We start from the raw sequence: 1,153,433 nt of genomic DNA, 5'->3' as shown, positions 1-1,153,433 counted from the left end.
CTGGCTGAGTCCAGCCAGCCCATTGAAGGTAGAAAATATATTTTATTGTATCTCAAATTGTTACAGAAGCATGAAATATGAGAGAGCTCCTCATACAATACTTGTGTTAGCCTGTCCCACATCATCCCTTATCTTATCTATAATAATGACGATGATGGGACGGTAGGATAATTATTACAATTATAAAAACAGGTTTTTTTATTACCCTAAAGGCTCCAAAAGTACAGTCAACTTCAGGTCATATTGAGTAAAGGTGCATGACAGTTACCACTAGGGCTTTCAAATACCGTATTTTTTTAATTCCGGTATCAATACCGGTATTAGAAATTTCAATACCGTGATCACGTGATCACGTTATTGTCGGTCATGCAAATATTGCAATACTCCAGATATTAAAAGTTGTCGCTCCTTTATGCGTCTTCGAAGTGCTTTTGCAAGATTTTGGCTTAAGTCATTAGTTTGACCATATCTAACTTCGTCAACATAAATTTTAGCGCAATATCCGCTTTTAGTAAATTGGCATCCCGTATAGTACAGTACTAATATAGTTACTTTGACTACAGAAAGGCTGTTGTAAACATTTTTTAATATTGTCAAATCGAATTCGTCTAATTCGAAATCGGAGTTTAATTTTAGATCGATTACAACTTTTAAAACACAATCCTTTAGTTTCAAAAAGCGTCCAATCATAGCCCCGACACTATGACTAAAAATGAGATTGACTTCATCATGACGAACAAGAAGCACATAGTCAGAGACGTCTCCGTGATCAATAGGTTTAACACCGGTAGCGATCACCGACTTGTCCGAGGCTCTCTGAATATCAACTTCAAGGCCGAACGTTTCCGTCTGATGAAGGCCAGGCTCCGACAACACTGCTCCAAACCATGACAGGATCTGAAAAGTTCCAGTCAAATTTGGAGAACCGATTTGCCGCCGTGGAAACCACAACAGACGTTAACCAGAACCACGAATATGTGGTTCGACATGTTCGACGTGGGGTGGACATGTGGTTCGGATCCTCAGGGAGGAAGGTTCGAGATTCTGTAACATGCAGCGTCAGGGATTATGAAGAAACGACGTGAAAACCCGCCTCGTCAGCTAAGCGGGCTCTAAACCAAGAGATCAACAAGCACGTACGATGCGACCTCCGGTGCTCCAATACTCTTGACTTTGAAAGAGCAATTGAGCTGAATCGGGGGTCAAAGGTATTCGTACAATCTCTTGGAAGAAGCCACTTGACGAAGCTGACCACAACAAGTGGAGAAGTCATTTCTTCGGTGCCGGCAGTCTTTTCGGAAGTGGAAAACTTCTATGGCCGGTTATACGCATCGCATGCATCTCGACCTTATCCCGGAAATGAGGATTCTAGAGCCACATTAACACGCCATTTCACCGAAGACCTGCCAGAAGTCAGCAGTGGCGAAATCGAGATCGCTCTGAGACAGCTCAAAAATGGAAAAGCCCCTGGCGAGGATGGCATTACAACAGAGCTATTAAAAACAGGAGGTAAGCCCATACTGGGGGAGCTCCAGAAGCTTTTTAATGCCGTCCTGTTTGAAGGGAGAACTCCAGAGGCGTGGAGTAGGAGTGTTGTCGTCCTGTTCTTCAAAAAGGGAGACAAAACCCTGCTGAAGAACTATCAGCGGGCGGGTATGCTGGGCGGGTTGGCGCTTAATACACAAGTGTGAAGTGTGAGAATAAGATTACGAGTTGGTACATACATCTTACGAGTCGTAGTTATTTATCTTATTTAAAACAACTTCCTGTTACTTATTACAACAAATCACAATAATTAAAATTATAAAAAGATGTAATACCGTAATCACGGTATTGGCTCCTCAATACCGGTATTGAAAAAATGCCAAAATATATCCGTGATCACGGTATTACGGGATCCCGTAATACCGGTATTGAAAGCCCTAGTTACCACTGATGTGCAGTCTACCGTACCAAACCCAGTTGAAAAATTCGTGCACTTGGGCTTTCACACCAACATTGATAAACCGATTGACATGAAAGTATATACACCGCCTGGCCTGGAGAAACTACATTTACATTTTATCCGAGTACAGAAACTAGTACAGCTAGTGATAAATAGGTAATATCTACTACAAGAATAAATGCACTAACTGAATATATTAATTTCAGCGCGCGTTCAGAAGGGTCAGAAGAAAGTGTTCATCCCGTACCGCGACTCGGTGCTGACGTGGCTGCTCAAGGACTCGCTCGGCGGCAACTCCAAGACTATCATGATCGCTGCTGTGAGTATAAGTAATTAATTAAAAAAATAAAATAAATAAAAGTAATTTGACGATATTGTGAATGGAATAAGATGTATGAATTTCTTTTAAAATAAAACATCATTTAAAATTATTGCTCATAATCTAATTGAATTGCTCATTTTATTCACCAGATTTCTTTGCATACTCGATCTACGATAGCCAATCGGTTCCAATCACAAGAATTGTCTATACACAGCATGGTTGCTAATATAAACCGATTCCACGACATTTTGACTTTATTTACATTATATTTCTTTGTTCCGTTGCCTTAAACCATTTTATTGATACCGCATAAAAAGCGTCAAAATACTACTTTAGATTCTTCAGGCTCATTCGTGCAGTCATACACAGGTACTCCAAGGCAATACAAGATACTTTATTTCTATAAATATGAGTGTACTTAAATTATGCAGGTTTATAGAAAACCAACTTTATTCTCACATTATAAAGGTCAATTCCCCACAGATATCGCCAGCAGACTGCAACTACGGTGAGACACTCTCGACGCTGCGGTACGCCAACCGCGCCAAGAACATTATCAACAAGCCTACTATTAACGAGGATCCGAATGTCAAGCTCATCAGAGAGCTTAGAGAGGAGATCGAGAAGCTTAGGGCTCAGATCAACCATAATACTGTGAGTAGATTTACATTTTTGTACAGACAGATTTTCAACCTTATCACAATAGTCGAAGGTTCGATTGTAAAAAAATCACAGATTCGGGTTGACTGGCTGAGGTCTGTAATGTATAGTCACGAATATATGTGGCAGATAATTTTTCACAGAGAACTTCGATAAAACCTACATCATTCGATGTGTAAAAGTAAATCTTCGCTTGCACTTTTTTGTGCGGCCAAAAAAAAAATGTTTCATTGTTGACGCAATTCTTAGTTTCTAGTTATAAATAATTGTTTATTTTGTACTAAGATTCCTGCCACTCTATTGGCAAAGTAATTGGAATTTTTAAAACGGCTGAACCCATTTTGGACATCTCTAAGATCTGCAACACTAACTTTTCTCCACCATACCAAATCTATTCAGCTATTAAAGACCAATGATACCACAGAGGTAGTCCAACTTATAGCACCCTTTTGCAATGGGAAAAAAATAAACTGTTTTTTTTATCATTTCCCCCAGGATCCTATCGAAACAGAACCCGCAGTCCTAGCAACCCTCCAACGCAAAGAAGCACAAGAGAAAGTCCTGACAGAGAAGTGGACGGAGAAGTGGCGGGAGACGCAGCAGATATTACAGGAGCAGAAGGCGCTGGGGCTGCGCAAGAGTGGGCTGGGCGTCGTGCTGGACTCCGACATGCCGCATCTAGTGGGGATTGATGATAATCTGCTGTCTACTGGTGTTACGCTGTATCATTTGAAGGTAGGAAGTAGTTAAACTAACAATAATAATACGTCCAAGGCCGATTTCGGCCACTGCGGCTGTTGTCATATAAGGAGACTAGCTTCTGCCAGCGGTTTCACCCGCATCCCGTGGGAACTACTTCCCGTACCGGGTAAAAAAATATAATAGCCTATAGCCTTCCTCGATAAATGGGCTATCTAACACTGAAAGAAATTTTCAAATCGGAATCGCGCGTTCAAACATACAAACAAACAAACTCTTCAGCTTTATAATATTAGTATAGATATGCCAACTGTGCAGGACGGAATAAATCGTGCACCATAATAATATTATGGTGCAGCAGAGCATTTGAGACACTATTCCTTCACTCTCTGCACCCGATGGGACGGAAATCCGATCCAACCAGAGAGAGATCAGGCGCAGAACCGACATTTACGTGCTCTCCGATGCACGGATGTGCCAAAATTGTTTCAATAATTAGAATCCTGAGCGATAGCGAGGGAATCAAAAGAGCACAAGGTGAAAAATCTTTGCACTCGAGTGTAACACGTAACTTTTCATCCCACCTCATCGAGGAAATTACTAAATGCAAAAAAAAAAACAAAATGGCGCGCATATGAGTATCAAATTAAATAGAAGTACGTATTAAAGTTCATTCATTTGAAAACGCAGTTTAAAAATGAAACGAGGTTAAAAATCTATGTAAAAACAATAATAAAAATTACTTAATTAATTGAATAATTATTTTAAGCAGTATTTTATTTGTTTAATATGTATTTGTTTGAAAAGTCTTATCAAGATTGTCACAAATGGAGTATTGCACACGATGTTCTAAATTCAAATCACTTTGCCGCTCTAGAGGATAAAAACGGCTTTTGCGCTCAGATATCAAAGGGTAAAACTACTCTTTCCGAGATGGTGGGATGAAAAAATTATTTACTACAGTTTGTTTACATTTATTTAACTTTAGGTGTGTGGAGTATGCGCATGAATGTGTGGTGTATGTGTGTATATTGTATGTGTCTGTATGAGTGTGTGTGGGGAATTGTATTGTTGCGTGTTTGTGGGTAATGTGTATGCATGTGTAAGAGATGACTTATTTGACGTATTACAATTGCCATACAATATCATGAAGTACATGTGATAGGATTTTATGTGATTAGGTACGAGTACGACACACCCGATATCAGATTAGAGATAATAAAGTTACAGGCTCTTTGGAGTGAAGTTATTAGCTAAGGATGTTGGACTTAGATATGTAGGTACATAAAGAAATTACTTTGAAAAAATCTTTCAGTGTTACATAGCCCGCTCATCAAGGAAGGCTATAGTATAGAGCCTGTCCAGATAAAGCATTTTACGCGCGAGCTCACTCGCGCGTAGGCACTCGCGCATTCTGGAGTTACTAGAGCTACATACATTCTGTCCAGATGCTCTCGCGCGTTACCTCGCTCGCGCGTAAAACGCTTGCAATGAGCGGGACTCTTGACTCGCTCGTCTTACGTGCGTGCGCCGCGCGAGTCGAGATACTCCGGCGCCATTGCAGCGTCCAAAACTACGCGCGTATTCGGTTAAAAATGGAGTGTGAAAACTTTGACATGGAACTTTTTATTGACGAAATTGAGAAAAGGGTAAGGGGAAAGGGATATGGAATCATCCGATTATTCTAATAGAACCATTAAGCGTAGGTACTGGGAAGAAATGTAGACATTTTTTCTGTCCAATAAAGCGTTTTACGCGCGTTAAACGTAGTATCTGGGTGCAATAGAAATTGATACGCGCGAGTGGGCTCATAGGCTACTTTTATCTGGGTTCGTGCTGAGGTTCCCACGGGATGCGGGTGAAATCGCTAGTCGTGTATGTATCTTAACAATGTGTGTGGGTATGGTAGGAAGGCGAGACGGTGATCGGCAGCGCGGAGTACTCGCCGACGCCGGACATCGTGCTGAGCGGCGCCGGCGTGCTGCCGCTGCACTGCCGCGTCACGCTGCGCGGCGGCACCGCCACCCTCGCGCCCGCGCCGCACGCGCAGTGCTGGCTCAACACCGTGCTCATCGACAAGCCGGCCAAGCTCAGTCAGGGTGAGTACTGACACGTGCTGCCGCTGCACTGCCGCGTCACGCTGCGCGGCGGCACCGCCACCCTCGCGCCCGCGCCGCACGCGCAGTGCTGGCTCAACACCGTGCTCATCGACAAGCCGGCCAAGCTCAGTCAGGGTGAGTACTGACACGTGCTGCCGCTGCACTGCCGCGTCACGCTGCGCGGCGGCACCGCCACCTCGCGCCCGCGCCGCACGCGCAGTGCTGGCTCAACACCGTGCTCATCGACAAGCCGGCCAAGCTCAGTCAGGGTGAGTACTGACACGTGCTGCCGCTGCACTGCCGCGTCACGCTGCGCGGCGGCACCGCCACCCTCGCGCCCGCGCCGCACGCGCAGTGCTGGCTCAACACCGTGCTCATCGACAAGCCGGCCAAGCTCAGTCAGGGTGAGTACTGACACGTGCTGCCGCTGCACTGCCGCGTCACGCTGCGCGGCGGCACCGCCACCCTCGCGCCCGCGCCGCACGCGCAGTGCTGGCTCAACACCGTGCTCATCGACAAGCCGGCCAAGCTCAGTCAGGGTGAGTACTGACGTGCTGCCGCTGCACTGCCGCGTCACGCTGCGCGGCGGCACCGCCACCCTCGCGCCCGCGCCGCACGCGCAGTGCTGGCTCAACACCGTGCTCATCGACAAGCCGGCCAAGCTCAGTCAGGGTGAGTACTGACACGTGCTGCCGCTGCACTGCCGCGTCACGCTGCGCGGCGGCACCGCCACCCTCGCGCCCGCGCCGCACGCGCAGTGCTGGCTCAACACCGTGCTCATCGACAAGCCGGCCAAGCTCAGTCAGGGTGAGTACTGACACGTGCTGCCGCTGCACTGCCGCGTCACGCTGCGCGGCGGCACCGCCACCCTCGCGCCCGCGCCGCACGCGCAGTGCTGGCTCAACACCGTGCTCATCGACAAGCCGGCCAAGCTCAGTCAGGGTGAGTACTGACACGTGCTGCCGCTGCACTGCCGCGTCACGCTGCGCGGCGGCACCGCCACCCGCGCCCGCGCCGCACGCGCAGTGCTGGCTCAACACCGTGCTCATCGACAAGCCGGCCAAGCTCAGTCAGGGTGAGTACTGACACGTGCTGCCGCTGCACTGCCGCGTCACGCTGCGCGGCGGCACCGCCACCTCGCGCCCGCGCCGCACGCGCAGTGCTGGCTCAACACCGTGCTCATCGACAAGCCGGCCAAGCTCAGTCAGGGTGAGTACTGACACGTGCTGCCGCTGCACTGCCGCGTCACGCTGCGCGGCGGCACCGCCACCCTCGCGCCCGCGCCGCACGCGCAGTGCTGGCTCAACACCGTGCTCATCGACAAGCCGGCCAAGCTCAGTCAGGGTGAGTACTGACACGTGCTGCTGCACTGCCGCGTCACGCTGCGCGGCGGCACCGCCACCCTCGCGCCCGCGCCGCACGCGCAGTGCTGGCTCAACACCGTGCTCATCGACAAGCCGGCCAAGCTCAGTCAGGGTGAGTACTGACACGTGCTGCCGCTGCACTGCCGCGTCACGCTGCGCGGCGGCACCGCCACCCTCGCGCCCGCGCCGCACGCGCAGTGCTGGCTCAACACCGTGCTCATCGACAAGCCGGCCAAGCTCAGTCAGGGTGAGTACTGACACGTGCTGCCGCTGCACTGCCGCGTCACGCTGCGCGGCGGCACCACCCTCGCGCCCGCGCCGCACGCGCAGTGCTGGCTCAACACCGTGCTCATCGACAAGCCGGCCAAGCTCAGTCAGGGTGAGTACTGACACGTGCTGCCGCTGCACTGCCGCGTCACGCTGCGCGGCGGCACCGCCACCCTCGCGCCCGCGCCGCACGCGCAGTGCTGGCTCAACACCGTGCTCATCGACAAGCCGGCCAAGCTCAGTCAGGGTGAGTACTGACACGTGCTGCCGCTGCACTGCCGCGTCACGCTGCGCGGCGCCACCCTCGCGCCCGCGCCGCACGCGCAGTGCTGGCTCAACACCGTGCTCATCGACAAGCCGGCCAAGCTCAGTCAGGGTGAGTACTGACACGTGCTGCCGCTGCACTGCCGCGTCACGCTGCGCGGCGGCACCGCCACCCTCGCGCCCGCGCCGCACGCGCAGTGCTGGCTCAACACCGTGCTCATCGACAAGCCGGCCAAGCTCAGTCAGGGTGAGTACTGACACGTGCTGCCGCTGCACTGCCGCGTCACGCTGCGCGGCGGCACCGCCACCTCGCGCCCGCGCCGCACGCGCAGTGCTGGCTCAACACCGTGCTCATCGACAAGCCGGCCAAGCTCAGTCAGGGTGAGTACTGACACGTGCTGCCGCTGCACTGCCGCGTCACGCTGCGCGGCGGCACCGCCACCCTCGCGCCCGCGCCGCACGCGCAGTGCTGGCTCAACACCGTGCTCATCGACAAGCCGGCCAAGCTCAGTCAGGGTGAGTACTGACACGTGCTGCCGCTGCACTGCCGCGTCACGCTGCGCGGCGGCACCGCCACCTCGCGCCCGCGCCGCGCAGTGCTGGCTCAACACCGTGCTCATCGACAAGCCGGCCAAGCTCAGTCAGGGTGAGTACTGACACGTGCTGCCGCTGCACTGCCGCGTCACGCTGCGCGGCGGCACCACCCTCGCGCGCCGCGCCGCACGCGCAGTGCTGGCTCAACACCGTGCTCATCGACAAGCCGGCCAAGCTCAGTCAGGGTGAGTACTGACACGTGCTGCCGCTGCACTGCCGCGTCACGCTGCGCGGCGGCACCGCCACCCTCGCGCCCGCGCCGCACGCGCAGTGCTGGCTCAACACCGTGCTCATCGACAAGCCGGCCAAGCTCAGTCAGGGTGAGTACTGACACGTGCTGCCGCTGCACTGCCGCGTCACGCTGCGCGGCGGCCACCCTCGCGCCCGCGCCGCACGCGCAGTGCTGGCTCAACACCGTGCTCATCGACAAGCCGGCCAAGCTCAGTCAGGGTGAGTACTGACACGTGCTGCCGCTGCACTGCCGCGTCACGCTGCGCGGCGGCACCGCCCTCGCGCCCGCGCCGCACGCGCAGTGCTGGCTCAACACCGTGCTCATCGACAAGCCGGCCAAGCTCAGTCAGGGTGAGTACTGACACGTGCTGCCGCTGCACTGCCGCGTCACGCTGCGCGGCGGCACCGCCACCCCCGCGCCGCACGCGCAGTGCTGGCTCAACACCGTGCTCATCGACAAGCCGGCCAAGCTCAGTCAGGGTGAGTACTGACACGTGCTGCCGCTGCACTGCCGCGTCACGCTGCGCGGCGGCACCGCCACCTCGCGCCCGCGCCGCACGCGCAGTGCTGGCTCAACACCGTGCTCATCGACAAGCCGGCCAAGCTCAGTCAGGGTGAGTACTGACACGTGCTGCCGCTGCACTGCCGCGTCACGCTGCGCGGCGGCACCGCCACCCTCGCGCCCGCGCCGCGCGCAGTGCTGGCTCAACACCGTGCTCATCGACAAGCCGGCCAAGCTCAGTCAGGGTGAGTACTGACACGTGCTGCCGCTGCACTGCCGCGTCACGCTGCGCGGCGGCACCGCCACCCTCGCGCCCGCGCCGCACGCGCAGTGCTGGCTCAACACCGTGCTCATCGACAAGCCGGCCAAGCTCAGTCAGGGTGAGTACTGACACGTGCTGCCGCTGCACTGCCGCGTCACGCTGCGCGGCGGCACCGCCACCCTCGCGCCCGCGCCGCACGCGCAGTGCTGGCTCAACACCGTGCTCATCGACAAGCCGGCCAAGCTCAGTCAGGGTGAGTACTGACACGTGCTGCCGCTGCACTGCCGCGTCACGCTGCGCGGCGGCACCGCCACCCTCGCGCCCGCGCCGCACGCGCAGTGCTGGCTCAACACCGTGCTCATCGACAAGCCGGCCAAGCTCAGTCAGGGTGAGTACTGACACGTGCTGCCGCTGCACTGCCGCGTCACGCTGCGCGGCGGCACCGCCACCCTCGCGCCCGCGCCGCACGCGCAGTGCTGGCTCAACACCGTGCTCATCGACAAGCCGGCCAAGCTCAGTCAGGGTGAGTACTGACACGTGCTGCCGCTGCACTGCCGCGTCACGCTGCGCGGCGGCACCGCCACCCTCGCGCCCGCGCCGCACGCGCAGTGCTGGCTCAACACCGTGCTCATCGACAAGCCGGCCAAGCTCAGTCAGGGTGAGTACTGACACGTGCTGCCGCTGCACGTCATACATTTCATTTGTCACAGAGAATGTTCCCACTTTTGTGACTCTTTAGGTACCTATTAATGATTTTTCCATCAAGCTGCCGATAAAACCGCGGGCGAAAATTAATATAAGATTAAACGCCTTTGTCAGGCTGTATCCTGCTCCTGGGCCGCACGAACATGTTCCGCTACAACGACCCGGCGGAGGCGGCCAAGCTGCGGCAGGAGGGCAGCGCCTCCGCCATGAACCTGTCGCGCCTCTCCCTGCTGTCGTGGTCCACCACCGACCTGGCTGCTAGCACTGAGAACCTTAACACTACGCTATCGTGAGTATATATAAATTAAAAGAAAGAAAAATATTGATTTTCAAGGTCGTAAATAATTTCGTTTCATTTCCCAGGGACCTGGAGAGCGAGATCCGCTGTGAGCGAATAGAAGCGCAGAGAGCGGAACTGGAGCGAGAACGGCAACAGTTCCTCCTTCAGCAGGAGGAGCGGCAACGTCGCTGGCACGCCGAGCGCGAGGAGCTCATACAGGCGCAGAGGAAGCTGGACGAGGTCAGTGCACATAGCATTACATCGCTGGCACTCGTATAGGCGCAGATGAAGCTGGACCTCATCCTCCGAGCCTTTTTCCCAACTATGTTGGGGTCGGCTTCCAGTCTAACCGGATGTAGCTGAGTATCAGTGCTTTACAAGGAGCGACTGCCCTATCTGACCTCCTCAACCCAGTTACCCGGGCAACCCAATACCCCTTGGTTAGACTGGTGTCAGCCTTACTGGCGTCTGACAAGTAACGACTGCCAAGGATGTTCAATGTCAGCCGTGACCTACATTTTAACGTGCCATCCAAAACACAGTCATTGGTGTCTAAGATATACTTAGAAAGTACATACAAACTTAGAAAAGTGGAAAATGCTCGGAAAATGATGATGATTTGTATATGGCCTCTACAGGAGCGTGAAGCCATGGAGCGCGAGTACGCGGCGGCATGCCGCAGGTTGTCGGGCGACTGGCGCGCGTTAGAGCGCGGCTGGGGACAGCGCCGCAGAGCGCTGCGGTGCCGACAGCGCGAGCTCGCCGCACGGTCGTTACGCCTCGCCGCGCTTACTGATACGCATCGGACTGCGGTAAGTGTCCTACTTAACTTATATGGTCTTACCACAAAAACTTTTAAACATCTGTTGAACACTTGTCAACACTTTTGCATCCTTTTTTTTAGACAAGTGTTCAACAGATGCTTAAGTAATATTGCATAAGTTTAGACAGTAATTGTTTTTCTTCGGACTGAGTTTCGGTCATCAAAAAGTAGCATAACACATTTATGTAAGATATACAATGGATTACTTTCCGGCAAAAATATATGTAGAAGCGCTTTTTTCCTTTGTTTTGTCTGTAGATAAGAGTGCAAGAAGCATGTTTACGTAATTTATAATCATTTATGTAGATTTATTTATAAATAACTTAGATTAATTAGTGAATTATTTATATCTTTTGAATCTTTGTCTGTCTTTCAAGGGTCACTTATTCGCAGGTATTACCGGCAAAAAATACAGACTAATAAAACTGTTGTGGTGCTTCCCTGAAAACATGTTTTCAATTATATAAAAATAGCAATAAAATAACTCAGTGAGGACTGGCTTCTCGATCTGCCAAGGTCTGTAAAGGTCCGAGCGTGATATTAGCTGTTGAATAGTATAAAACAATAATTTCAGATAAATGCTCTTTCAAAAATCCAACATTACGAAAAGTGTAGACTCGCGTACATGTTACCGTAGGAACTTCTGCCCGTGACCGGATAAACTATAGCCTGTGTTACTCAGGAAGTAGCTTTCCAACCGTGGAAGAATTTCTCAAATCGGTTCGATAGTTTCAGAGCCAAACAAAGTTTCCTCGTTATGATATTAGTGTAGAAGAAGTACCAAAAATCCACATCTCACGTTCTAGAACAAGGCTAAAAAAGCGAAAGTAATAAACTAGATTAAGACAGTGTAATTACAAGGTTACGTCAACATGTGCAATCAGCGGTGTCATTGTCCTATATGCACATTTAGCGATAACTGCACTACTATCGGAACTCGAACAAACAATCGATATTTACAGAATCGATTACGGGAAGTCCTCAGGAAAAAGTCGAGTGTTTTAGGTCTGCTCTTTTCTCGGAATTTTTGTGACGTTATAATGTTTTAAGTAAAAGTGTGGGTTTATACAATTTTTTTCATTAATATTGTATCTAAATGTGTGAGTTTGGTTGTGGATTACTTTATCGTAAAAACCTCAGGGCAGTCTTAATTCGGGACTTCTCTCTTAGAATCTATTAGTACAGACAGGCAGGTCAACCTACCCGAATGTGTAAAAATTTACCAATCGAACATTGATTGAGATTGAGGTAAACTAATGTAGCGGATAGTCGAGATGGGTGAACGACACGACCTGTCACACCCGCATACAGAATTTTATTATTTTTGAACATAGGGAAATGTAAAAACTGAAAACTCTAACTTGCAAAGTTATAAATAAATAGTGATTGAATACTTACGCTGATTTACCGAATTGAAACTACGAAACCCAAACTCAAACTCACCACAATCTCGCTTCAACATTATCGAGAACAAACAGTAGCCTACTGCTTAGCACAAACAATGAAATTATTGTTTTTATATTTCCCACTTTATGTCATTGTGTGCACTGCCGCGGTGTTGCAAACACGTTTGTCTTAATATTGTATAAGTACCTCTTATATGTGGGTAGGCGTCGCTATTTATATTTATTTTTCTTCATTTTTTTTGGAGCTCTGAATTTTTATGGTATCTATAAACTACCTATTTATAATTTTTGAGGTTCAAAAGTGCTTGTAAAGGCCTAAATTAAATAAATAATAAGACTTTGACGTATTTTTAAATTTGAATGGACACTTTCCTCATAAGCGGAATGTTTGTCTCATTGATCGGCCATTGTTGAGTCAATTGCAACAATTGATAGAAGTATTCGTTAAACGAAACATTATCAATTGTAATTTATTGTATTCAAACCACTATATTGGTGTTAAGTCCTCCTTTCTACATGTTTTAAGTTGCATAAATTGCATATATCACAATTTTTTTGCGTATATTTTTTTAATCCAGAGCTTCTTCTATTATTTTTTTTATATTTTGATTTGCGCCCGGGGTGTAGGCAGAGGGCGAGGAAGGCCGAGTGGCCGCGCTCCGATCGCGAGTCGACTCCAAGAAGGCGACTTTACAAGAATACGTTGCTTCCAGTGTGAAACAGCTCTTGGATAGTGGATGTAAGCTGGACGAGGTAAGTGTTTGTGGGCTTGTGGGCTGATATTCTATAAGTTATCTATCTGTTGATTTTGTTACTGGAGATTGAATTTTGACAAAACAAAGCAACAGATGGATTTGTTTGATTTATTGTTATTATAGATGTCCGTCGTAAGTAGTTTCCTGTTTTAACTCTGATTTATTTATGAAGTGTGTAAATCAATTTCTTTGAACTGCTTAGAATAGGTATAAAATTGCCGTTTCTCTACACAACTGTTTCCTAAAAATGTATAATCATTTGTACATGCTATCAAATATAACATCTCAAACTAAACCTTGATTACCTAAAAACTTAATAATCTGTTTTAATTGCACAGTTTTGGGAACGAGGAGTTAGTAGTAAGGTACATAGCTTTGTTAAGATTTACATAAACATTTGCATTTGTGTCAAATGGGAAAACCTGAAATAAATATGTGCATTCAATTGCAAGTTTATGCTGCAAAACCTGCCACTTGCATTTAGAGAATTGTATTTGTTGCTGCATTTTAAAAATTAAGTCATTTGTGTTAAGTTCAAATTGCAATGTTCAACAATTATATTATAGGTACAAGGAAATCTCATCACATGGAAGAATATATTTTTGTTTCAGAAGTTATTCTAGAAGGCATGTTAGATTTATAATTTAAAATGTTTGCTTATGCCTGGCATGACTTGTAATGCCTGCTTTTTTTTGAAATTTTGTTGCAGTAGATCAAAGTCGAATTTTCAGAAATTAACAGGCAAGAATGTTTAATGCAGTGGGTTGTACCATGGTTACGCAACCAAACCTTAATGTGTTTCTTCAGTTAACCAAACCAATTTTCTATTTATTAAATAATAACGCTGAAATTTATATCCAATGATCAACAATAATAATTTTACAATAATCTACGAAATCATGATACCTAATAATATCTGTTACTGCCTTTTTATCGTCCCACTGTAGGGCACGGGCCTCTTCACACACGTAGAAGGATTGAGCATTAATCACCACGCTTGCTCAATGCGGGTTGGTGATTTCAGACTTAATAGTCCAGGTTTCCTCAAGATGTTTTCCTTCACTTTTTTATCAGCCATTGGTGTCCAAGATATACTTAGTAATAATATCTATAAATTAATAAACCACGTTTTGATATAATATGTCTCGAGTAACAAGTAAAGAGTATGTTCCTCCTATGACCTCAGAGTTCAACCCCAAGTCCGGACAGTCCAGCTTCAGAGACGAGTACTGAAAGTCTGATGCATCTGCTGCAGCAGTGCGAGCCTAAAGTGGCGTCCAGCATCAAGGAGACCGTCGAGAGACATGTGAGTATCAGCCACTATCTTAATATACTCTTAGTTTATAGTTATTGCCAATTAATGCAGTTGAACGAGATACAAAATTGCATTTATGGCAAAAATAAAGGTTTACTATACTCGATTTGACTAGGCACTTAAATAACGATGAACAATCTTGAGAATACTCTTTATTCAAAACCCAGTTAAAAAATAAATGCTGCCTAAAATTAGTCTAAAAAATTATTACTTAATTAATTGGATCATTGTGTTGAGCAGTAGTTTATACATAGGTAATTGAATAAAAAGTCCCATCTAGATTGTTTGCCTTTAGTTACCTAAGTGCTTACTCACTTGGAGTATAAGTCATGTAAGTTAAAGAATATCCCACCCAAAACAAAAATGTGAAAGGCTGCCAAGTTTGATAATTTGGGAATGCTCCGCCTATAAAAGAAGTGAGATCTGAATAAGTACCAAGTTCCATACACATACCTCAGTTAAAAATAGTTACTTTTTAACGATGTTACTCGGTCGAATTTGGCCCGAAATGGTTCCTGTAATATAACCCACGGCCGGTGTGTCGCTTTTTTTTGCTCGAACTTGGCGGACACACTGCCGTGTGTCTAGATGAAGCCTTAACATTTGCCAGCTTAAATATAAATCCTTTTTATTTTTTTATAGAAAAAGGAGCTAGTAGAACTAGAAGAAGAGCTACAAACCCGCGTGGCGTCAGTAGCATCACATCGCGTCAAGATCGAGAGGTTACAAGCGGAACTGGCGCTATTAGGCACGCAAGAGCTCGGGCTCAAACACGCGCTCGCTTCCGACCTGGCTCCCAACGCTGCACGGGGAGGTACTTACATATCCTATCTATATTTTATTCATGTAACTGTGGATTTCTATAACTTATCTATCCTCTGTTTTACGATTCATCATCCTCCGAGCCTTTCTCCCAATATGTTGGGGTCGGCTTCCAGTTTAACCGGATGTAGCTGAGTACCAGTGCTTTACAAGAAGCGACTGCCTATTTGACCTCCTCAACCCAGTTACCCGGGCAACCCAATACCCCTTGGGTTAGACTGGTGTCAGACTTACTGGCTTCTGACTACCCGTAACGACTGCTAAGGATATTCAATGACAGCCGGGATCTACAGTTTAGCGTGCCATCCGAAACACACACAGGCGTTACAAAAATGCAATGCTAAATTGTACAAAGAAGCAAGCCTCTAGTAAACATAACTACAAAGTATAATAAAACAAAGTTGCTTTTTCTGTCCCCGTGCCCCTTTGCACGCTTAAATCTTCAAAACTACGCAACCCATTTTTAAGCCATTGTTTTAAATATGTAGATAGAGTGCTTAAAGAGGAAGGTTTATATGTAAAATAACGTACATTAAATTGTGAGGAAGTACTGTTATCCCGTGCGAAGCCGGAGCTGGTCGCTAGTTTTTGAATACATGAATGTATTTGCAGTGGACGGCGAGAGCGACGCGTCTCCGCTGGAGGGCGTGAAGCGCAGCAAGTCGGAGCTGGTGCTGCGCCGGACTCCGCGCGAGGACGTCATGGAGCCGCTCTCTGCTGACGAGCGCGAGGACTACCGCCTCAAGCGGGTCAAGTGAGCACTGACTATATCCCATTAATACTATAAATCCTACTAATATTATAAATGTGAAAGTTTGTGAGAATGTATGGATGTATGTATGTTTGTTATTCTTTCACGCAAAAAACGGCTCGTCCGATTTGGTTGAAATTTGTTTTGTAGATAGATACCCTGGATCAACACACGGGGAACCTTTTATCAACAAATCACGCGGGCGAACCACATTCGGAAGCTAGTCAAACTAGTGTATAAATATTAGTATGACAGTGTATTATAGGCAATAGATAGCTATGTTGCTGGGAAGTTTGTAATTTTATTTTTACCAGTTTGTTTGAATGCATTTATCTCAGGAAATAATGGTCCGATTTGGAAAATTGTGTCCATGTAGATAATCCATAATTTAAAAAACTATCTCGTATAAAAAAACTGCTCTCAAAGATTCATAATCACAACCCAACATTATTTATGCGTTACATAGACCTAACATTATATCTTCTTCCAGCCTCAGCCTGAGTCTCGACCCTCTCACGTCCCCCAACTCGACTCTAAACACAGAGGAGACATTCCACACGGCCACTTCCTCCCCCAAGAAGTTCCCCGAGTGGGGGGAGGGAGACGCGGCCACGGAGCCCGCTTTCCCGCGCCCCGCCACCAACTTCCGCCTCGGACCCGTGCCTAATGCCGATGATAGTGACGACATGTCCAGCACTGAGGATTATCATAAGGTAACTGATTTACGCTTCTTAAAACTACTAGAACTTAAAATTCATAGGAAATAGTTGTTTTAATAATGCGGACTTTTATGTTGTCGGTCAACTTCAGCATAGATAACTTGTCTCATACTACATGGAACTTGGAAGTCTGCCTAAAAGAGGTTGTCAATTTTGTATATAACATTCATAATTTTTTGGTCCCGGAAAAACACCACACTTGTGTTATGAGTCCGATCGCTGTGTGTGTCTGTCTGTGGCACTGCAATTTTTGAAGTGATGAACTGAGTTTCTCGCAATTTTGCGCGAAAAACTTGTGTTCGTTCCATTGATAAAAATTTGAAAGAAAAAATATTCTTGTGTTCATCCATGACATATAGTCTTTAACTTCATTTGACTCTGGATTTCACATAATTACCTTCCTAAAGTTCGATTACAATAACTTCAGAATATCGATATGAACAGTGATATATGTTACCAGCCCCGGATAGTGGAGGGACAATCATCGAGTTCAGTGGAGCGGTCGCCGGAGGAACGCCACCAGAGAGCCAAGTACAAAAGGAGGATGCCAGGTACGTAATTACTCTATTCGTCAGTGAGTACTGAAAGCTGGCCCCAAACAGGCCCGATCCGGTCGTGTCCGGCCGTGTCTACCAGCGTAAATCGGATGATCTGATTTCTTTGTGGACTAGGACCGATCCGGATTGGACCGGAATGGTAGTCCGGGGCCAGCCTTATTACTTGCTTGCATTCTTGTTTCGTCTAGACTTATTTGATAGTAATCGCTCCTTCTGGATACGACATGAAAGTTAGATAGTACACTGTTGCCCCTACCGACCGTTCTAGACGTTCATTAGACACTGACAACATTAGAAATTATATTTTAGAACAATGTCTGTAGAAATTATGTAATCTTTTCTGACTTATTTGAAATCAAATGTCATAAATGCCTTAAATTATTTTCTTAATTTGTATTAAGTATTTAAAGGTTAAGAACCTAAAAAAGATTTGATTCTCAAACTTGGAACGCATTTTAATATTACTAAACTGTAGATCATAGATACTACGAACATCTTTTCTTTTTTTCTTTTTGTCACAATCCATCCAAAGGTTGTCTGTAAGAGATCGCTTTTAGCGATAAGACCGCCCATTGTGTAAAAATTTTTGCTTGTTTTTGTTGATTTTTAATTGGTGTGCACAATAAAGAATATATCTATCTATCTTTAAAAGTTTGAGAAACATTCTTTGCGCTATGGCTCAAGCCCAGTTGAATGGTACATAATATTAGTGATATCCTCAGGCGAAGGCAAGCCTGGTCGTCGGCAGGTGACGGAGGTGGAGGCCCTGCGCGCGATGCAGCGGCTGTGCTCGCGCATCGCCTCGCAGAAGATGCTCGTCATCTCCTCGCTAGAGAACGACTGCTCCAAGGAGGAACTTAATCGACAGATTGCCGTGAGTTTCTTGTAGCCTATTTGACCTGTGTTTTAGCTGTATGGTTAAGGGCCAATTTTAGTAGAGTTTATAAATAGATACATACGGGTGTGTAAGGCGTAGTACATAAGGAAGTTTATAAGGGGAGAATATAAGGGAGTTTACACGAGGAGTGCTTTGGGCTATTTCATAAGGGAGAATATATAGGAAAATAACAAAACGGTTAAATAAGGGAGTACGTATTTATATGGAGAAATACATAAGGTTTTATATACAGAGAGTACACAAGCGAGTCTATAGGGGTAGGACATATGAGAGTATATGGGATGTTCTTTCTATATGTATAGGGTATATAAAGGTGAAATCGAGGATGGTACATAAGGGGCTTATTTACATTAATCTACAAATCTATCATCCCACAGGTTCTCCAAGAGCTTCAGAAGAAGTACGTGCGCCTCGAGATGGCGCTGCAGTACTCGTTCTTCGACAACCAGTCGCGGCGGCCCATGATGGTCACCCCCATACAGGAGACGCCTTCCCTCACGCTGTCCGAGAGCGACATGCAGGTCGCCACGGATGACGACGTCACGGAGAACGGACATGTCCGAGACCCGCTGCTGCACAGGTACATTGTGTTCTCATAAGTAGGTGTAAAGGCGCTAGGCTCCACAACAAAAATCATCATCATCCCTCGAGCCTTTTCCCAACTATGTTGGGGTCGGCTTCCAGTCTAACCTGGTGAAAGCCGTTTTGGGGGTGCTGTCATTTTGTATTTTTTGACGTGAAAAAGTGCTAGAATCTAGCCTATTTTCAATAAACGATTTTGACTTTGACTTTGAACCAGATACAACCAGGAGCAACTGCCTATCTGACCTCCTCAACACAGTTACCCGGGAAATCTGATACCCCATGGTTAGACTCATACTATACTAGGTCAGAGCCGAACTCGTATATCCATCATCATCAACTCAGACATAGGACGTCCACTGCTGAACATAGGCCTCCCCCTTAAATCTCCACAGATACCTGTTGGAAGCGACCTGAATCCAGCGTCTTCCGGTGACTTTTATAATCCTGTCTCGTATATCCGGTTTAATATATGCACATTTCCAAACAGGTTAAAAGAACAAGAACTAGAAGGTTCAGATAACGTGTCGACGTCCAACGACGAGCTACCCTCAGAGAGCCACGAACCCGCCTGGGAGGACCCGCTGCGCTGTCGCGTGCGGCCCGACCGACTCGAGCGATCCGAGCGATCCGACCGACTCGAGCGATCCGACCGCATCGAGCGACTCGAGCGACGAGAATTGTCCAACCACGATTTATCGTTACCTGTGAGTATTCAGAAAATTGGAGAATTGAGAACCTCCTCTCTGCTTTGGGAGTGTGATAAAAATTAGTGTTTTTTATTTTTGCAATATGACTCATTTTGGATTTTTGTTTTTCAGGACCCCACGATAAGTCCAGGACTGTCGCATCCCATAGACTTCAGTAAGTAATTTTTGTCCATATATTACTGTTGTATAATCTCTATATATATAAAAATGCATTGCTGTTCGTTAGTCTCGCTAAAACTCGAGAACGGCTGGGTCGATTGAGCTGATTTTGGTTTTAAAATGTTTGAAGAGGTCCAGGGAAGGTTTAAACGATACGAAGTTCGCGGGATCAGCTAGTCTTATATATAAAAATGAATTGATGTTCGTTAGTCTCACTAAAACTTGAGAATGGCTGGACCGATTTGGCTTATTTTGGTTTTAAAATGTTCGTAAAGGTCCAGTGAAGGTTTAAACGATACGAAGTTTGTTGGGTCAGCTAGTTAGATATATTTTCTGATGTGTTCCAATATTCTAAGCTATTATATGATGCAAAATTGCATTCTATCGAATTGTTGAGTATGCACATTGGCGTTGCTAAGTGTGTGTGAAAAGGGCGTCGTTATGTTTTCTATGAACTCGAAACGAAATGAGGTTTCACCACAGAGAAAGATGAACGGAAATGCCATAAGGCGGGTAGGGCAGGCGCCTACTTATAGACCGAATACGTACAGTGTGCATGACCAAAAAGATCAGTACACGATTGAAGTAGCCATGTTTGGATTATTTGATACATCTTTCAAAAAATGGGCGGGTGCCATAAAAGGCGTATAAGGGCGGATCCAGTAACGTTCCTTGTCCCCTGAACCACCTGCATTTTGGTGCGCTACTTTGTCAGCAGATTTTCCGTTATGTCATCTCCGCTTGTCATTTTGCTCTCCATGGGTCTCGCTGATTTGATCTCCTCGTATCGTCTACTTAGTCCGCGCGTTACTTACGGATCCATTGAGTTCACGCGCGTGTGTTCTTACCATATACTATCAAAACTCGATATTACGGGCTGCATGTACGAAAAATTTGACGTCATAGTCCCGTTACGCTCGATGTCCTGTTCCGCAAGCGAGAGCGCGGCGCGAACGAGAGAGAGGCATGATCGGCTCGAGTGGTCGGCTCATTATACTACTGTTGTTTGATGTTGTCACTTCAAAGTACCTACCGACTTTAGAGACAGCCAATTTTTTTTGTTGATTTCGTGTTTATAACTTTGCTGTATGGTTCTCTTGTCGTGTATTGACGTCGGTATGGTCATCCTCAGACGAGGTGGTGTACATCCCGGGCTGGGTGACGCGCGGCGCCGGCGCCCGCACGCACCAGGAGTACGAGGTGCGCGTGGTGCTGGGCGCGCACTGCCGCTGGCTGCTGCTGCGCCGCTACCGCCGCTTCCGCGACCTCTGCCTCAGCATGCGCCGCCTCTACGGTCCCAAGGTACAGTGCTGCACTGCAGCTGCAGTCAGGAGTACGAGGTGCGCGTGGTGCTGGGCGCGCACTGCCGCTGGCTGCTGCTGCGCCGCTACCGCCGCTTCCGCGACCTCTGCCTCAGCATGCGCCGCCTCTACGGTCCCAAGGTACAGTGCTGCACTGCAGCTGCAGTCAGGAGTACGAGGTGCGCGTGGTGCTGGGCGCGCACTGCCGCTGGCTGCTGCTGCGCCGCTACCGCCGCTTCCGCGACCTCTGCCTCAGCATGCGCCGCCTCTACGGTCCCAAGGTACAGTGCTGCACTGCAGCTGCAGTCAGGAGTACGAGGTGCGCGTGGTGCTGGGCTGCGCTGGCTGCTGCTGCGCCGCTACCGCCGCTTCCGCGACCTCTGCCTCAGCATGCGCCGCCTCTACGGTCCCAAGGTACAGTGCTGCACTGCAGCTGCAGTCAGGAGTACGAGGTGCGCGTGGTGCTGGCGCGCACTGCCGCTGGCTGCTGCTGCGCCGCTACCGCCGCTTCCGCGACCTCTGCCTCAGCATGCGCCGCCTCTACGGTCCCAAGGTACAGTGCTGCACTGCAGCTGCAGTCAGGAGTACGAGGTGCGCGTGGTGCTGGGCGCACTGCCGCTGGCTGCTGCTGCGCCGCTACCGCCGCTTCCGCGACCTCTGCCTCAGCATGCGCCGCCTCTACGGTCCCAAGGTACAGTGCTGCACTGCAGCTGCAGTCAGGAGTACGAGGTGCGCGTGGTGCTGGCGCGCACTGCCGCTGGCTGCTGCTGCGCCGCTACCGCCGCTTCCGCGACCTCTGCCTCAGCATGCGCCGCCTCTACGGTCCCAAGGTACAGTGCTGCACTGCAGCTGCAGTCAGGAGTACGAGGTGCGCGTGGTGCTGGGCGCGCACTGCCGCTGGCTGCTGCTGCGCCGCTACCGCCGCTTCCGCGACCTCTGCCTCAGCATGCGCCGCCTCTACGGTCCCAAGGTACAGTGCTGCACTGCAGCTGCAGTCAGGAGTACGAGGTGCGCGTGGTGCACTCAGGTGATATGCTAGGGGCTGCGGGATTGAAAGAGTTACCCCGGTTCCTGTACATAAAGAGCTTAAGAAGTAACATGGTGGGTGTTCACAAATCGCGCAGCTGAGCAGCGAAACACCACATAAATGTCAGTCATCATAAACAACGGAAATACTCCCTTGAAAACTGACCGCTGTCAACTGGTCAAAACATTCAATACTCCTAATTTTATCTCTGCTTTACACATAATGTTGTAAATTAAGAAAACTAAAATGACTCTTGTGACCAAATTACTTAATGGATTAGGTTATTTTTTTACCATAAAGTATATGTGATAGGATTTAATGTGATTAGATACGGCACACCCGATATATTGATATGCATATGTGTAGGTTGCGGCAATCCCATTCCCTGGTCGCACGCTGTGGGCGGGCGAGGCGGTGTGCCGCGCGCGGCGGGCGGCGCTGGAGCTGTGGCTGCGGCGCCTGCTGGCCGCCGCCGCCGCCGACCCGCGCTGCCCCTTCCGCCAGCCCGACCGCCCGCTCACGAGAGACGCACTCGTCAGCTTCTCGCCCTTCTTCCGCAAGGTACCACAACAACACATAATGGAAACATCTTACAACTACCACAAAATATAAACTAATATACCTACATAGATTTTGTATCATCTTTGTAATTACACACATTACATATTCAATCTAAAAGAGCTCTAAAGCAAGGTCAAGACATCAATGACTGTGTTTCGGATGTTAAACTGTAGACCTCGGCTGTCATTGAGCATCATTGGCAGTCGTTATGGATTTTCAGAAGCCAGTAAGTCTGACGCCAGTCTAACCAAGAGGTATTGAACCCTCCAGCTTTTGTTCTTTAAAGCTATTTGGAAATGTTAATATTTTAAACCGGATATACGAGACAGGATTATAAAGGTCGCCAGAAGACGCTGGATGTAGGTCCTTTCCAACCGGCATCTATGGAGATTTAAGTGGGAGGCCTATGTTCAGCAGTCAAGTGGACGTCCTATGGCTGAGATGATGATGATAATGATGGATATACGAGCTAGGCATTCTGAGCAAGTAAAGTATGAGTCTCACCATGGGGTATTGGGTTGCCCGGGTAACTGGGTTGAGGAGGTCAGATAGGGCAGTCCCTCCTTGTAAAGCACTGGTATTCAGCTACATCCGGTTAGACTAGAAGCCGACCTCAACATAGTTGGGAAAAGGCTCGGAGGTGGAGGGCTGTTCCCAATAATCCAGCCAGTTTCGGATTAGTAGAAACAGCCGTAAGTCGTTAGTAGAAAGGAAGAAAAAGTAGTATATTATATTTCCTCAGGGCGTGTTCGAAAGCGGCAAGTGCGGCACGGGATGATGGCGGGCGCCGCTCGCCACGTGGGCGGCGCTGGGGACTGCAGTCACCGCGCTGCTGCACGCGCTGCTCGCCGTGGCCGCGCTGCTGCTGCACTGCGCCGCGCTGCTGGCGCTGCTGCTGTACCGCGCTGCTACGCGACGCTGACTGTATGTACACGCTACTGTTCACGACCACGGTGCAAGGTCAACTAGTGATTAGTGACGGCGGAAACATACGTAGGCTGCCTGTCCACCGGAGCGGAGCTAGGCTACGGAGTGGACAAACTGAGAAATATTAACCAATAGGATTGCACAAAATCTTCGCTCCTCAATCCTATTGGTTAATATTACGCGTCAGCGTCATACGTGTTTCGTACATTTAATATGGTTAAAGACATATTTGTCTGTCGTGTTGTGTTGCAACACATGTATTTAAATGTTTGAAACCGACATGACACGCCACGACACGTAAGTGTGTTTCCGCCTTGACAAGAGCACGCAGTTGGGTTTATAAAATGCATGTAACCCGCGCATGTGCCTCAACATGCGCAAACTTGCACCGTGTAGATACACCCTAACTCGAGCCGACTGGTCAGCGTAAGTAGCTGAACAAAATATACATTTTCAAAACTGCCAAACATCATGTCCTCGATAACTTACCAGAGTATTTATCTACTTTTACTACTAAATTTTGTTAAGAAATTATGATCCTTTACGTTGTTAGGCACATTTGAAGATTTTCGCCTTGTTGAGCTACTTATGATGATGACCGTACCAACTTTTACGCGGTGTCCTGCGTGAGCGACGAACGCGACGCGACGCGACGCTGCGAACGCGACGAACGCGATCAACTCAACGGCATTCTCTACATGCGGCCTATGTGAGTGTCTGCGGCGAGACGCGACGTAATGCGTACTTGTTTTGCGGGCGACCAGATGCGACACCACGAACTATTCAGAAGCGTTGATCGCCACAGTGCGTGAATCAAGATTGTTGTGGGACAAAAAACATAAATGTTGCTGTCTGTACTTTAAATATGAACTTTCAAGCAAAATTGTACTGAACTTCTCCATGATTTGAGAAGTAATGACCAAAATCACGTAGGACATTTGTCGCGCATAGCATCGCGTCGCATTACGTCGCGTCGTGTTGCGTCGCGTCGCGTCGCGTTCGTCGCTCATGCAGGACACCGCGTTATACTCCATTTGAGTAAATAAATAGATAGAGTTATACCTACATTATTAGGTATACCAATTTTTATATTTTTGATCTTACAACTAAGTAAAATATGTGACAAAGAACCACTAACGATAAACAGTCTTGCTATTACATTTTATTTAAAATTTTTCTTCAAATATATATTACAGCTAAAAATCAACCTATGTACTTGTAACAATTAATGTTTATATTAATTATTTTATGTATGAACTCTTATCAAAATTGTTTATTTTTAGACAAGTGCTTACTCAAATGGAGTGTCGGCGACAGTACCTACAGAACGCGTAGCTTATATATTCAATATGAGCTAAACTTTCATATGTACAGTAAATGTGACAGTAGCGCGTACCGAGCAGAGAGCAAGCCGTGATGTGGGCAAGTCCTTCTAGACTGTGTAAGCTATAGAGGCCGTCTCGCAGCCGAACCCCCCACACATCGGTCATTTAATTCGTAAATTTAATATTTCTCACTATATGACCATCGTTTCACAGATAGGTCATAGATATTTTTTTGTTGCAATAAAACTGTGTCAGTTATTATAATAATACTAAGAAAGCCTTTTTAAACTATTTTAACGCAATTTTTGCGTTTATGAGCAAGAGTCGTTATAACTCGCAGACGACTACAGCTAATAAGCCAAAATATGCCCGTTCTGATATTGGAATATTCTAATTAAGGTATTAAATTTTAAATGATTTCTAAAAAGGTGACGTCTTCCAATCGCACTTAATTTCGCGCCAATCAAATTGTGTTCATTCTAATAGGCCTATTTGATGTTATTATTTGCCGTGGCCTTAGTAGATTTTACTTAAAAGTATGAGTAATTTTTTGAAACTATTGCTAACTGACTCAAGAAAGAGAGAATATATTGACAATATTAAAAAAAAATACATTTAATATAGCTGAATTGTGTGTGCTATTAAAATACAAATGGCCGATGTATGATATAAGTTAGTGCTGCGAGACACCTCCACACATTATACATTCATTTCTGACTATGTTATAGTTATTCCATTTTTTAAAAGACATTGTTTTTTACGCAATATTTTGTGTGTTCATATATGATGTGTTAATCAAAAATATTTACTTTTTAAATGACGTTATAAGTAACCGTTTGGACTGATGATTGGGAACTATGGCCCAAGTTCGTCGACACCATAAGCTACCATTTTGCTTAAACAATTTTTTTAATGCGAAACTTGTACGTGAAAATTCATAGTAAACAGTTATTAGAAAACTGATGTTATAATATTGTGCTGCTTGTCAATAGGTATATGAAATTCGTGAAAGGTTTTCATTTGATTAGTTTGTAAACGTACTTCAGACATTAATTTGACAGAAAAAGACAAAATGACAAATCAATTTATTAAACCAATGCTTTTTATCTAAAAAAAATACCAAGTAAATATTTTTGAATTAACACATTAAAAAATGTTTTGTAATAGATCCGTAAACATATCGTTTTTTATAATTTTAATGGATTATTATCTGTATATTGTGCAATGATTAGTTCCTAAGATATTAGGTCCGAACATGCTGCTGCGCCCCGCAATACCTACGACGCAGCTGTATGTGTCGCGCCTTCATCACTCCACGAAGGTCGAGGAGATCGTGGAGTATATACGAGTCAAGACGAACTGGACCTTAAGAGTCGAGAGGTTGGAGCCGAGACACAACACAAATTTCAAATCGTTTGTGGTACGTGTGCCGACTCAGCATCTCGACATGTTCCAAGAAGCGTTTTGGCCGAAAGGTGTCGTTTTCCGGCGATTACGCGGGAGGCTACGCGACACCACGCAGTGCAACACGACACCGCCTATTCGTGTCAGCAAATAGATATTGTTTTGACGATTTATTTTTGTATGTATTAGTTTATAATTATTTTAATGTTAATTGTTATTTGTGTATTGTATTTTCTATGGGCCCTAGTTGCCTGAATCAAATAAATAAATAAAAAAAAATAAAAAATAAATTAGTTTCAGTTTCTAGAGGACAAACCCCTTTACATATAGAGACACTTAGTTCAGTAGGAGCCGGGTGCATAAATATGTATGTGAAGGCATCAAATGTCCATATATTTATGCGTTTGGTTATTTTAACTCAGTAAATCAACTTCCAAACTACTAACAAAGCTTACTTTAATTACGAATTACGAAGTTGGTTTACTGATTTCTTTTTACAGTGAACTTCTAATTGCAAGGTGACATTTTTAATTCGTACGATTATATGTATTTAGGGTCGTCTTTGTTTCGATTTTTAGTCTGTAAATAGTAATACAGGGTGTTGATTTTTCATCAGTCTTTTTCTCGGCATAAAATCGAAATTGCTACCTTGTTTTTACAAAGTTCACTGTAGTGTCTCTCTATGTAATAAGCCTGTATAAAGCCAAGCCCAAATTGAGAAGTATATTTTTGTACGTGGCGAGTTTGAAGTGAGATCCCGTGCCTAGCTGAGGCAAACATAGTTAATATAGTAATATATTTAGAGTTATATCAAATTGTACTGACCGTATAATTCGTGTTATTTTTATTTTATTTAGTAAGCTTACTAACATGCACAATTTTTAGTTTAATTATTATTTTTAGTGTTATGTTCTTTTTTTGTAAAAAAAAGTGCTGGGACGCCTAAATTGTAGGTTTTTTTCTGATTGACATACTCACAGTTTTAAATTAATTAATTTTATAAATTATAATATATTCATTAGTGGCGGCCTATTGAGCTCAACGTTTAATTTTATCTCCCAGGTTTTATCAGACGGTGGCAAAGCTCAAACAAATAGCGAAACGTCACAAAGTTCAATATAATAATAGTCTAATGCAAATAAAATCTATCTTAAATTCATTAATTCATGTGACATGTCTAACTCAACAAATGTTTAATTCTAAATGCAATTTTTATTAAAATATGTATACAGTAGGAAGGCCTAAAACTATCAAACACAGTCAAGCAGAACCATTTACTCTTTTAATAGTTATTACCTTATTTAGAGAATATATATACTATGATACCCCTATAAGGGGTTAGTGCTGATAAAAAAGACCTTAAATTATATAAATATGAACGTATATATATTTATATTTTTCTAATAGAATTCTATAACAAATTATCTTCACAAAAAAATGACCATATAACACACTTTAACAGTATACCTGCCTCTATCGGAAACCCAGTAGTAATGTGTGGTGTTGCTACAACAAAATATTAATACAATATGGTAGCAATTGTCCAATAGAAGAATTTATTCTAGGTACTAGTGTACAAGCCCCAAAAAGATAATTTACTAGTTATTTCAGTCGCTACGGTTGTGAATATAATTTTATTATTTTATAATTTCACCATTGCTAACTTCGAGCCAATAAGTTATTTGATCGTTTTAATTTTGACATTTAAACTTTCTTCTAAAACAATTTAATTCTTTTTATCTATTAGCTTGACAAATTACATTATTCTATTTATTACTATACAGCTAACATATAGGTATTTCGCGAATAATATATACTTAATAGTCCGATATCAAATAATTATTTATTATTCTGTAAAGAAAAATAGGATTCCCTATTCTTATACGTGGGCTTTTCAAAGTTTAATGTTAGCAGATTGACACAGACAATAATAAGAAGAATATTGCTTTCTTAATTAGTTTACTGCTATGCACTAAACTCAAATTTATTAAAAAGCGTAAGGGCAATTCTCTTTGCCCAGTCTGAAGTTGCCTGCGCAGTCCCTTGATCTTTCATGAACAAATTCTACTGCGCAGCATACCAACTGACTTCGATTTCTCTAAATTCATCCGGCCGTGGTGTAAAACTTATGTGTAAACTGACAAAGTACGTGAAAATCTACATAGCCAAATGCTTATCTATTATAGTCCACATTAAAATATGACCATACAAGCTACCTATATTCAATAACAATAATGAGGCCCACTTATTGTTTTATCCACTAAATGCAAAATCGTTCTGTTCTCTAGTTCCAATGACTGAGATAGTTGGTATAATGTTTTAAAAAAAATCCGAATTGAGAACCTCCTTGACAAGTCGGTTAGAAAACCAGTGAACGTTGGCATAAGGGGTTTTCAGTTTATATATCTCACGACGGTACCGCTTCTGTGAGCTTTCAAACTTAGCAGAAAGCCATTTCGCATGCGTACTAGTTATCGTGAGTGAATTCTTCTAATCTCGATCCTTTAGCAAGTAAACAGATTTTGTGAAAGGTACAAAAACTATTTCATCTGTGAGAAAAACTAAATTACTTTGATTAAATTCAGTCGTGTCATACGCTGAAGTGAAAATGCTCTTGTAGTAAGTACATGACGGAAAAATGCCTCGAAATTATATTTTCTTTCGACTGTCTATACGAATTATATAGGTGCTAGAATAACCTAAAATATTTCATAACTTCACCATTATTTACCTTAAAATTAAACAAATAGTAACAAATTATTTCTTGTCTTAGTCTTTAACCGGAACACACGAATGTGGATAGTTTAACGTTTTAAAACAAAGACATGCACTATTTCCCAAATACATCCGACTATTTTACATCATAATATTATTTTTCCACTATTTTCTCGACATTATATTTTTTATATTAATATTTGACTAAGTTTTTAACTGATTAGGCGAGCCCATAGACTAGAACATTGTGCCCTTCTAGATAGACCCCATAAATACAAAATAGAAACATTTCAATGGTAACATAATTTATATATATGTGACCTTCATGATGTTCTCACAGGAGTCCAATTGTGAGCGACATAATACAATTTGTTTTGCTAACATAAATGGCTTTTAAATAATATTATCGTTTATTTTAGTACAAATTTCCTTTTTTAATATTAAATATAAGGGAAGGCCTAGTTAAAGTGACTAAGCTAGCAGTTTTCATAAAGGATTTAAGTAAATTGTTAGGTGTATTTTAAATAATGCGACGTTATTAAAGATATGATGTGATCTACAGCATTTCATATTTATTGAACATCTCAATTTTATTTGCATGGATAACTCTGTAAGTTCAAACCTTTTTACCTGGATTTAAAGGTTGATATAATAATAATACCTACCTTATTTTTATTTAATTTGTGAGTTGCAATTGAAAAGTAAAAATAAACATTTATTTATTCGATAGTGATAAGTGAGGAATTTATTAAAAATAATAAATGAGTGTCCATTTAAACGTTGTTAAGTAGATAAATTACATCACCAAGTATGGCCTATAGTTAGAAAAATATAAAAATGTCGATGGACAGCTTTTGTTTACAGCATCACGTTAAACATTACAAATACTTGAAAATTAACAAATTAATTAATAGTTCAATGAAATACCTTTATCGACATAGTACCAACACTATTTGCCTCAATTTTCGAAGTTGTCCATTAACATCGACAATTTCAATGTGTATAATACAAATATTACATTAAGTTATGAAATTCCCATAAAATATATAACTATGTATTGTTAATGTAATGAGTTACATAAGTGCGTCGGCTTACTGTAGTTGCAAACATTTAACAAAATGATGGGTGCTTTACAAAGCGTAGGATATAAAAGTTATGAATGAATTATCAAATTTTAGTATTTTAGAGGGAGTTGGCAGTAGTGGTTTAGTTAGGACCAACTAAATAAGCTCCTTCTGGTTCCAAAAGTATGCACAAACAGTAAGTCGACCCACTTATATTGTGTTTTTGCATATATGCGCGTATTTTAATCTTAGCAAATTAATTGCACATTATCAAATTGAGAGAATTAATGAAACTGAATGTTTACCAGCATAATGTAACAAATAAACTAGTTTTGTTAAGGATGAACAATAAAATGAAAATGTTTTACAGTTTGTTGTTTTAATTTTATACACACATGATAAATTAATAATAATTGTTTTAGCAACATATAAAATCGGCGAAGCTAGCGTCAGTCGATAACGTCTACGGCATGCACCTACCCTTGCTCGTCACTAGCGCTGTACCCGACTGCCTGTGATTTAAATAAAGGAATTGTTTCTTACTTCGAATCAATGAATGGGCGTGACCAGTAACGTTCTTCGTCCCCCGTGAGAGAGTTCATTGCACTTCGTAAATAAGACAACCATTATATTAAACGTTTTATATTTCAAGTCTTTTCGTAACTTATTTAATAAAATCTTACAATACAATATATACATTATGCTCTCTAGCCACATAAATTACATAACAAGTAATATTTATATTAATAAATGCCCAGATGTCTTTTTGCCTCATGCAAAAAAACTACATCTAGTAAGATTGTTACCTACATACTTTCATATAATTTAAATTACATATAAAATTCAAGAATTAATTGAAATGGGATGTAAAACTTAAATTGATTAATTTAGTCATCAAAATAGCGCTCACGATCATCTCAGAATCTCGTCTAAATTAAAATTAGCGTAACACGAAAACTCATTGGCCAAGTTATTTCTATGATGAGGCTGAAACTCGCACAGACTCAAGCCCAAGAGCTGGTGTACCATATCCTTCATGACAGCTCCAGTACACACTACAATTTTATTGTTTGCTAATAGTTTGATGGTCTGCGCAGTCTTGGAGATGCACTCTTCAGATAAGAAGGGAGGGTCTGCCACCACCAGGTCATAGGAGCCGAGGGTTTCGGGAGGCAACTTGTCCGGAGTGTTGTAGTCGTAGAATACGAAGTCGGGAGCGTGCACTTCGAAGCGACGGTCGTACTCCAGCAGAGTAACTGGAAACAGAGGGGATCTGATGTTATTTGAAATAAATAAAATATTTGGTAAACAATTTTTTTTATATTGCCATCTTAGCAGCAGTAATGCAGGCTGGAAATGTTTAATCTGTATTTTTTTTTCCATTAATAATTGAAATATTTATAATACAATGTTCTTCATTTACTAATACATTTTTGGTTTACAATCATGTCTGTATTAAAGTTATTAAATTATAATATTTTTTACCTGTAGCTCTATCTCCAATCTGCCTCTTAACAGGTACAAAAAGGGTGGGGCAGGAGACAAGTGCCACCCTGCCCCCCTCTCCCACAGACCTGTCCACCACCTTCACCAGAGACTGCACCGTCGCCTCATCATACCAGAACTGGCTCAGTTGCTGAAACAGGACAATTATATTTATAGATAGCCAATCAATCCTCCGAGCCTTTTTTCCCAATCTATGTTGGGGTCGGCTTCCAGTCTAACCGGATGTAGCTGAGTACCAGTGCTTTACAAGGAGCGACTGCCCTGCCTGACCTCCTCAACCCAGTTACCCAGGCAACCCAATACCCCTTGGTTAGACTGGTGTCAGACTTACTGGCTTCTGACTACCCGTAACGACTGCCAAGGATGTTCAATGACAGCCGGGACCTACAGTTTAACGTGCCATCCGAAACACAGTCATTGGTGTCTAAGATATACTTAGAAAGTACATACAAACTTAGAAAAGTTGCATTGGTACTTGCCTGACCTGGAATCGAACCCGCGCCCTCATACTCGAGAGGTTGGTTCTTTGCCCACTAGGCCACCACGACTCACTAGGCCACCACGACTCCACGACTCGATATTTATAGATAGCCAGTACCAGTAATTTTTTTTAAAACATCAATAATAAAAACTGTACTATTATTTATAACGGACAAAAAAATCACGTTAGTTGTATGGAAGCCCCCCAAAATATTGATTTAATTCTAGTTTTCAGTATTTTTTGTTATAGCGGCAACAAAATGTCATCATCTGTGAAAATTTTAGCTCTCTAACTATCACGGTTCATAAGATACAGCCTGGTGACAGACGGAAGGACGGGCAGAGGAGCGAAAACAATAGGGTCCCATTTTTCCCTTTGGGTATGGAACCCTAAAAATTAAGACTAATTGATTTTAAACTAACTAAAAGTTAAGGTCCACCTAGGCTGACCAATGCATAGTAGAATAAATACCATTAATTCAACATTTCCTACCCAGTTTTCATCAAATAAAATGTTTTCTTTCAATTTATTATCAGCTTCCAGCTTGTTGAGTATCTCCTGCCGTTTCTGTTGCTCTGCATAGAACTCTTGGAGAGCTGCAAATGTCTCTGCAGACAGTGAGGGTATGTCGTCATCACCATCCATGGTATGTGGGACCTTTGAATTACAAAAAAATACAATTTTTGATTGTGGACTATTAGTAGTTCTACTGCAGGGAAATGTCTTCCAATAAATAGAGAAGACATAACTAAATAAACTCTTTAGGAGTGAAGTTTTATTGACTATTTAAATATTAAATATCATAAAAAAATATTCCTGAAAGTTTAAAACAAGAAAACTCATGGAAAACTGAAGAAAAAGACATGAAAAGAAGGAAATGGTTCTTTTCTTGTTAAAAGTTTAACTTTTATAGTGACAGCATCAGATCCTCAGCTAATTTAATGAGGTTTACATGAGGATCAAAACTACATTTCTTTGTTGATACCTACATCTAGCCAACAGCAACTTGATTGGCATTAAAACACCTGCTTAGATTTATAAAAATAGTGGCTGTCGCTAGGCTACCGTAACTGCTAAAGCGTTTTGATCAGAATATTTTGCGATATACTTGTGGTCTTAGGACCATCTCGCGTTAAATTCGTAGTGTTTGGATAGATGCAATCTTTCAGCTCCAATTCGACATTATCTAATCAAACTACGTAGCTTTAATGTCGTAATAAGTTAGATCATACGAAAACAGAGTCGATCTACATTACAGTCTGCGCTAAACATGTGTGTGACAGCTATAAATAGGTTAGTTTGTGGCCGTGCTGTGCCCGCGGAGCACAAGATGTTCCAAAACTTTGTCAGATAAAAATCACAAATACTGTCCCAGCGTGAGGTTGAGCATCAGAAATGGACATAGTTAATTTGTAAGTATCCTTATTTACTATATATTAATAATACCTGCTCCAATGTTACAAATTTCGCTGAAAAGCTTGAAACTTTGGAAATCCCAAATTCTAACCTTGATCAATAGACAACATAAATTTAACTGTCAAAATTGTCATTGTCATTTTACAAATAATGCTGTCAAATAAAATGTTGCTATCTTTGATGTTTAAATTCTACCACCCCTGTCATTAACTAATATTTCATTATTTTAGTGGATGAAGATGGAAACGCAGAATCTTCAAGTAGTACGCTTACACGAAAACCCCCATTATTTAAAAGCATGCTGTGAATTAATCAACGATGAGTGGCCACGCAGCGAGACCGCCCGGATGATGTCACTTCAAGCCTCCTGCAACCACCTGCCAACAAGCTTAATTCTCATCGATGATATGAAACGCCTTCTTGGGCATTGTAAATTAACTGCTATACCCAGCATACCGGAAAGTTGTTTTATAGAAACTGTAGTTATCAGTAAATTTATGCGAGGAAAAAGGCTAGGTAGCTATTTGATGAGACAAGTTGAAGAATACTGCAAAAATATATTAAAATTAAAGATGCTACATTTATCCACCAAAGGACAGGAAAACTTCTACGCGAAATTAGGGTATGAAAATTGTGCCCCAGTCTCCATTTATGGTGTCCGTAGTTTTAATAGCGTACCTACAATTAGTGATAAGATTCCAAATCAAGTGCCAGTAATTAATAATATTGTAGAAGGAGCACCACCTCCCCCGCCCCCACCGATGCCAAAACCTGAGACTATGGTAAACAACACGTTAAAATCGACTAAGACTTTTATGTTCAAGTATTTGTAAATATAAGTAGTTTTTTAATAATTAAAACATATTTTATTAACCTGCTACTGCGGCAATCCTTTATAATGGCGTCCTGGCCGAGTGTCAGCCACGGCACGAGTTCATATAAGGAGATCAGCCAGCTGCACAAGCATTTGCTTGGACAATAGACCTGGTATTCACTATTGCTTCTCTCTCATGGCCCGACGGGACGGCAAGCTGACACGACCAAACAGTCATCAGGCGCAAGACCACAGGACTGTCATTAACGTAGGAACTCTCCAATTCACGGGTGTACCAATCTCCAACTTGCAGGCTTCGAGCTGCTTTGTGAAAGTTTCTAAAACCGTCAAAGTGATTTCGGCCCCACCCGGGAATCGTACCAAGACATCGTATCAGCCCGAGATACTTGGATGCGACACAGGTACACACGAGGTACATATTATTATTGTGGTACAGTAGTACCTATAGTAGGTGGGTATAATAAGACCAAAATCTAATTTTAAAATCAGGTTTAATACAAAAATATAATACCTACAAAAGAATATTTGGTCAGTATTTTGGTAAAAAAATTATTAGGTAAGTACAACATATTAAAATTAAGATTGAATAAAAAAAAATTAAAATATTAATTTTAAAGGTCTAAAATATGTAGATACGTCTATGAATAAACTGTAGTAAAAAAGAAGGGAGGTACACTGTACAGTAGGTATGTTAGATTTAATTCTGACCAATGATTCTGACTTCTCTAACCAAAAAGATAGAATGCTAGATACATAACCTCCTCCTTTTTGGGAAGTCGGTTAAAAATTGCATATTATTGAATTACAACACATTTAGAAGTATTTTTTTATTTCAACTGACATCCCATCTTATGAACGCATAAAACTACCTACAGTTTGCTAAAATTATACTTAACTTAAAATTAATGCATATATTTTAATGCAACAAAATAATAACACCATATTTCGTAACAATAGAGGTATTTTTTTATGTTTATTCTAAGTTAAAACTTGAGTAAATACTGTCGTATCAACCTATCAGACTACAACTGAAGGAAACAGAATTGCAACATTCTTGCAGTCTTTTTGATTATAAAGACCGTGTTTGCGATCGTCGTGACTTCGCGAGCAAAGTCAAGTGCAAATATAAGCGAATAGACAGCTGGCTTCGGACATAGACTTATGTACCTACAAGCCCAGTGCATACCGCTGGAAGCGCGTCGGAGCGCATTTGAAGACAACAATTTAATATAAACCTTAACTACCTTAACATGCACTTAGACCGTGTTATGGAGGTTATACCCTACAATTATTTTTCCCACATTCTATTTATTTATTGCAAAAATGTATACAGTTACAGAAATGCATCCTTATCCTAGGTATACATTACCCTGTTAGGGCGCAGCAAATTAACTTAAAACTATCTCAACACAACATATATACTTACTGTTTTTTTACATTCTTCTATACCAACACCATATTTCTTGCAAATAAATGATTTTTTATTTTTTATTTGTATGTCTCTACCAGACCGCGGGACTATAGTCCCGGATTTTTGGGAGGAGAACGTGGGGCCGAAGCCAACACGCTGAAGCCCTTTTGAGACAACTTTAATGAAATATATATTAAATTCATTTATTCAAGTGACCATGACCCATTTTGTTAGTAACAATTTTTACTTAATTACTATGTTAGTAAATTACAAAACAAAGCATCCTAACCTAAGATAACTGCCTGTATCAAATCACCACTGCAGGTCTATCACCGAAGTGGAAAGTCTGCAGCAGTGATTCATATACAGGCAGTCGAGTCTACTCGCTATACAGCGCACTAAGGTGTTGGGCGAAATGGTGACACAAAACCGACGATTATCCCTGAATACACTTTAGAAACGTACCCAAGGACAATCCCCGGTTCGGGGCTAAACTATTGCTAACTATGGATGAAAACTACTTGGGCTATTGTCACAGGATGCTAATGGACTAGGAATGGGGACACTACGGGAACTATGGCACCTGCCAATGAAACATGAGCGGCTGAAGGGTGAGGATACCTCGGCGGACTTTAAACGCTTATTATTTATTATTATTGCAGTAGGTTATTATGGAATTTTGCCGCCTCCTAAAACGTGCCGCCTGGGGCATTTGCGCCCCCTGCCCCTGCCACGCTGCGCCACTGCTTCTTGCTTCATAATTGTGTTCTTCGGGATGCCTAGCTCTATTATTTTGTTTGCTATTTAAACATGCTTCTTTCACAGCTAACTCATTCTGCTTGTGTTTTATCTTATTTTCAATATCCACTTTCAATTTAGCTTCTTTGGAATGAATTTGTTTTATTTTATCTTTAATTTCACGAATCTTGTCAGTTTCATTTCTTTGCATAGTTTTAATTTCGGCGTTTGATTTTTCTTCTTTCAAAATTAGCTCATTTTGCATGGCATTGATCCTTTTGTCGGAGTCTCCTTTTAAATCGGCATAATGTTGCTCAATTTTATCTATCTCGGACTGAAGTTTGTCTTTTTCCTTACGTTCATTCTTTAGCATAATATTGATATTATTGTCGAAATCTCTTTTCGCTGTAGTCAACTTTTGTTCTAAGCTGTTGATATCACGTTCTATCTTAATTTTCGTTTGAGCTTCTTCATCTTTCATTTTTCCAATTGCAGCAGATATTTCTGTTTCTTTATTAAGATATTCTTTTTTCATCGCTTCAATACTATTATCAACAGCAACTTTCGTCTCTGACTCAATTCTCAACATCTCATTTATTTTATTACGAAGTTCGATCTCTTTTTGAGATTGTTTTTGTTGCATACTTTGTAAACGGTTTTTCAGAACTTTAAAGTCTTTTAAAGCCGCATCTAACACAGACTTATAACACTCTCCTATTTTTATATCTTTATCGAGAAGGTCTTTCAGTTTCTTGAGGTCTCGGGCCATCAGGAATTTCCGATGAGTTACATCCCAAATTTTACGTTCTATAGTTAATGACAAAGGATCCTTCACCTCATCTTCGTCCATGTCCCCATTCATGTTTTGTTCCTTTTCTGTTTTACCGTCACTGGTCTCACGGTCTCGTTTCATCTGAAATCCAAAAAAAAAATTAGATATACAGTCGTGGTCACATAATTAAAGACACGCCGTGACTCGTAGTGAAATAAATAGTTTTGGTACTGACATGAGCTTAACCACGGTATAAAATGTAATGTAATTATTATTAAAACAAACATTACATTGTGTTCTTTAAATTAAGGATTTAACGCTCTATGGGAACTGAACACTAACTTTTGTAGCGGATACTTGGCTGGTCAGCTAATTAAAGACAGTAAAAGCCGAGATAAGAAAAAAAAACGATAGATAGAAGTAGTCGCCATACTTTTTTTTAAAGTGAGTATAAGATTTACAATATACAATTAAGGTAATAATTTAGGATCCCTTCATTAAAATTTTTCATTTTAGTCCAATCAAAACGACTAAAACAAAAAAAACTGGTAGGTAAGTAAAATGTTTTAGGCTTTTTTAAATAAAGTTTTGTCATGCGGATTCATTCAAACCACTTGAATTGTAATAAGAACATGGTAATAAATTTATTATTAAAGATGCCTTGTTAATGGTATTAAAAAAGTCAAGGTTTGAGAACAGCTGAAAACCGACGCCAAGGAAAACTTGTCCGCAAATAGACTTTACAGTGGTGTTATAAAGAACTAATATATAGAGTCCATTACAAGCAGGAAGAGATACGGGCTGAGGGACCCCTGATGTAAGCCAACACCTACACTGAAGCTGGTGGTAGTGCCCGCTGCGGACCGGACTTCTGTACGGCATCTGCCGTACATCGCTCGGATCAACTGCACATACTTCCCTGGTATACCTTTCTCCTCAAGGGCCCACCACAAAACCTCACGAGGCACCCGGTCATATGCCTTCTCGAGGTCAACGAACACCATATGCAAGTTTTTGTGTGCACTCCTGTACTTTTCGCACAATTGGCGAATACAGAATATAGCGTCCGTTGTACTCCGACCAGGCATAAAACCGAATTGATTTCGTGCGATATCACTCTCTTCTCTCAGCCTCCTTTCAATAACTTTCTCCCACACTTTCATAGTATGTGACATTAGCTTTATTCCTCTATAGTTGTTGCAATTCAACACATCACCCTTGTTCTTAAAAATGGGCACCAGGAAACTATTGCACCACTCGTCTGGTATAGTTTCCTCTTGCAACAACTTATTGAAGAATAAAGCCAGCCATTTCCATCCATCCATCTTTAATAATTTCCACACTTCCACTGGTATTCCATCTGGCCCTATCGCTTTTCCATTTTTCATTCCATTCACTGCTAATCTGACCTCATCCTCACATACATTTCTTACAAGGCCCTCGTTCACCGCTTTATGATGGAGCACACCGCTCCACTCATTTTCTTCATTCATCAGTCTTTCAAAATATTCCTTCCACCTACCTTTAATCTCCACATCATTCGAAAGGACCGTTCCGTCTCCATTCTTTACACACCTTATCTGGCATACATCTCTTGTCATTTTCTCCCTAGATTTAACCAATCGGTAAAAGTCATTTTGACCAGCTGGGCTATCTAGGGAGTCATACATCTTCTCGTGCGCTTTTGCCCTTGAAATAGCCACAATCTTCTTTGCTTTCTTCTTACATCCGTTTTCAAGTCAACGGGCCCTTAAAATTCAATATCAGACGATTCAGATGTTTGATTTTGCTGACCTGATGAAGCTAGTGAACTAATAAAGATTGTGTTAGAATGACATAGTTAATGGTTTAACAATGGTTACTTGTTAACATAATGGTAATGTGGTACATTTGAATAAATTCGAGTCTGACTTACCGGACGCTTTTTTGGGGCTCTGGGTTTCGCCGAACCCTGAAACAATATTAATAAATTGCTTAAATATCAGAACTTACCCAGTGTTCCTATGTTGATAAAAATCTTGTTTTAAAGCTTAACTCACAGAGGAGCCTAATTAGATAAATATTTTTCCCTATTCCCAATCTTATTTGCGGCGCGTTTCACCGATAGCAGCAAATGCAAGCAATGTTTTTTTCTGTAGGTATTATTATATCTAAGTACTTTTGTATTATTAAATCTGCAAATAGATTTGAAGCACTTTTAAGTCTGGTTTTAGAGGTAAGGTTTTGTGACTCTAGATGTGATGACAGGATTAAAAATAGTGATTCTTATTAGGCACGGATATTGAGATCTCAGCGGAAGAGTGGGGGATCGCTTTGCGCACTGTACACACAAGGCAATAAACCTCTAATATAGTAGATAATAAATCGCTTCTGCGCAGGTGAAGGTCAGGGCTCAATATCCGTGCCGATAACAAAATATTTATTAAGATATATCGCAACAAAGATTTAGCGTCCCCACCCTGACATGACTTGGGTCACGTCTATTGTAAAATGTGTACTTTAACGTATAATTTCAGTTTTCATGTTTATCAGTATATAAAATACTGTTTATAACTGATGATAATACGTACGGAACCATCAGTGGGCGTGTCCGACTCGGAGTTGGGCATTTTTTCTTTAATTACTTCTTCTAACAATGTATTTACACGCTGGAACATGGAGAAATATGTCATATTAAACCATTTATAGGGTCAATTCCCACTGAAAGAGCAGCGGCCGGCAGCGGCCGGCAGCGGCCGTAATTGCAAGGGATTGAGCGCGAGCGCGGCGGGCCGCACCGCGCCGCGCTCTTACATTTTCCGTGCTCTTACGGCCGCTGCCGGCCGCTGCTCTTTCAGTGGGAATTGACCCTAACCTCCCCACTCAGAGACATTTAATGATTACTTAAGTCACTCCTTTGTGGCGGAATGCAATACAAATCCTTCACTAAGGAATGGCTTAGGCAAGTAACCATTAAATGTCTCTGAGTGGGGAGGTAAGAAACTAAGCTAGGAGACAATTTATATATTGCAATTTTATTATTTGATTTGATTTCGAGTTCTAATAAATAAAAATAAAATTTTATCATAATGAAATGTGTAACCTACGTAATAAGTATCAGTTTAGTCAATCTATACTTATATTATAAAGCTGAAGAGTTTGTTTGTTTGAACGCGCTAATCTCAGGAACTACTGGTCCGATTTGAAAATTTCTTTCAGTGTTAGATAGCCCATTTATCGAGGAAGGCTATAGGCTACTTTTTATCCCGGTACGGGAAGTAGTTCCCACGGGATGCGGGTGAAACCGCTGGCAGAAGCTAGTTTTTAATATAACTGAGTATTCTATAGAATATAAATAGTAAAATTATGTGTTACACTTATTATCTAACTTATTACCCATTGCGTGTAGCCTCATGTAGGTACACTTACTGTAAATTAATAATAATATTTTAAAAATTGCATAAAAAACTAGAATATATTTTGTGTAGGATGGCTTTGTTCCGGCTTTACATGGCATGGACATTTAACCTGCACCCTTTCAAGTAATCCCTCATGTTTATAAGCACAGCAGGTATTTACTCTAGTGATATAGGTAGATACTTACGTCAAAATCGACCTCGCAGTTTCTGAACAACTCTTCGCCCGAGTCTGACATCTGGAAAATTCAAATAATTTGGTTTAAACATTCAACTTAATTTAGGGTCCAAGGGGTATTGGGTTGCCCGGGTTGAGCAGGTCAGGTATACAATCGCTCCTTATAAAACACTGGTACTTACTCAGCTGCATCAGGGCCCCGATTCTCCTAAGTTAATAATGTCAAAATCGAATAGAAATCGAGTCGCAATACGATCGCAATAGCAGTTTTAACCATATCGGGCATTCTGCTATTAATAAAAGACCAATCGTATTCGATTGACATTTGATTGGTGTGTGTGCGATTGGTCTGCTATTTTGGTGATTTTGGTCTATACGGTAGTTTGCTGTACAATAATTTTGCAATCGTAAATCATTTGCAGACAAAATGATTCATTATTGAATGATAGAAAAGGATAAAAACGTTTATTTCAAAGAAAAAATAGCGGAATGCCACATACGCTTCAATCGTAATCGAGTCGGGATTGGATCTCAGTCGAAGGTAAAAGAAAGTAAAATTAGGAGAATCGGGTTAGACTGGTAGCCGACCCAAAAAAATGCTTGGGAGTCTACCGGCGTTCCTATCCTCGGTCTGCGGCACTAAAGCAAAATTTTAGCCCCTTCACTGATCGATTCTGAGGTGCCGTTTCTGACTGAAGGTATGAACGCCTGGAAAGTGGCTTGCCCAAATACAGCCTTCCCTGATAACCCGGCTTCCCAGAGACAGTGGGACGAGCCGCTCTGCAGATTGACGAGAAATAAACTAATTGAAACATCTGTCAATACTGCTGAGCGTGCCCGCCTACTGACTGTGGGAGAGTGGGAGTCAGGGCTATGGCTTCACGCACTGCCGTCACCCAGCGTTGGGACCATGCTGGGTGACACAACATTCCGGCTTGCTACATGCCTACGCCTCGGCGCTCCCACTCTGGGGCTCCGCATCGCTGTCAGTGCGGCGAATCTGTGGACTGCCTTGGGTACCATGGTCTTTCCTGTAGCAAAAGTGCTGGTCGCATGGCACGACACGCCATCATAAATGACATTATCCGTCGTGCTCTTGTCACCGCCGGAGTGCCAGCCGTTTTAGAACCCACAGGCTTAGCGACGATGGCAAGAGACCAGACGGGATGTCTATAATGCCTTGGAAGATGGGAAGGTCTTTGGCGTGGGACGCAACCTGCGTCGACACCCTTGCACCTTCCCACGTTCCCAGTACGGCGAGCTGTGTCGGTGCAGCTGCTGCAACCGCGGAAATCCTCAAACGGCACAAATATGTAAACCTCACCGGCAATTGCATTTTTGAGCCGTTTGGGGTTGAAACCTTGGGACCATGGGGCCCAAGTGCCCACAGACTCTTTCGAGAAATCAGTAAGCGATTAGTGGACTCCACTCGTGACCAAAGGGTGTCCTATACTTCGGCCAAAGGATATGCATTGCTTTAGGGCACGATCCCCGCTGACGATGCGGATGAATATTTTGATACTTAGTTTTAATATTTCCCTATCATAAATTGTATTCTTATTATTTTAATTAAATAAATAGACTGATCCTTAACTTTATTAAGTAACAGGAAAATAGGTACGAGCTAATTAGGTCCTTTTTGACTAATTGACGAAGAACGGATGTTTGCGAAATCATTCAGCTCATTTTTCCTGTCTTTTATAGGTACTCTAAAACACGCGTTAGTTGCTACCTATAGGTACCGTTGAGGAATTCCCTCGTCTCTTTGTAGTCTCCATCATCTTAACCTGCATAAGTCACACACCTGAATGTCAAGTTTTACTTGAAGTGTGAAGGTAGGTATCTACAATTTCCGAAAGTGGCCCTTGATTTCTCAGGGTTTCTATTATCAGATCCAGACCTGATGACAATGGTACCATTTGGAAAGTATTTTGAAAAAAAAAGTACCTATTCATTTTTCATTGTTTACTCGACAACATAGAATTTATGAACTCACTCAACTAAGTACCAAGCAAAGGATTAGGTGGACGTGTTCTATCAGAATACAGCCCTTTTTAGTTGGCCCACTTTTAAAAGATAAATCCTTTGACAGGTAGCACGGCTGACAATTAACTACAAAAACAGTTTTAAAACAAGGTAAGTAACTGTTAATGAAAAGAATTTTAACATATTTTTTACTTGCAAAGCACATCTATAGCGTAGGTATGAGTATTTGTGTTAGTCAAGACAGAAGACAAGAAGTAAATGGGTTACAAATAAGGTATTATTTTGTTTAAAAAAATCGTACTCGTTCGGGGAAAAAATGCGATTTTCAAAGTCAAAGTCAAAGTCAAATCATTTATTTCATTTAGGCCTTTACAAGCACTTATGAACGTCAAAATTATAACTAAGTTTGATTCTAGTTGCCCATTCCAAAAGTAGCTTCCTATGGAGAAGAACGGGCAAGAAACTCCATGGTTACTCTTTTTAAAAATAATATAGTATTACAATTTGTATGTATTGATACATACAGTAAAAGCATGCGAAGATCATGTAGAATCGCAAAGACAAATGGGGATAAAGTGACAATTAAAATGCTACATGGTGTTCACATTTACAAATTGGTTTATATTTTGGTACAAAGTTACAAACAAATAATCAAAAGATGAATACAATTTTATTTGCTGGTGTAATTTTAATTTGTTAATTAATTCGATATTGTCAGTATGTCCTATGGAGCAGGACCAGCATGTTTCCAAGCATTTTTATCTTGAATGTAATCTTCTAATTTATAATATGCTTGCTTACAAAGTGTGGCTTTTATATGAGTTTTAAACCGCATGTCATTTAGTTCCAGAATGTTGTCTGGTATTTTATTATAACATTTGACACAATATCCCATGAAAGATGTATGTACTTTAGATAATCTAAACTGCGGGATAGCTATCTTATTTTTATTTCTAGTGTTATAATTATGTCTATCACATATTTTTTTACGCCAAATGTCCGGGTTTTTTTAATGTTTGTCCGGGTTTGGCGAAATTCGAGATGGCAGCCCGAGTCAAGACTAAAGACATCGCGGATAATATTACGATTTCTCAGAGACTCGTAACTTGACGAGAGTTATCAAATAATTCACTTGAGTCGTATATTATTGCGCACGACGTGATTGACATTTATTTAGATTGCACGGGTCGATCGAAGTTATGGTAAAGCAATGCTTGGCACGGCCTTGTCCATAGATAAGTGACCATCTTCTCATGACGAGATCATCCGTATTTCGAAACATTTTAAATTTATGGGCCCTGGCTGTCATCTTTGGCAGACGTTACGGGTATTCAGATCCAGAAAGCTTGACTCCAGTCCAAGGGCCCGGGTTCCCCGTGTAGCTGGGTTGAGGAGGTCAAATAAGCAGTAGATACTTAGCATCCGGTAAGACTGGAAGCTGACCCTAACATAGTTGGGAGAAGCTGACGATTTAGAATGTACGTATGCAGAGTTAAGGCCTATATAATTTTATTTCCCATTGAAATTAACTTGTTGCATTGTTATATGTGAATGATAATAAATAATTTAGTCACGTTCTCATGCGCCTGGCAGTGGACTTCCGATTCATCATGTTCGCCGCAGTTTTAATCGCCATTCGACAGCCAGAGGAAACTACTGCGATTAACCAGATAAAAATAATAGGTAGTTCTAAATTCATAAAAAATGTTACCTAAGTTATGAATATGGACAGAAACGCGGAGTTATGCTCGGAATTCAGTTTCGGAACGACAGCGCATTTTACGACAACTGTAGGTGCCTACGTAGGTACCTGCCTACCTACTTTAGTTTATGACTAAAACTGGGACCCGATTCTCCTAATTTTACTTAAGCGACATACGATTCACGTTCGACTCGATTCGACTGAGATCCAATCCCGACTCGATTACGATTGAAGCGTATGTGGCATTCCGCTATTTTTTCTTTGAAATAAACGTTTTTATCCTTTTCTATCATTCAATAATGAATCATTTTGTCTGCAAATGATTAACTATTGCAATACGATTGTAGAGCAAACTACCGTATAGGCCAAAATCACCAAAATAGCAGACCAATCGCAAACCAATCGAATGTCGTTGGAATACGATTGGTCTTATATTAGTAGCAGAATGTCCGATATGGTTAAAACTGCTATTGCGATCATATTGCGATTCGATTTCTATTCGATTTTGACATTATTAACTTAGGAGAATCGGGCCCCTGACAGAAGACAGACAGATCAGCCCTAATCACAGGGTTAATCTCGCATCATAAAATACCTTAGCGAGGTTCATTGTCAGAACATAATTCATGTTCTTTCAGGCCTAAGTTCACCGACAACAGAAACGTTAGTTCTCTGAAAACGACTGTTTACTACGAATACGTCCGATTTGCAAATTAAACAGTTGTTTTAGGAAATACGGACATTTATGTTGTTGGTGAGTGAACTTGGGCCTTAGTGGGACTAGTTTCATGGTTTTTATAGAGCCTTTGTACTCTTGAAAAAAAAAATAGTGGTATATTGACTTCTGACAATATTAGTCATAATAAAACTACTTTTACGGATTTGATCGCGGTTATATTAATATTATTTAATCCCGACGTTTCGCATCCTTTACAGCGTCCATGGTCACGGACAGACAAAGGTGTTGATCGTCTTGCTATTTTAGTTACACCCTACATTTGTTGATTAAATGTAGTGTGAAAGTAAAGTAGTGTGAGTGTAAAGGATCCGAAACGTTGGGATTAAACGATATTAATATAACCGCGATCAAATCCGTAAAAGTAGTTTTATATTAGGTACTGGTGATTTTATTGGAAGCCGACTCCAATATAGTTGGGAAAAAGGCTCGGAGGATGAGGATGGTGATTAGTGGTGTCAAAGTCAAAGTCAAAGTCAAATCATTTATTTCATTTAGGCCTTTACAAGCACTTATGAACGTCAAAATTATAACTAAGTTTGATTCTAGTTGCCCATTGTGATGGTGATTTTAAGTTTTTGTTAAACTTCTAAAAAGGTAGATATGGTCAGCATCAAACGTTGCTGAACCAATCGAAATTTTCAGAATTGCTCAACAACATAAATGGTCACAATACAATTTCTTAAAAACACAAACGGAAAAATGTAGGTAAGTACTTAACCTTTTGAACGTCTTAAGTTACACATAAGAAAAACAATGCTCCAAGCGATTCATGACGGAATGTTACACTTAAGGACTTGGTCAGGATTGGCCGCTTAATATCTGTGGTTGTGTTGCAAGTAACAATAGGTACGTTCTGCATTTATAAGAAAGAAATGGTTCATTCATTCTCCATTTTAATACTTTTCAACAGCAGCAATAACGTTTTGAACAAGCTCCCAACTCGCATAGGTTCTGTGTGTTACTTAATTTAGTTTATGAATGTTTTATGTGTAAAGTCAAGATTTTACTAGCAAATAGAATAGAGCTATTAAAACAAAACCGGCCAAGTGCCCGTAGTTCCGTACCATTATTTAGAAAATGAGCAAAAAATCATATTTGTTGTAAAGGAGCCCCCAAAATATTTATTTTATTCTAGTTTTCGGTATTTGTTGTTATTGCGGCAACAGAAATACATCATCTGTGAAAATTTCAACCCTCTAACTATCACGGTTCATGAGATACAGCCTGGGGCCAAATTCTTCTAATTTTACTTAAGCAACTTACGATTCACATTCGACTGCAATCCAATCCCGACTCGATTAAAGAAATCGAAGAATGAAGCGCATGTGGCATTCCGCTATTTTTTCCCCAGGTGACAGACGGACGGACGAACGGACGGACAGACGGAGAGACAGAGGGAAAAAGAGCGAGCTTTAGTATTTAATTAAACTAATCAAATCATTAAAGCGAAACACCGCATGAAAATCGGTTGAGCTCTGAGATAATCGCGCACAAATACACATATACCAACTTGCTGGTCAAACTGAGAAACTCCTTTCTTTTTGAAGTTTAGCAAAAATAAATATCCGGCATTTTCACTGAAGGCACAAAGCAAAAACATTGAAAATTCACCTGTTGAAGTTTCTAAGTAGTAACTTACCTTGGCAAAGTTTAAATTAATTGTTTATATTAAATCACTTCACGCCACTTTCAAATCAATCAAGCATAGATTTAAGATATAGTTTATAAGAAAACTTGATTCTAATAATAATCAATTAAATACGCATAAAATTAAAATAAGTGTACACAACATACCAGCGAACTTGCTAAGCTGCGTTTGCCGCCAAAACGTGCAATCTCATCCAGTCGGCTTCCCGTGCATGATGCTTACGTCATCACAATCAGCACAGTACACTGATCCCCATTAGACCACGCTACATAACATAATTTATAATACATACGTATTTATACTCAGTTAACATTTATAGCTTATCATATTGTTAAGTGTACGAGTGTATTCATCATTGCGCGTTGATGTTCATTTGTCAGTTTTCAACTCAGGGGCTGGATTCTGCTAACTTTATTTAAGTGACATACGATTGATATCCAACTGAGATCCAATAACGATTGAAGCGTATGTGGCATTCCGCTATTTCTTCTTTTAAATAAAGGTTCTTACGCCACAAATTGAGTTTGAGGCCCACTTTCATCAACAAGATAAACATCATGCAGCTTTTCGTAAAGCAACTGTTTCTATGAAAATTTTGCATGAAAACATTTGTTTATGTTTTGTTATCGTAGGTACTAGAGCCTGAGAGTTTCTTAGTCAGGCATTATTTACTTACAAAGTCACGTAGAATGGAAATAAAGAACATAGGTACAAAGTGCAAAAATAATATTTATTACTGCACTCCCCCTACGCGCAAAGTGCGGTGTAATGTTTTTTCGTTCCAGCCCTAACTTCTTTCAAATAAAAAAGTAATATGTAATTAACAACGGATCACGCAATCCAAACTTACCACCGAAAACGCAAAATACATAAAACCATCTAGTTTTTAGAAATTAGTAACCTAATCTCCCGAGAGATGTCGCTGTACTTTATGCATAGCATTATAGGAGTACCATCTCTGTTCTGACATGATTATAAAAGAATTTCCGTCTCATGCAATAAATTGTAACGGAGATTTTTATCTCAAAGCTTGTTTATGTCATAAAGAATATTAATTAAAGTTACCGACATTAATTGCTATTAGATTAGAGGTCACAGCTTTTAAAACTCGACCTGTCCTAACTTGTTCGCAGTATTTTCACGACCATAGACAAGCATAGAGCTGTTTCGAATGACATTGAAATAATGGTATGTGATAGGAATGTTGATAGCTTTGTGTATTTTAAGCATTGACATATAACTATAATTTTAAGTATCTTGAGCTTGAGAGGAGCTTATGTTATGGTTTCGTAAGATCCGTATCCGGTCAAAGACACTTAACCTTTTCACCGCCACGCCATATCGGTATTCCCTTGCCCTGTACGCCAAGCCCGAAAATCTTAATTTTAAATATCTACTAAAAAATACATAAAAGTAATGATTTAATAGGTTTATTTTGTATTTTTCTGCGACCTGTTTTTTGTCGAGTATAGCCGTCGTTGGCGCACAGGGCACGCTTGCTCATGTCGGCTATAGCCGACATTGGCGTTCAAAAGGTTAAGTAAGTTTTGTACGTACGCGTGCTTTTTTCTAATACCTATGCTATTCAATCTCATCCATACTAATTGACTGAAGTGATAGAGAGGAAACATTTTTTTGTTTGTTTGTTTATAGGTACGCTAAAGGCTCCGAAAGTACTGAACCGATTTGAAAAATTCGTTCACTGTTGGTAAGCTACACTCTCCCCAATTAAAATAGGCATTTTATCGCAGTACGTATAGGCAGTTCTCACCATTCATAAAACATTCTTATTAGCGAATCGATTAAAATGGTCGCAAACAATCTCAAAAGGACTTCATTTTACGCATGTTAGCTTCGGCCCTATGTTCACCTCCCAAAAGGAAATCTATGGCAGAGATCTACTTACCTGCGTACCCTTAATTACTTTTTTTAAAGAGGTCAAATTGGTGAACTTTCATTCGTCGTAAAATCAATGTTAAAAGAGCCAGAGATATAAGCAGACAAGTTGCAGTCATCCACGTAGAAGACAGGACAAGATGGCGAAGTTGACTCTTCAAGGTCACGACCCTTAGCCTTGAGGACAAACGACACACGGAGGAGGATATTATTCCGAGCTTGGAATTGATTAGGTACCCCAGTAGTGTTGGTGAATGGGCGGTAGGCGGATTTGCGGTTGCATTACTAATGATACCTGCCGCGCCCCGTGCATACAACTATAGATAAATTCATGTAACAATCATCCTTATGTAGAACAAATACGGTAGAATATCTGACGCACTTCGAACGTTTTATGTTTGGGGAAGGGATCACATAAACGTCAGTTTTATTTAAAAGAAAAAATAGTGGAATGTCACATACGCTTCAATCATAATTGAGTCGTGATTGGATCTCAGTCGGGTAAATTTAGCAGAATCGAGCCCCAGGCAGTCTCAAGGCGCACAAAAGTATGTTCAGTTCCTAAAAACAATTAGCGTTAGTGTCCATCTAGCCGAGCCCTAAATACCTGCAATATGTGCGTGTTTTCAATTACCTAATTTGTTTGTTTCTTCCACCCACGTCCGACATTACAACAGTTGAAGTGTATGATAGCCCACAAGCTATTTACTTAATAGAATTGTAGTACTTTAATTAGAAGCTAACCAAGGGAACTTACTTAATTGATGCTGTCTTCCACAATATCAACAATGACGCATTTGTTTAGATCTAATTGCCCATTTCAATAACCGATCTACCGTTGTTTTTCGATAAGAGATTGAAATTTTACATCCCTACTAATATTATGAATGCGAAAGTAACTCTGTCTGTCTGTTACGCTTTCACGTCTAAACCACTGAACTGATTTTAATAAAATTTGGTACCTACAAAGATAGAGTTGATCTTGAGAAAGAACATAGGATATTTTTTATCCCGGACTTTTGAAGAGTTCTTCTTTCTCTTGGAAATGCTATATAACCGAACTCGACGCGGGCGAAGCCGCGAAGTAATCTATATGTAGCTAATGTCAAAATTCTATCTCCAATCGAAAACAACAGATTGATCAGTTATTGAAATCCGTAGTGAGGTGTCTCTATGACATGAAGATTGATATTTTCTGACATGTTTGACACATATCGTCGTAATTTTAGGCCAGAATCTGTAAAGATAATCTTAATGCATGTTGTGCTTACCTTTAAGAAATTGTTACACAAGTTATTGTTATGATTATTGTATTTAAAATTTGTATCGTGTAAACAATTGTTGGTGAGCCAAATAAATAAAATAAGTCTTAGGAGTCCGGTTATGGTGTATGTAGGTCGTGACTAGTAAGATCTATGAATACGTAGTAAACTAAATTCAGTCGAATTGGCAAAGTCCATAAAAAGTTGTGAAAAATTAGGTTGCTAAATAGAAATAAAACGATAAGAAAAAATTCGGTATATTTATTACATATTGATTAAGTATAATATCGATTAAAACTTGGCTTTCTCTATGTAATCCATGGCGCGTTGTCGTATCCTGTCCACCTGTTCCTGGTCTCCGATCTTCTCTTCCACTTCGATCCACTTCTTGAACAAAACCTTCATTTTCCTAGCTGGCAACTTCTGTGACGTCATTCGCTCCATTACTTGCCTGCAAAGCAAGAATTCAAGAAATCGTAAGACGAACGAATAAAAGTTAAGCAAAATGAGCAAAAAAATCACGTTTGTTGCATGGGAGCCCCCCAAAATATGTATTTAATTCTAGTTTTCAGTATTTGTTGTTATAGCGGCAATGGAAATACATTATCTGTGAAAATTTCAACTCTCTATCACGGTTCATGAGATACAGCCTGGGGCCCGATTCTCCTAATTTTACTTAAGTGCCATTCGATTGACGTTCGACTCGATTCGACTGAGATCCAATCCCGACTCGATTACGATTGAAGCGTATGTGGCATTCCGCAATGTTTTCTTTGAAATAAACGTTTTTATCCTTTTCTGTCATTCAATAATGAATCATTTTGTCTGCAAATGATTGTCCAGCAAACTACCGTATAGACCAAAATCATCAAAATAGCAGACCAATCGCACACCAATCAAATGTCAATCGAATACGATTGGTCTTTTATTAGTAGCAGAATGCCCGATATGGTTAAAACTGCTATTACGATCATATTGCGATTCGATTTCTATTCGATTTTGACATTATTAACTTAGGAGAATCGGGGCCCTGGTGACAAACGGACGGACGGACAGAGGAGCGAAAACAATAGGGTCCCGTTTTACCCTGTGGGTACGGAACCCTAAAAACCTGCAAACGTATTTACAGGTCAACTGTCGATCCCGGCCGCCATTGAACATCTTTGGCAGTAAGTCACCAGTCTTACCAAGGGTTGCCTGGGTAACTGGGTTGAGGAGGTCAGATAGGCAGTCGCGTTATGTAAAACACCGGTACTCAGCTGCATCCGGTTCAGTAAAAGCTCTTGTTTTGATCGTGGACCCAGCGAAACAGAGCCTATTTTTGACCTTGAAACCTAGCTTCCGGGGCTGCGGGATTGTTCGAAAGAGTTACCGCGGCCCTGGTACATTAAAGGCCTACGACGAAACACGACGGTTTTTAGTCAGTAAGATTCTGACACTCCATCACCGCTGCTAACCCACAGCGGGAGGGGGAAATAATCATTTGATGATTTTTGACGTCGTTAAAGCCCAACATAGTCCAACATAGTTGGGAAATCTCAGGAGATGATGGTGATAACTATTCTATTACTATTTCTGTGTCTAATTTTCAGTTTGTGGTATGCGTCTTTGGTTTACTGGGTAACTGGGTTGAGGGGGTCAGATAGGGCAGTCGCTCCTGGTAAAGCACTGGTACTCAGCTACATCCGGTTAGACTGGGAGCCGACCCCAACACAGTTTGGGAAAAAGGCTCTTAGGAAGGTACCTATGCGTCTTTGGTTGCAATTTCAAAATAAAATGTGTGTAAATGGCAATAAAATTTCAAAATATTTTTTTTTTCGATTAATAATAAAATTCTTTCTTTCTTTTCTTGACTTACCGCACATGTTCCTTGTCGCCGGCTTTGAGGAGCATGTCTACATAGGCGCTGGCCACGTCGACGCGGGCCGGGTACACAGCCAGGACTTGCTCGAACAGCGCCTCGGCTCGCTCGCGGGCACCCGAGTTGCGCTCCAACAACGCGAACTGGACTAGCACTGGCACATCTATGAAATAAACAAATAATTTTTATTTATTTAGGACAACCAACAAATCTTAGACTGAACTTCATCTTCTTGTTACAATGAATGTCATTATGATATCTTAAATATTAATGCTAAGTTGCCACAGCATGCCTACATAATATGTGGTCAGATATTCATTACTAAAAAAAATAAAAACATCAAAGTAGTCCTGTAGCAAAAATAGAAAAATTGAGCCTTTAGGGTAGAAACAAACCAAATATTTCCTCTTTATTGTATGTTTTAGTAGGTGTAAATAAACAGGAAACATTGTTTTCTACCCTAAAGGCTCCGAAACAGCTGAACAGATTTGAAAAATTCTTTCACTGAGTTTACGAGTTTGATTTTTGAATCATGCTTTTACGATTTATCCGATTTGTAATAAATGTGGCATGGCCAAGCCAAATTCAGGAATGACTTGCTCAGCTATAAGTAACTGGATCCGTTATGTACTTTATTATAATAACTAGCTGGTGGCCGCGACTTCGTCTGCGCAGGTTTAGTATTTCGAACAATATGTTTACAAATTGTAGCCTATGTGTTATTCTGATGTATAAGCTATATTATTGTAAAGTTTCATTAAAATCGATTCAGTAGTTTTTGCGTGAAAGAATAACAAACATCCATACATCCATACATACAAACTTTCGCGTTTATAATATTAGTAGGATAGTCTTATGTGTTTCTAAGAAACACTTACGTTACGTTAAGTCACGTTACGTGCTACTAATTAAAGTGCTATCAAATTAAGCTGGGGAGTTCGTTGCGCCATTTCTTCTTCCCAGCAAAAACACATAGGAAGTGGTGAAGGGCGGACGTTTTGGGGCTGTCTTTTGATGTTAGAAAAGTGCTGATTTATCAACCTAATTTGAATAACCGTTTTTGAGTGGGAAAACTAATGGAAATAAGCGCGCGGTTCCCAAGGGCCCGACCTTAGTTAACCTTGTGGTTCTTTATAGCAATGTTTGCGAAATAAATCGAGCCTGGTAACAATATCTGTCCCCGTCTTACAAGTGCTGTTGTGATTGCAATAGAAAGAGACAGCGTCTACTTTTCGTTCCCTGATCAAATGGCCGCTGACTCATACGCCTACACATATGTGCATGGTATGCAAATAAATGCGTTATCTTGTACCTGCAGTTATTGAATACCAGGTACCTAATGCATTAGAAGTGATGCTTAGCTTTGCCCATAGCGGACACAAAATATGTAATTATTAATAATGGCGTCCACGGCCGATTTAGGCGACGGCGGCTGTTGTCTTTTAAGGAGATCAGCCAGCTGTGCAGGACATATTATAGTGCACGAGCAATTGTGGAGACACAGGTGCGCTCCCTATTCCTTCACTCTCATAACCCGATACAAATCCGGACTTGCGCAGGATCCGGACCGGCGCAGGATCGACATTTACGTGTTTTCCGATGCAAGGGTGAATCAATCACCAAACTCCAGACTGCGGTCTGCTTTGTGAAAGTTTAAGAAAACCCACAGAGCGATTTCGGCTTGACCCGGGAATCAAACCCGAGACCTAGAGCACAGCAGCCCCGCTTGCGACCACTAGACCAACGAGGCAGTCATGTAAATATTATTGAAGAGTTATTTTGACCGATTTGAAAAAATCTTTGTGTAAGTGTGTTGCTCATTCATGAAGGGAGAGTTAGGCAGCCCATTAATTTTTGAGATTAAAATAATTTACTTGTTGTACATTGTACATTTTGTGCTTTAACTTCGAACACTAATAAGTGGGTAATTTCTAATTAAACTTATATGTGATGTGTATAACTTACGTTCTTTCTTCTCAAGCACGGAGATGGCTTTCTGCATGACCTGTGAAAAAAAAAAACGAAATTATTCATTAATTCAATCTATAAAAGCGAAATTAAATCAGGAATATATTGGGATTCCCATGAGGAAGTTTACTGATAGCATTTAGGCTATAGGAAAACAACATTATGTAAATAAAAACATCTAAAACGTCCATAACTGATTTCAAGTCAAATCAAATTCGTTTATTGAAATTAGGCTGATTATGTTAACACTTTTTCAAGGCACACTGCCGATCATAACAGGCGTGAAAAATAGTGCTAAAAATAACGCATTTTAGATTAGCAAAAAATTTTGGACACATTTTTTTTAACAGAATATTTACCAGAGTATACTTAACAACCAAAAACTAGAGCTATAGTTAAATATTAAAAGTACTCAAAAGTTACGCAAACAAAATTCAATCGTGGTGTTCGTTGATATTTGTGTGTGACAGAAAAGAAAAAATACGTGTCCATTATTTTAGGGTTATCTGAAAGACGGATTAATTACTTTTTTTAATCGCCATGCCGACTGTAGGCGCGGTTCTATCTAATTTAAACTGTAAATTACATCCAAAGAGGTTTGTTAATTAAATATAATAATGTCGGGATACCTTTTCACACACGGTCGGTTAGCCCCATTCTAAGTTATTAGTTAACTTGTGTTATGGGTGCTAACACCACTGATAAACTACATATAGCTACACATATACATATTTATAACTACATATTGTAACACCCAGAACACGGCCAACAAGTATACTCATCACACAAATGTGGAAAGAACCGGGAATCGAACCCGGGACCTCAGGTTCGGCAGTCCGGCATGGTGACCATTGCGCCATCGAGGTCGTCAATTCCTCTATGTTGTGGACCAATTCCCACTATATAAGTACTAAGGTATGTTTAGATGGCCGGATGTTTGTAAATCCGATTAGTACATTGTATAGGGAGTTATCAAAGACTCCACGTGTAGGCAAAGGGCGCGTGTGGGTGGCTAAACTGGAGGGCGGAAAATTTGCCGTTCACATAGTTAACTAACTTAACTATCATGTCATGAAAGAAAACAGTAAATGTACAAAACATAAATGTACAAATTATATCATCCTTAGCGTTTTTGTTGTCCCAAAGCTGGGCACATGCCTCCTCCCTACTAATATTATAAATGCGAAAGTAACTGTCTGTCTGTTACGCTTTCACTGAACTGATTTTAATAAAATTTGGTACAGAGATAGAGTAGACTTTGAAAACGAACATAGGATAGTTTTTATCCCGGACTTTAGAAGAATTCTCTTGGAAACGCGATATAACCGAAATCTACGCGGACGAAGCCGCGGGCGGAAGCTATTAGTTAACTATAAGTACAAAACATAGATTTTACCAATTATATCATCATTGTGTCGTTACATGCCTCCTATTACACAGTGGCCATGTTCACCGACAACATAAACGTCTGTTTTTCCTAAAATGATTGTGTGCTATGATTTTCGCATAAAATTTTCATAGTAAAAAAGTTTATTTAAGAAAACTGACGTTTATTTTATCGGTGAGCTCGGACGTTTTAATAGTCGAAGTCAAAGTCAACAATTTTTCATTTCAAATAGGCCTCAAACAGCTCTTTCGCAACGTCAAACTAGTTGCACAGTTCCAAAGATTCCAAAGTTTATGGAAAAGAAAGAAAGAAACTCCTAAAAACAATCGTCCATACATAGTATAAAACAAAGTCGCTTTTTCTGTCCCTATATCCCGTTGTCTATTTGCACGCTTAAATCTTCAAAACTACGCAACCGATTTTCATGCTGTTTTTTTTAATAGATAGAGTGATTAAAGAGGAAGGTTTACATGTATAATAACATATATTAAATAGTGGGGAAATACTGTTATACCATGCGAAGTCGGAGCCAGTCGCTAGTTTAAAATAATTTGAATGACATTGTGTACATACCTGTCTGGCCTTATCGACCAGTCCTAGTTTGAAGCAAGCGGCTCCACAGAGTCCATACACGCTGGTCTCCCGCTTGTACTTCCTCAGCATCAGGTCTACCAGAGCCACCAACTCCTGCTGCTTACCAGTCTCCACGTAAATGTCCAGTAGCTTCGAGTGGATCTTGAAGGGGTCGTTCATTTGCAGAGCTTCGTCCAGTATTTTTTGTAAAGACTCCTAGGGAGGGATAAGGGTATCGTTTAGTTTTTGTTTCTGTTATGTTCATATTGTAAGTGTGTTTATGCGTCTTATATTGCGCTATAAAACTCATTTTCTTTCTTTCTTCCTAGTATCGATAATATTGTAACGCAAAAGGTGGTTTGTTTATTATATTATTTGTTAGTTTAAACTGAAATAGTTGGTTACCTAAGTAGCGATTTTTGAGTGTATGAAAGAGTTAATTATTATTTTTTAATTAGGTTTCCGTTTTGGTATTGTAAAGGTGCATGTGAACTGAATGTATAATTCAGTACGTACAAATTTTAATACCCGAACTACTCCATTGGGTACTTAACAGATTTCTCGACCTTCATTTTAATCTTATCAATATCATATCTAAGAATATGAATAAAGATGAGACTCTCGTATACCCAGCTATCTCAACGATATTCGATATTCATAAATTTTTCAATCTCTAATCCATAACATTTATGTTCTTTTTTTCGACAAAAACAACTAGTCAACAAATAAAATCATTGAATAATTTTATTCTGGACTAGCCGTTTTCCCGCGGTTTCACCCGCGTCCCGTGGTAACTACTGCCCGTACCGGGATAAAATATATTACTCGTGGATAATGTAGCTTTCGAATGGTGAAAGAATTTTTAAAAACGGTCCAGTAGTTTTTGAGCCTATTCATTACAATCAAACAAACAAACAAAGTTTTCCTCTTTATAATATTAGTATAGATAATATTAATCCTATTTTTCAAAGAATTACCTGCAAAAAAATCTAATCGACACGGGAAATATAGGAACACGTGCATCCTACTTATATTATCAATGTGTTCAATGACTAGGAATAAGGAAAAACCCAACGGATTTCAAAAAAGCTGATATTGAACCCGTCAAAAGTAATCATCATCAGCTACATCCGGTTAGACTGGAAGCCGACCCCAACATAGTTGGGAAAAAGGCTCGGACGTTGTTTAAAAGTACCTTACCATCATCATCATCTGCCTAGCCATTTCAGCTGAGTATCAGTGTTTTACAAGGAGCGACTGCCTATCTGACCTCCTCAACTCTGTTAGGTACATGTAAGACTGATGTCAGACTTACCGGCTTCTGACCACCTGTTACGATTGCCAAGGATGTTCAATGACGGCCGAGACCTACAGTTTAACGTGCCCTCCGAAACACAGTCATTGGTGTCCAAAATATACTTAGAAAATACATACAAACTGAATAAAGATGCATTGGTACTTGCTTGATCTGGAATCTAACTCACACACTCATACTTGAGAGGTTGGTTCTTTACCCACTACGCCACCACGACTCTCCCGTCAAAAATTTATAGTTTTAAAAAACTAAAAAACAGCAAGCTAGTCATTTATTATCATCAGAACTCGGAGCGAGTGCAAAATTACATCCTAATCGAAGACCGGGAAGTGGGTCAAGATTAAATACATAGGTAGTTACAAATGAAGCTAATACCTACAAGCGTGTTATAAAATAAAAACAACAGTAACATACATGAAGTATTTAGGTCAGAAGTTCTGAGTGAACACCTGCCTTTTTGCACATATTAGTTCATAGAAACAGCAGATGCCAAAGTCCCCCTTAGTTTCCCCCACCCTAGTCTACTGTCACCCCGTCATAGCCTGAGTAGTTTCTACCATAATAAGCAATAACTTTAACGACGTGTCTAGAAAATACAGACAAATAAATAAAGACCTGTTGCTGGGGAATTTGTTCCGCGACTTCTTCCCATAAAAACATATAGTCTACTAGCTTCTGCCAGCATTTTCACCCGCATCCCGTGGGAACTACTTCCCGTACCGGGATAAAAAGTAGCATATAGCCTTCCTCGATAAATGGGCTATCTAACACTGAAATAAATTTTCAAATCGGACCAGTAGTTCCTGAGATTAGCGCGTTCAAACAAACAAGCAAACTCTTCAGCTTTATAATATTAGTATTGTTTAATGATAGCCGGGACCTACAGTTAAACGTGCCCTCCGAAACACAGTCATTTGTGTCCATGATATAATTAGAAAGTACCTTCATACAAACTTAATAAAGTTGCATTGGTACTTCTTGATCTGGAATCGAACTCACACACTCATACTTGAGAGGTTGGTTCTTTACCCACTACGCCACCACGACTCTCCCGTCAAAAATTTATAGTTTTAAAAAACTAAAAAACAAGCTAGTCATGTATTATCATCAGAACTCGGAGCGAGTGCAAAATTACATCCTAATCGAAGACCGGGAAGTGGGTCAAGATTAAATACATAGGTAGTTACAAATGAAGCTAATACCTATAAGCGTGTTATAAAATTAAAACAACAGTAACATACATTAAGTATTTAGGTCAGAAGTTCTGAGTGAACACCTGCCTTTTTGCACATATTAGTTCATAGAAACAGCAGATGCCAAAGTCCCCCTTAGTTTCCCCCACCCTATTCTACTGTCACCCCGTCAAAGCCTGAGTAGTTTCTACCATAATAAGCAATAACTTTAATGACGTGTCTAGAAGATATAGACAAATAAATAAAGACCTGTTGCTGGGGAATTTGTTGCGCCACTTCTTCACATCAAAACATGGGAAGTGGTGAAGGGCGGGCGTTTTGGGGACTGTCTTTTGTTTTTGACGTTCGAAAAAAGCTGATTTCTTGATTTGAAAGCATTGGTGTCCAAGATATACTTGAAAGTACATACAAACTTAATAAAGTTGCATTGGTACTTGCTTGATCTGGAATCTAACTCACACACTCATACTTGAGAGGTTGGTTCTTTACCCTCTAAGCCACCACGACTCTCCCGTCAAAAATTTATAGTTTTAAAAAACTAAAAAACAAGCTAGTCATGTATTATCATCAGAACTCGGAGCGAGTGCAAAATTACATCCTAATCGAAGACCGGGAAGTGGGTCAAGATTTTCTTAAATACATAGTTACAAATGAAGCTAATACCTATAAGCGTGTTATAAAATTAAAACAACAGTAACATACTATAAGTATTTAGGTCACAAGTTCTGCCTCAACACCTGCCTTTTTGTACATATTAGTTCATAGAAACAGCAGGTGCCAAAGTCCCCCTTAGTTTTCCCTACCCTAGTCTACTGTCACCCCGTCATAGCCTGAGTAGTTTCTACCATAATAAGCAATAACTTTAATGACGTGTCTAGAAAATACAGACAAATAAATAAAGACCTGTTGCTGGGGAATTTGTTGCGCCACTTCTTCTTCCCATCAAAACATAAGAAGAGGTGAAGGGTGGGCGTTTTGGGGACTGTCTTTTGTTTTTGACGCTCGAAAAGTGCTGATTTATCATCCTAAATTAAATGACCTTTTTTGAGTTTGAGCTTATAAGTTGCTCAACTGCTTTGTCACATTTTTCTAATAAAAACAATGCAACGAAAATAGGTCGACGATGAAGACACTTAAAATTATATTTACACTGAATCTTTGCAATATTATAAAGGCGAAAGTTACTTTATTTGACTAAAAACCAAGTAAGATCGTAGGCATGGGATACTATAGAAAGCTGCCTACATTATATGCCACTTTTTTACCGCGGGCTAACTTAAAAGGGGGCAAAACCGCGCGACACAACTACTTTAGAACTAGACGCTCATTAAGCTCGCGCAATACTTACGTAAAATTATGTTTAAGGTGCAAACTTATCGCAAATGTTTGCCATTAACCTAGAAAGCATACAACGACAAAAACAAACAAAGTATTCTTGAGCCGGGAATCGAACCTCATACGTAGCACCCAAAGCAAAACAAAAAAAAATAGAACAAAAGATTCTATTTACTTTACTATATGTATAGATAAGTGTGTAATAGGCCTGGCGAGTAAATAATTTGGCCGTCTTTAATGTAACCCTAAAGTAATAGACACGTATTTTTTATTTTCTTCCACAAACAAATAACAACGGACATACAACACCATTGAATTTTGTGTTTCGTTACCTACTTCCAAGTACAAATTCCTACGTTATGTAAAGAGCCCCCAGCCTCAATCATAGTTGCGTTTTATCTTAGTAAATGATATTTTTATTGTTAAAATAGAAAATACGAGCTTAATATTTGCCAATCTAAAATGCGGACTAATTAGAATCATAAATATTTTTAGCCCTGTAGTCGACCTATTGTTTAGCCGACGAATCGAACTCGCGAACTACGCAATTTTTCATTGATAAGCAAGTCGACTTGCATTAAAAAAATATAACATGTATGATAAACGTGACGATAATAGACACGTATTTTTTATTTTCTTCCACAAACAAATAACAACGGACATACAACACCATTGAATTTTGTGTTTCGTTACCTACTTCCAAGTACAAATTCCTACGTTATGTAAAGAGCCCCCAGCCTCAATCATAGTTGCGTTTTATCTTAGTAAATGATATTTTTATTGTTAAAATAGAAAATACGAGCTTAATATTTGCCAATCTAAAATGCGGACTAATTAGAATCATAAATATTTTTAGCCCTGTAGTCGACCTATTGTTTAGCCGACGAATCGAACTCGCGAACTACGCAATTTTTCATTGATAAGCAAGTCGACTTGCATTAAAAAAATATAACATGTATGATAAACGTGACGATACTATGACGCCACGGCTATCCCGAGCTATATTCCCGCACGGGACACATTAAATTCTTTCCAGTCACGGTATATGAATGATTGAAAACAAAAACGCTACAAGAAATACTATCTGCTTTTATTCCGTACGAGTTAGTGTAAAAATATAAATTAATTAAGATACAAATATATTCATGAACGAATCGATCTTTGTTATTATTAATTATGCCTGCGTACAGTATATGATTATAACAATACCTAAATGAGTGACAACATAGTTCATGAAATAAATATAGTCAACATTAGTCATTCAAGATTTCGCGCGCTTTAGCGCAATCACCTCCCAAACCATCGACAACAAAAAATCAATATGGCGGTGGCGCCACAAGTTTACACGCACGCAGGTTCTACGTGGCACGTCGCTCTGCTAATACTCTATGGTCGGGAAAGTCCGAAACAAAAATTAAGTTGCCTACTGAGTAGACGCCCATCCCAGTAATTTTCCATAATCTACATAACATGACATCAGCAGTGACCTATTTTATCTGCACGTTTCGGAAGTTCAAAACATTTTGTTTAATAAATTCGTTTTGAGTCTTGGGTTTTTTCGACATATGTATATCTATTATAATTATGCTGACTAATTCTTCGAATGTTTGTAGTCAATAGGTATTGTAGGCAGAGTGCTACCGTGGTGGATGTGTGGAGGGGAGGGGAACGAGCGAGCAACAGTGGGGCGGTGTTCTATTTTTAAATCGCTTATCTTTCTTTCTGCCCGCCGTTGCTCGCGCTTATTGAAAACATGTATTGTTATTATCAGAGCTTTGTTTAAATCAGGTGATTTCATGATTTGTACCTATGCAATTTGCAGTAGTCAGGTAAAATGAAACGACCCCCTTCGAGTGGGGGCTCATTAAATTCGCCGTGATGAGTACAGTTACAATCCATGACTTAAATATAATATGTACCTATAACCTTTTTTGATCTTTTTTTTTTCATTTTTATTGTTTGATATGTCTTTTTATTCCGTGACGGTCCCGGATCAGAATAGGACGTCCCCATCTCTCTCCCGTGGGTGTCGTAAGAGGCGACTAAAGGGAACCTAAAGGCCAGTGCATAACATCTGTACTATGGGCCACCCGCACGGTGACGGGTAATTCACCACAATAGCATTCCCAAAGAGGGTTGGTGTCAGGCAGGCGGCCGACCATAAAACTTAAGCCAAAACTTCTGCAGTATGAGGAAAGTAAATAAAGTTATGAGCGATAGGGCTAGGGCGTACCCCACAGGCGACGCGCAGGAGCAGCACCCGGCTCCTGTGGGAAATGGACAAGGGTTGTCGCACCAGAACGGGCGGGTGCGACGTAAGATGCGAGCTCGAAGTGTGAGAGAATTGAGATTGAGGTATGCGAGTTGGAATGTAGGAACGATGACTGGAAGAGGAAGAGAGCTAGCAGATGTTTTGAAAAGACGACGAATAAATGTAGCGTGCCTGCAAGAGACAAAATGGAAGGGTGCAAGGGCTAGAGAGATAGGTGAAGGATATAAGTTTTTCTATTGTGGAAGTGACGGCAAGAGAAATGGTGTGGGTATAGTTTTGGACAACAGGCTGAAAGAATGTGTCGTAGATGTTAAAAGAATGAATGATAGACTAATAGCGGTTAAATTAATTGTGGACGGCAAGGCCATAAACGTGATTAGTGTTTATGCGCCGCAGTCAGGCTGTGAGGAGAGTGTAAAGGAGAAGTTTTGGGAGGACTTTGACTGCTTGATGATGAATGTACAGGGTAGTGAGGAAGTCTATGTGGGTGGGGACTTTAATGGACACGTAGGAAGACTGAGCGATGGATATGAGAGAGTGCATGGTGGTAGGGGTTTTGGAACCCGGAATGCAAGCGGCGAGACATTACTTCAAGCTGCCAGTGCCTTCGACCTGGCCATAACAAACACGTGGTTCAATAAACGAGAGGAGCACCTCGTGACATATAAGAGCGGCCACCACGCGACACAGATAGATTACTTCCTAGTGAAGCGGAGTAGTCTATGCTGCGTCAAAAACTGCAAAGTGCTGCCAGGCGAAGCACTAGTCACTCAGCACCGACTTGTGATTCTGGATGTCAAAGTGACTGTCTCGCCCAAAAGCAACAAAGATCGGCCCCCTCCAAGGATTAGGTGGCGTATGCTAGAGAAGGAAGAATGTGCTGATGTATTTAGGAGTCAGGTTGTGGACAAAATTTCAGAAATGAACGAGATGGAAGGTAGATGTGTGAATGAATGTTGGAGTGAAATGGCAAGCCATATAAGGGAAGTCGCAAAAGACGTGTGCGGAGAGTCGAGAGGAAAAGGTCTGATAGATAGAGATACATGGTGGTGGAATGATGAAGTACAAAAGGTTTTGAAAGAAAAGAAAGTAGCATTCAAAGAGTGGCAGAATGTTGAAATAGTGAATGCAAGTCTGAAGGATGACAGAAAGAGAATCTACATGGAATGGAAGAGGAAAGCAAAGAAGGCGGTAGCAGTTGCCAGAGCTAAGGCGCAGGAGAGGTTGTACAACTCCCTGGACAGTCAAGAGGCCAAAAGAGCTCTACCGTATTACGAAAAGAGAGAAAGACGATCGAGGGACATAACCCACATAAAATGCATGAAAGATGAATCTGGCAAGGTTTTATGTAAAGATGAGGAAATAAAAGAGATGGAAGGTTTATTTTGAAAAGCTTATGAATGAAGAGAATGTTTGGAATGGAATACTCCAAGAGGCACAAGTAAATAAGGGATTGGTAAGAGAAATTAGCATGGATGAGGTTGAAAGAGCGCTTGGAAGTATGAAAAATGGAAAGGCCTTGGGCCCTGATGATATTCCAGCTGAAGTATGGAAGGTATTAAAGAGGAACGGATGTATGTGGCTAACTTTATTCTTCAATAAGTTGCTGCATGAAGAAGTCATCCCGCAAGAATGGTGCAGTAGTTCGCTAGTGCCCATCTTCAAGAATAAAGGGGATGTGCAAGATTGCGGCAACTATAGAGGGATAAAGCTCATGTCGCATACTATGAAGGTATGGGAGAAAGTGATAGAGAAAAGAGTGCGAGAAGAGAGTGAAATTACCCAAAACCAATTTGGTTTTATGCCAGGTCGAGGGACAATGGACGCCATCTTCGCACTTCGCCAATTGTGCGAGAAGTACAGACGTGTGCACAGGAATCTGCACATGGTGTTCATTGACCTTGAGAAAGCGTATGATAGGGTGCCTCGGGAAGTGTTGTGGTGGGCCATGAAAGAGAAAGGTGTGCCTGGGAAGTATGTGGAGTTAGTTCGTGCGATGTACAGGCAGTCCTGTACGTATGTCCGATCGTCGGCCGGCAATACTGACGAGTTCAGTGTGGCTGTGGGCCTGCACCAAGGGTCGGCTTTAAGTCCTTACCTCTTCCTGCTTATTATGGACGCCTTGACGGCGGACATACAGGAGGAGGCACCCTGGTGCATGCTGTTTGCCGACGACATCGTCCTGGTTAGTGAAGACGGACCTGAGATCCAGAGCAGATTGGGGAGTTGGCAACAGAGACTGGAGAATGTTGGCTTAAAAATCAGCAGAACCAAGACCGAATACTTGTTCTGCGATTTTGGAGGCCTCTCCAGTCCTGAAGCCATAGCGCTTGATAACGCACTTCTTCCAGTCTGCTCGGATTTCCGGTACCTCGGTTCGCTTATTCAGGGCGATGGCGAAATAGATCGGACAGTTACGCACAGAATTAACGCAGGATGGATGAAATGGCGGCAGGTAACGGGAACAACTTGTGACCCTCGTATTCCCCTTAAACTTAAGGGGAAAATTTACAAGAGTATGGTCAGACCTGCTGTCTTGTATGGATCAGAGTGCTGGCCCACAAAAGCGACGAATGAAAGACAATTGCATGCGGCAGAGATGAGAATGTTAAGAGGTATGTGTGGGGTTACGCGAATGGATAGAGTGAGGAATGAGTATATAAGAGGAAGTTTGAAAGTGGCGCCGGTATCAGAAAAACTGCGTGGAAACCGGCTGTCGTGGTATGGGCATGTGATGCGGAGGAATGAGAGTCATGTTGTGAGGAAGGTGATGAGTATGAACGTGGACGGATATAGTGGAAGAGGAAGACCAAAAAAACGATGGATGGATTGTGTGAAAGTAGATATGGTAAGAAAGAATGTTACTTGTGAGATGACGGCAGATAGAAGAGTATGGAAGAAGAAAACATGCTGCGCCGACCCCAAATGAAATTGGGATAAGGGCAGGAGGATGATGATGATGTTTGATATGTCTTTAACCCTTGGCTTTAACTTCCGTTTTTGAGTTCATCATTCAGAGGGAAAACGAGACCCTATTACTGCTGTTCATAACTATTTTTTATTATTATTGCAAGGGTATTAATATTTAGACCCTCTATTTTGAATAATCGATTTTTGATTCATGACTATGGACTATTTGACCAATGGGTGGGTGCTAGATTAAATTTTCAGCAAACTATATTACAGCCAGTAAAAATAGTGTTTACTTAAATGGTGTAACCCGGGATTTGATCCCGTGACCACGTTCATAACGATTACGGCTGCAATCACTAGACTGTCGCGACCCTCGAACGGATTCGCGGAAAAACAAGTCGCTTCCAAATGAATGAAACGCTTCATTCTTTTGATAATGAGTATGTAAACAGATACGCTTTAATCTTACAATGATTTAAGTACAGTCCTACTATTTGCATCTTTATCGTATTGAGATTTGTTTATTATTGAGATTTTTAATAAACTCATCTTAGGCTGATAAATCAGCACTTTTCGAACGTCAAAAACAAAAGACAGCACACAAAACGCCCGCTCGACGACATAATGTGTTACTGGGAAGTTTGTTGCGCCACTTCTCCTTCCCAGTAATAACACATGGGAAGTGGTGAAGGGTGGGCGCGTTTTTTGGGGCTGTCTCATATAATTTTGACGTACGCAAAGTAACGTTTTTCAGCCTAAACGATTTTTGTAATAAAAACTACCAAGTCTAAGTTCGAAGTTGTATCCAAGGGCGTAACCAGGCAGGGCGGGAGTTAGGTGGGTTGGAGGTAATGAACCCCCCAGGCTAATCCCAGGACCTAGCTCGACTAAAATATAGCCTATGTTACTAGGGAAGAGTGTAGCTTTACAACAGTGAAAGAATTTTTCAAATCGGTTCAGTACTTTCGGAGCCCTTCAAACAAACAAAACATTGTTTCCTCTTTATTTAGTACAGATAAGCAAGATATGGAGCAATAATAATATTTAATCTTATCTGTCTGACCATCTACTAGTTATTTAAACCAATGCAGTCTAGCGACACAATTTTGACAAACCTACATAATATATTTGCAAAATTATCCTTATCAGTTGTCAGGTGAACTACATTAATCTATGCTCCAATTTAAAAGTCCACAAAAAAATGCAGAAAAGTCATATTTTAACTGCATAATTTTTAACCGCAACGTCTAGCGTAGTAACTTTTAAGTAATCTATGGTCTAATGATGTTGCATGGCTTTTATAAGCTCTACTACCTATATTTATAAACTGACCATCATGTAAGAAAATCCATCTTTTTGAATGTCACATTGTCATAATATCTAACTGTGGTAAAATATTACAAGTCTATAAGGAAAACATGAGATAAAATCAATCAATCAATCATTGGGCAAAAATAATAGTCTAAGCCAAAGAAATATGTCTTTATGTGAAAGAATTTCTTCAATCGGCCCATTAGTTCCTGAGATCGCCCATGTATCAAAAAATACTAAGTAAATAATCGAGATAAAGATCCGTTGTTATTAAATCATAGGGCAATCCTCATTAGCAGCGCGCGAGCCAAAATTACGCATTATCTTTTCAGACGTAAATGTGACATAAACAATGCAGAGCGGGGTCAATGTCCCCGCATGAGGCCAAGGACAAATTATTGTGCATAACTGCGAAGTTTTTCTACACTCGCTAAGACGTGACTGCATAAAAATAGCATCTTCAAAAACATTGGGCTTAAAAGAACACTCCCTAAATGATCCCTCAATGATGTAATAAATACTAGCTGTTAATAATTTTATGTGTCATCTGCATTAATTTTAATTATCCTTATACCATTGTTTATTCAGAGAAAAGTTGCTATGCAATGAAAAGTATAAGGTTTAAAGCCTACTTACTTGGTGTAAACAGTTCTAATTGTTACGCAATATTGTTTATTGTTCCTAATATAATGTACCTAAGGTCTCGGGAGGTTCAAAAATCATTTCTCGGAAATCCCGAAATCATCAAAACACGTTCCCACCACTCGCGTGTAGTCGGGTGACGATCGGATTTATAGGAGAGTTATCGCGGCCTAGTGTTTTGTATTACACGAGTACTTAGGTCGAAAGCATGGACGCTCAGAACGCTCCAGTGTAGATTCAGACTTCGTACGATCAACACTACAGCAAGGAAATAAGTGATAACAACAGTAGAACTTGTGTCTACTAGACACACATTAAACAAGGTTAGTGTTATAAATACTTTTTTTAAATTCATAAACCTTTTAGCTGATTGTTTTATCTACAAAACTTTATCGTTCGTTTCTTATTTCAGTCTATACATACTTAGTGTATTTAGTTGATTAAAAACCTGTTGAGTTAAACATAACCTACAAATTGCGAGTTTTTGCAAACAGAATATAGAATTTCTTAATGATATCGTGAAATTAGAGCGGCATACTTATTTTTTATCGTAGTTTTTTAATAACATGTGTCTTTGTATGTGAACTTACATAATATAAACTTTTCATAGACCGGTCTGTTTGGTTATATTGTCAAACAAACTCATCATTTACCGCTCTAATGTTTACCAACAGTTAAGATTTTTATATGAAATTAACTTTTACTTTTTTATATCACATAGTGAATTGAAAATGAAATGCCTATCAATACATAAACTCAAGGCCGCCTTGAGGAAAACACAAAATAAAACTAAGACCTATTTTTTGCGTACGTCTGGAGCCTCATATATTATGCATGCCGCGTTTTTTTAAATTAGATAATAAATAAAATCTCAAATTTTAACAAGTCATCTAAAATCTAGTTTCGAACATATGATTGAGGAAATTGTTATTTTTTTTGCGTTATTTTTAACCAACGTCCCAAAAAGGTTCATTTATTTAGGATTTTTGTTTTTGTGCGAACAGTTTTCCTTTATTTTAAACTTATCGTAATGCAATTCAATTTAGTTTCCGTCTTTATATTATTATAAATAAATATTTATTAATGACTTTAAAGAGGAAAATGGTTATGCAATTAATTAGCCTGGGAATCAATGCACTAAATCTAATAAATTAATACAATGAGAACCTTATTAGTTTTTCCTGTTATTTTTTTTAATGTATTGTTTTGAGTAAATTCTTGTGAAATATTGAACTTGAAAGATTAACATTGAATAGTTGAACTTTTTGTATCATATATATCAATATAATCAAAATTAACAAAGGTTTCATTATTGATATGATTTAATCTAATAGATGAAGTTTTTTTTTTATAAAGACTTAATACAATTTCCTAATTGTATTTTTAGCTATGTTTGGGTATGTAGATACTTGGATAAAACCACTAGATTTCAAACATATTTTTAGCAGCTAAATATATTAATTTAGGAACCCTGAGCACACCGACAGTTTAATAATTTGTTAGTAAAATATTTTTTCATGATAATTTATTTTTGAATCTGTATTTAAAGAAAAAAATAAAAGCAGAACTGTATTGACACAGGCAAAATGTTTTTGCAAAAAAAAAATATTCAAATTTTTTCAGGGGTTTAGACACGTAATATATTTATATTTAGGCCTTATTTTCATATCATTTCTATTCATTGAATCATCAGCAAAATTGTTGTTTTCGGGTAATTTTCCTCCTTGTACGCTAAGGGGGTGTAGTACTCAAGAGAGTTTAAGGTTTATCAGCCCTTGACTAACTGCGTAGTTCGCGCTGAAGAGTAGGAAAGCCACAAGTGGCAGTTTGAAGGTTATGTTAGTGAAGGAGCGCCCCATGAGCGCCCGCCGGCCGGCGACACACAGACGGCTCCCATCGATTCGCTTATTCGCTACATTTCGCCAGTTCAGTCTGAATTCGTCAGTCAAGTCAATCGGACGCCTACCTAAATACTCTCCCTAAATATTTTCTCAAGTGACAACTACAAACAATATTTTTAATTTGTATAGTTTCTGAACAAAGGACCTCAAGTCGTCTTTAAGGTGAATATTGATTAAAATTATTTTTTGTTTAAACATCCAGTCAGTTTGCAGTGTCGGCTATTTTTAGATTTTGCAATTGCGAGTTTTTGTCTGAGTACTAAACATTTTTTCGTCAATAATATTAGAAGCAGTGTATTTTTTTTTATCTTCTTTATATCAATAAATAGATATTATTAATTCGGCCATTATAGGCTCTGATGAGCATGAACTTTTAGTTAAAACTTATTTTTTTGGTAATTTTATTAAATAAAGTGACTTGTGTCTGACTAGCTATTAACACAATTTAGCTAGCTGATTATTTTAAAAAGTTTTGTTCAGTGAGCTTTTAAATGCCTACATTTCTGATACAATACAAGAATATTTTTATACTATTATAGGTTATGAAATAAAAAAATCATAATAAGCAGTAATGGCGGTAATTTGACTTTAGAAAAAAGGGTCAAGCGTGTTTAAAATAAATCCATACATAAACTTAACTGCGCAGAAAAGCGATCCTGGTATAATTTAGCACTCATATTACAATATCACGTGGTTTTTGTCAGTTGTTCCTTGTAAAACACTGGTACTCAGCTGCATTCAGTTAGACTGGAAGCCGACTCCAACATAGTTGTTAAAGGGCTGGGCATGATGATGATTGCTTGATGACGTGGCTTTTGCCAATACTGTAGAAGCTTTCTTTTTCTAAACTTTAGAAGCTATTTATTTTTGTGTTTTGTTTTTGTCGCGTTACGGGGATTTTTATTTTTTAAATATAATTGAATGGGGTGCACTATATTATGATTGGCAAATACTTAAACATATACTCTTTTATTTATATTTTTAAATACTTTGTAATTTTATAGTGATCTATATTAATTTTAGTTTACATTTAGATATTTACAGAACTAGTATTTTACAATTATATTGTATTTTTAAATTGAATTGCATCATCTCTCTTACTACAAATTATGTTTCTATTATGTATATCCCATCTCTTATTGTTCTACTGATAGCTGTACTGCTTTTTAAACGTAGAAGACTAAAATAATGTTTATAAGTAATTTGCTAACCATTTTCCCATTAATTTACCCTGTTTCCCTTTTATGATTCATTAATATTTCATTGTTTTATCTTGATTTTTGTAAGATAGGCATAGTAATGGCAAATCAAACGTAGTTAATAACAATCAAGCTTATTATTTATTTCGTTCAAGAATGAGTCATTAGTTTAGTTTGGTAGTATGTGCTTTTGACCTCATTATATATTGCGCCTTTTTTATAGCACATAACAAAAGGCGGGGGCCATAGATAGTTATATATTATTGAACATTTACTGCCGTTACACATATTCTGTTTCTTTTGACTTGCTTACAAGAGATAGGATAAAGTACAACTTGTATGAAGCTTATGTTAATCCCTACTAAGCTAATCCACAGATACATTATTGGGATAGACGTTACTGAACTCTATTATTTGAGGAGACCTATTGTTTAGTATATAGAATGATTGCTTCTTTATTTTTGTTTAATTGATTTTTTTAAGGGTCTTCTATACATACAATACTCTTTTATTTCTAAAATAATTCTGTTATTGAATGGTTTTTTGAAGGTCAAGTAATGTTAGCCGCTACTCAGCTGAATTATTCAATTGAGATACAATCATGGCGGACCATTTGATTAACAAAATGGCGGACTTTTTGACATTTCCACAATGAATACCAATTATTACCGATTATATTATTACCGATCAATACTCTACTGTTTATATAGATAAAGATTTTTTTTATTTACTTAATGAAAGCTTATTTTAATTATGTTGTTTTATTTGAAATACAGAAAGGAATTCAAAGCGCTAATATTTTTAGATAGGTACTTAGTTAATTACTTTTATCTGTAGTATTATTAAGAATCTGAAGCAAATTAAAACTTTTTAGTTTCAATCCCTTTGTCTTTGGATTCAAAAGCTAGCATTTTTGAAGTACTGTTGAGTTACTGTTCTTGTCTTTAAAATTACATCATCTACCAAATGCATCAATCAATAGCCTTTCCGAAATACGTTGGGTTCGGCTTCCAGTTGAACAGGATGCAACTGATTACCAGTGTTTTACAAGGAGCGACTGCCTATCTGACCTCCTCAACCCAGTTACCCAGGCAACCCCCTTGATGAGACTGATTGTCAGACTTTCTGGCTTCTGATTAAACGTAAGGGCTGTCAAAGATATTCCAAGATGTCGGACCCAACAATTTAACATGCCTTTCGAAACATGGAAGAATTCGTCATGACAATATGGTCACCCATCCACGGACCGACCGCGTCAGGCGTTGTTTAACCTTACTATCAGTCGATTCGAAGCTGAACTTTGGTGTTCTAGTACTTATAAACTAAATATTTTATTGTATTTGTTATAGATGGCTGACCTTGGTCCCGAACCGACACTCAACGCTCATGAGCGCGGCATATGTGTTAAATTTTTCAAGATCCTCGCGAAAAACTATGGTGGCGAGAGCTCTTCTGCCGACATTGCGAGCCTTGTCAATGTCAGTGGCCTGAAAAAGAAGAAAGTAAGTAATTTATTTATGTAATACATCATTAAGCATTATGCACAATTATATATTAATAAATTTAGCTTACTGGGTACACTCTGGTTGGCAGATTACAAGATTTGTGACACTAAATTTTACATTGATTTTATATTTTTCATGTAAATATAGATTAGGTTTATTAATATATAAGAGTACATACATTTTATATTACATCATAATTATCATTATAAAGGTACAAGTTGGAAGCGAACTAGTAACTGCAACTGCCAACAAGTTGCACTACTGGGTAGTTTGAATTTATATGACACGGCTTTAGACGCATTCGGCTGCTCGCTTCGAACTAGCACCTTTATCATCATGGAGTAGGGAGGTGGCCCAAGTTACGGAAGGTATAAAATATAGCATCGCGCCTTTTTTCCGCGTATATGTCGCCTTACAGAGTACATATTTTAGGAATGATAACAATACTAGGTGTTTCAAGCCGTTGAATTCGCGGTTGAATACTAGTGGCCTGTAGTACGTAGCACGTGCTTTGCTACTAAAAATGAGATAAATGAAGAACTGCTCGACCGATTTTGTGCAAACTTCACATAAACCATATAATAAATATTTCGAACAAAGCCTAATCATTTGGTTTGGATAGGTGAGATTAATTTTTATATGTATATTGGGTGTGTCGTACTCCTGTGGCCAAACCACTGAATGGATTGGGTTATTTTTTTACAATTCGCCATAGAATATCATAGAGTATATTAGATAGGATGTGATTAGGTAGGCCACACCCGATATATAGACAGACTAGCTTCCGCCCGCAGCTTCGCCCGCGTAGAGTTCGGTTATATCGCGTTTCCAAGAGAATTCTTCAAAAGTCCGGGATCAAAACTATCCTGTTCTTTCTCAAGGTCAACTCTATTTCTGTACCAAATTTTATTGAAATCAGTTCAGTGGTTTAGACGCGAAAGCGTAACAGACAGACAGAGTTACTTTCGCATTTATAATATTAGTAGGGATAGCAGAGGAATGTACGTACCTGTAGATGGAATGCCATGTATGCGATCCAGAGCTGGCTGGAGTTGGGGCTGGCGAGCAGCGCCCGCTCGAACTGCTCAGCGGAGCGCGGCTGAGTGTCACTCTCTGTGGCTCGTCGCTCCAACTCCCTCACTCTCTCTTCCTCCTCTCTCACTTTAGCCAGCTTTTCGGCAACCGTCAACTTTTTACGCTTTTTCTTTGGCTGCTCTGTCTCCTGAAAATATGGTTGAGTTTTAAGGTTTTTAATACTGAAATACTGTGGCGTCATTTATTTAGAAAATACACACAAATATAACAACATAAATAATATAATAACATAAATATTTTTGTCTGTTTCGAGTATCCAGTTCAAGTTTTTAGTTAGTTTCAGCTAGCAAAAGGACATAGTTCGTTCATAAAAGGTTTTGGGTGGGTGATCTTTTAAATTAATTATTGTCAAAAATTAAAAAAATATAAAAAAAAATAAAAAGTCGTGGTGGCCTAGTGGGCAAAGAACCAACCTCTCGAGTATGAGGGCGCGGGTTCGAATCCAGGTCAGGCAAGTACCAATGCAACTTTTCTAAGTTTGTATGTACTTTCTAAGTATATCTTAGACACCAATGGCTAATAAAAAGGTGAAGGAAAACATCTTGAGGAAACCTGGACTATATAGTCTGAAATCACCAACCCGCATTGAGCAAGCGTGGTGATTAATGCTCAATCCTTCTCCGTGTGAGAGGAGGCCTGTGCCCAGCAGTGGGACGATAAAAAGGCTGTAACTGTAATTGTCAAAAAAGTCATTAGTCGGTCGTTTAGATTAGCAATAAACTTTCATTTTTTGAATCTATATTATGTTGTTATTTTTTTATGATTAGACTGACAATAAACCGACTAATTATTATGAAAAATCTGTAATTGATAAAAACGGGAACTGCGATGCGATTATAAAACCACAAATACAGACTTCTTGCAAATAAACAACAGTAATAAAGACCAGAACTGACCTCATCCTCACTACTGGTATCCTCTTCATCCTGCACATTCTTCACCAGGCTATCCGCCCCTGCAGACCAAAAGTCCTGAACACTCGGAGCCTGCAACGCCGGCTCCAAACTATCCGCAACTTTCACTTCCAACTTCTCCACTACATCTCCCCCTTTCTCTGCCTCTCTCTTCAACTTTTTCTCTTCCTTCTCCTTCTTATAATCTTTCTTAGAAAACTCCCCTCCTAGCTCGTTTAATTTCTCCTGAGCTGCGGCCAAGGCGGCCATTAATTTCTCCAATCGTTCTTGCACTATAAGTTTGTCGTTATGCATAGCTGTGTGATAAACCTTAGTCAGTGGATCTAAGCCTTTCTCTTCGATTCTCTCGATTTTTCTATCGATCCTGCTGATACGTTTCGATCTGTTATTTATCGATTTAAGAAGAGAGACTATGCGTTTTTTATATTGCTTTGCGGTGACGCAACTTGTGAAGTCTATGAGAGCTAAGTCTTGTGGGGTTAGTACTTGCTCATCGTCATTTATGTCAGTCTCTATTGCGTCACTTTCTTCTGATATTTCTTTGTCTTTCTTCTTTTTATTCTTCTTTTTGTCTTTCACTTGAGTTTCATCATCCTCAGTAGTAGCATTGTCATCTGTTGATTCTTTTTTAAGTTTTTTCTTCTTATCCTTTTTGGTAACTGGCTGATCTTCTTCTTCTTCAATGTGTTCGACTTTTGATTTCTTCTTTTTCTTCTTGTTATCTAGTTCACTTGTTTCTTCTGGTTCAGATTCTTGTGTTATGACTTCTGTGTGTTTTTTCTTTTTATCTTTTACCTCTGGTTGTTCGGTTTTAGTTTTTTTATTGGGCACTTCATCGTCTTGCTTCTGTTTGCGTTTTGTTGGCTTTTCGCGTTTTTCCTGTGAAGAAAGAGGTATATTAAATAAGTTTAAAAAAAATCCTAGTTATGTAGAATTTAGTTAAAACATTTCTGAAGTCCATACTATTATTATGAAGGCAAAGTTACTCTGTCTATATGACGCACTTACATGCCTAATATTAGACCGATTTGAATGAAATTTGATACACAGATATTATAGACCCTGCGAAAGGACATAGCCTAGTTTTTATCCGGGAACAAGCACTTCACGATAAGAATCGAAATTTTTAATAAGTACATAGTAAGTTTTTAAAATTACTGTTTTTAAATATGATAGGTACTCACGCTGGGCGTGAACGGTTGTGTAGTGAGACTGCCGGTCATCTTCTTAGCATCCGGGTACACTTTGATTATCGTGCAGTTTACCTGAAAAACAAGGGTAATCCGATTATTTCGTAACCTATTTTAAAACATAGTTTTGTAGTTACAGCCAAGAGGCAGTAGAACAATAATAAATACAAAGTTAAGTAAAAACTTATTTAAGAGCATTTTCTTTGCAGTTTCGTAATTAGACTTTTTCATTTTCTCATTAAGTGTGTGTTTGCTTGCTAAAGCACGCGATCTCAGAAACTTCAATTATAAAAAAAAAATCGGTGCTAAATAGCCTATTAGTCGAGGAATTGCAGGCTATAGACAAAAAAATATAAAAATATGTTTGTTTATGGATACAAAAGACAGTTTTAAAAGTATATAAACGCATAACCTGCTTTTTCGAAGTTGGTTAAAAGATAGGTCGCTTCGTGTGCATTAGTTTTCAGTTATTTATATAAAATATGTATTAGTGTATGATTCAATGTTATAATATTTATGTATTGTATTTTCTATGGGCCTTAGATGACTGGTACAAATAAATAAATAAAATGTTAGTACTCACAATTTGTCCGATATGGAAAGCTTGGGAGATGACGTCTAGGGGTTCCTTAGTCACGTACTGTCGAGGAACGAAAGCCACCACGTTGTTGAAGAACGACACCAGAAGATAATCCTTTATGTGCTGGAAATAAACAAATATGCACCTTAAAATCCAAAAAATACTGACAGAAATATCGACAATATGTATGTTCTACGTAAAACGACTTCGACCAGCGGTTTCGACAGCTTCGAAGAGTTTTTCCCTGTTTCCCACAACCCGATAAAATGTTTCCTATATGTTAAAATCAAATCATTTATTTCATTTAGGCGTTTACAAGCACTTATGTACGTCAAGAATATAACAAAGTTTGATTCTAGTTGTCCATTCCAAAAGTTCTCCTATGGAGAAGAACGGGCAAGAAACTCCATGGTTACTCTTTTTTTTGTTATTCTGTTATATCATTATTATTCTGTTATTTGTCATTCAATTTTTTAAATACAAATTCTCAGTACCTGAGTTAGTTTTATCTCTTTCAACATTTTCAAAAACTGTTTCATATATGATACAATTTCAGAAATAAAATGTACTCTTCTGAAACTCTAAAAATATACATTATATTATAAGCCAGTGATTAGCTTTCCATATTATTTGATTGGCGCCTAATTTTATGTTAAAATAGTGTATTTTGTTGTCAGTTCATCTGAGCTACCTTAACTTATAAAACGAGAATTAAATACGCCTTCCTCACTTATAAACATTTTGCTGTGCCCATCAGGGTCCTTAATTGTGACAATCATTTTATATTTTCCACCTAATAATCATTATGGAATGTAATAAACAATATAAATATCAATATCCATACATCAGAAACAAAAAACAAACAAACTTTCATGTTTATGTGTTGCTATCAATTATTGCTTAACCAGTAAAGATAGCTTAAAAGGGCTCATTGAAAAAAATATATATACCTTAATAACTCCAGTATATGCTCTTCCAACGACAGCTTTTTCGTAACTGTCTAAAACTTGTATGTCAGGTGACAGCAAGCTAGGTTTCAAGGTCAAAAATAGGGTCTGTTTCGTAGGGTCCACGACCAAAACACGAGCTTTTACTGACTGTCCCGGCTGAAAAAGATAAATATATCTTTATATCTACATATTATAAAACAAAGTCGCTGTTTCTGACCCCGTGTCCCTTTGTACGCTTAAAACTTCAAAACTCCGCAAATGATTTTCATGCGGTTTTTTAAATAGATAGAGTGATTAAAGACGAAGGTTTATATGTATAATTTATTATATGTATAGATAACATACATTAAATAGTGGGGAAATACTGTTATCCCGTGCGGAGCCGGAGCTAAGTAGTATGCTATAATGCTTACTTAAAGACCCGCTAAATGCAAGTTGTAACGCACACAGGGCTCCGTGTGAGCAAAAAAAAATCTGTTTGTTGTATGAGAGCCCCAAAAGTATCTATTTTTTCTAGCGGCAACAAAAATACATTGTCTGTACAATTTTGGAATGTCCAACTAGCACGGTTCATATGAAACAGACGAACATGGAAATCTTAGTTTTATTATTAACCCGATTAATGAGACTCGTATTATTCTTTGAAATCAAAATTAAAATCAAAATTCGTTTATTCAAACTTGGCTGCTAAACAGCATTTTTCGAACGTCAGAAAAATAGATAGGAATAAGATTAGGCTATTTACCTTATATTTTTTCTTAGGCAATTTGGAAACTGAAGACTTTTTAGTATCAGTGAGCAACCCAGAGTCAGATAGATGAGCTTGCGAAACGTAGCCTGAAAATATAATATTCAATTAAAATTATGTACGGAATTACACTAAAGTTACTACATTAATATATAAATAAAATAAAAATATTTTAATTCAGGCATTGTGTCCATAATGGATTGAGTAAAAATAACGAATTAACAACAATTAAAATCTAATTACCATCGATATTAAAATTAATATGAATAAAGCCCAAGTTCACCGATGTGAAAAGTCATGGTAAGAAATTGTTTTAAGAAAACTGACGTTTATGTTGTCGTTGAACTTCGGCCTTAGGGTCCGTTCAGACAGACCGGCTCAGAAAGGAGAGCAAATTCTTAACACGTTGAAATCGAGTACTTAGTATTTGCAGTAAGGTTTATTTTTCCATGCGCACTTCTTTTGTCATTAAGAATGCTGGAAGGCGCTCGGTGTGAAATAATAAGAGGAGCCGACCGGCTCCGATCGTGTACTTTTTCTCGGTCTTCCTGACGTTTGGCTCCAATTGCATCTCACGCAGCCGATCGGAGCCGACTCCGGTCTGTGTCAAAAGAAAAATGCGCTCTCCGAGCCGATCTGTGTGAACAGACCCATAATGGGTCAAAAGGCTAAAACTAGCTGGGCACAATTTGAGTAATCGTTACCCCACCAACTGTGAATCCTATTGGTGCAAACCATACGGAAATTCCTTTAATAATTTTTGAGTTAATCACGAAACAAGCAGACCGGGTTATGTTTCATTACCCTTAAAAATTATAAAGAAATACTGAAACCTAACTTTATGGTGTAACTATAACGATAGTCGAACGATTTTGAGTTGTCAAACCGCCGACCAATGAGCGGCAAGTATATGGCTGGCTATGGTTTGGTTATCATTATGGCTAAATTGAAAAATCTAGCTAAAGTCTTTCTAAAATTCATTCTGTCGCAACACTTAAAATTATAAGACGTTTCAGTATTCGGCTGCAAAACTTAACAAAATACCTGAAACTCGTCCAACGTTGAGTAGCACATGATTGTCGGCCACACTCTTGACAGTAGCATCGACAATATCCCCCGGCTTCAGCTGCTCGAAGTTGAAGTACTTCTCCGTCAGAACGTCAGACTGGTCTGACACGGAGTACACGTAGTCTGACAAGTTGTAGCAAAGCACGCGAACTTTGTGACTACTGCCTACAAACAGATAAAAACGAAGTTGTAAGGGTTATAACTTTCGTTTTTTTGTTTTGTTAAACAATATCAAATGCGTAGCAAGGTATTTTTATATATGTCACCGTAAGATTACAAACATCGTTAGATTACAATCTATCTCGAGAGATTGTAAACTGTCGAATTATTGTGAACCGTAACATCTGATTGCAATTTAACGCATTATTTTTCGCTATATTATAATCTATCGATGAGAAATTGTCAAATTGTCAACTGTCCGAAAGCTCTCCCTGATTGGTCAGTCTTTTTGTAAGATCGACCAATCACGACCAGCCGTTCTGTTGCCATGGAGTTCCCGTAGAGTTAGGAATGAATTAGTGTTTGAAGACAACAGATGTTTTGTTTTTTTTTTTATAAAAGTTTCTTATAATTTTCCAATTTCATTTAAATAAAACTACTTTTACGGATTTTATCGCGGTCGGTTTTAAACGTCGGGATTAAATAATATAATATAACCGCGATAAAATCCGTAAAAGTAGTTTTATTTAAATGTCTAATATTCGCGTAAGTGTCAGAAATCAATATGTTTCCAATTTAAATTTGTGTTTGAAGAATAAATATTTCGTTACAATTTGTTCTCTCCATATGTCAGGAATATTAATTACATACTCGTACTAAATAATAAATACTTGAAGAATTTTTGAAGAGCATTTATTTTATTTAACTGACACCTCTATTTCATTCCTAACTCTACGGGAACTCCATGGGAACAGAACGGATTATTGGTCGATCTTACAAAAAGACTGACCAATCAGGGAGAGCTTTCGGACAGTTGACAATTTGACAATTTCTCATCGATAGATTATAATATAGCGAAAAATAATGCGTTAAATTGCAATCAGATGTTACGGTTCACAATAATTCGACAGTTTACAATCTCTCGAGATGGATTGTAATCTAACGATGTTTGTAATCTTACGGTGACATATACATGGAACTGAAATAATTAACGAATCCACAAAGTTATTACGTCTATACAAAATTTATATTAATACCACACCTACACTTTTGCTGAAAACAGGTGCAATGCTATACTATAAATAGGCTTATTCTCAATTACCAAAACTGTGATGGCTTGGGCTCATTTTCACCGACAACATAATCGACAGCTTTTTTAAAAACCACTGTTTACTTTGAAAGAACGTGAAAATTCATAGTAAAAAGTTGACGTTTATGTTGTCGATGAAAATAGGCCTTAATAACCGCCACCACTTACCACTTACCTATAGGATAGGACTTGGCCACCACCTCCTCGTCAGTCAGATCTTCGTCCACCTGGATCCGCTTGAGGCTCATGGTGCCGTAACACCCTCCCCCCAGCCGGAAGTGTATCGACCGGCCTGTTATCTTCAGCACCTGTAGAAACCATATCATTTACACCCTTCACAAACATTCACATAAATATAAAAAACTAATTTGTGACATTTGTTTGTTCGCAGGAGACGAAATCGCCGATAAAAAAAAGGAAATCCGAGAGCAAAGTATCAGACATTAAGAACAAAGTTAAGAAGAATCAACAACAGTTAAAAGAATTACGTGAAGACTTAAAAAGAGAGCGGATAACAGAACAGGTAAACAACTTAACGGAGCAATTAAAGACGAGAAAAGAACGGCTGGACAATACTTTGAATGCGTTAGAGAAGCTTGTCTTTGACGAAAAAACATCTCTTGACTTGGATGGCCACCGTAAGTATCGTTCTACAACCTACGAAAAAATCAAAATAATTGAAGACAAAATTAAAGCGCTGAAAGCCGAGGAGGAAGAACGAATCGCTAAAATAGAAAATGAATACAACAAATTAAAAAAAATAGAAGAAGAATATATCTCTGAAAGGGAGAAAAGAATTCAGGAAAAGATTAAGCACCTGAATGAGCAAAAAGAAAAGGTTGAAAAGAATAAGAAGGCCATGCAACAACGAGAGGATGACGAAAAAAAGAAATTTGAAAAAAAATCAAAGAAACTTAAAGGCGAAGAGGAAAAAATGAAAAAAAAAGTGGATAAGAATATTGAGAAAATGGAGGCAGAGTTCTCTCAGGAGCGAGATCGATTTGAGGCAGATATGCATCAACTGCAAGAAAAAGAACGGGAAAAAAAAGCTAAAATTACCGAGATATCCAACAAATTTAAAATGATTCGTGCAAACATGAATCAAAAGTTAACCGAAACCAAAGAGCAATTGGAAAAAGATATGAAAAAATTGCGAGAAACCAGAAATAAAACACAAGAATCTGTCGAAAAAAAAATCCAGCACATGATGGATATTGACGCTCAAGAGAGAGCAAATATAAATAAAGACATTGAAAACTCGAAAAAGTTATTGGAAACTGCTGAAAATGATTTTGAAAATAAGAAGAGAGCCATGCAATTGTATCAAGCTGAGAAAAAAAGTGCGATAGACAATGAAATCAAAGAGTTGGAAGAAAAAGAAGCTCAGATGGAAATCGATGTAGGTAGGAAAATTGAAAAAATGGAAACGGATTTAGCTTTGAATAAAGAAGAATACAAAAAACACATGCAATATCTGAAACAGCTTGAAGCGAAGAAAAAAAGCGACATTGAATCTGAAATGAAACAAATGACTGCAAATGTCGCTCAAGCCACATTAAATATGAACAAAAATATTGAAGCTTTGGAAAATGAGTTATCAAGCATTAAACAAAAATGTGCTAAGGAAATGGAGGAAATAACACGATATGAAGCTTCGAGAAAAAGTGAAATTGAACGGAATATCCAGAATATCAAAGACACTGCTGAGCAGAGAAAGCAGCGCGTTAGCAAGAACGTTGATGAAATGCAACAAACGTTAGCTACGACTGAAGACCAATTCGAGGAAAGAATAGTTGGTATGGAGCAGTATCGTGAATTGAAGACAAATATCATGCAGCAGAACATTGAGTCTATGAGACAATACGAAGCTGAGAAGAAACGTGAAATTGATGCTAAAATTCAAAGTGTCAAAGACACCGAGACTCAGACAAAAATCGCCATGGAGAACAATATTGAAGCACTCAAGCAAACATTAGCTTCGGTTGAAGTTGAAGTTCAGAAAAATATCGCAGCAATGCTTCAACGTGAATCTGAGGAAAAGGCAGCAATTGAAGCTCAAATGCAAAACGTCAGGGACGAAGAGACCCGGGTTCAGCGTCAGATCTATGAAAACATTAAAGCGCTGCGGGAGTCGCTAGATTCTAGCCAACAACAATTCGCCAAAGATATGGAAAATTTAAAAAAAATAGAAGCTGAGAAAAAGGAACAAATCATGAAAATTACTGATAAATTGAAGAAAGTACAGTCGTCTAAACAAAAACGCTCAGAAAAAAGTATTGTTAAGAAGACAAAGAAATTAATTAAGGTCAGGGACGACGTCAAACAGAACTCGATGCTAATAGAAAAATTGGAAACTCAGAAAAAACAAGAAATCGACGATGAAATTAAAAGATTGAGAGCTGTGGAGGCTGAGAGGAGAAAGGAAATGGAGAACAATATTGAAGATTTGCAATACTCTTTGGCTCTGACCAGAGATGAGATCGAGGAAAACATACGATCACTACAACAAGCTGAGGCTGATAAAAGACGTGAACTAGAAGAACAAACGGAAAACATGAAGCAAATCGAAACTCAAATGCAAGAGGATATTGAGAAGAATATACAAGCTTTGATGCAGACATTAGCAACCAATGAAGACGAATTTGCGAAAAGCATTGAAGCCATACAAAAATGTGGAACCGAGAAAAAGAGGGAAATAGAATCTAAAATTCAAAGAATTCTACACATTGATGCCCAAAGGAAGATCAACTTGGAAAGGAACATTCAAGCCTTGCACAGCGCATTAGCGCAAAATGAGAAACAACTTGAAGGCACCACAGATTCTTTGGCTGTGAACAGAGAACAATTTGAAAGGAATATTGAGATCATGAAGAGTTGTGCTGCCGAAACTAAACGGGAAACCGAAGCCGAAATTCAAAGAATGAAAGCTGTTGAAATCGAAATGAAACAACAGATTGAGAATGAAATTGAATTTCTGCAAGCCACGTTAGCTTCAGCTAAACTCGAATTTGAGAGGATTGTCGACGCTATGCAAAACGAAAAGTCTACTACTGCCAGTCAAATTGAAAATGAAATAAAACAATTGACGGAAACTGAAGCTCAAAGTAAAGAAACTGTTGAGCGAAATGTTGCAGAATTGCAATCGTCATTAGCAAAAAAACAACAAGAACTTGAACAAAATATAAAAACATGGCAAGAACATGAAGCTCGCAGGAAGAGTGAAATTGAAACTGAAACAAAAAACTTGTTAGAAACAGCCGATCAGATAAAAAAAGCATGTGACGGAAAAATTCTGGCATTGGAACTGCAAAAGATCAACGTGAAAAGTGATATTGAGAATAATATAAAGACATGGCAATTGGAGGCAAGTGAGAAGGAATCTGAAATCAACGCAGAAATTCAAAAACTGAAAGATATCGAAGCAGAGAACAAACAAATAATCGTTCAACATATTGCATCGCTGGAAACGGTTTTGAAGAAACACAAAGAAGAATTTGACAATAATAAAAAGGCAATGGAGGAATCTGAAGCTATGAAAAAACGCTCAGTAGACGCTCAAATTCAAAAGATGCGTGATGTTGAAGCACAAAAGCGAAGCCAAATCGATAAGAGCGTTGAAGCTTTACAAATCCGCCTGGCAGCAAGTAATGAAGAATTTAAGCGGAACATTGATGCAATCGAACAGTGCCATGCTGAAAAGAAAAGTGAGATTGAAGCTCAAATTCATCAATTAAATGAAACTCTTGCTGAAAAAAGAAACAACATTGAAATGGATATTCAAGCATTACAAAATACATTGGCCATTAATCAAGCTGAATTTGAGAGGAATATTGAAATAGCGCAACAATCTGAAGCTGAGAGAAAGGTTGAAATCCAAGCCCAAATCCAAAGCTTAAAGGAAATTGAGGCTCAGATTAAGAACAGATGTCAGAAGAATATTGGAGAATCCCTAACCATGTTAGCTAGGACCAGGGAGGAGTTTGAGAGAGACGTCGAGGCGATGCAACTGAACGAAGCACAGAAGAGGAGTGAACTTGAAGCTGAAATTCAAAGGTTGAATGAAATTAAGGCAATGAAAAAAGTGAATACCGATCAGAAAATAGAAACAATGCAAGCTGAGTTGACTGAGAAAGTTAAAGAATTTGAAGCCAGCATCGCATCTTTGCGCGAATACGAAGCGGATCAGTTACGTGAAATAGAAAAGGAAATGAAAAAAATGGAAGAACGCAAGTCCCAAAAGAGAGCCAGTATTGACAAGAATATCGGGGAACTGAAGAAGAAGATGGCAATGATTGAAGAGTGCGTGTCAGTGCAGGAGAATAGTGTGCGCTACACCCGGCCGACCCCGCAGTCCCGGCCGAGCCGCCCGCCCGGCTACCCCGACGACGCCGTGCCGTCCACCAGCCGCGGCCTGCCCGCGCCTGCGGGCGAACCCAACGGAAGCGCCAATGACAAGCCTAAATACCCATGGTCCAAATTCTGGTAGAATGCAGCTGAGACGACTGGCGATGCAAAACCAAAAATAACACAAATCGCCACATTACAGAAACTCGCCGCAGTCGAGTCCCGAGAACCCACCACGACATCCACAAGACTACACACAACAACACTTGATCACGATATCTTCAGGCCCACTGAGATCGCCAATCAACGCAGCGGTACTACATCCTACCTCTTTATTTTATACTATTTTCTATTGTATAAGAATATTATTATCGTTAGTTAAGATTTTAGATTCCATTAATTGTGTTTTTTTTTATCGTTAGCTTGGTAGAGTTTTGTAAAACCATAAATGGTTCCAATTTGATTTACATTAATGCACAATGATCAGATTTAAATAAAATAATAAGTTCCTTAAAGGTGAAAATGTTTTATACCGCATTAAGGCCATAGTCAAACTTTTAGGTGCAACCTAAAAGTATTTTTAACAACACAGAGTCACGGTACATTTTTTTGCATTTTTAATATTTTTTTATAATTAGATATAAGGTCCACAGGACAATTAGAGTAATGTTTTTTGAATGTGTAGTACAAATAAGCCATTTTTCTTAATAGATATAAGCGATGAAATTTTATGATTACCAGTGTACTTATTTTAAGGTATTTTAAGAAGCGGGAATGTGTTTAATCTCGCTGTTTCTTAACACAAGCCTTCTAAACATCTAGGAAGGAACATCCATTTTAGGTGCAAAATGCATTTTATATTAGAATTTTAAGTTTTTATAATCCTCCTTTTCTGTGTTTATTCAAAATAAATAATCTTAAAAAACCACTGGTTTCATTTATAGTTTCCTCTACACAAACCAATAACTAACAAAAACAATACACATATGAAATCTTTCAATAAGGATAAAACTACATATAAAGCAGTCTCACACACAACATTGAATTTTAAATACTTTGACAGAATTGTAATTCTTTAGTGAATCTATTTATTATTGAATTGATCAACACTCTTTCAGTATTACAAACAAGCAACTAATACGAGCCTTTCACCAAAAAATATTCCGAATTGCAAAAAATACGACCCAATAGAAGTAAAAATATATTTATACTTTAACGAATTGAATACCTCCAGTAGATGCCGAGTTTTCACCAAACATACCTTAGCCTCTTCAATGATCTGACCGTCTTGGAGTTGCTGCTCAGCTTCAAGGTCAGGAAAGGTGGATTCGAAGACATTCTTCATCGTGAGGAAGGGCGTATTCCGGGTCGGCATCACGTACAATAGTCGAGCACGAATCTGTAATACACAAAAGGCAAATTAAAACAAACCTCTAAAATACTCACTTATAATATTAACGTGAAAGTTTGTGTGGGTCGTTCCTCTTTCATGCAAAAATTTCATTGACTAGGAATGGATCTTTAAGAAAGGCATCAGAATAACATAAGCTACATTTTATTCGGTAGCGGGAAGTAATTCCCTCAAAAAGCTGACAAAACCATAGGCAAGTTAAGAAAGTAAGCTAATCTATTTGTTATAGAATTTTTAGTCAGTACAAAGCCACTCATATTCGCTATATTCATACGAAGAAGTATTGGAAAATTTGATAATATGGCTTAAATAATGCCAGCGCCTATCGTAGAGTTTGAAAACATCATACTACTCGAAGTTTTGCGCGTTTTTGCGCGCGCCCCGATGTAACTGTTTCCCTTACTTAGATAAAATATAGCATATGACATATAACACACAGAAATAACGGGGCATTGAATTAGCAAAAGGATTTCAAAATCGTATTAGTAGATCCGGAGATTGAGCCTCACAACGCCACAAATATATTTCATATTATACATATTTTACATATATAGGTTCAGAAAGTAGTAGCGCAAAATACCGACATACGTACTTACTTTCGCAATTGAAAACAATATTATTACAAAAATATATTAGTAAGAAATAAGAAAGTTTAGTCTTTCACGGAAAAACTTGTACAGATTATGTACAGATTATGACGGATCTTCATAGTACCTAATTTAGACGGTGTCACATCAGAATCACACATTAGCTAATCATACTTTTACGCCTGTCCCAATATTCGATCCATTTATTGAATTACCTACTAAAGATAGGAATTTGTCATTTTATTTTCATTTATTTATTTATTTATTTTTTATACTTTATGTACACGGCAACGCACAGAATACAGACAAGAAGAAAAATAGAAAAAATAGTACAAAGGCACAGCTTATTTCAAATGAAATCTCTTCCACATTACATTACTTGACAATAATTGTATGGGGCTAATATCAAAATTATCTCTAGAAAGCACATAGAAAGAAAAAATATCGGGAACGGACGCCATTCTTAGTAGGTAACTTTGTTTTCTACTACTATTGTTCTACAGCAAAGAGTCCATTTAGGCAAGAGAGCAAGGCTTTCTATCCGGGGAAGCGGGTGAAAGCTAGTAGATATACCTACATATATAGTTGCCTATACCCTATAGGATATATGCGTCAGGCAGGCTTATTTCCATTGACACAAGTGAATCTGAGGATAAAAACCAGTACACCTAAACTGATCATGCTAAGCGTGAACAAATACACATTTATTATTTAGTACCTACCTATATTAATAACAAACAAAGCTTTACAAATAAGTAAATTAATTACTTTTCCTCGTATTCACAAATAATGGAGGCATAAATATAACATTTTTGCGCGCCATTATGTTACGATAAGCACGGTATAGCCACCCCAGGTCCAAGGAGGTCGGATGTTCAATTCATAGATAAGACGCAGTTGAAACATGCATGAATCATCTATACTCTAAACTTTTAATATAATAACTATATGTATTACAATAACTTCATGGCTTTGTAAACTGTAAGGAAGTGTAGGTAATAAAAACAATGATAATATTTTCATAATTAAGAGTAGACTAACTTGTCATCCATGTATTTTGTGAATGTTGTGTTTGTCAAGTAACATTGTAAACAAAGGCTATTTATTAACATCTAGCTTGTAATGTAAATGTATGTGTAACAACTGTAGACAAACCAAGAAATAGATAAATAAAGAAAAAACATTTTCTTGTCTGTTTGTACCATAAAGGCTTCGAAACTACTGAACCGAATTATTTAACTGTTGGAAAGTTACCCTCTTCCCGAGTAACATAGGCTATATTTAATTCTAGTACGGGCAAGTAGTTCCCAAGAGACACGGGGGCAATCGTGAAAACGGCTACTGGTCCATAAATAAGTTAATTACTTTTCCTCGTATTCATAAACAATGGGAGCATTATTGCGCACAATCTTGTGACCACAAAAAAGGATGTATTCAGCACACTATTGAATTCATACCGTAGAGAGATAATGCGCACTTGAAACTTGCATGAATCATAGTTTTCAACTACTGATATAGGTACCTATTAGGTCATCGGGAGTCGGGTTGTTCCCACATCCTGTTCACCAAGATAACATAGTATAAATAACTTGTTTTTAACTAATGCTTTAACTATTTCGGGCGTTTTTGAAAAGTTGAAGGTTTATATTAAGATTTATATTTAAAACTACCCGATTTTCGGCAGTCTAGCAGCGTATCAAAATCAAAAAGTCATTAATCAAAGGACGCTGAAAATCAGCACTTTTTGAAGGTCAAATTTACAAAAGACAGCCCCCAAAACGCCCGCCCTTCACCACTTCCTATGTGTTTTTGCTGGGAAGAAGAAGTGGTGGAACTACCCAGTAGCCTACCCATTCCACTCGGGAAGCGTGTAGCATTCCAACCTTTTTCAAAATGGTTCAGTAGTTCAGAAGTTGGTTCAGAAACCTTTACAATCAGAAAAAACTAATCTTTATTATATTGGTATGTAGATGTATAAATGAACACAAAGCCTACACCTATAGCAGATTATTTCGGATAATTTCCTGTTAGAGTCTCTACTATCCATATATGATGAAATTAAGTGCTCATTACTTTAATTTCAATGAATAATAGTTTACCAAAATGGGAATGACTAATATCGTATGGCGTGAAGGAAGTGCGTAGTTTACATGAAATTCCGAGAATTCAGCCAGTTTTCATGATATCATTGCGGTTTAAATATAACCTTTTCAACTCTTTTATGATAAGAGTTTATTTACGCGTTAACTTTTTTATAGAAAGGTGTCGTAATTTACAGTTTTATAATGTAATGTAGGGACATCTTTTCACACACGGTCGGTTAGCCCCATGGTAAGTTATTAATTAACTTGTGTAATGGGTGCTAACACAACTGATAAACTACATATAGCTACACATATACTTATTTATAAATACATATTATAATACCCAGACCATGGCCAACAAGCATGCTCATAACAGAAATGTCGACCGACCCGTGAATCGAACCCGGGACCTCAGGTTCGGTAGTCCGGCATGGTGACCATTGCGCCATCGAAGTCGTGAAACACGACCTTACACACACGTCACACGACACGCCGAGGTGGTACCATCATCATCTGCCGTCTAACCGAATGCAGCTGAGTACCAGTGTTTAACAAAGGGGCGACTGCCTATCAGACCTCCTCAACCCAGTTACCCGGGCAAGCCTAGTAAGACTGGTTTTTAGACTTTCTGGTTTCTGACTATCCCACTATTACTGTCAAAGATGTTCAAATGACAACCGACCGCTCCCGGGTTTAAATATTATGCAATATAAGGCCCATATTATTACTTGCTTTATTTATTTTCTATGATAAAGCACCTACATGGTCTTCATCACGTATACCTAACGACTATGATATGAGCATCCTACGTAATTCAAAAGTATAATAATAAATAAGTAAAATGTAAATAAATCTACACAGAAATAATACCTACTCAAATATCTAAATATAATAAGATTTTCTACATTTAATTCAATATAATTATGTTTAAAAAGCGCTCTTCGTCCTCTCCTCTAAAAACTAACTTTGCTGTGCCCGACAGGGTCCATAATTGTTTCTTTTAATTTTACCCACCAGCCTGTACACATTATGGAATGCAATAAAGTTATTGAGTATTGAGTATTGAGTATCGACAAGGTAATTTGAACCTTATCTCAAAGTACCAAGGTCGAGTTTTATATATTAGTTTTTCAAGTATTCTATGAAATTCTACGGCGCATATGTGATGATTGTCACGCACTTTAAAAGCTAAAAATAACATCATCGGGGTTAGAAGTACTACTCCTGTAATAAAGTACTTTTAGATAATTTTTAATACCTATGTCATTTAATGGCGTTGTATCTATTCACTTCACGGTAAAGGGCATTTTCTATACCTTATATATCTGTGGTATTACTTGTATAGGAATACGATTTCACCCGCGGATTTACCCGTGTCTCGACGGAATAATCCCCATACATGAATAGAAAGTAGCCAATTGAAAAGAACGGGCTGTAAAGACGAACATACATACAAACTTTATATACTTATAAAAACTGTATAAATATTATATATTAAACTGGCTTTCGCTCGAGGTTTCACCCTCGTCTAGAGAGAAGTACTTTCCATACACAGATGGGGATAAAAAGTATCCTTTAACCTTCTTCTAAGTCTAAGCTACCTCCTCTCAAATTTTCAGTTTAAACGATTTAGCCAATCTTCAGTTACAGATAGTGTAACTAAAAAGAATTTCAATATATTGATACTAGCGACCCGCCCCGGCTTCGCACGGGATAACAGTATTTCCCCATTATTTAATGGATGTTATTACACATATAAACCTTCCTCTTCCATTGCTCTATCTAATAAAAAAACGCATGTAAATCGGTTGTGTAGTTTTGAAGATTTAAGCGTAGAATGGGACATGTAGACAGACAAAGCGACTTTGTTTTATAGTATGTAGTGACGATTGTTTTTTTTTAAGAGTGTCTATGGAGTTTCTTTCGTTCTTTCCCACTCTTTGGAACCGTGCAACCAGTTTGACGTTTCGAAAGAGCACTTTTAGGCCTATTTGAAATAAAAAAAAATGAAATCAAATTCCGATCTCACCGATTAAATTAACTATGTATGTATGTGCTTACCTTCTGCCCAAGAGTTGGCTTCTTCCCTTTGACGGAGTCAGCATGCTGTCGCTGCACGTACGCCGTGGTGTCTCCGAAGACATGACCCTCGATGCCGTTGTCCAACGGCTGGAATTGCATAGCAACTTCATTTAGCCAATAAATTTAACTAGACGTGAGGACAGGATTTAAAAAATTGATAGTCTTACTAAAAAACTAAAAAGACACTTTTTCTTACGTAGTCTGCATTGTCATCAGAATTAAAATTTCATCTTAATCGGAGACCGGGAAGCGGGTCATATTAAGTATCCAAGATTTTCTTACATAGATATTGAAGTTACAAGTGAAGCTAATATAAGCGTGTTAATAAAAATAGTGATTCTAATTAGTCCGCATTTCAGATTGGCGAAAAATATTGGACACAGTAATTACAGTTAATACAGTATTTTTTATTTGTCATCTTTTCCCAACTACGTTGAAGTACGGTATGAGGGGGCCGCTGGTCTTCTGTCGCATTCAGGAGTTGCATCACCAGCACACTGCACGTCTAGTATACTGTACATGAGCAGATAGCTACCGTGTCCACTATGAAGTCCACGTTGGAGCCCGGTATGAGGGGGCCGCTGGTCTTCTGTCGCAGCCAGGAGTAGCATCACCAGCACACTGCACGTCTAGTATACTGTACATGAGCAGATAGCTACCGTGTCCACTATGAAGTCCACGTTGGAGCCCGGTATGAGGGGGCCGCTGGTCTTCTGTCGCAGCCAGGAGTTCTGCAGCGCTGATAACTCATTGCTTAGCGTCACCACGGTACTGCCTCCGCTGGGTCCCGCCTTTATACTGCACCAGCATACCATGCCTACTTCTGCAATAACGAAGTTTGAAGTTTGTTCATCATCATTTCTACTTATTTATTTAACTTTATTTTAAAACATTACAGAAGCGGATGGGCATTCTTTCCAGTTAACCTAAGGGAAAACAGAGAAAACATGGTAGGTGCATTATAGCCAATGAGACAAAAATAAAAGTAACTGAATAATGAATGAAACACTATTTAAGATGATTAATGTGTCGCCATCTATGTGTTCATAAAGAATTTAATTATTTCTCTTAAAATAGTTTATCGAGAAGTCCACTAAGCTCCAATTCAAATAATGTATTTATTATAGGTATGTGCACAAAAGGGTTTCAGGTATATATTTTTCTTATTGCCTAAATTAAAATCTTCCGCCCACGCCCTAGATTTTGTATAACTAAAACTTTGAGCGCCTATAAAAATAGTCATAGCAAGTGAACGCTAGCATTTGTTTTATTTCAGTTTTCTGTCAGGCGCTTTTCCTTTTCAATAACAACTACATACTTCTGCAGTGTTTCATCGCTTCTCAACGAGACTATTTCCCGCACCCGGACAAAAAGTAGCCTATCCGCTTTTGATGTTTCTAACGTTTGTTTGCGATTCTACATGATCTTCCCATGCTATTATTGTTTGTATCAAATATAAACTGTAATACCACACTATTTAAAAAAGTGTAACCATGGAGTTTCTTGCCTGTTATTTTCCATAGGAAGCTACTTTTGGAATGGGCAACTAGAATCAAGCTTTTAATATAGTTGACGTTCATAAGTGCTTGTAAAGGCGAGAAATAAATGATTTGACTTTGACTTTGTAATATCTATCCCGATTTAAATTTAGATTTATTGTGTTCATTGGGAATGGATGACGTCTAAACCGCGTACATGGTGACACTCACACATAATATTATTTGATTTATAACATGTTTGGACTTTAAAAGAGACTATGACCCTTGAGTTTGTTTCGGCATTTCTTCTTAGGGATCAGCCATTAGGAAATGCCGACCCCAGCGTTCTTTAAAATGACGTGTAAAAGTGATTTTATGTCCAACTTGCAAAATAAACGATTTCATTTCATTTCATTTCATTAAATGTATAAGTGAACCAAGACTGGTATTACGTACCTAATTCCATCTCCGAGTTGGTGTTGGCTTTGGGTAGGAACGCCGTGGTCCCCGGAACGCCGATGTCCATCACATACCCGTGGTCTTCTACTGAAGACACGGCCGCTTGTAATAAATAGCCTGGAACGTATTACAAAGAAGTATTTATAACACTGGTAATAATAATAATGGCGGCCGGTTATCAACCACAGCGGCTTTCGTTAAAAGAGATCAGCCAGTTGCGCAGGACACATCATAGTGCACGAGCATATGCGCAGACACAGGTGCACTCACTACTCCTTCACTTTCATAGCCCGACGGGACAAGAAACCGACACCACCGGAGAGAGATCTAAGCAGTACCAATATTTACGTGCTCTTCAATGCACTATTATAAATGTGAAAATTTATATGAATGTTCTTATTCTTAGACATTAATTTCGAAATGTATTTCGAGGAAACTTTATACTAATATGTCAAAAAAAATTCAAACTCACATTCTCCATATACAGATGCCATAACCTACTTCTTCTTCTTCTACTACTATTTATATTAACAAGCACCATACCTTTCTGCAAATCCTTGTGTGTCATCTGACCGTTCACATGCTGCGGCATGACTGAGAGCATCAGACTGAGTTCTTTCACTTCTAACACTTTCACGGCTATGTACTGTCCCGGTCGGAACATTTCATGCAAGTCTTGTACTTTATCTGTCTGAAAATAATGATGAAAATCTTGAGATGTTAAGTAAGACCAAAAAAAATATGGTCGAATTGAGTACCTCCTTTTTGGGAAGTCGGTTAAAATATAGGAGGTTACAATATTTATACAAATATTTAAAGAAGGGTTTGATTGTTCGTTTGTTTGAATCAAATAGACTTCGGAACTAATGCAATGAATAATAATATTGTTAGGAAGCTACACTGTCTGGGCTGAACATGGGCTATGTTTTATCCAGGTAAGAGAAGAAGTTTTTTAGGGAAGCGAGCGGGCGAAACTGCGTGGAAGAGCTATAATTTATTTTTTAACAGTATATTTTGAAGAGGAAGGACTAATTGGTTTGGTTGAAAGCGCTTCTCTCATAGTTGAGTGATAGAGCCAATTTCAATGCCCAGTTGATATTCCTACAAATTTTCTAAATGTGAACTGTTTGGTACAAGCACATACATATCGCAAGAAATTTGTCAAGAATTAATCATGTAAATCATGATTTTGTGTCCCACTTTTCTGGCTACGATTTTTGAAATTCATCAATCTTTATTTTAGCACTTTATTGTCCATTACATCAGATGTTAATCTATAACACTGGTGGCTTGGTCATGACGAAAAATCAGGCAAATTAATATAGTAGAAGGTTTTTTTAACTGAATAAAACCTACATAATTATCTTATCTCTAAGCACACACAAAAGGTTTAATAAAAATTATTTTTGCTAATGCCTAAATATTTGTTTTGTCATTATTTTGTCCTAGTTAGTGAACTTTGTGACCTCTTGTATCTCTTCAATTCTTTTTTTTTTAATTGGTACCTACAAAAATGATACAATTTTAAAAAGAAAGTAAGGTAATAAAAATAAGGACATGAACACATCAGAAATATATGCATGAAAAAGGAAATTATGTCAAAAAAGAACAATATATTAATAAAATAAATACACAATATTGTGACAAGTTCAGACACGGTTGGTTAGCACAAACAAAGCTTGTTCGGGTCAACACACAAATGTTGACCATACCGGGAATTGAACCTGGGACCATGTTTGACAGACGAATTAAGGAATATCACTTGCAGGTTGCTCATTACGCATAAAACCATGTCAACCATATTATCATCATCCTCCGAGCCTTTTCCCAACTATGTTGGGGTCGGCTTCCAGCCTAACCGGATTCAGCTGAGTACCAGTGCTTTGCAAGAAGCGACTGCCTATCTGACCTCCTCAACCCAGTTACCCGGGCAACCCAATACCCCTTGGGTGTCAACCATATTAAATAGGACTATAAATTAAATTAGTTACCAACCTTATCGTTAACGTAAGCTTCTAACAACTTATTGTAAGGCTCACTGATATGACATGCCATTATTGAGCCGATCATCCTGCACGGCAGACTAACTATTATCTTTGTCTCCAAAACACTCTTCACTCTGCCTAGCACCAGCAAACCTTCTTTTATTGTCTGTGGAAATAAAAAGGAGGTATTATATATTTTTTTAATTTATTTGAAGCATAGAATATGCTAGTTTTTTTTGTTTGTATGTTGGAAAATGAATGAAATGTTACTAAAATTATAAAATGTGATAAACTATAGATATTATTTTGTCCAAGCTTGTGAAGGAAATTGTTCCTGATAATGTTGATAGGTGTCAATAATACCAACTGACTTCTATATTAAACCATAAAATGAAACAAAGTAGGTTCTTATAAAATAACGGAAATGTGTCACATTGCAACGAATTTTGACTGTTATTCTGCCAGTTAAAAGTGTATTTAACACCATTAGCAAGCATTATTCTGGAGTAATTAGGACTTGAACTTACTTTGTAGCTCAACCCAAACGCACAGTTTTTAAACGACTGATCGATCTCTTTCGTACCCTCGTCCGATAAATAACCATCATCTCCTTCAGACTTCTTTTTAGGCTTCTTCCTTTTCTTCTCCCCTTTCTCGGGAGCGCCTAAAAACTATAAAAACAGAACTTAAACAAACCACCCTCCATCAGAACTATAAATTGCAAAATAATTCTACTTACGTTTGCATTTTGTTTGAAATGTGTGGTTGTAGGTTTCTTTCCTCCACGAGGAAAGTATTCTTCATTGTCTGCCATGACTATATTTCTAAATTTTACTGGAAATATCACACCACATACGTCTAGGCATGAGAAATATAGGTTATATACGTTTAGTTATCGAAAGGCGTTTTTGACACATGTTTATTTTAATTATTGTGATTAGTTTCAAAAAACATTGTCAATTTAACAAGTCTCGAGTAATAGGATAAGATGTGATAATTTTAGTGTAGTTGTAATTAAGAGTATAGTGCAATAGAAATGCTAATGAAGCTAATTTACGAGTATAAATCTGTTCCTAAAACGAATATAAAAAGTCCGCTGCGCCTAAAACGTTACAATTAAACGTAGTATCTAATGCTGCCAAAAGTAACCGTTAAAAAACTACTAATTACTACACTGATTTCATATTTGTTTGGTGAAAATAGGAATTCTTTTTGAAATTACAACTACAGTCCACGCCACGAACCTACAACTTAAATTAATTTTTAATCTTGCGTATTTTTAGAATAATTGACGATTTTGTTATAGGACAAATCATTTCATCCATACTTTGATTGCATTCAAAAATAATTTAATTCTTGTAATCTTTGAAATTCGTAGGCTCTCTTTATTTGATTTGGGATCATCTTACTTATAATATTGAAAATTACTTTTTTAGTCAGACTATCATCTTACTGGCAACGGTTTTCACTGATGTCCATGTCATTTCAGCTTTTTGTCATCGCTCATTGATGACATTTTAGACTTCAATCAATCAATTTCATTGAAGTTCTTGGAAGAAAGTTCAGCGACTTGAATTATTTTAACCTTCGTTATCAAAAATATTTCTTGGTAAGTTGAAAAGTAAGCATTTCCTATCAAAAATTATATGACAACTGTCTATTATAATATTTAAATCGGTAACTATTTGCTTAATTTATCTGTCTGTTCAAATTACAATCAAAACTTTGCAAGTAAGCATTTACATCACGCGCCGGCTCTGCTAATTATTTACGTAGGTATCTAATTAACTAATTGTCACACACCAAAATATTAGCAGTCATTATAAACTAAAGCCAATCGCGCCGGCCGTCATTTGAATTGTAAATTCCATTGGAAAATATATTACTCGTAACATTGTGTTCGAAGTTGTCGTGTCGGTAAGTTCATAGTAACTATGATTAAATTGGACATTTTTTGTGAGATAAAAATCATTGAATTGGATAAGATAGCTGCAGGAATCTTCCAAAATGATTGTGATGCAATATTTATCTTACATTGACACTTATTTTTCTTACTCAATTGATTATAGTGTTTTTTTTTTTATATCAACCTGTGTTAGTAAGATACCAATAGGATTTAATTGGAATTATTGTGTGTCTAGGGCTAAGATAAACCTGTTTTACCAGTTCAGTAAGGTTGTTAGTACTTAGTACAGTGCATAATTGATGTTTTCCATTTACAGAAAATGAAAATTGTGATCTTTGGCTCCACTGGCATGACTGGCCTTTGCGCCGTCGAGGCCGCCATCAAAAAAGGTACTATAGTTTTTTTTATTATGCCTAGTCTTACACTTTATATGCTACATGCATATAAAACATTGTCTATGTCTTAAAGGACTGCATTTTTTGTTTTATTTTTGTTGTATATTATTACTAATATTTTATATACAAATCATCAAAAGCTTAAAAAAATTATAATATTAAAATCTTTAGATGATTACAATACCGTTTTTATATATTTTTTCTAATTTAGAACATTTGATATGGTTTTTACGTTATCTAAGATTATTATTAGGTAATTTCTAATCACATTTACTTACGTCATTGTGCAGCATAGACAGAACTATTAGGAAACATTAAAAAGTAAAAAAGTATGCATGTATGTAGTATGCAGTTTCAAAATATTTGGTTGCACCTGTGACCTTAACATTATCAGACACCAAACTTGTGTTTTATTTAAATATTCTATATTCTACTTCATTGTTTTTTATTACATAATTAAGTAAAATATGCAGTGTCATTTAAGATTTTACAATTTGAACACAATACTTATATTGTTTCCTTTACTTATAAAATTCTAGCTGTTTTCGTTCAGGTTTGGTTTCACATGTCCCTTGGGAACTACTGTCCGAAACTGGATAAAATACAGCCTATGTTACTGAGGGATAATCCAGCTTGCTAAAGATTTTTTCAAATTGACTTTTTCTGGACACCTGCTAGTCACGTGATCTTCATGTCAGTACCCTGTGCAGTAGAATATGCCTACTCCATTAAATAATTCGAAATTATAAGTTCATTAGCCTTCAAATTAGTATTCAAATGAATTTGCAATTTTTCTTATGTATTCAGCTAGGCCAACAAATTACTTTTCATTTTCTTTTCATAAAAAGATTGTAAATCAAATTAGTAATTGATTATCCTTCTGAAAATCCGATTGTTTCTTTTATTGGTAATAAGATTTTTTTTATTTATACCTGAAGGGCACCAAAACTACTGAACCAATTTGGACAATTCTGTCACTGTTGGGATGCTAAATGATAATAATCCCAACAGTGCGGATACGCAAGTAACATAGGCCGTATTTTCTCTGAGTTCGGGAAGAAGTGGGTGAAACCACGGGAAATAGCGAGTTTTATATAAATAAAATAATACACCAACTGAAGAATTATTTCTTACTGCTTACAAATAATTGCTCTATATTGGTACCGGATTTTGAATTTTAAAAGTAGGTGTCCCAAATTCATTTCGAAATAATAGGCACACAATGTCGCCTATTTCAATGTAAAAATTCAAATAGACCCCTAAATTATTCCAAATGTATCTACGCAATGACCTTTGTCACGTTTTCGTTAGTTTTAAATTACTATTGTTTAAATTTCGACAATCGATATAAACTTGTGGCCCGCATACCCGATGCTCGAATCCTCAGAGAGTTAGTCATGCAGGAAATGGTCCCGTTGGGGGTCCAATTACTAAAGGGGTCTAAATTCGCGACAATATTGCTTCCTTTAATAACATTTAAATTCTAAAGTAACACGGTCTCTTTTATCCTCGTTTGAACAGGTAATTCAATTTATATTCGCGCACAAAAGTTGCAATTTCGCGGAGTTTTTTTTAAAGATGCATTACAGTGCGTCTCACTGCTGGTATCTAGCCTTTAGAACCTTAGAGTAGCCTACTGATACAGAGTTAGATGTGATGTAGAGGTACCTACGATATGACCTTGTTACATGTTTAGAATGCAGCCACTGACTTCATAAAACCGGTATTCGTAAAGTACACGAAGCTACAAAAACAATAAATAGTTTTTCTTTATTCGTTTTTCTTCTTCCATACTCAATATAATAAAGAGGAAACATTTTTTTAAGGCACCGACTTTGCCGAACCGATTTGAAAGATTCTTTCACTGTTGGGAAGCCGCACTATACCTACTCGAATAATTCGGATTATTATTCACATAGTGGGTAGGGTTCGAGTGAAACCGCGGTCTTCAATAGTCTAATTTTGTGCATCGCCCAACTGGTTGGTTTCAGAGTTTCTTTGCTTACACAAGATAATACGATATTTTGCCCAGTTCACATGACTTGACTTACTCCGTTATCGTTCATAGGGTGCGGCGATAAAGAATCACCATGACTTAACACTTAATACTTTCTTCAAATGTTGAGGAAATACCTTTATATCAGTCGTTAAGTACTGGGGACTATATTGAACTATTTAGAGTTAGTATTTTATCCTAACTAATATTATAAAAGTGAAAGTAACTCTGTCTGTCTGTCTTTTCTTCACGCCTAAACTACTGAACCGATTTGTCTGAAGTTTTCATTACAAAAAATATAAAAATAAAAAATACTATTTATTCCGGACATATAGCGCCATCTATTGGTCAAACCAAAAATCTGCCGGAAGTCACAATTCCACGCGAACGAAGTCGCGGGCAAAAGCTAGTATCAACATAAATAAAGTATTCGCCTAACTTCTTTGCGTGTCGGAATATCGTGCAAGACGGTGCCCAGAAACCATTTTAGGATATTAGCAATATTGGGTATAGTATAGCCCACACGTGCCTACTTGTGCTCGAAAGTTAGTTGCAAGCCGCCCAGATATTGGGCAAAAACTGTAGCATGGCTATAATTGCAACTTGGTCACATTTAGGAACATAGGTAGTATTAATTGCTGTACTTACAAAACTAATTCTTAGAACGAACGAAGCGTTGATCAATCGAACCCAGATTTCCGTAGAAAATCGGCCATTTGTAAATATTAGTCCTCACTTAAAACGTAATCATTGTCTTGTAGCGTTCTTAGAATCTATCCGACACTGTTATTCGAAATTGAATGCATTTGAATGTAGTTTTGTGGCCTCTGCCTATGCCTGTTATACTTTCTCTCTTTCAACATTACTGTCCTGTTTAAATATGATGATAATGATTCCCCTTCTTCCTTGGTCCCAATTTATTCAATTCTCTGAAGTTCATCATATAACTCATCTTTGTAGCTCCCCTCCTCATCACACTGTAAGACAGCCTTAGGTAGCAAGCCTTTCACTTATGTGCCATGTCTTTCAACTCAAGCTAGTATTTCTTTAATTAGCATGAGCATTATATTGCCTTTGATGCACGATCTTGTCCCCTATTTGGCATCTATAAATACTTTTGCACGTAGGTACCTGTCTTTTATCCATCGACTCAGAAACCTTACCTTGACCGCTTGTCTCAATAACTACTAATAACATCATGGTATGTAGGTAAATATAGTCGAAGCCAGTAAGACGAATCAAATTAACATTTAATAATAATTGCACCATACGTATACACTATACACCTATGTAGTATTCAACTATATTCACGTCATACTGGTTTTTAATGCATTTACGTCGCAAGACCTTTAGGTTTGTTTTCTACCTATTTGTGTTTACTAAACTACGTAAAACATTGTTTTGCATTATGCTACTTCAATCAAATATGTATTGCTTTCTAAGGAGGTAAAACACTATCCAAATGTACTCGGCCAAACGAGACAGGTCTTGCAAAAGTCTTATTTCACAAAACCGGGTGAAATAATTGTGTGTGTAAATGAGTATGAGTTTAAATCTGTGTATAATTAGTATTACAAATGCATGAGTTTTACATGTCCACACAAGTATGGCTCACCCGCTTTCGTGAGATAAAACCGATTAGTGCTAAATCTGATGCCAATTTCAACCAGTACTCATAACATGTCTTATTTGCCCAGGCATCTCAGTCCGTGCATTCGTCCGCGATGCGTCGAAGATGCCCGAAGCCTTAAAGGACAAGGTGGAGCTGTTCCCCGGGAACGTTCTAGAACCCGACAGCGTGGCTGATGCCGTCGATGGCACGGACGGTGTGGTCATCGCTTTAGGAACCCGCAACTGTCTCGACGCCACCTCCGACATGTCTGAAGGAACGAAGAACATCATTGATGCGATGAGAGCGAAGAATGTGAAGCCGGTTTCTGCTTGTCTGTCTGCGTTCTTGTTCTATGAGCCCGCGAAGGTGCCACCGAGGTTCGTGGACCTCAATGAGGACCACAAAAGGATGTATGAAGTGTTGAAGGACAGTCCTCTGAATTGGATCGCTGTGTTCCCCCCTCATATTTCTGGTAAGTCCTCTTTTTTGTTTGCCACAATAATTTTTACTAAAGGAAGGCTAGGTTTAAGTGATAGGCTGTATAGTGAATTATATGTTTGTAGTCATCAAAATCCGGCATGAACCCAGTTTTTTTTTTATGGAAGTTGGGTTTGCAAAGTATTTGCCCGTAATTTTCCTGAAAATCGCCCAAGAAACACATTACAATTGTGAGAACACGATGGTAGTGCGTGGAAATAGCTTTTTCACTATTTGCATTGCCAAAATTCATTGGCAATATTCAAAGTAAATTTTAAATGAGCATATAGGTCGTCAACCTTTTTCATAGACTGTCTTTCAATATTTGAATAGGTACACATGTATTTGTAATTATTGTAAATACTTTGTAATATTTCTAGCTCCCATTGTCTACAATAGATCTTTTTTTTTCAATATTACAGACGAGCCCAGCCGCGAGGTGACAGTATTACCAAACGCGACGAGTTCCCCTGGCCGCGCAATCTCCAAGTGGGATCTTGGCACCTTCCTCGTAGAGTCTCTATCTGAGCCCAAGTACTACAAATCCGTCATCGGCATCGCTAATAAGTAGAATCACAATAATTTTGCTATAGATTTTCTATCTCCCGAAAGCGAAACCATACTTGAGTGTGTAAATATACGTACACATTGACTTTGTATGTCTCGGCGTCCTAACGGACTATAAGAGTGAAGGAATAGTGAGTGCGCCTGTGTCTGCGCAAATGCTTGTGCACTATAATATGTCCTGCGCAGTTGACTGATCTCCTTATATAAGAACAGCCGCCGTAGCCGATAATCGGCTAGGAGGAGGACATCATCATCATCACGTCTCGGCGACTCAATCAGTATCTACTGAGTGCTCCCGAGCTTACACATACAAACCCAATGTGCTTGTTAATTCACACACACCAGTATATCTAAGGCGCTTTCGGGAAATAAAATATCTATACCGAAAACTAGGAAACAGTAATTCTACATTACGTCCGAGATATCTTTGCGAGTCTGAAGTTAGCCGTTTAATGCGCAGTAGACAATTTTATTCGTATAAATGCTACTGCGCAGATCATCAGCTAACTTCAGATTTACTGACATACGTCGGACGTACTGTAAGTGCCATTTACAAAGTGAATTTATGTTACAAATTGTTACAGTTTTTAAAGCTATTTTTTAGCATTTTTTGTGAACAGTGAATATTCCTAATTATTATTAAAATGGATGGTCGACAAATTCATTGGAAGTTTTGCAAAAGCGGTGTCGATTCAACAGTGGTTCATGTAACATTTTCATGTGGTACATTTTTTTAAGCCAAGTCTACAGAAAGACCCTAAAACATGGCTATGATCATAATTCTTATACCTGTTATAAAAATAAAATACCAGGTATCGAATTGACGTGGGTATTTTGTAAACTAGCAACTTCCCATGGATATGTCTGCCATTGATCAGTTGCACAAAACTACAGTTTACTGGGCCCAAGGACGTTGATATCAATTACGTAAATGTATGTTAATAAGAACAGATGAAGCGCATTTTTATTATGTAAGTTATAAATGAAGCTATTTTATGAAATAAATATAATTCCGTTACGTTAATTTTGTTTTTTTTTATTTTTAGGTTTGAACTATTAATTTTAAATTCTCATTTCCAAATACTAACAGTTTTAAGGCCCTCTAGTAAAGTTCACGAAAAATAACTCTGATATAGTAAGTAATTTGGCTATCTTCAGAATTGTGAAAAAATATTTTTACGATTTAGTTACTTGAATCTCTTCTTTTGGAAAGTCAAATTAGCTGCACAGTTCCGAGTACTAAAATAGTTACACGTATATACTAAGTAAATGCTGGACCCCAATGCTCAATAACATTACTTAATGATTACATATTAAATAGAAGTTATGTACATCAAATATTTAAACGTGATAGGATAGAATCTCGGTTACCTCGAAGGCGACCACTGGGCGTCATGTCTTACTATGTGCTATGAAATTATTTTGTGATATCACAAACTTCTTTACCATTACATTGTAAGGCATAGGCACCTTCAATATATTCCAATTCATTTCATATTCATTTGAGTAGACGTACGTAGTGGAAGAATGACGTTGTTTTATACGTAGCTTAGTAAATTCATAAATATTTTACTGCTCATTCTATGTTGTACTGTTTTGTCAACCAAGGTTGCAATGAAAACACTCTAATCACTGCTCTTTGTATAAATATCTGTTTTCTAGTCAATATATAGCCGATACCTACCTCATTTTAAGTAGTATGTGAAACAACATTTTGTTGGTAATAAATTTTTAATAACTTTTTCAATTTTTTTTCAACCCTGTCAAATGACCGTGCAGAGCGTTGGGAAGTAATTTTCATTTGCCACGCTTCTCTCTATCTCATGACATTCTACTTTGGAGCTGAAGCTCACGGACATCAGGTCTTTAGCTGACGTCGCTGGCTTCAAGGTGTCCTTGCTGTCCTTCCTCTCCAGTTCCAGGCTGCACGTGTCCAAACTGTTTGGGTAGTAGTCCGTACAACTGTTCTTAGTGGCGGGACTCCAAGGATACTGCACCTTCATCTCGCTGGACCCGCTGGCAACCAGTTGCACGCTACCGACCGACTCCGGCGTCCACGAACTCAGCGTCTCCAAGGACGTCGAGCTCTTCTGACCCGAGGGCAAGTATAACTGGTCACTAATGCAAGGAGTTGTTGCGAAACTGTACAAAGTTAGAGTAGTCCTGCTGTAGGTCCCGACTGTGCGCAGAGGATTGCAACTCGAGTAGGTTGTTGTAAGCGGGTCCAGGGATGTCATTGTATTAGTATAGTAAAAGCATGAAGGGTCCTCTAACAGGTCAGACACCAACAGAGTACTGTTCAAGGAGCACCAGCTCTCCGTACTCCAAGGCGTGCTAATCATGCTGAGCGTGTTGGTGACCGCAGTCGATAAGTTCACGTCGGTGTCAGATCGGTCAGCGTCTACTGAGCCTGATAATGAAGATGAATACCGTTTCTTCAATGCAAGTGACGAATACTTAGAGTCCCTTGAATGTTTTGAAATATTAATATTGCCTGGGTGTACCATTTTTAACGAAATCACTCTTGTAGTCTGTGCCCATATTCTGTTATGCTGTATGAATTTTGGCCATGATTGCGATGGGGTAGCAGTCGTTAGCCATGTCGATAAGCCATCGGTACTCTTGTATGGAACTGACGAAAGTCTGTAGGTAGTGCAGGGGATTCATATTTTTATCATGTGGATGAGACTTGCTCACCCCAATCACACACAGTGGCTTACCATTATTTTCGACGCGATCTCGTATAATTGAGTGCTTGAAGAGATTTTTTTATATATTTTTTTTACATTAACAATTTTACCAGTTCAATTTTAACTTCATTATTTTTATTATCTGTGTCGAATTGACAGTGACGTCACATCTTTGAATTTTAAATTATTATAATGGCAGTCGTTACAGAAGAGGTTGAATGTTAAGGTTAATTACATGCTAATCAGATTAGCTACTTGTGCTACTCTGTTTTATTCAATTCTGCATTGTTAGTAATTTCATCTATCAGCTTCGCACCTACTACCCTCAAATTCCATATAGGACAATGGCTTTCTCTACTTTTTAAAGAAGATCAGGTCATTGGTTTAATTATGTGCTAATTAGATATTCATTAATGTGATTTCTGTCGTTGATACAAATTAATATTAGCATATCAATTTTGTTATTTTTAAAATTCACTTTACCTAAATGTACCTAATCCTAAACCAAAGGTAGGCAGGTAGGTTGGTTGTAAGCATTAGTCTTGTTTTTGTCTTGATTTGACAATCTATAAATAATCTTAGTACTGTACTTGTTAAATGCATACTTTGCATTCAAAATTAATTTCTTAAGCTTCGACGCTAAATGGCTTAACCAATTAAGATGTAATTTGTCATGGATAGATGGATGCTATTAGTGTGCTGGAGATAGAGATAGGCAACTATATGTTCTGCAGACGAATTTAATCAAGACAAAATAAAAGATTTAAAAATAATTATCATTCTTTTATTCCTTGCTTTCTAGCTTACACCTAAAAAATATAACTAACTATACAATTATTTACAATTCAATAACTTACAATTTCACGCTAAAGATCTATCTAGGTCCTTCGGATTTTTCTCGCCGAGTACATCAATATCTAGGAGTATTTTGCCCAGTTCCCCAGTCCTGAATGCTTTGATCATCAGGCGGGAGACTTCGGTCAGATCTGGGACGTCCCGGACGCGACCGTCGAAGTCTCTTGTTCGTCGGATACGATTGTACTTTATTGCGCCACCGATCAGCACCTGTAATGAGAAGTTTGGGATCTTTAGTTATGAGGAAAGTCTAGTCTGGTAGATAGAGAAGTGATTGATATCAATTGAATACCATAAGGTGTTTAAATAAGTTTTTATGCACATCCCCCAAGTACCATGTAGTTCATTATGTGCTACCCTCAAATCGTCCTTATGTACAAACTAAGGACTCCCTACATGTATACTTCTCTGTGTATGTACATACTTATTTATGCACTCGCCCTATCTATCTGAATCCTTATGTACTCCCCCAATATGCTATGTCCTATGTACTACCCCCTATCTACCCTCCCTCCACCTATGTATTTACATCCTTATGTACTTCCCTTTGTACTCTTCCTATGTACTCCTCATATACTCCCTTATGCGCACCCCCTGTGTTAAACATGAACTTTCAGCCATATCAGACAGATGTATGGACTGCCAGATCATCATCATCATCTAACGAGCCTTTTCCCAACTATGTTGGGGTCGGTTTCCAGTCTAACCGGATTCAGCTGAGTACCAGTGCTTTACAAGGAGCTACTGCCTATTTGACCTCCTCAACCCAGTTACCCGGGCAACCCTTGGTTAAACTGGCGTCAGACAGCCAGATATATTGTATAAATATCAAAATTATATCTATCCATATAAACTCACCCTATTAATATCATCACAGGGTTCCTCTAACCCCATGTAGTCTACGTAGTTGAACTGGCCATGCTTGTTTAGCCAATACAGCAGGTAATCAGCAATGATCTCCTCTCCAACGAGGTGGTCTTGCAGAGACGCACAGAGAGCCAGCTTCAGACCCATTTCTATGTCTGTTACTGAGGGCTCCAGAATACCTGGAATATTAAATGTTGTTTTTTAGTGATGATGTTAGTGTAGTGAAATTGTTGGTGGACAAGTAGTTGAGTGCTGTATTTCTTAAGTAAGGTTTAGAAATATGGCAAATAGTAAACTGTATGTAAGGTTGGTATGACTTAAAAATTCTGTCTAACTAAACCTGTTAGACAGAGAAATTTCTATTGCTAATTGAGTTATCAGCTGATTTGGTCTCTACCTGCTGTGAAATTACGTATCAGCCTATCTTCTATCAATATATCTTAACTTCTATATAACAATCTTACCAGGTGTATCCAACATAAATATAACAGGATCATTATTGATTCTGATCTTCATCATGACACTCCTGGTGACTCCTGCCACCGCGCCCACCGGCAGCGCGTGTCTGATGCTCATGTTATTCGACCGGAGCATGTTTATCAGCGAAGACTTCCCCACATTCGGCACTCCCATGATCATTACATTGTAATCTAACTCCTCACTCCTATTGTATCTATTAGATCCTTTAATCAAGTTCACCATCAGAGGCTTCAGCATCTTCAAACCCTTACAGTGCTGGTCCTTGCTGTTTGTAAACACCAAATTCTTTATGTTCTGTTCCGCTTTTAATTTGTCGCGTATCCGCGGTATTAATGACGGCACAGTCAAATCCTTCTTGTTTAACACAAGTATGTGAGGTTTAGTACCTATTAGCGTGTTGGTAAATATAGGATTTCGTCCCGTAAAAGGTATTCGAGCATCGTGGACTTCGATCACACAATCGACACTGTTCAATTTCCGTTGCATTTGTTTTAAGCCTTTGTTCATGTGACCAGGAAACCAGCGCAGCAGGTCCTTGGTTACAAAAGGACATTTTTTCCTGAAATTGTAAGCGGCAGCGTCGAATTTTGCAGCCATTTCGTAATATTGTTTGTTTTGTTTTGGTTGCCTTGAGGTTATGTTATGGTTCTGAAAGTCCTTGCAGTTGAAGTTCTTTTATAGCTAGTTATACGTTGTAAGCCTTATTAATACATAAACTGATAACACAAGTGAGTAAAAAGGGATTTAGTCAAGAAAATAGCTGAATTCATTCCTATAATCGACAGGAAACAACCAAAAATTTCAATTTTGGCACTTTTTTGGCAACTTTGGCAAGTATGACAATAAGTCTGCCACTTGATAGATCGTTCAGAAAAGGTGATTTCAATCTTGGTGAATACTACAGAAGAAAGAGTGAAAGCCAACTTGATATTATTTAAATTACCGTACATGATTTTGTAGTACAGGCCATTTTCAGCCCTTATATGTTTAATTAAAACAATATGATTTAAGGTCAAACGCTGTTACCGAGTGACACGTCACATAGTTTACAAACAACTTCGTTATAAAATAATTTGTATGAAAGGAAGGCCTAAAGATGTCAAACACATTTTTATTGGAGCCAGACATAATAGCAGCAGCAGAAAATGTTATGCCAGATCTTAACAATGATTTGATATTGGCCAAGAATTTCCTAAAGCAGCAGAGTGCAGCCACTGGAGATTCCCTGTGAGATATTGAATTAATATGATGAACTGTCTTTATGTGTAGCATATTATAGCTGAAAAAAGCAGCTTATTTTAACCCACATTGCTTACAGTAACAGAGACTTTGAAGAACGCATAGGTCACCTTTACGCTTTAAACATGCGTCTTGCAATAGCCAAGAACGTGCTGTGCAGCAATGCTTAAATAAATGCATGCACATCCATCACAACCATGTTTTTTTTTTCTAATTTTACAGATATGACCATTTAGTCGATGTGGTCCAAAAGATCCTATCGCAGAAACCGCCCGATGTTGTGGACAACTTTGAGCACTACTCCTGGGAAGTCAAGCAGGAGAAGTTTCGGCCCAACTTCGATTTACTCAACGACATATATTTGTCCCCTCCTCAGCTGGCCACCGTGCGGAGTATGGAAGAAATGTTCAGGGTATCAAATATTATTATTACAGTTACAGTGCTAATCTGCCTGGTTCAAAGTTGCTACACACCTATAAGTGTCGTGTGTTAAATATGTTCCTAATTCTAACACAGTTGATTTTATATGCTCATTTTAGTCGCTTTCACTCAATTTTTTTCTTTTTTGGGGTGGTTTTGTGGGGTGGTTTTTGGGGTGCCGTCCTTTTGTAATTTAATGTCAAACAAAGTTAAAAACTAGCAGAGTTTCATTAAACATTTCTGACTTTACTCATCTTATGTACTCCTCCAGTATTAGTGTATAATCTATGTGTACTCCTCTCATAAACTCTCGTATGTACCTACTCTCTTATGTGTTCCTCTTATGAACTCTTATGTAGTCCCCTTATGTGCTCCTCTTATATACTCCCCGTATGTACATTCTTATGAATTCCTCTTAGAGTATTCTCCCCGTATGTACTGTGTTATGTACTCAACTTATGTACTCCTCTTACGTACTCCACTTATGTAGTCCCCTTATGTACTCTCTTATGTACTCCCCCTATGTATGCCTCTTATGTGCTCCTTTTATCTACTCCCCTTATGTACTCCTCTTACATAATCCTCTTATGTACTCCACTTATGTACTCCTGTTTTGTACTAATCTTAACTAATGTGAGTACGCGATACGCGACTAAACCACTCCGATTATATTATTTGTCGCTTAATATGAAAGACGGCTTATCCAGCTGTATCACTGTCTCCCTTTAGCTGGTCGCCAGCAAAGCTACTAAGCTGGATGACCTTGGGGAAGAGGAACAGGAGTTAGACCTTGAGGAAGACAACTACAAGCCGAAGATACAAGACCTCATTGATCACAACTATTACTTTAGAGAGGTATGTAGAGTAGGTACTCGATGATTATAGTTCAACAAAAGATAAACATTTTTTTCCCAATTCGTAAGATGGGAGAAGATTCGGAAAAATGGCAAGAACTACAAATGACCGCTATTGGTTACCTACCACGTTTAAATGGGATTCTTATCCTTTTACACATATTGAAAACGCTTAGGTGATCATCGCATGTTCTACAATACTGTTACAGCCTTTTTATCGTCCCACTGCTGGGCTGCGGCCTCCTCTCACACGGAGAAGGATCCACATAGCGATCTGTTAAATGATGTCCTGTCATGTCCTTATAGTTTTATGCTTATTCATCTCTAGGCAGGGTATGGTCTGCCAGCGAGCGAATGCTACACAGTCTACATCGCCATGATCATGTTGGGAATCAAAGAACCAGTTTCATCTGTCAGGTCTGTTCAATGCTGTAGTATTTTAAGTTTTGCAATTATCCTTGTAGGTACTTACCTACTTAAGTAATATTGCAAAAGCGAGCTCGTTTGATTGTTATCCTTTCACGATAAACAGCTGAACCACGGGCTGAACCGATTAAGATGAAGGCAAGGATAGTTGGTATAATGAAAAAATACACAGAGGCTATTTTTTATGTGTACGAAGTTCTCTCCTGAGTCTTCTAATCTAGTTCTAGAGTCTTCTAGAAGTAAATACAATCATAGCACTGCTTTTGACAAGGAACTGCTTTTCTACAGATTTTTCGGTAAGATCTTCGGGACCAAAGCGAATTACTACGTCGCAGAAACTGATCTTACTATAGATGAACTGGACAAGCGGATCAGGGTTAGTAAGGAATAACGCATTAAATTACATGGTCATAACATCTGAGTACTAAATTCCTGACAAAGAACCTTTTCCCAAACTACTTAAAAGTTACACCACGAAGGTACACGTAACTACTAAGTTCTTATCCCAACTCAAGGTCCTTAAGTGCAAACACGGCATTAATGAGAAAAAGTATATTCTGTATGGCACCCATTATATACAATAAACTGCCAAAAAGTTGGAAGGAAGAAAATTCTCAAATATTTAAAAAACGACTGCAGAAATTCCTAGAAAAGAAAGCATACTACAATATCTCAGAATTCTTAAATGATAAAGTAATTGCTTGAAACTTAAGACTGTTTTGCTAGTAGATTATTTATTATATTTTTTAACCTAATTTTTAGTAAAATTTCAAGAATGTTCTTTATTTTAAATTTTGCTAGTAGCTTATTTTTTATTATATTTTTAACCTAATTGTAAGTAAAATTTTAAGAATGTTCCTTATTTTAAATTTTATTTTTTTGAATATTTGTACGCCTAAGAGGCCAAACATGAATGGTAACTTTATTTTTTTGTATAACAACCTGCATAACTATATGTACACCCATGTTTTTTACAAATAAAGTATCTTGTATCTTGTATCTTGTATCTTGAACTTCTTAGTGAAAAAAATTTGTTTCCTCAGGAGTTTGAACTGAAAGACATGCCCGGGGAGGGCGAGGGCATGGATGAGGCGGGAAGCCCTCCCGTTGAGGAACAAGCAGAAGTCAGTAAGTTTCTTCTTAATAAATAGGTACCTACCTACAACTTGGCACGGCCGACACTTCGTAGCAACTAGCTGTGTGTGAAACCTATATTGAAGCACCCCTTTTTCGAATTGGCTATCTGTTTTATAGGTATAAACACTTTTGGTGCCATTTTTCGCGATGTGCTGTACCTACGGTTTATTTTGATACTTATTGCTTTCAAAACTTCTTAAGACCGACGTTACGTGGACGTATCTAATGAATAAAACAGTAGGTAAGTATAACGATGTTGTATCAACTCCCGACAGTGCCTGAAGGAGAGGAGAAAGAGGAAGTGCCTAAGGAACCAGTACCTCCGAAGTTGCCTCCGGAGCCACAGAGCACCTGGCAGGCGCCCGCACCCATACCGGTCGAGAGGCCGGGTCAGGGAGTCAATAAGAAGGTAGGCCGGGAAGAATGAGTACCTACTACGTTAAACCATGTTAAACTCACTAGCTTATCAGAACATACGTACCAAATTATGCATTCTTGGTTTTCGTACCAAAACAATTATTCTTGAGTTTGAATTATCTTGTTTGTATAGGAACCTCATATGCTGAATTCTGAACCTTTTCTACCTAGATTAGACGGTTCAAAACTCCTTAATCGATCCTGAAACTGTCTGGTTTTATCATTTGTCTTGAAGTATTTTCCACAAAGCTGAACTTCACAGGTGTACTGGGTCTGCAATCGTCCTGGTGAGCAGTGGATCTGTCTGCCTGACATCAAGCCTGATCACATCCGCGTGGCCAGGCTCTCTGTGCGCTGCATGACTGGAGACCTTGAATCTGAGGTAATCTTCTGGGGCGAATCATTCGATTTTTTAATAGGTATATTGGTTATGATAATTAATCTGTGTTTGTTCATGCAGCCAGCTGCCTCTATGACGTATGTCATTGCCTTATTACGATTTAGGGACCTCCTTCTTTTTGGGAAGTCAGTTAAACAAGTAACAAAATTGTAAATCATCTGTTTTAGTATGTTGCAAATCACTACTCAATTACTGTGCCATGATTCGTAAATCAAGCAAACTGGGAGTCAAAGATCAAATCAAGCCATCAAGTTAATATAAATAATGGCATATTTAGAGAGCGTCTTGAAATTCCATTCACCATACGCATGGTCCATCTTTCCACTCTATAGTTCAACATTTGCAGGTGATAACATTCCCTCCATTCGACGGCGTGGAGAAGCACTATCTTCGCGCTCAGATAGCTCGCATTGCTGCTTCCACTTCTATCTCACCGCAAGGGTTCTTTACCTACGGTTCTGGAGAAGAGGAAGAAGATCTCAACTTGGAAGAGGGAGGAGGTCAGTTTTCACAAAACCCTTTTTTTATTTGGAATCGTCAAATACCCTTCGCCCTACGGCTGAGCAGCGTGAGGGAGTGTCAGACTCTTCCTGACTAAAACCCATCATGTTCCTTGTTAAGCCCTTTATGTACCAGCGCCGCGGTAATTCATTCGAACAATCCCGCAGCCCCGATTTTCACAAAATCTGACAAAGTTACATTCCTACAAATTACTATGATACCTTTATCCTTTGGGTGGTCAAAATGAGTACCCTTGCGAAAACATATCCTCCTTTGCGTCGCGCAGACCATCAAAAATTGTTCCTGACGGATGACCATTTCCAGGTGACATGGAATTTAACCCGAACCCATACTACCAGGGCCACACGCTGAAAGATCTCGTGGACTCCAACTTGACGTACTGGGTGCACCACGGACGACATATCCTCAAGCAGGGTAGGACCTTGTGGTGGAACCCGAACGCTGGGATGGTAAGAACTACAAAGTAAAACGAAATTAAAATTGAGCTTTACCCAAAACCATGAATATTCTGGTTGGTGTTACCGGATACTCTATTAAGTATATCTTTCAGCCTTAACTTCTTTCGACATTTACCTACTCATTAGAACATAGGTAAGAAGTACAAAATTGCAAGCCAGTAGACATTCAGATATTCCGTCGTCCTTTACGAAAATGACCCATGTTAACAGCAAAAAAAAAAGAAAAATTTTATAGACAATATCCGTAAAATGGTGTAGATAAAATGACTAAAATCCGGTAGTAATTTCACTTACTATTTGTACCAGGACGAGGCTATCGAGGAAGAAGAGGACGAAGGCCCTCCCCCCGCAGAGCCAGAAGTAGGCCCGTCTCTCTTCACGGCGCTCGCTGAAGACGACAGGATCGAAGGCCTGAGCGCTTGGAGTACCAGGGTCAGCTCCACCCTGTGCCCTGATAGAGCTCTCGCCGTCATCAGGAGTAATCTGTGGCCGGGAGCTGTGGCTTACGCTTCTACGGGCAAGTTTGTATCTTTGGAACATGTTAAAACTGAATAAGATGTAAGTACAAGTATAGGACGGAATTACAAATGGTTGAGGTCCTGTACTTGAGTGAGGAATGCAATATTTCTTCCAATTCTGAAAGCATTAATATCGAAGTAGATTTCAGAATTTCATAAACATCGAAAATTGATTCAAAGAAAAAACTTCCCTTTTACTCTTCTACTGAACCATATTACTGGGGCCTGAACCTGAACTAAGTGAGCTCGGGTGCGGTTTCAGGCCTGAAGCTTTATCCGCCGATTAAGCCTTATCATAAAAAATTGCTTATCTAAGTCGATGCATAATTAGTTAACCAGGAATATACATTCTACTTAGGAAGTCAGATTGCATGTACGTGGGTTGGGGCCTGAAGTTCCAGCCGCCGAACTTCTCACCGCTGCAGCTGCCGTTGCCTCAGGACGAGTACCCCATCGGCCCTGAAGTCATGGAGATGGCTGATCCCACCTTCGCTGATGAGGAGGTTTGTAGCCGGTATCCAGTAGCCAAAACGTGTGCGAGATGCTCTTCAAAGATATCATTTTCTTCTCTATTCTAAACTGAAGCTTGGCTTTGGCTTTTTCCCCTGTAAAATATAAGGACATGAACCATGTAATATGCCTTCTAAATCGAGTACCAACGATGGAGCTGTTAGTTATAGAAAGTACCTAGTTTTTGATGAAAAAGGAATAAAACTCACGTTCAAAATCGCTATCGTGCATAATATGTACCATATTTTGAGCCCACAGCATTTTTGGTAACATAGGCGACTACGACTATTTACGCTTCTGCTTGGAAATATTTCATTAATGGCCGATTTTTCAATCGCCTATGTTTACGTTGCTTTTGTGTAGAAAATATATCAATCGCTATATTTAATCCCCAGACAGAACTTAACTGATGATTGAAAAATCTTCCAGAAATGGAAATGTCTAGTCAGAAATTACAATATTTTAACATTTTACTCTCGCAGGCATACCGCATCGCTCATTTACCCCCTCCACCGCCGCCGGAGATCATGGGAGAAGGAGAGGGCGGCTTCGGAGAGGAAGTCGAAGAGGAAGACTAAAGTCTACACCTGTATTAGAGACTTCTTATATGTATGCCGTTCGTTTGTTGCTAGTTGAACTTTATTGTCATGGTAATAAAGGTCAATATTGAAGTGTTTTATACCTTTTAAAAGACTACGATGAGATTTAACTGAAATAATTTGTAATACATATTCGATAGTTGGTTGACTGCATTTTATTTTGCAATACTAGGTTTGCTTTTTGTCGATGATTATGGTTATTATATATTTTATGAAATAAAGGATATAAAAAAAACTTGTGTTTTTATAACTAACTTTTTTATTTCGCAACATCAATGTTTTACATTGTTTGTTTTATTTTTATATACAGAAACTTTAGTTGAGAATTTCATAATTATGATTCCATGATTGATGCAAAAATATTTTGATAGCTTATGCATGAATTTTATTTCGATCCGATATTCAAAATAAATTATTTACAGAATTTACTAGGTTAGATAAACGGCTTTTATTATTGTTGGTATCAAATGAATCATCAAAACATTACTTTTGGGATAATTTTTTTTTAAGGCTTAAAAGCCACTTATCCAACCTTCACAAATCCACAAAAAAACAGCTGTAATATCATTGTATTTATTTTAACATAAACAGGACAAAACAACAAAATTAATTTACAAATATTATTTTTTATGCTTATGCAACTGTGGGGCGGACAATTTGACTTTCCCGGGGAAGTTTCTAGCAATATTTTCCTCTTTCACGGCTTTGAGGAGGTCCTTCTCGCGAGGAGTGCCGGCTTTGTCTCGGAGGAACACCTGGACAGCAGTCTTGGCTGCCTTCCCGCGTTTACTGGCTCCGGGAGTCAGCTTTACTTTGTACCTGGGGGTGAAAAATTATTGAAATGTGTGATATAGTCGATTTTACTAAGGCAAAGACTAATAAAGCCACGTATTCACTGGGAAACAATGTTTCAGATACACAGTTTCTGAAACATCACGTAGATGTTTACAGCAACAATGTTTCGGAAATTCTGCCATCCACATCGTCCACAGAAACAAAATTATATGTTTCTGTTACTGTTACAGCCTTTTTATCGTCCCACTGCTGGGCACAGGCCTCCTCTCACACGGAGAAGGATTGAGCATTAATCACCACGCTTGCTCAATGCGGGTTGGTGATTTCAGACTGTAGAGTCCAGGTTTCCTCAAGATGTTTTCCTTCACCTTTTTATCAGCCATTGGTGTCTAAGATATACTTAGAAAGTACATACATCTTAGAAAAGTTGCATTGGTACATGCCTGACCTGGATTCGAACCTGCGCCCTCATACTCGAGAGGTTGGTTCTTTGCCCACTAGGCCACCACGACGTTTTTTTATTATATATATATTATATATGTTTTATATATATTATATATGTTTCTGAAACAAAATTATTTGTTTCAGAAACATATAATTTTGTTCTTCAAATATTATATTTTTATAATTTTTCGAGTATTTTTTTAATCATCGCTCCAACCTACATATTACTCCAATACATACTTATAGTTGTTGAGCGCGGAGTAGGGCGCTACCACTGGCACAGCGAAGAGTAGTTCGTCTTCCGTGTGAGGTATACCGGTGAGCTGGCACAGCATCTCCGTGTCCGCGTCCGGTCCTGGCTGCTCAGCCTAGAGGGGGAAAAGAGGGGTGGATATCATCATCGACAGATGGTGTAGTAACGTTAATTGTTCCTCGCAATAATATCCAAATACCTAAGCATTTTTTGGATTAAATTTATTTTCGGAAAGAAAGAACAAACTTATTTATGGACGATACGGCTCGGTGTTTCTAGACTCAACTTTTAGTCTTATGGTAATAAAGTTGAAATTTCAGTGCACGAAGTTTGAACCACAGTAGTCGTAATTTTGACGTTCAAAAAGTGCTGTATTTCAGCCTATATTGTACAAAAGCTTTTATATTTTGGTAGATTGACATATGATTACTTACATCAGGTTCCGGGTCCACCTCCTCAGGGTCTGACTCGGCCTCGAGTATGAGCGGCGCCGGCTGCGGGATCTTCACTCCTCGAGGGCCTGTCTTCACCTTATTGGCTTTAGCTGCTGCTGCCTTCTTCTGAGCCTTCTTTGATTCTTTCTCGCCTTTTGCAGACTGAAAATCGAAGTGATTATAAAGGCGTAAGTTTCTGATTGTGTATCTCTGTTACCTACTTCTTCACGCGCTAATGGCTGAAATGATTTTGATGTTGCAGCTGTGCAGTATAGCTTATACCACTGGAATAAGATATGGGCAAGTTTTGACCCGGTTGAGGAAAGTAGTTCAATCAGGAAGGAGGTGGAACCGCTAGTGGATGCTAATTTAAGACGGATCGGTTTTCAATTATAAGAAAAATGGATATTAAAAGAAGTTTTTTCTAGATTCCGCCAGCATAATAAAAACCTAAATTGGTTCACCTTGTATATGTTGCATATATCAAAAGAGCATAAACTTAAAACCTATACTTGAAAGATAATTAATATTTTCAGAACAATTTCCAAAACCAACCTGCAACAACTCCATCATAATAGCGCGATCCTCTTCATCCTGGTTCTTATACTTTTCTTTCATCTTCTTGATCTTGCTGCGCTGTCCTCGTTTCACTCCCTTCTCTTCTCTCTTCTCTTCTGCAGTCTTCTGCGCTTTCTGCTGTTTCTGTGGCTTCTTGCCGCCCTTTCGCGGAAGAGCTGGGAATGATGGCATTTTGTCTTCCGCTAAAAATATAATGAAGATTTTAAAAATCTTGCTTTTTTTGTAGAAGTTGGTAATAAAAGGTTAAGTTATGTTAAGTCAAAGAGTTGGCTATTTTTTTATTACTTACTTTTGTCGGATGTCTCGGAAAATGTTCTGGATTTTGACTGGACGAAAACTTCACCAGTTCCATGATCAACCTGAAAAGTTATTTCAAGGTATTAAAAAAATATATAAAAGTAGACTTTCGATAATTCAGAACAGCCTATCAAGGATAATTAGGTAAATAATTCAGAATTTTAAGGCACCTTTGCTTTTATCAACTTTCAAAACATAATTTTCTTTGTATTCAAATACTCTCTACTTTCCTAGATATACTTTTAGAATTCATAAAAACTCCATACCTTGATATGTGTATCAGGGAACTCATCTTCCGAGGACTCACTGTCACTCTCACTCTCATCTTCCTCTTTCTCATCTCCCTCCTTCTCATGTTCATTCTCTTCTCCCTCATTCTCTTGTTCATTCTCTTCTTTTTCGATCTCCTTGGTCTCTGCTGTATCTTGTGCAGTCTGTGCCTCCTTTAAATCTTGTGTCGTCTGTGGCTCCTCTTTAATGGCGTCTAGTTTGTTTGAATCTGGTTTATCTTCCTCTTTGTCTGATGGTTCGTCTGTTAAAAATTATAAATAATGTTGAAGTTTGATGGTTTTGAAAAACTACCCTCAATCCTAAACGGCTTTGGATAACCTGTGCTGGGACACAATTAGCGAAACATTAAAGTTATCGTCATTTTTTTATTCTATATTAAAGATGTTTCCCCCTTTAATCTTCGGGAATTACTGAACTGATTTGAAAAATCTTCCTTAGATTGTTGGAAAGCTATAATATTCCTGGGTGACACAGGCTGTATTTTATCCGTAAATGAACTACAGGAAACTGCTAGCATAGCATTACTATTATTTATTAAAATAAACTTATGAACTAATTACAATGTCCCACAAAACTGTAAAAGCTATTAAAACTATCTCACTTGATAACTATTAACTGCATTATATGCTCACCATCATCAGACACCGGAATCTCCTGGTCTTCCTCCAAGTCCTGTGTTGACGTGACGTCAGAGGCGTCTTCAATGGCTATCGGCTTGCGTTCATCACGGTGCCGCTCTATACAGCTATCTTCTAGCTGATAAACATAATATGCAAATATTATAATTATTATAATGGTAGTTAAGTTATTATTAAATATTTATATAAGAAACCCATATTGTAAAAACGATTCACAACAAATGTTCTTAAATTTACGTGACATAATTTCGTATTACAAAAAATCTGAAGCCCTAAGTCCTGTGGTAATTTCATTTGTTTTTTTTTGTGACGGTATGAAGTTTCCCGGGACGCGGTTGAACCCGGAAATTTTACGTGTACGTTAAACACGTAGAACTTAAAAGTTTTTTGTTCTGTTTAAGTTCTGTAGGCAATATTTTTGAAAACGATTTTTTGAAAAATGTCAGCTTATTGAGAAAGTGTTTAAGTTGATTCTGCTCATTGAACTATTTTAGGACTTTAGGCATTTATCGTTCCACATATATTTTATTATTTTACTTACCCGGAACATAAAACTGAATCCGAACTGCAGCTGATCGGGCAGCAGGTAGTTCTTCTTCCCCCGTATCATGAAGGAGCCGGTGGTGAGGAACTCCCCCGTGGGGGCGGACTTGGATACCTGCGAGGCGTGCACCCACCACGCCCGGGTCACTACTTTAGCTTCCCAGGCTACACTGTACGAAGAAATAAGGTTAATTAGTATAATAGCTTGCGCGGTTTTATCCACGTCCAGCGAGAACTTATTTCTGTTGCAGTAGCATGGTGATAAAAAGCCTCCCTTTAAATTTTAGCCAAATCGGAACAGACGTTTTTGAGTTATGAATAGGGAGTAACTAACACTATTTTGTTTTACATATTTAATAGTATAATGAGACAAACTTAAGTAAGTTTATGAGTTCGTGGGGGGAGGGAGGGAGCTTAATAACGACTGACTCGATTTTGATAATTGCTTCACCAATAGAAAACTATGTTATTTGTGCGAGTCATTTTATTTATCTTCATAAACTATAGCTTATATCGCGTTCAACATACACGAGGTTGTTCTGATTTCTACATTATTCGATTCAGATAGCGATACCCAACAATACCTCAACGGGTCGGACAGGATTTTCTTAAAATATTTTTAATTCATATAGATACCTGTAAGCCACAGCGGCCTGTCCGGCTTCAGCGAGCGTCCGGGGCGGCACCTCCCCCTGTCCGGGGTTCTTCACGATGACGGACGCAGCGCCCGACACCTCCGCGTGCACGTATATGTCTCGAGACCGCATGTAGCGCTTTACTAAGAGTTCGTTCTGTTGCTGGTCGCGCCCTCCTATTACCTGTTACCATGGATACAATAAAAGATTTAAAAAACAACCGAATGAATCGAGCCGGTTTTCTTTGCTAATTTTCTAACTCTCTGTTAATAACCGACTGCTAAAAATGTACGAATAACGAGCTCCTTATTTTATTTTTGCTACCAATCATCTACTTTAAATCACATTCAATATTTTTATTAACAACAATTATTGTTTGTTAACAAAGAGGCTTAGATGCACACCCGAACTTATAAGCTGCGTTGTTTTTAATCAAGTTCTCAAAAGGTTTTTAAAGGGGGTAATTTAATAAACGACCATTCACCTGATTTGGTAAAAAAAAAAACGTTTACATAACCTTAACTATTTGGCTCGATTATAATCATTTTACTTCGCCTAACACAAATCAGTTACAACAGGAATTCTAGGCACACAATCAAAAAATACAAAAAAGAACTCTTACCAGATAATTATCAGAAGATATAAACCAGAAGAACTTCTCGAACCAGTAAGTCTTCCTTGCTTTGATGATGTTGCTGACAGTATGTGCTTCTTTCAGCGTCTGCTTGGTCTTACGTTCAGCGCTTTTAAGCGCTTTCCCCGCTGACTCTAGCGTTTTCTGCTGCTTTTTCGCTGCATTGCGCTTTTGGTCGTAGTACCTGGGATGATAGGTAAACTTGATAATATGAAATAGTTTGATTCTAATATAATTTTTATATATTTATTTTTATAGCAGATTGAGGTTTTAAACAAACCTTTACAAATAAACAAAAAAATATTTGAAAAGAAATATCCGGGATGATATTTCAAATGATGCTAATAATTCCATCGATAATTTAATCGACCCGGGAGTAACCCAGCAAATCATTTTTTGATTAGATGTTTAATCATTACTTTTAAACCAACTTCCAAAAAAAGAGGACGTCAATTAGGATGTCTATTTTTTAAAGAAATAATTTGGTGATTTCTGATACGAAAAACAATATAGCAACATAGATCTTCCATCGTTTTAACTCTTATTAATTCAATTTTACCCCAATAGAATCACCATTTTACATCAAAAACTTACCTTCTAGCATTAGCAAAAGCCGTAAGACTCAGATCAATATCCACCAGCATAGGCTTGATGCTCTCCTCATCACCTTCATAAGGGTCTGACAGTAACAACGTGATGTGATTGGTCTTCAGCTTCAACTGTTTGATGCAGGACGCTATGGGATCGTCGTTGTCCTGAGCCGTCTTTACTAGCGCTTGGATATCGTCCCAGGACATCTGTAAAAGGATAGTTCTAGAGTGTTCTAGAAAGATCGAGAAGGATATGAGAAAGAAAGAGTTCGGCGATTTTTGAGCCACATTTTGATAGTTAAACGAGAAATGTTCGTCAAAGAACCTAGAATGTTGTAGAAAGATCTAGTGTTAATCTTGGGCAAGTGGTCTAGCTGTATGTTTGTGTGTGTCCATGCCCAAGTTCATGGTACCTACCATCACGGCATGACCTAAATGGCTGAAAAAACATCTTTTTTGTTGTTCTTCTACAGTGGTAGCAACTGACCTGGTTAGCTATAGCGGCCTGCACAGCTCTCCGGGCTTGCTCCACGAGCGGCTGGTTGCGGGAGATGAGCTCGGCAGCTCCTACAGTGGTAGCAACTGACCTGGTTAGCTATAGCGGCCTGCACAGCTCTCCGGGCTTGCTCCACGAGCGGCTGGTTGCGGGAGATGAGCTCGGCAGCTCCTACAGTGGTAGCAACTGACCTGGTTAGCTATAGCGGCCTGCACAGCTCTCCGGGCTTGCTCCACGAGCGGCTGGTTGCGGGAGATGAGCTCGGCAGCTCCTACAGTGGTAGCAACTGACCTGGTTAGCTATAGCGGCCTGCACAGCTCTCCGGGCTTGCTCCACGAGCGGCTGGTTGCGGGAGATGAGCTCGGCAGCTCCTACAGTGGTAGCAACTGACCTGGTTAGCTATAGCGGCCTGCACAGCTCTCCGGGCTTGCTCCACGAGCGGCTGGTTGCGGGAGATGAGCTCGGCAGCTCCTACAGTGGTAGCAACTGACCTGGTTAGCTATAGCGGCCTGCACAGCTCTCCGGGCTTGCTCCACGAGCGGCTGGTTGCGGGAGATGAGCTCGGCAGCTCCTACAGTGGTAGCAACTGACCTGGTTAGCTATAGCGGCCTGCACAGCTCTCCGGGCTTGCTCCACGAGCGGCTGGTTGCGGGAGATGAGCTCGGCAGCTCCTACAGTGGTAGCAACTGACCTGGTTAGCTATAGCGGCCTGCACAGCTCTCCGGGCTTGCTCCACGAGCGGCTGGTTGCGGGAGATGAGCTCGGCAGCTCCTACAGTGGTAGCAACTGACCTGGTTAGCTATAGCGGCCTGCACAGCTCTCCGGGCTTGCTCCACGAGCGGCTGGTTGCGGGAGATGAGCTCGGCAGCTCCTACAGTGGTAGCAACTGACCTGGTTAGCTATAGCGGCCTGCACAGCTCTCCGGGCTTGCTCCACGAGCGGCTGGTTGCGGGAGATGAGCTCGGCAGCTCCTACAGTGGTAGCAACTGACCTGGTTAGCTATAGCGGCCTGCACAGCTCTCCGGGCTTGCTCCACGAGCGGCTGGTTGCGGGAGATGAGCTCGGCAGCTCCTACAGTGGTAGCAACTGACCTGGTTAGCTATAGCGGCCTGCACAGCTCTCCGGGCTTGCTCCACGAGCGGCTGGTTGCGGGAGATGAGCTCGGCAGCTCCTACAGTGGTAGCAACTGACCTGGTTAGCTATAGCGGCCTGCACAGCTCTCCGGGCTTGCTCCACGAGCGGCTGGTTGCGGGAGATGAGCTCGGCAGCTCCTACAGTGGTAGCAACTGACCTGGTTAGCTATAGCGGCCTGCACAGCTCTCCGGGCTTGCTCCACGAGCGGCTGGTTGCGGGAGATGAGCTCGGCAGCTCCTACAGTGGTAGCAACTGACCTGGTTAGCTATAGCGGCCTGCACAGCTCTCCGGGCTTGCTCCACGAGCGGCTGGTTGCGGGAGATGAGCTCGGCAGCTCCTACAGTGGTAGCAACTGACCTGGTTAGCTATAGCGGCCTGCACAGCTCTCCGGGCTTGCTCCACGAGCGGCTGGTTGCGGGAGATGAGCTCGGCAGCTCCTACAGTGGTAGCAACTGACCTGGTTAGCTATAGCGGCCTGCACAGCTCTCCGGGCTTGCTCCACGAGCGGCTGGTTGCGGGAGATGAGCTCGGCAGCTCCTACAGTGGTAGCAACTGACCTGGTTAGCTATAGCGGCCTGCACAGCTCTCCGGGCTTGCTCCACGAGCGGCTGGTTGCGGGAGATGAGCTCGGCAGCTCCTACAGTGGTAGCAACTGACCTGGTTAGCTATAGCGGCCTGCACAGCTCTCCGGGCTTGCTCCACGAGCGGCTGGTTGCGGGAGATGAGCTCGGCAGCTCCTACAGTGGTAGCAACTGACCTGGTTAGCTATAGCGGCCTGCACAGCTCTCCGGGCTTGCTCCACGAGCGGCTGGTTGCGGGAGATGAGCTCGGCAGCTCCTACAGTGGTAGCAACTGACCTGGTTAGCTATAGCGGCCTGCACAGCTCTCCGGGCTTGCTCCACGAGCGGCTGGTTGCGGGAGATGAGCTCGGCAGCTCCTACAGTGGTAGCAACTGACCTGGTTAGCTATAGCGGCCTGCACAGCTCTCCGGGCTTGCTCCACGAGCGGCTGGTTGCGGGAGATGAGCTCGGCAGCTCCTACAGTGGTAGCAACTGACCTGGTTAGCTATAGCGGCCTGCACAGCTCTCCGGGCTTGCTCCACGAGCGGCTGGTTGCGGGAGATGAGCTCGGCAGCTCCTACAGTGGTAGCAACTGACCTGGTTAGCTATAGCGGCCTGCACAGCTCTCCGGGCTTGCTCCACGAGCGGCTGGTTGCGGGAGATGAGCTCGGCAGCTCCTACAGTGGTAGCAACTGACCTGGTTAGCTATAGCGGCCTGCACAGCTCTCCGGGCTTGCTCCACGAGCGGCTGGTTGCGGGAGATGAGCTCGGCAGCTCCTACAGTGGTAGCAACTGACCTGGTTAGCTATAGCGGCCTGCACAGCTCTCCGGGCTTGCTCCACGAGCGGCTGGTTGCGGGAGATGAGCTCGGCAGCTCCTACAGTGGTAGCAACTGACCTGGTTAGCTATAGCGGCCTGCACAGCTCTCCGGGCTTGCTCCACGAGCGGCTGGTTGCGGGAGATGAGCTCGGCAGCTCCTACAGTGGTAGCAACTGACCTGGTTAGCTATAGCGGCCTGCACAGCTCTCCGGGCTTGCTCCACGAGCGGCTGGTTGCGGGAGATGAGCTCGGCAGCTCCTACAGTGGTAGCAACTGACCTGGTTAGCTATAGCGGCCTGCACAGCTCTCCGGGCTTGCTCCACGAGCGGCTGGTTGCGGGAGATGAGCTCGGCAGCTCCTACAGTGGTAGCAACTGACCTGGTTAGCTATAGCGGCCTGCACAGCTCTCCGGGCTTGCTCCACGAGCGGCTGGTTGCGGGAGATGAGCTCGGCAGCTCCTACAGTGGTAGCAACTGACCTGGTTAGCTATAGCGGCCTGCACAGCTCTCCGGGCTTGCTCCACGAGCGGCTGGTTGCGGGAGATGAGCTCGGCAGCTCCTACAGTGGTAGCAACTGACCTGGTTAGCTATAGCGGCCTGCACAGCTCTCCGGGCTTGCTCCACGAGCGGCTGGTTGCGGGAGATGAGCTCGGCAGCTCCTACAGTGGTAGCAACTGACCTGGTTAGCTATAGCGGCCTGCACAGCTCTCCGGGCTTGCTCCACGAGCGGCTGGTTGCGGGAGATGAGCTCGGCAGCTCCTACAGTGGTAGCAACTGACCTGGTTAGCTATAGCGGCCTGCACAGCTCTCCGGGCTTGCTCCACGAGCGGCTGGTTGCGGGAGATGAGCTCGGCAGCTCCTACAGTGGTAGCAACTGACCTGGTTAGCTATAGCGGCCTGCACAGCTCTCCGGGCTTGCTCCACGAGCGGCTGGTTGCGGGAGATGAGCTCGGCAGCTCCTACAGTGGTAGCAACTGACCTGGTTAGCTATAGCGGCCTGCACAGCTCTCCGGGCTTGCTCCACGAGCGGCTGGTTGCGGGAGATGAGCTCGGCAGCTCGCTTGTCGCTGTCCTGCACTCGCGTCAGTTCCGTCACTCGCTTCTCGTGGTCTTTGCGGACGTTTTGTAACTTCTTCATCGCTTCTCTTTCTACTTGGACCGTCTGGGAAAGATGGTTGAATAGTTATTCGATAGAGAGTCAGACTGATCAGACTTAATCAATCAGCCTGTAGGTGAGCATGTTAAGTAGTCAGATTTTATCGACTGTTACTCAGAGTTGGCAAAATGGTTGTCAAAATTCGTCAGACAGGTACACTAAGTTAGACCGCTTGGCACACAGAAGATTCGTAAAACTTATTATACCTTAAGGGTTTTAAACATGCCCGGGTAACTGGGTTGAGGAGGTCGGATAGGCAGTCGCTTCTTGTAAAGCACTGGTACTCAGCTGAATCCGGTTAGACTGGAAGCCGACCCCAACATAGTTGGGAAAAAGGCTCGGAGGATGAAGGGTTTTAAACATCCGCGTTTGGTACACAATTGATAAACAATCGGGACTCAAACGTGATATATTACACAAAAGGTTTGATTGTCACACCTACCTTCAAATCAATCTTCTGTCCTTCTAGCGTAGAGAAGAACTCATCGACTGCTCTGTCGAAGGTCTCGTGTTCCACGTGGGGCATCTCGCGGTGCTGAGCGAACAGCATCGGGTGGAACTCCTGGCTGGTGAGGAGGAAACTGGTGCCCTCACCGTCGGGGTTTGGACGGACCTCCTTCTTTTGGGTTATGTAGCCCTGGGAGGAAAGAAGTTGAGAATTTAAGTCTTGTAAAGTTACACCATCTTTGATCAAACTTGACTTACAGATTTTTAAATTTACTGAGATATTTACATCAGACAATATATTTACATTATTTATTAAATCTACGTATTTACAAATAAAAAAGGAAATATTAAAACTATGTATCAAATTATAGATTACATTCTACATATGAAATGACGATTTAAATAAATATTAAGTAGGTATATCGAGGAGTGAAGTTTAGAAAAAGTTATTGTTTGTTAGTATGAGTAGACCAAAAATATTTATATGCGTCACTACGCCGCCGGGGAAAAAGGCTCGGAGGATGATGATGATGTTAAAAAAGTAACTTTATCTTCTACATACCTTAGCCACCTGCTTCCTGGCTATATCCAGTAACTCCTCAGCCTCCTTCAGGGCTTTGACCAGTTTCTCCAAGTCCTGTTCCACGTGGAAGCCCTTCCCTGGCTCCTTCGTCAGTTTCATGGTGCCCGATAGACCGTTTTCTAGTAGAACGTGGTCTATTATTGCAGATCCGAATTCTAGAAAATAAAATAAAATGAATGAGTTGGGATGACAAAGAGGTGGTGAAAGTTATATTTGTTATAAAAAAATATGATCTTCAGAAGTTGGATAAAAAAGATGTTTCACAATTTCAATTTATTATGCGCAACAACGGGAAAAGGCTAGGCAGATGATGATGCGCAACAAAACTGTTTTTACAAGAGGTTTTGTAATGCTTACGCAACTTAAGATTGAGTGGTTTTCTTTAACCTTCTTTTTCTGCAACATTACTTACTTTCATATTTAAAGCAATTTATTTTAGATATTGCAACAATAATTTGCAATTTATACATAACTAGTGACTCGCCCCGGCTTCGCACGGGATAACAGTATTTCCCCACTATTTAATGTATGTTATACATATAAACCTTCCTCTTGAAATATTCTATCTGATAAAAAAAGCCGCATGAAAATCCGTTGCGTAGTTTTGAAGATTTAAGCGTACAAAGGGACATAGATATAGGGACAGAAAAAGCGACTTTGTTTTATACTATGTAGTGATAAATTTTGTACGTCTTACCTAGCTTAGGATTGAGCACTTTCTTGAGATTGTCTCCCGGCTTGCTGGTCGCGAGTATTTCCTGTAACGCGTCGGTAGATGGCGCCGCATAGCTGGTCTTAGCTCTGTCTAGTGGGTACTTCTCTTTTACTGCAAACCTGGTAAAGAAATAGTATTATGTATTATCAATAAAAATGTTGCAGCTTTTTGCTCATTTAGGTGTTAATTCTTATTTTTGGCAACAATTCTTATTTTTGCTTGACTTGGTGCAACCAGTAAGCCTACTTTGGCAGTGTTGCCAACGCTTATTAAAAAGGGCATTCGTTCAAGTTTTATACTTGCACAACGGAACATCTAATCATACATTCATATTCATGCCAGTACATAATGAACATATCAGTCAGTACCTAATTCTCTATCGTCCAATCAAGATTTATATAAATAATCCCAACTTAAAGCAGAAAATTTGTCTTAGCTTGGTGCTGATCACATGAAAATATTATTACTACTACCTCAATAAACACAAACTTACCGTATCTTATCCCCTTCAACATGAGGTCTCAACACATTCAGTATAGTCCACTCATGGTCAGTCAGCACGATGTTGCCTCTATCATACAGCTCCAGTATGACATGGTAGGCTGCCTCCCCGCTGCCGAACTGCAGGTCTACTATACGGTCTATGCCGAGCTGTGAGAGCTTCTCTAGACGTTTGTTCTTTAAGTGCTTGCGGAGCTGGAAGAGAAATTATGTGTGAATGGTTGTTTTTTGGCGAACTTGTGGGAGGAGTTCCATATTGGTGAAGATAGAAGGTGTTGCGTGTCAGAAACATATACCTACTCTGTTTGGCTTATAACACATATAAACAGTAAACAGTTGTTTGAGATAATAATCATTTACTTTGATGTTCAAAGATAAAAAGTTATATCAAGATTGTTTATCTTAATTGCCTACTTAATGTGAAATGAGATTCATATTGGCGGCCTACAATCTGTAAATGACTGTTACAAGATGCCAATATTTTGTTTGTTTAAAATTAGTTTTCTTTCATATCTTAAATGCTATAGTTACATCTCTATCTCCTGATAATAAGAGCATCGAATCATAATTCTATTTTTAAATATGTGTTTCATCAATGTAAATGCTTTAAGTTTTTTTTTATACCTTCATAGTAAACCCCGAGGGAGCAACATTCTTGGGCCACTCAAACTGTGTGGTATGGAACCGGTTGCCCGACTCCAGCAGCAGCACGCTCTTCTCCTCGGAGCGTTGCAGACGGATCACGTATGTCTTGCTGTCTATGTCGTAGACTTGGTTTACTCGCATGCCAATCAGCCTGGTGAAGAAAAAAATAAATTTAGGTGAGTATGAAGAAGGTATGACTAAGTAGGTAAATAATTTTATACTATTGAATTATTTTTGGAGGGTAAAAGAGATGAGGCACTTAAACAAAACTCTTATACATTTTTGACATTAAAATTGTCATTGAAAGTTAGAGAGTTCTCCTTTTCGGATACTTCACAATTATGTTTCTTGCTGTATGTTTTATTTATTATTTATTTATTCTTTGAGTGTATAAATAGATTGATGGCTCTCAAAAGATTTTTTTATTATACAGGTGTATTAAGAATTTGAGTGAGTCATGGGAAATAGATAATATTGAAATTGTGCAATAATTTTATATGAGTAGTTGATTATATTGACACCACATGAGAACACATGTGAATATTCATATGAGATGGTCCTATTTATTGCCTTCATCATCATCATCCTCTGAACCTTTTCCCAGCTATGTTGGAGTTGGATTCCAGTCTAATCGGATTCAGCTGAGTACCAGTGCTTTACAAGAAGCGATTGCCTATCTGACCTCCTCAACCCAGTTACCCGGGTAATCCGATATTCGGTCCTATTTATTGCTTTATTTAGAAAATAACACAAGAACAAATGCAAAAGAAAAACATTGATCAAATTAACCTCTCATTTTCATTTTCTTTCTAATAGTTAATTAACGACATCGCAACAATAATTAGGAAACGACAGTAAACTGATTATATAATTTAATCAATTAATTAAAAATACTAAGATGCGATGTTTTGATTTCGTGGGTAATTAACTTTTTACGCTTATTTTCAATGCACAAAAATATTGTTACCTTTGTAATTCTGTGACCATGCACATAATATCATATGTATTGAATCTGTTCTTCATTTTTGCGGTTTATTTTACACTTTTCACAACATTTAAATGATATTTCACGACAAAATGATATTGATGTGATTGACAAAAATTATTGCCACAGGCACATAATGGGTTACTATTGTATTGAAAATGGCAAGACAATACGATAGATAGCGACTTTATCACACTAGTATTTCACTTCCAATAGTGCTATCTCTGTCAAACTAGTTCATTATGACAAAGGTAAAAAGTGTTCAAGAACTCGATCGAGTGATAAAAACTAGAATGTTTCATGGTAGTGCTTTTGACAGAAACTTGATAGATCACCATCTGACGTTGACACAATTTTTTTTTCTCTATGCGTTTAATTTTTTAGCGTAGTTGACTAGAATTAATTTGATATAATCTATCTATACTAATATTATAAAGAGGAAAACTTTGTTTGTTTGTTTGGTTATAGGCTCAAAAACTACTGGACCGTTTTTAAAAATTCTTTCACCATTCGAAAGCTACATTATCCACGAGTAACATAGGCTATATTTTATCCCGGTACGGGCAGTAGTAACCACGGGACGCTGGTAAACGGCTAGTCTATTATAAAAATGAAACCCGCTTTCCGTTGTTACGACATAACATGAAAACGGCTTGACCGATTTGGCTGAAAATTAGAGGGGAGGTAACTTAGACCCGGGAGAAGGTTTTAAGATAGTTTTTGTCATCATCCGGCTACAGGACGCGGGCGAAACCACGGGCGAAAGCTAGTATAAGATAAATAGACACTGCAATAGCGAGAAAAGTTGTTGTTTGGTTGTTTTTTGTATAGGTATATGTACCAAGGAAACATTATAGTGATTTCAAAATGTTGCAACAACTAAACGCATCATGTTCGTTCAAAAACGATTATTTTCAGGTCATCTCGTGGAAACACATTCAAGTTCAAATTAAATTGATTAAGTTTATTCTTCTTTGTTTTTATACTTCCTATCTCGATCGTTTTTCTCAATCTCATTCTCACCTGTTGTAGGTACTCTTCTCTTTTGTGTTATTAATTACAGTAATCATTTTGTTTTTCTTTAATACCTAGTTTCCGAACAAATAATTTACTGTCATTGTCATTAGACTAGACCTTGCTCTCACGTTGTTTATAAAACAAACTTTAATTTTTAGGTTTAGTTAAATTAATACTGTTATTTAAACACAATGGGAGCAGAAACCACTGATTTAAAAGATTTCAACCTCAGGCCGATGAAATGCGAGTGTAATTTCCTTAGCAAATCGGATGGATCTGCGATTTTGTCTCAAGGTATAGTTTAACAAAGTTATTTTCTAGTTTCAAAGTTTTTGCAAGACTATACAACGAAATAACCACATTTCTGTGTTCAACGAGAACATCACGACAACTTTACATTGTTACCTACATTTATAATCTACCATTTAAGATTGATTTATCATTTGACACAGATAACCCACTAAACTCATTAAAACACCCTTAATATTTTTCCTGTCACATAGTCTTCAGCTTCCACATAACCTCTATCTTCCTTCTCTGAGTACATACTCATTATTCACATAAATATGACCATTTTATCAACATAGAATGCTTATTTTACTTCGCAATACATTACAGGTCCGACAGTAGCCCTAGTGAGTGTGAATGGCCCACTGGACATCAAGATGACAAGCCAGAGCATTGAGAAGGCGACCCTTGAGGTGCTGTTCAGCAGCAAGTCGGGCAAACCTTCAGTTGAAGACAGGTAATGTAAGAATTTGAGTTCCCAGTGGGTTTGATCCATGAAAATCACTACTTAATACACATTATTATAATATTAATGTAGATGCAGCTTATGTACAAAATAAAAAGATTATGAATTCATCTCATTAATCAGTCATGTGAAATTTTATAACTAATGACGTTAACAAAAGTGATGGGAAACCATTTTCACATTTCTTAGAAGATCATAGAAGTTGTAGTAAAGTCATATCATCATTCCAAGATATCATTTATGGTCAGCACAGCATATCTCCTTCCATTCCTTCCTAGCTGACAGCATCTCATAAGTATCACTCTTTACAGTCCTATGTAATAAAATCATGTGTACCAAAATAAATATTGTTTTATAATAATTTCAGATACAAAGAGCATGTGATCAGGCAGACGTGTGAGACAGCTATCCTGGGCAGCCTGTACCCTCGGTCAGGCATCACTGTCACTATACAGGAGTTGGAGGACTATGGAGGAGTAAGTGTCAAGTAAATGAATAGAAAACATGCCACTGACTAGTGATCAGTAGCATGTGCAAATTATGGATTTCATTCTTCATAAAAATTACATGTGATGCTGTAAATATATATGTTATTGCTAGTTACTTTTATCAGCTACTATTATTAGGTTTTGGAATCTAGTAAAACTCTAAGCAGAGAACACATCAACAGTAATTTACAACAGTTCCTATAAAAATAACAACTTGTTTTGCATAGTGAGGCCTTCAGATGGTAGTTTTGATATAAACCTCGTACAATAAACAACAAAAGTTATCATGGGTAAAATAATATTTTCTTGACTCTAATTAATCCTTAATTATAGTAGCTTATAAAACTAACTAGCCATATATCCTACCACTCAAAATGTACCATCTAAAACAATACTTCTCCAGTTCCTAGCCTGCTGCATAAACTGCACATGCCTAGCTCTCCTGAACGCCGGGCTGGCGATGCGGCACACATTCGCAGCGGTGTCCTGCGCTATCGACGAGCACGGCAACATACAGCTCGACCCCGCGCCGGCACAGCTTGACACAGCTCGCGCTAATATGACGTTTGTGTTCGATAGCCGGGAGAAGAGTTTGGTTACTGGTGAGTTACCGGTTTTACTGGAGTATTTTATCTGGCATTCTCAACCCAATTACCTGGGAATGCTGGTTGTCTGCTGACTGCCCTTAATAACTGCCAAACATTTTCAAATGAGATCCACACATTTACCTCGCCTTCCCACATACGGACATCCCCTAAGGTACACGGTCCGACCGCCCCAAGTGTTCTTATAAGTTACGATCTATAGACCCGTGCGGCTGTTACGTTGCCACGGAAAATAAACATTTACCTATAGGTAATTTTGATAGGTCTTTTTAAACAAATATATCGGCTTATAGTAATGATTCAATTAAGTGAGATTAATTTTTGTCATTAAATTGATTTTAAGTCGTATTTAATTTTTAAGCTTAGTTTTAAAATAAAAAGATTGTTTATTTTTTACCTAATCAAAGTACAAAATGTGTTGTGTGTCTCTCAGGTTTCACGGACGGCAGTTTCAGCGAGTCTGCATACAACGAGGCGCTGGAGCGATGCCGCGCCGCCTCGCAGCTCGTGTTCGACTTCTACAAGGACATTGTCAGCAAATACTCCTATGTTATCGGATGATTAATAGTAAATGTTGTTGTAGTTATGTGCCCTGTTTTATTTATTTATCCTAAACATCTCTCTCGTGGATAAAAATAGTTTTAAAAACTAAAAAAACACGGTAGACATGTATTGACATCAGAACTCAGAGCGAGTGCAAAATTTCATACTAGCCGAAGACAGGGAAGTGGTTCAGATTAAGATTCCAAGATTTACTTACATACATAGTTACAAGTGAAGCTAATGTAAGCGTGTTAATAATAAACTTACATCTTTTGAATGTCTCTAAAAGTTTTCGTTTTAAGGCCTACCTACTCGAACTTATCTGGTATGAGCAAGCGCTTAAAAAAATTTAAGCAAAAAATGATAAATCAGGTTTATTGTTTTAAGAAAATGATGAACAGATGGCGTTGCAGTTAGTAACGTATGTATCTTCAAGACTCCCTGAGACACCTGAGGTCCCGAAAAAGTCACTTTCGCATTTAGGACTGGTAGCCGATGAATGATGATGTTTGTTGTAGAGCCAAAGGATTGGTATGAAAGGTCTGAATGTAAAAAAAAAAATAGGGACTAAAAAACCTCTAAATTCCCAATTTTGCTTTTAACAAGCGTGGTTTAGAGATTGCGCGGATTGAAATGTAGCACAATCGTTTACTACGGCAGCACTGAAATTGCTTTCGGTATGTGACATAACAGGCCTCCTTTGAAATATAATTTTACTGCTAGTGCTATTGACTAGCTAAGAATTAAACAACAAGAACAGAAATGTCGGTATCTACCTAGCTATTCTCTTGAGAGCAATCATTATTTTTTTATGTAGGCGTTTCATTAAACACTGTTTTTCTTTGAAGTTTATTGTTAGCTTGTAAAACATTGTTTACCCATTAATTGAGCCGTCTTATCAAACACGAACTGCACCAAAACGCGGCGAACATCTATCCCAGTATATTTGCGCTAGTTTTTACCGACGCGTTTTGTCGAAGCTCCCAATTAGCGAGGAAGATGATAGGCATCACGACAGTCGTACACCAGTTTATAAACAAGAATGATACGAGTAAATAATTGAATGCGTCTCTTTGGTGCGCCGCTACCGAATATAAAGATGGTGCACGAGTAAAACGAAATGTTGCGTGAGCTGAGCTGGGGATACACTGAGCGGGAGTAAGTAGGTAAGTATGAACCTACAGGTGAGTGCAATGTGAGGTGCTCGACTCTCTACTTAATAAAATCTATAAGTACATAGGTGAGTAGAACATCTACATACTTCTTGATAAATACTTATTTTTGCCTGGCCTCCTTCAGAAAAGTCAGATAGGCGGGCTCTCTATGTGAGTATTTAGCTTCATTCTTTTAGCCGCGAAATGCTTGGCAGATGATGAATAGAGCCCGCTAGCGCCCGTGACTGAACGAATGTTTTATAAATCTCATAAAGATGAAGATGTAATTTCGTTTTGTGAATTAAACATAAATTATTCAATTTCACGAATATCACACACTCAGTGTACACCAACCCCAAAGCAACGCGTTGGCGGCAAAAAAAAACAGCGAGGAGATGGCCGATCAACGCGATCTCGGATGCAAATGGCGGGCCCAAAAGCACCGCCACCACATTTAAATGTCGCAAACTGATGCTGATTCCTTCTCGAATGATTTTTGTTCTATTTTAAAAGGCCGACATTGTGCTCCTGTGAATCAAACAATTGTACGCGACGGCGGAATGCCTGAATGGCTGCCTGGATGAGTTGATAACATTACTTGTATAGCGTCTGCGGTTTAATTTGGACTTAATAAGGTCATTGAGGTATCTAATTAAGACTTTGTCGTGTACTCCTTGAGAATTTACTTGAGAAATTCTTTGTATTTCGGTGTGATTTGGAAAATGTCGTTGTTTTGCAAGGTTTCTGTTGTGTACAAGTTGTGTCAGTCCTTTTATGTTATACCTGCAATATATGTAGTAGGTATTTGAGCCGAGAGTAGGTAATAATAGTACCTAATTTATTATTTACCCACCAAGGTAGAATTTTGAATGTGGCAGTATTAAATAGTTTAGTTATGTCGCGTGTTTTGCTCTAGGTCCAGGTTGAAAGTATGCAAGCCTTCAAGACAAGAGATGATATTATGCTTAACATTGTCTCAGAAATAAAATCCGAATTTAAAAGAACAAAGACCGGGCTAAACCGGGCTTGTAGTAGCTAACGTATAAAATATCACAAACGTCAAAAGGCACCTTTTAAACGTCTAATAATATCGCTGAGTAAGTAAATCTTGCGGTCAAAAGGCGTCCGTTTGCAAAACGTACCTTTATCAATAGCTAAACAACCCATTCATCTAATTCAATACGTGAACGCGACATAAATCGCGCGCGCGAAGAACGCGCCCGTTGCGGATAAAATATGGCCGCCAATGTGACATTCATCCTTTCCCGCGCAATTTACATAGTTTAGCATTTTGCGTCTCCGTGCCACATTCCCACGGTAAGACACGTCTTAATTTAATGCTTAATGCCTTTTAATATATGATACATTATTGGAATATTATTTAAGGGTCTTTAAGATGGTAAATATGACTTGAGAAGTTTAAAAGCTGTCGCGTCAGAAATGCGTTTCAGACTTCAGACCATAAAAAGGGTTAATCAAGAACCCTGGTATGACTGTCTAAGCTAGTTGGCGTAGTAGATAGTTAATTAGTCAGTCATACCTGTGTTTCTACAGTCTCTTTGAAATTATTTCATAGGACGATGTCAATCAATCCAAATTAATTTCCTAGGACCTCAATCTAAATCATTTGAACTTCTTGCAGTACTTTGACCTCTCCTGTAGTGGATATTGTCATGTCTAAGTACAATACTTCCGATTTCAGGCTCTTACATCATCTTAACGCATTTGCAACCAAACTATTTAATTTACAACATTACTGAAGAACTAGGCAGAACTTTACTCTGACAAAGTTACAAACTCCTCATTTATGACATGAGAAAGGCGATTGGTAGATCATATACTTTATGCTGTTGTCTGTCAGATCTCAATCAATCAGAAAGTCGTGTCGTTCTGATGTGTCGTGTCTAAGACAGGTGGACACGCTTTATCGACGGTTTCTGTCTTTAGATAAATCGGGGCGTTATTAATGTGAGAAATAGGTAATGTAAAATACACACTTATGAAAACCTCGAAAAGGAATGTTTTACTATTAGGTACTTATTGAACAAAAACAAAAATGATTCTACTGACTATTTCAAAGTTCGTCAAATAACTTTGCCTTTTTAAAATTAGCCTCTTTTGACTCCACCCTCCGTATATTGGATCATGTCATGTTTTGCATCTGCTGAGTCGCCTGCCCAACGACCTTATATTTCTTTCTGTAAGTAACTCAAAAATGTTCGTAGTAACCGTCACTTGCTTCTCGACCTATAATATGGTCTACCTACATTTAAATTGCAAAAAATATTGCAATTCACGAAAGGAATACTACATTGTAGTAATTTTGCAATAACAGAACTTCTGCCATTCGAGGAGCTGTTTTCGCATTTCGAATTAACAAAACCGCGTCCATCAACATGTCATTTTGATAGCTGTCAAATATGTGTCAACATTTGAATTTTATGTGGCACAGAGTATATAAAGTAGGGCTATGGACACGCAACGTACAGCCTAGCGATCAGTTACCCAACAGGTGGGTCGTTCCCGATCAGGTTACTGCGGCCGTCAACTAAATTAAAGAAATTAATGAGTATTGCTATTAATAGCTGCGTACTATCGGATGCCTCGTGCCGAGCTTACAGCTGCGTATGCGTGCACGATCGTTACTAGACATTTACTTGTTTTAGATTTTAATGGAACTTTGGAGAAGGCAGTAAGTTAATGCTCATTAAATTGACTATTGATTAAGTGGAAAGCTTAAGCAGGTTCGTTAACGTAAGTAAGCGTTTCTTATTGTGCTCTCACAAGTAGAAGCACTAGAAATCCGTCAATGTGTGTAAATTATGTGTACGAGCACACTCGACAATTTTATGCTGACGCCCGCGATCTTTACTTACGTTAATACTTTATAACATATGCATTACTGTAATTAATTTTTAGTTCAATAAAGCTGCTTGGTTAATACACATGTCGGTGTTTTCTTCCACATTACACATTAGAATTCCCGACGCACAGCATACCTAAGCGGCTGGACTCTACATCTTTTTGGTCCTTCGAGCGCTAAAGTGAAGTGTGAGAGAAGGTGTCTTCATCAATAGCGAATCGGCTTGGCTGGCCTCCCACAAGCGGGTCTCACCAGTCAAGTTGAGAAGTCGTACATGTTGGTGACGGACATCAGCTCATACGGAACTTACAGAACCAGTGGACATACAAGACCACTGCAAACTCTTCTATCAGTGACAGTGATTGTTGACAAATAGTTTCTTCTACACATCTCTTACAATGGAAGGACTACTACAACGACAACACATCATTGCTGAAGCCATACAGAAGTTATCTACAAACATCAAGAAAGATTCTGCAATTCGGAAAACTGCCGAGTACATAAGAAAACGGCTAGTGAATCTTGAAGAATTGTGGGATGAGTTCGAGAACAATCACAAGAAACTTACAGTGTTTTGTGATAACAAACATGAGTACTTTCAGTCTGGTGTTTACCTCTCCGTGAAGGAGCTCTACGCAGCTACATGTGCTCTGCTGATGGACATAACATCGACCGAAACCGTGGCTAAACAAGGTACAAGTAGTCAAGGTGAAGGTGATGAACTACACAACGTCAGCACGGAAGAAAAAGGTACGCTATCCAAAACTGATGAGCTGATTAGTCAGCAACGAACAAACTTTCGAGCTTTTTCAAGAGTCGTGCGAGGAATCGACATTAACATTATCTCTGAAAAATGGGAACTACAAGACAAACTGCAGATGGTACAGGCGCGCTGGAAAACTATTGATGATCTCCATTGGCAAATTGATAACTTACTTATCGGCACGGAAGTGGATTATGAACAGGAGTACGTGGAACATGAAAATATTTACGAAACTACCAAGAGACAACTCAATCAAAAACTTAGCCATACTTCTCACCAACAACAAACAATGCCGAAAGTAGAGATTCCGGCATTTAATGGTAACTATGCGCAATGGCCAACTTTCATGGACCTCTACTCTGAAGCCATCCACAACAATCCTTTGCTAAGCAAGACTCAAAAACTGCAGTATCTCAAGGGAAAACTGAAAGGTGAGGCAGAGCGTCTAGTGCAGCATCTCAACGTTTTAGCTGAAAACTACGACTCGTGCTGGGATATACTCACCCGAAGGTACAACAACATACAGCTGCTGTTTACAAAACAGATACAAATATTTTTAAGCCAACCTGTAGTACACCACCACTCTGCGCAAGAATTGAAAAATCTCCACGACACGACCTTGGAAACAATTCACGCCATACGCAATCTCGGCGTCGATACCACTACGTGGGATCCACTGTTGGTACACATTCTTACAGAAAAAATGGACACGGAAACCTACAGTGCATACATGGAGTGTCGAAAGGCACCACGGAACCTGCCTTCATTCGTTGAGGCTATGGAATTTCTGGAAAGCAAATTCACAGCTCTCGAGCCAGTCAACAGAAAGAATAACAAGGCTGGTTTTCCGAAACATGAGGCCAAGAACAGGAACAACATTGAGGCCAAGGAATTTTCCTCCAAACAACTTCCTATGAAATTTAACAACAAGACAAGGACTTATCATGTACGATCTGAAAGAAAATGTCCATTATGCAAGTCTGATCACATATTGGTTGCCTGTAAAACATTCCAAGGAATGGCGCCAGAAGATAAAGTAAATACAATTGCACAATTAAAAGTTTGTGAGAATTGTATGTACTGTCATAACGACAAACAATGCAATTCCGCGAAAACGTGTAGGGTGTGCAATAATAAGCATCATACGACGTTACATGATGCTATGCAACAAAAGGTTCCCACCAATAACCTGACACCCAAAGGCGTCCCTACGGTGGCGCAACATAAGTCGCATCACGTGGCTGGGAATGCGAACGAGGTGCTACTTGCTACGATTGAACTATGTGTTCTCGGTGAAAATGGAATGCCTATAAAACTTAGAGCTCTACTTGACCAAGGTTCCCAAATTAACTTGATTACGGAATCAGCTGCGCAACGATTGGGACTTCACAGGCGTAAACAAGACGCAATTGTCTCAGGAGTTGGCATCTCGAACAACAAGAGTCACGGAACCGTATTACTTACCTGCGAGTCCATATACCAAGACTACAATTTTACCGTTGAGGCGCTTGTCATGGCAAACTTGCTGAACAATTTGCCCAATTACACATTTGAGCGGCAACAGTGGCCACATTTAGAAAACATAAGCCTTGCCGATCCTAACTACAACATTTCTAGGCCAGTTGACATTTTACTGGATGCTGGAGTTTACGCTCAAATCATCATGGATGGTATCCTGCGAGGACCCATACATGCGCCAATAGCTCAACAGACTAAGCTTGGATGGGTTCTATTGGGCAACACCACAACGTACCAATGCCACGCAGTGCTTAACAACCTAGAAGATATTTCACGTTTTTGGGAAATAGAAGAAATAACTGAACAATCAACAACGCTGACGTCAGACGAACAATATTGCGAAACATTATATGAAACTACAACTACGAGAAGGTCTGATGGCAGATATGAGGTCAGAATACCCATGAAACCGGCATTTGAGAGACAATTAGGTTCTTCGAAGTCGCAGGCATTAGCACAATTCCGACAATTGGAGAAACGTCTATCAAGAGACCAGTCGCTTTCCGAAAGTTACAAAACATTCATGGCTGACTACATACGTCTCAATCACATGAAGCAAAGTTTAACTTCAGTACAACCGAGTTGTTATCTACCACACCACGGTGTCATGAAATTAGACTCCACTACGACAAAACTCCGAGTTGTGTTTAACGCCTCTAACAAAACAACTTCGGGCTATAGTCTCAACGAGCTAATGGAACGTGGGCCAAACCTTCAACAGGACTTACAAGCATTAATATTGCGGTGGAGGAGGTTTCCCTTTGTTTACACCGCCGACATCGAAAAATTTTATAGAGAGGTCCGAATACAAGAACAAGATCAGCATCTGCAAAGGATTCTGTGGAGAGATTCCGAAGAAGACAAGATCAAAGAATACCAGCTGTGTACCGTAACATACGGTACTAAAGCTATAAAACAATTAATTTACGATGATGGTGCTCAGTACCCGCTTGCTGCTGAAATATTGCAGAGTCAGCTATATGTCGATGATCTCCTAGCCGGGAACTATGACATTCAACAAGCCAAGGCCACTCAACAGCAATTAATCAATCTACTCAAACAAGGTGGTTTCAACCTGCGCAAGTGGGCGAGCAACGACAAACGCTTATTAGAAGATCTTAAACCCGATCAAATTAGTCAAAACATGATTGACTTCAAGCACGCCGAAACAAACAAGACATTGGGAGTTATGTGGAACCCCTCTACGGATCAATTTACATTTCACCATCCAGTGGAAATAACAAACGAGTGCACTACAATTACGAAAAGATCGTTGCTATCTCAACTATCAAAGCTATACGATCCACTCGGCTGGCTTTCACCTGCTACTATAAAGGCCAAACTTATTTTCCAACAACTGTGGACTACAAACCTCAACTGGGATGATCCCGTTCCACAACACGTACAAAAACAGTGGGAAGAGTTCAGGAACGACCTTAAATATTTAGGTCAGATCTCTATACCTCGGTGGATGGGAACTAATAATACCCCAGTGGAACTACATGGGTTCTGTGATGCATCGGAGAAGGCATATGCATGTGTCATCTATTGTCGAAGCATAAAAAACGATGGCCAACACATGATTCGGGTAGTGGCAGCGAAAACGAAACTCGCGCCAGTTAGAAAAGTGATGACACTGCCCAGACTCGAACTATGCGGCGCACACTTATTATCAAGACTAGCAACAAAGGTCATAGAGTCATTAAACGAACAGACCGTAACAATACATGCTTGGACTGACTCTATGGTCGTTCTGGGATGGCTACATGGCGACGTGTCCCGCTGGAAGACATTTGTAGCAAACAGGGTTACGCAAATTTCAAACATATTGCCACCATCGTGTTGGAGACATGTTAAATCCGAGGAAAACCCTGCGGATTGCGCTAGTCGTGGCTTACTTCCGTCACAACTAGTCGAACACAAACTTTGGTGGCAAGGACCCACGTGGCTGATAGAAAACAACATCCCAGATCATTTAACTGAATTCGTAACTCCTACATTAGAACACAAGCATAAGAAGCAAATCTGTGCATCCCAAACATCGGAATCGATTACCGAAGAGCTTCTATGCAAACATAACTCTATAACACGTGTCGTCAGAATTCTAAGTTGGATTTTACGAGTCAAGGCGAACAAAAACAATACGCGATCCCCTTACCTAACAACAGTGGAACTTGAAACCGCATTGAATGTCATTATCAAGAAAGTGCAATATAAACATTTTGGCGAAGATATTGCACATTTACAGAAACATGGAAAGGTGCATTCAAAAAGTTGTTTACTTAATCTAAACCCATTTTTGGACAAACAAGGTCTATTGAGAGTTGGGGGACGTTTAACTGAATCGGCTTTGAAGACCTCTCAAAAACATCCAATTATTTTACCAAACAAAGATCGGCTCACAGAACTCTTAATCGACAAATCACATATTTCGACAATGCATGGAGGTGCAAGACTCACTTTGACCCATTTGCGTGACAAATACTGGATACTTAGAGGTGTGAGGACAGTAAAGGGCCACATTATCAAGTGTGTCAAATGTCATCGCTTCAAGACATCTACTAACAACCAGCTGATGGGAAACTTAACAAAGCCTCGAATTACACCATCACGTCCTTTTACGCACACAGGCGTGGATTTTACGGGACAAGTGGAAGTCAAGGCTAACAAGGGCAGAGGGTGTAAGACATCCAAGGCCTATATCTCAATATTTGTCTGCCTGGCAACGAAGGCTATTCATTTAGAATTGGTCTCCGACTTGAGTACGGCAGCCTTTCTCTGCGCATTCAAACGTTTCTGTGCCCGGAGAGGAACACCAAAATGTATGTACTCTGACAACGGCACCAATTTTGTTGGCGCTGCCAAAACTCTCGTACAGGATCACAAGGAGGCATTAAAGTACTACATCAACGAAGAACTCTTGAGTGAGTTACAGAACCGTGGAGTTGAGTGGCAGTTCAACGCTCCACTTTGGCCATCAGCAGGTGGACTGTGGGAAGCCGCAGTCAAAAGTATGAAATACCACCTAAAACGCGTCATTGGCGAGCAAAAACTGACGTTTGAGGAGTTTTCCACGCTGATAGCCCAGATTGAAGCATGTCTCAACTCTAGACCACTGATTCCGTTAACAGACGACATTGATGATCTGGAATGCTTAACGCCTGCACATTTCTTAGTGGGAGGGCCAATACTGTCAAGCCCACTCTCCCCTGACGAGGATATCAGAAACATTAAAACTAGATGGCAGCTACTGGAAAAAATGCACAAGGATTTCTGGAAGAGATGGTCATCTGAATACCTTCAAACACTGCAAACGCGCAGCAAGTGGCATTTTGCAACCAAAAATCTTGAGATCAATGACATCGTATTGATAAAGGACGATCACTTGCCGCCCTCTAAATGGCTTCTAGGGAAGGTTACGGAAACACACCCTGGTAAGGATGGACATGTTCGAGTGGTGACCTTGAAGACAAAAAATGGCACTCTCAAACGCCCCATCATCAAACTATCACGACTGCCTGTTGAAGGGAGTGATTCAGGGTGCACAGTGAGTGAAGGTGACACAACACCTAACAAACAACAAACAATTACTGAGAGACCGAAGCGGAGGAAGCCTGCTAAAAGATCTCTATACAGTTACATTTGCATGTTTTTAACGTTTGCAATGTGCATAGCTACGTCATTGCAACAGACTACAGTGAACGTCACCAAGTTGTCGTCAGCAAAACTAGTCTACTTCGACAAAATTGCTGATATGCAAATACAACAAGATAACTGGAAAATGGTTGTGTATTATAATATGACAACATATTGGCGAAGTTTAAAAAACGTAGCAGACTACGTCTCACATCTGAACAATTTGACTAAGGAAGAACCCACCTTGATATCCATCGCCGCTCAACTAGAACACGAAATTAATGAAATACGACACTATAACGATGTATTGCGATCGGAACACGGAACGCGCAAGAAAAGGGGGCTGATAAATGGAATTGGTTATGCAGCAAATTATCTATTTGGAGTGCTTGACGAAGACTTTGCCAAAAAATATGACAGGGATATCAACCTTATACAAAGGAACGAAAACCATTTACTCAACCTCTACAAGGAACAAACATCGATTATAGAAGGCGAATACAATATTTTGAAGAGAAACGAGATTATCATGAACAAGCAATTTACGCTTATAGACAAACGCTTCCAAGAAACAAACGAACGGATACACTTGGAACGTGGCAGTATACTCAATGTGATTTCGTCTGCATTTGCTGCCAACTTAATGATCTCCAACATAAGAAGGGTTCAACAATTACTCCTCGACTTAGTGACTGATGTGAAGGGCGGACGCGTCGATGCACATCTATTGAAGCCAGATCAGTTGCAAGAACAACTAAACATAATATCTGGACAATTACCTAGCGAACTATCGCTACCTTGCACAAACAGCCATCAGTGCATTCGTCAGATGTATAAATTGTCACGAGTACACGTCAAACTGACAAGAGACTTCTTCCTGTTTGAAGTCAAGCTGCCCTTGGTGAACAACGAACAGTATGAGATAAGCCGAGTCATACCTATACCTTCCATACAAGGACAGATACAAAAACACATCATTACTACATCTGAATATTTGGCAATAAATCTCAAGAAGGACGTGATGATGCCGCTAACATATGATGACTTAAGAACATGCATACAACTAAGAAAACATCGGTTACTATGTGAACTGAGTTTGCCGGTTTATGACATCAAGCAATCCACGACTACGTGTGAGGCACTGATTATAGTAAACAATAAGGACTTATCAGCGTGCCACACGACTGTATCAAGTTGCAGAGACAAGTGGATACAGTTACACAATGATGGCGCGTGGCTGTACACCTGCTGTAAAAATAGCTTGACTCGCATTTTCTGTCCATCTGGCACGTCATCAAAACAATTAAGTGGTACAGGTATTATCTCACTTGGTCCTGGATGCATGTTGAAAGGAGACAACATTATACTTCGCTCTCATTACAACTTCCACAGTGAGATAACCGTGAAGGAAGACGAGTTTTACTTGAGAGAGTCAACGGTAAATCACTTCATAGCAGACAACAATTACACCTTTCAACCTGAGCATCATGAAGAGATGATGAAGACGTTGGAAGCCAGGATTCAACAAGTGAAGCTGCACCAAGAGACACTTAACGAAGTGACAACTTCCCACGACACACATCGCTATATTTTGTATAGCTTTATGCTCATAGTTGTTGTTGGAGTTGGTCTATGGATTATTTTCAAACTCAAGAAACACTATGGGCCAGTCCTTCGAGTTACGACTGATATCCCGGACCGGGAGCAAGCTACCAACGAACCACGACCGCGGACGAGCCGGGACACTTGTATGGCGAACAAAGTCGACAGCGCTACCTCGCCGACAAGCTGGAGTTAGATATAAGCCTGATTTTATATTCTTTATTTACGTTGTTTATTTACAGTTTACCTTTCTTTTAATGTGTTTAATATTTTACATTTTGTTGTTTTTTTGGTGATTCGGGAGCATGTACGAGCACACTCGACAATTTTATGCTGACGCCCGCGATCTTTACTTACGTTAATACTTTATAACATATGCATTACTGTAATTAATTTTTAGTTCAATAAAGCTGCTTGGTTAATACACATGTCGGTGTTTTCTTCCACATTACACATTAGAATTCCCGACGCACAGCATACCTAAGCGGCTGGACTCTACATTATGGCTATAATTAAGATCTCGAATTACTATAACTATCATTCGTATATCTTGTAACTTAGATGATTATGTAATGAGTTACGCATAAACGTAGCAATGCAGCCAGTGACCTATTTCAATATCCCGGAGATCTCCATACTTAATTTTGAACCATATTTCATAGTTAGGATGCATCGAGATATTAGAAACTTTCGACAAAAGTAACTCTACAAAACAACCAACCAATTTAGACATGAGAATTCATTATCTTTACGACGAGGAACCAAAACGCCCGTGGTCGGCGACCGTCATAAACTGCCTACCACCAGTAGGTAGGTTCAACAGTAGGTAGTATGTACCATGGTGGTACATACAGTACGTACCATGGTGGTACAGAAGTATAGCGGTACGGCGGTATGGTACACGACGCGGTAGCCCGCTATTAGCATGAGAAATTACAAGGTGCATGATACAATAAATGCGCGGGCGACTGTAGTGGTAGCAAATTAAGGAATATATTTCGGTACAAAATGCTTTGAACTTTGAATCATAAAATATGGAAGGACTGTTTGGAAGATTATATGGGCAGAAATTATATTTTGTGAGATGAAATCAGATAGAGACTATACTTGCGAATGGAAGGTCTGTCAACTTCAAATAAATAAGTGCAAAAGGACCTATAAGAATATGGCTAGGTAGCTGATTCTATTATCTACATTGATAACTTCAAGCGTACCTATAAGAGTAATAAAGTTTTTCATTTGTTTTATTATATCTATATCAACCCGAATTAGAGGGTAATTCGTGTAATTGCAAAAGTTAACAAAGGAGATTGCCCAAAAATGTCTAGGCCTTATCTGAATGTCCACCACGAATGAGACCTGTATCATTCTTTGTTTGTCTGTTTTTTGTTGTTAATTTTCGTAAGTAGGTACGACATATTTGCAGTCGCTACAACCCGGAGCAGACAGTAAGTTACGGACTGCACGCATTCGACAATTAAACCAAAGAGCCACCCGCGGACACGGCGGCGGGACAACCCTGATGAATGTCACGGAAGACGCAGACCTGTGTAGCAGTGGGCTTTAACATTTTCAGGGGCTAATCATGGAATGTAAGTACCTAAACTTTATTTAATTGCTGAGACTTTAGAAGAAAACTTGCGCTCCAATGAATTTTGTGGGGATTTCGTTTGCTCAAACGTAGTGCAGGACATTCTGCTGAATGGTGGACTGCCAATTTTAGAAAGTGGCGGGCAATGGACGGATGGCGGCTGTTCAAGGACGCGATGGCTGGCGCTAACTGGGGTTGACCTACGTTTAGCATTGGACGGCAATGGGCTGGGCTGATATAATATGATTGGAGGGAAAACTTATGTTTTAACATAGGTACTCATTTCTGGAATAACTAGCTCGATGTAAAATTCTTACTGCATTGGAAAGTCCAATTATATGAAATAAAATATGATTAACGAGTTTAGTGACGTCATTGAAATTAAAAAGCATTTACTTAAATATATTACAAGTTTTCATGGGCGAGCAGTGTATTACAAATTAGGGGATGAGCCAATTGTGTTCACTGTCGTTAGTTGTAACAAAAAAACATTCTGATTTCCACCTTTTACCACAAAACCTTTTTTGGGTAATTTTACTGCCATAATAAAAATAAAATAAAACAAACCAGTTCGCTGTAATTGGTTGTAATTTACGAAGAAATTCTGAATCAACCAATAAGGGACAAGCGAGTTAGTTTTTGTTTACAGTAATCAAGGGTGCAGGTTTATAGCCGCATTATTATTTTGTGTGCTCATTTCAGTGATTTTAGACTTTATTATCTTACAGTTAAGGTGTTTTATTGTTCTTTTATTTTGGGGTTCTCAAGCAGAGTCGCCATTTTGTAAAAACTTTTTCAAAATAATCGATGTAGCTTGCATGTTCGTTATCGTCGCGTATCTTAGCAAAGCTCGCCATGTTACATTATTTTTAAAGTGCGACCATTTTGCAATATTTTGATAAAAATTAAACACCTGCTTACGACTTGGAGTTATTACGGCGCGTTCTGATTAGGACTCATTCAACAATAAATTACAGAGTGATGAAGTGGCCCGTTTAATTTTTTGTAAACGTTTTGGTCTTATCTTTGCGTATTATTAATTAAAAGTACACACGATATTATATTTTGTCGTTTATTGTAATTACATGACAAAAATAATGTGGACATGAGAATTTTGCGAAGAAGTTGATTAAAAAGATACTTAAGTACCTAAATACAGGAAAAGCTCAGTTGATTTTAATTTCTTTAAAATATTTAGCCAGTCGCCAGGTACCTTCTTATGTTTTGAAGTTTATACTTAAATGCATTTTTTTTATCAAACAACAAGGATGATAGATTTAATTTTATAAACAGACGTAACATTTAAAAAGGTTGATCTATGTTTTATTTGTAAGCATTTACTTCCTTTACCATTAGATCATCAAATAAAGGAAAAACAGTCTACAGAACACCATAAAAACTATTAAGTGCCTACTTAATTACTTTTACATTTACTATTTCTATACTTTATGCAATTAACCTTTTCAACCGATAGATAGGCTGACAATCATTAGTTTTTAATTACCATTAAAACTTAATTAAACCTACTTACGAATTAAATCAAGATAACGTGTTTGTATTAACGTTTGCTTTGTCAATCAATTTTTTTAAGCAAATAAGTATATGTCTATTTTTGCACGTTTTTTTCGATTAACGCCTATTTAATGAATTCTGCTTTGGCATTTGGTGTCAAAACGATAATGATAAGAATTATCTGCTGGCTGATAAAGGTAAGGTTACAGATAAAAATGTAGGACTAACCGTTATTGAAATAGCTCATCAACTCTTTGGTAATCCTCACTGTTATTTATTAATAACGCTACGTTAAAGAGCGTCACTTCGAGCTAAGTTATTTTTTATCAAATACGTCTTCAAATACGGTTTTAAAATGTCATAGGCAGCCCCGGATCTAGGGGGGGGCAAGCCGGGGCCCATGCCCCGGGCGGCAAATTCAGGGGGCGGCAAAATCAGGCGGCTGCCTGATTTTAAATCCTACATCACAGATTACCATAATAGTTACCTACAGGGCCGTCTTAACCTATGGTGCAGTTTGGTGCAGTTATGCGAACAGTAGCGGTTTTAGGGTAGGGCGCGGTTGGGCGACGGCCCAGGGCGCCGGACATAGTCCCAAACTCAAAAATTTTCGCGCTCGCTTCGCTCGCGGCTTCTTTGCACTTACATTTTTTATCACATTCAGCTGCTTTTAATGTCTCAATACTCAAAAAAATTCGCGCTCCCTTCGCTCGCGGCTTCTTCACTTCATAGTCTCCTTTTATTATACATGTTTAAGAATTTTAGTGATCCAAAACTCAAAAATTTTCGGGCTTGCTTCACTTTACAGTTGTTTTTATTTTTCAAAAAGGTAAAAAGGTAGCGTCGTTTTTAAGTTCTTTTATTAATAAGAAAGTAACTTCTAGTTTCCTTATTTACGGTACTACTTTAAGTCCCAAAATTTTAATACATAGGCGCCAACACCAACAAAGAGGTATGTACGTTTGGGCTACATTTTAAGTAATTTTGTTTTGAGTTCTAAAATATAACAAAAAATTTCGCGCCCGCTTCGCTCGCGTAATCAGAAGCCATGTCCCCGTGTTTTTGCATTCACCAACAAGCAATAACTTATGTACGATTGGGTTACATTTTACGTAATTTTTGCTTTGACTTGGTAACAATATAAAAAATTCGCGCTCGCTTCGCTCGCGCAGTCGACAACTACATATATGTCTCGCCCAGGGCACTGGTAGAGTTAAAACCGGCACTGTGTGCGAATAACCCGGGCGCCTCGGTCTCAGGGGCGCCGCGGGACGCCTCATCTCCAGGAAATTTCGATGAAATTACACCCGTTTGATAAGGAAGTTCCATCGTATCACGATACTTTTTAATTGATCCTTTAGATTATTTTTCACTTTTAACATCCTCCAACTAAATGAAAAAATTTTCGCTCGCTACGCTCGCGGCTAAATAACAATGTGTGTGCTATTTTTCTGATGGTTTATTATCTTTATTGACGCCCGAATCAACGAACACAAATGGCATTCGCTCTAATCACGGTTTATTTTTATTTGTACATAATTCCCAGTTTAATTTGTAAGTCTTCAAACAAATATCTTTAAAAAATTCGTTACTTGACAATGTACCTACTTGATCAGGTAATTTTGTGTCATAGGCTCAAAAAATTTCGTGCTCGCTTCGCTCGCGCAATGTTAAATGCGCTTCCGACTGCTTGTTACTTTACAGCGCTTTTTAAAACTTATTAACTTTTTGTGTACATTCATCTGTCTCGACTTTCATACATTGGCCAACAGTTTGAGCCTACAATTATTTGGACACATTTTTTTAAGTCCTTTACCAACAAAAAAGTGACTTTCATTGGTGAAAATAAACATAAGTAGGTATGCGGGGCGGCATTTTCCAGTTTTTGCCCCGCCTAAAAAAAATTGAAGATCCGGGGCTGGTCATAGGTACATCAGTAAGTTCTGCTATGTCGTAAAACGTCGCAAATCTGCTAATATGCACGTTAAAATGTACAAAATAAAGGCTCTATGTAATATTCATCACATATCAACAGATTTATTTCTATTTAATAGCTACCCGTGTTGAAGTTTGGGTAAAAACTTCGCTGGATAATAGCGGGGCGTGGCCAGCCTACTGGCGTGCGCGGCCATAAATCGAACGCGCCCGTTCCAATTTTATAATTATGTTCCGAAACTATATATTATGGCTTACTTTTTAAACTTTATTTAGTAAGATTATTACAAAGATGAGAAGGAATTTAGGTTCCAAAATGACTATTATACCTCCTTACCCATACTTTTCCGGGGCTGAGTGACCAATAACAGCTGTTTTGAATAACTTTAAGTCTTCAAAAAAGGGACCAAAGAGAGTTTTAATAATTTTCAAAATCAAGATTGATTTAAGTCATAGTAGGCAGAAAACACAATCGGTGGGAATCAGTGGCGTGCACTTGGAGAGGCCTATGTCCAGCAGTGGACTGCAATAGGCTGATGATGATGATGATGATGAGGCAGAACACCAAGGACTAGCTACAGAGAGAATATACGTGGACCTACTAATGTATAACACCATGCTCTCCCACACTTAAAGAAAATTTTTAAATGTAGCGAATCATTAGGTACCAAAAACAAAATTCATCAAAAAAACAATACAATATTACCATAATAATTACAGTACAGATTATACGTCGATAAATCCGTACATTTTACAGCAACGATAAAATCCGATATAAGTATGTTGCGCGGTATCACAGCATGGGGCCGGCTTACAACCGATTACCTCGGCCAACAGTCTCATTAATCCTTGCTATTTCTAAAGAATTTAATTGCAACTTTTGACTATTAAAATTAAATCAGTAGCTCTTATTAAGATATCCGAACGTTTTCCTAATCAAACTTTTTGTTGACTATGATTCTATTTTCAAAATTATTGCGTAGTAAAAGGAGGCCATAAAGTATACCTAAGAATCAAGTATTCATAACAACTTTACTGTATTGATACAAAAAAGACGCACGTACCCATAGATTAGTGAGGGCATCTTTTAATAACAGAATAAAACTAGCCATCTCCATTTTCCGTTCGCATGTTGCAGCATTGTAATTATTACAAAACCGACGATTAAACCCTTAACATAATGATAGTGTGCACTTTTTTAATTACGGCAACATTCAGTTCGCTTTTTTGAATTTGAATTCCGAATGGAATAGTGCGAGTTACTCCGTGGTCGTTTTTTTTTTATTTGATAATTACAGTTTTTTGAGAAAAAGGTTTTAATTCGAGAACGATTGATATTATGGCGATGAACAAATTCCTATTATTACGATCAGAGAAGGAACCAGCTGCTCATCGTTTTGAAAAAGTTATCTAACGTCTGTCTTCGATGTTCACAGCAGTTATTATTTATGCACCTGTTTAGGAAATTAGCTATTTGATTGAATAAGTAATTAGTAAGTAGAAGTAGTAATATCTGGTATAGGCTCGACTCTTACAAAGATCTTAAGCCATTGTAGTGACTTATATGGTACCTATCCGCTTTTTTGGTTTCCAGATTAGTTACCTATCGGCAGCCTTTTTAATGTTCCTCTCCTGGGCTGCGGCCTCCTCACACATAGAGAAGGATTGAGCGTTGCTGCGCCCTTGCTCAATGCAGGTTGGTGGTTTACTCGTCACTATGACAATACTAAACCAAAGATCCTTAATCCTGTTTTCTTCCTGATTTCATAAATTACTGGCTTACTGTTGGTGGGTGGTCCTTGTTATACCTGTCTTCACCCTGGTAAACGCTACAAGCTACGCAAGTTAGCTAAGTATTGTGTGGTTAGACCTAAGTGGCAATCTAATAATAAGCTAATATTGATCTGTAATGTGATGTTAATAGTAGCATCGCGTGATATGATAACGACATTGTTTAGAACTAGCTGCTGCCCGTGACTTAGTCTCAGTACCAAAGATATTAGAAAGAATTTCATTTGGTTCTCAGCCAGAGGCATATTCCACTAATGTAAAATCTAGGTACTCATCTGTGTGTGTCTTTTGATACCGGGATGGAAAGTACAAGTGATTGACGCTCTTGTCAGTTGTGTTTGATTCTTGGGTGGGTTCGATTCTATCGTATACTTAACGATATTTCATTGAATATCTTTGACAGTTGTTACGGGTAGACAGAAGCCAGTAAATCTGCCCGGTTGAATGGGTAAACCACCCCAACATAGTTGGGATAAGGCTAGGCAGTTGATGAACGTGCACAGAAATACAGACATACTGACATACTTTCAAAACATCTTTGTTTGTATAATCCACGACATTTATAATTTACGACGTGGCGAGTCGATCATAATTGTGAATGTCGTTACATTTTAATTGCAGGCCAAAGAGGTAATAATTGTCAGTTCGCCACCATGAATTAAATAAGCATTTATTATTGAAATGTATCCGAACTGCTCGACCTTTGCAGATGTTAGTAACTTATTACACTGCGATTATCGCATCGTAAAATTAGGAGTACCTAGGTATTGAGTTAATTCATTTTTTTGATGAAATATGAGGGTAACTGAGGATTTTGGAAGGCCATAGATTAAAAATGCGAAAATCTAGTTCAACTTGTCCATTATAGAACTTCTGGAATGGCTAGGTATACTTATAAAGTCCCAGAAAAATACCCAGTAATTAGGTACCTATGTACGTAGGTACTGTAACTGTAGAGTAGTGTAGAGAAACTTAGCATATACCTGCTACTTAGTTATTATGAGTCACAATTAAAGCAATGCGTGTATGGCGCAATTAGCTGGGTTTCTCAGGATGTGTAATTTAATGATATGCATTGATGTCAAATGATTTCGTAAAAGGTGCATTGGTTGCATTATGCATACTTGTAACAATGTACCAACACGAATCACAAATTATACTATTATTCTCATATCCTACCTCCATAATTGTGATTTATTTTAACGAGCGCAAGGAAATCACTGGCCGTTAACTTTGGAACGTCAATTTAAAAAGTGCGTTCGTTTTTCGAAATGTCAGCGGAAGTGACATGCGACCCCGATAATGGGCGATGCGTGCGCGGGAAACGATCCCCGCGTTCGGATACATGCTGAAATGATTCGCACTAATCGTTGACTTGACATTTCGAAATGCGAGGGAAATATTTTTTTTTTATATTATTATTTGTTGTTGATTTAAAACGTCTTCATATAGGGACAGCATCTTAATTTGGCTTAAACTTATTCAACCGCAGTTTTTAGGTAAAGAAACATATAACAATTAGCACAAAAAACGCTCAACGAAGTCAACGGTAACATTTATCCCCGATTTAAATGGCGTTATATTTTTGCGGAACGTCGTATAAAAGTCCTTATAGTCCCGGAGTTGGCATCTCGAAGGTATAAGTTTAATCAGGAGCGCAGCGGGGTGCTGCCGTATGACCGTGTCGTACGACTCGGACGATCGTTACAAGTGATGTACACCTAATGTGCGCGTGCAATATCCTTGTTTTATGTAATTAAATATCACAGTCTCACACTCTTTGCCTATGCGTGACGTGTGCTGTATTTCTATGAGAGATTTTCTAAGGACTTTTAGTAGATGTTTTGTAGTATTTTATTACCGCAAGAGAGTACAGAATGCCTTTAGGAACTCGAAGAAAATTTTTCCTGCTTAACTTTAGTTTGGTATCCGTTTTTCGATTAGAGATCGAGACATAATTTACCAATATGAAGCTGATATCAAAATTGAATATCCAATCGCAAAACAGGATAGATTGGTTATTAAAATCCGCAGTGGAATTGCTAACATACGCAACACCAATCCTATTTATTTACAACAAACCTTTTTCCAGAATCCTGACATTTTTAACCGACTTCATACCTATTCCTTTTCCAACTTACATGTCTTTCAACATTGACAGTTAATTTTATACGCGTGTTAGGGTGTATATTGGATAATGTTTTCATCAAAATTATTAAATGTCGCTAAACCATGTTACAATGTCGCAGAAACTTGTTCGTGTCGATTGTCGCAAGTTTGCTTGCAAAGGAAAATTGAATCGCAGCAAATATCCAAGTTTGAGAGTAAGAGACAACATTGTCAATATTTTCGGAAGAAGTCTAGAAATGTTTCATCTGGGTTTTGTATAAGGTTTGTATGCTTTATCTATGAACTAGAAGTCCGCCATCGGTTTCACCCAGGTGCTTCGTGCACCCGGATTAAAGTGGCTACAACCTTTCTCAATATTGGCTTGAAATATTTTTTTAAATCGGCCAAATATTTCCAAAGCCAGATTATTTTTTAGAGACTATCTTTTTTAATTCTCTTTTACATTAAATACCTTGATAGCGATTGGAATGAATTTTCCAATGTAAAACGATATATGATCCATTTATCTGATGCATCGAGCTTAACAGATTAATTAATTCCATCATAAATATATCTTATACATAAATCTTATATAAAAAAGTATATCTTAGACACCAATGGCTGATAAAAAGGTGAAGGAAAACATCTTGAGGAAACCTGGACTATATAGTCTGAAATCACCAACCCGCATTGAGCAAGCGTGGTGATTAATGCTCAATCCTTCTCCGTGTGAGAGGAGGCCGCAGCCCAGCAGTGGGACGATAAATAGGCTGTAACTATCATAAACATTTCCTCATATCCCTCTTATTCGCTAGGCCACATCGCGCGTACTGCAGTGGCCTAGGCCTAGGCCCGCAGCCGCAGATAGACTGGCGAGACATCATCACCGAGGCGGAGCAGATCGTGGGCTATCCGACCTCCTTTCTCAACCTTCGCTGGCTCTTTAATGATGAGATCGCTAGCACGGCCATACATCTCAGGAAGTTGGTTAGTTACACTGCATAGTAAACTTGCTTAGAGAAACTTTTTCAGTAAGCAGGTAATTTCAGAAATTTTATCTACTCAGTTAGGTAATTACCTATTACAGGAAATGATATATAATTTTCTTAAATAAAATCTTATAGATAGGTATTAGACCGTGTGATTTTCATTTTGAGATTGCCCATCAGGCCATATTGCCTTGATATCCAAAAAATTACAGCGAATTCCACTGATCTTTTGGCACATCATGTAGGTAACTCCAACAAAATATCAATTTTCTAATCTTCCCAGGTCGGCACCAACCATCCAGTCCTAAAATCTGCAAAGAATCTCCTAGTAGGATCGAAGAGCAACCTTCAGTCCGTTGGCTTGATCATCTTACTAGTCTCCAAGGCTGCTGGTTTCGACACCCGACAGTTCACCAGAGACCACTATGACTCCGGAGTCTTGCATGCTCAGAGGGGCTTAGCAGAGATCGTGGAAATGAAGAGGACTGGTCATATGATACATAAGGCGATGGTTAATCTTCAGAAGAAGAATGAACATGGAGACAAGTTCAAGGATTTGCTGTATGGGAATAAGATTGTGTTGTTGACAGGTTATTCAGTTTTATCATATTTTTAACAAGCAAATTACCTACACAAGTTTGAAAACAAGCGTGTTCTGATGCGTGTATCAAAATTAACTCTCAGTTATCTGGGGCCCTGAGGCACCATTAGAAATCATAGATTTTACAGCCATATCTTGTGCTAAGAAAAAATAAGCACGGATGCTCTTTTAGGTATACAGTGCACTATGATCTGAACAGATGACGACAACACTGTAACATATTAAGTTAAGGCATGTTCCTTGTTCAGGCGACTTTCTCCTGGCGACGTGTCTACAGCACCTGGGTGGTCTCCGCAACAACGAGGTGACGGAGCTGATCTCCACCGGTCTTCGGGACCTGGTGGAGGGAGACGCTTTCGGACTGTTCGACGCGGACAATAACCCATTGCCGACGAAGCCGAGAGGTAGGAACATTCTTTATTTCTCGTTTAAAATAATTATTTTTAAAATCTGATTCGCGCGTAACAATATTTGACGGTAGTATTGGATAGCTACGGAAAATGCAGTTATTGCACGTACCGAGTAATCTGAATAAGATGACAGCAGGTTACTTGCAAGGTGGGAACAGTGGAAAAATCTAGCTCATTTCAGGTGAGAGCCTACAAGTGCACTACGACTGGGAAAATGAAGATAATCTGCAGAAATTAGGTTCCAACGAGTTCCTCGGTCAAGGCATCAACGAGTGGAAGTTACGCACGATGCTGAACTCTGGCAGTATGCTCGGCAAGGGCTGCCAAGGTGCCATGAAGCTAGCCCACCGTGGCCCAGAGATGGAGAAGAACGCCTACATTCTGGGAGGCCACTTGGCACTATTATGGCAACTCTATTTGGACGTCAAAGACTTTTTCACTCACCCCTATTCTTACTCCTTGGTCGGTGCCCCAACTACTATAGCGTTATGGGAGTACCCACAGATATACGGCCTCATTTGGGAGTCCAAAATGGAGAAGACTCCGATAGAATTCAAACAGTTGTATTATGCTGTGAGGAGCACGAGGTCCATGGATTATCTACTGAAGCTCTTGGATGATGAGCTGGAAGCCGTGTTGACTTACAGCAGCAAGTTCCCCGAGGGGGACGCGATATCGGCGCTGCAGAAGATGGCCCTCTCCGTGCATGGGGAAACTCTTCAGTACATCGAAAATTAAATAAAAGGTATTTATGAACTCATTTGTTATTTCATTTCTTAGCTATGAAGTATATAGTTACTTACCCTTTATTCTTTAGACAAATGTAAATATCTGGTGAAGCTATTTGCAAACGCAGCGACTTTTCCGTGAGTTCATACTCGAATCATATCAATTCAAATAATATTCCACGCCGATCAAACGATATCTCGTCAGATCAGCTCCGAAATATAGAAATAATGATTTTAATAACCACTTTTGCGCACGTCATTCAAGTGTCGAACGTAGTTTCCCGATCGCACGATACTGCAGATTTAAATGAATATTTTCGCATAAACTCGCAGAATTAACCTCCATCATGGCGCCGGATATTTTGGCGGGAACTTAATGCTGTCGCCATGTCAATCAGCGATGAGATTTAAATATTTTTTTCATCCCACCATCTCGGAAAGAGTAGTTTTACCCTTTGATATCTGAGCGCAAAAGCCGTTTTTATCCTCTAGAGTGGCAAAGTGATTTGAATTTAGAACATCAGAATATAGACATGGACATAGAATTTAGACATGATAAGACTTTTCAAACAAATACATATTAAACAAGTAAAATACTGCTTAAAATAATTATTCAATTAATTAAGTAATTTTTATTATTGTTTTTACATAGATTTTTAACCTCGTTTCATTTTTAAACTGAGATTTCAAATAAATGAACTTTAATAGGCACTTCTTTTTAATTTGATACTCATATGTGCGCGCCATTTTGTTTTTTTGCATTTAGTAATTTCCTCGATGAGGTGGGATGAAAAGTTACGTGTTGCACTCGAGTGAAAAGATTTTTCACCTTGTGCTCTTTTGATTCCCTCGCTATCGCTCAGGATTCTAATTATTGAAACACTGGCTACGCTCGTGTTTCAATTTTAGAATCCCTCGCTTGCTCGGTCATCAAAATTGAGCCCGCGGTTAAAAAGCAACTTTGCACTCTTGTATTACAAATAACTATTTTTGCTGTGATTTAGAGATTATTTTTCTGTAGATTAATCAATCATACTAATTACGTGGATATTGAATATTTATTAGTGCTAATGTACTCCTATATTCCCTTCAAGGAAAAGCATAGGTAAGTAAAACCAAAGTTTAAAAAAGTTAAAATTCATGTACTTCACAAAACTTAACGACTATAGGTAACACTTATAATAATTAATTTATCTTAAATACTAATAAAACAATCATGGTGCAAAATTATCTATTTCACTTAAATATAAATGCTTGGACACAGATTTTAATTATTACTAAATTACTGTTTGGGACAAATCACATTAACATTAGGTTTATTTAAAATGTCTTTTGCAACAAAGTTACTATTTGAAAAAAAAAAAACGGTTTCAGCCTCCTTTATATTTTGGTAATGGATAAAAAGTAAAATAACATTTTAGTTCAACATAAACAGTAAAATTTTTGTCTAAAATCCTGCAAGACTCAATACCCATTTTTTTTTTAAAATTTCAAATTAAATCAAGCAATGTATGGAAGATGGGAAATTGATTTATTGTCATTTGTGTGATCAGGTACTAGAATGAAATACTAACCGTCGTACCACAAAATCTTTTAAACGTATGTTGAACACTTGTCTAAAAAATGACAGATTATGTTGAAATAAGGTCCGTTTTGCAGCCACACTTTTTTTAGACAAGTGTTCAACAGATGTTTATGTTTTTGTAGTAAGCTGTATATGTTGCAATGTTTTTTTGTTTTAAGTTTAGTGCTCTCGCCCTTTTCATAGTGTGTATTTTTTTAACAAAGCACCTTCTTACTGTGCAACCTAATTAACAAATTTAATATTTTACATGATTTTGGTTTACAAACAAAACAAATATCAAAAATACTATCAAAAAACAAAAAATCCAGCACCTAAAACCCCCAAAAGTACAAAAACGTAATGTTTTAAATAATTTAACAAACAAAGCAGGTAACCTTCATAATTTGTAGGCCGCTTTCATAATTCTAACTACTGACTGAATTTCTCTAATGTCAGTTAAAAATAACATTTAACCTACTTTTGACTAAATAAATCAAAATTATTTGTATAACTACAAACAAGTTACTACAATGTATAAATCATCTGTTTTATAGTATCTATTGACTCACATTCACCGAATGTTTCCGCGTAAGACTTGGCTTTATCTGCATGTTCGGTATACAATAACCTTGACCGCTCAACCGCATCGGTCTTCAAAACTTCCTCTTTTAAAGTCTCTAAATCTACATCAGTAATATTCTGAACATTAGCAACTAATTCGTGTAAATGTGGCTTTTCGTTTAGTGCGAACAACACAGGTGCACTGACTAAGGAAAATGACTCTTTGTCAGATGTGATTTTTTGTACTTCCGTAGCAGCTTGCCATGCTAAACATAGATGGCAGCCGAATTTGTATGCAATTTCTTGCTTCTCGTTGTCATGGGAGCCTAGTAACAACGCTCCCTGACAGCCTCGACCGAACAAAGTCCCTCCGTTATACATAGACCGTAATGTCCACTCTCTTACCGGTGACCCTAACACATCTTTCACTTCTAACGGTAGTGTATCACTGTTGATATCGTAAACGTCTCTGTTGTTTTCTATTGGTTTACCCGGTATAGGCATGTTTTGTGCGTCTCTATGTCCGTAGAACTCCCCTTCGCTGATATCTCGAAGTGCAGTTGATATTAAGTATGAAAGGTCTTGGTTCTTTAATCTAGCGAGCATACCGTTTGCAGTTACTAGTAAATAATCTCCAATTAAGATGGCTATTTTGTTTGCAAACATTGCTGTGTCTGAGTTCTTGTTTCGGTCACTCGGTGATATGTTTAACAGTCCTCGATGTACGTAATGTCCTGTTCGGATCATTTCGGTTAATTCGGCAAGTATTCTCTGGTTTTGGGTGACGGTGCTGGTGAGGAGTGACGTTGGTGGGTTGACCGCTTTAGACAGGAGTAGGATGACGAGGCCCCAGGGTTGCAGGTTGTTGTGTTCGTTGTGTAGGAGCATTTTCGCTGTCTTTACTATCGGATGGTTCATGCCAACCTGGTGGAGAAATATTATTGTTAAGTATTTTCCTTTCTTGTGTTTCCGAGAAATACTAACTTCTTAGACCTTAATATATTTTTTATAGCTTGCAGGCTTCTAAGGCCAATTTTTTAAATTCAAATATTTTTTATTCTAAGGTCATTCTATGTTGCAACATAGGCTCCAAGTATAATTTGAATCTCAAGATCATGCCTTATTCTGTTATTGTATTTAATGACCAGTTTAACAGGAAATAACCTTGACTGTCACATGGTCAAATTCTAAACACCAACATTATTACATAATATTTGATATTATGACATAAACTTCATTTTTTTGGAATTCTACTACTGTAATATTATGTTTACACATCTCATATAGGTTTGTAAATATAGGAAAGACTAATTTGATTTGTTTTTTTAAGGAAAACAGTAGATAACAGGTACTTACAACTGTCCGCAAATGCATGGCCAAATTGGCGAATTCGTCGCTCAGTAACCATCTCAGGTTCATGAAAGAGGTTGGATACCCAACTATCTTCTCTGCCTCTCTGATAACTTTGCCCCATTGCGCGAGAGGAGGCCGAAATACGATGTCTTCCGGAGTCAAGCTCGTCATAGTGGATTCAACACGGATTTGCTGCGTTAATAACGCCGTACGGCGCAAATGGCGAATTAAAGCGTACGACATGATCACTGAATTGATTGTAAATTGTCTCAAAATTAATGCCACATTTAGATATTAAAAGTATTTTTTAATTTAAAAACACCCCGCCTCGCGCACTGCACAGTGGTTATGTCATTCTGTATTTTGACTGTTTTGACTTTATCTCGAAGCGTTCGGAAACTACAGAGTTGTTGAACGTACACTACTTGAATCGCGATATAGTTAAATTAATAAAAAAAGGTTATTACTGAAATCAATTACGCGCAAAACAACTATTTGAGTGTTTAAGGTACAAAATTACATTCAAAATAATTCAGATAAAAAAAATCCTTCTTATATTAAAGCTTGTTTCAGAACGAATTAGATTGTCTTTTGTCCGCATAAAATCTTTAGCCGACCGGAAAAAGTTAGGTAATGTATTATTGTTTTTCTTTCTGAGTTGTTATTATTATGATATTACGTAATTGGTTACAATTTAGGCTCATTTTTTTGTGAACTCAAGCGTGATGACTATAATTAGGCTTTCTAGTCGAGGGGATAAAGATTTATGTAGAGAGAACTGTGCTTATTTATGACAGAACAGTTACAGAAGCAGGTAGCGGCTACCTATATAATGAAACCTATACCAATTTACCCATATTATGTACTAGCCGTTTTCCCGCGGTTTCACCCGCGTCCCGTGGGAGCTACTGCCCGCACCAGGATAAAATATAGCCTATGTTACTCGTAGATAATATAGCTTTCTAATGGTGAAAGAATATTTAAAATCGGTCCAGTAGTTTTTGTGTTTATCCATTACAACCAAACAAACAAACAGACAAAGTTTTCCTCTTTATAATATTAGTATAGATTACTGGGCTAATATTATGAAGCTTAAGTTTTGGTTGGTTGAATAGGCTTTTGATTTCTCTACTAAATTAGATAACGAGTTAGTAGGTATCTGCCTAAATAAGGCCGAAGCTTTTTATTAATCGAGTACGTGAAGCAGGTAGTTCCCTCTCGTCTTACAGACGGAAGTTAAAAGAACGTTTCGATAGATTTTCAGTTTCAGCGTTAACTGTCTACGTAATTGATTTCCTATTCTTAAGGTTTCGCACTTGGATAGGTAAATAAGATACTCAAGTATTTTTGGTGCTCCGCGAAAGATTGAGTTGAAGGATTTTTTTCCTAAAAACCTTTTAAACTGTAATTAAATCAACGTGTAATTTATAAACAAAAAAGCAAACAAAGAAACCTTAAAACAAAAACCTGCATCATAATCAGTAAAATCGGCCAGTATCCACAATAATGACGGCCACTGAATGATGCCATAATAAATACCGGCCAGCCAACTTTGAATGCAATTAGGTATTTCATTTTAGATTTTATCTCCACCCCCATATGAACGCATCGCTAATAAATACCAAGTACTGAACGAACGCTTCTGCGCCGACCAATCACGTGTCGGCGCGCCATAATTCAAAAATAGAAGGGTCAGGCCGCTGGCGAAGACGGTGGCTCGTCCGTAGCAATTAAAAATAAAAGCAATGTATAATTTGTTGGCAGTTTATGGTGGACCGTACCTGAGGCCGCAAAACGACCAAAGCGTCCGCCATTTGCATTTTGATCGGTGCATTTGTGATTGAGTGAGGGCCGCACACTGGCTGTGTCGTGTGGACTGCAGGTGGTAGATTCACGTTTTTAGAATGACCTATGTGTTTTTCGTTTTTCGTTAATGTTGTTTTGCTAGCTTGTCAGTAATGGATACTGGTGTAATACGCTCGTAGCAATCGATGTAAACTACTTCATAAAGTTCGAAATGAAAAAAGCAATTATTCAAAAAAGGCTGAAACTGAACTTATTGGTTGGCAAACAAGACTTCTGCTTTCTCTAGGTTGTTCTCAACGGGACTTCATAAGGTGATGTCCTTGTCTATACCTAGTTCTGACCATAATGTTAGATACTAAGGGTACGTAATAAAAAATACTTATACCTTTAATACTAAGGGTAGGTATTAAAATCTCCATACACAAACTCCCTTTATAAATATGCATAGAGTGATTTTTGTTTCGACCCACTTAATTGCTTCTTACCAACATCGCCAATCCTATGCATTGAAAACCAATTAAGTTTTATTACAGCTAAAAAGAGATAAAAGTGTTAATTTTTAGGCGCTAGAAAAGGGCAGACATTTTAGGCTGTAATTTGGGGTTACAACTTGTAAAAATATGGGTCGGAAAATTTCATCAAAAAAGTTCGGGGTTCAAAGTAAAAATGCAATGTAGTAATCTTCTATATTTGTGTAAGTTAGCTTACGCATTAAACACATTTTTAAGGTATTAACTACTGCACTTATATTTTACTGTTACCTTCCTAATATTTTTTATCGCTAAAAAGTATTAAAAACATTGCACCACAGGAAAGTCGCGCTTTTTTTTCTTTTTAAATGCACCTTCGGTCATGGTCGCAAACTCTTGATGCCTGGTTCTGAATGGAGGTCTTAATGGACTTCAAAAATATAAAAATTAAACCTAAGTTAATAAGTTACATAGCATACGAACGAAGGATCGATGGACGAAGGCTTTTGTTGTTCAGTTCAACGAACTCAGTTTGTTTTTAGTAATTAATATTGCATTTTTGTATTTTTTACATTCACGCGAGATTTAGCTTAATGGACGGAGCAATATTGCTTTTGAAAACTTTTTGTTGCTTATCGATGTTTTGTAAGTAAGTGAAAATACAGCACTTCTCTTTTGACCCGACTGGTACGAAGAGTACCTATCTATTTACTTAGTAATTAAGCTTTTTATTTATTGCATCACAGCTCAAATCATCCAATCATCCAATTTCTACCTACAGACTGGCAGATCGTCATTCCACCATGTTTTGTCTAGCCTAGTCCATATGGCCCACTCAGGGCGACCACGACAGTGGCCATTTCTTCTTAAACAGACGTTACTTTTGTTTGCCAAATATAATAGGCATGTGCAAGTACAGATCTTTTAGACTTTATTGGGTACCTACACTGCTCTATATAGAAAGATAGAATCGAAAGAGCACGTCAAAGTTTCGAAAGAGCACGTTTCCGGGCTATGAGAATGAAGGTATAGAGAGTGCACTTGTGTCTGCGCAAATGCTTGTGCTCTATAATATGTCCTCTGCAGCTGATCTTCTTATATGAGGACAGCCGCCGTGGCCGAAATCGGCCCTGGATATCATTCATTATTGATAGAATTTGTGCTAAGCCTCAATTTTCAAAACTGAGAGTCTGAAAATTGACAAGTCCTGGGCAAGAGTGGATGAACAATATACTTAGTTATTAACATTGACTTGACACATGAATTAAAAATCTTTTCTAAGCCGAATAAACCCGTGGCCAATGGCTTGTTCAAAATAAATATTAATTTGGTTTAAAATTTACATATTAATAGATATTTTTTGTTGACACCGTTCAGAAATGGCGGCCGATAATTATTGAATGCCCTCCGGCCATCTTATAATCAGTTTAGATGAGCGCTCTGAGCTATACGAACTATTTAAATTAAAATAATTATTGTTAGTGGGCCTTTTGTTTTGTCTTAAGTAATAATTAGATATGTATTGTGTTTTATATAACAGCTGTAGGTATAAGGATGTATTAGACTAGGTGCTATTAGTAGATTTTTTTTACCGGTTGGACTGAAAGAATCACTTGTAGATAGATGTTTTCAATAATAAGGTTTCAGTTTAATTGAAAAGGTTGCAAGTAGATAAATTTTATTTCCATAACACTTTGTAGAGACTATTGGATACCTAACTATTCTTACTTTATCATCAGCTTTTTCATCGTCCCACTGCAGTAATCTTCTTCTCATACAGAGAAGGAATGAGCTTTAATCACCATATTCACCACGTTTGCTTAAGGTGGATTGGCAAATTCAGACATTAAATCTAGGTTCCTCATGATGTTTCTTGTTCTTCATCTTTACTCTTTTGGTCCAAGATGCATTTAAAATTTTATAAAAGTTACATTGGTTACATGCCTATACGGGAATCAAACCCTTTCTTGAGTAGCAGGCTTTAACCTCTAGGCCACTATACTCTATCAAAATAGCAAAACCTTCACCCTTTTGGGGTACTTCACCAAAGAATCGAACAATGAAATTTACTACGTACCTAAGCTGACCCATCCGTGCGACGGACCTCAAGCTTCAGTATCCATCGTCAATGCGCGCATTAGCGTACAATGTGCGGTGCGCGTGCGCAAGCGGCGACTCTTTGATCGTGCCGCCATTAAAAATACATGCATACTTTTTAGTTCTTGTTTTTTTTATAGAGATGATAGTGTGTACACTTTGTTGTTCACGTGAGAGGTATTTTTTGTTGTTGTAGGTTTTCTGTATTGATTGAAATTTGTAGAAAAAATGTGCGTTGTTTTTATGGCTAGCGTGGTGAAGTGCGTTTTGCATAATAATGCTGAGTTATGAATGAATGTGTAACTAAGTTGTGTTTGTCTATCAGGTTTTCATGATAAAACAATGAACCCATTTATGGCCATATATATTAGCTTAATTTGTATTCCGGGTCTGGAAGTAGGTGCATACCTTCCTAGTTCATTAGGAAGCAGGTGAAACCGCTATCGGAAGCTATATGTAATATCATAAAAAGGTATTTTATTATATGTATACGATACACCATGCCGCATCACGCATGCATTAGGTAAAACTAAACTTCGTGTTTCCTTGTGTTGTTACGTTTTCTCCAATCTTTTACAATCATACAACAAAAGATATTAAGAAATTTGAATTAATTATTCGTGACTTTACTCCATAAAGCCTACATAAGTATGCCTATTTATGTATATCTGTGAAGTTAGTTGCCTACTCGCAATTTCACGCCATGACAATAAAATGCCCGAAATAGTCGTATCTTCAGACGTCACAATTTATTTATATGTTTACATTTCATTTAGATGATAACATAATATGTTTCAAACAAAGATATAGTTAAAATACCTGCAATAACATAAAAAAAACTGAAAATTACTCCGAACGGAAAGCTTAGTTCATATAAAGTACCGCTATCGCATACTAGATGTCGCTACTCGTAGCGTTTTGAGCAAAGTTTCGAATTTAATGCTTTCAACTTTTCAATTTTATTTTGTTTGCTACGTACATTTTTATGTTTTTACGTTGGGAAATCACACAGTTATTTAATAGAGTATCAAATAAATAAAACGTTAGTAACATAAAATTATGTTTAGCACCTAGGTAACTTTTTTGCTAGATAAATAGGTAGGTATGTTATGTTTTTAATAAGCGCTGATAAGTATGTAGGTAATTACAAATTCTGCTATTAAAAAGCCTGGTAGTAAGTAATACATAATTAAGCAAGTAATTAAATAATAATAGATATGTTGACAACTTTATCCCAATTAATTTAGGACCTAATAATTTAAAAAGTTTATGAATACGTAGGTTAAGTATTGAGGTAATGATATCGAGCCGACAGTTTCACTAAAGCTTAAAACACGTCAAAAAAAAGTAGTACCTATAGCGCATATTTGAAAGACAAATCGTTGATGAAACTTTGACTTAAATTACTAAAAAGTACCAACTAAAGCACTAGGTCTAAACATCAAAAAAGGTAATGGTCTAAGCCTAGCACCATAGCTTACTTTTTAACACCACATTTTATAATAAGGTGGAAAACGCTAATCACCAACCTGCTTTTAGCAAGCCTGGTGATCAAAACTCAGTCGTCAAACCTGTTCCTTGCAGTGGGACACTCAAAACACTGATGAGGATGAAGAATATTGGAACCAAGATATTGTGATCTGCTGAAAACCTAAAGACTTATAGGTAATAACACATAAGAATTAGGCCTTTGAAAAAAATCTTGCAGTTATTTGATACGACATGCGTTGTTACGGAAGGCACGCTATAGGTATTGGTAGGTCTTCAGCATTCGTTCCGTTACGGGTAGAAGTCAGAAAATCAGAGAACCAGTCTTACCAAGGGTTGTCCGGGTAACTGGGTTGAGGAGGTCAGTTAGACAGTGCTCCATGTAAAACACTGGTACTCAGCTCTTTAGACTTGAAGCCGACTTCACCATAGTTAGGCAAAGGCTATGGAATGCTGATTAGTTTTAATCTAAATGTGAGTTTGATCTAAACCTTGTAAGTGTGTAACGTGTAAAAGGTAAACCAACATTCAAATCAGGCCAGTAGTTATATTCCTGAGACTAAATCATTTAACACAACAAACAAACTGATCAGCTTTAAAATACTTCCACAGATATATACCTAACCCTTTTTCTCCACCGTCGGCTAACAGTTCCTTATTCCTCCCAACTTTATTCCTTCAGATCTCAGGGCCTTATAGTAAACTGTGTTGCCAGTTTAACGACGCACTAAAACTACTACTGCTTACATAAAATGCATCTGTTGATCGCAACACCTGTTTGTCCGTCCGTCACACGTAAAAATACTTTGTTTACTAGATGTTTTGGGTTCTAAGTATTGTGCTTTTATGTTGGTTGTAGAAGGAAATTATTTTGGTTAGAGGCTATGGTTTTTGTGGGAAAAGAAAATTTGACTCATAGGGAACTTTCTGATATACCATGAGTTGCGTATTATTCAAAGTCTTTTATTTGCCAGAATGAAGGTGAACAGAGTAGGTATTTACTTAAATCTAAACTGGCCCATTTACATTCTACCGTTACATACGGTATGCAAAGATTTGTTCTAATTGGTATTCAAAATCTATTATTTTAAAACACTAATTAGGTACAACTATTGATTACGTAACACCAATACAGACAAATATACAGTAAAACATTCAATTATTCACACCTAACCGATAATGAGTTAGTGCGTCGATCATTTTTGAAACGCTCGACGCATTTTCCTTTTCTTAAAAAAATTACCTAACTTCACGGAAAACTGTTTGAGACTTCTGCACTTCTGTCACCCGATGATGCCTAAGCACTGCTTCTGCGTGTACGCAGCGACCATCGGAATGTTTCGTGACGACAAAAAGTTTGGCGAGACCTATAGGTACCTGCCTAAAAAATTTAGTGTCCTCCTGATTAAATCAGTTCTCTTGATTTCTTTTATTTAATATTTTCTGAGAATGACGGGTTGCTTTAACCACTACACCACGACGACTTCCGGCCGTTCCCAATTTTGACATTAGCCTCATTCAAGTAATGTCAAATTCTTATTTCTTGTAAGCAAAACAATAGATACTTAAATATTTCGGATGGCTGTTAGTAAATAACAACGAGGCCTGAAACTATGTAACTCGATAGCCACGCGTCACTACAGTGTACAAAGGATCTAAAACCCAGATTTTAAAGTCACAGAACATCTTATATTATTAACAGAAATTTTGTACGGTTGCCCGTATATTCGCAAGGGACACGGGTTCCGTATAATTTAAATATTCAAACTTTTAAAAATTGTATTGAACAACGGAACGCGAGTGAAGTTGGATAAAGTTTCCAAAATGGCCGTGGTTTGCAGAAAACGTTCTAATATTAATAGTAATTGTAAGTTATGGCTTTTAGTTTGCGGTTATTAGAAGTGTATTTTGAGGTTTTAAGAAGAATATAGGTCCAGTTTTCTTTGTAAATTAGCCTATAACTATTGCCTCACTGCTGAGCAAAGGCCTTTAATTACTCAAAGTTTTCCATCTTTCCTTCTGTCTCACACCAACATAATTTTATTAATCAAGAGAAGAGACTGACAAAATCGCAAAATGCGGAAGCAAGTTTGAAAATATCGTATGGCTCTTTTCTGGGATGAACAAATCTTACAAAGTTCTATTTAAAATAATTGTTTTGCTGAAAAAATATTCAATAAGTATTTCAATAGTCTCATTCACCGCGAGACGCGAAATCTTTGCAGACAAACATTTTCGTAATTTTTTGCATATTACAACATGTACGTGCGAATGCATTATTAATAGAATTTTAAGTACATATGCACATTGCATTGCACAACGAGGTACTAGGCTAGCATAAACCGTAATGTGTTTCTGATTGCACTCGCCGATGATTTTGACAAAACTGCGCCGCAATGAGGTCGCAATGTCGTAGGTCTAATATTGTCACAGATAGCTTAGGTTTCGTAATGTTGGCAGATGATGGTGCCCTAGTACTTTGAAGTAAATTATGTATTTGTCGTTGTGTAGTTTATTTATTGTTGTTGAATTTGAAAATTTTCTGTCTTTTGTAAAAAGTGGTAAATGGTTGTTTAAATTTATTTTTTTGGTCTTAAAGTTCATTGGTCTTTGTCGTTTTCTTCCAAGGGCTTGAAGAATAAAACAATTGCATGGAAATTCTACCTAATTCTACCATTTTTAAAAAGAAATTACGATTCTGTTATATTTGGATTTGAATGAGATTATTGCAGTACCTTACGCTTAAGACCCGAAAAAATTATTACAATCTTTAATCTTCCCTTCTTTTGCTTGCAATATTAACTAAAATTAATTTATAAACTTTTACCCACAAAACGCCATCTCAAAAATGATAATCCACTCCCAAAACATAGTCGAGATTTACCCTTGCATCTCGGGAGACATACTTAGTACGAACATGAATACGTATAACGGTACGGAATCCGCATAGCAGCGTTCTGAAACTAAAGTTAAATTTGCAAGTGATAGATATGCGAGGCGCTCCTGGAATGTAATTTTCACACGCTCAAGCGACGTCACTGGGGCCCCCGCCCTGTGGAGCCTCCCCGAGCCTCCTCACGCCCCCTTTCTAGCCTGAGAGACTGGGAAACGTTTTGCTACCATTTTTGAGTAGTTTTTTTTTTTAAGGGAAACAGGCAGGAAGTTGTATGTTTTGTAGTAATCGAGAGTATTTAGTAAGTGTTGTATATGGTGTGTCTGTAAAAAATTACCTACGTGTTCTGTTGAGTATTAAAAAAATAAGAAATCATTAAATGATGTTTGAAATTATGAGAAAAGGCGACGATGGGGATGTGGGCTTTTAAAATCGACGCGTGGAGTTTTGTCTTATTTCAACATCAAATAATAGCCTTGTTGATAAAAGTAGGTAATAACCTTTTTTAATGGCAGCAAATATGTATGTACCTATCTATGTGGTTTAAACTATCACAGGTTTCTTATATTGAGTAAAATCTGCACTTTTATTTCGTTTTGTTACATTCCCAACACGAGTAAAAAAAATACTTTTGGTGAGATTTTCTTCACTTTAATTGTGGACTCTTCTTCACATTAGCCACAATACTTTAACTATCCTCCTAGAAAATATACTCTACTTATGTTAAAAATCGAGCATAAAACAATATTTCTTATTTAAAAAGGCACCAACGTCGCGGGCTCTCAGACTGTCGCCCCCGCGGCCTCGCACGACGGATGCTCCGGAAAATTGCTACAATCATTGTGAGAGGGAATTCCGAAATGAAGGAAATGTACTTAAGGACTCCAGCGGTATCGTGTTCACTACTCATAAATGCTCCACTGCTGTGCTGGACTGGTAATTATATGCAGTGGACAGTAGCTGCAGGTTTTATAGTGACCTTAGAATAGAGAGTGGGTCTAGTTCTTTTAAGTGCTGCAGTCTTTCTATGAGATGATCATTCAAAATCGGATGGTTAGAAGCTCTGGAATAGACAGTGGTAGGTCTGAAAGTTCCTTTAAGTAACGCTGAGTATTTTTCGTTTCCCAACTTCTTTTGAAAGTTGAGAATCAAGTAGTTCTGATGAGATGATGGTTTTTGTTAGGAATTGAAGAAGATGTATTAAATCTAAGTCTGTGGATGTCGGCATATCTGTGGTCCATGCTGCTGGTGGTAGAAAATATTTTCTGTTTTTGTTTCAGACTTATTTTCTTGATCGTACTATATGCTACTGCGCGGAGTTTTCTATTCAAGATCTACTGGCGTACTCCTGAGAGAGAAGTAGCAAGTAATTATATTAAGGCCAGTTGTCAAAATTCCTTGTTTTTAATTTTTCATTATTTACACAATATGATGATCATGATGATGACATTCTTATGCTCATGTTAAGTCGGATTTTTATATTTAAACATCTACGATTGTACTACTGAAAGAAGAATTGAAAACGGGTTTATTACTCTGAGTTCAAACGTTTGTCTTTATTTCAAAGTCGCTATTTGCAAAATATGGCTATCTAGTGTCTGTAGAAGCAGTGCCAGTAATTTAGCCATATGCACGGAGTAATGAATATTGCACATGCATACAATCATTTGCAATGGTTGCAAATTAAACCTGCTCATGAGATTCAGTGTGCCAACACCTAGTGTTGTGAATGTAAGTACATCATTTCTAGTATTCAAAGACATTTTTGAAGACTTTTTTCTGTATGTCATAGTTGTCGCTTTATACAGAGTGAAGAGTGAGGCTAAGATTTATTTTTATTTGTCTATCTATGTATCAGTATCTGTCGAGTAGGTACTTACCTTAACTTTGCTTGTTAGGACTTCTTGCTAAGAACAGCAGTATCAACGCTCACAGACTATCATAATGAAGGCAGTTAGGCTTTTGCACTTTGTCTTCGAGTATCTTTTGATTTTCAACGAATAGAATGGGATAAGGAAAGGTTTCTATAAGTTTGCTACATTCCAAGGAATTAACAGTATCTGAAGTTGTTTTATTTTAGGTACAGTAATATGATTTAAGATTCATATGGAAGATATGGGCGATAATTTATTTACCACACCATATAATTGCGCATGTTCCAACCAGCTATACATTCGATGTACCAGGACATCATAAATCACAGGCACGTCGATATCTTTCAATAATCCAATCAAAGCGGCTCGTATCCGAACTAATGTTATTGTCAAACCTACCGGCCATTATCTGGGCACAAGCGAACATCTGAATGTTCGGTCACGTATCCGAACGAACGAACCGACATATACGATTAACGGTGAGAGCGAAAGGGACAGATGATCGATGTAAACAATCGGATTCGTTCCAGTGCAGAAATGGTGTATTACTATCGTTGTTTCGAGACATTTTGGGTTTTATTGCTGTGGTTTTAAGTGTCATATTTTATTGCCGTTTTCAATTTTTAAATTTCGACTATGTTGCTTACACTTCTTGTCTTTCATCGCAAACGACTCTGAGTCTTAGCTTAGTTGTTTTAAGTTCAAAGTTGTCTGCAATTTTAATGGCATTTACGATATAAGTAGAGAATTCGTTAGTGTACAGTGGTGAAGTGGCATCTATCTTATGTTTCTTATATTGACAACGCCATCACCAGAATCGGAATGAGGTAATAAAGAAATTGCCATCCTTTTATGTAGCTTTTTAACATTGCTGATGTGCACTATAATGAATGCGACATAATTGAATAATCCTCTTGAAAGCGAACCGCCCCATTTGTGAGTCGAATCAGGATGAAGTAATATCGTCAATGTATAAGTTTTTTCGTATTAGTATGGAGCCGGGAGTTATTTCTGAAGGGTTATGTAAGACCTAATTGAATTAAATTGGTTCTGTTTTGGTTTGTTGTTGACTGACAGTGAAGAGGAAGGTTATGGTTTACTTCTTGAGTTTCTTTTTGTTTTTCTGAGATCTATGAATATTTTGTTAGTAGTTATGTTGACTTTACGATGGCTCAAATAGAGATGTTTTGGTTGGGATACGTTCTAAAGGAATTCATCATCATAATTTGTTCATTTATTTGAAAGTAAATCCTAGCCCAGCCTTCTCCAATTTTTTTTGGGGGTCAACTCCTTAAAGATAAGCAGCACTGCCAGTCTGTACTTTATATAAAAAATTACGAAGAAATGAGGAACAATTAAATTGATTTATGATCCTTTACAATTGCAGTATGTATTTTTTAACAGTCGTAATTTGCACATCAATGCAATTTATTGTCATCATCTAAATTACACACAGGCGATAAATCTCTTCGATCGTCTGTGCGCCTGGTAGAATCATTCATTGCTATAACCGCCCACACATATTACTCGGGAGCTCTAAACGGCATATCTCAGCATTCCTGCGCTCCTAGTACAATTGATGCAATATACTAGGCTGGTCCGGTGGCATCTTCGTTAGTAATCTCGTCTTGTTAAGAATGTTTATGCATTTTATGCACTCCTAGTAGTTGCTTTCCGTTGTACCAAGTTATCAGTACTTTTTTGGTAGGCATGATACCAGCGTGGGCTTGAATTTTTGAAGAAATGTTTATGTATTTTATGTACTCCTATTAGATGTTTTCCGTTGTACTAAGTTATCAGTACTTTTTTTGGTAGCCATGATACCAGCGTGGGCATGGATTTACGTGGGAAGGTTAAATCTTAGAATGACATCTAGTAGGTAACAATAACTTTTCTAGAATTTTCCACTCTCAAAAAGATGTTGGACATCCCACTAGCTAGAATACCCTTTACTTAACGAGATACCCCCCTACTTATGTATTTTCTGATGGACCTTAGAAACTTTTTAGTCACCTGTAAGGTGATCAAGTATGTAAAGTGTATTCTAGAAAAGCGGTGGTCAATCATCATATTCTCATGAGCCATCTTAGGAAGTTGGAAGTTTTCTTTAAATGACTCTAAATATCTTCTAATGATGGACTTTGGTTTTGTCGGCACCCTGTTGACTAGAACGTTTCGATTTCAGTATAGTATCGGCACGGATATTGAGCTCTCGTACACATAAGGCAATAAACCAATAGATCGCTTGTGCGCAGGTGAAGGTCAGGGCTCAATATCCGTGCCGATAACTATACAGTTATGGTTCAAATAACAACTTTCCACATTTCTTTCTCTTGAAATAGTAAAAAAAAAAGTGAAAATCTTAATGTTCCATTATTACATTACATTAATGCTGGTATCCTAGTAGCATGGGCTATGGTGTGACTGCACAAGATATATGAACGCGCCGCGAATTCGCTTGTTGGACAAATTTTTCAGTACCCTGTGTGGAAAGCGATCATTGTAGTTGCGTTACTACTGCTGTAGTGTCCGCAGAAAAAATAGTAGATATATATGTTTGGTTTTTATTTATCGGACTTGGATCTATCCTGTAGCAAAAATGCAGATTAGAAAAAAACTGCCCTGCAAAGTGGGATTGTTTTTTTCCAAATTAAAGGTAACTTGACGGGAAATCCGCCTCTGGTACGAAAACGTTCTGATGAATTAAGAATTTCTTAAATACTTTTTGAGAAGTTTTTTTGGTCATGGTGACTTCTTCGGTACCCTAAAGTTACTTTAAGTTCTGTACAGTTATCGGCACGGATATTGGGCCCTGACCTTCACCTGCGCAGAAGCGATTTACTGCCTTATTGCCTTATGCGTACGGGTGCGCAAAGCGATCCCCACTCTTCCGCCGAGAGCCCAATATCCGTGCCGGTAACTGTACTACACAGTTCTTTCGTACCTAAAGAGTTACCTTCTGTAGTGTACTGAAGAAGTCCCTGTATTTATCCTTCCCAAAAAGTACCATGGATTGTACCTCTATACTTAAATCTATCCCACACGTTGTTTTTGCCCTCCGTCCACTGTCACGAAGCGACGCACGAGCGTCAAAGCGACACGGCCGTTAGTTGTCGCGGCGCCGCGTCGCGCGACCAAACGTTTTTCATTGCTGCACCAGTGATGAATTCGATGCGGCCTGCCTAACCTAGCGAGCAATGTACACCGCGATTTAGAAGCGGTCACCCGGTAATAGATGCGTGCACGTTTTTAAATTGTTGCTTAATTTCCGTGTATTTGTTTTGTAGAACAATTTTGGGTGTGTTTTTGGTTGGGAATTGTTGGATTTCTATTGAAATGTAGTATGATAGTTAATTTTGTTTCTTTTTTTCTTACTTTGTACATATAAGGTTGATTCATCGTTAAAAATACTGGAGTATCTCGTAGCGTCATTTAATTTTGGCCTCTTCTCTTTAGTGTCGTCTATTGGGACATTGTTATATCTATTGTTCTGCTTTAAATTAGTCTGATTTGTGGTCATCCTGATGTCCTGGAAATCATCCAAAAACATTCAGTTTTTAATTAAAATTATTCCACAACAAAAAGTTATTTACGGACACGCCACGTAAATCCAGAAACTAATTAGGAAGAAACAACTGACACACAACATTTAACAAGCCTACGCAAGCCAACTACCAGGGCGACATAGTCTTAATAAAGCATAGTCCAACAAAACAATAACAATAATTTAGGCTAAAAACGGAAATATCCCCGCGAAAAATGTTCAAAACGCCGGACGTAGTCCACTGCTGGCCATCACGCCAGTTATTTGGTCCATTAAACGTGAATAGTTGGAGCCGACGAGTACTAGGAGCGCAGAGCCAGCGGGGAGGTTTTAAAATACGATTTATTGCCTATATAGCTGTGTTTAAGTTAGGGCTAATGTGATTAGGTTATGTTTATAGATTTATGTGGCTCGTGATCTCGTCGCGTTTGGCTGAGTTGCTTTGTTACGCTTCTCATATTAGGCATATGCCAATATTATGACTAACTGGTCCATCGAGCTTCACCTCATAATTAAGGCATCGTTCAGACCAAACGTATTGTCGGCCGCTGACTGTGAGCGCGCGTTACGCAGTTTATTGCTTTTCCATATAAATTGAAATTGTCGTTCACACCGAACCGACTATACGCTGTTACGTCGTCTGTTGTAGCTGACTCTCAGTGGCCGATTATTTTACTACGCGACTATGTACGGCGGACGCGGATTGGCTACGCGGACGCAGTTGCCGAATAGAATAGCGCCGCTCCGCCGCGTACGCACCGCCGCGCCTCGGTACAGCACGTCGATAATTAGTGTCCCTTTTATATAAACTTAAACGTATTAAAGATAGTAACTCATCGAATGTTTTACTGTCATACGAAAATATTTCTTGAACTTATTTACTTTTTCTTGAAATTGACCAAGAAAACATCTCTTCAAATTTAAGGGATGTACCCACAATCTCTTCTTATTATTATTTTCGTCTTCCTCTAGAGCTTCGCAAATGGCAACTATCTGAATGCGCATCATTTAAATGAAATATCAGTAAAACGTCTGATTTGAAAAAAATAAATTACGCTAGTTTTATCGTTTATAAAATACTACGAGCAACTTCAATTACTGAGCCCTTTTATGTGTAGAATAGTCAGCCGCTCAGCGTACGCATCTAGTGTGAACCTACAAGAGCCTATTCTTTTGTTCACACATGTAGCGCATCGTACGCTATAGCCTATTGTCGGCTTGGTGAGTACGCGTTCTGCAGATTGAGTCGACGTTCACACTGGGGCAGACAGTGAGTATACTCACAGTCAGCGGCGGACAATACGTTTGGTGTGAACAATCCCTAAATAGCTTCTAGCGTAGAGTACTGAAAAATGTGAAACCTTTATTAGAAGTTGCAAGCTTTTCAAACGAATTTTGGTCACTATGGAGAAATACAAAACAATTTACAATATCTGATCTAAATGTAGTTCTATATTAATCGATGTTGAGCGAAACAGTTAATTAATTTTCATGCCTAAAGATGATTTTTCCCAGCAGTGAGACAATATTCTTAGATTCAAAAACTCCATGATGTATCGTAACTTTTCATCGAAGACAAACGTTTTTATTACTATTTCACATAGTGTTGATATTACTTTATTGATCACGTCACGCTAGCTCACGTTTCAGCCATTTTTAGGCTATTGTTTTGTTCTACAAATCCAGATTTCCTATTTTTTTTTGTATTTATTAACCCAATAATAGCATTCAAAACAAATTCAACTGAAAATATCACCTTGTTACCGAAAAAGTTCACTATGCGTTGGCAGTAGCTGTCAACGATGTCTAATGACAAGATCAGCAAATCTTTCTCCATTTTACCAGCCACCACTGATTGTCTTACTGACGCCATTGGTTTATTTATTATCACGTCATCATCTCAGCCATAGGGACGTCCACTGCTGGGGTGCGATTCACTAAGAAAAAACATCTTTACAACCAAGAAATCATCGTTGTAACATCAGATGTAAACTCGGCGGTATTCATTAGTTAAAATTGCGCGATCGTAGCGCCTCAACGATGTTGACGGCGTGACATAGAACTAACATTTGGAGCCAAATGTATGAAAATCGGTATTCAGCAACACGAAACATCCTCGCCTGCAACGACAACCTCGCCTTCGCCTTCGATTTTATCTGTCAAACCGAAAAGCTTGTAAATTGTGGATGTTTTCTTGGATGAAGGCGATTAAAATGTAAGTAAAGCAAGTTATTTAATAAATTGCAATGTGAAAATATGTTTTTATGATGTTTTGTTTATCGTACTTTAATTCCTGAAACGTTTACGCCTATTTTTAATGTTTTAGATGGCAGTTCGTCTTTCCTGTACTTATGATTTTTTTGTTGGAAGAAACTAAACATCAAGAGTATTAAATAAATAAAAGTCACGCCTCCGTGATACGTAATATGGATTTACTAACTACTGATAAAAACTATATTAAGGTTGACTGAAGAACAGATTAGACAGTTGAAAGAAGATTTCTCCTTTCCTAACAAAGGCGAATCGTTAAGGAGGAATTAGCAACCACACCAATATATTACACTTAAACAATATAATATAAATCATCATACAGTACAGTGGATAGGTGCCTAAAACTTACTGGCCATCAACCTTTTGTATGTAGGTACTGTTAATTTTTTGGTTAGTGGGATTTATGTACCAAATAATGCTATGTGACATTGCAAGAACAATATCTCACGGGCATCTGCCTCAAGGACTCAACAATATACAGTAGATGCCATCAACCATCCAGATATTATTGATAAGTACGAGATAAGAAGCGACTGTGACCCGGTTAACAAGCAAGCCGGACTCTAGCAATGACTTGGACAGTGGACATCATGCTAGAAGTTATTTAATAAACAATAATATGTGTGACACCTTCTAACAATACATATGTATTTTTATTTATTACCTGTTACTGTTACAGCCTCTTTTTTATCGTCCCACTGCTGGGCACAGGCCTCCTCTCACATGGTTTGAGCATTGAGCACCACACTTGCTCAATGCGGGTTGGTGATTTCAGACTATATAGTCCAGGTTTCCTCAAGATGTTTTCCTTCACCTTTTTATCAGCCAGTGGCGTCCAAGATATACTTGTACATAAAAACTTAGAAAAGTTGCATTATTTTACCGTATTTTACCTGTGTATGTTAAATAGTATTTTAACATTACACAATAGTGTGCAAGTATCAAAGTAATTTTTATAAAAATACTTTACTTTTCTGTAATCATTAATTAATAAAACAATATTTTAATTCAACATGTCTTTTTATTATTTTGTATTTTATAATGAACATGGATTTATTTATCTAAATTCAGGTTCCAAAACATTCTCCTCACATAATGAAATGTATTTTTAACTCAATTACACCGAGTTCTGGCAAATTCTTCATGTTGCCTCGCAGCTGCAATTGAACTGGACTTCCTCTGCACTGCTCCTTTTTGTCCTTCCAGTACTGCAACACAAGCAAAAATTATGTGGTGTAATATATAAAATAAATAAAACAACTATTTGCTTGGTGTGGTTTAACTTTCAGTTGCAATTTCAAATGCCTTTATGATTGAATTTGAAGGATAGAGTAAAATCATTGTATGTATATGCCTGCTGTCAACACTTATTTAGTACCTAATACATACAAAACAATGTAAAGAGTACCTACTATACTTACCATGATTTAATGCAACAGTAAACACACACAGGTTCATAAATTATTATTGATTACTAACCTTACACCACTGCTCCAATATTTTCATACACCCACTACGTCACTGTTTGGGGCTGTTGTTTTCGGATCGTGCCTGATGACTGCTCGCATTTGCAGTACGATCATGGGCCCATCATAATCAAACATGGTTTGTTTTCCAAAAAGCTTACTAGCTCTTCCAGCTGACTCAACGAAGGCAGTGCGTTGCGAAACACTAAAAGATAAATATTTTAGTTAATACACGTAGTTCACAAAGACTGTATTGTATATTAAAATGTAAATGTTACGTACTGTGTACTTACTTTCGATAGTTTTGGAACCAAACTAAAACACAGGACAAGTAGAATGCCGTTGGTTGGTTGGTACAACTTTTTTTAAAGTCCACTTGACCGCTTAAAGCCATTTGGAGCTTTGAAATCTCGTATTTAGATAAATAAAAGATATAATCAAGTTATGAGCAAAATGTTTGTTTTGGTTTTGAAAAGTTTTGAAATGACACAGACTATATATTATACTACATAACCTAGATTATAACAAATGTCAAAGATTTGAGTCATTATTTTCTATGTCGAAAATGATATGATTAATTAAATATTCGTTGCTTATCGAATAGAATGTGTTTTATACATACATGTTATGCATTTACATTGATTAGAAATGTCGAAATAATGCCAAAAAACGTTAGTCGAGATTTTCTCGATTATACTTTAAATTGCTTTAGAAGAAATTTGGCAACACTGTAAACATCCTACCCGTCATCGTTGTTCGGCAGATCGTCGACGAGCTTTTGAGCTAAGCGAATACGGTTTTCAGCAACGTTGTTTTTAAAAGCGATGTCTACGATGCGACATCTGTGAACTCGTCGTTGTTAGCATCGATGATGTGTTTGTTACAGAATCGCATGGCTGAACATAGGCCCCCCCCTTAGATCTCCACCGATACCTGTTGGAGGCGACCTGCATCCAGCGTCTTCCGGCCACCTTTATAAGGTCGTCTGTCCACCTTGTTGGTGGACGTCCTAAGCTGCGCTCGCTAGTCCGTGGTTTCCACTCTAGCACTTATTTATTATACCTATGACGTGTTTAAAATATTTTCTAAATTAAATGTGTGGTTAGTTTATAAATCTATTTTCAGACCTTTCAAAAATTTTTGTTTTATTCATATACTTATGGAAAAAAAACTCATGACTTTTCAAGGTGTGTACCAGGGCATCAGACAACAAAAGCGGTCACATCTCAGCCTTAATTTACGCATCGAGTCTTATCAGTGTTCGGATCAACACGTTTCACCGTACTTTTCCAATTTTCCTAAGTACTAATTACCTGGTATGTTTACATTAACAGAATCAATTTATTTATGTGATCCTAGTGAAACTCATTACTGTTTAGTTGTCCTTTTCGTTAATTACGGGCTCGGCGAGTGGGCCGAGGTTGTTTAGAGCATGAATATGGCTATAGAGCGCTTCTTTGACTTAGAACATCTCTATTGTACTGTATTTGGCTTGAATTCCTTGTGACATATCATAACCTAAGCTACCACTGCTGAAAAATGCTTGAAAATCGTTGACTTAACACCTGTATACATTGTAAAAAGCTGAAAATATTCCTTGAATATGTTTTTTTTCACTTTATTTCACCTGTAATTCATATTCGTCTTGAAAACTTGTAGCTGATCTTAGGACGTAGAAGTCTCACCCGATGCCTCGTTTGATTCGTACTCTATCGCAGTAGAGTTACTTGGCCCAGTAGGTAGGCGCAAGTAATCGGGATCGCGCGGATAAATTGTAAACTTGGATTATTGTTTTGCCAACCGTGGCCTGTTCAGGTGTTTTTGATATTGTACTGTTTGCAGAACAAGCTAAGATAAAAAAGATCAAATAGGAAAATTTTCACAGTGCCGTAGTACACCGGAAGTGATGCTAACACATGTGGCCGTGAACTAATTATGTGACCACTACTGGTTTTAATTTTCTATATACTAACAAGTTTTGTATTTTTAATTATGTGTGCGTGTATTTATGGTACATGACATATATATGGGTCAATGTAGCATGAAGATATAGTGATTTTGAGTTTGAAAAGCTTTGCTTTACTTGACCGTCCACTAATATAGAATTCGAGTCTCACATGGTGTCTTTTTTCTATTTTTATGATTGTCAAAGAACTATTTATCTTCTCAGATTTATTTTCTTCTGGAATATCGTATGCATCATTACTGGGTTCCAATCTTCTAAAAATGATCCCGAAAGTACATATTTTATAATTACAGCTGCAAAGTCTCCTAATCCCCGCTTCTGCTATCCCTCCACTCCTCTGCGTCCCTGGTACTGTTTGTTTCTGAGTAAAACTTTAATTAACCAATAAACATGTCGGTCGTGGTCCCGTCTTAAATTAGCCCTGAGTGGAAATTGCTCGATGCCTCCGCAGCAGTCATGACGCCCTGGTACCTTCGCCTGGACGTAATGAAACTTAGTTTATAATTGCCTATAAGCTACGTTACTGTCGTATGAATTTAAGGGCTAAAGCAGGTGGGGTCGGAATGAGCAAGAATTTATAATTATTAAAGATTAAAAACAATTGGGTAGGCTTTAGATAAGTTGGCTATTTTCTGAATTAATTAAAAGGTAACATAACTTACTGTGGAATACGCGAAGAAAGTATAGTTTAGGTAATTTTCATTGAGCCCTGAAACTTCACTTGACTTTTGTTTAAGTTGAACTACACACGTGATCCTTATGAATTAGTGACCAGTTTTCCCATAATCTGCCTACCTATTTCGTAGCAACGCTATTTCCCAGCGATGGTTTCCAGCTTTACTCATCTAGCTTCTAACCTACAAATGACATTATGATACTTTCTGGAGGCCTAACTCGTCTAAAAATTTTCCTCAAAAATTGACGAAGCTTTCTCAATTCAAGAAATTGAAATATTTCTTTTGCCTGTAATTTACCCAGCTCAATCAATTCAGGTCGTTTTTTCGGGTAAAATAAGAAGTAAGGTATTTCCATTTTCGGAACGATTGCTCTTCATATTCTGCTATTGCTATATAGTTGATCTCAACCTACTAAGGATTGTTCTAGGCTTTGCAAATAAACTTGACCCACAAAATACCGATTATTGTATGAAAAAACTTCAGTTATCTTAAAGGAACACTGGTACTTAGAAAGGGCGCATTCCTGCACATTTGGTACTAGGCATACATAAATTGATATAGTTTCCAGTGTTCATCTGAAGCTTTTCTTTTGTCGCCGGGGGCCGGGGTGCGCGGGTGATGGGAGGGGCTAAGGTTGACAAATGGGCCGCTCGGAGCATCCGCGAGCGATACAATCGGTGCGTTGCTTACTGTGCTCCGTTCGAGGAAAAAACGTAGGGTTGCCGAGTATGTTTAACTGGGAAATTGAGATTATTTTCCAATTTTTTTGGCGTTGAAGAAAAAATATGTGACATGTGGTGTCACTATGTTGTTCTGTATGTATCTGTGACTGCTGATCATAAATCGTAGAAAGTAATAACGTCTTTCCACGTTTGATATCACAAGCTCAAGAATAGATTAGAAAGTATTTTAGAAGAGTAATGCAGTAGTTCGAGAATTATTATTTTATTCAATAAGCAGCTCATTTACATAAATTAAGAAAAAATAACCTGAATAGAACTGACTTCCTTGTCACGTCATATATAAGAAATCAACTTTGAGACTTACTAAAATTACAAGTTGCAAAAATAAACTACCAAAACGTAGCAGAATATGTAATCGAAAACTTAAAAACAAACTATCATTTTAACGTATCATTTAATTTAGTTTTCAATAATAATATAAATTTTCATCAGCTTGCCAACCCTGCAGCACGCGTCACTGGACTCGTCCCAGTGTGCCATTACTCACTGTCGTCCGCCATTTTCGAGCCGCCACGCCCGCTACGACGCTACGAAATGCTACGCCGCGTAGCGTTGCCGTTTCGTAGCAACCGCTCGAGATTCTGTAGTCTTAGTACTTTTTTTTTCGCTTGTTAGTTGTAATTTAATTCGGATTTGTTGTTATGAAGTAGTTGTTATTATTATTTTAGTATTTTTTTTGTAAGCGTGTTTGTATCTTGTATCTAGAAAATTTATATAATTCCATCGATGGGTTACTTAGATATTTTAACAATATTTCTCTAACAGTTGTTTTTACTGATCTATCATATCATTTTTCAACTTGTTCCACTATGTGTTACTGTAGTATCCATGTAATGACTTTTTAATGAAACAAGTAGTTTTACTTAGTAAAAATAGCAAAAACTTTAATAATTATCATATACAATACACCGGCTAGTAATGTTCACGGAGCAGAGAGAGACCATAGATTAAAAATACAAAACTATAACTATGCTGAATGGAACAAGGGAAATTGAGTACAAGGCGCAAAATCAAAATATTACAACACTCTCCCTGAATTTAAGCCTTCATAAAAATATTAATTTTAAATATTGACAAAAGACATCAACACTGATACAATAACTAACTGCTAATGACTACATCATTAGACTTAAGTCCAATTTTATCTCTTAAATAACAAAACTTAACTTTACTTAAAGGTTTGGTAAAAATGTCAGCATATTGCTCATCACTACACACATAGTTTAATTCAATAACCTTATCATAGTATTTTTCTTTAATGAAGTGAAACTTAATGTCTATATGTTTGCACCGTTTGTGAAAGTTAGTATTTTTGATTACACTGATAGCACTTTGATTGTCTAAATTTAAACATACAGACTTTTGATTAAATTCACCAATATCAGATAGTAACTGTTTAATCCACATGACTTCCTTTGTAGCAGCACAGGCTGCCATAAATTCTGCTTCAGTGGTCGATAGTGCCACTGTTTGTTGTTTTTGACAGGCCCATGTCACTGCTCCTCCATTTTTAATAAATACATATCCAGTAACCGAACGTCTTGTATTAGGGTCATTAGCAAAGTCTGCATCACTATACCCCATGACAATATTGGGATCAGATGACTGTATGTAATAGATACCATACTCTTTAGTTTCTTTTAGATACTTGAAAATTTTCTTCACAGCATTCCAATGAGTTTCATTATAAGAGTTTAAAAATCGACTCACCAGGCTTACAGCAAAGGAAATGTCAGGTCGGCTTACTGTAGCAAGGTGCATCAATGATCCAACAGCCACCATAAAGGAAAGCTGTTTTTATGTCCAATTGTATTATTTGAAGGTTATGTTGGGCAGCTTCAGACAGTAATAGACGAATTGAATCATACCTCACAGTAGGTGCGAATGTTTCTTGATAGTCAATACCTTTGGTTTGTGAGTAACCTTTCGCACAAAGCCGAGACTTGTATCTTGGTCCAGAACATTCTTCCTTGATGCGAAATACCCATTTACATCCAATTACTCGCATATCAGGAGTTTTATCAACTAATGTCCAAGTTTTATTTTGTTGATGAGCATCAAGCTCTTCTTTTATTGACATTATCCATTTTGAAGCATCAACAGACTTCATTGCTTGTTCATAGTTATCAGGAACCTCATAATTTAATAATTGTTCATCAAAACACAGGTAAGAGCTTTCTTCTTGTTTCTTTGACTTTAAAACTTGACTTCTTGTTCTGATTATAGTTTGTCTTTCTGGTGAAGATTCTATGCTTTCATCTGGGAAGTACTCACTGTCAGATTTGCTCTCATTAACAGTGTTAAATGAGTCATCATCACTTAAAATTTGTTCACTATGTGTACTGCTCTCATTAGTATTCAACTCAATGGGCACATAGTCTCTTTTGACTGTTGACTCCAGAAATACAGCATCTCTGCTTTTAATAGCAATTTTTGAGTTAGGCAATAAAAAGCGATACCCTTTTGTGTTCTCACAATATCCAATGAAAGTCATTTTTTGTGATTTTGAATCCAACTTCTTCCTTTTCTCTTTTGGCAAGTGAACCATTGCCTCACATCCAAATGTCCTCATGTGGCTAACGTTGGGCTTTTGTCCAGTCCACATTTCTTCAGGAGTCTTATAGCACAGAGATTTAGTTGGAGAACGGTTTATGATATAAGCAGCGGTGTGAATTGCTTCAGCCCAATAAACTTTAGGTAAGTTGGCATTTAACATCATACACTTTGCTCTCTCTATTAATGTTCTATTCATCCTTTCAGCTGTGCCATTTTGTTGTGGAGTGTAAGGTGTGGTTGTCTGATGCCTTATTCCACATTCTTTAAGAAATTTTGAAAAATTCTTGTTTACATATTCTAGTCCGTTATCGGATCTGAGAATTTTAATTGTACGGTTTAACTGATTCTCAACTAACTTTTTGAATTCAGTGAATTTTTCCAGCACTTCAGATTTGTTATGCATGACATATACAAATATTTTCTTTGAGTAGTCATCAAGAAATGTCACAAAATATCTGGCCTTGCCAAATGACTGCGTTTCCATTGGTCCACAAACATCGGAGTGAATTAGTTCAAGCAAGTCTTTACTCTGAGACCCTTGAGTTTTAAACGGTAAACGTGTTTGTTTTCCTTCCTGACACGTTATACATTTCACATTGTTTGCAGGTACACCAAGCTTTAAGTCGGCAGCATTCTCACTCAATTTATTCAAGCTTTGAAAGTTTAGGTGCCCCATTCTTTGATGCCACAGGTACACATCTTGCTCAATAACATCTGATGTGCATGCATGTGCTGCAGACACGTTTAAGCGATACATATTGTTTATCAAGCTTGCTGTTGCGACTACAACATTATCTTGGTTAAGTATAATACAGCCATTTTTATTAAACTCCACTTGGCAGCCATTCTTAATTATTTGACTTACTGACAGCAAGTTTGTAGCTAGTTCAGGTACATAGAGCACATTTTTAATCAATATTTCATTTTGTTGACCTCTCTCATTATGAACACATAAGCTTATTTTTCCAGAGCTGTGAACAGATAATGACTTGTTATTAGCAACTTTAATAGTTTTTATATCTGGATTTGTTTCTTCTATGAACAAATTTTTGTGTTTGGTCATGTGTACTGAGGCGCCAGAATCAATATACCAGTCATCAGAGTAACCAGAAGATGCAATAAATACAGCCGCATAGGATGATTGGTTGTTTTTACCTTCTTGGTTCTTATTAGGTTTTGATTTACAGTCAGGACTTTTATGACCATATTTGTTGCATGTATAACAGCGAGGGCCTTTTGAAAATCGTTTATTTTTGTTCTGAAACTTATTAAACTTCGAAGCAAAAGCAGTTGAATCAGTTACAGTTTCTTTAACATCTTGTAGAAGTTTAGATTTTATTGAATCAGAGCTAATCTTCATACCTGAACTTTCGATTGCTATTATCATTGGCTTGTAACTTTCAGGAAGGCCGGACAATAAGAGTGTACCAAGCCATTCGTCGTCTACATGAAAGCCAATGTTCCTTAATTTATGTGCTGTGGTTATTATTTTGCTGACATACTCCTCTACATTTGAACATCCTGCTAGTGTAGTATTGCACAAGTCTCGCAGTAGGCCAACCCGGCGTGTAAGTCCTGAATCGTCAAAAGCACGGGATAAGTTGTCCCAAACCTCCTTAGCAGTAGTGGATTCTTGAATATGAATATAATTCACGGGATCCACCAGAAGAATTATCTTTGACCTGGCCTTGGTGTCACGCTTTTTGTCGAGTTCTTTGGGTGGATTTTCGATGCAATCCCATAGTTCCTCGTGTTCCAAGTAAGTTTTGACTGCAAATCGCCATGTCGCGTAATTCTCACGGCCGGTTAATTTCTCTATTAATGCCAATGAGTTATTTGACGACGACATGTTGTTGTCGGAAAAGTCTTTTAACCGAGCACGTTGCGTTTGCGGCTTTGTGAATTTCGAACTTTTAGAATACTGAGTTTACTAACTTTTATTCACTGATTTTAACTAATCGGACACTCTGGGCCCATAACCTAATGACTTTTTAATGAAACAAGTAGTTTTACTTAGTAAAAATAGCAAAAACTTTAATAATTATCATATACAATACACCGGCTAGTAATGTTCACGGAGCAGAGAGAGACCATAGATTAAAAATACAAAACTATAACTATGCTGAATGGAACAAGGGAAATTGAGTACAAGGCGCAAAATCAAAATATTACAACACCATGTAAGGATATCCATATTTTAGTAGTTAGTGGCTGAACTTCTTGTTTGTCGTTACCGAGGTATAGTTGCTTTTTAAGATACTTTTTTTTTGCGGCAAGGAACCCAAGTCCAAAGCCATGAGAATAGGCAAAAGTTTGTGATTTCTATATTTTTTGGTAAGGTATGATCTTAGTTACTAGTCTTCTCTTTTCCTCTCACTTCAAGAAATTTGTTTAATGTACCTAATCAAACAATAGCTGTAATTACAATCGTCATCATTTCAAAACTATTTTCCATGACAGCTTTACCCCAATTCACAACACACCTACAAACACTCAAAGCCAATGGTGTCCCGTTCTCACACGACAAACGGAACGTTTTTCTCGGCAATACTTGGCATACATTACAAAAGTTTGCAAACTATAGTCACTTGACACCGCTGTCGTCGACTGTACCTCGGTATATAGAGGTATATTGACAGGTTCGCCGATTCATGCGAGGTGACAAACTTTTGTATGTGTATGTATTTTTTTCTTTGTAACAGTTTGGTACTTGTATTTGAATTATGATAGTTAAAAATAGTGTTCTGACTGGTTTGTTAGTACAAAACTTAACCTACTGGTTTGAATTCTAAAGTTATTAAAATGTAATACTTGTATAAGTAGAAAGAGTATTAAATAAAATGTGTGTACCAGTGTTCATTAATAGCAAAGATCGATTCAAGAGTTGCTCAAAGCAATCAGTAATTAGTAGAATAGATAAAGGGTATCCTAGTTTAGGTCAGACCGCACAGAGGTCATGAAAAAATGAAACAAGATATTTTTTTTAGGTTTTAATATTTTTTACACAATTCGTAGCATTCATAATGCCGACACAGTTTCGTCAGATATCCTCCACATCGCCGTCAGCGTGGCTGTTACTCCATTTATATAAACCTGTTACTATTCATTGTTTACTTTCCATTTATTATATGTACTTCGCCGAAATTATACAATACAAATATATAATTAACTTTTTCCATCGAATTGAAATCGTAACGCTGACAGACGTGCATTTTCACCATTTTTAGTAGCTATATTTACAATAACTTGATGACTTTCAAATCATTATATATAATGTACATATACATATATAATAAAGAGAAAAATCAAAATAAAATTCTTCAATTAATACATTAATACCTAACAACTACTATTTAAGATTTTCCTCTTAATAAAAATATATTACACGCAATGCAAATAACAATAATATTTGTGTATCAACAAAGTCCGGTGTTGCAAGAGAAAAAAATCTTTTTCTTTCCAATTTATTTAATACTGAGACTTCATTGGGGAAAAACTGTATTTATACAAAGTAAAAATGACGTATGTATAATATTTAATGATTAATATTTACAAAAGTTAACAAACTTCTTTCTAAAATGAGACGCTAAGTTGCGACACGACTGGAGCGACGTTCGGAAACCCTTACTATTCCATTGTTAAAATTCGTATTTCTAAACGAATGAATAAAATCTTATTATTTCGCTAACAGGTAAGAGAAAGAATATGAGGAAAGAAAACATAGTGTGCTTTATTACATTATATTTATATATACGTCATATACAGTCGTGTTGCAAGTTAAAAGACAATATGGTGGTCTTAATTAGGCTAGAATAAAGCTTGTTCTCGGATAACTTAGTCTGCTATCAAAGTTTATCGCAGCTAGGACCATGATGACATTTTATATCTCCCGTTCGTATACATGACATAAGGCCGTAATGCGACGCATTACTATAAAATGGTTCACGTGAAATATTTTTGGAAAACATTGTAAACTAGTACTGTACTGTGAGCGGTAATATTCCATCGTATACATTGTTTGATATTTATTTTTAGTTTTTTTTTACAGTTGCTAATTGTTTGATGTTTATCATCTACTGAGGTGATCGTCATCACCGTTCATGACAAACATCGTTTATTCTATAAATTAACACTCACAGTAAAGCCGTCCCGTGGTGACTCCAATCACTATACTTTAGAATTCCATTACATTTACGCAAAAAGTTAATTTTAACACCACGGAGTAAATTGTAATCTAGGAGAAGCTCACAGATTCTCATCAGTCATGAAAATCACACAATTATAAATATTATATGTGTGAAAGATCCGCAGATTAAAGTATAAATAAGCGAGCGTCCCTCGCGCCGAACACGGCCTCTATACTTTTTCAACTTATTCTTTTAATCTGCATATCTTTAAGTGTATGGTCTCCTGGTAACATAGAAGGCAATCAATATCAGGTATCATCCACAAGACAAAAAATAGACCTAAAAATCTCATTTTTTTAACATTGTAAAATATCATTTTGTGATTCGTATACATCGGTTACAAATTGTGCTACATTATCGAACACCAAGGCAAGGTGAGAAACGATATTCGATATACAATATCATTACAATAAATATATAATTCAAAGATATGTATTCAAAATGTTTTCTGTAAATTAAACGCGGACAATTAATTTTCAAGAAATTGACATTCGTTATAGATGTACAATTTGAGCTTGATAATTACATTTAATAAATTAGTTGGTAGGTAACAGACGCAACACGTAAACGCAATTTACAGTTATACATTTGAAAATAATAAGGAGCGGCGCACAGGGCGCGGCCGCCGACGTCAGTGGCCCGCACGCGTCGCCCGCACGCGCGTCCGCGCGGCCTGTCCGCGCCGCTCCTCAGTAACAAACAAACGTTGCTTCGAAAAACCTAAAACCTATTAATACAACTCCTTTACAAAAAGAAAGTCCCATATCTATTACCACTCTGTCGACAGCGACCCAAGTACTGTGATAGTTACAACTTACACAACTATTCAATTATTTATTTATATTTACGTAATAACAATACACAATTAGCTATAAATATTTATACGATAACTATGAAACCACATTATTGTTACATTCATCAACTTTGCTCCTATTGTTCCGAGTGATAAAACCGTTATTTATAATAGGTGATTGCACCGTTATGTTTCAGCGTCCATGTCACTTCGCGTTTAACATTTACATTTTTACTTTAACCATTAAAGTTGACTTCAAAACTTAATTTTAGGAGATCGTATACTGTTTCAAATATTACAAAAATGTCGCGTTTTTTATTTTAGAGTTTTATGTACATGTAGCATCGTTCTCCTGTATATATCACGTGCCGGAGTCAGGTGAGGCGTCGAGGCCCGCGCGGCGGTGCCGAGCGCGGCGCGAGCGGGCACGGGGCGCGGGCGGCGCTAGGCCCGGCCGATGTCAACGTTATTCATATCTGGAAATAAAAACACAAATATATTGACGTTTCCTTACCTTATTTACAACTGAATATATTACACATTAATTATGCATTTTATTCGAAAGCCGTAACAGCGTAATTATGATTCTGTCAGGTATCAACGACTTTCTTTGAAATATTTGAGCTGAGTTGGAATTACGAATGGGTCAATTACAATTTAAAATGCATAAAAATATTTGACACTATTCATATAAAGGTCAGATGAACTTTAATACCGAAATACTTAAATGACATTTACAATTATCGTAATCATAAACTGTGTGTGCAACAAGATGAATGCATTTTGCATTCATTGTGCATTTGTAGGTAATCTAGGAAATTCGTGGGAATCGGTCGAGTTGTCTCATTCAAATTAGGATCTTTGGCAATCTTTAAGTTTCTAGTATATTATAGCACCATTAGACATTTAGATAATGCTAACATAATTCTACTGCTTTTGACCAACACATTGATTATGATGCAAGTAAGTGGTCTCAACAAAGTCTAAAATGTTGCGACAAGATTTGTTTTGTTTTGCAATATATCTGTATTTACCTAATCACTAATCACTTATTTTATATGTTTTAAAAAACTTACATATATTTTTATTAATGACTTTTCCTCATTAGTCTTCTTCAACTACTAGGGTAGCATAAATCAAAAGAGATACTCACATGTACAAGAATGCAGGTTGCATTAGAGATGGTGGCCGTAATATTCGGCTGGGTAGTGCGCGTACCCCTGGTGGAAGGCCGGGTCCGTGGGCGGCCTATGCATCATCTGCTGCCCGTCCATCATGTAGCCCATGGTCGCCTCCGGACTGTAGGCCCCGCTCGGCCCCGCATGCGGGAATACTGAAGGATAGAACACTGCCCGGTTAATTAGGCTGGCTGGTTCAGCTTTAGCTGGTTATTGTTGAAAATTATGACAAAGTACAAATAGAAAAAAATACAGTTTTCGCTTAGCACATTTTTTTATAAATATAAGATTTTCTTTGCAAGATTTAGAAGTAAACTAGCTTCCGGTCGCGGCTTCGCCCGCATGGTGTGTTGATAAAAAGTATCCTTTGATCATTCTAGTACCACCACAAATATGTGTACAAAGTTTCATGAAGATCGATTAAGTAGTTTTTGCGTGAAAGCGGAGCAAAAAAACGGATTTTCGCATATAATATCAGACACAAAAATCATTAAAATCAGAAAGAATATTTCCTCCATTTTTGCATTGTGAAGTAGAAATAAGCGAAAAACTATAGGCGTAGTTTTATACATTAGCGGTGTAGTTGTCCCTTGCTCTCAAGGTGCAATGGTGCGTACCATCATAAAGACCCCATGAGGATGTCGGAAATCGACGTCTATAATGGACGAACACCATTACAACGCGATTGATAATCCCATGGATATATCGCGAGCGGAAGCCATAACAGTTTTGTGGTAAAATTGAACGGATTTCTTGAGTTTTGCTGTTGCGTTTCTTACAATGGCTGGGTGGAGTAGTTTTGAATGTGAGGGCAATGTAGAAATGAAGACATTTTCGTTTGCATGTATTTTTCTTGTTTTAATATTTTTCCAACAATTTTATGATTTTAACAAGAAGAATATTTTAATTTATTATAAGTTGGCAAATAATTGATTCTACTGTTATTTTTTGGGAAATTAAGTTTTAATCTTCATCTGCAACAAAGCCTTATTGCATTAGCTGGTAGAGCAAAAACACTACAATAAATGACATTTCTTAGTCAAAAACAATAACGACTTTCCTCCTATTTTATTTTGATCGCGAAACGTTATTCGGGATGATTTTTATTGCTTTTTTCGCAAACAATGCAAAAGTGGGTGATTGAGTCGGTCCAGTGACGCGTGTCTCCTACCAGGGCCGCAGGAAGCAATAACGGGCGCACAGGGGCACAACTACCAGGATACTATGATTTAGTAGGAAGTCATCTTGGCGACGTCAGTCTAAGACTGCTTCAATTTGCTGTATAGAGACGAATTTTATTTAAATGTTCAGTCATACTATATTCGGGTACACCGTTTATTGGTTTTGTATTCAAAATTAATTTTGTTAATCAGTACCTACATTACATTTTTTAAATTATTTCCAGGTACGTTGTGAACGCAATCATTGTTCGGCCACTGACAAGGTCTAATTACCGCTTCAACTGTTAATCATTCCCATGATCGGCGAGCTAACAAAGCGAGCCGCTAGTTTTCAAAAATATGAATATTAATTTCGCTTTTAATAAATGCATCGGTGACGAGAGAACGGATTTTAATCCTCGGCGAATGCCCAATAAACGATCGTTCGGTGCTCCAACGAATTGTAATTTACAGTCAGGCGCCGTAATGGGTCGCATCAGAGGGCAATTTATGCGCTTATAATAAATTCATTAGCGCAGCGACATGGCGTGTATACACGTGAACTACTGAGATAGACCGGCAGCGGCTGTGTTCCCGCCCTAATGGACGACACCTTGCGTCACTCCAATATCATTACTGATTTGTATGGACATCATTGGAAATCCGTACTGATATTATAAGATTATTTACGCGCTGAAAACACTATTTTTGGACAGCAAAAACTTAATAGCTGAAAATAACCCGAGCGAATCGCTGCAAATACCTCTAGGAGGTTGGCAAACGAAACACGGGGAACATATCGCACGCACTAGGAATACATAAACGCAGGGAGGCCGCACGACAAATAATATAGTGATTGGAAAAGCGCCTTTTGGCTTGACCGCAGGAAATGCGGTGGCCATTTTCTTTAGTCCATTGCCAAAACAATTTTCCATCTATCCTTCCACCCCTCCGGTTTTTCCATTTTCCGTCGTCGGCAAACTTGGCCGGGCGGCCACATCCGCCCGTTTGGCTCGCGAGATGTGCCCGGTTTATGTACTCCCGGTGTTTGGTGTTGCGATATTTGAGTGCTGACAGCCTGCTAACTTTAATGCGATACCATTTTGTAAAACGAATGCATTCTCACAATAGGATAGACAGATATAGCGATTTGTTAGAAAATTCAAGGGAAATTGACACTTATCTTTTGAGTCGGTCATCTTTTTATAAGTTTTCATTGTTACGCATACGTAGTTCCGAAAACAATGTAATTGTTAATGTAAAAATGTAAGTTACTAATTACCAAACTTTTCCGGAACAAAATTAACAAGAAATGAAGAAAATGCCTGTTTCTTTCTAATCTTGAAATAGAAAAAGGGGGGCAACATCCACACATCTAGATAAAGGTACCAGGGTAGCATACATCGCCGATAGTCGACGGAGGGGCGAGTGATGGATAGCTCGGGACGGGTCAACGAATTCGGACATTATTCTTTTTTACCCTTCTTGCGTTCGCAGGAGTAAGCCCTTTTTCTGCGACGTCCTTTTTTTCCCCCGAACGGAATTTTTGTTGGCTACGTACGGGGGACCCGGGAACGTTTTATGGACTGTGCTACAATTACAAAGTAAAAATAGAATTGGTCGTTTGTAATTCTATTCCATATTGTCGACGGGATGGCAAAAAAAGGTTTTATCGACGGATATTTTGGTTTGTGATTCGCAAGCGTTTTAATATTCTTTTTCTTGAAACTAAAGTGTCTACTTTAATTTTATAGCTTGGTCAAATCATTTGAAATTAGGTTTACCAATAATGCTCGAGACAAAACAAAGCAGTTAAACAGATGGTGACATAGATTTTCTCAAAAAGGCATCTGCTCACATTACGGTACACTCTCAAACTATCGGTATCAAAAACAATACACTCTATTTTACTCAGAGTAAAGTAATTCTATCTCTAATCTACTTTCTAAACGCAGCTGGGACGGTACCAGGCAGTCATAATTCCACGGGCGGTCAGCGCTAAAAGCTAGAACATCCTCATGGGACGGCGGCGTTACTGGCCGCATGCGACGGCCTGCATACTGTATGAACCACTCCGTACTTTGTGGTCAGCAAACTCGATTTTAGACTTCAAAGTCGTTTCGGGGCGTGCTAGGAGAATTTGAAACGTCCGAGCCGATACGTGATGCGGTCACAACGCGTTAATGTCCCGGTAATGGCGTCTTGAATTTTGGATATCGAATGGTATTGCCGTTTGAAGTTGTTCCCTTTTTTAAACTAGTTATTAGAAAGAAAAGGGTGCTGTATTGAGTAGATGATCTATCTAACTAGGGCGTCATTACTTGAAGAAACTTATACCATCGCTTTTAAAAATACTTATACTCATTTTACTTTAAGGATTTTTATGTTTGTTTACTTGAGATTAAGTTATTTTTTCTCGTAAATGGATTGTTATTCTTGCAAAGAAAATCTTCACGAAACAAATATTCAAATAAAAATCACAGCTGTATAAGAAAAATGTTACCTGCTCTATTTGACTGGTCTATCATTGGCTGCACTATCCTACGTCTCGCGTTGATAAACCTGAAACAAAACACATACAAATTATTTCATATAGTTTGAGAATCTTATAAATACTGAAAATAATACAGGAAGATTTATAATTCTGTTAATAAATTACACTGTTCAATATTATCAGCATAATCTTAGTTTTCCGTTTGTACAAAAGTTCTTGCACAAACAGGCGGGAAAAACAAGTGAGCAATAATGAATTATGTCAGATTCTGCCGATCCTGTGTTTTGCAAGTCGAGCATATATTAGTACCAGGGTAGCATGGCTTGTGAAGATGTAAACATATTGACCATCTGTTATCACAGTTCGTCATTTAATTTATGCCGTCAACAAGGAGAAAATTGGAGTGAATAGGTTACAAGTTTTTCTTTACGAAAATAAGGGTTGTTCCATGGAATTGTACGAAAATTTGGGATAAATTCCAAATAGATAAGATATACGAGTTTTATCTGGAAACTGTACCCACTACTGAAATAACTTTAGATTCGCTTATCAAAAGGTTTCAAATATCATTGGATAATATATCAAGCTAGGTAGTAGGAGAGCATCCCTCAGAAGGGAGTGACCGGGGGCTATCTCGGCCGGCTTTATGAAAACTAATGCCTTCATTTGGCGTCGGCTCCGGCCACCGGCGATAAGCTATGTCGCCCTAGTACCTCGGGATTACGATTTTGGGATTTACCCTGGACAAGGGGGGGTGACCGATAAAACTTTTGTGGAAATTTCAGTTCGTGTTTGTAATTTAAATGTTTGCAAACTAGCTTATGTTATTATGAATTTTGTAGCTTCATTATAACTACTGAAACCGCAGACCTACACATAATTATTTAATTTTATTGCATGTTTGTGTTCCAATTTTATCATACATTATTTTTTAAATAGTTCGGAGTATCTGGCTATTTAAATGCATAAATCTCTAGGAGAACCAATTTCCGAGACGATTAAAGGAATAAATGTAACAGGCGAGAAAATAAAGTTTTTCCTGTGTTTAGTTACATAAACAGCAGGTGGCAGAGTGAGCTATTACCTGGGGGTAATAAATACCGTTTTTCCCTAATTAACGCTTAATTCGGGGTGGGGTCGTGCGCACCCCCACGGCTTAAGACCCACAATACCGATTTTTACGTCGCCAGTGACAAAATGAAAGTAGCCTAATGTTTTATGTGACTTCTTAGCTTAGAAACTGAAAGATAGTACCAGTATTATGTTTGTAATTCATGCTCGAAAATATATATTTTGATTTTGCCACCTCTTTTGAGAAATACCTCGTCCAATACTTCGTACCAGCAAAAGATCTTTTGTTGAACTAAAAATTTATTAGCAACAGAATTGTTCTCCGCCAAATAACTTTCCCAAAGTCCTGGTAAATGTAATCTTACGTGATATTGTAATTCCAAATCAAGTAAGGATAAATTTTTAAATAATGAAATCTGGCCCGACGGTGTCATCTGTCGGCGATTCAGACCTTATAGACCTATCGTGCAGAACGGAGAACAGATTTAATATTTGATTATGGATATACACGACACGAATTTCATATCGTTCAATTGCAAAAATGTAAAACGATCAGTTGATGGAATCAAGGAACTGTGCGACTTCGCTGATATCATAGCCCTACAAGAAACGTGGCTTATGCCACATGATCTACCTTTTCTTGATACTATTCACGTGGACTTTGGCAGTACCGGTACATCGGCGGTAGACACAACAGCTGGCATCGTGAGAGGCAGGCCGTACGGCGGGGTGGCGTTGTTGTGGCGCAAGTCAGTGTTTCAGAATGTGTCAGTGATACCCTGTGTAAATCCGCGAATCGCAGCAATCCGTATTTCGTTAAATGATCGATCTGTGTTAGTGTTAAGTGTATATATGCCCGTCGACTGCAGTGAGAACTTACCCGAGTTTACGGACTGTTTAGGCGCAATTAGTGCAATCATACAGGACAGCAATGTAGAGTCAGTATTTGTATTGGGGGATTTTAACGCACATCCCGGTGAACGTTTTTGTGATGAGCTCCTAAGCTTTTCACGCGAGCAAAGGTGGATTTGTGCGGATCTAAATCATCACAATTTGCAAGGTACTTTTACTTTCATTAGTGAAGCACATAATAGTAAAAGGTGGTTAGACCACTGTATTGTTACTCAGGCAGCTGCTATCTGTATTACAGATATATATGTGAAACATGACATATATTGGTCTGATCACTACCCACTAGTTATTAAGTGTAATTTAAATATAGTATTGCATAAAACTCAATTAAAAACATCACCATGTAATAAAGTACACTGGGGTAATAGAAATGGATCTCAAATTAATAAATTTAAAAATATATGTAATGCTAAGTTAAAATATGTAGATTTCCCGATAGAGTTTCAATCTTGTAGTGGTAAACATTGTAATTTATATAGTCATAAGCAAATTATAGATAGAATGTATATAAATGTAGTAAATATTTTATGTGACGCTGCACGTTTCTCTTACGTAACAAATAAGGGTAGACGTAAAAAGCTGCTGGCTGGTTGGAATAAACATGTGAGCGAGGCTTACAGGAATGCTAGGCTAAAGTTCAACATATGGGCATCTAGTGGTAAAGCAAGTAACTCGGATACGTTTACTGAAATGACACAGGCACGTAAAGAATTTAAAAGTAAATTAAAGTGGTGTCAGAACCACCAGGAACAAATCAAGATGGATATTTTAGCTAAGCACCATTCAAAGTCCGATTTTAAAAATTTTTGGAAATGTACGAATAATAGCAACACTAAGCCTAGTATTCCTGTAAGTATCGATGGAGTCTCTAGTCCCAAAGAAATAGCCAATTTATTTAAAGACTATTATTCCATTAAGTCTCCGCTGGGTCCGCCATGTCGGGATAGTGTCGTCTGTCATACTGATATTACAACAATGGTGCTTGCAAAAGATGTCAAAATTGCTATAAAGAAGATGACAGGAGGTAAATCCCCCGGTCATGATGGACTCAGTGTCGAACACTTGAGACACGCTGGCGACCATCTACCTCGAGTGCTTGCCATGTTGTTTAACATGTGCATAAGTCACGGATACCTTCCCCACGGATTGATGCAAACGCTGGTGGTACCAATAGCTAAGAACAGGACAGGAGACATGGCAGATAAGACCAATTACAGGCCAATTTCTTTAGCGACTATCGTTGCCAAGGTACTTGACAGTGTGCTTAACTCTTATTTTTCTAAGTACATACAACTGCACGACGCTCAGTTCGGGTTTCGAGCTGGGTTGTCCACAGAGACAGCGATATTTAGCTTGAAACACACTGTCAAGTATTATACGGATAGACGAACTCCCGTCTATGCCTGTTTCCTGGACCTGAGTAAAGCATTTGACTTAGTGTCATACGATGTTTTGTGGCAGAAGTTAGCAAGTTCTGGAGTGCCACCAGAGTTGGCATCAATCCTGAGGTACTGGTATCTCAATCAAGAGAATCGTGTGAAGTGGGCGGGTGAACTTTCGGATGCGAGCAGGTTGGAGTGTGGGGTGCGGCAGGGGGGTTTGAGCTCACCCCTACTCTTCAACCTGTACGTAAACGCCCTGGTTGAGGAGCTCAGCGGCATGCATGTCGGCTGCTATGTTGATGGTGTTTGTTGTAACAACTTCAGCTATGCGGACGACATGGTGCTGCTGGCCCCCTCAATCGGAGCTCTCCGGAAGTTGCTCGCAGCTTGTGAGTCTTTTGTGGCTTCACACGGACTTATATATAATGTGAAAAAGACTGTTTACATGGTTTTTAAATCGGGTCCCAAAAGTCCACCAGTACAGCCACTTCACCTGAACGGTGAAGCGTTATCTAGAGTGTACCAATTTAAATACCTTGGACATTGGGTCACCGATGACTTGAAAGATGATGTCGATATGGAGAGGGAACGCAGATCATTGTCAGTTCGGGCGAATATGTTGGCACGCAGATTCTCCCGTTGTACAGACGCAGTTAAAATTACATTATTTAAAGCGTATTGTACATCACTGTACACGGGAGCTCTGTGGGCTAACTATACTCAGAGAACATACAATGCTCTGCGGGTCCAATTTAATAACGCGTTCAGGGCGCTGTTGCGGCTTCCACGTTTCTGTAGCGCATCAGCAATGTTTGCTGTTGCGCACACAGATGGCTTTGCAGCTATATGGCGTAAAAAGACCGCATCATTCATCAGTCGGTTGCGTGGAAGTCGCCACAGCATCTTGAGTGCTATAGCTAATAGACACGACTGCCCACTAATGTGGAAATTAGTGCAGAGGACTAAGTCCCTGCTTACTATTATATATTAATTGTATTATGTACCTAATGTATGGATCTCAGTTATCTGAATAAAGAAGTTTATTATTATTATTATAAATTACACCACCCCCCCGAGTTCTCGCGAAATGCGAATTCTCAGCGCTCACTGAAGGAATTCCACTCAACCCCGCATACTCATTATTTAATTCGCTTTCAGGTAATTAAAATCCAAAAACTTGGAAGTCGAAATTAAATTTTATACTCTGTAGGTACGCTGTAAGACTTCCATCCCTATTTTCTACCCTCGTGGCGTCGGACGTGCTTGCCGGATCAAATCACCTTTTTAACTTTCCCTATTTAGGGAAAAGCCGGGGAAATCTAGCAATTGCAATAATAAGTTGCTACCAGGACATCATGAGATCGAGTGGTCCGCCCCTATTATCGTTACGTAATGTTATTCTCTCGACCGAATGTGTTTTTCTACTAATTATAATTATGTATTATGTATGTGCTGTTTGTTATTTTTGTGTGATGTTAGGGGTATCAAGATAAGTATGAAAAGCTATTAGGTTTTTGTACACCATATTTGTCATGGTTTCCCAAAATTATCACAATATGAAAATATTTGTGAAAGATGCAAATTGCAGTCACAAAACACCACAAGCAGACAATTTTAACACCAACAGAATCACCATAAAAGCATCACCTAATAAAATAAAAACAGTGCTCCCCTCCCGAGTATCAGATGACGCGGTAATGTACCAAATCTTATTACAATTAGTCGCATTTGCATACCAAACAGATATATCAAGCGCATGTGCAATAATGTGCATCAAACAATTGTATCGCCAACCCTTCCGAACAAATCCAGATCGCTTATGATTTATGCGCCCCTGGTATCGGGCCGACCGTTGTCACAAATAAAATAAACACACATACAAATGCAAATTTGGTAATGTCAAATGTGTGTTGGTCTATTGTTGAACTATGTTCCGTATATCATGAATTTTGTGATTTATCGCTTTTATGATGTCGAAAACAATGTATTTTGAACGTGTTTTTTTAGTATAGCCCAGAATCATAATGATTTTTTGGATTTAATGGCTCTTGTATAACGTGTACTATTATTTATTTTTAGATGACCATCTTCTTTTTAAATAATAATCCAACGTATTACGACTTAAATGCGTTAGGTTTGCTAATCAAACTTGAAAATCTGTAATTTCTGCTACTCACAATTACAATATTACAAAAGGAAACAAAGGTTGGGCAATGTAATCTTAAAACCTCATAGTTAATTGCAGCTAAAACATCAAAATAACAGTAACAGCCGCCGTCAAAATTAATACAAAGCGCGATTTAACAGATACCCTCTTAAGAGTCGTAAAATTTGCCGTTTTTGCGCCGGGGCCCCTCTCCCGACGGACAGGGGGTGCTATGGACCCCGGGTCGGCGGATGAAGAGTTAATGAACTAATCTTGATATTAACAACACATTAGACGCATCGGACGCGCGGCCATGCTTCGCTCAAGTAATTACTGGGACCCTTGCAAGGGATAGTGCCACCCCCGCGCTCATGTTCTACGTCAATTTCGTATGTTTTCGTTTAAGGGTTAATTTATTATTATTTTAATGTTTCATGAAATACATGGAATATGCCAAACGCATAATGTGATGTAACAATTCTCTTCTCTTACACAACTGCGCGGATTGACATGGCTGTTAATTAAAATTCGAGTAACAATCGATACAGTGCACACAATACATATATTTTGGAACTGGCTCACTATCACTGGTGTATTAAACCATTATGGGTGCGTGCCGAAACGGTAATTACACAACAATTATCGCAAAAACTAATCGAATCACAAAGCAATCGGAAGAATATCCGAACGTTCGTACAAAATTCATAGTGACAGTTAATTTGGGAATGCAGTGCGCGCATCGGGTCCCACTCGCGATCAGATTACTTATTCAGCAGACGTATAACATATTGCCCAAGTAATTGGTTCAAAATACAAACTTGCGCGGTACGCACGAGCCCCGGCTAATTATTTATTTACTTGCCAAATTGCTTTTTCATTATTTGCCAGTCGGGAATTTAAAACAACTTTGCAAAAATACGTTTGGCTGAAACGATCAAATATTAACCCTAAACTGGGAAGTTTGTTTAGATGTTTGCACTACAAAGAGGATCCGTGTAAGCTTAACTAAACATTTGGAGACGATAGGTACACTCAAAAGGGTGAATAATACTTGGATTCCGCAACAAATGCTGACGGAATCCGACAAATCCAGTGCGGATACCGGCCGACGGACGGATCGCGTTTTGATGTCTGAGATATCCGGAGCGGCTATGCTACCCTGGTGATTGATTGATCATACGTAGGTGAAAGATATTGCTTTAAGTTTGATTTTTACTTCTTTCTCCATATTCTTTCTTTCTTTACCGAAGCGAAATATTTTATTTTAATTAGAGCGGTGAACAACATGACATTTTGCAGCCTCCACTTACAAGTTTCAGGAGTTAACTAAAACTGAAATATAACACGAAAATAAGCGAGAAAATACCAGTGGTCGAAAACAAAAGGTCCAAGCGTCACGTACAAATACGTCTAATCCACGGAGTCCGGGAGGACAATAAATATTTTTCATGAAATCCACCGGCATCGGCGGCGCATACAAACTGCCTTAAATCAGGCAATTATAGGTGTGACCAGTAAATATTATAACCAGGGGATCAGGAGCCGTGTAGAGATTGTTAAGGATATTGGCTATGTTGTTTTCGTAATGGACTCTTCGCTCCAAGAATGTGCGGTATCAGACGTGAATTAGCGTTATTGTCATGACTGAAAGAAATATGGCTGTTCCGTATAGGTTCGTTCAATACGAGGAAGGTGAATGTGTTCTTATAAAATGTGATTCATTTTATTTTGAAATGGTTCACGTATCAAAATGTAATAAACAGTTTTCAGATTTTTTATTATGAAAAGTTTCAGTTGTCGCGGAAAAGCCTTGAAGTATAACTTTCTCCGCTGTCCATTTCAAAACCATTTTCCGAATAAAAATAAAAGTCAACAACAACAAGAGTAAAAACAATAAATCGCACTAGTACTAATTTAGCAGGGCTACATAAAGTGGAGAAGCAAAAATCGCCTCTAATAAATTACGTTAGCGGAAAATGCTTCATTTTAAGGCGTATAGCTCCTTAATCCTATGGCAGCCTGGTAGCCGCTGGGCGTAATTACCGGGCGCAATATATCGCCAGTTCGACCTCCCGACCCCCCGAGTTTCTGGGTCCTCATCACGCGGAATGAGTAACACATGGTACTGCGTTAATTGTCGGGGCACACGGATTTGTTTTTATTCTGCGATTGCGAGGGGGACTCGACTGTGTCGCGCCATCGATTTATTTTGTTTTGACTTTCTACTGACTTTCTGCTTTTATGATTTTGTGCAACAACGTGAATAATGGCTATATTCTCCGTCTGCACTCACGTACCTATTGGTTCTGTTTTGCTTCGATACATTTACACATCTATGTGCTTAACACTGGACATCTAACTATAGTCATTCAATTAATATACGCGTTTCCAAATTTAATAGTCAGTAGGTACAATTAACAGGCGACTAATTAGACACCAAGGCATAAATCGGCAGTAAATATCTCAAAGTGTCGCAGATGGTGTCAAAACGCTTGCTCTGCGTGGCCAAGAGGTTAGCGATGAGCGGGGGATGATCAAACATTATTGGACATGGTTTTAAATCGACATTGAAAGAGAAGACTTATATAATTTGTAAGTGAAGTAGGGAACTTTGTCAGTATGTCGTATACTATTGTCAAGCGCTGATATAGTCTCAGAAGAGGCGTAAGAAATGTATTTTTAAGCCAAAACCGTTTCTTTTAATAAACGCTTTCTCCTGCCACCCAAACACAGTCGCAAATCTCAAGTCTAACCCTCGGGTTTCGCAGCCGCACCCAAGACAGGGTCGCGGATAACATGCAATTGCGATAATAGGCCGACCCGGTGCCATATTGCGCTGATTGGTGACGTGTGCGCAGAATTTATTTTGTATTACAGAACGCGAAGGGTTGAGGTGCGAACAGTTATTTATGGAGTACATCTGGCGCCGAATTTGAATTTGGTACAGGTGAAGTTGGGTGAAAAGATTTACTTGAAAGCCAAATTAGTGTGGAACGAAGTTTGGTTTTGGGTCAAGTAAAAAGTCTCTAGTTTATTATCCTTAGGGGTTAAGAATGCACTAATTTGGCAGTGTTTCAGGAAGGTTTCATTTCTGTTTGTAATTTACACAGGTATTAAGATTTGAGTGCTAATGAAAGTTTGCAATTTGGTGTGGGGGTTGTATGTTAGTTAACGTCCATCTTAAAACTGACCTCATTATGTTGCTGGCCAAAAATGTGCCCTACTCCGCGGTTTCATCCTGGTTTGTTTTCCCATGAATTTTCATAGATTACCGATTAATCCAACGTGACGATAAAACTAAAATAATGTCAATATTTTAATGATGATAACAATTAAACACCAGGAGCGCATGGTTCGCAGGCGACCGCTAATGAGTGCGGCAGTAGCGCCGGTGCGGCCGCTGCGGCCGGCGCGCGAACTAATTTGGTGCAGTGATGGATTGCGTGTGGCCGATGCGGGTCGCACCAAATACTCCCGTCTTGTATGCTGCCCTGGTACTTGCTCTAATTACGGATCATTCTCATTTATCTTCAAGTCCTACGGTAATGTCTGGGTGATATTTTGGTGGAATTACTTCTCTATTTTGTAGAAGAACTGAGGACCTGCCGTCTAGTTCCATGTTTCAGCCAGCCGAATATCAAAAGCGTAGGCAACGGATATGTATGTATGTCCAATGGAAGACACCTCCAAATGATTGATGGCCAATGCCACATAGATCGAACAACTTGTTCCGACGACGAGAAAAACAAAACTTTGTTTTAACCGAAATTGTAACAGAATGATTGAAAAATACATTTATTAAAAAACGATCGGTAAACATTCGATATTTTCGTTCTACTACCCACATGAAAGTCAGAAAACTGATTCAAAATAAACAAATCGCCCATCATGCATTTCATGGCTCGTTTAGATAAATAAAATACAAATTTACAACACGGAAATCACAATAAATATAACAAAAAGCTTTATAATTCTGTTTACAGACGCGTCATGTTCCGTTTCCATAAGCGAACATGAAATAATGCGGATTGAGCAATGAAATTATTATTTAAATCTATTTACGAAACCCTTTTGTTAATAGACGTGAGCCATTTGCAGAAATGTACTTAAGGGTTGGTTCGACCAACGTAAAGGAGCATAGACAAAAACTGGAAACGAAGGAGGTCTTTCAACACTTCGTATTAAAAACCTAATTGGAAGTTAGGCGGGTAATGGTAAAAACAGAATGCTAAATTCAAATAAATTGAAGGAACGCGATGGGGCGCTCTGGCCGCCATCACCTCGCGCGCCCATTTGTCAAATTAATGATGGACGGATCAGAATTCTAAGCGGCCACCTGACGCGCGGTGACGTCACGTAAAAATGTCTTTATTTCCACGGACATGTGGCTCAGGTCACGGTTTTCGAAAAGGTCTAGAAATACTTGTAGTTTTGCAAATGATTTCTTGGAAAGTGTAGACAGGGATAGGTCTTAGGGGTGTACGTAATAAACCGATCTTTGGTTAACTATTTTTGTTTACTAACAACCTAATATGAGAGAGCAAAAGATAAACAATTTCCTAAGCAAATAAATGATCATCTAACTAATTCAAAACATCTCTATTCCGTTTACATTCGGTTTATTGCTCACTATGATGGTGCGTTCGCGTGTTAACCTCGTCGAATTAGCTGAGCACGTTGCTTAATCGCGTTGTCGCAATCGTACGCTAACAATGGTCGGACCGACGGCCTTTTTGCCTTTTTTACCGACAGATAAGGCCTTTGATTGTCCCCCACAGTTTCTAGCGTGCATCAGTCTATACTTTATGCTCAGGTTAACGATTAAACGCAAATAGCTCGCCAATTTGACGGAGTTTTGTAAAGATGCGACTTTTAGGCGCAATTAAAATTCGCACTTATGTGTGCTTATAGCAAATATAGATTTTATAGAAAATTTAGTTTTATTTTGGCAGTGTGGGCTTTTGTGTATGTTTTTTTCAGAACTGCACCTTTGAAATGAGACCCAATTCATCAATCTCCCGTATCTAAAAGGTTGCCAATTAAAAATAATTAAAATTCCAATGAGGCAATTACAAAAAAGTCCTTCTTCCGCGGTAATGTCACTGTCAATTGGCAACCCTGTGCATATAGGACGTAAATATATTACTTGGGAGTGGGAATGTTCTAGATAAAGAGTTTGATCGAGAAGGCTCTCAGTTGGTATCGTTTCCGATGTTTTTAAACTGGACGTTTTGTTTGATACATTATATTAATGGACGGTGCGCTGCTACCATAAGTCTCAGACATTTGAGTGTACGGTTTTATTTATTGGGTCCGAGACCGTAATGGGTCAACTTGGATGAGATATGAGAAGCGTGATGTATTGTTTCCTAATACACACTTTTAGAGCTCTGATTAGGAGATAAACAATTCATTCCTGTTCCATTGAGAAATAATTCGTTTGAGAAGTCTTAGAAATCCAGTTTTGAAAAAATAAATTCTTGTATAGAAACTCTTTTTGGAAGACTTCTTGGTGAAGCAAATGTTTTCTGGCCTCGTTCACATTAAAACTTATCTTCCTAATAACTTAAAATAGCAAGTGCAACAGCAGTTATACTGAGTACGCACCTGTATGGAGACAGTACCGTTGTGTGCAAGTTTATGCGCTTAAATGCATTGTACCGGTGCAGCGCACTGAACCTATAGTTCCTTGTTAGTGTTTGTTTGTTAATTCTTACAGATCTGTGCTGCACATTAACTTTATCTTGGATAAGTAGGTCCTACACCTCTTCTTTGCATTTGGTATGTAATTGTGACATTACTCTTTTTCGCACCTAAAAACTGTTTGGTCAGCAATTTGAACTCCATCGGCTCGTCTGCATTTAAAAGCTAAATTCTTCATTTAAATTTCTACATACTTAAGTTCTCACGTTTTACCAGTGACTGTAGATCGTAACTATTTACCTAAGCTACCTCAAGACCATATATAGCGCGATCTACTCCAGCCTAATATCCAGTACCAGGCGATCCGATGTAATTACAGCAATACAAATTGATGAAATACCAGCGCTCCTAACGACTGTGTCTGATCAAACGATAAGACACGGCGACAAACATAAATCAGACTGCAATTAACCGTTTTAAATGGCCGCCGATTTATGATGGGTTTCAAGCGTGGGCGGCTGTTTGGGACCTTTTTCTAATTGTAGGATGCTGACATAGGCTAAAAGTTTAAGAGTCTTTCAATCGAAATTTACAGTTTTGTCTCCGCTCCCCAAAAAGGTGTCAATATTTCCCCGAACACAAAAATCGAATAAGAAAGTGAAAAATAGAATCATAACGAATAGATCCGACGGCTCGATATCGGTCGAGCCTCTATAAATAAAAGGACGTTTAAAATTTTAAGGGCCTCCAGTTCAGCGGAGGCCATTAGAGGCCCTTAACTGGTAACGAACGACTCTCGCCCAGATGCCTGCGGATACCGAACAATTGTTACTCGCGTGAAATTCGTAGCCGATTATAAAAATCGATTTCTTTTTTCGAATAATCGCCATTGACAATGTTGCCTTCGCCTGCACTATGTTGGATTGTTTATGGATGGTTAAAGGTTGTTCCCACTAACGACAATTTACATACGCCTATTTTATTGGCACATTAACCACTTACGTCGTTTCAATTTTGTACAGTTTCTAACATGTGGAATACAATGTGCTTTTATGTCAACAGTTCGAGGGTCGTAAACTATTTTATTTCGCTGTTAACTTTGTGAGAGAAATCCCATCTATCATTGTTTAGTGTAGTTTCCCTCCGTATGGCGGTAAAAGTTTATATTAACTACCTGCAGTGGGACCAGACCCTTTGGAACAACTTTTTGAACTGTAAGTAGGTAGCATTTGATTATAATAAGTTGAACGTTTGTCGATGACGCAATAACGCATCGGGGATTACTTCGAACACATTCCATTTTTGAAAACTTTCAAAACATTCGCGCGTCTTATGTAAATGCGCCGCCATTACTATGGATTATGATGATTTTATCGATTTATATTTAATTAAATGTTAAAATTTGACACTTATTAATTGTCACCGAGTTTATAAGGTTTTATAACGATGGAAATAATCAGTCAGGTCACGATTACATCGACGAGCGACCGGTTTTGTGACATGTCATAGCATTTTAAGTAATCGTTATCGATAAATCATGTTAACTCGGAATTCGATGTTTTCGAACGTCTAGCTTTTGGAAACGCCCACGGTTATTCTTGGGACGAATGATCGCTTGTGATTTATAAGTGTTAATTACAGAAACATTTTGACTTAGAAAAATGTTGAAGCCAAAATAAAATACTTTTTGTACGGCATTTAAATAAATACAAAGTTAATTTAAATGAATTAAATCAGCGTCGCGTTCCATACGACCTGTGGACTACGATGACAGGTCTGAATATTTTTATTGTACGGGACACACTGGCCGATAATTCAATGCGTATAACGGAACGCGGCCGGATGTGACCGCCGCGTCTTCCTGTCACAATTAATTTCCGGGCGCGTTGAAATTGGCGCGAAAACTGTCGCGAGGGGTGGGGGGGAGGGTCGGGGCGCGCCACCGCCGCGGGAATTTTAATTACGCACTCGTATACCGAATACCAATGTCGTCTTGTTTAAATTAAATATAAATTATTCGCCTCCTAGGCCCTGCTCGCCTGGTATTGCGAACTGCGAAACGCTGAATAAACAACTGTTGGCTTTTAATTAGTAAAGATTTTGTTGGTATTTTGTCTAATGTTTTAGTTGTTTCGGAGTTGCGTTAGTTGTGTTATTAGTTGATTCTACAACATGAGGGTGACGTTGAGTAAAACGAATTGCTCTGACTGTCGCCTCGCCTGTCTCAGCTAGAGTGATGGAAATCTTCATGTCACAAAGTCCACTACTTCCCAGTACTAGTTCATTTCCAAAAATCTCAAGTAGGTATATCTCCTAGTTAATGAGTTTCTCAACCCTTTAATTCTCATCATTCGCAACTAACTTAGTAGCTCTTAAAACTACTTCGCGAAACAAAGTAAAGCCGTCCAAATCTCGAAGTATTTAATCATCTTTATTATAGCCAGCTATACACAGAACTAAAAGCAGCATCAAAACTAGTTTAATTTCATAATAAAAGTTTGCAAACAAACTCCAAACGCAATTAGAGGGCAGATGAGGAGCTCACGGCAGACGGGTGCACTTCTTATGGCATTTAACTAACTTTGATAAAAAGATTAAGTATGACAGTTTGAAATATAGCCACCGCAGTCGGTGGAGAAAAAAATAACAGCGCAAAACTTGGTCGAGCGGGCCCCAGCTCCATTGTTGCGAGCGCAGAGTTAATTTTGTAGGAAAGAAACAAGCGAGGCGCAGGTGTACGGCGGCCCGTTGTATTAATTTGAGTCCCGTCTAATACCTACGTATGACTGCGTTCAAAACAGACGCGCCTGAATTTATACGCGAAGTTGAGCGCGTCCAGGCGCCGGCGCCGGGGATTTGTGCACGAATATGAACGCGCCCAGATTATGACGTCCCGTGCTCTGACAATCCGAACGCGCCCATTACGCTCCGTTTCACTGGCACGGGCTTTTAATTGTGAATTATTGCGCGGTGGACGCTCGTTACATATTAACATAATTGTTTTGAAAGAAACGCGTGTAAGCGATCTAGCTGCGATCCTGCTTGAGATAATGTTTTCGTGTGTAATTATGAGCCGTTTGCATAGCGATGTGCGGGTGACATTTGTTGGCCCACGTCGCCATTTTGGTAGGTTTTTATCTCGCTTATCATTTTCTTAGAAAACTGAGGGTGTCCATTAGCTAAGACGTAATGGTTGCTTATGTTTAGTTTATAGCCTTTCTCGTTATACCGGTTTTGATGAGTATACTTTATTAAGGCTTCAAATGTGCATTTTGATGCGTCCCAACGATGTTAATTATCATTTTAGATGCAGTAATTTTTCGTTTATGACTTGTCGTACACAGTGCTCGACGCACGACGTAATAAAAGTCCATTTTAATTGGAGCGTTTTCGTTTTAACGTCTAATTAATACGTTAACTATAATTTTATCAGTCACTGAATTATATTTAACAGCTTGTTACAACATTTTTGAACAAATACTAATTTGTGAGGACGTGCCTCATATTTTTTATATTTCAATTAACAATATAATAATACCAACATGCGTGGAAGTAAGAAACAGACGTATAAATGTCTGTGAGCATTCAAAACATAATTATTTAAATGAAAACAGCCTTTTAATATTTATAACTTCCTCCCATCACAAAATGGCGTAATTAATTCTATTGTCAAAGCTTCGCGCCAAAACGGCCATAGACAAGTAAAGTTTTCCGATGAGACGCCATAGACAATAGTGATTACACACGGTTGGTTTGGCGAGGGCCACTCGTCAGTCGCCTGACAGCGGCGACGAGTGATGAACCTCTCTCGTGTTTATTGCACCTGCTGCCAATTGCAATTTACATTTGTTTAATTTGAATAGTTCGCTGTGGGTGTTGGAGATTTACTATTCAAATGGTTTGGGATTAAGAATTCATTGGGGTTATTGTAAACCCTCAAAATGAGCAACTAAAGTAACTAACTATGCAAGTCCGGGGATGATTTTTAGTACCTAATTAGAAAAATATAGTCTTTACAGCCACCAACACAATCTAATACATTACAATTTAAATATTTTTACCTAACACAACTTTCATATAATCCACCTAATCATAATTATAAATACATAACATAATTAAGCCGAGTTATCAGGAGCACAGAAACCCGAGGGATTGTAAACAAACGACCATAACTCACAAACGCGCCTTACTGATAAGAAACTTTCATTATGGACCCGAAAATGTTGAATTTAAAACGGGGCTTAATCAAGTAGGACCCAGTACCTGTGTGTTTAGGTTCGGATTACTTTGCGAAAATTACCTTACTATCGGTTGCTTTAGATTAATTCTGTTCCCTCTTCCGAATTATGGGTCCTTGCTTTTCACATTTGCGGACTCACACTTGTGTCAGCAAAGGAAGTTTTTAAATTAAACTGGTCTGGAAAATAGGGCCTTTTAGTTCGCTTGATCCTAAGCTGAATTAAGAAGTCCCCAGAGCTTTAAAATCAACCAAAATTGCCGTTCCTCTCGTACAATGCAAACACAATTAAATACTAATTTTTAATACATAAAATCTGTATGTTTGTTTGTCATTTAAGCAGTTTGTACCGCGCCGCTCCCGGCGTACCAGGGCGGCAGAGCCGGGCAGGAGCATTCCCTAACCCCTTCGCAGTTTGATAAATGGCCAATTACTGTGCCCGCCCCGTCCCTTCTGTTAGCTTGTTGCCTATTTTGAATTGCTTTTGCTTTTTCGTTTAGATTAATATCTAAATAGGATAGATACGGATCCCGCTTTAGGTATTTTACGTTGTTTTTAAACGTAAATTTCGGGTTGGGAGCGCTCCACGTTCCTTTGTTCGCCCGTTTTTCGCTGCCCCGCTATTGTTTTCGTCTCTAATACCAACGAATCTTTGTTCTGTCTTGTTGTGTAATACGTTCTTTTGTTTTAATGGGATTTCCCGTTCGATATACGTGTTTTGATTTTGATCTTAGGAAATTGGCTGATGGGTTTTATGGTAAAAAAGGGATTTTCTTTCTGAATGAAATTGCTTCGTTTTTCTGTCGAAGAATTTTGGGCAGATACTTAACTCCAAATTTGAAATTATTCAATGGTCCTTTAACCTCAACCGATAGCTTCTTGGTGTAGAACAAAACCTTCATGAGTTCTAAAAAACCAGTCACAAAAGAATCTCCCAGCAGGCATACAATACAAACAGTGTGACAGCCAGGGGCTCAGGTGTAGGTGTACTCTCAAACACCCGTCATTACTTGATAAGGGCAGCAGGGGTATTACCAACCCCTGTTTATTTTTCCCGAATTCAAAGTGCCCATAATTGCCTACAGACTTAAGCTCATTTAAAATTTTAACTCTGAAAACAAATGGGATTTTTTGGGGACGAATGTAAGTGTTGGGCACTTCTGCTGTGTATGGGATGTGTCATGTAGTAAGTAGTATGTTAGGAAAATTAATTGTTATTTTAACGTTTGTTTAAATTGCAATTAATAATTTATTGTATTTTTTATTGATTTTGCTTTAGTTTCTTAATATCTTATCTGCATCTTTTCTAAATGTACTAGGGGCTCATGACAAGCAAAGAGATTGCAAAACAGAGTATTCCAAAAATGAGTTTCTTCGAAAGAGGCCGTAGTAGGTACCTCTTTTGTAGATACATTATTATCCATGTAGTACATGAAAACAAAATCATATACAACTCATAATACATAGATAATTGGTGTAGTCTTTTCACTGATTGGACGAGACCATGATGACATCAAATTACATAGGCCCGGTCACGCAACGACACGCATTTGATACAAAATTACTGACAAGGCTACGCTTTACACTGTAATACCGTTTTTAGTGTATGTAATAACTATCATTACAGCTTATTACGGTAATTGTGGCTCCGTAACGGCGTACTATAATGATCATAATATCTATTTCAATTGGGTATGCGGAACCAATCGGTGACCAAGTTTGAGTGTTGTCTGTGGTACTGTCGTCTATGCGATGGTTTAAATTACAGTAAATGATGATTTGAGTGATGTAGCTCGTGTATTTTTTCCACTAGGTTACTGTTTAAGTTAAAGTTGATTTTCTTGTACGAAATAGTTTTGTGTACAAAATACATAGGAAGTTGTGTAGGGTTAGCGTTTTGTGGGCTGCCTTTTGTAAATTATTGACGTTCGAAAAGTGCTATTTTTATAGCCAAGTTGAGACAAATAACTCTTTAGAATAATCACAAAGCTTTTTATTATTTAATCGAAAGCGTCAGCGATACGTCTTCCAATCTCCTCACCACTGCTCGAGCCTTCCAAAGACAATACACAAAATGACGAAAGCCGTCAAAACACAATATGTTTACAAACATATCTAGACGCATGACATGTCCGTCTGTCAGGCCATCACGCCGCCATGATGGATGCGAGCGCGATTAGAAAAATGTTAATTATACGTCATTGTAGGCTTGTAATGATAGGACCATTATTTTTTTGTGTATTGGGAAATTCCTTTAGCTTTGGAAATAGAGGGCAATATGAAAGGGGATCGGTGACAGTTAAAATTGCAGTCTCTCTATTTGACATGCCAGAATCATGTTTTTTTTTGTATTGCAGTATCCTGCCCTTATCCCTATTTTATTTGGAGTTGTGTGTTTTCCTCTTTCATACTCGAAACCCGTTATAAAAATAACATTATAAGAGGTGTTTTTAAAGAAACATGACCATTTAAAACTGCTAAGCAAATTGACTGGCCAACCGATAACATAATTGTAAATGAAGTGTAAAAAACGTAGTAGGTTCCCACAGACCTCCGAAACCGCGTGGGCTTCAAGATCAATGACCAGTCAGTGCGGATACACGCCGAATTGATGGCACAAACCAATGATAACAACTCAAATACCGTTACAACACAATTTTTCACATTCAAAAACACCTAAGAAGAAATACAATATTCAATAAACTTCACACAAAAAAATGTTGAGCACAGATAACGTCAAAGGAGAAACGAAACGTCACTTTTATTTTTTTTGTAATTTAATTGGAGTATTAACGGACCATAGATAAAGTCACTCTGCCTCCTAACTTTTTTCGTTCTTTTTTCAAGTTTATCAGATGGCTTACCGTTTGAATTTAAAGGTGTGTCAAGTTTGTACGAAGTTTTAATAGACTGCCTGATCAGATCTTGAGAAAATACATTAAAATAAATTGTTCTATTTGCCTACCGGAATGAGCGACGGTACTTATGTATTTTCAATTCCTATGTCTATGGATGTGTATTTAAAATGTGCGTTCGATTATACGCCATTTTGTAGCCGTGAATATGTTATTTCTGCCCTTTTACAAATGTTCACTTAACGATGTGTGATAGAATAAAAATTAATGTTAGCATATTTTTATTCAAACGGGCGCTAATTCAAGGGCCAATTACAAATAATAGATATTTATTTCGCACTATCGTCGAGTATTTCTCGAAAACTTGAAGACTTAGTTGTTTTTTGTAATGCAGGATAATTGTTGCGTGCTGCAGCTGTATTGATGTCGGACAAACATTTACAATCAGTCGGAATGTCTGTTTGTCAAGCGTATTGACAGTAATGCCGCGTTATAATAAAATAGCGTGAAATAACAGCGACAGCGGTAACCACGATTCCTAACGTAATTTAATGAATTAGCATTCATTGGATATTTTGGCGAGGGTGGAGGGTAGCCGGTAAACATCCGCACGTTACGTCGCGCGCACCACAAACCTGCATATTTCTAAGACTTTATTACATAATGTGACTCAAACCTTCCTCGTGCCCATAACTACGGAATAACATTAGAACGTTTTCCCGTCTTTCCGGGCAAAATACACGAGTTGGGGAAAAAAAGGAAAATTTGGTCACTGCGACCGTCCATAAATTCGCGTAGAGTTGCGGGTACTGCTCTAATTCCTTTGTTTGCTAAAACCGAAAACTGCCGTGGACATCCCGCGATGCCAATACGATATTTCACTCGCTCCCACTTGACTGATTCCTCTGCGTTAGAGTGTGACAGATGTATTTGACGCATTGCGTTCCGAGAACTTATTGGCGAGTCTCAAAGGCGGTAATCGTTTGTCTCATGTGCCAATCTAGTAATATACATGTAGTAGATTTATTAGACGTAGGTTAGCTTGTTCCAATCTAATATTTGGTGTTTTTTCTTGGTGCCGGGGGCGGCATCTAGCGGCGGGTTGCGACATGTCAATTTCCCTGGCGCGGCGCCAGGCGCTTTGTTAAAAGCTTTGGCGTCGTGAGAGGCAGCCGTAGTTATATGAACCTAGCTTTAATGCTACCAGATAATATACTATTTGACGGTAGAATGTGTAATTTTAAATTTGCACTCTGTTGCTAGTGATATATTTTGCAGTTTTTTCGCTGCACTTTAATTTACGGTCACTTGTTTAGGATTAAAGTTTCGCTGTAAGTATTAAACGTCACGTGATACGCATTGCACTCGCTTTGTATGCTTTACTAGCACACGCGAGCGTTTTATAAGTGAAATTCTTTATCTAGATTAATTGTCTGCTTCTATCATTTGTCTTTATTCATTTAAACGAGAATTACTCCAAGTTTTAAACTGAAAACATTTACACTGTACAATTTCCCAACCATCTGACAGATTACCCAAATTCGAACTCTAACCGCAACATCCAAAAAAGTTACATGTCAATTCATGCCGTTATGTACGCGGACTCGACAATACATTATAATATCGCGGTGGTACGTTGCAAGATGGCGTAATAATACCTCGTGTACATTAGCAAGCCATCGAGGCTGCGACAATAGACCCGGCTGATTTATCGCGCAGCGGATAAGGCGTTCCGCCAATGGAAAAAGGATTTTCCCGGGGAAAACTTCAATGAGAATAAATTTAAGGGGCATTGATGGATTTTAAAAGATTTCAATCGTGTAATTGTGATTCTGTTGTCAGTGGAGTTTGTTTTGTTTTTACTATTATTTTTAAGAAGTAAAAGAAGTTAGAATAAAAAGTTGATTGCGCTAAATATAGGCTTTTAATTTCCCGTGGAATTAAGTGTCACTTTTCAACATTCATTGCCAAGATACCTATTAAAAAAAGTAAAGTTAATTTCTCAATGGCTGGTAGTTTACACCGAGTGGTCTCTTGACGCTTCAACGCGATGATTACGCCCGTTTTGATAACGAAATGTAATCTTAATGTTAATTCGAAAATTATTCAAATCAGCCTCCATGATCACCCAGATAAGCCGCAAGAAAAACGAGTCGAGTATTTTTATTACGACATGTGTTCTATATTTATCTGATAAGCTCAGAATTGTGTTCCTCGATCAATTTGCAAAGAATACGTCTCTCAAGTTTTATCTACGCGAAAACTTTTCACGAAAAACTCGCTTAATGAAGTTTCCCGATTTGGCCGGCGATCAGCAATAAAGTCCTGTGAATAATCTGTGCGATCACTGAAGTAATCTGCAATAAAACGCGAAGGAAGCCAGTTATTATTGAAGTGTAAAGTAATATCCTCATTATGCGATGAGCTGAATAACAATTATTACAGGCGGTATTCAAGCGCAGTGCAGTAAAAACGGTTGATTGCCCACGCCTCCGACGCTGCAGACATTTTCATATGCGCAGATCTCTTGCCAAATTTTTAATTATTCAAATGAGAGCACCAAAACACCAGCATGAATAACAGCCGGGCCAGCTCATAGCTCGCAATAAAAATATAACGATGAAAGCGCCGCGAAACTAAACATCCCGCGTCACCGTTTGACAGTTCAGAATGTAGTCTATTAAATTATAAACGTCCCTTCTCACCTTCGCAGTTTTTTTATTCAATGTAACTCCTAAACAGAAAGGATACATTATAGATACGCGGCGGAGCAGACACGTACAAAATGAAAATAGGGGAAAGGGAGCGAGGGTGGGGGCGGTATGGAAATGTTGGTCAAATATATCATCCGGCGTCTGACAGGCCAATTCTCTTATCTCACGCGCGCGGCACCAGCGCGATCTAAGCTAGCTTAGCTAATATAAAATGGTTTTAAATTCAAGTTTAATTCGGGCTATCTGCAGCTCTCCGCCGCGTCGTAAATACGAACCCCAACCCACATACAAAAGGCGGGTGCGATTTACGGTTTTGACGGATTTCGAATATTTTAGCAGCAGGTCTCGGGATTAGGCCGAGTTACGCGGCGTGCGGACCTCGTACATCGTCGCCCGGGTGGGCTTACATTTTAATAAGACGATGATAATTTAGACTCGGGTGAAACTAGTCTTGGGATATGGTGAGCAGCTGCGCCGCCCGTTACATACCCGCCGATTTAATATTAGTTTTCAGTCGAGGCGCGATGTACGGCAGGATAAACTTTTCGCCTCGATATCATTACACCCTCTCTTATCTCATATTCCGAGGAAATTATTCTTTGTTTGCGCGGCGGGCGGGCGAATCTGCACCGCATCAGTTTACAACACGAGGACATCATAAAGTGTAAACAATGACGGCGTTTTCCATTACAATATGTTTACCGATCCGTGGAGCGGCGCATTATGTATGTTATCCTGGTAGGACGCGCGGGGCGCCGCTGAATTTATGAGACTCCGGCAAATATTTGGCGCTCCGAGTTCGGACGCTCACTGTCGGCTGACAACGGGAAGATTGTCGGCAACTGTTTACACAACGGGATATGGTAATTTTTCAGTCGCCTCGTTTCTCGCTGTAAGCGTATTCCGTTCACGGCGCGGCTCCGTTCTGTTCTCTTTACATTTAGTTTATTTCAAACATCGGAAGCGTATCCGGACGAGTCCGGGTGACGGACGACGTAAACAGAGTGGGCTGACGTTTAGTGTCATTAAATCTCGTAATAGGATATCATAAATCGCAGGAGGTCGGCGGTACCAGGCTGCCCGGGCGGCTGTCATCGTTTGTCAGAGCATTTCACGCATTGTTGGACAATAACGCAGGCAGGGGCGGGCTAGCATTGTGCGCGGCCGGCCGCCTGGATGCGGACGTGACGCGTGCACGATATGCTGACCGCTGCTAACACAACACCGTCTATGCGTCCACTCCACGCGTCAAATATACATCTCTTTTGTCACAAGAGATACGTTGCGCACGTAACTCGGCATTATCCAAGAGATTCCTCCCCCATTCGGCTAATGTAAAGATGCGCTCAGGTTGTAATTCTCACTTGAGCTGTCTCGAAGTGATTCACTCAAAAAGTTTCTTAAACCGGCACCCGTATACGTACGTACCACAATCAAATTTATATCGTCGGTCGAAGGTAAAAAAGTGAAAAAATAAAATAACATCAAATATGTTTGGTATGCATCGTCTCAGAGATTCACATCAGAAATTTAAGCTTTAAAGAACCGGGCGGGATAAAAAACATCGTGGAGTCGAAAAAAAAGAGTAAAAACTTGACCCCTGAGAGCCGGCCGCGTAAATTCGAATCAAAAAGAATCAAATGTCATTTTACGAATGTATTCCCTTAACGATTATCAATTTATAATGTCATTGAAGCGGTGCTTTCTCATAAAATTGGTTTACGTTACATTAAAATAGGTTTAACAGTGGATTTATGGTAATAATTTAACTTGAAGCTTCGTGGATAGTGGCTGGGCAAAGTTCACTTGATTTGAATGTATTCAAACGATGCTTAAAATACTTTGATTACACTGATATAACATAACATTATACATATGGTTTAGAAATTATCCCAAAAGTCCGATTTTCGCAACTTACTGCAACATCCCAAACATATTAAAGGTTTTTAAGATTCTTATTTAAATGCTAAAAATAATTAGTTAATATAATTTATGTTATTTAAATGTTTTAGTTGAATATCCTTTGTGAGGCAGTATCAGCGTGGGGTCTAAGGCCCGTTGGCGTTCTTTAATGCAAAACTCGAAATAACTTGGCTTGTCTTTTTATGCATATAATTAAGATAAATTAGAAATACAGCTGATTGTTATTGGCAGAGTTTTCATTGACAGAGAGAAATCAAGAAAGTAGAATGGCACATTTTTTTTTTCTAGATATTTGAATTTCGAATTTATCACAAAAAAATGACACGCATATTCCTAATTCAAAACAAAAATTACAGTTGACACTCAAAACAAGATGGCCATGAAAACCATAGACAGAAAAACAAAAACAGAAAACTTTTTATTGAACTTCAAGGTAAAAACAAAGTACTGGAATAATTTTCTCAAAACGGTGGGTATCGTGGTACCAATTACTTTGGCCGAGGCACTCAGAGACAAATGCCTTCTCATATATCGAGATGTTATCGCGATGTACTGGTATCGAGACGATGCCTCGCAACGGTTAATCAGACCACAATGGGATAAATAAAAACGTATAAAAACGTACTATTATTTTGTGTAGTGTGATCTTAAAGTTCGAATGGGTTGTCTATGATCATTGCTTTTGGAGGTTTGACTGTTTATGGATTGAGAATATTCTAATTCTGGATGTTAACTACGCAATAATTTTTACTTTATTTTCGTTAAACTACCAAAAAAATTTCAATGTCAAAATAAAAGATGGTCTGAAAAAGTCCAAAATCTAACGTTCTTATAAATGATCAAAACTTACTTAGAAAAAACCATTTAAAAAAGAAGGTTCTCAAATCTTTGCCATTTTTCGAAAACTTTTTTCAAACGCATTTTTTTCCTAAATCTCTTAAACGCTATGCCAGCCTAGTACTTATTACAACCGGTACGATTCCGTGGTGTTTGACTGACGTGCAACCATGATGTATCTGCTCCGCGGGTCAAGGGTCAGCCAATGATGGATGGTCAGAACTTCCCTGATGAGGCTGGACTTGAGGTTCCGTCAGATTACTTATACATACGAGGAATAGAGTATGTAAGGAGCTTTAATTTTTACAATGTATTTTATAGTTTACCTGTCCGAGGATTATATATTTTCATACATGTGAGTGGTGAACTTACCTGTAACAAAAAATACAATTCATAAATAAATTGAACAGATTCAAATAAATGATGTAACGTTTTTTAAAATAAGAATAAAACAATGTCCCCGGATCCAACCCTTCCCCATCATTAAACAACCAAAATCATCTCACACTTTGATTTAAAAATGGAAGGATGGAATCCTGATATTTTTAAATCAAACACCCGAATCGTTCCGAGAACTGACGGTCTTTCACGAACCTCGCGTTATTCTACGAATGGCGGGGTGACTAACCTCGAAATTAGCCTAGCGATTTGAAAATTATAGACTCGAAGTTTATTTCAAAGTCTAACAAAAGACAATGCGTGATAATTGAACAGAAACATTTAATGGTAAGTGGTGACATGCGAGCAAAACAGTAATTTGATAGCAATTTCAACTTGATACGACAATTACGCCGTGATTAGGCTATAAGAATGGCGATTGCGATTCGCACGTGATATTTCCCGCCATTATGGCGGAAGCGATTTTTTTAAATTGGCTGTTATTATTTTATCTGGTACCTACGTGTAATAAAAAATATAAATCACGAAGCGTCGTAATAGTTGCTGTGAAGGGAAAAAACGTAATTGATCTTGAATCACGTGGAGACTTGACAATTGTAGGCATGTGTTAAGTCCCTCCCTCAAGTTCTCAGAATACCTACACTTTAGTCTAACTCTCTAGTAGGTATTTAGACTCCACAAGTTACCTAACGATCATTCAAACAACCTTAGTGAAAGATACGGCTTATTATTTCAATCTCTAAACGACATTTATAATTACTTAAAAATATGACATCCGTGACGGAAGCATAGAGCATTCTAAACAGATGGGCTGTTAACTGTAAATCCCACATGCATCTGTCCCAGACCATAAACAAAGTCACCAAAAAGGTTGAAGTTTATAATAAAACTAAGAACAATGTTCAGAGTATCTTGCTCATTCGAGGTTGCGTGCGTACGTCACTCAAATCGGATCACCTGATACGTAAATTACTCAGAACCGTTTTATTAACCAATTTGTTCCGTTTCGAGTGAATACAATTCGTATTATATGTGACCCGCCATTGTTGTTGCTTATTTGTGTAATTTCTAAATTATACGTGTATTATATTGTGCTGGGTGCAATCATGTTACGTGTAATTTTGTTGAAATCTAGTGATATGGTAGTGTTGGTAATCGGGTCGGGGTCCCAACATGACGTTTATTTCCTTTTTTAAATTTATCTAAAGGAATGTTTCTTGTGTCATGTGTATTGTTTATGGTACATACTGTTCGTGTTAGTGTATGAATTGTCAAAACAGCAGCCAATATAACAAATATATTTGACGATTACACAGTCGTAACCGTAACATGAAATGACGGACTTTTATCGTTTATAGACTGGAGCAATAATGGTTCAATCATAAACAAGATTTTCGACATAACTCGACCACACTCGACTTTATATATTTTATTATATTTCGAATGTTGAACTCTTTATGAACATACTAATATTTGTTAATATGTCGTGTTCGAATTTATTATATCAAAATAACGTTTATAAATTAAGTTTAACAGTTAGTAGAGCATTAACATAAAGCCAGCGCCCTAATTGCGACGGTACATAAATAATATCGGTACAAGTACTCCACCTAATTAGTCGACTATGAAGCGAACGCGCTCGCTATAGCGCCTTTTTCTTCAGATTTTCCGACCGCCTTAGTGTTTCCCATTAAAAAAACTCTACCAATCCATCGTACTCTCTCCGCTTGCACCTTGCACCGACCTATTATTTCCTTTTCACTCTTTTGTTTCTGCGATGTGGATGTCTCGCTCCGCGCTCCGCCCATTTATAAAATCGACTGGCCGCCGCGCCGTCCGTTCACCTGTCCCTTTCCCGTCCGACTGATTTATGTGAGAGTGAGCGGGTTTGATCGATGCTTTGTTTTCCCGCTTCAACTGTCACACCGCATTCGTTTTTCAAAAAAAGGCGCGCACTGACCCTCGGATTAGGTTATACGTTATTACCTGGTGTAAATTCTGATAATGCGCACAGATTGCGGCCGCGAATTCCTAAGGCTCGAGTGTCGCCTTGTAGGAAACGCAATGGTGGTTTTTTTGCTCGGTAGGTACCGGCGTTTTGTAAAACTATATTTACGATAATGTTATCTCGCGCGGCGGTGTTACGTTACCTACCTACGCCGCGGGTACGCGTGATTAATGATTAACTCAGTCGACGCGGAACCTCTTCGCTCCGACGAGTCCGTACAGAAAAAAAAATCAATTCTAAGAAACTATAATGCTTATTGTTCGATTGCTCCGCGGACATAATGAAGGTGTTTCTTATCGAACAAATAAGTAATCGCCTATAGTGTTAGAACGATCAATCGATTGTTGCATGTTTCCAAAAAGTCGCGAATTAAGATTTCAAGGCGGGCGCGCGATTGCTCTGCAAAAAGGGCGCGCCCGTTGACAAGTTGAGAAATGTCATGGCGGTAGTTTTTTGAGATTATTTTTGGCGGGAATGCCATTCTAATCAAAATAGTTTACGCGTCGGCCGTACCGCAGATTAGATTCGTTTGTTTTGGTCGATCGTGGGAACGATCCGAGTTTTTTCAATAATGGGTCTCGAAATCGTTTTGGAATCCTTCATTCCGGATTGAAGTAAAAAGATTTAATTTGTCCAAACATTTCGGTTCTAAATGGTGGCAGGTAAAAACAAATGGCACCTTCATTACGATTCATACATTCATTGTTTGAAACAGAGGAAAAAATAATCGTTACACGTTGGAAGCTTCCACGTTCCGCGAAACTCCGATATCATGTGTCGGGAGCCCGACAAACTGTTATAAATCAAAATGCGAACAAATAAAAACGGCGCGCGGAGGTGAAAACGTTATTATCTTTATAATTGCACGTCAAGGCGGGAAAACTGGGGGGCATTCGGCGCTTTCCTTGTCTCTGGCCGTTTTTTTAACGCGGCGACGCTATGATATATCGGCCCATGAATACGGGATGTATCGCGACACCTGCTCGCTTCCTTATGAATTCGAAATTGCGACTTTCTTGATGTCATTATATCCTGGTACCTAGCCGGAGTTTGTTTGCTGCGTATATTTTATGTATGGCTGATATATTGCGTTGTGTTTTCGCTTTAGATCCCCCCCAGAAGTCATAAATAAAGCGTAGCTCGCATGGATTATATTGTCCGAGACGCTGAAGAAAGTTTGATGTGTTTGACAGTTTCTTAAGAGTTCTAAACAATGTCTGTTATTCCAAATAATTGTTAATGGATATTTGCGCTCACTTATTGATCTAAGACATCTTCTTAAGTCCACTTAGCATCAAATGAACCAATTCACGTCACGTCGATCGAACATGAAGATTGAATACTTACTACTAAAGCTCTCAAAAGCGGACATTATCAAATTATCACAAAAAGAAATGAATCGCTGCATAACAATGAAGCTAAAAGAACATAAACCCACAGTGTTAGCGATAAGAGATGGCTCGCGCTCCGCCCCGCTTGTAACGAACCGCACTATCGATGTCTCAGTCAAAAACTGTCAAAAACGTGACAGGCGCCGCGTCAGCCTAACGAGGCGAGCGAGCGCCGCGTCAGCGTGACTCGCGCCTTGCGCCACCGCCAGCGCCATCTCGCGCGCAGTAGGCGAACTAGCCGCGCGGTCACCGAACAAAAAAATGTTATAATCTCGTCTGGACAGAAATACATAAAGATGCAAATGAGCCGCGCCCCCGGGCGGCGAACGGGCAAACCAATTTATTGGTGCGCGCGCACCTCATTATCGCTAACAAGCATTGGAACCCTTTCTTTACCCCATAAATATTATATTTTACACCTGCACTAAAAGGGGTACCGGTACCGAGATGGCGTGTCATTGCCAATGTTGCGAACACCTTTTGGCGAACATCGGGTTTATCGATTCAGTTAATAGATGTCTCTTATCGATTTATAACGATTACGCCTCACTCATTAGGCTTCCCTATAAACTGAGTGCTAATGAATAATAAAATACGTGTGTGGCCTTTAGCTTTCCGCGTTTCGTGTACACAATACAGTATTTAGTAATTTCTGTTCTTATCTGACCTTTTTAGCAACAATTCCTGTAGATATAGCGTTCTTTTAGGGTTTAATTTCATTAAGAGAGCAATTCCTATGTTGGGTAGCAAGTTTTTTGTTCTGTTTGCCTTAAAAATATTGCAATATTATTATCTGTATTGTTAGTGGTGTGAGACACGCGAATTTCTTTGGACAAAGGGACCACCAGCATGCAGGTAACTGATACTTTTGTAATCATCGATGGTATTTTATGTTAAAGAGAATAGTGAAAGTGGGAACGGAGATTCTCATGTTCAAAACTATTTAAATTAAAATCTTTGTAAATTAACTTCTATCTTAAAATCAGAAGAATATATTTTGAAAGTTGCTCTCGAGTTTATCAGATAATAACTTTATATTTGTACTAAATCAATCGATATAAAAACGCAAAATGCTAACCAATATCCAAAACAAACATAAACAAATAATAAAATCACTTTTCGTATAAACTTCCAATGTACCAGGAGTACCAGGAGTGAGCGAGTACTAGGGCGGCAGAAACGCGAGGAGGTGACCACATCGCGTGCCGAGCGGCGGGTGCAATTTGTGAATAATTCCAAACGCAAGCGCAATTATATGACATTCACAAGTTTCTTGATATGCAGCCATGGTTAGCATTAGCACGTTCACGTGGGTGGGTAACTACGTGCTAAAGTAATTTTTAATCGCAATTAGTGCCTGATGTTCCTAGCTTTATAAATCGAACACATTAATATTGGTTATCAGCTGCTAAGGGTCTTAGTTAAAGGTTAAGTGGACATTAATATGTCGGAATAACGATTCTAAATAGTTGTGCCGTAGAAAGAAATCTTACACTACAAAAATGTCCAAAACACAATTACTTAAGCCAACCGCCAATACCATCCTGTTGACTGTTAAAATTACGAGTAAAAACCGCAAGGAGAGTGCACGAAACCGCACCGGAGTTGCCAGATATAAAAACGCAGTGAGTCACCGGAACGCACCAATTACAACACATTGTCAGCGAAATCACGGCCGACCACAACTTGTGCGTTTAAAAACTGATACAACTTGACATTTGGCATCAAATAGGCTGTAATAGTCGTTGTGGTCGGCACAAACGTGCCGTGGCCCAATTTTGTGGCGTTAGGCACTTGAAAACGCACTGACATTAGCAGACCTGCCCGTTTGCGCCCAAATTATTTTACACTACGTAGGTACGGGTCAACTCAACCTTATCATATTCTGTTGTCCTAATAAAATGAAGTTATACAATTATTCATCCAAGTTTTTTTGCTGAATTAAAGCCCCTATTACCATAATAATTTACAGTTTAACTTAATATTCGATCAATTGAATTTTTAGTCACATAAATCAGCCAAAGAAACAGTGTACATTTCAATTGTGACTTTATTAACACAAAAAAATATGATTGCGCACAATTTAGCACGGTTAAGCTAACAATAGAGTTCTTTGTGATTATTACAATGGACTTTATTACCAATTGACGTAAAAGTATCAATTATTATTAATAATTATTGTGTTAACACAAGTGGCTCGTGATTCATTAACATTGTTTGTCTGTGAGCATGTGCCTTTTGTTACATTTTAGCAAAACGTTGAAGGATATTGGTGTCGTCATCATTATTATGGGAGATGACACCGTGGCTTAAAACAACTGTAAGAAGTTACACTTTTAGATTTTGACCCAAAGTCTGGCTCCAAACGTAACAAACAAACCGATATGGATATAAAAGTAATTTGTAGTGTAACAATAACTTGTGTACGAGCGATAGGCCCTGAATATTTATAAATGCTCGTCCTATTATAGTGTCGACATTTTGAATAATTAAAGAGAGCGCTATTACGTACGGCAGACGTGGCTACCCTTGCTTCATGAATAATTTCAATATCAATCGATAGCAACACTAATGGCTTTTGAGACAGAATAATGAGAAAATCAAAAATTCTCCCGGCAGCCATGGAAAACGTTACCAACTGATCGTATGGTATTTGTTGTAGGAATTTTATATATACATATTATAATTCTATTAGATATGAGTAATATTCTACTCATATAAGTTAAGTTCATGCAAATTCATGACTTTTGTTATCGCTGCAGTAAATACTTAATTCAATGCTCAACAAAATAAAACAAATAAGTAGGTAAACAACGGTAATCTCTATGAAAAAGGTAAGTCTTTCCCCCCGCAAAAAGCAATATCAACAAAATATATCACGTACTAGGTTCGCATAAGCAAGAAGCAGGTGTGTTACGCCACATGAGCCGGAATGTGCGGTAAATTTTCCGGATGCCTTCCCAATGATTTCCTCGGAGACCACCGGCCCAGATACGGTGGATTTCGATACGATAACGCTTCTCAATTTCTGTTCGCCTAGTACACGAGATATTGTGACCACGCCCCGCGCCATTAAATATGTATACCTAAGGGTGGGTCGGTTATTTTTTCTATATATGAGGTCCCGAGGGATCTCATCTTGGGATATCAATCGGCGATATTCGGTGCGGTATCTTGACAATCATCTCGAGGCCTCGTTATTGTGGTAACAACGCTGTATTGTTTTGTAATAAATAAAAAAGGCCCTTCTTTGATATGGACACAAAATATAGCAGATTAAACAAGTAGGTACCTACCTACATTAAAATGTTTGTAAGACTTGATTAAAATCACAGACGTGTATTATAAACCGAGAAACATACTCGCAAGTTAACATTCTGTAATTAACTAGTATTCTAATGAGATCGCGTCCATTAAACACAAGGTAATTAATATTAGAATCACATAGAAACACATCATACGAGACATCTTATCATTTACATTCGAGACTCGTATTAAACTTATCGTCTCACCTACTAGATATATTGAGACTGCATATTCACACTATAAGTGATTAATTTAATTAGTTATCAACTTATATTAGATTTATTGTTTGTTGCAGTTCTCAATTTATTCACCAAGAGTAAAACTGTTCCACAAATATTCAAGAGATATTAGTGATGGGAAAGACGATACTATAAAATCGCTTTCAGATAATGTAACAGTTCCGAAATATCGGTACCAATGTATAATAACGCATCTGATTCTCTAGCGGCAATAATCGCAATCGGCGATTTGGCGTAATCGCCGTAATCTGCGTAATTCCTGTAATCGGGGCGGGGCGATTCGTGGCGTTCCGTATCGCCATGACGTGGTAATGGTTAGGTTAACGCCGATCCAAGGGCGGGACCCGGGAATTAAACTAACTTGCGAAAAGAACACTGAAATGACGAAAAATTGTGCGGTGCACGTTATCAGAACTATAGCTTTTTATTAGAAATGCAGGCAGCATTATTTTCCAATGTTGCAATAACGATTAGGAAAAAATGACCCAAAATATAATAAAGAGGAAGAAGAAAAGAGCTTTTGAAACACAAAACTCTCCTAAAAGCAAGGCGAATAAAAACCTAATCCTTTCCAGTGCAGGCAAGCAAATAGTTCATAGGGACACTGGATACCACATACAGGCGCTGTCACCCGGCTCCATACATGGCGGGGCCCGGTCCGCTTGCAAATTGCAACAAGACATTGTTCCTAACTGGTATCCGGTACCGGATACCGATACCGTGAAAGGGCAAGATTACGATCGGTACACCACTAGTAGTATCTAGATCGAATGAAATTAGAATTTCGTACCTGTTCGAATTTGGAATTAATTTTTTGAATTTTGAAAATCGAAGCGGAGATTCTGCTTATACCTACATCTATGTTTTTTTTTTTGTTTGGATTTCATGCTTTGAAAAAGTATTCTCTAAAATAGTTTTTATTATGACCTAACAATGATCAGTAAGAATTAGAACTGTATATTTTTAATGGCGTTAATGTCTAAAAGCACATAAAAAACCATTAAAAATACAACAGTCCCAGTATACCATATCAAAAGCATTCCACCGTAAGATTTATAAACAAAATGATATAAATCGACTTTAAATATTGAGAAAAACTTTAATAAAGCTATTTAAATAAAACTATCGCATATCAAAAGGCAGATAAAGCTATATATCACTTACAACGGTAGTTAATATTTTCACAAGTTGATTTCTGTCAAACGGGCAACGTCAACTTAGGAGTTAGAAAAAAACGTATTTTTAAAGTCGTAATAAATCAGTTGTGTTTGTGAAAACAATGATTCTTTTGTAATAGTATAGGCTATTAAATTTAGGGATATAAAAGTGTCAAGTTTTAAACTATACGTCTGTGTTCGTGACGCTTGCGCCGGCGCCGCATTTGGTCATAATTTTGGAATGATTTACAACATAGAACTGATGTCTAAGACGTTTATTTGCGAGTATATTTTTATACGACTTATCTAAATACAATAGTTTTGGTGTTCTCGATTTGTTAAGTAGTTGATTTTTGTTTAATGTTTGACTTTGTGAATGATGTTTCCGTTGCTAAGTTTCGAATGATTTACGATGGAGCCAATTGAAAAGTTGGGAGTTAGTTGTCACGTTTTTGACTCATTTTTGAAATAAGCTGTTGTCTCAAAAACGACGTATCAAAAGCAATATTTTATTGATAAGTTCGCCTAAACACGAGTATGCACTCAGTAATTACCCGATCCCGTTATAAGACAAATGGTTTTGCTAGCAACCGTGCGCAACGGTACCTCTTGTAACTTATGCTCGCCTGGTGTCTTAATAGCTAATATCGCCGCCTAATGACCGAGCTCGTCTTGCTCCTAATGTGCCACATGGGAGTTCAACTGGAGAACGCCTCGCGATCCTGCGCTCCTGGTATGTGTGATCACTGCTTTGATTGTGTTTGATGGCACATGGGGAGTGTCACCATGAAAAGAAATGGGTAAAGTGCAATCACTCATTCTTGACAACAAGAAAAACAGTAACAAAAGATCTGAAATCTACAACTTTCATAGATAAAAATCCAACAGGTTACAAATAAAGTAAAAGTACACAGTCATAATGTTTACGGTTATTAACCGAATAAAGACTAGCCATAAAGCAACATCTAAAGGACACCATAACATCTCGTCAAGGGATGTGACAGTCCTCAATTCCTTTTATGATGTATTAGTGAGATGTCACTGAAGACTTTTACGAGCTCGTAAAACGAACCTATGTTCACTTGTTGAGTGTATCCTACCACAACTTTATATCTGCGGTCACGACCACCTTAACACCTTGTAATAAAGCCTATAGTTGTATTTTACTAAGTGTGAATTTGAATACAAATGTTAGATAGCTGGTTTATTGAGGAATTTGATGATTAAGGATTTGGCAGATCGTTGGTACATTGATAATAAAATGGTTTATACGGTACGAAAGTTATTTCAAGATCAAGCAATTGTTTGGAGTTGATCTTTCAGCTGGCGTGATGCCACAGGTTTTATTGTGGAACTAAATCGAAAATATCCTTGGTTTTATAAGTTTCAGTAAGTAGGGATAGTCTTTCCAAACTTGCTTTTGTTTCTATGTAACTAGGAAGCTATTATACAAAAGCTGAGGTAAAGTGTCCAATTCCTAACGGGATTTCTAATGAAAAAAGTCTTGTAATTTTTACCATATTTGAACATTTCCTCCAGCCTATGCTATCCTAGTACTTCACAATTTCAAAAGCCACACAATCTGATCGTATCTGGTTCAAAACAGTACTTCTCCGGCATCCTGTGACAATGCCGCGACAGGGGATGCCGGGGGGAGGGGGGATGATTAATTGTCTGGCGGGGAGGGGTGTGCGCGATAGAGAGACTCTTTGCTACCCACCACTGATGGTATTTTTGTCATTAGCAGTTTCCATTTGTGCGAGATTTATTTGTGTTTGAATTTCGAAGATATCTTGGATTTCGTTGTAATGACTTTTATATTAAGAGTATTCGAATACCTTTTAAAACACCAGATAAGTTAATTTAAAATTCTTATCACAATATAAAAAATACGGCTGCAGCAAACTTTTAATTGCCAAAGTTATTTCGAAATTCGAATCTCCATCATTCAAAACAAAACACGTTATAACAAACCTTCGAAATTCAAATAAACATTCAAAATTGGAAGCTCCGACGAGCGACTCCGGAAACGCGACGAGTGCGCCCGAGCGGGCCCGAAAGCTTCCGAAAATTGGCGAGAGGGCGACACAGGAAGATGTAATGATGTTTGTCAAATGGAAAATAAGATAGGGAAATGTTAAAGGAGCTGAATTGGGACCTTCTCGCTGACGCAGCGACCCCCGGGATCGGCTGCGGGTGCTTTATTACTGTTGCCATAAAAACCATTTTAAATAAGTCTTAGATTAGTTTTATTTCGGGTGAAACGTTTCAAATTATATTGCTGACAATTTGTTACTTTTTCGCATGTTATAAGTACCTAGTTTAATTTACTGACTTACTATTTTCTAAAGCAATATAAATGAGGTTCCATTACAATTTAAACAAAGAATCCAATATCAATTCCAAAGACAAAGAACTAAACGTTTTTAAATTCCTAAAAGCCTCGGCTTTATTCTCAAAAATGATATATATTCTCGTTTAAAATAGTGATTAAAGTGTCCATTTGTGTAGAAATAATTAAACAGTCTAATAAAGGCTGCCCTTTTGCTGGAATGCTGACATTTAATTAAAACGAGCCAGCGCTTCACTTGAACACAAACTAAACGGGCCCATTACGTGTATGATAATAATGTGTATATTATGTATGTGTGTTATTTGTATTTTTATGTATTTTTTTTATAATGTTGTCGCGAGTTTTGTTTTGTTGAACAGATTTAGTGCAAAATGACGGCAAAAAATATAAAGCATTAACTATTTTTGTAAATTTTTGCTGTTGCATAAAAAAATGTAGAAGGAAAATCCTATAAAATCATATTGTCGTCCAATATTCAAGCATTGCCAACATAACTCATCGTACTTTTAACGAGTCTCGCATTTCTCCCTCGTTTTTCGAACTAATCGTTCTAAATCCGAAAAAAGTCACCGAAAACTCATTGGGCATTTTGAATTGGAGCGAGCGTTCGAAATACGAACGTTAGCAGAAAACAGTAAATTCTTCAAGCGAAGAAAAAAATACGTTCGAAATTCAAACATTCGGGGATTCTAGCTGAATGGGTGCGTTCATAAATCTCTTCGTCTCAGCAAGTGATGTTCGAAATACGAAACAGCGCTATCGGGCCCGTTGGGCAGAGCGTGTGGTGCACAGATAAAATAAATGGCGGGAGCTGTGAAAAATGATGACGCGGCCGCGCGGAAAGACGCCCCTAAAGGGGTTGCTCAACACTGGGTCAGGGTTTGTTTGCTATTGTTCGTTTCATGGATTTTATTGTCGGATTTATTAACTTTACGCTTTTCAATATCGAATCTAAAAACAATATTGGCTAAGTCAACCACATCTAACTTTTATACAAGCTTGTTGTAAAAACTGTAAGACTAAGCAGCCCCCGATTCATGGAGACATCAGTGTTTCGTCTGTTTACGACTTACCCAGGCGGCGCCACGCGATAAACACTAGTTTGTTTTATGGAGGCCACGTCACTGCTCGCTTTGATGTCCATTTTTATAGTTCGCACAAACACACACTTTTATTATTAACTAGATTTATAGATAAATGACGCATAAGTACGGTTTTTCGTTATTTTTGTTTTAATCCGTAAACAATTTGTTGAAAATTGTTATAATTAAAACGTTTATTACGCTTTGAGGTGATAATGCGGTATTTTTATCGGTTTTGCAGCGAGATATTATTGCTGGTTTTTGTTGGTTATTTTAAAATTAATTTTATGAGGTTTTCAGTTAAAAATGTGGTTTGGTTCATCTTGAAACTCATGAAACTTATTTTTATGTCAGTTTTAGATAATTTCTTTCAGTTTAGATAGATAATTTTTCCCTGTCCCATATGAGTAGATAATATACATATATGTGATACACACCGAATATTTAACTATTGTGTCTACATCCGTGAAGTGGTTAAAAACGAAAACAAAAAAAAGCAATAACAAAATATAAAAATTACAATTAGCAAATTTTTTTTCAAGTGTCAATATACCAAAAATGGCGGCTTTATGAATTCCCGCCAAACAGCGAAAGGCACTCGCATTTAACAAAAAGGAAGGAGAAATTTAATTAGCATTAGGCACAAAGAAGTGCTCCGCCATTATTTATTTACACAAAAGCGTTTTTTTTAATTATAATTAATATTTGCAGGGAGAGAATAGCCCGTCTCGTAACCTGCCTTGAGATCTGTATAGACCTCGTACTAAGATCCTGAGGGATTTTTGAACGAAATTTTTTTGACATAATCTTTTTTTATTTTTTCACATTTTTGCGTGTTATATTTTGTGAATTATTTGTGTAAATATTGAGCAAGCGTAGTGATTAACGATCAATCCTTCTCCATGTGAGAGGAGGCCTGTGCTCAGCAATGGGACGATAAAAAGGCTGTGTAAATAATGTTTTTAATTATTTTCGACACTTTGATTCTACATATTTGGGTTGCTAGTTTTTGGCTAAGGAAATAGAACTAACTTATAGTCACTAATTTTCCTTACAAATGCAGTCGCATAAAAAATGCATCATCATCATCAGCCTATCGCAGTCCACTGCTGGAAATAGGCCTCTCCAAGTGCACAAAAAATGCATCAAACACACTCAACTACATAAAAAACCCTGTAATTCTTACTTAACCACCAAAACTGAATCTCAGGTACGACTTAACCCTCCCAGGGTACGAAGAACCGTAACCCTCATCCTGCTATCTAAGGTCATAAAATAAAGGTTTACTCTACCATAAAGAAAATGAAAATGAATTATTTTGACGAGTGAGCGACCCTAGCGCAGTATAAAGAGACCCCTAGTGCAGGGTGAAATGATATTACGAAGAAATTGTTTTTACTTGTTGTAATTTCTGTAATTTTGAGCTGTTTTTCGGGTTAATTATTTGATGAAGAGTTGCAGTTGTTTTTGGCGGTTGAATTGTGTAGAAAAGAAGTTAAGGTTAGGTTATGTGCATGTATTTATGTGTGAGTGGCTTACATACTGTAAAAGAGTAGATATACAGTTGAAGTTTTGTAAACTTCTCTCTGTTGGCTTACCTACTGTAAAGAATATGTTTGATCCTGAATACGTGTATCCCGTTAACGAGCATTTTAAAGAGGTTTTTGTGACTTTGGCAGCCGATGTCTTTTGAAAAAAGTTTACTTTAAGTAAGTTTATAATCATGAAAGTCCTTGTTAAACACTAAAACATAAGATAAACCCACCAAATAAATTCTTCAAAAACAACAAAATTACACGTAACAACCAATAAAGTATCCAACCCTTTAGATCTACATCTACCATCAGCTAAACAGCACCATTCTTTCATTCACGAGAACATGAGCATAACCCTAAAATGACACTCGTAAAAGTCGTAAGAATCAACTAGACCCCTTAGAGAACACACGGGCGGGGAGCCTGCACCGCGCCGCAGCGATACGCATCGACAGTAAAAATCCTGACTGCGATTACAGCTGGGAAATGGCTGTTTTATCACGGAACGACTGTGGGAGTTTACGGGGCGCGAATATGAGCGGTTTTTTGTGTTCTTTTACTTTGCTTTTACTTTAAGAAATGAACGAAAGAATTAACTGAGGTAATTGTCACTGATGCGAATACCATTTTATGTGATAACATAATTATATTTGTGCTTATTATATAGATTCCAGAAATTCCTATACCCTTTGCAATCTGCAAATAACATGCATAAAAGCTAGTCGCTTGCCTGATTACTTTTGCGGCGATAACTCATAAAGACATTTACAAGTGATTGTAATGAGCCACGTAACTTGCATAACTCTCGACAAATACGTACTTTATTGATACTGTAATCAGTGAATCATGTTACGGGCACAAGGCCTGCAAGCGAGACTTTGCGATTAAATTATAATTTGATTTGCATAATCCGATCTTATGTTATAAATATTTGTCTGGAATTTTCGTTGGGGTTAGGTTCTTAGGTACTTGATAATAAATTTTAATAACAGTGTTTCATTTTATGCATTCAAATTCATATTTAATTGCTATCAAATCTTTTTTTATATATATATTGCTTTTTTTTTATCGTGACGTTCTCGCCCCAAATATAGTCCCGTATATTTTACTCTCAGGGTAACAACTCGTACTGTCGGTGCCCATAAGTGCACTAAACGGGCGAAAACAAATACACAGCGTGTCTTCACGCTATGTTCCTCTGCAGTACAGGGGAAGCAGAGGTCTGATTGTTAAGAGATTGCTTCCCAGTCGCGGTGTCGATGGTGAAATGCTTTTGAATTGTTAAGGCGTGATTTTATGGGGAAAATGGACGGTTTTGCATTTAAAGTGCTTGTTTTATTTTTGGAGGATTTTATTTTTAGAGAAATAGGTAACACAATGTTTCAGAGAAAAGTAGCTAAAAATAAAAATGAACACATAAAATTATCTAGAAGTACAAGGCGCTAAAAAAGGAAGGAAAAAAAATTAAACCACCTTACCAGCTACCAGGGCATCATAAGTTTATAACAAGTCAAATTACCCCAACACCAAAGTTCCTCATTTAAAAATAATTCCACAAAATCCGGCTCATTTTTTAAGAAACAACACGAAACCGTGGCGCTAAAGAAAAATCCTGGGGTATTAAACCTAAGTGTCGTTCACAAGCTGTTTTATGCGGCCTTTCAGGAGTCGTAAACCGTTGGCGCGGTCCGTCAGTGATTCCTGATGGACAATTTGAGAGTTTGTACCACTTCGAAGGGCTGTAAGACGGCCAAAAGCCCCAGGGACCGTTATCAAGGTCGGCTGCTACCGCCGCGGATTTGTTTTACAGTTTTGAGTCGGGAAGACCTCATAAAGGGGATGAAACGACGGTGAATTTGTAAGGACGGTTTGATAAGGAATCTTTGTTAAATATCTTTACGGGCTGTCTTTAGAGGATTACTTTAAGAATGGGTTGTTTTTCCCCCCTTATAGCATGTAACGCTATTTCTACTTTATTTTCTCGTGTTTTGTGCGTTATCGGGAACCAGAATCGGTTAAATTGATATTTGAGACGGAAAATGTCACATTAATTTCCATTGTGGTATAACGTTGTAATTAGGTTGTTGGTAAAATTATTTACGACTTGTTAAATTATTTAGAACACGCAGAATTTTGAACGTAAACATTATTGGCCTTTTGGCTCAAGTAATTTAGATGAAAAGTATTTTTTTTCTTTTTTTATGATCATTTTCCAGCTGTCATGAAAATGCATCTACCAGGAGCGCAGAAGCTTGGCAGAGGTAGCAGGCTTGCAGTACCTACACGTTCCTATGACGCCCTGGTATTTTCATTTCGCGTCACAGGTGAGAGTAGGCGTAATTGCCGGAATAACGGCGGGTTATTGCGTGCCTCTCTGACGGGGATGCTAGTGTTGCGACCCGCCGGGATAGGCCCGGGATGAAAGGGATAGTTCCCGGATAGTTTATTGAAGTGTACGACGAATAGTTTAGGAGGGAGCGAAATTTGAATATTATTAACGTGCCGTGAAAGTTTCTGACGTACTCGTGTAAAAAAATATCGTAGCATAGTTATATCAATTCCCGTGTCCCGGACTTTTGTGTGTGTACAACACTAGAGGAGGTCAAGGGCTGTCCACTTAGTATTTCGAGACCTGTTGGTCCTTTCTCGTAAATATACACATAGTTATGAAGGTACATATTGTCCGGTGTAATTTTGGCTAAAATATTGTATGATGATGAAAAATATTTTCATTTTGGTGTAACTTGTTGACCACTAAACAAATTCTTTTGTAACTAGTAACCTGCCTTAGCTTCATACGAGCCTAAATTGTATACTTAAAACCTTTCTCATAAGGTACTCTATTTAGTGATGAAACTCGCATAGTGAACCGTTCAGTAGTTTTGAGTTTATCGGGAACAAACATACAGACAGAAAATTTTATTTTATCATAACTTACAGAAGAAAATCTTAAATACAAGTTACTTGCATTAAAATCTAATATAACCCCAGACACGACATAGGTTCTAGCAATAACTGTGTAATTTCACTGCACGGCACACAACCCACGTCCCTCGATGAGTAGTTAACGCACTTCATTGTTACGTTATGACCTATGAAGCACCTTGGAGTAAGGCGAGGTCGCTTTGATAGCGGATAGTGAGTTTAAAACTGCTATTTAGATTGAAGAGTGATTTAAATGATTTCATTTAGGAATACTAAGTAAAATATTGAGCAAGGACAGTTTTTTCATGTACTATGGTTCTAAGCGAGCTAAAAACTGCAATTTAGTTTATACAGCGTATTTTATGGCATTTGTAATACTTTTTATGACGAAAGCATTGAGAAAGAACAGTTTATAGTAACATACTACTGTTGTGTGTTGAACAATACCTGATTCGATCGTTTGTCACTTCGATTAAGTTATTTCGACTTTAAGGATAAAAAAATCAAATTAAAACTATAAGGTTTGCTCACTTTAATGTTAATTTATTTCTTTAACATTCAACAAAGTTTATGTCATCCTAGTCCAATTCGTCACGAAATCCTTCTATTCTAAAATCGCTCTTCGCTCACACTATAACCACATACGGTAGCAAATTGTTATTTTCTACCGTGCAGATCCCTCGATGTGTGATGGGTGTTCAACATGCCTTCTTAAGTGTTATGTCGTTTGTGCTGCTATGTAGCTTTATTTGTACATTTCGTACCATACGGGTACTCAAGTTGTACCAAGTTCCTACTGTAGTGGTACTGTAAGAGATTGTTTGATTTTTTGAGGTACTGAGTGTAAAAAGGGGTATGTTGTGGTCAGTAGAAGTATTTTTCTAAGAGGTTGATTAGTCTGCCTCATAGACAGACTTAAGTAAATAGTCTATTCTTAGCCCCAATTCCAAGCAATGCAACTTCAATGTCATGACCAACCAGAAATAGAATACCTTGAACACTGACTCATTAGCCTCCCATATTCATGAACCATTGTTTTTCTAATTAGTATGAGACTGAGCCCTTTTAGTTCTGAAAACCCATACATACATTCACTTTCTAGACCATAATTAGACTCACGCCAGACACCGGAGGTACGTAGCCGTGCTTAGTAATAATTATCGGTCCAATCGACGTAAGCTCGTCTATGGACTACTAATCAAGTGTAATCCGGTTCGAGCCGGCTAATCTACAGTGTCGCAACGTCGGTGCACTGTCTCTTGTACTGTACCATAGGGGTGGTACGGTAGACGCACCGTATGTCGTCATAATACCTGTAAGTTGCTGGGATGTGGGATTATGGGTAAGATGGTGATAGGAAATTGAATCTATGCAGGTGTGGTTTAGTAAAGAGCTTTGGAAATGTATAGAAATAACATTTCAACGAGTGTGGCATATGTATTTATATTTCTAAGTACCTATTTCATAATCTCCCGAGCCTTTCCACAACTATGTTGGGGTCGGCTTCCAGTCTAACCGGATGCAGCAGAGTACCAGTGTTTTACAAGGAGAGAACTATCTGACCACCTCAACCCAGTTGCCCGGGCAATCAATACCTTTTGGTAAGACTGGTTGCAAGTACTTATGTATATCGAACTTTTCCAGTAATTAAGACCACCTATCACCTAAAATACTTCACAGAAAATTGTTGCTTTACCTAAAATTAAAATATGAAGCAAGGTGCCAGCCCTAATAGTAAGGGAGCCCGTCCATTGTGCCGATACAGTATCCAATTTCAAGTGGCGACTAGCCTTTTGTTGGCACGTCGTGTACCGTGGATGTATTGACGGCCTTACCCGTGCACCAGCCTTTATGGGAAGGGTACTTGTTATGGGGTCAGCACAGACGTAGTGTTAGGACAGACATGGGAGTAGAGACTGGATATTTGAGATCGTAGGAAGATGGTGGGTTAAAAGTTGGTCGGGAAGCACGGAAATGTATGCTTTCCCTTAATCCCAAAACAATTTTCTTTTACAATATTCTTCATGTAAATATTATAAGCCACAAAGAGAAACAAAACATTGTAAATTCATAGCAATTTAGGTGACAGACAAACAAAAATAAAAATACATCTGTAATCCCGCAGCCACCAGGGACGCAACACGAGGTAGGAGGTTTCACAACACGGAACAAATATTAAGATGTAATAACAAATTCAGTGTGCTAGTCTAACGGTGGCGTGGTTGAGGAATAATACATGAACTGAGCTGGAAGACGAACCAAACTGGAGGAATTTCTTTATAAATGTATGCAGTATCATCACGTAGTTTTACCTCGGAGGATAAGCAAAACTCCGAGCAATAACCGGCGTGTGACTTACAAAGATAGAGAGAGATATGTTATGTGAATTTTGAGTTGAAATTTTTGAAGAACTTTTGCACGTTCTATAGATAATTTTCTATGAAGTCCAAAACACTCTATGGATTCTACATAGAACTAATAGGTATTCATTAATTTATTTCCTTCTGAAGGTACCACCCACCATACATAAAACGAAATGGCAACATTAGGCGAAGGCTAACTTACAGAAGTAATTAATATGGTGCCAGTTTCTCACTATCCAAGTAAATTACCAAGAAACAAGCATGATGTGAAGCTTAATGATAACAGAACTCGCTTTTATCACCTAATGAGCGAATTACGATAAACACCAGCTGAATTTATTCCAATAGTATATTGAAAGTAACGGCTCGCCCACCAGGCGCACATAACACTGATGCAAATGTCCCATAATTACATTAGCTTAGCATTACAAGGTTGTATCCAGCTCCATCAAATTGAAACGGCGGGTACCGCTGAGCCGCTGGGAGTTCCCGAATTAATACGAGCGCCCCTAATTGCGATTGTATGAAGATGCAAATTCGCCTAAGAACGGAATTGTCGCCGTCCGCTATTGTTGCTATCGTGGACTTGTAATTGATAAGGCGTGCGACTATTTGAATTTTAAATTTCCTTTACGTATCTCCCGGGAGACGGATGGGATTCCCTTTCTGTTTACCATTTCATTATCGGATTTGCGCTTTTTAAAATGTTTGGTTTAATTCTATAAAGAAATGGCACCAACTAACAACATCTACATATGTCTTTCTTTACTTCCTTTTAGCAAACATTACTTAAATGTGATCGGCCATACACGGCTGCCAACATTAATGGATAATCATGCAAATAGTTCATTTGGAGGTACTAGGGTGACATAAATCGTAGAAGTGAACGAGCTAATGTAATATTTACACAGTATCGCTCTCGAGAGGTCGCTGGGGTGACCACGGGAGATGGAAATGTGGGACAGAGAGGAAATTGTGCCGTGTCACCGTTTTGAAGAGACGTTTTGCAAGTCACCGTGAAGGAACGTGAAACTTGGGTGACATGTAAAAATATTTTCGAGCTTTTTGGCAATCAATATGAAGTGAGAAGTATTTTTATGTTTTGGTTCTTCGTGAAATTAAGGCTGATTGATTATGTGTTAATATTCTCGAAAGATCTAACATTTTGTGAAAGTAACCTAACTGTAACCTGAAATTGGTGTAAACAATTAAGTGGTCTTTATCCACCGTTAGCAGTAAAATATCTAAGCTCGTAAAAATGCATAACCCTTTTAGCGGATCGGTAACATAAGTATCCATATAGTTTGCGACATCGCTTACGGCGTGGTCCCCCTACATGAGCAATAAAGGCGGTTGCACACCTGTTCACACAGCTCGCTTACAGAACCCTTCCTAATGGGTTTACTGCCTAAAATGACTCTCCCGTACCACTGTTTTTTTACTAACGATTAGTGTAATTGGGGCCTTAACTTTATAAGCGATTTACAAGTTTATTTTATATTTTACACTTGTGAATGGAACAGATAAGTGGTTGAATATTTATGGCGTGAAATTAATTTTATTGGGGCTATATTTCTTTACTGACAGGGAAAAATCTGTAGGCTTCAAATCTGGAATCGAACTTACTACAAAGCCGTTGTGTCGATTTTACTCAGTATCTATTCGTGTAAATTTTTATGACCACGTCAAATGTACCAGGCTGTCATAACTCAATAACAGGTTAACACTCATTATTTGACAGTGTAATAAACCCCTTAATTGCATAGTTTAATTGTATAGCGGTACCAGGAACGCATAACGGGATAGGCTCAATGATAGACAAAGGCGCTTCAAGTCGACCTGTGACCTCGTCAATCAGCGTCTACATGTACTAGGAGGTCAGGAGTTAATTACACGTTTCGGATGAGGCATTCGAACGTGTGGGTTTGCTAAAAAATGATGCCTGTCTTTAAGTATTAGTCACTTTAATTGTGTAATTAATAGTTGAGGGTTTTTAATTACTGAGATGGACGACAAAAAATCGTTTTAAACATTATTTTTTCTCGACACTTAACACACTCTAGCCAAAACAATGAACAAGTAAGATCATCCTCATCCTCCGAGCCTTTTTCGCAACTATGTTGGGGTCGGCTTCCGCAGTCTAACCGCATGTAGCTGAGTACCAGTGCTTTACAAGGAGCGACTGCTTATCTGACCTCCTCAACCCAGTTACCCGGGCAATCCCTTGGTTAGACTGGTGTCAGACTACCCGTAACGACTGCCAAGGATGTTCAATGACTGCAGTAATGAATTAATTAATTACTGATATGCAAAACATAAAAATATCTTAGCATCAAACATTTTTTTCTCGACACTTAACTCTCTAGCCAACACAATGAATAAATGATTAAAAAAAACTAAAAAATAAAAGTGCCGTGTCCACATTTTCTTCACCACTGCGAGCCGAGACAAGAATGCACTTCGTTCGATACAAGCGCGCCTCCAGGCGTCGTCCGGCTCATTACAATAGATTTACGCTATTGCCTTTGAATACTAATCAATATTAAAGAGGTTATTGTTGGAATTTTAGCGAGAAAGGTCCCAGTGACAGCGATTAGCGGTTTTGGTGAATACTGTTATGTTTGTGTTTTTAAGTTATGAAATATGTATCAAAACTTGAATATACTGTATTATCATAGAACGCGGTAGTTAAAGCACAGAAAATTGTGTATGTGAACGTTTTAATTTACCTAATATAATAAAAAGTAAATATATGTTTTTGTCTAGTAAAGGCTCTGAAACTACTGAACCAATTTGAAAAATTATTTCACTGTTGGAAAGCTACACTATTCGAGAGTAGAATAGGGTTATATTTTATTTTGAACATACGTAATTATTTTCTGCAGTTCCACAACACAAGATAGGTACCTTTAAAAAAATCTACCAATAATATACATCTACCCACAATAATTTTACACCAATATTAAAAATACAACTTTTCCAAATCAACTATTAATTTTTCCGCCCCACTTCCTTCTCGCTTTCAAATCCGCTGTCTATCTGACCTCAGCTTTCGCGTCCATCAAGCCGTATTAAATAGAAATCATCCATTAACAATAAGTTGTTCTCCAATCGCTGGAAACTCGACAGTCATGGTCTTCACCATAGAGGAAACTAAATTCAATAATACACTGTTAAAGTATGGGAAATCTTGCTAAAGAACCAACCACTCAAGTATGAATGTGCGATTGATTCCAGGTCAGGCAAGTACCAATGCAACTATTCTAAGTTTGTATGAACTTTCTAAGTATTTCTTGGACACCAATGACTGTGTTTCGGATGGCACGATAAATTGTAGGTCCCGGCTGTCATTTGAACATCTTTGGCAGTCGTTACGGATAGTCAGAAGCCCCTAAGACTGAGAACCAGTGCTGCCAAGGGGTATTGGGTTGCCCGGGTAACTGGGTTGAGAGAGGTCAGATAGGCAGTCGCTCCTTGTAAAATACTGGTACTCAGCTGCATCAGGTTAGACTGGAAGCCGACCCCAACATAGGTGGGAAATGCCATACCTAATAATCGAATGTTTTAACAAAATTAAATTGGAATATTATTCTCAAAAAAACAAAAGGTAATCTAAAATATTTTGCTTTCGTTGAAATCTTACAGCCAACGCATTGAACAGACCAGTTGTCTTAGACCCCTCAACCCTCGAGATTTCAAAGAAAAAAACATATAACTGGCTTCAGAATCGATTTGTTGGGAGTTCTAGCATTGTGGCGGAGTTTCTTGATTATTTTAAGCGCATACGAAGTAAAATACTATATTTTACGAGCCGAGATCTGGTCCTAGCATAAAACGGAATTAATAATGTTCGCTTGGCTAACATAAATACGCATACTAGTCGATTCACGTGGTTTTGTTTGCATTTTTGATCGCTAAGATAGTGGAGTAGTGAATGCGAGCTGTCATAAAGATTGGTGGGGAGATGACCACATTCTTTTTGAATATGGTGTTACTGTTAATTTATACAGAAGGTAGTAGCTAGATTTTTATAAAATCTGAAGAATTATAAGGGAACTAGAATTGATTTCTTCCATTTTGATTCAATTTCGGAAACCATTCTTGAAGTGGTATATTTAGAAGGAACATGAATTGCAAAAAATCTATGCATTCAAACGTACGGTCAGACAAAACAGTGCGTAATAACTGTGAGCAGTTTATGTGGGTTTGTCTGCCAACGCTACACGTTTCCTTGGTGCAATAATAAAACGTTGGATAAATAGCCCATGTTTCCAATCTTAAAGCCGAAATGACTTCGATTGTTCATTTTATGAGACAAGAACTATCTCTTTGGATGTGCGCAGAAATCATTAGTAATTTTAATGATTTATTTTACTGTTTTACTATGATTTGTATTGCAAAAGCTTTAAAATTTTATGTGTCGAGGCTATATTTTATTCTTTGTCAAAGCCATTTAATTTTTACGGCACCGTTAAAAACGACATTCAATCTAAATGTACTAGGCGATCATAGATGACTAGGAGTGCATAGGTTTAACTCCGCGTTGAGATTTCCTTGTTTTTATTAGCAGAGATTGTTTGTGTTATATAAACTATGAAATAAAACTTACCAATTATTAACTTGTAGTATCGTTAACCCTGTATCTTGTGCTAATTGTTTCTTTTGGTCTTCCGATGGGTACGGATGCTGCAACAAAGAAAAATACACACTTAAACAAAATGAATCGGATACAAATAGAATTTGTGAACATCCAATTACGGGCGAACAAATCTAAATTGATTCTAATTAAATCGGCCTCTGTTCCCGGGCCGATTGTGGGCACAATTAGATTTTGAGACATTTTAAGGATTATTTTCCGTAGGTTTTTCCGTAAAGGAATTGTTACTCAATTTGATGGAAACCTTGTCAATAGAAGAACGCGTTTGTTTTTTTATACGTTGCGGGATAATGTAGTCGATTGTATTGATAAATAAAATTCGAAGATTTTTCTAGTTCTAGAACAAAGCATTATTAATACCTAGGCTTTTCCTTCGATCCTTCTTTTGCCAAGATGTGCAAATTACATTATTTATTCATCCTGGTTTACTAGTGTTCGCACAAAAAGCTACCAGGGCGACAGGAACACGCAACACGTACCATCCTAATGTTATTGGTTTTTGGCGTGCAAGTAGAGAGGTTCGCGCCCCGCGAGACCTCCAACGTTTTATCCCACCCTGGTACTGTGAGGTAAATTATTAAGATATTGTCGGTTCAATTCCCTGGCCGAGTAAAATATACCAGGTAAGAAAGGTAAAAAAAACTTTACTCAAAGAGGCGCTACAGAAGTAACATTTAATTTTGAAAATAAATCGTTCCAAATAAATTAATTGATATTTGCATCACTTGTTTGAAGGGTTAAATTAAAAAAATATTTACGTGTTAATTTTCCCAAGTGTTGTAAGAATGCATCAGTTAACGTAAACTAACTGTCTCGAGCTGCGTCTGCGCAAGTTAAGATGGTAACACATCGCCGGGTGAAGTTCTTAAAATATAGGTAACTTTGGAGAGAGCTTTTTCAAATTAAGTTCACTAATTGATATGAACGAAAGAATTCGTCACGAGTTGCTTAAATTTTATTCAAAAGAACGTTTTTGCAGTATACATGTAGTTGATTTGCAATCTTGGAATTAACTTAAATATGATAATTCTCGCAGTCAGTGTGCAACTTACTTTATGAGAGTGACGAAAAGCATTATTAATAATCTTTCAGTAAAACAACTAAGCTTAGAGCTCAACGAACCGCGTACCTGCACCCCATTGTTCATTCAGTGTAGCCCAGCTTAACATGCGCGGTAGGTCGACTCCTGCGCACCTAAGTTTATTATTACAATAACGGGTGTTTGGCTATTGTCGAATTGCACTAATGCATTCCTAATGCACGCCAGGATGTTAGGTTTGTGTTCGTACGCTCGTTTGTTTGAACACATTGTTTATTTCAAAGATGGCGGCCGATTAATCGATATTTCGAATAATTCCGATGTTTAAGATGAAATTATTGTTATTTCCGCAGCTACGTAGGGATCGGCTGTTGATTGGTTATGATGAAAATCGTGATTGTAGCAATGAGAATTGTTGCGGAGTTTAAATTGATATTGCGATTAATCGAGTATTTGTATCTATGGCAATAAGTACCGGTAATAATAACACATTCCTTTTTAGATTTTCTTCATCCAACTCTTACGGTACCGCGCCAAAAAGTAGCCAGTTCCAACACCAAAAACAGCTTAGTATTTTTTTTCCAAAAACGACAATCGGGCTTTTTCGATTCCATTGCAAAAAGTGGATATCAAAAATTTATGTGAACCATTAAGGTGGTGCAAAAACAGAAATATGATAAGCAGAGGTAACGGGACTCAAGATTCTGTTACATCAGCCCTCGTCCAAGTTTGGAGGATAAGAAAGAAAGTAATTGATTTTCAATCGGAAAGATTAAGAATAAGAAACTGTTTTTTTTTTGGGTCGCTCTTATGAATTATTGAGACACCGGCAACGAGAGGCATTTGCAGTTCTTTTTAATATAGTTTTCTGTAATTTTAACCAATTTTCAAAACACAAAAATATTTATATACTTTTTGGATTGTAAAAGGATACGAATATTGGCAGTCACCAAAAACAAGCGAAAAAAACTGCAATCTGAATATATTGTTTTCAAGCGTATGCACTAGGGCGTCATAAACCGTATAGAGATATCAAATTTCGCGAAAGCAATCCCGTTTGCTTCTCATCCGCTGTCGGCCGCTGTAAATCACGTGTGGCCATTAAAATCGCGATTATACCCGCCGTAAGTTGTCGATAAATCGAACACGAAAGAAAAGCTGTAGGGATGCGATTTTACGATAGAATGTTGCATACAATATCGAACTGACACTTTGTGATAATCGGTAAAAACAAAAGTACCTAAAATTAAACTGAAGATTTAAATATGTACTTCGAGCTTATTAGGACTTGGAGATGATTTTTACCGATGTTTAAAGATAGAAAATAAAAACCTACAGTAAGTACATTTATAAACCAGCTATTTCAATAGAAATATGGAAATAATTAAGTACAAGAAATAGGCATATTTATAAAACAACTAATTCAAGAATAAATTCGATATAAAAAAACTCCCAGAATACGCAGAAATGAAATAAATAAAATTACGTCGACATGTCGATGTCGCCAGCCCTGCCTGCGATGGAAAAAAGGGCTGCTTGCGAAAAATCCTCAGTTACTACTATAAATTTTGTTTCGCTATGTGAAGGAGAAACAATCCATTTGTTGGCACCTAAATCTATGGGGTGAACGAGAATATGTAAATACGCGTAGAGGGACCGCGATCGTAGAAATACGACGAAAAAACGAGTTTCGACAAATGAAATTTGAATTATGTCTTGATTTTCGAATGGTAGGTGATTTTTTGGTAGTAAAACGTGAAGTAAAAATAGTCTTCAATGTTAGGATTGAATTTTAATTTTCAAAAAGGCCTGTTTTTCTATAATAGTGCCATAAATATAAGGTCTATTAAGCCTTTATCATTTTTTTTATTTATAATAATATATTTGGTTCAATGTTTTTGCAATGTTCAATTAAAAGAGCATAACTTTACAAAATAATATCTTGTATATCTTGTACAAGTAGTTCTTATTCATAAAAGCTAACTTCAGCTTACTCTACCTATTATCTATCTCAAGTCAACAAAAAATACTAAACTACAAGAAAAACCAAGCACCTCACTAAAATATTTACACGAAGTTGGCTTCGGAAAACCGAAATTCCCTAATGATATGCGTCTCAAAACATAATTCTTGTGCAAAGGAAAAAGTGTATGGCGTATTTTACAATATTCCCAGACTCCTGGCAGTAACAATAATAATATATTCACGGGCCCCGGTGATTTCCGGAAATGTCGTAAAAATAAAAATCATAGCTCGGTACCCTGGGTTATCTTGAGGGGATGTCGAGCGTTTCAGCAAGGCTTCATAGACACGTAAAAAGTTTGACAGCTTTTAGTATTGTTTATGGATAGAGCATTTACGTTTAGTGATGTAACTGCGCTTTATTGTCGATTATTCGAATGATCGTATTTTTTTTGTGTAAAATTGAATTAAATAAAAAAATGAACTAATTAAATAGAAAAATCTTTTTTTATGATCAGTGACTTTTCAAAATGTGCTTTGACGATCTATAGAGTTGAAGTACCGCACGTCCATGTTACCGAACAGAGACGGTTTCGCGGCAAAGAGTGAATGTGAAACATGTGATGGATTAAATTTTTCGGCAGAACGACGTGACATCCACGGATTGAGCTTTAAATTATGCATGCTCCGCTTCCGCGCGTCAAAAAGAGCACGAATAAGTTTTTTTTTCGGTACATTTAGGTTATGTAAAGTAGCTGGTGAAATGAGTTTGACAACACTTCGCGGTAAAAAGAAACATTGATATCTTTTTACAACAACCATTTATTTTACTGTTTAATTCAAGGCACATCTGTCAAAACCCCATTTCAATTACATTTTAAAACCATCTGATGCTCCGCAAAACAAAATCCCTGACATTTTAATACAACGCGATGGCACAAAGCTATTTTGAGCATAGTTTACAAGCAAAAGTCGTTAGAGGGCAGGAACCGACCACAAATAGACGTCAAAAAACTATGGACCCCTAGTTCGGGGCCTTTATGTCTCACCAGGGACGCATAAAGGTACGGAGGTGGCCCTAACCCTATCGAAGAGATGTGACCGGGTGATGGATAGCACTATCACAACCCTCCCGGTCCTTCTGTTTTCTGCTCGACGTGTCTCCTTGTTTATTTATTTTATGTTTTGTTTATGTGCGAACACGAGGACCGGCGATACATTGTCGTTTTAAATGTGAAATATTTTCTGTACTCGACTTTTTTTCTCTTTTTTCCGAGAAGAAAGATTGATGGCGATTCGTGTTTAGTTGCGTCAGTTATGTTATAAAAGTGTGATGTTATGCCGCTTCTAAACGATTAAAATACTCGATAAAGTTATTCGTTTTTAGAACCAATAACCGTCAAATTCGAACAGTCATGCAAAATAATTCACGTTTCATCGAAACTGATATTGCTAAAAAAACACGAAATAAACTGATTGATTCTAACACATGTCTCGCCGAAATGAAACGTACTAAATTCTAAAAAAACTATCGACTAAAATAATCGACTAATTCTGTTTTATTGCACTAAAAACGGAACGAGGCTCGCTAATTGAAAGACAGCTGTCAATTTTCGAAGTGGCGTACAACATTTTTACGAAGCGAGCGATTCGATGGCATAAAGAATTCAAGTGCCCTATCCGGAGTTACCGCTACAGGATCCACCTAAATTATGCAGATCTATAATGGACAGCCACCGGCCGATGTACGACCAAAAATAGTTTTTGGGCACAATTCGAAATGTTTGCGCTTAATGTGCCCGATGTTTCTCTATATTTGGTGTTATGAGCGATAAATTGAATGCGTTATTGCTGTGAGTACCTCTCTTATAATTTAAAACGTATAAAAACTTTATCCTTATTGAAGAACTGGAAGTTTATTCGTACATTCAGTAACTAAAGGTAGTGGAAAAAGCTCTGTTACCGACAAAAAATGTTGCGCAAAGTAAACAAATAAACAACCCTTTCTTTGTAAAGCCGATTCCAGCCCCACACTAGATTAAACAATGTTCCCCGAAAACCGAAAATTGAAAATCGGATTTTCGCTAACACGCCGCCTATTATTCCCGTGAATCGCAATAGCAACAATGGCGCTAGTGAGACGGTAAATGGCGTCGATACTAATCTGTGGAGCCGGAAGAGTCCGCGCTGACGGCCATTCGGAAGCCGCAACTGGGCTAGGAAATGAGATAGGTGCGTTCTAACTCCTAGCGTGCTATGTTAGCCTAGTACCTGTCGCACAATGATGGAATTGGGACAATACGTGACATGTGTTAGATTGTGGGCCACAGTGTTATTGTTTCACTGTGCCTTTGTTTTGTGACTAATTTAGTTAGACAAGACTGTCACGGACGGTCTTAGGTAGTCAAGTTTGGACCTGCCGCAGAGTCGCCCAGTGTTTCAGTTTGTCAATGTACAAATCGGAGGTCTGTTATGGCGTTAGAATGCGGTCTGCCTCCATTGACTATTGAGTCGATTTGAAGTCTACTGAAGTAAATAATATCAAAGGATCACCCATAAATACATAGCCATTTAAAAGCAACCATTAATTCTATACAATAAGACAGTTCTGTTCCCCACACTATGTTTGGGCACACTCTTACTACAAAAGTAAAACAATAAAGAGTTTTGCATATCAATCGGGACATCAAAAGAGGCCGTATCATTAAAAATTAAGAAAAAGAAGTATGTAGTCCAGGCTGCTAGGTTAGGATGGACGATTTAGAGCTTTGAGTTGATGGGGTAAGGTTGAAAGTTGTCTGTGATAGAGTTCATGATGTGACTGTAGGAAATAATAGCGCATGTGCGCCTGGGCAGGCGGTGAGCTCAAACGGTTGCCAATAAATGTGAGGTAAATGTAAAAAGAAGTAATATTCATGAGGTGCTCGGAGGATGCTCTCGGATCCTAGGGCTGACACGACCACTCACACTACATCCTTTGACATTTCAAGGACTAACGTACTCACAAAAGAAAAAGGGATAGAAGAAATATGGTACTGGAATTACTTTCCGACGTTAATTGCACATCGTTTCTCTATCAGCTACTTTACATAGATTTTACTTCCGTGTAGGAACATCTATGAACTATGCTAGGAAGTCGATGATAACTGACTGCATTGATGGCAATTCACTTAGTTGCAATAATACTTACTTACATTTCCTGAACACTTGTAATATTATTTTAAATGGCATTAGAACTATCATTGATCTTAGGTTCCTCTTATAGAATCATCGACGTAAGTAAACTAAACTATTTCAAAATACATATTTATTCTATCCAAAGAAACATCTGTATGAACTATTATAGAATCAGATAGTCATCTAACATGATATTCTTAGCCATGTTAAGCACAGCATCCAATCTTACATGATGCAACTTAGTATCAATGTTTCTACTGATAGACATCTCAATTGAAATGTTAATAAATTGAGAATTTATATCTGATTTTACCAGTACATTTGAAACGTGTCTTAAGTTGTGTGTTGTGATGCAAGTTAAAAATTGTTGGTAAGGGATGTCCGCTAAAAGTTTGGTAGAAAATTATTCCCAAAACTGTGGCAGCCCTATCGTGCGTCAATTCAGTCTGTTTTGCATGCGACTCGAAGCAATAAATAACAGTAGGGTTGGCAAAAAGTGGCGCTCAAACCGGGCCATTGTGCCTCCGTCACAGCCGATACAACGCTTAGATTGTGGACCGACAAAACTCCAGATTGACATTAATTTAGTACTTTCAAATTTTGTTTAATTACTGCAAGAAACTCTTAAAAACATTTCCCATTTAAAAAAGTTACTAAAAAGCCTACACTTGTAAATTAATCGGAATTTCAAACTAAATTAAAATCGACTAAAACAACATTTAAAATTAAAGTCGTCTAAATAAAACGCAGTTAAAACGAATTGATCCGCAACGAATCGGTTGCATAAATTAAGCGCGTGTCGCGCATTGATTAGTGCCGCGAGCGAATAAATAATAATCGAGTCCATTCGATTCTGATTCGAATGAATCGAATCGAAAATATACCGGTCGTTGCGTTTACACAGTCGATAGCGCGTTATGTCAGATAAAACATGCATTATAGGGCTGTGGTGTGAGCCAATCTATGTGTCTATGGCTTAGTATCAGTTACATGAGGTTTTTATAGACGCTAGCCATAATTTGTGCTTGATGCGTCCAATAGATATTGAAATACAATGCTTGGATTAAGTGTTTTTCAAAACAGAAGCCCGTACTGAAATACATTGTTATTATTTTCTTTAGATTTGCAGTTTCCCACAAATCTATACCGGAATGGATAACGTAGAAAGCAAATGCGTAATGATTTGAGCAGTACATTTTAATGTCTTACTTAAGCTACAAAGTAAGAGCAATCGCAAGTAACTGAGCGAACAGTAAGATGGCCTCGATCGGCCGTAATCATGTTATATCCAGCTCGCTATCATTATAAGTTACTTCTAGATAAACTTAATCACACGTTCGTTTCTAAATCTGTCCCGTACATCAGGCGTAAAGGGGGTACCAGACTGCACGCAGCGTATCCGCGGCGCACCGGCTCGCATAAACAGGCGATATCGCGAACGCCGCTTGACAAATTTCATATCTAACAGATATCGATGCGGTGTAAATCATCGCGCGGTCTCGCCCGCCTGCATGTCGCCCGCTCGGCGTGAGTTATACGTGTGGATGCAGCTTTATTTTACGAGCATGACGTGTGATGCGAGTGTGCGTAAGCGCATAGTTCACGCGCGATTGTCCAACTGTTTGAACGTCATTTGTGGTGGCTGAGTTATGGCCCTGTCATTATTTCGGGCGGTTTAAATATGTTTCGGAATGTTTGTGAAAGGGCTTTTTAGTTTTCTACATTCCAAATCTTCAAAAGAATTCCTTGGCTTCCAGAGAAACAACTGGATTAAACTTTTAACTTATCAATTCTCTATTCGAAACGAGCTGATAAAATTATTGGAGCCATAGCAAAATATGAATTTCATCTTAAGTATTTGGCTTACCCCTAAGTGCTTAAGTTATTACAAAAAAATACCAGGAGAGCATAAGACGTGCACAACATCATGCCTACCAGGATTACATAAGATATAGCAAGTAGAACACAGCACTATCTCGAAGAGGCGGGGAGCCGCGCCCCGCGGCGCCTCAAATATTTGCACGCCGCCAACGCCCTATGTTTGCCTAGTACATAGCTGTTGTGCGCACAACTCCTGGCGTTGTTGATGCCCTGGTAACTTGCAGTTATAGCGGATGTTTTGTTTACTCAAATACTTTCTTCAACTTTTCTTGTAATTCAGCAACGATGCAGAATAACAGAAAAGTTTGAAGTTTGAAACGAGTTAGGTCGAAGAAAATTCTAAACTGAGTTTCTATTACAAATATAATTTGAAGGCAAATCTAGTGAGAAGCTGATGGAATTCCAGAAGAAAACTAATTCCGTAACCTAGTAAAGTAATTTGGAAGGCGAACCCCACAAATTCCGAAACACGGGTCACTGGGGTCGAACTACCGAACAATTTCGGCCATGTTCCGTACCGAGGTGTCGAGGAACAAGTCTGGAGCCGCGCCGACAAATCGCCGAGCCACGCCAATGCTGTGTCGTCAGCGGAGCCCGAGGCAGGGGCGGAGCGCCCGCCCTTGCACACGACCTCCACTCGTGTCGCCAAATTGGACAGAAGACGTAATGGGAGGCCAGGGGTCCCCAAAGGTCCTGTTTTGTTAGTTTGCTGTAAAAACTACGTAATTGGTAGGCAGAGGTTTGGGGGTGGCTGTTTTCCAGGGATAATTACATGTTATCGTTTCGAGTCACAGTTACTTATAGAGATGATTGTATCGTTGTTTGTTTGCTTGAATTGAACTTAGATAACGTCCAACATTTTTGAATCAACTCAAGTTACTTATAAACTTCTTATTTATAATCCCCAAATTATGAAAGTAACTCGACAAGACATAAACCCAAACATTTTAACCCTTAAGCCTTGTGTAACACCCGTAACGGCCGAAATGACTCGTATCAACGCGACTACGACAAATCAAACACAGTAATCTCCTGTTCTAAGACGCCGGAGCCGTCCCGAGTCGCTACATGTCCAGTGTGCGGTGAGCCTTGCCTGACACCCGATAAATCAACCGGATCGACCCGATCGCCTGCATCCACCGACCGGCTTCGAATAAGTAATGACTAGAGACAAACCAACTTGTGTCCCGACGTAATTATTTAATTAATAGAAGGGCACGATCAATCCAAGATATATTTTGACCCGTCCAAAGCGTTAGATCCAGTTGACAACAACAGAAAAACAAAGGAGGTTACATAATGTTGCCACAATAAAAAATATCCAATCATAACTACAACTGCTAATAACTTTAGGCTGTGTACGAGATTAGCATCGCGATTCAATTAAAATAATCATAGCTCTATCTACCAACAAACTGCCGACGCTATTATGAACAAAACAAAAGCACAAATTAGAAAACAATCTCTTACAAAGTCGCTCACATGAATGGCCGAACAATTACAGAGCACGAGTCAAAAATGACTCGAAACATATTTTTTCTAATCCCTTCCCACGCATAAAGCTCGCTAGTAATTACAGGTTTGGCTCGGTAATAACATATCGCATCAATAAAATTGTATATCATTCAGTTGTGTTTCCCGCGAACGCGTCGGGTGATTAGCGCAGCCATCTTGTGGGCGGGCACACCCGAAGGCGACACGATCTCCGATTCCATTCTCAAAAATAACACTAATCGGCGAATCGAGCACGCGCCCGAACACCCGAACGTGTGTTTTTCAAATTTGGAATGTACCAAACGTCCTACGACGTTATTACCGCGCAGGGATTTGACTACTGTCACTTTTGACAGATGTGATTGACGTTTATAAATACCGCAAGTCAAGTGCGAGCTTGTTATATTCCGTTTGGGAATTCACATTTTTTTATGATGATGAAGGGCTTTCAAATGTCATTTCCAAAAATTTAATTTAAGATGTCTCCCCATTGATGCAAACTATCATCGTTTTTCGTACATTTTCAGCTGCATCCTTGCGGTGTAATGTTAATTACCCAGCTTGGTCGGTCGACGCAGATGAGTGCATATTGAAACGTCAAAAAGTGTATGTTTTCTTTTGCTTCTCATTTTCGGTAGCTCCCCAATATCGTCGCGTCATGAGCGAGACAGGCATCGGCCGACGGACGCTGGCTTTTGAGAGATGGAATAGAGAACCGCCTGTTTTACCAGGAAATAGACGGGGAATTGGAAATTTCAATTTCGTTTTCAGTTGGTTACTTTGTGTTACGAATGGAGGAACGTTGTTAGCGGTTCGAGGTACGAAACATAAGTAAAAAAATCCCGTCGGTGATACTCGGTTTGACAAGTAACGATGGCGATGCATTTTTAAAACTCATTTGTCATTCGCTCACACTTCTGTTTGAACTGATTGAAGCTTATATCGGAACAAGCAAGGCCGCCAATGCAGCAATTACTTAATGAAATAATAACAATCTTAGCTAATGTTATAACCGAAATGAATAATCAAAGTAAGACGTCGTCCAAAAAGTTTAATCCAAGAAGCGAACAGAAAATCATTCATTCATATTCATAGTGGAAACAGGGAGCGAGGCTTTCACGAAAATGGCTCCCTGTTCCTAGGAAGAGTCGGGATGAGATGCATGAATATTAACACGCCACCGGTACCAGGGAGCTATAACTATATTAGAGCAAGCGCTCGCACTGCATGCCAACGGTAGGGGCACGTTTGAAGTTGCGCCCGGCTACGTTCTGAAATTTGACATTTTGACAGCTCTCCGACGTTGGCTGCCTTGTCTCCCGCCCCCCTCGTGCACCTACCGCCCGCCTCTCACCATCCCTCTCGCACAATAATAACATTACGTGCACGAGATTCCTGTTTCTGCTACGTCTGACTTCTGATATGAATTGTTAATGCATCGGTAATTGATATTATAATTTTGATAGACCATTTTGTTCTAATGGTTGTGGCTTTTAGTGTGAGAGCTTGCTATCTTTGTTGTAAACGTTAAATATGTCATGTGATACAGCTTTTATGTGGCGTTGGGGTCTGGCTGCCTTTGTTTGGGCTCGTCTTTGTGTGAACGACGGAATGGATTTTGGTTACACTGTTTCAATCAGCTTATTTGTGATCTTCGATTTATTGCTACTTACCTATTCACGTTTTGAGGTCACAGTTGATTCTATTGTGTTGTTATGTAAATGAAAAACTTTACACATCAGTACACGTCATCCACAAAACGCTTAGAGCAATGTCATAAGATTTCACAGCGTTCCCAATTAGAGATCTCTAGATGTCACGGAGCAAGAAAAGAAATTTCACAATACCCTCGGCAGATCTCAATGTCACCGGTAAAAGTCATCCATTGAGTCTCCACTTGAATGACGCACAATTGCTCCAAATAGCGAGACGAGACAACAGACAAGTCTCTTCACAACCAGAAAGCCCATTGACACCAATTTCACACATCAAAGTCATGGTTTTAAACACAGCATTAGCCATTTCAGTGAGTCCTTCAAAATCTGGACGACAGCTACTGAACAGACGATAGACACGTTACTACAAAAGAAAACGAACAATACTACTTTGAAAAAGACGTTCTAATTCGCAGACACTCTGAACATGTGCTAATCGAAGTCTGGACGAAAAAATGTCCGACAGAAACTTAGGACAAGGCTGTCAATCGACTGTCGATGGTCCCCAAAAAAGGTATATTTAAGGCTCAAAATAGCCCGTCAGTCAACCTTTTCAGGAGAGTAAGCTGGCTAAATTCGCACTATTCCGGGGGGAAATTCGGTGACGCCTGGAAATAGGAAAAAATAAGGATAGTGGACGGCGGCCAGTCATTGTTGCCTCGGATCGACCGGGTTTTTAAATAAACGATGCGGTGTAACTAAATGTGGAAGCCTTTAAATATCTGAATAGCGCTGAATTGAAACGTAGGGGATGTTAATGTTTTAATGTTTTGCTGAATTCTGAGAGAATAGGGGAGGAAAAAATAATTGTTGTGTTCTTATTAAGTCAGTCATGTTAAGTAAAATAACAACATAAAATAATAGCGTAAGATTAACAAATCAAATCAATTTTAGCTGTTTCCACGAATCCGTTACAAAACGTTTGCAAAACCAAAAATAGTCGTTTGAAAAATACAATTTACATTTAGTTTGACGCAAAGAAACAGGCCCGACCTACCAGGGCATCATATCAACGTGGAAACATGAAAGAAACTAAGAACAAAGTGAAAACAGAACTTGGCTCGTTTGATTAGGCGCGTTCTTAACATACGACCGCTTCGGGCGAACGCTTTGTAACATCCATCCTTTGTGTAGTTACGTTGAAACAATCAAAGCTTACTTCTTGTCGATTGTTGGGCTCCTGGTACCTCTGACTGAAAGGCGCCTGACGGCAAAGAAACGGTCAAATTGTGACCGTCAATTTTGATCAAGGAGTAAGTAGCAAAGAATTGGGTTATGGGTTCAAAAGATGCTTTGTACCAGCGAGTTGGAAGTTGACACCGTGTGTTCACATGTCACGATAATGTTTGGAAAACAATCTTTGAGAAATGAAATGATTTTCAAAAGATTTCATATTGACAATGTCTTCAAGTCAAATATCTTAAACCAAATCCTTGCTATTTCCCAAAAACATTGAGTTACGATTGAGTGTGAGGAATAAGACTCTCAGTACATAATATACATGAATGATCTCGCATGAAACGCAGCCAAAATACACTGGCAGGCCGAATTATCGGCCACACCTCACACGTAAATAAAACGGGAGTGATACGTACGTAAATGTACGGAAAAAACAATACTGCAAATATAAAGAGGTTATCCGAAAATATCCTCGACGTACAATGCAGTGCAAAAAAATTGTCACACGCGGCGCGAATGTCAATAAAATTTGATGTTTACGCGCCGGGCGATATCTCGCGGCAAATAAAACCGCGCGCCACTTTAAACTGTTTGCGTTCGTTGGAAAAATGATTTTTTTTTATTCCGTTTTAGTTTTGTGAGCATATTTTTCGGCCGGCAATTGTACGGAAGGTGTTATTTAGGAGTTCCATTGAATTAGCGGATGTTTTTAGTTGTTTGTGCTTTTTTTTTAATTGACAGCTATTGAAAATGTTTGGCTATTATTTTTGTTGGAGTTTGGCGCTTTAGTTATGGTAATAGTTGTCTGTTTTAGTGGTTTTAACTTCGCTACATAAAAAAAAATGGATTTTGAATCGAAATAAATCTCTACATATCTCAGTTTCTCTAACAAAGAAGATAAGGGTGTGTTCACAAAAACTGTGTTCTAACAAGCAAGGGTCCGATCGATATTAGGCGGGCGACACACGATAAACCCAATCAGAACACAAAACATAAAGAGGCGTGCACATGAGACAGAATTCACGAGCACATTAACAATACACCGAATAGCCATTTGTGTGGCGCAAGTCATGAGTAAAAAGGGAAATATCGACCTTTCTTTATAAATAAACTTGATCGGGAACTGAAAATATCTCAATTTTCAGCTGTTTCTAATTTGGTTGTCTATAGAAATGACTAAAATACTATATTCAGGAGTTTGATTTAATATTTTTAGTGGCACAGTTTTCATTTAGTCGACATCGCCAATTAGTCGCCAAAAATAATAAATTACTGACCATATTTATTTTTAAACAAATATTATCTAAAACCCAAAAAACTTTAAAAAAATATCTGAGAGATTCTCACTAAACAATCCAAAAATTACTCTCTAAAATAGTTCACTACACCATTAAAAAAAATACGTCATAAAAAGGTCACACACACAAACAAACTTCATACTTCGTAGCTGACAATTCAACCCTCCAACGCCCATGATACGCGCCCCGGTCGCATTGTACCGGCGTCCGATAACCCTGTCAGCGGCGTGACGGAGTGGCGTAGTTATCGCGCGTATTGTACGCTTCCATTGTGTGGCGACGTCTTCATACGCCGTGGAGTGTGGAGGCTTTAGTTTTAACGTCTATTTTGATATGTTAGGTGAGACTGAGGTTTGAGAGGCCATTTTATTTTGTGCTAGTAGATTCGTTTGTAACTGGAAATGCTAAATTTTTAAGTCACACACATCATCTAAAAAAACTCTCTTTTTCCCAACTATGTTGGGGTCGGCTTCCAGTCTAACCGGATGCAGCTGAGTATGCTAAATTTTTAAGTACTCTTAGAGTTAATTGTTAGCCTAGTTGAACTCATAAAATCTGCAAACTAAAAGACTTAAATTCTGCAAGATTTCCACTACCAACACTTTCTAATTCCACAAGTTCATATCACATCTCGTATTAGGTGATAGGAATCAATAAAATAAGTTGATAAGCCTAAATAATGACACTTACAACTTTTAATTACGGAAAATAATACGTATATTGCCATACCAATCATAAAAACTCTTCCTATAATATCTTGATACTCAACAGGTGCAAAATGAACGTCATAATTTCATCACTCAACTTAAAGTCACCATCAGAGCATTACGTAAGACTTTCCTAGAAGTCAGCCTGTGTTCCTATTGGTCGAGCGAAGTAAATGTCTTGGGTTTGATTGGCCCGTTCGTTACGGGGCGTACTGTGAACATCGTAGGGTTAACTTGAGTAGGTAGTTTGGTAATGTGGGAAGTGAGTTTCTGGTAGTTAAATGAACATTATTGGGTTGGATAATTTTGATATTTTGGTGATGTTAGACGCTATTCAGCATAAAAATCTAACAACTCTTATTGTTAGATTTTTATGCTGAATAGCGTCTGATCGGAGTCTGGATAGCTCAAGATTGGATGCTCTTTCAAAGAGGAGATATTTTTTTGTTTGTACCTCTTAAGGCTCCGAATTGTATCCCGGTACAGGCAGTAGATCCTACAGGATGCGGGTGGAACCGCAGAAAAACGACTAGTAAGTTAATGAAATAATAAGAAAAAGAAAAGAAATAAAAATAATTATCTTTTATAATGTTGTAGCCTAAGTACTTATACTGTACTTATAAGTGCTCATACTGACATATTATACTTGTTATAGAAATATGCATGTTCTACCACACATATGAGACCGTAAATCTAATTTACAACCATTTTTATAGAATGCAATTTTAGTATCATCTCCTATACGACACCATTGATTAGATTCTCAATAGTTTTTCAGTTTATTACCCACAATATCTGTGAGAACCCATTAATCTGTCAGTTTTACATGTCAATTATAACTTTCCCATAGTTTTTCTTACATGTGTATCAATGGAGAATTTTCCATATTTTTTTTTCAAGAGGTATCATGCACTCTTTACTACTTAGAATTTATATTACGATGGCAAACGCTTAGACTGTATGATCATCTGCCTAGCCTTTTCCCAACTATGTTGGGGTCGGCTTCCAGTCTAACCGGATGCAGCTGAGTACCAGTGCTTTATAAGAATGCTTAGGCTGTATCTCACTATAAACTGTAAGTTTGGATGTATGTGTGTTTGATAATAAACTTTCACGTTAAAATGTCTTACCCGATTTTGATGAAACTTTACAGTAATAATATGAGACATTAGCATAGTAGGTACGTAGGTATTTTATATATTTAGTTACGGGACCTAATTTAATCGTGATGCGAGGGAAACCGCGGGCTAAAACTAGTAGTGTTACAATCCTAGATTTTCCTATGCTAGACTAAACGCTAAATTCTACACAGCTTTACCTCAAAAGTTCAAAAGATCACTCTATCAACATAAATACATTCCTATATAATATAACTACGTAATAATATTACCAAATTAACATATTTTCATGATAATCAGTAAATAATTAAGTATTTTACTGTTGAAGTAGTGTCATAGGCCATAAGTCGGGTCTTACAATAGCTTATTTAATATGGTCATAGAACATGTACTAAAGCTTGGTAACATATAATATTATACGCAAGACTTTATGTTAAAATATATACGTTTTAGATAGGAACTATTTACTTTGGTATTTAGAAATCTACGTTTATACGTATACACCTAAGAAATTTCTCAATCTATTGGTGACAAGTAAAAACCGAGTGTAAATGTACGCAGTAGTTCATGAGTTTATCGCTAACAGACAGACAGAGAACGCAGGAGTTATTTATTATTATTATAAAAAATGGCAATGTTATCCTAAAGCATTATTTTCTATATATTTTGTGTGTATTCGAAACAAAAAACTAGATTATATACCTACTAGATGTGTGTAGCAAAAATGCTCCTCTAAAAAGTATCTACTCAATTTCAATCCATCCAAAAACCAATAACTTTAACTTCGAACTGAACCACTAGTAACAATAATTAAAATCACTTAAAAAAACGCGGAAACCATTACTTCAACCCCCACACACAAAAAACGACTCTAAAACAATAAGAATAAAGTTCAAAATCCCGTAGCTAAATAATTTATCATTTACAGCCTAAAAAGTGTTTAATTTCGTAAAGGCGGGTTCACACTGGCGCAGTGGAAGCGTGGATGGTTGGGCGTAGTATCGTGACGACTCAATCGCGATGGTATCGGGTGAGCGACGAGGCCACTTGCAAATGCATTTGTATGTAACTACAGGCTGTTTAATGTAAGTTGTTGTTGGTTTTTGGGAATGGTTGTTTTGAAATTGCTGGAGATTTAGTTATAATTTTAGTAGAGAGAAAAAACTGCTACATCTAATCCTCAGTTTTTAAATTTAAAAGAGGGTTAAAAGCACCAGTAAATTTTAAGAGAGATCTCGAAGGAAATGTTATGTTTGCTTCTAATAAATATCCTCTATAATTAAATATTTTGTTTCGTCTATAAAACAACTGATTTGCCTAATGGGGTTCTCGCAAATCAGCTTCCAAATTGATTATAACATTGACAACTTATTACAGAAAAAGAAACTAGTAAAGTAAACTTGTCTAAAGTAGAGGTAAACTAGTCTAAAGTTTAGTATGTAATATACTGATCTTGTACTGTATATTTGAAAATCTCTGACTACGAACAGGTACAATATTCTTAAATTCGGCAGCACTCTGTATTCCTACGTAATCCAGCAAGCGGGACAGTGAAGTGACAACTTACTCGCACTCGACGCGTCTGAACACGCGCTTATGTTGCTTGAGTATTTATTGTTTATAGAGAATTGAAAGATGCATGGGACGATAACAATAGATGTATCTATTTATTTTGTGAAGACTTCCTTTTACTGAAATCACTGAAATAGCAGTTATTCCTGTCATCTACACTAATATTATAAAGCTGAAGAGTTTGTTTGTTTGAACGCGCTAATCTCAGGAACTACTGGTCCGATTTGAAAATGTCTTTCAGTGTTAGATAGCCCTTTTATCGAGGAAGGCTATAAACTACTTTTTATTCCGGTACGGGAAGTAGTTCCCACGGGATGCGGGTGAAACCGCTGGCAGAAGCTAGTAGTCTCAAAAATTATTGACTACGTTTCATTATAATCAATTTAAAGTAATTTTGAAAAGAATTTCGGTTACAGCAAGTAAAAATCTGTTGCATTCCATTTACTTAAGAAATCATGAAATTTTCAGATCCTTTTTATCAGTAACAATTAGCTTACAAGCTACAACTATAAAACAAAATATAACCTAACACGAAACGACGTCTTTTTACTCGATCAAACTGAAAGAAGGTGCAGGAGTCCGCTAGACTCCATGAAACAATTACTTAGACTGAAAGAGGGGGCCTGGGAGACCCCCCTCCCACTAGGAGGTACCTGAAGCCATTTTCATAATGCACCACCGGTTCACTTCTTAAACTTAACACTTTAAATAATTGCCTGATGGTGCTGGCGGGTCCATAGTACCCAGGTGTTATTTTGTTCAACATTAGTCCGGCAGTGAAAGGGTTGGGCTTTTATTGTAACGACCAATTACTGTGATTGCAGTTTTGTGGTTTTTTTTTGTTTTATGATTAGTTAGTGATTTATGGGCGGATGAAATTCAGTTTTTATGACAGACTGTTGCATGGTGACAATACAAACTTATATGGCCTTACTACAAAAACTTAAACACCTGTTTTACACTTGTCTAAAATAAATGTGGCTGCAAAATGAACCATATGTCAACGTCATAATTTGACATTTTTTTAGACAAGTCTTAAACTGACGTTTAAAAGTTTTTGTGGTAAGACGGATATTGTTAATTTCAGTGGGTAAATAGTGTAAGTACCTATGTCAAGTCGAGACCTTAAAATGCAACAAATTCTACGAAAAAAATGTGTAAGGTTAAACAATCAAATCAACAATTTAATAACTTCAAAAAACCTACGATAAAAAACTACACACACCCAACAAAACAGTGTGTGTTTAAAATCTGAATTTTTAATATGACTAAGTGAAGTTCTTAGGTGTAATTTAACACTTTTCAGGCAAAGTCTAGACTGAAAAGTGCAGCGAAAATTTTAAGACTAGCTCTGAAATATGGCGGAAGTGTGCGGGGGATAATGCCGTCATAATGTATGGGGTTTAATGCGTCCAAGGATTATTGTCATGTGCATTTAAATATGCAGCTTTGCGGAACTGGTTAAGCAGTTTTAGATGTGGTTCAAGCGGTTTTAGGTTAGAAAAGTTTAACTTTTTCTTAAATGAAAGGTTTAAAACATGTGAAGATTGTTAATATATGAATAACTGATGTGTGTTTTCCCTTTTGAGACAATGAACTACATATTTTTTATTTTTTTACTGTTTTTCTTGAGTAGAATTCTATGGAATTTTGAAGTAAAAAAAAGCCGTCATTGGGTCGAGGAGGTCAGATAGGCAGTCGCTCCTTGTAAAACATTGGTAGGTACTCAGCTGCATTCGGATAGTCTTAATATAGAAAATATAATCTTAATACATAAAAAAATAGCATTGTCGTTATTAAATGTCAAGATATATCAAAATGAATCCTGCACATTATTAACAAAACTGCACTAACATACAAAGTAACATATTATTCGTCAAAATAATCTTATATTCACATAATTGGTATCCAATCAAAGCCTTTACACTATAAGTAGTTCTGAATAATTGCTGTACCCATTTGTGCGACTGATCATTCATCATCAGAGCTAATATGATGATGATGATTGCTGATGACTTAGTTAGAGTATGTCACGCACTGAATTACACTTGATTACTTTTGCACCCGTAATGGCATAGTTTTAATTTGGTTACTGTAGTTTATTTATCGGTATATTGGTAGTTAGAAGACTTGTTATATGATCTAATTCTTAAGTAATTGGTACACCTGTTATTTTACATAATTTCATAATTACTTCTGTATTAACGTGTGTATTCGTTTTGTGTTGTAATTTGATCGTAGTTATTTAGATGGAATTAGCATTAGAAGTTGATCTAAAGGCGGGGTAAGATGAAGGTTTTTTTTATCTGCGTGAGTGACAGATATCCTCTAAAATGTGAACTCACGAACAAGAGCTAAGCTTGATATTGAAAATAGTGACGCATTATTTTAAGAATTAAAAAAGCTTTTTTTCACATTACATTTTCATTCTCATCGCCATATTTCGCGAGTATTCTCACAAATATCTCGACAATATATCCTTCAGTTCGGATCGGGGTGGCCAGCGCAAATCCGTTGTGACGTCACGAACCGTCCAATTTCGCTAATGGTGCTTAAACTTTACTTATTCTGCGAGTTATGAAGCGAACGCTCGCTTTTTAAAAAATATTGAAATTCTGACTTTTCGCGTGTTTTTTTTGTGTGTGTTATATTATTGAAATTTATTGTTGTTGTTTTAGTGATATTTAAGGAGTATTTTATGATGTTATTTACATATTATAATCTTGAGAGTAGTATCAGATGGTAAAATGTACCTAAATCTTAGAATAGTTTCGTGTGAACTGGGTCGGCTTATGTCCACTTGTGTTATATACCTAAGTTACATACTTACCTCGACGTCAGAAGGAATTAGTATTGGAACTTACCTGAAATAAAAAAATTGAAAATTCAATTAATGTTTATTTTAGCAACTTTCACAAAATCAGAAAAACTTAATATTATAATTACAAATACATATAGCTGTATGGTTAAATCTTCGAATTTAATCAATATCTCATTAATTAGCTCAAACATACAAAGTCCATTGACACCATTAAAACAGCATTTCGTGATAACTTTAAAAATGGACAAATAACTGTAGTTAACCCTGAATCGCGGCGGTCTGCCGTACCCCCTGCGCTCATTACCGCGTCGATGCGATACATTCATATATCAACCTGCAGGTAATTGAAACGCTCGGGTCCTTTCGACCTTTACAATCGTCATAAACTTGATATACGCGCGTGCAGGGTTAAGTTTTATTAGTTATGCAGCGGCTGATTGGCAATTTAGCTTGGAAGGGTTAAGGTAAAAGTGCTTTCTTAGATCAGTTGAGAAATTCAAAAGTTTATGTCATAGAACAGAAGTGAAAATATTTTTCTTTGTGATACTTGATATCATAAAGCTAATGGGAACGTTTTCATAAAGCGCCCATCGAAAATGAAGTCACTTGGAAATCATAACAACTGCCTCCACGACCCTAAACTAAAACTAATTTCCCTACACACAATTAGCAACAATAGTCGATTATTAAATGGACCAAAGGAAATCCAATGGTATTATCGGAAAATCTCAAGGGTGGACCAGGCTCCCAGAAGTCCGAAGCGGTCAGCGTGGCTAATCGCGCGAGAGGCATTATCTCGCGGCCAGCCTCGAGTTAATCGCCCGACGGCCTCTGATTAGCTAAGCTCCCAGCCTATCTGCCCCCCTGGTGTTCAGAATTATGCAGGCACGAGTTGCTGGCTGACCCCGACGGGAGATAGCGAGATAAAAACCCTGCGTTGAACTTTGATGGTGTTTCTACGGGGTTTCGATGATTTATTATAGTTTTTTTTTTATCTTTGTGTAGGGGAATTAGATGTTTAAATTAATGTTTAAATATTTAAATCACGACAAAAGACAAGGCTAGTTGTTACAGTTTAAATCGGAACAAAAATTTTACAAAATATTTTTTTCCCTAACATAGTAGTTTAATCAGTGGAAAATGTAGCTAAAAATATGAGCGCTCATTAAGCTAGTTAATAAATAATGTGGCTAAAACATGAACGTCACACAACCTGGTGGGATGATGTACAAAACTTTATAGGGTTGTGCCAACCCGGAAAATTGTGGGAAAATATTGCTGTAAATTTTCTTTGCGGGTTGTTGTGATTTATAAATTTTCAACATCAGTTTAAAATTGTATGTTATTTAGCCTTCTGTAATACTAGAATAGTACTTTATGGAAAAAGTTACTACAATTCTAATTTTTTATTTTCGTTCTATTATAAACAGCTTGCAAAATCAAAAAAATATATATCCCAATCAAAAAACCCTTATTCACACTTAACAGTAGGTAAACTTAAATATCACCAACAAACAAACGAATCAATTAATAATTTATTAACCCTAAAATACAGCTAGGTAGGTGCAACATTAATGCGTGCCCCTGTACCCCGCGGCACCTGTAGATAAGTCACAGGCGCGTCCGATGCAAATGTCCACATTATCGGGCCGGCCAGCGAGCAAAGCTCTGTTTATTAAAATTAAATAAATATGCCTGAAAGGTGACAAGGAGGGAGTGTGTGTGTTTGGGGGATATTTTGGTGCAGTCGAGGGTTAAGTATGTGTTTTATTACAGAAATGGTTAAATAATGAGATGAATTGATGTTGAGAAAAGTAATTTACTAAAAAAACAATATTGTAAATTGTTTGGTTTTAATGGTATAACGGTGTGAAGTAACAGATCTAAACGAGAACTAACGTTCACAGGCACGCCAGCCATGAGTCGCAGCTACAGCTATCAGGCTTACCCGCTAGGCCGGCTAATCCGAACAGCTCTTTGTTTAATTAAATCGATACTATCGAAAATTGCCAACTTGCAGCAATCATTTAGATTCTATTCTCATTGGATTACATCCTCCTTTCCACACTTGCAATTTTGCTTCGAAAAAAGCGGAGTAAGGAAACACTTTCCGAGTTCCCGCGCGCCCGGGACCGAAGTTCGCTCACAATCTAGATATATGGGCGAGTTAAGATGTGCATCTAAATAGCCTCTGCCGCCCTGGTACCTAACTTTAGATTACTTGCACCAAGTTTTACCGACTTTTCCCCTGGAAATGGTAAGTTTTCTCCGGCTCGGGGAAAAATTTCCCGCATGTAACCCATTCAGTTTGACTCAAATTTACTGCTCAACTTGAACCCAGTGTGTGTTGGTTAATCATACGCTTTTGTAGAACAAACTAGGAAGTGCGGTAAAAAATAAATTTGTTTGTACAAAAGATCTGTGTTCGCGTTTAGAGGGTTATATTCTGAGAGCAATTTACATGGTGTTCGCAAAACGGTGAGTTCGTAAAAAACTAAAGGGTAATTCGCATAAAAGTCGACACCATGAAACGACCCCATGCGGCCACCATAACTTGAAGGGTTCCAAGGGTTGATGGTTCATTAACAATTCATAAGTGAAAACACTTTGACCGTGTGTCTATTACGGGCCCCCGCAGGAGCCGGCAGATCCGATGCATTTTTAAAACGGGTCACTTTTCGATTGTAACCTCGACAAATTATGGGAAACATGTGTTTGGAAATTTCTCTACAGTTTTAGAATTGTTTTCGTGCCCTCTCTATGTAATTGGTGGTGTATTTTCTATAAGGTTGAGGAGGGTTATATTGTCGAATCATCCGGATAAAATGTAGACCTTGTAATTTCTAAGGTTCTATCTAGACTACTATACTAGAAGAGTAGTTTTGGCGAAAGCTTGACAAACAGAGTTAGTTTCAAGTTATAATATTAGTGAGGATTTATGAATGTTCATATAAAGTTAATTTACTTAAAGGCTTGCCAGATAATGATGATTTCTGCCTAACCGAAGTATTGTCAATACCGATTCCAATTAATTTCTGAAATAAATTACTGCACAAATGACCAATGAAACCACTTGTACTTTAGAGCGAGATAGTGGAATTAATTCAATTATTCGATCTTAACAGTCGGGCCTTTTACCAAACCTATCTTTATCAATGAACTTTGCAATTAAAATAGCAAATAAATAGTAGTGCATCAGGATTACACCTCTTTTGAATGCAGGTGCCCTGGTATTTTAAATATCAGAATATTTCTTACTACATGAATAGAGACATGATATTTAAAAGAACTATCATTGATGGGGTTACAAAAAAGAAAATGTCAAAGTTTTTCTTTGTTTGTGTATATAGGGTTTTAATGTTATTTATAGACCGTCGTTAGTATTAATTTATTTTAATTGAATTTTTTTTTCATACATAAATATATTTTTTAAACAAAACGTTCCGTGATGGGTACTAGGAATGCATGACAACTGAAGAGGTAGATAAAGACATCAATGTCAGTGTTAAAAGACAAATGCGTTTTTTGCATATAAAGAAATGGGAATATATTAGAATTGCGTGCATTTAGACGTAATGAAGCGTCGGTAGTTAATTATTTTTTCATTTAGACATTGACAATGAATTCCTGCTATTTATACTGATTAATCGATTTTATTTCTGTCATTATTTGACACTTAGATTGATTTAGCGTAAAATCAACTTGTCAGGAGACTTTATTTTAAAATAGCACGTAAATGTTTTATCAAGACTAATGAGTAAAGGCTCAAATGCAATATAAATAATTACAATTAATAAATATTGTTTTGTGTTGCAAGAGTTCATCTGAGAAATTTATAAGACGTTACTTCTCGTCGCAAAAAAACCTACTTACATACAAAATTTTAATAACAAAAAAAGAGCCTTTATTTCAAGAAAACACAAAATACAAGAAACATTATAAAGCTCAAAATAAGGCGAAAACAATATATCTTCGGTAACCCCACAGTCATCTACATGGAAGCCTCGGGACAACGCAGGTGCGACTCTGTCACATAAATAGGACTACCTTCCACCCTTTTTAATATACCCTAGATTTGGTATAACACCCTGATATAGGGACTCAAAGAATATAAGGGGTTTTTCGCGCAATATAACTGTGACATACGAATACATTAATCAAAGTGCGAGGCTTCGCGAGGATTTTTCGCTTGATATTGTGTCCGTAACTTATGGTCTCCTGGTAGCTAATATCTTTGAGCGTACTAGTTTTTGGAGGCTGTCTCTGTTATTGATATGGTTGGAGATTATTTTTTTACTTTCGCATATTGAATTTTCACATAAAATATAACCTACGTTGCTCTTTTCTTATTTAAAAGATCTCTATTTAAGCTTCTCAGTAATTTTACGTTATTACGAGACAGACACAACAGTTCATTAGGTAGTACCTTAGTACAACAATGTTCGTCAAAAGCTTTCACATACTAACCATGACATCGTCCACGTAAGCCACGTAGACTTGTTATTAGCAATTCTGTGGTCCCAGTCGTGTCCACCCAAACCCATGTGCCTTGTGTCCTGCGCACCTTCTCATGTCCGTAAGTCAGTCCTAATAGATGATACGTGAGAAACCCTGTTTGTGCATAGTGATGTTACTGGCTACTGGGATTTGCCGGAAAGAGAGGAGTGTGTCGATGCGTATATTATGTGAAGGTTTTTTTTTAAATTTGATTTTGAGTTGAAGCTGTGGATTCTTTTAAGTACTTTGAAGTTTGAGTTTAGTTACGTTTGTGCTCATTGATTCTGTAGTTTTGAGGAGTATTCAAAATACGTCTCTAAGTAAATCTTGATCTTTACGACGAAAATTTTTGACTTGCCAAAATATTATTCAAATGCAAACATCAAAAAGTACACGAGCGCCCGTATTAAGTAACCTGAGTCCCGTGTCCAGCGAGATACACGTTATCTTAACGACCCCTCCCCCGGGGTTGGATACACCCCCGATACACCGGCCAGATATGGAACGGCCAATTTTGGTCAACTGTGTCTCCGTTACGACTCTTCTTGTTTTGATCTGTTGATAAGTCTCCAGTTTGTCTATGATTAGTTGTTCGAGATGAGATCGTTGGTAGTTTATGGTCATTAATTGCGATAACTGGTCGTGATATCTTAGTACCTGAGCCACTTCTCTAACAAACTCATTTGTGTGGCAAATTATTAAACTAAACTTTCTACTTTCTTTGTTTCAAACAATGGTCCCTCAGAGTTCCTGATTCTCCATTGGATTCAATTAAAAAAAATACTAACCTATTTGATCATTACATTTTTCTGATATCTCACTGTAGAACTACAATCATCACTTGATCTACCTTTTAGTTACTTAAACCCTTTAGTTACACTATGCTAAGCAAACCATTAGAACTATATCTTAAGTACAGACAACAAAAGCAGCAGTCGTATTATAAGTTAATTAATACTTTTAGTAACACGATATAGTAAGTGACGAGAGGGTGGCTGTTTGCAAGGGTAACGGGTTCGGTTCCCCGAATAGATTATCCGAGTTATAAGTGTACAGAGTTTGCTTAGGATACTTGACGTTTACGGGGTTTCGGATATTCAAGCCTTGCCTTTGGAGGGTAGGCAAACAAGTTTATGGATAAAGATAAGAAACGATAATTTGTATTTCGTTAGCTTATGTTTAGATATTATAAAATATAAACTTATGTACGGGTTGAAATGCATACAAAGGTTTATGTATGGATTCGATTCTTTCGAACTTCCCATTTTTACAAAGTGTCATCGCATTACATTAAATGTAAGTATTCAACATATCATCCATAAGCGAACACGCTTGACCATTTTTATTAACCCCATCAATCGCACAAATTCCATTTCGCAAAATTCAAATTTCTACAAAACGGATTTCGAAGACGCATTCCGTACATACATCTGTCCCTTTTCAACGTTTGATATAGAAGTATGTTTCTGTCCTCGTCGCTCACTCTATTTCCGGTAGTTCCTGCAACGTCCGCATTTAACGTCGCGGACTTAAAAAGTGGGTAGTTTTCGGAAATCTGCTCCGCGGATGGCCGGAAATGATTTCTGTCCGTTGGGGAGCGGGATGGATTTAGGTGGACAGACGTGACAATCGTGGGTAGATTAAAAAAATGCTTTACCCGTGGGGGATAGTCATAGGGTGTATCACTAGCTAGTATGACAATTTCTATCATGTCTTTTGAAACTGAATTTATGTCGATATATTTTTAACTTTATAGGCTGTGGCTGTATCTTGCCCATCACATTTCAAAATTCAAATTGTATCAACTAGCAAAACGTTTCAATATTCGCAAGCACTTGTTTCACCCAAATTCTCACTGGCCTTTAACCTTACAATACACAAACACAACCCCAGTCCAAAGAAATAAACATTTTTATAACTTAATTTGCTGTCCACCCGCGTCTGTCGCCTTAATATTAATAAATTCTCATTGGCTGGATTCGCTTGCAATTTGCCCTTGCCGTCCAAAAGTAAAACTTACGACGCACCCTTAGTCCTAAATAAGTGAGGGTGGGGCGAAAAAAAGGAAAATTCCGTAATATTTCCTTGGTCATTCGTTGCGACATATCGAAATTAGAGTTATAACTTTACGTACGGAGAATCTACATACAACATACTCATACGGAAACGATGTCATCAATATAAAAATAAGTAAAATGATTTGATAGTAACCATTTCAATGATCGACTTAAGAGAACCTGCTTGCAACATTCTAATTACACTTCCATATCGGTAGAATCTTATCTAGCATCAGATAAACATAGGAAGAGAATTCCTCTGCATGTCATAGCATCCTCAGAGATAAAATAAATATCAACAAACCACTCGATCCTTCAAAATCAGGCAAGCAACTTACGTCTAGGTAGGTCGTATCATGCAAGCATTTATCTTATAAATTTATCTAGGTTCATTCCGCCGCGGTGGTTCGCAAAGGCAACCCGAGCCTTCGGTAATACTACACCGCTAGACGCCTGGCTATACCCTGCGTTTTATGTGGCCTTAGTACATTATTATAATTGCTGTTATGTGGTTATTGAAAATTTCTATCATAAGCATCGCCTTGAGCTGCTTGCGTGATTTTTATGTGGCTTTCTTGTTAATTTCTTGCTGTGGTTAATTTGTATTTGTGTTGTGTTATCTTTCTATCTTCTTATAATATTGTGTCTGTCTACAATTCCTTAGTTTGTAGTGATTCTTGTCTTCCCTCATCAAATTAAACCATGTCTCTACAAGTAGCAATGCTTTGGCTTTTGGTTCTAAAAGATAACTACAGTATGTCAGCAAAATAACGGGTTACCAGATTACAGTGCGCTAGTGTATAGTTTATTCAGTTCCTTGTTTAATTTAATTTAAATTATCTCCATGTCTGGGAATTTCAAAGTTTCTGGGTTAACAATCAAGTGTCGTGTTTGAATAGTTCGCAATTGCATCTCACGAGCTCGCGGCCTCACCGCGTCGTGCAGAGAAACTGTTCATGTAAATTGTTCATACAACTGTTGTAACTTGTATTCAAATAATTTATAACAACAAGTACTCTCTGATCTTTGACTTATTGTTTTACTACATAGTTCTGAAGCTCTGTCATATGAATAAATTCAGAAGTCGTAAACATAATTTAGACTCAACAAACCATTAAAAGATACAAACAATCAAAATAACAATGTCATTACCCGATACGAAACGTAATAAATTACCAGGAGATCATAAGTACAAGCAACTGAGCGCACCCAAAAACAATATGGAGTGTTGTCGCGCGACGGGCGCCCTGTACCGGGATTATTACAGACTTATAATTATTTTTAGCCCCCCGAAAGGGCTTAAGGCAGCTGCGTAGGATTTGTACTAAGACTGGCGTTATTCAATATTATTTTCTTTCGGGAATTTCGTGGGGAAGCGTTCCAGGTGAGGCATTATGTGAGATTTGCAGCGTCTGCGAGGATTTGACGATTAGCGGATGATGTAAGCCCAAAGTTTGCGTTAACCTTACTGATTTTGATTAGAAACCCGACGGATTTGCTGATATTTATGCGGGATTCTACAGTTTTCATGTTCTGCAAGGAAATAAAAAGCTATCGCTGGAATAGCTATTATTTTTTACAAAAGCTAGCAATCTCTCGCAACAAACTAAACGCTATCCGACCAGAATCTATGAAATTCAAACGCGACCGTTATTACACGTACCGCGGGCAATTTTAAAATTCAAAACGCTCCCAGTCACGGACATTCGGATTGTTACCAATATCGCATGCACCGCACTGAATTTAAATTCACATACAATACTCACGACTCCGCGTTAGCCACCAGATCATTTCACTTCCCTTTTTGGTCGCGGAGCGCTCGCTACCGAATTAATTCAAACGCTTCATTCGATTCCATCGAGCCACTGTAACTGTGTAATCGCATATCAATCGTTCCATATTCGAACACTCGACCTTTGTGGTCAAGGATTCGAACGTGGGACAACCATTCATTTGTTTCCCGCCGGCGGCCGACCAATCAGCGGCGCGCGCTGCGCAGGTGGCGCGCTGTCACCGCGCGGCGTTCCATTTCCCGCAGCGCGTAATCGAATGAATATTACAAACGTCAAACTGACAGCTATGCAGTTTCACGCCCGATATATGGGTCGAATGCTCTTTTTACGCCGATTTCAAGTATTGTCTATGTGCGGTGGCGTTTCATCGCGCCCGTCACACGCGAATAGAAATTCGCGAACTTTAAAATGTGATCGCGCGAGTCGCGCCGCTGTTGACGCGTCCCGACCTACACCGGAACTGTTTTACAGGGAGCCCGTAATGAAAGCACTTAGCGCTAAGCGAAGCAATTATAAGTAATTTGGAGAGCGGTAATGGGCACGGACAAGCGATGCGCAAAAACGCGCCAAACGTTACGCGCTAAAAGCTCCCTAATTCGATTGTCGTACACTTTTTAAAGTTTGAGCTGACCGACGAAATGGCTCGAATTATTGAATATTCAAAAAGGATTTTCTTTTAGAAGCAGCGAGACACGGATATTTTAGGGAGCAGGCTAATTGTGAAGGCTCACCGAAGATTGTAATTAAAACTCGCTCTTGTAACTCAGCGGGAGCGTACGGAAAATTCGCGGAATTCATAGTCATAAAGAAAGTGGGATTGGAGTGGGCTCGCTCCGAATGAAACAGAAATACCGGGGCTCAGGCGACTTTGTGAGCGTCACCTGAACAGCGCTGAGCGTACCGAGCGCCTTCTTCGGCCCTGGTGATTTATGGCCGCGGATCCGGACCGGTAATGAAATTGCACCCTCTCTCCACCCCGCCCCCCGGCTACCCCCGCGCCGGTATCCATTCTAGAAATTACTACGCAACACTGAGTCGTGCACTTACGATTGTCTCGCCTCCCTGATATCCTGCTAGTCTTATGCTAATGTTTACTTTTTGTTCAAATTTCATCAATCAATTTAAGTCGGGGGCTGCAATCGGATGGCGACACTGATCTATGTAATTTGGAATGTCAGGAGAAGGATGAAATGAACTCAGATTTGGTTTTCTCAAGTCCTCTTAGACGATTTGATGTTAAAGCAGATAGAGAGTTGGTAGGCCATAATATGCTTAATGATTGCTTTCGTTAAAAATATCAATATCTAAACGATCCAAAAATCCTATTTCCTACAGCTAAAAAACCCGATGCACAAAAAGAGGAAAAAAGAGGCGAAAAAAAATACAAAAATACAACATAATTCCGGGCGCGGGAAATTGCGATTTACGCGGGAAAATGCCATAAAACACATACATAGAGGCATTGTTGGGTAACTTTTAAAAACGGATCACAATGGTGCATTGAGCGTGACGTAGCCACCGCGGCGCACCGCCGACGCTTTTCAATTAAAAATTCCCACCACCAATAAAATTTTCATTGGGCTACAAAGATTTCGTTAGTTACTGTTAGCAGGGAAATTGGGAAATGTGGCTAACTTTTCGGCTGGATCACCTGCCGTAGAGGAAAAAATTCCGAAGTCTTTGGTGATTTGAATGACTGTAGACTGTCAATGACTGTGAATGACTGAATACCACAGATCCTATGGACTTTACACTATATAGTAACTTAAAGAGGGACGGAAAAAGTGTAAAGAAAAACTATGGAAAACTTTAAAGCCTTCCTACTTTCTTACCCTATTTTAAATACAACTTCAATAGATACCTAAGTGTTCGTATATCTGAACTTATTTGGGAAGATCGAATCTAAAGGGTTGTCATCAAAAATTCTAAAGACGAAATAAGTGTTTTCAATACTGACCGTTAAGTGCTGAAACAGCCACGCCCTGAGGATGTTGGTGGCCACCTTGGGGAAGATGCCTCTTTTCTTCTGGTTCTTCTTGCCGTTGGTGTCATCATCTTCCTCTCCCGTGCCTTCCCCGGAGCCGATACTCGCGTTGCTCGCGTCTCCTGAAACGGTTACATAAGGTTAAATACTTGAAGTGCTATACTTAAATAATTGAAACTATGCTATATCCTTCCTTACGTTTTCGTCTATCTCCATACCAAATTCCATCTCAATAAGTCCAGTGGTTTAGCCGTGAGAGCGTAAAAGATAAACAGACACTCTCGCATTAGTAATGAGGTTGTCTTTGGCTCTACATTATCGTCCTTAATCCTAAGCATTAATTGTTTTAACTGTAGGCATATTATGCGAGCCAGAAATTACGCCAACAGCGACAGCCAATTTGATGGCATTTTCGATTGGATTACGAAACTAGGCTGCGCCGGTCAAATTGGCTAATGCATCTGGCACCAGTAGCGAGGGCTGTGCGTTATCTACCTGTGCAGTGGCGTGCTACGGTCAAAGGTCACGCCTAACTAATGGCTCTACCGTTTCCCTTACTTTAATTAATATATTCATTGATTTTCCAACTATCTTGCTCAACAACCGTATCTGAGTGTCGGAATTGTCATTTATAATTATTACTTCATTTAAATGCATGTAATGTTCTTATTTTATTTACAAGACGCAGTGCATAACAAATGACACGATAAAATAAATACTTGATGTAAATTAAAAACTTCATTATAACACTTCCTTTTATAGTGTTTTTTTATTCTCTAGTAATGAACGTTGCTTACGAATAACAGGAACACGTACAAACAAGACAAATTTCACATAATTATAACAACGTGTTAATCGGGTACCAGGCAGTTAGCGAGCGCAGGAGATGTCCCGTTCGTACACGAGAGCGTCTTATCAAACTGCGCCTGGCATATTAATTAGAAACGCCAACTTGTATTTATTTAATCACCTGACATACCGCCGATTCCTATCTCCCTAGTACCTACAGTTAATTAATTCTTACTGTGTTTCTTATATGCATTTTACGTCATGATCATTGATGATGATAACCGATGTTCTAGATGGGAATACTTAAATGAGATGTCTTGGTATAAGTCATATTCTTTATTAACTTGCAGAACAAGTTAAAATTACATTTTTGTATTAAAATTTGATCGGTAAAGATAGAATTCTTGAACAAATACATCAAACTTTTATAAAGAGTTGCGCTTCAAAAGAAAAGTGGCGCTTGCACTTTTCTTTCAGCTGCATAATACATGTGGATAATTTTGGATTCTGTAGAACAGGTACCAGGGAAGCAGCAGGCAACAGGATAAACAAATTAGCGTGCACTGAGCCGTATCAAATATTCATCGTAGCAGGAACAAATCGAATCAGTAGGTAGCGGGGTGTGAGCGTCTTATTTCCGTGCTCTTGTTGCTTTGTACACCGTTAATAATAAAAAGGCGAATTCGCTGTTCGCACAAATTTCCATTCTTCGCTTCACACCTTCCTTCAATGTAAGCGTTTTTAAACAATGTTACAACACCTCTATATCATTCGTTGAAATAGTGTTGCGCGCTGCCGCCGTAGGTTTTATCGATAAAAATGGATGTCGTCGGAACGCAGCGCGACGGCAACTGTATCGAGTGTGCGTATCTCATTCGACCGGTGGCATGCACATTGTGATGGTAATAGGGGCAAAGTAATAAAATTACTCTTAGGCCATTACCCGTCGCCCCTCGATGTTGCGTGGCCACCCCAGCGCGATATAGGGTGTAGAAGACACAATAAAACGCTTCCAGTTTGACAAAAACAACGGGATTATTGTCTGTGTAATTGTTTTATACGTGTACCGAGATTTATTTTGTTAAAATTACGTTTTAAAAGTTAGCCTGTCCGTGGTCATTTATTGGGAAAACTTTTTTTAACCACTGATATATATTTTTTTGGTTTTGTTGATTCATGTGTATTACCTGTCGAAATTGACATGTCAGTTGTGTGAAATTGAATTTCAGTTACGTCACAGAAATAGTTGGTTAAAAATATTCTCGTAATTACTCATCCTGTATAAGTTTGAGCGTGCCAAATCAGAGTGCAGTTGCATGATGCAGTATTGTAATCCCCTAATTCATCTTAGCGACGCACACAAACGCGCGTACCCTAATGTTTCTAATACACCCCCAAATGGACGAGCGCAAACATAAACAGATATGCGTGCGAAAAGTCAAGAGAGCAGCTTTTATTGAGTTCCATTTTATCGAATTAAAAATTGCTTTTAAATATTAGTAGTTGTATAGAACATTTTCACAAGTGTTTTGTGTGTATAAATAGATGATCGGACTATAGTCACAATTTGTTAGGTTTCTATTGTTATAAGTAGCAAATATTTCCCAAACATTACTGTGCGTAATAAGTGAACCAATCGTCTCATCTCATAAATCGCGGTAAATGGTATTGCCAATCCCGCGTCCTAAGTAGCAACGTTAAAATTCATAGATCTCATACTAATCAAGCCATATCGACTCCAATCCAATCAATAAAAACGGATTCCCCCATCACTTTATGCTTCCCTAGTATTTGAGATAGACACATAAAATATCATCCTCGTATATTTTAACTAATTTTCAAAGAAATCGTAAAATAAAAGATCTGTTACCAAGATTCCTTATTATCCGTTTTATAGTCCACACTTCATATTGGTTATGGATAGATTTTTATAGGTTTTTTACTTTCCATAGCTAAAAGTTATCGTGGTCACTCTAATTTTTATGTGATGATACACCTTAACTGCATTTGGAGGTAATTTTAGTACTTCATAAAACGGTTTTTAGGATAAAATTTTACGGTTGCATCAATAATGTATAATCTTTTTATTTGATTGAAAAATTTTGATGGACAAAGGTAGATTTTATTTTTATTGTTATCACTTTATACGACAAATATTTCAGTGAAATATCAGGTACAACTACCAAATATTTTCGGGTTTTCACAAAGCTTTCAACCAACATGTCCTGAAAAACTTTAGCTGCAATTCCATAGTAAAAACCATTTGGTCCGCTCCCATCGGGCGTAACAAGTGAAACTGCTCATTAGTACTAATCCTCCCATGGTGTGGTGTTTGCTCCCATGGTGTTTGTAAGCCGATTGGCGCAACCCGACACCGAATCCGCGACCCTACGGCTAGGGCACGCGCCTCTGTGGTTGGGCTTGCATTTGTGTTATGAAAAATAGTGAGAAGTGTTTTTCTGGTGTGTCTATGGGAGTGGTGAGACCACAGGCTTGTGTTAATTGCTGTGGTTTTTCTAGATGGAATAGATGAGGCTGAAATAATGAGTGACAGAGATGCTGTGTTTAGATAAGCTATAATAGATGATAATAATGCATAGAATTCAGGGAGAAGTGAAAATCTCTCAAATTCTTCAAATTAGAGTTTAATAAACAGCAAAATGTAAGGTATTGCTTATTGCAAACTGCTGGGTTTTCAAAAGGTTTACCTAAACAGAAGCTGTTTTTACGGTTAACTTCGCAAGTGCGTTTTTCTGAAGTGGTAAAACTTTGGAAGGTAAATAACAATTTTGATGATCTCTAACTTCATTGCATCGATTCCTTTTGCCACTATATTTCTAAGTTACAATACCTAGCTATAACGTGTAAGATTTTTAACGCAGAAACTTGATACCCTGATAATAATCTTGGGATAAATAGAGACATGTTTTTCGCCTACGACTCTTAAGTAACGGGTTTTTAACTTAACGTGACCTAGAAGATGCGTGGGAGGACAGATTATATTTCAAAGTTTTTTTTGGTCTTTTCCGGTACCGATTGGAAGTACTTAGACGACATGGTTTGATAGAAAATATTTATTTGAAAATAAGTGTACCTACTACCTACTTATTTGTAGCTGTTTAACTGCCAGATTTTTGGTTAGGGATGAGGATCAACTTTTTGATGCGTTTAACTGTTTCAAACATTTATTTACACTTTTAGCACAATGTACAATGGCGGTCTTAACGTCTTAGCCGTTATCTACTAGTCTACCTTTGGGACGTGGTGAAATAAGATCTGTGTTCTATAATCGTATATTTTTTCTAAGAGAGGTATATTTTTTTATTTCTGGTCACCTAAAATGTTGAACGAATTTCCAAAAAAAATATGGGTAGGAACATGAAAACCTGACCATAACGATTCAGTCTGTCTGCTCATCATTAGACGAGCACAAAGCGACGTCGAGTCCTGTCGCTGACACTCCTAGGAGATTTATCGAGTTACCGACATTAGTGCAGGGCGCAAATGAGTGCAGGGACTATCGAGTTGCGCCAATCAAATGAAAGCACGCGCTTGGTAGGGATGGGGCGCGTGGGAAATGTCGATATGAGAATATAAATTTTTGATGAATGAAATAATGTGTAAGTTCTGAAAATTAAACAGATTTTTAAACGGATTCAACCGTAGCTGACTATAGGAACCTAAGTTTTGTTAAATTACTTATACAGATGAACCTTTAATTTTTTGATAATGTGCTTGACATATGGCCCATGAAAGAATATAAATTAAGCACAATCAGCAGAAAAAGGTTGAAAGGTAAATTATAGCAAGCATTTGCTTGGCATTTACTCGACAATTCTCCACTCAGCTCTAAAAACATCGACACCAAAATTCATCGACTACGCCACCACTAGAGGGCGACAACCGCGGTGTCGTAATACGTTCACCGATTTGATGGATTGGCTTCTTTGCAGTCCCTCCTATTTGCAAACACCCTTATCTGAGCCATACGGGGGCTGGGGGTGGACTGAGACCCGGGGGCTAATTAAAATTGGCACTCTCTTACCCATGCACTTAACCACACCCTTATAGCTTAGAACATAAGGTTCAAATTTGCGTGTGATGACTGTTAAGTGTAAGTTGGTCGTCATTGCATCAGGATCAGATGGATGTGGGAATGCAATATTTGAAATTGGAATTTATTTTAATAAGATTGATTGGAGATTTTGCGTGACATCACTAATGTGTTGATTGTGTGTTTGGGAATGTTTTGAGAAAGGGTAGATTGTAATTAGTTGAATTTTAGGTAAAAATAAATGAACTGCCACCTACTAAATTGCCACACTTTTATATTATGTTTATCACCTACCAACTTATTTTAATAATTTCTTAGTACATATAATATTTCAGTACATTTTAACAATGCTGCAATGTTAAAAATAACTTCTTAACTTTCTTAGTTTTACTTGAAATAAATGTTTATGTTTTAATTCTCTCACATTATATTTTATTTAGTTCATAAAAAATTATAAATAAGAAAAAAAAACAAAACAAAATCAAAACACAAATTGACGACACAACTAAAAACGCGACGATCAACCCTCGAACGCCCGCGTTTGAAAACGCAGCGTACGCTTAATTACCGCGAAACGAAACGCACCGAGTCAGCTCTGCTCTGATGACTGCGCTGTCTTATTGTACTATAATCAGCTTCGTTATTCTGCGCTGATGGCTTTGCGTGACTATTATGAAGATAGCTACGCAAATTTTTGTCGTACTGACTGAAAATTTTGAGGTATGTCGTGAAATTTTGTATCTAAAGAGTGTGTGTATAATTTATGTAATGAGAGTACGAGGCAGGCGTTTTATGAAAGGTTTAATTATAAAAGGTGTAAAAATCGAGTTTTAAACATTATTGCGTATTTCATTTTATTTTACTACGTTAAAACGTGTTGAAACCAATAACAATATACTTTCTCTCTGAAAGTTGAGTAAAGTGCAAACGATTATCAAAATATATTTAAACTTTTAAAGGAATATTAAAAAGTGAGTGTTGCGGTACATCGTTGCGTAGGTATTATTTTAATGGAATTTCGTAAATAAATATCGCATTTACAAGAATACCAATAATCGTAAAAGGCTTTAAAACGTCAAATTGTTACGCATAAAAGCTCTCATAACGATATCAGGCGGACAAAAAAATGTTTTTACGATTCAAAGTTAACCCTTACAATGGCGCGGATCACGTCTCCGCGATTACGCAGCATTGAAAATTAGTTTAATATCTCAAATTGACGATTCCGCCCGGAACGGCCAATTAAGAGGGAATAACACTTGGAATTATCCTCCTGATAGCCAAGTTATGGGGTGCCTTTATGGACCATTAAGTGCGCCGTAACTCGGGAGACGATTCACGAATATTTTGTACACACTAAATGTTTGAATTTACAACGATTCGCGTCTAGCGTTTACGATATTACCGCCGCTTGTCTAGTTGTAAAACTCCGCTCGCCGCTTGTGGGTTACAAGTTGTTCAAGCTTAATGGCGCGGTTTATGTTACAGTTATTATATTACATTTAAACGAACGAGTTTTACTGTCACATCCAGCATAGATTAGCTCAATTAACTGCGATAACTTAATAAAAACTTGTGAAGAACAAATGAAGCGGCCAGTTGATGAGTTCAAGTTAATATTCTTGGTGTTACCCTAAGTTATAACCGCACGTATTAAAGGATTAATACAGTAAACAGCAGCGCGTCGGGTGCGGGGGACTGACGCCGCGGCGCCCCAAAACGCGTAACGGCCGTTCATTCGCGCATTGATTTCAATTTGAATTTTAATTGCGGAATATTATACAAAATTACATTGCTTAATATTCACCCCGGGGCGGCGATTTTTGCATATTTTTAACCCTGTGTAGAGTCGTTTTGGTGCGGGTGGGTGCTGATAAAAATCGCATATATTAACTAAGAGAGGGCCGGATTTTGAGCGCAGATAGTCGGGCGGTTTTCATTAAAGCCGATACGAGCGAGATAGGTGTCGTATTTTATTGCTTATCCTCGGCTCGGACCGTTCTGTAACGTCTTAAAATTCTACTTAAAAGATTGTGCTTTTGAGATTTTCGAGACATGTTTATGTTACTTCCGACGGTTCTCTTGATTTGGTAATGTATTTTTGCAGAGGATTATCTTTATCTGGTGTCTGTCAAATTTATTTGTGACCTTTAAAGAAATTCGAACCAATCAGAACATTGAAATTCTCCATCCATTCTCTTAATACAAACCAAGACTCCCATATTTTATGCTCACATTCCACAAAGTTTAGCTAACTAATCACTCATTGCTATTCACCATAACAAAACCATAAACTCCAATTTTCCAGTCGCGCGACTTTTAATCGAGTCGCAACATTTGACGACAAAATATGCATTGGGTTTTTAAGTCAGATCAGTGCATACTTAAACAGGGTTAAACGCATAAGGGTTGATCGCATTTGACGTGCTAATGCGATTTAGATGCACAACTTTATTAATATGGTAATAAATTGAGTTCATATTTCGTGAAACAGATGCGCTTCTTCAACACGGATTTTGAGTGATTTTATTTGAATATGAATTTAGTGATGTCGTGTTTAATATTCAGAGATTTAAAGACTCCACATGATTCAACTTTATTTTGAGGCTTACAAAGTCAGTCCCGTGCTTACAGAGGACTGGACTTACGAACACCATAAATAAAATACATTGCACATTCAAACAAGAAATACCATACCTTATAATCCACAAGCACATTAATACGCAAAACATTTAAGAGCCACACAACACGACTAAACGGAACGCACAACAGACATTTGCAAATTGCAACGCAAAAAAGCGCAAAAACCAAAATGATGGTTATCTAAAAACCTTACGAATACTTCAACGGGAGGCTAATTGCGAGACTCATCCCGCAATTGATATTTTTTAACAAAAAAGTAACTAATAAACGTAGGTACGTATCTTCGTTTCATCGCAAGAACTCAGGCCCGTGGGATTGACTATCAGGCCAGTGGACTGAGGAGTTAAGCACGTCAGAAATGTGTATCAACTATCGGCCAATCAGATAGTTGAAAAGAGAATATTTTCTGGAATGTCGTGTCGTGTTCTGTGAGACTGTAGATGTTATTTCTGTTTGTGATTTCATGCGTCACACGTGTTAAATGCTTTGTGTTCAGTTTTGATCGAACAATGAGAGATAAGCGTCAATTATATTTAAACAAATGAGTCATTTTACAAATATGTTCCACGCTTAACATCATCAATATACAAGAAAGCATAAAATTAAAGTTATTTGAATATGAACCATCAGCTAATAAGAAAGTTCGATAGGAAACGACGAACCACAACTCGATTATGCTAATCCAACAAATATCGATAACGCATTACACGAAAACACATAATTTTATAACATTTAAAACGTCTTTATTTACGCAGCACATTAACTAAAGCTATTTCCAATCAAATCAAGGGGGCATAAATCTGTTGAGTACCGGTGGACTGACGATAAAAACTGACACGGCTGCGGGGGGTTAAACGCTCTCAGTAGGTATCCACTGATTGGCGATTCCAGGGCTGGTGGAGTTAACTTGAATTTCCTTTTTATTGTGTTTTTATTGAGCACCTATCTGTTTTATGTGCCCCGGGAAGAGGTCTAAGCGAATTTTGATAGAAGATGTATCATTAACTGCTTTTGTACCTTTTATGAGGCCGTTTTATGGTATTTGAGGCGTGGATCTCGGATTTAATATTTGTTTTGAGAGATAGATGGGGAAACAAAAGTTTAGAGAAAGAGCATTAAGCATTATTAAAATATTTAGAAAAGAATACTTCTATCAAAGTCACAGTGGACACTGTTCTTTTTTTTTCACATTCCACAGAGCCTCTGAGAAAAAAATACAACTAGCTTTGAACTCTAGCCCTAGTTATTATAGGTTATATTGCATTTGTTTATAAACCCTAGCTTAGACTATGTTGTAGGCGGGCCTACTAAGTTACTCGAACTAAGACAATCTACTTTCTTGAACGCCCTGCTTGAAGCTTTACTTTACTTATCTATTGTAAATATTAATAGACACGTAACATAAACTGAATATACAGCATAAAACTTGTTATTTTAAACGCAACAAAAGGCAAAAGTCGCCTACACGACCGGTCGGTACTAGGATAGCATACACTCGCAGCATTTATCCAAGGAGCGCCGTGTGAGGCCGGTCATACGCCGTATTTATGAACACCGTCCGTTCATGATCCCCTGGTAACGTTACACCGCCGTGTTGGTGATTAATATAAGGTTTTTTTGGTTAACAATGGTTACCGAAGGAAGATCGGTGTTTCTTGGGCTCAGGATTTAAATGGTTTAATGTTGTGGTTAGAATGGCATGTATTTCTAATTAAAAAGATGCTATCAATGTGAAAGAAATGAGCTCATTAATTTTACTTAGTAAGTTTACTTTGTAGTAATGCTTAATTAACTTTGTGCTTAGTCAAGTGAAGACAGTAGACCGGCTGTACAATCGATCATAGGTGCTTACTTTAAGTAAGACGCCACGACAGTACGTACACTGTATAAGAAATAGAACTTAGGAGTATATGAAGATAGTCTCAAAAAAAGTACTTAAACCCTTTAAAGTAATTCAACTTCAAAAATAATCCAGTACCCACGGTTTCATTGAAACCTGTCACCAGATCTCCGACTAACCTTCATACCCTTCGAGATCACAACACGTAAAATAATACCTAAAAGAACAAAAAACGTGTATTTATCAAAAAGCTTGCGGTGTCATCGTCCGGTCTTGATCACTCGATACTTGCGCCGGCGCAAGAATTGATACCATCGCGTACACCGCAAAATAAAATGCATCCAATCACAGGTGATCTTTAAAAACGTCAAATTGAATGTTTTGGTGCCATTAATATTTTTTTATGGTGATGATTCTTGGTATGGGGGTAATTAAAGAAATTCAAATGGTTAATGAGATAAATATGCACATATTATGTAGGTATAACTAATGATGTATAGCTAATGAATTTGTTTCTTTATTTGAACGCGCTAATCTTAAAAATTATGGTTTTGATTTGAAAAAATCTTTCGGTGTTAGATAGCCCACTTATCGAGGAAGACTTTAGGTTACTTTTTATCCAAATACGTGAAGTAGTTTCCACGGGATACGACTGAAACCGCTGGCGAAACCCAGTGAGCTCATAGAATAGATGAATGTTACGCGTATCTTCGATTTATTTATTCCAACTTAAAGAAATGAGAGCAAGTCACTTCCCACGGTGCATGTCACCGAATTTCAATAGTATCCAAACACCCAAAAAACCTATTAATATTCTACCAACACGTTCTAAACAATTCAATTACTGTTGCTTACCCCCATTCGGCGTAAGATCTAGACTGCCTAGCTTTCAGTCTGAGTTCCGTCTGACGGTGTAGAATGCTAAATACTGAACTAATTGTTATTTGAATCTAAACGTGAACTGAATAGCAGTGCTGGCCATCTGAATACATACGAGGTCTGAAAGACCCCATACGTCTTATTTATAAGGCCTCGTGATTGTATTTGAAATTAGTCTTGTATATATTTATAGTAATGTAGTGGTATTATTTATAGAAGATTTTTTAAGAAGTACAGGAGATGTAAATTGTTCAAATGTACTTGCAGGAAGACTTAGTAAAGAGTATTAATATTGGTGGTGGACTTTAGAGGCAACATAGAGAGTAGTCTTAAGGCAACCCGCATGTGCTGAGGAAATAAATATGGTCTTAATCCTTCGCCAAATGATACTGTAATACTAGAAGTTAAGAAGGAAACTATTTACGAGGACTAATGTGGAAACGGGCATAATCGAAGATGATACGGAAATAAATGGTATTGAAGATACGCAGGCAGAAGTGTGACTGAAACATTCAAATCGAAACAACAGGTATAAAGACACAAAATCGCAACTATTTGGCCGGCACCGAGTAGTGACGGGTGCAACTGTCACCACGCATCACGCATCAAATTGTAATCTACGCGCATTGCACCGTCTAATTGAGGGACGCACCGGCCCCGTAAACCCGTACTCTTTACGACGTGTCGGCTAGCCGCGATACGCACCGAATAAATCAGACGCCGCGCAAATATTACTGTCAGTCGTCCTCGCGTCATAAACCGAGCCATACGAGTCTAAAATAAACCCAGTCGCTTGCAGTTTTCGCAAATAATCCAACGGATTAAACTGCGATTGATGTGCGTTTTTGGTCGCGCGTCTTGCGTATATAAATAAACTTATATGGACGTCGTAATAAGACGTTGACGTTCGCCAAATAGTAATTGGTCTCGGCTCAAGGGAACATGTTTACTAAGCTAGTTAATTAAGATGCTTCTATTATTTAGCTTCGTACGAAAGCATTTGTAATGCATTTTACGGCCCTATTTTTTATGCGACTAAGCTTTGCGTACACTTTTTTAAAAGACGATCTCCTTTTGTTTTATTGTGCCCTGGTACTGACATGTCGTTATAGGTTAAATATATTGTTTCTAATAAGGATAATCGCATGAATTTTATTTATGATGACGTTTAATTAACTTGTTAATGGAGTGGCAGTAAATCATTATTTTAATTGTTGAAGTTTTATTCGTGTTCTCATGCGAGCTAGATCTGTATTTTAGTCAGTCTTCTTAACACCTTGGCTAACCAAAAACAAAAGAACCAGAAATAGTTCTGACGGAAGTGTTAAAATATCCAAAGAAATAATCAACACCCATTTTTAATTAAATAAAAAAGCGAAATGTGGCATCCGCCGCGTCCATCTCAGTCACACAGGCATTCCTTTTTCAAAATCTATTCTAAAAAGAATTCAATTTACGAATACCATATTCGAAAAATGTGCACTCATTAAATGAAATGTCATTTTGAAACCGAAAACTAAATCAGTATTTATTTTTAAATCGCTATAAAATGTTCAGTTGGCATTCTCGATAGTAAAACTGAACTAAAATTTTAAGTGCAGATCACTCAGGTGAATATTATTATTTTAAGCTCGTTAATGAACACTATAATCTTAATTGTTATTGTCCAATAAGTTATGCCAATCGTTACTAAAAAATCTAAGGTGTAAAACCTTCATAGTGATTCAAATAAAATGGTCTGCAATCAATTAATGCCAACTGTTAGATGGATCGTAAACAAATATTTAATCGTTGTTTCAATCAAACTAAATATAGCTGATTTATATCGAAGACAAACTTGCTGTAGCTGGTTAAACTGGCTAAAATTTAGACTATCTGTGGACCTCATTAGTCATCTATATCTGTTAAAACATTTAGACATTATTAAAATTTTATTTAAAGCTTAATATTTGAATATTTCCTAAATAAATCGTTGGTATTTCCAACAGAAAACAACAATAACGGTAAACATTAAATATGTGAGAATAGTCGAAACATTTATTTAGTATCGACAAACAGTCGTACAGATGTACCGAGTGTTGCCACTCGACTTGAATTTATTTTGTTCCATCAGTGTGGACGCTGGCCGTCATTAATACGGCGCAGTGATCGGCCCGCCTTTTGTTCTAATTTTATTGAGTGCTAAACGACGCCGTGCAAATGTCGCGACGCCTCCTTAAAATGTAAATTTATGCGGAATCCCAGTGATTTATGCGACCCCTCTAATGATCTACAAACTTCTTTGAAATCTCAAACTGACAATGTTCACACACCTATCTCTTTATAATCTTGACGCACTTAAAATGTTATTTATTTAACGTTAGCTAGAAACGGCGTTCGCGGAAACTTGTACTTGTTTTTAGGTTAGAAAGTTAATTTTGTTACTGAAAGCGGCTATCTGTTACCATGTTAGGTCTCAAGTTGACACCCGTAATTTCGGCGTATCTCTCTTTCGTGGGAATTATTCCTGTATAAGTACGAATTTCTAGAAAACGTTGCATCATGCAAACGAAATTAGACGCTGATGGAAATACTGTACAGTTTTATTTTAAGCTTAATTACACATACACGTCTTCATAAAACACGTTTAATTAATCTTGTTGTTTTTCATAGGTTTCCTAAAATTCGAAAGAGTGAAAAGTAATGTATTCATATTTAGCTAGTTTCCTCCTAGCATAAGTACCAGGGCGGCATAAACAGTAACAATATGTAAACAATAACATAAACAGGGCGAGTCCACCTGCCTCATACGAAAGTACTAGGTGTGCATACATATTGAAGAGATGGCGGGCGCGCGTTTACATACGATGTTCAATTACGAACCCGGAATATGGCATGCATTATAACCGCTATATTGTTATGCTCTCTGGGTGAACCGTCTGATTGTTTCCGTGGTCGAGATGAGGCCGAGGAAGATTTCTTTGCATGTGGGAGTGACACACACATGCCGCTTCTTATTAAAAAAGCTTATGTAAGTAGGAATAAATATAATTTGATTTTCATATTCGGAATCTATAATGTAAGTAAAATAATTGAAATACAGGCTTTTCTTAAATGAAAATCGCTCTATTTATTATAATAACCCCACTAAATATACTAGGCAATCATAAATCGTAAAGAGATAGTGAATAGTCCCTGAAATTACTTAATGTTGCCAAGTAATAAGCAATAATTTCCTCTCGGGGTAATAGTTTAGCGACAGCGCCATCTCTCGGCGAGTAGCGGTAAGCGTCGATAAATCGATGGTAAAATAATTATTCCTTCCATAGCTGCAATGCTGGTTGGAAATACACCACCTAAGGCTATGTAATTTTGAATACGAGTAATATGTTTGGTAATTATTTATTTCTATGTGTGTGTAGAAACTTGCGTGTAGTGGTGTAAATAATGTTTTTGATAATAACGTTGTAGTCAGCCGTTTATTCAGAACTTGGCAGTTTTCGAGTGTTTATGTATTACAGGTGTACAATTTGCAGTAAATGCTACAAGAATAGATAGCCCATTTTCTGTTTATCTATGGAATTTGAGGTCATGTGGATGTCATGAAAATCAGGAATGTTGTATCCAAACTAATATTACCTTCATTTACGAGGTACTAAAATGTCTGACAGCATACGGTACCCATAGAGTAAACGGTAAAAATTCAGAACCGATTTGGATAAAATTTTGTAAGTATATTTTTTGAAGGGCTATCTTTTATCCTGATATTTTTCTCAGGTTTACAATAGGACTGTTCGTTCATGTTTAATAACTAAGTACTATATAAAGATATTTTTGCCAAATACTTACCTACTCTCTACTTTCTTTCACCTAAGCTAAAAATTGAAATGAAAAACAGCTATTTTCTTAGCGACAACGGGTTGCGGTTTGGTTCCCGACCGCGGACATTACGGCTAGTACTTGTTACCTCTCTTTTTATTGTGCGTTTGTCACTTTTCAAAGTTTTTTTGTTTGTTTTTGATGTTAACTAGTTGCGTGCTGCGGCTGTGGTTTAGCATAATGTTCAGGTTTGAACTAAAAAGTGATAAATGTGGACCTTGGTTAGAAGGTTTAATTCTTTGTTTGAAGGTAACTGGGTGTTTGTTTAACTTTTTTTGATGATATTATAGCTTATAGAGCAAAATCAGATTCATCTGTTTTAGAGCTATGTTGTCACAGAAACACATATCGGTCAAACTTATGTAGGTTCTATGGGGAGTAAAAAATATATATCTACTCACTAACTATTAATTAAATGTTTCTTTTTAAAGCCTTTTATATCTAGAGTTTTTAACATATGAACTTGTACCTATTCACTATAACCTAATAAAGTACACATAATTACAGCTAGGACGTGGCAAATCCATAAATACCCACGTTAGGTATTGATTAAATAGTTACAGCGACCACGTACAGGTAATCTGCGTGATTATTTCAAATCACCGACACATTACATTAAGCGTAATCTCCAGTAATGGCGGCCGGTGTTGCCAGCCGCCGGCACTCCCGCCCAATTGTGGGAAAATAACAAGCCTAAGACACCAACCCGAAATCAGACAACATTTTAATATTCATGGATTTATCTACCGTTTGAATTATAAATATACCTACGTGACATTTAAAAATGACAGCCGCATGAATCGGATAAACATCGATTTCCCATGAGAAGATGACATTATTCACACATTTATACAATTATTTACTTAAAACCCTTTAGTATTTTTATCGGAGTCGCGAGCTCCGCGGACAGAATGGATATTGACAGCGAGGCGGGAAAGCGCGAAGGCGGCCATGACACTTTTTTCTTTTTAATTCGAAGTGTCACAGAGTGCGCTTTATGACAGTGTCAATATTTTATTATTTATTTTTTTAATCCGTATACTCGAATTACTCAGGAAAGATGAGCATAGCAAGCAATTATAAAATCTTTATTTTTATTAAGTATCTGCTTTCACAATCGCATTCTTGATTACCTACCCGTATGGCATGATCCTTAAATTATATTATTCATATTATTTTATTTATCAGAGTCTTTATACGGATTACGTCTCGATCCAAGTTACGCGTTCCGACTTTTACAAAAAAATAATATAATAAACATGACCGTAGCGAAAAAGCAATAAGACGCACGTCAGAAATAACTTGAATTACAATTTTAATCTTGTCAAATCCGAGTTTTTATTGTGATCGGGCGGTCCGCGTACGGTGGACATAATTTTCGTTTTCAAAGTTTATTTAATAAGGAGTTCTCGCTATAAGAAATCATATTAAAGTCGCCCGCGCCCCGGTGAGGGTTGGGGACCTCGTATAAATTCGCGATTTTTATATCCAACTCATTATTATTTTTGAACGTTCGAAACGGCCGCTTATGAATAAAAAGTAGACTTTATTTGATGCAAAAATATTGTGAACCAACAAAAAGTAATCGTTGAGTGAGTTCGGCGCGTGTCGGCCGCTGGCTGGCCTTTATCGATATACTATCATATAATAAGCAAACACGCCGCAGCAGCGTCCGTCACTCGACAAAACTGCAATAAAAACAATCACATTATCTCTGTACCGTCTCGGTCGGAATTAAAGATCAGTTAACTCGCTAGACGAGATAAAAATGGCTACTGGAGATTTCAAAAAATCATCTCAATCATTCGAGAATATGAACAGCATTCCTGGCATAGTGTATCTATTATAAAACGCCTGTTTTCCATCATAAACTTTTTTGACGGAACGTTTATTTTAAGTAGATGGGTATTTTTATCAAATTACTATAATTTTGGTCAAACAAAACTACGAGCTGTCAGAATTGACGTCGGTAAATCATCGACTTGACCCTTTTTTGTTACCTACTTTAATAATTTCGTTAAGGGCTTTTTAAACGAGCCGCATATTTGGAATAGCTGCCGGTACTTTATGGTCGGGATCATTTGTATAGGAATTTAAATGGGATCGCTTTAAAATTGGATTACAATAAAAATCAAGAAATGCCCTGAGAATTATTTGAACTATTCGAACATCTGGACAATGCGTACGGAATTAAAGAGGACGGTAAAAACTTTACTAAAATAAACTCTATTGTGTTTGAGTCACAATGCGAGCTAATGAGTGAGCATCAATCGTCCGAACTTGAAGGAAAACAAACATAATTAAATCAAGATAGTAGATATAAAGCGGAAACTATTAGATACAGCCCCGGCGGAGTCGCCGATAGCGCTCACCAGATTCATACAATATATCTCATTATTCATATCTCAACAAAGAGGGGCATAAATTACGCGGCCCGAAAATATCTAAATCCTAATCCATTCGCCTCGCTTGTCCCCGACTGAATCCGATTTTAAAATATTTATGAAAAGGCTACAAAAAAGTAGAAAAAAACACGAGTCCAGAGACAGAATTAAAAATAATAAAAAAAATACATAAGCCCCGAGAGCGAACGTCGGAAAAAAGTTAAAATGATTGTAGGGCATCTCGATGTGGCGTTGTTTTTTTCTGGACGTATCCCCGTTTCATTAGATTCGTTTCAATTCTGTTGGGATTAGTCGGAGAAAGGTCTCTTAAGGATAAAATGCGATGTCCGTTGATTTATAAAGATCCTCTCTTTCGGGCGATGGGACATAATTAATTGTTGTTCGTGATCTATCGCCGTGTTTTTGTGGAGCAGGTGATCCTAGTGGAACCGAACGGAGAGGAGTGCTGTGAGAGCGCCTGAGCGGGTCGGCCGGGAGGCTGCGAGGGCGCGCCGTCCACGTGCTCGCAGCTCTGCTAGTGACAGCTCCCGAAATTAGTCACGTGGCCGCTAATAGCCCCACGGCCGGGGGTGGCGTGCACTCGCCGTTTTTTTCCGGCTCTCGTACGGTTGTTTACAACAGTTGGTGGCTATCGATCCGCCCGCCCGGATATAGACGTAAATACGGCGTTATTCATCGAATGAAGGCCCGTTTTGTTTGCACACCGCCCCCGGTTTTGTCGTCTCGGCTGTTTTTCATCGATTTTCCACCGGACCTACGTGGCCGGTAACGTACACCGGGCCGTCCGTGTGTGTGGCAGCATGGCTCCGCTCGGAGCGAGGGTATTATGTATTATCTCCGAAAAGGTTCTCGATGCGCTTTTACGTGTAATCGGTGGTGGTATCGGCGGGGCCTCATCTCGGTGCGCCCGCAGGCCGGGGCGCGTGTGTGCGAGGCGCGCGCCTGTGTGCGTCCGGCTCTCGGGGCACACTGCTCGATTAGCGCGGCCGGCACCGCCACGCCGCCTGATTGGGCCATCCATCACCGCCGCCGCCCGCGCGCGCGCCCTCCACCCTGCGGCCCTCCGCGGCGCGAAGCCGGCCTCGCCCGCCTCGCGACTCTCGACCCTCGACCCCCATGCCGAGGGTCCGGTTTGCGGCGGCAGGTCGGGCCGGCTCCACCGACGCGTTAATGCCGCGACGCGCGCAACAGAGATCGAGGCGTATTTTTAAGACGGATACTTAGTGCGTTACATTATTATACTTTTGTTTTTTTTTGGTCGCGGGCGTGTAACCCACACGGTCCGTGTTTTCATATGGCGGCCGGGTCGACGCACCGCTCCGGTTATGATACCGAATGCCTTTAGATTTTTGATTGAGGTTTTATTTTATTTGGCGCGACGTTCGCCCCGATTACGTTTCTCGTATTCGTTTACCGCTCGGCCAGTTTTTGTTTCGACGAGTTTCATTGTTCGTAACGAGATCGATTTTAACGATAAGCCATCGCTTTTAATGAAGACGTGGGTGTGCTTGGTTTTACTGAATCGCACTTTTAAGATCAAGGCTACCTATCGGCAATCATTGACACTTCCTCACTTGGGTTTGTCGAACTCAAGCTTTCTATAGTTCAGAACGTCATGCGTCAGTCAGCGAATAGACACGGCACAATGTAAACATGGAGACAGAGGAATATTTTAAAAAGGTGATGCCTACTTTAAATGATAAAATAGCAAAGAAGCAGAGAGTCGCGGGCATGGTCGCAGGTCGCCCACTCAAACGTACAAATTGCAGTGTCACGCGTGAGACCACCGGACCGCGACACACGACAACTCTCAAAAGAATTAAGATAAACTCACAAATTCGTACGCAGCGATTAATAGTCGCGGCGACGAGACACCGCAATCGTCACTTTACAAACTAAAGGCAATTTTTCAATGCTACACAACGAGATATCAGCTAAATGGATAGTCATTATTAATATTACCCATTTTACGATGCTTTTACGATGCCACGATGTTCCCGCTCGCTTTACTTCCGTAAACTTAGCGTTTATTGAGTTAACATGTTATGGCGACATCGCTTTATGACGATAGACATGAATAGTTTAATAAAAATCCTCGAATTTGGGAGTGCCAATAAAATGGGACTGGAAATGCCTATATCGGTAGTGGCAGGGCTCATGGACGGAAACCCAACCCTCGCGATCATAAAGAAAAACAAGTGGGATGTATTAAAAACACAATAACAGTAAATAACACGGTAGTTGAATAGAATCGATGCCGTCCGTATCGGTTCTCGATCGATACTCATTACAATGTAACGTTTTAACGCTCGTTTAGACGCCACAACGAATCACGGGCTGTTATTTAAATTGCTCAAGAACCGAGAGTAATTTAACTCGAGAAAAACTGGTTTCGAGTGAAATTCGCGCGCTATCTCATCTCTCCTATCTCTTACGATCGCCATGTTGGCCGGAGAATAGATATACTTGACTTAATAGCGCCATTTGCGAACATAATAAAGTACATAACCGCTTGGTCATTGTACTGGACGTAATGAAGCCACGAGTGCAATTTTCGCGCGAGCATGACCTCGGCGAGCGATCGCAGCGTCGACAACGGCGCGGGACGAACTTTAGCGTCGAGCTTTAAAAGGTTCAAGCGAAATGAGCGCCCCGAGACCACTAGTAATACTAAAATGCATTTCTGCGCACTCGGGCGGCGAGCTTTGAGCTCCTCGAAACGTAGATTGAGATTAAACGACGCACGAGGATATGACGCGAGGGCGGAGGCACCAGGACCTGTTTTCCCGGCGTCGTCTTGAGGCACTTGCGCCTCTTCGCCTCGGAGAGCTCGCTAACGAACAACGATTCCCGCTCTAATTTGCGGACATGGCGAGCGATCGATCTCATTGGATTTTTGAAAAAGGAACATCGAAGGCACCTTATGAGCCGAGGCACAAATTGAGCAATTTAGTGCTCGCCTGCTCGCGCGCGGCTATCGGCCCGCACCCATCTCGCTCGGCTCCTTTTTTCATTTTCATATTATATCCAACGTGAATCCTAAATGAGAATATTAAAAATTAGTTGGTTCATGTTTAGGAGCGCGGCCCAGCTTGTAATTATGTGAGCTCTCTCACTTGACAAATGAGCTCGAACACCGCCGGAGACAAATCAATACTTTGGACCCACAAAAAATTATGTTCGTCTAATAAGAAATTATAAAGAACCAGAAAGGATCCGATAAGAACTTTGTTAATGAACTTACAAAAAAATATGGGTGGTGCTTAACTTTGGATATTTTAAAATTTTATTTGAATAAAAAACGTTGATTGCCAATGTTTCCTTTACATTAAATCAGAATCTACGATTTTATCAGTAAGTGGCTGCCTACGTATCTACCTACTGGCTACATAGTCAGCTGATAGTATAACATGATACAAAGTGATCTAACTAGTTGACAATGGCTGTCCGGGGGCCATTACTTGAAATAAAACAAACAACAGTTGACGGTATCGCGGCACATCCATGCGTCATTATCAGCGCATTGTTTTTGTTACTAATTTAGGTAAAAACACCGTTGGAGCGGGGAACCCTGGCGCGGGCATTCCAACGCGCCCGTCGCCATGGTAACCGACGCCGCGCGCGCTCCTGCCAACTACCGCCCACCAGACAAACAACTAACAACCTTATTTTTTACTGCACAGAGCTCTAATCGCCAACACCGCTAAATGAAGTTATAACGTTCTTTTACGACGCTTCACAATCGTCGATACTCAATCATAACAATGAAATTGCGACCTTAATGTCTCCCGGTAAAGTGCCATTTGGAACGCGCGAACGACTTAAGAATAGCGACATAAGGAATTGTTTTATCTCTTTCGCACGTCGTAAAGACGCGGTCGCTCTGTCTCGCTCGCGTGCCGAATCCTTTCTTGCTAAAGACGGAATCGATACACTTGATATTTCTCTTTCTGGCGCACTTTTTGTTCGAATCGTTGCCACTGTTAATCCGTCTTCGACAGCGTTCGTTAGATAAAAATCGTAAAGTGTAACTCACGAATAAATTGACTGCGATTCTTCGTGCGCCGTTTATTCCGTGTTCATTTTCAGAACATTTCCCTTCGACGAAAATTCTTTTGTGTTTTAAACTGAATGACGAGCGAACGCGCGAAGTACGGTAATTGATATAGTGTAATGGAAACGGGCAATGACGGTGACGTGTAAAACAAGAGAGAGATAGACGGACGTCATTCTGTACGAGCAAGCGAGATGGTTATCCGAGTACGCGGCTGTTATAACGATGCATGTGCATTATATTGTTACGGTAATTGTAACTTTACACCCACATAATAAAGTTTAATTTAGAACATGACAAGAGAAAGGTCCTCGTATTAGATACTATTCGATAGATGGCGTTGATGTATCGAAGTTCAAGTTGGAATTCCAGTTACACTAACAACTTCGTCAGCTTGTTTCTTTTAAAAGTAATATTCAAACATGAAAATAATCTATGATAACGGTAAAAAGCAATCAAACTTGTTAAATATGTAAAATTGGTAATATCATAAATATTGATAGATTGCAGTTTTCTGCTAAGTTCGACTTGTTCGCTGTTAGCGGCACAAAAACTTGTACAACTTATAAATCTAGACATTTGTAACTGAACTGTCAAATTATAATCACAATTAGGCGCACAGCGGTGTGCCGGCGAGTTCTTTGCCGGCGGTAAAATAAAAAATAATTGTCATTTATTTTTCTTTAAAAATCCTTTGCGATATTTCCCCGGCGACCTTGCATCGGTGAGATGACACCGAGATCGTACGCACGATAACACATGATCGATGGCCTGTCACTAGTGCGTGCGCGCCGCAAACATTCGATATTCATCCGAGTACTCGATACAATCGGACACGAGTTTTGTTACTTAAAAAACACTATTCGTGAAGCCTTAGAGTCGACATTAGTGTGATATTGACAGATGTAAATGTCATTCGATTTTTCGTCGGCTCATTACGGAGAATCGATTTGAACTGTCATCGGGATGTTTGTTCGTTTTTCAAATTATAGAAACGGTGTTTGGATAAATAGTTGGTGATATAAAATGCCTTCGTAATGTGCTCAGGAATGTTTAGAAACGGTTTGTATGTGTTTTGAAATTACCCAATCGATAATTCGGAACGACATTGTTTACTACAATTTTCAACTTTGTATCTTTTAACTTTCGTAGGTAGGTACTTACATAAAAAGTGCGGTAGGTACGTATAAGTCAGCCAACCTAAAATAGGTTTATATAACGAAACAACCATTAGCGCTAACCTGAATAATTTCAAGTGCCATGTATGGTTTTTTATCTCCAACCAGCAATAGGTAAACGCTAGTTCTAAAAACCAGATAACTTTAACAAGATAAGTTTTTGTTCATCTTTTATGATGTGTTACACAGATTAACATTTTGCAATTCAAATATGAAATAAAATAATAAAAAGTTTTTTCTGAGTAATAAGAGATATGGATCAAATAGATTCAACTGTTAAAAAAATATAGGAACATTGAGTTATTTTTATATATCTATTAACTTAAGGTACTAGGCGCGCATAAGTCAGGAGTAGGTACCCGTGACCTTGGGCCGGCTGTTCCGGACGCTGGTGATTGACGCCTCGACGGTATCACCGCCCGCATGCTATGATCCTCTAGTACTTGAGCTATATATCAGCGTGTACTCTCGTGTTCTGATAGCCTAGTAGTTTGTCTTGTTTGAACTGTGCCTGGTACTTTTTTGATGAATTTGGTATGGAGATATTAGCAAGAAAATTTTGCTGTTATGAAACTTTTGGTCTATCATACTATGCTTTAACTTAAATCTACAATAATAAAAATTTCGGTGAGTGGATTCAGATCTTTGTCAAATTGGTGATGATGATACCCAGAACTTTGCACTTTAAAAAACATTAATTTACACAAATTTTGCAAGACTTAAATTAAAAGTGATATGACATGTTCCAATTCCAACACATTTTCTCTTAAGCTCCAAGCTTTGGATCATCATCACCAATTCCGTCCAGATGTCTCCAATCCCGGTTGTGTCCATACCTGGGTACTCACCGGGACTGCCCAGGAAGACTGAGGAGTAGACCCGCCGCGCCACGTCGGGAGGAGACGACCATTCACGACGAGATGGGCACCATTTGCCTGCGAAAGAAGAAATACCTAGGATTAATAGTTAGTACGAGATTAGGGGAAATATAATAGTAATGGGTAGTCAGAAGCCAGTAAGTCTGACACCAGTCTAACTAAAGGGTATCGGGTTGCCCGGGTAGCTGGGTTGAGGAGGTAAGATAGGCAGTCGCTCCTTGTAAAGCACTGGTACTCAGCTGCAAACGGTTAGACTGGAAGCCGACCCCAACATAGTTGGGAAAAGGCTCGGGAGATGATGAGATGATAATGGGCGATTAAAGTTAAAAGAATGAATATTATATATTTAGAGTTATAAACAGCAGCTTATGTATTGATGTACAGTAAAAGAAAAATCTTTTATTAGGTATACTCAGATGACTTGTTCATATATTTAACGTTTTTAAAGTGAAAATCAATGTTTTTTATTATCGTCATAATAAAATAAAAATCTTGCCACTCTGGTAGGTATTTTTATTTTAAATCAATTAGTGGTTATTTTAATACTTAGGTAAGTATATCTTTTGGACTTTTTAGTTTGAAGTTTAACGCGTTATCCTTTATTTAGGTACATCAGCACTCATAGTCACAAATGCCGTCGGAAGGATTAAGTATTTTTAATTATTATTATCCATATTTTAGTTGTAGTTCCAGCCCAATTGTTTTTCTTAATATTTTGTCACATTTCATTTTACACATATGTACATAATGTATAATACATAGATCGTATTCAATTGTATATACTTATTGCAGTACCTAGAGGTATAGTATCTACACATTCTACACAATTATAACACTTTTTCTTTCAAAAACGCGAAAACATTCAAAAAAACTCAGAACCACTCTAAAACGCCGCTGAATAAAAGGTAAATAAAAAATGTGTACCTCTGCTACGAATGTAAGTAAATTAGCTTTGTTTTTCCAAAAAAGCGAAAAGACACGAAGCAACCAATTTGCCGTGAATGGGTAGATTAATGAAAAGGAATGGTTTTCCACTCGAAAAAGGTGTTTTGGATAGAGGAATAGAAACAGATGTATATGCTGATGCTGTTTTTTTGGAAAAGTAAGTAAAGTCTGAAAGAATATTTAGTGGGATAAGGAAAGTTTCATGTCATCAGGCACTATTGGAATAGGTCTAGCCTGTTATAATAGTATATTTTGGTATTAAAGATATAGGTAAATCATACATAACGTGTCTTCTATATTGATGTTTTTACAGAAATGGTATGTAGGTACATACTAAGTTAATGTTTTAAATGTGTTTGCAGACTTTAGCTTTGAATAACAATACTTTTTATGTGATTTTCAATCATCAGCATTATTGACAACACCATCTTATTCTTCATCAGTTTCATCACTATCAGTCCAGTTATTTCTTGTTCAGATTTCTTTCATCATTTGGCATGTTTTACAAAGTTCTTATCTGCTTTAATTCATCCCGTTTGGCTTGAATGTATAATTTATGCATTTTTATTTATAAGTTTAAATCTGTGTATCTAATGCAAAGGCTAAGTTGTTATAAGCTTCACACAGACAAAGTCGCAGACGAAAGCTAGTTTTTCTTACAACAGAACTTGACACCACGACCTCCTGTCTATTTCCATACAACTGGTTTATGACTCTCAAGCTAGTTAGTTGCTATTTTAATACGCACAATAAAATTCTCATAATACTTCATTATAATACTTCCATTACTATAAGCACATGGCCATTAAAACATTTTTTAACTGGCAACACAATTAAAAGCACTTTGTATGTACTTAGTTTAACTTCACACTGTATAAAAAAAAACTATTGTACATTAATATTTTCTAAGATGACGCAAATCGTTTAGTTATAAATATGTATGTATGCTAATGTAATTTAACGCGTCATTTGTAAGATTTTCTTTATTGTTAATAACTGGATTGAGTCCGACATCGGCCGTCGGAGTAACTCCATTACAATTCGTACTAATGTCCTCACATACGACATCGCTTTTTTGAACGATTTCGATTCGAAAAAACCTACATTAAGCTCTTCCCGCCTATCTAATGGATTCCTCCAACTCTCCCAGGACCCCGATGTCATTACGCAAAAAACATATAGAAAAAAAACGAAAAAATACTCAACTCAAAAAAACACCTCCTGGGAGAACGAAGGTGTTGCCGCCCCTAGTCTTTTCTTACCCCAAAAATAAGGGGAGGCAATATCATACACCATTAGCAATTTCGCTACTTTTTTAACGGTGTCACACTGTATATTATTGTGTTCGGTAATGCAGCGGGACGCGCCCTCTGCCGTGTAATCAGCAGACGAGCTGCCGTGCTATGCTTTACTAAACAATGCTATTGCATACGTTGCTCATTTTGCTGTTTAATTGAAATATAATAAGTAATGTCGCGCGCCGGTGCAGCTCCGGGGGGCGACCGATATTTAAAAAGAACGCAACCGCCATAATTTTCTCTCGCTTTATGTTCCTTTTTCGAAATTCGTAATTCGAACAAAAGCGCGCGCGGCGCAATGGTGCATGCATGATTGATAGCGGCCCGGTGACGTCACACACACACAACGCTACACTTTTCGAAAAATAAAAAGCCTTGACCTCCGATTCTAAACTCCTACACTCTTGCTATCCTGGTGCCTTTACAGGCAATTTGCGTTTCCACAACCCCACGCAAACTGCAAATTTAAACTCGAAAACATAAAGTAGAATTACATCGTTGAAAAAAGCGAAAATTACCCCATCGCAGCTCACGGTACAAGTTAACGCCATAAACAAATACTAAAAAATCTTGTAACCGAAATAAGGCGGCACTCTAAATAAGAATTAAAGTAAAATTGCTGAGGTGTGAGTCCCCCGACGAGGGGGCATTAGCGGGGGATTCGCGACGATATTCATAACGCGAAAAATTGTAATAACCTGGCGAATATCAGCTAGGGCAGAGGCTATAGGTGTACCGGGGGCGAGACCGGGGGATCTGTTCACCAAATTGTATAAATATGCCCGTTGCGCTGACGCGACTCGCGTGTGACGACTATGCCGATCATAAAAAAACATAACATCAGTTCAGACCGGATATTCAGCTAAGGAAAGCGTAAATTTAACGACAGAGGAATTAAAAGTGTATTCAACGACGACTTTACGCCTCGTTTTATAGTGTAAAATTGTTTTAAACGCGTACATAGTATGAATAAAAATGACAGTAATGACGTTTATGATAAGTTATTGTTTATTACTGCGGTTACACTAGCAATTTCAATTTGTAATTAAGTACTTTAAATTTGTGTTTTGATGAGTGCCGTTTTTTTAGTGATCGGACATAATTCGATAACACCATTTATATGAGCAGTTTTGAATCCACTTTTTGCTTATCATAGATCTGCATACAGAATAGAACGGGCAAATTCTTAAAGACATAGTCCCAACAAGAAATAATGAGTGATTCCACAGTCAAGATGAACAAAAAAATTAAACTTCAAATGTCATAAAAATATTGTTCAACACCTCACAACAGTTTGATTCAAAAATATCAATTAACATTTACATACCCCAAATTACGTCTACATAAACCAAAACATGGTAACTGATTATTAAAATCCAATTAAAATAAAATATAAGAGAGTAAATAACAATGGTGTGTTTCGAGTTAAAAACACGGTAATTACCATTCATATTTCTTTTCTTTTTTTCATCGAATTAAAACAATCGTTGCTTCGAAACTTTTGATTCTATCATTCTTGAACTGAGGTTCTCAAATTAATGGGGGGCGGTGAGATGTACGCGATAGCTCAGTTGGGCGTAACAAGGGGTTTTGAGTTTTAAGAGAAGCCAATTAGATGTATGATTTTTACCAATTTTTGAAGCTGGATTTACACCAAAAATTTGAAACTCTGTATTGTTTTATCACTTAAAGAAAAGTAGTTTAAATTGGCTTAATAAGAAAACAGCTGAATATTTTGAATCCGAGCGCCAAAAGTTTGAGATCCGCAGCACTCGTGCATTTAATAACAGTGATTGTACGAATCAAACGTTAAAATCTTCACAAAGGGGCATAATTTATATAGGCTACAATTAATATCGCCCAATAACAACTATTCATTAATGTTTTAACTACACACCTCGGCTTCTTGCCGTTTTCCGAAAAATAAAAGGGGTTCTTATTATTGTTTCTTTTGTTAAAATGTTGAGATACTCTGTTATTTTTGATGGTAGATTGTTCAAATTGGGCCGAATTTAAATACGGCTAGCTCGAACATTTATTTGTTGCGGTTTTACTTGTGAATTCGAGTTATTTATCGTTTTCCTTTCTCGACATTGCAAATTAGATTTTTTGTTACAAGACTATTTAATAGTAAAGACTTATAGAGATATTTTTTTTATTCATAATGTTTCTTAGTTATGGTAAAAAGAATAACAAAAACTTGTCCGGGCAATACATCTGCCTACCCCAACCGGTCTATGAGCATGGTACCTGTACCAGGGACACAAAGGCGAAAGAAGATGTCCCTTCTCACGATAAATCACTCGGTTTTTCTGTTCGCTGGCTCTGCGTGTTTTATGCTTGCCTGGTATATAGCTTCGGGTGTTGGGGAGATCTAAGAAGCTTTTATGTAGTTTAAAAACAGATTCTGAATTTTACTAAATCCATTTTCAATGCAGAAAAAAACACTAGAAATTTTAGTTCTTCGGTACATATAAAAGAATTGCAAATCCCAGCTATTCCATTTCTTAAACCAAACCGATCTAATATATCTAAAGCCTAGTGTATCCTCAAGGATACCTAACAATGCGCTTCGTATCCTCACATAAACCAATTTCCTTAATGGACCACCGATAGTATCGGAGTAACTGCCTTTCAGCTCGACTGATCGCCCCTGTATGTAGGAAGTGTTCGTTTGTGTGTTACGACTCAACTTGGAAATTGGGCGACACCGCTTGATGTATGTGTGGATCTGCAAATCTGTATAGCAAGGGTTCCTAGTCTTGGCTGGGTCTTATAAGTTATTCTCAATATTGGTAAAACGACTTAAATGGGATGGAGATTAATCTAATGAGAATGACAATCTTATATATTAGACAAATTAGATACACTATACTCAATGGCATTGACATGTCAAGCCAGTGTCTAATAAGATTAGACAATATCCAACTTAGCCTTACCAAGACGTAGGTACAAATGATATCCAATATCTAAACAAATTCCTACCCTTTTAGATCGAAAACAAAAACAACATAACTCACATTCTCAAACACAGCAGCTAATAATCCAAAAATAAGAAGAAAAAAATATCATTTTTAGCTCAAAAGCATTTCTAATTGCACCCGCCCAGGTTTGGGCGGGCCGCCCAACCGCCCAGCACTTATATCTAAGACAATAAGGCTCATTATCGCTTGAAAACAAGTCTCTTTACTGTCTTACTAAACTTGATACGTCAATACGCAGACTTTGCAACGTCGTAAGAAAGCTTAGAATGATCATTTCAAAATGTACCCTATTGCTTGAATGAGAGGGTTGTAAATCACTTGTGTGGGTTAAGGGTCGTTGCCTTGCCGAGGGATGGTCCGGAGATCTGCCTTATAACTCATCTGTAGGTACAGACGAACTGGCAGATCGATAGAGTACCTACTCTCTGGCTGTTTGTTTGCTTTGCCCACTTTTTCATGTAATTTCGGTGTCAGTGTTGTTTTGAAAGGGTAGTTTATGGCAATATGTCTAAATATGAGAAAGTTCTGCAGTTTTGCTTGTGCTTTTGGACTGAAAAGCGTTCGTTTTTCTTCACAACGCATACTTCTCTATTACAGCTATATCATAAGAGTTGTCAGAAACGGTTAATGATTTTGACATGATCTACGCCTATTTAATCATGACAATTGAAAGACAATTTCTCTAATGATGGATGTGATCCTTTATAAGATCAAAGTCTGAAGTTATTCCTTCCGTATAGAGAAACTCATGTCGGCAGCCGCACTCTGGTGACGACATACCCACTTTACAATACTCACTAAAGAGTTCAGTTTCACCTAATTAAACAACAACACTTGCAAATAAAAAGGTTTCCACGCCACAAAAAGACATAACCTACTTACATTTCAAAACAACGAGTCGTAAAAAAATATCGAGCGTAGTGCGTCGACCCCGAATCGTCCAGGAAGCCTATCCATTACTCTTGACAGCGTTTTTCAGACTGCCGCTGACAGGTGTCAAACTTGGCCTTGACACATCCATCATGGCGTCTTGTGACGTCATCTGATAGGTCATCGGGCTAACGTACTTGCATTGCACGGTAGGTACTGTTTTGTGGTGACAGGTCTATGCGTTTGTAATGCTATGCTGGTTGGAGCTTTTAATGGAATATTATAATGGTGATAAAAGTTTTTTTTTTTTCAATGTTATGTGGATCTTTATTTAAAATGTTATATCCTACAATTTACATACAGGATGTCAGAAATAGTTATGTCGATTAAAGAAGATACAACCCTAAGATCGTCAAGTTAGATTTTGGAATCGTTGCAATACTCCCACAAAGTTGGCTCTTAAAGGCTTTTTCTGGCCCTTAAAGCACTTTCTTTGGACAAAGATAATTACTAGAAAAAACAGTTGCTACCCACCCATCCATTTTAGAGCCTGGGCGTGAATGACCTCATGAATGTAACAAGGCACCCTGATCCAAATGAATATAATACAAAAAAACTAAAGAGGGTGTACCACTAATGGTACTTTGATAGTGCCACGTAGTGCAGCGCGTACCGTCAGCTACACATGTAACGCGATGCGATGAACTAGCAAAAATTTTTGCTGACGTTAATAGGGGTGGGCCATTTTCATCGACATCTTTGCAAGAAAAAATATCGACTTTATAAAAAAAATTGCCGATTACAAAATTATGTAATATCGCAATAAAATTAAGTTTATGGACACGCGAAGTGTGCGTAAGTTATACGCCAATATTTTTTGTTAAATTGTATTTTATGCGGTCTTTAAAACTTGACGTTACGGTTATTTGAGGACTACCTACAATTACTGTTTATGGGCTATGTAAATCGTGGTTTGGGACCGACAAGTTCTACAAACCTAAAATGGCATGTTTATTTACATTCGCTCTTTCATGATGTTATGAATCAAGTACCAATTCTGTTTCATCACTTTCTTTTGATCGATTACAAAAGAAACAGCAAAACTTCGTCCGGAAATTGTATGAAAGCCCAATCAAGCAAATGCGAAGTGCCAATGAACTATGTAAACTCACCGACGTACTTGACCTCGTACAAACGCAATTACCCAACAAAACCCAACTTAAAGAGACAATACCGACGTTACAAGTATTTTTTGTTCAACTCATTCAAGTATTTGGCCATAACACAATATTAAAAATCGAGTAATACCACCAGAATGTAATAAAAAAAAGTAAAAATACACTCCGGCACAGAATTCTGCCAGTCACGAGGGTCGAACAGGCCGCCCGTCATTTTCATAAATTTCACAACCCTAGCGCCACGGCCACTTAAATGCCAACTTTATGAGCGACATATTAAGGTTTGATTTGGTATATTTACATTTGTATTTTACGACATTCCTCTTTTGGGTCGTGGTGGTATAAACGGTATGTATAGAAAAATTTGATTATTCATGGCGAGTTTGAGAAAAATTACACACGAGCTTTCGTGCGGTAACGTACCGTACGTTGCTTTCTGCTGATTAGCTGTCTTTGATGCTTTTAACTTGTTGGGTATTGTACCTTTGGTAACTCATGTGTTTTTTGAACATAGATGTTGGAGAGTACGTGTCCTGAAACTAGCAGATCGACTGCCTCTGTGATGTAAGGGGCCAAGTGATGGTAACTCGATTCGTGTTATCAAGCCAAAAAGAGGACTAAATAAATTTCCTGCCAAACGGACAAAGCAGTTCCCTCAACCTTCAAAATAGCATCACGCTATCCACAGAAGTACATAGCCGCGCCTCAATATCGATCCCAATTTACCAGGGTAGCAGGACAAGCGCAGAGTTTCCACAATGTATCGTACACGGAAGCGAAGACGCCCCGCAGCGCCTGCCAGTAACAGGCGGGCCTGTGAAAAGCGCTGTGTAGACTACGCTAATTAGTTTCAAGTGAAACTCTGTACGTTCATGCGAGCCTAGTAATTTCGATTGAGAGTTTAATGATCTTACTGATAGTTAAGTTATTGTTATACGGTTTGCTCGTAAGGTTATGGCTTCGGATCACGGCAGAGGGTGTAAGTAAATATTCATGAATAACTTATACAGTTATTGGTATGACTTACATTTATTGCAACCTGTTAGTTTATTGTTATTGGTTGCTAAATTAGGTTGGTAACGCATTTGTTACTTCGTATTATGCGTAGTGTGACAAAAGGACATTGGAGTTGAAGATGCTAGGTTAAGTTGCATTATTTTTAGACTGCGGAACATCGTGAGAATGAGATAGTTCATCCATCTGTAAGCTTTATTTATGAACTAGGTGCTTCTACACCTGTAAACACTTCTACACTACATACAAATGGTCTTAAACCTCACATGAACCTCCAATTCACTTCAAAGGTACTGCCAACACCCAAACAAATATCATTAGGGCACCACAGCAAGAGGTTCTTGCAAACGATAGTTAAGCATGTAGACAGTTAGGCATCCCTCAAAAACTTGCGTGGAGAGGGGAGGGGAAGCGGGGTGAGGAGGGGGAAGGTGCGGGAACCCTCTGTAACTAAATTTTGAACTGTCACGTAGATTAATGATACCAGGCGGCGCGATACGCGGTAATGTCGACCGATTTGGATGGATACGACTGCGAGGATTTTTGGTTTGAGCTTTTGAAGGGGAATTGCAAGGGTTTTGGATGAAAAATATATGAAATAGTTCAAGTAACATGTCCTCAGTGGTACTAGTTAGTTAAAAAGCCAGGCATTGTCAATATGTTTGTATATACTGGACATGAATCTAAACTTGTCTATACATCTAATAACCACCAACTGAGTTATAAGATCTTGGATTGAACCTTAGAATTGTGCCCAAAACACTAGAGTCTCTCATCCTTTCGCTTTTACGTATCATTGATACTTTGAATACGAAACTCCAAAACAATTCCATTACTCGTACAAACAGCGTAATATTAAGGTATGTCCACACAAATCCATGTCGAAAGCGACGGCGCGGCGCGGGGTACCGAATGGATTTCGGAAATCGATGGCGTCCAAAAATATTTACAAGGACCACGTGCGCTTTCACGCACGTTGTGTTATGTGTGTACACCTTTATATAACACGTCGTGTGTAATGGTAGAACCCTATGTGTGTTATTTTGAAAGTTCTAAATAGAGATTAGGGAACGAGACAGATGCTGGATCAGGAAAAATGATGTTGGCTGATGAAGACTGCATGGTTTTGCGGTTATAGATCTTAGGATGACTGAAGTGATAATTAAATATATACTTAATTAGATTTTTGTACTGGATAACGTTGACGTTGACTTTTATTTTATTTAACGTTGACTGGAAACTAAACTTAGAGGATTTCAAAAATAAAATGACACAATATGTGTGGACGTACAAGACATTTTTGATGAAGCTTTTCTCAATAGTGTGTAGAGAGGAGATAAACTATTAGAGACAGGTTATAAAACTTAAAATAAATAGCATTTTATTAAAACCCAATAAATAAAGCTTAACTATAACTAAACCCCAAAAACTGATAAACTAGCAAAAAAACCATTATCACCGCCAAACAGAACGGCCCAACCGATAAATTTAAAATATACACGCCAAATGATTTAATAACAAAATAAACAATAAATAAACGTGAAAATTCACCAAAAACCGACCGCCCATTAAATTTATAGGCCAACAGTAGTCGATACACAATATTTAGATGAATATTCAATATATAAATAAAACCACGACCTACAGCAAGCGAGAGTAAAAAATACCTACTACAATATAAATTATGAAAAACACTACACTGACACACGGCCAGTAAACGTCACTGCGATCAGCTGATCAAATATATTGCTACTATAAAAAGTGAAAACGCAAACTACTCTGCCCCTACGGCCATCCCTCTCCGACTTACAGCGCGTTCCCATGTCGGAACGAGACAGCGAACCGGGTCGACGTCGCGTAAAATGATATATTAATGTCAGCTGTGTTTAGGACCTTGCGAGTCTACAAAATAATAGATGGTAACAAATAAATTACTCGTTGAGTGCATTTCTGAACGAAATTCGGGCGGTCGTCGACCGGCCGTGGCTGCGGTGCGTAAATCACGATTGATATACGACTCGCGAAGGTCGCCATCTTGAATGTTGCGTTCGAATTTTGAATGTGTACGCGCCATTGGCTCGCTTGTGCACTTGTCAAACTGATTTTGGCGGGATTTCGGTTTGTAGGTTATGTTTACGATTTGATGGTGGGAACGTTTTGAGATTTCTGCTTTGCAATTCAGATAGGTAATAGAACCTACTGTTTCATAGACTCTTAATATGGTGATGTTAGCATTATACGTTGATGTCCACATAAAATATGGTTATAACTTTCAATGAATGAGTTGACGTTGCGGTTTTGATGAATCTGTCTGAACATTAACTGTAGCAAAAACGTTAGAATTGATACTGCTTCAATTTTACATTAGATTGACAAATGATAGCGCCACGGGCTCATTTACAACGCATAATGAGCACTCTTTTTAGTCCTGACGATGGTATCGAAACAGAACAAACATGCGCTTATCAGCCGTCAATCTGACAGCTTACAATCACCAGCATCTTTAATTGTGATTTGTTACAAATTACGCGGATCATTCTTTGCTAAACGGACAATTATCATCGGTCATAATTCCGTAATTAATGGCTGCAATGACTCAGGTCCACGGAGTAAGGAAGGATGAGTGGAGATGACATAATGCTTGTAGGACAGGCGCCTTCTTCTAGTACCTTCTAGGTCTAATAGGCACGGTAGGCATGACCAAAACGATCAGTTACAAGTGAACTAACAAGGCGTTCATGTTCTTTGAGACATCTGTCCTCAATTATTGGTATTACAAAAATGGTCAGGGTAAAAGAAGGCGTGTAAGAGCGAAAACAGTAACATTCCTCCTCTCCGACACACCCCTATTTTGACGCGCTTCTTTCAAAGTCAAAGTCATTCATCATTAATTAAAGTAGGCTAATTAGGTTAGCACTTTTTTACGTCAAGATTACAAAAATGACAGCAGCCCCAAAACGAACCTCTTTCACCACTTCCTAGTGTTCCTAGTATATGTATATGTAGTGTTATGGCTTTCTTAGGAGATTATCCGTTATAGCATCTCCGCTAGTTATTTTGTTCTCTATGGTCAAATCCTTGATTGGGGGTTACGTCTCAGTCAGATCGGGTGTTGCAGGCTAGCAGGCTAGATGAAAGGAAATATAGTGAACATGTAGACGGATTTAGACCAGTTTATATTGGTTGAGATTTATGCTTTGAGATCGGATCAGTATTATGATGAGGTAGAACAAGTGAGCTTTCAGCTCTATGTTTTCATCATGCAATTGTTCTTTGGCGTTTGTCTTCTCGTGTATGACGTGACTTATGGTACTTTTGTATATGTCGTTTGCTTGTTATTATAAGAGATCTGAAAAGAGTCTGGGAAACTTTTTGAAGTTTTTTGCCTTCTCTTCAGGAGATAGAAATATATTGCTTGCAGCTGGCGAATTTTTAGCTTTCTATTTTAAGTAGGTACATCCAGATTCTCCTCAGAAGTTTTGCAACACTTTTGAGGTCTTAGAGACACTCTTAAACAGCACAGCTACCAAAAAATCTCCATTAAAAAGTAGGTGCCAACCTTAAAAACAAAAACTCAACTTTACCACTTACCCCAGTTGCCTCCAGGCGTACCAACACTACAAACGTAATAACAATAGGTAGATACCTATCCTATTTGTAATTAACAAGTAGTATTAACAACTGATACGAATCAATGCTATTGCGTTCGTGTTATACTGCTGCGGAACCATTAATCAAATTTAGGGGCCCGCGAGTGGTCTTCGAATGGAGAAACGATTAGAAGTGGGCTTAGATTTTATATACTATTGATTTTATTTTGTATTTTTTTTTTGGTTTTGTACTTATCCAGGTTTTTCTTTTAAATTCAACTAGCGGTTTTCCCGATATTTTACTCGCGTCCCTTGCGAACTACTACTCCTACCCGGATAAAATATAGCCTATGTTACTTAGGGGTAGAGTGAGTGTTTGTTTTCAAATCTACAAACAAACAAAATGTTTTCTCTTTTTTTGTATCAGTATAAATACCAATCGTTATATTCTACACGATCATTTTACTCTTATGAGACCTTATACCAAACTTCAGAGCTACTTTACTTATTCATTGTACTATCAAAAAATCGAACCATACGGAACCAACAGCACAGAAATATGCAGATCCTAATCAACTCAAAGAAACAAAGCTTATTCTACCATTAATTAATATTGTGAGTCGATACCAGCGAGCAAATCAACGAACAGACAGACAACTCGATAGCACGGCTTTCAAACAAAGAAAAAACCTCCGAGCTCGGACCTCTCTGTCACTCTTCACGTGAAAAAGAGAGACTGATATCCAATTTCAGTGCACCGTTCGTATTTTATGATAAATAGGTGTACCAACGGCCGAGTGTGTTCCCGTGTCCGATTGATATTGTTTGCATTTAATTTATTTTATGCATCAACAGAATTTTGCACTAAATGAATACCACGTTTCCGGACTGACGGAATTATGGGATTTTACAGAAATACGGAGCGCGTATCCGAACGTTGTGTGCGCTCGAAATTCGAACGGGATTGAAATGAATACGTCACTTTATATACTATTTTTTTAAATATTTTAATATTGGAATTGGATTTTTTTGCAAATGACGTGCGATACGGCGTTCTTTTTTTGAATTTTGAAATGGCCGTGTATTGTCGTGTGATTGCGTTTTGCAGCGGACTTTATGGATAGCGTTTGTTCTGTTGATCAAATAAAAACTATTTTTAAATTTTGCTACGAGATTTAAAGATGCCAGACAATAGCGTCGTTACAAGCAATGCTCACAATGCTGACCAGACAAGCTAGCCGATCGTTTACATATGCATAATTTGCCTCATTAGCTATTATTTTTTGCATGACAGCATTAAAAAGCCAAAGATCACTCAATGATTGGTCCATACATATCTAATGACGTCATCACCGTGACTTGCGATTCTAATAAAAACCACATTCCAAATTTGAATTTCTCTAAACAGTTTTGTACCGTGCAATTAATTACTACAAAGGTTATTTTAGATTACACGCGCGGCCGCAGTTTTCAGAAGGTCATAAACGGCGTTTACGCAAATTGAGAATAAAAAGCATTATGGCGACGTTTTATGGTTGGTTTTTGTGTGTTTATGGCAAATGAGAGTTGTTCGAACGCCTATAAATTAACTGGTTTTAATGACCTAATCAAATTTTACGACGCGAGGCGAATCTCGCGCGGACTCCTAGTGTTGGCCGATTGACTTATTGTGCTGAAAAAAAAACGTTCGCGACCCGTAATTATTTTCGGATTTTTATGAAGATTGGAATTTCTGTTTTTTTACGTAGCTGCTGTATGATTTATGATGCCTTCCTGAAGCTTACCCATCGCATCTGAAACAAGGAGAAAAAATATATTTAAAAACACATTACGTTAGCAAGTTCATTATGTGGGATTATTTGAGTTATTTTAAGAGTGCGGGGGAGCAGAGAAAGTTTTTACTCGAAGTTTTTTAACAACGGTTTTGGAGTGTGGATGTAAAAATGAAGTATTTTGGGGACCAGTTTTTGTTGGGAGCATCTGATGTGGTTATGGGTACTTTTGTGGGGTATCGATGTACTTATATGTCTGATCATGTAAATAATGGTGGCTGGTTTGATTTTGAAGTGAGGGTGCGTTTAGACCTAGGGAACGTAGAATTAGAGCTAGAAAAAGAGGATTATTTTGAGAGGATTGCAGCATTTAATGGTTCACTATCTTTTTCGTTGTTCTCTCTGAAATATATTCTCTTTAAATAAATGGGCTATCTAAAATTGGAGTTTTTCAAATTGGACTAACAGTTCCTGAGATAACCACTTTCAAAGTAACAATTCTTCAGCTTTATAATATAAGCACAGGTACAAACTGACTAGGCCAAAGATAAGCTAATCAATGAGTAACATATAATTTTAACAAACAAGATGATCTACGCATATTCGCAGCAGGCCTTCAAAAAAATATTCCGTCCAAATATTTACGGATTTCCCAACGGCCCTAAATCTAGCCTAATCTACAAGATACACCGTGTATCTACAAGATACAGATACAGTGTATCTAACCCCGAATCTTACTGATACACTATCATAGAGGTCTGTTATCATTATCGCCTTATCAGTCTATCTTTGACAGCCACTTGACGTTTGACAGGTTGACAGACCATCACTCAAGAAGTTACAAAGTTATGAATTACTTAGATGTTTTTAAAGAATTATGTCGTAGTTAGGTAGAGTTATACAACTGTATTTTCATATTTTGACAATGAATCCTATGTTACTTTTTGAGAGACTATTGGGCATGCAGCTGTGACTTTTAACTGTAATTGTGTGTGTGTGTAATTTTTACCTACTTTGTCTTTCTTCAAATTTATTGTCGTCTGCCTAGCCTTTTCTTAGCGATGTTGGGGTCGGCTTCCAGTCTGACAGGATGCAGCTGAGTACCAGTGTCTTACAATGAGCGACTGCCTATCTGACCTGCTCAACCCAGTTACCCGGGCAACTCAGTACTTCTAGGTAAGGTTTGTCTAGCTTCAAATTATCAAAACTACTCAGTTTAGAAAGTTAACTGAACGTTCAGGTAAACTTGATATGTAGTTTTATATTCTTGATTATGATAACCACTCATATCATAGCCCAGGCACTATTTCATAAGTTGTTAAGAAAAGAGCTACCTCCTCAAAATACAAGTCACCCCGAAGTTGTCTATTAGTCACTCTATATATTGTCTATACTGCGCTAACGCAAAGCATCAAATAGCTTCAGAGAGACATTGCTATATGAAGAGAACTCTCATACGGATCAGACAGACATTGCTATGTGAAAAGAACTCTCACACGGATCAAAAATAACCTATCTCCCTATCCCTAACTGATGATCCTATCTCCCAAGGTTCACCAGGATAAGAATTCTTGCCTGGAAAGATGCTGGCTAATTAGAGAAGGGGTTTTTCTCAGCAAACGTGCTCCGGTGTAGTCGGCTTAATACGTGTTTACATTCCGTGGCTGCGCCGGTTACGGCCGAGTTTTACCACGGTTAACTACAGTTTAGCTAGTTAACTTACCGTTAGATTTCTTTGAGTTAATCTTGATCTGATGTTTGGGTATTGATCTCTGTGTGTAGATGACAGTTTTGAAGACTTAAGTGTCATTTATAGGATAAAATAAAGAAATTTTACAGGTGTCTTGAACAGATTCTGAAAACTCTTTTACCTGTAGAAAGCCATTCCTTGGAAAACCCCCTAAACGACATATTTAAGTTTTGTAGAGCATTTAGACTCCCGGAAAACGGCATAGTACCACATATTACCCATAAATTCTTCCTAAGTACCAATAATCATCACAAAAACAGCTTAAAACTCTCCCAAATTCCTTAAAAAATATCCTACACTCGTTTAAGCAATCCCAGTTAAACTTAGATCATGTAAAACACTGGATGGTCGAGCGCGGTGCAACCGGCCGTGTTGTGAGTCGGCCCTACTTGGAAATGTACGTATGATTCCACTTACTGGATAGCGTGCGGCTTACATGACGAGGTGACGGGGTACTTTCTAGAAGATTTTTTTTTTATTTTTAATTTTTAATTTTAATTCAGGAATCGAGGTCAATGTCAGTATAAAGAATATTTTATTTTTGGATAGAGTAATATTGTTGTAGATTACTTTTTAACCGGCTTAAAAAAAGGGGTTTTTAATTCGTAGTTTTTTTTTAAATATACTGGATGGAGAGGCCATTAAAATTACTATAGTATGTAACGGCAAAAAATAAAAGTGTGTAAAAAATTCAAAATAAATAAGAGTTATTAGAAAGTGCATTCGAAAGTTATAAAAAATCTATGTTAAGTAATAATACCTATATTGATAAAAGTGAAATGAGTTATTGGCATCATGTGTTTAGAAACGGGAAGCCGATCTGTCAAGATCCGTAATCTCCGTGAAAATATTATATTGCTCATCTATAATCCTGATACGTTATCATCGAGATAAATGATAAAACTATGTTATTAAACTACCTACGTAGCAACAAAAATTTGCAAAAAAAACACGAGATTTTGAATACACTGCAAACTTTTAGTCGGCCGATAGTTTGTTTGGACTCATAAATCAGTATGAAGATGAATGGTAGTGTAGAAGTAGAAGTACATTAGAAAGATCAGGTATTTAGCCGGTATAAGACCAACTGAAAACTTTGATTGGAATCAGGATTTTTTTTTTTTAAATTGACAACCGTCGGGTCAACTGTCGGCCAACTGTTTGCAGTGTGCAACCATTGTTATCAAAAGACCGTGAAATTGAAAATATCTAATACAAATATATTTCTAGATATAATAACAGATTACTTTTCCTCACATTTAAGATAAAAAACAAACAAATATAAATTTGCATTGACGTCAAAACCCAGACATGACATCAATTATTGTCAATAGATATGTGAAATATAACATTAAATTAGAAAGCCGTTAGAAATGTAGATAGATAAAGATACAGTAAAAGTATTCTTATTGGACTGATGAGGAAGTTTATAAAAAAAACTAGCCGTTTTCCCGCGGTTGCACTCGCGTCCCGTGGAAACTACTGCCCGTAGCCAGATAAAATATAGATAAAATATGTTTAGCTTTCCAACAGTGAAAGATTTTTTCTAAAGCCTTTTGGATACAAAAAAGAAACAAAAAAATCCTCTATGTATATTATATCACTATAGATAGATTCTATGCTGTACATTTTATTGTTTGATTGTATAGATATGTATATGTGATAATCTAAAGATATAGGTAGTTGTTTGTTTTTAATAGTGACAAAAAAGTATATTTATATTTTGAAAAAGAAAGCGTACTTGTATGGTCAGCATGTAAGCCGCTCGCTAGCGGGTTGCGTGCTTCACCGCGAGTGGGAGTCGGTCTTAATAAGCGCGGCTTATGTACTATAATAGCGCACTGACGCACTCTCGCTATTTATACGCCTGACCTGTAACTTTGACATTAGACTCTAAACGAACCAATGTTTTCATTGTCAAGTGGGTGGGTAGAAAGTTTGAGGAATTTTGGTATACTGTAGCATGTAGGCGCTGATTGATAATGGGAGAAAGAGACCTTCTGTTGGATCGACCAATCATTTGCGTTACCTAATTGATCAGACTCGCATGAATTCTTATATCTTCAAGTCTCGCTGTTCGGAAGACTTGAGAATTATAAGTGTACGTGAAGTCTATGTGTGCGGAATAAGATCTTGAATTCCTGCCAACCCTCAAGTTATCCTTAAGCTCAGCTGCTGAACTATATTTAGACGAGTGACAAACAGACAAACACGCATTTAAATATGCTCCGGCATTAATGCGAGTGACCAGGGCGGCAGCTCCGCGCGGAGGTGTCCTCTATAATTTATTGATGCGGCGACGCGGCTAATGCAGCGGGCGACGCTGACTGATAGCGCTGCAGCGCGATATGATACCAGTGACGCGGTTAAGTGCGATCGCTTGTAACGCTGATACCGCATGGGATTCGCCCGGCCTACACTCCTCGCAGCTCGTGCGACCCTGGTACACGTGCCGTACACCGCACGGACTGTTCGATACTTTTTGGTCTTGTCATCCACGTCTAAGGAGATAGATGTCTCTTGGTAGTTTTGTTGATTCTACTAGGGCGGCAGTAGTGCGTAGGATAGTGCGCTTGGCGTTGTCATTGCGTTGTTTCAAATGTGACTGCAAGTGTTGCTTCAGAGATAGAGCGTAATTACACCCTTTCAATGTATGCAGACAGCGGTGGCGGAAGCAATCTTTCTCGCCCGCTTTATCTACCCTCATAACTCTCTCACACATGACGCGTACCTATGTTTCGTTTCTTTTGAAACTTTCGCTTCCATTATTTTTCGAACGCCAATAAACATACAAAAATCCCCGTATCCACACGTATCTTTTATCATTTCCAGTGTTACGCGATCCGTGAGCAAATCCCCGTATCCGGGGATCGCGCCGGGGATCCGGTAATCCCGGTTAATAACGCCTAGCGAGGTCCCGATGCGTCCCCCGCCCCGCGCCCGAGCCTCGCGCCCCGTAATCGAGAATTAGTTGGGAGTTATAATTGCCCGGTTATTATCAACATTGATTACGTTAGGATATTGTTGGAGCCATTCCACGTTCTTTTATTCTGTAATTGGACGTCTTCTCGTTGGATGCTTAATGAACACTCCTTAATGTAGAGGGGAAAGCTTTTTGTTAAATACTTTTTAAGTAACACAGCGTTTTAGTAGCGAGTTCAAATGATCTTAACAAAATGCAAAAGAAATGTATGCTTCATTTTGCCTCAAGTTGATTGTTTGTTTTCCCTTAAGGAAACAACCAAAATAGGGGGATAAAAATAAGAAGAAAATCCCGGAAAATTCACGAATAGTTCCCCAAACGTTACTACATAGGGCCCTATACAGTCGTGGAGGATTGCGGGGCTAATGATTGTGCCGGCGGCGGGGGCTGCTACAAATCCCACCAATATGGAGTGCGGAAAATACCTGGAAAATGGGAATGTTATTTCCCTTCACATGTTACATTAGGGAGAATGTGTGTAACGACAAAGAAAATACTCCAAAACCGTCAGTACCGGCACTAAGTTGTTACTTTTAATTCACATCAACGTTTTTTATCACCGCAGTGTCTTTTGATCTCGGTCCATCTGTTCAGATTTCGTCGTAAGGGCTGGCCACACACGAACGTTTACGATTCCTAACAGTTTTACAGCCCGACAAACAAACAATCGGTTCCGAGCAACGCTGTAACCTGCTAAACGCTGGTATCAAAGTCAAAGCCGAATTTCTCGATTCCTAGTAACATAGCCAGGGATTATGTAAATAGAATTAAAATGATTGTTCTTTTCTGTTTAAAGCTGGTCAGTCAAACGTCGTTTCCGCGACACGGGAACCAAGGAGTTTCTATGAATAGGTGAGCGGAATGCGTTCTAAATCTTTACTTGTGACGTTGGCCCGATAAAGGTAGTGGTGATTTACATTAAAAGTCTGGTAATGAAGAGAATGCCGCCATTGCGAGCTCGGTGGAACATGAAATTTTCTATTGGGCCGGACAAAGGGCACGAATTAACGCGCCATTGTTCGCAGGACGGCCGCTGCGAGACCGCGATTAGTTCATTATTATTTAATGGGTATGATTTAAGCTGTCACCAATTTAATTCATTTTGTGTTTCTTAAATAATAGGGTTTGCCCTCAAAATAGTAGATTTGTCACCAAAATGTATCACCAAACAATATTAAATCAATTCCACAATAAATTACCGAAAATCATGGAGATATGGGGTCAAGTACCAAATAAATGGTTTTGTATGTATTATAATAGGTTTGTCCTAATAGTATTTAGGCAAACTAATTTAAAAAGATCACCAATAAATCATATATTATATCACTAGAAAATTTCATGAATTGTATTAAAATGTAGGGTGGTCGTCATCATCCTTTCAACCAAAAGAGTCTACTACTTCACTGGCCATGTGCCTCCCCCAAGGGTCTTAATTTCCACAGGTAGTATAAATATATTTAAATTAAATTTCTAGCTGAATAGTAAATAAAACACTTAATTAAAGTCAAAATAAGCATCGTATGATCGTACCTACAACCAACCTACAACCCATTCGTTGAGGCCCGAAAGCGCGCCAATTTGTCTCCCTTCCCTTCCTCTTCCCTTTGAACATATTTTCATTAAAAATAAACTGATGTATTAAATTGGTAACGAATACATTATTTTTATAACTAAACATAATAAAATGTAACTACTGTATTGGTGACAAAATAACAAATAAAAAGCAGTCGCAGTCAGGGATCGATTAATCGATTTATTTGGTGACAGATCTACCATTTTGAGCACCAAGCTATTATTTAAGTAATAAAACTATTATTATAAGAACAAAGTTTATATTCATGTAATGCACTACAATTTTATTGGTGATCCATCTCATATTTTATACATTATATTGACAATAATTTGGTAATTCATACATGGGAACACTCTTTGTTTATCTGAGAACGAAAATATTTCGTGGCGATAAATCTATTTATTAGGTGATACAACTTGATGACAAAAATAAATTTTGGTGACAAAAAATATAGTTCCCTTATTTAATTTTATGTGAAACACTGAACATTGCTCGTCTACTTGCCTCTGGACAGATAATAATTGAGTTTTCAGGTGAATCATTTTACTCTATATTCGCTTGTCCTATTTTTGAGGTGTAGCAAAAAATCTACTAGTTTCACAATTAAGATCAAACATTTTTCTGAATGTAATTGTTCAGAAGCAAGTACCAGGGCGGAAGCATCAGACGGAGCTGTATTTGTTGTTGCAGCTATATCAAAGGACGAGGAGCGCAGCGTTCCCACTGTTCCGAGAATCAGTTCCGTTACAACCTGCTTTGTTACAGCTATACATTAGCCCTTTCTATTTATGTTTTCCTAGTCCATTGTTGGGAAATCTACCGATATTTTTTTCGGTGCTCACCGGAAAAATCGTCTTGTATTCGAAGAAACTTTGCTTTGAATAGTTAACTGTGAGTTCCAAACTTAAAAAGAACATAACTATCAATAGAGGTGGCTACTGAAAAGTATTCTGTAATACATGTTTGGTTTATTTAGTCACGTAGGCAATAGAAGTATTATCTAAGCATTAAAATGCGCATGTTTCTTCGAATACTGATCGCTTACTAACAAAATCTTATATGATAGTACAATAAAATAAGGTTGATCCAGCCATTGCTTAATTACCTCAAAGGAATACAATTGTTTGTCTAGCATTATCACAAGATTAGCCGGGAGGCGAGCCTTGTAAAGATAACGCAACTTCACGTCGACTACTTGTTTTAATTTCGTAAATGTTTAAAGAATTTAGATAACTACGGCCTGAAGATTGCGGCCGACTTCACTTATCTGTGAATATCTTAATTTTAATAGACGCGTATGTTTACTTAGTACATAAGCCACTGGTCTCCCTTTTAGAGTTAGTACATGTTTGTCCATCGAGAGGTTCCAAACTTGATAGTAGCTTCCTAACTTCTTTTTATTCTGTCATCGTCCTAAATGCCCATTTCCCATCATCAACGAGAAAACATATGGTTTTTATACACCTGCATGTTCCTCCCATTACGCAAGCCCCGTAAATATGCGCTAGTTTATCACCTAAACAGATTGGCATCTATTTTCGATCACAGGAGCGGCAGAAAGCCATCAAACGGGCGACCTGTCCTCACAATTACCAGGCAACCATGGCTGACGAAGATCCCATTTGTTGCTCTTTGATCTGCTGTCCAATTAATATATCTGCTACGCTCTCATTACGCCCTGGTATTTCTGTTTCGTGTCGCCTGGTGAAGCACTTCATTTTACCGACTGTTTGTTATGTGGGGGTAATGTGTTTAATTATTGTAGTGCTAAGTTTTAGTTTAGATTGACAGGCGAGCAACAATGTTTTCGAGATCATAAATAGACTGTCAATGCTTGAGACAAAGTTAATCTTTCAATAGTTCAGTTTGCATAAGAGTATCCACAAGTCTGACCGACAGAAGGAAGGTATTTCTGGATTCCCCTTAATAAAGCAATGGACGTAGTTTCGCGTGCATCAATGTAATTGCTTTTAACACCACCACGCGCCGCCCCTGTTTTGCCAAAATAACTAATTAATCAGAGTTACGTAACTTTCCTTCTGGGGTGGCCATCCCCAAAAATATTTGAAATATTACTGGAACCTCGTCAAATTACTGGGCTTTAAGATAAACCACGATATCCACATTCCATTTCAATTTTAAATAAAACAAGTTATTTGATTACATGCACTTGAAATGCAGCCAATTCATACGAGATGCTCGTTGTATGAATAATTTGATTTGCACTTTAATAATATAACTTCAGTCTGTCTAACCCTTTAAGATAATCGCGAAGATAGCACTGACTTATGGTATAAACAACAGAAGTACCAGGAGTCCATATCTAGCGAGTAGGTGCACTGTTAATAAAGACGCTAAGCATCGCATGTCCGCGCGGCTAAAACGCTGGGCGTCGCCACCACGCCCCGCAGGCTTTTAGACCGCGCCAGCTCGAGACTTTACTGCTTTCGCGTTTTACGACCCGTCTCCGCATTTTGTTGCCACCAAAATTAGTTTCCACCGGCCATATTGCTAAACAGTGTGTTAAAAACCGTACAAATGCATCCCATCCCTCCCAAAAACACGTAATCCGCAAAGATAAATTGCCGCACCAGTGGAGTTAATAGAAGAATAATGAAACAATTATCTATATTGACGGGGTTTGCGTGTCCGTACGTAGGTGCGAGAGGATCCCACGACACCCCACGCGCGTTACCAGGGGTGCATAAGAAAAAAAAATGCCCCATACGAAAATAATTTTGATAGACACTTCGCGTGCGACCAGCAATTATGTTATGCGCGCTTGGTCGGCGGTAATTCGAATTTAGCACATTATCGAAGCGTTACCGATTATTTTCGAATAATAAATACCGAATCGATGCGTTCGCACCTTTTTTCTGTTACTTATGTCATTATTATAAAATAGTTTACTTGGAACATATGTCGCTCATTAGTGATGGGGGAAGTTTGAAATTCGAGTTCGAATTTCAAAATTTCGGATTAGATATGGAAAGATCCAGTGTTACTATCAGGTAGCACTGTGTAAATGTTGTCTATAGCCGTGCGCAGACGTTTCTGATCTCAGAAGCAACATCCGGCGTTATCTAATCTACGGTCAGTGTTTGTGAAGGCACAGATGATATTCACCGAGATACGCCGCGGTTTATGTATCGAATATGTCCTCGCTGTACGTCACACGGAGCCGTCTTTTTGGTACACATTTCACAATGAGATAACGCGGCCGGGGCGCCACGCATGTCACCGTGGCTTATGGTGTTTTTGTTATAAGAAAAACAAAAACATTCTATAATGTATGTAATAGATAAAAACGTGACGCCCACGGAACATTTCCGATACGTAACGACGTAAAGTCGCATTATTTACACTGTGGAGTATTGTTACAACAGATTACTGCAGTTACGTATTTGTCGAGCCCATTCACTTCATAAGTGGTTTTAAACAAACACCATTGAGTCGAGAACAGGGACCTCTTGTGCTGCCAAGCTGCCTCGGTAAATAACACTCGAGCTTGATATTTATTTAGAAAAATCTAATCTTGACGTGGAGTGTTTTATCTCCGTATCCGGTAAGATCTCGAAAGGTCCCAAAGTACTAAACACTCGAATGTTTATAAAAATTAAACATTCATGTGACAAACTTTGTGTGTTAGTCTTTCTCACGGAGCTGCTCATGCGCAGGAGTTGATGTTAGAAATAGCTCCGTAGACATCTTTTGAAAACGTATTAATGTCAAATAACAAGATAGTCATTGGTTTCTAAACTAACAGATATCATTAATAAAATGTAGCTTTTAAAAATCCGGACGTCAAAGCATTTTCACGTTGATCTGAGACAGCAGAAATAATGAAGTACAAATGTCTACTTGTGTCTATTCTATTAGGGAACATAACAAGAGCTCCAGCCGAGGAGGTTGCGTCCAAACACCAACAACATTAATTAAAACAAGTGACAGTTTCACACGACATTCATTAGGTATATCACGTCATTACTCATCCGATTCTATTTCCGATACTTATGAGTTTTTCGGTGCGGAGACGATGCCAAAACTCGTGTCCCACGTTCAACTTGACTGTTAATTAATTTTAACTGACGCACACAGCGAAACTTGGAATAGAATTCTCATACATAATAACATGTATGAATGGACTGTACCAACTTAAATGAGGTGCGTCTACCTTCTAACAAATATTGTCATTTATCAAGCCGAAAATTTCGAAGTCGAAAGTCGGCTCTCACGTATCGGCTCATAGTGTCGCATCACTAGTCATTCAAAAGTGAGAATGCACGAAATCCAGACTGGGATCGTTAGCGACTCGACACAAATTAAATTTACAATTGTATGTATCATAAATAAAACATAAAACACGCGCTATAAGATACAATTTGCTAAACTGTCGTCTATATTAGTATTCGACGGTCACGTCAAAATATTCAAATTGAATTGTGTCTCGTCATTGGAATACGAATGAATCGAGTCAGATTGTGACGTGGTTGCACCGAGTTAGAAGCTCTAGTGTTGTATCGATTTTGGAATCGATTATTCGCTATTGTTTGTGACGCTTTGGGATTATGTGTTGTTTTTTCAAGCGTAGTTGCGTATCGTGAATTATGATGTGAATATTAATCGAGTAGGATGTTTTTTTAATGACATTGTAGATTGCGAGCTGTTTTTTAATTCGTTTTGTATGTTTGCATGTCCAAACGTTTCGTAATTGGTTTTCTATTTGGCACAAGTTAAAGCATTGTTTTAACAACTTCTAAATCTTTTTGCTGTTTAAAAAGAATAGGCAGCCAGCATGCAATTTTCGAGATTGTTATACAGGGTGAAAATGTCGTCTCAGAGTATCAAGATTATCATGTTTTGTATTAAAAAATGTAAGAAAATAAGGTATAAAAAATTTTGAGTTACCATAAAGCTGTCTGCGAGAAGATTCGTATGGGGTACTTTTGCATAATCGCGTTGTACCCCGGGGGCGGCCGGGGAACGCAAAAATCGGCTAACAAAGTAACACTCCGCTCAAGTGTCGCCAAGTGGCGGTCTTCAATTCGATTACCGACTAGTGCCGGGGGGACTCGACTCTAAATAACTTAACTTGGTTTGCTCGAGTGCTCGATTATTCGATTTAGCCGCGATTACAATGCGTAAGTGTCGTTGAGAGTTTAGAAATGTGGTTTTGAAGTTTTTGTGGCCACATTTTATAGTATTCGGCTTTTTGGGTGATTGACACGATCGTGTGAAGGACAAAGTTCTTTATTTGTAGCCATTTATATTTGCAGGTGTAACGCAGTGATTATATTTGTATCGTTGATAAAGATTTGTATTCATGTTGTTTAGCATTTTATTGCTGTTTATACGGCATGTTTGCTAACTGATATTTGGTAGTATAAAGTGGGATTTTACATAGATTTTGGAAAAACTGAATTTAAAACGGGATTGACAGACGGTCTATTGCTTATTAATGTTTTTTGAAGATGTCATGTATAACAGTTGTTTTTTGCTCAGACAAATAAAACCACATACAGCCACTTCAAAATTAACATATGCAAAATTGTTCAAGGTTATAAAATGTCCCAATCAGGCCTCAAAATTTCATAGCCATAAGCCTTATCAAAGCTGAAGTTCAAGCAAACAAATGTTTACATTCACCTGTATTCACCCCATGGATAATTACAGTCTGTCTGGCAAGACGGTGCCACGCCATAGGAACAACATAGCAATATACACATGCCATGGCTAGGGCTGACGGGGTGAAACCTTTCAGTTGTTTTCAGGAGAAATATTATTGAAGTTGTAATTGTTTTGTAGATATTGAAGAATGAAGATAATGTTATCAATTGAGGGCCATCGAAGGAATAGTCAGCATTTTTATAATTTCATAAAAAATATGGTCCTTAAAGGTAACTGTCATTAGAATTGGAGATATTTACCAAACGAGGCCTCTCTGCGTAAACTGTCAAGGAGACCTCTCTGCGTGTTCTCTGCCCTGTTTTCCTCGTCAAGGCTCTTACCCTGAAATATTCGCAGCAGCCCTACAGTCCCCCATCTGATACGAGGCATAGAGAACCTTAAGAGCCCATGATGCCCCGTCAGACGTCGAGACGCCGATGTATAAAATCTGTATGAGAGAGCGTTAAATAAAGCCCAAATGGGCCATAAAACACTCTGGCTTCCTTTACGGGTCTCTCATCTTTGTTTAGGGCCAACTAGCGAGCTATCTCGATTAAGGACCTATCTTTGTATTTTTGTTGCGTATTGTTCGCAGTATCGTAGTTTTGTAATTTTTTGATGCAGTTTTTTTTTAAATTGATGTGCCGTTTCTAAAAGTATCAAGACTGTATGAAAAAGTAGATTGTAAAGATACAACAAAGCAATAGATAATGATTCAACTAAAGAAAATCGACCATTTTCTATGATTACCGGTGCTTTATGTAGCATGGCGTGATGCAATTATGCACGTATTCCTGTACACATGAAACGTGCAGTCCATAAAACATAACGAGTTTTACCAATTATGCTATCGAAATAACACAGCGGAATGAATTTTCCTAATAAACATTAAATTCATCGTCCAAGAGAAATTAGGGCTAAGGAACAATAGGGAAAACTTGATGACAATAGACCAACAAGAGATCTCTTGTCTTTATTTAATCATCGTACAATTGAATCGTCCCGTTCTATGGCTTGACAAATTCGCACGCCCCCGACATTGCCTTAAACGCGCACTTAACTCGTACCCTTTCCGTCTTTCACCCTCGGACGCCTCCATTCTTTTTATATCGCAACTTTATTAACGCATAAAGGTCTGCTGATGGGCCCTTTAAGAATTAGGATGCGTCCCGTGGCCGGGCGTTAGGCTCACTCGAGCCGAACAAATGGAGTGTCGGAACTTAGGCCGACTGCGAATACGTCGCGCGGGATTGCACTGTCCCATCCCTATTCGCAATTAAACCGGCCGTTATCACGTTGTTCCAAATTTGAATTTGCGTGTACTGATTTGGTGGTTTCGTTATAATCGGCCATTCGCTGCGATTTTAGATGCAAAACTTTTTAGTTACTCGCCTTTTGCACGCGATCAAATTCACAAGTTTTTTTTCTGTTAAAAGTTACAGGAACGGAAAACGAGGTATTTTTTTCTATTACGAATGTAATACACCAAATAATGGGGGAAAAACGTATCTCAATACGAGTATCGACGTTGTGAAAGCAATCGGATTTACATGTCTACCGACGCCGTACTAAAACGAAATCATGAATGAAGCGCAGTATAGGAAACCCAAAACATTATCCTTATGCTCCCATTTTACGACCTTTACCCCCATCGAGTCGAAAGGGTCACATCGGTACGACACGCTGTAAAACAGTCCCCGTCTCGCTCCCGCACGTTACTTACTCGTAAAACCGAAAGAGATAATCACGAAGATGAGTCGAAAATTATTTTTTTTATTATCACCATCGGCGGTGCTCTTTTATTTCCTTTTTACGGTCCGAGTACCTCATAAAAAGACAATAAACTTACTATTTACAGACCATCAGGAAATTGTTAGCCGAAGAGGTCTCTTTACGACACATGTTAGCCTGGTGCGGCCCAGTCCCACTGATGCACTCTTTACGATTGGCGCGCACTAAAATGTTACGCGAATGATACATTTTTATCTCCCATAAGTGTATATCACGCCATGAAATAAACCGCGGAATGTTTACTGAACCATGAATACTAAAACGCTACACTATTAAAGAAATGTCCTCAAGCCGCTATTAGAAACGTCTCCGTCCCGCAAGACGCGGTTACGGGTTAACTCGCTAACCAGGAGCAAATTACCAGGAGTAAATATCTCCACACATTACCAGAACATCATAAAATCATAGACGTGTTAAAAACCATAAAGTAAAGGAGCTATCGGAAGCTCTCGAGCGCTCTTCAGCTTTATTATTGGGGAATTTCGTCAAGAGTTTTAATAATAGTTATTAAAACGGCTGCCCGTGTTACCTAATACATCAGTAAAGTGCTCTTTTTATGATTTAACACTGATTCTCCCCGATATTACCGGCTATAAATTATAGCCGGGATTACCGGCTAAATTGTTTTATGATATGTTTTCATAGTTTACGACTGCAATGTTTTTTGTAATGCCTGATCGGTGACGTCACGAGGAAAAGTATGTCGAGCGATGATCGTCATTGTAGGAAGGATACAGTGCGCGCTCGCCGGCGATTATGTAAAGTGAGCGATTTACTTATTCGTGTTAGTTTGCAATAATAGCGCCGTTTACATTGGGGTTTTGTAATATCTGCGCGGAGGGGCGGCGCGGGGCGCGGAGGGGGCTCCACGATTTCAATATTGTGAATTCCGGCGATGTTCTCGCAGTGCGTGTAATGAATTTCGGGATTGTCTTGTGGTTTTTCGGTTTCAACCCTCGGCCCGTCGACTATTTACTTTCACTCTATTGGATGAGCTTACATTATGTAAAAGACGGCTCGTATCGAACTTTTAATAACGATCGACAAATTCTTCGGTTGGTTTTTTCGTGAGCGGAACACATCGAGCGAGGTACGCGTCGCCGCATGGCACCGGAACGTAGTTATACCAAAATATATGATAATAAGGGGTGGTATTATTTAGGTCCGGCCATTCCTATGATAAAATTGAACCAGTGATATTTGCCCGCAAACAATTCCCATGGAGATTTCGGTCTTGTTTCTGGGGTTAAATCTGTGCACGGGGATGATATACGGATGGGCTGCGGCCCCGCTGGATTTTCCTTTTGCGAAAAATATCGTACAAACGGAAAGAAATACGCGTCCGGATCATAATACGGTCAAATATTGTCGTTCGTATGCGGATATCCGGGACAAAACCGCATATTATACTGTTTTTTGCGTCAGCATTTCTTATGTACGGATCGTATAATTTGGTGGAATTTACCGTGGTCGTTACGTCCTTTTTATTTGACAAAAAAGTCTATGTCAAAGCCGTGATTACGCAGTAAATAAGTTTGATATGACAGCCATATTCTCTTCATGTGGTTGCTGCTTCTAATACGATAGTGAATAGACAGTTTTTTCCATAAGTATGACAGATATTGAAGAAACTCAAGTAAGGAAGGAATTGGATGGTAATAAGCAGAATATTTGCATATCATAATAACGCTTGCGAATGAGTTACGAAATCGAACACAAGAATAACTAAGACAGAACTACATTAATCGTGTTCTGCCTCCTTAACCTTCAAAGGCGTTAAGAGCGAGCCTCTCTTAATTACCAGGGCAGCATAGACGGACGGATATTTAAAATTGTCAGCATTAAAGATGAAATTCAAAAATAGAAGTTAATTTTTTAACGTTCGCCGCTCGGTAGTTCGGTTTACGGGCTGCGGTCGCGCCCGAGGCGCGGACCGTTCTAATTAAAATCGCTACGTTTTCTGTGGTATTCATTTTCATCCTTTAAAGCTCTTTTTGTTGCTCCCACCCTGGTTAGGTTACGTTATTGTTGTGGGTTGTAACTAATTTACATGTTAATGAGATGTTTGTTGTGTTTATGCCGATAGTTGGCTTAATAATTTTATACGTTCGCATTATTAGTTTCCTGAATGGGTTCTGTTAGCTGTTTCTCTTTTTTTCGCAACGGAATCAACGATTTTATTAAAATAGCTTTTTTTTTTTTTATCATTTATTTATTTTCTAACATAAGATTTACATTTTTAAATATTAAATATAAAAATAAAAAACATTTAAAAATATAAAAAATAGGTTGCCACCGATATCGGGCACAGGGTCCAAGGTACCGGTGGTTAGGGTCCCAGAGACAGAAACCTCCTCACAATACGTGCCGTATCAAGGAGTACTGCCTTCTGAATCAGTCCCTTGATCCAGCCGCCCAACGAGAGCCTCCTGAGGTGTTCGTCGAGGCTCTTGGCTATTAAACCATTGGCCGTAACGACAATCGGCACAACAACAGCCGTGTCGACACTCCACATGGCGACAACCTCGTGCGCTAAGTCGAGATACTTTATTTGTTTCTCTTTCTCAGCTTTCACAAGGTTCTCGTCATGCGGAACGGCGACATCGACTATCATCGCGCGGCGCGCTAATCGATCTATCACCACAATATCAGGCTTATTGGCTACAATAGTCCTGTCAGTGATGATAGATCGATCCCAGTACAACGTGATATGGTCCTTTTCGAGAACTGGGTCGGGCGCATACCTGTAGTACGGTACCTCAAGGTCTACAAGGTTGTATTGCAGAGCAAGCTGCTGGTGGATAATCTTGGCCACTTGGTTATGTCTGTGCAAATATTCACCATTAGCCAAACGAGAACAACCAGATATAATATGTCTGATAGACTCACCCGGATGGTGACATGCCCGACATATGTCAACCGTCCCGTCTTTCACGATATATCTCCGGTAGTTATTCGTAAGGATAACTTCGTCCATAATTGCACATACAAACCCTTCGGTTTCTCCAAACAAGTCACCGAAGCGTAGCCAAGATACGGACGCATTGAAGTCTACATCGGGGCCATGAAGAGCCCCGAAGAAGCGTCCGTGTAGCTGTTTGCTCTGCCATACTTCCTTGCGATCATGGGTAGTTAGTACCACAGGTCTGCGCCAGTTCTCATTTGCCAACGATAGCGGGTGAGTCCTTTGTCCACTGCTACCATATCACGATGCATACCCACGTCGCTTTTGAGAAGATATTCTCTGAGACTGCACACCTCGCGGTTGTGGAGCGTCTTTGCATTTAAAAGCCTCGGCCTCCACATTTCCGTGGGATGTACAGTCTCATCACCGACGATCGTGGGTGATGCATTCGTTCTGCGGTCAGCAGTGTGCGGACTCTCCTATCCAAGGCATCCAATTCAGTTTGAGTCCATTTGAGTATGCCGAAGGAGTACATCAGGACTGGCATGACCCAACCATTATAGGCGCGAACCTTGTTGCCGCCTGATAAGGAACTTTTTAGGACCTTATTCAGGCGGCCAAAGAAACGCTCCCGCAATGACTGTTTCATGACAGCCACATTGATGCCTAACCCCTCCGCCATACCCAAGTATTTATATGTATCGTTTGCGGAGAGTGATCTCAGATTTATGGAATCTGAGAGTTGTACTCCCTCAGATTCCACAATTCCCCCTCGCTTTACATGCATGACTGCACATTTGTCCACACCGAACTCCATCCTGATGCAACTACTGAAATTTTCAGTGATCTTCAGTAGCTTCATCAGCTGCAGTTCTGTAGTGGCAAACAGTTTCAGATCATCCATATAAAGCAAATGGGATATAACCTGACCCCCTCTCCGCAAAGGATAGCCCAGCCCCGAACCCTCTAGCAATGTGCTCAAAGGGTTCAAGGCCAGGCAAAACCAAAGTGGACTCAAACTGTCACCCTGGAATATTCCCCGCTCGATCTTAATAGGATCGCCGGTCCCTTCAATTTGTCTACATCCTGGATAGTGAAGAACCGTTCTCCATTGCTCCATACATGACGCAAGAAAGGCGCGTAGAGTTGTATTTATTTTATACAACTCCAGTACCCTCCTAAGCCATGTATGGGGGACCGAGTCGTAGGCCTTCTTATAGTCTATCCAACATGTCGACAAATTCTTTCGGGATCGTCGAACCTGTTGGCTGATGACCATATCAGTGAGGAGTAGCTCCTTAGTAGCACGGGACCCCTTCTTACATCCATTTTGAGAAACTGACATAATTGAATAAAATAGCTTATTGTTAGTGCTTTTGTTTCAATAAGACAGTTGTTTAGACGAAATACTGCAGTTTAACCTGAGTAGAATGCGAGTCAAACAGCCGGCGCTCATAACTTTAAGGAGTAGTATTATTTTTTCGAGTTATTTGTTTTAACATTCCTAATGTTCATTAGCATTTATTACAATGCTAACCGGGGTAGCTTGAGCGCGCACGGCCGGCCGAGGCAGAGCCTTTGTTTCGTCCATTACGTATGCAAATGATGTTCAAGTACCACCTGTACGCTTATGTTAGCCTGGTAAACAATCGCTAGGTGGAAATGGGAAGACATTTTTTTTGTCTTCGAGCTACCGGAGTTACCTTTGTGGACATCCATTGTTGGTGTTGTTAACGGAATTTAGAAGATCAGGAGGAAAATGGAACGTAATTTGTAAGAGATAATGTTACAGCTACCTTTAAAGTCATTGACGAAATAACGTAAACCCGACCCGACGAGAAATGGTAAAGGCTTGTCATAAGTAGGTAGGTACCTACAGCAGTGAATGCTTGAGCACACATTAGGAGCAAGTAATTGAAATAGAAAAAAAAGGTAGTATCATCAAAATTGAAATGAAAAATTCATCAATACATTTTTTATAACCTAGTACTAATCACCTAAGTAGCTACAGCAGTGTTTTCCACCTCATAAATTTCTCTAGGCGATCGAAACTCTGTTTTAGCAAAAACTAGCCATTCTTGTCAAATGGACTGATATCACGCCAGAACTTTCTCGGTTTCGTGTTGTGTGTTTTTATGCTTTCCTGGTAATCTGCGCCAGATTTAGTGTTTGCTGTCAAGTAAATAAATATTTATCCATCATAATTGCTCTGAAAGAAATGTTTGTTTGTGTATTTGTAGGTTCTATGAAATTGCTGAACTTGTTTTAATAATACATTGACTTTGCCAAACTAACATTATTCCTCTCATCTCCCTAGACTTTTTCCCAACTATGTTGGGGTCGGCTTCCAGTCTAACCGGATGCAGCTGAGTACCAGTGTTTACAAGGAGCGACTGCCTATCTGACCTCCTCAACCCAGTTACCCGGGCAACCCTATACCCCTAGGCAAGACTGATTGTCAGAACACTATATCTCTACGACTTACTAAATAAATAAGTTTCGAACAAATATTGTAAGTATGCGTCTTTTAAACACATAGAAAGACAAAATACACCATACTTGTAACCCCATGGTTTATAAACGGCAGTCATTTCCCTTGAATCTGCTTCACGCATCATCGCTAAGTAATGCCGACGGCCAAAGCAAGCGAATTTTAAGCTCTGCAAGAAAAGCGGCTTACTTTAAAAGCAATGCGAAAGTTAACTTAAACTTTGAGATATGCTAGCTTGAGTTTTAAGTAATTAAAATGTATTTTTGGAGTGGTACATCTCATAAGATCAACGTATGTATGTCTCAAATAAGTTTTCAAAACATTTTGAAAGGAATCATTTAAGATCTAATTGTTTCTTGACTTAAAAATGCTTGAAAAATAATGTCATCACCATTCATCACCATCTATCATCATCACCTTTCTTCAGGATATTATGATGATATCAATTCAAAAAGTACTAGGGTGGCATAACACAAGAGAAGACCACGTTATCCTTATTGTTTCTTGACAGTTCTTCAAAAATCATTTCATCACCATCTATCATCACCTTTCCTCAGTACATGATGATATCAATTCAAAAAGTACTAGGGCGGCATAACACGAAAGGAGACCACCAACGTTATGAATTTGGGAGGCGATTGAAACCAGCTAATGGGCCACAATGGTTGATTTGCAAACAGTTGACTGGTGACAGGTCATTGTATGCTGATCACAGCCCACGTGGCAAGATGTTCGTATAAGCGGTTATGGCGTTTGATTCGCGGGATCTTAATGTTATTGTCGTATGAGATCAAGTCAGGAGCCTTTGCAATACATGGTTGGATAGATCATTTTACTGTACCTTGTCTCATACAAATTAAATGGAAATCGAACCCAAAACAAACTTTGAAAGTGTGTACCTTCATCTTCATTGATATTTGCTTATTCTATGTGAAAAGACCTTTGATCCCGCTCTATTCATCAGAAAAACGCATACAAAAACCAAAATAATATAAAAAATACCAAATTGCCGAATTTAAACCGATCACCCGCAAAGGCATTCCGTATTCAAAAATATTATTCTTATTTCGAAAACATAAGTTGCGTTCTATATTTGAATTCGTCGCGGGAATGGTCCCCCTCGCCGCGCGGAAAAAATACCAGTACGAGTTCTTTTTATTGATAATGGGTTCCGTAATAATTTTTTACAAATGTTTTCTTTTTTACCTTTTTTTTTATAAAACCTAACTGCTGATATCCTGAATACATCTAATTTATCCGTATCATTTTATACTGTGTAGCATTGCAATTGCTTCTGCAACTGTATCCTAAGCTCGTATAAATATCGATCGGGCACACTCCTCGCGCCAAAACAGTCGTGACGTGATAAATTACCTTCGGGAAATTAAAACTGTCTTTAAAACAATACCTGCTTTTTTCTTCGTCGCTTTCACCCCTGTTTTCTATCCACATCTCTCTCTAACATTCGTAATTCTATATTTTCTTTCTCCCTCTAATTAGAAGAAAGAGGGTCGAAATTGACATTTCTTTTTGATAATTTTTCTTTTTATTACTCTAATGTCGATGGCATTACTTTAATTATTACGTTTCACGTTATGCTTAATGTAATGTAATTAAAAATAAAAGCAAAATGTATCGTTAGGTGTTACTTTACTAGTTGATATCGCAGTTGTAATTATAGAGCAGTAGTTCATAAATAATATTGCATTGTGAGGCACTTAGCATGTGCCTCAGTCTGCACTGCTCCTATCTTTATAGGTTTTAATGATAGCTTTCTTACCGTCGCGATCTAGATTACACATAACTACATACTTTATGTACTAGATCCTCATAAACACAGACTTAATGAACAAAACATTTTTTTCTATTAAATTTTACGCAAAAGGGAATTAAAAAGAACTGTATAAATGTTTTGTGTTCACAATCACTGAAGCGACGCTATCAATATCTCACGGGACGCGGCGCCAATAAACAATGAATGAATTATGTTTTAACGATTAAACATAAAAATAAAACTAAACATTCGCCGAGGATGCACAATCTCCTAATTAAAAACATCACAAATACATTAACTCAGCCGAGGCCCGTTTCAAATCTAATTTCTTTTTTGACAAAACAAAAAAAGACTTAATTACTTTTTCTGGCTATCACAAAAAGCGGGAGATAAGAGCCCTATTTGAATCCTCGTTATCAACACTTCCCTGGCACTTTCACCCTTCAATCTTTACCTTTTTTTCCTTGCCACCCCCCAGAAGAGTACCTATCGTAATTTAAAGATAACTAATGCTCCGAGTCATTAAGGGACCGTACCGAAGAAAAAGGCAAAGAAAGAAGCAAAAGGAAATGCAGCCAAATGCATTTTTAATATTTAAGTTTTCCAAATGATAAGTTTATTTGAGTTTCAAACTTTTTGGGGAACTCTTTGATAGCATCAACAATTTATGTAGACTCAAGAGCACTTAAATGTTTAATGTCTATGCTTATTGAGTGATAGTTATGGAAATTAATTTGTTTTAAATAATATTTATGTGATTACACATAATAATTACCATTTTCATTAATTTGGACCCGTGGCTATGAGCAAGTTTATTTCCTGCCATATTTTACGATGCCTCGAAGTGAAGACGTTAAAGTGTTTAAAAAATATTCATTACAATTAGAGATTTTATAGACCAATAAAAATTGTTAATGAAAAACCTTATGGGCTTTGTTGAAATAGTCTAATTGACCCCAAGAATTTAAGCTCTGAATTTAACGATCGAAAAAGTTACAAAAAAAAAATGAAATTAAAAACGCCCCGAGTCGTGACAAGCTGTTTTTACTTTTTTACTTAAAAAATGTAATAATCCAACGGCAGTAAAATACTATCGGACATTTACGACAAATTCACACAAGACCTACTTAATAAATCTGACAAAATCTTAAATTTATGCTCGCGAACGCAGGACACACGAGTAAAAAAAGATTATTTTACGACGCCGTAAACCTGGTTAGAATGCGGCCCTGGACGCTGGATAATTCGGGAAAAATCCATTTTAATTAACATATTTTTACGGCGATCGCGATGGAAATTATAAATAATGGTTTCATTAATATTTTTCTAGTAATCATCGTTTAAGATGCTGTTCCTCGTAAGTCATCAGAGTTTTATGATATTTAGAACGTTTAAAAGTTGTAAATTATAAAATAACGCTTTTCTAACGAGAAAAGTGTGTATACAGCAAAAATATATGTTTTAATTTGTTCGTTCTAAGTGGACGCCCTTCGCCCCGTTTTTAATGAAAGCATGAAGTGTCGTCAGTTATTTTTGTATATTTTTTTTCATGTTCACGTTTAGAAAATATTGTGAGTGCGTCCAAAGAATGTTAAAAAGTGTTCTTGATTAAATAAAATGTCGCTAGGCCTCCGAGGGGACCGGCAGACGGAGAGCACGTGATGAGAATTAAGTATAGCCGACATTAAACTTAGAACAGTAAGTAATGTTTAGATTTAACGGATGAATTAATATAATCGTTTTAAATCTGATTCTCAACTTTCTCTGCTTACCGTAAGCGGGACTTTCGATTTTGTATGAATATGTTAAATTGTTTGAGGAAAATTGTTTAATAACTTCGATTTTTTACACAAAACTAATTTATATATTTCCTTATTTGCTAAACTTACCACTACATCCACACGTCTCATTCAATAATGACTTGCTTACCTGCAAAAAGAAGAAAACACATTTTAAGCAAAAAACTAGCAACATAACACAAACTACTAGGACAACATAACATGCAAACATGTGAACGGGAAACCCGAAATTGCTGTAACCATATATCGTGGCAAAGCGGCGTACAAGAAAATTCGTAAATATTTTTTCAAATAAATTACACGGGGGCTAATGAAAGGGCCGATGTTTGGACGGACGGACACAATAGCGGAGGGAACTATTGCTCTATATATTTTACGTAGAATGACCGCGAATTCCTAAATAAATATCAAGTTTTTTTTTTCGTCGGTCAGCAGAACTTTTATTGGAGTTAAAAAAACCCTCCATATTTGTTATTCGGTATTCAGGTGCCTGTAATTTATCCAATGTTCCTTTACCAAGAATATTTTCTTCCAGGATAATACTTATTTGTGGCTGTAACTAGGTATTTGCTCCTTATTTATGAAGCTTTCGCTCGCAAGTAACAAGCTTGGATAATTCTAGTATCTTTTTCTTGTATCGTAAACAACGGGGTCGGGAAATGAGAAAATTATTTTCTACTTAGATAAAATGAAAATAGGATTTGACCAATTAGAAAGACGTATTTTGTACAATTTATTCTTATTGGTGGTACGAGTTTTACATAGTTTTTTTTGTGAACGGTACAATATAGAGGTATCGGAGACTATTCCTAATAAGAGGTTTGGTTGCGAGGCGAGGGCCGGAGGGCCGCATCTCGTGGAATTCCACTCATAGCCCTCCCAAAGGGACCATGTACCAAATCATATACACTATAATTTTAGAGGAAAATATCACGGTAAAGGTTCTTATGTATTTTATGTGCGGTACCCCAAAACTAGAGGTCGTTTTTATTCCGTTCTTTAGGTTTTTGAATATAGAATTTTATTATGAATGAATGAAATAGGTTTTATTTAAAAAAACGAGACCTACTTACGAAAGGTAACCGCCATTTTTTTGCAAATGGAATTTATCCATATTTAAATACATTTCCGTATTTTTATAAAAACCATAAATAAAATGGAAAAAATGCGTTATCAAAAACTGCGAACTTACCCTCTGGCTAGTAACATTAACAGACGGACAGACATTAATATTTATGTACGTGTCTCATACAATTACTGTGACGCGGCAATGCCCGGTCAGTGTGGGCAATGACCAGGGACCGTTTTATTTTATCAGGTTATGTTATAAGCACAATGCAAGTACTAGGGTGGCATATTCGAAAAGAAGTTTAGTATAAAGAAAAGTTCTATTAATGAACTTGTTCAAAATTGGAACGCGAATCCGAACCTATGACGTAGAATTTTGTTGTTTACTTTGTTGTACCTCTTTTATTTTCTGATAACCTAGTACTAAAGACAGTTATATAATTATGTAATACTGATAAAACATCTTTATATTGCAAAAATAATAAAAAAATCTATTGCTGAAGTGACAAAATTAAACAAACAAATCAGATTTTCCAACAAATTTAATCTAAACAAATTACATCGGCTTAGAATCGAACCGCAGTCAAACGCTTAACGTCCACATTCCCCAACATTATCACCATTACCCTTGGCCAAAAAAACAACCATCCCTTCACAGATTGACATCTGTCAGGCCGGGGGTTCGATGCCGGATGGTGTAAAAATCTACCCCACATTTGGCTGGTGGAATAAATTTTTAATCAAAATATTTTCGCGTCCCCTTACAAAGGTATGATAATTTCTGCATTGTTGGTGATTGACAGAAGTTAAGCAAGGATGGGTGGGACTTGTTCACATGAATAAATTATTTGTTTGTCTATGTACTGGATGGGTGACGGATGTCATAGTGACAATTTGTGAGTATTGTTTTTTTTTCGGAATGTAGGAAAAATTGTTTTTATTACAACGTCCCCTCTATGTCACACTACATATAAAAGATAGGAGAAATGCTGTTTTTTGTTCTACTATTTTCTTTTTTGCAATTAATGTTGCCATATAAAAACAGCTGCCGTTAGAATCGTTGCAATAAATATCTAACAAAGATACATAACTTGGACACAAAGTGAAAGTGCGGTGTTGCTATTTTCTCACTTTTTATGCAGTCCTAGTACAAGTTAATGTTGATAATAGGCGTCGTTTATATTAATGTTCTTTTTTATAAGTTTAACAAAGTTGCAGGTTTTTTAATGACAAGAAATTGTTGTCAATTATGATAAAAAATAATAGTTTGTTACTACATATCTATTAAAGTTAAGTACATAATCATATTTTTTGCGAAATTACTAGCAAGCAATGACAAGATTACTGTTAGAAAACGCCTCTGATAACATTCCAATATCTGGTACTACCAAAACATGCTAATAACATTCCCTATACATATTAAATCACCATCCTTTCGACCTCAAAAGTTGAGCTTAACAAAAAAAACAATAGACAGACTCTCACACCTTCCGAACCAAAAAACACAAGTACAAAATAATAAATAATTCACAGGCCATTTCACACACGACCCAAAACCGAACAAAGCGAAAAAATACGTAAAAACAATGAAGAAACAAGACGACAATGCAGAACGATTAATTCTAAATTTTAACAATGTAAGAATCCTAAGCAATATGTGACAAAAGTCGCGCAATTTTAGTACAAAAGCCGTGAAAATACATACATAAAAATAGCTTCGAAATCTTTAAAACGGTCAAGTATAAGTGATCTGCGCCGATTCGACACGGCTGTCCGTTTTTCAGAATCCTCTACTTACATTTTAATGAAGGATTGTCTGAAATTTTGAGCTACTGTTGCTATCCTGGTTTTGTCTCAAAATTATTCTGTGTTTGTCTATGCAGGCAGACGTGTTGAAATTATGTATTTTTGTGTCAAATGCCGGATAAGAGGGAATATGTAATGGTATTGGATTTGCTTATATTAAGTGTCCACCTGAGCAGGTTTGTATTTCGTTCAATACATTATATTGATTGAAATAGCGTGCCTCAGAAACTCTTCTATAAGAGTAATGGCGTCTAAGTGATGTCAACCCGACTCGAGAATAGAAACTGAGACCTCGTACACAGCAGTCGCGCTTGCAACTACTAGACCAACGAGGCAGTATCGTTTAGTAGCTCTATAAGAGTACGGATTAAACGAAAAGCTTGCCACACCACAGGCATTCCATCAAGTACCCCTAACCTAACGTCAACATACCAATTCCTATCCAAAGAGTTCTTATTCCCAGCTTATTCCAAACGTTCTTCCGACACGCGAGCCAAAACTTTGGAACGGAATCAAAATAACTTCCATCTGGAATTCCAGTTGCAGAATACACAGGTTACACTTTATTTCGCCTGAAATCTAATTTTCGCAAACATTGTAGGCATTTAAGACATTCAGAACAGTTCCTAGCTGCATTCCTATGTCACCTGGACTCGGGACGACGCTGCATCCGAAATTAAGGCGGAATTGCATAACATTCTTCATTTGAATTGTGAATTTGAAATAGGAACAGCTGACCTGGCAGCCAGCAAAATGGAAGTTGAGATGTTTTGAATTTGGAATTTGCAAGCAAAGAGTTTGTAGATCAGTATGATACCTTTTTAGTGGTCGATGAACTTATAGTGACTTTTTCTACCCCTAATTAGTATGCAAAAAATACTCATCCACATAAATATGCGAGCTACTGTAAGAAAATGTAAAACCAAACTATTACTATCACAAAGAAATTTCTCCGATGACATATTGCTACCATTTCGTGCCCTTTCGAGTGGCAGACAAACACACAAATAGGCTACTTAAATAAATATTTCAATGTTAAAAAATGTTAATGTTTCGTCCAACTATACGTGACCTGCTTAACATTTTGGGAAAGGTAAAAGAGTAGAACCTTTTCTGGAGTCATACATACGATGGATCAGCTTAAACTGGTCAGTTTAGGAATGTCTTTTATAAAAGAGTGAACAGTAGCCTTCTTTAATGAGTGCTGTACTTAGTTTACAAGATGCGTACGAACAAACGCACTCGCATTGTGGATTTTTGAATAAATTTGACAATAGTAATGTAACTTTACGCTAGAAAACTATATCTGTATGTATTATTATTAGAAATATGAGCTACTACAAATAAGACACTTGTAGTTTTTACAAGATAATCAATACTTGGTGGTACTGTTAATGCCTAATGTAAGTACAATAGACAGAAAAAATCTCTATCTTTAGAGTAGATAGATCGCTTAATCATTTATTTTAGTTTTCTAACTATGTACAGAATAACAAAAGATCAATAACTCATAAATAAATATCTAGGTATCATAGAGGTTAGGTTGTAAACAATACTAATAAAGATTTATGAAACAAAAGCCAAATCAACGGGAAAAACCAATTCGACGATGACGAATCTCACTCTCATGACACCAAACAAGATAATATTAGTAAAACTATTAATATAACTGCAAATGACATCACCTGCTCACATTGCATTCAGAGAAATGCATTGACATACACAACTAGACTAACAATGTACCCATACAAGCGAACTATTCAAAAAAATCAGGTCAAAAATTAACAAAAATCCAAACATGACAAAAATGCGAGCACGCATATCGGTCTAATTGTCGATTTGTTTGTTCCATCCCTTTCTCTCTTGTTCGTTCGTTGTATTCCTGTCTCATGCGTGCGCGCAGCTGTCATGTGTGACGAATCACTTTGTCATTGTGTCAGTTTGGACGCTTCTCACCCTTTTGATGCGAGTTCTGATGATAATGTGCTCTCTAGGGTCCCGTGGGGATGGTGTTAATTTTATTAAAATTGTATGGAATGAACAAGATAAGAGGGAATTTAATGGTGCATATTTTTGTAACTAAGTTAGCGTTACAGCAGTGAATTTGATAGTCTTTAAGTAATAAGTGAGTATACATATAGAAGTACTGAAATTATTGAAATTCAGAGTACATAAAGCTTGGGATTAAGAAAACTCTCAAATTGCACACTCAAAAAAGCAGCATTCAATCCATAAATAGCATACGCAAATTAATGATGATGATGATGAAGGTAATAGCAAAACTTAACCTTTCTTAGCAGTCAAGTAAAAATAGAAACAGAAAAAACAAAACTAGATACAATTGTATCAAAAACCATGGTCCCATGATCCGAAATACAACGCCAATACAACATACAGACAGACATACAATGGAGTTATATTCTGTGTGATTGCATTGTACGCAACCCTTTGGTTTGGCTTAGCCCTTGTAATGTAAGGATTACAATACATGGGACATTTGACAATCATGGCCGACATGTTTGATATTTTTTTGACAATTACTATTGTCATAAATTTTAGAAGAAAGATCGGTGATGAAACAATATAAAAACTATGTGTGACGCTGAGTATTGAGAAAGGGATGAAAAATAATAATGATGACTGTTTAGTAGCTCTAAAACAAAAGTTACTAATGAAAGATACTTTTAGACCAAGCTTATTTAAAGAAGAGAGAACAAACGAAAATAATAATTAATATAAGCAATTAATTAAATATCTTGCTCATTTACTCATTTAAATAAAAAGACAGCAGTTACGAAACACCCAAACAGACCAAATAAAGATAGATACCCGACAGCAAAAAAAAAAACAAACATGACCAACACAAAAATATTTCAGATGAGACAAAGTAATTGAAACCAGGTTATTGCGTTTCGTTTTGTAAGACACATGACTCCTGAGGTCCAAAACCACAGATGCAGCACGGGAAATGAGGAAGCCTTGCTGAGGGTCAAATTACCAGAATTTTGGAAGTCACTAATGCTCAGTGAACTGGTTGCGTTGTGATTTGATATGTTTTAAATCAAAGAGGTACATGAAAAAAGTCTTGTTTTAGATGACCGCAATGTACAAGAGTGTGTAGGTACAATGAGGTTAATAATCTGGACAAGGTAAAAATAAGAAATGAAAAGTAAGATTTAATCAGTCTAATGATATATCAAGTGAAGAACCAGAATAAGGTATCCTAGATAATATGCATTACAATAATATGTTCCACAATATCATAATGCAGTCGATCCCCATCACCTATCGAAATGGCCCTAATTATTAACGATTCTGACGCGTAGGTAACATTCAAAGGGCGAATTTTCCATTTCCAAATGAAGAGAAACCATCAACCAATCATAATTCGGGGAAAACGTAACTTAACGCGAATCTATCACGAGGCACCACGCCCCGGGGAAGTCGGGCAACATCGACCCTCCGCTAATCTAATATTAAACACATTCGGATATTAGATACAAAGTGAGCATTCACAGAATTTAATAATCCCGCTCCCACACCTATATACACGTCCCTTTCACTCGTATCCCTCTGTCTCCTTCCAACATGAATTATTAACAACAATTTTATGATTACATTTAGCATTGAGTGTAAGTGCGGCTGGGACGTGATACGAAAGTCGAATGGCCGGTGAAAAATGGCGGGAAAACGTTGCCAGTTAATATTTTATTGGTTTCGATAGGTTTGAGTTATGTAAGTCAGCCGGGAGTTCCGGTAATTTTCAATTTTGTGCCTGAAATATTGATAAGCTAAAGTCCCTCGAGTTCGGTTTATTGGATCACTTGAAGCTGACTTGCAGTTTTGATGGCAGAACATTGTGATAGTAACTTGCCATTCTTTAGTTCCTTTTCAATCCAAACTAATATTATAAATGCGAAAGTAACTCTGTCTGTCTGTCTGTCTGTCTTTCTGTCTGTCTGTCTGTCTTTTCTTCACGCCTAAACTACTGAACCGATTTGTGTGAAATTTGGTACAGACATAGTTTGAAACTTGAGAAAGGACATAGGATAGTTTTTATTACAAAAAAAAATAAAAATAAAATTATTCCGGACATATAGCGCCATCTATTGGTCAAATCAAAAATCTGCTGGAAGTCACTATTCCACGCGAACGAAGTTGCGGGCAAAAGCTAGTTTATTATATTTGAGGAAGGTGCCTTCGAAAACATTGACGCTATCTTTAGGTCGCACTATTCAATTTACTGGCGTCATTTTACTATATCCGTTTAAGCTGTTCAAATTAGAATGAATTCTGCATACAAAACAGCAATAACTTAAAACAATTAAAACGCAAGCACATACGTCAAACGTCAAAAAAAACGCCATCAAAAACTACGCAAGCCTGTTTTGCATACGACATCTCGTAAAACTGTTATTAGCAAGCAAAAAACATGTAGGCAACGCGACTAGACTATACCGACGACACCCGGATGGGGATTCTAGAAAATTCTGAGCACACTAGCATCTACTCAGCGGTCATTCAGCCTGTGACTGGAATATATATTGCCTGAATTCTGACGAAAATGGAACCCGAAGGCAGGGCCGAGTAATTGTGTTTGGTGTTCATATTTACCCCAACCTCCTCTGGGGTGGCGTAACGCAATAATCGTCATATTTTGTACGAGTTACACTTGACGCCTCTTTTGGTTAAGAATTGCTTTCTAATTTACTGTGTGGAGTAATGTTTGAAGCTAGTGCTTTTTAGGAGATACATTTTTATCACCTTGTCCTATCAGTTCTCTATTTGTTGATTGTTTTATATAAATAATCATGATAGGTTGTAGCACCTTCACTAGATACAGACTTATTCCTAAACTCCAAATGCTTATCTCCAAAATGAACTAATGATTCTAAACCTAAAGGATACGCAGAAAAGATCAAGAAACCCATTAAAGGTCCACCTGGCAAACAATATGTTTTATTTAAATAAGTAATCAGCATAAAACTGTGGCTCACACGCCTCCATTAGTATTGCCTACACTGGATTTAATTTAAATGTGTGAAAACCCTGGCTTCTTAAAATGCTGCAGTTTTTCTGGAATCTTGCCAGGAAGAAGGTTTTACTGAGGACTTTCTAGAAGTTTGTTGATGTCCCAATTGCTTGGGAATAGGAGATTAGGACCTTTAAGGACCAATTACTTAACCGGTTAGAATATTTTTGAAGAGTAGAGAGGTTTCCAAAGAACAAATGAAGTTCGCTTATTTAAATCGCATACTATAAATATTGTCCGCCAACAAATATGGCGGCTCGGTAAAAAAATCATCGGCACAAGTGTCAACGATTGACAATTAGCAGCATCGCTGTCTGATCCAAAATTTTCGCATAATTGTCACTCGGTAATTGAAAAACGCAATTATGGACGGCGAGAGCGTCAGTTAATTAATATTAAATTCTGAAATAATCGCCCCGCTTCCCCCGCACCCCCGCTCCCCCGGGAGACAGGGGACATGGACTGATTGAATTATAGGCAAATTTTGAATTTTGAATAATTCACGGAGTGAGTTAGCCCTTTATGGCACGCGGCCCGAGGACGAGTGAATTTTTGGTTTAATTAGTCTGCTTATTGTTTTGGGGAAACGGGTTCTGTGGTCCTAATTGTTTTTGGCATCTTTTTGTTTTATAGTGCCCCAACCATAAAGATTTAATTGCATTGCCTCATATAATAAAGATATTTCAACTGACATAATAATCGTATTTATTATACCTACGCTTAGATAATATTGATATTAAATTAATTGCATCTTTTTCTGACAAGTAATAACTGTGACCTAATAACTAATGATTTATTATATCAATATGTTAAAAGCACAATAACTGTTAACTTCTTAACCTTAGATAGGCGCAACTGAATCATATAATTTTTTTCCACTCGTGAGAGACGTCGCTAGCTGACACGAAACGATTCACAATCCGCAGTGCTCTGATATATTACGCAATTACTTATTCTCGATGGATAGATCAGAAAAAAGTGAAAAACAAAATGGTTCCTAGTTACAGATCAGTACGGACACCGCGGCTTCGCAAAATTCAATTTGGCGAGCATTTCGCCGCTCCCGCCGTGCGACAAACCAAACAATTACACATACGTGTGTCGAAAGCATAATTTTTCCACAAAATCTACGTGGAAATGCGAAAAAAACACACTCGCTGACGCTTTGTTAGTTTTTCGCGCCAACGCGTCGGCCATTTTTGACAGCTGTCAAACGCTGCGCTAGTGATTGCGTCTTTTGTAGTCGCACCTTTTTCGAGACACGGATTTTTTACATGGAAAAATCAAAACGTCACACACGTGAATATTTCGAATAGTAATATATGAATAGCACAATGTAATCCCACACAAATTACCAGGCGCAGAATATGAAAGCGATAAACCGAGATGCATCGGCGATACGTGCACACAATCCTGTCTCATTTCAATACCTATTGTGAGGTCGGCGCTAGTGTCGGAACGTCGTAACGTCCCGTTCTACGGACCCATCAGTCATTTACGAATGAATACATGACAATCGATCGAGATCCGTAAGGTAACATGTCGCGGCTGAGTGACGAGTGATTCTCGCGTTCGTGACGGATATCGGAACGTTGACAAACGCGCGGCCTGCCCGGCTGGTCGCTTCTTTTACAAATTTCAAGCAGAAGAAGTTTGACGTGCGATAGTGACGTGACGATGTGGAGCTGTCAGGTTTCAATTGGCTCTCAGAGAGTGTTGACGTGTCATGTCGGATCTAGATCCCAAGTGCGGACATGTTAATTGTTACGGCAGAAGCGTAGGAGTCGCATAAACACCCTCGACATTTATTAGCCGCTTTCTATACCTATTTGCTTGAAATTCGATATTATTTTTAACGTATACGGAACCTAAGACTGAAATCTGATATCGGTTGGTTAGTCGATTAATATAATCGTATATTCCGATGAGAATCGATTACTAAAGCGGATACAAGTAGTTACTTGGTTGCCATAGTAAACATCATTAGGTATGTGAAGCGCACTCGAGCGATGCGATACGTCGTAGAAGCTAGTTTTTGTTTGGCAGCAAGAAAACAGTGTTATGATCGTTAAAATTTACATAGTATGATGAGATACAGACTAATCTCACGGTTGAAAATATTTTAATGCGTCTGTGATGGATTTCTATCTCAAACTGCCGCAGTTATGGCAATGATTAATCTAAAACTGTTAAAATTATTCTTTATGTATCCTAATCTGCTGAAAATGGTAAATATACACACTTGCATATTTTCCAAGATGCTTATTTCAAATGTAAATACACAAAGAATATAACGTGCTCATTATATTCGTTTTTATCGCAACGCATATCATCGCCTGTCTACCACTGTGCAACAACCCCAAAACATTATAACTTAACTATGTAGTTGCATTTAAAAACGGCAAAAAACAGTAATTTATTCCAAAATAATGAGCATTTAACTAAATGGGCATAATAACCTGGTTTAAAAATCGTATCCACCGCCGGATACCGATGATTATTTTCATCCTTCCAATATGTAATTATGGAATTTCCTCTAAATAACGTAATTAAAATACAAGTTATTTATTGATTTTAACTGTATTTTTAACGCGACCTCCATTAACCTATCAGAATGTATGGATGAATCCTAGTCTGTCGTAACTATGTATAAATTATAAACCTCCTGAACCATTCAGCTGAATTTTAATGCCGATGTTGCAAACAGTATTTAATTAAGTAAGAACTTTATTAATCTTTAAGTATCATATTACAGTTCTCACCAAATAACTTTGCTGCTGTCAACATAGCTACTAGCTATAACGATGCTCAAAAAGTACGGATATACACACCTTACGCGAGGCGTAAAACTTCTGAAACGCAAACTTATTTGACAAGAACATCATGTCGAAGCTAAACGACATGATCACCAGGCTAACAGAACAACATAAGAGGTTGACACTTTAAAACATATGTACTAACTACTAAGGCCCGGTTGTTCGAAGCTCGGTTACGTCAAGTTTAGGGTTAAATTCTAGTTACAGTAAAATTAACCGGGGTTAAATTCAAAAAGCGTTGTTGAACGTCAAAATTTCATAATAAAAATGTCAAATTAACCGTGGTCAGAATTGACAACAGTAAAACATTAACTTTAACTTTACCGTAACGTACGAACAACCGGGCCTAAGAACAGCTAAAATCAACTTCATCATCATACCTTCACCTACCCTAATGTACTAGAGTGACATATTACAAAGACAGTTTCATCTACCTTCATCATTATACCTTCACCTGCTAGTCAAAGTACTAGGGCGACATTTCATCATCCTCCGAGCCTTTTTCCCAAACTACGTTGGGGTCGGCTTCCAGTCTAACCGGATGTAGCTGAGTACCAGTGCTTTACAAGGAGCGACTGCCCTATCTGACCCCCTCAACCCAGTTACCCGGGCAACCCAATACCCCTTGGTTAGACTGGTGTCAGACTTACTGGCTTCTGACTACCCGTAACGACCGCCAAGGATGTTCAATGACAGCCGGGACCTACAGTTTAACGTGCCATCCGAAACACAGTCATTGGCGTCTAAGATATACTTAGAAAGTACATACAAACTTAGAAAAGTTGCATTGGTACTTGCCTGACCTGGAATCGAACCCGCGCCCTCATACTCGAGAGGTTGGTTCTTTGCCCACTAGGCCACCACGACTTTGACGACTTTGACGACTTTGACGACTAGGGTAACATTTAACAAAGATAGTACCCTCATCATCATACATACACCTTCCAGTCGAAGTACTAGGGCGACATAAAACAAAGGAAGCTTACCTGGATCTGTCGCGTCGAGGGTCTGCGGCGGGGGCTGACTGAGGGGTCCAGGGGTGCCTCCGGAGCCCGGAGAACGAACGTCGTCATTCACCGCGCCACCGTAAGACAGTGATGATGATGGCGGTCTCTGTAGGCAAAAAGAGAAGAGTATATTAGTTAGCAGTTAGAATAAGGTCAGAACTGTAATGAAGACTCCTGAACATGGAGGTAGTTCTATGGAACTGGTTATGAAACGCTTGAAAAGTTCTTCTGGCATTTTTCTCTCTTATTTTTATTTGGTTTTTAGCATGTACGATATTCGTGGATTCCACACCTAATACTGAAGATTCTAATACATAGGTATTGGATAAATCTGGTGTCATAATTTCTCATCATACAGGCTTTAGGTTACCCATTGGCATTGACATTCGCAGTTAAGTGCGTTTCACCTAAAATACTAACAAGTTTTGATTGAAGATATGGAGATGAATAGTAACATCTAAAGATCACCTTTTTCAGTGGTTTTTCTAATCTGATCATCTATTAATTTTAATGGGAAAAATATATTATAAACAAGGATTTTCAGAATATATTTCTCCACATACAAACTCTTCAAAATTCGACGGTCCATCAAAAAAAAAAAATGATTTTACCAATTACACAGAATCATTAAGTTAAAACATAACAATACATCAGCTGTATAATCTACGTACAAATGATCGTTAGTTACTAATCATGGTTGCTGCAATTAAACGCAAGTTTTTTTCGGTAATGACTCCAGCTGAATGGCTGGTTATCAATCATTGGTAAGGTAATCAGAATAGGTTCAGCTTACACGGGTCTTAGAATGTATGTACTAGCTATTTCGGTCAATTTCACTCGCACTATTAAGGTACCCTGACGATGATTACCTATGTATATAGTCATATCCTATTACCGAAAACATAAGTGCAACTTTGGGTTCACATTATAGATAATGTAATTTGGCAGAGGTACAGTATTCTCAAAGTAGTCTTCTGATGAATCCATGTGCAAAAGTTTCTTCCATGTTCAATGCTGCTTGCACTCCAGTATATAATGCAGTTCTGTCTCACACCTATGAGTTCTGTTTCTTTACCATTTCTTGCTCTGTTTAAAATATCAATATACGTCAGCCATGTTAATGTACTTCGCGAAATATTATGTGCCTTTCATCCCTTTACCTATGTTACTCTCAACTTCTGATTAACTTCTGATTAATTCACGTTAAGCTGTTGAAGAACTGCAAGATTCATTTATATCTTCTCCATTAGCTTACCACATCAATACTCCCACAAAATACATTAGCAAATGTCCTAACTATCACAAATTCAGTTCTCAATATTATCTTTACTTCCTTATTTCATAACCTGACCATTACGGACGGCAAGGCAGGTGCCTCCCGCGCACGCCTAATGGCCGAGTGGCGTGCGAGTCGGCTCATTACCCGACCGCTTCCGAAGTATTACGACAACACCCGAAGTGTTACGACAATAGCCGAACGCTTTAATTTTAACGGGCCTAGGAAGTTAGGGTAGGAAATAGTTAGCGTAAAGGTGCTAATATGTATGTAGAAATTTTATTGTTTTCTGTCTTATCTATTTTGTTGTGTTCCTGTGTTTAAATTGTAGGTATGCGTTTGCGTTTGCGCTGATTATTATCGAGTTTTGCAAGTTATTGATTGATTGGTGATTGATGAAGCTTCAATATGGCTAAGTCATGTGTTTGCACAACATTTTAATGACATACACAGTCATATACAATAGCATAATGCTGCCTATTTCTATAGTCAATCACGAGTCTCAAACTATCCTCATTTGAAATTGGGAGTTGCACTCAGTACCTACCTAATTTTCAATGACCAATAAAAAAGTTAACATTTTTCAAACTTACGTGACTTGTACATATTATACACAATCAGCACTTAATCCTGATATCTTACTGTAAAGGTACGACATCTTTTTTCTTTACCCAACGGGTCGGCCGAATTACACCGACCGTGGTCACTCGTGGACTGATGGCAGCTAGCGGGCGGCGTCTCCGTGTAGTAAAGTTTTATAACTACCCTCATTTGATCGTCACAATTTTCACATTTTGGATTCGCACTATTATTTACCCTACACACTAAAAACATCTTTTGCCAGTGCTTTTATATATCAAAAAAAGTATGTATCGTAATTTTATGGAAATATGATTGCATATAAATAGATACTACTAAAGAGTTTATAGTAGAAAATTTCATACACTTTAACTACTATTTATAAAATACTTATCACTATTTACAGTATTTACAACCACTATTATTTCTTATGGATATACTTTCTACATTAACTTTAGCCTTATGTACTTTCTACATTAACTTTTGTTCTGTGAAATTTCCCATACTTTTATTATCAAAACTCCTTCCTAAATACTTAACAAAAACAAAATAAACATGTCTATGTTTTAACGTTTAAGCTAACCATTTAGTGACGCCTGAGTGGTCACAGTTGGTCGTCTCGCGCCATTGACCAATCTAAATCGATTGTATAGCCCAAATTATGTTTAATGCTATAATTGATATAAAAAGACTGTGGTGACTTGTTAGGGTGTGTTGTCGTTTTTTTTTTAATTTAGTTAAAAAGCCAAGTACCTAGGGCAATAGGATATACCTACTTAGTATTCCCGTTGCCCAGAAATAGGACCTGGATAGAGACACATTTCTAACAAAAGAGCATCTACTAGGCATTAACAGCGTTGTCATACTAGCGGACTTTCCGCTTGGTTTTTCCGAGCGACAATACTCGATTCGTACAGTTTTGCAACCGCGAGAAAAATCCACCAGTGTGAAAGAAAAGTGTGCGCTTTTATTTTTAATTTAAATGCACCTATATGGACCTAAATTTTCCGTTAAAAATACCTTTTAGATCTGCATAATCATCATCATCATCATCATCTCAGCCATAGGACGTCCACTGCTGAACATAGGCCTCCCCCTTAGATCTCCACCATCATCCATCTCGCATCCTAATTTTGTAAATCTGAGTTTTATCGTTAAACAGTGTTTATCTCAAAAATCCACATTTTTCAGCCCACTATCCAAAGCACAAATCCTGAAAATTGATCTAAACGTCAAGATACTTTAGAATATAAATAAGTTTGTATAGACAGTCCGTTCTAACATGATCGTTTAGAATTCCTATACAAAAATAGACCGACCAACTGGCCATTTCAATAATCATTAGGTAGATACGTACTTACGTTCCGGTGTACGAGAAGAGCTTGTGTTTAGAAATACACCTACTTACCTACGTGAAACGTAACTATTTGTAAAAGTTGTAGTTCTGTTTTTTGCTTGTTTTTTTAGGGAAATTACAATTTTGCCCGGGAAACTGGGTTGAGGAGGTCAGATAGGCAGTCGCTCCTTGTAAAGCATTGGTACTCAGCTGCATCTTGTTAGACTGGAAGCCGACCCCAACATGGTTGGGAAAAGGCTAAGCAGATGATAACAATGAAGTGTGCCTTTATTGTTCAGGTAGACATTTAAAAGGCTAAAACAGTTAAAATAAAATTACTGGCATCAAATATTTAAATATAGATCTAATATTGCCTTAACCATTTCTAGAACTGTCAAGAAAACTATTCAAACATCTGTTCCAAAGGACAATGGGCGATTCCGGTCCAAATGTCCACCACGAACGAGACCTATGTGGCTAGATAGCCCGTTAAATGTAGAACATTTTTTGTTATGAAAGTAAAAAAAAATATAATGCCAGAAAAAAGTTATAGCAAAATCAAATACAACATTTTACAGATATTTTCAATTTCATTTTTTCAATTACTTTTCGTGATGTTCGATTTTTGTACTTTCTGTAACTTCTGACAAAATAGAATTGTTCATTATTCGAGAGAAGACACCATCAGTTACCGCTGGAACCAGGAACCGCTGAGTATATTCAAGCACTTCTGGCGCCACAATTGGTTAGTGATTCGTACATCCATCGGTCAAAAATATGGGCTGTTTATATGCAAATGTGTCTTACTCATCTTAGTTTTAGATAAAGTGCGGAAATGGAAGTGGAATAAAATAAAAAATTATAATGACAACATACAAAACCTACCGAAAATTAGAATACATTTTTGGCTATAACTTTTTTTTGGCATTGTTTTTTTTTTACTTTCTTAGTAAAAGTTACTCTAAATTAAGTGGACTATTTAATTATATAGGTCTCGTTCGTGGTGGACATTTGGACCAGACTTCATACATTCTTGCCCAATCTCCTTTAAATCTAACAACCCTTTAGAATCTAACAACCGAACTCTTTACAAATATAATTGAACACCATTTGGCTTTAGATGATTAAACTCGTTCGAATTTCAAATTACGAATAGTCAGCCATTATTCGATTAGAGTAATCGAGTATTCAGAATCGTTTGACATCTGAATTAACTTCATAATCGAATGATGTTACTTAGTAATAATTAGATTGTATTATTGCTATTGTCGATATGTTATTAGGGGATATTGATTGCTTGATATTCGATATGACGTATTAGGTAGGTACCTATAGTTATATCAGCATTGTATATGATTGCCAGTGATGTTTACCTATAACTTTACATATATACAGAACTTACTGAATGGTAGAACATAGCAAATTGCTTGGATTAACTTGGTTTCGAAAAGGTCCCTAATTACGAGAAATTTCCAAATATTTTTTTCTAATGTCTACTTCCCTCAAAGAAAAACACATTTCTACCGAAATCCAATTACTATTTCCAAAGCCCACTAATTGATGACAACACCTTTTTTTTCGACAGGAAATTCGGAGCCGTTTCACACCATATGGGACAAATGCATCATTATTTTAATATTATTGTTATAATTCTGTTTGCCGGCGGCCATTTTGTATCGTTAGCGAATTCGTAACAACTCGAGTAAGTAACGATTGTGACGGAAATCGATTATTGTAATCGAATGTGTAGTTTGTTGTTTTAGTTGTTATTCGATTGTCACCTGTTGTGTTTTGGGTTGGGGTATTGAATATTTTTTTAATGATGATAGGTTGGTTAACGTTTGAAAATTATTATTTTTCATAGACTTTTCGTATTTCGTCGTTACTAAGATGTATCTAAGTACCAATGCTTTACAAGGACCTACTACCTATCGGACCTCCTCAACCCAGTTGGTAAGAATGGTTATCAGACTTACTGGCTTCTACACATAACGACTGCCAAAGATGTTCAAATGACAGCCGGGACCTTCAGCTTATCCTGCCGTCCGAAACTAATATAATATATTGTCCGATTTTTAGAGCAATCTGCTATGTAGTACTTTTACATCATCATCATCAGCCTATAGCAGTCCACTGCTGGACATAGGCCTCTCCAAGTGCACGCCACTGAGATCGATTTTCGGCTGCTCGCATGTGCAGAATTTTTACATATTATCATCAAATTAATTAACAATTTTATTCAACCTCCAGCCACTTAGAACCCTACGAACCAACAATTACATGCCCCATTACGTACATTCGTCAACAAACAAAAATATAACACTTCGGTCGCTGAAGCAGCAATTATTTTTAAACAAACAAATCAATAAACACGGGCTTGTACTAGCAGCAGGGTTAGCTTTGGTTAAGAAAACAATACGGGGAGGGGGATCAGGGTTGTACGTGCGTTATAGAGTGTGCTATTGAAATTCGCGTATACAGATAGGAGTAATCTAGTATGTATTTAATTAGGTATTCTTGTAGATATAGCAGTTTTTAAGTGTAGTGACTTTGTTTGGGATTATTCAAGAGATGGTGCAATGCATTTTTGAGGGCATACGTTGATAGAAAGAATGACAATTTTGGCATATCTATGCTGCTTTGCTTCTGAGTGATTCATTCGTTTTACAGAGTAACTTTCACATTAATTACATTGGTGTCTTTTCAGTTATACAATAAGTTAGCCTACACATTTTGAGTACCTTTATTTCCTTCATTAAACAACCCATATTTTTTCAATTTTTTTCTACCATACTCCACTAAAATCACGCATGATTTTCCCCAAAAAATTACTCCACAATACTCAAGTACCAATAGGGCCAGCCCTAAACGGACCCCCGTACCAACCCGTCAAACGCACGCGGCCGATGAATTAAATCGAAAACAATTCGTAAAAAGAACAATAGAAGGGTAGGAACAAAACTTCCAGTTTGAATTTGGAATTGAGCTCTGCGCACGCGCAAGCCAGGTGGGGGTGTGTGTCAATGAAGTCGGTTAAAAAGAGGTAATGCGATATTTGTTGTTCTTGTGGGTATTTAAATGTGATTTGTTTGATTGTTCGTTTGTGTTTTGTGGTCGCGTTAATTGTTCTTTTTTTCTGGTCTTTTGTTTAATTTTGTATGAATGGTAATCGGTTATTCTTTGGTTTTACGTTCGTTTTAATTTTTACTAAGCTTTTCTTATAAGTAAAATCTGTTCTGTTACAGCCTTTTTATCGTCCCACTGCTGTGCACAGGCCTCCTCTCACACGGAGAAGGATTGAACATTTATCGACACGCTTGCTCAATGCGGGTTGGTGATTTCAGACTTTATAGACCAGGTTTCCTCAAGATAAGTAAAATAATGATAAAAAACTTTCTTACTCATGTTAATTTCTCTTAGACACCATAACTATAGCCATCAAAATAGCAAAAATTCAGCAACATTTCACCCTACCACTTTACCCACCCCTCAAATTACCCAAAAACAAAAAAAAAAGAAAGACAAACAGCATTAAGACGTATAGAGGTTCCAGATGACACTAAAGTAAACTTTCATTTACCCAGATTAATGGTAATGGAAAAGTCGGGTTCCATGGTATCTACCCCATAGGGTAGGCATGTCCTCACTCCGTCTTTATCAAGAACGAGTATTAAAGAACTGGTTCTTTTTGGAACTGATACGGAACGGAATAGGTATCGTGAGTATGTACATGTGTGTGTTGTTATGATATTGCTGATTCGTTTGTGGTAGAATTTGATGATATTGTAATGTTTTGTAATGTGTGGATGGATATATAAAAAAATATAGGTGCATTAAGATTGAATTTCACCAACGACACAACTACCTATTAATCTTTTTTTTATTTTTCTTTTTTTTAAGGAAAATATATGTAGTACAAAAGCCCTTCTTATTAAAAAAAAATAGGTACTTATTTAATATGAATTGTTAAGTTCAATTGCCAAAGTAAACAGCTATTTTATGACAAATTTACGTTATTATTGACGGTGAAAATGAGCCTCAAATACGTAAAATATCTTTGAAATCAATTTTCTTTTTGTTTTATTAACAACTTGGATCATAATTTTCCACAATTAAACTTTGCATCATCACCAACTGCGACCCAAAGCGAATACTTATCACTACCCCATAATACCATTACCAACCCTACACTATAGTTTCGCTTAACGTCACTTGCAAACAGATCTGCGTGTGCGCAGGTCACGTGGCGGGTGTCGGATGACACGTGGGAACTGAAATCGTTCGCCAATTTGGTCTCTTTTGGGGACAATCCAGGCTCTAGAGATTGGTCATGTAATTTTTGCTAAGTTTTTTTGTATACTAGCTGTCTCCTGTGTTCTTCTGTGTCCTGTAGGAACTATTGCCCGTACCGGGCCCGGGGATAAAATATAGCCTATGTTACTCAGGAAGAGTGTAGGTCCTTAACAGTGAAAGAGTTCAAATCAAGTTCAAATGGATTCAGTAGTTGGGAAGCCTTTTTTTAGGCAGCAAACGAACAAAATATGTTTCCTCTTTCTTTATTATGTTAGTGTAGATATGTATCTGAATAATTCGGTGTAATAGACAGCTGTGTTGCTGGAAAGTTTGTTCATCACCGTTTCTTCTTCCCCGCTATAACACTAAGAAGACTGACTATAATTTTGTATTTTCCACTTAACGTAGATACATACAATAAACGATATGATATGATAAAAAACGGTGAAAGGGACGTTTTTGGGGGTCCTGTCCTCCTGTTTAATTGACGAGAAAAAAAGGTAATTTTATTGGCTTAATTTCAATAGAAGTATTTGACTGCACCCATTTCTTTTTCAGATTTCAAGTTGCAAGTCTGAAAGTCACAGATTAAGTATTTTTGGGCTACCACAAAAACTCTATTAACCATTTCTCTAAATACAAGGGGCGTCTGTTCAATCCCAGGTTCGATTCCTGGAAGTGAAAGTTTTTTGCGTTACCGACAAAATGAGGAGGAACAAAAACATTTATGTAATATGTTTAACAGATGTTGGCGGCCATCTTGGAATGCTGACTTGATTGACATTTTCGAGTAGCTTCGGTTTATCTGGATAAGTAAGTCATTTTGAAAGTCTCCTTCATTTTATGCATTCCTGGTAGATTAGTTCATTTGCGAGAAGGGAGATTTTTTGTATGTATTAATTAAACTTAGATCTAATTCAAATCCATTTAGGACCTTCTAATTCCATTTTATTTTGCAAAGTAAGTTTTCTTTAAACAATATTCATATTTAATCCATCTCCCTAGCCTTTTCTCAACTATGTTATGTACAGTAGACCGAACATCAGTGGTAACTGTCATGCACCTTAACTCAATAGTAATATAAGTACGATTTTCCTAAAAGACTGTTACCACGGACCTGAAGTTGACTGTACCCCTAGGTAAGACTGGTTGTCAGATTTACTGGCTACTCGCAACGACTGTCAAAGATGTTCATTAACAGCAAAATCCATATTTTATTATAAGCAAAAGAGATCATTGAATCTATCTAGCCTTTTAAAAAGATCCAAAATCTAGAATGTTCCACCAAAATCTAGACACGAATACTAATAATCTTAACCTCTTGTATATTCATGATCGCTTAGTATTCCTCACATTAAAACTGACCAAAACGGTTCCTTACTAAATTATATTTATAATTACAATGTCCAAGGGCGAATTTTATGTCTATTTAATCTATGCTATTTATGTCACAACTTTATGGGAATCGTGAGAGGCATAATAAGTGGCGCCCGGCGCAAGCGCATTGTATTTTGGTAACTTTCCATATATGGTGTTGTTAATTTATTTGTATGTCTGTTTGTTTTTATGTTTGTCGTTAATTATTTGAGGCTTTTTTGGCTGATAAACTATAGGATTATGTAATTAATAAATGTGGTTACTTACGCAATTTTTTGGGTATGAGTTTAGCAAAATATTTTCCTGTATGTAATCGGAAAAGAATTGATCATGTCAATAATAAAATCATCCAATATATATCCAATTAAGATCATTCATCAAAAACAGGCAAATCTATTGATATAAGACCATACCATATAGGTACTACTGAAATTATACAAAAAATCCATCTTACTTATCTAGTTAAAACCAAAAGATTTTTCAAGAAGCAAAAAATTACCTCACATTAATAAAAATCAACAAAAAAAAAGCAACAAAATTAATCTCTCTTACCAAAACAAAAAAAAAGTCGAAATTATCAAGTAAATCCGGGCACCAAGCTAGTTAATAATAGAAATGATTTAATAAGTTACCAGGAGTCCATAAGTTAGTAGGAGCTCATAAGTCAGTGACCGGCATGGGAACCTGACACTATGACTTGTGACAACACTTGATTTAAATGATTATCATATTTTTTTATTATTAGTATTAGGAGCCGTGACTTTGCTTTGGATTTTTATGAGTGATGATTTAAATATTTGTATGGTTTATAGAGAGAAATGGGACCTAGGTTTGATTCCTGGGTTGAGTATAGGTAGATGCAAAAGTAATTTTGAAAATGCAAGGATTTTTCTAAGTATATCTTGGACACCAATGACCGTGTTTCGGAGGGCACGATAAACTGTATGTCACGGTTGGGTTACCTAAAAGTACGTTAAGTACCGTTTTTCAGGAAATAATGTGTTGGTATTTTTGGTAATATAGAAAATATGGTCTTCGCAACCACCTTTGGCTTTCCATATTGGATAAGTAAAAGTCAAGTCCTTCACTGTCTTCTACAAAATCATTATTAACTCAAATACTATAAAAAAACTCGACCAGATTCAAACCTACGATAGTTTCAACAAAAGCTATCTATAAAGTTATACATACATTTAATTATGTATGATATTCCCCGTCTATGTATGTACATGATTATAAAAAAATATTGCAAATTTTTATTGTATGCAAATTAGCTTTTTACGATCAACCGTGACATGATATAGGGCTGCCAGTTGTTTTTTGCGTTTATTTAGTTCAAAATGTATTTTGATGACCAAAAAAATCATAATTGGTTGGCCATAACTCTAATATTGTAGAAAAATAGATAGTCACCCAATTATCAGGAAAAGGAAAAAAATACTAATTCGTGTTTTATCCTATAATCTATAGAATTATAATCTCCACTAATGATTTTGTTAACACAGCCCATAACTAAGTGTTATAAGACCTCTATATTTAAAAACGTAAATATAAAAGGTAAATCAACCGTCCCGAACCTCCATAGACTCTGAACATAAAAACCCCATTACGGATATACTAGGCCCTCTTAATTAAACCTAATAAATGCTATATAAACGCTTCTCTTTGCAAAATAAACACTGCATGTACCAGGAGTGCAGAAAATAAAAGGAGCCTCGTTAATGACTATAGATTATAAGAGCTATGCATTTTTAATTAATAGTCTGTGCTCTGGGCGTGAAAAAGCGTGTTGCTTTGCCGTTGTTTAGAAAAAATAAATTGAAACTTTCAATTAAGAGAAATTATGCCGAGGTTTTTTCCTATTTCTGCACAGAATGGTGCTGCAATAAAATACTCTGAAAAATGATGATGTTTTGATTAGTAAGCGTCGAAGTAATGGTTGGCGAAATGAGTAGAAATTCATTACACAATACAAAAAATCTACAAGTCGCTTGATTGCCGGGTATTTTAATAGGCCCTGTGCGAAGTATTAAGTACTGCATCTTTACCTTTCTCCCAACAAAGCTAGACCAGTCCCGGTAAAATTAATATCGACTCATTTAATATGCAAATAGTGTAGCCGGCTCTTATCTGCGTTGTCCGCTCCGTTCAATCAATGTGTCCTTTAGGCGCGCTATCTCCGTGCGATCTTACTCCTGCCCTCTTATACCCGCCTGGTACATAGATTTATTGCACAGCGATATCATTAACAGTATTTGTTTATCTATTTTTGTGAGTAATTGAGTGAAAAAGTTTAGTTAGAAAATGTTTTATGGTATGTAAAATGTTGCCTGTAACGGCAGTAATCATTCTTCACAATCACATTTTACAACTTGTGTGGCGATAACGTTTTTATGTTTTTATTTTACATCTAAATCAGGGTATTGCTTTAATATTTTTTCATACTTTTTGTATTACGTTTAAGCAATGAAGAATAGCTGTTTTCCATCGAATGATTATACGGCCTCTTGATTCTAACCCTTCATGGACGCGTCCCAAACAAAATTAGTTCGTTTGAAAATAAACGAAAATTGTATTGAAAGTATACATTTGAAAATGGGTCAATAGCTAATCAAGAGTGATTGTGTTGTAATAATGGTTCTAGGAGGGTCATGTGCCATTGTTTAGGATGTAACCGGAGCCGGCGCGCGCGCCGAGTCCCCTAACAACGGCTTGTGGGAAGCATGAGAAAGCAAACGTGTTGACTTTGGTCTAGTTTGTGTTAAAATGGGGGCTTGTTTTGGCAATGTATTTGTGGAATAATTCTTTGTTTTCGCCAGTACTGTACTGGCGAAAACAAGTACAGTAGGTTCATTTATACTCAAACTTAGTGCTCATGAATCTTGTTAGTAGTAATTGTAGACGAGATGAAGTGAGCCGTTTAGTTTAACTTTCGTTGGCGATTATTATAATGCGATTTAAATGTACCTTTCAACACCAACAGACGTACAACGAAAATCGAATCCCATTATTTCGAACACATAAACATACCTTCTTAACTTCAAAACAAACGTCAAGCAAGCAAACAGACAGTCAAAGAAACATCTAGACATCACTACAACAAATGCTTTACAGAATCCAGATTATAAATAAAAACCTGAAGATATATTGATGGAATTCATCACTAGGTTCAGACGCATCGCAGACTGGTATCGGCAGTCAGACCACGGAATACAGGCATTAATATTAAATTCAAAGTAAATATTCCTAGGCACAGCTCATTAGATATGCAATGTAACGGAACGGGGGGCATAAATAATTCAGGCATCGTTCTATGGTCAACTATCTGTGTATGCTTCTTCCTATTTCACTTCCGGTCCTGACTAATTGATTTCACAATTGTTTCTACTTAAATAGCTTATTTTAATAGTTTTATAGTACTAACGTTAATTTGTTTAGGAAGTGTGTTAAATTAATTTGAAGACGGTTTTTTTGTTGTGTGCATTGCTTGATTAATTATTATTTATTTATGTGTTTTAATGTTAATGTTATTCTTGTAGTTGTTTTTTATGTATTTAATATACATATCAGCTAATTCATTGAATAATATTTTTTTCTAGTTGCATAAAACACCTATTTTAAATTACAACTTTAAAACTGTCCAATAAGAATTTTATAGAAACTAAGTAATCGGATAACATGCAAGGCAATTTAATCTAAACCAATTTACATACACCACAAACCTAAACCAAATCCGGATATTCAATAATCCATTCCAAAGAGCTCATTCAACTGAATGTCTATATTAAAGCATTCAATACTGTCCGTCAATAGAAACTGCGAGGTTTTAAATAGGCTTTTTTCTCTGTTCGTTCATATTGTGAGCTCAAAGGGTTCTAGCGACAATACTCACTCGGTTAAATTAACCGGAGCTTAATGCTTAATTGTTAGTGCAGCTAAGCCTTCGCAACACGTGTCGGAGTTCCGCAGGGCGCTACACTGGGCCCGCTTCACAATTGATATTGAAATTTCTCCTCGCAATGTTTTTTAGGATTGCGGTGGCTTTTTAATGGGATTTGCGTCTGGTTATTAGCTTTTTCATTTAGTTTGATTAGTTTTTGTGTGTGATAGTTTGGTGTGGTGATATTTTATTTTTGTTGTCTATTGAACTTGCTTTTGTAATGCTCTTCTGCAACTTATGTATTCGATTTTTTGGTGTTAAATTACAAGCTTATTTAAATAAAATGAATGTAGATTTTCATTTGATTTCCAACCAACCCATATCAAATCTAAATAAAATTACGCAACAAAAGTTTTCTCCACGAAAACCGCGTCGAACTAAGCTAAACCATGTTTACGACTGCATATTTACAACCGCAAGCAATTCACAGGAAAACCAAACAGTAATTACAGAACAAAAACAAATAACAGAGAAAAATCATTAGGGGTGAGCGTTGGGGGATGATTACAAAGGAAAACACGGGAGCCTGAGTGGTGGAGTATTGTCGACTGATTGTGCAGTAGTTGGCTGGCGGCCGGAGGGTAGCGGCTTCGACAATGGAGCCGAGATTACTGCTGTCGCCTGTCAGGAGCTTGATGTGGGGTTCATGTTTGTTTGATTTACACTTTCAATAAATGTTTAGTGGCTTCGAGAGTTGTGGCTAATGTAGGCCGCAGGCTAGTGGCTAGCTTGAGGCTCTATTGGTCGGAAAGATTGTGTTTCTGGTTGTTTGTATGCTAATTTAACTGCTCACGTGTTTTCCTATACTTACTAAAGCAAGTATTCTTTATTTTATATGTAGCGATTAGCTAAGATTTTATTATGTACATAGGGTAAGGTACATATTACATTACTTGTAATGAGTTAAGGTCATAAACAAAATGTGACGCAGTCCTAAGATAATTTTCAATCAGCATATCCAAAACTTCAACTTTTAATTTGTCTGCCATATCCAATATTTCCCACATCGAGTGTTTAGTATTCAATATCATATGTGTATGTTTTGGCATGTAACTCTAAACCGCGATAGATTTGAGGGTCTTTGTCTTGCCTCCTCCCTCGCTGCGCTCTCTGAATAACTATGCTTTGTTCATTCTTATTTATAGTGTTTGCTTGAGAATTATTATTTCAATTTTGAGTTGGAATTTAATATTTTTTTACAATCCCTACATGCGTACATACTACAATGTCTTCTTCACTACCTACTTTTGTTTTTATTAAAAACTGGACTGTGACTGCCCAAAACAATTTGGTTGAAATTATGTATTTTTCTGGCAAATACTAAACAACTGTGACTGGAGAGCCAGAATTGAACTGGCCACAAGTTTTGTACCTACAAGTTAAAATCAGCTAGTAACTAATAGGTATACATCTCGATACAATATCTGCACAGCCTTTATCTCATCTTATCTTAACCACTTATGACGTCCTAGTACCCGCCACTAACACCTGATTCAAAAATAAACTCTTCTAAGAAATTATCTGTCGTCATATTTCTTATGAAAACGAACGTCAAAGACTTTATAACAAGATAAACAACTAAAAATACAAACACACCATATTTGCAGAGATTCTAGCTGGTAATGATTTTCAGAAATACTATTATGAGTCATATGCGTACAGAGAGAAAGATTATAACGTTGACGTCGAAAATGGTTAAACAGTTAATTAAGAGAATTTGGACTTTCCACGAAACTGGAGACATGCTGGTTTTATCTAAAAAAATATCTTATAAAATTCTAGCAACTCAGAAAGGAAAATACGTCAATACATACGCAATAGAATTTTGAGAATTGATCATCTAAGTCTGCAAATAGCAAATATGGCAAAGTACACAAAACCCTAAAAGTCACCACTAAGTAAAATATAACACCATATCAGAAACACGTACTGAAAGAAAAAGAGCATATCAAGAAAAAACTTTCCTCTTTAAAACAGAAATACCTTCAGAACACATTTGCAACGTTTCAGGAATCCAAACGAAGAACTGTCTAAAAGCATAGTGTACTTTTCGATAATAAAAAGAGAAAAAAAACTTCTAAACTTGAGGGAAAAAGATGATTGAAACAAACACGAGAAAGTTGTCCCCTCTAAGTGTATTAAACCTGCTGAAAAAGTTTTTAAAAGTAAAAGGGGACAAACTGAAATAATATAAATACTTACTTTCAATAATAAAAAGTTGATATTGATTCAAGTTTTTGGCGTATGGTGCAAGTTAAGGGAGAAAGCAAAGTTTTTTAAGTAATAAGAAGTTATTGGAAGAAAGGTTTTTTGCTAAAATAAAAGTTTCAGGAATTTGAGTAGGTAAAATGTATGAAAACAGCATTATTTTTGTTGAAAAGTCACGTACCTACAGAAAAATAGGAGATACACGAGTATTTGTGTACAAAAATAATAATTTATTATTTCCCATTGCTGTTCTAACTTCAATTAAATGTTAACTGTACTTTCTAAAGATAATTTTGATTAAATTAGTACACTTAACTGATTTTATGTCGCTAATTGTAAAGCTGTAGAAAATCAATTGTGTCTCGCGTATATCTCTTTACTCAAAATCAAAACCAAAGTCATTTATTCAAAGTAGGCTGAAAATCAGCACTTTTCGAACGTCAAAACAAAAGACAGCCCCCAAAACGCCCGCCCTTCACCACTTCCTATGTGTTTAGGTACTATCCGACATACAACAGGTTAATAATGTACCACCGAAATAATACATTATTAGTCTCATTCTTTCTAAAATTGTTATCCATTTTCATTTATATCTTTTCAACAAACGCTAAATCCCATATCTTACACCACACCATAAGTTGAAGTTGGGCAAATCTTCGCGAGTGGAGTCGGAAAATGTTTCAGGATGCGTTATGATAAGCGAGCGGCGTCGGGGGACTACACACTGCTAAGTTTTGTACCACTGACAGTATCGTCACTTTCAAATGTGCTTGTTTTATGTTGAATTTGCCGTATTCTTTGGATAGACAGTATGATATTTTAAGGTTATTTTATTAGGTAATTGGTGTGGATAAAACCTAGGTATGCAACTAATCTTTACGTGAGGATCACTGGAATGGAGAGACTATATAATATAACATTTGGAATATACGTTACAGCTACTTTTAGCTAGCAGCAGGATTGCTCAAAAGAGTTACTACTAGCCTATCACACAAAAAACCTCCAGAAGTAATACTTTAATGAACCAAAGCCTTCTTCTGCATCTACGGTGAAAAAGAAGCAAGTATATATCATAGACCAGAAGCAGAACACCTAAGCTAAAACTGCAAAGAGTATTCAATTGACAAATAAGCCTCTTGGACAACACAGCAAATCAAAAACCTATCAAAACTCAAAAGAACCCAGCACTCACCAATTCACTTACTCAAGAAGATGTCGTGTCTCAACAAGTTATTGAAAAATAACAAGTGAACGGATCCGGCGATAAGTTCGCAACTTTTATCGAAAAGACACCGGATGAATAATAAAAACATCGTTCGAAAGCAAATAAACAGGTGAACGATGTATTGTGGGGACCAGCTTTCGAGAGCGAAGTATTGCGCGAAATTATTTTATTTGTTGAGAGTATTTTTGAGTTTGGGGAAGGTAATGTTGGTAATGATAAAGCTGGGAATGAGTGTAATGATTTCTAATAAGTATTGGTGTTTGTTTGTTATTTTAACGGCAAAATGGCTAAACCGATTGAGATGATATTTAGTATGGAGATAGGCTAACACCGAACGATTCATATTGTAGCAACAATAGTAACGACCTTTTATATAATACCTTCTAAATATTGTACAAAAATCCTATAACATTTAAATTCACCTTTTTCCATATTGATGACGTTAACAAAGATATAGGTGAAGCTAGATAAGCTACATTAAATCCCACTTAAAATGATCTAAGTTTTTTTGATCAAGTCCTTATCGGTCACCCAAATTCTTATTATCGGTTGATACGATAATGGTTCCCATGTACAGGAATGTGGCCAACAGCAAATATTTAGAGAGACGAATGATTTACAACTGTACTGATTTTATTTAATTTTCAAGTGTCGTGTGAAATTGTTGGCGATTATTTCGTCATCATGTCACGTAGGACTTAATTTCTCATCTGATTTGAATAGTGTGTAATAGCTTAAAAATATGTATAGATTATATAGAAACGTATTCCCAAGAAAGTCTTCACTCTTTCTGGCTTGAGAAGCCATATCCCATGGCCAAGTTCTGCGTCATTGTGTAATAATTCAGCATAACCAACCTAATAAACAGTTGCGGTGTTACTATTATTAGTACAAATAAGCACACACCTTATCTCTTTCCCCTTTATATCCCAAACAGGTCTCAACAACTGGTAACACGGTGACGTCATAAAACATAACACTATCAACCCTTCTTCGTCTCCAAGAAAGCTCAATTGTCGACCAACAAAAGCTCTCAAAAGATTTATAGCAAATCTGTTTACATGACAACTGTAATGCCCCTCTGAAATCGTCCACGGAATTAATGAGTCCACGGTATCACTTGCTAAGCTAACATTGGTCGCCGTTAATAATAACAGCCACCCCATAACCACCCTTTAAGAATTCCCGACTAATAGAAAGTGGATAGACAGACACGATCCATCACGGCCTCCCCCAGCCGATGTATTATTTATGGGACATCCAAAACGCAACCCACTGCTAATCTTTCAATATCTTGAGAATTTCGGTACAGAACTTGGGGATCAGATTCTACCAGATGCCGATACAACTGCTATCGACCTTAATGTAAGTGATATAGATGCTATTTTTGAAAAAATCGTAGAGAATACTCTTAGTGATATAACGACAGAGGAATTCACAGATGGTAAAGAGGATGCGGTTAATGTGGACCATATTTCTAAAGTCACAGAGGTTAGAATAGCTTGGCTCGGTTTCCCCGATGACTTTGTAGAGTTAGAATAATTGTAGGATTTGTTTGTTTTGGTAAGGAATGAGAGTAATAGCATTGCATCGGATGCGGAATGAAATTAATGGTCGGTACCTTAATGAATTTTCGTTATTATAATGTGCGGTGGTAATGGGATTGTTTTTATTGCAAATGGACGATGCGCTGTAAATCTTATTTATGATTTTTAGTGTTGAATTAAAAGCTTTTACGGCGTATTACGTAATTTCATTCATTATCTCGAATGTACGTTATTTACCGTTATTGAAAAACTTTATTTTTTGTGTATTGTGATGTAAAATATATTTATTTGTTGATATTCTTGAAACGATGATTGATGGATCTAATGAAATGATCAATTACCAAACAATTATTTAATCAGTCTAGACATGATTGGCAAATCCAAAATATTTATCAATCCTATTAATTTACTCAAAATAGATTGTCTAAATATAAATTTTAAGATAATGGAATTGACAAGCAAACAGAAGTTTAACTTGCACATGTACTAGAACTAGACTATTTGGCTTTGGAAGTTCTACCACAATCCGTGATTCATTTCTCAAAATTCCAAAACCATTTTAAAAATATCTCTCAAGATCAGATTTAGACACATTAGCATAATCTAAAGTAACATCATTCAAATCCGAATTTCTACTAAAAAACCCGACATATTTATACTAAACTCAAACTAAATCAAGCAGAGTGAGTATTTCTATAAATACCACACTTAGAGAGATGGTGGAAAAAAATATTTTCGAGATTCAAGGAAGGGGGCCAAGAATAGCTCCCTGTGGGACTCCGACGGTGTAGTGACTTCTCCTATTTCTTATTTTATATCGATATTATTTTGAAGGGAGTGCGGGTAAGTAGGTATGTCTGTTACAGTTTGATTTTTGAGAATTTTGTGACGATTTTGGGTAGAGATTTTGGTTTTGTTCTTAGTGTCTGGATTAGAATAATTTGGAATGAATTAGCTGATACTTAATTACCAATTCAGATGAACATTAAAACGTTAAATTGTTGAATAAAAATTATGGACTTGCGTTTGCGATTAATCTGGCCATTAGTTTTGATGTACTTTTGGAAACTGACTGAACTTTCTGTGATGTTTTGTGATTACGTATTTCATGTACACAATAACCTTACTTAACAAAACTTTTTAGTACATAGGACGAAAAAATCCCTTATGTCTATACCTACTCATCACTACGTATGTTGAGGGAACCTCATTTGATTAAATTATTCTCCTCTAACCATAAATACTCATGATTTACAATAATCCATTGTTTTGACAGCAACTTTAACTGTTCTTATAACTATTTAAACTAAAATTTACTGCTATTTCTCCGTTAAAGATTAGAGATTTCAAAAAAATGTTTCTCTGTGTCAAATGTGTATCCTACTTTGTTTTATAGTGACATAAATACCTGTGATATAATAAATATGTTACGTAGCTTGGAACATCGTAAATTAAATTTTGAAGCAATCTTTATTGCACACTAGTGTTTCTCCGTGGTTTCACTCAGAGGGATCCACAAAATATTCGTCTTTTTTGATCCCAGTTTTCTTTTTCTTGTAGCTTTGGTAACCATTAATCTTTGTGTTTTCAAGGTAAACAAAGTGTTCTATTAGACTATTATTTACCTTTATAGTAGGTACCTAAAATTTTAAAAACACTGAAACCTCCCTAGAAACTTTGAACAGGTCCGCAATTTTGTCCTAAAGACTATCTTCTCATTATGGTGTTGCCAAGGAAACAGGCTTGTAACCATTTTCTATAATTTAACTGTTTTCCAAGTTTTAAAGTTATATCATTCAATCTTGAATCATCACGAGAGAAGCCAGAAGAACTATCATGCAATACAATACCTCCATATTACCTCACCAACGCCATCTCCTGTATTTTAAAAACATTAAATACACTTACCTGAAACAAAATTTTAAAATAATGTGAAAAAAGAAAATGAAAACTAAAAGCCAATTACAGACCATTCTCAATCATAATTATTAACATTATTATTGTTAACAAAAATGGCTGACACTAGTGATGTGCTTAAGATATCCGAATAGTGTTGTATGCTCCACGATTGTCGGATATTTTATCGATAAAATTTTATAGTGAAGGGGTGAAATGTTTTCTTCTTGAGAGCCTTAGGTGCGATGAAATAAACGCCAAATTGTTCATTAATATATTTATTGCTAATTATCATAGTGGAACAATCAAAGCAATTTGTTATTGCATTTCTTATTTACCAAAATTACATGACCTTACAAAATAAAGTGTTAACATTTTTTATATCTAAGATTACTATATATGCGTTAAAATTAGGTATTATTCTGAACGTGTTCTTAAAAATGTTAACGGTGTTTGTTATAATATCCGAAACAAAATATCCGCATCTAGTCATCACTATTTATAATCGAAGAGATGTAAAACTAAGCAGCGCCGGCGCAGCTCATTACAGCGCTCGTAACGACCGAGCGTAAATCATACGGACACCCAGAGGCCATTGTCTCTCTCGAACGCTGAATCGATTCTAAACCGATTGTAATGACCGATCCGCGAACATCGATCTCATTAACGTACTTATGATAAATGGTCATACGAATTCGTTATTAGTATTCTATTCGGTTGTATTTTAATCGATATAAATAGCTATCAATTTCTTTTTTCAAATCTTAATTGTTGTTTTTTATCGATTGTGTTCAGGATGTTGTCTAGTTTTTATTCGAAAGTTTTGAACTGCTGTTTACAAGGCAAAGGAGAGCTTCTGAAGTATCAATTAATATCCGCCAACGAACATTTTAATCTACATATTCATTTAAGAAAGCATTAATTTTGAAACGAGTTGAAAAACGAACAAGTTTTCATTCAAGACTTTGGTGTAGGTCGCTGAAATTTCAGCCCTAAATTCGTGGGGGTAGGGTCAAAAATGCGTTGTTCGTGATATTGGTGACAAAAGAGTGGTCTTGGTCGTCATGGCCCAGAATGCGCGTCGACTCTGCCAAATAATTGACACACCCGATGTCAACGCGGCCAGAGTGTTGCCAGATACAATATTTCGCAATTTATATCTAATTTGAGATGCGAACGTTTTCGCTCTTTCTTGTGGTCGATGGGTACTGTTGCAGATAGGGCAGTAGACATAGGCTTTGCAATCAAATGTTATTCTTAGTTTAAGTGCGTTTGGCTCCGTCAGTTTATATGTAGACAATAAGAAGGATGTCTCTGCTCAAGCCATCAAGGCGTCGTCACCCGAAGTTGATTGAAGACAGCGTTCATAAAATGCACACATCATTGCTAAGAATTGTCATCAATTTTCAGTGTTCATCGCTTCGTCCCAATGAAGTGACATTGTTACTGCTAAGGACTGTTGCCAACTCGTTCATATTGTGTTTATTAATCACGCAAAACCTAACCTAGTTAACAGCGATTTTCCTAATTACCCTCACTAGTAAATCGACTATTATCTCCAAAACAGTTAACCTTAAATAGAATGTGCGACATTCGAAATTCAAACCCGCATGTTCAAATTAATGTTCGTCCGTTTAAGAAAAACAATTGACACAATCGCGTTCGGGTGCGTTCGTTCAACCCGTTCGTGAATCATCGGGCGTGTTCGGGTTGGCATGGGGCCTAATCGTCGGACGTCGGGGCTCCAATATATCTCGTGCGCCGTCATCGGTGCCCATTCTTCGGGTGGTTGGGAGAGCTCGAAACTGTCTGGGTGTTGGTGGCCTGACAAATTGACGGTTCGTCAACACCGCGTCAGAGGCAACTTCTATTCAGTCGTCGCTTTGTTGACGCGTGCAGGGGACTGTTTTGAGTGTACACTGTGTTTGTTTTTGTTTGGGAGTGTGGGTAGATTATGCGGGGATCTATTGCTGTCGGTTAGAATTAAATCTAACGTCAATCAAGGATGGCTGAACGATTTCTGCTATGTCATTGCACTAGTGGACATGGCATCTGTTTGTAACCGTTCAGTCAAGTATGTGCTGTACAATCTTGGTGTCACTTCTGCCAAATACCCAGAGAGTAAAAGATGTGAGGTGAAAAAAGCACCTGTTCTTTACCTATACGAAAAGTATCAAAAGTGCAGGTTATCTGAACCACTAAAACAAAACATCAGCGCCAGTACCAGGAGACAATGAACGGGTAGCAGCCACGACGTCACCCACTAACGAGTGTAACTCGACTCCGTAACCGATACGTTCATTAAACCTCCTCGGCGGTTCTGCCCGCCTAGTACCGCACTCTTAATAAAATGTTATAAATTTTGATACGAAACTTTTGTTGTTTATACTACAAGCTTTAAGTCTGACTTCGGTCGTGTTTGGTTGAGATTTATTATGCTTATCGACAGTTAAACTTAGCTAAGCCCATGTTCATATAAATTATTCAACCTTGTCTAATAGGTATTTAATAAAAGGTTGGTCAGTTCACAAGTACCTGTCAACTTCTCAAGTATGAGAATACCCTTCAAAAGTATCGTGCGTTCTAGCAATAAAACTTGATCTAGAAACAATAGCTACATTGCCACTCACTCAGTTGTTCACGACACCTAAAACTAAAGAATGTTAAAGTCTCGTCTTAATGTTAAAATTTGAGTTTTTACATCCATTTGATGCTTGGAACAAGCCATAAAATGTCACCTAACTCCTTGCTGATGTTTTTAGTTAAAAAATAATTTGACAAGCGTGTTTCATTACGTGGGAAATGGGTTCTGTAGGATTCACCTTTTATGAAGTTCTAAAACGTTCTTGAAAGGAAGGCATCATAAGAAATCGTGTAACAGACATATAGGTACAAAGCCCCAAAAGAAAGGCTAAATAGTCAACTTTAGATCTAAAGAAAGTAAGAAAAAATTTGACATAAATAAAAACTAACCAACAAACCTTAAAATCATCATTGACATTTCTCAAACACACCGTTATTCAACATCAATTTCTTTTTTCTCTTGTGACCATCAGTTCAAACCGAGAGCCAACAGGTTTCAACCAGATACGATTTTCGATATCTCTGCGGTACCCTACGAGTTAATTAGCGCCAAAAATAATTAAACACACGATATTATTCGGGCGGCGACGGCAAAAACTATCTGGCATTCGAATTTCACTCGCCGTATTTTGAAAATCTCTGCTTATCTTTATACAGATTCCTCACTTTTGGATGGACGAAATGTCTTAATAAACATCTGCTAACAACAAGAATTCGACCTTAATATTTATAGGGTATAGTCCAAAATCGAATGCTGAAGGATCGTTATAAGATGTTCAGTAAAACTGACGCTGGAGTGTTTCAAGATGAATCCAAAGATTGTTTTCGTAAATGTGATTTGAAACCCATTAAGAAACAAATGAAATTTTATCGTTAAGATTTGAATGTGTATTTAAAAAAATATAATTCAGTTCTGAGAAAAATATATTATATCAGTTTTTTAACTCTGGAGTATTGATTGTTTTTGAGAATCACAAAAAGGAGGCAGAAGATTTTCAAATTATCAGAATGTATAACATTATTGACGCTATCTGCTTCGTTTTGTCAAAGTTGAACCCAACGATGCTTCAGCAAAAATACTTTGACCAGCTTCTATACCAATAATATCTTTATCATCGCTAGTTTATGCTACCTTAGATCCACCATCCAATCTAAGCAGATGCATTTCAATACCATTTCTCTATGCGCCACAATAACACAGCCGTCACTGCAAGCAATTCAATGTACAGTCGTGCTCAACAGTATCCCGAATAGAAAGTAGCCAGTTACGTCAAACTAAAACCAAAAGTGGTAGCACAGGTTAAGGTACAGTCGTTGTCAAATCCACTGGCTCGTTCTGGGATTAATTCGAGTCCGCTAAGTTGGAATTTGTTCATGTTTTATAGATATCGAGAAGGCATCTTGACCCTTCATATAAATGTTCTTCAATATAGGTGAGTATCGTAATATCATCTATGTGCACCTTTGTTTGTTTATCTTTTACAGGTTTGACTGTCTTTCAGGCGGCATGACTTCTAGACCCCTTTGTCTAAAGAACCTTAATCAAAGTCGTAATCATTCATTTTGATTATAACCCTCCAAACATCATCATTTTTGACGAAACAGAAAAAATAAGATATATCAATTGACACTTCAGTGCATAACATTACCAATACAATTTGAATAAGTTTATAAAAGTGAAAGATATGACAGAGCTCACGGCTTGTTTATGTAAAGCAAAGACGGTAGTTCTTGAAGTTATCAATACTACGCTATTTACTGAACTACTGAATGATCAAGATGGGAATATAACCATAGCATTGAATGCTAAAGATGATTTTGCAAATAATGCAAACATATATTCAGATACATTTGAATGTCTCAAAGTCAACACACTATTTGGAGCAGCTGTAGACTAAGCAACTGATCTCTTTGTGTCCAGTATTCTAATAGAAACTTTAACCGTTAATCGGGTCGAAGAATCTTTTAATGCTAAATAAATGCATCACTTGGCTTTAAAGACAGTGGCATTTGAAGTTCAAAGACATCATTCGCATAAACAATGACCAGAGCATCTCATGCCTGTATAGAGATGACCCCGACACACAACTATGTCGCGGCAAGTCCAAAACATTTAAAATTGTAATATGAACCGGTAAATATTTGAAATTTAATAAAGTCGACTCGATCGCTTATACTTTTTAATTTTATATCTGTGCTGGCCTTCGGTCCGGTGTCCGAATGGATTCATCGATTGTTTTTATCGATGCACCTTTTTTGGTGAAATTTTATCTTTTTGTTATAACGGCACTTTCGTACTGTGGTGGTCTGGTACTTGTTGTGGTTTGAAGTAGCTTGTTTTGGGTCTCATGGGCTTAGTTATGTTTATTTAAGTAGTGCTAAAATGTTGCTGTAAAACATCGCTGTAGATTGAATCAGTACAGACCTATCTATGCTATTAATTGGTGTTGGAATTAATTTTAGATATGAAAGCTCTTACATCAAGCTTACAGACGGTATAGAAAAATCTATTTCAGGATAACAGAAACAAGACACGGAAGACCACTGAAGCATATCTCCAAAACTCCTCAATTATCTCCAAACTATTTCCAAATTAAAACCAAAATCTCGTCTTACAAAAAAACCGACTCTTAAAGGAAACTTATTCAAGTTGCCGAGTGCTAAGTGCACACGTGCTGGATCGTCTTCGGGTTAAAATTAGACGAACGGCAGCGAGGGGTTAGGAGGGAGAGGGGGGGCGAAGCACCTTTTTATAGAAGCTCCTACAGAACCACTGTCTGGTATACACACGGGAGCGTCACAGATTATGTCTGCAGAAGACCCACTTTTTACAACGATGTTAGACTTTAAATCGCAACAAAGCAGTCTCTCTACTTGATTGTCGATTGGATCATCATCTGTAGGTGTTTGACCAGAGAGTCCACCTTCTGCATGTTCTTGCTCTGTGGTGCAGTCAAATGACGTATCAGCCGCTAACGAGGTAGTTAGATTTTTTTTAACCGCAAGATGTTTGGTTTCGCGCTTCGCCGGGCCAGTGTTGTGATCAATTATCGTTGCTAAATTAAAAATAGCTGATGTTTTCGTCAAATGTTTGGCTGGATCTGTTGCAGATTTGGGCGCTTCGAATATATTTTATTCATATTGCTTCTGAATTCGAGTGTTGTAGATCTGCGTATCCAAATATTTATAAAGGAAGACCGGCGCATAATCACATCCGTAACCATTCAGGGATTTACGCGCATTCAGTCAAAGTACAGCATCATTCTCGATGCAGGCCACACAACCTGCACGCTTGCCAATATACAGGAAAACAATAAATCGATTTAAATATCGATCCCTACTGGGGTGCTATTCTCGTCGCGCGCAAATACCTCACGACCATAGACAAATATTGCTTTTTAAGAAATCCGTGAAAATTAACCTCATGGGAACCGCCAATCAGGTGTGCGCGAACGGAATAAAAATGGCTGATTTTTACATGATTCTCCAGTAAAACTGACGAGAGACGTGGTCGGTCTGCTGCATCGTTGCCGCTTGAATACAAAATACATTATAAGTGCACAATATTTGCATTTTGAATTACGCGCTTGAGGCTTGGCGCCTTAAAACTGTAGGTTGCGTGGACTCGCTGCCGATTGGCTGGCTTCGAATATAATTTCTTTTGCAATAAGCTTGGGAAAAGGTGCACTTTGAAATTGCAAACGGCTGAGTCTCCTCATTTGAATATGAACTTATAACAAAATTGCCATTAAGATACACTCTACAGCCAGTAAGAGAAAACGAGTGATCTCCCTTATGTAGATATTGACAGTTTTCTATCAACATTTACCAGGCATCTCTCAACACAACTTAACTTCAAGCAAAAATCCGGAATAATTTCCAATTTAACATTCAAAGGCTGAGACCTCATTTGTATCTATGTAACAATAAAGCTGTCGATGTCAATGTCAATAGCATTGAATATATTTGAATTGGCAACACCGAGTTATCACATTCCATCGGTTTAGTAGAATAAGTAGGCAAATTAAAAAAAATCACGCGCAAAGCTATCATGAGATCAGGCTTGTATTGGGTAGGCGTGACGGGCTCTGGTGGTCTGGCTACTTGACGTTTTAATAGATGTTTTATCTGTGGTATTATGACGTCATTTGACAGTTAGTGGTTTACTAGCGGTTTTGGTAGCAAGGATGGCAACATTAAGATATCTTCGTATTTTGCTATTGGAGTATTCTTACTTAAATTCATCATCAAGTTTACCTATGTCAAGAAAATTTGTAGTTCTACCAAAGACCCTACTTATAAGGTCGTCTGAATGGATAACAATATCTGTTACTACACCAACATCATGGAAATATATTTTCATTAATGTAACTTTCACTACAACATCTGGACCTAAATATTTAGGTCTCAGAACATAGTTATTGCCTTATTCGGAATTATCATACTAAAGATAATATCTTATAGCTGAGATAATTCTGCTAGATATACAAAACGATTTAGGCTTGTTTTGAATAAGACCTCTCTGTACTACTGATCTACTGAGAGTTTCTAGACTAGAACTGTTATTTGCTACAGATCTTCATTTTGTTAGATGGTTCATCCTTGGTAAAATGAAAGCCTTAGGCTGACTGAAGAGTGGTATATGGCATGGTATATGATTAAGTTTTCTAGTATTAATTGCTTTCTATGTAAAGAGCTAACCTCATAGATGTAACATTTTTTAGTATTTGTCATTTGTTAATTTTGATGAGTCATCTAAGTATCCTCTGACCTCGAAAGCAATTTGACAAAAACTACACACCAAATCGGCATAGAAAAAATTTCTTCGAAAAAATTCCACTGCACCTTTCCGAGGAACCAAAATTGGTCCTCTGCATTTCTCACGGAGGCACCCTAAAAATTCACACGAGCGGTTCCGTACGGATTAAGTTTATTTACCACGTGCAGCTTAGTTAAGCAGATAGGTTGAGCATGCGCGCCGCGTCTGTTCCGCGCAAGATTTCGATCGAATCGTGCGCAGCATTCGGCCAGGCAGGGTTGACACTCGATTTAGCTGGATTGATTTGGATTTTTGGGTCATTGGCTTAAGTGGCTTCTTGAGTGTTGTTTGCGCAAATAAGCGATGGTTTTTAATGGAATTTTGTTTAAAAGAGCTAGTTCTCAATTTTAAGTCTTCTCCAAACATACATTATAGGTCAAATTCGTAATTTACAATGTCCTTACTTCAACGTGTCAAGTTATATTTTTCTATAAATGCCAGCCCTAGCTGTAACATGCTGCGTGCGCGCACCTCGCCTATACTAAATACATAATGGATAAATTTTACTTTGAATCGCATTCGCTTCCATTCTCATGTCGTTTCTTGAATATTTCACTAATGAAAGTGTCAAAGAGCTATTTTTATTTGCATATTTTCACGTGTCTATGGTGAAGCATTAATTTTTTTTATCACTTCGGCTTCGTGAGTTCTTATAATTGGTTTCATGTGTGAATTACACCCACATTTAATTAAATTCAATATCTGCGCCCAAAACGATTATTTAATTGAAAATCCATTCAAAACAATTTTTTACCAATAACATACTAATCTAACGTTATTTATTATGCGCATAAATTATCAAAACAACATAAAGGAAATAATAGACAATCGAAACAAGTCCGGGACTTGCAAAAAATCTTAATTACTGTCATAGAAAAAGTTGGTCCGAAGATTCTTACTAATCGTGTTACTGACTTATTTGGGGACATACGGACAAACAATGGCCACTAAACAGGTTTAAATCGCAGCTTCGCGTACGAGACAAGCATATAATTAAAAGGCAACTTTACAATTTGCGGCTACTGAACTCCAAAACTTAGGAGACGACTCCTATTATCTGGGGCATAAGACATAATTTTGACAGCTACGGTCTTTATTGATGTTGATATTAATTTTGGCAATAAAGATATCGCTATATCGCATCGTGCAGTGAATCTTAGTTTTTAATTGTTTTTCTAAAGGAGATCACATTTTATGACACTCACATGTGTCAGTTAATTGTGGAGTTTTTTCAGCGATCGTTGGCGAGAATTGACCGGCCGTTATTTTTATGGCTTCATCTCTTTCGTCGTCAACCACAATGATAAACAAATTAAATGTATGCAAAATACATTAAACAGCTTCTAGGTAATGGTTTTGATTACCTTTTGTATTTTTTTTTTTTGGAATTTTGACTAAGTTTATTTTGTAGGTATCATGTTCAACTAGTCATATAACTCTGATCATTGCTGCTGGGTTTGTAGTTTTAACTTTATAAGTACTGATCTCTTAAGTACCAGGTAATTCTTCCATCATGTCAAAAAACGGTACACTAACAAGCCCTCCTCATGATAGATCCTTGTGATATAAATTTCGTTTCTAATTAACTCCAAGTTTCCTCAAGCATCCCGGTTCAAAGAAGCGCTGTGTGTGCGCCAGCGCTGTGTCGCCATCTGTCACACGTCACGGCTACACCTACCGACTGCGCGCGCGCCGCTAATTATAGCCACCATGCTAATTAATTGGGAGATGGCTGCTTCTGGACAATTTTTTTTTTGAAAAAAATATTGGCTCCAATCCCGATTTTGGATGATCTTCCAAAATTGTAAGACCAAAAATCCCAAAAAAATAATTATTGACTTAATGTATGTGATTCTTGTATGTCTATATCAAGGGTTAAATGAATGCAGTATTTAGAATAAATAACGAGCTTTCTCTTAACAAGACAGTTGATTCAACAGGTGTCTGTCGAACAGGTTGCTTGTTGAGAACCTACGTTACGTTACTCGGAATGTTAACACTATCTCTAAAAGGTTAGAGAATGTTCCTACAATTACCGTGAGCTAGTAGGAAGCCGTTTAGAAAGGAAACAATATTTAAACCGCTAGCCGAGACCACCCCGATCATATTTAATTAGCAACACACTCATTTAAACTTGACGGCCCACATCTCCGCTGAAATATACAAACATTTTTGAGACATTCTCTCTCACATCTTGTGTAACTTTCAGATTGATCGTCCAAACTGAATAACTTTTTGTAATAATCCAAACATATTACTTCCTTTACTGATATTTCATATTTTTATCGTCCGTTCTCAACTCCGGACGACATTCTAAAAGAATTATGACAATTTAATTTTGTTATTTTTTCCTCCATGATGTGTTGACGATAATTAATAATTAAACATAACAATAAAAAGTGCCTTCAACTGTCATACTTCAAATTGCAATTTGCGTGAAATGTTCTAAATCCTAACAGATAAATAGACACGTCATCATTAGACGACGGTCGATGATATACTGCGGTACTGGCGGTGACAACCTGCGAGCGAAAGGGATAAAACATACAATAAATCAACTAGCGAGAAAGGGATAGATCATAACACGTGAGATATAAAAACCGCGGCCGTTGATTTCATAATTTATTTGTTACACATTTGTCGTTCCGTGAAGATCGAGAGAGATACATGAGCTTTTTGTGGGCGACAGGGAAATGCGCATCAGATTTGATTTGAGTAATAATTTATAGTGTTTGTACAGCGGACGTCACTTACGACTTTAACAAGACACTTCATACTTAGATAACGAGCCGAAATAAAGAATCTGAAACGCGCTCACGAACTCTGTGTACCTTCATATTTAACTCAATTTAAATTTGGGTTGGGCGTTCTAATTTCGAAACGGAATTTATACAAACTGCGTGTTCTTTTTTCATAATTAGAATAGTCAGTCATTTGCCTGCAGGGCTGCGTAGCGACAGGACGGGTCCTTACTAGTTATTTTGAAAATCAATCATGCGCATATTAGCGAGAGTTTTGGAACGCGCCAACTGGCTGTCGAGCGCGACGTGGCCGCCATATTTCAAGCACGTTTGAGATATATACAGGCGTTTTATCAATGCATCGTCGCACTGATTCCGATGATATATATCTAATTATTAGTGTTGTTAATGACATTTTCACGGCACATTCCCCCGTGTCTTTGAGACCATTTGTTTCATTAAATTATCGTATTGTTTTTGCTATTGTTCAAGGGATACAGATGGTTAGTCTTGATGTATTAATGTTCCTTGTCCACTTTGTCTTGATAACCATCGAAGAAAGATCTTTATATTATTTTCAAGACGTATGAGATTTTTCTACGTGTGTTTTGGACTTTGTGCCTCGTAAATTTTGGCAGATGCCAAGGGGCGGATTATGATTAATTTGGTACATGTTGTTTAGACCAATCAACGTATATGTAGTTGTTGTCAAGGTATATAATACGTATACGTACGTTCCTACACAGAGGAGCTTGTAAACGTTTGCCACAATAGCCTGGACAAGATTTACATTGATGCCCAAATTATACATTTTAACAAAGATGTAGACTATAGAAAGATATTGTAAATAAGTAATCCTTCTTTCATATTACAACATACCCCTGCAGTCCAAAATCAAAACCCAAAGACAGACAACCAGACAGATTCCAAGCTCTTAAAATTTCAAACTAAAAGTTGAACGTCCTGCAGATTCATCGGAATGATTCTGACAGTTTACGTTGCGGCCCAAGCCGGGGATAAAATATAGCTCATGTACAGACGGCACCGTAGCGAGGGGACGGCTCCGGGGGCGCGGGGCGAGGGGGGAAGACGTCCGCAAATAGCGACCATCTCTGCCGAGCAAAACAATACCGGTATGATATTATGCTACAGTACGCACGGCGAGATTTGTGCGGTTTTAAGAATCTCGAGTGGCATGCGGATAATTACAACACTGTGACGTCATTCGACATTAGAACATACTCATACTGCTATTGACAGATTCGACGACGATGATGACGACGCAACTCACACGAATGATGCTAAACATAAAGCATATTGAACTGAGACCAAAACTGCAGATGAGCATGACTAAAATGAGTATTCATTCGAACTAAAGTCGAGACAAAGAAACGCTAGTCTCCGCTCGCTCAGCCAACACTTTATATATAATAACATAAGCGTACAAGCAGGACAGACGGACGAGCGACAGCCGCGAGACGGACTATAAATAAATAATGCGCCAACATTTTATTATTATCATAGCATGGGCACGTGCGGGGACATTCTTGAGACGAAACTGGCAGCTTATAACGATCTGAAATAAACAGGAACGTCTGCTAGAACAACTAATACGTACAGACCAGATAATACTGCGTCAGAACACACGTAAAAACATCAAAATGACGACTCAAACACGCCTGTGACGTGGTCAGACGTCTCATGTGATTATTTAACAGAAAATAACGGTATTTTCAATTAGAGAAAAGTAGTAACTCTTGCCAAAATTACAAGTATGAAATGCTTCTCGAGTCTCATCCAATTTCACGCTAAAATGTGGGAAAAATACGCCTGAATGCATATTTCTAATTTACTAGCTGTTGCTTTGATTAGTTTGGATATCAATCACATCTCAAACCAGTTTTGGAATGAAAGTATTTTATTGATATACGACTTTTTCGTTTCTATGTGCGCTACCGACCTCATTCTGAAGATGATACCCGAGCACAGCTTTTTCATTCAAATGAAGATTTTTAGTTGGTTCCTCAAAAAGCGCTCATCATTTAACAATTGATATGCCGTTGGCATCTGCTTCATTGTCTTGTGCCAAGTTACCTGTTGTCATATGTTCTGGTCTCTCACCAAGAATTCTACTTATTTTGAATTCTAAACCTTTTCAAAGTCCTTTATAACGACTTAATTGCTCATCATTGGTATTTTAAGTGCAATTAAAAGGCCAAAAAAAAGTGTTATACGTCGTTTGGCTTAATGCCGTGATGCTGTAAGATGCGTGGTAAAACACATCAATCATAAAATGTTATTGCTTCGAACAATTCTCAATTAGAAATGGGAACTGGGAGAGCTACTGCGGGCATATGTGGGTAGTCAGTTTGACTTTTGAAATATTTGGTAAAAATTGTGATTTGTATAGAGGTAGTTTTAAGATACTGGAAAAGCTTTTTATCAGGTAAATATTGATGATTGGTGGCAATATTTAACCCAGACTCCTATATAATTTATGGGTACTTTTAACTTGTTCTACAAAATGTCTGACCATCCTCAGAATTTCAAATAAATCATTACCTTTGCAATCGTAGTAAATTCATATTCACTATTTGTATATTGATGATGTTACAGATTAATTCAAGGAAAGCAAGTTTATTTCTAATGCTTCTGCTATTCTAAAATCTGCACTTTCACTGAATCCTGAACAAAGTTACAGAGAAACCCCTACCGTTAAAATACACAGATATGCTCGCGTTATTAGTTCTATTTGCGAGTGGTAGTCGCCTCATTGATTATTATTTTAACGGACAATTAAAATTTGATGGCTTCCACTTCGTTCATCTTCGACTAGCTTCGTATTAACTGCCTCCGCGTCCCCGAATGTACAATTCCACTAAATTAACTCAAGACCTTATTCAACACTTTATAGAGTTCAATTTTGATTGACACATCCCACTCGTGTGATGTTCTTCGTTTAAAATCGCTACATATGAGTGTCGAGACTAACCGTCAATAAAAATAGTCGTAAAAATTTTAAGACTTTCTTCAATTACATGTCTTGTGTAGACTACATAAGGTCGGTTATTGTTTGTTGTGACAACAAATTCAATACCGCACTAAGAAACGTGTGAATAAAAATCGTACGAACGCGCATTCGTTAAGAATTGACACTTATTAAGGGGGTATAATTATTTTAATTGATATGACGACATCACTGTATTTAGTGTTGTTGACCATTTAAGTGCAGGACAGCGTTTGATTTAGAATTCCTTTCTCGACATCTTGATTGACTTTGTTTATGTTTTTTTTGCTCATTATCATTGATAGAGACTTTGATGTAATGATACCTTTTTGTGGAACGGCTCAGCTGGCCTTTCAGGTTTTATGAGTATGTAAAGTTTGACTGAATATATTTCTTCATACTGACTAGTTACCTTTATATGTCATGTTTATCAAAGTTTTTCTAAGAAAGTAGCTGGTAATGGAAAGGTTTGAAATACCATCATAATCGGTCATGAACCTAAACCAGCCGCCATTTAATGACGCAACGATCATTCACAATTAACTCTAACGATACATTTTAATGAAAACTAATCCAGTTGTCCACGTTATAACAGTTTTTTTAGTATATCACATTGTATGCAACCGTTCCAAATTCAAATTGCCCGATTCGATGCCGAACGGGCCCGAAGAGGCCGCCGAGCGCGTGACCAATCGCTAATTAGGAAATGTGCTCGGATGTGTTCGGAAGCCGATCGGCGTTCTATAATTGAACTTTTAAATTTCGAAATTTTTGATTACTCGAATGCTATTTCCACTTCTGGTGTTACTGTGTCGGCTTTTATGGCTCTAAGATTTTTTGTGAGATTTTGAAACTAGTAAATGTCCGCGGATTCACTCGCGATCAAAAAACTGTATACTTCACTTTGATAAGGAGTTACTTGATAAACAGCTGACTATCCCAAACATAGAGCGTTGAGATACATAAGTCGAATGCAAAAATTAAATGTTCTAAAAGTCCCCGAAAATTATTTTAAAATTATGTTTTCTTATTTCAGGTTTTATTTATTGACCTAATTTAAAATAATTTATCTAAAATGCTTTCCAACTAGACAACGGCAATCGAAGCACAGACAAACAAATTACCAATTTATTCATACATACATATTAATTCCTATGAGAATTAACAGACACATAACGGGCCATATTGAGTTCAAAACAAAATTGCTTTTTTACATTCTTGTGATATTCTCACACATATCTTTTCTAAGTAATTAATAACACATCTGTGTCATTCTTAATCTATCAAGTTATAAATAATATGTTTTGGTTGAAAAAGTTTTAATCTTCCTAAAACTAGTTTTTTTTTCTGTTGAGAATATGTTATCTGTGCTGCTTTGTGAAGGTTTTATTATGACCTGTTCAATTGTGTAGGTATTAGGTACTAGGAAGTTTGTCTTATCCTTCGTGATATGTACTAATTTTTGGCTCTAGCAGAACCTGTTACCTTAGTACAACCAAATGTTACTGTTTATCCTTCTGTCTTTGTTAAAGCCTCATAAAATTTGGGACTAATATTTCAGACATCAATAACATATACATAAGCTGCATTTATTGAATTCCACGAAAAAGCCTATAAAAATAATTTGCCGCAATTGGGAATCGAACCCAGAACCTCATAACAGTCATAACCAACTGCCTAATATCTTCACAAATACTCCATCAGTCAATTTTTCTTTATAGCCCAATAAAATAACAGTAAACGACAAATATCTATCTGTCAGACAAATTCATAAACAAAATCTAGATTCCAAGATTGTCAGTTCAGGCTTATTAACGACATTTATATCTAGACTATAAAATATACTGATAGTATCGCTAATAAGTTATAAGAAAATAATGAAGTAGTTTCATACTGGCTAAGAGTAGCAAGTGAGACTTATGTTGTAGGAAAAATTGGTTGTAACATTTTCAATAGAGAACTCTTGCAGATTGCTGCGCTCCTGGTACTTGACTCAACCGATGAAGATGAAATTTTGTACATAGGAACCTTGGAAAAGTTGCTTAAGGTATCAAATGAATGAATTTAGAAGGGCAAAGTTATTTGATGAAAACTGCAGTATGATGATTGATTTTCCTTTCAAATATGCAAGAAAACCTCCCAAACAATATCTACAAGTACACTCATTATTCGTTTTCCTTACTTGCTACACCAAAGCCCTCAGACTTGTAAGATTGGGGGCGGAAATCTAAGCGGTTTGCAACAAATAGCTCAGCGGGGGCTCCGCCGGCCCCCTATCGTCACGGCGTGATGGCCAGCCTTGGGGGAGTCCAGGGGATGTTTAGGTACAATTTCCGGCATGTTTCATGTGTTTAGATATCGGTACACTTGAGTTTTACGCCGTGTTGCACCAGATTTTTCTGGTTGTGACGGCGTGTTTCGCTCGACGGCGTTTGGATTTCAAATAGGTATGGTTGAGGGTGAATTTTAAATTAATATTTGGAGAGAATATTGTTATACCATTGAACTAGAACTAAACCTAGTTTTCTGCAATGTGCAAATGGACTAAATGAATACAGTATTTGTCACAAAAAGGTTCGTTAGCAGTTACTATAGGTAGGTAGGTTACTATCGGAAGCCTATTTGAGTCATGCTGTACAGAACCTTAATAGAAGATCTGACATCAGTTCTCAACTCATTCCGAAGGGTTCCTATCTTAAATGGGTTATCATATATATAAAATTGTTATTATCTTCCTCATATTTGGCCAATATTTTACGGAATGCCATAAAATAATATAATGTCCATTGTAAGGTTGTAAAAGCTTTAGTTTGCCCTACAGGGGCGGCGTGGGCTGAGCTGCGCAGTGACATCATCCTGACCTTTTTGGAGCAATTGATGAGTCCTACATGCACTCAGTGAGACTACACCGTGTACATACATATTAAGATGATTGTGCGTGAATTTATTGCTATTTATATTTGGCCTCACTGTAAAGTTTCTTTTGTTGTGAAATAACAGCGTTTATGCTCGTTAATGTGATGAAAAACAGACCAAATAAGGTGGTCGTGATTAATTTTGGAATTGTTGTAAATTCTTTTTAAATCTCAGTTTATTTTGCTAACTAATTATTCAACAACAACCTTGTCTTTGTCAACTTTTGCATGATTCACATCAATAGCTCCACCATCTGCTTTTATTTCATCATCATCATTCAACCCGACTTGTATACCATCAAATTGTTCTACACCTTTTCGAAAAACAACATGAATCCATTCATTTGAGACCCTACTTCATATAAAACAGTTCCATCAACTTCGAGAACATATTTCACGTGCAGATGAAGACGTCGACGCCCCGTGGCCATCAAATGTACCGAGGCACATCAAGGCACAGCGGGGACACTTATTATTGCGAAAAAAATACCTAAAACGATCCCTTTGTAATCTATATTTTTGATTATATTGAAATAATTGAGCATACGGAACGAATTGATGGAAAAAAACGAAATAAAATTGTGATTAATTTTGTAGAGGAAAATGTTTTGGGGTTCGATAGGGTCTCGGTTTTGAAAGAAAACTAATCGTTCTTTGTAGCAATCATAACAGATCTAGATCATAACACACTTAAGATAATGTTCGAAGTAATAAGAGAAGCTAATAATTTATGTAAGCTATTCAAAGTACTTAAGTGATTTACTTTAAAAGCTGCTGACTTGAACATCAATCCCAAATGAGTCGGTAATGGACATTAACGACAATTTTGGTGTCCCAAAAATGAGCCTGACTCCAAAATGTCCTGAAGGAAATTAAACACAATTCATCACCTTGCAGTTCAAACGATTTCCAAATTTAATTCTGCGACAGGAAAATTATGAAAAAAAAATGTTCCGACCTCTTTCCTTGCACACAAGAAATAATGTTATTCTTATAAAGGAAATAATTACGTTGAAACGCAATGATAATAAATTTCAAACAGTTTACGACTAATTTATTAATAGAAATTTTGCGAGCGATCCTTAGGACAGTCGTAAATAAGAAAATGCCGGACGACCAATGGGCAGCCGTAAAATTTGCTCACACGACACGATTGGTCAGCTCTTAGCCAATAAAAGCGCGTTCCAGATTTGAAAGCGACGGTTTACGACCGGCAGGCGGCGTCTTTTTGCTGTTTTGGCGCCAAAATTGACAGCTCAGTCTTTAAATTCAAGTTATAGGTCAGTTTCGCTGGGATGCACTTTACTCTTAATTAGCTAACCTGGTTTGTGGATGGTCCGGCTCAGATTCAGGATCATTTAAGTACTAATTTAACGCTATTTTATATAGCGTATGCCATCGTCGTTTCTGCCACGATACATCAAAATAGTATCTCATCTTCTGTCTATGAAAATGTCTTCTGAAAATAACTCTAGCTTGACGACATCCTTTGCAACTACCAGTAACTCTTCAGTTGGATTTCCATACAAGATCATCTACAACTTATCCTTACCCTCTCATCCCTATTTTAACCCCCATAAAACGCAAATCCCTAATACCATACCTACTTAAGACAGTTCACAGAATAACAAACTTCATTGGTCAAACCAAAACAGACGCCATTAATTAAAAAGTCTGACTTTATTTACGCCTGATCCATGTCATGCAAAGTATGCTGATATATAATGTTGTAAAGCAGTCAGACTAATGAGAATGCGTGCGCGCAACCGAGGTGCATCACAAACGGGGCGCTGGTATTAATTATTAATAGATCCCATTTTATGTCTGTTTGTTGGAATATCTTTATATTTGTGTCCGGGATGTCTAGACCCTATATTATCTGTGAAATATAATTTACATCTTTACAATTACAATCTCAACACAAAAATAGCAACAGAAGAAATTTAGCTGCTTTCTTCAGCCATATAAATTACAAAAGATCAAAACAGTCCCAATAATTAATGTCATATCGTCATCAAATATTTCATGAATCAATTCAGGTGATTTATCTATCCCAATGAGAAATCATGATGATACATTATCCAATGAAGCTACAATTTTTGATACCTACATTTATTCCTACAATCCCTTTCACAAGTTCCCAAAACTTGACTGATCCCAAAATAATAATCTCACTAAAAAGCATAGCAAGTGCTACCCGTGACGGATTGTCTCCAGCCATTCCTGTTGTCCCCAAGCCCCCAATTTTATTTCATATATCCCCCATACATTATTCATGGGGTATCCCCATATTGTGCCGTGTCGAATTATTGTTATTTTTGGGCGACTGCCATGAATAGTAAGTTGTGCTAATTCTTGTTATTCTTAATTGTGATTGGCTGGTATCTTTGATGGTGCTCCTGGTTTATTATTATGTGGTGACAAGGAATCTGCTTTAGTTATGTTGTTACTGTTATTTGTTGTATTTGCATGGTTGTTATTGTCATTATGACTCTTCGACTGAAGTAATATGTGCTTGGATGCTACAGGTATATAGCTGTTTGGTATATTATGATGCTGCAGAGGTTCTGTTCTGAATTCAATGCATAGGTTGGCTAAAAGCTATGTTTTTGATGTATCCAATTGCTTTCTAGATTCTCCAGTTCCTAAAGTTACTAGGTTCAGCCTTTCTATCTTTTCACGTAGAGTCCTAGCAAAGCTCGATTCACATCACTTTTGACGTATATCTCTACGTATTTCTTATATTCGTTGCTATACCCTTGTTCAGAAACTCACAAATCAAACTCTCCTTTTATCAACTTGGGCAACACATTTCTTTTTTATTTTCATTTTTATCTTCATTTACGAAAAACTTCTTATTGCAAACCACTTACTTCAAAGATCTTTAATTGCAACCCACCCATTAACTGTAAACCAAAATTTTCCCTTTAATCTCTAACACCCCAAGCCATCAAACCACCAAAAAATAAATAATAAAACATCAAGTTGTCAATACTTTGGGTATTTTTTTAATGGCCGCTTCCCCCTACTGAAGATTAGAGGCGGGAGTGTCGTAAAGAAACAATTTTCCGGCTTTTCCCACGCGCCAGGGGATCCCTAAATGGTTAAAGAAATACGGTACATGATAAAACTGCGATATTGTTCGCGAAAATTCGCTTTGAAAATATTTCCTCTAAGATTTTCGTGGGTAGAGTGGTGATTTTTACAGCTCTCTCGGTGAGTGTTGAAAACTGATGCTTTTTGAGATTTTTTTTCGGCAGATTTCCTTGACTTTTTTTTGGAGGATTAACTGTATATTCATTTGCTAAGGATGACTTCAGTTTCCTACATGCAGACCTATCGTTTTATGACTTTGTGTTGCATTTCTGATACTATTGCTCGTTATTCCTTAGCTCGGAGCAATAAATGTCTCCACTTTATCCAAATGTGTCATTATGGTGATAACTTCGAAAATAAACTCGCATTAATTTCAAACAGAACATTTTATTGTTTAATCCGTTCAGAAAATAAAACTATAAAATTATAATCACATTGACATACAAGATGTACGTACACCAATTAGCATTATTATACATTAAGAGTTAGATTTTTAAGAAAAAAATATAGCTTCCGAAGCACGGAATACTATCGCATTATATTCTAAAAACCTAACTTAGACAAACAACTACAGAAAAATTTTAATGTTAAAAAAGAACTCATATACAGACAAAAAATAACTAATATTGTTTTAGATAGAATTAATCGTCCCCATGTTAACATGTGCGGGCGACGCCGCGCGCTTACATTAGTTAAGTATGGCTTCCAATGTTAACAATTGTGGAAAATAATAATTATATAACACAAACAAAACAATTCAGTCTCAACGCCCAAAATATTCCTTAAAATATTAAACAAATTGTCGCCGTCGACGAACTGTCGGCGCCGACGCAAAAACCAAAGCATACATCCGAAATATTGACAAAAAAAAAACTGCAAGAATTTCCACGCGATGTATAAAAATACAGCGAAACTTATTTATTTTTAGTTTTATATTAAAATCGAGAGGAGAATGGGGATAAATGTACACAATAACTTTAATATCAGCAACACAATGAACGCCACGATTAAATTTAATTTATTCTGTATAAGCATCTAGTTCTCTATTCATTAACGCACATACATATATTATCCGTTTATGATAATTGCTCTTATCTGTACAATTGTAATAAAGCAGAAGCTTATTACAATAAATGTACAAAGTCGAACAAATCACACGAATTCTTTACAACTAGCGTATACTGTGTACGTATTTTTTTCCTTTTTTTTCACTAACTAAGATGTAGTTAATCGTGCTATCCCATAGTAAACGTAAAATATTAACTATTTACGTATCATGTTTGTATTTACTAGCCAAAAACAATAACACTCTAGCAACTACCACCGTTAAATCAATTACAATAATTTAAAACTCTTAATTAATCCTTATTATCTCACTTAGGCAAGTTAAAGTTGTATTTTTACGTATACTTCGTTTTCCAATAGGTTTTTTAATATATCTAATTACGTTTTAAAATCTAAGCTCCGAAACGCGATGCTAATATTTCGTATGGCATTGTATTAACTGCCCCAAGACAAGAACAACGGCTCTCAACTCATACCTTCAATGTATTATTTACTTAAAAGTATTATTAGTATACACATATTACAATCAACGTTATACGTATGTTTTTTTCAATCGTATACATAAATTCCAGTGCAAAATAATAGTAAGTTGAACACAGGCGCGTATGTCCAATCAGCGTAACACTAAAGTAGAAACAAATCGAAACATGTGCTGTGCGGGACTCCGCATCAATAACATATACAAAACGGCGTTTTATCGTTTGTCATAGTTCAATCGCACCCGATTTCACCCCTTCACTGTAACGTTGATATGAAAAATAATTTGGAAATTTTCATTGATTTCTATGTTTGCTTTATTACTTTAATTGGATCGTACAGTGTTAAGAGGTTGGCCAATTGCAAAAACGAAGATTTGTTCTAAAGGAACTTAAACTAGCGGTTCGTCGACCGTCAGGCGAGCCTGAGGGTGTCGGAGACCGTAAGCGTGCGCGCGCGTCGATACCGCGGCCGGCCTGAGACCACAAGCTGACGAGCTGGCCCAGGCCGCGGTATCCACGCGCGCAGCATTACAACGAGGGAGGCGGGAATTTAAAACTATTTTGCGAGCACCCCCTTTTTATACTTCGTTTTTGCAATGGCCAAACTAAGAGCAGGGGTGCACGAGATAGCTCGTGGTAGAGTTGGGTGCAAGCTGGGGATCACGCCTCTGAATCAGATGGGACTTGGTATAGGGGGTACTCACGACATCGGGAGTGCTGGCGCCGTCATGGCTGCTGTCGGGAGCAGAGCGAGGCTCGCCGTTGGTGTCGGGCGGACGAGCTGACTCCCGCTCGTCGATCACCAGGTCTATCGGCATCTTGCCCTTGAGGCAGCTGATGTAGCGGTGGCAGAAGTTGTCACACAGCTCGTGTACCTGTGAACACGGGCGCCATTACAAGCTGCTCGGGAGACTGCAGGTGATGCTGAGGGCTCAGTTGCTGTACCTATTGCTAAAAATGCTACGGTCTAGTGAGGGTCGAGGGTTTCATCTGTAAAACTATTGCACTAACTTCAAAATCTTTGCTTATTAATCATGAAAAAAATATATATACTACCACTATTAGACACAAAAAAATAATACAAGAACCGTTAGAACTGACTAATTTATTACTTTCTACGGCACTAAACCCTCTCCGTTCCGCTCACTAAACGTAACCTTTAAACCAATATCAGCATACAAAGCTAAAAACACAACACAAAGCAAAAAGGAATACATTTGGAATCGACCAACTGTCACACGCGTGTTCAAAACTCAAAAATGAATCGTAAAAACGTAAAAAAACATGATTTTTTCTACCATTCCTGCTTCTAAAGGCACCCCGTGGGGCTGATATTAATTTTGTGCGTCGGCCTTATAAATTTTCATAGGCATAATTAACTTAGAAATTAACATAGAGCTATAAAATGGGTAACGAAACTTTTAGACGGCGTTTACACGGTCGGTAATAAAATATCGGCAGGTGGAAACGGCTTTTTGAATTCTAATATTGGATTATTGAGCAAAAAAATATTGTATAACTCCATATGTAACTATAGATCATTGTCTAGCTAAAAAAAACTTTTCGGGTAAGAAACCTACCAATAAAAATATTTTTGAAACTTTAAGATCCAGTAATCTTATCATTCCAAGACAGATTCCATTGGATCAAACCTAACTTTGCAAGATTTTGATAACCCTACCAGAAAAAGATTGTCTAAATAGACAAGAAGATTTTAGCTACTCCCCACAATAAATACCCGCAACAATCCCCTATCTGACGCTCCTACTGACCCCCATAAAAGTGTGACCACACATATGTAAATACGAGCTGTCATACATGAAATATTCATCATGACAATAATTATGTTGTTATTAGTATGTCATCGGCTCTGATGTATGGGTGTGCGGGGGATGGCATGCTGGTGACAGAATTAGAGGTCTGGACTGAATTAGAAGTATTTTGTAATTGGTTGCATGGAAGATAATTAATAGGGGATCTAAATGTTGCGTAACAACTTTATAAACAGGATTTAAAGTAGGTACAGGCAAAACTGGTATGAAAATCCATACTCATATGATAAAGAGGATTTTTTTTTGTTTCTTTGTTTGTACACTAAAGGCTCCGAAACTACGGAACCGATTTGAAAAACTCTTTCACTGTTGGAAAGCTACACTCTTCTCTTAATATAGGCCATATTTTATCGGGGACGCAAGTAAAACCGCAAGAAAAAGCTAGTAGGATATAAAATAGACAGGCAAAAACTGTTTATTTAATAATAAAATCAAAAATGTTGACATAACTTTCATCACAAATCATAATCACGATACTTTATATCGAAAACAGCGGAGAAACGTCAAAAAATTTGAAAATAGAACGCTAAAACGGAAAAGGAAACGGAGCTCCCCGTTGACAGTTAATTATGTTTCGGGGATACTTACTAATTTCCTAATCGACAAGGTTTTTTCTAAATTACATGACAACTGATGAGAATTGGGTAAGAATTTGAAAAAGGAATTCTAAAATTATTTTTGGCCAGTGATGTTTTTTTTTTAATGAAATTGATACTGGTTGGTAATAAAGTGACATAAGCTAAGGAGCATAGGTTTAAAAAGTATGTATAGTTTTTTAATAATATTATGGTACCATTGTCCTACTTTACTGACCCAATGCTTAGCTTCCTACGCAGAAAAGGCACCGTATGTTCAAGGCGGATGTTCCAAAGTTTATTTATATTCTCCTTTATTTGTACGTTCGAAACATCTTTTTATCATGGCAAAGTTTCACGAAAAATGATTTACGCAATATGTCTCGTACCAAACGAGATGTTTTCGTTTCTTTGTTCCACAACCTTGAATCAGAATATAGAAATAAGATTTCAATATCAAACATCTGGTATACGTGAGTTATATTATTGTAGATACATGTATAATGTTAGGAACACGTTGACCCCTCTTAATGAGATGCATTCCATGAGCCGAACTACGGCAGACATCTTTAAATTACGTTATAACATCTGCTGTATCAGTTTTATCGCAGTTTCTTACGTTTTGATCAATATCGTGAGTCATACTTAACATTTTTTCTTGGTTTTAACCTCTTTAATCGTCATTAAAGCTTTCTTCGTTGACATTACATTTGTCTAACTAATGACTGCGTATCAGCTAATGTTACTTCAAAAATTTGAATTAAGTGTGACATAACGTAAGCTTAAGCCGTCGTTCCTAAAACTCTTTTCAGAAATTTTAAATTTGGAACTCGGGATTAAGATACGTCTCACCGATACTTTTTAAATGTGGAATGAAAGGTGATACATAACGGCTCGTGACATTTGAAATAAGAAGGGATTTTGAATGTAGAATTTAAGAACGTCGTTTTTAAAATACACTTTAGATTTTTGTGTTAAGGATAAAGGTGTTACCGGTTGGCAGTCTCGCAGTGTTGCCTTATTTTTGTCTTTTCCCAGTATTAGTGGGAATGATTTAGTGTTTGAATATCTCAGGTTGTTAGGCAGGTGTCATGCAAAGTGTTGAAATGTGCCGGCGACTGCCAGAAGTGTGGGCTGGAGTAAGAAGTGGGCCACGGCCACGCGAGTGGGCCAGCCGCCTCGCCGAGGGTGGGGTTATGATTTTGAAACGGGATAAGACTATCGATAGATAATAACTGGTTGTATCTGTTCTTGAGTGCTCAATTATTATTGATCGTTGAAGAATTTATAAAAAAAAATCTTTAATGTTTGTTTACAGTTTTATAAAGTCGTAATTTAAAGTCACACATCACAAAACTAGATAATAAAAACTCATTGATTTGCCAAGTCGGTCAAAATAGTTAAAAAAACAGCCCATTTCACCAAGACACGTGGGCGCAATAAAAATATAAAACCAAAACATTTTTACAATCTGTGACTTTTATATTTAATCTGTGCGTTTGACAGGCTGAATGCGCACTTCCATTGCTCTTCAAATGTCACACTATCGAATATATTTTTAATAATGTCGTTTTTATTTTTATTATTTTGTTTTTATGTGTATTTTTCTTGTAATTGGACGTTACTTTAGAAATGAGAAGTTTTGACTACAATTTCCTTTGTTTTATTGACTTTTATTTGAATTATTGCGTAGTTAGTTTTATTGTTAAATTACTGACATTTGTTTTTATTGTCGGCTAGATAGGTATTGGTGTGTGTGTGTGTTTTTTTTTTTATATAAGCGAAGTGTATTATTACGAGGAAAAATTTGATAGAATTTTTTCTTAACATTATTTCAACGTATAAGTTTGTGCCCATTCTCCTCCATCGGAATTTACACTCTTGACCTAATTTTTGTGTTACTATTATCATTTTTTTATATTATTTTCTCCATCTGAAGATGAGACAATAGTAGAGAAGTTTTTTTAAACATCTAAGTATTTTAATAAGATGACTTATTCTTTATAGACAAAATTAATACACTAAAAACACACTCGAATCAAAACCCACAAATTAATTCTCCAATTAAAAGTGTGAAAAACTAACAGTACAAAACCGGGTCCCCACAGTATCATATAGCAATCGAGTCAGCTGTAAAACTCGGGTCGGCAGTAAAGCCCCAGGTTCGAGTCCTGTAAACCAACAAATCTGACCCCTCGTAAATCAGTTAAGCGCGTTACAGATAGCAGTTTACGATGGTAAGGAAATATTATTAAAAATGTGTGTTTTTGTTTTTGTTTTGTGGTCAGTTTTTGATGATGTTTGATTTGGTAATCAAGTAATATATGGCTATCTTGTCTTTATATGATTCATGTTTCGTTTTTTTTTTTTTGTTTTGAGATCATAGACATTAACTACAGATGACTAACCTCACATTCTCTATGACGAAGGAATTCAAATAAAACGAAGACCACTAAAAAAATAAATCGTTCCAATTTTAAAATTACACTCTCAATCCGGATTCGGACGAATGAACATCGAACGGACTCCGTAATCGGCCGTTTTCGATATTCGAAATTTTGAAAAAAGAACGACTCTAATAAAAGGCTGACATTACCGAGCTACATCACATAACGTAATTAGGGCACAGTCAGACGGGGCGACTAAAAAAACGCACGTAACGACGACCAATCGCAGCGCCGATCGACCGAAAAGGACTCAACATCGAGCGATGTCGCCGGCAGCCATATTTAAAATATTAAAAACATAAATCAAAAACGTTATACGATATTTTCAATGTAAATATAATTTCGGGGAGTTCGTTAAAGAGGGGTCCAAGAATGTTTAAACTGACTTTTTTGTCTAACGCAATAACATTATACCTCATTACCGACTATAGATGTTCTGTCAAAAAATACCCGACTGCATTGAAAAGATCTTTATTACAAGCTTGTTCTTTTTACGAAAAAAAGCTGAAAAAACGAGCAATTATATTAAAAAGGGAGTAAAAAACAGTGCACTTAACGAGATCTCATTGTGCGCGAGTTGGGCCGCTGGACGTTTTTTATTTTTAATTATTATAAAAGCTCAAAAAAGCACATCACCTGTGAACGGTGTGTAGTGAAGCGGAAACGGATCGAGCTAACGGCATCTTTTTTTAAATTTTATTCGACAAAAACCGTGGACGAGATAGGAACCGACGTGTATGGGATATGAACAGAGGGAAAAAATAGCTTTTTAGATCACAGAGACAGGTAAACGTGTCTCTAGCTTCCGCCTAAGTTATGTTCTCGGCTTACATTGCTTCGGCTAAAGCACACTTTCTATGCGAGCTGGCAAACGGGTCAGACTTGCTAACTAGTCCCAAGAGACGCGAACTCTTCACCTTCACAGATATTCTGTTTCTCAAGTCTCTGTTTATTTGACTCATGTGATTGTGCCCTCAAAAAACAATTTGAGCACTTGTCCCAAAAAAATAAACCTCCCAAATCCGAATTTAAAAATCGATCATCCGTCTCGTTGAATTGAACGATTTTCTTCAATCTGCGCGCGGCCCTCGCTATTTTGAATTTCGAACAAGGCATTATTTTTTTATTTTGTTTTTTCGAAAACGGCCTTTATCTGTGGGTCCGGAGTTCCGTACAGCGGTATCGCATTACACGTTATCTCGTTACAGCGGGACGTATTAGTGCGTACGTATCCCCAAACACACGGCGGCTTAGACGAGCGGCGCCCGATATTTTATGGAATCTGCTGTGAGAGCGACCGCTCGACGTATCTCGTTTCTCGAGATCGTTCGTCTTGATATAGACGTTAGTCAAACTAGTTTCGTTGAAACGTGACCATAATATTGACAAGCTAAATTAATTCCTCGCCGGGCGACACCGCGTCGTAAAAACATACCGGAGATTTGAATTTTATGCTCCTAATTAATGCGACCGAGCGCAAATTGTTCGATCTGATTGCGAATAGCAAAAAGCTCGCGTCCCGTCGCGTTACCGTTACGTCGCTGAGTATAATGGCGAGAATTGGCGATGCGACACACGCAAGAAGCGAACCGGTCCGAACGGAACGCGCCCAAATGGGAGATAAGGGAAAAACAAACAACACTCGAAATGCGAATGCCGATCCCATTCAGCCGCGCGCCGACACCTCGCGCACTACGACACATTTAGTTTCGCTAACACCAAATTAGGCTGCACCCGGCCTTATATCTTAAATAACGACTCGCTTTACTAAGTGTACCTCGCCAACCAATGTGCTATTTTTAGGTCGAGAACAATTCGTTATTTAACGAGAAGCCAGTGTGAACTATGCCCTTAGCGTATTCTTGAAGGCGCGTATCAAATGTCAAGGATCCCTATGTTTCAATGTGACTTCAAATGCTAAACTATCAAACAATTATGTGAGCAACGTACAATGTATACGTTTAAAATCTATTTTCCGTCATACCCTTGCGTGAATTCTTAATTAAACACACATTTTAAACTACTCGAAACGTGAATTTGATTAATATTAACATCGACCGGACAGTGCGTGCAGTCGTTGCGTGCTCCGAGATCGATACCATATCTCGATTTAAAATCGTGCCTAAAGATAATCGAAAGGTGTTATTTTTTTTCAAAACCGGTTCGAGTTTCGATTCCAAAAGTATTCCAATAAGATAGTAGATATAATACTTACTTTTTCTAATTCTAATAGATGAAACCGTAGAACTTGTATCGCTTGCACCATCTGTGAAGAAAAACATTATATTTATCACATGGTATTAATATTGTGGGTTGTTCTATTTTGTGTTGTCGTGGGAGTGTCTATCTTAATAATAATAATTAAATGAGCATCTTCTACACTGAATGTCACATGTTTCGATATTTTTTGTTCTAATTAGTGATGTCACCAATTTTAAAATGGCGGGTTAGTCCTTCGATTGTCCTTTGTGATAATTAGAATACTAATCTTTAAAAATTTGAGCAATCCTTGAATATTTAATTTATTTAGTGTTATAGTTTTAGTTTAATGTTTTGGCTGAACAGTTTAGACAGAATATTTAAACATGATACACATAGTTGGTGGATATCTGACAATGCAACTGAGCAACAATGGACGGACAATGTTTGAATCCCCGCGGTGACTAGAGTGGTGATATTGCAATCTTGTTACTTATATCGATAGATTTTGTGTTGTTTACATAAGAAATACTGACAGCTAAAATTGAGCTGAGCTTATTAAATGTCGTTTTGACTAATATACAGCTCTATAATATGTAAAACTAATACAACTTATTTTTTCTACATAACCAAATCTTAATCTCTTTCAAAACATCATAAGTTCGAAGGCTTGGTTTCCTATGAATTAACATACACACACACACAAGAACATGAGCACGCAGCGCAATACAAATGCCTTGGTACTTAGATCCTATCGACTATTGTTTGATAGTGTTTGAAGATCTAATCGGTGACTTTTTCAAATCGATATCTATCTAAAAAAGGCAGTTAATGCCGTTTTAATAGCGTCTTGATTTGTTTCTGATTGCCACTTGAGGACGCGAGCTGAATTCTAAAAGCGATCTTTGCTTATTTCGCTTTTGATTGATGATTTTTCGTCGCGCATTTTAAATTTTGTACGTTTTCTTGTTTTGAAGTTTTGGATTTTTGATTTTGTTTATTAGATGGAGTTCTTTGTGTCTGTGTGTAATTGTAGGAAACGTTTTTGTGCATAGTTCTTAAACTCTACTGAGATTATTAATGTTGCATTATGCACTTTATAACTACTAGTATTAAGGTTGAAAACAATTTCTTCTTCCCAAATCCGAATACGCAGTGAAATGGTGGTACAAGTAGTGGTAGTACCAACATCTGTAGCCCTGCAATATCAATTAAACAGACGAAAGCGCCACCCCTGTCTGTTTGTACAGTCGTTCCGTTGACACAGGCGACACCAGCAGATAAAAATGTGTTTGACTTGTTTCTTGCCACCGAGACGGGTTTGTTTGTCAAGGGGAGCCTATGAGTGTCCCAATGTAATCCCTTGCTTCAAAACCAACTTTTCGGTTCAGAAAATTACATCTTTAATTTTATTTTCTTTTTTTACGATGTGTTATTTTTATCGATAACATTTTTAAGTAGTTACGTGTACACAACACTATAGTTTTAGTACCGCATAATTTGACCAACATGCCAACTTTTTATTTGACTTTAAGTGTCAAAATATTAACAGCTTAACTAGCCCATAATAACGCTATACCGTCACAGTTTCTAGAACGAAAACACTATTAATTACAACTCAATTAATTAGAAGAAATAACGCTCATTAACCTCGTTTTATCCGTTTCTTATTAATAAACAATAATAATAAAAAATAAGGCCAGTTTTTCTATAAAGTAAATTTCAAGGGATTAAAAATACCGTCATTCGAGTACGTGTTAACTCTGTATCGCTTACTAATGACTCGTAAAACAGAAAACTATTCGGTTTTATTTACTGACGCTACTGCAGTTCAACTATGTTTGAGGAAGCTTAAAGCCTCAAAAGGCTGTGACAGACCAAACACAGATGTGACGTGGGCAAACAACCTCCACACGGGTCGTAACCAATCGCCTCTCCAACCAAATGGGTCAATAAAACAGTCGATTCTCTGTTGGTTTTAGTCAACTTTAGTTTTTAGTCGATTCTACTCTTGTTTCGATAGTGTAGTGTACATCACTAGACTAACAAACGAATGGCCCACGTGTTCTTTTGTTGACTTTTTTCAAATTTCGAACTTGTACCAGCCAGTATTTTTGGCAGATCTAAAAAGAGTTTTTATGCTGCGCTTAAAAGTGTTTCTATTTGCCCGCGAAAAGCAAAGATTTGACGTTTAAGGCCCTTCATAACCCAAATTTGAGTAAAATAACTTGTTGATAATACTTGAAATTCGCGACATAACGCGGATAGCAGACTGCAAGATCCCAATTATACACAATAGCGCACTTGGCTTGGTATAACGACAGTTGTTGATAAAGAGAACCACCTGAGGCTGTTTATGAATGCGTAGCGATACAAGCTTTGATATTTGGGTTTGCTTGCTTTTATAGGTACTTTTTGAAGTGTTTTTTAAGTTTTCTTTAGAAATAGTGAAAGGGGTTCATGACGTGATTTTTTTTCCAGCGACATCTGTTGGTATTGTCTAATTATTTTTTCGTGGTTAATTGTTACTATTACCTGACACAAAACCAAGATAATACGGAATATTCTAACAATTAAAGAAAAAAAACTACACATTGGTTTAATGCAATCGCATGACAGACAAGCCATCCATTTTACACATGAATATAACCTTTAGAAAAACCTTTAGCAGCACTCAGACGTGTCATGTGTTTCTCAAGAACGCCCAACAAAGCTGCCATTTTAATTATCATCCACAATAAATAAAAATAACTCCAATTCAATTACTTCAAAAGTCAATAATAGCGTATTGAAATAATTCTGTTAAGTACGCTTTGTTGGTTTGCACAGAGGGCCGACCGCAAGACGTCGGGGAAAAAATATATTATGCGATACTTAAACTGTTCGTACTTGTACTAATTATGTAGTAACTACTCAACAGCTTTTGAGCTGTATAGACCACTGTGCATTTGTGGTGAGTGGTAACCAAGTGGTTTCGACTAAAGATGTATTTTAACAACGTAATTTCGTTCAATGAGATATTTATTTTGAGTGCTGGTTATCGACCCACAACTTACTACTAGCATACTAAACACTGCTTGTAAAGAAATCAGTCGTCTAATGTTAAAGCTATGCCCTCAAAACTAAACGGAGCAACTTGACAAACACATGCGTCAGCCAGTGGCACCACATGTCAGGCTCAGCACAAAAACACAACACGATAATTCACCTATTCGTCGAGTAAAGTTTGCTCTGCGCCCGGATGTCGCCAGTGTTTGGCTGTCTTATCTCCGAGCCGGTTAAAACCGTGGATGAATGACGCTTATCAACTAACTCAGGTAAAACTGACAACTTACTTTACAACTTTATAACCCCAAGCTACTGTTTCTTCCCACCCATTTTTAATTTCCCAAATTTATGAGTCACGACCCGCAAACAAATCAATCTATTAGCAGAGATGGGTACGTGCGTGACGGTGACAGTTGATAAAACGAATTTTCAGTAACAAAGTCAAATAACATGAACGTCGCCTCCGACCGGCGCGATTCGTAATGCCTTAGATTTTATTTGTTAAAAATCGGTTAAGTACCCGTGTCGAACCGCGGCCGTGGGTGGCCGCCATCTTACTTTTATTATTTCACTTTTTGTCCCAGCTAGCCGCGGGAGGCACACGGTGCGATTCAGCTTTTTATGAGTGACAATATAATATCTTTTTTTTTAATCTTATTTCCTTATTTTGTTGTTCCGAGAAATATTTCTCGTTTACCTGTGTTTAATTTCGGACAGCTCTTTAGCTAATCAAATCGTAAATTATGCTCAAATGTTCCCTATTTTATGGGATATTAAAGTGAACCCACGTTGTATTTGTCTTGTGGTTGGTATGAGCTATAAATGTGGACAATACTTACTAATGAGTCGACCTCTGGGTCCGCTATGTAGTAAGGTTTCTCCTGGCGTATCTGTGGAACAAACAAACATACATATTATTAGATATTTTTCAAAATCATTACGAATGTAAAGTGAGCATGTCGGGTAGTGGATTAATGGCGGGCGCAGTCGGGTCATAACGCTTGTACGTGGCTAATAAAATGCTCGCTCGCTTGGCTGCGCGCGCGCACGCATCCTAGATTAAAAATATAGACTCGACAATTTACCGACTATAAATTATAATAACTGGATAGGTTTAGACTTTGTAGGAGATTGTACGAGGACTCTGAATGTAGATAAAGTTAGGAGTGTGCTTCAAAGTTGATAACTTCTTAGAAGATCTATTTACGTGTATTTCCTAACAAAACGTCATTGTTCTTCTAAGCCTGAGATCCTAATTCCTATTCTAAATTAATTTGCATAAAAACTCCATAGGTTCTGATCCCACAATTCTTTCAAACGAATACTCTTATCAGTGGTGGTCGCAGGCGCATTATCTGTCCTATCTCAATAATAATCTTTGGCCCATACTTAAGAAACGCTTTTTTTCGACATTTAAGCCCCGCGTTGCCCGGAAATGCGATACTATCATGCACACCGAAGCGGCCCGATTTTTTACATCTAGCAACACAGTATATATTATATGTTAGTTGCCAGTAAAAATAATTATACTATGAGTATGTACTAATTAAACGAACATGACATAACATTTGAAAACCATAGCAATTTGCTTCCGAGTTATATTCATAATTAAGGTAATTTTTCTCATAATTCTTGGCTCCATGTTTATTTTGAAACCATTTGGTAGGGTCATAAAGATTTATATTTTAGAGCTAAATATTGGTAATAGTTTTCACCGTTAGATTTTGCTTTGTAATAACAATGAAGTAGTGTGAAAGGAACATAAAGACGAGATAGGTTAAATATTAAGCTGAAATAAAACGCAGTTTGTCTTGCAATCCAAAGTTAAATCATAAAGTTATATGTATTCAAATACAGCCTTATGACCAATTCGCCAACACAGAAACTATTACAAGATTAAAACAATGTAGCGATTTAATTTATTGACAAATAAAATTTTGCAACAAAACTACAACTGTAGAATATTGCAAAATATGACAGACTAGCTTTCACCCGCGGTTTCATCCGCATCTTGAAAGAACTACTTCCTGGACTAGGGTAAAAAGTAGCCTATATATTACTGTTATATATCACCTACATTACTGACAAGATTCATCAAAATCTATGCAATCGTTTTTGCGTGAAAGAGGAATTAACATCCCTGCATAGGCACATACAAACTTCCTCATTTATGATATTAGTAAGAAAACACAGTTACGAAGAAACTTTATCTACCATTAATAACTTAATAAGATGCCAAAGATAAACCGTACCACAGTTTTTATGCAAATCATTTTTACTTCTATCTAATTGGTCAAGCATTTGATAGTCAATTACTGGAGCCCATCAATTTATTTTGAATCTCTCTATAATCATAAAATCGACCATCGGAAATAAAGAACAAATTGAATTAGAACATTTCATGTTAATTACTATATAAATTAATTTATATTTAGTGTTGTGTGTTATTTTTCTTATATTGTTTTAAATACGACTTTATTGATTATTTATATCAAACTAGATACATTAATTTTATTTTATTATGTAAAATATTACTAATTTTGAATTAAAAATGTACTTTAAAAATTAAAAATTTCTGTTACAACATGACACTAATTGATTTTACATTTTCATGCTCATGTTGCGTTTTTGTCATAATCAATTTAATAAAATTAAGTTTGACATAATTATTATTATATAAATATTTATAATTTGCTTTCTTTACGACAATGTTTGTGCAAAAGTGGCAGGTGAATGAATTTGTATTGGCAATAAAGATGACAGATACCCAGTGTTTTATACTGATTATGTATTGGACAAAACAAAAATGGTAAAATTATATTATTTTCTTTCACTCAATCATCTTTCTAGCCTTTTCCCAACTATGTTGGCGTCGGATTCCAGTCTAACAGAATGCAGCTGAGTACCAGTGTTTTACAAGGAGCGACAGCCTATCTGACCTCCTCAACCCAGTTACCCGGGCAACCCGATACCCCTAGGTAAGACTGGTTGTTATTTTCTGTTAATTAATAAACCAGATTTTCTCTACGCAACATTGTTTTTGATTACACCATTTATAATATTAATTAGTGAGACTATAGTACTTCTGCTGACCCCAGAAAAATAAGTGTGAAAAATAATAAACGATTATAAATATCGATACAAAATATCGATCCGAAAGACGATTTGCAAAAATTATAAATATGACAGTTAATTTCGCATAACTGTCAACTCAAAATAGACTTTATATCATTACACTTAAGGTGCATTTCTTATTTGTAAGAGATGGTATCTTAAACGTCTGGTGATTAAAATGTATGGGATCAATTTACTATGGGAGTTAAATGTCATATAAAAATTATACATTTTTAGCTTCACAGATGATGGATAAGGCTACCTTGTAATATTGATTGGGTTTTAATTACTAGCACTTTTTTTTTCTTAATTAAAAACTTTTTAGTTCGACTTTTATTCTTGGTTAGTGAGTTTTTTTGATGATAACAACATAATGATGAAGGTATTATTTTATTTATTTCCTTAGCATCTATCATTGTTCGTTTGGTAATCCATATCGTTAAGAAAAAAAACAATAAAAAATCTGAGATAAAAAAATATATTGGTAATTTTTGACATTTTTCCCTAATGTTAACTAAAGTAGCCATATTGTCCATAGAGAACAAACTACTCCTAACACTCTTCACAAACATCTAAAAAGAGGTCAAATACCAAAAACAAGGCTAATACCCAATCACACTTCTAAACCATAAAGAAGAACACATAAAAAAGTTTCTAATACATCTAATACTGGCCACCTTGAGCCGTACATAGCAACAAATCATAGTGCAGTAATGACTAGCACCGGGTAGCGGGTTTGATCCCGCCCACGGCATAATGGTTATCATTCCGCCTTGTGTCATTATTGGTTACAACAAATTGTTATTTGCCTTCAGTTCAACTGCGGATGTTAGCACTGTGGGTGCAGTTTATTCTTGTACGGACAAAAATATTTTTTTCGTTTTTTTTCAATCGTCTTTTTTATTTTAGGCTCCATTTTAGGTGCACACAGGTATGACCATTACTACCAAAAAATTAAAAAATATTCTAGAAATTGTAACAGCAACAGGTGATTTAAAACTAACATACTACCATTTACTAATCTTTTGCCGATTTATATTGAAAATAATCAAAAACACTTTTTCAATGACACATCTTTCAAATTGCATCATCTCACTTCAATTCCATGATGATTTATCACTTGCTATAATATCTCTTGCTCAAAATTCCTCTTATACTTAAGTTTGACAGATACGGATTTCCATGAGCACCAATTGTCTTGACCTCTGGTTAGCAAAAAATAGACAGAAACTGTAGAAGCGTGGGTTTGTATTATCTTAAATCCTTGGGTCACTGATCTAGTGATTCATGCCAAGTTATATTCACACCTTTTAATAGTTGGAGAGTAACGTTGTATCATTTTAATGGACTGCCCATTAATTTGAGAGGGTGTACTATGCCCAATCGAATGACAAATAATCGAATGCCAATTGATCGACCACTATAAATCGAAATTCTAAATACACGAACATTCATAATATCGAATGGTTATTAAATCGAACATTCAATACATCGCGCAGTCAATACATCGAGTGTTCAAAATATCGAATGTTCGTTTGAGCGAGCGTTAAATGCATCGCAAATTCATCCTATCGAAAAATTTATATTTTTATGAATACAAGAAAAACTCAAAATTTATGGATAATTTATAAATTTTAATATAGATTTTATTATTTAACATTTTTTCAATCGCAATATCATACCTTTTGCCTCTTTTTTGTAAAGTAGGTCTTCCAAATCCCGCGTTTGCCTTTTCAATTCACACAAAATTTTAAAATTTACCTTTAAAAGATAAGAATTAAAGATTAAAATGTGATTTATTAGTAAATTTTGAGTTTTTCTTGTATTCATAAAAATATAAATTTTTCGATAGGATAAATATGCGATGCATTTAACGCTCGCTCAAACGAACATTCGATATTTTGAACACTCGATGTATTGACTGCGCGATGTATTGAATGTTCGATTTAATAACCATTCGATATTATGAATGTTCGAGTATTTAGAATTTCGATTTATAGTGGTCGATCAATTGGCATTCGATTATTTGGCATTCGATTGGGCGTAGTACACCCAATTTGAGATTAGATTTTTTTGTCGAATAGAGTGTACTAAGAATTCAAATAGGTATGTTTATTTTACTAACTGTTATTTTGATCTCCATTTAAGTTATTTAGGTACATAAAACAATCACATTTATTCATAATCTGTGTCCAGTCATAACACCAAAAGCGGCCAGTGGGCACCAACACATGCAAAGCTACACACACATTACACAACTAATCGCGTCGATGCATATCACTATAATGATAGACCAATGTTACCAAAATCCGACCAATGGCGAATGTACGATCGAAAATATAACAAACGTAAACAGGCCCTCCCCCTCCCTGAGGCAAGGAAGTGTCTCATTTAGGGGGGCAGCGACCCATGAAGCAAGACTATAGCCCCTTTGGACACAAATTAAATGCTAATAAGACGATCGACTGATACCAAAGTCTTGGAACAATTTTTGGTGTATACTTAGATTTTATGGGTGTTTTGAGGAGGGCCTCGGTAGTGTTTTGAGCGATTTTTTAGCTCTTTTTAATTCTTAAGATACAATGATCGCAAGACTGCCCTGCCCTTCTTTATATGGTTTTTAAACAAGACCCAGAAAGTTGTTTAAGCTTAAGCCATTAACACACAAATAGGGATACTTAATTTGGACAGTATGCAGAGCACTGCTGATATTCAAAGCTTAAACAACGTGAATGCAACAGCTATGTAAGTGGTTCACATCGGCACGCTTAATGCCTCCATTACAACTGACATCGGGACAAAAAACACCACGAATTGTTAGGTGTCGATACGAAGCAAAAATTCCCTTTCGAATCGAGTTATTGCATCCATATTTTTTATTTTAATCGATGCATCGAACTGTATTCTATCGATTTAACTCGCAAAAAATGTGGGACAAAAGCGTTTTATATCTGTTTGTCCCGTAAAAATAAACAGGCCGTGAACAAAATAACTTTTGACTCGTCCCAAATATCTTTGTGATACGACAATTGTCGTTTTCTCTATTCATAGCGTTTACCTGAGGCTCATTGTTACCCCCCTTTGTGCACTTTCAGTCGAAATAGTATTGTTTGTTTAATTGAATAAGTACCTTCGTAGAGGCTCTCATTGTACTCCAAGGGACCAGTCTCATGTCCATGTAACCACCTCGGAACAACACTCAAGTTAATCGATTAAAGACTTTTTTCCACTGAAAACTGGAATCGACCTGTGTCCGAGTAACACTGATTTTAAGCACCGATTGCCCGCTACCTGGGCTCTCTCGAAAAAACTACGGAACTCATCATTAAATTCGTAAAGTCCCAAACCAGACGTCCACATGTCTCATTGAATATTAAACTCTATTTGACACAAATTAAAGTTCATTATGAGTTGATGGACAACGGGCACTTAGTGCGATAAGTAACGGAATAACTGCGGCACCAAAATCGCTACCAAACGTGGTACCCTGTAATTTGTAATAAAAAATCTATTTATAAGATAAAATAAAGCACCGAGAAGCTACCTAAGATGCCCGGCGATCGATCTCGATGGGCTTTTTAATAAATCAAGAGGTTTCGAGCCATTTTGACGCTTGTCAAAGTTAAACGTACGATATAGAATCGCGCGTACCTTCCGCTGGCTTTAATGTTAAGTTATTCTATAATGCTCAGAGGTCGAGTTTTGTAATTTAGTTAAGTCGCCTCCTATTTAATAACATTCTTGTACGTCCGCCGGTCGGCAGGTGATTTTTTTTCTCGAATTTTTTGACTTTAAAAAACGTTCGTTCGGCCGACCTCGCTACTGAAGTAGTTCGAATTTTTAAATTATAGTGTATTAATACGCGTTCCTGTTATGAAATTTTTATTTATAGTGCGCGCGTCTCGGCTTGGTTACGTCGCACGTCGCACGAGCGCGCGTCACGCCGCGATTGTTTTGGTGACCGCGACCGCTCCGCATTTAATCACCTGTTTTGACACAACGACGTGCGAATATATTTATTTGGTCCGCTTTACTGCCGCCCATAAACGGACGTAATGAACAAATGTCTTTATGGTATACTTGTAAACGTCAAATATCAGTCATTTCTCCCTGGCGAGCACAAAAAACGCCATAAATATTCTTAACAAAATGGCTCCTACTGAATATTGTGGCCATAAACGTAGCTCTATAAAATGAGGTTTGGTTGTTTAACTTTTGTTCGGGCTCTGTGTTGGAATTAAAAGAACTTAGACGAGAGTCCGACCTTTTGTTTGCGTAGTGTTTCTTTCCATAAAATATATGTAAATCATCTAGAAATTATTCATAACTAACTGGAATTTATAAATGTTTTACGGTTTGTTTTTGTGTTGTCAAAAACTTTGTGTGCCAGTGGCCTTAGAGCGCTGGTTGTGTGGAAAGGTCACCGCAGCCGGTCGCGGAGTATTTCGCACGGCGACGATGCTCACAAATAAAACTGTTGCTCTAAAATTTCTAAATGACGCTTCTCGTTGCCTGTGGAGCGTCATCCCCATTAGACAGGGACAAAGCCCAAAGTGAAACAAGGACGGGGAGACAGTTGAGCGTTTTTCGTGCGTTTTTTGTCCCGAAATCCGTGCGTTCAAAAATTTTATTTTAATACAAGAAAAGTATTCAAAAGATACGGGGCAGGTAGACGCGCCCGAACCGGGGTATTTGCTTAGTTTCTTTTTTTCTCGCACAAAGAATTCAACTTGATTTATGGTCGTGGTGTGTGACGATTTGTGACCTGTAATTTCTGATGTGAGTTTTGTCACTACGGATCTGAGAGCTTGATTTATTAATTCACGGATCGTTCGTCAGAGGGCGTGTTCCGGTTTTGACAGTTGTCAGTAACATATAATTTTTGACGAAAATGATATTTATTGTTTGATCTCGGTTTTGTTTTGGTCCAATTGAGACATTACGCTAAACACTGTGAAATTTTATTGCGGTGATATGTGCAATTTATTTTTTTGTCTGCCAAGAAATATGATTTGACACAGTGTGTAATCGGCGACAGTCTTTTGTTAATTTTGTTTGTAATGATGGTTGCTTGTAATTTTTTCCACATTGTAAAGATTTGGCTCAGTGTGCGAATCACGTGTTCATAGAGGGGTATCATACACTACAGTTAGTTACTTAACAGGTCCCAAGAGGGTCGTTTAAGCCCGGAAGGTCAGTTTTTCGACCATTAACGCGATCAGAGGGTTGGCGTGGAATTAGTGGGTAGTAATAAAGGTGGTAGGTAATTACCCACTTCGGAGCAGTCGGTTAAATAGCGTCTCACTCGTTCAGACTATTACACTAGTCGTAAATTTGTGTTAATCGCTTTATTTTTTGTTTGTCTTAGTTCTTATTGGTTTTGTTAAGGTACGGAAGAGATTAAGTTTGCTTTTAATATTGGAATTTTATTTATTTGGGTCGATTGATAAAATGTTGTGTTTTTTATTTGTCATTATTTCTATCCTAATCCTATGCAAGTGATTGATATCCGATTTAATGTTGTTGCTACATCACCATATGAAAAAAACTTAGATCCACAATCATTAACTTAAATAACACTAGATTCTTATATTAAAGCTATGATTAAGTAATCTGAACCTTACTCACATATAATTAGAGTATAATTCACTATAATATGCAGTACCTAAGTGCAATTTTCAACCTTAAGCACTATGAGTTAAGGTATAATCTGCATTAACACTAACAAGACAGACATCTTAGCTCTGATAGAGACGTTAGATAAATACCTGGAAGATTAATTTATAATAAATTGTTTTTTCTAAGAACATAGTTATTTTTATAATAACAGTATTTATAAAGAACACTGTTTAAATAATACCTACTCATTACCTATTACAATGTGAATTGTATTAAGTACATTTTTACGCCAACTTAAATACTGCATTTAAGTGTTTTTTTTAATACATAACACATAATTATTAAACTTGGTTTAGCAGATCAAGAGTTAATATTATTTTTAATATTCCTTAAAAGCATGAACGGTATTATTTATATGAATTTATGAATAGTTAGTCTAAGTACATCAAAGAAAACTCAGAATAATAAAGGCTCAAGTGTATCCACAAACAAAAGCCAAAATTATTTCACTAAACTACTTTTACTGGTTATTTTATCTCATCACACAATTAACTCTAAGTTTCCTCTTTCATCTTAAAGAAACACCACAATAAAGCTTCACCCAATTGACTCATCAAAACACGTTTAGCCGTTTCCGAGATAGCCACTCACTAACTTACGTATGACTAACGCCATTATTTACGTGCTCCAACGCTTAAGACAACAATAACAAAAAAAATACATTGAATTTATAACCCTTCAGATTTCTCATGACCTCGGTTTAAACAAACAAACAAACCAACAGACCATATTTCGCTGAAGTGCACTCGAAAACGTTATAAAAATAAACACGAAAACTCAAAAAAGGCATCAATTTTTAAACAATACGTATTGTATATAAAATTTCGAATATAAATGAAATAATAGGCTAACCCTCAAACGCGATCGGTACGCGTGTTTGTACAAAAATAAAACGCGTTTAGTACGCACGCCATTATATTATGAATACGTAACGAAACACACCCTTGGCTCGCTTTTTTAATCAACCCTCTTAAATCCCAGCAGGCTAAAAATTAAAGTGTAATGGTGCAATGTTTAATAACTTATCTGCGGGTACGTTGTGTGTTTTGCCTTTTGTTAATGTAATTTTTTAAAGTTTAACTTTTAGGGCGCAGAAATCGATGCAAATAGACTTATCTTCGGGTATTATTATTACTACGCGTTTACTCATTCATAATGATAGGAGAAACATGCGTTTATTAATAAGTTCTCTCTTATTGTTTAATAGATTATTTCTGTCTGCTGTATTGTATCTAGTTAGCAACATAATTAAGCATGTATTTATTGCGTCTTACCCGTTTATGTTGAAATAAATGTTTCTACTATAAAACGTTAATTATAGCAACACTGAGAAGTTTACGCTAATAACAGTTATTCCGACGACATCTTTAACCGTTTATTTGTCATAAAACTTAAGAAGTTAGTCAACTGTGAGTTTATTATCAAACTGTACTTTAGTATAACCCTTATTCGCGAACAAATTAGAAAGGAAGAAACTAATATTGAGAGCATTACCGCGTTAACCCCTAATCATCGACACATTGATGAAACAATCACGTGGCCCCCGGGGTCTAGCCGACCGAAGGGTTAGACGCATTACTGGACATAATCTTGATTGATCAGCTACAAATAATGTTGGTTTCGCGCCGCGTGACGTACCAACCCTTTGTTTTCTTTGTTTCGCGTACCGTGCGCAGCGAGAGGGTTAGATGCGCTTTTCTTGTCGTGTATTAGAAAATTACTTGAAATATTATGAGCAAGTTCGACAGCAAATTGAGTTAGACTGGTTTGTAAAATTGAAGCCGGCATCCAGCTGCGAATCACAATAAAAACGTTCGTAAGATAATATTCTTTGAATATTTCGTATTATTCTTCTGATTGCATATCATTAAGCGAGTTGTGCAATGTAATGATAAATGCGCATCATTACGCAGCCATTATGTTTTTAAAACATTAAGTGCAAAGCGTAAAAAGATTATTAAAACGACTACGTACATATATAGCTTCAATAATTTCCGAACGAACCAAAATGGCGGTTGTAATTTCGCGCCAAAGTTAGCGTACAATATGGCCGTCAAAATAGAATTTTCCGCTACCACAGACTGCAATTACATTGGAATAGATTAAAAATAATAACAAGTTCGCTTACGAGGTGTATCATTTGTAGGGCGAATTCAGCGGCAAATTGTCGACTAAGAAATTACAGGGTTATAAATGTACTACTTGATCGTACGTACTTGAAAATTGAAGCATTCAGAGGGTTAAACCGTGCATTGATGATTGATACTATTTAGTTATTTACTGATGCATTATTGAGTTGTAAAGTATAGGGAAAATGGTTTTCCGAGGACATTCGGAATTTCCCTTTATGATAATAATTACTTAATTAGAGAAGTTAGCCTAACTTTGTCATCATGGTGGATTCTATAAAACATCAGACGTTCAACACATCTGCTATATAAAATTGAATGCATAGAGACAAAATAGAATGAAACAATATAACTTTTTTAGCACACAAAGACGCTTAAAGGAGAATTGAATAAAAAGACACCGAAAAAAATATATTAATAACCTTTTTTTTGCACGTTTAGTCAAAATGTGTGTTTTTTATTTCAACCAGATGCATCGGACTTAATCTTCCTTTGTTATTCACACAAATTTCAACCTATATAGTGTAGATATAGAGTGCATTTTTGTTTATTGTTTTTCTTGTTTTTTTTTTAGCTTCAGATCTGCTTGTTGGTTCACATAAGAGATTATAAATATTATTGTAATAAGACATTATGATTCATGGAGGGATTAAGCATCATTTTGAGCCCCTATAGTCAATGCAAGGGAGTATTTTGTACTGTTTACTTTCGTAACGTTAAGTGAGATTTTTTTACTTGGATGCATTTTTCTATTATGTATGACATTTGGTGAATTATCTGGATACTTCTTCTTCTACTTATTATTCTCGTAAATACTTTAAAACCTACTTAGCTTATTATTGCATTGAGCAAGCGTGGTGATTAACGCTCAATCCTTCTCCGTGTGAGAGGAGGCCTGTACCCAGCAGTGGGACGATAAAAAGGCTTATGATAATAGTTTATTCTTAAGTAAACAATTGTTATAGTTTAACAACAAGTTGTACCCAAATAATGTACTTATACATAGTTTATTTTCTTTCACTTTTCATACAAAATACTACGTTAGTAAAAGAAAATAACATAATAATGTATGATAAAGCTATTTTTTCGCATTTTTCTTTGAGACTATATCCACGTTTTAGTTTGTACTAGGGGTGAAAAGCGACTAATCATCGCTGCAACATTAATTTCAATAAAAGAGGGTGGGACTGTTGTCTATGGCGTACCATCGACTACAGAAGTAGTTTTATCATATTTTTGTCTTCAATATGTAGAGCAGTATTTTCGCTTTCTAACCAACTTATCGAAAAGGAGGTTCTCAATTCGTCGTTACTTTTATAATTTGACAGAAATTTGTGACCGCAAAATGGCTTGTTTTTAACATATCTTTTCTGAATTAATACTGGTTCTACAATAAATAAATAATACAATAAATAGGAATTTGCTGAATTGATCAATGAATAAATCAACACACCTTTTTAACCTTTCCAAAAAGATCAAAGTTTTTCAATTCATCGGGATTTTATTTTAAAGTAAAACGATTCAATACACAGTGCCAATACTCCCAAAAATAAGTCTCAACACAAACAAATTTTTAAGCAAACATATGAATGTATTAAACTCACTGATGATATTAAACATAGGTCTACCCTACGTAGGTAAAAACTCCCTTTAATCCATGTCAGCTGCTCCTGACTGGTCCGTTTTCCCCATTCTACCCTCCAACTACCCTTATTTACAACCAGTATAAACCTAAGACCCACCTTCACATACAATATCTTAACACTCAGAGCTCAAGACATATTGGTCACTGTCGCCCAGTATAAGGTGGACGGTTTGATAGAACATTTGAAATTATGTGAGAGGTCTAGCTAAAGTGGTATGGCTAGCTAAGCTATGAAGTACATAATGGGTGATATTTTTTGGTTCATTTTTGTGATAATGTTAGACCAATTGATGTTGCGGATTTTTGGTTGCTTTGGAAATGAAATTAGTTAAGTTATTCTTTTTTCTTAAGTTGTAACTTAGGTACCTACACCTTTCCCCATATGTATATTAATGATGATATATAATTTTAAGGAGAGTAAAAGATGGGTACCCGTCTTTCTGGGTAACATTGACAAGCTTTAAGGCGTGTTTCGGAAGGTATGATAAACTGCAGGTCCAGGCTGTCATTTGAACATCGGTTCCAGTAGTTATCGGTAGTCAGAAGCCTTTAAGTCTGACAACTAGTTTACAAAGGGATATTGGGTTGCCCAGGTTACTGGGTTTAGTAGGTCAGATAGTTGGAAAAAGGCTAGGCAAATGATTGACAAGCCTTGAGGTACAGACCGCAAAAATGCCTCGTTTCATTGAATAAACACCTATATTTCGAGCACTAATTACAGCATATTTATCAAAACACACAGGTTAATGACACCATTGAAAAAAAAAACCTCTTTTTTCCAAAACCAGTATGAGTACGGTACTTTAAAATCAAAACGTTCGGGAACTGTCGGCGAATGTCGGCAAATGTCGGCGTTGGCGACGAAATCAGCCGACGTGTCGCGAAGAATGCGCCTGCGACTTTGTAATTGCACACCACTTGTTATATAGGGTGTTTTGTTTCGGAAAAGCTGTTTGTTTACTGAAAATGGTGCAAGAATCGAGAGTTGTGGAGACTTTATTCAAGCATTGTATGGATGGATAATTATAATATCTAGTAACTTAGAAAAATCTACCAACCAACCAGAGAAGTATTTTGGCTACGTAGAATATTTTATTAATACACTTAACTTCAAGATGCTACTATGTTTATCTCAAATCTCCATGATACCAATCAGTAAATCTATTTTGACAGGACCCTTCCCCATCAAGAACAGATCATTATCTACCAACCAGCAGAGATTACCAAAGATTTCTCATTCTCAACACCCTGTACACAAAAGCTTGCACCTAGTGTATTTATGTCATTATTAACCGGTGCGAATTAATACTCATTTAGCATCCATTTTTATCGCGAACGCTGTGCTCGTCGCAAAAAGCCCCATACCTCTAGACTCGACGCTGCACCGGTTTTGCGCAGACGCATCTCAGCCCAAAATGGCCCGCTAATCATTGTTGCTGTAATATAATTTATTGTAAAAGGTAGATTTGTTGCGGTTAGGAAGATAGATGGAGGGTACGTTGTGTGATTTATTGTTTTAATTATGTTTTTGGTTTGGCTATTATATTAGACGTTTGGATCTGTGATTTTTGTGAGAAGATAGATTTGAAACAGTGAACTTTTCATCTGTTTGGGATAGTCTCTCTAGAACCGCAAGAAGTATTCACGGTACCTGTATCCTTTTTGACCTTCAGTTCTATTTATATTTTATAGGTACTACATAAAACGTTTAGGTAAAATTAAAACACCCTTGAGACAGCCGAAATCCTGCTGACCAATCACGTCAGCGCGCGTTACGATTGGCGTATTCAAATTCAGAACCCTTGGACGAATTTAAATTTCGAACGCGTCCCTTCTGCGGCCGCGATTCGTGTTCTATTTTCCATAATCTGCCAACCGCTGTGACCTCTGGACGACGTCATATCTTTTAATTTATTTCTCGTATTTTTATTTATGTTTTCTAGTTGACGTCACATTGAGTGATGAAAGAGCATAATGTTTAGTTCATCGGCATATTAATGCCGCTTTAAACGGACAAAAAGTCGACGCGAGTCGGTGAACGCGGCGTGTCAGCCACTAATTGAGAAGCGCACGCTATCGCATGGTGCAACCAGGCCTCAATCAGTAAGCAAAGGTTAGAGAAAATTCTCTTAATAACATACTTTTATTTAGTTCTGTCGGTGACCAGCCTTTTATAAAATTGCATAGATTATCGGTGTTTGTTATCACAATAAATGAATGACTGACCTTTACGCGAAGAACTTTTTGCATCGAGATAGAGAATTCCCTTTTGTAATTCGAAAACATTTTACATTCTTGAAATGTGGAGCGAGTGAAGTAATTTAGACTCTAGTAGAAACTATTTTGACTCAAATTGCATTGGAGGCTTTATCGGCTGTTTCAACTCCATAAACAATATAAACTTGAACTACCGAAACAAACAATACAGTAACAGGTATTTTGTTGTGCCAAGCGATAGTTATGAATCTAATAAATATTGTAACAGCGCTGGTTATCATGACAAGAATTCATTAGCCTCAATAATTGTGAATGCAGCGCGAAACGCATCTAATAGCATTTATAATTATTTTTGCAAGAATTACATTTATTTTATAAATGGCCACTTTCACGGAGATGCCATAACAATAAAAGAGAAAATTCCGAGCGCCATAACCTTGTAGCGGCGGGGTGCTGTAAATATTATTGACATTTTAAAAGTATGCTACTCGCATTTTCGCGTGTGACTTAAGAAACGTTCGTTACATAAGGTTTTTTGTGTTTATCACGTCGTACGTGGCCCCACTCTGTAATTAAATGGTCGCATCAATGTTACGCGGGCAGCGTCGCGAGTAATGCGTATTAAATAGGTGATATCCTTTACGGCTTACGCTCACGCTGGTGATTGCGCAAAAAATACAATGAACTGTAATCGACCATTTGTGATTGCCGTTGTTTTCTCCGAGGTCAAGCGATGAACGAAAACAGAGAAATCTCAGAGGTTTCCCACGAATCCGGGATCGAGGGTATCTTAAACCCAACAATTTTTATCAACAAACGAACCCGAAACAAGATGCGTAAGGAATTCCAAACGGCAAAAACCACTCGATGGGGACGATAAAACGAAATCGCCGATGCGTTGTCGAAAAAAAAATGCAAGTGCTGCGTGTGAGCGAGATAACAAAAAACGTATCGTATCGCGGTTCCACTCTAGCGCGCGCAGCTAATGAATACTGCGTGGCGCGCTGCGCGGGCGCAGCTGCGCGAGCGGACCGATCCGCCATTTCCATTATTTATTTTATTTCGGCGCGAAACGTTGAATTGGATCAGTACGACAAAGAGGTTAAATTGCGCGTCCAAATCCCATGACAATTGTCAATTATAGCGTTAAACGGAACACGGACAGATGTAAACAAATACACAATGTAGTGTCTTTTGACGCTGCGCCGGCGCAGTATCTGTGGCGGCGACAGTGTCGCTCACGGGTCGGTGGGCCCGCAATTGATCTCGAGTGCTCAAGACTCCGAACATAATCCTTTTTATTATGGAACACAGAATATCGTGTAATCATTATGGGATTGTGAAATTATTACATGGCAATCGCCTTTCATCAACTTTCGACATTCCACGCATTGAATTAAAGACTGAAACGTTCGTGTCGGCTTTAATAATAAGTTTTGCACCATCTGATACTGGATCCAAGCCATAAATCCGTACAGTGCTGTAGTAAAATTTCTTTACTAATCTTCGCAATCTGAAACCCACGATTGCGATAAAAAAAAACACAATCCGTGAATGCAAAAAATTCAATGACGCATAAATCTGTCTAAACCTCATATCTGTAGATAGATCATCTAGTCTGTGCGTGCGTGTGCCCATTACTAGGTTTTTTCCTGCGGCGCTACTCGCCTCGTAATTACTAAGTCTAGTTATTAGACGTTAGCACAACTGTATATTCTTTTATCGTTTAATCCGACATTATAAGATCGATTACTAGTCTATTAATATTCAGTAAACTCGCTATAATGGCAGAAATACTTAGAAAATGCCCGTTGAAAGTGATTGACGGTGATCAGTCTGCCAAACGGTCTTTGTAATGGAATGAAGTCATACTAATAGCTGGTGCATCAGTACTTAATGAAATTGATGATGTTGTGAATTTGTAATTATTTTTCATCATCCCTCGATTAATCCAATGAATAATTGAATGGCAGACACGAAATTGAAATAGCTCACACCTTGCATGATAGCATGCAAAATTTCCCTGAAGAAAACGTTGGAAGTTTCTATATTCGCTCTGTATATTAATACAAAGCAAGCATGTATAATCCTCACAGCCACACACGAAGATAGAAAGACTAAAGCACTTCACAACGGTACAGCTAAGTACTACTGAACTCGCAATACCAACCCACCGTGACGGCATACAATAACCAATAAAAATATACAATTAAATTGGAATGAACTAATATGAACTCAATACGCTGGAGTTTTGTGTGAACTGTACTAAAAAGCGTAGTAATGAGAACAGCATCGTAACGACATCGATGCACGCCATTCAAACATCGAACAAGAACAATGAACATATTGAAACGTGAAAGAAAACTGGTTAATTGACAAAAAATATGTCTCGTAATGGCTGGATTTGAATGAAATCGAATGATTATAAAACGCAAGAAGATACTTTAGACACAACGTTTGATGAATTACTTAAGACTTGCAATTTTAGTGACATAATCGATAATGAAGGTCTCAATCGATTGGTATTGAAAAGTAGCGACATTCTTGAAGTACTTAGATAATTATGAGAATTAAGTTGGAAGTACGCTAAGCAATTTACATAAACTGGCAGTTAACAGGTTTCCTTTATCTCAGCTAAAATCTATTCCAGATATTTCCAATCTAACATTGACTAATGAACTAATCAGACGCAGACACCTAGACACTGTCTGTCTGTCAGTTCAATGGAGCGTATTATGACGTAACAATGCATAACTGGAATAAAAAAGGAGGAGAAAAAACTTAACATATCGACATACCAGTTTCCACCCCATCATTAGTGTTGTGAAACAAAAAAACATTTCGGAATCGATTCCCACATCGATAGATCGTCTCCCCGACAATTGTCAATTAAAATTCCCGCAATTAAGTTTTAATTATCTCTCATTATACTTTCCGTTTCTTTAAAAATATCTTGATTTATCCAGTTATTTAGCGGAGGCGTTGGTGGTATTTTTGTTTTAATGTTTGATTACACGAATGGCTTAATAAGCTGTCGCGAAAACGGAATGTTTGTTGAATGCTCTCTGTTTAAACGACTGCCAGATTTAGCTGTAAGAGTATAGAGCTTATGGAACAATTTGTTTCAATTTGAAATGTGTGGGCTGTCAAAATATGACGTCACTAAAGAAATATTGAAGTACACTTAATCGTCGTCTCGATTGCCTCATTAATCCATCGGTGCTTTACTACCGATAGCACGTCACACTCCACAGACGTTAGAAAACATCTCTATCTGCAATAAACAAACGCTACAAACGAACCATTGAAACTATAAAAATTGACTCACTGTCACTTGGAGAACGATTAATGACAACAAAAAGAGCTAAACTCATCGTGCGTACTCGAGTATGAAGCGTACTCCGTCAGCATCAGGGGCCTGACGCGGAGTACCGGGATGACACTATCACAACTATACCGATCGGCCGGGGAGGGCACTATATCAATCATTTGGCCCACAATCGCACCGCACGCCACTTAAATAAATTTATAACATATTAAGTACGTTGAAAATAAACACTTTACGGTTTATGATTTATTTCGTGGTATGAATTATGGACGTCACTTATTTAGCGTTAGACAGAGAAGGCGAGTTTTATCTGTGTGTATTGCGATTTCACGTGCCACGGCTACCGATAAACGTTTTATTATAGTAATTAAAGCGACCGATTAGATTTCGTACGTGTTACGCGTCCAAACATTTGATAAATGTGTCATTTTACACTGTTAATCTGTTTGTGATAGTATATTTTTTATGTTTACTGTCAAACCGTCAAGCGATAGTGATTTCGTTATTTTAACTGCAATTTATTGGCTACTTTACTTGTATTGGAAAGTTTGTTACAATAAGGAAGTTGAACTAGTATTAATCTTGCCGGAAAATAATACTTTTTACATTAGAAAACACACATTTTAACTATCATTAATCACAAACAAATTTAACAGAGCTGAAACTAATCAGTTACTACAATGTTTTCCGTGTAATATTTTAGCAGTGAACCATTAAAAACAATAATATATTATCGTGGAACCTATGTCAATAAATACATAAACAGTGGTCAGTTCCATGACACTGAGTGACTGGGCCGTATCATTTATCTCAGCGGGGTCCCGGGGGTCGCAGCCATTTCCACTTATAAATACAATTTAATTTCAATAATTATAATACAATAAAGTCTTTGACTGATAAACTATCGATGTATTTACTTACTCTATGATATGAAGTGTTCATAGAAAATTTATTTCAGTTTTATCGTTGAATAAAAGATATTTCTATTTGAAATGAACAGCTGTGATTGAATTATTACCACAATATACCTACAATGAAAAAAATATTAGAATAAAAATACTAAACAAAATAACCTGTTGCAAGGATATGAGCAGTATAATATTATAATCGAATTTAAAAAGTGAAATTCAAATTGCACGTCGTTACAAAGTCGCATCCGGCGGCCCGTCAATGTGAAGACATCAAAGTTATTTTTTAAATTACATATCAGCGCAACATGTCAACAACTATTGTTGCCATTGTTAAAAAAAAATGTTAAACCCACAAAGATATCGCGGTAACATAATTTTGTTACAAATTACACGGTATTTGATTGTCGGTTTACAGATTACCAGTTTTACGAAGGCCCGAATTGTTACAAAATGACTCCATTTTCCCTTTTTTTAGTTCAATAATACGTATTAAGCGATCTGCCTCGTCATGTTATTATGGGCTCCGTAATGAAATATCATTTTTATAAATGTTGCAACACTTTCTTTTATAATGTTGCCATTTTAAACAAATGTCCTTCCTGGAAGATTGTTGGGAATTTGAGTACAAACAACTGTTTTTTTTTGTGTTGGCAAGGGATTATGTTTGAAGGGATCGTTTTTTTGTTTCTCGGGCGAAGTCGTAAATCACGCTTGTCTTTTGAATGTTACTTTATCAGGTTTTCTCGGTCTTATTACGAGGTGCTTTGTTAGTTTTATGGCCGTAGTGTCTAGTTCGGAATGAAGAGGGGATGCTTTTCTATCACTAGTGTTCGGTTTCAAAATGGTGGCGTGACGTTTGCAGTAAAAGTAATTTTGAAAAGACTACTTTTATTCTTCTTCATCTTATTTACTTAGTTCTTGGTAGTATTCATTGTAGCGTTTTGGAAATGAACTCACAATTAGTAGCTAAGAAGTCGGTTAAACAACTACACAATGCTCATACATGTGCAAATCATATACGCACATCACATAAATATACATATATACGATTTAGACATATACATGAAAGAAAGAAACACTTAATATTCATTGCATAATCTAAAGAAAACCTCAGAAACTCATTGTACCATAACTAAGCATTCTTATCAGCAAGTAAATGAAAATTGAAAGAAATACACGCATCGAATCGATTACAATCAATCGAGAATTAATTCGAGTGCTCACAAACTCGATTTAGCTGAATCGATAACAAACCGAATAGCGAGACGCGAGTGCGTAAACAATTGGTAATCGGTATAACTCGATTTACCATTACTAATTAGTAGTTTATAGTTATTATAGCATTATGTAGAAGAAATTGCCGCTACTGATTTACAGGACGCCATTTTGTTTGACGTTTTAAAATTCGAATGAATATGCAAAGTTGCCAGTTTTCTTGTGCGATGTACATTTATTTTTAAACTGGTTTAGGGCGCTGTTTATCGGGCACTGAAAACAACAGTTATATAACATAAATGCATTCTATAACAAAGTGAAGTATATTTTAATCTACCAAAAGCTTTAATAACAAAATTATTTCATAATCTAATATTTTAAAAATTTTCCATCGGGTAGCCCAGTCAGTTTTTTTTTTCTTTTAAGGCAAAGGCAGCAGGTGTGTTATGCCAAGTTATTCAACCTCCCTTCGCTGAGTAATTCTAGTTCGGTCTTTTCAATAGTTTTTATGTTCTCAAATGGTTTAGGGAAATGCGAATTCACCCTCTTTTAGTCTAGACTTTTGTATTGTCAGTAAAAATAAGTAAGGTATTTTATTTATTACTTGAGTTAAATATGAATATTTTTACTTAAAGTGAAAATATACTGGGATGTACAGTCAGCGCCGCAAATTGGTTAACACTTTTGAATTAACCCAGTGTGTAACACAAAAAAAATCTTTTGTTAAAAATAAAATGAGTATTAGGTACATCATCTTCAATATAATTTTCTCATTAGCAACTAAAGTCGATGTATTACTAATCCCTTCTAAAAATTTGTTCCTATACAAAAGTTATATTGTCTACAATGAAAATAACTTAAACCCTACTCTACATATTTAATGTATTGAAACTTGAAGTTCCTTTTCCAATTTCGCATGATGCATTAATCACAATATTCTCTTACCTGTTTGCTGAAGACAGCAATGTCTTCATTGAAGGACTCTGATGAGCAGACATCGCCCCCCGCCACGCCGGGGTCCCGGGGGGTGCAGGTCGCCAGCTCACATTTCTCGAAGATGAGGGCCAGTAGGGGGAACAGGGGGTGCCTGGAAATTGGGGGTCGTTTAGTGAGGAAGAAGAGATGAAGATGAACTTGGTGGTATGATTTGGTGGTAGAAAGATATTATCTTAACAATAAGGCATCAAGGTCGATATAATAAATAGTTCATATAGAAATCTAAGTATGTATAAAAATAGTTGTTTAGTTGACTGTACTAATAGTTACATATTTCCTTTGCCATATGACACATATTAATTCGATTAAAAAGACATAATCTACTACACATTTTTAACCAACCCTCTTTGGCGTCTACACCTTATGCTCTCCATCTCACTATTGTCGAAAAAACAGACAAAATTATGAATGAAACAATTTAACCCCACAAATCACCAAAATAACCGCTTAAAACAGATGACTCCTTCAAAAAAAGGCGCCAAAACATGATAAAAAGGTAAAGATATGGTCCAATTGCGGGCGGATGACCTCTCACGCGACTGATCACAGATTATATCATATGTACGTGATCTCGATATCATCTTTATAGTTTATGCCACCGTGTGGGGTATGGTGCCAGTGTTAGCGGACATTTTTGGAAAGATATTCAAACTTTTTTGAGTAATATCTGAACATTTTTTGGGCAGTGAGATTCACATCCTTTGGCAGTCGTTACGGGTATTTAGTAGCCAGTAAGTGTGACACCAGTCTAACCAAGGGGATTTGGGTTGCCCGGGTAACTAGGTTGAGAAGGTCAGATAGACAGTCGCTTCTTGTAAAACACTGGTATTCAGCTGCAACTAGTTAGACTGGAAGCCAACCCCAATGTAGTTGAGAAAAAGCTAGGCAAATGATGATGAGATCGATTTTAGATACTGTTTGATATATTGTTTTTTTTTTTTATTAAAGAAATATGTGTAGTGACGTAATGAAGCTTAAATAAAACGAAGTTTTTCTTGACATGTAAAAGGGGTAATAAATAAGTATAATTTGCATATAGTCAATCCCTATATTTAAATTCCTCCCTAACTAATCATTCACAATTACACAACTTAAACAGCCATAAAAAACGACTATAATTTCCTTTATTTTACAAGCATTGAACAAGAAATTCAATAAAAACCATCTTCATCATAAAATGGTTTGCTTGGTAAAGTAATAACTGAGTCAAAACATGTATATTATCTTTATATTTTTCAAAATTATACATCTAAGTTGTGTCCAGTGGGGTATGACCATAGATATGTAGTTTCCTTAATGATACTAGCTTGAAAAAGGCAAATGCTTCACGGTGGTATTTTATCGGGTTCCGTAGCAATAAAATAAATTAATAATGCCTACATTTACTGATTAATATTTCATTTTACGCGTTAACCTAAAAAAATATTCAGATAAAACTTTACAATAAAAATATGTAAGTTTAATTTAATAACCTCCGTTTTTCGCAATAGGTATTCTATGTCAAAATTACAATTTTCAAATGTAAAGTCAGTTATTTTAATAGTTATGCAAATAATCTGCAATCATAGACAATTATTGCAGTTTATGATCCAAACTTTATGTTTCGCTGTTTGTTTACGCAACCAACTGAAGTATATTTTATTGTTTTCAATAAAAATTTAAGATAATAAAATACGTATTATTTTGTACTTATTTAATTTAATAACTTGACTGTAGAAGATATTAATATAAGACTGACATTTCGGATTGACATTAGATTTTGTATACAACTTACAAAAATATATGCCATCATTACATAGCCCTTTTCTTAAGACATTTAAAAACAAAACTAATACGACCACAAATTAAAGAAAAACAATTAAAACCCAAAGAACCCTAACGGCTAAATAACTAATAAATACATATAAATTACATTTTAATTGCAATAAATTTTGCAACGCTACACGCAAAAAATATAATCAATGCGTAAATACTGCATGCTCTGACCTTTCTTACGAACACAACTTATTACTAGGAAGTTTAAAAAGAAAACTTATTGTCTATTACTCTATGAAATTACTTTTTTATGCAAATAGAATGCACTGCGAATCTATGGTGGAGTAACCATTTTTCTAAGACCTTTCTTGTGTATGAAAGTTGTACTGTAAGACAGTTTTGGTTACAATAGTTTTTGACCTGACTATACTTAATAACTGTGTCAGGAGTAAAAATAAATCCATACTGATACTTATAATAAAGAGGATATTTTTTTGTTCTTTTTTTATAATTCTTTCACTGTTGGAAAGCTACACTCTTCACGAGTAACATAAACTATATTTTATTCCGGTAAGGGCAGTAATTCCTACGAGAAGCGGGAAAACGGCTAATTCATAATAAAATAGCTAAATCTGTTTACTAAAATTAAACTTATTTTGTAAACATTATGAGACAATTTAATAAAATCCCTTTGATTGTATTACTATCATCAAATGACAGCTTAATGACAATACAACGATGTAATCCGTCTCGTACAAGATAAATTATTTCTACGTACATAGATAGTTTTGCTTCATTGCCATTTCTCTAGATACGACATATCAATATTATCAGCAACATCTATGTTTTTTGGGACATCTTAATTGCATTTTTCGAATAGTTACTAGATAATTTTAGTATTAAAAAAAAACAATACATTCTATCTTTATAGTAAGGCACACTACAAACTGTTAGTCGGCCAATAGTATGTTTGGGCTTATAAATCAGTCTGAAGATTAATGGTGAGCACACATTGCTAAGATCAGGTATTTAGCTAGTATCAGACCAATTGAAAACTTTGATTGGAATCTAGATTTTCTTAAAAAGTAATGTTTTTTCAGCCATTGGGTCAACTGTCCGTGGACTATAGTGTGTAAAATTTGCTTATCCTTATAGGTTAAGACAAAGCAGAAATTCTCAATTAATAATGAAACAGCAAAGCTAAAACATAAAGGTGATTTATTACATTAAAGTAAATTGTATAGTACAAAGGAAAGATATAAAAATAACTACTGAACACCGGTAATAACACATAACCGATTAGATCGGTTATTGATCATCATTATAACTTCCTTTCGTTAACATTTAAAAACTTGTTTCTTTAGTTTTAGTTTGTTGAACAATCCAATGATTTTTAGATAATAGGTATGTTAATAACTCAATTTAGTTTATTTGCTATTGATTACAGGTATATTAATTTTTATTCGTATTGCTTATGTATTGCATAAAGAGTACAGATATTAAAATTCTAGTATCTAAAACTACTTTTTACTTTTATAGCTGTAATTTTTTTAATTTTCTTTTAAAGAAAATAACCATCATCGCCATTGTACATAAACTGTCTTTATTATTTTTATTATGTATTGTTAAGTGTGCAATAAAGAATAAGAATTAAGAATTAAAGAATAAGAAAATAACCATTAATGCTTCACGGAAAAACATTACACAATTTTCACCAAATCTTTTTCTCAATTTATTTTATTTTTAACCGACTTCCCAGAAAGGAATTCCTTCTCAATTCAAGTGTTCCTTTTCTATACCTTTCATCCGCTAACACAAGGACCATACCTCAACCAATGGCGCCTAACCTCAAGTTTCTTGACAACTTTTGATCAGATAACATGGAGATGCCTCAAACGGATGGTTAAGCGTCAAATGTAGCACCTTTGTGCACTTATCTTGCATCTCTAGGGGAGACTGATAGGCGAAGTTTGGCCCAAAGATTGGCCGAAGTTGGGACAAAGATTGGCCCAAGTTTGGTGTTGTTTTAAATCAACAGAAGGGTTGCTGTTGTCTTTTGTGACATAACAACATGATGAGAACCGATTTTGATGAGTACCTATTCAAAAGTTAGTTGTAGCAAATGTAACTGTGTTCTTATGTCATTGACGTATTTCTCAATATATTTGGATGAACTTCTTAATGTTTTATACATTTTTGTATTATTTTCTAACGCTATAACATTAAGTGCTTTGTGCTGTTAGACATCCCCAATTCCTCTAAGGTCCAATACGAATCATCAAACACTAGAGTAGTTTTTCTGACATGCGACAAATGATTATTACAATTCCCAACTATATTAGCCTAGCTGAGGACCAGAGTTTTACATGGGCTAGCTACCTATCTGTCTTCTTCAGTCACCTTCAAAAATATATCATCAAAATACCAAACACATTACCACTCACCCGTAAATAGCGTCTTTGTCTCTCTTATGGACGAGGGGCTCTCCAGGCAGGGCGTGCGCGGGCGCCGCGGGCGGAGGATAGTGCACTGGCGGCAGGTGAGGATGGGACAGTCTGTGCTCGTGGTACATCGCGCCTCCCTCCATGTAGCCTCCGCCGTGGAGGCTTTCGTCGTACTGTTGGGGAGAAGACCATTAGACTGGCAGAAATCCTACCACCTTCTTAAAACGTGGTATTAAGAAGTACCCGCTTTAGTAATAGCTTTAGTCCACTGATTTTGTGCGGGACTGTGGTTTAAAGGTGGTACAAAAGCTGGTACTTCTTTAAAACAACGTTTTATAATGAGGTGGCTTAGGTTTGGTGACACAGACCAGTAGATCGATGTCTGATCGATGAGTATTCGAAGGAAAATTGTACCGGTCCTCTGCAATGATCGCGTCAACGAATCTATTCGACAGTCGATCCATTGGTCTGCTAACCACCTTATATGGTTCTTTGTGGAAGAGGAAACACAGGGAAAATTAGAATAAAATTATGTGTGTAAGTGTATTGATGATGCCATCATAGTACAGACCAAATTGCCTTATAAACGAACAGTCAAACAAACCTTCTTTTATCTTAAAAATCAGTTAAAAGCAGGCCCGAGTATACTTCCTATACACCATCCTCTTAAAGCAACAATTAAACGTACGTACAAAGGAGTTAAAAAACAAAAAAAGGTCCGACTTGAGACGTTGAATATTCATTTAAAAATGTTTAAGTCATCGTGATGGCTATCTTACATCAATGGCGAACCTCAATTAAACACCATGGGCTTTTAAAATGCGTGCCTTCGCTTTTAAGCAGATTAGAGCGTTCAAAAAATTGACAGGCCCTCTTGTGGATCTTTTGTGTACTATTCCTTAATGACAGATTATACTTTATATCTCTTGGCTGTATAGACATTGTTTCTTTGCCTATCTTTATAAATTCTAACCTCTATATTTACCTTTTCCTTGATTGACGTAATATTAATAAAAATCAATGAAATTCTATCCATTGTTGTGCAATGCTAATCGATTTTTATCTCAATTAGACAGGTTTATCATAATTTTTGTGTGACGTAATTAAAATGGAATTAATATGTAAAACATGACACGAATATTTTGTTTTTAAATTAACAATTCAAACGGTCAATGAACTTTGACATCAAAATGGATACTTTTATCTGTTAAGATTTATAATAAGTATTAATTATATTCAGACTATTAAGTTAGGAATTTTAATGTTTGTTATACTATTATTATATTACAATGATGTTACCTATTACAAATATCAATGATATGTCCATTAAACTTAGGTACAAAATGGCGGTGTACCCCAACATTTAAATGTCACTGAAGAACTCAGTTTTCTTAATACTACGGATTATACTATACGGATTTCTTTAAAAGTCAAGTCTGAATATTATAGAGTTTCTAAGACACCTGTTGAAAAGTACATTAAATACCTTGAATATTATGTATTTATTTTTATTATTTACATTACCTTATTTCAATTTATTTTTTATCGATGACATTACAAGATAAGCAGTCGAACTTTTTCACAAAACTCCGTACCTACAAACTTTAATAGCAACTGCTTACTCAATGCTTATTTTTCATACATATTTATGTACATTTTAAACGCATTAAAACCTCTATAGACCATATCGATATCGGCCATTTTGTAGAATCAGTCCATCAAATGAAGTGACTATGCGTTTTGCGTCGATCGATACTCTAGGTCGGTCATTACCGCGCCTTTGCTTTGGGGTTTTTTTTTTTATTTTATACTGGCAACACTGAGGTTCGTCTGCTTTGTAAATTGTGATATGGATGGTTTAATTTTTAATGTACATACATACCTATTTAGTTTTTGATACAATTCTAAGGTGTGTTGTTGTAACTACAGAAAGAGTCCTCCTAAGTAGATATATGCATGCATACAAGGTTGGTTTGTTTGTAAGTTTCTGTTGAATAGTTCTTCTAGACATTGATATACAGGTGATATTTGGAATGCAGTTAATACCAGCTACACTTAGTACCTTACAATTAGAAGAAAATTAGGCACCTGACAGTGACATATAATCGTTAGAGTATCCCAGAAATCTTGAGAGCATGTATTTCTTACATGCCTACATATTTTTGTAGAAAAAAACGCTAGGTACTCCAAAATGTTCGCATCAAAAAATGCGTAAACCAACCACTTTTCACTCAGAAAAAACCCGTCAATTTCATAGTTTATTTTCCAACAAAAACTGTTGGCAATGCGTCCTGTTTACTCTAACTGAAAGTATGTGTATATAATGTATATGTATACAATGTATACGTGTATATAGTAAATACGTTTGTACGATATACTAGTGGTCGTTACCCGCTTCTCTCACCACTTAATGCCAAGTAAACAATACGTTTGTAGCGATGGCAAAATTGTTTGGTATTTTTTAGTAGTGAAAAAGTGTTTTGTAGAATATTTTACTGCCTATGGGGTATAATTTTCGTAGGTATGGTGATGTAATTTTTTTAAATAATGGCTGATAAATAAATTCATCGTCTATGCATTCTTCAAAAGCTAGCAGCCTACCTATAGATAGGTACTTTTTGCTAAATTTTAAACACACGAATTGTAGTTAACTTCATGCTCTCCAAAACTACTCTCCAATACAGTAAACTAGTAGTAGTAGTAGTAATAGTCGAACTCTATAAAGAAAAAGTACACCAGCATTTATTATCGATGGCATTGCCAACGCTACACAATAAAGGAAATGGCTTACTTCCATACAAAAGACGACATGCTAACATTAAAACTGAAACATAATTTACAATCATGATAACCGACATTATAGTAAGCGACTTTATTTCTGATAACCCACCATTGTTTGGCCGACTGTACGCTATTCGATACGTCACTTCATTAGTACATTACTCGTTGTTCTATAGGCGCCCGCGCATGTGCACGAGGTCTCGGGTTTGAGTCCCGAGGATCGCTTTTAGAAAGTTTTATAAAGCACCTGTAGTGTGGATGGTTTTCTAAGTTTGTTTGTACTTTCTAAGTATTTTTTATATAGTATTGTGTTATAAAATACGGTCCAATGACCCTATTCTTTAAATGCCACCCTGAAACTCAAATTCACGATAACTGACCTACTTATATAAAAACGTCTCCTAGTGCACAGTCACTACTTAGTCAGCTACAAATTATCAAAAAAAATAATCTTTAACCCTTATCACCATACATTCGTCAAGGACCATTAAAAATAAGCCCAACAATAAAATTAAGAACAATTTATCTGAACCACTTCCAGGTACTTTTAATTTATTATCTTAATTCCGAATTTGGTAAAAACCAAGTCAAATCCAAAATGGCTGAACAAAAAACAATGGTGGAAAGATTAGAACAGATATTGGCAAAGCCAGTATAATCGCGACTTAATCTAAATAAGGTTTTATACATTAAACATAACCCGTATGTATATACTTAGTATGAAATCTCAAATATTCTTACATACATGCAATATGCGTAAGTCCTAGACTTACACATACCTATATTTTCTCTCATACCTATAGCAAAAACTGTTTAACAAGATGTCATATTAGTTCTAGAATTTAATAAATAAAGTTAAGTAACATTGTAGTATTTTAATATTTAGTTATAGTGGGAAAAACTGTTAAAATCTGATGAACAGCAAAGTCAAAAATTATGCTTACTTATACCCTTATACGTAAACAAAAAGACGAATGACAATGTATGTATATTATATGTAGGTAAGTACTGAAAATGTTAATAAATGCAATGGGCCCATTTCTTTATTGTTTTTCTTTAGAAAAATTATTAGAGAATATTTTTTCATACAAACCACAAGTTTATTTCAAAAGAGTTTTTAATAGTAAGGAAATTGGTTGCAATCTTTGGTCAAATATCTTTGCTACTGGCTTCTAGTGACCAGTGAACTGTATTAAAATATACTAGGTATATTAAAATGTCTCGTTACTCAAAGTAATATCTAAATTAGAGATATATCGGTAGCTAAACCCATTCATTTCGCATAATTCTGTCGTTTGAGTGCGAAAATTTAAATATTGTATGATAAGCATTGATTGGGCTGTATGTTGGTCAATGTTGTTTACTTAATATTATTTTATTGGTTTTAAGAAAAATAGATAAATATAGGAATTGCAATTAATTCTTCCTTTTCATCAATAATTGTCACTTTTCCATCAAAACGATAAATTAAACTAGTATAATTTTCAGACCATCATCAGCCTAACCTTTTGCCAAATATGTTGGGGTCGGCTCCCAGTCTAACAGGATGCAGCTGAGTACCAGTTTTACAAGGAGCGACTGCCTATCTGACCTCCTCAACCCAGTTTCCCGGGCAACCCTTGGCAAGACTGGTTGCTTGTACATACCAAATAGTATAATAAATATACTTTATTTTTGACCTTATCAACAACCCAGTTTGTATATACTTTTGGGACCTCTAAATAGTGTTTTACAGCACCATAAACTGTTCTAAGATTTAGTATTAACAATTTAAATACACCTTGCCTACAAGGGGAATATGCAACTGAACATAAAATAGTAAAGGGTTGGCCGGAGAGTCATTACAAGCGGTAATTAGACGAAAGGGTTAATTTCGTAATTCGTAATTTCGTCATTAAATATGAATCTGTAGTTGCTATTAGGTTATGTCTAGACTTTTGTTAGATGGTGTTTTAGACGCCATAACCTTTTTTAAGGGTTATATTGGAAGAATAATTAAAGGATTTCCCTTTAATAATAAGGTTATCTTAGGCAAATTTTTGATAATATTATTGCCTGGAAAACTTTGAAAGATGAAGTAGATATTTTAGTTAGGCTAACTAATAAAACATATCGTTAGATGGATAGTCCTTCCATATATTTATATTGATTTTAGTCAGTGCTACTCAGTCCAAAAACTGTTTACATGGTTAAAGAAAAAAATGAGACGTGAGATGACAGAAGATAGAAGAGTATGGAAGAAGAAGACATGCTGCGCTGACCCCAAATAAAATTGGGATAAGGGCAGAAGGATGATGATTTTACTCAGTCAAAAACTTCCTTGAATATCTAATACTTCCTTGAAGGTGAAGATATAAATGACATTAATGGTTATTATACCTATAGATACCTATGTATTTATACAGAAACATACATATACTAACTTCTAGGTACACATTATTATAGACCTTCGCTATTAATGAAGCATACGTAAGCAAAGCAGTGATAGAATAAATTAATTCTAAGAAACAACAATATTATTGGTTAAATTTTCCTATTGTTTTATGTTTCTTTAAGTTATCCATCATCACGTGTAGAAAATTCTAGTTCTTTATAAAAAAAAACTTATAGATCTATCTTTCTTATTTTTGGTAGGAAATCAACAGATGACCACTCCCGCTGTGTGTGCAGCGTGAGGGAGTGTCAGACTCTTACTGTCTAAAACCCACCATGTTCCTTCTTAAGCCTTTTATGTACCAGGGCCGCGGTAGGTAACTCTTTCGAGCAATCTTACAGCCTTTCTTATACAGGTCTTGGTGGACAAATTAAGGCAAATCTCTTTTCCTCCAGGTTCTTTAGTTTTTGGGCAAAGTAAAGGAGAAACTCCTTTTTCAATCTTATATAATTTTTAATGTTTTTAGAAATTTCATCGTAATTTGAAGAGAATTTATGTCGTACTTATTCATAAACAGTACACGTGTGTTTTTCTCTAGGTTTTGAAGATATTATCTATTAGGTATGAATCTTATCATTAGGTCCTTATGGGGAACTTATGTAATGCGATTTGCGGGGTTTACCCAATCCGTCATTTGAAAAGTTATGTAAAGATTACAATGATTAGCAGTTGTCAATTATTTATTTATTTATTTGTTGTGCACGTTTTAACAAGTTCAAAATTAAATCCGTTTATGCCATGTGTAAGATAATAAATAAACATTTTAAAGAAAGCTTGTCATTCTTAATGAAAATAACAATAATAATTATAATCAGCGTGACATAAATTTTTCGATCTTTTATCTTACCTATAACAAATTGCAAAATAAGGTAGCGTCATACGATTAATGAAAGAAAAACCCGAGATACCGATACTTATCAATACTAATACAACACAGAAGAAACAAATTTTTGTTTGTATGATTGTTTGTTTGTGCCCTAAAGGCTTCGAAACTACTGAACCGAATTGAAAAATTCTTTCACTGTTGGAAACTTACGACTCTTCCAGGGTAACATAGGCTATATTTTATCCCTTTACGGGCAGAGTTCCTACGGAAAGCGGGTGAAACCGCGGGAAAACGGCTTGTTAATTATATTATCAAAAATATGTTATGTATGTAGATAATATTTTAGTGTTCAATGAGTTTTATCTAAGGCCGGTGTTAATATCTTTGATTATTTTCTAATCTTTAACTATAATCTGCACAGTAAGGGTTTTACGTGACACCTGTCAATTATAAAGTCAATTCGTTTGTTTATTGAAATAATTGATAATATTGTAGAAACATTTTGCCGCTTTTAAAGAAGTTTTGATTCAAATAATAAATATGGATGGATGGCGTCTAATGCCGATTGTCGGTCACAGCGGCCGTTCTCGTGTAAGGAGATCAACCAGCTGCGCAGGACATATTATAGTGCACGAGCATTTGCGCAGACACAGGTGCACTCACTATTCCTTCACTCTCATAACCCGATGGGACGGCAATCCGACACAACCAGAGAGAGATCAAGGTAATAAGTAAAATAGGCTAAGAAATACAGTGTCTAAGATTGAATGAAATAGGCCGATTCAATGTGTAAAAGAGACACAAACAAATACGAAGGCGTCGTACGAGTATTTAACAGAACCATGACGCGTTTTCGCTGAATTGACAATCAACATAATTTAAATGGTTATAATTAAGCAACCGAGCTTAACCGAACGTATATAACCGTACAAAATCGCAGCACTAACTATTTACAACCGCTCAACAATAATCGGCGTCGTAAAAGTCGCTTTAAATCATAATTACTTATAAACTGAATCGTACATTTATATCTCACGCATTTTGAACTCTATTACCACGTGATAAGGATTATAAAAATGTCCTTTATTAAACAAATCGTTATAAAAAATCGTGTCATGCGATTTCAGACTCTATTTCGTTGTAGAAGAGGTTATGTTTCAGTTTTGAGGTTATGTTTGTGTTGGCGCGTTATGAAAATGGCCGCGAAGTTAGGTATTTTTATTGGAGCATGTTTGAAACAATGGATGTTTGTGAACGCCTAAAATTATTTTGTGTACGTCGAAGCTCATTTCGTACTTTTGTGAGTTTGATAAACGTGTCGTGAAACTTTAAGATTGTGCTTACAGATTGGTAACAAATCTGTGTAATTTTATGTTCAACAATTGAAAGAGAAATACTACTACTTCTGTACTTTTACAAGTTCCATTTTTATACTTAACAAAACAACTATTATCCTTGAAACTAATTTCACAGATTACTCAAAAAAAACTACTTTAATTTACAAAACCCTGTCATGGCGCCGAGAAAATTTAGCCGCCCATTTTTCCAAAATGGCTACCGTGGAAAGGCGCGTTCCATTCATAATAATTCGACAACACGCACTGATGTTAGTACGATAACAGAACTACGCCTGCGTTTTGGGGTGATAGGGGGTAAAATTAGCGTTTGTTTAATCGACATAATAACGTTTGGTAGCCATGAAACAAATTGGCCGTAGGGCAAAGACGCCATGTTATGTTTTTAATTCTGTAGTTAGATTTTGAGGTTATGTTCAAAGTTTTGTCGTTAAGCAGTTTATTGTTTGTAGTTTTCCTTACTTTTTAATGTATGTAAACGTTAACGGTTATTTGATTACTACTAACTAGAAAAGAGATACTAAACTAAATGATCTTTCTAAGAAATGTCATCTGTTTTTCCCCTTAGTCATCATTTTGCGAAAACCCACCTACTTCTCTCTCAAACTAAATTCATTTTGACATAAATGTAATTCAAAAAGCAACTTTTTTATTTCCATGCCCATCATTCTTTCTGCTTCATACAGCCAAATACTTTTTTTATAAAGATGCCTGTTCACAAAGTCCCGTTAGCTGTCAAAGAGGTGTTAGTACATGTCCCTGTTCACGGATAAGCGAGCAAATTAAATCATTGTAGTCCAAGACAACGGTACATAATAGGGAAATACATTCTCTATCCGGTAGAACTGGTCTCTAGAATTGGACCATTTGATTTTGTCTTTTGAGGGCCTACCAAGCCTTAGTGTCAATATATATATAACTCTATATTTTGAAAAAAAATACATCTTTATCTTTCCTTAACCTGAAAAAGACTTAGCCTGGAAAGAAAACTTCATACAGGGCTACTTAGGCAGGTACTTTTTTTCATCATTTGTTTATTTACTAAGTTTTCTGACTCTCAAAAACCCTTGTTATTTTCCTACAACGATCAATCTACTCAATGATGGACGGTGACGTAATTCGTGGGCGCTTTGACATTACACATGGCGGACATTCTCATCCTCGCACTCACACATTTTAACGTCAAACAAGATCCATAAATTATCTTCCCATAACGTTTTAGGTCACATAACTCCACGTAGGATGGTAATTAAAATTCTATCCCGATCATATTCACACCTCGCCACAATTACAACGCTGGCAATTAATAAATGAAATAACTCTGGAATTGCCAGCAGCAAAAAATCGAAGGGATGTCCGTTTGGCGCGGTGGCTGCGATGCGTTTTTGTGTCTGTGGACTGTGAACACACCTGATGTGGATTTCCGTGTGAATCTTCAACGTTTGAACCGTTTAAGCCATCAAAATTTCTTGCACTTCCAAATTCCAACACAACGACCTGTAATTAAGGCTTGGTTACTCCCAATTGTTTTATTTAAGGCAAGTTTAACTACCAACTAATTCTCAGTACTCTGATTGCACTATCAACAGTTGCTTAGAAATTGTCTTAATAACAACGGTCTCATTCAGACGTGTCAGTCACTCGACAATCTCAAACGAGCAGCAAAACAATCAATCACCAGGCCTGGCCCAATTGCTTGACTCGGGCTTCGTCGCTCTCAGTCCATAAACAACATTTTTGTCAATAAAGCCCATAATTCATAAATAGTTGTGTAATCTGCGGGCGCTAAGAATCGTCCGCCACAAAACGTGTAATGACTACCTTTTGACGGCTCGAGAGCCGGTTCCAAAATTAAATGATACGTTTTAAAAATGGAATCGCTCTGTCCCGCCTTTTTTCCATCGAGATAACCTTTAGTCCATTTGGGTTGCCATAAAGAAAAAATAAGCATCTTAGCGTTTTAATTTTTTTAAATGACATTCTTGTGGTTTTTTCTCGCTGGGAATCTTACAGTGTAATAAGTTTACGGACGGGCCGGTTTTTGCGCGCCATACTGTTTCTTCGATTTGCTCCTTTAGCACTATCAAGTTATGATTAAAATTTTGGACGGTCGCGCATTGTCGTGGGCCCGGCGCATACGTCAAGCCGTCAAACGCTGATGAGTTCAGAACCCTGTTGCGCTAATTAAGCTCCACGTTATTAATCGCTTCAGTTATTTAAATTTTGCTTGAAATGCCCGTGGGGTTATCGTTTTTTACGACTTGCGGTTACGAGATTAGCGTGAGTCGATTCCGAGAAGTAAAAAATTAACTCTTTTGCGGCAACAGATATGAGTGATACGTTCAAACGTTGCGGTGAGCTGGGCGTCTTGCGTTACCTCTGCGGAAAGCGCTTATATATAAAAAGTAGATAAAATTAGACGAGGTTTCAAACGCAGGCGGTTGGGGAAGACAGGACCGTCACTTGTGCGGGACACGGGGTGGGACATGATGAACCACCCTTAGCGTCGCCGTCCCGCTCGCGCGCGCGCCCGCCGCCTCGCGCCGTCGCTGGTCTGTCATCTGGCAACCTATTCACACGGCTGAGGGGCACCAGAACCGATTCGTAACAGTGCATAATGCATATGAATACCATATATACACTATCTAATAATAATAATTGACAATTGCCATCAAAGAATAAAGTTCAATCCTCGTGCAATACTTGTTAAAGACATAAATTTGGCGCAATAAAAATGATACATTAAAGAGAAGTAGGTAGCAATCATTCAGGTGTGTTTTTATGTATATTTTAAATTGATAGTGGTAAGTCAAGCGTCGTTAGACGCTGCGAGATGCTCGTATCGAATTTTACTGCGTCCCGTTCGACTCGAACGTAATACGACCGTAAAACTTAGAAAAATCTTTGTATATTAAAGTATTAACCGGCCGAATTGAGACGTTCTGGCCGCAGTGGGCATTAAGCGGCGCTGGCGACCTCTTCCGTTTAACAGCTACACAACATTATAGCGGGCGCTAGTCATAAATTCCGCTTCATTCATGATACACACAGCGTAAGAGACCAAAGAATGCTTCATGCGTTTGTTTCACGACCATAAATACTAATAAAACGGCCTCGTTACGGGGACAGTTCGAAAATCGGGCACACGACTTCTTAACGACACCTATTAGGGATCTTCTGTCTGGTCGATTTAATTGAAAAATTGTATCCAGAGCGTTGCAAGAGTTGTATCCGACTCCCGCGCCGGATGCGGGCCCAGACGTCCATTATTCCATTTGCCCATCCGCATGGGGACACGGCGACGCGACAGCGCTAACACGTGTCAATAAACCAATCGCGCGCCGTATCCGAACTGCGCACCTACCTTAATTACTGGCAACACTTCACTGTTCTATATTTGAATTCGAATCTCGTAGGGCCTGTTCTAAATTCGAGTAAGGTTGCGCCGCTCTCGACCAGAATCGCTTCGATAGCCATTCTGCGCCTAGAATGTTTTACTTCTTAGTTTTTTTAATAATAGAACTGTGAGCGATGCCGGGCGGTCGAATTCGGTCGATTCGCGAGCAGATTTATCGTTCAGAAAGTACCGCGGGGGGAACGTTAACACTTGTTTTAAGGCCGCAGATGAAAGTTTTACTTGCCATTCCATTTTTAATTTGAACTCTTTAAAAAAACAGCCGCTGTAACGTGGGTCTTGCGCGCGATAAATCCTATCAGCTGACTTCTTGAAATACTTTTACGGCTTATCAGGGACGCGCAATCAAGTTTTTTTATTATATTAAAATTAATTTTAAGCGACCATTAACCCCTTAGACCCGCGATTAAGTTTACAAATTGAAACTAATATGGGTTGGTTATCGTAATTCTGCGTAATATGAATATCTTAGACTGCAATGTAAACAGTGGGGTCAATAGCTGGCACATGAACCGGCCGATAGCCGGCCTTATCGTCTGCTGCACTCCGGGACAGTTCGAGACTCTCTCCAGTCAGATTTCACGTAAATACGCGCTCGTTAAGATAACGATTTCCTTTCGACGCGACGCCGCACTATCTTTTTGCTTTTATTCAAAGTATTAAAATAAGGACATACTTAACTACTTAAAGGATTTCCATGTTAATAATAAAATGAGCGGGCTTGCTACGCCTCGTTAAAATGCTCACTTATTCTAAGAAAATTCCAATTTTGAGTGCCCGATGGGAGTCCGTCGGGCAAAAAGTCCGAAAAAATGTGTATCATCATAAATAAGGTTGACATAAAGCGGCCCACGCGCGTCTCATTACCGCGTCTGTCCGTTTGTCCGTTCGTTACCTCTATTGTGGCTCTGAATGCGAGATTAGCCACACCGACACTCGTGATTGACTATTTAAACTTCGAATTCTGTGAGTGACGCATTTCTGAACGAGCGAGTAGTTCTTGTCTTTTGTACGATCGCGGCTCGGACGCTCGCTTTAGGTATTTTAGTTTTGTATAATCTGTGTAAGTGTTGCGCCCGCATTCAGATTTATGTTAAGTGTATTACGTCTGTCTTATAAATAAAATTGTTTCGTCAGATTAGATTCGTAAGTGAAAAACTGTTTTTATTTTTAATCACCCGCGATAGTCTAAGAGCGACATGTCAACGTCGTTAACGTCGACAAATAGTTGTGTCGAGAGAATGTTTAATTTCGTCTAAAATGTTTTTATCAAGATTTACAGAGGACGCGGGATGATGTGAATTGGGCGCGCGTCGGTGACCAGCCACCGGCGGGACTCGTTCTCGGCAATAATTTGGTCATCGCCCCGGCCGATGTGACCGAACACGGCCGCCGACGAAAACAACCGACACACGGCTAACTAAATAAATCAATAGATACAATACGCCGTGCCGAGCAACACTAATCTAAAAGATAAGCCTCACTAATTACCAGTAACGGCCGACTATTCATCTCGCGGCGGCCATATTTCTAAAAAGTGTCAACGAAGAAAAGCGCGCGCTAAATAGCCTAGTAACGGACCGTCGTGATTCCAATTTCAAACCTCGTTATCGCTGCCCGAAAAAAGACGAGGCTGAACGAGATATCAAAAAAGGATTCGGAAAAAATTCGAACAAGTTTTTAAAAATGGAACGTTCGATTCGTACACATGGAGCGCTCGGGCTGCGCCGGTCAGCACTCGACGGCATTGTTCCAGCCCTTCGCACCGAACCGCCGAGTCATGTTACTTCAATTAATATTATTTAATCTGTATCTAGATCCCGTCGGCGTGTTAGAGGAATTATATCGTTTCGGGAGTCACCGCGGTAGGATTTGTCGATCGCGCGATAAACTAGTAGTGTTTGATCAGCACAAGAAATAGCGTGACGTGAATACGCGAGTAGGAAACATATATTTCGATATGAGCGTCCAAATAACTGTCGTCAGACGGATCGCACTGATTTACGACATGGCGTTTGATGGCGTATAGTATTTTGACTAGAACGCGCGCGTATCAATCAGTAATTCACAGGGTGTGCGCGTAAAAAGGATGTCAGTCGTTCGGCCAACAATAAACCCTCAAATTAGCGATCGCGCGAATTACCGTTGAATCTAAAGTGCGCAATTAACGCGCGTCTACAAAGAGCCAATTCGAAAATGAACAGCGATATTCAAATTGAAAATGGAACGCGCAGCGAATAAAACAATGAGAAGCGGGTACCTGCCCTCGGGTGCTCGGTATGCGAGCCGAGCATCTAGAGCGCTCGGCCGCGCTCGGCCCGCCGCGAATCCCAATTCAAAAATGGAATCGAACAGCGAAATTTAAATAACAAATTAGTGGGTGCGTTTATAAAGCGCGTTGAGTTTCAGACTGATTCCAATTGATTTTGATGTCGGAATTATGTTAAGAGAGAAGAGTCTGATAGTGCTGGAATAGAACATTATAAATAACAGCTGCGCTCTTAAAAGCATATAAAATTATATCACGTTCGTTACTGTTTGTATATGCAACCAATTTATTGCATACCTACCTACATTTGCGGATGCAATCATAAATCTAACTATTATAAAATATCAAGTGTGGGTCGCCGTTCATTAAACTGGCAAGAGTACGTCTCGAGAGAAAATCGTCTGCGCCATCAATATTGTTCAGTGTATTAAAAGCTGGGAGTGATTCAAAACAGGGACAATCGCATTTTTATCTTAGGAGCGGAATAATAGGCATTACATCACATTAGTGTAATCTCCTGTATGTTCGAAATTCTTCCATTAAAACAATACTGATATATATGTGTATTATCACCGCCCACGGTCCGTCTGACTTGGCCCTACGGCGCACCGACCCCGGACAGAATGGCTATATTTTTGACCATTAAAAAGTAAAGTCCAAGAAACAGGTCCCGCCGGTTTTTTTCCATTTTATTATATTAATATATCATATTGTCGTATACCAAGTTATATAATTCATCAAACATTATTTATATGGTCAACTTAGTTGTCGTTTTATATTCAAATTTTAAAATGGCGGGTTCTGATTGTTTGATTGAAGAATTACGGCGTTCTGATCATGTTTCTCTAATATTTTTCCGGAATTCATAAATTTTAGTTTGTAGTTTGAGATTGTAAATAAGTTTTTGGACATATTTTAGTATGTTAATGGCTGTGTGCGGATTTTAGTTTCTGTATTTGATTTGAAAAATTAAGCGACGGCATTCTGTTTTGAGTTCCTTTTGATTTTTGTGTTTCTTGGCCTCTTAAGAAACATGCGCTTAATTCTAAACGACGTATTTTGTTGATACGTAAATAAAATTAATAAATGTTTCCTATTCCAAACTGTCTTAAGATATGTTCTATCAAAATCAGCAATCAGAAAACTTAAGTACCTACATGGTTTTTCTTTTGGACAGATAGATAGTATTATTCAATGAATCAGCCATCACAAATTATAGAAAACGGCTCTTGTATGGCACATATCATATCTCTACATGTATTTGTATACAAAACTCCTAATTAAAGTGCCCATTACAGTTTTTACAACCGACAATTACAAAAAGCCACTAAGCGGTAATGAAAAAATAATTTTCTACACAAAAAACTAGATAATCACTGCACTTCATTAATGAAATACTAGCATTTAAGCCGATAAAAATAATCATAAGTGGCAACACTCAATTATATTTTATTATCTATGTCACTTCCTATACAACCTCGTAACTTAGCGCTTGTTTCGCAATGTTACCAGTGTTAAAAAAGTCGGAAAAAATACAACAGTAATGTTGCCACGTTATCTTCTACCTAAGCAATGGCGGGACATTTTTCAACGGTTAAAACATAAAATTGAGGGTTTTTTTATCAAGTAATGTGAACAAAACTGCCTATACAATACTGTGTTATCTTTACTGGTGGAATAAGTGCCAATAAGAAGTTTTAATGTCTTAGGAATGGCCGAAACGCCCGCAGATTGACGTAGAAAAAAAAAACGAATTTGAAAATGGCGGCCGGGTAACATATGATTGGGTGTTTTTTTTATTTTATTGTTCAACCCGTTTTAATTGACTGTATTTGCTTAGGTAATTTTTATTATAGCACTGTTTATTTTATTGAATTATTTTTTACCGAACTATACCTACAAGCTAGAGTTATTTATTTAATGAACTTGTACAACTTCTGAAAAAAATTTATAAGTAAAAGTTGCCGTAGGGAAGCAAAATGGCTGATGTAAAAACCGACGGTTTGTTAGTTACCGAGTTTTTTAAAAACATCATTATGTCGATTTCTGACACTAACGCGAATATTAGACTTTAAATAAAACTACTTTTACTTGGTTATATTAATATTATTTAATCCCGACGTTTCGGATCCTTTACAGCATCCATGGTCAGTCTGCCCTATGAACATCATTATGATTTGAACTTAGTATAAATATATGCCAGTTCAGTTTTATATAAATTCTTTAAGATTTTAACTTTTGTTAGTGTCCTTTTAATCAAGATTGAAAAAGAATCATACAGCTTATATCTATGGGTATAACTAGATATTCCTACTTTTACATATAGGCTAAAACATTCAATCTGTATTAAGTAGTGTTTTGCTGTTTTAAATATCTACATACATATATTCTGTAAACCTACGTTAATATTATAAATTCGAAAGTAACTTTGTCTATTTAGCTTTCATTCACGTCAAAATCATTAAACAGATTTAAATGAAATTTGGTACACAGCATGAGAAAGGATAGATATAGGCTACTTTTTATCCGCATACGGGAAAAAGTTCATAATGGAACAGTTAGTTTTTAACATAATTTGAATAGGTTCTTAATAGGAGAAAAAATGGCGTAAGTAGTAATTTATTTTTTTATTCCATTTTATTTTGGTTTTCAAATTTAATTTTCTCAGGTTTATTGAAACCTGGTATTTGTAGTACCTTACGGGCCTAAGCTAAAGTGGGATACTTAATTATTGTCGGGATAATTTTATTATTATTTTTCACAGATATATGTACGTAGTAAAGTATTTGATTCAAATCTGTATCGTTATTTTTATTTTTACCGTGCATAACATAAATACGTACTTAAGATGTTTAATTGGAAAACTTTAATGATTTTGGCCGACATTTTATGGGTCGTTAATAGTTTTTACATCCCCATACGTTGGCGGGATTGGTCCACAGATAACATAAAATATTTTTATTCTACCACATTTACTGCACTTGGAATGGCCGCAGAATTGTTTTTGCATTTTAAGAAAAAAAAGGTATCTAAAGTATTTTTATTTATACATATAGATATTTGATATAAAAAAGACAGTTTGCTTTTGCTCTCTCTCCGAGGTAAATATCTTAGGAAATACAGAAATAAAAGATCCCGGTGAATTGAGAATCTCCTCCTTTCTGGGAAGTCGGTTAAAAAGGATGGTTGTGTATTAAAAATATTTGAGAACCAAACGTTTTTAGCGTCGGTAGAAAACAGCTGATTATATTTTTTTATATATATATTTGAGTTATAGTGCCTTTAAGTTTTGTTTTTTTTTTTTTAAATCTTTATAATAATGTAACATAAATGTATTTAAGTAGATAATATAATTTGCAATCCTTTCATTACAATAATATTTAAACGTTTTAGATTTTTGTGTGCGTCACGCCAGCGGGACCCATCGACATTTTTATAAGATGCGTGTAAAAACGGAAAATATTATTAATAATATAGATATAAAAGATACGTATTTATAACAGGAACAAGTAAACACCGTATCCAGTACACATGTTATCTAGTTATTTAGTGGGCCACCGCCGAAAACCAACACTATCACCGATTATGACAAACTATTACAGCCGATTCCTATAATCTATCCAAGCGTCGAATTGCTTACCAAAGATAGAATTAGGTATAACATAAGCTTCATACTACCAAATTCCTATCTCTAGTTAGCAAAGAATAGATGGATAGTTTATTGGAAAGGGCCGTTAGTAGACAAATTGATATCCTTATCTGGTTATATCGTGAAATTTACGATTATACCACCGTTTACAATAACCGGACAAGTATTGTGCAAATATAATTTAGTCCAGTTACGTATGAATTAATTTTTGTTAACTTTATTGGGTAAGTGAGCGATAAATTGTGAGAAATGACGACTTTCCGTTATCTTGCGTTGTTTACTAATTTTTTGGTGGACCGTTTAATGCTGAGATTATTTCAAGATAATTTGCGACGGTGAAATGTAGTATTTTTAGTACAATTTTAGATTGATTGAATTTTGTTTTTAAAGTAAAAACTTTTATTGTATTAAATAGAATGGAAACTTCGTAAATAATGACCTATGTATTGTTGCTATAAGTGTTGTAAAAGTTTATATTATTATACGAAATTCTATTTAAATAAAAAAGCATTATGCATTTAATGCACTATAATATTTTTATTCTTAAGTAAAGTCAAGGAAATTGAAATCTTACCACATTTTGAATAAAGTTTATTTTTACTAAAAACTACATTTTAGAAGTTTTAGTGTCAATGACCAATTTACTAAACACAATAGACAAGTTATCATCACTAAAATTGTTATAATAAATTATAATGACCAACTCCAACTAGCTTACCGTCGGTGGTCCATTTTTTACATATTTTTAAGAAAAACAGAAATTAATCATTGAAAAATAAATACAAGAATTAAAAATATTAACTGTATTGTATGATTAAAAGTTTAAAAACATTCTGATTAAACTTTTTTATCTTTTTCGTGGGGTTTTTTGCGAAATGGTTTCCAAGATCCGAAGCTATTGGTCTTTACAAACATGTTATTATTTTCCTCAGCTATTATGCCTTATCTTGTTTGCTACTTCGACCATTTCAATTATAATTTATGTAAATTTGTATCATCTTTATTTATCTTAAGAGGTTATGCAATTAATATTTAAGTTTTATTTTATGTGAGAATGCACATATGATTCAAGCATTTCGTTTAAACTTTACTGGTTGTACAATAACTTTTCTTATTGTATTTTAAAAGTGATATTTATCAAAAAAGGTATTTTTTAGAAAATCATCATATCATCGACATAGAAATTATGTTGAGGAAAATACATGTTATAACTATTAAAAGTGAGAATATCGGATTCAAAAATAACTTTATTCATGTTATTTTTATACTAAAACTTCTAAAAGCACATTTAAATGTAAAATGGACACAATATTTAACTATCTCGACCTCAAAATGAATGGTAATCGCATACCAACATATGTAGGCTAATGTTAAACGTTATACCATTATATGATATAATTATTATATGAATTATACGAGTATACCAATATGGCGCCGATTGCACCTAAAACATGTCCAATTAAAAGTTATTTTACTCAAAAAAAATACCTAATCTTTGAACATGTGTTAAGACATTACATTAAAATTATATGATAAATGACTTTTGTGAGCTTTTCTATGGTATAAAAAAGATTTTTATTATTTTAATGTTTGACTGCAACATTGTATACGTTTTTCTAAATAATTGCCAAACACTAGTTCTTGAACGATAAGGTTTGTGACGTATTTTTATGTTTTAAAGTCTCAAAGAATTATTGAGAATTCCATTCAGTACAGAAGTAGATATGTATGTAAACAATAATGAATCCGTCGTTTAGAAATTACGGTAAGAAAATACCTACTCCTACTATTGTATTTATAATACTTTTTAAGTTTGTTTTCCCACTAATTTATATTTTGAGCCAAGAGTAATATTATTTTAGAGAGTGCAGAATTAGGCTTTTTTACGTTTATCTGGTGTGCGTCGAAACATAAGGTCCACTTGTACATTATTACTATAAAATTATACAGGACGTCTTACTATTTTTTTATGACTTACTACATTTATAAGATTAATTTGAAAATAAATAGTAATCGCCGTCGGAATTATCAATAAAACTTATTCAATTCATTGTATGTGCTCTTTTTAATTTATGAACGAAAATTAGCTTCCTCCTGAGTATCATTCATTTGACAGATTTTATTAATTGGTGTAGTTTCTTAATAAGGTATTTAATTTATACTTTATTGCCAATTTGGATATCTAATTTGCTATTTTTGTGATTTAAATTTCTTATGAACTCGTTCCAATTATTTCTGCTATTGTCACTTCACGTTGTATTTAGGAAATAACGATACATATTTTCGATAACTGTTTTTTTTTAAGACTGAAATATATGACTGGGCTTTTCGAACACCAATTTAGATTATTACCTATCACTGATCATTCTTCTATCTATGCATAAAATCAGAATATGCTTAATGGCCATCCGTTTTGTAAGACATTACATCTCCAAGATCAACAAAAAACATTTTTATTTGACACTTTAATGGCTTGCAAGTTATTTATTTGTACCATTTAATAATACTACTTGTAAACAGAGAAGGATTAAAACTTTTATGTTTCTACGCCAAAAACAATACAACCCTAAATCTTTAGAAAGTTGTCCCCTAGAGTTCCGTTAGGGGTACATCTTTGTGGCGCGCACCAAAAAAACTTTTTCTTTTCATTGTCAATTGAATTTTATTGTCGGTTTCTGAGATACTCTTTTGTGTCAAACTGTGCGTTTAAAGCCGCTTGTAACTCCATAGATTTCACCGTGTCCCGTCCCCAACGCCCGTAAGAGAGCATTCAACAATAGACTCCCCGCTGCACGCCATTCTATACCATTTATTGTCCCGATTCACAAACCCGAGTTGCTATTCCGTCAGGTGTCCAAAATATGGAAACTTATTCATTTATGCATCAATCGGATTTATTCCCGTGACCGCTTGTCTCGCAAGACGTCAGTGGCCACGAATGCTCAACTGAACCGGAATGGAATCGCTCATTCATATCACAGTTGAAAGTTTTTATTGAGTGTGAGATACCGTCGTGATTACATTATCACAAAGTGTTTTACGTTCATAATGCATTCATTTCGTTTTCATTATCACCGGTAATGCGTCGGTGGTGTTAGAGCGCGCTCTCAGCTCGCATTATGTATGCAGAACGCGTTTTACTTGTTATAACAACTTCCCTGCTGTTGAACACGCCTAATGTGTCGTTACCAACGTCTGACCATTTTTGAAACATGTCTCAATTCTGATTTGCTTCAGTTTTTATCATTCATTTACTTCACGCTTCCTTAGTACGCGACCAACAAGTGATTACCCAAGTTTATTTTGTTTTGAACACTTGCCACTGCTATTATTATCATTATCAATTATCTGTTTATCATTATCAACTAATTTCAGACTCATCACTACTAGGCTATCATCTGTACTATAACAGCAGTTATCATACTAGCTATGTGGGTGTGTGGTGTTGTTTGTGTACTGGTCGTCAGTGTACGTACCCTAGGCTGAGCCATGAAAGCTCGGCCCGAGCCCGGGTGCAAGGCTCCGCTGGCCACCACGAACGTTTTTCGTCACGGGCCCAACCTAACACAACACACTAGCACGTGAACACATACACATCAATTATTTGACACCGTCACAGCGGCCCGCTAGCTCACTAGTGTCATAATGCACTCGCGACGGATGTTAACTAGAGGTTTTGTATGGTTCGATCACGGGACGCGGCGTGGCCGAGCGAGGCGCGGGGAAGCGGGAGGCCCGGCGCGCTCGGCAGTCTGGCGGACACTGCCGCGGGACGAGCGAGCAGGGCCGACGCCGGGGCGTGGCGTACTGCCCACTTCGCGCCGCGCCAATGGGCGGCGGGCGCCGGGCGCGCTAGGCGCGGGCCGCCCGGCTGCGCGTGTGTGCCGCTCCCCGCCCGCCACTCCGCGCGCGCGCCTCGACACAGACGGTCGTGCGCGTTTTTTCAACGGTTTTTGCGGCAATTACATGAGAGTTTTCCTCTGTTCGGATTTTCTGTTCTGTACCTAATCAAAATTGCTGAGTTCCTCTCGCACGGAACGCGTTGTGAGTTAGGTATCGGCGTTCGACGGTTTATGCTAGCTTGTGTATGTTTGGAGCGCACCAATGGGATGACTTTGGATCTTTATTTATTTAAAACATCTTAAAGATGTTTAATCTTATTGAAGCTTTTTTCTGGAATCAGCTGAACTTACAGAATCCTTGCTAATAATAACAAGTGTGTCGTTGGTCGGCTAGCGCGCATGCGCCGTCACCTCGACGTAGGACGGCCGTAGGTAAAAGTGTTTAATGTGAAAACTTTGTGATGGCGACACTCACCCGCGCCCATTCATCGTTTAGATTCAATCTTTGTATTTGAAACTTCTTAAAACTAAACTGCAACGGGAGAGAATGGAACTTCAGAATTGAACCTAATGAAATCATTTAGGTTAAGGTTTCTATTTCCATTAGTTCTTATGAATCTACAGTACCAGTTTTATTTATTGAGCCGCAAATTGAATACAAGAAAACAAATTCACAAAGGGTCACGCTACTCTAACGCACACTATTACAAAACACAAAATTTTCATCGGGCATTTTTTCTTAATTCTCTTAATCGTTTAATGTCTATGATTAACCTTTATTTTTCTTTTATTAGAATTGCAGATACTGTTATTTAAAGCATTCGTCCAGTATTATATCATTAGCTATTAGCAATGACAATTTTGATTTATTACCTACCAAAGAGAAAAACATTGAATCAATTTTAATCTGTATTTAAAAGAAGTATCTAATCTCCAGTAAATTATTTTAAAAAGTTAATATCCAATTCTACATTTTTGATGCATTAGTCTATGACAACATTTGAAACCATCCTGATATTTTTTGGCGAAACAAAATTAATAGGTATATAAAGGTGCTATATTTAACTGTAATCTGTATAATAAACTGCAAGGTAATATATGTTTCAAAGATATATTTGAACATCTTTGGCAGTCCTTACGGGTAGTCAGAAGCCAGTAAGTCTGAAAACCAGTCGTACCTAGGGGTTGCCCGGGTAACTGGGTTGAGGAGGTCAGATAGGGCAGTCGCTCCTTGTTAAGCACTGGTACTCAGCTGCATCAAGTTAGACTGGAAGCCGACCATAACATAGTTAGGAAAAGGCTAGGCAGATGATGATTAATATTTTTATGACCTGAAAATACTTTTTTGATTAGACACTTTCGAGAATTTTCGACAAATCAAGATTGTTGCATTTTTTAGACTATGCACAATATTTTTTTAGACTATGAGCTTCAAACTGTAACCTGTTGACATTAATTGATACATATTATTATTTTAAACTAAAAATAGTGGTATACTACTTTTTCTTACAATATACCTACCTAAGTATTATGAAAAAGGAAATAAAAAAATATTTATTTTATAATTAGTTTATATTGATGACATCATTACCTGTAAAAAAGACGAATCGAAGATTTTATAAAATCGATTTTACTCTTACCTGAGAATCTAAACACTTACCTTATTACAAGTTTTACACCTCTACAGATAAAACAAATATCTTTTTAATGCAATAAAAATTAATATTTTAATTAAATTTTCTACCTAGATGATGTTGTCTCAAATGAAATAACTGTATAGTCTGTATAAATTGCAAGACATGTTAACTCAGAAACTGCTCGGCCATTTCCAATGCTATTCACATACCTTACGGGACTTCTAACTAGGTACGCAGTTAACGCCTCTAAGATAATATAAGTAAAGAAGATGCTGCGAATTCTATTAATAACTTGAAAACTAACTTGGTTAAGACTTAGAAATTATTTTACACTTATCTGATTGCGATAGAACTTATCAATTATGAGAACTAATAAATTTTACGGGAATTTTATCAAGCTTGTTATTGGAGAAAGTTTTTAAGTAAGTATTAGTATTAAGTTGATGGTAAGACAGACGAATACCTATTCATGGTAAGTATAGGAATTAAAAAGAAAATATCGATTGAGAATTTTACATGATATCATTGATGAGTAGCACCTGAATTCCTAATAATTCAGAATTGATAATCTCTCTCTTTTTGGAAAGTCGGGTAATGAGGTAGGTAAATACAATATTGAATTTAAGAAACCTTTAGGATACCTTACATGCAGTCTTTTAGGACACCTTACAACATTATTATGAAAACTGAATTATCGAGGAATTCATATTTCCTATATGCTATGACCAAGATTAAGATGCCTACTCATATACTTGGTTGTCTAGTGATCGCAAGTACGACCGCTGTGCACGAGATTCTGGGTTAGATTCCTGGATGGAACCGGCTAAGCAGCTCACTCGAAAATAAGACTCAGAAGGCTTCAGAATAATTTTACGTTGGTTTATATTATCCACTCAATTATTGCCACTAAGCTAAAATTCTTCAATCACCCTTTTTAATGTTTTTACGAAAATAATTACTTATTCTTTAGCATTAAATGAAACCTGAATTTGCTACGATACCTACTTACTTGACATTACCGGATTAAGATTTGCTTTAGAAATCAGTAGGTAGGTATAGATCTACTTTTTTGTGGGTTTTTAAAGTGATTATATCCGTTATAAGGTAAACTGGCTAAGTAGTTAATTGTTTTATGACAAAAAGAGTATGGGTATGATATTTCCTATTTAGGTACCTCGAGAAAAAATACCACAAGAAACGAAGAAATGCCTAATGAAAACTGGGAGATCTAGCTATTCTGAACGACAAAAAATAATGGGTTATTATTTGTTAAATATTGTTCAGGATATCAAGCTTATTAAACCAAAAGCTACACACCCACTGACCCCTATTTTGGCTAAACTAGATATCTATCTATGTACCTAATAAGAAATGTACCGTATTTGACAATTTTAGAATCTCCATTTAATTTCAAAAACTTATTTGTCACGATAGTAGAAAAAAGATGTAGGTAACTGAATCTGTGATTAATTTGCCGTCGCAAAAATAAATATAAAATGAAACTAACAACTTGCAATCGGATCAAAAACCTCTATTTATTTAAAAATAGGAAAAAACTTCAAAAACGCAATTTTCGAATCAATTTTGCAACAGACTAGATTAACTAACTGAAAATTTTAGAAAAGGCTCTAAAATTAATCAGGTACCTCATTCGAAAACTTTATTTTTTCAAATTCATGAAAATACATTTAAAGTTGCTAAAAGCCTATTTGACTCTAATTTACAAAAAAAAATCCCAACAAAATAGTCATTCCTACAAAATTTCTGCTCAAAAAGTAAATTGCGACAGTTTTTTCCTCTCAAAAAGTTTAATGAAACAGAGATTTTTTATCAAAACCGATTGAAATTGTACTACAAAGGAATACCGAAGAGTTGTTATTGGTTGTAACCGTATCGTTAAAGTTAACTGTTGGTTACAATGATGGTTATTGTCACGGGTTTAAGTATCAAAGGGTTTTTAAACCATTGACGGTAAAAACGACGGTAGAACCTACTTTCCCTTGTCGCAAGTTTTGAGACCAAAGAGATGTAGTTATAATTACATTATGAAAATAGTAAGCGTATGATTTTATGGTAAGCTAAGGTATTGACTTAAAATCCTACATTAAACATACCTACTTATAAATGAGAAAAGAAAGCGAATGACTGTGCTGTAGTAAAAGCTGGTCAATGATAATATCTGGTACTGAAAATGCCTGTGGAAAAAGCGAAATAAGGTACTAACTCTTTGGTCACTTTGTCAAAGTATACCTATAGAATTTTGTTAAAAAAATCGTTTTTACATCTTGTTCAACTTAAAATATGTAATTTTTTGAAAATGATAATTATTACAATACTAATGTACTCGATATTTGGTGCTTTACTACATGAAATAATAAAATTTACTTTATCCAAGCAAACATAGATAGAATTTTACATTACCTTACGAGTTACCTAGGTACCGACCGTTTTACACTTCGTTACTTAAAAGTCAATTACACAACTAACACAAACACAAAATGTATAGAAAAAATAAATAGTTAGTTAACAAAATCAACATTAATTTTTTTGGAATTTTTAATACATGTTTTAGAGCTTTTAATAGTCATTTTAAATAGTCGATAGTCGCCGTTAATTATTGCTCAGTTGCATGTTTCAGCGCGCCCCGCCTCAAGGCAAGGAGTGTAGACTTTTATAGGGTGTAGACTACCAAGAAATAGGGGGTTTTAAACCCTATTGGCTAAACCATGGGGTTTATTTAAAATTACAGACTTTAAACTATGACTTCTTGACGTCGCATGCGGTTTTTTCGCGTTATTTTAATGTTAATTTTTAGTTTAGGTACGAAAGGTTAGTTGGGTTAGTTTATGTAATGTGTGGCTTGTTAAATTATGAAATAAGGCGGTTTTATAGTAATTTTTTAATTTTAGAGTTACTTTTTTATTTTTAGTTATAATATTGTGTTAATAATTATCTATTTAATGGTGAATAGGTTGTACCTTTTCTAATTTATGGCTGAAAAAGGATGTAAATGTCACTTGGTAAATACCAAAATAAATATAGGTCCCTATTACGTATGGTAAAAAAACTTATGTATAGAATATGGCCAAGAAATCCGTATAAAAAAATTACAAACTGAAAAAATAGTTTTCATGTTTTTAACGCATTGGTAGACAAAAAAACTTCATAGAATGAATATATTTAATGCCACTACTTAAGTTGAAAATGCATACTTATTAGGTATGCAAAGAATAAACTATTCAAAATAAATAATAATTCAATAAAAGATTTAAATCAAAAGAAATCAATCTTCAATGTAGCCATTAATCAGAAATCATTAATTTGTATATTAAAATATTTAAACTGCAATAAAACGATGCATTTAATTGCCATTAACATACAGTTTATATTTTTTGTACCAATTTTAATGATAGGTATAAACATATGATTATAGAATTGTACTTATTTCTATTCAAAATGCAGAAACCCAAATGGACGTGTATTTTTTTTTTTTTAAATATGACAGATTTCTATCAGTAAAATAGTTGCTTAGTTTAAACCTTTTAGTAGGTACTTTATACAATTTTTGTATTCAGTTTCACATAGTATCTTTAGTTTATAAATGTTTTTAAATTATGCTTAACATCACAGATCAAAGGAGAAGGGGACTTCTGGGCCCAGCAGTTAACTACCTGAAATATGTATTAAAAAAACCGTTACATTTTTTTAAATAAAATCACAAAATATGGTACCAGGATTCTACCCAGGAAGAGAGAAAACTTAAATTAAGATAATAAGACTAAATAATCGATTAAATAATGCCTGAAATGCCTGAATTACTAGTAATCTACTGTATTTTTATTCCGGCAACACTTGTTGGTGGCATGCGTCTGTCACTGACTGACAGATGCACTCGTTTGTTTTCTTTCATTCTGAGTGCGCACATATTTTCCTGGTTTTACTATTTAAACCCACGACCTTGGCTTTTCGACGGATCTTGCTACTCTGAATTACCTGGCTCTCGATTTTGGACAACTGTTACGCCTATCGATTGGATATCGACGACATGGATCGCTGTATGAATTGTACGATTGCGCTTGGTCGCAGTAATTCTATTGGAAGAAAAGTCTTGGAGGATGAGGCGATTTTAACAGTTATTCGTCAGTGGCGTGCATCTCAGCCTGTAAGTTTTTACCCATTTTTTACATATTCAAATCGTGCTTTTAGCAAGCCATTTTAACTTCATATCTATCGGTTTATTGGACAGTATTATATTAGATCAATAGTCAATTAGTTAGCTTAAGGTCTCTGCACACAGCGGAGCGGCGCGGCGGGACGGGACGGCGACGCGACGCTGAGCAGTTGTAATGGTCTACAGCGGGCGGGCGGCGGACGGGACGGCGACGCGACGCTGAGCAGTTGTAATGTACTAGAGCGACAGTTACCGTCGCGTCGAGCGGGGCGGCTCTGTGTGAAGTCGTCCATAGTATCTAGACGACTACGACTTCACACAGAGCCGTCCCGCTCGTCGCGACGGTAACTATCGCTCTGTGTGAAGTCGTCCATAGTATCTAGTACATTACAACTGCTCAGCGTCGCGTCGCCGTCCGTCCCGCCGCGCCGCGCCCGCTGTGCCTTTAAATAGACATATATTTTAATCTGTGGAATGTGGAGTTTGATCATTTCTCTTATAAAAAAAGTGAAGGTCACCCTCGAGTCCCGATAAATCAATTTCGGTCTCGGTTGTGACATCGACATTATTGAACATGCACTAGGGGTTGAACAAGATTTAAATGGTTATGTTATTTCAGGTAACCAGTGAGAACGTTGTATGCCAAGCATGTTGGGACTTGGCCCAAGATGTGGTTCTTGGAAGACGTGCGATTGATGCACCAACCCAAGTTGGCCATTCAAGCGTATGTCTCCGCTGTGGTCGTTCACTCTTAGCCCGGCGGTTCAACCACCTTCTTCGTAATGATTCTGCTCGTGAATCTGCGATATATAATGTGATTAGAGAGTGGATTCTACCACAAACGGTAAGATAGTTTAGTATTATATTTTAAATTATTTAAACTATATCTATACTAATATTATAAAGTGAAAGAGTTTGTTTGGTGCGTTCAACGCACTAATCTCAGAATCTACTAGTCCGACTTTAAAAATCTTGTCTGTTAGATAGCCTATTTATTGAGAATGGTTACATAACATTACGCTACATCCAATAGCAGCGGAGCAGTAAACAAAGATGCTAGTGAAACCGTGAGGTTCAGCTAGTTAAAATAATAAAACATTTATTTGTAAAGCTAACATGATTTAAAACTAGCACTAAATCATAAAAATAAAACACTTAACTGAAAGACAAGGGCACCCGACACAGGTTAGGTTAGGGTTATTTTTTTTTATTACTATCTGGACTACTGTATTATAGTATAATAGTGAATTTTTATTTTTTTGAAGGTGGACGAGGCAAGTCGTATATGCCATTCCTGTTGGATATTAGCAGACAGAGCTGCTGTTCATATGAGTACAGGTCCTTCGACTTCCTCACAAAGTAACCCACCGCCAGCCCAATCATCAGTTGGTGTTTCTGTTGGACAATTGGATGAAAATCATGACAACATTCTACACGAACCTGAGAATGTTTCCATTCAACCAGAACAAAACCAAGGTAATGATGATGTGCATGAACCCTCAGTGGAACTACATTCACCAAGTGCCCCAATTGTGGAACCAGTACAACAGCACCCTGAACCAACAATTGTATTGCCAGATTATATGCGGGCAGTTGAAACAGAGCGACGGTGCTTCATAGAAGGTTGCCAGAGAACTGAACGATATAGAGTTCCTCTAGCAACGAGAAAAATGTTGCTTAATGAGCATAAATATTATGTACCACAAAATAATCGACTTTGTGATATACATTTAGTAATTGAGGCATGGGACTTCCTTGATAGTTTAAGGAGTAATTATTTACAAACATTTACTGCAAGACATATCCAAGATATGTTTACACTAAAAGAAACCCCAAAAGAAAGGTTTTTGAATTTTGAAAATATTGATAATATGGACGACCATGTTGTGCATACCTGGATCGGGTTTACTAAAGTTCAGTTCCGTCAATTATTTGATGAGGTTCCACAATTGATAGAAATTCGTAATAGTTCTTCAGTTTTAGCAGCCTATCTTATCAAATTAAGAAGTGGGGACTCAAATGAAAGATTAGCAACATTATTTAAAACATCTAAGAAAACTTTAGCCAAGTGGCTGTGTCAAGCCCGTGACATATTAACTGAACATTTTGTGCCTCGGCACTTAGGTTTAGAACACATCACTAGAGAACAAATAAAAGAAAGGAACTTAGCCATTCCTAGTGCTTTATTTGAAGGAGATTCTAGGCCCATCGCTATATTTGATGGAACTTACTGTTATATTGAAAAAGCTCTAATTATTTATATCAAAAAACATACAGTTTGCATAAATATAGGAACTTAACCAAACCTTTTTTAATGGTGTGCACAGATGGTTACATCATTGATGTTTTGGGCCCCTATCCAGCTACCACGTCAGACTCAGATATAATGAGACATGAATTTTTAAGTGGAAACCCACTCCAGGATTTTTTCCAAAATGGTGATGTATTTATACTGGATAGGGTTTCGAGATTCATTACCTTTGTTAAACCAATGTGGATATAGGACATACGTGCCTGCTACTTTGGCGCAGGGTGAAACACAGCTGTCAACACTTGACGCAAACAAATCGAGGGCAGTCACCATTTGCCGTTGGGTCGTTGAGATTGTGAACGGTAGGTTTAAAAGAGATTTCAAATTATTCAGGCAATGTTATTTTAATACAGCCTCAAGAAGTTTAATAAGAGATTTTAAGGTGGCTGCTGCTCTCATAAATAGGTTTCACCCTCCCATAACCGATAGAATAGACTGTGGGGCTATCATTAATCAGATTAATTTAAATATGAATAGACATAACATATTAGGTGATTTTATTGTTAACAACCAATATAATAGACGTAGGGCTGATTTTGAAACAATAACTATTCATAATGATAATTTAAATGATTTTCCCAGTTGTCATATGATGAATTAATTCTTGTATGCTTAGGTACATATCAATTAAAGCAGGCACGGTCCTATTTTGGTGAACATTTGCGGGGAAATGATGGGTTTATAATAGAAGTGTGCAGGAGGTAAGCAGCAGCCTTCTTCGACAGCTGTCAGCTTCAAATACTTCTTGGTTATTGCGAGGCCGAATACAATCCCGCCATATAAGTCGCAAAACATATTTTGTTTATATTTTAGTTGATAGCTGTCGAAGAGGACGAGATTCAATATTATCATATTATTGTAATTGTATTGTAGGTAGAAGAACTGTAGGCTGCTGTGCCCATGTAATGTGCATTATATGGTATCTCAGTTGGGCAAGATTCCAAGAAAATATCGTACCCCCTGCACAATTTTTAGATGACATTCTAATAATAATTGAAGATGAATGATAATACATGTTTAATTATTAAGTATATTGGTGTTTTATTTTACTTCCTTCTCCCTTTTTAGTTTTAAAAGGTTGGTTCCTGCTGCTTATAGGTTACAGGAAATTGCAAGTAGAAACTTGTCTTCGACTATAGCGAAAGGCCGCGTTTCCACTGACGCGGAGCTGGGCGGAGAGGAGCTTAGCGGTGCACAAATTGACCAATGATTATGCTTGAAATCTCCGCTCCGCTTCAATGGAAACAGTACGAGCGGGGTGGAGCAGAGCTGAGCGAATATTCATACATCGAGGCGGTGCAGAGCGGAGGACAGCGAGCATTGGGGTGCAGAGCGGAGGACAGCGGGGCGGTACGGAGCGGTGCGGAGCGGGGTGCGTGACTCGCGTGCAGTGTGTCTGTAAAAATGCGCGATTCCAAAAGCATGCTCCACTCCGCTCTGCTCCGCTCACTGACCACTCACCGCTCTTCATCGCTCCTCTCCGCTCAGCTGCGCTCCTCTCCGCCCAGCTCCGCTTCAGTGGAAACACTGACCACTTTTCACCGCTCTTCTCCGCTCCTCTCCGCCCAGCTCCGCGTCAGTGGAAACGCGGCCAAAGTCCAGGGCACGCGCCGGTTGCCGCTGCGTAGGGTGATGTCTCGAAGATCTAACAGGTTAGGCTTTCACATGCTTCATGCATAAAACCATTACACAACCGAAGTGATTCAGAAGTATTTCGCAAATTACATAAAAAATACAATGTTATAATATAACCTAACTTTTACTATAATTCAGATAACTTGGTTTCTGGGTAGCCAAAATTCACCAAATTTTTAGTGAAGCCTTGTTATTATATCCTCTTACAAATAAGGCTACTTTGATTCAGTTAACACCTGGGCCCAGGAACCTATGGAGCCATTCCCTTCTCCTTTGTACACAATAGTATTGGAACTGATTGCAATAGAAAGCAGAAAAAATATATATATGCTCAGGTAAAAGACACACCTAATTATATATCGCTCTTTTGTTTAAAACTGAGACTAATTGCTCGTGTTTTATATTAAGCATCATGTGTTAAGTTCAAAATGTTAGATTTTTCTATGTTTCTATCGGCAAAATAATGTCAGCCATTTACTACCGCCGTACCTATGTACGAAACTTTAACTCGTTAAAGTGTTCATAGGCATTATGAGGTATTTTGCCTGTAGCTACGATAATGTTAAAGTCATATAAGGATTATTATTGATATTACATTTAATTATAGGTATTTATGTTTAGGTATGTGACTTGGACAATGAGTATAAAATTAACAATAAATCTACTCGGCATTGATAAATCGACCTTCCTTTTACTATTAACAATTCACATATTAATAATAATGGAATTTATAAGAATTTATACTTTCTGCAAGCAACAAATATGAAATAAAATATTATTCATTCTAAATCGAAAGCCTACGAACTCGCCGCACAGAAATTTCAAGTGTTACTCAAACGTACAACCAACGCCATCTAGTATCGAGTAGCGGAACTAAACGAAACTTTTCGTCGGCAGTTTTAACTTTTCACGTCATTAATTTTAATTACACTTATTGTACTTAAATAGATGTTAAAGTTAAATGTATTTTTTTGACACTACTAATAAAGCTGTAAAACTAATTCTATTTCGAAGATAGGTAAAGATTTTATTACTCGCATTATAAGCTAGCTACATTATAGTGGTAGGTACTAATTAAAAATCATAATTAAATCCCACACATTTAAGTGTTAAGTCTGCATATTATAATTTAATTATTCGTCTTGTAAGTGTCCATTAAAAACACCTTATACACTTTTATATATACCTACATAAACACAATTTTTCTGGTTTACCACATAATGATGTTAAATTGTACATGTATTTTTAAAATACGGTGAGTATGTTGACTATAAATATATACTATTATTCGCGAGGCTAAACCTAAGGTTATTTCTAGTTAGTTGCATTGTATTTATAATACCTTCTTCCATCTAACTTTAGGACACTGAAAACATAATTATTGTATTTTTAATAAATATATGTGTATTCATAAAATGTTATATTTTGAGTATAGTCTCTGAAGATGTCCTGACTGAAGTTTGAAAAAAGAAATTATCTGAGTAGGATCCTACCTGCCTGTAATTTTAATTTAATTTACTTATATTTCTCACTTGTTAAAATAGCTTTAACGTCTTCCCCATTAACATTAATGGAAATTATAAAACATACTTAGATGTCCGATTTTTCACTTTCATGAAAAAAGATCGGGACAGTAAGTTATAATAAAAATAGTTTGCTGTCTATGTGTGATCCAATATCGCTAGGCTTGTTTAGTGAGGTTAGAAATAATTTTGAAAGGTTTTAGCGAGAACAGTGAGAAAGCTTTATTTACATAGTTATTTACCTACATAAGTAGATTTTACAATACATATTTTAAAAAGGTTCGAAACCGCGATGCAGGCCGCAATGAAATATGAAAGAGTTGGACCACATTTTTCCGTACAAACCATTCTTAGACTATATATCTACCTATGTACTGGATTTACCAAACTACCAGCATAGCCACTACAAATACAAAGTATATACCTCTATATGTAATAGTGCCCATGTAAAATTATATTTCAGACTACCAGTACGTTCAATAGCAAGCAGATATTTAGCTCAAAACTCAACGCCATGGTTTTCCTCACAACCGAATCGCAGGCGCACAAAACACACGATATTTGAAATACCATCGACTACAATGTATTTATGGTTTATTATTTTTATTTAACATCAAGCTTATAGTGTTTATTAGTGAATTCTAAGTCGGCAGACGTTTTGACCGGTTTATTGGATCGCAAATTAACTAGTATTCGCACCCGGTTTGTTTTACATGTACGGACGTAGAAAAATAGTCTTATGTAGTGTAATGTATTTATATTTCCTTTATTTGAAATAGGTACTTAGTTATTTTGATTCGATAGTGATTTATGTATGAAAGGATGTTATGTAGGATTGTGGGAAATATTTTTGTGTAATATTTGGGTCAAGTTTTCTTGTGTTTTTCGACTTGTAATAAGTACCTAATCTAGATTCCGATGTTGATCAAATTAAATAAATATTATATATGTTTAAATAATAGTTGTAGTAGTGTGTAGTCGCTTATAGGGTGGTAAGCTACGAATCTAGTTAAGTTTGTATGTGTTGATTTGTTATGTATGTGTTTTTAGTTTAGTCTAGAATAAATTAATAAGAAACCATCTGCCGCATTAGGCAAGTCCTGTAAGGGTAGATGTAAGGTTGTGTGTAAATAAATAAATAAATACCTACATAGGTACGAAGGATACCTACATTGAATGTTAGGTACGTGTGTGATAAAGGATTTGGAAGAAGACATGTTGCAAAAACCCTTTATAAAAGGGATGGAGGCAAGACTAATAAGAAAAACTAAGAGCATGCACTAACTGTTGTTTTTCATATTTTTAAGATTGTCCGTATGTATCTCGTTTGATAAGCCATTATAAATAAATAATGGAGATCTATACCTATCTTTTTAACAAACTTTCTCATTTATAGGTAATCTTAATAGATTAACCTTTTGTTAGCCGTCTAACCCCAAACATTGTATTTTCTAAGTAACATATCCTACGAAGGATAACCGGCAGGAAAATCCTAAATATCTTATACAGTTTTACATTATTTTTTTAGAAACCATTCAAAATAAGTCTCATTATCATAAACGACCGAAATTCAGTTCGTTTTTAATTAAAAACTCGTCGCTTGACCTCTTTGATTCGTAGTGCGTAACAAATGATTCTTCCAGAGTTATGATAACAATATTGGTCTGAGGATCATATTGTATTACGATAATGACTTGTAAGAAGAAAGGTACATAAGTTACTGTTTAAATTGGTTTTGTTCGGGATTTCTTTTTCCTTGTAATCAATTCAATCATCGCTTAATTTTTGTACATTGATAAAATTTGCAATTTTTCAGTCCTACACTGAATTTGCACTGGCTTAGTTCAGGTTTCCTTCAATTATGTCATGTTTAAGGTATACTTAAAAAGTAGGTCTTGTCCTGGAATCGAATCAGCAAATTTACATTTAAGAGTCGAGTTTTAGCCGAATTAAATTATAGTGGTTACTGAATTTTACTCCTATGTAGGTTCTTATGTACCTACCTATGTATTTAATTTTGATTTGAATCTAGATTTCAGTGGCGGTGTTTCGGAAAGCATCTTTGGCAGTCATTATGAGTAGTCAGAACCCAGAAAGGCTGACAACCAGCCTTACAAAGGAACATCGGGTTGCGTAAGATTGGGTTCAAGAGACAGGCAGTCGCTCCATGTAAAACACTGGTACTCAGCTGCATCCTGTTACACTAGAAGCCGACCCCAACATAGCTGGGAAAAGACTAGGCAGACTGTGTAAGTAGCATCTAGGTTAAGCCATAGATAACGTAACTATCTATTCCCGCATGATACAAATATTTCGCGATGACCTACAGAGATGTGCGGGTGTCAGTATGTGCGTCATAACTCACTCAAATTATTCACTGAACATCAAGGACTGATTTCAATTCTTAGAAAAACAGAGACTGACAGAATTGCTCACACACTATGAAACTAATAATTAGATATAAAAATCTGATTTGTTTGTGTAGGTATAAAATGTTAATCCTTCACGTAAAAAATACTGATTTGAATCTATAACTTACCTACACATATTTTTTATTTTAATAGAGGTCAGATAGGCAGTCGATCCTTGTAAAACACTGGTACTCAGCTGCATCGGGTTAGACTGGAAGCCGACCCCAATATAGTTGGGAAAACGCTAGGCTATATGGATAATAATCGTATTATTATGAAACCCCTCGTTTTAACCGTATTTAATCAATAATAAAATAGTATAAACTCGATCGATAAGCATCTAGCGCCATTTTATTTCTCTACGGACACTTAAACGCGTCATAAAATTTTTGTGACTCTTTCAAACTCATAAATAAACGATTATTTACGTCATAAAAATCATAATTATTATAATAATGTCGTTATTTCACGTTCACATCGTAAAATAGTTATGATTTTTTGGAAAAATAATTGCTCCACGTTGTTTTGTTGTAATTAGGAGGCGGGTTAATTTTTTGAAATTATTTTTTTATAATTTGGCTATAAAATTGTGCTTTTATAGAATATAATATAAGAGTAGTTCGTATTAGGAAATAGTTTTTTTCTAAATGTATCTTTTTGACAGCTATCGTAAAAGTCAACTTAGAATTTTACTACTGACCACCTCTTTTGTGTCGGCGGTGAGGCCACTTGTCATTTTTGTAATAAAACCTTTTTTTAGTTGGTATTCATAGACAAAATTATATTATTTTCCTCCCTAATAAAATTAAGCAACCATCTCGTATTTCTAGTTGACTCATAATTCCCTGAAAGATGGATTTTTTATGTTATTTTAATAGCTCATTTGTGCGGTCGGTTTTCTTACAGGAAAAATAAAAAAAACATTTGGTTGTGTCACACCTAGAACTACAAAACTAGACAGTTTTAAGACTTCGAGCAGTTTAACAGAGCCCAAAAGGGCCAATAAATCCGGCAAATAAAAAAAGAGCATATCTACAATACAAAACTAACGGTGAAAAAAAATTCGTGCCCAAGAAGGCTCGATACCCGCATGAAAAACTTAGCCTTACTTACATCCCACAATAAAAATAAAGTAACAAAAATAACACTAATCCTATTACTTACTTTTAACACCATAATCTTCTCAAAATAACATCACTAAAGCAATAAAAAAATAACTAAACGGATTATAAAAATTGTTGCAAAGACGACGGCCATATTGGACGCGCTAATAAACCATTAATTCTATTTATTTAATCTTTTAAAATGACACGCCACTTAATTTTAGTATGAAAAGGTGAAAATTAATATTATAAAGTACACTTAAGTTTTCGAAACACACTATTAATTGAAAATTACATTGTTTTGACACTTTATTTGCGCAGTTAATGTTTGGTAAGTAGATAAACTGACTTCTTTTTCATAGCACTAATTTTTATAGATATAAAATTGTTTTTATCACTTAAATTACACTTCATATTTTTATAAAACTTGTAGTTTGTTTTTTAAATACATTTTAAGTATATATGCTGTAGAATTGTATAGAAATGTTGTTTATTTTGCTTGAATATTTCGTTCGCTACTGAGCGATTGGTAAAACCGTTCTAAGCCAACAGCTTTGAAGGGCTTTGGACCAAAACATTGTAAGAACTCTTCATTTCAAGATGAAACCACTTGAAAACCATGAAAATGCAGATGTTTTCAAAGTTTTTGAAGTCCGTTTCAGAAAATAGTTTCAGGACAAGCGTATAGATATGACATATTTTTAATCTAAGTGATAAGAATTAAAAGGAGGATTGAAAAGTTATTTTAACATTATAGCAATAACAACGGAAAGCGGGCGAAACCAATCGCGGAAGGAAGTTATAAGTAAAATAGTTGCTATGTACATTTTCGGGCGTTTTGGTTCCAGGCTGTCTTTTGAAAATTTTTGGTCGTATCGAGTGGTCAGAAGCCAGGAAGCCGACCCCTATAGGTATATTTAGAAAAAGGCTAGCGTTTGGTGTTTTTTTAACGTTCAAAAAGTGCCAATTTTCTTTCAGCTAGTTTGATTAAATGATTTCGATTTTAATCATGCAATGAAAATCTGTGTCCATTTCATCATACAAACAAAACACATGTTTGCATCAATATCCTATCAGTCCAAGATCACAAAACCGCGTTACGAATTCACCAGCTTCTAGGTAAAACTATGACGTTTACCACACAATCACAATGGCTGACAAAAACGTCTATAATTATTTATAATTGTAATAAATCTTCTAAGGTTGTACGTCTAACCTTCGGCTCAAGGCACGAGCCATTTCGCAATTATTTATTTATTTATTGTAATCTTAAGAAATCCATGTATTTATTGGATTGTTGACCATCAAGAATAAGTAGGTAAGTATAAACTTGCGCAGATTGTAGACTAAATAGTCGGCCAACTATCGGTTAACAATTGAGCTGGGGAGTTTGTTGCGCCACTACTTCTTCCCAGCAATAACACATAGGAAGTGGTGAAGAGTGGGCGTTTTGGGGACTGCTTCTGTAAATTTTGACATTCAAAATGTGCTGTTGTGAAGTCATGTTTGAATAAATCATTTTGAGTTTCAGCTTGAAGGTACCTAACCTAATCAAATGTCGCAAGTCAAAAGGCTTTTATTTTACGTAGCAAAATAACTAGGCGTATTTCAGAAGGCTCATACCAAACTTTTTATTCGATCGATACCTGATTGTCATAGGTAATGTGCGTTGCCATACATCTTCTTATTGATTAAGTACTGGAGTCAAACTATCAGCCGACTAAAAGTTTGTAGTCTACGGCAACCATAGAAGTAATTATGTCTTGAAGTTGATATTTCTATGTATAATCGTTTGTAAGCACCTATAAGTATGTATTTGTAAGGGCATATGGAATCAGGACTTGATGATTCAGCATTAAGTGACTCAATGATTTTTGCACAAAAGACGGTCTATCCAGTTGACCTTATAGAGACAAAAGATACCTAATTGGTACATGTGTGGTGTAGCCAAGGCGATGTATTGACTAGAAATACGTAAATACATGAGTAGATTTTGTAGATAGGTACATATAATGATACCATTCCTACAAACAGAAGTAGGTAATATAGATTTTCAATGGAAGATAGGCTGAAAAGCAAAGGTGCGACTGGTATTTAGAGATTTTAGTATTTTGGGCTTCTTAAAATTACTCTAAATCTAAGCCGGTCTAAATATATCAGCTAGCTAACACAAAAATCTCAAATCGGCCCTGTGATTCCTTAAATAACAAACTTCTTAACTTTATAATATTAGTATCTATATCTACCTACATAAAATTATATTCTTCTTAAAACTTTGACAATCCCAATCCAGCCAAACGCATAGCTCTTGAAAAAGTCTAGACTTTTTTGTGCATACTTTTTGCTGTTTCGCCCTCCGACCCTTGGTGTCTATGCCAATATTTTGAAAGAACAACATTTATGAACTGCGAAAGTCGTCGCCGACGATTGACGGCGACTTTTTGCTCACTTGAAGCCATATGGCTTCTTTTGCGACTTCCAAATATCATGGATTTAAATTAGGAATTCGTTTTTTTGGTAGACCTTTCCTTGGCATTTGAGGCAGTCGTGTTTCGTTCTAAAGATTTTAGGTGGTGTAAGAATGTATTAATAAAATAACGTTTTAAATTAAGTCGGATTTTAATAAAATGTGACTTAATTTTAATCTGCATTTAATTATTTTTATTAACGCTATCATTTCAAAATAAGAATTCGTAATACTATTTTTGAAATCATGATTTCTTTATAAAATAATTATATTATTTTCATAAACGCATTACCATACTAAAACCAATACCAATTTTATTGCGTAGCGTAACATTTCAAAATCCGAATATCTTAATTCTATTTTTGTAACCATTCTATCTTTAAAAAAAAAATAGGCTACAAATTAATTTTAACACAGTTTGGTGTTCTTTTTTTTAAATGTAAATATGCATGGCCTCTGTTTCCCGCGAGTAAGAAGCTCCGCCCCCTTCAACTTACAAGCCTCGCCTTTCGGCCGTTCTTGCTTTTTCTACTAATTATGCTAAATATATGGTGCCGTTGTGTGCGTGGCTACAATTTAAATATAATCTAATTGTTTTATGTATAATATTTCGTGTTTATCGTACATTTGGGTGTACAATGTAAAGTAAGATGGCGGTTAAGGTTGTAATAAAAAAGAAGTTGGAAATAAAATTATGTCAATGTTACATACTTCTTTATATACTAACAGTCTTAGTCAGAAGCCAGTAAGTCTGAAAACCAGTCTAACCAAAGAGTATTGGGTTGCCCAGGTATCTGGGTTGAGGAGGTCAGATAGGCAGTATTCCTTGTAAAGCACTGGTACTCAGCGGCATGCGATTAGACTGGAAGCCGACCCCAATATAGTTGGGAAAAGGCTAGGCATATGATGAATAATATACCTACTAACATTACAATAATATACCCAGGTTGTGAAAGTAAGTCAAAATTGTATTTCTATGTGACTTTGAGTACATTCTAATGTCTCAAAAGGCCGTGTAACAAACACGGGTCGTTGAACATTAGCTGTATCTACATAATCATACCATTTATGTACGCTTTGTTGGTCTCACAACGATTTTAAGAGAGAATAGCCAGCAATCTTAGAGCATTTCAACAGCTGGAAATGCCGTTAAAGGCCTTCTCTCGTGTATTGTTTATCAACGTCAAGTTCAGGCTTGTGTTTGTCAATCTCTATACTTATATTATAAAGCTGAAGAGTTTGTATGTTTGTTTGTTTGCTTGAATGCGCTAATCTCAAGAACTACTGGTCCGATTTGAAAAATTCTTTCAGTCTTAGATATCCCATTTATCGAGGAAGGCTATAGGCTACTTTTTATCTGGGTTCGTGCAGAGGTACCCACGGGATGCGGGTGAAACCGCTGGCAGAAGCTAGTGTAGATAAAAAATGCATGTGAGCTACTACTCATGGAATTTCTTGCCCATTCTTCTCCATAAGAAGCTACTTTTGGCATGGACAATTAGAATCAACTTTATTTATATTTTTGGCTATAGCTATTAATTGAATTGACTCGCCTTCTGCGCCTAAACTGACAGACTTTTACGCTCTAGCTTTCTGCCCAAGGCGGTTCCGGCGTCTGGATGCTCTAAGCTTACAGTAGATAGTATTAAGGTGGTGGTAGGTAAGTAGCATGTAGTATTTTGGTAGATTCTCATTGTAACTGTCAGAATCACCGAGTTCTTTACACTTCAAATGATAAAAGACTCTTTGAAATTGGAGTAGGTATGATTTCCCAACGTATTTTGAGTCTTTTATTTCCGTATGTTTACGTAGACACTTAATTTGTGCAATTTTGATATCAACTATCCTATCTTAATTTTTTTAAATAAAATATGATCTATTTGGGACTCTAGAGAGACTATATCATGCATAGCCACAGAATTACAAGGCCTGCCTCTTGACATCTGGATCAAGAGAATCAGATCAACCTAGATACTGCTACAACCCTTCAAAGGTCAGCATTTTGAAAACCAACACTGCAAGCTTTTTGTCGGCCAAAAGTTTGTTTGAGCTCATAAATCAGTATGAAGATGAATAGTGGCACGCACATAACAAACACCAGGTATTCGGCCAGTACTAGGCCGACTATTGGACTTGGCCGAAAGATTGGAATCAAAATTCTTTGAAAATAAGCTTGGCTATACCATAACAGTGACAATATGTACCGTAATTCAGACATATTAATATCTCAAACATAATGGCTAAGTAAGTTCTTAACCCCAAACCACAAACAAAACCGCATATCATGTACAGACACAATTTTCCCCTCCAAAATATTAAACAATCATTAAGTATTACCGCTGTCTTTAAACTTAATAATAGATAGTATAATTGACACGTCAGCCTAAATCTTTTGGACAACCGCCATTGTAACCAGCTTAGTCAAATAATAGCATTACAAAATTAATATAATCGTCCAAAGGTGATTGATTGCGATGACGCAGCCATTTTGGATTTTTTTGTCTATGGAACGATGTAATGGCGGGCTGTTTGATGCCGAACTGTCAGATTCGTTTAGTTTTCACACTTGGCTTTTTTGTTTGTTCAAGTTTTTGCTTTGTTGGAATTTGATTCTTGAAAGTTTAGTGATACTTTGTGGTAAGTTTTAGAGTTAAATGCAACAAAAAGATAGGCGTACTTTCATCAAAAGCCTTTTAAGTGAGTAGAAAACTTCAGACATCCAATTCATAAATAACTGCGTTCTTTTCAGCTCCATGATTGCTGATTATGCTGATAAAAATCTGTGTAACTTCAAGTTACACATACACTAAAACTTATATTTTCTTTTATCTCATAACAGTTTTTTATACCCTTTTTTATTAATTACGTATCGTATACTCTTTATAACCGTTCCTAGACCCACTGTTGGGCATAGTTCAGAGGTCATCAGAATCTGATGAACGATAGTGCGTGCGCGCCGCCCGCCGGCCGCAAAATGCGTTCCATCTTCGAATTTAAACTTCGAATGGAACGTGTTCTTTTTTCAAATGTGACTTAGAGGTCAATCTTTTTGATTGAAGACTTTGGATTACTGGTGATAGATAAGTTCTTAATGTGAAAAGGTTTCGGTTAGTAGGTACTAGATACTTATAGGTAAAACTGTTTGTTTTAGTGATTTTAAAGTCGATTAGAGCTATATTAATACCTACCCGGTAAGAAAAAGTAGGCATTTTAAGACTTTTAGGACAGATTTACATACAACGTTCTAATATTCTATTGTCAGTAAGCCTCTAGCTGGTTTTTATATAAAATACATATATGAGTGACTGAACTTTGATTCTTATTACCCGGCTAAGGTTAATAAGAAGCTAAGGTTTAAGTTTTATTGAAATCTTCCATTTACATCCTTACTAAGATATGCTTTCTAAACCTTCTTCAAATGAAGCGAAACACTTTAGGTAACATTAAATCGTCAAGCGATTCAGCATAACAGATATATTACAAGTTATTCTAGACGCTCCTATGTTAACTATATTGAGTCTTGTCTAGATTGCAGATAACTAGCCTACAGCGTAACCTGAGAAGCTTAGGTACTAGTACCTACTCGTATACAAACATATACTATAAATATTATTTTTATCCATATGCAGTTGTAAAAGAAAAAGGAAAAGATTGATCGATCAACTTACCTAAAACCGCTACGATATTCTGAAAAAACCGTAACTGAATTTAGCATATCTATCATTTGAAAACTTTACATAATAAAGTAACTCAATACACAAAAACAGGCGTAAATAAATAAATAAATAATAATAAGGCCCTTTCTCAACGAGCAAAACTCAAACTAAAATTAGAAGCTCCATTCAAATACTGACATTCAAAAATCGATTTCAATTTTCAACATCACGACAATAATTGTCAACAGTTCAAATAGAAACTAATAAACATTATTTTCGAAAATCGAACACCTATTTTTATGACGCGTATGTCAACGTATCGTTAAAATAGTAATGGCGATCGACATTTAAAAAGGCAGATATTAAATTAAAATACAGAATCAAACTTTTAATTAGCTCTACAGGTGTAGTAGAATAGATTACTAGACATTTGAAGTCTTATTAAGCAGTTATGGCCACGTTAATATAGCCTATTAGCCATAAAAACGTAATAAAATATTAGCTATTAAAAGTAATGGCCAATCAAAGGAGTTTCTTCACAAATTTTACGATCGATTCGTATTAACAACATGTTTTAAATAATCTAGCAAGACTAATCGAGTCGCTATTGGACTACGGATCGAGTCGGGTGGGGGACCCATAATCCTCCTTGTTATTATACTTTTTTGTCAGTTTAGTCTATAGGTATTCGATTTTTGAAATCGGTTATTATTTTTTTATTTATGTAATGTTTGATTTTAGAATCCGTACCAAAGACATCAACGCTTATTTTTTTTTTCTAAAATTAAAAAAAAATCTTCTTACAGATAAGCTATTAACAACGTAATTAGTCAACCCCATTATTCGTTTCCTAGACATAATTTTCCCAATTTTAATAAGAAATAAAATATTAAATATGAAATGTAGGCTCAAACAGGGCTACCGCCTCAATAAGGTGAATGATATAAAAGTCGTAACCTCTATCAAAATGACGATAAACTTTGACAAAAATTCCACGTTAAGCCGTCTTATAATTATCCATATATTACCAAATCCTCGGTTCGAACTACCTGGCGGTGGGGACTCCATGCTTTTTGAAAATACAGGACAGAAATTGTTGTTGTTATTCGTATTCTGATTTTTTAAAGTTATTTTGGATATCATTTTTAATGATTTGATAGTTGGTATTCGAAGTACGTAATTGAATGTTGCTTTGTATTTTGGCCAAATTAGTGTGCTAAAGGCATTCAAGTCTGACCAGAAAACTGGTTCCTTATGTGCCTCATTTTCCTTAAAATATTATTTCAATTACGGATTCTTCCAGCTGTACAGCCATTTTCAAGCATTTTTGTAAGATTGAATTTAAGTTTTATTTTCTAAGTCCTAAAGCTTTAAGTTAAATTAATCTCATCCTCAAAATCTGGGACATATCCACAAAATTACGAAAAGATGCATCCCAATCTGTGCAGCAATTATAACCGCGCTCACCCACGTCAAATCCGACCGGCACACTGACGTTTATGAAAGAAAAAAAAACCATAAACCTTTTAACAGAACTGGCCGGCGATAACTCAAGCGAAATGTCCAAACTGTATTGTAAAAAAAAAAGATTTTCGAATTTCAAATTTCGAACATAGAAAGTGTTAGCGACAATGGGATGTTCAAAATCTTGTTAATAAAGAGTCTAGTGGTACGCAGGTGTAAAAAGAGGTATTGTGTGTTTTTGCCCAAGTTTTAAAGTCCACAATAGGAAAGGTATGAGCATCACAAAATGGCTCAAGTGAACAACTTTTGAGTAACACCATGTTATTTTCACATGCCCTAATTTATTCAGTTTTATTCATTAGTTAGCGCTGATAATTTTAATGTTATCTCAATGGATTAACAGCTTATCATTTGCCTTTCGAACCTAATTGATTAAAAGCTCCGATGATTCATTAAACCCACTTCCGCCAGTTAAAAACCTCTCGCATTACTCACGCATAACCAGTCATATTTCTGACAATCTTTTCCTACCTAAATTCGCAAATTGATTCACATAACATTCAAATAAATACTCCTTCGAGCAGAGCCTCTAACCATCCAACCGTGACAATGGTTAGAAAAAAAAATGTGTATTCGAAAAAAGAACGAAGCAGAGAGAATATTTTTTTTTCTCCTCACAGCGTGAGATCGGTTTTGGAGGGAATTTCGGATTTAGAAGGCGTCATATGCGGATCGGTTTTTTTTTATTTCATTTGAAAATTTGAAATAGTTGGACATATGGACCAGCGGGCGGTACCTCGTCAAGTGTCAAGGAATTATTGTTATTTAGATCAGGATTGTATGTAATTATGTTTTTGTTGGCAATTATTATTGATACCCTTAGGATTAGGATAAGTGTTGTAAGTTTAACCTTAACATTAGAGAGTTGACACGAGTTAGAAAGTTGACCAACAATTTTGTGGTTTAGACCTTTTAGACAACTTAATGCAATTTAGGTACGTAACAAAATTCGGTGTTTATCAATCAACAATTTGAATCATTAATTTTAAACGATTAAATAGTCAAAGAATTCTAGACAAAGAAATAGTTACTGGGCATATATGATAACGATTTCAAACACGTCCTAATATACGACAGCTGCCGTATACAAAACGTAGGTACGCCTACCATAATAGTATCGTCCCATGAACTGTGAAAACAAAAGACAATGAAACAAAAACTACATAAAACGTTGAGCCTATCTGCTGAAGAAAGATAATTAGTGCACCTAATTACTGTTGTTGGAAAACAAAGGGAAAATGACGTCTTCATTAATCTGGCACTTTCCAGTCGCGTGGCTTTTGAAATGACATTGTTGAGGTGGATGTGTCGACAATCTTAGACAGGGCTTTCACTGAATTATGCTATCATGAAACTCTAAAAGATGTAGTGTGGTGTTTATCATCATCATCTGCCGAGCCTTTTCACAACTATGTTGGGGTTGGCTTCCAGTCTATTGGCCTATCTTACTTTCTCAACCCAGTTACCTGGGTAACCTAATCCCCCTCGGTAAGAGTGGTTAGTAAGACTTACTGGCTTCTGACTACCCGTAACGACTGCCAAAGATGTTCAATGACAGCCGGGACCTCAAGTTTGGGCCTGAAACGCAGTCATGGGTGTCCGATATATACTTAGAAAGTACATACAAACTTAGAAAAGTTGCATGGGTGCTTGACTGACGAAGTGACGAACCTACACTCATACTTGAGAGGTTGGTTATTTACCTACTAGGTGCTAATGCGCTTGTTTTCACAATTTCATGAATGAGTATTTTAGATACTTGAATTAAAACCGGAATTATTATGAATTTTACCTTTAAACTATTCTTACCGATATTAAGCAGATGAAAACATTCAAGGAAAGCTAACTAAACTAATTAAATATAGGTTAAAGTAAATAACAGAACGAAATTGACGTTAAAATAAGCATTTAGATATACATGGACTGTGAACTGTAGTGATTTCTTTATTATAGGGCAAGTATTGGATAACTATGTTTCGGTATATCTCAGAAACTAGTGGATAGAAAAATTATTTCAGTACATATACCTAAGACATCCCATTTATCTGCCGGAGCTGTGGGATTGTTCGCGCGAGTTACCACGTCCATGGTACATAAAGGGCTTAAGAAGGAACATGGTGGGTTTCAGTTAGTAAGAGTCCGACATTCCTTCATGTTGCACTTACAGTAAGTGGGAGTCATTTGATGATTTCCCATAAAAAAAGATAAAAGAAAGACCATTTGCGAAAGACCTCCATAGTTCAAATAGGAACACATAGTTAGATGCCCTAAAAAGTCAATTGGTTAACGTAACTTGGCGGGGCGGTCAATTAATTAATAAAAAAAATATTTATTTTCATATTCTTTATTCTAAGGTTCTATGCTTCGGAAAGCACGTAGAATTTCGGTCAGTATTTGTCAATTTCAGAAAGCATGTTAAATTGGTGTACCCTGTCTGTTATTTCAACATCTGCAGCATTCATTATTAAAAGGGTAACTGGGTTGAAGAGGTCCGATAGACAGTCGCTCCATGTAAAACACTGGTACTTTACTGCATACAGTTAGACTGAAAGCTGACCCCAATGTACTTGGGCAGAGGCTAGACTGATATTGAGCTTAAATTCATGTCTTGTATAAGACGTTAGGCTGTGTGTGAATTTAACGCCTCTAAATATGTAGGTTTTGTATGAGTACAGTTAGAATTCTTGTCTAACTATAGATAAAACTAAAAATATCGTTTCCTTCACATCCAATTTAATAATGAAGTGTACACGTTCGAAGACAATCGCCCATACATCTTAACTCTATGTATAGACAATTCAACTTAATTACTCTTCTTCAAGTTGTCGTAATTAGCTAAACAGGATACAAGCCATAGACTACGTGATAAGCTCGTGTCCGCTCTTCACGATCCATAAACGAAACAAACGCGTATTAGAAACTTCTTAAAACGAAAACTGTTATACAACCTCCTTCAATAAACTGGAAAGCTTTGAAAGACAGAAAATAAATCAAAAGAAAATCTCTAAATTCAGACATAATATTAAGTTTACGGTTCGAAGACAAAGCAAGCAATCTACCTTGGTTAATACAACAATAACGCAATAAAAACTCCGTGCTAATTAACTAAACCGTCGGCCATTTTAGCCTGCCGCCATTTTGTTAAAATATTACCGAGTAAATTAATATTTAAATTGCTCTTTCAGACGTCGAAATCTAATCGAAAGACACTAACGGCCTTTTGTTTGCTGTACAAATAAAAATTAAACATCATTAAAGTTTTCTTTTTTAGAAAAAAGATTTGCATTTTGTCGGGTCTTTAATGAAGTTATATCGGCTGGTTTATTTCTTAGAGTTTTCGAACTTCTGTGATTAAAGATAACAATGAAATTAAATCAACGGGAGCTACCGATTTTTGTAACGATCCCATAAATGCTGCACGAGCATACCAATGTCAAATTTGAAATTCAAAAATGGCGGATCGATGGTATTTTTTCATTTGGCGTGCGTCAATTTGACGAAATGTTCACGTCAAAATAACGAATTCCCATTAATTTTGTTGTCGTTTATCTATCCGATCGGGTTTTGGACATATTGCGGTCGTAACAAACACCTTTTTGATGGAATTAGCATTTTGTTTTGTCAACGAACCTATTTTAACATAATTGTACAGTTTTTTCTTGTTTCACCGTGAAGTTTTTAATGTAGTTAATTAATTATCTGTGTAGTTGATATTTGTTGATTAAAAGAGAACATACGGAACATGTTTTAATTTAAGTTGGTTTGTCACAACTGCTACTTATTTATTCACAACTATTAATTAAATAGGAACTATCTAACTATTAACTCCTACTCCCCATCAAAATACCTTCAGTACTTTCAAGTTATCCACCAAAATACATACACATTAACAAAAAAAAGACATTTTTTTTTCACCGTGGAACCATAGCGGATCAGAGATAGCCTTTACAAACTCTTTTATGGGTCATAAAATAATACAGGTGGCTACCACTTCACCTGTGCGAGTTATGTCTAATATAACACCTTTTACCGACCGTGGGTAACTAATGCTTCTTATGTATGTATGTATGTATGTAATGTGAGAAAGTTTATATGAATACTTTTATGGTAGATGCTTCTGTTTTTGTTATTTTATTTAAACATTTTCAAAAAAATTGAGCTAGAAGAAACGATAGGAGAGAAATAATATGACACTTGAAGGCCATTTACAAATTCTCCCAAATAGCTTTTACATAGTAGATAATAAAAAGGAAATGTCGATTGGTATCTGGAAAAATAGCAACAAGTCGTATTGCATGTGTGTGCGTGACAAAAAAAGTTAAATAAAATCTAACTAGACAACGCTTAAGACGAGCAATACTGGTAGGTTTTATGATAGTTTATGTGATGGTTTTGGATAGCTATTTTGCTTGTGTCAATCGATTAGGTATTAGCTATCGCCAGAGGTTTCAGCAGTGGCCTGTGTGGTGTATGAACTATTTATTATAGGTACTACACTACATATACAGGAATTAAACGTAATGTATAGCTTTCTTCAATAAATACGCTAAGTTTGTAACATTGAAATATTTTTTCAAATTAGACTAGTACCTAGTTCCTAAGTTAAGCTTATTCAAGGAAATAACGAGACTGCTTAGCTTTGCCTAGAATATGGAGGAATTGTAATGTTGTTGTTGATGGTTTTTTTAAAGAAATATGTTCTTGCTACAGATTAGTTTTTGCATAAATGAGGAAAAAATCATCGTCAAGCCAAACTTTGATGTTTACAATATTAGCGTGATTTTAGAGAACAGAAACAAGAGCTTAGAACTTTCAATAGAATCTATCAAACTTCCTACATCATAAGCAAAGACTATTAAAATTACGTAACACAATATCCGCTAATTTCCCGCCAAGCTTAACTTTCAAGATGGCGGACTGCACCTTACTGTCACATCGCAATGGCGACTTTTACTGTCAAACTATCGTTATTACTCATTGTGATTCTATAAGTTTATTATAATATTTGTTTGAAAGTGCATTTCTTGGTCATCCGTCATGCGTTGTACAATGAAATGAGTATCATTTAAATATTTAACGATATTCAGGATAGAAAGTTATAGATGTCATTGTCCGATGGTTATAGGTGCTGGGTGCATCTTGAACAATGGATGCATTTTACAGTTTGACATTGTGAAAACTTTCCGATGAACTTAGCGGTAATGGGTGAATTGACATCGGTTCACCTTTTGAGGAGATCGTTGCTAAGCAACAGCCGTATCGGTCGATGAATTAGGTTAAGCAACGGGCCTTTCATGGATGGGTGACCGTCAAATCATGACGAGTAGGTACTTCCGTGTCTCGTATAGCACGTTAAAATGTTAGGTCTCGGCTGTCATAAACGCACCTTTGGCTATCGCTACGGGTAGTCAAAAGCCAGAATGTAGCCAGAAGGCTGGCTCTAACTCATTCTACTTCATTAGACAGAAGACAAAACAATCTATCCACGCGTGAATGAACTAATTAACCCGCAAAAAAATAATTCATTCACATAACAAACCTTTTTAGTACCCGTCTCTTTGGTGTGAAGATACTTAGCTATAAAAAGGTCGAATATAAAAAAGGTAAAATATAATTTATATCCGCAAAACATGTATAACTTAGTATCGATACACGACAGGATATGTCGTACGGTGAATATATTAATACCACATCTTCATTACTATTGAAATTAGGTTTCATTCGTTCGAATCATTCCTTTTTAGAATGACAAGAATGAAAAAAATATATAATTATGTTGTAGGAAGGGAAAAACAGTTGACTGCTAGCTTCCGCGATTATTATGGCATTCCGAAGATGCTTGGCAATTTTGCAATAATAATTATCATATTTTTTTAAGAAACAGTGTTTTAGGAACCCTCCTATAAAGTTTTTAGTAACCTGTTTTAAAGTAGAAAATTAGTGATTATCAAAATAATTCTCGCGACGTAAGAGGAATTTGCGAGCGTGTAAGCGAGGTGCTACTTTTGCAAAAATAATCACTACCAACCTGATCTCCAAGTATTTTGCAATCCGTTTACTTCTGATAACTAAAATAAAGCTTTTTTTAATTACATAGCCAAAACGTGTTTTATCTTTATAAAGTAAAAATATGACAAAGTTTCATGATAACATGTGACCAAACATTGCATGCAATATGGGCGAATCGCAAACATTGACCCGACTGGCTTCGTTCCAATAAATAATTACTTTTTTACCTTTTTGTTGATACGTACTACCTTTTGGTAGATAGATAACTTTGTTATAATGTAGTATTACGTATATTTTTGTATGTAAATAATGTGATTGGAATTTGAAGTGAGATAGAACCAAAATCAAAATGTTTTAAAGCTACAAGTTGATTCCAATATGTGTTTGTTTGTGTTTGTGTAGTGTGCGCGCGCGCCGCACGCTGCGCCGGCGCGAGATAATGTCTCCCGACCAGCCGACGCTTGCTAAGCCCGCTATCTCAAATCTCCTCAGGCCTGTTGTTTCACGTCTTTATCTAAAGAGTTTTCATTTTAATAACAACATTCACTTTGTTTGCCATTTAATCCCCACATCCTCTGTTTGTTGGCTGATGCCAAACGGTAGCTGTTACATGACATACGGTACGGCTCTATCTTATCATACCCACTCTACAACATATGTTCACTAAACGCCTAATGGAGTTATTATAATTCAAACATTTTCCTAAAATCCGAATCGTTTATGCAAACGCTAAAGCGCAAACACAGCGTGTGCTTTTTTTGTTGCGAAAATAATATTAATCTGTATCAATGAACCGTGAATGTAATGAACGAACAATGGGAGCGTCTTAAGGAATCATTCGGTCGCCGTCCGGCCGGCTAATTTCGCGCCCTTTCACCTGTCAATCACACGTCACAGCGCGCGTAAACGACAGCGAGAAACTGGTATTAGCCTTAAACGAAAACGTACGTACAGCTATGTAAATTACGTTTTATTACACGAAATAAGAAACGAAGCCTGTGATTTAGTTAGCGGGTGATAGGGAAATGAGTAAAATTATCTGTGAAAGTACGCGGCCATTAAAGTTTTCGCGCGTTAATATGTCAATGTGACGTTTAGTTTCGCGCGCAAACTTGCCGCCGCGTTCGGCTCCGTCGCCCAGGCATTTCTGCGCGTCCGATTAAATTTTAAGCGAGATTAATAACGAGAATGAAACAATTATGTTGACAATATAGCTTAATGTGGGACGTTTTGACAGACGAATGGCGTTCCCGGACGTCCAAAACACTTATAATCGTGCGGTTTACAAAACCATAAATAAGTATCGTTTTTTTTCTTAATGGCATCATTGCGTGTTGGCATGCAATACGTTTCTAGTTAAAATGCAAGGTTTTTGCAAGATTTACGTAATTTTTTTAACATTTTTAGTTGGTATTTTCCATTTAACGCATTAGAAATGTTTTAAATTAGCGTTATAATTTATTTGCTGTAAACTGGTCGGTTATTAATACTAGGCATTACTGGTTGAATATTTTTTCTGCGGACGCGTTAAAGTAATTTATCGTGTAGGTTTAGAGTTGCGTATTGTTTTCCTTGAAAAATGAAAATGTTATTCGCTTAGAAAACTTGAGGAAGCAAGTAATAAAATTCCTCTCTGAGATAGCTACGTGATTAATTAAATAGGGGAACAGAGAAAGCCACACCTAAGTAAATACTCTTTCAGATACGGTGAATTACCTACATACGTAAAAGCTGCAATATATATTATAAATAATTACTTGATTAATTTCTAATCGACTTCCTTGAAACCTTTTATATTATTTGTGCTCAAGATTATTTTCCCCGTTTAAAAACAAGGGAATAATAATGATAATTAACTAAGACCAAGAACAATAATCCAGCTTCAAGGGCATTAAAACCTCCTTATTACATAACAACTTTTTAATATCAACGTCCTAATATTCAAATATAGAACGACTTTTTTTTTAAACAGCCCGCTGTGTACATACCTCGCGTCTGCCGTCACTTTGCTCAGTTCGAGTGCGCCACTGGTCAGCGTAACATGTGTCAAACATCACTTACAGATGTCAACACATCGCTAAAAGCTCTGATAATATGATAAAATAACATGGTGGTCTGTTTGTAGAGTTGACCTATGAAAGATGGCTCTATTTAGGTTAGCTTCTGTTTTATGGTGGGTAATAAATAAATAAAGTAGTGGGATTTAGAGATAAGTACCTAAGCTTTCCATTGGAGAAATAATGTTAGGTTTCGTTTTGGTAGCTCTAGCTTCCTGAATTTAAGTAACTGAATAAAATACATACGTAGGTAACTAATTATAGTTTCAAAACTAAAGAGTTTGATAAACACCCTTTACAATTATTAAAATAATTTCATCTTTATCGACATAAGACTTTTTATTCTGCCACTGCATGCAGACATGCCTCTCTATTTGCGATACGAAATGAGCGTTAATCACTACACTTCTTCATGGCGGATTGGCGATTTCAGAGTTTTAAGCCCAGGTTTCCTTGCGATGTTTGTTGTCTATGTTTTCTTACGCCTTTATTCAGTCGTTAGTGACCAAGATATAAATATAGTGGCTAAGAAAGTAGATAAGTATAAAAGAAGTTAGAAATAGTAACATTGGCAGGCACTTGAGGGGCTGGAGCCCCACTAAGCGATTTTAATTTCGTTTTAGGTCCTTCATCTTATCAGTTCAGTACTGATCAGTGGCAGTATCAAACTGCAAATTGACACGAGTCAATATTGTAAAAATAAATTATGATTACATTCTTTGCATGTAAATAATAATATGGAAGCAGGTACATCCATCCTCAAAGACACACGCACGACTTATAAAAGACATATGATGCGATAACGTGGCCAGTATTTTTTATTGTTTCTATTCTATGAATCTAGATAGTCGTAGTATTAAGGCCTGTGGAACACTTAAATTGAAGAAAATATATTTCTATAAGTTAAATTGAAGAAAGTATAACCTATTAGGTTTTTTTGTAAATAAATACAAAAGGAAAGGTTTGTTTGTTTTACTAGGATAGTTTTTCATATGTATTGTAAATATGTTAATATCTATGTAAAAATAAAACCGGCCAAGTGCGAGTCGGACTCGTGCACGAAGGGTTCCGTAAATTACAGTTAAATCAACCTATCTCAAAAACTATAAGAGATACTTTGATCAAACCAAAAATCGTTGAAAGAGTTAATTAGTATGCATCACCTCTATTTTTTTTAGAATTTTATACCCCGTAGTTATAAAAATAGAGGGGGGGGGGACATACTTTTTACGACTTTGAGAGCTGATATCTCAAAAACCGTTTACTTTAAGAAAAATGTTTTTTAGAAAACTTTATATCATTTTAAAAGACCTTTCCATTGATACCCCACACGGGTAGGTACATCGAAAAAAAAAATTTCATCCCTCAGTTACATGTATGGGGGGCCCCACCCCCAATTCTTTTTTTTACTATTTAGTGTCATATTTTTGTAGCGGTTCATACAACACATATTCCCATCAAATTTCATCACTGTACTACTTATAGTTTCCGAGTAAATCGGCTGTGACAGACGGACAGACGGACAGACGGACAGACGGACATGACGAAACTATAAGGGTTCCGTTTTTGCCATTTTGGCTACGGAACCCTAAAAAGGGTCGCTAATATTGTGAAGGCCTAAGCTACGTTGAAATAAGTGGGCGGATGCATGGATATATGGATTTTCGTAATAATTACTAAATGGATGATGAATCTTGATAGTGATATAGATCATACACCAGAATCTTTACATCTAAATAACAAAGTAATTACTGCAAGACGCGGTTTAAGCACGGGGTACTACCATAAAATAGGTATGTTTAGTCCAGAGTCACGGGATCTTCTTTAAATAAAGATCCCATTCAACTCAACTAACGTCACTTACAGAGATAATTTCAGATTGCTTGGGCCAAGATAACTTAGTTTCCTCATGTTCCAGTCAGCTACAATTTCCCCAAAAATGTATGCCAGTCTGTATTTCAGAGCTTAGTTGAAAATGTTAGTTACAGTAGTATTTAGTGTTAAAAGTCCATAATAAGATTACTGTTAAATCAGTATAATTCGACATACACACATAATTATGCACACTTTTCCTTTACCTACTCTCATAGCCCGATGGGACGGCAATCCGACACCACCGGAGAGAGATCAGGCGCAGAACCGACGAGCTTAACGAGCTCTCCAAATCACGAGAGTGCACAGTCAACTTCAGGTCAATGGTAACAGTTTTTAACCCCCGACGCAAAAACGACGGGGTGTTATAAGTTTGACGTGTCTGTGTGTGTGTGTGTGTGTGTGTGTGTGTGTGTGTGTGTGTGTGTGTGTGTGTGTATGTGGCATAGTAGCTCCCAAACGGATGATCCGATTGTAATGCGGTTTTTTTTGTTTAAAAGGTATGACAGTCGGGAGTGTTCTTAGCTATGTTTGGTGGAAATCGGTTCAGGTCTTCAAGGTCATCAGCTCGTTTGCTAGATGTGATAGAGGAATGTTACACGCTCAGTTTACTTGCAAGTATATGTAGGATCTGAAATTTGAAACACCAATGTCTTTTGGAACCACTGAGCTGGTCTGCTGTTAGGGCACGAAGGTAGGAGACGTAACCCTGAACTGCCTTTTAGTAAACCCATCGATTTTGGGCTCGTAGAATTTGTCTTGACGAGTTCTCTTCATGTTTCTGATTGACGAGAACCTGATGCTGGAAATGGGATGTGGCGGATGTGGAAACCCTGAAATGCCGGAATGAAACGGATAAACCGATTTATATTTTTGCTGAAAATCTAGAATGTCCAAATGTTTCTCAATCTGTGCGATTCTCCCAGAGCCAGTTTGTCATGAGGATTGTTAAACAGCTTCCTTTGGCCGAGATCGCATATAGCGACCCCATCTTAAGATAAAATAAATTAAATGAAAGAAGGAAAAATTAAGGAGCTCCTTTAAAAAGCATGAAATAAAATAAAATTATAAATTTAAAAAAACCCCCGACCCAAAAAAGTACGCAATCATTATGACAAAAGGTTAAAAACGCTAAACCCTATAAAAAGCAAAAAATAACTTTTAACACTACGTAAACTAAATTTTGACGTGTCGGGGGACCGCTTTTTACCTTCATAAATACTTACATAAATCAAATGATACCTACCTAATTACAACATTCGTTAAAAAAAAAAAACACGTATCTAAAGTAATGAATTAGAGCGGTCCCCCGACACGAAAAAATTTAGTTTACGTAGTGTTAAAAGTTATTTTTTGCTTTTTATAGGGTTTAGCGTTTTTAACCTTTTGTCATAATGATTGCGTACTTTTTTGGGTCGGGGGTTTTTTTAAATTTATAATTTTATATTAGGAAAATCGTACTTATTACTATTGATTTAAGGTGCATGACAGTTACCACTGATGTGCAGTCTACCGTACCAACATCTAGATCCATGAAGGAATTTCAGCCCAAGGAATGAAACCCAAGAAAATATCCTAAATAATGAATTGTACAAGTACATAAAATAGTATAAAACACAGAATACAATCGGACATGAAAGAAAATGTTGCATTGTCTTCGTGCTGTAACGCAATAACGGGTTTTCATGATTTTTGCTTACAGCCGGTTTTGAAGTGAATAAATTCTTATCTAATAATAGGTAGGTTTTACAAATGTAAAAGTATTGAACCGACTTAAACAAAATTGGTAGGTACCAAAATCCTGGGACCTACGAAAAGATAGGCTTTTACCCGGTTGCGAAAAGTGGTTCTCCCGGGGACGCAGGTGAAATCGCGGGGATCAGCTTGTATGTATGGGTACCTAATTCATGCAAGATGGACGAAAATAGTTTTTAAACTTTGCGGTGTCGTAGATGACTAGATTCTCGAAGCTTAGAGTAAGAGTAAAAATCGAGACAGTAACATTGGTTGACATCCAAAGAAAAAGCGTAAGTTGCCTACAAATGCCTAACTTGAATAACTTTTCGAGCATAGGTTCCTCTGCCTATACGAGAAAACTATGGTGATGAAGTTTTCTTAAGCAAAAATGGAAGTACCTATCTACTTAATCTACGTTTACAGATGCTACAGAAAACGTTATTTATTTCCCTCAAGAGATTGGGAATTCAAATAATCAATACAAGCTTTCTAACATGGAGGACTGGCAACTGGCATTATTATTGAGTTCAATATCATTAAATGCAGTAACGCAACGTTACACAACGCACTGAAACGTTATCATGCCTTAGATAACTATCAAACCATCATCGTATGAACATGTTTAACATAAACCAGGGGTAGCAACCGCCCACCTCGAGACCAACAGATTTATCGATCAATTTGTAACAAAACATCTAATAAATCAATCGGCACACACATCTTCACGTGTTCATAAATCTTTGAAGATTTACTTTATGTAACACGACCAAGTTTTGATGGCCCTATGATTGACTACGAACCTTCGCGGACAGGTGTCATTACAACTGGCGACCTAACTGCCGCTGAAAAAACATTTACTTCAAAAATAGAATTCGGATTCCCGCGCTTAATTGCGGGCCCGCCAATGAGCGTGAGTTGCGTGCGAGTGGGAAAACTTGAATGTAGAACGAGATGGACGGTTGTTCGTGGCAGTCTCCGCCCAGTTAACAACATGGCGGCGGTGTTGATTGGCGGAGCGCGCGCCTCCTCCGGGAAAGCCGCGAGGGGAAATATGGGCGGCGAGAAAAGTCGCCACCACAGAAATGCCATGTTTAATTAGTATAAGTAAGTTAAACGCGCATTCAATGTGCTGAGTTATGACTGATTTACCTTAATAGGTCAATTAAGGATTCGTCTGAGATTAGGCTTTGCACGTCTTTGTAAACTCGTACTTACACGGGTTTCTACCAAGGTTGCGGTCGTGGTTTTAAAATTTTAATGTACACACGCGAGTCATGTTTAAATAGTTTGATTTATTAATGTCGTAATTAAGTAGCAGCTTTATTTTAAATTTCGTGGAGTGGAATACTCGTGGGACCTTACCTAAGTACAATTTACCTACATTTTAGGATAGGTTTGAATGTAGGTACATAGACACTGTTTTGCGACTTCAACTGTGTAGAGTTAGGTTTCTAATAGTAGGTACCTATACCGACGATGCAAAAAAAGGGGTGTTATGGGTTTGACTTTGTAGCACCGTAGCTCTTAAACGGATGAACCTATTTGAATGCATTATTTAGATGAAAGCTGGTAGGTACACTAACAGTCTAATATGCTAACTACATTTTGAAAAAACTCAAACACTAGGACATGTCTGGCTAATAAAACTTGTAACATAAAAGGCAGAAAGACGTCAAAAATCAATCATTTTAAATGGTACACATGAATCATTCTTCTAACTGACTGCCCCCTATACCTACAAAGATAAATAATGGTATGTTACGAAATAAGGGTATGTACCCACCAATTTATTCGTAATTAGTTCGCACTAATTACTGTACGTAAGTAGAAGTAAGTACCTAACATTAGTGCAGCCAGGTTTAACTATGGTCGCGATCTCATCTATTGGAAAAGAGTATGCGGGTCGACACATTAAGTAGCTAGGTACAGAAAAATTGACATAGAATATTTTCCTCGATATCATCATCTGCCTAAACTTTAACTATGTTGGAGTCGACTTCCAGTCTAATCTGGATGCAACTGAGTAGGTACCAATGTTTTACATAGAGCAATTGTCTATCTGACCTCCTCACCTGAGCAATGCGGTACTCTTTGGTAAGTGGTTGTAAGGTTTTCTGGCTTTTGATTACCTGTAACTGCTGACTGCCAAAGATGTTAAAATGACAGCCGAGACCCATCAATTACACGTGCCTTCCGAAACACGGAGGAACCAATCACGTCGAGATATTTTCTTCACGATACCTATAGGTACTTAAGTACGTAAATCAGATAGTTCTAAAGTTAGTTAAAAAGCTATACCTACCTAGTTAACTTCAAATAAACAGATAAGGATTGACTACATCAACCGTTGTTTAACACTTTGATTAATCAACCCTTGCGGCTATTCTTATGCAGCCAGGAGTTCCGTAATAGTTATTAGATAAGTAGGTAAGTATGTAAGTGCAAAAATTCACTAACTGCAGCCAATTTTATACTGTAACACCCGTTAAAATATTGGGGAAAGAAAATAAAATTATATGAACGTGAAACATACCTGTGTTTGCTTTCAGGGAAATCACTCTTGCATAGGCCGGATGCAGTGCCATTGAAGAGTGGGTATACAAACCCACTCTTTAATTTAGCGTGATTTCTATGTGTTTTTGCAGGGAAAAAGAAATGGCGAAACAAACTCACACTCACAAATTAGGAAATAAAGTTTTTCAGGAGTATTTTCAGAGTATATAATAGTTATTTGTTATACAAGAGTGCAAAGTTAGAATCCTGAGCGATAGCGAGGGAACAAAAAAACACAACGTGAAAAATCTTTGCACTCGAATGCAACACGTAACTTGTCATCCCACCATCGAGGAAATTACTAAATGTCAAAAAAGAAAATGGCGCGCACGAAAAATTACAAAGATGTACCTATTAAAGTTTTTTTTATTTAAAAACTAGTTTAAAAATAAAATAAGGTTAAAAATCGATCTAAAAACAATAATAAAAATTACTTAATTCGTTAAATCATTATTTTAAGCAGTGGTTTATTTGTTTACTATGTATTTCTTTAAAAAAGTCTTATCAAAGATTGTTACAAATGGAGTATTGCACACGATGTTCTAAATTCAAATCACTTTGCCGCTCTAGAGGATAAAAACAGCTTTTGCACTGTTTTGCACTCAGATATCGAACAGCAAAACTATTCTTTCCGAGATCGTGGGATGAAAATATAGTTTCTTAACTCTTTACTCCCGTTTTCTTGACGAATTTCTTAAAATATCAATACCAGACATCAAATCTTAGCTACGTCCGATGTCCCTACATACCCATACCTATTGAACAAGCATCCATTATATCTATGCCCTTATGTCGACGGCTCCTAAGTATACTGAGTCAACTAACAAATTTTGCGAATTGCTTTTTTGTTGTGTATTTACAATATTCTTATTGTTATTTGTGTTAATACACAAAAATGTGCAATTCGCAAAATTTGTTAGTTGACTCAGTATACTTAGGAGCCGTCGATGTAGAACCCTTAGTGTTCAAGGTTTAGGTACTCAAAACTCATCTATTTTAAACAATTCCGCTGCAATACCATCATAGACCATAGGCTAATCAATAGCACTTTTTCACGTCCATAAATATTTAGAATGAAATGCACCTCCAAAAACGCCCTCCTTTTACCACCCCCTAGTGTTATGACTGGAAAGAAGAAGCGATGATGAAGAAACTTCCCAGCAGCTGTCTATGAAAATTTATTATTTAATTACAAAAAAATAGTAATTTGGTTTTACAAAACATACTTAATTAACATCCTTGGCAGTCGTTACGGGTAGCCAGAAGCCAGTAAGTCTGACGCCAGTCTTACCAAGGAGTATCGGGTTGCCCGGGTAACTGGATTGAGGGGGTCAGATAGGCAGTCGCCTTGTAAAGCACTGGTACTCAGCTGCATCCGGCTAGACTAGAAATCGACCTCAACATATACTTAGTTGGGAAAAACCTCGGGAGATGATGATGAACATATAATTAACATAATTACAGCAAATTAAAAAATTCTTTAACAGATTACGAACATAAGCTAAGAATATTTTCTTTTCAACACAACCAAATCGCCTGAAGACTAAATTAGGATATTGTGCAATACAGTCGACATGATTAATTCTTTTTAAACCAGTTTTGCGGACCGGTTGCAGACCACGGGCCGATCATTGATCCTAAGATATCTGCCTCTAATATTATAAATACTATACGTGTAAAGGAACGTGTATTCATTAACTGTGTTAATCTTTATCGTATAGATAACAGAAGTGATTTATTGGTGCCAAACGCTAGTAGTTTTGTTATTTTTGGACGATGTTGTGTTGATTTCAAAAGTGCAGAAAGTAGGTTACAGTCCTAACTTTGGTATAAGATCTTCTTGCCCTGTCCCTAATTGCCGTTACACTAGAATAAGAATAATTTATTATTTATAAATTACATGCCATTGTTTTGATTACTGAAGCTCATTCGTTGTCAATTTTACAATTCATGTACAGATTTTGAGGTAATAAAGAGGAGACATGATTTCAAACTATACATTAATACACAAATCATATGCTCATCCGTTACCATAAATCACATACCTATAAAAAAAACAGAAACAAAAACAGTAAGGCTTGCAGTTGGGTCTCAAAAGAATGTTGCTAACATTGTAGGTTAAGTAGTACTTTAATAAATAAATACATGTAGTGTAAAAATCAAAATACCTTTTATCGTTATTACTAACGCCATTACCTTGATGTTACAAACGCCTGATGAAAGTGACAGAGCAATAATTGCATTCGCTACTGCAATTTCTACTTGCTACCATTCACATACTTGTTACTTGCTTTGCAATATTCTACAGTATCGAAGACATAAATATAATATTTGCTTTCTCCTGTAGAGGGATGAAAAGGGATAAGAATGAAAACATCTTAACTACTATACCTAGGTACTACTAACTAAACTAGGTAATATTGTAAGCCGACGAATTTGTTGGTTTGCTTGAGCACGCTAATGTCAAGAACTCAGGTCCTATGTGAATAATTGTTTCAGTCTTACACAGCTTAGTTCTCGAAGGCTGTAGGATAGCTACAGGCTTTTATCCGGGTGCAGGATGTAGTTCGCACAAGACGCGATCAAAACCTTGGACGAAAGATAGTGTCTAAATAAGTTGCATATAGTTCTAAATTGAGAAAGTTAAACATAAAATAAACTAGGATTTTACTAGCATCGTTCATTTGTTTTAGCATTATTTCTAACTGAGACGCCATTGTAGACATAAACCTTTTTAAACTTAACATACCAGTTGCGCAATTTTTGCCTTTTTTCTATGTGACAGCTAACATTAACTATAATAACAGTACCTACATATGTCCTAGCAATTTATTTTTATCTTCACCTAGTTTATTGGAAAACTCATTAGCATGACACGAAAGCCTACTAACGATATGTCGCAGTCACTTCGCCCTTTCAGTCCAATGACCATTTGTCTAAGCGACGGCCGATAACATCGAACATTAGATTAATTCACATTGTCACACGTTTGTGTGCTGTTTTGTATTGTGACCGAATAGCCAGATGGTGTAGAATTTATGCATAGGTTTGATGTTAAAAGGAGAATGATGATTGTGGTCTACTTTTTAACGAGGGAACTGCAGGTGGGCCCCCACTTGACAGGTTCCTAGTGTCAAAGTTTTCTCTCATTGGCTTGACGGCCTTTGAAATGGAATTTTATCAATGGTCTACTAATTGTCGGAAGCTTTACGTAGTGTACCGAGCACGGAGGTTTAACACCACCAACTATCTCACTGTGAGCTGCTGTGTGATTTTTTCTAAAGACCTAAAAGCAATTTCGGCCTGACACATGAATCGGCTAGTCTAGTGGGGCTTCTTTCTCTACTTACCTTCCTAATTTACACGTGAACTATATACCAGAGTCTAAGTGCGTTTATTTTGTAGGGTTTAAGGAATAGATAGATTAAAAGTTTTACTGCTATCCCATATAATATTTAGTTTCATAATCTTGGTAATACTGCAAAGATTGATATTGTAGAAATGCAATTTGCAGTGTCATTCTTAAAGTATTTTTTACCAACAACAACGATCAACGTTCATTTACTCTATCTAAAACCAACCTTATGTTATTTTAAATTAAACAAAATCACAGCCAATCTTCACAAATGATTCTATTGGCTACAAAAAAGCGTATTGGCGAAATGCTAAGCTGTATAGAATAAACAAACTATTATAAACAGCACATGTTACCACCTACAGCGACTGAAAATAGAAGGTGATTCATAAATCAATCTGTTTTACCCAATTTTGACAGTTCTCGACGCCATCTTGAATCGGTGGCGTCCTATTCACTTGTGTGGTCTCGCACTAGCAATGACAAAAATACTCGAAAGCCAAAATATATAAAAAAGATTTAAAGAAAAGATAGTTTTATTCAAAGATTTTTTGTTATAATACAATCATGAATAGTCTTAAAAAGGACTGCCCGTATGATGTAGGCACCTATAACGGTAGAAAAGTTATCAATTTGCTGGATAGTCATCGACAACCTTTTGTCCTATTGTTTTCAGCACTGGAATCTTTCAGTTTTATGAGAATTTCATAGCCTCCTCATACCACAATCCTCCTGACTAAAAGTACTGAATGTTTTATTATGAAACCGTGAACTAAGAATGTTGTAAAGATCAAAACAGTTTAAGCAATCAATGAGGACAGTTAACACACACCTTCAATGATAAATGGGTTATCTAACACAATGTAAGTATTCTTCAAATTGATCCAACTGGTTCGTAGGTTACGACATACAAATAGCAAACAAACTCCTCTGCTCTGCGAAACTTGGAATTCAGTGGCCTCTAAAACCTAGTAACATACAAAAATAAACTTTCAACCTATAATCCGAAAAATGTTAACAGCCAACAAACGTCACATAGCCATTAATGCACTATGCTTTAACCGTATCAGTAGAATCAAACGGTTGCATTCTCACATTCTCACCAGAGCTATGCAACTATGCAGGTGCACTAGGCTTCAGGTGTTGCAATGTAGTACGTAATTGCATTTTGTAAATTCCTTGATCAAATGCTGATAGAGTGGGCTTTGGAAGAGTGGACGTAAAGTTGACAGTTGTTATGCTTTTATGTTTTATAATTCAGTTTTCATTACACACGGACATGTTTTTGGGTAGCTACGTCGCCCATGTTATAAGTATTTATTCATTTACTAGCCGTTTTCCCGCGGTTTCACCCGCGTCCCGTGGTAACTACTGCCCCGTACCGGGAGAAAATATAGCCTATGTTACTCGTGGATAATGTAGCTTTCGAATGGTGAAAGAATTTTTAAAAACTGTCCAGTAGTTTTTGAGCCTATTCATTACAACCAAACAAACAAACAAAGTTTTCCTCTTTATACCTAATATTAGTATAGATTTAGGTATGTAACATGGAAAACTTACAGCTAAAATGACATATAAGTAGGTTAATCTTCATCAATTCTTCCTTGCTGAGCCACAACCTTTAAACTGTAAAGCTGCGTCTAGAGAGCACGAGCGGAGCATGAGCCGAACACAATTCGTCTTGTGTGGACCAACTTTCAAGCCTCTAACGAGCACGCTGCGAGCATTTCGTTCGTGCTCGGCTGCGTTCCGCCTGCTGTCGGTTTTTCACGAACACAAAGGGATTGTACGTCCACACTTGACGCCGCGAACGACAAGCCGAGTACGGCTCCGCTTGTGCTTCGCTCGTGCTCGGTTCGTCTAGCGTAGACCCGCCTTAAGAAAACTATGTAAATACAATTAAATCAATTTTATCCAAAAGCACTGTTGACAACGCCTACTTATTGTTTTTTTATCATTTATCCAATTGAGTACTTTTCCAAAACCAACCGTAGCAAAAATAGGACATCATAATCTCGTAACAATGAACGCGGACCCAATAATTTCTAACATAAACAAAGTACCTTTAAGATGGCTTTAAAAACACCTTCAAGCTATCCAGTAGTAGTAGTTACATACGTAAGAATAATAAAAAGCAGATAAGTGAACTACGAGTAAGTATGTATGCGGATACGAGTCTCCGGAAGATGGCGTGCTAAGCTACGGCTGTCGCCAGGGTGGGGTGCGAATTTGCGCGGGAAAGTCACTTGCCAAACTGCATTTTTTAAACAGTTTGAATAATTGAAAAAATAATATTAAAAAAAATCTAAAACCTATTATGATTTTTTTAAGTTACTAGATTAGGTAAATGCAAAAATAAATAACTACTAGATTATGTAATATAAAAATCATACAGTGTGATATTTATCAGCCTTTTGATTATTTGTGGTGTTGTTTATTGTGGTGGCAATACAATTATATTAAATTAAATTAATGACTCCATTTATATATCTAATCACTAGCTAGCTTTTCGAGGGATTTCCCTTGAATACTACTGAAATAATTGTTTCAAGTTCCTGAATAATGACTTTCCGAGTGAAAACACATAGGTATAGGTGGTATCTTCAAAATTGGTTGGGCCGTTTTTACAATGAAAGATAACTGACGGGAGTTACTTTCGAATAATTTTAATAACTTTTCAATGTTTTAACGACGGTTATAAAGGGTACTGTCTCGCCAAACAATGTTTTGAAATCCTTTCTCTTATTGTTTTTACCTTTTTTCTTTATACAACCAACAAGTTTTTTGCTTGATGACTGATTTGAAAGCTTATTTATCATATTAGACAACTTGTGAAAGTAATTTTGCATGCTGAATTTTCATAGTAAATTATTGAATTATGTACGAAGAAACATTGACTTGAAACATGCTTAATAAAATACAGCTATGTATAAATTCGACATATCGAATTTTGTTTTCAATATAAACTTCTTCATAAAAAAAAATATGCGGGTGTCCTGTGGGTGCAGCGTGAGGGAGTATCAGACTCTGATGACTAAAACCCACCATGTTCCTTCTTAAGCCCTTCATGTACCAGGGCCACGGCAACTCTTGCGAACAATCCCGCTGCCCCGGCAGCTACACACATAACTTTAAAAGTAGTACCAAATTAGAACTAACAAAAAGAAGAAAAAAAAAGAAAATAAATACAGAACTACTTTCTATTAACTTGGACCGCGCGACGAACAAACGGACACATGTTTTTGTTCGAGTAGAAATTACGTCAGCTTTAATGGCAGTACACAGTAAATAAGCAAAAGGTCCGTTGCAATTGAAAACATAGTAAATTGTGAAATAATAATCGGCATAGAAAATCGCAGTGGCGTGCACTTGGAAAGGCCTATGTCCAGCAGTGGACTGCGAATGGCTGATAATGATGATAGAAAATCTCGCAAAAGTATTGTGGATTTAGAGAAGTCATGCCATCCTTGTAATAATGGCGTCCAGACCAATTATCGGCCACGGAGTCTGTTCTCCTAAAGAAGATCTGCTTAGGAGTTAGTGCACAAGCATTTGCACGATGGGACGGCAATCCTACACGACTAGAAAGAGGTTGAACGCAAGACCAACATATGCGTGTTGTCCTAGGGACAGGTGTGTCAGTAACCTACTTCCAGACTTCGAGCTGCTGTAGGTACTAACAAACCGTGACTGGCAATCGATCTAGAAGGAAATCTTATTGCTCTTTTCTTTTCAAATAATATAATTTAATTTCACTCCAATCCTCTTTCACCCTCTTCCTAATTATTGTTTTTTTAGGAAAAGGGGGTTGTTTGTGCAGTTTATAACGTACTAAACGTACTTGTCCTTCTGCCATGCCTGTGTTGTGGTGACCACATAACTGTAGATCTACATTCGCGGATCAATTATTTAACGACTGAATTATTTGCATATTTCTGCGATCGCTGTGCATTTTGGTGTGAATCGAGATTATTATCAGAGCGTTAGATGAGATAATTTGGAACTTGAAAAGAATGTTAATTTCCTGATATTGTGTAATTCTGATGTTATGCAGGTCAGTGAGACAGGAAGAATTTTATAGGAGAGTCAATTTGAAGAGGATTGTAGGGTGTTCAGGAAGAATTATGTAAGAAACAAAAACCACATATTGATGCAGTTGGCCAAAAATGATGTCCGAAGATATTTGGTTTCATTCCGCATATTCGCCAGTACTTACAGTTCTTTACCAATTAGTAGTTAAAATAATAAGCCTTAGAAGTTATTTTGAAGATAGGTCTGCTTCTCACTCATCATCATAGTCATAGTTAGTTCAATATTTTTGGTACCTAAGTCCATAATTTGCGCAAATCATGCGATAATTAAAAAAAAATGGCTTGTACTAAAAAGATGCAACGAAAGCAGGTCACATGCACAACATAAATTCCAAGATGCTTCGAAAAACGAAAGGTTCTCAATAGGCATCTTTGCCCAGCAGTGGGGCAGACAGGTCCAACCAGAATACCTTAAGGTCTTAATTAAAAACATTTGTAAGTAAAAGTAACTTCTTTTTGTCTTCCAGTTAGCGACTACATTCACATTTTGGAAACCGCAACGATTTTATGTAACTTTTGTGCCAATTATTGGTGACCATAAGCAGATCGTTATGGTGGGTCTGCTTGTTAAAAAAACATGAGAGGTTTATCAAGATATTGAGAATTATGTAAGGGAACTTAAAGAGATTCACACACTGCAGACTAAAGTATCGGCCCAGAGATGACCCAACGGTTGATTGACCGATTATTTTGGAGGTAAGGTCATCCATGTAAAACCCTGGTGCACTGGTAGCCGACTCTAAACCAGAATAGGGCTGGGTAGATGATCCAAATAGAAGTAGAATAACGTAGAGAACAAGATGTAATAGATTGAAGTATAGAGGTGTAGTCAAACTTATGGAGTTAGAAGACAGATCAACTGAAAATATGAACTGTATTGAGCATTACAGAAGAACAAGCTTATATGACTGAATAATTGTCCCGATAGTCGTATATTTAGCCCAAGTTACAGTTTATAGTAATTAGAATGAGCTAATTAATATTTAAATAAGTAAACTAAAATGTACGCAATTAACCTATCTTCAGTTCTTATTGATAGCCAATTTGTAAGAAACTAATTTACCCCAGTAATCTTAGTGACACAAATAAGTAATTAAAAACCAAACCATAAAATAAAACAAACTGTCTCATAAACTCTTTTGATTCTTAATTCAACTGCCATACTTTCTATCGCCCATATAATAACTTAAAAAAAAGAATCGAGCACATATAGAAAAAAAAACACAAAATCTCTGGTATAACTTCTCCTTACCCGAATACTACAATCACACTACACTATGTTTAAATATACTATTGTATAAAAACCAAATGTTACGCTTACATTGCTGGCTCACTTCTTACTGTACCTACTTGTAATCAGTCGTTCTAAAACTGCAATGGATACAAAACAAGTCAGCATCATCGCATAAGATCTCAAATTCGATACCTTCGTGGTGCGAAGATCCTATCACTGAATGGAAAGGCAGTTTGTTCATTTCACCCAGTATAAAATGCTCGTGGGGATCACAGATTGCACCAGTCAATACTTAGAAGTCGACAACAGCATCTAAACTATTCAACATGATCGCTTTTGTAAGTGTTTTTATTATTATTTAATAAGCAGTGACGTAATAATATAAATCGGAACTTTTTTGAGCTTCCTGGCTGTATAATATGATTGCCTTGACGTGCAAGTTGCATCTCTTAAAATTGTGTTAAAATATGGCGGCTGGTTTTGAATCTGAAAATGTTTTTGCCGTTAAATATAATGTTTATTGCTTTCTCACGCTCCAAATGAGTGTTAACGCAGTATATTTAAATGGGTGACTTGCGACATGATTTTATTTTGTTATATAACTCTTTTGTTACTGTCTGGTTCATGGTGAATGGTCTGTTACGTTACATAGTTACTTACCTAGTCATGTTTTAGCATAAACCTGAAAAGAAGGAATCTTGTCAACATGAATAAACATACAAATAGAACACATGTTGATTGAGATCCTCACACAATTAAAGCAACTATTCAGTTTGAGATTTCATGTTCTTCAAGGGTTGTATTCCAAAGATTCAAACCCCAATGCGGGATTTACAATATTCGGACTTCAAAACATCACTTGTCTTTACGAGGCTTTTTAAGACTCAATCTTTTTCTACTTATCGCATACATTATTCAAGCCTAGAACTTCAAAAAAAAAACAAATATTGGCATTAAGTGCATATTTCTTAACTACTTCACATACCTCAAAATTACCAACATACCCTTATCTTCCAGAGAACAGCAGCCATCCTCCTCCTGGCAGCGTACGCTGCTGCCCGTCCATCCGAAGACTGGGAGCCCGAAGGTCATTCCCACTCGGAGCACACAAAACCCTACCACGTCACGGTGGTGAAGAAGATCGGAGTCCCGGTCCCGCATCCCGTGGCCGTGTCAGTCCCGCAGTACGTGAAGGTCCCGATACCCCAGCCCTACCCCGTCCACGTTACGGTGGAACAGCCTATCCATGTGCCAGTTTACAAGGTAAGATTTGGCTCCTAATGTTAATAAATAGATGGATATAACTTTTAGATGTCCTTCTATGAGAGATCTTAGACTTTTATGAGATTTTGAGACTTCTAAGACATGTAGAGGAGATGATAGTCCCTCTAAGATCATCAAAATCTTGGCAGATTCAAGTGTGTTACTGGTAAAGACAATCTTAAGTGGCTAGTTTCCGCCGTTCGTGTCGCAGTAAAAAAAGTTTGTGATAAACCTGTCAAAATTCGCGATTTAAGAGACATGAATCCAAAATTATTGACAGCTGGCTAATAAGCAAATTCTGAAATGTCGTATCCACGTCTTATATTCAAGAAATCAGTTGGATATCGCATTAAAATGTACGTTACATAAACAGTCTGAAAAAGAAACATAATAATTATTCAAAGAGACCGGTTATCAAAAAAAACTGTCAAAGATAATAATATCATAAATGTAAAAAATTACAAGACATAATTATGCCCTAAAGGTTTGCACTCGCCTTATGCATGAAGAAAGTAGAACACTAACTTAGCCTCACTTTTAGTTTACACCTTAAAACTTCAAGGAAGTGTTGATTTGTTCCTATCACAAAACGCTCTTGCTATTATCTAACATCTTCTACATAAGGCCTTTGTAGTAATTGACTGCATTCTATCAAGAAATTGGCGCCAAAAAGCATCTGACAGTTATGACAGCATTCAACTGTCATAACTGTTAATTCCTGCGAGCTTTCGATGTCTTCACGTTTATTGATTGCGGTTCTAAAACAATATTGAAATCTCCAATCAAACAATATTACTGTGTAGAATCCATAATTTCTTCAGACAATGTCACCTAAGCGTTCATTGTTTTGCTAGAATGGAATTTATAAACACACGTCCCATTCGTCATTTCACCCTGTCAGATGACTACCAAATACTTTCAGTCCCGTGCCAAAACGAAATAAAACAAAAGCCAAACATTCCATTTGCATTCATTTAAAACAAGTTTACAATCGCAAATAAACAAACACATGATAACATTTAGTACGCAAATAAAACGATGACTGAATTTTACGACTTTCACGATTGGTTTCATAAAAAATACATATGGTAGCATACAACTTTCTTTGTCTACAATGAAAACAAATGATCGTTATTATAAGGCCACCTTTCACATCGACCACGCCATAAAGATAGAACCAATTAGGTTTATACTCCCAACGGATAAAATGCCATTCTCCTAACATCAATTCAATTACTCAAACCGCAAAGTTAAAGAGGCGCGCTAAAGAGAAACTATACAATTATCTTACACAAATAAAGTAGTACAACGTGATGTTATATCACAGTTATTGTGTCTAGATGCGTTTTTGCAATTATCTCATAACGTTACCCATTCATTGCTGCATCGGTTACGTAACTCAGTCGGCCATGACAGAAAGTAAGAGCGCGGGCAGTCAGCCGTGCATTTGAAAAAAGAACAGTGCGTTTGTGACAGTTCGCGCCCATTTACGTTCGGATACATTCTCCCATCCCAGATAATGTAACTTATACAAATAATTAAACTAGTCTTCATTTTATTGGCAGCTCTCTTAAATGCACTTTCTTTCTCCTAACCGGTCTCAACACATATGCCAATGACTCCGTCTACACTCACAAGACCCGTGTCTAGACAAAGTCAAAAAAAGTTGTCAAAGTTTTTTAGAAAGTAGAAATGTATCATATTTTAAAAGCTGTATAATGTCTAGCTAGTTAAAAGAACTGGGCTGAATTTGATTACCATCTATCTAAAAACAATGCAAAAAGACTTATGTGAAATTCTTTTGCAGGTCGTGCCCCAGATTGTAGAGAAGCCAGTACCTTACACCGTTGAGAAGCCCGTCCCTTATGAGGTCGAGAAGCCATACCCCGTCGAGGTCGAGAAGAAGGTTGAGGTCCCAATCCCCAAGCCTTACCCCGTCCACGTACCTGTCTACAAACACGTTTACCACCACAAAGGAGGCCACAAGCACTAAATAATAAAAAAAAAATGGGGAATGAGGTTCTATAGCTTATTTTTATAAGCGGGGTTGCCAGTTGTAAATACAAATTTCGTAGATCTGATGGAGATGTAATTCCATTAGTGTTGACTTATGTACTAATGTTGTGATATTTATTGTTGTGTGCATACAATTTTATGTTGTTGTTTGTGCTGTTGATCGCGTTTTTGTTGACTATTGTGTAATTGTTGTTGATTATTTTTAATTTTAAGTGTTGTACATTAAAAAATGATTTTTAACTATTTATTTTGTAATTATTCGACACCCTGTCTAATAAGATCTTCCAATTATTTCCGGAATCCTCTCAAGATAAAATTACAACTTCCTACACACCAGCCATTTTGAATAGAACATCAGATTCCCCTTTACTTTCAAGAACATCAAAACAATCCAATCGATTTCCGCAATCGAAAGGGACATTCTCATATCTATTAAACTGTAAATCGATATCTTAGTGCGATTCTTGTTTAGCATCACTGCAGTCCAACTTTCACTGAACAGCGGTCAAGGCTCCGGTCATTGACTTTAGAACACTCGCCGATGATCTTTCTTAAATCACTATACATTGCTGGATTTGTATGATATGTAAATAAATTTAGTCTTTGGTAGTAAGTAATGGATGTTGCGTGTGGGTGGTCGGCGAAGGAGTCGGTATATCAATTGATTGCTCGCTAATAAATTGATCACTTCTTTATTTTGTTTACATGTGAGTCACGAGATGGGTTTCATCTGCTGTGCGTGAATAAAGATTTGTAAAATTGTTTAAATGAACATCATGTAGATGTACATTGTTGTAGAATTGAATGCTAAAAATGCACACAGTTATTAGAAAGAAGCGTTTGTTACACACAAAGTTCCCACGACTTCTAAATAAACCTAATTTTTGAATAATGACAGTCCCTAAGTTTATAAAATCCACAGTTCCTAACTTCTAAAACTAAGTAGGTCAAGTTTTTTAATATGATCGTAAACGGTCTGCAGATGGGTGGTCACCCATCTTGTCACAAGTGACCACTTAGGTATCTTAAGCTGTGTCATGAATATTATTAGCACATCGTAAACACTCTTTAGATTTCGCAAAATCATTAGCTTAGCCAACTAAATTGGTGCTGGCTTTCAGTCTGACCAGGTCATACCTTCAACATTGAACTACCAACCTAGTCATTTATTTACTAGCTGTTTCCTACCGGATCTACTGCCCAGGGATGAAAAATTGCATATGTTACTCGGGAAGAGTGTAGCTTTCCAACAGTGAAATAATTTTTCAAATTGGTTCAGTTTCAGAAACTTTAGCTTACAAACAAAAAAATGTTTCCTCTTTATTATATTATTAGTATGGATTCAGTTCCCGATTACAGATGTTCATTGGTAAGTTAATCTACCTGTATCAATTATGAGACCGATTTCGCTTAGTAGTAGTAGTAACCAAAAAGCTACGTGTAAATCAGCCATCACGGTCGGGTGTGATCGCTCTGAGGTTTGCTGTCAGAGAACCCAATTCTGGGTTAACACATTCACTGCGGCAGCGTTAAATCTAAACTTTCTTTTAGTGCGATACGAGACAAATGCTGCCCGTATCTATATTTCCTGATATGCGTTACGGCTTCTATTTTGCCGTACCAGAACCTGACTTTCAAAGCCTATACAGACGTGGAAACCACCTATATCAATGGTTTTTATCAACAAATCGATAGACTATATCCTTGTTTACACCTAGCTGCAGTCGCCCCGGGTTCTCTGTTATACTTTGAAAGATACAGAGATTTTTCAAAATCTTTCATTCGCGGCAATATATATGCCGTACAGCGTAGAAGTGAAAAAATGCTAGGGATGGGGTTTACTTCTGGAATGATAGTCGATAGTTTAAAAATATTTTTTATTGTAGATAAAATATTCATATTTATCAGTGTTATATTATTATATAAATCAACATAATTATGTAACCTAATTATATAATATGTATAAATATGTATTTATATTCTACCACAATCACACTATAGCGCCACCTAGTCCCAAATACATATAATGCATAGTATAGTTAGAAAATATATCCAGACCACAATATACACAGACAACTAGACAAAGAATGTTTGATTTGTGTGGGAATCTAACCCACAACCACTACGCCAACAGACCAATTTTAAAAAAACTAAAAACTATTAAAGGACGTGTATGAAACTTAGTAAGTAGGTAGTTATTCCACTGAATTATTTTCACACTTGACATCTTTGGCATCAAGATGATGATTTCCCCTCTCTCTCTCTACTCAAATCCAGTTTTTTTTATGTGAACGTCTCATTGTAGCAGAACCGCGTAATATTTTTCACAAAAAATATTGTTACGTCTTGCTTACGGCCAGCACTAGCGCACACTGAACCGCCGCGCGGACGCATGCAGTGTGGGGTTAGGGTACGGCAAGATATTCGCCGTACCGCACTGAATGAAAATAATTATTTTACTGTGCGTTACGGCAACTATTTTGCCGTATATTGTTAGTGTACAATATTATTATATTAAAAGCAACAATATTGAAAATATCACTATCTCATTCCTACGCGCAAGGGAACTTAGATAAATCGCCCCCGCACAGTACGCAAAACAAGGACAACGAGCTACCGCACTGGCTGAGAGTCGAATACGGCCAAATACTTGCCGTAACGCAGTGAATGTGTTAAGCTCGCCTTTGTACATAACTTTTCTCTATTGTGTGTGTATTAAAATATGTATTGTGTACAATAAAGAATAATGAAATGATCAGGCAGAGAAATATAAAAGAAGAAAGAAATGCTATTAATCAAGGATTTTATTTTAACCCCCAATGCAAAAAAGGAGTGACATAAGTTTGACCGCTATGTCTGTACCACCGTGGCTCTACAGATGAACCGATAGGGATAGATTTTTTTAAGGTGAAAGTTAATGACCGAAAATTCTGTTCTCCATGAGGTGACTAAAATGTAGTATGAAGTTAAAGAGGCTTCCTGAAAACGAAATGTAAGTGCACTCATTATATTGTAATCTAGCATGGACGCAGTGATTGTAATAAATCCTGATGCATACTAAAAGCAGAGACGAAGCGAAGCTATTTTGCTAATATCAACCTCACAAACTGTTCTTCGGATTCACTAACAATATTTTCAAAATTCTTTAATCAATATACATGCATACATTTGCAGACATTTGTGCAGACATTTGTGGGTGTTGTTAGCTACCTATATGCTACATTTGATAAGAACAAAACAGCTAAAGTAGTTTATCTATAAACTTGCGTTTCTAGTTTTATTGTTCATCCAGAATAGGGTTATGTTTGAGTACATTAAAGTGATTGTTGTTTAAAGAAAATCTTGATTCCATTCAAAGTTTTCAGTTGTTGCGATACTGACCAAATTTTTGTGACGTTCGTACTGCGTACAAAGCAGGTCATGTCCAAATTGTTAACTAACCCCTTTCCTTCACAATTTCGCGCATCTACATAAAATTAGCGTCGCTTTTTCTGCAACACAGCCTTAAATTGACCACAACATGCATAGATTATGCAACCTAAATTATCCTAGATGGCAAGATTGCAGAGAAAGTCAAATTGCGCGATAGCAACACTGGTTTCCTGTTGCGCGGGAAATAATTATGCTATGGACATTATGCTCTATGGTTATGTCATAGACATCGAGTATCGAGTGACAAAGATTGCAAGTTTGATTCCTCTCTTGATTCCGTCTGATCACAGAATACCTGGAAACAAGATACAGTTAAAAGTCTTACCCGCTCCAAGGCAACTACTTCCTGAAGCCGGATATCACAAAATAAATAGATACTTACGCTACATCCTCAATTGAAAGAGAGGATTTTTACAGGCTCTAATCTACCCTGCTTTTTTTACTTTGAACAATATAGTTCAAAGTAAAAAAAGCAGGGCAAACCAAGCTACCCATATCCATCGATATTCTGCTTTCAACTCTAGCATCAAAGTTTTGAAAATGCAATTTTGATCAGTATATTACATAATCTGTATAGCTACTTAGCTCATTGTTTATTCCTAAACTTAACCACCCCGATACCAAATTCATGCCTTTTAGCCAACTAGGCAACCATCATCTTGTTTAGCACATAAGCGAAATCCTATAAAATAAAAATATCGTCAATCAATCGATACATAATCACGACATAGGTACAACACTATCGATTAGTGTTCCCGCTGCGTGAGTCACATTTATATGTTCCCTCCATGTAGTTTTATTTCAGTTGCAGCAGAAATGCTCTTACGCACATAAAATAGACATAAAATAGATGGTATATGAGGAATTGCGAATGTTTTTATAATAAAATGGCTATTTCCCGCTGTTTCAGTCAGACCTTGAGGGATGTACGTCCTGGCTTATTAATACTAACCTTTTTTGTGGAAAATTATCAACTTACCCTTCCCGATGTAGTAGGAGAAGGGAGTGTCACTTTTCATGATTAAAACCTACCTTTGTTACTTACTTCTAGAGTCCTTTTGTAACAGGTTCACGCTAACTCTTTCGAACACCTTGGACACTGAAAGTTGGTGGTGATACGCTCCTGTATCTGAAGATCACGTTAAGCTGTTAATCCTACACCTGATCTCTCTCCAATAGTATCAGATTGCCGTCCCTGAGGATAATAAGAGAAAATGAGAGAGAGGGGAATAGACAGTGTTTGTATTTGTCCTCTTGTTTCTGATCTCCTTCGTGAATATGGTGGCTAAGAACGCTGTGCTTCTGAAAAATTTGCTCACAATAATGGTCAGACTGGCGTTCTCTAAAAATCTTGCAAGATTGCTCATAAGTTATTGAACTGTAAACAAATCCAAGTTTTAATCCTATCCAAAAATAACATGATCCTTAATGTGCGTGTTAACAATTATGACGAGAGCCTGTGTGATCCCGTCCAGCAAGCGTCCAGCACATGAAATAATATCACCCCGGAGCGAAGCGATTGGTTCCGCCTGCTCGCCGCAAGGGGCGCTGCGAGCGATACGTCTTTTTTTGTATTTTTTTTACAAATTTTTAGAGATCCTTAGTCAAAGATACGAAGCTTAAATATATTATAGTTACTATGTTACTTGAAATAAAAGTCTTTATGTCTTATTAATTGAAGAAAAATTCGGCTGTTTGAAGATTAAAGTAATGTTAGGAATATAGGTGTGAAATATAATCAAAAACTGGTTGTTTATAACACAATGGCGGGTCACACTTGTCCCCACATTTCCCCGGTCGCCTACGCTGCGCACACGCACCTGCCATCCCCCACCGGGGGGCCGCCCGGCCTCCTTTCAAGCCAACGGATTAATGCCACGATTCCTTTGCCCTTTTTTTATTAAAAAAAAAATAGAAATAACTCATATCTCTCGCGATCGGAGATGTTAAAGCTGGTTAGGTTTTTTTTCAGTTTAGAGATATGGTTCTACGTAATTAAATGGCCTAAAGATCTTCAGAAGATGTTAGCTACTTGTTATAATAATCTTAATAAACTTAAAACAATTTTAAAGATAAAAAATATTGGTGCATTATATTGAGCTGAGTACCTAACTACTTAATCAGAGACATACGCCCTAGACAGCCAGTAGCCATACGGGTGGTAACCGATTGACCAATCGGATTATTGGAAAGATGGGCTAAAAATTATAAATTAACCTCTCATAACACAATATTTTTCTGAAACACCTGAATCTCCAATAAAGCTTTCATAGCACAAATTACGAAAACTGATCATAATGGCCCATGAAATCATGGAATATATCATACTTAACGTTCGCCCATAGATCTCAAGGCAGCCCACTTCAGCACTCACAAAGCATAAACACATTAATATAACCATAACTGCGGTAATCCTTAATTTAATGGCAAAACAAACGAACACACACGCGGAACATTTGCAAACAAATCACTTCAAATAACGGCCATTGAAAAATACATCATATCATTTACTTACTAGCTGTTTTCCCGCGGTTTCACCCGCGTCTAGTGAGAACTACCGGGATGAAATGTAGCCTATGTTACTCGGGAAGAGTGTAGCTTTCTAACAGTGAAAGAATTTTTCAAATCGGTTCTGTAGCTTCGGAGCCCTTGGGGCACAAACAAAGAAACAAAAAAAAATGCTCTTTACTATATTAGTGTAGATTCAACGTCCGTAAAACAAAATCATACAGTTCAAAATTATATAAAGTTATCATTTCAGTAACAGTATTTATGCTTTTGTCAGGTCATAAACAAAAGGGAGATTTGCCCGCGAAATCTGGATAATTTCCCGCGCTTCAGAACAAACATGGCGGTGGTGCCAACAGCTGAAACCTACGTGTCGAAATATCGATGTCATTACGTCATTTCTACGTTAGATTAAGATATAACGCGAATCTTCGAAGTTTACAAGTTTTCATAATTGTTTATCTTTTTGCTTCACCTAATGTTATTGCTAATGTCTGCATTATTTTGAATTGTTTCGAAGGAGTTTCTTCAAGACACTTTTCATGTGTTTCAAGGCGTTCAGAAATTAAACGTAGTTTTTCGGTACGATTGCCGCCTAATCTACTTACTATGGAGTCTTATACATTACAAGATTGAACAAACATTGCTATCTCACGGGCTATAGAAAAAACATTGCTGAATTTAATAAAAGTCGAGTTGCAATGCTAATTCAAGACCTAATGTTCTACACTTATTAAATAACCCGTAGGTAAAAGATAACAGCATAAATTTAAATACCTAACCTTAATGCAGCATTATTATAACTAAAATTCCTAGCTTCTAGAACTAGCGGCAGTCCATTACTGAAACTAATTAATCAACCCTCGCGATGCGATTGCATGTGTTAACGTGGTATTAACTCGGTATTAACAGTGGTTTGCGTGCGGTCAAGTAGCCGTGGCCAGCCGATGCAAATTGCCCGCGATAGCCGCGCCCGCAGCCCCGCCCAGTCGCAGGGTTGGCCCACCGACGATTAATAAGCCCTTAACAAAAGCCCTTCGCACTTCAAACCCGTTCCTAAGGTGCAAGTACCAAAGCGTCGCTTAAATTATTTCAGGACGATGATAAGGGTTAAAAATTGTTTGTAATCATAGGTTCGGTTGATAATTGCGTTTATGCATGCCGTGTATTTGTTCATTAGTTCTGTGTTACAACTTATTTGAGCAGGTGTGTGTAATGGCGTCTATTTTGAGCATAGGCTAAAGAGACATCGGTGCTTACTTGTCTGTTTTTCTTCATTCAAGTCACATAGGTATACGTCATCTACTTTTATTGCAAACAGAAGTGTCAAATAAAATGGCTATGATGCATCAACTAAAGTGCCTACATAATAAAGATTAATACACGAAGTACGGAAAGATAGATTAATATTAACGATTATCTTTTAGTGTCTTCATAAACTTCAAATACCTACTAGTAGTTAACAAAAAGCAAAAGTACGTTATCGACCGTTGTGGTTACAGGCAACTGGCTCACAATCAAAGGCTTTTTATGGATTATCATGCTACGATAACATTTATTAGAGTTACCTAGTACCTACTTGTTAAGCTTAGGATCATCCAAAAGTGGCACCGGTATCCAAGAAACTATGTGGAAACCGGCTGTTTTATGTTTTGTATGTGAAGCGGAGGAATGAGGATCATGGTTTAAGGAAGGTCTAAGGCACGAATGTGGATGGACACAGAGAAAGACTAAAGATACGATAGGTCGATTTAGGTATGAAAGACGATATGGTTAGAAAGAAGATTACTTGTGAAATGATGTTATTTCATTACTTGTAACTTTGTATTATTTAAGTAATTTTCCTTATTCTAATCTTAAGAAAAAAGAACAATTCATACGCATACATTTGATAGGTACATAAACAAACTCCCGACAGCACACCGGTTGACATTCCAACCTCGGAACAGTCACTCTGATAACCCATCTTTTGTCTAATCAAACCAACCGATCGACGGCCAATAACCGCATTATATTTACTGACAAAAAACAACAAAACATCGAATTCTCAACCTTATTCTTAAAAAGTTAGAGGTTGTAAGGTACAAAGGAGGGTGTAACAGATCTTGGTAGATTTAAAAACGCTCGGCATACCTCTTTGTCGATGGTACGTCTCAATTCTTGGGAATACATCTCTCATAAGTTAAAATACTCGATGTGTTTGATGAGAACATGACTGAGTTGTCTTTGTGTTGCAGTTGTAGGTAGGTTTAAGTTAGGCTCTTGTATTTTTCTTAAGAAATCGGCTGTGGCAAAATTAAGCGTAGGACCTAGCCTTTGCCCAACTATGTTGGGATCAGCTTACTAGTTCGTTACATGGAGCGACTGCTTATCTGACCTCCTCAATCCAGTTACCCGGACAACCTCTTTGGTAAGACTGATGGTCAGACTTTCTAGCTTCTGACTACCCCGCTACCAAGACAAGCTGCTTTTCAGTGCTCTTGAATAATGAAACAAGCCTGGCGTCTCTACTAAGATAATTTTGTAAATATCACCGTCGCGTCCGGCCTGAGAAGGCCCTTTTCTCTCTCAATAAAGCCATATTTGCAACTCTATTCTTTAATCGACAGTCACCTACCGCAAAATCGATTTATATCCCTGGGACAGAGACCACTTATTTTACTATAACTCTCCCATCATCCCGAACCACAATAACAGACAATAACTTATCCGACATATTGCCTCCAAAAGATCTATTTGACGTCATCACGAGCCATTCCCGTTAATAACACAGATGTCGACACTACCATTCTACGTCTTAATTCACCTGTCAAACTTGAGCATCGACTATAGAGCAACATTAGTCAAACTGTCAAAGTACCACGGGCAACTGTCAATTAGTTATGCGCGAACACGCAAGATCGCCGGTAGCAAGGATTCAAAAATGCAGGTAGAATATTGTGGGATGTCTTAGGTTCCGTTGTAATCTAGTTGCTTTAAACGTATTAAAAATTAGTGTTAACTCTTTCAGGGACTTTCAACGTTAAACACTACGTTAACTACTTATGTAGGAAGTTAATAAAAAATACTTTGAATGTGCAAGAGTGGAAACGACTATCCTGTTAGCTCATATCATATACCTAAAAAACATTACATAAGCACGAGACTACAGCGATAAAAATGTGCCAGAAGAACCCTAATAACACCCAAATCCTTAAAGAATTATTAGGTTACCTCGTAGCCCTATCAAAACCAACATTAATCTTCAACTCTATAATTTGACCCACCTCAAAAACTCCAAACATTGTGACATCGCTCCGAATGATTTTGACAAACTACATCTCTAGTGACGAGCCGTCAAAATCGATAATAGACTCGCCGATTTAAAACATAATTAATCGATGTCCGCTAAACGAATTACCGGCAGCGAATCGTTTATCAAGTTAAAAAGAAAAAAAAAACAAATGATACTGGCAGACAACAATGGCGGCATTTGAATTGAATCCTCTAAAGTTTTGTTTGGACATCTAAGGTTTTTCAATGAATGTAGATACATTAAGTCAATTTGCATATGCTTTTGTGCCTTTAGTTTTTTAACGACCGCGATAGCGAGCTGAAGTTGTTAAATGGCTGCGGAGGCACTGAAATGTGGGCTGTTAACTGTGTTTGAAACATTACGTCACTTCAGGACGGAATATCTTGTTGTTGCATCAGTTTCAAGACGGTTTATTTTGGATTTGAACTGTTGTTATGTTTTAGCATATTCTTTAGAAAATTTACTACTAATATTGTAATCCTTAAGTGTCTACCTTATTGCTACTTCGCTAATTGGTAGGTATAGGAACCTCCGATTTGTTTTACTAATACGATCGTATTAAATTGAATTCGGTAGTCGATTTTTTTTAAAACAAACATATGTCTAAAATTATAATAAGTCCATCTGAACGCTTGCTAATAAGACCGATATTGTGACAAGACACTGGTCTTAAAATTATAATAAGTCCATCTGAACGCTTGCTAATAAGACCGATATTGTGACAAGACACTGGTCTTAATCCCGTTCAATCTCTCTCCGTCAGAAACGGGAACGAACCCCATATCATCCACATAGATTTTATTAATACCTCCTGAACTCCAATAATGAGACGTTAATAGTCTGTTACAAAATTATTTTATAAGACAAGTAACCAATTAAAAAGAGTAATGGCGCTGTGGCTTCGCAGGTGAGCATTTGCAAGCTGCGTGTGTGCAGTAAAATTACGCTCAATGCGAATTAACGGCAGTATGCGCCGAAGTCATCTGTCATAATCGCGAACCCAGCTTCGGAATACTTCGGAACACTTCGGATTACTTCGGATATTAAATACGAGTTTCCTTCTCCATAATGAAGATGGACCATGGGTCTTGGATGGGTGGGCCGCAGTTTTAATTGCATAACCTTAATTATAAGTTTTTTTTACGTAATTTTGTGTGCTATACTGGTTCGCATGAATTATGGCGTCGTAATTTGATTTGTCGAAACTAATGGAGGATGAGATTAAGTCAAAATTGGCAACATGCAATGAGCCTGAATGGTTTCCAGTCTTTCTTCTCTATGTGACAAAAGTCAATCAATAAGTAAGAAAGCTGAATAGTATAACTGAAAAACATTCAGGCATACTTTGTGTTGAATTTAAGGCTGTTACTAAATACCATAAGCTACTTCGTGCCATTGAAATAAACTACGCATGTTTTATTTTATATTAAGTTTTATTAGTTTCTTTAACTATCCCCTAACAACATCTACCTCTAAAACATCGCACCAACAATCCTAAATTTTCACAAAATAGTTCAGTAGAAGTAGTAGTCGGCCATTTTAAAAACCCGAAAGGGCGCGGTCCCGTTCAGAAATGCACATCAATTTGTCAACGGTAGGCGTTCCTACAACACTTAATTGGTAACGAACAGCTGATTGTAAAAAACTTCTTTGTTTATTTAAAATTTATACAACACGCCCCGTGTTATTTTTTAAAAGTGTTACCAAAATAAAAATGTTGCCATATCGAAATAAATTATCGTTACGATAATGTTTTTATCGGACTATTGATCTTATTGGCAGTTTAATTAAATGTCTTTTGGAGAATTCACTTAAAACATTGTATGGGCAGTAGATATCGTGGAAATAAATGTCAATACTTTGTTTCTGTAAGGTTACTACCGGACTTACTCAAAAATGAGAAAAATGCAATAATTATTTTTTGCTAATCGATCGGCACGCGCTAAGTTATCGATTAATTAATTTGCTTTAATTAATTTATTGTGAGAATTACGCATTAATTTTATTTTGGCAATTTACGGCCATATGTTTTTATGCACTGTTTTTTTTTTTCATTTAGGACAAATTAATCTTCCTAAAAGGGTCCCACTAATTAAGAATTAGGTATTTTTGTGTTTGTTAGGAGTTGCATTTCATCTATCGTGCGCTCGGATCCTGTTTTCAGAACCAAACTTTAGCAAATAAGTGGCTAAAATTGATATAAATTATGATATAAATAGGTGTTAAAAAGAGTGTGCTCCTTGAACACTGAACTGAGTTTGTACGAAGTCCATTCAAAGCTAGCAAGCAATCTAATTATTTAACTCTTCGCCTTAAAAATACCGCAAACAGTTCGGCAGTTTCGTTTCAGATTTAAATGAGGTAGCAGCTATCTCCCGGCGACATCTAAGCAGTGGGATCAACAGTAAATTACGCCTGAACTGGAGCGATGCACCAAATGCATTGTATGCAGATGTGCGTCCACCGCGTCTACCAACATTTGCATCAACTTTCTGAACGAATTTGTAAATAAACCCCACCTAATTATAACCTGCATATGGCAACAAAAATATATCCGCAGATATTATCAACGAAAAGAAAGTAACGCTAGAAGTATTTTTATCTGACAATTTATCGCCCGCAGGTGCCGCATCTAAACACAAAAGTAAGTACACGGACCGTCGTTATCGAATATCATTTTCAATTATATAAACAATAGCGATTGCCAGCCATTGTTCAAATCACAATAGCATCGCTCATTACTCAGACGCTCGTTAACTCACCGGCCGCCGCGAAACACTAACTTTATCAGCGGCCCACGTCAAAATATCTACAGATCTCAAACTATATCTCCGTCCGACACAATCGAAATCAAATAAAAGCAAAAACTGAACATGACGCCTGAACGCAGCCCAGAAGCCAGATGCGTATCGACGCGCCAAAAAGCAAAATTCGAGTTTCGAACCCCGCCGGTGATATGACGTTTCCCGCGTTCCTTTTTCGAAAGTGCCCGCGAATTGTCAACCGTCGCATAGACAACGAGCACATTTGAATACCGCCGATTTGAATATAAAGGTCGGCATTCACGTGTCGCCGCCATACATCAACCGGGAAGGCTTTAAGTCTTTCGAGCGCTTTTCGGACACAAATAAGCGTCTGATGTTCGACAGGACGCGCATAATACGGTCAGATTTAGTTCGGCCCCGACGCGAGCTGCACCGCGCCACTATTTATGAGACGTACGTGATGAAAGCGCGTTTACTTTGGCGGCTATTTCGCGAACGGGGTGTGAATGTTTTAACTGCACCGGGCTCGTCTCAACCTCATTCCATCGGCGCTTATGTAAATGACGACTTCAAATGCATTAAGATAATCATTTAAAATATTTATAGCGTGTAAACGTCGATATTAAGGCGGGTAGACACCCACGACAGAGAGTCCGTATCGTCTTCGGCCATATTTCATTTGGCCACAATTACAACCATTAAACGGGGCGCAACTCTTTGATATTTCTTATTTTATTTATTGTAGAGAACTTATTAGGATACCGTGGCATTAATGATGACAGATGAGGCGGGGTATCTCGGCTTAATGCGCTCCGTGGCGAGCGGAGCCCTGCGCTCACTTGTTGATAGTTCACAAATATATTTAGGTAAATTATTTATTCCAAGCCGATACCTGGCAATAGCCGCTCGAGTATGCGTGTACAGACGTTCAGGCACGTCTGTTTCAGTATTTTATCGACCCACACAGTCGGCCATAGAACTACTGGCTTGTAAGTAATTACTTAACGGCCAGTTTAAAACGCAAATGGCAAAGATATCATGTTATTTAAAATGCGTAATTGAAAACAATATTTAATAGTATTTTATCGCGACAGTACATTCCGTTTTATTAATGTCTGGCCGTCGTAATCTGCATAACAAAACTATTATGCGCTTCGAGAAACGCACCGTGGAGCCCTTTTGTTTGAAAGACAAATGTCTATCATTAACTGACCAATTATCAAGTCGGGTTCCAAGAAGCTCACCACATTCCGCTAACGAAGCAATTTATTGAGGAATTAGGGAAAATCCACCCTGGTGAAGTAAATAAGTGCCTAAAAAGAGTTTATTACCTACCACAATTTATTTGAACTATCCGTAACATTTGCTGAAAGAAGATAAGACTTCTTGCCCAGAGACTCCATGGACATGAAAAAAAAGATCTCAATTTATGCAAAGTTCCAAAAACTGATAAACCCTTATTTTTCTGTGTGCAAAATATGTACCTACCACCACAAGAGTTTCCTGCTTCCTTCTCAAAGTAATTTTAGGAGTTTGCCCTAGTATATCCCGGCATAGTCTGGCGTACCCCCATATAAAATAGCAAGATCACTATGCTCAAGAATTGTTTCACTTTACAGAGACAGTCCACCAGTCTGGACCCCAAATTAGTAGCAAAATTTTGCGAAAGCGCTGATTGCTACTTTGAAAAGGGTGCCTGGTTGCATCTCCTTGGGCGGTCTCAAAGAAAGCTGGCTCATTATACTTTTTATCTGGCATTTCTTATACTGCCAAATGTTAAAACATCTGTTATGTACGAGTTGGGATGAGGGCGAATTTCTGGGAAATTGTAACATTAGTGTATACTTTGAAAAATGTCAAGATAACACTTGACCTGCATAATTTCCTCTCCCTTTGACTTTTAACCATATTCAATGCAATACTTTTCTCATTTGCAATACCTGGGTAATCATGGATTGTACTTACATCAGTGACAGACAAAGAGACAAAATAGGTGCAGTAGCACCATAAAGCGGCCTACCTATCTGTATTATTTTGTTTCGGAACCCTAAAATGAAAATGCTCCCACTGCTGTGATTGTATTGTGAAAATAAAATACCTACTATCTTAGTTACCCAACACTCGTTCCAAAGAGTCATAGACAAATTAGCACAGATCGAATCTTCTCCGAATTTGAATATCGAACGCACCAAACGGAAACACGTTGTTTTTACCGCGCTTTAATTTAATTTGAATTGGGAATGTCGTTGCGCGGCCAGCACCCCGCTGCGTTTACAAATGGCGGCCATACATCACGTCGATGATATCTCTTTCAACTTTTGAAAGGAACCCGGCGTGGCCAGCAAATTAATAAACTGTATACTTATAATATGTATGTAGGTAAAAAATAACCCCACAATGTGAAATATAAGGAGTCGAATATGTAAAAAAAATACTAATTTAGATAGCAACTACATTGGGTATTGGGTTAAAGAATAGCCCGAGTCTGTGTGAATGTGCTTATGATTAACTTAATTAAGTCATATATCACTTACATGGTAGCCAACATCACTTTCGAAATAGGCACGGTAACTTAATGTATTACATTTACAATAATACAATTAAAAGAACCGCCAGATACGTAAGGGACGTTTGATTGAAAAAAAAACAACTATATTGTCTTTTTTGCGTTAACAGACAGGCCTAGCTTGCCTAGCCTACGACTAATATATCGTGCCCTTAGGCTAAAGTGTTTGTTATTGTACTTTGAAATACAGAAAAAAACATTTATTTAGGTACAAAATGTTTATAAGTAATGATCTCATAATCTAAGAAACTTTGTAAAGAATAATCCCGCTAGCTACAAGCCTTACAAATGACAAAGGGTAAACCAGTAATTTATAAAATAAAAATTATCATAGGTGACTAATAAAAAAGCTAATTGGGGACGCAAGACGTCATTCGTACTGGAATAAATTGTAACACATAATTAAGATTAGTCACAACAGATACGTTACAAAAAGGGTCGAGAACTATTAATTAAAATGTCCAGTTGTAGCTTTTTAGTCCTAGGTGAGTAACACCTACGATATTAATGATTTAATTAAGTTATGAAAAATATATATTTTGCGTTACAACTGTGTCCCCTGAAGGATTACTTATATACTTGACGAAAGTATATAATTATTAAATTAAACATAATATTAATTAGCGTTAATAAGACTTATGTTAAACCTGATTTCACCTGTCCAAGTAGCGTCCAAATGTAACCTGAATAGATAGATAAAGCTTATGTTGAGAAGTTTTAGTTATTTCGATATCGTAGCACCGTGTTCATTTGTACGGTAGACCGCACATCAGTGGTAACTGTCATGCACCTTAACTCAATAGTAATAAGTACGGTTTTCCTATAAAACTGTTACCACTGACCTGAAGTTGACTGTACGTTTAATAAGATAATCACTAAAATATATTTTCTTCTATGTAATTAAACAAAAGTTACTGCCCCTACGTTATTAACAATAGCAATGCTACAGCTGAGATATGTATTTCTGTTGCTATGTTTAATATCAAAGGAGTCATGTTTATTCACAGATTGTGCAACTTAACGATCATTTAAATAAATCACTATTTGTGTATAATTAGCGCTACAAAAAAAACATTTAATTAAAAAAGAAAAGACATTTGAAAGGAAAATACATTTACGTACGGTGTAAAAACTATTTATTTTGAATTGCAACACTCAACATATGTCAATGTCATTTGGCTATCAAGAACCTGTGTCATTAGTGTCAACGTCATTGTCAATCACGCAAGTCGAGGAGGAGGACCCAAACAGAAATTAAAATTCAATCCCCACCACGGAATTCAGCTTTCACCATGGTACCGAAGTTCCAGCAGAGTAACTGCACTGCCTCGCAGCGCGATATACTAACCGCCGGCCGACTTCTGACGTTGAATCTAACTGTAACTGTTTATTTACCAGGCCACTGCAATGTTCGCGCGGGTGACGTTCTATCCCACCTTATTATACAATGTGGTCATGGAAAAGGTGACCAGCAGACGCTGGTACGACCGAATGGATGACACCGTAATCCTAGGAGCATTACCTTTCCAAAATATGACTAAACAGGTATGAATTTCTAGGTTACTTGGTTGACACATATTTTTTCTTAAATTGATTTTTTTATGACTTAACCATGCTTTATGGTGGGTGGCAAAGGTAAATGTCAACAGCCTTGATGAGGTTGGCATAGTAAATAGTTTGGCCAATGTGTACTTTGTGGATATTTGCCTAATATTCATGGTTTCTTACATCATTTCGAACGAAAGCAATCATAATTAAGGTCCCCGGTCAATAGTGTTTTATTTCATCATGACTATGTTCTTAGAATTACAAGTATCAAATCTCAAAACAATATTACTGGGTCATTTTAGAGATTACCAAAGTATCAACTATGACCGCATAATTGTGTTTATTTCTACTCCTTTTATATATTGATCATTATTTTAACACTGCACACAAATAATATTAAATTGTCACTCAACCAAAATTCACAGAAAAACTGTTGAAATTGTAAATTTCATTAGTCATTATAAAACCTGACCATGAGACTAGTTTGATTAATAGCTTTTTAATTTTGCTATTACATTTTATTTCATATTTTGTCTATTACTCAGTACAATGCGTAACGGAAACGTAACCATGAGACGGTGTTATCATATTTTTCGAACAGTTTTCTTTTATATTTGACCTTGATTCTAAAAAAACAACTTTATTTTGAATAGCTATATCCCCAAAAATGGGATAGCAAATAATGAATCATATTGGGTTTGAAGACATTATTTTTTAAAGTTAAACATTAAATTCCCGTGGTTTTCCATGAAGCTCCAAAATCATCAAAATTAGAGCATAGCATTTCTTGACAAGTGGGCTATAGAGCACTGAAACAATTCTTCAAATCTGTCCAGTAGTTTCTGCAATCAACTACTTCATATAAGCAAACAAATAAACTCTTCAGCTTTATAATATGACTATAGGTTTCACATACATGGAATTGTTAGAATAACCATGCTAATTAGGAAACATAATGTAACATATTACCTGTGTAAACACAGTTGCATACATACTAACATACTTGTCAATAAATAAGTTGAAAGTCATTCACTATTACAAGACTAGGTTTTATAATCTTTTCCTGCAAGGGAGAAGGTAAGGGGTTGTTTGCCATTCCCATTTATTCCTATTGCATCTTCTTCCCAGCAATAACACATAGGAAGTGGAGAAGGGTGGGTGTGTTTGGGGGCTGTCTCATGTAATTGTAACATTTGAAAACTGCTGATTTTCAGACTACTTTGAATAAATGTTTTTTTTTTTTTTTAATTTTGTTTATCGATTATGATTCAAATTAATAAATAGTCAATATAAAAACTGCCTGAGTCTGTGGGTAGCTCTATTTTAAATATGTATCTTGTGAATAAATCATGATTTATTTGAAATGTATTTTCTATCGACTTTTCAGTTAAAGGATGAGGAAAACATGAAAGGTGTAGTTTCAATGAATGAGACATATGAGTTGAAAATATTCTCCAACGATGCAGAGGTAAGTAGTACATCCTACACTACTTAAAAAGTATTTGTATTAGGAAGAGTCTTATTGAAAAGATGTTTGCACCTTTTTTATTTTTTACCTTAACAAGCAAATATATATTTTGAGTTTGATAGGTAAAATGGTAGGTAATCAAAATACCTACCTTAGCTTTTCTAGAATGCGCTCAAGAGTACTTACATCTGATTATTGATCCCTTATCTCATGTTTAGAAATAGATGCATTGAACAGCGTTTCTTTGTGCGCCTATCTCAGGTACAAGAGGTCATCAGAATATGTTCAGCATGTGGAATTTATTTATTGAAATACTTTTTTGTTATGATAATTTTCTTTATTGTCTGATAAGTTTTTTAAAGACTACGTCTGAAGATTGAAAATATTGTTTTTCGAGTTTTCCTTCCTGTTTTTTTTTTTCAAAATTATTTTTGGATTAGTGTTCAACAAGCCCTGTATTTTATAAGTTTGTTGCTGATTTAAAAATTGTGTATGAAAACTGGTAAAATAAAAAATAATAACCAAATATAAAATACTCATATTTTGTTAAACATTTAAGTCGGCCCAATGTTTCCTGACATTATTGCGTTTATTTATTCTTTCAGAAATGGCGGGAGCAAGGCGTGGAATTTCTTCAGCTAGCCACAACAGACATATTTGAAGCGCCCGACCAGGACAAACTGTATGAGGGCGTCACTTTTATAAATAGGTCAGTAACCATAACAACAACTTGCTTCGTCCAACTTTCCTATGTACTATCAACTAACCACATATTTTGTAAAAATCGTTTGAAACTGTTCTTGGGATGAAGAGGTCAGGCAGACAGTCGCTCCTTTTAAAACACTGGTACTCAGCTGCACCCGGTTAGTCTGAAAGCCTAGACAAAGGCCTAAAAAGGCAAAGCCTAGGAAAGGGCTAGGCGAACAAATTATGACGTTTGAAACTGTTCATACTCAAGCCCTTTGTGTACAATGTCCGCGGTCACTTTTTCGGACAATCTTGTAGCCTCGACACTCGACAGGCGCAGGCCTAAGCGGCCCCACCTTAATTAAACTATAGGATGATGATGATGACCATCTCCATCTATCTCCAGGTTTCTTCCAGCAGACCGCAAGCTGTCAGGAGTGCCGACAGACAACGAGCAGATCAACAGCGGCTCCGTGTACGTGCACTGCAAGGCGGGGAGAACACGCAGCGCCACGCTTGTAGGCTGCTATCTTATGATGGTAAGTAGTAATTAGGATCATCAATATCATCTTCCACTTAGGATTACCAATTACAAAGTTGGTTCTACTAACGATTACCAACTTCTTCCTGTTACGATTACCAACTTCTTCGTCTTACTAATTCCAACGTTTTTCTGTTACGATTACCAACTTCATCCTAATACGATTACCAACTTCATCCTATTAGGATTACTAACTTCTTCCTATGACGATTACCAGCTTCTTTCACTTACGATTACCAACTTTAGTCTATTTAATTCGATTAACAACTTCTTCCACTTTCGATTACAAACGTCTCCCACTTACGATTACCACATTCTTCCTATTACGACTACCAAGTTTTACCACTTACGATTACCAACTCCCACTGACAATTACGGTAATCCTCCAGAAAAATGGCTGGTCTCCCGAAGAAGCCGTGAAGTACATGCGGTCCCGGCGGCCCCACATCCTTCTGCACACGAAGCAGTGGGAGGCGCTAGACATATTCCATAGACAACACGTCACCAGGACATGAGGTGACGTAACACCATAAATTAATATAACCTGCCTGTTATATATTAGGTAGATTAAAGGTCGTAGCATCCGTATTAATTTGGAAAGGGATCGTGGCAGTATGAAACTCGAATAGCTTCATCCTGCGGTTTAACCCGCGTCGCGAAGTAACTTTTTCTTTTACATGGGTAAAAGTAGGCTGTAGGTATATTATTCTGACACAAGCTATGTTTAGTGTAACTTTCCTTATTGATATGTATGCTACGACCCTAATATAGATAATATTGACATTATACTGCCCTATGATATAAACTTCCAGAATTGTATTTGGATGTAGCTTGAATATTTAATCTGTGTTTCACAGTATATTTGTATAATATGGGCCGCCTCAGTAATACCTCACAACTGTAATTCGCATAATAATAACGTTACGTTATCGTTAATATTACCTCTATAAATTATAAGCAATATGAATGACATTTACAATCCAACTTTTGTGGTATTTTTTAAATATTTATTTGTACTTACGGAAGTGGGTACAAACTTGTAGCCGGACGACATTCACCGATACCAAAATGGTTACCTCCAATGTTAAATAAATATAGATTTATTTTAAACGACAAACTATACAGTTCATTTATAAAATATATGTACGACAGCACATCAACTTACCTAAAATTTCTTCAATCGATTTTGAACCTTATCACAATAAAGGAAGGTTGATGTTCGATTGGTAAAATTTGACAGATATGGGTAAGTGGATCTGCTGGCGTTGTACTTTCTAAAATATGGCGCTCAAAAAAGTACATTATAAGACAAATACAGTTTTCATATTGAAACCTGTATATTCAACAGGCACGCTTATTTTTTCATACAGAAGTACAAATTGTTGGTGCAGCACGACTTTTTTTAGAGGAGTCATGTCATCCATGTTACCCCTTGTCTATGCTCCTTTAAAAGAAATCTTGCGAGTGCTGTAAAATCCATTAAGTACATTCTATTTTTACCATGAATACGTGTATCTTAAAATATACTTTTAAAACAAAATTATGTTATTTCGTTACCACACCTAACTAGGTCTCGAGTTCATGAGGGTATAATTTAACTACAGTTTTCGCCAACTAACTTTGCGTTTCTGTTGTTAGTCATTTCATGCTTTATGCATGCGTAGTAGTAATCTGTTAATAGATCTTTTGAACTGTGAAATCAATAGTAGCCATGTTCGGACCAGATCTGCTCGAACAATTGAGCAAGCTATTCATTGGCTAACTTCACAAATGAAAAGATAATTGGCGCGAACCGAGTTCTGAGTGTTCAAACGTAACTTAATTTTCAATATTGTTATTTAAAATGTTAAATGAAGAGGCTTTTGATCAGACAAAAGTTGTTTTAGTTAGACAATTTTATTGTATAGTAATAAATAACAAAATATTAGCGCAAATTAATGATAATCTACAATGTAGTTTATTTATTTTTGTATAAAATAATAATGTATATTTGGACGATTAAAATATATTATTGTTTTAAGTAAACTTTTGTTTTATTGAGCACCAATATATGTTCACCAATCCAAAACATAATAATTTAACACACGGCATGAAAATCGCTATAAAATATTTTTATAATATAATGAAATTTCGATTTACAATTTGTTTGCAACAGTTTGAGATAAACTTCTCCTCAATATGATTGGTTGTGATTATTTCAGGAAATGCAGTCATGATAGAATATTTTTCAGTAAGTGGATTGTTCTTATATTGTAACGTGAAGGCATAGGAAAATTATAAAGCAATTTACATAAATAAAATTAAATTATATTGGTCATCCATTTTGTAGGTAAAAAAATATGTAGTGATATTATTTACGTTGGCGGTTTTGATAAAACTAACGCGTTGTATGAAGGTGTATGATGAGATCGACTTAAATAAATATTGCTCGGATGATAAATTATGCTCTCAGACTGAAAGCGGAGGCCCACATATCATTTGTCATTACTTGGTAAGTGTTAAAAACTATATTATCATAGTCAACTACATATTTTTTATTCTGAGTGTACCTACTAACCTTTTTTTCTAAATTATACTTCAAAATAAACATGCTGAGCTTACCCCTTACTGTGACCTAACTTTAGTTTTCATAAGTATTTTTAACTTTTAAGGATATAGAACCTAAGGCATGCATGAACTTCAGAGCGTATGACTTGACGAAAAAGCATGTTACAAACATCTTGAATCGTTTCAATGTGTAAGTATAGTTTAACCTTAATGTTTAGCTAACGTATAAACCACAAATAAAGTTAATTATCTAATTAGAATGATATTAGGTTAAGGGCGAAAGCAGCAAATGGCGAGGCATTGGGAAAGGATGGAGTATTTCTACCGAGAGCTTATGGCCTCATGCGAGTGGTAAGTTGTCTGCCAAGCAGACAATATTGCCTATTTGCTTCTAACTGCACAGTCAGCTTCAAAAGTAGCTGAAGCAATCAAAATCTTCTTAAGTGTCTAGCAAAGTACCTAAAGAGTTACAATTTCTCAACAGTACCTACAAACGCTATTTTAACTTCAAAAAAGTAGATGAATTCGGTTAAGTTATTATCGACGACCCGTGTTTCGCAGTTGTGAAAATTTGATGTTCAGCTACTTTGATGCTGACTATACTACTGACTTCTTACTAATAACTGAAACTGATATTTCAGTTCTGGGACAGTGAATTGGCAGGGATAGCGAAACTAATAACTTCCACGTGTATTAAAGCTCATCAATACGATTGTGTTGCTACTAGTAAGTTCTTCTTTGTTTCAATCATGTTAATGTTGAGCTTAAGACCTAAATAGGAGGAAACTACTCATCTCCCGAGCCTTTTCCCAAGTATGTTGAGGTCGGCTTCCAGTCTAGTCGGAACGGAAGGAGCGACTGCCTATTTGACCCGGACAACCCAATACCCCTTGGTAAAACCGATGCCTAAGACTTACATAGGATTACTGCAGGCCTGACAATCTGGCCGTTAGGTGACTACCAGAGAAGCTAATGTTGGCAGATTGGACAACGACTAGCGGCGAAATAAAGTCGCGATAATGACCAACTAACCTATCTAAATATTGTCTTTTAGCGAAGTTTCCGAATCCTGTAATGGCATATTTACATCAGAATATTACGAGCCAGCCCTCAGACCCTGAACAACTGATTGAGTCTCTAATGCAAGTCTGGCTTGACGCAAAAGATGAAGTTTCACCGGCCATGTTAGAAAAATGTCCAAGTTTTAAAAGGTACAAGGCACTTTTAAACATTTAAACAAAAAGCAGCATTTACACTACACAAAAAAGTGGATGCTGCCAGGTTAAGCAAACCTCGCGCTAATTTATCTACGGTCCCTAAAACACAAAAACAGTGAAAAAGGAATGTTAGTTCGGTTGGCATAAAACTTTTAGAAACCCTTTAGAAATAAACTACATAGTAGATGCTGAAGATAGTGTAAGCTATTAGCTAACCTACTAAGTAGGTAAGTACTGACCTTTAATATCCGTGATTTTTAAAACCGAATTAAACATAGTGACATATACTGTTCATAGCGGAATCGCCAGACGTCATATCAAGATGCTGATGAACAACTTGACGCACGTTGGCTGCGCATTCGGTGTCTACTATGCCGTAAAACATACCAAGGTTTGTTTTTTTTTTTAAACTAAGTGTGTATCAGCTATGTAGGTGCTTAGTTTGGAACTATTAGTGAATTCGATAAGCAAGAAGCTTTCAAGAGACCCCTAAACTGCTAAAGAAAATGGTGATGGGTCCACTTATAGATAGTGCAATATTCCTCCTCAATAACTCAATATAATGTAGGTAATGTAGTAAAGGACAAAAAACGGATCTCTCTGTTTTTCTATGTGTCTCTGGTATTCTGGTATTTTTTTGTTACATAAGGTGCTCAAATAAGATGAGAAATGAGATTACATTTGGCAACAAGACACTCTTTGAAGTTCCTAACCATTTTTCAGGCAGCCCACTTGACTTGCTACCTGTCCTACTGGACGCCTGAAGGAGAACCAGTGTACGCGACCGAGGCCCCGGACCCCGGCAGTGGCTACAGCGAAGAGTGTGGCTGTCCTCCTAATTACAAGGAGTCTGAAGACTGCCTTTGTGTGCCTGGATCAAGAACTCCTGATAGTAAGACTAGGGGTCCGTTCAGACAGACCGGCTCGGAGAGGAGAGCAAATTCTTAACAAGTTTAAAATCAAGTACTTAGTATTTGTAGTAAGGTGTATTTTTGCATGTGCACTGCTTTTGTCATTAAGAATGCTCAAGGCTCTTGGTGTGAAATAATAAGAGGAGCCGACCGGTTCCGATCGCGTAGTTTGTCTCGGTCTTACAGACGTTTGGCTCCGATTGCATCTCACGCAGCCGATCGGAGCCGATTCCGGTCTGTGTGTAAAGCAAAATGCGCGCCGATGCTCTCCGAGTCGGTCTGTGTGAACGGACCCTTGTTGTTATTTCACTTTAGCAGATCCTCTTGGTGTCACCCACGTCTCGGCAGAGCCAGTTTTTGAAACAGGTTAAAACCTTGTCTACCGGATACCACGCTTCAGTTATGTTAGTTCCTCAAAAACTTTGTTCGAAAGCTAATAATTTTTAAACACTTTAGCGTTTTCCCATCCGTTTTCGCCAGCTTTCAGTCTAATCGGATGAAGTTGAATACCAGTAATTTACCTACAAGGAGCTAGTTCCTCAAAGAGCAAGAAAAGATGTGTCATTGTCATATTTATTCTCCATGGACCTCCTCAACCCAGTTTTTAAGGTTTTAAATTCTGCATTTACATAATTTTGTAGGAAACGCAAAAGAGTCCATTAGTTCTGAATTTAATAGAATCTGGAGTGCCCCCAGAGAGGCGATCAACTCATTGCTGGCAGAGGTTTCACAATCAATTGAGGAGGCAACAGGTAATATTACTAACAGAATGATTTTTCTAACAATAACCATACCTACGCTAGATTTTGACTAAACGCTAAATGATAGAGGGCGGAAGGTAGGTATTTCTTTTATTAAAAAAAAAGCTCTATTATCAAATTATTCAGCCATTTGCCGCCTCGCGCATGAGCTGTGGAATTTCTTACGAGTACGTTTCGCCTATCGTGAAATTACTTGCAACTTCTGAGAAACAACAACATACAATTTATTTGTGATTACAGAAATTGCAGAAACGCAAAAGCGTACAGAAGGAACTGCAACAACCAGATCCCGAACGAGAAAACTACCCTCCTTTACTATCGAGCCTAAATGCGGCAAAACTGCAATAAACTCCACAGTTATTGTGTTGCCACTATTTAAATTAGTGGATGTAGATCTACATGGGAAAACAGTAGATTTTAATGGCAAAATAGAAAATTTACAGGGGAAAACCAAAGATGACAAAGATAGCACTCGCAGGTAATTTTCTTTAACATTTCTTTTGATCAACTAAAGGGCCAAGGATATCCGATGTACTTATTGGCAGTCTTTAGTAAATTATCCATTTCATAGAATCCTACTTTTCTTCTTTGACTGCTACAGTTTTTTTTCGGCTTGTGTTTAAACACCACCCAAAAAAGTACCTATTTTACAACCAAAAAAATTCTAAACAGTTACCAAAATGGATAAATGAGCACCAAATAACGTTTCCAAAAATATTATTAAATAAAACCATTTTTTCGTATTATTGACTACTAAAAAAATATATGGACGCCTTTAAAATACACTTTAGACCAAATATTATACATTGTCACTACTTAGATGTTACCAATTATGTCATACCATGACTCCTAATTTGGTAATTTTTGTTAGACTAAAAAAGCTAACGATCGCTAGAATATTTCCCAAATACCAATTAATATACTGGGGTTCCCAAACGTACGTCGCTTATTTATTGTTACATGAATTTGTGTGTAACTCAGTACGTTTAAAGAGTAAGCACGCAACATGCAGCAAGCATGGCTTCTGTCACGGCTCCGGCGCTGCGGGGCTCCGGCGGTCCCATGCGAGCTTATCGTCGCAGATGGTTTTCACGCTCACCACCGCAGCTTCGGCTTGCTGGCCGGCTCCGCCGGCTAGCCTCAGCCGCAGCGGCGAGCCTTAAAACTACCTGCGCCTCAGCTCGCAGGCCGCCTCGCCCCTCCGCGCCTACGCGGTTTTGAATTGCACTCTAGGGGTAGGGCAGACAAGACTACGTGGAGTCGGTTTTGCAGCGATTCGTTTTCGTCACTAACTTTGATTTTTGGTAGTAATATTAATCTTTTAGTGGGACAGAATTTGGTGACCATTAATCCATTTTGGGAACCAAAAATAATATTTGTGCGAGATTTGCGATTTTTCTGATGTTATTTAATTTTTTTTGGATCATAATATTATATTCTTTAGTGCCCTTTTAATAAAGTCAATTTATTTTTTTTGGAGTTGTTTATTTTATTTGGTGCCTCAGCCTAGAGTCTTAAAAATATTTTTGGTGACCGTCTAAATTATACCCTTTTTTTTTCAGCTTAACTTCTGACAACAACGATGTTTATGTTGAACGAAATGCAGAAAACATGAACGATTTATTCAATTCTCTAAATAATAATGAGGTAAGTAATTGAAATAATTAATGAGTGCGACAAACTTATATTTATAATATTACTAATTGCTACGTAATCTTGAGACACGTTTCATAATTATCTAAAACATTTGTGTGCAATTTCAGGATGCAGTTGCACCTCATATCATAGGATCTGAATTATATCCCAATGTCATTAAATTCAAAAAACAAGAAGAATTTGTTCCTACGACAAAATATTCCTATAACATTCCTACGACAAGATATTCCTATGACATTCCTATGACAAAATATTCCTATAACACTGCCACGGAAAAATATTCCTACAACATTCCTACGACAAGATATTTCTACAACACTCCAACGAAAAAATATTCCTATACCACTGCTACGACAAGATATTCCTATGACATTCCTACGACAAAACATTCCTATCACATTCCTACGACAAGATATTCCTATCACGTTCCTACGGCCATCATTAACAAAAAACCATTGGTTAAAAAAAGTCCGATTCCAACAAATGGAAAATCGTGTCCTATAAGGCAAAATGATCCTAAAAAACAAAAAAAACAAGAGCTTATGAACCTGCTGGATGTTTTGATAGAGAAAGGAAAGAATGTCACACTCGGCAAAGATGAAATTGGCAAGTTTGAGAAACAAATGAGAAGGATTTATGAGATTGGGTTACGCAAAAAATCGCCGTCGAGTAACAACCACAACAATTAAAAATCGATTTGAAGTTATCGATTTCCGATAGACTAATCGACTAAGTATCATATTGTCTTCTTTCTCAGAAAACTAAAGCCTGTGTAACCAGTGATTATATTTTAATGGTGTAGGTGTAAGCTATAATTTTGCAAATGACAATAAAACAATAACAATTCCAACTATCATTTATTCTAACAATAAATTAATCCCACCCGAGGGTGCGTAAAAATACAAATTTATCAGAACAAATGATTTGACGGTAACAATAAAAAATACATTGTTAAATACAACAAAATTTCGAAATCTTGTGCATTAAGTACCAATGTGTACATTTTCGCAAACTAGCCTACAATTAGGAATTATGCAAATTCAAAATTAGTTCCAGCCATTCATTTGTCTACTTTCAAAAACGCATTTTATAATCAAATGAATGATCAGTAATATCAGTTTGCAGATTTATGCTGATTCCTAACTGCAGACTAGCTGACAGCTCTTTAATAACATTGCCGAGAAAATAAATAAAAGCGCGGGATTTCTCCGAGTTATAGTGGTACAAAGAATGCAAAAACGGAGATCCCCGCAAAAATAATACTCAGGTCTATTACTAAAACTAATTCTAGCGTAGTAATTTATCGATAAATGTCTCCCTAGGCGAATTTACTTTTGGCGGTCAGATTTGATAGCCCAGATTTGCTTGATCATGTTGGCAATGCCGACGTCGTGGCTGATGATGTAGAACAGTCCACCGAGGGTAGCAATGGAGATGAGGTACACGAGCCCGAGGGCAATTTTGGGAAGGATTGGGCCTACAACACTAGCTCGGACGTAATCTATTGCGATCGCTTCCAAACCCCTGCAACAGAAAATTGTATATTGGTATTTTATTTATTTGGGAGACTGAAGTCGATAAATACGAACTAGAAAAACAGGAGTAGAATTGTACTCCACTGATAGAATCCAAAAATATAAAAATTAAGTAAAACACGAGCACCATTCGATATGTGACACTGATCAAACGTAATATTTTCTTTACAATATGTAATATTTCTGGGAGTATAATTCCAGTCTGCCTGTTATGATGGCCAATTGCTCGGCGGTTGTTATAACCCTAGGGATCGTCCACATACTATGTAATACATTATTATGAGTGCTAAAAACGAGTTTCTGGGCCTGGAAGTGCTGCTTATAGACGACCCCTAAGGTAATTTTAATGAAAAAAAATTTCGCTCTACCGCCAAAAAATGAGACCTGGCAACTACACCTACAAAAAAAACGCACAAAACCAGCACCTAGCAAACTTTCTTCGATTTCTTAGCGTGCTTCGGCTTCCTCATGTTCCTCCAGATCCTCCAGAAGCCGCGGCACAGGCCGATATCATTGAAGATGAGGAAGAACAGCCCGCCGAGCATGGACACCGAGAGGAAGTACACCACTCCCATGGCTACCTTGGGAATGAACGGCCCGAATAGGAGCACGCGCACATACTCCACCATCATGGCTTCTAGACCCCTGGGGAGTGGTAAAATTATGGGGTAGGAGGGATGGGAATTTGTGGCTAGAGGTTCTGGGTTGTCGCATCTTCAGGTGGTATTATAAAGGCTGTGGAAATGGTATGCGCCTTGGCCTTTCCTATGTTTGACTTATGCATGGTTCTTATAGACGAGAAAAAAATTATTCTGCTTGCTTATTGACGTATATTCTAAAGGCCAATATCAAAAATATTGTTTATTGTAATAGGAACCGGCCAACAGGCTCCAAATAGGAAAGGAGGACTCATGTCTCCCTGAGTGGAAAAATTCTATTAAGTAGTTGTTTTAAGACTTCACTACAAACTCTCTGCTTTTTTGGAGTCTTGCACCATTAGCTGATAAAGATGCTGGTAACTCATGGAATCTAATGGACCATCATTTAATGATAATGTGTTTAACTACTTTGGGAACAACTAAGGAAATAAGGAAGGAATTGTAGATAGGAAGAGGTCTTAAAAGCTCATGTAAATTCTAAAAACTTCTGATACGACAATAAAAATACTTACCAAAACGAATGAGCGCAGATCAGGATAGCGATCACAGAGTCCAGAATCCGGTTGGGTACAAGCAGGCCCATGGGTAGCAAAGGAATCATAAGGGCGGCGACGGCCTTTTCAATCACCCACAGTTTCGAGTGATCGTGAGGCTTCTCGTCGGAAAGGCGTACGGGCGACGTACGGAAGGAACGCACCTGGAAACATCGTAACACAGATTTAGACTGATGTTATATCTATTTTCGTAGTGGTTCTGTTTATGCAATAATTGGAATACATAGCTGTGTTGCTGGTAAGTATAGTTAGGTGAAAAGGATGTCCTCACATTGCAGTTCAATTTAATTGACGTGGGAAAGAGATATTTAATTTGCAAATTATTCAATAAACTGTCTGTAGTTGACTTTAGCCTACTGTTAGTACTATTACTGATTAAATGTATACCAGTTCAGGTCCAGGCTTTCAAAAATTGCGACTTCTTGTCTAAGGTAAGTATGGGCTACATTGGCTGTTTTTGTAAAGGCTTAATAACTTACAGAATTGATGATAGGCGTGCTGTTAATCTCCTTGAGAGCCAGCGTGCTGGCAGGCAGCATGCTGACCACAGGTCGTTTCATGTTCGGCTGTGTTGCCAGCTTCATTATTTGCTGTGTGAATATGGTGCTTCTGATGGCTGCAAAGCAGAGAATTCAATAATTTTAATGTGTGTGTAACCTCCTTGTTTGATGTGTTGAGCGTATCAACGCTTTTTACACACAAACACCCCACAGTATACTTCATGCTTTAATTAGTTTGTATATGATACACTTTTTTCAACCATGTGTACATTGTGTTCAAATAATTGAAAAGCCAAAATGACTGTATATTGTTATTGTTGTGTTATTTTATATCCAGTACAAAATTGTATTGATTATAATATTATGCAATAATTTAATGAGTGACAAAGCACCTAAGATAAGACTGCTTATTTAATTAAAACAACAATTTAAAAAATGCTATTAAAATGCCCAGTAATAGTTAACCTAGCAAGTGTAGTAAGTTTTTTTCTGGTATGAACTGAATTCATAGATTCATTGAAAATAAAAAATAAGAGCCTTCTAGTTGAGTATATAAATCGCACTACATAATATTAAAATATGAAAGTTTCAATGTGTTTTTAACCTATTATCAGAAAAAAATGAGAATGAATTCAATAAAACTAAGCAGTTATTATGCCTATAATCCCAATATCATCCTAACAGTCTTTTAGTCCAGGTGCTAGAAGTATTTCACCAGGATGCAGCTGAAACCGCAGGCGGAAACTCCTAAAAGCAGTTTTGAAATGCAAGAATAAACCATAACAATGCTAAAACAATGGAACCATTGTGGTGGTATGTTGATAGTTACTTATGACAGTTACATCAAACACTAAAGAGTTGGTTTATCAATTCTAAAAATATGGAATTATTACTTGTTGCTTCTACACTCTTAGATGAGTAGGTTCAAGGCCAGTTAGTAGCCAATATAGTACATAATCTACCCCAGACAGTAGAAAATTCCTTAACATGATCTCTGACCAATAACTCTGTTCACGGAGATAAGCGTACTAAGTCACGTTAATTACTGCATCCAGTGAAATGCTTAGAGAAATATTTTTTGATAGCTAGGTTAAAAAACTGACAAAATATTTAAATATCAAAACGAAGTTTGACAAGTAGTTATAAGTTTTTATTACATTTTCAACGCATAAAAAAATATTTTCCATTTACAGTAAAAGCACATATAACCGTGAAAAGCAAGACATACGGAACCTCACAATCGTAAAACAACTACTATTATGTAATATCATAACAATCACGATAACTGCTTAGTTACCTGGCGCACGAAGTAATGTTGATAAGGCCATGTTTGAAGCTGTTTCTGCGTATTAAACAACAATAAATAAAATTCTAAATGTAATAACACAGCATCAAATTCTAAAATTTCCTTCCTGCAACACGTCAAAATACATCGATTCAAAAATCGAATGACCGTCACTTGTCATGTCACATTACAAACGTCAACAAAGAAAAGTATTTTTCCACAGACCAAAGAAAAAGGAGAATGGATGCGTTCTACTTGGACCACTATGGTCTACTTTGCAAAGAATATTATGGGTCAAGCAGGATAAAATCGTTTATAAAAAATCCGAGGTCTGAAGAGAGATTGCGGCAATCACAATAATAGTCTTCAAATCAAATAACTTAAACCACAAGTTTCAAGAACTTGGAAGAAATGTCCCACTTGAAATAACCTGTAACCTGTGCCGCAATTTATAAAATACTTAAAAATACCGTGAAGTACTCATTTTATATAAGGTATTAAATAGTTTTCTCATTTGCTTAGATTATTTAGATTTTTATTTACATTAAAGACTTTTTTGTAGATTTATTTATTAATTTTTACTCCTGCTAACCCCAAAGTCGGAATGACAATTCATTTTGGTGACTCCAAGATTTTGTAGAATTTTGTTTTGCATCGTTTCGGTATCAATACTGAGTCTCCCGCAACAGATTTTAAATAAACCTTATAATGGCTACTACATTAGAAGATAAATCTATCTGGGAAGATGGCGAGGAGGCGCTCAGTGAGGAAGTTCTCCGCATGCCAACAGACGAAATCATCAGCCGCACAAGACTCCTAGACAATGAGATTAAAATCATGAAGAGTGAAGTTATGAGGATCTCACACGAGCTGCAGGCACAGAACGACAAAATCAAGGAGAATACTGAGAAAATTAAAGTGAACAAGACACTACCTTACCTAGTATCCAATGTCATAGAACTTCTGGACGTGGACCCTCAAGAAGAGGAGGAAGATGGTGCTGTGGTGGACCTGGACTCGCAGCGTAAAGGAAAGTGCGCGGTCATCAAGACCTCCACCCGTCAAACTTACTTCTTACCAGTCATTGGGCTTGTTGACGCTGAAAAGTTGAAACCAGGAGATCTAGTTGGTGTGAACAAGGACTCGTACTTGATATTGGAGACGTTGCCCGCTGAGTATGATGCGAGGGTCAAGGCCATGGAGGTTGATGAGAGACCAACAGAACAGTACTCCGATATTGGTGGTTTAGATAAACAGATTCAGGTCAGTTTAGTTTCTAACCAAACTTTGTTACCATATCTTTATTATTTAGTCATGATTAATAAGAAATAAAGTCTTAACTATTTATCTAAATTATATGCTATGTATTAGAAACCATACAAGGGGTTTACGTTTGTTTTTAAATGTAAACAAAGGATAAATACTTCACCATAACAAACCTACATGGAACATCAACTAATCTTTACTCTATGATCAAGCGAAGGCAATCAATATATTACAGAACTAAAGCAACATTTAAATTCTCTTTTCCAGGAACTCATTGAAGCAGTAGTCCTCCCAATGACCCACAAGGAGAAGTTTGTAAACCTCGGTATCCATCCACCTAAGGGTGTGCTGCTGTATGGTCCTCCTGGTACCGGCAAGACCTTGCTGGCAAGAGCTTGTGCTGCACAGACCAAGTCTACCTTCTTGAAACTGGCTGGACCTCAACTAGTGCAGATGTTTATTGGTAAGGTTTAGTGCTACTGTACAGTTTGCACAATGAATCAAATAGCTTTCTTCTGAACTGCAAAGTTATTTGGTGTGAACTGTAGTTAACAATACACATGATGTTAATATTTCAGTAATTTGGTATGCCCCTACAAATCTAAATTCTTCTTTCATATGTGTAGATGTCTGAAATTTTGTGTTATAGTAGCATCCCATGTCAATCAATGTAAGGCTCACCTTAATATTAATCAGACACATGTCTTTGGTGAAATCTCAAATCAAAGTCTGTCTATGTAGTAGCAATATAATTCTATATTAGTAAATATTATTAACATTTTTTTTATTTTACTTTCTAACTTACAGGTGACGGTGCCAAACTCGTCCGTGACGCCTTCGCTCTAGCTAAAGAGAAGGCCCCAGCAATCATCTTCATTGATGAGTTAGATGCCATCGGTACCAAGCGTTTTGACTCTGAGAAGGCTGGAGACAGGGAGGTACAGCGTACCATGTTGGAGCTGCTTAACCAGCTTGATGGATTCAGTTCTACTGCTGATATTAAGGTAAATAAAATTTGACTTATACATGACTAAACATACCCTGATAACTCGTTATACAAGAAATTGTAAATTATAACATTGTCATAATCCAACCTAATAACTTGGAATAAAAAATAATAAATTATTAAACTTTTTGGTCTTTTATGATGTCCATTACACTAACTTTTCACATCTTTCAATATACTTCTGTCCACTCGGGTATGTATGTCCCTTACACTGTACATGTTAATTACAGGTAATTGCTGCTACAAACAGAGTAGACATCCTGGATCCTGCCCTGCTCCGTTCTGGACGTCTGGACAGGAAGATTGAGTTCCCTCATCCCAATGAGGAGGCGAGGGCGCGTATTATGCAGATCCATTCCAGGTAACTTCTTTCATAAAAAATAAATACATCAACCTATTCATATTTTGACCTTTTTTGCAAAATTAATAAAAAAAATAGGTTGTCTTTGTTATGGTCTCCCTAATGTAAAAATTAAGTGAACAAAATGAAGCCATCATATATGCCTCTTCCATTCCACAGGAAAATGAATGTCTGTCCCGACGTGAACTTCGAGGAGCTGTCCCGCTCCACTGACGATTTCAACGGAGCCCAATGCAAAGCCGTGTGCGTAGAAGCCGGTATGATCGCCCTCCGTCGCTCCGCCACCGCGGTCACGCATGAAGACTTCATGGACGCTATCCTCGAAGTACAGGCCAAGAAGAAGGCCAACCTCAGCTACTATGCTTAAAAAGAACGTATATTGTGTATTTTTACGAGTTTCATGCTTAATTATAAGTTTATTGTATAATAAAATTTAGAAAATTATTATGCGAGTGTTTTATTTACCTCGACGACAATATAATTGAAATCTTATGCCAAAAAAATAAATTATAGAAATGGTCGATTCCATACATCTGAAAACTATTTGCTCTTCATTCTGACTGAAGTGGATTATTTCCATTTACGACTTCGCCTCGTTCGATTAAATACCAAAATTGACTAAGACGAAATATACTGGGCGGTCGGTATTGTTTCATATAATTTAATTCTAAGTACCTGCAACTACACTAGAATATGTGAAAATGTATGAATATATTAAATTAGAAGGTATTAATAAGTTCTAATTATATATTTCATTACTTTTTGCAATAATTCGCAAAACAATATTTACGAACGCATCGATAACAAAAATTGGCAACGCGCGTGCGTGTGCTGAATTTGAAACATAAAAATAAAGTCTATCAAAATTTTAGTAGGTTTTTCGTTTAATTGTAATTTATTTTAAAAACATCAAAAAAATACTAAAACTTAGAAATGTGAAATTATTAGTGTTGACAATTTACACTTCGTTAGTAAATTCCATCGGCGAAGAGATTCTGACCTAAGTCGTGAGTATATAAATATAACCTATGCTTGGAAAATTGCAATTTTTATTAGATTTACTGAAGGTAAAATTGTATTAACTTAATTTGTGTATTGATGCGGTGGTTATCGATTTGTGAATGTTTTTCCGGTTTGCGGTGTGTGCTTGGAGCTTCGTAATTAGTTTGTAATTCCCTTTTGCTGCATTCTGTCGAAAAGCCTGATACTGCAGTAAACTATGAGAATGACCTCAAAAAATTGTATAAACCTCTTTTTAAGTTTCTAAATAAACTTCTTAATTTTATTAAGTAACACCTAAAGGTATTTCAATTACTTAAATTGTAAAATAATACTTTAATAACTCAAAAAGCAGCAATATTTTCTTTTAATTATTTAATTTCCTAATTTTCTTTGAAAAATTAGAACAATAATATCTAAACAGCTTATACTTTTCCAGAACAGGCTATAAATTCTTACAAATAACTTGAAAGTAGATTTCAGCCTAAAATAATTTTACTAACAAAACTAAAATAAAAATTATATATTATTTATTTTATTTCTGTAAGGTGCATAATTAAGTAAGTATTATATTTGTTTTTCTGCCACAAAAGAGCCATGGAGCCAGAAGACGAGTGTGGGGTTTCCCAAAAACTGCCTCCCGATGATATTCCAAAAGTACACATTCACCGTCCACACACCAGGTTCCTTTTGTATACTTATGTAAACATATTTCATTATATTTATTATAACAAACCTTAGAGGAAAAGTATAGCAAACCTTTTTAGCTTATACTTTTTTATTGTTTTTTTTTCTCTCTCTAAAAAGTTCTAACACCTTCATGTTTCATGTTTAGTCTGCATTGACTTTGAATTCACCTCTACACTTTATTCCTTGCATTTTTTATTCATCAACTTTCATTGAAATCAACTCTTTCACTTACACCCCATTTTAGTTATAACTGCACATATATTTATAACTATTACACATATTTTTCACACAAATACCTGCAGCTTTAAGTTTAATTTCTTATATCTTAATTAAATTAATAATTTTAATGAAATAAGTCTATAAATTGTCTATTTATGTATGTTAGGTAATTAATTAATATTTATAATAATTTAAGAAATTAATAATATTATAAATTTAATTTTTAAAAATGTAAGAGAATAGGCCAGTATAAATTATGTCTATTATTGCTAAAACAACTGAATAAAACCTGTTTTAACAAAGTAATAAAACATGCAACACATGCAGTTTTTATTGGCCATAAAAAATAATTATAAATAGTGTTAATAATTGTGGTGTCAAGTTATCTCGCGTGCATTTACGTCGTTTGTAGAACAAAGTTATGGCAAAAAACGTATAACCAGTTAGGTACATACTTTAACTTCTACAGAAATAATTGTAATAATACATCTAACTTTGTACTAATATAATAAAGGAAAGGTTTTTTGTTTGTTTGTACCCTATATTCTTCGAAACTACTGAACCGATTTGAAAAATTATTTTACTGTTGGATTGGGCACCTACACTCTTCCCCAGTAACATAGGCTATATTTTATCCTGAGCAGTAGTTCCCACGAGACGCGGGTGAAACCGCAGACAAAAGGCTATAAAATACAAATACTGCGGCCCCTACTAAATAAACCATTTTTCAACTTTCTTGTAAAACCAATTGAAACTTTTTTAATAGCGCCCCTTTTAACGCAATTTCGACTTAACTAACTCCAAGTACCCCTTAAGTGGTTTGTTTCTTCACGCTAACCCTGTGCCTGGTACAAATAGACGGCTTTCTTACCCCATCATGGTGTAACAAAGAACAAACCACTGGTTGTCACGGCAATGTCTATTATACAGCCTAAAGGCTGCTACCAAAGAGTTACCGTAATTTTTGCTGTTAGATTTCATGCTCGATAAACAATACGGTACATCGGTCGTTTGGTTTTTAAGCGCTTTATTAACACTCGGATATATTCGTGGATTTGAAGCGTAGCTGATTGAAACTGAGTTAGGTTACGGTCAAGAAAATCGCGACTTTTTGCAGTCGATCCGCTTATTTAAGTATTCCCAAAATGGTGGCGATTTCTGCCTGTAGAAAGAGAATCCCTCGGAAATAAGAAAAGATGGTCTTTTCCATCTGTTTCTTTGAGGAGTTTCTAGTTCAATTTTACACAAACACGTTTTAGGTACTACTTAAAACTTGTTCGCTTTCGAGTTAAAAAACTTGGGCAAATATTGATCGTCGGTCATCGGTGTCACATACTTTACCTAACTGCGTTAACTGCCTTGCATTTCTTAGAAACAACACATGAGTATATTTCAACAGAAATTATAACAGTAACAATTATTATAGTATTGATTAGAAACCACGAAGTCCAGTTAAAAGCGATATGCTTTATGTTATTCTGTAACCTAGATTTTTGTTTGTTCTAACTAATGAGGACACACGACACAATGTGTACTTCGCTAATACTAATTCATACAAAATGCTCGTCCCACGGCTTGTACGTGTCAAGGTTTGGGCGGTTTCTGCCTTAAATCATGGTCAGAACCAGCTAATTTGTACTACACCACTTTCAGATCATTTTCCGATTCGGAATTGTTTTTGGTAATTGCCTGTAGTGTCACACTGTTGGGCAAAGGCCTCCCCTATAATCTAGTATTGGAAATGGAATATATTGTATTGTCTGACATATGTTTTGGAGTTACCAAAACTGTCCAATCACGTTTTTATAATCACACATAAAGAAAATCCTTCCCCCTGATAGGTACCTGTATAAATGACCCAAAACAAAAATAATTTATCGATCACGAACCCCCAAAAATGGTAAAAATCTGTCTTGCGTGACGTTGAGTGCGATACCTGGTTTGTTTTCAATAAATTCCCATTTTTTTTTTTCATTTACATTTTTAGGGGATGCGTTCCCCAAAGAGACATGAAACAAAAATTTCAACAAAATGTCCTATTTGTTCCCTGATACTAAAGCATTATAACTTGTAAGAATTTAGTCAGCGAAGACGGTTTTTGTGACCGTAATTTGCAGCATTGCTTTTTGGCAACTCACTCCATCCGCTTGCGGTTTTGAATTGTGCTTAATAACAATTTAGCTACTTCAGTTCAAATGCTTACTGAGTACCAGCAGAACTGTCCAAATTGCTGTGGGCTTATTGAATGAATTGGGGGAGGTAGGTAACCAATAGATCAAAAGGCGTACATACAAAATACACGCGAAAAATATAACCCATCTTTGGATACGGATAGAAACTGGGTCATTTCCTCATCAGCCAAAATCAATAAGTAATTCAGTAAAATTATTCTGAAATTAATTATGATGCAAAAATGTATTCTGCGACCCAATTTTTATAATGATCCCTCGTTCTAAAGGATTGGCCGTATTTGATGTAATATTTTTATGGGATGTGCACACGGAAGTTAGAATCAAAATATTTTCGTAAATGTATGGGACTTTGGAAAATGAAGCGGTTTTTGTAAGACATTATTGTAATGGAATGGTTTTTATAAATTGTGGATCTGCGTGATCTAAAAGCATTTTGTGTATGGCTTCGTGGTTTCCAATCTTCAAACTAGGTCTTTCAGGTAACAGCCAAACCAAACCTCTTTGAGTATATCGCTAAAATACTTTTGCAATACCTATGTGGAATCGCCTGTTTCATTCAATTTTTAAAGGCAGAAAGGTTTTTATAATAAGGCCCTGAAATCATTCGATCCACTTTTTATTTTGATGTTTGGAAACAAACAATAAGGCGTCCTTCAAGTTTCCTACAAAAGTTTATAAAGCAAATTGGTAAGTACCTATTGCTTGGAAATTGTCAGCTAGCCAGTTATGATTGTCAATACCACATGAGTTAGTCAATACTGCGAATGGACTTTTAACTGGTATTGACAACTCGATTTGTATACTATGCTATAAACGCTTCCCATTCAAGTGAGTAGGTATCTTGGAACATCGAAACTATAGAAAAAATGTTTTTTTGAGAAAGGTTGTAACAAAATAAGAAAATCTTACGAAAAACAGCATAAATAACCATGGCCAATTGGCCATCAATCAATCTTCTGAGCATATGGTTGTTGTAATGGCCTTTTTACATTTCTTTTATTTATTACTTTATCAGGCATTCTTACTTACACAGACGTACCAAATTCATAAAATCTAAACTTATTCCAAAAAAAGTTTATTTTACCGAATAAGTTTTCTCAATTTTGGCACTTGTCCAAATGCTCGTAATTTTGCGGACAGCCTGAATGGGTATCAAGCGGAAATTAAAATAACATACAAAAGTGGTTCGCCCTTTTTATCCATTTTTACCAGCCTTCAATATACACAACAATAAAGTCGTATTTATGTTTACAAGGTCAAAACATAATGCCTATTTTCCCCAAGGACTAGGTACCTTCCATTAGCACTTCCACATTTTACCCTCTGTGTAACCATATTCTCTCAACCGGGAACAAAACCAGACTCCACGATGTTTCTGAAAATTAATCAAAAAAATTGCAATCAGGGTCTTTTTCTCCGCGAATCTTAAGATCATTAGACTAAAGATGCCATAAAGTGTTAGATAATGATCGAAATTACAGCTATGAAGCTGTACAAGCTAGAATACCTGAAACCAAGTTAACAAAAAAGGCAAAACCGCAAAAAGTACGCCAATTTAGCGTTTATTTCTAAGAAGTTAATTTTACTTACTAACTTCGGCTATTGCATCTAAACCTGTAGTTAACTATACTAGTATGTACTAGCTTCCGACAGCCGATCCACCCGCATAAATCCCTTGAGAATTACTTCTCTTCGCACCCGGATAAAAAGAAATGTAGCCTCCATTGATAAGATTCCTCACTAACACTCAAAATATTTCTTCAATAGGTCCTTTAGTTCCTTTTATCAGCGCGTTTAAGAAAACAAATTCTTCAGCATTATAATCTATACAAATATTATAAAGCTGAAAAGTTTGTTTGTTTGTTTGCATGAACGCGCTAATCTTAGGAATCACTATAGATAGACCGAGTGTATTATTAGACAGACGCAGTCGCGTTGCTAGGGCGCTGCGCATATCTTCCAGCTCAGACGGAAGGAAGTTGTGAAGGACACGTTAGGGTAGGTTGATGGATGCATTTTCACTTATAATACCACAAGAGCTTCAAAATTATCGGGTATTTTCCGATAGGTTCGTTGCAAACAAATGAAGGAGTCAAGTTTTTCAGGTTAAAAAATAACGAGCGCGAAGCGCGAGTGATTTTTCCTGGAAAACTTGACGACTTTATTTGTTTGCAGGGAACCTTGAGGAAATGCCAGAGAATTTGAAGCTCGTGGTATTCGAGATTATTTTTCCGTCCCAAATGTCGGCCACAACCTGTCAGTTTGACATAGCAACGACCAGAGAAAATATTCAAAAAAATATCAGTATAATACCATGTAGGTTGTACCACGTGACGTCGAATGGTGCAATTCTATTGGTCGATATTTGGGTCGGAAAAATAATCAGCTGTATTGTACGTTTTATTTTCTTTCTTTCTGTGTAGTACAGCAGTTTTGTAGCTTTCAGTAATAGTTCTGTGAGGTTACAAGGTCCCATATTGCATCTTATCACGTCAATCAATCTATGCTATTAATTAAAAGTTATGTGTGACTGTCTTACGTGTTCACACTCTATTAATCCAATTTTGTAGAATTTGAAAATATTTTCAAAATACACCCCCTAAAAATTGTGGCATTCCAAAAGCATCATTTCAGGATCACGGCTACATCCTATAAATTACTATAGCAATCATAGCTTAGCCACAGATTACCTTAATAAATGACATACCTATATCTTTCCGAAATCCTCACAATCACCTAACTTTGCAGAATTTGCAACCTTATCAAAAAAGTTAATCCGCAAAGCGCTCTTGTCTCTGTCAAGTGATTTTCGTTCACCGATCACCAGTCAACGTGCGCCGTTCGCCCGTGACGGACGTAACGCGTGTCCTCCGCGGTCATTGTTTATTTACTTCGCGTATATTTAGGACGCTGACTCAATATTAGCCATGGTTTTTGTGTGAGTATTTGTATCGGTTTTATTGTGTTTACAGATTGGCTCAATTATTTTTTTATGGGAGAAATACGTAAGGGTTTTGTCGCGTACTTTTTTGCGGTGTGAATTGTGTAGTGTACAAAAAACTATTAAGTAACCAAGATTATTTGAAAAGTTTATAACGATAATTAAAACACAAAATAAGTAAAATCTAAAAAACTGATTTTGCAAAGTTGATTGTTTAGAGATAACTGAAACAATAGGTATTCTTCTAGTTTATTCACATTGGTCTAAATTTTTTATCATGTTCTTAATTCACAGACTTAGTTGTCATACAGTTGTTAATGAAATATATTTTTGCAATAACATTACAAAATATTGCTTTGCCATTTTGGACCGTGGCCAAGAATTTCGTCTTCAATTTGTAACAACTTGACAAAATAATTGGGCTCCATCTGCGAAATACTGAGCCTGCAATTTCTTTGATTAACTTTGTTTACAGAATGTATTTATCCTTAACTGTGATTATCTTTTGACAAAAACAATTGAAGTAGCTTAAAGTTTTTCTAAGTAAAAATAAATAATGTACGACTTCGCAAAATCAATTGTACGCCAAGAAGTTTTTCATCTTTCTCCTCAAGATATTCTGTTACTTGAAATACACCGGTCCTTTTACACGAAAATCCCTAAAAATCTCATGACCCAATTAATGAATACAAAGTACAGACCAGCAGTACAAGAAACATGCACGTTTAATCAGACATCGGTGCACTATCCAAGTCTGCATCAGACTTACCACGATATATTAGGCCGGTGATTCATTCATGAGCGGAGCGGGTACCTCACTTCATTGTATGACTCGTTAAACCGTTTTGGGTCTTATGCGCTTTGGTATTTCCGTTACGATTCGAATTGTAATTTTAGTTTATGTTGTGGTGTATTAATTCATTTTGTTTGTTTCTGTGTTAGTGGATGTTTCTTTGATGGATTAATCATACAATATATGTATATCACATCGGTAACACCTCATCGACGGTCTATTCAAAGTCTTGAATGGCATCAGTTCCCGTCACAATAGAAAAACTATTGTTTGTCGGAAAATTGACATTCAATGAGTTAACTGTTTAGACCTCATCCACTTTCTGAGAGAACTTCTAAACGCATTCAGACACCCTTCAGACGGGTTATTCCCGCTCGGTAACACCCTTTCATCAACACTGTTGACGATCGGGAAAAAAAAGTTTCGTTCGTTCACAGTGTTGACGAACGCTACTTATTATTTTAGTGTAAAATGGTTATTATGCACATGATAAGGCCACTTTTATTTTCTAGTCAATTGTGTTTCAAAAGATCTAACATAATCTGTTAAAATATTTTAAAAATCCATGACAAGTCTTTCCATATTTTAAAAATAAAAACCAGCGTTCGTCAACACTGTGAACGAACGAAACTTTTTTTTCCCGATCGTCAACAGTGTTGATGAAAGGGTGTTACCGAGCGGGAATAACCCATTCAGACAATATTATTCACTCGTTGTTTATTTTCTCATATGAATCACCTTACCTCTATAGATATAGTAGCTTATCAGACAAAAAACTGGCAATAAGGAGTCATAAAAATATGTGTTGTGTACGCTTTTAAAATTGCTTACATAATTATGTGTATGCTAAAACTGGTGTGCAATTATTTCTAGTAACTAATTATGCCTATCACGTAATCCGCACCCTAAAGCAAGGGTGTCTCCCTCGACATGTGGCCATAAAACCGGCGATCGATACGCGAACTCGTTGCTACGGAAACTCTCGTTTGGGCTCAACCCTTAGGTGTCTGCCGTCACGGTATGGACACGATTTTATTGATTATAGGGCCATTTTCCGGGTTATAGTGCACTTTTTTTATTGTGGGACTGATAATAATTATATGCACTATTGAACTTTAGCTAGAAGGTATTTAGAAAGTTTGCTACTTAAAAGTAAACAGCTGATTTAAAAATATGGGGAGATCTCTTTTGAGCAAGTTGGAATTTAGAGAGAGTTTTCGATACAAGCGTATGTAGTTATAAAAGTTCCGACTCAAATTGCATTTTTGCAATATCTTACATGAGCCATATTATTGCAATATACGTGTGCAATATCTATGTAAATAAAACAGCTGCTCCGAAGAGTTGTTTTGTTTGTGTATTGCACAAAAAATTACACCCGCGTGGAATTTTGACATTACCCCCCAAAAAATTATGCTTACACGCAAGAAACATTGCTAAATTTTCGTATATTCAAATGTATGCAAAATATTTCGGTGACATCTTGTACCATTCGTACAGAAATTGAAACGGGAACAGATTCACGGTTTTATGAAGTTTGACAGTTTCCTTATAAGTTTGCGTGTTGCAATCCAGATTTATTTTGTTTACTTTTCGCGACAACCCTGGTCATAGGCATATCTACTGTAGAGGTACCTGGTATCATGAAACTGAAGAGTTTGTCTATTTATTTAGTTGAACTCTGAAACTCAAGTATGGCCCATTTCTCAAGAAAGGCTGCTCTTTATCCAGGTGGGCGAAGTAGTTTCCCCAGGGTCGTGGGCAAAACCGTGGGTCAGCTAGTCAGCTACCATCGCCATCATTTTCGACAATAATGATGTGAATTATGACGAGTTTGAAAACAATGTCGTAACTAAACAGTTGGCGCCCAAATGGGACAGACAAATGTTATGCATAGAAATGTACTAATTATGTAGGTAAATTAATTTTATTGTGGTTAGCCTGTCACTGATGATTATGGAGTTGAGGAAAAGTGAGTTTATTTACTTTTGACACCTTAACGACAGTGAAACTTAAAAACTTCATTTCTGTATCTTTTTTTTTAACGACGTCAAAAATCATCAAATGACCCCTCCCGCTGTGGGTTAGCAGCGGTGAGGGAGTGTCAGACTCTTACTGACTAAAAACCGTCGTGTTCCGTCGTAGGCCTTTTATGTACCAGGGCCGCGGTAACTCTTTCAAACAAACCCGCAGCTTCATTTCTGTATCTTCATTTCTATTTGTCAATCGTATACCTACTTAGAGGGCCGTAGTCAAATAAAAAAAACTTATTGAGTGACAGTAGGTACCTATTACCTGTCTCCTAAAGGTTAACGTACTCGGTATCTTTTTTATTACTCTTTCCTCTCGTGTTACGAAAAAGGAGCCTAACGCGTCTCTAGAATTCGTAATTAGATTTTCTTATTATTTATCGGCAAGTCTGAAGTTTCTGCGCGAAGTTTCGTTCAACGTGAGCTAATTTAAGTGATTATTTGGTTTTCGTCCTGGTAACATCTTATTAATAAATAATTATTTAAGTCGACAGTTAATTTATTATTGACTCGTAATGCAGTCGTACCTACATAATTTGTTATCTAGATAGATTTAAACTTGTAACGATTATAGAATTTATCCGGATACTACAGCGTAAAGCAACATCAGAATGGCCTTGAAAACCATATACAAAAATCAATGAATTCGTAATAAATGACACGTATGCGATGTTCATAAATAATTAACATAACTATTTTCTATAAAAATCGATCAACAACCACTTTACTAAGACTGAAATCTATTTTTAGATATCTTCCAACTAGCACGTGTATGCTCGTGACCTTACTACGAACGATAACACCTTTTTTATTATTCATAAAAAAAGGTTCGCAAAAAAAGGAAACGTGTGGGTAATTTTTCCTTCGTGTTTTCTCGTCTGGAATGTAATTTTTTTTTTTTTGTATTTTATATAGGTTACCTTTTTTTTAGGGCTGTAGAAATAACTTGGCGTATTTAGTCCATTTAGGTACTTTATAAAGGTATACTAAATAGTTAAACAGATGACAAACTAAACTATTTACAAGCAGTCGGGACGTAAACGTGATTTATTGTAGAGGTGCGATAACTGAAATATTGCTTTTCATGCCTTCTAAATAAAATAATCAAAAAATAGAAAACAAAACATCTAACAAATCTTACACTGTAAAAATGAAAAAAAAAAAAACAATCTTTAACATATATCCAAGTACAAAGTATTTTGTACAAGTAGGTATAGAATAACTACGTAATAGTCAGCAACAAACTAATTCAATAGGTACAACAAACCGACCGACCGGCCTTCACCATATAAGGTGACACAATCGTCTCATTGATCAACCATACTGACCACATGTTGGCATGGTGTAGCTTATTGTAACGCTCGTAGAATACAATTTTCCAGATGTTTATTTATCATTAGGACTAGTTTTTCCGAAACTGGTCCTTCAGTCCGCTTTGGTTTAGTAATAAAGCATAATGGTCAATATTTTTGATAGCCAAAACCTAGCTTACTTTGTCGTCGAAAATCTCCACATGCTATTGATAAAGGTTCCATATGGTCTTGTTTTTGTAGCTGTAAGGCAATTTTGGAAATTGGGTTCAATGTGATGCATGTATGTTAGTCTGATCAAGCGCACCCGATTTTTTTGCTTCAAATAAAGTTGTAGTTAGTATCATGCTGTGATGCCGAAGCTGTTAAATCATGACATAAGAATAGAGCCTTTAAAATTGCATGGCAAACCTGACTGGCTTAGATTTTACGACTATGACTTTTTTTCCGCTTAAACGTATACATAGAACATGAAACACCTAAACCATTACTTATAGATCACGTCAATAATATTTTCTTTACACTTTATTTCCCCTTACAGTCCACATGTATCGTCAGACACGTCGAATCCGTCTACATCAGGCCTTAACACAACAGACAAGCACAACGAAGACATAATGCGAAAAAATGAAGATGAAGCCCCAGTCAAAGAAAACGAGGGCTCCGTATCAGACTGGATATCGGGAGGACCTCTCGGCTCTAAAGGAGCCGTACTGGTGTTCAGATCATGCGTCCTAGCATCCAGGACGCCCTCCATGGAGTCCGAAACAAAAACAATAGGGAACAACACTGGGACTACCATACTACTGAACAAAGCGAAGAACATGGCAAAAAGATTGGTCGCTGAGCCGCACTCCTTCTCAATGAGACCGAAGACCATAATGCATGACGTGATGGAGACGTTTGGGAGTAGCACCAAGTACACTGGCCAAGCGTACGTGGTCCGGCACGTGAGTGATCAGAATTTACCCGAGACGGTGTGTATGGACGAACAGGGCCATGAGGAACGGGATCCGATGGCACACAAGCGCGACATAGAGGACGTGCTCAATGATCTGAGCAAGATCACCCTGAAGAAACACTTGAATATAGAGAATACGACTGCTAATATCAAGCCTCCTGAGGAACCACCTCCTCATGCTCACGCTGGCAAAGGTAAGGAACCTTTGTATAATTTTGTAATAAATTATGATTATGATGATTGCGCAATTATTCTGCCAAGATTTGTTCGTCTTCACTAATTTTCTTAAGATCGTTTTATACAGCTGATTCAAATAAATTCGAACCCCATTACAATGTCAGAAGGGTCGTTCTGGGTTGAGTGTTTTGACTCATGGAAACATTTTCCCCTCAGATGGGAAGGACGACAAAAAAGGGAAGAAAAACAAGGGTAAGCACAAGCGCAAGGCACCAGTGTCGCAGCGTGCGAACTCCCCTTCCCTGGATAGCGACGACTCTGAACACTTGCTTATCAAGGAGGTCGAGAGCATCAAGGTAATAAACCCTTTGCCTAAGAGTTTGTCTGCGTATATAATGCATGTAAATTAGTTTATGGTCCTCTGAGCTATAATATGAAACTACGAGGTATTCAATAGTCAATTACCATCACTGCCTAGATTACTCCCCCTTTATGAGCATACCCTAAATCCTACGTATAGAGAGCTTGAGACCTTATTTGGAACCTTAGGGATTTTATTATATTCATGAGCTTACACATAACCCTTTTGTGCGTCAAGCAGTCGAATAAAAAGTATTATATTTTCGATAACCAGGTCCTGGAGAGCAGCCACATGCCAGCGCGTCTCCTAAAAATAACCTACAAGCTAGTGAACACGGAGACCAAACTCCTCCACCGGTTGCTCCAAGCCCACGGGCTCCAGGAATCAGCTCCAGAATCCAAGGACTGCAACCTCTTGTGGTCAGGACTCCACCCCAAGCCTGATGTTCTGAGGTCCCTGTCCCCGTACCAGCGAGTGAATCACTTCCCAAGGTAAGGATTTGGGTATGATGAGGTGAATTACTGTCAGTATTGTTGAATTTGGAATTGTTTATGTATTGCTGCAGTTTTTGGAACGTGTTGAAACGATCCATTTTTTCGTTAGTTTGATGTTTTGAAGTCAGAATAAGTATGTGACAAAGTGCCTTACTAGATTAGGGTAAATTCAAGAAATCATTTGGACAAGGACCCTAGGATTACAGCAAGTACTGTCTGTTCGTTGTAGAAATCGACACAGGAGGTCCCAATGATAAAATATTTTTTGGCAAGGTCTCTATAGAACGACTAATTTTCCTAGTGACATCAAAAAGTCAGTTTCTCGATTACATTATTAGTAGAAGTCATACTTTCTTGGGGTCGTATGGTCCATAATTCAAGAATATTGACAGTAGTTCACCGGATCTGGTCCGAGTGCTGCTGAACGCCCACGGCCTCACCGAAGTGGACTGCGAGTCCCCCACGTGGGCGCTCACGTGGTCAGCGCCCATGATCCCCTTCGACGTCCTACAGTCCCTCAGTCAATACCAGAAAGTCAATCATTTCCCAAGGTAAACTCCTCAATATCCCTTTTCCAAATGGCATTCCCAAAACTAGGACAAAGGATTAGTTTGTAAAAATTAACAAATACTCCAAATAATCTGCATCGCTACAATTCACATCGCTTTGCCAAAGGTACAGGAATCTGGATTGCAAAGTTTTCACAAGGGGTACGCTCTGGCTATCTGGCGTTTATTTATTTGACCATTTTGCCTTGAATAACCAATAGAAATTTTCTGCTTGCGGATACGATATTCTAATGGTTGTTTACGATTTTTTCCGCTGCGCTTTGGTGGTAAGAGCCTTACAATAGATTTGCTGATCTTTCATTACTCATTCTTTTTCCAGATCCTACGAGCTAACCCGCAAAGACAAACTCTTCAAGAACATAGAGAAGATGCAGTACTTCCGAGGGTTGAAGCAGTTCGACTTCATCCCCACCACATTCCTCATGCCGGCTGAGTATAAGGAGTTGTGCTCCACGCATTACAGGACTAAGGGCCCTTGGATTGTCAAGCCAGCGGCTTCGAGTCGCGGTCGCGGGATTTATATTGTTAATTCTGTGAGTAATTTAATGTTAATTCTTTGTTGTTATATGGGAAGGTTAAGCTATAAAATTGTTGAATGGTTTTTAATAAATAAAACACATTTAGAAGTACTTAGCTATATTTTATATGTATGATGGTACATTCTTGAAATTAATTGCTATTAGCCGCAATTTGGATCAAAAATGTCAGATTCAATGCATTTGATTACTCCACAGTACAACAAAATATATAATGTGTATAAATCAACTTCAATTGTAGGGAAAAAGACGATTAGAAAGAAGACGACATGTTCTTATCTTAATTTTCTCTTACAGCCCGAACAAATCCCCAAAGGCGAGAACGTAGTAGTAGCAAAGTACATAGACAAGCCCCTCCTAATAGGGGGTCATAAATGCGACCTCCGACTCTATGTGTGCATGACATCAATAGACCCCCTACTCATATACTTGTATGAGGAAGGCCTCGTACGCTTCGCTACCGTCAAATATGATAAGACAAACAAGAATCTGTGGAATCCATGCATGCATCTTTGTAATTACAGCATCAATAAGTACCATACGGATTATATCAAGTGAGTACCACTGTACTTTTGTGCTACTGATATAGTTCTCTACACTTATGTAATGTTTACCTGTCTGATTCTCATATTTTAATTCGATAATGCATATTTATTTTGCACGTGTTTCGAAAAGCACGATAAGCTATAGGTCCCGGTTGTCATTTGAACATCTTTAGAAGTCATTATGGGTATATATGTGTGATCAAGGGGTATTATGTTGCCCGGGTAACTGGGTTCAGGAGGTCAGACAGACAACGAAATTGTGAATAATTGTCTTTCAGATGTGACGATCCAAACGCCGGTAACATAGGCCACAAATGGACATTATCTGCGCTACTCCGTCACTTGCGCAAACAGGGACGTAACACCACTGCGCTAATGGCGGCCATTGAAGACCTCGTGGTTAAGTCCATACTGTCTTCTGCGCAAACCATCACGGCGGCTGCTAGGGTTTTTGTGCCCAACTTCTTTAATTGTTTTGGTGAGTTTTTATTAAATTAAATAAGAACGGTTTCACTCTAAATATGTTGTATATGAGGCATTAGAGGCCTCGTGGTTAAGTCCATACTGTCCTCTGCGCAAACCATCACAGCGGCTGCTAGAGTCTTTGTGCCCAACTTCTTTAATTGTTTTGGTGAGTTCCATTCTAATTTTTTTATTAGCACATCGTCACTATTATTACAGGACTACTATTTCCAACGACGACACTATTATTTCCCAATGCAATAGGTAGTGTGGCCATAACTGCAGTTTTTAATTACCATAACATACGATTTTTGTTAACTCACTCAGGTAACAAGTAAATAAGTATTGCCTGCTATGTTATTAAGTAAGCGTTAAAGTGAATATGTATAGTTACCTACTTAAGTCGTATGTGACGCCTCATACCGGCTACCGAGGCCTCGTACCCAAATAGTGTCTTCCTGTTATAAAATCTTTTTGGTTGGTATTTTTATTTGCTGTTCTTGTTCCAGAATTGTTCGGCTATGATATCCTGATCGACGATATGCTGAAGCCGTGGCTGCTTGAAATCAATCTGTCTCCGAGGTAAGATACAAACAAAGTCAGATCTACTGTAGCCGTAGTGTGCACTGTGGGCCACAACCCTAATTTACTTGTGATACTTCACACTTCTTTTACGTTCTACTGAGAATTTGAGATTGACAAATTGAAGACCAAATGAGGAGTTTATGCCCCCTTGTGTCTCTTTTGAGCTCTCTCAGCTAACTTCATGTACTCAGTTATTTTCTTCTTTGTATACAACCTTCAGTTTTTGACTGCCTCCATATACCTACTCTTTAAATAAGGGGAGTCATAAGGAAGTACATAAGGGGATTACATATGGAAGTTCGTAAGGAGAGTACATAAGGAAGTTCATAAGGGGAGGTTGGTCATCTCACTTAAAAAATGCGATTGTTGGCCCGACAACACAGTTTCGGGATTGTCCGCCATAGCGGATGGCTTTGCCCAAGGACGAAGGAAATACCTTTTTTTTTAAGGGAAACAAAAAAAAATATTATATTATTTTACAACAACTGCAATATTTTTCCTCCTTTCCTAGCTTAGCATGCGAGAGTCCGCTGGACGCTCGCGTCAAGTCAGCACTACTGGCGGACACGCTGACGCTGGTGGGGCTGCCGGCCGTGCCCATGTGCAAGCCCGACATCTCCGCGCAGACCAACTCGCTCAAGATGCGGATAGGCGCGGTGAGATTCCGTACATCATAACTCAAAATGGCTTATGTTTAACTGATCACCAGATATAGTAACAAATAGCAGACAAAAATAGTAAATGATCACCAAAATGAAACTCGCATTTTAATGTAAAACTATCACCAAAGTTTTAACACTTTGCTATCCTATTTAAGTGAAATTACTCCAAAATAAATCATGCGTAAGCCAAAAATAGTAAACGATCACCAAAATTAAACCACCATTTTAAAGTAAGATTACAACCAAAGTTTTTAAATTCTGCTATCCTATTTAAGCAAAATGAGTCCAAATAAATCATTGTTATCCCAAAAGTAGTAAATGATCACCAAAAGTAGTACCTAAATGATCATCAAAATTATACCAGCGTTTTAATATAAAATGATAATCAAAGTTTTTACATCTTGCTATCCTGTTTAAGTAAACTGACTCCAAAAAAATAAGTTCGGCCTGATACAATAAATGTAATAACATTATGGGGACCCTTTTCCTGCACTAGGATGGAAAATTGTCTATTGCATGCCTCTAAACAGTGCGATAAGAGTGTGTTTTCGGGGGAGTGTATTGAGAAACACATTCTTCTTCTTCTTTCTCCTGCCCTGTTCTCAATTTTACTTGGGGTCGGCGCAATATGTCCTTTTCTTCCATTTTCCCCTGTCACTCGTCATGCTGACACTCACGCATGCATTGCAAGCCGGACACATAACTTTTAAGCCTACATTTTATGGCAATCACAGTGACTTATTTAGGCAAAAATAATACATTAATTTGGTCGTCAAGAGTTGGTGATCATTTACTAAATTTGGTGGTCGAATACAATTTAAAGTGAAGTCGTGACTAAAATAGCTGGTACTATTACATTTTTAGACTTTATTTTTCTGGTGTTCAGTAGATATTTCTGGTTACAAAACTTAGGGTATCAAAGCATTTTATGGTGGTCATTATATTTGTTCCCACTCAAAATCAACTGTCTAAAACTACATCCACCATATAAAATCTTCATATTATTATGAACCTTCTTCTTCCTCCTCCCTGTTTCCAATTTTATTTGGGGTCATCATTTTCCCCTGTCACTCGTCATACTGACACTCACTCCTTTCCTATTCATGTCATCTTTCAGGCAATCCATCATTCTTTTCTTAGGTCTTCCTCTTCCTCTCCATCCATCTACATTCATACTTAGCACACACGTTGCATGCGTATTATCCCTCCTCATTACATGCCCATACCATGACAATCTTCTAATTCTCATCTTTTCTATAACTGGCGCTACTTCACTACATAGTATAAAACAAAGTCGCTTTTTCTGTCCCTATGTCCCTTTGCACGCTTAAATCTTTAAAACTACGCAACCAATTTTCATGTGTTTTTTTTTAAATAGATAGAGTGATTTAAGAGGAAGGTTTATATGCATAATATCATACACAAAATAGGGTATTACATGCATTTTTGAAATATATCTTAAATAAATTCTTTAGTCTTAATATATCTCTAAAAAATTAAAAATATTTTTTTTTCTCACGTTATGTACGAATATAAATTAATTGTTTTATCATAATTTCAAATTTCGCGCGTATTTCGCGAAAACGCGGCACACAACGGACGCCATGATTGTTTTTTGGTCATGACGTCATTACGTTAGTAAACAAACTACAGCTGTCAGTAATACATATTTTGATATGTATTGAAAATTTTAATAATGAGTAATTATGCTCCGTATCGTTGGTGTGTTGTTTCTGAATGTGAGAACACTAGTGTAAAAACACCAGACAAATAGGCTAGTTTCCTAAAAAATAATAATTAGTCCGTCTTGTAGATTGTCCAAAATTAAGCGATACGTATTTTTTCTTTTTTAAATTGGATCAGAACTTGTTAAGATATAGCGTGTTAAAGTTGAGTGTGACGTCACAAGTTGCTACAATTTTCAGGACACTGTGACGTAAAAGGCCCCCACTCCTAATTTTTGAAGTGTATTATCTTTGTCATTTTATGTTTAATTAAAAAAAGAAAAAATACGTATCCAATATTTTTTGATTATCTAAAAAGCGGACTAAATATTATTTCATTATTTCGACCATGGACACTACCCTATTATGGATTCAAGTACCAGTGGATATAAATATGAGAAACACTTGGTTAAAAGTTGCGAGACGAGATCCCGGACTGTTATCAGATAAATCTCGTTTATACTTTTGTGAAGATCACTTTGATGTAAGTAACTGTATTAACATTACCTATCTAATGAAATATACTCTTTAATGATAGGGTAACTACTTCAAGAATCAATACTTTGGGAAATGTGGATAATATTTAGAGGTTATACACTTTTGTTTACTACCGTAATGACGTCATTAGCATGGCGGCGACATTTCGTAGTGTTCAAAGACAGATAAAAAAACCTAAAAACTTTAAACTGCAATAAAAAATATATTTATGTACCTTACGAAGTGAAACTACCATTTCCCGATTGCTTTTCCTCTAAACAATCATTGTAATACACTTTTAATTTTTTTCTCATCTAGACTAAAATACCCTATTGTGGGCAATAGTATCCCGTGCTAAGCCGGAGCGGGTCACTAGTTTATTATACATATATTATTATGAACCTCTCACTGGTGAAAATCCTATCTGGGCAGTTCAATATCTTCATCACTCCATCCCACAGTGTCGTCGAGTCCACTCGGCAGAAAACGTCTGCGTCCGCGGCAAGCGAGCGGCCGCCGACACGAGCGCGGGCACCGCGGGGACCACGGGCTCGGGAGCCCTGGCCGCGCTGACGGGCGAAGAGCTGCGCCTCGTGCGGGCTGTGCGGGCGCAGTACGCGAGGAGGGGGGGCTTCGTCAGGATATTCCCCTCGCAGAACTCTTGGCAGAAGTACTCGCAGTATTTAGGTAAGTGGGTGGTTACTGTAGTGGGTGTTTGGGTGCCAATTTAGGTAGTTCTTTTTATGTAAGTCGCTGTATGAACTCCCTCATGTACTTACTCATTTATGTAATCCCTCTATATACTCTCTTATGTACTATATGCTAACTCTTTGTACTCTCTCATTTAATTATGTTCTACCCTTTCGTACTCCCTCAAGTACTGCTCTTTTCTACTCCTTTATATACTACTTCTCTTATTATTTGTTCAACTTCCATCTAACCCTCCCCCATAAAACTCTTGAAGTTCTATCGTCACATAGAACAGTTTTTGAAAACAAACAAAAATATATTGACGCATGTTTGTATGAAAACTTAATTTTCTGTTTGAATCCACAGACCCGGTAACAGGTATCCCAGTATGTTCGACATCGCTGAACAACAACATCCCGTACCAAGTGGTACAACACAACTACAACCTGCTGGTACACTCGCATGTACTGCCGCACTTCCAGCACGCTACTGTTGCCACCAGTCTTACTGATACGCCGCAGAGGTAAGTTTATACCTTTATTAATTATGACATTACAACAACATCCCGTACCAAGTGGTACAACACAACTACAACCTGCTGGTACACTCGCATGTACTGCCGCACTTCCAGCACGCTACTGTTGCCACCAGTCTTACTGATACCCCGCAGAGGTAAGTTTATATCTTTACTCTAGTAATTATGACATAACAACAACATCCCGTACCAAGTGGTACAACACAACTACAATCTGCTGGTACACTCGCATGTACTGCCGCACTTCCAGCACGCTACTGTTGCCACCAGTCTGACTGATACACCGCAGAGGTAAGTTCATACCTTTAGTAATTATGACATAACAACAACATTCTGTACCAAGTGGTACAACACAACTACAATCTGCTGGTACACTCGCATGTACTGCCGCACTTCCAGCACGCTACTGTTGCCACCAGTCTTACTGATACACCGCAGAGGTAAGTTTTAACCTTTAGTAATAATGATATAACAACAACATCCCGTACCAAGTGGTACAACACAACTACAATCTGCTGGTACACTCGCATGTACTGCCGCACTTCCAGCACGCTACTGTTGCCACCAGTCTTACTGATACACCGCAGAGGTAAGTTTATACACATAAATACACACACGCGCATACACGTAAATACACACACATTGAGATATCCACACACATACAGCATGCCACCTTCCCTACTCATACGCTGCAGAGGCAACGTAGAGAGGAATCTGTATCTTATTTATTACACCATTAAAAAATCAGGGTGAAGGTGCAGAGTTTACCTACTTTTTTCACTGACTTGTCTTGAAATACCTAGGAAGGTAGTTCGAATTCATCGCAGAAAAAATAATACAGTGCCCCTTGGAAAGGACCATACCTAGACACATAGGCCTACAAAAATGGACCCTGGCTTTGTCAATATTTTTCCATGGCACAAATTGTTTCTCCACCCTACATTAATATCTTGCACTGTTTGAATTTTATAATATACTTTCAAAACCTCGTAAAAATATCTTAAAATAGTAAATTATTTTAATACCATTCTTCTTGTAATTCCTCAGGTTGAAACGCTACGAGGCAGTGAGCATCACGTGCCAGGCGCCGGCGGTGTGGCTCGGGGAGAGCACCCCGCAGCATCACGACACGCGACGCGCCAAGGAGCTCGTCAAGCGGCAGCTCATGGAGGGCATGAAGCTCACGTGAGTATATACTGTAGCATCACGTGCCAGGCGCCGGCGGTGTGGCTCGGGGAGAGCACCCCGCAGCATCACGACACGCGACGCGCCAAGGAGCTCGTCAAGCGGCAGCTCATGGAGGGCATGAAGCTCACGTGAGTATATACTGTAGCATCACGTGCCAGGCGCCGGCGGTGTGGCTCGGGGAGAGCACCCCGCAGCATCACGACACGCGACGCGCCAAGGAGCTCGTCAAGCGGCAGCTCATGGAGGGCATGAAGCTCACGTGAGTATATACTGTAGCATCACGTGCCAGGCGCCGGCGGTGTGGCTCGGGAGAGCACCCGCAGCATCACGACACGCGACGCGCCAAGGAGCTCGTCAAGCGGCAGCTCATGGAGGGCATGAAGCTCACGTGAGTATATACTGTAGCATCACGTGCCAGGCGCCGGCGGTGTGGCTCGGGAGAGCACCCGCAGCATCACGACACGCGACGCGCCAAGGAGCTCGTCAAGCGGCAGCTCATGGAGGGCATGAAGCTCACGTGAGTATATACTGTAGCATCACGTGCCAGGCGCCGGCGGTGTGGCTCGGGAGAGCACCCGCAGCATCACGACACGCGACGCGCCAAGGAGCTCGTCAAGCGGCAGCTCATGGAGGGCATGAAGCTCACGTGAGTATATACTGTAGCATCACGTGCCAGGCGCCGGCGGTGTGGCTCGGGAGAGCACCCGCAGCATCACGACACGCGACGCGCCAAGGAGCTCGTCAAGCGGCAGCTCATGGAGGGCATGAAGCTCACGTGAGTATATACTGTAGCATCACGTGCCAGGCGCCGGCGGTGTGGCTCGGGAGAGCACCCGCAGCATCACGACACGCGACGCGCCAAGGAGCTCGTCAAGCGGCAGCTCATGGAGGGCATGAAGCTCACGTGAGTATATACTGTAGCATCACGTGCCAGGCGCCGGCGGTGTGGCTCGGGGAGAGCACCCCGCAGCATCACGACACGCGACGCGCCAAGGAGCTCGTCAAGCGGCAGCTCATGGAGGGCATGAAGCTCACGTGAGTATATACTGTAGCATCACGTGCCAGGCGCCGGCGGTGTGGCTCGGGGAGAGCACCCCGCAGCATCACGACACGCGACGCGCCAAGGAGCTCGTCAAGCGGCAGCTCATGGAGGGCATGAAGCTCACGTGAGTATATACTGTAGCATCACGTGCCAGGCGCCGGCGGTGTGGCTCGGGAGAGCACCCGCAGCATCACGACACGCGACGCGCCAAGGAGCTCGTCAAGCGGCAGCTCATGGAGGGCATGAAGCTCACGTGAGTATATACTGTAGCATCACGTGCCAGGCGCCGGCGGTGTGGCTCGGGAGAGCACCCGCAGCATCACGACACGCGACGCGCCAAGGAGCTCGTCAAGCGGCAGCTCATGGAGGGCATGAAGCTCACGTGAGTATATACTGTAGCATCACGTGCCAGGCGCCGGCGGTGTGGCTCGGGAGAGCACCCGCAGCATCACGACACGCGACGCGCCAAGGAGCTCGTCAAGCGGCAGCTCATGGAGGGCATGAAGCTCACGTGAGTATATACTGTAGCATCACGTGCCAGGCGCCGGCGGTGTGGCTCGGGAGAGCACCCGCAGCATCACGACACGCGACGCGCCAAGGAGCTCGTCAAGCGGCAGCTCATGGAGGGCATGAAGCTCACGTGAGTATATACTGTAGCATCACGTGCCAGGCGCCGGCGGTGTGGCTCGGGAGAGCACCCGCAGCATCACGACACGCGACGCGCCAAGGAGCTCGTCAAGCGGCAGCTCATGGAGGGCATGAAGCTCACGTGAGTATATACTGTAGCATCACGTGCCAGGCGCCGGCGGTGTGGCTCGGGGAGAGCACCCCGCAGCATCACGACACGCGACGCGCCAAGGAGCTCGTCAAGCGGCAGCTCATGGAGGGCATGAAGCTCACGTGAGTATATACTGTAGCATCACGTGCCAGGCGCCGGCGGTGTGGCTCGGGGAGAGCACCCCGCAGCATCACGACACGCGACGCGCCAAGGAGCTCGTCAAGCGGCAGCTCATGGAGGGCATGAAGCTCACGTGAGTATATACTGTAGCATCACGTGCCAGGCGCCGGCGGTGTGGCTCGGGGAGAGCACCCCGCAGCATCACGACACGCGACGCGCCAAGGAGCTCGTCAAGCGGCAGCTCATGGAGGGCATGAAGCTCACGTGAGTATATACTGTAGCATCACGTGACATATTTTAAGACGGTGTGACATATTTTAAGATTAGGAAAAAACAGACGTGGTAAAATGGTTCAGTATTAAATACTCAGCCCTAAGTAAACAGCGACAATTTTCGTCGTGTTAATAACCGTAAATACCACAAAAATGTAGTTTTAGCTCCACTTTTTCTTAAACTTAATTTTTTAACGACTTCCCAAAAAAAAATGAGGTAATCAATTCTTATGTTATAATTTTTCCATTTCTACAGTATGGGAGAAGCTCGTCGCGCCTTCGGCCTATTCCTTACCCACGTGCTGAAGAGAGTATCCTCCCCCTGCAACGAGCTGGCGGTCCAGCATGCGGCCCTCGTGCTCCGGTTCCTCAAGCGAGCGTCCGCGTCGCTACGAATGCCGTACAATGTAAAGGTGACCAGTTATAAGCATGCTGCACCACGCACACTCATTATTCACTCACAATACATAACTTACAGTATATAGCTCACACGCAATACATATATAACAGTACATAACTCACTCACAATACGTAACTCACTCACAATACATAACTCACTCACAATACATAACTCACTCACAATATATAACTCACTCACAATACATAACTCACTCACAATACATAACTCACTCACAATACATAACTCACTCACAATACATAACTCACTCACAATACATAACTCACTCACAATACATGACTCACTCACAATACATAACTCAGTCACAGTACATAACTCACTCATACATTAGCATCGCTCATAATGTATCCGCTCACTCGCTCGTAATCTGCACGCTCATTTATCACTACATTTATTTGTCTTGCACTAATCATAGCTTGTATATCGAGTACCAGATTATTCATTTTGAAATTGCTTTGCAAAGTTTCAAACTGAATACTTATTTATTTATAAAACGCTTTACTTGTGTTTTTTGAGTAGTAGTGCCTTGAAAATTAGTAGCAAGTCAGTTCAATAGGCTCCATCAATAGTTGGGGATTAAACCAATTTTGTATATGTCACCGGAAAATAACAAAACTCGTAAGTTGATCAATTTTCTGGTCAACTCTCGGAAAATAATAAAGGGCAGTTGAAATGTACTTGTGCTGCTGATAAATAAATAAAGCATGTACACCATGTTTCCCACATTTTTTTCTCAACAATGAACTTCTTTCTAACAATACCCTAATTCTACAAATGCTCCATTCCCATCAACCAATCTTCTTCCTCGGAGCCTTTTTCCCAACTATGTTGGGGTCGGCTTCCAGTCAGCTGAGTACCAGTGCTTTACAAGAAGCGACTGCCTAGCTGACCTCCTCAACCCAGTTACCCGGGCAACCCGATACTCCTTGGTAAGACTGGCGTCAGACTTACTGGCTTCTGACTACCCGTGACGATTGCCAAGGCCCCCATCAACCAATCACTGACCAACATTACACCACTTCAGGGTCCGCCAGTGAAGATGTGCGACAAGGACCGTTGCGCCGTCATCGCTAAGCAGCTGAACGATTTCCTGTACATGTACTACAGGGAAACCGATCTGTATACCGACAGCGAAGACAAAGAGGGATGCGTCTCGAATATACATTTTGCGCAGTTCCTGTATTCTGCGAGGTGAGTTGACACTACTTATAAGGATGTTTTATTGGAATTGTAAAATATATTTTATCAAAATTTAAATATTCTAATCGATAATAACTATATAATTTTTAAAAAGGATTTTTATTTATATAAGAGTCTTTTCACATTGATGGATTATCCATTTGGTTCGACAAGCATGATCTTAAACATCTGACAATTCAATCTATTGAAACCGAATGAAATAGCGGATTTTGTCGCGTATATAGTACTGTCGAGATTACTAAATACGCTAGTGGGAAAGCGCTGTACCTAATAACCGTAACATTTACATGACTCTTGGAATACGCCAGAAACCCGCGGCATAATCTCTCAATCTGAAAGCGCCCTCATTCTTTACACACTTCTTCATACCACATACAAAAATTTCGACATAGCAATCCACATATTGAATTTAAATTCACCACCATCCCTAATTCTTCTTCAGCGAGGCCGACCTAGAAGACGTGCTCCTCCTCCAACTGAAGATGGAGAACTATCAGACGACCTTCCTGGGCGAACCTCGCAACCTGTTCTGCGTGGACCTGCCGCCCAGCAAGCTCTGCGCCGAGCCGCCCGCCCGACACACGCTGCTCAGGCACCTCGCCTGTCTCTCGCCTAACAATACTAGGAAGTATAGGTAGGTTTTGTAGTCTGAACGAGGATTTTAGGTTTCTAGATGAATGCAGCCTGCACGATCCCAGGTTTTATTCAATTGCAAAAATCTAAACTCGCCGAAGTCCTGCATTAGTGATCTTAGAAGTCTGTCAAACTTCAAAAATGTAAGTAATAACTTGTCTGTCTTGGAGAAAGTCAGATTAATTTCAAACTTTACAAAAATGACTAAAGTTGGCGAAGCTAATCGGCTCTTTAATTAAAGTCTAACTAAAATATCAAACTTTTCATTAATGTAAAGTCACCCTAACCCTACAATATGGTGTTAGCAAGTGTTTCTCTTAGCTCTTATAATCTGGAATATTTTACCACTCCTAAAAAAGTACATAGTATTTAAGTGGTACAAAATTAAGGAGTATAGTTTTGTGAGTGAATTTCAAAACATTACATATTTTTTAAACTTACTCGAATGACATAGTAAACTACCTCTAAATAAGCGTTATAAGATATTCTTTCTACCAAAACTGCTATTTTGACTACATATTTGGATACAGGCGTCTTTTTCACGTGGTCCCTTTCATCCTCAGATCTGAATGGGCGACATGGATCAACACGGCCGCTAAATTGGGGTATAATAAATCATTTCAGCTTTGCGATGCTTTCAATTTAAAACTCTTTATATTTTCTTCATGACAAAAATCACATAAACATTTCTTAACCTCATCAATAATTTTTTTCTAACTACTTTGGTGTCTGTCTGCTGCATCTTGCAATTGCAACTTATATCATCAATGCATGACTTAACTAAAAATATTTTTTAAATATCCAAAATTATATTAACTCGGTTGTTCCTTACGCTAATTGAGACAAGAAAAAAATATTTTTGTTAAGTCGTGCTGTCTTGAATCTCTGGACTTCCATTTTGGCTTACCTTTGCTTTAAGTGTTTTTCTCCATCTATACTTGAATCAAGAACGGTATAGGTTTCCGTAATCATAAATTTTAAAAAAGTGTGTTGTACTATAGATAAAAAATAAAAATCCTGAATAGAAGATTTTTTGATATACCTACGGCAACCTATAACTTGCTTTTCCTGATTACTTCAAACAACGAAAACTATACATTTGACCATATAGCAATCGTTGTTACCAGGACATTTTAACCTAAATCATAATCAAAGCATGCCCATAGCTATCCAGTTGTGAACGACGGAGCTCTTAATATGGGTATCAACAAAACTGTGAGACGCGGAAAGAAAATTACAGCTTAAAAATATATATAAAGAAAAGTATCAAGATTGTGTAAGTCGCGGTGTATTATGTTTGGTGTGGGCTTCTAAATTATCGTAAATAAAAGGTAGATTTTAAGGATCAAAATACGAAATTGCGAGGCAAATGAATAATTTCATGGATCAATTGTATGTCTATAGTAAGTAAATTTATGTCGTGCAATTTGGTTTTGACCCTTGTGGTATTGGTGCATGTTTACCATTTTATGGCTGCACATATTTTTTTACACACACATATTATTTAAAACTCATTGACTACAGGATCTGAGAGAATTGCCTTTAGAATAAAATAAGAGGGAAAATAATAGCACAAATCATGCATGCTGAATTTTTTGGCTAGGGTAGGTACTGCAACACTTTCGGAGCTTTTGTATATCCTTAGTATTTCTATCTAAGTGCATGCAATATATATGTATTTTACAACTACAACGCGTATCTGCCTATTACTAATACTACTAACAATAATAAGCCAATTTTATATCGAACACTGTTAGAAAATCCTCTCATATTTCTAAAATCATATCACCATCTACTTCCAGATCGGCGGAATCGCAGGGTCGTCTAGAATCCGAGACGGATAGCGAGCACGTGCCGGCCGCTCCCTTCGCCAGCTCCGACCTCGTGCTCAAGGAGTCGCTCAAGGAGGAGAAGCCTCTCACGCAAGCCTTGAAGTATGCCAGGTCATAACCTAGATAAGTTGTTAACTCTTGCTGACTTCAGGTGTAGGGGGTATTAACAAGGTAGAAAATGAAATTCGACCGATATGCTGCAAGTTCTTAGTATTCGATTATAAAATTCTCAACTGCACCGAAAGCGATCTTACCGTGTGCCTCGGGCATGAGAAAACACGATTTTGTGTACCGATTTAAGCTTCAAATAATTTTCTGACTCAAACGTGACAATGTAATTTATACAAGTAAAGTATCTAATAGTAAAAAAAACATTTGTCAAGCAGTCAGCAAACTTTTTGCGAAGCACTTTGGCGGCTAAAGAGGTATTCTCCTACTCATCTGATACAGAAGTTTGAGAATCCTTTATCAGGAGGATAAGGGCGATTACAAAAATTAAGACAGTCTATTCAACCAAAAATCGACCTTAAAAACATCACCATAAGAACGTTTTCCCCCTACATCTCAAATCAGTAAGATAACTTAATTCCCACTAGAAATCCTTGCTAGATACCCGCATTCGTGTTTCCTCGTCTTTGCTTCTACATACCCACTTGCTTGAATACCAATTGCCCATACAACGTACAAATTATACCAAAACTAGATGTTAATAGTAATAAACAAATGTAAAGCTTATACATGAAAACGTGACGTCAGATTTATATATTAACTTTGAAGATTTCCCATAGAAAAAAGATCTGTATTGATGACAGGAAATTAGCGTGCATTCTTTTCTTATTTATGATTTATTTTTTAGAAGAACACAATTAGGTGCATATACTTAATAATTGTGTTCGGAAATACTTTATGTATAGATACTGTAAATTGCAATCATTTATGTGATTAAATTATTAATTAAATATCTTATTTCTGCACGCAATTATAAAAGCTTACTCAACCCCATATATATGGGCTTTCGCCAACATTTCGCCAACACTTCACTCCAGCGAATATAAAGCTAACCAGCTAAAAGTAAATAAATTCTTCAGCTTTACATGTAATATTAGAATAAAATATGATCTGACGCTATTGTCATGTTTTAATAAGCTACCATCCAACCAAAAAAGCTTAACATAGAATTACCAACTAAGTAAAAACTCAAACAAAATAAATATCAATTCAGTAGTTTAAAATAAATGTCGCCACCACCCACGACTGCCTTCTTATAGTACAATCAGCACGGTTTGCCTTCGAAACTTAGCAATAATTACTATAACAATTAAGACATGATCTATTTACCCGGCACTAGATTATAATATGAAGGTGCTATAAGCTATTAACTGCGGAATTCTATAACTTATCTATCCTTTTGATTTGACATAATTTAAATGGAGTTATCAAAGGATAGATATTTTATAGAAATCCACCATAAATGATTCAGTTGTAGATAACTGGCTATTGTAGGCGATATGACGGGACGATCGTTTACGATCGATGATACATTAAAATTGTATAGAAGGGTAAAGCTTATTACTTTTAAATGTCGTAGTACTTACAAACATGGCCCTTAAGAACTCTTAAGGAATTTTATCCTACTTTACGGCTTTCATAAGGCGAAAAAAGTGAAGATTCTTCTTCTTTTTTCATTAAAAGAATAAATAATGTTCTACTAAATGAAAAAGTTGTGGGCCATCTTGCAAATCCTTGTGTCTGGCACGTCGTATCGTCTATGGTTGCTATCCAGATTGCTATAGACTGAAGAAGTATCGAAATGTACTTAAATACAAAACAAGGGGTCTGGTACGAAATTACTATTGTAATTGTAACGTTAGAGTAAACGATTTTGTATCGTTGAAGCTATAACTTTAGCTGTCCCCAAGAAATTTTTGAGTACCCAGAAAATCGTTACTTTTAGGTACTTCCCAGTTTACCTCGTAATCTTCCGCATTATTGCAATAGTAAGTTCGTGCTTGACCAACAGCTCTCGACACGTTGTGAATTTAAATTAATATTATGAATAACAGATAGCTTGCTCTATGATCACATGTTAATCTATGATTTTAATGTTTTTAGTATTGTAAATTGAGACCTATTTTATAAATATTACAAATAGGAAACTTGACAAATCTATTATAAAATATTAATTATTTTATATGCTTTCATTCGTAATATTTATTCAATAGGTCTCAATGTAGGTACAATAAGGCATGCAGAAGTCTAGACTTTAGCGAGTAATCTCTACAGCCTTAAAATTAAAAAAAAATGTCAGACGGATAAACGCGGGCGAAAGATTTTTATATCGGCATTTAAGATACTATTGAAACTTCTAAATATGTACTTAAAAGGGATAGGAAATGCATCATTTTGAACATGTCATTAGATAATATGTAAAAATGATTTTAAATATTATACTTTTTTTTGTTAAATTCGCGTGAAGCTGAGCCTTATCCTTTATAATATAGTATTGTACCCCGTTGTGATTTAACAACTTATGCTAGTCGACGTGGTCACCAGTGCGCAACGCCAAAGTCTCGAATTATTTATTTTATTTTTAGATGAATTTGTTTTATTTTTCTTTATATAAAGATTTTATTTGGAATTATCACGAGTTCAGTGACTAAACAATAGTCGTAGTTATAAAATAGTCACTTTATTCTTCGACAGAATTACGAAATCTTTGCAATAATTAATCACTTAACGACTTACCGTCCACCGCGTGATTGCATTTTTTATGAATCTCATAAAATTTTAATTTGTAATGATATTTTTAAAAGTATTACTAGGTTTAAGTGAGAAGTGTTTAGTTTAGTTGTGTTCGTTTGTGATATTCCTAAACTGCCCAATTCCAAATTGTTAAATTATTTAGCACAAAATCTGCAATGATTGGAGACCTGCTAGCTACGATGATAAAGCATTTCCGGGCAGTTTATACTACGATATTGAAATAGTGACAAACGTTCCAAGATAGTAAGCAAGAACGTAGGTCCTAAAGCTGTACGTATTCATCAGTTACAGCCACTTATTAACCGATCTCTCATATAATTTTTAAATTGATTATACCTAATATATTATTTCAAAATATTTTTTGCAGCTGAGCTGTTTTAGTTACGATCTTATTTAATGTGTAGTGAAATTCTTAAACTTTTTTTTAGCTAACATCAATGATTTTTCTTTTTTCAATTTTATATATGCTTATTTGTAGAACTAGTGCCATATCCCAAAGATGTAAGTCGCAGTGTAATGTCTAATATCGCTGTCACTGACCAGTGAATTTATTAGCTTGAGTACAAAGTGTGGAATAGTGAGATACATCGGCAAAGTTTTAATCTCGTATATACTATGTGAAAATATATTTTGAATATGCTAAATAAAAGTTGAAAGCGATTTTGGTTGTTTTTTTTTTTCTGTAACTGTACCTCCTGTTGCACAAGCCATAGGTATATCTTATTATCACAAGTGGAATATCAAAGTGAGCTAAGTGTCATGCTCAATGAAACAGCGACAGCGTAGTTCCCAAAAAGCTGGCCCTGTGATACGGCGTAATTGCTCTTTATCTCTAGTATGATTATGTGTGAATGTATGTTACAAAAATTTCGAGGAAATTAAACAAAGTTTTAGAAAAAAAAAACGTTTATTAACTTTCATCATAAAACCACCGGACGTTCGACTGATCCCTACAGGAAAGCTGGGACACAAGGACATTCTTCAAGTTTGATCACCATGTGCTTTATCTTGATGTCTTCATCCGGGCGCCCATCTCCTGTGGAACACAGAAACAGTATGAGCATGATATAGTACAGCTAAATGGTAGATGTGACGTTACTTTTTTACGACTGAAGTTAATTGAAGATTTAAATCATTACAACGCCGACTATCGTGGTCTGGCTATTATCATTGCCTCGCCAGCCGAATTGATGCGAACACATTCGTGCGCAATGATTCCGTAACAAAAAATACTCGAAATTTAGAAGTGATGTGTAACGTTGATTACAAGAATAACGCTCTGTTTACAAATAGGTATCGGTAGATCGACTTGCGAGCTCGGGGGCTCTTGAACGCACGCCGTCAACGTCTGCTTGTCTCAGCCGTACTTACGATTTGTAATTTTTCGCATTCCTGAGTCTTCTGTCGTTGTCGCCTAACGTATACAGCGTAACGCCGTCGCTTTAGCATCGACTACGCATCGCCGCCGTAAGCTCGTCATCGTCATGCCGCATCTAACTATCTGAAAGGACTCGCACGCACTTTGTGGTATGTCGCCGTTCGACAGCGTTATGTAATGTTAGCAGAGCCGGTATGTCGCCCTAAGCGGCACTCGCTCCGGACTCAGGCGCCGGCAGTCAGCTCGGGGTGCGTTCGCATCGAATTATGTGGACGTTATGTTACAGTAGTACTCTATTTGTTATTTGGATTGCAGGTTTAGAGACGGGGTTTTGACCAGCCTAAACGAATCGTTCGTTTTCCAAGTTTAAGACAGATGTTTTATATTTTTAAGAGACAAAGTTTAAGGAGATCGCTAGATGACAATGAACGCACCCCACTACGGATCACTCGCTACAAATAGTCATACATTTGGAACGACCAATGTAAGATATGTTTGAGCCGAGCCGACCGCTCGACATAAAGGCATCCTGCAATAAAACCACAATTTAAACAGAAGTACCGCAACCAAGGAGAAGCAGTATTCGAAGCCAAAGATCTCAAGGGTATCATGCATGAAGAGTTTAGTGCCGGTTGGAGTAATTAAAGTAAAAGTTTACTTCTAAGGAATTTAATCTAAAATGAAAATATACAACTTAATCAGAATGTACCTTAACATTTAGACTTATCATTAGCGAAATAAATCCAATCAATTATATAAAACTAATTCGTTCATACATGTAACATGGAGCATGTCATCAAACAGCGGGTGAAATGAAAACGTTCCGTTAATATAACCCTCATTTATTACATTATATAAAGTGATTCACATAATTTTTCACTCGTACTGGACTTACAAGCTACGTGTCCGGGACGCTCGCGCGTATAGCGGCTAGTTCGACCGTCGCCCGGCACTAGGTACTGATTTGTTCGTGTCGCGTGGAACTACTACTCGCTAAGCTAGCGCCGCTAGTACCGGCGCGGGCCCATGCCGCTCAGCTCTCTACCGCGCGCCGCGCCGCCCCCGCTACAACAACAACCAGTCACTCGCCGCCGACACCACACCGCTTAGCTCATAGTGAACCGACTCCGCGCACTACGACTACGATCCGTGTCGCTCGTCCAGCTCTTACGCACTTCACTACAACCTAAGTGGCGTCCTCAGTTGTCTGGGAGCGAGTGTCGATCGACACACATGCCAGGTTTATACGAACAGACTTGTACTAAGTCCGACAATACTTTAGCAGATTTTAAATATTTTTTAGTTGACTTTAGTAATATTTGGGAAGACGCGAACGTGGCGTGGTCCATATAGCCGTGACTCTTTGGTGTGACGGTAGGAAGTAGACAGATGATTTCTTTGTTAATCTGAATGATACTTCACACTTGTTTCAAAGAAATATCTAGCACAAGGATGGTGAACTTTAAAGTTGGTGCATGACAACACCAAGAAGTGAGCATCAATTATAAAATATTTATATGTTGATTTCTGACACTTACGCGAATGTTAGACATTTAGATAAAACTACTTTTACGGATTTTATCGTGCAATATTTATACTTAGCACTTGCATGTTAATACAACCATTTAAAATAGTCTTGTTTCTTTTCCTCAAGCTAGCTTCATGGCCTTATTAATTAGTTAATAACCATACAGACAGGTACAAAGTTCACCATCCTAATTCTAGATAAGTTATGTAGTACAAACATTCTTGTTTCTGGAAATGGTTACTCAGTTTTCCTGTTTACTTAAATAATCTTGACCAAAATGTATGTGTTGTATATTTAACTGTCAAAAGTATGTACATATCAGTCATATTCTCTGTGTAAGTTCTTTATTATGATTTTGTTGTATATGCTTGTGAAATACAAAGGGTGTCAGCAAGATTGGAATTAGCATTTTACTACAAATCAAATCCCCTTAAGGATTTATAATAAGGCCTTATTGGTGTAACTCAACAAGATGTAATAAATTGAATGAGTAGTGACCGACAAGTAAATAATATCAGATAATAGATTTTAATACTTTCAATGACAATGTAATCTAAGCATAACACAATCTATAGATTGCATCATTATCTCACCACAGGTAAACAAACCTGAGCAACCTTCAAGCACAAGAATGTCTGCATACTGTATTGTGTCTGTTACATAGGTGTTGGATATAGAGAGCAAGATCTTACCGTCCCATGGGCGGGTACTGCTGCGCGTAGGGATCTCTGTCGTATCCACCGGGGCCTGCTGCACCTCGCCTGCAATAGTACAAGAAAATATAATTAATTCATACAACACATAACATTCCCCATCTTTAATTTGAAATCAAAGTAGTGTAACATAAACAAGGAAAATGCTTTAGTATGTATCATAATAAAATGGATAAAAATAATATGAATTTTAAATTTTACAAATATGTTAGGTATACAACGGTGACTGGAGATAAATGAGGTCAGAGAGTCACAGAAATGATCAGACCTCAGCGTTTGTAATTCAAGAAGAATTTAAAAGTGTTTAGTTTTCAAATAGCAACCAATTGAAAGCTAGCTATTTATAGAGACAGACAGGCATTAATTCTGAGAATGCCATTGAATGAACTCTAACAAACAAACTGCATGAGTCATCAACTGCAACTTGTGGGGCGACAATGATAAATGATGATTTAGAATTATTTTAGTCTACCAATGTTGTTTTACACGTAGATAAGACTGTGGCATATTTTGCACAAAATATGTAATTTTTCATTTCATGGCAACCAGAGTATGAATGATGTGTGCTGACTGTCAGCTAAACCTCTTCATCATAAGTACTACAAAATAGTTTGAACAAGTCGATCATAGACATTATTGCAAGACTGAAACATTTAGAGAGTGTACTGACATGGGGGAGCGCCTGCTGAACATGTCTCCGTTGGGCATGGGCTGCGGGCGCGGCGGCAGCGGGCGCTCGTAGGGCATGGCGGGCGCGGGCCGCATGCGCCGCTCCAGCAGCTCGCGCTCGTCGTACGCGCGCCGCTCGTCCGCGTACAGCGGCGCCAGCTCCTCGTAGCGCCGCTCCTCCGCGTACATGGGCGCCGGCGCCGCGTACGGGTCCCGCGCGCCACGCTCCATCAGCGCGAACCCGCGCCGGTCCTCCCCGCCGTACCCGTTGTAGCGGTCGTCGTACGCCGGCGGCGGCGGCCGCTCCGCGCGCTCGTACGGCATCGGCCGCGGCTGCATCTGTGGCGGCCCGCCGGGCGGCGGTCCGCGCGGGTGCGATGGCCGCTCGCGAGCGTAGGGCGAGTCGCGGGGCGGAGGCCCACCGCGCATGGGTCCACCGCCGCGCCGGTCCATCCCTCCTCGCATACCGCCCCGCATGCCGCCGCCGCGGCCGCCGCCCCCTGGGCCTCCTCGCTGGCCTCGCTCTTTGATGCGCCCGCGTTCTACTGAGATGACGCCGCCGTTGAATGACGTATTATTGAGCGCGCGAATTGCCGCCGAAGCCTGCTCTTCAGTTTGCATGTGCACGAATCCACATCTATTCATTATGTCGCATTCTGTTACGACGCCGAAGCGCTCAAACAGCTTCCGAAGCTCCTCGGGCTTCGAGCCCTGCGGCAGGCTACCGACGAACACCTTCGTTTGCTGTAACGAGACAGAATTTCATAAAGACACTTAACTTATAGACCAAACCTTTGCAGAATATTCACAAAAACTATCACTCACCGGCACCATTGTCTAACTTAATTTAATGTCACTAATGTTTGCAAAATTCACCGCCGCTATTTTAGCGCACTCCAACGACTTGACCCCAATCTATTTACTATACTCTATGGACTTGACTATCCGACCAAAATGGCGGACCGGAACTTACAGCATGACGCCTAACCAGTGTTGCCAACAGTTGTAGAAGCTTACCACCAGAGTCAACTTTTAAAACCACCAGAAAACCACTAACAAAAATTTATCCCACACTTAAAATCACCAAATTCACCACAAAAAAATATTGTTTATATTTTATTGTAACCTAAAACAATTTCATCATCCAAAGATGTAACTCGGCAACGATAGAAAATTAAAACAGACAAAGCATTACATCTGTTTAGCAATTCATCCGACCCGATCCGAATTCTTCACAAATTATAATCGGCGTAGTAGTTTCACAAATTGTTTAGTTACGCATTTGACCAATGAATGAGTACTTAATATAATTATATAGTAGTCGTTCACCTTTTTGTTTTGTAGATGCTTTTTTGACATTCCGTGAGACTTCAAATCTCCATAGTAACTCCTTAAAGTTGTACCACAAAACTTACATTTCGCTACTTGACCCGCAGTACTTTCAACATTTCGCCACTAAATAGGGGACTTAAACCACCAGTATTAGTGGAAAATCCACTAAGTTGGCAACACTGCGCCTAACCTCACCCAACGCAATGTCTCAAAAAGTAGAGAGTCATATCATTGGTTGATACTGATAGCATACCTCTTTATGATTCGTTGTTTGTTTACGTCAAAAATTATTTGGCCAATCAGGCACAAGACCCACAGACAATACATAACATAAACTTGTGATAAAACATTTATCGTGGTTACTGTTTTTTGCTTGAAAGTTAAAATAATTTAAAAGTAGCTCGTCATGTTTATGTTCAATTAAATCAAAAACTGTAAACATAAATATTTCTATTCATCGTATTATCACGCCCAGCTAGCGCCCCCGGAGCGTTCCTTATTCACACAATGCGCGCGAATTTTTAAATGTATGAAGGAAAAACAAGTTCAAAGTCAAATATTTTAGATTATAATTTTATTCCCTGAACATACATTACATTTATAAATGTTTATTATAATGAAGGAATCATAGCATGATCATCTCGAGTTGACGATTATAATTATTATTCTCATATTCGTCTTTCTTCATAGAATGTAAACTATGTATTGCCAGAAAATAAAAGAGACCAATATAAAGGGTAAATTAACTCAATCAGAAAAAAAACCCATTTAGAGATGTGTAGTAATATTTATTCACAGCTTGTGTTATTTATGTAAGGTTAGTCGGGCAAGCAGTGCTCAGTAACAATAACATGTATCAGAAATAATAGAATTAAATATATTTTTTTACAAAAAAAATGCGCGGTATGTAGGTACCTAATATGAACAAGTTTAAGAAAGCATAAAATAATTGTTAAGCCAATAAAATAAAATACTTCGGATACTCAACTTCTGTTGAATTAGCAATAAAGTACGGGTTTTATTAATTATTATTAGCACATTCCGCATCTTCCTTTTCATTTGAACACTAAGGAGACACGCAATAATTCAATGCAATGCGATGACGTAAAAAAATCAACACAAAATAAAAAAACCCAGCCAGCCGCCAGCGGCTCTTAATAAGTTACTTAATATCCAATAATATTGTAACAAGATAAGTAGTAGGTATTACACCAGTTACAAAATAGTTTGACGATCAACATCACAAAACTGGCATAAATCAAAGAACTTAATTTATGAGCTAACTAAAAACAGTCCAAACATAATATTTTAAATTTGGTCACATTTATTGCTGAGGCCTAACCACGATCTGTTTTTGGTATTATTATGATTTTGAAATTAAAGAAATACCTGCATAGAGCGGTATCAATAAAAATTGCTTTGTTAAATCATGGTTACACCCCATCATGGATAGATTTAACGTAATCTAATATTATACATAAAATTGAAACACGGTTTTTACTTCGTTAAAAATATAACATTCCAAATTAGTAATAAATCTAAACCTTTATTAACCAATGTCAGCTAAGACTGTCCAAATAAACGGAAGCATTATTAACAGATTTCATCAATTTCGTCACTTGATAATTTATAGAATTCTTGACGAACTCTGCCAAATTATATTTGTTCGGAAACCTCTAGAACATAGGAACGACGTCGATGGAGGCGCCACCGGCGATGGCATCGGAGGGGGGACAGCGCGGCGCGGGGGGCAGCCACGTACGAGGATCGCGGGCCGCACACACACCTTACCGATCAGCTGTGAAAATTGTACGCGTCGCGCGCCGTTTAATTATATAATTTGTTACAAATCATCCGTTGGAATAAACCAGTACCTATATTTCGGAAACAGCCTCAGTCATTTCTACAGCCCAAGAATTCTCCCTAACAAAGTGGTCCTTCGCAAGAAAGAAAAAACAACGGAGGCAGGCGTGCAGTGACGCGTGCGTGGCGATTTTGCAGCGCAGGAAAAAACCAACGTGGCGCACACGTCTCCAAGAAATATATCGACGAGAACGGATAACTGTGGCTACGGATCGGTAAATAGTGTGTCGTTCCAATTAATCATTGCCCTTTATCACTTCTTAAATTCTTCCCGCTTTGTTGGCCATTTAAATCTGTTCCATTTTTTTTCCCCATATTTATTAGTCATCGCATTCATTTCGTTGCACATATTTCAAGCCTGGTTATCGCTCAAGCCTATTATTGTAGGTGCATCGCTGCATAATTAGTAGCAGGCAAAATAAGAAACCTGTTTACACGGATACGTGTTAGCTTGACCGCTAATTCACTCAAGGTCAACATCTGTCGCTTTGCAATTTATTCAACGCAGTGCTTGCTCATTAGTTACGAATTAACGTAATTATTATTTATTTGAATAATGGACTCTAAACTTAAAGAATTAGTTAAGAAACGTGCAAGCTGTAAAGCTAAACTTACGCTTTTCAGCAATTATTTAAATGTAGTCCTTTCTTGTTCACGATTAAGTGATTTACAAGTAACAGAACTGGAAACCCGACTTGATAAAATGGATTTATTATACAATGACTATGATAAAATACAGGGGGATATCGAGCTGCTGATGGAGGACTCCGCCGAGGCATTGGCTGATCGCGAAGCCTTTCAAAACCAATACTTCTCCTTGGTGTCATCGGCGCGCGAGGTGCGACGTCAGCATAGCGAGCGAAGAGCCAGCGTGTTGGTGAGTTCCGTACAAGCTTCAGATAATAATGACGCCACACAGTCGAAACATAGTGTTGTGAAATTACCACAGATTAGTTTACCACATTTTGATGGAAGCTATCAGCATTGGCTCGAGTTTAGAGACACGTTTGATTCTCTTATACACAAGAACACATTGTTGGATGACATAAGTAAATTTCATTATCTGAGGTCCTCGTTAAAGGGTGCTGCTGCCTTAATTATTAGAAGCTTGGATTTTAATTCTGGTAACTACAGCATCGCCTGGGATTTATTGACGAAACGTTACAATAATAATCGTCTTTTGGTAAATAATCATGTTCAATCGTTATTTAATGTCGATCAAATAGAAAAGGAGTCCAGTAAAGCAGTACGTCATTTAGTCGATAGTACTACAAAAAATCTCAGAGCTTTAACAATTTTAGGACAACCGACGCAGCACTGGGACACCTTAATTATTTATATAATGGCTCACAAATTAGATACTAAAACTTACGTTCATTGGGAAGAATTTAGAAATACGTTATCCGAGGCACCTACATTGTCTAAATTTTTAACTTTTTTAAATAACAGGGCAGACTTGTTGGAATCAGTTGAGGACTCTGAAGCTATTAAAAACAAGACCTCAAACAATAAATCAAATAAGCAAAAAAGTTTTGCCATAACATCAACTGATAATAATAATATTTCAAATAAGGTTTCGAGCTCAAATTGTCCAATGTGCAAACAAAGTCATGTTTTATTTAAGTGTGATAGTTTTCGAAAACTGACGTCAGATGTTCGTAATCAGAAGGCTAAAGAATACAAGGTTTGTCTTAACTGTTTAAACCCGGGCCATTCCGAACAAAAATGCAAATTGTGGGCTCGGTGCAAGTATTGTAAGGCAAAACATAATACACTGTTACACGTAGACAAAGACAGCGAGCCGACTACCAGTAGTCAAATAACAGATAATGTTACTTTAACTGCCAAAGCTATACAGAATACTACTTCGTCCACCGTATTGCTTTCCACAGCGAGGGTGAAGGTGCGCGACAGCAGCGGCCGCAGCCACGTAGCGAGGGTGCTGCTGGACAACGGCAGTACCGCAAACTTTATAACTAAGGAGCTGTGTGGTAAGCTGGGTTCACTTAAACGTAACGTAAACTCCAGAATAACGGGTATTAACCAGCAAACTTGTAAAAGCACACAGTCTTGTTCCTTAACCTTAGAATCTTACTCGGGTAAATTTAAAACAACAATTGATTGTTTAGTATTACCAGAGATAACCAAATCATTACCATCGACATTAATTGATATAAGTACTATTCCACTTCCATCAGGCATCTGTCTAGCTGACCCTCACTATTATAAACCGTCAAGCGTAGACATTTTACTAGGTGCTGAACAGTTCTGGAATATTTTAGGTACTAACACAATAAATCTAGGCAAATGTCAACCTAGGTTATACGAATCTAAATTAGGATGGCTTATTTCTGGGTTTATTGCGCAACCTAGTCCATCCCGTGACCAACCAGTGTGTAATTTTGTGCAGGAAATAAAACCTGAACTCACTCGGTTTTGGGAACTAGATTCAATATCAGAAAAACATTCGTTGTCAGCCGAGGAACGTGCATGTGAGGAACATTTTTTACGCACTACTACTCGTGGCGAAGACGGGCGTTTTATTGTTAAAATGCCATTTAAACAGTCACCAGATGTTTTAGGTGACTCATACCAAATGGCGAAAGTTCGATTTCTTTCGCTCGAACGTAGGTTTGAACGTGATCCCTTATTCAAAGGTAGGTATATCGATTTTATGCACGAGTACTTGCAATTAGGGCATATGTCTGAAGTTAGTAACTCAAATGATAACATAAGTTACTATTTACCACATCACGGTGTTACGCGCGAGCAAAGTACTACAACTAAATTAAGAGTTGTCTTTGACGCGTCAGCTGTGACGACTTCAGGTATTTCTTTAAATCACCTACAAATGATCGGTCCGACTGTACAGGACGATCTTTATTCTATTTTACTTCGTTTTCGAAAACATAGATACGTTGTATCAGGAGATGTAGAGAAAATGTATAGAGCTATAGATTTAAATAAATCTCAACGCTCTTTACAAAAAATCCTATTTAGATTTAATCAACATGAACCGCTTAAAACCTTTGTTCTTAATACAGTTACTTATGGCACCGCTTCGGCACCATACTTAGCGACAAAGGCACTCGTAAGTCTCGCTTCACAGGCGTCTAATGATGACGTAAAGCAAGCTATACAACGGGACATGTACGTTGATGATTATTTGGGAGGCAGTGACACTGAGTCAGCAACCATACTGTTATGCAAGGAGGTGAGTTCGATTTTAGCATCAGCTCAATTCAAATTAAGAAAATGGCAATCTAATAGCCCACAAGTGATGAAGGCTATGTTGTCATCCCTTGATCAGAATGATAATAACATTCTGGATTTAAATCGTAATCAATCTCATAACACTGCTAAAGTATTGGGCTTAAACTGGGTTCGCGATTTAGATCAGTTAACTTTTCTATAAATCTACCTCCAACTAATAAAATAACTAAACGTTACATTTTATCTTGCATTAGTCAAATCTTTGACCCATTAGGGCTAGTAGGGCCGTGTGTCGTATTGGCAAAGATAACAATGCAAAATTATGGTTAGAAAAATGTTCGTGGGACGAACCGGTTTCTCGTGACACTCAAGAATGTTGGTCGTCATTCGTCACTACGTTATCGTGTTTGAATAATTTAAACATACCACGGCATGCATTTAGTGTTAATCATAAAATAATTGAGTTGCACATTTTTACAGATGCATCCGAGTGTGCCTATGGGGCATGTGTGTACGTTCGTTGCCTAAATAATGATGATACTATAACCGTTCACCTTTTAACTTCGAAAAATAAGGTAGCTCCCATTAAACATACAACCATACCCCGTCTTGAACTGTGCGGGGCCTTGTTGGGAGCAAGACTGAGTGCAAAGGTAGTAGACTCACTAACTATTAAAATAAATAAGTGTTATTATTGGTGTGATTCGACGATAGTTCTCTGTTGGTTATCTGCATCGCCGAATAAATTAAAGCCTTTTGTTCGTAACCGTGTCAGTGAGATACAAGAAAGTACCGGGGAAAATTCTTGGAGATACGTGTCGTCGAAAGAGAACCCGGCCGACTTCATATCTCGCGGGCTGAGGGCCGATCAAATCGGCACCTGTAAATTGTGGTGGTCGGGCCCAGAGTTTTTAAAATTAGGCGAAGATCGTTGGCCTAAAATGCCAAATACGGGTTCTAATTCCGACATACCTGAATTTAAAGTTCATTTAGTAGATAACTGTCAATCAACTCAATCAGTTATCAGTCGTTTGATTAGTAATAAATCTAACATAAACAAATTAAAACGTATTTTCGCTTATGTACTTAGGTTCATTTTTAATTTAAAAAATCCTAACAGCAGGTTGTGTGGTCATTTATCCTGTGATGAATTAAATGAAGCATTTACTGTTATGTTACGTTTTAGTCAAATGGAAATGTTTTCTGACGAATACAAAACACTTAGTTTAAAAAGGCCACTATCCAGCAAAAATAGGCTTGCTTCACTGTCTCCATTTATGGATGATCGAGGTGTAATTCGCGTAGGTGGCAGGTTAGATAACGCTAACTACAGTTACGACACAAAACATCCAATATTGCTAGATAGTAAACATCACATTACGAAAATATTATTTCGTTGTGAACATCTTAAGCTTATGCATGCAGGGCCACAACTTCTTTTATCACACATTCGTCAAACTTACTGGCCTTTAGGAGGTAGAAATTTATCTAAAGGTACATTCAGAGAATGTGTCAAATGTTTCAGATTTAGGTGTCAAGCGGTGCAACCAGTCATGGGTCAGCTACCACGCACGAGGACACAGCTTGAATTTCCGTTTTATAATTGTAGTGTCGACTACGCCGGACCAATGCTGATAGCTGACCGTAAAGGCAGAGGTGCCAGACTCATTAAATCCTATATCTGTGTGTTCGTCTGTTTGGCAGTAAAGGCTGTTCATCTGGAGCTTGTGACGGATCTCACCAAAGACGCCTATCTTGCCGCGTTAAAGAGATTCGTTGCTCGTCGGGGTAAACCACACAGTATCCTCTCTGATAACGGCACAGCTTTTGTGGGCGTATTTAATGAGCTTGCACAATTCTTGGCTAATTCAAATTTAGAAACCTATTTTGCACAAGAAGCGATAAAGTTTAGCTTTACTCCTCCTTATAGTCCACATTTTAATGGTATAACAGAGGCCGCCGTTAAGTCTACAAAAAGACACTTAAAAACCATTGTTCATTCTTCTCATCTAACATATGAGGAGATGAACACATACCTAGTCCAAATTGAGGCTATATTAAATTCCCGTCCCCTTGTTGCTCTTTCTTCGTCTCCTGACGACCTTACCGCTCTCACTCCTTCGCACTTTTAATTGGACGACCGCTAATATCCGTTTCTCAGCCGCAGGTACACTCCGTCAACATCACTCGATTGGACCGCTACAAAAGAATTGAGCATCTACGGCAACACTTTTGGAACCGATTCAGTCATGAATATGTTGTCATGTTGCAGCAGAGAACCAGATGGCATGCGTCCACAGGCGAAATTAAGCTGAATCAGTTAGTTCTGATCAGAGAGAAAACGCAACCACCACTACATTGGCTATTAGGCCGTATCGTCAAGGTGTTTCCTGGTGCTGACGGCATCACGAGGGTGGCGGAAATCAAAACCAAGAAGGGCAACATCACAAGGGCCTTCAACAACATATGTCCTTTACCTATTGAAGACGATGTTTCAACCCGGGCAGGATGTTCGGAAACCTCTAGAACATAGGAACGACGTCGATGGAGGCGCCACCGGCGATGGCATCGGAGGGGGGACAGCGCGGCGCGGGGGGCAGCCACGTACGAGGATCGCGGGCCGCACACACACCTTACCGATCAGCTGTGAAAATTGTACGCGTCGCGCGCCGTTTAATTATATAATTTGTTACAAATCATCCGTTGGAATAAACCAGTACCTATATTTCGGAAACAGCCTCAGTCATTTCTACAGCCCAAGAATTCTCCCTAACAATATTTATTCAGCGACACGGGAATATGAGTGCAGTTGAATATTTCTAACAATTTAATCTGAATTTTATCTGGATCGTTCTGGTGTATTAGTTTAGGCGGTATCCGTTTGGCCTTTTTGTAGATGGTATCTGCTAGGACCGTCAAATTGTATGTCAGGATCTCGTTGCTTTTCCTTGGTTCTATGCGAGCCATTCGACCCAGTAAGTAGCCTGTAAGAAAAGTCTGTCATCAGAATCTTGTCGTGTGAGGAGAAGTAATGTTTGGATTTGTGAAATGGGAACTTTGGAAACGGTATAAGGGATAAAACATTGTGGAAACAACTATATTGGATGGATGCAAATATTATTAAAATAAACAAAAAAGGTTCTGGGTATCAAGAGTATTTATGCTAAGCAATTAACGAAAGTATCCTATTTATAGCTAGCCATAAAACTGGCACATCACCAATTGGACGAGTTCGTCTCTATTAATTAAGAAGCACATTTATTAAAACACAACCTGTCTGCCTTTCAAATGATTTGACCCGCGTGCCGAATAAATGCCTTCGAACATCCAATTAAAAATCCGGTACAGCTATTTTACCAAGAAAGTGAAAAAAGCTTACATTTGCTTGGAAAATAATACAGTCAGACTAGATTATGATTTCATACCTAGCCGCAATTTAGACTTGAAACATTTAATAAAAAAGAAAGGGAATTTTGGAAAACCTGCGGGCAACACTATTTACAACGCACAATTTTAAAACCTTGAAGTAATGAAGATAATTTCTATTTTCCCCTTTTAACGAAAATAATGTTATTTTTATCTATCGTTCTCAGCCAAACGGCTAGGCATTTGCAATAAACTCTGAACTTTCAGTTTCAGAGCACCTAAGCGGTACAGTCGTGTTCAGTTTTTTTTGTTTCCCATCCTTTCGTAATTGGAGAGACAAAACTGTACCCTACGATGCCGGGAAAGGTAAGATAATAAATACTAATTTCCTTCTTAATTTACTTTCCCAGGTAAACTAAGCTTGGGGAAGGACGACTATTCGTCCTTCCCCAAGCTTAGTTGACGACAACGGCAATATTGCCGTTGTCGTCTTTTGCCTTCGTTACCTGCGCAAAAGAAGCGCGAAAAAAAAACAACACGAGTTTCAAAGTCAAATCAAGTCAAATCTATTCTATTGTAAGTTTGTACAACAGCGTAACAGACAGAATCAATATTCTTATTAATCCGATTTATAACACTAGAGCATATAAAAATACCATGAAAAATATCGCAAGATGAAAATTGAAGATTACCATAATGACCATGTCCAATTGAGTATTTTTGCCGCATTTTAAATTCCATTTTCACTTTAGCAACTTTTATCAACAAGTACCTACCTATTCTACTAGGTACTTATAATACCTAACAAGAAAGAATTTAGTGTTGAGCAAAGATATAAAGTAACGCATGTTTTTAGATACGGAGGCCTACCTACTCAAAATGCAACGTGTCTGACGTTGCATGTTGATATACCTATCTGTATTACAAGCATAGAATCTGCATAGTTTCAGTAACCTAAAACCTTTTGAACTTGCCCCGGAAACAACTACCAACCGAACTGCCGGTCGTAAACAACTTCACACAACGGTCACATTATTTAATCATCCGCACATTGGCCAGCATTTGTGTTATTGCCATTACATTATAATTTATGTGTCTTACCTCCGAACATGCACAGCAGGCCCGTCAGAAGCACGATGATTGCCAGCAGGCGCTTGGTCACGTGCGGAGCCTGGCTCACACACGATCGCCGCTCGATACTCATAATTTTAAAAATCACAAGTTTTATGAAGAAAATATTCGCGGCAGTCGAGTCGTTTGCCGCGCGAAATGGTAATAATTCGTGAGTCGCTGTGGACGGCCGTGATTCCTATTTTATTTTTAGACAAGTCTGCATGTTGTGTCTGTGCCGGTGAATGATCTGTTCGTCATGAGATTTTTTGAAGAATTCCTGTATTGTCGGTTTCCTTTTCTGTTGTGACGTTACGTTTATTTTTGTTATGGATTAGGCGGTGTTTTGTTGTGCGTCAATCATTGCTCGAGCGATTAGTTCCCAATGTTTTGTCCGTTCTTAGACGATTTATTAGTGTTGACCATCTATCTATATTTCGTAGACTCGGAGCTGTCATCGAAACACATAAATCGCCGCCATATTTATTTAGAAATTAAATAGTTTATAAACTTCAAAGGAAATTGATCAAGGTCGTGGACTGAAGAAGGAGGAATCATGACCTTGCTACTAAATCTATTATGAAATCGTGTGCTGGAACTGGAACTAATCATTTCGTATAAAGTTAATTGAAAATAAATATATAGCTTTTTCTAGAGTTAGTTTGAAAGTTAAGTAAAAAGTAAAATAAGATTACATAATTATTTATTGTATAACAATTATTAAAATAATCACTATCAAAAATAATCCTTTACATCTACTTAGTTAAATCTATATTGTACAGTATTAAAATCATAATTAAATGTATCGATAAATGCATGTCAGTGGAAAAGAAATATGGTGTCTTTTGAAAACTAAGGAATAAAAATTTAATAATAGAGGCCTTTACGTCTGTTTGAATGTCCATTGAAATATAAAATAACGAATGTCCTAAAACCTAAGTCATAACTAGAACTATTGTTTATTGTGAAGTTATTTAAATCACAGTTAATTATTTAACTAGAATTACTTCCTGAAAAAATATTAAAGTTTGTTTTGGTTGAAGAGTTAACTTATATTTAACGTGTACAATTATAATGGCACGATTCTTAAACAATTCTAAAGGTACTAATCGTTTAAAGGAACTCCTGGAGTTATTGAGGACATTCAGGATCCTACTTACATTAAATTAAAAACATAAGGCCCTTAATTCCAAAGGTAAAACATATGGGGGCCGAACACTGAAACGCCTCTTTTCACGCTTACGTAAAGGCCCAGTTGCACCTTTTAACTATAATGATAACCAAACCATAACCAGCTGTGTACTTGCTTTACTGGACAAATCGGCGACTTGATAAATAAAATGTTTTTTTTTTCTTAAAGTTTAAATATTTTTATTGTCATAACGAATGTACTTACTAATATTTATTAGTGATATCTATTTTTATTTATTTATTATTAGTGATATCTTGCCGAAAGGGACTCTGCTTTACCCAACAATTTTGCTGTAGTAGCTTTTAGTTGCTAATTTGTATGAAATATTAGCTCTAACAAATACGGTTTGACAAACAAGATTCGGCTATCGTTATAGTTAAATGACGCAACTTATCGTAAAACTCAAAGTTAAATAATATCAGTATTTCGAGGTCTATTGGGCCACCTAAAGTTAACAAATCTTTGAGTATTTGGGGTCTATTGGCCCATATTAAACAGTATTTTGAGATCTTCAATAGAAAGTTTGGATTTATCGGAGTTCTTAGCGCCGGTGAGCACGTTCTCTGCTAACTCCAGTTTAGCTTGCTGAAGCTTTCTGATGGACTGTTCTACTGTGTCCACGCACATAAACCTGTGGAGAAGAAAGAGGAATTATTATATCTTGCATGTCTTAAGTGTGGGTTAAAACTTTTTGTCGTCGCTGCGTATTCAAATTCATTCTGCTTCATAAAAGCTTCTTAACCCTTGACGTAGCGAAGAGGCTTAAACCAACTAACGATGAAAGAGTAGCAGCAATAGGCAGAAAGATAAGACTGATCATGTTATTTTTGTACCTAGACTAGTAATAAAAAGTTCAACATTATTTGTTTGTCTTTTTGTTCCAATGAATGGCAAGCTCGAAAGAATTTTTCAGTGTTAGATTGTCCACTTCCACACATCGAGGGACGCTACTTTAGATACGGGAGCACAAAGTAGATCTCGGGGGGCTTGGGTAGTTGAAACCGCAGAAACCTCGGGCTGTTTAAAAATATTAGAAGATTGATTTTTTAACCGCCTACTAAAAAGTTTCTAGAGAATGTGTTCTATTAAAATAAATACTTTGAATTTCTCCATAACATAATTGCCCCAAATTACATGACGACGTCACCTTTCTCGGTGGTACAAGTATGTGGTATGCGGCTAATGCGAGGAGTTGGCACGAAACGCAACCAATTACAACAATGACTTTCAAACGCGCTGAGATTCATTGAGATGCTATGTGCATGTGCCACATTTTTTGAGGACAAAAAGCTCTGTTTCTTGGTTAAGATATTGTGTATTTTATTTTATTTAATAAAAAATTTAAATACGGCATAATACAATAAAAGTATAGTGTTTTTTTACGACATTGACACATCAGAACATTAATTATGTTGTGCTTTTGTTATCTATTTTAACCGATTTCCAAAAAGGAGGTGCCCAATTCCATTGTGTATATTTTTTTCCCGATTTTAATTATTCATAATTTATTCTGCAACCGTAACTTTAACATTATTGTATTTAAAAATCGTGAAACATACAAAATGTTTTGATTGCTCATTTTTCTTGTGAAATTACGTATACCGACCGACATTCCTTATGTGACTCTTACAAGAAAAATGAATCTCATTTGTTAATTCAGTTGAATCGTTTTCACAGTAGAGCGTGCCAAAGAGTACATAAATGCTATATGCTTAAACATTTTACTTACGTTCATCACATCACGGTAGGTATCATATTGTTACAGGACACTTGAAATGCAATCAAAGTTTTTACAGTTTTGAGACCTGGCATACGGTTTCATGTAATTTTGAACTGGAGCACTTTTTATCCGAAAAAAATACCGCATCCTAATCAATTCATTTGTTTAAGATCTGCAGTGCTACAGACAGGCAGACACATAGCAGTCAAACTTGTAAGTAGCTGAGATAAGCGGGTTCAAGCAAACAAACAAAGTCTTCAGATTTATGATATTAGAATAGATTATTATCGACATCTGGATACTGGCCAGATATAAGATAGGCTAACTGCTTGAATGCTGCTAATTAGAGATCATCCTCCGAGCCTTTTCCCAATCATGTTGGGGTCGGCTTCCAGTCTAACCGGATTCAGCTGAGTACCAGTGCTTTACAAGAAGCGACTACGTAATTAAATCTAATTAGAGATCAATAGAAAATAAATTGTGTCTGCGTGGATCCGCGCACCGCGCAAAAATTCATTCACATACTTCAGCGTAACCAAAAGTTCAACTTACCGGTATATATTGACATCCTTAGTCTGTCCGACGCGATATATCCTGTCCTGCGCCTGCTCCTCAAGCTGAGGGTTCCAGTGAGGGTCGAGCAGGAGGAGGTGGTTCGCGCCACATAAGTTCAGGCCCACGCCACCAGCGCAGAGGGAGAGGAGCATCACCTGCGGAACCCCAAAAGTTGGTTAGCACATCAAGAATACAAAACATACCGGCCGAATGAGAACCTCCTCCTTTTTGGGAAGTCGGTAAAAAAATTGACAACATATACGCCAGACATTCGAATTCTAAAACTTCTTGTTATAATATATACTTAGCTACTTTTGAACTGTAATACAATTTAATATGTTCATGTAGTCGTTTTGGAAATCGTGATGCTTTCAGCAACTTTTTCACTATGCCTCCGGAAATACAGCCCAGTATACTGCCCTGTATGCATAGCGTCTTGAATCCGACAACATGTTCTAGTGAAGACAAGTCAAATGTCGAGATCAAAATGTGTGTCTGAAATCGCCAATCCTCCTTGAGCAGACGTGGTGATTAACAATAATTTCTTACTTGAATGATAAAAGGCCTGTTCCCTGCAGTGAGACAACAAAAAAAGCTGATGATGATGATATTACCTTAACATCGCTATTGGGATCGTTAAGCTTGGCGAGTAGCGGCGGCCGCGAGGCGACGGGCACGTTGCCGTCTAGCGTCACGCACTTCACGCGAGCTGCACGGAGCTGCCCTTCCACCAGGCGTAGCACTGATGTCCATTGGGATACTATTACTGCTTTGTCACCTGAAAAAAATATGCTGTTACAGAGACAAATACTTCGTGTATTGGAAAATATTAAAGTTAGGTGTTAAGCAATTGATAGTTTTATTTTACGACGCTCGCATCGTTCTATCATCGCTGCGTTAAATGAATGAAAACTAAATAAAAATTAGGCTATTTTGAAAATTATTACACTAAAAAACCATACCAAAACTATAAAAAATTCAAACTAAAGAGACACACTGAATCGTTCTGTCATGATTTCATTATCCTCTACGACAGTATCAGTAAGGTGGCTTTATTGTTAGCATGGCGGCCACAGCCAATCAAACCCGTCCCTTTTGGACAAACATTTCTCAATATAAATCTTATAATTTAATAAAATATATAAAGGCCTATGTGAAATAAAAAGATTTTGATTTTTGATTTTGATATACCTTTATTAGCAAAAACCTCCTTATTCAGACACTCCATGACGGCAGATATCTTGGAGGAAGGTCGGGACAGCTCGAAGACAGGGTTGTTGGGCGACAGCACTGAGCGGATAGCCTCGGCTGCTGTCGTACCTTCTTGAGGACCTGGCTCCTCTTCATCATCTTCCAGATCTTCGCCATTTTTGCCCTGTGACACGGAGAGTTACATTTTGTGGTAATGGTATAAGATGTTTGTTTGACAAAAGCGGGTGAGCCTTAGGTACTGTAGTATGTAAATGTTCTATCAGCCAATGACATTTAAGATCCACCTTTAGTATATCACATGGAAGTATATAGGGGAAGTAAATAAGGGATTATAATGTAGGTAAGTAAATAAGGAAGTACGTAGGGGTGGTCCATTAGGAAGTACATAAGGTAGTAAATGGAGGGATTGCATAAGGGAGTACATTAAGGGAATAAATAGGGGGTTACACAGAGAAAGTACATAAAAGAATACATTGGGGAGTAAACCCTCATTTACCCCTTGTCGACCTATGTACTCGACTACATAGGATAAGTAGATAAAGGAGACGTAGAGGGGGTACATAAGAGAGTATATATGGGGTACAACCACTGACCTTCCTCTTGGAGTCTTCCAGCGACAGCTTGTTGAGGTCTGCCAGCAGGTCCTGTCCGGCAGGGTCCTCGGGCATGTCGGCGCTGTCCTCGTCCAGCATGGCGGCGATGAGGCCGCAGTGGCAGCACACTTGCCGCAGTCGCAGCAGCAGCACCAAGATCTCGTGGGACTTTACTGGTTTTGCTCCTGAATTATATAAATGAATAAAATGATAATTTTTTGCAAGTAAGCAAACTCTTCATACATTATATAATTATGATTATATAGATCTATATGATTGTAATTTGCGACAGTAAACTGACATTATGTCAGAATAGTATAGCTTTGGTTGTATTATACACGTGTTATTTTTTGTTAAAGGTGTTACCAGACTTGCATGAAACAAGCCGTTATTTAGTGGAACATTGAGTTAAATAACAGTAAGTAGTAATTAATAATTAGGGTCAGCCTTGAGCCTATACATCACCAAATCCTAATAATTTGTGACTTTATAAACATGGGTTATGTTATAAAAATAACAACAGGTTTATGTTTAGCTCGTACCTTGTAAAGCGATCATTTTCTTATGCATCTTGGCGTAGGCGCTGTCTTTCCCGGCGGTGGAGAAGCCTTCCGCGTCGGCATTCTTCTCCGCGCGCTGGTGGAGAAACTGAGCGAACAGCGTCTTGGAGAATACCAGCACCTGGTAATTAAATATAATAATAAAATACGTAAGTGAAGATCACCTAAGTCATCTATTGGGCCCATTCGTAAATATATTGGCGTCGGCAATCACCAGATGATGCTGCTAACCAGTATTGTTATGGACATGGACCTCTTTAATCCAGTAATCTGGACATAAAAATACTTCTGGGTTACTGACTAGATTTCTGATCAGACAGGCAGGACACCGACATTTACGTGCTCTCCGATGCACGGGTGTATCAATCACTAACTTCCAGCCTACGGGTTACTTGATAAAAAAATCTAAAACCTACAAAGAGATTTTGGCCCAATCTGGTAATCGGACCTGGACCTGAGATGTTGTGCACAGCAACCGCGCTATGCGACAGCTACACCAACAAGACAGTCAAACTTCCCCTGTGTACTCCTCCTACGTACCTGACTCTTATGTACTTTCCTTATATATTCCTTATATTTTCCCTATATCTTCACTTATATTCTTCCTAACTCTAGTAAGTATATTATGTCATTAGATGCTGACCTTCTGATAGACGTTCATCTCAGCTGACGTCAACGTGACCTGCTTGAGATGAGCAGCCCGCTTCGGCAGGCAGGCGAGCTGTCCTTTCTGTTGCAACTGCACTTTAGTGCGCCGTAGTAGTAAGCACTGCATTATAGTGTTCAGACGCTCTTGACCGCCTAGGGATTTGTTGTCGATCCATTTCTTCCACATCTGTGGGTGAAGAAAAATCAATTTAGTTTTTTTTTAGGGTAATAACTTAATTAGTTTTGGCTTAAAAACTCCATGGTTTGATATCTCCATCAAGGTAAACAACACATCACATTCTGTGCATCGAGCTGAGTGTACAGGAATGTTAGATACTTCGATAACTATACATATTATGTATATACCGGAGCCATAATATGTATAGTTATCGCTACCATATTATGGTAGCGACTGTAGCGAGTGGCTCCGGTATATAAAATCTTTATTTCCATTAAATATTGTATTTCTACAAAGGCTAAATATGGATGAGAAAATTGTGTAACATTTACGTCTATCATCTGATCATAACATAAAATAAGACCGTTTTATAAAATGTCCAGAGAATTTACAATATGGTTACAGAAGCTTACAGTAAGATCATCAAAGGGGGAACATCTGAGGAACTTGAGCAGCGCAAACAGGTCCAAGTCCTTGTTCTGTACCGGTGTGCCAGTGAGGCACCAGCGCCGGCTCGCGTGGAGGGACGTCACCGCGTTACAAGTTGCAGACTTGTGGTTGCGGACCACGTGGGCTTCGTCCAGGATTACTCGGCGCCAGGCTATGCGCATTAAGACTCCGTTCTGTGAGAAATAACACATAAATAATTTATTTGTTTAGTAGAGGAATTATCCACATTAATGTTTGTTTGTTTGAAAGGAATAGGCTCTGGAACTACTGAAAAGATTTGAACAATTCTTTCACCATTGGAAAGCTACACTATCCCCGATTCACATAGGTTATATTTGGGGAACTACTACTGCTCGAACCCAAATAAATAGTCCGGATAGTAGTTCCCCAAACGAGACAAGAATGAAACCGCGGGTAAACAACTAGTAATATGTTATATAAAAGTAGTTAAGAGTTGATAGAAAGACATTACATTAGTATTAATTAAATTATTTACTACCTAATGGACAGAAGTTAAAAAAAAAACTTATTTTACATTTTATTTTCAATCATTTACATGTTTTTCTTTTCAGTCATTTACATGTTTTATTTTCTAAACAGTCTTTACCTTCTCATGGTCCCTCTGCATGATATGGTAGGTAGTGACCACGAGGTCGTACGTGGCGAGTCGGTGCGGCAGCTGCGCCCGCGCGGCGCCGTGGTGCAGGCACACCGACAGTGCATGAGAGGTGCAGTGCTTCGTTACTTCCGCGGCCCATTGCTGCATGAGGGATGCTGGGCAGACGACTAGGGTGCCGCCGCGGGTTACTGGGCAGAAGAGGGGGTATTTTTGAGTAGCTATGTGGGAGGTTTTGGGTAGGCAATAAGTATGGTTGTCGTTATATGACTTTACTTCTCTGAAGTTAGTAACTAGCAACCGGGCAATAGTCAAAATGTGCTGAGTATCCGTGAAACATCAAGGCAGTGGTCCGAGTTACGGCAAGAAAATTACTGTCAACGATTTACTGCACTACCCTACCTTATCTACACCCCTTTATGCTACCCCTTTGTACTCCCTTATACAGACTCCCTATGTACTGAATAAATGACTAATTTTGTTCCCTACTCCCCTAAATATTCTATATACTCTTATACAGATTTGTACTTTTCAACCATATCGGATATGTTCTTCGGCTCAATCAACTAACTTCAGGCAGTGGTCAGAACAAAGAAAGACAAGAAACGAGTGCAACTCCTATAAATCGGCGACTTTGGACCGCTCAGCCAAACACATATTATAATAATTTTTTAATAACATATTTTGCGGACCACAAAATATTTAATGAAAAAATAATATGAAACATGTAAAAAACAACACAACTAAATAAGTAAGTAAAACTCACGTTTCTTCGGCCGTTCATCGTCGTCGTCTTCATCGTCATCGATCTTGTCTTCCTTGTCGCTCACGATCAGAGCTATCATGGTGATCGTCTTGCCCAGACCCATGTCATCCGCTGCAGAGGAGTAGGTACAGATTATGTAAGTGGATAATATGGTGTTGTATTGATAAACTAGCTTTCAACAGCAGTTTTATGCGTGTTCCGAGAAAGCTACTTCTCACATCCGAAGAATCAATTGGGTTTCTCGATAAACGGACTTTCTTACACTGATTTTTTTTTAAATCAGTAATTTCGTGATTAGCTGTTTCAAACAAAAAAAAAACACTTCCATTTATAGTACAGTAGTAAAGTAGTATAGACATGATGAAGTCAACATTTTTAATGACGTCTGAAAGTAACGTAGCTATTTACTGTTCCTGAAATAAATTGGACAGAATTATGAGGTGAGATGAAGATTGAAAAATACTGTAAGGCTTTGTAGATGCTGTTTGAGGCTGGTGCGGCATCAGCTTGGACCTCATGGCCCTGGGGCTGGTGGCTGCAACTCCTCACACGGGTACTACATACCCAGTATACCGGCGCGAGGTCTCTGCGTCTCCCGCCAGCGCAGCCAGGCGAGCGCGTGCAGCTGGTGCGGCATCAGCTTGGACCTCATGGCCCTGGGGGGTTTTGCCTCCTGGCTCTCGGCTGGACGGGATCCCATGGACTCGTACAGGTCTCGGAGACGGTCCAGGATTAGGTTGCGTTCCGCCATGTGAGTGGCCATTGCTAACGGAGAATAAATAAAATAAAAATAATTTTCGGGAGATGATAGAATTTATTCTAGGGAAAGAGCTCCATATAATAGTCTTCACATTTCATATAGCCAAACAAAATTAATTTCTAAAAAAGTACTTGGATTATCAGGATTTACAGGTCACATGATACATGGCCGGTTAAACCTAGTTGTATTCGGCTAAACCTATTCAAGAAATTGAGAGAGAAGTTACAACTGTACATACAATATGTAAAAACGTTTGAAATGAAAATAAAAATCTAGCCAATATTTGTTTTATCGTCACATCCATCGCGTGATTTCGGATACCGCAACCAAAAATCGACATTCTAAACATCTCCCGTATGGTCTAGTGGCTAGGATACCTGGCTTTCACCCAGGAGGCTCGGGTTCGATTCCCGGTACGGGAAAATTATTTTTGAACTTCAAACATCACTTTTTTTCTAATAACAGTTACATAAATGATTAATGCATTAGTTAATTTCTTTTACTATTACATAATTAAATAGGTACTATTATATTTATTTTGATAATGTGTAAGTTTGGCTAGAATCTTGTTGCTTGTAAGATGGCAGCATATAGTTTTGGATTGGAGTATTTGGTGGGGTAAAGGCAAGAAGATGATAAATACAAATTTTTGTGTGCAAATGAAAGATTAAAAGTCGATTTTGTTTTAGACAGATGTAAGCAGCAAAACCTACACATTTGAGTTATTTGCGTAAAAATAACTATTACTATATTACTCACCCTGCTTGCCAAACATCCGAGGCTGTACAGCATTGCTGGCCTTCTGCAGCTCTTCCCAGCTGGGGCCCTTCTCCTTGCCATTGAACCCGTCTCTAGCGATATCTGCTGCCGTGGGATTTTCTGAGAAAATTAATAAAAAGTTAGCAATAAATAACATGACAGTGTTTTTCTATAGAAGCTGGATTCTTTACTACAATTTTTATATTTGAGCCATTTAACGCCTCACGCATGCTTAGTAAGTAGTATTTTGTTATCACATTTTTTTACTATTTTCCAACTTCCGACAAGCAAAGCTCCTCGACAAGAGGTGTACGTATAAATGCACAAGGAGTCAAATGTCTTACTTTAGGAATGCAAAGTTAACTGGTGGTTAATGTAGTACCAGATACTGTAGTGCAAAAAATATACAAAAAAACGAGGCGAAGACCTCAACCATTGCGGTCTCACCAGGCGTCCGGCAAGGACTTCATGTCCATCTCTTCAGGAGATACTGGATATTTCCAGTAAGAGGCAGTTACCTGGTTCCACCACCATGCTGGCGACCTTGTCTCCCTGGCGCCGCACCTGCTCCTCCAGCTGCGACAGTCTGTCTATCAGCTTACTGCCGCCGTCCGGCAAGGACTTCATGTCCATCTCTTCAGGAGATACTGGATATTTCCAGTAAGAGGCAGTTACCTGGTTCCACCACCATGCTGGCGACCTTGTCTCCCTGGCGCCGCACCTGCTCCTCCAGCTGCGACAGTCTGTCTATCAGCTTACTGCCGCCGTCCGGCAAGGACTTCATGTCCATCTCTTCAGGAGATACTGGATATTTCCAGTAAGAAGCAGTTACCTGGTTCCACCACCATGCTGGCGACCTTGTCTCCCTGGCGCCGCACCTGCTCCTCCAGCTGCGACAGTCTGTCTATCAGCTTACTGCCGCCGTCCGGCAAGGACTTCATGTCCATCTCTTCTAAGAGGTACTGGAAAAAATATAGTTTTTAAGATGCGAGTCCACAGAATGAGATGAATAAAATTGTGACTGGCTCTTAGAAATGTTTTATCGAAATCGGCTCAGCCGTTTTTAAGTAGCTTTTTTATCAACAGCTGCACGTATGTCAGGCACAAAACTTACATTTACCTACAAATCATTACATTAACTACGAGGGTCACACTGAAAGTTTTTAGAACTGGCCACTTATAAACAATATAATAAAAAAATAATTCTAAAATTCGAAAATATAACTCTTTATAGTAAGTTCAATTCAGTCGTGCGCGCGGCCTTATGTGTGGGTAACCCTTGTACATATACAGTGACTTTGTGTACGTGACAAGAGGTACAGTCGGGTACAATACAGTTATTTAGGGGTTGTATACGGGTGTTTAAAGAAAAACAGTTATTGCGTAATTTAATGTTTATTTATTTATAATGATTATGAATCGCTACTTGAAAATTCAAATGATTAATTTTCGGATTCCCTACTCTTTAAGGTGAATTATAAATTCTGACTCCATGTCAAAATGTGTATAGTATTCTTCTTTTTTCTTTTGTAAGTACATGTCGACAAGTATTACCCCACATCCCTTCATCAATTTGACTTAAACGTTCATTTATGAGTTTCATTATTTCCGTCTTATTTTGGTCGACATTATGCGAAGCAATTTAATTTTTTAAAATTCCCCACACATTTTGTTTACATTATTATACTAGATTATACCTCTTTTTACATTCTTAGTCCACACTTTTATTTATTGTCCGCGTACCCCGAGCTAGAAAATATGTAAGGAGTATTTAATTCATCTTAGATATTACACCTCATTTATTTCTTAGATGCTGTCAATTTCAATTTGAAAAGACGTATGAGAAAATAAAGAAAAACCATATTTAATAATAATAAAAAGCTTTGAATGTTGTTTCATTTTTTGAAACGCTTTACTTGACTCCTTAATAATTTCTCCGTGAAGAACTAGACATTTTCGTAAACGACTGTACCCATAGCAAAAAGCGTTAAGAACACGTCATGATCGGACGACGTCACTGTCACACGAATGAAAGTTGTATATTTACAAGCCGACGCACACATAGGGCCGCGCGCAAATCTGAGTTGAACTATATATACCAATATAATTGAGTATATATTTAATTCATTTGTCATTTGTTTTACGATTTGGTGGCAAATTGAAAATTGTCTGTGTCACGTCAACATGAATTTAACACGAGAAAATTTTCGTGCAATGATTTTTTATGACTTTCGATGTCATTTAAGTCAACAAGAAAGTTATGATAGACTACGATTGGCCTTTCACGAGGAAGCCCCATCTCGTGCGACTGTTTACAACTGGTTTAATGAGTTTAAACGTGGTCGCACTAATCTCACTGATGATTTACCTGAGGGACGGCCTTCTACGGCGACGACTGAAGATAACATCTGTGTTGTGCGGCGTATGATAGAGACTGATCGAAGAGTGACCTATCAGCAGATTCGGACAAGCTTAGGCATCGTTATGAGTCAAGTGCACAAAATCCTCCACGAACATTAAGCGGTCAGGAAGCTTTGCGCCTGGTGGATACCTCATAATTTGACTGAGGCTCAAAAACTCCATAGTGTGGATTGGTGCCGTAAAATGATTAAAAGATTTAACGGAGGTGACTCAAATGCTGTGTTCGACGTACTAACACTACAATAAAACATATAATAAAACGAATAACTGGCTAATGTAACCAGTTTCTGATTTTCTAAGAACTTTCAGTTTGACCCTCGTATAATGAACATAAATAGTAAAAAAACTCCACCAACATATTTTCTTCTGTCATGGAAGACCAAATAACAAAAAATATTTAACTAATACAACCCTGTATAAAATATAAAGTCACAACTTACCCTAATATTCTTCAAATCCTCTTTCAAAGCATCTAACTTCATCAGCTCTGCCTCTCTAACCTGTTTCTTGACATACACCACCTGTTGGTTAGGATAGCTCGGTGGTGCCAGGTACTTGGTGATCGTTTTAGATGGTGGCTCCGGGTCCTCATGTTTGGACTTCCGGGATGAGGGTTTGGGGTTGGGAGACTTCTTCTCTTGCTTGGGCTGGAAGATAGTTATGTGAGGGTCATTTGCACAAAGAACTGTGGAGGTTATATCAGTTCACATTAATGCTGGTGCTAAAGGCGGACTTTCTTTTAAAAATAAAAAAGATAGGTTTTGTCAATTTGTCCTAACAGAATAAACACAAGTTTAACCTATAGAAGTTTTTTATTTCAGTAGAATCCGAGATACCGGCACCCTATGGTATGCGCTATCGGTCCCCTAGCGAGTTACGCGTTGTAACAGTACAAATCTTTTATTCGAAATAGTAAATTTTTGGCAATCTCAAGAAAAGCAGTTATTTTAAAACATGTATGTACTATCAAAAATGTTCGCGTATTGTTAGCCAACTTTATTATTATTCCTATTCAGGAAATTATCGACTGAACTTACATTTACTGGCCAATAAACATGACTAAAAACGTATACTTACGAGTTTGAGTTTCGGACTTTTAATCATTATGTCGTAATTTTGTATTCACTTCACAAAAATATAATCTTTCTTGGCAGTAGGATAATAACACATTAGCAAACAATTTGCAAGTCCTAATATAATATTTACACAATAACATAGAACACGATATAAATAATTCACGTACAAAACAATTATAAATTAAATTCAATACGACCGGCGCATGAGTTGGCGTGACAAAAACCGTTGAAATACGACTGGGTTAAATTCTTTGCGCATCTACCCTCTTATGTTGATATTTTATTACTAACGAGTTAGTAAAACTTGTGCTAATTTTCGTCGTACCTGCCTACTAAATATAATAAATAAATATGTTTTTTTACTATTAAAAAGTTAGTTTCTTCGATTTAGTTTTGTGAAGTAATAATTTTGCATATGATATAAGAATTATCGAAATTATTGATTGTTTCTATGCTATAAACTTCGCTAGTGAACTTTTAATACTTCGTAGACTTTCATTTTTCCGCGGTTCCATTCGCATACTGTGACTCTGTGAGAACTACTCCGCGCACCTTTTAAAAGGTAGCCTACAGCCTTCCTCAAAAAATGGGCAAGCTAACACTAAAATGAGATTAACATGTACAAACAAAAAAACTTTAGCTTTAGTATAGTTTATAAAAATCACTTACCACATAATCATCATCATCATCACTACTCAGCGCAATGATCTCCGGCTTCGAATCAATAATTGTCACATCATCATCGTACCGAATAAAATTCTCCTTCACCTTATTTGTCAACAACTTATTTAAGACCTTATTCTTAAGACTAGTAGACGCATTCTTCTCTGTATCATTTATTATGATACACTCATCTTTATTTCCTATAGACTTTCTAATGGTCGGTTCATTGGTAATATCTTGTAGTGGACTTGAAAATGGTGAACATGAGATCTTTGAAGAGTCTGAGTCTTCTACGGTCTTTTCAGGAGTTTTGGGAGGGAGGAAGGTTTCGGGAAGATCTGTGAGACTGGCTGTTCCGTGGTCTGATCCGTGGTGGGAGTTTCGGTGGCTCTGAAATAAATGGTATATATTATGGAATAGTAGAAAAGTGTACAAAAATTAATTAATTAAAATAATAAGTATGTTGTCAGGTCTTTACTGAAAAATTGTATGAAACCATAACCCCTGATTTTTTAAATTAATCCTTCTGAAACACAGGGGATATTGTCATGATATATTGGTTAACCCATCAACCGACAGACCGCGATAAGCGTTTCTTAACGTTATGATTAATCATTCTGTGCTACTGCAGCTTAGCCACAAGTTGAGCAGTATTAAGTAAATCTACTAGGTACTTACATCATCAGACTGAATAAAGTCCGACTCATCACTGTCATTATCCTTCGGTATCACACCCATGATACTCATACGCGTCGCTCTGGACATCACCATTGCATCCTCATCTATTCCATATTCTTCTGTATTGTCACCATCTTCCACAGCCTCACTGCCATCCGTGTCATCATATCTTAATGAACCGGTTCTATCTGCCTTCGTTTTCTCATCATCAGTGTCCGCTTGTGCACTAGTATCAGACTTAGCTTTCTCATCACTGTCTTCTCGTACACTATCATCCGTCTTTGCTTCATCATCATCACTGTCCGTTTCACCAACAGACTTGTCAGCCTCCGGTTCATCAACCATACTGCAATCCTTAACATTCTGGTTATTTCCCGTATCGATCTTCAACGGCGTATCCTTCATACATAATAACTTCTTATGCTTATCGTGCTCTATGATTATAGAGTTTTCAGTGTCTGAGTCAATGAGTACCATACGTTTCTTTGTTTTACGTCCAATGATGGATTCATTGCCGTCGTTCGATTTCTTTCTCATCGGTCTGCGTTTTGGTACTATTTCCGGTGATACTGCTTCTGTGAGAAATAAGATTCAAGTTATAATTTAGTTGTTACAAGGTACTGTAAAAATATTCCATACTAGAAGTTCCTCATGATTCCACCCTAGTCACAAGAAAACTGGGTAGCCAGTAGTACCCAATAAAAATATCTTGCTCAAGCTCTAGACATTGCTTCATGAGATTTAATGCTAAACCTGACAGAAAGAGCTACTTTTGCATTTACAAAATGAGTAAGGATTACACCAATGCAACTGAAAGTTAAGAAAACTTTCAGTGAAAAAAATTTCTTTCATACCTTCTTCAGAAGAGCTCAACACTACTTTATTAAAAGACTCTGATTGTCTTCTAATGCTGCCTCTATTACTTGCATCTGTATGAAAAAAAGTAAAAGGTTTTTATTACAAGAAGATATTTTTATACAACTTTTAAGCTAGGTGCATGGTCCAAGGAGTGGATCTTAAAGAGAAAGAGAAAGAAACTTCCATTCTTTTCAATGTTTATTAAAATTTATCAATAGACTAACTGATCCCTATTGGCCCACCCAGTTACTGGGAAAAAAACCTATACTAACTACAAATTTTCACACTTAAGACTATCTCTGTAACTAATTTCATCAAAATCGGTCCAGTAGTTTTGGCATGAAGTCTGAACAGTCACACAGAGATACTTTTGCATTTATAGCATTAATTACGATAAATAAGTAGTCTTACCATCCTCACTGCTGGATATAACATGGCTGTCTGCAACACTGCTGCGCCCAACCACTGATCTAGACAGATTCTGTGGTTTACTCTGCTCTGCTTCATTCTCATCTACAAAATGTATACAACAGACTTTACATTGTCTTTATGAAGATCTAAGTTTCGAATGTAAATATTTTTGAGTTATTGATTTGGGTTATTTACTTTTATTGCTTATCTAAGTTTTGTTGTCAAAGTCTTAAGTAAGAGGCATAACTTAGCTAGAGCTAGGGCTAAGGAACATTACAATCTCCGACTAAATAAACGAAATAGTTTTAGGCAGGATAAATAAGTGTAAAATACCAAAATGTGTAAATATACCAAAATACATCCCATGTAACTTACAGGAAACGAGTTATGATTATTTTTGTTCATGAAAATGTTAAATCATTAGTAGTTTGTATCATTCTAATTTAATAAATGAATGAATTAGATTACCTTCTGTTGTAGATTCGTCAGATTCTGGTACGAAAATAGTATGATTCTTCTTCTTCAAACCAAGGGATTCGTCAGCTAAACTATTGTCAATAAATTCCGATCCGGAATCGCTGCTATCAGCAGCCGTCTCATTACGATATTCAAAGAATGAATTCTCCATTGTACGCACTAAATAGCAAAACTATTATTTCAAAATAATGACCATACTCAGGCATAACCATTCAAAACAATTTTTGAAACTTGATTGTCGTTTTACACGTTTTGTTTGCTCTTGCGTAGAAACTTTGAAAAGTTTTGATTGACAGTTGTGTAGGTTGTAAAGTAGTTAATAAATTAACAACATTACAATAAAATAACAAAACTGAGGCAAAACATAGTCATCAAATAATACACAAGTCATTTAAATTATTTCAAAGCCATTCATTTTTTAACTACTTTTAGTTTTTTTATGACTTTTGTGTTCGACTGCAGGCTGTTTAATCTGTGTAAAGTTGTCAAAATCAAACGCCATCTCGCTCGCGTACAGCGTTCCAGTTCCATTAATGAATGATTTCTAGATTTCTAGCTTGTTTTTAGTTAATTATATACATTGTGTCTCAATTTATGCTTAAAAACTAGTTATTTATTTTCAGTACTTGTACTACATCGTGTATTTGTTTGAATTTGTTCTACGAGTCTGCACAGCAAACAGTAGGATAAAATTTCAACTTTATTCCTGTTTACCTGAATAACTCTTGGGTAATCCTTACTGAAATAAGACCCAGAGGTACCTAACGCAAGAAAAATGACTGAAGTCCAGCTGCAGGAGTTTAAATTGGACCCCGATTCTGAGCTGCGATTTGAAGTTGAATCCAAGAACGAAAAAGTTGTTTTAGAGGTAATTTTTGTATCATTACAACTTCTATATTAACTCTAAAAAGATTTTCAGAAATTTAGTTAACCGTACAGTACTTATAGGTTAGTGCATAATATGTAAATTGTTGTTGTAGATCAAGAGTGGTTACGCAGAACTGTTTGGTACGGAACTCGTGAAAGGAAACCAGTATGAGTTCCATACGGGAGCGAAGGTAGCGGTGTTCACGTGGCATGGCTGCACGGTGGAGCTGAGGGGCAGGACTGAAGTCAGCTATGTGGCTAAAGAGACTCCTATGGTGAGTTGGTGTACAAGTTTGGGTTAGTGAGCTAGCAATAGATGCGATAAACGGGTAGCTAATATTCTGTTTTCATGGCAATTATGTTAAAAAAATAAACAAATAAGTTTTGTGAACTCAAATCTTTGGAACAGTTGTATCAGCATGCATTTGTGATTTATCTGTACCTTATTGCACCATTTGTTGAAATTTAAATGTTATTTAGCAGCCCATGTAGTATTAGTCATTAAAATAAGTCCCCTTAACTTTCCCATAGAATAAACTCTTCATATTCCTGATGTTTATATCTAACCATACCCAAGTTGAACATTGTGTAAATAAAATAATGATAAAACTCATTATTCAAGCAATTCTTACAGCAATCAAATTAAACGGAAAACCACTTCCTCATTTGAAGACATCAAACCTTCTTCCAGGTTGTATACCTCAACGTCCACGCAGCCCTTGAACAACAAAGAGTATCAGCAGAACAGGAGTCCACCCGAGGTCCCGTCACCATGGTGGTAGGCCCTGGTGATGTGGGGAAGAGCACTCTCACGAGGATCCTGCTAAACTACGCTGTGAGGATGGGACGGAGGCCTATTTATGTGGATCTGGATGTTGGACAGGGACATATTAGTGTACCTGGGACTATTGGTGAGATTCATGCATGTTATAGTATTTTTTGTATGTGAGAAACTTAAGTATGTATTTTGCAGAAGGTGACAGGGAAAGCTTTGTAAATTTCAAGATACAAAATTGTTGTCATCCAGATTATTAAATGTGAAGTCAACTGTACAAAACATACAAATATCTAAATTGAGATCCTCGTTTTTGGGGTGCTGGTTAACATACTGCAAAAGTAGCAGCAGTAGAGAAGCAGATTTAACCATTAGGGTCAATTCCCACTGAAAGAGCAGCGGCCGGCAGCGGCCGTAAGAGCACGGAAAATGTAAGAGCGCGGTGCGGCGCCGCGCGGCCCGCCGCGCTCGCGCTCAATCCCTTGCAATTACGGCCGCTGCCGGCCGCTGCCGGCCGCTGCCGGCCGCTGCTCTTTCAGTGGGAATTGACCCTTAATACTGGAAGAATGGCAGATCGGATTGGAATTTAATCTTTATTGTCCTTAAAAACTTTATTAGTTAAAAAAGGGATTCACAGTTGAACTGGAATATATGCTGCTATTTAGGCTTTTTCATTGAGTGTATCAGAACTCAACAAAACTTCTAACATACATTCCCATCAACAGGAGCCCTCCTGGTAGAAAGGCCAGCGTCAATCGAAGAAGGCTTCAGCCAGCAAGCACCGCTGGTGTACCACTTCGGTCACAACTCCCCCGGGGAGAACCTGGAGCTGTACAACACTATTGTGTCCCGGCTGGCCGAGGTTATTGCGGAGAGGTGCGAGAATAATAAGAAAGGTAACTAAAGAATAAATAGAGGAAGGTCTCACTTGAGTCACAACTCATTCATTAGATTATCATTACATTATCAGTATTTATTTTGGAGAACCTTATAAGTACGTCTTGAATGCCGATTGCACATGCCACGCGCGACTACATGAAATCGGCCGCGACTACGCTATTGGTTTGTATTTATTTACATGAAACCATTATGGCACACAGCTATAGACCGATTTCATGCAGTCGCTGCAAGTGCGGTCGCCAGCTCGCTTTCAAAACGCACCTTAAACACTTTTTCAATAAACTTTTTTAAGAAACAATAGAGAAAGAATCTAGATCGGTTATAACTGTACCCTTGTTACAGCTTCCACATCAGGTGTAATCATCAATACCTGCGGGTGGATCAAGGGCGCGGGGTATAAGGTGCTCACACACGCTGCACAGGCTTTTGAGGTAACAAATCAGCCTTGGCAAGTTGGCTTACATTTAATGACATCTCAGGCTCTAGCTAGACAATCTGTGTATCACATGGTAAAATTGGTTTAGTAGCTTATTGGTTCATGTGAAAGATTCACAGACAGCAGACCCTTTTGCATTTATAATTTTAATAAGGATTGAAATAATTTTATCTAGGTTGATGTAATTTTGGTGCTGGACAACGAGAGGTTATACAATGAACTGAAGAGGGATATGCCTAAGTTCGTGAAAGTTGTCTACTTACCGAAGAGCGGAGGCGTAAGTATTTAAATTATATGATTATGAACCTTTCTTTATACTATAAGGAATTCCCGAATCCGAACCGACAACCGATTACATAATCAGTTTTTGTGGAACCTTACTTCTAGAATCAACCGTTTTCGGTTTAAATATACATGTCTTTCATTTATGATAAACAGCCCTTTAATCGGACGTTTGTCTTTTTGTTGAAAATGGGCTTAGAATAATATTTCTTCACTATTTATTTGCAGGCATCTCTTATTACTTTTCTTAAAGGCCGAATAGATTAATTTAACCATAATTATTAATGTCTTTATTCCATCTAGGTGGTAGAGAGATCATCGACACAGCGAGCGGAGTCGCGTGACGCGCGTATCCGCGAGTACTTCTACGGCAAGCGAACACCATATTACCCGCACTCGTTTGACGTCAAGTTCTCCGACTTGAAGATATACAAGGTAACAACTATGTACTTACATAAAGTAGGATATAGTTTTATTTCTTGAGTTTTTAAACTCATGCAACTTGTGGATTTGTAAAACAGTCTATTAAAATGAAAAATGTGAACGTCAAATTCAAAACTTTCTTCGTAAAGACGTCGGGAAGTCGGTTATTTACAACTATCGCTCTGTTCATCCATTTAATTTTTCGCAATAGTACCATGTCTCATAAACCGTCATGAAGATTCTAAATCTTTAAATTGAAAAATGACTACAAGTTGGAAAAAACATTTTCAATTCCAAAATTCTCTTTTGAGATTCAAGAGGTCCAATTGAGGGTCATATTTTACTATTATTACTTATTATAAAAAAAAATCAAGGAAGTAGAATGGGAGCCCAGTATGACAATTTTTAAAAACAGAACGCGATCTCTCAGTTCAATGACTTTTAAACTCCGAACACTATTCTGGCTAGGTCTTCTAGAAACATCTATTTCCCCCAGGTGGGCGCCCCATCCCTCCCCGACTCGTGCATGCCCCTCGGCATGCGAGCGGAGGACGCGCTCACCAAGCTGGTGAGCGTGTGGCCGTCGCCCGCGCTGCACCACCGCCTGCTCGCCGTGTCCTTCGCTGCGGGGCCTGACGATGACGTGCTGCACTCTAATCTAGCTGGATTTGTGTGTGTGTGAGTATTGAGTGAACAAATGTGTCTGGGACGTGAGTGTGGTGTCTCGTGCATGCCTCTCGGGATGCGAGCGGAGGACGCTCTCACCAAGCTGGTGAGCGTGTGGCCGTCGCCCGCGCTGCACCACCGCCTGCTCGCCGTGTCCTTCGCTGCCGGCCCGGACGATGACGTGCTGCACTCTAATCTAGCTGGATTTGTGTGTGTGTGAGTATCATCATCATCATCATCATAGCCGTCCACTGCTGAATAAAGGCCTCCCCCTTAGATCTCCACAGATACTGGTTGGAAGTAACCTGCATTCAGCGTGCATCCGGCGATAGAAACTGTGTCTGGGACGTGGAGGTGGTGTTTAGTGGCGAAGTCTGATTGTGTTTGTGTGAAAATAAATGAAATTTTTATGAATTAAATATCTCTAAAAATTAAATAACTTGGAACATGTTGAACTACCGATGTTGGGAAATCAGCTGACTCAAAAACTTTCGATATTTTTATGTAATTCAAAAATTCATTTGTTAACTACAAACGTTACCACCTAACAAGGCATGTACCTAATTACAACACGTTTCTAAGGCGCACGTGGGTAGACTTACAGAAAAGTGCTGTTGCAAGAGTTTTGCAAGAAAAGTTAAAATGCAGAAAATGCAATGCTCTTTATCTTATTTTCATACAAAACTATTTTTTACAAGCATGTTAAATTCCCCAAGACCACGACTGACTATTGTCAATTTTAAAACAACCATCTAACTTACCAATTTCTTCCACAGGACTGCAGTAGACATGGAACGCCAGATGCTGACGATCCTATCTCCCCAGCCCCGTCCCCTCCCCAACACCGTACTGCTACTCTCCGAGCTACAGTACATGGACAATCACTAGTCCGTGCTCTTTGGCCCTCGGCTGCGTCACGCATTTAGTAACATCTCGCTGTCTCATTAAGCGAGATATTGTAATGTGCTCGTTTTCAGTTGTTTTACGATGAGGAAAAGTCGATGAAAATGTATCGATGTTTCCGTGGGACGTCACTGTGGGGATAAAAATATCGATAATGTTGTTGTACATCACTATGGATTTTTAGTGTCGATTATTTGGCATATTCCATATTATTTTTGTAAAATGGTATTCATCTTGTGGTATTTTGATTATTCTCCAATTCAATTTGTTGATTTCCGAAACTAACGCGAATTAATAGACATTTAAATAAAACTGCTTTTACTGATCTTATCGCGGTTATAGTATGACATGAATGGTTTATTTATAGAAAAACGCCAAAAGATTTTGTTTCTCCAGTTTTTTGATGATTTTGTTAACTTGAAAGTCTTCATCGTAAAATAATAAAGAGCACATGATCAATACTGTTACGATTCGTTACGCAGCTGGGAGTCAAACCCGTGTCGTGAAGTGTGATATCGAACCAACGCGTTGCAACGATCCGTTTGGATCTCAAAAATGACTGTACATATATTTAATTAGACTTAAAAATAAATAGTTTAAGATGTCATTACAATAAAAAATGTGTATGGAAATCTTTGTAGTTTATTTGTTTAAAAAAATGCTGTGAATATGTTCTATATCCTTTTGTCTATAGCTACCTATAGTACATATTTATTCGTAAATAAGGTTAGGTTAGAAGTTGACTAATCACAGTATAGGCATGATGAATGAAAGAAAGACATTATGAAATGCGCATTCAATATGTTTTGGTACACTAAAAGAAGGACTATTTTTTAATCCTGTCGTCATACCTATTTCAGAAATAAGGTTAGTTTGTCTGGGAGTTACCCAAAATATTCACAGTATTATAACCGCAAAATGATCCAAATAAAAACACTTAACTTTGTAACGTGTTTTATTTACAAAAAATAGAGGTAGACACTAATTTATTTACAGGAAGACTTGCTACTATACATTTCGAATTTCATTCAAATTCTAATATTAATAAGGCAGTTCAATATATGTAGTTAAAAATACAATAATTATGTCTTTATGTAGTACCAACAGTACAGTCATGTGTAAACAGGATATTCGAAAACTATAAGTCGGCTTGCAACTGCAAAATATTATATTAGGTAAAGTTCATTTAAAATAATATTGTTAACGCGAAAATATTTTTTTCTGAAATCCGAACAACTTTTTGCACTGACTGTACGTGTTTCTTGGCTGTATAATCTAACTGATCGGTGCCACAGATAAAATAAACCAAGTAAACGACTCGAAACAAATTCCAAAATACATTTCCCTAGTCTCATAAATATTGTAAAAATAAAACATTGAATTATTAAAATTATTGTATAACTTTTTAGGATAAATAGACATAATAAATAAAAATGATACTAAACAATTTTCAATAAATCCAGATTTTATCATATCCTAGCAGTGTTTCTGACGCACACATTTTATCGATTCTATTAATGCGCGAGATTTTTACAGAATAACGCAATATTTTTTTACCTTGTACAGACGCCAGCAGTTCAACCTGAATCTGTACAATTTTGCCATTCGAACATAAACTTTTAACTATTGCGATAAGGTTGAAAATCTATTGAAGTAATTTAACATCGGCCAAAGCCAGCCAAGCTGCCGAACCGACTGTCTTTTATTGACTTTATAAATGTTTTAAGGCGGCATATATTGAGATAAAAAGATAGAATTTAATCAATAGGACAGACAACTTTTATTTTGTTCACCAAACTCGGGTTGAGTTAAATATTTCCCAAGTTTGTATAATATTATGCTAAGACGTTGAATAAATTCGAATAGTTGAAACTATTCATTTTAACTCATATTCATATTTTTGTATCTTACCTTTTTTGGAGTAGTTGACAATTCTGTCTGTCAGTACAAAAAATGCTATTTTTCTTTGAAAATTGTTAGCTTCATCAGCTAAATGTCAACTGCACAAAAAAATCGGTACCCCTAAAAGATCTTAGTTGAACAAACTCACAGTCTCAAAATAAAAAGTATTATTCATAATTTATGCTTTCAGTTCTGTTGTCTAGTCTGCGTCGTTCTAGAATCTTCCGTGTTCTCCTTAATGTGGGATTTAGCGAACTTGATGGCGACGCGCATTGCGTCTTGGACTAGTTGCTCGCAGTTTATTAGGCTCACCTGTAATAGAGATTTGTATTTAAATGTCTAACGGCCAGTTTCTTCATCAAAAGTTAAAGTTAAAGTAATGTCTAAAGTAAAAGTAACGGTAAACGGATTCGTCATCTTGGATATGTCACCCTGTTGGATTTAGAATACACAAGTCACAATTTCAGATCTAAAAATATCTAACTGTAAGATCATCCAAACATATTACATACATCAATAGCATACTAGAAAAATGCACATTATATACTTTGAATTATAAAATATTTTTGAAACAAAATTAGATAGATCATATACATATTCGGTGCTGTTATAATATTGTGTTACTCTCGGTCCAATATGAAGAAAATTGCTGATACATGGAGTGTTTTACTTCATTCGTAAGTAGTTCACGATACAAAGTATTGTCAGCATTTGCACAGTGGAATCTATGTATCTGTTTTGTCCCACTGGCACAAAACAGATACATTAAAATATTTATACAGATCGGATTAAAATATTTACTGTGACCATGTTGAGAGGTACATCTAAAAACGTCTTAAATTAAAATAAATCACAGTCTTTCAATCACAAATTGTTATTTTTTTTGTCTCCATTATTGTACCCAATCACAGTACCTTGGTAGGCGTCATCTCGGCGAGTGTGGTGGCTGACGCCCCTCCCTGCGGTCGCGCCCCTAGTGCCCGCGCCGCGCACGCCAGCCAGCTGTGCGCTGAGAACGACGACGTCACCAGCTCCTGCAGGGGACGGGGGCTATTAGTATCATGTACCGGTTGGTTGTCTCTAGAAGTTCGATATGTGAAGAATGGGAACTATACTAATAGTTCTTGGTTATATTCATATACTACTTGGTTGTCTAGAAATTCCCTATTGCTAAGTTTGTTTTGGTATCGATAAATAGTAGATTTGCTTGCGGCTATTAGAAGAAGTGGGATTCTATGAGACACGTGTTTGCTGGGGAGGTTGTTGCGCTACTTCTTCTTTCCAGTAATAAAGCATAGGAAGTGGTGAAGGGTGGGCGTTTTGGGAGCTATCTTTTGAAAACTTCTGACGTTCAAAAAGTGCTGTTTTTCAACCTACTTTGAATAAACTATGTTTGCATTTGAATGTCTTGCTGTTGGTTATATTACCTGCGGCACAGTACACGCGGCGACCAGCACTCCCCCCGCACAGCCCAGCACCATGGTGGGCATGCTGTGCCTCTCCGCCAGCACGGCTCTGACACCCTCGCTCTGCATCAGGTACGAACAGCGGAGGAAGTGCACCACGAAGCGGCGACCCTCTTGAGCTGCTTGCGAGACCACTTCCTGGACTTCGGCCTCGGCTATAGCACTAGAATACAAGATGCAAAACCACTTTAAAATCAAAAGTATTGTTAATTTTAATTAACTTAATTCACCTCAAAAAATAAGAAATTCACACACAAAAATTGAAATTTAAGAAATGTCTAAATGTGCGTTGTGACTTTAAAACAATTCCGGTTTAAAACCAGTAGGCAAAGTTAAAATGCTATAACACAAAAACTTTAGTAGCCCAAAATTCATCATCAAAATCTGCCTAAAAACAACACCCTTCATAAAAAAACACAAGTTCAACATTAAAAGTCATCATATAAAATGAATTTATCATAAATTCACACTAATTATGAGTAACACTATAAATTCAACTCACTGCAGCGCCTGATCGTTCTTATTGACCGCTCTATTGGCGAAGCTGTCTAGAAGCGCCAAACACTTGGCGTATTCCCCGTAAGGCGCTCCATTACCACCACATAACTCTGCCAGCTGTTGCTTGATAAGAGAAACCTCTTCCTTTTTGCGTTCTGGCTCTATCAGGTCTATTACTTGGTCCAGTTTCTCTGCTCGGCAGAATAGTTCGCGGGCCTGAGGGGCAAAAGATATTATAATAAAAACGTATATTATGTTGGGAAAAGAAAGTGTTGAGTAGATTGTGGATGGATAGAGAGTAAAGAGGAAGAGGATGACCAAATAAACGATGGATGGATTGTGTGAAAGAACATATGACTGCTAGGTAGGACCAGGTATATAAGACGTCAGATAGCAAGGTGTAGCAGAAGAGATTTTGTGCTGATCCCAAATTATAAATTGGGATAAGATCAGAGACATGGTGATACGATTTACGTAATCGAATGAGGAGTACTACACCAGACAAAAGTGCTATATTTAATTTGTAATTTAGCATATAATTGTAGATGCTGTGTTCAAGTTAGAAGGATTGATACCTGTTTAGCCCGCTCCCCGGTGAGCGCGTGCAGCGTAGGGCTCTGCCCCCCGGCACCCTTCACCAGCGTGATGCAGAACTCTTCCAGCACGCCTGTCGACGGCACGTGGGTGCCGCAGCATAGTTCCCTGGTAATAACATCATTATGAAGAAGACATATGAATACTACAAGGCAAGCAGCATTTTGATTGGGCTTTGGAAAGACTGAATGTAATCCTTTGTGTCTTTTTTCCCAACCATGTTTGGGTCGGTTTCCAGTCTAACCGGATTCAGCGGAGTACCAGTGCTTTACAAGAAGCGACTGTCTATCTGACCTCCTCAACCCAGTTGCCCAGGCCTTGGATAGACTGGTGTCAGACTTACTGTCTTCAACGACTGTCAAGGATGTTCAATGACAGCCGGGACTTACAGTTTAACGTGCCATCCGAAACATAGTCAATGGTGTCAAAGATTTACTTAGAAAGTACATACAAACTTAGAAATCTAGATAGGGATCGAACCTGCGCCCTCATACTTGAGAGGTTGGTCCTTTACTCACTAGGCCACCAGACTGAATGTAATAAAATAATTTATTATTTTTAGGTTGTAAATGAGTGCAGACCCAGCTCAGACTTACTTGGAGAGTAGCGGGGGCTCCGCGCACACGAGGCGCAGGCCCAGCTCGGGGTAGGTCTCGCCGGGGATGCTCAACACTCCGCTTTCTCGGGTCAGCTGGACGCTGTCTACGATGCGGGTCTCTACTGGCGCGTTGCAGCTTATTGATTCCCTGGGACATAAAATTAAAGTATTTGTTGCATTGATATACAAAAAACCCAAGATGCAAATTCAACGTCTCAAAAAATGAGCGTAACATTCAAAATTGTGCGCTCATTTCAAATAGTCTCGCGGCGCTCGCGTACGTAAGCAGTCGTCAAAAATTGTAACAATATCACGTCGCGTCGACAAGATTATAAAAGGGTGGGATATCGTATTTTCGTTAAGGTAAATAATTCATTTATTAGTTTTTGACGTTTTTATGACTGTTATAGCAAGCAATCAATGGCCGCTTGTTCAGTGTTCCAACGACACTAATTCGCATAAAGTTGAACTTGCAATAACTTATTTATGCTTGATCCTTAAAGAAAGAGACAGAATTAGTGTTTAGGGACACTTTCGAGCGTTTCTTTTTTTCAAGACTGTGCTTCTTGGGTCCTGTACATCAATGGCTAACTGTAAACTAACTACAAGTTAAGCAATCTGCAATTATAAAATTGTCATCTAATCATCTAGTAATATTACTCACCTAATAAGGTTCTGCACATCCAAAATGACATTCTGCGACAATTTATCTCCATAGACCGACAAGTGCAGAGTAAGGCCCTTATCCGTCACACTAGACCCCGTGGGACACACCGCACTCCTGGGCAGCACCTGTCTAACCGCCGCATTCAACAGATGCACTCCTGTATGATTCTGCATCAGTTTCAAACGTCTATCTTCATCAATTTCTAGTGTCACTTCCATATCACAGTTCACACACTTCCTACTACCGCCCCCAACCGCAAAGTACCCCTTGTGAAACACAAACCCTTGGAGCTTAAACACACTGTCCACTTGCATAGCCACATTGTCATTCACGTATATAATGCCTTCATCAGCCGCTTGACCACCTTCCTCGCAGTAGAAATTTGTGTCTTTAGTCACTATGTAATAAGGTGCATCTTCGCATGCTTCCAAAAAGTCTAGAAAGACGCATTCTTCGTTTAAAATGCCTATAACTTTGGTTTTGAGCGGTTTGAACTGGATATTCTTTCCGTTGGCTGCGTAGTCGTATTTGAAGGTGTCGTTTGTGTAGCTGTAGCCATTTTTGTTCATGGTTTTTATAGCTTCGTTAAACAGCTGGTCTTTGTTATTCGCTTGTTCTTTGAAGGCGGTCTTATGCCTCGTTCTGTGCTTGGAGAGAAGCTTCCAGAAGCCTCGCTTGTCGATGGTGAGGCCGTTGAGGTCAGCGATGCGTCTGATCACGTCTTCTTGGAAGCCGTGCGTATCGTAAAGTTTGAACACCAGATCGCCTGGAATTTCTTTCGAATCTATTTTCGACATCGTCTGTAAAAGTTAGATATGTTAGCTGACATTTGAAGTTACAGGGAATCAAAAACATAAGCCTACGAAACCTGAAAATTGCGCGAATAACCAGTACAGCAAACCATTTACGGCAGATATCAATGACTTATTTATCTGTTGATTTTGCCTACTGATATTAAGAATTCAAGATAAACTTACTTTATGGGGCAAAAATTCTATACTTAAGCAAATCGAAAAAAAAAAACACAGGCAAGGTGTAAGATTAATCTTAAATTGTAGTAGAAGAACACTATATCAAACCTCTTTCAACTCCTTATATCCCAAATGGAACCCTGCTAACTCCACATCACTCAAAGCTTCCACCTCAGGATACTGCTTCACCAGGTCTTTCCACTTCTTCATCAGGCCAGAGCGCATCCTGGCGTAAGCCTGCTCCTCATGGTCAATGATGAGCTTAGCGTCTTCTTCCTTGGCCAGGAGTTCAGGGTAGGTGGACCCCAGGCTTTCGGCCACCTCGTCGTATAGGATACGAAGAAGTTTCGGGTTTTGGAACACGTCGGTAGATATTTTGAATGATTTTCGCATTATTTGTTTGAGGTTTAGACTGGAATGAGGAGGATAATTTAATCTTGACATTATCATATAAATAGGCAAACACACACAAAATCACGAAGAAGTATCATTTAATACAGATAAACAAAATCGGAAAATTATTTCCTCAAAACACTGCACCAATTAATTTATTAATCAACTCTTCATCAATTCTCTTTTCAGACTCCCAAGTCACCTTAAAAATAGATTTTATTTAACAAAAAATTAAGTCAGTAACATTGGTAATTTTTTTCTTTTTAAGTGAACATACAGAAACCCCCTATTTCATTAACGGAACTTACCTAGAAGCTGGAAACACGCCATCAGCCAAACAAATGCTGATCATTCGTATATGGTCCGCTAGACGTCGGTACGCGGCGTCCAGTGTTGCGTCCTCTCGGTAGCTACCGCCGTAAGGGTTCACGCCTTTACTGTTCTGTGTGATGAACAAACAAATCAGGCTTTTACATGTGATAGGAGAGTGATTCTCACAAGTAAAGTAGGCTGAACTAAATAAACGCAAATATGACTATTGTGCACAATCTATTTAAATTAATAGAGAAAAAATTAACGATTTTAGAACTTCAAGTCCAGATTTCGTCAAGCTGCGAATTAAATATAAGTCACAGTGGTTAGTTTCTACTTTCTCAATCGCGTCGTAGTAACAAGGCATACTCCAAAGTATGGCAGCCATGCCCTGCAGTCTCATGCCAGAGTCTACATCCTGCTGTTGAGTACTAAGGAGTTGGGGATTACCTTCTCTATTTCTCTAATGGTGGCAGGAACAGAAAGGTGTCGTAGTTTTAAGGCACGCACTTCATTACGGTGGCCTAGCACTCCAGCCTCATACCAGTTTCTATAAGGTGCTATTTAGTAATGAGGAGTTGGGGGTTACCTTCTCTATCGCTCTGATGATGGGTAGGAACAGGTCCGTATCGTAGTTAGAAGGCACGCCCTGCAGTATGGCGGCCATGCGTTCTAAGCCCATGCCAGTGTCCACATGATGTTTGGACAGAGGCTTCACTTTACCGTCTTCTCCTCTAGAAGAAAACTCAATAAGGTAAAATTATGAATGTATAATCTGCAACAAAAGTCACTGAACATTCTTTGGAGTTAAGATTTTCGTGTTCAGCTATTTTGTTTGGATTATTAATGAATTTTTGTTGCTAACTGTTCAATCATCAATGGAGTTTGTTCCACCATTACTTCTTCTAAGCAAAAACACATAGGAAATAGTGAAGCATGGACTTTCTTTTATAAAATTTACCTTCAAAGTGTGCTGATTTTCAGCTCACTTTGAATAAATTACCTTTATATTTACAGTTTAAAGTTTGAAAACTTACCTATTACACTGTATAAACACAAGGTTCCATATTTCCGTCAGGGAGCCATCAGGGTTGACATAATGTATTTCAGTGCACGGGCCGCATGGCCCGGTCGCGCCCATTTCCCAGAAGTTATCTTTAGACCCTTTCTCTAGTAACCTGCTGTCTGCAACACTGAAAGGTAGATAATTTATTTTGTTATACATAGGGTTATTTGTAGTAGTTCTTATTTGAACTTGGGATGACAAACCTTTCTATCTTGAAATGTAATGACACACAGCTCATATGATAATAATTATGATAAAAAAAAAATTTTTGCTCTTGATATATTTAGACTATTAATAGCCTATTTAAAATTAAAAGATGCATTTTTATGCCTTTCCATAAAGTTTAAGACTTTCACAATTTGTCTTTTCTATTTATTTGTTGTACTCTGTCAGCAGTTTATTCTCTTCTGTAATCTGTCAGTATTTTACCTTTATCAAATCTATTAATATTACTATTGTCCATAAAAAATAAGCATGTCATTACCCAATAGCCCTCCAGATATCCCTGCACTCCGTATCAGTCTTCAGTCCCATAGCAGCATCCCCCATGAAGTATGTCACCACCAACTTGTCCGGCTTCAGTCGGTATGGACCTAGGAGGAGGTCCCAGGCCATTTTACATGCTTCTTTCTGAAAATAAATAATGTTTAGTATTGATTTATTATATTAGATGACTGCAATGTTTTTGAGTTCAGGTTCAAACAATGGTTTTTGTAAAGTTATATCTATACATAATGAAATAGGTGCTATTTTTTAAGAATAATCCTGTATCTAACGGTGGGATGATTTGTAAAATAATTATGATGCCTTGAAACAAAGGGATGAACAAAACATAAATAAATTATGAGAACAATCTTGTTATGACTTTTTATTGTAAACTTCAATGTAAATACAATAATAAAAACAATTTAATCAATTGAACTATTTGTTTGTTTAACATGTATTAATATGTATTTGTGCAATGTCAAGATTGTTTACCTCTCATTAAATAGCTATTCAAACAGAGTACAAGTCTTAAACTATTACCTTATAATAATCACCAAAAGACCAGTTGCCGAGCATTTCGAAGAAGGTGTGATGATGTCCATCAGTGCCCACTACGTCCAGATCATTGTGCTTACCGCCAACCCTCACACACTTCTGTGAGTTCACCGCTCTGAGGCATGGCGCTGCTATTTTACCAAGGAATACTCCTTTGAACTGTAGAAGATAAGAAGAATATGTACATATGTATAGTGATAAAACAAATGTACGTGAACTTATTAGGTACATACAAGTGATTTTTTAATTTTCAATGACATTTTAGTTACAATCCATAGAACCAATCTATGGAATCTCATATAAGAGCTATTATTAAACCTTATTGGATAGTATAATTTTGATTATAACGGTTTAATACAGAGATAGAAATAAAATTTGAGTTTGGGTTTCCTAAATTAATATATTCAATAAGACAATTGCTTGCTTTAGTTAACATTCTGCCACTAAACGTAACATCTTAACGGAATTGAAGTATTGTCTTAAGACAAAAACGACCTATTTCTACCTTGTTTAGACCAAAAATAGCGCGTAAATAGGTCTTACCTGGTTCATGCCAGCATTAACGAAAGGAACACTGGCATCGTACAGAGGGACCACGGAGCTAGACTTGACGTACTTGTGGCCATGTTTACTCTGGAAATAGTCTATAAAACTACTCCGTATGAAGCTGCTGGACGATTGAAAGCGAACCCCGGGCTGGTGGTGAACGAAACCCCTTCTAACCGGTACCCGAAGCATTTTAGGTTATATGCAGTTACGAGGCACTAGAAATCAGAGATCTTATGCCTTTCACCTCGATTGTAAGTTACTTTCGCAACCAAATATTCTGTTAACACAACATTTCACGGTTTTGTAAGAAAATTCGTAAATTTCGGCAAACTTCGACAGCTTTTGCTGTCATTTGTCTGTCAATCAAACAAAATGCAAAAAAAATGTCAAGTTGTCTCATTGTCAACGTCAGTTCGCGAAAAACAAAAACATTTGCATATCAGCCAGATTTAATTAATCTCAAATGAATTTTGTATATAAAAATTAAACTTAAAACCTGTGAATGAAAGCTGAGACAGAGAACCTTTTATATGGTGATATAAAATAAAACAAAAAATAACTGAAAAAAATCGCGACTGAAAAGTACTGGGAAATCGGGAAACTCTTCCCTCTTTTGACAACTGTTTGATAGATTTTTGACAGCTTGCTTGACACTGACAGCAGTATTTTGACAGCCACTGCTAATGGGGCATTTTTCGAGAAAATTACAGCGATTCCTCCACAAAATTCCAACAATTACAAGAGTTATGAGTCGCAAATGAATTAATTAGTATTGTAGTAAAATATTTAACTTAAAGCGTTCTTGAACACGTGTACGTTCGCTAGCGGTGTTTAATTGTTCGCTCTCTTTCATAACATAAACATCAGTGCAATTACAAAAATAGTGTTCGGTAGGGACACGTAAGTGTTTAGGTCCGATGCGTGAGATAAATTAAGAAAATGAAGCGTTTAGAACTGTACTTCTTGTGTCTATGCTTTGTGTTATCGGCCAGTGAGTTGTTAGGGCCCGACGACAGTAAAAAGAAGGAAAATGATGAAGAAGAGGACAGTGGTGATAGCTTGGACTCAAAATACCAAACAGTTGATGCCGATTACTTTAAAGAGCTGAAGGATGCTATGAATAAGGAGATCGTGACTCTTCAGGAGTATGCTGATGCTCTGAGGAATACCAAAGATGTGCCTAAAGATGAAGAAACTAATAAAGGTATGTTTAACTTGGTTTCTTTAGCTAAGTTTTGGTATTCTTCTAGACAACTATGTTTTAAAGACTGTGTTATTGTTAGATAAATATGTTTTGCTTCACTGCTTACAGCCCACAGTGTAGTGTTTAACATAACCTAGTGTAATTATTGTAAATAAGAATAGTATTTTCCTGGGTATTTCCAATGGCCACAATGTTATGAAATTTCAACTGTTCAATAAAATTACAATGTAGGCTAAATATAATAAAATTCTCATTTACAGAATAGATTTATACAACAGATAGTTACACTGTTGTTATATTCTGCTATAATTTTCCTGAACATTATTACCTTCATATTCATACAAATATTCAAACCAAGATTAGGAAAAACCATATGAATCTTAATTCTTCATCTTAGAGTTTAAAATGGCAAATCATGCTATTAAAAGTCTATAACTCCAACCTGTGAACCTTATAGTTAGGAAGTAAAAATTGCGTGTCATTTCATCCATAGTAAAAAACTCCAATCTTGAATGTTTCATATACAAAATGCTCAAAATTACATGTTATTTACATTCTGTCTATGGTATAAAAATTCAACGACTCTTATTTCAAATAAGGTTTAGAATTGCATGTCATTTTAATTCCATATAAGGCATTATAAAGTATAACAATCCAGGGAAAACCTTAACTCTTAGCTTTAAGGTTCAAAACAGCACAGCATTCTATCCACACTCTAAAACCAAGCTTCTGCATTGTACTTACAGATAACCATTTAGATCAGATGGAGTATACTCTGAAGCTCTTAAAGAAGAGCCTGCTGAGGCACACGGAGACAGCCTGGATACATGACCCAAAGGCTTCTGATAATTCTGAAAGTGAAATTGAGGTAAGCAGTAGAATAAATATGATGATATTGATAGATCATATTATCATTGCTTGTATGTTTAAAAAAAATATTTATAAACTAAGCAATTGGAACTTAATTTTCCAGAGCAGTAGACAAGATAAAGTGAAGCAGAAAAATATTTTTTACAATAATCATAAATAAAACTTGTTCTTCAGTAATTATTTAATCAGCTGTTATGTTTTGTATCCTCAAAATAAAAATTGTATATATGTATGTATCCATGTACTACCTAAGTTAAAGCTGCTTTATATCTTTTCATAGAAATTGGAGGAGAATCCACAAGATATTTTAGACACACTGCCACCATTACCTGTTGAGGAAGAGCCTGAATTATCACCAGAATTGAAAGAAGGTAAGTTTCATATCTTACTAAAAAGTTGATTATTACTTGCAAGTATAAGAAACCAGATTCTATATGAAACCAGGATTATACATAATCTCACTGACAACTCGTTAAAAGAGCAATTTAAAAACCTAGCCCTTTGATGGAACAATGCAATTTAATCAGAGCCCTTTAAATGAATAGCTATACATATTAACCAGTTGGTTGCAGCACATAGTTTTACCAGTATATGCGAAACAAAAATAAGGGCCACCAAGTCACAATATATGTTCAATGTTGCCAGGTCTACACACAGAAACCTCGAAACAAACCATTTCACATACAATAACACCATTTACACTCATTTTGATATCAAAAATCTAAATAAAATTTCCTCTACAGCCAAAGAACTCTACGACATTGCAATGGCCAAGCTAAACCGACGTTCCCCCGACCTTCGCGGCGCCATCTTACAAATAAAGCAAGCAGCCGACATTGGCTTCGTTCCCGCTAAGATCAAGCTGGCCTGGTCTTATATCTTCGGGGAAGGAGTGGAACTAGATCTCGATAAGGCCAAGAAGATATTTGAGGAGTTAGCTGAGGAAGGAAATGCTGATGCTCATGCTGTGAGTAGCTTGAATATTGACTTACATTCTAGAAGAGTACTAGTTTCTTCCTTATGTGCCACCCCTATTTACGCCCCTATATATTTCCTGTAGATACGACCCTTATGTACTTCTTCAATGTACCCATATGTACTCCCTTGTGAAAATTTCACTTAAAAATTATTGTTTGTCATCATTCTATATCATATCACAGAGAATCAGTCAGGAAAGATGATATATAAGGTATTTCAAAACAAAGCCAAAATGCTTAACTGAATCGAAACTGGTTTTAAATAGTATACTGTGTTGCAAATTGATATTCAGCCGGTTTTCAATTAATAAATACATAGTTCATTTTGTAACTGCCTTGTATTAAAAAAAACCTTTCATTTTAGCGATCACCTTTCATTTTTCTCCATACTAATCTAACCTATTTTCTCCCAGGGCATGGGCTTCCTGTACGCGACCGGCATAGCGGTCCCCGTCTCCCAAGCCAAAGCCCTAGTCCACTACACGATGGGAGCTCTCGGGGACAGCGACTTCGCACAGATGGCGCTCGCGTACCGGTTCTGGAGTGGCAACACCGTGCCTAGTTCCTGTCCTAAAGCCATGGATCTGTATATGAAGGTCGCTTCTAAAGGTATGTGGAGTTATCCTTGCTAATTTTATAAAGAAGTAAAGTTTGTGTTGTCATGCAGGTAAAATCTTTCCCCAGTAAGTCAATAAGTCCTATAGAAAAAGCTACATGATTTGTAAAATACGATCTGTTTTTTATCCGTGTACAGGAAGTAGTTTTCACGGGATGTGTTCCGTAGGGTGAAATTGCGAGAAACAGCTCGCGATAAATAAAGTGGATAATGTTCTCGAAAATGTTTACACATTTTTCGTGCACATTTAGGTATTTCAATGGCAATTTACATATCTCATTTTTTTTAATGTTTTATCAAGTGGTATTTGAATGCTTCAGTTAACTTGCAACATATATATTTTATGACCGTTATTCTGAATACGATTTTAGCTTTCAATTTTCAAGGGAAAAATATTTTCTGTACTGACGGACAGAATTGTCAACTGCATCAAAAAACTTTACCACGGTAATACGTTTCATTTTTGAAACAGATATTGAAAATGACAGTAGGTAAATGAAAACTTCTTCAACTTGATCTAAAGGTTTCAATTTTCTTATGATTTATGCCAAAACCAAGTGCAGTGTTTCTCATAATTTGTATTATCAACGTTTACAATTTGTTCTAGTGGCCAGTCAAGTAACATTCAGCGGTGGTCCCGCAATACAACGCACGCGGCTCATAGACGAAGCTGAGGGCGGCGGACCCGGCACGCTCGACACCGACCTCATCGAGTACTACCAGCTGCTGGCCGAGAAGGGAGACGTGCAGGCGCAGGTGAATATATCCACTGCCTCAGTGACAGCCCAGTGACCTCCAGCGACACAACGCACACCCTCGACACCGACCTCATCGAGTACTACCAGCTGCTGGCCGAGAAGGGAGACGTGCAGGCACAGGTGAATATACCCACTGCCTCAGTGACAGCCCAGTGACCTCCAGCGACACAACGCATGCGGCTCATAGATGAAATTTGCTACCAATTTAATCGGATTCAGCTGAGTATCGTAGTTTTGCAAGGTGCGACTGCCTATCTGACTTTTTTCAGCCATTTAGCTCGATTCATTGGTTAGACTGATTGAAGATTTTCAGATTTCTGCTTACCTGTAACAATTGCCAAAGATATCCATGTATATCATTACCAAAGATATGATGATACATGAGAGCTGGGACCCACCAATTTAACATGTCTTCCAAATCACGGAGGAACTCGTCATGACAAGATGGTCACCCATCCACGGACCGCCCGCTCCTAGTGTTGCTTTACCTTATATCGAATGAACCTACCCTAATAAACCATACATATACCCATGTATTTCACCTTATATCTTTTCCTGCAGGTGGGCCTAGGTCAGCTTCACTTCCAAGGCGGTCGCGGCGTGACGCTGGACATCAACAAGGCGCTCCACTACTTCCAGCAAGCTGCTAAGACTGGCAATGCGGTGGCCAATGCGTTCTTAGGCAAGGTATGTTTTGTTACCATTTATTGTTACTAGAAAATAAGCATATATTTTTCTACTGCCTTATGTGCTAACCGTATAAAATCCCTTGTGTTTTTAATGAACTACCCTTATGTACCCTTTTTGTTTACATCTCTTTTTAAGCCGATGCTAGTCTGGTAGAGCATATCTTAAATGCAGTCTCAGTACATATGAAGGTAAAATTGTTAAATAATTTTTGATACATCTTTTAACCTCTTCAATGCCGCTAATTAGAGAACAATAGAAAATTAATTGTGTCTCGCATGGATCCACGTCTAAAACACACGAAAGGTTAAAATAATATCTTCTTTTGCAGATATACTTAGAAGGTGGTGACGGCATTAAGGCTGACAACGAGACAGCTTTGCGTTACTTCAGGAAAGCTGCTGAGCTGAACAACCCTGTTGGACAGAGCGGATTGGGCATCATGTATTTACAGGTATGTATATTATGATTTAAGATCTACATGAAAAGTATGTTCTTTGATGAAGGTCGGAAATAGGTAGTTAGATTTATATACGTACCTACTACAACAAGTCAAGCTACTATCTACATTCTACAACATGTGTTTTTATGAACATAATTTAAGACCTTATAGTTCTAGAGATAAAGTTGAATTGAAAGTTTAACATAATTGAAATAACTGCCCGCGTGACTTGCCGAACTTAACGTCACGAACCAATGGACATTGGACAATAATATTCTTCATGTCAAGCATACAAACTATTTTTGTTAGGGTCGTGGAGTACCGAAAGATACAGCAGCGGCGTTCAAATACTTCACGATGGCCGCCAACCAGGGCTGGGTGGAAGGACAGCTGCATCTAGGATTTATGTACTTCGGTGAGTGTATCATCTGCCCTGCCTTTTCCAACTTTATATGTTTAATATATTTTTCGTTTGCGAAAATAAATAAACTATGTAAAATTCTTCCTGTCTAACCGAATGCAGCTAAGTGCCTATTTTTTAGATGGAGCGACTGCCTATCTGACCTAATTAACGCAGTTGCTCGGGCAATCCTGGTACCCCTTGGTAAAAGTGGTTGTCAGACTTTCTAGCTTCTGTCTGCCCTGCCAATTTAACGTGTCTTCTGAAACACGTAAGGACTTGCAATGACAAGATGGACCTATTCACCGACCGGATGATTGATCGATCTAGCTCGTGGCTGTTAATTAGCCCCGAGTACTTCGTTGTGGGCAATTTTTACCATGTTTTGTACATGTTGAACTTGATTTTTCTGTCAGGTGGTATCGGCGTCCGTCGCGACTTCAAGCAGGCTAACAAGTACTTCTCGCTGGCGTCGCAGACGGGCCACGTGCTGGCTCTGTACCACCTGGGACAGATGCACGCGCAGGGGCTCGGCGTGCTGCGCTCCTGCACCACGGCTGTCGAGGTGAGGGCAGAATCATCATCCTCCGAGCCTTTTCCCAACTATGTTGGGGTCGGCTTCCAGTCTAATCGGATTCAGCTGAGTACCAGTGCTTTACAAGGAGCGACTGCCTATCTGACCTACTCAACCCAGTTGCAGCAGAAAGACAGGCTGAAAGCTTCAATCTCATAATAGTGAAATTATAGTTTGTCCAAATTCGCGTCGCGATCGCTAGAGGAGAATGATTGGCAACTACGAGTGACCAGTCTCTGTGAGTGGCGTAGCAAGTTCGTAGCAACCGCTTCGCTAAAGTTCGTAGCCAGTTTGCTATGCCGGTTAAATATTTACGACTCATTGTAGGCCAAAACTACATCTAGGTGGAGCAGTATTTAAACATCCAATACAACTTCTGACCATAGGGATTCTCCTGAATGGGCCAAGACAAGATGTTTGAATAATGAAAGTATATTTTTGAGACACGAAGTGTGATTTTCTAGCATAGCTGACCAATGTATATAATTTTCAAGTCACAGTTTTTTAACAGTCTTTTTTTTCCAGCTATTCAAGAACGTGTGCGAGCGTGGCCCCTGGGGTTCCCGGCTGATGCTAGGTCACGCGGCGTGGCGAGCTAGAGACTCGGACTCGGCGCTGCTGCAGTACCTAGCGCTAGCCGAGCGAGGCCTGGAGCTGGCGCAGACCAACGCTGCCTTCTTGCTGGACAATGGTGAGTGTGATGAAGAGGTTCTAGTAACCAGCTATTCAAGACCCGGACCATGGCCTGAATCAGGGCCCGACGCGACAGGTCGCCAATTGCCTCGACGAGGACCCGGCGGTGCCCTTCCCACGCAGGGTACTCCTGGACTGTGTGGTCCACCGTGTTCTCGGGGCTATCCGCACAGTGGTGACACCCGGGCGCCTCCTCACGACCGATTCGATGCAGGTACCTCCCGAAACAACCGTGTCCGGTGAGGACCTGCGTCATGCGGTACGTGAGGGCGCCATGACTCCCTGAGCCACTCCTCAAGGAGGGGACTTACCGCCACTATGGTGGCGTGTTCTTTACCGTATCTCTACTTGACTTTGGAACTAACTCTGTCTCTTAGAAATAGACCTTAAAATCTATATGCATTTATGTTATAGGCGAGGTGCACATAATCCCAGCCTCGGAGCGATGGGCCAGGGCTCTGCAGCTGTGGTCTCGCGGCGCTGCGCAGGGCTGCGGCGCCGCTCGCGTCAAGCTCGGCGACTACCACTACTACGGGCTCGGCACTCCGCAGGACCTGGAGGCGGCGGCATACCACTACAGGTGGGTCTCATACACCCAGGCACAGAGCGGTGTCTAGGGCTCTGCAGCTGTGGTGGCGTCAAGCTCGGCGACTACCACTACTACGGGCTCGGCACTCCGCAGGACTTGGAGGCGGCTGCCTACCACTACTGGTGGGTAACAGGAAAATTGGGGGTGAAATATTGTTCTAGGGATATGAAGCCAGCCAGTAATGAAGTCTTGATGTGATTCAATTTTTTACACACTTAGAGTTGAATACCTAATCGTGAAAGTTCCAACACTTGTGTACTTTAATTTCAGCTGCAGACACCAAATATGCATTATCTAATTAATAATTAAATCTCATATTTTTTACTTCGCTCTACCCTTTTCCAAAGTTATTTGGAGTCGACGCAATTTTTATTTCGCCAACATCATTCTTAAAAAAACCCTCACACTCGAGTTCTTAATTCTTTATTTATACCCTTTTTCATATACAGGATAGCATCAGAACAGCTCCACAATGCTCAAGCGACCTTCAACCTGGGCTACATGCACGAGCGGGGCCTAGGCCTGGCCCAGGACGCCCACCTCGCCAAGCGCTGCTACGACCTCGCCGCCGACACGTCGCCCGACGCCCGCCTGCCTGCAGCCCTGGCGCTGGCCCGGCTCAACGCCGCCTCGGCTTTACATCAGATACTCGATGTAAGTGTGCCAAGTGTTACACCCGGGCTACAGCAACTCGCCGCCGACACCTCGCCCGACGCCAGGCGACGAGCACACAGCGCTAACAGGGACATTACATACCTTGCTTGGAAACTTTAAAACTATTCGACACTGCGCTTACGAACACGTATGCCCATGTTATATTACAAATATGGGCGAATCGCCATAGATTTGAGAGGAGGCCTTTATCCAAATTATTTTAAATTGTATTCTACTTCAGCTAAAAGTATGAGTCTAAGTTTCTCGAGAAATAACCAAGTATAATTGTTCAGGTGATAAGGTCGACGTTTCTTTGGCTCGTTTTTGAATGAGACAACGTGTGGCTTGCTCAATTATCTATTGGACACCAACGATGGACGACAAATGAGGGCCTACGACAGATGTGTATAAATGCATAGCTATATGCGACAATTTTAAACCAAACAATAATGATTTTAAGTAAATGCGTGTCAACTGATTAGGTATTTTTTAACCAAATAAGTTTTCGAACAATTTCTTCCAAATTCTTAAATTTCTACCACAAACTCACTAAAGGAAATAATCATCAGTCATTCTTACAGAGTCCACTGGCTGTCATATTCCTGACGGACTCAGCACTCCTGTCCAACTGGGACCTGTACCTCATCACAGCACTCCTGGGAGCCCTAGGAGTCGTGGTCTACCTCCGAAGACCAGCCCAGCAGCCAGCCAACTAGGCTGGAAGTAACTTAAGTGATTCGTGACGTGAACTGTACATACAAAGTGATTAATGTAAATAAAATGTGAATGATTTAAATTTTTATTTTGAATTGTTTTATTCAGTATTTTTGGGATGGACTTTAGTAGTTCCTGATTTTTTTAACACGGCAATACTAAAATTATTTAATAACGCATGGGGCAACACCTACTGAACATTAAAAAAGCGGATGAATTTTAAGTTACTTGACAAGTTAAAAGCGAAAAAACCCACAAACAATAGTTTGATTTCTTAATTTCATTTATTAATTATGAGTGTGTGGATGAGGTAATTAAAGAACAATGTTATTTCTTATTATTTTATTTAAAATAAGTAATAAGTATAAATGTGATTATACCATAAGTAGATCAATTCCTACAATAAAGTGTTAAGTTCATTTTAAAAGCATTTTTATTTCTCATTGTGTCTTTTACTTTTTAATACATGCAGTAAAAAACTAACCAACTTCAAGTATCACTAATAAAATAACAAAGTTAAAATCTCAATCGATACAGTTTATTGTATGTACGGCAATCACCAGAGACCGTTTCAAGCCTGATTTCATTTACGGCCAGTTTCTTCATCAAAAGTTAAAGTCAAAGTAATGTCTAAAGTAAAAGTAACGGTCAAATTCGTTTTTTCAAGGCTAAAGTGACAGCAAAACTAATAGAAAAAACTAATTTGACCGTAACTTTTGCTTTGGACATTACTTTAACTTTTACTTTGGCTTTTACTTTTGATGAAGAAACTGGCTGTTAATTGAAATTAATTAAAGTATTAAAATATCACATTATTCCCTTTTCTAACTGTTCAATTTTCTTAGCGATATCTTCCGCAGAGAACGTGTAGTCTACCATCGCCTCTTGCTTCACGTCCGCGTCTCTTGAAGTTTTCTGTGGACAAATATATCATAGTTTACTAAGCAGTAATTTGCCTGGATTTATTTTAGTTTGACGATAGATAAAGTGTAGTTCTCTAGAATAAATGCGGGCCCGAAGTTAGCTAGTGGCAACTCCACGATAGTCAAGGTTTACGACTGCTCTCGTCAAATAACTTTGCCGCTCAGAAGTCAGGCATTTTTCGCTTTGCGCATGCACAGTAGTGTTTGCAGTGCAGTCACTTGGCCGAAATCGTAGATGCTTGTTGAAGAAAAACTTAAGTTCATAGATTGAATGTACCGGAAACCTATCTCACATTTAAGAATTAAATTATCATTTTTTTTTCGAAATAAAAAACGTATCTTCCAGATTTAATTACATAAGTTACTGATTTCATAGGACACTCAAAAATACTAAAGCACATTATAGGCTATGAAATACATACCCAAAACTGCGCATATTCAGGCGACACGGCCTGCAAATACGCAATCTTATCTTCCATGACCTTCAGCCGTTTATAAACGTCCTTAGAAACAGGTCCTATGTTCAGGAACTTCTCTATGGCCATCACTCGCTCCGCTATGGAGGAGGGAAGCCCCGTGCTGTCAGGCTGTTCGGGGAACATGTCCGCTGCAGCCACTGTTTGGGGACCCCATTCGTTGTGGACTTTGCGGACTGGGGGAGAAAAATAGGGGTGTTGTGATTATGATACATAGATGTAAATTTTATGTGGTAGAAACAGGTGTGTTAGGTTGTGTGGTAGAATAGTAAATTATTGTAAGGTTTACAGTTTCTGAGACACGTGGACAAACATGTGTATGCTAATGTTTGGTACACCTGTTAAGAAGTACTTTTGTATATGTTTGTATGTATAAATTAATATAATTACAGAATGAATTCTCTTTTATAATATAAATAAATGCGTCAGTTGTTCATGGAGTGTTCGTGTTAGTCCCTAGTTGTCACGCCCACATAAGGCCGCAGGCTTAGTCATACCTTTAGAGACAATGCATTGAGAACATTTAGCAAGAAACTGCTCAGTAAAAACTTCATTAATTAGGTAATATTTGAAGCGATTTTTTTATCCTCACCTTTCAAATGTCCTTTAGAATCGCTTCTCCTTACAAACTGCGCTCTCACTCTCGCACAGGTATCAGTCTCTTGTGACTCCACTTCGTTGTTCGGTATAAAATCATGTATATTACTGATATTCACTTGTTCCCTCTTGCGTTCCATGAAGTTCTGTATCCTTTGCTGCAACTCCTCGCAGGAGACGTTGATTTGCACCAGCGTCTTGTCTACGGGTGGGGCTGGGAGCGGCGCGGGAGTTGGGATCGGTTTTGAATCTGGTACTGTGCCTGCAAGATTTTTGGAGGTTAGTTTGCAGTAGTCTGAAAGAGTTTACTGCAATAAAAACTCAACATACCCATGTTGAGTTTTTATTTGTTATCAAGATTCCTAGATAGACTAGCTACGAATAATTTACTAAATACCTAAAATCTTTATGTAAGGATATTCTTATCATTATATCTTTATCTCTTCTAAACTATCTATTTTATGATCTAACAAATGTAGATTGATTTTTAGATACTGCTAAGCTAATGATGAATTGAAAAAGTCTATGAAAAGCAATAGACTGATCTTTAGGTCACCGTCAATCGTCGAAGTATTAACAAGATTGTTTTATATTATTTCATTAATGTTATCAACAAAAACTGACAACCAGTTATACATAGGGGTATTGGGTTGCCCGGGTAACTGGGTTGAGGAGGTCAGATAGGCAAGCCCTATAAAACACTAGTATTCAGATGCATCCAGTTAGACTGGAAGCCGACCCCAACTTAGTAGGAAAAGGCTAAGCAGATGTTATGGGCAAAAATTAGTTGTAACTTGTCTAATTAATAATAATATTTAACTAAACTTCCTAAGGTGACCTACTGACCCTCACATCTTTAGAATTTGCCTTATCAGACCTTTACCAGAGGAACAGATAGCTCGGTTATCAATGAAAACTACTTCAAACAATTTTAAACTTTATTTCAAATTACTGCATTGTTCACTTAAAACTAATTTATTGCCAGTAAAACAACAGTAGAAGAAAAAATAACAAAAAAAAACTTTCCAAACTTTTGCTAAATATAATATGATTTTTAAATAAAAAGCTTTAGGAAAAAAATAAGAACATGTTACATAGGATTACATATACAGGGTTACTTGTAAGTAGATATAAAACATGCATTACATGCAGATTGCATTTTTATAAAATATTTCAACTACCTATATTAATACACTAAAACATTTCTGAACTTCAAGTTCATTTTCATCTTTGTTTTTATATATTTTTGGAAGCTCAAATACATGCTCAGCATAATATACATATATTATATTATATTGATATAACTTTTTAACCATGGCAACATTAATTAAGGCCCAAAATATTGCACATTATACGTATAATAATCTTTCATATAATCAATAAATATCATATTGTCTCATTTTATAGTTTGAAGTTGACAGTGACAAAACTAGATAAAATTGATTAAAATATATTTAGCCTTAAATGTTTTATGTGAGAATTTGTGCAACACGATTTACCAATAAAAGCTTTATGTGTATACAAATACCTATGTACATATAAAATATTATCATAAAGTTTTATAACAACAGCAAAATTGAAAAAAAAAAAGAAATGATCAAAAACAAAAATGAGTGTTTGAATAGCTCCTCATTTAAACTACTTTTTATTTATTTTTGCATTGTATGCATTTACTTATTTTATATATTTAACTAATATACGTTTCTACTTATCTACGAACTATATTTTTTGCCTATCTTTTGCAACCATATTAACCTCACAGCCTTTCTTTTTCGACATTCAATTTTTATTTAGAATATGGCCCTTATCTAGAGCACTAGTATTTTCATAAGGTATCTAGTAACACAATCTTCCGCCTAGCCTTTTCCCTACCTCCTCCCGTCTTAATCGGATGTAGCTGAGTACCAATGCTTTACATGGAGCAACTGCCTATCTGACCTCCTGTACCTAGTCAACCGACCAACCCGGTACACCTTGGTAAGACTGGTTGTCAGACTTTCTGGCTTCTGACTACTAAAACAAGAATAGCCTAAAATAACCCTAAACCACTATGTTATAAGGTATACACTGGCAAAGAAATAACGATAAGAAACTTATAAAACAACCAACTTAACAACCTTACAAAATATACTATTAACAAAAAAAAAACATATAATCAGACCGATTAGAGAAGTAGTAATTTTCACCGCAATACTATTTTCAAACAGTATGCAATGTAACTTTCCATAATTTAAAAAAAGTATATTTCACATTACAGACCTCCAAAATTTTATGATGAAATAACAAGGCCCAACTCGATTTTAATTCAAGACCCTAGAATCCGATAGCTTTTTTCAAACTTGAGCAACATAAGATCACATAGATAAACAAGTTATCTGATTCAAGAAAAAACTAACCATAAAAAATGTACTTATTTGTAACTGATAAGCATAACTCGTATAAGATTCGAATAATAATTCACTTAGTTGCAGGCCCCGAATGATCGATAAAGTTCTACTTCTCATTCTTGGGACGTTGAGGAGTTGCAACAAAAACTAAAAAGAGCTAAAAGAGCTGAAGTAGCTATTCTCTAACTCAATGGGGCCTATAAGGAGCCAAGCGTGAGAGCTCCATATACTAAATTAGACCTCCTTGGACTTAGGGCACAAATAAAGTGGAGGCGGGAGCACCCTCCCGCGAAACCGCTACGAAGTTCCACGGAGGAAGAAAAGATGAGCGGAGATGCCATAAGGCAGGTAGGTCAGACGCCTTCTTTTAGGTCAAGTAACGTACGGTAGGTTTGACCAAAAAGATCAGTTTCTATTAAACGAACAAGGCGTTCGGGTTCCTTTACACATCCGTCGAAGATTGGTCTTGATTAAAAAAAACAAATGTGTGGGTGGAGCCAGCTCCGTTCTTCGTCCCCCGGACACCCGCATTTTGGTGACGCTACTTTCTTAACAGATTTTGCATTATGACATCTGCACTAGTCATTTTGTTCTCCATGATTTGTACCCTAGAAAGGAGCTACTCAAACAGTTTCAACCAACTATCTGCCCATTACAAGGCCTACGTTTAGACGACCACGCACATTCAATGTTCTCCTTCCATACGGGCGCGTCGCCTTCATAAACCTCCTTCTTCCATATCGGCACGCTGGCTTTCAGAGTCTCTATGCAGTGGGAGACGGCGTCCAGAGAGTCTCTGCGGTGCGGGCTGCTGACCGCGATGACTACTGATGACTCTCTGCAGGGGACGATGCCGAGCCTGGTGAAGAAATTGTTTGGTTATTTTGATAGATTTATTTATAACAGACGGGAGTTTCTTTGATAAAGTTTTCTCGGGATTTCATCCGCGTCCCGGGGAAACTTTTTCCCGTGTGCATATAAATAATAGCTAATATTACCGGGGAACAGTGTGGCTTCCCCACAGTGAATGTTTCAAATCCGTTCAGTAGTTTCGGAGAATTGAGCAACAAAAAATCCTCTTATAAAATTAATTTAAATACGCCTTTTTCTCTAAAGGATAATTAAGACTTGGATGTAAACCTATGTACACTACCACATCATTAAAATAACAATTTAGGGTTTTTCTAGTAGATGCGACTTAATCCATACCACTAAAGAAGCCAGCTATAATAAATACACTATCCGTACTTTGCATGATTTTCATTTTACGCTCAATTGATGTAGGTACTAGTTACATAAATATACCTTTTCATTAAATAACAATAAAAACCGAGGACATGCGATACAGTATTCACACAACCATCATTATAGTACTACCAAGGGAATACACACCTTATTTCCTTAGAATAAAGTTCAAAATAATAACTCAGTAATATGAAGAGGATACAAGTAATTTTCTATTGATGAAGTAGGAGTATTATAATGCCGTTTCTCTGACCCTGGCGTCATGTGATGGATTCATATCATTATGTACTTATTAGCTGTTTCCCGCGGTTTCACTCGTATGACGGTGGAACTAAATCCCGTGAGAGGACCAAAATATAGCCTTTTTTACTCGGAGATAGTATAGTTGCCGCTCTAGCTTAGCAGTGAAAGACATTTTTAAATCGGTTCAGTAGCTACGGTACCTTTAGGGTACAAACAAACAAAAAAATGTTTCCTCTTTATTATATTAATTAATCTTGCTCGATTACTAAATATACACCTTCTTACAATAAATTAAGGCAATCCTTACTAATATTATAAATGAGTTAGTTCTGTCTGTATGTCCGGCTTTCATACCAAAACCACTGAATTGATTTAAATGCTGTTTTAATTAGCAACCACAAAAAAAGGATTTTGGTAAACACCTGCTACTGCCATCACATGGCCCCAGGTGATTGAGGTTCAAAGGTTATCAACACACATTTTCAGCTTGACGATTGCACAATCAAATGTAATCTAACCTTCGGCAATTGTTAACGCAAAAAACTTAGCTAGTCACGATTTTACTGCCATATATTTAATCAAACTGATATCTATTCACGCAGCCCTTATTCATCATCATCAGCCTATCGCAGTCCACTGCTGGACATAGGCCTCTCCAAGTGCACGCCACTGAGATCTATTTTCGGCTTCTCGCATCCAGCTCCTGCCAGCCGTCTTGCGCAAGTCATCACTCCACCGTGCCTGAGGACGTCCTACACTACGTTTGCCGAGGCGTGGTCTAAACTCTAGAACTCGTTTACCCCAACGGTTATCGGTTCTTCGGCTAATATGGCCAGCCCACTGCCACTTCAGCTTGCTGATTCGGTGGGCTATGTCGATGACCTTGGTTCTCTGACGGATTACCTCATTTCTGATGCGATCCCTCAGAGAAACGCCGAGCATAGCTCTTTCCATAGCCCGCTGAGCGACTTTAAACTTGTGGACCAGCCGTACCGTCAGTGTCCACGTTTCGGCTCCGTAGGTCATGACAGGTAGGACGCACTGATTGAAGACTTTTGTCTTTAGGCACTGTGGGATCGACGATGTTAGGACTCGACGTAGCTTCCCAAATGCAGCCCAACCCAACTGAATTCTCCTATTCACCTCGTCCTCAAAGTTGTTTCTACCTAACTGCAATGTCTGCCCGAGGTATACATATTTCCGAACAACTTCGAGAACGGCGCCGTGTATCGCAATCGGTTCCGGTAGAACATGTTCATTGAACATGACCTTGGTTTTGTCCAAGTTCATCCGTAGGCCGATGCGTAGAGAAGATTCAGCCAAGTCGTTCAGCATCTGTTGTAGGTCCTGCAGCGTTTCCGCCATGATGACGATATCGTCAGCAAATCTCAAGTGAGAGATGTGTTCGCCATTGATGTTGATGCCGCGTCCTTTCAGTTCAGCGTCTTGAACATATCCTCCATTGCATTAGTGAACAGTTTCGGGGAAATAACATCCCCTTGTCTCACTCCTCGATGCAACGGTATGGGCCTTGTTTGCTGATTCTGTACTTGGACGGACATTGTAGCGGCTTCGTAGAGACATCTCATCACTTGGATGTATCGCCAAGCAGCCCTTATTACTGGATTTTTAAAGGATATGTGCTTAATTATTAGGTATAAATGCAAAGTCATATATTTTTGTACCTATTATGCAAGGTTCAATAGCCTGCTTATTAGAAGCATTATCATGTAGGTAGGTACATCGTTTTGCTAAACATTTTGACACTGTGACGTAAACATATAAAGCAAATATTGTATAGGTAGGTATGTCTCTAGACATTATTCGGTAGTTCAGTGACTAGCAAAAGCGTAATTCAAGCACAATTAAGCTAAATTGGACAAGCAGTGCTTGCAACACCAACGTTTCAAATGGTCAAAAATATCATTCACACTCGTATGTACTATTTGAATGAATAACTTGGACAGAATGGAATGAATCCTCAATAATATTGAAAATTAAATGCGAAAGTTATTCTTTCTGTGTGTTACTTATGTATTCGCGCTAAAACTGCTGAAACGATTGAGAAAAATTCGGTGTATTGGCATAGGTAGGTTGGAGACAGAGGCAAAGGCTGCTTTGTACCACGCTTATATTATCTTCACTTGTAACTAACTGTATGTAAGAAAATCTTGGAATCTTAATTGGAACCACTTCAAGGTCTTCGATTAGGATGAAATTTTGCACACGCTCAGAGTTCTGATGACAAATACATGAATAGCGTGTTTTTAGTTTTTTTTTTTATAAGTGTAATGCAAGCAACCTCGCTTCCAACAGGTTTCTGTGGAGATCAAAGGAGGAGGCCTATGTTCAGCAGTGGACGTCCTATGGCTGAGGTGATGATGATGATGATGAATGCAAGCAATTCATCTAAAACGCAAGAAAACCGCGATAATTGTATTATGTATACGTATCTACCGAATATTTTTATTTTCCAAAAATAGTTGTTTATCTAGCATCGTAACTTTTAAAATACATGTCATCATGATAATACTGTGATATTGACCAACATTATTGTTATTGAGTAATTTCACTTGATAGACTGGCGCGTCGAGATAACGGCGCATAAAAATAACTCTACATTGAGAGGTCTTTAGTGCAGTGGCGATAGATAACTGATGATTTATTCTGTTTTAAAATGACTAGTTGTTTTCATCGGTTTCACCCGCGTTCCATGGAAACTATAGCCTATGTTACTCGGGAAGAGTACAACAAGAGTACAAGGAAGCTTTCCAACAGTGAAAGATTTTTTTAAAGTGATTCAGTAGTTTTGGAGCCTTTAGGATTCAAACAGACAAATGTTTATTCTTAATTATATTTGTACAGATGTCATGTTAAAGTTGGACCCTAAAATGGTCACAGGCTTTTCGTGTACTTAGGTACTTTAATTATACCCCTTAAGGTGTAGGAAGTCGTCTAAAACGTGCTGGTCTTATACGAGACAATTAATTTCAAGTTGTCACGACACATAGAATTCCATATTTACCTATACATATTTATTAGTCGTATTGTGCCAACAGTAATATTAATTAGTTCTATAATAAAGATATAATACTGTATTCATGTGAACTTGGAACACATCTGCTGCTATTTTGCATAAGAACAAAACATGATATTTTCCTGTCACTTAAATAAATATTGTATATCAAACATTTCTTAAATATTCAAGTTTAATCAGGTGTCTGAAATGGCCTCTACAATATTTGAAACAATTCATGACTTAAAAACATTTAAAAGTAGGTACTAGCTACAAAAAAATGTCACGCAGGAAAAGTGTCGGTTCGGTTTTCACTTTTTTGTACTAATTATACCGTTTACCCTTCTATTGCTGTTTTATCTAAAAAGGCATAGAAAGACGTTCAAACGTAAGAATCGTATTCTAATTCCTAAACAGGTTTATCGACCCTATTTCACTTGTTAATTTTGATTACGGTTTTAATGCGAAAGTAAGTCTCGCTGTCTGTCACCCTACCACGCCAAGTCAACTGAACCAATTTAAATAAAATTATGTAATAATATTGATACACAGGTAGTCCAAAACCTGAAAAGGGACCTTGGCCTTTTTACCCGGCTGTAGGAAGTGGTTCTCCCAGGGTGAAACCGCGGGGAATAGCCAGTACGTTTTCTAGAAATATTTTTTTCTTTTTCCTCTTAAATATACTCATAGTAACCAAAGCATGTAGCAATAGTAGACAAACCTGTGGTATATAGCTATGCTGTGTACTGCAGGCCACTTGTCTCGAACCTCCTCACAGATGGACTTCAGAGCTTTCAAGGCCATCGGCTCGTATGCTTCATACTCCAGCCTTACTACCTGTAGAAGTAACATTACGATTAGTCTTTGTGAAAACTTGGTAACTAGTTTTAAAGGTACAAGGCTCATTTTATGAAACTCGTATTTTCTAATTAAAATATTCTGAAGACAGCAGAACATAATAATATTAGAATTTTTGTCGTGTTAAAAATATAGTGGAAAACCTTTCAAACTCCTTGCTTTTTCTTCTTTCGGAAGTTTATGTTGGATGCGGCCCCCTTTCGAAATTATTGTAGACATACCTAAATGATTTTATTTTCAGGCATAAAAAACTATATTACAAAAATTTGATTGAAGCATCAGAAATTGTTTGATTTGGAACAAAATAAATTCTTCTGACGCAATGTTTGTGCAAATGATAACGCTTGTTAGCTGTTTATACTTTTTTACACGCGTTTTTAGTTATTTATTATGTATAGCGCCTCACAGCGGTTTCACCCACGTCCCGTGGAAATTACTTCAGGCACATGGACAAAAACTAGCCTAAAGAGCCTTCTCCAATGCATGGACTATCTAACACTGAAATCATTTTTCGACTGTGGTTCTTGAGATTGGCGCGTCCAAAAAACAAACTCTCAAAGCTTAATAATATTAGTAGGTATATATAGGTATATTTCTAGCCAAGATAGCAAGCTGTTTTTACATACTTTTATCTAATCTAGCCAGCCATCAATACTAAACCTAACCCACATATAAAATAGTTATCTAAGTTACACAATATGTTGTTGTTTATTAATATCACATCACCCCTTTATCAGACTGTTATCACCCAAATTGTCTGACTTGTAATTACTAACAATGTAAAGGATTTGTTATGCTATACAATTTGAAACCTTAGTACTGTGAGGATAAGATCTTATTTTTAATCTGTTGTAGAGTCTAGAAAAGTCTAGTCTAGTTCTTAATATTTTTAGTGTTTGCCTTGCTCAGCCTGTACCCACTTTGTTCAGCCATTTTGATCACGAAATTCAAGAATATATGATGCTATGAGATTATTTATTTACCATCCCAACATAGTTGGAATGACTAGGCTGATGAGATGCTATGGTTAAACATGAAATTAATAAAAAATAAATTACCTTTTTGCCTTCAAAGTTATCTCTTGTAGTTCCAATGAAAAGAGACACAGCTCCGCATTTGTCATCAGTGACCAACTCTGCAATCTCATCTACTGACAGTTTATCAAATGTCAACTTTAAGTGATCCATCTTTGCAATATTTTTCTTAATTTCTATAGGTGCTTATATCAGTCTAATATCTATTGCGTTTTGTAGGAAAAAATACTGCAGTTTCTATATTCTATTTTCTAGGCACATAAGTGTTAACCGCCGCTAATCGGAGGTATTACTGCAATACTATCTTTCTCTTTAATATCAATATCAATGTCTTCGTCACAAACTTCTTCGTTTTTAGCCAACAATATATTGTCTTTGATAGTTTGCAAGTTGTAGTTATCACAGATTATGTTCAAAAGTTTACTGTAGCTGATCTTGGATGGGAGACGTATTGTGGACTCCTTGGTTCCCGCCAACTCTTTGGATCGTGCGAAAAACAAAAGTTTCACAGTTACGTCATTCTCAATTTCCATATTTTAATCTGTAATAAAAAATTGGTCATTAGTATTAAAACAAATAAACTTCATCAGAAAATTATATTTGATTTTCGAATCTAGAAGTAGCAGTTATGATTGATATTATATAAATTATCTCTGTAAAATTATTTAATTAAGAAAGCATTGGATTTAAAAAGAGGCTTGAATCCTAGTCCAAATATTTTTTTAAGAATATATAAAGACAGGTATTTCGAAAAGATAGTACAAAAATAAATTGGACAAGTGGGTAACAGTAATTTTAATTGGCCCAAAGCAAAAAACAGAACCTTTCAGAAACCCTTTTTTGCTCACATGTCACATAACTTATAAACCGGTTATGGTTATGAAACTTAAATTATGCAAAAGGCAACTAGAAAAAATAAACTAAATTACCCGCGCTTAATCAGCTTTCGCACTATTTAAATTTAGAAGCAGATGCATAGAAAAACTTAACTACATAAGCACTTGAGGCGCCAACCAAATATAGCGTTATAAATATATTCACACAAAATACGTGTGTACTATGACACACTCGCACATGCACTAAAAGAACATTTGAGAATGTAAAACAAGTTTTTTTCTTTTAGCTACGTAACTGAACCATGACGAACATAATTGCACACAGATAAAGCAAACTACGCGATGATAAACAAAATTATAACTAAAAAGTCGTTGTTTGTTGCAAATGGATTAATTTGCATGAATTACGCAATATATTGTCATATTGTATCTTCGTAAATTACGGAGATAATGAGCTTCAATATCGTTGAGGTTATAAAGTTAACCTTGACATTCCAACGCAGTAAAATTTATTCAAAATGTGTTGGACATACTTACTAAGTTCATTGTAATTTATATCTAATACGTGCAGCACTAATTTTAATTCAATTAACTACATAAATTAGCTTCTTTATTTTTTATTTGTTTTCCTTCAGAACACCTGATTGACAGTAACGATTCGTTTGCGGAGTTCGTGATTCACATACACTATTAATTGACTGCTTGCCTTTTGCCATTCTATTTAGTTTTTTTTTTAAATGGATACTATTAATATAACAATAACAAATCAAGTTCCTTATTTTCCTGAATGTTACTACGTGTAAATAAAATATTTTCAATGCGTTTATGTCTCGTTCATCTTGTTTCATAACTTACTTTGATAACGTAAAATTCAATGACCGAGACGTTACAATGTAAAGGTGCTTACACGCTATTTGGAGATTCTAGGTAATATAAATAGTGATAAAGTGACTGTTATTTTTGGGTTAGTCAATCACCACTGCGTAGTTTGGCGGAGTTGCAGATTTATTGATGGCAGTTAATTATAATACCGATAAAATCCAATTATTTCGATTGACAAGCTATGTGCCAATACAAATAAACAACAGAGTTATAATCACGGACTGTCTGCCAACAACGCAGATTGTTTTACTAACTAAGATTAATATATTAATTGCCCTAGAGTAGTGTAGAAAACTCTCACAATTTAAAACAATATTTCGTTTCATGGGGGTTAATTACCAGGCTAAATCGCAAAATACCACTGAAATTATTTAGGTAGCGGTTACATTGCCTTGTATTCTCATAATATCAAGTCACGTATTTTTAAATTATAGTTATTTCCACAGTGACACAATATGTTATTCCTATGATGTACATTGGGGATAAGATCAAGATATATTTCAATTTCATTAGCTGTTTCTTGCGGTTTCATCACAATTCTTTTTGATATTCTTGCGAATTGTCATGTAATTGTATCCAGTCACTAAACTATACCGATTCAGATGAAATTAGACTTAGAAATAGATGGTTATTTAGAAACGCCTTTGGGCTACTTTTTAACTTGGGTATGGGAGTAAGTACCAACAATACAAATGAAAACATTAAAATAAGTAAGTTACTACGTCAACACAAAAAATATTAGGTTTTTTTTTATGGTGATACCAGTTATTTGTAACGGTTACAAAAAGTAACTGAACGGTTATGTGCTAATGTACACGCACCTTTAGGTAAACTGACATTTTAAATTATAAAAAAGTTACCGGATTTCAAACGGTCTCGGAGCGGGCGGTGTATTTGTGTTTGGGTTCAACAGCTCTGCATCGCATTTTGGCAAGATTCCCTCGGGTGCGCGCGTTACATAAAATGAACGTCGCGTTTCGTGCCACACAAAAAGGATAAAAATAGATTTTCAGAGTGAGTTGCGTGTTCACATCACCGACATTTTTGTTTTTAAATGACATACATACGCGCGTCGCTCTTGTACTACTACGTATTAGAAATCTAAGTGAAACTATCTGAAATCGGTTAACTGTAAACATTGGACTGATTTTTTCTTTGTTCTCTACTCCAGATAAACGCGTGGAAGAGAGAATATCAAGTGCGGGTCGTCCGTAGTGGCTGGGAGTTCGTGTGGTGTTGACGAGTGACATTCCGAGTGTTTGGCTAGTGGACTTGCGAGATGGCTCACCACGCTGAGCCCATGGACATTGACAGTGATTTCGACAACAAAGAGAACAGTTTACATCATAACAATGTGCTGCCGTTCACGGAGAAAGGCTACGAAGAGTTGGACGTCTCCGAACTTAACATGAAACTCAGGTATTCCATTACTCCGGCTTCCTCACCTATGTCTAAAAGCTACACAGCTAATTGTCTTGATAATAGAAACCTAGACGCGGGTGATGACACTTTAAATGGCACTGTTAATGAGAATAATCTAACCCGCTCACTAAATTCAACAATGACAAAATGTGACAGTTCAGTAAAATCTCACAAAGCTTTACCACTGCAAGCCATCTCCACAGAACAATTTGCTGATAGTAATAGGAACACATCGGTACTTAGGCCACTTGATTCTACAATAACTCAAGATAATGCAAATATAACTGTCACTGTTTGTGGTCCGCCTGACAATGATGAGAACTTGTCTATGCTAAGTGTGTCATCATCTGCAGCTCAAACCCCTGAGGCAACAACACCAACCAAAGAACACAAGAATGAGAGTGCTTCTCCAATCATGCGAGGACTCAAAAGTGTTCTCAACATGTTCAGATCATCACAGAGTCCCATTCCTCCTGAGAGTGAAGATACATTAAAACCCGACATACTCAGCCCAGCTGAGCCACCAACATCAGTAGATCAGTCCATGTTGGCTTCCACGCCAATTGCCGCTCATCGAAAAAAAGAAGCGAGTCCAACAAAACGAAACAGCCCTAACAAGGAACCTATAGTTTTTAATGATGATCTGGAAAAGGAACTGCAGTGGAAGGATGAGACCACTATCATATTCAGTCAGGAGCGGATTCCAATCCATAAGCTATTCTTTCAACCACCAACTGAAACCAAAGCTACCACCGGTCACAATGTAGAATTACCTTCCGAAGTGCAAGATGATATGAACTCCACTGTGGAGTATATGGATATTTCCTACAATGACTCAATAAGGGACAGAACTATGACTGATACACAAGTACTCGGTAACAAGACTGATGGCACTATAGCTGGTGAATCTGACAGTGAGTTTGTTGACTGTGAAACTACATTCACTAAGAGTGAATCTCTACTGGAAGATAAGGACAAAACTCCAGTAGTTAACCAAACTCAGGACCTGGATTTGTCGAAAGAAACAGAAAGTGCTAAAGAGAATACTAGCACTAGTAGTGCCTCTAGATTGAAACAAATAATTTTGAATACTACACAAGATATATTGGATGCTACTTTGTCAATAACTCCTGAGGATTTGATTTCTGAAACCTTGGTGAAATCTGTACAAGACCCAGCAACTCAACCTGAAACTATGAAAGAAGCTACACCGAGCGAGATTAAACTAGAATCCCAAGAACCAAATGAAATCACAATACTTGGTGAATCTCAAGAAACATCATTGTCAACACAAGAAAATATTCCTGCCTTAAATCAAACTATGGATGTTTGTAATATTACAACAGATGTTCAGTCGGAAGATGCAAATGTAACAAAAACTTTAGAAAATGACATTCAGTCATTTTTAGAACCGGCCGCAGAAATAACAACAAATGAAGAATTAAAAGATGTAAACACTACAGTTGAAAATATACCCATTGAGGTATCAGAAAAATCAATTGCCGAGACAAGTTTGTCACGTGGTAACGAAACTATTGTAATGGAAGATAAAGTCATTGAAACTCAATTGGAGATAGAATCTGCAAATATCAAGAACACTACTTTAACTCTTGACACTACAAAGGATATTGATTCTGACAAAACTGTTGGCAATACTACTCATATTATTGAAAAAGACCAATCAATCACAATAGACAATGAAGTAACAACCCTACCTAGTCCTGTAACACAAGAAGAAACAAAAGACAAGCCAACACCTGTTCCTAATGATGAAATCATATCTAGTCCTGTTAAAGAATCATCAATGACTGAGCTCGCTGCTGAAATACCTTTACCTGATGAAGATGACACTGAGAAAGAATTGAATGTACCTATTGAGGTAACAACTGAGACTTCTACCACACCTAACAATCTGGAACCAGGAACTGAGACAATACCCAATGTATTACAGGAGGAACCAATATTGAAAGAAAGCATTGATGATAAAGCTACATTACCACAAGAACCTACAAATGTTGATGGAGAAAATACAAATCAAAATGAAGCGCCGGTGTTAGATAGTGATGTATTAAAACCAGTACCAGATATTGCTGATGTAGATGTTAAGAATAAAACTCTATCAGTAGCTGAGCAATTACAAGTATCACTGAACAAGTTAGATGTTCAAATTGATGAAATGGATCGTGTTGAAGAAGCTGTTAATGTGATGAATAAGACTGAAACTGTAACTGAGTGCCTTAATCAAACAGTGACTTGTAACACTGAAGATAATAAAAGTGAAGGCAATATGTCAATGGATATCAATGAAAGTGTATTAGGTATTAAACCCTTACCTGATATTATTAACCAGACTAATATTTTACCTAATATAGAAAATATTGAATCTGTTGCCAACACTTCCGAGATTGTAGCTGACCAACCTACGGTTTTGACAGAGAGTTCTGGAAACGTGACAAATGAAGTTGTTCCTGATATGATGGTCAAATCTATTAGCAAAGATATGCCTGAACTTTTATCAAATGCACACATTTCTGAGGAAGATAAACCTATCAATGAAATAATGAATGTTGTTGGTGAAGAACCACTTGCGCCACCTGCTGATGAACAAATAAATGCGATTCCAGTAACTGATATTGTTGAAACATGTGAAAATACCTCCGTTGTTCCAGAACTAACTAACGTTGATGTTATTCCTACAGAGCCTCTAAAACAAGAAAACGAAGTACAACTTCTTAAACCAGATGATATCCCAGTCAATGAAACTACTGAATTTAAAACTGCGGATGATGAGATCGTAGTTTCTGAAAACAACAGTCCATTCGTATCGGTAATTGTTGAAAATATCTCAGATATGAAAACAGATTCAAATTCTGAAACCGAGTTAACGACTCGTGGCAGAGTAGTGTGTACCCCACCGGCTTCTCCCCCTATTGCTTCTAAAGGATACAACTTTAACTTTGATGAGATAGATGATCCATTCGCCACGAAAACTAAAATTAGGATGTCGCCTTCACTAGAGTCTCCTAATAAAGCTGTTGAGCCAAAAGCAAGCTCTAGAAGCATCGAAAAGCCTATGCCCAAGAAGGATAATAATAGGCGAAAATCACAGCCCGAAAGGAAGAAGCCTGTTGCTCCTAAGAGAAAATTCAACTCGACGTTCAGCGGAGCAGTTGAGGACAAACCAGCTGAAAAACCTGTCGAGACTTTTGCTGGTGGAGACATAAACTTGCCATCTGAAGTGGCTTTGGGTCCTAGCAGTGTATCTATAGAAGAAGACAAATTAATCCAAGAAGTGAAAGTTGAACATGAGGAAACAGTAAATATAACGAATGAAGTACAGCAATTAGAACAAATTAAATCAGAAGATAAAATCGAACAACCTATTACTCTATCCTCTACTGAATTACTTGAATCTGATGAATCTACCACAGCTCTGACGAAGGAATTGAAAACCAATTCGTCATCAGAACAATCTGCATACTTTTCTGCAGGAACATCATCAAGCGAAAGTTTCCAATCAAGAAATGTCTTCAACTTGCCTGAAATTGATGACATGAACTTTAATCCATTTGCAACAAAATCTAAAATGCGACAATCTCCACCCCCGAGCGTCAACATGGAAGATCCTTTTGCTACCAAAAGTAAGATAAGAAATTCTCCTGATAGCTCCATGTTTACTTCAAAGTTAGAACATGTTGAATCACAAGTTGCACCAAAAACAACTGATGACAAAATAGAGACTGAATTAATGGAAAAAGATACTTCAGGAAATCTTAGTAACAATACTACAACTTCATCTAGAGCTACTGATGACAAAAATGCTACAATTAAAGAAGTTAATACTGAAGATGAGGACACCGTTGAGGGACCGTTCTTGGAAGCCGAAGATTTGAATACAGACGATAAAATGTCTGATTTCGATGGAGAAAATGTTGACATGATGCAATTCAATGAATTGCCACCACAAGGAAATGAAGAAAACCTAGATAACGGTGAATTGTTCATAGATGCTGAAGCTTTTGAGTTCCTTTTAAATCAGAATAAGAGTAACACAGTGGTCGACAGTGGTAAAGAGAGTTTGTTCCTTAAATTTGATCCTCTTTTCGCAAAGAGGATGTCGTCTATTTCGTCTGACAGCTTGGTTGCATCTTTGAACAAGGTTCAGAAAAGGCAGAGTACTCCTACAAAAGCGGCGATGTCACAGCCGGAAATTAAATCTCCCATTGCGGGCCCTTCTAACTTGAACGTTACCCAAAACATGGATGTGAGCGAGGAATTCAACGATGACCTTAACATTACAGTATCAAAGCCTATGATGGCCGTGCCGCCTGCTGTTAACACTGTCACGCCTAGAAATAAGTCATTGACACCAAACAGATCAAACAGGCGTTCTTTTACATTCACGTCTCCTGCCATGGCCGTTATTGACAGACTACTGTCTCTGAGTGGCAATACTTCTCTCCCGCATGACACTACGGTCACACAAGCCACGAGAGAACAGAACGAAGCCGACTCAGCTCTTTCACAACTTCGAGAGCTATTAGCCGAGAAGGAAGTTCACGTATACAGTCTTAGATCTGAAAGTCAAGAATTAAAAGATAGATTATTTAGTTTAGAATCTCACCTCAAAGGCTTAGAAGAAGAAAGTCGGGATCGATTAAAGAAGATCAACGAATTGAACGACCGGCTAGCAGAGAAGACTAAGATCAATAGGAGCATGGCGGCTGTAGTCGAGGAATATGAGAGGACGATAGCTAGTTTGATCTCGGAAACAGCTCAAGATAAGAAGAGGCACGCGGAGGAGAGAATAAAGCTAATCAACGAAAGAGACGAACAGACTGCCCACCTGGCTAGCATGGAGGTGTCCTTCAGCGACCTCCACAGTAAGTACGAGAAGAGTAAACAAGTGATACTCAACTGCAAGGCAAATGAAGACAAGTATAAGAAATCCATAAAAGATTTCGAAGAAAACTTAGCGAAGATGCAAAATAATTACGAACTACTGAAGCAGCACGCGACGTCCAAACTCAACCACGCCAACCAGGAGTTGGAAAAGATGAACAAGACGCACGAGGCGGAGGTGTTGAAGCTGAATGCCATGATTAAGAGGAAAGAGCTCCACATCACGTCGCTTGAGGAGTCCCTTGCGCAGAAGACCAAGGCAAACGAGGAGCTGACGGCCATATGCGATGAACTCATCAATAAGGTTGGCTGAACTAATTTTAGGCTTTCTACATTTGTTGTGTCTGTGATCTAGGCGGATACTCCGAGACTCACTTTTGTGCTTATCTTAAGATAAGTAGCATTAAGTTGTAACCTAGTCTCTACGATATTGTGCCAAATCATTTTAGTGTAACGACGTTTTATTCCTGTTGTTTAATATGTACTCAAAGACTGCAAATTGTGATAAAATTCGAGGTCTATAATCATGTTACAGTGTATACTTATATGTAATTCAATTGTGATCACTTAATATTTCAATGAGCACATCACAAATGCACTATTACATTATGCCGGCCATAATCTAAATGTGTGCAAGGACAGACACAGATCTTGTAATACTTCATAGAATTGTATATTTTTTGCATGTATAACTGTTGTATTTAAATTGCCCAGATATTTATTTTGTATGTTAAAAAAATCGTAAATATTTTTGGGAAAATATTGAAGTACACCTAATGATATTTTTGTAGATATGTATTCGTGGGAAACTACGATCGATTTGGTATTTAGATGTAATAATGTTTAACCATGTCCTGTTTTATAAAATTACTTGACTGTTTTAAGATTGGCGTTATAAAAGAAAGTTCCCTTGTTACTTTTAACCCGCCTTCGCGTGATTTCGTTAGGCTACTGCAGTCTTATATCTGACCAGCTTTTATTCCAAATCATTATGACACTGCATCTCATTTTGTTCCGTTAAATTAACCGATCTCTGACATTCTTATACTCAGTTAGTTTGTAATTCCAGTCATGATAATAAATTGTTAACATTGAAATTATAATAGCTCGACTTTCCATTCACGGGTTGTTTTGTCAGTTATTTTTGTATGATATATGTAGAATTTAGTAATTATTTTAGTTAATAAAGTTGACATTTTTCTTAATGCCATTCGTTTTATTGTTTGTATAACTGTGATAAGGTAATGAAAAATATTTTTAGAATAGTTTTATAGAATAAGCCTCCTGGTAGACTTTTTTCTTTGCGTGCACATGACATCTATAAAGTTTGGAGCACGACAGTTCACTGTAGCTGTGCACCATTATTTGGTCTGCGGCGTGCTCCAAACACATCTATTTTAAACGAATACTTTATGAGACTTTTTGTAGACAGCGCATTTTATATTCCAATAGTTTATTTATGAACAATGCCATCGGAATTCTTATTGAAATGGGCTTGCAATAATTTAGAGAAATTGAATTTGTAAGTAATTGGAGTCGTTCCATCGTTGTCTCCAAGTCTCTACATTTTTTTTATGCGATAGTTACTTTAAGTGGTTTGTTTATTGATTGATTGATGATGATAATGAAAATTTGATATGTGCCTAAATTGCGCTACTAACTATAACTTGATTGCCTGATCAAGGATAGCTTCTTGAATATTTGCTTCGAAAAAGAAAATTGTTAATTAAGTTTTAACGACGCGTTAGATATTCCTTCAATGAAAAGTTTCCTGCGGTTAAATTTAATTTGCTCGTTAAACTCCTACATTCTCGGTCGTGCTCTTACATATACCTTTATAAGGCTAGTTCATTAATCATGCTCGTATGTATCATCATACTATGTTTCTTTGGGACTGATCAGGAGAATAAAATTACAATTCAATAGCACGCAAGCGTAGTGTTTGGCAAACCTAGCAAAATATATTTCGTGATTTATTCCTTGTCAGTCTGCGGTCCCGTGCATACGTTCACAAATGTGTGAAATATGTGCTTTATGCCGAGCTCATCAGTACCAGGCCGTGCCATGACTATAATTTAACAAAAAAATACCATCTATGAAACTCCCGCCTTTCCTCGTTGGGATTCCAAGCAAGGAGGTTCTGTCACGTTGCTATGGCAACGTGCGACAAACACTGTCAAACATTTTCATTGAATAGCGATCAAAACGGGTCGGCTAACGATTATGCGTGTGTGATGTATGACGAGACGGTGAACGTGGTCAACGCAAGAGAGATCGACAGCCCGTCGAGTGAAGAGGAAGTAGTTAAAGCGACGATGTCCAAGTTTAACCCCCCAGTGAGGCACACAGCGAGGCATGACTTCGACTCGGACAGCGAAACCGAGTCGGATGTCGACGACAAGTTTTTGGGCCATCTCTCCGGAGAAGATCAGGTTGGTATTTTGAAGTTTCTTGTAATTTAAGACATCATTAGTGTTAGCGCACACATATTCGTATGCTTAAGGCTCAATAAGTAGTTTCAAAGACAATTTCTTCGCTATTTTCTAGATTCTAGGTTACCTTCATTCATACGTTGGGCATACAACAAAAGATAGTTAATTGGTAAAAACTAAATTAACCAAAATGTATTGTAATACTTGTCCCGTATTCTCTGATTAACGAAACGATCGAGTGGCCATAAATCCTGATTAAAATACAGCAAGCTATTATACATTATACGCTCCAATTACTGTTCATAGTCAGTTTCACTGCTATGGAGCTATTTTTGCAGTAGACAACAGTAGACAAACATCAATTGCATTTATTTGCGTTACGGCATGCAAGGAATTTAGATAAACGGGTGCTAGACCGGCAGCCATGTTGTGAAGATTTTATTTCCCGCCATAGTTTGCAGGGCGCCATACTTCAGAGGGCGTTGTTTACCCCCGTCGTAAACATAGACAATTTTGGAATGGGTTCAATGATCAAGCGTACGGTTGTTCCGGGTATGGTTGTAAATGACTGAAAATAAAAATATTGTGCTGTAAAACGCGTGCACGGGGATATTTTAAGAAAAGCATGGTTCCTGCTGTGCGCGTAGAATTTATTAGCCGACACATTATACTAATAAGCGATAGTAATGTACGATCGTGCGTGTGCTCACGATCATGTTCATTAGTTATTCATGGTATGAAAATGTGTTGATTTAACGATAGCATCGCCATAAATGTTCGTCGTTATAGGATAGAAAACTAGGTCTTGGATGAGTGGCCAGCATAACATAATTTAGTAAATCGAATTTATAAATGGGGTTTCGTAATCAATAAATATCTAGGCAGGTACAACAAATAACAATACTTAATTAAAGTTAAGAGTTTTTATTTATTAACGGCTTACTTCAGAGTCATCATCATCATTTCAGCTATAGGACGCCCACTGTTGAACATTATTATTCTGATGATTTCCAAAAGGACTGATCTTTAGCGGGCTGCATCCAGAGTCTAGTTTTATTTATTTATTAGTTCTATTTTATTCAGTCTCTACCTTTTAATTTCTACCGTAGTCTCCAGATGGGAAGTCCCAACCTTCGGATAAGTCCGTGGAAATCCCGAAGGCGAGTCGAGTGGATCTGACCAAGGAGTCGAGTGGCAGAGCCAGACCTATCGTGAAACGTGAAGACACATCCAACTCAGGTCTGTTTAATTCGAATTGTTATACTTTTTACCCTAGACTTTTGCTCCAAGTCGGTGCAGTATGTCTTTGCAAGAGAATATTTTCAGCCTCCTTTTACCCGACTTCACACATGTGTCCAAGAAAATTTCTAATCTGTCTAAAGGGTGTTATTGTTGCATTTTTTTATTTTCTTTCTCTCATATTCGACTCTTCAGTACATCTTGTCGTCAGCCATACATAAGCCTATCATCATAACTTTAAAATTTTCTCTAATGTAATTACTGGTTTTGAAATCTTGAAAATGAAAATCTTGATTAAAATTCATTCAGTTCTTGTGCAACTTCTGGACCACTTTAACTTGTCCCATTTAGTTTAACGTTTCTTCTTAGAAACTGCATAATTTTCTTAAAGTAATTCACGCAAGAAGCCCTTTTCCATGAAGCTAATGCATTTCCGTACTGATGAAATAACGAAATTTTCTCAAACAATAGCGTAATGCTCTCCGTTCAAGCTATTTTGGTCTCCTGCAAACGATTTGTGTTTACACAAGGCGATACGTGTACTTATTTACCGATGCTATCTGAAAAATGTTGGAAACGTAACCTCCTTTGTTGGAGTCGGTTAAATAATATGCAATTAGACACGTAAGATAGCATTAACTGTTTTTGCGTGGTATAACAGCTGTAGGTAGGTACCGTTAATCAGGCCTGCAAGAATTAATCTCTTATTGATACAAATAAACTATAGATTAGCGGCGAAAATATATAAAATCTTGTGAATAGGCTAACGATTAGCCTATTCAGTAATAATTCTTAGGTGTAAATACATACATTAACCATTGCTACTGTTTAATTAAAATATTACAAACGTGTAGGCAATGACAATGCGGTCTGTGGTCGCGCAAGCAGTAAGTGAGACGAATCCGACAATACTAGTGTACGCTCTAGTTAACTAAATCTGGCAGGCCCTTGACTTACGCTGTGTAAATTAACTGAATGTGCGTGTTTGAGGAAGGTTAAATATTGTATGTTACGTATGTAGATTCTTAATATTGCCAGAAAAGTTGTTAGAAGAACTGTTTCACGCGGTATCGTCGTCGTCCCAGTCCAGACTAGTCTTTACAATGGGCCACCATTGACGAACTAACACTTCTTGCTTAAGATTCTTGGAGATCCTTATCTACTCGTTCTTAGTGGAGAAGGCCCCTTAAACATTTTCGCTCAAGAACCTGAATGAATACACCCAAATCCTTTGTCCTTTATAAAACCTTCTCGCCACCTAGGGACACTTCTTCCCTTATCTCTATACCTTACATACCTCTATGTATTAAGTATTTCCAAAGGACAGTGGTAGCTTCTCTTCTCTGTTCAGGAACAGTGAAAGATTTTTTTTTCAAATCGGTTATTTAGTTTCGGAGCCATTCAAAAAATCCTCTAAATACCTTACAAATTACACCTATCTAACTACACCTATCTAACTACTTTTTACTATCCACTACTGTCTAAAATTGATTTCAGATACAGACACGGGTGATATAGAACCGGAACGAGTGGTAGACCCTGCTCTGGGCAGCGGTCGCAAGCGTGGCGGAGGCGTGGTCATACCGGCTGAGGGTGCTTACGACCCCAAGAACTTTCTAGACTTGAAGGTGCCTCCTGATATGGAGAATATATTCCAGTATATTATGAAGTAAGTGGATCGACTCATTACAAATTCTTGTATTGGTTATGTCTATGTTTGTTTTCATGGTAGGTATTTAATTAAGGCATTATTGCTTCTTAAATTAGAATTGCTCTTATTTTCAATTTCTTTCAACATTAATGCCACATGTTAGAAAATCCTGCTAGGCTATCAAATTAATTGATTTGGTGAGTAACCTGAAAGAATGTGAATTAGTATATTTAAGCTAGGTGCGAGTATCTTACATAATAGTTGGCCAGTTGAAAAGTGTTTAAAAGGCGGTTGCAGTGCTGAGTGCTTGTTAAAAAATAAGTGCCTGCATCCACATCTACTAGAATCTGACCCCAACCTACTAGAACTCGATATCTTTGAGCTAAAAAACTAATAATTTTAATCAGAAGACCGTGAATCCCATCTGCAAATCAGGTCGCCTGATCCTATTTCATAGAAGTTAAGTGGGCGTTCTACCCACCATCCAACCTTGCACTTAGCCTATTAATTTTAAATGATAGGCAAGCTAATATCAACCCTATATTGGACCACTAAAGTTTATTTTTCAACTACAGTGAAAAATTATGATAACTAGCAAAGATCTCTCGTATCAATGAGGCCGAATGGCGAATCTAATTTTGTGCACGTAATATAAATGAATGGACTTTCCAATGTAATACATGAAATATGATATAATTTGTATCTGTAAGCGAGATATCGAGTTACTCGGAAGTTCGATTGTGGACATTTGAGACCTTGGGAAAGATATCGATTTAAAAAGTTCAATCGATTTGTTCTTATTTCCTTGTAGCGACCTAGTTTTAAACATGTTTGCTAAATCAAAATGTGAGTTCCTACATATCATATTTGTATGGTACTGATTTCTTTTAATAATTTTACCAAAAGCCACTGGTTTCCCCGGTCTTAAAAACGGTACCAGACCCATATAAAAATCTATGAACCTGTTATGCATATAATTTTCTTTGTTTAATTAATTCGTTCTACACAAATATTCATATCTACTGGTAGGTAGATATAATAACCAGTGTTTGCTCAAGATTACCCAGCGTAACAAACACACACCATCTGGTATCGAGATCTTCAATAATTCTCGTTAGAGCGCGAAATTGTTCATAGCTCATTAATTGCGACCCTTTGAATATAATATTATTATGCAGTTAGTGAAAATTTTATAGCATTCCATAACGCACTTGTTCCAGAAATTGGTATCGTGAATATAAATATAATATCTTCAGACAGCAGCGGTTTTACCCGCTTCGCGTATAACCATGCACCCGAGAAAAAGTAGCCTATTACGTTCCTAGATAGGTAAATGGACTATCAAACACTGAAAAAAGAATCGAATCATACCAGTAGTTTCCGATATTAGCGCGTTCAAGCAAACTTCAGTTTTATAATATTCTATTCTTATAACAATACTAAACTAAGAAGATAGTCTACCTATGCAGTATGCTGTTATAATTTTATGATAATTAAGTAGTAGGTTTATCTGCTACCATGTTTGCAAAATCTGTCTCACAAAAAGTGCAATAGGTTACACAAACTGGTTTTCGGTACTCTTTTTCGTTCCAAAGTTGCAATAACAAAGATGAATTTGCAAATATACATTATAGCATGTTCATATGTCTGATTAAAAATAGACAAGTAAATGGCTAAAAGTGTTTCCCAGACGGGCTGTGAGATAATTTCATCAACATACCTCTACAATTAGGCAGATATCATCGAGCCATTGTTTCCACGTTATCGCAATCCAGTGAGCTTTCAAATTGTAGCCTATTATACTATCTTCGTTATTTGTCGTATGTATGGGTGAAATTTCCGCTTTTGGATTTTGTAATAATCATGTATTATGGATTATAACGTTGAAATGTTCTTCTAATTGGCCATTTGATAATCCCCTCTGAATTTTAGGGAGATGTGCCTCTGGATCCAGGATCCATAATTTTATCGTCTAATAATTGGATCCAGGATCCATAATTTTATCGTCTAATAATTGGATCCAGGATCCATAATTTTATCGTCTAATAATTGGATCCAGGATCCATAATTTTATCGTCTAATAATTGGATCCAGGATCCATAATTTTATCGTCTTCAACGTGTTTTAATCCTGAAGACATGCAAGTTAGTTTTAAATCTTGCTTTATGTAACATCTTTCGACTTTACATGCGATATCAATGGCATTCCAAAGGACGCATTTTATGTATCCGCTGCTTCTGATTTCACTTTTAATCTCGTAATACACGTCCTACTTACTTAGGATGTTTCATCTGTCTTATTAAGCCGAAAACTGTGTAGGACTAAAGGGTATATATACATTTTATATTGACATTTTTATTTTTGAATGTTTAAAAAATAAGGACCCTTATAGCTATGTGGTGAGGGATTTAAAAGCTTATAGATATTCCCAGATTAATAAGAACGTTATAAACTCCAGGTACACTCCTCAAAAGATCGACATAGACCTGAAGCTACAGCCGTTCGTGCCGGAGTTCGTGCCGGCTGTGGGCGACATCGATGCCTTCATCAAGGTCACCACCCCGGCCTGTAATGTGCGAGCTGCTACACTTGCTGATAATGTGTTGGAGCATATTGATAACTTGGGTAAGGAAACCTCGTGAAATCGGTAGCATTTCTGACTTCCCAAAACAGATAATCTTCCCAGAAGAGATAATGCAATGTTCATCTTTCCATCCCTGTCTCTCTAATATATTTTCCTTAATGATTCGAAATTTTTGACAAAACACATAAAATTAAACAACATTTTGAAATAAAACAAGTTTCAAATACTGCCACCACAATCTTGACTTATTTGCTTGAATGAAAAAGTGATTGCACAAAAAATCGCTGGGTTCTAGAGGTATAAAAAATACAACTTTTAGATACGCTTGAACCGTTCATAAAAGTAAACTTCCACCACTCTGGTTCCAGGTCTAACGGTTCTGGATGAGCCGGCGGCGGAGCAGAGTGACTCGGCTCTACTGCATCTGCAGCTGCGAGCCATCTCCAAGACAAGCAGCGCCAAGTCCACTGTGGTATGTATCAACCAATCAATTATTATTTACTAGCGGCTCGTCCCGGCTTCGCACGGATGCAATGCAATTTAATTTGTGTTATTATACATTCCTCTTTAAACACTTTTTATATTTAAAAAAACGCATCAAAATCCGTTGCGTATTTTTAAAGATTTAAGCATACATAGGGATATAGGGACAGGAAAAGCGAATTTGTTTTATACCATGTAGTGATAGTTTGACAGTAAAATTGCTTTACCTTTATACTACCGTATGTTTTCCCTTAATGTGGTTTGGTTTGTATAGGGGAAACAGTGTGGTTAAGCTAGGAAAAGGTATAGGTGCCAGCTGTTTTTACACAGATGCACTCGCTTTTTAACTTCTCCCCGTAACTGGATAAAACTACTAAGTTTTTATAATATTATCTGACTAATACATTTGGTATAATGAATGTATTATTGATTAATCAAAATGAAAGTGATTATCGCAGTTACAGAATTAGCGAAAGAGAGTCTGTCTAGCTTACATGCAAATGAACTGGAATTACTGCTTTATAATGAGGATTATTAGTTACAAACATTATCAGCAAGGAAAATGTATTAACAATATATTCTAATTCAATATATTTTCCTGTTTGGTTTGGTGTTTATTATACAACTAAAAGGTGATAAATAGGTAGGTAATTATTATTCAACATTGTGTGACTTTCTCTATTATTTCCATATTTTGTTAATTAATTATACAAAATTAATTTGGTATAACAAGTATATTAGCCATATGGTATTAAATCCTGTCTAGCCATATGGCTATCCAGTCTTATCTATATAGTCAGAATAGATGCCACGAGACGCGGGTGAAACCGCAGGCGTAATCTAAGATTAAGTACATGCCAGGTTCCTCGTATTTATTTTTTAACTTATGGAAAATGATAACCAACGATAAAGTAAGTAACTGACAAATATTATTAACTGCTTCCAGTTGACAAAGAAAATAGAGAATGCGGAGAAGAACTCGAAAGCCATCGAGCGTTGGATCAAGGATGTCAGTGAACTGCACCTGTCTAAACCAGCTCCCACTGTGGCTTACACTAGGTAATACTGAATAACATAATATATAGAGATAATCATTCATTCATCCTATCTGTCCAGCTATCTGTCGCATTAGGCACGTCCTGTAATGGTAGATTTAAGGTTTTTTTGTGTGTAAATAATTAAATACATGTTATGGTCGGCTTCCAGTCTTAACAGGATGCAGCTGAGTACCAGTATTTACGTGGAGCTACTGCCCTATCTGACCTCCTCAACCGAGTTACCTGGGCAATCAAACCGATGCTGCCTGGTTAAATGGCAGCCTGACGAATTAAACACTAAGGAACATGTCATGTAAAGATATTCACACATCCTCGGATCGTTTAAAATCAAGAAATATCTTTACTTATTCTATATTCAAGCTTACACTTAATTAACATAACTTTTCAAATCTCTTCCAGCAAAATGCCCGACATTGACAATCTAATGGAAGAATGGCCAGAATCTATGGAAGAAACTCTGAACGAGGTCGGTTTCCCACCCGGCACCATAGACTGCACTCTCTCTCAATACGTGGACTTAGTCTGTGGTCTCTTCGACGTGCCCATTGCTGGAGACACGCTAAATGATAGGATACAAGCCTTGCATTTATTATTTAGTCTATATTCAGCTGTAAAAACTTCTCAGTTGTACGCGGAACGACAGAAGGAAAGAAGTGATAGTAACGCCTAGTTTTGTAAGAATAAATGTGTTGTTTGATTTGTAAATGTATTGTTTTATTGTTTTAACTGTCCCCCATGTAAACTTGACATTTTCATGGAAGCTACTTGAGAGCTTTGTGCAAATCTTATATATAAAAAAGCATGCTTTTTGTTAGTTTATTTACGAGGTATTTATTGCTACGAATAGTTGAAGTAGGTATTGGTGTCTCACGGAATATCATCAATCAACAGGGATTTAATTAATATAAGATTTGTGTTCACCGCCATATTGATTACCCCGCATTCTATTTAAAGTTTTTCAAATCCCCGCTCCCACATTTCTTCATTTTTTTTTCTCTCTCTGTGTAATGTCGGGTGTAAGTTTACTACGTACGAAAAAAAAACCTTTATTTCGGTAATAAAGCATAGTTTAACAAAGTTTAAAGACATTTTTCGAATTTCTTTTTAAAATAGAGCGCGAAAAAAGCTCCTACGTTTTCACTCGCCATGACACTGTCATGGCGCCGAGTTTAACGTCACAATTAGGTAAACAAACGTCAAAAGTGTCAACTCCCGACCAGAGAAGAAAGTTTATTGCATATTTCGTGTGATAATAATGAATTCAAGATGAATTCCAAGGTTTATAAGTGGTGTGCAGTACCTCAGTGTAAAAACACATCAATATCAACACCGAAAAAAGTGTTTGTACATGTCCCCTACAAGAAAACAATAAGACATAAATGGTTAAAACTCGCTCGGCGAAACCCTTACGATCTTGTCACTAATTCGCCGCTATATTTCTGTGAAGACCACTTTGATGTAAGTATATTGTCATGTATTAATAGGTTTTAAAAATAAAATGTTTGTTAAGTGTACTTTTGTTTATAGATTGTAGAATAACAATTTTATTGAGGGTTTGTCTCTGTTTTGGTCTTGGTTATCATTCTTATTACATATCACTTTCATTTTTTCAGTTGCCAAATGATATGATAAATTATATGGAATATCATGTAATGGGGTCCGTGTCACAAGTTCGTATGAAACCGGGATGTATGCCCAAAACGTTTACTTGCCAACCAGACTGGAAGCCAGGGATATCGGACACAACGGAGCGACCTTATATAGCTAAGAAACGAAAAATTATGATCCTTGAAGAGGCTGAAAAGAAACTCGAAGAAAAAAGTATAGTTATAGAGGAATCAAGTCTTGAAGAAAGTGTTAATAGTAAGCCATCGAGTCCAAATGCTAACGTATTATGTAAAATAGCCAAAATAGAACAATTAGACAGTGAAACTTTTTCTACTCCCTCTGAAAGTTTTACAGAAACATCAGTAACAGTTAAAATAGAGAGAGTAAATGATCCGTTTGAAATGGAGCCTACACCTGACTGTAGCAATAGATGCAAGGATGATAGCAATATAGAAGATTTAAATTCTTTAGAGTGCACTTTGAAGACAATTAAAAACAGTCCTTGTTACTATATTGGCATACCCTCAAATTGTTATAATTTAGTTAGTTTGATTCAAGAACGGACAAACATACCTTTTAACCATATCTTACTATGTCTAAAAAAGATTAGGTTAAATAATTCATTCCATGAACTAGCTGATTACTTTGGCATTGATAGAACTGATGCTAGCAAAATATTTTTGAAAAATGTACCTATTATAGCCACTGTAATGCGTCCTTTCATTGCAACATTAAGTAAGGAAATTATTGAAAATCAATTACCTATTGCTTTTAGACATAGATTCAATAAGGTGACTTGTATAATAGACTGTTTGGAGATTGAAGTAGAAATACCCTCAAAGACCCTAAATAAAGCATTTTGCTGGTGTGAAAATAAGAAAGCCCACACTATTAAATACCTCATATCTTATACCCCTAATGGCTTGATACATTATGTTTCAAGTGGTTATGGTGGCCGAACAACAGATATAAGCATTGTTGAAAGTTCAGAATTTTCAAAATGTTTGCAACCCAATATGTGGGTAATGGCAGATAGAGGGTTTAAGCATATAGATGTTTATTTACAAAAAATGGGTGTGCTATTAGTACGGCCTCCAAATATTGAATTTGGAGCTGAGTTAAGTAAATCTGTAGCCAAAGAAAATAAACAAATAGCAAGCATAAGAATTTATGTTGAGCGGGTGATAGGACGATTACGTGAATTCAACATGTTAAAACCACATGCCTGTCTTGATTCAAGTTTGGTTAAAGTTCTTGATGATGTTGTAACTATAGCTTGTGCTTTGATTAATATACAAGATTCACTTATTCAATAAAACACACATAAAATTTCTGCATGTTTTTATTCTATACTGTTAATAAGTGACCGATACTTGAACACGATTCGTGTTGAAGTCGAATGGAGTCTTAAACTACCATAAAAATCGATCCAAATGCGTACTACACTGAGTAAAGTATTTACCTAATTGTGACGTCATGCGCTATGATTGGTGTTTCAGCCAAAATGGGCGATTGCAATATTTTAGTTGATTAAGAATCTTATTAAGTGAACCCAAATCAGTGTTTTAAATCCTATTAATATGTAGTTTTCCCTAAATATTATTAAATCTTCGGTTATTGTCTACTGTCGTTACGTCTGTTGGAAAGTCGGTAAAAATTACTGGGGAAAGTTTCTTTTTTATTTGTTTTACCAGGACATTTTCCAGGCTTGAAATTATGTATCAATATTTATCGATGCGCTCAAGTATCAAAATCAAACACAAATATCATGTAAATTATATTTATTGTAACTCAAATGAGATCTACATTAGGGTATCTGGAAGACTACATAGGACTAAAATATTAAATCTACACTACACATGTACCATAGAAAAATATTTTAGATACTTATCATTTTTATTCACAATTTATGTTACATTTTCTAGTACATGTATGATAATCTAAGTTCCAGTGAATTCTGAATCTTCATAAATAAGTAATTATGATAGAAAAGCTAGTTTAACTAATAAAGACTCGATAGCGGAGGTCTGACTTCTCTATGCTCATAATTGATCCATAGTCTATAGTTATAGCTAGGCGCAATATTTAGTTAACTCATTTAGTAAACTTTCTGGGCACAATTATGTTCATAAGAGCGAGCCTCCTCGATAGTTACATTTATTTCAACCCTTTGAAAGTCGACAGGCTTTCAATAATTGAAATAATTTTGACTACAAAATTGAACTTAAACAAATAAGGTATATTTTTTTCACAATATATAACAGCCATCTTATATCTTACAAATTTTAAATAATTTATGTGCATATACATATATTTGTCTGTAATATTTATAATTTAGGCTAAAAGTCGACATCCAAAGGGTTACCGTCGACACAACAAATTATAAAGTAAATCCTAAAGTATATGTACATATTACAGCAAATTTACAAAGCATCTTTATCACAGTTTTCCATAATTCTCATCCACTCTTACATACAAACATACATACATAGTCGCCTGAACATTGACTCGATGACTTGGGAGTTTTACCCACTTCATAGCGAAGAATAGACTGTCAGGTCAGTCAATTCTTCTAATATCTTCAGAGCTGAAAAGCCTCATAAGACATAGAATTTCGCCTCAAAACAGTCACTTGTAGTGCGAAACATATTTATCACTTGTTCTATAAGTTCAGTTATTCTCCTGTACTCTTACCTTTTTTAATTTGACATTTCTTAAGTCTAACCAAAACATATGACAATTTTTATCCCGCTTGTAATACAATGATACAAAACATGGATTAGATATACAGCGACTAAGAGACGATATAAGTTTACATAAAACAGAACGTATTTTCGGACATTAAACAATAAAACAAAGTGGTAACACTTAATTTAATCACCTTAATGAGTAAAAATTTTCTGTTAAAAATGAAAAGTATAACCCTATGTAGCTTCATTTCTCTTCATCTCATTTTGTAATTAACAGTCATTTTAAAAATGGCAACATTTTTGACATTAATTTAAGTGTTACCACTTTATTAATTCACAATTTCCATATCACACATGAAAATTCACATTAAAATTAAATTAAAAGTTCACAATGTCACATTCACTTTGAAAATATGTGTTTTTACGTATTTTCTTTAGTTTGTTTTACTTATATTTTTGTCGTCAGTCGGTAGTTCTAATATCACACTGTCGTTTAGTGGCAAGTCTGATATTGTTACTGTTCTTGCACGTCCTAATGTCATTGTTGCAACCTGTGAAAGGGAATATACATTATTGTAAGGAAAAAACTATTTCGTATAGATGGACCAGGAAAGTTATGCAGTTGTGGTTTTTCCTCTCAATGAGAGAGCTGTACATAGATTTAATTTCCTAACAAGACCGAATGTCAAAGTTTGCTCAATTGTGGAATTCTAATGAGGGCTGATACAAGGTAACAGCCCGTGACGCTGGCTTTACGTGGGGTGCAACACCACCCAGCCTTTTCTCAACAATGTTGGGGTCGGCTTCCAGTCTAACCGCATACAGCTGAGTACCGGTGCTATTACCCCACATACGGTACTCAGCTCAGTATATCTTAGAGACACCAATTACTGTGTTTCGGATGGCACGTTAAACTGTAGGCCCCGGCTGTCATTGAACATCCTTGGCAGTCGTTACGGGTAGTCAGAAGCCAGTAAATACCTAACCTAACCAAGGGTATAATGAGGTATTGGTTTGCACGGGTAACTGGGTTGAGAAGGTCAGATAGGCAGTCGCTTCTTGTAAAGCACTGGTGCTCAGCTACATCCGGTTAGACTGGAAGCCGACCCCAACATAGCTCATACTCAGCTCAGAATAGGTCTTAGACATTTTTATAGGTCTACATATAACATGGCAACACTTGACCTGGCTAGTGGTAGTGGAACAGGTTGAAGAGGCGCCGGTTGAAGAAGCGCTGCTGCTTCAGCTCGGACAGGTCGCGCTCGTCATCGTTGCGGATGCAGAAGTAGCTGGTGATCACGCTGCGGCAGATCGGACACTTGTCTAGTTTCGCTGGAAATAGAGAAAAAGTAAGTTAGTTTCATGTTTGTGGAGGGACAAGATGAAAACATCACGCCCTGGTATTTTCATATCACAAATTACAAAAAAACTCCATATCACAACAGAACGAAAATCTCTATTGCGAGGACGTCCATAACTATCCCTTCAACATTGTTCTATTTATTTGACGAAATATGAACACCTATCAAGTCTTTGGACTTTGAACGTCGGTCGTCGGTCTAAGTTCAAACTCCAACCCCAAAAACATCTACAAAGTCAGAATATTTTCCTCTACGATCACGGTGATATAATCGAAAACGATGATATAATCCTGACACACGTAGATCCACCAAAAGGCTGACCTTAAGGAGCCCGAGCTCCTCAAGGCGCCGATAACATTGAGCCGCATTCGTTCGTATTGACGGCAGAAACACTCCGAATAGATATTAGTAAGCCATCGGAATTGTAAGTGCTAGGATTGTGCTGTAGTGGGCGATGCAAGCTGTGCTATAGCTATGGTAAGATATTTTTTAGATTTGTGGTATTAAGCAAAAGTTGTTCCGATATTTTCAGTCCTGAATTTAATTTTCTGCTACGCTCTGAACTCGAGCGAGATGTTACCGAATTAGAATACAAGGTACCTAATCTTTATTCTCTGTAATCGGTATGTAATTAAAAATAATAACTAGTCACCAGATTTGTCAGCAATTAATTTTCCGATTAAACACTAACATTTCCCTATACAAGTCCTATTAAAGCGACAATTAGATTTATTAACACTGTAACCTTAATTAATGACTATCATAAAATACAAACAATAAGCTATAAAATATATCTCTACCATAAGTAGGTGTGTGTCGAAGCTAATGCTTACTCACTAGAGCGTAAATCACTGCCCCGTGACTGGGGTCGACAATAACCTTTATACATATAAACAAATGACTGATTGACAAGAACTTATGTTAAGGGTGCATCTACACAGTGCAAGTAGCTTGCGCTTGTTGAGGCACATGCGCAGGTTACATGCATTTTAAAATCGTGCGGGTCCAGCGACTCGCGCATGTATCAAAAGACAATACCCACCCGCGTGCTCTTGTCACTTGCGCATGTTAACATGCTCCAGCAACATGCACCGTGTAGACGCACCCTTACCTTTATAAAAACAAATGACTGATTGACAATAACCAAGATATTTACATTTACTCGTATGTTTATTATTCCTGGCTTTTGTTATTGCGAGTGTGAAGAGCTAGTCGTGAAAATGGCATTAGAAAAGACGCTAAAGGAATCCTATAATAAACTAAGAAAATCTCACCTAAAAAAATAACTGCAAATCGAGTGGATAATTAACATAGGGAAATAAAAAATATATTAGCTGAATCATTCGGTATACTTACTTCTTAAATCGAAAAAATCATTCGGTATAGTTATTATTCTTAATGGATTCATCGAAACACTAAAATTAATAGCTTTCCGTAATGAAGAAACAAATCAACCATTACTACTCTTAAGTGCATCGCGTGACCCTCAAGCGGGTGTTAAAAATATCATTATGTCTTAATCATTAATTCTATCACACAGCAAATTGATATTTATAACTACCTATTTTCCTACTAGCTCAAACTATTAATGAATAACTAGCTTCTGCCTGCGGTTTCTCTCGTACCCGAGCGAGAAAAAAAAATCGTGTGTCCTTATTATGTTTTTCTTAGGGTGTGTCCATATTTGGCGAATGCGCAGTTCGCGAACATTACTGTTTAAGCCCTGCATGAGTTTGAGCTAAAAAGAAGCACCAAATCATTGCCTTGAATGCACGCGCGCAGTGAGCAAGCGGCTCGCGGCCTGCGCGTGCACCAGGACGCATTCTTATATGTCAACGACTATTGTGTAATTTTTGTTGGCGGGATAACATAAGATGCGCTCTGCCGCTGTGGGTGCAGCGTGAGGGAGTGTCAGACTCTTACTGACTAAAACCCACCATGTTCCTTCTTAGCCTATTTATATACCAGGGCCGCGGTAACTGTTTGGAACAATACGCCAGGTATAGTATGTGTGTACTCACGCAGACAGTCGGCACAAAGACACGCGTGCCGGCAGGGCAGCAGCGCTCGCGACAGCGGGTGCGCGGCGCACACGCAGCACAGCGCGTCGGCCGCGTGCGCCGCGCCGTACTCCGCCGCGCCGCCGCACTCGCCGCTCACGTATAGTTGCTGGAACAATAACGCAGAATATTGTACTACATGATCCAATTAGTACTTTACAAGGTAGGAAGGAAGGCCCTTTGCTGATCACTACTTCCAGCTATGACCCAAGTGCACACGGCCTAGCTCTGGCTACTTCTGACAACCCCGAAATCAAACCGCAGTAGCTCGTGCCAACGTCTCGCCAAGTGAGTTAGGTACCAAGCATTTCTTGACTACTTGGATGCATAGCAAGCGGCATTGCCATGGAGTCCGAATGAGGAAGAATACTTCCGCAGACTTCCACATAATACACATCACACATGAGATTTGAAGCCTTTTCCCAGCGGTAGAATAATAATTGGGGCTCCTGATGATGAAGATTTGCAAATGCCGCGAATATTAAGATGTATTGTTAACTATTTTTTGTAAATTAATTAATCATCAAAGAGAACAATTACAAATTACGTAACATAGCAGTCTTATCTAAAGATCATCAACCCTATCGCAAGGACATTTAAAAAAATAGCAAACAAAGAAGCAAAACGAACACTTTAAAGAAAAGTTCACACCGACCAAGGCAAGATAGTCATACAACCAACATATAAACAAACAAATGTATTCTCAGTAAACAATAATATTTGCATATAAGACTTGTCGCTTAATGTTTCACAACACGTAGTAGGTACTCCAACACGTTTGAGTATTAATCACTGTATCAATATCTGAGGGTTTTGTAAATAAACTTATTCGCAGCATACACGTGTTAATTAATTGTTTTATTGATGTCAAATCAATGACAGAAAGTTTATTAACCGATTAAGGAAGAGTCCAAAAGTTAATGTTGGTTGAGGGCCTGTGTATACCACGTTTTTTATACGGGCCGTCGCCGTTGACGTCTGGTCATAGGGACTCGCGCACAAGTGGGAGTGCAGTATCCTGTGCATAGGCCCTAAAACCGAATATTGATATAGGTTTGGGGACTGATTCTGCTAATGTAGCAATAGCAGCTTTTAACCCTATCGGGCATTCTGCTATTAATATAAGACCGATCGTATGCTAATGACATTTCATTGGTTTGGTATTAGTCTGCCATTTGGTCTATAGGGTAGTCTGCTCTAGGCACAATCTTCAAACTTCAAACTTCAAATATTTATTGCAATCATGAGTGTTACAAGGTGTTATAAAATGTAGAGGTACATACATGATACCCTGTTAGGGCGCAGCAATTTTAATATACAATTACTTACAAACTATTTAGTTAATCTTATATATTTAGGCACAACTTATATATTTACTTATATATATTATTATATTCATATATACCTTTATTATTATACTATCATTATATTTATACTACCTCTATTTACTCTAACATATTATATTTAAATTGTTTTATATTGCACACTATCTTACTGTTTAGTTCTGTCCTCGAAAAACTCTTTTAAACTGTAATAACATTTTCGGATTAAGTATTTTTTTAATTTATTCTTAAATATATTAAAACTGGAGGTTTCTTTTAATTGTTTTGGTATTTTGTTATAAATCTTAATACACATTACATAGGGCCCAGAATGAAATATAGATAGATTTGATGTCGGTAGAGCAAGTGAATTTTTACACGCTTTTTTTATTTCTTAGGTTACGAGGTTGTGAGTAATGGTCTTTCTTTGAGGAGAATAAATGAATGTGTTTTTTGACAAATATACAGATTTCAAAAATATACATAGATGTTAATGTAAGTATGCCAAGTTTAATGAAGTGTGGCCTGCAGCTATCCATTCCGTCGATGTTTGCGAGGATTCTAATGCATTTCTTCTGCAGTTTGAATAGGACATCTGCGTTCGTGCTATTACCCCATAGTATTATTCCATACACAAGCCAGGAGTGTGCATATGCATAGTAGGCGACAATTGCTGATTTTAGGTCTGTCGACTTTTTTAATTGGAGTAGAGCATATGTGAACCTAGATAGTCTCCCGCTTATGTTATGGATGTGACATTTCCAATTTAAGTTAGTGTCTATGTGTAAGCCTAATAGTTTAAAAGAGTCAACGCATTCTATTGTTGTGTTATGGTGGGTGTAGTTGATTATTACTGGACGTTTCTGATATGGTTTGAACTGCATAATTTTGGTTTTAGTGAAGTTAACTTCAAGGTTATGGTCTTCAAGCCACGCTACAATTTCAGAAAGGGTTTTATTAATTTTAGGGTTTAATTCTAATTTGTTTTTACACGGAAATATCACTGATATGTCATCAGCAAATAGGATACTTACTGAATCTATGATTTTTGGGAGGTCGTTTATGTATAATAAGAACAGTATACAACCTAGTACACTGCCTTGTGGGATAGAGTTCTTTATATAATTCTTTTTTGATCGGACGTGTGATATTTCACCGGTTTGTGAATTATGGTGTTCAATTTCAACAAATTGTGAGCGAGAGTTGAGATAAGAGGAGAACCAATCATAGGCTACACCTCGGACTCCAATACCTTCCAGTTTATTAAGCAATCAGATTGCAATCGTAAATCATTTGCAGACAATATGATTCATTGTTGAATCACAGATAAGAATAAAAACGTTTATTTAAAAGAAAACATAGCGGAATGTCACATACGCTTCAATCGTAATTGAGTCGTGATTGGATCTCAGTTGGATATAAATCGTATGTCGCTTAAGTAAAATTAGCAGAATCGAGCCCTTGGACTAGCATTTTCCTTACCACCCAATATGCTGCTGGAGACATCCTACTTCTATTTGTTTTTATAAGCTGATCCTCCTCTTCGCTACTTATAAATTACAAATGGGAAATCCAATGACACTTTGTCTTATACTTCCTTAAGATCCCAGTGTCAAAAGTTTAGGCTGTTTGGTGATTACTGGTTTTACCAATGGGGAAAGCCTGTCCTTCAATTGAACTAGACTGTTGTCCAACCTGTATAACATATGGAATGCTAATAAAGAATTTAGTACCTATTGAGTTAAGAGAATGGACGTTAATGTTGTCGGTGTAAAAGCCTTAGTAATTTTACCAATGAGGTAATCCCCCTTTAACTAAACAGTTGCGGTTTTACTCAGTTTCCCCATAGTTTTTTTGCACTTACGACTGAGGTGGAAAAGATCTCTTAGCGATAAGACCGTCCATTATGTCACCTGCTTTAATTAGATCAAAATTGAAAAAGTTGGTGCACCTAATAAAGTATATAATATATCTATCTTACCTTCAAACAGGAGAGGTGTCCATTCGCCTGCTTCAAGTACTGCGCAATGACACCACTGGGCAGCGGACACTGGTCATCCCTTATGTGCACCACACTTATTAACGCCACCTGGACAAAACATTGCAATTTTAAATCAGACTCCTTGTAGGACAAATAATAAATCGGACCGACTTTTTGTAAGACGCTCTGACTAGGATTTTCCGATCAACAGGAGGTGCAGGTGTGCGTTGCACTATATCTATCAGTGGGTCCGAATTTTCTTCTACAAAAAATCGGACACCGATTTTTGAAGTGGGCGGGCAACATAAACTTAGCTACTTTAACTAAAATGTACGAGGAAAATGAACAGTGTTGCCGATTGATACTGTTGCTACATCTATTTTATCTGCTTTTATCAATATCATGAACAGGAAGGAAAAAGATCGAGAAAATTGCCGGTTATTGCCAGTACCTACAGTACTTGTTTGTTTGTACAGAGTATTTCATTTAACTAAATTATAAACATTTACAGCATTTTAGAATTTACATTAATATGTTTACGAGAGGCTCGTGTAAAGAGATGAAAGATGGTATATCCCTCTCAAATCTGGAAAGGAAAGCCAGCAGACGTACTCATCGAAAATAGCCAAAACAGATATAAATTAAATCTTCCCACTAAGCTCTTGGTTAGGAAACAACCCTTCGCGAATATAATTTTGAAGGGAAGGTCCCTTCATAAATTAAGGGCTAAAATCGCCAGACCCTGTTCCTATCATATCTTCACCAACAGACTTCGTCACCCACCGTATCATCAGGTCTCAACTCCCCCGTATCCCGTAGATCTCGTGCCAGGATCACGACGAGAGGGTAGCAGGACCGAGGAGGTGGCCCCAGGTGAAGAGGCTCCTCAGTCGACAGCTTGAGCGCCTTCTCGTCATGTGGGCTGCTTCTGAAATCAAGATTATAAAGGTTAGGTGGCTTTCTTGGTTATTATCACGAACCTACAAACCCACCAGCTCATCTCTTTATAGCCACATTGATAGATTGATAAGTAATAGAGTTGAGCAATGCTTGCCGCGGTAGGTTCGTGGATGGGTTCACCTTGTCACGACGAGTTCCATCGTGCTCGGAAGGTACGTAAGTAAATAGGTGGGTCCCGGCCGTCATTTGAACATCTTTGGCAATATTTCGCATCTATTGGCAATTTACTTTTTGTGCCCATAAAGTTAGTATTTAAAGATGAGGTCTTACGAAACTTAGGTGGTATAATAAGAATTTCTCAATATATTCTGGACATGTTTCATAAAAGCTAGTATTTAAAATAAACGAGAATACAATTGTCATTGGATGGTACTTAGTCTGCAGATGCAGGACACTTAGTAGACATTAACGATAAATAATAATATACCAGCTCAACTCAAACAAAGTCGCTTTAAATGGTAATTTACATAATCTTCGATTCCCTCTATTATCTCGAAGTTCGTCAAACAGTCATTACTATAAGAAAATAATAGCATGTTTTGGTTTTGCAAATGCTGAGCTCACGGCCGTGTCACCAACATTAAAATATTAATAGGTACGACAAAAATATGTTTTTTGCTAAATAAAATTAATGACTTCTCAAGTATGAGAACGAAATAACATGGAGTTTGTGATGTCAAAGGCCAGCTTAATTATCATAACACACCTCATAAGCCTCTACAATGTATTGTCGACAAAAAGGTTGAGTAAGAAACGATTATTATTGTAGTACATATGCAGTATTGATTGTTATTACCTGTGATTGCGTTTTAATAATAGGGAGTAGAAATCACACGTGTCTTATGATACCATCATAAGCTGAATTGGACTTTGTTGAGAACTTTAAGAAACTACATGAGCTGTCAATTAAGTCTTGAAATAATTTAAAAGGCAACACTATCAAACTTTATAGCCAGATAAAGAAGTATGGAAGAAGAAGACATACTGGGTCGACCCAAAACAAATTTGGGATAATTTGCAGGAGGATGATTATGATGAAACGCTTTAAGACCCGCGAGACTCAAGACTTGTATATGAGTATGCTACTATAGTAGTTGTAGGTATTTTTTTACTATTTCCCAGCTAAATGATGCTGAACCGATAAAAAAAATATCCACAAGAAAACCATCACTATTGATCGATAATAAACTAGCTTTAAGACAATAAGATCCAAAAGAAATAAGGAAACTACTTCACAAAGTTGAGAATCGCTTCGAAATCACACAGGAAGTTTATAAGCGATTTCATGGAACCGCATCAAGGATAAGAAAGTCGTTATAGCTCCTAAAGAGCAAGGTCCCAGGATATCAGGGTCTTCCAGGTTAAAAGTTTTATCCTTTAATACACGAAACTTGGAAGTGATATTATTCTTGTGGACGATGAGTCACGTGTAGCGATCGATCAAAATAATGAAACTGGAATTATTTAGATAACTATCTACACTTCTACAGGTGCGTGTCCAAAAACATCAGTCATCATGAAAATATTGGGATTAATTTAATGACAAAGAAGTTATCAAGATATAAAAGAAATACATATCGAGTACAGTCCAGAGGGGTTTACTATTGAATAGGCTTTTGCTGATTAGCTGTCCAATGCAACTCTATCTACAGTTTCTTCAAGCAGTTAAAATTCACATCGAACTTTGAAGTTCAAATTCGCAGAAGTCTAGTACAAGTGTTTTCTATGCTTAAAATAAACTGTTTTCTTTTCGTATTGCCATTTGTTCAATACCCTTCAACGAAAATTAAGCTAGCAAAAATTTGCGACAGAACCAAACATTATAGAAGACTATTTTATCTACACCCAGTATAAATTAATTCCTTTTTCGATTAAACGGTCTGCCGGCAAAAGGTGTTACCTACAGTGGGAACAAAACAGGTGATAGTCTGAACAAATCGCTCAATCAATCCGGTTCATTTGTATTGTCTATTAATTGAGGTCACCTCAGTGATTCTATTCACAGTGGAAAAGTTCTAGTTCTATAAATTGGTATTTTTTGCTCTAATGACGCTCGACTTTTTATCGAAGAGGTAAAAATCTTAGAACTAGGTATCAGTCAAGGTGAGAAAAATATTGATGTTATGATTTAATTTTATATCGAAGTGAACATCTTTAACAATAGTTTCTCCTCAGGTTTTATCCACAGGCTATGTTTTTCTTCTAAGTTTTAAACATCAAATAATTTTAAATGGATTTATAGAAACGTAATACCATTCTATAATTGAGTGAAAACATGGCATAGGATCGCATTTTGAAACGTTACAACTTTCCTTTGAACAATTAGGATATGGTATGGCACTGAATTCTCCAAACAAGGGAGACTTTGTTTTGAAGAATTTCTATTACTTCAAATGATTGCCGATCTCTGAAGTATCAAACGCTGTCATCAGTTTAATATATTCAAGTTAAGCAGTAAGTCATGGCCGCCGGTACAATGACAGATTGACATTCACTCGGACCACGTTACCTGCATAATAAATGTGAATTCTTGTAGTTACATCTGCATGGAATAAAGTCTCTGGAAACAGATTATTGGATCCATGAAACTTTGGACGAGTTTTGTGCCTTTTGAAATGAGAAGATATCAGCTTTAAGCTAATGGTTCATGAAGATTTCCAAACATCACTGTTTATCAGGCCCATGTTACGATTGCAATTTTTGTTTGAGTTGGCTACATTTTCTTCTAAAAACCATTGAATGAATTTGAAAATACTGGCTATTTAGCACCAGTGCAGCACTGACATAATGGTGGCAAGATACTGCAGAAAGAGCTAACGAAAGAGCTTCCTTCAAGAAGAATTATGCCGTAGCCGAGCTTTGATAAGCTTTTCTTAAGAAAGCTGCATCGGCTTTCTTAAGGATTTGGATTTGATCATCAATGTTCATGGTCTATCCTTATAAGCTGTGTATCATGTTGTGCGAGGTCATGGCTGCCGGTACAATGACAATAAACACGTATACGATTAGCATAGCGTACGTGACGAGACACGTCTAATATTCCTGTAGACCCAAAGCCATTGTGGCTTGTGATCCTCGAGTATTTACTGCAAAATTGGGTAGCAATAAGAGAGTTGTTTTTTGGGATAACTGTTGTAAAATTGCAAAATTTGAACCATTACCTATACATTATTTTGGATTTACATATAATTACTTGAAACTGATTTGGTTATCAGGATAATTTGCTCTGATTTCGAAAGATATCCAAAATACTACCACACACAGCCAATTGCATTAAGTATTGCCAAAGTGACCTGCCCAATGCGACCCTACCTATTGGGCACTCTAAAGAAACACACCAACTCTAAAAATAGACCAATTTCTAACCTTCGATTTCAAACAGATCACAGGTGTATTATGAGGAAAGGTTACGGTATTCCCTAACCTTTAGTGTTGACCTTTGATTGATAGGTCGTGGCGAAAGGGTTGAATAACGTCTGGAATATTCCGATCCCTCTGCCCTTTTGAAAGTTAGCATTAAATAACTGAGGCTAGTGACGTCATCATACTAGTGTTACTTGTGCTAAGTTTAGCGATGTTAGATGAACGAAGAATTCTAAGCGATTGTGTGGCGTAGTAAATGTATGTAGGTAGGCCCTCCTTCCTTGGTTCTTATCATAATGGAATAAATACTTCATCCATGAATGAAGAAATTCCAAAAAGTTTACATAGCAGAAATACCAATTAAAATAATAGACTCTCTCTCTCTCTCTCTTCCAATATTTATCAAGCTACACAGGTAAATCTTATACAAACCGAGAACTCTAAACTATCCCTATAACACAAAAGGTATGAAGATATAAAACAATAGACCGTAAGGTCACAAGGTGGGAATGTTGACACAGTGAGCGTTGCAACACCAGTTGAAACAAAAGACGGTGATGATAAACTACGTACATCTGCAGTCATAAACATTTGATGCTATCGGAGACTATTAATTCCTTATGCATAAGCTTTGAAGACACACTGTTATTCTACTATTATTTTTGCAATAGACGCAGGTTTTGAGCAAGAAATGAATGTGGGTGAATATGGAGGGCACGAGCAAAGAATGTAAATAGATAGATATAGAGAATAGTCGATAAAGCTAGAAAGAATGTAAATGGTGAGAAGGAAATACACTGCGGCGACTCCGAATAAAATTGGGATAAAGGCAAGACTATGATGATGACAGGCCGCTCTCAACCTGTATATTCAGCAATAGTAGGTACTGTACTGGAGTTAATCTGTTCATATTATCATTATGTTGATTCGATCATACTGATTCCATCTTGAAAGGCTTTGACTTAAAAACAGCTTGTAAACTTAATTACCACTATATTTGAGGGAGGCTACAAATGGCAAGCAATGACAATGCTTCTCACGATGGATGAGAAGAATAAAGAATGACGTCAATATAGAAAAGTCTAGGATAACTTTTTTCCTATATTGACGTCAATACATGCTAGGAACAATGCTAGTCGTGATTTAATGAGCAGTTTGTTAAAAATATATCCAGGTTTAGGTTTAAGACAGATTAGTTTACAAAACCCAGTGGCATAGATATAGATAGAACAATAGAACTTAGATATAAACACTAAGTATGTCGCAAAGGCTACTGTTAAACAATGACAGTGTTTAAAATCCAGACGGCTGGTAGTCGAAATCTTTGACTGTTGAAGATTTGGTTCAGATTTCTACTTCGCGGGTAGTGTTAGCTAGACTCATGAGTTGCCTGAGATTTATTTTACTGTCAAAATTAAATATTTATACATTTTTTGTTTCAGTTCTATCGTATTTATTTAAAGCCCAACATTTTGCGGTTTGTCTTCAAATAAATAACGTGTATGCAGTTTCCTGGTGTATCGCAAAATCGTTATTAAGTTTGTATAATTTATCAATTAGATTGCAGTCGCGAACTAACTAAGCTATGCCATTAACGGGTGTTTAATCAAAGCTTAGCCCAAAAGGAAGTTCAACTAATCTTTATTTATATAAAGTAAATACGCGATAATCTAGGTTTACTTTTCAATTATCACACGAATAGTAGAAGTAAATATGGGAAAACCCAATGTCTAAGATGTTTTGGCAAACGCATAAAAATCTGTGGTAGAATTTGTCCATATTGATATAATGGGTCATGACAATAAAGTCATTTTTTTTACCATCCCTCCTGAATATATGAGGCACCCAAGTTCATCGAAAAACACACCTTATGAAATAATCTACAAACGTCTACAATGTCAATGTTGAATCCATTTATTGAATTGCAACATGCACTTGAACTTCTTATCATATAACAACTTCAAATATATTACGGTTTTATCGTGATATTAAAAACAATAATAAAAATGAAATACATTTATATATGGCATGTTAGTTTTATGGTTGACTTTTATTTTTTCTTTAAATTGCATTAGAATTTTGCAACGCTAGAAAAACCTACAAGATTTGTTCACGTCACTCAAAACTCAACCCATTTCTTCTAATTTTAAACAGTACATCATTGTGCAAAATTTCTTCCTCCATACATTAAGTCTCCCCGGACGCCACCCACAGCAATTCAGTCAATTTAAAAAGTAAATAGCGCCTACACAGCGAGTTAATAAAACTGTGCCAAAAATAGACATCATCCAATTATTTGTTGACCTCCAGTAAGAACAGAACTTGATATAACTCCCATACCCTCAGTTGTATGAGTTCATTGGCTCCATCCCAAGGAGTAAGGAAGGCGGAGATGCCATAATGAAGGTAGGTTAGGCGCCTTCTTCTATGTTAAATACATACGGTAGGCATGATCAAAACGATCAGTTACGAGTGAGCTAACGAGGCTTTCGGGTTCTTCGGGTTCAAAGATTTTTGGTATTACAAAAAATGATCGGGTCCAGTGAAGTCGTATAAGGGCAAAACAGTAACGTTCCTCGCTCCCACAACACACCCACATTTTGACGCGCTAATTTCATAGGAGATACATTTTCCGTTATGGCACCTCCGCTAGTCATTTTGTTTTCCATGCTCCATCGAAACAATGGCTATCTTAATATAGAATGCTTTGATGTTTTTCTACCACATTTTTAGGTACTCATGTTATTTCCGGCAACAAACCCACTCGTCAATTAACTGTCGAGTTAAATGGTGGATGGGAATTGGGAAAATACGTGTATGACTCAGGATCTAGATAACTATGTTTTGAGGAGCGATATGAGTTAAACACAAAATATGGTCAACGTGGTCGCCAGTAGAAGGCATTATACATAATATTCAAGAGGTAATTGAGTTACGTTGAGTTTACTCTATGTTAGCCTACCTATAATCTTTGCAGATCGGGAATCATGGCATTTTGCAAAAATACAAGACCCGTCACTCTCAAAAACACTGTCACTACCGGGGTCCAAAAATTCTGATGACATCACAAAGTCTAGTGTCCGTGAACCTGTGCCTATCAAATAATCTAGACAATTCCATAAGTGTGACTATATGTTTAGCATTCTTGCCAATTTCGGCGCGGAACACCACAAAACCAATATGCTAATTTGCTCATTTTGCATATTTCGCCTGACCGTGATTTATGAGAAAAGACGGTTACATACATTTTTTTTAGTTTTTAGGTGGCGAAACAGTAGCAGCGAGCAACAACGTGTTAATTAATCTAAAATGGGTTTTTGTTTTATTATTTTCCGCAATGAAGTCAAAAATGTCATAATGATGAAGTGGTCTACATACTAGACTCTTTTGGAACGTTGATTTATATTACCGAAGGAAGCCGACCCCAACATAGTTGGGAAAAGGCTCGGAGGATGATGATGATGATGATGATTTATATTACCAACTATTAATCTATACATATAATAAAATGATAGGAAAGTCAAAACTGTACATTGAATATTTTTTGTAAAGAATACTTGGGGGGTGATCCATAATCGATTCTGAACCCATATATGTAGTTTTTTGAATTTTTGTCTGTATGTCTGTTTATCTGTTTGTCTGTATGTTTGTCCCGGATAAACTCAAAAAGTACTGCATGGATTTAAATCAAATTTTGCAAGACTATTACCTGGGGGCCGGTTCAACACATAGGCTATATATTATCACGCTATCACCTACGGGGGTTGAGCAATGAATGATTAAATAAACGAAATTGGAAATTCTATATTGCTCACGCAGACGAAGTCGCGGGCAACAGCTAGTTAAAGAACTAAGATTTCTGAAAGACTAAATTAACATTTTAGATTAGTGACTTGACATTTGTAACAGAAACACCTTTTGAACGTCCTGAATAAAATATTTGTCTAGTAAAAGTTATTTACCGTAATGATAACAGTTGTGCTTCCATCTTTATCGTAGATGGGTACATCAAAAGGACATTAACTGACGATTGGGTACATAGTGTAAGTGCGAATTGACGCAGAAATTGAAGTGTGTCTGTGTGTCATAGTAACGGTTTTCTATGCAAACAATGTTTTATTTGTCGATGTAGTGAATCATAGTTAAGTATACTACTTGAGATTGGCAAGTTTTGGGAAAGTTTCAGAATTTTAGGATGTTCAACATCTAGGTTCGTAGCCGTTTCCCAACGTTTCGATCGGCTTAAAATAAATTGACTTTTACAGTCACAAATAACTTCTTCAAATATTTATTGTGATCATGAGTGATATATCCTAGGTGTCATAAAATCACATCAGAAATAATATATGTCCAGAAGAAATAAAATGAGGACTGCTTTTTCTGAGGCTTAAAATTTAGCCTGCGGTATAACTTAAAATCTGACAAACATATCAAGCCAAGACAAAATCACTTACGTCTTGGATTAAAAGGCAAAAAGGGCAAATAGGTAAGATATATGTATTTGTATAAATATAGGAGTTTAGGTATTGCGTTAACTCAGGACGTGGTTCCGACAGCTATTGAAGCATATACGATATGGCAAGGACGTAGAGAGGAAGGCGAATTGCAGCAACATGTGGCATTCTAGTAAAAGTGGATATGTAAATGTAAACAAGTACATATGTACAGTCACGAGCAATAACATGGAAACGCCCTTAAAATTTAAATTCATGTAGTGACATAAAATCGCAAAAATAAGTATGCTAACTGTGTCCAAAAAATATGTAAACGTTAAATTGTATCAAAATTAACTACACATTTTTATAAAATTTACGTTAACAACAGATTTCTAAAAAAAATATTAAGTTTTAGTTACAAAATAATGAACCCAAGGAAATTTCAATAATATGTTTACAGTAAACCAGTTTGCCAGTGACTTCGATGTTGAAGGAGTTCTAATATCTAATTGTACTGGCTGTTACAGTATTTATTTTTATATTTCAAATATTTTCATATGTCACTTGACTTGTCAAATTTCTCTCAATAAAATTTTCCCTTTACATAATAACTCTTGAAAGAGTTCCGTGTGAAAGAGGCTGAGCTAGATATATTAATTGTAATATATAAATTTAAAATGAACAACGTGCCTTATCGTATTTCTACATATGACAAACACAAAATTATTGTTCTTAAAGAACAGGGACTTTCCGTAACAGACATTGCAAATGAATTGGGAATTACGGTGAGTTTGCATTTATTGTTGTTGTGTTTTAAACATCTATGTATAGGGTGCCACGCGTTGCGCAGTCATTAGAACAATTTACTTAGATGCCTTTTTTTTCAGCGAAAAACCGTGTATTTGTGGCTCAAGCGGTGGGAAGATAACGGCGACGTTGTTAGTTTTAAAAGTAGTGGTCGTCCACGAAAAACTTCCGCGGCGCAGGACAGGCAGATCGTCAACAGTGTGGTCAGTAACGGATTTGTGAGAATTCAGGACATTTCATCTTCGCATTGCGTATCAACTTCGACAATTCGACGTCGCCTACGCACAGCTGGCCTACGTCACAGAGTTCCGGCGCGAAAACCACTATTATCTGCACGACACAAGGAACAGAGACTACAATTTGCTCGAGAATACCTAAACTACGACTTCAGCAGAGCCATTTTTTCTGATGAAAAAGTGTTTGTTTCATCTGCTGATGGACGTTTATCTTTATGGCGGCCTAATAACACTCGTTATTTAGAAAGGAACATATTGCCATCTAGAAGAAGTGGCCGGATAAGCTTCGGCGTTTGGGGCTGGATGTCAGCCAGTGGACCTGGTGAATTGGCAGAGATTAGTGGACGAATGAATAGCGAGCAATATACCAGTATTTTAGACGAAGTTTTACTTCCTAGTCTGAACGTTTACTTTCCTGAACTGATGCCTATTGATTTTGTGCAGGATAATTCAGGTGTCCATAATTCCCGATTCACTCAAGCCTGGTTCAGTCGCAACCGGAATTTCGTGAATTCGTTGCCGTGGCCACCTAAAAGCCCTGACCTCAACCCTATAGAGAATTTGTGGGGGCTGATGGTCCAAGAGTGGGACAGCAACCAAGCGAGAACCAGAGAAGCTTTGGTCAGACACGTCCATGAGATATGGGATAGTTTTAGAGGCAATAATGTATGTTACAATATGGTTTCGTCAATGCAGGAAAGGCTGCAAGATGTTATAAACGCTGAAGGGGGCTACACAAGATTTTAGTTAATTTAAGGCCCATTTTCACCGACACGATGATACTACGACGATACGACGATATTATTATATTTGATTGGCTTAATTAATAATAATCATTCCGTTTGGTAACGAATTACAAGACTGATTTTGTATACCTTTGTTTTATTGTAGTAACCAACCCTTATTTATTTATAAAACTGTAATTATTACAGAAAAAAGTAGGTATACACTTTCAATATCATTTTAATGTATCCATAACAATTCCTATAATATGTATACAACTGGCATTTCATGTGTATATGTTATAGAAATTGTCATGGATAATTCAAAATTACATTTTAAGTGTAAACTTTTTAGTGATTTTGTATCGTTTATATTACTATGAAACCAATGTATACCCAGTTTTGATACAGTATTACATGTAGATAATTTAGAAAAAAATATAGAACACATACTTTTTGAATGGTGGAATTTGAGATATTTTAGAAAATGTGACAATGTATATATATTATTGCTCGTGACTGTACATGTTTCTAAATAACAAGGACTATGGTGTTGAAACTGGATTTTAATTATTAGTCGTTGTCACAATCTAAAAACGTCCACTGCTGGACAAAGGCCTCCTCCAAGTCGGGGAGATGTGCCCATAATCACGGCGCTGGGCAAGCGTGTGGCGTGTTGGTAAGCGCGTGTGATATTTTTTAGCTTCGGAGATTCTGTTCTATTAGAGAACCATATACAAGTTTATGGTACATATAAAGAAACAGTGTTTGTTTGGGAAAACACAGGATTTATATTTAGCACAAATATTGATCATCCTTTATCAATACTGAACGCAAAACTAGTTCAGTCCTTTGTGCCGTTACCATAGCAACCGTTTACACTTCGCGCCATGATAAAGTAAACAGTCTGAGTTGTGTACATAAGTGTCTTAGTGTACAGTTGTGTACGCGACACGGTCAATGGGTCTGTGTGACTATAATGTGGGTAAATGACACATTGTTAGTTGTTACCGACCATTTCTAGCTACCGTAAATAAAGGGAGTGCTACTTTTACTTGATTGTGTAGTTTTTTCAACCGGATGTATTATTTTCAATGGCAAGTGGGGCAGAGGTGTATTTTGCAATATATTACAATTTCACTGAGAAAACGAAGACTCAGAAAATTCGAAATTTCAAAAGATTCATTCATTCAAGCTTCTGCTTTTTAAATTTAGCCCTCTTTTCACATAAAAAAAACCATAAAAGCTGCACTATTAGGAAACAGCCTCAATTGGTCTTGACTGGAAGCTAGACATCCAATTTTCTGATCACGATTAAAACTCCTTCGAGCCCTATGTTCCCCATGACTCATGAGTCATGACACAACAGCACGATATCATCATCAAAGATCTGAATTTGCAGCAGTGTCTACTTATTAACTTTCCCTTCATACCTTTCACATAAAACGCTATTAAACATGCACAGCAATGTTTTCTTAGCATGAATGACGTCACAGGAAGTAAAGTAGACAAATGCCATTTAGAGCTTATGAAATTGTATCCCTAAGCGACTGCGTTCACTGCGTACAATGCACGGAGTAAGGAAAGATGAGCAGAGATGCCATACTGCAGGTAGGTCAGGCACCTTCTTGTAGGTCAAATTCATACGGTGGGCATGACCAAAACGATCAGTTACGAGTGAACTAACGAGGAGTCGACTATTCTGTCAACGATTTTTGGTATAACAAAAGATTGGGGGTCCAAAGAAGGCATGTAAGGGTGAAATCAGTAACGCTCCTTGTCTCCGCCATTTTGGCGCGCTACTTTCTTCGAAGACTTTCCGTTATGGCACCTCCGGTAGTCATATTATTCTCCATGTTAGAACGAGACAATGTTTAAAATGATTCACCTTTCAAATACGTTCCATTACACAGCTATTAGTAAACCTTTTATAAAAACAAACAAGCTTAGGTTCGGTCAATGTTTTGTTACGGTAATTATTAAATTGCTTTCAATAGTAAAGTTGTTATTATGGCGTTTTATTGGGTAGAACTAATTGTATTGCTTAACTCTCTTCAGAATCGTGATTTATTATATGTTCAATTTATTGTTTTAATACGTCATTAATTTGTTCCTTTGCTTACGTTTTCAGTTGTGGTATTTAATCTAAATGGTAGATTGTAGGCATCATCACATTTTGTTAATCTATACTAATATTATAAAGCTGAAGAGTTTGTTTGTTTGAACGCGCTAATCTCAGGAAGTACTGGTCCGATTTGAACAATTATTTCGGTGTTAGATAGCCCATTTATCGAGGAAGGTTATAGGCTACTTTTTATCCGGGTTCGTGCAGAGGTTCCCACGGGATGCGGGTGAAACCACTGGCAGTTAAAAACATTCTATCAGCAAGATACCGTGAAGAACAAAAGAGTGCAGTCATGTGCAAATAGTTAAGTTCAAACAAATACAGTTTGGTTTTTATTTACCAAAATAAGCGGTCAACATGTCAATAAGTAGCTACTTGGTAAACAACGTGTGTAATAAATCAAATACAGAAAGTAGTTTCATTCATTGACTCATATTAGTCATAGATCAAATAAAACGTAAAGAACTAACGGTTATAGAAAAGAGTCAATTCCACGAGGTAGGAAAATATATTGAAGTATGTAGGTATAGCTTGCTCTGAATAAGAGGTGTTGTTGGTCTTAAGTTACTCCAATGCCGGGGCTGGCTGCGGGATTGTTCGAAAGAGTTACCGCGGCCCTGGTACATAAAGGGCTTCAGAAGGAACATCATAGGTTTTAGTCAGTAAGATTCTGACACTCCGTTACGGTGCTGATTTCCCATATAGCCTCTCAAGTTGTAATTACAGTCCAAACTCCAGTATCATGTTGCAGAACCTAAGCTTTTGAAGTTAGTACTTACTTTGTAAAATTAAAGTTATTAGATGCGAGGATCTCCGCCAGCGACCCCCACAGGGTCCTGTGCAGCTCCCGCACCGGAGCCCCCCACCAGCTCGCGTGCCAGTACCTCACTGTTGAGGACACGCAGCAGTTCACACCTGGAACAATGGAGAACGTCGTTGAGGGCAAAGAACATTGATTTATGAAGAAGAAGGGAAGAAAGCCAGTATGACGTGCGCCAGAAATGAATGAAAGCATTAAACATATTGCATCGACCTCAAAAAACAATCGGGAACAGGACATGAAGAAGATCATATTGACAAGAAGGAGATTAGACCTGCAGGACATTTACAAGATTTATTTTTCTGGCAATCAAGCACTCATCCGTATTTAGAAAACTATTACACATCTACTTTAGGTTAGTTAAACCTAGTACTTCGCGTTTTTAGGATTGATTAGAACCAATTCGTTACAGCATTTACTCTAACGATTTTGTGTTGTGTGAAGACAAGATGACTCGCCAAAATTAATAACAGCTATTAGCAAGATTGATTAAATTTTGAAATCAAAAGATAAAGGTTAAAATTCTGTCTCGGACCATAAATTTCAAAAGCAACAATACGTTAATAAATTAATTCACTATCTGATTATACTCTGCATTGTCTAGTAATCAATCATGGAAACATAGTAATAAATAACTATGCGAATAAACTCCTGTATATTATTGGCTACGTATTAAAAAGTCGCGTGTTTGACCTATCAGACAGACAGAAGCTAAGCGCAGGCGCACCTGACATTGAATGCGTCTTTCGTCACTCATCGTCGCCTACGCAACCCACTTGTTTTGTTATGTAAATAAAAATTCTTTTATTTTAGCTGGTTTTATAGTTACGAAGACCTCATCATTATCACATCAGCCTATTGCAGTCCCCCAATCTACTGACCGCAGACCACCCGCAGGAAAAATTTGCAAAGCACAAATTGGAGCATTGCTCCAAACATTACATACTATATGAACACCGGGATTGGCATGTCAGGACCAATTTCGAGTACGTGCTGAGAATTATCATAAGCTTGATTTTCATTTGTTTGACATATACCAATTTACAAACCAAAAAAATAACACAAGACCGATCAAAGAGCTCTAAAGGGTCATGGTGGAAGAAAACCGTCAATCATTATAATTTTCATATTAACCTATTGCCTTTAGCTACATAACAAGGCCTTGCATTGGATCAATAAATAACGCATTATCAAGAATGGCGTCTTCTACGAAATAATCAATATCCACATTCACGTCTGCTATTGCAAGTAACCAGAACGAAAATTCTTTCTTCATTAAAACGTCCAGGTAAAAATATTCGGGCTATATTTGACTCTGGCCAAATAAAATAACACGTTAGTTTATCGTCCGTCCGTCTGTGTTGGCAGCTCTTCAAAACAGCAACACCGATTTGTACGGTGGCGGCGTACGAATAAAACGATAACATTTGGACGGAATTAAACGATCACCTGGGTCACGGCAGGAGGTTTTGGGTCCTTCGGATCTGATTAAAAATGCAATAAGAAATATCAGGATTTATTTTATTGACGCCAATCAACGATAACCCTTAAATACCTCTAATATCTGTGATTTACAATACTACGAATAAATATGTAACTGGTCAAACTAAATCTGTGTCCTACTCGAAGCAAGGATGCTCTAGCAAAAGTGAGTGCTCAAATTACATTCAATGCAATAACCAGTATTTAAAATATAAAGTAAATATTTCGATACACTTTTCAAGGCTGCTACACTTATATTTGAGTCCAATTTTGGATGAAAAACTGGATTCGAGCTACTTTCAAAAGTATTTTTTTCACAAGTACAGTCATATACGCAATTTTATCATGTGTCATCAATATAATGGGGTAATTGAAGCTGTCGTCGACTGTACAATGAACGGTTAGGTACGTTGACTTGCGACAATTGATTAGTATTGTCTGGCTGGCCTAAAAATAGGCCTATGTCGTGGGCGTTGTAAGAGGCGACCTAGGGATTGTGACAGACTGTTGCAATACCTTCTAAGATATTTATTTTGTTTTTAAGTATGATGTCCCTCCTAGCCGATTATCGGCTACGGCGGCTGTTCTCATGTAAGGAGATTAGCCAACTACGCAGGACATATTATAGTGCACGAGCATTTGCGCAGACACAAGTGCACTCCCTATTCCTTCACTCTCATAGTCCGATGGGACGGTAATCCGACACGACCGGAGAGAGATCAGGCGCAGGACCGACATTTACGTGCTCTCCGATGCACGGGTGAATCAATCACCAGCTTCCAGGCTCCGGGCTGCTTAGTGAAAGTCTTCTAAAACCCACAAAGCGATTTCGGCCCGACTCGGGAATCGAACCCGAGACCTCGTGCTCAGCAGCCGCACTTGCGACCACTAGACCAACGAGGCAGTTTAAAAAATTGTTTGCCCTAAAAGCTTTTTTACAAAATTTTCCCATCCGTGGAAATAGTGAAACCTAACCTAATGTTTAATCATTAATGTTTAATTTCAATGAGTTCGATAAAGATGATGAAAAAAATTTTAAGCAGAAATTGTGGCAAATATTTGGCTCTTTATGGCTCCAAACACTGACAATCTGCTTTGAAATTTGACGAGACTATACTCCGATTCACGACTCCTCAGAAGCTCCACTTCATATTTCTAGTCCAAGGTCGAAAAAACAGTGTCAAACACGAAATTTCGATAGCAAAGACATTAGGAGTGTTGATTTTAACGGGTGAACGCGAATACTTTCGCACTTTACTACAATTTGCATAGCTTACATAGCTGTTCACGGTCACTGGTTTACTAACTGGAGAGTGCAAGCGAAGTCAGTGGGTGACCTAGTCGTTGAAATTGGAGATCATCGAGGTAATTCTTCAAACTCTTACATACTTTATTTAAAAGGTTTTGAGACAAAAAAAATAGAACAGTTAAGGATATTTATTGGCTCTGCTTATTTCTTCAGCAATCTCTTCTATCAGGCCCGTTAGGGGAGAGTCAGAAATCTTTGAAAAGACTTGATATTTAGACTTCCAGTCTCCAGTGTTGCGAAAGCAATTAAGACAAGAAAGGAACGGTTGTTTGATTCCATGATGAATAAATGAAATAGGTAGGTAGGACAACTGTCCTGTCTTCAGCAAAACCTTTCCTTTGTCGAGTAATTGCACGATAGTGACCTTTCTATATTTGATTTGGAAATTGAACTCGACATACCCATTTATGGTCATCATTCCGGTAAAAGTACCACTCATTAACAGAAAAGTCGGGAAGTGACGAAATCTATACAAACAACAATTAAAAGTTCAGGAGCAAATAAATAAGGGCTTATATATCTTAAGATATTTATCAATATCCAGGAAAAGATATAAGCGATTTAACAGCAAACAGTAAATAAAAGACGAGGTGAATGCACTGACACGGCCACCGCTCAAAGGCGCGACTTAAGAGTGGGCGCACACTGCGACAAATGTGCGATTTTTGCATATTTTTTTGCGACATTTTTATGACTACCGTGTGGCTAAAAAGGAATGGCATTTATTTTTGTTTTTCGACTTCCGACAACGCCTACAATACTCATCTTATTATGACTCATGGTCCGTTAAGACCGCTACATCTAAGCATTTTTTACCTGCCTTTTTTTGTGTAAAATATTCAAATTCCTATTGTGTTGAAACTTTTTTAAGCATGACATACTTCGCAAAAAAGATAATTGTTTAACAGTAAATAGTGATGTGTAACTGTGAATAGTGTACAATAGTCAACTTTACTATGAACTGACGATAAAACGACAAATTCGAGTAAAACAGGTACTGTGTACTTAATGCACGCATAAAACACAAACTTTTCTTTAAGGCAAGACTCATTTAACAATGTAAGAGACCTAGGTATAATACCGTTGTACAAAAGGGGTAACCATTATGGCAAAGATTGTAAAAACTACTCGTATAGATCCACCACTTATCGATGACTTTGAAACCTTTAAAATGCCTTAATACGAGAGCCAAAAATTACGATGAGTTTGTAGCAGATTCAACTTCACGGCAACCCTTATTTTGTAACCAAGGTCTCGGCCCTTTCGAAGGAACTATCACACGTGTTTTTAAATATAAATCTTGAGTAAATCGATAAACAAATAAAGTACCAACAACCAGTCCTTAAACCTTCAACTTTTACTTAAAAATTGCAAAGGATACGAAATAATCTTGATGACTTGCGCAAGACGGCTGGCAGGAGCTGGATGCGAGAAGCCGAAAATCGATCTCAGTGGCGTGCACTTGGAGAGGCCTATGTCCAGCAGTGGACTGCGATAGGCTGATGATGATGATGATGATGACGAAATCTTTCGACGTAGCTATAATAAGTCATAATGAAGTTAATTAATTCAGTCACGTTTGAGCAGTAAAAGCGATTAAAGCGTTGCGACAGTCATATCACGTGTATGCAACTTACTAAAGTATAAATACAGGTCAGCTGTAGCAACTGAATAATTAAGATACAGCGCATAGTAGAGACTTTTGTATGCGTTTATGCATTTGCTTGCGAAAAGCAGACTGACCGAAGTTGGGATTCGAAACAGTCACCTCTGCCCTTGAACTCGGAAGGTATGGATCATGGATAGGTTGGAGTCAATAGTCATAGAGATGTGTCATGGAAGAGATAATGTCCAAAGTGTTAAAGGGATGTGATGGGCTAGGATAGCTGATAGGGTCATATTTTTGTGTGTTGATCGCCGTCACATCGGGCTATGCGAGTGATGGAATAGGGAGTGCACCTGTGTCTGCGCAAAAGCTTGTGCACTTTAAAATGTCCTGCGTGGCTAATCTCCTTATGAGTTCTGCCGCTGTAGCTGACTATTGGCTAAAACGCTATAATTCTTTTTTAGTTTAGGCAAAGTCCCATCTAAAATATAGTCTGCTTCGACGCACGACTAAATTAAACTAAAAACAAGCAGAACACGAATAGGTTAAATAAATAGGCTATTTTTCAGTCTGGAAACAGCAGGTGAGATTGAGGTTAAGCACTAGCCCAGATTAAATACTAGAAATTAATTCACCTGACGTGAACGGATTTAAATGTTACGCATGCTAACCGAAGAAAAAATATATCTAATCCATACTTCTATAGCAGTATAAAAGAGAGGAAACATTTGTTTAGTCTCTTGTTTTGTACCCTAAAGGCTCCGAAACTAATGAAGCGATTTGATAAAAGTAGTAAGGGTAGCTACAGTATTCCCGAGTAACATATGTTTTCATCCCGGTACGGGAATAATTTATCCCAAAAAGCGAGTGATACCGCGGGAAAACCGCTAGTCATTCATAACTCGATATATTTAATGAGGACATGCAATTAAATAACTAGATTTGCTAATTTGATAGTTCAATAGTAATGATTTACGACTTCTATGACACTGAGGTTTGACAAACTTATAATTAATTACATAACGGAATTGGCCTCCTGACAAAATTGGCCAAAACTACGCACTTTTCACAACCACTGTCCAGGAGTTTTCGTGCCAAGAAAAATGCTGTATTTATTTCAACCAAAACAAAACGCGATCAGGTGATAGAGGTGAGCAACACGCAATTTATTATAATTAGGTAAGTATGTTAATTACTAAACTAATTCAGTGACCCGTTAATATACCTACTTGTATAATTCAATAGGCTATTTATAACCCTTGGAATAAAAGAATAATATTATCATAAAAATGTTAAACAAATTGTATGTTGTGGTTATCTTGGCGGTTGATGTCATGGTTGGTCGTGCGATCTCAAAACATGAGCATGCGTTTGTGTATACTTACCAAGGAATATTATAATGAGGCCTTTAGCCTGTCACGTGCAGAGACTTATTTTTTTACTTGGGTACATGGTCCTTAATAATGTCAATATTGGCTTTCACGGTAAAACCCTCGCAAAAGACAAAATACAGATGCCATAAAGTCGGCCTAATTCAATCTGCCAAAATTCTTCAATCGATCAATATCAATTTTTCAATATCATCACAATACTGGAAGATGTAATAATATGTTCGATTGGTAAGAAATTACAAATTCGCGTAGGTTGACCTGCTAGCGTCTGTACTTATGTATTTCTGTTTACCGGAGTGTTAAGCAGTTCCCTTAGAAGCCGCGGAAAACTGGTAAATAATATTTTACCCTACTGTTCTAGGAGGCATATGCACAATAATAACAAACTATTTCTGAGAAGTCAAAGTGCCTATTAAAACTATATTAAGCGCCAATTAGCGTTTATTTAAAGCACTTACGAGTATTTATATTATGTTATTTAATGACAGACAGGTCACACCTGATGTAATGGAGTCGGTTGCCATCTTGGAGACAAGGCTGAATATGTCTCACTCACGTGACTGTAATTAGTTTTAGTAATTACTCAACAAGTGAAGAAAAACATAGTTTTTTTGTAGAAGCACATTCATCACACTCTTTCCCGAGGTGTCACTCGCGTTTCGAGAGAGCTCGCGTATTACGATAAGATATAGCCCATGACATTCACAAATAAAGTGGCTTTCTACTGGCAAAATAAAATTGGTTCAGTAGATCCAGAGATTACTTAAAACTTCAAAAAACTTTAAAATATAAGTCATCATCTCAGTCATAGGACGTCCACTGCTGAACTTAGGCCTCCCCCTTAGATCTCCACAGATACCTGTTGGAGGCGACCTGCGTCCAGCGTCTTCCGGCGACCTTTATAAGATCGTCTGTCCACCTTGTTGGTGGACAATATAAGTAAAGATTTATTATTATCTTCGAAAAGGAACATCAAGCCATATGTTTGCTTATGAATACCCATACATTATATGAGTTCTTCAGTATGATTCATAGGTTATTTGCGTACGAGAAATAAAAGGAATTGCAAAACAAAGGCCTGTTTTGTTTGTATCAAACAAAGCCTGAAGACATTTGGACATTACTGTCCGCCATATTGGTTTTTCAATATTTGTTATTTAGGAGTCATTTGTCCCTGAATTTGCGAAACAGCATTTACTTTGTTTTGGATTCAAACAAGATAATTGAAAGTTGTATTTTAAATATATCTGTGGCTATGTTTAGTTTTTAAGTGTCCTGCAAGAGCCATTTCCGTGTTTCAGTTACTTCACAAATAGTGGATACTACATAATATTTAAAACAAAGTCCTTTATTCGTGTCAGCCTGTACCTACGATCTGGATTTTCATACAGTTTTTCCTAATATTGCCAGGCCAGCCACCAGGCATAGCCTAGAGTTAGTTTTTATAAATAGATTCTGAAAAAATATTGCCCCTAGCTATGTCTAAGTAACCGGTCCGTCTTACCAGCTGACTCAGCAGTAACCTGAACTGGGTCATCGATACACCTTGTGGGATCTACACACCTGCCCCTACTGTTGTACACGACCTTTTGCTTACCCGAACTTAAATAAAAATACAAACAGTATAGGTACAGATGTTCTTGAATATTTCAACGTAAACGATACCTTTATTTATCCAGAAGAATACAAGTCCAGAAACACCAGGGGTAGAAAATATTGCACAAAAAATGTTTTTGTAAATAACGAACTTTCCTATCACAACACAGACATTCCAAAATCATTCCTAGTCTCAAGGAAACTTCATCTACCTTCTGTGAAAGTCTATTAACCGACCCATTTAGTCGTAAGGTTGCAAATGAACCTTATAAAACTGTTGTAATAAGTAAATTTATTATCTATGGCTTAAAAGACTTAATACTGTTTTTGATTGTCTGTGGTTCTCTTGTCCTTGCCCCGTGTGAAAAAAATGGTGTGCTCCAAATGTGTTCTTTTCATTATAATAAATTAAAATACAATATCAAATCTTTTAATTCGATCCATCTACCTCAACATGGTAGCAGAGCGTGGTTCGAAAGAAAACTAAAGTGTGAGAGAAGAATAAAGTTCAATGACGATAAAAAATACGACTAAGACTTTGAGGTTATGGTGACAGAAAGCATTGAAAAAGGTGAAGAAGAAATTGTTGTGAAAATACGTAAATCTACAAAAATACATCGTCATTGTCGGCAAAATGGCTAAACAAGCAAAGGTGGAAGATATTATGATACCTATTTTTGATGGTGCAAACTATTCAAGTTGGAAATTAAGATTGTTAACATTGTTGGAATACAAAGAATGCCACGAGGCCGCCATTGTTAAGACGGAAAATCCCGACGCCGCAGGGAAAAAGAAGGATCTAAAAGCAAGAACTATAATAATGAGCACAATCTCGGATAAACAATTGGAGTATATTACTGAATGCAAAACGGCATATGAAATGGTACAAAAGTTTGACAAAATGTATTTAACGCAGTCAACAGCAATGCAAATAATATGTAGAGGAAAAATTGAAGAGATAAAATTAAACAATTACAACACAGTTGAAGAATTTTTTGTTGATTTTGAGAAAACAATAAACGAGTTCAAAAATGCCGGAGGAAAATTAGATGAATCTGAAAAGTTAAGATATCTACTACGAGCGCTTCCACCAAGCTACAGTTATATTGGAGATTTTCTTGACGTGATTCCAGAACCACAAAGAACAGTTGATTATGTATGTTCTAAAATAAAAGAGAAAAATATGGCTGCTAGTGACTCGGAGAAGAAAAACAATGTGAGTACATTCGCTACCAAATCTGTAACTCAGTGCTTTATCTGTGGAAAAACTGGTCATTTCAAGAAAGACTGCTGGCATGGCCAGAAATATAATAAAGGACATCCGACATTTCGAGGTCATCAAAGAAGTTACAACAGAGGAGGAGCATACAGGGGTCATAGCCGAGGAAGAGGTCAATACAATTTTAGAGGTCATAGCCGTGGTGCAGGTCAAAATCATCTTGGTGGTCAAGGTCAGTCCAGTGGTGAATCAACAAACAACTGCTCATCGGAGTCGTGGATGGCTACAATATGTGATCCGGAAAGTCAGGTATGGGGGTGTATTGAAACAGATGAATGTAATAACAATAACAGTGAAATTAATTGGCTTTTAGATAGTGGGTGTACTGACCATATAATAAATAATGATACATATTTTTATAATTCAGTCGATTTGAAAAGTCCTGTCAATGTAAAACTGCCAGATGGTAAAATGTTAAAAGCTACCAAAGTCGGTACTGTTAAAATTTATTTTAAGAACTATTACAACCAAAAGAATGTAGATTTGAGAAATGTTTATTATGTTGAAGGTATTAAACAAAATTTGTTAAGTCTTTCAAAGATAACTAAAAGTTGCACAATAGTAGCTAAAAATGATTATGCAAAGATTTATAATGGTGTAAGAGAATTAATTGCAGTGGCTAATAAAATAAACAACTTGTATTGCTTAAAAAGTTTTGTCTGTAAAAATGAGATATATACACATTCAGTTAAATTGACTCAAAAAGAGAAATGGCATAGAGCACTCGGTCATGTAAACTTTCAGTATTTAAATAAATTGATAAATAATAAATTAGTACACGGTTTGCCTGATAGGATTGAAGGTATAGACATGAAATGTTCCAATTGTATTCAAAGTAAAATGAGTAATGTCCCTTTGAAAATAATAGAACAAAACTACTGAAATTTTAGAATTAATTCATACTGATTTGAACGGTCCACATAACACATCTGGATATGGAGGAGAAAAGTATTTCCTCACGTTTATTGATGACTATAGTAAATGCACAAGGATATTTTGTATTAAAAGTAAGTCTGAAGTTGCTAGTTGTTTGATAGAATTTGTAAATTTAGTAGAAAATAAATTTGACAAAAAAGTTAAGAAAATTCAATGCGATAATGGTAAAGAATATTTAAATAAGGAAATTTATAACTTTATTAGGCAGAAGGGTATAGAGTTATTACCATGTCCACCCTATGTCCATGAATTAAATGGGGTAGCGGAAAGATATAATAGATCTGCTATGGATATAGCTAGGTGTTTAATGAGAGAAGCTAAAATTCACAGAAGATATTGGCCTGAAGCAATAAAGACAGCAGCATATTTAAAAAATCGAACTATTGCAAATACAGTAGAAAATAAAACTCCATATGAGATCTTTTTTAGAATAAAACCAAATGTTGAGCACCTAAAAATTTATGGAAGTAGAGTTTTTGTCAGGGTTCCTGAAGCTTTAAGAAAAACTAAATGGGATGATAAAGCACAAGTAGGAGTTTTAGTGGGTTATAATGAAAATAGTTATCGAGTTCTATTAAATAATAGAATAATTAATGCTAGACATGTTCAGGTAGTTGAAGAAAATACAGAACTGATTTGCTTAGAAAAATTAGATGATGAGAAAGATAAATGTTTAGAAACTCAGAAAACTTCAGACGATACAGCTAAAACTGATGAGGATAGCGATGAAAATTTTGTAGATGTAGACGAGACTTATTCTAATGACGATAGTTCAAATGATAATATGGAAAAGGATAAAGTAGAATCACATAAAAGAATTAGAAATCCAGTTTTAAGATATGGTAATCCAGTTTCACATTTTATATATGTTAACTACATTGATGCAAGTGTTCCAGACACTTTTGAGGAGGCGATGACCTCAAATGAGTCCAAACAATGGCAAACGGCAATGAACTCGGAAATTAATAGTTTAAATAAAAATAATACTTGGCAACTTGTTGAAAGACCAAAAGATAGAAAGGTTATAGATATTAAGTGGGTTTTTAGAAGGAAAGGCAATAATGTTTATAAAGCTAGATTAGTTGTGAAGGGATTCCAACAAAATGAATGCATTGATAATGCCTATTCACCAGTAGGAAAAATGCAAACTTTGAAAATTCTATTGTCATACAGTTGTAAAAATAATTTATTTGTTGAACAGATGGATGTAGAGACAGCCTTTTTAAATGCAGATGTAAAGTCAGAAGTGTATGTTAATCAACCTGAAGGTTATGAAACTGGTGACAGTAGAGTTTACAAACTTCAAAAGGCACTCTACGGTCTCAAAGAGAGTCCTAGAGTATGGTATGATTGTTTTGATAAATTTATTAGTACACTAAATTTTGTTAGAAGTAACTATGATTACTGTCTTTATGTTAACAGAGCAAGCAAAGATCCAATATACATTTTAATATTTGTCGATGATTTTTTAATTTGTTGTAAAGACAGAGATAAAATAAAAGAAGTAAAAACCAATCTGATGAAAAGATTTGCAATGAAAGACTTAGGGAAAATTAAAACCTATATTGGGATTGATATTGATTATAGCAATGATAAAAGTACTATGACTTTAAACCAAACAAAATATATTGAATCTTTGGCTGCAAAGTATGGTCTGAATAATACTAAGTTATATGATACTCCAATGGAAACAAATTTAAAACTAGAACAAGCTAAAGAAGTAGATGAAAGTATTAAGTACAGAAATATAATAGGTGAATTATTGTATATTAGTACAGGCACAAGGCCAGATGTTGCATACAGTGTAAATTATCTAAGCCGATATCAAAGTTGTTATAACCAAACACATTATAAATATGCAATGAGAATATTAAAGTATTTGTATAAAACTAAAAGTCTAAAGTTAACATACTCTGATAATGTAAACACTGACATTTTAGATTGTATGGTAGATTCTGATTATGCAGGAGATAATGTGGATAGAAAATCTACAACTGGTTTTGTTATTAGATTATATGGAAACTTAATTTTTTGGAAAACTCGTAAACAAAATACAGTAACTAAATGTTCTACTTTTGCAGAGTATACTGCTATGTCAGAGGCAGTGTCAGAAGTGCTTTTTATTAGAAATATGCTAAGTGAATCATTTGATGTAAAACTAGATCCAACAAAATTGTATGTAGATAATTCAGGTGCAATTGCAATTGCTAAATATGGTAACTTTACAAAAAACTCAAAGCACATTGAAGTGCAGTATCATTACATAAATGAGAATTATGAAAACAAAATAATTGATATTGTAAAAATTGATTCTAAATTTAATTTGGCAGATATGTTAACTAAAAGTTTGAATAAGACAGCTTTCTTAAGAAATAGATTGGAGTTGAGATTAATTTAGTTGTTGTATGTTAAGATTTAGTTTTGTTAAGATTCTAGTTTTGTTAAATGATATAAGATAATAAATTTAAGGAGGCGTGTTGTAATAAGTAAATTTATTATCTATGGCTTAAAAGACTTAATACTGTTTTTGATTGTCTGTGGTTCTCTTGTCCTTGCCCCGTGTGAAAAAAATGGTGTGCTCCAAATGTGTTCTTTTCATTATAATAAATTAAAATACAATATCAAATCTTTTAATTCGATCCATCTACCTCAACAAAAACCTCTAAGCCTGTTCAACCATTCGCGTAATACTAGCGTAAACACCAGCAGTACAGGTTTGTATGCACTTGGTTAGTTACGTAGTATTCGGATAACTATTTTATCGGTACCATCGCAATGAATATGGTTCTAACTGGTTTGCTTTGGTCTAGTGATCGCAAGAAGTAGTGGTGGAAATATGGATTTAATTTAATTTTTTTTATTTTTTTATTTGATTTAATTAGGGAACCTAAGTCTGCTATTGCAATTTTGACAAAATGGTCTGTCACTGATATCATAATTGTTGATTTTCTATGTTTGAATTAGCTTAATCCAAAAACTATGAAAATTATCATGAGGGTCAGTTATGGGGCACCGACTTGAATATTGAACTTTTTCATCAAATTTATAACGCAAGAGCCTAGTCTGGATTTATCTCCTATTACAGCAATAAGTTCTCCCCACAAGGGTGAAGGGGGAATACACATAATGTACCTAACCTACCTTAATCTCGAATGCTATCGAGACTTATGTAACTTTCTAATTTTCTATACTGTTTTACCCTTAGGGAAGAGAAACGTGGTAACTCAACTGTTCCTTCGCTCTTTATGACAAAAGGTACTAGGCTCAAGTACCAACCAAGTGAAACCGTGTATAGTACTTAGTTAAGCTATGATTTAATTTCTTTGATATGCCCCATGAGTATCTACAATGTCGTTGACCTTACACATTTAACAAGCGTTACGTCACTTAACATAGGTCGTTTACGTCATTATACATATAAATTCAACGGTAACGTAACTAGGTGTTAATCCATCTGATTATATTGTAGCTTGTATTATCCATATAAAGTTGTTGTGTTTAGCAAATTGTCGTGATTCTGCATTTGTGTTCCTTATTTAGTGCAAACTAGCAGTATTTTATCTTCAGCCTTATAAGATATCTTTTCTTCTCTCCGTAGACGCCCATTAGTGCAAAAGAAGAAGTTCTTCATTCCTTTTCGATCACCTGGCGAATTTTGACGTCAAAATTTTTTGAAATATCTTGTCTAACCTAACCTAACATCTCTCAAAAAACCCAGTTCCTCAACACAGCATACATAAATATTAACATATTTCCCAACCACATTCAAACTAATACAAAAACGTGCACGGTTGAAGAAATGTAACATCAACCGTGACCGTACTCAGTGTCATGGACCACAGACAATGTAGAAAGCGAGTTATGAAGACAATGATGTACCAGCGGTTTTACACGCTTTTGTACCGGTTATGAGTGACGTAAGCAGTGTACACGTGATCCAAGTTTAGACAGCTGTTTTAAGAAAAATGTTGTGTATTGAGGTTTGTGTTTGTGGTTTGGTAGCTACCGAATGAAGTAAGGTATTTTACCCACAATTGCTTGCTAAAAGGTTCTAGATCCTTTTCTGTTATATTGGTCTTCTTGTGTCGATAATTTGCACCAAATATTTTCTAGTTTAGTTTTGTCGTCACATCAGGCATCCATTCGATCTACGTTAACGAAAACTTTACAAGTCAGCGGGATTTTTATTCTTATTAGAATATTTACCCAATGGCAGCAGAAGGAAAAAAAATAAAAACTTTTTTTAACTTGTGCTAGGGCAGATTTATTTTTAGATAATTAGTGTTGTACATAAGACCAATCTTAATGATAGACGAAAATAATCACAACAGATCCTGAGTCCCGATCTTGAATTCCCCTTTCACATAATTCAAAGACAAACAAAAGTAATCAACAGGGGAATTGGTGAATCACAAGGTCAATTATTACTGTCTGGGTTGTTATAACCAGAGCGCATGACGACACTGTGAATAAGGAGCCCTCTGTCTGTCTGCAATTTCAGACTTAATTATTGGGTACTGGCTCTGGTGAATTAGTAGCAGCTGTGGCTTGTGAGAAGTCTGGGGTTCAATTAGTAGGTCCCGTTTTATCATTAGGACTTTCTTAGAAGCAATGGTGCAAGTACGTACTTATTTGCAGTAGTGGTTGACAAAATGATAGCTACCAAACAGATATGAAATGCCAATGGTATTTGATCTGTCAGACATTACTACTCTAAAAGGTTTCCTTGACCTTTCGTGAGCAACTCAATTTTCTTTCTTAGGTGGACTTATTTTGGTACTGTATTACAAATCCCTTCGTTATTGATCGGCTCTCATTTCGCAGCATCGCGGTACGACCTTCACACAGATTGCACTTGCAAAATTATCATTTGCTCAAAATAATGTAAACACATTGCGCGAGTTCTTTTTGCAAGCCAAAAGTGGTTGTAGTACTCGTTCGCATGGTAATGGAATTTAAAAAATTAGTCAAGTAAGTAACGAAAATCTATAGTAACAACCTACCTCTCTAATGAAAAGTAATGGTAACGGTACCATTTTCCCAAGGGAATAAAAGTCCTATGACGTATGTTCCCATCATAATTGCAATTTATATCATAAAAGTAGTCGGATATGTCGTAAGGAGCTTGTTGTCTGAGAGATGCGTGTCGCACGACATTTGTAACCCTAGTTAGTTCCCTAGACGAAATTCGCGAATTCCATTAGCAGATACTGGACGAAAAGAGAAAGAAACGTAATAGAGTACTGGCACGACAACATAAATTAGTCTGCAGTAGTTACCAAATAAGTAAAAACCACTGATAGTTTAATGTACAAGTATATAGATAGTTTAAAGTACAACACCGAACGGTGACCGTATGATAAATGATCTAAATTCCAATTTGAGAAGTGGCAAATCCTACCGCACGTACCTGAGCTGAAATCTAGATTTCTCTAACTTGTTACAAGACCCCAAAGGGATATAAAAACTCTAAGAAATCAAAGAAAAGTGCCACATTTATGATTATTGAGTAATGACTTAGAACAAAACATGTTTATCAAGTCATAATAGACCCCCAGACCTAGATACCCAAGTAACAGCAAGAACATTATACATTACATCACACACATTAGATACATTAGCATCACAGTTAAACACCTCAGACTAAAACACACCCTACCTTCAAGATTTAAAGTTGTTTTCACATTGTCCATGTCTCGATTAGGATATTACCCGTAATGACCGGGGAACTTGCATCATACACTGCATCTCGTGACCTAATTGGCAATGCGTTGTGTCACCTTGCCAAACGATGCATCATTATTTCGTTTTTCATGTCTCTCTGTTCGGGATACCCGATTTGAAATTCATTCTGTTCAACGATTTATCACTTTCCTTGGATAATGCTGTTCTAACTAAATTCTCGTTAATTTAAACTTTTTCGTTTGTTAGAAATTTCTTCTGTAATACATCGTGGGTGCGTTTACAGACATAAATCTCAGTTGTACAAACAGAATCAGAGCAACTCTATGTAGACGATGCAAATATTTGCGCGAGAGAATCAAATCTGGGGGATGTAGCGCGAAATTCTGTATCAAAAATGCATGCAATTCCACATTTATTGCTTGGGGATTAAATTCAAAACGTTATCACGAAGATTAGTCAAGTTAAGCCTTTATTGTCAGCCATCTTCATTTTAAATACGCTAAAGAATTTTCTGTGCATGATCGTTGCGTGAGATATTCAGATATGGATGGCAAAAATATTTTGGTGCTTCTTTTTACAAACTATGTTGTTATAGGTTATTTTAAAGGCACTTACCATTATAACCTAAAGGAGCGTTTTCCTGTATCTTAAAAGTAAAAGGTATGTGGACCCTCTGCATGAGGAGTCTTGGGGGCTGCATTGTGCGGGCCCATGCGTCTTCCCGACCTTCACCCATTATGCCTATCACCTCCATGTTCCTGTGGACAAAGGGAATTATATAATTAGAGTATTTATTAGAATGGTTCTTAATCCTATGATGCTTAACCCCTTGTATGCCGGTGTGTAGACCTACGCGAGACACAATGGATTTTATATTGTTCTCTAATTAGCGGCTTCAAGAGGTTAATGCTTAATCTTAATGATAGGATGGATCTGCGTGATAGAAAGTTATTGACTGCAGCCCTAAATTAATGCAGTGGTTTTCTAAATAGTCATGAGCTTCTTTCAAAAATAAATTAGGACTTGAGGTTTATTTATTCTCAGTTCTCGCAGTAAGTTACAAAATGCAACACTGTTCAGCTACGTCACTTATTAGCGACTAACTGAAAATATGCGTAAAGTAGGAGTATGCAAATTTTTAGCTAAACTGCGAACGAGTTAGCCAACTGCATTGCACCACATGTGGGCAGGTCAGTTAACCAGTTTAAATGTCAACCCGTTGACTTGGTTGGCCGTCACGGTTGCCAGGTTGCAAGATTTGCATTCCAAAATGGGTCAGGAAAGAATGAAACTGGACATAGGTAAAAATTTATAAAAGTTTTTATAATGATTTGCTATAGAATTAATTCCGTTTGGAACGAAACCTTTTTCGGCTCTATGCAAGACCAAGACCAAGTCTCATACTTGGTAAAAATAGTCGAGAAAGAATAATGAAAACAATTATTTGGAAGCTCAAATGATGCAAATGAATTTCTTAAAAATAGGTCTTTCTCGAAATTACTATGTTTTTGCCAGAAAAACACTACCTTTTAATTAAAGTATCACCTCAATTATAAATCTAATCGCCTAATAAAATATTATCTACTAGGTATTATGAGCCAAGTATAAATAACGTCTTTATCAAGCAGTTATGCGTAATATCATAATATTATTGCCAAGCTTTATCATGTTTACATCTTTTTAGTCAGCTGTACATTTTGATTATCTACTTATTGCGTCTTAACTAATTTCATTCATCAATTATTTTGCCAATATAAATGATTCAAGTTAGCTAAGATATAGAAAAAAAACTAATCTTTTCCAGCGCTTTCACCAGCGTCCCGTGAGAAATAGCTGGATAAAATATAACCTACTAGCTTCTGCCAGCGGTTTCACCCGCATCCCGTAGGAACCACGGCACGAACCCGGATAAAAAGTAGCCTATAGCCTTCCTCGATAAATGGGCTATCTAACACTGAAAGAATTTTTCAAATCGGTCCAGTAGTTCTTGAGATAAGCGCGTTCAAACAAACAAAATCTTCAGCTTTATAATATTAGTATAGATTGAAGTTAGGCATGAATCATGATACAAAAAAATAATAATTAGTCCGTCTTGTAGATTGTCCAAAATTAAGCGATACGTATTTTTTCTTTTTTAAATTGGATCAGAACTTGTTAAGATATAGCGTGTTAAAGTTGAGTGTGACGTCACAAGTTGCTACAATTTTCAGGACACAGTGACGTAAAAGGCCCCTACTCCTAATTTTTGAAGTGTATTATCTTTGTCATTTTAAGTTTAATTAAAAAAAGAAAAAATACGTATCCAATATTTTTTGATTATCTAAAAAGCGGACTAAATATTATTTCATTATTTCGACCCTGGAAACTACCCTATTACTACCAGAAACAATTCTTAAATTCGGTTCAGTGGTTTGGATCCATCGAAGTAAAAGAAACAAAAAAATCCTCTTTATTATATAAAAAGCATTTAAAAATATAAAAAATAGGTTGCCACCGATATCGGGCACAGGGTCCAAGGTACCGGTGGTTAGGGTCCCAGAGACAGAAACCTCCTCACAAGGCAGTACCCCAACTGCCTTCTGAATCAGTTTATTATATTATTATTAGTATAGAAATATAGATGTAAGCGCCACTATTGACGTAAACCATTAAGAGGTAAACAAAAAATATGCGACATACTAATAAAAGTTTCGTAACTCAAATGTCAAGGGCATACTACGGAATTAAATACAGCATTAAATTAGTATTAAGTATAAATGAATTATGGCACCAGTATCTTAATGATCTGGCTTAAGTTAAAACGTTTGACTTACGTCAGACTTTTCTGTTTAGATCCCGTACGTTATTGACTTAAATCATTTATTTGTAAATATTGTATGTAAAAATTAATGCTCAATCCTTCTCCGCGTGAGAGGAGGCCCGTGCCTAGCAGTGGGATGACACAAAGGCTGCTTAACAGGAGCAACAGGATTTATTTGTACATTTTACGTTACCAAATTTTCAAGAAGTCGGTTTGTCTGGATCCTTGAATGGTCTTAATTGAGATTACTATGACAAATATTCCGAATCACTATAACAAATATTTCGAACTCCAAACTACTTTTACCTGCCGCTTTCATTGTATTACTGCCGGAAAGGAGATGAGGCTCAATAAAAACTCTTTACAAGTAAAAATCTATACTTACAAGCTACAATACAATACATACAGAAAAAATCTACTGAACTGAAGGTTGATGATCTCAGGTTCAAGAGTATGTAAGCAGGATGTTTCATTACATCTCATTCATATACTTTAAGTAAGTAGTATTACCTACAATAGATTTCAATAGAGTATAATATGGGATAGTTTCTCAATGGGCAATGAATGATATTGAATGAATTGATATTTTTGGCAAAGAACGAATAACGATAATCAATTTCATTGATAGGCAGTGTATTAGGTATTTTTTTCAAATGTTAATCGGTAATCTTTGGACGACAGATTTTAGTAGGATAAGATAAGATTATATTCTTGTTAAAAATAATATATAAATAAATTGCCACATTGCCACAGAAAGGAGCCAAAGCCTACTCATATATTTTCAAAAATAATGGTACCTACCTATTGCCTAATGTAATTTACCTTGCAAGATTAGAACCGTGAAGAATACGAAAGTACCAAAGGAAATTATTTCTAAATTGTTTAACCTTGCAATTAATTGTAATTACTAAGGTCACACAACTTTTTAAAATTAATACTTTATTATTAAATTAATAAACTACCTGAGTACATCAGTTTTAGGTGATTTTTATCCATCAAAAAGACGTAATTTCTATGCGACTCAAGTAAAACTAGTGTAAGCGACATCGACAGTCTGCGGAACCCATAAAGATAGACCATTCATGTTTCTCATAAATACTGCAGTTCTGAGTATTTATTATTGTCATGAGAATTTAAACGAAGATTAAGTCTATAACAAGCAAGATTAAAATAACAGGAAGTTATCTATAGGCAATATTTTATAATCCGGAAGTACCCACTTCTTCGGTTCCGCTCTTAGCTATTTTTTATCACATCTAAGAAGGGTTAGGAAGTGATTTTACATCCGAATAATAAAAGTCATATTTAATGACTATATTAACTTGCTTAATAGGCTTAGCTATTTCGTTATGTAAATAATTTATTTTTACAAGAGGAAACCTTATTTTGTTCGTACTCTAAAGGCTTTGTCCGAAACCAAGGCACTCTTCCCGAGTAAAATACGCTATAATATTTACGGGAAACGAATGAAACCGCGGGAAAACGGATAGTAATAAACTAAACACAGTTACAGGAAAATTGTATTGACTATCGAATATAAATAATATGTTCACAGCGTAAGATAATTATAAGGCTCAAAGTTTGAATAACAGGATCCTTTGATACGTGATTAAACAACAATGTTACTTGCAAATATAAACTAATAAATTAACATAATTATGAATATTTTAAAGGACATTTGTAATGTTTACTTATACTTGAGAATAAAACAACTCATAGGTAATACAATTATGAAATATGAAGTAGGTAGTAAGTACGCGCAATTATTTTCCCAACTATCGGTTTGCGAAAAAATGAATAGACCTATAGAAGTTTGAATTAGGTATATATGTTAAGCAAAACACTACACAAAAAGTCAGAAACAGTAAAATTTCGGAAATCGGTAGATAAAGGACCTGAATTTATTTTGTTAAAAAGATTGTTTGTCCATGGAGTTCCTTGCCAGTTTTTCTAAATGAAACCAACTTTCGGATCGGTGCAACTAGCGTGGCGTTCCATAAGAGCCTGCAAAGGGTTATTTGAAATAAAAACATTCTCCTTAACTTCGAAAAACGTTCTGTTAAGACTGTTTGTAAACAATGACTTTAATCTTGAATCTTGAAAAGCCGAATAGCTGCCATAATAAATTAGCAATTAAAATAAAATCATTTGCCTCACTTAACGTAATTGTCTATGTGAGTCATCAAGGGAATTACGAATTCAATTTCAATCAAATTAAATAATAATTAGGTAAACACGCTCATTGCTTCGCAAAGGGATTCTTTACCTTGGAGGTATAAGGAACGCGATGGATTTTTAGTCAGTAAAAGTCTGACTCTCCCTCACCGCTGCTAACCCACAGAAGGAGGTATTATCGTTTCCCCGCGGTTTCATCCGCGTCCCGTGGGAATCACTCGTATCGGGATAAAAATGGCCAACATTACTCTGGAAGAGTGTAGCTTTCCAACAGTGAAATAACTTTTTAGATCGGTTGAGTAGTTTCGGAGCCTTTACAGTACAAAACAAATGTTTCCTCTTTATTGTATTAGTATAGATTATGTATTTAGTTTATAGTGCAAACAGAGTACATACTAAGTAATTTTATAGTCCGTGCGATGTACAATTCTAATAATTCAATGGCGGTTAAAAACACTTTCCTAAGGGAAAATGGAGGTGTATGTACCTATGATGTGTAATCGTGAATACAGCATGAAAATCCGATCAGTTCTTTTTGAGCTTCTCCCTAAGAGACAGTATAGCAAATAGGCGATATGATAACTATAAATAAATAAATAAATGGTCCAGTTAACATTATAGTTAAATGGTGCAACTCACCATAAGTGTTTTAAGGGAGTACTTAAGTAAATACTGTATTTATAGTAGGTCATAATCGCAACAATCAGTATAATCTAGTAAATCTTTTCTTATGTTATTATAATAAATATATGAACAAACTTGACCTCTGGCCTTAAACTAACAATATTATAATAGATTCTAATAACAATAATTATGACTTTGATAAGGAAAATGAAACAAGATGAAATATAAATTGTTAGCTTAAAAGCTATTATTACACTTAAATATTTAGAAATACTGGTTTTGCATGTTTCTATTAAGTATTTTCTTAAATATGGATTCACAAAAATACTTTTTCTAAATTGTATGTTCAGACTCAGATATTTTTGCTATTTTTACTTTATGTCACTGATCTACTACTTAACATTATGAAATATTTTTATTAGACAGTGCAATAAAATAATGAGAATTTTAATGCATAATAGACAACAGCCTTTAATATCTAAAGGGAACACTGCCCACAAGATATGTTATCTGTTTTGAATATACCCTATTGTTCTAATTGTTAGTTGTGACAAAGTGCAACACTGTTTTAGTTGCAACTGTGTACAAATAACATTATTGTTAGAAGGAAAGAATTTGAGTTTTGGTGAAAGATAAATGTGCAGATGGGAGTTTGAGATAAAGGGTGGAATATAATTGTGTACCTATCCATCATCACTGAAAGCTTTATCCCAACTATGTTGAGGTCGGCTTCCAGTCTAACTAAATGTAGCTGAGTGCCAGTGGTTTAAATCAAAACATAAATAACTCTATTATGCCACAGTAGGTACTAATCTTCAATTTCCTCTACAATTACCTGATACGCACTAAGCACACAGTCATGATCACGGAGGAAGGAAAGGTGAGCGGAGATGCCATAAGGCTGGTAGGTCCGGCACCTACTTCCACTTCTAGGTCAAATATGTACGGTGCGTAGGTATGACCAGAACGATTAATTTCGAGGTGTTTGGGTTATTTGAAAACTTCTGTCGATGATTTTCAGTTTTAGAAAAAATGGGTGGATTCCAAAAGCGAGGGCGGAGCCAGAAACTTTCCTCGTTCCCAGAACACCCTCATTTTGGCGATGCTACTTTCTTAGATTTTTTGTTGTGACATCTCCGCTCATCATTTTGTTCTCCATAGTCACGTATGTATTGCTATTTCACAGTACATTCAGTACATGTGCACTTGATCTTATCAGTTCATAACTTCATAATAACACATTTCCCGTGTATGACTGTTATCACCGTACAGAACTGAGAATGTGCTATATCACTAGTCCACCGTAATCTATTGCAAATATACTTTCTTATGCTTCTTGTATAGTCTGCTAAAAAAGGTGTTCAAGCAGTTTTTGGATCAAATATACATAATAAAAAATGGGAATGAAAAAAACAAAGCGATTATAGCTGAGACGATTGATCGCAAATATAAGAAGAAAAAACATACTTGTAATCCACCTTACTACTGTTACATATGGGGAAATTGACCGTTTCAAATAATTCACGCCGGTAGACCATAAATGGATCTGGTCAAACAATGATATTTTTAGCCTTTTATATACCATATAATTAACATTGAAAGAAGATTTATTTATTTAATACTTCTTGCACAAACAGTACAACAGCGGACTTGGTGTTAGGTGTTCTCTTGAACACTTGAAGTTCAAGACTAGAAGACTAGTCAACCGTTAGTGAAAACTTGTGCATTAATTCACGTAAAATAATAACAAGTTTTAATGATAAAATTAGATTTGATTTTACCACAGACAAATAAGGAAAATTGATAAAAATAGTCTGCTTTGGTGTTGACCTTCCATAAATAGCAATAAATAACTAAAAACTTGTGGTGATGATGGTCAGCCGCATTATTGTTGTTCTAAATTATTAGAACCAATTAAAAAAATAACTTGTTGTCTATAGGAAGAGTTAATTAATAGCAGGAAGAGTTTAAAATTAGAATGTTGGTATAAATAAATAAAAATGGAGTAAATTAGTCATGTAGGTACCCATTATTGCAGTTTATAATATTGAATCAGAATATTTAATTTGGGTAATGATAATTTATTTAAATGCATTAAAAATATTAATCAGACTTCATTAAAATATTTATAAGGTCCATTAACAGTATACATAAATAAATTGTATTAAATTAAATATTTAAAATTACAAATGAGAATGTTTTACTTGCTTACAAACACAAAAAATAAAAAAAGTATTTATTGGGTGTTGATAAATTAATAATATCTTGTCTTTTTTATCAATGTGAATGCTTGTGCATACCTGTACATAGTGTTCATGCTTATCTTATGTACTTCCAAACATATAAGCAGATTATCTATTTTGTTTTTCAACATTCCAATAAGATTGTCAGCAAACATGATAAGTTCAAAGAGAAAGTTGGTGGTACCTTCAATATGAGTAGCTTTCTTTATCATAGACAAGGTACAGCAGTTTTGTTTTTATTTTCAGAGCACAAACAAGGCTATTAGGTTACATATTTTAAATGTCATAAGCACCATCAGAGGCTTCAACAGAAGACATTTTTATATTCAACAAATTAATTTATGGAGACAAAACAAGCACTCATTACTTGTCCAGCCACAGACACTATAGTAATTAGAATAAATTGTAACATACGAATTTGCAACCTAAATTAATCATGCTCGAATTTAATGGCTAACACGAAAACAGTCTAGCACATTCTGCAGGATAACAATGATCATAAACACATTACTATTAGGTGTATTCCTTATCTGAAACGGTGACCTTACCTGAGCAGAATAACTAACATCACGAACAGCGCCACAAGAGCGCCGATCATAATAAAAATATTTGGCAAATCTGCCAGAGTGAGGCCTGTGGAGCCCATTGTTCAGTCTGCCTCTCACTGTCACAACACTAATAAACACACCGAAACAATGCGAAAGACGGGAGCACGCATCAGTTCAATAAGCAGGCTAGATTTTTATCTCAAAAAGTCACGACCTTGCTGCAAGATACGAATTGCAAACCCCTAGAATCCTACTGTTTCACTTATTTCATAACGACTGCAAAATGCATACCGGGAGTGTTGCACAATAATATTTTCGTAAGAATATAAAAATATTGGCGGCGTTGGCGGACGCGACGACTATACGTTTTATCATTACATTATACCGTTCACAAACAATAACAATGATCATTGATCGAAAAATCAGGCAAATAACGTGTTCTCGTACGCGAGTTTTTGACAGGAATGAATGTTCGCAGGCAAGTTTAGCGACGACGACGACAAACGCAAGTCGCTATCTAGCGCATGACACGATTGAACGAATGATTCAACCCTGAAAGAAAGAAATAAAAAACCCGTTATAGCGGTAGCGAGAAAGAGATAGACGAAACAGCTGGCTCTTTTCCACGAAGAATGTTTATGAATACGCGGTTCAGGTTTAGTAAGTTGGATCTCAAGCATTTGTTGTAACTTTTACGGCTCCTTTTTCCAGTTTTTCCTTATTTTCCTAATGAATGACTGAGACCCAGTGGGGCCCGAGCCACTAGGCAGCTATGTTTGTTCAAGTATAGAACCCCTTGCAGATAGTGTTCTTCTTCTTACTACGGGGAAATGGTTGGCGGCAAATACTTATTTCAAATCTTCCATCTACAGTGGTATTAGTACTTTACGCAGAACAGTGATAAAATTGCATTAACAGTCATTTCTAACCACCTACAATTTACGCCTAATTATTTTCCCCGTAGCCATTAAAATGAACTTGCAAATTCCTTGGTGCGAATTGTTCTCGAAAACGCCTCGTTCCTCGACTGGAAATTATGTAAATTGCACCGTCTACCATTATGCACTAAACATAAGCACCCTTCATCACAAGAGGGTGTGTAAACGTTGTAACCTATCGTAAAATAAGGGTGAAGGTTAATATTTTATGTAGTTCAAACTTAATAACAGTGTGTGAACTGTAGTCATGAAAATTACTATTATTTTGATAGGGATATAACGTGAAAAGATTAGAAATCTAGGTTAGTGGTTGATTGTTCGGGTTTAGTAATGGAAATACGTATTCATTAAAATTAAGCAGGGTAAGTTAGGACCGAGTAGGTAGGTAATATTTTCTATCGTACATACCTAGGTAACATTTCTAGATATGTAGTTGTCTATCCTCAATAACGGCTAGTAGCGGGACCTATGGACTATTAGATTCACGTTCTATGGCAATCAATAATAGTTCGCATCGTTGCACCCTTAAATAAAAAAGCGATCGAAGTCACAGGTTAAATAAATAATGATTGCATTTGCATCTTAGATAACCGATCAACCAAAAAAAAAAAATGGAAATGTATATAGTTATCAGTAAAACATCAATAGCCTTTAAAAAATACCCCTTGAAGTCTCATAAAATCTAATTGGGGTAATTATTTGCTAAACTGAATGAACGGCAATCGTATGCGATCGACTTTTTGTCTTACCCGGGATTGAATCGAACGCCGTGCTCTGAAAAACGTCGCGTGTACCAATGTTTTAAATTACGGGAAAATATTCAAATTACAGCCACATATACTACATTGTGGTTATATAAATGGGCAAGGGTTTACTTTCTTATGTTCAAAAAATGATTTTTATTGGGCTTGACATACGGTAATTTATTATTTAAGGAAAGTTAAAACGTACGCTATCTATTAGGTACCGTTCGGAGATGTGTGGGTGGATAAACCCAGTTTAATTTAGCTCGATTTAATGAATAGATTGAAATAATTAGTTAGACAATCTTTACCTACAATAACGTTACCTATAACCTACTTACTTATTAATGAGATTTAGTTGAGTTGAGAACATAACGTGAGTGTGATGTCCACTTTCATGCAGACATAAGTTAAGTATATTCCTAAAGCATGCTGGTACCAGCAAAGAGGACCATCAGAGGTTGGTTACACTATCAAGATCGACCTAAATGATAATACATAGTTAAGTTTTTTTTCGTGGCCGACAATCAGCTCCTGAAGCTAAGAATATGCCTATCAAAATCCTCTAAACGATTATGTATTTATTTATATTACATGTTTATTTGAAAGAACTCCGTATTTGCGTTATGTCTGTGTTGATACCGTTATAACATTATGGCCCCATGTCGTAGCCCCTATGACATGTATTTAACATCCATTACCCGCAACGGGCACTGACATCATGTATGAAATCTTTATGAAAGTGTAGTCCGGGAGACCGACATGGGTATCAGCTTTTTTTCTACTTATATGGTTAACTACCTAGTATTAAATATTTTCCTTAAAAATCAACCGAAGAAGTAATGAAAAAGGGCCTTGTGGTCGTGGGGCTAATTGTTCCGCTCTTGAGGAAATTAAGTCTATTAAAACAATTTCTTATCCTTGTAGTATTTTCGAATAAGATTATTCTCCATAGAATAAAGAAAAAAAAGTCTGTCGATCCTCTAGCCTACATTCCGCCCTACCACCGCGGTTGTCATGTACACAGGCCCACACAAACTGTAAACAAAACATCGATCGATATTTCCTTCAAGCACAACTAAAAGCTTGGCAGCCTTTGCAACGACAACTCGTGCACAAATTAAAAAAATAAAATCGTCATTAACGTCATTCAAACCGGCGGGATTTTTGACATAGATTTTGGCGGGATATGCTCGCGAGTTTTCACGTTCGGATACGCGAATGAAGGATTTTATTGTGTGGGACTGTTCGCGTATCAAGCTGTGGAACAACGTGGCATCCTGTATGGAGAAATGGTTCGGTGATAAACGGTTGTGGTTATTTGGCAACAACCTGCCGCTGCTACCAAGGAGGTGAGATGATATAGAATTAGCCAATGTGAAAATTGACGTAGGTACTTATTTTCTTTTCCTATAAGCTCCCTCTTCTTTTGCAAATAAAGGTTAAAATCGCAAGAATGATCGATAGGTAGATACTTAGTGATTTTTAAAATTTTTATGCGTGGGACACTAGCAAAGCTGTCGAAATTCGTAACTTCTTCAATTTCAGTTTGAAAATGTTGTTTAGTAAAATAAAATACTTAAATGACTGGAATTTTTTTGATACCGTACCTAAAATTTAGGTCTATCCGAAAAAATGCTGAGGTCCTATCTTAACTTAAAAAAAATACTTTGGATAAGCAGGGGTGACAATGTTTACCCTAGTTTAGGTAAATTAGTAACGAACTTGAACTTGAAACATCCCCTAACTTAGACAATGAGTTCCCTTGACACAGAATAATAAGCTGCGAACTTTATAAACTAATCTAATTAAAGTCGAATTTAGGATCTTCTTCTTTCCAATCGATCTATGGACGTACATTTCAAATTTCGATGTGACCACTTGATTCATTGATTTTAAAATCTATGCCCGACTTGTAAGAAGAGCTATGTTTTATTTTCTAGCGCAAAAATTGGATATACATATGTATCTTTTTAAGTGATAATCATCATATGAAGGGATCATTTGCTGTGGGTACAGCGTGTCAGACTTTTACCGAACTTTTAAAATCCACCATGTTCTTTCTGGAGCCCTTCATGTACTAGGGCACGGTAGCTTGCAAAGAACCCTGTAGCGATTGGCTATACTGACTGTTACAGCCTTTTTATCGTCACAGGGCTCCTCGCACAAGGAGAAGGATTGGCGATTGGCTATAGGTACCATAAAATAATTAAACGAGACACACAAGGGACGTTCCCGGCTATTTCTTTTATTAACGATATGAGTATCATGGCACTCGGCGATAAACGCCGTCATGTTAGATAATAACTTAATTACTCAATGCAATTAACCTTTCGTATATTATGTAATTAAGATGATTGAAACGTGAGCGATAGCCGATGGCTTATCGGTTACAATTATTCGTTGTAATATGAAGTAGACAGGTTGACGACAGTTATTGAAATTTCTGTTTACCTAACACAGCGTCACAGTTATCGATCTATATAGTGTTAGGCTTTGGTCAACTTTTCCTCCTCTATGGACGTACTCTTCATAGCTAAAGGTCGTCTCCTTGAAAAGAGTCCTTCAAAGTTCTTACACAATCTGTCTCCAAGTATGCCGATGGAGGACCAATGAGGACCATTACCTTCTTCAGTCGTTAGCAAAACTTGCCTAAATGGCAGAGTTATTGGGTGGTGATCCTTAGCCTTAGTATGAAATTATAATATTCAGCGTGAGAATCGCCAGCTGAACGTAAATAATAGATTTTTAATGACTCATTTGCCAATGTATTTAAAGGAAAATATAATAAAATCATAGCAGTCGAACGAGCCCTTTCGTTTTATTTCTACTACTAATTTGCAAGAAGGTTCTATCTTTCCCTATTCTTTCCAAAGAAAGAGGCCATACGGAACTCTAATCTTCTTTATGATGGCACTAAAAATCTTTCACGTCAAAATGGCTGTCAGTTATTCTCCATGATATTGCCATGATACCTTTAGACCTCTAGGTTATGTTTAGTTAAATACTTTGGAATAAATCCTACCACAATATCTGCTTTCTTCAAATTATGTTGGAGAGCAGAAACAAATTATGCAGAACACTTTTCGACTATAGGGGTTAAAATTACAGTGCCACGATGAGAGGGGAGGAAATAAATAGAGCTATCGTATCGCCTGAAGTGATCACTTTCAGGTACTTTACTTGCCATTTGCATATACGGTTATACGGTAATGCAATAGAATTTTATAGTAGCAAGTCTCTTTGGCTTAAGTTTCTACCATGTATACCTAGCTTTTAGGTACTTTCTATTGAGACCGCCTACCATGGACCCACCCTAGAGGTGTATTAATCCTATTACACAGTAACTTCTCCTCTTCATTCGATTGTTGTGAAATTCAGGTTCATACCCAACCGTCTTCCACTACACTCATGACAAAATAGTCCTTGTCTCATTTCCTTACATGAGAACTGAGAACAGCCGCCTTGGTCCACTAACACCAACCTCCCGGTATTTAGCACCTTGCACTTGCTCCCTTAAATTCGCCGAGAACATACCAACCGTATTCCGCAACCCAATCAAATATTCACGTCGCTGTCTTTCCCGCAGGTCACGCGCGAGCAGTCGCGCGATGGAGCGTTACGAGAAGCTGGCGAAGCTCGGCGAGGGCTCCTACGGGCTCGTGTACAAGTGCCGCAACCGCGACACCGGCGAGATAGTCGCCGTCAAGAAGTTCGTCGAGAACGAAGACGATCCCCTCATTAGGAAAATTGCGCTTCGGGAGATTAGGATGCTTAAAGTAAGTTTTTTATTCACTCTTTTTTGAGACTAACGTGGTCTTAGTCTACAGAGGGAAATACATATTAGGACATGGGGTACCTACTTGTAGGAAGAGACCGTCCCACGGTATATCTTTTTAAAAGATAAATGGACACACTCAGAGACATTTAATGGTTACTTAAGCCGTTCCTTAGTGCAGATTTTCTATGAGAATCTGTAACTAAGGAGTGACTTAAGTAATCATTAAATGTCTTTGAATGTGGGAGAAAGTGTTACACAATCTGTTTTCCCGAATGTCGGAAAATGAAAGGAATATGACAGTCTATGCTGACATATTATATGCAAAGGAATATGACAGCTACACGACGACTGATGCATGCGTGCCGTCTGTTGGGACTGGTCACCTCCAGCCTGATGTGGCTCTTTCCTCAAAAGGCCATTCCAGACCGCGTACATGGTGACACTCACACATGATATTACTTGATTTATAACATGTTTGGACTTTAAAAGAGACTATGACCCTTGAGTTTGTTTCGGCGTTTCTTCTCAGGGATCAGTCAGTTAGGAAATGCCGACCTCAGCGTTCTTAAAATGACGTGTAAAAGTGATGTAATGTCCAACTTGCAAAATAAACGATTTCATTTCATTTCATATGAAGATAATATGCTTGAAATACGTAGACATATAGGTAGGCTTAAGATATTTCCTCCTAAATTAAACGGCCCATCTTCTTCTACCGTCTTTAGGACCACCCTGCCATATTCAAGTAACTTAAAAGCTCCCTTTTATTAACCTTCAGTTTCATGGTTAAAATATCCAATCCTAATAAGTGAAGTTATCGATAGATAATATCGATGACGTGGTTCCGTCAATTTGGACAATACGGAACTAATAACACGAAAACTTCACTTAATTGATTAATGTTATGTTGTGTTGTCCAAACGATCGTTATCTCAATTGATAAAATAAAAGGTCCTGTTATTAATAACTGTTCTGTCGCGTTGATAACATGTCCCTCCTGTCCCAAAAGTGAGCACATGGGAAGTATTGCTAAAGTAAATGATCTATCCACAATCCACATCCATTAATTCTATTTCCTCATTTTTTATCTGCTCATGTACTTTATTTACTAATCATCATTAATTTAAGAGCCCAGCTCTTGTCGGTGCAGCTCCTTCCATTTACACCTATCTAGCGCCAACTCCTGAACTTCCTTATACGTCACAACCTTCACCTTTTCTTTACTTTGCTTGATGTAGCTATATCTTGGACGACCCCTTCCTCTCTTTCCTTCGACCTTCCCTTCCACGATGTTTTTGATAAAATCGTCGTGACGTATAAGGTGTCCTATCATTTTTCCTCTCCTATTCTCTATATTTTGCAATAGTTGCCTCTTAATTCCTACTCTGTTTAGTACTTCCTCGTTAGTAACTCTTTCCGTCCAGCTAATTCTCTCCATCCTCCTCCAGCACCACATCTCAAAAGCCTCTAGTCTGATACTTATATTTACTAATACTTCGACTGAAACTCTCTATTCTTATCAGGTCCTTATTTGTTATCTTCAAATGTCTTATGGGCACTAATGACTTGTAACTGCACCACCCAGCCGTCTTCTAAAGCTCTGTCGGTTTCAATGCTAAAACAGACAATGAAATAAATCGCACTAACCTTAGACCGACGACTGACTTAGGAATACTAGTTAATCAAGCACCTATCATTTTATCTATGTTAATTCCTTCACCTGCATTATGAAGTGACCTTTAAGTAATAACGTTTGCAACCCTCCAAGGCCAAGAGTACTAATAAAGAGAAAATTGGCCACAGATATCGATTTGTGCATTCACAATGATTATGGGAATTTAAAGATGGTGGTCATATATCAATTCCTAGACGTGAATCATGTTATCATGAAATACGTCGCATGTTTCAACGTATTGTGTCATTAAATTAAATTATACACGATTATTTATGCTGTACCTGTTATTATTTTAATGTATAGGTATCCTATCTTTTATGTTCTAACATGAACTACATGGAAGAACATTTTTTTTCCTAGTTTTGACTTTCCCACCGCTGGACAAAAGCATCCGTATTTGTTCTTCATGTCTCCCGATCCGTCAAGTTTTCCCACCAATCAAGAACATGCTTTGACAAAAATATGAGGCAGTCAACAACTTTGTCGACAAAGTTATGTTTTCTCCTTTATTAACCCTATTCTACCAGTATCTTCACTAAAGCCAGCTTTTCTTCTCATTATCTGCCATGTCTTTGTCTGTTAGCCTTAATAACTTCCCTGTCCCGTGAGTCATATGTGATACACACCGATTGTCTTACCGATTGTCTCCTTCGTGGACAGTGAAGTGGTTAAATATCTTGATAGACGCGTCCACAAAAATCGGCGGATATTTTGTCTTATTACTTTTCTAAGACAAGTCTGATCCTAGGTAAGACTCACTGTTAGACTTACTAGCTTCTGAATACCTATAACGACTACCAAAGATGTTCAATGACATGACAGCCATATATAAGAATAAGCTAGGCATAAGAAGTATATTTGTCATTATTAAGGTAGATTGATTGGGTCGACGGACTCGCCCCTATCACATATGAAACTTGATTACAGTTGGAAAACTAAGTACATTGACCTTTGCTTTTACCCCCTTTAAAACCATGTATGCGTGACTGTAATTACAATTATTATACCAAAGTTTTTTATTTTGTGGAAACCCCCTTTTTCGTAAGCAACTAAGTTATAATTTTTTTGCCTTTTCTGTTTTGTTTGTTTGTCTACTTTTAAATGGAAAAGGTAAAAGGTCAAGAAACTGACCGGACGATTAGAAAGAGGTAGGAAAGTGCATCGTCTGATTTATTTTTAGCTTAGTCGTTTATTTTTCTTTTTATGTGTGTGAGTATGCTTTAGGTACTCTGATTAAGTTTTAGACTACTTCAAGATTACTTTGGGAACGGTTCGACTTTGGACGTATTTTTTTTTCTTTCAACCACTTATTGTATTTATAGATTGATTCATTCTTCTTCTTCTTCTTCTTCTTAGCGTCTATCCCGTCTTGTGACGGGGTCCGCTTTCCGTATCTTCTTCTTCCACTTCGCTCTATCCTGGACATTATTTATTTAAATTATTTATTATGTAACGTAACCTATTTGCTGATTGGGTTTCCCCGAAAAACAACTCGATATTTATTATGCATTAGCAAACATGTTTTCCCAAAATTATTGAATAATACTATGTAGAATAATTTGGAGTTGTTATAATTAGAAAATTACTAATAGGTAATATTTTCCGAAATATACATTTATTTGAATAATAAACCGATATAAGTAACATTTTTGGTTAAAACAAAAATATATTAGGTATTATTCTATTTGTCCTCATCCTCCGAGCCTTTTCCCAATCATGTTGGGGTCGGCTTCCAGTCTAACCGGATTCAGCTGAGTACCAGTGCTTTACAAGAAGCGACTGCCTATCTGACCTCCTCAACCCAGTTACCCGGGTAACCCGATACCCCTTGGTTAGACTGGTGTCAGACTTACTGGCTTCTGACTACCCGTGACGACTGCCAAGGATGTTCAATGACAGCCGGGACCTACAGTTTAACGTGCCATCCGAAACACAGTCCATGGTGTCTAAGATATACTTAGAAAATACATACAAACTTAGAAAAGTTGCATTGGTACTTGCCTGACCTGGGAGCGAACCCGCGCCCTCATACTTGAGAGGTTGGTCCTTTACCCACTAGGCCACCACGACTTTTTTTCTTACACCTTACACCACGACTTTTATTCTATTTGTCCTGTATATCCTTTAATAGCAAATGTCATTATAACTGGTTAATTAAAGCCGTAGGCGAGTTGTTTTATAATAAAGTTGATTTTTTATGCAATTTTTATTATACTGGTTTCACTTTTTGCATATCTGTGAACTTATAACTTGTTGGTATTGGTACGATATCAAAGCAAAACGGCTGAACGAACAGATAGTTGGTATCCCGAAAACTGCAGTAGGCTTTATCTGGATAGGCAAATTCATTTTGTAGTGACGTTCATAATATTAGTTAAGAATACAATACTATTTAATCCTATTCTTCTTCTGCTTCTTTCGTGTCGATGACATGTCTTATAGTTAACTACAGTTTGTCAGCCCAATATGCCGCCACAGCGAGAGCACGGACGGATGCGCCCATTAGGTCCGCCCGCGAGCAAGTTTCAGGGCATAGTGGACATGCGATGAGGTAGGACATGGTCTGCACAGCAGCCCCGCACTCGCACCCAAAGTCTTTGCTCTTTGCTCTCTCCGGACGACCTGTGTTCCTATAACTAACTAGTAATCCAAGTTTCTTGTTCGCAGAACTTGAAGCACCCTAATCTAGTGAACCTGATCGAAGTGTTTCGCCGCAAGCGCAAGCTGCACCTCGTGTTCGAGTACTGTGACCACACGGTGCTGCATGAGCTGGAGAAGTATCCTGCTGTGAGTATACCTCATCATCATCATCTATCATCACCTAGTGATCGAAGTGTTTCGCCGCAAGCGCAAGCTGCACCTCGTGTTCGAGTACTGTGACCACACGGTGCTGCATGAGCTGGAGAAGTATCCTGCTGTGAGTATACCTCATCATCATCATCTATCATCACCTAGTGATCGAAGTGTTTCGCCGCAAGCGCAAGCTGCACCTCGTGTTCGAGTACTGTGACCACACGGTGCTGCATGAGCTGGAGAAGTATCCTGCTGTGAGTATACCTCATCATCATCATCTATCATCACCTAGTGATCGAAGTGTTTCGCCGCAAGCGCAAGCTGCACCTCGTGTTCGAGTACTGTGACCACACGGTGCTGCAGGAGCTGGAGAAGTATCCTGCTGTGAGTATACCTCATCATCATCATCTATCATCACCTAGTGATCGAAGTGTTTCGCCGCAAGCGCAAGCTGCACCTCGTGTTCGAGTACTGTGACCACACGGTGCTGCATGAGCTGGAGAAGTAACCTGCTGTGAGTATACCTCATCATCATCATCTATCATCACCTAGGGATCGAAGTTACTTCTCGAACAAAGCGAGATTGAACGTAATTATTTTGTTTTGTTAAAATGTCTCTATTATTAGAATTTTATGGTCATCGTAGTAGCTTACATAACTAAAGAAACTAGACATGTTTTTTTACGTATAATAACTCATAATACTTATAATCACTCTTGTATCCTTGTGGACCTAATAATAGAAACAGTTTTCCGAAAAAACATGCCTATCAAGTTTCCAACTTCTTAATGTCGTGTTTTGCTATTCATAAAATATTATACATTGATTGACACAAATATAATACTCAGTACAAAGAAATACATGAAGCATTGTAACTGAAAGAAAGTAATACTTAAAGAAAATCAATACATACGACGTTAACAACCCGTAAAAATGTCAAATGACCTTGCTACAGTTTTTACCTTTCTCCTTATTGTGTACCTATAACAATTACCAAAACTTTTACTCTTTATGCCTCAAGGGAAAAGTACGACATTTTATATTGTTAGTACTAGCTTTTGCCCGCGGCTTCATGTAAATGCTGGTAAGTCTGACAACCAGGGGGTATCATGTTGCCCGGGTAACTGGGTTGAAGAGGTCAGATAGGCAATCGGTCCATTCAAGTTACTGGTACTCAGCTGCATCTGGTTAGACTGGAAGCCGACCCCAACAAAGTTGGAAAATGTAATAATAAACGTTCTTCCATGACTCCTTTTTAGAAGAATATTTTATAGAAAAAATAACACAAAATAACGTGCTCAGCTGTTTAATAAATTAAACAAACCTGTTATTATGCAATCATTTGACTTTGAAAAAACTTACGAAGTTCAATCAAAGTGAATATTAATTTAGTTCGCGTGATCATATCTATTTTAGTTTTTACAAACCGCTTGGTTAAATTACTATTAAAAATCTTTGTTTTTGTCTCAATTTATATTGCAAAGTTTTTAGTAACCTTTATTTTGTCGCTGTTATGTAAATCAATCGTCGTAATACGTATCGTCTTTTTCTGGTATAATTATTATGTTATATAATAGCCGCTTAATAGACGCTAGGGTAGTATGTAATATTCTATTTAAAATTTCGAAAAAAGTTTAAAATCTTACTACAAAAGGAAAAATGAAATACATGGAGGAACAAAAATAGATTAGAGTTTAGAGCAATTAATAACATCTTGATGAAATGTTTTAGTTTTTATTCAATTTTCAAACGTTCGAAGAACGCATTTCAAAATACAAGCATGCGTTTTTACGAATCTCTACAATAAAATACTCCTTTCTCTAAAATACTCCTTTAAAAATATATTATGTACATACATACTCTTATTTTGGAGAGAAATCTAGAAAAATCTCTCTAGAACAATACTACGTCGTGCATTGAAAGGGCTACTGTCACAACCCCGTCACGAACCCCATAAAAATGGCAAGGGTTAACGAAAGCATTTTTCCTCGGCAAAACAAATAAAAAATCGATTCGCCATTCTAATTCGGTTGAACGGTTTCCAATCGATACTATCGTGAGTTTCGATGTATTTTTATCTTTGAATTTGTTAAACGGTGAGTATGCAGGTGGATTTTGTTTTACGCGAAAATCTGAGCCAAGGACATGCGGTTTTGCTGGTTTGTTGACGGTAATCTATCTATTATTGTATTGTATCTATCTATGAGTCTAATCCTTACTAATCCTTACTTCCTTACTAATATTATAAATCGGAAAGTGAGTTTGTTTGTTTGTTTGTTTGTTTGTTTGTTTGTTCCGCTTTCACGCCGTAACTACTGAACCGATTGCTTTGAAATTTTGCAGACGTAAAGTTAGAAGTCCGGATTAAATAATAGGGTACTTTTTATCCCGAAAAAAATAGATATTCCCGAGGGAAAACAAAAATATTGTTTGCTTGATGGATGGATTGTAGATGGCGCTGTGTGTCGTTTAAAAAATGATACGATAATGAATCCTCGAAAATGAGGAATTCCCGAGGGATGATGTACAATTTGTTTAATCGTCTAATAAACTGTTTTTTTTTTTACATCTACTTATATATTGCAAACGAATATGAACATATAAATTTAGAAGCTAAATGATACGATAATGAATCTTCGAAAATGAGGAATTCCCGAGGGATGACGTACAATTTGTTTTATCGTCTTAACTGTTTTTTTTACATCTACTTATCCTGAAATAACTATAATTCAACGAATTACTAATTGGTATATGTATTAGTTAAGTTATTTAGTTCTTGAGGTATGCCATAGATGGCGCTGGGTGTTTTTAAAACGTGGTAACGATGTGTTTTTAAAATACGTAAGAATGAGGGTTTTCTAAAATGGCAATCCACGAGGTGGCAGCACCGAGTCGTCAGGTCCAATAACTGTCAAAGTGCTTATCTTTACTATGAATAGTGAACGATTTTAGTGTTTTTTTTATTTTATAATTAAAGCACTGCATTATTGTTTTACTATTGCGGTTGAGTAAATAAAAAAAACTAAATCATATTGTGTTAACAAATTTTTCAACAAGCTTTTCCTTAGTACCAGTGGCTTTTGCACCTTCTCTCTTAGCTCAATTTTTAGTTCGGAAACCTTATTCTGACCGTAGTCCATAATAAAATCAATAACACTTCCAATATAACAGAATTTCAATAAACAATAAGTTCGGCACCTACAATTCCATACTATTTGACAGCTGTTTGGACCAGACGCATACGTGGCGCCACCCGGTGGCAGAAAAAATTTCAAAAACCCTCATAGCTTTTTAAAACGTGGTGACGTTGTTTTTTTTAAGATACGTAAGAAGTGCAATGATATCTCGCGCTTTAACCTGTAGCTCATTGTTCAATCGCGAGCTTCCCGATAGCTCGATAGATGGCGTTGTGCTTTTCTGTATCGCGGTGTTAAGGTTCGCCGCGAATTAGTCTTAAGGTGTTTTGAAATAAATATTTCTTTTTTGTACTCGCTCTAGAAGCAGTGTCTAACACTCATACACTTATTCGGTGCACTTTTCGACTCATTTACTTGCTGTTTTATTTTCGCTTTTTTTGGTTCCTACCATTTTACACTGAATTGTGTATTTTATAGATTTTAGGTTTTAAGCAGTAGCTGTATAATAGTTAGGTTTAGTTAGTTTAGTGGTTTTTTTCTAGGTAGTTATCTAAAGTAGTTATTGTTTTTTCGATAGGTTAGGTTAGGTTAGTTTAGTTTTTTTCGTGGTTTAGATTCTTATAGTTTAGTTTGGGATTTTAGTTTAGGTTTATAGTTTATACTCATATTTTCACAATGCCTCGCAAACGCAAATCTAATTTGTCGAGCACCTCATCTAAAGCTCGGGCAATGAAAATTGCCCGATCTCAAGAATCGTCTCTCCATGCTGAATTAAGAAGGCGCGAACAAGCAGAGCGTCAGGCTGCTTCGAGAGCTGCTGAGCTACCATCTCAGCGCCAGCAAAGACTTGAGGAGCAAGCCGCTCGCCAAGCTTCTTTGAGGGCTTCTGAGAATGATATTCGTACTCAAGTCCGTTTATCGCAACAGGCTCAACGTCAGACAGCACTAAGGGCGTTAGAGTCACCTCTTCAAACGCAGCTACGTTTGGAAGAGCAAGTAGAAAGACAAGCTGTTTTGAGAGCTAACGAGACGCCCCTTGAAACACAGCTTCGTTTAGAGGAGCAAGCAGAAAGACAAGCCGTTTTGAGAGCTAACGAGACGCCCCATGAAACACAGCTTCGTTTAGAGGAGCAAGCAGAAAGACAAGCCGTTTTGAGAGCTAACGAGACGCCCCATGAAACACAGCTTCGTTTAGAGGAGCAAGCAGAAAGACAAGCCGTTTTGAGAGCTAACGAGACGCCCCATGAAACACAGCTTCGTTTAGAGGAGCAAGCAGAAAGACAAGCCGTTTTGAGAGCTAACGAGACGCCCATGAAACACAGCTTCGTTTAGAGGAGCAAGCAGAAAGACAAGCCGTTTTGAGAGCTAACGAGACGCCCCATGAAACACAGCTTCGTTTAGAGGAGCAAGCAGAAAGACAAGCCGTTTTGAGAGCTAACGAGACGCCCATGAAACACAGCTTCGTTTAGAGGAGCAAGCAGAAAGACAAGCCGTTTTGAGAGCTAACGAGACGCCCCATGAAACACAGCTTCGTTTAGAGGAGCAAGCAGAAAGACAAGCCGTTTTGAGAGCTAACGAGACGCCCCATGAAACACAGCTTCGTTTAGAGGAGCAAGCAGAAAGACAAGCCGTTTTGAGAGCTAACGAGACGCCCCATGAAACACAGCTTCGTTTAGAGGAGCAAGCAGAAAGACAAGCCGTTTTGAGAGCTAACAAGACTCCCCTTGAAACACAGCTTCGTTTAGAGGAGCAAACAGAAAGACAAGCTATTTTGAGAGCTAATGAGACGCCTCTTCAAACGCAACAACGTTTAGAGGAGCAAGCTGGGCGACAGGCAGCTTCTAGAATGGCGGAGACTCCAGAAGAGTCTCTGGCGAGAAGAACCGCGCATGCAGAAATGCAAGCAGAACGGCGTCGAGCTTTTATGAAAAATACTTGGTCTGTGTTTAATAATACTGCATTTGAATACGATCCTTTGATCGATTACAAAAACCATTCCTTGGTCGTCATCGGGTTAATGAATAAAAAATGTAGGTTTTGTGATGCCCTTAAATGGAAGGACGAAACGGCAGGTCTCTGTTGTGTCAATGGGAAAGTACGTATTCCTACATTGGATGCACCAGAAGAACCCCTCAAAACTCTTCTTTTATATGACTCCGATGAGTCACGGCGCTTTTTAAATAGGATTCGAAAATATAATTCCTGTTTCCAGATGACATCTTTCGGGGTAGACCGGGAAATAATCATGCCCGGATTTTCACCAACTTTTACTATCCAGGGCCAAGTTTACCACAGGATCGGTTCTATGCTTCCCGCGGCCAATGAACAACATAAATTTCTTCAGATATATTTCATGGGAGATGAAGATAATGAAGCAGATCGGCGATGTCAGTACATTCAAATAACTGCCTCGTTGGTCTAGTGGGCGCAAGTGCGGCTGCTGAGCACGAGGTCTCGGGTTCGATTCCCGAGTCGGGCCGAAATCGCTTTGTGGGTTTTAGAAGACTTTCACAAAGCAGCCCGGAGCCTGGAAGCTGGTGATTGATTCACCCGTGCATCGGAGAGCACGTAAATGTCGGTCCTGCGCCTGATCTCTCTCCGGTCGTGTCGGATTACCGTCCCATCGGACTATGAGAGTGAAGGAATAGGGAGTGCACTTGTGTCTGCGCAAATGCTCGTGCACTATAATATGTCCTGCGTAGTTGGCTAATCTCCTTACATGAGAACAGCCGCCGTAGCCGATAATCGGCTAGGAGGACATCATCATCACATTCAAGGAGTTGAGAGGGAAATCGTACTAAAAATCCAAAGAATGTTGCATGAGCACAATCGACTTATTAATACTTTTAAAACGGCGTTAGACCGCATGCCTCACGAACAATACAAATTGGTTATTCACGCAGATCGCACTCCGCATGGAGAACACGAGAGACGATTCAATGCGCCTCTCATCAATGATGTTGCTGCAGTGGTTTGTGGTGACTTTTCTTCATCACGCGACATCGTTCTCCGAGCGCATGATAATACTTTGACACGCGTACCCGATACTCACAAGTTCTATGACGCCCTTCAGTATCCCTTGATTTTCAGCAAAGGCCAAGAAGGTTATCATTTTGAGCTGCCATTAATCAACCCAACTACAGGTCAACCCATGCCTAATAAAAAAGTAACCTGTATGAACTTTTATGCTTATCACATGATGTTACGTGAGAATGATTTTAACTTGCTTCCCCGTTTCAGGCAAATTTTCCATCAGTTTTTAGTGGACATGTGGGTTAAAACAGAGAGCGAGCGCCTCCGTTATATAACTCTTAACCAAAAAAAATTACGAGCTGAACAATACATTCACCTGCAAGATGCAGTAAGTAACGATGCCAATGTAAATCCCAGTGATTTAGGAAAGATGGTTATTCTCCCACCAACTTTTATCAATAGCCCGCGCTACTTACACGAATATACGCAAGATGCTTTTGCATACGTACGCGCTCACGGCCGTCCCGATCTCTTTGTTACATTCACCTGTAACCCATCTTGGAAGGAGATAACCGATGAGTTAATGCCAGGTCAGAAACCAATTGACAGACACGACTTGATAGCGAGAGTATTCAGATTAAAAGTACAGAAACTTATGGGTGTCATTACCAAAGGTAAAGTATTTGGCGACGTGCAATGTTGTATGTACTCCATCGAATGGCAGAAAAGGGGGCTGCCACATGTTCATATTTTGATTTGGCTCAAGGAGAAATTGCGACCTACCCACATTGACAATCTGATTAGCGCTGAAATTCCTGATCCTACAGAAGATAAGGAGTTGCACGACACTGTGGTTAAAAACATGATGCATGGTCCCTGTGGCATTCGTAACTCTACGTCACCGTGTATGAAGGAGGGGAAATGCACAAAAAAGTACCCGCGATCACTTATAAAAGACACTATCCACAATGAACAGGGCTATCCGTTATACAGAAGAAGATCACCTGAAGACGGGGGCCGAACGGTTACTATCAAAACCCGCAGCGGAGCTTTTGAAACTATGGACAATAGTTGGATTGTACCGTACTCGCCAATTTTATGTAAAATATTTAATGCCCATATAAATGTGGAGGCCTGCGGTTCCGTGCGCGCTATCAAATATATTTGTAAATATATTAACAAAGGAACCGATCAAGCCGTGTTCAATTTTATACAGGAAGCTGGATCGTCTGTCTTAAACGAAGTGCAAGCTTTCCAACAGGGGCGTTATGTGAGCAGCAATGAGGCAGCATGGCGACTTTTAGGATTCCCATTACATGAAAGGCACCCCACTGTCACTCACTTGGCCGTGCATTTAGAAAACGGAGAGCGTGTGTATTTTAATGAAAGCAATTTTCATGATAGAATGGCGTCTCCGCCAAAGACAACACTGACCGCATTTTTCCATCTTTGCCAAATCGACCCATTTGCAAAAACTCTTTTGTATTCAGAGGTTCCCCGATACTATACATGGAATGCCTCTAGAAAAGAGTGGAAACGTCGCATTCAAGGCACCCCAGTAGAAAACTGGCCCGGGGTAAAATCAGGGGATGCTCTTGGTCGTGTATATACTGTTCACGTGTGCAATTTTGAGTGTTTTTGTTTAAGAATGCTTCTGCACCATGTTCGTGGACCAACTAGCCACAGGGACCTTAAAATTGTGAACGGTCAAGAGTGCGCAACATACAGAGAGGCATGTGAAGTTCTTGGTCTGTTGGAGAATGATAATCATTGGGAGGAAACCATGATAGAAGCAGTTCAATGCAGATCACCTACAAAAATAAGAGAGTTGTTTGCAACCTTGATCTCAACCTGCGGTGTTGCTAATCCTCAACAGCTATGGGAAAAATATAAAAATGATATGGCAGAAGATATTTTAAAAAGATTGCAGATGACACATCCGGACATCACGTACAATGATTTTATTTACAACGAGGCTCTCACTAAAATAGAAAATAAAACTATGGAAATAATCGGTAAAAAATTGAGTGAATTTGGAATGACTAGCCCACAACGATCAGAAGAAAGCGTAAATGACATCGCCAGAGAGCTAGATTATAATGCTACTATACTGCAACAACAAGTAAATGACATGGTCCCACAATTGTTACCCGAGCAAAAAACTGTATTCGACGAAGTAACACGCTACGTAGAGTCAGGGAATGGCGCACTTTTCTTTCTTGATGCTCCGGGGGGCACTGGAAAAACTTTTTTACTGAATCTTCTTCTGGCTCATGTCAGAAAGGATAAAAGCATTGCAGTAGCCGTTGCTTCCTCTGGAATTGCTGCCACGCTGCTCACAGGAGGACGAACTGCGCACTCCGTTTTGAAACTGCCTCTAAATCTTGCTCAAGAGGAATCCCCAATCTGTAATTTTAGTAAAAATAGTGGTCGGGCCGCGATGCTGCGCCAGTGTAAGCTGTTAGTTTGGGATGAGTGTACCATGTCGCACAAAGGAGCTATTGAAGCTCTCAATAGGACTTTGCAGGATATAAGGGACTGCAAGAGCATAATGGGAGGATTGGTAGTTTTATTAGCAGGTGACTTCCGGCAAACACTGCCAGTCATACAAAGGGGGACTCCAGCAGATGAAATAAAAGCTTGCCTAAAATCTTCCAAGTTGTGGGACCATGTCATAAAGTTTAAATTAACCACAAACATGCGAGTGCGATTATTCAATGACATTCAATCGGGTAATTACGCGGAAACATTGTTAAAAATCGGTGATGGGAAAATGAAAGTAGATGCAGAGGGAATGATAACTTTAACGGAAGAGTTTTGTAATGTTGTGGGCAGCGAATCGGAGTTGGTAGCAAAAGTTTATACTGACTTACACGCTCATATAAATGATGATCAATGGCTCTGCGAACGCGCAATATTAGCACCAAAAAATGAAACGGTCACTAAAATAAATGAAAATATTTTGAATGAAGTTATGGGAGAAAATACTGAATATTTATCTGTAGACACAGTGATAGAAACAGAACATAGTGCCTCATATCCTGTGGAGTTTTTAAATTCTTTGGAATTATCTGGGGTGCCTTCTCATAAATTAAAACTAAAAGTAGGTGTTCCGGTGATGCTCATGCGTAATCTCGATGCCCCTAGACTGTGTAATGGTACCAGGCTGCGTGTCACTCAGCTTGGGCGGAACATTATTACAGCCACTATTTTAACTGGCGCAGCAAAGGGTGAAAGTGTACTCATTCCTCGGATTCCGATTATTCCAACAGACCTCCCATTTCAATTTAAAAGACTTCAATTTCCTATAAGGGTTTCATTTGCAATGACCATTAATAAAGCACAAGGCCAAACTCTAAGGGTTGCTGGAGTACACTTAGAAAAACATTGTTTTTCCCATGGTCAACTCTATGTAGCGTGTTCCCGGGTTTCCAGTGCCCAAAATCTGCATGTTTTTGCTCCACAAGGGAAAACGTATAATATAGTGTACCATTCAGTTTTGGTTTAATAACTAATCTTATCCAGCGTTACATCGCGCTTCTTAGATTTTTCCGTGGGAATGAGAAGTTTTCTTATAGTTGTGATTTATACCGCAATATAACCGAATTCCACGCGGGCGAAGCCGCGGGCGGAAAGCTAGTAATGTATATAATGAGATAGAACCTATATAAATAACTAATACATGTTGTATAATCTACAATACTAACGCCAAAAACGCTGCCATATATTGCAATCCGAGACCTGCGAAACCAAAAGTCATAGTTTTTTTGACAGATAAGCTCTTAATAGACTAACCGAGGCTTTATCAGTAGCCTGTGAAACTGGCCATAAAATATAACACCTTCAGGCTATACGTACGTAACTTTCCGTTCAAAAGTGCCCTCAGCTACTTCTCACATTTTCCTAAAATTAAAACATAACCACAAACTTAAAAACACCGTTAATTTTATAGGTAACAACAGCATAAAACAAAAATGGTCGAAGTAATCGGTTACAATCAACTTCGGAAGTCTATTAAGTAGATTGGGGTGCACTCCCACCGCAGTGGAAGCCGCAGTGCCATGCAACGACCGCTGCTAATAGCTGATGTGAACGAACCTTTACTTTTGTTATGCATTTTGGTCGGAACTCTTATTACTGGGTAGAGTGGGTAGACTATGCAATTATGCAAATAGATGGTATTTCTCTTGAGTTTTTGTACGCCTTGACTTATGTTACCTCCTACAAAACATTATGTAATGAAAATACATGTGTATTAAAAAAAAGATTTCTAAACTAATAAGGTGAACGTATTTTTTGCAATATTAAAAAACCATCGTTATGTCTGAAGCTGCCAAGTCTATGACGCGCAGACCTTCACGGCGTAGCAGAGTCGCGTAGCACATTGATGCGTAGCACAGACTGCGTAGCATTCGTAGACTACCTGCGTAGGCTTGAGTCACGGGAGACGTAGTACCACAGATTACCTTAATAGTTCGTAGTACCCAATTTATTTTAATTTCAACTGTGCGCTGAAATTACCTTCATCGGTTTCTGTTCAATATAACTGAATTGATTCTTATTTTTTTAAATTCCTTCTATGTCAATGCCGTTAGTCCTACTGATGATGTAGAAACGCAAATACACGTAAAACCGTGCCGCAGGTTTTTTATCGCTTCCAAATAAAATGACAAAATAGCCATCAAACCAAAAATTCCCTTACACTTAGCACCCAAAACTTCAAAACATTCCTCAAACCACTAACTCCACCTTTCTTCCGCCAGGGTTGTCCGGAGCTCCTCTCCAAGCAGATAATCTGGCAGACCCTGCAAGGAGTCGCATACTGCCACCGACACAACTGCATCCACAGGGACGTGAAGCCGGAGAACATACTGCTGACGTCAGAGGGCGTCGTCAAGCTGTGCGACTTCGGCTTCGCTAGGATGATCAGTGCGTGTGACTTTGTGACTTTTGTAGATTTTCTTAGTTCCGCGTGCCGTTCTAGATGTCCTCACAGTTTCACCGGACTTTCGAGGGAACTTCGTTGTGCAACTGGGTAAAAAGGTAGGCTATGTCCTGTGCAGATTTGCTAGGCTATTTTTGTACCAAATTTTATTTAATCGGTTCGGAAGTTTTTACCTTGTAAGTGCGACGGATAGACAGAGCTACTTTTGATTATATTTGTAAGTAAGGATTATGCTGATTCTTAAGTATGATATAAACATATCTATAAGTGGTATGTTAATCTCAGATTTATTTTATTCAGATGAGGGTTTTAAATCAAGCAGTTTTAGCATTGTTTACATTTGAATATCTCCCACAGTGAGGCCACAACATGACGACAATTTTCACACCTTTTTAACAAAAGCGAAGCGAATAAACTTATTGTAGTAATTTATGAATGTCGTAAAATCATTTTATGTTCTAGCTTGTTAGGAGTCAAACTTAATAAGTGTGAAAAGCCTGGTATTTGTGACATAAAATTGTTTATTTGATATGTTTATGGTTTTTCGGGAAAATTTAATTTTATTCGTCTGCATTAGTTGAACAAATAATGAAGGGTTATTTACCCCGAAATACTGAAATTTTACTTAACTTTTAAAAGTTAACTCTTTCTGTCGTAATTAAAACAAATTGCTGCGACAGACACCAATTAAATTAACAGTAATTAATGAAGTTTGAGTGACGTTTTAGTATTCGGCTGTTAATCAATCAATTAAAAATATAAGGGTACCTAATCCCCTTCGTAATCGTCTTGAGTCGTGGTGGCCTAGTGGGTAAAGAACCAACCTTTCGAGTATGAGGGTGTGGGTTCGATTCCAGGGTCAGGCAAGTACCAATGCAACTTTTCTAAGTTTGTATGTACTTTCTAAGTATACTTAGACACCAATGGCTGATAAAAAGGTGAAGGAAAACATCTTGAGGAAACCTGGACTATAAAGTCTGAAATCACCAACCCGCATTGAGCAAGCGTGGTGATTAATGCTCAATCCTTCTCCATGTGAGAGGAGGCCTGTGCCCAGCAGTGGGACGATAAAAAGGCTGTAACAGTAACCTAATCCCCTTCGTATCAACTTTAGATGCTACCAATTTTAGAACACTCTTATTGCCTACTACCTACTTACCACTATCACAAATCACCATCATCATAAACAACGGAGCGATCTCCTCACCAATTTCTATAAACTATCCCAACCTATCCTATCTATCCTCTCTCCCCAGATAAATCACCATAATCCCCCGCAACAGATCTATCTACCCACCGATTCCTATAATCTATCCCAACCTATCCTATCTATCCTCTCTCCCCAGGTGGCAGTTGTTCCTCGGAGTACTCAGTGCACACCATGATACCCTTCGGCGTGGACGTTCGCAGGAGAGCTAGTAACTATATCATTTTGAAGGTTTTATGTAGCTAGAGTAATGATTTACGGTAGTTTGATATAGGTATATTAGGTATGTAGGTAGCTAGTAATGTTAACGAAGTCTAAAACGTCGTAAACGGCTGAGCTAAAAAAGGGTCAAGCGACAACATAAACGTCAGTTTTCTTAAAACAACTTGTTACTACGAATTTTCAAAGTAAGCAGTAAGAAAAACAGATGTTCAAAAATGTTGTCAGAGAAAATGGGCCTTTTGATAGTCCATCCTTACTAATATTATAAATCGGAAAGTGAGTTTGTTTGTTTGTTTGTTTGTTTGTTTGTTTGTTTGTTCCGCTTTCACGCCGTAACTACTGAACCGATTGCTTTGAAATTTTGCAGACGTAAAGTTAGAAGTCCGGATTAAATAATAGGGTACTTTTTATCCCGAAAAAAATAGATATTCCCGAGGGAAAAAAAAATATTGTTTGCTTGATGGATTGTAGATGGCGCTGTGTGTCGTTTAAAACAAGGTAATATATTGCAAACGAATATAAACATGTAAATTTAGAAGCTAAATGATACGATAATGAATCCCCGAAAATGAGGAATTCCCGAGGGATGATGTACAATTTGTTTAATCGTCTAAACTGTTTTTTTTACATCTACTTATATATTGCAAACGAATATGAACATATTTTAGAAGCTAAATGATACGATAATGAATCCTCGAAAATGAGGAATTCCCGAGGGATGACGTACAATTTGTTTTATCGTCTTAACTGTCTTTTTACATCTACTTATCCTGAAATAACTATAATTCAACGAATTACTAATTGGTATAAGTATTAGTCAAGTTATTTAGTTCTTGAGGTATGCGATAGATGGCGCTGGGTGTTTTTAAAACGTGGTCCACGCGAGCGAAGCCGCGGGCGGAAAGCTAGTCCTTACTAATATTATAAATCGGAAAGTGAGTTTGTTTGTTTGTTTGTTTGTTTGTTTGTTTGTTTGTTCCGCTTTCACGCCGTAACTACTGAACCGATTGCTTTGAAATTTTGCAGACGTAAAGTTAGAAGTCCGGATTAAATAATAGGGTACTTTTTATCCCGAAAAAAATAGATATTCCCGAGGGAAAAAAAAATATTGTTTGCTTGATGGATTGTAGATGGCGCTGTGTGTCGTTTAAAACAAGGTAATATATTGCAAACGAATATAAACATGTAAATTTAGAAGCTAAATGATACGATAATGAATCCCCGAAAATGAGGAATTCCCGAGGGATGATGTACAATTTGTTTAATCGTCTAAACTGTTTTTTTTACATCTACTTATATATTGCAAACGAATATGAACATATTTTAGAAGCTAAATGATACGATAATGAATCCTCGAAAATGAGGAATTCCCGAGGGATGACGTACAATTTGTTTTATCGTCTTAACTGTCTTTTTACATCTACTTATCCTGAAATAACTATAATTCAACGAATTACTAATTGGTATAAGTATTAGTCAAGTTATTTAGTTCTTGAGGTATGCGATAGATGGCGCTGGGTGTTTTTAAAACGTGGTCCACGCGAGCGAAGCCGCGGGCGGAAAGCTAGTTCAAAATAAACCAAGTCCAACATAATTTCCAAAAGCTAAAAACTGGTTTGAATATAGTCATCATAACAAAAAAAATACAAACATCCGAATTGAGAACCTCCTTTTTGGTAAGTCGCTGAAAAGTCCTCGTATATCGTGTCAGCATGCGGTATTTCAAATATAAATAAACATTTCATTCAAAATACGGTAAAGTGCATCATAAACAATAGGAATTATGTAACCCGTTACATACCTAGTGACCAATAAACATATTAATGTATTTTGCCATTGTTTTCACTCGATTATCTAGACGGGTTAAGCAGTAATACCCTATTTAAAATTAATATAAAGTGTGCCAAACCTATTTAAAAGTAAAATCTATTGAAATTATTAAGCACGCTCCTCATTTAACTAACTTTAATTGGGTCTCGGTTTGAATCGGTTCATTCAATAAGGCAAATGAGTAACGACCCTGATTTACGGGTTAAGGGGTCAAAATGTATCAGACATGACTGGTTATTTTATTAATATGCAATTTTTGCCTGTCACTGACTTTAAAACCTTGAAAATAATAATTATAACAGGACCAAAGTGGTGCTAAGCAGTGAAGGATATCTATCGTTTTACTTACTCGTGGTTAAATATGTCATAATTTAGACATCTAAGATGTATTAAATATATGTAAAATCAAATATTTTGTCCTAATTTAGTTATTTCATAGGTAAAAACATTACCCTCCTTCTGTACAGTCGGACAAAAATAAAGTCAACCGTTAACCTATAAAGCTTTTTTAAAACTAATACAAAAATGGTGTTAAAAAATCCAATATCATCGATAAAAACTTTCATTAATCATCATTTTATCGACAAAAACACTTCATTTTAATCCCTTTTATACAGAACCTGTCCACATTTCTCCTCGATCTAGGTGAACGATAAGCCTTAGACTGTTTTCCAGGTTGAGCTTATCGGCAATCGGCCTCTTGGCTGATCTAAACGGCTGATAAACGTATATCGACGATGTTGTGTATGGGGGAACGGAATAAATCGTTGTATGCATAATTTTCTTTCAAGTGCAGTTTTCATGCAACCCCTATGGAGTTTAAATTAGGGTTATGATTTTTTTGGAAAATGATGGGAGTTTTTTGGTGGTTGCGTTTTAATGGGTTGCCACATTTTTTTTCCATTTTGATAGCAATTATTATAATGATGTATGCGGTTTTTAAATACGTCTATCTAATACCTAACGAAAATTCCGTATCTAAGTGTATTTATAGAGAAGAAGTATGTATAGAGAGTGTTTAAATAGATTATATCAGTCACATTAAAAAAATTTATAAAAACATAAACGGTAAAGATTACCAATAAACGGTAAAGATTACCAATAAACGGTATCATTAGTAGCTTCTTGTTGACTTTAAAACAAACCTCTTTATAATTTAAAGTCTTGTAAACCACTTCTAACTGCCTGCATTTACCTTGAAATAGCTCCAGACACGTAATGAGGCTTTATTTAAACATACGCTACGGTATTTACGTACGGTACCCGTATATAAGTCACATACGTTGCATGCTTCACGTTATTTTCTCCGCACGTGAACCGTTTTTTATCGATCCAGGCTTTTAATGGTCGGTAATTCGATGATTTATTTGATTTGTGAGCCATTTAGCATGGTTTTTTAAACAAGCTATTATCTACCTTCTGCAGCGTATAATGACTTGCTTTTATATTTAATCGGTTATACTGAAAACTTGGAGGCAGCATAGGTAATAACTAATACTAATATTCTTTTTTTGTCCACACGGAAAGTTGCACGAGTCGTTATATCATTTATTTGGTTCTTTATTTCAGGCAACTAGGGCCCATAGAATACAGGCATACCTAAAGGCTATGCAGAAACCTTTCATATATGGGTGACTGCCATTGTGTTTTGCGAGAACTAAAGAGGGAATACAAGCAATGCTTTACATGGAACCTATCTGAATTTCTCAACCCAGTTATCTGGGCAACACTGTTAGACTAAGTAGTTTTCAGAATTTCTGCCTGCTGGACTACCCATAACGACAAATAATGACAGATTTGTTTAATCTGAATACGTAATATGAAACTCATGTAAGGTTGATTTTCAGCGAGTTATGAGATCAATATCAAAGTTGATGATCCAAACGACATGATGGCGTGTTACGATTTGTGTGTTTGTATGTATGTGTGTTGACATTGTTACTGTATAGACTCAGACGTCTGTTTAATTAGTAGGTGTCTGTAAAGTTCTCAAGTTCAGTGACCAGTGATAATAATCGTTTAATTTAAACTTTAAGTACTGTATTAATTTAAACTTTAAGTGGTCTCCTTGCGATTAAATATCGAATTGGTAACAGAAAGAGGTTTACATTTAACATTTTAACCCTGGTGTAAGCGTTATCTCAAAAACATTGGTATGTCGTCTCCGCAGACGATGACGTTGTTTCCTCAATAGTCCATGAAAGGTATTGGACTAACTTTATACCTTTCGATAAATCGAGCAAAAATATAGACTGAATGGTAAAAACTACTTATTGCCGAAAGAACGTAAAAAACACGAACCGTTGTTGTCACCCTGATAAATGTCAGGCTTGCGTATACGAACAGAACATAAATAAAAACCTTTTGGCTGTTAAATAAATGTTATTAGACAAGAAACACCATAGAACTCCCTAAGTAAACCTCGGTTACCGCACTGAAACTCATGAAAAAACCGCAGCGACCTCCAACCGTATGGCAATGCTAAGGCCAAGGTTTTTTACTTAATAAATATTAGGTAATGTTCTACAATACTGTTCCCGCTTTAATTTATAGTATAATGACCGGGTGTACGAATTTATTATACGTACTTACGTAATCGTTGGTTGGAAGGATAGACTGTAGAAATAAAAACGGTTTGGCTACATATTTTAAAATCGCTATTTCACGAATAAAGTTCCGGTCGTCACGGAACAGGTTATAGAAGTTTTCCTATCCATATTAACTTTCACTCAATCCATCTACTGACTCTTCGCTCGTCCCTCTTAATTTATCCTCAATCTGGTTTAAAACCTTCTTCCCAATATGACCATCGTAACTCGGCATCAAATAGCCATACCGATACATCTGGGTTCCATATAGTTCTTCCCTATACCGGAGCCACTTTCATTTGTTTTCTTTCACATAGGTATTTATAAATTTCGGTCTACTATAATAACCTTGGAGACATTTGAGACCCCAGACACCTTTAAGTTTCCAAGACAGAAACATGAGTATAATGTGCTCTTTGAGACAAAAACAGATGAATAAAAGATAGGCTTACGTTACGAACCTATTTATGCATTCGATCTTAGACACGCAGCAAATCACGGAAGGCTATAAATAGCCAAGGTCTTACCACCTACAGCCATAGGTTCTATTACATCTTACCAGGGGTTCTTAAGCCATTAATCAAACTATCCACAATAGGCAATCTATTTGCGGATCGCCTAACCTTTACCTCTGGTATTTAAAGAATACTCCTTTGTGATGGAAACGGCGTAGTTGGTAGCTGTTATGCTAATCGAAATACCTATATTTGCTGTGCCAAAATGTGCCTAACTTTGATTACTTAGTATTTTGGTGTAGGCGTCATCGATTTGAACAAAGCCAAATCAAAAACTTATTTAGGTAGTAAGTTATTCAAATTAGATTGCAAATTACTGAACTTTGAAACTAGAACCGTAGGTTTGTTGTATTTTGTTTTAGTTCGAGACCAATTTTACATAGTTTCCTTGAACTTTTACTCCTATAATACTGTTATTAATAGACTTTTAGATAGCATGACATCCATACTAACCTATCCGATCCTATCACCCTACCTACACCTTGATTATGGAGCTTGATTTCCTCTATCCAGAAACAACAGACAATCACTGAGCACTAGTGGATATGCAACATGGAAACTATTTAAAGCTATCCTAACTACTCCATGTACATACATGTATGGAGATAAGTTAGTAGGGAGAACATAGACTCATCAATTCATATCATTTATTGCATTCCATAATGTACATTTGGTGGAAAATATAAAATAATAGAGGTAGTCACAATTATGGACCCTGATGGGCACAGCAAAATATGTAGTTAGAAGAGAGGAAGGCGTTTAATGTAATATAGTAGTAGTCATCATCATGCATCATCAGCAACAACTGTTAATGCAGCGTTCAGACCAGAAGTTACTGCCCATTACAGTATATTCCCGGTACCCATACCGTACAGACGTATCCATCCATGGTTTTCACCAGTAACTAACAGTGTGTTTCCGCCAACATGTCCAGGCCCCGGGGAGAGCTACACAGACTACGTGGCGACGAGGTGGTACCGCGCGCCGGAACTGCTGGTCGGCGATACTATGTACAGTACACCTGTTGATGTTTGGGCTATAGGTATGTTTAACAACATCATCTTCACGTCATATCATCATCATCGCCCTTATTTTAGTCCCACTGCTGGGCTCAAGCTCAGGCCTCCTCTCACACAAGAACATTGAGCGTTAATTCGCTTCTTTCAGGCTTTTACATAGTGATTCTTCTATTAGCCACCCAAGGCCACAATTATATGTGGCCCATGTGGTGTTTATATATAAGTAAATAGTAATAAAAGGCCCCAAAGATATGAACGGCATCTTGCTGGATTCAGAGAATGTGGTGAATTAGTGACTGTTGTCAAGTTTTGTGCAATAGTTAGTAAATATGAGATAAACACTTTTTGTCCTATAAGTATTAACCTTATGCGATTTTCCATTGCATTTTTTTGCTCCATTACTAAATTCTAGCGCCTACCATTATATTCACGCCCACAAACACTAACATCATAATTTCATCAGGCGCCTCTCGTTCCAGGTTGCGTATTTGCAGAGCTCCTCTCAGGTGAAGCGCTATGGCCCGGCAAGAGCGACCTTGACCAGTTGTACCTAATACGGAAGACGTTAGGAGATCTGCTGCCTAGGCATATGACTATATTCTCACAAAATACCTTCTTTCAGGTTAGTGGATATTCTTCTTTACATACCTAGTTAATTTCAAAATAGAGGTATTTCTCTCCGGGGTGAATCCAGCCCTTAAAATTAGGTTGTAGGCCATAGAATATGGCTGAAAATTTACATAAATGTACTATATTGAAATATATATATGTATATACAGGAGTACCTACATAGGGGAAGGTATATAAGCGAGTTTAAAGGGGGAGTATCTATACATAACCCTATACATAAGAAAATTCATACATGATTTTATAAGGTAGCATAGGGTAGTGAATTAGGAAGTACATAAATCAAAAGAATAATAAAAACGGTAAATCAACCTTACCCAAACAGTAACGTTGAAAAATTTATCTTTACACTTGAAATAAGTGTAAAGATAAGTTATTCACCAATACTTGCAGGGCATGGCGTTACCCGAGCCGAGCACAGTGGAGCCGCTCGAGAAGAAGATCCCGCAGCGGTACTCCTGCAACGAGCTCGTCTTAGACTTTATGAATGTAAGTACTTACGGGACATTGGCAAGAGAGTTGTAGATATGTAGCGGCGATAGCCTATAAGGGAAACAAAAAAGGTATCGAGAAAATAGAAGACAGCTGAAACCCTGAGCTTGAGCTGATTTTTAAGCTCATTGGATTTTTTTATATCAGCACACCTTTTCCCTGCGAAGTTAGAAGTGGCTTTTTGTTGGGGAAAGAACCTCCTGTCTCTTCATGAACAGAGAATACACATAATTCAAACCCAGAATGGCAGCATGGAATCTTTATCCTTACTTAATCTTACTTTCTCCACTTTCAGAAATGCCTAGACAAAGACCCCATGGTGAGGTGGACGTGCGAGCAACTGCTGAGGCACCCCATCTTCGAGAACTTCCTCTTCACAGTACCACATTCAGACCACGAGGAGTACGAGAGATCTAGAAGAGCTCAGGTGAGGTCCATCGAAGTCACGTCCTTTAAAAATGTTGAAGTCCCCAAAATCTTCTTGTATTCTTCCCTTTCACATTTTTTGTTCGAAAAGACGAGTTGCAAGAGGGTGTAAGATTGCAAGCCCTTCCATCATTGTTAAAAGGCTACATTGTATATTATGAAATGCCGAAAGGTGCTTGAGTGGAGACCATGGACTGGCAAACATAGCATAGGTTACCAACGAGATGGTTAGACGAGCTAACAAATAAACAACAAAGATAACAATAAAGATAATAAACTAAAACTACTGTCATATACCTAAGTAGATGTAAGCTTAACTAATAATTATTTCTAGATATTGTTAACTTCTTATAAATTAATGTAATATATATATATATATTTATAGTTTAAGTCATTATTATAATACTTTAGTTTTAAGTTAATTTGCTGCGCCCTAACAGGGTAATGTGTACCTAGCATAAGATGCATCTGTATACATTTTGCAATAAATAAATAAATAAATAAACAAATATAGGGATTGGACGCAGGCAGCTTCCAACCGATCCTTTTGGAAATCAATTGGGGCCTGTCTTTAGCAGTGGGGATCCTATGGCTGAAATGATGATGACGATAGGTACAATATTACACACAGGCATTTTATATACCTTGATAGTTCTTTCATCATCTCCCGAGCTTTTTCCCACCTATGTTGGGGTCAGCTTCCCCATATCTCCTTATACCTACATAGTTCTCCTAAAAAATACCTAAAGGGGCTTTGCAAGCCTTTTCACAAATAATTCTAATCCTACAGCGTGAATTTATGAACCGCTTGAACGCTGCCGATGTCGTGCCGGAAGAGTCGCCCGTAGAAATGAGTGTCGTTACCTCTACGTCTAAGAAAAAGTCTAATAAAAAGAAGAAATAGATTGCCATAGCAGACTTTAGTGTACTCGTGCATTGAAGCAGAAGTGATATGAAGTGAAAAGTACGACTTATGTTGTTGAGATCGTTCCATTCCATAGCCCTTGTTTGCCTAGATATTTTCCATTAGAACTTAAGTAAAGTCATATCTTATAAATTAAATCATCAAAATGACCCATAATCTCGCTCGCTGTGGGTACAGCGTTAAGGCGTGTTGTCAGACTTCCTTCCTTCCGGAGCCCACAGTGTACCCAGGGCCGCGGTAACTCCTTCGAACAACGCTGCCACCCTGACAGGCTTTGGCCCTTAGGGGCTCGCAGCGTTCCCCCTGAGTAATGGGTTATTTTTTTGTAGTATTTGGATATCAATTTCATTTACCTATGTAGTTATAACAGCAGTAGGTTTTCTAAAAAAAAAAATATTACCGCACTTAGTAATTGTAGTGGGTAAGTTACATTTAATCGATAGCATTGCGTGTAGGAATGAGTTTCGCGTACTTATGCCATTTTTTAAGTAGTTAGCAATTACCGAAATATGATTTAGAAATAGTGAGAAATAACTTCCAGCCGATTCTGACTGTTACAGAAAATACTGCGGCAAGAATATGATCAAAAGAAGAAGTGTATTTTGGATACAATTACCCAGTTCTACAATATTATAATTGTATGAAATAATAAACCACATCCCTAGAGGGCTTTTTTTGAACATATCATATTTGAAGACGGACAAAAAAGTCTGGTTAATAAATTCTAAAATCCTGATGTTCTCCCACAGGTACAATCATCACCTCTGCTGCCCCAACTGATAGTGACCGACCGGAGTCAGCCGGCCAAGAACAAGAAGTCTGAGCTGGACTCCCGGAGTCACCTGCCGACCATCTGACTACCGCCCCGCGTGCGGCCCTTGCCTTTGTGATTAAATGGAAATACTAATTCATTGTGGAGTTTTATTTGGGACATCAAATTATTCATTATCATCATGTTTAAAAATGGGCTATGAGTGTGAAGGAATAGTGAGTACATCTGTGTCTTCACACTGGGCTGATCTTATAAGAAGAACAGCCGCCGATGGCCAACAATCGGCTAAGACAACATCATCATCATCAATCAAAAATTTTAATTAACTCCTGTGTGCTGTGAAAGAAATGTTGAATGATTGTCTCTGATCGGACCAGCTATTGAGATTAGTGTTTTCAGGCAAAAAAACTCTTCAGCTTTATAATATTAGCTAAACATAAAAGTACAAGAGTGTGAAAACTGCTAACTTGTTGAATATATGAACATTATTCGAATTTTTCAAGTCTTTCAATAAGTTTTGATCTGTAAATAGATTTATAGTAATATGCTGCAAGATTTTACTTTTTTCTTTTTGAATTTATGTAGTTTTATGGCAGAGATGAATACTGCATGTTACAGTGTGAAATTAGTCAAATGTTTTAACCGGATATCTGCAAATAAAACTATAAAAATCAATTTACCTGTTTTTATTCTAAAATTATTATTTTAAACTAGTTACGTTAGGTACATTACAAGACGCCTTCAATATGCTTACACGTTACAGTTCATATTTACAAGTTAAGGTGAATGGTGCCATCACTCGGAGAGGTTGAAGCCTTTCAATGCCTGAAACAAAAGAAAATCATATTTAGACTTACTAAAACAGATGTTTGTCACATGACTAGGATTTTTTTTCTTCCATGTGGCATCTCCGCTATTTTTCTCCTCTCCGTGAGTAAGCTTTAACTTTAGCATCCGCCTATAAAAACATGGGCACTTGCTTGTTCCAAATCAAAAAAAAGTCCGAAAAACTATTAAAAATGTTAGGAACAACATGTAGGTGTTGTTACAAAACCTAGTTGTGCAGGACCTTACTCTTCAGTATAAAATATGCTGTGGTCAAATGTCAACAAAAACCAAATATTATTGTAGGTGACTGATAATAAAGTAACTATTAAGGTAATCTGTGGTATTAGGTTATCACAACCCGAACTGGCTTATGGTATGTAAAACAACACAGGTTGATAACAGCCGTTTACTAGGAATGTTGATGTTATATAACAGAAATTCTATAGACATCCAACAATCACACTTTATCGGCATCCCAAAGACAACGCACTGACCAAAATATTATGATGTAAATTCTATAGACCGCTAAAATGCAAGTTTAAGTCTTGCCTTTTTGCTCTAGCAATACTCGCAGTTTCTCATTCTTTTTAATTTCTACGAAATTAGTGAAATAATTAGGTAATTACCTTAGTGATCGGCAATTTATTCCTCTCCTCCTGCGACACCAGTGCATCAACTTGCTGTAGTTTGTACCACCCGTAGTGGGCTCCCACAATCATAGGCACCATTATTAGAACTACCAAGTTCTTCTTCATGAACTGTCCCACATTCATTTTGTAAGATTTTGACTTCAATATTTACCGTTTTGGTTATGTATGAATGAAAAAATTTGGATTTGAATCAGAATAATATAGGAATTTGACAAGATCTTGTCTTTTTCTAGATTTATATAATGCGACCAATTTAAAAGTAACTTTCAGTAGCAGATAACCTTTCGTGTAAGGAGATATTTATTTTTGCCGTTTAATGTAAATAAAAACAGCTGTCAATAGTTCAGAAATACGTCCTAAAAGTTCAGTTTTACATGCTTTTGAATAAACTTAAATAAGTGTATAAACATGAAATGAAATGAAATGAAATGAAATGAAATGAAATGAAATCGTTTATTTTGCAAGTTGGACATTACATCACTTTTACACGTCATTTTAAGAATGCTGAGGTCGGCATTTCCTAACTGACTGATCCCTGAGAAGAAACGCCGAAACAAACTCAAGGGTCATAGTCTCTTTTAAAGTCCAAACATGTTATAAATCAAGTAATATCATGTGTGAGTGTCACCATGTACGCGGTCTGGAATGGCCTTTTGAGGAAAGAGCCACATCAGGCTGGAGCTGACCAGTCCCAACAGACGGCACGCATGCATCAGTCGTCGTGTAGCTCAAACCATATCTTAGGGAGCTCAACGACCTGTCACACGACGATACCAGATCTGCAGAACATTTGCGTAGGCCATTCAAAAATACTCAAACCCGCCAGACAGTATTTATGTTATAAGAATATATAATGTTGCTCGCATACACGATACTCACATTCACAATAATAATAATAAAAAAAAATACAATTATAATATATAAATGTCAATAAACAATGTCATTAATAAAATGTTATCTGATGATAATATATATTTAAATGTCAAAAGTAACAATACACAGGCATTTGAAAAGATATCATTCACTAAGCGAGCAGCTCATTCCCAAGCTTTTTTATCATTTAAATAATCAGATATTTTGTAATATCCTTTTTTCAAAAGTTTGGATTTTATATGATTTTTAAATTTCTTGATAGGCAAATCACGAACCGCTTTGGGAAGTTTATTGTAAAAGCGTATACATTGACCCATGAACGAGTTGCTTACTCTGTGGAGGCGAGTAGCATGTACAGCAAGATTATGTTTATTCCTAGTATTTATGCTATGAACATCAGACATTTGAACAAAGTCTGATATGTTTTTATGAACGTACATTAAATTTTCAAAAATGTATTGAGAGGCAACAGTCAGAATATTTATTTCTTTGAATTTCTCTCTGAGAGAAACTTTTGGACCCAGATTATAAATGGCTCGAACAGCTCTTTTCTGTAAAATAAATATAGTTTCAACATCCGCACAGTTTCCCCAAAGGAGGATCCCATACGTCATTGAACTATGAAAGTAGCTAAAGGCCCCAGTACACGTTGGCCTGTGTTGGGCCAAGCTGTGCAATGCACAAATGTAGGCCACGATCAAATGGTGTTTACACATTGGCGCATGGCTCATTCCTGCCTTGCAAACCACGTGCGATGGACGTCGAATTATTAAGGCTTCGGCTATTTATTTGTACACTACTATAAATATTTATATTACACTACACTACTATATATATTTATATTATACTACACTACTATATTTACTACTATATTTATTTTTACACGCAACACAAAAGTGTACTTTATCCTCAGCGGTCGGTGACGAACTAAACATTGGCCGAATGTGTAAACACCACACGCCAAGCTGGGCCAAAATTCCTTTGATGTGTGCCCAAAAAACCGACAACTCGCCGAATGCGCGCCAACCTTGACAAATGTCCGCCAACCTGCACCAATACCCCGTGTACACATTGGTGATGGCGTGTATTGGCCGCACTTGGGCCAACGTGTACTGGGGCCTTAAAATAAACTATTCTGGCTGTGTCCACATCTGTGATTAGACGGATCTTTTTAATAGCATAGGCGGCGGAACTAAGTTTTCCTGACAGTTTAACAATATGTGGGCCCCATTGGAGTTTGGAATCAACGGTCAAACCAAGAAATACCGTTGACTCAACAGGCTTCAACTCTACCCCATTTAGTTGTACATTAGTTTGTAACTGCCTTACGTTGGGCGTTGAGAATTTAATTAACTTCGTTTTAGACTCATTTAAAAGAAGATTATTGACATTAAACCAATGAACAACCTTTGAGAGTGCATTGTTAACTTCGTCAAAATTGTCGAGTTGGCGCTTGATTTTAAAAACGAGTGAAGTATCATCAGCAAACAACACAATCTTGTGATTGTCCCTTATGTGATAAGGAAGGTCATTAATATAAATAAGGAACAAAAAAGGGCCTAGAATTGAACCCTGCGGAACCCCCATGGTGACCGTAGATCCAGAAGACCTCTTACCGTTGACATCTACCTTCTGAATTCTATTATGCAAATAAGAAGTCAGAAGGTCAAGAGAACAATTAAGCGACTCACATATTAATTTCAATGGTTAGTTATTTCAGTAAGATTTATGTAAATAACATTATTTATCTATATTCTGAGTGGAAAGAAATCAAATAATCCAATTCTTTTATGTCACATATTTCCAAACGTTATTTTACGTTTTGTTACAACACCTGACAATAACTAAAATATGTCTGAAGTAACAATATCGTTTTGTGGCGTAAGTACGCAAACAAATTCATAGGAAGTACGACAGAATATTTGACTCCACATGACCGTGCTTATACCTTTTTTTGCAATCAACCAATCATTTTATTGTTGTCATTTACAGCATTACTCTGTAGTTCCAAAAAAATAAAACGCAAATTGCGTTCGTTTCCCTCACTTTTTTATCTTATTTGATGGCCAATCAAAAGACTGAACAGACTTACCTAGCCAATCACAACACAACTCAGTGACAGTAATTGTCACTTAAATATTTGACAACTTGCACGTAAAAAGAAAAACGTGCCTCAAAAACATGGTGGCAGCTCAGTGAAAAGGGTGAACCGTTCGACTAGTCATTAAATTAACAGAAGCTTATTTAGCAGGAGTGTTTGAAACAATTTGTAAGTACACCTCCGGCGTCCGCGTAACATATTTCTTGCGAAGAAGTTCTGATATCATCGTAAATTTTTAGGTAAACACCGTTTAGTAAGCTTCACACAAAACCAAGGATGACGTCCGAAGAAACCCAAATATCTGAAGAACTTAAGGGATGTTACGAGAATCTTATTGTAATCGACATTGGCGCGAACTTGACGAACAAGAAATACGGCCGTGATCTCGATTCGGTGGTACAAAGGGCAAAAGATGCAGGTGAGTTAAAAAAATAAAGAAAAAAACCGTATGTGATTGCGTGTATACAATGATTCGGTGTTACAATGCCGACACTCGTGTTAAATGTAATTTATTCATTTAGAATGATTGCACATTGAATACCTCGCGAGTTACTGGGTTATTGTCATGCTACATATTTTTTTAAGACTGGAATGTTATGCATTTTTATGTGTGCAGTGAAATATGATCTAGCACTTTATTTTCAGTGAAGAAAGTAGTAATTACTATGTAAGAGTTTCTAGTAATAACGACTTTTCAGTATTTCTATGTAACATGTGGTCTGTTTGACTGTTTCATAGGAAATTTTGTTGTTTTTAAAAATAAATGGTGACTAATGCGTGGCCAGCATGCTGTTGCCCTCTATGAAGTTTGGCCAAGAATAGTTTTATTGTACAATGAAATATTATTAGTAGTAGAAACTCCTTTTAAATAAGCTTTTATTCACCACATTATTTAATACATTGTTTTTATAAGATTCTTATTAGAATATATTTAATCCCATGTATACTCTAAAAATCAAAACATTGTGTTTGATAGTTTTGAATCCTATTTATTTACAAGCTATTTATAGTTTTAGAACTTTTAGCTCTTAAGGGTGATATAAATGTACATAGCTATATATTGCTAGTAAGCATAAACAGATGGAATATTGGGAATGGCCATTAATGCACTAATTTGTTTGTGTTATTCTGATGAGGTGTCTGTCTTTCGTAGTAATTTGTGTTTGCTAATTATCCTGTGTGTGTATCCTGTAGTAAAAAAGTCGTGGTGGCCTAGTGGGCAAAGAACCAACCTCTCGAGTATGAGGGCGCGGGTTCGAATCCAGGTCAGGCAAGTACCAATGCAACTTTTCTAAGTTTGTATGTACTTTCTAAGTATATCTTAGACACCAATGGCTGATAAAAAGGTGAAGGAAAACATCTTGAGGAAACCTGGACTATATAGTCTGAAATCACCAACCCGCATTGAGCAAGCGTGGTGATTAATGCTCAATCCTTCTCCGTGTGAGAGGAGGCCTGTGCCCAGCAGTGGGACGATAAATAGGCTGTAACTAACTAACTAACTAATTATCCTGTTTACTGTGTTCATGTTTCTTCTGAATCAGTCTTGAAACTTTATTAGCAAAACATGCATTCTTGGTTGATGTTTTTGATAGCCGCTTTTTTATCATCATCCTCCGAGCCTTTTCCCAATCACGTTGGGGTCGGCTTCCAGTCTAACCGGATTCAGCTGAGTACCAGTGCTTTACAAGAAGCGACTGCCTAATATATATATAATGATGCATTAATATGATTAAACTACATTGATATGATAGATAAACTCAATGATAAAAATATTTGATACTGTATATTGGGAATCAACTGTTTACAAAAGAATTTTTAATCCTGCATGAAATATTTGTTTTAGTTAGATGTTTTATTTCTTTCTTGTGTCTTATTGAACTTGTATTTAATATGAGTTATTGATGCAGGTGTCCAGAAGATCATGGTGACAGGCACATCAGTACGGAACAGTAAGGAAGCCCTAAGACTGACTCGCCTCTATCCCAGCACCATTTATTCCACAGCTGGTGAGTTTTTTTACTTGATATCTAACCAGTGCCTGCGGTTTTACCTGCTTTCTGATGAATTACTCACCTGGTTATAAATTAGCCTGTATATTACTCTGATGTATGATACTAGCTTTCTGCCGGTGGTTTCACTCACTTCCTGAAGAAAGTACTCCCCTACCCCGGTAAGTAGTCTATATGTTATGTTGATATGTAAGCTGCATCAAAATAAATCCAGTCGTTTTTGCGTGAAACGTTTTGGGATCAATTATCCATCGATACAAACTGTTACGTTTACAATATTAATAATAGGATATTTCAGCCAAGTTTCATCAAAATTCTAGTTCCGTGATCTTCAAAAATGTCACGAAAATAAATCAGCATATTTATGTTTAAGTATCAAGTTCCTACAATATGTCTTATCTGTCATTACATGTCGTGATAATGAGATAATGATCATTGACACCTAATTACCTCTAGCAATTAATTATTTATTTATGGAGTGTTCATTCATTAATTGTTGCTTCAGATATGTAATTATGGTCCAATGTCTGTTGATCTTGTAGTTGTAAATGTGTTTTCCAAGTAGGTATGATTAATGATGAGTTTGTCTAAGAAATAGTTGTTCTTCGTAAATTTTATCATAGCACCAGGTATAAGATTCCTGATTTTGCCAGTTCTTCTTAGTGTGTCGATGGCAAACAAATAAAGCTTATGGAGGCCCAATATTTCGCCATGCACACGGCGTTGTCAGTGGCAGTATGTGGGTCTTTCGCAGTGTAGGTGTTGGGGCCCAATGGCCAGCACAGAGAAGCCCCATTTGTCCATTATATATGTAGGTAGATGGGCGATTCTCTGTAAGCTCGTTCAGCTCCATACAATTTCTGTCCAGGCAATTTTTTTTTAAATTTGACAAAAAACCTAGTCCTATGCCAAAGAAAATTAACTATTTATTTAGTTAGACAAGGAGGCCCACTGAATTTGTACCTATTTTCCGAGTTATTAGCGATTTTCCAAAAAATCATGACAGGGGACTGTTTGAGGCATCAGGGGACTGTTTTGAATGTGAACAGAAACCCACATTTTATGACTTTTCTATGATCAAAAGCCATATATTTCGGGTTTTTATTACCGCAAGCATGACACGACATAGATCTAGATACGTCGCAACATAGGTCTTCCAGCAACTCCTGGTGATTGTTGTAAGTTAATATGTTAGCAGTATGAAGAGCGCTGAGCTTCATGTCTATGTGGCTGTGAACTATACAAAGACGTGTTTCGCCATTTTGAGCGTTTGGTTTGATAACCCATTTCTTTCAACTGCTTACCAATGACGTCGCCGGCGAAAAAGTCGTGGTGGACCTCGTGGGTAAAGAACCAACTTGTCAATTATGAGGGCGCGGCTTCGAGGTCAGGCAAGTACCAATGCAACTTTTCTGTATGTACTTTCACCAGAGACTGTGTTTCGGATGGCACGTTAGACTGTAGGTCTCGGCTGTTATTGAACATCCTTGGCAGTCGTTACGGGTAGTCAGAAGCCAGTAAGTCTAACACCATTTGAACTAAGGGATACAGGGTTAGGGCACGCCACCATAGTGGGGACCTCTTTGAGGAGTGGCTCGGGAGGAGTCACGGCGCCCTCATTTACCGCATGACGCAGGTCCTCACCGGACTAGGTTGTTTTAGGAAGTATCGAATCGGTCGTGAGGTGGCGCCCGGGTGTCACCACTGTGCGGACAGTTTCGAGGACACGGTGGACCTCACAGTCCAGGAGTTCCCTGCATGGGAAGGACACCGCCGGATCCTCGTCGAGGGCGTCCGGCCCTGGTACATGCCATGGTCCGGGGCGAGAGGAATGGGATGCCGTCGCCTCCTTCTGCGAAGCAGTCATGCTCGAGAAGTAGGCGGCGGAACGACAGCGAGTTCGCATCTCTCATCCCGGCTGGACCAGGTAGTCACCACGGGCGCCGGGTTGCGTGAGACGACTCCCGGCCACCGTAGGCGTGGGTCTGTGGGCGATGAGTTCAGATGGTTCATCGTTCCTGCGTCTTTTTAGACAACAGACCCGTGTCGGTGGCGTGCGTAGTTCCACGCGCTCCTCAAGTTGATGTCAGCAACCCTAGGGAGGCCCAGCAGGGCATAGGGCCGCTGGGGCTGCGGGACTGTACGAAAGAGTTACCACGGCCCTGGTACATTAAAGGCCTACGACGGAACACGACGGATTTTTAGTCAGTAAAAGTCTGACACTCCCTCACCGTTTCTGACCCGCAGTGGGAGGAGTCATTTGATGATTTTTAGCGTCGTTAAAAAAAGTCGGTTGCACGAAACTGAGTTGTGGAGGTCAGATAGGGCAGTCGCTCTTGCCGCTCTGCTTCTCTCTGTTTTTGTAGTAATTCCTCTCGGGATAGCTTCTTCTTTTTAGGAGCCATATCACGTGCGTTCGATCAGCCTGTGTAATATAATTCAAGTTCATAAAGGAAAAAACTAATGCGATGCAATGATAGTTTGATTCTTAAATTAATAAGAGACTAGCGAATAAATTTACACAAACAATTCATGAAAACTATTAAACCAATACGCAGAATACACAGTCCCCTGTTTTGTTAAACAGTCCCCTGTTGCGTTTTTTGGCAAAGGACTGTTGCCAGAGGACTGTGTATTTCAGTTAGATTTCACAATATTTATGAAACCGATGTCTTATAGTTTTTTAAGAACCTACCTATCAATTAAGGCACAAATAATGTAACAATTAACTATAAATAGAGACAATTTAAGTAATTAAATTACATACAATTATTTACCAGGGGCCTGTGTGTGGTAGCGGCCCAAACGCTTGTTCACCTCACAAATGACGCTCTAACACTAAACAGAATGGCGTATCGTTACCGCATTTGATAAGTTTGCCAACTTCACAACAATTGCATTTCGTTGCACTAATAAAACGATTGTAAAATATTATAGTTTTTTTTAAATATTGATTTAAATTTTTGGCAGGGGCCTGTATTAAAATTCTCAGGACAAAGTTTACAGGAGTTTATTAAAATGAATAAAGTTGTAATGAGTGCTTGTTTTACGAAAATAATATAATTTCATTATTTTTGTTTGTGATATTAACTGCCAAGTGAATGTAGTTTCATCAAGTTTTTCGGAAATCGCATTTCTAGGTGTGAATGCAGTGAAAGGGACAGCCAGGGGACTGTATTTTTCGAGCTTCTAAAACGTATAGAAAAAAAATTAAAGTAATTATGGTTATGAAAACAAAGGGCCCGTGAAGCTTCAGGGTTAAAGTTTCATAAAATGTGATTTTTTAAATAAGAATAAAACTATTTATTGAAAAAATCGGTCCGGACAGCCGATTACGAGCTTACAGAGAATCGCCCAGATAGAGCATAAAAAAAAACCTGTGGTTAAAATCTGCACGTTCAAATCTACTCTTCTTCTTCCTTATACAATTTATTAATTGAATTACAGTTACCCTTCAATATGACCAACTGATTTACATGTACTATGAAAGAATGGCTTCCTCCGTTAAAAGCTTCTTGATTTATAATATGAGTGCTACAAATTCTAAAGTTATCTTTCTTTATTTTCGAAATCGTTCACGTTACATTCATGTTTATGCTATTTGCCCCATCTGACTCAACTTCTTCTTGTACATGGATAAAATAGCCAATGTAACTTGGAGATGGTGTAGGGACGGTCCAGTAGTTTCGGGGCCTTTAGAAATTAACATGCCTGTAATGAGATCATAGAAAAAACAAGTTAATTGACAAGACCAGTTAAAATTCACTTAAACTAACTAACTAGTTTAAAAACGGAAACATCACTTGATCTTAATCCGAATTAACTTATGCAAGACCTTTAACTATTTCCTTATTTTACGTATTTAATATTCAAACGATTAATTAAATGTACCGAGCTGTTAATTGCCCTAGTTTTTATATGTATGAAGTGTAATTATAATTTCATAACTTTCTTTCTGTGTTTTTATTTATAAATTCATGTGCAGAATTACGGTACGATATGGGTGGTTGATTTAGGATAACTATCTAATTGAAATTAATTTAAATTTTACTTCTCTCTCTCTTGGATTTTTGATGAAGTTATTTCTGCGATTTTGAGATGCATAGTTATTGTTTGTTTTGGTTTTAAACTACAGTTTAAATGGTGAATTTAAGGCAAGTGCCTAGGAATGCAAGAATAGTTTACCGGGACGGGCTGAATTAGCTTTTTGGGTTTTAGAAACTTTCACAAAAGTTGCCAGAAGTGTAGAAGTTAGCGGTAATAAACCCCCGTGCCCGGGATGGCACATAAAATCAGCGTCGGCTGAAGTAGTCGTTCTTAAAATTGTACGCCATAAAACGTCAGGCCTATTTGAGAAATCTCTGACACCGGGGCGTTTTAGGTGATAAAATCTGAAGCTCACTGCATAAGAAGATCATGGCATTTGACGTTTGACTCTTGGTGCAGGTGTTCACCCCCACGATGCGAAGTCCATGATAGAGGAAGACATGTGGGCGGAGCTCCAGGAGACGGCAGCGGCGCCCGAGTGCGTGGCGGTCGGCGAGTGCGGCCTTAACTACAGCAAGGATTTCTCCGAGCCACATGTGCAGAGAGAGGTGTTTAAACGTCAGGTTAGTACGCCAAAGATCATTTTCATCAACTAGATGAACGCCTGATCTATATCATTTTCTATCGTGATCTATTTTCCTATGAAAACGGCTGTTTATAATTGTGTCCAATAATTGAAGATAATTTCATTTGAGACTATAATTCCTAAAGTACGTATGTTTGGACAAGAAGTGGGTTTGACGATGATATTCCAGGATTCAAAGTATTTCCATACTAAGCTGTACCTTATTTAGTTTAATACTTTAGACCTTAGACCCGAGCGGAATAGACGGCCACGGTTTATGAATGAAAATATTGCTGTCTGCTAAGCTAATGTATGAAAAGCTAGTCTTTAGCATTGTGTTGTAAAGAAGAATGATAGTAAGCTAAGCCCAAACTTATGTACCTGTACTTATAGGATTCAAAAGACTTTCAAATCTGATCAAAGTGAATTCTATGTTTTGAATTACCTTTACCACAATACAGCGACCTTTCTCTTACCATTAAACATAGCATATAAAATAACCACCATTTGAGAGCAGTGCGTTACGGTAATATAAATCTTTTCACCGTCGAATGTTACGCAACTCGTGCGCATTCGCAATAACTTGAATAATAACATTTCAACGAGCATTGCTGTAGCTTACTCTATGAGTTATTTGTTCAAATTGTATGAGAGGAATATCTTTTCTAAAATCTTGAAGTTATTATAAGTATAAAGAAGGTAAATAATTCTGATCTTCCAGTACAAAGTCGCTTTTATATTGCAGTTGCTGTTTCCTGCGGTTTTGTCCAGGTCTAATGAATTTTCAAATCGGTCCAATACCTACTTCCAGAGATTAGCGCGTTCACACAAGCTTCAGATTTATAGTATCAGTATAGGTAGTTATAGTCTCGTAGGCAGTCAGGATGAATTATCACATTATAACTATAAAATTTAATGCCAATAGCTAACCATTAGAGATAAATTTGCATAAAATGTATGCCAAATGTTGAAGTTGAAAGTCCATATCTAGAATTTATAAACAAAGAAGTATATTTATATACACAGGCAGTGTATATTAATGTTGCCTATAACGGTACAGTTTTTTTTTTACAACTAGCAGGCTTATCGCGCATATTTTTGAAGTAAAACCATTGGCGGAAGCTAGTATTGTAGATAAAAGCGATCACAATAAAGTCATCCTTATTTATCCAATAATTTATGCTCTCCGTCAACCCGCATGTGTCCATAGTCCATACAGTTGTTGATCTTTTTAATAGGAACACTCCAGACATTCAATAGGAGTGAATCAGCTGCCCAAGAGATGTGATCAAACGATCCTTCACAATAAACAAATGTATTCATATAGGCGTGCTTTATATTGGAACACGTAATATATGTTTTGATATACAAGAGGACAAAGCTACTGTTATGCTTTACGAAAGCGGGTGTGTCGTATTTGTGTTTGTAAGTGTAGGAATATGTACATTTTCTTTGACTCGGCGACTTCGTCACTTTTGAGCGCTCTTGGGCTTACACATACAATAACAATATGCGTGTAGGTACACAGTATAGTACGGTATAATGGATATTATTTTCAATGTGAAAAGAATGTTGGCTAGTATCTCACGTGAAAATTGCAAAAAATAGAGTGAAACTTGAAAAACTGGTCATATCCTGTTTTGGATTAACAATGGTAATTTTATACCCCAAAATTCTTAATTATCCTTGAAATTGAAATTCAAAACTATTCTAACTCTATTTATAGAAGACAAATTGTAAATGAGATCGTGACCCATTTTTATGCCCTTGACTTGGAACGCGACATTAATGTAGGGTCCGGCCCTTCGATACCTAAAATTAAATGTCTACCTTGAAAAAGGGTCTATGATGGTCCTTTATGTTCAACGTCCTATCTATCCTATCTATCTAGCATACAGAAGAATTAATCTAGTACTGTTTCCTCGCTTTTTCCAGGGCTTATTTCCACAGCCGAATATAAAGTAGCCTGTATTTTATTCTGATGTAGACTATATGTATAACTTGCAAATTATCAAAACTCGTCCAGTCTTTTTGCGTGAGAGAGTGAGAAACATTTCCATACATCCTTATAGTGTGTGTTATTGAACCCCCAAAAAAGGATGTATAACCTTTTTAAATCATCTTCAGCCCATTATTTTCTTTAAATATTACTGTTTCCGCTTCACGGAACTACGGATATATTTTGTAAGCAGTTCTGGCAAAGAGCCAGCCGTTGTATTTCAGTACGACAATGTAAAATCCTTTCTATTTACATTTTATACTGTGTTTGGTCACGTTTCTCTTTGTGTACTGATTTAATTTTGTGCTAGTAGCAGCTAGTGGTTATATTTCATATGGTCTTAATAGATGCTAGGTTCAGACGTAATTCTACTGAACATTTCATGTAGAATAACTAATTAAAAAACGTTGAAAATTAGGTCGAATGATATAATTTGCCTTGCTTTCTCAAATCTCATGAAGTCTGGTTCGGTCTGTATTTAATATAACTGAAAACCTTTTACAGCTAGTGAATGTGTACCTAACTCTTTTTATTTTACTCTTTATTAACCGACTTCTCAAAAAAGAGGATTTTCTCAATTCGTCGTAATCATTTATTTATCCTATGATATTGATCTTTGATATCGATCGATACACACCTATCTTCATTTTGGTAGCTTATTGCTTACTTCGCAAAAGCAATTCGTAAATGATATTTCGTTACCATATTGGTCTAAAGATATTTAAAGTATGTTGACCTCAACTAAGTAAGAACGTAACTTATTGTTAGGCTAATAATGAAAGTTAGCCAAACGCTTTATGTAACGCCTAAATAATACCAAACTCGCTGCAACGTTCATATTATTTTATGTGCGGTATTGAATTTTATGATCTCTTTGAAATACTATTTCTAACTCAGTCAAATTGCCTAGTGTTGTCGGTTTTTGAGTAAAGTTCAGGATTCTACAGGCTGTTCAGTTTGAGTGCGTGATCTTAGCTGAATTTCTCTGTCCTTAACTTGGTTTTCTAATAAGATTATGCGACTCAAACATCGGTTTCTTGAAAGTCGGGCCACTTCTTCTAACCAACATTACATTTATTTATTTATATCAAAACACAGCTAATTTAATATTTACAGGCACTTAGCCTAATACGATAAAATTAGTTACATTATACAAAATTCAAAAAATTAAAATTACATTATACATAGCAGAGTATGGTAAAAAACTTGGAATAGATGGTATGGTACAAGATATGCTGCTCCGATGCCCAATAAAATGGGGATAAGGGGATGGCGATGGGATAAGGGCAGAAGGATGATAATAACGATACTAGCCAAGTTCGGTTTTATTATTTCCCCTTATTATAAGAATGCTAGCGAGATATCCTAATGATCTTCGTTGCTCCTGCTAATACATCAACACAACAAACTATGTAATACTAATTGCACCCATTAAAACATAATTGAGAGCACCCATCAACTCGTGTTGAACACTGGTGTTGAAAACCCACAGTATAGCATTACACACACGATAATATTCACCGTGACGATTACATGAAGCTATGAGCGTTTAATCAACGGGAACCGCTTCTTGAGCAGAAAGCTCTAAGCGAATTAGTTTGCCAATTTGCGCGTGGGGGAGGCAATACAAGAAATAGTGGTAGCTCGTTTCTGCATGTTTGATCATATTGTTACACCATACATACGACAGAGCTGAAAAACACAAGCTTAAACTTAACACATACCTCAACGTGCGCTTTATACTGTATGAAAACGAATGTAAGCGTATCATAATGCTAAAAACTGGGTCTATGTTAATTAATTTCCAGAAGACACGTCCTTTAGGGGTAATCAACTATCTTGACGTTTCGGAATGCCTCTAATAGATATCTATTTGAAAAACTTACTCTAGAGTTTTACTGCATACCTTTGACAGGCAGAGTAAAAGCCATGACAATGTCGTATCCAGTTGCTAACACTCTTAGTCGCGAACACTTGAAGCGTATCATCGTCGGCATTGATCCGCTCGAGTTAAATTTGTTCAGTGCATGCGCCTACGCACCGCTTTGTTACAGCAGAGGGGACTTTCAGTAGTGTTGTTTGTTTTGGAAATGGTCATTGTATCGCTAGTTTTGATTTTGTAAGAGTTCCATTCATATTTAACGTTTTGAGACGATAATACGGATTGCTGATCTGTTAGAGCTTTCTTACCCCTGTTCTTACCTGCTTGTTTTGTAACGTAAAGATGATTTTGCTGTAATCGCAGGTACGCTGGAAATTCTTAGTTACATAACTACTGATAAGAAAAACACCGAGAGTTAGTCGTTTCGTAACTTTCAAACTATCCTGCTGCAATTCTGACAGTTTTTAATCTGTCATTTAAATTTGTATTGATCTTTGTCCAAATCTGTGGTAACTCTTATACTGATAGTGAGAAATCATCACATGAACCCTGTTAGACTTTCAGTGGCCCGTCTTTGTTCTTTCTAGAGCCCTTTGTACCATAGCCGCGGTAGCTTACAAACAATCCCTCAATCCACTTACAGTTTATTTTAAACTTCCTCAATATCCGACCTTGTTATTGACCTCTAACACAAAACTCGAGCACTCGTATTCGCCTGTACATTGACATGATCTAATTTGAGTGTTGGTCCCGTTTTGCAACGCGCTACAGCTGACTCAGGTATGCAGTCATGACCTGTTTTAGATCGCTAATAAGGATCGCAGACGCAAGAATAAAAATGTTTTTTGAAACCTATATAATGTAACTTGGTAGTATATTGTTTTTAATGTAACATAGTAGGATAAAATATAGCGTACCTTCCCAACAGTAAATTTTTCAAATCGATTCAGTAGTGTTGGAGCTTCTGTATTCAGCAAACAGACAAATAAACAAAAAATATTTTAGCAGGTGTTGCATAATTATTTCCTAAAAGATAATAAAGGTTAAATAATTTATTTATTAATATCTTACAATTTACAACATTATCAGATCTTTATCTTTTGTAAATAAATAAAAATAGCAAAGTTGAAATCAATACATACTTACATGTATTAATCTTATAATATAAAAATGAATCGCAAAATGTGTTGGTAAGCGCATAACTCAACAACGCCTGGACCAATTTGGCTAATTCTTTTTTTGTTGTGTTTGTTATTGTCAGGAGAAGGTTCTTATGAAACTATAAAAAGCAAAAAATAACTTTTAACACTACGTAAACTAAATTTTGTCGTGTAGGGGGACCGCTCTAATTCATTACTTTAGATACGTGTTTTTTTTAAACGAATGTTGTAATTAGGTAGGTATCATTTGATTTATGTAAGTATTTATGAAGGTAAAAAGCGGTCCCCCGACACGTCAAAATTTAGTTTACGTAGTGTTAAAAGTTATTTTTTGCTTTTTATAGAGTTTAGCGTTTTTAACCTTTTGTCATAATTATTGCGTACTTTTTTTGGGTCGGGGGTTTTTTTAAATTTATAATTTAATTTTATTTCATGCTTTTTAAAGGAGCTCCTTAATTTTTCCTTCTTTCATTTAATTTATTTTATCTTAAGATGGGGTCGCTATATGCGATCTCGGCCAAAGGAAGCTGTTTAACAATCCTCATGACAAACTGGCTCTGAGAGAATTGCACAGATTGAGAAACAATAAAGATTAACCTTTGGACATTCTAGATTTTCAGCAAAAATATAAATCGGTTTATCCGTTTCATTCCGGCATTCCAGGGTTTCATCCATCACATCCCATTTCCAGCATCAGGTTGTCGTCAATCAGAAACATGAAGAGAACTTGTCAAGACAAATTCAACGAGCCCAAACTCGATGGGTTTACTAAAAGGCAGTTCAGGGTTACGTCTCCTACCTTCGTGCTCTAACAGCAGACCAGCTCAGTGGTTCCAAAAGACATTAGTGTTTCAAATTTCAGATCCCACATATACACATACTTGCAAGTAAACTGAGCGTGTAACATTCCTATCACATCTAGCAAACGAGCTGATGACCTTGAAGACCTGAACCGATTTCCACCAAACATAGCTAAGAACACTCCCGACTGACATACCTTTTAAACAAAAAAAACCGCATTACAATCGGATCATCCGTTTGGGAGCTACGATGCCACATACACACACACACACACACACACACACACACAGACACGTCAAACTTATAACACCCCGTCGTTTTTGCGTCGGGGGTTAAAAAAATAGGGTAAAGTAGAGAAGTCAGTTGACGGGAGCGAAGCCGCGGGCAAAAGCTAGTTTTTAATATTTATTAATTTATTGACATAATGTACATATTCATGTATATGCAACATCCCAGGTGCAAGAATCCTTAAATAAACAAGTGTTTAGTAAATGAATAAATTCCTTATAATTATATACCTAGTATTTCGACATCCGATGACCTCATCTTGTACTTCTGTTAATTTTCTTTAAAGTGTAATTAAGTGATGATATGCAGGCCTTGGACGGAATTTCAGTCAGATAGTTAAATGAAGTCACCTTGAATAATTTTAGAGGTCCTTATTGATTTTCCTTATCGATTCACTATGTGTCATACTTGAGATAGTTATGATATACTGGCTTCTGCCAGCGGTTTCACCCGCATCTCGTGGGAACCTCTGCACGAACCCGGATAAAAATATTACGGATCGATAAATGGGCTATCTAACACCGAAAGAATTGTTCAAATCGGACCAGTAGTTACTGAGCTTTGCGCGTTCAAACAAACAAACTCTTCAGCTTTATAATATTTAGTATAGATGTATTGGGATACTTGTTTATTCAGTGAAGTTTTTGAGGAAAAATTACATCATAATTTCACTTTAATTTGCCCATTTACTTGAACTGCTAGAACATTCATTGATAAAAATTAGTCATACTGATAATTGTTTTAATGTCAGCTAATCAGCATTGTCAATTGCACCATTTAGTAATTCTCTTGCATGCGGATAAAATACCTATTGTACTGTTTCTTTCTCTATGCTTAACATATCCTTTGCATGGTTTTGTTGATAAAAACCATCAAAGTGACCATTGCCCTATGCCCTATACTCTATACAAAGCCTAAGATGAAAGAATTTTGTCATTATTCCAAAATTTTAACTTCCATTACCACTACCAATAGCAATTTTGTTTACTGAAAATTTAACTGTATTGTTCAGTACAATTCGAAGATATCTTTACGACATTTCACCTCACCAAGCAAGCTACAATAACACCTGAATTAATATTTTATTAACACAGTTTATTGACCCAATACTCGGACGTTTATTGATCGCTTGGCAAACGATACAAGTCATTCATACACTCACTAGAGTCATGTACGATAATAGTTCTGAGAAAATTGAAAGTGTTTATATTGAATTATATTCTGTACCTACACGTGTCGTCATAACAATGTTTTGTAATGATAACATAGATAGCATTATTTACAAGTTGTTCAGATATGTACGTATGTTAATATGTAGGTGCTTTAAAGACGGGTAGCGTGTACATAAAGTAATGCTAAACGGGCCTACGTAGACCTAGATACCTGTATTTGTCATCACAAATGTAGTAGGACTAGCTTTTGCCCGCGGCTTCGCTCGCGTTAAGAAGTATTATTATTAATTAGGTATGGTTTTTGCGGCTTTACTTTTGTTTAGCGTGTGTAAAAAATTAGGGCCTACAAAACTTCTTTGCAGCAACCAAACAAATAGATTACCTACAGTTCAGTTCGAAGGTAATTAACTGGCGGAGAATCTTAACACCGCGATTCAGAAATGAGACGAAAATGCACAGCGCCATCTAATAGCGGTAGGCAGAACTTCTCAACATTTAGAACTAAACATTATTTTGTTCGTTCCATTACGTACTGATAGGTTCAAACTAATACATTTTACATCCTTCATCATCCCTTATTTTATCACCCGTGGGGGTTGAATGGGGGTTGAATTAATCAAAATCGTATTTAAGCGAACGTCATCATAAAATTCTGATTCGTCATCAGGACTTCTTCATAAAATCTAAGAAGATGTATACAAACTTTCATCCCCTATTTTATCCCCTTTTAGATTAGATTAGATTACTCGGGCTGGTTTCCGCAACTCCACGACAAAGCGCGTATTTTGCGTGTGAGGGTGATAATGGGTGTTTATTCACTCGATCCACCCCAACTCCTCGAGAAAAGCCAGCAGAGGTTTAATTTTGCTGACTATCTCTTGGATAGTACCTGGGTTACCGAAGTACTTAGCCCTGTATATGGCGGTTTCAGGGCAGTCTAGTAGCACGTGTGCCGCTGTTTCTTCTTCCCCCATGCAGGCTCTGCATAAGGGACTGTCTGTAACTCCTATAACATAGAGGTGTTTATTGAAGGAGCCGTGTCCAGTTAGAACTGCCGTAAACTTACGTAAATTCTGCTTTGATAGGCCCATCAGCTGTTTAGTGAGGCGATCGTTGATGGTCGGGAGGGCCATCTTCGCCTGCCTGCACGCGCTGTGGTTAGTCCAGAGGTGGTTGTGTTTGTGCCTAGTACGCTGTCTTACCAGTGTTCGTAGGTGGCCGAAGGGAGTGGCAGTATGGGTTCTGGTCCTACTGCTGTTTGGTCTGATCCCCTTCTCGCCAGCTCATCCGCTGCATCGTTGCCTCGGGAGCCACTGTGTCCTTTTATCCATTGAATGGTTATGTTATTTAAACTGCCTACCTTGTTTAACCGTTGGTGGCACTCGTGTATAAGGCCGGAGTTTGCGCAGTGTTTGCTTAGGGCCTGTATTACTGCCATGCTATCTGAGAGTATTCGGATAGAGTGACCGGTTACTTCCCGCTTTATGACTGCTTCGGCCGCTAGGGAGATGCCTATACATTCAGCTTGGAATACTGTATTATGTACTCCTAGGGGTGTGAATATGTGTATGTTTAGGTCTTCTGAGAAGAGGCCTGAACCTGTGCCGGTGCTTGTTTTGGATCCGTCGGTGAAAATTCTTAGTTCTTTGGGATTATGTCCCTCGTAACGATGATCCTCAAAAGTTGGATCCTGTATTTCTTATCGAATATAAAGACTTTGGGTATGCGGTCGTTTATAGCCTGCATAATGGGAAAGTCTGCATAAAGATTGTTTAGTATAGTTGTGTGTTTTGTAGGCAACTTGCTCCAGAGATTAAGGGTTTTGAGTCTTAGAGCCGTCATTGCTGCTTCTTGCTGTGCAAAGAGGTTCAGCGGCGGCAGACCTAGCATGGCTTCCAACGCTGCCGTTGGTGTTGTCCTCATGCCACCTGTGGCTGCCATGCAGGCTTGTCTTTGGACTCGCGCCAGTTTATTTGCGACTGTAGTTTGGTCGGTTTTGGGCCACCAGACTAAGGCGCCGTAAGTGATCATGGGGCGGATCACTGTTTTGTATAGCCATAGTATTATCTTAGGGATAAGCCCCATTTCTTCCCTATCATTTTCTTACATTGCCAAAAGGTAATGCTGGCTCTGTTTACTTTATTGTCTATATGATTACTCCATTTCAGCTTACTGTCCAGAGTGACGCCAAGGTATTTGACTTCGTTGGATAGTTTGAGTTCTGTATTGAAGAGTTTAGGTAGTTTGTACGGTCCCAACGTTCGTTTGTTTGTGAACATGACTAACTCAGTCTTGGTGGGGTTTACTGAAAGGTCAAATTCCCTGCACCACTGTTCTACGATTCGTAGGGCCTGTTGAGTAAGGTTGCAGATAGTGTCAGTTACCTTGCCTGAGATGAGGATGGCAAGGTCATCCGCATAACCTATTGTGTAGTCGTGGTTTGCGTTTAGTTTTGTGATGAGATCATTAATCACTAGATTCCACAGGAGCGGGGACAGTACCCCTCCCTGTGGACATCCTCTGGCTATTAGTGCTGATTTGTCATCATCTTCAAAGCGTACCACGCGTTTGCTGAGCATGTTTGTGATCCAATCAGTTAGCATCGGGTTAGCTCTGTGTCTGAGTAAACTCGTTGTTATGCTAACGAAGTTTGTTTTATCAAAGGCTCCCTCAATGTCTATAAAGGTGCCAAGGCAGATGCCTTTTTGTTCTATTGCCTCCTCTATCCGGCTTACTACCAGATGAAGCGCTGATTCTGTTGATTTCCCCGAGCTATATGCGTGCTGATTCGGATGCAGGGGGTTGTTTCTTAGCGCACCGTCCCTCAGCTCTCGCTCACATAACCTTTCCAGGGTTTTTAGAGCAAAGGATGTCAGGCTGATTGGTCTGTAAGATTTTGCGCTTGTGTAGTCTCCTTTACCTGGCTTTGGGATAAAGACTACTTTGACCTCCCTCCATTTTTTGGGGACATATCGAAAAGCCAGGCATGCTCTCATTAGTCTTAATAGTCTATATGAGATGTATGGTCCTCCCCATTGCAGGAGCGCTGGGAAGATTCCGTCCGGACCTGCTGCTTTGTATGGGTGGAAGCTTTGAATTGCCCAATGGAGTTTTTCCATTGTGACGATTTTTTGTGCGTATGACCAATCTTCTTCAGTTGGTGTTTGTGTTACCTCATGCCATTCTACATTTTGCGTGAAAACGCATCCTGGGAAGTGGGTCTCAATTAGGACGCGCTTCGTTTCTTCCGGCGATGTGGTATGTGTGTTGTCTGGTTTTCGGAGAGTGCCCAGACCAGGTGTGTTTTGTTGTGCTAGGATTTTCCTTACCCTGTTTGCTTGTTGACAGGACTCGATGTTACCACAGAACTTGCGCCATCCCCTGGTACTTCGGAATCTGATGCATTTCTTGTACCTTGATTTGGCCGCCTTATAGTCGTCCCAATCCTCGTCGGCACATGTATTCATTGCTCTGTTTAGAATTTAATTTTATCCCCTTAGGGATGGAATTTATCAAAATCCTTTCTTAAGGGTTGCCTTCGCCATAGTAGCTTTATGCATGCAAAGTCTCAGTCCGATCTGTTTAAAATTGACAAAGTTTCATACAAACTTTCATCCCCTATTTTATCCCCTTGGGGGTAGAATTTATCAAAATCCTTTCTTAGCGGATGCCTACGTCATAACATCTACCTGCATGCCAAATTTCAGCCCGATCCGTCCAGTGGTTTCAGCTGTGCGTTGATAGATCACTATGTCAGTCAGTCAGTCAGTCACCTTTGAGTTTTATATATTTAGACTATGTGTTTATCTATACTAGACAATTATGCTTCGTACTAATATTATGCAGGATTATTTTCTATGTTTATTTGTGCTCTGTCTGAGGCTACTAAACCGATTTGAAAATGACTATCTTCAGGTGACATATGGAGGCTATATTTTATCCTGCTACTTGAACTAGTTTTCACGGGATTTTACTAAAACAACGGGATGAATCTTTGATTAGGACATTATGTTCTCAGTTAAAACATAATAAATTCAAAACAACGAATCCCTACTAATTGTAAATGCGAAAGTACCTCTGTCTGTCTGTCTGTTACGCTTTCACGTCTAAACCACTGAACTGATTGTATTAAAATTTGGTACAGAGATAGAGTTGACCTTGAGAAAGAACATAGAATATTTATCCCGGACTTTTGAAGAATTCTCTTGGAAACGCGATATAACCGAACTCGCGAGCGAAATAGTTCATAATAAAACCAATCCTTAGAATAATCAATTAAAAATTAAACTTCTTCCCAAAACACTAGTAAAATATATTACCCACGACGGAAGCTTCGTTAGATCAAAGAACTGGACAAGTTATGTCTAACTATTAATAGCTACGACCAGACGCTGTCGACGCGTCCGTGTAAATTTAGCGCGATCGACGATAGCAATTAATGGCTTTCGATCTATATTAGCTTGTGTCATTGCTTTGCAGAAAGTGAGTGCAATTTTTACTTGGTAGGATCTTCTTCTTCATGACGGGGTCTGCTTTCCATATCCTCTTCTTCCACTTCGCTCTGTCCTGGACATATTCGTCTTCGAGCTAGTAGTAGAATAATTTGTTAAGTTCCTAGTTTGGCCCTAAATTCTTCGGTGCGTTAGAGAGTACGTAAATGTCAGCCCTGTCCTTTCGAATTGCTGTCCCGTCGGGTTATGAGAGTGAAGAAAATAAGGAATATAATGAGTGCATTTGTGTCTCCGCAAATGCTTGGGCACTATTTTGTCCTGCGCAGCTGGCTGATATCCTTAGAGATCCTTCTCCTTTTACTACAAGTAAATTTTCTAGTATTGTAAGCTCTCCCCTATAAAACTAATAAGACTAGCTGAGTCGTTCCATCTGTAGGTTCTGCGGTTGATAACAAGTTGAATCATCTGTAACACTGACGTTATTGTTTATATGTTGTCATTGAATACCAGATTTATGAATAACATGTATTTGTTATTTGTTTCCTTATTGACGCTGAAGATCCGTGGAGTTTCTTTATGAAGACGTTTACAATAAAAACATTTGGACTTTAAAGGCGATGGTTTTTAGATCCGATACCCATTCCAGGTCTAGTGAAACAACGATTAATTATCTCTTATTATGTTGTTACAGGTCGAAATGGCATGCGAACTACGAAAGCCCCTATTCGTACACGAAAAAGAAGCTCAGGACGACTTAATAAAAATTCTAGACGAATTTGGTAGTCGTCTGCCGGCTGTTGTCATTCACTCGTTCACTGGGTCCGTGGAACAAGGGCTAAAGTATATCGAGAAGGGGTTCTATCTGGGTATAACGGGTTATATTTGTAAGGACAAGTCTGATGGGGGAATCAGAAGGCTGTTGTCTGAGAGGTTGCTGCCTTTAGATAAGTTGCTGGTGGAGACAGACTCGCCGTTCATGTATCCCAATATGAGGGCTTCGAAGCTGCCGCTGCATGTTAAAGATTCTTTGACTGAGAGGTGAGTTTTGTTAATGTGTTATTTATAGACGGTATTATCTGGCAAAGTAACTAACTAGCTCTGGTCTCTCTTCTTTTTATGTCTTTATGGTAGAAAAGGGGTGGTATACGTCTCAGCGGACCGTCTCGTACCGGATGCACCGGTTAGACTGGAATCCGATCCCCAACGAAACTGGGAAAAGGCTCGGGAGATGATGACATGATGATGGCTGGTATAAGTTTAGTGGGTGCCTAAAGTCCAGTCAAGAGTAACGTCCCATCCTTGAAAATCTTTTATGTATCTACCTCTAAATATCCATACCACACCTCCTTCATATTTCTGACATGAGATTATTTTTATGTACAGAACTTTACTTCAATACCTGTAGTAGGAAAACAAATATCGATAACCTTTTTAAAACCGGACAGATAAACGTTATCTAGATAAAACTACCGAATGATAACGAAGCTAGACATTAGATTATTGGGACATATGATGCTGATAAGATATACTCTACTTTGGTACAGATAACATAATGTTAATAACATGTTATTTATCTAAATAATCGTGCAACGTGCTATTTTCGTGACTCGCGAGATCATACCTATCGTGTTTGGAATGCACACATTACAACAAAAAAAAAAATCGATTAAATCTATAGTGTTGACTTGGTTTCTTATATCGATTAATTAAAACTCTTTCATGCATCGTCGTTAATTTGAAGTAGTAAAACCGAAACTCCAATAAAACCGTCAACGTGTAAAAAGTTATTGAGTTTTCCAATTAAAATTGACTCAGTCAGTTAAGTAGTGAACAAGATTCGTGCTTGAAGATTTTAACGACAAATAAATTTTAATCTTTTGTAGAGCGGAGTCTTACATTATCCGAGCCTTTTTTCCAACTATGTTGGGGTCGGCTTCCAGTCTAACCGGATTCATCTGAGTACCAGTGCTTTTACAAGAAGCGACTGCCTATCTGACCTCATCAACCCAGTTACCCCAATACCGCCTTGGTTAGACTGGTGTCAGACTTCTGACTCCCCGTATCGAACCCTCGCCCTCATACTTATGAGGTTGGTTCCTTGCCCACTAGGCCACCACGACTTTTTTCTAATGACTTTTTGTAATGATTAAAGAGACTATAATTAAATATTCGAAATATTATTTCCAGATCGATGAACTTCGTGAATCGTTACTGCACGTTCCAACGCAATGAGCCTTGTGCCCTCCCAGCTATTGTGGAACTGATCGCCGGTTTCCTCGGCCAGAAACCTGAGGATGTCGCCCTAGCCACTGCTTTTAATGCCTTGAAGATCTTCGGACTGAGCCAATGAGTGGAATGGTAAGTTATACAATATGTAATGAAAACCCTGTCCGATACTTAAAGGTATTGGTGTGTTTAGGCTATAGAGACGTGTGAGAATGTCTCGACGAGAAATCTTACCGAGATATGCGAGAAAGAGAACAACGAGAACTCTGATATTCACACTTATTTCTCTCGTGTTTGTGGTTTCTAAATATCAATTTGTATGTAGGGGTTTTCCGTACATATTGTATGTATTAATGTGGGTTTTCAAAATGATGTTAAGGGAGTATTTTGTGCATTAAAAAATAGGGGGTAAATAATAATGAAAGAATCGAAAATGAGTGCCTTAGCGCCAATAGTGCCTTGATTACAATGAGTCAATTATGTTCCCAGATAAATCAGTTATTGTATTTACGAGATCCCAGTTGTGATTTATTCTAATTTAGATTCGATTTGTGGTTTCCTTCGACCGTCATCCGAATAGTTCATGATTTTCCAACGAAATTGTGAATTATGTAACCAGTAACTAACCTCGAAAATTGAATACTCATGTTCATTGTTAAACGTGCATTTCGATAATGACAACGATGATGTGGATTGTAAAAAAAAACGATTTATTTAAGTGGCACAATGAGGCTATTTGACCGTTTTTACGAGTCGTTCTGATATCGATTTTTTATCGATACTCAGTTTCGCAATACGTCCTAATTCGATATTGTAAACATTCGGTAAAATCTTGCCATTGAATTAGATAACTAACATTAAATGTTGCCTCTCTAAATCGTAAGTTTTGACGATAAGTGTTGCCAGATTTTGGTAGAATCGATACATTAGGATATACTTGACTGGTTTTAACTAAATTGTTGAATGGATTTATCGATGTTATAAATAATAACTGAAGCAGCTAATTCGATTGTGATTTAATAAATTATTTTAGTTAAATAAACTTTACAGATTATTCAGCGTTTATATTTATTTAGAGTTTATTGTCTGTGGAGTTGGTTTGACTAACTGTCAGTATTGTTATAATGTAGTTTTGTTTATGACTCGAAAATAGTGTTGTGAACCGGTCGAGTAGATTCTTTTATATCGATAAATGAATAATAATTATCATAATAATGAAAAAAAACTCTACGCAAGTTACAAAAGCGTACCTGAGACGCGCCAAGTCTAAATTATTGCCATTGAAGAAAAAGTACTTGGTATTTTGCATAATATACGAACATCTTTTTTTATGATTAAGTTTTTTTGACTATGATTTGTGGCTTATGTATGCACACGCCTTTAAATTCGGTGGCAACGAGGTCTTAGTCAGACTGATCTCAAAGATACCGTGTTTGAATATAACTTAATTTGAATTATATTATTTTCACTAACAGAATTAAATATTTAGAAAAACGCCTGAATTAAATTCATAGCGTTTTTCGTATATCCCCTTAGTGTTGCAGAACATTTTATCGATATAATTATTTGTAATTAATGTCTTAAGTTTAAGTAAATGTAAACCATGTTTGATACTAACCTTTGTATGTAAATGTAGTTAAGGCGACTTATTTTAAGATAGATATTTTGTCGCCAAATATTTAGAGACGTTAATGTTTTGTACGTTTTTATATAAATAAGTACGATGTCATGGGGAGCGGAGAAACAGACTGTATGAGTCTTCTATAAATATTATTTTTTTACACGCCAAGTTATAATAAGGAGTTTGTACGTCTGTTTGTGCGCTTTAGATGATAAATTCGTCTTGCCTTCGTTGTCGGTAAAGTGAACTGCAACGCTAAGCTACTATCAACGGCCAGTTGCCATCTATTAATCTATGTGCACGGTGTTAGGTATCTCTAGTTATTCTCGCTCTGTAGAGCATTCCTAATCGAATTACAATATTTATATTTTTCATCGAATATTTGTAAATAGTTTGAGCAAAATGTGTAATAATTAAAATAAATATAAATAATTATTTAATTAATGTTAATTTAATGCTGGTAGTCACAACGAAATCAAAGACTGCAAGTATTAAAAAATGTGAAACTTGACATGTTAATTGTTTACGTTTTTGTATCGATATTTTTTACGTATTTAATCGTTTATTTGTAAGAAGTACTGTTATTCCTTTATTTTTTGACAATTTGTTGTAGTGTGTAAGTATGGGCTGGCGGGCAGACTATGTATGATTGCAATGTATAGATATTGTGTGTTACCCCACCCGGGTGTTGGGGCATAGTGTTACCCTACCCGGGTGTGTTGGGGTCAACGTCCGCCGGCCCGGGCCGCGATTTAGTGCCTTCGATGAAACGTCCTTTTGTGATAAAATATTTTCATAGAATGTACAGATTATTTCTTTCAATATACAATTAAAGAGATAATTTGTTGTTTCATTTTTGATCTTATCCTGCATGCTGTCTTAAGTCTATCTTTTGAAGAAGAATGACATTTTTAATAAACTAAACTAAGAATTAATTTAACTATCTCCCAAGGATCATATAAAATTGCCAACAGTATGTAGTTCTGATGACAAATAGAATAAAATAAAATGTCTCTTCTAATCCAATGGAATATTATTTATTTTCTACTTATGTACAGATTTTGGCAGTCAACATAATATTACACGTAATGATAAAAATAATACAGGAAGCATTGCGTATTGATATGGAACAGAAATCTTCAAAATAGTACATTATATAATACTGGAATTTGTATAAATGTCATGACTAAAATGTCTAAGTTTGGTAAAATTGAAGTAGTTTTACCCTTTGAATACATTTAAATTGTCCAACATATTGAAATTGAAACGCAACTCCTAACAAAATAACAATGAAAACAAAATAACGATAACAATTAGACGCCTTGACAAACGTCAGTTTACTTTCAACAACTGTTTACTAAGATTTTTCATGTTCAATAAAAAAAAAAACAGTTTTTGATGTCGTTAACCTGAGCTATAAAGATGCAACCATAAGCAAGTCATGGGTTACTCAATGACCGAGACTAGATGGCAACTATCAAAATTTTAGGACATAGAACATTACATTACTTACTAAAAGTATCAAGTATTGCCTCCTGCTAAAACGTGCGCTGCTCCAAACAATATAAGCAGATTTCCGGCCACTTTGATTCCTAAAAGTTCTTATACAGTTTGCATGAATCCTAGCCTCCGCGTATGACCAAAAGTCACAAGTCACAATACATTTTCAAGCGAATACACATTATAAAGAACTGTATTAAAACTACACTGACACGTAATTTATTCTCATTATCATTCACAACACAACACAGCACTGTCAATTTTAATCCACAATTTGTTTTTCCCTATAATATCACAGTCACAATTAACTCTTGTCAAGTTTCTTCACAATGCCGGGCGGTGGTGATGTGAGGACCTTTCTGGAGAGCCTCACATGACCGGAGACAGGGTCCCGGCCGAAGTACTTGACTTGTATCTCTGAGCCCACGTCCAGGCCTAGAACTGATGGGTGCTGGATCTGTGGGAGATAAATTGAAGGATTATTTGCAGACTTAGGTTGAACAGGAACATTACTGATCCGGAATCGGATCAGTTGCATTGCTAGTAGGTAAGCAAAAATCTTTTATGTAAGTTAACTTTAATATAATTTACAGCAACGACAGATCTACTGTCTTTTTATATTTTACCTAAGTTAATAACAGATAGGAGTGCATTTTCGATGTCTTTATTTAACTCCGAAAGTTCTTATAATTCAAATGTGACTTAACAAACTTTTAAATTATACATAATAATATTCCCATCGAGAGTAAAAAAAAATAAATTTCCCAACGCAAAAATAACATAAAATCCTCACCTTTCTATGATCCAGTTGCATATTATGCACCAAAGCCGGCGTCATGCCGGTGAACAAGGTCACTAAGACCCCAATATCCTTTACTTCCACGACTCTAGCCTTATATATCGCTCCGAACTCCAATTCTGGTGTTTTTTCAGTGTTGAGCCAGGAAGCGATGCGGCTGCGAGCCTCGTCCATGGCCGCTTGAGATGGCGCGAACACGCTGTATTTTATGTCGTCTATTGGTGTTACCTGGGGGGGTTTAATATAATAATTAATGATGTTGACGGTCAGAAGTTGGCTATTCACGATACTTACAATGTACCATCAACTAAATGCCCCATTGTCTAAAAATCGTTTTGAAACTGCCAAAACAGATTCTTTTACAGGGTGTGCCGAATTTCAACCTTATTGTATTTTTGTATACGAACACTTGTTTACGGAGAGTCGTACATTTTATTGATTATAAGCTTTTTAAAAACCAGTCCTTTTCAAATATCTTTACTGCTATGTAGTTAGTCATTTGCCACACACAATAGAACACTACAGCGTGTATAAAGAAAATACTGTTCATACATTTTGGCTGTTTCAGAATATCTAGTAGCCAACTTTAGGGTTAAGCTATTTAATGTGAGCAATAAGTTTTGCGATAGATGAGTGAAATATTACCTGTACACCAGTTTCCACATATAACTTCTTGAGGTTGGCGCCTCCCATTCCGAGGAGTTTGGGTCTCTTGTGCACTTCCACCTCCATTTCTTCGATAACTGGCATGTTCTCTTTGTGCCCTTCTCTGTAATATGAAAATTTTATTTATTAGGTTTTGACAAATAGTTATATTAGGTGAAAAAGAGTTTCTAAAACATTTCGTCCTTTTGCAAAACACATAATTAGGTGCAAAGTTCTTATTAAGGTCAAACACGAGGTACTTACATAGTTACATATGCGCATGTTGAGAAATTTCCTAGCAAGAAAACTTTTTTATGTGGTAGTCGGTAGAAAACTGTAGAAAAGGGCGCCACAAAAACACCGGGGCACCAAGATTTTACAGAACCCGAACAAAGTTAAGGGTCTAAACCTAGCACTTAATCTGGTACTTTTTAAGACCACATTTCATAACAGAGTGGTCATAAACTAACCTCGGTTTATCGATACACTTATTCATAATATCGATAATCTTGCTCTTAGCGTCGCATGCCTTCTGCACGGACTCCATGACTATCTTGAGCGGCAGGCCGGACACTTTGATATCGGCTTGTAGCGCGGTGATGCCTTTCTTGGTACCGGCTATTTTGAAATCCATGTCGCCCATGTAGTCTTCTATACCCTGTGATGTGGAAAATTTAGTTTACTCAAGCGAACACAAAATATGAATGAGAAGAAATAGTCGGTAAGTGTTGGGTCGAGGTCAGGGGCTCAAGATAAAACACACTTTCTATAGAAAAAGAAACCGCAAAGTTACTACTAGTTTTTTACTGCAAAGTTTCATCAGAATAATTTCAGTACCTTCCACAAATAACCTTCACGTTTATAAGTAGGATTGACAGTTAAAAAGTAAATTTTCAGCTTCATTTAAGTTTTTTTTCTATTTCTTCACCAGTACTCTCTATATTTCTATTCAAGCCGAAAGGCGATATTGTTAGAAATAATTTGACTTGCAAGATGACGGACCATGTTCCGATGAGAGACCATGTTCCGCCGACCACAAATAAAATTGAAGTAAGGGCCGGAGGATGATGATGCATCTCTACAAAAATAAAAAGTCAGACTCACTAACAAATCAGTGAGTATCCTGTAGTCAGCTATCTGTCCTGTCTGGTCGGGGCGGGACACCAGGCCTATCGCCACGCCGGCCGCCGGCGCCGTCAGGGGGACTCCCGCGTCCATCAGGGCGAGGGAACCGCCGCATACTGATGCCATTGAACTTGAACCTGGAAGGAATTGTGGAGTTGTAAATATGGCATTTAATGCAGGCTATAATTAAAGAGTTCTCATCCTCCGAGCCTTTTTCCCAAACTATGTTGGGGTCGGCTTCCAGTCTAACCGGATGTAGCTGAGTACCAGTGTTTTACAAGGAGTGACTGCCCTATCTGACCCCCTCAACCCAGTTACCCGGGCAACCCCTTGGTTAGACTGGTGTCAGACTTACTGGCTTCTGACTACCCGTAACGACTGCCAAGGATGTTCAATGACAGCCGGGACCTACAGTTTAACGTGCCATCCGAAACACAGTCATTAAAGAGTTATAAGGTGTGAATTTTTTTGTCACATATTCATAAACTGAATTCCATATAAGAAGTGATATTTACAAATAATACAGTGTGGCAAGACGTTAATCTCAGTATATTTTGTAGTTTTCAGTATGTTTTCAGACGGCGACGATAATATATGTTCATGTGACAGACAGGATTCTCTTGGTTTTAGCTCCAGACTTTTGAACTAGATTCCTCACCGTTAGACTCCAGCACCTCAGCAGTGAGCCTGACGGTATACGGCAGCTGCGGCACCACAGGCAGCAGCCCCCGCTCGGCCAGGGCTCCGTGCCCCGCCTCGCGCCGCCCCGCCGGCCCGCTCCGCCCCACCTCGCCGGTCGCGTAGGAGGGGAACTCGTAGTGGAGGAAGAAACTCTTTTCTTTTATGCCGCTGAAATTTGAAAGACGAAGTTAAAATATGCTAAGTAAATGACATACCTACATCGAATCGGTGACTATCAAATTAAAAAATAACAGAAGCAGGTTTATTTAACAAGAAATAGTTTAAATATTAACTAAAATTAGTCAAAAGCGCGGCAAAATCGTATTCCCGCCAAACTAAAATATATCTTGTCACAATGACGTTCGAAAAAAGAATCCTCCAAGCAGAGATGCGCGGTTGTTATAACGAGTTCTTCTGTTCGATAAACTGTAGGTTCCGGCTGTCATTTGAACATCCTTGGCAGTCGTAAGGTACGGGTAGTCAGAAGCCAGAAAGTCTGAAAGCTGACTGAACTGACTTACTGAGCCGTGCAGCGGCTCGTATAGAGATACCTGGGTATAATATACCCGCACTCACCTAGTAAGCATGGTGAGCGTGTCCATCTTGAGCGCACTGTCGGCCGAGTCGAAGGCGACAGTGCACAGCACCTGCGTCTGACCGCGCTGGAATACTGCGCTGCCGTGCAGAGGCTCATATAAGGAAACCTGAACGAAGCAAACAAAAACACATTAACACAAGACAACACACAATTACGGGAAAAAGTACATAAAAAATGCGTGTCAATAATCTGTATACATCTTTCGAGTCTTTTCTCAATTATGTTGGGGTCGGCTTCCAGTCGTAACTGGATGAAGCTGAGCATCAGTGTTTTACAAGGAGCAACTGCACTATCTGACCTCCTCTACCCAGATACTCGGGCAACCGCCCGGGAAGTCATATTTACATAATTGAGTAGTTGACTAGGTCAAAAATAAATTGTGTTGTCATATTCATTTGGTAAAGCATCTCAAAATAACTTCATTTTCTTTTATCGTTTTGATAATAATTGTTTTCATTATTTTATTTCGCGTTTTCACACATATTGCATTGAGAGTATTCAATATTTTTTCCAATCTTACCTGACAACCAATCTGCCTCAACTCATCTAAATGCCTCCCATCACAGCGTATTTCCTTCTCAAATATCATATCTCTGAATATACTCTTCAGGTTAGCGTTGAAGCAGTCCTGTAGTTGTGCTACATCGGCCTCTGTTTCGCGCATCTGGTTAAGCACTGTTTGACGGAGGTCCGATATCGCGTTGTCTCTGGACATCTTGTCGTGGGAGTAGTCACTGGGGATTGAATAAATATGGTTTAACGGCCAATCAATGAAGTAATACTTTATATATAAAGTAATAATGTATGTGGGGCTTTCATGCCAAAACTACTGAAGCAATTAATGCATTTCGTACACGGATAGTCCTGAGAAATACATAGGTATGCTACTTTTCATCCGTGCGGGGTGCGGGATGTAATTTCCTCGGGTGGCGAGAAGAACCGCAGGGAACAGCTAGTTGGTATGCTTCGATAATTTTTGATACTTATGTATTGTGTGCAATAGATATTTTTAGTTTAATGCTCTTTTAATTTGAGTTATAAATATAAAACAATTTTATTGTTTCCTCAAGAAGTGAACAAGTAGAACAGTGGAGTAAAAAAGTGCAGTCAAATGTATTTTTTACCTCAATATTTCTCTAATCTTCATAGAAGACAGTGTGTTGATACAGTCGACGATTTCCTGAGGTAACCCGGGAGGGGTTTCATATACCCGCTTGGTCTTACCATGGAGTTTCTGTAACTTCTCTATGCCTTTCACTATGTGTTGGGCCTCTTTGGTACCTGAAACATTATTGGTTATGGTTAGAAAAATAAATATTAGGGATTATATAATACTAGTTCCCGCCAACAGTTTCACTCGCTCCCAATGGAACTACTCCGCACCCCCGGATTTAAAATAGCATTTGGCGTTCCTTGATAAATGGGTATGTATCCCTGAAAGATGGAAACTGCCTCCCGTACCTGGATAAAATGTCACCAATTTTTCAATTTGGTTTAGTAGTTTCGGAGACTTTAGAGTATAGATGGTGTAGATAAGCAAACTGTTTACAATAATAAAAAGAGTAAAAAAAAACATATTCATATGCAGGGAAGTCACACATAAAAACAAAATTACTGAACTTACTTGCATACCTAATTTGATGGCTTTGAGCAGGTCTTGCTGGAGTATATCCTGGGCGCTGCCCTCCATCATCACAACTAAGTTGCGGTTGGTAGCAGCCACCACCAGGTTGAGCACTGAGTTTTGTAAGTCCTTGCGAGTTGGGTTTATTATCACTTCATTGTCTATTTGGCCTACCCTGTTGAAGGAGTTTTTGTTATTAAGTTAAATAACTGTTGTGACTAACTTTCGCTCACGGTTTCAGCCACCAGAGGAAGTTACTTTTGATACCTTGATGGGGATAAAAGTATCCTATAACCATTTTCTAAGCTACCTCTCCATCAAATTTCAGCCCAATCAGTTACGTAATTTCTGAGTTGTTAATAAACTAAAATGACTTTTTCTTATACTATGTATTAAGTTGACCTTCATGTGGTGGTGAACATAGGTGAACTCTCTAATCTCTTACTCTCACAGCCCAACTGGTCAGCAATCTGACACAACTTGAGAGAGATCAGGTACAAGAACAACATTGTACATACATGCTCTCCATTACGTGGTAAGACATATCAAGAGGATATAAACAACTTTTGTAAAAGTAAAAATAAGTAATTAGTCATACCTCACAGCCCCAACAGGCCCATTCCACGGCACATCAGATAAAGCCAAAGCAGCACTAGCTGCATTAATTGCAACTGTCTCCGGCGGATTGGTTGCGTCTACCGCAAGCATGTTGCATACTATCTGAGTGTCATAGAAGTAGTTGCTGGGAAATAGAGGCCGGAGGGAGCGGTCTATTAAACGTGATGTTAGGATCTCACGTTCTGTTGGGCCTGGAAAAGATTTTGTTATTTAGGTAATATGTACTTCAACTTTACTGTCTCTAACGAAGCATATTAATCCTTGAATGTTATGTACAGGAATAATTGGACTTCAGATTTATGTACTGTATGCTAACTGTTGTTTTTCTTGATTGTCTTAACCTGTAGTCTGTCACTGTACTTATTAAATAAATAAATAAGTTTTGTTTGGTTTTTACAGAGCTGACCAAAATATTGAGCTGTCTTAAGCTAGTTCAGTGACAAAATAAACATTACTATTCTTCAAATATTTACTTACAATAAAATACGACATTTAATTTTAAAAGTAAGCAGTTGTTTGAAGGAATATAATTTTTTATTTTGTCAGTGAAAACATTCCTAAGTGGAAATATGGACCATAGTTATGTATATTATACTGGGGATTATTTTGCTTGAATTACAGCATGGTTAATGCTTATTAACATTTTTGGTTTTGTTACTTGTAGGAGGAATTATACAACAGAAAGAGTGTATTGTTTATTTTTTGAAAGAGCGTTACATATATTTCTTGTCACCATGGATAGGACTAGAACCCTTTTACTTCATTACAAGAATATTGTGAATTAAATCTCACCCAATTCTCTCCTCAAAAAATTGGTAGGTATTCGTCCAGCAGCCGCAGCCTTTTGTCTATAATCTACCACAAGAGGTAGGAACGACGCTGTGCTCTGTTTAGCCTTAGAGACGACTGTTGATAGGATTGCTGTGTTTCCAAGATTAGCAACGCACGCTGCATCTGCAAATCTTGCATATTTGCCCGTTTCAAACTTAATTGTGGTTCTGGAAAGATGAAAATAAGAATGTAAATTAGTAAGTGTAAGTTACATAGTAGTTAGTAATGGTATATGGTAATACAAGTTATTGGTACAGAAAGGGCTGTCTGTGTTTGTTACGCTGGGCCATAGCAGCAGTTTGGACTACAACAATTATGAGAAATAACATAAGCACCCATAAATTCAGATATTTTTTTGTTATTGGACACTTATAAGATAAAAGTTGTTGCTTTTATTTGGGATTGTGGCCTGCAGGAATGGAAGGGCTGCATTGAAGAATAACGAGTATTTTAAGACTACCCTTTACTGGTTATAACTTCTTTATTGTTAAAAGTGTAACTTATCTCCATAACCTTATAAAACATAACCTCAAACTTACCCATTTGAAAATGGAATTTCTATTTCACCAACGTCTGATTTTGTAGCGAAACATCGAAAACATCTTCCTTTATTCACTATTCGTGAAACAATTAAGCGCTTTTTAGACAACATTGTATAATAGCGTTAATTTTACCAAGGGTCAAAAAAGGGCATATAGAAAATTACGAAAGACTGGAAATGTTTCAAGTGCACTCAAACTGAATATATCAACAATTAAGTAGCACGATAGACAGTAACTACACAGAGAATAAGGTCAAAAAAATCAAAAGATAAAGATTTCTAAAATTAATTTGAAATTCGGGATTTCACCAGGACAGAAGGAAATCAACAGTCGCGGTCAAGAGTATCATACTGCGTAACATGAATCATGAAAAATAAGCTATCTCGTTTTTGCTTCACAGAGAAAAATAGTTGTCTCTTTCCAAAAGTTTTCAAAAACCTGGAACGCATATTATCGTTCAGAAATAAGATAATAAAATATTTTAATAAAAGGCTTGAAAAAAAATGAAACGTTAATTTTAAAGAAAGGTGCACTAAAATTTTGATTTCAGGAACACTAAGCATATCTAAAAAGTGATAATCACAAGTAAATGAAGACCACAATCTTTTGAGTTCTGAGGATCAGTTGCAATCAGCTGTTTTGTCGTTAGTGTCATGCACATGTCATGTCAGTTTCAGTTTTCAGTTCTCTCAACTTGTTTTTGATTCTGGAGTTTTTAAAATATAATAAACAGAGAAGACTTAAATAATTAAATAAAATGAAGAAGGTTCATGGAAACGATTCCTTTCAGCGAATGAATTATTTATACCAAGTAAGTTATCTGTTTAATTACATTCTCTTACTGAGAGTTAAAGTTAATCATAGTTTCTAACTACAAACTAAAGTTTGAAACTTAATATTTTTATAATAACTTTTTCAGATTAGTAAACTTATAGCAGAGAAAAATCCAATGCTGTCTTCCTACTATGGAAATCTGATAGTCAACGTTGCCAAGAAAAATGTTTTAAAGATGTGAGTAGTAGTATTAAGGATAGTCATATTATAAGCACGTTGTTTTTAATGTCTCAATGTTCGTAAAAAATATATATATATTTTATTTACTATTGCAGACACCCAGACATAAAAAGGCAAATATGTAAAAAATGCAGATGCATACTAATTCACAAGGAGACAGCCACAATGAAAATTAAAAGAAAAAACAAATCTAAGATAATAGAGTGGACATGTAAAACCTGTAATGCTATACGCAACTTTCCCACCAATAAGGATAGTGACCATAGAGTATGGTTAGAAAAACCTGAGGCTGTAGTTGAAGTTATAAATTGATCTAAGATTTGTTTTGAATGCTAACTGTGGCCTGTTACTGCCAACCGCACATGCAGCGACTGCTTGAAATCGGCTGTGGCTGCTTTACTGGTTTGTATATCATCATCATCCTCCTGCCCTTATCCCAATTTCATTTGGGGTCGGCGCAGCATGTTTTCTTCTTCCATACTCTTCTATCTGCCGTCATCTCACAAGTAACATTCTTTCTTACATCGTTTTTTTGGTCTTCCTCTTCCACTATATCCGTCCACGTTCATACTCATCACCTTCCTCACAACATGACTCTCATTCCTCCGCATCACATGCCCATACCACGACAGCCGGTTTCCACGCAGTTTTTCTGATACCGGCGCCACTTTCAAACTTCCTCTTATATACTCATTCCTCACTCTATCCATTCGCGTAACCCCACACATACCTCTTAACATTCTCATCTCTGCCGCATGCAATTGTCTTTCATTCGTCGCTTTTGTGGGCCAGCACTCTGATCCATACAAGACAGCAGGTCTGACCATACTCTAATATCTACATAAAACAGTGTTGGGTTGAAGCAGCAAGAGCACATTCAGTCAACCTCAGATATCAACTCATTTCATGCAGTCACTGCACGTACGGTTGGCAGTTGCAGTCAGCAGCTCACTTCAAAACACACCTTTAATTTAATAACTAAGAATTTTGTTTTGTAAGTAAATAAAATACTTCTTTGGTTAATGATTTGTTTTGCTTCAGAACTCCAATTGGATTTAATTAATATTTTCTTAGGTTTGTTTGTTCCAGAATGTTGTAGGTATAGTGAGTTCACTTCAAATATTGCTATACCATTTGTTCTGTAAAAGATACTAATAGTTGTAGATTTTCATACCATACCAGAGACTCATACAATAGCAGTTTAAACTATATTTTTATGTCCCAGCCAGAATTTATCAGAATATTTATGTGAAATAAATCACACCATAAACATTTTATCGTTTTTTCTATTTTAAATATATCTTGATAAGAATTTTAAATTTTACGATTCTTAAAGAAAAAATCTCAAGAAAAGCAGACTGACCATGAAATAAAACATGAGATATTTGTATATATTTTTATTGATTTTATCATTAAGTGCCATCAAAGGATCAGTATATACAAATCTTAAGGATAATGTTCTACGAAATGCGGCAATGTTGGACGAATCTAAAAAAGACACTGGAGCTTCCAAAAGCCCCACTGGTTCAATGAGATATTACCAAAACAAAAAGCAACAAGATGAGAAGGATAAGAAATCTGCACAAAATAAGGCCACCGTTTTGAAAAAAGTAAGAACTCACGAGGACACCCTTAATTTAGGAAAAGATATAGCCTCTAAAATGACTGAGAACATCGATAAAAGAATAGCTAAGGAATACTTCCTCATGGACCCAGTGCTGAACGAACTAAGGCACAGACGATATAGAGGCTTAGCAAAAAGCAAAGACTTTCGAAGACATAAAAAACAAGTAGAAGAAGAAGAACCTCAAACCAGCTCTGACCTGGAGATGAAGTTCTGGTTAGATGAGTGGGACGAACATTGGATGCAGAAGAAGTTTGAGGCTCTTAACTCGTCACAACCCCGTGGTGACGTCGTCAACATGGCGGCAGCTAGTAAGTATATTTATTATAGTAAGAATTGTGTGTATTTCTAAAACTAATTTTACTCATGTCGAGGCACAGCGCCCTGTTAATTTAAACGGGATTGTAATAATTGTTAAGATTAAATATTCAATTAACTAAGTAATGAAGGGAAACTCAGTTGTTTTTTCTTTGAATATGCATTGCCGGTCTGCGCTGCGACCGTTGAAAGGGTTTACTAAGTATTCTTTTTGATATCATTATCAACTGAAAATTTCAGGACCATGGGCGGTTCCTTGCGGAGATCCAAACCAACACGACATGCCATGGGGTAACTGCATGCTACCACCAGAATGTGACGCAGAATACCGTATTTACCGAGGCGATTCTTTTTGCGGTAGAACTGCATACGTCTGCTGCGGACTTCAAGTGACCAACTACGACATGTATCAGGGCTTAGACATTTCATTTGAAGGCAGCAGCTTCTCCACAGACTCAAATGAGAAAAATGCTCAGACCGGTTCCAAAGAAGAGGACAACAAGAAAAAAGAGGCTGAAAGGAATAAACGAAAACGTGATAGAGATAGGAGGAAGAGGAAAATCAGAGAAAGCATCAGAAGGATAGTATCAGAAATCCAAAAAATATTAGACAGGGCTTACAGAAATGGAACTACTCAGCGAAAGAGAAAGACAAAGGAGTTGAAAAAATTCATCGAGCTGTTGAAGAAACAGTTCAGGAAGGATCGTAAATCCATTGTTAATGTTCATCAAGTGGAAATGGTGAAAATAGATGACGGCCTGCAAGCCAGGTTGGATCAAATCGGAGATATGAATGAAAATTTCATGAGTAACGATACGTTTAGAGATATAGTTGTTAACGGTACGGTGAACAAGGATAAGCTGGCTCAATACATACGGGTGCACCCAGAATTGGCTAAAATTTTCAAGAATAGGCGTATGGGTAGTATAGAGGTTAATCCGGAAAAGATTGAAGAGCCGCATGATCCAGGACCTCTTGGAGAACAGTTAACGCGGGAAAATAAAGAGCCTGTCATCGACTATGATGTTGAGTACGGCATGCTCTATTATTGACCAATACAATTATTGATGATATTGTTAGTTTTATTGTACCTACACCATTACTATCTATCACATCTTATTTTTTTTTCTGATGAGAAATCATCAAATGACTCCTCCTGCTGTGGGTTAGCAGTGGTGAGGGAGTGTCAGACTCTACTGACTAAAACCCATTATGTTCCTTCGTAGGCCTTATAGACCGTAGACCTAGCAGGTACCGCGGTAACTCTTTCAAAGAATCCCGCAGCCCCGGCAGGCCTTGGCCCTACTGGGCTCCACTGGGGATTACTATCACATCTCACATAGACCGTTGTTAATGGTAGCTAATTTTTTAATCACTAACACATAATTTCAGTGAAATTCAGATGAATTGTTGTTTCACAGTCGGTCCAAAGATGATACCTTGGGGAACACCTGTCATTCTAGACTCAAGTATATTTTTAATTCGAATAATTGATGCTAATCTTAGAGCTATGCTGATTAGGCGCATATAGCCTGTGTAAACATTTTATTTCTCTTGTTTTTCCTTTCTTCCTTAAACAGATATAATAAAACAAGGACAGTAAATGAATCGATTAATATTCCATATAAAGCTACATTATGTGACTGCTTTATCTTACTGGCAGTAACATACTGCCTCTATTTTTTACTGTTAGCAGGATTTATCAGAACACAATATGTAAAATGAATCTATCCATAAACATTTTATGGTTTTAATATTTACTTTAATATTGGTCGATAAAAATGTTGAATTCAACAGTTTTATAGGAAATTTTGTGGGAGAAAACATAAAAAAGATGTTGAGTAGGTATGTCGATATAATATGAAGTATTTTTACATATCACTGATTTTATATCTAGCATTTGTAGAGACGAAATCAAAAAATGATCATTCTTTAGTGGATTTGACCAAAAACAATGAAAAAGAAGGCAACACAATTTCTAAAGGCCGTGATGTGTTGAGGCACGTTAAGCATAACCATCATGATGCTAAAGATAGAAAATTGGCTAAAAGAAAAATGAATATTGTAAAAAATATTAGAAAACACGAAGATAATTTGAATATTGGGCTTGATCTGGCCCCTTCAAAATTGACTGAAACCGTCGACAAGAGGATAGGGAGAGGATATTTCCATATGGATCCAGTGTTTAACGCGTTAAAGCGTAGGAGATCTGAAAATTTTAGAAGACGAGCAAGCGAATCCGAAGAGGTAGACGATGATAGCTCTGAAATGGAAAGGTATTGGATGGATGAGTGGGACGAGAATTGGATGCAAAAGAAGTTTGAGGCGTTGAACTCCACGCTACCTCGTGGTGACGTCATTAACATGGTGGCAGCTCGTAAGTATACACCATTCTTTTTAAAGTTTCATTCTCACCATTGTTCTTCAAAGAGTACAATCATTCGGCACGTATATTTACGTATTTTTCATTTTTTTTTAATGTATGTTTAATTGCTTTATTCAAGGGCCTTGGGGAGTTCCTTGCGGAGACCCGAACCAACATGACATGCCATGGGGATCCTGTATGCTTCCCATGGAATGCGACGCAGAATATCGTGTTTATCGAGGTGACTACTTTTGTGGTAGAACTGCATACGTTTGCTGCGCTCTCCAAGTGACCAACTACGACATGTACCAAGGTAATGATATATCTTTCGAAGGCAGCAGCTTTTCTACAGACTCCAATGAGAAAAATGCAAAAGCTGGGTCTAAAGAAGAAGCACGTAAAGAACGCGAACGCGAAAGGAGTGAACGAAAAAAAGAGAGAGAAAGACGAAAAAGAAAAATCAGAAAAAGTATTCAAAGGATAGTTGCGGAAATAAGAAAAATTTTGAACAGAGCTTACAGAAATGGTACAACGCAACGAAAAAGGAAGACGAGAGAGTTAAAGAAATTCATAGAGATGATGAAGAAACAGTATAGGAAAGATCGTAAATCGGTCGTGAACGTTCACGAATATGAAATGGTGAAGATAGATGAGAAACTGCAAGCACAGCTCGATAAAATCGGATCAATGAACGAGGCTTTCATGAACAACGATACGTTCAGAGAAATTGTTGTAAATGGTACAATTAATAAGCATAAATTGGCTGCATTGTTAAGGAGTAATCCCAAATATGCAAAACTTTTTAAGGGTAGGCGTTCGCGTGTTCAGTTACAGCCTGTACGAATAGATCCGTTAACGGAGAAGCCATTTGATGAAGAGTCATCATCAGATATAGAAGCGGCAATCCTAGCGAAGGGACCTCCACAACATAACTACGATGTTGAGCTCGGTGTACTTTATTACTGAATATTATAAAGTCTGCTTCTAAGTTGATGATTTCATTATAAATTCGTCATGAATCCAAACCAATTCTTATATTAGTAAGTAAATATAAAACGTTAATTTCGACTTCTCAAAACACAACAACGTAAACTTTACTTTGAAATGTTTCTGTAAGTCGCAGTCGGTGTATTTGGGTTACCTACAGGAGTGTGTTCGGCGATTTGACAACTGAGAATGGAATGGTTCGTTTATATTTAAGTAATATAAAAAAATACATCAAGGCAATGTAATATTAAACTATATATGAGATAAGTATCGTGATCCCAAGTTCAGAGTTAACAAAACATCGTGTGAACGAAGTTTGCGAGATGTGATCAGACACCAGCCTTGTACGACATGGCTGGAGGCGTGCCAGCCGGGGCTGGAGTTAAGACTTCGTATCTGTGTTATCTGCATTTAATTTCTGAGTTTTTGCAACTTTGCTTGCTACTATTATTGTTAGTTGCATCGTATTTTCAAGCCCGACTTCTAGCCATAGATTTGAATGGCAAATTATACTTTACTAGCTTCCGCCAGCGGCTTCGCTCGCGTGGTGTGTTGATAAAAAGTAGCCTATGTGTTAATCCAGGGTATCACCTATCTACATACCAAATTTCAATCAAATAGGTCCATCCGTTTTTGCGTGATTGAATAACAAACATACATCCAAACATTCTCACAAACTTTCACATTTATAATATTAGTAGGATGTATTCGATTGTCCAGATTATATACTTTATCGATAATCTCGCCTATATCGATACTACATCTTAATCGATTTCCAGGCCGGTTTCTAAGCAACTCTGATTCTGTTCATAGAATTCCATTAAAAACGAACCGACACCGGTACCTACATTTTGAAAAACATGCTTTGCGCATAGACTTTATCATATTTGCAAAAGAAGCATCGTTTAAAAGTAAGTACATTATAATATAACTGTAATACAGTCCTGATGACCTTAGCACACATTGCATCCGTATTCAGCACGACCCGACTACCCTGAATATCCCCTAAGCTTTGCAACGTGACAGGAAATCTAATATGGCGTCGATAGACATCAACAGAGGCATTGGGTGAACACGACAATAGTCGAGTATTATGGGTCATAAAATAACTTAGTAATATTGTAAATGTAAAAGTTAATTTGGTTTGTTTGTTAGGCAGCAAACCGATGCGTCAATTGAGATGAAATTTGAAATGAATATAGGTATTTAGACAGGGCCGAGTTGAGGGCTGTGTGCGAAACCTATGTAGTGTCTCCTTTTTACCCGATTATGCAATGCAAAAGAGGATAGGATTTATCACCCCATGTATGTATGTATGTATGTCGACTTATTAAGTTACAGAGGTACAATCAAATAGGTCCATCCGTTTTTGCGTGATTGAATAACAAACATACATCCAAACATTCTCACAAACTTTCACATTTATAATATTAGTAGGATGTATTCGATTGTCCAGATTATATACTTTATCGATAATCTCGCCTATATCGATACTACATCTTAATCGATTTCCAGGCCGGTTTCTAAGCAACTCTGATTCTGTTCATAGAATTCCATTAAAAACGAACCGACACCGGTACCTACATTTTGAAAAACATGCTTTGCGCATAGACTTTATCATATTTGCAAAAGAAGCATCGTTTAAAAGTAAGTACATTATAATATAACTGTAATACAGTCCTGATGACCTTAGCACACATTGCATCCGTATTCAGCACGACCCGACTACCCTGAATATCCCCTAAGCTTTGCAACGTGACAGGAAATCTAATATGGCGTCGATAGACATCAACAGAGGCATTGGGTGAACACGACAATAGTCGAGTATTATGGGTCATAAAATAACTTAGTAATATTGTAAATGTAAAAGTTAATTTGGTTTGTTTGTTAGGCAGCAAACCGATGCGTCAATTGAGATGAAATTTGAAATGAATATAGGTATTTAGACAGGGCCGAGTTGAGGGCTGTGTGCGAAACCTATGTAGTGTCTCCTTTTTACCCGATTATGCAATGCAAAAGAGGATAGGATTTATCACCCCATGTATGTATGTATGTATGTCGACTTATTAAGTTACAGAGGTACAATTTGGCCCAAACGAGTCCAAGAGCTCGTTTCGTCGTCTCGTCTTACGACGCGGACGAAAACGCGGACATAATCAATTTAAAACAATCTCTTCAAAGAACATTTAAAATCTCTCGATTAATTTGAATAAGCTTAATCTCAGCTATTATCAAGAAAATCCATATTACAAGCTTTCCAATCCATTAGCCGAATAAAAGGCTTTAGAATGGACTGAGGAAGCCTAAAATGTTTTCTCTCAAGGGACTGAGAGCCGTCTAATGTTTTCGTAGATAAAACGCCAAGATGTCGACGATATCGGTGTTATATTTTGCGGTACAATCTCTTTTTAACCCCCGACGCAAAAACGACGGGGTGTTATAAGTTTGACGTGTCTGTGTGTGTGTGTGTGTGTGTGTGTGTGTATGTGGCATCGTAGCTCGTAAACGGATGATCCGATTGTAATGCGGTTTTTTTTGTTTAAAAGGTATGTCAGTCGGGAGTGTTCTTAGCTATGTTTGGTGGAAATCGGTTCAGGTCTTCAAGGTCATCAGCTCGTTTGCTAGATGTGATAGGAATGTTACACGCTCAGTTTACTTGCAAGTATATGTGGGATCTGAAATTTGAAACACTAATGTCTTTTGGAACCACTGAGCTGGTCTGCTGTTAGGGCACGAAGGTAGGACACGTAACCCTGAACTGCCTTTTAGTAAACCCATCGAGTTTGGGCTCGTTGAATTTGTCTTGACGAGTTCTCTTCATGTTTCTGATTGACGAGAACCTGATGCTGGAAATGGGATGTGGCGGATGAAACCTTGGAATGCCGGAATGAAACGGATAAACCGATTTATATTTTTGCTGAAAATCTAGAATGTCCAAAGGTTAATCTTTATTGTTTCTCAATCTGTGCAATTCTCCCAGAGCCAGTTTGTCATGAGGATTGTTAAACAGCTTCCTTTGGCCGAGATTGCATATAGCGACCCCATCTTAAGATAAAATAAATTAAATGAAAGAAGGAAAAATTAAGGAGCTCCTTTAAAAAGCATGAAATAAATTAAATTATAAATTTAAAAAAAACCCCCGACCCAAAAAAAGTACGCAATAATTATGACAAAAGGTTAAAAACGCTAAACCCTATAAAAAGCAAAAAATAACTTTTAACACTACGTAAACGAAATTTTGACGTGTCGGGGGACCGCTTTTTACCTTCATAAATACTTACATAAATCAAATGACACCTACCTAATTACAACATTCGTTTAAAAAAAACACGTATCTAAAGTAATGAATTAGAGCGGTCCCCCGACACGACAAAATTTCGTTTACGTAGTGTTAAAAGTTATTTTTTGCTTTTTATAGGGTTTAGCGTTTTTAACCTTTTGTCATAATTATGTATTCTGTTCATGCAGCCCCTGGTGTCGAAGGTGAGGCTATAAAGTAAGCGGAGGTCAGATAACTTTGTTGTCATATACCGTATGGTAGATATATTTTAGAAACTTTTAAGGAACGTATATATTATATACCTACTCCTTTATTTTCGAGAGTATCCAGGTGCGATGCATTATCGATATTACTGTTATAAAGCTGAGGAGTTTGTAATATTGCCTGGTCTCATTTGAAATATTATTTCTGTGTTAGAAATTCTATTTATCGCGATAGACTATAATCGTCGTATATCTATACTAATATTATAAAGAGGAAAACTTTGTTTGTTTGTTCGTTTGGTTGTAATGAATAGGCTCAAAAACTACTGGACCGATTTTAAAAATTCTTTCACCATTCGAAAGCTATATTATCCACGAGTAACATTGGCTATATTTTATCCCGGTACGGGCAGTAGTTACCACGGGACGCGGGTGAAACCGCGGGAAAACGGCTAGTGTATAATATAATACCATGGGGTGCGTCCCAACTAGTACCTACCCATACATAGACCCAGCAGCACAGATTAGGCACATCATAGGATATCAAGAAATCACGCGGCCAACCCGCGGGTTTTGAGGCCCACTACTGTTTACAGGGCCAGATAAGGTAATTGGCAGTCCTAATCAAAATGGCGTCTAGGGAATTGCTGGCTCCGAGCTTCACACTTTTATTTGGATTAGTTGCACTTATTTACAAAAAGGTGAAAATTATTTTCCACTTTTTTTTGGAGGTTGAGATTAAAAAGGTGTTCGGTAAGATTTTAAGAAAATGAAGCGGTTCTGTAGGGTTTGATTTTCATGAAAAGGATAATCACCACACTGGCTTAGTAGGAAAAAACTTTTGACTTTAAATTGGGAAACTTTCCTTATAAGCATGTAGGTATGTCCATTTATGATCAGATTATTAAATATCCATGTATTTAATTGCGATGGGCCCAAAGAAAAGGTTTCTTTTGAATTTTATCTTGAATGCAGGTTTCAAGATGTAGTACCTAAGTACCTATATAAGTAATAAGTTTTATATACCTCTAAAATATCTAAATTAATCCAAATATGTCATTAAACCTCAAAACCGAATTAAAACACAATTTTAATAAACGTAAATCTGTGAACATTTCTTCCATACAACGGCTCATCGACTTCAAAATACAGCACGTCCGTACATTGCCATTGCAAACTTACTTTTACCTTTAAACCAAAGGAAAATAGACCTTAAAGCTTCGCAATAAGGATGATGGTGAGTGTATATGATGTTGGTGTTTAGCCAAAGACATGTTAGGACATGGTTTTGGAAGCCAGCCAGATTGTCCACCGTTGTTTGCGCCACTAACTCATAGAGGTATTTCAGTTTTGTAAAATCTGGAGTTTATGAACAATATTCTGTTGCGGAATATTGGCCATTGCGGTTAGGTGGACTCGTGTTAAGGTTTTACGTTGGCTGGAAAATGTGGAGCGACTCTGACTTGACAGTTTATCGTTGACATGAAATGAAAATTGTTCTCAGTTTGAAAATTTGAATTGAAATAATTTCGAATTGCGAATTTGCTGACGTAGTACTGTCCGGTTTTTGAATTTGAAGGCTTGAGTTTAGAAAAAAAATATGTTCATACCTATATCTATAGAATTTAGAGTCTGCATTGCTTTGCCAACAGTCAATTGTTCGAATACACTTGATTGTTAGATTCAATACATTATTATCATCCAGTAAATTACGTGATTATTTTCTTACACCCAAAAATAGGCCTTAAAACTAACAAAAATAAAGATTAAAAATGATTCGTGTCACTAAACTTGTACCGGAATTTCCCAGTCCAATATTGGGCCTATTCCGTAGCCTGGTTTCTGGTTTTAATATAGAATATAATACGCCTGTGCTGTGTGTTTAGGCCAGTCCTTATTGAGCCAGGCCTCATGAGGCCTTGCTGAATAAACTATGAAATTCGTTTACTTTTATTCCGGCCCAATTTGGATAGTTGCGTGGTTGTTCTTCTGTGATTTCGATGGTTATTTTGGAACTATTTTTGTAGATGGAGTAAGTATTAGATATTTAGTCGGCACTGAGACCGGTTGCAAAGCTATAAAATCATTAAGTTAAAGCTATATAAAAAACAGATATGTTTAACCGGTGAAAAAGGCAGAGGCAGGCCAAAACTGCGGTGGTTGAGTGTAGTAAAGAAAGACATGAAAATCTGCGAACTCTAAGAGGAAGATGTCCTGGATAGAGCGAAGTGGAAGAAGATACAGAAAGCGGACCCCGTCACAAGACGGGATCAACGTTAAGAAGAAGAAGAAGAATGTTATAAAATTATTAAGTAGGTAAAGCTATATAAAAAAATAACTTTACTATCTGTTTAACTACAATATCTTTCATCACCAAAGAACACCAATTTATCCAAACTTCAAATTAAAAACATCCCACTCTTTTGTCCCTCCCTTTTTCAAACGAAATCCCCAACAAAACACAAAGCTACAGGCACGCCCGCACACAGACAAACAAACAGACAGACAGACAGACATGTCAATTATTATTCATGTATGCTGTCTACCTGTGAACGAAGTCGCGTGCACGCACATGTTTAACTACGTTACGTCGAATACGTTTGCCGAATAAACGTGGTGCTTTTGTTTTCTTTGGCGAATGAGTTTTGTTAAAGAAAAACATGGGTTTGATGTGTTTCCCTATATTAAGAGATCCATATACAACAAAGCTGATTCTTTGATTGAGACATGTCTTGCTCAGCAGTTAATTTAGCGACCCTAAACTCAAAATACTTACCATCTCCCGAGCCTTTTCCCAACTATGTTGGGGTCGGCTTCCAGTCTAACCGGGTGCGGCTGAGTATACCAGTGCTTTAGAAGGAGCGACTGCCTATCTGACCACCTCAACCCAGTTACCCGGTCAACCCAATAATACCCCTTGGTAAGACAGATCCTAAACTCAAAATACTAAAGTTCATAATTAAGGTCTACCTAGACATACCTACTTCTGCACTGCACTAATAAAACAAAGACAGTGTTTGCTGGCCTTTTAAAAGCGCTCGAAGGCACGTCACTATTGTGGTCACAGTTTATGCTTTTAGGCTACGGTCTCGATGGTCGCAGAAGCGTAAGCGATAGCGGGGTTATGAGATCTTCAAAGTTATTTTTGCTTTGGAAAGTAGGTTTAAAAACAAATATTTAACAAATATTTGGTCTGCGTTACATAAAGTCATTTGATCATCCGACAGGGATAGACATACGCAAACAGACAGACAAGTCATCGCTTACTATGTTTCAAGATAGCGGAAAACACAAAGTAAATCCCTTGGGCACGTGTGAAACAGCGTGGAACAGCTAGTAAGAAGCAAACAGATTCTCAGCTTTTCCGGGATTAGCTAAAATCATTATTTTGGGACTGAACTTAGTCTTAGCACGATAGATGCTGAAAACAGATGCAGACACTACATATATTAGGTACACCAATTTTAACAATTGTGACCTTAAAAAACTCATTAAAGTGGGTGACATAATTGCGGGTTTATCAAGGAAATCTTGTTGAAGGTGCTTGCGTTTTCTTCCATTCCCGCTTCCCGCCGTATTTGAAACCTCAGCCTTACGTTCTCAAACCTAATTGCAACTCAACGGAGTGTCAGCTAGCTGCAGTGTCAACAGGTTCATTAGCGAAGAAATGCATGGTTATTGGCGAAATTGTGGCGACTTCTGCAACGACTCATTAATAACGTTTTGAAGTCGAAGCCTGAAGTTTTTGAAGTCGTATGAACTGAAGCGCTTAGTTGCAGTTTTATGGATTGATTGGCTTTCATTTTGGTACCTAATGAGCGTTTTGGTTTGGCTTAATTGGCTCTTTGGTTCTCTTAGAATAGAATGGAGTAATTTATTTGCCAAAACTTCTCTTAGTTTTTGAATAGGTTTTTGCTAAGGTACATAAAACCCTGTGTAGGTATGTAGGTATAATATCTGATCTGAAAGCAGTGCTATATCGTGTGTGAATTAGAATAGCTGCCACTTCTATTTTCCCCCAGAATATCTGTGAGTTAGTTTTCGAAACCAGGGGGTTTGCAATTGGTAGAAACTAATAACAACTGGTAGCAATTAGGTAGCATCTCTCTGTTTGTATTTCGAGGGAATAAACTGACAGCTTTTTTGAAGCATATAATATACCTACTACCACTAGAAAGTCGAATTTTACATTTACAGTAGTTTGTTGTTCTAGGAAATACACTTCTCAGAACATTGAAACACTACAGTAGCTCAACTAGACTAATAAGTAGTCACTATGTTATGTTCTAAACACACTCAGTAAAGCAAACAAATAAATTACACTAGAATATATTGGGACAGAACGACAGTTGTTACTTCAGTTCCTATAACTAAAGTCGTATGTTCAAGAAGTCACAGTTAACATATTGTTTTGAACGCGATAGATTGTTGCTTGTATAACAAGGATCCCGTTCAAGCTTGCAAGAGTTCAGGATTTTGGTTCAATCCTTACTATATTATATAATATCTTTATAATGTTATAATATCACGCTAAAAAATTAGGACCGATTTGGAAACGTGTTAATATTGGTTAAGTAGCTTACTTATCGAGGATGGTTATAGACTACTTTTCATGGGAAGTATTTTCCACGGTTCGTGGAAACCCTGATTATGTGTTATATAATCGTGACCATGATAGTGTAGCCACTAGCCACACCCAGACATTAATTTCCCTGAAACAAGCTCCAAGCCTAAACACAACAAATGTTTAGTTATTTTATATTAGACAGTGTTGCCATTAAGAAAATGTTCCCGCGCATTAGAGGCTAATGGCGGCCATGACAAACAGTCACCGGGCCGCCATCTTGAAATTTTGCCGCCAAAAGTTATTCGGAGTATGGCTATTAAATTGCCAGATAAAGCTATAGATTTAATGTAAAATGATATTTCAATTGCTTGTTTGAATTTATTTTAATATAGGTATTATACCTTAAAATGATGAAGGAATTTGTAGAACATTGAAAAAAAAAATCCTTGTCAACGCGAAAGTAATCTATCAGCCGCGCTTTCCCATCAATACGACTGAACCTATTTAAATGAAATTAGGCAATCGGACATTATAGCTAGTCTGAGAAAAGATCTAGAGTACTTTTATCTGGGTGCGATACTTAAGTAGTTCCCTAGGGACGTGAGCGAAACCGCGAAGAATAGCTACTATGGAATAAAAAGAACTTGAAGAAACTCGTATTTTTAAAACAAAAACAAGTTCAAGCTCGGCGAGTTTACTATATGTATATTTTAATCAAAGATTAGAAAGGAGAATTTCTCTTTATGAGATTCTACGCACTAGCTTACAGATTTCTCTTTGTAGAACAAAAGATGATTACTTTTGTACAGACTTAAGGGTTGCTACTGCTCTGAAATTGTATTTCTAAGTAATATTAAAGTTTTTCAAAATAATAAGTGTTGTAGCTACCGTTATTATGTAGCTCCGTGTAAATCACTGGTACTCAGTTGCAACTGATTAGACTGGAAGCCTTAAGATCCCAACATAGTTGGGAAAAGGCGAATGATGATGAATGTGCTATTTGTTTTTAAAATAAATATTTCTATATTTTCTGCTCCAGCTTTTAGTCTACGTCCATCATCATCCTCCTGCCCTTAACCTATTTTATTTGGGGTCGGTGCAACATGTTTTCTTCTTCCATACCCTTTTGTCTGCCGTCATCTCACAAGTAACCTTCTTTCTAGCCATGTCAACGTTCACACAATCCATCCATCGTTTCTTTGGTCGTTTCCCTTCCACTATATCCATCCACACCTTTAGTTTACCTACGTCCATAAAAAACAAACAATTCAGTTGTTTAACTGAGGAAATATTACAGCCAGAGTTAGGTACTATACAGATATGGGTAGTTTCAGTAGTATAACGTATCAATAGGTATTAGTATGTATAGATATGTAGTTATGTTATGATAGCATCGCTGCTCAACTTTGAGTCTCGTTAAATTCTCTGTCACTATCACTTAGTGCTGCGATCTAAGCCTTGTATATCATAGGGTTGTACCCAATTTAATGTTTTAATGTATTTAATGTTTTAATGTTTAAAGTATTTACTTATATTGTGGCTAAGTAATAGCCGCACGGGGCCATCATAAATCATAAAGCTTTAAGCAACGCTTGGACCGGTAGTTCTCGGTGCGATGGTGCTATGGATTTAAGCCTATGTATTTTATAAGGTTTTAGAAGTTATAAAGGTACTTATTAAGTATTAGTGGGTGACGGTTGTTCGGCCGTGCTCTCGCATCTAGTGAGACTGTAAGCTCGGACATAGTTGAGGAATGGCTAAACAGATGATAAACTTAATCTTAAAATTCTCATCAATAATTTAGCCAGCCCTATACAGAATCGATCGCTGTCTCCACATTCGCTTGAAATCACCCGCTCGCTGCAGTTGTAAGCAAAGCAGCATGATGTTGCTATGTATGTATGCCTACTGAACTGTACTTGTATGTGCATGAAGCTTAAGGAATTAATACGTATATTTGCTGACGTATGAGTTTGTTTGGCTTATGAAAACTAAGGGCTTATAGAGAAACTGATATACGGCTAAGTACGATACCAAAACTGGGTACAAAAGTAAAATAGTTTTATAAATCAGTAATTTCAGTAAAAAAAATGATATTAGCACCAGTAGAGTAGCAGTAAGAGAGAGGTACTAAAGTGTTGGATACCAGTAAATATCAATAAGATTTACTAGATTTCTTTTTTCAGACAATTAATGTAGGTATGCTATGACTAGTTTGGGGCCAATTGTTAAGCTTTTTGAATTTATTCTGGATAAGATTTTGATATTTATGTTAAGATCTAAATTATACCAACACCTAGGGCAAATAAATTGATGTAATTTTGTAATTTTGACAAGACTCCAACCCTTTCGAGCTTAATTTCAACCTTCAGCCGAACAATAAAAGTATCCTTTTTTTATATGACATTTTATATTACAAAAACCCAATTAATCTACATTATCTTGAACAGTACATCAATTAAAAACAACAAACAAGCTCTCAAAGATTTATTTGTTTTTAATCCGTCTGGTTGTGGTCAACAAAAGCCCGTGATAAAAAAGGGCGTTTCGTTTCACGTATGGTTCGAGGTGAACCACATTTTACACGCACGTTTCACACCGCAACTCGATTTCAACACACTTAATGGGTAACAATTTTATGTGAATTATTATGTGGATGTTTTGGGTATTTAGTGAGTTATTTAGAGGTGTTTTGTTGTTAATACTGGTAGAGTATTGTTAGCAATCGTGTTAGTATTGTTAGCTTGAGAGTTTTTGCGTGAATGCGTAAGAAACATACACATCATCATCATCCTCCGAGCCTTTTTCCCAACTATGTTGGGGTCGGCTTCCAGTCTAACCGGATGTAGCTGAGTATCAGTGCTATTAAAGGAGCGACTGCCCTATCTGACCTCCTCAACCCAGTTACCCGGGCAACCCAATACCCCTTGGTTAGACTGGTTGACTATTGGCTACTTGGCTAGGTTGTAAGAAACATACACATTTATGTATGAAATCGATCTAGGTAGAAACTATCACAACTATAACATCAAGGCCGTTTGTCTGTCGGTTCCTAAAACTTGAAAACGTAGTACTTGAGGTATTTCCACTAACAGACAGAGGGCTTACTAAGTTATATACCTAAGTATAAAATGCACACAGAGGCGTAGCCTGTGAAAATTGCTGGAATTACTTATTAGGACTTATCAAAGAAAGTCACGCACAAAAGCTAGCTAGACTGCTCTCAAAAACATATTCTACCTTAATAAACTCACACATTAATATATGCGTGTTTCTGGTAAAAGCTCTAAACTACTTTGTAGCCACCATTATAATACTACAAATGCTTTTACTACGTTCCTTATTGCCTAAACACACGCATTTTAATATGTTCCAATTTAGAAATATCTAGGTATTAAAATGAGGTAGTACTTATATTTTATCAAATGTAGCTACGGCATATAGCTACCTACCTAGTTTTGGTGAACACTTAGACGAACTGCTGACAAAAGTGCTCAGAAGACAGACATATTCAAGCTTCTTCTTCTTTCTGCCTTGTTCCCAATGTAATGTAGTCAGTGCAATTTGTTTTTCGCTTCCATTCTTCTCTATCAGCTGTCAAACCAATATTTACTCTCTATTTATTCAAGTCCTCTTTCAGGCAGTGTATTAATTTATCCTTCGGTCTTTTTTAGAACAATAACGTTAAAAATAATTCGTAAGACAGAACGTTATTAAAAATGTGTGGTAGCAAATTATCCCAAAGCCAGCAGCAACATATCTTCAAAAAAATACGAGTTGAACTGGCAAGGGTTCAAAAAGGAAACATTACGCTGGTTTCTTATCACGACAGTATAGCAGAGGCCTCTCAAATTAGCACAATTCCTATGTTAAGTGAGAGCTTATCGTAAACATTTGATGTACCACTCAAACCTTCGGAAATAAGGCCGGCTGTATACTAGACTTTGGAGATTTGGTAATGCTAGAGTTCGATCTAAATAAGCGTGTTAAAATCGAGGATGAGAACATTCTTCTTGTAATTGCTAAAATATAAAATTGAATTGACTTTTCCTTTGTGCAAAGACTGTCGTTTTGTGAACTCTGGATAGTCATTAAACTTTTTAATTTTGTTCATATTTAGTATGTACCTAGTTCATGTTATGAGCTTCTTAAGTAAAAAATATTCGTAGATTTTTGGACTGGATGAAATTTGGTTCTAATGGTTAATAAACATTTGATCTGCGTTCAGTTTGAAAGTATATGACGCGAGCATATGTACCTGCGGCAAATCACTATTAAGTACTTAGAACTGGTATTCAAATTCAGTGTAGATTGCACATCGCGTAACCTGCCTTATGTACTGTCATTAACACATAACGACTGTCGAAACAGTTCAACAAGGATGACATGGTCCACCGGTTTAGTATTCACGATTATGTCATGAAGAGATCAGGTCAGGTCATGAAGCTAAAGTCTATTTACTTAGTATATTCAGTACCTAAATAATATAGAAATCTTAATTTACTGTGGCCACGAAATAAATAAGTACAGCCAATAACAAAAAATCATGAACACTCAATAATGGTCTAGCCGTTTTTTGGTGCAATTAACAGTTAAAAAAAGGCTATTTTCCCTTGAAAATTGACCGCTGTCAACTGCATAAAACATTGGATACTCCTTAAGTGGCAATAACATTTCATTATTTTGATTACGTTCATGGATTTATATCGCCGATATACCTCAGATCATTTACCATAGAATAGAAATACCTTGTATCATTTGCCGACAGAATTATTTCAATAAAAAATAAAATAAAATAATCTTTATTTCGGACAAGTCACGAAAACTATTTGCCGAAAACTTTGTTTCTATAATACTTTGGAATATTTTTTCTCGAAAACACTACTATCTAGACATAAAAACACTAACGAACCTTCAATACACAGACACACGCATAAATAAAATCCGCCATTGATTGTATTACCGTAATGGATGACAGGCTACAGAATGCTACACCGCTGTGCACTGAATAGTTCATAAAAACTATGGCTAGTATACGTTTCGGGGGATTCACGTAAGGTCCCACTAAAAGCGGGGAAAATAAAGTGTTATTTTTTCAGCAAATTATACTTATAAAGAGGAATTATGGTGTTTGTTTGTTGGTTTATATGTTAAAGGCTACTACATTGATGAATTGATTTGGAAAATTCTTTCACAATTGGAGAGCTTGATTATCCCCGATTAACATACGCTTTATTTATTCTATCCGCATACGGTAGTACTTAGTTTACACAGGAGGTGGATGAAACAGTGGGAAAACAGCTAGTAACTCATGTATAAAATATGACCGATTTCTATAAATAAGAAAGGACTTGTTTTGCTTCTGGTTATAAATTCTATAGGGTGCTTAAAAATTTCCCCTCTCCATTGAGCCATAACATAACGTACCTAAAGAGCAATTATGGTAGAACTTTGTTTTATATTGAAACAGACAATTACCTGATAACAAGTCTCATTGCTAGCAGTCTTAATTTAGCAGATTATTATAGCAAAGACCGTGTACTTATTAGTGAAACATAACTAGACTGTAACATGATCCAAATGTCTAGACATTTTTCTATAAGCCAATTTGTTACAATAAAGGAGAATTAGCGTTTTGGGCTACCTCTCCTTTAGCATTAAGTGATACATAAGAAGCATATTTTCCGATTCTATTATTATTTCTGTTCGTTTAGTCGTATAATGCCTAATTCGCAAAATGGCAAACAGTCGCAAAAAGGCCAATTCGTGAATGGACTAATTCTCGAAAGGACTAATTCGCGAAATGGCCAATTCTCAAAAGGACTAAGTAGTAAAATGCCTAATTCGTAAATGGACTCATTCGTAAAAGGACTAATTCGTAAAATGGCTAATTCTTCAAATGGCCAACTTTTACCAACTCATTCCATGAGTTAAATGACATGAAAAAACTAATTTAATTTTCTAGGTTATGTTCTATTTTATAACAAATGCAAACAAAACAATTACTTAGCAAAAAATAATTTATTATTAAAATAAAGCAATCATAGATTATATGTATGAGCAAGGCTTTCAGGCACAGACACATCTTTGAGTGTATGAAAAGTCCGTTTCTCGACATTTAAAAATGTTTTCCTTGCTTTATATAAAGTGTCATTTTTTTCATGAAAAGTTGGTAATGATTTGCTAGACATATTCATTGTGTCAAATGCTTTTTCAAATAGCCCCTTTATAGGCTTCAAATTCTTGCACACTTGTTTTTTCAATTTATTCATCTTTAGCAGTATATCGTTTTTTTCCAGATGAGGTAAACATTTATGCTGAGATTTCCTCAATATATTCTTCAACTGTTTGTCCACCATAACCCAGCCACTACACTCGTTTTTGTTGACACATCGCCAGAACGAACTTCCGTTTCTGTTTAATCGCTTAGTTTTGTTAAAATTATGCCCATCGTACAATAAAGTATCATTATCTCTTTGATTCTTAGTAATTATAATGTGTTCTTCCATTTTTCTCATAAAATAACCTACTTCTTCTATGAACAGAAACTTATGAACGAAGATATAAATGACGGTGAATTTACCAAATAGATTATTATCCACTCACAACTACCCGCACTTATAAAAAATATTACTCGGCGTTGGTTCCGTTTTATGCTTTAGTTGCATAAATTATTGTTATCATCACGATGATTGAAAACTATTTTTAAAATAATAATAGGTAAGGTTATTTCATGAGAAAAATGGAAGAACGCATTATAATAACTAAGAATAATTTCGTTTTGGCGATGTGTCAATAAAAACGAGTGTATGGAGTCGGTTACTGTGGATAAACAGTTGAAGAAACTATTGAGGAAATCTCAGCATAAATGTTTAAACTGTATGTATGCATGTAATTTAACTCATGGCAGGAATTGGTAAAAGTTGGCCATTTGAAGAATTAGCCATTTTACGAATTAGTCCTTTTACGAATGAGTCCATTTACGAATTAGGCATTTTACTACTTAGTCTTTTTGAGAATTAGCCATTTCGCGAATTAGTCCTTTTGAGAACTAGTCCATTCACGAATTGGCCCTTTTAAGAATCGGGTGCCATTTTGCGAATTAGGCATTATACGACTAAACGTTTATTTATGTCTAATTTGAAGTGTGTGTATGAATCTTTTAATGCGCAATCAAATTAATTTTCTTTATTTTCTTTCGTTCATCAATAGAAAGCTAATTTTATGTTGAGTAATTTCTTGTATGGCGGCTACTGTCATTTGTTAGTATTAAGGCTATTAGAACGTGTTTAATGTAATAATAACTACGTCTCAAATCTTCTCTAAGTTATAATGTATTGAAAATCAGTGGATTATTTATAAGAAAAGTAGTATTTGGACAAGTGAAATGGGGTTATAGAAGACAACAAGTAAAGCAAAAGTACTTTTATATACTTATCTTATATATTCCTCTCATAAACTCCTCTTATATATTCCTCTTATGAACTCCCCTTATGTACTCTCTTATGTATTCTCTCACGTACTCTCTTATGTACTCCTCTTATATAATTGTCTTATGAACTCTCTTATGTACTCCTCATATATAATTGTCTTATGAACTCTCTTATGTACTCCTCTTATATAATTGTCTTATGAACTCTCTTATGTACTCCTCTTATATAATTGTCTTATGAACTCCCTTATGTACTCCTCTTATATACTCCTTTTATATACTTTCTGGTACAGTCAGGTAAAAAAGAAAACGCCCAGAAATTCCATTCCCTCGTTCACTGAAACCGCGGCCTGTAATAAAACGTATAGATTCGGGCGGTGCCTGCGATCACCATAAAACGGCTTCCACGACCACGCCACTCCATGATAGATAGCATCTAGTTTGTGCCACTTTCCACAGCTTTCCATCAGCATACGTCTTGCTTGATCGATGTGTGTATCTGTATGTATGTTGAACTGTGTGAGTGGTTTGTAGGTGTGTGTGTATGTGAGTTGCAATGTATTTCCTTCATGGAGAAAAAAATACTATCGGAGATGTCATAACGCAAATTCTTCTAAGAAAATAGATCGCCAAAGTACGGTGTTTGGGGTACGAGGAACGTAATAAAATCACCAATCAATCAAGATCAATCTTTGACCGATTGGTTTTGATGTGACAAGGAACCCGAACGTCTAGTTAGTTCTAGTAACTGATCATGCCTACCTCACGATACTTGACCTACAAGAAGGCGCCTGACCTACGTTATGGCTTCTTCTATATCTTTCCGTCCTCCTTGGTTGCACTTATTTCCTTTCAGGATGCGAATTTGGTTTTGTTTCCCTACTGACCATTGGTGTCAATAAGGTAATATGTATGTATTAAGACAACGCACTTGTGACTTCTTTTGCATTGCGAGTGTCCATGGGTGCGATAGTCGGTTTCCACCAGGCAATCCGCCAGCTCGTTAGGCCCTGGTCTTTTAACCGTCTTCCCAAAAAAGGGAACGTTCTCATTTCGGATGTTTGTTTTTTTTTAAACCTGGTAATTACTGTTCATTCTTTTTACATTTTTGTTGTGAGAGAAAACCTCTGCTTAACTGCAATGGGACAGTAAAAAGGTGATGATGATTTACATAACCAGAATTGACCCCGATATTGTCAAGAGATTATGAGCGAATGAAATGAATGAATGAACGGGAACACGAAGTAACTCACTCAGCTTCCTGTAAATTATAACGCTAGGAAATCATAGACAATTAGCTCAAGGAAGAATACCGGAACGACGGGCCAGCGGCGACCGGAAACGGATGCGAGATAGCAACATGGCCGCCGCTAGCTTTGTTAGTCTTTGGAAAATATGGAAGTAACGATCTGAATGAAATTAATGAATGAATTGTTAGTAGGTTATTCATATTTTGTTCATTTATCTGAAAAATATTTTTCAATGGCTGTCACGGGCTGTTAAGGGGACAAAAACGAAAAGGAAGAAAAACATATTTATTTATCATTCTGAGCTTCTGAAGCAAGTGTCAGTATGACGAGTGACAGGGGAAAATGGAAGAAAATGACATATTGCGCCGACCCCAAGTAAAATTTGGGAACAGGGCAGGAGAAAGAAGAAGAAGCTTCTGAAGCAAAAGGTTCTTGAGAAGAATGGTACAATATCAACTCCTAGCCGATTTTCCATGGTTTCACCTGCGTCTCATGGGAACTACTGGCCGTACCAGGATTAAATAAAGACTAGTTACTTGAGAAGAGTGTAGCTTTCTAACAGTGACAGAGATTTTCAGTATTTTTGGAGCCTTTAGGGTTCAAACAAACAAAAAATCTGAATGGGTCTCAGGCCTTAGTTGTCCTGTGATGGTAACATGTTATTTTGTCGGCTAAGCCAACTGTATTATATATACCTACCTGAGTAAATATAGCAGTAGAAACCCCTAGTAAAACCATGAACCCCGCAATAATTCGGTAATTCGGCAGAACTATGCGAAACCATAACAATAACGATTAGCATTCCTGCCTGTGGTGACAATATGGCGTCCCTTTCCATAGACATTTGCGCGGGAAAGTTCAGCGACGCTCTTTTATTTTGCTGTTAAAGGTGTGGTTTGAAGGAAATAAGTATGGTGTCGGTGTTCTATAACATTTTTACCCATAGAGAAATGCTCATGCTTTCACACTAACAATTTGTTTGACTGAACTTTAAATAGGTACATGGTTCAGTTGAGGTCCATTTTACTAGTGTAGCCTCAAAGCAACGCCTGAAAAGGTTGTTCAGATGTACCATAACATTATTACCAACACCTCGTATTATAAATACCTCGACGAGCAAATAAGTCATATTATGAGTTTTTAACTGATAAATAACAAGTTAGCTTTCTATTTAAGCTATACACATATATGACGACAGCAGTATCATCTTCCACTTACTTAGTCCTCGAAATTAAAAAAGCTTTATTTTAATTTGTACTAAAAAAACCCTTATCATTCTAAACGTGTTTACACAAAACTCGTGTAAAAAAACAAAATACATGCCATTTTCCCACTTTTACACAATCATCACACCCATAAAATTCTCTCATTCCCGGCCTTTCGGCCACAAGATAGCACTCGCTCTAGATAAACGCAGCGCATCCCGGAATATAGGTCAATACGAGCCATGGAATAAGGAAAGATAAGGAGATGCCATAATGCTGGTAGGTCAGGTGCCTTCTGCTAGGTCAAATTCGTACTGTGGGCATGACCAAAATGTTCAGTTACGAGTGAATTAAAGAAACGTTCGGGTTCTTTGAGACATCTCTCAACGGTTGTTGGTACTTATTACAAAAAATTTACGGGTCCAAAAAAGGCATATACTGTTACTGTTACAGCCTTTTTATCGTCCCACGGTTGAGCACAGGCCTCCTCTCACAACGAGAAGGATTGAGCACTTATCACCACGCTTGCTCAATGCGGGTTGGTGATTTCAGACTATAGTAGTAAGAAGGCATATAAGGGCAAAGAAAGTAACGTTCCTCGTCGCCCATACTCCCGTATTTTGGCGAGCTACTTTATAAGGAGATTTTCCGTTATGGTACCTCTGCTAGTCATTTTGTTCTCCATGATACGAGCCGTTTTAAATTCCCGGATGCCGGATACGGCAAGGATCCTTATCGCACAGCCAAGTTGGAATGCGGTACGAATCGATTTTATAAGTTCAGATAAAAAATAATTGGCTTGCGGGCAGCTTGCGGGTTTGCGCATGAAGTTTAGTTTAGGTTAACGTGGGTTTTAGAATATGTAGTTTTGAGAACTGAATGATAAATTGGTACGGTATTCTTGCTTAAAGTAAACTTAAGCTCTATTTATGTGGTTCATTCGAGTCAAAAGTTATATTATATTTCTTGTCTATGTAGCAATAGGTTAAAAACTCAAGTTATATTCGATGTTCTAAACCAAGTAAACCAATACGTTAAAATTAAGTACATGCGGAGATGTTAATTTTTTTACTAAAAAAGATCTGATAAATACTTCAGCGACCTCTCTGAATAACAGTTTCCTCTGAGCGCAGGTCAAACTGCGGGATACTGCTAGTATTTATTATATTTCTGATCAACTTCACTGGAACTTTATAGTCGAAAATACGTCAAACGATGGAACATCCCAATGGCCCTAACCAGTCTAGATTCTGATTGCTTTGGGACAGAGCAGATAAAATTATGTTTATTTGCTTAGGTACTTTATTTAGCTGTTTTCTCCAATTTCGTTTCGTCTCCTGACAGAAATACTACTAGGTACATCCAAATAAGATCAATTTTGTAACCTTTTTCGAGTTAAAGTTGTATCTTTATCCATCCAGCCGTGAACGTGTAATTGACACATAAATAGAAACAGAAATAGTGATAATAGTGGTTCAAATCTCATAAGAAAATGGACGAACCAGGCAGTAAGAGCATAGAGATTTGCTACTGAAGTGTGATTTAACATTTTGAGAGCATCTTGGGTAACCCCTCGTCTTGACCTCCAAGAGCATTTCATTGTCATAACCGAAATACGTCCACTGGATGAAAACCTCCTCCTTGCTAGGGGTATTGTCCATACTGTGCCCATAGTGAGCGCAGTGCGGGATACTTTTAGCTTAGGGGATGTTGCTATCAATCTCCAAGCGAGGCATTTTATACTTGGTGCTTTGTGGTATTTATATTGCCACAAGTCAACATCTTATTCGCCATGTTACATTAAAGAAACCAAGTCATGTTCCAGCCATATTTCGTTCATTTTCCCGTTTCCAATCCCGGTTTCCGACGGCAAATATAAAGCGACACCCAATTGTGCTTTTAGACAGGCATTATTGAAGGCATTCTCTTTCTCTCAATACGATTCTCTTCAGCACAATTGATGGCTACTTCACAATTCAGCGTCTTCGAATTGAAGATTGAATTCAATTCAATTCAACGTTGACAAATGAATTCGACAAAATGGTGGCGAAGATTTATAGTTTTGAACAATGTGTGGGTGGTTATGTGGCAAAAAATGGTCATTTAAAGTACCTTTTGGACCTTTCAACGCTTAGTAGGGCCGGTAGTAGCTGAATGTATGACTGTTATGAGGGTAAGACATGGTCGGTTCGAGATCTACAGTAAAAACGGTTTAAGGCGTAGTGCTCTATAAAACTAATTCCTATGATGGGATGAAGGAGTCTAGAGCTGTCAAAATAATAACAACCCAAAATTAATTTGAAAATAGGGAGTCTCAAAGAAACGAAATCATGGCATGATAATATACTATGTATTTTGGTACCGGTGCTATTCCTACTCAGACTTCGTTCTAAGACCATAAGCAGATTAGGTAAGCTGTCATAATGAATCATTTTAGGCACCAGTTCTGAGCTAATTAGTTTGTCGATACTTAACGTAAATCGACTCCGAACTGAATGCACATACATTTACTGAACTAAAATGCCTTCTACGCTATAAGCTATTCTTGTTCTATTTCTTGTTTAAGCAGATATATAGTGTCATTTTAATCTTAAAATACTAACTGTCCCCCAAAAAATTTAAATTTTTAAATATTTTTTGCTATGAGAGAGGGTAATATAATCGTTTTTGTGTGAGAAAGTATAACAAACATCCAAAATACCATAACCTAAATATGAAATATCATTTAAAATAACCTTGTAAAACCATCATCCTTCTCCGTGTGAGAGGAGGCCTGCGCCCAGCAGTGGGACGATATAAAGGCTGTAACAGTTGTAAAACCAAACTAGTACAAGTTAATATATCTCCTCAGTAATAAAGTAATATAAAATGGACAATAACTGTTGGACAAATGATACAACGTTTACCTAGTTAACAGTGATTCGTGTGGGATGTCAAACAGCTGAGTGCAACGCGCTTACTCACTTATGTTAACGTCTATTGCAGTTAGAGTTGACTGTAGTATTCTTTGAATGAACTTGGTAAATATTTTGTTCATGAGTCAGTTTTGATTTGTAGGTAGGTACAGTAAGGTTAGAATCAAGTCTTTTCTTTAATTTAAGAGTCTAGCTGTTGTTGGTGCAGCTCCTTCTGGTTTAATCTATCGAAATCCTGAATTTCCTAAGTCACATCACAACCTTCTTAAAGCTGAAGAATTGGTTTATTTGCTTTAATGCGCTAATTTCAGAAAGTACTGGTCTGATTAAATGAAATGTACGTGCAATAGAGAATTAAGTGCCTGTTTTTTTTTAAATGTGTCTCAGTGATACAGGCCATTTATGGAGTAAGGGTAGGTACATAGGTTTTTGTTTATCCAGGTGAACGAAGTATTTTCCAAGGGATGGAAACCTTTTGGGATAATACAAGGGGAGACTGTTGGATATGATGTTCGTTATTGCGCAGGCATTATATTATTACAGGGGATAAAATCCTAATACCAATATTAACCTTAATTTCCCATTTCTAATACCATCAACAAAATAGTACAAACCACTTCAACATAATTCACCCTCCCATTCCAAGCGCTCTTATAAAAAAATATTCCGGAATCATTATAAAACCGTACTTAGGTCCACAAATGGCGCTTATTTTCCTGTAGGAAAGAAAGAAATGTTTGCTATCCATTACCGGTTCACTTAGTCGACAATGTCTTGTTTTAGAAGGCGGGGGGGACAGTGGAAATTAATCACTGGATACCGTTTCAAAGTATTCGTGTCTAATGGATTTTTTTTTGCGGTTGTTTCAAGAGGATTGAATGAAAATATGGATAAGTTCGATTAGGATAAAAATACTCTGGTTTCATTGAAGTTTTGAGGCAAGTAATTCAATCTATATTGGGTGTATTCGAGCTGGACACTGCAAATTTTGAGTTGACTGAGAGTTTGATCGGGCTGGGCTAAGTAAGTATGGAGGTGAATGATAGTGGGTACATAACAACGATCACCGGTATCAGACTTAGGTACTTATCTGCCCACTAAAAAAGGTGATGGTAGTGGTAACCTTTCCGAGGTTTCGAACTGCATATTTTTGACCTACATCGTCGTAAATTACATTTAAAATATTTTCGAGGATTAACGGCCCTACTAATTATCAGCTTATTCTAAGCCGATATCAAGTTTCATATTAGTATTTAATAGTAAAATACTTATGAACGTCAATCGCGACTCTTGTAAGGCTTCATATTTACTCAGCGTTTTCCAAACTGTTGTGAAGTGTGAACTCGTTAAATAAACTTATGTGCTTGGAGTAACTTCGTTCATGATTTTCAGCATGTTTTGAACTAATAGGTACCGAAGAGATTGTGCCAATATTATTATTGCCACATTTTTGACATATTTTTAAAAAATACACTAGACACTAGATTCCGTCAGCGGTTTCAACTGCACCTCATAGGTGTGGAGTAGATAGAACGCAAACATAGTAGTAGTCTTTCTCGATAAATTGGGTAATTAGCACTGAGAGAATATTTCAAACCCATCTAGTAGTCTCTAAGATTAGTGCGTTCAAGCCAACTCCTCAGCTTACCGACAAGTAAATAATATAGAATTGAATTGATTGCAATGTGGCTTAATAAAAATACATTTCTTGCTTTACCTCTCAATCAAAACAATTTTGACACTTACACAATTAAATGGCTGATCATTTAATATCAGCAAACATTTCATAATATTAATTTAACGCTTAATTACCAGGATTAATGCTCACTCAAGCAGACTGCGGTTGACTTACTAGTTATGATTTATTTGTTACTGTCGCTCTCAGGAATCCAATTAAGTGGTTTCATGAGAAATTGATGTCGGTAGTCAATTCGGCTGTGGAGCAAAAATGGTGGACAGTGTAGGCGTTTAAAGATATATAACTGTTTTTAAAAGTTAGACTATCAATCAATTTGTTCTTGTGACACAATCGTAAGAAATCATAATATTAAAGGTTGCAGTTAAATTAAGATAAAACATATTTAAAGGCCAATATGGTAAAACAGAAGAGTTTGTTAGTTTGCTTCTAATTCTTCTTTCGGTATCAGTTTTATCCAGCTGCGAAAAGTAGTTACTACGGGAGGTGGGTGAAACCGCTGGCTGAAGCTTGATGAGTGAATTAGTATCTTTAGTAGGATAGAGGAAGGAAACCAGGCTATACTGCAATAATATAAAATCATAATCATAACCTTACCTACTTTAGTTTTTTACCAAAAACATCTTATAACGCCAATAAAGGCACCGGCTGCCACGAAAATCCCTAATAGCCGCCATTGTGGTTCACGATAAACCTGTGTGTGGCCACTAGAGTAGCGATTAAATACATTGTGTGGACACGCGACGCGCGGCACGCGACTCGCCTTAAGTTTTAATGACATAACCACTAGTTAATGGCTTGGTCGTCGGTAATTAATAGGTAGGTATATAAAGTTAGATGTTTCATAGGAACTGTAAGAGATGCGATGATTTTTTTCAGTACGCATAGGTTTTGATGACTTTATTTCATTAATTTATTAATTTAACTGAGCAGGTCGTCGGGGTGGCCTAGTGCGTAAAGAACCAACCTCTCACGTATGAGGGCGCGGGTTCGATTCCAGGTCAGGCAAGTACCAGTGAAAGTTTGTATGTACTTTCTAAGTATATCTTAGACACCAATGACTGTGTTTCGGATGGCACGTTAAACTGTAGGTCCCGGCTGTCATTGGACATCCTTGGCAGTCAGTCATTACGGGTAGTCAGAAGCCAGTAAGTCTGACACCAGTCTAACCAAGGGGTATCGGGTTGCCCGGGTAACTGGGTTGAGGAGGTCAGATAGGCAGTCGCTTCTTGTAAAGCACTGGTACTCAGCGAAATCCGATAAGACTGGAAGCCGACCCCAACATGATTGGGAAAAGGCTCGGAGGATGATGATGTGATGGGAACTGATTAGGAGATGCGATGATTTTGTGTTTAATTAATTTTAAAATTTGGTCGTGAGTACTTGGAAATCGGATAAAAAGTAGCTTATCACCGTTTCAAAGTTTATAACCCACAATAACTACTGTTACGATTTGTTTAAATCAGTCGTTTCAGTATGATCGCGTAAAGAGTAAAGTAGTTTCGCATTTAGCATATAGGTTTTGTTATTTTATCAATATTTTGTATTAATTAACGAGTATATTTTAATTATTATATAAATAGCAGGAGGACCTTTGCTTTATTGGATAGCCGTTATCATCAGCAGTGGACCATTATTAAAATGCTGATAAAAATTGTGATGGTCAGAATGAACTATTTATAAATTGAAAATGTCTATTTATAGGATAAGTAGATATAGTAACTTAAACTTTTAGTTGTAAATAACTCTCATTACATAAGGTCTTTAACACCTGAATAAATTAATAAGGGTAAAAGCGACAGGTTACAATGGGAAAAATTAAACGAAAAAAGTTCGTTCAAAAGTTTTGGAGCAATTTGAAAAGTTTCTGATTTGCTGTTACTTAAGGAAGGCCGAAAATACGAGAATTATTAATTAGGACCGACTTCTTACAAATATATTTTTCAATCTATAATACATAGTTGCATTGCATGTGCATGAATAAATATATCCCAAATGCATGACACCTACCTTACATGTTACTAAATATGCTTTTTAAGTTCAAATTAAACTTAAATCATAATATACCTATAGCAATTCCAGTTGCGTACCAAGGGAACTACTTCCAGCAACCGAGTAAAAAGTGTAGCCTATATCCTTTTTTAGGCTCTGGACTACTGAAATCGCTTAAATAGTGTTAGCTTGGAAGCGAAAACCTATACACAAACAAAGTACTTTTCGCATTTAGATCATTACTACCTAAGGCTTAAATTAGAAACTTAATAATTCCAGATTTCATGTAGTCTGAAGGAGACATTACACTATTTTATAAATTTTTTGGTCCTAACTAATTACCTATGTTCCTAATGTAATGCTCGTTACCCTTGAACTACCCAATAGTCAGGTTGTTGACTTCCAATCGAAGGATCGCGTGTTCGAATCCGACCCATTCACGATAATCTTGAATTAAATACAATTACAGCCTTATTTCTAGTTTTAATACAGTACAATATTGTTAGGTGTGGCCTTTTATTATTTTAGGAATGTTAGTCTTTACTGTATGTGTTAGATTAAGACTTGCTAACGTTTCTATGTGAACAGCTTTTGGGCATGATAGTTCTTTAATGTTTATGTAATCTTTACCATTGCATAGACATCTTTAGAAATAAGATTCCACATGAAGAAAAGTCATAAATCAGGTTTAGGTTTAGTATCACTCGTTATACTCAGAGAGCACTACTTTCCTTCTAACGAACTACAATAAAGTCATCTAAAACGTACGCACCTCCAAAACTAAGTTTTAATAAGGCCCCGTTGGCTCGTCTAATAAGCTTTTTTCCACGGCAAGTTTACGGCCCGCAACGCCTATAAAACTCCATCAACTAAGGTGAAGGAACGTGCTCGTACAGGAACAGCTCTGCGGCTTAAGAGCCACTCCTACAAACTAGCCAAATCAGTATTTCAAACAAAATCGTACTCAGCACCAACCGAAATTAACATCAAAACTTCCCTTGACTGATGACCCAAGTATTGGATTACAGGGCGTCAATCTACAACATTCATAGACTTTGGCAGTTTCGGCTCGATTGTTGACATAAACTTGAGCTACCGAATCACATTCCGGTTTGTTTGAAGTTGGGCTACTGTGTATTCGGACGCTGTATTACGCGGAAACAGCGGGCGAGGGTGAGGGGCGGGGCGTCGTTTGGTCGCGACGTTCAGTCGGGCGCCGGCCTCGTGCAGCGCCGGTCGCCGCCACTTACGCGGCATGCGGCCCGCGCTCGCCGCGATCGCGGCTTGCTGCGTGGTGACACGCGCCGAGCCGTCTGCGCGCCTCGCTCCGCGCAACACTACCCCCCACCATGTCCTCTCGTGCTCGGATGGGCTGGTCCTGCCTGCGTGGCAGCCTCTCGAGGATGTGCCCACCTACGAGATCGCCTTCCGAGGCGTCGTCTACTTCCTCTGCCTCATGTATCTCTTCATCGGAGTGTCCATCGTCTCCGACAGATTTATGGCCGCCATAGAAGTTATCACGTCAAGAGAGAAGGAGGTGCGCGTGCGACGGAACGGCAGCGAACAGATTGTAGTCGTTAGAGTATGGAATGAGACCGTCGCTAATTTAACTTTGATGGCATTAGGCTCTAGCGCACCTGAGATCTTATTATCAGTCATTGAAATAGCGGGGAAGAACTTCGAAGCTGGTGATTTAGGACCCGGTACTATCGTGGGATCTGCAGCTTATAACTTATTTGTGATCATAGCCATCTGTGTCGTAGTGATACCAGATGGCGAAGTTAGGAAGATTAAACATCTGAGAGTGTTCCTTGTGACAGCTACGTGGTCCATCTTCGCGTATGTGTGGCTCTATCTCATATTAGCTGTCATCTCGCCAAATGAAGTAGAAGTTTGGGAAGGGCTGGTCACTTTTCTCTTCTTCCCCGCAACTGTATTAACTGCTTACATTGCCGATCGCCGTTTGCTCATGTATAAATATCTAAAGAAGGGCTATAGAGTAAACGAAAGAGGAGTTATTGTAGAAGCCGAAGGTGATGGCTCAGTTGAAATGGCTCTTAAGCCCGGAGGAGATGATTTCATGTCAGATGACGAAGAAGGAAGAGAACAAGAAAAATCTAGAAAAGAATATGTAACAGTACTTAGGGAATTAAGAAGACAACACCCCGAAGAAGATTTGGATACCGTAGAAAGGATGGCATTAGAGACGTTAATGTCGCGAGGCCCGAAGTCAAGGGCGTTCTACAGAGTTGCTGCCACTCGCAAAATGACAGGCGGAGGTGATTTCTCTAGAAAAATATCTGAACGTGCTCAAAGCGACTTAAGTGAAGTTAAAGCAGAGTTACAACGGCGAGAGTCAGGATCCTTGTCACTTGAGCCACGGGGACCGAATGTCCGATTTGATCCGGACCACTACACCGTGATGGAAAACTGCGGATCCTTCGAAGTGAGGGTCGTCAGAGCTGGTGACTTAAACGGTGAAATATCAGTGCAATATACCACTGAAGATGGAACAGCTGAGGCTGGCTCTGACTACGTCGCCGCCCAAGGATCCCTAGTGTTCAAACAAGGGGAGACAGAAAAGACCTTCAGCGTCCAAGTAATAGACGACGACGTTTTCGAAGAAGATGAGCATTTTTATGTGCGTCTGTCATCTCCAAGAGGAGCCTGTTTAGCATCTCCCTCATCAGCTACGGTAGTGATATTGGACGATGATCATTCTGGTGTGTTTTCGTTCCCTCAACGGGACTTTGAGCTGACGGAGTCCGTGGGTACTTACGACTTGAAGGTCGTGAGGACAGCGGGCGCCCGCGGGAAGGTGAGGGTGCCATACTGGACCGAAGATGGCACCGCGAAAAATGGTGTTCAGTACGAGTCGGCTCAAGGCAACGTGATATTCGAAAACAACGAAACTGAGTGAGTACTTAGTATAATTATTATTTGGAATACTTTTTATAGCTTTGAAGGTTAAGTTCAAATAACAAAGCCTCTGTTTGATACATGTTTGTTCTTATAACATATTTATGAGTACCGTAAAACTGCTCAATATCTAACCAAATATTCATGAATCATATGAAGTTTATATAAAGACGTATCTTACTTGTATTTGAGGTAAATTAGAAAATTATAGACGGTACGTGTTTACGGAGAATTAGCAAGTTCCACACCCCTGTGGGTGTCGGAATGTAAAGTCTTCTACTACTTAAAGTTTTACTTATAATTTAATCAGTAGTGTTTCCAGCCGTGCTTGAATAGTTAATAGCAGTTTTGTACATTGATATTGATACTTATTTTAAATCGCCTGAGGTGCGATAACGATTTTAGGAAAACGTTTTTATGTTACCAATTTATTGATTTACCCTTATTGGAATGATTTAGGTACTACAAGTATATTTTTTGAAGGGGCACCTAATATGACCGTTAAACAGTTTCCTCATTAACCTAATTGACAAACGACTTCAAAAACTCAATTTTGGCAATCAGCCTAATCTTTCCATCGACAAATTCCTGAAAGAAATATGAAGGCGAACATTCCTCATAATTACAGCGGTACGGAAGTCTTGCTAAGCCATTGGTAGTGTGGAATACCAAAAAAGTGGCGTCATAAGGCTTCCCTGAAGCCATGTTAGTGGCAAATGAGGTATACGTAGATTGGTACCACGATTAGTGCCGGGTCGTTGCGTGATCCGACCGGCCCCTACCGTCAATGTTATACAGGAATAATCCCTTTTAGATAATCCCCCGGTCTTGTCACCTTTGCTATCTAGTAGGGCAAAGGTTTTTAAGAACCTTGTCCCGAAAAATGGTTTGCGTAAGGTGTTCGAAATTGGCTGTGTCATGGGCCTTTAATTAAGTTAGGTGTTTGATATCTTTGATGTATGATTTATGAAGGTTAGCCTTAATTTCTAAGTCGATGATTAGGTTTTAGCGTATCGAATAGTGTCGATAATTTAGTTAGGCGATGTGTTAATCTATTGATGATTTTGTTGCAATGGAATATAAGTTTGAAAAATCCTGTTACGAAAGGCCTTGCGGCGAATGCTTATTTGGCAATATACTAATTTTCCTTATACTCATATTGTTATAGAAAAGTTAGAAAGACTTCGTATATGTTATGTATTTGTTTAAAAAATGATATTGTGATTCAGTTGTTATTTAGATTATTTTATTGTATTTGGGAACAAAAATAAATATCTTATAGTGAAAATTTAACTTAATTTTTATCCTATACTGACACTGAAGAAAAGCTTTCACAACCATTTATTATTTTTTAATGACCGAGGTAAAAAAAAATAAGCTTACTTTTTTGCGAACATTGGAAAGTATGTTTAAAAAACTACTCTCATTCTTCCTTATCATTGTATTATTCAACATATTCCAGACATATGGTTCCTAGTACGTAGTATTTGCGAATACAATGCACAATAGCCCACAATATCTATTGATTGATTAGTATTCCGATGTGGTCATAAATATGATCACAATGATAGCAAGATGGATGACCAGAGGATTAATGGCAGAAGTACATAACGTTTTTTACATTTACACATATCATAACGCTGGTTTTTGAATAAGGGATAAGTAGAGATATATGATTTTAGTAAGTATATCTAATCAGATGGGTAATTAGTGATTATATGATAGCGCTCGTCATCCTGGCTTGACAGTGTAATTAACCCGAAAGGATAAAGCGATTTCAATTTAGTTTTATGTGTCAAAGGTGACTTATGTGCGAGTGTTAGACAATATGTTTGATGAAAATTGGTAAAGCCATTTATAAGTTATGGGTGTAAATATATGGTATGACTGTATTTTAATAAAATTATTTCAGTGTAGATAAACCTTTCTCGAGGAAATGTATAAGCTACATCTTATTTGGAGGCTAGAGAGCAGAGTAGTACACTTCCTCTACTAGTTAGTGATTTTCAGCTTTTCCTTGGGGACGATAAATCATTTGAAATTTTTTTAAGTGGATGGTCATTTGAATCGCTTTTTACCTTACTACACATATAAAAATCCTATCGACTGTCCTACTAATGTTTTCGTCATCGTAAAACTGTTGAAACCCCTTTTTATTCACCTGAATACCTGAATAAACTTGTGAAAGTCATCGCTAGGTAACTGAATTTGAATCAAATGGCTGTAAAAATAAAGTGTTTTTTGGCGTGGAAGGAATTTTCGCTGATTCATCTTTGTCAGTGGTTCTTAATGTTTCGATCGTTTATGCTATCGGGTATTACGTGGGTGTAAAAATGTTCAAGTTATGGTGATTTATGTAATGTAACGAATTGCGTTTTAATTTTTTCGTTCAAGGTAATGTGAGGGATTGATTTTTCTGTAGCGATTGTGGAAAGGAAGTTTATTTATGGAGTTTTTTGTGTTTTTGTTCGAACTTGTGCTTGCTGGGTTGTGTTGGATAGGGATTTACTTTGTCCTTTTTGAGTTACGACTAAAATGTATTGAATCGTATCATTTAGTTGGCATGGATTTGATGATGTGATTTCAATCGCCATGATGGAAAAAACAGACGACCTACAAAGTGATGCGTTGTTTCAAATTCGAAATAAAATTTTCTTTTATTTTGGAAGGGTTTTTAATGGCAGTATTTGTCTCTTGAACAAAGCTTTACCAAGCGGTTTTGTGTAATAACAACTAGCAACCTTCTCAAGGAGACCCAAGATCTATCAGTCTGCAAAGAAAAGTACAAACAACTTTATTTCCCATTCAACCTTGCGATGACCTGAATAAAATACCGCCATTTCACCTCTACCGACTTTATCAAATTATTGACGTAAATTCAATCTGAATAACCGGCGAATGGACGTTGATTTGAAACAAACTCAATTTGAATCAATGTCCAGATTACAGACATAATCGGGAGATAGCGTGAATTATGATGGACGAATTTTGGACACCCTAATCTGTTTATGAAGTGCTAGAGTACACTGTAAACTTTTAGTCGGCCGATAGTTTGTTTGGGCTTATAAATCAGTATGAAGATGAATGTTGCTGGGGAGTTTGTTCCAACATTTCTTCTTCGAAAAATTACAATATATTAGAAGTGGTAGAGTGCGTTTTCCCATCAAAAACACAAAAGTGGTGAAAGGCGGGCGTTTTTAGGGACTGTCTTGTGTAAACTTAACCTTCACAAAGAGCTGACTTTCAGTGTACTTCGAATAAATGAATTTTTATGTTATTACGCAAATAACTACCATCAGGTATTGAGCCGGTATCAGATCGACTGAAAACTTTGATTGAATTCACGATTTTCTTTAAAATTGGTCAAACATCGTGTCAAAAGTCGGCCGATTGTTTAGTCTGCAGTGTGTTACTCTTAGGATGAAAAAATAAAGGTCAGCGTTTGTAGGGTTAGGACGGATTTTAACACCCGTTTTTTTGTTGAATTTGTTTTTACATTTGAATTTTTTGTATAAAGTTAGCTTATTTTTGATATAGGTTTTAAAGAGAGTTTAAAAATGATGCTAGTAACTAATTAAGAGACGAGAACCGTCATTGCCAAATGAGGTCGTGTGGATTGCAAATTATGCCATAACGTGTTGATTGAAATTAAATGTATTAAATGTATAAGGAAGGGAAGGCTCAACTAAAGAGATTGATTTAAAAATGAGAATAGGTAATTGTATTCTACAAAGGAAATTCAAACAGACACACTTTCGTAATAATTTGATCTTATTTTTATTTTAAATATTGTCTCACATTTAATTGGACCTTGTTAGTTGTTAACTCCGATATTTCTCATTTATTTTATAGGTACGTAGGTAATAATAGAATTCTTGGAAAAAAATCTACAATAATTAAGAACAGAAAAATAAATGAAGACAGCCGGCAGAGACGCGTGGCTTTTCATTAATTGTGTCACTCACGTTTATCGGAAACTTTTCAAGATTTTAATTATAACAAAGGAACAAACAAGCGTATTACTTTACGCTTGTATTTTTGCTCCGATGATGATAATTGAAGGCACTTTTTTAGCGTGTTGCTAGGAGCTTCAGAGGCAAAATATCTTAATTTCTGCGTTTACAGGTTTATTTTCAACCACGAATTATTTTATTATTTTTAGTAGCTAAGACTGGCAAAAGTATAAAATACTTAATAACCAATTTTAAGCAACACATTTATTATATTAATCTGTAGACAATGGGTGGGTTGCATAATTGATAAGGTTTATAGTGTTAAGCCTAAAAATAGTACCCATCGTCGAGACATACGACCCAAAACCATTTTAATCATTACCTACTTGGAAATAGAACCCGTGACGAGAACCCAGCAACCAATTGCTAAGCCACTACGCAAAAATAACAAGTTAATAACCATTAACAACCTATATTTACGGTTAACAGCCCAACTTCAACTTGGGAATAAGTATAGTCCATGGAGAACAAAATGACTAGCGGAGGTGCCATAACGGAAAAGTTCCTAAGAAAGTAGCACGCCAAAATGCGGGTGTGCGGGGGACGAGGAATGTTGCTGTCTTCGCCCTAATACGCGTTTTTGGACCCGAACATTTATTTATAATACTTAAGTAGGTACCTAAAATCATTGTCAGAAGTCTCAAAGATCCTGAACGCCTCGTTAATTCACTCGTTTGCTGGGGAGTTTATTCCACCACTTCTTCTTCCCAGCAAAAACACATACGAAGTGGTGAAGGGCAGGCGTTTTGGGGGCTGTCTTTTGTGACCTTCAAAAAGTGCTGATTTTCAGCATACTTTGAATAAATGACTTTTTATCTTATATGTAACTGATCGTCTTGGCCATGCCCACCCATTTGACCTAAAAGAAGGCGTGACTTACCTGTATTATGGTATCTCCGTTCACCTTTCCTTACTCCATGGTATAGACCCTGTATCAAAAACTGTAACTTTGGGTTTTGATTACGGCTAACGCGAATTACAAACTTCTTACTTTAGGGACGGCGTTTTATTCCTCCCTTTTCGACGCAGGATTAACAAAATGTTTTAGGCTCACTCCGTTGGTTATGTTAATTTTTGGCCTTTGCTTTTTTATTTGTGTTTGAGAACAAATATGTACGCTACGTATATTTATCTTCGAGAGTAAAATGCGATTTAATTTATAATGTTATATTTTTAAACTGAAAATATTGATTGCTTGTTTGAACGTGCTAATCTCTAGAACTACTGATTCAATTTGAAAAAATATTTCAGTGTTACATAGCCCATTTAAGTAAGTAAGCCTTCTGCGTTTAATTAAATAAGTAAGACTGAATTATTTTATTTATAGAACTAAAGAAACATACTCTTTTAAATATAAGTAATAGATAACTTAGATTCTAATCTAATATATTGAATAATAATTCACAAAGCTTCACTGAACGTGACTAGGCCGCTAAATTAACTACGGTATAAATTACCGAGCAAAATGTTGTTATTTATTTAATGTAGTGTAGTGGACTACGGTAATTATATTACGGTAATACTGACCTGGTAATTAAATGTGATGTAGTATTTTAGTTGTCAGTATCTATGGCTTACTCACGTATGATACCTTTATTTCAGTTAATTTATATGAATGTTGTAAGTTTCGTATTTCATCATCATCCTCCGAGCCTTTTTCCCTATTAACTATGTTGGGGTCGACTTCCAGTCTAAACGGATGCAGCTTAGTATCAATGCAAGTAGCGACTATCTGACCTCCTCAACCCAGTTACCCGGGCACCCCTTGGTTAGACTGGTGTCAGACTCACTGGCTTCTGACTATCCGTAACGACTGCCAAGGATGTTCAATGGATGAAGTTTCGTATTTATGATGGTTATATAAGTAATAGCGCTCAAAATACTTATCGAGATAGAAAGTACCTACTAGCTGCCGTCGGCACTTTTGCCCGCGTCTTATGGAAACTACTTTGTGGACTTAGATAAAGTGTAGCATAGCAGCAGCTTTCCTCGATAAATGAGCTGTCTAATGTTGAAAGACTTTTCCAAATCGGACCAGTAGTTCCTGAGCTTAGAGCATTCAAACAAACCAAGTCTTCAACCTTATAGTGTGCTTAAAATTTTATATTAATACTCAGATTCTTTTAACATATGTATGTATTGGTACTTTACAAAGTTACACTTACGTAAATAATTTTACACCATTTTGTACATAGTTTGTTGTAAAAAATATCGGCAAAACACCTTGAATTTTGATGTAAGTTACTATTAAAATATTAAGTGGCCCGTTTATCACTGCGGTAACACGTTACATAAGTTACTGCATGCTCCACCTGCACGCTTACTAACTTAAGTAACTTATATTGTACTTAAGTTTACACGTAAATCTTGATTGGGCCCCTTGGAGGTTCCTTAATCTAAGTTTACAGCTTAAAGTTAATTGAAAGAATTTTTATGTTGTAGGTTTGTTGGTCTATTTATTTCTGTATCCTTACTAATATTTTATATGTGAAAATAACTCTGTCAGTCTGGCTTACAAGACAAAACAGCAGAGTTTGAGAGAAGACATAGAGTTTAGTTATTCTTATCCTCTCACAGGAGATACTTCTACCGGGATGTTGTTGAAATCGTGTGAAATATGAAGTATTACCTACATATTTTACATAAATGAAATGTTTAATGGCTGAAATATCTATTTTGTATATAATCATCTATTAATCATAGCACAATAATCGTAGCAACTTCTTATGTTAAAAAAATAAAAGTTTGCAACAAATTGCGAACCCCCTTTTTGGGAAGTCGGTTAAAAATCACATTACTTTTTGGCGTCCAGACAATTTATACTTGAAGTTTTTTGGCCAAAGTGCTTGTTACTTGCTGAAGTTGGTAACTCCTACCGTAAATAGATTCGCTATTACACCATAAAGTTTGACCATAAAACTGCCTTTATCTGTAGTAAAATGGTTTAAAACGTTTTTAGAGCGAGGAATTTTAAACGCTATTGTCCTTATGGTTGCTAGCAATTTTGTATAACATTTTTCATGATATTACTAACTGACTTTTGACGGGGTTTCCAATTAGTGACTTTTTTTTTGGTATACTACCTACTTAGGTTGGTACACACATGGTTTACAAGAACTATGTACTTTCCATATCAGAATGAAATTCTGAAATAACGTGTTAATAGTAGGTAAAATAATTGTCAAAATCAGTTCAGAGTACGTATCCAACTATATTTACCTCTTTTTAACATAAGTGACTGTATTAATATTATATTTATAGACGATATGATGTTATAAACTTCAAACACGGTCTCTACGACCATGAAGGCAGAGATAACGTTACCAAAACCCAAATATAGTATAAGGCGTTAACTAGGTTGTGGCAATAATGTGGTTTAACTGGTAACTAACAGGTACCTAGTACCTACATTTGGCAAAAGATTCGGTAAATGCTATGTATTTAATTAATCACATTATAAGTATAGGGTAGTTTTAGATCGCATGAAATTAAGAAACGATAAAAGACTTTTTTAAATCATTTGGCCACTTGAACTTTAAAAAATCGACGCTATCATTTATCATTGAAATATTTATTGAAAACCCCATAAAATCCTGTGCAGTAGTTTTGGCTAAATCGCGAAGAAACATACACAGACCGACTGACATTGCGAAGGTTTTGCTTTATGTAGCTGACAAATAAAATGCCCAACATGATAGCTACAAATTAATTTACTAACTTACTACTTATGTTACTAACTAAGATTTATAACTAGCTAGCACCTAAATAGCATCAATTACCGCGCCTAATTCTATGAGCGAAGGTCACAGCTAATTAGATTGGGGGATTATAATTATACCACTTTGTGTGCACGTGACTCGGTATTTTGTATAAGTCACTATAGTAATATGAATATTATTTAAGACAATTAAGTGTTTCTTCTGTGTTTGTGCACGTTAAACTGAAGGTCCTGGCTGTCATTGAACGTCCTTGGCAGTCGTTACGGGTAGTCAGAAGCCAGCATGTCTGAGACCAGTCTAACCAGGGGGTATTGGGTTGAGTCATCAACTCCCGAGCCTTTCCCCAACTATGTTGGGGTCGGCTTCCATTCTAACCAGATGCGACTGAGTACCCTTAAATTACAGTGACCCATCCAAAGACCAACCGCGGTAAGCATATAAGCCACTGAATTATTTTCTAGACAGATAATAGGTGAACTGATCTGAACCAAGCTTTAGTTTTTAACTAAACTAATTAAAATGAACTTCGGGCTTGTTTTTGTGTATCCAATAAAAGTTTCCTGCTTAACTCCGGTCGTAAGCGGTTTTAACCAGATATTTCTGAACTATAAACTTCATGTAAACATGTATGCGAGTCCTTATTCATATAATGCGAAAGAGGCTCTGTTTGAAAGTTACATAATAAAGCTCAGAGATAGGTGGTACCCTGAAGTAAGTATGCATTTATGGGATAAATATATGTGTGAATACTTGTTACTCTTTTACCAAAAACCACTTACATACATATACTTCATACAACAGTAATTCACATAGACTACTTTCTATCCAGGAGCGGTAAGAAGTTCCCTTGAGGGGCGGGAGAAGCTGCAAGAAGCAGCTAGTTTTTATATTATACATTTGCTACGAATGATATAAGCCTACGGATTCGTAGTACGATACGTGCTACGCCGTAGTAATATCGTAGCAAGATGATTAGCAAAAGAATAGGTATCAATAACTTGCCTTCATTTTATTTAGTTTATTTTTATTGAACGCGAGTAGCATAATTTTTATTTGCAGTATGGCTGGAATTATGTAGTTAAAATACATCCATTAATGCATTTCCTTACCAATTAAAATTAATGGATCTTACACAGATTAGATTGCCAACCACGTATTGACAACTAAATTGCATCTTACTAAGCGATTGTCATATCTAACCACAACCCAATATGGCGGAACTCAAATTACCATGGAGAACAAAATGATGAGTAGAGATGTCAAAACGGAAAATTTCCTAAGAAAGCGGCTTCGCCAAATGCGGGTGTTCGGGGGATGAGGAACGTTACTGGCTACGCCTTCCTACACCTTCTTTGAAACCCATCCATTTTTTGTAAAGACCGAAAATCGTTGACAGAAGCCTCAAGGATGGATTGTTCGAAAGAGTTACCGCAGCAGTCATTTGATGATTTTCCATGAATAAAATGCCATAAGGGATCCGATTATCTCGTTGGTTCTTCTTGGTCAAGCCCACTATATGTTTTTGACCTACAAGAAGGCGCCTGACCTACCTTATGGCATCTCCATCTATCCTTCCTCCGTGCAAATTACTCAAGTGTAATACAGTTATAACATTTCAGCAGATTAGGGTTGATGCTATCGGGAGTAAGGGGTTCAAAAGACTAATTTAGATTCTGAAGGACTGAGTCCGTTTAGCGGAGTAAGGGATTTTGCTTTGGTCCTATTTTACGGACCTATGTATGTAGTATGAAGTTGCAGAATTTGTTTGTCTGAGAGTAAATATGTGTAGAGTTTGGTTGTCTTTGTTACATTATGTGAATGAAACTTGCTACATGTTATTTGTTATTTTGTAATAAAGATGCGTTATGTAGTATGTAGGGATCCGTCAAATGTATTACAACCTGTACCATTTAACTTGTGGGATGTACTTGCTTTGCAGAGGTAAGAGAATTTTCAGAAGTGATTCTGTAAGATCAAAGATGATCCCCTAAAACCTAACACACTTTATCTGATCAAATTCATTATTAAGTGAGAGAATTTTACGGTAAGGAGATACAAGCTTAATACCAGACGGACAACAAAGGGTCCCGTTTTACCCTCTGGTTATGGAAATCAAAAAACGAAAAAAAGTGTAATTTTTAACACCAGAATTTTTAACTCATTACCAAAAACAATTGCGGTACGCAACCACATGTGTTGCATACCTAAACATTAAATGGGGTTTTGGTCCTAGCGACCCTAAGGACCTTACATTAGCAAGTTTATAATGGACCTACTGTAGTCTAACCTTGTGAAGCCATTTGTGGGTTAACGTTAACATTGAGCTGGTCTTAGCTTTTATATTCTTTCGGGTTATCTTAAAAGGTTAGGTGGTAGGGAACTATAGTGTTTAAGTATTATAAAGCTTGGTTAAAAAAGGATAAACGGGTAGGGTTTTTTTGAAAAAGAGGAGCTTAGATATTTTTTTTGAGACATTTATTTTCAGTATACATGGAAGCAATGAAAACATAATTCATGTTCGCGTCAAGCTCAAAAATTACGGATGCTCAGATTTTTCGGATTTAATGTGCTCTAGGTCCCACGTTTAATTCCCGGTGCGGTCAACTTTTGTATGATGAGCACGTTTAAGTATCAATAACACAAGCTAATAAATAGCTTATTTTGGGCCAACCAATGATGTGTGACGATGTTCCAATATTAATTTACTATTATTAGATAAATATGCATCCTCCAGCGCAGACGGGGCCCGCCGCTAGTTATCCTCAAACCTAAAACAGGTTAAAACTACACCACAAACTCAAACAGACTTACAATACTACCACTGAAATACTCCTACAATTATGTCGGCAAAGCAGTTCCCTTCAAGCATCAAACTGCTTAATTTGAATGAAATTATTCAAGGCGCCCCGAGTCGGCTCAACTATCAAAATTGTAAGTGCTGTACTGAAATTGCACTACTTAATAATGATTTCAGACTTGTCAGGCTGTATTCTCAGTTTTGAGGCTATGTTAAATTGAGTAATATTGTGCATGATTTCCGTCACGAGGTTGTTAGTATTTATTTATTTAATTAATTTTTCTTGCACATAATATACATTGGCGGACTTAACGCCTTAGACGTTCTCTACCAGTGTATCTTAAGGTGGTGGGGAGAAAGCATTGGTCGGTGCAAAAAAAATCAAAAAGCAATAAAGATTACTTTATTAAAAGTATGAGAGGCCTTGCCTGGCATTGCTCAATTACCCAATAAAAAAAAGGTTTCCATTTAATTTCAAAATATCAGTAACTTACATTTCAAATGTCTAGAAAATCCAGGCCATGTAAATTCTTGGCCCAATACTGGCATCGAATCTACGTCCATTAGCATAGAAGGCGGACATTCCGTCTCTGCGCCGTAAGGCTGTCGAATTCATTTCATAAAAGAAAAATAAGCATTTTTCACATCAAAAAATACAATAGCCACTTCAGAAGTGTGTCACCGCGAAATTGAGACATTATTGAACAATAGCAATCGTTTGTAAGGCAAAAAGGACCCTTGGAACGACCCTATCGATTTGCCATACCATACAAGCTAAAGGTTGTTTTTTGACATGAAAATCTGCCATCGGAGGCTTCTAACATTTATTTAAATAAGCCAAAAATATGTCTAGTACCCCCATAAGGGGTAGCACGCATGCAATCTCGAATATTTCAATGGGAGTCGACACATTTGTTCCCAAATGTCTCCAGACCTTTGCATAAGAAATGCAATATACGTGGGTACTGTCGACCCTTAACACGGAGGAAAAAAAGATAGCGGAGATGCCATAAGGAACGTAGGTCAGGCCTTCTTGTAGGTCAAGGAACGTACGGTAGGCGTGATTAGTTTCTAGAACAAGACGCTCGTGTTCCTTGTCAAATAAAAACCAACATGTCAAAGATTGGTCTTGATTGATTAGTGATTTTATTTTGAAAATGATTTAAGGTTTCCATAGAAGGCGTGTAATTGCGAACCTAGTAACGTGTCACATCCCCCGAACACCCGCATTTTAGCGCACTACTTTCTTAGAAGGTTTTGCGTTATGACATCTCCGCTAGTCATTTTGTTCTCCATGACCGGTACCCAGAACGTGTTGTTCATTTATTTTATTCAGAAATTCGCGAGATTTTTCGCGGCTTTTTGTCAGCTTTTTTGGGAAGAGGTCACAAATGTTGTTGAGAGTAATTTATTGTGATTATGTCGTCGCTTTTCTCTCTTTAGATAAAAATAATAAGTGTGCACTTAATTTTTGGAGAATGGAGAACAAAAGGATACATTCAAGTTGTATTCCTGGTCTTTTTAGACGATGCCTGAAAGTTAATACTTTCGAGGTATCTGCTTTTCTAATCTAAATTAATTAGTTTTGTATAACAGTTGCTTTTCTAATCATGTTGATTTTTTTAAATCACATTGCAGTCATATTATAAACGTGTGTTTTGGTATGTTCATGTTTTTTACTCTTTCACGCAAAAACTACAGGACGAATTTTGGAATAATTGAGCAGAAAGGTTGCATATACATGAATTTTGCGATCATAATAGATGCGGATGAATAGTATCTTTGAGCATAAAGTAAAGTATTTATTGTAGTGGGGAGTATTTATTAATGTCTACACTAAACCCCATGATTGATTTGGCCCAAATTAAAACATCGCGTGCCTGTCTAAAATAAATAATTCAATTATCTTTCACACGTTTCTCGTTTACTGCGAAAAGTGAACTTTATTTTGGGTTATTTTAGGGAAAAGAAAAATGGAAGTGTAAACGTGATTGATGGCGGTCAAGACTATGTATGGGGACAGGTTTAACATTCTCAGGGTTCTTTTTAATTTTATAATTTACCAGAGGTCTACTACGGCTGCTCTCAGGGTATGTGTATATATCTAAATTACCCTCCAGAATCAATTTATTTTCGAAAACAGCATGACAAATCGATCATCACTTTTTGTGGTTATTGCGAACGGACAAATAGACACAGCCGACTTCGTTTTATAATGTATAGGGTTTATTGTAGTCTAGAAGATTTTTTTCCATTTATATTCAATTTGTTTATTGAATTTATTTTATTCGCAGCAAGATCTCCTGAATTTGATTTCAAGATTAATCGCAAAATTGGTTTGCCCTGACTTCTATTCGAGCTTCACAAAAGTAATTGATTTGTACCGTCCCATTGAGCGCTGATAAAATTCTCCGATATTGGAAAGCATTGAAATATTTCATAGAAACTATCCCGAAAATTCTTATTACTTATTTCTAAAGCTCGGTTTTCATAGAAATTTCTGGCGGACCGATGCCAATGAGGATTCTACTCTTTATGTATAGATTTCCTTGCTTCCTTTAGAGTACCCGGACTACAAACTTTTAGTGGGCCGATAGTTCGTTTGGGCTCATAAATCAGTATGAAGATGAATAATGGTAGAACGCAGTACAAATATCAGGTATTTAGCCGGTGTCAGACCGACTGAAAACTTTCACAGGAATCAAGATATTCTTAAAAAAATAATTGCCTTCTTTCGAGGCAACTGTCGCCCGACTGTTTAATCTCCAGTGTGCGGGTACCGTTATTTTTATAGGTTTTCTGCATCACGTACCGGTGGAAATATTCCTGGTTCCACATTTTCTAAGATCACGTTCGAATCTGTGTGTCCTAGATTTCTTTCATTTCCTCTTATTTCTGACCGGATTTAGAGATTAAATAAATATAGAACAGCGTTTATTTGAAAGCATCAAATAACTTTTTGTTTATGTCGTTAGAAATCTTCTCTAAAACTTCTACTGAATTGTTTCGAGGCGTAAAATCCTATCAAGGTTGCACGGGGTTGAGGAGGTCAGACAGACAGTGGTTCCTTGTAAAAGCACTAGTACTTGGTTATAACCGGTGAGACAGGGAGCCGAACCCTATATAGTTAGAAAAAGGCTAGCAGATGATGATGAAAGTAATCTAGCATGATACTGATATATGTATATAGATGGTAGTCCAATATCTAGCAGCGCCAATATTTAGGAATATTCCTTCCCTCACGTTTGTGTATCTCAAGTTTGTATGTATTTCCCTAACAACATTTTGTATATTAGAAGTTCCCGGCTCGTGCCATCTGTGGACAGAAGTTGAGATTGTAATTTGCGTTACGAAGCAGTGGCTAACATTGTTTTATGTAATTCGTGGTTAATAAGCAAATATTGTTCGTGATGGAAATCTTCATCTGCCCTTTTTCCCAACTATGTATATTTCGAAATTCAAGTTCACTTTTCGAAAGTCGAAATGTACGCACAAAAACCGGACTTCAGGGAGACATGAGGAATATCATTTGACGACAACATATGTAACTTTTGGTAAAGACCTACTCTATTTTATTCAATTTATTAATTACAATCCATTTTAAGCTGTTTAATCGCTTTAAACAATTTTTTCGCACTATTTTAACCCTCCATACAGAATATTTTTATCCTCCATTAGTTTGTCAAGCTAAATAGAGCTTTATATTCTTCACAATAAAGTCGCAATTTACAATGAATGAAGGTAATTAACGAGCCTAAGGAAGTCCATCATTATGATGTGAATTTAATGAGCTAATTAAAATTGCATTATTTGCTGTTGTTAGCCCGCAAAGTTATTTCCTACGGTTATTAATGACTATGAAAAACGTTTTCTTGTACATTATAGTTATACTAGTTTCCGCTCGCGTTTTCTCCCGCGTCCTGAGTTCCTACTAAAAGGCACATGCATAAAAAAATATTTATGTAATTATGATGTAAAAGCTATATAACTGTCAGGTTTTATGAAAATCCACCCCAATAATTTTGCGCTAAAGAGTAATAAACATACGTGAACACATGCGTACATATTAACAAACTGTCGCACTTACTTATAATATGTAAGGATTTTCTTTAAAAATTATGAAAATTCATTTAGTTTTTTGCCTGCTGACCAATTATGGTATTGGGCTCTACTTTAAAGGTCATTATTTTTAATAACACAATAGGTACATTCATCATCATCCTCCGAGCCTTTTTCCAAAATATGTTGGGGTCGGCTTCCAGTCTAGCCGGATTCAGCTGAGTAGGTACCAGTGCTTTACAAGAAGCGACTGCCTATCTGACCACCTCAACCCAGTTACCCGGGCAACCCAATACCCAATACAATATGATTAGATTGGTACTTTTTAACTGCTTTTTTATCTCTATAAAGAAAATTATAATTGGAGTCGTATTCCCCCAATAAAGCCTTACCCCATTCAAACCAATTCCCCCATAACATTAATTCGACAGACCATGCAAGTCCTATTATGTTCGTGCATGTTTTCAGTAATTTCACGAACCATTTGAGTCGGACTATAAATTGCGACGTTTCACATTTTCGCTGTCATGACGTGATTTAATTAAATTATAAAGGAACGTGCTATATTTTTGGGAACCTGTGTTGTTAAAATTAAGGGTGTTTATGTTAATTTTGTGTTCTTTATTTAGGTTGTCGCAAGTTTTGTCCATTTCTCTTCTATCTGTCGTCATCTCACAAGTAAGTCTTTCTAACCATATAGACGAGTATGGACACGACAGATAGAAGAGTATAGAAGGAGACATGCCGCGCGGACCCCAAATAAAATTGAGATAAGGGCAGAAGAAGTCTTTCTGTCAGGTATTTTATCTAACACTACTGAACTACTTATATTTAATTTACACAGATAGTTTAAAACCTGCGAAAGAAAGTAAGCTATTTCTACACGGTAGCGTTTCTCTCCAGACGTGGGTAAAATAGTACGTGTAAGTAAGTTATTGCATAAAGCCTTAAAACAAAATCTCCTCTAAGATTATAATTAAAAATATATAAATTCTCGTTCTACATTTTTGCCTGCAGTGTTTGCTTAGCTTAATCAAGGAAAATTCGACTTTCCCAAAAAAGTTTAAGTCAACTGCAGATTTTAACATTGGGTAACACGTTGATTATTTCAATTTGTACGAACGAAGCCAGATACGGTTTTTCTTTTGTTTTCCGAACTATAGTTTGTGTGTCTGAGTTAGTATCACGGAGAAAGGAAAGATAGCGGAGATGCGATGAGGAAGGTAGGTCAGGCGCCTTCTTGTAGGTCAAGTGACGTACGGTAGGCGTGATCAGTTTGTAGAACTAACGAGGCGTTCGGATTTCTTGTCAAACCAAAACCAATCTGTCAATGGTTGGTGATTTAATTTTGCGGCTGTTTTCCATAGAAGGCGTGGACGGAGCGAGTAACATTCCTCGTCTCCCGAACACCCGCATTTTGGTGCGTTACTTTCTTAGGAGATTTTGCGTTATGACATCTCTGCTAGTCTCTTTGTTCTCCATGTTTGTGTGTCTGAGTTAGTATGTCGGGCATGTGTTGCACAAAACTCGGGGCATTAGGTATACTGCTAAACTTTTAGCTCGCTGGACAGGATGGACGAAAAAAAAGGAACAAAATTCTAGAAACGTCGACGCAGCGACAATGTGTATAAATGTAGGTACACTGTTGTGTGTCGTGTCGTGTGTAAATAAATGTAATTATACTCTTTTTAAACTGAAGCGTAATGGTATTTTATAAACATTACATTGTAAGCTTAATGGTTTAATACGAGTTCATACTCGAAAACTCGTAAAACCTCTCAAAACATACACGTTCAAATCAAATGACGATGAAAAATTAAAATTGTATCAGTTCTCAACGAAAATCACACTAGGTCAGAAAAAATCAACAATACAATTCCTAAATAATCCCAAACAAATACTCCTGAAACCAAGCTTCAAAGCGAAAACAGGAGAGCATACTTATATTCATTGTTACACCCTTAAAACCAACGGAGTAATATTTTTATCCATTCTAAACTCAATTCAATTACCAACAACATTTTTCAGATCTTGTTTTCGCTAAAATATCTTGCAATTGGCGTTCAGCTAACTAATCATTCCTGTCTTCTGATAGCCACATGCTGGCAAGCTTCCACGGTGGAAGGTAGTCTGGTCTGTTGGCAAAGTCTAGCCATTCTTGTTAGAGACCTAGATAGCGAGGGTAGTTCTGTGGTAATCAGTTTTGATTGTAAGAATGAAAAATATAGACGGTGAAAATAAATGTTCAATGGTTGATCTTGTAAAACTTTGAAAATACATAAGCTGGTTTTTTGAATCAGAAAAGTAATGAAAAGAAAATATTTTTTATATAAATTAAACTAAAGTGTGATAATGAATTATGAAAATAATTGGTTGTAGTTAACTGGGTGACTCTTTGAATTTAAATACGATTTTTGAATATAGGTACTTTTGTAACTTAAATATATGGTTTCAAACAAAATAATAAATTAAACAGAATTTGTCATATTGTTTACAGAAGTTGTCAACTTTTTGGTCACGTACTGGATAAAAGAAAAACCTGTCAAAACAATTGTTACAGAAAAACAAAAGCGTGGAGACTGTAATTGACGTATTTTAATAATAATAAAAAAACGCCACTTTTAGTTCTGTACAAAAATCATCATTATTTTTATCGTCATGAAAATTTTAATGCAGCCTCCCTTTTTCCACTTCACTACAAATTCCAACGTCATTACTTCAAACAATTAAGGTAAAATTAAGAACAGATCATTTCTATGCGTGCACATTATACTGTACTGTAGATATCATCATAAATTTTAAAATTGATCCAAATTCACATAACATACCATCTTTCAAAACGGCAAAGCACACTCATTTTAACCCAACCACTTGATACCAACACGGCATACACAAACAAAACACCGTCTAAACACACGGTCATAAAAACCTTTATAACTCAATTTGCATGTTCCACCAGACTATGTCCTAATAAAACCGTTTCGATACAGAACATTTTCAATAACGACTGGTCCTTTGTGTCTGGTTTTTTTACCGGGGTATGTTGGTCCTAATCGCGGAGGAAGGAAAGGGCGGAGGTGTCATAAGGAAGGTCAGGTGCCACTTTGTAGGACAAGTGACGTACGATAACCATAACGATGAATGTGTCCGTTTCTTGAGACATCTCTCAACGATTTTTGGTTTTGACAAAAAAATGGTGTTTAAAAGAAGGAAGAAGACAGTAACGTTCCTCATTTTCCGAACACCCACATTTTGGCGACGCTATTTTCTTAGTCAAAGTCAGAGGTTTTTATTTCATATAGACCTTAAGATTGAATACAGGTGATTAAGAAACGTCAGGAGTGGGTCCTATGGAAAAGCACCGACAAGAAACTCCATGGACACTCTTTTCAAAGCAGGAGTGTTAACAAACCGAGTTATATAATGGAAGGAGATTTTCCCTTATGACACCTCCGCTCATCATTTGACTCTCCACGGTGCTAATGCATAATCAATGCAGTGAGCATTAAGCGCAGGCTGTCGCCAACTTTGCCCCCTGGAATTGTTTTCAAGCGAGACTCTTACTAACTGTTCTAGAATAGGGCTTGAATTTTTTAGTTTTAGTGTTATTAGTAAGTTGCAAAGAAGTTGGGTAAAAGGGGTCTTTAAAGAGTTTGTTTTAAAAGTAAATTTTAAAATCTGAACTTAGTATAAGCCGAAGAGATTGTTCGAACGCGCTAATCCCAAGGAAGTAATAGATTGATTTAAAAAAATCTTTGAGTGTTAGATAGCCCATTCTATTGAGGAATGCTAATGGCTTTGTGTAATCCACGTATGCGCAGTAGTTTCCACTTCTTTCGGAAGCAAGTTGGTTATAAGTAGAGTTATCTCGATCGTATGTTTTTAGTAGTGGAAGCAGCTCTGATTGAATATAATTAAGTTCTGCCTAAACCGCATTTGAATTAGACACATCTAATACTAATAATACTTTCCATATTTTTTTTAATTTGTATAATTTATTTCCCATCTCGATAGAACCTCACCTCATACGACATATCTCTTACCTATACTTAAGTTTAGTCTCCAATATCGCCACTTCGTAGGCATATGTTGGCACAGCGTCCTAAGGCTCGGCGCCATTGTAATATAGTGCGGTAACTGCACTTACTGCTTTTTGTTCTACGACAGTAAGTCCTACTGTCTATAGAGGTATTAGTTGAGCTCTGTGTACGAGGTTGTTTGTAATGAGGATTCCATTGAAATTTAAGGTCTTTTTAACCGACATCAGAGGAATTGGTGTTTTTAAGTTATGTGTACTCGATAGACTGTTACGGTATGACTATGTACCAAATTGAGCTAATTATTGGCCAATGTAGGTACTAAAAATAATCAATATTTTTTTTTTAAAAAGATAAGCGTAAGAGCGCTAGAACTTGATGGCAAAATAATAGTTAACCTAAACACACTTTCAGTAATTTTTTTTCCACTTTTTGTATATCAGGTAGTTAGTTTTTACGACAAAACGGTCAAACCAATTTAAACAACCCTTAGAAGAATTTTATGTGGAGAATAAATAAACTTCTTAACCTTTTTGCAACATATGCCTCCGATCAGACCTCCCGACTTATCAATCACTCCATTGTAACCACATGAGTGATAAAGTCAATATTTGGATCCACCATTTATACCCTCCCCCCCAAACAGTATTTCCTTTTATCCCCCCCTCGTGACCAATAAAAATGGCGTCGAAGGGAAACGCCTCTGTTTTTCTCACATTCGTATATTTTCTTTTATGAAGTGCCGAAATTGGGTTTCTATTGGTATTGTAATAAAATGGATTAGTCTTTTTGTTTCGGTCTGTGTGTATGGTTTGACGAATTTTGGATAGGTGGTTGTAAATGATTTGAGTAATGTTTTAGTGTGTGATTGTGTAATTTTATGTTTAGGAATGTAATTTAGTCTGCAGCAGTTATGCTTAAAAGGCTCGGAACTGATTTGAAAAATTCTTTTGAAGTTGGAAAGCTGCACTCTTCCTAACATAGGCTATATTTTTTCCCGGTAAGGCCCGTAGTTCCCACGAAACGCGGGTGAAACCATAGGAAAACGGCTAGTCCATAGATATTAACATGCTAAAGGTGAAGACTATATATATTTGGTTGGTTGCCTCCTCAACTAAACTATCTCTACATAATACTATATTCATGATCCAAAAAAACATAAAAAAACTACACAGCATCCCACACAAACTAAAAAACTACACTATTTACATCATACCTAACTGCAACTAACTTCTGCAGTTCAATTCTTATTTTCTGTAAGTGCGACTCGCTACGGCTGTCAAAGTTTGACAGTTGGCCCGTAGCGTTCGCAGCGAAGTTTTGAAGTCATTCGGAGCTAGGAATCCAGCGGAATACTAGTTTCTTGACTGCAATGCTTTATAGGATTATTGGAGTTAAAAATCAGAGTTAAGTTAGTAGATAAGAAGTATTATTTAACTGATTACTCTTACAATAGTCGATGAAGGTTTTTAAACTTTCGCGATTTGTACAGATATTTCTGTACAATCGGGATTTAAACGCGATAATTATATTATTATAAAGCTTATAGGCAAACGTATGTATACTTTTGAGGTAAATAATCACTCGGAAAAAGTAGCTTTTATTTTTGAGATTTTAAAGGATTTTTGATTAGTCAATTGCCAAATCGCGATTAGTGATTTTCTTATTATTATTTTGCCGAGACTCGTCAACGTTAAATAAACTACCTCGATATGATTGTACAGTAAATACTAAGAAGGTATGTCTGTACTTCTCGCATGCGAAGTCGGTTAATATTCAATTTAGTACCCTGTCTAGCGACGTCAAGTTTGGCTTAAGTGAGTAACGAGGCGCAGTATATCATTGTGGTCAATGATTGTCATGTTAAGTGAAATACGCCAGACAGACAATCTCGGTCTAATGCTATGTAAAGTATTGTGGAGCTGATGTTCTCTAATATTGGTATGTATACTAGAATTATAAAACTAAGTAGTTAAGAAGTTTGTGTGTCAGCTTGCTTGAACAGGTTAATCTATAACCTGTGTATCCTGGTGCGTAAAGCAGTTCCGACGAGAAGCAGGGGAAACCGCTGGCAGAAGCCAGTATTTGATATGATTGGGACATATGATCATCTTCTGTCCTATAAAATAGCTAAATAATTCTTATAAGTCTGGGAACTGAATGCACCGTTTCAAGTAAATGTTTGAATACTTAATTTCTTAAGAGACTTGGCAGTTACCAGGGCTTAACTTCGAATTCTTCGTTCTCAAACAATCATTAACAAACACCTTACCTTCTCACGCCTAACACCACTTAAAATTCCTTACCATAACTCGAACAAAAACAAAAGGCACTCGAAAAGTAAACAAAAACGAGGATTTTGCCACGCGACACGAAACTTTGTTAATAAGTAAAGTTACCAAGTATTCGCAGCTTTGCCCAAGTGACGCTAAATCACAGAGCAGGGAAAGATAGCGGAGATGACATAAGGAAGGTAGGTCACGCGCCTTCTTGTAGGTCAAGCGACGTACGGTACGCATCATCAGTTACTAGTACTCAAGAGACTTGTCAAATGAAAAACAATCTGTCACAAATTGGTCTTGATTGATTGGTGGATATATTTGAAAATAATGGGCAGGTTTCATAGATGGCATGTAAGGGCGGAGCTAGTTACGTTCCTGTCCTTCGAACACCCGCATTTTGGTGTGACTTTCTTAGGAGCTTTTGCGTCATGACATCTCCGCTAGTCATTTTGTTCTCCATGGGCTGACTGTACTCGAATTAATTCTCGGCTGTACCGATAGCTTCGCGTGCCTGTCGCGTTAATGAGACTTGAGAAAGTTCTAGAACCACATCATCATATGAAGCTGAAAGTCTATGAGTAGAGAACTAATATTTATTTGCATGTTACATGATGTTGGAGGCATGGATAACTTTGGGTTCCGAGTTTAATTTATGGATAGTCAGAAGCCAGAAAGTGTGACAACCAGACTCACCAAGACCTATGACACTTTCTTATAAAACGTGGTTTTAAGAAGACCCGCTTTAATAATAGCTTTAGTTCACTGATTTTGTTCGGGGCTAAACTTTATTTCACTGATTTTGTGTGGTACAAGAGCTGGTACTTTTTAATAACCACGTTTTATAATAATGTGGATTGAGTTGGCAGTAGCTTCATGTAAAACACTGGTACTCAGTTTCATCTGGCTAGACTGGAACACGACTAGATATACTTGGGAAAAGGCTAGGCAAATTTTTATGACCAAACAGATTCCGTGCCTACAAGAAACCCATTATATGTATAATCATCGGCAAGGATATTGAGCTCTGACCTTCACCTGCGCAGAAGTGGTTTTTTGGGTGCCTTTGCCTTTTTTTGATTGCGCCCACGGGGGCGGCGGTAAAGCGGTGATTGGCCTGCAGAGCGCATCGCGTTTGATCCCCACTCTTCCGCCGAGCGCTCAATATCCGTGCCGATAACTATAACACTTTTAAAAAATGTACCCTCCGTAAGATCAAGTCTCACCCTTAAAATGCACAGTAATACCAAATGCACTATTGTCTCCGTACAAAATTCACAAAGCAGTTACACTAGTTTGCATATTCTATCATTTTCGCGTCCATAAAAACTAACAAAAGTGATAGGTTCACCAGAAAGCGGTTACGTGGACATATTTTATTCAGTGACCATTATTTGGGATAAAAGTCCATGTATAGTGGGCAGGTGTAGTGTAACCAAGCTGTCTGTTTTATGAGGATCTAGTAGGACAAGGTTTATGAGGTCTCTTGTTAGTGTAACAGTTTTGTTAATTATTTTTATCATGTGTAGGTTTTTTTTATTAAGAATTTAGTTATGCGATGCTGATTTTGCAACTATTCTAAATTTGTAGTTATGTACTTTTTAAATACATATATCTTTGGGCACCAATGACTGATTCAAGGTGAAGGAAAACATCCCGAGGAAATCTAAACTGTGACATTTGACATCACCAACCCGCATTGAGCAAGCGTGGTGATTAACGCTCAATACTTTTCCCTGTGAGGCCTGTACCCAGCAGTGGGACGATAAAAAGGCTAATGATGATGACTGTTTTTGTCTTTTTTCTATCTACAAATGCACGCATTTTGACACAGGACAGAGTGTATCATGATAAAGGTTTAGGTATTTATGGTAAATCCGTGTAAATCCCACAGGCGTGCGTATAGTTAGATAAGGTCGATGCCGATGTTAATGTGTCCTGCTAATAGTACGGGCCGTATCGATGTGTCTGTGGCCTAAAATGCTTTGGAGCTATTAACTGGTATTCATACTGAGATTCATACATAATGAGAAGATTTATTTTTGGTTTGTTTGTTTTTAACCCAAAGAAGGTTCACTCTGACCTGTATGTACGCGATCTCACGTTTGGCTAAGCCGATTTTGATCTGTTTTTCAGCATTCTATTTGTCAGTCTTAGGAGAAGTTTTTACCGTTAAGAATCCAAAACGATTGAATCGATTTGAAAAACTCTTGAACTATTGTCTATTTAAGGGTATGTCTTTTTAAGGGTTCACTATAATTCATATTTTTTTTGATAATATGAATTGAAAAGTGAATTCGTTAGTTTGTTACGCTTTCATGAAAAAAATACTGGACCATTTCGAAAAAGATGAGGCAACTTTTCAGGCTAGATCTTACATATTTCCTTGATTATCTTGGAATGAAGTTATATCTGGGAACAAGAAGGACCTAGTTTCATCAGAATGTAGGTAAAACCATATTGAACAGTTAGTTCAAAATAAACAAAACCTAATTTCATGTAATCAAATAATAAAACTATTGAATTGCCAATAAAATACCACCTGGAGTCGTCAATAAAATATTTTCTAGAAGTTAATTACTATAGTTTACGACCTGGCTTCGCTCGTTATAATAAATCTTAGCCTGTTTAGGATAAGCAGGGTAGCACGCGAAGGCACTTTCGATGTCTGGCATTGATTACTAAGAATTTGGCCTTTATGATTTAAATATTAAGGTTTTTCTTCGAATGCTATTATTACTGAAATTAGTCATAATTTTTTACCCATTTCACTAACATTCTCATCCTCCTTTTTCTTAACTATGTTGGGGTCGGCTTCCAGTCTAACCGGATGTAGCTGTGTATTAGTGCTTTACGAAAAAATTAAATACCCTGTTAACCATATAGAATACTAACTCTATTTCTACGCATTTTTTCAATTTAGGACATTATTTCTAACGCATGTCTGTATTATTTACAAAACTGTGTATACTGTGTAGTAAATGAAAATCGATTTGTTTTGTAATGTTATGAATGTTCTAACAAAATTATTATTTCCTAATATATTTTTACAGTCTAAAAACCTGTACAAATGGTTGCGCTCCAAAACAAAATTCACCATTTAATATCAACATACAAACATAGCTCATTTCTCACAGACTGCCGTTATTTGATTCCAACCTCACTCCGAGGAAGCCATATGATGTACAATTTAATCTGTGGCATGACTCAGATTCCGCTAGAACCGCGACTCCGACTTATTACTATATAATCTGTATAAATTACATTCGTGTGTTCTCTATGGTTTCTGCGAGGTACGTTTAAAAGGAGATTTGAGTATGAGACTGCCAGTAACAGAGATGAATGTTTCTGACAGTAAGAGTAAAAATCTGAGTGGCTTTTTTCTAATAATGTACGCTTCGACTTCGGTCTATACGAATGCATCTGAACACCAGTATTTATTTAGGAAAAACATATTAAATGTCTGACTTCTTCAATCCAGTTACCTGGGCACACTGATACACCCTTCCCTAAGAAAAGTTGTCGAACTTTCATCACGACAAAATCGTCACCTATCTGCGGACCGACCACGCCAAGCGTTGACTTATGATCGATCGACTGTGATCGACAGCAATCAAAACAAAATCGAAATCGAATAGAGGCAAGGACAAGGTCATTTTCAGTTAGATCGTCAGACCTGTGGCGGAACGTCACTTAGACCACCAACACTAAAACCTGTATAGTCGGAGCTTGTTGTGTTGGTGTTTTGTTTTATATTTTATTAATTTTTCTCTTTCAAAAATAAGCTGACAGAATACAACATTTATATAATTTTCATGAAGCATTTTTATTAATACACAGTCCTATTCAGGCCTTGCTTATTATATGCTGTCCTATACGGGTTAGAAACCTGTGTAGTATGCTTGTGAGCATCTCGCTTAAATGCTACAGACCCATACTTCAAGGGTCACCTTGTCTACATTATTTTCTACATGTCTCTATCAGTAGGTACCTACTTTGTTCCACGTTCCTATGTGCGTTAGTAAGAGCACTTTATACCAGACTCACAATAAAAATACATAATAATGGATTACAATTACGGATAAGGAAAACAGAATAAGGAAACCATCCTAATGGTCTAATAAAATTATATAAGATAATACAAACCAGTAGGAATATACCCTTTGTATTATAATGCTTTATTATTGTTCTCAGTGATTCAGTTTTCTGTTGAACACAAATTATTGGTAACGAGTTGTGAAACCGCAGTGTTTCACTTTCGTCTTGCGGGAACTACTTTCCATATAACAAAATATATTAAATGTAATTTATGAGACTCACATAATAATGAGGCTTTTTGTCACAAAACATCACATTCTAGAATTACTACAGAAAACACTATTTTCTTACAAAAACCACACTGGCGAATTTCTGAGCGGCAAAACCGACCGAAAACACAACAACAAAACGGCATAAACGAACCACGGACCAGGCCCGTGGATTCGCAGGGCCCGTTAAAAACCGCACGACATTGCCCGTAAAATCACGGGCTCGGCTCGTCTTGATACCCGTAACAGTAGCCCCTTACTCCAACAGTTTTGTTTACTTTCAAATCATTGTTACTGAGGTATCTAGGAGCACAGTGTAAACTTTTAGTCGGCCAATAGTTTGTTTGGGCTCATAAATCAGTATAAAGATGAATGGTAGTACGCACACTACAAAGATCAGGCATTTAGCTGGTATCAGACCGACTGAAAGCTTCGATTGGACTCAAAATTTTCTTAAAAAAATAATTGAACCAACCATTGGTTCGATTGTCGGCTGACTGTTTGAGTCTAAAGTGTGCGGCTACTCTAAACTGCTGCTTCAAGCTGTTTTGTTTACTTTCAAATCATTGTTAATAAGGCTTTCTAAGAGTTTTGAAGTACTCTTGTTTAATGTATGTAGTTTTAATAACGCTTAGTATTCGTGGTAAACTTTTGTTTGTTAAACAAAGTTGCATCAACACGTTGCTTTAAACAGGGTGTTTAAGAGTGGTTGATAAAAGGGAAAGTTGATGTTCCAGCAACAATCTTATTGCTCATCAACAATGTTGGTTAACAAAATGTTTAATATAAATACGTGGAATGAGCGTCTATTATGAAGACACCATCAGCATAAGAAAGGTACCTATACTTGTTATTACTGAACAATAAATCTGTCTCTATAAAGTATGAGGGAAGGATCTACCCTGCGGAGAAAACGGCATGTAGAACAGTGTAGAAGAAGAAGACATCCTGCTAAATAAAATTGAGTTAAGGTCATGATGATAAAAAGTGAGCCATTTTGTGCGTGACACAGAAGGAGTGACAAGTAAGAACGACTTTTGCATAAGCATTTCACAGTATAGGAAGTGCGTCATGGCTCTGTCTAATCCGGGAAAAAAACCTACGACCATAATCCAAGCAGTCTTATAATTAAAAGATTTTAAATATTCTCGTTATAATCAAAACAAAAGGAGATGTTTATTTAAACTTTAAGCATTATTTGTGTAACATTATAAACTTGCTTAGTCAAAATGTTGACTTTGAATTGTAGCGAACAATCCTAAAACAATATAATGAGGAGCTATTTTGGTCTTATTCTAGGCTTTGTTAGGACCTCTAACTAAATGTTGATTGTCATGAATATATTCACGCGGTAATACAGAGTATAAATATTGCTTAAAACCTTGCAAATATTATAAATGCAAAAGTGAGTCTGTCAGTGCTTTTACGTCAAAATTGTACACTGATAAAGATTAGACCCTTAGAAAGGAAATAGTCTACTTTTAACCACCTGCTGGAAGTACCTACTTAGTTCCCTTGGGTCTAACTGCAGTATCAGCTAGTTCTTAATACTTACGAAGTCGAAACGGCTAAAGATGTACAATAAATAACAGCCGGGACCCACAATTCTACCATGCCATCCGAAACACACTATCATGACATCAAAGGTCACTCATCCACCGAAAGACCACGCCAAGTGTTGCTTAACCTGTGATCTTCCACCTGTGCGGCTGTTAACTTAGCCACGAAAAGGTGCTCGTGGCTAACTTCACAAGTTCCCACATAAAATAAGTAACTTTAAACACGTAAAGTCAAGTTAATAAATTTATCTTTGTTCAAAGCGTGTTTGTAACATTTTACTTACTTGTGGAATAATGTTCAATTGTGTTCAACAATGTTTTGTTTCAATATTATCTTATCTCGAGTAATGTTCTGCTGTTATTTTTAATTACTTCAGTGAACATTTACTTCGGTTGTTTGTTTGAGATATCATTTTAGAAATAAAATGTAATTGTATTTATGGCTGTTACTCCCGTGCTAACTCGCGCAGCCGGTAAAAGTAGCCTTTTGGTTTATCTGATGTTACTGCTATGTGTTATGAAAAGAAGTTCAGTAGTTTTTACGAAAGACTTACAAATCATCCACACATTCATGTAATCCTTTAAATGGTTTTTGTTGTACAAGAGTAACTTTTAGTCGGCCGATAGTTTCTTTGGGCTCATAAATCAGTATGAAGATGATTGGTAATAAGCACATTATAAAGATTAGCTATCAACCCGACCGGTATCAGACCGACTGAAATCTAAAAAAATTGCCAACTATTGGGTCAACTGTAAGCCGACTATTTACTCTTACAAATAACTTAAGAAAAAAAGAAATAAAATAACCTTTAAGCATCCAGGTGATCTAAACCAATATATCTACGTTATGTTTGTCTTTACGTGTGTAACAACCCTCTAGGGAGTCGTATCGGCGACTAATTCTTACCGCGGGACCGATAGCCTGGTATTAACGTCAAGCAACCACCTATTACTGGCCTGTTTTATACGAATTTCATATTTAATTGAATGTTTTCTTCTGTTGTTTAGCTGCAACAAAAAAAATAATAAAAAAATAGGAAAACAGTATTTTTTCTGTTGTGTGTTTTAAAAGAAACATATGGAACACTTGTGTGATTGAGTGATCCTATGATAACCAGGTCTTGGAGTCAACCGAAAGTTCAATATTTTTATTTGAAATAGACTTCTACAGGATCTTATGAAACGTCACACTAGTTGCACGGTTCAAAAAGTTGATCTCATTAAAATCTTCCACTGTACCTATGGCAGGACACTCCCGGCCACATCTACGCTTCAAGGTACCTAATGCTTGTATTCGACAGTTTTTTATATGCCGGCGTTACAATATGATGAAAAATGCCTGACCGAGCTATCACTTTTTATTACATTGCCCCCATGCATAAATTGACAGACTTTTTCACATAGAGCATATAGCAATTTTGCCATAACAAACTCGATTTTTCACCCCAAAAAAGGACATCAAAAAAGTACACTAGCGGCCAATTTTACCGTACCAGCAAACCACTTACTACAATATCTATTACACTACCTTGCAACACATCGGGCCACCGTATCTGCTATATTTACCGACAGTGCCAGCATTAATTATGGACCTTACACCCAAAGTCATTTGTTATGCTAAACTTGAGTGGAGTGCCATCGTAAGCTATAGTAAGTGGCTGGTACATGCTACCACGGAGTAAGGAATGCCAAGGATGAGCAGAGGTGCCATAATGCAGGTAGGTCAGGCACCTTCTGGGTCAAATGCCTACGTACCAAAACGTGGGCATGACCAAAACGTACGATCAGTAACGAGTGGACTAACGAGGTGTTCGGATTTTTTATGCATTTTTCAACGATTTTTGGTCATCATCCTCCGAGCCTTTTTCCCAACTATGTTGGGGTCGGCTTCCAGTCCAACCGGATTTAGCTGAGTACCAGTGCTTTACAAGGAGCGACTGCCTATCTGACCTCCTCATAACAAAAAAATTGAAAATGTATAAGGGTGAAACAGTAACGTCCCTCGTACCCCTCACACCCGCATTTTGGCGCTCTACTTTCTTAGGAGATTTTCCGTTATGGCACCTCCGCTAGTCATTTTGTTCTCTATGTTTGCTACCCATTATTGTAGGTATAATTCAGGATATAGGTAAGAGTGTAGTGTATGTTTATTGAATAGTGTTTTGCGATAGGCTGTGTTGCCATATTCTGTGGTATACTGTTGCAACGCAGTGTCTTCAATATTGGGGATGGATGAAATTATGTTTTCTTATAGTAATATTTATTGATTTAATTTTCTTCTCTGTATGAAAAGATATTATAAAATCCTGATAGGTATCCTGAAATGGAATAGCAATGTGGCTGTCATAATGAATGGTTAACCATATAATATGTAAATACAAAAAAGTTAAGAAAAACTAAAATAAAACAGTAAAAACTGACTTCCAAAAACTCAGTGGAAAAGTAGAGCACCGATTATTGAAAAGGTATTCTAGAACTATTTTCTATACATATTTTTTGTTTTCATTCTCATTCCTATTTTCCCTTCTATTTCTAAATCACCCCCCAAAGGCCAGCAAAGAAACACATGAACACACATAAATTCGACCTTGAATACGAAAAATTCCTTCCTCACGCCTACCGAAATCAGATAGCAAAAGTGTAAGACTCAGGCCATTTTCAAAGGATTTTATTTCCCTACCCCGGGTTATACATTTCCGTAGGGAAATGCGAAATTTTCATACATTTGATATTTTGTTTACGGACTGTGAACGTTCGAGCACTTAAGATATACGAGGTTTTGATGCTCGTTTTCATAGCTTTTGGATGGCAACTTATGCTGTGTTTTGAAGGTTTTTAGCTGAGTACTTGAATATGGTTGTTAGTGTGTCAGTGTGTTAGGATGTCAGAGTGTTAGGTAGTTAGATTGTCAAGGTGTCAGGTAAGAATAGGAAAGCTCAAGGAATTTGCACAGTGCGTGCCCATTTCTTTTTACTTTAGATTGCTGAAATAGGTAATAACACGTGCGAATTTATGGAGAAAATCAATGCAAGTATATTAAGATTTTTTCTTAGGAGATGACAAAACGTATAATAGAGGTTGATGATGTTCTATTGAGAGTAACAGCAATGTTGTCTTTACAAGAGCTAAAAAATATTTTACAATCTTTCAAAAACACGTTCAAAAAAAAAAACAAGGCCATGTTCTTTCCACTCGAACGCTCACCATAATGTGCGCTCACCTTTACAAAATAAGTATGACGTTACAAACCTAGACGTTCTGTCGCTACCGTGAAGAGTACCTGCAAACTGCAGACTAAACAGTCGGCCGATAGTTGCCTAAAAATATTTTAAAAGTAAATCTTGATTCCAGTAGAATATGACGACTTTGTTGGCGCAATGGTCACCATGCCGGAATGACGAACTGATGGTCCCGGGTTCGATTCCTAGAACAAACATTTGTGTGTAAAGTATATCTGGTTTATCTGTTGTATTAGCAGACATAAAGTAACGTAATAAATAGCTTACCAAAAGGTCAAAGGTGTCGCGATACATATAGGTAATAGAAATTTTTTGTTGATCTGATACCGGCTAAATACCCAATCTTGCTGATGTGCATACTAACATTCATCTTCATACTGATTTACGGGACCAAACAAACAATCGGCCGACTAAAAGTTTGCCGTATACAGGTGCTCTAATATTTTCTGTTCCGCCTTAAAACCAGTTCGTGAGAGATGGCACTTAGATAGTCCACAACAAAGTTTAATGTTCCTCTAAGAGCTGATAATCAGCACGCGATTGTTTTTTTTTGTTGGTAATAGAAACGTGTGGTTAGGTCTTAATATTTGTGTTGATTAGTCTTTGGATTTTATCTTCAATGAGCTCATGGCTTAATAACAGCAGGTTTGATGGATCATAAGTTACGCGGTAAGACAAATTAATGGGTCCTGGCTGTCATTTGAACAACTTTGGCAGCCGTTACCGGTAGCCAGAAGCCAGAAAGTCTGACAATCAGTCAGTCTTACCAAGGGATATTACCGGGTACCTGGTTTTGAAGTGGGTCTACAGATGTCAACCAATCTGATTAAATAACACAAGAAGGAAAAAATACACACATTCTCAAAGTAAAATAAAAAATACACACATTTCCAAGGTAAACATAAAAAAAAATAATTTTAAAATTATAAAACGGTAACATCCAGATATTGTTCTTAATTTAAAAGTCAGATTTAAATAAAGAATGTTATTTCAATTTCATTTTAATATTCCGTTCCGTTCTACGTGCCTACTTGAATATTGTACACAAATGATACCATTATCCGTATCAGATATACAGACGCAATTACGGAATGCGATGCCCTAGGCAAAATCTAGTAAATAAACCGATCTAGCTATACCATAGCGATAACAGAACGGATATTCCCGATATCATCTAAATGGCGACGACGAAACAAACTTTGTAAATGCGAGCGTCAAACTGAAAACTGCACACTAATTGTACGAAACCATCAGTGAATTAAACGCAAATGTAAAGTTGTAAACTCAAGCATCCAGACAAAGTTATCACGATGAAGGGACGTTGAAAAATCAGCTTTATTTGTTTTAGAATAAGGGTTAATGTGACGGTAATTTGAGTTTGTAAATTCGTTGGTAAGCTATCTAATGGGCACGGAATGTCCTCAAATGGCTTAGTTCCTATTTACTGGCTCCTAATTCTCTTAGTAGTTACGAACTGCAACCCAATGTTGGTGGCTGTACTAATGTTATAAAGCTGTACAGTTTCTTTGTAGTCGTGAATCTTAAGAAATAGTAGCCAAATTTGAAAAGTAGTTTGGGGGTGTAAAGTAGTTCATTCAGGCCACGAGAAACACAACTAGGTATTGATCATTTAGTATCTACAGGTGTATATTTTATAAAATGTGCATAATTTTTATAAAATTACATCGAAAACTTTACAAAACGTCGACGAACATTCTGAAAGGAATTAGTTTAGTACTAGGTTTAACCACTTTTCAAATTTAAAATACCCTCTTACGCTTTCGTGGCTTACTCTTTTGAGTCGTTAAAATCATTTGAAATACAGATACATAAAATCTTTAAAACCATAATTCTCATACGTTTTACAAAATAGTTTATTGTTTGTAAGTGTCTTAAGCTTAATTCATACTGATATAATTTTAATTTCTCAAAGCGAGTAAAAATCAGGGAAACAACTAGTATTACCGAGTCCCCGGTCGTTCGAAATAGTCAATGATTACGTGACTGACGCGCCAGGGAACAATCACCGTCATTTGACGTGCATTGATTGAAATGTCATGTCTCGTAGCTCATCGGTGATGCTGTCACAGGGGTGTATGTGTATAGAAGCAATATACTCAGTTAAAAGATTTTTTTTGGATAGATTATTGTGGGTTTAGAAGTCGTAAACATTGGATAAATAAAAGTCCAAAAAAGGATAAATTTTCTCCAATTCTGCATTTTTGCTATTTTGTAATATCTGGTCCTCCATGTTCAGAAAGCATGTTAATTGAGTTGGTCCTGGCAGTCATTTTAACACTTTTTGCAATCCTTACGGGCATTCAGAAGCCAGAAAGTCTAACAACTATTGTGACCAAGGGTTGGTCGGGGTTGAAGATGTAATGTAAAATTCTGGTACTTAGCTGTAGTTGTTTCCACTGGAAGTCCCCCAACATAGTTGGCAGAAGGCTAGGCAAATGTGAACGATAATCCAAGTAGGTATTTACTTGGTCTTTTTTAGTGTCTCCAAATAATTAGTCCTATATTTCTTTACAATCTCCACGGGGAAAAACAAAAGGCAACAATTTATCCTGTCCAGACACCAGACAGGCGTTCTAAGAATATGTCATGCGTGATGACATCACATCCTAACTACAAGTGCTCTCTAATAATAGATGTGGGTCTGCCTGTCTGTCTGAGACATGGAGAACAGAATGACTATTGGAGATGTCAGTGCTTTTATGTGTTTATCAGCAGCCTAAAAAGTCGTCTGTGGAGGTTTTCTCCGGCTCTTCTCCCTGAGACCAAGTTTTAGAAACCATGTAACTAGTGTGACATTTCATAGAAGCCTGCAAAGGCCTATTTGAAATAAAAACATTTGACTTTCACTTTGTCATAACGCAAAATGTTCTAAGGAAGCAGCGCGAAAATGCTTGTGTTCACGGGACGAGGAACGTTACCAGCTCTGCTCTCATATGCTTTCTTTGGGAACTGTGTTTTTTTATAAACCGAATCACCAATCATCTTTGACAGATTGGTCTTGATTTGACAAGGAAGCCAAACGCCTCGTTAGTTCTCGTACGTTACTTGCAAGCTTTCTATGGAACCCATTCTTTTCAAAATAAAATCACCAATCAACCAAGACTAATCTTTGACAGATTGGTCTTGTTGGAAATTGACTTTGTTAGTTTCAGTCAGTTACTGAAACTAACGCTTTGACCTACAAGAAGGCGCCTGACCTACCTGCGTTCTAGCATCTCTGGTCATCTTTCCTTCTTCCGTGATCTGGTTTGTCTGAGATACCTCTGTGATTCATCGTTATAATACCCACGTGTGAGCAATAGCCGTAACTGTGAACTATGTATGACTATGGAATTGGGTGAAGGTATGTTAGTGGGTGACTTTGGTTAGTCAAGAGTTTCTGGTGACTGGTCACCTATACTCATTCCTTTTTTCGCAGGATAATCTTGACAATATTAAGTTGACTGCCTACTTAAAGTTAAACAATTTGTAAATGGACCTTTTAGATAAAAAATTTCATACACCCTTTTTTAAAGGTTCAGTTTTTAGATTTATTATATGAAATATAAAGGTGTTGATACGATGTTATTAAATTCTATACATTAGCGGTCGAATGAGTGACTTTTAACTGGCAATGAATTTTCCATTGAAAACATTTAACACATGCAACTCATCTCCCTAAAGGGTCATAAACAGGTTCCTCTACCATTGCATACTAGTACAGTAAAGTAATTCTTAAAATAAATTAAAAAACTTGTACTAAAAGTATATTGATAACTTGATAATTCCTTTGGGTGCAAAGGGTAACTTTTTTATTTTAAAAGTGAACTTAGAAGCTCAAATTAATTTAAGTCAAAGGACAAATTAACAACAAAAGCCAGAGTATTTTAACAAGAAATAGTTCATACGACGAAACGAACCCTGTTATATGCATATTTTAACCAAATCTCTTAAAACATTTCTCTTTGCTGAATTCAGTTACACGAGTCGCGGGTTTCGGTAGATAACATTTGAGCAGGGTAGCTGTCATTGCCAGTATTTAGGAGTAAGAACTTTCATAGTTATTCGTAATAGAGTTTAAATAGAGCTCTGTATTTCGGTTGTTTTTACTCTACTTGAAGAACATTTCTTGGAAGGGCTCGAGTGATAACCCACCATCACATGTCCAGATATTAATTGAGTTGAACTGTAGTATATATTCTTTACTAAGATACTGTATTTTCATTTTGTACATATTACATAATGAATACCTATTAAATACATTAGGTATATTTTAGTACAAAATTATTGAGTTGCAGAGTTTAGACATTTACCCAGTAATCAGCTATATTCAATTAAATTGGAATTCGTAAACAAAATAATTCAGAAAGCCCATTCAAATGAGTTCCCAAATAACACACATATTTACTCATTTCGCACTACACTCAATAAATACACTATCAACACCACGGAGGAAGGAAAGACAGTGGAGATGCCATTAGGAAGGTAGGTCAGGTGCTTTCTTGTAGGTCACGGTAACGTACGGTAGACGTGATCAAAACGACCAGTTATTAGAACTAACGAGGCGTTTGGATTCCTTGTCAAATCACGACTAATCTGTCAAAGATTGATCTTGATTGATTGGTAATTTTATTTTGAAAAAACTTGGTGTGTTCAAATGAAGGCTTGTGAGGGAGCTAGTAATGCTCCTCGTCCTCCGAACACATGCATTATTTCGCGCTACTTTCTTAGAAGATATTGCGTTGTGGCATATCCGCTGGTCATTTCGTTCTCCATGATCAATACATACCCATTTCACACACCCAATAAACACACTATTACTCAATGTATTTCACTACACTCGATGGAAAAATAAAACCCGTATAATAGGATTGTTCGCGGGAAAACAGTGAGAGAAAAAACAATGATTTGCACATTTTATCGTGTTTTTACGAGGATATGTGTAGTTAAGTAAATTGCGTGGATTTGATGAGCTTGCTACGTGTGTCAGTGACGGCGGTATGTGCGTTTTGGGGTGTGGCACAAGTCATAAACGTAGACGGTTTTTGTTTAAATATGGTGAAGGTTTTTTTTTGCTCCGTTTATAAAATAATATAGGTATATAAAAAAAAATGTTTCTATTCACTGAAAATGATGCTGTGAGGCTGTGATATATTGTATGCAGTGGGAAATAAAAATATATTTTTCGGCATATTTAAATGACAAATTACAGCATTGTTAAGGCAATTTTTAATAAAAAAGTTAAATCGTAGGTAGCAGTTTGATTATTCAAAATATTTGTATTTATGATTGACATTCATGCAAATACTTTAGAACATTAAACGTTCCATGAAATAGAAAATATATCACCATTCTAAAAGAAAATATTTTCACCTTTGTACCATTTTCCAAGTTTCAAAGAGTTTTATCGAGCTCACGCGATCCTATCTGACGTGCGATGGAAAAATTCACATCTTTTCTATTTGGATTCGATACAAATATTATTTGTGATACGAAAAGGGATTTTCTTGCTTTGAAGTTGACTTCCTAGGCACGGTTCACGAGAGATCAAAAGATTTTGTTTTGTTACAAGAGCTTACTGTGTATGCGATGTCAATATTTTTTTTTCGTATATTTTATCTACTGTTACTAATACACAGTAGTGGATTGATGATTTTTGAGTTTATTTTTTCGTGTATTATAAAAAAATAAAAGAAATAAATACACGTCTACTATGTTGTAGAAAAAAATCGCAATTCACTTCTTTCATTAAGTTTTAAAAATGGCAAACGTCCTAAAAAGGACGAGGTTCTCTATTCGGATGTTTGTATTTTTTTATAACGACAATAAAAGTAAAGAATTACTCATTTTTTGTGGTACTAATTTATGAACTTAACATAACACTAATTTCAAATCGCTTAAAACTAATTACTTGTACCAAAACGAAAGGTGTTTCTCTGAATTTAAAGGCATCCCCGCGATTCGGGGCAACGACCTACCGCCAACTGTGTTTTGTTTCAATTTAGAGTACACGTCACACTGCAAACTTTTAGTCGGCCGATAGTTTGTTTGGGTTCATAAATCTGTATGAACATGAATGAAAGTACGTATGTAACAAAGATCAGGTATTTAGCTATATCAGAGCGATTGAAAACTTTAATTGCAATCAATATTTTCTGCCAAGAAAAAAAATTGGTAACCATCGGATCAAATGTTTGCCCAGGTTGCGGAGGTCAGATAGGCAGTCGCTCCTTGTAAAACTCTAGTACTCAGCTACATCAGGTTAGACTGGAAGCCAACCCCAATATAGTCGGGAAAGGCTCGGGAGCTGATGATGGTGATGCCGTTTCTTGTTGTACTTTTAATTTGTTTGTGTACTGAGCCAACTTTCTCAACTGTCGGCCGACTGTTAAGTCTGTCGTGTGCTACTCTTAGGTTCAGCATCGTTTTAGCAAATAGACCCGTGTGTTATTTGTGCGGACGATTTGAGGGATACAATTTGGCTCGGAATGCTCGTGGTTTCTAAGGTAAAGTTACAAAATGTAATTATGTTATTTCTTTTTGTTAATATGTGGATTTTGTGGTGAAACTGTTTTGTTTAGATCGGGGTTAAATTGTGGCAGATTTTCAGTAAAATACTATTGAGAGTCAGAGAAATGTTGCAATGCCTCTGTTATAATTATAGACTAGGGGATTCCCGCGATTGCGCCTACATTAATGTTATGACCCAAATAATTGTAATAATTTACATTTTTTATTTCCTCTTGTCTTTCGTTTTATAAGTTTTTGATTTTTACTGTAAAAGCGTTAAGCACAAGCCGTATTTATACTAATTAAGGTGGCAGTACAAATAAATCATTTCTAATCTAAACACAAGAAATTTCTTCCCGGATCCTTTTTAAATCAGATTCAGACGCAAGCCAATAAAAAACAACTGAACGTAGCATAAACTAAGTCTTAAAAAATGCCCTCTCATGTATCCGACTGTGCCCGTCGTACATTTTGAGATTGCTGGGAAAACACTAGAATTTTAAATGAGACCCACTGTGCAGGGTCGAAGGTCCACTAGTAAATTGAACATTTGTGAGCCCTGTTTTAATAATGTATTTTGTGTTTGAATTGTAAGATGGGATTAGAAAAAATGTTGTTTGTTTTACCTTCATAATTTTAAGTACATGTTTATCTCCTGAGTTTAAACATATTGCTATCAAATATAAATTTTATGTAACATTATTTATAATATATAAACTTCAACTATCTTTAAAAACGAAAACAGTACTATATACTAACTAGTATATAAATAAAAAAATATGACCATAAATTCTCATAAATACGAACTATATTATTATTAGTTGTTAACTTCGTTCGGCATCTAATTAAGAAACTTTCTCCTGAAGTATTATCATATTTAACGGCCTAGAAGGGTTTTGTTTTTTTAAATTTATACGCCCTTCTTTTTCATCGCTCGCATGTAAGAACATTTTAACAAATCTACATATTATTTTCTCAACCCGTACCATTTTTGCTTCCACAAGAACACGTTTCATCACCCATAATTTTCTCAAAACAGCGTTGATAACCACAGACTAGAATAAACTTCTAACCCCCTAAAATATATCTAGCTAGATCTAACTTAGCAAGTTTATCCTAAACTTTAAGCATTTGTACAACTTTAGGACCAAAATCTTTTCGACTTTTTGACCTAAATCTGTCACAACCGATTCATGTTGTTGGTAACTAGAATTCTTATCGTGCTCGCTTCAGTGAATTCTATTCATATTTCACTTCCTCTGTTTCGGGGAATTTTGCCAAAATTACCCCGATAAGTGGAGTGTACATGGAGAACAAAACGACTAGCGGAGATGTCATAATGTAAAATCTCCTATGAAAGTTACTAACTCCGCCCTTACTTGCTTTCTACGGAACCTGCCCATTATTTTCAAAACAAAATTACCAGTCAATCAAAACCAATCTTTGTCAATTTTTTTTTGATTTGACAAGAAACCCAAAGGTGTCGTTAGTTTTAGTAACTGAACACCATACGTTGCTTGACCTACAAGGAGGCGCCTGACCTATATACCTTCCTTATGGAATCTCCATTATCTTTCCTTCCTCCTTGTCATTTCCCCGAAAATTTCGTTTCAAATGAGTACCTAATATTGTTTGCGGGTTTTGTTTGAATGATTGGGCCTTCAATTTTCGATTTGTGTAATTGAATTTCGGGGAAGTAGCTGTCTGTAGTACGGGCTCGCTAATGAGTCAGATTTGGCAGTCCACTTTGCTGGCTTTTGTAACTTTTAATGAATTCTAAACATGAAAACTTGAAACCAGGTATTGGCTGGTTTTGACCGATGAATACATTGTAAAGAACTGGCTATTCCCTGCGGTTTTGCCTACGTAAACTGCGAACTACTTCCCGCACCCGTGTATGATATGTAGTTTATGTAATATGTTCGACTCTAGGCAATCTGTGTAACATTTAAATCAAGTCACACAGACCGATACAGATAGATAAGTATAAGAGTTACTTTATCAAGTGAGAATTGATTAAATTGATTTTTCACCATTCTGCATCGACTTACTTTACAATCGTAAAACATATTGAATAATAGTACTAAACCAGCAAAACAGAAGTCATGGTCAGTCTCGTCGGTCGTATCTTATAGTTATCAAAATAATCTACTTGTATGTCCCCAGCGTGTACTTTATGACTTCCAGCTTTCTACTTAAACTTGAAGTTACGACTTGAAATTCTAGATCTAGAATAATATTTTTCTATCAGTTTTATGGGATTTATGGAATCAGGAGTTACGAAAACCCATGATATAAAGTTTTATTGAAAATATGTTGCGTTAATTCCGCAATTGTTCAATTTATTAAAAAACATTGTAATTTAAAGGGTAATAATTTTGACATTTTTTAAATATTGTCAGAAACTAAAGCGGAAAGTTAGAGTTATGTAAATGCAATTAAAAAATTTAAACAATCATATTGTATTTTTAATTATATCTGTCTACACATTTGAGCTGACTTCAACACAAAAACCAATTTTCTGTACCAATGACAAAAAAGTGAAATTGAATACAGACACATTTGAATAAAATAAACAGAGTTTTTCGAAAAAAACTCGGGACCGAACAGTTTCCAAATAAACAAAACTTGTTTGATGAAATACAAAGTTAATTTATATTGAAAAAGTTAGTCTCTCTACCTTGTTTTTTAACCAAATGGACAATGCATTTTTGTTTGTAGTACTATTCTTTACTACCCCATCAACAAATGGAGCAAGCAAGTCACACTCTGGCAGCCAAGAGACGGCAAAAGAAGTAGGGGTCGTCAAGTCAGGAGATAGGAAGATAACTTGAAACAGACAGCGGGACCTTTCTGGCTGAGGGAAGCAAGGGATAGGACACACTGGAAGAAATTGGAGGAGGCCTATGCCAAAAGGCACACCGAACTTCGGGACCTCTCGTAACCCTATGTTAAGGAATAAAAGGCTATTAAATTAAATTAAACTATTCTTTTATTATCTGCCATCAATCCTTACTAATATTATAAATGAGAAAAGTAGGTCTGTCTGACATTCTTATTTCATTATCATCATCATCATCTCAGCCATAGGACGTCCATAGTTGAACATAGGCCTATTTATTTCTAATAATTTATTTAATAAATCATAAATAAATATCTTATGTCTAGCCTAAACCCTTCCTGTCAATGAAGGTTTTTTTTAAATCGGTCTAGTAATTTTTGGGGTTAACTTCTCAACTGTAAAATAATGCAGCAAGTGTAGGTTTTATATGTTATTATTTATCCACAAATAAGTAGCTACAGAAGAAAACATTTTTTGAAGAAGAAAAAAACATTTTTATATCTCAAGTTATTCCGATGCGAAGACATTTTAATTATTTTCCTCGTATTAAAGGAAGAATTTTTCATTATTAATCAAACCTTACAAAGCTGAAAAGATTTTTCGAAATTAATCAGTGTACAGCTTTGACCACAGATTATACAGCCTTACAAATTCATATGAATTAAAAAAATATCTTTACAAACATTCTTCTTTGATCGTCCGAACGTAAGAAAAATCCGGGAAGGGTCATTTTGGGTATAATAAAAGAAACACAAATATTATTGCTTCTTTTCAAAGATATGTGCTTTATTTTGATGACCGGGTCTTCCCAAGTTTTGTTAGATTGGTATGTGACATATTAAGGTAGGTATTTTGTCCTGACGTTTAAAATAAGCGGTTGTAATTTAAAAAGCTGTAGCATAGCTTAAACAACCTTGTAAAATAGGCACATTATAGAATCAATTTTGGAAAATTTATCACAATACATTTTATTTATAGATCTAAACAAGGACCTTGTAGGGATAAGTTTAGATTAGAATTGTTTACTATCGATTTAAGTATTCTCATATAATAAAAAAGTGTAGAATATTTGAAGAAAATTCAACTAAAACTTTAATAAAAATTCTAAGAGCTTAATTAACTTAACCCTTAAGCGCTAACTGGACCCAACTTAAAACTTGAACCTTCATTGTCTCAAACATAAATAAAATAGAGTAATAAAGTATAAAGTACATAAAGCGGGTAGAAATCGCTTGAATTTAATTAAGCGAGCTAGGAAATCGTGTTGCTTGAAGACTTTGTAAGAATCCATTTTGTTTAAAGAATAAAACGGTTAAGATAGCCTTTTTTCAGTTGAATAGTGGCTTGGTTGGTGCTCCTTTTTCAGTCTTGCAGTATACAGTGAGCAATTATATAGAAAAACTTTTAAAATTTTAAATTCAGGTTGCAACGACCAATAATTGTTTGGTGGTAAGTTAATTAAAAAACCTTTTGTTGTGTTTTATTATTATATATATTTATCTTTTATGTATATGCATCAATATCATCTATTTAAAAATATTTTTTTGTGTCTATTTATTCACAAAATATTTACATTAATTGAAAATAAAATAAACTTATATATATATATACAACTTAAAACTAATACAGGGCATCAAAAAATTGCTCCTCATCGCTGTCACTGGGTAATGTACCCAAAAGACTGGCAGCATTGCCACGTTGGATGGCAATGCTCAACCTCTGTGCGAAATAAAAGCCAGCCTTTGGGTCCCGGGAAGTGTCAACCAGGCGCTGGGAAATATCCCTGGCAAGAAGGTGGGCGCTCGGACCCCACGGCCCTAGAGTTTCAACCCCAAACGGCTCAAACATGTAATTGCCTATAAGGTTACTATATTTGCGCCGCTTGAGGTTCTCTGCTTGTGCAGCGGCGGAGCCAGCACGACATGCAGTTCCGGGAAGGTGAGATGGCGCAAGAGTGTCGACGCATGTCGCGTCCCACACTAAAGTCCTACCCACCTTCCACGGAAATAGCGACATGCCGTCTGGTCTCTTGCCATCGTCGCGTGCCAAGCCATTTGGTTCGAGTACGGCTGGCACGCCGACGGCAACAAGAGCGCGACGGATCACGTCGTTTATGTTGGCATGTCGTGGTATGCGGCCGGCACTCCGGCTGCACGACAGGCCGTGGTGACCGAGGCTGTTGACAGCTTCCCCGCAGTGGCAGCGATGAGGAGAGCAGCATGGAGCAGCAAAATATTAATTCATAAGGTTATGCCATCTTTAAACTACTATGATTAATTTTATAAAGCCCGAATGCCTATCGTTAAGTGCTATGGCGTAGCATAGCCTACACGCCTACGCTTGCTACGCCTTCGTAGCAGATGCTACATCCGCTCCGCGTCATAGCTTGGTAGATGTACGTCATATAAAGAATGAAAAATTTAACATCTTTAGAAAAGAGCTCGTGGCTAAGTCAAAGCCGCGTGAATGAATTGATCATAAAGTTAAGCAACGCTTGGCGCGGTCGGGCCGAGGATGGGGAGACTATCTTTTCTTAACGACTTTTTGTGTTTCGGAAAGCAACATAAACTGTAGGTCCCAGCTGTCATTTGAACACCTTTGGCAGTTGTTACGGGTAGTCAGAAGCCAGAAAGTCTGATAACCAGTCTACCCAAGAGATATTGGGTTGCCCGGGTAACTGGGTTGAAGAAGTCGGAGAGGTGGTACCTCCTTGTAAAACATTGGTACTCAGCTGCATTCAGTTAGACTGGATGCCGACCTCAACATGTTTGGGAAAAGGCTAGGCAGATGAAGATTTAGAAGGATGGCTAAGAAAAAATTTGTATACACCTAAAGTGAATTTCCCTCATTTTCGTCCAAAAGGGAATTTATTTTTCCCGTACATTGAACATAATTTAGCAAAATACACGAATTTAAATGTAACTTGGTATAATCTAATTTGAGCTCGACTCCGTTGATTAGCGAATTCTTGTCGGTGGCTCTGCCTTTCTGATTGTTACAATCTTGGTACAGTCGGCACCAGAAGCCAGAGAGATTGTACTTGTAGTAATATTATAAAGCTAAAAAGTTTGCTTGTTTACTTGAACTCATTATTTTCATAAACTACTGACTGGTCCGATTTGAAAATTATTTCTTAGTTAGTCCATTTGTTGAAGAAAGCTATAATCTACTTTTTATCCGGGTTTGTTGAGAACTTCCCACAGGACGCGGGTCAAGCCGCTGGCAGAAGCTAGTTAATAATAATGTTATAACTGAAGTTCCGGTTTGAAAACTTATTTCAGTAATAGATAGCCCATTTATCAAAAAAGACTACAGGCTACTTTTTACCCGGTGAATTTTTGACTAAGATGTTATTTTCGTCTCAATAGAGAATAATGCGCGTTACTGACTCAGCAAGCTGTACAAAAATAATGTACTTTTTGAGTACTGAGCAAATGACTTCTGACATTTTGAATTATAAGAGAGACAATTGTAATATAAAACTTTTGTTGTCGACTGTACTTATTTGTGGCTTCAATTATTTATGCTATTTTAATGTAACAGCTATTTGGTAATGAGAAAACTTCCGAACTCCTATATTGTAGCATTTGTGTGTAAGCGGCGAGGGTTTTTGATATTAATATTTTATATTTATCATTAGCTGTTTCCCTCCGGTTTCACCCGCACGCCGTGAGAACTACTGCCCGCACCGGGATAAAATATAATTTATGTTATTTGGGTAGAGTGTGGTTTCCCAAAAGTGAAAGAATTTTTCAAATCGGTTTTAACCTATTAAAGGCTACTTATAGTCTTTAGATGATGATGATGAATTTAGATGTACAAACTCCTGTCCTGTGGTCCTGAAAAGCACCAACACTTCTTTAATTTTCTATATATTTTCTTACAAGTAGTTACACCTATTAAGAATACTCCTCGAAGACAAGGGTCTTATCTCGACTCTCAATACCTGATCCTCTCAAAAGGATCAACTCGTTTATTTTCTGGTTGTGTCTAAATCTGAAAAGCTTGGTTCAGGTTGTCTTCCATTGTATTTTATGTACCTACCTAGCTTAAATATTATAAAAATATTTCCATTTAATTTCGTAGAATCTTCATTTGTTTATACTCTAAGTTTTATCGAATTCACATTAGCAATTTACGGCAGTTATGCGGCTGGTTATCGTAAGGTATAGAACTCACTTCTCACAATATATTAGTTTATTGCAAAAGAATGACAATTATAAGATGAAGTCAGTGATAATACGAGGAGTATGGAAAAATAAGTCATGCAGCGCCGACCAAAAATAAAATCACTTCTATCATCTTATCTTCTTCAAAGCTCCCTTAATATAATTACTCAAACCAAACTCACAAGATACACTCTATATTAAGAACCCCAAACAACTCCCAATTCTATTCGTCCTAAGAAAACACTTGACCAAAAAGGTTTCGCCGTTTATTTTCCCACATTTTCTCACACAAACATTGTCATGTACACCCGGCATAATCCCTGATCACTTAATAGGCATTCTCCTTACTCCAGGGATTATGGGAACACGGGAATGTGAATGTATACCGTTTATGTTAGAAATAAACGGGGATTTTTGTCCGGGTTTGTAAGGGAATAAGGAAACGAGCGGAGGTGCCATAATGCAGGTAGGTAAGCGCCTTCTTTTAGGTCAAGCACGTATGACCAAAATGATCAGATACGAGTGAACTAATGAGGTTTCGGGTTCTCTCAGACATCTGTCATCATGCATCAATGATTTGGGTATTACAATAAATGATCAGGCCCAAAGAAGGCGTATAATGGCTACTTAAGTCCTCAAAGAAATCCTTTAATTAATGACTTAAGTAATCATTAAATGCTTCTGAGTGTGGGGGTAAGACAGTAACGTTCCTCGTCCCGAAAACGCCTGCGTTTTGCGCGCAACTTTGTTAAGAGATTTTCCGTTATGGCACCTCCGCTAGTCATTTTGTTCTCAATGGCAAGGTGTTAGATCAGATAACAAGATGGCAGATTAAAGAGCTTTTCTTTTTGAGTTTTCATTTTGTAGAATTAAGGTGTAAGCCGCTTTAAATGCTGGTTAAGGTGTTCGATAAGTGATACAGTCTCATTTTTACTTGTTAAGTACAAGTGACTTGGAAAGGAGGTGTTATTGTATCTTTATAAAAAGTATGTATAAATAGAGACACTTTACTATAAAACCTACGATAAATTTATATAAAACTCCCAAGTAAAAACAAAATAAATCCGCATAGTCATTTGAGTTTATCATGATCACACACACAGACGCGGCGCAAGACTTTGTTTTATAATATGCAATAATATTGTACAGGATTCAAATACAGCATAAAAGTTAATCACCCTAATATCTAAATAACCATACACCCCTTTCTATTCATAACATCTTCAACACAATCTATATATAAAATTGATGGAATTTCTAACAAATTCATGTTCTTCCTCTTCCATAATTTCTCAGTCGTTTACTTACATGTCACGTGTTAAGAATTCTGCGTAAAACAGCTGTCTTCCCGAACGCAGGTGCGCGGTGTTGCCTGTTAATCTTTAATAATAAAAGCGTGTCTAACGTTGGTAACCCCAAAATGATTACGGAGGGAAAAGGCGTCACAATGTTTTGTAAAATATATTACGTATTTGAAAGTTGTACAAATATTAGTAGGGATTTTTGGGTGTCTATTAGTATATATGTCTATATCTATACTTCTATTATAAATCTGAAGAGTTTGTTTGTTTGTTGAACGCTCAAATCTCAGAAAATACTGCTCCGATTCCAATAATTATTTCAGTGTTGGATAGCCCATTTTTCGAGGAAGGCTACAGGCCTTTTTATCCGGGTTCGCAGAGGTTCCCACGGGATGCGAGTGACACTGCTGGCAGAAGCTAGTGTTATTATAGACGATCACGAGTTTAGCTAATATTGAAAGTAAACGAGCATCCATTAACGTCCTTCATTAATTATTCTGTTTTTTAGTGAAAACCGCATGAAACTACGTGGTTTAGTTTCAGTTTATTGCAATCAGTCAGACATATTTGGCGGAGAGTAAAAGAGCATTTTAATACCTGAATTTACCTAGGACCTATCTATCTGCATATCAGAAAAAATATTTCTGTCTCATATCAAAATCTATGTGACATTAAAAATCTAAGTACAGCAGAAAGACAGACCAATTTGGTTTGTCAGGCAGGAAATCGCTAGTACATGATTATATTGAGCAAAAAAGCTTAAATATGATTTGATATGCGTATCACGAACGAAATTATTTTTTACGAGCCCACATTTAAGATTATCCCAAAAAGATGTTCGGATATATTTTTCCGGGGTCGACAAAATTTGGTAGAAATACATATTATACGAGTTAGAGTACACACTGCAAACTTTTAGTCGGCCGATAGTTTGTTCGGGCTCATAAATCAGTATGAAGATGAATGGTAGTACGCACATTGCAAAGATCACGCATTTAGCCAGCTTCACGGCCCTTTCACACGGCAGTCCAGTTTTTTGCAGGATCCCGTTTCATCGCAAAAGATATTATATGCTAGTGTTCACACGAGCAAACCGCATGCAGGATCCTGCAAAATGCTGTTTCCGTCTTAATATCTTTTGCGATCAAACGGGATCCTGCAAAAAACGGTATCCTGCAAAAAACTGGACTGCCGTGTGAAAGGGCCGTCAGACGGACTGAAAACTTTGTTTGGAATTTCAGGCAAGATTTTCTATAAAAACAATTGCCAATCGTCGGGTTAACTGTGGACCAACTGTTTAGTCTGCAGTATACTCTAAGTATACGACAAATGTGGTTGGAAGGTGAATTATATACTTTCGAAATAGACATTTTTTCTGCCCGTTTTATATAGGGTAACGGGTTTAATTTACTTTTTGTCGTGTAAGGGATTTTTATGGTGAAAAAAGGTGTGAATATAATCACCTCTCTTATTTATGGACTTTGTTCTTGTAAATACAGGTTAATTAGTTTAGGTTTGTTGATATTGAAATGGAATTAAATTTAGAGTAGTTTTTCTGACTGCAAATGTAACATTCAATGTATAGACGTGAATAAGAGGTAAATAACTCACATACTAACATTCTGCCTATTTGACCTCCTCAACCCAGTTATCCGGGCAACCTGACACTCTTCTCAAGTATAATTATTCCAACTATAATATATTCCTAGGTCGGGTCAAGACTATAGTTATGTCTGACTGCTTCAAAATAATCTAAAGTCATGCTAACTTAAGTTCTGGCAACCTCACGTTCACTACAAATGAGATACATTTCGACTTCTCTCTTGAATTTACGACCACATACAACGGAGAACAACTTATACATCTGCTTACAGAACTTATGTAAAGTGGCAACATTATAATATCTCAAGCGTTCAGCTTTAAATAAAGCAATGATACTAAAAGGAAGACGCTCTAGTACCGCACTATATTCGTTTCGCTTCCCATCATGTTTGAGCGGTTGTCACACTGCGAGCGGAAAGTTAACCACCGTAGCCTTGCTCATATTATAATGAGAAAGTAATTCTGTATTTCTTTCAAGTCAAAACTATTGAATTTTTTAAATGAATGGAAGAAGGTGCAGCCAGTATATATATCTTCAATATCATTGAGAAAAGGTTCTTAGTGTGTTATCTGAAGCATTGAAAGTTTAATATTTAAAAACTAGCTTTCGCCAGGGGTTCCTCCAGCATCCCGCAGAAACTCTTCCGAGCACCCGGTTAAAACTAGTCTACCTCTATATGATAGTGAAAGATGTTCGGTTCCTGATAATAGCGCATAGAGTTAGAAAACAAAAACTTTTCATATTAATAATTTTAAACATAATTTTCTTGTACAGGAAAAAATACATTTACCCTCTACTCAGTTACCTTCTTAAACCGCTCTTCCAACCGCTCGCTAGCATTACAACCTTACCCCAACCCAAGAGACGGGATGTACCTTACAATTAGGATAATGAGCCCCTTCCCTGTTTCCCCACAAAACTGGGTTAAATATTCCGAGGTGGAACTTTTATTGAGTACCCCTTATTGTGTAAATTTATCAGGCCGGGGAATAAAGGAACCGAGAAAGAATTATAGTCATGGTTTTATTATGTAGCTGTTTAGGATACAAGATTTTATAGTACATAAGTTTTTTAATAGACTCAGTTGTTGAGGAGACCGTAGCTTAGTAACAGCCACGCGAGTCTATTGATCACATAAGCTTAAGCAATACTTAGCGCGGTCACTCTTTGGATGGGTGACCATCTATTCATGACGAGTTTCTCTGTGTTTAGGAAATACACGTCATCGATTCCTGCTATCATTTGAAGATCGTTACGGGTATTCAGAAATCAGGAAATCTGACAACCAGTCTTACCAAGGGTTTAATGATGATGATGATGTTTGGGTCTTCCTAATAAACCTTTTGGGGACACAGCTGGTGTACCTAATGATTTATGAAAACCAAGATAGACCTTTAAGGTCGTTTGTGACAGCAGACCCTATCTTTAATAAGATTTTTAACCCAAAAAATCCGTTAAATATATTATAGCAGTCTATTACATCTCCCGAATTATTAATTCTACAAAATGAGGAAAGAAACCGACAACATAGCTGGCACTTAATAACCATTACGCGAGAAAGAGACATAACGATGAGAGAAGGGTTCGGAGCATGTTGTGGAACAAAATTATGACGTCATCACCCTTTAGACATGTTTATTTAGGACGAGAAGTAAAGTTATGACTTAACTAGAAGTGATTGTTGTAAGCCGAAAATAAGGAATATACGGACAACGTTTTTTTTAAAAAACCGGTTTAAATAATATACCTAAAACCTTCTCCTAAAGACAATTATTATGCTTTAAATATAAAATAAAACTACTTTTACGGATTTTGCGGTAATATTAGTATCATTTAATCATGACGTTTCGGATCCTTTACAGCCTCCCTGGTCACGGGCTGTAAAGGACTATAATACATATCACTTACTATATTACATCATATATTTACTAATTATTATGCTGACAAGCGTGGACACCTCCTGTTTTTGAAGTCGGTTAAAAATAAGGGTCATACTCAAAGTATAGATGAAATAAAATCGGGACATAGATAGTTTTTTTTTCTTTTTCAAAACCAAGCTTCTTTTTCGGCTTTGTAATACTAGTAAAAATAGTCGTATATTGCAAAATGTTATCCTATAAACTCGAAATATTAAATCCAATGTTTTTGCTCGTAAATTGTCTGCAGATTATCTTTATAGCTCAGACGACTTTGTTAACAAAATATGAACAATATTTGGATACATTTTCGGGTAGTATATTTTGGTAGGTAATTTAACAAGCCATTAAAATAATAATAAATTATTTTTCAGTTACATACAGTTTATATGATATTCATATTTTTTAACACCCAAAGCACAAAAAGGAGCCGTTTATTTGTGTTTATAGTTTTATACCCCGGAGCATAAAATGAGGGGTATTTTAAGTTTAACTGCTTTGTGTGTCTGTCTGTGGCACTATTGCTATGAAATAGACAAACGGATTGTGTTTTTTTTTTGTACATACATAACAAATCTGAATTATAATTAATTGACCACGTATATGACTTAAAAATTAGAAAAGCAAATATCTTAAAAAATACTTAATTTTCCACACCTACAAAATAAGACCACGAATAAGAACGCTAGAAAAAAGTCCCATTCCAGCTAAAACACTACATCTATGATCATAACTATTGACATGACAAGGAAAAGACAGGGATATTATCTCTTAACCCGCCGATATGTCGACATCGACATATCGATATGTCGATACGTAGTGACGTTCTATCGAATATCGTGACGTCATAGATTGCTTCGCTGAGTTTTATCTTGATTGAGTTACGTGAGAAATGAAAAAGTTATCCTTAGAAGATAAATGTGAATATTGGGTAGGAATTTTGAAATAATCTTCATCCTCATCTTCCGAGCCTTTTTCCCAACTATGTTGGGGTCGGCTTCCAGACCCTATCAGGCCCTATCTGACCGCCTCAACCTGGTCAATTTTGAAATAATATAGAGCAGATAAGACTATAATAACTTAGGAAACATGAAAGGTTTTAAGTTTGCACGATTAGTACAAATATTTGTTTATTTATTAAAGAATCATTTCTGTGTTTTCTGAATGAGAAATAACCTTTTTTAGAATCTTTGTACATTGATGTTTCAACTCGGTGACGCTCTGGTTTTGTACAAAATGGCCTAGCTTTCCTTAGAGACCAAAACTTTCGTTTGTTTCAAACAAGTTGGAATCAGTTGGATAGTTTTGCAAAATGTCATCTCGTAACGGAAAACTACAATCTGCCTTTTTTAACCATCACTTTTAAAGCCAGATGCACAAAGGTCCATTAAAGTTAAAGCTTCTTTAAATCTATTGCTGTCTCGTTCTTTGTCAACAAGATAATAAGGGATAGCAATAGATTTAATGAAACTTAAATTTTAATAGATCTTGGTGCAACTGGCAGAGAACAACATAAATTACATGGATATTTCATCATCATCATCATCATCAGCCTATCGCAGTCCACTGCTGGACATAGGCCTCTCCAAGTGCACGCCACTGAGATCGATTTTCGGCTTCTCGCATCCAGCTCCTGCCAGCCGTCTTGCGCAAGTCATCACTCCACCGTGCCTGAGGACGTCCTACACTACGTTTGCCGAGGCGCGGTCTCCACTCTAGAACTCGTTTACCCCAACGGTTATCGGTTCTTCGGCTAATATGGCCAGCCCACTGCCACTTCAGCTTGCTGATTCGGTAGGCTATGTCGATGACCTTGGTTCTCTGACGGATTACCTCATTTCTGATGCGATCCCTCAGAGAAACGCCGAGCATAGCTCTTTCCATAGCCCGCTGAGCGACTTTAAACTTGTGGACCAGCCGTACCGTCAGTGTCCACGTTTCGGCTCCGTAAGTCATGACAGGTAGGACGCACTGATTGAAGACTTTGTCTTTAGGCACTGTGGAATCGACGATGTTAGGACTCGACGTAGCTTCCCAAATGCAGCCCAACCCAACTGAATTCTCCTATTCACCTCGTCCTCAAAGTTGTTTCTACCTAACTGCAATGTCTGCCCGAGGTATACATATTTCCGAACAACTTCGAGAACGGCGCCGTGTATCGCAATCGGTTCCGGTAGAACATGTTCATTGAACATGACCTTGGTTTTGTCCAAGTTCATCCGTAGGCCGATGCGTAGAGAAGATTCAGCCAGGTCGTTAAGCATCTGTTGTAGGTCCTGCAGCGTTTCCGCCATGATGACGATATCGTCAGCAAATCTCAAGTGAGAGATGTGTTCGCCATTGATGTTGATGCCGCGTCCTTTCCAGTTCAGCGTCTTGAACATATCCTCCATTGCATTAGTGAACAGTTTCGGGGAAATAACATCCCTTGTCTCACTCCTCGATGCAACGGTATGGGCCTTGTTTGCTGATTCTGTACTTGGACGGACATTGTAGCGGCTTTGTAGAGACATCTCATCACTTGGATGTATCGCCAATCTACTTGACAACGCTGCAGGGACTCCAGAACAGACCAGATTTCAACCGAGTCAAAGGCCTTCTCATAGTCCACAAATGCTAGACACAGGGGCTGATTATACTCCTCGGTCTTCTGTATAATCTGCCGCACTGTGTGGATGTGGTCTATGGTGCCGTATCCGCTCCGAAACCCAGCCTGCTCCGGTGGTTGGAATTCGTCGAGTCTTCGCGCAAGTCGGTTCGTGATCACTCTTGAGAACAGCTTATAGACGTGGCTTAGGAGGGAAATGGGTCGATAGTTCTTCAACTGGGTTTTGTCTCCCTTTTTGAAGAACAGGACGACAACACTCCTACTCCACGCCTCTGGAGTTCTCCCTTCAAACAGGACGGCATTAAAAAGCTTCTGGAGCTCCCCCAGTACGGGCTTACCTCCTGCTTTTAAAAGCTCTGTTGTAATGCCATCCTCGCCAGGGCTTTTCCATTTTGAGCTGTCTCAGAGCGATCTCGATTTCGCCACTGCTGACTTCTGGCAGGTCTTCGGTGAAATGGCGTGTTAATGTGGCTCTAGAATCCTCATTTCCGGGATCAGGTCGAGATGCATGCGATGCGTATAACCGGCCATAGAAATTTTCCACTTCCGAAAGGACTGCCGGCACCGAAGAAACGACTTCTCCACTTGTTGTGGTCAGCTTCGTCAAGTGGCTTCTTCCAAGAGATTGTACGAACACCTTTGACCCCGATTCAGCTCAATTGCTCTTTCAATGGCAAGAGTATTGGAGCACCGGAGGTCGCGTCGTACGTGCTTGTTGATCTCTTGGTTTAGAGCCCGCTTAGCTGACGAAGTGACAGGCGGGTTTTCACGTCGTTTCTTCATAAGCCCTAATGTCTCTTCCGAAAGCTTTGATTTCTTGCCCTTACGCTGTATGTTACAGAATCTCGAACCTTCCTCCCTGAGGATCCGAACCACATATTCGTGGTTCTGGTTAACGTCTGTTGTGGTTTCCACGGCGGCAAATCGGTTCTCCAAATTTGACTGGAACGTTTCGGATCCTGTCATGGTTTGGAGCAGTGTTAGTCGGAGCCTGGCCTTCATCAGACGGAAACGTTCGGCCTTGAAGTTGATATTCAGAGAGCCTCGGACAAGTCGGTGATCGCTACCGGTATTAAACCTATTGATCACGGAGACGTCTCTGAATATGTGCTTCTTGTTCGTCATGATGAAGTCAATCTCATTTTTAGTCATAGTGTCGGGGCTTTGCCACGTCCACTTCCTTTGGGGCTGCTTTTGAAAAGGAGTTCATCAAAAGAGCCCCTCGCGTTCGAGGAAGTTGACGAGCATTTGCCCCCTATGATTCCTGCTTCCAAATCCATGGGATCCTACTGCCGATTCGCCGCAAATCTGTACTCCCACTTTAGCGTTAAAGTCCCCCATGACAACGGTGTAATGGGTCTTTGTAGTGAAGTGGAGGGCCCTTGATATATCATCAAACATATCCTCCACTTCATCGTCTGAATGTGTCGAGGTCGGTGCGTACACTTGCACTACCTTGAGGCTATACCTGTCGGTGAGCTTTATGATAAGGTACGCTACCCTGTTCGACACACTAGACACCTCCACAACGTTATCAGCTAGGGACTTATTAACCAGAAACCCAACGCCACCTTGGGATTGTTGGTCCCCCTCTCGGAAGTACATTAGGTGACCTGATTCGAGGGTTATGGTGTCCTCCCCCTCTCTTCGAACTTCACATAACCCTAATATGTGCCACCTAATCTTCCCAAGTTCCACCTCGAGTTGCGCCAGATGCGAGTCAAGCCGTAGCGTGCGGCCGTTGTACGTCGCCAGAGTCAGTTTTGTTTGGTGGCCTCCCGTAACCCGGAGATTCTTCGCACCCCCTGCCCCGCCGTAACCACGGTCGCCACCGTGACCGGGAATAGCGGGACTGCCAGGAACTAGGGGCCGTGGCTTTTTTGTGCTGCTCATGGAGGTATTTAGCCTACTGCTATCACGCTGGCCAGACGGGTTGATAGAGGGTTTTTTTTCGAGTTTTCCTTCTCTCGCACTGGTGTTCGGTGCAATTGTCTCCATTAGTCGACTTCTACGACACCCACTGGAAGAAGGGGTAGCGACATATGTATTCTTAAGCCGTCGCTACACGGCATGGATATTTACAACCTTGTTATAACAACAAAAGATAGGTATAATATTATTTTCTTCTGTCGCAATGCAAATTAATTAATTCTAAAAACTCCACCACACATGATACTACCACTAAGACAAATAATAAAGCCTAGAACACACGATATAAAACGCACGGTCGCGTGCTTCTGACGGCTAATTATCTCGTTAGTTAGAAGCACGCGACTTGTACACTAACCTTTAGCTGAGAAACTTAATTATTGTGTCTATTGCTGATTATATTTGTAGTTTACGGACTGTATGGTGGTGGAAAATTTTTCGTGGTACAATATTTAAGTTATCATCAATATTGAAGACTAGCTTCTGTCAGCGGTTTCATCCACTTCCCGAGGTAATACTTATCCCGCAATGTAGCTTAGGTGTATGCTATTTTGATATAGCTTATCACTGCAAGTTTCGGCAAAATCCATTCGTTAGTTTTGGCATTAAAGAGGATTTATTTTTCTTCCAAAATATATACAACCTTTTTGATCCTCTCATTTACCTACAGATCTTTGTTAGTCGTTTTGGATTGCAATATTCGGAATCATCCTGTTTCGCTTATTTTTTCTGGTTGGCGTCCAAAAAATTCATATATCCTTGAAAGAAGAAAGAAAACACTACTAAAACAAAAACTTAATTGCTTAATTTCACGTTTATAACTCCGAAATAAACTAAGTACACACCACACTCACGTGACTGTATGAATGAAGACATCAACTTATACTAATCGCCATACACAAATACATCGATATATACAACATGATATCTTCATGTCTGTATGTCCATCGTTAGTGCAGTGCGTCGCCATTCGATTCGCATTAGCCGACAAACGTCCTTGATGTTACGTGTTATTGCTATCGATGTATAAACCGCAGGGTTTGTTGTAAAATGTTTATGTTAAAACGTAAAGGTTTATAACAGATTTGAGATAAAAATAAATGGCCAAAACATATGCTCAAATTAAGCAATTTTTATCTGAATTAATAAATATTCATAGCTGCGTATGTATAAATAAAACGACCATTCATTCATTCCATTTCAGGACCATTTCAGTACTTTGATTGGTTGCACGTGGTAGGTAACACTTAAGTTAAAGCTAGTGCAATTCTACGAATACACTACGCTGCTACGAACATATTACTACTTTGCTACGAATATACTACGACGTTGCTAAGGACATACTACTACGCTGCTACGAACACCCTACGGTTACAACGTAGGCCTACGCTGTAGCCACGCTGCAAAGTTAAACTTTTTGTAACAACATCTGATGTTTGATCTAGGTATTATAATGTGATAATTTACTCCTGTACAGTTAGCAACAAAAGTCCATAAATTCAGTCAAAATTACTTAATAGCTGAATAATATTTCACAGGTAAATAAATGTGTTTAGTGTCTTTTAAAATTCTTTGGTATCCTAGTAACAGTTACTTACGGAAGATATCAGTATGCAACGATTCAATAACATAAGGGTAACATAAAACGATTATTTCATCCAAGCGAACCATAAAAATATGACCCATATTATTGCCACTATTCTTCATTTACGACCTTAAAGGCCATATCAGAAATCTGATGACGTCATAAACGGACTACTACATAGACTACATAAACTACATAGACTACACACACATAAGGCTTTGATTATATTCTTATCTTTACGGTTCATTTCCGGTTCGGAATGAAGGCTTTCGAGGTGGGAGGTGTCGTCATTATTTCGCACTGAGATAGATTAGATAGTTCAGTTTTTGAAGTGATTCATCTATTAGTGGCGTTTGAGGTAAGATTACGGAGGAAGAAAAGATGAGCGGAGATGTCATAAAGCAGGTAGGTCAGGCGCCTTCTTCTAGGTTCTCATCTATGTTCGGTGGCCGTGACCCAACCGATCAGATAGTATAGTAAACTAACGAGGCGTTCGGGTTTCTTGAGACATCTGTCAAAGATAGTTTTTGATTGATTGGTGATTAGGTTTAAAAAAAATTGGTCGGTTTTCCAAAGAAGGTATATAAAGCGTAACAAACAAGCTTTCGAATTTATTAGCAAGGATAGGATCCGAACATGGTTGCCATTCTCAAATGACAATTACCCTTACTACCTGAAACAGCACAATTTAATTTCAATTTAAACTCTTACATCGAATCAAAATTCTTACTGTATTCTACAAAAACTCAAAATAAACTCCAAAATATTCACGTCCACTTTTCACCGTCCACCTAAAAATAGCACTCACTCAAAATCCCCAACCACAAAATTTCCTGAAAATAATCACTGAAGTACAATCAACGCTGAAATTATGGCATAAACAATACGCGCTAATTCCCTCCAGGAAGGCGCGGCGTGAAGGTCAATGACCTCATTACTGTGACGTCACGGACACGTCATCGTGACCAAATTGGACCGATGAGAGTGTCATTTGAATTTGAGTTGACGTTTATAGTTTGACTTGTTGTTGGCTGCGGGTCCACTCGTATTTTGAGGGAAATACCTCTAGTAGTCGGATAAAATAGAAAAATATTTTCAACGACTAAAAAGGGTAACGTAAACGTAGAAGGTTCCATACAAAAATCACTTTTGTTGTTTAAGAGCTCCTTAAAATATTTATCCTATGCTAGATTTTGGTATTTGTATAGCAGCAACAAAACTGCAGCAGTTGATGATGGACATTTTAGTAATAAAAAGTAGTTTTGTCCATTCTTAGGTTTTAGATTATCTACGTACCAAATTTCTTGAAAAACGGTAACAGTACAAAAATGCAGAATAACTTTGTAAGGATAAATATTAATATAAATACATATCTTAGCAGTCGGGTAAAAATAACAAAAGAAGATACAAAAATATAGAACGTTGCGAAAATACGGTGATATCTATCAATCACTTAGTATTACGGATGATTGATTGATTGATTGATGCGCATCTAAAGCATATCACATACGCACAACGTCAAAATAAATTGATTGACGAGTCTCCTAAAAAGGTGTTGATTTTATTGTTAAAAAGATAAAAGCCTGTTGCTTCTTATATCAGTCAAAAAAGTAATTTTTGTTTCCCAGAATTACACAATTTTTATAATGGTGGTATCTTTTTACGCGCAAATGTCTGAACGGATTTTGATTAAACTTGACAGACATAGGTATAGATTGTATCTGAAAGATATATAGGATACTTTTCACAATCATTATTTCTCTACTGTTTACTCGGTTTCGGGAAGCACGCAAGTGAAACCACGGGTATAGAAAGAATTATTTTCTACCCTCAGGTCTAAGTAAAGAAACAAAAAATTTTAATTTTTGGGAATTCGCATAAAATGAAAAATGAATACCCCTATATTTTATAAAGACCTCAAATTATCAAAGTTTGTTTCGTATCCAAAATTAACATATTACACCCGAGGGTCAGTTTCACTGTCCCTTTAATAAACTATTTCGCCGACCTTATTAACAGGAGGCTGATAGTCTATAGAATTAATGAACGGGGTTTAATCTCATACGGCTTCTTGGTGATCCGTCAAATATCATAATAGTGTTAATGAATGGGTTATTTTATGAGAAATTAGGTTTTATTTGAGGTTTTACAAGTGTGCTGAAAGAACTATTTCGTGACAGGGATAAAAAGTAGGCTATATTTGTCGGTAAATGGGCTATCTGGGACTGTTATTATTTTATTATGATACAGAAGTTAACTATTTTATTTTGACGATATTTTGTTAATTGATGTTTTCATTAAAAATAAAAGAATAAATGGAGATTTTGAATCACACCGTGATTGTATTTTATGATGATATATTTTCTTTCAAACTTTATTTCAGATAAGTACCTGCATTCTTCATTAAAATACCAGCTTATGTACTTTCAAAATTATTTTGAATGTACATAATAGCTGAATTATTTAATTAAAAACACTAGCTTATGAAGTGTCAAAGATATTTTTAGTTGTTGTTACTAGATGACCCTTTAGTTTGCGAATTACTTTTATTCTGTACCTAATCTGCAGTGAACTGTTAATTTCTATTACTGCGCATTGCGTACTATTCCGGTAATACAGACATTATGGCGGCCATTTTGTTAACAGCCTCTAGCATTCACATTAAACGAAATGTAGCTTATTTTAATAAAATGTTGGAGGGTCCATTAAATTCAATGTTACGGTTAAATGTGTTTTCCTCTCCTTTAGTGAGTGTTACGTTGTTTTCGAGTTTTAGTTTGTGATAATTATACTTAGGTACCATTTTTATTTTCTTGTTGCTAAGAAAAAAAGTCTGTAGAAGCAAGTGATCTGGTTATTTTTTGTGAATTTTTAACTTCTTCAGATATGATTATAAAATATTAACACAATAGAGAATAGGTGGTTACATCCATCGACATATTAGATACATACTCATAATAATGAGTTCAGATTCTTATATTATGAATATTCATTCAGTAAATACGTAGGTATTTCTATGAAAGATTTTATTTCTTCTTTACCTTTTGTTTTTAGGATAAGATTAGAAAGTTCTCATTAGCACTTGATTCTAAAGCGTAACTAATTACCTTCTAAGCAGTAAAACAAGATTTTACTCAACAGAAAATATTTCGTGGAAATATTTCATCAAAATCTCTTCTGGTAATTACTTTCAAGTTTCAAAATTAAGTAAATTACTTCAACATTCAATACAAAATAGTCTGAAAATTGTACGGTGAATAATTTGTGCCTTATTTCAGAATACCTTTGCTTTTTGCTTGAACAATTTGATTTCACGAATCACGAACGATACCTGCCGTACCTACTTTGGTTTTAAAATGAAATACGTATTTTAATTTGAATTTTGTGTTTCGGTATTGGAACACCTATTATTTAATGTTTTATTTATAAAATTGTTGCTATAGGCGAATAATTGTCCGTGAAGTTTGTTACTTTTTCTTCAATAAGTTGCAGTAACCGAGTCTCGCTGAAGCAAGGAAAATTGTATACTAATTAGTTATACTAATATGATAAAGAGGAAATATATTTTCGTTTGTTTCTTTGTAAAAGGCCCTAAAGGTTCCTGTTCCGTGTTTTAAGAGATATTCACTATTGGAAAGCTAAACTCTTCCCGAATAACACAGGCTATATTTTACCCCGGTACGGGCACTAGTTCCCACTGGGACGCGGGTAAAACTGCGGGAAAATGGCTAGCATTATAAAAAAAGAACAATCCTTACTTAAAAATAATCACAGCCGCATAATATAATAAAATATTATTTTTCCTAATTGCTACGATTTCAGATATAATCTACAAAAAATACTCGGTTATATCCACCAGCGTCGAATACATATAACCCTAATATAAAACTGATTAACTCGTTACAAGGCTGACCCTCGTAAATAATAATAATATTTGAGTGTTATTTATAACCTTGTTATAAACGTGCGCATAAGGCTTCAGTGAATGACGATGTGGGGAAAGTAATTTTGGAAGGTTTAGGGGACCTAATTTGGAATACATTATTTTTGGCAGGTATATCGTTAGTGATATATGATTATAAAATATGGCATTTAGGAAAGACTAGATTTATGTTAGAATGTTTTTGATTTAGATTAACTTTATTGTAAAGTATTTTACCATGTACATTTTCCATCATTATATTGTTCCTGAAATACATCTTTACTTTAAGTTATAAGTGGTTGAAGCACTATCTTCTCAAGTACTAGAGTGCGGATTCGATTTCAGTCAGAGGAGCACCAATATATTTTTCAAACATCAATGATTAAATAAAGGTGGAAATCATTTAAAGTAAATCTTGGACATTAAAGTCTGAAATAGTCAATCTGAAATGGGTAACGCTTATTCCTTCTCTGTATGAAAAGAAGCCTGTGCACTTCAGTGGGACGATATTAGGCTGATAACTGTTAATTATGTAGGTATCTATCTATCTTATGCAAGTGTTTAGAGAATACATATACATAACGGACAACAGTTATTAATAAAGACAACACAATAGTCAATTGCAATCATGTAATTGCTAATTAGTTGACTCAAACCCAGTCAGTGTTGATAATGCCCGGCCATTATTCACAATAACCGCATAATTGCAGGTGTGACGTAATTATTGTTTTACCGTATTAATGAATTTAATTGGCCTGTTTTCGTGCTTCATTAATTGCTTATTGAATGGTTAATTAGATCTGTGGTGTTGTAGTGTCATAGATATCACGGTAGTGGATAGGTAGGTGTAGATAGTGATGTTCCATTCATGAATATATCGGATAATATGATCCTAATATAATTTAATTTAAATTAGCGATATCTATTTGTGTCAAAGGGAATGAATTATGGAATATCCTGTAGAAGAGATAAATTATAAATTAACATAGATGAGTATGAATCGAATTAAACCTAATAACTTATTGAAAGAAACTGTTATTGTCATTTTTATAGTCCGAACTCTTACATATCCACGAGGTATGGGTATAAAACATACATTTTATATTTGAAAAATATTCATAAAATTATTTCCTAACTTAAAAGCCAACAGCAGCTATAAAGAGTTACAAGATGTATTTAACATTGACATTTGCCGCCACAGTCTAAAATTAACCCCCAGCCCTAAGTACATAAAAACACAAAAAACAACGTTATTTTTAAGTTTGTTTTGTCTAAAAGCTTAGTTCGACCAACTGTCTCCATCACCTTTTATTTCGTCGCAAACTTTTCACCCCTCTTGCAAACTTTCGGCCTGCCAAATAACCAGCGAAACCTTTTGCGAAATTATTCTTGTTTTCTTCAATAAATTGGAACGAATGTATTATTATATTTCTTGTACCATTAAATTGCTTTTAGGATAATCGGGATTTTCTGAAGATTACATACTGGTGGTTGCGTTGCTGCGATTTTGTATGATGGGTTTAAGTCCTTTTTTTAACGACGTCAAAAATCATCAAATGACCCCTCCCGTTGTAGGTTAGCAGCGGTGAGGGAGTGTCAGACTCTCACTGACTCAAAACCGTCGTGTTCCGTCGTAGGTCTTTTATGTACCAGGGCGGCGGTAACTCTTTCGAACAACCCGCAGCATGGGTTTAAGTACTTCAGTTTACATAGGCTCGGATCATACGTGAGCAATTGACAACTACCAGTACGAATATGCTTACTGAAACCTTACACAGATATTTTCTTGGAATATGTTGAGCGATTAGTTACACGCGACAAAAACTAGCTACTAGTAGAATATGAATAAGTTAGAAATGAGATTTTAGACTTGTGGAACTTGTGAGTAAACATACAGAGAAGTATGAACAAAATAAAATTAGTAACTATTAAGGCTTCAAAATTATATGTTTTTGGACTAATATCCGTGAGTAACTGTTAAATATTCATTGTAGATATACGATTATATTGATTATCCAAAAAACAAGAAGCTCTCGCGACTTGCCTTAAAATACCTAATGTCGAAACACACCCTTGACGAACTTCAAATACATTGAACCAAAAATAGAATTGAAAAACCATTACGCCAAGTTTAAATAACTTCACCTTTACAAAAACACACAATAGATCTAAAAATAGTAACTCGTATATTACCAAGAAGCCTTTGACAATAGCACCTGCATTACTATAATTATAGCCACGTAAGGTCGTACCATCGGAACGTATTACTTAATTGAGTTATACGTTACAAAGGATAGGTCAGTTCCCTATCAGTATTAGTTGCGCGGAACTGGTTCGTGATACAAAGTGGTATTAGATACTAATGAGTATGGATAGTTAATTAACTAAGTTCTTTCGATGAATATGGTAGCAAAGTTAGGTTTTAAGATGAATTTGAGTAGACGATAGGGCATTTAAATAGCAATTTAAATCGAAGGCAACAAATATTTCCTTTCGTTTACATTACTTATTAATTCTCGGTTAAAATGCTTTTGAAATTCGGTTAAAATCATTTTGTCGTATCAGCCGTGGGACTGCCACTACTGAACATAGACCTACCCTATTGATTTCTAAAAGCAAAACCTAAAGTTAATTTGAGATAAATCCGCAAACAAAAGATGTCATTTTGTGCGAATAGTTCTCACTCCGAAAAAAATATTCTTCAGAACAAATACTCGGTTCCCCAAAAATAACTGTTCCGTGGAACCGTTACAAAATTCCCAACACTAAATATTCGCTTCGTAACATCATTTCTTCAGACACAGATTAATGCTGCTGGCTGCCTGTGAAACAGATATGGATGGGAGGTGTGAGGGGAGGGGAGGGGATGATTCTAATTACTTAATAAGACAGGCGGTGAGACCTTGATAGTAATATTGTTTATTGTTTAGTGTGTTGAAATGTTTAGGGGTTTTGTAGGTGAGAAGTGGGGGAGTGACGGATTTATTTTTTGGGAAACTGAGAAAATAAGCATTAGTAATTCGATGAGTTATTATGACTATAGCCTTTTCCTCATCCCAATGTATTATTTGTGGTCGATGCAACATGTCTTCTCGTCTTTGCAGACCACTCTTTGCAGCCATATCATCTTTCACACGATCTATCCATAGATGCTCTTGTTTGGTATTGATTTTTTTACCGATTACCAAAAAAGAGGAGGTTCTATGTTCGACGCATTTTTTATATTATGTGTCCATAGATTTATCCGCCATTTGCTAACAGATTTTAAATATATTTTTTCATAAAAAAAGGTGAATTTCCGAGGTGATTCTGGCCTTTTGTGAGATAAATGAGAGGGGATGAAGCATCGAATAAATTACTAATTCTAATTACTTAATAAGATGGACGGTGAGGTGTCTTGCAAGTAATACTGGTGATTTTGTTAAAATGTTTTCGGGGTTCTCTAGATGAGAAGTTGTTTTTCTATAGGAATTTATTTACTTGCTGGTGAAAGATTTGGCATTCGATGGAATACTATCAATCTCGTTTTTATAAGTCTATGGCCTTTATTCGTCCTTTACCTATTACTAGTTATTTACTGTAGTGTGGAAATAGGTATGTGCTTCGCGCACTTGCTGAAAAAATGCCTTTTATCTTCCTTGATAAATGGTCTACTTAACACTGAAGTCTTGTTTCAAATCGGACTACTATTTTCCTGAGATTACCGCCATCAAATAAACTATCTCTTCAGTTTTATAAAATTAGTATCTTTACCTAGAAAAAATGATAATGTTACACGAACAACATTCACAAGTTTTATTATTAGTTCATTCATTGTAGTGGCAGAGAAAAATGTATTACTTGAATGTGCAGTTGCATACAAATTGCAGTTAACTCTACATAACTACCTGTCAGAATGATTACTTTGTTTCATAAACGTTTTAACTGTTGAAGAATACCTATATCGTTAAATAAAATTGTTTCATTTTCATTAAAAGTATTATAAAGGTAGGAAGTTTGTTTCTTTGCTTAAACGAGCCAATCTTAGGAACCAACCAATTGGATCTGAATCATGAAGGAAAACATATCGAGGAAACCTAGACTATAAAGTCTGAAATCACCACCGTGCATTGAGCAAGCGTGGTGATTAACGCTCAATCCTTCTCCGTGTGAGAGGAGGCCGCAGCCCAGCAGTGGGACGATAAAAAGGCTGTGGTGACGAACTGATTGGATTTGGAAAAATATTTCAGATCTACCTATTTATCGACGAACACTATAGGCTACTTTTTATCCGAATGCGTGAAGTAGTTACTTTCAATTTAATTAATAACTATTTTGCAAACTTTCTCTCGAATCTTGTATAATCTCATATCTTTACTAAAATACCCTCACCAAATATGACCCCATAAGAAATAATGAGCGTCCACCACAAGAAAAGACATTATTAAGGCGCTGACAACCATACCCTATTAATACCACGACGTGTCATCATAAATAACTTTCATTCACCATTGGAATTTCAACTCTAACGCCTGAAACAAAAGGTTGAGATTCCACCGTAGTTCATCATCACATTCATTCATGATAGCTGGACTGCTTTAGAAAAATACGCGCTTTATGTTTATTTGAAGGGTAGTGAGGAAAGCGCTTTCCGCTTTGTTTACAGCCACCGTGATCTTGGTTTGAAAGGGATATAATCATAGAGAACTAAATGACTAGCGGAGATGTCATGACGCAAAATCTGCTTAGAACGTAGCACGCCATAATGCGTGTGTTCGGGGGACGAGGAACGTTATTGGCTTCGCTCTTACACGCATTATTTTCAAAATAAAATCACCAATAAATAAAGACCAATCTTTGACAGATTGATTTTGATTTGACAAGGAATTCGAACATCTGGTTAGTTCTAGTAACTGATCAAGCCTACCATACATTGCTTGACCTACAAAAAGGCGCTTGACCTACCTTTCTTATGGCAACTCCGCTATCTTTCCGTCCGCCGTGGCTGGACCGCTTCAGAAAAAACATCGCTTGTATGTTTATTTAAAGAGTAGTGAAAGAAAGCGCTTTTGGCTTTATTTACAATCACCGTGATCTTGGTTTAAAAGGGATAAAATGGACGTTTTGTTATTGATAGCTTTATAGATCGTCTTTTGTTTGAAGATTGAACAATCTGGGTTGGTAGTTATTGAAGATTATTGTTAAAAAAAAGTCGGCCGAGTGTGACTCGGACTCGAGTAGGAATGGATTCCGTATCATTATTAAAGTGTATGGGCACGTTAGATATTTATTACGTTTTTATTATTTGTTGTTACATGCAGAAATGCGTCTGTGAAAATTACAAGTCCTAAGATATCACAATTCATAAGATACACCTTGATAAAATAATGGACATCGGAGTCTACTTAGTAATGGGATCCTATTTTTACCTTTGGGTCCGGAAACTCAAAATATAACATACTATTCTTCATTAATAGCGACTGTTTTTTTATCTTTTTTTTTTGGCTTTCCCTGTAACCTTTAGTTATAAGAACTTTAAATTCCCTAACGAGAGTCTGCCTACACCCTATTTCATTTAAAAATTGAACCCAAAACATAGCGACAATATTTCAAAATAATAATTTCCATTATATTATCGTTGAAGCCAGATACCCCATACCACAGACAAGACAACAGGGGGTGGTCACAAATCATTTGAAGTCCCCATTTTCCCCCATTTCCCCCCATTTTCACTTTATATTATTCCTTGCGACACCGTCTCGCTTGGGGACTGTATTTCATATTAACAGTATAGCGGTATAATACTATCATTTGCATTTATTTTGTAAGTCCAACGAAATAGATGATGTCAGTTTTGCGAACTAATGTAGTACCTACGAAAATGAAGTTTTTCTGATCTCTAGAGAATTCAAGGTGTACCTTTAATACGCTGAAAAAATGCTAACGGTATGTTTTCATAATTTAAAATCAAATTGTAAATAAACTTCTGCACATAAATAGCATACATAACTAGCTGTACGCCACGGTTTTACCTGTTACCTGAGAAAAAAAATCTGAGTAAGTCATCAAAATTCGGTAAAAAAGTAGTCTTAATCCTTTCACAGGTTAATAACGATCTGTGCACTAAAGTTAATATAAATCAGCTCAATAGAAATACGCGCAAGAAAATCCGCTAGTCTGAAACACTCTACCTACTACGACATGACACCAATAATTCCTACAAATCGAACACTCAAAACTACCCACAAATTATAATATCTGGTATCTCCAACCAGAAACCATCTTCCCAACAGCTGTACGGAACAAAACTTCAATTGTACATGAAACGCAAAAGTTTCTACATTCCCAGCCTTGTTATACAACATAGCTAGGTCTTGTCTTGAATTTAATGTTTCGCTGTACCTAAAGTTTTTATTTTAGACTAGCTGTTTTTAGGGTTCCGTACCCAAAGGGTAAAACGGGACCCTATTGTTTTCACTCCTCTGTCCGTCCGTCTGTCACCAGGCTGTATCTCATGAACCGTGATAGTAAGAGAGCTGAAATTTTCACAGATGATGTATTTTTGTTACCGCTATAACAACTAATACTGAAAACTAGAATCAAATAAATATTTTGGGGAGCTCCCATACAACAAACGTGATTTTTTTTCCGTTTTATAAATGATGGCATTGAAGCAAGCGCGAGTCCGACTCGCACTTGGCCGGTTTTTTGTAGTTTTGCTCATGTTATGGGAGAAAGATATAAGCCCATGTCAGTCAGTGATAGTGTGGTTTTCCAATAGTGAAATGGATAACATTAGTATTTAGCTTTCTTTCTCGATAAAAAGGCTATTTAAAACTTAATATTTTGTCAATCGGCTTTCATCCGGGTACGCGGAGTAGTTCCCACGGGATGTGGGTGAACTTACGAACCTTTAAATGTAAACAAACGCCTACAAAAAAATATTCATTTTAAGTGTTTCGTAACCGAATACTCGTCAAGACATTGTCACTAAATATTTCTAAGAATAAAAGTTTTAATGTCAGTTCCGTGATATTAAAACTTTGACCTTTAAAGTGTCCAAAAGTATCTTTTTACTTTTAAAAAGTTAACCCTTTTTTTCATCCTTTTTGAAAGGCTTCAAAACTTTACATTTTACTTTTTTCTTAAAAAGTATCAATGTATCCAATATTGATTATTTTATAGGCTTTGATCTTAAAAGTTCACTAGATTTTCAGTAGATTGATAAGATAAAAAATTATCACAAAATGGTCAGCAGTTTTTTTGAAAGTAAGTATTAAACTTTACAAATTACACAAAGTTAAGGTAAAGATTTAAATCAAAGGAAAATTTATAACTTATAGTTTAAATACAGGTTACTAGTTAAATGAACCATTCATTTTTAATATGTTATATGGGCATGTAACTTTTAATTATTGCAAAGTGAAAGTTCAGCTCGTCAAGTCAAATGTACAAGGTACCACAAAACCAATTAGGTACTACACAAGATGATAAGTCTTACAAACAATGGGCCAACTTTTAGAAATCAGAATAATCCATTAGTTCCTTGAAAAGGCCTTGGCGATAATATAGTCGATAAAAATACAGACATACTCCGACCTTGCTTGAAGGTCATGGCATTTAATATAAACATTCGTCGTACTATGAAAAGGTATGGAAAAATTGTGGTTACGACTGACGAAATGCTCAATGGGGTTTGCGGATTATGGTGCTTTGGTTAAGGAATGTTTTGAAGTAACTTGGATATATGAAAAGTGTAGTTAAGAAAGTGTAATTTACATAAAAAAGTGCAAAAGTGGATCACACCATAATAGTAAGACGAATCACATATTCTTTTCAATAGATGTCAAAAGTGCTTGGTGAGTTTTTAAGATTTTCACAAGTCTTAGTTTACTTAGACATTTTACGTGTAACATTAATAAAGCTTTTGCGATAATAAGACTTCTATATCTTTGCAAACTAAAGTTTGGAAGATTCGCTTTGCAAACAAATATTACCTCCTACGAAATCTACTAACAAATATTAGATTTTGTATGTTTCTCGTTCACACAATTTCTGTACCTATAGTTTTTGATGAAACTTAGTAGTATTTCAACCTCTAGCAAAAACTAGGTAAATATAAATATAATCCAATAAACTTAATGCTATGCATTACAAGACCAGCTAAGCTATACAGTGGCACGTCTGTCGGACTCGGGAGCGAGGCGGCGTGAAATTGCTCCAGCCTAGCACGATATCGGTGGCCAGCACGCCATGAGGTTCTTAAGAGATTGCTGTTTTAAACTATTGTTTTTCATACCACCATTATAGAAGATAATGTATTGTAGTTTGGAGATTAGTTAGGGAGACCAAAGAGATCACACACAAACCGCTCCCTAACTTATTCTCATAACATTCATCATCAACTTTTATTATAGAAAACTAACCGTTTCCCGTTTTGGGTACTACTGCCCGTACCGGGATAAAATATAGCCTATGGCACTCAGGAACATTATAGCAATCTGTCAGTGAAAAAATAATTTTTGAAAACATCCGACCAGCGGTTCCAAAGATTACCTACCCCTAAATACAAACTTAAAAATTCTACCTCTTTATTATATTAGTATAGATACCGTATTATAGTTTGTTAAAAAATAGGTGCACGTTAGATGTCGGTGTCTAGTAGGTAGAGCTATAAATTATTTTGAACATACATAAAAAGATTCCGACGGATGACTCCCTCAATTTTTTGAAGTCGGTTAGAAATAGAGAGTTATCAGGTATTTTTAGAGTTGTCGTAACATGACAATTAGTTGGTTCAAATTTTTTATACGATGGTATGATGGATGGATGATAATTTAGGAGAATAATTTGGAAATATTGTCACGTATTTAGTGTCTATTCCAAATAAAGTTCCTAACAAAACTTACGGCCCTGTTCCTTGATAAGTAATCATGATGAAGGTAGAAGGAAAATTGCCATTGAAACATAAGTACCATGATATAAATTATTAGTAGTAATGTTTTAGCCACGTGTAAGTTACATCTACTAATAATCGTAATTACAGTTGTGTTTTTCCATTTTGCGTGCGTGCCCTAGTAGTTTAATCATATCACGCATGTTTTTCCGGAAGTATTATTTCGAGGCGGAACTCTTGTTCACGCCCAAGGCTTCAAGAGTTTTGTTAACTATAGTACCTATTAAAAATATTTAAACAATTCAATTTAAAAAATATAATATAACTTTATATAAAACGCTGCAAAGTGACCATACTGAGTGATCAATAAAAAAATAATAAGTAAGTACATACAGACTCTCACGCACACACACATACACAACAAACACACACACACACACACACACACACACAAGATAAGAATATAACATGTAAATATATTTCAGTTTTATTTTTATTTAGTAATAAGTATAGATTTAATAAAACTAAACTAGGTAATAATTATAAGTACTGCAAACCTCTCCTACCTCTTTATGCTGTGCCCTACCGGGTCCATATTGTTTCAAATATATTGTTTAAACTTTATAAAAATACCACCTGTATTACATATGGAATGCAAATAAAGATTTGAATTTGAATTTGATCACATGTCGATACTTTGACAGACTTTATTATTGTAACGAAACTCAGATGTTCATTTCTAATTCAAATGTTTTTATTTCTAATAGGCCTTTGCAACGTCACACTAGTTGCATATGCCTAAGTTTAAAAGCCTATTTTACTGTTCCAATCAAACTCTTCTTTCTCTCTTCTTTTTGACGAGTCTACGGCAGACAATTTTGAAGTTTGGGTGCCCATCATTTTGCTAAGCATACGCAAAGCATAGAGCATTGGCAAAGTGGTGTCATGTAGGTCTTGGACCTTGGATAATGCAGGTGTTGGAGCAGTTTATTATTACAGTTTCTTATTTATTATATAACTTAAACTGAACTTAAGCGTCTGATGATCTCTAAATTGACATACCTCGTTACGTAATTCCTCAGCAGTAGGTTTAGTCGTGCCGTCACGCACACGTCAGCACAGATTTCTGAAGGTTAGACATTAATTGAATCGTAAAACGTCCTATTCAATGAACCGAAAAACTAGTTCAAAGGGACGCGTCGAAGTCGTAAAAATGGTCGCCGATAACTATATAGTGCTGATCCAGTTATTTTGTATAACGCTCCATTGAAATGGACAGAAAAAAGTATTTCTATTTCGTCGGAAAAGGTGACTCGATTTGTACGTGTAGTGATCATTTTGGTATTCGAACGATATAAAGGTGAGTTGCACCATTTAAGTATAACGATAACCAGCGGTCAAAACGGCGATTTGACAACTGAAAATGGTTCGGTTGTCGTTATAGTTAAATGGTGCAACCCACTGTATTTGTATTATCTTTACTAATATGCACACTACACCTGCTTATTGTGGTAATATTTAGTACGAAAATAGATTTGTGACATTGACAGGCTTTTTATCCCGATGCAAAAAGTAGTTCCTTCAAGTCTCGGATGACGTTGCGGGAGAGACCTTGTAATGAATAAAAAGTCAAGTGATAATATTTCATATTCATTAAGCAGTAACAAAACAGTTTAAACTACTTAAAAACCTTTAAAGACCATATACCTACATTTTCTATAGCACAGTTTAGCATTCAAAAAAACTTCTAGTCTGCCTTCGAAAGCCATCCGGGATGGCAGCTCGTTTGAAAAGGGCGCAAGTGGTTCGCAAACACTCGTAAAAGAGACGTAGATTGAGAGTCACGAGTTTAAGGTGCAGTTCTACACTTTTAGAGATAAATCTTTATGTTTGAAGGAACGTTTAAAATAATGTGTTCTTGTTGAATAGCACTAAACTGACCTGATTTAGAGCACACTGACGCAGACTAAACGTAAGCTCTCGGTTGACCCGATTGGTTGGCAATTGTTTTTTTTTAAGATAATTTGGTCTCATTTGTCCCAAAGTTGTCAGTTGGTCTGATACCGGACAAATACCTAATCCTCTACGAAATTCTAAATACCGGACAAATACCTAATTAATCTACCAAATTGTATGTACAAGCTTGCCTATACACTCTCGAGAAGTTCCAGTGTAAGCTGTTTTTTCTAAGTAGATACTAAATAGTTTATTCATACCATTAATTACTTCAAATTAATAACCAGGACCAAATTAACAAACATGGGTAACCGCATAAACATCCACTTTTCAAACACCCAATTAGAAAACCGTTTAAAAAACGATTACTCCCTAAAATAAGTTACCAAATAAAATAAGTAAATAAACTGCCGATGCTTCTCAAGATCCGGTATATTTTCCGAGGCTCTTGGCTCCAAATCCTCGAAGGACTCAAGGGCTCTCAGCTCGGAGGCCCTTGAAAATTTTCTTACAATATTAGACCTCTTAGTCCTGTCAATATTTGGATTTTAAGCCTCCATTCCTCTAAGCTTCCGTATAATTATGTGCTTAATATAATTTGATGTAACTTAATGGTGGGTTCAGTATTAAGATTATTTTTTTCACTTTTGCTAAGCTTATGAAATGTTTTTGGAAATTAGATTTTTATGTGGGAGTAATATTGAAGATGAATTTTCGTGGTGACGACATAAGACAGTGACGCGGCTTGATTGATGATTCAATAAATTCGCAATTCGATACTTCAAGATTAAAACTTGAAGTTATTTTCAATCTATGAAAAAAAAAGATTTATTCTTGCAAAAATCATATGTATCTCTCATAGCTGTTTACTCACGGACGAGAAAAGACTTTTCTCCTCCGTGTGTTTACTACAATGATAAAGCTATTATAATAGCTATAATTATAGCCCACCTGAATACTTATTCTTCTTTCTTTCTCCTGCCCTGTTCCCAAATATTACTTAGGGTCGGCGCAATATGTCATTTTCTTCCATTTTCCCCTGTCACTCGTCATACTGACACTCACTCCCTTCCTATTCATATCATCTTTCAGGCAATCCATCCATCTTTTCTTAGGTCTTCCTCTTCCTCTCCATCCATCTACATTCATACTTAGCACACACTTTGTTGCATGCGTATCATCCCTCCTCATTACATGTCCATACCACGACAATCTTGAATACTTATTCTAAAACGCTATATTTTGTACTAAATTCAATAAAAAATATTATTAGGTTTAAAATACTCAAGGTTTTTTACTTTCATACCGACTACCCCTTAACAGGCCGTTTAGTCGCTTTTATTTGTACATCGCGCGGTGAGATACCTGTGTGTCTCTACAAAACACGAATATTTAGCGAAGCTCAGCATTTATTTTGAGTAAGTACTTGGCATTTAGGTTTTATCCGCGTAACGAGGGACCTACTTCTCGAACCTGGATGAAGATAGATCCTCTGTCCTTTCTCAAGGTCTAAGCTAGCTTCCTACAAATTCGTGCATTCAGCAGTTCTCGAGTTATTCTAAGTCGTGTACTAACATTACTTTCTTTTGTATAGATTTTTACTAGCCGTTTCTCGCGGTTCCACTTGCTTCCAGGGAGAAATTCTCCCAATACCTAGACAAAAACAGCCTATGCTACTCGGAGATACTCTAGCTTTCTAACAGTGAAATAATTCAAATCGATTAAGTAGTTTCCAAGCCTTTAGGGTACAAAACAAAAAAAAATCCTGTGTGCATTAAAAAATAAAGTATAGATAGATACATATAGGCATACCTTTCTATTTCCACTTTAATGCCTCTATCGTTTATGAGCCTTTATACGTACCGCAGAAGTTTATGACCACAATCTACAGGTTAATACCGCACTTTATGGGCCTAATAACGCGTAAGTATTTTCGTAAATAAAATCATTTACTGAAAGACACCTGGTGCCGGTAATATTTCGGTATTTAATGCGGTATTACCTTTACCTAATTAGTATTGTCTTTTTGGTAAGTTATTGTATCTTTGAAGTAAGTTATTATTTCGGTTTAGTAGGTAGCGCTGATCTTGTATCAATTTGGTTTGGAATTGGCGCAGCATGTTTTCTTTTTCTGTAGTTCTGTGTTTGACGACATCCTAACGATGAAAATGAACTATTTTTACAACTATAATAAACTTACTAAGTAGGTAAACAACAGAATTATTTATGAAGCTGTTGAATTCATTCATTTTCACTATTAATGTAAAGCTTTTCTTACATGCAATTTGCATAGGTAGACAGAAATGAAGTTAAATTTAACTTTCTACAATAAGACCTTTATAGGAATAATTATAATTTACGTAACACCCACATAATCACGCGTAATATTAAATAACACCAAAGTGAATAACTGCCATTGAACCGTGAATCCACGGTAACTGCACCCCATAACTTGCACGCCTATCTTAACTTGATAACACCATTAAATTCCCATAAGAATAATACCTTGATGATTTATACTCCTATTTTAGTGAAAGCGATGATAAGCTTTATAGCGTTAGAAGATTATTTAAGTTTCTTTCATAAGCCATGTATCTATAAAAGTAATATACTGTGATTTATTTAATTTGTCTTTTGACATCGTGTAAACCAAGTAAATAAATATGCAAATTTCAATTTTAGAGCGATATAATGCTGTGTTTTATACCGGAGTCTCTTATTGCCTTACTACTTACTACAAGAAAGAGGGTTATGTGTTCTACAGTAGTTTCAAGATCTCTTTGGAGCTTTAAAACCCAAATTTGCTACTGAAAACCATAGTGTTTTCTTTATTTACATGCAACAGGGTTGCATCGGATTGTATACAAGCCCACAAGTCATAAATGTCATCACGATCTCCCGAGCCTTTTCCCAACTATGTTGGTGTCGGCTTCCAGTCTAACCGGATTCAGCTGAGTACCAGCGCTTAACAAGGAGTAACTGCCTATCTGACCTCCTCAACCCAGTTACCCCGGCGATCCTTAGTTAGACTGGCTTCCAACTTAAAATGAAAGTACACCAAACCTTTTCTATGTAACCACAAAACACAGAAATTACAATAAAACACAGAAAATCTCTCACAACCTTAAAAGAAACGTATAAAAAACGTGAAAGATACGCAGATTATGTCCCGGGACCGAGTTTCCCACACGTAATAATGTCACGAACAAATCAGATTGCATCGCCTTAGAGCTTATTACTTCAGAGCATTCAGGCAATGTTTAATATCCTGGGGAATGACAGGCCCGGATTAGGTTGGTAACGGGGTGCCAGCGATCTTTGTAAAGAAAAAGATTAGGTATGTAAAAAAAGCGTGTAAAAATACGTATACTAGGAGGATTCTCAGATGATTATTTGTACTTTTAAAAACACAAAATGTTCTTAAGTGAGTAAAAATATGTGTGAAAATATAACTAAAGCCGTGCCAGCCGTTTGAAAAAAATGGTATGATATTGATAAATTGAAAATCATTACGAATAAGAATGTGAATCAGCTTTCAAGTAATAAGTAGACGTTAACAGGGATAGTTACGACGTGTCAAATACTGAATTTCAGCTTTAATCTGAAAGTGAACTGCCCTGTATTCCGGTACCGAAGTCATTTTTACATTCCTTCAGGTATCTTTCTTAATAAGATCCTATTGTATTCTCTTTAGTATTCCAACGATTTTCAATACCCTAGAAGAGGTCAGGACCGCATCAGTTCGGTCAAGGGTGCATAAAATCTAGCATTGTGCTGTGATTTAGGATGCAATAAATAATTTTATTTTACTGTATTTCGTGTGTGCATTTTATGGTCTCTCAGTGTCTGAGATGATATAAAATATTTTATGAGGCTTGAGACTGTTATTGCTGTTTCATTGTTGCAATTATATGCTTGGGTTGTAAAAGTGGAAATGATTCCGTAATATGACTGTAGATCGGGAAACTATTAGTGTTTTTCATATTTTAGGTTTTGTGTGTGTTGGACCTGACAAATAAAAAGTAAGTTGCAATGATTTAGTATTTGTGTGTATGTTGTCGTCTGTAATTGGATAGGAATTTTAATTTTGTCTTAATAGGTAAATCAAAGCGAAAGAAAAACTGTCTTTCTTTTAATTGTTTGCTACTGAACTATAAAAAATAAAATATATCTCTTTAGCTTCAGCTCTTTCTAAAATTCGTCTGATAGTTTCAATACAAACAAACAGTAAATCTTCAGTGTCACCATAATATATTACTTTTTTCCCCTGACGTACTAAATCCGGCCCTGTCGCATGCTAAGCGATGAGATAGTCCACTTTTTGCACCCAATTCTTAAAGTGACATTTGATAAATGGTACGTGAAGTACCCGCTGAGTTGTGCATCTTTTAAATTCTTTTTTACTAAGCGTAGGTGCACACTGTAGACTAAACAGTCGGCCGAGAGTTGACTCGATATTTGACAACTATATCTCATTTTATAACTAAGTTTTTTTAAAGAAAATCGAGCATTTAATCTTTTCAGTCTGTTTGATACTATTTTAATTCTGCCATTATATTCTTTAATCTCATACTTTTTTTGGTATGCCATTCTACGTACTCTTCGCATGCTAAGAAAATACAAACTGTAATACCATACTATTGTTAAAAAGAGTAACTACGTAGTTTCTCCATAGGAAGCTACTTTTGGAATGGGCATCTAGAATCAAACTTAGTTATATTTTTTGACAGTCATATGTGCTTGTAAAGGCCTAAATGAAATAAATGATTTGACTTTGACCGGCCAAATACTTGATCCTGGTCTTATTGTTATGGGTCTGTGGGCGGTGAGTTCGGGTGGCTCATCGTCCCTCTGTCTACTTAGACGACAGACCCGTGTCGACGGCGCACGTTGTTCCACGCGCTCCTCAAAGAGATGTCAGCAACCCCACCGGGGCCCAGCAGGGCCAAGGCCTGCCGGGGCTGCGGGTTGTTCGAAAGAGATACCGCGGCCCTGGTACATAAAAGGCCCATGACGGAACACGACGGTTTTTAGTCAGTAAGAGTCTGACACTCCCTCTCCGCTGCTAACCCACAGCGGAAGGGGTCATTTGATGATTTTTGACGTCGTTAAAAAAAAAAAAAAATGGTCTTATTGTTATGTACTTACTAACATTACAATTCAAATCAAACTGTCGGCCGACTAAAAAGTCTGCAGCATGTCTCTCATGGTACTATGATTTATAGCAGGCAAGATTTATGGGATATTCCTAGAGAGGGATTTGAATATTTTTCTTTTGTTTTGGCCAGTTAGAAAGTTTTAATAAAAAGTGAGAAATGGGATCGCGTCGTTTATTGGAGAGATTTGAAAGTGTTTGTTCTCCACTACGAGATACATGTTTTTAAAATTGAAATTGTTTGAACTTGGAGATATCCGCACTATAATAAGTTCTGTAAGTTTTTAATATAATTTTGTAGAACATAACAAATGACTTAACTTTATCTGGAAATTACTCCTGCTACACAGATAAAATTAATTTTCCTCTTATTTTCTATTCTATATTCCTATTATCATTATTTCCGTTAGATATAAAGGAACGCTCATAATTATTTCGCTTTTAATTATCACAACAATGTCTATTGACAATTTAATTATTTTATTAATTGATTTTTAATAAGAGTTTAATGAAAACAGCTTCATTGTTCAAAATCGTTTTAGTGTTTCAAACGAATGCATTTTATTACGATTCATGATAAATGCACTCAAAACTTTTACTATAACGTCATGCATGCATCGGAGTTAAAATATTACTGAAAGTAATTTAATTTTATAGCTGCAGGCTTTCAGGTGCATTACACGAAATTATACTAGCGTGTTTCGCGGAGTCACTTGTGTTGTTCAGTTCAGGATTCGTTTTTTGGAGCAAATAGTAGGTATTTGCGCAGTTACGGCCAGTTTCTTCATCAAAAGTTAAAGTAATGTCTAAAGTAAAAGTAACGGTCAAATTCGTTTTTTCAAGGCTAAAGTGACAGCAAAACTAATAGAAAATTTGAATTTGACCGTTACTTTTACTTTAGACATTACTTTGACTTTTACTTTGGCTTTAACTTTTGATGAAGAAACTGGCTGTTAGTCCGACTGCAACGGCATCTATGCTTAATAAAAATCCGTGTAGCAGTTTTAGAGTTAGTTTATCGTGATCAGGCAGACAAACCGACTTGGCACTGAACTCTGTTTTCAAAATATGCTTCGATAATTAGCCTTTAAATGAAAATAGAGAACAAAACATACATACAGGCAAAAATAATTTCATTTTGGTACGATTCGACGCATACCTTATGTTTTGGTGTAATTTCGTTTAAAACAGACAGTGTCACCTTTGTGTATATAAATAGATATGAAAATATGAAGTATAAAGGGTTTACTGACAGCAGCCTCAAGGGAAGGCTAATTTAATGGGGCACCGTTTATATGGGTAATTTCAATTTTTCATGTAATTTTGTAACTATACTTAGTATTGAATTAAGTGTTAATTTAATAAGAAATCCTTGATGAAAAGTTCTATTTAACAAAAAATCATTGATTAAAAAATAACAATAAAACATTTCATTTTTAGTTCGTTCCAATTAATTTAAGGTACCACGAACAGTGATAGATTTACTGCTTCAGAACCGTGTTCAGGACTCAAAATTTGTAAGTTTCTAATTTTTATCGTAAAACATTTCTTTTACAAAACATTACTTGACTACTGCTAAATAACCACAATACAAAATTACACCAAAATCCATCACACAATTTCACACACCAAACTCACACATATGTGTACCTACGTCACGTTTTTAATCACATTACATCGCTAAACTAATAGGACAAACGCCTATATAAGTGAATTATAGGATTATCCGAAGCTACGGAAAGAATACTTGATCCTACTGAATCCGGGTGTACGAAAGAAAATCTTAGAACAAAGGAGTTTTGGATAATGGAAACGGCTTCTTTCAAAAGATTATTTAGCGGATTAAGATTGTCTGTTGGTTAGCTGTCTCTATACTTTTTCCTGGTTGTTATTTTTTTTTTGGTTGGTGGTTTTTGTCTGCCTGAATTTTTCTTTCAGTTGCACTCAGTTCAATTATTAAATGTAACTATCTACCTTTATATCTACATGTTCAAAGGAGTTGACATACATGTCTATCTTTATTTTACATATAAGTTTGTATAAATTTTTCAAAAATTTGGTTACTCGACAGAGAAAAAGTCAACACAGTTTATTTAGCCAAAAACAAATTTTTGAGAAATTTCTAAAGATCGCTTATTCGAAAAATTTTTCTCGAAAACTTTTTCTTTCATTTTTATTTCTTTCCGTCAACATTGATTCAATAAATTATACCTAATCAAGCACGTGTTTCCTTACAAAATATATCTAGGAAAAATCATCCATACCTATAATTTCCTATCGTTATCGCCTAACTAAAAGAGGGTAGTTCTAACCGCCTCTACCGTAACTCGGCACGTAATGGCTAGACCCAGTAATTGGGTTACTAGGCGTCAGTAGTAAATAAAGCCTAAATATATTTTATCGATCGCATAATCACATTTACTAGAACCTGTTATGTGTTGCTAGGAATTTTGTAGTCTTCTTGTGGATGGTTTCTGAGTAGTATTGTGCACGATTCATTTGTTTTGAAATGGCCAATCCGCCTTCGACAATGGTGATGTTTAAAGTTCATTCTTTCTCTGTATGAAATGAGGCCTGTGCTCTGTAGTGGGACAGTAAAAAGGCTGATTATAATCATTAACCTTGCATATATACCTAGCGTATTTGTTGACCGAGTTAAGATAAGATAAAACATCTTTGTTTAAGATTCGCTAACACTTCTAAGTACACAAGCTTATTGCATTATTTGAGACAAACATAGTTTTTTTGTAGAATCCGTAATTTAATTTTAGAGACTACTAGATCAATTTGAACACTGTTTTCAGTGTGCGATAGCGCATTTATCGAGCAGGGCTTTAGGTTACTATTTTCCAAGTTGGCGAAAGCTAGTATTATCGATATAGGTTTTATTGAAACTTCAATATCGATACAGGTGTATTGAATCTCTCTTCTGAACAAAACATTTCTAAATTATCACAACCACCTACCTTTCCCTTCACGTGAACAATTTTACCATTTCAATTGCTTTGTATGGTCCAAGTTGTCAGATCAAGCGGTTTTTAACTGTTCTGTTTTTAGACTTTACAAAGACTTTATAAAGAATGCGTAACGCGCTTTAACGTTAACACACATTTATTGATACTTTTCCTTTTCGCACCAATGAATTATTACCACTCGTTTTTTTACAAGCGACACTTTCCGAGCGACAAAAAACCAGTCTTGTAGTTGCACGTGCCATCGTTTTAACTGGTTTTGTCAATTGTATGATGTACGATCGGTTTGTCGCGAGCGGAAATCCGCCAATGTTTAGTAAACATCCAATAAAGTTTTGAAATTAACCATTTTTAACTTCTAAGTGTTTGAAAACTTAATAATTGTTCATGGCTATACAATTGTCAGTAACTTAATAACAACGATTGCCCAGCAGACGTTTCTTTAGATTTCATTATTGAAGGTTTTATATTTTTAAATTTAATTAAGCTTTTCCAGTTGTAAATGTGTTTTTCGGCCTAGTTTCCAATGCTTACTAATGAGGCCGCTGAATTAGGGTATAATTTTGCCTTTTAAATGGCCCGTAAAACTTGAGTGACGTTAACGACCGAATTGGATTACGTCGACTCCGCTTTTTAGCATTTCACAGCGATAAAGATTTTAATGTTTTTTACAAATCCAGGATTTTGTCTTCGGTGTTAAAAAATAATTAAATTTGATGTAACAAAAGTCGCTGAATTTAACTTCGGTTAGTTCTATAAAATTATTTTGAAGCTGTCTTAAAGGCTCCGAAGTGACAGAACTAAGTTGAAAAAATCTTTAACTATTATGAAGCTACACTATCCCCGAGTAACATAGGCTATATTTTATAACTGGAGTAGTTCACTCAGGAGGTAAGTGAATCCGTGGAAAACAGCTAGTCTGTACTAATATAGTGAACACTAAACATTTTTTTGTTTGCTTTATGTACACTAAAGGCTGCGAATCTACGGAACCGATTAGAACAGTTTTTTCACTGTTGGAAAGCTACACTAATTTCGAGTGACACAGGCTATATTTTAAATTATTTATTTATTGTTTATTACAAGGTACATTATATATTCACCTACATTATATATATTTTATCCGGGTACGGCTAGCAGTTTTTAGTAGATGTGATGGAAAGCTTATGAAATGGCTATTATTAAATTTCTTTCAACTTGCACCATACAAAAGTTCAAGCTCCCCATATGTTAGGACATTATTGAAGGTACGTACAGTCGGTAACAAATGTTCTTAACATGCTAACGTTCCACCCGTGATGTTTACGAGTGTTATTGTTTTCGCTTACGTACATTTGTCATTGAAATATATTTTCATATGTTGGGACAAATGGAGATGGTTTTAATATTGGAGAGAGTAACTGCGGATTGCTATAACCTACATAGGTACTTTATATGCATTGATGTATGATTAGAAATGAAAATATAGAGCTGTGTCAAAATGTAATCTGTTACAATGTATAAGATCATATCGCTAGAAAATAGAAACACTTTCGCGTTACTATTTGCTTTACTATTATTACAAAAAATATGGTAACCTTAAAAAATGGAACTAGTTTTGTTTTTTGTACATAACAGTATCAGTATCATAACATTATACGCATCTTTTCGATAGACAGACAAACTTCTCTAAAACATACTACTTATATTTCAAACTAGCGGATTCACCCGCGGTTTCACCCGCGTCCCATGGGAACTACTGTCCGTACCGTAGTAAAATACAGCCTATGTTATTCGCAGATAATGTAGCTTAAATTTTTTAAACCCGTCCATTACTTTTTTAGTTTATCCATTACAAACAAAGTTTTCCTCTATAGTATAGATAGATGATCTGTCGGGCTATTTATGAAGTTAAGTATATGAATAGTTTAAATCCTTACAAATCCAGAAAAATCGCAGTAAAAGCTATATATTTTTGCTAGCACTGTATAACACACAGCAATAACATTTCTACTTCAACTGCTGCCATCTACTCCAAGATGTTGTCATGGCAACCGCTCATTATGACATCAACCAGACCCATAACATCTAATATCATTTATGACAAGCTTTACTCGTAAATATCGCAGTTAATACTAAATTGAGTTTATATACTTGTATTTTATGGTGTAGCCTTAATCAGGGAAGATTAGAGGGATTCTCATTAGTGGGGTGTTGATTAAATATCTCGTTTAGTGGTGTTAGTTTACCATAGTTTTGTGAAGGTTCGGGTTGTCCGGGTTACGATAGGGTGTCAGAGATACCGCGGTAGTTCGTAGGTTAACGAAATAGGGTAGGTATTTACTTTGCTGTGTTTGATTTTGTATAATTTTTATCAAAATACTAACACAAAAGCCCTGCAATCTGCGAGTACAAATTATAGTTAATGCGCTATTAATGTCATTATTTAACCAACACATATCCATAATAACATGATTTCGAACTTATTTGTCAAATATTTACATCCCACCTTATCAGTTATAACATTATTTCCAAATGATCTGGCAATCATTTTCGCATATGACATTATTTCCAAATTATCTAGCGAACATTTTCGTACCTTTTAGTAAACAGGGCCATCAGTCAAGCAGTAATTCATGTATCATTTAGATTTATTTGCTCAGGCTAGGTGTTGCCTTGCGATTGTCAGATGACTTACAAGTGAGGTAAAGTCGACTGAGTGAAATAGGTTAGCCATTTGTAAGGTAGCTACGTAATAGGTATAATGATTTGTTACTTTGTGTCTCTATTGTATCTGATGGTACATTTCTTTTTAGTCTAATTTTCAGGCCATTTAGTTACGAAACTTTTGGAAAAAATTTAGTACGATATCTTTTGTAAAAATGTATGTATGGAAAAACATGAATGGAATACAGCCAGGCTTTTGGGTATGATCCTCGTTGACGTTACGGATGAGTTTTTAATGCACATTTTCTTTTTCATGTTTTTTTTTATAGTATTTATTGTCCTTTGCCCACCAATTCTGCAAGTACACGCTAACAATGGAGAAATTGATCTAGGATTATTTGGAATATTGTCTTTGGGCCTGAACTTTTGAACAGTGCTGGAGAAAAAGTGGTTTGTGAATTACAGCCTTGACCCATTCATAATCAACGCTCAAACCCCTCGTTTACTAACAGACCTTAGATCTTACACCCTGATACCCACTAGTTACCACTGTTACCACCCACAACTTATGTGCACAAACTGGAATTTTCCACCGACCTTGAAGCAAATTATTTCCAGCAAAACTTAAAGACTTGACTTTGACCCACTGAGGAAGAAAAGATGAGCGGAGATGTTATAATGCACTTGCATTATGTCACCTACCTATATAGGTCCGCCTGACCTACCTTCTTCTAGGTACTCAAATACGTACGGTGGCATTAAAATGATCAGTTACGAGTGAACTAACCAGGCGTTCGGGTTCTTTGAGTGTCAACAATTTTTGGTATCACAAAAAATTATCGGGTCCAATGAAGTCGTATAAGGGCCAAGACAGTAACGTTCCTCGTTCTCTACACTTGCAATTGACGCGCTAATTTCTTAGGAGATTTTCCGTTATGGCACCTCCGCTAGTCATTTTGTTCTCCATGCTTGCACCTATGACGTAGCTTCGGCCGATTACCAGCGAACCGCACATACATACATATATTTACATATGTATAGTACCTGTTAAATTGAAGGACAGTTCTAAACTTGGAACATAGGCGATGGGCCGACAGCAAAATCGATAAGGCTATGCAGACAGCCGTAAATTCATAGGAAATTTAATATATTAGGTAATTTAGATGTTGATAATCGATAATTTATTGTTTGTAAGCTTTAACGATGATTGATTGGTTAATATGGGACGGTCATTAATAAATGGGGAGTCTTGATTAAGAAAATTGCCTTTTGAGTCTTAATTAAGTAAAAAACGTTGAAAGTGTAACTTAAAGAGATGACCGAGTGATAAGGAAGTGTGAATAGTTTTTTGTAAAAAAAGTTGAAGATTTTTATATATTTTAGATTTTTTTCATATTATATATTTCTCGTATCTTAATCATAAAGATTGGTCTTAAGTAAAAAAAAAAATAATAATGTTATTGTGTGTAAGGCACTCCTTATTAAGAACTCTTCAGCAGGACAGGTAAATAAGTAATTGTATAGAATAACTATAACAAATTCTTTACACGCACCATTACTTTAATATCCTATAATGAAAATGATTCTTAAAACAATAGCAATAAGGCTCAAGATCCCCCAATACCAAGGATGTTACTGTTAAATAAGCTTGTAGCAATCAGGCACGTTCGTTATTTGAAGATCACGTGCAATACTAAATTGCGAGTATTTGGGCTCATCGCGGGAATAAAAACAGTGGGATCTTGTTTATTATAGATTTTTGACACGAAATTGTGTACCTTCTTACTTTCTATTTCGTGGCCACGTTTATTGGGTAACTAGAAGTAGAACAAGTGTGAAAGAGAGAAAGTAACTGGTCCGTCTTTAGGATAACCTCAAAATGATAGACACGTATTTTCTTACCTACCTATATATTTCTCCCACAAATAAATAACAACGAAAATACAACACGTTTTGTGTTAAAGGTAATGTCACTCCCGGATACTTTTAAGTAGGTGAGACGTCGCAAGACCCCACTTCAGATTTTTTTTTAAAGCTCCTATTTCTAATATTTGCTCATCTGCGGGACTAATCAGAATAACAATTTTTTAACTTAGGCAAAGCTAGCATAATAAATAAAAGCCGTTTCAGTTTACTATCAAATGTTTTTGACGTGTTTTCTTTTGTTTTATTATAATGAAAAACCATATTCCTATACCTATCTTTGAACACAGGAATGATTAATTACTGTGTTTTTGGTTTATTTTTACTCGGAATATTTTAAGTCTTTTTCAAAAGATCTTGTAATGAAAAGACTCGGGTACCTATTTATGGAAATTCTAATTAAAGATTTTCTATGAGATAAAGGCAATTTTTGCTATAATTGCTTAACATTCGTTGATGTATCTTGAATGTATGAATAAAATAGTTAACATAAATGCAATTATTTGTTCAAGTTTTTACAATTTTTTTTACAAGTTTGACTTATCTATTTGTTTATTGATTTTAACCAAATGTTTTTTGCTTGTTACAGAAAATTCATACCTCTGCATATAATAGAAGAAGACAGCTACGAGAAAGACGTTCTGTTTTACGTTAACCTCGGCGACCCGGAGTTACTTGGGGGTAAGTAGTATTTTTCTTACACATTAGTTTATTATATTCGACGTTGAGTGTACCTACATGATGGTGTCAGAGATTTTATAGGTATCTTCTATGTACATAATACCTTATCAAGAAGTTTAAAATCGAAATATAAAACCAATAATACGTTAACCAACGCATGATTTTAGTTCGATTTGAACTTATGTTCAAAGCTTTTAGGTATTTACTACTATTCTATTTCTTTTAGAAATTACATGTAAAGTAACAGTAGGTAAAATTACTATGTAGATATCATATTTATATATTTTACAAAATTTCTGTATTCAATTAAAAATAAGATGCTTGTTATATCATAGATGCATAGGTATTTTTCAAAATTTTATCGTTTTAACATATGCATATTCAATTCAAAAATTTCAATTGCAAAATTGAAACCGCGGTTTTGGCCTGTCATTTTGGTATGCGATAAAACAATAGAAGTTCATTATTTAGAGAACCAATGAAAATATTGAAATATTGGAACGGTGACAATTTTAATGCCTTTGCATTGTCATAAAAACAGACGGGGATTTTGATTGTCAAATATGATTTCATTTTATGAAAACTGGATGTGTAAATAATCTGAGGCTATGTTATGAAATGCTGAATATAAAAAAAAAATATACTGAAAAATCGGTGTTGAATTTTTGAGTTTTATTTGGCTGTTCTTGCAATTTTTTATTTAGTTTTGTTTTGGTATCAAAACTTTAGCGGATTTCAAAATATCAAACTACACAAAGCCAGCAATTCTGACAACCAGTCTTATCTAGGGGTATTCGATTGCCTGGGTAACTGGATAGAGGAAGTCAGATTGGCAGTCGCTTCTTGTAAAGCACTGGTACTCAGCTGCATTCGGTAAGGCTGGAAGCCGAGTCCAAATAGTTGGGAAAAGGCTAGGTTGATAATTATGTAAATTATTTACATGAAATGAAACAATTCATAACAAAATGTACGTGATAATTTATTTTGCATGAAAATTAAATTGTTAAGCATAATCCAATTTTACAGGCCAAATCGCAAACATTCGATTATTTAATGCATAAATTATTGGCGCACGACTAAATTATCTATAAATTAGTACTTTTATTAGATCAGCATGAAATTCAGTATCAATTGGTAGCATGCCTAAACCTAGTTTAGCTTTTGATTAAATTAATTTAATTTTGTATAATATTTCCACTACTGGATATAGTAGAATTAGTTGGAGTATAATAGGCATTTTAAATAATAATTACTCGTTAGTTGATTCTGTATACCTAGTATTGTATTTAGGGCTGAATTTTCAAGTACCAGATAATTTTTATTTGAGGAATATATTTGACTTATGTATAGAAAATATGTCAAACAGACGTATTTATTCCTCAGATAGAAGTTAACTGATGATAAAAAAATCAGCCCTTTGTATTTTTTTAATACATTTGGTCATATTTCAACGTTTTTGACAATAAAGCAAAACCAGTTTGAAATATGACTAAAAAAACACACAGTAAACGGCAATTTGGAAGTAAAATGTCAATACACTTGAAGCCATTGAATTTGGGTCAGTAAAACATTGAAATGCTTTTACAATTATAACGTTTCATTGTAAATACTGAGTCAGTTTTTGCTTTGAGCTGTATTTACTTGAGTAAACAAAACTTATGGAAATAAATGTTTCTATTGGTAACATTAATTTAACAACATTTAAAACCGCTAACAAAAAAAAAATGAGGAAAATTCGCATCGGCTAAATCCTGGCAATGGCGAGGTCATGACTTCGATCCCTTTCCATTGCACTATTAAAATGAACCTACTTCAGATAAAAGCATGAGAGCTTTGTTGGAGGTTGATAATTATGGAAAAGTGTTATTAAAAGAAGTTAAATTTATTTATTCAGAAGATATTAATAATTTTTGTGTCTGGAAATAAACGATTTTTATTTAATTACTGGCTCAAATTAATGCCCCCAACTTACCTTTGCTGTGTGTTTACAAAAAAACCTTAGACACCATTACCCAAGGCTTGTGATTTGTGCATGACGTTATCCTAAATCTGCAGAGGTGTTCGAAACATTCCTACCAGACGCCTCGGGCTCCGTCTCTGTACAGTTTTCTCCCGGTAAGTGATAGCGAAGCAATTTGTGTAATGGACGCAATGTATGCTGTTTTCTAAGCAATTTTTTTGTTGAACGATATGTGGGAGGACGAAGGGAGTCATTGATTTTAAGGCTTAGAAAGAAGACTGAATCAATTTTTATTCGTTTTACAAATGTGATATTTTCATTAAGTATGCTCAAAATTAAGTCTTGATAAAAAAGGATGTTTTTGATTTTGATGAGATTCTTTGAGTTCGGAAAGTAATCAATCTTTTTCATTAAGCAATATTTGCACGTTATATTATAATTCGGTTTTCGGCCAGGACAGCTTTTTTCGAATTACTATTTTACAAATATTTATCAAATTATATAATGGTTCTACATCTCTGCATAAGACTCTAAGGCTTATTATTTTAGTAAAACCAGAAAAATAAAACATTTAATAAGAAAACAAGAAAAATAAAACTAAATAGGTCGTTCCTAATAAACAGCAACGTTGCGTCCATTACAGCAGTTTGCCACCCAGAATGGATTGACGTGATAGCCACTTAGCCACTTAGCCGCTAACATTATTAGCTTGCTGTACTCGTCCGACCTACATTATAGCGAACACCTTCCAATCTTATAAGATATCGATTACACGAAGAAGCAATAAATTGGGGCAGATAATAATATAGGTATAATCTACAATAAATAATCTATACCATAAAGTTGAAGAGTTTGTTTGTTTGAACGCACAAATCACAGGAAATACTAGTCCTATAAGAAAAATATATTTCAGTGTTAGATAGATCATTAATAGAGAAAAGCTATGGGCTACTTTTTATGTGGGTGCGTTCAGAAGGTCTCACGGGATGCGGGTGAAACCATTGGCAGAAGCTGGTATAGAAGTAAAGTAGTATATTATGGTAATTGATGGAAATAATTATTTTCAACAATACAGTTGAGGTTATTTTATCTTTATTAAAGGTACTTAATAAAGGCAATTATTTTTAATTTGGTGATACACCCATTATATCCATGACACGGGTGCTTTATCTACGTTATTTTGTTGATAAAATGAATCGTTTCTCAAAATAATGAGATTTTTGTATTTAGCTACTGAGGAAGAAAAGATGAGCGGAGGTGCTATAAGGAAGGTAGGTCAGGTGCCTTTATGTAGGTCAAGCAACGTGCGGTAGGCGGGATCAGTTAATCGAAATAACGTAGCATTCGGGTTTCTTGTCAAACAAAACCAAATTGTCAAAGATTGGTCTTAATTTATTTTTGATTTGTTTTGAAAATTAATGCGTTCGAGAGAAAGCGTATGTGGGCAGGGCTATTTTCTTAGAAGAGTTTGCGTTATGACATCTCCGCTAGTCATTTTGTTCTCCATGTATGTGACCCAAAAATACTGCTCGCAAGTGTACAGAGCTTAATGATCCGAAATATCAATTTGTGATCTTTCCAAGTCGACTCTTTTAGATATGGAATTCAGAAAATGTGTTTCTGAATACGCAGAAATATGGTTGGAAAGACGCAATGTTATAATATATAAATGTCAGTTTTATGAGAAGAAGATATAATATTTGGAACTGAAATGACGTCATAGTATGACGTAGTAAGACTAACTTCTGTCGGGGGTCCGGAAGAATGCTTTGGCGATACCCGTACCATGATATTAATTAGGATAATCATGACCATTCCTGATAATGTAAAATAATTGTGTTATTATGTACCTAGATAATGACGAGGATGTGTGATACCTACCGAATTGTTAATCTTATAAGCGTTTTGGATGTGTCATCTGTTAGCTTGTAAAAGGAAATGAAATAAAAAAATAAAAACACTGGGTAGGTTTTTAGCCAGCAGAGTCCGGCACACCCCCTCCACTGACCCAAGGTAGAGGGCCATGAGGATTTTCCCCATGACAAAAAAAGAGACTTTAACTTCGATGTTCAATTATTTATTTCTTTAGTAGATTGGAAGGTGTTTAAAGTAAGTTTGTTCGTTTGCTTGTGAATATTTTTCAGATGCGTTTTCCAATAATCACTTTTATGTTTGCAACTCACGCTGCATGTAGCTTACAGCCAGCTTCTTCATCAAGAGTAAAAGCCAAAGTATTGTCATAAAGTAAAAGTTACGGTCGAATTTGTTTTTTCACGATTTTAACTAGTAGTTTTGCTATTACTTTAGCCTGGAAAAAACGGATTTGACCGTTACTTTTACTTTATGAAATTACTTAGGCTTTTACTTTTGATGAAGAAACTGGCTGTTAGACTTTTTGTTGTTTATGCATTTAGTTCTGTGTGTATTAAAAGTACGTGCGTGTGTGTGGTTATTAAGTATTCCGATATCGGCACCAATAAAAATCTTTTGCTCCATTTTCAGCACTTAAATAACGAGAAATGTTTGTGCCGAAATCGAAATACTTCATTTCGGTTTATTTATATTTGCTAGCAATTTACTCAGAATTTACTACAGGTTAAAAAACAAAATGCGTAATTTAAAAATTGAAAAGACTTATTTTATTTTTAATAAACTTCATATTGATGTTGCCAGCAAATGTAAATTGCCTTTTTTATATGCTTGTTTGTTTCTTATGCTCTTTTTGAAGGTACTCAAATGACTTCCTATTTTTGTGAACTTGTGTTCTAAGCGAATATTTATTTGTCACCTATTAAAAAGCTATAAAGGGAGGGTTAACGTAACCAGTTGGATTTTTGATTTAAAATAATTCCTGTTACATAAAAATATTTTATATATTTTATTTTTTAAGGCAATACAAACGGCTATGAGAGTGAACTAATAGTGCGTGCACTTATCTTACATATAGTGTCTGCGCAAATGCTTGTGCACTATAATATGTCCTACTGCTGGCTGATCTCCTTATATGAAAACAGCCGACAATCGGCTAGGACACCACTATTTATTGCATATCCCATGTACCGCAGAACAATAATGCCAGAACTATAAAACAAAACAAAATACGCAATTCATCACGACTGCGATCAGCCAATAATATTTCACGACCAGTATCGACACGGATGTCGCTTACAAAGTGTTAATCCAGCCATTATGAACAATGCCTAGGTATTGGATGAAACCACAGATTAATGAAATTGGTCCTTTTCAAATTGAGTGTAGTAGTTTGTCAAAGGATTTAATTACGTCAGTACGTGAATTTTAGGTGAAGAGTGATCATAGTATGCTAGGTATACCTATGTAGAGGGATGATAATATGCTGTTTGGTTTGAAGCTGTTCATTTTGTACGGGATTTTGGTGGATAGATTATAACATTAATTTGTAAAGTTGGTGATTGGTCACTTGATTGTACGCTAATTGAAAAGAAGTTGCTTTAACTTCTTTGCGGTGCATATTAGAGGTATGTGCGTTTAAAAGCTTACTTATTATTAAATACAAGAATTCCAAAAATGTTAGAAGTGGGTTCTGTTGGTTATTCTTTAACACGATGACATTTTATTTTATATCCCAAAGCCTGCTCAGTAAAACAAAGATAAAAATTAACAGAACCATGGTCTAACTAAAGAACTATTACTTAATGAAAAAGCAATCAACACACTTACTCACCATTCTTCTTCTTGCTTTTATTTACCCAAAAAAAAAGCTAACAAAGTCTGATTGATCTCTATTATGTGAAGCTCACTATATACCTCTTATATGCAACCTTCTTTCTTCACTATAATAGTGACAGGTCCTTCACAAAACACAAGGAAATCACGCCTCACTGACCAAAAGATTTTTCTAAAGAAAATCAAACAAAGCCTCGAGTTAACTTGATTTATTTGATCTTTGGAGACCTTTCATGTAGGTGACAAATACGAGGTTATGTGAGATAGAAAAGTTAAGGATCGCTGTTCAAACGAGAAAAGATGGGTCGCTGTAGGTGTATTATGTAGGTGGGTGATGTTATAAGGATTTCATTTTAAAAAGTTACACAGGCGTTCGATACGTGTTGAAGGAAAAATAAAACATTTTCTAAAACACGTGACGAACGTGAAATACCATGTTTGTTTAAATAGACCGTGTGGCTGACTAGGATCTTCAGATACAATTCTGTAGCTATACATATGTTTCTCTTCTCTATTTACCTCTATATGTAATTTCTTTCTGATCACGCTTATACTTTCTACAAGATATTTGGATTTAGAGAGAGACAAACGACCAGAGTTCCCTCCAGCAATTATTTTATTTTTGATTTGACAGGCAGGTATTGATAATGGTTTTTTTATTTTATTTTCTAAATACGCACACACAATATTTGCATTTAACGAAATACTCGAAAAACTATTATACCATGTAGTGATCTAAAAACCAACTAGCAAAAATATATACCATATTTTTTGTATTTCTCAGCTCATTCCTACGGGAAAACTTTCGCGGTGTACGTTGTCTCACAAAACTGTGTGTAAATCGTTTATTATTTTCTTGACCAAAACGAGGAAAAATCGCGTGGAAAAGGTTAAGGTTTCCGCATTCGCTGCACGGAGCAATCCCATCAATCTATCAAAAGTTAGTGGATTGGTTTTTCTATCTCGTTCGTTTAATTTACATCGGTATCGTGGCAATGTATTATGGGTTTACTGGTCTAGTAGTCTCTAGAGCGTGGTTAGTATTTGTTGTGGTATGATCATTGGGAAAAAGTCGTGGTGGGAAAAGAACCAACCTCACAAGTATCAGTGTATCAATTTCAGGCAAGTACCAATGCAACTTTTCTAATTTTGTATGTACGTTCTAAGTGTATCTTGGACGCCAATGACTGTGTTTTGGATAGCACGTTTTAAAACTGTAGGTCCCTGTCATTTGAACATCTGGCAGTCGTTACGGTGGTCAGAAGCCAGTTAGTCCATCAGTCTAACCAAAGGTTGCTCATTATATTCCCAAACTTATATAGATACATTATTTTGACATGTATATTTCAGAGGCATATTTTTAACATATTAAAAGTCCAATTTTAAATCTTTTTCGCCAAATCCCAAAAAGCTTGTCCATATTTCGTCCTACGGTACGGGAGCTCATAAAAACTTAAACTTCAAGGTCCCCCCATTAAAGTAGAAGGTTGGATCCCAATAACCCAGAAATCTGAGGGTCGAAACATTATGCTGATCTTGTAAGGAACCCACGTAGTCGCCCCCTCTACTGAATATTTTATAACGGAACCCTAAATTGTGACGTGAGGTTTTTTTTAAATGTATTTTTGGTACCTAACATTTTTTGGAGTTTGTATGCTGTTAAAGATTTTCATTTTACGTATGTATTTTAAAATCATGTTTTTATTTAAAAAATCCGTACCTATGTATTTAAATTAATGTTTTATATCCTTAGAAAGAATGTTCAAAATAATAATAAAGCGATCTCATTATGATAGACAATAATATAAAATAAAATATCGTTAAGCAGGATAGTTAATGAACAATTTACTTAGGATTACAGATCATCAAGATAATAATAATGTTTATTATGAAGAACAAAGCATTTCTAGAATTTATAAAACAGAAAGAAAGAAAAATAAAAAAGAAAGTAAGCAGCGTACATTATTATATTCCACAAAATTAAAGCTAAATCTTCCACCAACTGCTACATTAGACATGAAATAAGTACAAAAGTACTAACTTAATAGTACCCAACTTTGCTCAAAGGCACTTCTAGTACTAAGTACTGTTAAACCAGAGCTTTGAAACTTACCCTAGAATTAGTTTAATAGCTGAACTTGCTACTTTTCAAATAAAACATGTTATTATTTCAACACTTCGTGGAATTAACACTTTTCTGTTGAACTGTAGTTTTGAAACTTGTAAAATATGGTGGTATTATTTTTGCTTATTTTTTTAGGTTTGTTTTTGTGAAACGGTGTTTTTGTCCGATTGCTGAAAAAGAGTAATTATATTTTTTTAGCAAATTAACCACTATTTTTGTAATATAAAAGTAAAGGAAATAATTTATTCCAAAATATATGCAGCCGTGTACTGGTCTGTAATGTACAAATTTAATAACAGGTCTGTCGTCTAGAAAGACAGAGGGACGATGAGCCACCCGAACTCACCGCCCACAGACCCACGCCTACGGTGGCCGGGAGTCATCTCGCGACACCCGGCGCCCATGGTGTCTACCTGGTCCAGCGCGGCGGCCGGGATGAGAGGTGCGAACTCTCCGGCGTTCCGCCTCCTCCTTCTCGAGCATGACCGCTTCGCAGAAGGAGGCGACGGCATCCCATTCCCTCTCGCCCCGGACCATGGCCTGAACCAGGGCCGGACGCGAGAGGTCGCCGCCGCCCAAAGCCTCGACGAGGACCCGGCGGTGCCCTTCCCATGCGGGGCACACCTGGACTGTGTGGTCCACCGTGTCCTCGGGGCTGTCCGCACAATGGTGACACCCGGGCGCCTCCTCACGACCGATGCGGTGCAGGTACCTCCCGAAACAACCGTGTCCGGTGAGGACCTGCGTCATGCGGTACGTGAGGTCGCCGTGACTCCTCCTGAGCCACTCCTCAAAGAGGGGACTTACCGCGAACTACTCCACGCACTCGGAAAAAAATTGCCTCCATATAATTCAGATAAACAAACTATATTACTGTCAAGTTTTATTAAAATGCATTCAGTAGTTTTGTCTGACGCGCTTTCATTTACTCACTCAACCGTATCGGTTAACCACTTGACTCTCAAGTCAAAATAAATGGTATACTCTCCTAAGTTAAACCGCAACAAAAATACAAGATTCAAAACACGTGTAATCCGTACTTTAGTCGACATTAAAACACATTTATTCAGCACATTTGGCGTCCGCAAGAAAATAAAGAACGCTACGTATTTGTTATGCAAACCGTCACCTTTGAATTATTTAGCGAAACATTTTATTTGAGACTCCCAAGAAATTATTACAGTTCTGTATCTTTGAGTTTATTTACTTTACTTTTATTTGTTTGTTTAGGTAGTATTTTTCATGATAATTATCGAGGAAATGGCGGAACTCAAACGAGTGAAATAAGCTAAGGCAAATAATTATGTCTTTCATCTTTTTTGTTGTTTCAGTATCTTTTTATAAGCTTTAATTTAAACATATTTTTATAATATCAGTACATACTAGATTTAATCAATTGATTGGTTTTCGACTTTATAATCTTATTTTTTTCTATCAGTTTGTGGTTAAAAACAAACACAATTTGGAGTTTGCCAGTTGAAGTCATTTTGGTCCTTATAATGGAAAATTTAGTTTTAGCCCTTTAGTTTATCTAGAAGAAGTAGCCTATAGGTACCTACTATTAGAACATGTATAGTTAGTATAATGGTCGTTTAGTAATTAGTTTATCTCATAAATTATATACAGTAGTGGATATAAACAATCAGATTTATTTATATTTTAATCCCAAGGGTTAAATGATAAAAAAGACTCTGAATGAAAGGCCAAACAAAAATCTAAAGCTGCTTTCGCGCTACTTTGCATAGTGAATGCAATTTAGAAGGACCAAGAAATATATGTATATATTTTCTTTAAGTTTATATTTAAAACAGTTAAAGAATGGATAGATAAATATTATGTAGCCTAGAGTATATAACTTAACCACTTCACTGTCCATGAAGCAGACACAATAGTTAAACAATCGGTGTGTATCACAAATGACTCATGGAACAGGGAAGTTATTAAAATACATGCCTATTGTTATGTCTCAAACCTAGCAGCATGCTATTTAGACTGAAATAAATAACCTTCTTGGTAGTCGAGTATAAAGAAGGTAAATTTTTTTGGTATATATTGGTTCTGTTAACATACTTTATTAAAATAATGTGAGTCTTTATTTACCATTGAAACTAAACAGCCTGTTACTATTATTTTCTAATACCATAATGAGTATCTTGTACCCATATAAAATATAGGTACCTAGTCTATATTGCACAAAACCTTGCTAAACAGCACGTAACTCTTATTTACACTAGTGGTAGCAAAATATTTTAGAAAAAATAGAGGAAAAAGAATCTTGATTGCCAACAACAGCTCTTTTCATAGATATAACTGTACTGGTCTGAAGTTGGCTTCTAATGACGTCACATAAGTCAACACTGCATATGCGAGTCTTTTGGCTAATTTTGCAGTGGTAAAAATAGTTGACACAAACTTTTATTTTATGTTAAAAGGGCACATATGCACCTTAATATATAGATTATCACTTATACCTATCCTTTTTATATGACAATAAACTAATCTTCTACACACTTCTACCACTAACCACTTCTTCTACTTCTTGATATTTATTTTATATTCTTCTTTCTTCTTCTCCTTTCTGCTTTCTGTCGTCGGAACTGTATCTATGTGTGCACAAGTAAGATTTGTTGGTTTGTTACCTTTTTTATGCAACCGATTCTCTTCTGTAGAAGACAGATACATAATTCTTGCGGCCATATTTTTTCTAAAGGTCTGTTAAGAGAATCTATTTTTATATTAGGGATGGATTATGGAATTTTTGGAAATATCAAAACCAACTTGCAGGGTATACCATTAATGAAATACAAAAACCAACTAGGTATAGGCAAAAATACTGGCCAGTATTGTGTTCTGTCTTCTATGGGTTATTATTGAATGGGTCACATTAGAGCTTATAATAATATATTAGATTGGCTTTCAGCTTGTAGTACTTAGGTATATCTTTTTACCTATAATGATTAAAAAGATAATAATGTACATATTTATTAACTTCACCTAGTCTTATGTCTTCAACGATTATTCTACCACAAAATTAGACCGTAGAATTCATTCGATCTTAACTATCTTTAAATGGCGAGTTTCTGGTTTTAGAAAAAAATATAAAACAAAAAGACACATTTACGCATAAAAATGTTGTTCCAAAATTATAGGTATAGTTGCTTATTATTTATTTTTTATATTGAGGTATTTCACTTTTCATGTACCTAACTAATTTCAGCAGTTTTCAATAAAAAGAAAGCAGAAAAAAAACATTCGTCACACAAGAAAGTACCAATATTTTTAATCTGTCAGTCCAGTTACTAAATTGAACGTTAAAAGTATTAAAAAACAGTCCCAACCTACAAAAACGAGCACTTTACACCATCGAAATAATTCACGATCGATTCCCGAATCGGTAATCGGTATCAAAAAGTCCCGATCGTACAAACCACGTTAGTCGTTGGATCCGCGCAAATACGTCGCGCCACGGACCGTGAAATTGGTGAATCGGTAAAACGGGATACGTGTTAATCTAACTTGTAACCTAGATTATTATGTTCTGGGTATTGATAGGTATATTTGATAGGTGTTATTAATAAAAATGGAGTTCGTATTTTTTTTTTTTGGGTTCGTCTCTAAGACTTTACCGAGCGATTTTAAACCCAATTCTTTGAGGGAGAACAAAGTGACACACTGCATCATCATTTTTCACCATGCTTTTAGTCCAAGCTTTCCCGAGATGTTTTCCTCCACCAGGCATTCCCTGACCCGAAATTTAAGAGGTATAGTTATCGGCACGAATCCTGAGCGCTGACCTTCACCTGCGCAGAAGTATTTTATTGGGTCCCTTTTGAGGTATGAAGTGAGGCGTGGGGGCGGGATAAAGCGGTGATTTGCCCGCAGTGCATCGCGTCATAGCCGTCACTCGGGATTGGTTCTTTGCTAATAAATCACTTCTGCACAGATGTAGGTCAGAGCTCAAGATTCGTGCCGATAACTAAGTATACCTATGTTCTAGCTCTTTCCTTTGACCCTAAATTAGACTGTATTACACCTACATTATACGATTTTTTGGACTCTGCAAAATTCATCTAGTAATTCATACAGTGAATTACTTTAGCTACACCCAAAATTTTCGCAAATTGAACAAGTAATCTCAAACGAACTTCCCCAATTCGTTACAAGCGACACAAACCTTCTGTCAAAATTTCCCAGACGAAGCAACGTGTGCAATTAAAATAATTTAATTGCTGAATTCCGTAATCAAAATAAATTACATTTCCATTGGATCATCAAAGAGTTTGATTACATAAAATTAAAATTTAATTGCATTCGTTTACATTTTATCTGAGGAGGGTACATAAAGTGTTACGACTGGCAGACGTGACTGAGTTTTTAACTTTATTATGTTGTACTTGCTTGTTATCCTTCAAGGTTTTGTGAATTCTTTGAGCAATTTTGGGGAACATTTTACTTTATAGCTGGTTAAAAATGGTCCTAGATAATTATGTAGGTATTTGTTTAAAGATATGCCTGTATTTTTTAATATAAGTTTGATGAGTTGATTCATCATAATATCAGCCTATGATTTTGAAAACGACAATTTGGTCTGCGTCCAGCATCTACCTGCGATCCCTTTCAGATTGTCCACCTCGTGGGATGGTTGCCCAAAGCTGCCTTTACCTGTATGCGGTCTCATTTTGATAATATTTCTGTCCTTTTTACTAATGATTGATGAATAGAATTATGTCTAATTTATTTGTACGTTGACAGTCAGCCCCTTTAAAATTTCATTATTTATGTCAGTTACTGAACTACTCTCCGTTGATGCTTAGCCATAATTGAGGCTTGTTATAGGTTAAAAAAATCCAAAAACACACTTCAATTATTTTAGTGATCCTAAAAATGTAAGGTAAGAAAAAACACATATTTACAGACATTTTATACCAAACTTTAATGACACAATCTCCTCCCTACAAATAAAACACGACATGGTTTACGCCAAAAACATTTTTCAGGCTGAAAATGAAAAAAGGGTACGAGTATAGCCTACCGTTGAGATTTATCTACGCATAGTCAGCACAATTCATGCTCGTTTACTTTTTGTTCAAAACAGGGTATGTTCTAACGGGCATTCCCATCCTATATTCTACCTAGCCCTACTTCCCTAATAATATTATAAATGCGAAAGTTTGTCTGTTACGCTTTCACGTCTAAACCACTGAACTGATTTTAATAAAATTTGGTACAGAGATAGAGTTGACCTTGAGAAAGGACATAGGATAGTTTTTATCCCGGACTTTTGAAGAATTCTCTTGGAAACGCGATATAACCGAACGGGCGAAAGCTAGTATTTTATAAGTATTCAAATTGCAATGTCTCAGGCAACTAAGTTCTAAAAACGTGAAAGATACTCAACAATTTATATCTACACTTAATTCGGTGAGAATAAAAAAGGACAACCAGGTTACACTTGAAAAGCAATACATTTTATTCAATGTAATTTTCTGTAAAACATATAGAACGGTTGTAGGTTTCATGATCCATTTTAAATGAGACCGAAGTATATTTTTTCCACACAAAGCATTCTTTCATTTTATGAAAAAAAAAATAGAAATGTGAATAACACCCATTAAAATCACAATAAATCCTCAAAATGTAACGATTTCAGAAACACGTTGGAAAACAAGAGATGGTCGTAAATAAGTGCTACACTTAATTTTAATTTGTCAAATTGAGCGCGGCAGGCACTTGTTTTAATGAGCTCCAAATAATATATTTTGGAAGTACTGACATTATCATAATGAAAATTCATAGTGTAAGTAGAAACGGTTTAATAATTTATTAATACTAAGTACTACATACATATATTAATGAAGCTTATGTTACTGGAAATGCTTTTTTTGCAATAATGGCGTCCACGGCCGATTTCTGCCACGGTGGCTGCTCTCACTTAAGGAGATCAGCCAGCTGCGCAGGACATATTATAGTGCACGAGCATTTGCGCAGACACAGGTGCACTCCCTATTCCTTCACTCTCATAACCCGATGGGACGGCAATCCGACACGACCGGAAAGAGATCAGGCGCAGGACCGACATTTACGTGCTCTCCGATGTGCTGCTTTGTGAAAGCTCAAGAAAACCCACAAAGCGATTTCGGCCCGAACCCGGGAATCGAACCCAAGACCCCGAGCACAGCAGCCGCGCTTGCGACTACTAGACCAACGAGGCAGTCAATGTTTTTGCAATAAAAACTACTATCAAGAGACAGTTTTTCTCATTTGAAAGACAATTATAATAATTAAAGTCTAGAAAAAAGCACATTAGTTAGAGTACAATATACTTTGTAAACCTACAACATGAATATGTGAAAAAAAATGTAGACAAAGGAAAAAACATAATGATATATAAAATGCAGAGAAAAGAGAGAGAGAAACAGATACATATTAATATCGATTTACCTATCCGGAAAACTGAAGTTAATAAAAGCACATTTAGCTCAAAATAATCTGCTTACTCAGGCCAGTGGGAACTAAACTCTTAAATTTCCCTCTATTTACAATAAATAGCCCCTAAATAAAATACACTAGTATTCCAAACTGATATAAGTACTCATCTACTCACTATTCTCAACGTTACTCTGTGAAGCACTGGAATACGAAATCAGGTATCAGTCCTCCTACTTAGATAACTAAACTAGCTGGATACGTCAATGTCGTGCTTTCCCTCTGCCAAAAGCAAAGTGAGTGTGTCCCCTCATATTCCCTACTAGACGCATAAAAACCCATTTAAGATTGAATCTTTTGCTTTAAAATCTATAAGAGTGTGTGCTGGATTTTGTAGGTACATGTGTATATCAATTTAATGAATGTGCATGCGTGTGTAACATGCAGAAAAAAAAATACTGGAGGCCAAAATGCAAAATCTCCTAAGTTAGCAGCAGACGTCTTTCCGCTGACATAGCGATGAAGACGACGACGTTTTCGCATAAAGGTTTTTTGAGGTCATAGCGGCTCCAGTCTGGTAAATGCTCTTAGTCTTTCCAACTATGTTTGACATATTAAATTCAACCCCCGTAGGTTATATTTTCGGGGAAAAATAGGTTTTTTATTTCGATTTCGCGTTTCTGATGTGAATTGATTATTCTGTGTATTGGTTTCGTAGAAAGAATAAATAAAACATTGGATTTGGTCAAGAAAGTGGGAAGTAGGTCACGGTTTTTATTTCGCTTTGTAACATTGTAACCTTATTATGTAGGTGTTTAGATGTTATAGCACTGTTATAAACGCGAAATTATGGATGTATGGATGATTTAAAAAAATTGTGTGTACGGATGTTTTTTGTAACTTCATCCAAAATCTCTGCATGGATTTTAATCGGATTTAGCAGGGACATTGCTTTATATCAGAATAACATATAGGCTACTTTTTATTCGGGTGCCGAAAGAAGTCTTCTTATGCCGCGAGTGGAAGCCAGTTTTTTGTTATGTTGTTTAGTTCTCAAGACGATGCTAGTCTGATCATTAAGCTGTGTGTTATTATTTCATTCTAAATCTTTTTCCAATTAACTAATGAGTACAGTATTTCAGTAGTTTATAAATAAGCAAGTGAACTCACGTTTATGTAAAAACCAAAAACATAACACTATTTGTATACACCGTAGCACAAAAAATATTATAAGTTTTTCTCCCACCAAAAGTTCAAGAAAAGTTTTTTGCCTTTTTTAATTTAACTTAGATTTTTATAGGTAAACTGAACTCGTTGTGGGGGAAAGTTTCAAGGCTTTTACTTTACAGGTCTTTAACTATATTAAAAGGTCAAAACGTGACTCGTTTAAAATATCCCGAAGGAGAGGAAATAATAGTTTACTTTCATCGCATTTTATCAACCGAAAAACAACTCATTGGACCTAGTTTACAGGTCTCGCCAAATAGCTTTGAAGTTGCCTAAAACCCCAAATACACAAGGAACAAGGGAAGACAGAGGAGATGCCATTAGGAAAGAAGGCTAAACGCCTTCCTATAGGTACATCATGCAACGTACGATATGCGTAATCAGTTACTAAAACTAAAAAGACATACGGGTTCCTTGTCATATCATAACCAATCTGTCAAAGATTGGTCTTATTTAGAAAGTTATTTGCGTAACGTTCCTCGTCCCCCAAACACTCGCATTTTGGCACTATACTTTATTAGGAGATTTTGAAATGACATCTCCGCACGTCATTTTGTTCTCCTTAGACTGACCAAACCAACTTATCTTACATGCTCAGTCAGTTGCATTTGTAACCAAACACACTGACTGTATACCAAAATATAATGTATCCGTTTTATCTCGGGTATCCTCATGAAAACTGTCCAGAATATGAAATCCAGTCATGTATTGCTTGCACGGTTTGTTTAGGTATGCGGAAGACATGGCTGAAGCTGGTAACTTACTTATACTGGCTTGTGAAGGCAACAGAACTTGGAACAAATGTTTCAAAAATACATAGGTAGTAAGTAGGTAGATAAAGTTTAAAGGATAAAGGTTTAAACAGTTTAGAACTCCAGTGTGTACCATACCTGAACCTAAGCTATAAATATAGCTACACTATTATCTACATAAATATAAGCTTTCGGACTGTCTTTTGAACTTTCTAATGTAAAATAAAGATTCTGGAGATTAAACAAACTTATCTTTTTAGTCAAATGACAATTTTTATACATATTTAGGTAAAAAATTAAAGAAATATAGAGTGCCCGAGAATAGATACTCGTTACTTATTCTGTTACAACTAAAATTATTACATTTGACGTCATTATTAACACGTTCAAACAAAAACATATTTAATGAAATTAAACACCAATATGGTCGATCAAGGTCACTAAAAACCATTCGTTTGATGAAAAATAATATCTATAGTTTCTAGATTTAGGTAGTATTTATAGTTTCTAGCGTTCCGTTAGTTTTTTCTTTAATAAAAACTAAGTAAACCTTTAACGATAACAAAATAGTCAGAGTCAAAATATGCTTATATTAAATAACTGCTTTGTATAAATATGTTGGCAATACAGGGATATGTTTAGCCCGAAAAAAACTCCAAAGATCCAATTGGTTACAAGAAAACCAGAAACTTGCAAAACCTATGCTAGACTTATCCAAAACTACACCATTACACTGTGTTATACGATTTTATTAGATTGTGCATTCCAGGATGCAGGTAAGATTATAGTAAAATATAACGCTCAAAATTAGGCTAGAGATAAATTACAACAAACCCATCTTCATTCGCAAACCATTTGATAAAATTTTAAAATAATCCAAGACCCATTTTTTCCAATTTCTTCAGACCCCTAATTTTCTGATTTGATCCCAGATGATGACAACCCCGTGGCTACTGTGAATGAAGCTAATCATCTGGCAACACTGCCGGAGGAAGAGGCAGTAGTCGCCATGATGGGGTTGCCAAGAGCTGGGGAGATCACCAGAGCTCAACTCAGGATTAAGGAAAGCAAGGAGTTTAAAGTAAGTAATCTTAAAGATTCAGATATATTATAAATCGTATTAAGGATCATAGAAGTCAACAAATCCAATAGAAAAATCCATGTCTATATTTATGAAACTACTCTCAATGATAATAGGTAATGCAGATTTTTTGAAAACTTTGTCGTCAAATACTTAAGTGCTCACTGTTGTGTTTTTAACTTAATAAACTCTATTGATAGCCAATTGTTCAAACTTGATGGGACCCAGAAAAAAAAATTGGATAATAGTTTATTACACTTTATAAATTATCTGTATAAAAATAATACTTGTGATTTCTTTAAAACTGGGTCTCACGATACACTTCAATTTATTTTCAACAATTTTGCTACCAAGTAACTCGTCGCTATCTGGTTTTCAATGACTATAACAATTGTCTATTTTGTTTCAGAATACAGTAGACAAACTAGTACAAAGAGCAAACGCATCAATTATAATAGGCACGTCCTCGTGGAAGGAACAGTTTTCGGAAGCGTTGACTGCTAGCTCAGGTATGTTTAGATACAGTTTAAGCAAAAATAAAAGGCAAGACCACAGGTTCATCTTTCTTTCTCTATGCGGGATTGCTGTCCTATCAGACTACTAGAATGAGGGATTGATAGACACAGAGATTGTGAGATACACTTAATGTACTACAAGCAACAAAAGTCGAATATCGGGGAAAATTTTCATTATCATTGAACTCATGCCTGTTACCTATATGATTGTATGTATAGCTGGTAATGTAATTGCTAAGAGTATCACTACTTACAACGCTTTATAGTATCAAAGAAGACGTCATAATAATTGAATTTATGCTTATAGATGACGTACTGGCAAAGTTTATGTTTGATTTAAACTTAACATACGTGAATACATAAATTACATTAGACTGAAGTCTTTGAGTCAAGAGTAAGATATTAAATATGTATATAGTTTTAATTCAGTTATAAAGTAAAATAAAAAGTACCTACATATGTCTCTTAGTTATCTGTAGTTTTAATATGAATAAATCAGAACCGAATTGCTCAAATTGCGAAAGAACCCAATTGCTCAAATATTTATTTGGTTGCAATGGCATATAGGTTAGAGCTTCAATAATTACCTAAGTATAACTTCACAAGTATATTATCTTGGATACTAATGGCTAAGTAAAGATAAAAGATCTCGAGGAAACCTGGACTATTAAGTCTCTCTGAGAACCTGAACTCTGCAGTGGGACAACATAAAGGCAAAAATGTTGACAATGACTTTTTCTTTGTGTTTCTTCGTGTCATTAAGGTATCAGTAACCTAAAGATGGGTAATATTTGTAGGTTCTGATGACCCTGACGAGCCACCCTCCTGCTTCGACTACGTGCTACACGTCGTCACGTTATTCTGGAAGATTGTGTTCGCCTTGATTCCTCCTACGGGTAAGTTAAACTTTACTTTTTCAAGTTCTGCTAGAAAGTATTACTAGAAGTTCAACAGCAATCTAAAAACCTTCCAAAATATCATTCAAAAGAACAAAAACAGTATTTTTTCTTTGGCCAAAACTATGATCCAAAATCGACGCAAAAACTAACACTCCAGTACAGACCAGTTGTAAATACGTCTAACAAATGTGTATACCAAAGTATACTTTTCTATAAACTTCTAATATTTTGTTTTTAAAATTAGAAAATAGCAGTCAAACAAACTAAATCTCCCCAACAGACATAGGCGGTGGCTACGTCTGCTTCGTAGTATCAATCGTCTGCATCGGCTTGGTGACAGCCGTCATAGGCGACGTGGCTTCTCACTTCGGCTGTACTCTTGGCATCAAGGACTCGGTCACAGCCATCGTGTTCGTCGCGTTGGGGACCAGCATACCTGGTGAGTTCAACCTTATGTTGAAGGATATAAGGTTTATTTTCGTGCAGCGGTAGCTGAGGCGCTTGTGACGGTTTTAAATTTCCAGCATACCTGGTGAGTTCTACCTTATGTTTAAGATCATAAGGCCTTTTTTTGAAAAACCTTGTGGGAGGTGGTTGTGACGTTTTGAAATTTTGACAGGATCTTTTAAAAGTCCTTTGTCAAAGGAGGGTTTTGTCATAGAAGGAGAACTAACTCATCATCATCTCCCTAGCCTTTTCCCAACTATGTCGGGGTCGGCTTCCAGTCAAACCGGATGCAGCTGAGTACCAGTTTATAAGTAGCTATGCTTATCTGACCTCCTCAACCCAGTTGCCCGAGCAACCAAACACCCCTTGGTAAGACTGGCTGTCAGAGTTATTGGCTTCTAGTACCCGTAATGACTGCAAAAATGTTCAATGATACAAATACGTGGTGAATTCTACCGTATGTCAAAAAGACTTCATGTTCTTCTACATAAGGTTTTTTTTTGTGTGAGGTGCTTATGACGTTCTTAAATTTTGCCTGAGTTTTTTAAGTCCTGTGTCAAAGGAGAGTGTTGTCATTAAAGGTGCACTAACTAATTAGAAAATAAAACTTGTATATAAAATGAGGGAGAGAAAAATATAATTTTACGGTGGTGAGAAAGTTTCCACTCGCTTCACAGTTTTTAATGAAGTTTTAAACAAAAAAGTCTTTCCAGTTTTAACTTACTTGATAGCCTTATAAACTCTTTTTTATTACACATTTTATAATATTTTAAGAATAATAAATATCACTTTATAAACTAAAAAGTACTACATGGAAATGCTCCATACAACATTGTCCAATATTTAAAGCAAACATAATTTGCTAGATCCGCTTCCATACAATGTTTTCATGTTATCTACGAAAGGTAGCTTGGAGCCATACTTGTGTTCTTAGCTAACAAACCGCTTACGATGGCTCCACAAGTCTTGACTCCAATATTGGATCCAACAATGTCCCAAACTATTGGGTCACAACTGAGCATTGGGACTTTCGCCAACATTGGCCGTTCTATGACAAATCTCGTGAAGAAGCTTAAGGCGAGATTTCACCATTCGCTAAAGCTAAATAGTAATAAATTACATAAAAACAGTACTCCTCGCTAAAGCAAATAGTAATAAATTACATAAAAACAGTTCTCCTCCTCCTTGTGTCGTAATTCCTCAATGCTGAGGGTACCTTCTGTTTCAGTTAAAAACAGTTTTAAAAGTTCGCTAAATTGCAACCTTTGCGTATCAATACATCATAGTAGTGAACTCACAACCACGAGTATGACGACGAGTATGGGTACATTTTATTCGCGTATGAATGTGCCCAAACTATTTTGGTGGTCTCGCCTAGAAGCTTGCGTTTGCTCCACGCGTTGGTACCAATGTTGGCACCAACAGTCTTTGGACGAAACTGCTTTGAAAAGAGTTTGTCGGAAAATCTTTGAGATTTTTATAAGCTGCTCTTTGAAGATTTCTACGTGTTTTCGCTTTGTTTGGTTTGAATGTTTCTTTTCTACAGAGACTGACGTTTCACGTGGTCTAATGGAAAGTTAATTTATTTAAAACCGTATTTCGATAAGTACTTACGATTGCTTTCTTAAGAAATATTCTTTGGAATAAAATGGAGTTATATCCAGTGATAGAATTAATAAGAAATATCGCTTTATCTAGAAGCCAATTATACTGAAAAGGTTTTGATTATGAAACAAAGGGCTTGTTTATTGGGGAGTGATAAATATTTATGAAATAGGAGAATAATTGGCTCTCAAAATATACTTACAGATAAACAAAATATATTTTATTATAAGCTTTACGATTTGTTTATTTAATATCGAGATTGAATGACCATTAGAAAATATAATAAGACCATTTTTGCATTATAATAATATTTTCTTCGGAATAGAATTGAAACCGTTGACAATTGCAAGTATGTTAATAGAAGACAAACAGACCTTCCGCACCTATTAGGGTCGGCTTCCAGTTTAACTAGATGGAACTGTGTTAAAAGTGTCTATAGAGAACGTAGCATCATAGAATCAAAAACTCAAACATTTCCATACAACAGTAATCAATCTTGCATAAAGAGAGATAAAATATAATCCTGACTATGACATAATAATATGAGTAGGTACTCTGCAAGAATTTTGGCATCGTTGCCAGGATTCTCTAGAACAATCCTAGCGACATTATGAAGTACTAACATTATTTATCTATACATATAATAAAATGATAGGAAAGTCAAAACTGTACATTGAATATTTTTTTAAAAGAATACTTGGGGGGTGATCTATTATCGATTCTGAACCCAAATATATAGTTTTTAGAATTTTTGTCTGTTTGTCTGTTTGTCTGTTTGTCTGTATGTTTGGTCTCACTGAACTCGAAAAGTACTGCATAGATTTAAATCAAATTTTGCATGAATATTACCTGGGGGCCGGTTCAACATATAGGATATATATTATCACGCTATCACCTACGGGGGATGAGCAATGAACGATAATTTCTGTTAACGTTTCTGCAACAGCGGGTGCAATAATGACACATATTTGAATATTGAACTTTGTAAGTTTATCGGCCTATTATCATTCTTTACATAGAAAATAACGCTTTTATAGGTAACTTGAGCAAAAAACTGAATTTAAAGAAATGATATCCTAAAATTATAGATGAAGAAAATCATGCAGAAACAGATGTGCCATAAAACTGGTAGTAGGTAAAATATCAATGAAAACAGACTTCACTTTGTCATGGTATGTTCTTACTTTCAAGAAAAAATTATATGACAACGTGTGTATTTCGCTACTATAAAAACACTACAAGAAATATCAGCGCATCATTAGGGACATTTTTATAATTCTTTCACCATTAGAAAGCTAAATTATCTGCGAGTAACATAGGGTATATTTTATCCCGGTGCGGGCAGTAGTTCCCATGGGAAGCGGCACCCACGTCCCGAAGAAATTATGAACTTCCCCACATTCTTAAAAAGTCTACATATGTTGTCCTGACATAATATAAGCTATACCTCTCATAAACATGAATATCCATTCATTTCATCCAATAACAAACATGCATCACACTGAAAGTGCGAGTCTAAGATTTTATTATTATAAAAAAAAAACATTGTATTTAATATTCAAACATCCTTAAAAATAAGTTCCTGGTTTTAATATATTACATTATTTTGAATTCACTTACATATAAATAGAAGGTCCTTATTAATATACTTTTTGAGTAATGAAGAATGTAGGCAAAATACGACCGAAAACATTGTGTCACTTCTAAAATTAACATCAATGGGAATAACTACCTGTCACAATACGTCAACAAGATGTCAACAGAAGACAAGAGTTCGTTCGTTCTGAAAACGTACAAATTACGCGTCGCAGGCTAGAGACATACTTGCTTTCAACTTCTGATCACAAATCAGCGAGCTAAGAATTATATCACAAATACACCGTTTACAATGACGAACAGTCACAGTCAGACCCACGGACTGAGTCTAAAAAAACATCTTTTATATAGCTACGTTTATATCATTTATATTATTCAGTTACAAAGACAGAATTACTATCAAACGTGTTTTCGCTAAATGTTCTATTAGTTTTTGCAAACATACATTCCCAACTCTGATCTCATGGAGGTGGCGCCCGGGTGTCACCACTGTGCGGACTGTGCGACCTATCGCACCCGGTCCCGGTTTAAACCATGATCTGGAGCAAGAAGAAATGGGATGACAAAGAATGAGGCGCCGGAGCGACTGAAAATTCCCAACTCTCATCCCAGCCACTGCGGTAAGACACCACGAAAGCCGGATGTCGAGAGACGACTCCCGGCCACTGTAGGCGTGAGCGATTAGTTTTGAGTGGGTCATCGACCTTCCGGCTTCTGGGAGACCCGTTATTTCGCGCGCCCCTCAAGGAGATTCAGCAAACCCCTGTGAGGCCCACTAGGCCAAAGCCTGACCCTTCCTCACGCTGCTCAATCTGATGGCTGAGAATTACGTAACTTTCCAGGATGCCATGCAACGTGTTGCAAATGCCCAGGCCTTTGGGAGCTTGGTAATCCTTTTCTCCACCTTAACTTGAGTTTTGTGGTACATGAACAAATTAGAATAGTAATGAATTAGGTCATCTTCATCACGTATTTACCAACTCTTAATGTTCATCATGCACACCCGCTTCTCTAACTTTATTGAAGGATCACTAAAATTGTTTCAGTTAGTTTAACTACGCTACTATAGCCCGTTGTCAAACCTTTTAATATCAATTCTGTAGACGTGTGAATATCGAATGTGTAATATATCGAATTTCCGTTTGTGCATTGCACAAAAACCAACGTTATGATTTTCAAGAAGTCAAAAGAGTCGGCCGGCTAAGAATTATATTCATCATTGGTTAATTGAATACATTTTCAGAAACCACAATAACAGTAGGAACCAAAGCGAATGGTCGCTTCATAGAGCTCTGATTTTCTCGAGGCGATCAAGTCAGTTCTGGTCTGTTCGCTCATCATATCTTTGAAAGCGGTTCGATGATAATATACTTTTGTCCTGTTTTCTTACGTGTGACACATAATATGGTATTTAAACGTCCTCCGCAAAAGAGCGAACGTTTGTGCTATTTATAAAGACGAAATTTTACCGTTGTGCAGTAGTGACGCACAGTATACACAGCACTTATGTTTTTTCTGATCTGCTGGCTCCACCAAGAAATGACAAATTGCGAGCGTACATTTTGAAAATCTTGGAAGAACTGCAGGCTTCAAGTGCCGACACACGAATTGGACTTACTCTCTCGGACGTATACTTTACCTGATCGTGAACTAAACTAATGCAAACATTTCGGTGGAATTCCAACATAACATAGTGAGTGAGTGCACAGAAAATCCCCGAAATACAAGTAGTGAAACTATGCGCTTACCTGATGACTCAGTCATCATCCACCCAGCTATTCCTCAATTGTGTGGGTGTTGGCTTCCAGTCAAACCGAATTTTTTTGAGTACCAATGTTTACTTGGAGTGCCTATCTGATCTCTTCAACCCAGTGAACTAGACACCACGTTATCCATGGTAAGTAAAACTTTTTGACAGACTTTCTGGCTCCTGATTTGTCGCAGCTGCTGCAGAAAATGTACAAATGACAACTTTGTCAGACCTTTGTTTTATGTGAGAATTACGTGATAATTTTCCAAATCGGTTGACTAGATCCAGAGATTTCCTCAACGTCACAAACTTTACTTCTTTTGTTTAGATAAATAGTCACACACCGTCGACACCACCTTGATTGATCAACCCGTGCTGCTGCTAAGTGGTAATCCTAATTATATTGTTATGTAAAAGAATACACCTACGCTACGGCATAAGTAGTATTTTGACAATTCCAAAATGCCCACGCAGACGAAGTCGCGGGCAACAGCTAGTGAGGTAATATAATTAATTATGGTTTCATCTTGTGGTAGTCCTTGGTAGTCCATTTCCATTAATTTTTGGATATATGCCCATTATTCGAAGAAATTTGTCAGTAAGTGATACGATAATGGAGAAATAAAATCTATACAAAAATGAAGTAAAGAGGTGTTGTGTGTTGATGTGGTTTTACCAATACAAAAACTACGTTTATTGTGGTCACTATGGGTATATCATATCCAGAAAGTAGTTCCCTTGGGATGTGGATCAAGTAAAACTAGTCTCAGTACGGAGGCATATAGTGAATGACAGTATCACGGAAAAAGGATTTAGCTGAAACTCGAACACTCGTAAATAGAACACGTGAACACACATGAACTATGAATACATGATATTTCTGATCTACATAATATTACGTTATAGAGCTTCAACCGCAACAAAAGGCCATTTTCTGGGAAAGTATGCGGACCAAATTATCAAACTGGCCGAAGATATCGGCTGCTACTAAGTTATTCGAAGATAAAATACAACTTTTACGTTACAGATTGCTTGCACAGAATAAAGCTGCATCCCCTACAATTATTATTGTTCTTCTAATATCTCTTTTCTTCTTCCTAGATACTTTCGCGAGTAAAGTAGCGGCCTGTCAAGATAAGTACGCAGATGCTTCAGTGGGCAATGTCACGGGGTCCAACGCTGTGAATGTGTTCCTAGGCATCGGGGTCGCTTGGACCCTGGCTGCTATCGTACACTGGAGTAAAGGCGAGAGGTTCTATATCGATCCTGGGAAGTAAGTATATGTAGATTTAAAAGAACCATTGATTAAGTCATAATAAATATAACCCTTCTTTCTGGCGCTGTCGATTGAAAATTATCTCGTAAAACTTTTAGCTCATAATTATCATATTACCTGGCTTTTCAGAACCAACAGGGGATATATGATGAATTATTCGCTTTATTGTCTAAAAGAGGATAAAAGCTTATTATTTCCATTGGAGCCTTTGGGAATAGTTAATGAAAATTACAAGTGTTTTTTTAGTCCAATTTGAAAATTAAGAGGTTATGAGCTTATCGATAACACACAATGCTAAACTATCAAAGGATCATCATCTTTTCTTTCTACATTTTCACGAATTTAATTCTCATCTTCTCCAACAGCCTCGCCTTCAGCGTGACGATGTACTGCTCCGAAGCCTGCCTAGCCGTCTTAGTCCTCGTCCTCCGAAGACGGAAAAGCATCGGAGGGGAGCTCGGAGGCCCCAAGACTATCAAGATCCTCACCTCTATGTTCTTCTTCTCACTCTGGCTGATTTACCTCACCATGTCCAGCTTGGAAGCCTATGACGTCATCCAGGGCTTTTAAATGTCCAAATTCTGGTAAAGTTCTTGGAACTACTGAAACTTTGGCCTGTTTCTTACGACCAGTTTGAGTTGGGGCATAAAAATTTGTTGTAGGAAGGTCGTAAGCGACACGGTAAGGTTTGCAATAGTCTAAATATGTACCCTTGTTAGCGTTTTCAGATGGTTATTTTAGCAGCTGATAAATGGGTTTGTTACAATACAACGAAACCTTTTTTAGAACAAAAATACAGATTTTATTAGTAAGAAATTATTCAAGAAATAAGTATCACTTATCAATTTCTATTTAAATATTGTTTTATTTTCTATTGTTTTATTTTCTATTTTTTGATTTTCTGGTCTTAAAAACCTCGCAATCAGCTGCATCTGAATTCGCTCTATAATCTTTGTGCTCAAATGACTTTAGACGTCTCTCTTCCTTCTAGAACGTTCTATTTCGATAATCTTGTAAAACACAGATAATAAACATTATAAAGTAGCCTTTGAGGCTGTGGTATATAGTAAATATATGGATAGATTTATCAGAGGAACGATTCTATGCGTCATTATAGAGGTAATTTTGCTAGAACTTTGGATATTATGTGAGTGTACGCTTGCATTGACCAGGCTTGCGTTTTAGAGTTAGACTATGAAATATGATTTTATTATGCAAATATGGGTAAAACATATTTGTTTTTTATTTATTCATCTTCTTAGTACAGATTTTAATAGGTATTCATTACATGGTATTCGTAATGTACGGCGTACGTATAAATAATAATTAGTTTTCATATTTATAGATCTGAAACTTTATTCAAATACAACGAATTTCCACACTTTTACAGAAATAATACCAACATATTTGTAAAAAAAATATATAAAAAGAGTATTTTACATACAAAACGCTTTCTTTGTCAATGCATGCGTTAAAATGTTCACGTCAGGAGATTTTCCACGTAATTAAAACGTCAGACATCACCCGATTCTAATTAACGTAGTTAATTTGAAAGGTGATGACGTTTTAATAAAGTGAGCCAAGATTTTGTATACACGGGTTTATTTAGACATGCGATTAACGATATGAGACATTTGACGTTAGAGGTGTTACCTATTCGAATAAAATCATCGATAAAGATTAATATATCGAGTATTCGATTATTCGAACATAACTTTTATTTGTGTCGTAAAAAAAATCGTTTTGCTAACGAATGAAAGCCAATTTTTATTATGTAAATATTATATGTTAGTCATAGAGTTACTTTTGTGTGTATTTAGTGTGTTGCCGCTAGAAATCGTTTCGTTACTGTAAATATTTGCAAATACCCAAATTATAGTGATGTTCAGTTTAATCGCCGTGTGTTTGACTTTGCTGTGATTAAAATAGTGTTGTGCCTATTAAAAATTATCGATAAAAGTGTGCGGTTTTGCTGCATCGCAACCACAGAACTAATATCGATAATGGTTGCCTTTTCAACATTCATTTGAACTATTCACTTTATTTAGTAACTTTAATAAAGAACTACAGTTAAAGTTAAAGGTGTAATAATGGTAATAAGTAGTTTAATTTATCTTTCTATATACCTACATCAACTATGAAATGGAAATTATAATTTGAATAACTACTTACATCCGCGGCTTCACCCGTTTGGCTAGTCATTTCGAAATGGTTATCATGATCAGCCTTTTTTATCGTCCCACTGCTGGGCACAGGCCTCCTCTCACACAGAGAAGGATTGAGCGTTAATCACCATGCTTGAACAATGCGGATTAGTGAATATCTTAAATTGTTATAATCAAAATCCTTTATTAAAATATAGCAAGAAACGTAATTATAACTTTTAAAAGACAAAAGAAAGATAATAATTAGGTGCTCCAAGCTTAATATTGTCGATAAAGCGCCCGAGTCATTTTGAAGATCGCTTTAAAAAGAGATTTAAAACTCCCATCTAAGTTCACGTTCCATAAAAGTTAGCTCGCTAGTTTTCTTACGTGACTCCATTCGGGTATAACACAAAGAAACCAGGTACTCTTTTCTTATTACGAAGGTAGGTATATCCTTTCGAACAGGTTATAAAATTTTAACATCTACATGTTAATTGAACTTGTTAAATATATATTTTTCAATATAAAATTAGCAGTATATTTTTATAAATAAAGAAAAGATGGGACATAGTAACTATTTATATATCAAAAACTCATCCTTATCGCTCTCAGCGAGGAACGAGCCCAAAAGGCTGGTAAAGTTCTAAATACCCAATATAATAATATGTATTGAAATTACTATTGATACTAAATATAGAATCAAAACAACCCCAGCCTTGGTTTCATTAAATTAATATTATTCGACCCAATTACCAATTAGTCGATAAAACAATTCCATTTTCAAACATAAACTTATCGATAAAGCAAACCGCAGAGTTTTGTCCAATAAATTCAACGAATCATATTTATGCTAAATGCTTTTATCAATATTAAATAAATAATAATAAAATAATAATGTCTGGACACATTTTCACACACGGTCGGTTAGCCCCATGGTAAGTTATTAATTAACTTGTGTTATGGGTGCTAACACAACTGATAAACTACATATAGTTACACATATACATATTTATAAATACATATTGTAACACCCAGACCACGGCCAACAAGCATGCTCATCACACAAATGTCGACCGAACCGGGAATCGAACCCGGGACCTCAGATTCGGCAGTCCGGCTTGGTGACCATTGCGCCACAGAGGTCGTCAAATATTGTAAAATATTGATTGTTTCCATGGAGAAAATAATGACTAGCGGAGGTGCCATAACGGAAAATCTAAGAAAGTAGCACGCTGAAGGCGGGTGTGCGGGGGACGAGGAACGTTACTGTCTTCGCCCTTATATGCCTTCTTTCAATCCCGACCATTTTTGTAACACCAAAACTCGTCACAATAAATGTCTTAATGAACTCGAAGGGCTCGTTAGTTCACTTGTTACTGGACGTTTTGGTCATGCCCACCGTACTGGGCCTAGAAGAAGGCGCCTGACCTACCTGCATTATGGCATCTCCACTCTCTCCTTACTCCGTGATTGTTTCGAGTATTCTAGTCGAATAATGGAGCATTGCAGTGTCGGTCGAATCAATCAGATAACTTTGTGGGTGTGCAGTGAATTCAACTGCTAATGGACCGAGTTTTGTTTCGTACTTTGTTGGACAAAAATGGGAGCGGTTTTAATCGGTTAAAATCTATTCGATAATCGAATAAACAAAATCGAAAAGTTTTATCGTCACTATTATGATTTTTATTTCACTGTTGGAAATCTATACTCTTCTCAACTTACATAGGCTATATTTTATCAGGGTGTAGGCAAAACTTCTCTCGGGATGAGGGTGAAACCGTGGGAATATAGTAGTCATAATAAAAATTGAATTATTTAATCACAGCAAAGTCAAAATATAAAATAACATAACGTAGTATTTTAGAAGATATTATGTAAATAATGTTATAATAAACTCAGATTTATTTAGCATTAGATAAAGCTTAGAGAAATATATTTATTAGAAGGACCTTGAGACAAACGTGAATAATGGATTTTCTAGCACTAGACAATTTTTCAAGTTTTGTCTCAACGTTTTTTGAAAAACGTAAGTAAAGTCAGTTGGCATGGCTAGCAAGCTACATCAGTTAAATAAATGCTTAAAGCGAAAACAAATATAAATAAACTGAAATAATATCGAATTAAAATACTAACCGATAATGATAATAATCGCTTTGAAAGCAATCGAATAGTAAAAACAAAAGAACAATTCGAATCAAGAATCGATTCAAATATTTGTCGACGCCGCAAATAAAATTCTAACAAAAATATTATTTATAAAGGTGTGTGCAAAATTAAACCTTAAAAACATCAGAATAAGGAACACCATAATTTAAATAGGTGCAAATAAATATATTATTTTAGAGGGCACCATTTACGAAATGAATCATAATTATATTTAAGTACTGCCATAATGATAAGCATTGATATTTATTTTTAGAGGGCTTGTGTTGAAAAAATATTATCGCTGTATTTAGAAAATGTATTTAGATTATAATATTTTTAATTTCTATCTAAAATTTCCTTGAAATTATTTTGCTTCTCTCGCTTCAAATCTTTCACTCTCTATGCTAAGTATAAAAAAAAATCTTATATCGATTTGATACTCAAAAATATTTCGAATTTTTAACAACCAATTTTTAACACCTATTTAAAAATTCTTACTATCTACAAACTATTCACAGTCATGTAGGAAAGAAAAAATCTAGATAGAACTAGTAAATTCTAGTTTAACAATCTTCATTAGCATCAAAAATTATACACTACATGTATCTATCGATATAAGAAAAACGAATCTAGTCGATGAATCGTACGCTTTAATACTTATCTATTACTATCTCTATCAACTTTGTTCAACCTCTAACTGCCGTCCCCATATTATATCTATCTCTGGTTTTGGTTACTGGAGATAGGAAATTCACATTGGTTGTACGGTCTATCTCTAGTCAAATGAATAGATAGATGGAATATGGGAATGGCCGTAAATATTTCTGCCTGACTTCGGACCAATATTTATTGTTTTCGATTTTTTTAACGTAGACCTTTTTCTACGCTTTTAGTAGATTTTCTAAAAATGTTCTCGAAATCTCTTTTAGAACCTCGCCTTGTTTATCGCTTATAGCTTCATAATATTTCCTACTATCCGAAAGTTTTAACCAAACATTTTGCTTTTAGCTCCACATTTCTTGGACGTACATTTTTACAATATTAGATTCTATAACTATTAGTATACCTACCAAAATTTTACCCAAACTATACCTACTATTTAAACTAATCCTCACCTTTTTCTGAAGCATCCAATTTTAACTAAAATGAATAAACTATCGCGTGAGGTAATGTCTTAAGCTGTATTTAAAAATCGATAGACTTTCTACATGAATATTCAATAATAAGGTTCTAATATTAGATTGTCGATGGTACTGTTCCCATTGACAGTGGCATGCTCGTGTCTATGGCATTTTAATATTGAAAAGGTTACTCGTAAAAAGGCTACAATCAGTTTGATTCATCACTAAAAAGGTTCAATTTCACCTTTTATTACAAAATGAATTTCCAAGTTGGATTGAATTTTGTTATCGTTTAGAGAGGAATGGTAAATTGATTAAGATATTTTTTTTCAAGGCCGTATCAAAAGCAACTCTTTATATTCTTTTTGGAAAAAATATGGCTATTATCTTGGAGGAGCAGAAATTAGCAGACCACATTATTTTTTATGAATTTAATTAAAATGAATTTGCAGTACCAGTAAATAAAAGTTTCTTATCGCATCGATTTCCTTTCTAAATTGGCTTCGAAGTTTTCAGTTCCGTGCCGCGGGTACTTATTGAAGAAGAAGTTTGATTTTAATCACATCCCATAGACTACGCTTCGTTTGAGAACGCCATTTGAATATTCATTAGGACTTGCTCTTTATGGAGTATAGAAAATTTACTGACGGAATATTTAATTATGTAGCTTTTTAACCGATTTAAAAAAAGAGGCTACCAGTTTGGCCTGTATGTATGTTTGTGCGTGATTATTTCATATTCGATAGATTCGATTCTCATCATAGTATTAGTCAGAATGAGGAGAAAGTTATAGGTTTTATTTTTGTGTAAAAAGTTTTTTTTAAATAAATTTTTGTACCGGCTCGTGATGCGGAGGAATGAGTATCATGTTGTAAGGTGTAAGGTTTTGGGCGTGAACGTGAATTTATTTCGAGAAAGGGAAAACAGAGAAAGTCTCAGTAACAGTCAAGAATGTCAAAAAATTTTGGAATATTGAAACAGTCAAGTATAACGAATTTTCTTTGCAATGTTTTGAGCCATTTCGATACAGTTTGGCAAATAATTTTCTATAAAGAATGAACTTGAAATAAACTGATACGACTGTGAAAACCAATACGACAAAAATATAGACAGTAATATAATTTGTCACTTCAAATTATTCTGCTATATGTTGTTAAAGTCTATACGACGTGAATTTCACCGTTCTGACTTAAAATAAATTGAAATGTGTGAACATATAAATACTGTTGACTTTGACTTTGATTCAATGTGACTTCATGTGTGTATGGAATTGTGGGTAAATGAAGTAGAAGGTGTCGTGTGGGAGTTCTATTCAAAACTGATCGTTGGAAAAATTTACGAGGTTTTTATTTACATGGAATGAAGACGTATTTTGTGAAATGTCAACGTGTTACAAATGGGAGTTTGAAATTATTTTTTTTAATATAAAAATGTTTTTTTTTTTTCAAGTAAGTACATCTTACCTCAATCTGTCAAACTTCTTCAATAGATTTTCAACCTTTTCACAATATTGGAAGGTTAATATTCGATTGGTAAAATTGTATAGATTCGTTTGTACCTTAATTCTTTACATACATTCTTTTACAGATATTTTTATATAAAGAAAATTTTAGAGCAACTGTGAATTAATAGGTATATAAAAATATTTTGGTTGTTGAGTATCAAAACCTGGTTTTTGTTTTTCACTATAAAATCGAAGTAACACAAGTTTATATGAGCAGTCATGTTTTTAAAATTTCATATATGGGACAGTACTATCGACATGAAATTTCGTATTTCTATCTAAATGTCGTTCGTGTTAGATTCCTTAAATTCTTGTATCGTAAAATAAGCTGTTTTGTTTTGTAGTTATATCGAACTGATAGTGTATATAATATATGATAATAGTTCATTATTAGAAGCGAATGTTTTATTTATTTTATTAGATTACGGGTAGCTAATGAGAGCGATATAATATTTGAAGGAAAGGGAAATAAATGTATTTTAAATTTCTGTTTGGTTACCTGGTTTTATCGGAGAAGAATTGCTTGAAAATACAGTTTTTAACTTCTGAGAGAAACTTGGCTTGTTTTAAATGTATCTAATTTTTAAATATTGATAAAACCGAGTTGATTTTCAAAAATATTGTAAAAAACTTTTCCTTTTTGACATTGGTTTAATTGATAACTTTGACAACTTTTTATTCAATTTCATTGATAATGGTTTCCGATGAGTATTCAGAACACCAATATTATTTACTTTATTTACGCCGTCCGTGCAATAAAACAAATATGTTTAATTATTTTTAGCAATCCTCAGTTTTTTTTTTAGTTTTAAGAGAAATGCTAAAGTACATTGTATGCATGCATAATGTACTTTACATGCATAATACAAAATTTCATTATTATTTTGAAATGGTATTCATCATTGTAATGAATAACTGAGCTAAGAAATCACTTTTACTATCTTTTACTTGTTTTGAGTATAATTATTTCATCTCTTTTATTTTGAAGAATATTTATTAATAATTTCAAAATATAATTTATCGAAATATACTCAACGAAAAATCGTTTGACGACTATAATTATTTATGAATGGCAGCCGAGGGTGCAAAATTGATTTCACATTTAAAATCAAATTCTATCGAGAAATTATTTACAGCGACGACTAATTTGTTTTTGAATATTATTCATATACAGGATGTCATGGTAAAATAAAATGATTTATTTACATTGTTCGGTATATTTGGAAGAAAGGTATATAATTATATGAATGGAATAAAACCCGAAGAAAGATGTATAAATAATAATTATAATATAGCATTGTAAAGTATGCCACAGTTTATGACAAAGTTCAAGTAGAGTTAATATCTATTTACCCGTACATTTACTAATGTATTCTTTCAATCTGTGAATTTACTTTAATTTTTGTGATCCATTGCACCAGATTTTTCAGAAGAGGCAAAAATGTATTCAAGTATAGTTTGCGATATGCAAAAAAAAATACATAGAAGGCAAAATAAAAAACGAAAAAGTGTGATTCCTAGTTTTTTTATCTGCTTCATGTCATACAGACCAGGTGTCAAAATTGGTTACCAGATAAAAAATCAGTGACATTTTTAACGTATTTACTCGCAACATTTTTTTTTTGTGGTGCAACTGGATTTTCTCTAAAGCTCGTAAATATTTGCATAAGTTTGATTATATTTTGTCTTTGTAATCCTAAATAATGTATTATTTGTAATTTATGGTTCCTAAATAATAGTTACTGGCCTATTATGCTTTACCGGACCCGATGCGCTTTCGATCAAGTTTAATACAAGTTTTCAATACTCTTAGGATTTCTTTTGAAAAAACTTTCAAAATATGCAATGAAAAATTGAATATTTTGGCTATTTATTAACATACATACATACAGGTCCACTACCGAAAACATGTTATTTGTTTTACAAAAAAATGGGTTTTTCTTTTTATATTTTTTTATTAAAATGCCTTTTTGATCAACCTGTATAAAACTTGTTCGACTGCGCATAAGAACTTCGTACTCGTGTATGCGATTATTTTCTGACATGTTTATCTCTAGACTAAATTCAATCTCTCTAGCTACTTATAAATAGAATACTAAATGTGGATGTATTTTATTTCGTAGATGTCATATGAATGTCATAACTTTTGTAAACAATGGTGAAACAACCTGTATGTCTTTAACGTAAAATTATAGAAAACAAGTGATTAACGAACTATAAGATTATGCCAACTGTTGACCAAACTGGAAATGATAAAAAATAACAAAATAGTAAGAATACCCAACATCGTTCGCGTTCTAGTAATTCAATCACTCTACTACCGGTCAGCTACTGAAATAAGGAAGTAGTATGAAAATCTACGGTTATGTTGTTTGAGGTACAGCCGAAGTAATGGTCACGAAACTTAAGCGTAGATATTGAAAAACATTAAAAATATACTAGAGTAAATTTTTTGAAGAAGACCAGCTTATATAGGTACTTCTAATATATAACGATAAAAATCATAAAGATTATTCCAATAAGAGTATATTGATGGCAAATTGTTTTACAAAAAGTATGACATTCATAGTTAAATGTTAGACGTAACAGAGACAGCACGCCGACAGTCGTTACAGTTAATTATGTTATTTTGATAATAATTATTGTTAAATAAAGTGTTTGTTAAGTACTATGTGTGGGTTTTATTTATTTTCTTCATCAGACTTTTAATAAGAATTAATTAACCCAGTGAGACCTAAGATGAAGACGGAAAATAACCATTGCAGATATACGACGGATTTCAATAACTTATCTTTCCGATGATTTGAAGGGTCTACTATCAAAATTCTATCTCCAGTGAGCAAAACATCAGTGACATAAGTTATTGAAATCCGCAGTTATAGAAAATAGCTCGAGAACAAGCTTATTAAACAGTGTTAAAAAAGCAATGGACTTATACACTACTAACACATTTGAGTAACATTTTAAAACCGTGACTCTTCATGTTACGTTTCCAAATCTTCTTACTATCGACTGAGTTGCAGGCGCCAAACAGGGCCTCTGAAATTGAATTGTCAAACAACGACTGTTAGGGTGCACCATTTAACTATAGCAATAACCAAACTATAACCAACCGTGATATTGCCGGCCATTGCTCAAATCGGCAATCTGACGTACACTGTTCATACATTGGTCCAAAGCAAACGAAAGCACCACAAAAAACGAATCGATATAAAAAGGCAAAAACCGAAAATCGATTTTTCGCCTGCCGACTGTCCGTTGTGGAATAAAATTGGAATCGAATAAAAAGTGCAAACAGACAATCGGAACCTAGGTATCGATATACTAATGTAGGTATTGTAGATGAGATTGCATCGTAAACTAAGGAGTATGAATTTTTCACATTTCAATCTTTATCAAATGCCTGAATAAACCGGAGGATATAGGTATTTAGACACATGACTGTCTCAACAACAAACACGTCTTTAAAATCCTATCATCATTGTTAACTGACCATAATGAGAATCAAAAGCGGGAATGGCTGATCATCTTTATCAAAACTATTTGTAAACACGATATCAGTGACGCGTCGATGGTGTAAAAGACACATGGTGAGTAAGTAAAAAAAATAGTAGGTAGCTTTATCAACTCGAGTAGAAACAAAGTCGGAGGAAATAATTATCATCATCCTTATCTCAGTTTTATTTAGAGGTCTCAGAGGTCAGGGCAGCAGATCTTTTTCCATCCTCTGTTTGAAGTTATCTCATAAGGAATATTCTTTCCAATCATATCGTCTTTCATACTACCCATCCTTTGTTTCTCTAGCCTTTACACAAATAAATAACAACCAAACCAACCTATCTACTCGTCTAAACACAATCCTATCTAAAATAACCACTAGAAACTGCATTATTCAACGTGTAATCTTATCAAGAGCTATGGCTGGATAGCCATTAATTCCTGATCAAAGTTGACAGATAACCAATATGGCGGCGGGATTGCAGACTTCCGAACCGCAGCGTCTCCGGTTAGGCAGATGTTAAACAAGATTGTTGGTGCTATTGTAGGTCAATTGCCTGTCAGGTTAAAAAGCTGGTTAAATATAGGTATTGTTAGGAGAAATCAGATATATGTATCCCAATATAACGAAGAGTTTATTTTGTAAGTATGATTTTTAAATCTAATCATGAAAAATTAAATGAAATAAGTAAGTATGCATGAGTAAACTTTTATTAAACTATTTGCTTTGCGCGGTTTCATCCGTGTTTTGAGGGTAGTGACCAGGTACTTCTTTCGCCAAGATTATGCCTATGACACGCTCAAATAAAATGGCTTTCTATTGGTAAAGAATTATCAAAATTGGTTCAGTAGATGCAGATTACCCCTACAACTTTACAAGTACTTTAACTCTTTCTTATATTAATATAGGTTGTGAACAATAAACTTCATTACATTACATTACATACATTAAGTCTACCTACATAACCCCGTCCTACAAAACCGTATGAACAAAAACATCCCCATAGAGAACCTCCTCCCTTTTGGGAAGTCGGTTAAAAATCACATGGAGAACTTGAAGAAATATCTGTAAGTTATATTACATTAACACCCAAGTTTATAGTTGTCGTTCCCAAATGATGGCGGGAATTATTTCGTCTCGTGCAGAGATGTAATTGATAGCACAACTTAATTTTACGCTCTGTTTTCTTCTCGTCCGGTACAAAAACATACGGAATTGTGCTCGTATTTTTTCGACGTTTATTAAGACATTTTTTGGTTTCGCAAAGTAATTACTTAATCTCTCTTTTCTTATTAAAGGTGGCTTTAGGTGAATAGAGTTTTATCTTCTTATAGAAGAAGTATATAAATAGAAAAAATAATAGGTAGGTAATAAGTGTTCGGTAGATGTACCTTTTAAGTAACTACAGTTTTTAGCCAATTCACAGAATATATTATTTTTACATCATTATTAATTTTTAAATGTGTCTTTTTAGCTGTCACCCAAACTCATCTTTTTTTATTACATTATTTATTAATTGCCTCTGAACTTCTGAGGCACAAAAACGTAAATAACCAAATAACACAACAGAAAAAACTTAAAATTAAATTAGAAGTTTCAAAACGCTAACTATGTTTCCAAATGCACTGGAGGTAAACGGCTCAAATGCATTTTTAATTCGCTCAGCGCGCTTTGGGAAAAGTAAGCATTTCTTGGAAATAAATGTCGGCTCGTAAAAAATCGTGAAGAATCGCTCCAAGCTGTTCTTTAACAAAGACCAAATTATTTCATGATTTTAAAACAACGTTTGTGAAATATGTAAGATTTAATCTTAAGTCTAAGTAGATTTCTTATGCATCTGTGGGATATTTTAAGGCTTTTCGGTCCACCTCTTTTTATCGAGTTTTCATAGCTTTCAGTCTCCTTGAAAAGTCTAGGGTCCGAGTTATGTCAACTCCGCCTGACGGCCTCTGACGTGGAATTGTAACAACAACTGCTACTGAGTAGCTCTTGCACTACACGGATGTAACTCAGCCAAATTGCCAGACTACAAGCTGTGACCTTCGTTATGAATAAATCTATTAATCCGTTCAGTATCTAGTTTTTAGTGAAGTCAGTATTTATAGAAGCTACACTTTCACAGGATGACATAAGCTATACTTCATCCAGGTATTAGAAATAATTTCACCAGGTTGCAGATAAAATCCTGTAAAATCACTGACTTATTGTATTGTGAGCGACTCTTAGAAGCAAACATTATTATATTTAAAGATAGTACTAAATTCTCAATTTTCCTTGAGAAATGATTGCAACTGTTTCTCGTTATTGTAGTTTTATTCGCGGTTTGTTCGGCTAACCGGCGGAATGCATCTTCTTGCGGTGTAGCTTGGCGAAGCTGGTGTAATGTACAAGAGAAAGCGACTTTATTTATTTCTAAATTATTCGTTAACCAAAGTTTAGTCGAATCATCTGTCTAGCCTTTTTCCAACTTTCTTGGGGGCAGCTTGGATGCAGCTGAGTACCAGTGTTTTACGAGGAGCGACGACTTATAGGTATGACCTCCTCAACCCATTTACCCGGGCAACCCAGTTATTAAATAGTCAAAAATTTTGTGTTTTCGTTGCTGGGAAGAGATTTGAAAAAAGTGATGAGCAGTGCATAGATGCCCAAAACCGTATGGTTGGCGCTCACTGAGGGAAACTACAATCCTCAACTGATTGTAGGCCGTTTCAAATGTAATTAGTCTGATATAATGATGACACATGTTGACCTAAGATTTGTTGAAAAATTGAATAATTGAGTGTAGCACCGTGTCTGTATGAGCATTTTAAATCGCTTTTTGTTGTAGTTTACACCATATAACGCCATTCCTCAGTAGAAGTCACAACTCAAGTGTATACAAGCCACAACTTAGGTCTGGAAGCTACTGATTTGTTGCTCTCAGCGATAATCAACTCGACTCACACAGCGCTCAGTATGTTTGAGCATGTTTGAGCTTTGTTCTGTGTGTGCACATGTTTGAGTGTAAGTTTGCTAAATTAAGTTAGCTCGATTTGAATGTGTTGATGTTTTGCTGGGTGGTGGGTTGCCGATTTTGTTAGTAAAAGGTATTTAATTAGAGATTATTGTCGATTTTTTGAATTTTAAGAAGTATTTTTAGATAATTGCGAGTTGTTGAGCCCAGTGTTTAAGTTTATTAAACGGATTTCGATGAAATAAAAATTTCTTGTAAAGATTTCGGTGAAACAAAAAATGTTGTTTTTTACCGATTTTGATGTAAAGACAGATATTCTGATTTCTATTAGATATTTTTATGCTCTATATAAAAAAAAAAATATTTATTTTTATAGATTTAGTTTTTTTTTTATAATGTACAGGTTTAACATTTTAAATTAAGAATTCAAAAAAAACTATTTATAGACTACTTTTTCACAGGATAACTGAAATTTGAAAACAGATACAAGCCAATTTTTACTTAGGTACTTTTAAATACATAAAGTGACTTTCCCAAGGTATAAAATCAAACACGAGTATCATTGACTTACATTATAGATTACGTGAACATCAGTACGTTCGTGATAGGTCTAAAGATAGTTCCATTTTCTGAGAAATTTCTTATTGAGGTCGAATAGAATTGGTCAACAGTCGTCGTCCATACTTGCAATAATTCAAACAATATCGATTTTTAAGTATTTGCCTAGTTATTTATTTAGATACCCCTGGCTTTTGAAGTTGGGTTGATATGCACCGGCAGTATAAATAGCATGCACTTTGGAAGAGTTTTATTGAAAAAAAAACTTACTATTAAGTAAAGTTGGCAATAAAATTTACCCACTTAGGGAAAAGTAGTGGGAATAAGCTCAAGTATTACGTGCACTGATTGCAGTTTGTCAATTCGGTAAGTGAGTATATGATTACTTATTGCATTTTATAGAAATAAAAAAGCTAGAACGTTATTTTTACAGTAATGTTAATACAAATCTTGCTAGAGTCAAATTAATCCTGTAGAAATAAAGTTTTTCTTATTAAATATTAGGAATTGAAGTCATTAGGAAAGTTGTGTGTCTGGCAGAACCAAGAACTTAGTAATCAGAACAGACAACACTTCAGCAGTTTTCACGTAGTTACTGAAATCATTAGTACATCTAGCTTACTCAATCTTTCCTATTTAATAATATTATGTATACGTTTTGCATGTATGGATGTTTATATTCCTCTTTCACACTTAAACTATTGAATAAATTTGATGAAAATTGGCAGTATTATAATTCCAATGCCAAGTAGTACTATTGGAATTTATTTCATAAATTTAAATATTAAAAAAACCAAAATTCCATAAAATTAAAAAAAAATAACAAAAAGGAATATAATTTGCCACTTTTTATCTGGCTGTGGGAAGTAGGTAATTTCTTCTGTAAGCGGGTAAAACCACTGGTGAAATCGTTGGCAGAAGCTAGAAAACAAATAATTGCGAACTAAATATTTTTTATACTAACAAGAATTTGGTACAAATATTATTGTGATAAAATTGCCATGAAAGCGTACAAATCTAATCGGATATGTTCACAATACAAAGATATTTTGTAGGATATTTTCTGTGTCAAGTGACAATCGGGTAAAGCGTTGTCAGTGTTTCGTAGGTAAGCCTACTAGTGAGGTACTAGCCCGGGAATATAGGTCGGGATTTATGCGTAGCATGAGAGAAATATGAGAGACTTTGACTGATAAATGGTGAGAGTGACGAATGTTGGTCATTTTGTGGGATTTTGTTGCCTGCATAGTCAGTGGCTAGAATTGATATAATTTTAGAAAAATCGATAAGTGACCAGCGTTTATATATATAGCGATATAGAGTTCACTTCTTATACTAAAAACGTTGTTATTAATTTCAAATTACTTTCAAACATGGTAAGTGTATGACTGTAGAGATAAAGCACATTTATTAAATAACAATTATAAGAACGGGAGTTATTTAGTTTGGTATTATCTCTAAATGCCTCTCGAAATTTCTATCAGAAACATTAAAACTTGCCCAGCTAAGTGTCACACATAGGATATACGGGACATAAAACAGTTAAGGAATGGGGCATCCCGGGAATCCGGGACTCGCTAACCGCCGCGAGGGTCACGTTACACTTCGAGGTCCGTAACAAGCGAAGCCCATAAATTGGAATTTAGTGCGGGACCAATTCCGTGGCGTCTTTTTATTTGGGATTTTTTTTCAACCCTTTTGATAATAACGCCGGGATTTTTCTGCGTATCTGTTACTAGATTGTTGTTTATTTTGATGGGATTTTTACTAGGGCTGTTTAAAATTATTTTAAAATGGTGCGTAATTCAGTAGATAATTATAATTTTCTAACGGTCCTTTTAACTTTCATAACACTGTTAACGCCATAGCCTAATGATGAAAAAAATTACATATTGATACCGTTTTATTAAGACCGAATGCGATGTCGGAGCAATGTGGATGCCCTCTGCCCCATCTAGGGGACACAGGGCTGTAAGTCAAGAATGACTTTCTTTAAGATACCGTTTTAAGTCTTTTTTTTTCAAATGTTTAGTCCTTTATTTAACCTTCATCGGCTCTTGGGACAGTATTGACCCATTTTGATATAAACAGGTAATTTTCAAACAAACAAAATCAAGAACTTGTTTGCCGTCGATTCAATTTTTTATCAATATTTCTTTTCGACCGGCTACATGCTGCTAAATGAACTGGCCGAAAACTGGTGGAATATTTCAAAAAAAGAATTGTACGTTTTTGGTCGAATCACGGAGGAAGAAATGACAGCGGAGATGCTATATGAAAGGTAGGTCAGGCGCCTTTTTGTAAGTTAAGTAATGTAGCGTTCAGGTTCCTTGTCAGATCAAAACCAATCTGTCCAAGGTCGGTCTTGATTGATTGGTAATTTTATTTGGAAAATAATGAGCGGTTTCGGTAGAAGGCATGTAAGATCAGAGCTCGTAATGTTCCTTGTCCGCCGAACACCCGTATTTTGTCACGCTACTTTCTTAGAAGATTTTGCGTTATGGCATCTCCGCTAGTCATTTTGTTCTCCATGGGTGGAATCGTAACGTTTTTACTCAAAGTTCTCGATTGGAAACTCGTATTTGAAGAGTATTCGGCGCACCCAATCTCAGCCTTTGGTGTTTATGTGAGACAAAATACGTTTTGCACTTTTTTTAATTACTGAAAAGGCTAGCAGTGTGCTGAATCTGTCGCTGGCAAATAGCCTTTTTCCTCAGTTTTTCTGCAAAAATAATGACAAAATTACATAAAAAATCATAGACGCGTGAGTAAGTCCACAGATAATATAATTAATGCTCGTAGATCGACGCGGCGCGCAGATCTGTCAAAAATTCAAAATGGCTGTCATCCGTGGTCTCGACAAAAATATTGTATAAATGTGGTTAAGACTTTAAAATATCTATGAATAATTGTCTCAGTACATTAGTAGGGGTAAATAATTTAGAGCATTTCCCTATCTTTCCGCATCGCTGCGTTCAGCAGAACAGTTAATGTTAACATTTATTTTGCCGTCAAATTCCTTATCAACTTGTTTAAGTTAATAATCCTCTAAATCTCCGAGACTTTCCCTATTAACTGAATAATGATTTGTTGTTTATTTTTCTTTGAGAAACTTTGGGAAGGATAATTTATTTATAATCTTGTTGTTTAAATAATGAAAAACACGGATAGCTTCTGTTCTTGAAATTTTGAAGTTTTTAGATAAATAAATTGCGTAATAGCTAAGATTGATGAGTGTTTTTGTATAGCTTCTTATCAATTTTTAGTTTCTAATTTGTTGAGCTTAGCCCTAATTTGTGGTGTTGATTGTCTATAAAAGTCCATCTGAATTCTCAAGTGTTTTAAAAGGATTGCCTGACCTCGAGCACTCAGTTACATGCTACTATAGTCTGATTTTTAATTCGAGTCAGTAAAATGACATTTCCAGTGTTGCACAGTTTTAAAAAAATAGGGTCCCAAATAAATAGTCATGTGGAAAATCGAGATTTTTAAATCGAGAATTAAAAGTTAGTCTAGATTACATTCATTTATTTATTTGTACATACATGAATTTTTTTTATTAATATCCAATTGGCTTTATATTAACATAAATATGTAATTTACGGAAATTAAACTGAAAACATGTAATTAAATATTACATAAAATACTGTTGTTATATTTTTTTTTTTGTTATTGGCAGGACTAAAATCATGACTAAACTTCTAAGTCGATCGATTGTGGAACATCACTATTGTAGTGGGTCACCCTTTTTTGTGAAAGTGACAGTTGCCCCTGTCATTTTACTGACTCGAATTAAAAATCAGACTATACAACAGTCTTGACGAAGCTTCTAAACTAAGCAACGTGCATTCCGAATTATTTATAGAGAAGTAACCGCATCAATTTTCATTTTTTTTATATTCGACCATGGTTGCTTTTCTCGAAGGAGTTTAGCTAGCTGCTCAAGAAATATTACAGTAAAGTACTTTGTAGTAAATAAGTCGGTTTGTCATGTAATTAAACCGTCTGTAACTGAACCGCTCTCACGCGCTGATCTGATCAACTTCTGACCTATCAACTCAAAACATTTATTATTAAGCCCACAAGAAACCTAATTACCAAACTTCACCCACATTATTCTAACTAAATTAATTCATAATAAAAAACAAAAAAAACGCTCGGCCATGACCGTCAGCAGCCACAGCGATGATTAACGAGCACCCACGGAAGAAGGAAAGACAGCGGAGATGCTATTAGAAACGTAGGTGCCTTCTTGCTGGTCAAGTGGCCATATAAGTAACTAGAACTGACGAAGTATTCGGGTTCCTTGGCTAGACCAAAATCTAGACCAATCTTTGACAGATTGGTTTAGATTTGACATAGATTGGCGATTTTATTTTGAAAATATGGCGAGTTCCACTGATAGTATGTAAACGCAGAGCTAATATCGTTCCTCGTCCCCTGAACACCTGCTTTTTGACGCGCTACTTCTTAGGAGATTTTGCGTTATGACATCTCCGCTAGTCATTTTGTTCTACGTGCAAACTCCGATGTTTGTTTTTAACAAAACTTCCGATAGATGGCGCTGGCAGGTCAGACAGACAATGATGTATTGATGTAGTCTGTGTTGGCCTTGATTAAGTTTTCAATGGACTTTAGAAATAAGTGTTTTTATCGGTGATCGACACTCGTAATAGTGACAGTGATTCTTTGAAATTTTGTTAAGATTATGTTACCACTTTTATAAAATATAGTCTTTTTAGAGTATACTAGCCATTTTTCCGCGGTTTTACCCGCCTCCAGTGGTAACTACTGCCCGTATCGGGATAAAATATAGCCTACGTTACTCGTGGACAATGTAGCTTCCGAATGGTGAAATAATTTAAAAAACGGTCCAGTAGTTTTTGAGCCTATTCATTACAACCAAATAAACAAAGTTTTTCTCTTTATAATATTAGTATAGATGATCTATGTAAAATACATATACTGCAAGCATTTTAATACGGTTTAACCAACAGATACAGTGATTCATGTGAAAAGTTTTGATATCATTGTATACCTAACATACTCCTGGTACGGCCAAAGTGTTAGTCGTGTACGAATTGCAAAAAGCAGTAGTAGAAAAACAAAAACTTAAAATAAAAAACACTAGTCCTGAATATAAACGCGCCCTTAAAAAGTTCCAAACTTTTGGAGAACGACTGTCGTGTCCAATTTCACATTTAGAATCATTTTGCAGCTTTTCAATGTGGATCATTTAAATAGCCCTTTCATGTCAAGCTATTTAAATTAGCAGAATAATCACCCAAGGGTTTGCTGAAAAAGACATTTCAGAAATAAGACTGGTTCATACATAATTCAATTATAGTCTGTCTGGACTTTGCAAATGACCTTGACCTATTATTTTATTTCGATGTCTTTTTCAAGGTTACCCTCAAAAATATTCTTTCCAATATCATAATAACGCTGTCACGCGAAGCTGGCTGCACCAATAATGATTAATATTTTCGTCAGGATGGGTTACACAAATCAATGCTATGCTACAAATATAATGGAGCTTTTCTTGATTATTTTTGCCCTAAAGGCTCTGAAATTGTTGAACCGATTTAAAAAATTCTTTCACTGTTAAAAAGCTGCACTCTTCTTGAGTAACATAGGCTATATTTTATTCGGTTACGGGAACAGGTTCCCCCCAGGATGTAGGTGAAACCATGGAAAAAGCTTGTCTTAGATATGCGTCGATTTAGGACTCTACGCGACTACTGCTTCACAAAACAGAATGACTAGGGAGCCGTCTAAAATAATAAACTCTTTTTTTAGAGATTTTTTCAACCTACTTCCCAAAAATGAGGAGTGTATTTATTATTTTCAGTTATATTTTAGGTGTCAAAGTTACACATAATGGCTATTGTGATTTGTTTGTCACATTTTCCAACTTAATTTTAACTAGGTCCCCTCGGGGCATAAAACCTAATTATTTTCCACAAAAATGTGACTCACACTGCCGGAGAACCAAAATTACTCTCACAATGAAGTGCTTACTGCGAAAAACTTAATTTGCATTTTATACAAAATGGTTCATCCCCGGTTTTGTGTGATTATCCCATTAGTGAAGGGGTGGTTACCCCCACACTTTCATTCGACAACGATTTATGGGCATTCAGTTGACAAAATCTGTAATATTATTTTTTTGAAGAGATTTTTTGTAGTACTGATTTTTGCTGGCTTTGATTTCACCCGTGTCCCGAAATAACAACTTTCCGTAGTCAGATACAGACAAAAACATCCTACGTCCTTCTCACAAGTCTAAGCTACCTCCCCTTGAATTTTCAGCTTAAACGGTTTAGCCATTCTTGAGTTATAAGTAGTGTAATTAACATGACTTTTTTTATTTATATAGGGGCCTTGCCAACATGAATAAGAATACATCTTACCTACTTAAACATAAATAAAAACACTTTATGTATATCTTACTTAAATATACAACACACCATAACTTTACATCTTTTGAATTAATTTAAATTTTGTACCAATACTTTAGTATTGCTCTCTTGACGGCTCCAGTTTTATGAGCTACGCCGTAGCGCTACGAGAGTGCTACGCCGGCTACGATGCTACGAATGTGTAAGGTTTATTAAATTTTGTGAAGCTCAAAGCTTTACTGAACTTTTTTTTTAACTTGTTTGCCTTTTGGGATTTTGGTAAAAAGTTTACTAAAATAAGGACATAAAGCTTTTCGTTTTCGCAGTGAACCCAGTTTCATGGAGTATTTTCCTATACTCAAATAATTTTCATTATTTTCAGTAGTCAAAACTACCATTATTATTTTTTTATAAATTTCTCTGAGACAATCAAGTACATTATCAGTCAAATCCCTTTAATTCAATATCTTTTTATATTTATTTCAGACTTATTTAAGGTCCATATAGAGTTAGTAATACATGAAAGATAAATCAATCACTTAATTTTATGAACAGTTCTATTTCTCAAGCCAAAAATTGCTTCCTAAGGAAATAACTACAGATAATACAAGTAGATATTATGACACAACCACTAATTACAACACATTAATTAACCAGCCTCATAACTTCAATTCACCTCAAAAACGCTCAAATAATCTTCCGCGGATCACGAGCAGACTTCAAAAGTCCATTGTTCGGAAGTCGATCTCTCAATAAGCCACTAATTTACGGACTTCACGCAAAGAACAAAGACTTTCAATTCAATTAAATTATTCGATTAATGGGCAAAGTTTGCTATCGACCGAGATTATCGCAGAGAAGACAAAAGGAATGTTCGCAATTCTACCTACCGTTTTATTTTTGGAGTTTTGAAATTTAATTTTGGTGTTGGGGTGTTATTTTAATAGATTACCAAAAAACTCCTTTGACAATAGAAATATGTATTCGAAGGGACCGATATTAAAAATACGAATCACAATGTCTTAAATTTTATCTTTTGTAAATAATAAATTAATGTAAATTTATACAGAAATAAATAGAATTGCGAAAGAGAAAAACGTTAATGGTTAATCATTCAAAATTCAAACGTCTTCAATTGTTATTTTTTTTATTGTATATGTTTGGACATCATTAACCTATTTGTCTATTGTTTTTTTTTCTAGAAATAGGAATTTGCTATTAGTCGTATGGGCATCTCTAGTATGAAAATCCACTGATAAACAAATAATGAATTCCGCACTGTGTTATGTTTTTTACGACGAAGCAACTTCTCATCAATAACATATATTACAAAATTTTCCTATCATGAGACACATTTACTAAAAACGTGTTATTTATCATTTACAAATCTTCCGTAATTTCCAAGTGATTAATATTTCCATAAGATAAGCTATTCCTAGTCCTAACTGAAATAAGATCTACCATAGATAGTGATGACGTATTTACCTGATAACAAAGGGACTTTATTTTATCTATTAGATATATAGTATCTCATCATATACCATCTTTATATTTTTATCTATTATAGATGTATCCATCAGTATCTGATCATCTAACATCTATTCGAGATTAGGATTTATCTGTTTCAATACAGTCACAAAATAAAACACCATCGGTTTGTCTGTTAAGTAGCATAGTAGTTAAGTAGCTTGTAGAGATTAGTTTAAAACAAGAATAAGATTCTTCTATACTGTCAAATTCTGTACAGCCGTTTTCGCGTCAAGAAGTACATAACATATCTACTTATACTCACAATTTTATGTCATTATTATATTACAGTGATTTACCTAAATAAATAATAATGGCATCTTTGCCGATTATCGGCTACGGTGGCTGTTCTCATATAAGGCGATCAGCCATCTACGCAGGACATATTTTAGTGCACAAGCATTTACGCACATACAGGTGCACTCCCTATTCCTTCACTCTCATATTCACCAATACTATCACGAGCAAAGCTGAGGGTAAAAACTAGTATACGCTTATTTAAAAACTAAAAGATTTTTTCAACTTAGTCAGTGTCAACATGTCTCAATGTTTGGATATGTTGTCTGTTCTAACACTAGTGTTATTATGTGGTTTTGCGCATGGTCTGTTCAGGGTAGACCCCCTAGTGAACACTAAGGGAGGCCTCATACGAGGTTTGAGGTCTGAAAATGGGTACGCCATGTTTTTGGGGATCCCTTATGCTGTGGTGAATAAGGATAATCCTTTTGGGGTAAGAGATTTTTGAAATTTTTCTTTAAGACCTATTTTTGCTTTAAAATATATATTTTCAAAAAATATTATTATACATTTCACAATCGGTAACTGTCTTTATTTATAGAAATATTATTATACCCATCTAAAAATTAAAATTTTATCTTGGAACGCAAAACAGTAATCACATTAGAAATATAATCACATTTTCGGCTTGGAGATTGGCGTCAGAAAGTCCCAAGCGACCAAAAGTTGAACGTAAAAAGAAGAAAACCTTTTTTTATGCACAAGTAAATTTACAAATTAGATTTCGGACAAAAAAGCATTATAACAGAAAATCAACATAATTCTTCTCATTCTTCTCACTTCCATATTTCTTTATCAGACGTCATACCATTTGCAAGATTCTATCCAGTTTATCCAGTCACATCGTCTTTCCACCTATCTATTGTATCTTTGGGCATTCCCTTCCTTAATTCACCAGCATGATCAATAACAATTCGATCATTTACGCACATTGATAGTGAAGTCCAGTGATAAAAATCTTCGGATCAGATTAGGTTTTTCCTCCTAATTGTTTACCCAAAAATATTACACCATATTTTTATTTTCAGCCTTCAGCACCTCATCAAGGTTTTGACGATGTCTTTGACGCGTACGAGTCAAATATCTGTCCTCAACTTAGAAATGGTGTCCCAGCCGGTACCTTAGATTGCCTCACCTTAAATGTCTACGTGCCAAGTGCAGCTACCACCAAAACCCCTTTCCCAGTCATGGTATGGATCCACGGAGGTGGTTTCATCGGAGGAAGCTCAAGCCGAGATAGCGGACCAGATTTCTTACTCCGAAATGACGTCATCGTTGTAGCAATCAACTACAGAGTTGGAGCTTATGGCTTCTTGTGTTTAGATATGCCAGAAGTATCTGGAAACCAGGGTCTCAAAGATCAAGTATTAGGTCTAAGATGGATCAAAGAGAATATCGAAGCTTTTGGAGGTGATGCTAATCAGATTACGGTGTTTGGTGAAAGCGCTGGTGGGATGTCTATCAATCTTCATCTGCTGTCCAATTATGAAAGTTTGTTCCATCGAGCGATTATTCAGAGTGGACCGGCTGTCAGTCCTTGGGTTTCAAGGGATGTGAATAATACAATACCATTGAGTTTGGCTGAAGCATTGGAGTATAATGCTGAAAGTGTAGCTGATGCTATAAATTACCTTTCAACAATTGATCCTTACACACTTGTAAAGACAGCTGCTGAACTAAAATTAACTGAAACCGATGAAGCCGATAATCCTCTAACTTTACCTTGCATTGAAACATATACTGAAGGTGTTGAACATTTTATGACACAGCACCCTAAGAACATCAAATCAGCTAAAGTTGCAAACACTCCTATAATCATTGGTAACAACAATAATGAAATGCCATTTGAATATGCTCTTCAAAAAGACGAGTTTTTCGACAACTATGACTTTACTTATTTACTGAACCAAGAATTTGAGTTCGGTGAGGATTTAGAAGATGCTCTTAAGGATATTAGACATTTTTATATTGGAGATGAGAAGGCTAGCGTATATTTGAAAGACCTGATCACAGATTTTGCATCAGACTTCGTTTTTAACCACCCAACGCAGCGAATGGCAGAAAGGTTTTTGGAACTTGGTGCTAAAACTGTTTATAGATACATTTTCTCATATAGTGGTGGAAGAAACTTACTGAAATGGGCTTATAACTTGGACGTACAAGGGGCTATCCATGCTGATGAACTTGGCTATTTGTTCGATATGGTAATGTTAAAAGGAGATATTACACCTGAGGATCAATTGATGATTGACAGATTAACTACTCTTTGGACGAACTTCGCTAAATATGGGTAAGAATCAGTACTTTTAATTAATATGTAGGTAATAGTTTTATTATGATAGATTATCATTCCAATAAAACATTGCTTAATGTTACTCATATATTATGAAATATGTGTAGGTAATTAAGAGAAAATTATTGAAGAATTAATGTTTCCTACTTTTAATTCAGTGCATTTTTTAAAGTTGTCACAAACTAAAAAAATATCTAATTCTGAATAGTTGTTCAGATCTTGATTTTGATTTATGATAATTTTATTTGTAGTCTTATTTTACTATCCGTGCACGTATTCAAGATTAGGTTAGGCTAGTACGTAAACTCTTTAAATAGAGGATTACTCTTATTTATCTAGATAATGATCATCAGCTGACTGATAACAAGACCACATCGCCTCTTGCATTGTTGATAAGCCTTTATCGATATCCGATAAGATTATATGACTCAATGAATTACATATTTTAAACATCATTTTTGACTATGAAATATGAAACATCAATGGTATGAGTGTTCTTTAAAATAAAGACTTTTATGCTGTAAAATAGGGATAGTACCTAAAAGTCTTTCTTGTATGTCTTTTAAGGTCATAATGATTAGCAAAATCTTTGTACGATGTTGAATAAATCAAATTAATAATAAAAGGTATATTTTAAGTGTCACCAGCCTTTCCAGCCACTTGTCTACCAAATAAAAATGTTAAATAACAGAATTCCAAGAAACTGTGTATGTATTAGAAGCGTATGTGTATGTAATATAAATTATGATGCCAAAAAATGACACTATGAAAACGGAATTCAAAAATTAGTTTTGTCTTCTCTAACTTTTGACCTCTTCCGAAAATCGTTTTTATTCAGATTCCAATAGCTATATTGTATATCATATTATTTCTAATCATACTATTTCAGAAACCCAACACCAGAAACATCAGACCTTCTCCCAGAGAAATGGCTGCCCATCACGAAGACCACTCAACCGTTCCTTGACATGGACGCTCATGTCACCATGGGAGCCAGACCTTTCCGTGAAGCCATGGCTTTTTGGGATGTCTTCTATAAGCTGCATAGAAAGCAACATAAGTATTATCAGGATCCTGAAGAATAACATTGAAATACTAGATAACAATAATTGTAATTAATGATTTGTAATACATCTTCATTGGTAGGTAAAGCGGAGTCAAGAAGAATTCCGTTTTTAAGAATATTTGTTAATGTTAATAAAGTATTTCAGTGTTTTTAAATTGAATCTTTTATATGAAATACTGTTTGCCAATAAATAAAATAATACAAAAATGTGTTGTTTACAGTGAAATTCCATACTTAAATAATCATACCTCAAAAAATTTCGAAAACATAATAAAATAAGAAAAAGAACCACGAGTGGAAATAGCAGTAAAAGCCTAATTCCCTTTAACATATGTTCTAATTAATCATTTTATCAACTAAAATGCAATGAAACCACGTTTGTAAATCTATTTTGCAAGTTTAGTCTCATTTTAACCAAACAAATCCAGCCATTCTTGACGTTGCTGCTTTGCTTTTCACATTGAATTTTTATTCATAAAAGTACACTGATAAGAAAATAATCAAAGGACAGAAAATAATAGCTAATGTGACCACAAATAGCACAATGCCGTATTCGTGCTATTTGCTTTGCGTGACCAGAATTTGGTTTATTTACGACACAAAATAATGTTCCGGGTTTGTGATTTTCTTAGATTGCGTCAATCTATAAAAGCAAATATGAGGAAAAATACGAAAATAACTAATAAAAATTAGGTAGTAAGGTAAAACGTCAAAATTTCAAAAAAAAATACGGTCAAGTGCAAGGCCAACATGGTTTCAATATTTCATTCTGTTTGACCCTTTGACCACAGATTACAACATATACATAATTATTTACATAAGTAGCATTAGCATTCAAACAGACACACAAAACTGACAAAAAGGTATTCTACAGAGGTGGCTTTATTTCTCAGAGACATGACACCCTCAAAAATATGTAGGTATATAAACAAAATAAAAACTACCGAGGTATAAATCGACCTTGCATACAATGAAAAAAGGCCTTTGTCCAAAACTAGACCAATCATTGCAATAAGAAACACAGAACTTATCTACAATACTAAAAAATATTATTTCATAAGCTTTTATTACGTAGATACGAAGTACCTACGTAATTTAAAGTTTAAACGGCGATTTTCTCAAACTATAATGACCCTTTCAAACTGTTAGTCTATTCGGCATCTGATGTATGCGCTTACATGTAAAAGGGCGTAAGTGCTTGTGTTCACGTAAATCTTAGCGGTGTCACTCGGCGCCTTGAATGCCCTGTGGTAAGCTGTTGTTATATTAATATTATAATTTGAGAAATAATTCCCAAAAGGTGTCTAGGTGCTTATTGTGTACGGGCTGTTTTCCCACGGTTCCACCATTGTTATAGAGGAACTTCTACCTGTATGCAGGCAAAATAAAGCTTAACATAGGTAAGAATGAATTTTTGAGCTCGGTTCAGGAGTTTTGGAGATTTTTGGGATATAAAACAAAAAAAATATGTTTAGATACTCTTTGTTTCAAGGTAAGAACTTAAAGACTCCGGCTGCTTTGTGAAAGTTTCCTATTACAAAGAGATTTCGGCCCGACCCGGAAATCAAGCTCAATACCCCTTCGTAAGGTGGGCCACTATGCGACTACTACAACAATGAGACAGCACTAAAAAAGATGCCTACACTTTTATCAAACCTTCCTAATCCACTTACCCAGTACAACCACATTTCACCTCAACATTTCCACACAAAATCTAATTATACAAAGCTAGAAAAACACACTGTAGGCAGTAACGTACTTACGCCCGGCCGTATGCTCCGAGCTCCGGAAATGATGCCACTGGCGCCCCCACCCATCTGCCATGAACGTTTTCCACTAGGCACCAGGGTGGAACTTGGAGATTAGGGTTTATGAAATGGGAGATTATTTTGTTATTTGCAACTTTACTTAAATCAGTTAACCGGTTTATACAGTTTTAACCAGATGCAACTGAGTACGAGTGTTTTATATGGAGAGATAGCCTATTTGATCTCCTCAACCCAGTTACCCGGGCAACTCGCTACACGTTGGTAAGAGTGGTTTTCAGACTTTTTGGCTTCTGACCAACCATAACGACTGCCAAAGAAGTTCAAATAACAGCTGGGGCCCACCGATTTAACTTGCTTTTCGAAACACGGTGAGGCTTTTCATGTTAATATAGTTTCCCAATCAATTGACTCACGACTGTTATTTAGCCACGAGATAGTCCATACCAAGTCCCCAACTGGCAGCTGACCCCAACATAGTCGGGAAGAGGCTCCATCCAAGTTTAACCATGAAATAAACAACAAAACAAGCCTAACATTCTCACCTTCATATTAAATTAGGATCAAAGAATATCATGTAACCCGTATCGAATAATAAGGATGGTTTTAGGTGGTAATTCGATACATCGATAACTCGCATTACGCACCCTGATCCGTATCTGCTACATATCTATTTATCGATTCCCGGCTAGCAATCTGATATATTAGCGCTTACATTCTCTCGCAGAATTATCGCCATTCAGCTGCCATTGTATCGATTTAATCGATTTCGAAACATCGCTTTAAACAAACTGTGTTGTCACTTTATTGAAAATGTAATGAAGGTTTTTTTTTGGAAAGTTCACTACGGCTGTTATTGGTGTTTTGTAGTAGTGTTGGGCTTAAGCGAAAGTTACGGTTACATGGTGGAAATAAACAGACTGAGATCACAATGCTGATAAATATGTCTTATTTTGTCAGAAATAAAACATATATGGTCATGGGGGTATAATAGAGTTCGTTCGGACGATGAATATGTGCTTACATGCTGATTTTGTACTGACAGCAATGGTTGCAACGGCCAGATGGTTGAAATGTCTGGTTTCTGACTATCCACAGCGAATCCCAAAGATATACTACATTTTACACAATTACTGTCGGGACCTACAATTTACCGAGCTCTCCGAAATACTAAGGAAGTCGTTTACATAACGTTTACGAAACGATTTTTACCCATCCCCGAAAAAACCGCGTCAACCGTTGCTTTACCTTCGATCAGCAGTTTTTACCCAGCCGGAGTTCCTTTACTATATCCCTAGAGATATGAAATACTGCAGTCGAAGAACCCTCAACTCGTTAGTTATAAATTGTACTTTTTTCTTTTTTTACAAAAATAAAGTAAGAGTTTACGCCAGAAACAGTTGCTAAGGTTTCTGGAAAGTTTCAAGTGGTGTTAAAAACTGCGTTGGATGTTTGTTTTAAGTTTTTTTTTGCGTTTTTATTTTTAGATCGATGGTTAGAATTATTTTTATACATAGTTCCAATAGTTTTATATTTTAATCGGTGGATACTTATTTATCAATCTGAGCTATTGAAGGGAATTCACAAGTGTGTAGATCATGGGTTTTTTTTTTTCTTTTCACACACGGTCGGTTAGCCCCATGGTAAGTTATTAATGAACGTGTGTTATGGGTGCTAACACAACTGATAAACTACATATAGCTACATATATACATATTTATAAATACATATCATAACACCCAGACCACGGCCAACAAGCATGCTCATCACACAAATGCCGACCGAACCGGGAATCGAACCCGGGACCTCAGGGCCGGCAGTCCGGCATGGTGACCATTGCCCATCGAGGTCGTCAGAGATTATTGTATTGGTGTTTTGGCTAAATACATTTGTGAATATAAACTTTTCTTACATAAGTAATCTTTAGAATCAGAACAATAATACAATACTTACGTAACTTAGGAGGGAATCAGATTTATTTAGAATTTACTTTTTATCGAAAACTGCGAAAGTGGGTGCTTGTATTTTTTTTTTTGTAAACCTATTAATACATTGGCTCAGCTGCATATTCCAATTATCCAAGTACTAGTAGTTTTAATTGGTCTGTTTTAGGCAATTAATTTGAAATGTTTTGCGAAACTTCTGCGGAGTTTCACAGGGTAATCTAATAAGTGTCGGCACCATCCCCTTGAGTTATAGTTTTAATCCAATCGTTGTAACCGCTACAGCGGTTTTGGTTTCACGTATCTATTTATATTTGCAGATAAGTCACAAAGTATATGACCCATATTGAGGTCCTGAAAAATTGATTTAGAAAAATAAAAGGGTGAGTTAACGTCATTTCTGTCAAAAGTACGAACTAACTGAAAATAATATAGTATTGGTAGGCTCATTGACTCATCATCATCATCATCATCTCAGCCATAGGACGTCCACTGCTGAACATAGGCCTCCCCCTTAGATCTCCACAGAGACCTGTTGGAAGCGACCGGCTCATTGACTATGTTTTGAAAATGCGAAAGTTCTTTGTCTATCGATATGTTTTTCTTCAATCTTTGGTACTGCTGTTTACGATATATGATAGACTATCTTTTGCTAACGTTTTCACCCGCGACCCATTGGAATTACTAACTTAACGTGGTTGTTTTTTTTTTTCAAAAATCGGTCCAGTAGTTTCCGAGATTAGCGCGTTCACAAATAACAAATTTTAGTTCTTGTGATTGATCATTGCTAAGATAGGTAGATATGTGCACACACAAAGGTACCGAATATGATAATTTCATATATTTCTTACTGAAGAATTGTAAATATCAATATTTTCGGTACCCACGAAAAGCATCCCTGCGCTTGAAAAGAGGGTTCGAGCCACAATGAAGGAAGTTTGCTTAACTTTCCAAAACCCAGATAAACTTTTGCTTTTTATGAGCATTAAATTTTAATTTTCATTCGCTTTTCATATTCTATAAACTTATTAAGTTATTATTCGGTTTATTTTTATTATCATGGAAATAAACAAATTTTTAAGAAGATTTAGACATTCTACTGTTTTCCTAAAATCACATTTAGTAACTTAAGGCTAAGGAATGTAGCATCAAGACTTGGCGCGGTTAGTCCGTAAATCGGTGACCATCTTGTCATGACGAGTTGCCCCGTGTTTCAGAAGTCACCAGTTTATTTGAACATCTTTGGTAGTCGTTGAGTAGTCAGAATCCAGAATATCAGACAACCAGTCTTAGAAAGAGGTGTCGGGTTGTCCGGGTAACTGGGTTGACGAGGTGAGACCGGCATTCGCTGCATGTAAAACACTTAAACTCAGCTGCTTCTGGTTAGACTGGAATCTGACCACAACATAGTTAGGCAAAGGCTAGCTAGAAGATTTGCAGAGGCTCTTATATGCCTACATTACTCTCGTAATATACGCCAATAATAAAGAAAAAAAACTAAAAACAGATAATTTAATTTGGTAAATATAAGAGCTGTTCACAACAGGAGTTTGGTTCGCAGCGTTAATTTATAGGCTGAAGTGGCTCTCAAACTGCAGCGCTCAACAACATGGAATATTCTAGAGAGCTTTTTGTTATTACTTACTAGTTTTTCGCAAATCTAAAAAATGTTGTTTCGAAATCTGACCACAATTAGTGAATTAAATTCCTATAGTAATTTTCGTCTTCTATCTATAGTAGTTATGGCCAGTTTTACCGGGTATTGATAAAGTATCTGATACTTTATCATGAACTGAAAGATAGAAAAATTTGGAAGAAGTTATAAGCAGCCTTTATCTGGCAGATACCATTAACTAACTGACACGTTATCGGTCAGCAGTGAAACTGGGCCTTAATGCTACACACGGTGAATTGTTTATTTTATTAGAACGCAGTAGTCTAAGGAACAACCGAACTCTAGTTAATTAGTTTACACCAGTAGTTTTCCAATAGTGATGAAAATACCTATAATTATTTTCGTTTTCTTTGAATGCATGTTTTACGTGCTATAAAACAGAATAATATATGTATATTAAATAAAGATACCTATTCCTTGCAAACATCACATCACACATCATCAGCCTATCGCAGTCCACTGCTGGACATAGGCCTCTCCAAGTGCACGCCACTGAGATCGATTTTCGGCAAACATAGGCCACATTTATTTAACGCCCACCAATGAAACTTTGTCTCCGCACAAACAGGAGAGTTTCCTCAAATTACTTGTATAACAAAATATATCGTGTGGCACGCGCTACCAAGACAAATCGACACCTCATTTGTCAATATCTGTCCAGCAATTCCAACATAGTTGAGGTCATACATACATACATAGAACGTACAGAATATCTATTTTATGTGTTGGCTTTTGATATTTATTTTTCTTTTACGTGCAATGCGCATGTTTTGTATAAAGATAGTCGTTGCAAATTTTGTAAGATGTACCTAATTATTTTTGAATTACGATAGAAAGATTGAAGGTAAAAAAATTAAATTATAAATTTAAAAAAACCCCCGACCCAAAAAGGTACGCAATAATTATGACAAAAGGTTAAAAACGCTAAACCCTATAAAAAGCAAAAAATAACTTTTAACACTACGTAAACTATATTTTTTCGTGTCGAGGGACCGCTCTAATTCATTACTTTAGATACGCGTTTTTTTTTTAACGAATGTTGTAATTAGGTAGGTATCATTTGATTTATGTAAGTATTTATGAAGGTAAAAAGCGGTCCCCCGACACGTCAAAATTTAGTTTACGTAGTGTTAAAAGTTATTTTTTGCTTTTTATAGGGTTTAGCGTTTTTAACCTTTTGTCATAATTATTGCGTACCTTTTTGGGTCGGGGGTTTTTTTAAATTTATAATTTAATTTTATTTCATGCTTTTTAAAGGAGCTCCTTAATTTTTCCTTCTTTCATTTAATTTATTTTATCTTAAGATGGGGTCGCTATATGCGATCTCGGCCAAAGGAAGCTATTTAACAATCCTCATGACAAACTGGCTCTGGGAGAATTGCACAGATTGAGAAACATTTGGACATTCTAGATTTTCAGCAAAAATATAAATCGGTTTATCCGTTTCATTCCGGCATTTCAGGGTTTCATCCGCCACATCCCATTTCCAGCATCAGGTTCTCGTCAATCAGAAACATGAAGAGAACTTGTCAAGACAAATTCAACGAGCCCAAACTCGATGGGTTTACTAAAAGGCAGTTCAGGGTTACGTCTCCTACCTTCGTGCCCTAACAGCAGACCAGCTCAGTGGTTCCAAAAGACATTAGTGTTTCAAATTTCAGATCCCACATATACTTGCAAGTAAACTGAGCATGTAACATTCCTCTATCATATCTAGCAAACGAGCTAATGACCTTGAAGACCTGAACCGATTTCCACCAAACATAGCTAAGAACACTCCCGACTGACATACCTTTTAAACAAAAAAAACCGCATTACAATCGGATCATCCGTTTGGGAGCTACGATGCCACATACACACACACACACACACATACACACACACACACACACACAGACACGTCAAACTTATAACACCCCGTCGTTTTTGCGTCGGGGGTTAAAAACTCGATGGGTTTACTAAAAGGCAGTTCAGGGTTACGTCTCCTACCTTCGTGCCCTAACAGCAGACCAGCTCAGTGGTTCCAAAAGACATTAGTGTTTCAAATTTCAGATCCCACATATACTTGCAAGTAAACTGAGCATGTAACATTCCTCTATCATATCTAGCAAACGAGCTAATGACCTTGAAGACCTGAACCGATTTCCACCAAACATAGCTAAGAACACTCCCGACTGACATACCTTTTAAACAAAAAAAACCGCATTACAATCGGATCATCCGTTTGGGAGCTACGATGCCACATACACACACACACACACACATACACACACACACACACACACAGACACGTCAAACTTATAACACCCCGTCGTTTTTGCGTCGGGGGTTAAAAATAACGATAAACAGAGAACTTTCGCATTTTCAAAACATAGTCAATGAGTACCTCGTACTAGAAATATTTTTATTTCTACATTTAAAACCTTCTAGTTACATTGTCATGCAGGTTATCATACATTAGCCGAAAATCGGTTGAGTAGTTTTGAAGATTTAAGCGTACAAAGACACATAGGGATATAGGGACAAAAAAAGCGACTTTGTGGTATACTTACTATGTAGTGAAGAAACCCAGTGCATTCATTGTTGACCTATCCGTGGCAATAGGCAGGCAATATGGCACAAACAGCGGCTAATTGCATTTGCTCAGCCTTTTTTGTAAATAAAAACAGTAAACTTGGACCGCGAGGGTGTTGTGGAAGTTTGTTTATTGTCATACGTTTTATTGATCATTTCCTTGGTGGAAGAGCTGTGCTTTGGATGAAATAATTTATAAATCCTGTAATATAGGTACATCTTTTTGCCACTCCGTAGTTACCATAATCCATTGTCTTAATAATCCTACCAGCTGTTTTCTCGTGATTTCACCCGCGTCTCGTGGGAATTATAATAGCCTATGTTACTCAGGGATAGTCTAGCTTCCCACGGTGAAAGGATTTTTCAAATCTGTCTATTAGTTTCGGAGCCGGGGCCGAACATATAAAAAAATGTTTAAAGATAACATATTACAAACATTTTTGTTTGATATTTATTATACATACATGTAATTAAGATAGATGCATATGCATCTAATATTAATGATTTATAATACAAAGTTGGGTGGGCTGTTTGTAATTTTGTATTAGAATAAATAACAGCAACAAAAACTAACAGATATTTTTCAAAATGCAATACTGCATCAAACGTATGAACACATTGGTATCGAAAAAACATTGACAAAACGCAGCGATGCATTTTTATGTTTTGTAAACAAAAACGAACTAACCGTCAAATCGAGACCGCATAGAAATGGATAGGGTGACCATAATTTAGCTCAAAAACTAGAGACCGGATGTTCATGCAGTTTTCACCAGTAAACAGAGTGAGTGATTCATGAGAAATGTTTAAATATACAATTTATGCCTGTTTGAAGTCTGTCTGGTTTTCTATAAACCGTAATATGTACTGAATTCCTATAATTCATACTACAGCGTGCGTTGTTTAACTTAAATGCCAAATCATTAGTAAAAACCTAACCCACTCTATAGTTACTAATATTCTATAGTTTGTTCGCTTGAACGCGCTCAACTCGGGAACTACTGGTTCGATCGGATTTCTTTTTCAGTGGCCCATTTATTGCAGTTTTGTTTTTTATGTGCCCAGTAGTTCCCACGAGACACGAGTGAAAACGATGACAGAATGTAGTAAAACTCATAAGTATTGAAGAAAGGTAACTCTCACAATAAGACATTGAAATCGCAAGGAAAGCGTTACCGTGTCATTTTAAAGCGAACCGCCATTGCTTTCCATTCAGCTATTGTTGCGAATACAAGACGATCGCTTAAGCTTTGCGTTATAGTTTATATCTAGATGTAGATGAATAGAATATTATAGACTGGTTTTTCTTGTGAATTGTCATTTGTAAAAAAAAAAATAACTTAAAGGTTTTGTCTGTTGTTCTGGTGAATTTGGGGGATCCGGTTATAATTAATACAAATTGATTTGGAAAGAAACAAAACACCTTAGCTTAAAATGGAGTCCAATCCAAAGTCTGTTTGATGAATACTTACACATAATACATATTAATTAAACAGATTTTAACTGACTTCAGAAAATAAGGTTTTCAGTTAGACCTGCATGTGTGTAAGTAGGTATTCCATGTTATTTCGCGATTATCGCGCTTTTGCCTGAAACGATTTTGATGAGGTATTTTCAACTATGATTTTTCGGGCTCATCCTTTAGTTTACCAAAATAACTGCCACCCTACACTCACAGAATAAAAAAACTCGCTGAATACAGATACTGCAACAGCTTTCAGGTCAGTGAAAGGGGATGAAAAAAGTCGTTTTGAGTCGACCACTAGTGCGAATACATTATGTTAACGGGTCACGGGTGGGTTGGGGAGCGCTTGTTTTGTGGGTGAATTTAAAAAAGGTGATACATAAAATAAAAACGTTTAATAATAACTGACTTTATAGTTAAAGTTCTTGATGTGAAATAAACTAAGTTCACTGTTTTGGATAGGATTGCAAGCCTTTTTAGACCAAGACACTCTTTTTAGCCCGGGACAGTCAGGCAGGGCAGTCGCATCTTGTGAAGCACTGATACTCAGCTACATCTTTTTAGACTGGAAGCCGACCCCAACATAGTTGGGAAAAAGGCTCGGAGGATGATGACACTGTCATGCTAAAACTATTAAATCGATTAAAATGAAGGTACACACTGATAGTCTAGAACATAAAAATTGACATACGAATAGGCTACGTTTTACCCGGTTGAGGGAAGGAGTTACCTCGTAACGTTACCCACAGTTAGAATTAATAATAAACTATAACCCAATCTATGCGTCATCACCTTCCGAGCCTTTATGATGGGGTCGGCTTCCAGTCTAACCCTATCAGTGTATATTAACAGCAAAAGGATAACAGATGTCCCTCCAATATCCGTCCAAAAATAATATACAGTATGCTCCAAAAATATTATTAAGCTGTACAAAAAGTGATAAATCTTTCGAATAAAGTCCCGGGCCGTTGTTTCTGGCCGATTTTCGTAAGGATTATCCATAATCCTATGAACGAACACCTGGTACCTATCGTGGTTTGCTGAAAAATATGGTCAAGCGCGAGTGGGATCCGCAAAGGTTCTGAACTTTAAAAGTAAACGCTAAAATATTAAAAGTGAAGTTGCTCCTTGTTCAAAAAGCATGCAGGTACGCAATAACAGTGCATGTTATAAACAATTTACCTAGTAAATAATATTAGGATTCAAACGTCAAACTCAATCTAAAACGATGAGACAGCATACAATTTTAAATGACCCACGTACCTAACAGCCTTTTGCACTAATGCGCGTACTTTGAATCTACCATTGATTAAGACCCTGATTAACCTATCGACTATTATATCGACCCACTAAAGATGAGGAGTTTGTGAAGGGTCTAAGCGAAAAGGGAATTTTGGCTTTAGGATCGTACCTAATTTTATTTTTAAACAGTAAACCCTTCACGAGGTTTTTTTATCAGTGCGGTTCGGAACCCTAAAAAAAGACACCCTTAAAAGATAACGTCCCTGTTTGAGGATCCCGGGAAACGTTTGGGATTGTAAGCACGCTTACTTTGTTTGATGTGCATTTTTTTAACCCACTTTATTATTATTTTTTTGTGTAACAATGCCGCTGTTAGCAAGAATTATGGTGGAATAGGAATATTTTATTTTTCAGCTACATAATAGCTTATTAAAATAACTCCAAACCACTTTAAACTATTTATTTCGCACTTTACGTAAGTGTGCTAAAGATAGAACAATGTTTAAGCAGTGCTCAACATTGAGTGGAGCTTCAGTAAGTATCGTATTTTGAATACGTACGTAAAGTTCAAATAATCGAAGTTGTAGCTCGTACATATATACGATAGGCAGTGTCTTGTGAGGAGCCAAAAAAAGGCAGTAAAGTTATTTGAAGAGAACTTTATGGATATTCTTTTAATTAACAACGTAATAGTGACTTCTGGAGTACCCATGACAGAAAATTTAAAATTATTAGTCGTGTATAAGTTTGATATTTCTAAGCCAAGAAAATATGATCTAACTTCTAAACTACTTAAGAGAAAATCCAGGTGAAATCCACCTCAGTAATCTTAATTAATTGATTGTTATTCTGCCCCTTTCCTTCAAACTTTGAACCCGAAACCCCTTCACTGCTAACTAGCTTCTGCCCACGATTTGACCCTATGCTGTATCTATTTATGTATATATGTTTTGTTATCATAAAAAAATATATATATCTACAGTAAGTTTTAGCAGTCTCAGAATTTTTGGTATACCTATCAGCTATAACCCCCAACACATATAAAGTCTTGAACCATTTACGAAATTGGGATACATTTCCAACGATTTTGTTCGTACAATAAAAAAATCTTTAAGTAAATTAAGACGGACTCCATTCATGATGGAAACCTATTCATTGAAAATAAAGACATTCTATAAATATCTAAAAAGGCAGATCTGAAAAAGCACAAAGCGTATAGGCCTCCACTAATGGAAACGAAATTGCGAACAAACTGTTTGCAGAAACTTTGCCTGAAAGCCTGAAACGGCCTTTTTCAGTTATAAATAAAGATAGAATAGCTTGTAGTTTATTTTGCCTAAGTGTCTTTGAGTTGATGTTGAAATTTGGGCCAGAAATTGAGTGTTTGAAATTATGATTGCGGGTTGTTTTTCCTTTTTATTAAAATTTATAAAATTATCATACTAAAAAGACTATACTTCAAAGGCATATAGTCAAATTGGCTAGTTTTATAACTAAATAACGACGTTACATGTAATAAATAAATTGCTAAATGCTATTTTGGAATAATATTCATCGCTGCGGAAACAGCTTAACCGTCGCAACCAGTTGGCTAAACGTCATCTCAAGCAATGTTGAATGTTGAAGTCAACATGGCCACTAAGTCACTTACAGCTTCATAATTAAACGGCTAGCCGCATCATAAAACGGCTGTTTTAACCAGTCAGCTATATCATACATACATACATGAAATATCAAGCTAGCATATGATGCAATGACATATCAGTTCTTAGACGCGTCTCGTAAATATGGCGTTATCTGTCTTCAAGGATGGCAGCACTCGGATCGATAAGCCTGAGTCATAGCCGATCAATCATTGTCGCCTTGAACACTGCTCCAAATTATTGACACCTTGTAAAGTCATTTCTCGAATATTAATAACTGTGATTTTTAGGCTGAATTTATGAAAAATATTTTTAGGTCGTGCCTGGTTTTGAAAGTAAAAAATGTTTTGAAGCGTTTCTTCAGTATTTTGGAAGGCAGGCACGTAATAAAAAGCATACTATGGCCTGCCATATTGTGACCATATTATGATATGGTAGGTTTGGTTTGGCTGATGATGGGTTCCGTAGATTTTGTTGCATTCTGATGACTCAAACAAAGAAAATTAAAAAACATCACAACTTATAAAACTCATAAGGTTTCCTAGGTTTCTCCATATTTTCATTTAAATTGATTTTGCATTGGAAAAGCAACAGGCAGACTAGAAAAATATCATTTAAGGGTTAGGCAGATAAGAGCAGGAGTATTATAATGAAGCAATGAAACCCACTTTTAAATGCCAATTCATGTTATTTGTTGCATTTTGATACAATACACATTATTAATTTTACATCTTTTTTGCATTCTGCTTTTCTTTCGCAATCTTTATTTTTAGCCTTACAACTTATCTACAAGAAACATTTTCTTCATCTTCATGAGTATACCTTGAGATCAGACTTGGTACTTTCCATACAATTTGTAGAATAGGTCCCAGAAAGCCATCCTCTCATGGTACGGCCTGGCTCCCAGAGACAAGTCTTGGTTTATGTCTAGATAAGGCTGGTTTCTCTTTGTCACTGGTTCCCATTTGACTGGTAGAAGTTCTGATGTCTCTGGTGTTGGGTTTCTGTGAATTAATATAAGAATACATTAATTTGAGGTTATTGGGCAAGTTGACGGATTTTTCAAGAAATATATAAGTAAGTCCTCCATATAAAATATAGACTATGTTACTGGGAAAGTATGTACTGTGTAGCTTTCCAGCAGTGAAAGAATTTTTCAAATCGGTTCAGTATTTTCGGGACCTTTAGGATATAAATAAACAAAAAAATGTTTCCTCATTATTATTTTAGTATAGACGGAATCACTTTTTTCATTGCACATAGCAATATAGATACAGTATACCTCCAAACAGAGAGGTCATTGCGCCTTATCGATTGCGAGCTCTTGATTTTGACATTATCTCAAAACCATCGACAAAGAGATCGGTTGCAAGGCTAAATATTTCATTGATAATCATGTTTGTCTGCATTATTCCAATATATTGAATTCCTTTTTAAACTGAATAACTTTTTTATTCTTAGACAAAAAATCTTTACATAAAAGTATCTTTATCTAAGTACATAAAGTATTCAACTCACCCAAACTTAGCAAAGTACGTCCAAATAGCAGTCATCCTATCAATGACGATCTGATCTTCAGGAGTCACTTCTCCAAAGTATTCGTAATCAAACAAGTAACCAAGTTCATCAGCATGAGCAGCTCCCGTCGAAGTCAAGTTAAGTGCCAACTTCATGATATTTCTGCCTCCACTGTATGAGAATACGTAACGGTACACATTGGTAGCACCATTTTGTAAGAGCTGGTCTACTACTCTTTGAGTTGGATACCCGAAATGAAAATCTGCTGCAAAGTCTGCAAGGTCTAACTTTACATCTTCAGAAATCGGTTCTCCTCCAATATAAAAGTGCTTGACCACATCATTAGCTTCATCGGCCTCATCACCAAAATTAAATTCTAAACTTAGATGGTCTCCAAAATCAAAAGTCTTGTAATAATCGTCAGTTGATAATTCTGCTGCAGGGGCAGCTTCATTGTCGTTGTAACCTATAATGACTGGTGTATTCTTCAACTTTGGTGACACAATGTTCCTTGGGTGTTCCGTTATGAAATGATCAACGCCCTCAAACTCAGTTTCAATGCAAGGCACCGTTAGAATATTGTTGCCTTGGAAAGAGAAGCCTTTGTTCAAATCATTGGCAGCTTTAATCAACGTGTGTGCATCAATAGTTGCAAGATATTCAAGAGCTTCATTAACATCTGTCGTATTGAAATCTAACTCTTCAGCTAGTTTAATAGGCAATTGGTTCTGATGCTCTCCCGCCCAAATATGAGTATAAGCCGGTCCACTCTGTATGATGGCTCTTTGGAACAGCTTTTCGTAAGACGATAGCAGATGAAGGTTGACGGACATACCTCCAGCACTTTCACCGAATATGGTAATTTCTTTAGGATTTCCACCGAAAGCTTCAATGTTTTCATTGATCCACCTCAAAGCCAAGACCTGGTCTTTGAGTCCTTGGTTTCCAGGAACATCTGGGTGATCCAAGCACATAAAGCCGTAAGCTCCAAGTCTGTAGTTGATTCCTACAACGATGACGTCATTTCTCACTAAGAACTTTGGAGAACTGCCGCTATTATCAGCGCTGCCTTTAGAGAATTGACCTCCATGAATCCAAACCATGACTGGTAAGAGGTTTTTGGTGGTGGCAACACTTGGCACGTAGATGTTCAAGGTGAGGCAGTCGAGAGTACCGACGGCGACATTGTTGTTAACTTGAGGGCAAACGTTTGACTCATACGCTTCGAAGACACTGTCAAAGCCAGGATGTGGTATTGAAGCCTGAAATTATAATTTAAAATAGTGATTTAAATCAAGATGACATAGATCTTTTAAACTTAGATATTCGGAAATGATATAACAATATTATTAATACATCACTTAAAAGACACTCATTATTTTCCAAGGCTTGGTCACAGGTCAGACAAACATACTATGAATAAAATTAAACTTAAATAAAAACTTACCCCAAAAGGATTATTTTCATCAACAACAGCATATGGCACTCCCAAAAATTGCGCATACCCCTCACTAGACAGGAGACCTCTAATCAGACCCCCTTTGATGGAAACCAGGGGGTCTACTCGATAAAGTCCATGCGCTAGACCACATAATGACACTAGAAGTACCACAGCCTTCATGTCGAAGCCCTGTGACATAACTATGCAGAATAAGGTTTTTTGAGACAAAAACCCAAGATATTGCAAGAGTTAAGATAAGAGATAAAACAGCATCTTGAAGATCAATACAATACTGATAAGTAATGTTGTAATCATGTTTGTTGTTGCTACTGAGAACATGGATGTATCTGTGGACGAAAATTCTAGAGTTTTAAAGATGTCTTCGGCTAGATACATCATCATCATCATCAGCCTATCGCAGTCCACTGCTGGACATAGGCCTCTCCAAGTGCACGCCACTGAGATCGATTTTCGGCTGCGCTCATCCAGCTCCTGCCAGCCGCCTTGCGCAAGTCATCACTCCACCGTGCCTGAGGACGTCCTACACTACGTTTGCCGAGGCTTCCACTCTAGAACTCGTTTACCCCAACTAGCTACTAGATACATAATTTGTTTTATTTAGATGAGAAACTTATTGCACATGCAATAAAACCAATTTATTGTTTTAAGTAACTTTATGGTTTAATTTTACATTTTCTTTCGTTTCTTAATGAGGATGTTGATATGGTGTTATATACCAGTCTACCATTTTTGATGTTTTCCATAAAGTTTATAGAACAAGTCCCAAAATGCCATTCTGCTGTGGTCAGGTCTGCTGCTGACAGTGAACTCGGAATCCATGTTTAAATACGGCTGAGTAGTCTTCGTTATAGGAGTCCATGTAAATGGAATTAGTTCTGAAGGCGCCGGGGTAGGATTTCTGAAATCCGAAAAATATTTGGTTATATATTTATGAAACCACAAGCATGCAGAATAATGAATCGATTTGTAAAAAAGTAATCCTTCTAAATAATTCAAGATAGTTCTTTGCAAATTGGGTCAAAAGCATAATAATTATAGTGTTACGTCATGAGTTGTAATAGTTTTAGATCCGAAATTGATGTTTCTACAAGTATGTACTCACCCATATTTCGCAAAGTTAGTCCAAAGCAAGGTTAATTTGGCTTTCATTGGAGACTGGTTGACTGCAAGTTGTTCTTCCTCAGTCATATCAACCCACCAGTTTGCATCAAATAAATATGATAGCTCATCTCCATGGCTAGCATTCTCATAAGAATAAACGTATCTGTATACTTTTTCAGCATCGCTTTCTAGTAGTTGTTCAGCCATTCTCTTCGTTGAGTGACCAAATATGAGGTCAGTTCCTAAATCTATAAGTTCATTGGAAACATTCTTACTAATTTTCTCGTCACCAATATAGAACTGCTTGACTTCATTTATAGCTGTTTCCATTTCATCTCCGATATAGAATCCTAATTTAAATAAAGTTTTTAGGTCGTAAGATTCGAAAAACGCTGCATCTTGATAACCATATTGGAAGTGAAATTCTCTTCTGGTATGTCCAATTATGATTGGCGTTTTACGAGCTTTGCTGGCTTTCACGTTCATTGGATGCTCGGTTATAAAATGTTCGACTCCTTCAAAGACTTTCTCAACACAAGGTTTTGTTAACGGTTGATCAGTGCCTGATCCACTAGTGATTTTCAAACCATCAGCTCTTATAACTAAAAGGTGTGGATCTACAGTAGAAAGGTAACGTAGAGCGTCATCTACATCCAAGGTAAAATAACCAAGTTCTTCCGCAAGTATCGAAGGTATTGTATCATTAGATTTCACCATCATCCAATAACTCAACGCAGGGCCACTTTGTATAATTGCTTGATTAAAAAGCTTTTCATTCAGCGAAAATAGATGTAGGTTTACTGACATGCCACCGGCGCTCTCACCAAAAATTGTGATCTTTTGATCATTACCTCCAAAAGCAGCAATGTTATCTCTGATCCATCTTAGGGCTAACGTTTGATCTTTAAGTCCTTGGTTGCCAGGAACTTCAGGTGTATCTAGACACAGGAAGCCATAAACACCTACTCTGTAGTTTATAGCTACTACAATGACGTCATGCTTGAGAAGAGAGACTGGATCACTAGCTTCTGCTGTGTTACTGCCACTAACCCAAGCTCCACCATATATCCATACCATTACTGGCAGAGGGTTTCGTGAGTCCGCAGTGTTTGGCACATAGATGTCCAAAGTTAGACAGTCGAGGGTACCAATAGGCACCCCTTGTCGTACTTGGGGACATATTTTTGATTCAGTAGCTTCAAATATATTTTCAAAGACTGGATATGGCAGTGATTTCTAGAAAAAAAATATATATTGGTGATGAACGACGGGATATGGTCACTTAGATAAAATATATACAATGTATATAGTGATATGAAACTAGGAGTAACTAAAACACTTACCCCAAAAGGATTGTTTGCATCAACCAAACCATAAGGCACGCCTAAAAATTTGGCGTAACCATTGCCTGACAGTCCTCTTATAAGACCCGTTCTTGTAGAAACCAGGGGGTCAATTCTATACACTCCTTGAACTAAACCACACAGTGAAAAAAATAATAGCACAGCCCACATGTCAAAACAATATGAATTTTCAATTCTAAGTGGAAATGAAACACTTAAACCCGATACTATATAAACAATATCAATTGTAGATAAAGCATCTCAAGAAGTATTATCGAACAATTTGAGTTTTATCAATGTATTTCCATCGAATGATTTCGGTATCGGATGTGGGATCCACAGCAGAGAAACCAGTGACGTCTATATTGTAAACAAGTTTAAGATTAAAATGCCCATCCCTATTATTTTATTTTAAGTTTTAAAGTTATCACTTTTTAACATTTATTGCATGCTTTCCATTATTTTATAGACCTGTCTTTTCAAAATTAAGCATACTTTCACAAATAAAATCAAGACACTTTATTGCAAAACATAAATTGTATTTAATTGTATACCATGTATTTATTTGATTACGGCTCAAAACATGTCTGTCCTTGGTTGTATTTTCTATCAGTACCACATCTGGTACTTTCCATAGAGTTTATAGAACAAGTCCCAGAAAGCCATTCTGCTGTGGTCAGGTCTGCTGCTGAGAGTGAACTCGGAATCCATGTCTAAGTACGGCTGAGTAGTCTTCGTTATTGGTGGCCATATGAATGGAACGAGCTCTGTAGGTTCAGGAGTTGGGTTTCTGTAAATAGAAATTATATTTTACATGTGTTTCAATATTTTACATAACATCATCATATTTTACATGTCATCGGGACAAGGAATGAAATCAAGCGTGAAGCACATTTCTACTTTAATTGTAGTTGTTTTTTATGGATACTCACCCGTATTTAGCAAAGTTGGTCCAAAGCAGAGTTAGCCGGGCTCTCATTGGAGATTGCATGAGCACGATTTTTTCTTCCTCTGACGCTTGATTGAACCGGAGACCTTGATCAAATAAAAACGCCAGCTCATCTGCATGACTAGCATTCTCATACGAGTAAACATATCTGAATACATTTTTGGCTCCACTTTCAAGCAGTTGGTTAGCCATCCTCTGGGTTGAGTGACCAAATATGAGATCGGTTCCCAACTGTATTAGCTCTTCCTTACTGAATTTCTCGTCACCAAAATAGAAATGTTTTACTGTATTCAGGGCCTCATCCATCTCATTTTCTACATAGAATCCCATTTCAAAAAGTGTTTTCAAATCGAAAGAATCAAAAAAATCCTGATCTCGTGAAGCATATTGGAAATGAAATTCTCGTCTGGTATGTCCTATTATTATAGGCATTTGGTGTGCTTTACTAGATTTTAAATTCATTGGATGTTCAGTAATAAAATGATCGACTCCGTCGAACGGTTTCTCAACACAAGGCTTAGTCAGTGGTTGGTCATTGCCTGCAGAACTAGTAATTCCCAATTCAAAAGCTCTTAAAACCAACAAATGTGGGTCAATAGTAGAAATGAATCGCAGAGCGTCTTTTATATTTGCAGTTCTGAACCCAAATTCTTCCGCGAGTATCAAAGGTATCGTATCATTAGATTTCACCATCATCCAATAACTTAAAGCTGGACCGCTTTGTATAATTGCTTTATCAAAAAGCTTTTCATTTAGTGAATATAGATGCATATTTACAGACATACCACCAGCGCTTTCTCCGAAAAGTGTGATATTGCTGTCATCGCCACCAAAGGCAGCAATGTTGTTCTTAATCCACCTTAGAGCTAGTGTTTGATCTTTTAGTCCTTGGTTACCGGGCAGTTCAGGAATGTCTAAGCATAGGAAACCATATAGACCTACTCTGTAGTTTATAGCTACTATAATAACATCATGATTTAGCAGGGTTACAGGGTCGGTTGCTTGTGTGGTGCTTGTACCACCAACCCAGGCCCCACCATGAATCCAAACCATTACAGGTAAAGGTCTACTTGAGTTTGCAGTATTTGGTACGTAAATGTCCAAGTTAAGGCAATCAATGCTGCCTGTTGGGATGCCTTGTCTCATCTGGGGACATTGTCTGGTTGTAGTTGCATGGAAGACCTGTTCAAACCCTGGATGTGGCACTGATGGCTGGAATTAAGAAAACCATATTGTAACTTTAGATAGGGAAGCCAACCTAACAGATAAAGCGTTAACTCATCAGGGAATATACCAAAATCACGACTATACTGAAATTGATAGAAAAAGATATGAATTCAAAAATGCAAATGCTCACCCCAAAAGGATTCTTTTCATCGACCACAGCATAAGGTATGCCTAAGAATCTGGTGAACCCATCACCAGAGGTTCCTTTAATAGTCCCCAACTTGGTAGACACAAGTGTATCTGCTTTGCACAATCCTTGCACTATGCCACATATCGTGATCAATAGTAACACCGACCTCATGTCAAAACTATATGACATTTCGATGTCAAGTGTAAATGGATTCGTCAAAATCAGCGCTATTTAAAGAATCAGGATAATTGATAAATGCTGACGGTGAAACTGTACTTTTAATCAATTCATTGCAATCAATAACATTATCTGATGACTTATGTGTACATAGTATACTGTTTATTTTTATTTCGAATCTGTTTTTCCGGACAGTTCTAGACTTTGATAAAGTATAAGTTATACATGTTAGTTTTATTCCAAGATCATTATGATCTTGCACTCACTATCATCATGTACCAGCTCATTCTCAACCATGAAGGAAACATAAAATCTCCTAAAAAAGGATCGTCGCCAAACTGCGGGTGTGTTCGGGGGACGAGAAATTTTACTGGATCCACCCTCATATGCTCCTTCTTTGGAACCTTCGCTCATCTTTCAAAATTCGCAACTGTTATTCTAATACCACCTACATCGACAAGTGTTTGAATCTCAACAACACTCATTTCGAAGTACCTACGTAAGTAAGTTTCGAGTGGATCTTAAGTATCCATCGTGATAGAAAGGGAATAACCCCAACTTATTTTTTTCATTGCCGAGTATTTTTTTTTTCTATTATTGATCTAGGCTTTATAATAAATGAGTATTTCAACAGGTAAATAAAAATGTGGATCAGATGTTGGCTGTAAGTGCAAGATTCAAGATTTATCTGGGGTTCAAAACTCAACTCTCATCGTGGAACCGGAAAATATCAATCAAAATAAATACTAATTAACAATCATTAAGATTAATTTACAAGATAATCCGTATACTTGCGTATTCTTTTAACATAATATTATTATCAGGGCAATTATACTTAATAATATATCGATTCGATCTTGATTGATTAACGAATCGTGCTAGAAAGTCGCTTGTCATTATTTACAATACGTTTCATAAAGATGAATTACAGCCATGTAACGGTGTGCATTGCCCCACGTGTTGCAATCATATACTGGTAATGATATTACTATAATCTTTATGTTGCTTCATTAGAGTGGGTTGAATGAATGGTGAATGAATAAAAATATTGTATACTGTTATACTTTTACAGCCTTTTTATCGTCCCACTGCTGGGCACAGGCCTCCTCCCACATGGAAAAGGATTGAGCATTAATCACCACGCTTGCTCAATGCGGGTTGGTGATTTCAGACTTTATAGTCCAGGTTTCCTCAAGATGTTTTCCTTCACCATTTTATCAGCCATTGGTGTCTAAGTATACTTAGAAAGTACATACAAACTTAGAAAAGTTGCATTGGTACTTGCCTGGACCCTGGAATCGAACCCACACCCTCATACTCGAAAGGTTGGTTCTTTACCCACTAGGCCATCACGACTATAATACGAATAAAAATAGTATCTACAATGAACTCAGTGTTGAGCCTTGCGGAACACCTTATTGTATAGTCCTTTATGGCATTAAGATTGCGCAAAAAATGTATCAAAGTCATGATGAATCAAATCAAAAGCTCAGGACAAAACATAAAATATGCCGATTTCATTTAATTTTGTTTTTTATTACAAAGCTATCAGTACCACATCTGGTATTTTCCATAAAGTTTATAGAACAGGTCCCAGAATGCCATTCTGCTGTGGTCAGGTCTGCTGCTGAGAGTGAACTCGGAATCCATGTTTAAGTACGGCTGAGTAGTCTTCGTTATAGGAGTCCATATAAACGGAACTAATTCTGTAGGTTTCGGAGTTGGGTTACTGAAAAACAAAAATTAAAATCAGCTTAGAAAATAAATCGTTGCTGGTAAAATACTTGCATTCTGTCGCGCCTTTCAAAAACCTTAATATGGTCCAGAACGGAGAATCATTCTTTCATAAGTTAAAGGTCTTAAAACAAAAGGAGCTAAGCTTTTCATCAAGTACTCACCCGTACTTAGCAAAATTTGTCCAAAGTAAAGTTAGCCGAGCTCTCATTGGAGATTGCATGAGTGCAAGTTTTTCTTCATCTGATGATTCGAAGAAACGTCTTGTTTGATCAAATATATACGGTAGCTCATCTGCATGGCTGGCATTCTCATACGTGTAAACAAATCTGAATATATTTTCGGCTCCACTTTCAAGCAGTTGGTTAGCCATCCTTTGAGTCGAGTGACCAAAAACCAGGTCAGTGCCTAATTTTATAAGCTCTTCCTTACTTATTTTCTCGTCACCAAAATAGAAATGTTTAACTGTATTCAAAGCATCTTCCATGTCATTTTCGACATAAAATCCCAGTTTGAAAAGAGTTTTCAAATCGAAAGCATCAAAGAATTCTTCATCTCGAGTATCATATTGGAAGTGAAATTCTCGTCTGGTATGTCCAATTATTATGGGCATTTCGCGAGCTTTACTAGATTTTAAATTCATCGGATGTTCAGTAATAAAATGATCAACGCCTTCAAATTCCTTCTCAACACACGGCTTGGTCAAAGGTTGGTTATTGTCTGTTGAACTAGTTATCTTCAGTTCGAAAGCTTTTGCAACTAATTGATGTGGATCAACAGTAGAAATAAAACGCAGAGCTTCCTTCAAATTCGTAGTTTTTAGCCCAAATTCTGCCGCAAGTATTAACGGTATCGTATCATTAGATTTCACCATCATCCAATAACTTAAAGCTGGACCACTTTGTATGATTGCTTTATCGAAAAGTTTTTCATTTAGTGAATATAAATGCATGTTGACTGACATGCCTCCAGCGCTATCCCCGAAAAGTGTTATATTTTCGTCATCACCACCAAAGGCAGCAATATTATTCTTAATCCATCTCAGAGCTAGTGTTTGGTCCTTCAGCCCTTGGTTACCAGGAACTTCAGGTATGTCCAAGCATAGAAAACCATATAGACCAACTCTGTAGTTTATAGAGACTATAATGACATCGTGTTTGAGCAAAGAAACTGGGTCTCTTGCTTGTGTTGAGCTGCTGAGTGATATCCAAGCTCCACCGTGTATCCATACCATTACAGGCAGTTTTCGGGAATTAGCTGTGTTTGGTACATAGACGTCTAATGTAAGACAGTCGAAGTTACCCGTTGGGACTCCTTGAAACAACTGCGGGCATTCTTTTGTTTCTTTTGCTTGGAAGATCTCCTTGAATCCTGGATGTGGTACTGATGGCTGAAATCAACAATGCATTTTTTGGAAAAATGGAAATGAAACTTTAGAGTCTAAGTTTTGACATTTTAAGTGAGGTCCATTCTTTATAAGCACATTCATATTTTTCAAATCCCGTTTTATATGGATCCATGCTGACAAAAACGAAGAAACTATCACTTTACTATATTACTTTGCCCGAACAACGTAGGTAAAATGGTAATACTCAAAAACTTACCCCAAAAGGATTACTTTCATCCACCAAACCGTAAGGTATGCCCAAGAATCTGGTGAACCCATCACCAGAGGTTCCTTTAATAGTCCCCAACTTAGTAGACACAAGTGTATCTGCTCTGCATAATCCTTGCACTATGCCACATATTGCGATCAAAAGTAACACCGACCTCATGTCGAAACTTATTGAAATTACAGATCCAAATGTGAATGACTTAACAAAAACCTTTATATATATATCAGGTAAATAAGGAATCAGGATATGTAACTGATAGCAATCTTATGGTGTAATACTTCACTGTATTTTTACAATCAAGTTTATAATCGGTAGATATCGAATCAAAAGTGTTATCTGATTTGTGATTAATTTCAAGATTCTTGTGACGTTTATTATGAACGAATTCATCTAAAACATTTGTTTACATTTGACTATGCATATACTAGCTTCTGCCAGCGGTTTCACCTGCAGTCTATGTTTAATTTCTGCACGGACCCCGTCTATAGTCTTCCTCGTTAAATAGGCTATCTAACACTGAAATAATTTTTCAAATCGAACTAGTAGGACCCGTTCAGGCAAATAAACAAACTCTTCAGCTTTATAATATTAGTATAGATTTGTGCCGCATATACGCGCAACCAAATTCGCTAGTTTGAAAGCCCAAATCCGGGACATTTCTAAACTACCTCAAACGTTTCATAAATCATATTTAACTAATGAAATACAATAACCGACGCTCGGACATTTGTTAGGCACTTCGAGAATCTAACCAACTGGAGACGCTATTTGCCTTGCCCTCTGCCAAAGGTACAAGAAATCCCGCTGATACACCCATCAAAGTCAAATCAAAGAGAAACTTTCTTTTTTCGTACAGACGTAGAGGGAAACGGCTAGGCAGATGATAATAGACCTATCACAAGTTTGTGGTTTTATTTCGTCAATTTTCAGCTATTACTGTTTACTGCATTATATCGCCATTCACGCGTTAATGGCAGACTTATTCGCATCTGTGCTCATGGCGGTTCCTGTTCGTTAAGTGATCTAAGGTTATGTATGATTAATGTACGTAATAACGTGCGAATGCGCATGCAATGTCGCTATTAAGTGCACGCGTACTTAATACTGTAAATATGGTTTGCGTTGATTAAATTTCTTTATCTGTTTGTTTTAATACGATTTGTGGACTTAGGGGGGGCGGAATATATTTATATTAGGAGTAAAAGTAATTATCTTGCTTGTGTATATTGTCATAAAAAGTTAGACAGATTTATGGCCAGTTTTATAGGTTACTGATTAATTCTCTGAACTTCAAGAACTATTTGACAGATAAACGGCTAATTTTGATTCCACAGGTCTCGGTTAGCAATATATCTCGGGACCGGGCTCTCGATGTATTTAAATGAAAAATCATTAAATAACTAAATAATTGGACTACTTGTAAGAAGTGACAAGTCCAGTATCAAAACCTAATCCTACACTTATTACATCAAATACATTTTCATCCCACCATCTCGGAAAGAGTAGTTTTACCATTTGATATCTGAGCGCAAAAGCCGTTTTTATCCTCTAGAGCGGCAAAGTGATTTGAATTTAGAACATCGTGTGCAATACTCCATTTGTGACAATCTTGATAAGACTTTTCAAACAAATACATATTAAGTAAATAAAATACTGCTTAAAATAATTATTCAATTAATTAAGTAATTTTTATTATTGTTTTTACATAGATTTTTAACCTCGTTTCATTTTTAAACTGCGTTTTCAAATAAATGAACTTTAATACGTACTTCTATTTAATTTGATACTCATATGTGCGCGCCATTTTGTTTTTTTGCATTTCCTCGATGAGGTGGGATGAAAAGTTACGTGTTGCACTCGAGTGCAAAGATTTTTCACCTTGTGCTCTTTTGATTCCCTCGCTATCGCTCAGGATTCTAATTATTGAAACACTCGCTACGCTCGTGTTTCAATTTTAGAATCCTTCGCTTGCTCGGTCATCAAAATTGAGCACGCGGTTAAAAAGCAACTTTGCACTCTTGTATAACAAATAACTATTAAATAGTTGTCCAGCCAGGATTAAAATATTGTGAATAAAACCTATGAACTAAGAAGTTTGTAACTGTTCCACCTATAGATACTAAAATTAAATACCTAATAAAATAAATAAATTAGGTAAAACAGATATGCATGCATTTGAAAAACCAATTTTATTAAATAACCCATCCCGCAGTAACTTACCTCTGTGTTGTGTAAGGATGTGCTTTCATTAAAACCGGACATTATATTTTACGGTGTTGGAAAACCGGAAAACCGGGTTTTGTATTGTTGTGTATAGGCCGCAAATTGTGTGTACCAATTTAATTTGAGTAATTATTTTTACAAAAGGGTCGAAGGATCGTGTTACACGCAGCTTAATGTAAGAATAGAGAAAATTAGATTTTCCAAAATGTACCTACCATAAAATATATTGTTATAACAAAGATTTTTTTAATTAATATTTTTGGGTACCTATTATCTAACAAACAAAACGTCATCATCATCATCCTCCGAGCCTTTTCCCAATCATGTTGGGGTCGGCTTCCAGTCTAACCGGATTCAGCTGAGTACCAGTGCTTTACAAGAAGCGACTGCCTATCTGACCTCCTCAACCCAGTTACCCGGGCAACCCGATACCCCTTGGTTAGACTGGTGTCAGACTTACTGGCTTCTGACTGCCCGTAACGACTGCCAAGGATGTTCAATGACAGCCGGGACCTACAGTTTAACGTGCCATCCGAAACACAGTCAATGGTGTCTAAGGTATACTTAGAAAGTACATACAAACTTAGAAAAGTTGCATTGGTACTTGCCTGACCTGGGATCGAACCCGCGCCCTCATACTTGAGAGGTTGGTCCTTTACCCACTAGGTAACAAACAAAACGTCATGTTTACCGATATTTGATGCAAAAGTTTATGACTTTGTTCCATTGGAAAGTTATTTTACTAAAACAATTTGAATTTTTAAAAGACCCGCCAAACTTTCGTCGTCACTGTGACTGGGCTCCCATACAACAAACGATTTTTGGCTCTTTGGATATCGATAATGGTACGAAAGCTTTCATGCGCAAATTAATCTAGCACTTTGTCGATTTTACAACACTACAGCTCTAAAAAATACACAATTACCTACAATTTACCATTTAAAACTGAAATCTCTTACAATCTTGCAATTTGACTTTTGTTTCTAACGAGCTATATTACACAGCGATATGGCGTGGACGCCTGCGGTGACAATGGATGCCTCATTACCGCTAAGACAGACGACACTAATGATCTGCGTTACACTAGCTATTTACTGTGGTTTTGCTCCCATACGTAAGTAATTAATTTGAGCTGAGAGAAAATTAAGTTCTGTCGAAATAAGTTAGTTGGCTGTTTTTTCATTTTGAATCAAACACCGTTTTTTTTCCCCTTAATTTGATAAGAGATGAAGAAAACACAGACGTAGATAATATTATGAAGCTTTGTTTAAATGTGCTAATCATCATCCTCCGAGCCTTTTCCCTGCTAGTATCAGGACTTATTAACAGCTAATGTGAAAAATATTGAGATATCTACCAAATATTTACCTACAGGTAATTTCAAAAAAGCTTTGGCATTACAGAGCTCACTAGTATTCAAAATGTGTATCAAATTAATTAAACAAAGCACCAACTATTAAATTGTGCTAAATTCAAAGGGGCGAGTTAGTTTTCTGTGAGTTCTTGAATAAAACGTGTAAACTTTCTAGAAATGTGACAATATTAAGTATGCCTAAAAACTAAATATTACAAGACAAGAAAATATCAGTGCTTTTGTCGTTAAAGAACTTAACAGAACTACTGGAAACTGCATCTGTTGTGCGCAGAAACAATGGAATTCTCGTCAAGATGCGCTTAGCAATGCGCTCGCAAACTGCATTATGTAGTACTTATACAACTTTTAGTGGTTGCAGAATTAAATGTAGGTAAATAACTGTAGTGTTTTTGTTTGCTATGGATTTGTCATAGTTGTTTGGTTTGATACTACGAAGCACTATAATATGTCCTGCGCAGTTGGCTAATCTCCTTATGCGAACGGCCACCGTAGCCGATAATCGGCTAGGAGGACATCATCATCATCACTATGACGTAGTTTTTCTAGGTTAAATTTTAGGGTATTTTACTTTAAAAGATCTCGCTAAGAACAAAGAACCTCGCACAAAAACGTATCGTGTTGCGTAAATCATGTCGCATTGGCGTAGTAAACACCTTATTTTATACTCAAAAAAGTGAATAAAATCTCGATATAAAACAGACCTTACACTTATAACATTTAAAAGAATTGGGGGTCAATTACCAAAACCAATAGTCTTGTTCAACAAAGCGTTAGAACAAAGAATCCCGCACAAAGGAGTATCGTGTCGCGTAAATCATGTCGGACCATTGATGTCGCATTGGCGTCGTAATTTATCGCTCGCTTACGGAATATACCTCGTTAGTAATGGAAGGTACTACATGCTGCGAATTAATTAATTTATTAAGGAAAGTATGTATGGTAGATAGTTTTGGAGTACTCAAAACCAGTCTTACTAAGGGCTTGTCCGGGTAACTGGGTTGAGGAGGTCAGATAGGCAGTCGCTTGTTGTAAAACACTGGTACAGCTGAATCTGGATATACCTACTTGAAGCCGACCCCAATATGCATGCATGATAAATACTACATCAAAGTAGCTTTTTTGTAGTAGAAATTGCATTTAGAGGATATTACTTACTCACGTAGCTACGTAGGTTTCTCTATCGCTACATTATATTCTCAGAGTTAAGAGTTGAAGAAATTAAAATACACTAGGCCGGTAGATGATAAAAAACACATTACAATATAATAGTTTTACCTTAATTGAAGTCCGTTATTTAGTAATTCGATTCATTCATTTGATAGTGCTATTCAAATCTGTCGACGCGGCGCCATCATGGTTCATTGTCGACTTTTATTGAATTACGTGGATTGATTTCTATCCTGATTGCAAACCTAGTTTTCAAGCTAAATAAAAAAGTAGAAGAATAGGATTAGGTACGATTGTAGCTATAATTTGTGTAAGTAAAATAAGTGTGTGTATAAGTGTTAAATAAGTTAAATTAGGAACTGTTCCATTATGGTAGACATCTGTATTATAATTAAATCTTTTTGAGCTGTTTCCACATCCCCAGAGAACCATTTTCCGCAGCCAGATAAAAAGCCTATGTCCTATCTCAAATCTGTAAACTATCTGTGTAAAAAAATCATTCATATCGGCACAGTAGTTTTGCCGTCAAAGCGCGACAGACAGACAGAAGGAGTTTATTTTTTTTCTATTTATATATCTACCTAGTCCACCTTGTAGTAGGAATTTGTAATTACCTATTATTTCGATTTTTAACCAGTAATCGATTAGTAAACTGTTAAGATTAAAAAGCACTCAAATATTGCACAATGTTGCCTAATTACTATTTTTTAAGTTGATCGCAATTTAATTTCCCTATTATGTAGTGTGTTTGATTAGTTTATAGGTACTGGATTTTGAAAACTGTAGAATACAGGTAATATATGAATCTGTAAGTCAGTATAAATGAAAAAAAAAAATTTAATTTTCAAAATACAATCCCTATCTATGTGTATCAGATTGTAAGAACCATACAAATCACAAAATGATTTTCTAAGAACGATTAAGGTCATCGACAGATCATTAGTATAAAATACTAAAGATAAAAATTAGTTAAGTATAATAAGAAGGATTTACTAATTGTCCCTTTGAATAGAAGTTACAAATCTAATCGAGCGAATAATTGACTTAAACTGATAGGCCACTAAGGGTGAGGTATTTAACGCAGAACTTTGCCTATTAACATTGTTTCCTAACTACCTACTGTGAAATCGTACTGACGCGTCGAACTCATTATTCAATTTTGAATCTTAATATGCTTAATTTATATACTTAATTGTTATGAAGGAATTAAATATATAATATGCTTAATTGTTTATTGATGTACCTTTTTTGTTACGACGTCAATGACCCCTCCCGCTGTGGGTTAGCAGCGGTGAGGGAGTGTCAGACTCTTACTAACTAAAAACCGTCGTGTTCCGTCGTGGGCCTTTTTATGTGCCAGGGCCGCGGTATCTCTTTCGAACAACCCGCAGTCCCGGCAGACTGCAGACCCGATTGGTGTACCTATGTAATTAATCCTCCTCAATTCAGCTACCTAGGGAACCAGACATTCTTGGCAAAGACTGGTTGTCAGACTTTCTGGCTTCTAGTCACGAGTCTAGACACGACGGGTAGTCACCCGTAACGAGTGCCAAAGATATTCAAATGACAGCCGGGACCCACCAATTTAACGTGCCTTCCGAAACTCGTCACCCATCCACGAGCCGAGCGCGCCAAGCTTTCGCTTAACTTTATGATCGATCTACCCGTGCGGCTATTAGGCACGAGTTAGGTAATCGCATTAGTCCTAACTACTAAGTATCTTCCAACAATTATAATACCTACAAAGTACCTACACGAAGACACCAAAACTTTTGGCTAATACCTCAAAGTTCAAACTACTTCAAGTACCAGCCCAATAAATCGAGGTTTTGATCAAATATTGGACCAGCAGAGGTCAAGGGAAGACCCTAAACTTTAGATTGGTTATCAAACTGAGTCCGCGTGTGTAATCCTCTTATGAATTCGAGTTAGGCCAATTTTGACTGCGAAGTAGTTACCTACGTAGATTGGCTAAGGTGACTTTTGATTGGCAGACGTCGTTTTAAGACTTCTGTGCCGAAAAACGTGTGGGGTTTTATTTTTTGTCAGTTGCCTATTGCATACGCTGTCGTATTTTCTTCATTAGACGATGTCTCTAGTTCCCAAATCAAGACTCCATTATTTGACTTATTGTAGATAATATCTAAGCATATAGATCTACGTTTACTTCTATTAAGTTAACCTCGGTCATTTAATTTCATCCTTGTTCTTTCTAACGACTCACTTGGCCTTGGTTCTAGTACATAGGTACCTACCTTTCATGTAGGTACGTGTGTTCGTCTCCCTTTTGCCACTTCCAACTGAAGCGCCCAGCGCTCATCCCATTATGAGACAGGAGATAAGCGGTCATTTAATTAACTCAATAACAAACTAATAATTAACAGCCCAGCTAATTTACTCCGCACAATCAGTGTAGTTTCGTTCAACACCCAATGTGGTTATGGACGATAGAGTAGTGTCAGTTATTAACTTACATTAATTTATTATTTAATAAAAAATAGTGAGTATAAAAAATATATTTCGCAAAAACGAAGTTTCTGTTATTCAGTAACTTAAATTAATTCTTTAATTATAAATAGTGAGTGTAAAAAATAAAATTGAAAAAAAAATTGGAAAAGACTTAAAAAAACTTTCAAATTTGGAATTATGGCTGGCTGAAAATAACTGAAAAACTTTCAAGTGCATATTGAAGAAGAACAATTTAATACCAACCAGTGTTAATACAACTCTAGTGAATAAACTCTTTTTGTGAAGGACAGTGAGTGTGAAATAATGGATCCTGAAAGACAGCCCTTACTGGCTTACTCATCGGAAGCAAGATGCAGAAGATTTGGGTAAGTTACTGAAACTATAAAAAATAATAATTTAACGTTAGTTTGTCTGTTAAAAGTAGTAAAAAGGAATGTGATGTCTTAGAAAATTTCTGTTTGAGGTGGATAAAAAATTTGACCTTCCCGAGCATTAACTGAAGTTAATTTAAGTTCACACGCCTTTTTTATTGTTTGGAATTATTAGACGAGCCCTTGAGTGTTAGACTCTTACTGAAACCCACCTTTGTTTCTTCTGCAGCCCTTTGTATCTTAACCACAGTTACTAAGTAGGAACTCCTTATTCTCGGAAAATATTACTAAGATGCAGTTTCGCACCTACCAATTCATAAAATTAAAAAAAACATTTCCGAAAATGTATCTTACATGACACCCAATTACATTTTGACCCGAAATTAACCTAACATGTTTATTATAATAAATGCAAGATAAAACTACGTTAATTCGCGTAAACTAGAAGTTTTCGAAACTAATTGTATGTTTATCTGTATAGTTGTGAGTATTCTGTTGTGGGTCACAGATAACGTGATTTTAGTTGCTAGGTCTTTTATCTGGATGTACTAATAAATAGGTATAAAGTGTACTAATTATTATATTTGTCCCAGGGGCTTAAAAAAGGAAATAGTTAAGTATAAATATTTTGGTGTCGAATTGCGGTTTAATGTGGTACCAGGCTCCCCAAAGCCTGGTAAAAGCCAAACAGTCCATTAGAAAATAAGACAACAAGCCATTGTTATATTAGTTGTAAGATTTTATAATGTAACTGTTTGCTGTTCCTTAAAATAAAAATAAAAAAAAGACCATCGTTCTCATATTTGCAAAAATCTAAGGAATTGTAAATAAAATAGAACAAAATACTTGATGCACATCGATTTGTGAAAAACGCAACTTTGCCACTGGGCTGAGGGAATGTACGAAAGAGTTACCGCGACTCTGGTATAAAAAGCTATAGAAGAAACAAAGGTGGATTCTGGCCAGTAAAAGTCAGACACTCCCTTCCCACCATAGCGGAAGGGTCATTTGGTAATAAGGTACCCATATAAAACTCCCACAAAATTATCCTTCATTAAAAAAAATGTTCACATATACATTCACACATTTCAGACCACTAACCCCCGAAGAAGTCAACACAGCTCGTCAAGAGATCACCTGGCGTCGAACCCGATTCTTCCTCGTGCTAATGTTCTGGGCGCTCATAGCGATGTTCCTCTCCATCATCACGTGTATCCTGGTGTCAGCGCCCAGGTGCAACTCCTACGATGCCGCGGGAGACTTGCCTAGCGTGCCGCCAGTGCACATGACCTTTGCACCTCTCATTTATAAGATGAATGATGATAGAGTTTATACTATGCAGGCGTAAAGTGTTGGCTTGATTTTTGTGTTTTGTGGCAAAAATAATGTTTAGGTTTTATGTGATACACCTATGTATGTATAACTACGTTATTAAAATATGCATGACGTCTAAGCTCTTTAACCGACTTCAAAATACGGAGGTTCTCAGTTTGTGTATGTTTGATATGTGATGCGGTTTTCAGCATAGTTATTGTCAGATATACTTAGTAGGTTCTAGGTATATTTTTGAAGTCAGGTTTTTTTTTGTAGTTTTTTGAAATGATTTTATTTTGAACTAACTAAATGTTTTGGCTCAAATGGTTGTTCTAACTTGACTTGATTGGTTACACAATTAGTGATATGTTATAATAATTATTGATAATAATTATTTTTGTCTTGGTGCGCCTTGAAAAAGTTTATCAATTATGTATATTTTAATAAGCGGAAGGTCAAGGTAGGTAGTATAAGAATATGTATAAAAATAACTGGTTATCTATCATGTTCCTTCTTTGTGATAAAATATGTAAATCTATGTATTACATAATAATATAAGACGTCAGACGAACGTCATATTGGCATGTGAATTATAAAGGAATAGGCCTCATCGAAAAATTATATTAATTTTATTCATTGTTGTTAACATTCTGTAACATTTTTTTTTTAATTAAATAATTTAAATAATTTTAATAAATGAATGGAAAGTTTTGGTTACCTACATCAATAAATTAAATTAATGTTTTACCTATGTAAAGTTAAAATTTTTGTATATTATTATTAATTTATGTAAATATGGCACGTGATCTAACGGACACACATTGTGTTGTAGATTAATTAAAATAATATAAGACTGATATGTAAAATTGCAAAATAAAACAATATAAATACAATAAAGATTTTTTTTATTATCACAAACCAGGTTTGTATAAAATTGCATTTGTATTTTACATATAACTTTCCAGTTAGTCACACAAAACTTTGCAATAAATATCTAAGTATTTTTCAAAGTCTTTTTCAAACTTTATTTTTTTAACAAGAACAGATAATAAAGGTACACATTTTTAACGTAAATTGTTAGTTCCTATAACAATCAAATCTTTTATAAAAATATATCTTGGTTTAAGGCCGGAAACAGTGCTCGACCGACGATCAGCGCTGACCGTCGGTCGACGTAGCTATATCTGTGCAAGTCTATGAACGCGCACACAGCTACGTTGACGGTACGCGCCTGATTTTGTATGTGATTCGATCCGGACGTACGGTCAGCACTGACCGTCAGCTGAGCACTGTTTCCAGCCTTAGTTTTTATTTGAACTAAGCATCTTACGTATTATATGTACTGACCTATACATGCCCTTGACAGGCATGATTACAAGATCATTTTACGAGCACTACAATACAAGTATTTAATTTAAGATTTTGCAGTATATAGAATGTTACAAAAAATGAAATGGGGTTTATCTAACAAAATATGCAGCATACACTTACATATTTTAGGCAGTATTTTTGTAACAACTTTTTTTAACGACGTCAAAAATCATCAAATGACCCCTCCCGCTGTGGGTTTGCAGCAGTGAGGGAGTGTCAGACTCTTACTGACTAAAAACCGTCGTGTTCCGTCGTAGGCCGCGTATGTACTAGGGCCGCGGTAACTCTTTCGAACAATCCCGCAGCCCCGGCAGATTTCTGTAACAACTTGTATGTAGGTATAATAAGGTGAAAATATATGGTTACGAACAAAATTAATAACTAGATCTCCTCGGTAATACTGAGAATGTTTAGTTTTATTTGAAAATTAACACATTATAATTATGAATCAATGGTTTTTGTAGATAAAAATCATTAGCACAACAAATTACAGTTAGTTTACAACACAATATACATTAATATACGTATATAGTAGGACTGCTTTTGAATCAAGTTTTCAAATTGCATTTATTTTCTATTACATCAGGTGGATGATAATTAATAAATTAAATGTAAAAATAATAAATGCCCGTGATAAAAGAAGCTGTTTTAACTTATAAGAAATCATATTCAAACTAAGGAAAACGAGTTTATGTTAAAGTTATTCAAAACTTATACCCCACTTGAGAAGGTACTTAATTAAAGGTAAAAAAGACTGCTTAAAACTATGATACAATTGACTATCCTCCCCACTCAGAGACATTTAATGATTACTTAAGTCACTCCTTAGTAACGGAATGTCATACAAATCCTTCACTGAGGAATGGCTTAAGTAACCATTAAATGTCTCTGAGTGGGGAGGTAAGTAAATGTTATTATTGTATCTACATTGAATTTTGGCCGTAATTTACTTTTAATTCGAGTTTTTAAATAGCAAGTCATCTTAAGATTTTTTATCTTTAGTTAAATGTCTTCTTAAAATGGAAAATATATACCTACTTACATCATATACTTTTTTTTATATACAACAATGCAGACCAAATATTGTTTACACTTGCTGGTATTCTATAAATATTTCAATACTCAAACATGTTACAAAATGTTGTCTTTAAGTTTATCAATTAACTATATGATCAAACTCAAGTATCGGAAGATTTATAATACAGCCTGTACACATTAAGACCACATCAGACTTTTGTAGGACAGACAAATCGGACCGATTTTATGTAGGACTATAGTTATCGGCACGGATCTTGAGCTCTGACCTTCACCTGCGCAGAAGTAATTTATTGGGTCCCTTTTGTTGTATGCAGTGAGGCGCGGGGGCGGGCTAAAGCGGTGATTGGCCAGCAGCGCATCGCTTCATAGTTCTGCGCAGATGTAGGTCAGAGCTCAAGATTCGTGCCGATAACTATATCTGACTAAAATTTTTTGACCGACTTGTAGAACTTGTACACTATTACAATCGATGTGTTCTATTCTTCTCCTACGAAAAATCGGTCTCCGATTATCGGACGCAGCTAGGAAGTCGGAGATAGAATACCTACATTAGTATAAAAAGAGATATTTCAACAAAATATCGATGGGTCACGTGATCAACCGGCATAGAGAATCGGGTATAGAGTATAGAGCGTACAGTTGTGTTTCCTCACATTTACACTGGTTGCATTGTTTAGCTATTGCTGTCAATTCGCTGAGAGCATCGTCGAGTATGTTACGACGTTTTGGATACCTGAAATAAAGAGATTGAAGTTAATAAAATATCGATATAGAAACGTGTATCGATGGGACAACTATTCGATATTCTAAACACTCCACTTATGAAAGAAACTTATATGTAAGTTGATTATTTAATACTCCATAGGGGCGTACGCGATATGAAAAATCACAACTTAGGTACTAGACTTGTTATTTACATCTTGAATGGTAAAACTCAGTCTTTGTTTGTGGACTGTCATTGGCTATTAAATCACTTTGATAAAAAGCTTAAATATATATATATATTTATCTAATGATATTTCGTATATAGGTACCAGCACGGATTTTGAGCTCTCGGCGGGAGAGTGGGGATCGCTTTGCGCACTGTACACATAAGGCAAAAAACCAATTAATCGCTTCTGCGCAGGTGAAGGTCAGGGCTCAATATTCGTGCCGATAACTATACAATAGTTAACTATGCGTATGTATTTTCCACATAAAATACTTTAAGGACCAATACAAATCAAGGGAACCAACCAGTTCTATATTGAACTCCTTATCACTACATTCATTGAACTTAAACCCTACAACTTTGCAAACGATGTGCAAAGCAAATATTTATATAAATATATATAGGTAAATAGCTTTATCTTATCAGTTCGTTTGTTTATTGAACCCGTGACTTGAGTACTGTGCTTATAATTAGCAAGTTTATTTATAAAGGGCTGTTAAGATATCAGGGTTTTTATGCTACGGGACCTTTCCGTTCGAGAATGAGACTGTAGACTTATCTTGCAACTCAGTAAATAGATTTTGTAGGCCACTTAGTGCCAAATAGGCAGTTGTATATTTAACCCCGTTACATAGTTCTGGACTAAATCTATTTGTGGATTTACAAACCAGACCGAAGTCATAAAGTTTTTTGTGTTACCTATGTGTTGTTTTACAGAGATTACGTAAATGTTGGTCACGCACCCGATTCCTCCAGCCATGTCTGATTGACGTTCCGTGTACCTTATTATAAGAGTGAAGGAATAGGGACTACACCTATTTTTGTGCAAAGTCTTTTGCGATATAATATGTCCTGCGCAAAACGCTTCTGAATCTTTTTCTCGTTTGTATAGCAAAATAACATTATGAGCTGCCACAGCGCCACCTACCTGAAAGAGGAAGAACCAACAACAAAATCTTCGTTGCCCACCAGACGAACACCAATTTTCTGCGCTATTCACTCTGTTCTACTTACCCCTAACGAGTAACCTTACCTTTTGATCTAGGTAAAAACTAGATAGAATACTATCAAAATAACATAAGGGCTACGACACCGCCACCTACAAGACAAAGGAAGACCTAACAATAAAATCCGCGTTCCCCACCAGACTAACACCAACCTAGCCGGAGGGTCCAATTTTCTCCAGGCTATGATGAGCTTTTCACTCGGTTCTGCGTCTAAATACCCCTACAATTGTAACATTTTGACCAATGACATATAAAAGACAGTTAGAATACTCACATTTCAGTAACAGTAGCAAACGCATGTGCGATCTCGTCGGCATCTAGCGGCGCGGTGAGCGAGGCGGCCAGCAGCCGCACGCAGGCCGCCTCGCATGACAGCGCTAGCACGTTTACTCGGACGCGGCACAGCACGGGCTGTAGGCCTAGTGATACTAGTATTGAGGTCATTTGGGTGTTTATCTGTGGGACAAAAGAGATGAATAAGTTTTGGATTATTAAGGCCCAAGTTGACAACAACACAGACGTCATTTTTCTTGAAAAAACTACACAGTTGTTGAATGAAATCGGACGAAATGTTGACGGAGAAAATGGTCCTAAATTGATAAAATACTTATAAGAAACTAAAGTTTGTTTCTCTATTACTTATGTATGAAAATAGATTGTCTTCATGTGTTTTATAACAAACATACAAAACTGCCTAAATCTATGGAAAACTTGAACATCTATGGGCCCAAAAAACCGCCTGTGTAACATGGCAACGCAAAAAAATTATTAAGATTATTAAGATTATAGGTATCATTGAATTTAAGGGACTTCAAATACGTAGAAGTCCTTCAGAATTTTCAGCATTTATGCTTGAAGGTGAATATTTATGACTCCTCCTCACTTGCAACTTCTTCAAATTAATATTCTTTACTGACCTGATTCTCACAATGCCTCTTGGAGTTCTTAGTCATTCGATCGCTGGCAGTGATGAACGTGACAGATATACAGGTACCATTGTTCGACTTCTCGCTCTCAGTCCAACTCAACGTGCGGTATTGACCTGCTAATAATTGGAATTTATTTATTAGACTAATAAACTACATGGGAACTACAAGGGAAATATCGATATTGATACAGCGATTTATCGATCTATTTGGTGTACAAAGCCATGAACAAAAGGTTAGTTCATAAATAATATGTCTAGTAGGTACTTTCGTGCGCGAGTGAAACAATGTATAAAAATACCCCTTCCAGTTTCTTCCATTTTTTTTTATATGACGCGTAGATACTGTAATAAAATAATAAAAAAATGTAAGTTAATGAAAAACTTACCATCAGGAGTTTTTATAGGATCTTGAGGGCTGAGTAATTTCTGTTTGATGAAATCTAATACATCGATGTATGGCACTTTGTGTTCTCTTAAACTGTAACAAATAAAAAAAGGTATTTGTTTAGTAACATTTTATGAATTCTTCGTACAATAAAACATGTTTAAAATAAGTGCTCGAATTCTTCGCATTTTCTTTATTTGATTTACCAGTATTTCCTTACCTTACATCTCGTATAGTAAACACTGGATTGCTAAACTGCTAAACGTCTGAATTGCTAAACTGTAAAAAAGTTTGGGGACTGTACCTGACGCCGTCCCAGTAGGCCAGTCGGGCGGTAGCATCGTCTTGCAGCAACACTATAGCGGGTCGGGCCAGGTCGTGAGCGTCAACCCCGACCCCTCGAACCGCGGTGATACTTAGAATTGGTATCTTTGGATTCGTGCAATTTTCATGGCGACAAGACTCATGTAATCTTCAAAAAGTTTGGGAGGGGAAAGTAGGGGGAACTATACCTTACACCATCCCAGTAGGCAAGTCGGGCAGTAGCATCGTCTTGCAGTAACACTATAGCGGGTCGGGCCAGGTCCTGCGCGAGTGACCATTCACTTCCTCACCCCCGCTACTCGCCTTGAAATGGCTTCTACGCACGTGCAATGTTCAAATAGTTTGAAGACCTACCTTACGCCATCCCAGTAAGCAAGTCGGGCAGTAGCATCATCTTGCAGTAACACTATAGCGGGTCGGGCCAGGTCGTGAGCGTCGGCACTGGCGGCGGGCCATGCGGCGGCGGAAAGGCCTGCAGCCCATAGATCTCGGGCAAGAGCGGCGCGGCGGGCGGCCGCTTGTCCGTCCCGTCCGCTGCCTGCAGTGCCCCATACGCATACGCAGGTTAGGCGGGACTGCGAATGGGATTATTGATAAATATTGATGTAAGTGGAACGATGGTGCTAAACAAAGATGCAGGTGGAGGGATGTCCCTGAACGAAGTCAAAGTCAAATGTTTTTATTTAAAATAGACCTTTGCAGGCTATTATGAAACGTCACACTAGTTGCACGGTTCCAAAAAGAACATCGATATCGGTAAACGGATGTTCGAAAAGTGCGTACGAGGTTCTTTTTGACACTATTAAAAAATGATTTTCATAATGACTTCTTTAAGTTACGTAAGTAGGTACATATACCTCTATATTTAAGTAAAAATATCAGGTTATCAATAAATTAACGATGATTTCTTATCGGATTTGCCACATCATTAAAGTAAAACATTCTCTACCAAAGACATTTACAACAAAACTTCTTTAAATATAACTTACCTCTACACTCGGAGAAGAAGAAGCAATCATCTCAGGTTCCATCTTCTTCAAAATGGCGGCCATTCTCTCCAAGGACATGGAGAATCCTACTGAACTGGATTTCAGTTCTGCACTATCATGGTCTTCCGTCCTCGCTACCTTCCAGAACTCTGATACTAAAGCATCGTATCTGGAAACAATTGTTATGTTTTACTAGAGTCCAAAAGCGGTTTCACCAGTGTCCCGTGAAAACAAATCCTTGCCTCAATAAAAATTAGTCAATAGTCTTAGTCGATAAATGGGATATTCTAACATTGAAAGTGGGTCAAGTTGGTACTGAGATCAGAAAATTGAAACAGACAAACTTTTCAGCTTCAGATGATATGCACATAAACCTTGTAAGTAACTAAAAGTATGTACAACATATAATAGCTTATGTGTACTCGGATCAGTAAAAACATGAATTAAGAGCTTGCCAGACAAAATTACATAATATTTAGTGCAAAAAAAAACATCTAAAAAACTGAAGATTTACATAGCAAATCCCCGCATTTTATTGAACATTACCTTTAAGGAGAAGTATTTAAGGTATATTCTACTTTTCTTCTCAGAAACCCCAAGGCATTAAAGAAAAATCTAACACTAACGCTTGATTAGTGATTAAAACCTTCATATCTTACCTGCCACCAGCAGCAATGAGATCACCAGCTCGATGTTTAGCAGTGGGCTTATGATCCGTATTCCTTATCACTGAAATCTGCCAGAATATGCCGCAGTGTTGTGTCGCGTTGTACGCCAGGAATGGGGCGACTGTTATTGGGCACTGAAATGAAGGGAAACTTTTGTTTAGAACTAGCTGTTTCCCGCGGTTAAAAGGACTTCAAAGAACTTCTCGCACATGGATAAAGTTGCCTATATGCTAGTATATAAAATACATACATTTATTCTAAGTTTCATCAAAATCCATTAAATATTTTTTGCATGAATGAGGCAGAAACACACACTCTTGTAATATTAGCGTGGTTGCTTTTTTAGTCAAGCTTTTCGGTCGTACTTTTTATGACGAAGACAGTCACCCAAATATGGGGCGACCGCATCGAGAAGTGTTCCTACCTAACGTCTGCTTGCTGTTTTCGCTGCTACTTATAACCACAAGCTTCTGTCTACATAAAAAAAATATATATTAAAAACATAAAAAGTACCAACCTCACATCCCAAAGCCTTAGTATTCCTATAAACAGCTTCCAAGTCATGTACCGCTTGAGCCACCACCTTGCTCAACTTAGCTTGCTTCACAAACGGCGTGACGAGTTCGCGAACTTCGTGTACCGGGACATCCGCCTCCATTAGACGGAGGAGATTCGACACGTCACGATTGGTCACACACCGGAAATTGGTCACACAAGGAGCGACTGCCTATTTGACCTGCTCAACCCAGTTACCCGGGCAACCCAATGCCTCTAGTTAGACTGGTTGTTAGACTAGTTGGCTTCTGACAATGTTCTTTACCCACTAGGCCACCACGACTTTACTTACTTAGAGTTTGTAGTTGAATAAAAAGAAACATAAAAAAAAGTACTAACCTCACACCCCAAAGCCTTAGTATTCCTATACACGGCTTCCAAGTCATGTACCGCTTGAGCCACCACCTTGCTCAACTTAGCTTGCTTCACAAACGGTGTGACGAGTTCGCGAACTTCGTGTACCGGCACATCTGCCTCCATTAGACGAAGGAGATTCGACACGTCACGATTGGTCACACACAGGAAATTGGTCACACAAGGAGCGACTGCCTATATGATCTCCTCAACCTAGTTACCCGGGCAACCCACTAGGTTAACTGAATAAAAAAAACATAAAAAGCACCAACCTCACAGCCCAAAGCCTTAGTATTCCTATAAACGGCTTCCAAATCATGTACCGCTTGAGCCACCACTTTGCTCAACTTAGCTTGCTTCACAAACGGTGTGACGAGTTCGCGAACTTCGTGGACCGGGACATCCGCTTCCATTAGACGGAGGAGATTCGACACGTCACGATTGGTCACACAGAGGGATGTTAGGTGGGTTTGTAGTTGAAGACTTGTTATGCGCCCTGGGAAAGGGAAAAGACAAATATATCTAAACAAATATTTTAACGGTAAAATTATAATAAAAGAATCTACAGTAGGTACTGCAATACACATCAACATTTGTCTGTTCTTTGAAATAAAAAAAATAAAATTGATCATAGTTAACAATGGATTTTGAAATTGATTTTTACTGGCTGTGTGTTAGTAGTCTCCTGTTATTTCCACTCTGCTCGTCACCAATACGACGAAAATTTTTTAAACGGATTTTTAAGTATTTATAAATATTCAGGATTTAAAAGCTGTACATAAAGGTACGATACCTTCTTATTTACCCGACGTTTGAGCCGAATTGCATCGACCGTTATCACGTGGACTGACAACTACCTTCAGTTGTCAGTCCACGTGATAAAGTTCTCTCAGAAGTCAAAATAAAGTCTCCGTAAAGATTTTCACGGACATACATCACCTATTAAGTTAACAATTTTCGCTACAGCTTAACTGGTTCAACTGTAGCGACACTTTGTATACAACAAGTGTACTTACCGAAGCACACATCGACGAGTACGGGGTACATGTCTGAGTGCTTGTCCAGCGGCACCCCGCACGACAGCAGCAGTGTTCGCAGCAGCTCCGTGTGGTTCAACTGTAGCGACACTTTGTATACAACAAGTGTACTTACCGAAGCACACATCGACGAGTACGGGGTACATGTCTGAGTGCTTGTCCAGCGGCACCCCGCACGACAGCAGCAGTGTTCGCAGCAGCTCCGTGTGGTTCAACTGTAGCGACACTTTGTATACAACAAGTGTACTTACCGAAGCACACATCGACGAGTACGGGGTACATGTCTGAGTGCTTGTCCAGCGGCACCCGCACGACAGCAGCAGTGTTCGCAGCAGCTCCGTGTGGTTCAACTGTAGCGACACTTTGTATACAACAAGTGTACTTACCGAAGCACACATCGACGAGTACGGGGTACATGTCTGAGTGCTTGTCCAGCGGCACCCGCACGACAGCAGCAGTGTTCGCAGCAGCTCCGTGTGGTTCAACTGTAGCGACACTTTGTATACAACAAGTGTACTTACCGAAGCACACATCGACGAGTACGGGGTACATGTCTGAGTGCTTGTCCAGCGGCACCCGCACGACAGCAGCAGTGTTCGCAGCAGCTCCGTGTGGTTCAACTGTAGCGACACTTTGTATACAACAAGTGTACTTACCGAAGCACACATCGACGAGTACGGGGTACATGTCTGAGTGCTTGTCCAGCGGCACCCCGCACGACAGCAGCAGTGTTCGCAGCAGCTCCGTGTGGTTCAACTGTAGCGACACTTTGTATACAACAAGTGTACTTACCGAAGCACACATCGACGAGTACGGGGTACATGTCTGAGTGCTTGTCCAGCGGCACCCGCACGACAGCAGCAGTGTTCGCAGCAGCTCCGTGTGGTTCAACTGTAGCGACACTTTGTATACAACAAGTGTACTTACCGAAGCACACATCGACGAGTACGGGGTACATGTCTGAGTGCTTGTCCAGCGGCACCCGCACGACAGCAGCAGTGTTCGCAGCAGCTCCGTGTGGTTCAACTGTAGCGACACTTTGTATACAACAAGTGTACTTACCGAAGCACACATCGACGAGTACGGGGTACATGTCTGAGTGCTTGTCCAGCGGCACCCGCACGACAGCAGCAGTGTTCGCAGCAGCTCCGTGTGGTTCAACTGTAGCGACACTTTGTATACAACAAGTGTACTTACCGAAGCACACATCGACGAGTACGGGGTACATGTCTGAGTGCTTGTCCAGCGGCACCCGCACGACAGCAGCAGTGTTCGCAGCAGCTCCGTGTGGTTCAACTGTAGCGACACTTTGTATACAACAAGTGTACTTACCGAAGCACACATCGACGAGTACGGGGTACATGTCTGAGTGCTTGTCCAGCGGCACCCCGCACGACAGCAGCAGTGTTCGCAGCAGCTCCGTGTGGTTCAACTGTAGCGACACTTTGTATACAACAAGTGTACTTACCGAAGCACACATCGACGAGTACGGGTACATGTCTGAGTGCTTGTCCAGCGGCACCCCGCACGACAGCAGCAGTGTTCGCAGCAGCTCCGTGTGGTTCAACTGTAGCGACACTTTGTATACAACAAGTGTACTTACCGAAGCACACATCGACGAGTACGGGGTACATGTCTGAGTGCTTGTCCAGCGGCACCCCGCACGACAGCAGCAGTGTTCGCAGCAGCTCCGTGTGGTTCAACTGTAGCGACACTTTGTATACAACAAGTGTACTTACCGAAGCACACATCGACGAGTACGGGGTACATGTCTGAGTGCTTGTCCAGCGGCACCCGCACGACAGCAGCAGTGTTCGCAGCAGCTCCGTGTGGTTCAACTGTAGCGACACTTTGTATACAACAAGTGTACTTACCGAAGCACACATCGACGAGTACGGGGTACATGTCTGAGTGCTTGTCCAGCGGCACCCGCACGACAGCAGCAGTGTTCGCAGCAGCTCCGTGTGGCTCAACTGTAGCGACACTTTGTATACAACAAGTGTACTTACCGAAGCACACATCGACGAGTACGGGGTACATGTCTGAGTGCTTGTCCAGCGGCACCCGCACGACAGCAGCAGTGTTCGCAGCAGCTCCGTGTGGTTCAACTGTAGCGACACTTTGTATACAACAAGTGTACTTACCGAAGCACACATCGACGAGTACGGGGTACATGTCTGAGTGCTTGTCCAGCGGCACCCCGCACGACAGCAGCAGTGTTCGCAGCAGCTCCGTGTGGTTCAACTGTAGCGACACTTTGTATACAACAAGTGTACTTACCGAAGCACACATCGACGAGTACGGGGTACATGTCTGAGTGCTTGTCCAGCGGCACCCCGCACGACAGCAGCAGTGTTCGCAGCAGCTCCGTGTGGTTCAACTGTAGCGACACTTTGTATACAACAAGTGTACTTACCGAAGCACACATCGACGAGTACGGGGTACATGTCTGAGTGCTTGTCCAGCGGCACCCCGCACGACAGCAGCAGTGTTCGCAGCAGCTCCGTGTGGTTCAACTGTAGCGACACTTTGTATACAACAAGTGTACTTACCGAAGCACACATCGACGAGTACGGGGTACATGTCTGAGTGCTTGTCCAGCGGCACCCGCACGACAGCAGCAGTGTTCGCAGCAGCTCCGTGTGGTTCAACTGTAGCGACACTTTGTATACAACAAGTGTACTTACCGAAGCACACATCGACGAGTACGGGGTACATGTCTGAGTGCTTGTCCAGCGGCACCCGCACGACAGCAGCAGTGTTCGCAGCAGCTCCGTGTGGTTCAACTGTAGCGACACTTTGTATACAACAAGTGTACTTACCGAAGCACACATCGACGAGTACGGGGTACATGTCTGAGTGCTTGTCCAGCGGCACCCGCACGACAGCAGCAGTGTTCGCAGCAGCTCCGTGTGGTTCAACTGTAGCGACACTTTGTATACAACAAGTGTACTTACCGAAGCACACATCGACGAGTACGGGGTACATGTCTGAGTGCTTGTCCAGCGGCACCCGCACGACAGCAGCAGTGTTCGCAGCAGCTCCGTGTGGTTCAACTGTAGCGACACTTTGTATACAACAAGTGTACTTACCGAAGCACACATCGACGAGTACGGGGTACATGTCTGAGTGCTTGTCCAGCGGCACCCCGCACGACAGCAGCAGTGTTCGCAGCAGCTCCGTGTGGTTCAACTGTAGCGACACTTTGTATACAACAAGTGTGCTTACCGAAGCACACATCGACGAGTACGGGTACATGTCTGAGTGCTTGTCCAGCGGCACCCGCACGACAGCAGCAGTGTTCGCAGCAGCTCCGTGTGGCTCAACTGTAGCGACACTTTGTATACAACAAGTGTACTTACCGAAGCACACATCGACGAGTACGGGGTACATGTCTGAGTGCTTGTCCAGCGGCACCCGCACGACAGCAGCAGTGTTCGCAGCAGCTCCGTGTGGTTCAACTGTAGCGACACTTTGTATACAACAAGTGTACTTACCGAAGCACACATCGACGAGTACGGGGTACATGTCTGAGTGCTTGTCCAGCGGCACCCCGCACGACAGCAGCAGTGTTCGCAGCAGCTCCGTGTGGTTCAACTGTAGCGACACTTTGTATACAACAAGTGTACTTACCGAAGCACACATCGACGAGTACGGGGTACATGTCTGAGTGCTTGTCCAGCGGCACCCGCACGACAGCAGCAGTGTTCGCAGCAGCTCCGTGTGGTTCAACTGTAGCGACACTTTGTATACAACAAGTGTACTTACCGAAGCACACATCGACGAGTACGGGGTACATGTCTGAGTGCTTGTCCAGCGGCACCCGCACGACAGCAGCAGTGTTCGCAGCAGCTCCGTGTGGTTCAACTGTAGCGACACTTTGTATACAACAAGTGTACTTACCGAAGCACACATCGACGAGTACGGGGTACATGTCTGAGTGCTTGTCCAGCGGCACCCGCACGACAGCAGCAGTGTTCGCAGCAGCTCCGTGTGGTTCAACTGTAGCGACACTTTGTATACAACAAGTGTACTTACCGAAGCACACATCGACGAGTACGGGGTACATGTCTGAGTGCTTGTCCAGCGGCACCCGCACGACAGCAGCAGTGTTCGCAGCAGCTCCGTGTGGTTCAACTGTAGCGACACTTTGTATACAACAAGTGTACTTACCGAAGCACACATCGACGAGTACGGGGTACATGTCTGAGTGCTTGTCCAGCGGCACCCCGCACGACAGCAGCAGTGTTCGCAGCAGCTCCGTGTGGTTCAACTGTAGCGACACTTTGTATACAACAAGTGTACTTACCGAAGCACACATCGACGAGTACGGGGTACATGTCTGAGTGCTTGTCCAGCGGCACCCCGCACGACAGCAGCAGTGTTCGCAGCAGCTCCGTGTGGTTCAACTGTAGCGACACTTTGTATACAACAAGTGTACTTACCGAAGCACACATCGACGAGTACGGGGTACATGTCTGAGTGCTTGTCCAGCGGCACCCGCACGACAGCAGCAGTGTTCGCAGCAGCTCCGTGTGGTTCAACTGTAGCGACACTTTGTATACAACAAGTGTACTTACCGAAGCACACATCGACGAGTACGGGGTACATGTCTGAGTGCTTGTCCAGCGGCACCCGCACGACAGCAGCAGTGTTCGCAGCAGCTCCGTGTGGTTCAACTGTAGCGACACTTTGTATACAACAAGTGTACTTACCGAAGCACACATCGACGAGTACGGGGTACATGTCTGAGTGCTTGTCCAGCGGCACCCCGCACGACAGCAGCAGTGTTCGCAGCAGCTCCGTGTGGTTCAACTGTAGCGACACTTTGTATACAACAAGTGTACTTACCGAAGCACACATCGACGAGTACGGGGTACATGTCTGAGTGCTTGTCCAGCGGCACCCCGCACGACAGCAGCAGTGTTCGCAGCAGCTCCGTGTGGTTCAACTGTAGCGACACTTTTAGGCCACTTTCTGTTGCCGCTCTGCTTGCCACTATTAGGAGCTCGGAGTCTGGCCAGAGAGAATCTAGAAATACAGACAGTAGTTGGAAGAAAAGCATTTTTTGTAGGTGGATAAAGGAACCGGATAAAGTGTGCATCAGAATCCGAATTATCATATATTCCCTCAAAATACATTTAGACAGTTGCTACTTAATTGCTACCAGCTGCCATTAGTTGTTACCCTCGTGATATTGAAGTTATTCAGCCGCGATAAAATATGAGTGAAATGCTAAGGTATGTCAGCAAGGTAAGGTATGTTCTGTGAAGTGTTGCAGATCTCATTGAAAAGAAATTCAGCAATAAGTCAAGTCTGAGTTTTACCAAAATTATGTCAATATGTTCAACCCTTTTTAAGTCGATACAGTACTTGTAAGTATTTCCATAAATAAAATAAAACTCACCAGTCCTAGGAGAAACGATATCGAAGGCGCACTCAATAATCTCCCTCGGATGGAAACCTTTGACATGCTTCTCTCTGAACACCCGGTCTACCACGTAACGACGCATGTATTTCGTGCCGTTGTATGCTGTATGTCTGTAAAGTAAAATTATAACAATAACACTGATTAACAAATACACATTGGAAGAGATTTCTTAAGAAATAAGCATGCACTAAAGAGGAAGTAGCCTTTATTTTTGGCCGGTTCAAAGTTTTCCTTCAATGTTGGTCATACATGTCATTAGTTGAGCTTAAATAAATAGCTTAAATAAATGAGCTTAAATAAATACACAAATATGATGGTTTCGGACTCAATGATTTATAACAGCAAAAGGCTTTGTGAAAAGTAAGAAAACTATTTTTCGCCTGGTACATTTGGAGGAGCATAGAGAGGAGCATTTATCACTATCGAGCAATTATCGTCATTAACTTTATTGAAATATAATTTAAATTAATTGACGCAACTTTCGCATGTAGTCACTCCAACTCTCTTACAGAACAATGGACAATTCTAAACTATATACCTACACGTACGATCTGCCTTACCTCGCAAAAGGCAGCCTCAAATCATGAGGCAGATGCACAACGGAGCCAGATGCCGTCATGACCTTCACAGCATTCGGGTACTGATCCCAGGCGGCAGCCCGAGGTATTAGCAGTGGTGGGGAGAATTCTGAAGTACCTATGCCTAAGAACTGCCTCACCTTGCAAAAGGCAGCCTCAAATCATGAGGCAGATGCACAACGGAGCCAGATGCTGTCATGACCTTCACAGCATTCGGGTACTGGTCCCACGCAGCTGCTCGAGGTATCAGCAGTGGTGGGGAGAATTCTGAGGCACCGTGGCTGCGGAACACCTGGTGATAAAGATGGAATATAATGAGTAGTAAAAAATATACTATGTAAAAAATAAGAGAGTATGTAAATGACTCTCTTTTAAGAGAGTGAGATTGGGTGCCTTCTTTTGAAACTTGGTTTAGCATGAGGGTGATGCATACTTTTGGATCTTCTGGAAGCGTATCAAAGATGATGTGTGGAAGAAAAGTTATTTTTCGCTCTCGTATTTATTAGGGATTGATGGACAAGAACCAGGAGCCAAAATAAAAAAAAAAACATAGCTGAAGTTTTTTTTAACCAGATCGTATAAAATAAATCAATATTTCAAAAGAGACTCGTTATAAATCTATTTTGTATATAATACAATGTAATATTATACACATCTTGTTTATGTTTATTCATCGTACATTGTAGAAGCATTGAGAATTACTATTATGACTCGCAAAATAGGACTATCAACTTAATTAATATAGGATGTACTAATTAAAACAGTATCTATTCTAGTACTCATATCAATATTCTAACACATGATAATACAGACAATTGTAATTATTATATTTCAGAGAAACATAAACACAAGATTTTGTTTTGACTATGTATTTGTATTCTTATCAGTAGTATTAGGTCTAAATTTTTTATCACGAATTTGAAAATAATTATAAAGCAAGAGCATTTATGTATACTTATACTAAGACAAATTTATCAAATAATCTCTTTTGTTTATCTTTTAATTACATAGTGAGTACAGATAAACATTACAAACAATAAAATTGTACAAGTACAAAAAGAATCGACGAGGATGGGATTCGAACCCACGCGTGCAGAGCACATTGGATTAGCAGTCCAACGCCTTAACCACTCGGCCACCTCGTCGCATGACACTGGCTGCCTAATTAAGTGCTACTATTGACACTTGCATTTTACAGTACCATGAAAAGAAACTAGGTATTGTCTGAATGAAAATCCAAAAAAAAAGATATTGTTATGTCATTTACAATGAAATCGAATTACAACGTTTGTATTAAAAGTTGGTAAGGAATATTCTAGAAAAAATTTCACAACAATCTCAAGGAAGTCAAACTTTTACAACTTTTTGGTGTATGCGTTTATAAGAATAGAAAAAATATATATTACGAATGTAGCAAATCCTTAGGATTAATCCTGTATATAGAACAAATTTAATATGAAGTCAAATAAATTGAAGTTGGCTACCTCTAAATAAGCTGCAGTAAAAATGTTTAAACGAAACACTATCGTTAACAGTCGGATGTGCAATTCATACAAATACCTTTGACGCTCTGAATGAAGTCATTTGACGCGTCACGCATCCGCAGTAGTGTTTTTTGTATCATCATCATCGGCCTATCGCAGTCCACTGCTGGACATAGGCCTCTCCAAGTGCACGCCACTGAGATCGATTTTTTTTTGTATACTTGGAGCTAACTTCGGAGCGGTAAAATTACTTGACAAGTCAAAAACTAACCTTGATGACATCGTCCTTAATTTTCAACAGCAGTTCATTAGGCTTGGTCCTCATATCGTTGTGGTAGGTATAGTCCTCAGCCCGGGACGGCACCTGGTGCAGGCAGGCAGCTACCAGGCGCCCATAGCCTCGAGCAGCTCCGTCGCTGAGTGCGTGGACTTACCATACAATTGAATGTTGGCAAATAACTTTGTCGCTGTGAAGGCAGTCACTTGACGCGTAGTAGTGTTTTTTCGTGCACTTCTAGCTAAATTCGGAGCGGTAAAATTATTTGACGAGTCAAAAACGTACCTGTCGCTAAGCGTGTGGACTTACCATACAATTTAGTAGTAGCAAGTAACTTTGATGCTCTGAATGCAGTCATTTGACGCGTAGTAGTGTCTTCTCGTGCACTTTTAGCTAACTTCGGAGCAGCAAATTTATTCGACGAGTCAAAAACTTACCTTAATGACATCATCTTTGATTTTTAGCAACAGTTCATTAGGCTTGGTTCTCATATCATTGTGGTAGGTATAGTCTTCAGCCCGGGACGGCACCTGGTGCAGGCAGGCAGCTACCAGGCGCCCATAGCCTCGAGCAGCTCTGTCGCTGAGCGCGTGTGCGAGTAGGCCTGCTAGGGCTCCCTCGGGCACGGCGCGGGGGACGTGGGAACTGCCTAATAGTTCCGCGCATGTTGGACGAAGACTGGGCTCGTGGTTTAGAAGCCATCTGGAATAATAATGCTTAAGTTTGTATCTCCTTTACTTATGTTTAGAACTTCCGTCTCAGTTTTTAGAGACTGCTATTACCATTTTAGTAACGTGAATTTCTTAAGGTTTACGCTATCGTCAACGAAAGATTGTGTGCATTTAGATTGTGTAGTTTTTGTATTTTGTATTCATTGGACAATTGACGAAGTCATTCAATCACGTCAAATCACCCTCAATAGTTGGTACAATTCGACAGAATTTTTTGGTTAAAAATACGCGTGTGTGAAAGTTTGGTTCATGAATAAAACATTGAATCTCAGTTTTGCATATGTATTTGAAACGTTAGTTTTTTCCTTAATTTCAAGCAAGTAGTCACTGAAACTGGATTGACCAAAAAAAAATAACACATTTCAAAAATTCCACAAATAAAACATACCTAATAACATGAATCTGCCTCGCATTATCCTCCTTCTCAAAGCCCTTAGGCATGATAATATCCTTGCTCCTCAGATTAGAGAGTACCATCATCCTTTCCATCCCCGTATCCAGCGTAGGATGGAACATCTCGAAGAGTATGATGCCTAAGGAGTAGATGTCCACTTTCTGGTTGTAGATGACCTTGGAACTTGATTGGAGTAACTCTGGTGCTACGTAGAGAGCTGTGCCGATCTGGAAAAGGGGGTATGCGGAATTAAGATATGCACATAAAAGTATAATGTCATAGGTACTGGTCTAAAAAATAAGTTGAGTCCAATTATGTAAGAAAAATCGTACCTGTCCTGTCAGAGAGCCGCCTATTTCTTCCTGTTTGGCTTTTTCTGAAACATTACATTTCGAACATTTAGTGCCTAAAATATACTTTCCCTGACAGTTCTAATTTGTTCTTTTAAGTAGCAAGAAAATATGGTGTCTTCGTTACCCAGTACCCAATATTCTTTTCATATTTTTAACGAACTACATGTATATAAATATTACTTGTTATTAATAAACTAAATAAATAATGTAAAATAATTATGAGTTTAAAGAATCTAAATGTCAACAGAGATTTAAGTTTGATTATGCCAAAGTAGGCAAAGGCCAAGGCGCAAAATATACTAAAATTAACATCTTACCATCAACAGGCAAGGCGGTAAATGCTTTAGTAGCGAGTCCAAAATCACCAATCTTCACATGATCGTTGGAGTCCAAGAATATGTTCACTGGCTTCAGGTCTCTGTGGATCATACCTCTTTGGTGCACGTGGGCTAGGCCTTCTACTATTTCCCTGGAAATATAGAACAGAAATATAACTTCTTCTAGATCTCATAAGTGTTATTTATTCAAACCGTGTCTCGTGGGAACTACTTCGGATACCAAAAAAGCGGACATCCTCAACACTTTATCGAAAACCAAAGAAAATAAAAATGGTGAACAAGTCACTTTCTTCCGCAAAAAACTAAATACCTAACAGTTTTTCAGCCACGCCTAATCATAACAAAGCATAAGAGACGCTTTTTTGTAAAATTATGATACTTATCTGCATTACAACTAAAATCAAATCCGTTGCATCCCATTTAGGACTTTATTTTAGACGCGACTATTGCATGTGCCGAAATTTTGAATGGTAACCGATCCCAACCTAGTTATCCCAAACTGGATTCTCACCTAAAAAGCCTCCAAGCTCTGAAATGCTCTTGGCACAGTCCGTTATCTATCGCGTGTCGCAGCGTGTGCTTCTCACAGAACTCCATCTGTATGTACAGCACCTGCCGGATCCTCTCCAAGGACTTGCGAGGAGCATCCACTACGTCCTCCGAAGGTATGATCAGAGACTGGTATCAGGCTTTCCATCTAGCAAGGATCTACATGTTTTGGAAGACTAACTTACCGAAAACCAGAATCCTCTGTATATTTTTTGAAATTCCCAACAATTATTTAACAGACCCCTTTCTGCAAAATTACGATGATCAACTGCAACACCCTTTTTGGACCCTTTAAGACTTTCTGGACACAACTATACTGCTTCCCCGAAATTTTGAATGAAAACCAACCCCTGCGTACCTAAAAAGGACTTCTATTCTTACCTAAAAAGCCTCCAAGCTCTGAAATGCTCTTGGCACAGTCCGTTATCTATCGCGTGTCGCAGCGTGTGCTTCTCACAGAACTCCATCTGTATGTACAGCACCTGCCGGATCCTCTCCAAGGACTTGCGAGGAGCATCCACTACGTCTTCCGAAGGTATGGTCTGAGAGACGTTCGAGTCTTCTTCGAATTCCACCCCGCTGCTGGATCCGTCTTCTGGACTGTGGGTTGGGAAAAATGGTGAGGATTACTTTTGGGTAGAAAAATTGCGCATTTATTGACATTATTTCTATAAAAAATAATATTAACAAGTGAAATGCTTTGAGCACTCGTTTCGTGAGAGAAAATCTAGAACCGCACTTAAAACTCGTCAAACGAAGTAAGGACTCATTTTTATAACAAGTCAAAAGATCATTTCAACCAATGCTTAATAAAACCAACTTATTGGGAAATTACGAGACTCTCTTGGAAGTATTGAAAACCCTATTTATTAAAGTGTACATTAACGGACAGACAGTTTTAACTCAAGAACTAAAACTAAATCAACTAAAAAAAAAAATATTTTATCACATTTTCGACAGAGAAACTTACCTCATGATAGTAAACCAAGGATCCGGTTCATCATCATCGTCTTCGGATTCAGAAGACGTACTCGTCTTCTGTACCGGCGCTTCTGACATCGACCATTCCACCTTGATGTCTTGGCCTAACTTAGCGACCACTCCTAATGGAAAACGTATTCATGTTTATTTTTTTTCTTGGCTCTATTTCATTTAAATACGGGCAAAAAAAGTAGGGCCTAAGTTCACCAAGAAAATAAGTAGAATTTAGAAAACTGACCAAAATCAAAATCAAAACTCATTTATTAAAACTTGGCTGCAAAACAGCACTTTTCGAACGTCAAAAAAGAAATAACAAAAGCCAGCCTCCAAAACGCCCACCCTTCACCACTTCCTATGTGTTTTTGCTGGGAAGAGGTGGTGCAACAAACTCCCCAGCAATATACCTTCAGGCATCATGGGCGTGAAGTTGGGCTTTAAACTTCTTAAAATACCTAACTTAGAATATCAATAAAAAGTTACTACTCCATGGCACTAAATAAAAAAAAAAACTTATGGATGTTTGTTGTTTATTTATGGATGATGTATTTTTTGGAGCTATACATAGGTATTATTTTTGCACATTTTGTTTGATATCTAGTGGCAATACTGTATTAATTCCTACCTGTTTCCTGAATCATGAGAAGACCTGCATGGAACGATTTACAATAAATATAGTTTTAAGTTCTTCACTAACATACAGGCAATGAGGCAGCGGAGTTTTTTTTTCCAATTGTCTACGGTCTATTCGACGCTAGCATATTTTTTTTTAAATTTCTATCTGAATGTTTAAAATAACAATTACCTTGCAAACTATCAGGGCGCTTAACATCAGGTACCTCAATTTCCACACTCGTATCATCTTCTTCAACCTCAATGCTAGATTCGATCCAAGCGTTAAAATATCTAACCACATTCTCATGGTTAAGTCGGGACAACAGTTTAACTTCTCTAGTTATCTTCTTGTTTAACTGAACGCTTTCAGGGTTAAGCTTGATGCGTTTGATCGCGTAGAAACCGCCGTCAAGTTTGTTTTTAACCTGCAATGTTCTGTTAATATTGTAATCTTGGTAAAGGACTTGTTATTGGATATTTTGAAGATGACAAGTTAAAACTTATAGCACTTAAATGCTACAGATATTCTTTCCAGCGATTATACTAATCATGGCTGTTCATAAATTGCTGTAGCCATTCTCAAAATGCCATTTGAACTGACGGTTTATCTAAAGAAGCTGATCCACAAGCTTCTATCAAACCAGGGTATTTCACTCCTTAATTTGTACAATAAAGTTTGCACTATTCGCTTGCGCATACGCACCAAATCATGACTGATTATAGTTTAAGTTATCATTTCATGTATTTATATATTTTTTTAACTTTTGTACCCCATGCTACAACCATTCATTTTACGGCTATTCAAAGAGTGAAAATCTTACAAGTCTCTAGTCTAAATTTGTACCTTCAGCACATCCCCGAAGGCACCTTTTCCGAGCCACGTGAGCACTTCAAACTCCGCGTGCAGACGTGAATGACCGTTAGTCACTGGACTGCTATGATGCATCTTTTTGACTGCGTCGTCATCCTGCAATTTCAAAAAAGATAAAAATAATCAGGCTTTTTATTTGTAGCTGCAGGGCACAGGTCTCATACAGAGAAGGAATGAGTATTGATCACCACGCTTGCTCAAGACGGATGGGCGATTCCAGAGTACAGGTTTAATCAAGAGTTTTTTTTCGTCCAAATACGTGTTTGTAAGGTACTGTACTTACCTCAGAACCACTGCCTTCATCATTATTTTCCTTATTACTGGGCACTTTAGCAGGCGCGTCTGTCAGAAACACGTGGTTCATCAGCTGTTCTGCTGACCACTGAGATTGCTCGTCTTCCGTTAAACACCTGTAAAACAATATTTAAGTTTGCGCATTTATTGCGCAAAACAGAAAATTGCGCGAAAGTCTTTGCGCTAAACAGAAAATTGCGCAAAATCTTTGCGCTAAACAGAGAATTGCGCAAAACCATTGCGCTACGTAGAAGTTTTGCACAATTCAAGATATTAAGATAATTCTAAACGGGCTTACCTTGCAAAGAAATCCTTAGCGGAACTCGGCAGATCTGATGGTATTTCCATATAAGTTCGTTCTTGAGATACAAGTGATAGAAGCATTTGTCCTGTTGCGTAAATATCTTGTGCTGCTGTTTGTCTGGGCACATGATAATTATAATGAATATAATAGTAATAGTTTAGGTCACTTTAGAATTAGTAGGTTACTATTGACTGTCATAAAAGTATAGTAAGGTTTAACTTAGCCTCAAGCATTAAAATAAAAGAAAAAATATGAAGACATGACCATACCTTCATCTTACCTTTCACAATACGTATCACCGTCCAGCATTTCAGTCAGCCGCATATCCAAACCAATCCCCACCAGTTTAACCCCCCCTACGTCATCCAAGAAAACATTTTGACCCCTCACGTCTTTATGCACGATCCCCACACTATGCAACTCTTTTAGGGCCCCTAAGACCCCTAAAGCCACATGCCTAAGTAATTTTAACCCTTCATAACGATCACTGAACACACCAAGTCTGCTTTTAACACTTTTCAACGCACTCCCTAGAACAAAACTCCTGAATAAGTATATATATTGTTTTGCTGTCCGTTTGTTCGCGTCTTTGATCGTTTCCATGGCAACGTAAGGGGTTATGGCGGGGTGGTTGAGTCGACACATGGCTTTCAGATCTTGTTGCATGGAAGTCAGTTGGCGGGATCGGGTCTGGAAGTCGGTGGCTGGGGGGGTGATCCATTTTTTGGCGATTAAACGCTCCCCTTCGTCGTCTATTGCTAGGTAAGTCGTCGCACCGTTTGATGAGTGGCCTGTGGAAGTGAGGAAATTAAACAAATTACTGTTTGGTATTCTTACATAAAAAGGAAATCGAATGCTGCTGTCAATTAATGCTGTCCTACGCGATACTCTGCATGTCGTCGACACATTACCTATGTCATATACAGGAATTAATTTTATCCAGTGCGCAAACTTTGTCAACTTATAGTTAAATAAGTTTTACCCATAGATATGTATATATTTATTTTGTCGTGTTTTAGTTAAAGTTATTGATATCGAAAGATGTTTATTTTTTAACCGATCGTACGGTCACAGTCGACATAGTAGGCAATTCATTCCTGTATATTAGGTATTTTACGTAGAAACATGTATTTTTCTTTTCTTTTGACAAAGCAGTATAGAGCCAGATACATAGAAGATACATCTCTATGAAAGTAATTAAATAGATGTGTTTGTGTAGTTATCTTATAAAGATTTTCAAGCGGTTTTGAAATGGCACATAAGCCAAAATTATAATAATAAGGTTTGCTGCACATATAATATAGTAAAAAATATCATCCTTTGGCAGTAGGATAAAAAAGATCACTTACCTAAACAGTTACTAATATAAACCTTCTTATTATTCTTCTGAGTAATCCTTACAACTTGAACTCCTTTATTCTTACAAGTACAGGGTATATCAACTGTTTTAGTTCTAACTATCTTCTTGACTGGAGACATTTTGTCGTCGGCGTAACTGAAAATAAAGGAATACATACATAATTCAATATAATGCTAGAATACAAAATGATGAAATACAGCTCCCTCTTGCTAAGTATGACTACTATGAGCTCATGGATAATAATCAATCCAAAAAAAATGAGTTTGAGTGAATACAATTTTTTTTTATGTTTTGATCCCAGGTTATATAATCATCATCATCAGCCTATAGCAGTCCACTGCTGGACATAGGCCTCTCCAAGTGCACGCCACTGAGATCGATTTTCGGCTTCTCGCATATAGTTATATAATACTCAGGTTTTATTCGCAGTATTAGACAATCACTGATCACTCTTCTTACTGTTGTAATTAGTCCAATGTCTTTTTAATTTTACAATAAACACTGTAAAATTGACATGTTTTCACTAAACTACCACATTCCCCAAAAATGTACACACATTTTTTATTTACTAGTAGATACATTACTCCCGTACATGGGTCTGTCAGAAAATATTTCATTAGAAATAAGTAGTACTTTTGTACTACCTTATAGTATTACTTCATCTTTCATTTACTTTCTGTGTACATAAATGGTTAAATACATAATAGTTATTTGTTATACAAGAGTGCAAAGTTGCTTTTTAACCGCGGGCTCAATTTTGATGACCGAGCAAGCGAAGGATTCTAAAATTGAAACACGAGCGTAGCGAGTGTTTCAATAATTAGAATCCTGAGCGATAGCGAGGGAATCAAAAGAGCACAAGGTGAAAAATCTTTGCACTCGAGTGCAACACGTAACTTTTCATCCCACCTCATCGAGGAAATTTCTAAACTCAAAAAACAAAATGGCGCGCACATATGAGTATCAATTAAAAAGAAGTAGGTTCCTATTAAAGTTCATTTATTTGAAAACTCAGTTTAAAAATGAAACGAGGTTAAAAATCTATGTAAAAACAATAATAAAAATTACTTAATTAATTAATTAATTATTTTAAGCAGTATTTTATTTGTTTAATATGTATTTGTTTGAAAAGTCTTATCAAGATTGTCACAAATGGAGTATTGCACACGATGTTCTAAATTCAAATCACTTTGCCACTCTAGAGGATAAAAACGGCTTTTGCGCTCAGATATCAAAGTGTAAAACTACTCTTTCCGAGATGGTGGGATGAAAATAAAATTAAGAAACTTACCAGACCAACTCCGGCGCATCGCCAGTGCCATCGAGACTATCATCCTGACTGATGCTAGACCTATGCGTCCTATGTCTGCCGGCGCCGCGGAGTATTTCCTGGCGCCTCTGAATCTCATCTTTCATTTTTTTTCGCTGAAACAGTCACACAATAGATTAAAAAAACATACATTTTTATATATGCTTGTTTTTCATTTATTTATTTAACTACTAGCCGTTTTCCCGCGGTTTCACCCACGCCCCTTGGAAACTACTGCCGGTATCGGAATAAAATATGTAACTCGCAGATAATGTGCTTTCTAATGGTGAAAGATTTTTTAAAATCGCCTCAGAATTTTTTGAATTTATCCATTACAAACAAGCTAGTTTACCTCTTTATAATATTAGTATAGATAAATAAATTGGAATATAAAAAAGCTAGCTCTTTTCCACGGTTTCACCTCATCTCACTCGGGGATAGTAGATTTTCAAATCGATTCTGTACTTTCGGAGTTTTTTCGGTATAACAAAAAAAAAACAAACAAAAAGTGTTTCTTGTTTATTAAGTTAGTATAGATTACGTACGGTCGTGTTGAAACCTGTTATAGTTGATGACTTCATCAGTATTAGAGAGGCATATGCCATCAGTATAGCGAAGATTTACTATTGCCATCAATAAAAAATACCAAAAAAACTTTGATAAATCGAACAATCAAAGTATACTCTATACATCACAGTACCTAATAGATTTAAACTTGCAATATAATAACAACCTTAACAACAACAACTTAAAGTTCAAAATGCATTACCTCCTCATTTTCCTTAACTTTCAGATCATGTAATTTCAACTGTTCCTGCTCATTCTTTTGTTTCACCATTTCTTCATAAAACGACAGTGTAGGCTTATTGTGGTCATGGAGAAATTGCTGAAAATATTTATAAGAAGTTCTTAGATAACTATTTATTATTAACTAGCTTCTGCCCGCGACGTCGTACGCGGATCCTGTCCCTTATGCCAGCGACTACGGTGTCAGCAAAATCAAAGATCTGAATCTGATATTGAATTTTAAGGGCCCGTTGACTTGAAAACAACGGTATACGCATAACCATTAAAAACATTCTATATTAACTAGATTTCCATAAAAGAGCCGGGTAACATAGACTTAGGACATACTTTGGAAGAAATTGATGAATTTTGTTTACTACAAATATGATAAACATACAATGTAAATAATTGTATTGTTTTTGTTATTTTAATGGGGATAGATATTATAAATATGGAGTGACTCATATTTATTTGTTGGTGATAAAGGTCGACAGTATTATTGCATAGTTTAAAAGAATGTGTTGCAATTATTTTATTTTTTTGCCTTATAACTGGGGAAGTAAGTAAATGTGCAAAAGTGACTCTATACATATGTATGATCATCTGATTTCATATGGAAAATATTGTTCATGTTTCAACAAAATATATTAAACCACAGCCATTAAAAATAGGTAAGTAACCACTTTCCAAATTGTACTAGTTGCAAGATAAGGATTGTTTAATGGGACATAATGGAGTATTATATGGAGTATACAATAATTTAGGCAATAAATGGAAAATACTAATGGATGTGGATGGGAAATGCCAACAAACAACATAATACATTAGTGCCATTATCTTTATCTCTGATAATAATAATAGAGAGATTAGTTTAATGTACACAATCAGAATATATCCAGATTTCTGAATAATAAATGATTATTTTTCATTTGTTTTACTATCTATAATATAAAAATGAATCGCAAAATGTGTTGGTAAGCGCATAACTCAACAACGCCTGGACCAATTTGGCTAATTCTTTTTTTGTTGTGTTTGTTATTGTCAGGAGAAGGTTCTTATGAAAAAAAAATAGGGTAAAGTAGAGAAGTCACTTGACGGGAGCGAAGCCGCGGGCAAAAGCTAGTATTTAATAATTGTGTTACATTGCATACCATTATATACTTAGTCATGCATTCACAATGCACATTTTGTTATTTTGATTTAAGCAATAATATCATATCTTCAGAAGCTAATCAGCCAATTGAATTTAATTAATTGGTCTTCATAGTACCTATTAACTTAAGCAATTGGACCAATATCAGATCAGTCATGAAGATTTTTGCTTAAGTTTTTTATGCAAAAAAAGTGTATAAAAGCTGTACCTGTGCATGTTGTGCCAGTTGAAATATACAGACTTCTCCACATAACTTTTTAGCCAAATCTTCCAATTCAGCCAGTAGTTGCATTGCATTGTCTGTAGATAAACCTCGCATCTTGTGTATTGCAATACATAAAGGTCTGAAAATACAAAGAAAACCATTAAGCAATATTTCAAGAACTAAAAACATATTTTTAATTATGTTATTATGTTGCATTTTCTTTTTTTCTACTTGAAGACCTTCTTTTCTGGAAATATCTTTGCCCAGAACAACTTACAGTAGAATTCATATATAACGACTTCGCTTATAACAACTAATCGGTTTTAGCGACGATAATCTTTACTCAAGTTAGGTTTCGTATATAGATACTAAGACAATATAACCGTTTAGTGCGACTCCGGTTTAAGCGACCAACTGCTTATAGCGACCAATATTTATTATAATACGTCCGGTTAAAACGATACACGCGCAATGTTTTGTTTACCTACGCACTCGCACCCCCGCCCCGCGTTCGTATCGTTTAAACCTTCCTGGACCTGGACCTCTACAAACATTCTAAAACCAAAATAAGCCAAATCGGTCCAGCTATTCCGGAGTTTTAGTCAGACTAACGAACAGCAATTCATTTTTATATACATATAAGAAGACTAGCTGACCCAACAAACTTCGTATCGTTTAAACCTTCCCTGGACCTCTACGAACATTTTAAAACCAAAATAAGCCAAATCGGTCCAGCCATTCTCGAGTTTTAGTGAGACTAACGAACATCAATTCATTTTTATATATAAGAAGATAATAATATGTATTCGTAAGTTATGTATGTATGTACAAGTTAAGTTATGTACTTAAGAAATAATCCGTCCGTTTTGTGCGTCGTCCGGTTAGTACGACATAGTATCGTCGGTCCCTTGAAGGTCGTTATATCCGGATTCTACTGTATTATAATATGATGATGATGTCCTTCTAGCCAATTATCAGCCACAGAACTGTTCTCATACAAGGAGATTAACTGCACAGGACATATAATAGTGAACAAGCATTGATCGAAACACCCATGCATCGAAGAGCACATAAAAAATCAAAATCAAAATTCGTTTATTCAAACTAGGCTGCAAAACAGTACTTTTTGCAAGTCAGAAATTTACAAAAGACTGCCCCCAAAACGCCCACCATTCACTCCCTTAAATGTCAGTCTTAATAAAATATGGTAACTATTTAACATCATATGATGAATAAAAACTACTTATACAACAATTTAGTATCAATTCCTTTCTTAATAAAGTTATGGTCAAAACAAATATTCAAGGAAAAAATTAAACATACTTATCAGGATAATTGGCACAGCATTTGAAGTGTAAAGTCACAGAACAGTGAACGCCTTTGATATCAGAATTATGTAGGGGATTCAATGTTAACATCAGATCATTCGGTCTCCATATCTTCCAAGCTACAACTTCACGGTTGTCTACGACTGCATCGCCATAAATTGCCTGTAAATCAAATTAACAAATTAATATTTGACGACCTGGATGGCGCAATGGTCATCATGCCAGACTGCGGAACCTGAGGTCCTGGGTTCAATTCCTGGTTCGGTCGACATGTGTATGATGCGCATGCTTGTTAGCCATAGTCTGGGTGTTACAATATGCATTTATAAATTATGTAGCTGCAAGTAGTTTATCAGTTGGGTTAGCACCCATAACACAACTTGCCATGGGGCTAACAGACCATGTGTGAAAAGGTGTCCCAACATTATTTACATGAAATTAAAATTCAGAATAGTTTACAGTTGTAGTCCATGTTTTTGAATTGACCAATTTCATGACTCAATTTTCCTTAATCTACGATTTCAACTTTAAATTAAAGTACTTATGTTTATCCATTGAAGCAAAAATATTTCAAGAAGGATTTAATAAAACACCAAATGTACTCATATATCTCAATGGTACAAGAAAAAACGTTTTAATAATTGTTTCGTAGGTAACAAAAAGTTTATGAACAACACGAAACTTTTTGTGTGTAAAAATAGTTGCCTTGGCCTGAATTAGTATTCCCGCCACGAAAAAAAATTAAAAAACAAACATAAACCTATTGCCAACAGATCAACATCGGTTCAATAGAGAAATTTCAATTTCTGATGAAAACTATTATTTACTTTCATCACCAATATGTTTTGATTCAATTAATATATTAAATTACAATAAAATAACCTGTAATGCGGCCAATTCATTGTCTTGACGCTCTTCGTTCGTTTCGTCACTCATTTTGCCGTCATAAAACAGACATGGTAGCCTCAAATTTAACTCTTAAACACATAAAACGATAACACAAAAACGTGTAATTTATTTTTGCTGTTTGAGCAAATAAACCCCAGTGCTTTGAGAGAAATACATTATACCGCAAGCAAAACAAATTGAAGTTATGACTTTGACGTTGACAGCTGTCATTTTCGGTTTGATGCTTTTGAGTTCGTTCAGAAATTGTAATAAGAATTTAAGTCCTAATGAAGATCTTACTTTCTCTCAAGTTTAGAAAAGGCACCGCAGAGAGGTTATTTTCTGCGCTTCGTCTGACTCATACTGAAGAGATTATAGGGTAGCTTTCCTTCCTATAAAATATGATGTGAACTTCGTTATTTATCACACACACAATAGTAAATTACTAGAGTATTATAGGTACTGTTTTTATACAGGTACTCCTTTATGCATTACCATAGGTGCCTACTCTCATAAGAATATTACACACAGCTCATAATACCGCTAACCGCTTAATTTCAACCGGTTTTCCAATAAGGGGGAAGATCTCAATTTGGATGCTTGTTTTCTTTGGGGAATGGGAAAGTAAATAAAGCCATCATTTCTTTATTATATTCTTGGTTATTATATTTAATTCTTACAAAATAATATATAAGTATCACATTTTTTTGTTCCTCAAGAATCGACTAGCAATGACTGAAGCATACTGTTGGGAAGGGAATTTTATTTTTGACGGTTTCCACGATCATTGGTAACAACTTCTGGGACCACGAAACTACACCATCGTAGTTGTGGAAGGGTCTGAACTGAAATGAAAAAAAAAAAACACTTAAATTAGATACCTATATTTTTTTATGGCAAGTTCGTCTGAAAGTAGGTACCGACTACAGCACATCAACCTACCCTGTATCTGTCCTTCTCCAATAAGTTTAAATTTAAACCTTGTTATATTACGTAAGAGAGGGTTACCTAATGTTAAAATGATTAGCTAAATGTGACGGATTCGGGTAGGTTGACTTGTTGGCTTTTGTGCCTAAACCGCTTTTGCATCGCCGCTCGCGCGATGTTCCAAGTCACCATGAGGTAAGTTTGGCAAGGGCTTTAAAACCGTCAGTTGCACAAAGCTCCATTAAAGTTACAGCTTCTTTAAATCTTTTGCTGACTCTGTCTTTGTCAACAAGATAAAAAAAGTGTCAGTAATAGATTTATAAGTTTAATGGAGCTTTGTGCAACTCACGCTGACGGTTAACCTCTTGTATGCCGCTAATAAGAGAACAATAGATTATCAATTGCCATCGACACAATGCTGACAAAATCTTAAATATAAACAGTCCACTAAGCACCTATGTCTGTAGACACTAACCTCTCTAGAAAGAACTTCAGTAATATTGCTGGTAGGTCGGTACACCATCCTTACAAGACCTCCTGATGTCGAGACCCCACTCGTTGTCGCCGTTATTTCGTTGGTCGTCAAATTTTTATGTACCTGGAATTTCATAGAAATCATTTCTATTAAAATACTTATTTAATTTTACAAGCTATACAGACCTATCCCTTGTGGTTTTATTCAAGAGTATTGTGGGGACTACTTTGTGGTATCTGATAGAGCGACATCTATCTTCTTAACCGGCCAACTAAAACGGCTCTACAGTTTTGTCGCCGTATTGTAGCAAATGGTCTTATTTCATCATCATCTATTTTTCATAAGCTATTTTGTTAACACAATTTTTCGATAAACTATGTAGGTACATTATCATTGTCAAACTGACCGTTTTCCCGCGGTCCCACCTGCGTCCCGTGGGAACAACTGCGCATATCCGGATAAAATATAGCCTATATTCACCGGGTACAATGTAGCTTCCCAACAGTGGAAGAATTTTTCAAATCGACGACGTAGTTTCTAACCCAAACGTTCAAACAAACAACGATATCTTTCTTTTTAAAATATTAATGTAAATAAAAAAATGTACTTACAAATATCGTAAAACTTATCAAACTATGTGTGAAGTCTCCTGTGTAATGCATGGTCTGGGAACTATTAACTGGTGTGAAGTGCACATCGTAACCCAACTTGGCGTCCCGTAAGTTCAAGACCCCAGAAACCCAGGCTCTATGGGTAATAACCCCACTGTTGTTGACATTGTTTATGCCCTGGTTCATAGTTGTTACGTCAATCTTCTGAATGGAGACCAGGAAACCGTTGGTGTATACTGCTGTCCCGTTTATGTGCCATTTGTGCATTTGCATGCTGAAAGAATGAGAAGGTGAATTACCAGCTTTGTAAATGGGTAATTAGTAAAGAGTCAGTTAGTTGCTAAATATCTCAAGGTGATTAGGTACAATCTGTGATTTCAGACCATAGGTAGGTAAGAAGTAATACCTTAATATCTCAGAAATGATAGATCGTTGTAGGCACAGGTACTCTTTAAAGTCCAGTCTGAAGTCGGCTATTACCTAGACTGTGAATGCACGTACAGTTCGTACCTACCTACACCTTGACTAGCATGAAGTCACTGTTTTCCCAGACAGGATTCTTAACAAACAACTAAAAATATCAACTTACTCAATGTTTTGTGTTACATTCACCAGTCTTAACGTGCTAAATCCTATTTTCTCCAAGTCATATATAGTTTCTTGTATCACAGAAGAGAAGAATTCCGCGTGGTTGTTCACCCTCGGCCGTGGTGCTGAAATGAGCATAATATATTATCAGAATTTTCTATCGAACAAATATTATTTTGTGAGACATGGTGTCTGGGAAAGGTCTTAGTCTAGCGAAGAATAATAATCAAAGCGAGTCTGTAATAGCTGGTCCGTTTTTAGAAAACTGACGTTTATTTTATCAGTGAGCTTGGGTCTGCTTAAGTACCTATGTCGAGCTCGAATAAAAAAATTTGTATGACAATGAAGAATGCGAATAATAATAAAAACACTCACTCCATCCAAGAGCGATGGCCACGCACAGGATCGGTAACACCAAAACAAGATACTTCATTTTTGCAAACATTATGCGGAAATTTTGCTCACTAGAAAACTTCTCGAACTGAATATTGAAACAATGACTTGAAACCCGCAATTCCAAAGATAAGATCTGGTAATCATGTGATTTGTTAAATATTATTACTTAATGTCTAATCTGATTTATCGGATCTCGGGATCTTTAGCAGACTTTCTTTGTCTCTAATCTCTTTGACATTGTAGCAACATTGTAAGAGTGCGGACAAAACTAGTATCATAATACCTATCAAAATGTTAATGAGCTGATAGCTATTCAAAGGTCGAATTTAAATCAGCTACCTATTTCCTGCAATGTCTTCCACTCCAAGTGGATAAAAAGAAAATGCTTTTATAATTTTTCATTCTATCGATGAAAAAGACTTTCATAATTTACCAGCTAGGCATTGTAAGTGAATATCGACAGTTAAAGAGTCCTTTGAGTGACAATTATCGTTGTCTCTTGAATAAAGACGACTTATGAAAAAGCTTTAAGTATAATTCCTGTTATATTCAGGAAACCTTTCAATACTCATCATAAAGTCTTCTTCTTTCATCTCTCTGAACAAATTTACCTCACAGGTTTCATGTACTCCATCTATCATTTTTTTTGCCTTCCCCTTCCTCTACATCTTTACCTTTACCTCATACAATTCGGATTTTTATAGGTAAGAATATTTTGGATGACTCTGTCTCCTTGCTATACTTAGGTTTCCCGATTCAGGTCTTATTTTTATATCAGCACCTAATTATAATTCTAACTACATCTATTGATTAATTACCTTATCGAATTAGAAACAAGAATCTAAAAATAGAGTTTTGATGTATAAGGTGAAGATAATTCTATTGTAATCTAATTGACTAAAGTGATTAGTAATTTGCATGTCTATCGTGTGTTGAGCGTGTGATCACAATTTTTGTAGGTATTGATAGAAATCATGAGTGTGACTCGTGAAACTAATTACTACACTTGCAGAAGATATTTGAAGTTCTGAGTCAGGAACTGGTCTTTAGCGAACCATTTAACCAACGCCAATGGCTCGACCAAAGTTGTATTGTAATTACTCACAAAATAAAACAAAGGTAAAGTTCTTATTATTTCTAAAATTTAAGAAGAAAATACTCAAGCGATGTGTGATTGTTTTAATATTTTATAGCAAAAATAACAATATATTAGGTGAACACCAAATCACAGAATAGTATCACAGTTTTTCTTCTCAAGTCCTATTAAGTACAGTCGTAACATATTCTTGGGAACTGGATTTCCTTAGTCACCAGATCATAAGCAATAGGTTGGAATACTTTGTCAGCCCAACCTATCATGCCAGCAGGGATCCCGACATTTGGATCGAACTGAAAAACAAAATGATATTTATGAATGAGTATACCATGGTACTGAAACCAGTAGAAGAATAATGAGAATACTCATAGCCCAGTTACTGCTCAACTTTCAAAATTTAGACTGTTTTTTGACTAGCTTCTGCCATCATCTGCCTTTTTACTACCCTCAAGTTTCCTCTGAAAATGTTTTCGTTCACATTTACATCATTGATATCCAAGAAGCAATTGGCTAGCAATAATCTAAAAAGATTTAGAAAAATGTTTTTGATATGTGAAGGCTATAAAAGGCAAAATAATAACTGCTCCATCTTCACGAGATTCATCAATAAGCTCAACAGTGTCAAAACGTCCAAGTATTTCTTACCATTGAAGTTAATATATCAGTTGTACTGTCTATTGGTCGAAATTCTCCTTGGCGATTGGTCACTCTCGGCACGTTAGCAACGACTGTCACTTCTATCTCATCTGTGTTTACATCTTTGATAACCTGAAAATGATTTGTACAGGCTATAAAATAAGGTCGAAAGTTCTAGCATGTTACTTTTTTTCCTCATTCAAAATTACAACAGCGATGCTTGATCGCACCTTTGAGATCCACAATTTAGCCAATTTTTTGATCAACCAAAAAAATAAAGACACTTCTTTCAAAGTCAAAACCAATAAAGAACAAAAAAACTTACAGAAAAAGCGTACGTAATCAAAGGATGAACAAACTCCATTGTATAATGACCGATTTCATCATCTTCACCATCACCTATGTCCGTGGTGACATCATAGCCCACAGCCACATCATGTAGTCTGAGGGTTCCTCGAACGGAGACAGTGGTCTTCTTAGCAGTCGAGTTGAAGCCCCAAACTTGTTGTACGGTACTCTGCTGAATGTCCACACGTTGTATGGATGTGACAAAGCCATTGCGATATTGGACCTTACCAATCACATCTAAGTTGTTGACAGTTTGACTGAAAAAGGAGGTTTTAAAGGGTTTTTCGGTTTTGTCAGCTTGCTTTGCTGCTTTTGCTACAAACAGTCGTTATTATTTGTCTAGCTTTTATCGAAATAATAGAGTCTAGAGAGAGGGTCTAGAGTAATCAGATGCATCTGAATACAAGACGTGTTTACATGACATGTTTCTGCCCAAACAGTTCTTGTGTTAAAAATTCGACAGTCCTTACCTAGTATGCCCTGAGAGTCTTGGAATATTAAGCATTTACTACAGTGTAAATATTTAAATAAGAGTAGCCCTGATCAGATCAGATCTGACTAAATAACATAAACTGCCTAAAGTCATAAATCCTAGGATCTGAGAATTAAATCATTTCGCTAGCTTAAGAGTATACAAAGATTACGATTAATTTAACTAATTAAGATTTACTAATATCAACTGTGTAGGTTACTCGATTCTAGAAAGTTCTAGTCAAAGTCAGAATTGCTTAAAATTACTTACTTGACTTTGAAACTACTTACTTGACTTCGATTACATAATCATATAACTTTAAGTTGTACCATCCCCTTTCTTCGACAACTTGAACAGTTTTCGTTATGTAGTCTATGACATAGCTGATGTGGTCAACCAGGCGGACATTGCTTACTGAAATAATATGATTTGTCAATTGTTATCACTACTTCTATAGGCAGACAGTCAGATACTTTAAGTTAGCATTTATAATAACGTTTAGAAGGATTCAAAAACGCTTTAACCTAAAAGGGAAGTCAAACCTAAGGCCTCTAGCTCGCTTGTCGCAAAAAAGTCACTTGAGTTGGAAAAAAAACTGACAGTAGTTTTAGGTCCTTCTATATAATTATCTGCAAAATTCGTAAAACTAAAAAGACGTGAATTCGAAAATGTTCTACTCACTGACTTGGCAATTCGCAAATCCAATGAAAAGCAAAAACAAAAAACTGTATAGCTTCATTATTTTGGCGCACTCCACTGCAAAGAAATTACATCAATATTCAAGATGAATTGATAAAAAATCGTTTAATCGACAATTGCGAAATAAGTACCTAAGTAATTAATTCAAGATTAGATAGAAATCGTCTTGCGTATCTTGCCTACTGTTCTGATGACTTTTACAGATAAAACTATAATTTATGCATGTCCTATTAATATTCAATATTTTTTTGAAGTTTGTATGTTTGTCATTTAAGTAAACAAAACTTTTCTTCTGCCTCCTTTCTGTGTCTCCATACTGAGAACTTATACAAATAAAACAATTGACAGTTTTTATAATCGAGGTCAGATATGCACTCACTCTATGTAAAACACTAGTAGTCAGCTGCATCCAGTTAGACTGGAAGCCGACCTCAACATAGTTGGGAATTGACTATGGAGATGAAGATGATGAATTGACAGTGTACAACATGAGGAACTATTGGTTAGGTGCTTTTAAAAATTCTGGCAAGAACGATAAAAAACAGCACAATTAAAACAATGACGTATTTTATTATTTAAATATCGTAACACAAAGGCGAATAAAGCCTACGCTACTCAATCCATTTAGATTAGGCTGTCAAATCCGGGCCCTCTTCCAGCGTGACAAGTGTCCGGCTACCTGTCAAAATGTGTCGATTCACTTGGACCTCTGTCAAGTTTCGTAGCCTGTCAAGTTTGAGGGGATGGCCCAAGTGAAGTCCTTTTGCGATTATCTTTCACTAGCGGTTTTGCCCGAATCCCGAGAGAACTTCTCACCGCACCCGAATAAAAAACCTGTAAATTTTGTGAGAAAGAGGAACAGACAGCCGTACCTACATACAAACTGGCTGTGTCTTCATTTTGAATCCAACTGCTGTATTTATTTACACAGATATTTACAATACGTATTTACAATAAAAATCAAAAACTATCCTAGTAAAACAAACAACTAAAAAGCGTCAAAAAATTGACGCTGTATTGTAAAACATTTAAGTACGTGCCTAGATTGGGGCACGTTTTTTCAAAATATTTCAAAATGGCGGTTGACATTCCTTTATCTTTCACCCACATTTATGTAGAATCATGTCGGTCCACAGTTGATTGAACAATTTTGATATGAAAATCAGAGTTGACTGCACTTTTTGTTTTATCAATAAATGAAGTTTTGGCATGTGTGGTGTCTGTTTATAGAACCTCGTATTATGGGACCAGGACTTCTGATTTTTCAGTTTCGAATCTCATAACTTGTACCATCTGACACGCACCACCTGAGCCAATCGGAATACTAATGAAGTTTTTGTATAACCCTCTTAAAAGGGGGTTTAAATTAGATGGTTTATGCAAAATAACATTAAAATTAAATTGGGTAGGTATACGGTGCTTTACCTGTTTAATACAAAATGGTAATTTAGGTTATGGTAAAGCTTGCAATATAAGGTGACTTTCAACCACTATATGGTCGCTTTTCACCAGGGACAAGTTAATCAGGGGGATTTGCGATTTCTGACTTGGAGGTACTCGTTTTCTCCAGATGTTTCCTTTGAACTATATTCAGTCATCAGTGAACAAGGAGACATAGGAAGTACCTACGTGGAACTTTGAATTGTTAGATTGATACTTACCTGACCTAGAATAGACTACACATAATTAAGAGGCTGGTGCTTTAACCATGGTCTGTATTTGTTGTATGCACATAACCAATATGACGCGTCGTACCTACGTCAAAATGAATAACATTAAAATGTGTTTTAAAAGCAACGAGAGAGCCTCACAGCAAAATCATTAAAAGGTCTTTAGATATACAATTTAGAAAATCACGCCCGTTTTGCTACATTTGATAAAATCAGAAATGAAGGGACTAAACAAGCGACGTCCTTTCAACTTATCGTTACAAATTAAATGGTTGACTATAACAATTTAATGTTCTGACTATAAGGGTGATTTTCCAGTAAAAGCGTAAAAAATACTGCAATTTGGCTTCAAAATACAGAGAGCAAGATTTATTGACGTTTGCAAGTCTTCCGAAAAGAATATAAAAATTAAATAATAGATGGCATGTACAAATCACATTTTAAAACTTTAATTTTACAAGTCTATTAGCAATACAATCTGTAAGCAGTAGCTACTTTTGTACCTATTACGTAATTTCGAGTTATTGTTTACAGGGTGTTTCAATTATAAAATAAATACATAAATAAATAGGTACCTGAAATATTGTTAAAAATATGCCGCATTTAAAATATGAATGCAGAATTAAACACTAATAAATTTTAACTACCTCAAAGCTATGAAATATATCGTGCAGTGTGCCACAGACTCAAAATGGCCGTTTTATAGAAAGTACATGTTTACTGTTTACTACTTATTTTTACGAGCATTTAAAAAGCTCTATAAAGTACATGGAATACGAATTGGGGATATAAAACTGGAAAACGTGTCGATGGGAATTTCAGATATTTTTGACTGAAGAGAAATTCTATTAATTTAAGTTTTAAGTGCTTAGTACGACAAAGGGAATTATTTTGCTTTTAATAAAAATAAATTTAATATTTTTCAGGATAAGAATTTTTTAAATAATTTTACTATGATCAATTATAGTTTTTGTCATCCCATTTTCTATCTATTACAAACACTTCAATAGTTATAAAAAATTGGTAACCCACAAAAATGTTAACAATATATTTTATCCCGTAAAATTCTTCAGCAAACAAGCCTTAGTACTTATGCCTCAAAATCCAGATTTTACCCTAGGTTCATTATTCCCACTAAAGCAAAGTCGTCAACTTGCCAAAAACTGGCACGACCATGATTTATACGGGTCAACCTGAAAATTTTGACGTACTGAAAGAATTGCCTGAAATATTGCATATCACCGTGAAATATGTTCGAACAAAAAATCTAAGTTATACGTATAGGTACCGAGAGTGGATTTTCATGTCATAGATAGAGAGTTATTTGGCATTGTTTACATGTAGATTTAGGTATATATAGTTTTATGATATGTGATGGTAAATGTGGAAATTTTGTGATATAATAATATGTAGACAGTTCGTCCATATTTTAGTTTGCTTGTTGAATTGTATGTGTTAGATGTTTGTGATTTAAACATCTTTGGCAATGTCTAAATTTTTGCTGTCAGCTGCGCTTGTTTCCAAAACGGTTTCATGTAAATACATAGAATACAAACCAGTAGTGCAGCTGCGGCTGACTTCATGCAGGCGCGGTATGTGCGGTTGGCAGTCGCAGCCGATAGCAAAAATTCAAAACATACCTTTACGGGTACCTCAGATACCAGAAATACTCACAAACTATATTGTTTTGCCCAATTGGGTTGAGGTAGCCAGTTAGGGAGTCACTCCACATCAAACATTGGTACCTATTCAGCTGCATCCGATAACAGTAGAGGTAAACTACAACATCGTTGGGAAAGGCCTATCAGATAACGAGCGTATTTTCCTCTATTAACCAATGTTAACACGTTATACCAAGCTTTTCTAACACACATAAAAAATCATAACAACCCAGTCACTCGTCCAACAGCCTGACACTACCCGACACTCGATAGATTCCGACTAGATGTTCAATTAATCGAAGTTCGACGGCGAAGCATGCATATTTATGACGTCTGTCAGTCCGTACGAGATTCCAGCAATCCCCAGTTGAAGCCCACTCGTTTGTTTGGGAATAAGTGATTTGTGAAGGTGACAGAGTGCAGAAGTTAGTGTCTTTTTGTAAGGAAAATGTAAGGTCAATTCATTATCATCAGCCTATCGCAGTCCACTGCTGGACATAGGCCTCTCCAAGTGCACGCCACTGAGATCGATTTTCGGCTAGGTCAATTAAGAATTGTTAAATAATATTATATTATGAAGCTGAAAAGTTTGTTTGTTTGCTTACCCCTTTGTATACCGGAGCGCAGATGTACGCGATACACAATTGATTTTCTATTGTTCTTTAATTCGTTGCATACAAGCGGTTAAACGCGCTGATCTCAGGAGCAGTTGGTGAAAATTAATGAAAAATCAGAGTTTTTCAGTGTTAGATAGCCCATTTCTCGAAGAAGGCTAGTGTCCAGGTGAACAATGTAAAGAAACGAACGTATAAGTACTTACTCCTCTTTACGGTGATTAAAATAATGAACACCGTCTTTTGTAGTTAATGAAAATGATCCAATTTCTGCGAAACACATAAATAAAATAATATTAATAAAATGCAATTCATTCATAAAAGATACCCCGAGGAGATTATTAATATATCTACATGTACACAATAAGTTTTATTTACAGTAGCAATGTGGGAGTCGGGTTCGGAATAAATAAACACAGTTCGACAATGTAAATTTTACTATAATGAATATTGAAATCGACAATTTCATAGTCTGTTTTACTCTGTAATCTTTATTTTTAGGTACGAAAAAATTTTTTGTGCATATTTATTTTGTGTATATTATTGGAGTTTTTGTTTTTAATCAATTTATGGACGCTTCGGTTCAGTAGACTTTTGGGGCTGACTTCTCAAAGTTGAATTATTATTTTTTATGCACACAACATAATTATCTCACGTTTTTAAGGTAGAGCCTAAATTTTTTTTTTACTATTTCAAATACATATTACTTACAGGTACCTAATTATTCTTTCTTACTACGCACTTATTTATTGAACTAATAAACTTACAGACAAAATTAAGTAAAAAGTAAGAAAACCCACAGCAAACAGTTAGCTATTATAAAAATGGACGACACGCAATACCCTTATTTACTCTATAAAGGGTCGGATTCATTTTAATTTATTATTTGCAACATTATGCCTACAGGCGTGACGGATCATGGCGTACTGTTACCTGTATATCGATGCTTGGATCATAACAAAGAGATTAATTCATACTCGTACGAACGTTATTAATTAATTAAATACTCTATCATAAACTATAGTTTGTTTCTCACTTCCCAAACGAGTGAAAAAAGCTACTTAAATAACAATTTCTATGTTAATGGCAGTAATCACTAAAAGATTCAAAAGGAACTGAACTTAAAATAAGTATCAAAAGCTTCTAATTATGATGAAGAACAAATCTTGATCACGGTTTCTCAAAAAGGTTTAAACCAGTTTCTTAAACAATTCTCCTATTATAAGGGGAATAACTCAGCAATGAGACAGCTTCTAAGCAGGACTCTGAAATAAATAAGATCAAATTAATGGACGCTCTCTCAAAACTCATGCCCACAAATAAATACTAATGAGATAGTCAAATCAATTACGCCATAAACCCATGATCCCTTACCCCATGAGTTTCAATTAAAAAATACCAGACTACGTAAACTGTTTTTTTACCAAAGCACGGTTCGTGAATCTCAAAGAAGCAAGTGCACCCGACGTTAGAGAGAAAGCGGCAAAAAAAATGTTTTACGAGAAAAAACTCTTCAGGTCTTTAATGAAAAGTAGTCTTCAAGGCCATCAAAGGATACCCTAACTGCCTGATGTGTTTATAAGGTTATAACTACTTTACTTTCAATGGCGGCTCAGTTTTATTTCAGGCGTTTATTTAGTCATTTATTTTTTGATGTTGCATTTATGAAGGGGTCTCTTAAAGGGTGTTTGGGGATACCTAGACACTTACGGTTGTGTTTGAAGGGGATTTTTATTGGTCTAGTGGTCATAAATGGTGTAGCTGAGTTATAGGATTTTGGAGACACTCCACGATTTGGAGTTTCATGTAACCTTTGAAGATAAAGTGACAGGAGAAAATGGAAGAAAATGACATATTGCGCCGACCCCAAGTAAAATTTGGGAACAGGGCAGGAGAAAGAAGAAGAAGAAGTAACCTTTGAAGATACTTTAGAGATTTTGTATGTGATCTTGGGTGTAGACACAATAAAAAACTGGTAACGACTCATGTATTGTTTTTTCACAAACGACAGATACGCGCGTGTGTGCGACATATCGCACAGGGCTTATAAATCACGTACAAAATACAAACTTAGCTTACCTACACTACAACATGGCACATAATATATATATTAAATTCATTTATTCAAGTGACCATGACTCATTTTGTTAGTAACAATTTTACTTAATTACTATGTTAGTAAAGTTCAAAACAAAGCATCCTAACCTAAGATGACTGCCTGTATCAAATCACCACTGCAGGTCTATCACCGAAGTGGAAAGTCTGCAGCAGTGATTCATATACAGGCAGTCGAGTCTACTCGCTATACAGCGCAGTAAGGTGTTGGGGCTGTCCCGCACACGGCGCACCAGGGACGCGCATCTTTTCCTCATTGTTGCGTAGAAGCAGTCAATGCGAGCTTCAGCAAACATCCCTGATGCGCTGCAGAAGCGAGGCAGCCCCATTAAGACCCGGAACGCGTTATTATATTGTACTCGAATGGCGCTGTACGATTTTTGAGTAAATGATGCCCACAGGCTGCACGTGTAAAAAGAGGTACAATAAGCACGGAATAAAGTTTGCTTGACAGCTACGTTGCAACGAGCAAACCTGCGAGCAATCATGTTAGCTCGAACCGACAGCGCCCTTCTTTCCCTCTCAATATCTAGATCATCTTTTAAGTTGGAGGTCAATATATGGCCAAGATATTTAAAATTATAGGTCCTCTGCAGAACCGTACCATTCAACCTCACAGGAGGTATTGTTTTCAAGCATCGACCACCAGCTTCAAAGACCATGACTACACTTTTCTTCTCATTGTAGACTAATCCGTGATTTTTAACATAGCCTTCACAGATAGCCAGCAACCTTCTGAGACCACAAACCGAGGCACTCAGTAGAGCCATGTCATCGGCATAGCTAATATTATTGTAACTAACTCCGTTAATGTAGCAACCCTCACGCTCTCTACTGAGCGCCACGATCAGCTCGTTGACGTAAAGGTTGAAGAGCGTTGTCGAGCTTATCCCCCCCTGCCTAACACCGCACTCCAACCCATACGGCTCCGATAGAGCCCCTGCCCAGCGTACCTGATTGATCTGGCCTCCATACCAGTATTTAAAATGGTAATTAAGTCAGGTGGTACTCCTGCTTCCTGTAATTTTCTCCATAGAATGCTGTAAGAGACCAGATCAAATGCCTTGGATAGATCAAGGAAGCAAGCGTAGGTTGGAGTTTTTCTGTCCGCATAGTACCTGACAGCCCACTTCAAACACAAAATAGCACTTTCTGTTGAAAGTCCAGGCCGAAAGCCGAACTGATTGTCGTGCAAATGGACATACTTATTAAGTTGTTTATTGAGCAGGCTGTCAAGCACTTTAGCTATTATAGTAGCCAGAGAAATAGGCCTGTAGTTAGTAATATCAGCAATATCTCCTGTTTTATTTTTAAGTATCGGAACTACAATTGTTTTAGTCATTTGACTAGGAATGTACCCATGACTTATACAAAAGTTAAAAAGCATTGCTAAAACTCTCGGTAAATGTGGACCCGCAAATCTGAGATGCTCAATGCTGAGGCCATCGTGCCCTGGTGACTTTCCTCGAGACATTGAGCTAATTATACATTTAATGTCATTAACTGTAAAAGTGGTACCCAGGTCACTATGGCTATCAGCATCTGGCATGGACAAGCTGGGGCCCATCGGTGAAGTTATCCTAAATTGTTTCTTAAAGAGGTCAACAATGCGCACAGGGTCACTCTCACCCTGGATGGATACAGGGAAGCCAGGCTTACAGCTTAACTTATTCGTGTGCTTCCAAAAAGAACGAAAATCACTATTTGAATGGTGCGAGGCCAGAATATCCATTTTAATCTGTTCTTCATTGGTTTGGCACCATTTCAACCTTGATTTAAAGATCCTTCTGGCCTCACGCATATCAAAATAAATGGAACCGTTTAATGGTTTTCCGAAGTCTTCCCACAGGCGAAACTTCTGCCTAGCATCCCTGTATGCTTCACTGACATGCCTATTCCAACCTGGTACTACTCGCTTTTTCCTATGAATATTGCGGTCACGAAACAAAATCGCAGATTCCGTTAAAGCACTCACAATATCATTGTATAACTTATCAATAACAGCTCGATGATAGCTATGTTTACAGATTTTATCAGCACAGGTTGTGCAGTATACGCTATGCCGTTATACAGAGATATGCAAAAGCCAGCAGTTTGAGAAAGTTTTGTTGTAATTAACTTAAGTAAAAAATTAGCTGCTTCCCCAATTTCTTAAAATACTCTAAACGCAATAACCTGTTCCTGATTATAAAACAACATCAATTTTCAAACAATAACCCTACCAAATTGGCATACAATATTTCTCCCAACCAAATACCTGGAAAACACCTGATCCCTTTTTACTTTTTCTCTCATTTCGTTTCACCCACAGCGATGGGGGAAATAGTGTGAATTCAAAATAAAATAAGAGTGCTGGTGCAGTGCGATCGTCTAGACGCCGCTGACATCTGCTGCGAAACTTTGGGCTGGTTCCCGTTAAGGAGACGGTGTTTGACCTTTATTTTTTACTAGCTGGTGCCCGCGACTTCGTCTGCGCAGGTTTAGTATTTCGAACAATATGTTTACAAATTGTAGCCTATGTGTTATTCTGATGTATAAGCTATATTATTGTAAAGTTTCATTAAAATCCATTCAGTAGTTTTTGCGTGAAAGAGTAACAAACATCCATACATCCATACATCCATACATCCATACATCCATACATCCATACATCTATACATACAAACTTTCGCGTTTATAATATTAGTAGGATATAAGCTATATTATTGTAAAGTTTCATTAAAATCCATTCAGTAGTTTTTGCGTGAAAGAGTAACAAACATCATTGTGAACGGGATGACTAAACAAACGAGAAATGGATTGTGTGAAAGCTTATGTGTTCCTTTTGCAATGAATGTATGTGTGGCTAAATAACTAGTTTAAATGGTTTATATGAATATACCACTGGAACGATTAAAACATACATGGTCTTACTACAAAAACTTAAACATGTGTCAAACACTTGTTGAAAAAAAGTGTGGCTGCAAAATGGACCTTATTTCAACGTCATAATTTATCATTTTTTTAGACAAGTGTTAAACTGACGTTTAAAAGTTTTTGTGGTAAGATGGATATGTTTTACTGTTGGGAAGCTAGATTAACTCGAGTAACACAGGCTATAGTATATCCCAGTACGAGCTAGTATAGTTACCCGTTAATAAACAATTTAAATCTTAAATCTCAGCGGTATTCAAAACGTTATTATACTTTAATGAATTTCTTCGATCATCATCTTCTGACTGAGCCTTTTCCCAACTAGGTTGGGGTCAGTTTTCAGTCTATAGCAGGATGCAGCTGAGTAGCAGTGCTTTACAAGAAACAACTGCCTATCTGACCTGCTTTACCTAGAATCAAACCCATACTTGAGAGGTTGGTCCTTTATCCACTAGGTCACCACGACTTTTTTTATTAATTTTGAAAAATAAAATTCTCCAGTCACCTCAAATATCTATTCTTCCGTAAGTAACACGAAAAAACTCTACCACGGGGCATTCAATAACTAATGAATATTCACACGTTGCGACAGAGCGACTTTATATTGAAACCCGACGATTATCCGTTTATGCAGAGCAGTGTCGCATATTGAGTATATTTTAATAAATTCACCAGTATCTAGTTTTGTTTGGGCCATTGCGGTTATGTTAAAGTGTAAAAAGTTGTATTACAGTTTTTATGTTGAGGTATTAAAAAATATATATATTTTCATAATCAAGGTGAATACTTTTTAATGCGAATATTTGAACTGTAAGAAATTTCACGGATATAAAAAATACTTTGAGGTATACCTCATTACAACCGCGAACGATAAGATCACGTCTCATATCGAATATTAACTTTCGTAAAACATCAAAAATAATTTTATTTCAATAACTAATCGAACTAAATATTTACCCGTATAACTAATTCCTGGTAGAGCTAAATGTTTCACCTACAATATTAATAAATCGGATACTTTCATAGCAGCGTAGTACCGTAGCTTCGTAGCACCGTAGCGGCGTAGCAAAATCAAAATAAATTAACATCATGCGACAAACTCTTTGGCGTTTTATTAAATCATAATCAAAGTGAACCGAGGAGGTCTTTTATACCTAATCAATTTTGACAGTCAAAAATTACACGGTATTAGATTAAAACATTGTTTATGTTGAGCGGTCGTGTGATAGGTAGTAATTATGATTTTTTTTTACATAGGTACCGTACACGAGTAACTACATAAGTAAATTTTCAGAATATACATACTTTCTATATAATATTAACTGTTTTTCGTGGGAAACTGCACTGCAGTTAAATCGAAATAATAAAAAAACACTTAGAAATAAAACAAGAATCTTGCATAGTTCGCACACCATTTTAATGAGAATTGTTAGGAATATTGTCCAATCAAATTTTCAATGCCAACCCACATTAAAACTTAACACTAAATAAAAATAAACATACCATTCAACTTTAATATTAAACCTTTTAATATATAATTTAATTACAGCACCCTCTCCTGTTATTAATAAGAATTTAATTAGGCGAAGTCACAACCCTTGTTAAGATATAATTACGAAGGCAGGTGATACGATAAAATGTGACTTGATTTCCCTCGTGCGTTCTACTTTAAGCATTTTCATAATAGAATTAAAATTTAATATTGGTATAAACAATCTTGAAGGTTGGGAAATCTTGGGAAACATTTTTTTTTAATCTTGAGTGACATTGTAGAATTCAAGGTCGTTACGGGTAGTTAGAAGCTATATAATTTTAATCTTGCTAAGGGTTCTGTTTTGCAAGGGAGGTTGAGTTCAGATAAACAGTCACTTCATTATTTTATATAAAACACTGGTACTCTACTGCTGTTAGACTGAACAGTGATCGCAATGTATAGTGGGGAAAATCATAGGCAGATGATTATAGGAATAATATTACGTTTTGTGTCTATTAAATGACTGTGGCGGTTAGGCCGTTTTAATTGGGACCTTAAATCGAACTTTACCAAGAGCAGTACTTATACAATCTATGTATATCAGGAAATACATAATCGAAAACGGTTCATTTCAACATTTTTTTTTAAATAAAGTATCTTCGCCACTACGAGACTATCACCCCCAATCAACCAATCCACACTAATCCGAAAATAAACCAATTATTAATCCACTTCACACAATAATGATAACAATAGAATTGAAAATTAAATAACGCGACAATAGGTCCCTTATCGAGAGGCCTGTCCCTTTCAAAAACCTTCCATTACTGAACTGTCATTGGCACAAAGATATGTATTGGTACTCAACCTTTTTCCTGATTGTCACCCGGCATCTGAAATTATTGACGTAATTGTTGAGTATTGATTTTATTTGAGTTTTTTGAGGCTAGTCAGAAATGTTGAGTGGATGCCTGATGTTGGTGGTTTACGTCTATATTTTGAGAGTTGAGGCTAAACTACGTTTTGGGTAGTTGAATTTTAGGGCCTAGGTTGCAGTCTGTATAGATATAATGCCACTAGGGTTGATTCATCCGTAAGATTTGTTTTCCTAGCTAAAGCCAGTGTCAGCTACTCTGTTTTCCTAAACGGTTTTTTTTATAATTTACAGTAGGGGTTTGCAATTCTTATCAAAAGTAATCATGTTTGAGTAAAATTGTATTCTAGTAAAAACGTCTTGTTATTTCAAAATGTTGAATCGACAAAATCAAGTAACCGAAAAGACTCCCCTTTTTTAAAAATTGGTTTTTAAATGAAAAAATGGCAGCAGTTTCAAAAAGCTCCCTAATTTCTTATCTGTAATAGTATTTCTTAGACAACATTAAACAATGTTTGCCCTCGGTGTCGCTTCCTGAACCAGATTACATGGGGTAGCAGATTAAAAAGTATACAGCCCACCCCTTGTGCATGGGGTTGTTCCTATTAGAGAAAACCAAGATCTTTTTATACGAAAGAATATATAAGTTTGCCTGGTACTCAATAATGAGTCTCAAAAAAATATGAATACAGGTGTATCTGCAAAAACAGTTTTTTAGTGAACTCCACTATCCCCTGTAAAATAGCTTTTATCATTTTCGAAAACTATTTAATTATACATATCTTATACTTTACATCTATCACGTCATCATCTTCCTGCCCCTGATCCCAATGTTCATTTGACGTTCGCCCACCATGTCTTCTTCCACACTTCTCCATCTGACTTCATTCTAACTAACATTCTTTTCACTCAACAATCTTTCACATAATCCATTCCTAACCTAACCAAACGAAGTACAGAACCTACAGCCCCAACAAGAACACACCATCTCAAGGGGGCGATTCGATCGAAGGTGCCAGGGTGTTTTAATAAACGGAAAACTGATTTATAGCTATGAAATAGGAATTTTCCGGCTTCACAAAGCTATGTTGTGGTGATATTGATAATTGCACAGTCATTCGCGCCAAGGGGGAGAGCGAACGAAGATTTTTTTCTACCAAAAGATTTATGGAAGCAACGACGAGGTTTTTTAAAAGAATTTCTTGTAGATAGATAAAGCGTGACTTATTGGTATCTGATTTTTGTAAAGTTTCGTGTGTATAGGTTGTCGTTATATTTTAGTATTGATGGAGCACGTGTGGAACCGGTTATAATGAATGCAAAAGGGTAAGGGTAAAACTTAGTTAATGATAATAAAAAAAATGTATGTTATTCTAATATAATGAGCTATGTTATTACCAAATTTCATCATAATTTGTTCTGCAGTTTTTAAGGAAAGCTTAACAAAACATTTACACATCCGCTCACTCATGATTCTCATGATTGTTGCTTGATTCTTATAAATAGAGATTATTATTGTATCTCAAATGTCTTATTCTAGCTTTTCTTCACTACACTCCGACTCAAAACAGTTCCAAAATTACCTCCCAATTTCCATCTTATCACATTCCTATTCCCAATCCATCGGTGGTTTGTATAGCAAGCCAGGAGATTTACTCGTAGCATAACTGCGTAATTTGTCGGTCTATCCGCCTGTTGGCGATATGGATAGTTATGTCGCCGGGTGAACGCGTTCGAACTCAGTTTGCATAGCGATACGGCACTGGAATGCTAGCAAGACTGGGGACTACAGGATGTTTTAGAATAATGATGTCGCTGATAATTTTTGGATTTTGGGAAAAGTCTCGGAAGAAATGATGAGTATAGTGCTGGATTTTTGAAAATGTGTACGTGAAGGTTGGCTTCCAGTGTCACTGGTGTCAACTGAAAACCAGAGTTTAACTTACCCCACCACCCAACGAAGGCAATGCTCAAATATTTTTGTCCGTCTTACCAAAGTATATTTTTGTCACAATCTTACAACGCAATAGTAAAATCTACAGCAACTTTAATAAAATAATATCAAGAATAATTTTATTTACCTCTTAAATAATTGCATTAACACTTATAGGTATTAGAATGAAATATTTCGTTCTTTTCTATTTTTTTTCGACATTGACAAAAATTACTAGACATATTTACATTTCTTTTTATTTTTCAAAAAATACTAATCTAACTTTCACACTAGTCTATCCCACAGCCTGTATACCGGGAGGTCAGTCTATCGGCGTGACCGCGAATGTCAACATGTCACACGGACTGCGGCTAGACGGCATTCATTCTCATTCCCTGCCGTGCACACCAATAATAGCATTTTTCAGTTTTTTTGACTTATTTCTTTATGTGTTTCTGAGTTCTCGTGGTTTTAGATGGAAATATTAAGCATGCAGCATAATTTTAATATTTTGTTGTGTTAAGATAAAATGTTTTTATTATTTTAATATACACGAAGCTCTATGTGTTTTGCCAAGGCCCTGAGTAAAACAGCTGCTCCTGAAATTGTTAAATATTAAAATAAAAGTTTTTTAATAAATAATATTTTTTTATAAAAAAACGTGAAAAAATCGCTCACCATTATCCATCTAATATAAAAAGAAATCTTTTTTAATTTTATACAAACAAATTAATTAAACTAAAAATACACTTTTCTCAAAAACAACAGCCTATACCTCGTGGAAGTACGTCAGTATTGAATGTCGAGCAACGCAGCCACGGATGACAGGATGCCGCAAACCGATCGCTCTGAATGACGTCTTCTTGCACTTAATTAAGTGACGTACCTACCACTAGATACTATTGAACAGCCTGTATACAGATTGGTTTTGGTTGCGGAACATTTTGAGATAGAAATCTTATATTATTTTTAGTGATGCTGTGAACATGACTCGATTTCATATAATCAGGATACTCCTCTAAATACCAAATGGCAAGTAATGGATCGTCCAGTCGTCATCATCCTCCAAGCCTTTTTCCAGACTATGTTGGGGTCGGCTTCGAGTCTAAACGGATGTAGCTGAGTACCAATGCTTTACAAGGAGCGACTGCCCTATCTGACCCCCTCAACCCAGTTACCCGGGCAACCCAATACCCCTTGGTTAGACTGGTCGTTCAGTCGTAAGGTCAAGCAAAAGTTGGTGCGGTCGTTCCTAGGATAGAAGATCAACTTGACCTGAAGAGTTAGTGAGTGAAGAGAAATTAAAATTTGTAGCCTGGGGCTATTATTTGACCATCCTTGGATTTCGTTATCGGTAGTCACACATCAATTAGTCTTACCAAGTTATCTGGTTAATTAGGTTAAAAAGGTCGTGCGCTCCATGAAAATACTGGTCCCTACTCCGATGCATCGATTTAGACTGACGACGACCCCAACATAGTTGATAAAAGGCTAACGGGGTGTCCTGCGTGAGCGACGAACGCGACGCGACGCGACGCAACACGACGCGACGTAATGCGACGCGATGCTATACGCGACAAGTGTCCTACGTGATTTTGGTCATTACTTCTCAAATCAGGAGAAGTACAGTACAATTTTGCTTGAAAGTTCATACTTAAAGTACACACAGCAATATTCTTTCAGTTCTTTGTACTAAAAACGATTTCTATAATATTTATGTTTTTTGTCCCACAACGCTTCTGAATAGTTCGTGATGTCGCATCTGGTCGCCTTCAAAACAAGTTCGCATTACGTCGCGTCTTGCCGCAGACTGTCACATAGGCCGCATGTAGGGAATGCCGTTGAGTTGATCGCGTTCGTCGCGTTCGCAGCGTCGCGTCGCGTCGCGTTCGTCGCTCACGCAGGACACCGCGTAAGCCTGTGATGAATAACTAAGCACTACACAATATTAATCTCCACCACATACAAAACGTCTCTTCAGAACCATCTTTTTTCCTCCCAAATAAAAAAAAAAAAACATAAATCTATTACTACCCACCCCCACAATAACTGTGACGCCATCCATACGCTACAAGAAGTAACCAAACAGAGCCCCTGAGACTTGTGACTTTGACGCTTATAAATTGACATAACTTATCTCTGTGTCACCTGTGTCACGGAGCAAAACATAAATATACTTTTAAATCCAACACCCCTGTTCAATTTTCAACCTTAACTCTGAAGCTTAGGGTAGAATTTTGAATGGCAGGGACCGATACAAAAGTTAGAAGTGTTTGCCAGTTATTAGGAGTCGTTGTAATGTTTGCAACTTATAGAGTATATTCGATAAAGACTTTGTATTTACTTTTCTTGATGTGTGTCGAATTGTTGGTGTTTAATCTGTATTGTGTGCATAATGTAGGTAGTAATATTTTGTGAAGCTGATTTTGAGGAATTGATGCAAATAGTGCGCTCATAGCTAAAATGAAACACGAGACCGCCAACTCGTGTTAACACCTAGATAGACACCTAGATGTATGTAGTATTATAATGTTAATTATTTATGTATTGTATTTTCTATTAGCTTAAGTATATAAAATAAAATGGGTGAATCTCTATTAGCAAGTACTTTCAGATTAAAAGCCACAATTGCGAAATAACGTTAACATGTTCTTTATTGTCTTGAAACCTAGTAGCCCATTCAAAATAACACAAAACCCAGACTGAATGAACCGTTCACCACACACTTCACTAGTCTAAAATTCTCGTCACGAACCAGAGCTTGTGTGACCACGCCAACCTGAAATGCTAGTCAATTTCATAGAAAATGAACTGCAAATTTCGGCACACAGGGGGCGCCCCGTGGGGAATTCGGCAAAAAATTTCAATAGCACGTGCATCATTTGGAATCGTTCAAATATTTGCAACAAGGGAGGTGTCAGTCACACGAGCCGAGGGCACAAGTTGAGAGAGACTGCGATTTTGTTTTGTTTTCGATAGTCAGTTCTCTAAACAACTTGCCAAGGATGCAGCTAGAATCACTTTTTGTAGATGTTAAAAGGGCATTGATCGATTGTCAATCTAACAGTAATTTTACATCAGGTTGCTGAGAAAAGTAGTAGCAATATCGAATTTATTAAAAATTTTGTCAAACCTGTGTTACTATAATGTGAGCCTGTTAATTTTTGTCATATTAAAACAGATACTGAGGAGTTGGTTTTGACAATTAAAAAAATGTTTATAATTATGATTAATGATGGCCAAAATTATACGTATACGATTTTAGAGCTAACAAGATATTTAAGAGGAGGTTCGTTTGTAAATTGGACCAAACCAAGAGCGGAGGCACTTGCACGGGGGTTAATATTGGTAGAAAAATGTATGGTTTAGATTTTTTATATATAAAAAAACCCACGGAATCGATTCAGAAGGGGAAGCTCCAAACATTTCAGGCGTTGAAAAATGGTGATCATTCCCCTTTGATATTAGAATATCTCAAATTTTTTAGACCTTTTTATTTTTTGGATTTCCGAAAAGGGAAGAAAATACATTGTCGGTGTATTGCTTATCATTGGACAATTTGTCAGGCAATGTAACCTTTTTCAACAACTTGACACTGAGGGACCCAAAGCTAATAAATCGGGGGATATATTTTGAACTTTTGAGTCCTTTTGTTTGTAGGGTATAGTTGTTGAAAGTTTTTGTCAATCCTATTTGAGCCGATATTGTGAAGGGGTGAATTTGATATTTGCGTAATTTTTTTGTTCAGAGCGAAAGATTCTTTTGTGTGAATCTGTAATTGGTTTTATTCCATTAGAATTGCTGAGGATGTGTAGATAATAGACTTACCCTAGTTTTCCGAAATACTATTCCAATTAAAAGTCAATAAAGCCGTGTTTTACATTTTATTTGCCAGTTTTCTCCTTATTAGAAGAAGGGTTTTTCTGTGAAGTTTCCTTTTCATTTAACTTCTTTTCTTCAGTCACAGGTTTTTTCTTTTTATCAGTTCCACTTTTGACATTTGGTTCATTGATACTTTTCTTCTTATCTACACTTTCAGTTTTCTTAATTTCTTCACTATTTTTTGCAGTTTCACTCTCATTATGCTCCTTATCATCACTTGGAACTTTCCTCGGCGGTTCATTTACATCTTGCTTTTTGTCTTCATTCATAGTTTTCTGTTCTTCTTCATTTACACTATTTTTCTCAGGTACTACCATACTTTTCTTATCCACAGGCATCGGATGCCAGTAAAACTTGTCATAGACTGAATCCCAAAAAGTATATTGGTTTTCAAACAAGTCTTTCTTAACTCTCAAGCTGTTACCTATTTGCAAATATTTTTGTTCTTTATTTGTGTATTTCGGCCACTGTACGTCAATTAGTAAGCTCTCGTATGCAGTCGGGTTTCTGTAAATGGGAAAAAATAATATTATTTTAAATTACGTATGCAATTAAATTATTTACTATTTTAGGAGTACATTAACTCTTTATAGCTATATTATTTCTTTCTACTTTTAAGTTTATTTTATATTGTAGTAAAAATATTATATAGACCAATATTAAACTATTTTGGATAATACTTACTCAAACTTCACAAAATCTGTCCACATGGCCGTCATGCGGTCTCTAGTATCCATGTCTGCTAGAGAGTTTGTGAAATCATAGAAATCTATCAAATACGAAGTTTGATCTCGATGACTGGCACCCTTTATTCTAGCCATAAACCCATGCTTAAAACTTAGCTTTCCAACGTACGAAAACTCATACATATAGACCGGCCTTGTAGATTTAAGAGCATGCATTTTAGCTGATTTCATTATGGCATATTTAAACATTGAATCTGAGAAGTAATCTATATCGACGGGTAAAAGGCAAAAGGGGTCAAGCACCACAGATCAAATTGTTCAGGAGAGTAAAAAGAAAGTAAAAAAAAATAATATCTCTTTATTGCTTTATTGAATCACATCACAATCTTCAGAAAAGTTTACTTAAATACAATGTTCTTTAATAATTTTACATCAAATTAAGCCTGAGATCAATAGTTTCAAAGATAGATGTCGCTTGACCCCAGGTTTTTACCAGGTTTATCGCATTTGCGAGGGGGTCAAGCACCAATATTGAATGTTGGAATATTTAGATTTTGGCCTAAGCTCCATGTATATAAAGTAGTAAAGTATTTATTTTATTTTGCACAACAGATCATAGAACTAAGTCAGATTTTGGCTTAAGTTAAAATATCTTAATTAACAGTATTATTTTATATTTGGCACAGCAGGTAGGTAATAGAACTATGGATTATGTATTAAATTAAAACAATACAAGGAACAAAACTGAGATCCAAAAAACAGCAGTTACCTAACTGATAGTACATACAACAGCATGTTATCACATTATTTGAGTAAATAAACCACAATAACTTGGTAAAAATTATGATTGTTTACATTTTTGCTAATTTTTAATGATTTTCTAAACGCGTGAACCGATTTACATGATTCAAAAACGGATAAAATGGTTTTATACAAAAATTGGTGTCAACAAAAAGGTCTAGCCTTTTATTTGACACCAATATCGTTAAGATATCTCAATAAACACATTTTCAAGTTGCTCTCGTAATAAAATTATCCAACATGTACCTATGAAACGCGTACCTACTACCTATTACCAGTTCTTAAAAAAATCACGTTTTTTGTATAGGAGCCCCCCAGAATATTTACTTGATTCTAGTTTTCAGTATTTGTTGTTATAGCGGCAACAGAAATACATCATCTGTGAAAATTTCAACTCTCTAACTATCACGGCTCATGAGATACAGCCTGGTGACAGACGGACGGACGGACGGACAGAGGAGCGAAAACATTAGGGTCCCGTTTTACCCTTTGGGTACGGAACCCTAAAAACTATCCTAAGAAACGTTAAATTTATTTTTATAAAATAAATAAAATGAGGATGAATTTACCGATGATAGTAGGGGAATCACGGCATCTTAAATTTCTTCGACCCCTCTATTGCTATCATTATAATCAAATACCTAACCTTCTTGGTACTAGCAAGTCTTTTTCGGCCTAAAACACTTCGCAATTTCACGTGTTCGGTTGCAGACATGTGTTAAAAACTGCGATCGCGTTTCAAACACGCGTGAACTCGCTTTCACGTACCTATATGAGACATATACCCATTTGCAAGGGCGCTGTCGTGCGTGCGGAGTGGATCAAATGCAACGTAATGAAAATAAAATTATTTAAGAAAGGGGCCAAGCGCCAATTTATGTTTAGTTGTCAATTTTTACTATTGGTGTAAGCGACGTTATAGTTATTAAACAAATAAAAGAAAAATGGATACAAACGACATATTTACTTCTAATATTGTTTTTAAAATTATGCCAAATGACAAGGCGATACAAAAACGTAAAGTTGGTGTCGCTTGAGCACTTTTGGCAAGTATCGATTTGGCACTTCAGTACAAATAATTCTTTGGTACAAGCGACATTTTTTCATGCTAGGAAAACGATACTACGACCATTCGAAAGAGAAAAAATAGTGGAGTTGGGGTCAATAAAAAAGTTAAAATCGCAAAATGTGGCGCTTGACCCCTTTTGCCTTTTTACCGTCGATATATCCTTCAACGCTATCGTGAGTTATTTCCTCGTTTTTAAAGTAATATTTCTTAACGTCATTGATGAAATCATCTCGTGACTTATCACTGTCAAAAGCTAGGTCACCTGGTAAGAAGTCAGCAAAATGGTCGTTCATCATCTCACTCCAATCCGCAAACCTTATTGTTCTACTTATTCCTTCCATGTTTGCAAATCCAGTTAAAACCGGAATTTTCTCATAATCGCTTTTATGTAACGTAATCAACGGAGACTCTGTCAAAATAGGTTCAGAATTTTTGACCACATTTTCAATGCATGGTGATAAGCCGAAGGTGGAATTTTTTAAGAAGAAATTCTTGCTGCCAGCAGCCAAATCCATCGCTGTTGCGTTGAGCAGAAACTCTGTCAAGTCCTCAATTTTTCCTGTATTCTTAAACCCTACAGATATCGCCAAATTCGTAGCACTATTAACCGGATCTCTGTTTATTGCGAATGGCGACAATGCTGAGCCACTTTCAAGTATTAGTTTATGTATCAATCCTTCAGTTGTTTTCGAGAGAGCTAATAGTTCAGCCATAGAAGCTCCTACACTGAAGCCAGCCAACGTCACGTCATTAGGATCTCCACCAAACTTGCTGATGTGCTTATTGATAAATCTCAAAGCTGCGAGCTGGTCTTTCAGCGCAGCATTGCCAGGTATCTCTTCAGTTCCCAAACAAGCGAATCCTTTGAATCCCAGTCTATAATTGAAACTGATTACTAGGACATCATGGCGGGCTAGATAGTTAAACTTGCCCATGTTTCCACTACCTCCTGAGAAGGCACCACTGTGAATGTACACCAGTACCGGTACCAGATTGTTCTCGTTTGCGATTGTTGGGACAAAGAGGTTCATGGTCAAGCAGTCTTCGACTCCATCAAGAATAATTTCATCATCATCGTCATCTGTCAGGTAGACTTGTTCGCAAACATTGTGCCTTACGTTGGCGTCCATGATGCCTTCCCATGGTTGCACCGGGAGGGGAGCCTGGAATGAGTTGGAAAATAAAGTTAATAACAGACATCAAACCAACATTAATTAATTAATGTGTCATATTAATCAACCACTTAGACTACTTTTAATTCTATGAATCTATTCTCAGAAAGTAATTGTTTTCAGAAAGTTATACATCATCTTAATTCAGGTTAATTTTAACATTATTAACTTTCCTTTCCCATGAGTCATATATATGCGATACACACTGATTGTTCAACTATTGTGGCTGCAGTAAAGTGGTTTTCACGGATGTTTTATCTAAAAACCGTATCACTCTACATAATAGGTATCTACAGACACCAGACCATCAAGTTACTACTATTATAATCTGTTAAAGTTTAGATATATTTTCAACTTTATCTCTACATCGTAAGATTCAATGTTGATTGGGAACATCATCATCAGTTCACATATTTACATACATAAAGTGTCTTACCTTAAACTTGTCCCGTCCCTTAGGCGCGGTAGCATATGGCACTCCATAGAACTCATAGAAATCACCAGCCCAGTACTTTTCACCTCTCACACTGCCAACATCCAAACGGACCACCTTATAGTCTTCAGCCAACACATTCACTACCAAAACAAGAAATAAAATTTCCCGAAACATCGCCGCCGGTGGTAAAAATTCGAATGCAAGTTATCAATATAGCACGGTAACTGATAATTGTAGATAATGAATTATTATTACATCAATTATTTAGTAATGCCAGTGATTTCTTCAGTGATAAGGGACCTTGACATAATATTATTTGGCTAATTTATCTTTGAGGATTTAAAGGTTGATCGGATTTTTGGCCTTTGGTGTAATACCACGTGTACTTTCTTGGTCTCTCTAAATAATATCACGATTGTGAAAAAAGAAAGTATTTTCTAGAATATTATTAATTAAAAAAAATAAGCTTTATATGTTTCTTTAGCTTTTGCATACCAATCGGCTGCGAAATAACAAAACCCAGTATCTGCACAAAACCAAATTTTACAGGAGAGCCGAAAAACGATTTCATATCTTTGACAGCTTGCCGTTTCAATAATATTAGTCGTACCGTCCTGGGAGTGATTGCAAAATTTGAGGGAGATAACAGGGTTTAAAAAAAAAGTGTTTTAATGCGTCTATCACCAAGTATGTACGTAGAGGAGCAGTTACTGATAAAAAAATTGTTTTCTTAGTTCTAACTTTTTGAGTGTGACAATTTCAAAACCTAGTAAGATCACTTGCTTTATTTTCATCTAGTTCTAAAATATACTGAATGGGGACAAAATGCAAATTAATAGACCTAGTAAGATCACTTGCTTTGATTTCATTTAGGTCTGAATTTACTGAGTAGAAACTAAATGCACTTTTATAAACCTAGAAAAAAGAAGAAACAATAAAAAACAACAACGAAATAGTGATAAGCAGTTTTAATGGAAAAGATTAAAAAAAATAGATAATCGGAAACCAAACACTACTTTTTCTCAGTACAAAAAAAATAATATTTTTTAAGATTGGCATGGTCAAGGGATTGTGTTTTTTCATAACGTTCCGTACGGCCGCGGGCCGTACACTACCTGAACGTGCCCCAAAGGGCCTAATGGCCCGGATTAGCCATTAGGCTAATCCGGGCCATTAGGCCCTTTGTGTAGAATTATGATCCTTTGTGGAGAATTATGAGATCATGCGGTACCCCCGGATTAGCCATTAGGCTAATCCGGGGGTACCGCATGATCTCCCGCGAAGCAGCTAGCCTACTAGCCGGACTGCCACCATGGGATCTGGAGGCGAGAGTCTTCTTGCGCTAGTACGACTGGCGCGAGGAGGCACAGCGCCGGGGGGAAACCCTGTTGCCGCGGCAAGTTATCGAGCAGCGGGCGGAGCTCCGGCGCGATCTCATGGTGGCCTGGAGGGAACGACTGTCGCAACCCAGTGCAGGGCACGCCACCATCGTGGCGGTAAGTCCCCTCTTCGACGAGTGGCTCGGGAGGAGTCAAGGCACCCACACGTATCGCATGACGCAGGTCCTCACCGGACACGGTTGTTTCGGGAGGTACCTGCATCGAATCGGTCGTGAGGAGGCGCCCGGGTGTCACCACTGTGCGGACAGCCCCGAGGACACGGTGGACCACACAGTCCAGGAGTGCCCTGCGTGGGAAGGGCACCGCCGAGTACTCGTCGAGGCTTTAGGCGGCGGCGACCTCTCGCGTCTGGCCCTGGTTCAGGCCATGGTCCGGGGCGAGAGGAAATGGGATGCCGTCGCCTCCTTCGGCGAAGCAGTCATGCTCGAGAAGGAGGCGGCGGAACGTCAGAGAGTTCGCACCTCTCATCCCGGCCGCCGCGCTGGACCAGGTAGACACGGGCGCCGGGTGTCGCGAGATGACTCCCGGCCACCGTAGGCGTGGGTCTTTGGGCGGTGAGTTCGGGTGGCTGAGCATCCGTCAGTCTGCTTAGACGACAGACCCGTGTCGACGGCGCGCGTTGTTCCACGCACTCCTCAAAGAGATGTCAGCAACCCCAGCGGGGCCCAGTAGGGCTAAGGCCTGCTGGGGCTGCGGGTTGTTCGAAAGAGATACCGTGGCCCTGGCACATAAAAGGCCCACGACGGAACACGACGGTTTTTAGTCAGTAAGAGTCTGACACTCCCTCACCGCTGCTAACCCACAGCGGGAGGGTTCATTTGATGATTTTTGACGTCGTTAAAAAAAATGCCTTTTATTCATTAAAAAATCTTGGAAAACAAACAATCTTGACAATATTATACACTGAAGCGTACTTAAATTTCACCATGTTGTTCTTTTAAAGCACTCAAGATCAATTTCGACCTATAAAACTGATTTTTACTCATTTTTAGAGACAAAAACACGCACTTGCAACGACTTCTTCTCACTTACTAAAGTTGCGCGGGAGTTTTGACGTTTATTACAACCATTTCATTGGCTTAGTATCTACATGAACCATTTTATATCCAAGTAACTACAAGCACTAACTAGGTTTTTAAAATGGTTGATGTTAGATACTATGTTTTAATCTTGTAATTTTTGCATTTTGAAAACGTTTACTGTAGATACTAGGTTTCCGACTTTGTGTAACTTCGTTTTTGTCAAATTTTTGGGAGTTTTTGCTATCCTAGTATGTGGAGAGTGGTCTATAAGGTCGAAAAATGCAAAAACACGCTTTTTAAAAAAAATGTCAGATACTAGGTTTTGAAATTGCACAGCCGCAATGATGATAGTGTAAATTATTACCTCATTTATCCTACAAAAGGTCAGCTAAGCAACGCGATACTAAATAAATAAATAGAAATATATTAGGCAAGGAAATCGCAAAGCCATGCTGCAAAATATATTATCATAAGATATCCTATACGGGCACATTTCTTGCGTCCGGCGGCCAAGTGTTGTTGTGGTGACGTTTAGACTATACGACTTTTTTTAACATATTTGTGTATAAATTGGGTTGAGGAGGTCAAATAGGCAGTAAAATACTGGTACTTGCTCCCCTGTAAAATACTGGTACTCAGCTGCATCTCGTTAGACTGAAAGCCGACCACTATAAGAAATAACGCAAGTGACTTGTAAGGCCTCGGAATCGAATTTTGCGGGCATCGGGGCGGCAGCGGCGGCGGCGCGGGAGCGGCAAGATCTTACGCGTATAATCAACTGGACCGGCCCTCGAATACAGCGGCGCGGGAGCGGGCAACGAGCGGTGAGCTCCAGTCAAACGGTGACCGCCCGCGCCGCCGCCGCTGCCGCCCCGCTGCCCGCAAAATTCGAGGCAGAGGCCTAATACAAGTGAACGAGTGAAACCAACTTCACTCAAGAGCGTGTCACTAAAAAGAAAATTCTGTTAATAGTTCAGACTTTTTTCAATAGCATTTACTGGAAGGAATGAATTGAATGAGGGTTAGAAGCAATTTTTTCATCGTTTTAGAAACTCACCTATTTTACTGTACTGTACCACTGTAAGCAAGCACTCTTTTATTTCTTTGTTAGGCAAGTCACAGGCTAGTTAGCAAGGAACATTTGTAACCAGAGTTGCTCCATAGGTGGACGATTTTATTTTTCTTCCTTCTAAGAAAGACGTACCTACAGTTTGCAATCGTGTCGTGACTTCTAAAAGTCCCTCCGCTACCTCTTTATGCTGAATATATTCGGTTTAGTAGGTTTCCATGTAGACCTGCATAAAATATGTTATTCTCGCTCACACCTCGCCGAGTGGCGTTAGATATTATTTGTGTGTTGTGGACGTTTAGCGCTGTCCCGTTTTCTGCGAAGTTTTCCGTGGAAAATTCGGAAAATATGCAGTGTAGTTTGTCATTTATATGCAGTAAATAACTTAGCTTAGACCGTGTTGTGGAGTTGTTATGTCATTTCAATTTTCCGAACGATGTAGCTGGAAAGAGTGTTAAAAGGGAGACTGGTAGAGAACGCCTAACGAGAGGCGTTAAGTTCTCCATTGTACATTATGTGCTAAAAGTATTACATAAATAAATAGTGCCACTTTTTTTCTAAGGACGTCTTCAGGTTTAGAAGTATTGGAAGAAGAAAATTAGAAAATTAGAACTTAGAGGAAGAAGCCTTTAAGTACAGTTAGGATAAGGACAGGAGGATGATGACGACATTGTTTCTGTTCGACCAACATTCGTAACTTTCTCTGTATCACAGAAGGAACCAACAAGATTGATTCGTTGTACTTGCGCAGTCAGTCCGTTAAATGTAGGCATAGTCCCGTCATTTAGTTTTCCATGCATAGTTTAGTCAAAAATAAAGTTTTATTACGAGGTTTTTTTTTGCACAGAAAATCTCTTCCGTTATGGCATGATGAGTTCTTCTATATTTCGGAAGGCACGATAAATCGGTGGGTTATAACTATCATTTGAACATCTTCGACAGTCTCTACTAGTAGTCCGTCGGAAAATCTTACTCAAAACGTCTTACAGAAACACTGACGTGGGCAGGCATCCTTTGGAATCCTGTTTATAAAACAGAGCATTTCACTGTTCAAAGAGATCAAGTATGAGGTCTAGTAGTAAATGTTTGACTACGTTCGGCTGTAACGGGAACTCGATAAAGTTTGTTTGGAAACTTTAACCGTAGAGCATTTTGCTTTGAATTAAAATGCAAGTCATGTTCTGCTGTATTATTATTGCATTTTGGAGGAAGATCTTTGTGTAAGATATTCAAAAAGTGGGTTTTGCTAGAAATGTAATAGTGTAGAGTTTTTATATTGGGGTTTTAAAAGCAGATTCATACTTAAAATTCACACGTGATGACCTAAAAGGTATAGGTACACATTAATATCAGTAGCATTCTGTAACTAATTTAAGGTCATATAGACAGTCCGTCCATTTAAAAGACAGGTACTATGTCGAAAATAATAACAAAAAAAAACAATAATAATTCTACCAAACAATATATGTCTGTTCATTTTCAACCGACTTCAAAAAAAGGAGGAGGTTCTCAATTCGGCTGTATTTTTTTTTTTTTTATGTTTGTTACTCGATTTCTCAAAGACGCCTGGGCCGATTTCAAAAATTCTTTTTTTATTTGAAAGGTTATGCTTGTCATTTGGTCCCATCGTCATCAGGTCAGGATCTGATGATGGAAACCCTGAGAAATCGAGGGAAACTTTCGAAAGTTGTAGGCATACTTAGGGTAAAAACTTGACATTCAGGTGCATGCCTGAAAGCACTATTCAACAGTGAAGGTTTGAAGCTGACCTGATGATGGAGACCAGAGAGGGTCGAGGGAACTCGACAACTGAATATGTAAACTACCTTGTGTTTGGGCTTATATTACTTGTATTGACGAGACCTTTGCAACAGTGCAGGTTTGGAGCTGACCTGATGATGAAGGTCGAGGGAATTCGACAACTGAATATGTAAAATACCTCGTTTTTGGGCTTATATTCTTTGTATTGATGAGAACTTTCCACATATATGGATAGTGACAACTATTTGTATCACTGAAAAGTTGTAAATAAAAAACTTTTTTACAAAAAAATTAAACCGACTTCCAAAAACACTAAAAAGTAAAAAAAAACTAATTTTAGGTGCATCGGCCTAGAAGTCGGTGGCAAAATTAACTTAGTAACATCCATTAGACACCGACTTCTAGGCCGATGCACCTAAAATTAGTTTTTTTTTTACTTTTTAGTGTTTTTGGAAGTCGGTTTAATTTTTTTGTAATGTTTTACATTTACGTCCTTATTTTTTCTGTCAAAAAAAGTTTACACAACTAATCTTCCATACAAAAAACACTTGTAAAGTTTAATTTCCCTGGCAAGAGACACAGCATTTACATCGCCCAAAAATCCAGTTCTCCCCAAAGGATCAAAGTGAATGATTACAGTAATTAAAATCAAATTGGTGCGCAGTTACACGGTATAATTAAAAAATATAACCCTGTGTTAGGTCGAAATTTATCCAAGCGGTGCCTAATTGGCCGAAACTGTAATTTCCCGAAGGACGATTTGGTGTAAGCGAGAAACTGTGGTCGTGTACGATTTTTTTTATGTGTAAATTGGTACGATTATTTATCTTTGAAGGAGGTGCAGATTTTAATAGGCACAGGTTTTAAAAATTAATTGTAAAGGTTAATCTCTTGGGCCTGGCGAATGAAAGCTAACTTTGCCTCTATAATGCTCACGTAAAGCTGAAGTGTTTGTTTGTTTGAATGCGTTTATATCAGAACCAATTCATCCTTGAAAAGTTTGGTTAGATAAAAAAGTCATTTATTCAAAATAGGCTGGAAATCAGCAGTTTTTGAAGTTCAAGTTTATAAAAGACCCTTTACCGCTTCCTATGTGTTTTTTGAAGGACGAAAAAATGGTGGGACAAACTCCTCAGTAACACAATTCTCGGGTATGGTTTAAAGAACCAGTCTATGATATATGGTTGGAATAGGCTACTTTTATCGGGTACACGGACTAGTTACCACAAGACGACAATGAAACCGTTGTTGGAAACTACTTAAAATATAAAACACATACTTTTTCCTCACCACGCTTTAGCACAGTTTAACCCTAAACCGCTCATGACTTAAGCCACAGATTAACAGCCCGATGATATAATTCTGTAACCGGTTGAGTTATTCGCTAATGAGTCCCGCTAATAGGGTTACTTTTGGTTACAATTAACCGTTTCTTATTATAATTGATATAGGATTACTTGGAGACTGGAGTTTACCCCTGTTCTCATTTGTGGTGGAGCAATTATTTCTGTAAGCGTGTTCATTTTCTTATTAAGTTTGTTTATTCATATTTTCTTTGGTTTAGAAAGAAAATAAAATATAACAATAAATATAAAAACAACAAGCGTTATGAGGATGTTAATAGATAAAAGAAGTTACAGTATTCCTGAACTTTTTTACACCTGTACCTACCTTGATATTCTGAGAACATTAAGGAACACTTGTACAGGCTCAATACCTGCTGTTCATGTTTATTTTGGCCAGTTTACAAAAAAATAGAAAACATAAGACAAGACATGGTAACTTATTAATGGCAATCATTAGATTAGACAAGAAAAAATATAGTAAGATAAATAAATAAATAGATTTTATTTGTACACAAAGAAAGAACCTTAGAGAAAGACAGTGAAGAAAATGTTGTACATTAATGACAGATTAAAAGGCGAACTTCTGCCTCCTAAAGGCTAGGAACCTATGTTTAAATTATAAAAAAACTGTGTTTAAATTATAAACAAAAATATATTTATTAACTAAATCTACAATCAGCCAGTTTTACACATTTCCCGGTCCTGGTGTTTCTTACTTTTGGCATGTCACAGAAACATTGGGGTATGTCACAAGGGCCTGGAAACTTGAATGGGTGGACCGTAGGATTGGTGCAAGATGGTTCCGCCATTTGTGGGCAGTAGAGTACTGAATGCTCCCCCGGCGGGCAGTTGGCTGGAAACAAATTAAAAAGATTTTTATGTACAAGGTTAATAGTAGAATTAACTCTTTGTCGCTACAAAAATGCTAAAATTACTGCACATTTGCGAAACCTTTTTTTTTTAGACGGGAAGTCATCAAATGACCCCGTCCCGCAGTTTGTTAGCGTAAGGGAGTCACACTCTGACTAAAACCCATCATGTTCTTTCTGTTTATTTATTTATTTATTTTATTTATTTTTTATTTGAAGCCGTTTAAGTACCAGGGCCGCGGTAATTCTTTGCGAACAATGCCGCAGCCCCGGTAGGCCTTGCTGGGGTTGCTGACTCTCCTTGAAAATCGCGTGAACAACAGTAAAATAAAACAAGAAAAAAAATGCATTATTGTAACCCGCAGTAAGTCAGTAGTAAACAAAAGTATGTTAAAAAGCGCAGTGTCTAAAAATATATTCACTAGAATTAATACAAGATGGCATTAGCTACGTCATCGGTCAGTTAAACAATAGTAGTAGATTCGATAGGTTCATACCTACGGGAAAAACTTGGCCTTGCACCACGATAGCACTTACAGCTGCAACCAAAAACACAAGCGCAGTCTTCATTTTTAATAATAGGAACCACTTTCAGCCACGAAGGACCAATATCTACTGATACCGTTTTAATAAAGACTCGATATTTATACTCTTTTGTAATTCTCAGGGGAAGAACTAGAACTGGCCATAAGGAAAACATATGACGTATGACGTTTATGTTTCTAAGAAAAAAAAATCCCGTATTGATTGTCAGTTTATGTTTTGAATTTCGAAGCAGTAAACGATGATGGTGTCTACCTAAATTAAAAATAATAAATAGGATATTATGACGTCACAATATTTTATGCTATGAGTGTTCTCGCGTAAGTTTCCACCGAGTCCTAAAAATGTTGAAAAATATTTTGAAAATATTATGAGTAATGTTTTTTTGACTCACGAGATTTGGTAAAAAATTAAAAGGACAAATAAATAAATACAGATTAAAATAAATAAATATACTCCTCCTCCTGTCCAGAAAATTGGCTAACAATGAGAATTTCAATTTTGAGAAAATAAATAATCGGATCAGGTACTATTTGTGTTATACATAGCACATACAAGTAGGTATTTTATAAAGCATGACCAATTAACATTAATATCACAAAGATACCCTTTGACCCCTATGACTAACAAGTGATTATATTGATTTTCACGCAAGCAATTCACTTCAATTAGGTATTTTAATTTCTATTTTTTAATCAATCTGCATTCAATGCCATTTTTAAGTATTTATTCTTCTAAACAACATTTTACTTATTACAACTTCCCGAAAATCCAGCTGACCTGATGATAAAGATAAGATAAGGTCAAGGGAACTCGGCAACGGTATATATTAACTACCTCGTGTTTGGTCTTATATTATTCGTATTAATGAGAACTTTTCACTAATGCGGTAAGTGACAACCATGCTTGTCACTAAAATGCCAAAAATAAACGACTCCTAAAAACACACTTTACAATACTTCAGAGATGGCATGGTTATTTCTTAAATGGTAATTATTAATCGCCTATTGTAACAAGCTGTCTAGACTCTAAGAAAACATTTTATTGTCCCAGGTTTTCCCACCCAAGTAGTCATCGCTGACCAGTTTCCCACGTAAAAGGGGATTAACTATCATGTTGAACTAAATGACAATAAAACCTATAGATAATACCTATCTATTTCCTTAATTGTTTTACAAGCTGTTCCCAGAGGTTTCTCTCATGTAACTTGCCTTTCCTATGACTCATGTGAGATTTTTGATCTCTCTCCGGTCGTGTCGGATTGCCGTCCCCTCGGGTTATCAGAGTGAAGGAATAGGGAGTGCACCTGTGTCTGCGCAAATGCTCGTGCACTATAATATGTCCTGCGCAGCTGGCTAATCTGCTTAAATGAGAACAGCCGCCGTGGCCGAAATCGGCCGTGGACGCCATTGTGTGATACAAACTGATTGTTTAACTATTGAATGTACTTAACAGTGAAGGAGTTAAAGATTTTTGGAGGAAAAATTAACCGACCTTCTCATCCAAATCTCCCATCTGATCTCAGCCAAAACACTATAAAAAGAATGAATAAAAACAACTATATATCTTTATATTTATACCCACAACAAAACATGGCGGTTAAGGGTTGGACTACGGAGTAAGAAAAGATGAGCGGAGATGCCATAATCAGTAGTTCAGGCACCTTTTTCAAGGTCAAATTCATACGGTATGGCATGACAAAAACGATCAGTTACAAGTGTACTAATGAGGCGTTCAGGTGCTTTGAGACATCTGTCAACGATTTATGGTATTACAATAAATTATCAGGTCCAAAGAAGGCGTTAAATGGCGTAAACAGTAACGTTCCTCGTCCCCCGTACACCTGCATTTTGGCGCGCTACTTTCGTAGGCGATTTTCTGTTATGGCAACTCCGCTAGACATTTTGTTCTCCATGGTTTGGACCAAAGAAACTTTTTGCAGCGAGAGGGTTGGGACAAAAGGTGGTATTAACTTTACGAGTTCTCGTAAAAATGAAACAGTAAACAAGGAGATAAGGTTTAAACTGTTTTTTCGTGTTTCACGTTCTGCTAAAAAACTGCTTGTAATTGAAAGAACCAGTTTTTTTATCTTGGTGGTAGCGTGGGTGTGATAAGAGAAAGTGGTATGCTTTGTTGAAAATATCGACGAAGGGTCCTATTTATGACAAGTAAAATTCTAATTTGTATTACTGGTAATTTATATTGGTAAACCCTCTCTAAATTAGCGCCCAAGATACAGGCTTTGCCTAGTTTGGGGCTAATGATAACAGAAAATGTACCTTTTTTGGAAATAAATTTCTTATTCTTATTCTTATTCTTATTCTTATTTCAGCAGATTCTCTTAAGGTTTTGAAGTGAAGAAATTTTAAAAAGAGCAAGTGGATTAGCTGCGTTTCGAACCGTCAGATGCTATTGCTATAAGTAAAGAAAAGTTTGATTGCCCAAACACGCAAATCTCATAAAGTATTGGCCCTCTTTCAGTAGGTATATCATGTTACGCCTTTAATACCTCCTTATATAGTTTCTTGTGTACTCTTTTATGTGTGACTTTATGTACCTACTCTTTTATGAGTGCTACCCGTGTGGACTCATTATGCACTTCCTTATTTACTTTTTTATGTAATTAATCTGTCTCTCTATTATGGATGTGTCAGAAAACGTCAATCGGGGTTTGGTTCACCCCCGATTTATCATCAGTTCAAATTATGACTGACTGAATGAAGAAGTAGTCACAGTCGATAATGTCGTGTTTAAAAACCACCCTTTAATTGGGGACTGAATTTGATAGACACCAAATAAAACATTTGATAAGTTCATCAACAACAGCCAACTTTTATTAAAACTTCTCCAACTTCATTATTGTTCAACCCAACTTCAACTCAAAACTTGAATACTCGAAACTCGATAGATAATACGATCTGGGAATCGAATGCACAACTCGAATTAACTACAATCGAATGGTCGCTGTAATAATTAATTAAACAGTTTATACGATCGCTTAATAGTATTAACTGACAGTTTGTCCGCGGGGCAGTTTATTAATAACCGTCGCACCTGGGAATCTGGGAAACTTTGTGACGCACGTACCAATGGCGTTCCCTTCTGACTTAACTGGTGTTAGTCCCGGTGTGGTTGTGTGTTTCGACACTGATATAAATTCGGATTTCATAGAATTTTATGTCAGAAAATTCTTAAGAGATTCTTACCGTTTAGCTGCTTGTTGATAATTATAGAAGAGCTAGCTACATAGGGTTTCGTATACGTTTCCTCATGTTATAATTTTTGTAATCTTATGCAACCTGAATTTTAGTTAAACTCCTGCATCTGGGATAACACGTTATACAGTCACCCTCATTAATTATCGAAGAGTCAAAATCACCACTATATCCAGAACCACAACTCCATTAAAAATCTACTTTCTTAAAGTCTCAGGTAGATTTTTAAACAATGTTTGATACAAGTTCTAAAGTCTAACAACTTAAAACAAAACTGATCATATGCTGAGCCTTTTCCCAACTATGATGGGCTTGGCTTCCAGTTAAACCGAATGCAGCTGAGTATCAGTGTATAATAGAAAGCTGATAATGATGATAATAATATGAGGCAGTAGAGGTTTCGAGCCCCCCAAATACTTATAAACTTATGAAACCAAGGTCCAATATAACTACCATAACTGGAACAAAGCAATCACAGAAAACGCGTCTAGTTAGAAACTACCAAAACTATTATAATTGGCATCGGGTCCATAGAGGCGCGGATTGAATTTAATTACGAACACGACTTGGACCGGCATTTAGCGTTATTGCTACTGTAAATATTATATTATTGCTGACGTTTCTATTGGGTAAGGCATTTTGCTTAGATATTAAATTCTAAAATTATGACTTCTAACGTTTTTTTCGACAGCTACACATAAAAAAATGACGTGGTATGGTGGCTGGCTATTGCCTGTCTATTTGTCGTTTTTAATAGAGGTAGGAATGTGATGTTACTGGTTTGAGGCTTATAAATATCTAAGTTATGTATCTAGAAAATAAATGAATGTGTAGGTAAATAATAAATTAGTTTATTTGAAAAAATCAGAAGTAGAATTAGTAAGACACAACATTGACGATTGGTGAACGAAACTTATCATTGAGGAAAAGTGGACTTCAAAAATATGTATAATGTCCTCAAGACTGAAATATCTTAGCAAACGTCGTGATGACTGCCATTATTTTACATTTAGGTACCTTATAGACACAAGTACCTACCTACTAAAAACTTAAACACCATAGACAATTACGTACCTGTACTTTACAGAAGAATATTTCAGAACTACAAACCGACCAGCGAAACAGTGCCACAAAGACATAATGTTCCGTTTATTTCCACAGAGATTTGTCCCCGCAAACACCTGCAGATTTAAGTAGATTGTCAGCTCTTAATGGGGAGTGTAAGGCGCTTTGTACTACTTGTAGTTGTAGTAAAGTTATTTCTTGTTTGTTATTAGCTGGACTTGTGGAGATAGGATTTGAAAGTAGAGAATTGGTTGGTGGAATAAAAGGTACCTATATGTGAAATATTTACCCTTAATTATCAAGTATCGATAGGTTTGATGATAAGTACGTTTTTTATTTTTATTTATTTCATTACTTTAATAACTTACCTTTCCAATGAGATATAAATGATACACACCGATTGTTTAAAAAATGTTGTGTCTACATCGTGGACAGTAAAGATCTTTACAAATATGGAAATGCCTTTGTCTAGCAGTGCTACAGTACAGACAAAATACAAATAAATAAAAAAGAAAGATTAGAACTACACATAAAAATTATTTATTTAATTTTTATGTTTTTACAGAATTCATACGTAACACATAACTTATTTATTCTAAAAGAATTTCTTCACCATCAAAAAACGATATTTCCCCAACGATTCAAGATTAAACACAAATAGTTGAACGTTTTTGTTATAGAAACGTTTAACTGCTGACAGTACAAATAGCAAGGGTTATCGACAGTTTAGTCGACAAAGGATGCAATTTGTCAAATCAAACAACTCTTGTTGGAGAAAATACGGGCGAGAAACACGGGCTGGCCGGTTGAACAATTTTAGTGAATTTGGAAACATAATATAAAAAAAAAACCATTGTAATGAAAATCTATCATTTTCAGTTTTTCTATTAATTATTTATGCCGCTATGTTCTGGACATGTTAGATCCCTTTTTGGGTCGTATTTTGAGTCCGGTAACAATCCTGAGTTCTCTATTGAGGTCTCAATAGTTTTTACTAACTTTTATAATAATTAAGTTTGTTGTCCTAAGGTGATTTTAAAGCGAGAGGATGCTCATTCTTTTCTCACCTAGGTATCAAATTATTTTAAAGAGAATTAAAAATAAATATTCTGCGTCAGTTCATATCAAAAGAATTTGATAAGGAAATATAATTTACTTAAATACTGCAAAAAATTATCATGATCTCGCCCCACTTCTTTGTACGACTCGTTCGTTTGTTCTAAACGGGGTTACGTTAGGTACATAGCTATTTACACGGAAGGATAAAGAATTCAAATAAAAGGTTTACAGACTCGAATTAATAGTACACGCAGCCAAAGAAAATAATAGCTTTTCTAAGTAAAATTGTTGTAGAATTTAATTAAACAGCGCTTGTTCTCGTAAATATCTTACAGTTGAAGCTACAAAATACTTGATAATTACGTGGAACCAGGAAGTGCTTCTGAGATAAAACTCTGAAATAAAATTAATTAAATCAAGAAGTATTTAGAATGAAAGGCATCTTTGTTATAGTTTTAATATTGTAAAGCTCAAGAGTTTGTTTGCTTGCTGTGAGATTAGCTCAGGCAGGAACCTCTGCACGCTTAAAAATTACAATTATCTAGGAAGACTATAGGCTTCTCCGTGTGCGTGAAGTAGTCACCTGGCACGAGGGTGAAACCGCCAGGGGCTATTACTGTTAAAACACTTTAACTTGTAAATCTTGTCTTATTTACCAAATAAAAAACACTTAGTAATGGAAGTGGACATCTATTTAGTAAACTGCGGTGCGACGGCAGAACTGATATTTTTTTATTCTGAACTTTGTAATATTTATTTTCAGGGTAACAGCAATAAATATACATAAATTATCGGATTAGGCGTTACTTTGCAGAAATCTAAGGTTTAAAATGTTGTGGCCGCTTTGGCGTGAACCCCCGTGGAAAGGCGAAACACTTGTCGAGTAGTCGCTACTTACTTTTCCTAAAAGTTTAAGCAATAAGTAAATATTGTAATTACACCTTTTTCCTCAAATTAATTTCCAAACGAACGTTCTAAGCAACTTTTCTTTCATTTCCTAAAAATACATTAAGCATCTTCCTATCCATTTATTGCTGAAATATCCACGTATTTTGTCAAAGAAAAGTATTTTTACGCATAGGTATAATTCAAAAGATTTCACATATTTATGCGACATCTCTAAAGACTGAAAATAATGGCGTCCCCACAAATACTCCGAAGGTAGAGGTTGCAAAGTTATTTATTTTATCCTGAATCTTTTTTATTATTCTTCCATGTTGGTGGGTAAGAGATTAAGCGATACAGATGTGACATTTTAGGGTTACTTTTTACACCGTTACTCTATTAACAGACAATGACAGTTATAGTATTTTACCTAAAAAGAAAACAATGGAAATTGTTATAGAAATAATCTAGTCTAATATTGCCGATGTGAAAATAACGCTGTCCATGACTTTGTCGATCTTTGTCAGATGATCGTGAACCTCAGAACCATGGAGAACAGCTAATTAGAATTAAATGTTGCAAATGAAGGAACTGCTTCTGCAACTGAACCTGCTTCTGTTTAACTCTCTAACTAAAGTAAGTTGGGATTTAAAGAAATCTAAACAGAAACCTTTTTATTCGCATCTACCTCCTATCTTTACGGGTAGTCAGAAGCCAGTCAGTCTTACCTAGGGTATTGGGTTGCCCGGGTTATTGAGTTGAGGAGGTCGGGTAGGCAATTGCTCCATGTAAAACACTGGTACTCAGATGCACTCGGTAAGACTGTAAGCCGACACCAACATTTTCACAGTTAACATTTCAACAGTTGGGAAAAAGGCTATGCAGATAACGTATCTGTCTTATCTACAATCAATACATACTCTATGCGAACCCTTACGCAATTCACGCCCGATTTGACAGCGTCTGTGGTCGCAACAAAAAGTTTAATGCTCTTAACGCGTGGTGCTCACTTAACTAAATTCAAAGTGAACTTCCTTTTCGCACGGAAGCTTCAAAAACAGCGGGAGAAATAGAAGTCTGTTTTTGAAGGAAGTTAATTCATATTATTTCTGTGTGTTTGTCACAGTCATCTTTATGGTGCTATTTGTTTGAACGACTAGAGCGTTGATTGAATGACTATATTTAATTGTAAGTACTAATAGTAATGGTTGTTTGCACGGTGCACGGCGGATCAACTGGGACAGATTTGAGGGTAGTTTGTTAGCCAGATATTATTTAAAACTGTTGCCCCACCCCGAACCCGAGCCCATGGTTGGGTACGTCCAAGACTGCCGGTCAGACTACTGGTAGTTGATACCACAGGTTTTGCCCGTGGTACTACTGTGCTCCCTGGTAGAGTAACTTCTTACTCGTGGTACTCCTAACGTCTGTTATAATGACTCCAGTTGAATAAAATACATATATAACTCTTCCCGCTGGCTTCAAAACCACACACACAAAACATTGTTTCCGCTCTGCGGTGAATTCGCGATCGTTTGTAGATTACTCACTTCAATATGTTTGTTTATTTCGCGAAATGAAAGCGGCAAAGGCTTAGCTTGAAATCCTACCATGTCTTAACATACGAATCTTTTATGCGGAAAATCGTAAAAAGTCTCTCAAACCCAGAAAAATCTTTGTTTTTCGAGGGTTTTTCGTAGAAAGGATAATTTGTTGGAAAATGGTTGAAGTGTTAGTTACTTAACTTTAACTTATAGTTATTAGTTTACATAATATTCTGAAAGGAATTGAAATTAGCAACAACCTATTTTTTTCAATCGTTAAATAACTCTTGTAGCTACAAAACTTACTATTGTTCAGTTAATTAGCATAAAATAATACATTTCAGACCCTTTACAAATTCAATAAAAATACCGTTGCTACATTTTTATAAAATCTCCAGAGACTAAATAGACAAATTAAGACTTCCTAAAAATAAACGAAGTGTATAAAAAACGCAAAAAATAACTTCCCTTTTCATTACAACACGAACAGTAACGAAATATCCCACCATTCATTCAATTTAGTTCACAAAACATAAATTCAAAGAGAAAAATTCTTTTCACATATTTTCTTAACAAAAAAATCTTAATGAGCTCTCAATTCAACGAATCAAAATCTTCGTCATGCCAACGTTAAATTGAGGAACGGAACGTCTTTTTGAAAATCGAATCAGCCAATCAGAGGCGTTCCTTTAAATACGTCATCAATCATGGCTGCCGAAATTCCGTTGGCCATTGAATTTATAGGTATGTTTAAAATGCGGAGTCATTTTTATCACTGCATTTGGTTATTTAAGACAGGAATCGAAATTTAGATTTTTTGCTTGTATTTCCTGGTGATACTGAAGGATTTTTTTTACATTTATTTTCTTAATTTTACTGCAGTAAGTACATTCACGCTCAATACTTCTCTGCGTGAAAGGAGGAATTTGCCCAGGAGTGGTACCTACGATAAAAAGGCTGATGATGACTGTAGTACGCCTCACACTTATTAAAAGAGTCAGTCACAAATTGACGAAAAGGTCGTCTTTGTAATTTTTTTATCACTCTTGCCTTTTAAAACAACTCATTCAAAACTCAAAACAGTCCATTACAATCAAATGAAATATTACCATCATTACACGCACACAGCCAAACTTCACGATACCAAAAACACTTACAGCGTCAAACAGTCCAACATGGAATTCTTTAGCTATTCAAATATTCAAAAAGCAAATGGCGCCTATAAAATGTTTGAACAATGCCAGAATACTTTGTGCGGAACCCAAGACCTCTTAAAAATTGCATTAAACATTTACGAATGGATCCCTAGCGTTCGTGACGTCAAAATAATCGGTGTTCTAAAAATGAAATGCCATTTGAAACGCGTAGGTGAAATTCAAGATGGCCGTCTTTGATCAAATAACGTTCCGTTTTATACAGTTCTTTAATTTAATGAAAAGTTTTGCTTTTGTGGTGATTCAGTAATTTGTTAGGACTTGTTTTGCGAAATATACTTCTTTAGCTATCTTAAAGGACAATAACCTTACTTCAAATTGTACTTAGAAGTTTTTACGGTAGTCGGCAACAGATTTCCAATGTCTTTAATTCTTTATGGACCGATTTTTCAATCGCCAGATAACTTTTATCTAAAGATCTGTTCGACAACTTTTGTATAGAAAATACGTGAAACCGCTATATTTATTCCTCAGATAGAAGTTGAGTGACTATTGAAAAATCTATCCTTAGATAGTCCAATACTATTCAGGAATTCATTTCAGCATAAATATAAATGTTCTATGAACACAAATAACACAGCTAAAATCACAGCATACAAAGTATTCGTAAACAATGCAGAAAAACAATATTTCACGTTCATCATCAATAATGGCCATATATTAAAATGCGCGTATATAATTGAATTTTGTTTGCATAATGCCCGTTACTAGCTGTTCGTATTAATAAATATGTTAATATCAGATTGCTTTTGGTATAATAATATACGTGTCAGTAGATTTTGCTTATTAGCTAAGTACCAATAAGGCTATGAGGTTTCACCCTTGTCCCGGATGAACAACTTCCTGCAACTAGGTAAACAATACCTATGTAGTCTTGTGTCTGGGTACAGTCTCACGCTTTAGACTATCTGTACCTATACAAAATATTATAAAATCGTTTTCGTTATAAAATTCAGAGAGATAGAGTTACTTTGTTAACAAGAGGTAGAATTAGATGATGATGATGATGATGAGAGTTACTTTGGTATTTATACAATTAGCAAAGATAAAGCATAATTACAAAATATATGTATTAAAGTAACACTATCTATAAGTAATCTTAACACTGGACAATGACAGTAGGTCTAATAGACTCACGCCTATGATGGATAAGCGTGATAGACCTACTGTCATTGTCCAGTGTCATTTTAGTGTTAAGTTTAGTTATAAATAGCGTGTCTTTTGTAACTGTGTTTTATCCTTGCTAATATTGCAAGACGCGAAAGCAGTCTTTCTAATTCTCTTTTCCGCCACAATAATGAGTCAACCTCTTACATCGATTTTGACGCGTCTCCAAGACGCATGGTTCGCGAACACCGAGACACCTACTCGGTAAACAGTGGTAAGCAGACGAGCACCTAGGTCTTTCCCACGTCCCGGTTGAACCACTTCCCGCAACCAAGTAAAAAGAAGTCTATGTTCTGTTACAGGTTCTAGCTAGACTGCCTGTGTACTAAATTTCATGAAAATTGGAGGAAGAGCGAATTAGAAGGATAAAGTTACTTTCGCGCCTTGTGACATTAGCAACATGAGTCTAACAATTTATGAGTCAACCTCTTACATCGATTTTGACGCGTCTCCAAGACGCATGGCTCGCGAACACCGAGACACCTACTCGGTAAACAGTGGTAAGCCGACGACTTATGAGAGGTGCACCCCGGGGAAATAAGACGAGGCGCACCTCTATTTGTCTCCCTGACCTCCGGGCGAAGCGGGATGTAAATGTCCTCTGAAAACTATATGATCGAGTGTTGTTTTAGGGAGTTAAGTTTTATTAGGGATGAGGAATTTCGCTGTTTTTTGTTAGGAAGAAAGTATTTCAAATGGGAAAGGTCCTTTTTGTCTTTACGGCGCTTAGGTCTTGGAGTATTATAAATGTGTGAGTAAGCATGTACTCTGTCTGTGTGTTTGTCACAAATGTGTGTTTTATTCTGGTTGTTAATAGTTATAAGTACTCATGCATCAGTGTAAACATTCGTTGGTGAACCTAATAAATAAATAAATAAATGAGTTTCACAGATAGTCCAGACTTTCAAAAAGGACATGGGCTACTTTTGAACAGATCGCGGAAAATGTCCGGTCCCGGGAAGCGGTAGTCTTTGGTATAGCTACATTTTTTATAAAATTATAAATATTTTCTTATATTTTAGAAAAGGCTAGGCAGACGATGATGTTTTATACATTTTATCAAATTTCATTTCCTTAGTAAAAATTGGGAAAATCCCAAAGTTCTTAGACAAGGAAACAATAATAACAATCAATTACAATAAGAAGTTAAAGCAAACTGCAATTACGAATAACAAAACCGTTCAGTTAAAACATTCCAAAATGACAAAATCAATGGCATTTCGAGGGAATCTATCATGCAAACCACGTTATCACTACCAGTCAGGAAATCACTTGTCATTCAAAATTGAACTTTAATGCCTAGACTATAAGGGTGTGGGGTTGATCGATGGGGTGTATAAAAGTTGGTGAAATAAAGCCATCTGTCACAGACTGATGGCTATTGAATCTATTGCCAGTTTTGATTTATAGCCAAGATCACAATGATCAATTGTAATCAAATCTTTGGAAAACTTCGAGTTTTGGTTTTGGTAAATTAGTTTGTGTATTGGTTGGTTACTAAGTTATTAAATGGTGGTTTGTTAGAAATTACTAGTAAGTCAAGACAGGTATAGACAGCTAAAGTTAGAAGATATAAATATTTTTTTTCTTATTCGTTATGGCACACTTAATACGGGAAACACAAAAACAAAACATTTGTAATCTAATTACAGCAATATTCTTAAAACTATTAAAAAAAAAAACAAAATTAAAGATAAATGTAATGAAAACAGCTGTTTTACATCTATTGTTTTTCACCAAACATTTATCGTTATTATGTGCTAACGTTAATATTGATTCAGTTGCAAGAATCACGGCAGCTACGTCATAGAATGTCGTCAATTTGGGTATTACAGAATATAAATAGCCATACATGATATCATTATGTGGATATATGTATTTATGTTATCATATTATCACAGATTGTCTCACTTCATGAAATAAATGTCGATTTCATGAAATATGGCAGACTCTTGTTTTAACGGTGTTTTTAGGGTTCCGTAGCCAAAATGGCAAAAACGGAACCCTTATAGTTTCGTCATGTCCGTCTGTCCGTCTGTCCGTCTGTCCGTCTGTCCGTCTGTCCGTCTGTCCGTCTGTCACAGCCGATTTACTCGGAAACTATAAGTACTACAGTGATGAAATTTGATGGGAATATGTGTTGTATGAACCGCTACAAAAATATGACACTAAATAGTAAAAAAAAGAATTGGGGGTGGGGCCCCCCATACATGTAACTGAGGGATGAAATTTTTTTTTTCGATGTACATACCCGTGTGGGGTATCAATGGAAAGGTCTTTTAAAATGATATAAAGTTTTCTAAAAAACATTTTTCTTAAAGTGAACGGTTTTTGAGATATCAGCTCTCAAAGTCGTAAAAAGTATGTCCCCCCCCCTCTATTTTTATAACTACGGGGTATAAAATTCTAAAAAAAATAGAGGTGATGCATGCTAATTAACTCTTTCAACGATTTTTGGTTTGATCAAAGTATCTCTTATAGTTTTTGAGATAGGTTGATTTAACTGTAATTTACGGAACCCTTCGTGCACGAGTCCGACTCGCACTTGGCCGGTTTTTTTATTGAAATGAATAAATCTGTAAGGTTATCTAAAAGCTGAAGAGTGGCAATTTTTTTGCACACACTAATCTGAGGAAGTATTGGACCGATATTTTTATCCGGTTGCGCGAATAGTTTCCTCGGAAACACAGACGAAGCCGTTGGCAGAACCTAGACTACAACATGGCTACAGCACATAAACCTTGATTAGTAGATCCTGCATACTCAGACAGATTATAACGTGAATATTACCCATTTGTATTTAGGCAGCAATCTGTGGAAATTCACCTGGATTGGCTTAACCCATCAGGATTGCAGCTGGATTATTGAAGTATATGCAGGCTTATTAAGTGTTAAATGATAATGACGTGTAACGTATGAGCTTCAAATTGGAAGGAATGTTTTAGGGATGAATATCGATGGATATAAAAGAAGGAGGCGACCAAAGAAACAGTGGTTGGATTATATGAAAGTCTATATGGCTAAAATTAATGTAACTTGTGAAATGACGTCAGAGAGAATAGTATAGAAGAAGAAATATTAATTGTGTGCGTCACAGTGGTCACGTACACTGGTGAAATCTCGTCTTCACCATCTTATAAATATTTTTAATATTACCTACAAAGGTAACACAAATGATCTTAGGTCTGGGCATTTATGTATCAAGTATTATGAAAATCTTTTGAATAACTAGGGTAGGAAAGGGTAAGAATAAAAAAAAGTTAAATGAAAACGACACAATCCAAAAACTCGAAACAGTCAAAACAATAGACCACAAAAAACGAGCAAAAATAATAAAACTCTTAATTTAATGAAAATTAAATCATGGCATTTCAAAGTTTGAGAACTAGAACTAAAAATCTGAAAGTCACTAATTATAGCCACCTTGCAAATTAGACTTGTCATCCGCAGATTTTTCTTGGGGCCTTAGCGAATTAATTGACTTTGCTTAAGCCGTGCTCCCAGGAATAATTAATCTATTACTAATTTTCATAATTCTTTTGCATTTATTTTTGTTCAGGAGTCTGCAAATGGTAGGGGACTATAGACTTATTTATTTATAGAACCTACAATTAGAAAATACCCATAATATGATTAACTATCTTCTGTCAGCGTAGGGAACTATGGACATATTCATTGTTCCTATATTTAGAAGATACCCATAATATGATCAACTATCTTCTATCCGCGGTTTCATCTGCGTCCTAAAGTAACTACTTCAATCACGTGGCTAAAAGTAACTATTTATCTACGACATAAACTATAACGTAATACAAAGCATTTTATTTCTGTCCTTATTTCAAGACCCATCCAATAAGTTATACAATGCCAAAAGCCAAAATGTGTAAAAATAGTGACTAGGTATACAATCTTCTAGCAGATATAATAAATATTTCTACACTAACCATAATTTCAATTCTATTCACAACTGAAAAAGAAAAAGAGAAAAATCAACTCAAAATCATATTCCCTCTAACCCTCAAATTGTTCCTCCCACCGTTCACTAACAATAAAAACTAAACTACGGGTCGATCGCAATTTTCCAACGAATTAAACAGGACGGATAAGCCGACTAGCGATGACGGAAAAAAATGCAATATTGCTGAATCGAGATTATTACTAAACAGTATTGACAATATCGATACAACTTCTGCAGAAAAAGCTATCGATTATCCACAAGCAATAATTCTGTTGAGGGGTAAAGGGTCTTAAGATGAACCTTTTTGGGTCTAGTTGTTACGAAATTATGCTTTTATAGGCATATTTTCTGTGTGTTATTTGTATCTACAAAAACCGGTGGATAGGACATTTGAGAGCCCAGTTAGCAAATACATGTGCAAAAATGTACCTTACATAAATTATGTAATCAATAGTGAATTTTGCAAAGCCGTCAATGGGAAAATGATTCAAATTCGACAATCTAAAGAATTATTTAATTTATCGTGGAAGGCTACTTTTTATTCGAATGCATAGCACGCGAGCGGCAACAACTCTTTGCTAAAATGCAATGTTCCAAATTTTTTGGACACCATAACCATAAGTCATTACATTTTTTGAGCAAGTACCAGGATGATCTATGGCTTAGCCCTTACAACTTTAACGCACTACAAATGCAATAAAAATGATGATTGTATCAAGTAGTCGAGCCAAAAATAATATCAAAATAGGATCCCAAAATAAACACCATAACAAAATACCCTTCAGAACCCCAAAGCCAGTCTTTCAACAAACCAAGAAAAAGGAGAAAGAGTAAATCCTAGCCTTAGCCACTTCGATTGTTCAAACTTCAGAGCGGTGCCGGAAGGAATGAACGGCAAATTGTATTGGACGACTCCTAGTTTGCTGTGAAAGAACTCTATAGTATTGTGAAGCTAGTTATTTATATTTTATTTTAAGGATAGATTTTTCAGAAATTAGGTTTCGTGATGTTGGGTTTGGATTGAAAAATACAAGCTTATTTATTTCGTTTCGTGACCTTTCTTGCGTTTTTTGGTTGAAGCGAGTTTATATTTACTTATTATCATGAACACACAGAATAGACCGAATCCTGAAAAGGATATACTTAGGTTATTTATTATTCAGACGCGAAAAGTAGCTTTAACGAGAAAGGATTGAAACCGCGAGTAAGAGCCAGTACAATAACTATAAAACTGGCTGTTGACTGTACCAATAATATCACTTGAAAGCATCAGAGGTTTTCTATGTCATTTATCAGGTTTCAATTCTTCAATTGATCGGTCCAGCTTTTCCGAGTGTTTATATTTTAAACACGTGTTATTTATCAGGTTTCAATTCTTCAGTTGATCGGTCCAGTTTTTTCGAGAAATATAACATTCAGCCACAGTAACTTTTACGTCTATAGTTCAAGAATTTACATCCGAATTCACATAGTAAAACTAAAACTGAAAACGCGAACAACTGTAACCTCGTACCCATTCCACAATTGCATAGTTTTTGCATACGTATGTCATCTTGGATGTATTACGCACTGGATAGGAAACGATAAAACAATAAGTCTACGAGCATCATAATCCTCGCTCTTTTGGATCATTTGGAGTAATTCTTCTTTTCTGTTTATTATTTACTGACGAATAATAAGTTTCTTCTTCGTAAGTTAATCATTCTGAAAGAAGGGAGAAATGTATGATAAAAGGAGTGTCCGAAAAAAATGAATTGTAACGGATTGATGCCTTCAGTCCTGCGATTCTATAAAATTCGATCAACAACTCGCATTTCACTTCGATTCGTAATGTCATTTCATACTTTAGGGGAGGTAGGGGAGGGATGGGCACTTTTTCACATTTATTGCATAAAAAATTCAGATTTTACAGATAATCAACTTTTATTGTCATTTCTTATGTTTGGCTAGATAAAATCAAAGAGCTATCCTAAAAATTACAATCAGTTTCAACATTACGAGATATTTAAACGGTTTCAATAAAACCGTCGACACGTCAAAATTTTGTTTAGTCTGACATGCTTTAGTTGGTACTTACGTAGTGTTTAAAGTTACTTTTTGCTTTTTATAGGGTTTATCGTTTATAACATTTTGTCATAATAATTGCGTACTTTTTTGGGTCGGGGGTTTTTTTAAATTTATAATTTCATTTTATTTCATGGTTTTTTAAAGGAGCTCCTTAATTTTTCCTTCTTTTTATGATGGGTTCGCTATATGCGATCTCAGCCAAAGGAAGCTGTTTAACAATCCTCATGACAAACTGGCTCTGGGAGAATTGCACAGATTGAGAAACAATAAAGATGGACCTTTGTTGATCCAGGGTTATATATCATTCTAGGGTTTCATCCGCCACATCCCATTTTCAGCATTAGGTTCTCGTCAATTAGAAACATGAAGAAAACTAGTCAAGACAAATTAAACGAGCCCAAACTCGATGGGTTTACTAAAAGGCAGTTCAGGGTTACGTCTCCTATCTTCGTGTCCTAACAGCAGACCAGCTCAGTGGTTCCAGAAGACATTAGTATTTCAAATTTTAGATCCCACATATGCTTGCAAGTAAACTGAGCGTGTAACATTCCTATCACACCTAACAAACGAGCTGATGACCTTGAAGACCTGAACCGATTTCCACCAAACATAGCTAAGAACACTCCCGAATGACATTCCTTTTAAACAAAAAAAACCGCATTACAATCGGATCATCCGTTTGGGAGCTACGATGCCACATACACACACACACACAGACACGTCAAACTTATAACACCCCGTCGTTTTTGCGTCGGGGGTTAAAAAGAATGGTTTGCGACGGGAAATTCTTAAAGATTTAATATAACGAGCAATACAAGAGGTATCAAAAGGTTAAAAAATAAAATTAACAGCTGATAAATATGGAGTCCCTAGATCAAGTTGGCAACGGTACCTGAAACAAGATTCTATAAAGGATTTTTAGCGCAGATTTATAACCTCACAAATTTTCACTGAAGAAGAAGAACAAAAATTTACAAATTATACATTACATGGTATGTCCAAGCCTCCCTACCATATTTGGGAGCATTGGACACTTTTGACTTAGTTTATAAAAAAAAAATCGGTAAAAAAACTTAACTAAAACGGTTTTATCTTATGTGCACTGAAAACTAGAAAATAAAAAATAGTTACTTACCTGTCAACCTACGGTGGTCCCGGTCATATTAGACTAAAATAAAAACGTGGGGCCCATAAACTATTGCTGTAGTACAGTCAACTTCAGGTCAGTGGTAACAGTTTTATAGGAAAATCGTACTTATTACTATTGAGTTTAGGTGCATGACAGTTACCACTGATGTGCGGTCTACTGTACCTCTTCTAGAGGTATAATAGGTGTGGATTGCATCGACTTACTATAATCGTAACTGGAGATTTTGACAATCAATCATTAATAATAGAAAATACACATACCTTTCATTAGTTTTCTCTTTATAACGATCCGAAACCGCAACAAAATATTTAAGTACTTTTACGAGTGTGTGTTCTTGACAACTCACAGAAATGACAGAAAGTCTATGGATGAACACCGTTACCAGTCGGTAACGTAAACTACCCAATAAAAAAAAACTATGATCAAATCAGAATAAAAGGACCCCCCTTTTATTCTGATTTCATCATGTCTCCCAACTGCCCATCTCTCCCCTACCTCCCCTATAGATAGACAGATTTTGGCAGATCTGTCAAAATCTCGACTTTAATTTAGTTCAACTTGTCAACACGCTCGATAGTGAAGCGCTAGTGTAGTTTGACAATGTCAATCACGAAACTTTAAGGTAGAATTCCGTGGGTCGCGATTGTCGCAGCCGCGCGCGACAAAAGTCAACCTATGAAAATGTATGGCACCGCTGCCGAGGGCCGCGACAGTCGCGCGCGGACGACGAATTTCGTGAGCCGCTCGCGGCCGTACGCTTCTCAACATGGTCTAGCGCTTAATAACATCTATAGAATTTTAGTAAAACCAGAATTAAATTGTTGACAATGCCGCGAGCAGCTTACGAAATTCGTCGGCCGCGCGCGACTGTCACGGGCCTCGGCACCGGTGCCACACATTTTCATAGGTTGACTATTGTCGCGTCCACGGAATTCCACCTTTAGATCGAAGTCGAAGTGAGAGTGATGTCGAAGTGAGTTGTGATATTTTATAGAATCGACATGCTGAATTTAAAAACCCTTGTAAAAATGCAGCATTTGAAAAAGAAGCATTCTTCAATCATGCAATGATACTCTTGAAAACATCCCTTCTATTTCTACTACACCTCTCAACTTCAAAGTCTATTTACATCATTATATGTCTCACCACTCAAATCCCACAAATACATACCTACAAAAACCACATTCGCTTCCACCAGTTCAAAATCCTCAATCCGTCTGCATCGAGGATTCCGCTCTATTGCACAGAAACCCCCACACTTAAGATTATTGCTATCGTAAATAAAATATGGTGTACTATACTAAAGACTTACTACTGTTCCGCTATGAATATGTATATTGTATGTTCGAGTTTGTTATCTAGCAGAGCGTTTGAATATGTTAAACATTTTATTGTTTGTGAGCTGGTGTGTTTATGCTATGAATTTAACTATCGCATTGTCATCATCATCATCATCTCCGCTTTAAGAAGTCAGTTGATGAACATTTTATGATGATTTCTAACTTGAATGATAGGTTAAGATCAACTTACCATGAAAATGAATGATCATCATCCATAATCATCATCTCAGCCAACGGACGTCCACACCATATATCTTCCCCGATTGATTTTTAATTTTAACAATAGTTAAAGTAAGTCAACTAATTCTGAAAAGTCATTACAAATGTTGACCCATAAGGCATTATGATCAAAAAGATGTGTCCGCCTGACATATCTATCTCACGTTAAAGGTTAAAACAATGACAGTAACCCTAACCACTAACCACCACAATGAATAACCGCCTGACCTGAGGACATCCTAACACGGAATCCCGGGAATCAATCCCGGAGATTTATGGCTCTATCCGCATCCCATTCTACCCGGACAGTTTTTGTCACTAGAGTGGTGCGTTCCCGGGATCCCGTTGAGTTATAAGGGTCCTAGATAGACGGAAAATTGGATATTAGCCGGTGATTTACATGTGTTAGATATTTTTTATTCGTAGGTGTGAATTTATTCCGATTAGGACCTCTATATTTCTTTGTTGAAGACCCTTTAGGTTTAGGTTAGGTTCAAGGAGAATTAATAGGCTGGATTAAGTTTCTTTTCGATTACATTTACAAAGTTACGGTGTTGTTGTGTTTTTGGATTTTTTGTGCCCCTAACAAGGGCAAGGGCTATGAAAACGAGATATCGGAATGGTTCTTTCTTTCTTACTGTTTTGATCATCCATGGGTTAAGATACTGTTTTACTCTTCTAAATAAGTTTTTTGTAAGTTTTCATTTACCATACAAACATTACTAACACGAAGACAGCCTGCACAAAAATACTTTAGAACCAAGTTCCTCATACAGAAGTTTTACCTAACAAAACGCAAGTGACGCCAGGAGCAGAAGTAGTGTTAAATAAACAGATAGAAACAAAGTTTGACGTACAAGATAGAACGAGCAGATAATACTGCATTGCTTGCTCCCCGGGGCTTCAGCGTGAAGTTGCAACACAATGCTAGTCGCAGCTCCTATTTTATTTATGTGCTTTTTGTGGGAGTGTGTATGAATTTGAATAAGTAAATAACACTATAGCTACACCTGCTTAATCAATACGGCTTAGCAGAATTGGGTCCTGTAAAAATCGTATACGTACTTAAGGACGTATACTAAAAATCATCCTACCACTATCCCAATTTTATAAGGGGTCGGTGCAGAATGTTTTCTTCTTCTATACTCTTCTATCTGCCGCCATCTCACAAATTAAATTCTTTTTAACCATATCGACTTTCACATAATCTGTTCATCGTGTATTTGGCTCCCTTCCTGTACCTACATATATCCGCTCGTATACTAAAAAGAACCAAACCAACCCCGTACATATTGCAAAACGAAACACGTTGTAAGTAATAGCAAAATACTAAAATATTCTCAAATCATTAAATAGAGCATTCGATAGGAACCGTTCAAAAGTTTGAACCATCAAACGTCTAGAACATGGAGAACAAAATGATGATCGGAGATGTCATAACGAAAAGACTCCTAAGAAAGTAGCGTCGCCAAAAGCGAGTGTTCGGGAGACGAGGAACGTTACTAGCTATGCACTTTAGGAGCCCACCTATTTTGCAAAAACCAAAAATCCTCCAAAGATGTCTCATGGAACCCGAACGCCTCGTTTTTTGACTCGTAATTGATCATTCTGTTTACATCCACCGTACGCATTTGACCTAGAAGAGGGCCCTGTACATTCTTGCCTTGTGGCATCTCCGATCATATTTCTATCCTCTATGATCTGGAACGTTTAACTGGATTATAAAACTGAAGTATTTTACGGCTGGCAGTTTAAACTGCACTCGCTTGTATTACAAAGTTGTAACTGTCTATTGAACCCTCTGCGGTGGTTCAAATATGTATGAGTGGTGGTTCAAAATGTTCAAATATACAACTTGTTTGAAAACATGGGTTTGCTTGCATGGTCGCTATTTGTGTTTTTGTTCGAATATGTTGTGAAAATTACCTACGAATATGCTATAGCCTGTAGTCGAGCTGTATTTTGGAGCTGTGTATAGTCAAAATAGTTTATAATCGGTTTGAAAAACTGAATTCTTGACTTCGCTCCTGAGATAGATTCATTTATCTATAGGTACAGGTAGATGTCCTTGTTCAGATTGCAAACAAAACTGAGAATAGCATACTTATATTTTTTTATTAAAATCTTCATTTTGGGTTTCTTATACATATTTCTATGCTTTAGAACAACAACATACAAGATACCAGTGAAGCCTATAAAAAATTTGTCTCCTCTAAACGAAAGCCTTGGTCCATTACACTCAAGGCAACAGAACTATAGAGACAGGAGCATGTTCCCTCCTAATCCAGATGTCGTCACCTGCAGCGATTGAAGTTTAGCAGTGAGCGTCACGCGTGCCCGATTCAGACCAGTGTTGAGGAAGAGGGGACGACAGCGGTGTAAGTCATAGGCATAAAGCGAAGTATCAAGTATCTAGAGCGTTTAAAAGTAAGAAAAATCGACTTCATCCAAAGGTTGTCTGCAAGAAATTTCTTTTAAGTCATAGGACTACCTTTTGTACTCACCGTACCTGTTTGTTACATCCTACCGTGTTCGTCCTGTTGGTATATAATGAAGGACATTCATATTCATATCATTTATTGCGTTCCACAAGTTTCACATGGGGTTGCAATAAGCTTACAGCTACGTACATTTGTGGACACTGTTAGGGCACAGCAACATTGGGCATCATCTACATATATGCTCGTATTTATACTGACCTATTAATTATAATGCATGTTGTTTTTATACTTTAGCGGTGTTGTGGCTGTGTTAGATAAAGTATAGTGTATGGTGGCCAGCAGACCGATTGCATCGGGACCTATGTGAGTCTGGTATAATTATGATGTTCGTATGAGGGATTAATACTTTTGAGTGATTTTTGTAGTGAGTAAAAGTCTGAATCATAATGGGATGGGCTATTTGATGATTTCCTTTACCTTGTTATTGTACGTTAGAAAGTACATATACTATTTTTCTAAGAAAGACAAACAAAGACCTCTCAATTCTCATATCTCACCCCAAACACAACCGCGCACCTTGTGTTGATACGATGCAAACTTGAGGGTAGCGATGTCGCTAAATTATTGGTGCCGTGTACCGAGCCAGGGGAGGGGGTGAACCCAAAACTTTCTTCCCAAGCTGTCTAAAGGGGAAGTTTGTCTACAAAATTATTGCAGTACATTTATCTTGGTAGTATGATTGACAATTAAGAATATTGTTTTGGTGGGTACACCCCGTTTTTGTGCAGCTGGTTTTTGGAGATAAGTAGTAGTGTGTTTATGCCTCATAAAACTATCAAGGTTTTCCTCTCTATTTAGCAAATTGTGGGGTTCATTATTTAACTGTTTTGTATGGCATTAAAAAAAATATTCTCTTAGTCTTTCCTCTCAGAGACGAAATTATGTTGGTTGTTTACACTGTGTTTCCCGTGGCCGCGGGTGAAACAGTGAGATGCAGCTAGTTATTTTATAAACATGCATTAATTTGACACCATAATAATTTGCCTGTAGCAGTCGAACAGGCAACAAAAAATTACCTGTTTTGCCTTTACTTTTATTTATTTACTAGCTTTTGCCCGCGACTTCGTTCGCGTGGAATAGTGACTTCCGGCAGCTTTTTGGTTTAACCAATAGATATCGCTATATGTCCGGAATTTTTATTTTTATATTTTTCTGTAATAAAAACTATCCTACGTTCTTTCTCAAGTTCCAAACTATGTCTGTACCAAAGTTCACACAAATCGGTTCTGTAGTTTAGGCGTGAAGAAAAGACAGACAGGCAGACAGAGGTACCTACTTTCACATTTATAATATAAGTTATCAAAATCGTATTTAAGCGAACGTCATCATAAAATTCTGATTCGTCATCAGGACTTCTTCATAAAATCTAAGAAGATGTATACAAACTTTCATCCCCTATTTTATCCCCTTAGGGATGGAATTTATCAAAATCCTTTCTTAAGGGTTGCCTACGCCATAGTAGCTTTATGCATGCAAAGTCTCAGTCCAATCGGTTTAAAATTCACAAAGTTTCATACAAACTTTCATCCCCTATTTTATCCCCTTGGGGGTAGAATTGATCAAAATCCTTTCTTAGCGGATGCCTACGTCATAACATCTGCCAAATTTCAGCCCGATCCGTCCAGTGGTTTCAGCTGTGCGTTGATAGATCACTATGTCAGTCAGTCAGTCAGTCAGTCACCTTTGAGTTTTATATATTTAGATTAATCTACATACATTTACCATTACAGGTTACCCCAATGCGATAAATGCGCCTTAATTACATATAAATTATTTATACTAAATTTATACTTTGTTGCCATATAAGTAAATTATGGAAAATCTTTCCACGTGTAAGTCTATCACACGCCTTTCTCAAAAGGCCAATTCAGACGTTCAAAAGTCCAATCGGGAAATGTCAGGTTTGAAAAGGTCAGAACCTTTGAACGTTTTTTGAACGGTCAGCCTCTGGGGCAAAACAAAAATGTAATTTACGTAAAAATTGCAAATAAAAATATAACTGTTTGATAGTTCTATATTTACAACGGGCCTTGCTATATTTATATCATGTGAAAATAAACTAAATATGAAGAATAACATATCTATCCATTCTTAGAGATTGAGATATAATTTAAAATGAAATTAAATGTAAGATGTGGACATGAGGTAAAACATGGAATATTTTTAGTTTATTTTGGCAAATCGAATAAAAAGACAGTAAGTACACAAGTTAAGCATGCACAATCTTCTTTAAATATGTAATCGGTTATGAATGGAGGCAACAACGGAGCGCTTTGTAGACACAGGTTTTATAGTTTCAACGTACACAAGTAAATTACAAATAAAATTTTCTAAGATCGCGTGCAATTTTTATGGTCTTGCTATCATATGCGTTGGTGGTGTAATGGTCAGCATAGTTGCCTTCCAAGCAGTTGATCCGGGTTCGATTCCCGGCCAACGCATTCTTTTAATATTTTGTTTTCCGAATGGTTTTGCTGAAAATAAAACAAATGACTGTCGTAGTAGGTACATAAATCGTCATAAGGAAGAGAAGCTTAACTTATTTTGAATATATGACGTAAATATCTGACGTGAATCATAAAGATCTGGCTCCGAAAATACATACTTACAAAAATTGATAAAAAATTATATAAAAAAAATATTCCCGTACCGGGAATCGAACCCGAGCCTCCTGGGTGAAAGCCAGGTATCCTAGCCACTAGACCATACGGGAGATGGATGAAATGTCAAATGGATTCACCATTTTACATAAGTATATTATTTGCTGATCAAAATACACATAATGTAGTTTCTTTCTATCTTTTTGTTATAAACAAAATCTGCTTATGGACTTGTTATTAGAAAGTGACAACATTGGAAGTTAATCAAAACACTCCCTTATTGCAAAAATGATATTTCCCGTACCGGGAATCGAACCCGAGCCTCCTGGGTGAAAGCCAGGTATCCTAGCCACTAGACCATACGGGAGATGTTCGATAATGTCAAAATTAAAGTTTAAATGCGATAGCTACTTAAAGTAGGTAGCTTAAATATGTATTATTAATGATTTTCTTTTATTTTAATTATCATGGTAGTATTACATGTTACAATACAATATCATAATATCAATATCAATTTCTTAATAACAAACTATACTCATTGACTCATTCTTACACCCTGATTGAACTTTGTAACTCGCCCTTGCTCAATTTCTACCAAGTTATTAAACAGCCCCTTTTGTGACAATTATTTCGAGCAATTTGATTGGCTGTTGTTATTTGACTCAGTCAATCTTATAATTGACATTTGATTGTAGTGAAATTACTTCACAAAAAAATGAGTCAGATTTATTTTTGAGTTGTAGATACTTAGTTTAAGTTAAAGTTTATTTTATTTATTAGGCATACAAACTACTTATGCACATTTCACTTATCATCAGCCCTGCATGGTATTCTCACTGCATGATACAGGCCTCTTATCATACAGAAAAGTTTTTTTATTAATACATCAATGCCAAATAATAGGAACGACGCATCTTTCTCTTCCTCTCCTTTCTTTATCTCTTTTTGTAAGTTTGACCCCACCAAAAGTGGATCATTTCTTCTATCTAAAACCCGCCTTACACCTGTGTACCTTCTGGGGCTTTTCGTGTACCAGAGCCGGCATAACTTTTTCTAGAAATCACGTAGATATTTCATATAGGAAGCCTTGAAAATCTAAAATCACTATTAAACTACTATTTAATAATATCGTCACCCTTATCGATTTGTAACCCTTCAACAATGAACAAAGAGTGCCATTAACATCTGAAGGGTTGTTTTCTATTGTTTCACCCCCATCCCTAGGGAACCTAGGTTTCACCCTAACAGAAGGGGTGAAATAAAAGTCGATTTTGTTAGGTAATTGCTGGCTCGATAATCACTTTTTGGTGGGTACCGAAGTATTTATAGTAATTTATTGTCGTTTGGTTGTAAATCGATAATCACTTTTTGGTGAATGGGTATCGTTATATTTATTGAAATTTTATTGTCGTTTGGTTGTAAATAAAATATTGTAGGCAAAACAATTGGGTATTTTATGAGTTATGAGAACTTAAATATTGCCTATTGATTACCCAAGTAGTTAAATTTTAAAATACTTGTAATTTATTGTTTCTTACTTTTGGCCCAAAAATAGTTCAAAGTAATTTCAGTTACGAATTGAAACAGTATTTTTAATAAATTGATCATGCTTAACTGGTAGATTATATCAGTAACTATTAATACCGCAAAAATAAATAAAAAGTAACGTCAGCACATTTGATACAGTTGTCAAAAAGTTACCTTATCAACATATCCCGTATGGTCTAGTGGCTAGGATACCTGGCTTTCACCCAGGAGGCTCGGGTTCGATTCCCGGTACGGGAAAAAGGCCTTTTTTCCGTTTTTAGTACAGTTTGTTAACGTTGTGTAACTTTCTAGTAACATACTGTCATATTTTGTGTAAAATTATACTTATCATTTATGTATAACAAAAGAGGAAATATTTTTTGTTTGTTTGTACCCTTAAGGCTCCGAAAGTACTGAACCGATTAGAAATATTCTTTCACTGTTAAAAAGCTAGACTATTCCCGAGTAACATAGACTAAGTATATTTTGTCCTGTTCCAGAAAGGAGTTCCCCCAGAACGCGTGTGAAACCACGTTAAAACAGCTAGTTTAAACATATAAATCATTTGTTGAAACTAAAAGCAGTCGTAAGATGACAACCACCCCTTTCTATTAATTTATTAACGGTATTACATCGTAATGCTTTTAACAGGTACTTCGAGTGACGGTTAGAGTAACTATTAATGTTTCCTATGGCTTATGGTGTTTCTATAGAGTTAAGTAAACTTGTCATTATTGATGAGAATTAGCTGTTACTATGAGAGGTATTTTGCTGTGAGGAATAAAGGAAATCTCTTCAATGTTTTGTTTTCAACTGGAAAACAGTATTAAAATGTTTCTTGAATTGCAAATAAGTATTAAATCAAAAGGTTTAGATACGCAGTTTTATTAACTCGTTTTTTACATAAATATTTACAATACAAGTAAAAACTATCCTAGAAAAAAATACTATAGTCATACTAATTGGACGTCTTAAATTGTACACGACTGCTTTGTGTCGAAATAAAAACTCATTAAATAAGCCTCTTATCTTACCAATCGCACATAGGCTATTGTAGATAGAGCCGCAATTCAGCACATAATTGTACCCATTTCAGTCCACTAAGGGCTGATTTTTCAATCATCAGTTAACCTCTATCTGAGGAATAAATATGGCGGTTTGACATATTTTCCATACAAAAGCTGTCAAAACGTTAAAAGTATTCCTCAGATAGGAGTTATCTGGCGCTTGAAAAATCAGCCCTAAGTAAAGCAGTAGATAACTAGAGCCAAAACTGCAGTTACCTGTTAGAGAATGTCCGGCGAATTATTAGACCAAAACTAACTCTGAGAACTGGCTTTACTTGACTCCTCTCTAAGGATCGCAGTTCGTATTGGTCGTCGTCATCACTTTTGTTCATCATTATCACCCTTTTTATCATCTCACCCACACAGGCCTCTTGAGCGTTAATCAAAATACTTGCTCAATGCAAGTTTGCCGACTACTTTCCTCGGTCTTCAGTCTGCCATATCCATTGTTTCTTGGTGAACTTGGAAAGATCTTCCATCCATCTAGAATTGGCGTTGGATAGAAAGGTACCGCAAACCACAGTTTTGTTGAATGAGGCATAAAGTTTCTGGAGAAAGGCACAGTTATTGTGTCTTGTAAAATCATCGAGCAATCATGCAGCCTTACTATCAATACTTCTGCGAAAAGTTTACCACTCATTACTTAATTTAAAAGCAGTGAACTAACAGACCGACAGATCGGTCGTCCTATTAGTGAGTCCCCATGAAGACATTATCATAAATTGTCGACACTCAGCACAAAATCTGTTCCGAACATAATGGTTTGAATTAGACGAAAGATAATGAATTTGTGTCACTCCCTCAATTAGGATTTGAGGTTCATAATTATAATAAGCCGTGGTATTAATAAGGTGTTTAAATAGAGGCATACTTGTGCCACGTTTTGATCCTATGCTGTCGTGACAGTGTAGTTTTTAAGGACTTTTTTTTTATTACGTCAAAAATCATCAAATCATCCCCTCCCGCTGTGGGTTAGCAGCGGTGAGGGAGTATAGTTATCGGCACGGATATTGAGCCCTGACCTTCACCTGCGCAGAAGCGATTCATTGGTTTATTGCTTTATGTGTACAGTGCGCAAAGCGATCCCCACTCTTCCGCCGAGAGCTCAATATCCGTGCCGGTAACTATATCAGACTCTTACTGACTAAAATCGTCGTGTTCTGTCGTAGGCCTTTTATGTACCAGGGCCGACTCTTTAGCTCGATAATGTTAGTATACATCGATTTGTTTGTGAATATATAATCTGCAATATAGCTGGACGTTTATTAATTAATCTGCAAACGCTTCTGGATCGTGGAATCCCTTCCTGACATAACAACCCTATCGAAACTAACAAAGCATGATACAAACAATCCCAATGATATTCTAAACCACTCCAAAATACGGTTTAATAGGGTCTCTATCCCCCCAATCTATTTGGGTCTTAGAATATTGAAACAACGGGAACCGCTGTGTGCACAATCTTTGTGCGAAAAGTCTGGTAAAGGCGCCGGGATGCGCCCCGCTTTAATTGGAAATGCAACTTATAGTGATGCCACTTGTGTGTATATTCATATTTATATCACATATCGCCATGTACACAAGAATAAAATGCACACTTGTATGTACTATCAAGCAAAGACATGCATGACTAAGAGACAGACAGAAACTGAACGTTTTCTTATATTACAGTTAAATATTTACAATAGATTCGATATTCAATATATCTATCTATATAATTTTTATTGATCTGACAAAATCAAACGACTTTTAGAAACAGTGGCCCATACATGTACTTTGTTGGTAGAACCTACATAAGAGTATAACCGGATGACTCCTGTATGACCAACGGTCTCGTATCTTTGGCAGTAGCGAAGACACAGCAATGACGTCTCCTGTTGGTTCAATGTTCTAAGATTTGGGTTAACGTAATTCCGGTTCAAATATCAAACAAGTCTATCTGAAATTGAGCAACTAATAGTCGGTTCTGAAATTGCGTTATTCTTTGGTTATGGGGATGAAGGGCAATTCTTAGTGGAAAAAGAGTTTATGAAGCTTTCTTGCTAAAAAGAAGAAAATGTACAATGTGCAATGTGAGGATCGGTGAACGAAAAACGTTTTTGGATCGGTGTTACTGAAAATGTTTCAATTTGATTTGGATCCCGTGGCTATTGCTCCATGTTACATATTACATTATAGGCTATTGTTCCTGGAAAATGAGTTTAAATAAACGGTCTATCGAAAAATAAATATTTTTTCAAATTGGTCCAGTAGTTCATAAGGGCTTTCAAGCAAACGAAAAAACGAACTTATCACCTATAATTTGACCATCCTTGTACTAAAGAAGGCCATCAGAGGGTTTCCGAAATGGTTTTTCTGAACCAGCGTTCTTCTTTTCTTTCAAGCCAGTTTGTCACCTGAAGGGCTAACGACGAGGGCAATAAACATGCAAATCACGGCGATGTCCGCTTTCTTACGTAACAATGTTTCAATATCGACGTCTTGGAATTATAGTGAGTTGTTTAAGTTTTTATTTTTTATACTTATAGCTAAATAAAAAAAGTTCTTACTAATATACTCAGGCTGAAGTGTTTGTTTGTTTGCTTGAACGCGCGAAATATCCTCATCTACTATAGAGTATTGACAGATAAAAATACTTTGACTGCCACTGACGAGGAAGGCTTTAGACTACTTTTTATACGGTTGTAGTAAGTCATAGGTTTTGCAAGAATAAAAGTGATATCTTCTTTTAAATTTTCATAGATGCATAGATTTTCTAATGTACATAGATATTCAATGAACACTCAGGAAGCAATAAAGTACCCGCTCAAATGTTCAAAACACCACAGCACCAATAAACAATTTAACCAAACCACTTCCAAGACCAGACACCGAATCTAACAAACACGTAATTTCAAGTCTCAAAACTTTAGGAAACTCCTTAAAATTATACAAACAATATCAAAAACCAGACGTTTGCAACTTCAGCTGCATTAATTGGGACTTGAACAAAGCACCCACAATGATATACTTGAACACTACTTTACAACTGGGAAGGCTCTCGAAGTTTCAAATATTTTGTGTAAGAGGGACTAAGGAAGGATCTTGAGATGTCAGCAGTTTTGTATTGTGCTGACTTGGATGAATTGTGATGGTTGAATATTATGAATTATAGTGCTTGTATTTTAAAACAAATTAATTTCTAACCGACTTCAAAAAATAACTGATAAATGTAGGTAAGTAAATATGTAGGTATGTTAACGCGCGGTTATCTGTTGTCACATTTTCAGCATAGGATTAATTCCCTTCATTAGTATTTTGAAGGAGCAATGCTACCATTATCAAGGTTGACTAAGGTCTCTTTAGATCGCTTACATCTCAAGATTAAAAAAAAAACAAAATACAGGTTAAATTCCTTCCAATAAATCGGCATTGATTTTGCCAATGATACATTAATTATGCTTAACCATAATGAACTAACTGGTTCTGATGTTTATTTGTATGTTTCAAACACTTTTGTTATTTCACACAAAACATGTACAATTAGTCATTCAAAGGAAGGAAATACAGTCAACAACGACTTTATTCAACAATAAAACCAGAAGCCAAAAACTTCAATAAATCAACGTTCTAATTACCAACAAAACTACTGGTAAAACCCCCACATTATCATACGTCTTGTATCATGCAAATATCTCTTGCACACTCGAGGAACTTGACATAGTCTCGTAAAATAATGTGTCGGAAGTTAGGAACAATGAACAAGTTGGCAACTGGTGCCTTTGTACAGTCGGAGGCATTGGCTGTTGAACAGTTAAGTTTTAAGCCGTGTTGTGTGGTATGGGCTGATGATGCTGTTCTTATGGGAACACATTCATAATGTAAGTAATCTAAATGCATCAGAAAATTCCGCAAAAAATATCATTTTGGCAAACTCGCTTAAACATTAAGGTACGGTATTTATTAAAGTATCATCTCGAATATCTAGATTAATTTCTTCCTTATTTACCTACCTGGTTATCAATGAAGATTCTTAAATTAATTTGCAATACACTAATGTAAATTAATATTCACAATAAGTCTACTACTATAGTAATAAGGTACTTTATTTATAAATAGTTTGACAACAATATTAGTCGTTCGTTCCATAAGTGTATATAATTTTCTTGCTTTGATTGTACTTGATGTTTTATCGGTATCTGTGTGTGAACCAAGGGACTTCCGTACCCGCCTGATGAACGAGGTTTTAGTTTCAATGTATGGTTATTTATGGGAACAGTGTTGATATGTTAGTATTTCAAATAGGAACAATGAGTGAGACTCTATACAAGGTATATGCAAGGAGGGATATCAACTAGTACCTAAAGGGTTAAGAGGAACTACAGAATAGAATGAGAAACCAGTATTACCATTTTACAAAATCAATAAATCTTGCCTTGAAAATATGAATTTAATTAATTTAGATAATTATTTGATGCTACCCTTAAAAAAAGAAAGTTAGTGCTCTGAGAAAGGACCGATGATATAAAAAAAACTAATTTTAATCATCTCTTGTTTTAACATTTGAACTGAAAAACATTGATCTCGTTTAAATTATAACAAGCATTATAAGAACTTTTGACGTTTCATGAAATATCTGTAAAAAAATTGAGCAGGTATAAAAACCTTTAATCATTTTAATAAACCGAGTAAGAACATACGTTCTGCTTTAATAATAACAGAGCAAGAATATAGCTCTCCTATGAAAATTAAACTTCTCTGAAAATTCCGTATATTTATTTAAAGCTGAAACTTAACCCCATATAAACTGTGTTGTATAAAAGTTGTTGTTTCCTCGAATAACACTTACTGACCGTGTGGTGCGATTTGTTGCTCCGTGCCGTGAGGTGGCGCTCCTATTGCATAGTCTGAGAGCTAGGGTGTTAAAATACACCAGTATTTGTTTATATGTTCATAAATGGTTTGTACGCGGTGACCTTCGCGACGTTTTAAGCTGCCACAAAGCTTGGTGACAACTATTGAGATACCTAACGTACTGCACAAATTGCACCATCAATCATCATACAGATTCAAAATTTAATCTTCTGTTGGACAAACGTCTTTGTCATCATAATTTCCCGAGCCAAAAGGCTCCCAACTATCCCAACTATGTTGGGATCGGCTTCCAGTCTAACCGAAGTCTCTGTAGATATAGAAAAGGCTTACCTCTTTATGTGCTCATATGTGTAAAGTCAAGGTACTTATGTCAAAAACTCTTAGTAAGTTTATATTACTCGTAATTGGGACATTAATAAAAACCATTTTAAGCAAATTCCTATTTAAAACTCAAAACGAGGTCCCGAGCTGCCGTACTACAACTATTTATTCTTTACATGCCAGTGGTAGTTTGCACCTGTGTCTGAAAACAAACATAATAAGAATTCACTTTGTTCGTATATATTCTGGAAAAGAAATGCAAAATGTAGACTACAGTCTGTTTCAAGGCAAATGTGAATAGAAATTGATCTAGAAGTGAAAATGCTTTAGACGTAAGGGTATAATAGAAAACTTAAGAGGTATTTTCTTTTTGTACTCACAAAACCTTAAAACTTTGCAACAAATGTTTACTGTGACTTGGTTTGGTGATTTTTGAAAAGTGATGGTCACCTTTAGCAATTTTAGGATAATCATTTATTTCTGGTGGTTGTCATGTTAAGATACCGTACAATATGGTGTACAGCGATTTCGAACATTTGAATATTGATATCGACATTTGATACCTACGTTGTTTATCATAAAAATCTAAAATCTTTGGTGATGCAGATAACACTTGAAGTTACACTGTCTCTCTGTCTGTTACAATTTTATACATAAATGAGTGTATGGATATTGAACCGATTTTAATAAATTACATTTTTAAACAGCCAAAAGATAATTTAAACCCAAAAAAAACATATACTACTTTTTATTCGACTATGTTAAGTAGTTCCCTCGGGAAGTAAATGGAAACACGGGGAAAATAAAGAATCCACAATAATATTGGTGCACCTTTGCGACCAGCATCGCATTTCCAATAACATTTCGAACAGTCATAACTAATTTGAATTCCCACTTAATTAAAATCCCAACTCCAAAACCAAAATATTATTTAAATTTCATAAAAATTACCAACTCCAAATCCCCTGACCACGATAGCGGGTTAAAAATCGCTTTTTTTATCCAAAGAAATATTTTATGAAGTCCATATAGAATAGTTAGGAGTTTCGCTTTGCTCGCTTCGCTTCGCTCCCGGGGGCAGCAAGTTTTACTAACGGTTAACATAGTAACAACTGTTGTTGAGTTTCGCTCCCCCGTTGTTGGGAATTATTGGGTTATGCTAGTTTCGTGTTTGGCCAATATTGGACCCAATGTGGTTATGCTGTTTTAGTTTGATAGAAGATGGACTTGAAGTTCTGATTAGACAAAGTTATCGTTACTCATACTCTAAGTGGGACTTTAGGCATGGAAAAATGGCTTCATTGATTGAGATTTTTTTACAGTGATATTAAAACTAAGCAAGGGTAGTCTAAGGGTAAAGATAAAGACAGTTTTTACCCGAATGCTCGAAGTGGTTCGCTTTTATGTATATCCTGTAGGTACAGGACATAATTTCTTAAAAAAAAAAAACTTTTATAACTCCAATCAATTGAATAGGGTGGTTACCTTACATGACATTAAATCAGTCAATTCCTAAATCTATGTATGTCCACATTTTATTTTATTTTAACTTTTTAATATTATTGTAAATATTATGTAAATACTTCAATTAAATAAACCATAGTGTTATAAAATGTCCATATTTTATTTTTACATAATCTTTTCCAACTTCTTCACAAAATATAAAATATAATATTTTCAAATAGGATGGAGCTATCTTTGTTTCTATATTCTTAAAGTGGTGGTGAAACTTTGTAAAGTTGTCCACCTATGTATGGTCGGCAAGCGGTATAACTTCAATGTAACTTTATTAAGCTGTTTAAACTTTACTACTAGTGTAAATACTAACTCGATCATAATACGTAAATGTATGTATATTTTTGTATTCTCTTTTGGAGCTATATTATTTGGCGAAGAATATTTTTTGAGAGAAGGTTGTGCCTTTGAGAAAAGATTAGCAATGAGCCTCAGATACGATTGTAATTTTTTACATATCGAGCCTTCCGATCTGATCGAGATTTCTTATAGATCCAGATAAACTTTAAATCTGGAGACATATTTCGGAAAGCACATTTAATTGGTTCATTGGTAAACAGGTCTCATATCTACCTATGTATATCTTTGACAGTTGTTTAAGGCAGTGTGAAGCCAGAAAGACTGACGACCATTCTTACCAAGGGATACAGGGTTGCATGGGTAACAGTATCAGACAGGCAATTGTTTCACGTAAAGCACAGGTACTGGCACAGTCTTACAGGCTGCAGCCAATAAGTCTGGAAGTCAAACTCAAATCAAAAACTCTAGAAAAGGCTAGGTATTTGAAAATGCGATTAATTTATTTCTCATTCCCCCAAAAACAAATAGTAAGGTTTAGTGGCCAAGCGGTGAGTTTTACAGCCAAGTTTAATTTAAGTCTCCGTCACAATTAACAATGGTTGTTAGTCGTACTGTTAGTTTTGTAGTGTTTGGAGTGCCAGTCGTAAAGTGAGGTTATTGCACATCGGGGAAGGTGACTTTGTGTTCGTTTGGAAGTGGTCATGTTATGTTGCGGAGATGTGGTCTAAAATATATTCTGAAAATTTTGACTTAACTTCGTATAAAGTTGTGTGTCTAAAAAGTGGCGGGTCTTGTGCTAGATTGTCATAGCTTAATGGTGAATGTAATAAAACAGAGTTCATGTTTTTTGTTGAAGAGCATACTATTACTTAGTAATAAGGTGGAATATCATAACCCTAATAAAATATCATAATAGTGTTATATACTAAAGTACGATCAAATAAGGTTTAAAAATGAACTAGGAAGGAGAACTTTAGTAGCATTCCAGTTTTTTACGGAGTAGGTATTGTCAAAAAGTATGTGTTAGTGTTAGGAGGTATTAGTATAGGCAAAATAAACCTGTATTTGATTTTTTAACGTGTGCCTGGGAACCCTTAAGAAATACAATAGCAATCAGAGCCTACCAAAAAATTTAACGCTAAAATCAATCGGGTGAGGTAAATCAATCCTACAATTTTCTATTCTCCAGATGCATCTACTCTATCGGGAACAAGTCTAGTCTAGCTATTTAAAGGGAGGCTACGAAATGTATCAACTTCAGTATATATTTCAAAGATTTATTCTGGTACAAACAACTCTAAGGGTTTGGTATAGAAAAGGGGTAAACTATTGAATATGGATTTAATTAATAAGGTATTAAGCTTATTAGTTAGTGACTTATAAACTATTTTGACATTGAGGTAAAAAGTATTTAATTCAAGGAATTATTACCTACAACTATAATTTTAAGATGTTAATCCTAGATGCCAGGTAGGTATAATAATTTAGCAATTTTACACTGTTTCATTTTACATCAAAGGACACATTTGTACCCTTGAGGGAAACCTATGTTTTTATCGTCAACAATTAATAACGTTTTCCCGATAAAAACTTTACTTAAGTTTTAATAATGTATTATAAAATCTTCCTAATTCATTCCGTTTTAATTGCACCATGTCCACAGTTTAACTGGCAACCTATCATTAAACGTAGAGTGTGCAAAAACGGTGTTAGCATGTCCCTAACGATTTTCCTTTGTAGGGGTGTTCAGCCCCATCTGCCTTCTAATCTATTCTTTGCTTAGACTACATAGACAACTGAAACCGCCGAGCGTTTATACAAGAGCTAACTGGTTCCTCACGGTTTCTCTAAATCCCAGGAATACTTCTTCCCGCACTCGGACAAAATAAAGCCAAATAGATTTTATTTTTTGTACGAGTTTGTTATTCGGGAATAATCCAGCTTCTCAAATCCCAATTCACAGTAGCTTCGGAGACTTTAGAGTACTAACCAATCAATGATCCCACTTTGTTGTAAAAGTTGTGTGCGTTTTTATCTATACTTATATTGCTGTGATATGATGTGATAGAAAATGTATAAGTGACCTACCACTATCTGTTGCTTTGCCTCGTCCTACACGTTTGAAATGGCACACTTTTTCGCAAATAGATTTATGTTCATAGCGTCTCCAGTTGTTTAAATGTTCTAAGTTTCTTTGACAACCCTGAGGGGTGCAATGTTATTGGCGTATTTTCTTCAACCCCTTACTTCCTGAAGTGTCGTTAAACTTTTAAGTTGCTTGTAATGTAACGTTTCAACGTGTTGGGTTATTTTGCTGTTTGTTTTAGGGTTGATAATGTAAATGTGATGTGTTCTATTCTTAGTTGGGTTTTCAGTACGAGTTTGTTGCACAAATTATTACAAAGTGAGTGTTCAAATTATTACATGAGAAAAAATATTATGGTTATTTTATATCGAACTTTTCTTATCGGTGAGGCTGCGGTCCAGTAACCTTGTGGCTTGAGTGGTTACAGTACTGATGAAAATAATTGAACGTCCGTGTGCCGGACGACGAATTTACGACGGGTGTCTTGCGGCAGTTTTTCGGCATATAAATACCTATTGGGTCACTGAAAATTTTGTCATTGGTGTGAACTGTTGATAGTTGATCATTGCACATTATTTGTCTAGGCGTGTAGCATGAAGTATATAGTATCATTAGTACTTGTGAAGCTAGAAAGTCCTATGACAATATATTTTTTTATTAAAGTTTACCAAAAAGCTCATCCACCTTTAATAACAATAAAAAAAAACTCCCATCAAATATTTTCTTGACTGTCTCAATATTTCTCAAAGCTGACGTTTTTTCATAGTATTTTCGATCGGCCGAGTTTTGATCAATTACTTTTAGCTTCAGTTGATTCGACGTCAGATGGTCAAAGACTATCGAAGGGTGTTCGGTCAAGCAGAAGAATCTATATATAACTGGAAAATACCGGTATTAGATATAGGAAGAATCTTTCAGATTTATTATGGTAAAATTCCGCAAAAATTATTCAACATTGATAATAGTGATTTTTTCGAACAAAAAATTGGTTAGCGTGAACGTCCATAAAGGCATAGTTTATTATTGTACATAGATGTCATTGAGTCATTAAAATGACAACATTACCTAAATTATAACGATAAATCAATTCAAATTAAGACACATTGAGAAAACTTATTCCTTTCCTCTTCCTGCCTCGAATAAATGAAATATTTCTTACAGGCGAGGCTCTACGCCAATGTACTGTGACGTCACGTGAACGGGCTACTGAAAGTATATGCGAAAACAAAAGGCTTTAATAGATGGCGCTTGAAAATTTACATGGAGTACTTTTTTGGATCCTCCGTTCATTTTAGAGCAATGTTATTGAAAGCAAACAAAACATCTTTCGCCGATACACTAATTTATTAATGTAATATAAATAAGAAATTCAAGTCTAAATTGATATTTTGTCCTGAAGACTAACAAGCGAAGTCTCAATACGATGTTATAAGACAAATCTTGCAAGAATCAACTTTACGATTCCACAATCTTGGCCACATACAAAACTATACTCCAATCTTCAAGCAACAAAGTCCACAATACCACGCAACATTTCATAGAACACTGCTTCTCAACTGCATACGACTGTACCTTGATCCTTACTCACAGTCTAGCACACAGCACACAAAAACCGCATAAAAAAAGAAAAAAAGAAACAAAAGCGCGTCGCACGCAACTGTACCTCTGACGTCAGTCTATGGAGAAGAAAATACTAGCGGAGGTGCCATAACGGAAAATCGTCTAAGAAAGAACCACACCAAAACACGGGTGAGCGGGGAATGAGAAACGTTACTGTTTTCACAATTATATGCCTTCTTTGGACCCGAAGATTTTTGGTAATAACAAAAATCGTTGATAAACAAAAACGCCTCGTCAGTTCACCCGTAACTGATCGTTTTGGTCATGTCCACCGTACGAATTTGACCTAGAAGGAGGCGTCTGACCTACCTGGCTGGAGAGTTTGTTATGCCACTTCTTCTTGCCAGCAAAAACACATAAGAAGAGGTGAAGGGCGGACGTTTTGTACATTTTCGACGTTCAAAAAGTGCTGTTTCGCAGTCAAGTTTGAATGAATGATTTTGCGTTATGGCATCTCTGCTTACCTTCCTTACTCCGTGAGTCAGGCGTACTTTCATACGTGTGCACAAAATGGGCATAGAAACGTGGATATTATGTAAAACAACCGGCATGGCATAGGCCTACCATTTCACTTTATTCCCACTTTATCCAGCGTTACTTTGTTAATACTGTTTTAATGGTGACGGTTTCTTTGGTTATATCAGGCGTTCAAATTAAGTGGTTTTATGGTTCCTTGGCGAGGTTGTGGTGAATTTATGTGGGGATATAAGGTTTTAGCTTTCTTTAGGGTAAGTAAGTATGAAGGTATTTCTGGTAGAGATCCTTACAGTGATTTTGCGCTCAGTTTTCTGAGCGCAAGCGCTGTTACACTAGTGGATTATTATCCCACTTATCAAAACTGAGCGTGTCTGCCGAGCCTTTTTCCCAACTATGTTGGGGTCGGCTTCCAGTCTAACCGGATGCAGCTGAGTACCAGTGTTTTACAAGGAGCGACTGCCTACCTGACCTCTTCAAGCCAGTTACCCGGGAAAACAGATCCCAAGCAGCAAAAATCTGTAGCGCGGTTTTTATCAAATATTGTTATCTAATAGCTACTACTGACGAATTTACGTAATTTAAACGAGACAACCAAAACTGTCTAAAGGACAATGGGCACAAATATATGGGACCTGGTATACCCCACCAATAAGAATGTCATATATACCATTGGATAGGTCTTTTTATGTAGAACAATATTTACTATGACAGCTTTGTTGAAATGTTTGTCCGTTCTGAGATATAGATCAAAAACTGTGCAAAAGTTAGAACTAAATAATCTATTGATAACTCAAGTTTTTAAAGGAAAATCTAAGTACTACCAAGTGTAAGTCTTGTAAGTGCTACCTGCTGTGCCCGTTAGGGTCCATAATTGTTACTATTAGGTATGTAGCATTTCAACCTTTTATAACGGACAAACAATAGAACAAAGCTGTCATAGTAAATATTGTTCCAATTAAAAAGACCTATCCAACGATATATATGACTTTGCTATTGGTGCGGTTTCTCATTACGCCCAAAATCCAGTTGATACAATAAAAGGTTGAAATGCTACATAATAGTAACAATTATGGACCCTAACGGGCACAGCAGGTAGCACTTACAAGACTTACACTTGGTAGTACTTAGATTTTCCTTTAAAAACTTGAGTTATCAATAGATTACTTAGTTCTAACTTTTGCACAGTTTTTGATCTATATCTCAGAACGGACAAACATTTCAGCAAAGCTGTCATAGTAAATGTTGTTCTACATAAAAAGGCCTATCCAATGATATATATGACATTGCTATTGGTGGGGTATACCAATCTGCCCATTGTCCTTTTAAACAAATGTTGATATTTAAAATTATTTAAATATCATTTTAAAGAGCGTTAAGTATTTGAGATCCACTGGCGATGTCAGACGAAACATTAGCAATGCAGATGACTCAAGTTTATTTCAAGTTTTGTGAATTGTTCTACACTTTAAATTACTTCAGTAATACAATTTAAATGATAGTTTGTTGTCTCGGCGCCGCTTGCGTTTCGACAACTTTTTAATCAACTTTCGTGTTAATTTTTCTGGTTTTCAGTTTTAAACTGGCGTAGTTTTTTTTGATTGCTTACTGAGCGAGATTTAACGAGTCTTTAGTTGTGGTATTAGTTTTAAATTTTGTATTAGTTTAACAGATGATGGAAATTCATATATATTTACCTACCGTTACAGTTGAAGCCACTATAAATACCCCATATAGTCCCACTGCTGAGCACAGGCCTCCTCTCACGTTAAGAAGGAATATTTACCTAGTTGATAAAAATAGTAGAAGCACTTTTATACAAGGTTTTGGTCCCAGTAACCAGTGGTGGTTTTTATAGAAATTATTTCCTATTGCAGGTAGCTGGATGGACTGGTGTTATCTGGTTATCTACTGCCCTCCCGCCACCAATCTGGTTTGAAGGTTCTCTTTATATGGAAGGTGAAGAGCCTAATTCTCTGTTCTTTAGGCCCTTTATTTAGACTAATAAAGTTTTTCAGCAATTTCATCTAAATTTACAAATTCATGATTCCCATTACTATTTAACATTAAAGAAAATTATACGAAAGAAAAGCTACAATGTTCACAAAAAAATCCTCTGAGCCGCGAAGTCTTTAATATACTCGAAAATGATAATACTAAGAGTTCACATTTCAATTTATTTTTGACACTATCATGAATTATTCTTCACGCTTAGCATAATAATCGAATCAGGAGAGCTTTATTCTCTATTGTAATTCACCTAGAAGTGCCCTTTGGTGAAGGTTGAAATATGTACCTACTTGTATGTATTTGCATTAGGTATAGACTTTGTAATCAGAAGATGTGGCATATGCTTTTGCGATGTTATGAGTACCTCAGTTTATTTAGTAGTAGTGACCCGCCCCGGCTTTGCACGAGTGCAATGTTATTTAATGGATATTATTAAACAAATAAACCTTCCTCTATCTATTAAAAAACACATCATGAAAATCGAGTGCGTAGGTTTGAAGATTTAAGCATACCTACAAAGGGACAGAAAAAGCGACTTTGCTTTATATTATGTGGTGATGATACTTAAGTCCACTTTGAGTCACTTTGTACTACTTTAACAAAGTATAGGTAAGCTAATTCACAAAAAAAATAAGTAGGTATTTATAGTACCTCCATATTTGCTTCCCAATGGCTTGGTATAAATCTGATGATTTGTCTTTAGTTTTCATTATAGTTTTAAGATTTAACTCTCTCGGCCTGAACGCATGCTACCAATAGAGCGTTTGCAACAGGCTACATTGCACCAATATACTTGTCAAAAGTAAACTCTAAGAATTCAATCGCAAAAACATACCATCTTATTTTCCAATGCAAAAGATAAAATAACTTATACAATTCGCCTTTGTACATAGAAACATCATTTACACCCCTTTGTCGTACGAACACAAAGCATATTTGATCCGAGACAAACTTTCTTTGCGTTTGCATTACGTCTATTCACATTTACTTTGAATATTTTAAACAGAATGTCTTGTGTGTTGGTTTTAGTAATGGTCTCAGAAAAGTATCCAAAAAATCACACATTTTTATACTGATCAAAAGTTTTCACTCTCTTTATCCTGCCCTTATTCTAATTTTGATTTGGGGTCGGCGTACCAGATTCTTCTTTCATACTTTTCTATCTGCCGTCATCTCATAAGTAACCATATTAGTATTCTTCCTAACCATATGTTTATGCCCAAAAAACAAAACCTCAAGAGGTTTAATGGTACTTTTATCGGTAATTGGGGTCTGAAAAAATAAAATAAATAAATAAATACGTACAATATCAAAAAACAAACTACGTCTCCAGACTGATTTCTACTAAAATCAAATCAATACAATCTAATTTTGAAATCATCAAGGGTCCAATTACACTGCGTTACAAATTAAAAAAAAAATTGAGTACCCGCTTTGAAATGTCATGATTTTTTATTTATACGTATCGTTTAATAAACATACATACAAATTATCTTTCCATCACGTGTCATTTTTTTTCCGCAAGAAAGTGCCAGATTATATTAGAAATTAAAACGTCAAAACATATTTGAAAGAAATCTTATAAAATCAACCAAATTTTTTTACATTAATGAAGTCTAATTTTATCATTTAAGTAAAAAAAAGTCAACAAAAATATTACCTATGATTTTTTTTTTTAAATATTGTGAAACTTCAACTCTTTCTTTTGTGCTTCGAATGATCTTCTCGTTTTAAACGCCAACAGTAATCACCTAGCATAGTTGTGTCCCAACGGCCTTGAAATCGTTCTTCAAGCTTCTTTATAACCTGGTGAAACCTCTCACCGTGCTGCTCATCACTGACCGCACCAAGATTAGATGGAAAAAAAGAAAAATGAGAATGAAGAAAGTGAATTTTTAATGACATTCTGCAACCCAACTTTTCGTATGCTTTTAACATGTCGTTCACTAGCTGCTCCGCATTTTCGGCTCTGTGGTTCCCTAAAAACCCTTTTATAACTGCTTTCAGTGACAACCAGGCGTCAAGTTCAGTATTAGTAAGCTTTTTGTCAAAATTTGGGTCTTTCATCAAAGTACGTGTTTGTGGTCCCACAAATATTCCTTCTTTGGGTTTGGCATCACTTAACTTTGAAAATACTGTCTTCAAATATAAAAAGCCATCTCCCTCTTTATTCATAGCCTTCACAAAATTTTTCATCAAACCAAGTTTTATGTGGAGTGGTGGTAAAATGACATTTTTAGGATCTATCAATGGTACATGTTTCACATTAGATTTTCCGCATACAAACTCTGACCTTTCTGGCCATACTTTTGTAATGTAGTGTTTTTCTGTGGCTCTGCTGTCCCACATACAAAGAAAACAATTTGAACAAGAATTTTTGTTTGTGATTTCACTATATACTGTCCGCAAACGTAACAATACTTATTTGGTACATTTAAGCAGTTGCGACGACCAGTTAGTCCAGTATCCATATTGGTTTTTCAAACAAATATGTGCAAAGATGTTGGCGTTATCAAATATAAACGATTACTAAACGAAACAAAAAAATAAAAAAGTACAATACATCAAAAACGGTAACGGTCTTTTACGCCTAAAGTGAGGGTAGTAGAAAATAATAATTGACATGTACCTCGAAAACTAGACGTGATGGACACCACATATGTTTGGAACATTTAATCTATGACTCATTACCTATTAATTCCAGCTAACAGTTAAGAGGGTACCAAAATCGTGTAACGCAGTGTTATTTTACCTCATTATCGTCCATCAAACAAACCACTAGATTCTAAAACATTTCAAGAACCAGACAAAAATGTCTCAAAAATATGACAAGCAATATTTTAAAAATAAAATCCACACAGGTGAAGTGGAGTAGCCTGCAGTTGCAGCCACTCTAAGGAGCTTACAGTCTATTATTTTCAGATTTGACTTACGTTATTGTAAAGGAAGATTTCGTCTGGCCAAAAGTGTTGCAGGATACCACAAGCAAAATTAGACCCTATAACAGAAAAAATAAAGATGATTTTTGGATGGTTTGGAGTGGTTTAAGAGGTTTAAACTTTAATTACCTGAAGCTTCCCCTCTTATTTGGGATGTAGTGCACTTGGTGGGTCTATAAGGTATTTTCGGCAAGATTATATGTACTAAGTTATTTACCGTCTTGTGCCGTCTGAGCGTTTCTTCAATATTTAATTTGAAGATACCCCTTTTCTTCATGTCTTACAATTGTGTACCTCTTTTTTGGAACATCTCGAAGTTTTTCATTAAGTATGCTTTAATAAAATGCTGTAGTTTTACTTTTAAGGTGCGTTTTTGATGCCAGCTGCCGACTGCACTTGCAGTGACTGCAGCATAATATCTGTCAAGATCTGAGGTCAACTGCACATGCTGCTGCCGCTTGGATCCAATATGGTTTCGTGTAAATACATACAAACCAGTAGTGCAGCTACGACCGATTTCATGCGGTCGGCAATTGTAGTTCAAAGTCTATGTCAAAGGTTTTTATTTCAAATTGGCCTTTGCAGGCTCATTTGAAACTTCACACTAGTTGCACGGTTCCAAAATGTTGGTCTCATGGACACCCTTTAAGAAGGTAAAATATTCACAAACATTCGATTACGTAACAATAGTAGTTAGCAGCCAGCTTTCAAGAAGTAGTGCCTCTATTAGGCATTCCCCTTAAAAAGTCCTTTAGAAGAAGATTTAAAAGTATTTTGAACATAAAGGAACATTCTTATATCTTCCTTACATAATATTGTTGGAAAGATTAAATTCGCTCCTTAAAAGCAGCCTTCCAAACTGTTTATGTTCTGAAACCTATAAAATCAAAGTCGCTGTACGTCAGGGGTGACAAATGAACGCGCTTCAGGGCTGCCTGTAGAAACTTTATTGTCTTTTATGATCGACGGTACAAAGATGAAGTGGTTTTTTGGATGCGGTATACCTACTGCTAAAATCGTTACTAATGATTATACCTGAAAAAGTAAATATGTCTGCCTGTCTGTGTAAATTTTGTACAAAAATGATCAACAGCCTATGGAAAGACATAGGTTTACGGAGACAGAGGACTAAGGCTATAGGTACTTTTTATCCAGCGGCGGGAAGTAGGTCCCTCTCGACAGGAGTGAGATCGCGGAAAACAGCTAGTGGTACAATATAGTTATTAAGTCATTCACTACAGGCTACTATATACTAGTAGTAACACGTAACCCTTTTTTAATTTATTAGCACAAGGACCTCATAGTTTGTTAGTTTTAATAAACTGTTAGACTAATAAATAATGTTCCTTCGTACTCATTTAGCTGTCAGTAGGACTCATTAGAGCGAAGTGAAGCGGCTTTTACTGAAAATTATGAAGGCCTGTCTTCAGAGTTTTAAGTCATAGCCGTTTTGAAAGACTTTGGAAAATATCTTAGAGTATTTATGGACTGCTAAGTTCAGTGGTTTCACTCGCTTTGTTATTGGACTAAGTACTTATTTCTCGCACCCGGATTAAAAGTAGCGTATGTGTAGAGTGTGTGTGTGGCAATAAGCTATATTGCTACAAGTTTCATCAAAATACATTTAATAGTTTTGCCGTGAAACAGTTACAAAAATACATACTTCAATTGATATAAATATTTTTGCAATAATGAGTGATTGACTCATCTTCAGTGATAAATAATTTATAATAATATAATTGACTTAATTTTCAACTGACAAGAGTTTTTTCAGGAGGTATCTAAACATCGTCAAACGAATTGACCTCCGTAGATCATCTATTCACTGTCCGCTTTCTTCTGCAAATCTAAATATGCAAGACTATTTATTTATGTCCGAAAGAAAGTATGTACACCAATAATTTTTATTCCACATTTTTCAACACTACGCTTGGACTATATCACACTAGCTACTTATACAAATAAGGCCCCACTCAAACTTTATTGATCGTTTAAAACTTAGAAAACGACACCTGAATTATCTTCCCCATATATTTATAGCAAAACCTTCGACTTTCCGTAACACTTTTTTTATTTCCTGATTTGAATATCGCGAGGATAATGGAAGATATTTTACTTGGCAATATCCTGGAGTATTTGAGATATAGCGTTGTTAGAAATGGGATGATATTTTAATGTTTAAGAGGCTAATGTGTGGGTTTAAGTATGTTAATCAGGCTAACAGTATTAATGTTGGTATCTAATCATCAATGATTAAGATTAAGGCTATTATAATTATCTAGTTGCTTATCCTAATTGATTCACTTAGGTTGAACTTAACTTACCTACTTATTTCTGGTCTTCGCTGAAACAATATTTTTTATCAGTAGAACAGTTGAACTGATTTAGATGAAATTTTCTACGCATCGAATATCTAGCTTTGAAGAAGGACTCGCTACAATTAAAATACGTCTGTTAAAGCACAAGTTACATGTAATATATAATATTTGCCCCCTTCTGAAGCAACTAATCGATATAATTCCAGAATCCCACTTTCCCTTCACATACCACCAAGCCAACTTCGACTTAACCCTAAGAATACTCCAAACTTACAGCAGACTTCCAAAACACGACATAACACTTGCAAATCTCCATTCGCGGAGTTGGAGATCTTGCTGCCACTTAAGTTGGGTAGCAGACCGGCAACTTAAAGTGGTTGGATGGGACGACTTTTTCGTTGCTCGACGTTTAGACATGTAGGTATCACATTACTCAGCAACCGTATAAATCTTGGTCTTTATCCTTGCTTCTGTCTGCAGTAGAAGTGATTATTTGTTACTAATAGAAGAATGTTTAGTATTAAAGGGTGAATTTCAACAGGTCCAATAAAATCTTCATTTCCGTGGATTTTTTATACTTTAACTTTAGAACAAGAAAAAATAGTGTTTACTAAAGTTTTTGATAAGATATGTATTCTTACTTAATATCTAGTAGATAGCTTAAAAAACTAATGAGATATACAAGACTAAAATTTTCATGCCACGGCGGTGAAACTTGCATGCACGGCAATGAAACATGCGTCCATGGCAATGAAAACTATTCCTGCAGCCATCGTTTTGACATATCTTTCTCTTTCTTTTCTTAAATACTCCTCTAGTAAAACAACCTAAGTGAACCTGAACCTGAAGTGGTGTGTGTGTAAGTTTATCATTTTGTGAGATGAACGTGGAAATATCTTTTTGTAGTTGACTATATAGTACAAATTGTTTTTTTTCTTAATCATGCCGTGGCGATGAAAACATAAGTCACGGTAATGAAACATGCGGCCACGGCAATGAAACAAAATTGTTTTACAAGGCATGGCAATGAAAATTTTTTCATTGCTGTGTATTTTTTTTCATTTCCATAGCAAATTTTGACCACGGAAACCACGGCAATGAGAGCACGGCAATGAATATCAAGGCAAAAACATCAAAAAACTAAAAATCTGTTAATAATTCACAGTAATTAACACGTCACAAATAAACATAAGAAAGATCCCAACCAACAATTTTGCTCTATAACCAAACCTTATATCTCAAAAAAGCTGGGTGAACGATGTATAAAGGATTCGGTGGTGACTGATTGTTGTGTAAAGGCGTTTGACAACACATTTTGGCTTTATAAGTTTATACAGCAAAAACGACCTATTAAGAATTGATGTAAAGGTTTACTTCACAACATTATATAGCTGTTATAGTCAGGCGTTATAGCAACCTCCATTGTTACTAGTATACAACGATAGAACTTTATAACAGTGTTTACTGTCGCCCTAATGAGCCTGATTTGCGCAATAAAGGTTCGAAACGAACTATAATGTGTCTTTCGTTGTAGTAGAGAAGACAACTCAAGAATAGGACGATATTGTGATATTGAGACATTTTAGATCGTCGTTACAGTACATAGTACTATAGTGGGCACAAAAACTGTACAATAGAGAGATTTGGTGATATAACTGAGTTTCAAATTATATTTATGTAGCTTAATTGCCATATATAAGGTTGTTAACGCTCGTTATAGTTGTAGTGATAAACTTATCACAAAGACACTTTTTTAGAAGAGTATTGTTTTTTTACAACTATTATAGTCCCTCTATTACACAATAGTAGTATAACGGAGCTCTTATCTCTTTTAAAACATTATTACTGTGTATAAAAGCAGGCTAGCAATGCTTTTAAATGCTAATTCAGTTTCGTAAAGGCACTTCTGTCGCTCTTCTACAACAATATTGACGTTTTGATTCAGCGTAATTAATGCGACAACCAATATTTTTTGAAGACCCAATTATAGAAAATGGTTCCGTACAAAATATAGTTCACGTCAATGAAGAAATGGAGAATTATTCAAATGGTTACATTGATTCTAGATGTGACAGTTTTTCAGGTCAGGCAAGTACCAATGCAACTTTTCTAAGTTTGTATGCACTTTCTAAGTATATCTTGGACAAAACATCTTGAGGAAACCTGGACTATAAAGTCTGAAATCACCAACCCGCATTGAGCAAGCGTGGTGATTAATGCTCAATCCTTCTCCGTGTATGAGGAGGCCTGTGCCCAGCAGTGGGACAGTAGTGAGTGAGGCGGCGCGAGGCGCAGTGTGGGAAACAAAATTAATCGGATTGTAGGTACGTAGGTTTAATGCTTGTCTTGCTATGTAAACTTCAAAACAACGTAATTAATAAGAGATATTTATTTTTTCTATAATTAATAAATAGTAAAATACCTAATGGATTTGTAGTACGAAAAGTTTTAGCCAATAGGTAGAACAATTAAACACAATAATAACATTCATCAGGGATGTAGTGATCATAAATAGACATAATACCGCAGCCCCGACACCAGAAAAAAATGAAGCTTGGTAAAGATATCATATATTTTTTGCGCATGATGAAGTGCCTTGGTAAATATGAATTGGTATGTAAACCACAGTTAACACAATTCTTATTTAACAGAAAATGTGTAATTTCCCACGGCCATTCCACTTCTGCAAGTAGCTTGAAATCGTCACGAGTCAAAAACTTATCGATGTCTATAATGACTACCATTTTGCAGAACATTACACTGAAAAAGAAAAAAAAACAACACTATATTGACAACCTTTGGGGGAGGCCTTTGCCCAGCAGTGGGACAACACAAGCTAATTAAAAAAAAATTTACAACCTCAGAGTATTAAATAATAACGAAAAAGTATAACTCTGACGTCGTAGTATCTGCAGCTGTATAGTATAAACCCATATTTTCTGACGTGGTATTTTTATAAGTTTAATAAAAAGTATTCATCACATTATGGAATAAGGACAAACAACAAAATAAAGAAACAAGCTCAAAAGGAACCCTAATTTCATGTAATGGTGGTTGTAATATCTGTGATAACGAGTACTATAATAGAGTTTAGGAAGCTGGAAGTATGTTTATGACTTAAAATTCATAATTGTTTTAGTTAAAGCTCATTAATTCGAAGGGGGCATTCAAATATTGTCGTAAACCCATACATAGTTTATCAGTAAAATTACAGGCGCACGTCATTTTCCCCGTTAGAGACGAATAATTCGATTACAAAATAATATCTAACTTACCACGGTCTCCTCGTCTCTTCTGATTTATCTTTTATTTCTCTTCTAAATAAAACACTGAGCCACTGCAGCAGAGTGAACGAATGTAAAATGAATGAATGATGAATATTGTAATGGATTCATGAACTCTTCTACAGTTCTTAAAAAGTGTTTAGTAGTGTTGCTGTGGCTTGTATGTCACCAAATATACAAATTGCGTTACTGTTACATCACTGCAATGGGCCCAAATTGTCATGCCTGATATCGTTACAGTTGTACTTTAAGACTGAATGGAGATATAATTGCGCCACTTTCTTTGTAGGTGCACCTTCTTTGGCCTTTTATTTGACCATCGATTAGTTTTTACAAAACGTTCTATGGCCTTCTATACAACTAACTTTTGCTGGTTGGGATGGCATTGTACCGAATGATCAATTAAGAGGACAAACTTATTCAAACAGAAGTAAGACCTATCCACGGCGATGAAAGAAAAAATGTCCAGTGTTAAAAAAATTGCATACTTGCATTTATGGCGCGAAAACGCAGGCACGTGGACACGTCTTTCCACGTCGAACACTTGACGTCCACTAATATGCAACATTTAGCGCACAGCGGAAGGGACGCAAACCGTTAGAAAAAGCAATATTCTCAAATATGTTTAGGACATGGCGATGAATGGTAGTTCTGGGACAAACTATTTTTTATTTACCATTTGTTGTATTGTTTAAATATTTGAACAAATGTAGTCCCTAACAATACCTTAACTATTCACGAATCAAATAAAAGTAGGTTTTAATATAAATAACTAATACATTTTTATCAATAAGGTCTAGTACACATCAAGGTGACGTGTGGACAAACACGGCAATGAAAGATTTTGAGGTTTAATATTTTTTTTTGGAGAACCCATTAATCCCATTAACAAAATATTTAGTGCTACACATAGATTACTATTTCACCTACTTAGAAAAAAATATTAGAATATTATAACAATGATTTTTAGTACCGATTTCATCGATGCCACGCATTTTTTGGTCCCGGGAAATTCACCCTAAATACGTATCTAAAAATTAGTTGTTTGGGTTTCTACGTTTTCTTCCAAGATAGGACAATTTTACAATACGTTTAGATACTCTCGTGCTTTCTCAGTTTAATAGACAGCTGTGTTGCTGGGAAATTTGTTCTTCACCACTTCTTCTTCCCAGCCATAACACTAGGAAGTGGCCAAAGGGGGGCGTTTTGGGGGTGCTGCCCTTTTATAAATTTGACGTCAAAAAGTGATAAAATCTCTAGCTTCAATAAACGTTTTTGACTTTGACAGTTATTTATAAGTTACCAAGAATATGTATTTTTAATTATTCCAATACAAGAAATCACTTTCATTTACTCATCATTCTCCATTAGCAGGCAACTTTTCAGCAACTACAAAGTTGCCCGTCTACCCACAAACTAAGCATCGCGGGAACCGAATTGAACCTCGCACCTGTTCGCATCTTAATTAATTATACGAATATAATTACATCTCCAGTGTTATTAACGGGGAGAACTTTAAGCAGATTACGTCTCTTCAGTTTTCAGGACCTTGTGTTTGTAAATATAGTAGTTCAGGAAATATTAGCTGAAATACTGAGGTTTCTTGGGAAATGTTTGTGTTATAATTCTTCTTTTGTTTACTCGGTTCATTCATTATTCTGTTTTCTTGTGAACCAATGAGTTCAACGTCACACGAATAAAGGGTGCTTTTATTAATGTATCCCTATCATAAAAACCTACTGAGTTTTTACACTTTAAGTAATATTAGACCGACATTAAGCAGTAAAAGCAAATTATCTAATCTTTATACATACCAATAAACCATCATCCACCGAGCCTTTTTACTTCGGCTTCGGCTTCCAGTCTAACTATATGCAGCTGAGTACTAGTGCTCTACAAGAAGCGACTGCCTATCTGACCTCCTAAACCCAGCTGTTACCCGGGCAACCCAACACCCCTTGGTTAGACTAGTGTCAGACTTACTGGCTTCTGACTACCCGTAACGACTGCCAAGGATGTTCAATGACAGCCGGGACCTACAGTTTAACGTGCCATCCGAAACACAGTCATTGGTGTCTAAGATATACTTAGAAAGTACATACAAACTTAGAAAAAGTTGCATTGGTACTTGCCTGGAATCGAACCCGCGCCCTCATACTTGAGAGGTTGGTTCTTTGCTCACTGGGCCACCACGACTAACACATACCAATAAATATGAATTTAATAAATAATTGTGTTTTATAATATGCATTATAAATACGATGTCTACTCATCATTAATCATCAAATTATAAATTACAATACATCGTTGTGATAAAGTTACAATCATCAATTAAACAGCTCTAACACCCTAAAACCACCTATTTAAACAAAACACCACGAAACCACATACAATACAAACGTAGCCACCTAACCACTCCCAACTAAAATTTAAATTATTGGCGACAATCGCGGAGGAAGGAAAGATAGCGGAGATGCCATTAGGAAGGTAGGTCAGGCGCTTTCTTTTAGGTCAAGTAATGTATGTATGGTAAAAGTAGTTACTAGACCTAATGAGGTGTTTGGGTTCCTTGTAAAATCATAACGCATCTGTCAAAGATTGGTCTTGCTTGATTGATTGATGATTTTATTTAAAAATAATAAGCGGGTTCCGAAGAAGATGTGTGAGGGCAGAGCTAGGTCCTCGCCCCCCGAAAACCCGCATTTTTAGGCAGCAATGACCCATAGATATATACCTTATATACTAACATATATACGTTAAATCTATGTCAGTACCACTTCACTATGCACTTGAGCGCGCTTCTTATTTAGGAGATTTCCTTGTTTCGGATGGCACAATAAACTATCTATCTTTGGCAGTCATTACGAGTAGTCAGAAGTCAATAAGTCTGTCCAAACAACTTCTGACCTAGGGGTATTGGGTTGCCCGGCTAAACTAGTTGAGGAGGATAGGGTTTACATGTACTCAGCTGCATCCGATTAGACTGAAAGCCAGCCCAATATAGTTGGGATAAAGCTAGGTAAATAATTTTTTCTTAGGAGATTTTTCATTATGACATCTCCGTTAGTTATTTTATTCTCCATGGCACCAATACATTACGGGACAAAGGAGATGGCTGCGCCTGCGATTCCGAACAATTCCGTTTTATAATTGATTGCTGCGGTCGATTCGCCATTTGTATCGGCCCTACATTTGTGTCTCTGTGTTAGTGGTTTGTTCTGTACTGGGCTTTTGAGTTTGTACTTATTTTATTAATTAATATTTATTTTTTTAGAATTTTGTAAACTTCGTAAAGATGATAGTACCGGTTTGTTTCCAAATGCACGAAAGTCAGTTAGTGACTTCAAGTTAGCAGCTTTGTTCAATTAATCCTACTAATATTATAAACGCGAAAGTTTGTATGTATGGATGTATGGATGTTTGTTACTCTTTCACGCAAAAACTACTGAATGGATTTTAATGAAACTTTACAATAATATAGCTTATACATCAGAATAACACATAGGCTACAATTTGTAAACATATTGTTCGAAATACTAAACCTGCGCAGACGAAGTCGCGGGCACCAGCTAGTTTCTCAATAAAGATGTGCACCCGAATTATCCCTTGACTTCAAGAGAAATTCGGTTTCCTCGTAGGTAATGCTTGTATTTAGTAAGGTAAAAAAGTCAAAAAAGGCTATTGCCTCAACCTCAATCATAATTTTTATTTATGTGTAGTCATCAATCAAAATAAAATAAAGTAAAAATTACCTATGTTTTTTTTAATGTATAATCAACCTAGCACATTACCATTTCTAAAGAGTTAATATACATTAACTTTGCAGTATGACCACATATAGAAAAGTACCTAACACTTCCCGAAATTTCCCCCCACAAGCATACAAAACTTGCTAATCCGCGACTCCGCAAGCCCTAAGCGGAGCCAACCAAAGCAACCACGTCTGAAGGCGACCGCAGCCCAAGTGAAATTAATTGCGCCCCGCACCCGCGCCGTAAGATATTGTCAGATGAACTTAACTAGGTGCCACCTGATATATTCACGGACATTTATTTATTTATAATTTATAGCTAGGTATCTATAGTATGGCTAGGTATATCGATTTGAAGTAATTTAACATCATTTCCCGAGCCTATGTTGGGGTCAGGTTTTCATCTAACCAGATGTAGCTGAGTACCAGTGTTTTACAAGGAACGATGATTTTGAAGAAATTATTGTGAATAAAAAGGCAGCGATGGTCTGTGAACTACTTCGCACACCATTATTAAAAGTAGGCAATCTGGCAATTAAAAAAAAATCGCACCATTAGCTAGTTCCTAAGATTTGATAGAAATAGAATGATTTTCAGACATCGCCACATTTGGTCTAGGTGGTCACACTACAAAAATAAATGCAGATTTTTTCTTGATCGAGAATTTTATTAATTCATAAAAATGGACTTTTAATAAAGATTCAAAGCTTAATAAAAAAACCTGTCAGAAAAGCCTTTCATCGCCTAAAAACACACCCACAAATCCATTATAATATTCATAAAACTGATTGAAAATGGCGTCAAAATTGTGATCTATCAATTTATAGCATCGATCTCGCCAAAAGCTTAAATATTACCATAATCTGCATATTACTTTTAAATTCTATGAATATTGAAACGTTTCATAACCTATTTTTGTGAAAGACTAGTTATTTTCTCTGGTTTTGCACGAGCTATAAGTTTATAACCGAATAAAAAAAAGAAAAAGTCTTTTTCCACTTTGCCTCCAAAATAGTAAACCTCTTGGTTTCGGATGACCTTTGATCAACATAAATGGGCTCTTTCAGACTTCAAAACTAACTAAACTCATTCAAATATTTGTAAAATTAATAAATGCTTCAAAAAATACAGGAAATGAATTCCACCTGTGCACTATCAAAATCATAACACTAGTTTAATAAAACTCGTTAAACAATGTTTTTGCAAAATACATAAAAATGACAAAAAAAGTTGTTTAGAAATGACAGACACAAACATCAATTTGTATTGTATGAAATGTTTATTTAAAACAAACACCCGAACGAACAAACAAACAAAAATCCGGTGCCTAGTTTTACAATAATAGCAATATAAATTTTGTATCAGTGGACAGTGGATATTGTCACAAAAAAACATAGAAAAAAAATTATGACAGCAAAAATATTGTTGGCCAAATATAGAGATTCATTTTTATACGTTCAGATTTATCAATTTAGTTGTTTCAACTCGTTTTGTTTAGCTCAAAGGATTTAATTCAGTTTTTTATAACGATTTTAAATGTATTGTGAAGATATTGCAGATTGGTTTGATTTATTTATAAATGTGGAAATGCGTGGGATGTTGTTGATAAAATGGAAATAGAACTGTGATTTTGGAATTATATTTGTTTGGACGTAGTGGTTTTGTCAAACTAATGTTTTATTTACGAACTATAATATAACTTATTTTGCATCCACTTTGAGTATTGCCTCTGTAAGATTTTTAGATGTCTAATTGTAACGAAATAATATATGGTTCTAAAAATAATGCGAGTTTTTTCCGACACTTATCAGTTTCTTTTTTCTAGTAAATTTTTATTTCCTGTTGTAGTGGAAATAACGTTGTCATTCAAGTTAATCACTTTATTATGAGCACTTCGAACCTAATATACAGTAATAGTTTTGTCAGAAATAATAATTCTTTATATTTAACTGCCTTTTAAACCTTCTACATCAACCTTTATCATTTCCCATTCTACCAGGAGCTCATAACACCAAAAAAGTCTTTCAAAACTCAAACATAACTCGAAAGACATTCCATACAAACGCAATTGGCCAGTAACAATAACACTATGGCAATGAAAATAAAAACGCCCTCTGGAACAGCCAAGAGCCTTCCAAAGGAGATTTGGAGCCATAAAAATAAAATAAACGCCCTACCCCCATATTGCATTACAAGAGCAGATGCGAATTTGTACCGTTTTCAGAGATAACCTGAGGATTGCTATTTTTATGGTTAGCTGGGTCTAGGGACGTTTCTCCAGATGAACTGTTATGGTACTTGTAAAAAAGTTTATCATAACACGATCTGTTTTCTGCGGAAACAAACAGAATAAAAGGAATGTGAATTTTGGTTAGACGAATAAATCATTAATAGAAATAAGCAGTTTTTTTTAATAAAAAAGGGGATTTTGTGTACACTCATCCAAGAAACTTTTCAAAGTTCTGACAATCAGTTTAAACTTATATACCTATACTTATAGGGGCTGACAATGACATAGTATCATTTGAAAAAGGATACACAGACATCAACAATTACTGTAATTTAACCTTACACCAGGTCATGAACTCCAAAACATAATTGCATTTAAGAATATTCCACTATCTCCCAACGAATTCTGAGAACGTCTTTCGCCCATAACCTTAGCGTTTGAAGACAAGGCGCAATTAGTGTATGTTAATAGGGTTTCAGCATTTAAAGTTCCGATAATAGAATGATTGTAGCGACTCGATCCTGGCTAACAAATTCACCTTTGTCCGTACTTTCCAGACGGTGTCGTTTGAACATAGAGCGGTGAAGCGGGATGTGAGTTACAAGATTGGAGCGGTTTTTTGTGCTTTACCTACATAGAAAGACACATAGATAGATATGCGGTAAAACATAAATTTTGCCAGTTGGATCTACGTATTATCCAACAACTTAAGACTACAGAAGATGAGTTTTCTTGTAAAATCTTTAAAATCCGCTGCCGAACATTTATTACAACAACAAGTCATTTATTTGGATTTATAAACGGACCGGTTGGAAGCGGCTTTATTAAGTTCTTCCAAAAGACGACAGTTTGACTACTATGATCTCAAATATCTACTTATAATAAGGGAACCCAAACTATTCCAATCACCCGACGGCGAAACAATTTTCGTTGAACCACTTCTCTCGACTTTTCCATCATCTTCTACCTCGATGACCTACAGGGAACACCTTCTACCATCCCGCTTGCTCTCATCCCTTGTCCGTCTAAAGCAGCAAAGTTCATCAGTGTCTGGCGGTAACGTCGTTATGAACTCAATCAGGGCGCATTGACGACACGACGTAAGCTCAACTCGATTATGTTACATTATTCACGCTTTACCCCCCTTTCACCCCCCTCCCACACTTAGCAGACCCTCAGAAGACTATTAATGTGCCCAAATTAAGGATTGAAAGTTGCACTATCAGGTTTCAAGTCTGATTCATCAATGATTTGGGAGTCATCAGAATTTTTTGGGACCGTTTTTTTCGTCAGGTAAGTTGCAATCTTGCGTTTTACATTTTCAGTCTTCATTATTAATTTTTACTCGGATAACTAAATCATCTTTATCAACCATAAGGCCTGGCACGCACTATCTTTGATTTTTATCGCGCTTTAAGTTTGTCACAGGAATGGAACCTAATACGCGCACTGCTATAAGTACTTTAGTTATTGTTAATGCAACGTGATTCTAAACTAATGTCTGAATGTTTAAGGCCTGTTCTTAAAATCAAAAATGTTCAATGGGATAACTGCCAGAAAGGGTTCCAAAAATCCTTATTACGATCAAAAGAAGAAAATACCCAACACTAATCTTCCTTACAATGAAAGTCACTCTACACACGCAACAACCCAAAATCACAAACCATTGTCAACGTCAAATCTCACATCAAATTAATTAAACATTGACCATCTTAACTAGATCCCTAAAAACTTACAAACGTCCTCTTCTAAGACGCTCTTTATAACAACCAAGAAGGGTGAGGAAGGTCTAAACATTCTGGTAGCTGCATTTAGTATTCCGTTCGGTCAATATGCACACCCTTGAATTATTTAGTAACCACTAAATATACATACATAGTTAATATCTGAGGGATAGGGGACAATATTTAGGTAGCAAATACTGCGTAGGGTTGTATAAAGGGAATGCGTGACTCGGATTGCCTTCACCGGATTCCCTGTTATGCGATTAGGGAAATACCTGGCTTAGGCACGAATGAATCGTTTGAAATGCGTGGAACTGTTGCTATGTGGGGCGTAATTGAGTGTTTGTTTTGATGTACCTTAGTATATTCTGGGAGTTCATTAGTGGCCAGTTCCTTAGAATAAAAAAAATACTAATTTTGCTCGAGAAAGTTTATGTCAAACGTAGTCGTTTGACATAAACCTGATAAAAACAGATATTTTCGAAGCCTTTCTAAAATGGAGTTTTTTGCCTGTTCTTCTTTATAAAAAAACAGTGTCCTGATATGCATAAGAGCTTGTGAAGGTGATATCAAATATTTTTGACTTTGACAAGACTTTCTTACTTAAAACTGATTTATCATTGGCAGAAATTATGGTTTCTGGTGTGTCTACAATATAGATCTAACTAAGCCGTTTTGCATCCTGATCTGAAATATTGCATTCCACGTTGTCACTACCGAATAACAGAGAATAAATAAATACACGTAACTAGATACATTGCTTATTTAGCGCCCCACGTATACAAAAGGGTTACCTGAGATGGGAATGTAACAGAATTACCGAGTCCCTCATCAGAGCTAATCACGCCATTACCTGTTCCGAATACGTTATGAACTGTTCCGATACCGAACGATGTATTATAACAGTGAACGTTCCGCTAAAATTTATCGAATTACAGGCTTAGAGGTAAATGGGGTCTCTAATTTTTTGTATTTGGGTAAATAAATGTTATGTTGTATTAATTTTAATTATTTTTGATGTCAATTTGAAGGGAAGGAGGAATGTAAGTATTAGTGAATCAGGGAAAATTTTCTCGTTCCGTGGATTTGGACGTCCGGTGTTAAATAGAGGATCTGTATAGATGACCAAAACATAATCTGAGTAAATGTAAAGGAAAGGTAAAGTAACATACATGGTTTAAAATAATGAAACTTTAAAAGAAGCCAAATTAATTCTGATTTGTTCATCTGCGTAAGACACCCTCGAGAAGTGCGAGTGAAACCACAAAATTAGTACAACCAACCCAAGGGGTGTGATAATCCCTATTCAAATAGAAAAGATCAGAGCCCCAATACTGGAATTATTAACCTCCACGAATAGAAACCTCATTAGTCAAATTAGATTCCATTTTTCTTATCCATAAAGAAGTATGAAAATTCAGAAATTCTTTGATGCATTCAACTCCAGTTCAGTGTAGAAAGCACCCTTACAAATAAAATAATGGGGTGCCATGAGGGGTGTAATTTACAGGATTTTCCCTTTCATTTTAAGATGATTTTGTCGGAGGGGCGATTGGCGTGACTTGCCGAAGGGGTTTGCACAGACTTAGGCAAAGTATTTCGACGGGGTTTTGTTAAGTCTGGAGATTTTAAGTCTTTCGTTGGCGGTGTTTTGGGTTCAAGTTTTGAGACAATAGCTACTTAACTGCAGTTATTGACTTTGATTAGAATTTATTTTGTGTCTGATTTTTTTTTGAAAAGATGTTTAGTTTTCTTTTTTCCCTTGATAATTTGACCCTATGACAGCGGTCAGTGGTGACTGTCCCCGACTTTTCAAAAAAAAAACAAAATTAAACAAATAATGTTAGTGACCAAAGTTAGTGAATTAAAACTGATGGCCCCGTGCCTAGTGTCACTTCTAAACTTCATAACTCTATGGCACCAAGGGGAGTGCGTTTAATAACACTGAAGGCTGAACTGATTTATTGTCCTCAAAGGCGATAACATTACACGCATTTGTGCACAACTATTGTGGCATCATTACCTTCATCAGATGGAAGACTCCCATTTTTCTATATAATTTTCGCATGCCTAACGTTATCATCCATTATAAGCTACCTTCAGAGAAGAACACTTACGAAAAGAATGTAGTACCTCTGGGTAACTCCTTATGCTTAATAACTGATCCAAAGATGTTCTATGAAAGCCGAGGCCTACGGTTTCATATTATTGTGCCCTACGAAATACAGTCATTGGTGTCCAAGATGTACTTATAAAGTACATATGAACTTAGAAAAGGTGCATATAACTACTAAGACTATCATTAAATTAAGAATTAACTTTTAAAAAGACCAGTTAGCCAAATGAAAATAATGCGGGAATTGTAACGTCATCAAGTGTTGCTAAAAGTACAACACGTTAATTTTATAGGTTATTCCTTCCAATTGCGGTAACAAAGCAATTTACTTACCTCAGAAATTGTAACAATACCCTTAAGTTAAAAACTACACTTTTTTGGCAGACAAACAAAAAATAAATGCAATCCAAAAAAACTGCAAATCACTTTACCACTGACGGTGAGACAACCAGAAAATAAATAAAAAAAAGCTCTTCGTTTGCTTTACTTTTATTTAACCGACCACAGCAAAACGGACAGTCGTGTAATTGTTTTTCATTGCTCAGTAATTGACTTGTGGTGGTCGTCGATAAATGTTTTTGCATTTAATCGCCCGAAATTCGGGGGTGAGAAATTTTGTCCACGGCGCTCCCGTGTTTGGGACACTGTGCATTCATTTAACTTCAGCGTGATAAATGAGATTGTGTTTTTTTTATTCAAAAATAAAACAATTTGTTTGTTTCAAAAGTAAATTTGCCTTTTTTCGGTGATTGGTTAAATAAATGAATGTAGCAATTATATGAGCTTAATATCGTCGCTTCAGTCTCCGTTTGTGAATTTAAAATGAGCCGATTAAACGTGCTCCGGCAATATAAAGGCTTAATTTCTTTGTGCACTCTTTATTATTTTATGTTGTTTTGTCCATTTTTAAGTATTCCTTTGTTTTTAAAATGTTTAAGGACATTATTTTACTAACAGTTATTATTTTTTGAGTAGGTATTTCACTTCACACACTCTTTATATAAATTAACTTTAAGTGATATATGCGAATTTCTCTAGGCTAGACTTGATGACGATATTAAAAAAAACCTTCACCAGCCTTAGGCCGTTGAAAAGTTGAAACTATAAATCAATTGTTTCTCAATCCAACACATTTTTTGTCCAAATAAACACCATCATTTGGTACCCAATGCAATTTCTAGCATTCCCTTTATAGGTAAGAACAGATGTTAGGCGCGATCCATTGTCTCTGGGCAATAAATTCTATAGACCACCATACACGGTGGGGACAATGTGGAATTATAGTCTATGGTTTACATAGATCTCTCACCTAGGAAAGGATATCGGAAACATAGCTGCATTAACTAGATTAGGGTAGTTTATTGTTTTGTAGGTAAATAGACTTGTGGATTTTGGATGGGTGCTAGCGCTTTCTATTTTGTCGTTTAAGGGTTGCAGAGGTCTGGGTGTTTATTTAAAAATGTATGTGTGTATGTGTTGTTATCAATGTAGGTTAACTTATAATAAACAAATATTTAATGTTGTAGGTGCAGCGTGAAGTGTCAGATTCTTGCTGACCCACCATGTTTCCTCTCATACCCTATATGTACCAGGACCGCGGTAACTCTTTTGAAAAATTCCGCAGCACCGGATTACTAACCATTTTAAAAGAGAAAAACTGTTTAAATTAACATATTTACACAGTTATCGTTCTTTTTGTCCAGTTTTAGATCTTTCAGTCTAAGATTATAAAACTTTTAATCTGCCAACTCAAAAACTATATACCCAACAAAGTAACAACAAAAATCATAACATTCATGAAAAGGGCGTAAAAGATCTCGCCTAAGACACAATCCTTTCATCTTTTGATGGGCAGAAGTTCCTTTGACGCCCTCAATGCCAGGAGAAATGAGCTCACCTTTTAAGGACACCTTAGAACGATGTGTCTTAAGGACAGGACAAATAAAAAAGCGTGTCAGCCTAGTGTTAGTAGAGATTTCTTGAAAGAAGTCTTGGTGAACTGACAAATGGTGAGAAAAATGAGCATGCAGTAGTTGACAAATAACAAGCAATAAATGAATTTGATAGTCAGTTTTTGAGTATGGTTAAAATCTATACCAATTAAATAAAGAGGTTCTTTTTTGTTTGTATGTTGCTGAACTTTTCCCTAAAAGCTCCGAAACTACTAAACCGATTTGAAAATTTATTTCATAGTTGGAAAGTTACACTCATCCCGAGTAACATAGACTATATTTTATCGCAGTATAGGCTGTAGTTCTCGAGATGCGTGGGTGAAACCACGTGAAAACGACTCTAAAAGAAAGTATTGTTGTCGACAAATAATACGAATCTTGATATTAATTATATCAAAAATGTTGTAACTAGTTAAGCATCAATTTATATTTCTTTTCCTATAGTTAAAAGGGAAAGAAAAATCCTTTATATACAGCGTCTAGTAGCTACTGCAAGGTTTATTCACAGTTTTTACATAACTTCCATATCATAGTTCAACTCCACAAAAACCAGACTAAAACAACTATTTAGAACTGAACCCGAGTTAAAATTAGCTAGTTAATTTTCTTGTTATCCCTTCAAACCTGAACTTTGACCACAATAGTTCGGCTGTTTTCAGTTGTTCAAAATTCAACTAGTTAATTGTTAGTTTTGTTAAACGATTGGATTTTCAGGAACTACCTTACTGGTGTAGTTATCATAAAGCCGACTACCGTCATCAGGTATTTATTTCATTAATTTACTTACGAATTTTTCACACCCACACAATAAAGAAAGACGACAGGAATGAAAGAATTTACAAAAATTAACCTATAATAAACCATCACCGAGTGTTTTTGGGTTGGTCTAAGCAAAAGGCTCTTCAAGAATCTATGTGTGTTTAGACTAAACGAAAACGATAAACATTGTACGAATTGAGCGGTGTCCGTGTGACCGACTTAATGCTGATGCACTAAGTCGGTTTACATGATTCTTTTGAGTATCTATGACTTAACTTCTACCCTTGGGCACGCTCCCAGTCGACAGCGATGGGGACGAATTTTTTGACGCATCTTATATATGTCAATAAAAAAAAACATCAAATAATACTTCTACCCTATTGCCGACTAAACTTCTATTATCTTCTTTTAAGCAGTTTCGAAATAGAATAATTATGACACCATCACGGCATTCAGGAACCGCAACTAATGGCCCTAAGGGTGCCAACACTTTAAACTTAAGCCCTTTTTACTGAAGGTTCCTGCAATAAATCATTTTCCAAAAACCTTGGGCTTGAAGTATTTGAAACAAAATTCAGTTTGGCCACAATAGCGATGAGTCGTTGCCAATTAATTGCGCGGGAAGTCAACAAGGACGTTTGATTTCCATCAGTGTACACATTTTGGGGAGTTTTGGAAAATATTTTTGGGCCCTTTTTTGCTGAAATGTGTTTTTTGGTGACTAGTATAAAGCATAAGTATGGGAGAGGAAGACGTGTTGCAAAAGAGAAATTGGGAATGAGAGAGTATTCTCATATATTTAATGAAAAACTTGTTCTTTGGATTGATTTTACCATAGTAGTTATCTAAAACTATAAAGGTAAAAATCTGTATATCTGTATCTTTATAGTGTTTGATGACTCTTTTTGATAACAACATTATTAGCAAGAACATAACAGTGCCTGAACTAATTTACCTACAGAGGTACCCTTATGTGATTCTATAAAGCAGTTCTAAAAGACAGGCTAGAAAATAAATATGTAGAATTTGTACCTAACAAGCCAAACAACAAAATATACTCCATCAATTTACGCCTAATACGTACAAACACCAGCGTTCTCCGAAAGCTTCAAAATTTACAAGTTAAGTAAAGTATTTTCAAAACATGACAGAGTTTGATCGCTTCAATGGCTCGCCGGGATCTGCTATTAGCGAAATACCACAAAAGTTGTTTAAGAGTAACCGCATACTGCAAACTAAACAGTCGGCCGACAGTGACCCGATGGTTGGTAAGAAGTAATTTTCAAGAAAATCGTGAACACGACCTAAGTTTTTAATCGGTCTGGTCATCATCACCCGAGTCTTTTCCGAACTATGTCAGGGTCAGCTTCTAGTCTAAACGGACGCAACTGAGTACCAGTGTTTTACAAGGAGCGACTGCCTGTCTGACTTACTCAATCCAGTTACCCGGGCAATGCAATACCCCTTGCTAAAACGGGTTGTCAGACTTACTGGCTTCTGACTACCCGTAACGACTGCCAAAGATGTTCAATGACAGCTGCGACCTACAGTTTAAGGTACCATCTGAAACACAGCCAATGGATTTGAAGAGTAACCATGGAAGCAAAATGGTTGGGATTTTTTTTAAGGTTCTGCTTCCAGTCAGTTTTCAGTCGGACTGATACCTGCCAAATACCTGGTCGTTATATGTTCACTCCCGTACATCTCCGAACTTATCAAGCGCCCGATCAAACTCTTGGCCGACTAAAAGTTTGCAGTGTGCGGCTACTCAAACTTCACTCTGGAATACATAATGGGTGGGGTATTGCCTTTTAAGTATTATGGCGCTTCCTCTTTCAATATTTTGAAAATGCCTTTTGTGATTATTTTGTTTTATTAGCACGTAAAATTTTCTCTGAATACCTCGTTTAGCTAAGGCTTATTAATTGTTTGTGAAGCGGAAAGAAAGTTTGGTTCCCAAAAAATCATGACTTAATGTGCATTTCTTGAAGACTTCTTTGGTGCTTTGTTAGTAAATGGATGGCGATAATTTATGCTTAAATCCTCGCTTGTCTCTTATTCTAATTTTATAACAAATGTTGGTGTTTTAACTAAATGCCAAACATCGATCCTAAAATTACGAGGATTCAAACAACATTTTAATTTGCAACGCCATATATATCTTTATTAGAAATACTTTGTTATTATAATTTTAACGGCTTTATCCGACCTGCCTATATACCTTGTGTACTTCAACTCCGAAAATGCGATGACAAATTCTTGCAATTATGTATAAACCAACTTAGTAACAAATGCGTATAATCTAAACTAAAAATCAGTAGCCTTATCACGTGATAACCCATTGGTTATGTAGTCCTGACCACTTGTAATAACAGCTTGGTCTACATTGAAGTGCACTTAATTGCCGCGGCACCAGCTCAGCCAATATTGCTAGTATTGGTATTGATCGCCACTGTAATTACCTTTATAGGGCAATGAAAATAGCGACAAAAGTAAATGCAAAGTTTAATGACAATCGGGATATTATACAAGGTGTTGATTTGCATTTGTGCCATATTTCAGGAGGAGGACATAAAATACGTAAATAATCGATAGGAATTACAGTAGATGGGAAATAGCTAAGATGCACTGCTTTTTTTGTCGTAGTATTTCAGAAGTAATCCAATTTTATGAATGTTTACGAATGATCGTTGCGTATGCTTTATGTTTGCGTTTCTGTGAGGGCGCAGCATGGTTTTAAGGCCAGTAACACACGCGCCAAGTTTAAATACGGCTAGATGACATTGACGAAAAAAAAGAATAAAAAAAAACCTACCAATTTTTTTGTTGATTTAGGTCGAGAATCATTAGCATAATTACGTCCTTGAATATGGCACGGATACAAATCAACAGCTTGTATTTAGGACCCTCTTTTGTGGTAGATGGCTCCTCTCATATAGATAAGGATTGAGCATTGATCAACACGCTTGCTCAATGAGGGTTGGTGATTTCAGACTTTTCGTGTAAGCTGTTCACCATTTCATATAAAAACTATAATTATTCTTTGATTTAGGTATCCTGAAATCAGTTAGTTTTTATAGGTTTTAACTTCATTTCTTCAACAAACTTCAATTGGAGTTGCATTCAGATGTACTTACAATATATCACGTAACTGCTTCTTTTATATTTCAGTAGTTTTTTAAATACTTTTCTACATTAATGGATCTTTTTTTAAAATTCATTTCTTTCCCGTGAAAATCAAGATTTTTCCTTAACACTGGCCACATTAAAGCGGTCCTTCACCCAGGAACCGTTTAACTTGTACCACTGTTAGATAAGTTGTGTTGTTATCCTCTCGGGGAGAGTAGTGCGCACATCTAGGGTCTGTTGCGTGAGTTCACAGTGCTGCCGAAACTCCTTGTTAGGCCATTAAGTTGGAGGTAATTTGGTGTAAAGGATACCAAACTACCCCACCACCAATCGGGACTTTGAAACTTTTTTATTTTGTATTAAATATGACTTGTATTAAATTACTTTGCAATTTTTTACTGTTTGTATTTGTATCATCTTAGATTATGCACAACATAAATTGCAGCTGTAATCCACGTAAAACTCCCAGAAACAGTTTAGAAAGTCGGTAATCGAATCGGATGCTCAGAACTAGACTAACGAAGGGATAGTAAAAGATCAACAACGTTTTGAAAAAAGGCAACGAGAATGGAACAGTCGCATAGCTCAAAATGTTGGTATTGGTACTGACAAATTGTAGACTGATAGATCAATGATTTCGTATCGTGACTTTGTATGGTGTATTTTATCCTCGTCGATTATCTGGAGGACTGTATTTAAAGAAGAAACGTTTCATTTCAGTGTGCCATTATAAAGAATATAACTTTTAAACCGTAAAACAAGATAATATTATCAAGTTAACTGGTTACCCGCTATCTTTGTGGCTCAACATAAGTGTCGGCTGAACGCGCAATTTGCTGGGGTTATTAAATAAAGAACTTTTTTGTTTGCGACGAAAACTCGTTTCGGTAAACGTGACGAGAGGCAAGTTACGCGAAATTCAGTTTTAATGTAACTTTTTGTGTTAAACGTTAATAATATGCTGTTTTTCGCAGATTTGTGTGTTTGCTTTGTTCGGTAAAGTGAAATTTAATTTTTTGACGACTTTCAAAACGAGTTCCTGCTCTGAATCCCACGTGAATATGTCTGTTTTAACATTTTCGCAGATGATGTATTTATTATTTTATTCATAGCAGCAAGAAGATAATTTATTGTAAACGAAATCGTGATAGCATAGCGTGTTGTATGTACTAACCCAATGGACTTTGTCTGAATATTTTTTTTATAGCTGAGTAAGTAATAACAACAGTTTACGATAAAAATGGTGCTCATTAGGTCCATACTTTAGAATCTAGGTAGCTTTTAAAATGTTTACAAAATGCTAAATAGCCCAGTCTCTAAAGAACCTAAAACACTTAACAACATTTAGAAAAGATTCTTTATTTTGTAAAAACTCCCCAAAAAGATGATTTTATCAAATACTTTGTAACCCAAGCAGTTCATTCAATTTACTTTGCCGAAAAATTTTCACCCAAAGTCATCACAGACGCCACAGTTTACAAAAATTCAATCAAAACTTTTGTGATGCTGTTGAAATTTTTAATCTACCAAATGAATTATTTTAGACTGTGCGGTTACAATTTTGTAGCTATAGTAGCACGGAGGGAGGAAAGATAGCGGAGATGCCTTCTTGTAGGTCAAGAGTGCGTGATCAATTAGTACTAACGATGCGTTAGGATTCCTTGTCAATTCTAAACCAACTAGCACAGATTTTTCTTAATTTTATTTCGAAAATAATGTGCGGGTTTCATGTAGACACAAAATTCATGTAGGTAAGGGTGGAGCTAGTCGCGTTCCTCGTCCCCCGAACACCCGCTTTTTTGCGCGGTCAGGAGATTTAGCGTTATGACATCTCCGCTAGTCATTTAGTTCTCCATGTGTGATCCTTATATGAAGTTTAAAATGTTTAATAAGGGAACAGCGTGGGTTTATGTCGTTTCGTTTAATGCCGAATTTTGAGCTCAAATATGAGTCGCGTGGAGTCAAGGATTTGTTTATTACTGTTGGCTGTGAAAGTCGTACCTGTGTTTTCGTTGATATTTGCTTTTTAGTGGTAACTGAATAGGATATGCGAAACGAGGAAATTTTTGGACTCAAAAATAATTTTTACAAGAAGTTTTGAATCCACTGTATGAATGCGATTTTCAAGTGGGTTATGTCTTTATGTTGGCATCATCCTTATTCATATCGTTGCCGTAGATAAACTTATTTCTTTGAATTTCACAATTATCTTCGTGTGAAGTCAGCATGTCGATTCTATAAAATATCACAACTCACTTCGACATCACTCTCACTTCGACTTCGATCTAAAGGTAGAATTCCGTGGACGCGACAATAGTCAACCTATGAAAATGTATGGCACCGTTGTCGAGGCCCGTGACAGTCGCGCGCGGCCGACGAATTTCGTAAGCTGCTCGCGGCATTGTCAAAAATTTAATTCTGGTTTTACTAAAATTCTATAGATGTTATTAAGCGCAAAACCATGTTGAGAAGCGTACGGCCGCGAGCGGCTCACGAAATTCGTCGTCCGCGCGCGACTGTCGCAGCCCTCGGCAGCGGTGCCATACATTTTCATAGGTTGACTTTTGTCGCGCGCGGCTGCGACAATCGCGACCCACGGAATTCTACCTTAAAGTTTCGTGATTGACATTGTCAAACTACACTAGCGCTACACTATCGAGCGTGTTGACAAGTTGAACTAAATCAAAGTCGAGATTTTGACAGATCTGTCAAAATCTGTCTATCTATAGGGGAGGTAGGGGAGAGATGGGCAGTTGGGAGACATGATCAAATCAGAATAAAAGGACCCCCCTTTCTGATCATAGTTTTGTTTTTTTTATTGGGTAGTTTACGTTACCGACTGGTAACGGTGTTCATCCATAGACTATCTGTCATTTCTGTGAGTTGTCAAGAACAAACACTCGTAAAAGTACTTAAATATTTTGTTGCGGTTTCGGATCGTTATAAAGAGAAAACTAATGAAAGGTATGTGTATTTTCTATTATTAATTATTGATTGTCAAAATCTCCAGTTACAATTATAGTAAGTCGATGCAATCCACACCTATTATACCTTTAGAAGAGAGTACTACAGCAATAGTTAATGGGCCCCACGTTTTTATTTTAGTCTAATATGACCGGGACCACCTACGTAGGTTGACAGGTAAGTAACTATTTTTATTTTCTAGTTTTCAGTGCACATAAGATAAAACCGTTTAACTTAAAAGTTTTTACCGATTTTTTTCATAAACTAAGTCAAAGTGTCCAATGCTCCCTATGGTAGGGAGGCTTGGACATACCATGTAATGTATAATTTGTAAATTTTGCTCTTCTTCGTCAGTGAAAATTTGTGAGGTTATAAATCTGCGCGAAAAATCCTTTATAGAATCTTGTTTCAGGTACCGTTGCCAACTTGATCTAGAGACTATTATATTTAAAATAGTGTTTAAATAAAGTTCTAAGTGTTTTAAAGTGATTAAGTGCCTACCTTTAACGATGGCTAGAATGTTTTGCTTAAATCTTTATTAGAAGAAGCTCATGCTTTAGATAATTTAGAAAAGCGTCAACAATCTGCTAGAATTCGTAGTTTATCTTTATTAACTCGCGATGATGACTATGTGAGCATATATAGATTGTCAAAGGAGCTAATTGACCAACTGGAGTCTGATTTACTGCCCCTGATAAAGCCCACAAAACGTCGAGGCAAAGGACTTACAACTCGTGTAAAAGTAAGTATTGACACAGTTTATAGTTGAAAAATTGTAATCAAGCACACAATAATAAGAAAAACACTTAGTTCTTAATAAGGAGTATTCCCTTTATGTGGTTTCCGCTAGCTGATATGTTTTCAAAAGACTCTGTACTTCAGTTATAATATTGGTATTCTCTTAAGCATGAAAATAACCAAATTGGTCTCAATTTTGTTTTCACTAAATCCAGATAAAGTAGGTATTACATTTTTTATTGATTTATTGTTTCACAGATACTATGTACTTTATCATTCTTGGCTAGTGGCGGTTACCAGAAGGTTATTAAAGAGGGCATCAGAACTTATTTATCGCAACCGTCTGCATCTCGTTGCATAAATGAAGTAGTGGAAGCTCTGAACAATCCGGCCGTAGTAAAAAAATATATAAGGTTTCCTCAAAATCAGCAAGGAAGGCAAATTGGCGCTGTCAGTATTTTTTTTCGTAGGGTAAGCATAGATTATATTCACAGCACGAATTTAGAGATTACTGTTTATTTTATACTTAAAAGCTGCCTCAAATTCCTTACAATAACAAATTATAACTAAAACATCATATTTAGCTAAAATTCTGTGTCAAAACTGATAAAATTAAAAACTGATTAATCTCGGTTGACATTTTGTCGAGTGGGGAAGTCACTAGCACAGCATTGGTCGATGTCGAGCTCACTTCACTTCGCAAGTGATTAGGTGATGTTTACAGAATGCAAAATCAAGGTCGTTCTGAATCGAATGCGAAGTGAGAGTGAATAGCGAAGTGAAATGCGAGTTGTTGTTCGAATTTTATAGAATCGACGTGCAGGCAGGCCTTGGCCCTGTTGCGCCCCGCTGGGGTTGCTGACAGTATTCTACTTGTGTAGCCCTTTCATTTGATACCCATATTGAGGGGGCTGTGCCATTTTGTGCCGGCGGCCATATTGGATTTAATTAAAGGTGTATACAAAATTTCAGACCAATCGGTTGACAGGAAGAGGGTGAAATTTGAATTACTAAATTTGATCCAAGAATAAATAATAAAACAAACGGGGTGAGCTAAATAAACCCGTTTAAATATCTCGTAATGTTGAAACTGATTGTAATTTTTAGGAAAGCTCTTTCATTATATCTAGCCGAATATAAGAAATGGCAATAAAAGTTGATAATGATCTGTAAAATCTGATTTTTTATGCAATAAATTGTGAAAAAGTGCCCATCCCTCCCCTACCTCCCCTAAAGTATGAAATGACATTACGAATCGAAGTGAAATGCGAGTTGTTGATCGAGTTTTATAGAATCCCAGTACAGAAGAGTATTATGGATCATAAAACTGTATGCTTACTTGACTTAAATAATCTCTTTAAATAGTTATTAACAAACACCACCCAACAGTAATTCATTTCAATGTTAATTCACACCAAGCCACCTTTGTACGGTCTTCCCAAAGCGACTTACCTTCAGTTACTCTGCGAATACCTCCATTGTTTCAGTCGCCCTTTGTGTCTACACCTGTATCGCAAGGGACCTTAGAGCAACTGTGGACGGTATTGGTCAGGTCAGTTAGGCTATGTTCATACTATTCGGATTGAATCTGATACCTCTTTTTGTTGTTGTGTTTCTTATTAACACATATATATTTTTTCACCGTTGATCTCATCTATATATAGTAATATATAGTAGTAGGGAAAACTTTTTTGTTTGTTCAGTTTGTACCCTAAACGCTTTAAAAGTACTGAACTGATTTGAAAAATTCCTTCACTGTTGAGAACTACACTATCTAAGGCTTTAAGTCATGATACGGGAGGTAAGTAGTTTAAACGAGACGCGGGTGAAGGCGGGGAAAACTGCTTGTAGTTTATAAGTTTTGTAAAGGCAAGCTTAAAGCACTAATCAAGCATGACCATATAGCAAGTTGCTAATAAAAAAAGTTGCTCTAAGTAAAACTATTGTATTCAGCTGCAATCGATTTGACTGGCTGTAACCACATTCCATAATATTCAAGATAAGTAAAAAGCTATGCTAAATGGTAATAGTCCATGAAGTAGTTTCAGCAGTTCATACAGTTTTTGGAAATTGTAAGACCCACAAACAAAACTACAGTTGCTTTACGTGCTGGTAACCAAACCAATTGAACATCACCAACACAAAGACACCTTAAGCACTTAAAGCGCTTTAAAAAAACAGTCCTTGTTTAACTACACTGCATTAAGTACAGGCAATTAGACATAAAGCGCTTAGAATGAATTCCCTAGCCGCTGCACCGCTGTCGTGTCTGGCTGAATCGGCTGCAAGGCCAGATTTCCCCTGGGCATGGCGTCCGTTTGCTAGGTCAATGACCTGGTGAAAAATAGGTGTGGTAATGTGTTGTGTTTTTGTTTTAATAGAATTGTGGGTTTTCTAGGGTGGAAAGTAGGTTAAGATTTGTGAATAGTATATTTTGCTTGCAAGTTGATGATTTTATGAACGACATTGAATTTATTATAAAGGAAGTGTAGAAAGGAGGACAGAAAGTTTTTTTATCGAAAGTACTGAGTATCAAATGTCCTTATTAAGATCGCAACATTTTATGATCTTTCTCAGAAAGGGAACATACAGTAGACTTTGTTGTATCACGGCTCCAGAACTGCAGAGCTGTGACGGTCACACGCGAGCTGATGGATTTCACACTGCCCTCTTAAGTACAAGTCAAGTCAAAATACTCCTCAGTAAAAAATATTTTTCCTGAGATTTGTGGGTTGAATCAAACAAACAAACTCTTCAGCTTTATGATATTAGTAAAGGTTCTTGATGTTCTGATTAATAATAAACTATTTCCAAACATGAAACCGTGAAAGGATCCATACCCACTGGGATACATAAGGAATTTCTCAGTATTTCCTATCCATTAAAACTTGACGTAATTCACGTTAAACGGTTATATTTGAGCTTCTACGGAGGCTAGGTGTACGAAGGTTTTAAATACATTCGTAGAAACCGACATTGATTACAAATAAGGCTTCAATTTTCCAAAACAAACTATTTCCTACAATTTTAGTGGTTCCTGGAGTTTACCGTCTCCAGTTGCTAACTATTAAATTAGACTTTAATTATTATCAATCAATCAAGTTTTATCAATACAGTAGTTACAATTATGGATCCTGTAAGGGCACAGCGACATAAGTACAAATAGAATAGGTTTATGGTTTTACCCACGTTCCGAGGAAACTACTTCGCGACCGGATAAAAAATAGCCTCTATATTGTTATGCTGATGCATTTAAGCTACTTATACCGACAAGTTTCATCAATATCACATTATTTTTAGGGTGAAAGAGTAACAAACATAATTGTTCCTAACCTATTTTCATGTGCCTTTCAAAAAAAATGCCTTTAGAAAAATCTCAAGAGAGCAGTCACTCAGCCCACTTTGTCACAAATAGGTCCCACAAACGTCGATAGCAAAAAACATTTTACCACAAACAGGTCCCAACAACCAAACAAACAAAAATACACTTAATACCATTATACCGGGAACAGCAAGGAACATTATTATTACAATAACATCTCAGTCGTGAAGAAATATAGCAATTTTCGTCACAACTCCTCACGAGCCTGTCAGACTACGGGAGGGCTGGTTACTCTTCCGTATGACGTCTTGATGGTACTAAAGTATATTTTACTTGATGTTTATAATAGTTGAAGTAAGTAACAGTATGGAAACGGGAGTAAAATTGGTAGATTTTTGGCAAAATATTTTGGGCTAGTTTAGATGAAATAGAGGAGTGTGTAAAATGACATGCTGCGTTAATCTATATATATAAAAATTAAACCCGCTTTCCGTTGTCACGACATAACATGAAAACGGCTTGACCGATTTGGCTAAAAATTAGAAAAGAGGTAACTTAGACCCGGGAGAAGGCTTTAGGATAGTTTTTGTCACCATCCGGCTACGGGACGCGGGTGGAACCGCGGGCGAAAGCTAGTTAAAAATAAAATAATGAATAGAGTGAGTGGAAATTAAAATAATGGGCTCTTATACTGAAAGAATTGTATAAATAGGACCAATAGTTCTCCAAAAACCCGCGTTTAACCAAGCACACAGTTTTTAATTTAAGTCAGCAATTCCTGATATAAAACCGTGTCCTCAATAAACAAACTCTTTAGTTTACTTATCTTATTATATATTCGCAATATTTTAACAAAGAAAATACAAAACCACACCAAAAATAAATATACCAAATTGCATTCTTCACCGAAACACCGAACAAGACTCAAGTTCACCTCTCACCAGCCAAACTCTTGTAAAAAACATGTTTATTTAAAAACACTATCATTACAATGTTCCGAGTAAACAGTAGTACATACGAGACTCGTCGATTTATATTGCACATACTCGTTTTAATTCCAAAAAGTAATACGAGTACATAATAATTTTGTGTATGGTTCGCAGGAAAAATTTTGTTCGGGACTGCAGTTTTGAATTATTTTCGTTTTGTATATCTCCAAAGATGTAGGTAAAAACATGTTGAAATACCTAAAGATATAAATAACGAAAAAAAAATATAGAAAAGATATGAACCCATATTTGTTTTCTTTTTTTTAACTGTTCAAAATTACTTTTTTATTGAAAACCCAATTAATTGAAAACAATGACATTAAACATAGCTATAGAGATAAGAACAATATAGTAACTAATATCTTTAAAGAAATAGCATTCTTTACACAATCAATCAATCATTTCCCATTATATAAACAAACAAAAAAATTAACATTCTTGACTGTACGTTACAAAAAAACACTACTAGAGGTCTACATTAAATAGTGTTCAGTCTACCTCAGAATTATAATAATATACACATAATTTAATTATTATTGTAAAAAAAAAACTTCTAAAGTAAACCAATTCTGCAGCCACTACAAGCGCGCAAAATCCCACCCAGCTCATAGTGGAATGTACAAAGTGCCTGCCCGGCTCACTCGACGATCCAAGCGAATTATCTCAAATGAAGACATTATCCGGTCGGGCGTGCGCAAGAGTGGCCTACGTGAGCTTTTTGCCGCCATCTTAGTTTAAGGCCAGAGTTCAAGGCCGATTAATGGGTTCGATGGTTAATTTTCCAAATTTGAAATTGGAATGAATTATGGCTGTTTTGTTTTGTATGCAGATTTTTTGAATGTAATTTTTCGTTTGGAAATTATAGGGGTTGAGAGGTGTTGTGGCGTGAAGGAATAAAGACTTATTTTTAACCGACTTCTCAAAATGGAGTTTCTTAATGTTGATGTTGGTATGCTATTTTTTATGTAAATAAGTAAGTAAACGTTAGCTATATAACACGACTTGAAGTAAATTGTTTGCTTTTAAGACAGTTATTAAGTAAATACCTATAAGAAAGTTCCTTTACATCTTTGTGAAGAAGTAATTTTTTTCACATAATAGCTTCTAAAATACTAAAAACAGAGCTCATTATGCTCTATTTTACAAAAATGGTAAAGAGTACAAATTGATAATAGTCCCACAAACTATAAATGGTTATTCTATATATTTCAAAAGAGATTTTTTGCTCTACAATTAAATATTTAATTGATATCCCCACAAAATAATCGTTATGCAAACAAAAGTGTTTTTGTATGCAGATTTTGACCCGTGTTTTATAGTAGGTCAGTTCAGTAATAAGAGCGTTTTTTGTGAAAAGAATGCAAGGAGCTTATTATGGTGTCTTCGGATCATTGCAATAAGATATGGCGTTTTTATTCATTTTGATGAGTTTTTTATAGCATTGATTCATGACAGAAAAGTATTTGACTGTAGATATGTACTTCTTACAAATAAAGACATTATCTATATTGGTTATTTAACGATTCAAACGCTTCTTAATAATTCATAGTAAAGTTATTCTTTTTTTTCCTTAAAAAAATATTGACGCACAAAAGTGATAATTATTCAACAAATTCACAAAACCACATCAAATATTATCAATATTTTAATTAAGTATTAATAAACGACAGTCTATAAAAAACTCAAAATACGCGCTAAAATAATCACAAGACCGCTTCATAACTAACAAGGTTCGGAATCTTAGAGCCTTGAACCTACTGGAAAAGCCATTGCTGTGCCTTCCTATCTGCCGGAGATAAGAAATACTTCACCTGTGGGCTTCAAGTTTTTGCTAAAGTGGGTCATTTTTGTCAAATGAATGTGTAAGAATGTGATCTAAATTACATGACACACATTTCACAACATGGAAACCGTGTAAAACCTAAATAATTAACAAGATATATATAACTTAAAATATAAATTAACAAGACAATTTAACGAATCGAAACTGTTGAAAACCAGTTTGAATATTATTTAAGTACATACATGTGACAAAATACTACCAACATCAAATAAACCTTAATAATTGATATAAAATATTGAAAAGCTTTTTTTTTCTCTTCAAATTACTTAAAATTACTAGATTCTTCTTACGCCTTTATTCCACTGCGACAAAAATTGTACTCATAGCGGCTCCGTTTAGTTAAACAGTCTAAGTTTGGAACACTCAATTTTATTAAATTAACATGATTTTCTTTAACCACCAATTAAGTGCGATTGGTGATTACATAGTAATCAAAACGTCAGATATGTGAGAACGTTGGAACATGTTAATCACCGGTTGGGGATTAATGTATACCTTGATTAGATATGATTGGCTGTGATGATGTTGAAGTTTTTTTGAGTAGCGTGTTTTTAATCGCGTATTTTTAATTAGTTTGATTAAAATGTATTTATAGAAATATAGTAAGTAATTAAGATTTTGCGAATCTTTGAAATTGTGACCAAGTTTTGATGTATGGTTGTCTGTCAGATACTATTTTAAACAAAAACTGACAAACGGACTTTGGTAAAACTTTACAGTATTATTACTTAACTTCTAAAGAGCTCGCGAAATATTGACCTAATCCTCCTAGTAAAACCGTATAGAAAAGCTAGTGTAAAATATAAAAGAATATACATTTATTTTGCTTTATAGCTATATACATACATTATAAACCTTGACTGTCAAAAGAGGATTACAAAAGTGTTTCTATATTTAAAGTTTTAACATACAACACAATATTTTTTACCTTGCTAAAGATTGATTAATATATACTTTCCTGGAATTATTTAACTAACATAAAACAATATTTTTGCATTAAAATGTGTGCCCTTTTTATTTTTTATTCTAGGAAGAAAATTTTAATACATTTCAGTATTTAAATATGGATCCTCCTAATACTGAAAAATAACACGATTAAAAAAGATTTAATAAACATATAAAATGTGAGTCTAATTTTCTATAATAAAACAGTTAGGTTACCAAGCCACCAGTTTTTCTTTACCGACAAAGTAAATAAAAGTGAGCTCTAACAAAAAGTCGCTTTTACCCACCTACAGCGGTTTTAACGCGCCTTTGTTACTTCGAAACTAAAATACTATACAATTCCCGGGAACTGAGTGCAATGAGTAGTGTTGTTACGTGTTTCAGATTTTTACCGGGATTTTAAAAATAAACAATTGGTGTTTTTTGCACTAAAAGGTAGGTATTAATTATTATTTTTAATTAGAGCTGATTTTTTAAAGTCCAGATTACTTTTATCTGAGGAATAGGTTTGACGGTTTTAAAACATTTGTATAGAAAATAATATTAGTCCGTTATTATTACATAATAAAAACGTTCATGACGAAATATACAGCTTCAAAAACATCTTTCTGAAGCTCTAAACTCTAAGCTCTAGATTATTGCATGTACTTTTCTACCACCAGCTTCTACACACACAAAGCAACCGAGCTTTAAAAAACTGCACCCGCAAATCACAGACCAGACTTAATCCCGCGGCTGCAACAATCCCGTAACTCCGGGAATCCAGAACATTTGCCAGCTCTAACCGCGGACATAATAAACCGCATGTCATATAAAAATGTTATAATAAAGTGCGCCGCTCACTGCGCGAATAATAGTGGTATTCGTTATATGTGCGACGGTCATAGGGTGCATTTTTAACAGTTAAAAGGAATAGTTCACCGGAATTTATGGAGAGCATATGTTTTTCGTTAGAGTACTTGGAAATAGAATATTGTGGCCAATTTTTGTATTTTTTTTTTTTGTAAAAATGGACAGCCATCTATTTATATTGGGCACATTGAACAATAACACAAGACTATAGAGAAAATTCTGAAATAATTATAGCTCTAGATACTGGAAAAATTACTCAACTATAATCCTTAGATCTTGTCCAATTCGAATCACTTTCCGAGCTAAAGTAATTTGTATCATGATTGTAAAGCTGAAGTATGTTTGCCTGAATGCTAATCTTTCATCCGATTTGGCAAGTTCTTACAGTGTAAGATAGCCCATTCATAGCGAAAGCTTAAAGGCAACTTTTTACCCGGATACGCAAAAGAATTCACACAGCACGCGGTCAAAACCACATGGAAAAGCTAGTTCTTACATAAAACCTTTTAAAAACAATCTTAGATGATTTATTTACACAATAGCAACATTAATAACGTTTTTGTGTACATCGTTGGAACTTACAGGACGAATATTAAAAGACGTGGTTAGCTATTAAGTAGGGCTCGTTACTGAACGTTAACGAACGTTACTATTTCAGAGTTAAGTATATAAGTAAAGCCCATTAATCAAGAAAGCTTCTATACTATTTTTTGTCCAGGTGCGCGAAGAAGTTCCTTTTAAACGCAGGCAAAATCGCATACAAGTTATAAAGCCCATTTATCGAGAAAGCTTCTATATACGCTACTTTTTCCCCAGGTGCGTGAAGATGTTCCTACTAAACGATGGCAAAATCGCATACTAAAGCTAGTAGAATGTATCTAACCTTTTAACCACAACCTTAGATTATATATTTACACAAGCACAACATTAATGTGAGTTTTTGTGACCGTTGGAACTTACAGGGCGACTGCAAAAAGTCGTGGCTAGCTATTAAGTTGGGCTCGTTACTGAAACAAAGAGGCGCCGCCCTCGCCACCTATCTGATAGTGGATGATGAGCTTGGATACGGCTAATGTGGATAGGAAGTCTGAATATTGGGAGGGTAAATTGTAGGTTGTTTTTATTGTTTTTGGTGTGTTTTTTTTAGTTTACTTTGAATTGGATACGGCTTAGAATGGTTTAAGTTTATGGAGTAGAGAAAATTAAATAGACTGCAATTACTAAGGCTCAATTTCACTGACATTATAAACGTCCGTTTTCCTCAAAATAACTATTTTCGTTAAAAATTGAACGTTTAAAGTCATGGCAAACAGATGTTTATGTTGTCGCTGCACTTGGGCCTTAATAAGCCAATGTCTTTGTGTTTGATTAACAAGACTCATGAAATCAGTATAAATAATGAATGGTATTTGCGCACGTTACAACGATAAGGTATCGAACGACTTAAAAGTTTGACGACAATCACGATTGGTTTTGTAATTTTAGTATGATGATTACATTAATTGCTCACTATATTCAAGTTCTAACTTTCTAACACGTATCCAGATCTAAGTAATCCACGAGACAATGTTTAACCCTAATGGGCGGTGCGTAGTCGCCTTGTAAATATACTCGTTAGCATTTATTCACATAATGACTTTATTATGAGCGTCCATCTTCCGACATTTTATAGTTCACTGACGTGTTTCTCAAGCTTTTGATGGAATGTGATTTTTTGATATTTTTTACACTTCAAGTGACCCAAAGGCTGGTTTTTATTTTGGTCAAAAATTAAGCATTGCCATCGAACGTGGCAATGCTGCCAGCCTCTTGGGTATACTCCCGGTGGGCAGCGATGAGGAGTTTTTTGATGCCATTTTATAATTGTTTTTAGTTGTATATATGTATAAATAAGTTGTATGTATATAAAGTCGTGGTGGCCTAGTGGGCAAAGAACCAACCTCTCGAGTATGAGGGCGCGGGTTCGATTCCAGGTCAGGCAAGTACCAATGCAACTTTTCTAAATTTGTATGTACTTTCTAAGTATATCTTATACACCAATGACTGTGTTTCGGATGGCACGTTAAACTGTAGGTCCCGGCTGTCATTGAACATCGTTGGCAGTCGTTACGGGTAGTCAGAAGCCAGTAAGTCTGACACCAGTCTAACTAAGGGGTATCGGGTTGCCCGGGTAACTGGGTTGAGGAGGTCAGATAGGCAGTCGCTCCTTGTAAAGCACTGGTACTCAGCTGAATCCGGTTAGACTGGAAGCCGACCCCAACATAGTTTGGGAAAAAGGCTCGGAGGATGAAGATGATATGTATAAATAAGTCTATATTTACGTCATGTAAATATGTACAGTCAACTTCAGGTCAGTGGTAACAGTTTTATAGGAAAATCGTACTTATTACTATTGAGTTAAGGTTCATGACAGTTACCACTGATGTGCAGTCTACTGTACATATAATTCTAATAAACAATTTAAAGATCCCATTTTTTACATGTATGTTAGAAATTTCAATATAACTGGACTGATTTACTAATCAGGATACTGGGAAGGATTTTTGGATTGGGTATGTCTCAGAAAATTACTTGTTTTAAGTGATAGGAATAGACGGGTGGAAAGAATGTCTCTTGTACTGGAATGCTGGAAAAATATGGAAGAAGATATGCTGCTCTGACGCCTCATCAATTTAAGTTACCTTTTGGAAACAAGAAGTATTTCGTTATGTCTCGATGGTCACCCATCCACTGACCGATTGCACCAGGTGACGCCCCATGTAGATATTACTTAGTCTCGGGATCCGAAATAATTTCTTAGTCATGATGCATATTTTAGAAACGCTGAAAATAGTAATCACACCCACGTCTTGAGATAATAATATCCTGTGTGAAATGTAACAAGGCAATTTCAAAATACCTAGTTTTTATTAAAGTACCTGAACGTTTGTTGTTAACTTAAAAGGGTATTAAGTAGGTTATTTTCATATCTCTTCGCTTTTTAGCTGAATAATTCTAGACATTTAAATTCCTTCACAATCAAGTTAATATTAAATAGCGTCAAAGATAAGTTATTTTTAGATTGTAAACATAGACTATTTATAGGTTAATTAATTTAATTGTATTATAAATTGTGTGTATCACAACAAATACTTCGTTGTTTATAGTAATTAACTTTTACAGTATTTAAATTTATATTTTCTGCCTACTTTTTATTTGACACAATGAGATTATTAAAATAATATTATTAAAAATGTACACCTTAACATTATACCTACACTGTTACAAAATAATAAACCTATTAAAATCTTCTCTACTCAAAACAATACCCAATAACGCATTTATTTCACCAACACAGTGAACATAAAGCGGTATAATGCTTTAATCCTAACGGACATACGCGAGTGTTGCCCAATCATGGCTAATTTAAGTGTTGCAAGGTGAAAAAAAACAAGGAACAACATAATTGCTTTATATCGACTGATCGGCCGGCTACACAGGTAATGATGGGTTTATATAAAGCTGGGTGTACATTGTAAGATTGTAACACGCTAATATTGTAGTAGGGTTTTTCCATGAGTTTATACAAAGTAATATACAATTTTGTGGTAAAAAGGGATGATTAAAAAGTGTTTGGCTAATTATATTTATGTATTTGTAAACAGCAAATTTTCAAACTTGAGAGAAAAATAAATTAAGAAGACAAAGGCCGATCTATCTTATCCAATTTTTCCTGTGAACGAGCGCACACTATCACACTAGTTAAAAGCTTTCTTGATAAATTCTATCAGCTATCCAAACTTTAATTTGTTTCAGTTCTATTTCTTACACTGGACTAACAGATACAAATTAAATGGATTATTGCCATCAAAAAATTACGCGAACTTTTATTTCATTTTTTTGGACAGTACGGAATATTACCTACTTTCAATCTAATATCCCTACCATTTTGAAATCAAAAACATTATTATTTCCCCAGAACGTCATAAACAATAAACTTCCTTCACACATATTTTGCGCAGTAATAAATCTTCGTTGTACACCAACCTTAAGACGAAGCATCGGGCGCAACTTTTATACTATAATTTACGCTGCGTTCCTCAATCTTATTAGAATTTGATGAGCTACGGGCTAGTTACTCGTTTACAGTATAGTTCAAGTGTATTTACGATTATTTAGCTGTTTTAAGACTTGGGAATGGGTTTTATGATGTGATAAGAGGTTGCAAGTTATTTTACCTATTTGTAAATACAGATTGTTGATGGTATTTCTTTATAGTTCACATATTCCTTACTTTTACAGATGAAATTATATTTTTTTTTATATACAATTATTATATTTTTATTAATTTTGTTACCTTCCTCGATCATACTAAAGGTTATGAAAATGTGTGGTTCCGTAACAAAATTTTTGAAAACATCTGTAAATAATAATGTAGGGATCAATTACTACGCAGAAGTTGTCAGATTTTTGTAATGGTACAATGTTATATAAAGCGTAAAATAAACCCACCCAAAACAAAAATGTGAAAGACTGCCAAGTTCGATAATATGGGAACGCTTCGCCTATAAAAGAAGTGAGATCTGAATAAGTACCAAGTTCCATACACATACCTCAGTTAAAAATAGTTACTTTTTAATGATGCTACTTGGCAAGTTTTCACACACCTTGTTATAAACCTACTAAATGCAATGAATCAAGTATTTAATTTTCTATTAAAACTTGCCAAGTAACATCATTAAAAAGTAACTATTTTTAACTGAGGTATGTGTATGGAACTTGGTACTTATTCAGATCTCACTTCTTTTATAGGCGAAGCGTTCCCATATTATCGAACTTGGCAGTCTTTCACATTTTTGTTTTGGGTGGGATTTCATTTATTTTTGTAAGGTTGTTTATTTTATTTTTTTCATATGACTAAGTTAGTTAAGGAAATGACTCATTTATACTAATCTTTCAGATTTTTTAATATGCACGCTTCTTACAAAGAAATAAACTAGATTTACCAACTGACTGACATGACATGTTATCATATACTATGTTTGTGGATCAAAGTTACACATTCGTTATTTTCGAAAGTGACTCACACTTGGCCGTTTTCAGATTTTTACTTTACTTTGACTAAATACAAACCTTTGTAACGAATTTCAGATCGGTACGACCATTCGAAGATATATTATATAAATATAGATAAACTTAGTTCGTTTTAGTTCCTTAGGGGTATAAAACACCTTCATTATTTTAAAACCGACTCACACTTGACCATTTTCAGATTTTTCCCTTTACCTTGACATAAAGACCTACCTCCATGCCAAATTTCAAGTCAATACGACCATTGGAAGTGGTCTAGGTTTTTGATGAGTGAGTCAGTCAGTCAGTCAGTCAGTCAGTCAGTGAGTGTATAGTAAAAATAGCGATTTTCTGACGTCAATATCTCAAGACCTACAATAGGTATATTAATGAAATTTTGTATTTTAGATAAGTGAGGGGGTCTCAACACATACTTGAAATTTGATATGCGTAAATAAAATAGATTTTGAGTTATAGGGTGTTCGAATTTGGCCCGAAATGGTTCGTGTAATATAACCCACGGCCGGTGTGTCACTTTTTTGCTCGAACTTGGCGGACACACTGCCGTGTGTCTAGATCGTACCAGCCATTAACCTCAAAAAATAGAAAAAAAAAATTGTAGACTTAATTTGGATCGTTTCTATGAAACTTCTGCTTTTCTATGAGGAAGGATTTTCCATTCAAAAAAATATCTCTTCCTCACTCCTTTCACTTCCCTAACATCGCAACGATTAGGGTATCCCCAACAAGTCTGATTTGCTTAAGTGGCAGAATTTACCCGCAGCAAATTGTTACACGCGCAGACGTGATAACTGCCTCTTGAGACGTCTAACTACCCTACAATGTTGTTTGTGTGTGTGGCTGTAATTAGATGATGTCACAGAGTAAGGAACATGAGAGTTGCCATAATGCAGGTAGGTCAGGCACCTTCTTTTAGGTCAAATTCGCAAAGATGTCATCTGTAAGACCTCGGATAAGGAAAGATGGGAGGAGATGCGATAATTCAGGTAGGTCAGGTGCCTTTTTGTAGGTCGAATAATACCAAAACGATCAGGTACTAGTGAACTAACGAGGCATTCGGGTTCTGTGAGACATCTGTCAACGATTCTTGTATTATAAAAAATGATCGGGTCCCAAGAAGGCGTATAAGGGCGAAGACAGTAACGTTCCTCGTCCCCCGCTCATTCGCAATTTGGCGCGCTACTTTCTTAGGTGATTTTCTATTATGGCACATCCGCTAGTCATTTTGTTCTCCGTGACGATTTGGTGTTATGAGGTATGTGGTGGGATGTTTATGGCAAGTGGTGGATGGTTAAGTACCTAAGGTGTTTTTTTGATAAATTGCTTCTTTTATACCATTACTTTTTTTTGCAAGTTAAATATTTTTACATATTTACAATACATATAAAAAACCATTTACCGTTACTTTAAACAATTTGAATTTTGTATAAATCGTCGTTTGTATAATGTGTTAGTATTTTATTTCACACAATTTGTGACACATTAAATAATAACCGTTGTTGTTTGAACCACAAAATAAAAACAAAAACTTTATTGTTAAATATCATAATACATAATTTTTAATAAAATATAATTCAAATATTTTCAACACAATAGGATCACTATCATAAAAACCAAGACCAATACACCAAGACCCTTCAAAAAAGGCATAAAATATAATACATGAAAACATTGAGTTACGCATCAATAAGTTCGGAACGATAATTTTACTAAAAACACGTTAGTTCAACCGTGACGATACTGATACCGTGCCTAGCGGCGCAAGTTTCGTCGATAAAGCTTTCCAACCAACAATGTGAGGACGATATTTTTTTGAAGAATTTTTAAATATGGTTTTAGAAGTGAAAATGTGGTTATTTGCTTAGCTTTAGTGGCCCAAGACGAGGAAGAATGTGTTAAATAGCTAGTGTGTGTTTTAGTGTTAAGAATAAATTGAGTTTTGGGTGGTTAAATACAGTGAATAAGTATAAGGATAGTTGTAGTTGCTAAGGAAAGTAAAAATGATGCAAGTGATGAAAAAAGTTGTGTTGGAATTAAAGTAAAGGTAACTGCAGTAAAATATTTAAAAAAATAACTTAAAACAAAACTTAAATAAATCACTGGATTAAAAACTAAAAAATGTCTAACAAAACCTACAACGAACTACTAGTGGAAACATCAGAACTGATAGGCGAAGCCACTCAAGCGGATGAAGCACTTTTTGAAGCAGGGGCCGCTGAAAGGAACACTCTTCTACCAGTCTTACTAGAACTTAAAGTAAGATACACAATACTGCTAAGTAGGCTGGATGCAGTGTACGACCAATTGCTGCAGCCACAAAAGCGCATGATTGTTAGAAGACTGTTGGAGTCCTGTTTGGGAAGGTTGATCGAGATCAAACATGATTTGGTTGAGATGCGATTGACGGATATTACTTTTGATGATGATGAGGTATGTTTTTTTTTAAATACAGGAAAAATGAAACGCTTTTAAAATACTAATACTACTAAAAAGTTGCTTAATGTTAGAATAGATAAATACTAAAGTAATTTAGAACAAATACTTCAAATGCTAAAGAACTGTTATCTTTAATCCCTTTCAGGCACTCGTAAAACTTCAAGTCACACCAAATCAAGTGGAACCATGCATCCCACAATTCTTCATTCGTGAGAGAGAAGAAGAGATTGAAAGCAGACGTCAGTTCGTCCTGGACACTTTGAGGAAGCTGGGTTATGAACCTCCGAAGCCACAACCTTTGGTTCTAACGGAACAGCAGGCTGTGACTATAATACAGAGTCATGAAAGGGCTAGGCAGGGAAGATTGAGGTAAGCAATGATATTTTGATTAAGAGAGTTAATCTTTATAGATGTAATGAAGTAATCTACATAATGATGGATAATGTCAATAAGGGTAACCAAACCACAGAAGAATGAATAATAAAAATTTAATTACTTTAATTCTTGACAGGGGACAGTTCATGAAAGAAATTCGTCTTCTCAAAGAAAAGGGCAGAGACCAAAAAGGGGAGATGTCAGCAGCTGCAGCAACTGCGATACAAAAGGTTTGGCGTGGATTCATTGCTCGAAGAATGACCAAGCGAAGGAAAATGGAAGAACAACTATTGATTGGTATGGTATTGCCACCATATTCGGAGTCTGAAGCTATCAAGAAGGCTGAAGAAGTAAGAATTTAGTATCTTTTAGATCTAAGAGTCTTGTCAAAATTAATTCCTTAAAATGTTATAAACTAAGCAATGTGAGTCTCCCATAACCTGCAGGAGATCGGGGAAGAAGGCAATCGGAGCTGCTGATGGGAACGTCACTTTTTGTGTGCTATAGGTGTATCATGTAAATTGCTAAGCTGTATAATAATAGTGAATCTCTATTTTCCGTTCATTCGATAGGGTGTACTATAATAATAGGAGTATCATGGACTTTGCTAGGCTACGTTGAGTAAAAATACCCGTTCATTTAACAGGTCAAAGATATCCGTAGAAAATTGCAATTGGAAAGGGAACAAGAATACCAAGCAGCTCTCGTCTCAATAGAAGATGATCTTCGAGCACAGCATGAAATGAAGATCAATGAACAGATTGGAGATGAGCTTAGGAGATGGATCAGGGAGTACTATGATAGAACTGGGAGGTTCCCTGAAATGCCTTCTGAGGAAAGTGGTGGAAGCAGGGCGATGTATAGCCGAACTGGTAATAAAAAATGTATTTCTTCTAAACATTTATATTGGCAAGAGTGCGTTAGTGATATTTTTATAATAATATTATTGAACGCAAGTGAGTTTCTGTAGGATTTAGATTACATTAATCCCAGAATGTGACACTGTACTTGAGATACCGTTTTTGTGCCAAAATGTAAAAGAATATTTTTCATATAGGCCTGCTTTGTAAACCAAACTTTCACTGATTTTTTCAGGAACTGGCATGGACAGTGAAATAAGCAAATCATCTCCAGTATCTTCTAAAGAATCGAAAAGAAGTAAAGAGAGTAAGGATAAAAAGAACGGTAAGAGTGAAGAGAATGGTAAAAACGGTAAAGAGGATCCAGATGATTTTGACACTTATAAATGCATCAGTTCCGCTTTTTTGAAAGATATGACTGGTGCTAACGAAGAGTAAGTTCTTTTATTGGATAACAAAGAATTATAAACTCTCGTATATTGAGTAGCTTAAGCAGCTTAGCTTAAGTATAATAACTATGTTTGAGTATGTAAATAGTAATGTATTCCTTAATTACACAGATATGAAGATATCTGGAAGTTCAAAGAAGACGCAGATAATCCACATGAGAGATACTACAAAGACATGATAGAAAGAGAGAAGATGGTCAAAATAGAACAAGAAATAAGAAACATTGTTGATGAAATGATGAGGAGTGAACTGGAGTTACTACAAGCTGCTTATGACAGGGACAGGGCACAGAAGGGGAAAAAATCTAAGAAGCAACAAAAGAAGGTAGAACTCCTTATACAATAAACAATTAATAATGCAGGTAGTACTATACATAATTCTGATTTGTCACATTTTTCAAGGCACGTCGTGGAGGCAAGAAAAGCAAAAAGAAGAAAGAAAAAGATTTAACGCCTGACAGAACAACAGAATCTTTATTTGAAGAGCTGGTTTCCAACGGTATAATAAGACCGTACCCTCTCGTTAAAATCGATGATTATATTGGTGAAAAATGTTATGTTGGATCTGATTATCGAGAGAGTGGAATGGAAGCTACACCATGCTTAGGTGATATCAGGCAATTGGTGAAGGAATATTGTATTTTGCCATTAGGTTCTGAATTGGTGAGAAATAATGCTCCTCTTGTAAGATCGGTTCTTCTCACAGGTAATATAGCCACTTATCATTATGTACTCTGCTGCATTTAAGTAGTTTTGGTTTCGATAATCATTACTTTAATGACATTGATTATTGTGTTTTACAGGCCCAGCGAAATGCGGTAAAAAGATGCTGGTCCATTCCATATGTACCGAAGTTGGAGCAATGCTCTTTGACCTAACACCTGCAAATATAGTGGGCAAGTACCCTGGAAAGTCTGGTCTGATCATGTTAATACATCTGGTGATGAAGGTCTCCAGGCTTCTACAGCCATCAGTCATATGGATGGATGACGCTGAGAAACCCTTTGTGAAGAAGATCCCAAAAACTGACAAAACTGATCCGAAAAGGCTGAAAAAGGATTTGGTGAAAATTATCAAGGGTCTGTATGATTCATAAACACTGTTAACTTAGGTATTTAAAAAACTATTAATCTTTACTAATCAACAAGTTAGTAAAAAGAAGTGATGTATGACGTTGTCATAGTTTTAATTTAGTCCACTTATAACAATCATTTTCTGTATTTTTTCTCACTTAGTATTTTTGTCTTTCAGGAATTTGCCCAGAAGATCGCGTCATATTTATTGGCACTTCAAGAGCTCCATGGGATGCAGAACAGAAGCTTCTATTTCAATGCTATCAGAAGATTATTCAAGTACCAAGAGCTGATTACGGAAGTATTTCTCTGATGTGGAGAAGTAAGCTACATAGAGCTGGTGCTTTGAATCCAAGATTGGATATATCATGTCTGTCTAGGATTTCTGACTCCTATACTCTAGGTTAGTGCGGCATAATTTATTCTTCTAATATAATTATTCTAGTAAATCTTTCAAGTATTACATATAGGTATCTTGAGTTTATGTACCTATATCAATGATTTTATATTTACTTTTGAATCCAAAAAATCGACGAGTTTCTTGCCAAACTATAACTTGGAACTGCCTCCTACAATTTTCAACAAAAATGGCCATTATTATGAAGATTTTTATTTCGGATACATTAAGTATATGGAAGTAAACAATGTTTATTTCTTTAGGTACCCTTCTTGAAGCTCTAGATGCAGTGCTTACAACGAAAAGGCGTCTACAGCTAAGGGTGCGAGTACTAACAGCAGCTGAAGTGGCAGTCCAGCTCAGTTCTAGAGAACCAGTGTATGCTGAACATGTAAGTCCTAACACTTTTCTTCTATCGTTTGTTTCTTGAGCTGTATATTACTAAAGTAGAATATTAGAAAAGGAATTGACAGTTAGGAAAGAGTAAATCAGCGGAAAATAAATAGCTAATGACGGATTTAAGAGGCAAAGTCAAAGTCAAAGCATTTATTATTTGTAAAACATAGGTAAAAAATAAAATGTAGATCTTAAAATTAAAATAGTGCGCTATGTTCTGTCTATGGTGAGACGTACAAATATGGTTTGGACTACGTACTAGAATTAAAATAATTAATTTTTACAATTAAAACTAGAATTAAATATCTAAATAGATACAACATACAACTAATATATACACTTACTATAAACAAAAATATTTAAAAAATTGCATCAAAAAACTCCTCCTTATCGCTGCCCACCGGGAGTGTACCCAAGAGGCTGGCAGCATTGCCACGTTGGATGGCAAAATAGATATCTAAATTAGTCGTTTAAAAACTCATCAACCGTGTAGAAACATTTCTCAATTAGAATTTTTTGCAATGTTTTCTTAAACTTATGGAGAGGCTTTAGTTGCATTGTCATCATCATCTCCAGAGCCGTTATTCATCAGTCCCATATCTTTTCATTGCCCACCACACTTGCTCAAAACTGGTTGGCGACGGTTTTATGGTAACATAATATCTAAGATATTATATACTCTTTGCGTTCTAGTTTAAGGCCACATGTCATTTAATAAGTATTATTTGATATAAATGCAGGAAGCTGCTGCAGAGTCCTGGTGGTATAAGACGCCGATGGAGAAGAGAAGACAGAAGGTCATGCAGAGATTAGAGGATGCACAGGTTGAAGCTGAAAATGGAGGCTAAATTATTGAGAAGATCTACTATTTAAGAATCTACAGTATGTTAAATTGTGTGTTTTATATTTATTGATAAAGATATATTGAAGGTATAATGAACCTAGTATAAGCGTGTATTTTATAAATATGGAATAAAACTGATGTTTAAATAAACTTTTTTTCTTTCAACCTTTGAAGTTACTGCTATCAATCTTTTTAGTTCAGTTTCAACAAAATATATCCATACCATTACAACAATATACTGCATAATACTGCAAAATCCAAAACCACTTTAAACCCAAAACAACTAAGACAGAAATACTTCAAAATCCCGAACTTATAACTCAAAAGAGCATTCCGACATTTAAAGTAAGAGCGAAATATTCGGAAGGGAAAAATAAAAAAAGGTAGAATTCACTCTTTCAAACTCGTAATACTTTGTCGAGGAAAATCTTCAAAGTAAAAAGGGGTACGATAAGAGGATGTTGGCTGAACACCTGGTGAATTCACACGGGCTTTTTCGAAGGGAGTGAAAATTAGAAGCAGAGGTACCGATTGAAAAATCTTGTAGCCCAAACTGAAGGCTTGTTTGTACTCGTAAGTTGGGAATATTTTGTGATTTGGCTCCATTTGTAGGATTCGTTGTTACTATGCAATTTACTGTTAGGTTGTATAAAACAATGTGACATCAAAATATTAACCATTATTTATCTTAGAAATTGGCAGATTTTAAAGCTGTTTAAGCAGTATTATATGGTTTCGACCTTATCCCGGAGAACTTCCTTCAATAACCATACAAAATAAGCCTATGTTACTCGGGAATAGTTTAGCTTCCCAACAATTAAATAATATTTCAAGTCGGTTGAGTAGTTCGGAACATTAAGCGTAAATGCACACTACCGACTAAACAGTCGGCCGAAAGTTAGTTTTTATTCAGTCTGTTACTGGAAAAATACGTGTGCACTTTCATTTATCTTCATTGTGATGCATAAGCTAACCTTTCATATTTTTCACAAAACTTCCAAACTACACGTCACGTCACCCCAACTTCATACCTGCAAGACTTGCCGACCAAATTACCAGAAAGCCAGCACTGTTTGGCACGCATGAATATTCTATGCGCCCACCTACTGTTAACCCGCGTTGTTTATCTGAACACGGGCTAGCCTAAACGGTCCGTGATTGTTTGTCCGTTATCGTGGTTGAGTTAGATGCTAGTTTTATGTTCATATTTCTGATTGATTTATAAGAGAAGAGGATAATTTTTTACAATGTCGGTTCGGCTTATTCATTTGAAATGTTACTGCATGCCTTCTATTTGGCTCTGGCTATGTAAGAATGAATTATGTGCGTTGGACATCACTATAGATGTAGGTATATGTTGTGTGTTTGTTTTAGCAGGACAATGGGCTTGAATTGAAAATAGTTTCTAAATCGAATCAATTCTATTGTCACAAAGAATATGGTAATAAGAAAATGGTCAGCGGTGGAGCGAATATCAGGATAGAACCGTTGACACGAAAACTAGATGATGATGAGAATTCGCGATAGACATTGAGATCTTGTTGCAGCCACTCTCATCTATAAAATCGGGTGTCACTACCATGTCCTAAACCCAAAATTGCTAAGTTATAAGAACATCTAATGATCCTAGAACATTCTAAATTGCTAACCCAGCAACCTCAACCAAAATACCAGCAGCTTCGTTATACCCGAATTGGTGAACCTCACAATACTCACGTTCATATCACTACGCACATGAATTTTAGATTTGCGCATCCAACCAGCCGGCCGTATGATTGTTCGTTAATTTGTGCCTAGAATACTATTATGGAAACTGGAATATTGTTCGTCGATTTTGAAAGGCCCGTTTTAGTAGTTTAAATGGTCTCTAGGATATTGTGTTTTCAATAGCTGCATGGTTCAAGCTAAGTATCGGGTGGATTTTCACCTATCTCTAGGAATTTTAAGTCAATCGATTCAGCCACTGTCACCTCCACAACACATTTTTGCATGTATTTTGTAAGGATGATACCAGGTTACAGGGAGGTCTGTGTTAAACAAGGTTGATGAAAACTTAATCGTCACGGTTTATCGTCCCACTGCTGGGCACAGGCCTCCTCTCACACGGAGAATCATTATAAACTGAATAAAATTACCAAGCAAAATAAACACCAAGCCAAACATGCAAGCGCTGAAATCGAAGGCATCAAAGGGTACATAAAACAACAGTTTAAGTAAAAAAATTCTCAGCTCTCACAAAGGGCTCACTAACAACTTGCTAACACAGATTTCCACGCTTTTTCTTCCAACATAGTGCCTGTTTTATCCTTTGAAGAGTTCGCCTTTGTGACTCAAATAGAAAAACAACGTTACCTGCTTTTTATTAACAAAGATTTTGCTGAGAAACTCCTGTGGTTTAAAATTGTTACGGTAGTTTGTTTACTGTTTTTGTATTTGATTTATTGGGGTAGCGATAGCGATAATTATAATAATTCATGCAGAATAAGAAGCATATGGAAACTAGTGGTTTAAGTTAAATTGCTTCCAAAATCATGCATAGTGCTAGATCATTCGGTCAAGGATGATTTAAGGTACGGACATTGCGGTCTGCGGGATGTTTGGGAGAGTTACAGTGGCCCTGGCATGCAGAGTGCGCCAGAAATTACATGGCAGGTTTCAGTCAGTCAAAGTCTGATGATACTTACTTCTTATAAAAGTCTACTTGATGATTTTAGATTATTTTAATAAATATATAATTTTAATATATATGGCAATAGTATTGCCTAACATCTTATACTCTGCTGAAACGTGGACTGTGTACCGCCGGCATATCCGCACACTAGACCAATTCCACCTCAAATGTCTACGTAAAATACTTAAGATCCGATGGTCTGATCGTGTGCGAAACACCGAAGTGCTGCGACGAGCCAATGTCGGTGGCATTGAGGCTTACCTTATGCGGCGACAGCTTAGATGGTGCGGTCACGTGTCACGTATGGCGGAGGAGCGAGTGGCTAAGCGCATCTTTTATTGCGAACTAAAGGAGGGCAAGCGAAAGCAGGGCGGACAGTTCCTCCGATATAAAGATGTGCAAAAACGTCACATGAAAAAATGTGACATTGAGCCTTCGCAATGGGAAGGGCTAGCAGCCCAACGGCCTGATTGGAGAGCTCTAGTTAGAAACAAAGTTTCTGACTTTGAGGAGCGTCGTCGGTCAGAGCTTGACTCTAGACGCGACGAACTGAAAGCCCGACCACCCGCGGCAATCAGTTACAATTATGATAATGGTGTGCTCACATGTCCGCAATGTGCGCGGACCTTCTCAAAGAAGATTGGCTACTGTAGTCATATGCGAGCACACCAGCGACAATTATCTGTACGGAGTTGAGGCAGTCGCCGTGACCGAAATCGGTCTGGAGTCATCATCATCATCATTTTAATAAAGTAAACGATCCTTTTAACACTGAAAATACTCAAATAAATAAAATAACTACAAAAATAATTCTGAAAAAAGAAAGCCTAGACCTATAGTGTATCGTACTCCGCCATAATTTGGTATTAACGTACCGAAATCTGTAGTGGTGGGCCGCTGTATATCGACGCTTATCCCTGTCATAAGCAGGTGTAAAGTAATAATTTTACGATATCCCACTTAAGTTGTAGTGATAGTGCCAATAGTGTTGCGGTGGTGTCGATGTTATTTTAATTAACATAAATATTCGTTATGATTATTTTTTCGCTTTATAAGCCATTGACAGCTTCCTCTCGGACTGGCCTCAAGCAGCGATGGATAAAGAAAAGTGGAAGGCTTTGGGGGAGGCCTTTGCCCAGCAGTGGGACAGCATAGGCTAATTAAAAAAAAAGCCATTACAAAAATTAGCTATTACAACATTGCTACGTCTTCTACGCACAGGGAAAGGTTAATGTTATTGTATTTAGATTCACATAGTATGTAGCTTAAATGTTACTAAAACAATAATGTGAAAACTAATTTAAATAGGTGCAGAAATACCCCCACGAATCAACAAAACAAAAATCCCTTTACCCGCATAACAATTTATTTCTTTTTTTCCATTTCAAGTTACTCTTGCAAATAAAGTACCTTCCCACATTATACTATAAGTTAAAATATTTTAACAGAAAAAAACGATCTGTCCTACAAATAAATCGTTTCAATAATCGAGATAAAGATCTCATGTATCGATGTGTCTTCCTGTATTCGGACTTATGGAAGTCTACGTGCGACTTACGTCGGTCGCCGCGGCCGCCTCAACTTAAGTCCGCGAATCACTATGTGTGTACTTGGAGTGTGGTTTAAGTATTAAGATTTTAAAAGTAAATTAATTTACCTGTATATAATTTAATTGATAATTTTCAAATGTAAAATTATGTTCTACATAGTTTTTTACAGATTTACCTACGTCTGTTGAGAATTACATCCCGAATATAATGTACCCTTCCTCAAAGAATGGACTATTTAACACGGAAATCATTTTTCAAATCGGATTTGTGTTTCCCGAGATAAACGCGCCTATGTGCCAAGTAGGTTACTTTTTGCACCCCAATAAAGGAAATAAACGTCCTACCATTCATACAAACTTTCTCGTTTATAATATTAGGGGTTAAAGTATGAAATTGCCGTTTTATTCTAGTAGGTTTTTGAATTGCCATAGAGTCTTCATGGTTTGAGGTTTTCGAATGAAACTTTTTTCACGTGGTTTCTGTGATGTTCTTCTTTTAAAAAATGTGAAACATTTGATTATCGATGTTCAATTGTTTTTGTTATTCAACTTAAACAAGAAAGATGGACACTGCGAAAATTTGAGTAATTTTTGAATATGAATTCCGACGCGGAAGTAAACGGCAGAAACAGCCCGCAATATCAATGCTGCATTTGAAGAGGTGTCTGCTAATGAACGCACCGTGCGATTTTGGATTAAACACTTTCGTGGTGGAAACTTCGACTTGAAGAACGAGCCATGAAAAAGACCGCCTAACAGGTGATTAACGAGAAATTAAGAGAGACGGTGAACGCCGATCCTAGTCAAACTACCCAGATACCCATCCGAAGACGAATAATGTTGAAAAAATTAGCAGTAAAACAGCCACGACTCATGAATCGACCTTCACCGTTATTGCTCCATGACAACGCGAGGCCTCATACAGCAAAAGAAACCGTTTTAACTCTTCAGGAACTGCAGTTGGAAACTATTCGTCTTCCTCCATATTCGCCAGACCTTGCTCTAACGGACGACCATTTTTTTTTGTGATTTGGACAATTATCTGCGTCACAAGAAGTTTCTTTCCAGGAGGCAAATCAAAATTCTTTCACACAGTTTGTGCAGTCTAGATCCTCAGAGTTCTATCGTAACGGCATAAATGACCTTCTTATTAGATGGCCGCAATGTATAGATAATAATGGCAACTATTTTGATTAAATAAGTTTGTTAAAAATTAAAAAAAATTACAATTTAGATTTTCAGTACAAATCGGCAATTTCATACTTTAACCCCTATTATTTATAGGATAGGTATACTTAGATCGATGAATTATTCAATTCAATGAATATAATCTGTACTATTTAGAATCAAAAGCAAATCATTTGATTACGCTTCTATCTTATAACTTGGACCACACATAAGACGGGAGCGTAGCTCGACTTATCGATTGTCGCTACCCCATCACTACAGCTAGTGATGAGATTAGCCAGTTAACACTTTATTTTATTATGTTTATTTAAGACGATACAATTTTGTGTGGGAAAATATTATTATATGAGTATGTTAGGATGTATTGTTTATTTTGTTTTGTTTGTAGGATACTGAAGTTATTGTCTTTATTTCCTTAATTTTTGAGTTTTTTTTTCTTTTTGGTACGTAGCTTGTAAGCACTTTATTAGTTTAATGAAATTGATTAATGACGCTAACTTTGGGTAGTCACTGTTAAGTAACTTTGTATTATGAAGTATCTGTTTTATTAAACCGTTAAAAAAAACAACGAAATCTACTCAAAACTGACACATATTTTTTATAGATTAAAATGGTATTTCCGAATAAAATCGGTCTTAATCTATTTATATCAACAAAATATTCTAATACTTATTTAATTCTCAGCTCACAAAAATACCTATATCGAAGTTAAAATAACGTGCAAGTTTCCAAAGAAAACATTTTATATTTTTCCATACATAATATTATTGAGATTTTCTGAATATTTTCTAAAAGTAAAAGAAGTAAAGCCGATTGAATTCTTATCCTAGATGATAGAGAATTGAGACTTTATATTGTTTTCTCACATACCCACTGAAAATACCGAACTTCTTTCATTTTTGTTTGTAAAGTAAGTATTTCAGTTAGTAAGTAGATATCTTTGTTTACTCATCAGATTTTCTATATTATCTCGTTTGAGTTTATCCAGTGTTTTATGAATTTGTATTATAAATTATAATAAATAAGGTTTCTTGCATATCTGAAGCTGAGGATTATTAATTTGATTTTAAAATTGATAAAAAGGTTTTTATTGTATTTTTATATAATCTTTTAGGTATGCGAGTAAATCAATATCTTATTCGTAAGGAAAGCTGTTAGCTTAAAATTCAAGTTACCAAATTCTGTCTAAGTTTTTCATCACAATTATGATAAAATTAAAAGTAAGTACAAGCAACTACACAGTCTAGCAGTTGACTCGATTGGAAAAAATATGTTTTTGAAGAAAATCGTGAATTCAATGAAATATTTAGTCGGTATGATACTGGCCAATTCCTGATCGTTATTGTACGCGTACTACCATTCGTTTCCATACTTGTAAAGCCCTATCTAACTGTCGGCCGACTTAAAGCTTATAGTATGCGGATACTTTTTAAGAAGCCCAATCTTCTAAACAGGACTACTATTTACACCTCTCACCCATGATAGATCCCGCTCCTTTTCCAAACCATAAATATCACCCCCGCACCTCTCATAAAAACTCATTCCCATAAAAATACAAGTTCAATTCCCCGTAGTCACCGTGTATTTACCCTGCTGGATGATAAATGAGAATGACGTCACAACTTGGTTCATTTTTCTGACCTCCTTGCTACCCCCATAACATGGGGTAACATTCTTGGCGTTATGGGATTTGGGTAGCGTTAAATTGAGTATATGAGTGATGTGGTGTTGGATTTAATAGTGGTATGGTTTTGGGGTATAAAGGAAGTGTTGGTATTACAGTATTCTGTGGTAGTATGAAAATGTGAGATTGAATAGGTACTCATAACTTGAATTTTAAAGGCTAGGCAAAATGAGAAATTTAAAAAATTACAACCATGTAGAGCCCATCTTTTGGCTGCTGCATTGAGAATTATTTTAAAAATCTGGAAACCCAGAAGTTAACCCTATAAATCTGATGCAAGAGTAGGTACCTACTTTGAAAGAAATAAAGAAAAACCTTTTATTCACACACAGACCCAAAAATAAGAGTTAAAAAAAAACCTATCCGGTCCGGCATAAAAGCTAAGTATGTTTAAGCTGTTACTACTGCAAAAAAATAATTAAATGAACTCACTATATATATGTATTTCCCAAAATTAGTAAAAGCATTTTAATAAATACTCTCCACTTTACTAATCTTCCATTTAATACCAGAAACCAGCCAAAAAATAAACATAAGTATAAATAAGTATAAATAAAATAACAATATATTTGTCCAAAAACAGGGAGCGTAACATTTGAAGCATCTGTGCTATGATTTATATGGTGTGTTTTGCGAGAAATATTTCGCGTTGAGCCGATAAATCTGCGCTGTCGCTAAGTCGAGACGTAGTGTCGTAAATAAAGAAATCTCTTACGTTTTGTGTTAAACGTTACTTGTTTTGATGCAAAGATTTGTTATGCATAATAATTGATCGGTCGATATTTGAGAACGGTTACCTAGGTATAATAGGTAATGTTGATTTTTTTTCTGACGGCTGAAGATCTTATCTTTCGCGTATTCGTTTCGTAATTACGTTTGTTTGATCTAAACACATAGGAAGTGGTGAAGGACGAGCGTTTTGGGAGCTGTCATATGTAATATTTCGTCGTCATCTGCCTAAGTTGGATGCAGCTATTGCTGCGCCCTAACAGGGTATCATGTATGTACCTCTACATTTTATAACACCTTGTAACACTCATGATTGCAATAAATATTTGAAGTTTGAAGTTTGTAATGAGCGACTGCGTATCTGATCTCCTCAACCCAGTTTCCCGGGCAACCTGATTCCTTAGTACGACTGGTTGACAGACTTTTTGGCTTCTGTCTACCCGTAACGACTGCTAAAGATGTTCAATGACAGATGGGACCCAACAGTTTATCGTACCCTCATAATATTGAAGTTTTTTAAGATATCAAAACAATTGAGTAAAGTCTTAGGATGGATAATTTTGAATAGGTTTTTTAACTCCTCAAAATAAAACTAACAAAATAAGATTCTCTTACATTTGTCAAAATAGACGAGGCAGAGCTTTCAAAAAGTAATTAAGAGAAAAAACAATAATTTTCCAAGTATTAAGATACAAATCTTCTTGTCAAAAACATTGAAGATTTATCAAATGAACCAAACGATTTTATAATATCAATTCTATTGTCTATTTTGTACTGCAAACTTAAGCAAATCTATAATGTCTTCTAAATTGAATAAAGATAATAAAGCAGATGTGACTTTGAATGGATTTAAAATGAAATAAATATTGTATTTTATGACGTCACTAACCTTGAATGACAGCAAATAGAAGAGTTTCAGTGCAATTTAATTTAATCAATATCCATCAGTAACACAGTACTGATTAGGCTGGCTGAGCCTCGCCCGCACCATGGTTGGGAAAAGGCTAGGCAGATGATGGAAACTTCTTAAAAACAAACAACACAATTGGTTTCCTATATGGAAGTAATGTTTCATTTTTGGTAATAGGCAGTAGGTTTTTTGACGCTTAATCTTGAGGTTTATCTATACTGGTACCTACATACATAAATATTATATTGTTTCCTTAGGAAATATTATAACATATTTTCTCAATTATATAATTACAACTACATTATGTACTTATAAATAAATAGTGAGCATCGTAAAACAACAAGGCTTTGTGGATTTTCACACAAGAATCATCAAAAATCTTGCACACCTTTCAAACTGTTTTGTTATCAGTACAAAACAAACGCCATATTTGTTGTAACTTGTAATAAACCCGAAAATTCCCCTTCATAGCAAGCATTATCATTCAACCCATGTTGTTGGAATTAACTCAGCGAAATGGATTACATTGGATAACAAGTTGCAAGGGGGCCACTTTATGAAACCAGCATACGGCAGACTTATAGTCGGCCGATAGTTTGTTTGAGACCATAACTCAGTATAAAGCTGTGTTCAAACCAAACTGACTGTAAGCCGCCGAAGGTGAGCGAACGCTACGCTGCTTATTGTATTTCCAAAAATATTCATTTTTTCGTTCATATCTAACCGACGATACGTTATTACGATATGCTTGGCATATTGTAAGCTACTGCGTATTGTTTGCATACTAGGAACAAAAAATTCCGTTTATTTTCATATTTACACTGGGGCTCACATTGAGTCTGCTCACATTTGGCGAATGACAGTATGGTTTGAACGCAGCTTAAGGATCTAATAAAAAAATTTACACCCATCGGATTAACTATATAGCGGCCGACTTTTTAGTCTCCAGTTTGCCTGTACTCTATATTGGATGCAGGTGATAAGGCCAGGGTATTTGCAGTTTGGGCCCCTTCAGGGGTCTCAGAGCCCTTTTTGGCCCCTACCCCTGGGTGCTGTTCAAATGAAACGTCTTGTGTTGTAATTAGTAAATTGATGAATTGGGTTGAGGATGCAAAGTTTGTATGTCAATGATTAAGGGAAGTAAGGGCATGTAACTTTGTCCAGTTAGAAATGGATGAAAAGTATGTTTTATGCGTGTTACTTGTAGTGGAATCATACAAGAAATGTGTTTTGTGAAAACCATCAACAGAAAGTCTGATAACCAGTTTTAGCTACGGGTATAGAGCTGTTCTCTTGACTGAGTTGAAGGGGTCAGATAGCTATTTGTTCCTTGTAAGACACTGGCACTTTGCTGCATCTTGAAGAAGAAGCTGAAGACTGGAAGCCACCACACATACTTTGAAAAAGTCTGCATAAATAGTGACATTGGTTTGAAAACTATATGGGCTGTGAAGACTTCCCTGGTAACTTTAGATCTTACTCTCATTTGGGGTCCATAAGTTGACGTCGAAAATAGCAGATACTCATTTATGTTCCGTGATTTTGGTTTTCCTGTGACATACATTATGATAAACGCACTTTTTTTTCAACAGTATTGCATAAAAACCAGAACGTGCAAAACCAACAATGATCAGAGTGCAAATGAAACAAATTATAATAATAAATTAGGGGCGTTGTACCAAGAAAGTTGTTAATGGATTATACTGCGGTCGCAAACGAGGAATATGCTGCTCAACTTTCCTTGGACGTTACAAACTTCGCCATTTAATTTTCTTATATGCTTACTCGGGTCTTGGTATATAGTTTTGTTTGTAACGCGACTGTTGTGGGAATTTCTGTATTTCTTTTCTTTTTATGCCAATTCAGAGGAATATGTAGGACAAAGTAAGTTTTAAATGTTGTTTATTGAAACTTTGGGTTTTGTAATAAGGTGTCTATTTCTGCCTTTTACAATAATGGATGAAATTGGGGTCTAAAAATATATATTTTATTGAACCTAGTTTGTATAAATAATAAAAATGTTGAGACGTATAAGGAAGTTCAGGAGTTGGCGCTAGATAGGCGTAAATGGAAGGAGCTGCACCAACAAGAGCTGGGCTCTTAAAAGAAGAAGAAGAAAAATATGTACTTAAAAGTTTTTTTTCTTTATAAATTGAATAATTGAAGTGTTTATCGGAGTCTTCTACCGTCTAATCTTACTACCAATCATCCCAGTGTTGAGTCACTTCGTTCGAAAAACTCCACTCTAACACATGTCTACTCAAAGGACCGTATGTCCCTCTGTAAATTGGACCCCATGAACCCATAGCCCTAAAATTAACAACAATATGTTCCTTCAACATCAATACCATAAACACAATTTCCATTACAGAACCTTGCTATAAATAGCTGCCATAGAGTATAGAGCAACTGACGGACCCTAGCTGGACCCTCCCTGTAAACAACTGGTTAATAATTGCTCTTAACCCTTCGCATGTTTTATTCATATTGCCCTGTAAACCGAACTAGTATAATGAAATGGGACTAGTTTCGCTTCAATCGGGGGTTTTGTTACACCGTGCTGTAATAGATAGAAATATAATGTCGAGGACGTATGCAACTGATTGAAAAGACGTTAGTTATAATGGCTGGCCGATCATCATCTCAAGAGGAAACGTTATTATTTAATGTTCGTTATTAGTTCTTGAGTTGATCTAATTGAATAAAATGACCTTATCAAGCGCCGATGGCTGCTAAATAAAGAATTAAGTCGATAAAGAGGTATTGTAAGCAGCCTGTCTGTGGATGGACTTACTCATAAGTCAAACAATAGATTTGCAAAGATGATTGTTATAAAAATAAAGAGTCTGTAAAAATTGTATACCAAAAAAGGTTCTTTAAGCCGTCTTGAAACGGTCTAAACAGTTTCTGATGACATTAATCAAAAATGGTCGATTCAAATGTATTGTAACTACATTGTTACTACTATGTAACAGACATCCATACCCAAACTTATTAAGACACTATCATGCATTACGTTTGATATCTCACTTCGTATAGTTTCGAGCGAACATTGCTCGAACTTCGCAACAACATTTACTTGGACTTGTCCATTAATATTGTTATATTCACACTTAAGTATATGTCTGTTCGTTCTAATAGCTTTACAATGTTCTTGTAAGTATTTGATTAATTTGTTGTTAGTTTTGTTTTGTAGGGTACCTATATTTATATTTGCGTTAGGTTAGGTGTATTGGGAATTACTTGTAGATAGATCTTTTTGATGGGAAAATAAATTGAGGCTATCAGGCAATTTGGTTTTGTTATGCCAAAGGCATCAAACAAGAAATAAATGATTATAATAATAATTTTTAACTAATGTTTATGTCTGGAATGGTCATGTCATACTTGGTCAGACATACATAAATATTGTGATGGTAATTTCAGGAACTGAATCCTCTAGAATGTTTTATCAGTTTTACTTTATTTTTGTCTTCTTTATTCTTACTAGTAAATAAAGTGATTTGATAACTAAAAACAAACAGACAAGATCAAATCTTCACGTTTACTTTTTGATGTCCAAGCTAAACCCTCAATTTGTTTTTCTAAATGCTGTTAGCCGTTTAATTTCACTTATCCCCAACCCTTTGCAGTGTCCCAAAGGTTACAAAACGTGGTCACCCCACTCTGACGGTAGGGTGACCACGTAATGAGAATTCTTGGTGGGTTCCGTATATACGTTTCGTTAATGACTGCACGTTTGTTCTTTGAAATAAAACGGTTGGTATTGTTTTAATATTGTTTTTGTATGTGTGTATGTGTGTATGTTTATAGCTTTAGGGTGGACTAGATTAGTGAATTTGATGGTGGATTTAAAATGATTGTCCTTTGTTATGGTTTAGTGTGACAGGTGTGTTTAATAGGACAGTTTTGCAGCACCCACATTTAAATAGGTTTTTTTTAATAGGCCTACACTGAAGTTGAGCTATGTATTCTGTCAAAATATTCAACATAGAAAAACTTTCTACAGAACACTTAACTCTCAGAACAATACACTGGTCATATTCTAAAAATACTTACGGTATTTTTCAGTACTTAAAGTAACTAAGCCACGGTAATAGTTCCCAAAATCTCCTTCTTCAAGAAACATTGACCACTTAGAAACATTCCAATAGATTTCCCCTCCGTTATGTTTCCACAAATTCAATCATATTCTAAACGCACCTACGTCTAGTCTTTGTGTCATTTGCTATTGTAAAATCGCCTCTAGCTAGCAATGAACAAGAGCCACACGTTTTGCAAGTAACATCTCTTATGGGTGACCGTCAGAATCGCTGTCATTATTCTCACTTACCCCGAAATACATATTGAGAGAAATACATATAGAGTAACTACCGAATTGCTACCATTATTACAATTGCTATTCTCGTCGTTTTGAAGATAATCAGCATCTAAAGGTGACAGCAATTCTGATATCAGGCTGTCACTTTTTCCAGTGTGAAGAAATGGCTTAAAAGTACCCATTGAGTTTTTTTCACCCAGAGTTGCTACCTAATTGCTACCTTCTAGCATTTAATTTTGGACCACGTCATGTGCGCAGATGAAAAAATATCAATAAATTGAGTTTTTGTGAATTGAGAAATAAGCATATGTGTTTCGAGGGGATCGGCGAACAGTTACAGCGATTCTGACGGTCCTCTCGAACATTTTCAGTGCTCACTAATCTGCATGTCCCTTTGTAAGATCTCGGTTCTAGTGCTTTGTGAGAAGATTTCTTAGAACGTGTGAAGCAGGATTGGCGAGATTTGGGTCGTACAGATTTTTCGAGAAAATTCTGGGCATGACCTATATTGCTACGGTGTGAAATGATGAGTTTTTTGTGTTATTAATGAACTTTTCGAGGTGCTTTCTGAGAATTACTTTTATAGAATGTTATTAAAAGGTGTCTTTAATAGGGATTATGTTGAAGTTAACACTGCATTTTTTGAATAAAATATTTTTTATAAAACATTATTTTTTATTTAGGTATTTCAAAACCCTTTTAAAATTTAAAAAAAGATAACATAGTTTTAATTGGCCCAGATTAAAAATACAGTTACAAAAAAGCCATAACCTTTCTCGGCAGTCAGGTAAAAAGTTACAAAAAGAGATCTGCCTAGCCTTTCTTAACCGTGTTGGGCTTTCAGTCTAATCGTAAGCCTAGGAACGCCTGGGACAAAAAGTTATAAGTACCCAGATGACCACCACTGACCACTAGAATTCAAAATGACTTATCCAGCTGTTTCAATCTAAGTTAGAATTCTAACAGTTCTGTATCGTACTAATGAAAGGATTGGAACCATTTTCACGTGGCTGAATCTATTGCCGATTGACGAATGTGACGCTTGAATATTACTGCTAAGGAAATCATATTCTGTACTAAGATTTTGACCAAAGAAGGACATTTATTATATAGCCTATAAATGTGAAGGCTATTTAACGCAAGACACAATTGATTCTCCATTATTTTATAACTAGAGCGAACATAATAATGTTAAGAAATAAAGAATAAGAGGATCTTGCATTCAATACTAACAAAATAATAGCAAAAACTATGTATGTCTTGACCGTTTGACATGTTATAGGTATATGCTATCTTTTAGAGTAAGCTACTGCATAACTCTTCAACTTCTTTAAGCTGTGCCTTATGGAAGAGTATTAAATAATAATAATGTCCTCTGTACAATAACACATAGAATCCCAATAACGAATTGAGTATTGAGTAAAAGGCAGTCTCAACATTGGTTAAGATATTGGTATCAAAGTTGCAAGAAGTTCATCATAACATTGTAACTTCAGTAAGAGATACTTGACAAGTCTGGGACAAAACACATAAATGCACTTAACCAAATTCAAAACTAGGTACTAACTTACAATTCAATCACACAAAGTTTCGCTTCAATAACTCCCCTCCATGACACCATAGACACAAACATCCACAAAGGACTAATTTCTTTAGCCCTAGATTAAGAGTAAGAAAAGATAAGCGGAGACACCGTAATGCAGTAAGGTTGGTCCCTTCTTTTAGCTCAAATTCGTAAGGTATTAGGTATTACCAAAATTATCAGTTACCAGTGAACTAACGAGGCTTTTAGGTTCTTTGTGACATCTGTCAATGATTTTTGGAATTGCAGAAAATGGTCAGGTCCAAATAGGGCGTATATCGACAAAAACAGTAACGTTCCTCGTCCCCCGCTCACCCGCATTTGTCGCTCTACTTTTAGGAGATTTTCCGTTATGGCACCTCCGCTAGTCATTTTGTTCTCCTTGCCCTAAACAAATTACAACAATAGGGACAGGTCCGTGCTCAATCAGAGCGTAGGTAATTAGTCTTCAAACAAAGAGAGAGTACCCTCTGTGCGGTTTGTAGCTCTGTACGAAGTTTTGATTGCTTTTTGGATATGATGTGCAAAGGACATGTTACTTTGTTGGGTGAAAAAAAAGTTAAGCTGTTCGGAACAGGGTGAAAAAATTTGAGTGATTTAATTTTTATTTTTTATACAGGGATATTTTTTTGGAACATCACGATCATCCTTAACAAACGTAAAAATTGAATTTTTTTTACAACTTTTTTCTTATTTTTTTTGTAAAAAAGTGGCGAATATTTTCGCGACTCTAAAATTCACTTTCCTACCTTTGTGCAATAGATCTTGCTTTAGGAAATTATAGCCGATCTACGGCTCCAATGCAATTAAGGGGCGCCCATTCGGGCTGAAATATATTTAAGTAATAAAATGAAAAATCTCTCCCTAGACGGAAAATTAGCATACCTCTTGGGGAGAGTATGATGAATTAGTGGTGTTAAGAAGTATTGCGGGGAAATTAATTGGAGAACATTTGGGGAAGCACTATTTTTAATAAAAAATATGCAGATTTTTTTGGGGCCGTTATATCAAAATAGGAAGATTGTTAGCAGGGTCCAAAAACTTAAAAAAATAAGCGTCCAAACTAAAAAAATAATTCATTTAATACAATTTAATGTCTTACTTTGACTTCATTAATTTTATTTTACGTCATGTAAATATGTGTATAACTTTTATTTTTATAATTCAATATTTAAAAAATCGTCCTTTCGATTTCTATTAAAACATCATAATTATATCGACATTTCTAACCTTGATTTTACATACTTTGATTTTAAACTCAACTTACGTAGTTCCCAACGTCAACATCATATCCAAATTTCTAACCTTGATTTTGCACTACATCAATTTTTAACCAAATGCTTACTTCGCAACGTCAGCTCCCAAAAAACGCATTTTATTTGCGAATCGAAATTCGTCACATTTTAGTGCAAACAACGGGATATTGGACACGCTCAGGCTCCAATTAGTACCAGTGCATCAAAGGCTGGGATATGTCAAAGCCTCTGTGTCATTCGAACATTATTTGTCATACATTTAGATTTTTTTTTGCTGTATATTTTCTGTCAGTCAGTTTTTTTCGCATTTTTTGCGTGTTTGAGATTTTTTTTGCCTGTGTTGATCATCATCATCATCCTCCGGGCCTTTTCCCAACTATGTTGGAGTCGGCTTCCAGTGTTGATATTTAATATTATTTTCTCCAACAGTGGTAAATTAAAAACAAATACTCATGTTAATAAGTGTATTACATCATCATCCTCCGAGGTTTTTTCACAACTATGTTAGGGTCGGCTTCCAATCTAACCGGATTCAGCTGAGTACCAGTGCTTTACAAGAAGCGACTGCCTATCTGACCTCCTCAACCCAGTTACCCGGGCAACCCGATACCCCTCTGTTAGACTGGTGTCAGAATTACTGGCTTCTGAGTACCCCTAACGACTGCCAAGGATGTTCAATGACAACCGGGACCTACAGTTTAAGATATACTTAGAAATTACATACAAAGTACTAATAAAAATTACATAAGGAGGCTGTCGTTGTGGGGGTCTGAATAAATGTTTTTGAGTTTGAGTGTGAAAAAAGATATTCCAAGTAGAAATTGCTACTAATAAAGAGATTTTAAAAACAAAAAAGCAATACAAATGAAAGCTTCAAAAAGTATAAATTAAAAACAAACCAACAACAAACTCCATAGGTAAGGTAACTAAAAATAAAAATGTCCAATTCATAGGCTGACAAAAAAATATGTCACAATCAAAGTTTTTCCATTTACGTGGTTGGAACAGAAAGGCGTTCTCCATTTAGATGTTTCAGACATACGCAGCGATATAATATTATTTGTCTTTCTTTCTATATTTATTCTTAAATGAAAACTAATTTTACATATTATCACACTTTCTTTATCATAAAGAAAACGAGTAAGACAAAGAATTATATTAAAAAAAAAACCCGTCTTGGAATACATATTTGAATTGTCTTTTTTTTTCTCGTCTCAATTCGTCCAAGGGTTATCTGGAAAAAATTGCTCGTAGCGATAGGACCTCCCTTAATCTTAAATACTTTAATTATTTCTTAAATTAAAAAAAAAACAAAAATGAAATACCTATCTAATAGAGAGTATATAATAATGAGTAACTTAATTATACGTTAACACAAAACCAAATACCGCTCATGTGTAAAACATTAAACAGTTATCATATTCCGGATACCAAAATCCAAAATAAACAGCAAACACCTTTAAATATTCGGCAGTCTAAATATTTTAAGACGCGCGACTCCGCTCTTGTGAAGTATCTCTAAGGGTGCGTCTACACGGTGCGATTAGCTGGAGCAAGTTAACATGCCCAAAGACCCGCGCGCACGCTACAGAACACGCGGGTACTCCTGCTTAGGTACATGCTCTAGATCCGCATATGTTTTTAAAATGCATGTGACCTGCGCATGTGCCTCAATATAGATAAATAAATAATGTCGGGACGCCTTTTCACACACGGTCGGTTAGTCCCATGATAAGTTATTAATTAACTTGTATTATGGGTGCTACCACAACTGATAAACTACATATAACTACATATTTATAAGTACTTATCATAACATAAGTCGTGTTGGCCTAGCGGGTTCGATCCCAGGTCAGACAAGTACCAATGAAACTTTTTTAAGTTTGTATGTACTTTCTAAGTATATCTTTGACACCATTGACTGTGTTTTGGATGACACGTTAAACTGTAGGTCCCGGCTGTCATTGATCATCCTTGGCAGTCGCTACGGGTAGTCAGAAGCCAGAAATTTTGAGGCCAGTCTAACTAAGAAGTATCGGGTTGCCCGGGTAATTGGGTTGAGGAGGTCAGATAGGCAGTCGCTTCTTGTAAAGCACTGGTACTCAGCTGAATCCGGTTAGACTGGAAGCCAACCCCAAAATGTTATGGAAAAAGGCTCGGAGGATGATGACTTATCATAACACCCAGACCACAGCCAACAAGCATGCTCATCACATAAATGTCGACTGAACCGAGAATAGAACCCGGGACCTCAGCTTTATCAGTCCAGCATGGTGACCATTGCGCCATCGAGGTAGTCAATACGCGCAAGCTACTTGCACCGTGTAGACGCACCCTAATATTCGCTGCAAAACTCCGCAACTGAGCGATGACGCTCTCACATATTTCGCTTTATGAAGTTTGTCTTGCTTTGAAATACTTAAGGCTTGGAACATTGCTTTTTAACGAGTTTTCTGATTTGCAGAAATACTTGTCTTTTAGTGCTTTTAGCTTGAGTGATTATCTTTTACAGAATCAAAATGGCATCTGCTGGGGAGTAATTTGTAAAAATGTAACCTAAATTGAAGACTCAAAAAGAGCCTTAACCTAAAAATATATACTAAAACTAAGTATACCGACAATAATAGATACATATGTCTGGCTAAATATACAAATAAGGACCATTAATGGTCCTATTTTAAGACCGAAGGACCACATTTGAAAATGCAGGTAGACTCAAAATGGAAAGCAAATAAAAGGGTCTCCAATAAACTAGGGCTTTTCATTTCGCTACAGTGAAAGTGGCTCGCTTCAAGTGCAACTAACAAAAGTTCCCATCAACTGGACATGAGAGCACTGGTCTAGGACTGAAGAATTCAGAACGATATTTTTATTTACGGCATATAAGTTAGATTTTGTCTTTTCCAGACCCAAAAAACTAGTTGCCGATTTCGAGAGAATCTATTTATGAGTCTATGAATTTTTTTTTTTTCAAGAAAAATATATTTAAAAACCACCATTAAAAATGATATTATCACACAGGCCGATAAACAGTACATTGACTGCAAATTGTAAATTGATTGCATCACCATCATTGATTTCGTCTCTCCTCGTTCAAAATAGCCAAAGGCCAATTTTTGCAAGCCCAGAAGTCACCCGATAGTCCACTCAGACATACTAAAAGACACTTCGAAACAACTTCATGAAAGCATCTCTCAATATAGCTGTCAGCAAAAAATCACTTTTGGCATATCACTTGTTTCCGAGCTCTGAACCAGCGCCAACCAACTTATGAGTGTGTCCGTTACAAAAACGGGGTAAACAGAATATTGAATAGGAAACAAAGAACAGAAAAGTGGCCTCTATGTATGGACCGGACAGGGTCCTACTAAGAGTACTCGTAAACTGCAAACTTTTAGTTGGCCGACAGTTTGTAGACTCATAAATCAGTATGGAGATGATGTAGTACGCACATTACAATGATCTGATTGCAGACATTGATTGGAATTAAGAATTTCTTTGAAAAAAAAATGCCTACTATCAGGTCAACTATCGGCCGACTATTTAGTCTTCAGTTTGTGGGTATTCTAAGGGTACATAGTAGATGTCAGATGAGATTTTATTTGGATAAGCGTTGGTCATTCTAAATGAATTCTCATTAGGTGAAGTGGTTGCTTGTGGGGTACGATTCGTACTGTGAATGGGTTTTGAATCAAGATACAAAGTGTGTGCAGACATCTTTCATCATCAGACCACTGTCCGGTATAATTCACTATCTCTTTATTCTTCATGTTTTTTTGTTGAAGTTGCAATTTTTAGAGGTGAAAAGAAAACAAATTGGGAATCTTTTTAAAGGGGTTTAAAAGAACATTTATAAAGATGATAGTATCCAGGTAGGTATTAAAAATATCTAATGTGGCGGTTACCACTATCGTAGAACATTTTTCAAGCATATTATGTATAAGAAAAATAATGAAATACGAATAAATAAAGGTACCATTATTAGTAGGGGACAAACCAGTCCAGACGCAGAGGCACTGTTTAGAAAATGGTCGGGATTTTGCATTTCCACCGAATCCCTTTAGTTTGAAATACTCGGTTCGAAATTTTAGGTAGTGCACCTAAAATGTTGCTGCTTTGGTAACTCGATATCCCGTGGTCGTACTGTAGTTCTACATTATGCATTATGTTTATAAATTCAGGTAACTGTAAGCCTTGTTAGAAGTGTTGGTTAATGATGCAATTATAATTAATAAGGATTCGTTAAATAAAAATGTAGCATACCTGCCTTGTTCAAGAAATATTTTTATGAAGTGTTGTGTATGTTTTCATCTCCCGAGCCTCTTCCCAAATATGGTGGGGTAGGCTTCCAGTCTAACCGGATGCAGCAGAGTACCAGTGTTTTACCAGGTGTGACTGCCTCCTCAACCCGGTTTACCGGGCAACCCAATACCTTTAGTAATACTGGTTATCAAACTTACTGGCTTCTGACTACCCGTAACGACTGTCAAAGATGTTATGTGATTGATAATATCTATTAAAATCATCAATGCAGAAATACATAATATTGGTCATTACATTGTTATACATACAACAACACAATACTGGCTTTTTTATACGGAGGGTTAAAAACAATAGAAAAACAAATGCAATGCTTCAAAAATAATACGAATTTGATACTACAGATGCTGTTTTTCATAACATCATAATAAAGATCGATGGTTTTAATAAAAACATAGAAAGCCATGTACTTTACAAAGTTATTGGTGTGCACCCATAAAATGCACATGCCGATACTTTTGGTACACTTGCCGTGGGAACGAATTTGCATTTGTGACGTATGTATCGAACGAGTGTTTATGTTTTAGAAAATTTGTGGAAAGTTCAAAAATTATAGAAAAGGTTTTTGTTTTTAATACCTATCTTGGAAGGTGATTATCAAAGAGTGAAGTCATGATTGATGATGATATGTAGACAGTAGATGGAAGGCAACAACTAAATTGAAAAAACTAACTTTTAACGAAACGATATCAGAATTCGGCGATATGGAATATTAATAAAATTAAGTAAAAAATGAGCGAATAAAACCTGTATCTTATTAGTCATTTTTGCTGCTTAGTATTTAACACCACACAAAATAATATAGCACCTGGTGCAAACATATATTCGTATAAAAGGACCAAAAATATATACCCAAAGGACCAAAATTGACTCACTTTAGCACAAACATCACGTTCGGACTAGCAATAGCAATAAATTTGACAATACGCCTATCAAACACCAAATGTTTTTCGGGACATATTTTTTGAAATCGACATGGGGTGAAGGGGGAAAAAGTAATTCGGATTTCACACCCCTGAGAGAGATTTGGACCCCTGTTTTTATTTTTGTAAAAAATACGACGGATGACTTTAGCATATTTTAATGCCATTTTTTTGTTTTTGATAGATCGTAAAGTATGTAGAAGTATGCTTAATAACAGGTTGGGTTTTGAGTGTAATAAAGGAGGGTTAGTAAGAAGGGAAAAACTGCATTTAAAATTATGCTATTTACATAGTCGTAAATCGTTATGGATGTGCAGAAAATGCAGATAGTATCACCACAAAAATAATATTTACCCGTTAACTAAAACAATCAACTTAAAATAACATAAATTGAAATAGACATTTCAAATATACTAAATGATAAAAAATATCTTAGAGAATTTTCTACAAAGTCATTAAGACTTAGTGACGAGACTTGCGGACAGATATTAAAATAGACGCATAAACTTGCAATAAAAAATGTTGTGACATTATTCTTTTTAAATAGGTGAACACTATTTTCAGTTCGGCCATTTGATATCAGGGAAGCATCGGTAGCGTGGCCGAGCGGTCTAAGGCGCTGGTTTAAGGCACCAGTCTCTTCGGAGGCGTGGGTTCGAATCTTACCGCTGCCATTACTTTTGGTTGTAAATTGATTTGATCACTACAGCCCTATGCTGATTCCGGGGCTGCGGGATTGTTCGAAAGAGTTACCGCGGCGCTGGTACATAAAAGGCCTTCGACGGACCACGATGGATTTTTAGTCAGTAAGAGTCTGACACTCCCTCACCGCTGCTTACCCACAGCAGGAGAGATCATATGATGATTTTTGCCATCGTTAAAAATAAGCCCTATGCTGATTTACTTCTAGAGAATTGTTAAAGGTAGCTCTGGTTTTTTAAATGTTGTTGCATAAATGATTAAAACTTGTCTCTAAAGACCAGCCTAGGTATTTCAATAACTAAGTTTTAATGCCTCATCTCCCTTATTATTCACAAAATAAATACCTACAATATTCTGCCTAAACGTCTACCTTAGAATTTTCTTTTCACGAAATAAGCTAATACTACTTGTATTCTTTACAAAGAATTTTCAACCGTTTACACAAGAATTCAAATATCAAACAGGATGAAGACAAGACGAGAAATTCAATGCAAACAAGCCATTACGTTTGGTGTCGCATCGTGCCACACAATTTTTCACGGTAACACATTATCTGAAACTTACAAACATTGTTCTGAGAAATACAGGATTCTAAGAAATTCTCAAAAGGGAAAAACGAGTAAATAATTCTAAGATCTGAAAGTTAAATACTTTCAAAGTTTGCATGTAGGTAAGTTTAAAATACATCCAACATGCAATCTTTCAGACTAATAAATAAAAGTATATTTAAGGAATATTAAACGTCACTTTATAAGTAAAAAAGCTCGGCAGATGATGATGATGAATTGACTCAACTACTGAAATTGATAAAACCTTTAAAAAAACTTTTTGAAAACTAGACACATGGTATTTCTTTTCAACCCTTTTCTCTGTAAATACAAAAACAATATCAAGGGCATGGTGTATCCTTTTAAGACCTAATTAAGGCCTTTTAAGGGTTAAGGCGCTACAACCACAACCTCTAAGGAATGTTGACAAAACCAAACATGATGCTGACACAATTCCAGCATTATCACTTGGTCATTACACCTGGTGCACAACTGACGTAATCCTGCTTAAACATAGTATGTAAACAGTTGCAGAGCACCATGGAGTAAGGAAAGAAGAGCAGAGATGCCATAAGGCAGATAGGTCAGGCGCCTCCTTCTAAATGGGCATGGCCATGACCGATACGATCAGTTACGAGTGAACTAACGAGGCTTTTAAGTTCTTTGGGGCATCAGTCAACGATTTTCGGTATTACAAAAAATGGTCGGGTCTAAAGAAGGTGTATCAAGGCGAAGACAGAAACGTTCCTCGTCCCTTGAACACTCGCATTTTGTCGCGCTACTTTCTCAGGAGATTTTCCTTTATGACACCTCCGCTAGTCATTTTGTTCTCCATGAAACAGTTGGAGAGCTCTGATACCCTACGTGCCGAAATGTGGCCTGTTGAGATTTATGCTTGAAAATATTCCGTGTAGTTTGGAGGTAATTCGGTGGTGCTAACCAGGCTACAGGTTGCTGCGATTGCTTTTAGTTTGAAGAAGACTTTATAGTTGAATTGGGTAATAATGGGTGGGAGCTGGTGGTCCTTTTAATGAAGTTTTGAGATTCCACCAAGCTTGTTCAGGTACATTTGTTTGCACTGTTTGCTGGACCAAGTAGACCAGAAGACCGGTAAACCAGTGCCACATATCGGTGGAATATTAGGAGAACATATTCTTGGAACAAACCTGGCTATTCAATCATGATAAAAAAATCCACCTTGAAAGTAAACCTGCAACATTTCTTTTTAAAATAAGTAACACTAGAAACAAAATTGTCTGCTCGTAATCTGTTCCGATTTTTATGACCCAGAAAGCTTGAGCCAAAAGGTGTATAATTCAGACAAGAGATTTCTAACAAATCGCCTCATCTGTAAGCGAGGTCAAAAAAATGGAGCGCTTAGCAACTGGATCTCAGTATTAATTACTGTTGGCTTAGAAAAACAGCTGTAAAACAACTTCCATTAAGAATTGTTCTACCACCTTCGAGTCAGTAAGTTAACATTGGATTAAGGAAATAATAAATCGCCTATTACTAGTCTATCTTTAGTTTCACAATGTCAGAACCTTTAATACAAATTCCAGAACATCTTCTATAGGTTTAATCTACCTATGTAAAACAGCCTATTTCTATCAACAATGTTTGCATTAGGTGGAGAACACAAAATACGGGAAACGCGGTAACAGAGGTCAATATTTCTTCTGTTTAAAGTGTTTCAAGCCAAAATGGTTTACATGTTAAACTGTATTATTATTGGGGAAAAATTGCAGTTTTAAATTATACGTAAGAGACATAGTATTCTAGGGATCTAGCACATAAGAAAGGAGTTTCTGAAACTTCATCTGATCTTTCTTATAAAACATTTCCTGTATTCTAAGTTTTATTAAAGAATTTTGCGAGCTCATATACTACAACCTTTTTGAGCGAACCCACAAGCTTTTCAGGAGCTGAAAAATAAAATTCACTCCGTTGTTTTCATTTGCACGTGTGTGTAAGAGGGTAATAATTTTCAGTGGCCATTTCACCTGCTAATTCAGTAACATCCGGCGCGGTTAGTGGTACGCGACGATGTTTTCAGGCATTTCCTGTGACTTAGTGGTTGGTTTCACTGTGGTAGACTGTTTTATTTTTGGGGGAATTGTGGGTGTGTTTTTTCGGTGTGGTCTTAGGCTGGGGGAACTTAGTGATGGTGTATTTATTTGTAGAGATGTATTGAGTGTTTATTGTGACTGAGAAGGAAGAATTTATTTTCTGCTTTCGGGCTATTTAATTCATAACAATATCTCCCTGATTGATTAAGCCATGGTCCCGTCGAATCTCTTAGAATAAATAGCACTGGCAACAGGAAAAAATGAATACTTCAGAATTCATTGTTCGAAGATCCTAGTAATGCAACATAGACCAATGAGACATGTTTATTTCAACTAATCGACCTTTTTTTTTTAAAAAAAAGCTGTCGATTAGTTGTTTTGTTTTCTACCTAATAATTAATGTTAAGTAATTAATGATACAACGCAATAATTAATAATACATTGCAAAGAGAATAAATAGTACGAACCTCTTGCAAGCGTCTCAAATTCTGACTTAACTTCAGATCATAACTTGATGTTATACATCTCCTTAGACAGAACCCATTAGTATTGTGAGGTAAACGCTTGTATTTCTTTACTCCATAAATAACGCGAAGTTCTAAGAGAAAAGGATGTAGAAGTTACCGTTGTAATGGAAGCGGTATCTTTTGTGATATCAAATGTGTATTATGTTTGTTATGTTTTTAAGATTATAGAACTGAACAAAATATAATATTTTTTTATTTTCTTAAATGAATAATTTACATTATCTTAATCAATATTTCTTATTGTCTCTTATGGAAGTTTATTGTCTTAAAAACAACTGAAACTTTTGATTACTAACTATTTCACATGAAAGTTGCCGATGATGTGGTCAGTCTGTGGAGCTCATTGTAACTAGAAGTAACCTAGTCACTTTTATAGAAAACAAATATGGATACCAGATGAACAGAGAGTAAGATTTTGGTTAAATTGGATATGGATCTAAGAATCACGGTAGAGACTACTTAATCAAAAACAAAATACAGTTCTCATGACTGTTCAACTGTTGAACAAAAAACAATGTTTGTGCGTATTGTCTACTACACATTTCTGAGGAGTTCGATTCGCCCACTCTATAATTATATTCGTTTGTAAAAAAATAATTTTAAAGTCGCAATAATCACTTTTGTGCCATTCAAATTCCTGCAAATTGACGACTAACCCATTCCAGTAGCCCTAAATCTATACTCCTGATATTGTTCAATTTCAATTAAGTTAGAACTGCGTAATAAATTCGATTGTCATGTCGAGATTTCCGATATAAATCAGTATTTATCTTGGTTGCAAACTGTTTTGGGGGTGTTTCAGAACTTTTGTGATTAACAATAACTGCGTTATAATTAATAACTGTTGTGTTTTGTCAATATCGCTGATCGTTATCCGGTTTGGAGTTTAGATGCAAATCATTTTGGTTTGTTTGTGTTGTGTATTAACATGTTTAGGGTTTGTTTGTTTGAGTTAATGTGATGAATATTTTATTGGCATTTTGCGTACTTAATGAGTAAAATTATTACATAGATTGACGAGGTCTCTTTAACATATTATTATGTGTGCATGTAGTCCTCCAAAATTGGTATATCACGTTTAGTTCTCACAAAAAAAAACTACTTATTCTCGGGCCTGCTGAAAGCAGCTCTTATCGTAATAAAAACTTATGTTCATAGGTTTCAATATACGATTACGTATGTTGCTTCTTAATTCTCCAATGACAGTACTATCTACATTGTCATCAGTCATCATTATCACCAAAGCATTCCACACAAACCGAGAAACATATACAAAAAATCCTGTTGCAACCTACCCCTTGATTCAATGCTCCCCACTCTCTCAACAAACTACACAAATACTGGAACAAATAAGATCGTTTATATTTAAAAGTATAATATTCTTGGCGCCTGTCCACAGTATTACATGACCCAGCCATGAACCCGTGAACCCTTGTTGCAAGAACGGTGGCCCAGTTTCTGGACTGAAGGGCCCTTGGTTAACGCGTCACTTACTATAGTAGGAGTTTGTATAAGATGCTCCCTATTGTGATCGTGCATTTTACATTCAGCTTGTTTTCTGGGTCGTCGGACAGTTTTTTTTTCAAGACTGTGTACAGGTTTATTGGTGAATGAATGAGCTTTGGTGATATAATAATGGGGTTCTTTAGTTATTAAATTTTCTGTTAAAGATAACTGAATCTAAGACAGTATTTGAAAGTATTTCAGAGTTTGAATTTGTTTAATGAAGATAGACTACAGACAAATTGATATGGTCACTAAATTCTCAGCTCTTGTTACAATAGCAAGTTACTAATATAAAGTGAAATCGCCTCACATCTTCTAAAAACTTCGAAAGTCTGTACTAAAAAACTAGCATTATATGTTTAGTTAACACAGAAAAAATATGCCAAAAAATAAAGGCCACTTCTAGCTAAACTAACCTTACACTATATTGCCGAAAAACATAGTGCCTCCAAAAACAGGATCTAAACAACCGCAAAAAAATAAACGCCTCAGAAATTCTTCCACATAGCAAGGGGACCGGACACCGCGCCATTTCCTCTCTTCCTGGCTCCGATTGAGGTTCCATGTAGTGGCCTCCTGACCTCTGAGGTCATCCATCTTGTCTTGAAATGTTTGTCTGCCGCCATTTTGATTTAAACGATGGTTGAGGGTTGGCGTTTTTCTTTGTAGGATTTTTTGTTCTTTGGTTGTGATTTGAGTTCTAGGTTTGTTTTAAAATGAGTAGGTTTTGTTAAATTGTGTAGTTTTGGATTAAGTACATTTGATCCTTTTTACACACATTGGTATACTACTGCACAGATACATAAGTACGAGTTTATTACTTGAGAAATTACCTTTATCAAAAATTTTCTTAGTTGTTTTGCAACTGTACTTGTGAAGTATGACTGAGCAAAGCACTTTGTAATCACTATCAAACAAAATTATCATCATACTACAAACTAGAGCGTTAATTCCAAAGATCATGTAAAACAGGTACCCTCACATAGGCCGCTAACTACACCTCGCATTACCATTTACGCGCACCCATAAAACTTAATCTGCACCCAATACACTTACGTGCAAAATAAAGTTACCACCTGCCCACTAAAGGCCATCAGCATATACACTGTATGTGTCGCCGCACACGGGCCACACGTAACAGCCACCGCGACAGCCACGCGACAGCCACACAGCCGACAGGTTTCTGGCCTGTAGTCGCCTCTTGCGATCGGTGGTCGCTACTTTTTTTTAACCCAAGCATGCAGTATCATAATGGACTCGGACGAAGAAGGTTTATGCCGTTACCGGCTCTAACAGGTTTACTGAGATAGAGAGGTTTAGTAACAGGTATAGTAAGGGAGAGAGGGGCGCGAAATCGCGCAAGTGGCGTGTGGTGACGTTTTGGGGCCGGTGCGGGCCACAAGAAGAAAGCTGCGGCGAGCTGTGGCGTGTGGCCACCACCGGCGTCAACCGTGTGCGGCGATTCCATATAAAATGTATGAAAATGACAAGAATGCATGTACATATGTTGTGGCCTGTGGCCCGTGTGCGGGAGCCCTATGGCAGTCAAACTGTAACATTACACAAGATAATAGAACTGGCGTGGTTCCAGATAGTTTCACGCCGGCCAGCCCTCCCGATGATGGGGCTTCGGATTAACCAACGTTGTTTGCACTCGAGTGTACGTGTGTTGCAGTTTATGTGCAAGCCAGCATGTCTTACAATGTTACGATGCTGGTTAGATGGGATGTATGTTTTGGTGTCGATGTCCGGGGTCGGATACCGCATAGTTACTGTTCAACTCAAAATTGGATAAGACGGTACATTGTTACGACAAAAAACAATCAATTCTACTACTAAAAAGCTTGTCTCTATTTTCAAAACTAAATGTTTTATAGACAAAAACATACCTACAATTCACTAACCTAACAATATCTCGAATAAAATTTCACTAAACATAACAAGCGAAAACAAATTCAGTGCTCATTTCTATTACACAATTTTCGCATACCTAATAAATAAATTGTGTAAATAGAAATTCAGTCCGAGCGCTCCGCATTTGTTTCGTACGAAAATGCGACAAAGAATATCCAGTGTGTTTGGCATAAATCATTTTTTCAGGTGAAATACGATCACATAAAGCTTTTCCGAAAGCAATTAGTTGCTGTTACGACCGCAGACGAGGGATGTGAAAAAATATATGCGACGCACTAGGTGGGGAAGACGCTTGAGCTACTAAATTGTCTGTCGTCCTTGATGTACGTTGGTGTGACACAGAAACTTTATCTTAAGCAAAAAGGCAAAGAATTGCAAAAAAGGGTTTAAAAGTTTATAACAATAATAGTGAAATCTTATTTTTTTTTTCAGAATTTATTATCTGGAAGATTGTTTAGAAGCGCTAGGTTATTTAAAACAATACAGACTTTTATCTAAAATTTATTTGAATGCAGCGTGGTTACGGTTAATTTCAATAAACAATCCTATAACCAGATATTGCAATTTAATTTTGTACTTGAAAACTACCCTAACAAATACAGCAAAAAAAACGCTTCATAGGCTAGTTTCCTAAAAAATAATAATTAGTCCGTCTTGTAGATTGTCCAAAATTAAGCGATACATATTTTTTCTTTTTTAAATTGGATCAGAACTTGTTAAGATATAGCGTGTTAAAGTTGAGTGTGACGTCACAAGTTGCTACAATTTTCAGGACACTGTGACGTAAAAGGCCCCCACTCCTAATTTTTGAAGTGTATTATCTTTGTCATTTTATGTTTAATTAAAAAAAGGAAAAAATACGTATCCAATATTTTTTGATTATCTAAAAAGCGGACTAAATATTATTTCATTATTTCGACCCTGGACACTTTCCTATTCTTTAATAAATAGGAAATACCTGTAGATTTACGTCATAACGTACTTTAAAACAAATAGTACATAGGTACTGACGATACAAAACCAAGTGACCAATAAAGCTCAAAAAGACGCTGCGTTCTCTTAAACTAGTGCGAACACAGACTTAATAAAAATAAATATTGTATCGCTAGAACGTTGCGGGTTTACGATATGGCCGCAATAATTTAATACCGGCCGTGGATTAGGTATTTATTTAGGTATCCCGTTACATACTATCCGTATTGGATACTTGTTTATAAGTAGTAGATATTGGTTATTTGGGATAGTGATTGTTTTGGGTAAATTCTATCATGGAATTTTGGTGAAGAAAATCGAAAAGTGTATAGAATTAATAATGCTCGTATGACAGGTATCTACATATGTATAATAAATAGTAAACATAATTTTCATTAAAACTGGTATATAGGTACATGTACGACTATCTACATACCAAACACAAACTATAAACAAAATTATTTGCGAACAAATGTACGGAAACTATTTTGGTGGAATCTCTCCATTATGGCAAGGATACTTTATTATGTACACAGTATAATATCGACTATAAAACATATAGGTACACTAAAAAACATAAGATTTGAGCATAAAACAGGCCCTTGTATTAGATCACAAATTAAATTCCAAATCACTTTGCAACAAGCACTAATTGATTAAGAATACCTGTTAGTTTAATAGCAATATCATGATACCTAATTAGGTAAGTAGTTTAACTATTAGCCTGTATTAACAGGTAATTAATTATTCAAACATTATACGTTATAAATTAACTGTATGAATATCTGTTATAACATTATTAGTTTACTTAGAGAATAGTCTAAGAGTCTTGTAGTTATACCTGCCTCTCCAATACAGTGTGTACGTTGGATTCCAGGTATCAATGTAGCTCTTCAAAATTATATGTAGTTTCTAATTCTGAGTGCATCTTGAACACTAACATGAACTTGATAACTGAGTAAAGGTGAAGAAAACGTCTTGAGGAAACCTTGGTATGAAACTACCAATCCGCCTTGAGCAACGCTTCTCTGTAAGAGAAGAAATCTGCTTTGCGGTTGAACTTAAACTCAGATGAAGAATATCTGTTTAACAACCCGATAAAGGATATAGACTACTTTTCACTGAGTACAGAAAAATATTATGTAGTACGCCCGAACACCCAAAGTATAATACATGGTACCATATAATGGAATTATGAATAGATTTTTGAACTATTCCTCACATAATTTCCGTGCATAATCCCAAAAATTCCCCCTAACTTTAGTATCAGAAATCTAAAATAATTTCACAGCATTAATCCAGTCTCATTAAACTGCTGGCATGACATTATAAAAGTTCACACGTGGTACTTTTATGAATTAAAACTCGAAGCCCGTGGCATGTGTTAGGAATTTTGCAGAAATTCAATAAAGCGTATGGACACGCTTTCCTATAAGTACTGTTCGTTTGAATTTAGTTGGGGCCGTAGTGGTAGCGATTTTAAATATTATTTATTATAGTAGGTAATATTATACAACGAACTTCGCAAGAATGTAAGTATGTTTGTTACACTTAAAAACTTTTCATGTTTCTAGTCTTTTACCCACCACGTGTCTTCTGAAACACTGAGGAGCGTGTCATAACAAGGAGGCCACCCATGTACTTATCTACCGGGAGAATCGGTGCTTAAAGCGCTTTCAAAATAGCGGGTTTTCCGTTCGTTTTTTCGCGTGGCAACCCTTGAATCGGATATCTTTTCTAGTGACAGCAACAACTGACGACTAAGGGTACAAGACATGAGGCTAGCATCGACGCGACGGATTTTTCGTGTACCTATCGTGTCGCACGTACACCGTCGGTTTTGCCAAGTGTGACAAAAATCTACTAGTGTGTAACGCTGAACCTAATGATCAATCAATTCGCAGGTCTTTTACTTCCCAAGCTAGTAAATGAAACCTAAAGTTATAAATCTGATAAATTACTTTAAGTCGCTGACACTGCCACCCCACACATCAGTCTATTTTAATTAACTGCTATACAGGAATTTTCTTTATTAACCACCGGAAAAAGTGTTGCGCAGCCATATTAATTGGCAAATGAAAAATTTATTATTATTATTTTTGATGCCATTCATCGCCTCGTGTGTTAAACAAAGGGTGTTCAGAACTTTGTTTTTGTGAAATTCGCGGGAACAAAGGACCTTGGAGTTTTTTTTTATTTATTGGAATTTTCTGTTGTACCGTAATAACCTATAGGTAGAAACAAAGCAATTGAAAGAACCGTTTTATTGTTTTCAATTTTTCCGTTGCTTATTTTTAAATATGGATTGTGTTTTATGAATAGGTTTAAAAATATCTGCTATAAAGATATGATGAATGTTACACATGTGAGATAAATTATTTGGATATAAGGACAATTAGATACTGATGAATTTGCAAATATGATAACACTTACACAATGCCTTTCAATGAGAAAAGTGCACTATGTTTCTCAGATTCTATTCCCGGACGTTGCAAGTGCAAGTATTTATAAGTTACATGTGGCTAGTGTAGTAGTAGTTATACGTACAAAGGTTCGAACGCATTCAATTCAATAAATACTGTTTCCCCATTCAAACAAAATTCAATACAGAAAAAGGGAATAAAATAATTAACTAAAGCCTTTACTGGGATTAAAAACAAATTTCCTGCTAAACCCTCAACAAATGCGGAACAAAGATATATAGGAAAAAAAGGAAAAAACAGAATAAAAACCACAACAAAGTAATATTCGCAAAACAATGTCGTTTAACGCTTTTAATCCGCAAATAGATTACCGAAAACGTATTGTAAAAGTCAATTTATCATGATTTACTGGTGGACAAGGATTGAGCGGAGAGCGATTTTATCATTACCTCATTTTGATTCCGCGTGTCACGTGGTAACTATCAAAAAGTTCTGTAGTAGTGATTGTTTGCACCCACATAAAAAAGTAATTAGTCTTTTTCATCCGGGATAGTAATTACCCCCCGACTGCTCTGTTGATTAAATGGTTGCAAACTGCAACTGCCGAGCACGGTGCCTTTGGTTGGATTCCCGAGTCGGGCCAACAATGCTTTGTGAGTTTTTGAGAACATTTAACTAAGATGACCGGAGCTTAGGACCTGGTGGTACGTCGGAAAATCTCCGGTCGTGTCGGTTTGCCATTCTATCTCGCTAGGGATATCTCTACTTACCCTCGTGTACCTATTTCTGGTTTGCGAAAATGTGCCATCACAATAATAATGTACCGCAGTGGTCAGAAATGTTCTCAAGCTTATAGGCATACAAATAGATTGGATTGTCAGAAATAATAAATATGAAAAAAAACGCTAAAATCTTATAACTTAAACAACGCCCAGCAACGTGATAATTTCGCGCCCCAAAATGCTCTGAATTCACGATTATTCCTGGATTTACGAACACCTATGTTGTCCCCTTAATTTGAAAATATGATCGTTTAATTGCCAAAATAAAGTGCCCGATATATTTAAGATGGGGTATTTACAAGGGATGTTATTTATGTTTAGCCATGATAAGGAATTATGGGATTATTATATTCGGCCTTTATTTTATATTGTTAGGGAGGTTACGCTTTATCGAGGTGTGAATCGATTATCGATATTTCGTGGGTCTTTTAACAGTTAATGTAGCGATTGTCTAATAAATAAGCGTTAGTTTTAATTAGGGTTTAAGCTACGCTTTATTTGGGTCGATTTTGAATTAGAAATTTGAAAGCGACTTTCGTTATGGGAAATCTTCCGTCTATTTTATGTATATGGATATGTAAGAAATAAGTGTTTATAAATAGGCTGGTCGGTCAAAATACAATTTTCTAAATCTTTTTTTTTGTCTATTTTGTAGCTGGAGCCCAAAATTCTTGTATTTTCTATATTTAGATGCAAACATTAGTATGATCCTTCTCATTTGCTAGTGTGAAAACTTGATGAAAAGGATCCAAAATATGCCATTTATTACGGTAAAAAATGACTGATACACCGAAACTCAGTCATAATAAAAAAAAACAAAAATATTTGCTAATTTAAAAACCGAACCTTAAATTATTTTTCAAAGAACCACACTATAACTACACGACTTGATTTACGTCCCTTTGAATGATGTCTCTTTAATTACGTAGGATAAAATGTGATAAATACCGATAGATCACGGAGTCGGACCGCTATTAACTGCGACGCTTTATTGAGACAAACAAGTTTAGTGCACCTCGTTGTGTCGGCTTTGTGGTCGTCGTGTTATAAGAGTTGAGAAAGTGTGGATAAGAAAGTTTTTTTATTATGTTTATAAAAAATAGAGATTTTTTTTGGGGTTTTACGTTAATTATGAATTTCCATTTTTAAATTATTTGCAATCTGTCATTAGTTATAGCAGATAAAGCTATGAGGCTTACATGTTGATACAAATATGTTATTCGAAACATATTATTATAGATGGAAAGAGATATAACAGATGGTCATAAAGCTCAAAATATCTATCATAAATAAAACTTTGAAAAATGATATACCTCAAAGTTCTCATTGGCTTATCCAAAGTTCTCTAATCCAAGTAAAACCAGGCCTCAGCTCATGAATCTAACAGCACCTTTATAAATCACGACACAAAATAATTACCCAATAAACTCGGAATATATACCCGAGGTCACTGACCTTAGTGGTCGATCAGACCTCGTATGACCAAGAACCATAAACTATATATGTCGTTTCGTGAAAATTGTATCCCACCAAAAACATTAAATGTAAAAAAAGCCAATCCTCTACGCAATTCCTCCACCGTAAAAGTTTTGAGATCGCATAGAAGCCAAGTCCTGTTCAACTTTATTTGTAATAAATCAATATTTTGTGACCATATCAATAGTTTCGTTCACTTTACAATAATATTGACTTGGCCATGAGCACAATAAACTACAAATATAATACAGCATATCTTGGAGAGGTGAAAGTCAATCATGAAGTTTAATATCACAGAATTAAATACTTTTAGTTTTTTCATTGTTACTAAATGACCGACAGTCAGTATCATCCAAAATCATGAACTGCACATTTACTATGGCGCATGTTTGGTCCATGGTGATCTCAAATTCCAATCAGTCCAATCGTATAATCATGTCCATATAGAATGTATCAATTCAATGGTATTTACACATTATTTCAGGGAGCGACTATTAACTTGTGCTCATGGCCAAGACAATATTATTGTAATGTGAACAAAACTATTGATATAGTCGCAAAATATTGATTTATTATTACAAATAAAGTTGAACAGGACTTGGCTTCTATGCGATCTCAAAACATTTACGGTGGAGGAATTGCGTAGAGGATTGGCTTTTTTTACATTTAATGTTTTTGGTGGGATCTAATTTATTTTTTGTAGGTCTCCTTCTTCTCTAAGTATATAACAAATTAAATTAACTTACATGCAACTAACTAAATATATAACAAACTAAATATGTAGACCTAAACTAGCACGTAAACAACATTTTTTTTAATAAATTAAACAATTTCGAAATTGTCGAATTTTTTAATCGAATATCTTTTAGAATAAAAGAGATTTATTTCAGAGGTAGATGGCGCTATCACATGAAATTATTTGTTTTTTTTTTTTTACTAAAAACCGTAGCGCGATTTAGACCAGGACAACGCCATCTATCGAGCGAGCATGCAGTATTTATCGCACTGCATTAATATGAAAGATTTTATCATTATTCATTTTATTTTAACCTAGCATTTTTATTCATATGTATGTATATTTAATACATAATAACAATATACCACACTACGTAACAATAAAACAAATAGTAACATTTTCTACATAAATAAATAACAAAGTTATCAATGCAGTCAAAATTCATACACAATGTTCTTGAAAAACCGCAAATATAAATTTGTTTCCTATTTTTTTATTAACTTTTAAGGTTTTTATAATTTTCCCTTTATATGTAGCCAATAACCTATCTTGGTGCCAAATTTGAAGGTTCTAAGTTTGCTAGAAGTACCTTAGACTTTTGATGATCGGTCAGTGAGTGAGTCAGTGACAAAATGGTGTAACTTTGATCGCTCATAACTCGTAAACTATTTATTCAAATTTCTTGTAATTTTGGGACTGAGCTTGTTCTAATACTTACTCTTGGTCATCGAAAACCTAAACTCCTAGCTTTGTTCACATGGAAGATACAGGGGGCTGAAATAGCCGCGAAACGCTTCGAGAAAAGATGGTACGGCCGTGCCCGCTTTGCTCGAGTCTTGGCTGGGGCACTGCCGTGCCCTCAGATTGAAAATCAAAATTGATTGATATTGAATTTATATTTTGGTAGAAAAATTAAATTTTGAAAGAGAGAACTGCGTGTTAAAGCGTATTAAAATGTATTTGGTAATTTAAGCATAAAATGTATTTCACTCCCTTGTAAAATATACCATTTCTAAGGCCCCAAACGGCTCTATGATTTCCTTAGCGTAAGCCAAAAAATAATGAAAAATATTATGTGTGAAACTGACCTCGAATTTAGGCTCTATAATATGCCTAACAATAACGGTTATTTACTAACTCGATAGGTACTACTCAATAGCGATATGCACTATTGCATGTCTGCGTGGGCTTAAACGCATTGTAAGTCTATCCATTATCACAGACCACCGTAGTCCCACATTAAACAACCTTGCATAACCATAAAAATAAACCATTCACAATTAAGCCAACGGCCCCATAAATAAACCATAGAACACACGACACCATGGAGAACTAAATGACTAGCGGAGATATCATACCGCAAAATCTCTTCAGAAAGTATTCACATTCATTCATTCAAAATAGTAGAAGTATTTCATTTCTTTTCGGCAATTTTGCGAATTCATCTTTTTAATCAAGAACCATTAATGATATATGGACCCTATTCACTTTAAAATACACTACACACACTAACTTACACTTAAAGTGTAAGGTAACTAATAAAAAAGCATCAAAAAATTGGTCCTCTTCGCTGTCACTCGGTTATGTACCTATATAAAAGGGTGGCAACATTGCCACGTTAGATGGCAATGCTCAATGAAAGTAGGTAGCGCGCCAAAAAGCGGGTGTTCGGTAGACAAGGAACGATACTCGCTCCGCCCTTATACACCTTCTTTGGATCCCGCCCATTATTTTCGAAATAAAATCGCCAACCAACCAAGAGAGTTAGTCTTCTAATCTTTGACAGATTGGTTTTGTTGAAGATAGATTCTAGTAACTGATTACGTCCACTGACCTACCTTCCTTATGGCATCTCCGCTATCTTTCCTTCCTCCGTGCACACACCATTAATTCCCATTAATATCACAAAATATATTTATTTCAATAATTACATGCCATACCATGCATGGTGATTTATTCGTAGGAAATTAAATTCCGAATTAATTTAGTTTGTAATATTTTATTTTTGTTTTTATGGTGTTTTTATTTTATTTTTAACACCTGATTAAGACTGCTTGTTGTTTTATTCGAGTAGTTCATTAAATGATACAGTTATCATGAATTGGATTCGTATGAGACTGGTTTTTTAAGTCTATGTAAATCAGTGGATGTTCTTGAATGATAAAATTATTTACTCAATTATGATAGGTACTTTAACAATTGTCATCATGAACCGGATTGCCACATTTGGCAGGACATAATTGTGTACAATTTGATGTTTATCCTACTGAAACATCAAACGAAGAAATAATTATTATTTGAATGTGAAACTGATGAGTATAGCAACACTTAAAAAAATATGTCTTTACAATTCCATCCAAGAGATTGGTATGAGCACTACCAAATGTGGTTTTTATTTCCTAAGTTCCTACATTTTTGCGTACGTATTGGACGCATTATAATCATGCCGTTTACTAATTGTTTCATAATTACCGAAAAATAATTTTGCTTCCCAACAGCGTTCAAAGAAAATCCCAAAACTCTTAACGCCCAAAATTAAAATGGTTGTAACTATAAATTCCTTATGAGTCATAAAGTTTACTATTATTAAATACACGAACAGGCTTTTTATTTTCGTGACATTGATTGCTCGATATTTCTTCATGTAATTTACTGTTTTATAGGAGCCCAACTAGTTAATGGATTTAGAAATAAAAGATTTTTTGGGGAAAGTGTACTAAAATAATTTTGAAGATAAGCTTTCGTCGTAAAAGCGTTTTTGATAAAATTAAATAGCGATAGGTGTCGCTGTGGCTAAAGTTAGATAAAAATGTCTTAAAAACGCTGGTAAATTCAAGATTATAAAAATATTTAGACCTATATAGATTTTTTTAACCACTGAGTATAAAATCACAGGTAATATCACAATCTTAAGTAGTCTTGAGTCGATTCTTTAAAAAAAATCATCTATGGACGTTCTATACCTACCTACTGGCCATTTCTTTTCGGCAATTTTGCGAATTCATCTTTTTAATCAAGAACCATTAAGGATATATGGACCCTATTCACTTTAAAATACACTCAAGTAAGTACTTACAAGATAATTGTAACGCGACTATTTTGACTACAACATCATATCAAAATCTCCTATCATTTTATTACAATATCTAACACGTAAACTAATTTTAATGCATCAGCACCTCAATTCTTTTGTTTTAAAAAAAAGGTCTCAAACAGTAGCCGCTAGAGCCCGCTTTCTTCCACAACCTATCATTTGAGCCCACAAATCACGCACACATAATAATTTATAGGCAAAAATAACACGATGTCTTAATACAGAAACAGTTTAATTATATTAGTATTGTCTATTAATAATGCTGACATGTTAATTTTCTGTGTAGGTGTGGAATTTTTTTATTCAAATTCAAATTTTTATTCGGGTGTGCAGTTTTTTGCTTGCAGCTAAAACTGTTTGTTGTAAGAGAATGTGTTATTTATTAGTGACGTTCAAGTGGATTGGAGCTATATTTAATTCTTTACATTCAGATAGATTTTTTGAATGCCCTAAGTCCAGATTAGCGACTTCGTATATTCTAAGTCTAGTTCAGATCAACATTTCCCTTAACCCAAGTCAGAAGACATTCAGTGGATTTTGGGAGTTTCAAAAACGGAAGCTTTTAGGCTGCTTGATTTATGGATTTCTTGAAAAGAATCAGTATGAGAAATTATTGCGTATGTGCAAGGCATCAAATGGTGGCAATGGCAGGTGCAATGGCTGACTTCAAAACAGTTAAATTCCACGTCAGATGTGAGAAAAGTTTCTAGGGCTTATCAGGTGATTAAATCAGCCCATTCGTTGAAAAGAAGACTAATAGCAGCTACTGAGTGGCAAAGTTATTTGACGACAGTACCATATCCAATATTCAAACTTACCTACTATTAGGCCATACGACATAATAACAGTCAAACACTTTATCATAACATAATATCATAACTACATGTTCTGCCCCCAGGAGCCACGCCCAAATAATATCTCAACGCACTGACATATCGGATATCTCGCTTTTAACTTAATTAAAATGTTTCGTAACATAACTGTTTATTTTTATCTATGTTGCGGTTAAACTGTGAATGTGGGAGTTTTGATTTTCGAAAACAGCTGCATTTAAAACTGCCATCCAACGTGGCAATGCTGACAGCCTTTTGGGTAGATTACCCAGTGACAGCGATGAGGAGCAATTTTTTGATGCACTGTATTAGTTTTAATTTGTAAATATATAAGTTTTTTTTATTATTAATGTAAATATTTTGTAAATAAATTCAAACTACTCTTCACTGCATTAATTGATTCTTCAGACCTTTAGCATAATGCTAAAATTACTAATAAACATTGTAAATTATACTGTGGGATTGTTTGTTAAGCTAATACATTTATAAAAACTACTGAAATGATTGAGATGAAATAGAGACCGTGATAGGCTCTTTTTATTATAAACTAATCATATACAATTACTAACTAAAGTAGCTGTTTAATGCGGACAAATTCACGGGCCAAATGAACTATACCTAAGTTTAGATCAAAATTATAATTCCAGGAAGATAAAAGGCTATTATTTTCTCGGTGAGAGAAAATCTCTCAGACCACGAGTAAAACCACGGGTCACAGCTATTTTGCATAATAAAATAGCAATAGAATATTGCAAAGTATTAAAAATTCTGTTACTAACACAAAGCTTAGAAGATCTTTTGAAGTCAAAGCGATCCTTGTACCAAGTTAGTCTTTATGAAACCCGTTATATTAAAAGAATGGAATAAAAAGGCACTTTTCATGCTATATAGGTCATCTTGCATATTTCTGAGGCGAATATTTTTAGCGGTACAGTTTCTTGAGACAATAAATCAAGACAGAACCATAGGCAGTTATAGTTAATTAATCATCTTATCATCTTAATTCCAAAAAAAGCTGAAGCACTTTTATATCTTGGATCAATACGCTTGTCTCAGAAATAGCCTGTAGAATTTCAAAAAATTATAGCCTCCTTAACAATGTTTAGGTAAACGTAAGAATTGCCTACCGATATTTTTTAAATGACAACTCCGACCCTATATATTTAAAGGCACCTTTCGAAACACGTAGAAACTTCTTATGAAATAGTTGGTTCCTAATTCACAGACCGACCGCGCAAAATGTAGCTATACTTTTTGATAGACCATGTGGCTATTATTTAGCCACGAGCTCCTTCTACTATAAAACTACAGCACCATCTTCCAAGCCTTTTCCCAACTATGTTGGGGTCGGCTTCCAGTCTTACCGAATGCAGCTGAGTAACAGTACTTTCCAAGGATCGACTGCCTATCTGACCTCCTCAACCCACTTTTTCCTAGACAACCCAATACCTCTTGGCTATAAAACTAAAGCATCTTAAATAAAATATTACCCGTTCATAACACTTCATTTGAAGAAAATGTGAAACAGAATTATATCAGTTTTCTCGGTGCTAGCTCATAAATAACTTACGTTCAAGAATGTATCTACCATTCACGAGAGAATGTACCGACGAGATTTTTCCATATTTGCCGTTATGAATATTTAAGTTTGCACTTTACTCTGATTTCTGAACGTTTAGCGCAGACGAGCGGTTTTATCATATTTTAGGATTTTGGATTTTATGTTAAAATTTTTTTTTAAGTGAGGAAAGCTAGTATTTGGAACTATTTAGAAACCAATATTAATTTCTTCAAAAAGCCCTTTTTGTTTAAAGACCTCTTAATAAGAAGCTGCGAAATGCGTTATCAAAATAACTGATTTATTATTTTTTATTATAATTCATTCACTAATAATCTATCTAAATATATAAAACTCAAAGGTGACTGACTGACTGACATAGTGATCTATCAACGCACAGCTGAAACCACTGGACGGATCGGGCTGAAATTTGGCATGCAGGTAGATGTTATGACGTAGGCATCCGCTAAGAAAGGATTTTGATCAATTCTACACCCAAGGGGATAAAATAGGGGATGAAAGTTTGTATGAAACTTTGTCAATTTTAAACCGATCGGACTGAGACTTTGCATGCATAAAGCTACTATGGCGTAGGCAACCCTTAAGAAAGGATTTTGATAAATTCCATCCCTAAGGGGATAAAATAGGGGATGAAAGTTTGTATACATCTTCTTAGATTTTATGAAGAAGTCCTGATGACGAATCAGAATTTTATGATGACGTTCGCTTAAATACGATTTTGATTAATTCAACCCCCATTCAACCCCCACGGGTGATAAAATAAGGGATGATGAAGGATGTAAAATGTATTAGTTTGAACCTATCAGTACGTAATGGAACGAACAAAATAATGTTTAGTTCTAAAGCCGTCTACACACTCGCGCGCGAACCGCGCGCGAAGGCGCGAAACACCCGCGTAACATGAGTGTAGATCCGATTCGCATATTCTTCGCGGCTTCGCGGCTCGTTCGCGCTGTGTTCCCCGAAAATTGTCGGTTTTTTGTCCCGCGACAAAGCGCTCGCAGGCGCGAAGCGCGACGTGAACGCGACAAGACTATACATTCGCGCCTCGGGCAGCTCAGTCGCTCAGTAGCAATTGACACGGATGGTTGTGTTTTAGTTTTTTTTTAGGTATATGCTACGATTTTGCTTGCAAAATGAGTAACGTGTGGAGCAATGAATTAGAACTAACATTTATAGAATGTTTTCGTGCTGAGCCGGTATTATGGGACATTAATTTGAAAGATTATAAAAATAAACTGAAAACCCATGATGCTTGGATGCGGATAAGTACGGTGATGGAAATACCAATTGATGAATTGAAAAGAAAAAGGTTCTCTCATGTCAAGCTATAGGAGCTACAAGGGAAAAGTTAAGAAGTCCGTTCAATCGGGAGCTGGTGCCGATGAGATATATCAGCCCATTTGGTTCGCTTATGAAGCAATGGATGCTTTTGGGAGATACTCTAAAGTGTAAAAAGTATGAATACGGTTAGTAGATAACTTTATTTTTTAATAGTTAGGTACTTAAATATTACTTAAATATTTTGTGAATTCGTTTCTTATTTCTGTGGCGTTATTTGCTGATCGCCGAGGTACTCTTCTCAAGTTACGAAAAGCGGATGTATTTTCTTGATCTGTCCTCCATGATCCAGGTTGTATAAGTACTCCATCATCATCAAACATATCAATAGATCCGGGTGGTGTATAGATATGTAAAGAAGTAGAACTTCGTCTCAAGAAGTTATGTAGTAGTATACAAGTATATGTTATAAGGCGAGCCTTTTGTGGTTGTAATGGGATTGGTTTTCTAAACACTCTAAATCTGGCCGCCAATATACCAAAAGTATTTTCTACCACTACCCGAGCTGAAGATAATCTTTTGTTGAATTCACGTTTTGCAGATCCTATGTTGTGCTGATCAGGATAGGGCTTCATTAAATGTTCTGACAGTGCAAAGGCTCCATCCCCCAAAAAAACGTAGGGCACATCAATGTTCGAACCTGGTAATGGATGCGGTGGTGGTAAATTTAAGCTGTTTGTACACATCTTGTTCCATAAAATACTATTTGTAAAAACTCCACCGTCACTTATTCTGCCTTGGCAACCAATGTCAGCAAACATGAAATTGTATTGACTATCAACTAATGCTAGTAATACTATACTGTAGGTTCTTTTATAATTATAGTATACAGAACCAGAATTGAATGGACAGTCGAGAACAATATGTTTGCCGTCAATAGATCCAACCGCTCGAGGAAACTTCCTTGCAAATCCTCTTTCAATACGCAGCCACTCTTCTGGACAAGATGGTATCTGCAAAAAACATAACATATATAAAACCTTCATGTAAAAAACAGTATTTAAGTGCCTAAATGTATGTGTGTTTTTTTAGGAACGTGGAATAAAGGAGCCTAAAGAAGTAAATCTCGAAGCTATTAAAGAGAATGTTGAAGAAATGAATGAAAATCGAAGTCAGTCTATTAACACCCAAAAAGACAGTGACCAGACAATCCACCGACGCAAAATCTCTTCAGAAGTGGTTGACGCAGGAAATGTCGTTAAAGACGCTCTTATCACCTTCAAATCCACGCTAAAAAGGAACCCATTACAGCCTATTCAGCAAGACGATGATTGCGATTTATACGGAAAACTATTAGCAAATAAGTTGCGAAAATTATCTGAAAAGAATAGATTGAAGTTGATGCACGACATTGATGGGATGTATTTACAATACCAATTTGATGACCCTTTAGTGATGACTCCATCGCCACCTCATTTTTATGAACCAAGAACAGGCACATCATCATCTACGCATTCAGAGCCTCCATTTCATTACGGGCAGGCGAATCAAAATACTTATTACCAAAATAGACAAGTAATATCAGCCCCACCTTCTAATATCATTATTCAATCGAACCGGCTAATTCGTACACCAGATTATCCTGTCCTTCATTTACCAGAGAACCAAGATGCAAACACATCTGATCATAATAATGATATAGTTCAGACAGCTTTTGACTTAAGTTAAATACCTACTGAAATTACCGAATTTTGTTTTTATTGTCTATTGAATTTTGTTATTATATTTGGTTGATTTTGCAAAGTTATATTCTAGATTCTAAGTAGTTCTGTATATGCATAATAAAAGTATTAAATTGATGTCCTTACTTTTATTTCATCCTCTAACACTTCACATAGGGCATGGCAAACTTCGGGTATAATTTTGATATTATTTGTGGTGAAACTTTGAACAAAAAATGAAGGCTTTCAAAGTCATCTCCTGTTGCTAAGTATCTCAGTGTTATAGCGAGACGTATCTGGGCAGGAATAGCTTTTCGTAATTGGGTGTCTTGTTTTGAAATTCGTGTTGAAATTTGACTAAGCAAATATTCAAAATCATTTAATGACATCCGGGAAAACTTTTGAATTCATCTGTAGGTTCTGCAACTAGTTCATTCAACTGCTCCTCCATGGTTGCACTGTAACAAAATACAAAGTTATCAAGTATCAGATCCCACATCACAAGATATGTTACAGCGGCGTATTACATTTTAACTGTTATTAAAACTGTAATATAGCTAAAAGTGAATATATATTTATTTCACCCATCTTGTACTACGTACTTACTATATCCTAAACTCTATGAGAAAGCATAATAAATTGGTACTTACCTGGTTCTGTTTCGGTGAATGGTGGTAATCCACCATCTCCGTTTTCTTTGCTTCTTTTGAATTGTTTGTTTTTTCTTTATGGCGTAACTATAAATTGCTAAAGCGCAAAGTAGCCCCGCAGCTGCTGTAGTGGTTTCACTGTCCATACCGACTACAAATAAACTATATTGATTAAATGCTTGGCGTGCATACGCGTCAAGTGCGCGAACTATACTGAGAGCCCGGCGCGAACCTCTGCCAGTGTGGACAGTTGGCAGTTCTTGCTCCAATTCGCGCCGCGATTCGCGTCGCGATTGGCGCCGTGATTCGCGCGCGAGTGTGTAGATGGCTTAAATGTTGAGAAGTTCTGCCTACCGCTATTAGATGGCGCTGTGCATTTTCGTCTCATTTCTGAATCGCGGCGTTAAGATTCTCCGCCAGTTAATTACCTTCGAACTGAACTGTAGGAAATCTGTTTGTTTGGTTGCTGCGGATTGCCTTCCTCACTGACATATTAAACATAAATATTTCTAGCGGATTATATTTGACGGTTCTTTTCTTGGCATTTTGTTTTGGTTAGTCGTTTTGGTCATAGACTGCGTTGTATTTGGCATTTGTTTTGTTTTCGTTTGGTTTAAGTTTAGGTTTTGTTGGTTAGACTTTTTTTTAAATGGCTAAAGAAAATCTAACCGTTAATGGAGAAGTTGAAGAATGTACTGTCGTCCCTATTGTTGGTGACGGTGCATGTTTGTTTCGTGCTCTCTCTTATTTAATGTACGGAACACAAGACAGAACAATGGAGGTGCGTACAGAAATTGTCAAATATGTGGTTAATGACTGGAGCAAGTTTTCAATTAAGTATGACCCACGACAGGAATGGTGATAACTATGTAACACCTGACGAATATTTTGCTGATATGATGAAAAATGCTATTTATGGCGGATTGTGTGAACTAATAGCAGCAGGATTAATATTCCCGTAATAGTTTTAGCGCCTAATGACAGATTAGTAAAGAATATTGTGTACAAAGAAGTTTTGTAGGCCCTAATTTTTTACACACGTTAAACAAAAGTAAAGCCGCAAAAACCATACCTAATCTATACATATAATAAATCTGTAGAAAAGTAATTTTTGTACATTGAAGAAATTGACAAAAAAAATTGCCAGCATGTTAAAGGATAACTAACAGAACCCATTTCCATCATTTTTGTCATTTTTGTCTGTTTATCTGTTTGTTCGTTCGGGATTCACGTAAAATCTACGAATTCAATGCAGACAATGCTTATATACAAAAATTCTACGTAACTTGGGGTATTACTTAGTTTTTGTTTCATCGAAATCGATTCACTCTATCAAAAGATATGATTAATTTTGTGAATTCAAGATGTAAAATATTACGACACGCAATCTGTTTGTCAAAACTGCACATTTGAATGTTGTACTTATATTAGTTGATCGGCCTATTATTAACCTTTACACAGAAAATCACACCTTCATAAGTAACTTCGGAAGAAAAAAAAATGAAAATTTTGTTTAGCCAAGGTTAAAGTAGCTCCATCTGTGGTAATCTGTGTTAAATAAAATACATACAATTTGACAAAGGAGCGAGGTGGTAAATGACAATAAATTACCATACATTCTTTATAGAGGATTATTATTTCATCAGATGGAGTTGTGTATTTTCCGTAATTCACCATATTTTAACACGTAGTGTAATTTTTCGATGGACATTTCAATAGTATTAGTCAGTTTGCCGTGCCACATCAAAATCCAACTATAATTATTACCTTGATGAAAGGAAAATTAATAGTTCTCAGCCAAATTTAAAACGGTGCCATCTAAATTATTTTTTGAACATTATGTCAAAAATGATGACTTTAGTGGAACAATTAATTATCATTTAAAGTTACAGATGGAGTTCATATCAGGATTTTTTCATAAACATAGTTTAGCTTATCTTCCACTAATGTGGTGGCCTTAAAACAAATTACTTTGAGTGAGTAGTATTAAGTAGACCTTAATTATTTTTTCTGATGCAAAATATGTAAACTTAATCCTAGAAGAAATGAGGATCTGTCTCTCGCAAGCGCTGCTAAGCGTGAGGTAGGTAGGTAATGTAGGATTCTGTAGCTTTAAGAACAAGCCCAGATACAAAGTGCAGATAAGAAATGGGAGCTTTCTCGATTTAATACCATACACACGTAAAATGCTTTATGCGTCTGAAAACGAACACATTGCGCGTCGCATACCAGAGACATGCTTACTTTCAACTTCTGATCGCAAATACACTGGTCACGATTACGAACAGTCTCAGTAGGACCCGAGTCAAGTCTAAAAAAACACCTTTTATATAAAACTACGTTTGATGTCATTCAATCACAAAGACAGAATTGTTTTCTGTTGCAAATCCTATCCACCTGTATCCTATCCTAATCCAGCATGCATTGCAGGTGTGCATTGCACAAAAACCAATGGTATCCTATTCGAGAAGTCAAAAGAGTCGACCTGCCAACGTCAGCTTCTGCGCTAAGCAAGTGTTCTTAATAGTACCATCAGAATTACATTCATCGTTGAATGAGGTGAATAAATTTTCAGAAACCGCAATAACAGTAGGAGCCAAAGCATATGATCGCTTCATAGAGCTCTGATTGACCCCAGGTGACCAAGTCAGGTCTGATTTGTTCGTTCGTCAGATCTTTGAAAGTGTTTCGGTGGATACTGTCGTCCTGTGTGACAAAAAATATGGTATATAAACGTCTTCCGCAAGAGCGAAATTTTCCCGGTGTGTGCGGTAGTGACGCACAGTATACAACACTTATGTTTCTTTCAATTTGCTGGCTCCACCAAGAAATGACAAATTGCAAGCGTACACTTTGAAAATCTTGGCAAAACTGCAGGTTTCAAGTACGAACTCGGGCGTGTGCGGGCGCCGCGCGTGCGTCGCGTTTTGCTGCCCTGCGGCATTTACCTATAGTGCGCTCGCGGCGCGCACGTGCCGCTCTCCTTGACGTTTAACTGCTAAGGCGTTTAGCGGGCGGCGGGGATAGCGGGCGAAGGGGTAAGAACGCAACTCGAGCGCCGCGTGCTCGCGTGCACATGCCGTAGGGCAGCAAAACGCGACGTTCACGCAGCGCGCTCGCGACGCCCGCGCTACTCACACGCCCGAGGATCGCGCACGCCTAATGTGGGGTCAGCCTTACCATAGTGAGTAAGTGCACAGAAAATCCCCGTCATACAAGTGTTTCTCCCCAGTAGTGAAACTATCCTACCCTATGCGCCTGCTGATGATGATGACTCATTTTATCATCCATCCAGCTATTCCCCAACTATGTTGGTGTTGGCTTCCAGTCACCGAATCTGTTTGAGTACCAATATTTTGCTTGGAGCGACTACCTATCTACCTATCTTCAATCCAGTCAACTACACAAGCCGATATCCATGGTAAGACTGACAGACTTTCTGGCTTCTGATTAGCAGCTGCAGAAAATGTACAAATGACATGGCTTTGTCAGACTCAAAGCATATAGACATAGATTATAACTGTTTCCTGTGAAAATTATTTACGCACCATACGTTATAATTTTCCAAATTGGCTGACTGGATCCAGAGATATTCACAACGTCACAAACTTTACTTCTTTTGTTTAGATAAATGGTCACATCCACAACACAACCTTGATCAATGAATCTATGCGACTGCTACTGTCACGTGAAAGAATGCACCTACGGGATAAGTAGTATTTTGACTATTCTATATTGCCCACGCAGACGAAGTTGCGGGCAACAGCTAGTTAATAATAATACTTCTTAACGCGAGCGAAGCCGCGGGCAAAAGCTAGTTTATTTATAAAAAGAAGATCCTCGGTATCAATAAGTACATGAATAAAATTCCAAATTATTGACTAACTATCGCGTCAATATCAATTTACACCATCAGACACAAAAACGACCACCTTTATCACAGTTCTTTCTTCATTTCCAAGTAAATATGTCTCTACACATTTATATGCTTAGATTACATAACTGACAGGAACCAACATAAGCAGAAACACTGTTAGAAAAAGTCACGGTAAAAGACTACCAATTTAGTGGGTCCAAGCAACTCAACTAAATGGGGATAGCATAGCTCATGTATGCAATTTTCATCACGACATAATTTACAAGCCTTCTTTAGAACCCGACCATTTTCAAAATAAAAGCACAGGCCAATCAAGACCAATCTTCTATACTAGCTTCCGCTCGCGGCTTCGAAAGTAGCCTATGTGTTAATCCAGGGTATCGCCTATCTACATACCAAAATTCGACCAAATTGGTCCAGCCGTTATTGCGTGAAAGAATAACAAACATACATCCATACATTCTCACAAACTTTCACATTTATGATATTAGTAGGATAAGTTTTCGCTTTGCTCTCGTACTTTTAACAGACGGGACGTTAGTAGCGTCTCCAGTCTTTTAAATTCTCTAAGCATACACAGGACCCTTCATAGTAAAAAGTTAACTAAAACGTGCGTCTACTCCACCCCTGTCAAGTCTGACTGACTGACTATATTGACAGACGGACTGACAGACAGCCGACGACATAATGGCGATGCGAATTAAATATAACCTCTTGTAAGAATTTCTGTGTAACTTTGATACATGAATTTTGCTTTGTACCGTTCCTAGTATTTTTCTTTTGTTTTATGAAGTGATTTCGGCGAGTATTATACTTTGACATTTGTGCTTGTCATAGCTATTTAAGAAGAGATTGATATTTAAATAATTTTCCATTAATTTTAAACAATCATGCTAAAAGTGACTGGTATGTGTATGTATTTTAATTAGATACAACGCCTTTATTTACTAACGGATTACTAGGAATTGAAATGAAATTGCTTGGTTATAGCTAATGAAAAATCCATCTCTATTAAGCAAAAGAATAGATAGATACAATATTGGGAACGGCCGTAATACATAAAAAACGTACCTAACAAGTGAAGTTTGTTACTGAGTTCAATATAATTTACATTCATTTTTCAAAAAAAAAATATAGTAAGGTAGTTAGTTACTGAGTCTAATTTAATTTACTTTTGCTTTTCCAAAAAAATCATCTAAAATTGAATTTTGACACATAATAATTTAACTCCCTTTGAAGTCTTTATCTAATAAGAAGACAAACACTCAAACATTCTAATTACTCAGATAATTCAAATCAAATAACTCACTCACACAGACAAACAAAGTTAAATTTCTTCGCATTTAAGATTATGTAAACGACGTAGAATTTGTGAATGTTTTGAGAACAATTTGGTGGGGACACATGTGCTTCAGAACGCGTTGTAAACGAATAAGGATGGGACTACCTTAAATGTGTTTTTATCGATAAATTGTTCGATGGAAGGTAATCGCAAAAAATATCGCCTTTATTATGTGTTTTTTTTTCATAAAAGTAACGATCGAGCTGGGGTAACTTGAATGGAGGAGCCAAATAAAAAAAGTGGATAGATTTTATTAACAGACAAAACTAGACAGTGATAGTCTATCTTCCAAAAAGGCTTTATTTTCTTAAATTGTTAAAAAAAGAATCTCAATTAAACTTTAAACAAACAACGAATAAAAATAAAACCTTGATAAATCTCCACAAAATACTGAAATAATCAGTCCAGTAAAAAACAACACATTGAAACTGTACTCATTTAGAAATGGTCCGTTCACATTTTACAAATTCATGCGCAATATGAATTCAGCATATAAACTGGCTGGATACAATTCATTATGTTTTATGACGCCATAACATATCAGCCATGGAAAACAAAATGATGAACGGATACGCCACAACAGAAAATCTCTTAAGAAAGTAGAATGGTAAAAATGCGTGTGTCCTGGGGACTTGGAACTTTACTGGCTACGTATTATCATAAGTATTCTTTGGAATCTGCAAATTACAAAAAAAAATAACTGATCAGTCAAGACAAATTTTTGACAGATGTCTCAAGGAACCTGAAAGCCTCGTCAGGCCGACTGATCGTTTCTATCACGACCGACGTATGTAGTTGACATAGAAGGAAGTACCTGACCTGCCTGCTTTACGGTCTTCATCTCCCGAGCCTTTTCCCAACTATGATGGGGTATGCAAGGTTTTAGTCTTACCGGATGGAACTGGCTAAGTACTAGAGCTTTACAAGGAGCGACTGGTTATTTTACCCACCAGAACACCACGACTTACCTGCCTTGTGGCATCTCCGATCATTTTTCGTTCCTCCGAGTTATCAGCTCCGGGGAAATTAGCAGAAGTTTAGAATATGACCGTGTCATCAGTTCTTCATCAATTCTGACGGGTTTTATGCGAATAATTGTCCATTATTTATGGTTTTATTATCTGGAAGGTGGTTTTTATGTCTCAGTTATGGATTAAACTTTTCTATAGCAGTTAGAAATACGCTGTCTGTTAAATGTTTTAAGTTAGAGTTAAAATTCATATTTTTTAATAAAATCATTACCACAATGAGGTAAACCCACTTCAATTTGGACTGTAGTGCATGTTTCCAGATGTGTCTGGATGTGTATGCTTAGAAAAATATTATCGAACTAAGTTAAATAAAATTAAGTACGACAGATAGTCATTAAATAAATGTTGGTAGGGCAGATAGCCTGAGAAAGAATATAGGCTGCTTTTTATCTTAATGCGAAATAAAATTACTTCGGGTGGCCGAGTAAAACCGGGAGAAACATCTAGTACTCCATAATGACCAAAAAATATTTTTTCTAACAATGTTCTCAGAAAATCTTGAATTATAAATGCTGCATAATTTATTTTAATACGCTGGGCGCCTATTCAAATAACTTGCCTATTATAAGTTTTAAAACAGGCTTCAATTGAAAAGTTTGAGTTTGTAAAAAAGAACTAACTTTCACTTGTCTTATCTGCGTCTAGACTGAACTTTATCTATTTGACTTTACTGTTTTCGTAATGAAAGACGAATTGTACTGTTTCTTTGTGTTTAATGTCAATACTGGTGAATTTCTTTGGATTTGTTTAAGTTAATATCTATGCTAATATTAATTTTAAGCTGAAAAAGAAGAGAAGAGTTTTTCATAGAAACTCCGTCACCAATTTAAGGAGGGCTTACAGGCAGAGTTTTTAAGATTTTGCAAAGTTTTGTGTAAAATGGTTCCATTATTTTACACACACAACAAAAAACAAACATGCTTACTTACTTTTTGCATGACTTATTTAATAAGGATAAACATGATAGACGTCTTGTCTGACTTTGTTATAAACATTAAAAAAATTTTTATTGATAGTAAACTAAGAATGAAACATAAAAATAATTTATGGGTGCATTTACGTTTCTTGTTATGAGCTATGTACAATGCAAACATTAATTAATATATGGGTTTTATTATATTGCACATTTTATATTGCTTTTACATTGAGCTGTATTTTTTGTGGACCTAAATACTTTTAAAAAAAGTGGTTATTAAATAACGATTGAATAATAAACACTGAAATATCGATATTTTTTTATCGATATATTCGCATCACTATAGCACGTGAGGCTGCAAGAAACGTGATCAGACGTTCTACAAAAGTGTGATTTGTAGCCTGAATAGTGCTACTTTGTACAAAATACCACTCTAAAGACAGTTTTTTGTCTCACATGTACCTCTAGTATCTTTACGATGTTAATGTTATTTTTACTTTCAGTAGCGAGATGCCTTTTGATTGATGTATGAAACAAAACATCCTAGATTTTTAAAGTAGGTCGACTTTACAATAAATACTATCATAAATAATACATTTTAGTAGCCGAATGGTACCTTCCTTTTCTCGTCAGCTAGTTTAAGTACTGTAGAATAGTTACAAACGTCTTAGTGCATAGGTTTTATTCATTATAGATATTTTATTCCTGGCTGGACAATTATTTAAATGTAAAAAGAATAGGATTAGGTTTTTATACTGAAGTTGTCACTACGCTTGCAATCAGCCAGTAAACATAAAGTTAAAGTTATTTAATGATTTTTAATTTAAATATATCGAGATCCCGGTCCCTAGCTACAGGACATTATGTTAAGTACCAAATGAAAAGAAGCCACTTCTACCATACAATATCTGTTACCCTGCAACAGCTAGCCAGACCATAAAAATCTTTAATCAAGCGACCACTTAAGCTAAGTTGGACTTGTTCGTCAACTAGTAACAACCCATGTTTGTCTCAATAATGTACGGTAACTTTACTAGGGTGAATATAAACTAAGTTGTAACGAGTCCTGTTGTAACTTAGTTGTAACTTCAAGTGTTTTTGGGTAGTTGCCTGTTTTGTGGCGTTGGTGTTCATTTTGGAAGAAGCATTTTTTGTACTGGTTGTTAATTGCTTGCGGCGACAACGCTAGGATGATCTGAGCATTTTCGTGGCAAAAATATTGAGCGGAAAATCTGCTATAGAACGAAAATAAAGCGCTGTAACAGATTAGGTATTAAAAATTGGTACTTAAATGAAGGGTTTATAGTGTCAGTGATAGACTATTTCGACACATATCCAGAAGAAGTCTTAGAGCTATGATTGTAATAATTCTTCATAATATACAAGATTTACTTCTAAATACTATCTACTGGTACCATATAACGTTGAAAAAAAATGATATAGTTAACAAAACAATAAAATATGAGCAGTCTAAAACTATATATATATAAACTAAAACTATATAAATATGACCAGTCTAACCAAGGGGTATTGGGTTGCCCAGGTAACTGGGTTGAGGAGGTCAGATAGGGCAGTCGCTCCTTGTAAAGCACTGGTACTCAGCTACATCCGGTTAGACTGGAAGCCGACCCCAACGTAGTTTGGGAAAAAGGCTCGGAGGATGATGAGCAGTCTAAAACTATGAAATATCATGACAATCAAATGTGTTATAAAAGTGACACCTACTCTTGTTGGGCCAGTAAACGCGCGTGGGGACGGATTCTCATTTAACAAATCGTTGAAAAAAGGAATAAAAACAAACTTGTTAGTCAATAATGTGATAACAGAATTTTTTGTATTAATTTTATGTCATATTTATAAAAAATAGGTGGCCACCGATATCGGGCACCGGACCCAAGGTACTTAGGCGGTTAGGGTCCTAGAGACAGAAACCTAGTCACAATACGCGCCGTGATTACAGCATTAAAATTATATTCTTAGTAGTCAATTTAAAATATATTTTATTAAAATTAAACATCAATTTTCAAAAATCTCAAACTTCATAGCCACACAGCTCGACTCCCGCGCATCTGATCGACGTCAGTTTAAATTAAGAACGCAATACGCGTCACAATGTAACGGACGTATCTGTTTAAATTATTTAGATATGCGCGTGAGTGACTTAGATTATACTGATATGAGTATGATAATATAAGCGTGATTGTTGTCTAAGTTTGTATGTACTTTCTAAGTATATTTTAGACACCAATGACTGTGTTTCGGATAGCACGTGAAACTGTAGGCCCCGGCTGTTCATTGAACATCCTTGGCCGTCGTTACGGGTAGTCAGAAGCCAGTAAGTCTGACACCAGTCTAACCAAGGGGTATCGGGTTGCCTGGGTAACTGGGTTGAGGAGGTCAGATAGGCAGTCGCTTCTTGTAAAGTACTGGTA

At 37.0% G+C, this 1,153,433-nt stretch overlaps 48 protein-coding genes, 7 long non-coding RNA genes and 7 other non-coding genes across 86 annotated transcripts in view; 32 read left to right on the top strand and 30 right to left on the bottom strand.

Annotated features, from left to right (window-relative positions):
* Nucleotides 1–30,384, top strand: part of LOC110382142 (kinesin-like protein Klp98A) — a 51,557-nt gene extending 21,173 nt beyond the window's left edge. The window contains 23 exon segments of the mRNA XM_064039913.1: nucleotides 1–28; nucleotides 2,152–2,264; nucleotides 2,751–2,921; nucleotides 3,423–3,662; nucleotides 5,536–5,725; nucleotides 10,029–10,203; nucleotides 10,278–10,434; nucleotides 10,833–11,006; nucleotides 13,051–13,176; nucleotides 14,365–14,484; nucleotides 15,136–15,307; nucleotides 15,928–16,069; nucleotides 16,557–16,779; nucleotides 17,246–17,336; nucleotides 18,065–18,216; nucleotides 18,618–18,820; nucleotides 19,313–19,443; nucleotides 19,446–19,483; nucleotides 19,644–19,686; nucleotides 20,824–20,993; nucleotides 22,386–22,580; nucleotides 23,323–26,079; nucleotides 26,531–30,384. The exon segment at nucleotides 1–28 is cut by the window's left edge and continues 97 nt beyond it. Of these exon segments, the coding sequence (XP_063895983.1) occupies nucleotides 1–28; nucleotides 2,152–2,264; nucleotides 2,751–2,921; nucleotides 3,423–3,662; nucleotides 5,536–5,725; nucleotides 10,029–10,203; nucleotides 10,278–10,434; nucleotides 10,833–11,006; nucleotides 13,051–13,176; nucleotides 14,365–14,484; nucleotides 15,136–15,307; nucleotides 15,928–16,069; nucleotides 16,557–16,779; nucleotides 17,246–17,336; nucleotides 18,065–18,216; nucleotides 18,618–18,820; nucleotides 19,313–19,443; nucleotides 19,446–19,483; nucleotides 19,644–19,686; nucleotides 20,824–20,993; nucleotides 22,386–22,580; nucleotides 23,323–23,358 (3,090 nt within the window). The 3' untranslated portion in view covers nucleotides 23,359–26,079; nucleotides 26,531–30,384.
* Nucleotides 30,385–30,641: 257 nt separating this feature from the next.
* LOC110382154 (EEF1A lysine methyltransferase 1) lies at nucleotides 30,642–47,080 on the bottom strand. 9 transcript variants are annotated; one of them, XM_064039910.1, is made up of 6 exons: nucleotides 46,814–46,962; nucleotides 40,758–40,808; nucleotides 39,745–39,822; nucleotides 32,495–32,659; nucleotides 31,501–31,651; nucleotides 30,642–31,271 (listed from the first exon to the last, which is right to left on the bottom strand). In XM_064039910.1, the coding sequence occupies exons 2-6, from the start codon at nucleotides 40,806–40,808 to the stop codon at nucleotides 30,928–30,930; spliced, it is 789 nt and encodes a 262-aa protein (XP_063895980.1). In that variant the 5' UTR covers nucleotides 46,814–46,962; the 3' UTR covers nucleotides 30,642–30,927. The 9 variants fall into 9 exon arrangements, with proteins under 9 accessions (XP_063895980.1, XP_021198317.3, XP_021198316.3 ...); XM_064039906.1 differs by lacking the exons at nucleotides 30,642–31,271; nucleotides 31,501–31,651; nucleotides 32,495–32,659; nucleotides 46,814–46,962 and adding exons at nucleotides 34,728–37,315; nucleotides 39,090–39,125; nucleotides 46,969–47,079; XM_064039905.1 differs by lacking the exons at nucleotides 30,642–31,271; nucleotides 31,501–31,651; nucleotides 32,495–32,659 and adding exons at nucleotides 34,728–37,315; nucleotides 39,090–39,125.
* LOC110382150 (N-alpha-acetyltransferase 80) lies at nucleotides 33,256–34,278 on the top strand. Its single transcript, XM_021342643.3, has 2 exons — nucleotides 33,256–33,414; nucleotides 33,649–34,278. Exon 2 carries the CDS (start codon nucleotides 33,652–33,654, stop codon nucleotides 34,249–34,251), a length of 600 nt encoding a protein of 199 aa, XP_021198318.2. The 5' UTR covers nucleotides 33,256–33,414; nucleotides 33,649–33,651; the 3' UTR covers nucleotides 34,252–34,278.
* Nucleotides 47,081–50,225: 3,145 nt separating the features above from the next.
* LOC110382141 (protein RRP5 homolog) lies at nucleotides 50,226–94,509 on the bottom strand. The gene is made up of 21 exons (XM_049848661.2): nucleotides 94,319–94,509; nucleotides 94,107–94,250; nucleotides 93,590–93,745; nucleotides 92,138–92,285; nucleotides 91,592–91,711; nucleotides 90,317–90,480; nucleotides 89,637–89,744; nucleotides 84,755–84,892; nucleotides 79,325–79,457; nucleotides 77,877–78,065; nucleotides 76,830–76,921; nucleotides 76,085–76,240; nucleotides 75,138–75,257; nucleotides 74,549–74,629; nucleotides 73,347–74,243; nucleotides 72,365–72,577; nucleotides 71,209–71,337; nucleotides 55,770–55,985; nucleotides 53,807–53,846; nucleotides 51,839–52,004; nucleotides 50,226–50,431 (listed from the first exon to the last, which is right to left on the bottom strand). Exons 1-21 carry the CDS (start codon nucleotides 94,391–94,393, stop codon nucleotides 50,272–50,274), a joined length of 3,645 nt encoding a protein of 1,214 aa, XP_049704618.2. The 5' UTR covers nucleotides 94,394–94,509; the 3' UTR covers nucleotides 50,226–50,271.
* Nucleotides 94,510–95,046: 537 nt separating this feature from the next.
* On the top strand, nucleotides 95,047–101,556 carry LOC110382146 (flavin reductase (NADPH)). Of its 3 annotated transcripts, none has more exons than XM_021342636.3 (4): nucleotides 95,047–95,188; nucleotides 95,802–95,874; nucleotides 99,574–99,960; nucleotides 100,388–101,556. In XM_021342636.3, the coding sequence occupies exons 2-4, from the start codon at nucleotides 95,805–95,807 to the stop codon at nucleotides 100,534–100,536; spliced, it is 606 nt and encodes a 201-aa protein (XP_021198311.1). In that variant the 5' UTR covers nucleotides 95,047–95,188; nucleotides 95,802–95,804; the 3' UTR covers nucleotides 100,537–101,556. The 3 variants fall into 3 exon arrangements, with proteins under 3 accessions (XP_021198311.1, XP_049704817.1, XP_021198312.1); XM_049848860.2 differs by lacking the exon at nucleotides 95,047–95,188 and adding an exon at nucleotides 95,317–95,351; XM_021342637.3 differs by lacking the exon at nucleotides 95,047–95,188 and adding an exon at nucleotides 95,379–95,496.
* A 2,449-nt stretch (nucleotides 101,557–104,005) lies between these two features.
* LOC110382153 (mitochondrial GTPase 1) lies at nucleotides 104,006–106,296 on the bottom strand. Its single transcript, XM_021342648.3, has 3 exons — nucleotides 105,409–106,296; nucleotides 104,936–105,123; nucleotides 104,006–104,287 (listed from the first exon to the last, which is right to left on the bottom strand). The coding sequence occupies exons 1-3, from the start codon at nucleotides 106,019–106,021 to the stop codon at nucleotides 104,084–104,086; spliced, it is 1,005 nt and encodes a 334-aa protein (XP_021198323.1). The 5' UTR covers nucleotides 106,022–106,296; the 3' UTR covers nucleotides 104,006–104,083.
* A 74-nt stretch (nucleotides 106,297–106,370) lies between these two features.
* LOC110382152 (radial spoke head protein 6 homolog A) lies at nucleotides 106,371–112,935 on the top strand. The gene is made up of 13 exons (XM_064039702.1): nucleotides 106,371–106,651; nucleotides 106,886–107,075; nucleotides 107,813–107,938; nucleotides 108,266–108,354; nucleotides 108,652–108,739; nucleotides 109,407–109,491; nucleotides 109,776–109,909; nucleotides 110,180–110,299; nucleotides 110,664–110,817; nucleotides 111,143–111,288; nucleotides 111,604–111,818; nucleotides 112,174–112,318; nucleotides 112,808–112,935. Exons 1-13 carry the CDS (start codon nucleotides 106,521–106,523, stop codon nucleotides 112,901–112,903), a joined length of 1,719 nt encoding a protein of 572 aa, XP_063895772.1. The 5' UTR covers nucleotides 106,371–106,520; the 3' UTR covers nucleotides 112,904–112,935.
* A 548-nt stretch (nucleotides 112,936–113,483) lies between these two features.
* On the bottom strand, nucleotides 113,484–127,288 carry Clbn (Caliban). Its single transcript, XM_064039701.1, has 18 exons — nucleotides 127,080–127,288; nucleotides 126,092–126,263; nucleotides 125,460–125,662; nucleotides 124,949–125,085; nucleotides 124,231–124,406; nucleotides 123,664–123,858; nucleotides 123,045–123,227; nucleotides 119,062–119,264; nucleotides 118,456–118,651; nucleotides 117,835–118,016; nucleotides 117,197–117,368; nucleotides 116,650–116,773; nucleotides 115,993–116,258; nucleotides 115,719–115,788; nucleotides 115,406–115,611; nucleotides 114,851–115,012; nucleotides 114,404–114,531; nucleotides 113,484–113,743 (listed from the first exon to the last, which is right to left on the bottom strand). Exons 1-18 carry the CDS (start codon nucleotides 127,133–127,135, stop codon nucleotides 113,545–113,547), a joined length of 3,030 nt encoding a protein of 1,009 aa, XP_063895771.1. The 5' UTR covers nucleotides 127,136–127,288; the 3' UTR covers nucleotides 113,484–113,544.
* Nucleotides 127,289–128,211: 923 nt separating this feature from the next.
* LOC110379247 (exosome complex component RRP46) lies at nucleotides 128,212–130,547 on the top strand. Its single transcript, XM_021338840.3, has 5 exons — nucleotides 128,212–128,408; nucleotides 128,733–128,859; nucleotides 129,236–129,344; nucleotides 129,760–129,958; nucleotides 130,395–130,547. Exons 1-5 carry the CDS (start codon nucleotides 128,306–128,308, stop codon nucleotides 130,520–130,522), a joined length of 666 nt encoding a protein of 221 aa, XP_021194515.1. The 5' UTR covers nucleotides 128,212–128,305; the 3' UTR covers nucleotides 130,523–130,547.
* Nucleotides 130,548–151,011: 20,464 nt separating this feature from the next.
* On the top strand, nucleotides 151,012–153,738 carry LOC110379249 (all trans-polyprenyl-diphosphate synthase PDSS2). Its single transcript, XM_021338843.3, has 5 exons — nucleotides 151,012–151,260; nucleotides 151,794–151,965; nucleotides 152,251–152,557; nucleotides 152,817–152,972; nucleotides 153,160–153,738. The coding sequence occupies exons 1-5, from the start codon at nucleotides 151,067–151,069 to the stop codon at nucleotides 153,714–153,716; spliced, it is 1,386 nt and encodes a 461-aa protein (XP_021194518.3). The 5' UTR covers nucleotides 151,012–151,066; the 3' UTR covers nucleotides 153,717–153,738.
* Nucleotides 153,739–155,510: 1,772 nt separating this feature from the next.
* LOC110379251 (all trans-polyprenyl-diphosphate synthase PDSS2) lies at nucleotides 155,511–157,565 on the bottom strand. Its single transcript, XM_021338848.3, has 2 exons — nucleotides 157,188–157,565; nucleotides 155,511–156,755 (listed from the first exon to the last, which is right to left on the bottom strand). The coding sequence occupies exons 1-2, from the start codon at nucleotides 157,425–157,427 to the stop codon at nucleotides 155,796–155,798; spliced, it is 1,200 nt and encodes a 399-aa protein (XP_021194523.3). The 5' UTR covers nucleotides 157,428–157,565; the 3' UTR covers nucleotides 155,511–155,795.
* Nucleotides 157,566–173,274: 15,709 nt separating this feature from the next.
* LOC126056100 (uncharacterized) lies at nucleotides 173,275–174,639 on the top strand. The gene is made up of 2 exons (XR_007511826.2): nucleotides 173,275–173,571; nucleotides 173,683–174,639. It is a non-coding gene; the product is annotated as an uncharacterized LOC126056100 (long non-coding RNA).
* LOC126056189 (uncharacterized) lies at nucleotides 174,629–175,510 on the bottom strand. Its single transcript, XR_010277496.1, has 3 exons — nucleotides 175,387–175,510; nucleotides 175,107–175,298; nucleotides 174,629–174,835 (listed from the first exon to the last, which is right to left on the bottom strand). It is a non-coding gene; the product is annotated as an uncharacterized LOC126056189 (long non-coding RNA).
* Nucleotides 175,511–184,496: 8,986 nt separating this feature from the next.
* LOC110379250 (homeobox protein homothorax) lies at nucleotides 184,497–435,403 on the bottom strand. 5 transcript variants are annotated; one of them, XM_021338844.3, is made up of 14 exons: nucleotides 435,089–435,403; nucleotides 414,884–415,056; nucleotides 410,634–410,775; nucleotides 390,290–390,340; nucleotides 386,419–386,469; nucleotides 380,054–380,224; nucleotides 338,947–339,073; nucleotides 304,518–304,526; nucleotides 290,813–290,911; nucleotides 268,250–268,398; nucleotides 237,935–238,011; nucleotides 190,857–190,915; nucleotides 187,169–187,363; nucleotides 184,497–186,491 (listed from the first exon to the last, which is right to left on the bottom strand). In XM_021338844.3, exons 1-13 carry the CDS (start codon nucleotides 435,101–435,103, stop codon nucleotides 187,191–187,193), a joined length of 1,296 nt encoding a protein of 431 aa, XP_021194519.1. In that variant the 5' UTR covers nucleotides 435,104–435,403; the 3' UTR covers nucleotides 184,497–186,491; nucleotides 187,169–187,190. The 5 variants fall into 5 exon arrangements, with proteins under 5 accessions (XP_021194519.1, XP_021194520.1, XP_021194522.1 ...); XM_021338845.3 differs by having other exon boundaries at nucleotides 290,825–290,911; XM_021338847.3 differs by having other exon boundaries at nucleotides 187,169–187,348; nucleotides 290,825–290,911; nucleotides 435,089–435,402.
* LOC110381946 (alanine--tRNA ligase, mitochondrial) lies at nucleotides 277,679–594,797 on the bottom strand. Of its 2 annotated transcripts, XM_064039923.1 has the most exons (15): nucleotides 594,414–594,797; nucleotides 593,856–594,029; nucleotides 593,314–593,459; nucleotides 592,801–592,956; nucleotides 592,353–592,497; nucleotides 591,760–591,893; nucleotides 591,167–591,470; nucleotides 590,085–590,887; nucleotides 589,419–589,568; nucleotides 588,804–588,930; nucleotides 588,233–588,444; nucleotides 587,692–587,893; nucleotides 587,179–587,298; nucleotides 586,432–586,576; nucleotides 277,679–277,696 (listed from the first exon to the last, which is right to left on the bottom strand). In XM_064039923.1, the coding sequence occupies exons 1-14, from the start codon at nucleotides 594,606–594,608 to the stop codon at nucleotides 586,451–586,453; spliced, it is 2,994 nt and encodes a 997-aa protein (XP_063895993.1). In that variant the 5' UTR covers nucleotides 594,609–594,797; the 3' UTR covers nucleotides 277,679–277,696; nucleotides 586,432–586,450. The 2 variants fall into 2 exon arrangements, with proteins under 2 accessions (XP_063895993.1, XP_063895992.1); XM_064039922.1 differs by lacking the exon at nucleotides 277,679–277,696 and having other exon boundaries at nucleotides 585,304–586,576.
* Nucleotides 440,723–443,562, top strand: LOC126054854 (uncharacterized). The gene is made up of 3 exons (XM_064039872.1): nucleotides 440,723–441,253; nucleotides 441,882–442,106; nucleotides 442,528–443,562. Exons 1-3 carry the CDS (start codon nucleotides 441,137–441,139, stop codon nucleotides 443,560–443,562), a joined length of 1,377 nt encoding a protein of 458 aa, XP_063895942.1. The 5' UTR covers nucleotides 440,723–441,136.
* Nucleotides 481,055–484,322, top strand: LOC110379248 (uncharacterized). Its single transcript, XM_021338842.3, has 3 exons — nucleotides 481,055–481,138; nucleotides 481,818–482,063; nucleotides 483,871–484,322. The coding sequence occupies exons 1-3, from the start codon at nucleotides 481,127–481,129 to the stop codon at nucleotides 484,054–484,056; spliced, it is 444 nt and encodes a 147-aa protein (XP_021194517.1). The 5' UTR covers nucleotides 481,055–481,126; the 3' UTR covers nucleotides 484,057–484,322.
* Nucleotides 499,836–504,914, top strand: LOC110379242 (phosphatidylglycerophosphatase and protein-tyrosine phosphatase 1). The gene is made up of 6 exons (XM_064039642.1): nucleotides 499,836–499,940; nucleotides 500,044–500,190; nucleotides 501,581–501,661; nucleotides 502,267–502,370; nucleotides 502,755–502,887; nucleotides 503,279–504,914. The coding sequence occupies exons 1-6, from the start codon at nucleotides 499,938–499,940 to the stop codon at nucleotides 503,402–503,404; spliced, it is 594 nt and encodes a 197-aa protein (XP_063895712.1). The 5' UTR covers nucleotides 499,836–499,937; the 3' UTR covers nucleotides 503,405–504,914.
* On the top strand, nucleotides 505,047–511,506 carry LOC110379243 (uncharacterized). 2 transcript variants are annotated; one of them, XM_049848871.2, is made up of 11 exons: nucleotides 505,047–505,380; nucleotides 505,541–505,626; nucleotides 505,706–505,787; nucleotides 506,078–506,162; nucleotides 506,491–506,647; nucleotides 506,951–507,044; nucleotides 507,377–507,545; nucleotides 508,206–508,316; nucleotides 508,566–508,803; nucleotides 509,888–509,972; nucleotides 510,089–511,506. In XM_049848871.2, exons 1-11 carry the CDS (start codon nucleotides 505,279–505,281, stop codon nucleotides 510,668–510,670), a joined length of 1,791 nt encoding a protein of 596 aa, XP_049704828.2. In that variant the 5' UTR covers nucleotides 505,047–505,278; the 3' UTR covers nucleotides 510,671–511,506. The 2 variants fall into 2 exon arrangements, with proteins under 2 accessions (XP_049704828.2, XP_049704830.2); XM_049848873.2 differs by lacking the exons at nucleotides 505,706–505,787; nucleotides 506,078–506,162 and having other exon boundaries at nucleotides 505,337–505,380.
* On the bottom strand, nucleotides 510,820–514,716 carry LOC110379246 (succinate dehydrogenase [ubiquinone] cytochrome b small subunit, mitochondrial). Of its 2 annotated transcripts, XM_064039643.1 has the most exons (5): nucleotides 514,527–514,716; nucleotides 513,209–513,345; nucleotides 512,688–512,872; nucleotides 511,942–512,161; nucleotides 511,323–511,505 (listed from the first exon to the last, which is right to left on the bottom strand). In XM_064039643.1, exons 1-4 carry the CDS (start codon nucleotides 514,555–514,557, stop codon nucleotides 511,942–511,944), a joined length of 573 nt encoding a protein of 190 aa, XP_063895713.1. In that variant the 5' UTR covers nucleotides 514,558–514,716; the 3' UTR covers nucleotides 511,323–511,505. The 2 variants fall into 2 exon arrangements, with proteins under 2 accessions (XP_021194514.2, XP_063895713.1); XM_021338839.3 differs by lacking the exon at nucleotides 511,942–512,161 and having other exon boundaries at nucleotides 510,820–511,505; nucleotides 514,527–514,712.
* Nucleotides 515,091–517,591, top strand: LOC110379244 (26S proteasome regulatory subunit 6A-B). Its single transcript, XM_021338837.3, has 5 exons — nucleotides 515,091–515,777; nucleotides 516,048–516,243; nucleotides 516,588–516,784; nucleotides 517,017–517,147; nucleotides 517,307–517,591. The coding sequence occupies exons 1-5, from the start codon at nucleotides 515,223–515,225 to the stop codon at nucleotides 517,512–517,514; spliced, it is 1,287 nt and encodes a 428-aa protein (XP_021194512.1). The 5' UTR covers nucleotides 515,091–515,222; the 3' UTR covers nucleotides 517,515–517,591.
* LOC110379252 (tubulin polyglutamylase TTLL5) lies at nucleotides 524,086–548,005 on the top strand. The gene is made up of 17 exons (XM_064039740.1): nucleotides 524,086–524,185; nucleotides 528,863–529,476; nucleotides 529,676–529,815; nucleotides 530,094–530,311; nucleotides 531,203–531,416; nucleotides 531,717–531,973; nucleotides 532,243–532,442; nucleotides 532,936–533,008; nucleotides 533,523–533,667; nucleotides 536,336–536,561; nucleotides 536,931–537,087; nucleotides 538,147–538,284; nucleotides 540,756–540,912; nucleotides 541,942–542,108; nucleotides 542,560–542,751; nucleotides 543,314–543,355; nucleotides 544,553–548,005. The coding sequence occupies exons 1-17, from the start codon at nucleotides 524,175–524,177 to the stop codon at nucleotides 544,698–544,700; spliced, it is 3,099 nt and encodes a 1,032-aa protein (XP_063895810.1). The 5' UTR covers nucleotides 524,086–524,174; the 3' UTR covers nucleotides 544,701–548,005.
* LOC110381949 (RNA-binding protein lark) lies at nucleotides 548,233–552,622 on the bottom strand. 2 transcript variants are annotated; one of them, XM_049848869.2, is made up of 5 exons: nucleotides 552,576–552,622; nucleotides 552,459–552,542; nucleotides 551,635–552,377; nucleotides 550,944–551,012; nucleotides 548,233–548,381 (listed from the first exon to the last, which is right to left on the bottom strand). In XM_049848869.2, the coding sequence occupies exons 2-5, from the start codon at nucleotides 552,465–552,467 to the stop codon at nucleotides 548,363–548,365; spliced, it is 840 nt and encodes a 279-aa protein (XP_049704826.1). In that variant the 5' UTR covers nucleotides 552,468–552,542; nucleotides 552,576–552,622; the 3' UTR covers nucleotides 548,233–548,362. The 2 variants fall into 2 exon arrangements, with proteins under 2 accessions (XP_049704826.1, XP_049704825.1); XM_049848868.2 differs by lacking the exon at nucleotides 548,233–548,381 and adding an exon at nucleotides 549,377–549,788.
* Nucleotides 553,761–563,080, bottom strand: LOC110381948 (uncharacterized). Its single transcript, XM_064039929.1, has 3 exons — nucleotides 562,509–563,080; nucleotides 560,835–561,025; nucleotides 553,761–554,641 (listed from the first exon to the last, which is right to left on the bottom strand). The coding sequence occupies exons 1-3, from the start codon at nucleotides 562,609–562,611 to the stop codon at nucleotides 554,525–554,527; spliced, it is 411 nt and encodes a 136-aa protein (XP_063895999.1). The 5' UTR covers nucleotides 562,612–563,080; the 3' UTR covers nucleotides 553,761–554,524.
* Nucleotides 554,531–560,775, top strand: LOC126053824 (uncharacterized). Its single transcript, XR_010277510.1, has 2 exons — nucleotides 554,531–555,705; nucleotides 560,203–560,775. It is a non-coding gene; the product is annotated as an uncharacterized LOC126053824 (long non-coding RNA).
* LOC110381935 (transcription termination factor 2) lies at nucleotides 563,204–579,350 on the bottom strand. The gene is made up of 19 exons (XM_064039928.1): nucleotides 579,102–579,350; nucleotides 578,634–578,735; nucleotides 578,219–578,293; nucleotides 577,365–577,939; nucleotides 576,693–577,076; nucleotides 575,388–575,594; nucleotides 573,359–573,488; nucleotides 572,527–572,646; nucleotides 571,572–571,772; nucleotides 571,008–571,118; nucleotides 570,233–570,432; nucleotides 569,589–569,798; nucleotides 568,993–569,184; nucleotides 568,332–568,470; nucleotides 567,790–567,974; nucleotides 567,176–567,359; nucleotides 566,599–566,762; nucleotides 565,982–566,139; nucleotides 563,204–564,340 (listed from the first exon to the last, which is right to left on the bottom strand). Exons 1-19 carry the CDS (start codon nucleotides 579,259–579,261, stop codon nucleotides 564,187–564,189), a joined length of 3,651 nt encoding a protein of 1,216 aa, XP_063895998.1. The 5' UTR covers nucleotides 579,262–579,350; the 3' UTR covers nucleotides 563,204–564,186.
* On the top strand, nucleotides 572,118–572,189 carry Trnae-uuc (transfer RNA glutamic acid (anticodon UUC)). Its single transcript has one exon. It is a non-coding gene; the product is annotated as a tRNA-Glu (tRNA).
* Nucleotides 579,740–585,307, top strand: LOC110381936 (protein CLP1 homolog). The gene is made up of 9 exons (XM_064039926.1): nucleotides 579,740–579,978; nucleotides 580,091–580,252; nucleotides 580,669–580,888; nucleotides 581,478–581,648; nucleotides 581,995–582,083; nucleotides 582,264–582,365; nucleotides 582,674–582,805; nucleotides 583,290–583,471; nucleotides 584,236–585,307. The coding sequence occupies exons 1-9, from the start codon at nucleotides 579,886–579,888 to the stop codon at nucleotides 584,345–584,347; spliced, it is 1,263 nt and encodes a 420-aa protein (XP_063895996.1). The 5' UTR covers nucleotides 579,740–579,885; the 3' UTR covers nucleotides 584,348–585,307.
* Nucleotides 594,798–595,075: 278 nt separating the features above from the next.
* Nucleotides 595,076–603,685, top strand: LOC110381937 (protein sel-1 homolog 1). 2 transcript variants are annotated; one of them, XM_064039925.1, is made up of 14 exons: nucleotides 595,076–595,623; nucleotides 596,370–596,491; nucleotides 596,774–596,864; nucleotides 597,237–597,460; nucleotides 597,884–598,079; nucleotides 598,694–598,842; nucleotides 599,406–599,531; nucleotides 599,863–599,985; nucleotides 600,283–600,388; nucleotides 600,790–600,938; nucleotides 601,473–601,638; nucleotides 602,055–602,220; nucleotides 602,679–602,883; nucleotides 603,465–603,685. In XM_064039925.1, exons 1-14 carry the CDS (start codon nucleotides 595,359–595,361, stop codon nucleotides 603,597–603,599), a joined length of 2,223 nt encoding a protein of 740 aa, XP_063895995.1. In that variant the 5' UTR covers nucleotides 595,076–595,358; the 3' UTR covers nucleotides 603,600–603,685. The 2 variants fall into 2 exon arrangements, with proteins under 2 accessions (XP_063895995.1, XP_063895994.1); XM_064039924.1 differs by having other exon boundaries at nucleotides 603,453–603,685.
* Nucleotides 603,686–603,921: 236 nt separating this feature from the next.
* Nucleotides 603,922–617,096, bottom strand: LOC110381938 (molybdopterin synthase sulfur carrier subunit). Of its 5 annotated transcripts, XM_064039927.1 has the most exons (8): nucleotides 615,306–615,654; nucleotides 614,401–614,917; nucleotides 613,206–613,321; nucleotides 608,664–608,839; nucleotides 605,589–605,855; nucleotides 604,943–605,172; nucleotides 604,378–604,512; nucleotides 603,922–604,187 (listed from the first exon to the last, which is right to left on the bottom strand). In XM_064039927.1, exons 2-7 carry the CDS (start codon nucleotides 614,527–614,529, stop codon nucleotides 604,405–604,407), a joined length of 1,026 nt encoding a protein of 341 aa, XP_063895997.1. In that variant the 5' UTR covers nucleotides 614,530–614,917; nucleotides 615,306–615,654; the 3' UTR covers nucleotides 603,922–604,187; nucleotides 604,378–604,404. The 5 variants fall into 5 exon arrangements, with proteins under 5 accessions (XP_063895997.1, XP_021198049.3, XP_021198058.2 ...); XM_021342374.3 differs by having other exon boundaries at nucleotides 603,922–604,512; XM_021342383.3 differs by lacking the exons at nucleotides 603,922–604,187; nucleotides 604,378–604,512; nucleotides 604,943–605,172; ... (2 more) ...; nucleotides 613,206–613,321; nucleotides 615,306–615,654 and adding an exon at nucleotides 616,955–617,096 and having other exon boundaries at nucleotides 614,540–614,917.
* Nucleotides 617,097–617,114: 18 nt separating this feature from the next.
* LOC110381944 (uncharacterized) lies at nucleotides 617,115–623,624 on the top strand. Its single transcript, XM_021342381.3, has one exon. It carries the CDS (start codon nucleotides 617,374–617,376, stop codon nucleotides 622,729–622,731), a length of 5,358 nt encoding a protein of 1,785 aa, XP_021198056.3. The 5' UTR covers nucleotides 617,115–617,373; the 3' UTR covers nucleotides 622,732–623,624.
* Nucleotides 623,625–624,143: 519 nt separating this feature from the next.
* On the top strand, nucleotides 624,144–632,570 carry LOC110381939 (intraflagellar transport protein 46 homolog). Its single transcript, XM_064039938.1, has 7 exons — nucleotides 624,144–624,850; nucleotides 625,960–626,089; nucleotides 627,587–627,758; nucleotides 630,199–630,365; nucleotides 630,693–630,796; nucleotides 631,754–631,866; nucleotides 632,265–632,570. The coding sequence occupies exons 1-7, from the start codon at nucleotides 624,572–624,574 to the stop codon at nucleotides 632,533–632,535; spliced, it is 1,236 nt and encodes a 411-aa protein (XP_063896008.1). The 5' UTR covers nucleotides 624,144–624,571; the 3' UTR covers nucleotides 632,536–632,570.
* Nucleotides 632,571–633,874: 1,304 nt separating this feature from the next.
* LOC110381940 (uncharacterized) lies at nucleotides 633,875–634,789 on the top strand. The gene has a single exon (XM_049848465.2). The coding sequence runs from the start codon at nucleotides 633,875–633,877 to the stop codon at nucleotides 634,787–634,789; it is 915 nt and encodes a 304-aa protein (XP_049704422.2).
* A 450-nt stretch (nucleotides 634,790–635,239) lies between these two features.
* LOC110381943 (cell growth regulator with RING finger domain protein 1) lies at nucleotides 635,240–680,587 on the bottom strand. The gene is made up of 8 exons (XM_064039747.1): nucleotides 680,031–680,587; nucleotides 672,256–672,398; nucleotides 656,316–656,451; nucleotides 643,671–643,815; nucleotides 642,888–642,995; nucleotides 639,546–639,693; nucleotides 637,349–637,495; nucleotides 635,240–636,714 (listed from the first exon to the last, which is right to left on the bottom strand). Exons 1-7 carry the CDS (start codon nucleotides 680,126–680,128, stop codon nucleotides 637,353–637,355), a joined length of 921 nt encoding a protein of 306 aa, XP_063895817.1. The 5' UTR covers nucleotides 680,129–680,587; the 3' UTR covers nucleotides 635,240–636,714; nucleotides 637,349–637,352.
* A 2,189-nt stretch (nucleotides 680,588–682,776) lies between these two features.
* On the top strand, nucleotides 682,777–711,777 carry LOC110382802 (cyclin-dependent kinase-like 1). Its single transcript, XM_064039641.1, has 10 exons — nucleotides 682,777–683,063; nucleotides 685,301–685,490; nucleotides 689,835–689,954; nucleotides 700,834–700,999; nucleotides 702,362–702,435; nucleotides 708,308–708,419; nucleotides 708,876–709,018; nucleotides 709,417–709,512; nucleotides 709,811–709,942; nucleotides 711,616–711,777. Exons 1-10 carry the CDS (start codon nucleotides 682,933–682,935, stop codon nucleotides 711,721–711,723), a joined length of 1,272 nt encoding a protein of 423 aa, XP_063895711.1. The 5' UTR covers nucleotides 682,777–682,932; the 3' UTR covers nucleotides 711,724–711,777.
* A 4,324-nt stretch (nucleotides 711,778–716,101) lies between these two features.
* Nucleotides 716,102–739,155, top strand: LOC110382797 (3'-5' ssDNA/RNA exonuclease TatD). The gene is made up of 6 exons (XM_021343489.3): nucleotides 716,102–716,258; nucleotides 716,330–716,508; nucleotides 718,001–718,099; nucleotides 722,549–722,712; nucleotides 735,159–735,505; nucleotides 736,655–739,155. The coding sequence occupies exons 2-6, from the start codon at nucleotides 716,367–716,369 to the stop codon at nucleotides 736,815–736,817; spliced, it is 915 nt and encodes a 304-aa protein (XP_021199164.1). The 5' UTR covers nucleotides 716,102–716,258; nucleotides 716,330–716,366; the 3' UTR covers nucleotides 736,818–739,155.
* A 180-nt stretch (nucleotides 739,156–739,335) lies between these two features.
* On the bottom strand, nucleotides 739,336–747,639 carry LOC110382796 (polyribonucleotide nucleotidyltransferase 1, mitochondrial). The gene is made up of 13 exons (XM_064039809.1): nucleotides 747,275–747,639; nucleotides 746,697–746,902; nucleotides 745,885–746,095; nucleotides 745,295–745,461; nucleotides 744,787–744,943; nucleotides 744,183–744,396; nucleotides 743,641–743,768; nucleotides 743,042–743,232; nucleotides 742,363–742,520; nucleotides 741,729–741,916; nucleotides 741,259–741,382; nucleotides 740,608–740,841; nucleotides 739,336–740,271 (listed from the first exon to the last, which is right to left on the bottom strand). The coding sequence occupies exons 1-13, from the start codon at nucleotides 747,385–747,387 to the stop codon at nucleotides 740,119–740,121; spliced, it is 2,244 nt and encodes a 747-aa protein (XP_063895879.1). The 5' UTR covers nucleotides 747,388–747,639; the 3' UTR covers nucleotides 739,336–740,118.
* Nucleotides 747,640–749,547: 1,908 nt separating this feature from the next.
* Nucleotides 749,548–751,329, top strand: LOC110382798 (uncharacterized). Its single transcript, XM_064039764.1, has 2 exons — nucleotides 749,548–750,226; nucleotides 750,474–751,329. The coding sequence occupies exons 1-2, from the start codon at nucleotides 749,668–749,670 to the stop codon at nucleotides 751,283–751,285; spliced, it is 1,371 nt and encodes a 456-aa protein (XP_063895834.1). The 5' UTR covers nucleotides 749,548–749,667; the 3' UTR covers nucleotides 751,286–751,329.
* A 667-nt stretch (nucleotides 751,330–751,996) lies between these two features.
* Nucleotides 751,997–753,609, top strand: LOC110382799 (uncharacterized). Its single transcript, XM_021343491.3, has 2 exons — nucleotides 751,997–752,610; nucleotides 752,738–753,609. Exons 1-2 carry the CDS (start codon nucleotides 752,094–752,096, stop codon nucleotides 753,562–753,564), a joined length of 1,344 nt encoding a protein of 447 aa, XP_021199166.3. The 5' UTR covers nucleotides 751,997–752,093; the 3' UTR covers nucleotides 753,565–753,609.
* A 25,728-nt stretch (nucleotides 753,610–779,337) lies between these two features.
* LOC110375865 (sodium/calcium exchanger Calx) lies at nucleotides 779,338–889,694 on the top strand. 2 transcript variants are annotated; one of them, XM_064039783.1, is made up of 9 exons: nucleotides 779,338–781,041; nucleotides 863,555–863,646; nucleotides 865,702–865,761; nucleotides 880,774–880,922; nucleotides 881,332–881,431; nucleotides 882,235–882,333; nucleotides 882,617–882,775; nucleotides 888,836–889,007; nucleotides 889,376–889,694. In XM_064039783.1, the coding sequence occupies exons 1-9, from the start codon at nucleotides 779,381–779,383 to the stop codon at nucleotides 889,578–889,580; spliced, it is 2,697 nt and encodes an 898-aa protein (XP_063895853.1). In that variant the 5' UTR covers nucleotides 779,338–779,380; the 3' UTR covers nucleotides 889,581–889,694. The 2 variants fall into 2 exon arrangements, with proteins under 2 accessions (XP_063895853.1, XP_063895854.1); XM_064039784.1 differs by lacking the exon at nucleotides 865,702–865,761 and having other exon boundaries at nucleotides 889,376–889,691.
* A 21,685-nt stretch (nucleotides 889,695–911,379) lies between these two features.
* Nucleotides 911,380–914,710, top strand: LOC110375842 (cholinesterase 2). The gene is made up of 3 exons (XM_021334117.3): nucleotides 911,380–911,595; nucleotides 912,191–913,452; nucleotides 914,345–914,710. Exons 1-3 carry the CDS (start codon nucleotides 911,404–911,406, stop codon nucleotides 914,538–914,540), a joined length of 1,650 nt encoding a protein of 549 aa, XP_021189792.3. The 5' UTR covers nucleotides 911,380–911,403; the 3' UTR covers nucleotides 914,541–914,710.
* Nucleotides 914,711–927,497: 12,787 nt separating this feature from the next.
* On the bottom strand, nucleotides 927,498–930,008 carry LOC110375843 (acetylcholinesterase). The gene is made up of 3 exons (XM_021334118.3): nucleotides 929,795–930,008; nucleotides 928,348–929,609; nucleotides 927,498–927,833 (listed from the first exon to the last, which is right to left on the bottom strand). The coding sequence occupies exons 1-3, from the start codon at nucleotides 929,984–929,986 to the stop codon at nucleotides 927,659–927,661; spliced, it is 1,629 nt and encodes a 542-aa protein (XP_021189793.3). The 5' UTR covers nucleotides 929,987–930,008; the 3' UTR covers nucleotides 927,498–927,658.
* Nucleotides 930,009–930,447: 439 nt separating this feature from the next.
* Nucleotides 930,448–932,569, bottom strand: LOC110375844 (acetylcholinesterase). The gene is made up of 3 exons (XM_021334119.3): nucleotides 932,254–932,569; nucleotides 930,912–932,146; nucleotides 930,448–930,707 (listed from the first exon to the last, which is right to left on the bottom strand). Exons 1-3 carry the CDS (start codon nucleotides 932,422–932,424, stop codon nucleotides 930,530–930,532), a joined length of 1,584 nt encoding a protein of 527 aa, XP_021189794.3. The 5' UTR covers nucleotides 932,425–932,569; the 3' UTR covers nucleotides 930,448–930,529.
* Nucleotides 932,570–932,771: 202 nt separating this feature from the next.
* On the bottom strand, nucleotides 932,772–934,746 carry LOC110375849 (para-nitrobenzyl esterase). The gene is made up of 3 exons (XM_064039769.1): nucleotides 934,560–934,746; nucleotides 933,186–934,414; nucleotides 932,772–933,043 (listed from the first exon to the last, which is right to left on the bottom strand). The coding sequence occupies exons 1-3, from the start codon at nucleotides 934,728–934,730 to the stop codon at nucleotides 932,863–932,865; spliced, it is 1,581 nt and encodes a 526-aa protein (XP_063895839.1). The 5' UTR covers nucleotides 934,731–934,746; the 3' UTR covers nucleotides 932,772–932,862.
* Nucleotides 934,747–936,225: 1,479 nt separating this feature from the next.
* Nucleotides 936,226–938,258, bottom strand: LOC110375860 (para-nitrobenzyl esterase). The gene is made up of 3 exons (XM_064039894.1): nucleotides 938,075–938,258; nucleotides 936,635–937,860; nucleotides 936,226–936,465 (listed from the first exon to the last, which is right to left on the bottom strand). The coding sequence occupies exons 1-3, from the start codon at nucleotides 938,243–938,245 to the stop codon at nucleotides 936,285–936,287; spliced, it is 1,578 nt and encodes a 525-aa protein (XP_063895964.1). The 5' UTR covers nucleotides 938,246–938,258; the 3' UTR covers nucleotides 936,226–936,284.
* A 7,028-nt stretch (nucleotides 938,259–945,286) lies between these two features.
* Nucleotides 945,287–947,484, top strand: LOC110375847 (uncharacterized). Its single transcript, XM_021334122.3, has 2 exons — nucleotides 945,287–945,685; nucleotides 946,784–947,484. Exons 1-2 carry the CDS (start codon nucleotides 945,624–945,626, stop codon nucleotides 947,037–947,039), a joined length of 318 nt encoding a protein of 105 aa, XP_021189797.1. The 5' UTR covers nucleotides 945,287–945,623; the 3' UTR covers nucleotides 947,040–947,484.
* Nucleotides 947,485–948,156: 672 nt separating this feature from the next.
* Nucleotides 948,157–977,103, bottom strand: LOC110375861 (eIF-2-alpha kinase GCN2). The gene is made up of 28 exons (XM_064039760.1): nucleotides 976,813–977,103; nucleotides 975,926–976,092; nucleotides 974,606–974,741; nucleotides 973,228–973,344; nucleotides 972,441–972,574; nucleotides 971,139–971,284; nucleotides 970,070–970,580; nucleotides 969,784–969,906; nucleotides 969,475–969,601; nucleotides 969,165–969,287; nucleotides 968,511–968,745; nucleotides 967,698–967,830; nucleotides 967,109–967,327; nucleotides 966,158–966,309; nucleotides 965,820–965,863; nucleotides 965,482–965,714; nucleotides 964,800–965,064; nucleotides 962,742–962,893; nucleotides 962,000–962,133; nucleotides 961,444–961,623; nucleotides 955,828–956,051; nucleotides 954,638–954,780; nucleotides 953,979–954,147; nucleotides 953,344–953,564; nucleotides 952,667–952,758; nucleotides 952,270–952,397; nucleotides 951,627–951,808; nucleotides 948,157–950,147 (listed from the first exon to the last, which is right to left on the bottom strand). The coding sequence occupies exons 1-28, from the start codon at nucleotides 976,864–976,866 to the stop codon at nucleotides 950,003–950,005; spliced, it is 4,689 nt and encodes a 1,562-aa protein (XP_063895830.1). The 5' UTR covers nucleotides 976,867–977,103; the 3' UTR covers nucleotides 948,157–950,002.
* Trnas-gcu (transfer RNA serine (anticodon GCU)) lies at nucleotides 963,665–963,746 on the bottom strand. Its single transcript has one exon. It is a non-coding gene; the product is annotated as a tRNA-Ser (tRNA).
* Nucleotides 977,104–977,458: 355 nt separating the features above from the next.
* LOC110375862 (uncharacterized) lies at nucleotides 977,459–979,955 on the bottom strand. Its single transcript, XM_049848524.2, has 5 exons — nucleotides 979,795–979,955; nucleotides 979,421–979,544; nucleotides 978,832–979,105; nucleotides 978,221–978,343; nucleotides 977,459–977,663 (listed from the first exon to the last, which is right to left on the bottom strand). The coding sequence occupies exons 1-5, from the start codon at nucleotides 979,862–979,864 to the stop codon at nucleotides 977,544–977,546; spliced, it is 711 nt and encodes a 236-aa protein (XP_049704481.2). The 5' UTR covers nucleotides 979,865–979,955; the 3' UTR covers nucleotides 977,459–977,543.
* Nucleotides 979,956–980,979: 1,024 nt separating this feature from the next.
* On the bottom strand, nucleotides 980,980–983,208 carry LOC110375845 (uncharacterized). Its single transcript, XM_021334120.3, has 5 exons — nucleotides 983,049–983,208; nucleotides 982,658–982,781; nucleotides 981,873–982,152; nucleotides 981,557–981,679; nucleotides 980,980–981,204 (listed from the first exon to the last, which is right to left on the bottom strand). Exons 1-5 carry the CDS (start codon nucleotides 983,104–983,106, stop codon nucleotides 981,079–981,081), a joined length of 711 nt encoding a protein of 236 aa, XP_021189795.3. The 5' UTR covers nucleotides 983,107–983,208; the 3' UTR covers nucleotides 980,980–981,078.
* A 6,031-nt stretch (nucleotides 983,209–989,239) lies between these two features.
* On the bottom strand, nucleotides 989,240–989,896 carry LOC135118302 (uncharacterized). The gene has a single exon (XM_064039871.1). The coding sequence runs from the start codon at nucleotides 989,894–989,896 to the stop codon at nucleotides 989,240–989,242; it is 657 nt and encodes a 218-aa protein (XP_063895941.1).
* Nucleotides 989,897–1,000,191: 10,295 nt separating this feature from the next.
* Nucleotides 1,000,192–1,004,586, bottom strand: LOC110375864 (esterase E4). Its single transcript, XM_064039799.1, has 4 exons — nucleotides 1,004,367–1,004,586; nucleotides 1,002,907–1,003,921; nucleotides 1,000,887–1,001,154; nucleotides 1,000,192–1,000,709 (listed from the first exon to the last, which is right to left on the bottom strand). Exons 1-4 carry the CDS (start codon nucleotides 1,004,538–1,004,540, stop codon nucleotides 1,000,205–1,000,207), a joined length of 1,962 nt encoding a protein of 653 aa, XP_063895869.1. The 5' UTR covers nucleotides 1,004,541–1,004,586; the 3' UTR covers nucleotides 1,000,192–1,000,204.
* Nucleotides 1,004,587–1,011,596: 7,010 nt separating this feature from the next.
* LOC126056232 (uncharacterized) lies at nucleotides 1,011,597–1,012,453 on the bottom strand. The gene is made up of 2 exons (XR_007511934.2): nucleotides 1,012,335–1,012,453; nucleotides 1,011,597–1,011,817 (listed from the first exon to the last, which is right to left on the bottom strand). It is a non-coding gene; the product is annotated as an uncharacterized LOC126056232 (long non-coding RNA).
* A 23,676-nt stretch (nucleotides 1,012,454–1,036,129) lies between these two features.
* On the top strand, nucleotides 1,036,130–1,036,201 carry Trnag-ucc (transfer RNA glycine (anticodon UCC)). The gene has a single exon. It is a non-coding gene; the product is annotated as a tRNA-Gly (tRNA).
* Nucleotides 1,036,202–1,036,401: 200 nt separating this feature from the next.
* On the bottom strand, nucleotides 1,036,402–1,036,473 carry Trnae-uuc (transfer RNA glutamic acid (anticodon UUC)). The gene has a single exon. It is a non-coding gene; the product is annotated as a tRNA-Glu (tRNA).
* A 182-nt stretch (nucleotides 1,036,474–1,036,655) lies between these two features.
* On the bottom strand, nucleotides 1,036,656–1,036,727 carry Trnae-uuc (transfer RNA glutamic acid (anticodon UUC)). Its single transcript has one exon. It is a non-coding gene; the product is annotated as a tRNA-Glu (tRNA).
* A 1,346-nt stretch (nucleotides 1,036,728–1,038,073) lies between these two features.
* Trnae-uuc (transfer RNA glutamic acid (anticodon UUC)) lies at nucleotides 1,038,074–1,038,145 on the top strand. The gene has a single exon. It is a non-coding gene; the product is annotated as a tRNA-Glu (tRNA).
* A 21,620-nt stretch (nucleotides 1,038,146–1,059,765) lies between these two features.
* On the bottom strand, nucleotides 1,059,766–1,061,054 carry LOC126054717 (uncharacterized). The gene is made up of 2 exons (XR_007511060.2): nucleotides 1,060,667–1,061,054; nucleotides 1,059,766–1,060,151 (listed from the first exon to the last, which is right to left on the bottom strand). It is a non-coding gene; the product is annotated as an uncharacterized LOC126054717 (long non-coding RNA).
* A 34,123-nt stretch (nucleotides 1,061,055–1,095,177) lies between these two features.
* Nucleotides 1,095,178–1,099,904, top strand: LOC110378810 (dynein regulatory complex protein 11). The gene is made up of 11 exons (XM_064039870.1): nucleotides 1,095,178–1,095,489; nucleotides 1,095,641–1,095,864; nucleotides 1,096,007–1,096,220; nucleotides 1,096,517–1,096,742; nucleotides 1,096,966–1,097,164; nucleotides 1,097,291–1,097,504; nucleotides 1,097,582–1,097,885; nucleotides 1,097,983–1,098,258; nucleotides 1,098,431–1,098,655; nucleotides 1,098,913–1,099,040; nucleotides 1,099,786–1,099,904. Exons 1-11 carry the CDS (start codon nucleotides 1,095,178–1,095,180, stop codon nucleotides 1,099,891–1,099,893), a joined length of 2,430 nt encoding a protein of 809 aa, XP_063895940.1. The 3' UTR covers nucleotides 1,099,894–1,099,904.
* Nucleotides 1,099,905–1,121,614: 21,710 nt separating this feature from the next.
* Nucleotides 1,121,615–1,121,696, top strand: Trnal-aag (transfer RNA leucine (anticodon AAG)). Its single transcript has one exon. It is a non-coding gene; the product is annotated as a tRNA-Leu (tRNA).
* A 19,952-nt stretch (nucleotides 1,121,697–1,141,648) lies between these two features.
* LOC135118289 (uncharacterized) lies at nucleotides 1,141,649–1,144,167 on the bottom strand. Its single transcript, XR_010277484.1, has 3 exons — nucleotides 1,143,836–1,144,167; nucleotides 1,143,333–1,143,643; nucleotides 1,141,649–1,142,477 (listed from the first exon to the last, which is right to left on the bottom strand). It is a non-coding gene; the product is annotated as an uncharacterized LOC135118289 (long non-coding RNA).
* LOC126055649 (uncharacterized) lies at nucleotides 1,142,339–1,143,323 on the top strand. The gene is made up of 2 exons (XR_010277485.1): nucleotides 1,142,339–1,142,473; nucleotides 1,142,557–1,143,323. It is a non-coding gene; the product is annotated as an uncharacterized LOC126055649 (long non-coding RNA).
* Nucleotides 1,144,168–1,153,433: the final 9,266 nt, after the last annotated feature.

This window comes from Helicoverpa armigera, chromosome 20 (assembly GCF_030705265.1).
Source record: "Helicoverpa armigera isolate CAAS_96S chromosome 20, ASM3070526v1, whole genome shotgun sequence".
Lineage (NCBI taxonomy): Eukaryota > Metazoa > Arthropoda > Insecta > Lepidoptera > Noctuidae > Helicoverpa > Helicoverpa armigera.
This window is presented reverse-complemented; position numbering and strand designations above follow the sequence as displayed.

Bases quoted from the DNA above. Each gene is read 5' to 3' on its own strand.
- LOC110382150 (XM_021342643.3), top strand. From the start codon at position 33,652: ATGAAGATGGAAACGCAGAATCTTCAAGTAGTACGCTTACACGAAAAC.
- LOC110382154 (XM_064039906.1), bottom strand. From the start codon at position 40,808: ATGTCAGACTCGGGCGAAGAGTTGTTCAGAAACTGCGAGGTCGATTTT. The intron at 39,126-39,744 runs GTACGTATTATC...ATATTGTTTCAG, and splicing joins ACACGCCCACTGATGGTTCC to GGTTCGGCGAAACCCAGAGC. The intron at 37,316-39,089 runs GTAAGTCAGACT...TTTGGATTTCAG, and splicing joins GAGCCCCAAAAAAGCGTCCG to ATGAAACGAGACCGTGAGAC.
- LOC110382141 (XM_049848661.2), bottom strand. From the start codon at position 94,393: ATGGCAGACAATGAAGAATACTTTCCTCGTGGAGGAAAGAAACCTACA. The intron at 78,066-79,324 runs GTAAGTGGTAAG...ATCTGTTTGTAG, and splicing joins GGCCAAGTCCTATCCTATAG to GCAGTAGTCACAAAGTTCGC. The intron at 55,986-71,208 runs GTCAGCCATCTA...ATCCCTCCCTAG, and splicing joins AGTGTCGGTTCGGGACCAAG to GAGTCTTTACAAAAAATACT.
- LOC110382146 (XM_021342636.3), top strand. From the start codon at position 95,805: ATGAAAATTGTGATCTTTGGCTCCACTGGCATGACTGGCCTTTGCGCC. The intron at 95,875-99,573 runs GTACTATAGTTT...TTATTTGCCCAG, and splicing joins CGAGGCCGCCATCAAAAAAG to GCATCTCAGTCCGTGCATTC. The intron at 99,961-100,387 runs GTAAGTCCTCTT...TCAATATTACAG, and splicing joins GTTCCCCCCTCATATTTCTG to ACGAGCCCAGCCGCGAGGTG.
- LOC110382153 (XM_021342648.3), bottom strand. From the start codon at position 106,021: ATGGCTGCAAAATTCGACGCTGCCGCTTACAATTTCAGGAAAAAATGT. The intron at 105,124-105,408 runs GTAAGATTGTTA...TTAATATTCCAG, and splicing joins ATTTATGTTGGATACACCTG to GTATTCTGGAGCCCTCAGTA. The intron at 104,288-104,935 runs GTGAGTTTATAT...TTCTCATTACAG, and splicing joins CCTGTGATGATATTAATAGG to GTGCTGATCGGTGGCGCAAT.
- LOC110382152 (XM_064039702.1), top strand. From the start codon at position 106,521: ATGTCAAACACATTTTTATTGGAGCCAGACATAATAGCAGCAGCAGAA. The intron at 107,076-107,812 runs GTATCAAATATT...GTCTCCCTTTAG, and splicing joins GTATGGAAGAAATGTTCAGG to CTGGTCGCCAGCAAAGCTAC. The intron at 109,910-110,179 runs GTAGGCCGGGAA...TGAACTTCACAG, and splicing joins GTCAGGGAGTCAATAAGAAG to GTGTACTGGGTCTGCAATCG.
- Clbn (XM_064039701.1), bottom strand. From the start codon at position 127,135: ATGAAGAACAGATTCAATACATATGATATTATGTGCATGGTCACAGAA. The intron at 123,228-123,663 runs GTAGGTGTGACA...CATCTTTCCCAG, and splicing joins GACAGAAGATTGATTTGAAG to ACGGTCCAAGTAGAAAGAGA. The intron at 115,612-115,718 runs GTAAGTAATAAA...TTATATTTTTAG, and splicing joins TTCCGAGACATCCGACAAAA to CGGAAGACAAAATGCCATCA.
- LOC110379247 (XM_021338840.3), top strand. From the start codon at position 128,306: ATGGGAGCAGAAACCACTGATTTAAAAGATTTCAACCTCAGGCCGATG. The intron at 128,409-128,732 runs GTATAGTTTAAC...AATACATTACAG, and splicing joins ATCTGCGATTTTGTCTCAAG to GTCCGACAGTAGCCCTAGTG. The intron at 129,959-130,394 runs GTGAGTTACCGG...TGTGTCTCTCAG, and splicing joins GGAGAAGAGTTTGGTTACTG to GTTTCACGGACGGCAGTTTC.
- LOC110379249 (XM_021338843.3), top strand. From the start codon at position 151,067: ATGTTTTCATCAAAATTATTAAATGTCGCTAAACCATGTTACAATGTC. The intron at 152,558-152,816 runs GTTATTCAGTTT...TTCCTTGTTCAG, and splicing joins TAAGATTGTGTTGTTGACAG to GCGACTTTCTCCTGGCGACG. The intron at 152,973-153,159 runs GTAGGAACATTC...AGCTCATTTCAG, and splicing joins ATTGCCGACGAAGCCGAGAG to GTGAGAGCCTACAAGTGCAC.
- LOC110379251 (XM_021338848.3), bottom strand. From the start codon at position 157,427: ATGTCGTACGCTTTAATTCGCCATTTGCGCCGTACGGCGTTATTAACG. The intron at 156,756-157,187 runs GTAAGTACCTGT...TTTCTCCACCAG, and splicing joins CCATGCATTTGCGGACAGTT to GTTGGCATGAACCATCCGAT.
- LOC110379250 (XM_021338844.3), bottom strand. The intron at 339,074-380,053 runs GTGAGTACCCCC...TTTTGCCTACAG, and splicing joins GCGCCAGCACTCCCGATGTC to AGACCGCCATCATCATCACT. The intron at 268,399-290,812 runs GTATGGACACAA...TAACCGTTTCAG, and splicing joins CAGTCCCGGTGAGTACCCAG to GAGACGCGAGCAACGCGAGT.
- LOC126054854 (XM_064039872.1), top strand. From the start codon at position 441,137: ATGGATCGCTGTATGAATTGTACGATTGCGCTTGGTCGCAGTAATTCT. The intron at 441,254-441,881 runs GTAAGTTTTTAC...ATGTTATTTCAG, and splicing joins AGTGGCGTGCATCTCAGCCT to GTAACCAGTGAGAACGTTGT. The intron at 442,107-442,527 runs GTAAGATAGTTT...ATTTTTTTGAAG, and splicing joins AGTGGATTCTACCACAAACG to GTGGACGAGGCAAGTCGTAT.
- LOC110379248 (XM_021338842.3), top strand. The intron at 482,064-483,870 runs GTAAGATTTGGC...ATTCTTTTGCAG, and splicing joins TCCATGTGCCAGTTTACAAG to GTCGTGCCCCAGATTGTAGA.
- LOC110379242 (XM_064039642.1), top strand. The intron at 500,191-501,580 runs GTATGAATTTCT...TCGACTTTTCAG, and splicing joins TCCAAAATATGACTAAACAG to TTAAAGGATGAGGAAAACAT. The intron at 502,371-502,754 runs GTCAGTAACCAT...ATCTATCTCCAG, and splicing joins GGCGTCACTTTTATAAATAG to GTTTCTTCCAGCAGACCGCA.
- LOC110379243 (XM_049848871.2), top strand. From the start codon at position 505,279: ATGAAGGTGTATGATGAGATCGACTTAAATAAATATTGCTCGGATGAT. The intron at 506,163-506,490 runs GTAAGTTCTTCT...ATTGTCTTTTAG, and splicing joins ATACGATTGTGTTGCTACTA to CGAAGTTTCCGAATCCTGTA. The intron at 506,648-506,950 runs GTACAAGGCACT...TACTGTTCATAG, and splicing joins AAATGTCCAAGTTTTAAAAG to CGGAATCGCCAGACGTCATA.
- LOC110379246 (XM_064039643.1), bottom strand. From the start codon at position 514,557: ATGGCCTTATCAACATTACTTCGTGCGCCAG. The intron at 513,346-514,526 runs GTAACTAAGCAG...TCTGCTTTGCAG, and splicing joins AACATTACTTCGTGCGCCAG to CCATCAGAAGCACCATATTC. The intron at 512,162-512,687 runs GTAAGTATTTTT...ACCACTCCCCAG, and splicing joins ATCTGCGCTCATTCGTTTTG to GGGTCTAGAAGCCATGATGG.
- LOC110379244 (XM_021338837.3), top strand. From the start codon at position 515,223: ATGGCTACTACATTAGAAGATAAATCTATCTGGGAAGATGGCGAGGAG. The intron at 516,244-516,587 runs GTAAGGTTTAGT...TCTAACTTACAG, and splicing joins ACTAGTGCAGATGTTTATTG to GTGACGGTGCCAAACTCGTC. The intron at 516,785-517,016 runs GTAAATAAAATT...TGTTAATTACAG, and splicing joins GTTCTACTGCTGATATTAAG to GTAATTGCTGCTACAAACAG.
- LOC110379252 (XM_064039740.1), top strand. The intron at 530,312-531,202 runs GTAAGGATTTGG...TTCTTTTTCCAG, and splicing joins CGAGTGAATCACTTCCCAAG to ATCCTACGAGCTAACCCGCA. The intron at 536,562-536,930 runs GTAAGTGGGTGG...TTGAATCCACAG, and splicing joins GAAGTACTCGCAGTATTTAG to ACCCGGTAACAGGTATCCCA.
- LOC110381949 (XM_049848868.2), bottom strand. The intron at 551,013-551,634 runs GTCAGTACACTC...GTACTATTGCAG, and splicing joins TTCAGCAGGCGCTCCCCCAT to GCGAGGTGCAGCAGGCCCCG. The intron at 549,789-550,943 runs GTAAGATCTTGC...TTGTTGTTGTAG, and splicing joins CAGTACCCGCCCATGGGACG to CGGGGGCGGCGCGGCGCGCG.
- LOC110381948 (XM_064039929.1), bottom strand. From the start codon at position 562,611: ATGAGTATCGAGCGGCGATCGTGTGTGAGCCAGGCTCCGCACGTGACC. The intron at 561,026-562,508 runs GTAAGACACATA...CTTTTCTTACAG, and splicing joins CCTGCTGTGCATGTTCGGAG to GCTACTTACTGGGTCGAATG. The intron at 554,642-560,834 runs GTGTCGCTGAAT...CCTATGTTCTAG, and splicing joins TCAACTGCACTCATATTCCC to AGGTTTCCGAACAAATATAA.
- LOC110381935 (XM_064039928.1), bottom strand. From the start codon at position 579,261: ATGGAGAATTCATTCTTTGAATATCGTAATGAGACGGCTGCTGATAGC. The intron at 570,433-571,007 runs GTGAGTTTTACT...TCTTCTGCCCAG, and splicing joins CGATGAACGGCCGAAGAAAC to TAACCCGCGGCGGCACCCTA. The intron at 567,360-567,789 runs GTCAGTGGTTGT...TCCGTGTCACAG, and splicing joins TGGAAGACTCCAAGAGGAAG to GGCAAAAATGGCGAAGATCT.
- LOC110381936 (XM_064039926.1), top strand. From the start codon at position 579,886: ATGACTGAAGTCCAGCTGCAGGAGTTTAAATTGGACCCCGATTCTGAG. The intron at 580,253-580,668 runs GTGAGTTGGTGT...ACCTTCTTCCAG, and splicing joins TGGCTAAAGAGACTCCTATG to GTTGTATACCTCAACGTCCA. The intron at 581,649-581,994 runs GTAACTAAAGAA...CCCTTGTTACAG, and splicing joins GTGCGAGAATAATAAGAAAG to CTTCCACATCAGGTGTAATC.
- LOC110381946 (XM_064039923.1), bottom strand. From the start codon at position 594,608: ATGCTTCGGGTACCGGTTAGAAGGGGTTTCGTTCACCACCAGCCCGGG. The intron at 588,445-588,803 runs GTATCAATCCTT...TTTGCCCCTCAG, and splicing joins CCGGGGAGCGGGCTAAACAG to GCCCGCGAACTATTCTGCCG. The intron at 586,577-587,178 runs GTACTGTGATTG...TCTCTATTACAG, and splicing joins CCGAGATGACGCCTACCAAG to GTGAGCCTAATAAACTGCGA.
- LOC110381937 (XM_064039924.1), top strand. From the start codon at position 595,359: ATGAAGCGTTTAGAACTGTACTTCTTGTGTCTATGCTTTGTGTTATCG. The intron at 595,624-596,369 runs GTATGTTTAACT...TTGTACTTACAG, and splicing joins AGATGAAGAAACTAATAAAG to ATAACCATTTAGATCAGATG. The intron at 598,080-598,693 runs GTATGTGGAGTT...AATTTGTTCTAG, and splicing joins TATGAAGGTCGCTTCTAAAG to TGGCCAGTCAAGTAACATTC.
- LOC110381938 (XM_021342374.3), bottom strand. From the start codon at position 614,529: ATGGATCACTTAAAGTTGACATTTGATAAACTGTCAGTAGATGAGATT. The intron at 608,840-613,205 runs GTTTGTCTACTA...TTTCTTCACCAG, and splicing joins AGCATAGCTATATACCACAG to GCTCGGCATCGTCCCCTGCA. The intron at 604,513-604,942 runs GTATGTATTTCA...ATTTGTCCACAG, and splicing joins CTGAATATGCGCAGTTTTGG to AAAACTTCAAGAGACGCGGA.
- LOC110381944 (XM_021342381.3), top strand. From the start codon at position 617,374: ATGGCTCACCACGCTGAGCCCATGGACATTGACAGTGATTTCGACAAC.
- LOC110381939 (XM_064039938.1), top strand. From the start codon at position 624,572: ATGGCAACGTGCGACAAACACTGTCAAACATTTTCATTGAATAGCGAT. The intron at 630,366-630,692 runs GTAAGGAAACCT...CTCTGGTTCCAG, and splicing joins GGAGCATATTGATAACTTGG to GTCTAACGGTTCTGGATGAG. The intron at 631,867-632,264 runs GTAATACTGAAT...AATCTCTTCCAG, and splicing joins CCCACTGTGGCTTACACTAG to CAAAATGCCCGACATTGACA.
- LOC110381940 (XM_049848465.2), top strand. From the start codon at position 633,875: ATGGAGCCTACACCTGACTGTAGCAATAGATGCAAGGATGATAGCAAT.
- LOC110381943 (XM_064039747.1), bottom strand. From the start codon at position 680,128: ATGGGCTCCACAGGCCTCACTCTGGCAGATTTGCCAAATATTTTTATT. The intron at 672,399-680,030 runs GTAAGGTCACCG...CTTTGTCCACAG, and splicing joins ATGTTAGTTATTCTGCTCAG to GAACATGGAGGTGATAGGCA. The intron at 639,694-642,887 runs GTAAGATAGATA...TTATTGTTCCAG, and splicing joins GACACCTCTCCTGTTTGAAG to CAACTATACGTGAGCGGCGA.
- LOC110382802 (XM_064039641.1), top strand. From the start codon at position 682,933: ATGAAGGATTTTATTGTGTGGGACTGTTCGCGTATCAAGCTGTGGAAC. The intron at 701,000-702,361 runs GTGCGTGTGACT...CTCTCTCCCCAG, and splicing joins CGGCTTCGCTAGGATGATCA to GTGGCAGTTGTTCCTCGGAG. The intron at 709,019-709,416 runs GTTAGTGGATAT...CAATACTTGCAG, and splicing joins CACAAAATACCTTCTTTCAG to GGCATGGCGTTACCCGAGCC.
- LOC110382797 (XM_021343489.3), top strand. From the start codon at position 716,367: ATGACGTCCGAAGAAACCCAAATATCTGAAGAACTTAAGGGATGTTAC. The intron at 716,509-718,000 runs GTGAGTTAAAAA...TTATTGATGCAG, and splicing joins ACAAAGGGCAAAAGATGCAG to GTGTCCAGAAGATCATGGTG. The intron at 722,713-735,158 runs GTTAGTACGCCA...ATGTTGTTACAG, and splicing joins GAGAGGTGTTTAAACGTCAG to GTCGAAATGGCATGCGAACT.
- LOC110382796 (XM_064039809.1), bottom strand. From the start codon at position 747,387: ATGTTGTCTAAAAAGCGCTTAATTGTTTCACGAATAGTGAATAAAGGA. The intron at 745,462-745,884 runs GTATGACTAATT...CTCCTTCAACAG, and splicing joins GGGCCTGTTGGGGCTGTGAG to GGTAGGCCAAATAGACAATG. The intron at 740,842-741,258 runs GTAATATTTCAC...AAACCCCCCCAG, and splicing joins ATGTGGAAACTGGTGTACAG to GTAACACCAATAGACGACAT.
- LOC110382798 (XM_064039764.1), top strand. From the start codon at position 749,668: ATGAGATATTTGTATATATTTTTATTGATTTTATCATTAAGTGCCATC. The intron at 750,227-750,473 runs GTAAGTATATTT...TGAAAATTTCAG, and splicing joins CGTCAACATGGCGGCAGCTA to GACCATGGGCGGTTCCTTGC.
- LOC110382799 (XM_021343491.3), top strand. From the start codon at position 752,094: ATGAAGTATTTTTACATATCACTGATTTTATATCTAGCATTTGTAGAG. The intron at 752,611-752,737 runs GTAAGTATACAC...GCTTTATTCAAG, and splicing joins CATTAACATGGTGGCAGCTC to GGCCTTGGGGAGTTCCTTGC.
- LOC110375865 (XM_064039783.1), top strand. From the start codon at position 779,381: ATGCGGCCCGCGCTCGCCGCGATCGCGGCTTGCTGCGTGGTGACACGC. The intron at 881,432-882,234 runs GTATGTTTAGAT...TAATATTTGTAG, and splicing joins AGCGTTGACTGCTAGCTCAG to GTTCTGATGACCCTGACGAG. The intron at 882,334-882,616 runs GTAAGTTAAACT...TCTCCCCAACAG, and splicing joins CGCCTTGATTCCTCCTACGG to ACATAGGCGGTGGCTACGTC.
- LOC110375842 (XM_021334117.3), top strand. From the start codon at position 911,404: ATGTCTCAATGTTTGGATATGTTGTCTGTTCTAACACTAGTGTTATTA. The intron at 911,596-912,190 runs GTAAGAGATTTT...TTTTATTTTCAG, and splicing joins ATAAGGATAATCCTTTTGGG to CCTTCAGCACCTCATCAAGG. The intron at 913,453-914,344 runs GTAAGAATCAGT...ATACTATTTCAG, and splicing joins ACGAACTTCGCTAAATATGG to AAACCCAACACCAGAAACAT.
- LOC110375843 (XM_021334118.3), bottom strand. From the start codon at position 929,986: ATGTCACAGGGCTTCGACATGAAGGCTGTGGTACTTCTAGTGTCATTA. The intron at 929,610-929,794 runs GTAAGTTTTTAT...TTATAATTTCAG, and splicing joins ATGAAAATAATCCTTTTGGG to GCTTCAATACCACATCCTGG. The intron at 927,834-928,347 runs GTGAGTTGAATA...ATTAATTCACAG, and splicing joins ACGTACTTTGCTAAGTTTGG to AAACCCAACACCAGAGACAT.
- LOC110375844 (XM_021334119.3), bottom strand. From the start codon at position 932,424: ATGTGGGCTGTGCTATTATTTTTTTCACTGTGTGGTTTAGTTCAAGGA. The intron at 932,147-932,253 runs GTAAGTGTTTTA...TTTTTTTTCTAG, and splicing joins ATGCAAACAATCCTTTTGGG to AAATCACTGCCATATCCAGT. The intron at 930,708-930,911 runs GTGAGTACATAC...TTCGGATTTCAG, and splicing joins ACTAACTTTGCGAAATATGG to AAATCCTACCCCGGCGCCTT.
- LOC110375849 (XM_064039769.1), bottom strand. From the start codon at position 934,730: ATGAGGTCGGTGTTACTATTGATCACGATATGTGGCATAGTGCAAGGA. The intron at 934,415-934,559 runs GTGAGCATTTGC...TCTTAATTCCAG, and splicing joins ATGAAAAGAATCCTTTTGGG to CCATCAGTGCCACATCCAGG. The intron at 933,044-933,185 runs GTGAGTATCCAT...TTCTATTTACAG, and splicing joins ACCAACTTTGCTAAATACGG to AAACCCAACTCCTGAACCTA.
- LOC110375860 (XM_064039894.1), bottom strand. From the start codon at position 938,245: ATGAGGTCGGTGTTACTTTTGATCGCAATATGTGGCATAGTGCAAGGA. The intron at 937,861-938,074 runs GTAAGTTTTTGA...TGTTGATTTCAG, and splicing joins ATGAAAGTAATCCTTTTGGG to CCATCAGTACCACATCCAGG. The intron at 936,466-936,634 runs GTGAGTACTTGA...TTTGTTTTTCAG, and splicing joins ACAAATTTTGCTAAGTACGG to TAACCCAACTCCGAAACCTA.
- LOC110375847 (XM_021334122.3), top strand. From the start codon at position 945,624: ATGGATCCTGAAAGACAGCCCTTACTGGCTTACTCATCGGAAGCAAGA. The intron at 945,686-946,783 runs GTAAGTTACTGA...CACACATTTCAG, and splicing joins GCAAGATGCAGAAGATTTGG to ACCACTAACCCCCGAAGAAG.
- LOC110375861 (XM_064039760.1), bottom strand. From the start codon at position 976,866: ATGAGTGACGAAACGAACGAAGAGCGTCAAGACAATGAATTGGCCGCA. The intron at 971,285-972,440 runs GTAAGTTTCTTA...CTTTATTTTCAG, and splicing joins GATGCGCCGGAGTTGGTCTG to TTACGCCGACGACAAAATGT. The intron at 954,781-955,827 runs GTTGGTGCTTTT...CCTTCATTTCAG, and splicing joins CTAAGGCTTTGGGCTGTGAG to TGCCCAATAACAGTCGCCCC.
- LOC110375862 (XM_049848524.2), bottom strand. From the start codon at position 979,864: ATGTTTGCAAAAATGAAGTATCTTGTTTTGGTGTTACCGATCCTGTGC. The intron at 979,545-979,794 runs GTGAGTGTTTTT...TGCTCATTTCAG, and splicing joins GGCCATCGCTCTTGGATGGA to CACCACGGCCGAGGGTGAAC. The intron at 978,344-978,831 runs GTAAGTACATTT...ATGAAATTCCAG, and splicing joins TGATAAGTTTTACGATATTT to GTACATAAAAATTTGACGAC.
- LOC110375845 (XM_021334120.3), bottom strand. From the start codon at position 983,106: ATGAAGCTATACAGTTTTTTGTTTTTGCTTTTCATTGGATTTGCGAAT. The intron at 982,153-982,657 runs GTAAGTAGTTTC...CTCCTTTTTCAG, and splicing joins GATTATGTAATCGAAGTCAA to TCAAACTGTCAACAACTTAG. The intron at 981,205-981,556 runs GTAAGAAATACT...TTTGTTTTTCAG, and splicing joins CTGATATATTAACTTCAATG to TTCGATCCAAATGTCGGGAT.
- LOC135118302 (XM_064039871.1), bottom strand. From the start codon at position 989,896: ATGGCTCTACTGAGTGCCTCGGTTTGTGGTCTCAGAAGGTTGCTGGCT.
- LOC110375864 (XM_064039799.1), bottom strand. From the start codon at position 1,004,540: ATGTTTCGGGAAATTTTATTTCTTGTTTTGGTAGTGAATGTGTTGGCT. The intron at 1,001,155-1,002,906 runs GTAAAAAGGCAA...CCGTCGATATAG, and splicing joins CGTTGAAGGATATATCGACG to ATTACTTCTCAGATTCAATG. The intron at 1,000,710-1,000,886 runs GTAAGTATTATC...TCCCATTTACAG, and splicing joins ACAGATTTTGTGAAGTTTGA to AAACCCGACTGCATACGAGA.
- LOC110378810 (XM_064039870.1), top strand. From the start codon at position 1,095,178: ATGTCTAACAAAACCTACAACGAACTACTAGTGGAAACATCAGAACTG. The intron at 1,096,221-1,096,516 runs GTAAGAATTTAG...TTCATTTAACAG, and splicing joins CTATCAAGAAGGCTGAAGAA to GTCAAAGATATCCGTAGAAA. The intron at 1,099,041-1,099,785 runs GTAAGTCCTAAC...ATATAAATGCAG, and splicing joins AACCAGTGTATGCTGAACAT to GAAGCTGCTGCAGAGTCCTG.